Genomic DNA, 1125659 nt, shown 5'->3' with positions numbered 1-1125659 from the left:
AATGGTGGACATGACAATGAAGCCGACGGCACAGTGCGCAGCGGCCGCCAAGAGAGCAAACAGAAGGCTAGGTATAATCAAGAAGAATATTACAACCAGAACGAAAGAAGTTATCCTGCCATTGTATCAGGCGATGGTGCGTCAGTATCTGGAGTACTGCGTCCAATATTGGTCGCCATACCTTAAGAAGGATATGGCGTTACTCGAGAGGGTTCAGAGGAGAGCGACACATCTGATAAAAGATATGGAAAACCTCTCATATGCTGAGAGATTGGAGAAACTGGGACTCTTTTCCCTGGAGAAGAGGCGACTTAGAGGGGATATGATAGAGACTTACAAGATCATGAAGGGCATAGAGAGAATGGAGAGGGACAGATTCTTCAAACTTTCGAAAAATAAAAGAACAAGAGGACATTCGGAAAAGTTAAAAGGGGAGATTCAAAACGAATGCTAGGAAATTTTTCTTTACCCAACGTGTGGTGGACACCTGGAATGGGCTTCCAGAGGGCATAATAGAGCAAAGTATGGTACTGGGGTTCAAGAAAGGATTGGACAATTTCCTGTTGGAAAATGGGATAGAGGGGTATAGATAGAGGATTACTGCACAGGTCCTGGACCTGTTGGGCCGCCGCGTGAGCGGACTGCTGGCACAATGGACCTCAGGTTTGACCCAGCGGAGGCATTGCTTATGTTCTTATGTTCTCTCCATTCTTTGGTGGCATCGGCTGCTTCCCTCTCCGGGGCAAAGTCTCCTCGATCTTCGAGATCTGCTTCCAAGTACCGTTCTCACCGACGATCGAGACCTTCATCGAGGCATCCTTCCAGGCATAGTTCTTCTAAGGAGCGTCTTTCTTCAACTAAGCCTCGATCTACACCTACTTCTACTAGACCACTGACTTCTCGTTCGAGGTCTCCATTTCCACACCTCGAAGACTCAGTGATTTCAATTGCCTCATCCAAGTCTCCCTATTCTTTTGATGCCTTTTTTCCAGCTGAAGCTTCATCTTCGACCCAGGCTGCCTCAACGACCTCGAGTCCTTCTCGAGGCAACTGGATCAGCTATGTTTCTCCTCTTTTCTTCGTCAGATGGCTGTGAACTTTGATCTTCAATTGGACGTTGGTTCCAGATACTCTAAGGAGTATCTCGAAGTCATGCATCTTCCTCAACCTCCAGCAGAGTCACTTAAGCTTCCTATTCACAAGCTTTTGTCTCAAACTTTTACCAGATGCCTGGAGACTCCTTATGTAATTCCAGCTGTTCCAGGCAAATTAGACTCCAGTTATAAAACTCTCCATTGTAAGTGCTTTGAGAATTCACAGTTATCTCACCAATCCCTACTTGTGGAGTCTTCCTTAAAAAGATCCCATCCTTCCAAGGTTTATGCTACTGTTCCTCCTGGAAGAGAAGGGAAAACTATGGACAAATTTGGACATCGCATCTATCAAATTACAATTTCCATTTTGTAACTTATTTTGAGTTCCTCATTGCTCTTTTGCCTAAATTTCTTACTTATTTAGATACTCAAAAGCACTTTGAATTTCAAGAAATCATCGCTTCTCTCTCACAACTCAGATTACATCTACTTCAGTCTTCATATGATGTCTTTGAGTTGTCTGCCCGGGCGGCTGCTTGTTCTGTAGCAATGTGCCGCCTTGCCTGGCTTCGTACCATTGACATGGATCCTAATCTTCAGGACTGCTTAGCTAATATTCCTTGTGCAAGCAATGACCTCTTCGATGAATCTATCGAGGCAGCCACCAAGAAAATGCCTGAACATGAAAAATCCTTTGCTTCTATTGTCAGACCTAAGCCAAAGCCAGCTCCTGCCAAGCCTACACGTCCTCCTCATATTTACCAGAGGCATTTTACTCCGAAGACGGTTCTTTACACTCGGCCACCTCCTAAGAAACAGCAGAATCATAAGCAACAGAAATCTCAACCTTCTGCTGCATCTAAGGCTACCCAGCCTTTTTGACTGTTTAAAACAGAGCATAACCTCCACCGTTCTGTCTCTGACTTATCTTCCCCCTATAGGAGGTCGTCTCCATCATTTTTACCACCGAGGACAGACAATTACATCCGACCTCTGGGTGCTGTCCATCATCAGGGAAGGATACTCTCTTCATTTCACTCAGGTTCCACCAGAGCTTCCTCCAAGAGAGTATCCTTCCAGTCCATCCCAGACCGCCCTTCTTCTTCAGCAAGCTCAAGCTCTGCTTCGTCTCCATGCCATCGAACCAGTTCCTTTGGAACAGCAGTACTCCCATTACTTCCTTGTTCCGAAGAAGACGGACGATCTGCGACCCATTCTGGATCTCAGGGCGCTCAACAAATTTTTAGTCAAAGAAAAATTTTGAATTTTGTCCCTAGCATCCTTTTATCCCCTTCTAGATCAGAACGACTGGTTATGCTCTCTGGATCTCAAGGAGGCCTACACTCAAATTCCCATTCATCCGGCCTCCCGTCAATATCTCAGATTTCGGGTGGGGAATCTGCATTATCAATACAGAGTGCTGCCCTTTGGCCTGGCTTCATCTCCCACTAACGCTTGCATATGATTCATTTATTGACTATGGAAATTATGCAATTGTCTGAGTGGGAAACTAAACAAGGAAGGTTGTTGCTTACAATTTTTGGACAGATTAACTCCTTATGCCTGTAGTCATGTATTCCTTTGTCATTCTTAATATATTTATTGATTATTTTTTGTAATGCAGTCTGAGATGGATGAGTTGGGAGGGTGGGTGGGTTAGTTTATTGTATAATTGTTTTATTAATTGTGTTGATTTTGAGATTTGTTTTTATTCCTTTTATTCTTTTGTTGAAATGTAATTTTATCTTTGTAAAATTAATAAAAATGGAAAAAAAGACTGCCATGGAGATTAGTGGATACAATGAGCTCAATTACTTCATTTTCTTAATAGCTGATTTCACTCAGTAGAAAAATTCTAAGAGAGTAATTTTTTAAGGTGGCACTTACATAGGCACTATTTGATAAAGACACATAGATGCTAATGTGTCTTTATAAAATACTACTATAAGTGGCAGAAATTGAACTTATCTAGCAGGCATGGACAATTACATTTGTTTTGAGCAGCTGTAAATGTCCACATCGATTATTCAAGTATGTGCATATATTAGTATATGTTATAATATATAGGGCTCGTTTTAAAAAAAGATAGATGTCCAAAAGACATTTGAATGTCTTACTAGTCAAAACGTCCAACTGAGCATTTTCAAAACTGACTTCCCAGATGTCTATTTGGTTATGTCTCCAGTGTGTCTAAATCTTAAGGGGGCATGTTAAAGGTATGCTTTGGGCGGGCTTAAGGCATGCTTAGGACTTGGACATTCTGTAGGGATAATAAAACTTTTAACAAAACGTCCAGGGTATCATTTAGACCAGTGTTTTTCAACCGAGATGTTGCCTGGTGTGCCGCAGGGCCGCCATCAGGGCAGTACTACCAGTCCTGCATTCAGGGGCCCGGAGCTGACAGAGGGCCCGAGGCAGGGGCGCCAGTAGCTCGCCAAGGCAAAGTGAGTCGATCACCCAGGACTCACTTTGTCTTGGCGATCTAATCTATCAAGCCGATAAGTCTTCTCCCCGACGTCAATTCTGCAGTCGGAGAGGAAGTTCGGGCCAGCCAATCGCTGCCTGGCTGGGCGGAACTTCCTCTCCGATTGCAGAATTGACGTCAGGGAGAGCATGCGTCGGCGTCGGCTTTGGGGCCTGTTATCCATTGGTGGGTCCTGTTCCCCGATGGCAGCGGCAGTGGCAGTGGCTTGGGGAACGGCAGGGAGAAAGAAAGAAAGGGGGCAGGCAGGGAAACAGAAGGAAAGAAGAGAAACAGAAAAAAAGAAAGAAAGGTCAGGGAGAGAGGAAGAAAAAGTTGGGGGAGGAAATGAGGTGTGGAGGAGAGAAAGCATACAGGCTGATAGAAGGGAAGAAAGATTGGATGCACAGTCAGAAGAAGAAAGTGCAACCAGAAATCACCAGACAAGGTAGGAAAAATGATTTTATTTTAAATTTAGCAAAGTGGAGGCAGTATTACCACAGTTTTCAAAGGAATTTGCCCAAATAACATAATAGTTAACTGGGTAAATTCCCAGAGATGAAAACTTCCCTTCACTTACTATGCACAGTTCTGAATTTATATCTACTGTCTATATTTTACAATATGGTCACCTTTTACTAAACCGCAATAGTGTTTTTTAGCGCAGGGAGCCTATGAGCGTCAAGAGCAGCGCTGGGCATTCAGCGCAGCTCCCTGCGCTAAAAACTGCTATTGTGGTTTAATAAAAAGGATGGAGGGTATATTTGTCTATTTTTGTATGCTATAAAAACCAAATACAGAGAGAGACTGAGAGCTGTTGACGAAGAGCTACGTGTGTGTCTTTCTTCGATTCCAGCCAGAATATCAGCTTTGTGTTCAGCTAAACAGGCCCAGGTTTCGCACTGAATAAAGTATTTTATAATTTTTCACTATTCTGTTTACTTAATATTTCATAATAAAGTAATTATAAAATACTTTCTTTGTGTTTATTTGATTCCTATTCAAGAGAATTACTTTATATATAGTCAATATAGGCACAGAGTTAAATTTTTTAACATTTTCTAATGGTGGTGTGCCTCATGATTTTTTTCATGAAACAAGTGTGCCTTTGCCCAAAAAAGGTTGAAAAACACTGATTTGGACATTTAGAGCTGTTTTTAAAATGAATAAGGGTCAAAAAGATGCCCAAACTGACCAGAAAAGCACTGGAGAGATAAGGCATGACCTCTTCTTAATCCCCCAGTGGTCACCAACACCTCTCCCAGCACACACAGATGTGAATCCCCTCCCCCCCCCCCCCCCCCCCATATATCCCAGCCTGTTTTACAGTTTCAGATAATCACACAGACAGCTGAGCAGAGCAGAGGGGAACAGAACAAAGGGGCACTCTAGGGGGTGCTGCAGTGAATGTCACATTTAAAAGTCCCAGGTACACATTACTATAACCTGGTTATATTGTATAGGGGGAAGATTGTGGTGCAGTGGTTAAAGCTACATCTTTATCACACTGAGCTTGTGGGTTCTGCTACTCTCCTCATTCTTTGTGTTCTTTTTGGTACTGAGTAATGTTATTTTGCTGCTTGTACTTGCTTGTCTGGACCGTTTGCCATTTTCAATAAACACAACTTGAAAAAAAAAAAAAAATCTAATCTAATCTAAGGCTTGGCTTTATATACCGAGTCATCAGTCTAAGAAAGCTCAACTCGGTTTACAATAATTAACTTAACAAATAAAAACCATAAAAAATAAGACTAAATTTCAGGAAATTAATTTTCAAAGTGTTTAGCAAATAAAGTAATTTTTAAAGATTTGTGAAAAAATTGAAGTGAGACGGAACTCCTTAAAAGAAATGGAAGATCGTTCCAAAGTTGAGAAAACTTAAAGATCAGAGATTGACTAAAAATCTTGACTCCTTTAATCCCTTTTTTGGAAGGAAAAGATAATTTAAATTGTTGGTTACCTCTTGCAAAAGAAAGTCTGTAAGCATTCCAAGATAAGGGAAGGAGAGGAGTAAAGATACCATATATGATTTTAAAAACAACACAAGCACATTTAAATTGAACTCTAAAATAAACCAGGAGCCAATGGAGACTCTGGAGCAACGGAGTCACGTGATCAAATTTACATTTCCCAAAGATCAATTTCGCAGCAGTATTTTGAATCAGTTGCAATCTATAAAGACAAGTTTTTGTGGTAGTGAGGTAGATAACATTGCAGTAATCGAGGCGAGATAATATAATTGACTGAACTAAAATGGAAAAATGACGATGATGAAAGAGGTGTCTGACCTTCCTCAACAAACGCAGGTTAAGAAAACAGTTCTTGACCACAGAGTTAATTTGATCATTAAAAGAGAGAGAGGAGTCAAAGAGGACTCATAAAAACCTTGGCAGAAAACTCAATCTGTAAGGAGGATCCAGAAACCAAAGCTACAGAAAGGGGAAGACAATCCAATTTTGGGCCTAACCATAATAATTTGGTTTTAGTTGTATTAAACTTCATCCGGACTGACTGAGTCCAGGCTTGAAGTTTTGATATATATTTCCTGCAATACCCCCTAGAGCAGCGATAGCGAACCTATGGCACGCGTGCCAACTGTGGCACGCAAAGGCCTTGCAGCTGGCAAGCGCAGGGCCGCCATCAGGGCAGTACTACCAGGGGGTGCACAGGAGAGAGAGCTGAACGGGGACGATGGGGGACCCGCGGGGTTAAATATAACTCGAGCTGCGAGGCTCGTCTTCTACTCCGACTGCCCTGCCGCTCACACAGCCGATCGGAAATCTTCCCCGACGTCAGCACTGACGTCGGAGGGAGGGCTTAAGCAAAGCCCGCCCTCCGACGTCAGCGCTGACGTCGGGGAAGACTTCTGGTCAGCTATGTGTGCGCGGCGGGACAGGCAGGAAATAGAAGACAAGTCTACGCGGCTCGAGCTACATTTTGCTGAGAAAGTTGCTAAGATGGGCTGGGAGGCAAACGGGGAACACAAAAGGGGGAGGGAGTGCGTTTTGGACACACGGCATGAACTTGGGAGAGAGGAAGGGAGGGAAAGAGATGCTGAGGTGGGGGAGGGAATGGGTTTTTGCACACAGAAGGCATGAACTTGGGAGAGAGGAAAGAAGGGAAAGAGATGCTGAGGTGAGGGAGGGAATGGGTTTTTGGACACAGAAGGCATGAACTTGGGAGAGAGAAAGGGAGGGAAAGAGATGCTGAGGTGGGGGAGGGAATGGGTTTTTGCACACTGAAGGCATGAACTTGGGAGAGAGGAAAGGAGGGAAAGAGATGCTGAGGTGGGGGAGGGAATGGGTTTTTGGACACAGAAGGCAAGGACTTGGGAGAGAGGAAGGGAGGGAAAGAGATGGTTGTGTACACGGGGAATAGAATAAAGGAGAATTTTTGGTCATAGGGAGTGAGTGAGGTACAAACAGTGGCATACCAAGATGGGGGTGGGGGCGGTCTGTCCCGGTTTTACGCCCCAAGGGGGTGCACAGCTGGCCACCCTCCAGTGTTCTCCCTAGGCTGGCAAACTGCGTCTCTTTAGCCACTTGAGTGCCACCGCCGCCATTGGGAACAGGCCGGTGCCAAGTTCTCCCTGCTTTTCCCTGTGGGGCCGACCAACTCTCGCGTCAATTCTGATGTCAGAGAGGACGTTTTGGGCCAGCCAATCGCCCAGTGGCGAGATTTGGTCGGCCCCGCGGGGAAGAGAAGCAGGGCGAACTCGGCGCCGGCCTGTTCCCGATAGCGGCAGTGGCAGCCTATTCCCCAGTGGCGGTGGCAGCATTTTCCCAATGGTGGTGGCATAGGGGAGGGCAAGGAGAAAGAAAGAAAGGGGGGGACAGGGAGCCAGAAAAAAAAAAAAGAAAGAGGGCTGGGTCAAACAAAGAAAAATGGGGCACGGAGAGAGAGAGAAAGACAGACATACAGAATGAAAGGGGGTATGGAGAGAGAGAAAAAGAAAGAAGGGGGCAGGGTGAAACAAAGAAAAAGTTTGGGGAGGGAATGAGGTCTGGAAGAGAGGAAGCATACAGGAGGATGAAAAAAGGGAAGAAATATTGGATGCACAGTCAGAAGAATAAAGTGCAACCAGAGACTGATGACATTACCAAAGGTAGGAAAATTATTTTATTTTCAATTTAGTGATCAAAATGTGTCTGTTTTGAGAATTTATATATGCTGTCTATATTTTGCACTATGGCCCCCTTTTACTAAACCGCAATAGCGTTTTTTAGCGCAGGGAGCCTATGAGCTTCAAGAGCAGCGTGGGGCATTCAGCGTAGGTCCCTACGCTAAAAACCGCTATCGCGGTTTAGTAAAAAGGAAGGGGGAATATTTGTCTATTTTGTATAGTTGTTACTGAGGTGACATTGCATAAAGTCATCTGCCTTGACCTCTTTGAAAACCCGCGGAATATAAATGATAATTAACATTTTCTCTGCGTACAGCGTGCTTTGTGTTTTTAAAATTTTATTGTTGGTAGATCATTTTGACTTGTCCACAAAGGTAAGGGGGAGGGAGGGGAGCTGCTGAAAGAGTCTACCTTGACGTGGTTGCAGGCTTACAAATCTTTTGGTCATAGAGAGCGGCGACAGAGAAAAGTATGTGTGTATTCGGCCCATGAATGAAATCATTAAAACATTATAAATTGCCAATAAATTGAAATGAAAACCAAAGGATTGTGAATCAAATTGATTCTCTGACAATACAAAGATTCCAACCTTTAAAAATGATGTTACATAGTTCAGGTAACTTTATAAAGAGTTTTTAGATACTAAAATCTTGTTATTAAGGTTTAATTGACGTGCTGGCACTTTGAGGAAATTCTTTGGTTTTGTGCGGCAGTTTGGGCACTCGGGCTCAAAAAGGTTAGCCATCACTGCCCTAGAGTGTCCCTCTGCTCTGTTCAGATGTCTGTGTGACCAGTTTGATAAGCATGCTGGCTGCTTGGACATCCCAATAGCTTGTTTGTGTGCGTTTTTCATTTGAACATTTTTGTATTTGAAAATGGCAAAAAAAGGGCCAAAACATCTAGATAGGTTATAAAAAAAAAGAAAAAAAGATAGACATCTTACTGTTTGGAAAATGAATATTTTCTCTACTGGATTTCTGGACAGCTTTCTCCCAAAACGTCCAAACTCAGACTTAGACATCCTATCGAATATGTCCTTTCACGCATGTATTAGCAAACTCCATCAACTGGCCACCCAAACTCCACCCCTGTATATGTCTGCCACTAAAATATGCACCACCACATCATTATACATATTTTTATGCCATTCTAATCTTATAAGAGGCCATAAGGTGCATGAAAATTACTTCATTAAATTCTCCTCCAAATGTTTAGATTCTCCGTGCTGAAGCACAAGACTAGGATAGGACTGATCTTTCCTTATACAATAAGAATTCAAACATTCCAGAAAGATTTACTTGCATCAATTGAAAATTCATGAAATACAGTGAGCGTTACTTCAAAACAGTACACAACAAAACACCCAAACCCATTGGGACTCCCTCTGTGCAAGAACTTCAAACACACATCACAGAAGATGTAAGAAGTCCATAAATTCTGCTTTTCTATAAGAAAGGGTGAGAAGCCATTGCTCCCCATGAAGCACAAGGATATTCATAGTCTTCAGTGAGTGTGCGCAAAGATTGTTAGACCTTATTATCCAAATGGATTTTCAGGCTAACAGGAAATGAAGTTATTTAACAGCTTCAGGGCTCTAGAAAACAGACATCTCTATATCTCCATAGCAGGGATTCTCAACCCAGTCTTTGGGACATACTTAGCCAATCTGTTTTTCAGGAGATCCACAATGAATATGCATGAGATAGATTTGCCAGCACTCTCTTTTGTGTGCAAAACGATCTCATGCATCTTCATTGTGGATATCATGAAAGTCTGACTTGTTGGGAGTGTTTGGGTTGAGAATGACTGCTCTAGGCATGTGAAATATTGGCACATTTTGAATATACATGACAGCTTTAAAGATGTTCCATGAATTACCTTCTCTCGCCCTAAGAATCTGGGCAATTTGCTGAGTCAATCGTATGGCAATAACCCACGGATGCGGGGTAGTCACAAACCTTGTGGTCATTGCAATGTATGCTTCAACTCTCTGTCTATCTCCACTTGGTGTCACCCTATTTCTCAGTGTGAGTATAAGTTAAGACAACATACTACTTGTTTGTCTCAATGGGTGGTTTACATTATCATCTGCCCGTGTGACCTGGTGTACGTGGAATGGACAAGCCGCAAAGTAAAAACTAGACTATCAGAACATAAGAGCTGGCTCAACACTTCTACTATCTCTGTCCCATGGTTCCCCACTGTTTGGATAACGACCATGGGTTTGCTGATCTCACCTGGTTCATCATCGAACAACTCCTTGCAAGAACAGTTTTGGATCTTCAAACTCAATGCGGTTCACCCCTACGGCCTCAACGAAAGCATTGAATGGAGCACTATTGTTTAGTTGATTGGCCAATTTTTCTGACCCTGTGATTGGCTGTCCTTTTATGACGTTCCCTTCTTTCCAGTTTGTAAGTGCGTTTTGCCTGCCGCTCTGTTAGCTCCTCCCTCCCTTTGCCGACTGGCTTGTTTCCTGTGCCACTCATGGCCTAATGATCTGTGTCCGCCTAATGCTACAGGTTCCTGAGGAAGGGACCCAGAGTCTCCAAAACCGGGCTTGGTAGAACCTGATATGGCAGCGGGTCTTGTAGCCCTGTCCTTATCTTCTGGACCATGTCTTCAAGCTAAGTCTGCTATTTTGATCTAGGAGTCGGCTGGGGGACTTTCAGTGTGTCCCACTCTGTCTTTATATTAGCACTTTAAATTTGTGATTTACTTTATCACTGCATTAATTTTCTCACTAATTACTGAGTTGAGCACACAAGAGGGATACAGTGATGGTGTGCAGGTGAAGGTTATATCTTCACCAGTATGTGTAAGTACTGGAGAAAGTTCTCCCCTCGCTTTTCCCTCACACTGAGAATTCCTCTCACATATTTATTATTATAATTGTTATTTATTTGAGTGCTTGAGACAGACTGGGTCACTCGGAAAGTCCATTAGACTTTTTTACTACTCTTTGTGGTTGCTATTTAGTATATTTTTGCAGTATTTTGTTTTTGGAGTTATTTTTGCTAGGCATGTGAAAGACACCTCTGCTAAGGTTAGACTTCATAAAATTATGATGGGGCAGTCAGAACATTAAAAAAAAGAAGATTCAAAGGACACAGGGAATCCCACTCCAGAAGCAAAAACAATTACACTTCTCCCTCCGTATCCGCGGTTTCTGTATCTGCGGATTCGCTTAATTGCGATTTTTTGGCTGCTGACTCCACCCCCTAATTTTCCTCACTGAACCCGGCGTTTCACATTGAAAATCGCTGTTCCTGGTGTTGTACGGAGCACATCGCAGGTCGGGTTATTCACGGTTTACTATCTTTTTCAGGTTTATTTTACCGAAAATCCACGAATAACATGTGAAAAGTTATTTGAAGTTTTTCCATGAATACGGAGGGAGAAGTGTATGTAAACAGAGAAGACAAAAAGAATATCAACTTGGCATTGAGAATAAGTTAATTTGATGGCGTGGTAGCTTTCCTCACAGGATGGCTGCTCAGTTGATTACAGTAGATCTGGGCACCCATTCAGCTCATATGCTCCTCAACGGAATCCTCTGGCAAGGGCTCAGAAGACACAAGTGAGTCTAATGAACCCCTGAGCTTTTCTTCTAAGGCATTGACACAGGTAAGCTGCAAAAGACTTCATGGGCGATGTTCTTCCATGACATGCAAGAAAGGCAACTCTTGACCTAGGGCTTTCAGTCGTAGAGTTCCATCATCCAGATCGATACTGCACTAAAGGAAGAGAGAATACAGGTCTCATATCAGAGGGCTAAGATAGGCATAAATTAGAGAAGAGGCAGAGTATCCCTCATTTGAGGAAGATATTAAAGATAATATACACCATATCTAAGCTTCCAATGCATGAAGCAGAGTTTGCTGGTAATGGATGCATCAGCACTAGACTTCACAATGCGCTTGAGGTACACTATGACAAGGTGAAACAATACCTATCATTTATATAAGTAAATCAAGATATCACTGTGCTAGTCATCATCCAAAATCCATATTGACACCATCGGATGCATGTTATATATGTAGAGTTGAGAACAAAAATCTGATCAAGTGGCCATTAACATGTTTTGGGGAATGAGTGTCTATTGTATGTAGTTTGTGGTATTTTATGACTGTATTAATGTAAACTGCTGAGAAAGGACTATGATTTGTATGTAGCAATATTTTATATTTTTCTGAATTTGTAACTGTGTTTTGATATTGTATTTCTGATATATTATTTATTATATTATGTTTTGGGAACTGCTTTGGTTTGCACTATGGGCCTCTTTTATCAAGCTGCGCTAGCAGTTTTTAGCTCTGGCCTGCGCTGCTCCCGACGCTCATATCTACAGAGGCAGTATCCAAATATAGCATAACAATAAAAAAGGCCTGAGGAATAAGGCTTAAAGCAGTGAAACAGGCAAGCAATACATTGGGGAATGTAGACATCACTGGTTTTTAAACAATAAATATACTGTTTAATACAAAAAGAATAGATCATAAATTACATTTTGATATTTGCCAGTATAATGTCAGTGTCACAGGGAGAGCTAAAAATGTCTTACTCTTAGAGACAGCAGAGTCTGAAGTCCAAAGCAAAAATCCGGTATTTCCTCCTCTGTAAAAACAAAGAAGCCAGTTAGGGAATTTGTAATTTTTGTCTCTATTATTAACAAGTTTCCACTATGAGAGGCTACAGTTCAGGACTTTGTACCTTCTGTGGCATTAATTGTACAGTACAAGAAGGAAGTCTTTCCCAAAGAAATGTTTCTACATTGCCCTCACCAAGCAGGATTCCAGCTGACAATAGCTTCTTTCTATTTCTTATTTCAAGTCAAGTTTCAAGTTTATTTAGGTTTGATTAATCGCTTTATCTTAATTCAAAGCGATGTACATAATAAAATTACAATATAAAAAATTAATACATTAAAGAATGTTGACTAAACTGATGACAAATTTAACAATACTAGACACACATAGGAAAGAGAAGGGCTAGAAGTTACAATATAATATACAGATGGGGAAAACATTTAGGGAAGGTACATGAGGGAGGGGTAAAACAGAGTCTTGGAATTATTTTATAATGAAATTATTGTTGATTTATGAAGGCATCATTAAATAAAAAAGTTTTCAGGTTACTTTTAAATTTTTCTAAATTGATTTCTTGTCTCAAGTGGTAGGGTAAAGAATTCCAGGTTTGGGGTGCAGTAACAGAAAAAATAAATTGGCGTCTTGTATTTATGATTTTAAGAGATGGGATTGTTAATAATTGTTGTTCTGTAGATCTTAGTGTTCTATTCGTTGTGTAAGGGATTAATAATTTATAAATAAAAGCCGGAGTTTTAAAAGAAAGAGATTTGAAAGTGAGCAAACTAAGTTTATATATGATTCTGTGGGCAACAGGAAGCCAATGGGCTTCCTTAAGGAGAGGAGTAACATGATCGAATTTTTTGGTCCTTTTTGATTTACACTCCCTGTTGCATTTTTGTTTGATGTACAGTTACTGCCATTATTAAAGGAAGGATTTAATTAGTCCACTTCCACCACAACTGCTAATGGCAAAGTAAGGACCCTATTGCTCTTCTCTCTCTCTGCTACAGTATATGATATAATTGTATTGTTATTGTCCATTCCTGTTTTATTCATACTATACAGTATTTGCTTTTTTTTAAAAAAAAAAATCTTTATTCATTTTCAAACTTACAATAAGTGCGTCAATATGTTAAAAACAGATTAACAATAAGTATATCACTTAATAATCATCAATGGTACAATTGATATTCTCTTAACTCCCACCCTTCCCACCCCTTCCTATTATATATTCAAATGCCTTTTACAATATGTACTAATAAAATTACCCTCCCCCCTCATATTTGAACTCTATTTGCTTTTTATATGTATTGTATATTGTTTCATTTATATTGTATGGTATTTTTTACATGTATTGTATATTGTTTTATTGATTATGGTATAGCATTTTTAGCATTTTTCCTTTTGTTTAGATTTAGGGTTCCTTTTAAGAAGATGCGCTAGCGGTTTTAGCGCACGCACCGGATTAGCGTATGCTAGCTGAAAATCTACCACCTGCTCAAAAGGAGGCGGTAGCGGCTAGCGCACGGGGAAAATTAGCGCGTGCTATTCCGTGCATTAAGGCCCTAATGCGCATTTGTAAAAGGAGCCCTAAGTTTATTTGGGGGGTTTTAATACTTCTTTTAATATCTTTTTATTTCTTTTACATTTTCAAAAATTATTTGTTTTATCTAGTTTTGACTGCTGACGCCAGCCAGCTGGATGAAACACGACTCGTATCGAATCATTTAGTTTTTGTGACACCGTGGCTCCAATAAATCATCCCTCTTACAAAACCGTAGCGTGGTTTTTAGCGCCAGCTGCGGCGATAATAGCTCCAATGCTCATAGGAATTCTTTGAACGTCAGAGCTGTTACCACCGTGGCTGGCACTAAAAACCACGCTATGGTTTTGTAAAAAAGGGGGGGGGGGAGTGTAGTACATTCCACATTAATACCTACCTTGTTGCCACCTACTCTGTTGTTGGTTTTAGCACTTTATTCACTGAGGATCTCTGTTCTCCTGTTTGTCACAGGGATAACATACTATACTAACATGTTATATCATATGTTATATACTGTAAGTTACTCATGCAAGTGGGAGCCCTGCCTGAGGCCTGCTCATGTTCCTCCCTTGTGTTTGGTCTCCTTTTTAAATACCCACTATGTAAGTTAAGTGGGTATTTGCAGAATAGCAGTTAAGCGGAATAAAGGCAATTATTCCCATATGTGTGCAAATATATGTACATGTAGTGAGTGTAATAAAAGTTTCACGTATAATCCAGCGAGTCTTCCCCGCTATCTTTCTGCACGGTATCCTCTGGGTATACCGGTTCCCGAACCATCAACTCTCAGCCGACTGTCGGCTTTCCCCTTCTTCCTAGTTTAAAACTTCTCAATTTCTCTCTTGATGTTGCTTCCAAGTAGCCTCGTTCCATCTCCGCTGAGGTGGAGTTCATCCTTCCTGAATAGCTTGCTCTTCCCCCAGAACACTGTCCAGTTGTGCACGAAGTGGAATCCTTCTTCCTCACACCAGCGCCGCATCCACGCGTTGACTGCTTGCAGCTCCATCTGCCTCTTCTTGTCGTCCCTGGGTACCGGCAGGATCTCCGATAACGCTACCCTCTGCATTCTGGTCTTCAGCTTCCTTCCTAGCAACTGGGACTTGTCCTTCAGTACTTCCCTGTTATAGTTCCTGTTGCTCACATTGTTTGTCCTCACATGGATCACCACTGCCATATCTTCCTCTTCCATGCTGTCTATGATCCTGTCGATGCGGCTCACTATGTCTTCTATCTTGGCTCCCGGTAGGCAGGTCACCAACTGATCCTGTCTTCCTCCCACTATGTGGTTGTCGACTTGTCTGATGGTGGAGTCCCCCACGACGATCACTGTCCTCTCTATCTTCTCTTGCTTCTCTAGCTGCAGGTCCATGTCTCTGGTGTATATCCATCTCTACAGCCATAGGTCCATGTCCTCTGTGCACTTCCATCTTCCCTCATCCTGATGTTGGCTTGCACCGGGCTTGTCTTCTTGTGGATTCCCTCCACTGTTTCCAGATCTCACTGTGGTGTCACCCATTTCTCACTTGTGGTTGTCCTCCAGATGATTCTCACTCTCTGCAGGTTCCACTGTAGCTGGTGATTTTCTATGGCCTCCCTGTATGCTTTCTTGATGAACTTCTCTAACTCCTGGACTTCTTCCTCGATGGTTTCCTCTGGTTTGACGTTCTCTGCATCCTTGTCCTCCTCCTCCACTGCTCGAAGTGCTTCCAGTTCCAGTATTCTGCCCTCCAGGAGTCTGACTTGTTTTTTTAGGGTCTCCAGTTCCCCACATCGAGTGCATACATAAGAACGTCTCCCCAAGGGGAGGTAGTCATACATATGGCAGACGGTGCAGAAAACTGGGTAGCTCAACTTCCCCTTCTGTCTGCTGCTTCCATTGCTGCCCACTTGCCGATCTGCTGTGGCTGTCCTCTGCTCTCCTTGCCTGTTTGTTGTCTTCTGTGTCTGCTATGGTTGCCCTGCTCCTCAAGCTTATCCATGAGGGCCACCACTTGTGCTTGCAGATTCTCCACCCGGGCCTGCACCCGTTGGGCCTTGTCCTCGCCCTCAGAGATCCTTCGTTCTGCCTCTGTGAACCTCTGGGAGTGGGCGTCAAATTTTTCATTAATGCCCTCCACAGCAGATTGCAATTTACATATTTGATTCTAGTTTGCAGTCTCTTTTTTGGTTTGTTTGTTTTTTAAAACTAAATGATGGCCTATGTTTTCCTAGTGTAATAGATATGATGAACTCTTGTTGACATGTAGGTTCCATAATGGACTCTGTATTGGTCCATGTTATCCTCTTTTCCCAGCTGGAAAAAAGCCCCCATGCCTCCTATCCTTAATATATCCTTGATACAGACTGACTACAGTGGAGTGGAATTTCAAGTTCCAAGCTTATTTTAAAAAATTTTATACCGCCTAATCAGACTTCTAGGTGGTGTCCATCAATAAAAAGTATTATACATAATACATTTTAAATTTAAAAAAAAGTATCAGAATTAGTAAGTAGGCACATCAGTAGGGAGTGTTAATAAAACAAACAAAAAAACACAAGATGAACGCTGACAAAAGGGAAGAGGGATAAAGCTACAATAATGATAGAAAAGAAGACATAAAAAGGACAAACATGACCAGGACATAATAACTTGTAAGCAATTGCATGAGAATTTGATAAAATATAATGTTAATCTTAGAAGAAAAGTGGAAATGCTTGAAAACAACTCACAGTATAATAATTTAAGATTGATTAATTTCCCTAGGCTTATGCTGGTAACCCCTAGGGAAATGTTTAAAAGCCATTTACTAGAAATACTGGCCATTTCAGAGGAAATGTTGCCGCCATTTTCTTCAGGATACTACCTTCCTGGAAAAAGTCAAGTTCAAAAATCTTCATTAAATGTATCTGAAATGTTGGAAACATCTGATAAAGAGGCAGCAGTGCCATCCACTTTGATCATATCAGCAGCTCTTTCAATTGATAAAACATGGCTGTTAAAACTTTTCTTCAAAAATAGGCAAAAGGAATTTATAGGTTTAAAAGTACACGTTTCCTGATTTAGCATGAGAGATGCAGCGTCGTCATTGAGAATTTTTGTTATTGAAGCCTGGGGTTACATCTTTGGATGCCACTTTTTATTTGTACTCAAAACATCAGTTGGAAAGTCCCCAAAATTTACAAAATAAATTCTATTGTTGTCTCTTATTTTCTCATTTTCTCACGGACCTCAGTGGTACCATCTGCAAGCCACTAAACTTTTAGAACATACAGAGCATTGGCACCCCTAATCATCATCGGTCCCTTATGGTTCAATTTTTTCATTATTTCATTAATAAATTATATACTTTAAATATATTAGTGCTTATCTTGTGCTACGCGGGTGGGGGGTAAGCACTCCGACGTAGGCTACGTTTCGCCCCGTAGGGCTGTATCAAGGAAATCCCCCTGCAATAGATGAAATTAAATAGTAGTATCGAATTTCCACAATAGCTTTGATACGAGTAACATAAATCATTAATAAACAATCTTATTACTTGTTAAGTTACCTCAAATCAACCTGCTCATGCTCCCCGCGTTAGAAATTCAAGACAGGAAACATGGCCGCGGCGTTTACACTTTTAAATAGCCTAACTCCCTTTCAAAACGTGATGACCGAAATAGAATGGACTACCTTAATATGAGGCAAAAAAAAAAAAAGGGGGGGGGGGCGTGTTTTTTACGTTAAGATCGAGGTCATCACGTTTTGAAAGGGAGTTAGGCTATTTAAAAGTGTGAACGCCGCGGCCATGTTTCCTGTCTTGAGGAGGAGTGTGTGGCGCAGTGGTTGGAGGAGGAGTGTGTGGCGCAGTGGTTGGCTCTACAGCCTCAGCACCCTGGGGTTGTGGGTTCAAACCCCGCGCTGCTCCTTGTGACCCTGGGCAAGTCACTCAGTCCTCCATAGCCCCAGGTACGTTGATAGATGGTGAGCCCACCGGGACAGAGAGGGAAAAATGCTTGAGTACCTGATTGTAAAAACCGCTTAGATAACCTTGATAAGCGGTATATCAAATCCTAATAAACTTAATAAACTTGAAACTTCTAACGCGGGGAGCATGAGCAGGTTGATTTGAGGTAACTGAACAAGTAATAAGATTGTTTATTAATGATTTATGTTACTCGTATCAAAGCTATTGTGGAATCGCTGAAGGAGCGGATATTAGGGGGCGGAGCCTTGAACGTGCCGCAGCTGTGCGGCGGCAGAGGAATCACTGAAGGAGGTAAAATAAAAGCAAAGTAAAAAAAACCACTAATACTAACAGAGACTACAAATAGGTTTAAAATAATTAAACACAGGTAAAATAACTTTAAAAATAAGGTGCCATGCAACACAGCAGTGTCTTCCAGTACAAGCTGAAATAGATGTGAGAGAAAGAGCTGGTGATGCTGATAGGAGGTAAGTGGGATGAGAGAGGGGTTTTTGCAGAGGTCAATGAAACGTGGGGGAGACACACAGCAGTGAGAAAATAGGTCGGGAGGTTGAGATAGAGATGGTCAGAGTGAGGGGGTACGCACACGGAAATTACACACCCTTCCATTACCTGTATACAGGACGGCACACACTCAGGAACAGCTTAGACGTTGTGAAAGCTACTTTGAACACACAGAGCAACCTAATTTAGCTTTGGTTATCGTCTGTGTATGTTTGGAGCCTAACCCCGCCCTCGGAACGCCCAATGTTGTACGTCTTAGGTTAGATGTTTTTGCGGCGTAGGACGTGCAGCTGGCCGACTTTTGATTATGGTCGCTTGTACGTTTTGCCGGGTGAAACGTCCAAACTCCGACTCGTGCGGTTTTTTTTTAGACGTTTTTGAATTTTGATTATGAACCCCTTAGCTTTTAATATAGAAGTCAATCCACCACTTCTTACAAACACCGAGGGCTCCTTTTGTAAAGGTGCGCTAGCATTTTTAACGCACGCACCGGGCTTAGTGCGCACGCTGGCTGAAAATCGACCGCCTGCTCAAAAGGAGGCGGTAGCGGCTAGCGCATGCAGCAGTTTGGCGCGTGCTATTCCGCACGCTAAGGCCCTAGCACGCCTGTGTGAAAGGAGCCCTGAATTTCCTAACTCTAGCCTAAAAGATTGTCTAAAAAAACTGATGCTTACAGAAGAGAGCCATAAAAGGAACTGCGTTTTTTTTAGCTGGTCAAACAGAAGACCAACAAGTCTAAAACAAGAGGTCATTCAGAAAAACTGAGAGGAGACAGATTCATAACGAATGCAAGGAGAGAGGGTGGTGGACACCTGGAACGCGCTTCCCGGAGAGGTGATAGGACAGAGTACAATTCTGGGGTTCAAAAAGGGACTGGATGACTTCCTGGAAGCGAAGGGGATTGCAGGGTACATACTTACAGGACATTAGGCGAACGGGGTATGGATATTTTAGGTTAGGTAGGGAACACTTCCAGGTCATGGACCTGGGGGGCCGCCGCGGGAGCGGACTGCCGGGCGCGATGGACCCCTGGTCTGACCCGGCAGAGGCAATGCTTATGTGCTTATGTGCTTAAGGTGCGCTAACCAATACTGGTCGCCATACCTCAAGAAGGACATGGCAATACTCGAGAGGGTCCAGAGGAGGGCAACGAGGATGATAAAGGGTATGGAGAACCTTTCATATGCCGAACGGTTGGACAGGCTGGGGCTCTTTACCCTGGAGAAGCGGAGACTGAGAGGGGACATGATAGAAACTTATAAAATCATGAAAGGCATAGAGAAGGTGGAGAGGGACAGATTCTTTAGACTAGCAGGGGCAACTAAAACAAGAGGTCATTCAGAAAAACTGAGAGGAGACAGATTCATAACGAATGCAAGGAGGTTCTTCTTCACTCAGAGGGTGGTGGACACCTGGAACGCGCTTCCCGGAGAGGTGATAGGACAGAGTACAATTCTGGGGTTCAAAAAGGGACTGGATGACTTCCTGGAAGCGAAGGGGATTACAAGGTACAGATAGAGGTTTACCGTACAGGACATTGAGCGAACGGGGTATGGATATTTTAGGTTAGGTAGGGAACACTTCCAGGTCATGGACCTGGGGGGCCGCCGCGGGAGCGGACTGCCGGGCACGATGGACCCCCCCTGGTCTGACCCGGCAGAGGCAACGCTTATGTTCTTATGTTCTTAAGTCAGTTGGGACTGGCCCACTTCAGAATTTTACCATTTCTTTTCAGACTTCATGCAATTTCAAAATAATCCTTACAAGTCTGCATTTTTCCTCAGGGGGGGAAAAATAATCTTACCAATAGGAAAAATGCAATCCTTAGGCAAAGAGACTACTAACTTGCTTTTACAGCAGGGACCAAGAAACTGAATAAATTAGATTTTTTGTTTTTGTTTTTTCTTTTGAGTAGATGTAGCTATTGTTCCAAACTATGGATCTGATGTACTAAGTTTTATTTCCAGTAGATAAAGAATAGGGCCAAAAATGTTGCAAGGCATTCATATATCTTATTTGATTGTGTGGGTTATTTTAGAAGTCCTATGTGTGATTTGAATGTGCAGGAAATGGCATTTAGGGGAGAAATTTTCAAGGTGCAGTAAAAGGTGAGCTTTAACTACACCAACCTGCGTACAATAAATTAATTTTAGAATTTACATAATAATGAGCTGCTTTACATGCATTTAAATGTTTTGCATCACATTATCATCACATTAGTGTACGATCAGCTGCATTAGTGCCCTTTAAGTCATGTTAAAGGGTAAGTAACATGACCTAAAGCAGCTTGATAACTTCTCCCAGTGAATGTGTATATTGCATACTGTCACAGGGTCACCTCTGTTCCTAGTGAGGAAGCCTTGCCAGAGAAGGGAAATAGGGTTAAAACCCTTGCAAGTACAGTGGTGCCTCGCATAACGAACACCTCGCACAGCGAACGCTGCACACAACGAACTTCATGTCTTGATTCATACAACGAACTTCGTTTCACACAACGAAGTCGCCCGAGCTGCGTTACTCACTGCGCTTAACTGCCCTCTCTCACAGCCCTTCGCCTGGCTCCCTGTGCAGTGGCGGACCGTCGGCTCGCCTCCTTTTATGGAGGGGCCCGGCGCCTACTGCTGATGCGTTGGGGGGGGCGGAGCTACTCTCGCCGCTTCCCCGATGCTAGAAAAAAAAAAAAAGAAAAGTTAAGTCCCAGTTTTTGCCGCTGAGACTCTGCCCTCTCTCACTGTATACAGTCGTCCTTTTAAGATAAACTCAATATTTTTTATATATCATGGCTTCTAAAAAAAGCAGGAAGGTGATTTCTGTTGAAATGAAACGGGAAATAATTAGAAGGAGTGAATGTGGGGTAAAACAGTGTGACCTCGTCAAAGAGTTTGGCCTCAGCAAGACCACCATTTTCACCATTTTGACAAATTTATCTTTTTTTATGTCATCTTAGCATATTTTATGCTGCAGAACGAATAATTTTTTTTAACATGTATTGTTATGGGAAAACGCGTTTCACATAACGAACTTTTCGCATAACAAACTTGCTCCTGGAACGAATTAAGTTCGTTGTGTGAGGCACCACTGTATTCCTAAACCGGCTAGGGAGAGTCAAAAAGCAGCCCCTAGGAATACTTATAAGCCAAGCCTAACAACACTGAAACCTCCTAAAGAACTGCCTAAAGCGGGCAGATCTGGTTTAGCTTTACCTAATAAATTCCAAAGAAAAAATTGGACAGTTCTCATGGGGAAAATGTATAAACAATGAAGGAACAGAAAAAATATATATCTTAAATGATGGACATCAGTATGAGCCGGAATGGCACAATCCAAAGGATAATTAGGCTCAGGCAGGAACTCATTAGCGACAAGCACTAGACATAAGTCCAAATAAGAACTGCCTCATACATCGTATTGTCCTAATGTATATAAGTTCCAGCAAACATTTTCTCCAACAGAACTTAGCCAATAAATATCTCGCCTGAGCCTAATTATCCTTCGGATTGTGCCATTCCGGCTCATACTGATGTCCATCATTTAAGATATACATTTTTTCTGTTCCTTCATTGTTTATACATTTTCCCCATGAGAACTATATAACTGTCCAATTTTTTCTTTGGAATTTATTTGATACTGTATTGGCAGATTACTTTGTAGGGTTATGGTTGTTTAGCTTTACCTAAGCCAGCTATAAAGAAACAAGTGGAAAGACTACATTTCCCTGCAGGCCTCTACAGCCAGGGGAAGGAAAGAGCAAGGCTGGAATACAAGCCACTTCCAATCCGTCCCAAATAGGTTTAGGCCAGGTGAGGAGCTCTGTAAGAGCAGGCTACACCAACACACCTGCAGGAAGGATTAATCAGCTTCCTGCAGTGAGAGAAAAGGGAGAAACTTTCTCAAAACAGGGGAGCCAGCTTCAGAAGCAGTGGGAGCACCAGCCTCAGAATACACACCAGCTCCCAACCCAGCAAGTCAGAGCCAGTCAGCTTGTTGCAAGTTACAGATTGCAAGCACAAGGAATTAAGAAGCCACAGTCTACCTCCTGGCTACCGAACCAGGTAGAGGTGGGTGATACAGAAATCACAGAGAGTGGTGAAACTGTGTTTGGGCAAGACATTGAGTTAGCTGATGAAGACTTTGTACATGATATGGAGATAGAGGAAACAGAGCAGCCCATTATTGAAAGTATGGAAACAAGCTGATCTTTTCCTGTTAGGGCAGCTGGGAGAAAATGTGGAATGTGTACTACCTTAAGACAAGGCTGGAAAATTTTTGTGTTTGAAGAAAGCTTTACTTTAAGAACCAGGTTTTTGTTTGTTTGTTTTTGTTGGGGGGGTTCTCTCTTTTGGAGACAGTAAGCTATTGTTTGTGTTCTAAATGCTGCCAGGATACCAGGTGATACAAACCTGAAGGAGCCTATTGAAGGTTTTGTTTTGATTTTTTTGTTCAATAAAGTATTCTTGAGAAATTGCACCTCTGACTCTGAACTGGTTGCTTTTCCTTTATTCCAATACCAAGCTACCATTAGAACCTCACAAAACCGCTCGGCTGAGGTTTATGTGCACTGGGTAAGGCCACTTGCTGAGCCCAGCTTGGCCGCGCCCAGTCACAATACACACCCAAATCCCAATTTTAGAAAGATGAGATAGACACATCCAAATTGTAAAGACATACATTTATTAAAGGGGTGGGATCTGAGCAAGTTTTGGACAGGACTTTCCGCTCAAACTCAGGGGCGGAAAATTTCATGGCGACACCAGAAAGTATTTTTTCACAGAGAGAGTGGTTGATCATTGGAACAAGCTTCCAGTGCAGGTGATCGAGGCAGACAGCGTGCCAGACTTTAAGAATAAATGGGATACCCATGTGGGATCCCTACGAGGGTCAAGATAAGGAAATTGGGTCATTAGGGCATAGACAGGGGGTGGGTAAGCAGAGTGAGCAGACTTGATGGGCTGTAGCCCTTTTCTGCCGTCATCTTCTATGTTTCTATCTTTCTATGACTTGATTATGGTGATTATGGTACATTCCTCATTTCAGAAAAGAAATGAACGTTTATATAAACGTCACGATTTACATTTGCAACGAGGGATGTCTAGGTTAGGAAAAGTAGTTTGTTTTCGTCAACTCTCTACTGGAGGGATAAGGGCTAGTTCCAGTGTTTTTGTGCCCTTGCTCCCAAAAGTGATATTGGAAAATGATATAATGTGGGGAGGCATAGGTATTTAGATTTCTAAAAATTTCAAGCATACAAGTGTATGTGCCGGCATATACACATTTATATTCTGAAATAACAATTTACATTGTGCGCCAGCATGCCAACCTGTGTTACTGTGTTGACCCTGATCTTTTAGATGCTGACATTTGTAAAATAGATGTTACTGCACCACTAGAAGTGGCAGGAAATCCCCACGGAAGCAATCAAATCAACATAACAAAGTGGGAAGGTCAAGATGTGCCAGGAAGGTCTTTATTGTCAGTAACATAAAAACATTCAGCGACTCAATGCTGCATGCATTTCAGTACTCAGGGTACCTTCCTCAGGAGTCTTGAAATTTGTTGTTTAAAAACCAAACGGTTATGTTTTAAAGGTATGTTTGGGAAAAAAACGTTCTCTTATAAAGAAGATTGAGACTGACTCTCAAAATAGTGCAATGAAATTTTCTGGTTCACTGTTGCAGAGGGCTTTACTGAGTCGCTGAATGATTTTAAGTTACTGACTGGTACATCTCGACCTTCCAACTTTATTTTGTTGATTAAATAGATGTTCCCACCATATCTAATTGGTGCATATGCATCCATTCTTGATTGCATATTAGAACAGGCTACACATCAGAAGATCCTATTCTGAAATTGACATGTATGGGCCTGGACATCTCAATTCTGATTTTAACATTCTATTTCAAGTGGGGCGTCTTATTTCTTTGTTTAGGAATGATTAGACACAACATGGCATTTCATGCTGGTGCTGTTGCCTGTACCATTCTGGATAGTTTGACAAATAATACTTCAATGACTCTGCCCTAGTCCTTTCTGTTCGCCAAAGGAGGGGGGGGGGGGGCAGGAGGGGGAACGATTTCCATAGTTTGTTTTCCAGGGGCAGAAACAGATAAAGATCACTGGAAAGGAGCCTTAGTACCATCCCATTGTGCATTTAAGAACAGACAGAAACTATATCATACATTGTTAACGTAACCATTTATTTTTTTCATCAAAACGAGACATCTATTAATTTTCAGTCTCGCCCTGCCCCCCAATTTCTTCCATTCATTTTTCATGTATACATAATATCTTATTAATTCATAATGGTAACCATAAAATTGACCCCCCACCAAAGCACACTAGACACAGAGAAAATGTTAATTATTTATATTTGGGGGTTTATCAAATATGTCAAGGCAGATGACTTTAAAATATGCAATGTCACCTCAGTAACTATAGAAAAATAGACAAATATAGTGCAAAATATAGACAGCAGATATAAATTCTCAAAACTGACACATTTTGATCACTAAATTGAAAATAAAATCATTTTTCTTACCTTTGTTGTCTGGTGATTTCATGAGTCTCTGGTTGCACTTCCTTCTGACTATGCATCCAATATTTCTTTCTTTCTACAGCCCCATCCCCTTTGGGTCCAGGTCTCTCTCTTTCTTTTGCCAGCCCCATCCCCTTTGGGTCCAGGACTCTCTCTTTCTTTCGCCAGCCCCATCCCCTTTGGGTCCAGGTCTCTCTCTCTCTCTCTTTTCCCTCTGTTACCCTCCCCAGATAGTGTCAGTTTTTCTTTGTACCTTTATTCCAGGTCTCCCTCTCTCTCCCTCCTCTGTTATGATCTTGCATCATTCTGCTCTTCCTTAGGGTCTCTCCCCCCTCTGTCTGCACTTTGCATAGTCCTGCATGTGCCCCTTTGGTCCAGGCCTTTCTCTCTCTAGTCTTTCTTCTGCTTACAACCCCCCCCTTTCTCTGCCTCTTTCTCTCCTTCCTTCTTCCTTCCTATGTCCCCCTCACTTGCCTTCCATACTTTGTCCCACCCCCTCCCCCAAAGCCAGCCAGCCTGCCTATCTCCCTCTCTCCAGTGTTGAAGCCTGCCTACCCAAAGTGACCCCCCAAATCCCCCCCTGGTCCACTGCCGCTCACTGCAACTGAAGAAAAGGAAGGTCCAGGCGTCGGCCCACAAACCTTCCCGACGTCAATTCTGACATCGGAGAGGAAGTTCCGGGAGCAGGCTTCGGCGCTGGAGGGAGGCAGGCAGGCTGGCTTTGGCGTGGCAGGGAGGGAAAGCGATCGCCTGTTCTGTTGTCCCCATGCACAGCTTCGGGACGCTGTCTCTGAAAACGGGACATTTCGGCATCCAGAAGCTGTGTATGGGGACAACGGGACAGGGGATCTAAAAACGGGATGGTCCCATTCAAAACGGGACATATGGTCGCATTGTGGAGTAGGCGGGGCCTCTACTACAAACCAAGAAGTGGATTAATAACATAAGTGCCATGAACTAGAAGTCCATTGGTTGACTTTGTGGATTCACATTGGCTCTACTAACCTTGAGTTCAATGCACTCTTACTTTCCTTTATTGCTGCTTCTGTATTTCATTAGTGGACCTTTAGAACAAGGTGACAATTCTCTTTGGTTTTATGTACCATTAACCTAATAGTCCTGAGGTGAAATCACTTCAAGGTTCTGACAGGATGTTACAGATTAGAGAACAAATTTGTCCTCGTCCCCGCAGGAACTCAATTTCCCCGTCTTGTCTCCATGAGTTTTGTCGCTGTTCCTCTCCCTGCCCCATTCCTGAAAGCTCTATCTTAACCACACAAACCTTGAACACTTATGAGGCTTGTGCAGATGAGGATGGAGCTTGCAGGAGGAACGGGGCAGGGACAGGAAAAGAATTTGTGGGGGACAGGAAAATGAGTTCCCGCAGGGAGGGGGAAAAATTTGTCCCCCATGTCAATTCTCTATTACAGTGTTCAACATTATCAATCCTTAGCTCTAGCACTAGGCACTCGCACAGATCTACCACCAGATTGTGTTTCATACGAACTATTCTCATTCTTAATCCTATTCCTTCAAAATAATGATGATCTGTCTCCTTTATTGCAACCTCTAGTATTATGAACCAGAATTTTATTACCTCACATTCAAAAGCAATTTATTACATTGGAAGGCTTATCATAAAATGAGACTCTGAATCTCTCACTTTCTCTCAGACTTTCCACAGATGTATTTCCGTGATATAAAGGAACAGTGAACCAGCAGCAGTGAGATGATAATGGATTGATTCCAAGAAACTACTCTACTCACCCACAACAAGTGCTGAACATTCCACCCTCTCCTCACCAAGCTGGATTTTCAGCTGTTCCACTTGGCCAATGATGCTGTAAGGGTATGGGAAACACAGAGAAGATTCCTTGCTTCTGACCTCTGGTGTCTTCTCCAGCCTATGGGAGTATTAACAAGAACATTCTTTTTGGTTCTTCAGTTTAGTTAGAGCCCTACCTAAAATGTGAAAAAAATTTCAAACATTTGAGGTTTAGTGGACCAGACAGACAAAATTTCAGTAAGCAGCTGTTCAGCAGTTTAATGGCAGGTAATTGCTGATTAATAACGCCTGAATCCAGTTCAAGAAGTGCCTGAAAAATAGATTTTTAAACCATATAGTCATAGGGGTTGATATTCTCCTAGATTCAGACAAGTATGAGTGTAAATGCCATTGTTGTAGTCCTCTAAGTGCATATTTGAACATACTACAAAAATCATTATTTTCTAGCTATGCATATTCAATGGTGTGTTCTTTGAAGGTGGATACATATTCACATGAGCAGAGTTTGGGTGTAGCATTGGCAGGGCATATATTCAGACCCCAGAAGGCAGCCCAACTACCTCCCTGAATTTAGCAGTAAGCCCGGCCACCAGCATTGAATTTACAGTCTATGTTAAGCTGCCAGTCTATGTTTCACATGCTGGCCAAGCCATATTCATCAGCTGACTGGAGCATTCTGTGGTGGAAGCTCTCTCCTGGAATGAGGCTCTCTCCCTGGTTTCAGATTCCAAGCCTGCTTAACTACCTCCACAGGTGAATCTAAGGTTCTAATTGGCTGCTGCTTAGGCGGCTTGTGTGCACTAGTTTCCTCCTGTGCTCTCTGTGCTCCTGTTTGTTCCACCCCCACCCCCCTCTCTTGTCTTTATCTGAAATGGGAAATGTGGAATGTGGCACTGGGTTCTTATTTACAGGACTTTTATTAGCCAAGGGCAAATAAGCCTTTGCACTAAGAACATAAGAAATGGCTTCGCTGGATCAGACCCTAGGTCCATCCAGTCCAGCAACCTGCACTCGCGGAGGCCAAGCCAGGTGTTGCCTGCTGAGAAACCTTGTTTACTCGTATCCCTCAATGTGATTTGTGAGAAGGTGTGCATCCAACTTGCCCTTGAATCCCGGAATGGTAGTCTCCATCACGACCTCCTCCGGGAGAGCATTCCAAGCATCCACCACTCGTTGTGTGAAACAGAATTTCCTGATATTTGTCCTGGGCCTGGTGCCCCTCAGTTTCAGTCCATGACCTCTTGACCGAGTCACATTTGACAATGTGAATAACGATGTTTCTTGCTCTATTTTGTCAAATCCTTTTAGTATTTTAAAAGTCTCTATCATGTCCCCTCGCAGTCTTCTCTTCTCGAGGGTGAACAATCCCAGTTTTCCAAGGTGTTCTTAGTAGCTCAAATTCTCGATACCTTTAACTAGCTTCGTGGCTCGCCTTTGCACCCTCTCCAGCAGGGCTATATCCTTCTTTAGGTAGGGAGACCAGTGTTGGACATAGTATTCCAAGTGTAGTCTGACCATTGCTCTGTAAAGCGGCATTATGATGCCCTCCGATCTACTCGTGATTCCCTTCTTTATCATGCCCAACATCCTGTTTGCTTTCTTTGCTGCCACTGCGCATTGAGCCGACGGCTTCAGGGTCCTGTCTATCAGTACCCCCAGGTCCCTTTCTTGTTCGCTCTTGTCCATTGTTACACCTAACATTTTATATTCATGTTCCTTGTTTTTCTTACCCAGGTGCATCACTTTGCATTTTTCTATGTTAAACTTCATCTGCCACTTTTCTGCCCATTTCTCTAGCTGGCTCAAATCTCTCTGGAGTTCTTCTCTGTCCTTTTGTGACCCAACTGCCCTACATAGTTTTGTGTCATCTGCAAACTTGATTATATTACTTGTTGTTTCTTCTTCTAGGTCGTTTAGGAAGATATTGAACAAGATGGGCCCAAGGACCGAACCCTGGGGTACACCGCTCGTCACCTTTTCCCAGTCTGAGAACTTCCCATTTATGTCCACCCTCTGCAATCTGTTTTCCAGCCATTTGCCTATCCATCTTAGTATATCTCCTTCTATTCCATGGCTTTATAGTTTCTTCAGAAGCCTTGTGTGTGGAACCTTGTCGAACGCTTTCTGGAAGTCCAAGTATATTATATCCACCGGTTCACCGCTATCGATTTGTTTGCTCACCTCTTCAAAAAATTGAAGTAAATTTGTCAAACATGACTTCCCCTTCCTGAAGCCGTGTTGACTAGCTCTCATCAGGTCGTGATTTTCCAGGTGTTGCACTATGCTATCCTTTATTAGTGCTTCAACCATCTTCCCAGGCACCGACGTAAGACTCGCAGGTCTATAGTTGCCCGGTTCTCCTCTCGATCCTTTTTTGAAGATTGGGATGACATTCGCTTTCTTCCAGTCATCTGGTATTCGCCCAGTTCTAATTGACAAGTTAGCTAGGGATTGTAAAAGTTCTCTGATTTCTACCTTAAGCTCCTTTAGCACTCTCGGGTGAATTCCATCTGGTCCAGGGGATTTGTCACTTCTTAGTTTGTCGATCTGATAGTATATCATGTCCAAATCCACATTCACTGTGGTGAGGCTATCCTCAATTTCTCTCTTGAATGCTCTCTCTGTTTCTGGCATTGATGCAGTGTCCTCCTTGGTAAAGACAGACGCAAAAAATGAGTTTAGCCTATCCGCAATCTGTTTGTCTTCCTTGATGCACCCTTTTCTTCCTTGGTCGTCGAGAGGGCCCACTGCCTCCTTAGCTGTTTTTTTCCCTTTTATGTATCTAAAAAAGGGCTTGAAGTTTTTGGCTTCTTGCGCTATCTTTTCCTCATAGGCTTTTTTGGCGTCTCTTACCGCCTTGTGACACTTCTTCTGGTCGACCTTGTGACTGTTCCAGGCCTCTGTTGTGTGTTCACGTTTCCATTTTTTAAACGAGTTCCTCTTATCCCTTACTGCATCTTTCACCTCTTTAGTTAGCCAAGCTGGTTCTCCTTTGTTTTTATTTTTCCTTCCTTTGGATATCTGTGGAATGTAGAGATTTTGCGCTTCAGTGATGGTATTTTTTAGTAGGGACCATGCTTGATCGACCGTTCTGATTTTGGCTGCCTTTTTCTTGAGCCGTTTTTTAACCATGACTCTCATGCTGTCGTATTTCCCTTTTCTGAAGTTAAAGGTTGTGGTTTGAGTCTTGGTACATTTCACCTTCCCGAAGCCAATTTTAAAATTGATCATGCTGTGATCGCTCGTCCCCAACAGGACCGTGACCTCTACATCTGTTGTCCTTCCAGTTATGCCATTTAGGACCAAGTCCAAGGTGGTGGTTCCTCTTGTCGGTTCTCCCACCATTTGTTCTAGAAAGCAGTCTCCTATCATTTCCAGGAACTTGGATTCCCTGCCGCAGAAAGAAACGAACTTCTGATAACCAGCCAACATGGTTTCTGCAAGGGGAGATTGTGCCTAATGAACTTATTGCACTTCTTCAAAGGAATTAATAAACGTATGGACAGAGGAGACCCCATAGACATCATATCTAGATTTCCAAAAAGCCTTTGACAAGGTAGCCCATGAACGCCTACTTCGGAAACTGAAGAACCATGTGGTGGAAGGAGACGTACATAGATGGATCAGAAACTGGTTGGCGGGCAGGAAACAGAGGGTAGAAGTAAAGGGCCACTACTTGGACTGGAGAAGGGTCACGAGTGGTGTCCCGCAGGGCTCGGTGCTCGGGCCACTGCTATTTAATGATCTAGAAATAGGGACGAAGTGTGAGATAATAAAATTTGCGGACGATACCAAACTATTTAGTGGAGCTCGGACTAAAGATGACTGCGAAGAATTGCAAAGGGACTTGAACAAACTAGGGGAATGGGCGACGAGATGGCAGATGAAGTTCAAAATTGAGAAATGTAAAGTATTACATGTGGGAAGCAGAAACCCGAGGTACAACTTTACGATGGGAGGGATGTTATTGAATGAGAGTACCCAACAAAGGGACTTGGGGGTAATGGTGGACATGACAATGAAGCCGACGGCACAGTGCGCAGCAGCCGCTAAGAGAGCGAATAGAATGCTAGGTATAATCAAGAAGGGTATTACTACCAGAATGAAAGAAGTTATCCTGCCGTTGTATCGGGCGATGGTGCATCCACATCTGGAGTACTGCGTCCAATATTAGTCGCCGTTCCTTAAGAAGGATATGACATTACTCGAGAGGGTTCAGAGAAGAGTGACAATTCTGATAAAAGGTATGGAAAACCTTTCATACGCTGAGAGATTGGAGAAGAGGAGACTTAGAGGGGATATGATAGAGACTTAGAAGGGATATGAAGGGCATAGAGAGAGTAGAGAGGGACAGATTCTTCAAATTTTCAAAAAATAAAAGAACAAGAGGGCATTCGGAAAAGTTGAAAGGGGACAGGTTCATAATGAATGCTAGGAAGTTCTTCTTTACCCAACGTGTGGTGGACATCTGGAATTTGCTTCCAGAGGGCGTAATAGGGCAGAGTACAGTACTGGGGATCAAGAAAGGATTGGACAATTTCCTGCTGGAAAAAGGGATAGAGGGGTATAGATAGCGGATTATTGCACAGGTCCTGGACCTGTTGGGCTGCCTCATGAGCGGACTGCTGGGTACGATGGACCTCAGGTCTGACCCAGCGGAGGCATTGCTTATGTTCTTATGTTCTCTAGCTCACCTCTAGCTTGTCTATATCCTTTCAGATGTATGGCTTTCAGAATTCTAGATAACATTAGTAGACAAATTATTCTATCACATTTTAGATGCCAGAGTAATTAAAACAAATTGTTGCTCATTTGTAAGTAAAATTTTTCAAGGGCAGGTGTTATTCTTATATGTGTAACTCAACTCATTTCATCTATTAAGAACATTATGCTCCATGTCTTACCCAAGTCTGGTTACACAACTCCTGGAGATGAGGTTCCTCTGGCAGCCTGTATTAATAATAGCTCTCAAGTCTTGGTTGTGGCACTGGAAGAAAGCAAGAGAGATATGAAAAGGTGTCCTAGTAGAGAAACCGATCAGTTTCAGTGTCATATATGATCTTGTCTCTGTGACTACAATGAACAAAAACTAATACTGGAAATAGTTACTATATCTTTTAATATCAGCCTTCTGTTTTTTATTCATGGCTTCTTGCTGACCTATCGACTTCACTATTTGTAGCTTTCTTTAAAAATAACCAATGTTGCGGGAGGGGGGGGGGGCAAGATGGCAGCATGACTAGTGTGCTTGAAGTAGGAATGCTTCTCTTTGTTTTTTCCTTGCCCCTGGATCCAGCTGTTCCTCCGTGTCCAGCGGCGGTAACGATTGGAAGCTAGAAAGGTCCTGGTATTGGAGAGATTGTAGGGAATCTCTTTGTGGAGGGGCGCCGGTTGGAAGAAGGAGCTGCGGTGAATGTGAAATCATTCGAGGTTGGAGCTGTTGTTTTAACCCTGCCGGAGGTAACCCTGACAGACCTCTGGAAAATGCTCCAAAGGCTGGATGGATCGGTACAAAAATCAGCTGAAGAAACTTCGACCATGGTATGTAAAGTAGACTCTGGCTAAAATAGTTGAAGATATTAAGTCTGATAACAGTGTAAAGTTTGCCACAGTTAATGAAGAGATAACAAACTTAAAATCAGTAACTGAAAACTTAATTAAAGATAAGCTATCCATCCATAGGAAAATAGAGCAGTTGGAAAATGTTAACAGAAGACTTAACTTATGCATTTTGAATTTTCTGAAATCATCAGATACTACTTCTATGGATATGTTTCGAAAATATTTGATTCAAATCCTGAAATTCGCTCCTGAAGTTATTTCTCCAATCAGCAAAATTTACTATATACCGACGGCTTTAAAAAAAATCCAGGGGGCGAAACAGGAGCAGTGATTCAAGAATCTCAAAAACAAGAAGTCCCTAAGGATTTAATTCTACTTTTGTAATGCCCAGACTCCTTTCCTGGGGCAATGTGTATGGATTTATCCTGATATATTGATTGTATTTTGATCTGGAATCTGTTTTCCTTTTTCTTGAAACAAGTGTATTGCTTGTAAAATATATTCAAAAAAATAAAAATAAACACTGATTCCTAAGTTTTATTTATTTATTTATTTATTTATTCATTCATTCAAATTTTTTAGCCTGTCCTCCCAAAAGAGCCCAGAACGGGTTACAAGTTTACATGCACAATATAAGTTAGCAATATGATAGTTGGGGTAAGGACTACAAATAAGGATAAGATATATATATATAATACAATATAAGCACAGTAAGAGTGGCAGAGTGAAGATTTCAATTAAAGATAGGTCAATTTTAACAGTAGAGGTACAAACATCTTACAGCAGTAGAACAGTTTCAATATTCAGTGTAAGAAGTCTAACATTTGAGTTTGGTCTTATTTCAATAGCGAATCAGTTATAACTATTCTTTATAAGTCAACGGGGAGGGTTCCAAAGATGGCATATAAGAGATCTAGTCAAAGTTGGCTTAGGGTTAGGAGTTATCCTTGTGGGTGGTAATTAAATAAAAAGATGGGTTTTTACCACTTTCTTGAAGTTTAATAGTCCTGCCAGTGATCTGATGGTTGGAGGGATTTCATTCTATAGTCTGGGTAAGAAGTGAGAATAAACGCATTTGCGGGCGTTTTCTATTAGAAGGGCTTATGCTGATGAAATAGGAAAAACTTCGTTTGCATTGTGATCATAGACGTTGGCTGTGCTGTGCTCTCCCTATAGGTTGATATACGAGATATACTCTCCCTATAGGTTTTGCTCTCCCTAAAGGTTGATATAAGAGATATACTCCACTCCAATGGAGCCAAACGAGATAGGGCCTCAGCTATAAAGGGAGCAAATATTTCCATTCAGACACCCTGAGAACATAAATCACACACAAAAGATAAAAGAAGAGTTGGCCAACTTTTTATTTGTAATCGGTGATGTCATACAGGTGTAGCCAATTATACATTATAAATCAGGAATCATAGCATAAAGGTGGTACACAGCTGTTTTACAAGACCTTGGAGCTGACGTTAGCACAAAAAATACTTCACTAAAAGACCTGAGTAAAAGTTCTAGCAGTGTTCTTACATATGTTACTGCAAACAACCTGAGATGGAGTCCCTAACTAACTAGATCTTATAATAGAGGTTACTTAACTTCCCATGAGGTGGGTGGTTTCTCTAGCCAATCAGAAAACATGCACAAATAGAGAAAAGTGTGTGTGTGCTGCGGGGGGGGGGGGGGGGGGGTATTTTTCTATAGCAGATGGCTAGGCGTTGCTGAGAATCAGATGTTCCTATCTGGCTGTGCCCTGTTATGTCTTGTAGTGCCAGGCACAGCTAATAGCAAAACATATGTAAGGTCCTAGAACATATTTTACTCGCTGGGAAACTATGCAATAAATATGCTATTTTATCAGCACCTTGGAAATTTCTTAGAGAGAAGAAAAAACAATTTACAGGTTTATAAGTGGCTTTAAGAGATGGTGCTTCTGGTAATTAGAAGCCTGTTTTCTCACCCAAAGAATATGGCAGGATCTTTGCATCGGTACTTTTTCAGGAAATAAGAATTGCTATCCTGATTGTTTCTCCTCCCTATTGTGGTCTACCTTTTTATGTTTTCTTTACTTTTAAATTGTAGTTCTCCCAACTTTCCTAATGTTTTTGTTGATCTAGTGTTAAGTGGTTATTTGTCTATTTTGTCTCCCTTTTTTTAATATAATTTGTAAAACGCTTAGAAACCATGATTTGCATTTAATCAAAAATTTTAATAAACTTGAAACTTGAATGTTGAGCCTGTGTTTCTGCTGTCAAAAGTATTCGTTATTCAGTATGAACTGAAGAATCAGTTTTCACATTCCTTTGCAACCTAAAAGTTCCGAGTTATCATATATCTTTTTGCGCTGAGTGCCTTTGAGTGATGGATAGGAAAATGGGGTCTGTGATCTCCTTGTTCTGGTTGGAAGGATACGATTTAGGTGATTGTGTAGATAGGCGGGTGCTGTACCGTAGATTACTTTGAAGAGTAGACAGTATAGTTTGAATTGTATTCTAGCTCGAATCGGTAGCCAATGTGAGTCTAGGTAGGCATTGGTGATGTGGTCAAATTTTCCGAGAGAATAGATTAGTCTGAGAGCTGTGTTCTGAACGGTCTGTAGTTGTTTGATCATGTTAGTGGGGCATGGTAGATAGAGAATATTGCAGTAGTCTACAAGACCTAGTACAAGGGATTGAAGTATAATCCTATATTGTTCTTTGTCAAAGAATTTTCTAATTTTACTTAGGTTGCGCATTGTGAAGAATGCTTTTTGGATAGTTTTGTTTATTTGAGTCTGCATTGTGCAGCATCTGTCTATCAGCACTCCCAGGATTTTGAGTGAAATCTGAATTGGGTATTTGATTGCTTTAATTTCCAGGTCTGTTATGGATGGATTTTTGTCCGTTTCTAGCATAAGGAATTTGGTTTTGTCCGCGTTCAGCTTCAATTTATGGTTGGTCATCCATTTTTCTACTTCCTCCAATATTATTTCCAGGTGACCTGATGAGGTGTGGCCTTGGGTATCGTAGGGGAGGAGAATGGTTATGCCATCTGCGTAGCTGAAAGATGTTACATTTAGGTTGTCTAAGGTGGTACCGAGGGAAGATATGAAGAAATTAAATAGAATGGGTGATAGTGGAGACCTCTGAGGCACTCCGCAAGGGTTAGACCATGGGTCTGATTTAGTATCTTTTAGCTTAACTCTATAAGTTCTTGTTTTGAGGAATCCTTGGAACCAGTTATAGACCCCGCCAGAGATCCCAATGGCATCTAGTATCTGGAGTAGAATGGTGTGGTCTACAAGATCGAAGGTGGCAGAGAGATCTAGTTGGAATATTAGGATCCTGCGTCCTTGGCTGAGGTACTGTCGGGCTATGTCAAGCAGTGTTGCTAGCAGTGTTTCCGTGCTGTGATTTGTTCTGAATCCTGATTGAGAGGAATGTAGTAGATTGTGGTTATCCAGGTAATTGGTGAGGTATTGTGCCACAAGACCTTCAATCAGTTTGACGTACAGTGGGACTGAGGCGATGGGTCTATAGTTGGTGGGAGTGTCTATAGGACCTTTTAGATCTTTCAGTAGAGGGGTGATTATAATCTCGCTTAGTTCTTGTGGGAATTGACCTTCCTTGAGTGTAGATTGTATCCATTGCATGAGGCTAGTTTTGAATTTAAGGGATGCATTTGTAAGTAGGTATGATGGGCAGTTATTCAGGTCGCATGAGGTATGGCTATATTTTTTGTAGAGTCGGTTCAGATCGGACCATTGTAGAGTTGGGAAGGTGGTCCAGGTTCTGTCTGCAGTTATGGCTTCTTCCATTGTGAAGGTTATTTGTATCTCGTCGAGGTTGGTTGAAGAGTTATTGAAGGTGGTTCTAATTGTGGTGATCTTGTGTTTGAAATGGTCTGCTAATTGGGAGGCTGATGGTGGTTTGTTACCTTGAGTGGCTAGGAATGGGTTAGTATCCGTAAGTTTTTTTTTACTAGATTGAAGAGAACTTTTGTGTCAGGGTATTGGTGCCTATTAGTTTGGAGTAGTATGCTTTGTGTTTTTCCTTAAGTTTGATGTTATATTGTTTGATTTGGTTTCTCCAAGCAGTTCTGGTTTGATCTTGTTTCTTTTTTCTCCAGGCTCTTTCAAGTTGTCTGCAATGCCTTTTTAGTAGGAGAAGTTCAGGGTCGAACCATTTGTCGGAGGGTCTGCAGGTTCTGTGTTTGATTTTTTCTGGGGCTAGCTCATTCAAAGTTGTTTCACTTAAGGTACGCCAGTGGTTTACAAAGTTTGTAGGGTCAATAGAGTTGATTGCAGGGTCCACTTTATCCCAAACTGTAGCAGGTTCTATTTTCTGTCTAGATTTGAAAGTTGTTTTTTTGGGCTCGGGTTTTATGTTATTTTGAAATATATACAGAGATATTATAAGAATATGAAATATTTGATGAGATTCATGTGTCCTGTAAGTAAAGATCTTAATGGAGCTTAAATTATTTTCGTTAAATGTTAATGGCCTCAACCATCCTATAAAAAGAAAGAAAATACTATTGTTTCTAAAACAACAGAATGTAGATATATGTTTTATCCAGGAGACTCATCTTAGAATCCCAAAAACTAGAAGGAGACTGGGTAAAACATTGTTTTTTTGCTCCAGCTGTGAGGAAAAAGGCAGGTATAGCAATATTAGTAAATAAAAAATGTAATGCTATATTTAAGATGATTGCTACTGATCATTCAGGAAGGAGGGTACATGTTGACATGAGTCTGGGAAATACTATGCTGGCGCTTTTCAATGTATATGCACCTAATTCGAACCAAATGGAATTTTTAAAATCTCTACAGCCATTGTTATTACCACTGGCTGCTTCTAATTTAGTTGTGGCAGGGGATTTTAACGCTGTTATAGATCCTTTAATGGATAAAAATTCTAGTAGAGTTATGAATTCATTAGGATTAGATAATTTGGTACAGAATTATGATTTGAAAGATATATGGCGAATATTTCATTTTAACGATCGGGAATTTTCTTTTTGCTCCCATGTTCATAAATCTTTTTCAAGAATAAATTATATATTTGTTTCAAATTAGTTCAACAAGTAACACAAGCCTCCATAGATCCAATCATTTTGTCTGATCATGGTGGGGTGTCGATTAAAAATAAAATAATTGATCAAGAAAATAGTAGATCTGTATGGAGATTTGATAATACACTGCTTGCAGAGCCAACTTTTATTGAGAAAGTTCAGTCAAAAATAAATGATTATTTTCAAATTAATAATACGGAAGATATCTCCATCGAGACTATATGGGATGCTTTTAAGGCTACCATGAGAGGTCAAATTATTAGGAAACAAGTTAAAAGACAATTTTCCAGTTTGGAACAAGAAATTAAGCTTTTGGAGTCAAAATTAATTGATAAATGGGAATACTCTATGTTACTGGCTCTTTTAAAAGCTAAAGGTAAATACAATGAGATTTCTTCTAAATTGATAAGGAAAGACTTATTTTCTCAACAAGCTTTGTAGTATGGAAATTCAAATAAGGCGAGACGATTATTGGCAAATTATCTAAAAGCAAAAAAAAGGAAAACAAAAATAATAGCAAATTGGACCGATTTTAAAACAATTTTTAAATTTTTATAAAGGCCTGTATTCTTCTGAGCCTTATTTAGATAATTTTAAATTGCATAAATATTATACCATGACTCTCTCTCTTTTTGCTATAACCTGCTTGAATGGCTCCTTTCTATATTTCTTTCTACCTCATCTACCTTATTGGCGTATGTGCTGGTCCTCTCTTCATGTTCTTTGCTCTCTTTTCTTTACTGCCATGTGACTTTGCTCTGCAGGATCATGCACCTCAGCCATATTGCTCTTCTGTCCCTACCTTTACTTCGATTTTACCTTCCTTTTCTGTAAGTAACTCCTTACTGCTAACTGCTTCTTATCTCCAACACCTTCCTGCAATGTTATTTTTTCACAATATGCTCCTTATTTGTATTTAACAATTATTGGCTATGCTTCACAGTACTGATTACTTGTTAGCCGAGTTCGGATGCCTTTTTCAGCCACTGTCTTATTGTACAGCATGTGAGCTGTAATATTCGATCTATTTGCTTCTGCATTTTCTTCTTATTTTCCCCTTCTCTGCTCTCTTCCCTTACAGCTACTACTGTCTATATCTCTCCGTCGTGTTTACTGATTAAACTGCAGCGCTACTGAGCATTTGTTTACTTTTTATCCCTTTTTCTCTGCGTTTTAATTTTCTTTCTTATCATTAACTATTCTATTCTATTACCATGCTCACTATGTTTGTAGGGACATCTTCCAAATTAACCTCTTTCTCTCCTGGTCTGGGATGTTAATTGCTATTTTATGCCTCTTATTCTTAATACTATCAAAAAGTGTTACTTTCACAGCATGCTCCATTAGTTTACTAGCCATTAGATGTGCCTCATTGCTCTGCTGACTCACATGTTTGCACTGATTGCTGTTAATTAGCCATTGTTGGCTCAGACGTTTCACTTTGCTACAGCACTTGAACTTTTTGACCCTGTTGCTTTTTGCTTTGTTAAATGAGTGTGCACTCAGAGCTACTACTTGCACAATACTGTTTAGCTGGTTGCTGAGTCTGTTCACTCGGCTATCTGTCCCCTCTTCGGCCACCCACAGTGTTTGGCTTGCTGTTTTATTACAGTGGGCTCTCTCCTCCTTTCAGGTATAAACTCCTACTCCTTTACTTTATTTATTTATTCTTTCTATTGGTTTTTCATGATTCATACAGCTTCTATTGTTTCTGGCCTTGTCATATATATTGCTTATGAGTCCTCAATCAAAATTTGTATGGTTCTTACAAGTACCTCAATCCTACTGCATAATACATTTCCTTGCTTCCAATGTCATTATCTATAATCTCTTTAAACGTCAAAGGTCTTAATAATGTGATTAAAAAACGTAAATTACTGTCTTACATTGATGATCTTAAAGCAGATATCATTCTGCTTCAGGAAACTCATCTTAATGATTCTGGATCAAGTAAGTTTCTTAAACAAGGTTTTTGTTCACCTTTGTTTTCCCCTGCTTTGAATGGAAAGAATGGTGTTATTACTCTAATTAAGCAACACCCGTCCATCTCCATATTATCCAGCTCTCATGATACTTATGGTAGATGGGTTAGTACCAAACTTTCTATATCCAATCGTGCATCGCGTATCATTAATATATATGCTCCAAACTTAGATTCTCCTGAATTTTTTCATAATTTGGCTAATCATATTTTACAGGATCCTGATACTCCTATTATTATTGGAGGTGATTTTAACCTTATTTTAGATCCCTCCAAGGACAGGAAATCACGTGCCTCATACAAGAAACCAAAATCCTGGTACGCATTACATGATATTATTTCCCAGCTTCATTTAACAGATCCCTGGAGACTGCAGCACCAAGACCATGATCAATTTACGTTTTTTTCAGCACCACACTCTACCTATTCAAAGATTGATTATTTTCTTGCTAGTGCATCTATCTTACCACACATCACCACTTCTGATATTCACTCCATCACAATTTCTGATCATGCTGCTATTGCCCTGACTTGTTCTTACTTTTCTCTTACACCTCGCAGTAGGCAATGGCGGTTCAATTCCTCTCTCCTCGCTGAGGCCCAATTCTCTGAGTGCATTACTGCTGCCATCCAAGAATTTTTTCATTTTAATATCCCCACACACTCCAATTGGATAACCACCTGGGACGCCTTCAAAGCTTTCATACGTGGGACGATAATTCAGTTCACTGCTCGACTCAACTCCTCTAGAAAACAAGTCCTAAGAGATCTTGAATCTCGCATACGTGAAGCGGAGGCTACCCATATTTCAGACATTACTGATATTCCGGCCCTGACTACTCTGCGTAACCTTAGACTCCAATATAACTCTTTATTGAGCTCATCTGCCGCCAAATCTGTCTTTATCCAGGCTGCTTCTTACTACGCAGATAATAATAAGCCCGGCCACCTGCTCGCGAATTATTTGAAAAAATCCCAAGAGAAGACCACCATATCATCTATTAAGGACCCCGCAGGACAACTTACCACGGATTCTTCAGCCATCTCTTCCGCCTTCCATAATTTCTATCAAGATCTTTATTCTTCTGAAACCACTTCCTCTTTATCTAGTCTCAACTCCTTCCTGTCTTTCCCACACCCCTCTCTCTCTCCGACTGATACTCTTTCGCTTACTTCTCCTTTCACTTCCCAGGAATTCACGGATGCCATTAACTCCATGGCTCCAAACAAATCTCCAGGTCCCGATGGCCTTACAATTGAATTCTACAAAGCCTTTCTACCCATCTTACTTCCACACATGCTGCCTTTCTTTCACTTTTTATGTAATCAAGGTCATTCCACAGGTTCTTTTACAGAAGCTACCCTCATTGTCTTCCCTAAACCAGGCAAGGACTCCCAAGATGTCAAAAATTACCGCCCCCATCTCACTAATCAGTGTCGATGCCAAAATTTTTGCCAAGATCCTCGCCTCCCGTCTACAATCTGTTCTCCCTCTTCTCATTTCTCCAGATCAATCTGGTTTTCTAAATAATCGCTACTCTTCTAATAATACCCAACTATTGTCTCATATTATCCATCATTCCACATCTCATTCAGACAGACTCTTAATTATGGCCCTAGATGCCGAAAAAGCCTTTGATCGTCTTGAATGGCCCTATCTCTTTCATGTCCTTCGTTGGTATGGCTTCCCTGATTCCTTCTTATCTATGATTAAAGTTCTGTACTCTCACCCGACGACACGTATTATGATCAATGGACATCTTTCACAACCCTTTTCTCCGTCCCATGGCACGAGGCAGGGCTGTCCCCTATCTCCCTTACTCTTCAATCTTGCCCTTGAACCACTTTTATCTGCCATTAGGAATGATTCTCAGATTGATGGCTTCCACTATAATGACTTTTCAGTCAAACTATCGGCGTATGCTGATGATGTTCTTCTCTACGTCACTCCGGAGTCTCTCCTCTTTGTACTTGAACAAATTGACCGCTTTTCGGCTGTTTCTGGATACAAATTGAACGTCAATAAATCTGAACTGTTGCCGTTGAATTGTATTGACATTCAATCTGACTCCTCCCAATACGGTTTCATCTGGTCCCCCTCCAAGATCAAATATCTCGGTCTGTATTTTGGGCCCTCTATTGAATCCACTTCACAACTTAATTCAGACTATATCTTCTCTATTATTCGTTCTTGCACCTCTAGATGGTCCCCCCTTAATCTTTCCTGGTGGGGTAGACTATCTACAATACGCATGATGATCACTCCTAAAATCAATTACATTCTTAGTATGCTCCCCTTTCTTTTTCCCCATTCGGTCTATTCTCGCATTGAACAATTACTCTCTTCCTTTTTATGGCAAGGCAAGCAGCCTCGGATTGCACTCCGTAAATTGAAATGTTCTAAGGAGCAGGGTGGGGTCAATTTTCCCAGCTTTCGCGAATATCATTATGCATTTTTGATGTCTCAGGGCTCCTTATGGCTGAATTTGGAGTCTATGCGTATGGCTCCTACTTGGTTACCTTTGGAGTTTGCTATCGTTGATTCTTATATTTTGCATCATGCTCCTGCTATCCCTCTTCCCCAGCTGGCAAAACAAAACCCAATATTGTTGAGTACGTGGCAGGCGCTCAACCATATTGACTCCCTCTCAAACAAGAAATTGATAGACTCAGTATTTGCACCAATCTGGCATAACCCCAAACTTAAGATAGACAATGTGGTGATCATATGGAAAACTTGGCATCAGCATGGAATTTGGCATATTTCCCATCTATTGCATATTGACAAATGGATCACCTTTTCAGATATCATGGCCAAATTTAATATTCCTCCTTCTCAATATTTCAAATGGATTCAACTCCACCATTGTCTTACTGCAAGGTACCCTTCCCCAGCATCTCTTCATACCACCTCAGAATTACACTCTCTGGCTCTTTCCTTCACTGCCTCCAAAGGCCAATCATCTAATTGGTACAAATTTATGCATTCTAAATGTTTCTCTGCAATCCCAGCTTCCCTGACTAAATGGGATATGGTGTTGCAGTCTCCATTAACTGATCATATTTGGAAGGAACTGTGGACCAGAATTTTTAAATCGCTCCACTCTGCCTCCCATAGACAATCCGCAATTTTTCTATACCATCGAGCCTTCTGGACTCCTTCCAAAACAGCCAAAATTAAGAGGTCCTCAGATAGCTCCTGTTGGACTTGTAAATCCTCAGAAGGCTCTCTACGACATATGATATGCGATTGTCCCCATTTACAGATTTTTTGGTCCTCTGTTTGGAATGTGATTACCAAAATTTTTCTTATTAATGACCCCTTTACATTAGATGTGTTAATTCTGGGATCCTCAGCACTATCCTCACCTTTATCTTTGTATCATGACCGCCTTTTGACCCTTTTGTTATTTCTAGCTATTCAATTAATTTTGCAAAATTGGAAAGACTTTTCTAATCTCAGCTTCACTCATTGGTGGAATTCGGTTTGTCTTCATGTTAAATATGAACGACATTTGGCAGAACGCTCTAAATCACTATCCACTTATAATAAAACATGGTCGATACTATTGGAGTACTGCACTCAAGACCTTTGAACTAATATCTATTAGACCTTTACCAGCATAATATCATTCATCTAATTGATTTACTCACTTGCATTTCTAATTGGTGTTTATTATCTACTGCATTCTCAGGACTCATTAGTGACCCCTTCAACATTTATGATAATTGGTTTTACATAGCTTTTGTAGCTATATGTTTTCTATATTTGCTTAAATTATGGTTTCCTATGCACATCCATTGCCCTATCAACTTCTCTGTCTTGCTATTTATTGTGGCTAGAAGACTGTATTGTATTATTTAATGCTTATATGTTTGTTACCGATATATTATCTTTTGTGGTGATGTACTTGAAAGGAGCTGTCACTTCTTTTTCTTGTTGGGCTTTCTCGGAAGCCTATTGTTGTTTATTTTATACCTATAAAATCAATAAAAATATTTTGAACTAAAAAAAAAAGAAAAGGATGGGTTAGAATTTTTAAAATTAATTAAGGGACCAAAAATTCCTGAGCATATAAAAGAAATCTTAGACAAGCCAATATCACTAAAAGAGTTGCAAATAGCGTTGAAGTCCCTTAGAGTTGAATCCACTCCAGGTGGTGATGGTTTCACAGTAGAGTTTTATAAATCATTTCAAAATACACTATTACCTTATTTGTTAAATTTATATCAGGTCCAACTAACAAATGGTTGCATCATAGGTATATGGCAGAATCTGTTACTATAGTTTTGCCGAAGCCAAATAAAGATCCCGCATTGGTTTCAAATTACAGGCCTATTTCCTTAATTAATGTAGATGGCAAACTTCTGGCTAAAACACTGGCTTTACGCTTTGCCAAGGCTCTCCCTTTTATTATTGATATGTACCAAACAGGATTTGTTGCTCAGAGACATTCCTCTAATAACACCAGATTGGCTTTTCATATGTAAAATTTAACAAAAGCCATGAATGATCCAGCCTTTTCTGTATCCTTGGACGCAGAGAAGGCCTTTGATAGGTAGAATGGGCCTTCATGTATCAAGCAATGGAATGGTTTGGTATAGGTTCAGGATTTATACAAATGATCCAAACATTGTATAGCTTCCCTGCTGCTAGATTATATATTAATAATAATTTCTCAGAGAGTTTTAGTCTGCAGAGGGGGGTTAGAAAAGGCTGTCCTTTGTCTCCTTTGCTTTTTGATATTGTATTAGAACCCTTGTTATTAGCTATTCAACAAGCGAAGGAGATACAGGGTATTCCTTATTCAGATCGGGAATATAAAGTTTCTGCTTATGCAGATGATATATTGCTTCATTTGAGAATCCCGAAACAACCATTCCAAGCTTACTAGAATTAATAGAAAAATTTGGAAAATTTTTAGGGTACAAGATAAATTGGAGTAAATCAGAAGTTCTTCCACTTAATGTCCATTGTACAAAAGGTTTGTTTGAAACATTCCCCTTTCTATGGAAAGAGGACAGAATAAAATATTTAGCCATTTGGATAAGAAACACATTGGAAGAAACAATGAAAGTGAATGAAAAATTTTTATTACAGAGGGTAACAGAAATGTGTGAGCAATGGAATCCTTTACATCTTTCTTGATGGGGGAGAGTTCAAACTATTAAAATGATGGTTCTGCCTGTGATTTATCAAATGGGTATGTTACCTGTTTTTTTTCAGGGGTCCTTTTATCAAAAGTTAAATTGTATTCTTACAAAATTTATTTGGCTGGGCAAAAAGGCTAGAATTGCTTTAGTATCTCTTCAAAAACCAATTACAGAGGGAGGGGTAAATTTTCCCAACTTTTATATATTATGGCTTTCTGGAAATCAATTTGGGGCCAAATTAATGGTTTGTTAGAAAATCATGTGGCATTATCGCATGATACAATATTATTTGTCTATGAGGGCCAAATATGTTGACGGACAGACACCAGAGGGTGGTGGAAAATGGAATTCGCTCAGAGGAGGGTCAGGTGAGTAGTAGAGTGCCTCAAGGATCAGTGTTAAGCCCAATTCTGTTCAATATGTTTGTGAGCGACATTGCTGAAGGGTTAGAAGGTAAGGTTAGCCTTTTTGTGGATGATACCAAAATTTATAACAGAGTCGACACCTCGGAGGGAGTGGAAAATATGAAAAAGGATCTGCAAAAGTAGAAGAATGGTCTAGCGTCCGACAACTAAAATTCAATGCGATGAAGTGCAGAGTGATGCATTGAGGGGGGAGGTAGAAATCCGAAGGAACTGTATGGACTGGGAGGTAAGAGGCTGATAAGCATAGATGGAGAGAGGAACCTTGGGGTGATTATGTCTGAGGATCTAAAGCCGGTGGCTGTAGCCAGAAGGATGCTAGCCGGAATAGAAAGAGGAGTAACCAGCAGAAGACGGGAGGAGCTGATGCCACTGTGCCTCCTATGGGAGGAGCTTTATGCATCTGGGCCAATCAGAGGCTTAGGCCCTTCCCCAGATTCATCAGTGAGGAGCCTAAGGCTCTGATTGGCCCAGATGACTAAGGCCCCGCTCATAGGAAGGGCCTTAAACAACCTAGGCCAATCAGAGCCTCAGGCACCTCCCCGGTGCATCCTAGGATGCACCAGGGAGGGAAAGGCCTGCCATTTTGAAGAGGCGGGCCAGTTGGCTGGAGGGAGTAGGCATCCCTCCAGCCATCCATCTAAAGTAATGTAAGGGGGAGAGGACGGGGATTGTCGGAGTCTTGGGGAGGGTGTTACGTGGTGGCAGGAGAACGTGGGTTTCTCTTCCGCTGCTGAGGAGGGTTGGGAGTGTGTTGGTTGGCAGCAGGAGAGATTGGGCATCTCTCTCGCTGCCGGGGAGATGTTGTTTGCGGTGGGGGTTTTGTTTGCGGCAGGAGAGAGTGGGCATCTCTCCTGCTGCCCGGGGGCGAGGTTGTATTTGGCGGGAGAGAGTGGGCATCTCTCCCACTGCTGAGTGGGGCTATAATACACATACTCAAGAAGCGAGCTTTTACCACTCCCACTTAAAAAATAATAATAACTACAATTTATGAGAATCATGTAATTTTTTTTTCATTAGCTACAGTCAAAACACACACCACAAGATACACTTTTAACAGTGCTGGCACTGTATCACACCCCCGGACCAGTTGCTGATTTTTGTCACCAAAAGTCACCGCCGCTCTGAAGTTTGAATTTTTGCATGCGTGGAGAGAATAAAAATCTGCCTCCTGGTGCACATCAATATCAGCTCTAGTCCTACCTAATTAGAAATTTTGTTTATGTAATGTGGAATACCATATCCAGGTATGTACTCTAAGGTTACACATGGAACTCCTGAGGCAATTTTATAAAACCTATTAAGAACATTAAAATTACTCTCATATAGGGTTGGTTTCCTAAGGCATTACACCTCATATCCCTATACAATCACTGAGATTATTTACCTTACAGGGTATGAGAAGTTGTGTAGGTTCCTTCCTGCTTTCTTCTCCCTCAGCTTCCTTTCTCCATACCAGTGGAGACTGGGTCCTTATGTTTTGGTCTCTGTGCTCATCACACAGTTTGCTCAAGTTCCCCTCTAGGAGGCGCCGTTGAACCACACTGTGTGGCTGCTGGCTCCACATAACACACAAATAGAAAGAGAAAAATATATTTGAACATTAGGAGCATTATACAGATAGTTAGAAATAATAGCCATGATCTTGGCTCTGATATACTGTAGAATGGAAGTTACTTTAGAAGACTTATTCACAATTTTCACACAGATTTTCTGATATTTACATGTAAAAATGACATTCTAATGTAAAAGGCAATTTCAGAAAGGGCACAATATACACGTGGATGCTCATATGTAAAAATGTAAGGATTTAAAAAACAAACTGCAGACTCCTATGTACCAGATGCAGGCAATGTTTATTATACCAAATATTTTATGCAGTTGAAAATACCACCTTATAACAAACCAAGTGACCTGACACGGTCCGTGTTTTGGAAAACACTCCTTCCTCAGAGGTCCATGGTTGCTAAGGTATAAAGTAAACCGCAATAAAAGGTATAAAACAACCGCCTGTATGGTATCCTTCTCCACTTAGAGTGTGCGACGCAAAACTAGTAGATCGTGTCAGGTCCCTTGGTTTGTTATAAGGTGGTATTTTCAACTGCATAAAATATTTGGTATAATAAACATTGCCTGTATCTGGTACATAGGAGTCTGCAGTTTGGTTTTTGTTTTTTGCTTTGGCTGGTGATACTGCAGTTTTCGTTGGATTCCTTTGTGTTGTCCAAAATGTAAGGATTGGGCATGGCCTGGGCAGGTAAAAAAAAAAAATCTATATGTGTACTCTCCATTTCATAAAAGGAATACATATATGGGACTTTATATTTCCATGTGGGGATTTAAAGCTGCTCCCTGGCCCTTATAGGTTTTTAAAAAGTTCCCAGCTCTGTACAGGAGAGATTAAGGGAGAATTCCTCCTTAACCCTCCCTCTGTTTATTTCCACCTCCAAAATGAAAATAAATAAGATAGTGGTCTCTGTATTTAATTATCAGGATTCTCATACCTATGTCACCTGTTCCTAAAGTATCTAGACAACTGATCCTCTGTTCTCTCTCCCCTCCCATCCCGAGGGCACTCAGTTTATTTATTAGACGTCTGTGTGGAACACTGTCAAAGGCTTTGCTAAAATCTAAATACACCTCATCTAGCACATATTCTCTATCCAATTGTATGATCACCCAGTTAAAGAAATTGATCAGATTTGTCTGATAAGGCCTACCTCTAGTGAATCCATGTTGCCTCTGGTCCTGTAATCCACAGGATGCCAGAAACTTCACCATTCTCTGTTTTAAAAGCATTTTCATTAATTTGCTTACCACAGAAGTCAGACTTACCGGCCTGTAATTCCCTACTTCTTCTTTACTTCCACTTTTGTGGAGAGGGACCACATCTGCCCTTCTCTAGTCTTCCGGTATCACTTCCGACTTTAGAGACTTGTTGACAAGGTCAGTCAGCAAAGCTACCAGAACTTTCCTAAGTTCCTTCAGCACCCTCGGATATATACCATCTGGCCTCATCGCTTTGTCTACCTTTATTTTAGCTAGCTTCTCACGAACACAACCCTCTGAAAATTAATCAGGGTCTATTACTCCATGATCCCTATTCACGTTTGTCTTCAGCAGTCCTGTTCCCAGCGCTTCAGCCGTGAACACAAAACAGAAATATTTGTTAAGCAATTCGGCCTTTTCTTTATCAGCTTCTACATATTCCTCCCCTTCACCTTTGAGTCTCACAATGCCACTTTTGCACTTCTTCCTGTGACTAAAAAAATGTCTTGTCTCCCCATTTTACCGTGTCAGCTATTTTTTCATCCATTTGGATCTTTGCTTTCCTGACTATACGACCAGCCTCTGTTAACTTTTCCAGATATTTTTGCCTGTCTTCCACTTTCTGAGATTCTTTTGTAGTTTATGAAAGCTAACCTTTTATTCCTTATATTCTCAGCGACTACTTTTTTTTTTTTAAATCTTTATTCATTTCAAATCTTAAATCACACCAATGAAGTATCACACCAATGTAAATATATTCACCATTCCCTCTTTCCAAATTGATCCAAAGGTGCCTCTTCCTTGCCCTGCAAATCCTGTAATTGTGTGGCTTTAATATGATCTTTAACATCTTTAACTCATCTTCTTTCTTGTAAATCCACACTCTGTTCCTGGAACCCGCCTTGGGAGTTGCTAATTCGCCGATTGTCTGCCTCGATAATAATACCTGTTCCTAAAGTATCTAGACAACTGATCCTCTCTTCTCTCTCCCCTCTATAGCGATTAACTTGTTCTATTGATCACTCTCTCCTCAAAAATGGATTTCCTGTTCTATTAACCCTCTTCTTCCTCCCCTCTTAAAGTCAATCAATTTGTATTTTTGCTTAATCTTTGTAAACCGCATAGAACTTCACGGTATTGCGGTATATAAGCTATTATTATTATTATTATTATATAACGCTACTCCCACTCCCTTTCTTCCTACCCTGTCTTTCCTGAGCAGATTATAGCCCGGTATAACTACATCCCAGTCATTATTCTCTGTGAACCACGTCTCCGTAATCGCCACTATATCCAACTCCTCTTCTTCCATCACAGCTTCTAGATCCAGAATCTTGATTCCCATACTTCGAGCATTCCTATACAGTATAATCTCATTATAACGGACTCGCTTATAATGGAATATCGTCTATAGCGGACGAGGTCCACTAGTCCCGGCCGTGTGCCTTTACGAACATGCAGAAAAGCACCGCTTATAGCGGACTCGCATATAACAGAATTTCGCATATCACGGACAAACAATTTGGTCCCCAGAGCAGCTTTTAGCTGTAGTTTTGTTCGGCTATAATGGACATGCAGGCTCTGCCTACAAGGTGTGCGGCGTGTCGGTGATACAGTATCAAAATGCGTACATCACTAAAACATATGAAATAAATGCAACCCAGAAGAAAATGACAGATTATTTTTCTTTCCAGTACAGTGCAACACAATGCTTTAGTTTAGAACATCTTTTAGTGTTCTGTTTTTGCAATCATTTCGTGTCATACCAATGTTTTGCTGAGTTTTGTTATTGATGTTGCTGATATGCTTGTGCAGTGACTGTTGTTCACTGATTGTACGTTGTTTCAAATTGACCTAAATAAAGTTTTTTAAAAAATGCGACTCTGGATATAACGGACTGTTTTGCCAGGCCCCTTGAAGTCCATTATGAGATTATACTGTATACCGCTTTCCAGACATTGTCCCTTTTTCCCATCCGTGTAGAAGTATTCAGTGATTTACTTACCTGAGGGCTTATACTCACCTGGAAGCTTTGATCACCCTGCCCCATCACTTCTAGTTTAAAGCCCTGTTCAGTAGATTAGCCAGCCTGCCGGCAAAGACACTTCTTCCTTTCTTTGATAGGAGGGAGGCCTTAAACACCTTGGACCAATCAGAGCGTTAGGCCCCTCCCCGGTGCATCCCAAGATGCACCAGGGAGGGGAATGCCCAGTTAGACGATACAGCAGCAGCTGAAATGAGGATGTCCGTCTGCGTCCTGCCAGCTCATCTGTTTAAGTAAGGGGGAGGGGGTCACTACTAGCAGGAGAGAGTAGATATCTCTCCTGTTGCGGGGGGGGGGGGGGGGGCAGTCAGGATTATTTTAAATTATTTTTTTATTTGCAGCAGGAGAGAGTGTGCATCTCTCCTGCTGCTGGGTGGAGGGTCATGGCCAGGATGTTAGGTAAGGGGTGTTGTGATGCAGCAGAAAGAATGGGCATCTCTCCCGCTGCATCACAACACAAGGGCAGCAGGAGAGTGTGGTTTGTTTTTTATGTAGGAATGTAGGAAACCTTCGCTGCTATCTGCTGATCATATTTGCATGCAAGATTTTTTAAGAATGTCTCGAGTTTTTAGATTCGGTATCAAAATGGTTGCCTTAACAGACCGTTACTTTTTAATGTGAATTTTTGAAAATCCTGGCTAGAGAAAGCTCCCTGTTTCTAGACTGAGACAATCAGCCAGAAAGCTGTCACCCTTTCCCCAAGACCAGCAGAGGGGGTGAAGTTTGGAGCATGGTAAAAGCCTAAATGCTGCTGAGAGACTGGGAGAGGTCAGAGAGAGAATGCGTCTCTCTCCAGAGATGGAGATGGAGATGGGAAATAGACACCTTTGTGCCAACAAAAGCTCAGTCTGCAAAGGTGGAGTGTATGGACTTCCAAGAATCAGGATTTAAGCTGGTGTAAATGTGAGTCTGCGAGTTTGCTTTGAATAATTCCTGTGGCTTTAAACCTGAAAAGGACTCTTTCTTTTTTTTTTTTTTTTATGAATATTTATTTACCTGAAGGAAGTTCTGAACATTTTCTGAGGAAACTCTGCAAGAAAGGACTGCTGCATGTGTTATTGCAGAGTTTGTGATTTCATTTGCCTTATACCAGTGAGGAACGTTTGCTGCTGGAGCCCAGTGCAGGCTGCTGGAGCTAATTAAATCACTTGTTACCAGCTGTTCACATGAGTTGCCCTGAAAAGGGAAGAGTAGCAGGGAATGTGAAAACTGAAGGCGAATGCCAATCTTTTGTGTTTTAGTTTGAACTTAGCTATCTTGTTGAGCAGGGAAAGAGCAGAGTGTGATACTAATATATTTAAGAGCAGTAGCCAACGGACAAGCTGTTTTGGTTTGAACAACCTGCTGAACCAGGAGTTTCCTGGAAGTGGCCATTTGGAAGCTCGGAAGCTCTTTTTCCCACCTTTAAATTCCTTTAAGCAGAAACAGATACAGTGGTGCCTCACACAACGAACTTAATTCGTTCCAGGAGCAAGTTTGTTATGCGAAAAGTTCGTTATGTGAAACGCGTTTTCCCATAACAATACATGTTAAAAAAAATAATTCGTTCTGCAGCATAAAATATGCTAAGATGACATAAAAAAAGATAAATTTGTCAAAATGGTGAAAATGGTGGTCTTGCTGAGGCCAAACTCTTTGACGAGGTCACACTGTTTTACCCCACATTCACTCCTTCTAATTATTTCCCGCTTCATTTCAACAGAAATCACCTTCCTGCTGTTTTTAGAAGCCATGATATATAAAAAATATTGAGTTTATCTTAAAAGGACGACTGTATACAGTGAGAGAGGGCAGTTAAGCGCAGTGACTAACGACTGCCTGCAGTGCCTGCGCGGAAGGATGCAATACATCGGCAGCTCGGGCGACTTCGTTGTGTGAAATGAAGTTCGTTGTGTGAAACGAAGTTCATTGTGTGAAGTTCGTTGTGTGAAACGAAGTTCGTTGTGTGAATCAAGACATGAAGTTCGTTGTGTGCAGCGTTCGTTGTGCGAGGCGTTCGTTATGCGAGGCATCACTGTACTCTGATATATCATGTTTTGTTTGAGAGCCTGATTTTTCATATACTGTCTCACATAAGGAGTTTGTGTTTTTGTTGCTTGCTGTGGCGGCAGCAGAGTATTGCTATGATTTACAATAAAAGCTTTGGAACTGAAGCCATTCTGACATTTGCACTTTACTAAACAACAGACTATACCGTAACCTCTCACACAGATTAAGGAGAACTCAGAGCCTATTCATTCGCCCCCCTCTCAATGGCACTCGACGAAAGAAACTATACGACAGCCTTTTAGCGACACAGGCAGCAAAAATTGACACTACCATCTGCAATCTACTGATCAATTCAACAGACATCAAAGTATTCCGAAAAGAAATCAAAACTCATCTCTTCAAAAAACACTTCCCATCATCAAAACCTCACCATAGCACTAGAAAATACTCTTATGAACACCACCATCACCACCATTACAACACCTCAACATTGTACAACTCACTTCAGTATCCCGACTGTATTATCTCTATTCATCACTACAACCTATTATTATTTACTATTTGCTTCAATTTCTCCTGGAAATATCCAGACTAACATTTGTAACTTGATACATTCTTGATTCTATGTACTATAACGCTCCTGGAAATGTCCAGTCTTCTAACTTGTAATCCGCTTAGAACCGCAAGGCACAAGCGGAATAGAAATCACTAATGTAATGTAATGTAATGTAATTATCAAGAAAGAAAAGTTTACTTACCAGTGTTATCCAGAAAGCCACACTCTAAACCTGGTAAAACTAGACCTGAGAGTTCCCCAAGTTACAGGGGACACACCAGACTAATATCTGTGGGAGACAGCCCGGACCCCACACCTCCTAGTTTTATATATTAACAAAGTGGGATATCTTTAAATAAATTTATATTTCTAGTGCACATTTTTTGGACATACTATTTGATTTGGAATATTCGTAAATTTTGTTAGCAATTAAGATATATCTCATTTCCTACTTACCCAATATTTCTATAATTTGTTTGCATGTGTCGGTTAGAAAAATGGGCGGAGAAATGGCAGATGAAGTTCAACGTGGAGAAATGCAAGGTAATGCATTTAGGCAGTAAAAATAAGGAATATGAGTACAGAATGTCAGGTGCAACTCTGGGAAAAAGTGAACAAGAAAGGGATCTGGGTGTACTGATAGATAGGACCCTGAAGCCGTCGGCACAATGCGCGGCAGCGGCAAATAAGGCAAATAGAATGTTGGGCATGATAAAGAAAGGAATCTCGAGTAGATCGGAGAAAGTTATAATGCCGCTTTATAGGGCAATGGTCAGACCCCACTTGGAATACTGCATCCAACATTGGTCTCCCTACTTAAAGAAGGATATAAAACTGCTGGAGAGGGTGCAGAGACGAGCAACAAAACTGGTGAAGGGTATGGAGAGACTGGAATATGAGGATAGACTTATAACACTAGGATTGTTCTCCCTTGAGAAAAGGAGAATGCGTGGGGATATGATCGAGACCTTCAAAATACTGAAAGGAATCGACAAAATAGAGCAGAGAAGATTATTTACATTGTCCAATTTGACACGGACAAGAGGACATGAAATGAAGCTAAGGGGGGGCAAGTTCAGGACTAATATCAGGAAGTTCTGCTTCACACAGAGAGTGGTTGACATCTGGAATACTCTCCCAGGGGAGATTATTGCGGAATCGACAGTCCTAGGCTTCAAAAGCAAACTAGATGCATATCTCCTTGAGAGAGGCATATAAAGATATGGTTGGCTATAAAATAAGCCAGGTGTATACCTAGCAGGGCCTCCGCGTGTGCGGATCGCCGGACTTGATGGACCGAAGGTCTGATCCGGAGATGGCGCTTCTTATGTTCTTATGATGGGTAGGACGTTTCATTTGAAAACCCATTTTCTAGTTTTTGATACTGTTTTTGCACGGAAGAGCATTCTGGGCATCCACCACCCTAGCCATGAAAAAGTATTTTGTGATCAAGGGTATCAAAGGGCTCCTTTTACAAAGGTGCGCTAGCACTCGCACAAAGATTAGCGCACCGTAGTTGAAAAATGATTGCCTGCTTAAAAGGAGGCGGTAGCAGCTAGCGCACGCGGCATTTTGGCATGCGCTAAACGTGCGCTAAAACTGCTAGCGCACCTTTGTAAAAGGAGCCCAAAGGTAGATGAGATAAGCAAATATTTCATTAATGAGGCTCCCACTCTTTCAGCCAAAACAACAGTAAAGGTCATCCAGCATTCTAATGTCATCACTTTATTGCTGTACTGAATCCTGGCTTCAGCATAAATAAGTCATGAGATGAGTGCTTAGAAGGCTTTCTTTTTGATGCTGTTTTCTTTCTTCACCAGTTCTCCTATTAATTATTTACTTCTATTGTTTGCTGAAAGGAAACAACACTATTAATCTTGGCACAGTTTCTTTAAGTAGCTCAGCAACAAACAGCTAACACCAAACCAGCCTGTATTAAGAGGACCATGATATGGTAAGGCAAGTTACTCAACAATACATAAGATTGAAATAAAAGCAAGGAATACAAACAAGCTCAAAATATTCAGCTTCAAAAGTAACTAAACCTTAATTCAAAGCCTGGAAATGTTTCAGCACTATTAAAAAAAACAAACTTCTTCAAGATTCTGGGCCTACAGCTGAAACATCAATAAGCAAACACATTAAACACAGTAATTAATGATGGCAGACAAAGATCTGCATGGTCAAAACAGCTTGCCCAACAAGGCAAAGCTACACCTGCTTCTTTGTGCTGGCCATAGTCATTCATGATTAAAACACTGAGGGGCATATTGGAATCAATTCCACTGACATATGAGGCGGTCATATGTGGAACATTATTACATGCTAAGCCCCCTATGGATCGATATAAATGTCTTTTCCTTATCATGACCGGGATAACCATGCAAATGGTAACCCGAAATTGGAAGAATTACGATTGAAAGGGCACATTTGAAAGGATACGTTTTCTGTCTCTGTCTATGCTGGAGGTAATCAAAAACTTGATGTTTGGGAAGAGGTCATTTAATCATGTTAACGAAGTTAGCTGTCTGAGACAATGAAGGCTCAACCCCCCACTGCCATGTACTGGTTGAGAGTGATAAGGGAAGCTTTTAACACCTTTTTATTTAAACAATGAAGTACATATCCTGCTCATTCACCCACCCACCCCTTTTTAGTGTTGATTACTTTTTTGAAGCCTATGTATCCTGTCACCAGATATGGTCTGTACTTACCTCATCTGCTAATACCACTAACCCATGTAAAAGATATATAAATGAATGTAAACTAAATAATCCGATCATTCTTCAAAAAGAAGCAATTCCTACTACTGGTACAATCTCTAATCCTTGGGATGCTGGACTACTGCAACATACTATACCTACCATGTCCCGCAACCATGATGAAGCAATTGCAGACGGTGCAGAATACAGCCCTGAAACTTGTCTATTCACTAAAAAAATATGACCATATCACAGAGGCATACCATGACTCGCATTGGCTTCCAATAGAAGCGAGAGTGAACTTCAAATTCTACTGCTTACTTTACAAGGCTATCAACGGAAGAAGCCCAACTTACTGGAATAACAGACTAAATCAATCCTCCTCAATCAGACACAGAAGAACACATTCACTATTCTATTACCCACCATCCAAAAATGTCAAAATAAAAAAACTTTATGACAACCTAATAGCCTCCAAAGCAGCTAAGTTGGACAAACAACTCACCACTCTGTTATCTTCATCCACAGATTACAAAACCTTCAAGAAAGAAATTAAAACCATACTCTTCAAAAAACACGTTAAACCTATCAAGCACAACAATCCGAACCCAACATCCAACACTCTATAAACCCTTAGTACTCTCTAATTTTTCTAGTTACCAAACATTATCTAAAACCCATAATTCTCCCTTAAAATTTTATTTTATCGTTTAATCTATTACTTCAAAGTTGAAATGTAATTCTTGTTTTAGATTGGATGTAATCCGCCTTGAACCTCAAGGTAATGGCGGAATAGAAATCACTAATGTAATGTAATGTAATTTGGTAAGAGGGGGGGGAGAAAATGATTGTTCTAAGTATAAATTGTATGTTTAATAATATGTTTTATGAACTATTTATGTTCAGATATTTGTATTGCATTGTCAAAGTTTAAAAATCAATAAAGATTTATAAAAAAAAAGAAATAAGCAAATGTTGGCAAATATTAGTACATGTAAAGAAAAATTAGTCAAATAGGTGTAATGATTAATTCAATAAAAAGATTACTCCTTAATTCAATTTTCTACATATTTTTACTTACCGTATTTTTCGCTCTATAAGACGCACTTTTTTCCCCCCAAAAAAATGAGTGGAAATAAAGGTGCATCTTATGGAGCGAATACTAACTAACCCCCTCCCACCTTAATTCCTCTGGCAGTCCAGCACTGCTTTCTCCTGAGCGGCACCGGCAGAGTCAGAGCAGCAAGAAGGCAGGTGCAAGTTTTTCGCTTCCTGCCTTGTTGTCCTGCGCCACGCCCTCAAATTGTCAAACGCATTGAAGTACTTGACATTGCGTTTACAACAAATTTTTAATAAACTGGGGCAGCCATTGGCAGAGCGGCGCGGGATAAGGCAGGAAGTGAAAAACTTGCGCCTGCATTCTTGCCGCTGCCGCTTGGGAGAAAGCAGAAGGGAAGTGCAGGGGTGAAAGCTCCTGCCCTACAACACTGGACCACCAGAGGAGTTAAGGTAAGGGGGGGCCCTGCCTGCCTCTGGGTGGGGGGCCCTCCCTCCCTGCCTGCTTGCCCCGGGGTGGGGGCCCTGCCGGGGCATTGGGGACCCTGCCTCCCTGCCACTAGGCTTGCCTGCCTGCCTGTCACTAGGCCACTAGGCCTGCTTTCCGGCCACAAGACTACAAGGCCTGCCTGCCCAGTCTCTGCCTGCCCTGTGCCCTGTCCAGGCCTATCACCAGAGGAAGGACAGGGTACAGAGCCTGGCAGGGAGGGGGGACAGGGTGCAGAGCCTGGCAAGTAGTGTGGGGTTGGGTGAAGAGCCTGGCAGGGCGAATTTGGTTCAGAATGTTTTTTTTCTTGCTTCCCTTCTCTAAATCTAGGGTGCGTCTTATGGAGCGAAAAATACGGTATTTATAAATATAGCTACCACACTATCTTAAACTAAAAATAAAATTATTTTTCTACCTTTGTTGTATGGCTATTTACTTTTTTCAATTGTGTTGGTATCAGTTTCTGGTTTTCAGTATCTCCCCTTTTGTTTCTCCCATCATCTTTCTCCTCTCTATCTTCCTGCCCTCCCCCCCAATATCTGCCCTCTCTCTCCTCTGTTCTATCCAGAATTTATCTTCCCCACTTCTATACAGCAACTGCTCCCTCTTTCTCCCCTTCTTTCCATATCTTCCTCTTTTCTATCTACCATCTAGTGTTGGCAACCTTTCTTGTCTCTCCTCCACTTTCATCATCTCCCACTTTCACTTCCCTCTTCCATTATCTCCCATCTTTGTCTCTTCCCAACACCATCTGCTCTTTCTTTCCCTCTTCCATCCAGTATAGTGGTACCTCAGAATCCAAATACCCCAGAACTCAAACAACTTGGAATCCAAACTTTTTTTAAAAAAAATTTTGCCCCAGAATCCAAATGCTGCTTTGGAATCCGAACATACGGGAACTGCAAGCATTGCTCAGTCCAAAGCTTCCCCTCTGACGCAGCTTCCTGTTTCCGCGGAACGCGTCAGCGGGAAGCTTTGGGCTGAGCACTGCTTGCAGTTGCTATTGCCGATCTTGCTGTCTATGCTGGCAGGGGCCCGATCTTGCTGTCTATGCCAGGGGTGCCCGATCTTGCTGTCTATGCTAGTGGGAGCCCAATCTTGTTGTCTATGCCACAGCGCATTGTTCCTATACAGCCCTCAGGCCATTTACATGTATATTAGCCATATGTCCAGCAGAAAATAAGAGCAAGAGGAAAGCTGTTAGAGCTTAAGAAAGAGCTTATTGCTAAGCATGAAAGCAGTACATGTGTGGTTGATCTCGCTACTATGTTTGGGTTGCCTAAATCGACTGTGTGTACGACTTTGACAAATAAAGAACCTATCAAAGCAGCTGATGTGGCCAAAGGAGTTACTACACTGATCTCTAGGAGATCAAAAAGTATGGAAGAGATGGAAAAACTGCTCTGTATTTGGATTAATGAAAGACAGCTTGCTGGTGATGTGATTTCTGAGACAATCATTTGTGAGAAAGCCAAGGTTCTTCACAATGATCTAATGAAAGGCTTGCTTGACACTACTGATGAAAAGGAGGAGTTTAAAGCAGTAGAGGGTGGTTCGAGAACTTTAAGAAAAGGACGGGGATCCATAGCGTTGTTATACATGGGGAGGCAGCCAATTCTAATTTGGAAGCAGCTGAAAAGTTTGTAAAGGAGTTTAAGGAGTTTGTGATCAGTGAGGGCAATGTTTTGAACCAAGTGTTCAATTGTGATGAAACTGGCCTCTTTTGGAAAAAGATTCCCAGGCGAACATCCATCTCAAAGGAAGAAAAAGTCTGTGCCAGGCCATAAGCCAATGAAATACCACCTTACTCTGTTGGTGTGTTGTAATGCTAGTGGGGCCTGCAGGATCAAAACTCTCCTTGTATATCATTCAGAAAACCCATGGGTCTTTAAGAAGAATAATACCATTAAGAGCAAACTTAATGTTATGTGGAGATCGAATGTGAAAGCATGGGTTACCAGGCAGTTCTTCACTGAGTGGATACATGAGGAGTTTGCTCCTCGTGTAAAGGCTTATCTGCAGGAGAAAAACCTCCTGATAAAGGCTCTCCTTGTTCTCGACAATGCTTCTACACATCCACCAGGGCTGGAGGATAACTTGATGGGTGAATATAGCTTCATCAAGATAAAATTTTTGCCCCCCAAGGACCAGCAGGTGATCTCAAACTTCCAAAAACTGTACACCAAGGCTATGTTCCAGAAATGTTATGAAGTTACAAATGAAACGGAACTGACTCTCCGAGAGTTCTGGAAGGATCACTACAATATCCTCCATTGCCTAAGAATCATTGAGAAAGCATGGAGGGAAGTGTCTTTGAGGACATTGATCTCTGCCTGGAAAAATCACTGGCCAGAATGTGTTGCTGAAAGGAACGTTGAAGGCTTTGAGGAATCACCTGTTGTTCCTGACATCGTATCTCTGGGCAAGTCCATGGGTTTGGAAGTCAGTGAAGAGGATGTCAACGAATTAGTGGATGATCACAGGACAGAGCTGACAACGGAAGACCTTCAGCACCTCAACCAGCACCAGCAGAAAGAAGTAGCAGAAGAAATTTTTTCAAGGGAGGAAGAGGGAGACGCAGGTACCATACCCACTGCTGAAATCAAGGGTCTGCTCAGCATTTGGTCAAAAATACATGCAGTCATAGAGAAGTGGCACCCCGATAAAGCCCTTGTTAACATGTGTGTTAACTTATTCAATGATAACATCATTGAACATCTTAAAAAAGTTCATAAAGGTCGCCATCAGTAGACCACTTTGGAATGTTGGTTCGCAAAAGACACCACCAGCATGCAGACATCTGAACCACATGATGCCAACATGAAAGGTGACCCCAAGCCCTCTACAAGTGGTACCTTTGCAAAGAGCCTAAAAAGGAGTAGAATGCAGACACCTGAACTACCTGATGCCAACATGGAAGGTGGCCCCAAGCCCTCTACAAGTGGTACCTTGGCAAAGAGCCTAAAAAGGAGCAGAATGCAGACACCTGCCTGGTAACATATGCTTTCACATTCTATCTCCACCTGAACCACCTGATGCTAATCTGAAAAGTGACTTGCCTTCCAAACAATAATCTCTCTCCTGTTCCAGGTTCCACATCATGATTCGTTATCACTGGTTACTTTACATTACTGTACTGAACATTACTTTACTGTACTGTATTATCATTGGTTAATATTTGAGAGTGTTATGAATAAAGAATTACAAAACAAATCCAGTGTGTTTACTGTTAAATTTATTTGAAAACCTGAGTTTGTGGGACCTAGTAACGGATTAATCCAGTTTCTATTATTTTCAATGGGAAAAATTGTCTTGGAACTCGAACGGGGTTCTGGAAAGGAATAAGTTCGAATTCCAAGGTACCATTGTATCTGCCTTCTGTCTTCCCCTTACTCTTCTATAAAACATTTGTCTCTTCTCTCTTTCCATCCAGTGTCTTTCTCTCTCTCATCTCCTCCTCCTGAGTAACCCTTTGAGGCTCCTTTGAGCTATATTTTTCTATAATTAAACTAAACTAAACCTTAAGCTTATATAACATATCTTCTCTATAAGAATAGAGCTTGACACGGTTTACAGAAAATTAAAGAAAAAATACAATAGGGATAGGGATAATATAGAAGGAAACAAAGATCACAATTTTGAAAAAAGCCAAGTTTTCAGATGCATATGAAGCTTAGATCAGACAATCTTTCTTGATTTTTTCTATTCTCATTTAGATTAAGTCTTTTTTATAAAAAAAAAAAAAAAAAACCCCAATTACTTTTAGACCAAGTTTCACCAAAAATCTTTTAATACCCCTCCTGATGTTCTTCCCTAAATGTTTTTCTTTTTGGTTTTTCTTTTTTATTTTTAAACAAATGTAGTTTATCCTTGTATTCCTTATGTATCTTTAAATAATTATGGATAAGATTGTATGTTTATTGTTTTAAATGGTTTTCATTTGTCCCCCCAAATTATTATTGTTATACGCATTGAAATTACTTGATATTGCGTTCAAATCAAAACCTTAATAAACTTGAAACTTGAAACTATTGATTTTCCTAACTTCAATAGTGCAATGCACAAATATATAACATATAATAAGACAATAAAAGCACATTCAACTTACAAATATGCATAACCAACCATTTTCTCCCACCCACCCAATGATTATTCAATAAAACACAGAAACATATATTTTCCCAATAACCTTACCCTTTTCAAATTAATAATACCCTCCCATCATCCCTCCACCCCAACTGTAAATACTCAAAGGTCAAAATTATGACAGAAATAACCCCCCCCCTCACCCTTCCCTAGATGTGTATGAAAATAAACAAAAACTGACTCATAAACTATAGTTTGTAATCGTAATTTTTTTAATATTGTAAGTTAATATGTATTGTTCTGTTTTGGACGACCTGGGAAGAAAAGGGTACATCAAGGAAGACAAACAAATTGCAGACAGACTAAATTCCTTCTTTGCGTCTGTTTTTACGAAGGAGGACACCGCATCAATATCCAAAACAGTGAAAGTGTTCAAGGGAGTAATAGAGGACAGCTTCACCACGGTAGAAGTGGATTTGGACCAGATATACTACCAGATCGACAAACTTAAAAGTGACAAATCCCCTGGACCGGATGGAATTCACCCGAGAGTCTTAAAAGAACTGAAGGTAGAAATTGGGGGACTACTGCAAAACCTTGCCAACCTGTCAATTAGAACTGGACAGATACCGGATGACTGGAAGATAGTGAACGTCATGCCATTTTTCAAAAAAGGATCAAGAGGAGAACCGGGCAACTACAGACCTGTGAGTCTTACGTCTGTCCCTGGAAAGATGGTTGAAGCACTGATTAAAGATAGCATAGTCCGGCACTTGGATACTCATGACCTGATGAAAACCAGTCAACACGGCTTCAGGAAAGGGAAGTCATGTTTGACGAATTTACTTCAATTTTTTGAGACAGTGAACAAACAAATCGATGGTGGACAACCGGTGGATATAATATACTTAGACTTCCAGAAAGCGTTTGACAAGGTTCCACATGAAAGACTTCTCAAGAAACTACAAAGCCATGGAATAGAGGGAGACATACTGAGATGGATAGGCAAATGGCTGGAGAACAGAATGCAGAGGGTGGGCATAAATGGGAAGTTCTCAGACTGGGAGAAAGTGACTAGTGGTGTGCCCCAGGGCTCGGTACTTGGGCCCATCTTATTCAATATTTTCATCAATGACCTGGAAGAAGGAACGTCCAGTGAGATCATCAAGTTTGCAGACGACACAAAGCTATGCCGGGCAATCAGATCACAGAAGGATAGCGAGGAACTTGTGTCAGTTAGAGAAATGGGCAGAGAAGTGGCAGATGAAGTTTAATGTGGAAAAGTGCAAAGTAATGCATCTGGGCAGAAAGAACAAGGAACACGAGTATAGAATGTCAGGTGCAACTCTGGGTAAGAGCGAACAAGAAAAGGACCTGGGTGTACTGATAGATAGGACCCTGAAACTGTCAGCGCAATGCGCGGCGGCGGCAAAGAAAGCAAATAGAATGTTAGGCATGATAAAGAAAGGAATCACGAGTAGATCAGAGAAACTTATAATGCCGCTTTATAGAGCAATGGTCAGGCCACACTTGGAATACTGTGTCCAACACTGGTCTCCCTACCTAAAGAAGGATATAAAACTGCAGGAGAGGGTGAAGAGGCGAGCAACGAAGCTAGTAAAAGGTATGGAGAACTTGGATTACAAAGAACGACTTAGGAAACTGGGACTGTTCTCCCTTGAGAAAAGGAGACTGCGAGGGAAAATGATCAAGACTTTCAAAATATTGAAAGGAATCGACAAAATAGAGCAGGAAAAAAAGTTATTTACAATGTCCAATGTGACACGGACAAGAGGACATGGACTGAAGCTAAGGGGGGACAAGTTCAGGACAAATATCAGGAAGTTCTGCTTCACGCAATGAGTGGTGGACACCTGGAATGCTCTCCCAGAAGAGGTAATTGCGGAATCCACCGTTCTAGGATTTAAGGGTAAGTTAGATGTACATCTCCTTAAGAGTGGCATAAAGTGACATAGGTAAGGGTAAACTAGATGCACATCTCCTTATGAGAAGCTTAGAGTGATATGGGGACTAAAACTATGCCAGGGTACACCTGGCGGGGCCTTCGCGTGTGCAGATTGCCGGACTTGATGGACCTATGGTCTGTTCCGGAGATGGCACTTCTTATGTTCTTTTGCGAGGCCATGTTTTCCTCCTGCTCTGTTGAAGTTCAAGTAAACAGGACACTACAGAGTCCCGTGGTTCCAGTCTGGCAATAAACTCCAGGCTGAAAAGGAGAAATGCTGGGCATGATGCACTGCTGCTCTTCTCAGCTTGTGTGGTGGTGAGAGAGAGGTGATAAAGAGTTGCAGGGAAAGCAATGGAGGGCACCAGTGCCAGTTGTCACTGACTCCTGGTCCCTTTGCATAATTCTGGGCAGCAATTGCAGAATTTAACACAAAAGGGGAATTTTATGCAAATTTGACAATGCTGCAGATGCACAGAATTCCGGTGATGGGATAATCGCTCGCCAGACACCAGCGCGCCGACAAGCCAGCGCTGACAATTCGGCGCAAGAAAGAAGTGTGCCTTGGAAAAACTTAATTTTAAAGAGCTCCGAAGCGGGGTGTGAGTGGGGAACCCCCCACTTTACTACATAGTGTTCGCGCTGCCATTGGGGGGGTGTACAACCCCCCAAATTTATAGAGAAAACGGAACTTTTCCCAAACAAAATCGGAAAAAGTTCCGTTTTCTCTATAATGCAGGGTCCAACTCCCCCACCCAACAGCAGCGCGAACACTATGTAGTAAAGTGGGGGGGGGGGGGGTTCTCCACTCATATTCCGCTTCGGAGCTCTTTAAAATTAAGTTTTTCAGCGGCGCGCTTCTTTCTTGTGCCGAATTGTCAGCGCGCTGGTGTCTCACGCGTGACAGACTATGAACCCAGAATTCCGCAAGAGGAAGGCAGTATGTATAGTAGACAAAGTTATTTTGTCCAATAGCCACTTCACTGTTATCAGAGCCTCAGGCGTGACAAATTTAGATGTCCTGTGCTTCAGTTCAAGTATTAGGAACACTAGGTAAACCTATTTCCTTGCAACTCCTCAACCTTTCTGTCCCCATCCCTGAGATTCTGATAATTAGCTTTAACAATCTTGATCACTCCAAGGCTACCCTTCCCAGAACAATCTTTTTAAAATGTTTAAAGGGATATCACACTCAGTGGCGTACCTAACTTATGTATGAAAAACATGATTTTTAGTAACAAGCCACATGTCACACATGAGTACCTAGGAAAAGGCAGCATCTTACATACTGCAGTGAGCAGTACAACATCAATATACCCATTGTAAAACTAAACAAGCCAGACTAGTACAGATCAATCCTACACAGTCAATCCTAACAGAAAACCATGTCTTTTCGAACACACAGAACACAGAAAACACCTTCACCTATTATGTAATCACAAACTAACCCCTCCCCCTTTTACAAAACTATAGTGTGGTTTTTAGCCATGGTAGGTAGAATTCTGAACATCAGAGCTGCTACCATCACGGCCGGCGCTAAAAAAACGCTCCACAGTTTTGTAGAAGGGGGGATAAAATAGAAATACATAGACCAATGTTAAATTGAACCAGCAAGAAGCTGGACTCTGCATACAATGCAACACCACAGAAACAGTGACACATGTCTCCTAAAGCAATAAATAAATAAGAAAATTTTTGTTCTACCTTTGTCTTCGCTGGTTTCTGCTTTCCTCATCTTCTTGTTACTCTTCCTTCCATCCACTGTCTGCCGTCTCTCTGTCCCTATATGGCATCTTCTCTCCTTCTAAGCCCCTTCCAGAAACTGTATGCCTCCCCCTTCCATCTCTCTTTTCATTCCCATTGGTCTGGCATCTCTCTCCTCTCCTTCCCCACTCCCACACCTCTCCTCTGCAATCCCTTTCCCTTTTTTCCCTCATTTTCCTTTTCAATTTATTTTCTGCATCCATCTAGATTACGTTCTTACTACCCTCTCATTCATCTAGTACCTTCTCTTCTCTCTGTCCACTTCCATCATCTTCTTCCCTCTTTCTCTCCTCCCATTTCCTTCCTGCATTTGCTCCCTTATCTCTCCCATCCACACTTCCATCTAGCATAGGCTCCCCCTCTACTTTCCCCACTACCATCCAATGTCTGCCCTTTCTCTCTCCATCCACCCCCTTCAATCAGCATCTGCCCCCTTTCTTTCCCTCCAATCCAATTACATCCAGTATCCTTTCCCCTTATGCCTCTCTCCCCTTTCCCTGCACAACAATTCCATCAGTACCACCCTACCCCCTTTCTCTCCCTCCACCACTCTTCTATACCATAAGTCCTGCTGCCTCCTCTCCCTTCATGCAGTAGGATCCCGCAATGAGTACGTCTGCCGGCTCTGATCCAGAAGATGTAAGTTACGTCGGAGGGGGTGGACCCGGCAGATGCAGTCATTGCAACTCCCTGCATCTGCCGGGTCCACCCTCTCCGACGTAACTTACTTCTTCCGGAGCAGAGCCAGCAGACGTATTCATCGCGAGACCTTCCTGCACCTCAGTGCGGCTGCTGACTCTGCTCCAGAGCAAGTACATCGGAGGGGGTGCACCGGCAGCCACGCCGAGGTGCAGGTATTTTTCAACAGTAGGGCAGGATGTTCTGGACCGCTATGGGCGTGCACCCGGGGCAGACTGCCCCCCCCACGCCTCCCCCTTAGTACGCCACTGATCACTGATCACTTTTAAATATTAAACTCTGGTGAGTATTTAATGACAATTTCCAAAAATCATTTATCCAGGTACATAGCTAACTAAATGGGTTGTTTGAAAAGTGCAGTGCTTCCTAAGGAACATAAAAGTGTGCACTGATGGTCCTTTGAGTTTGGCTGTCAGGACCGATTGCTTTGCTATGACTGCAGAATATGTAATGTAATTTATTTCTTATATACCGCTAAACTCCGTTATGCAGCTATGCTTTGCTATGACTGCAGACTGTTACACTATGAAGACAGTCCGCAGCTTCCCCTAGGACAGGGGTGTCAAAGTCCCTCCTCGAGGGCTGCAATCCAATCAGGTTTTCAAGATTTCCCCAATGAATATGCATGAGATTATTAGCATCCAATGAAAGCAGTGCATGGAAATAGATCTCATGCATATTCATTGGGGAAATCCTGAAAACCCAACTGGATTGCAGCCCTCGAGGAAGGACTTTGACACTCCTGACCTAGGAAGAAGAGAGCCCAGTTAAGAGCAAGGTGCAAAAAATATGTGTGTGTATTATTACATATGCAGTATATGCAGCAGCCAGACTTTCACAATTAAAAAGCCCCGATAAATAAATTTCACAGCTATTGCTGCTGAATAAAAAATGAGGGATCAGGGATGACGGGAGACTACGTGCACAAAGGTAACATTCACCAAAAGTTACCACTGCAAAGCAGATATGGGCAAGGACAGGGAGGAAAATGAAGGGGATGATCCTACTCATGTGATAGTTTTTGTGGCTCATTTCCGCAATATCCCTAACCCACCCAGGGAGCAAAAAGCCAGGCTCTGGGAATCAGACCTTCCTGCTTTTATTGAATCAACATCTATTTGGGGATTTGGGTTTAGGTTTAGGTTTGTTTTTTTGGGGGGCGGGGGTCCCGTTTTAAAGAACAGGAACAATCTTTGGAAAGCTTTGGAGGTTAACCCTTTCAGGACCATAAGGATCGTAGGCCAATTTTTGTGGTTTTGACAACATTTTTATGGTAAAAAGGGCTTGCAGATGCCAAAAAATTTATTTTTTTTGTGAAATATCATTATTTTTTTTAAAAAAAATCACACTTCTGGCTTACGGACAGTGTGGCAAGTGAATCTTCTCGTCAATCTGGCAACGACGCTAATGAATGAATGTCGGAACCAGTTTGTTTACATAAAGGCAGTATCATATGGAATCCGTACATATCAAATTTAGAACTGTAGACTATCCCAATCAAAATGTATAGGATTTTAAAGTTATGGGACAAATATGTCCCTTGGTCCTGAAAGGGTTAAAGAAATTCCTCCTTACTAACTGTTGGAAGTAGTTAAGTTAGAGCTCATTGTTAAAGCTACAATATCCTTTGTTCTTGTGGAGCCCTAAGAAAAGAAGTGGGATAGCATTAAAATTCAGACAGAAACCCAAAGAGGGTGAAATTGCATTCCTCTCCATCCCTCTAATGCTGTCAATTCAAATGGCACAGTAACTTCTCAGTCAAAGCTTAGCTAAATAATCCCTCTACCTATTTCAGGAAGTCTTAATATAGCCCTCAACTTTGGCAAAATGTAAAGGGGAAGCTGGAAATTTGAATGCCCCCCCCCCCTCCCATATGCTGCAGACCTTGTTGATCAGAATTAGATCGGTTCTAAGTGGACTCACCAGGTCCTTCGAGGTCCCGAGTCTTTTTAGCTGGTCCAGGGGCAGCAAATCTGCAGAGTCCTTGTGCACAAACTGGGTGGCCTGCTTTAAACGCCTCTGCTGGTGCAGGAGAGCTTTATCCCTCAGGTTTGCTTCCTTTCGCTTCGGGTCGGAATCTCCTTCCTCCGCGTCCCCTCGCCTTGCATCCACATCGACTTTGTTCACCCCACCTGTTCTGCTCATGGCGAGATGTTAGCATGCGTCTGGCGGTGACACCAAAGCGCACGAGTAGCACTGGCAACCCCACCAAACAATCCTGTTTTGCCTTAGTTCCTCTGTTTTCCTTCCCTTTTGTCTTTCTTTCCTCTCGGACCAATGTGTGTGCGGGTTGTTGTTGTTTTTTAAGCACTCTATGCATCGTTTTTCCTCCTCCTCCCTCCCCATCGATTGCTCTCCCTCTTGTCTTTAACTCTCTCTGGTATACTTGACTGTGGCTCCACCTTTTCCAGAAGGAAGATCCTGTAGTGAAATTTCACGTCATGAATACATTGCAGTGGAGAGAAGAGGTTATGCTAGCAAGGAAGAAACTCTGCTTCTTTCTTGTTTCAGTGGTTTAGTAGTCTTTACAGAAATCTTCCCTTGTGATGACAATATAAGGAAGATGATTTCTAGAAATAGCAACGTCTGTATATTCTAGGTAGGATTTGCTGCCTGTCACTGCCAATGTCCTTAGTACCCACATCATTTGTTGTATTCTCCACTGTGTGTCTTGCCTCTATCCCGTCCCTCCCTTCCCCCCGCCAATATAAGGAACGTCACATCTCTACATTTCAATCGATAAAGTGTGACGATGGGCAAGTGAGAAGAACAAAGTGGAAAATAAACAGGATTTAGGAAATCTCTGTAACTCCCATAAATAAATTAGCCACCCTTATATACTGCGGTAGCTGGAAAAGTGTCTCCCCCTCCCCCCCCCCCCCCCACCCTCCGCGTTAGTGTACTGTATAATATTAAACACAGGCATGTGGAACCTAAAAATAGTTACCACTCACACATTTAAATTTTAAGAATGAAAAGCCCACTGGTGACCACAGAGCACAGGCATGACAAGCTGAATGATAGATGCTTTGTATGCTATGCACTCAGACATGGTGCCACAGTCACTGCAGCAGACTTGAGGGAGGAGTGGATCTGACAGGGAGGGAATCTGGTTAGCAAGGGCTCAGGAAGTAAAAGTAAGGAATAATTTTTTTTGTAGGACAGAGATGTGATACAAGGGAAACAGAGGGGAATGAGAAGACAAAAGTGGACAGGGAATGCCAATGTTAGTGAGAAGAAATAGGTTACTGATAAAGAGGCAGAATGAAGTGGATGGCAAAAGAAATAGGAAATGGCATAATGAAGACAAGTAACCCCACATCCTCGCCTTCACCAGCCTGGAAGATACAAAAACAACCAAACAAACAACAAAACACCCAAAACAAAACCAGAGGAGTCTCACTGAGAAAAAAAACAAAACAAAGGTAACAGAATTTAGTGAGAAACAGGAGGGAAATGAATGGGATTTGAACAAAGACAACTCTTTATTGTAAAGATGTAGATGGTGGACTCAACACAGGTTGTGTTTTGGCAGCAACTTCATCAAGAGTTCAACAAAAGCCTAAATCCAAACAATAATAAACAATAACAATATGACAATATAACAAATCGGCACAGTAAAAAAACCATGAAATATTAACACTATATGTTGTATATTATGTTAAAGAATGAAAATTAAACATAAAAAAAATATTTTAAAATGGAATAAAACCGTATATTCAAGAAGTAAGGGACATGCAACCTTAGGGCTCCTTTTACTAAACAGTGCTAGAGGTTTTTAGTGTGGGCCAGTGAGGTAAACATTCCCTGGTGCTCATAGAATTCCTATGAGATTCGAAGCATTTGCCTCGCCAGCCCACGCTAAAAACCTCTAGCACCATGTAGTAAAACGCAGTGTTAATCAATTGTAACAATGTCAGAGAGCTGCTACTACTACTAATTTCTATAATGCTGCTAGATATATGCAATGCTGTACATTAAAACATTCAAGAGACAGTCCCTTCTCAGTAGAGTTTACAATCTAATCAGACAGGGAGTTTCTCAGGCATGGGTAAAAGCAACCTCGAAAAAGTGGGCTTTTAGCTTGGATTTGATTACCACCAGGGATGGAACTTGACATACTGACTCAGGCATACTGTTCCAGGCATATGGTACAGCAAGAGAGAAGAAATGTAGTCTGGAGCTGGTAGAAGAGCAGAAGGGTTCAGAAAAGAGCAATGAGCAAGAGTTCCCGGAGAGGAATATAGGGAGAGACAAGAGAGGAGAGATATTGAGGAGCTGCAGAGTGAATGCATTTGTAAGTCAATAAGAGGACTTTGAACTGGATAAAAACATAGAAACATGAAGACAGATAAAGGCCAAATGGCCCATCTGCAGCATCCACTATCTCCTCCTCTCCCTAAGAGATCCCTTGTGCTTGTCCCAAGCTTTCTTGATTTTGTGGAGCAGCATAATAAAAAAAAAGTCTGTCCATTTTGGGCACTAGTTGCCCAAAGTTGGCAGCGTCTAAAGTCCATTCTCAAAAAATGCAACCAAAATATTTTTTTTGAGAATCGCCAATTATATTTCCAGCCGTTTGACCATCCAGACTGCCAAGTCATCTATCTTTATACCACATTCTCGTCCAAAAAACTGTCTAAGTCCCAAACTCCTAGAACAAGACCTTTTGGAATGGGAGGGGCCAACAAAGTGATGGACTGGCCACCCAGACATGGCAACAGAGTAGTGGGGCACCTTACAGGGCACTGCTGTGAACTTCACAAAAAGGGTGCCACATAAATATCTCACCACAACTCCCTTATAAGTCATGGTGAGCCCCTCAAAACAACCCCAAAACCTACTATACCCACCTGTCTACCAACCCAATAGCCCTTATGGCTGCAGGTGGTACCTATATTGTAGTACAGTAGGGTGGGGGGGCTGGTGGCCTCATATTTTCCATGATGAATGCATTGGTTAGAGTGGCTTACGGGCCTGGGTCCTCCTTTCTATGGTTCACTAGCCCACCCCCAAGACTACTTAAGCCACCTCTGTGCAGCTCTACTAGGCTTTCCTATGCCAGGTGCTAATGTTCTGGAGGCAGGTATGTACATTTTTATTCCAATTTTTATGGAGGTGGAGGGGGGGTCAGTGATCACTGGGGGAGTGTGTGGGGGTCTGTCCCTGCAGTAGTTAACTGGTCACTTTGGATACCTTCTGGGCACTTATACCTGTTTTTAGATCGCCTAAGTTTCAACGTATAAGTTCCATCTAGGCAGTCTCGTCAAACTTTCGATTACCACTACAGGACGACTAAGTTTGGTCGGCCCACATCCCGCCCACCTCCTGCCCTAACCACTCCTCAAAAAAAATGCCCATTTTCACTCTGGGCACACAACGGCAGTCAAAAGGCCTATGCTGTCTAAAACCCGTTTCGATTATCAGCACTTGGACGACCTGTGGGTTTTAAGCAGGGTTTTAGACGTATTTTCATTTTGATTATGTACCTCAAAGTGTCTCCACCACCTCTACTGGGAGACTATTCCATGCATCTATCACCCTTTCTATAAAGAAGTATTTCCTTAGATTACTCCTGAACCTATCACTTCTTAACTTCATTCTATGCCCTCATTCTGGAACTTCCTTTCAGATGAAAGAGATTTGCCTCTTGTGCATTTAAGCCATGTAGCTATTTAAACATCTCTATCATATCTCCCCAGTCATTAGTGGCAGTATAGAAGTTAAAAAAATATATATATATCTTCCCTCTCCCACCTTTCCTTCAAAGTATATATATTGAGATCTTTAAGTCTGTCCCCATATGTCTTATGATGATGACCACCAACCATTTTAGTAGCTTTCCTCAGGACTGACTCCATCTTGTTTATATCTTTTTGAAGGTGTGGTCTCCAGAATTGTACACAATATTCTAAATGAGGTCTCACCAGCGTCTTATACATGAGCATCAATACCTCCTTTATCCTACTGGTCATACCTCTCCCTTTGCACTCTAGCATTCTTCTAGCTTTTGCCATCACCTTTTCAATCTGTTTGTCCACCTTTACATCATTACATATTATCATACTCAAGGTCCACTCCTCTTTCTAAACAGTGCCTTTCCCTTGGGTGTTTCCAGCCCAAACGCATGATATTGCATTTCCTAGCATTAAATCTTAACCGTCAAATTTCAGACCATTCTTCAAGCTGCACTATGTCCTTCCTCAAGTTATTCACACCATCAGGGGTGACAAGGAGACGGTTGACAAGGAGAAGGTTGATGTGAACATAATGACTCTGACAGAATGTCATGCAGTAGAAATTTGTATGGATTGAAGGGGAGAGAGATGGTTATGAGGAAGACCTGTGAGAAGCAAGTTGCAGTATTCTAGGCAAGAGGTGATAAGGGTGTGGATAAGGGTTTTGGTAGTGTGTGTTTACACCTGCAAGCATTCCTTATGGATTTGGAAAAAAAAAATACCATTATGTTTGTTCAATAAATTTTATTCATTTTAAAAACAATCATAGTGCATTAACAAATAAACAAAGATAAAATAATACAATAAAAGCACTTTACACTAACAAGCATACCTAAATGAACATTTTAACCCTCCCATCCCTTTAATTAATACTTTATAAACTTAATTCTTCAAAGCCTATCAATAATTATGTATATAATAGTATTTTTATTCTTTCATTTATAATTTTAACCCACCTATTGTATTTATTTATTTAATTCATTTTCTATCCGATTGTCCCCAAACAGCTCAGAACAGGCTACAAGTTAACATACATAATATACAGTTTAAAGATTCTTTTACACGGCAGCTATAAGGTCGCCATATAACTTTTGAAAATGGTTGCTGATGTGATGTCAGACTTTTTTGTATATTTCTTTAATTCTTAAATCATGTATAGAGCTGCTACTTAGCAAAATATTGTCACATCTAGTTTTATTATATATGTGCCATTTGATTATGACAATATTTTGAGCTTTGAACAGCAAACCAAACCAAAAAGGAAAAACCAGAGGTCCAACTGTCTGCAGTAAACAACAATCCAGAACAAACAAACCAAAAACTGCAGACTTGGTACACGATGCAGGCAGACTTTATTTATAACAAGTAAATCATTGATTAAAAACCTTTTACCAGGCAAGGGACCCAACACGGTCCGTGTTTCGTATAATCTTCATCAGGGGTCCACTTTTGATAAAAGGAAAAGTTATCAAAAGTTATCAAAAAGTTATCAAAAGAATAGCCTCGGCGACTTTTCTAGCGTGTTACCAGCGTTTTAGATTCCTTAGCGTGTCACTTACCGCTATTTGTCCAAGGCTATTCTTTTGATAACTTTTCCTTTTATCAAAAGTGGACCCCTAATGAAGATTATACGAAACACGGACCGTGTTGGGTCCCTTGCCTGGTAAAAGGTTTTTAATCAATTATTTACTTGTTATAAATAAAGTCTGCCTGCATCGTGTACCAAGTCTGCAGTTTTTGGTTTGTTTGTTCAATATTTTGAGCTTTTGCATAATGCAATCGATATGATCCATTTTTAACTTTAAGCCCTGCATGGAGCTGTGACATATTCATACAATGTAACTCTTCATTACAAGCCATATTTGATTGTTGTGGATTGTTGATTTTCAGGGATATTGCTGATATCTTTTTATTAGTGCTGGTCTCGGGACTCAAGGATCTACCATACGAAAAACGGCTTGACAAATTACAGCTATACTCGCTCGAGGAGCGCAGAGAGAGGGGGGACATGATCGAGACGTTCAAGTATCTTACGGGCCGCATCGAGGCGGAGGAAGATATCTTCTTTTCAAGGGTCCCACGACAACAAGAGGGCATCCGTTGAAAATCAGGGGGCGGGAAACTACGAGGTGACACCAGGAAATTCTTTTTCACTGAAAGGGTGGTTGATCGCTGGAATAGTCTTCCACTACAGGTGATTGAGGCCAGCAGCGTGCCTGATTTTAAGGCCAAATGGGATCGGCACATGGGATCTATTCACAGGGCAAAGGTAGGGGAGGGACATTAAGGTGGGCAGACTAGATGGGCCGTGGGCCCTTATCTGCCATCTATTTCTATGTTTCTATGTTTCTATAAACAAACCTTTGCTGGTAAGAGTGTTAAGGTAATAATTTTTCAAATTTGTGTTTCACACAATTGCTATGCATGCCGTACTCAACATGTTGCTCCTTGTTTTACACAATTGTCATGTGTAGGGATATTTTCAATAGGACATTTTGAGCAAAACATCCATCTTTTTTTCCTTGCTAGACACCTATTTTATTTTTTTTTTGCCATTATTGAAAAAAAAAAAAAAGTCAAAAACAAGCCATTAGTATGTAGAAGAGGCTAGCATTTTTAATGGATTGGCCAAATAGACATGCCAGCAGAGCAGTGGGGCACCCTAGGGGGCACTGCTGTGAACATCACATTAAGGGTGTCAGGTAAACATCTCAACATAACCCCCATACATTATATGGTGAGCCCTCCCAAACTCCCCCAAAACCTACTATACCCACCTGTCTACCACCCCAATAGCCCTTATGCCTGCAGGTATCATCTATATGGCAGTACAGTGGGTTTTTGGTGGGCTTACACTTTCTACCACATGTACTATTTAGGATGTCCTATGGACCTGGTTCCCTTTCTCTGCAGTCCACTAGTGGGCAGTGCACCCACCAGATTACTCCAGAGATCTGCTGGCCATATTATCTGCAGCTGTCATAAAGACAGATATGTACTGTTTCATATAGATATCTGGGCAGGGCAAGCTTAACCAATAGGCCCAGTAGGCACGTGCCTAGGGCCTGAAATGGTCAGGGGGGCCCGATGAAAGAGGACATCAACATTGTTTTTTCCAAATGGCGATTGGCATTTTCCAGCATCGATCGGCAACACGGGCCCCCCTGATTGGCAACGTGGCCCCCCGATAAGCGACACGCCCCCACCCATCGACAGAAAGTAAGACAAGCAAGCAACGCGGGTAAGAAAGGCAACGGGAACTGTAATTTTGCAAGCGGTGCTGCTTGCCCAAAGCTTCCCTCTGACGCAGCTTCCTATTTCTGCCTGGGCATATAGTGGGGTGGGGCGGGGCAGGGGGCCCAGTGTATTTGTGTGCCTAGGGACCCTCGACGAATTAATCCTGCCCTGTATCTGGGGGTGGGAACGAGTCAGTAATCACTGGGAGAATGTGTAGGGGCCACATTTTCATCTCTCCAGTGGTCATCTGGTCAGTTTGGATACCTTTTCGACCGTTATTTATTTTAAAAATAGGTCCCCCGATGACTCATCTGCTGGCTTTGCTCCGAAAGAAGTAAGTTATGTCGGAGGGGTGGACCCGGCAGACGCAGTCATTGCGGGTCCTTGCCGCAACTCCCTGCGTCTGCCAGGTCAATTCCCTCCAACGTAACTTACCTCTTCTGGAGCAAAGCCTGGAGTCATCGCAGGACCTTCCAGCACGTGGCTGCCGACTCTGCTCCAGAGCTAGTACGTCGGAGTGGGGTGGATCAGCAGCTACAGTCATCGCGAGAAAGGAGCAGGACTGCTGGAATGAAAGAGTGGTGCAGGGAGAGAAAGGGGGCAGGGTGGTATGGAAGGGTAGTGCTGATGGAATTGATGTACAGGGAAAGGGAAGAGAGACATAAGGGGGAAGGATACTGGATGGAATTGGATCAGAGGGAAAGAAAGGGGGAAGATGCTGATTGAAGAGGGATGGATGGAGAGAGAAAGGGCAGACATTGGATGGTAGTGTGGCGGGTAGAGGGGGAGCCTATGCTGGATGGAAGTGCAGATGGGAGGGATAAGGGAGCAAATGCAAGAAGGAAATGGGAGGAGAGAAAGAGGGGAGCAGACAGATGGAAGTGGACAGAGAGAGGAGAAGGTACTAGATGGAAGGGGTAGAGAAAGAGGGCACATGATGGAAGGAGGGGTTAAATAAAAGGAGGCCACATGATGGGGGGAAAAGGATTGAGTTAGGGAAATACTGGAGGGGGTGAGGGAAAGAGGTGGTGAGCTGTAGGTAGACAGTAAAAAAGGAAATTGATGAGAGGGTAGTAAGTACGTAATCTAGATGGATGCAGAAAATAAATTGAAAAGGAAAATGAGGGAAGAAAGGGATTGCAGAAAGAGTGTGGGAGAGGGAAGGAGAGGAGAGAGATGCCAGACCTATGGGGGTGAAAGGAGAGATGGAAGGGGGAGGCATACAGTTTCTGGAAGGGGCATAGGAGAGAAGATGCCATATAGGGGCAGAGAGATGGTAGACAGTGGATGGAAAGAAGAGAGTAACAAGAAGATGAGGAAAGCAGAAACCAGCGAAGACAAAGGTAGAAAAAAAATTTTCTTATTTATTTATTGCTTGCTTTGGGAGACAGGTGGTCACTGTTTCTGTGGTGCACTGTATGCAGAGTCCAGCTTCTTACTGGTTCAATTTAAACTTTGTCTATGTATTTCTATTTTATCCCCCCTTTTACAAAACTGTGGAGCGTTTTTTAGCGCCAGCCATGGTGATAGCAGTTCTGATGCTCAGAATTCTATGAGCGTCAAAGCTGTTACCACCGTGGCTAAAATCTACACTGCAGTTTTGTAAAAGGGAGAGGGGTTAGTTTGTGATGACATATTCCATACTAGTCGAAGGTGTTTTCTGTGTTCTGTGTGTTCGAAAGACATGGTTTTCTGTTAGGATTGCCGGTGTAGGATTGATCTGTACTAGTCTGGCTTGTTTAGTTTTACAATGGGTGTATTGCTGTTGTACTGCTCATTGCAGTATGTAAGATGCTGCCTTTTCCTAGGTACTCATGTGTGACATGTGGCTTGTTACTAAAAATCATGTTTTTCGTACAGATGAGGGGGGGCGGGTGCCAAAAAATGATGGGCCCCGGGTGTCACATATGCTAGGTACGCCACTGGTATGATGCATAAACTTTTTTAAAAAACCAAAATGGGTTGGTGTCTCAGGGCTCCCAGGACCTGAAAGGCTAATATCTGGCCTCATGACCCTGCGTGGGAAGGGTTCCACCTTCAGATACCTTGCATCCAGCAGCTCAACTAGTGTCCCTCTGAGGAGTAGGGAAAGTTTTTGAAGGTACAAGCACTGAAGGAGCTGATCCCCTAATGTTACCACTGTACATAACTATGCAAAACAGGTCACAGTATGGAGCTGACTGCCCACCTACCTCACCATGAAACTCTGTAGCATTTGACCCCTGCAGTGAAAAGATCTGGGCTTTCCTCATTACTAATGATTAGTGCTGCCCGATTCACGATTCGAATCGGTTCACCGATTCACTTCGGGTGAGTCGATTTAAAACAAAAAAAATCAGCTTCACGATTCGGCTGACCCTCCCCCCTCTTCCCCTAAAGTAGGAGCGGCAGCTTGGCTCTTGCTAGCCGGTTGCTGCCACACCTGCTTTAGAGGGCGAGGGGGGAGAGTCAGTCGGGAAGTGCTGCTCTCTGGTTTCCCCCATGGCGTCCAATTCCCCTCCCCCGGTGTTCGGCTTCAACCCCCTGGCGTTCAGCTTCTTCCCTCCCAGCCTCCCTGCACCGTGTACCTTTGAGGAACAGCCTGCAGATAAGATCGCGATGCTAGCGATCTTTGCACTACTTCTGTGCTGTTTCCTCCGCCGTGATCCTGCCTCTGACTCAGAGGAGGGGCAGGACCGCGGCAGAGGAAATAGCTCAGAAGCAGTGCAAAGATCGCTAGCATCGCAATCTTATCTAAAGGCTGTTTCTCAAAGGTAAACGGTGCGGGGAGGCTAGGGGGGAAGCTGGACACCAGTGGGAGGCCAGGGGGAACACGCAGGCCTTCCGGGGGGGAAACAGTCCTTCAGGTGGGGGGGTGGAACAGGCCTTCAGGGGGGACAGGCAGGCAGGCCTTCAGGGAGGGACAGACCTTCAAGGAGGGGACAGGCAGGCATTCAGGGGGGACAGGAAGGCCGGCCTTTAGGGGTAGGATGCAGGCTTTTAAGGGGGAGAGACAGGCCTTCAAGGGGGTGCAGGCTTCAGGGGGAGGTGCAGATCTTCAAGGGAGGTCAGGCAGGCAGGCATTCAGAGGGGACAGGCAGGCCTTCAGGGGTGGGATGCAGGCTTTTAAGGGGGACAAGCCTTCAAGGGGAGTAGACAGGCCTTCAAGGGGGACAGGCCTTCAGGGGGAGGTGCAGGTCTTCAAGGGGGGGACAGGCAGGCAGGCTTTCGGGGGGGGATGCAAGCCTTCAAGGGGGAGGTGCAGGGCCTTCAGGGGAGGACAGACCTTCAGGGGAGGGGGGCCCTGGTGTAGAAGTACACGGAGGGAGGGAGGAAAGGGGGGGTTTAAAGAGACGTGCATATGCCGGACTTTGGGGGGAAAGAAATAATGGGTCTGAAAATAGAGGCGAGAGAGAGATGATGGACAATGGGATTTAGGGAGGGAAGGAACAGAAAGGGAAAGAAATTGGACACAAGGGATGGTGTGGAAGGGGGATAGATATACTGGATAGGAGGGTAGTTGGGAAAAGAAAGGGAGAGATGGTGGACCCTGGGGTGGTGGGGAAGGAAGGAGAGATGCTGGATGAAAGGGTAGTTGAGAAAAGGTGGATCTGTGGATGGAGACAAAAAAAAAAGAAAGATGCCAGACCTCCTGGGGAGGGAAGGGAAACGGAAGGGGAGGACAGAGATGGTAGATGGATGGTTAGCAGGGAGAAAGAAGAAAGAAGGAGACCCTGGCAAGCAAGTTATCAGAAGACAACCAGAGCCTGGGACCAACAAGATTTGACTAATGACCAGACAACAAAAGGTAGAAAACTAATTTTATTTTCTGTTTTGTGATTACAATATGTCAGATTTGAAACGTGTATCCTGCCAGAGCTATTGCTAGATGTGAACTAGGATTTAACAGAGAGAGGAAAAGTCTTATTTGTTTGTTTATTTTGTTTACACCACAGCGCTAGTGTGATTAGGAGAAGGCAAATGGAGTGAAGAGGCTATAAAATAAACCCACCAGGATGTTTGAAAAAAAACAAAAAACAAAACCAAATACCCAATTGGGCAGGAAAATTGAATCGAATGGAAAAACCAATTCAATAGGCTGAATTGAATCGAATCAAAATTTTTTTTCCTGAATCGGGCAGCACTACTAATGATATCATCAGACCTCTGGTGTGAAAAGAAGGTGGGGGGGAGGGGGTTTGATGGGGCTATATCTTGCTTTAGTTCTGGTTACCAGGGTTCGGTTGAAATTAACACCAACTAGACAAAATCAGTGACTGCTTCACATAAACAGACTCTCCCTTAACATCAATAAATCCTGCAGTATACTCTTCCCAATCAGAAATAACAAAATAATAAATGGACAAATCTCTATAAATCGTGTCCGATAAAAATGAAATCAAAAATAAAATTGCTTGGAGTTATCCTAGACAAAGATTTAACTTTCAACGACCAAATAAGCTGTGTTGTAAAAGCCTTTTCCATAAACTTCGGCTCATCCGTTCCCTAGAACTCAATTCTCAAACTGACGCAATTACAACCCTCGTTCACTCACTAGTCATTTCTCATTTAGATTACTGTAACTCTCTATATAACAGAATCACTCAAAAAAGAATTACATCGTCTGCAGCTCATTCAAAATACAGCAATTAAACTTATCTATAAAGTAGGGAAAATATGATCACGTCACTCCTCTTCTGCGAGAAGCTCACTGGCTACCCATTACACACCGTATCGCCTATAAAACATTATTGCTGGTCTTCAAAATCAAACTCTCGCATCTTCCATCTTTCCTCGATAAACTCATCATCCCTTTCTGCTCTTCCAGGACTCGTAGATCGGCTGATCAGAATCTAATGACCATACCTTCCTTTAAAGAATTCTATTACACTAGGAAAAACTAACTTCTCTGTTGGTAGCTCCTACTTTATGGAACGCTATGCCACTCTAACTCCGTCTTGAAAATTCTCTTGACAAATTCAGGATTAAACTAAAAGTTTTTATTCAAAGACGCATACCACACCATCTAAATTTTTTTTCTTTTTTTTCTTCTCCACCAGCCAGCAAATTAAATACAAACCGCTTTTAAGAAGCGATCCCCTCCCCTGATGTTATATCCTCCCCCGATGTTATATCCTCCCCCATCTTCCCTCCCTTTTAAATTGTTTTTCTTTTTATCGATGTATTTATCAACTTTCCTTTTCCCCTGTATCCTCAAGCTCACGTTTGTATTTGTAATTTGACTAATTAATGTTTACACCTCCCCCCTCTTTTTTATAATTACTGTATTTATTTTTAACCTTTTATTTTTAACATTGTAAACCGGTCAAGTGTCCGTTGATGGTCGGTATATTAAAACTTAATAAACTTGAAACTTGATAATGTAGCCTTCTGTTTGGTATACAGTCCACCAGGAGAGTTGGTGTAGGATAGTTCAAGTTTTCTGAATTTATTGTTGGGATTAGATTTATATTTTGGCCTTGTGGTAATTTGGGGGGATTTTAATACTCCGAAACAAACTAACTCTACACGAGGAGGCATGTTTTTGGATGCAATGGAGGGCTTAGGTTTTGGATGTTCCTACCCATACTGTGGGTAATATGTTAGATCTGATTTTTACTCCGCAGGAGCTAGTGGAGATTAGCAGGTTGCAAGTTGAGTTTCAGCCTTGGACTGATAACGCCCTAATAATGGTTGATATGGAGCTTGACCAGAGACACTGTGGGCGAAACAAAAAGATGAGAACTGTGAGGCGTGTTAGATCACATATTGATGAGGTTGCTTTATGGTGGGAATGGGAACCGTGTTTGAGCAGTCTTGAAATGAGCAGTCCCAAGGCTGCGTTAGATGACTGGCTGCGGTCGTTACAGACTGCGGTGGAAATGATAGCGCCCATACATGAGGTAGTAGTACAGGATGGACATAGAAATAAGCAGTGGTGGACTTCTGAGTTGAGGGACTTTCGTAGGGAATTGAGGAAGCTAGAACGAGAATGGCAGAGTGTTAGATCTGAGGATGTAAGAAAGAGATATCAAGTGAAGTTGATGGAATTTAGGACTATGGAACAATCAGCGCAACAAAAGTTTTTTTTTTGTGAAAAAATAAACAGGGTAGTCAACCACCCGTGTGAGTTATTCAGGGTGTTTCAAGTTTCAAGTTTATTTAAAATTTCTTCTAGGCGGTGCACAAATTCATAAAAACATAAAACACTTTAGCTACAATACAAGTTTAAGCTGACATTGCGTCACCAAACTGTAACAATAATTTTCAAAAACTTTTAAAAACAAAGACAACCGGGAACAAAAGGTAAAAAGACAAGAACTACAATACGCAAAGTATAAGAGAACAATTAAAGAAAAAAACAATAGGATGGGCTGCTATAAATAATGTTGAACTCAATAATGTTGAACTCAATTGCCCTTAAAAAGACAGTTAGGTCTCGAAGGCATCAAGCAAGAGCTTTGTCTTTAACTTTGTCTTAAAATTATTAAGAATTGATTCTCCTCCTTCCCCCCCCTCCCTTTGTGATCTGGCATCTCTCTGTCTTTCCCTTCCCCTCCCCCTGCTTTAGTCTGGTATCTTTCCCTTCACCTTTCTTTCCCTGGTCAGGCATCTTTCTCTTCTTCCCCCCTTCCCAATCCAGTGGTCTGATATCTCTCTCCTTCCCCTCTCCTGTGTTCCGCCATCTCTATCTGCCCCTTCTCTTCTCTTTCTTCCCCTGGAGGTCTGGCATTTTTCCTTCCCTTTCCTCCACCATAGTCCAGCATGTCTCTTACTCTTCCCATACTATCCCCCCACCACCAGCGAGATCTGGTGCTTGCTCACCCAGTGCTAATGTAGCCTCTTTGACCGTCGGCAACATAAGTGAAGCAAACACGCTGCCTTTGGCGACCTGGAAGCTTTCTCTCTGCTACTGTTTCCCGCCTATGTGGTAGCAAGGTGCAGTAGTAGTTGGCAAACACTGCCTTTGGTGTCCTGGAAGCTCTTTCTCTCTGCTACTGCTTCCAACCTATGCAGGAACAGGATGCAGTAGCAGTCGGCAAACACACTGCCTTTGGCGATCTGGAAGCTTTCTCTCTGCTACTGCTTCCCGCCTATGCGGAAACAGGATGCAGTAGCAGAGAGAAAGCTTCCAGGTTGCCGAAGGCAGCATGTTTGCTTCACTCCTGCTGCCGACAGCCAAGTTACAGCAGTGCCGGGTGAGCAAGCACCGGATCCTGCGAGGAGGGTGGGGGAGGGAGGACTCTGGATAGGTGGGGAGGGGGAGAGAGAGGAGGACTCCGGATAGGTGTGGGGGGAGGGGTGCACGAGTTGCTATAGGATTACTAGATGTCCGGTTTCCCTGTATAAAAGTTGTAAAATTAAAAGTCACCCAGACACAGTCCTCAAAGAGGATATGTCCGTGGAAATCTAGACATTTGGTAATCCTGCCCCCACAGCCATGCAATGGCAGATGACCCTGAGAGAGGCCCCAGATGGCCCTACTGAACATAAGGGGCAGGACAGGGAGAAGGTGAAAGGATGAGGGAAAGGCAAGCCATGCAGGACTCCAGGAAACATGACTATCCAAAGCCAATGAGAACTCAAGAATCAGACTACAGCTTCCCATGGCAGCTACTTGTTTGGAGCACTCTCACTCAGCCCGGAAGGAAAATGGTCTCCGAGACATTCAGAGCTGTACCTATGTCCACATTCCCCTAATGTCAGTCCTAACAAACCATACATCCTTAATTTGCATAAAAACAGTTTGTATCAGATCCCTCCTAAGGAAGGGAGCACAGAATGGGCAGCTTACCTACTGACAGTGGCAAGAGGAAAAGTCTAGCAGCCTCATGACTTCCAAAGTTCAGCTGCCTGATAATGTGGGTAACAGAGTGGAGATTAAAAATAGTCAGCAAATCAAGTGTGGCAAATTGCAAGGCTTGAGAAGGCTATCCCTCACCAGTGGGAACATTCAATTGAGGGTAAAATATGAAAATAGCATCTAAAGCCAGATTTTGGATGTCATCCCAGGCTAATGTTTTGCCAGCTGGTCCAATAATCAAACATTAAAACATCTATCTTTCAAACATCTAAGTGTGCACGACTAAAAGGAACCTACATAAACATCCAGTTCATGCTCCTATGCTTCTATGGCCATGTCCTCCAAAAAAGCAGCCTCAGGTCCCCAACCCACAAGGTCCACCTCTAATGGGGAGATTGAGCTGCTAGTAAGAGAACTACAGACATGGCACACCCAGTTGTATTGAAGCGGTGACAGGACAATCGCGCACCAAACACGCCACGGGAAAACTTAGTTTTAAAGAGCTCCAACGCAGGGTGTGGGGGGTGCAATCCCCCACATTATAGAGAAAACGGAACTTTTCCCGAAAAAAATCAGAAAGAGTTCCGTTTTCTCTATAATGGAGGGTTCCAACCCCCCAACAGCGGCACGAACACTATGCAGATAAAGTGGGGGGGGGGGGTTTCCCCCACTCACACCTCGCTTCGGAGCTCTTAAAAACTAAGTTTTCATGCGGCGTGCTGGTGTCTTGCACTGAATTGTCTGCCATTCATTGTCGGCACACTGGTGTCTCGCGCGTGACTGACATATGAACCGTTTGATAGCCCAAAAGACAAAGGTATGTGTGCCTACACAAAGGGGAGAGAGTGGGTGGCAACCTGTGAGCATCTTAACGCAGTCTACCACAACAACAGGGACACTGAGGACTGTATATGCAAATGGCACCAGCTGAAACGCAATGTCCACTACAAGACCATGGACAGGCGTCTGGGTGTAGGACACAGCCAACCTGATGATACTAGTAGAGAGGATTGTCCACAGTATCCTTACACAGGTGGGAATCCATGACCTAGGCTAAGGGTAGGCAATTCCGGTCCTCGAGAGCCAGAGCCAGGTCAGGTTTTCAGGATATCCACAATAAATATGCAAGAGATAGATTTGCATCTCAAGGAGACAGTGCATGCAAATCCATCTCATATATATTCATTGTGGATATCCTGAAAACTTGATCTGGCTCCGGCTCTCGAGGATTGGAATTGCCTACCCCTGACCTAGGCAGTCAGGACCTGTCAGCCCAAGCTAAGTATTCAAGTATGTTTGGGGAGACACAGGCTGTGCTATGTTGTATCCTCTATTGTGCACCCTTTCTTCTGCATTCAGGGATGGCTCACTCCCAAGGTAGGTGGGGGGAGGCAATAAGGTACACCAGAATATATGCTGAGTGGCTGCATATCAGAGGACTCATAGCTCATCCATACAACAGGGAGTAGCAGTTAGGCAACTGTGGGGGCCACTCAGCTAGGCGAATGGAGGGTCCTTGTACCTTTATGTTGCGGCCCTTGTTCCCCCTGTACAGTATGTACATTTGCTTCCCCAAACCTCTGTATCTTTGCACTTCTCTCACAAACCTTATGTTTGTCCTTTCCTTGCTATATAGCTGTCTGCCATCTTGGCATCTGAGGGACACAGTACACCTTCCCTTTTGGCTCTAGCAGGGTTACATCTTTGAGTTTTGTAACACTGGTAATGTTTGTCAGCTGTGGTCAGGAAGAACAACTAGAAGGCTATGTTCCATCTAAGGACCGGTGACATGTGGCAAAAAAGTTTTTTGCATGAGTAGAGGATTTACTTGACATGAGCAACAAACCTTACGTTATATTGCCTTGTGATAATCACACATGTGATTATCATTCATTTCATTATTGAAATTTTAACAAACATAAGAAAAAAAAAACCAGAAATGTAAAAGGAGATGATTTTTATCATTATTAATCCTAATTTTTTTCTCACAGCTGGCTTAGTTGCTTTTACTACACTATGCCATATTCATAAGGTCTCCATGTGTGTTTGCCAATATTCTCCATTTATATAGCTTCATATCTGTTTTTGTCTAGCTTACATATTTATGGATGCTTATTGTTTCTCCGTTGCATCCATTTTATTGTATGTATTATATTTCTGTTTTTTTTTTTCTTATGTTTAAAATCAAAACTCTATTTCTACTCAGAGTTTCTCTGGATATCCAAACATTTTCTCTTCTGACCTTTTCTGTCTTCCATAAGTTATAAACTCTATCAACATTAACAATATTTCCAGAATTTAAGAAGAGTTTAAGTCTCATCAGGTTTTCCAAATGTTCAGCATCTAAGCAATTTTTCCTTCTCTCCCACCCGATATTTAAAGATGATCTTTACCAAGACCAGTGCTACCTATATACAGGGCCGGATTAACGGGTAGGCTAGGGCCCAAACTTGTCAGGAGGGTCCGCTGAAGGAGGGCAAACAACGAATATCAGATGACTCAGCATTTTTTTTTTTAACAGCAACAGGCCCCAGGAAAGTAAGATCGGCAACGCGGCCACTCCCGGCATTAGATTCAGCGGTAACCGTTATGTCGCAAGCTGTGCTCAGCCCAAAGCTTCCCCTCTGCCCAGGTGGAAGCAAGAAGCTGCGTCAGAGAGAAACTTTGGCCGAGCAGCAGTACCGCTTGCAATATAACGGTTGCCGCTGATGCCAGCGAGGGGGCACATTGCTAATCTTACTTATCTGCTGATCTTATGTCGATGATGGGGCCTGTCGCCATTTGAAAAAAAAAAAAAATCAGAAAGAAGGTGAGTGGTGACCCGCGTGAAGGGAGAGAGATAGGCCTGGGTTAGAGCCAGGAGAGAGAGAGAAATAGGGTGGCAGTCGGGCAGATGATGGGAGAAGGGAGAGAGAGAGAGAAGGGGGCAGTTGATGTAAGTGGGGAGAACTTGTGCCATCAGCATCAGGCGCATTTAGGAAAGCATCAGCAGCAGCGGTGAGGAGGTAAGGGGCCCTCACCTCCTCACCACTGCAGCTGCTTTCCCACATGCTGGATGGGGGGAAGAAGATAGAGTTAGTGAGAAAGTGGAGGGGTGAAGGAAAGGGATGGCAAGCTATGAGTAGACACGGTGAAAAGAGGGAAACTGAGGACTGAATAGTAAGAAATAATTTAATTTAGACAGAGGCAGAAAATAGAGAAGGAAGACCAGAGAAGAAAAGGAAAGGGGAGAGAGAAAAGGGAAGGAGACAGAGATATCAGATCTGAGTGGAGGAAATGAGAAGAGAGAGATGCTAAAAAACACAGGGGGGAGGGAAGTAGAGATGGAAAGAGAGGGATGCCAGACCAGAGGGGAACAGAGGGAAGATGATGGATGCCAGACCAAAGGGTGGAGGGGCGCAGATAGTTTCTAGAAGGGGAAGGAAGAGAATGAATGACAAGAAGATGAGAAAAGCAGAAACCACATGCCAAAGATAGAAAAAAATTCTATTTTTTATTTTATTGCTTTAGAATAAAGTAGTATTGTAGCTGTTTCGATAAATGGTTAGAAATAGTGATCCTTTTATTGGACTAATTTTAATACATTTTTGACTAACTTTCAGAGACCAAATTCTTACTCAGGTGAGGACAGGATACTGTAACAGCAGTATACTGTACTTTATTGACCTTATTTTCCATTTTTTGCTTTCTTTTTATTTGTTAATTTGTAAAGTGATTTGTTATTTCTCTTTTTTCAAATTTACATCTGCTATCTATATTTTGTTCAGTTTGGGGGGATATGCACCACTGTTTTCACCCCCCCCCCCCTAAACTGTACCATTCCTTTGGTTTGTAGCACAAGCCAGCATGCTGAATGTTCTGCACTGCTCCGATGGTCATAGAATTCCTATGAGCGTCAGAGCAGTGCAGAACATTTAGTCCGTCAGCCAGCGCTATAAATCTCTTCCATGCTTTTGATTACTTATTCCATACTGGGTGAGGGTGATTCTGTGTCCTGTGTGTATGAAAGACATGGTTTTCTGTAAGCATTGACCAACCTTGTTTGGCGAAATGCATCAGGCATGGTTCCTGGGAGCACCTTCAATAAAACTGATTTGAATCTCCTTATTGCCTGCCAATTTTCTTTTGTTCCACGTTGGATTTTTTTGATGGACTGCTTGCCTTGTTGTTTTGTTACAAATTAACATACTCGGAGTGGAACGTACCAGAGGAGTTACAGATTTGGTTGTTTATACGTACATATGGGTTAAAGTTGGACGACAGAGTGAGGCAGTTGAGAGGAGTTGCTAACTTGGTTATTAATATGGACTTATGTTTTGGATAGTATTACTGCTTTACAATGCTTTTATATACGTATGGAAAGGGTTCAGAGTTAAAGTTAAAGGGAAGGAAGGGGGGATTTGTTCAGAGATGTTTGGGGCTTGCATAGAACTAAAACTGTACACTGGCACTGGTTTGGTAATCTTTGTTGTTTTTTTGGATTTTATAAGAAAAGAAAAAAAGAAATACAAGTGGAAATTAAGAAGTAAATACGAAAACAGGTAAATAAATGGGGGCGGGGCAGGTTCTAGGGGGCCCAGTGTATTTGTGTGTCTAGGGGCCTCGAAGAATTAATCCTGCCCTGGTCTCCACTCTCTTTATTTCTTCACAACCTACATAGTGATGTTGCATAGAATATCCCCTGCCTTTCCTTCCTTATGAGTCAATTACTTCTTCCATCACCCTCCAAAAATTCCCTGAAGAAACAAGTGGCAATATTCCCCTCCTCTCATTTGTTCCTTATTTGTTTTTCTTTCCTATACAGTTTGTAGTTCTGCCCCAGCTCCCTTTTGTTTCATGTAAGTCCGGTATTAGTTATCACTTATTTGATGTTGTTTTCATCTCTTTTAATTGTCCTGTTATGGGCGTTGTTTATTTTTTACTTGTTTCCCCGTTATATTTTAATCTATATCTCGCTTAGAAATTAGATAAGCGACTTAATCAAATTTTAATAAAAACTTGAAACGGGTACGAGAGACCAAAGACTCTTTCCCTACCAACACAACCACTTTTATCCCCTTAACTCTCATTCCCCCAGCAGCATCTACTGACACTCAGCTACTGTAACTCTTACCATGTCAATTCACAGAGGCTGGGCCACTCCCCTAGGTGCCCACTCTGCTTCAGTAATCACCTTACACTGGAGAATCTTTCATATGATCACTCCTGGATGGGAAAGCCATTTCTTTGCTGCCAAATTATTGCTTTACTATGTTCTACATCCAAGCCAGTGAGATGACACATGACATTTTTATGTTCAAAGATTTTTCTATCTTTCTATCATTATAATTTCTGTTTTCTTGCATCCCTTTGATCTGCTCCTCTGTGTTGTTCTGATCTCTATCCATATCTGACTGAAATCTTGGCCTATCCCCTTATCTGTTAATAGATGCAGTCATCTTCCCCCACAGCACTCCAGGTGAGGTGCAAATTAAGTGTGCATGTCTCTTTAAGAGGCTGAACAATCCTTTTCTGGTTGCTTGGAAAAGAGATACAAACATGAAGTGAGAGGCTCTGAACAGTATGAAAAGGTTTTTATTCTCTTTCTTCTTTCTGATTTTAGAGACTGATATGCTTGTGAGTATAGAGAGGCAGTGATTACTGATCGATGCTTCGGGGGGGGGGGGGGGAGGGGGATGGGGGGTGGAATAAGAATTAATCAAGTTTCCTAATTTCTGTTTATTTATTCAGAGAAAAAAGGGATAAAGGGATTAAAAGCATTAAAGCCAGCTGCATACTCTTCATACTATGGGCTAGATTCACTAAGCAAACCGATTGTGTACCGATCGGTTTGTGACCCCTTAGCGACCCCAGCCCAATTCACTTACCTATCTTCCGATCATCCTCCGATCCGTGCATGCAAATGAGGACAACGGCATGCAAAATAGGCAGGGACGCGATTCAATGGCTGGGAGGGTGTAGATGGGCTGGAGTAAGTCTTAACAGAGATTTCGGCAGTTGGAACCCAAGCACAGTACAGGGTAAAGCTTTGGATTCTTGCCCAGAAATAGCTAAGAAGAAAAAATTAAAAAATTTAAATTGAATCAGGTTGGGCAGACTGGATGGACCATTCGGGTCTTTATCTGCCGTCATCTACTATGTTACTATGTTACTAAAGAACATATGTAACTATGTTACTATGTTACTAAAGACTGGGCTGGCCGATCAAAAAAAAGCGACTGCTGAGGACCAGTTGCTGAAGCCCTTTCCGGCTGCCCTGCCTTCTGCCGCCCTGCTCTCTGCCCTGTCAGCCCCTAGTCTGCAGCGCTGAACACGCTGCCTGCCTGCCCCGACTCTCCCACCCTTCCCCGCACTGCAAGCCCGTGGTTTTAACCCGCAGGTTAAAACTACGGGCTCCCAAAAGTTCCTTGATCGCCTTGCAGTGCAGGGAAGGGTGGGAGTCGGGGCAGGCAGGCAGTGTGTTCGGGTTCGGGGCTGGAAAGCAGGCGTGTTCGGGGCAAGCAGCACTTTTGCTGCGCTCAGTGTTAAAAAATAGAAGAACAAAAAAAAAAACCCAACAAAAAAACAACTCCAACGGCCCGCCGTGCATGCTCAGACCATCTATAGATGGTCTGTGCATGCGCGGGGATCGCTATAGAGCGATCCGTGCCTGCAGATGGGGCGTTCCTCCGATCGCCCTCATCTGCATGTTAGAGTTTGCAGAATTCATCGGACCTGCCTGGATCGGGCCCGATCGGACAGGTTAGTGAATCCTGGCCTATGTATATGTGAAGGATTTTGAGTGGGAGAAGGGCTCTGTTAAGAATGAGGCTAGAAATCTTTAATGAAGTGACAGGGTTTTGATGGAAGAGGTGGGGTATATAGATGAGGAAGGAATGCAGTCATTGACAACGCATAGGCCTCGGAAGAGGAAGGAAGTGATGGATGAGGAAATGAGCTCTGGTTATCAGGGATTCAAATTTCTAGCAGCCTTAGGATGTCTTCCCTAGCTAGGAAAAAAGGCAGCTAAAACAGGAGAGCTTGATGATCCTCCTTTAGAATTTCTCCAACAGAGCCTGACAAAGACTAGTGACTATTGCATTTCTGGGAGCCTTGATTAAACATCATGTACTAAAGCAAGTCTAGAAATGCACGCATCTTAAAAGAGCAGCTATTTGGTGGGGGGAGGGGATGTTAGTCTGCTTGTCTTACAGTAGCTCTGTATGAGTACGCATGTCTTATTGTTGCTGTACATGGGTGGGTCAGAGGAGAATGTGGGGGTTGGTTGGGAAGTTAACCATCCTTTTTTAAAAATAATTCCTAGCATCCTGTTTGCTTTTTTGGCCACCACCACACATTGGGTGGAAGGTTTCATTGTATTGTCTATGATGACACCCAGATTCTTTTCTTGGGTGCTAACCCCTAAGGTGGACACTAGCATCCGGTATCTGTGATTTGGGATATTCTTCCTAATGTGCATCACTTTGCATCTGTCCACATTAAATTTCATCTGCCACTTGGACGCCGAATCTTCCAATTTCCTAAGATCTGCCTGTAATTTTTCACAATCCGTTGCCCTGCAAAGAAGTGTGGCTGGAAGGCAGGAAGGAGATGGCTGACCTGGATGACTCTGGGACAGTCCTGCGGGAGGGGGGGCACCGAGGTAGTTGGGTCACAGAAAGAAGGGAGCGAGCGAGTGAGCACACCTGCATGTGCATTGGACCAAGGAAGGGAGAGAGAGGGGGAATGAACTAGGGATAAAGGAGGGAGCGCATTGGGACATGGGAGGGGCATGAACATGGGACAAAGGCTGGAAGGAGGGAGGAGCATAAACTTTGGACACAGAAGAGAGGGAGTGAGCATGTTTGGACACAAGGAAGGTAGGGGCATGAACTTGGGACATAGAAGGAGGCACAAACTTGGGACATAGAATGGAGGGAGGGAGAGAGATGCTGTGGAGGGGGAGAGAATAGAAAGGAAGACTTGATGGGCATGAATGTGTGAGTGAGAGGGAAAGAGATGGTTCATATGGGGAATGGAAGAAAGAGGAGAATTTGGGGGCATAGGGAGGGAGAGGATTGAGGTACAGATGCATGGGGAGAGAAAGATGAGAGGGAGAAATGGTGGAGAGGGAGGTGGAGAGGGAGCAGTGGGACATATTGAAAGAGATGCAAGAGGGAGGAATGTTGGACATAGTGTTTCAAGTTTCAAGTTTTCAAGTTTTATTTTGACTTGATGAATCGCTTATTTACTTTACTAAGCGATTTACAAATTTAAAAAAGGTATACGCATATAACAATTTGGTCATTAAATTAATGGGTTTAACTAACAGACTTACAGACTAACAGATACATAAGGTATGAAGGGCAGAACTACAATTGTGGTGGAGGGAATGGAGGGAGAGATGTGGCATGGTGCTGGAGATGGGTGATAGAAGGAGAAATGTTGGGCATGGGGTTGGTAGACAGAGACAAAAGATGTAGCACATGGTCCGGGGAATGAGAGAGGTAAAAATGTTTAATGTGGCAGTAGAGGAGAAGGGAGAGATGCATCCTGGATCCCTCTCTCTCTTTCCCAACTCCCTTTGCAGCAAGGGAGGGAATGAGAGAGACAGATGTTGGACAGTGAGAGAGAGAGAGAGGAAGACATTTGCACAAGTGGGTAAAGGAGAGGAAGAAATGCTGTGCAGGAATAGGGAGGGGAAAAAGAGGGAGATTGGTCCAGGACAGAAGGGAGTGAGGATGCTGTTCAATGGGAGCAAGAGAAAAGAGAGGGAGAAATGCTGGACCATGGCAGGAGGAACCAATGGACAGCAACAGAAGAATTTGCAGAAAATGGGAAAGTGGAAAAAAAGAGAAACTGGGACTACTTGATGGAAAAATAAATCTCCAAATAAAGGTAAAAAAGGAATTTATTGACTCACATGTGTTAGCTTTGGGAAATGTATATAGCAGATGTCTTTGTATCGTGTTCAAAAGAAAAAGAAATGCATTTCTGGTTTTATTTCTCCAGTGCTGAAGTACTTGCTGACCCTTGCTGTGGCTGGTGTAGATCCCCAAGCACCGCCAGCTGAGGACCTCCTCCAAAGATGGCCAGAACTCCACTCCACCAAGCAGATCAGTCACTGGCTGCATCCCTGAGCCACTGAGGTGCCAGCATCTGTGACTCAAGGATGCTATTGCTGTCTGCCAAGTTTGGCAAAAGGAACCCCTGGCCACCTTCAAAGGAAGTCCTCGGCTGACATAGCTTGAGGGCCCTCATCAGCTGGAGTATTTATATTTTATATTTACATTACAGGCTCTGCCAGAGACTCATTTACAAAGTATGTGTTCTTCCTAATTAATATTTCCAAATTAATAAAGTGTCTTTGCTTATTTGTAAATGGGTCTCTACCAGAGCCTTTAATTCAATAGCATAATTAAATGAAATAACTACTTCTGAAGTTTATAAGGATGAGCGGGATTGGTTCAATTCCAGCAGGGATGGGTATGATTCTAATGGGGACAGGCAGAGACAGGTTTACATAGAAACATAGAAACAGAGTATGACGGCAGAAAAGGGCTGACGGCCCAACAAGTCTGCCCACTCAAGAACCCTCCCTCCTCGAGAATCCATCTTTTAAGCATTCCTCTGGAGCGACCCCACCAGACGGTCCCATCGTCCATTGAAGTCGAGCGTGGTACTGGCCTCAACTACCTGACATGGAAGACCATTCCATCGATCAATTACCCTTTCGGTGAAGAATTATTTCCTGGTGTCCCTATGAAATCTTCCCCCCCCCCTGAGTTTTAGCGGATGCCCTCTTGTCGCCGTGGGACCCGTAGGATAAAAGATTTCTTCCTCCACCTCAATGCTGCCCGTGACGTATTTGAATGTTTCTATGATGTCCCCCTTTCTTTGCGCTCTTCGAGAGAATATAAACGCAACCTGTTCAGACATTCTTTGTATGGGAGATCCTTGAGGCCTGAAACCATCCTAGTGGCCATTCTCTGAATCGACTCCATTCTCTTCACATTCTTTTGATAATGTGGCCTCCAAAACTGAATACAGTACTCCAAGTGAGGTCTTACCATGGATCTGTATAACTTCAGGCTTTCGGCTTATAAAGCTTCTTCTAATGCATCCCAGCATTTGTCTAGCCTTTGCTGATGCTCTCTCCACCTGATTGGCAACTTTCATATCATCCCGGATGATTACTCTCAAGTCCCGTTCTGCTGCAGTTCTTGTTAGGTTTTCACCATTCAGGGTGTACGTTCTGCATGGATTTCCTTTACCAAGGTGCATTACCTTACATTTTTTGGCATTAAAATTTGTTGCCAAGTACAGGACCATTGTTCTAGTAAAAGTAGGTCCTGTTCTATGGTGCCGGGCATGGTTGCTCCGTTAGGTTCTGCCGCGCTTGCCCACAATGTTCTGCTGCAGTTTAGCGTCATCAGCGAATAATGTAATTTTGCTTCGAAGTCCCTGAGGCAGATCCCTTACAAAGATATTGAATAGTACTGGGCCCAAGACCGAGCCCTGCGGTACTCCACTTCCGATGTGTTTGAGGGATTACCGTTCACCATCACTCTTTGAAGTCTGCCGCTAAGCTAGTCTTCTACCCATGCGGTTAGTTTTTCTCCAAGGCCCATCGCATTCATCTTGTTCAATAACCTCCAGTGTGGGACACTATCAAAAGCCTTACTGAAGTCTAAATATACGATATCCAGGGACTCTCCCTGATCCAGTTTTTTTTGTCACCCAGTCAAAGAAGTTTATCAGATTGGATTGACAAGACCTTCCCTTAGTAAAGCCATGTTGGTGGGGATGGGTGGAGATAGGCTTGATTTCTGTCCCTGTGTAATAGAGAATGACATGGTGACAAAATTCATCACCGTTCCCGTCCCCGCGGATAACCGCGGGAAATAATCCCATATAATTTTCTAGTGTCTATTTCAACCTCGGTCCTTCTACACCAGCATTCTTCAAAGCAAAGCTTGCGGGTCAGTGGTTGTGGCCGTTCATACTCTGATTCTTATGGGAGCCAAGGATAATGAAGCCATTGTGACATCACTGATGTGATTGGCTCTTAGGCACTGGTGGCATGAGGCATTATGACATCACAATATCTGCTCTGGATATCAGAGACTGTCATTCTGTAGTGTCTGTTTCAACCTCAGTCCTTCTACACCAGTATTCTTCAAAGCAAAGCTTGCGGGTCAGTGGTTGTGGCCGTTCATACTCTGATTCTTATGGGAGCCAAGGATAATGAAGCCATTGTGACATCACTGATGTGATTGGCTCTTAGGCACTGGTGGAATGAGGCATTATGACATCACAATATCTGCTCTGGATACCAGAGACTGTCATTCTTTAGTGTCTGTTTCAACCTCGGTCCTTCTACACCAGCATTCTTCAAAGCAAAGCTTGCGGGTCAGTGGTTTTGGCCATTCATACTCTGATTCTTATGTGAGCCAAGGATAATGAAGCCATTGTGACATCACTGATGTGATTGGCTCTTAGGCACTGGTGGAATGAGGCATTATGACATCACAATATCTGCTCTGGATACCAGAGACTGTCATTCTGTAGTGTCTGTTTCAACCTCGGTCCTTCTACACCAGCATTCTTCAAAGCAAAGCTTGCGGGTCAGTGGTTGTGGCCATTCATACTCTTGATTCTTATGTGAGCCAAGGATAATGAAGCCATTGTGACTTCACTGATGTGATTGGCTCTTAGGCACTAGTGGAATGAGGCATTATGACATCACAATATCTGCTCTGGATACCAGAGACTGTCATTCTGTAGTGTCTGTTTCAACCTCGGTCCTTCTACACCAGCATTCTTCAAAGCAAAGCTTGCGGGTCAGTGGTTGTGGCCATTCATACTCTGATTCTTCCCTCTCTCCTTAAAGAATGACATGAAGATGGTTTCCCGCGGTTATCCGCGGGGACGGGGACGGTGATGAATTTTGTCACCGTGTCATTCTCTACCGTGTAACTCTCTAGTGCAGAAACTGCATTACTGGAGATATCTAATTTTCATACAGTAGTGCAGTTTCTGATTTTATTGGGTCTGGAGTACTGTAATTCAGTCTATTTAAGGTTTGCTAATAAATTCTATCAGAGTGTTACAATGAGTTCAGAAGTGGGAGCCCAAATGGTTTGTAGTTGTTATTATTCCATGTTTGTTTGACCAATTGCTGGACGAATACAATTTAAAATTCTTTTTTTTTTATATATTTTGGGTTCTCCATGGGTTAGCCCCAATGTAATTGCAAAGCTTATGTATTTATTTAATTATTTTTCTATGCCATTCTTCCAATGGAGCTCAGAAAAGTTTACATGAATTTATTCAGGTACTCAAGCATTTTAACCTGTCTGTCCCAATGAGCTCACATCTGGGGCAATGGGGGGGATTAAGTGACTTACCCCAAGTCACAAGAAGTAGCATGGGTAGGAACCCATAGCCTCAGGGTGCTTTAACCGCTGCAGCAAAATCCCCAAAAAAGAGCAAGGTGTGCCTGGTCTTCAAATACCTCTTTATTAATAGTCAATAAATTATATATGCAAATAAACTAAAACAGTCACATAGATAGGACTTGGATAGGTCTGTATTTCGGCTATGGTGCCTGCATCAGGAGTCCTGAAATATACACTAATATAAAATGCAACATGATATAAGAACATAAGAACATAAGCAGTGCCTCTGCCGGGTCAGACCACAGGTCCATCCTGCCCGGCAGTCCGCTCCCGCGTCGGCCCAAACAGGTCACGACCTGTCTGTATCACCAGAAGGGGCTCCCTTGCCACCTTGGTTTCTCATTGAAGTCCTATCTTCCCATCGAAGTCCTAACCCTCCGGTCTTGCACATGCACGACCTGGTTTGGTTTCTATACTCATTACCTGGTTAGCTTTCTATACTTGTGTTACATCCCAGCTCCTCCCTCAGTATCCCATGATCCCTTTATCCTTCAGGAATCCGTCCAATCCCTGTTTGAATCCCTGTACCGTACTCTGCCTGATCACTTCCTCCGGTAGCGCATTCCAAGTGTCCACGACCCTTTGGGTGAAAAAAAACTTCCTTGCATTTGTTTTGAACCTATCTCCCTTCAGTTTCTGAACCTATCTCCCATAAATAACACAACACAGAGATATAATGATGGATTTACATACATACCCAGATGATAAAAATAAACCATTAATTAAATTCAAATGCTGTTAAAACAATAAGAGAATGATGCCTGATTACATTAAAAGAGTGGAGGGGCATAATTTTAAAAAACATGTCTAAGTCCCCTTTTGGCCTAAGGCCTTAAACGTTGAAAGTAGAAGCAGGGAAAATGTCCATTATAAAAGAAAACATCCAAAAGAGGTTTTGTTTTTTTTGATAATGGCCTGCCTCTACATTCAGCTGTTTAAATGCCCAGACCACCCGTTTACACTAACAACATATAATCAACCTAAAAAAAGCCTAACTCCCAAATGCCCAAAACAAGAGCTTTTAGGCGAAGGAGGAGCCAGTCCTTCGCCTAAAAGCTGAATTCTGTAACCAGTGTCTGTCAAAAACAACACCGGTTACAGAATCCACGCCCCACCCCTACAATGATTGGGCCAGGAGAGAGCCCAAACCCTCCTGGCCCCGCTGACAACAATAGGGGCAAGAGGGAGCCCAAGCCCTCTTGCCCCGGCGACAGCCTGACCTTCCTCAACTGGATCGGGGCAAGAGGGAGCCCAATCCCTCTTGCCCCGCGGCACCCCAACGTTCCCCGACTGGATCGGGGCAAGAGGGAGCCCAAGCCCTCTTGCCCCAGCGAGTCCAACGTTCTTCAACTCCATCGGGGCAAGAAGGAGCCCAAGCCCTCTTGCCCCGGCGAGCAGGCTTTTTGATCGTCCAAGTACCCATTTAGATGTTTGTTTTTTTAATTATTATGAGTCCCATAATATACAGGGTAAATTCACATAATCATATAGCATAAAGACCACAACTTGCTGAAGAGAAGATTACTTGAATTGATAGTAAATATATTTTTAAAATAAATAAAATAATAGAAATTTATCATTTTGGTTTTGGACATTTAAGGCTCTTCATGAATCTAAGCCAGACTATTTAGCAAAAAAGCTGAAAAGATCTAGGCCAGATCTAGGCAGGACTTTCTTTTGTAGATACCGTTCTTTTCCCAATTAGCTTCTGCTGAATATCTACAGCAGGGGTGTCAAAGTCCCATCCACAGATCCACCTTTTCTCAACTACCCTTTCATCCAGCATCTCTCCCTCCTTCCCTACCACCTCAGGGTCCACCATCTCTCCTTTTCTTTTTCCAACTACCCTCCTATCAAGTATCTCTATCCCCTCTCCACACCATCCCTTGTGTCCAACTACAGCAGGGGTGTCAAAGTCCCTCCTAGAGGGCCACAATCCGGTCGGGTTTTCAAGATTTCCCCAATGAATATGCATGCGATCTATTAGCATACAATGAAAACAGTGCATGCAAATAGATCTCATGCATATTCATTGGGGAAATCCTGAAAACCCGACTGGATGCAGCCCTCCAAGAGGGACTTTGATACTCCTGATCTACTGGGAGTATGTCAGGGCCCCCATATGGTGGAATGAAAATGTCCTGCTTCTTATTCTTGTCCCCCTTTTTTCCTAATAAACCAACAGCCATGATCTACTCACTGTAGATATTCAACAGGAGCTAGTTGGGAACAGATTTCTGAAGTGGATAAGAACACGGATGCTTCCAGCATGCAGTGGCTATGGGGTCCTTTTATCAAGCTGCGGTAGGGATTTAATGCGCATAATACCGCGCATTAAACCGCCTGCCGCACTAGCCGCTTACGCCTGCATTGAGCAGGCATTCGTTTTTTAGCTGGCCGCGGGGGTTAGCGCATGATGAAATGTCTGACAAACTAACCCCGCTAGCGCGGCTTGATAAAAGGAGCCCTAGGTTTTATGAGTCTGGTTTGTATACATAATGAATATGGAAGGAAGGGGGCACTAGGGGCTGTAGCATCAACTTGCTACTAGTTGTTGTTTTAGTTTGTACTTTTCATAGCATAATCTTTTGTTAACTGAAGTTATGGCTATGCAGTCTAGAAATTTGTTGTTGTGTTGTGTGTTGTTTTATGTTTTTTAGGAATATATACCTGCATTAGTTATTGTATGGGCAATATATCAATTTTAAATAAATTATAAAAGAGTGGTGATCTATAGATCAATTAGATGGGGTATAAATGTAATAAAACATAGGCTATAGGCAAGAGTATTTTGCAGTGAAGGCACTTTTATTTCTGTTGGACTTTGCATCATTTTCGCTTACATTATTTTAGGATAAAATTGCGCTGGATTGTTGTGGCCATGGAGTGAAAAGTGAATAAGCAACATAGGAGAGTAATTTAGATCAAAGAAAAGGAGACTTGTTTCAAATTATTGCCAGTAAAATGAATTCAGACAGAGAAGAGACATTCAGGATCCAATATTTTGTACTGTCAGAAGAAGAAGCATACAGACAATGCAAACTTCATAAAAACCTGTAAGATCTTTGACTTGTCAGGATTGTAGGGGAACAGAAGCAACACAAGGCAAACCATTTGGTCCAAGTTGAATACTGACATGCCAATCAGAAAAAACAGAATCAGCACTTCCTCTAACACTTCCTCATCTACAAAACCAGCACATATAGGGCAAGTCCTTCAGAAAGAACCTTCAGAGGTTCAGAGGCCAGAACACATAGCCCTTAAGACTAAATCAAGAAAACTGAAAAAATTTCCAATTGAAAGCAAACCTGAAGATGGAAGCAGTGAGGGTCCAGCTCCAGCAGAACCAAAGTTAGTGATGGTGGTTCTGAGACCATTTGGTCTAAGGATTTTAAGATGTAGCCCAGTGCCAACAGTCAATGTATCTGTTCAGCACCTGAGAATCTTTGCTGTAAAAAAGAGACATAAAAAAGAGGAACCACTTGAAAGAAACTCTTGGGTGAGACTAAAGAAGCCAACAGACAGCAGGCTAGAAAGTTCCAACAATGAAGCTGTGAAGGAATGGCTGATGAAGAAGACAGCTCTGCTGCAGAGAGAGAAAGCAATCCAGAAGAAGCAGAAAAAGCTGGAACAAAGAAAAGAAGAAGAAATTGAAAGAGAGAAGCAACTAAGAAGTGCAGAATCGGAAAGAATGGTGAGACAATGGATGGAGAAGAAACGACAAGAACAGAAAGTGAACAGGATGCCGTCAAGCAGCATCAGCCCTGATAAGCCAGCAAGACAACACATTCCATCTGGCAGAGCGATGGGCACCCAAGTGAGTCTAGAACCAGTTGTTAGTAAAACCATCAGAGCAGATGTTAACAAGTCTGTCCCACAAAGAAAGGTATCAGACTCTGCAGAGGACACAGAGCTCTAAAGGCTGGAATCTGGCATAGCTCAAGAGGCAGGGGAAATTTGTGAAACCACCATGAAACTCACAAAACTTGGCTTGCACTGCCACAACCAGCTCCAGGAGAAAATAGTGACCTCTGTGGTGCATAAGCCAAAGAAGAGTTTAACCTGCAGTACCATAGGTGAAGACACAAAGGTTCCTTGCTTTTGTAGGGCTGGATATTCAAAACTATGGTACATACGCTACAATCCAAGAATGTGACCCCAAAGACTTCATCTCACAATGGTGCAATATAAGTACAATTACCCTAGACGAGCTAGCCCCAATACAAACAAAAAAACAGAATCAGCAGACGATCAGACAAATGGTTCGACAACGAACTACTCCTACTCAAAAGACAATGCAGATGACTAGAAAGAAAATGGAGAAAAAGTAACCAAGAACACACAAGAGCAGCATGGAAAAAACTAAACCAACAATACAAAGCTAAAAGAAAGACATATTACACAAACCAAATAGGCATAGAAGCCCAAGACACAAAAAAGTATTCCAATCACTAAAAGAACTCACAGACACCAAACCCTATCTAGCCAAAAACGACAACCCTCCCCCTTCAGCCACACTTTTAGCTGAATACTTTAAAAACAAAATTACAACTGCCAGGACAAACTTCGCAGGAACCCCAACCCACCTAGAAGAGATCACAATGGCCCCCCCAGAAAAAGATTCAGCTGCAGCAGATAGAACCTGGTCCCACTTCTTCACAATACAATGGTTCAACCTTAACAAACTCTATAAAAAATACAGCCACGCAGCTTGCAACCTAAACCTGTGCCCTCCATACCTATTAAAAACCTCCAGCCTAAAATTCCGCACTCTCCTCATGCAATGGATACAAACCATACTCACAGATGGCCTTTTCCCCATAAGATCTCTCCGAAATCATTGTCACCCCGATCTTGAAAGACCCGAAAGGAGCAACAGATCAACCATCCAACTACAGACCCATAGCCTCAATTCCACTATATGTCAAGCTAATGGAAGGCCTTGTAGCTAAACACCTCACCAACTACTTAGAAAACCATAACTTGCTCCACCCTACACAGTCTGGATTTAGAACCAACTTCAGCACTGAGACACTACTAGGCTCCCTTCTGGATACAACTAGACACTCAGCATAGGCACTACTAGACCTCAGCACAAGCAAAAAAAAATGCTGATTTATACAACTAGATCTCACCGCAGCATTTGACATGGTAGACCACGACATCCTGTTAGAAATACGAGATACAATAGGAATCACAGGCAAAGTACATACATGGTTTCAAGGATTCCTACAATACAGAGTAAAGACAAACAATGAAATATCAGAACCATGGTCCAACCCCTGTGGCGTACCCCAAGGATCGCCATTATCCCTAACACTCTTCAATCTCTACATTGCATCCCTCAGCACCTGCCTAGACAAAATAGGCTTAACCTCCTATAGCTATGCAGACAACATCACCATTCTCCTTCCTTTTGATCAGCCAACGCCCACCATGACAGACACACTACACAGAACTCTAGAAACAGTGGCAACATGGAAGAAAGACCACAAACTAAAACTGAACCCAAACAAAACAAAATTCATACTTCTCGAAAAAAATAAAACCCCAACCATAACAAACCTAGTCCATATACCTAATTCAGCCCACTCTAAAACTTCTGAGAATGACGATAGACAGATGCTGCACCATGCAACCACAAATCAACAAAATAATACAGAAATCATTCACAGTCATGAGAAACCTAAGGCAAGTTTGAAAATTCTTCAACAGAAAACAATTCCAGCTCATGGTTCAGTCCCTAGTCCTAGGTCTCCTTGACTACTGCATCCTCTATCTACTTGCCCCACAACAATGATAAAAAAAACTACAATGATAAAAAAAAACACAGCCCTGAGACTAATCTATTCACTAAGAAAACACGACCACATCACCGAGGCATACCTTGACTCACACTGGCTCCCAATTCAAGCAAGAATACTATTTAAATTCTACTGTCTATTATTTAAATTCTACTGTCTACTATTTAAATCCATAAATGGTAACAGCCCAGCCTACTTGAAGAACCACCTAATCCAAACTACCACAACCAGACACAGGAGCACCAAGACACCATTCACATACCCTCCAATCAGAGACATCAAACGGGAAAAACTGTACGATGGCCTTCTAGCCACACAGGCAGCAAAACTAGACAACCAACTCTCTAATCTACTAATCACAACCCCAGACTATAAAACTTTCAGAAAAGAAATAAAAACCCTGCTATTCAAGAAATCCACGAAGACTAACTAATACTGTATGAAACATTTCAATCCTGTGCAGCAACCCACTCTACTCTGTAACACCTCTTGACATGTCCAGAAATCCTCTTCTGTAATTCACCTTGCACCGCAAGGTAATGGCAGAATAAAATCACTAATGTAATGTAATACACGTTTAGTGATGGTCACCAAAATTAAAGTACCATTTCTGGGAATTTTCAGCAGAAGTATCCAGATAGTGCCGCTGAAATATTTTTACAGACTATGTGGGCATTCTGCCTACCTCTATGGATAGCCAACACACTTCAGCTGTTATCTGTATTTGGTAAGCACCTTAATCTAAGACAGCAAAATGTCTGTCCTAAATTCAAAGCATAGCAAAACTAGGCTAGAGTCCGACCAAATTTTGTTTTCATTTCAGCACCAAAACCTGCCTGAAATTTGTGTTCAGCCGTGCATTTTCTGCTGAAACCAAAATTGTGCTGTGTAACACCCACCCCCTGACCAGAAAGATCCCCCTTCTTGGACACACAGGAGGTCGTGGGCAGGAATGAGTGAGGATTGTTCCCTGCCTCCACTAGTCACCCATGACACAGTAGGGAGGCTATACTGACCGGTGAGTCTAGGAGGGAGATTACTGCTTACAGGTGGGTCCTGGAGGAGGCTGTTTCTGGTCAGGAGGGAGGAAGTGGGTGTTATTCAGGAGATGGAGTGAGAAAAGTTTTGTTTTTGATATTGACCCAGAATAAACAATCAGTTTTGGCTGCAGATTCAGGTTCATTTAAAATTTTAAAAATACAGGCTCTAAACTATGTTAAGTTAATTCAATGGATGCTAAGGCAGATTTTGGCCTGTTAAGTGAGCTGATGGCAAAAAGGAGAGTGGTGGGGAAAGGCCGGAGCTAGAGTCACCACCAATCACTGTTTGTTCTCCTCACCCCTTATTTACTTCCTCCAAAGTGTAGGAGGAGTCAGCAAGCAGTGCTTTTTATTGGCTGTTTCCTCTTCTGCAATTTTTACTTTTCAGACCGGATCATATATAACAAGAGTCACAGCTGGAATTTTTTAAAGCAATGTTAACTTGAAGGTTTAAATAATGAATTGACCCAACAATTCATAAACAGAAACTATATAAATCAACCAGTATAGAAGCAACTTTCTTTTGCCAGTTTTGCTTAAATCATTAGCCCCCTCCCGTTTCTTAAAATTTTATTTATATACATCAGTTCAAAAGGCAATAGAATTTTTGAACATAACAACTCAAAGTGCAAACATGTAGTGAAACAGCAGCATTTCTCCTGATTCAGGAAAAAAAAAAATTGATTCGATTTTCCTGCCCAATTAGGTGTTTTTTTTCAAACATCCCGGTGGGTTTATTTTATAAAAATCATATAAAACACACACTTCCCACTTGTATTTAAGTGCAAATACTGTTCTATATATACAGGAGTCGGCCTCAGTAACGGAGCCTACGCGTAGTCGTAGTCAATGACTGGGGTATTCAGCGTTGTTTGTTTTAGCTCCTTTCTCTCCAATCATTGGCCATACTCCCGTATATTTATTACAAAGTATCCATTTATTACAAAGTATCCAGTGTTCCCGCTAAGCTGCGCTGGCGTGCGCTGGCGCACAAAATATTACATCGCAGCGCACAAGTTTCACGTCACAGCGCACACTCGAGCGGAGGTGAGAGGAAGCGGCGGCGGTCTGCCCTGATCGCCTAAGATGCAGCAGCGGCGGCTCCTTTCATGATCCCCGTAAATTACGGGGATGCCGCCGCTGCTGCATCTTAGGCGATCAGGGCAGACCGCCGCCGCTTCCTCTCACCTCCGCTCGAGTGTGCGCTGTGACGTGAAACTTGTGCGCTGCGATGTAATATTTTGTGCGCCAGCGCACGCCAGCGCAGCTTAGCGGGAACACTGAAAGTATCCAGTGGATACTTTGTAATAAATATACGGGAGTATGGCCAATGATTGGAGAAAAAGGAGCTAAAACAAACTACGCTGAATACCCCAGTCATTGACTACGACTACGCGTAGGCTCCGTTACTGAGGCCGACTCCTGTATATATAGAACAGTATTTGCACTTAAATGCAAGTGGGAAGTGTGTGTTTTATATGATTTTGTGAAGTTCCCACTAGGGTATTTCAATTTAGTGTGTTAACGGGTTTATTTTATAGCCTCTTCACCCCTTTTATAGCCTCTTCACCACCTTTGCCTTCTAACCATACTGTCACTGTGGTGTAAACAAAAAAGACTGTCCTCTTTCTGTTAAATCCTAGCTCACGTTTGCGGTCTAACCCCAGCTCTGGCAGGATACACATTTCAAATCTGACATATTGTAATCACAAAATAGAAAATAAAATGATTTTTTCTACCTTTTGTTGTCTGGTCATTATTCAAATTTGTTGGTCCCAGGCTCTAGTTGTTTTCTGATAACTTGCTTGCCAGGGTCGTCTCCTTTCTTCTTTCTCTGTGCTAAACATCCATCTTCTATCTCTGTTCTCCCCTTCCGTTTCCCTTCCCTCCCCCGGAGGTCTGGCATCTTTCCTTTTTTTTGTTTCCATCCACAGATCCACCTTTTCTCAACTACCCTTTCATCCAGTATCTCTCCCTCCTTCCCTACCACCCCAGGGTCCACCATCTCTCCTTTTCTTTTTCCAACTACCCTCCTATCAAGTATCTCTATCCCCACTCCACACCATCCCTTGTGTCCAACTTCTCCTCCTTTCTATTCCTTCCCTCCCTAAATCCCATTATACATCTCTCACCTCTCCTCTATTTTTAGATCAATTATTTATTCCCCTCCCAAGTCTGGCATATGCATGTCTCTTTGAACCCCCTTCCCTCCCTCCCTCCATGTAGAAACACCAGGGCCCCCTCCCCTGAAGGTCTGTCCTTCCCTGAAGGCTTGCACCCCCCCCCCCCGAAGGCCTGCCTGTCTCCCCAGAAGGCCTGTACCACCTCTCCAAAGGCCTGTACCCATCCCTGAAGGCCTGTACCCATCCCTGAAGGCCTGCACCCATCCCTGAAGGCCTGCCTGTCCCCCCTGAAGGCCTGTACCATCCCCCTGAAGGCTTGCACCCCCCTCCCAAAGAACTGCACCCCCCCCCCCCGGAAGACCTGTGTTTTCCCCCTTGGCCTCCCGCACACCATTTACCGAATATCAGCAGCTTGCAGAGAAGATCATCAGTGCTAGCGATCTTTGCAAGCTGCCATAGGTCTTCGGAGCTGTTTCCTCTGTCGCAGTCCCGCCCCTCCTCTGATGTCAGAGGCAGGATCGCAGCAGAGGAAACAGCTCCGAAGGCCTATAGCAGCTTGCACCGGCAATCTTCTCTGCAGGCTGATGATATTAGGTAAATGGATGCGTGGAAGGCCAGGGTGGAAGCTGGACACCAGTGGGAGGATCATTTCAACCTGGTATGTCATCAGCTGGTTTTAGAGCAGAAAAGAGAGGGACTCTTACTTACTTGTATCAGATTCTTAAAGATGATGGTACTCTGCCAACTTGTTCTCAGCTACATGCTGAATATAGGTGGTCTCATTTAGATACTTTTTCATATCTCCAATTAGGATTTTATGTATCTTCACTAAATTCTAAATGGTTATGTTCTACAATATTTGAGACTCTATCGGAGGTACTGTGGTGTGATAGTACCTTTAAAATATTTTAGGCATTCAATGTTGGAATTTTCTCAGTCCATGGATTATGATAAAGTGGCCTCTGATTGGAGTATTGAGTTACAAATAAATTTACAAGGTGCTCATATTAAGCGTTGTTTGCAATTATTATATGGTTTATTACCTGCCATTTAATTTTTTGAAATGGGTTACAAATTTGTTTGTCGATTATATATGGCACCTTGGAGAGTTATAGAACAGACATGTCAAATCTGGCCCACGGAGAGTTAAAAATTGGCCCGCCAGACATTTTCAACTTTATACTTAATCTGGCCCGCCAGCACAAACCGCTGCCGCTGCTGCTGCTCTTCACATGCGTCTGCCTTTGTCTGATCTCCTCTTCAAATCAGCCTGCCGAGGATCACTGGCCAGCTGTAGTGAACCTCGCAGGCCGTTGTTGACCTCGGTAGCACGTTCCCTCTGACGCGATCCTGTACGTCAGAGAAGGGGTGGGATTGCGTCAGAGGGAATGTGCTGCCAAGGTCGACAGAGGCCTGCGAGGTTCGCTAAAGCAGGCCAGCAATTCTCAGCAGGCTGCTCTGAAGAGAAGACTAGGCGAAGGCAGATGCGTGTGAAGAGCAGCAGCAGCCGCTGCCAGCTGGCCAGAGGAGACCAGGAAGTCGGGATGGAGGGAGGGTAGGAATGGCAGGCCAAATATGAAGGTGAGACCGGGAAGCAGGGGGGAAAACATGCAGGCCTTTGGGACGGGGACGGGCCCTGGTGTAGAAGTACCCAGAGGGAGAGAAGTAGGGGTCCAGACGTGCATGTGCTGGACTGAGGAGGAGTGAGGGGAGAATAAGAATACAGACATTTAGAGACACAAATGGGGATACTGGACACTGCAGGGAACAGAGTGACCAAGAAAATGCTAGATCAGGGGTGGGTGAAGAATGAAAAAGGGAGATCATAAGCATGGAGAGAGGGAGTAAGGACACAGAGTGGATATTGGACATGTGGGAGGGGAAAGCATTACATTACATTACTGGCTTATATTCCGCCTGTACCTTTCAGTTCTAAGCGGATTACATCAGAATGATAACTGGACATTTCCAGGAAGAGAAATACAAATTACAATTAAGGCGTAAGGTCTAAAGCAATTTTGATGAGTAGATTCTAAGAGGGGGAGAGAGGGGAAAAGTAAGGGATTAGGACGTTTGGGTGAATTTCTTGAATAGTAGGGATGTTCAATGGAGAGGGACAAGAGAGGAAATGCAGAACAAAGGAAGGGAGGGATAGAAAGAGAAGCTAAAAAGAAAGGGAATATGTTTGCTTGGAGGAAAAGTGGGGTGGAGTGGGGAAGAAATAAAACGGAGAGGGAGAGAGATGTGGGCAATGGGATGGAGGGAGGGAGGGAAGGAACAGAAAGAGAGATAAGTTGGACACAAGATACTGGATAGGAGGGTAGTTGGGAAGAGAAATGGAGAGATGGTGGTGGAGGGGGGGAAGGAGGGAGAGATGCTGGATGAAAGGGTAGTTGAGAAACAGACGGTGGATCTGGGGATAGTGAGGTCCATTACTGCAGCTTCAGATTTTAAAGTGTTTGAGGCTTGTGCAGATGAGGACAGAGCTTGCAGGAACAGGGCAGGGACAATAAAAGAACTCTCCAGGAAGGGACGAGAAGATGAGTTCCCATGGGGATGCGGAAAAATTTGTCCCCATGTCATTCTGTAAAACTGTCTCTTTACAAGTTATTTCTGTCCAGTGGCATATCGAAGGCAGGGTGGGGAATGCAGACCGTCCCGGGTGCCAGCCCTAGGTGGGTGCACAGTGTGACATTCCCATCCCCAACGATGACCCTGTCAAGGTTAGGATAGAGGTTAAGCCAACTCCCCTAGCCAGGAATCCAGAAGCAGGTAGAGCCTCAGAGGTTGTAGAGGACGGGGCTGCCTATTCCAAGGACAATGAATCTGACGCAGACCTGGATCCCTTTCTCGACCTAGAGCCTGTCAGAAAAACAAACTCACTTAGGAAATACAACCAGCTCCCAGGGTGTAATATTACCACTGAACTGAGAGGGAGCCAGAGAGCCTCCAAAGCAGTACCTCAGCCACATAGGACAGTGAGTGACTCTTCTCTCTTAAAGCAGCTCTCAAAGAGTCTGAGAGGGACAGCTCAGGAGGGGCTGGCAGAAAAAATTCTCCTGGCCAGGTAAGAGCAAGCTCCCAAACCAGAACCCATTGACTGGGAAAATCCTGTAACACAGGATGTGGCAGAGCAAGAGGTTCCAGAGGAACAAATGGATGTGGCAGAGTTTGTAATGCCTGGAGTGAAATCTCTGGAACCTATGGATGTGAGTGTGGCAGTTTCCTGCCCATGAATTATTCTTTTGTTTTTGGAAGTTTTCCTTAAAGAGTTTTGTTGGGACTATTCCTGGGAAGAAGGACCTGGCAAATAATGTTTTGAAAAGTGGGTTTTTTTCTTTGTTTGTTGCACAGCAGCGGGGACTGAACCTGTTGGGCCGCCGCGTGAGCGGACTGCTGGGCGCGATGGACCTCGGGTCTGACCCAGCGGAGGCATTTCTTATGTTCTTATGACTGGGCTATAAGCAAGTATTGAACCTGTGCCTAGCACTGATTAAGCTACTCTGCACCAGCTGGGACAGAGTTTTTGTGAGGAGCTGGTGTGTTGCTGGTGTTGGTACCAGACCAAGCTTAGGACTTACAGGATTGGGGTACGGTTCACAGAAGACCTCGGGTTGGGGAATTTTGTGGGTGCTTGTTTAAAGCCTTTTTGTGAAAGTGAACACGACAATCCTGTTCCTGAAACACCAGGACTGGAGTGTTGCATAGTGCTAGAGTTTTGTTTTGTTTGTTTAAAAGCCAAGGACCTGGTAAAGACCGGGACTAAGATAAACTGAATTCCAGAGATCCTTGGAATATAGTGAACTGGTGATTGAGAGTTTTGCATTTCCTGAAAGAACTCTTAACCCTTTCAGGACCAAGGGACATATTTGTCCCATAACTTTAAAATCCTATAAATTTTGATTGGGATAGTCTACAGTTCTAAATTTGATATGTACGGATTCCATATGATACTGCCTTTATGTAAACAAACTGGTTCCGACATTCATTCATTAGCGTCGTTGCCAGATTGACGAGAAGATTCACTTGCCACACTGTCCATAAGCCAGAAGTGTGATTTTTTTTTTAAAAAAAATAATGATATTTCACAAAAAAAATCAATTTTTTGACATCTGCAAGCCCTTTTTACCATAAAAATGTCGTCAAAACCACAAAAATTGGCCTACGATCCTTATGGTCCTGAAAGGGTTAAAAACTGCTCTGAACTCAGAACTTAATGATACTTACCTGGAGCAGATTTTTTTGTTTCTATTTTTGGTTTTCCTGTTGGCTTATTGAACTGCCAGGAGCCTTGAAGAAATATTATCTGTTTCTATTTTCCTACTGCCAACAGAAGGACAGTCTTGTTACTTTGGTTTTTTTTCAAAATTAAAACTGTTTGCAATATGTGGAGTATCTGACGTTGGTTTATTATCAGTAATACACCAGTGAACTGAAGTACTGTGTAGGGTCTTCCCTCTTTGGGAGCCACACCAGGGTTGTGCTGCCACATTGCCCTAGCGGGCCCGACTGGCTGACAAAAGCCGGCTGGATCCAGAACCTCCTACGCTGCTTTTCAACGAGACCTCCATCTCAGTGTGGCTGCAGTACTACTTAATCCGAAGCAGAATCGGCAGCTGCATTGAAGTGCAGGAAGGTCCTGCGATGACTGCTTCTGCCGCCTCTGCCTCTGGAAGATATAAGTGATGTCTGAGGGGGTGGACCGGCAGACGCAGTCATCGTGGGACCTTGCCGCAACTCCCTGCATCTGCTGGCCCACCCCTCCGATGTCACGTCTTCTGGAGGCAGAGGCAGCAGAAGCAGTCATTTCGGGACCTTGCTGGTTTGGAGGGAGAGAGGAGCATAGAAGGGTGGTGGAGGGAGAGAAAGGTGGTCAGGATGGTATGGAAGGGTGGTGGAGGGAGAGAAAGTGGCAGGGTGGTATGGAAGGGTGGTGGAAGGAGAGAAAGGGGGCAGATGCTGATGGAATTGGTGTGCAGGGAAAAGAGAGAGACCTAAGGGGGAAGGATAGTGGATGAAATTGGATTGGAGGGAAAGAAAGGGGGCAGATGCTGATGGAAGTGGGGATAAGGGAAAATAGAGAGTGAAATGCCAGACCATGAGGGTGTGGGAGAGGGAAAGGAAGAAGAGGAGAGGAGAGAGATACCAGACCATTGGAGAGGGAAGGGAAGAAGATGGATACCAGACCAAAGGGGATGAAGGGAGAGATGGAAGGGGAGGCATAAAGTTTCTGGAAGGGGAATAGAAGGAGAGAAGATGCCCTATAGAAGGGGCAAAGAGAGGGTAGACAGTGGATGAAAGGAAGAGAGTGACAAGAAGATGAGGAAAGCAGAAACCAGAGAAGACAAGGTAGAAAAAAATTATATTTATTTTTTTTGCTTTAGGGGAGATGCATCGCTGATTCTGTGGTGTTACATTGTATGCAGAGTCAAGTTTCAATATTTAAAATTTCTTATACTGCCAAATCAGCCTTCTAGGTGGTGTACAGATTTGTAAAAACAGAAAACAAACTTTAAGTAAAATACAAGTTTAAGCTGACATTACATCACCAAACTATAACTTTTAATAACTTTTTAAAACTTTTAAAAACAAAGACAAACAGGAACAAAAGGTAAAAGGCAAGAACTACAATAGTTAAAGTAAAAGAGAACAATTAAGAAAAAAACAATAGGAGGGGCTGCTTCCAGCTTCTTTGTGGTTCAAGTTAACCTTTGTCTACGTATGTCTATTTTATTCCCCCTTTTACAAAACTGTAGTGTGGTTTTTAGCCATGGTGGTAACAGCTCTGATGCTCAGAATTCTATGAGGGTCTGAGCTGTTACCACCATGGCTAAAAACCACACTACAGTTTTGTAAAAGGAGGAGGGGTTAGTATGTGATTACATATTCCATAATAGGCGAAGGTGTTTTCTGTGTGTTCGAAAGACAGTTTTCTGTTAGGATTGACTGTGCAGGACTGATTTGTCTGGCTTGTTTAGTTTTACAATGGCTGTATTGATGTTGTATTGCTCACTGCAGTATGTAAGATGCTGCATTTTCCTAGGTACACTCTTGTGTGACGTGTGGAGTGTTACTAAAAATCATGTTTTTCATACAGATGAGGGGGGGGGGGCAAAAAATGATGGGCCCCAGGTGTCACATATGCTAGGTACGCCACTGTTTCTGTCTAATCTTTTTCCCCTGTAACTTCACAGGCTCATCCCTGTATTGTATTTCTTGCAGTTTCAAACACCGTCATAAGTAATCACATCACCTCATTTGTTATTAGATTTCTGGAATTTAATGTCCTTGATATCCAGAACCATTTATTTCCACAACAGAAAAGATCAGCATGGTTGAATGAGTTTCCTGAGCTCATCTGGATTCTTGTAATTGAAACTTTAGCAGAGCTCTGTGTTATTCTACTAATATTCTGATAAGACCAGCTGTATAGTCCTGTGTGCTTTGAAACTGTGTGTCCAGTACATAACCTTATGACTCATGGTCTCAACACCTCTTCACTAGGACTTCTCCAAGTCACAGCTGTGCTCCTTTGGTTTGAAAACACAAAGAGAAGCTTAATTGTCCAAAGTTTGGTGTATTTGCAGTCTACTGATCTGGATACCTAAAATGCATCTGCATAGGCAGCAGAACGCTTTTTTGTTTGGGGGAATCCGCAAGCTCTGCCCCATACCTGCCCAAGCTCCGCCCCAGACCCCACCCCCATAATAGTACTAACTATAATACCATTTTTTCCATTCATTTTTCATATATACACACACAATATAATCTTATTAACAATACATAATGGTTAACCACAAATTAAACTATGCAAAGCACACTGTATGTTTCTCAACATTCATTTCTAACAGAACACCTGGCCTTTGGCACACATGCAGAACACAGATAACCCCTATGCAAATACAGGACCACAAACTAAAAGTAGTAATATATACAAACAAAACCCTAAGATGCATGCAGTACAACTTCCAGAGAAATAGAAACAAATACATTTCTTCATGAACAGTGCAAAATATAGAATAACAGATGTAATTTCTCAAAATGGAAACAATTCAATCACTAAATTGAAAATAAAATCATTTCATAGAAACATGACGGCAAATAGATTGTAACCTACCCTCTCTAACTGCATTCATATGTATTTTTCATACAGTTCTTCACTGTCAGTTTAATTTCCATCCTATAAGTTCACATAGAATTTTTCTTTTTTCAACCATCTTTATTTTCTCTTCTTTATTAATTTCCAGGTACTTTAGTTAGATTGTGAGCCTTCGGGACAGTAAGGGAATTTTTAAAGTACCTTCTTACTTCTCATTTATAATCTTAATGTATATTTTCTTCAAACCGCTTAGAACCTAACGGATGTAGCGGTATATAAGAAATAAATTACATTACAAATAAAGGCCGTCCAGCCACAGTAACCATTATCTCTTTCTCTCTCTGAGAGATCCCACGTGCCTTTCCCAGGCTCTCTTGAATTCAGACACATTCTCTGTTTCCACCACCTCTTCCGGGAGACTGTTCCACGCATATACCACCCTTTCCATAAAAAAGTATTTCCTCAGATTACTCCGGAGTCTATCACTTCTTAACTTCATCCTATACCCTCTCATTGTGGAGTTTCATTTCAAATGAAAGAGATTCGACTCATGCATATTTATATTACGTAGGTATTTAAACAACTCTATCATAGCTCCCCTCTCCCGCCTTTCCTCCAAAGTATACAGATTGAGATCTTTAAGTCTGTCCCCATACTCTTTATCACGACCACATACCATTTTAGTAACCATTTTAGTAGCCTACCTCTGGACCAACTCCATCCTTTTTATATCTTTTTGAAGGTGCAGCCTCCAGAATTGTACACAGTATTCTAAATGAGGTCTTATACAGAGGCATCGATACCTCCTTTTTCCTACTGGCCATACCTCTCCCCATGCAACCTAGCATCCTTCTAGCTTTTGCCATCACCTTTTCAACCTGTTTGGCCACCTTAAGATCATAATAATCCTCAAAAAAATCTTGTGAAACACACTAAATACTTACAAAGTTAGCTAAAACACAAGACAAAATATCGAAACTGGATGTGATGGAGAAATACTTTAAGGATCTCAAGCGCTCACAGCTAAAAGCCTGATGTATTTTTCAAGCTTAAAACCCTAGGGTGAGCTATCATCGGTCCTGTAAATTCTCCTATTTTCTCAATTTTTTATCAAAACATTCTTTTTTCATTTTTGTTATTTTAAATATTTTAAATGTGTTAAATATTGCACAAATCTTATTTTGCTTCATAAAAATACTTTGCAAATCTTTTTTTGATTCATATACTGGTCTTCATTTAATAAACAAGTACTCTCCCATTCAAAAATATAGATTATGGAGTACTTAGCTTCATGACGACGGAAGATCTCCGTTTCGCTCATACTGCTTTTAGAAGAGCTTCATCAGGAAAAGCACCAGCAATAACACAGCAGCATTATAAAGTCAAAATAATGGGAAGACGGCGAAGGATAAAGATAGGCACATTGTGCCCCTGCAACATGCCGTCTTCCCATTATTTTGACTTTATAATGCTGCTGGCATAAATAGTGTTATTTTATAATATTCAGCTGCAAATCCATCTGGACCAGGAGCTTTACAAGCAGATAATGATTTAATAACCTGCTGAATTTCTACTGCTCGCAACAGAACATTTAAAGAGTCTCTCTTCTGATGAGTTAAACATGGCAACATAGCTTCATGACGACGGAAGATCTCCGTTTCGCTCATACTGCTTTTAGAAGAGCTTCATCAGGAAAAGCACCAGCAATAACACTATTTATGCCAGCAGCATTATAAAGTCAAAATAATGGGAAGACGGCATGTTGCAGGGGCACAATGTGCCTATCTTTATCCTTCGCCGTCTTCCCATTATTTTGACTTTATAATGCTGCTGTGTTATTGCTGGTGCTTTTCCTGATGAAGCTCTTCTAAAAGCAGTATGAGCGAAACGGAGATCTTCCGTCGTCATGAAGCTAAGTACTCCATAATCTATATTTTTGAATGGGAGAGTACTTGTTTATTAAATGAAGACCAGTATATGAATCAAAAAAAGATTTGCAAAGTATTTTTATGAAGCAAAATAAGATTTGTACAATATTTAACACATTTAAAATATTTAAAATAACAAAAATGAAAAAAGAATGTTTCGATAAAAAATTGAGAAAATAGGAGAATTTACAGGACCGATGATAGCTCACCCTATGGTTATAAGCTTGAAAAATACATCAGGCTTTTTAGCTGTGAGCGCTTGAGATCCTTAAAGTATTTCTCCATCACATCCAGTTTGGATATTTTGTCTTGTGTTTTAGCTAACACCTTAAGATCATTACATATAATCACACCCAAGTCCTGCTTTTCTGTCATGCACATAACTGTACCGTTCCATCTGGTTTTTACAGCCCAAATGCATGACCTTGCATTTCAGAGCATTAAATTTTAGCTGCCAAATTTCAGACCATTCTTCAAGCTTCGCCAGGTCCTTCTTCATGTTATTCACACCATCCGGTGTGTCTATTCTATTGCAGATTTTGGTATCATCCGCAAAGAGGCAAAAAAATTTTACCCAACAACCCTTCAGCAATATCATTTATAAAAATGTTAAAAAGAACAGGCCCTCAGTTGCATGGTGATTTTGGTTTTCAAACCATCTTTCCCAGTCTCTGGCTGCACATCCTTCTGTCTGTGCTCTTAACTGTGTATCCAGACCCACCTTATCTATTTGCTGTTTTCCTCTCCTTCACTTTCTGCAATACATCTGTCTTTAACTTTTAACATTCAACTTTCTTCCATTTTTCTGCTTTTTTCTCAAAATCTACTCTTCCATGCCTTCCCTTCCCATCTATCCATGTGTACCATCTCCTCCCTCTTTCTCCTCACCTCCTCCCATCTATCCATAAGAAGCATTTCTTCTTATCTTTTCCTTGTCACACCCATTGCTGTGTACCATCCCCTCCCTCTGTCTCCCCTTCCCCTCCATCCCTATGCACCATCTCATCCCTCTCCCATGGTCAGACATCTCTCTCTACTTCCCTCCCTCTTCCCAAGGTCTAACATATCTATCCTCTCCTTTCTGCAGTCTGGCATCTCCCTCTCCCCTCCTTCCCTTCCATTCTGTGGTCTGGCATCTCTCTCTCTCCTTCCCATTCCAGTGGTCTGACATCTCTCCTCCCTCCCAGTGTAACATTTCTTCCTCCCTTTTCACCACTACTATCATGTTCAACAATTCTTCTTCTTTCTTCCTTTCCCCATATACATCATCTCTCTTTCCCTCTCTCCCACACACCTATGTCCAACAATTCTCCGTTCCTTTTCCCTCCTCCATGGCAGCATTTCTTTCTCTCCCTTCCCATTATTCCACCTGTGCAGCATCTCTCCTTTCCTAACCCCCAACCCTCTCCCAATATGTGCAGTATCTGTCATTCCCAACCCCCCAAGCATCTGTCCTACCTTCCTTCCCACCTCCATACTCCCTGCACCCATCCTCTCCCTGCCAGGCTTTGCACCCAGCCCCCTCCCTCCCTCATGAGACTGCATCCAGCCCCCTCCCCTCCCAGACTTTGCACCCAGACCCAGCCACCCCCCAGTCAGACTCTGCACCCCCATCAGACTCTGCTCCCAGCCACACACCCTATCAGACTCTGCACCCAGCCCCCTCCCCACATCAGACTTTGCACCCAGCCGCCACCCCCATCAGACTCTGCTCCCAGCCACAGCCCGTCAGACTTTGCACCCAGCCACAGCCACTCTCCTCACAGACTCTGCTCCCAGCCACCACCACCCCAGCTGCCCCCCCCATGTTTGACTCTGCTCCCAGCCCCCTTTCCTCACGCATGCGCTCTGCACCCTGCTCAGTCATCCTACCTCCTCTGGCCTGGTGGTCCAGAGGTGCCGCTAACTCAGCTGGTCACGGCTGGTTTCTTCTGCTGCTGAGTGGAAGTGTGCTTTGACGCTCTTGCTTGGCGCTCAGCAGCTTCTTTGACTGGCTCCCAAATTGTCATGAATCATGAGAATTTGCGGGAGCCAGTCAAAGAAGCCACTGAACGCCAAGCAGGAGCGCCAAAGCGCACTCCTGTTCATTGCTGCTCAGTTGCTGAAGAAACCAGCCCGGACTACAAGGAATAAAAGTGAGTAAGTGGCAATTTGGGGGGAGGCTACGGCCCCTGTGGTCCCCCCCGTCCTGACACCTATGTTTCAACTGAGAATCTTTCTGAAATACAAAAAATATATAAAATTATGTGTGTCCCTGGAGCTAATTTCTCATTGCAGTAGAGTGCATGGTCGCTTTCACTCAAATGAACAAATTTTAATAACAGAGAAATGTGTAATTACATATACCGTAGGCAGTGGAACACTGTTTGGTTTGAGGTGGGCCCAGAAGCTCCACCCTAGCCCCAGCGGAGTCCTATAGCACAGCCTCTTCCCAGCTGCTGACTCTCCCACCCACCTCCGCCCAGCGCTGGACTTTTAAATCTTCGGGCAGATGCCGCGCAGTGTCAGTGAGGTCTGCTCTCGGAAGTAGAATGAAGAGTTCTGGGGCAGGCCTGCTCGTTGACGCAGCACAGCTGCCTGAAGATTTAAAGTACACAAAGCCGGGAAACGGGTGGGAGAGCGGGCACCAAACAGAGACCGCCAATCTTTGGGGAGGCCATGGCTCCTGTAGCCTCCCCTGTTTCAATATCTATGACATATACAATCTCAATTTCACACAGAACTTCTAGTCTTCATCCTATAAGATAAGGCCCTTAGCCATAGATTTTCACTGGCACTGAACAAATAGTACCACTGAAATCTCCTCTTACCAAGCTGGCACTATCCATATAGTGCAGACACTGCACTGATGTTTTTATTCATACTAGCTGTTTTTCATATAGTTAAATGGTTTAAGTTAGGGCAAAGTCCTTAACTATGTGCATAAGATGGCAGTACTTTGGGCGTTTTGAGCAGGAAACTCTAAAGAATGAGAATCAGACTGTGCTCTATTTCTAGGATTACTTTTCGAAAGTTCAGCAAGCCAGAAGGGCTTTTTCGCCCTTGTGTTCCCAAATGTCGTGGAACAAAGTACGCTTTAGCCTTATGTATCCTGCTCATCTGAAAATCTTTGAGGATGTGGCAGCAGCAAGCTCCTTTTTATAAACTCTGCCAAATTCCTGACCTTGCTTGTCAGGCATGGTTTTGACTTAGGATCTGTGGGCCAGCTAGGTCAGAAGTACAGATTGTGAACTTTCATCTTGCCTGTGGAGCGCAACATAGCTGTTTTTCTTTTCTTGACATCATTCCTAGGTTCCGGTGCTTGCTCGCTCCTGGAAGGAAGCGATGGTGGAACCTATGTTTGCTATTGTTGCCTGGATCTTTTCTGCAGACTTCTCCTTCTATGAGGGCCTTACTGGGCTCTAACTATGCTCGTGGGGCTTTTGGTGCCTGATGCCTGATTTCTGAACTGCAAGAGCAGGAGGGAGCTGTGTGGACTTTAATCTACTAATTTGGACTTTGAGCCTCAGGTTCTAACGTTGTCCCTCTTTCTTTTGTTGCTTATCTGGGGGTGGTGGTATGGAATTATGGTCTATGAATATTGGTCTATGAAGGGTTTTCCCTCTGCGGGTTATTGGGCTGTTATCTTTTCCTTTGCTGGGGTGTCTTTTCTTTCTCTTTTTTTCACTGTGAGGTCCCTAGGCTCTCACAGAAGTGGCACTTGTGAGGTGCTCTGGGGTATTAGGGAGTGGGGTTTTTTGGGAGGGTTGGGGTGGCGGGGGAGGGTTTGGGGGGCCTTGTTGGGCTAAGGGTGCTGGCTTCCATTTTGCTGGAGCTCAGGGGAGGGGGATGGGAGGGAGCAGGCTGGGATGCCTTCCCTTTATGCGATGGATGGGTTCTTTGCTTTTATGTTCTTTGTTTGGTTTCACTTCTATGTCCCTTAAGCTGATTTCTTGGAATGTGGGAGGTATTCATTCGCCAATTAAGAGACAGAAAATTATCCGGCAGCTCTGCAGAAATCAGGCTGTTGTGGCTTTTATGCAGGAGACACATTTGACTTCGGTGGAGCATGCCAAATTGTACACTTGGTGGGTGAGTGAGGTCCTGGATTCCCCAGCTCAGGGAAAAAAAGGCAGGTGTCATTATATTAGTGGGGAAGCATTTGCAATTGCAGGTACATGATACTCTTAGAGATCCTGTGGGTCGGTACATCATAGCTTCTGCTAGTTTGAACTCTAAACCATCTATTCTGTTTAATGTTTATGCCCCAAATAATCCTGTTGTGGGTTTTTTTCATAAGCTGGCAGATCTTTTGCTGGTTTGTGGGGACATTCCTTTGGTGTTGGGCGGAGACTTTAATGAGATGGCCAATCTCTTTTGAGATCGATCGAAGGGGGTGGAAAAAGAAACCTCAGATGAGCGTTTCTATACTTTGTGCATCATTGGAGATGGTGGACACCTGGAGGGCCTTGCATCCTTTGGAGAAAGATTTTACCCATGTCTCTAGAGCGCATGGGTCACTGTCCCGTATTGACTATCTTACTTTGACGCTCTTTATTCTCTGAACTTTCTGACTCTCAGATCAGCCCTGTTGAAATTTCTGATCATGGGTGGGTGGCGGTAGCATGGTAGTTGAATCCGGCTTTGGGTGCGCCTCGTGGGTGGCGCTTCCCTAGTTATCTCTATAAAGGATGGTAAGTTTCATGCGCATCTCCTGACCCTCTGGCGTACATTCCGTGAGACCCCATCACTTGCGTGAGAAATGGCTAAGGCTGTCCTTCGGGGAGAGAGCATTTCTTATGTAAGCTTCCAGCGCAAGGCCCATCAGCGGGAGTTGCTCCGCTTAGAGCGACTGGTTTTCTCTATGTGCCGGTTATTCAATAAAAAGTTTCATAATAATAATAATAAATGCATTCTGATAGAGCTCAGTTACTAGAGCTCGCTTAATGCCTTACTGCACTAGCAGGTGACGAAGTCCATGAATCATTATAAATTCCATCTTTATCGTTTTGCTAACAAAAGCAGTAAACTTCTGGCTAAATAAGTGAAGCAACACTGGGGTAACACCTGCATTGCTGCTCTGATGGATGGGGAGTCTGGAGTGGTTAACTCTGATAAGGACATTAACACAGTTCTACGTACTTTCTTTGAAAAACTATACTCCCACCCTTTGCTGGCCAGTGAGCTGTACCTTTCAGGTTATGATCTGCTGACTCTTTCTGCTTCATCCAAGGTGAAATTGGAAGCACTGTTTTCAGCCATTCAAACTAGTGCCTTGAGGAAGTCTCCTGGTCTAGAAGGCATGTGCAGTGAGTTTTATAAGATCTTGCTGGCTGAGAAAGCCCTACTTCTGGCAGCTGTGTTTAATGAAATGGCTGAGACTGAGAGATTCCGTCAGCACTTAAACGTGGCAGAAATTATAGTCTTGTTGTAGCTAGGCAATGAGCAGAATAAGCCAGAATCCTATGGGTCGATTTCGTTGCTGAACTTTGAGGCGAAACTTTTTGCAAAGGTTCTTGCCAACTGCTTGGCCACTGAACTTCCTAGTCTTATTTCGGACCAGCAGGTTGGCTTTGTGAAGGATCGAGCTGTAGCGAAGTACGTGCATCGTATTATAGCAGCTTTGGGATGGCGCCTCAAGATCAGCTGCCTTCCCTGGTGGAAAGTTTTGATGCTGAGAAGGCCTTTGACCAGGTGGATTGGAACTTCCTGTTCGTGGTCCTACGGACCTACGATATGGGGCCATGGTTCACTCAAGTGGCGGTAACCTTTATAAGGATCTGTAGGCACAGATATGGGCAAATGATATCCTTTCAGATCTTTTCCTGATTTGTAGAGGCACTCATCAAGAGTGCCCCCTCTAGCCTCTGTTATTTATACTGAACTTAGACCCTCTTATTAGAGACATCCAGGCTACAGGATACAGGGGATGGTAGTGGGGGCCCATCACTGTAAGGTGGTGGCCTTTGCGGATGACATTTTGGTTTATTTGACCAAACCTAAGGCCTCTTTGTCTATCCTCTTGGAGAGCTTTCGGGAGTATGGGGACTTCTCGGGTTTTTGGCTCAATTATCAGAAGTCAGAGGCCTTTGCATTCCTGTAAGTCCTGTGTGCGGAGTGGGGATTCGAGTTCCCACTACGATGGGCGCATCTTTCTTTTTGCTATCTCAATATCCAGCTGTCCATTGATATAATAGCTTTGTACTGCTTGAATGTAGATAACTTGCTAGCTGAAACTAAACTGCTCTTGTGATGTTGGATGAATCTTCCTGACAGGCCATGTACACCTTTTTTCAAATGATCGTCTTTCCCAAGTGGCTATACCTTTGCAGATGTTACCGTTATTTCTCCTGAAGAAGGATAACACATGTCTGTGTAAACTAGTTATTTCCTTTTGTTGGGGGGGGGGGGGGGGGTGCAAGAGAGGTAAGATGAACGGGGCATTTTTACAGGATTCTTGGTCCATGGGTGGTATGGGTCTCCCTCATGAACATCTTTATAACCTGGCCTGTTTGCTCTGTTATTTGTGGGACTGGCTTTTTGACAGCTCTCAGTACACTGATGTAGCTTTAGAAAAGGACTATTTTTTTGCCTGGAATCTGATCTACCTCCTGCATGGGAGTGGGACCGGGGTGCTAGGCTCTGGGGTGCGTAGTTGTTTGGTTTGGCCTCTCCAACATGCTTGGAGGTCTCTCTCCTCCTCTTTCTGGGGCCAGTCTCCTAACAGCATGGTTCTTTTGCCCCTAGTAGGTAACGTGGACTGTAGTCCTAGTCAGGACAATATAGTGTTTAAGCATTGGACTCGGAATGGGCTCTGCAGCTTCGGACAATTTCTTACGGCTGAAGGTAAGCTTTCTCACTTTCCAGCTCTCTGAGTGTCTGGTGCTACAGATTATTTTGCCTACCGGCAACTCTCTCACTCCATGGTCTCCTTGCCCGTGGGGTCCCTTAATAAGGGCTCTCTCACCACTCTGCAGGATTTCTTTCATGCTGCTAACTGGGATTGGCTCTCAGTGTCTCAATATCATCACTGACTAGTGGCTTTGCAGCCCTGGAGAGATTATCAGTAGTTGCTGTCCTTGTGGACTCGAGACTTGGATAGGTGCCCTCGTTTTGCGTCTCTGTCTCCTCTGGTGCGGCTGATTCCCATGGTGGTGCAAAGTGCAGAGCTCCAGGAATGCCCATTTAGAGTTCTTCATGGGGATATATTTCCCAGAGGCTTTCCATTTTGGGTGTGCCCTTACGCCCAAATGTCTTAAATGTCACTGGGTTGATAACTCTCTGGCATATGGCTTGTGGTCTTGCACAAAGATTAATGCCTTTTGGATAAATGTTCGTATGTACCTCCAATCACTAGTGGGCTATACCCTCCCAGGTTATGTCGAGGGGATTATCTTTCTTGCAAAAGATTATTTGAGGAAACAATCTGCCAGAGACAATTTGCTCCTTAGTGAAGGTTACATTGTGGGGAAGAAGTGTATTTTGAATCACTGGTTACATGACTCCCCACCCACTATCTGGTATTGGTGCAACAAATTTCATCTTTTAATTGTATGGGAATCTATGTCGGCCCAGTTCTCCAGGCACTGGAGTAAGATCTTTCTGTCTGTTTGGTCTTGTTATTTACTCTATCCCCTACTATCAAGAGTCAAATTGTAAATAGACTGCAGAAGCCCCCCCCTTTCCCCCCAAAAAAAATGTTCTCCCCGTAAAGCTGGGCTATATGTTCTCTTAGGCTTTTGTGGCTGGTGTCATGATTGTTGAGGTGGTCCAGGTCTCATCAAAGCATAATGGCTGAATCATCAGTTCTACCTACTAAGATGTGGCGAGACCTGGACCACCTCAACAATCTTGCTGTTGAACACCTTTAAAATTCAAATTTGTGATTAATGGACTTTCTTGCCAAAATTCAAATTCATGATCAATGGACTTTCCTGTCTCAGTCAACTCAAGCCTCAGCCAATCAGGTTTGAGGACCCATTATATATAAAGACAAAGTACACTCTGAAAAAAGCTACAGCATGACAGCTGAAATGTCGATTCTACCTACCAGACATGGTGAGACCCAGAAAACTGTAACTATTATATAGCATAGGAGGTTAAAAAAATCAGGGAAAGGTTAGTCAAAAGAGGTGGGTTTTAAGAGCAGCTTTAAAAGCATAAAGGTAGGTCTCATGGTGAAAGTGAGTTGGGCGAGTGTTTCAGAGTTTAGAGGCAGCTTAGCTGATGACAGATTCATGAGTGATATCGAATCAAATCACCGATAAAGGAGGAAGGAAAAGCAGGCTGACGATGGAGGAACAAAGAGAACAAAGTGGGTTATAAGGGATCAAATGACAGTTTATATAGGAGGGAGGGTTTGTCGATCAAGCAGCCCTTAAAGGTGAATAAAAGTAACTTGAATTGAATGCAATAGCTGAGGGCTAACCAATGGGTTTTTTGGGTTTTTTTAGTAGGGGAGTGGTATGATAAGAGCCTAACAGTTGACTGTATGAGCTAGAGCAGGAGTCTCAAAGTCCCTCCTTGAGGGCTGCAATCCAGTCGGGTTTTAGGGATTTCCACAATGAATATACATGAGATCTATGTGCATGCACTGCTTTCAATTCATATTCATTGGGGAAATCCTGAAAATCCGACTGGATTGTGGCCCTCGAGGAGGGACTTTGAGATCCCTGAGCTAGAGTCATTTAATGGAATACAGAGGAAGTCCAGCATATAGGGAATTACAGTAATCAAGATTAGAGATCATTAGTGTCAAAAGAAGAGTATGAATAGAGAACATCTCGCTGATTGACCTGCCCTTCTCTGTTGTAAACCGTATTCACTGATTCTTTGTTGTATCTGTATTCACTGATAGTAACTATTCGCATATCTGTATCTGTATTCACTGTTTGTAACTATTCGCTGATTGTCCAGCCCTTCTTTATTGTAAACCACCTCGAACTACTACGGCTTTGGCGGTATATAAGAAATAAAATAATAATAATAATAATTTAGGAGAGAGGAATGAACACAATAGAGGGCAAAGAAGTAAGAGCGATTAACAGCATCAATTTGAGTCTTGAATGTTAAACGATTATTGAAAATAACTCCCAAGAATTTTGATGGAGTCCTTTAATGGGAGTTCTAGTTGATTTACTACAGGGAGATGTGGGGCAAGGGAAACAAATAGACTCACTTTGTTAAAATTAAGATAAAAATGATGGTCTTTTAGCTAGGAAGACATTTCCTGAAGACAGAGATTAAGAACAATAAAATATCTGGATATCATCTGCATAACAAAAGGGTAAACAGTGATTTGATTAGATAAGAGTAAGCAGTGGAGACAGAAAAACGTTGAAAATGAAAGGAGAAAGAATATAACCCTGTGGAACACCAGACAGAATTGGAAGTAAAAGAGATGTGGAATGAGAGTGAAGATGCTGGTAAGTCCTATTAGAGGTAGCTACAAAACCATCAATGCACAGTGCCCAAAATACCAATTGCATTCAAAGATTGTAAAAGCTTGTGATGAACAAGATTGAAGGCTGATGAAAGATCCAATGAGACAATTACAACTGAGTGGTGCTGATCTATGGAAATCCTAATTGTGTCATGGAGTGTCACTAAAAGGGTTATAGTACTATGATTCTTCTTGAAACTGGCCTGGTAAGGGTGAAGAATGAGCGCTTTGTCAAGAAAAGATGAAAGTTGATGATAGACCATTTTCTCTAATACCTTTGAAAAGAAAGATAGATTAGAGATGGGGTGGTAGATAGCTGGATCAGCGGGATTCAGGGATGACTTTTTAAGAAGTGGGGTAATTGGAGTGTGTTTCCAAGAATCAGGAACTTCACCCAGAGAAAAGCTTGTATGTATAATGGGGAGGAAGAGTGGCAGAGAATGAAAACCCTAATGTTGAAATAGATGAGCAGGGCAAGGACTGAGTGCAGAGCCAGATGTGTTCACAGTAGACAGGGCTTCGGGAAGATAATCCAGAATAACCTGATTAAAAGAATTCCAAATGGAAGATGGACAGAGCAGCGAGCCAAGGTGGCAACTAACAACTATGGAAGAACTTGGGAATCTGAGATGTGGTGCTAGAGGCAAGGTGGATGAGTATTACAGTGAAGGAAGACCAAAGAAAGTCAACTTTCATTTGCCAAAAGGAAAGAAGGAAGGAGGTGGGGAAAATAGTAGGATCATATACTCAGGATGAGGAGTCAGAGGGGGCAAGTGTCTCAATAATATGCCCACTGGACGATTACGCAAGGAGAAATAATCACGCTTGGCAGATTGAATGGCAGAGTGATAGAGGCAGAGATGGAATTTGTAAAATACTGTACTGAGGACAAAGAGCATCTTTTTCACCAGGAACATTCATTGTGTCTGAGAGTGCTGTAACAGGGATAGAGTAGTTTTATTTCAGTACTGGAAACTCTCAGATGCTGCGATGTTTAGCTTCTGTTACAGTATACATTTCTTCATGCATGTTGGCAATATTCCTAAAATTATTTTTATTATGCTTTACAAAAGTGAAAATTTATTAGCATTCTGTTTGACGATTTCATAATTGTTCTACTAGGTTTTTCAGTAAAAATATTGGAATTAGAAAATCCATGAAGAAATCAATGTAAAAAAATCCTGCTCTGTTTGAGGCTTAACGTCAAAAGCTACAGAAGCCTTTTAACTTGCGGTGTTTTCCTACTGAGGAAGAAAACGAGAAAAATGGCCACCATTGGAGATTCTTTACACATGCACACACAAATGATCAATTAAGATTCTGCTTGTTTTAAGACTGCATACATGAACTGAGTAAATTATCAGCAATTCGAGCAGGGATGTGGTTTTAATTAATCACTGTTGTTACTCACAAGGTAATAGCAGAGTCTTTCAACCAGTGTTTTTTGAAACATTGAACTTTAAGTCCTATAGTTGTAAAAGTACTGGAGATTGTATGTGAAGCATGTCCAATAGGCAGTGGAGCATGTAGAGGAGTATTAAGTTTTGATAACTACTGAACTGCCCAGTTTTGGGATGTGTTGTGAGAGACTAATTGCCTTCTGGTACTTCTCCAGCACCTTGTGGTACTTTGCCAGCACATGCCAATAGACAGGGCTGTTGTCTCGTAGAGTGAGCCTCCGTGGCGCCCTCATGTACTGACTTAATCCGTTTGAATAATAGGCTTCACTTGCATTCTCAGTCTCATCGAAGGATTGTCGTGTCCTTTGAAATCTGATGAAAGAGATTTCAGTATGTTAAGCAGAGATGATAATTTTCATACTATCTGCTTTAGTGTAAAGTGCACAGGTACCTTTATAATTGTATTTTACCTTGAAAAATTACTGGGGTAAAGAAACATTATAAATTTTTAAACCTGCTTATCACGTAGGCAGAATTTTTAAAGAAAAATGCAACTACAACTTGTGCATTCTAAAACTTTGCAATGCTCAGGACACATCAAGCCAGTCTGAATTTCAAGATATCCACAATGAATATTGTAACTACTGGGGTCCCTCAGAACGGTCAACAGTGCCCCAAGTGGCCATAGGCAAAACTTCTGGTTTGGGTGCGCTACTGAGTTAGCCCTGCAGGTTCAATAAAGAATGAAAACGCACTCCTTTGTTGCCAGCAAAAATTCTCAATGGCACTTTAATTGTCAGAATGTGCCATGGTAAAATAAGAAAAAAAACCAAAATTCAATTCCAGGAAAGAAAACTTCAGGGGCAAAATACTGTGTAGCTTTCAGGATTGTCACTAAACAAAACTTCACTTGCTCTTCCTAAAGAGTTCCTCTTATTCTCAAGAGTCCTTTGCACCAGCCTGCCTAAAATAGGTTTTAGGTAAGTCCAACTTCCTTAAGATGTGGCAGTTCAAACTTTAAACATTTATTCAAGCCAAAAGTATATAGAAGTCTTCAGCTGCTAGCAAGCACAGCTGGGGACAGGGAGTTTACCACAAATTTGCCTTCAAAGCTACTTAAATTGCTTTCAGAATTCCCTCCCAGGATAACGGCTAACTTCTTCCCAAAGTTATGGGCAAACCTCATCTTCCTACTGGCTTGGGCTCACTAGAGAAAAGGTAGAACCTCCCCCCCTTCCCCCCCCAATTTCTCTTCTAGGCATTGAATAGTGCCCTTCCCCCGCAAAAAGCCAAAAAATACCCAGCTAGAGTTTTAAATGCCAGGTACTTAATTCAGGTACCAAAAGTTCAAACAGTTCAGTCAGCAACTATAAAGCATAAAATATTCCTCAAAAGAAAACAGCACATTTGCAGCCAAAAAAGAAACACATTCATTTCAAAAAGATAATGTCCCAAACTCAGCAGGCTTCAAAAACAAAACTCATAGCTCTTGTATTCAGCCTATGTCTATCAATTCTGGCTCCTGAAACAGCTCCTGTGGAATCAGCATTTCCTGGAACTCCATTTGCTCCTCTTGGGCTGGAAGTGCAAATTCAATAGAAGAACCTGCCTCCTCTACTTCCATAGGGTCTGGCAGATTACCCTGGCTTAGGCAGGGAAGCTGCTCCTCAGGGAGAGGCTTGTTCCTCTTCCCTATCCCCTCCAACAGCCTAGTCAAATCTGCAGGCTTTTCAGGGTGGAGCCACGCCCTAACCTGCATGCTCTAGCTCTCTTGGGCTCTCCCAGTGGCTGTTAGGGAGAATTACAAGCACCACAGCAGGCATGAAGCCTGACTGGTCACATTATGCATGAGATAGACTTGCACACAATGAAGCAAATTTCTCTCATAAATACTCTGCTCATTTACCAACTCTACTCACTGCCTGAAACCTCTCCCCCCCAATCTACTAGACTCCACAAATGTCAGTAATACTTGCCCTGGCCTCAGAATCCCCGCATTAATGCGCACCAGAAATAACCCTTCAAAAAAAAACACCCCGAGGAGTTAACTACTCTCTTTAAAGCTCGTTCCTCCTGCCAACCTACCCAACCTCACCTCTGATTCTCTCACCCCAGTCCCAACTGTAACGCCAGATAGGCTTGCTACAAGACCCAAATACTAAAGGACCTACTTGAGGACCTCGATCCTGGATTCCTGTGCATCACAGAATCATGGATCAAAAAAGACGATTTATTCACACAAAATGAACTCTGCTCCTATGGTTACCATGGCCTTTTCTCTCTCAGAATAAACCAGAAATGAGGAGGCCTGGCACTGCTCTATAAATCATTCTTCAACTTTCATCTCCTCAAAAAGGGTAGCTACACTTCACTAGAATACATGTTAGCTTCAGTCAACGACGAACTTCACCCCCACCTATTAGGTATCTTGTTACTATACCGGCCACCAACCCCTGAAATAAATCCTCCGAACTCATCCTTGAGACCATATCAAGCGCCTTCCTAAAATTTCAGAGACTACTGATCATTGGCGATATTAACCTCCATCTAGATGATAACACCAGCAAGGATGCAACTGAATTCAACAACTTCCTCACTTCTCTAGGTTTCCCCTCTCCTGCGTCCTCCCCAACCCACGAAAAGGGGTACACTCTAGACATCATCAGCTTCCTTGACCTGACCGAGCACAAAACTTCTGCCGAAGATGCTCGTTGGGAATATGTCCCTTGGTCCAATCACTTTTTAGGTTCTTTCTGCCTCCCCATTTTCATGTCCCACCTTGGCTCTCCAACCCGTGCCACTAATCCTATTTCCTTCCGAAAAAAAATCGCAAGCATACTGTTCTGGACCCAATTTCTCAACCAACTTCCCTCCTGTCCTAAGCCTGTCGAACCAGAATCCAACTGGCGCAACTGGGTAAACCTCTCCGAGACTACCTACTGTGCTCTTGTCCCTTTATCTACTAAATCTATCTCCTACACCCGTATGGCCCCATGGTATCTACTGTACTACAGAGAACTGAAGCAGAAATGTCGAGCACTGGAGCGTAAATGGAAAAAAATCCAAATCCCCTTCAGATAGTCAATCCTGGAGGGTCAATATCAAGTTCTATAACTCAGTACTAATAAAACCAAGGAAGAACTTCTATGGTGATAAAATTTCCAAATCTAACAATCAGAGTAGTACACTATTTAACATCTGGCACACCTTAACTTCTAAAAACGATTCCACCATTCCCCCCTCCTCCCCATCAGCAGACAATCTAGCAAAATTTTTCAACGAAAAGATCACTATCATAAGGAGCTCATTCCCTCCAGCAGTCTCTTACAATTCTCTGGCCCCCAACGACTCTAACCCTATCCCAGAAGACAGATCTTGGACTGCTTTTGAACTTGTATCTGAACCCCAGTTATCTAAACTCTGTCTCAAACTGAAATCCTGCAAATGTTCCCTGGATCCATTTCCTTCCTACCTGTATGAGAATATTCCTGCGCAGGCCATCTCATCCCTCACCAGACTTATAAACTCTGCTTTACTATCAGGCCTATTCTCCGCAGAAATGGGACATATTACCTTGTCCCCATTACTGAAAAAAGCTGATCTTGACCCTTCCTTACCATCTAACTACCGTCCCATAGCAAATATCCTCCTCCTGACTAAAATGCTATAGGCCATCATTTCCACCCAGCTCTCATCTTACCTGGAGAGATTCTCCATTCTTTTACCTTACCAATATGGCTTCAGACCCAATTTCAGCACTGAATCCCTCCTGATCTCATTAATCTCAAAGGTGCAACAACTATACTCTCGTAATAAGTTTACTGTCCTATTAAAATTCGATCTCTCTGCAGCTTTTGATGTTGTCCACCATGATATTCTAATTTATCAACTTTCGGAGATAGGCATCGACTCCATAGTCCTAGGGTGGTTCTCAAACTTCTTACGTTCCCGTTCCTACACTGTCAACACAAATGGCACCACATCCGCCCCTTGGAAACTGACTTGTGGAGTCCCGCAGAAATCACCCCATCCCCTATTCTGTTCAACATCTACATGTCTTCCCTGAAACTCTTCCATCTATCTCCCCTTGAAACAATCTATACATATGCTGATGACATCCTTGTCCTTCTCAAGACAGACTCGAACCTTACCAACCTCTCTGAAAATATAACAGCTTGCATATCGAAACTCCAATCCTGGTCCCTCTCAGTTCAAATGAAACTGAACGAGTCTAAAACAAAACTACTCTGGCTCGGCCCAAAATTAGAACAGCTGCCTACCCTCTTTCTACTGCCCTCTGGCGCCACACTGCAGCTTGAGTTCTCAAGCAAAGTTCTAGGCATCATTATCGACTCTTCTCTTTCCTTCAATGACCACCTCAACTCCTTGGTAAAATCATGCTTTTTTAGCCTCCACATGCTGAGGAAAGTGAGATCCTGCTTCCACCAACAACATTTTGCCATCCTTGTTCAATCCATCATCCTCTCCAGACTAGACTATTGTAATTCCATCTATCTAAGTCTTTGTGCTCAATCTTTTTATTATTTATATTTGCCATAAAAAAACAAAACACATGGAACCAGGAACAAGAAAAGAAAAAAGAAGAGTACATCAGGGGTGCTTCATTATATGTATAAACAAAGTTACAAATGGGTACTGTGTTCTGCATATTAAAGTAATTTGTATACTTATAGCCAGCTATTCATTCCATTACAAGATGAAAAATCTTAACCTACCATTTAGCAGGAAGAAAAGTATCTGTGAAATGTACAATATCAAGGTGATAACAACAAGGAGGTAATAGATGACCATATCTTATTAAAGGTCACTAATGACTTTGACTTTTCAGCAGCCACTTTCACGTATTTAACATACAAACAGATTGTGTTCCACCAAACACTGGAATTCAAAGTAGTCAAGCCTTTCCAGTTGGCAAGTATTGCTTTAAGAGCCAGTTATATTAAGCAAGATAGTAATTTCATTTGATATTTATCTAGACTGTCATCAAGGGCAAACCCACCAAATATTACAATAGAATATGATAGCTTTGAATATATTGGTAGTAAGTCACAAATTACAGACCAAATATGTGCCCAGTAATTGGAAAGGTGTGGGCAGTAAAACAACATGTGGTCAAATGTGCCTATGTCAATGTGACAAGACCAGCAGTTATTAGTGTTTTTTGAAGCAATCTTAGACAATTTATACGGAGACCAATATGCTCTATGTAAAATAAAGAACATCATTTGCGACATGGCAGCTGACTTGAGAGATTTCCTTGAGCATATCCAGATTTGTTTCCATTGATCTGTATTAAAGGTTATGTTCGTGTCTTTTCCCCATATGCTGGATAAGGCTATGGGAGATGGGAATTTGCCATCTCGTATGATCTTATATCAGGCAGATGCTTCTTTTTTCTTATCACTGAATTCAGAGCACCATTCTATAATAGTTGGTGTTTCCGCCCATAATTGCTGTTTATGAAGAAGAGCAGTTGCGCAGTGATGTAGTTGTAACCAACGGAAAAATTGGTTTCCTGATATGTCAAATCGGTCAGTTAATGACTTAAAAGGCAGTATTGTATTACTATCTAATATCTATTCCAGAGACCATAAACCCACTTTTATCCACGACTTCCACTCAATATATTGGCCTTCTATCTTTATAGGCGGATTGTTCCATATGGGGGATTGTAGCGTAGAGTTCCATTTTACAGCAGCCATATCATCAAGAGCCCTGATCGCTGTCCTGGTTGAGGCTATAATAGGATGACTTGATAAAGATTCTGAAGGTACCATGAAGGCTCGGAAGGGTAGAGATTTAACTCCTAGTAACTCACGTTCCATTTGAAGCCATGGTGGAACTTGATCTTGACGTGGGGTTTGTATCCATCGGGATCCTTGTTAATTAAAAAACGCCACATGGTAATCATAATAGCTAGAAAAATTCACTCCACCATTTTCCTTTGCTGCTTTTAGCTTCTTTAATGCTATACAAGGAGTCTTGTTGTTCCATAGGAATCTGACTAGTATAGATTCCAGTTTGGAGTATATTTTAGTGTGAAGTAAAAATGGTATCGTGGACAAAATATAGTTGAGTTTAGGTGTCAACATCATCTTTATGGTGTCCAATCTGCCCCACCAAGAGTTTCAAGGGCGACCATCTTTCTGTCAAAAATGATGTGGTTTGGATTAGTAGTTCTTCATTGTACTCAGCCGTGACCTCCAGAATCGGACTAAATAAGATGCCCAGATATTTCAATTTAGTTGGGGCGAGTTTCAAGTTCAGCTTAGTAATGGTCTCGCAGCATACTTGGTTATTAAGAGGCATGACCTCGGTCTTGGTTAGGTTCAACTTGTAACCTGACACTTTAGGATAGTCCTTTATTACTGTTAATATGTACGATAATGAGTCTGTCATGGAATAAAGAAGTATGTCATCAGCATAAGCTGACAACTTTGCATTAAAATTGCCTAAATGAAATCCTTCTATTTTAAGGTGTGATCTGATGGCGATCAATAGTGGCTCCATGACTAAATTGAATAACAGTGGGGATAATGGGCATCCCTGTCTTGTGCCACGTGTGGAGTGAAAGATATCAGATGTTGAATCATTGATCCTTAGTCCGGTAGTTGGGTTCTTATATAGTATTCACACCATGTCTATAAAGCCCTCCGGAAAGCCGAACCAACACATCACGTGAAAAAGGAAAGACCATTCTATTCTGTCAAAGGCTTTCTCTGCATCTAAAGACATTGCCAAGAAGGGACACTCAGTTTGTTGTGCCTGGTTTATGATGTGCGAAAATAGCCTCGAGTTCTCATGAAGCCTGTTTGGTCTCTGTTGATTAGCGATGGAAGAACCAATGGGAGTCTGGAGGCTAGTACTTTTGCAAAGATCTTGGCATCTAGGTTGATTAAAGATAGAGGCCGGTAGTTCTTAACATAAAGAGGATCTTTGTCTGGTGTCAACAGCACTATAATGGTCGCTTCTGTGAACGAACCCTTGACTTCACCCGAGGTGATTAGGTGGGAGAAAAGCTGCAACAACACAGGTACCAAGAGGTCCTGGAAGGCCAGATAGAATTTGATTGTTAATCCATCAGGACCGGGTGATTTTCCTTTTGCCATAGATTGTAAGGACTCCAAAGTATGCTGACGGTTTAAGGGAGCAAGTAATGTCGCCTTATTTACATCTGATACCATGTTGTGAGGCACATTTGTCAAATATGGGTCAAATGCAGTGTGATCTGGTGATTCCGGTGTATAGAATTTGGTGAAATTGGTAAAATTGCGAACAGATGTCATCACAGTTCAACCAGAGGGAACCAGCTTCATCTTTTATAGCAGGAATTGCGGTTCTTTCAGTTTTAATCTTTACATATTCTACCAATTAATGCCCACATTTATTAACATTAGCATAGTAAAAAGCAGATTTCATAAACACTTCTTTAGCTGCAGTGGAACTCAATAGTAAGTTTTATTCAAATCTAAGTTTCTGTAACACTTCCAAAGAGGTGTAGTCGTGAGTATTTGACTTGTGCTGGTCTTCAGCTGCTAAGAGTTTGTTTTTTAAATTCTGTTCTTGAATTGCTAGGGACTTTCTGCTCTTCACTACGTATGATATTATCAAGCCTCTTATGTAGGCTTTGAAGCAATCCCAGGTTGTTGTCCAAGATGTATCTTCTGGGTTGTTGATCTCAAAGAATTATTGATGTTTCGTCTCATTTCCAGAATGAAGGTCTCATCAGATGCAAGACTAAAATTTAATCTCCATACTCCTTTTTTGAGCCTTGCACTTAGGTTGTTGAAAGTGAGCACAATTGGAGCATGATCTGAGACTACAATCTTGCCAATGGTGGTAGAGTCAACTTTAGACATTAATGCATAACTTATCAAGAAATAGTCAATTCGGGAATACGATGAGTGGGGAGTCGAAAAGAAAGTATAATCTCTCTCTTCCTGATGTAAAGTCCTCTAGGGATCTCCCAATTTAAAATCACAAGTAGATCTTGAAGTTTAAACCGGATCTGGATTTTCTATATGGTACATTGGATTTTCTGTCCAACAGAGGATTTAGGATTAGATTAAAGTCACCACCTATTATGCATGGGTATTCTCCTGCTGAAGAGATTAATGCAGACACTCATCAAAAAATGTAGAACAGTCTACGTTTGGAGTGTAAATGTTAATAATAACAAATTTAGAGTGGTTCACTAATAAGTCTATCTTTAGCCACCTCCCATTAGGGTCTGCCGAGTGAGCAGTGGCAGTTAGATCTTGTCTTCTACGTATGAAGGTGGACACTCCATTTTTCTTATTTACCGCAGCAGCATATAGAACAGGATAGCACCATTTTAGTGACAATTTGCTGGATTCAAGAGCAGATAGATGTGTCTCCTGCAGTAGTATAATATCAGGACCATATTTAGTTACCTACTTCAGTATTTTGGCTTTTTTATGGGGTTATTGAGACCCTTAACATTTAAGGAAAGGCAGGTTATAGACATTTAAGAGAAATAATGAAGCCGTAGTTCAGTTAGTACATGAAGAAATGCAATGTACAAGCAAAACAATAAGCAGAAACCCTGTTATCAAGCATTGAATAACTCGGGCACCACCTGACATAACAAACTTGTTGGCAAGCGTGCCAACATTTATGTATGAGTGCAGTAAGCCGCACTGGGAGCGTAACAGATAAGAAAAAACTCCAGATAACATTACATAGGTGAGACAGATCATCATCATCATCAAATCTTGTCAGAAAAGTAAACATGAAAACCTTCTAAGATATATTAAAATAACAGAAAATAGCCCATTTGAGCAGCTAATATCAATAATGATTAGTGGAGAAATTGTAAAGTATACAATTACTGTGGTAAGCATCAGCAAAAAGCAGCTAAGAATCATCAAGTGTTATCAATTGGTGAAGGCTGGACGGATTCAATAAATTTGGCCAGGTCAGCTGGATTAGTTCAATTGGTGAAGGCTGGACGGATTCAATAAATTTGGCCAGGTCAGCTGGTTTTATTCTTGTAGGTGACTCACATACAAGCAGGAAAAAGTATTCCAAATTTGGCGCCCATTTCCTTCAGCTTTGGCCTATAAGCCAAGAATTGTTTTCTTCTCTTGGCCGTTTCCTTTGCCAAATCATGGACAAACAGAAGCTTGAAACCTTCAAATATGATCGGTGAGTGTAGCTTCGCGTGTTGCATGATATCCAGTGTTTGGCTGTGTCGCAGCATGGACACCACTATTGGTCTGGGATATCGACTTTGTTGTTGTTTCTGGTGTGGAACTCGAAAGGCTCCGTCGAAATCAAGTGGTTTACTGTCTCTCATTTTTAAGATCTGGGGCAGTAGTGCACCTAAAAATTCCACAAGATCACAAGCTTCCCGCCCTTCTGGTAAGCCAAGGAGTCAAAATCCATTGCGGCGAACTCTGTTGTGCGCGTCTTCCAGCTTGCGCTCTAGTTGAGCTACACGTGAAGATTGCTTATGTAGTGATTTCAGTGATTCGTCTGTCGCTAGTGCTTTGTTTTCCAGCCACTTGTGATTGGCATTTAACAAATTCACCTTTTAGACTGGCTAAGTCATCTTTCATCTCTAGGACGTCTTGTTTCGTTTCAGCCTGAATGCATCGGAGTTCCTCTAAGATGGCGGCCGAGTCGTCTTCATTTTTGTTTGCATTTATTTTGTGCGGAGAGGCAGGCTCAACACTTTTTCTTTTGTTTGGTTTGGCTGCCGCCACGTTAATAAACGCGATGCGATATTAGAAAAGGGATAAAATAATAAAACAAATGACGATTATCGATGCTCTATTTATGGACTCTGTGGAGCTCCTCCGCTACGTTGACATTCGTGTCAACGCTCACTAGCGCCCCCCCCCCTCTAAGTCTAACTAAAAAAAATCTTCAAAGACTTCAACTAATTCAGAACACTGCGGCCAAGTTGATCTTCGCAAAACGCAAATTTGATCATGTTTCCCCACTTCTGTCCAAACTCCACTGGCTCCCAGTAATTTCCAGGGTTCATTTTAAATGTGCCTGCCTAGCTTTTAAGATCCTACACGGCATCCTCCGTCCCCTAATCCCACTATCTTGGAACTCTTTGAGTCCTGACACCACCAGGCCCACCCAAAAACTTAAATTATCCTTCCCCTCGCTGAAAGGTATCCTCTCTGTGTGAAAATTGTGAAAATCCCTCTTCTTCAGAATCACAGGGCTTTGGAATAATCTTACTGCCCCACTACGGAATCAGGGCTCCTTCCAACTATTCCTTAAGCACCTGAAAACTAGGCTTTTCACAAAAATGTAATGCTCTCCTCCCCCAAACCCATTATGTTATTTCTTCCTATATTAAGCTCTTGTAAACCGTGCCGAGCTCTATAATTATGAAGAGGATGTGCGGTATATAAACTTAAGGTTTAGTTTAGTTTAGTTTATGAATATGGATATCTTTAAAACCAGACTGGATTGATGTATCCCAAGGACTGGGTTAAGAACCCCTGATTTAGCAGGATTGAAAGAAAGCAATTTTCAGTTAGCCAATTTAGCTGAATAATTTGCTATAGTAACACCCATTGCAATGGCTTTGAAAATTGCTTCCTTACACAGTCACTGTTTTCTTGTTATTCAGTGTAGCCACCCTCTAAACTAGTATCTCAGGTCATAGGGGTGGTATCTATTCAGGAGAAAGTTGCATTTTCAAAATCATATTTTCATTGTGAATACTGATCAACAGAGAAAAAAGTGCAATAGAATTAGACTCAAAAGGAATCCACCAAAATACAGGCACAGAGGATAACATTCATCATCATAGCATACAGTTCTGTAAAGACAGCGTGCTGTAAAGAAAACCTACCAATTTAGTCCCAAACTGAAAAGGAATTTTCTTCTTCCAAAGACACACCAATATGTATGGAATTAGGCACATGAAGATTGACCTGTGCAGTGGACTATATGTAATGCATCCTACCAGCAATTTCTGGAACAGTAGTAAGTATACACTGTGAACTGAAAAAAAACCACACCAAAATGTTTTTTGTTGTATCTTCCACAGAACTTGGCCGATTCATATGAAATTTAGAGTCTCCTGAGGGAAGTTGATGTAAAATGATATAAACATATAGTATACATATAGTAAATATGTGGAGGGGTATAATCAAAAAAAATGTCTCTAAGTCCCCTTTTGGCCTAAGGTTTTAAACGTTGAAAGTAGAAGCAGGGAAAATGTCCATTATCAAAAAAAACATCCAAAAGGAGATATTTTTTTTTTAAATAAATGGCCTGCCTCTACGTTCAGCTGTTTAAACGCCCAGACCACCACTACGTCTAAACTTACACCATATAATCAACCTACAAAAAGCCTAAAACCTACAAAAAGCCCAAAACAAGGGCTTTTAGGCGAAGGAGGAGCCAGTCCTTTGCCTAAAAGCTGGATTCTGTAACCTGTGTCTGTCAAAAACAACACCGGTTACAGAATCCCCCCTCCTACAACGATACGGGCAGGAGGAAGCCCAAGCCCTCCTGGCCCGCGGCACCCCAATCTCCCGATTACGTTCGGGACAAGAGGGAGCCCAAGCCCTCTTGTCCCGGTGGAACCCCGAACCCCCGATTATGTTAGGGGCAAGAGTGAGCACAAGCCCTCTTGTCCCGCGATCCCCAACCTCCCCGCCGAGTCCGATGGGGCCAGGAGGGAGCCCAAGCCCTCCTGGCCTGGTGATCTCCAACCCCCCTCCCCCCCACGATCCGGCAAGAAGGGAGCCCAAGCCCTCCTGGCCCGCGGCACCCCAAACTCCCGATTACGTTCGGGACAAGAGGGAGCCCAAGCCCTCTTGTCCCGGTGGCACCCCGAACCCCCGATTATGTTAGGGGCAAGAGTGAGCACAAGCCCTCTTGTCCCGCGATCCCCAACCTCCCCGCCGAGTCCGATGGGGCCAGGAGGGAGCCCAAGCCCTCCTGGCCTGGTGATCTCCAACCCCCCTCCCCCCCACGATCCGGCAAGAAGGGAGCCCAAGCCCTCCTGGCCCGGTGACACCCCCTAACCCCCACCCCCCACTATAGTTTTGGTTATATCTGCTGTACGCCTAGGTCTAGGTCGGCCCACCTCCCGTCCACCGCCCGCCCTTTCCCTCCTCTAAAAAAGCCTCTTTTTGCTCTATGCATTTAGAGGCAGGGGAAAGGCCTAAGCTGGTTTTAGATACGTCTAAAACCAGCTTTGATTAAGGGTACTTGGACGATCAGGCTTTTTGATCGTCCAAGTACCCATTTAGGCCACTTTTTAGACTTTTTTTTTTATTATTATGAGCCCCATAGTATATATAATATATCCACTTTAATAAAATCCTTAGCGCGCATGCGCACTTCAATCTTCGTGCTTCGTGATCCGTGCTTCCGTGCTGTGCAAGCACAGTGCCTGCCTCAGCTGATTTCCTGCCCTGATCTCCGACGCCGGCTGACTTTCTGCCTTCTGACTATGCTGCCGCTGCCGGGATGCCTCTTCTTCTCACCCCCAGACCAGCAGTGGCAGCAGCCACGGTTTCATCAAGCAGCAGAGGGGCATTTGCTAAGCCGGCCCATTTCAAAAATGCGAGGCAGGCCAGCCTAGCAAAAGCCCCGAGGCTTTCTGGCCTAGCGGAGGCTGGACAGGGAGCTGGGAAGGTACTACTGGACAAGGGGAAGGTAAAAGTAAGGGAGAAGGGCTACTGCTGGACAGTGGGAGCAGGGAATGGGTGCTGCTGGACGGGGGGAGACAGAAAGAAAGACAGACAGACAGGGGGCAGGTAGAGAGATAGAAAGAAAGAAAGACAGGGGGCCAGGGAGACAGGTGGCAGGGAGAGAGACAGAAAGAAAGACAGACAGACAGGAGGCAGGTAGAGAGATAGAAAGAAAGAAAGACAGGGAGCCAGGGAGACAGAAAGAAAGACAGACAGGGGGAGAAAGAAAGAGGGGAGAAAGACAAATGGGAGAAAGACAGACAGGGGGTAGGGAGAGAGACAGAAAGAAAGACAGACAGGCAGGGAGAGAGAAAGAAAGACAGATATATAGAAAGAAAGAAAGAAAGAAAGAAAAATTCCTAAGTCTACACAGCTATTCTAGCACCCATTAATGTAATGGGCTAAAAAACTAGTACTGTATATATATAAAGGCAGAAGAGTTTTTCCAGAGAGAGATGATGATCACTTAAATCTAATTTGATTGGCTGATCAAAGAACAAGATTGATGGTGTGTGCTACATGAGGTGTTTCAAAGATGCCAATGCGCCAAATGCATGTTATAGTCTTGCATTCTCGGCTCAGTGATTTGTCATTTCCCTAATGAATGCAAGTTGGGATCGTTATGCACTTACACTGGGACTGAATGTACTAACTTTTTGGACTGTTCATGATATCTCCATAGACTCTTGTGGAATTAATTGTTTTTGATATAATAAACGTAACTGTAGCTTGGAAACCAGACATCTCACTTGCCTCTTCTGTATCTCTGGCATATTTCGAGGCAAGACCGTTTCTTCCTTCTGGTTTGTTTTTCCAAATCCCACAAAGAAGACTCAAATATAAAACTGAACAATCTATTATAGTGCAGTGTTTTTCAACCGCTGTTCCGCGGCACACTAGTGTGCCGCGAGATGTTGCCTGGTGTGCCGTACGGTGCAGACACTGATTAGGCCTCAGGCTGGGTCCCGCACGCGCTCCCATGAGACTCCCCCGGTCCCCGCTGCTGTTCAGTTTCGATCTTCTGCTCTGACGCAACCGGAAACAGGAAGTTGCAGCAGAGCAGAAGATTGAACACTGAGCAGCCGCGCGTGCGTGGCTCTTTGGGAAAGCGTGCATGTCGCCGAAAAACAAAACCTACAAACTAAGGTGAGGCGAAGGGAGAGAGCTGGCTAAACAATAGGATCGATTGGGCAGGCGAGTGGTGGCTGCGGGGACCGTGCGATCGCTCGTGTTCCCGGCTCAAATTGGAAGGAGGGAGTGAAAGGGAAAAGGATTCTGGGCCAAGGGGATGAAGACGGAAAGAAAAACCCACAGCAGGAAAGAAAGGGAAGGACAGGCAGGTGAGCCAGATGCTAGAAGCAGGGGGGGGGGAAGAAAGAGGGAAAAAAGCTAGATGGGGTTGAAAAGAAGAGACACACTGGTATGGAAGAGGAAGATAGGGGAAATCTGGACACAGGAAGGTAACAGAAAGAGGGGAAATTATGTGCATGGGGCATAGGGACAGAGACATAAAGGGGACATGCCATGGGGATGGTATATGGACACAGGGGGGGGCAATGACAGATACATAGGGAAGATATTAGAAATGGAGAAAATAGGAGCACAGAAGCGAGATGGTTTGTGGGGATGGGACAGGGACCGAGCTCGCAGGCTCCAGTGGCTTGCAAATTACATTGTAACGTGCCATGAAAATAAAAGGGAGGAAGGTAGATAGATAAGCCACGTGAGAGGAGCTGAAGGGTAGTAGAAAGGAACAGATGGTAAAGGAGGGAGGGAAGGGTGGTGGTGGAAAGGAATAGGACAGACATTGAAGGAGGGTGGAGAGGAACAGACCCCGAAGGGAAATGTGGAAGACAGAGTGGGAAGAAGACAGATGCCAGACTATGGGGGAGCGGAGGGAAGAAGATGGGTGCTAGACCAATTGGGGGGGGGGGTGAAGGGAGAGGCACAGTAACAGCAAATGGAAGACGTAGATAGAAGACACACAGTGGATGGAAGGAATTGAATGAGAAGATGTGGAAAGCAGAAACCAGACAACAAAGGTAGAAAAAAAAATTATATTTATTTATTTATTTTTTGCTTTAGGATAAAATAGTATATTAGTTGTGTTGATAAAAATTTATAAACAAAGCCCTGCCAGCTGAACATCTCTTTCTCTAGTTCAGCAGCAGGAACTTTGATTTATAAGAAAGGAATAAGCTAAATATTACAGTACTAAGGCTTATATGGATGCAGCGGGGACGGTGACGGGGCGGTGAATGGGATGGCAGTGGCGGTGACGGGGCGGTGAAAGGGATGGCGGTGACGGTGACGGGGCGATGAAGGGAACAGCTGTTGACAAAGAGCTACGTGTGTGTCTTTCTTCGATTCCAGCCAGAATATCAGCTTTGTGTTCAGCCAAACAGGCCCAGGTTTCGCACTGAATAAAGTATTTTATAATTTTTCACTATTCTGTTTACTTAATATTTCATAATAAAGTAATTATAAAATACTTTCTTTGTGTTTATTTGATTCCTATTCAAGAGAATTACTTTATATATAGTCAATATAGGCAGAGTTAAATTTTTTAACATTTTCTAATGGTGGTGTGCCTCGTGATTTTTTTCATGAAACAAGTGTGCCTTTGCCCAAAAAAGGTTGAAAAACACTGTTATAGTGAATTGGATTAAAAACCAGTTAACATATAGACAGAACATGTTAATAAATTGAATTCACTCTGAAAAAAGAAAGGTGATTAATAAATGACTCATATTGATTTAAGGATGGTTTTGTTCAATATCTTTGTGAGCCAATTTGTGGAGGTGTCCGGAAAACAGGATATACTAATGCTCGAAGTATGGGAAATAAGATTCTGGATCTAGAAGCTGTAATGGAAGAAGAGGAGTTGGATATACTGGCGATATACTTGCTGTGAACAAGGCTGCCCTGTGAACTTCAATAAGATAAGTTGCTCAACATTTCATATTCAGCTCTTTTCACTGGTTTTCAGCATTATATCTGCTTAATTTCTCTTCTCCTCCCTGTTTCTTACTTTAAAAAAAACAACAAAAAAATAAACCCTTCTCTTTCCTCTGTTAAAACTTATTTCCTCCTCATAGGAATAAAGGTAAGACTTTATTAACTCTAATTAAATCCTGGTGCCTGTGGCTCAGGAGGACTAAAGTAGGGAAAATCCTGTTATAAATCCTGTGTTTTAGGGTAGCCACTGATTTGTTATAAAACCTGCATTTCTGTTTAAAATACTGTGTTTTAGGTGGTGTAGAGCCTATATTTCTGACTTACTAGTTTTTAGCAATTGTGTCTGACTAGGTGGAGAAGGGAGGGGCTCTGATTTACTTCTAAGGTTAACTGCATTATCTTTGGGACAGTGCTGTGAACAAGGCTGCCCTGTGAACTTCAATAAGATAAGTTGCTCAACATTTCATATTCTGCTCTTTTCACTGGTTTTCAGCATTGTATCTGCTTAATTTCTCTTCTCCTCCCTGTTTCTTACTAAAAACAAAACAAAACAAAAAAGCACAAAAAAATAAACCCTTCTCTTTCCTCTGTTAAATCTTATTTCCTCTTCCTCTTCATAGGAATAAGGGTAAGACTTATAGTCCCACCATATATAGAGACCCAAATAATCAGGACTACTCAAATCAAGTCACTTCACAACCAATCAAGATGACCTTTATTCTATGCAATCACTGTGGTGCTTTAATTCCAAGACATACTATTTGGAGGCTTAAGGCTTGCCCCATCTGTCTTCAACTTGCTAGTATTAAGGAGGAGCTCTGCAAACTTAAACAGGAATTGAATACAATTAAAGCAGCTTTCATCACTCCACAAAATCATACCAATTTACCACCTCTACCTCAAAGAATAAAACAGCCCAGGAATGGGTCACAGTAGACTCAGGAAGACTGCGACATGTAACACAGAAACATCCACCTTCACAAATATTACCTCTACAGAATTCCTTCGCTCCACTAGTGCACTGCGATACTCAAGAAAACAGAAGGGAGGTGGGACTGGAACCAATGAAGATAACTCAAGAGAGCAAGCACACCCTAAGCACAAATAAAAAGGCCAAAAACAGAAAACTATTACTGTTGGGGGATTCCATCATCAGAGGCATTAACCTTGGAACACAAGGCGAGGAGACCAAAATAGTGAAATGTCTTCCAGGATCCTCAGCTACCAGGAGTTCCAGGCAAATACAGACTATAATTAAGGAAGAAACTAAGGATTTTAACACTGATGTTGTCATCCACCTGGGAACAAATGACCTGGCCAACAACTCCACACTTGCAGCACAGAAAGCTTTTTGGGAGCTTGGTGAGGGCATGAAACCTTTTATAAATACTTTAGCTTTTTCTGAAATACTGCCTGCATATGGAAAGGGAGAGCAAAGAGTGAAAAACACAGAAGACTTTAATAGATGGCTCAAAGCCTTTTGTCATCAAGAAGGCTTCAGGTACATAGGAGGATGGGGAAATACATGGAAGGACAAGAAGCTATATTGCACTGATGGGCTACATATTACTACAGCAGGAAAAAGAAACCTTGCAGAGAAATTTAGACAATATTTTTCTAGGTATTTAAACTAGAAGGTGGGGGTGGTGTATGTACGAAGGACAATTATAGAGACCACCCCCGGCAAAAGAAAAGATGTGATAGTAGTAAAGACTGCAACATAAGCAATATCAGCAACTCATTTCTTAGTATTGCAATGGAAAGTGAAACGAAACAAAAATCCATACGAAAAAGGAGATTATCGCTGAAAAATAGCTGGAAAGCGATGACCACAAATGCTCGCAGTCTAAGCAACAAAGTTCATGATCTGCAAGCCCTGATGTTAGAGGCAGAACTAGATATTGTCGCTATCACAGAGACATGGTTCAGTGAATCACATGGATGGGATGCAAACAAAGGTGGAGGAGTAGCTCTCTATGTAAAGATCAATATCCAAGCGACCGAAATGCAAGGGACCTGGGGAGAGGAAGAAGCGATATGGATTGCTCTGAAAAGAGAAGATGGAACTTCTGTCTATGTGGGTGTAGTCTACAGACCTCCGACTCAATCGCAGCAAATTGATAAGGATCTGATTGTGGATATCCAAAAGTTTGGAAGGAAAGAGGAGGTTCTGCTGTTGGGAGATTTCAACCTGCCGGATGCAGACTGGAATGTTCCGTCTGCAGAATCGGAAAGAAGTAGGGAGATTGTGGATGCCTTTCAAGAGGCTCTGCTCAGACAAATGGTGACGGAACCCACAAGGGAAAAAGCGATATTGGATCTGGTCCTCACAAATGGAGAGAGTATCTCTAATGTTCGAGTGGGTGCTCACCTGGGAAGTAGCGATCATCAAACGGTTTGGTTTGATATAACAGCTAAAGTGGAGAGCGGCCGCACGATACAAAGTCCTAGATTTCAAACGTACGGACTTTAATGCTATGGGAGAGTACCTGAAGAAAGAGCTGTTAGGATGGGAGGACATAAGAGAAGTGGAAAGACAGTGGTCTAAGCTGAAAGGAGCGATAAAAATGGCTACGGATCTTTATGTGAAGAAAATCAATAAAAACAAGAGAAAAAAGAAGCCGATATGGTTCTCCAACCTAGTGGCTTAGAAAATAAAGGCGAAAGAGTTGGCGTTCATGAAATATAAAAAAAACCAAGAAGAGGACAGCAGAAAGGATTGTAGGGTGAAAATGAAAGAAGCCAAGAGAGAGATACGTCTGGCGAAAGCACAGGCGGAAGAACAAATGGCTAAAAATGTAAAAAAGGGAGACAAAAATTTTTTCAGATATATTAGTGAAAGGAGGAAGATGAAAAATGGAATTGCTAGGCTAAAAGATGCTGGGAACCAATATGTGGAAAGTGATGAGGAGAAAGCGAATGTGCTAAACAAATACTTCTGTTCTGTGTTCACAGAAGAAAATCCTGGAGAAGGACCGAGATTGTCTAGCAAAGTTACACGAGAAAATGGAGTAGATTCTGCGCCGTTCACGGAGGAGGGTGTTTATGAGCAACTTGAAAAACTGAAGGTGGCCAAAGCGATGAGACCAGACGGGATCCATCCCAGGATACTAAGGGAGCTCAGAGAGGTTCTGTCGAGTCCTATTAAAGACTTGTTCAACAAATCTCTGGAGACGGGAGTGATTCCTGGGGATTAGAGGAGAGCGGATGTGGTCCCTATTCATAAAAGTGGTCACAGGGATGATGCAGGAAACTACAGGCCGGTGAGTCTCACTTCAGTTGTTGGAAAAATAATGGAAGTTTTGCTGAAAGAAAGGATAGTATACTTCCTTGAATCTAATGGGTTACAGGATCCGAGGCAACATGGCTTTACAAAAGGTAAATCGTGGTAAACGAACCTGATTGAATTTTTTGATTGGGTGACCAGAGAGCTGGATCTAGGACATATACTTGGATTTCAGCAAAGCCTTTGATACAGTTCCTCATAGGAGGCTGTTGAACAAACTTGAAGGGCTGAAGTTAGGACTCAAAGTGGTGAACTGGGTCAGAAACTGGCTGTCGGACAGACGCCAGAGGGTGGTGGTTAATGGAAGTCGCTCGAAGGAAGGAAAGGTGAGTAGTGGAGTCCCTCAGGGATCAGTGCTGGGGCCAATCCTGTTCAATATGTTTATGAGTGACATTGCTGAAGGGTTAGAAGGAAAAGTGTGCCTTTTTGCAGATGATACCAAGATTTGTAACAGAGTAGACACCGAAGAGGGAGTGGAAAATATGAAAAAGGATCTGCAAAAGTTAGAGGAATGGTCTAATGCCTGGCAACTAAAATTCAATGCAAAGAAATGCAGAGTAATGCATTTGGGGATTAATAATAGGAAGGAACCATATATGCTGGGAGGAGAGAAGCTGATATGAACGGACAGGGAGAGGGACCTTGGGGTGATAGTGTCTGAAGATCTAAAGGTGAAAAAACAGTGTGACAAGGCAGTGGCTGCTGCCAGAAGGATGCTGGGCTGTATAAAGAGAGGCGTAGTCAGTAGAAGGAAGAAGGTGTTGATGCCCCTGTACAGGTCATTGGTAAGGTCCCACTTGGAGTATTGTGTTCAATTTTGGAGACCATATCTGGCGAAGGACGTAAGAAGACTTGAGGCGGTCCAGAGGAGGGCGACGAAAATGATAGGAGGCTTGCGCCAGAAGACGTATGAGGAGAGACTGGAAGCCCTGAATATGTATACCCTAGAGGAAAGGAGAGACAGGGGAGATATGATTCAGATGTTCAAATACTTGAAGGGTATTAACGTAGAACAAAATATTTTTCAGAGAAAGGAAAATGGTAAAACCAGAGGACATAATTTGAGGTTGAGGGGTGGTAGATTCAAAGGCAATGTTAGGAAATTCTACTTTACGGAGAGGGTGGTGGATGCCTGGAATGCGCTCCCGAGAGAGGTGGTGGAGAGTGAAACTGTGACTGAGTTCAAAGAAGCGTGGGATGAACACAGAAGATTTAGAATCAGAAAATAAGATTAAATATTGAACTAAGGCCAGTACTGGGCAGACTTGCATGGTCTGTGTCTGTATATGGCCGTTTGGTGGAGGATGGGCTGCTGAGGGCTTCAATGGCTGGGAGGGTGTAGATGGGCTAGAATAAGTCTTAACAGAGATTTTGGCAGTTGGAACCCAAGCACAGTACAGGGTAAAGCTTTGGATTCTTGCCCAGAAATAGCTAAGAAGAAAAAATTAAAAAATTTAAATTGAATCAGGTTGGGCAGACTGGATGGACCATTCGGGTCTTTATCTGCCGTCATCTACTATGTTACTATGTATATATCACGGAGACATGGTTCACAGAGAACCATGACTGGGATGTAGTTATACCGGGCTATAAGGAAAGACAGGGTAGGAAGAAAAGGAGTCATAGCGTTATATGTTAAAGATCATATTAAACAATAAATATAGAACACTCACGATGATGTAAAGTGCATAATCTATACTCAACCAGAGGGAAACGACCTCAATATACCCCAGAGATTCAATTAATAAGTTGAAACCATTTTGGGGTTAAGGTATCATCATTGGTCCACACCTCTGTTGTGAATACCTATTTTATGTGTGGTTTAATTATCTTTAATAAATAATTATGTAATTAAATATTTGTTTCTCTCATTTTTCAGGATTTTGAAGGTTTCTATCATGTCTCCTCTAAGTCGCCACTTTTCCAGGGAGAATAGACCCAGCTTTTCAAATCTGTCAGCGTATGAAAATTTTTCCATACCTCTTACCAATTTAGTCGCTCTTCTCTGGACTCCCTCAAGTATCACCATGTCCTTTTTGAGGTACGGCGACACAGTACTCCAGATGCGGGCCCACCATTGCACGAAACAGCGGCATGATGACTTCCTTCATCCTGGTCGTGATACCCTTTTTGATGATACCCAACATTCTGTTTCCTTTCTTTGAGGTCCTCGAGGGCCACAGTCCAGTCGGGTTTTCAGGATTTCCCCAATGAATATGCATGAGATCTATGTGCATGCACTGCTTTCAATGCATATTCATTAGGGAAATCCTGAAAACCCGACTGGACTGCGGCCCTCGAGGACCGACATTGGACACCCCTGCCCTAGAAGAAACTATTGGCCGACCCGGTGGGTCTTGTCATACTTTTATGCACCTTTGGCAGAAAGTAAATTTTGGGCCCAAAACGAACTTAGACTTTATTTTTTATTATGCCCCTCCACGTCTACTGTATAAAAGCAGAATTACTCAAAAGCCTGTTGTCCGGTACTGCCCACAAGTCATATCAACCAGCTTGTGTTCATTATCAGTGGTCAGTGAACTCTGCGCTCTACAGGCTGCATCCCCCACTACAATCATGACTGAGGCCTGTCCTCCTATCTCCCAAACTATTCCCCTGTGCTTCCATGGAATGGGCAGCCAGAACATCTCTGCACATCCTGAGAAAATAGGTATAAATATGCCCCACATATAAAGATTGCAGCCTTATGTATCTCACTACCTATCTATCATGAAAACTGGCCAGAGGGATTTACCTGTCCACACCAACTGGAGTTAGGCAACTAATACCCCAGTTCAACTTCATATCTGAGTCTTATGGAGATTTCTGAGGTGTATCCTTAAAGCTGGAGACACTTGCAGATGACGACTGGTTAAAAGTTACATCGGGGAGTGCTAGAGAGGTAAAATTCCTAGATGTCTTAAAGGACTGCTTCTTGGAGCAACTGGTCTGGGAACCGACAAGAAGAGGTGCTATTTTAGATTTGGTCCTTAGTGGAATGCAAGACATAGTACAGGAGTTAACTGTGTTGGGTCCGCTGGGAAGCAGTGATCATAATATGATCAAATTTGAGCAGATACCGGGAGTAACATCGCAAAAGAAGCCTACTATAGGGGTGTTTAATTTTCAAAAGGGCAACTATGATAAAATGGTTAAAAAGAAGTTAAAAGGATCAGTGCAAAGGTTAGGACTGTAAACCAGACATGGATGTTATTTAAAAATGTCGTCATGGAAGCCCAGACCAGATGTATTCCACGTATCAGCAAAGGTGGAAAGAAGAGGAAATGAGAGCCGGTGTGGTTAAAAGGTGAAATGAAAGAGGCTATTAGAGCCAAAAAAACATCCTTTAAAGAATGGTGAACAAATCCAAATGAAGAAAATAAGAAGAAACACAAGCACTGGCAAGTTAGATGCAAAGCATTGATAAAGATAGCTAAGAAACAATATGAAGAGAAACTTGCAAAAGAGGCAAAAACTCATAGCAATTTTTTAGGTACATCAGAAGCAAAAAACCTGTGAGGGAATCTGTGGGACCGTTGGATGATCAAGAAGCGAAAGGGGCGCTCAGGGAGGATAAAACCATAGTGGAAAGACAGAATGAATTCCTTGCTTCGATCTGTATGGAAGAAGATGTAAGAGATCTATCTGAACCAGAAATGGTTTTCAAGGGTCATGATGCTGAGGAACTGAAAGACATCTCGGTGAATCTGGAAGATGTACTGAGCCAAACCGACAAGTTAAAAAATGATAAATCGCCAGGACTGGATGGTATTCATCCCAGGGTATTAAAAGAACTAAAAAATGAAATTGCTGACCTGCTGTTAGTGATCTGTAACCTGTCGCTAAAATCGTCCATAGTACCTGAAGATTGGAAAGTGGCTAATGTTATGCCGATTTTTAAAAAGGGCTCCAGGGGAGATCCGGGAAATTACAGACTGGTATGCTTCACTTCAGTGCTGGGCAAAATGGTAGAAACAATTATAAAAAATAAAATTGTGGAACACGTAGACAAACATGATTTAATGAGACGGAGAAAGAATGGGTTCAGCCGAGGGAGATCTCCATTCTCCTTCCTTACCAATATGACTTTAGACCCAACTTCAGCACCGAAACCCTATTGGCCTCATTAATCTCAAAGGTTCAACAACTTCATTCTCATAATAAATTTGCCTTTAACATAGAAACATAGAAAAAGCGGCAGAAAAGGGCTATAGCCCACCAAGTCTGCCCATTCCAAGTATCCCCCCCATGAATTTACTCCCTTAAAGATCCCACGTGAGTATCCCATTTTTTCTTAAAATCCGTCACGCTGCTGGCCTTTATCACCTGGAGTGGGAGTCTGTTCCAATGATCCACCACTCTTTCGGTGAAGAAGTACTTCCTGGAGTCGCCATGAAACTTCCCTCCCCTGATTTTCAGCGGATGCCCTCTGGTGGTCGAGGGTCCCATGAGCCAGAAGATATCATCTTCTGACTCGATGCGTCCCGTGATGTACTTATACATTTCAATCATATCTCCCCGTTCTCTTCTTTCCTCAAGTGAGTACAGCTGCAACTTCTTTGGTCTTTCTTCATACGTGAGATCCTTGAGCCCCATGACCATCCTGGTGGCCGTTCGCTGAACCGACTCAACCCTCAGCACGTCCTTTCGGTAGTGTGGGCTCCAAAACTGAACACAGTACTCCAAGTGAGGCCTCACCATGGCTCTGTACAACGGCATCATAACATCAGGCCTCCTGCTGACGAAACCTCTGCAGATACACCCCATCATTTGTCTTGCCCTGGAGGAAGCCTTCTCCACTTGATTGGCAACCTTCATGTCCTCGCTAATGATCACTCCTAGATCGCTTTCCGCCGTGGTCCTAACCAAGGTCTCACCATTTAGTACATAAGTTCTACGTGGGTTTCTCCTGCCCAAGTGCATTATCTTGCATTTTTTAGCATTGAAGCCTAGCTGCCAAGTTTTTGACCATTGTTCCAGCAGCGGTAGGTCGTGTGTCATATTATCAGGTAATAAGCTTTTGCCTACTATGTTGCAAAGTTTGGCGGCGTCGGCGAACAGTGATACCCTTCCTCTAAGTCCTTGCGTCATATCTCTTATGAATAAGTTGAATAGAATCAGGCCCAGGACCGATCCCTGCGGCACTCCACTGATCACGTCCGATACTTCGGATGGGGTACCGTTCACCACCACCTTCTGAAGTCTACCGCTCAGCCAATCCCCAACCCATGTAGTTAGAATGTCTCCTAATCCCATCGATTTCAGCTTGTTCAGTAATCTTCGATGAGGGACGCTATCAAATGCTTTACTGAAGTCCAAATATACCACGTCCAGTGACTCTCCGGCGTCCAGTTGTCTAGTAACCCAGTCAAAAAAGTCAATCAGATTAGATTGGCAGGATCTACCCCGGGTGAACCCGTGTTGGTGTGGATCACGCAGTTTTTCTTTGTCTAGGATTGTGTCAATATTCTGTTTGATCAGTGTTTCCATGAGTTTACACACTATAGACGTGAGACTCACTGGTCTATAGTTTTCTGTCTCTGTCCTGCAGCCCTTTTTGTGGAGTGGGATTACGTTGGCTGTTTTCCAGTCTAAGGGGACCCTTCCTGTGCTTAGGGAAAGATTGAAAAGAACAGATAATGGTTCTGCCAAGACTTCCCTTAACTCTCTGAGCATTCTGGGGTGTAGGTTATCCGGCCCCATGGCTTTGTTTACTTTGAGTCTTGAAAGTTTGCCGTAGACACTACTGGGCGTAAATTTAAAATCTTGAAACGGATCTCTTCGGTTATCTCCCATCTGCAGCTGTGGACCAGCTCCCGGCGCTTCGCGGGTGAACACTGAACAGAAGTATTGGTTTAGTAATTCTGCCTTCTCAGAGTCTGATTCTGCAAAGTTACCGTCCGATTGCTTCAGGCGTACTATCCCATCTTTGTTTCTTTTCCTGTCACTAATATAGCTGAAGAAAGATTTATCCCCTTTCTTAATTTTCCGTGCTAGCTCTTCCTCCATTCGGAGTTTGGCCTCTCTGACTGCTATTTTGACAGCTTTGGATATGTCTAGATAGTCCTCTTTTGCCCCCTCTCTGCCTAAATGTTTGTAGGCGATAAATGCGTCTTTTTTCTGTTTAACTAGGTCTGAAATTTCTTTACTGAACCATTGGGGTCTTTTGTTTCTCCTGCGTTTACTTACTGTCTTTATGTATCGGTCTGTTGCTACGTGTAGTATGGACTTCAGAGATGACCACATATCCTCTACATTGTCAGTTTTTGCTTGTTTATGTAGCTCCTGATGGACGAAATCTCCCATGCGGTTGAAGTCTGTGCCTCTAAAGTTGAGAACCCTTGTTGCTGTGTTTGTTTTTGGGAAACCTTTCTTGAGGTTGAGCCATACCATATTATGGTCGCTGGAGGCCAGTGTGTCTCCTACTGAGACTTCTATGACGCTATCTCCGTTGGTGAGAACCAGGTCTAGTAGTGCCTGGTCCCTGGTGGGCTCCAATACCAATTGCTTGAGACGTGCACCCTTTATGGAGTTTAATATTCTTCTGGTGCTACCCGTAGTCGCGGAGAGTGTGTTCCAATCTGCATCTGGCATGTTGAAGTCTCCTAGCATTACTGAGTCCCCGCGCAGTGTGATGTCCTCGATTAATTCCATGTCTATGTCCTCCTATTGCCTGGGAGGTCTATATATCACACCAAGGTATAGGCATTTTTAATTTCCTCTGGCCAGGTTCACCCAGAGGGATTCCCCAGTGTATCTAACATCTGTGATTCTGGTGGTTTTGATGCTTTCCTTAGTGTATAGCGCTACTCCTCCTCCCAATTTACCCACTCAGTCGCAACGAAGTAGGTTGTACCCTGGTATAACCATATCCCACCCATGCGATTACGTGAACCAGGTTTCGGATATCGCTATCACGTCAAGATCGGCGTTTGTTATCTCAGTCTCTAATTCTAGAATTTTATTGCCCAAACTGTGTGCATTAACATACATGGCCCTCCATATCTGTGAAGAGTTTACTTTATGAGTTAGTGTGGCTCCTAAATTATCAGTGATATTTCTCCCTGAATTATTGTGGATATCATTGGTACTTACCTTAGACTTGGTAGTGCGACTTACCTCCTCAGGATGGTTTCTTACTGCTCTGGAATATAAGTATGTACCCTCCCCCAACTTACCTAGTTTAAAGCCCTATGGAGTAGGAGGGCCAATCTGCAGCATTTGACGTTGTCCATCATGATATTCTAATTTTCCACTTTCTGAGATTGGCATTAACTCTACAGTCCTTGACTGGTTCTTGAAATTCTTACGCTCCCGCTCTTACACTATTAATATGAATGGCACCTCATCCTCTCCTTGGAAACCGACTTGTGGAGTCCCACAGGGCTCACCTCTATCCCCTATTCTCTTCAACATCTATATGTCCTCCCTGAAACTCCTCCATCTTTCCCCCCTGGAAACACTTTACACCTATGCTGATGACATCCTTGTTCTCCTTGAGACCGACTCGAACCTCATCAACCTCTAAAAGAGCATATCCTCATGTATAACAAACCTCCAATCCTGGGCCCTCACCGTACAAATGAAACTGAATGAGTCCAAAACAAAACTACTTTGGCTCGGCCCAAAATTAGATCAGCTACCCACCCTCATCCCACTGTCCTCTGGCACCACATTGCAGCTTGAGTTCTCTAGCAAAGTTCTTGGCATCATCATTGAGTCTACACTATCCTTCTACGATCACCTTAACTCCTTGATAAAAAAATGCTTTTTCAGCTTTCACATGCTGTAACCCGTACTGTGATCTGACCGGGACTCTACAGCACCCCGAGTGGTTACAAGAAATAATAGCACTCGCGTGTGACCCGGCCTGGAGTCACCCTGCAGGCCTGAACTGACACCAATAAATACACAAAATCAAAAATTCTCCCAAATAGGTTGAAACGAAAAATGCTTCACTTTTTTTATTCCTGGTAAAGCATAAAAGTCAGGGTATTGTATGTCAAAACAAAGCAGGTAAGTAGCAAACAAAACTTCCATAAGTTCAAATTCAAAAGCAAATGCAACAAACAGTTCCAAAGAATAAAGTTCTAACTGCTTTCTTCTTATTACTTTTTTTTCAGCTTATCCTTCCCTGAGGTTAGGCTCACCTCAGAGCTCAATGCAACCTGCTCCCAAATAGGTTGTCCAGTTCATCAGCAAAATAGAGTTCAAGGCACTAGATTCACTGCACGCAGTGCTCAACAATAAAGCCTCTGGCAGCCATTCATTATACTGCCAGGTAAAGGAGAGTGCCATAGGTTTGCTTTAATTTTATAGCTATTACATAGCCTACAAAAATTCCCTCCCAGGTAACTGCAAACCTCTCCCTACTTGACACTTCCAGCTTCATGAAAGCAAAAGAAAACCACAAAAAGATTCAGGTCAGCAAACAGTTTCTTCAAGCCAACAGAGTTCCAAAACACACTCACTGTTTTAGGTTTAGCACTTGCAGCTGGTGGAAAAACCAACCTCCATGGCTTCCTCACAAGGACTCATTTCCTCAGGCAGGTTGTCAAGTTCCATTGGGAGTTCAAGCTCAGATACTGATCTCTCCAGCATGTCTCCAGCCTCCTGCACCTCCATGGGTGTGGCTGGTTCGCTCCTGTTTGGCCCAAGGAGATTCTCAGGGAGGAAAGGTCTCAACCTTCTCCTTAGCCTGCCTGCCTGCTTGTAATCTACTGCTGGCTTTTGTATATTTGGGACATGTCCTAACCTGGCTGATTCAGCAGTCCTCAAGGTAGCTCTAGAGCTCCTCTTGTGGTGACCTGAATACTGCTGGTCTAGTGGATTTTTGTGAATTTTAGGTTCCCCCTGGTGGTCAGCCTGAGAATCAGCCAAATCCACACTGGAATAGCCTTTAAACACTCCCTTCCGGGTTTTACTATGTGTCCTAGCAGGAACTTTCGCTGGAACCAGGGCAGGCACGATGCCTGTCTGGTTACAATGCTGAGGAAAGCGAGATCCTGCTTCCATCAACACTTTGCTGTCCTCGTACAATCCATCATCCTTTTCAGACTAGACTATTGTAATTCCATCTACTTAAGCCTAACAAAGACTTCAGCGGATTCAGAATACCGCGGCTAAATTAATCTTCGCAAAAAGTAAATTTGACCATGTCTCCCCACTCCTGTCCAAACTTAACTGGCTTCCAGTAGTCTCTAGGGTCCACTTTAAATGTGCATGCCTAACTTTCAAGATCCTACACGGCATCCTTCCTCCCCTCATCCCACTATCTTGGAATTCCTCGAATCCTAACAACACTAGATCCACCCAAAAATTAAAACTATCCTTCCCCTCATTAAAAGGCATATCCCATCCAGGAAAACTAGGGACATCCCTCTCCTTCAGAATTACAGAGCTCTGGAATAAGCTTTCTACCCCACTTTGGAATCTGGGCACCCTCCAACTTTTCTGAAAACATCTGAAAACTTGGCTATTCTCAAAAATGTAATATTTACTCACTGTTATTATACTAAGTTTTTCTAAACTTTCTCTATACTGTCCTGTATCCCTCATTGGAGTTCCTTCTCTATAGCATTCCCTGTAAACCGTGCCGAGCTCTACGAGTGTGGAGATGATGTGGTATACAAACTTAAGGTCTAGTTTAGTTTAGTTAATAGGAAGGTTCTGATGTGTTAACCTCGTAAATAATTGAGTAAATGCCTTATCCCAATTATTAGGAGCATAGATGTTACATAATAATAACTCTTGTCTATGGAGGGTCACTCGAGCTATTAAGTAGAGGCCCTGCGGGTCCGACCATACTTTGAGTAATGACATTCAACCCTTTCCTGTATAAAATCAACGCATCTGCTTTCCTGTGAGATTCTGGGACTTCCAAAACTTCACCCACCCACCAGAATTTGAGCTTCAGATGTTCTGCAGTAGGCAAATGGGTCTTCTGCAAAAAGGCTATGTCAATCTGTTGGCGATTCAATGCCTGTAATATTTTTTGCCTCTTTACTGGAGAAACAATACCATTAACGTTCCGTGATACAAACTTAAGTACCGGCATAATCAAAAGAAACGTCTAAGTCCGTTTTGGGCTTAAGTCGCAAGTTGCCCAAAGTTGGACACAGGAAAAGGTCCATTTTCAAAAAAATACAATCAACATTTTTTTTTCTGGGAAATCGTCCAACTGTACGTTCTGCCGTCTGATCGTCCAGACCACTAAGTCATCCATCTTTATACCCCAAATTCGTCCAAGTCACAAACGCCCAGAAAAAGGCCTTTTGGGCATGGGAGGGGCCAGAAAAATGATGGACTGGACACCCAGACATGGCACAGCTCTCTGATCAGTACAGCAACTGAAGTATATAGCAACTGAAGAGACAAAGAAAAAACTAAAATCTGTGCAAGCAGCTCTAGGAGGCCCCAGGAGCAGAAGATTAGCACCCATCACATGGTCCATCCAAGTCATGAACCGGAAGCCTCTCCCACTAATTGGTTCACAAAATCCAATGCCTCTGAAGCCTGATCAAAGAAGCGGAACCTGCCAGCATGTTGAATTTTGAGGCGTGCTGGATAGAAAAGCGCAAAAAGAATCTTCTTGTCGTGCATTCTGGACCAGGCACCCACAAACTGCTTCCTCTTAGCTGCTAAAGTTGCAGAGAAGTCTTGAAAACAAAGAATTTTCTGGTTTTCATAGCTCAGGGTACCCCTCACCTGGGTTGCCCTGAGTATCTCCACTTTATGTGCATAATTGCTCAACTTGAAGATAACCACTTGTGGCCATGTGGCTTCCGTACAGCGAGGCCCCAAATGATGTGCCCTAACAATCCTAAGAGGGCCTGCTGTAGATTGTATCTATAAAGAGTCCATGAGCCAAGATGGTAACTGCCTATCCAAGATTGATTCAGGAATTCCCACCAGGCACAGATTACTGCACCTAGAACGATTCTCCAGGTCCTCAAGCTATTGGACTCATGAAGTAACTACCATCTGAGTATCTTGGGCATGCAGCAAGGAGTCTCCCAAATCAGACATGCGCTGCTGGTAAGTTCTGAAATCTGCCCAAAGATGACTCACCGAATCATCTAAACCATCCATTTTATCTGAGTTTTTGCAGCTGCATGTTTAGAGTGTCTTGAATCACAGCGCGCACCTCCAAAACAATCTCAGCCATCCACGCTGAGCTCGTTGAAGGCTGAGCTCGCGACTCACTCTCCGCCATCTTAGAATCGACCCCGCGCTGCTTCTCACGGTCCTTTTGGGCAGGTTTGCTCACCATGACACACAGAGGCTAGTGCAAAAGACAGTGGAAGCACTCACAAAGTCCATGGATAGCGCTGGGATGTTTTTATTTAGCTGGTAGAGCTTTTAAGGGGGAGGAAAACGATCGTGGCCTGGGAGCTCAGTCCCCCCACACACCCTTTTTTTTTTTTTTATTTATGCATTTGAAAACAAAAACACAAGAATCCTCTTGTTACAGAAATTCAGAGAAATATAAAATGAAAGATGAAAAAATGACATGTTGTACTGAAAAAATTAATAGGTAATAGAGTGCAAATATACCCCTTTTCGATGAGAAAATTTTCCAATATGTAATATACAAATATTTTAAGAATATCTTTAAACTCTTCCTTAGACCACTATTAATTACTTATGGGAAACAAGAAAATTAAAGAAATAAGGAGATCTCAAATAATATTAAATAAATACTAAAAGTAAAGGGCATAACGTGAGTTAATCTGGTCTAAATTTCTCATGCAGCTCAATTCATGACTGAGTTACCTTTTTTGTGTCCAGAAAACTACGGAGCTGTTCCGGAACAAAAAAAATGTACTTCATTCCTGTATATTTAATTAAACATTTACACGGATAGCTTAGTAAAAAGGTAGCTCCCAATTTTTTTGTCTCCTCCCTCATACTCAGGAATACTTTTCTCCGTTTCTGAGTGGATTTTGTTACATCAGGAAAAATCCATAATTTCTCTCCCAGGAACAAAGTTTGAAAGAAACGAAAATAAGTTTTCATTATAACATTTAAGTCTTATTCAAAGATTAATGAAACAATCAATGTACCATGGTATTGGATTTCTTCCTGGGAGGTTTCAAGTAATCCAGTTAAATCGTTTAAATCTAACTCTTGTATTTTATCAGGTTGTTTATCTTGAGAATGATCTGGTTTCCTTGGCAAAAAGTAAATTCTATTTATTGGTGGAATCATTTCAGAGGAAAACTTCAGTATGTCCATAAGGTATCTTTTAAATGTTTCAATAATCAAGGTGTAATCAAGGCTAATTTAGGAAAATTTAGTACTCTCAAGTTGAGCCTTCTAGTATAATTTTCTAATTGCTCAATTTTTTGTTAAAGAACAGCTCTGCCCTTAACCATATTTACAGAGGAATTTTTGTAATAAGGAAATTTCTTTATTAACTTGTTAGAACTTTGAGTTAGTTTCTAGTTGAATATTCTGAACAGATGTAAATAGGTCACCCAGTTTACTTACTACTTTGGATATATCATTCGCGGATTTAGTAGAAGCAGCTTTGAATCTCTGGAGCACTTTCCATACAGTATCTAAAGTCACCGCTGAGGAGCCAGGTTTCTCTGCTCCTCGATAGTCTGTTGATTCGGCATCCTAGATAACATGGCTCCTCTCTCTGCATGATGGCGTCGGACTCATCTGGGCTTCAGCCATCTCGCGTTCCTCCCGTCCTGGGCCGGATTAGCCAGTGAACGAGTTGCAGGGGGGGGGACAGAGATATTTCGAGCCCCAAGGCTCCGATGTCTCCTTCCAGTGGAGCAGCAACAGGGGGTTCTCCCTCCCGTAGTAACCGGTGAGCTTGTCAGATACCGGTCTATCTGTGCTTGCCTTGGTGAGGAGAGATCCGCCCGGAGAACACCCTTGTGCTTGCTATGGGGCATAATCTTCGAAAGTAATGTTTTCCGCAGAGAACAAACAAGGAAACACAAGGTAAGATAGAGCTCTGGCACTGAATGCTTTCACGCCGCCGCCATCGTTTCCCGTCCCCACACACCCTTTCAACAAGATGGCATCACATGACCCTTACTGAGATATTTAATTTAGTCAGAGGCATAGAAAGTTAGCTAACTTTTGAATTTGAATATCAAATGTGAATGTGTGACTGTTTCTTTGTGTTAATTTCAATCGATTATATACTGTATTTATATCCCCTCTGCTGGCTTAATGCATGAATTCACAACATTGATGAAGATTATGGCTTTTTTGGATTGTAATTCTGATTTCCCTAAGAAAAGCAGGCCTAAAGTACACCTTTGTACAAAGCCATGATGAAGTACTGTCAGACTGAAACCTGAACAAAGTAAACTTGCTCTTAAAAAAACAAATACAAATTGGCAACTCTATTTTGTCTGGAAACACCAAAAGATGAGAAATTGTGTATAGCAATCTCAGAATTTGTCCAAACCTTTTTACAATTTAGCTACAGTCCTACTGCTTTTACCGCTTACTCCGGCAATGAGTTCCATAGTTTAACTCTATGTTGAGCGAAAAAATATTTGTATGCATTAATTGTGCTACTGTGTAACGTCATACAGCGTTCCTAAGTCTTTGTACTTTTTGAAAGAGTTAACAATTGATTTACATTTATCTATTCCACTCCATTCCTGATTTTACAGACCTGTCATATCCACCTGTCATGGCTCTTCTCCAAGCTGAAGCGCCATAACCTCTTTATGAGTTGTTCAATCCCCTTAATCATGTTGGTCACCCTTCTGTGTACCTTTTCTAGCTCCACTACATCTTTTTTTGAGATACAGCGGCCACACAGTACACAAGGTATAATCTCACCATGAAGCAAAACAGATAAAACAAAGACTGATTTATGACATTCTCAAGCCCTTCACTGGTGCTTTCTATTCCTCAGTGCTGTCCTGAGTGGTCATCAATCAGACTATGGGCTGCAGCATGCTCATAATCTCCGAGATGTCATACCACTTTCTCCTCCCCTTCCTGGGTATGCTTCCAAAATAAGAGGAAGTGGCAGGACCATATTCATTGCAGGGGCTGTGAGCATGCAGTAGCTCTGAATCAATACATTCAGCCACCCACCTGAGCTTCTGCTGCATATTTCAGAAGAGCTGAGCAGATATTAGCAGTTTTTGAAATATGGCAAAATAACATCAGCAAGAAAAAAAACCCACTTAGGGAGATCAAAGCACATTATGATATCACTGAGCATTTGCAAAACTGCCCTGTCATTGATTGATGCTGAGCATTTTGAAAACTCTCTCCAATTGGTTAATCATTGTCTTTAAAGAAGGAAACTAGGTATCAAAAAATGTTCACACATCTCCTTGGCTACCAATTGTACTTCCTATTAAAGACATGGAAGGAATTGGAACCAAAATAGCATGGATGGCTCTTACCGTTTAATGCCTTTAGGAATTTGACCATCGCTTGGTAACTTCTGCTTATTGCACTCTTCCAGACCTTTCAGTGCCCTGGAGATCACTTGTACTTTCAGTTTCTCATCCAGAACCAGAGGCTTGGAAGACAAGATCTTGGAGTAGGTGGTGTCTGCTATTCTTGAAGGGTCTGGTATCGAATAGTGGGACTCACAGTGGGCTCTGTTCATTGCAATTTTGGGTAAAAACTTATTTTCATTACAAACTGAATAATGTTGCTGCCACATTTTGCTTTCTTGATGTTTGTTTGGCCTTGGAGAGAATAGTGGAGGCAGAGACCAGTTTTTGTTTATCACAGAGGGGTTTTCCCAAGGGGACCTCAGCATCCGTTGAACTTCCAATTTAATGTCTATCCAGGGAGCAGCCTGAAACATAAATTTTTTAGTTGCTTTAGGACAAAAGCCTGTTGCTGGTAATTCTTTGTCTTTATACAGGAACTCTCTCTCTGCCAGACTAATTTTTCTGGCTGCAGCCATAGCCCATGCTTTGCCTGTCACACAGGAAAAGAAAATATTGTCTTTCAAATATATATGGACAAATCATCCCTTATTCCCTACCTGAAAGAATCACAGCCCTAATTCTATGCTGGTACTAGAGATGATTTTATAAAGCATATTGGGAGAGGGAGATCTGTGACATCCATTTCTGTAGTTCCTTTATTGACTTTATAGGGATTGGAAAGAAAAAGAAATATAACACAAAATATACCGATTTTTATGACTTGTGAACTTTTACTCTTTAATTGAAAACATAGGTATTAAAATTTTTTCTCCTTTTTCTGAAATGCTCAATAAATCTAATATAATAAAAGCCTAAGCGTGCATGCGCACTCTTACCAGCGTGTTCCCTTTTTCCGTGCGCTATAGGTCCCCGCAGGTAAGAGTGCGCATGCGCACTTCCACACATATCTCTCTCTCTCTCTCCCAGAGCGGATGTCGGCTTCAGGCGGCGCGGAGGCTGTCGGTCGCGGCGGCTCTTGGCGTCTGCAGGCCACGGCAGCTGTCGCCGCCTGCAGGCCGTGGCGGCTGTCAGCGGCTGCAGGCCGTGGTGGCTTGAGGCGGCTGTCGGCGGAGGGCAGACGCGAGGTAAGGGGTGCTGCTGGACAGGGGAAGAGACGGGGGAAAAAAGGATAGGAGGCCTACTGCTGGACGAGGGAGCAGGAAAGTGGTGCTAGGAGGGAAGAAAAAGGAAGGGAGGCCTACTGCTGGACAGGGGGGACAAGAAAGAGGTGCTGCTGGACAGGGGGGAGATTTAAAAAAGGGAGAAGGACTGCTGCTGGATAAGGGGAGCAGGAAAGAGGTGCTAGGAGGGAAGAAAAAGGAAGGGAGGCCTACTGCTGGACAGGGGGGACAAGAAAGAGGTGCTGCTGGACAAGGGGGAGATTAAAAAAAGGGAGAAGGGCTGCTGCTGGATAAGGGGAGCAGTGAAGGGGTGGTGGTGGACACAGGGAAGGTAAAAGGAAGGAAGAATGGGTGGACAGCCGAGGAAAAAGAAAGACAGAAATACAGAAAGCGGCTAAGGAGAGAGAGAGAGAGAAAGAAATAAAGACAGACACACACACATATATTCTTGCACCCGTTAATGTAATGGGCTATAAGACTAGTACATTTATAATGTTATAATGTGCTCAGACCCTATTTGTTAAGCTGAATGTGAGCCACAGGCTTAATGGTAACCATCATAGCACACTTAAAGTTCCCTCATGTTCTCCTCTGGCATTAACAGCTTTTTTCAAAATACAGTATATAGTTGAAAAATTCAAAACTACTTATATTACTATGACGTTGCTATGATTTATTTATTTTTAGTATTTATACACCACTTAACGGATTCAGAATGCCGCGGCCAAGCTCATCTTCGCTAAAAGTAAATTTGACCACGTCTCCCCGCTCCTGGCCAAGCTCCACTGGCTTCTGATAATCGCCAGGGTCCACTATAAATGCGCCTGTTTAACTTTCAAAATCCTATATGGTATCCTCCCTCCCTTTATCCCTCTTTCTTGGAATTCCTCAAACCCTAATACCACCAGATCCTCCCACAAATTAAAACTATCCTTCCCCTCGCTAAAAGGCATTTCCCACACAGGAAATCTAGGGACCTCCCTCCACTTCAAAATCACTGAGCTCTGGAACAACCTTACCTCCCCTCTTCGGAACTTGAGCTCTCTCCAAGTTTTCCGCAAACATCTGAAAACCTGGCTTTTCTCAAAAAATGTAAGTCTCCCTCCAACTTAGGAATCAAGGAAACTCTTATATCTTGGCATCCCAAGTCCTGTAAATTTTCTTCACACTTCTACCTCTAACCCTCTGTTGTAGTTCCTTCCTATTTCTCCTACTGTAAACCGCGTCGAGCTCTACGAACGTGGAGATGATGCGGTATACAAACCTAAGGATTAGATTAGATTAGATTATAGCCTAAGTGGTTTACTCAAGCATTTTTTCCCTGTCTGTCCTGGTGGGCTCACACTCTTTCTAATATACCTGGGGCAAAGGGGAATTAAGTGACTTGTCCAAGGTCACAAGGAGCAGTGTGGGATTTGAACCTACAACCTCAGAGTGCTGAGGTTGTAGCTCTAACCACTGCACCACATATTGGCTTAATGGTCCCAATCTAAGCCATAGCTTGTTTGTGAATTAGTGCACTAAACTGAGAGCTCCTTTTACAAAGATGCGCTAGCAGTTTTAGCGGCGCTTAGTGCTAGATGCTAACACCAGCACTGAGCTGGCGTTAGTTCTAGCCGGGTAGCACGGGTTTAGTGCATGCTAAAATTCTGTGTGCGCTAAAAACGCTATCGCAGCTTTGTAAAAGGAGCCCTAAAACTTAGCTTTATATACCGGGTCATCAACCAGAGGAAACTCGACACACTTAACTATATGCTAAAATTACAAGGAGATTTTCAAAATGTTTAGCAAATAGAAAAGTTTTTAAAGATTTACGGAAGGATTGGAAAGGTCTGGGACATCTGAAAATGAGAGGAAGTTCATTCCATAATTGGGAAAATCTAAAAGCCAAAGAAAGGCTGAAATTCTTGACTTCTTTAATTCCTTTCCTAGAAGGGAGGGAAAGTTTAAATTGTTGAGTGCCTCTTGCAAATGAAAATCTGAAAACATTCCATAGAAGAGGAACAAGAGGAATAAAAATACCATATAAAAATTTAAAACTAATATATACATTTAAACTGCATTGTGCTCCATTCTAAAGCTCCATATTCCTGTAACATAATTGTTCTCTCTTTTAATTTCTCCACTCTATCTTCGACTCAAGCTGGGGTTTGCACCATAGGTCATCAGGAAGAGAAATGCAGCAGTGGAGAGAAAACGGCTTCCTGTGACAGACAGAGGCTGGATTACTCTCCTGCTCTTATGTTGGGTTCTTGCATTAGTCCTGCTCTGCCAACCATGGCAGAAAAGAAAATAATCATATTTCTGGGACAGATTATGATCCAGGCTACTGCATTTCTTCAACAAATGGTGGGATGCGCACTAGTGCTGCCTGACTCACGATTCGAATCGGTTCACCGATTCACTTCAGGTGAATTGATTCGAATCGATTTAAAACAAAACAAAACAAAAAAAATCGGCTTCCCGATTCGGCTGATCCTCCCCCCTTGCCCCCTAAACAGGAGCGGCAGCACTGCTCTTGCTGGCCAACCGCTGCCACACCTGCTTTAGAGGGCGAGGAGGAGGGTCAGTAGGGAAGTGCTGCTCTCCGGGTTCCCCTCTTGGCGTCACACTTCCCCGCGATCCTGCCTCTGATGTCAGAGGAGGGGCGGGACCGCGGCAGAGGAAACAGCTCCGAAGCAGTTTGCAAAGATCGCTAGCACCACGATCTTGTCTACAGGCTGCTCCTAATAAGATAAACGTTGCGGGGAGGCCAGGGGGGGGAGGGGAAGCTGGGCACCGGTGGGACAGGCAGGCAGGCCTTCAGGGGTGGGATGCAGGCCTTCAAGGGGGACAGGCAGGCCTTCAGGGGTGGGATGCAGGCCTTTAAGGGGGGAGGGACAAGCCTTCAAGGGGGGAGACAGGTCTTCAAGGTGGGGACAGGCCTTCAGGGATGGTGGCACAGACCTTCAGGGGGAACAGACCTTCAGGGGAGAGGGGCCCTGGTGTAGAAGTACACAGAGGGAGGGAGAGAAGGGGGGGTTCAAAGAGACATGCATATGCCGGACTTTGGGGGGGGGAAGAAATAATGGGTCTAAAACTAGAGGAGAGGGAGAGAGATGATGGACAATGGGATTTAGGGAGGGAAGGAACAGAAAGGGAGAGAAGTTGGACACAAGGGATGGTGTGGAGGGGAGATAGAGATACTGGATAGGAAGGTAGTTAGGAAGAGAAAGGGAGAGATAGTGGACTCTGGGGTGGTGGGGAAGGAGGGAGAGATGCTGGATGAAAGGGTAGTTGAGAAAAGGTGAATCTGTGGATGGAGATAAAAAAGGAAAGATGCCAGACCTCTGGGGAGGGAAGGGAAACGTAAGGGGGAGAACAGAGATGGCAGATAGATGGTTAGCAAGGAGAAAGAAGGAGACCCAGGCAAGCAAGTTATCAGAAGACAACCAGAGCCTGGGACCAACAAGATTTTAATATTGACCAGACAACAAAAGGTAGAAAAAAATAATTTTATTTTCTGTTTTGTGATTACAATATGTCAGATTTGAAAAGTGTATCCTGCCAGAGCTGGCGATAGACTGTAAAGGTGTGCTAGGATTTAACAGAGAGAGGAAAAGTTCTTTTAGTTTCTTTATTTTGTTTACCCCACAGCGCCAATGTGGTTAGGAGAAGCCAAAGGGGGTGAAGAAGCTTTAAAATAAACCCAACAGGATGTTTGAAAAAAACACCCAATTGGACTGAAAATCGAATTAAAAAACCAATTCAATAGGCTGAATCAAATCAAAATTTTTTTCCTGAATCGGGCAGCACTAATGTGCACAGTCAGCCACAATGAGCTGTCCCCCTCTCATATTGCTCTCAGAAATTTTATTCTTCCAGAATAAATACTAGGAGTACTTTACACCCACCAGACAGGACTTATAGACCTTGGGTTTCTATCACATTACAAACCATAAAATTATACTGTTTTGTCACCTTCTTATCCACCCATCTATCGTTTCCTCTCTCTCACCCACCCAGTTCTCCCTCTTTCTCACCTTACCCATCCCTCCCTTCTTTCCTGCGAGACAGCCATTGGAATGCTTTTATGTTTCACTTATATATTCTGATATTTGTCAACATCTGCTTATTTCTGATCTGAAGGGTTACTTTTAAAAGCTAATAAAAATAAATTAAATTAGCCCAATAAAAAGTATCACCTTATTTATGTTTTATTTCTGCTCATATCAGCACAATGCAAGAAACTATACCTACCAGATTGTACTGAAGATGCAACTTTGACAATGAGCTCTGAGGAATAACAAAACTAAAACGACATCATATAAAATGAATACCAATTCTCTTGCCCTCCCAAAAAGCTCTACTTCACAAATATTTGTTACTTTAGGAGGTTTATAGGTTAAAAACATTATGCAATTGTATTGGTTCATGGTTCTTAATCTAGGGCCCTATATACACTTTGCACAGTCTTAATACCTTACTCTTTTTATAAGCTCAAGTTGGTAGACCTTTAGATACAGGACAGCCAAAATTTTGTAGTAACCAAGGTCCTATTTCCTTTGGCTGCTCTCATCTACTTACACTGTGATATGCCAGATCCCCAAGGCTCTCGACATACTTTGATCAAGCACTGGAAAAGCTATTTTCATAATGGTTCACTGTAGAGTCCTCAAGAAATTCCTAAGTCTCTGTTACCATTAGAAGTTACATAAATCCTGCCAGTAAGTAGTCTCCATGGGGACAGAGTCTATGTGCTTAGTCCCCCTCTGTCAGAAAACAAAGCAATGATGACAGGCAGGTACACTGTGCCAAAGTCAGTCACCCACCCTCCTCAGAGCAGGAGCTTTCATCTTATCTTTGCAGACAGAATAAGCTACTGTCTTACTACAAAGACCAAGAAAACTCTTTTTGTGAAGGCTATAAAATAAGTATAAACTTTAATGTTAATTTTCCACTTTCAATCTATATATATAAAATCGTATGTATGTATGTATGTGCCGCGATCACGCAAAAACGGCTTGACCGATTTGAACGAAACTTGGTATGCCAATCCCTCACTACCTGGGGTGATATGTTCTGGGGGTCTCGCGGCCCACCTGCACACCTGGGCGGAGCTACTAACAGAAAATCAGATTTCACCCATTCATGTCAATGGAAAAAATGTAAAACAGCTGCCAACGCAAAAACGGCTTGACCGATTTGAACGAAACTTGGTATGCAGATCCCTCACTACCTGGGGTGATATGTTCTGGGGGTATCGCGGCCCACCTGCACACGTGGGCGGAGCTACAAACAGAAAATCAGATTTCCCCCATTCATGTCAAAGGAAAAAATGTAAAAACTGCCTCCGCAAAACCGGCTTGCCCGATTTGAACGAAACTTGGTATGCAGATCCCTCACTACCTGGGGTGATATGTTCTGGGGGTCTCGCGGCCCAACTGCACACGTGGGCGGAGCTACAAACAGAACTTCAGATTTCACCCATTCAAGTCAATGGGAAAAATATAAAAAGCTGTGGGACCGATTTGAACTAAACTTGGTATGCTGATCCCTCACTACCTGGGGTGATATGTTCTGGGGGTCTCGCGGCCCACCTGCACACATGGGCGGAGCTACAAACAGAACATCAGATTTCACCCATTCATGTCAATGGAAAAAATGTAAAAAGCTGCCATTCTCACAGTAATTCAAAAACGGCTTGACCGATTTGAACGAAACTTGGTATGCAGATCCCTCACTACCTGGGGTGATATGTTCTGGGGGTCTCGCGGCCCAACTGCACACGTGGGCGGAGCTACAAACAGAACTTCAGATTTCACCCATTCAAGTCAATGGGAAAAATATAAAAAGCTGTGGGACCGATTTGAACTAAACTTGGTATGCTGATCCCTCACTACCTGGGGTGATATGTTCTGGGGGTCTCGCGGCCCACCTGCACACATGGGCGGAGCTACAAACAGAACATCAGATTTCACCCATTCATGTCAATGGAAAAAATGTAAAAAGCTGCCATTCTCACAGTAATTCAAAAACGGCTTGACCGATTTGAACGAAACTTGGTATGCAGATCCCTCACTACCTGGGGTGATATGTTCTGGGGGTCTCGCGGCCCACCTGCACACGTGGGCGGAGCTACAAACAGAAAATCAGATTTCACCCATTCATGTCAATGGAAAAAATGTAAAAAGCTGCCATTCTCACAGTAATTCAAAAACGGCTTGACCGATTTGAACGAACCTTGGTATGCAGATCCCTCACTACCTGGGGTGATATGTTCTGGGTGTCTCGCGGCCCACCTGCACACGTGGGCGGAGCTACAAACATAAAATCAGATTTCACCCATTCATGTCAATGGAAAAAATGTAAAAAGCTGCCATTCTCACAGTAATTCAAAAACGGCTTGACCGATTTGAACGAAACTTGGTATGCAGATCCCTCACTACCTGGGGTGATATGTTCTGGGGGTATCGCGGCCCACCTGCACACATGGGCGGAGCTACAAACAGAAAATCAGATTTCCCCCATTCATGTCAAAGGAAAAAATGTAAAAACTGCCTCCGCAAAACCGGCTTGCCCGATTTGAACGAAACTTGGTATGCAGATCCCTCACTACCTGGGGTGATATGTTCTGGGGGTCTCGCGGCCCAACTGCACACGTGGGCGGAGCTACAAACAGAACTTCAGATTTCACCCATTCAAGTCAATGGGAAAAATATAAAAAGCTGTGGGACCGATTTGAACTAAACTTGGTATGCTGATCCCTCACTACCTGGGGTGATATGTTCTGGGGGTCTCGCGGCCCACCTGCACACATGGGCGGAGCTACAAACAGAACATCAGATTTCACCCATTCATGTCAATGGAAAAAATGTAAAAAAGCTGCCATTCTCACAGTAATTCAAAAACGGCTTGACCGATTTGAACGAAACTTGGTATGCAGATCCCTCACTACCTGGGGTGATATGTTCTGGGGGTCTCGCGGCCCACCTGCAAACGTGGGCGGAGCTACAAACAGAAAATCAGATTTCACCCATTCATGTCAATGGAAAAAATGTAAAAAGCTGCCATTCTCACAGTAATTCAAAAACGGCTTGACCGATTTGAACGAACCTTGGTATGCAGATCCCTCACTACCTGGGGTGATATGTTCTGGGTGTCTCGCGGCCCACCTGCACACGTGGGCGGAGCTACAAACATAAAATCAGATTTCACCCATTCATGTCAATGGAAAAAATGTAAAAAGCTGCCATTCTCACAGTAATTCAAAAACGGCTTGACCGATTTGAACGAAACTTGGTATGCTGATCCCTCACTACCTGGGGTGATATGTTCTGGGGGTCTCGCGGCCCACCTGCACATGTGGGCGGAGCTACAAACAGAAAATCAGATTTCACCCATTCATGTCAATGGGAAAAAATGTAAAAAGCTGCCATTCTCACAGTAATTCCAACTACCTGGGGTGATATGTCCTGGGGGTCTCGCAGCCCACCTGCACACGTGGGCGGAGCTACAAACAGAACATCAGATTTCACCCATTCATGTCAATGGAAAAAATGTAAACAGCTGCCATTCTCACAGTAAATCTAAAACGGCTTGACCGATTTGAACGAAACTTGGTATGCAGATCCCTCACTAACTGGGGTGATATGTCCTGGGGGTCTCTTCACCCAAGAATTTATATGTTCTTGCTCCTGGAGGTGAAACTAAAAATGTTGTTTATAATCAAGTTTTGTGTTAGTTGTATTGTATTCATTTTGTCAAATATTTCACATTATAATTTGAATATTGTACTTTTTATAAAGCTGTAAAAAAATAATTTCATTCACCATTATAAAGTATCTTTATTTGAATCCATTTACAGTGTTATTGCTATAATTAAATACCCGTGCAACGCCGGGGCATCAGCTAGTCTATATATATAAAATCGGATGTATGTATGTATGTGCCGCGATCACGCAAAAACGGCTTGACCGATTTGAACGAAACTTGGTATGCAGATCCCTCACTACCCGGGATTATATGTTCTGGGGGTCTCGCGGCCCACCTGCACACGTGGGCAGAGCTACAAACAGATAATCGGATTTCACCCATTCATGTCAATGGAAAAAATGTAGAGCTGCCAACGCAAAAACGGCTTGCCCGATTTGAACGAAACTTGGTATGCCGATCCCTCACTACCTGGGGTGATATGTTCTGGGGGTCTCACGGCCCACCTGCACATGTGGGCGGAACTACAAACATAAAATCAGATTTCACCCATTCATGTCAATGGAAAAAATGTAAAAACTGCCTCTGCATAACCGGCTTGCCCGATTTGAACGAAACTTGGTATGCGGATCCCTCACTACCTGGGGTGATATGTTCTGGGGGTCTCGCGGCCCACCTGCCATGTGGGCGGAGCTACAAACATAAAATCAGATTTCACCCATTCATGTCAATGGAAAAAATGTAAAACCTGCCTCCGCAAAACTGGCTTGCCCGATTTGAACGAAACTTGGTATGCGGATCCCTCACTACCCGGGATGATATGTTCTGGGGGTCTCGCGGCCCAACTGCACACATGGGCGGAGCTACAAACAGAACTTCAGATTTCACCCATTCAAGTCAATGGGAAAAATGTAAAAAGCTGTGGGACCGATTTGAACTAAACTTGGTATGCTGATCCCTCACTACCTGGGGTGATATGTTCTGGGGGTCTCGCGGCCCACCTGCACACATGGGCGGAGCTACAAACAGAACATCAGATTTCACCCATTCATGTCAATGGAAAAAATGTAAAAAGCTGCCATTCTCACAGTAATTCAAAAACGGCTTGACCGATTTGAACGAAACTTGGTATGCTGATTCCTCACTACCTGGGGTGATATGTTCTGGGGGTCTCGCGGCCCACAACTCTATGTTGCTTGCTCAATGGTGGGTTCACCCAAGATTTTATATGTTCTTGCTCCTGGAGGTGAAACTAAAAATGTTGTTTATAATCAAGTTTTGCGTTAGTTGTATTGTATTCATTTTGTCAAATATTTCACATTATAATTTGAATATATGTGTGTGTATGTATGTATGTTCCAGCATAACTCTTCAATGCATGGACATATTTCAACTAAACTTGACATACACATTACTTACTATCTGAGGACAAACACTGTGGGGGTGGGAAGGGGGGGATATGTAAAAATGATTGAAAATGACAGATTTTAGTATCTACCCCATAGTGTTTTCGGGCTCACAGATGAATACTCAGCATAACTCTGAAACGCATGGAGAGATTTCAACCAAACTTTGTACACATAAGACTTACTATCTGGGAAAAAATATTGTGCAGGTGGGACGGGGTAAAATACTGTGGGGGTGGGAAGGGGGTGATATGTTAAAATTATCAAAAGCGACAGATATTTATGTCCAACCCATAGTTTTCGGGCTCGCATAGATAAATACCGACACTCCCGATGCCGTTTAAGTCTAAGTTCAGCCCCATAGAAAGGGACATTCCTTTGGGACATGTGGAGGGTAGGGGGTTGGGACATGGGGGTGGGGCATATGGGACATGTGGGGAGGGGTAACGTGGGGGTGGGACATGTGGGACATAGGGGGGTGGGACATGTAGGGGGTTGGACATTTTGGGATAAATAAATATCCGGGCAACGCCGGGTAATCAGCTAGTAGAAAATAAAAGCATATCTAATCAGCTCAAGCTTGATTAAATGTAACAGATCCCCTACTGTCTGACCATTGCAATTCAAAGAAGCCTCAAGAATTATTCAATTCTAGAACATCTAACGTTCTCCTTGATACTATGGGAATGAATTCTGAGAGACCCCTTTCCCGCCATAGTTTTGCATTAGCCACAGAGACGATCTACAGGTCTCACAAGTTGTTTATTGTTTATTCACAAATCTGATATACCACAGTTCGTACAACAGTGCAACAACTATAAGAGCAGAGAGTAATAGCAACAGCACATGACCATTAATGAAATAAATAGAAAATAGGGGTTTTTATGGCTTTAGCACACAGGAAAGACCTGCATAAAGGCACAGGAAGGCTGATTTTTTTTTATTTCAGCTTTGTAAAAGTACCCAAATACTTTCCCTTTCCCCTTCTCTCCCCCACAGATAGTGAAAAAGAATAGTGAATTTGGGTCCCAAATGACAAAAGCATCTGAATTACTGCTGATTTTATCCCAACCTCAAATTATCCATTGCAACTCATGTCACTCTAAGGCACAGGTGTCAAAGTCGGTCCTCGAGGGCCAGAATCCAGTCGGGTTTTCAGGATTTCCCCAATGAATCTGCATGAGATCTATTTGCATGCACTGCTTTCAATGCATATTCATTGGGGAAATCCAGAAAACCCGACTGGATTCCGGCCCTCGAGGAGGGACTTTGACACCCCTGCTCTAAGGGCTCCTTTTACAAAGCTGCACTAGCGGTTTTAGGATGTGCTAAATTGCCCCGCGCACTAGACGCTAACGCCAGCACTGAGTTGGTGTTAGTTCTAGCCACGTAGCGTGGGTTTAGCGTGTGCTAAAAACACCATCGCAGCTTTGTAAAAGGAGCCCTAAATCTATCCATGAATGGTATTGCTTTATTCCACACAGGCCTAGAATCAGTTGCTTTTGGTGATAATTCCCTAAAAGAAAAGATAAGAGACTGGAGCAGTGGCAGCTTCTGCATTCTACTCATTGCAAGAGGGAATCTGCTATTTTCTTCTAAATAACCAGTTCTTTAAGGGAATATTTCTTGGTTAAAAAAAATATATATATGTTTTGGTTTTTTTTTTTTTTTTTCAGGACTGATGGTCCCTTTAACAAAGCAGAGGTAGAAAATCCTAGCATGCAAATATGATACAGCCCATAGGAACTGAATGGACTGCATTGCATTTGCTACACAGGAATTGCTACTATGGCTTTGTAAAAGGGGTCCTGAGTTAATTAGAAGCAGATTGATATAGATTTACCTGCCTATTGTGACTTAAATATTTTCCTTAGGGATGCTTTTAGTTCTTTGATATAGTCTTGTTGGCGGTCTAGATTTGGACTAAAAGGACAGAATTATTTCATTTGATGGATTATTTCTAATTGCTGTATTATAACTCTGTTCATTTTCTTGATTTTTGTTGTAACATTGGAAATTTGAAAAAAAATAAAATAAATAAAATCCCACTATTCTTCCTATTACCTACATAGTAGTAAGACAATATCCAGGAAAGTTAGAAAGTACAGGAGATACTTCATGTAATTTCCCCATTAAAGACAGTTCAGCAAAATCCACATGTCCATCATCTGTTATAACAGTAGATAATTGCTTTTAAGACAATATTTTTAAAATGTATTTATTAGCAAATACTATGAGGACAAAACACAAAATATATTCATATAATTTCAAAAAATGTAGTCCAACAGTGGCACTGAGAGGCACCCCGATTCAAACCCAGCATGCACCCAGAGTAAGAGGGAGAAAAAAGCCTCAGATTAACGTAGCAGGAAATCAGCTGTCATGTAATGCCCCAAATGCCTGAGCCCGCTGACCCAACGACAGGAAATATAAATCACAATCACTCATCTTTCCAAGTACTTAGCTGGATACACAATCCTGTTGTCACATAGTACCGGAGGTAGCCCAAGTCCTTTTATATTCAAGGCCAAAACTGAAATGCAGTCCTGTTTCAACATGGCTCAACCCGAAGCCCCTTCCTCAGGAACTGAGCAGGAAAAATGCAGCTATAGGTCAGGGTAAATCCTTTTGCCTTTCCTGTCCGGATTTACCCTGACCTACAGCTGCGTTTTTCCTGCTCAGTTCCTGAGGAAGGGGCTTCGGCCCTGAAACAGGCCTGCACTTCAATTCTGGCCGTGACTATAAAAGGACTTGGGCTACCTCTGGTACCATGTGACAACAGGATTGTGTATCCACTAAGTACTTGGAGGGATGAATGATTGTGATATATATTTCCTGTCTTTAGGTCAGCGGGCTCAGGCATTCAGGGCACTACATGACAGTCGATTTCCTGCTTTTTATTGGCATTCCACTTATTGGGCACATGTTTGTCACTGAATTTGCACTTAGTAAGCACACAGGAGCACCTAAAATGATGGTGTGCGGCATAGCTGGAGTAGTATTGCCTGCTCTTTGTTTGCCAGCTCTCTACTGAGCTGATCTTAAGAGCTTTCAAACTCACGCTGAGGGTGCTCCTTCATTAAAAAAAAAAAAAAATGTAAAACTTAAACTGATTTGCTGTTTTTAAATGTGGAGGCCAGGGAATCGTACTGCCAGTAATGCTCTAGGGCAAGGGTAGGCAAATCCGGTCTGTGAGAGCCGGAGCCAGGTCAGGTTTTCAGGATATCCACAATGAATATGTATGAGATGGATTTGCATGCACTGCCTCCTTGAGATGAAAATCTATCTCATGGATATTTATTGTGGATATCCTGAAAACCTGATCTGGCTCCAGCTCTCAAGGACCAAAATTGCCTACCCCTGTCCTAGGGCACACCCTGTTCTTATTATAGTGCAGCCACGCCATGACCAGCCCCAGTGTGCACTATTCAAGGCTTGTGCATTGACCCCCCTGATGAGCCAAGGAATTGGTGGAACAAGGTCGCTTGTTGGGAGTTGTATTGAGCCATGACAATGTGGGAGCTCAAGTCGTCTTTTTCAGCTAAGTCCTTGAACATGCCTTTGCCCTTTTCTAAACCTATGCTGTAAAACTTGGGAGATTTTTTGCCTGTGAAAGTATTGAAAGCGTTTTGTTTTTTTCCTGTGCCTGTTGGTGTGTCACTGCTATGTTAATCTGAGGCTTTTTTCTCCCTCTTACTTTGGGTGCATGCTGGGTTTGAATCGGGGTGCTTCTCAATGCCACGGCCATAGAATCGTTTTTGAAATTATAAAATGTATTTATTAAAATGAAGGAAAAATGTTTATAGTTTTTTTCATTATTACCTAGCTTTAAAAAAGGAGCACAGTGGTTGTTTATTGTGAAAAAACAAACACCCCACCCTCCCCAAGAATTTATATCTGCATTATCTCAAAAATTCTAAGCAGATTACAAATGTAGGACTCCTTTTCTCAAACAGCAGTAGAGCGTTTTATTGCAGGATGGCAAGGCAAATGCTCTGACACTCATTCAATTTCTATGAGTGTCGGAACATTTACCTCACCGGTCTGCGATAGAACACTATCGCTGATTGATAAAAGGAGCCCTTACATACATAACATTAGATAAAAACAACAAATAAATTACTACTTTAAAAAAAACAAACCAAATAAGTACATAAGGTTAATTAAAAAAAAACAAAACCAATAACAAGAATTTCAAGTATCACAACTTAGTAAAACAAATACAATAAAATGCAATACTGTACGAAGTACAGTGGAACCTTGGTTTACGAGCATAATTTGTTCCAGAAGCATGCTCGTAAACCAAATTACTCGTATATCAAAGCGACTTACCCCATAGAAAGTAAGGGAAACTCGCTTGATTCGTTCCTACCTACCCCCCCCCGGAGGCCAGTGGCACTGCTCTATCACCCCCCCCCCCCGAGAACTGGCATTGCTCCCCTCCCGGCTCGCGAAGGCCCTCCCCGCGTGATCCAGAATCCCCCCGCTCACATCGCCCCCCCCACCACGATCCGACATCCTCCCCGTACCCATCACCCACCTGAACACATCACTTACCCCCCCATCTGGCACCCGGCACCAACGCACAGGACATGCCGGTGCTGGAATATCTGTCGTCCTTTTTGCTGGGCCTTGAGCATCTGCGGAGATCTCGAGAATCTCGGAGAGAGCAGGAACTAAGGCCTTGAGCATACGCAGATGCTCAAGGCCCAGCAAAAAGGACAACAGATCTTCCGGCACCGGCATGTCCTGTGCGTTGGTGCCGGTGCCGTGTACCAGATGGGGGGGTACATGATGTGTTCGGGTGGGTGATGGGTACAGGGAGGATGTCAGATCACAGTGGGGGGGGGGGGGGTGCCGGATCACAGGGGGAGGCGTTCGTACATCGAGGCAAGCTCGGTTTCCGAGGCGCCGATTTTGAGAATGTTTTGCTTGCAAAACACTCGCAAACCAGTGCGCTCGTAAACCGAGGTACCACTGTATAAAACAATCGCCATTAAGGCATTGTACCTCCCAAACCATACCTTACTCAAGATAAAAACAGAGTAATCTAAACTACAATGTTATCTTAACTATCAAAAGGAATATCACCAAAACTCCTGGTGAGAGTCATCTTTAGAATATTTATAAACACTGGCATTGATCTAATTGCTTGTACCTAAAATGGCAACTCATTCCATAATTTAGGCCGCTACATAAAAAATTGGAGAAATTAATAAGACACACTGCAGATTCACTTAGAGATACAGTAAGCATCCATCAGCACTCTCCTCATACTCAATGGATTGAATATATGCAAAATAGCATGATACTGAACTGATAGATGTAAATGGAGAAAATGTAATGATTAGGGAGGTGCTCATATAGTCAGGGCTGGATTAAAGGGTAAATCCAGTAGTCACATGCCTCGGGCCCGAAAACAGGGCAGGGGCCCCCGACTGCTTGGTGAGATGTAAGCTTCCCTCTCTTTGACTCCCTCACTGCCTTCTCGCCCACTGCTGCCGCAGTTTGTAAGCAAATTGTACTCATGCCGCAGGGCTGCTCTACTACTGTGCACGTCTACTTCCCTTCTCCCTCCTCCTCATGACATAACTTCCTGTTTCAGAGAAGGGAAGTAGATGCACACAATATTAGAGTAGCTCCGCAGCATGGGTTCAATTCGCTTACAGGCTGCGGCAGGGCGAGGGAGTTGGAGGGAAGTTTACATCACCTCACCATGCAGTCAGGGGGCCCTGCTCTGTTCGCTGCACTCTAACGCCGGCCCTGGAAGGGAACGAGATGCCCGGACAACCTATTTGCCTTCCTCTAATGCTGGTGGAGCCCCATATTCGGGCAGGTAGTTGGGAGCCTAGGAGGAAGAAAAGAATTTGCGTGCTGCCGACGGGTGTGTGTGAGACAGAGAGATTATATTAGAGAAAGGGGGAGAGGAATGCTGTTGCACCTAATTGGTGAGAGGGAAGGAGGAAGACCAAGGAAAGGAGAGGAGGGGAAGAGATGCCAAGACCATGGGAGGGAGGGAAAGGAAGGAGATACCAGATCATGGATGGGGAGATGCCAGACCAGGGGAAAGGAAGGAGAGATGGAAAAGGAAATTAGAGAGATGCCAGGGCATAGGGGAGGGAAGGGAAACTAAGAAGACAGATGCCAGACCAGAGGGAAAGGAAGGAGAGGAGATGCCCGAGCATGGAGGGGGAGGGAGAGGTAGAAGAGGAGAGAGATGCTAGGGCATGGGGGTAGGGAAGGAAAGGATATAGATGCCAGACCAGAAAAATGGAGAGGGGGTGAAGCTGAGATGAATCATGTACAAAGGAGAGAAGGGGCACAGGATAGACAATTTATTGAAGGGAAATAGAAAGAGGGAAGATGCCGTATGGAAGAGAGGGTGTACGCTGGATGGAGAGTGCAGACACTAGCCGGAAGTAAGAGAATGATGAGAAGACGAGGAAAGCAGAAACCAGACAACAAAGGTAGAAATGTATTTATTTATTTTTGCTTTAGAATAAAGTATTATTGTAGCTGTGTTGATAATTGTTTATTAATAGAAAATGGAAATAAGGTAACTAATTTTAATACTTTTTTTTTTTTTTTACAAATTCAGAAACTGTAACTCCTTTTCTCAGGTTAGGATAGGGATACTGTAACAGCAGTATAGTTTACTGACCTGAAGAAAGAGGTTTTAACCTCTGAAAGCTAGGAATGATTAAGAAGGGGGATCACAAACATATCTGAGGTTATCATGCTTCTCTCCCGGGCCATGGTGCGCCCCCACCTAGAATACTAAACTAAACTAAACTAAATCTTGGGTTTATATACCGCAACATCTCCACAGGTGGAGCTCGACACGGTTTACATGGTTAGGGAAGGAACGGAACTCCAATAGATTTATAGAAGTAGGTAAGAAGAGAGGATAGGTGTGATAATACTAGGGAGGGGATGAGGTTACGTTTTGGAGAAGAGCCAGGTCTTCAGAAGCTTACGGAATGGTAGAAGGGGGCTCAAGTTGCGGAGAGGGGAAGGGAAACTATTCCATAACTGAGCGATTCTGAAGTGGAGGGAGGAACCGAGTTTACCAACGAGGGAGATACCTTTTAAGGAGGGGAGGGATAATTTTAGTTTTTGCGTGGATCTAGTGAAGAATGGATTTGAGGAATTCCAGGATAGAGGAATAAGAGGTGGAAGGATGCCATGGAGGATCTTGAAGGTTAAGCAGGCACAATACTGCATCCAACACTGGTCGCCATACATGAAAAAGGACATAGTACTCCTCGAAAGGGTCCAAAGAAGAGCGACAAAAATGGTTAAGGGACTGGAGTTGCCATACAATGAGAGGCTAGAGAAACTGGGCCTCTTCTCCCTTGAAAAGAGGAGACAGAGGGGACCTGATCGAAACATTCAAGATATTGAAGGGGATTGACTTAGTAAAGAGAGATTATTCACCCTCTCCAAGGTGAAGAGAATGAGAGGGCACTCTCTAAAGTTAAAATGGGATAGATTCCGTACAAACATAAGGAAGTTCTTCACCCAGAGTGGTAGAAATCTGGACCGCTCTTCCAGAGGCTGTTATAGGGGGGAAGCACCCTCCAGGAATTCAAGAAAGGGTTAGATAATTTCCTGCGGAACCAGAATGTACGCAGGTAAGGCTATACTCAAATAGGACACTGGTCTTTAACCAAAGGGCCGCCACCTGAGCGGACTGCTGGGCACGGTGGACCACTGGTCTGACCCAGCAGCAGCAATTCTTATGTACGAGTATTAGTCCAATAAAATGGTGGGCACTAAATTTTCTTCCTGCCATGCCCCATACCTCCTACCCAACTGTAGAATATAAATTGGTGGGCTTCCCAAAGCCCTGCCAGCTGAAGATCTCTTCCTCTAGGAAGGAAGGGGGGATTTGGTCAGAGAGATTTTGAGGTTGCATAGAAGAAAAACTACACTGGCACTGGTATGGTAATCTTTGTTGTTTTGAATTTTAAAATAAAGTGGAAATAAGTAAATGGGTAAAAAATGGGGGCCAGGCAGGGCATGTGGAAGGGGGTGGGGTAGGGCAGGGGGACCAATGGACTTGTGTGCCTAGGGGCCCTCAACAAATTAATCCTGCCATGATATACTATGGTTCTATGTAAGAATCTAAACACAGAAGTTCATACAAAATCAAAGTCCTACATTTCAGGAGGGCCAACTTGGTTAAAATGGGGGGGGAGGGAGAGGAATATCTTAACAGGTCTGGCAGGATGATTTCCCCAAATTTATAATCTATTTGATCCAACAGATTGACCTTAATGGATGCAGTGGAGTAAACTAAAAAGAGCTAAAATAAAGGGCAACAAATCTTCACGTCAGAAAAGCAATCAAGAGAGAAAGAGGTGGTTGAAAAAGAGGAAACAGAATATTAGCATTTAAAAAGTACAACAAATTGGATAATGAGGAGCACAGACAATATCTATTAAAACTGAAAGAAACAGGAAAGGTATGATGGATCCTATATTGTAGCAAATTGAGTGCAGTATTAAATGTCCTCTGACCATTTCTACCATAGTTTAACATAATGGGAAAATGTGGATCTAACCTCTATCCTTTCAGGTGTCACATTTTGTGGGGAGATGTCCATGGAGCAATTTGTCTTCTCTTAGGAGCAATATCTCCAAATGGGTTCATTTTGTACACACCAGAACAGTAATGAACTTCAAATCTAAGCCAGGGTATGTTGCAGATGATCTTAGTCTCCCCACCTTCCTTCTGGAGTTCATAAATGCAAGATATATAGGCAACTTATAAAGATGGACTTCAAAATTGCTTTTAATCAGGCCTGTGGTACACAATATGATAGGACATTTTTACCACTTTTTTGGTTTCTGACTACATTGCTTGGTACTCAAGGATCTTTTATATCTCCACTAGTCATTAAGCTCGTTACATTAACGGGTGCTAGAATATATGTCTCTCTCTCCCTGGCCCCCTTTCTTTTTTCTATCCCTCTCTCTGCCCGTGTCTTTCTTCCTGTCTCCCTCCTTCCTGCTGTCTGTCTGTCATTCTTTCCCTGTGCAGCTGCAACAGCATTTCCCTCCCCCTCCAGGTCCCTGTGCAGCAGCAGCATTTTCCCCACCCCCTTCCCTACTCTTACCACGATGTGGCCTGCTCCTTTTGGCCCCTCCCCCTTCCTGCAGTCTAGCCTGCTCCAAGGATCCTTTCCCTTATGTGTTCCCCGCAGATAGGCCCAGCTTCTCCCTGCATGTTACCTGTTTTTTCATTCTGTTGCCCTCCCTCGCGTGGCTGGCTGCCTGCCTGGTCCCATTGAGTGGCTCACGTCTTTTTTGTTGGCGCTTCCCTGCCCGCCCCGTGGTCTGGCCTGCTCCAGGCGAGTGTCACATCGGCTCCTCTTGATCCCTGCCAGCGTCGGAAGCCTTCTCCGACGCTAGTGCGGCTCATGAGAGGAGCCAACTCCGCGATCTTGTGGAGAGCAGGGAGTCCAGCGCTGGCAGCCAGTCCTGCCGGCGAGTGTAGGTAGGTGCTTGGAAGTAGTAAGGCTGGGGACTCGCGCATGCGTACTCCTGCAGCCACGGATCTACATCTCACGGATCAGGGAAAATGGAACATGCAAGTAGGAGTGCGCATGCACAGCTAGGGTTTTATTATATAGGATATGATAAATAGAGCAATTACTTGACATTCACAATTCTATTATAATTGTTAATAGGAACAGGATTGGAGCAGCCCCTGCTTAGAGTGAGTCTTATTAAGACTGGAGTCTATAGAATACTTTCCTTTTTTGGTCAAAAAGATGACTCAGTATGTATGCTAAATGTTTGCCAGAGTTGTAGTGGTCAACACACATACCAATTTCCTCCATTTTCCAACTGCTCCGTCCACTCTAGCTGCCAGTGGAGCATTGTTTGGAAATGAACTTTATTTGTGATTCCTGCTGGCACATTTACATCAAGTGCTTCTGTAGAGAGCAGTGAAATTCAGAAGGAACACCCACCTTTTGGTTTGGGGTTGTTTTTTTTTTTTTTTAATGAGATAGCAAGACCTCTACTTACTGTTGGATAGGTACAGAAGTATTGCCCTATTGGGTCATTCCAAAGGTCCATCAAGCCCAGTATTCTTTTTCCAATTGTGGCCAATCCAGATTACATACCAAAAAAAAAAAAAAGCAAGATTCCATGCTACTAACCCCAATATACCTTAATAGTAGTTTTCCTCTAGGAATTTGTTCAAACGTTGTTTAAAACCCAGATATGCTAATTGCTTTTACCACATCCTCAAGAAATAAATTCCAGAGCTTAACTATACACTCAGTGAAAAAATATTTTCTCTTATTTCTTTTAAATGTGCTGCTTTATAACTTCATTGTGTGTCCCCCTAGTCCTTATACTTTTCAAAAGAGCAAGTCAATTGCTTCACATTTACCCATTCCACTCCATTAGGATTTTATAGACTTTTATTATATTTACATCAGCACTCTCTTCTCTTAGCTGAAGAGCCCTAACCTCTTTAGCCTTTCCTTCCAGGAGAGTCATTCCATCCCTTTCATTATTTTAGTCACCCCTTCTCTATGCCTTTTACAATTCCATTGTATTTTTTGTGTGTGGGGTGGCCAAAACTGCACACAATACTCAAAAGTGCGATCACATCATCAAATGATACAAAGACAATTTATGAAGATGTATTTGCCGCCTTTTAAAAGAAATTTACCCATAGTATAATATAAAGCAAGTATAAACTGGATATTCTATGTGTATTCTTTTTCTTTCCTAATAATTCCTTAACCTGTTTACTTTTATTTTGGCTATCACTGCTCACTGAGCAGCAGATTGCAACATATTGTCCTCAATGCCTAGATATCCTTTACTTGGGTAATGACCCTTTAATACAGAACCTAGCATCATGCAGCTATAACTTGTGATGTGATGCCTTTGCCCTGTCTGTCGCTTCTTTATATTGTTTTACTTTCTTTCTCCAATTGATGTAATGTTCTTGGCTTTTCCTCTAAGCTCTTTCCATTCTCTGAACTTTTTTCTTTAGTGTCATGAGTTTGTTTCTTGGCTTTAGTTGGAGTGTTCTTAGTGAGGCGATGTCTTCTAGGATGGATTTGGTGAGGTTTTGCCAGGAGTCCATGATTGTGTCAACGTCTGCGTCCACAGGGATTCACAACAAAATTAGACAAGTTCCTGCTGAACAAGGACATATGTTGGTAGGGCTAGTCTCAGGGCGCTGGTCTTTGATCAAAGGGCCGCCGCGTGAGTGCACTGCTGGGCATGAAGGACTACTGGTCTGACCCAGCAACAGCAATTCTTATGTTCTTGTGTCCACTGGATGAAGTTGGATTGTGAGCGCATTTCAGATTTTTTTCTGCTGGTATTTTGCCATGTTTTATCTTCTTTAGTGGCCTGCAAGCCCATTTTTGAAGAGATTTCTCCTGGAGTTTCCCTTTGAAATTTCAGGTGAAATCAAGTGCAAAGTACCCATGCTCTCTTTCCTCCCACCTAAACACTCCATTTCCCTGTGGATAAAAACACAGTGTGCATATTTTACTTATATAGTGGGAAGCAATTATAAAAGCCCCTTTATACATGAGTGAACATCTGTTTCAGCATGTAAACATCTTGAATGTTAGCCTCTAGAATAGATGGACAGTAAGAACCAAGTACAGTAGTTGCACTTCACTAGGACTTGTGCTTATTTCAAACCAGATTGCTCTCCAGCTTTCCTACCCATAGCTCAAGAACTCAGTTCTGTTTATGGATGCAATGAAATAAAGGAGAATATACAAGAAAATGGAAGGGCTCATAATTAGAGCAACAGGCTTGGAGTTCTACACTTCCATGTGATCTCTAGAAAAACAGTGACTAAAATAAACACACCTGGTTCAATCACATTAATTTACAAAGTAATAAAGTGACATTTTTAATTAAAAGTTCATTTATAAGAATTTACAATATATACATAAAAATGAAAATCCCACACAGAATCAAAGTTAACAAGCTAGACAGAAAATGAAAGATGTATTTTTTGGAAAAGTTCCCTGGTTACATACTGTCACCCCTTATCCCCTTTATTGCAGAATGGCACTTTGATTCACTATCGCTGTGTTTTGCAGCCCAGAAGTAAATGTAACTGGCCTAGTTTCAGGGATACTCACAGCAAAAATGCTTGAGTGTACTGTATTTGCAGATATCAAAGTCTCACTGAATGCAAATATTTTATGCAAATTCATCATAGCTACTCATAAAACCAGGCTGGTCCAATGATGTCAACTAAGTGTGAAGACTACTACCCTGCTTGTTCTAGGAGAAACACTGCCCTACCATCTGAGTAAAGATTAAATCTGCTCATGGGCAGATGTCAACCATGAAAGAACGGCAACTTCAAGTATTGCACTGGCAAACACAATTGTCTCATCTCTCTAAGACATACAAAAACTGTTCCTTGATATGAACCAGGAGCAGAAGACAGACAGTAGTGAGATCAAATCTGAATATTAAACAAGTAATCAAGCAATACCAATGTTCAGTGGTAAGGTTCTAAAAACTTGCTTAAATTATTTTTTTTTATTAAATACTGCAAGAAAATGGTGTTTGCACATGTGCTGTGTTGGCATGTGGAGAGGGTGAGCTGGAATATCTATTACTACCTTTTCACTTTGATATGTTTCTGAATCCACACTGGTGCAAGAATGTATCATATAAATGCATTAGTACACTGTGCAATCAATAGATGGAGCAGTTTTCTTGATTGAAGAGTCAACCTTAGAGCAGTGACTTCAATTGTATAAAAAGATCTGTGAGAGGTACCCAAAGCTATATGGGTAAAAATAGTGTTAAAATAAACATATCCCCCTTTCCCCATTTGTGATGGGCTAAGCTCTAGCCCAAGCCCCTAACACTGATTTATCCCAGACAAAGTTGCTTTAGCACTGCCCAGTTTCTATCTCAGTTCAGGAATGAGCTGAGACCAACTAACATTGTCCACCCCAAATTCATCATCATCTTCCAGGCCAGTAAAACTAATATCTAGTAGAATTTTGCTCAGGCTGTCATTCATGGTGTCCAGGACCAGCCCTTCTGTCAGGGAGCGATTTCCAGAGCTCCCAACATGCAGCTCCTTTGAGCAAGGTTTGGCAGAATAAGGTGCGGATGTAGGGGAACTTGTCAGAGGTCCAGAAATAACTTCTGGTGACTTGGTGTTAAGAAGCTCCCGTGGAGAATCAAACAGTGGAGTATCTTTAAATGGTGTGCCAGTAAAACCAAGAAACCCTAAGCTGTCCTTAAAAGGGGTAAGCATGGATTCCTGTGGTCCCTGCACTGGACTGAAATCCAGCAAGCTTTCTTCCCTAGTAGGAGGCCCAGTTCTATAGAATTCAGAGCTTCCAGCCTGAGACACAGTACTAACTGGTTTGCTGGGGGTGGACAAGGTTGGCAGTTTGCCTATTTTATGCTTAATGGGTGTTTTAAAGGCACCCCCTTCTTCCTGGGGGCAGCACACTGCTAATACAGGTTCAAAGGGCTGAGTCTGTTGTAGAAAGGAAAAATCAGATGCCAAGCCAGAATCTGAGTTGTTGCACTCTGGGAACACCAGCACCGGTTCTTCCAGGCAAGGTAAAATTAAGCGTTGCTTTCTCCGGGAGATGCTTGGATGCTTCTCTAGCAATGTGTCAGCTAGTTTCCGTGTTGGGGACTCCACAGTAGTGAACAGATCCTCTTCCTCTATATTGGGAAATGTTTCTTCTTGTTTCACAGTGGTAAAGAAAGTCTCCTCTCTCATAGTGGTAAATACTTCCTCTTCCTGTTTGACTGCAATGAAAGGGTCATTCTCGTTCATGACATTAAATGCTTCTTCCTGCTTCACAGAGATGAAGGGATCTTCGTCTCTGACAAAGGCAACTGGTTGAAACGGTAAGGGTTCATCACCAGTCACAGATGCCTACAATCAGAACAAAAAAATTATTGAAATACAGGATATTTTGGCAAACAGAAAAAAATGGAGATTATGTACTTACCCTGGTAAGCTCTTTTCCAGTAGATAGGTGAGACATTCTAGACCAGTGGTTCCCAACCCTGTCCTGGAGGACCACCAGCCAGTTGGGTTTTCAGGATAACTCTTATTAATATGCATGAGAGAGATTTGCATATAATGAAGATGACTGGCATGCAAATCTGCTCCATGCATTTTCATTAGGACTATCTTGAAAATCTGATTGGCTGGTAATCCTCCAGGATAGTGTTAGGAACCACTGTTCTAAACCATAGGGTTATTTCCCTTTACCCACATGGGCTGCAGAAAAGAATTATACGTTTTTCACTCCGCGTCTAGGATACTTCACAGGCTAGCTTAGCTCCTTCTATCAGTCTGTACCCAAGCATAGAAAGGCACTACCATCTGTGAAGTAGAGGTATCTGCAACGACAGGCTAAACAAGTGTTACTATGTTCTGCTCAAAACAAATAAACAGTACTATTAAACGTCAACATAGGCTTCAAAGAAGCTCAGGAACTACTCCCATAGCATGGAGAACATATTCACAAAACTCTCCCAAGCCCCAAAGGACTGACTGCTCTCCATAAAACAGATAGGATAAGCATAGGGAGGACAGACATCTGACCTGAACTTTGAAATCTGCAAGAGGGCACAGCAAGGATAGGGTGGGTGTCTAGAATATCTCACCTATCTACTGGAAAATAGCTTACCAGGTTAAGTACATAATGTTTTCCAGTGCAATAAGTGAGACATTCTAGACCATGGGGATGTACAAAAGCAGTCCCCCAACTAGTCAGGGTGTGCTTGCTACACCGGCCTTCAAGACCGAGAACCCGAAAGTCGAGTTCTGACAGGTAGCACCATCCACTCTGTAGAATCTGGCAAACACAGGAAGAGATAACCACGTCGCCGCCCTGCAAAACTCCTCAGGAAGAAAATATCTAGCTTCAGACCATGAAGCCGCCACACATGCGCCCGAACAGAAACAGGGGACTCTCTCCCTACAAGAATTTACGTGTATGAATATATGTGCATGAAATGGCTCTATGGATCCACCTGGAGAGCGTGACCTTAGAAGTGGGAACACCATGTTTCAACTAATGAGTCATACAGAGGGCCAGAAAGACGAAACTCGTTATTGCCCTCCAGAGAACACAGAAGCATCCTGCACCTGCCTAGTTTCCTCAGAAACCATCCTCATGTTTGGAACTCATCGGATGAAAAACAGGCAAACACACTTCCTGAATGACAGGGAAAGCTGAAACCATTATCTGCAAAAGGGAAGGAACTGTCTGTAGAGAAACTTGTATCTCCGAAATGTGGAAAAAGGGATCCTGACCAGACAACGACCACAGATTGGAAACCCTACGGGCATAAATGATGGTGATCAGAAAACAGGCTCGACAGTTTAAGAACATAAGAATTGCCGCTGCTGGGTCAGACCGGTGGTCCATCAGGCCCAGCAGTCCACTCACGCAGCGGCCCCCAGGTCAAAGACTAGCACCCTAACTGAGACTAGCCTTACCTGCGTAAGTTCTGGTTCAGCAGGAACTTGTCTAACTTTGTCTTGAATCCTTAGAGGGTGTTCTCCCCTATGACAGACTCCGGAAGAGCATTCCAGTTTTCTACCACTCTCTGGGTGAAAAGTAAATTCCTTATGTTCATACGGAATCTATCCCCTTTCAATTTTAGAGAGTGCCCTCTCGTTCTCCCTACCTTGGAGAGGGTGAACAACCTGTCCAGTACCTTGAATGTTTTGATCATGTCCCCTCTCAATCTCCTCTGTTCAAGGGAGAAGCCCAGTTTCTCTAATCTTTCGCTGTATGGCAACTCCTCCAGTCCCTTAACCATCTTAGCTGCTCTTCTCTGGACCCTTTTGACAAGCTTCATCCAAGGCAAGACAAATCATAGGTTGCATACGCAGGGGTTTCGTCAGCCGTAAGCCGGAAGTCATTATGCCATTGTATAGATCCATGGTGAGACCCCACCTGGAATACTGTGTGCAATTCTGGAGGCCGCATTATCGCAAGGATGTGCTGAGACTGGAGTCGGTTCAGAGAATGGCCATCCGAATGGTCTCGGGACTCAAGGATCTCCCGTACGAGGAACGGCTAGACAAATTGCGGCTGTACTCGCCCGAGGAGCACAGAGAGAGGGGGGACATGATCGAGACGTTCAAGTATCTCACGGGCCGCATCGAGGCTGAGGAAGATATCTTCTTTTTCAGGGGTCCCACGACAACAAGAGGGCATCCGTGGAAAATCAGAGGCGGGAAACTACGAGGTGACACCAGGAAATTATTTTTCACTGAAAGGGTGGTTGATCGCTGGAATAGTCTTTCACTGCAGGTGATTGAGGCCAGTAGCGTGCCTGATTTTAAGGCCAAATAGGATCGACACATGGGATCTATTCATAGGGCAAAGGTAAGGGAGGGACAGTAGGGTGGGCAGACTTGATGGGCCATGGCCCTTATCTGCCGCCTATTTCTATGTTTCTATGAGTAGTACCGTGTCCTTCTTCATGTACGGTGATCAGTGCTGGATGCAGTACTCCAGGTGAGGGCGCACCATAGCCCGGTATAATGGCATGATAACCTTCTCAATCTGTTCGTGATCCCCTTCTTTATCATTCCTAGCATTCTGTTCGCCCTTTTCACCACCGCCGCACATTGTGTGGACAGCATATTCGACTTGTCGATCAGAGCTCCCAAGTTTCGTTCCTGGGAGGTCTCTCCAAGTACTGCCCTGGACATCCTTTATTCGTGCATGAGATTTTTGTTACCTATAAGCATCACTTTACACTTATCTACGTTGAACCTCATCTGCCATGTCGATGCCCGTTCCTTGAGCCTGATTAAGTCATGTTGCAGATCTTCGCAATCTCCCTGCATCTTCACTACTCTGAAATAACTTCATATTGTCTGAAAATTTAATCACCTCACTCGTCGTACAAATGTCCAGATCATTTATAAAGATGTTGAAGAGCACGGGTCCAAGCACTGAGCCTGCGGCTCTTCTAGTCCGAGTATTGTCCATTTACCCCCGCTCTCTGTTTCCTATGCTCCAGCCAGTTTTTAATCCACGTGAGTATTTCACCCTCGATTCCATAGCTCGCAATTTTCCGAAGTAGTCGTTCATGTGGAACCTTGTCAAACGCCTTCTGAAAATCCAGATATACAATGTCGTCAAGGTCCCAGACCGGGAACAGATACTTAACAGGTGGCCGGACAGAAGAGCCCCTTTCAAAAAATGAGCAATAACTGAATGCGACGTTAACTAGAACCGACTATCCCGAGATGAAAAACAGGACAGACCGATCCCCAGGGCACACAGACACACCACTGCGAGGACTTTATCCAGACCAGCTTGGAGAAAGGGAAGGAACTGTGGCCCTGGAACCGAACAAAAGCCCCCTGGAGCCTGGTCACCTCAAAGGAGAAAAGTTTCCCACATCTTAATGTAGGCAGACATCTTGGACAACTTCTTAGATTTGAGTAGTGGATCAAACACAAGCTCCGAATAGCCTGTATGATCTAAGGCTGCGTGCTTAAGAGCCAAGCTGGAAGAACAAAGCGACCTGGAACTTCCATGACAACCGGGCCCGAGTGAGAAGGACCAGGTAGACACTAAGGTGCAAACTGCGCCAAACCTGCAAATGCATCAGAGCTGCATACTAGTCTTTGAGGCCAGTCTGGAACTACTAGAAGGACGCGGCCTGGATGACCGTCAAGCCACCAAAGGACCTCAGCCCTGACAGAAAGACAAAAACGAAGAGCACCACGGCTGTACTCTAGCCTCGAGCTTCTGGGCTCAAATCTGTGGCTGAAGCGCGACGCTCTTTTTTTTCCCTGGCCGTGGTCATGAAGTCGATGCGGGTCACAATCGCCCGAAGAACCTGAGGCAACAGGGTATACTCTCCGGTGTCTAGAGTGACGGCTGAAGTCCGCTTGAATATAGTCCACTCCAGCCACATGCGCTGCCGTCAGCATCGGGCGATGACGTTCTGTCCCAAGGAAATGAAGGTGGGACTCCACCAGCCCTTCCAGAGACCTCAGGAAGTCTTTTAGGGCTAGATGAATGATGGGGGCAGTGAGCCCCACCAGCCACAAAGGCTGATATCCATAGTTATCACCATCTAGGAGGCAATGTGCAACAGAACGCCCTGACAGATTGACTGAGGGAGAAGCCTTAAGGCATCTTCATGGCTAAGACATCTAGGCAGTGTGCCCAGCGAGAGAGCCAGGCCTGCTGAAGAGGACGCATGTGCACCCTCATCCAAAGAACCACCTCCGGCAGGTCCCTATGGAGCCCAGAACCTGTAGGGAGTCATGAGCCAAAGGCATCAACTTGTGAGTTTTTATTTTAAGAACTCCAAAATCTGCGAACTCAGCTTCTGTCTCTGAGACTCAGACAGGTATACACGGTCTGTCGCCATATTGAACAGCATCCGCCAGAAATCCAGCACTGTGTGGGCGACAAGATGGCTTTTGCTGATGATTAACTTGACAAACCAGCCCAGGTCCTTCAGAACCCGGAATACCCATTACATTGTGGCATCCCCTGCTTCCAAGGAGGGCGCTCTGAGCAACCAGTTGTCCAGATATGGGTGAACTCGCAACCTCAGAAAGTAGCGGTGAGCTGGAAAAAATGGGAATTTGTAAATATGCCTCCGTAAAATCCAGGGAGGCCAGACACTCCCCCAAAGCCACTGCTACAAAGACTGATTTCACAGTCTCCATCCAAAACAGAGTAAGCTTGAAAGCCTCCTGCAGGTATTTTAGATCTAGAAGAGGTCTCTAATCTACTGATGCATTCTTTAGTATGATCAAGTACACAGAGTATCTGGCCTGAGCCCAAAAGGGCGCTTGGCACCAGCTCTATTGCTCAAATATCCAGGAAGCACTGAAGAGTAGCCTGGACTATGCATGCTGTGTCTAGTCTCCTGGCAGAAGCCACAAACCAATCAAACAGGGGTGGGCAAATTCTAGCTTGTAGCCTGACCGAAGAAAATCCAAGACCCACTAGTCTACTGCAATGTGCATCCAGGCCTGCAGACACTCCAAAATCTGACCACCTACCCACAGAAGAGTCGGCTCCGTTGCATCATTTTTTTTTTTCCAGGCAGGTCGGGCAGAGGCAGGCTGAGAGCACCTGTAGTTCACAAACAGACCCCTGGAACCCTGAAAGGATCTCCGCGACAAGAAAGGAGAATGTGGTCTGTAGGCACAACAAATTCTTCAGAAGCCCCAAAAAGGGGGGGGGGGGGGGGCAATAGCAAGCTAGGCAGGTGTGGCACAAAGGTCATTGCAACAGTAGCTTTAACTCCTAAATTAGCCAAGTCAAAAACTGTCATTAAGCAGTGACGTGCGTCGGGTCACCTGAGTGCCCCGGGCATCACCTAGGGCTGCCATAACAGCTGCTGTCACTCTTGCAACAGAGGATACTGGCAGGAAATAGTGCTAGCATTCCAGAAAAGCCCATCTGGAGAGTCAAACTGTTCCGTAACTATGAGACTGATATCCGGATGCCACAGAAAGAACTCAGAATGCGAGCACAAATAGAAGGAGGCTTGGCATCCAAGTCAAACCCTGCAAAGACTGAGCAATCAGATCAAGCAGCACCAAAGTTAAACAAGAGCACCACAGTCTGATTAGCACCAGGATCCAGACCACCTAAAGGATCCATGGATCAAGCATTAAAATCCAGATCCTCCAAACCGAGCAGCGCAGCCCTTGCAACCAAATGCTCATCGAGGACCAGTTTCACCACTGGCGCCCCCCTGACCTGGCTGCAAAGATGTTGGTGCAGATGCTGAAATTCCTGAGGAGCTAACATTGGACAGAGACTGTGCAGGAGTGGGGGGGGGGGGGGGGGGAACAAAACAGCCAGCAGTTGGATCTCTGGAGCACAAAAATCTCACACACTCTGAGAAGGTATCTGGACCCTGGGGCACAGATTCACCCTTAAATGACTGAAACTTGCACATTTTAGGTTGCAGAGGGTCCGTCTCGCAGCTGGTTGCCGCTGCAGAATCAAGCCCCAAAAGCAAAAAAGGCCGCCACAACGGGCTAGCTGAGCATGTAATCACCTGCTTCTGTGACGGGGAGGCTGAACTAGTAGCTACTGTCCCCCGACCGCGCCATGCAGTACAAAAATGCTCAAAAAGCAGCAAATTTGCACATATTTAGCATGAATCCAAACTAGGAGACCTTCAGGACCCCCATTCCAGCAATTTTCCTGGAAAAAAAATTATTTTAAAGAAACAGGGAAAAGTTGCAAAAAATATCGCTGAAAATCCAAGATGGCCACTGAACCCGAATTCGAGCCAGAAACGCGCTAAGAACGGCATTTCCCGAAATTAAAAAATTATCAAATTAGGATTTTTCAGGAGGAGAAACACAGAGGATCACTGGAAAACACTCAAAACCCCTCGAAATTAAGTTTTAGAAATCGTTGTTGGAGCCTGTCAGCTCCTCTTACTCACAAACGCTGGTCACAGAAACTGCAGATGCTCTCTAGCCCCATTTAAGAGCCAGAGTGAGAATTCACTGCCACATTGCTGGAAAAGCTGTCCTCAAGCTGATCTTCGGGCTGCCAATCAGACTCCACTGTCTGACTATGCCTCCACCCCTGCGGACCACTGAATGCGCATGGCAACAGGCGGTGGCATGAAACGCAGCCTGCACACTGTGGGACACCACTGAGCCCCCTATGCATGCTGAACAGTCTGCGCTTGACCAACCCCCTGCTTAACAGGGCGTGAGATAAGGTCTGAGACAGCCCTGTCATCCAAGGAAGACTAGCATGCTGGCTGGCATTGGCATGTTAGCTACAGACCGAAGTCTGTGAATTCTCAAGCATGTAGCACTTCAAATGTCCATAGAATGCAAAAAAAACCCATGAAAGGGAATGAAACATTGAATTAAAAATAAATTGGAGAAAGCAGAACTAACACACTGCAGTCACATGCAGAAGAGAAAGACTGATGGGAAAAGCTAAGCTAGCCTGTGAAATAACCTAGAGGCAGAGTGAAAAACTTATAAATTCTTTTCTGCAGCTCATGCGGGTAAAGGAAAATAACCCTATGGTCTAGAACAGCGGTCTCAAACTCGCAGGACACATGCAGCTTGCGTCAGAAGCCTCTGACGTCACGATATCAGAGAGAAGGCTTCCGATGCAGGCGCAGATAGCGTGAGGAGACGCCAACGCCGTCCACGGCTTTGAAGGAAAAACAAGTGCAGCAAGGGAGCTGGCCAGAAACTACAGTACTGAAATGCTATTGCACAGGGGAGAGAGGGAGGGAAAGGGGGAAGAGAAATGCTGCTGCTGCACAAGAGAGAAGGGAGGGAGGGGAGGGGGAAGAGAGCTGCTGCTGCATAGGGAAGGGGGGGAAGAGAAATGCTGCTGCTGCACAGGGAAGGGGGGAGGGAAGGTGGAAGAGAAATGCTGCTGCATCCAATTGGGGAGCGAAAGGAAAAGAGGGAGAAGGAAGACAAGGGAGAGGAACGAGAGATGCCAAGTCCAAGAGAAGGAGGGAAAGGAGATACCAGACCATGGAGGGGGAGGGAAGGAGACAGATGTCAGACCAGGGGAAAGAAAGGAAGGAGAGAGATGTCAGACCATGGATATAGGGAGGGAAGGAGAGAGAGAGATGAAGGGAAGGTAAGACATGGAAAAGTAGATTTTGAGAAAAAGCAGAAAAATTGAATGTTAATGCCAAAGATGGATGCAGAAAGTGAAGAGAGAGAAAAAGTGAAGACGGAGAAAGTGAAGATGGAGAGAAAAACAGAAAGTGAAGGCGGAAAGTGAAGACGGAGAGAAAAACAGTCAAAGGACAAGAGGACCCTGTAAACAGTTAAAAGCACATAAAAATAAAGTCACCAGACAACAAAAGTAGGGAAAATGATTTTAGTTTCAATATAGTGATTGAAATGTGTCAGTTTTGAGAAAGGAACTGTGAGGGCTGCAGAAAAAATAGGATACTTGGAGGGTTGCAGAAAAGCACAGTTACTTACCGTAACAGGTGTTATCCAGGGACAGTAGGCAGATATTCTCTACATGTGGGTGACGTCACCGACGGAGCCTCTTAGCGGACGTTTTCGCAAGCAAACTTGCTCGAAGACCTTCAGGCTTGCGATTGGCCCGCACATGCCCCTCCCACCCTGCCTAGGGCATGCGTCTCCTCAGTTCAGATAGCAAGCAAAGAAGCCAACCACGGGGAGGTGGGTGGGTTGCGAGAATATCTGCCTGCTGTCCCTGGATAACACCTGTTATGGTAAGCAACTGTGCTTTATCCCAGGACAAGCAGACAGCATATTCTCTACATGTGGGAGACCTCAAAGTTAACTAAAAAGGGGATAGAGGGAGAATTGGCAAGTTTAGGAGAAAAGATTTTGCAACACAGATTGGCCGAAACAGCCATCACGTCTGGAGAAAGCATCCAGACAGTAATGCGAGGTGAAAGTATGAACCGAGGACTAAGTGGCAGCCTTACAGATTTCCTCAATGGGAGTGGAGCAGAGGAAAGCAACAGACGCTGCCATCACCCTGACCTTGTGACCTGTGACTTGACCCGGTAGGGAGAGACCAGCCTGAGCATAACAGAAAGAAATACAAGCGGCCAACCAGTTAGAAATGGTCCGCTTAGAGACAGAGCAACCCAAGCGATTAGGATCGAAAGAAAGGAACAGCTGGAGAGCAGAACGATGAGGAGCTGTGCGCTTCAGGTAGAACGCCAGCGCATGCTTACAATCAAGAGAATACAGAGCCACTTCTCCAGGATGAGAATGGGGCTTCGGAAAAAACATAGGAAGAACAATAGATTGATTGATGTGAAAATCAGAAACAATCTTAGGCAAGAACTTAGGATGGGTACGGAGAACCACCTTATCGTGATGGAAGACAGTGAAAGGTGGATCCGCTACCAAGGCTTGAAGCTCACTGACCTGACGGGCAGAAGTGAGAGCAATAAGGAACACAACTTTCCAAGTAAGAAACTTCAAGTGAGCCCACGCTAGCGGCTCGAACGGAGGTTTCATCAATTAAGCAAGGACCACGTTAAGATCCCAAACCACCGGAGGAGGTTTGAGGGGCAGGCGAACGTGGAAAAGTCTTTTCATGAAGCGGGAAACCACAGGATGAACAGAGATAGGCTTCCTGTCAATCGGCTGATGAAAAGCAGCAATGGCACTAAGGTGGACTCGAATCGAAGAGGACTTGAGCCCAGCACCAGACAAGTACAACAGATAATCCAGGACAGGTGACAAGGAGGCGAACAGCAGCTCCAGCTGCCGAGTAGCACACCAGGAAGAAAAGCAGATCCACTTCTGATGGTAACATTGGCGAGTGGACTCCTTCCGAGACGTCTCCAGGACATCCAGCACAGGCTGGGAGAACTGGAACGAGGGCATTAAGTCTCGAGGAACCAAGCTGTTAAGTGCAGAGACTGGAGGTTGGGATGAAGCAGAGAACCCTCTGTGTAAGCAGAGAAGGAAAAATAGGCAGAGGAAGAGGCTCCCTGGAACTGAGTTGCAACAGAACCAAGGTTGACGGGGCCACCGAGGAGCTATCAGAATCATGGTGGCACGCGAAGACTTGAGCTTGGTGAGAGTCTTCAGAATCAGAGGGAATGGAGGGAATGCATACAGAACTCGTTCGTCCAATCCAGAAGGAAGGCATCCGCCTCGATCCTGAGAGCGGTGTAAACCCTGGAGCAGAAGCGGGGCAACTTGTGATTTAGGGGGGACGTGAACAGATCGATGTCCAGAGTCCCCCAGCAAGCAAACACCTGATACAGGGTCCCGGAGTGGAGCGACCACTTGTGAGGCTGCAGCAGATGAATCAACCTGTCCGCCAGACAGTTCCACTGGCCCTGAATGTAGATAGCTCGCAGGAATATGTAGCGGTGGATGGCCCAATCCCAGAACCGCACCGCTTCCAGGCACAGGGACCTGGACCCCGTGCCCCCCTGTTTGTTGATATAATACATGGTGACCTGGCTGTCCGTGCGAACTAGCACCACCTGGTCGTGAAGCAGGTGACAAAAGGCCTTCAGAGCGAGGAAAATCGCTCGGAGCTCCAGAAGATTGATGTGACAAAGGCGGTCTGTACGGGACCAAAGACCCTGGGTGCGCAGACCGTCCAGATGAGCCCGTCGATGAGTCTGTCGTGAGGACCTTTTGCGGAGGAGGAGCCTGTAACAGAAAACCTCTGGAAAGATTGGATGAGAGCATCCACCAACGGAGAGACCTCCTCAACAAAGGAGTCACGACAATGCGACGAGAGAGAGGGTCTCGATCCTGGTTCCATTGGGACGCCAGAGTCCATTGAGGAATATGTAGGTCAAGTCTGGCAAAAGGAGTCACGTGAACCATGGAGGCCATGTGACCTAGGAGGACCATCATGAGCCGAGCAGGCACTGCGGCCAGATGGGTCACCATTTGTCACAAACGGATAAGGGTCTCCTGACGAGGCCGAGGTAGGAAGGAACAGAGACGAACCGTGTCCAGGACCGTTCCGATGAACTCGAGACTCGGAGACGGGCAGAGGTGAGACTTGGGAAAATTCACCTCGAAGCTGAGACTCTGAAGGAGCATGATGGTCTGATTCGTCGCTCGCAGGACTTCGTCACGAGGACACTTTGATTAACCAGTCGTCGAGGTAGGGAAACACCTGCAGGCGGAGATGCAGGGCCGCAGCTACCACAACCAGTCATTTCGTCCAGTCATTTTGTGAAAACCCTCGGAGAGACCGCCAGGCCAAAGAGAAGAACACCCGGAATCTCAAATACCGTTGAGAGGCTGGGTGAATTGGAATGTGCGTGTAGGCCTCCTTGAGGTCCAGCGAGCACAGCCAATCCCCCTCGTACAAGAGGGGATACAACATGGGAAGGGTGAGCATTCTGGATCATTCCCGGACCAGAAATTTGTTCAGAGCACGGAGGTCCAGGATTGGACGTAGATCCCCCGTCTTCATGGGCATCAGAAAGTACTGGGAATAAAACCCGGAGTTCCACTGATTCGGGGGAACTTCCTCGACCACCCAAAGGCGAAGCAGGGCCCAAGCTTCCTGCAGAAGGAGAGGGAGCTGAGATCGAGCAGAAGGAAACTCTCTTGGAGGCATGTCCGGGGGTACGCGACTGAAGTGGAGGGAGAACCCCTCCCGGATGATAGACAACACCCAACTGTCGGTGGTAAGACTCTCCCACTGGGCATAGAAATGGTGGAGACAACCCCCGATGGGAAAGGGGGAAGACTCCAGAAAGGGAGCCTGAAGGCTCGGGCTGGAATTGTCAAAAGGATGGCCCGGTCTTTGCCGGGGCCGGCGGCTGAGTCTTAGGTTGACGGGCTGCTGCTGCAGGGGCCGTTTTGCAGGAGGCCTCGAGACAGCAGTAGTGGATTTTTGCGGGTACCTCCGGAGAGTAATTTTATATTGGCAAGCCGGAGAAGCTTTAAGCTTCACCAGAGATGCGAAGGACTGCTCGTGGTCCAAGAGGTGCTTAGTGGCAGCTTCGATGGAATCATTAAAGATCTCATGACCTACACACGGGAGATTGACAAGGCGAGCCTGCAGATTCGGATCCATGTTCACAATCTGAAGCCAAGCGAGGCGACGCATGGCGATGGCAAAGGCTGTAACTCTCAAGGACAATTCAAAGGCGTCTTAAGAGGCCTGGAACATATACAGGCGGAGTTGGGAGAGGGTCTCCTCGAGGAGATGAAACTCCCGACGCCGAGGTTCTGGAACAACCTCCCGGAATGAGAGGAGGACACTGATATAGAACCGGAGGTGGGAAGTGAAGAATAAGTTGTAATTAAGGACACGGTTCGCCATCATTGAATTCTGATAAAGACGGCGACCAAATTTGTCCATCGTGCAGCCCTCCCTGCCCAGAAGGACAGTAGCGTAAACCCTCGAGGGGTTCGATTTCTTCAAGAAAGACTCAACCACCAAGGACTGGTGGGAAAGCTGAGTACCCTCAAACCCTTTCACCGGGACAGTCCAGTAACGGGACTCCAACTTAGAGGGAATAGCCGTAACAACATATGGTGTTTCCAGGTTCCAGAGAAACGTCTGCCGGAGAACCTGATGCAATGGGAGGCGAAGCGCCTCACGAGGCGTATTGTCAACTCCCAATTCCGCCAGGTATTCCTGAGTAAAGCGGGAGTCAGACTGAAGATCTAGGTTCAGAGCTCTGCCCATGTCAGAGATGAAACGAGAAAAGGAGGAGATCCGAGAAGAAGACTCAACCTCTGGGGGAGACTTCGACCAAGATCGTGAGGAGCTTAGAGTGATGTATCTAAGACGCCGACGAGGCGGTGCTGAATTGAGACTCCGAAGAAGGCTTCTTTGCCGGAACACCTGAGGAGGAAAGTGGAGACTTACCCGAGACCGGAGCAGCAGGAGGGGCCGAGGCCGGAGCCTTCAAGGCCGAGGCACCCACCGAGGGCGCCGAGGCTGAGCTTGAGCCCTGTCCCGCAGGATCCATGGGGCCAAAGAGTTGGAGAATCTTGGCCACCCTCCGACGAAGAGCCTGTGGTTGCAAGGTCGCACAACAGGGACACGACTCAACGCGGTGCTCTGTACCCAGGCACTCCACACACCAACGATGAGGATCGGTGTTGGAGATATCCCGGTTGCACTTAGAGCAGTTTTTAAAGCCGGAACAAGGCCGGAAAATAAGAAGAAAGCAAGCCGCGGCCCCGCGCGGCCAGAGGAAGATCGGGAACCCGGTCAAAAATACACAAACGGAAAAAAATGAAAATAAAGAAAATATAAGAAGCGAGCACAGTGACTCAAAGGAAACAACCAAATAAGCCGTGGTGCAAGAGGGACAAAGAGAATGCGCGAAGTAAGGGAGCAGTGCTTCTGGCTCCGCAGAAAACATTGAACTGAGGACACGCTAAGGAGACGCATGCCCTAGGCAGGGTGGGAGGGGCTCGCGCGCATGTGTGGGCCAATCGCAAGCCTCAAGGTCTTCAAGCAAGTCTGTTTGCGAAAACGTCCGCTTGGGGGCTCCGTCAGTGATGTCACTCACATGTAGAGAATATGCTGCCTGCTTGTCCTGGGATAAAAATAGTTAATATTTTATTAAAGAAATGACAATTTTGCATGAGGTAAAATTCTTTATAGTTCATAAATCTTTCCTTTAACTGTTAAAGGAAAGATTTATAAACTATAAAGAGTTTTACCTCATGCAAAATTGTCATTTCTTTAATAAGACATTAACTATTTTTTTCTGCAGCCCTGCTAGTACCTACAAATCCAAAATGTGGCCCTCCAAAGGGTTTGAGTTTGAGACAACTGGTCTAGAATGTCTCATCTATTGCACTTGAATAAGCATTTACTTTTCTTCATGCTCCTCTTCATAAATACTGTAATCAAAGTGCCTGCAAACATTTGTGTGGCCTCATACTCTGCACTATATGTAAAGAGACAACAGTAAAAGTTAGAAGATATTTGGGTGCATAAAGAGGAATGGTCAGCAGGAAAAAGGAATGATACTACCTCTGTATATGTCTCTCATTCGTAGTACTGTATGCTATTCTGGAAAACTGCACTATTAAAAGGATATAAACAGAAAGTTGGTCCAGAGGGCAGCTACAAAAACTATCAGTGGTCTTTATCATAAAAACATATGGAGACAGATCTCACCACTTTGGGTGAATCTCATCATAAAAAGATTAGGTTCTTACCTTGCTATAATATCTTTTCTAGTAGATAGATGTGGTATTCTGGTCAAGCGGGTAATATCCCAAGTGCTTGCGAGCCATGCAGAAAGAATTCACTCCAGATTTTGAATGCATCCCTCCTCCTTCAACCAGAGGACTCTGCTGGCCCCTTCATTTTGTCCCAAAGCAGACAATAACCCTGTAGAGGAACACATGTGAAGGAGGGATATGGGGAAACTCCCCGAACAACTCTGTTTTGAATCTAAAAACATCAAACCAGGTTAAACGTCATCTGACAATCTAATTAGCAACATGTATGTGTAACAATTATAACCCCCAAAGTGTTATAGCAATAAAAGTATAGGCTGTAGACCCTGAAGGCCTAACCAGCATGCAAATGTCAGTGTGGACCAGAACATTTTGACAGATAGAAGACAGGCGCAGGACACAAGGGACAGGGCTGGGACAGGCCCCAGAATGACACACCTATCTACTAGAAAAGATATTAGCAAGATAAGAACAATCTCTTTTTCTAGTGCAATAGGTGTGTCATTCTGGATAAGCAGGATGTACAAAAGCAGTCCCAGATATCTAAGGTGGGAACACTGTGCCAACCCATAACATTAAGGACCCAAAAACAGAGTCCTCCTTTGCCACTACATCCACTCTGTAAAATGTAGAGTGGACCAAGTTGTTGCCCTGCCAATTTCCTTAGGGGAAACTGCCCGAGATTGTGCCCACGAAGCAGCCACGGTGAAGGATATAAAAAGACTTGAAGCAGTCCAGATGAAGGCGAAGAAAATGGTAGGTTTGTGCCAGAAGACGTATGAGGAGAGACTAGAAGCACTGAATATGTATACCCTAGAGGAAAGAAGAGACAAGGGAGATATGATTCTAAGGCCAGTATTGGGCAGGCTTGCACAGCCTGTGTCTTGTATATGGACATTCAGTTAAGGACAAGCTGGGGAGGATTTCGATGGCTGGGATGGTTAAGATGGGCTGGAGTGAGCTTTGATGGAGACTCCAGTAGATGGAACCTAAGCACAGTACTGGGCAGGGCTCTGGGTTTCTGGCCCATAAATATCTAAGAAAAGGACCATTTAAGCTAAATTAATTTATGGAGCATGTATGGTTGGGCAGACTGGATGGACCACTTGGGTCCTATGCTTCTAGCTGAATGCACCTTTACATAAACTGATGACTCTTTCCCACAAGCAATATATGCTGACGAAATGGCCCATCTGTAAATCGTGGCCTTGGAAGCTGACGCATTGCGCCTAGCTAATAATAATAATTTATTTCTTGTATATCGCCTCACCAATAGTTCTAGGCGGCTCACAACAAAAGAACTGAGACATTTCAATCTCAAAAACATACTGCTACTACACTTCCCCCTTCGCGGATTCGGTTATTTGCTATTTTAAAACAAAAAATCCATTTAAATTTTTCGGGCTATTTTAAGCCCTGTAAGCCCCCCCTTAAGTCTTACCTGGTGGTCTAGCGGATTTTCGGGGCAGGAGCGATCTTCCCGTGCAGATCGCTCACAGGAAATGGCTGCCTTGAGCGCCCATCGTAGTCTCGAGAGACTGCAGGGCTTAAAATAGCCAGTGGAAGCGGGGGTTATGGGTAGAACTGGTCCAAATATTATTTGCGGGTTTTAATTTTCACAGGCCGGCTCTGCCCCTAACCTCCGTGGATACAAAGGGAGAAGTGTATAAACACAACATCAGTTAAAAAGTACAATTAAAATGCATATCCTAATAAAAAACACCATCGTAAATAAGCAATTAAGAATCAACATTCTTGTTTATCAAATAGGTAAGTTTTCAGTAATTTCCTAAATGTAAGGTAAGAATAGACTTGGGCAATCAAAGGACTCGTCCAGGAATTCATCTTCCCCGCCTGATATTCTAATGTCCTGTCCAGAAAGGTTTTGTAGCACCAGGCCCTTGGGATAGGGAGACTGCATGTAGACACCCCCCCCCACCCGAAGAGCAGAAAACAACTTCAGTAGTATCACAGGAGGGAGAAGATCAGTCCCATACCATGGATGTGGACTTATGACTCCCCAGGAACCATCGAATACAGAAGATGGGGATCATCGTGGTTGACTCCATCGTATGGCATGTAGACAGCTACACCACAGGAGGGAGAGAGGATAGAATCCTCACCTGCCTGCCAGGAGCGAGAGTGAAGGATGTGGCCAACAGGATCTCCAGGATCATAGACAGCGCAGGGGGAGAGGACACTGCTGTACTTATCCATGTGGGAACCAACGATGTGAGCGGACGGAAGTATGACAGGGAAGAAATGAAGGGCCAGCTCCGCTCACTCGGAAGAATACTGAAGATCAGGGAGGTGAAGGTGGCCTTCTCCAAGATCCTCTCGGTACCAAGAGCAGATGGAAGGAGACAAGGGGAACTGCAAGCGATCAACACCTGGATGAGACGATGGTGCAAAGAGGAAGGCTTTGACTGTGGAGGCTATGTGGTCAACCTTGAAATCAACCCTACACGCAGCAACAGACCGTTACATAAAATCCGTGAGTAAACGGCGAAGAAAAAACAGACCTCAATGGTTTACCTCAGAGATATCTGACCTCGTTAAAGACAAGAAACGAGCATTCATTCACTACAAACGCACGAAGGGTAAAGAGGCTAAAATAAAATATATGACTAAGTCGTCAGCGGTCAAACTGGCAGTCAAGGAAGCCAAGCTCCGAGTAGAAGAAAACTTAACGAATAACATTAAAAAGGGGGACAAATCTTTCTTCAGGTATATTAGTGATAGAAAAAGAAACACAGATGGAATAGTACGCCTCAGAAAACCTGACGGAAATTATGCAGAATCGAATACAGATAAAGCCGAACTACTAAATAAGTACTTCTGCTCAGTCTTCACCTGCGAGGCGCCAGGATCAGGTCCAAAGTTAAATGTGAAGCATAACTCGGGAGACCCATTTCAGAACCACGAGTTTACACCCAGTGACGTATACGACGAACTATCGAAACTCAAGGTGAACAAAGCCATGGGACCGGACAATCTGCATCCAAGGGTGCTCAGAGAGCTGTGTGACGTCCTGGCGGAACCGTTAGCCGTACTCTTCAATCTCTCTCTCAGTACGGGAAAAGTCCCATTGGACTGGAAAACAGCTAACGTCGTTCCTCTGCACAAAAAGGGTTGCAAGGCAGAAGCTGCAAATTACAGACCGGTGAGTCTCACTTCGATTGTGAGTAAGCTCATGGAAACACTAGTCAAACGCAAACTAGACACAATCCTTGATGAGGAGAACCTACACAACCCCCACCAACACGGTTTCACCAAGGTTAGGTCATGCCAATCCAATCTTATCAGCTTCTTTGACTGGGTAACTAGGAGGCTGGACCTGGGAAGAGTCCCTAGACATCGTGTACTTGGACTTCAGCAAAGCTTTTGACAGCGTCCCCCACCGTAGATTACTGAGCAAGATGAAATCAATGGGATTAAGTGATACACTAACTGCACGGGTCAGCGACTGGCTAAGCGGGAGACTTCAGAGGGTATTGGTTAACGGTACCCTCTCTGAAACGTCGAGGGTGACCAGTGGAGTGCCGCAGGGATCAGTCTTGGGCCCGATCCTTTTCAACATATTTATAGGAGACATGACTCAGGGGCTTCAAGGTAAAATAGCATTATTCGCCGACGATGCCAAATTATGTAACAAGTTTCAAGTTTATTGATTTTTGATATCCCGATCATAAAACAAATATCTGACCGGTTAACAATAATAATTAAAAAAAAAAAAAACACTGTGAGTGACACCGCAAGTAAAAATGATTTGTCCGACAGCATGAGGCAGGACCTGCTTTTACTGGAACATTGGTCCACAACCTGGCAGCTGGGCTTCAATGCGAAAAAATGCAAGGTCATGCACCTTGGTAACAATAATCCGTGTAAGACATACACACTGAATGGTGAAACCTTGTCCAGGACTACAGCAGAGCGGGATTTGGGGGTGATCATTAGTGGAGACATGAAATAAGCCAATCAAGTGGAGAAGGCTTCATCTAAGGCTAGACAAATGCTGGGATGTATCCGTAGAGGCTTTGTTAGCCGGAAGCCTGAGGTCATTATGCCGTTGTACAGAAGCATGGTGAGACCTCATCTGGAGTACTGTGTGCAATTCTGGAGGCCGCACTACCGTAAGGATGTGCTGAGAGTTGAGTCGGTTCAGCGAATGGCCACCAGGATGATCCTGGGGCTCAAGGATCTCTCGTGTTAAGACAGGCTGCATAAGTTGCGGCTATACTCTCTCGAGGAACGTAGGGAGAGGTGAGATATGATAAAGACATTTAAGTACATCACTGGTCGCATAGAGGTGGAAGACGACGTTTTCCTTCTAAATGGACCCTCGTCCACAAGGGGACATTCGTTGAAAATCAGGGGGGGGGAAATTTCATGGGGATACAAGGAAGTACTTCTTCACTGAAAGAGTGGTGGACCATTGGAATGAGCTCCCAGAGCAGGTGATCGTAGCCAGCAGCATACAAGATTTTAAGAATAAATGGGATGCCCACGTCGGATCCCTACGAGGGTAGCATAGAGGAGGGCAGCTTGGGGACGAGTGATAGAGCGTAGATTAGGGGAGGGTTGTTGGAGTAGGCAGACTTGATGGGCTATGGCCCTTTTCTGCCGTCATTTTTTCTATGTCTCTATATTTGCAATTGGGCAATGTTCTGGGGAAAAAGCAAGTACTACAGGAAGGATGGATTGCACCTCAACGAGGAAGGAGCAAGAGTATTGACAGGCAGCATGAAGAAGGCCATCGAGAAGGCTTTAAAATAAAGGACAGGGGAAATCCGACAGTCAACCACCAGTCGACGGCCCGGGCGACAGGATATCCCAAAGAAGGAACTACGGACAACTACTCAGACGTAGGAGGGGACGTGCACAAAGCATATAAGAGAGACGACACAGGAACAAAAAAGTATACCGTTAAAGAACCAAGGGAGACTGCTAAGCTTAAAGAGTCCAAGAAAGTTACACACAGGGAACTCAAATGTAACCTGTCGCTAAAATCGTCTGTAGTAGCTGAAGATTGGAGGGTGGCCAATGTTATGCTGATTTTTAAAAAAGGTTCCAGGGGAGATCCAGGGAATTACAGAAAGGTAAGGCTGACCTCAGTGCAAAATAGTGGAAACAATTATAAAAAATAAAATTGTGGAACATGTAGACAAACATGATTTAATGAGACTGAGTCAGCATGGGTTCAACCAAAGGAAGTGTTGCCTCAATAATTTGCTTGACTTCTTTTAATGTGTGAACAAAAATGTGAATAAAGACGAGCCGGTTGATGTAATGTATCTAGATTTCCAGAACGTGTTTGACATAGCTCCTCATGAGGTAACTGAACAAATTAAGAGAGTCATGGGATAGGAGGCAATGTTCAATTGTGGATTAAAAATTGGTTGTCAGACAGAAAACAAAGGGTAGGGTTAAATGGCCCTTTTTCTCAATGGAGGAGGGTAAATAGTGGTGTGCTGCAGGGATATGTCCTGGGAGCAGTGCTATTAAACTTATTTATAAATGATCTGGAAATTAGAACTAAGAGTGAACTAAGAGTGATTAAATTTGCAGATGACACTAAACTGTACAAAGTTGTTAAAACGCATGTGGAATGTGAAAAACTGCAGGAAGACTGGGCGTCCAAATGGGAGATTAAATTTAATGTGGACAAATGCAAAGTGATACACGATGGGAAGAATAATCAAAACCATAGTTGCTGTTGAGAAAGCCTGAAGATAAAGCTCCACTCAAATGAACAGTAAGTGGAATTCAGTCTCAGCTGCGAATTGCTGGTGCTTCCCTGGGGGTTGACATACACCCATACACCACCACTGTGGCATTGTCTGATAAAACTTGAACCACTTGTCCCGCAGACTCTTCTGCAGTTTGCAACACCAACAAAAGGCTCAAAGTTGGGAGGCCAACCAATGCCCCTGGATTGGGAGTCCGGTACAGTGAGTTCCCTTCCAGCCAAATAGACTGGCATCCATTGCAGCAAGCACCCAGCTGGTTATTCAGAGGAGCATGCCCTTTGACGCTGCCTCCAGGTGGAGCTACTAGTACATCCTAGCCTAGGCTACCGTTGTTCACACCAGGAGCATCTGCAGGAAGTCCAATTCCGATGACCACCGAGAAAGAAACATTCTGGAGAGGACTCATGGGAACCTCCACCCAAGGAGCCTTGTCTATTGTGGCTGTCCTAGAACCTAGCACTTGGAATCAGTGCCAAGCAGACATAACTAGAATGGCCAGGAAGCTAAAGCTGCAGTCTGCATGCTTGTGAGATAGACATGACCATCTGCCATGTCGAAAAAAAAAAATCCCCAGGTTTTCCAGATTGTGATTGAATCAGTTGGCTCAGTCGGAATTTCACTATCCAACCTTGACTCTGCAGGACTCAGACCATAAGATCCACTGCTTGCTTCCCTGCTGAGAATGATGAAGCTCTAACCAGCCAGATGCTCAGGTATGGCTGAACCTGCAAGTGCATCAGGACATGAAACCTCAAGAAAACTCTGTGATCTGGAAATATCAGTTTAATCCAGAGAGGCCAAACAGTTCCCCCGGAGCTGCCACCATTATGACTGATCATACTGTCTTCATATGACTTAGGATACAGTGGGATTTCCACTTAACTGAGCCCTGAAGGTACAACGAAGAATATAGAGAATGTACCTGAACCCATATCTTCTGGCAGGACCAGTTCCAAGACACTAATTCTAACAGCCTGTAAGCTGCGGATGCGACTTTGCTTGCTTTTCTGAACACTCCACCAGGGAGTCCACCAACTAGTCATTCAAAGGCTGGAAGAATTTAAGCTCTGACTAATCAATCAGATCTGAGCCCAGGCTTCCTCCTTGTTCGAGAGCCAATCCCTCAGGGGAAACGCTTGACTTGTTGTTAATGTGCTTTTGTGAAGGTTGAAGAGGGATGAAAGTGGATCCCTGGTTCCGAGGGGCGGCTGCTGATGCGGATTGCCAAAAGAGCCTGGAGACATGAAAATTAGGCCAGCCAGAGCCACTGGAGGTTCACAATCTGCTGCCAGAGAGAGGTTGGCAATCTGCCAAGCTGGTCATGCGATCGTAGAGAATGATGCAGGGAAAAAATTTGTCCCCTTCTCCGCGAGCTTGGACTCCATCCCTGCCCCCTCCCCATGAGCTAGGACCCTGACCCTTCCCCACAAACCATCTGATCCCATCCACACAAGCCTTGAATAATTATGATTTTATATTTCACTTATTTTATTAAAGTATAAAAAGAAACAATATTCTGTACACTGCTCTTTGTTGTGAACTGCTTAGAACTATGTAGTGTGTCAGTATATTAAGAATCCCATGCACTTTGCTGTATACATAACCTGTAATATTATGCCTTCCGCACATGTTAGGGATGTGCACTTGGCAACCTGCACTACCAAGAAATATACCCTGGGCTGAGTAATGAGACCCCTCAGCAACAATTCTGAGATGCAGGACCGAAGAGCTGCCTACAAGGAAAAAGGCAGGCATAAAACAAGATGGATTCTGTGAGCACAAAATGGATTGTGTGAAACTTCAGCCTGTCAGTTCTTTGCAAGAGCTGAGGACTTTTCAGCAAGAGCTAAAGGACATTGCCACAGAAGAAACTGCTGTCCTGGCCATCAGATAAGTCCTGGAAGCTGCACACTGAAAATAGAACAAGCTGTTGCCCAAATAGTTCTATGGAAAATATAGTTGAAGGACAGTGCCTCAGAGAAATAGCTGATTATGTCCTGCATGTATCCACTGACTGCAGCACCTAAGATAAAGAAGAAAGAGGAAGGAGGGCGGGGGCACTGAGAAAGGTGAAGGTCATGTTCAGAGGGTCTTTGTGGCCGCTGGGGGGCATTGAGGGACTAGGGACCATACTCAAAAAATTGAGAAGTTATCCAATCTCGCAGGTTCTTTCCCCTGGAATACGCAAACATAGGAAATTGATCAAACCCTTCATGTGTCTGCAGAATATGCCAATTTTTGAGTATGGTCCCTAGTCCCCCAGTGGCCACTTTAAGTGTGGCCATTGCAGTATATGTCTTTATGCCATGGAAACGCAGCAAGTTGTTCACCCCCGCTTGTCTAAGACACATACTTTGAAACAACATACAGATTGTGAGACTCAAGGGGTCGTGTACATGATCTCTTGTCCATGCAATTTATTATATATTGGACACACAATCAGGAGTGTTCGAGTCAGGATCACGGAACACCTCAGTAAAATCCGCAGGGGAGACACTGGGGCCCCACTGGTTCAACATTGGCAGACCAAATCTCACAGGTTGGAAGATCTTAAATTTGTGGTTTTGGAAGTTCCAAGTTTAAAAAGAAGTGGGAACAAGCAGGCTTGGTTATGGAAGAGAGAGCAGTCATGGATATTTCACTGACAGACAGTGACCCCTACTGGATTAAATCGGGAGGTGGAGTGGTGTGCACTGATGATTGACATCCAGGCATAGTATTAAAACCGGGGGATCAACTGCTTCTGATGTCAACAGGAAATGCAATCGGTTTAGCAGTGAAGATTCAGGTATCCAGCCAGAAGCGTCTTGAGTTTGTGAGAGTGTATGGGGTTTGAATACTTATAATGGTTTGTCTCTATCTTCTTTCGTTAGGAAGTTGTTGAACTTGATGTTCCATCCAGCATGGGGGTTCTCTGAAGAAGCCTGTCGGCAAAACGTGTTAGGACCCACCTGTACCTGCTGTAGCAAGTTGGCTTCCTAAACTCTCACAGTTAAGTTTTGCCTATTTTGAGGATCATAGTTTTCACTTAAGCATTGGACATTTTAAATGGACATTTACTAGAAAAAAGAAGAAAAATAGTATAAAAAGACACTCACCAAAATTTAAATACCTTTCTACCATTTGAGGATGGTGCAATGATAGACTCTTTGAAAGTCCTTACAGGGGTTGCTGCCCTGGTTTGGTCACTTTCTTACCATATATTGGTTCTGAGCACCTTCGAGGTTTAAAGGCATTTTCATTTTGGTTTTTGTTTCTTTTTTTGTTTTTGTTAGTTCACAGTCCTTTGGGAACTTTTTCTGTTTGAATTTCACCCAGTTGTTATATTGGGTATATAAATACTAAACATAAAATAAAGGTTGCTGGATCTAGAAGAAATTACTGCCTCAAAACGGAATGGTTTAACAGCACTGAATCTTTGGGCTGACCAGTATCATAACTTAGCCTCCATCCCCTGCGGATCTGTAAAATGAGGGGAGGCGAAACTCAACAGGCACCCTGCGAGACCCTGCTGACTCTACAGATGCCTAAGCCTTCGCTCAAGCCTCTGCAATGCAGTATGCGAGCAATGCTACAAGGCTAGCCAACCCCCAAGCTCCAAAAAGGATTCTGCAGGCTGGCCAAAAGGTACCACAAGGGATCGGCCTATTAGCTGCAAACCTCAGTCTGCTTCTCCTCCACGCAGTCAGAGCTGTACCCTCAACTAGGGGAGTTTTTAGCATCAAAACCAAGAAAATAAAATGTGAAAAAAGGCAAAAGACAAAAAAAATAAAGAAATAAGCAGATCAGAAAGACTCCTTCTGGCTCAAATGCAGAAGGAAAACTGAAGGGGGCAGCAGAGCCTCTGGTGGAGGAGGGAGGGGATTCATTCAAAACCTGGAGTGGATTCCTTCTGCATAGCTTGCGAGCACTGGGATATTAACTGCTTGTCTAGAATGACACACCTATTGCACTAGACAGTTAACAAATCTCAATAAATAAATAATCAAAATGTATATACTTTGGAAGGCAGGAGAGGGGAGATGAGACATTTAAATATCTCCATGGCATAAGTGCACAGGAGGCAAGTCTTTTTCAATTGAAAGGAAGCTTTGGAATGAGGCGGCATAGGGTGAAGATAAAAGGAGAGAGAGAATTTGGTATAATTAAGGAAAACATTTACAAAAAAGGTAGAGAATGCATGCTTACCACTGGAAATAATTAAGACTATGTTCAAGAAAGCATGGGACAAGCACAGATGATGAGTGAAGGAAAAGGAAGGGTTTAGTGAGTTCACTAGTTGGTATTGATGGGCAGATTAAATAGGCTGGTTGGTCTTTACTGTAATTTTCCATTTCAGTGCTAAAATTCAGCAAATTAAATGCATAAGCAATGATGTGTAGTCTCTGAAGTAAACCCTAGGATTAAGGAAGAACATGAAAGTAATATATGATGGTGGTTTAAGATCACTTGGCAGTCTGTTTCAATTATTGTAGCTCAAACGAAAAACACAGATCACTGACAGCATTTTTCATCTTTTGGTTTAGTAGGAGAAAAAGGACTAGATAATCATTTAGCTCAGTCTGATCATCTATGGAAAAATGCTTCTCTTATCCTCCCCCAGGCAGAGGCCGCTAGATCGTCGTCATTTCAACATGCTTTGTGTGTAGCAAGGGCCACCGTTGATACCAGCGATGACAGCACTGCACACCAGAGCATCCAGCTCCAGATGGGACTTTAAAAATATATTTTTAAATAATATGTTTTGGGCAGTGTCAAAGAACATTCAAGCAAAATTAAGGTGTTCTCCCTAGGGCAAAATTTACATTTCAGATTGTATTTACTCTCATTTTGTTGCAACTTTTAATTTTAATAGTGCTTGGAGCAAGAAACAAATGAGTAAAATTTTTACTAAATAAAGATGGCTTTTAATAAGCTGTCCTTATAACCACCACCTAATTATTTTTTTAAAAAAATTTGCTATTTGTGGTAGATTGTTTTTAAAAAATCTATTTGTAAAATATTAGTCATAGTTTTTTTCCATATACATTCTGAGGCAAGCTTTTAGAAACATGTTATGTAGTCCTTGCCTAACCACACCTACTCTTAACAACTCTTACTCTTAACAACACTTACTCTTAACAACACTTACTCTTAACAACACTTACTCTTAACAACACTTACTCTTAACAACTCTAGAAATGACAATTGATAGACTCTTTACAACTCTCTACAAGTGATCTACTCTTTACAACGCTAGAAATGACTATTACTTTTCCATTGTAACCCCCATTCTTTATATCTTTTGTAACCCCCATTTTTATATCTTTTGTAATCCGCCTTGAACCGCAAGGTAATGGCGGAATAGAAATCTCTAATGTAATGTAATGTAATAATAAATTGTGGTAAAATGTTTCCAGAAAGTACAAGTGGACTGAAGTAATATCCAGCATATTCTGCTGCTATGCACGACTACGGTTCATTTTCAGAAAAATGTGCAAGAGTTGCTTGATACTCAGTCTTGAAAAATATTGGAGTTAGATATATTAAGCACTCTTTGGTCACCCTCTTTCAGGGACTAGGATTAGTACTCACACTGCCAATCATGTGGCACTTCTTAAAGAGATTTTGGAGAAGGAAGCCAAGACCTCACGTAGAAGAGGAATAATAAATTTGGAACTTGTGAGCTTTAGGAACAAGCAAGTTAATAGAAACAATGACCTTTGGAGCAATCCGCACACGCTTGCTGCTTTTGCCCAACTCAGCACTAGAGATGGAGGGTTCTTGGGATGGGGACTGGGTGACCTTTGTGGATGGCTGCAGAAGAAGTGATGGGTTTAATGGAAACTGGATGGGAACCAGGTAGGAGCTGACACGAGGAAGCAAGGGCTTCATCCTTCGTTCTAGAAGAGAAGGAATTGATCAGAACATCATAGGGAACAAAGAAGCACAGTCAGCCATACAAAAACAGGCACACTTTAGGGATATGCATTTGTTAGCAAGCATTCATGGCACCTTAAAAATTTTAGTAAATACAAAAATCAATCATATCTGCATTAACCTACCAATTAATGTGTATACATTTGATTTGTGCATGTAAGAGTTCCAGTATGTAAAAAATGTTATCTAAATCAGTGTGTGAAAAACCCAAAATTGAGAAAAAAAAACCAAAAATTGTTTTGCTTGTGCACATCCCAAACACTTAGAACACCTAACAATTTATCAGACCTTCATTCATATGGAATTTCCTCTTATCACTAACTGATAAGTCAACCTACTTTCTCCTTTCATGGTCTATCTCATGTTTCTCTGGTAAGATTTCATATGCCGACTTCATACCACTGGAGCCACCCTTCTTTTTCCTTTATGATATTCAGTCTGGCTCATGCTTTTAGTTCAATTTAACACTTACCTGGTTGGAAGCAGCACTCCCTAACTTAACATCTTATGACTTGCCCTCAAACTCCATGCCTCCAATTTTGTAATTCATACCATTACTACTAGATGAACACATTTATCCCTTCATTCTATAACAAGAGTGCTTAAATTTATAGAATATTATCACTTATACATGTAAATCTAGAATTTAGCTTGTAAACGCAAGGGGCATTCAGAGGAGAGGCATCTAATGTTTACATGTGTAAGTACCACATCAGTAACAGACCTGACATAAGCGGGCATGTCTAAATATAGGTATGGTTAATGTCAGCTTATGCCAGTACTCTTAACATTTTGAAACACAGATGCCATTATAGAATTGGTGTTCAGCGCCAAAGTGTTTAAATTGCAATATAAGGTTATAGAATTGCCCCATTATATAGCCCAGCTGCTCTGTCATGCCAACTTAACATGTGGTGTCCCAAAATAAAGTCCCTGAAAAAGCACCAATACTAGAACCTATTCACATGAGGCTAAAACTACCCCAGCCTTGCAGTCTGTTCCCACCATACAGTCACTGAGCTCCTCAGAACAGAAGATTAGGTTCTTACCTCAATAATCTTCTTTCCAATAGAAAAGCACACGAGCCCTGAACCCATGAGATATGCAGAAGGCAAATTTATATTATCCCAGGACAAGCAGGCAGCTATTCTTGACTGATGGGTGACGGCACCGACGGAGCCCCGGTACGGACAATTTTAGAGTGATTGCACTCTAAGAACTTGGAAAGTTCTGGTAGGCCGCACCGCGCACGTGCCTTCCCGCCCGACTCTGCCTCCCTGCATCACCAGGCACTGCCTTCTCTCCTCAGTTTGTATCAAAGCAGAGATAACCCTTGAAAAAGGAGAAGAAATAAGGAGGGGCAGGGGGAACCATCCCCGACTACATACTTATGTTCTGCAAAATAGCATCAATGAGGTGGAACAAAAACCACCCACGTGAGTGCAACCAGCACTAGCACTTGTCAAGAACAACCCTGCACAGACACTCCTGTCTCTTTGAAACCATAGCTTTGTATTGCTTCATCTTGCTGGAATGTGATTAGACATGCCTCTGTAGCCACATACCTATTTGAGGCTAAAAGCAGCCTACACTGAAAACTGATAAGGTGGGGCTTCAGGACTCATGTACTTTTCTATTGGAAAGAAGATTATCAAAGTAAGAACCTAATCTTCATTCAGTGCAAAAAGCACACAAGTCCTTAACCTGTTGAACGTGTAAAAGCAGTCCCTTGAACCTGCTAGCACTGCAGACCCAAAAGCGAAGTCCCTTTGTGCTGCCACATTTACCATGTAAAACTTAGTAAATGTATGTAGAATGGACCATGTAACTGCCCTACAAATCTCAGGCGAATCCATTTTGGACTCCACCCATGAAGGTGCCACATTTCTGATGGAATGAGCTTTCAAGGAAATTGGTAGATTTTTACCACATAAGAATAGCCTTACTGGGTTAGACCAATGGTCCATCAAGCCCAGTAGTCCATTCTCACGGTGGTCAATCCAGGTCACTAGTACCTGGCCAAAACCCAAGGAATAGCAATATTCCATGCTACAGAAACAGGGCAAGCAGTAGCTTCCCCCATGTCTTTCTATCTGGCTCGTCATGGTATATGGGCTTGTTGTGCCACTGGGGCTCGTGCATATCTATGAAGCTGAAAGCTATGCCGTCGGTAGTTTCACCACCAGAAGGGCCTCCAATGGCGGCAGGTTTCAGCACAGATATCAGACTAATGATATACCATCCATCTGGGCAGCAGCAAATGGGCAGTGTTGGAGGCAGAGGATCGCATCTGATGCGACAATGGCATCATAAAATTTATGCTGCAGAAGACAGGCCTGGCAATCTACTTCTGTATTCTGCCATGAAAACTTAATATCATCAAGTCGCTAGGACTCGAATATGAGTCGATGGCAATAGATATGTATCTGGCAGTCGAGGCCTGTCTTCCTCTGTGTCCAGAGCCCATTAGGACAAAGAGATCTGACAACCAAAAATCATTGGTCACCTTCTAGTAACATCTAGCTATGTTAGCATTTTGTCCTGCTTGTTTATGCCTGTCCTGAAATGTTGGTAGTTGTGCTTCCTGATTCACCTTTGGTAGAAAGGAGGAACACTCCCGCCTCTGTGATTCTGAGGAATGGTTCCCTGCATCATAGGTGTCAAACGGGGGGGGAGGGGGGGGGACGGACGGGACCATAGGGGCCGTGGCCGCCCCTAAAATTCCCGATGCTTCGGTTCCCCACACTTACCTCCTCTTCCTTCCTGCCCGCCCGCTCCACCATCGCTATTATTTTAAAGGCAGCCATGGTGCAGCATTCACTAGATGAGACTTCTGCCGTTGGCCTGCCCCAGAATTCTTGACTCAGCAGCAACCTCCTGTCCCTGCCTAGGCGGGGGCTGCTGACTCATGAGTTCCAGGGCAGGCCGATGTTAGAAGTCTCATCTGGTAGACGCTGTGCCATGGCTGCCTTTAAAATAATAACGACCCTGCGTGACATCATGAAGCGGTAGTGTGAGGTGCTGTGGGGATGGGGAAGTCCAGAGCTGCAGGGCTGGCGTTGGGGGGGGGGAGGTTCGAACAGCGCAGCTAAGCATTTTTGTTACAGGGGAATGCCGGCTGCAGCAGTGCCTCTGAAATGCAGCCTGCTGCCTCCCTCCCCGCGTTGTGTCGTGTTCCGCCCCAATGACACAACTTCCTTTTTCAGTCTGGACGGACCGCGACCCAAAAAAGTGGTGAGGGAGGCCACAGGCTGCGTTTCAGAGTCGCTGCTGCAGCCGGCATTCCCCTGTAACAAAAATGCAAACGGAGGTGAAAGGGGAGGACATGCCAGGCCAGGAAGCCCTCAGGACTGGTTTATTTCTTAAGTAGAATGGGGGATAGGTTTCAATGATGTGCCAGGTGGGGAGTGAAGGGGAAGGACTTATAGGTCCAGAAACATGGGGGAACTAGTGATGGCCTGGAGAGATAGAAAAAGAGAGTAGTTGGATGTGGGGTGCTGTGTAGGAAAGGGGAATGAGATACCTGAAGGGAAGAAGGAAAGAGAAAGGCAGATATGACAAAGGCACGCGCCAACAACTGAGCGCAGCGCGGAGGCGTGCGTCAAAGAAAATAACTTTTTAGGGGCTCGGACGGGGGTGTGTGTGTGGGAACCCCCCCACTTTACTTTATACAGATCGTGGCGCGTTGTGGGGGGTTTGGGGGGTTGTAACCCCCCTCATTATACTGTAAACTTAACTTTTCCCTGTTTTTAGGGAAAAAGTGAAGTTTTCAGTAAAATATGGGGGGTTACAACCCCCCAAACCCCCCACAATCTGTATAAAGTAAAGTGGGGGGGTTCCCCCACACACACCCCCGTCCGATCCCTTAAAAAGTTATTTTCTTCGGCGCACGCCTCCGCGCTGCGCTCAGTTGTTGGCGCGCGCCTTTGTCTTCCGCGGTTTTGACCCGACACCCATTTTCCTTCTCATTCCCATAACCTGCAACCATTCAAACATCTCCGAAATAATCTCAAACAATATAGCAAATGTCCAAACCTGTGCAATCATCAAACTAAAACTTAATGCCACCAAAACCAAGGCTATATGCTTTCATACCAAGCAACAAAACATTGTGACAAATGTCATACTTCAATGTGGCACCACCTTCACAATGGAAAAATTCACTAAAGTCCTTGGCTGTTTAATGGATGACACCTTCACGATGGAACCACAAATCTCAAATCTTTGGAAAAAGACCAGCTACACAATGAGACAACTATGATTCACTAGGCCATACTGCCATCCACACCACTTTGCACTGATCCAGATGATGGTCCTGCCTCAAATGAACTATTGCAATTCTGTCTACTCGAGCATCAATACCATACTAACGTATTTTTTGCTCCTTAAGACGCACCCCAGATTTAGAGAAAGAAAACAAGAAAAAAACAAAACCATTCTGAACCAAATTCTCCCTGCCAGGCTCTGCACCCAACCCCACACTCCTTGCCAAGCTCTACACCCTGTCCCCCCTCCCCGCCAGGCCCTGTACCCTATCCCCTCTCTGGTGGTCTAGTGGTAGGCTGGGACAGGACACAGGGCAGGCAGGCAGGCCTAGTGGCTGGCAGGTAGGGACAGGGCACGCAAACAGCCCCACCTAAGCAAGCAGGTCTCCCCCCCTCCCAGGCAGCACCCCTAAGCAAGCTGGCCTCCCCTTTCCCAGGCAAGAAGGCCTCCCCCTCCCTGGCAGCCCCCCCAAGCAAGTAAGCAAGCCTCCCCCCTCCAGGCAGGCCCAGCTTCTCTCTGCTCCCTATGTTTAATTCGGCAGGCAGGCCCTCCCTCGTTACCTTTTTTTTTTTCATTCTGTTGCCCTCCCTCGCTAGACGCGGCTACATGCCTGGTCCTGGCAAGCAGTGATGGCTGATGCGGCTCGAGTCCTCTTCTTTTCCCTTGCAGCAGAGCGGCGCATAGTTGCTGCCTGCCTGGTCTCGTGCTGCTTCCCACGAACAGTCTCGTGGAAAGTGGCACGAGACCAGGCAGGCAGGCAGCCCTGTGCGCCGCTCCGCTGCAAGGAAGAGGAGTTGAAACGCGAGCCACGTCAGCCATCACTGCTTACCGGGACCAGGCAGGCAGCCATGTCTAGCGAGGGAGGGCGACAGAATGAAAAAAAAAAAAAAAAAAAAAAGGTAACGGGGATGGTGGGGCCAGAGCAAGGGAAAGAAGAGGATTCAAGCTGCAAGCCATGTCAGCTGTCACTGCTTGCCGAGACCAGGCAGGCAGCCGCATCTAGCAAGTGAGGGCGACAATGAAAAAAACATTGGGGGAGGGGGGAGGTGAGTATTCGCTTCATAAGATGCAACCTTATTTACACCCCCTTTTTGGGGGTGGAAAAAGTGCGTCTTATGGAGTGACAAATACGGTAATCCACAAACTTCAACTCATCCAGAACACAGCAGTAAGACTGATTTTCAACCTAAAGAAATATGATTCGATCTCGATCTTCCTCAAACAACTACACTGGTTTCCAATATCATTCCGGATAAGCTTCAAAATATTATGTATCCTACACAACATATTGCATGGAAACTCGGCTTCTCCCCTTAGAACATAAAAAGTGCCTCTGCTGGGTCAGACCAGAGGTCCATCGTACCAAGCAGTCCGCTCGCGCGGCGGCCCAACAGATCCAGGACTGTGTAGTAGCCCTTTATCTATACCCCTCTATCCCCTTTTCCTTCAGAAAACTGTCCAGTTCCTTCTTGAATCCTAATACCGTACTCTGTCCTATCATGCCCTCTGGAAGCGCATTCCAGGTGTCCACTACCCGTTGGGTGAAGAAAAACTTCCTAGCATTGGTTTTGAATCTGTCCCCTTCCAACTTTTCCGAATGCCCTCTCGTCCTTGTGGATTTCGAAAGTTTGAAGAATCTGTCCCTCTCTGTTTTCTCTATGCCCTTCATGATCTTGTAGGTCTCTATCATGTCCCCTCTAATTCTCCTTCTCTCCAAGGAAAAAAGCCCCAGTCTCTCAGTGTATGAAAGGTTTTCCATACCCTTTATCAGACGTGTCGCTCTCCTCTGAACCCTCTCGAGTATCGCCATATCCTTCTTAAGGTACGGCGACCAATACTGGACGCAGTACTCCAGATGCGGATGCACCATCGCCCGATACAAGGGCAGGATAACTTCTTTCGTTCTGGTTGCAATACCCTTCTTGATCATACCTAGCATTTTATTCGCTCTCCTAGCGGCCGCTGCGCACTGTGCCGACGGCTTCATTGTCTTGTCCACTATTACCTCAAAGTCCCTTATACAGATATTCTCAGCAACCTGGTCCACATCCAGAAGAATCCTTAACAGAATTCTCCTAACCTATCGCCCATAGGGAACCTTCAATACAAGCAAAATTTCAACTCCATGCTAACCTATCTGGGAGTAAAAACCTGGAACGATCTCCCAGAAACTATCAGAAAGGAGACCAATTACTCCTTCTGAAAAAAACTGAAAACTTATCTCTTTGACAATTAATTAATATTACATTACATATTTCTATTCCGCCATTACCTTTCGGTTCAAAGCGGATAACAAAAAGAGTTATGGAAAAAGGTTACAAAGTTAGATCAGAGATTGTTTCCAAGAGAGGAATAAGAAGAATCAGGGGTTGGGGAGGGGGTGGTAAGAAGGGGTAATCACGGTATTAAGCTTTATTAAGGGATTTCTTGAAGAGTATAGTTTTTACTTCCTTTCTGAACATCTTATAGTCTGGGGTTGTTAGCAATAGGTTGGAGATTTGGTTATCTATTTTTGCTGCTTGAGTGGCTAGTAGGCCGTCGTATAGTTTTTTTTTCCATTTTACTTCTTTGATTGGGGGTAAGTGAATGGAGTGTGTGTTTTTCTATGCCTGGTAGAGGTAGTTTGGATGAGGCGGTCGTTTAGGTAGATTGGGCTGTCTCCATTTATAGTTTTAAATAGTATACAGTAGAATTTAAATTGTATTCTTTCCTGAATTGGAAGCCAATGTGAGTTAATGAATGCCTCAGTAATGTGGTCATGTTTCTTCAATGAGTAGATGAGTCTCAGAGCTGTATTCTGAATTGTCTGTAACTGTTTAATTATTATTGTAGGGCAGGGGAGGTAGAAGATGTTGCAGTAGTCTAGGATACTTAGGATTAGAGATTGTACTAGGAGCTGAAATTGTGTTTTTTCGAAGAATTTTCAGACTTATCTAAGGTTTCTCATTATTGCGAAAGATTTCTGTATTGTTTTGTTTAGTTGTAGTTGCATGGTGCAGCCTTTTTCAGTAGTCATACCTAGTAGTTTTAGGGTGGTTTGCAAAGGGTAGTTGATAGAGTTGATTTCTAAGTTGGTTATGGTTGGGATTTTGTTATTTTCTAGGAGGATGAATTTAGTTTTGTCTGGATTGAGTTTCAGTTTGTGGTCTTCCATCCAAGTCATAACTGTAATTAGAGTTCAATGTAGTGTGTCTGTCATTAAGAGCTTTGGTTAGTCAAAAGGAATGAGGATGGTGATGTCATCAGCATAGCTATAAGAGGTTAGGCCTTGTTTGTTCAGATAAACGCCGAGAGAGGCCTTATGTAGGTTGAAGAGAGTAGAGGACAATGGGGATCCTTGTGGAACGCCACAGGGGTTGGACCAAGTTTGGATTTTTTGTCTGATTTACTTTGTATGTTCTAGATTTTAAGAAACCTTCAAACCATGAATATACTTTATCTGAGATGCCTATTGAGTCCAAGATTTGCAGTAGGATGTTATGGTCTACCAGGTCAAATGCCGCCGTCAGGTCCAACTGTATGAGCAGCATTTTTTTTCCAATGTTGAGCTGTTGTCTTGCTGTGTCAATAAGGGAGCCTAGTAGTGTCTCTATGCTGAAGTTAGTTCTGAAGCCGGATTGCGTGGGATGGAGTAAGTTATGGTCTTCGAGATAGTTGGTGAGGAGTTTGGCTACTAATCCTTCTGTTAGTTTGATATTTAGGGGTATTGAGGCGATTAGTCTGTAGTTGGATGGGTAGTCTGTTGGTCCTTTTGGGTCTTTTAGGATTGGGGTGATGATGATTTCGCTGAGGTCAGTAGGGAAAATGCCATCTGTGAGCATGGTTTGTATCCAGTGTAGGAGTAAGGTACGGAACTTAGTGCTCGCTGATGACAATAGATATGGCGAGCAGTGGTTGAGTTCACAGGATGCGTGGCTGTACTTATTGCAGTTTGTTGAATTCGGTCCAATGTATCTTAGGGAATTGAGACCAGGTTCTGTCTGCAGCACAAGATTCGTTTTCTGTGGAAAGTATTGTGACTTCAATTAGGTGGGCTGGATTACTATTGAGAGTAGCTCTGGTGTTAGTAATTTTATTCTTGAAGTGTTCTGCTAGGAGGGAGGCTGAAGGGGAGGGGTTATTGTTAGTGGTCAAATAGGGTATGGTGTTAGATCTTTTAACTGCCTTTTCTCCTTTCCTCCTTTTTGTCCCTTTCCCCCTTACCTCCCATGTTTACTCTTCAGTTGCCTAGAGCTTGTATAGGTTTGTGCGACTCACAAATAGAAGATTAGATTAGATCACCAGACAACAAAGGTAGGGAATATGATTTTATTTTCAATTTACTGATTGAAATGTGCCAGTTTTGAGAATTTATATCTGCTGTCTATATTTTGTACTGTTCAGGAAGAAATGAATTTCTATTTCTCAGGTGTTAAAATGTATGTAGAGTCAGATCTTAGGGTTTCGTTTGTGTATATTAGTACTTTTAGTTTGTGGTCATGTGTTTGCATAGGGGTTATTATCTGTGTTCTGCATGTGCGACCGAGGCCAGACATTCTGGTAGGAATGAATGTTGAGAAGCATACAGTGTGCTTTGTGTAGTTTAATTTTGTGTTTAACCATTGTGTGTTGTTAATAAGATTATATTGTGGGTATATATGAAACATAAATGGGAAAAAATGGTATTATAATTAATACCATCATTATTATGGGGAGGGGGTGGGGTCAGGAGTGAAGCTTGGGTGGGGTTTGGTTAGAGTCTGGGCAGAGCTTTTGGGCCCCCAAAACAAAAAAGCCTTCTGCTGCCTATGCCCTGCATGACAAAACTTGAAGCTCTGAAATTCTTCTAGTGGAAATGATTGCTACCAAGAAAACCATCATTATAGTGAGGTCCATTAGTATGGTCTCCTGCAGGGGCTCATACAGGGCCTTATTTAGGGCCTGCAACACAAGGTTAAGGTTCCATGATGCACCCTGCTCCCTTCAAAAACATTGAAATATCTGGGTGAGAGGCCAAGTAACTTCTCTCCAATCAAGCTGAAAAACAAGATGGACCTGAACCTTTAAGGAACTAGCCAATAAGCCTTTCTCTAGGCTTCCATGAAGGAATGAAACGATTGCTGCTATTGGAGCCCTAACTGGCTCTATCTGCTGCTCCACAACCAGTGTTGAAATAATTTCCAGGCTTTCGCATAAACCACTACTGCGACTTGTTTCTTGGAGCGAAGGAGTGTAGCAATGACCACCTCAGAGTATCCTTTTTTGTTTGTTTGTTTATCCCCCGCCCTTATCCAGGGCAAGTTACACACCTACATACAAAATATAAAATGACATAACATACATGTTGCATCAACGACAATCACTATAACCATAAAATAGTCCACAACATAGAATACATCAGTGACCAGCACCCTGCACTCAACAGTCTCCACTCCTCCTCAGCTATCCAATCTTAGACCCTGTACTTCATCTGACATAATAGATGTCTTGAGTAATTTCTTAAAATCTAGTATATTCTGCTTTGACGAATATACTCAGGAAGGTTGTTCCATTCTCTGGGACCAATACATTGGAAAACACTATCCCAGGATGACGAGAGCCTCAGATCCCGCTCAGATGGAATCAGCAGATCAAAATGGTCAGTAGAACGAAGCAATCAAGGCGACTCACATGGAAGGATACTCTAGATCAAGTATTTGGGAGCCAACTTCTGTAGGCACATGAAAATATTTATCAGTAACTTATAGCTGCCAAGCAATGCCCCCCCACCTCCCCCGGCAGTGCTCCCACTCCATCCCACCACGCACCCCCCCCCCCGCACCCCCCGGCGACACTCCCTGTCCCCTTCCCTTACTTACGATGGCTAGCTGGAGAGATGCCTACTCTCTTCAGCCAGCAGGCCCGCCTTTTCAAAATGGTGGGCCTTCCCCTCCCCAGTGCATCCTGGAATGTACTATGAAGGAGTCTAAGGCTCTGATTGGCCCAGGTTGTTTAAGGTCCCTCCTATGGGAGGGGCCTAAGGTTCTTTTTGTCCCAGGTTCTTTAAGGCTCCTCCCATAGAAGAGCCTTAAACAACCTGGGCCAATCAAAGCTTCATCTCCTTCCTGGTGCATCCCAGGATACCCCAGAGGCAAAGGCCCGCCATTTTGAAGAGGCAGGCCTTCTGGCCAGAGGGAGTAGGCACTCCTCTGGCCAGCTATTGTAAGGTAAGGGGGGTTGCGCAACAGTGGGAGTGAGTGGGCATCTCTCCCACTGCCAGCAGGTGAATTGCTTGGCGGTGGGAAGCAGTGGGCCTCTCTCCAACTGCTGGGAGAGGGAGTGTGTCAGGTGGTTGCTTGACATCATCATCGGGAGTGGGCATCTCTCCTGCTGCTAGGGGGGGGGGATCAGGGTGTGTGTTGATTGGCAGCAGGAGAGAGAGTAGGGATCTCTCCCACTGCTGGGTGGGATAACGGGAGGTTGTTGCTTAGTGGTGAGAGTGGGTATCTCTCTTGCTGCTGTGGGAGGAGGGGCTTTGCACTGGGGTTTGTTTGAATTCGGCAGCTTGATTTGGTTTTCTTTGGGGGGGGGGGATTGCATTTATTCTGCGCATGTGCCCATTGCTATCACCAGCAATGCCCAAGCACGGGAGATTTGCCAGACGGTCCTGCAGATTCGGGTCCATGTCAACGATGCATAGCCAGGCCAGGCGACGCATGGCTATAGCAGAAGCTGTGACCCTCAAGGATAGTTCAAAGGCATCATAAGTAGCCTGAAGCATATAAAGGCGAATCTGCGACAGCTTATCCTGAAGCCGGCGGAAGTCTGACTGGCGGTGGGCAGCCAAATCATCCTGGAAAGACGGCATGGATTTGATGCAGTGCTTGAGATAGGAAGTGAAATTGAAATTCAGGACCCGGTTTGCCATCATCGAATTCTGGTATAGGCGCCGGCCGAACTTGTCCATAGTACAGCCTTCCCTGCCCGGAAGGATAGCCGCGTAGACCTTGGAGGCGTCAGATTTCTTTAAAGGAAAACTCCACAACCAAGGACTGGTGGGAGAGCTGAGCCTTTTCAAACCGATAGCGGGATTCCATAGCGGGATTCCATCTTGGACGGTATGGCAGGAATTGCTTATGGTGTCTCCAAATTCTGGAAGAAAGTCTGCTTTAAGACTGGATTCAAGGGGAGACGCAGGGATTCCCTTGGTGGATGAGGACGTTCCATCTTCTCCAGATACTCCCAGGTATATATGGACTCAGACTAGAGGTCCAGTTGAAGGGCCTTACCCATATCCACTACAAACCTGGTGAAGGAAGAAGTCTTGGCAGAAGAATGCCCTTCCAGAGGCGAAGAGGATCTAGACTTCGGGGCAGCAGAGAAAGAGGGAGAGGCCTCCCTCGATTACTGCGCCGGCACATCAGTGTCAACAATCATGGACACCGAGGAAGCTCTGCTAAGAGACAGGTGAGGCGCCGACGAATGCTTGTGTTTGGCCTGCCTGGAAGGCGAGGACCCCGGGGTCCGAGGAACAGAATCCCGGGGGGGGGGGGGGGGCAACCCTCGGTGAGCCCAGGGATGAAGAGACCTTTCGACGAGGCTGCGAGGAGGGGGTCCTCGACCTGCCTCGACTCGGAGACCGAGGAGGTACGGAAGACAGCCGAGATAGAGACCCAGACTCGAAAAGGGCCGAGGCCTCGATGGACCTCGAGGCCCGCGGCTCTGGAGATCTACCCCACCTAGGAGGAGAGTGTCTAGGTCATTTCGCAGACCGCCGCTTCGAAGGCGAGGCACGCTTGGAACGGTGCATCGAATGAGGTCAAGCAGTCGGAGAAGCCTGCCTCGAGAGAGGTGAAGAATCACTCGAGGAAAAATGGTGAGAGCGATGCTGCTTGTCTAGGGGCCCCTCAGTGCAGCACTAGCAAACTTTAAGATCTTCAATCAAGGTTGCTTGAAAAGCTGTCCGCGACGGGGCTCCGTGGATGACGTCACCCATGTTGAGAATATGCTGCCTGCTTGTCCTGGGATAAAGCGAATCTTCACTACTCTCCGCCAACCTCATTTGCATGAGCATTGTTTGGAGAACGACTTTTAAAAATTGCTACAATAACGGCTGCGATGAAGGCCCATTGGTTTTTAACGTGGATTTTTAAGAATCTAGCCCCGAGTCTGCAACTTCTCCCAGGCAGAATAACTGGGAACCTTCATAGCACCCAAAGCCTCTAAGAAAAACGTTGAATATAATCCAACAATAAGAAATTTAGCCAAGCAGTTGAAGACACCTTTTCAACTTGCTTTCAAAAGGAAAAACTGAGGAGAGGGGGCAGTGACTGGTGATGTAAGGAGGCAGAATTGAAAATGTAGATAGTGCCTTCTGCATACCTCACAGGTGAATTTGCAGTACCCACAAGTTCAGGATGCATGTGCTTTTTGCACTGGAATATGCAGTTAACCAGTCAACTGGACAAACAAAAATCATATGCCAAAATAATTCATTTTATACCATTTTTGGAAAGTCACTTTTAGAAAGGAGAGATACACTATGAATCATTGGGTTCATATGAATGTATTCAAGTACAGTATTGATAAGTTCTGCAACTGGGAAATCCGTATCAAGAACACGAGCCCTCTAGTAAATACACAATGTAGTAGCAACTGCAGTCTCTGATCCTCTGCTCTATTTTTGACTCAATCCATTTGTGTGGTTGTGCAGAGGACTTAAACATAAGCAAATACTAGGACACTTCTTGGATCACAAGAGGTGTTTTTTCTCAAAAGACAAATTATTAAAGTCAGAAGCAAATGTGACATGTTCATCTCACATACATTCTGTAGGAAATCAAATCCAAATTTACAAGCTTCAAAGTGCAATAATGGGAGAGTAGTTCAAGGAAACATTGAAAAATCTGGATGGAAATTCTTCTTACCTGAAGGTCCAAGCGAGGCTCCCTTATGGAAAACTGAAGTGGAAGATCAATGTTAGTAAGAAATGTTGGATAGTCAAGATGATAAAAGAAGCAGAGGAGCAGTTGCCCGAGGGGTGAAAGGACAAGCACTTGGCAAGCAAATAGCAACAAGTAGAGGAGGTGAAATGCTCATACGAGACAAGCAACAAAGGAGGAGCTTAACCGGTGGCGCCTGCACCCCAAGAAGTGTGGAGGTCTTGAAATCTGAGGCAATTAATTGAAACTTCCTAGACAGTTACAAGGACAGATTTCAAAGGAATTTGCCCAGAAACAGACTGAATGTAAGTGACGATGTGTGTGATGTACTGTCTAAAGCAGGGGTGTCCAACCTTTTGGCTTCTCAGGGCTGCATTGAACAAAAAAAGGTTTTCTGGGGCCGCACAAATACTAACACTAGCTGATGAGAAAAAAAAAAAAAAAAAAAAAAAAAAAAAAAAAGTTGCGCATGTCTCAAATTTGCAATGACTAATATAGATGTACGTATCTAATAATAAACCTTCATTAAAGGGACACTGTGGAGAGGAACCCAAAAAAAGCAGTAATACTTACACTGACTGATTGATCCTCTACGTGCACTGCTGACAGTGGAAGCAGCCACAGGCTTCTGCATCCCCACTCTGATGGTTCTCCCATTCATTTCTATTACAGCTATGGTGAGCCTCTTCAGAAGTGAGCCTCATCAGAGCGGGGATGCTGAATCAGCTGTCAGCAGCGCATGTGGAGGATCATTCAGTCAGGGTAAATATTATTGCTTTTTTGGACCTCACACTTTGAGCTTAGGCTCCCTCAAAATGAACATCTCCCCTGCTTTAGCTAGGAGGGATCCCCAAGCCTCACCAACTGACGGCCACCTTCTACCCCTCTAACGTCCCAAGTTCTGCAACTGGCAGCAATGTTGCAGAGCTGCTGCTTTCCCTCCATCCTGCCCTCCCCTTTTGGCTTTCATGCATGCATGAAAGCAGTAGCAGCTTGAGGATATTGCCATTGGCTGCAAAGCTTGGAGATTTTGGGTTGCCAGACTGAAGGAAGATGTCTTCAGTTGGCAGAGCTTGGGAATCCCCACTAGCTCAAGTATTTATAATTGCACTCAGGCGGGGAGAAACTTTGGGCTCCAGTCTAGAGAGTTGCACGGGGACAGAAATCCCACCCATCCCCGCAAAAGTCCCACCCGTCCCCGTGAGGATTCCCACCCGTCCCTATAAATTACAGAAATAGTTATTTCATTTAATTATGCTACTGAATTAAAGGCTCTGGTAGAAACCCATTTACAAATAAGCAAAAAGACTTTATTAATTTGGAAATATTAATTGGGAAGAATACATACTTTGTAAACTGGTTTCTACCAGAGCCTCTAATGTTTATAAATTTTTATCAACACAACTAATATACTACTTTATCCTAAAGCAAAAAAAAAAAAGAAATAGAATTTTTTCCCTACCTTTGTTGCCTGGTTTCTGCTTTCCTCATGTTCTCATTTAATTCCTTCCATCCACTATCTCTCTTCTCTCTGCGTCTTCCATTTGCTCTGTTACTGTGCCTCTCCCTTTCTCCCCCCTTCCAAATTGGTCTGGCACCCATCTTCTTCCCTCCGCTCCCCCCATAGTCTGGCATCTCTGTCTTCTTCCCTGCCAGCGTCTTCTCCCACTCTCTCTTCCCCATTTCCTTTCAGCGTCCTTCTCCCCCTTCTGTCTTCCCCATGTGCTTTCAATGTCCTCCCCCCTCTGTCTTCCCCATGTCCTTTCAGCATCTTTCTCCCCCCGTCTTCCCCTTGTCCTTTCAGCGTCCTTCTCCCCCTCCGTCTTCCCCATGTCCTTTCAGCGTCCTTCTCCCCTCCGTCTTCCCCATGTCCTTTCAGCGTCCTTCTCTCCCCCCGTCTTCCCCATATCCTTTCAGCGTCCTTCTCCACCCCTTTGTCTTCCCCAGTGCTTTCAGCGTCCTTCTCTCCCCCTCAGTTTTACCTTAAGCGTCTTTTCCTCTCCACTCCACCTTTCCTCCCTTTCTTCCTCCCTGCCTCTTACCTTTGTGGCGCTTCCCCGCCCGACTGACAACAGAACAGGCCCGGTCCGACAAACCTCCCTGCCCTGTAGCCGCGAATCTAAATTACCTTCTTACAGCAGCTGGAGTATTGAAGCTGCTGTAAGAAAGTAATATAGATTCGCGGCTACAGGGCAGGGAGGTTTGTCGGACCGAGCCTATTGTCGGTCAGTCAGAGGAAGTTCCACAAAGGTAAAGGGACCTGGCCGGCTGTGCACCCCCCCCTATGGCTGCACCTGGGACGGACCTCCCTCCCCGCCCCCCCCCCCCCCCCCCTTGGTACGCTACTGCCGATCGCAGCACACAGCCGATCGGAACGGAAGTTTTCCCGATGTCAGCACTGACGTCGGAGGGAGGGAGGGCTTTGCTTAAGCCCTCCCTCCGACGTCAGCGCTGACATCGTGGAAGACTTCCGTTCCGATCGGCTGTGTGCTGCGGCAGGGCAGGTAGGGAGAAGACGAGCCTTGCATCCAACCCCGCAACCCTCTGAGGCGTCCCCACGGGATCCCTGCGACCCTATTGGGCGTTGCCACGGGATCCCTGCGACCCGAAGGGGGAACCTGTGGGATCCCCGCGGGTTTCCTGTCGTCCCCGTGCAGCTCTGTACTCCAGTCCTTCCCCCAAATCAGCTGTACGCCACTGAATACAAAAATAATTGTGATGCACATATCCCAAAGCCAACATATTCCAGTTAATTCAAAATAAAACAATTTTTTCTACCTTGTCGTCTGGATATTTTGGTTTTCCATCATCTTGGACCCAGTTTCTCTTTATGCTTTTTGTCTATCTTCAACTAATTCTCTTTCCAGTATCTGCTGTCCGTTTTTTAATTTATAATTTTGGAAGTGATTTTCACACATGAATTATGCACATGAATTGCACAGAGCAATTTATAAGAAAAATATAATTTAAGTCTGATGATGAGACAAGCCAATTGAAAAAATAAGCCTAAGAATAATTTAGCTGGTGGTGGGCATGATCTGAAAACTTTAAAACAATATAAAAAGTTCACATACAAAAAAATAAAAAAAAATATTAAATGCTGGGTTTTTTGGGGTTTTGGTTTATGTGAAATATTGACAGCATTTTGAACAATACTTGGCTATATATTTACACTGTTTAGTAGTATAAATGCATGCTACTTGTTAACAGCAGATGACATATGTAGCTGTCAGTAGTCACTAATGGACATGTTTAGAAAGAGGGGTGAGGATTTCATTTATTAGTTAAAGGGGTGTGGGATTAAAAAAAAGGTTAAGAACCCCCACTGTAGGTATAAGAAGAGAATACAGCAGGTGAGCAACACAAATGCATGAAAGGAAGAATGATAGAAGCATGATAGAAGGAACATCCAGAGGATGTCAATATTATGGATACACAGGAGACCAATAAAAGTAAGGGACTACATAATTCCAAGATATTAGAAGTTGATTCCACTCTGGTTTTCTAATGCCAGTTCTAAAGCATTCTGGAGATTTAGAGTTGTTTTACCTATTCTAAAATCAATACTATAAAACCCTGAGTACTCTGGGAATTTGAAAAACAAAGTAAACTAAAAATTATTGAAATTCTGAGTTTTTCTAAATTCTTAATGGGGAAAAGCACTTCATGACCAAAATCAGCACTGGTCACTAGATAATTTACATTATCTTTCTTTTTTCCTTTACTCTGCTTTTGCTTTTTTAAAATATTGTTAACTGCTTTGCTGTGATTTATGCAAATCTGCAGTATATCAGGTTAATGTAAATAAATAATACATCTAAAGGGAAAGTAAACTAGTATCTTTCCTTTGAAAACTGCATAAGGAAAGAGTTCCTACAGAGGTTTGTTCCTTTTCTGCGATTGCTTTCGCCTTTAAAGGCAGAACTATTTGCATGGTTTCTTTCTTTGACTTAACCCTATGCTTCCCAAGGTCCTTTACAGTTAGTTCTACATACACCAATCCTTACAAATACTTCTTCCCAAGGAAAAAGAGTGGGCCATTTGCAGACAGACTATTTATCCAGGTAAATGACTTTTGAACAGCTGACTCAATTTTCAGACAGCCTAAAAGCTCATTTTAAAGAGGAAACTCCCTATGGAGCTTCCCTTTAAAAACTGGACCAGCTGCATCAATGAAATTTGCTTCTCCCCCCACAGGGTTTTCAAAACAAAATCTCTTATGTGTACTCTCACTCCTGTCCTCATTCCTCATCTTTTAGGCCACAAGTACAATTAGTAGCACTGCGGCCAATGTGTGTAGTTTTACTCACATAAAAAAATGGGGTATTTTTCTGCAGGGTTTTGAAAACTGCCCTATTTTATCATACAAGAACTGGTTTTTCATTTGCATGTTTTATAATATTTTATTATATTCCATTGAAATCTGTAAAGAGGCAGCCTAAAAGACAAATAGTCTAACAGGTATCTAATGAAGTGATCAAGAACAAAGGGAAGTTTCTTTATCACACAATGTATAGCTAATTTCTCATTGCTAGAGGTTAGTAAATATAACCAGATTCATGCTCATAAAGGACAAGCCTACAACCATCTCCCCTTCCCTAAACCATCTGCTAGAAACTGAGAGTCTGATAGTGGATGCTCAACGCTACACAGGTCCTATTTCCTATACACTTCCTTTAAGCATGTGTTTTTACCATACTTAGAAATACTGCTAGCAGGTATCTGCCCAAGGATAAACCAATACCAGGCATGAAACTCTTTGTCAATAGAGAAAACTCAGCTGGGCCAAGGCATACCAACATCCTGCCTCCTTCAAAATATTTATACTTAAGCCTTGAGCGTGTGCATGCAACCAAGACCCTGCATCAGCCCAGCTGATTCTTCTTCAGTAGACTAAGCTCAGGTACACACTGCAGCAATGGCACAGCAGCAGCAACAACAACAACAAAAAGTGGAGTAGGCCCAGCAGGAGAAAAGGAAGAGGTGATTCTGGATACCTCTTGGGGAGAGGGGAAAAGCAGAAATGTTAGACTGTTTGTGGGCTGGCCCTGGATGCTAAACTAGATGAACTTTTGGTCCGACTCATTGTGGCACTTTTGAGATTTTTATTTTGACTGAACTGCAGTGTATAAACTCACCTTTCACATAGCTACTTGCTATTGTGCCCTTCTGAAGCTCAGGGATAAATCGTTTCTGGTGCTATAATTGGAAGAGGACAAAGGAAACAAAAAGGTGTATCATTAAGTGAAGAAAGCTCTACATAGGAAGCTCTGCCTGGGAGGGATGGTAAACCTGGCTTTGTGCTTACTACTTTGGATTACTGGTTGTAGAAGGCACCATTACTCTCTCTTATTGATCTAGCATCCTCAATTTCCATCTATAATATTTACAAACCATATATTATTTATGAAGCTGTCCTGTGAGCTAAAGGTAATATGTCTTCCTTTGTGCATGTCCAAGAACCTTTCATGCAGTTGCCTTATTTTTCTCTCCACCTTAGGGCATGCTCAGCAGATTGGATTTAAAATCAGACTATACGTACATCTTTGATTACAGTGGGTCTCCTCAAATTGTTCTACAGCAAGGCTTACAAACTGTCTATCCCCTCTAGCAGAGAGAGACTGATATAGCTCAAGCAGAGGGGATGAATGGGGCATGAATTGCCTAAGTAAAAGGGGCTATGGAACTTTACCCAGGAATAGAACTGTTGTGTGTGTGGAGGGGGGGGGAGGGAGGGAGGGGTTAAACAGCTGCATTTAACTATACCTAGGAGAAAAAAGTGGTAGGAAGGAATATGGAAATGCAGGGGTGATGACCTTGAGACTAGAGAATACATCTGACTGCTAAAGAGACACATACCCTGTAGAACTTCCTGCATGAAAGCACCTTTTTTTTTTAAAAAAAAACAAAAACAAAACACCCCCAAAAAACCCAAAACCCACAAAAAAACCAAGCTCCACATTAGGGGAGAGAAAGAAATCATGTGAAAGTAGGAGGATCCCAAAGGAGACATGGAAAGGCAGAAAGAGAGTAATCCTCTCAATGTTGGCAAGGGAGAGGGCAGTCTCTTACTGGTTCACAGTGCTGAGTTGGTGTCGGAGAGCCTGGATCCAGAGGCTGGTGGCAGCATGGCATTGTAGGAAAGAAACAAAAATAAGTTACAAACCCCCCCCCCAATCAAAATCAATCTTCCAAAAATATATAACATGTTGCAATAGATCAGTGTGATGCCTCCAGGTCAGCTCTTCTAGAAAGTTTCTTATAGTATAAAATACTACCACTCTATGGTCCTTTTCTTCCCTTTTCATCTGAAATATGCTGCCAGTCTTTAGATTTGTTTTAGTAAATTTTATTCACTTGAAGAAGAGTCACCTACATTTGCAGATTTTCTAATCATATTTTATATAGTAAAATTTACTGAAAAGACTCAATACTCCCCTTTCTCCCAACACAGACATTTGGGAGTGGGGGAAGTGTTGGATTTTGCTCTAAGACAGTTACAACACATAAATTTGTAATTATTGTCAGAGTGCCTTTTAATTCAGGGTTTTCAGAAGGCCAAAGTTTGCATGCCTCAATAACACCTTGGTCAGTTGCCACCAAAAATAGCTCCTGTTAACTTTCAGATAAGAACAAGGATGCTATGGCACAGGTGATGGCAGTTAAGTACAGAAGTAGTGATCTAATCACTTCATACGAGTAGATTTCTTAAAACAATCTTGAGACATCCTTAGAAAGATACAGAATGGAGTTGGTCCATAGAGGGCTACCAAAAGGGCATAAAAATGCTGGCAACATAAACCTTGTAAAGTCAGACTTAGGAATTCAAATATTTAGTGCTCTTGTGAACAGGGAAGATAGACATTCAGGCATACCAGAAATATAATTGCACTAGAAGGCATACATGTTTCAAGCAGGAGATGGGGTAATAAAGAAAATATTTCTTCACAGAAAGGGTGGGCGACACGTGGAATGAAGGCGAAATAGTAATGGAATTCAAGAAAGTGTGGAATAACCACAGAGGATCTTAGTTACGGGCATATCTGGAATCATGAAGGATATACTGTATTATAACTGGAAAGGACAATAACTAGAGTAGGCAAGTGGCCCTGCAGCCTTGACCTTTAGTCACATTCTGTCACCTCAATCCCCAGTATAGCATCAGACAGTAAAATGAAAGCTTTGGCTGCACAAGGAAGTGTCATTACCCAGAGAGACCCACCTTAAACACTTGGTCCAGCGTCAGACAACGATTGGCATCAGGGTGAATCGTCCAGAAGGAAATTTTACCATTTGCTGCAGTCTCTCGAACAAACATGTCATGAAGGGAAAGATTGTGTCGAATAGAATTCTGCAAAGAAGCAAGTTCTTAAAACTGAGCAATAGATGTCCGGGTTTCACCATGACTATATCATAGTGTGTTCTTCCCATAGATTATCTGTTCCACTGATCCTTCATGAACTCACCTAACACCAAAAGCAGTTGTATTAGACAAGTATTCTGTGCTTAACAGGGCAATTTTTTAAAGGTTTTTCCATGCACAAACAGCTGTTTCATTTGAAGGAGAAGAGCCTTCATTGAAAGTTTATTCCACTGGGTATCTAGAAACTAAGGGTACAGCAAAAGTGGTACCCCTCCCCTTCAAAACTAAATATATTAATCCATATAGATGAGTTCCGACACAATTGTACATCTCAAATTATGTCTTTCTGCACAGGCCCATATGTTCATCTGTGCTAGTACACCCGAGTCATTTTCTCCTGAGTTTTTACCTCTCTACTGAGTGCTCTTAGACTTCAGTTACAAATACACATATGCCTTAATCCTTTGCCCATTCTCCCTCAGGACCTGCATCAGTATTGTTGCTTAACTTCTACTGTAACTCACCTTGAACAATTTGGAAAAACAGGGATAAACAAAGATTTAATTTGATCTGTTGACAGAACTCCCAGTTGCATTCTTTTGCATATATTTCTAGAGTGCCCTACTATCCTACTATCACAGAGCTGCCTTACAAGCTTTTTATACAACCCTTGAGCTCCCAGTTCTAAGAACTGTGGATATTGTACAGGCTGGTGCTATAAAACCACAGAGCTTAATACTTTTTTAAAATTATATGCACTGCATTACCTTCCACCCAGGCTTAGCTACATGTTTGAAATAGGGAAAATGATCCTCAATCCAGGTGTAAATTTCCTTCAGGGTCATCCGTTTTCCCTCTGTGCTGTTGATAGCAAACTGGATCATAGCCATGTAGGAATATGGAGGACGCTCCGAAAAGGACTCTTGCCATGAGGTGGAAGAGCTGCAAGGTGCGACACTTGCATCCTCCTCACTCTAAGTTAAAATAAAATAAAAAAAAAAGGTAAGAAACTAACAACTTCCACTGCTATTTGAGTATTTAAAAAGGTCTTGGAAATAAATATGATTCTACATCATGATATGCTATCAACTTAACACCTTTTTGCTTAAAGCTTATAATCATGTTCCAGCAGTGCCTATCTCCCCGACATCAATTCACAAGCATCACTATATCTCCCTGTTTTATTGTTATTTTCTCCTCCCGATTTGTATTTAGTTTCTTTATGAAAGGAGAATCTGGTCTAGCTTCTGTACACATTGTAATGATACATGACCACCACACAACGTTGCTAACAATTCTGGTCTTAGGATATTTTCCAAATATTAGCAGAAAATGGCAAAAATTTTCAAACTTCTCCACCTTTAAAGCCTTTCAAAAAGTTAACTATCTTCACCATCTGATGATTAGTACATAGGATATTTTAAAAGTTAACTAGTGGTTTCAATTCTGTTCTTCAAGACAAGTGACTATTTAAAGGGGAAATTAAGTTCTGACCTAATTTTCTTTCTTTTAGACTCTCCAGACTGGTACAGCTTCACTGATGGGTAATACCTCACCATGACCAGCAGGTGGCAACAGACAAAAACCTTTGGTTACAATACAAGTAGCTGTGCTTACCCCTAATCTGACAAGTCTGCCAAATAGCCAAGCAGAACTAAACATTGCAAATTATAACAGTAACAACACTCCGAGCAGGAGTAACAATCAACATAGAGCAATGCTGCTGGAAGATGCAGAGAGAAGCCCCTTCAGCAAAGGTTCCCACAGTTCACCAGCTACAACAGCTGAGCCAAAGCCGCAGTTCTTGTGATCTCCCTGGCCCAAGAAAAATAACAGAACCTGCAGAAAAATCCCACTCCACGTGAAAACAACAGACAGACAGATAGGGTGGGGTGCTGTACTGGTCTGGAGAGTCTAAAAGAAAGAAAATTAGTGGGTAAGAACCTAATTTCTCCCTCTTTAGCACCTCTCCAGACCAGTACATCTTTATTGATGGGAGGTATAAAAGCAGTACTCATCATGGGTGAGACACCCGGAGGGCTGCCACCAAACACCTCATCCCGATGCACCTGAACGTCCAAATTGGTAACGTCGTACAAAGGAATGCAGAGAAGCCCAAACCACAGCTTTACAAATTTTATACAGGAGGCACAAGCAAAGACTCAGCCCAAGAAGCTACCTGACCCCATGTGGAATGAGCCTTGAGAAATTCCGGAACAGACTTTTTCTGAAGAAGATACATGGAAGCGATAGTCTCGTTGATCCAGTGTGCAATGGTAGCCTTGGAAGCGCCATCCCCCTTATAAGGACAAAAAGATGATCCAATTTCCGGAAGTCCTGGGTCCGCTGAACATAAGAGAAAAGGACCCAACAGACGTTCAACTTGCGCAATTCCCTCTGCTACGAAGAGCACTCCCAACAACAAAAGACCAGGCGGACTGTGGACTGATGGACATGAAAAGGCAAAAACACTTTTGGCAGAAAGGAAGAACAGGCCGCAGCATATCACACTCCCTAGAAAACTCCAGGAAGGGAGGCCTACAAGAGAAAGCCTGTAGCTCAGAAACGCGTCTCGCAGAAGAAATAGCCACCAAAAGACCACTTCAAGAGTAAGATTCTTCAACAAGCAGGAACTCAGGGGCTCAAAAGGAGGGCGCACAACCATGGACAGGACCAGATTAAGATCCCAAGCAAGAACAGAAGGCTACATCGGAGGCTGAAACAATTTGGCCACCCTTAAAAAGCAAAACAGATAGAAGGAAAAATGTTAAAGCACCTACTGTACAGCAAACTGCAAAATGCAAATAAGGCCATAAGCTGAACCCAGAGAGAAGACTAGGCCAAGCCCTTGCCCAGGCCTTCTTGCAAGAACTGCAAGATGTGAGGCAAAGAGGCTTGAAAGGAAACCACTCCACACGCAGTACACTAGTCCTCAAAAATACACCAAACACACACAAAAGCTTGAGAAGTGGAAAGCCTCCAGGACCTCAGGAGAGTGGAGATCACTTTATCTGAATAACTTTTCTTACCTAGGCATGTCCGCTCAAGAACCAAGCTGTAAGACCAAAAGGATCCAGATTGAACATTGGACCCTGAATCAGGTTGGGCGAGAGAGGCCGTGAAAGAGGATCTGCCATGAGAAGATGAACCAGATCTGCGTACCATGGGTGCCTGGGCCAGTCCGGGGCCACCAAGATCACACGGCCAGGGTGCCGAGCAATTCGAAAAACTCTGCCCACTATCGACCACGGAGGAAACACATACAAGAGACCTGCCATTGGCCAAGGCTGTACCAGAGCATCAAGCCCCGCTGCCTGAAAATCCCTACGCCAACTGAACAGGGGCGCTTTGGCATTGACACTCGTGGCCATCAGGTCCATGATAGACCGACCCGAAGTCTGCACAACCAACTCAATGGCTGCGGAACTGAGATACCACTCTCCAGGATCTAGCATGTGATGACTGAGGAAGTCTGCCTGAACATTCTCTACTCCTGCTATGTGGGAAGCCGATCTGTCCGGAAGATAAGACTCTGCCTAGGCCATGAACAGAGCTGCCTCCTGTGCCACCAGACGGCTCCTGGTTCCTTATCCGAGAGAACCCAAACAGACTTGCCCGTCAATAACGTCTGGAATGCTAGCAACATCAGCTGGATGGCTCTTGTCTCCAGAACATTGATCAACCAAGATGCCTCCTCTGGAGACCAGCTTCCCTGAATGGAACAACTGAGACACAGATCCCTAGCTGAGGAGACTGGCATCCATGAGAAGCACTGTCCACTGGGGCTGATCCAAACTCACTCCCTGTACCAGATGGGAAGACTGTAGCCACCAATGGAGACTGCAACGAACTAACCCCTAAAAAGGGACGAGAGAGTCCAAAGAGATCACCTGGGGAAACCACCACCAAGCAGAGGATGCTGAAGCGGACCAATGCACAACATCCAGGGAAGTCACCATTGACCCCAAGACCTAGAGAAATCCTGCGCCCGAGGACACTGGGAAGCCTTCAGAAGGCGAATTTGCAGCTTCAACTTGTGCACTTAGGCCTATGAGAGGAAGACCTTCCACAAGGAGATAATGAAGAAAACCTCAAGGTACTCCAGGCACTGAGACGGAGCCAACTGGCTCTTGGACAGGCTGACTACCCATCCCAGCGACTGCAAGAACTCCACCACCCGAACCATAACCCAGGAACTCTACTGAAAAAGACTTTGCTAGGATCAACCAGTTGTCCAGAAAGGGGTGAACCAGAATGCCCTCCTTGCACTAGGCCGCCATCATGACCACCATAATCTTGGTGAATGTCTGCAGAGCCGTGGCAAGACCAAAAGGAGGCGCACAAAACTGATAGTGCCATCCCAGCGAAGGAACCGCTGATGGGAGGTGTGAAGCGGAACATGCAAGTAGGCCTCTGTCAGATCGAGACAGGTCAGGAATTCCCATAGTGAACTGCCAGAATGACAGATTTCAGGGTCTCCATGCGAAAGGACAGAACTTGGAGATCCATGTTGACCCCCTTCAGATCCAAGATGGGCCGAAAAGCCCTCTCTTTGTTGGGCACCACGAAATAAATGGAATACCTGCCAGTGTAACACTCCTGAGGGGGCAAATGGAACTACTACTTTGAGATGTAGCAGTCTTTGAAGCGTCTGGCAAAAAAAACACTTCTTCCATGCCGTTGACAAGGAGAAGCGAGAAAATGATCTGGCAATGAGTGGACAAGCTCCAGAACATAACCATCCCAAATCACCTCCAGGACTCACTGATCCATCGTGATCACTGCCCACATCTGGTAAAAGTCTCGCAACTAGACGCCCACCGGAACCAGGGGAGGCGCCGGCAAGGAGTTATTGGGCGGGACGAGCGGCGGGAGAACCAGTTGGGGTGGGAATCATATCACCCCTGACGGGCCCCAAGAAAGGACTGCATCTGCTGAAAGAAATGGCCCCGCAAACCAAGCCTGGAGCCACAGGGTACGATGAGCAGCCACCCCAAGGGCCAGGGACTTGGCCAACATTTGCAACGGATCAAACATGGCATCAGAGAGATAAGAAGCACCCATCTCAGTCTTGGTTAATTCCTGCTCCACCAAGGACCAGTCAAGACTCACGATCAAGGATACGCCTGAAAACAAGCCCGAATGACCAGACTGCCACACATTGCCGCTTGGACCGCAAGGGCAAGGGTATCAAAATTCTGATTAAGGAGAGACTCCAACTTACGCTCCTCAGAGTCCCTCAAAGCAGAGCTGCCCTCATCAGGCAATGTTTGCCGCTTCGTGATGGCTGAAACCACCACCGACTTCAAGGTATCCCTATCCCCCTCCGGGATGGAATACAGGCGGGCCATAGAACGCGCAAAACAAAAGGGTGCCTCAGGCACTTTCCACTGCGCAAGCACAATATCCTGATGCATAGGAAAAGAGCGGATGCTGAGCGGATCCCCCGAAGCAGGGGGTCCACCACACACGGGGGCTCCTGCTCATTTTCCTCAAAATGCAACACCAAGGAAACCTGAAGATTAAGCTCCTGGAGCTCTTCCCGCTGAAAGATGCACACCACTGACACATTGTCGCCAGCTGGCGGAACTGGAAAAAAACATCCGCCAGCAGCATCTGTCCCCCCAAAAGGATCCCAAAAGGTCCAGGTAATCAAGAGAAAACTGCTCCCCATAAAAAAAAATCATTGTCCCAAAAGAACCTTGGCCGCTTGGATTAGAGAGGAGACGGGAACAAAACTGTTGTTTGGGGGGGGGGGTGTTGACCTGGAAAGGATACGGCGGGGAACCCCCCCTGAAACCTCTGGGGTGGAAGCAGGACGCCCGGCTGCTTGAAGATAAGCCTTCCACAAGGCTAAAACAAAATCAGGGAACAATCCCTGGCGGTCCAATGGGACTCACTGCCAGAGGTCCAGAAGAAATCTTCCCCTGTTTCTCTAATACAGGGGGAGGGTCACTGAGGCTGCAGACAAAATGGAGGTGTTTCCCGCCAAAAATCGGAGCAAAGCCTGCCAAAAAAATGCTCCCGATGCCTGTAGCAGCTGACAAGCCCGAACCGCCCCAGCTGCTAAAGCAGGCAAGCCGGCAGCAGCTGATGGAAGTCCCCAGCAGCTTTGGCGGTAAGGAAAACTATTTCCCGGACAATCGGCGGGTGGGGGAATCCCTGCGTGGGCAGCAAGAGAATCCCAGGCTTCCCTTCCTTCAGCTGCCAGCGTGCGAGGCACACGAAGGGGATCCCTGGATGTCAGCACCTGAAGCCGCCGAGGACTCCCTCTCACGGTGGCCAGCACACCACAAACACTGGCCGCCCAAATCGACCTCGCATCTGGAGCACAATGAGCACTTTTTCCCTTTAAAAGTGCTTATTGCACAATATGTGACCTAGCTAAGTGAAAAAGTGCAGTTAGCAATAAAATTGCAATACAATAACACTGAAGGCTCCCTTCAGACTGGCACTGCCTCAGGATTTTTTTTTCCAGAACAGACTCTACTGGCTCTCTAAGCTATATGCTTTGCTAGTATTGGTGGCAAAGCTTACAGCTGAGGCACTTCTAGAAAAAATATGGGGAGGTAGAGGAAGGGACTCAACTTGTGACCTGTCGAGTGTGACAGCCCCCGAGGTCAGACAGACCTCCCTCCAAGCTTTGTCCGGCACCAGACAGGGACAAAAAGGCCACTATACAAATTCCAACAGGCCTACACTAACCCAGGGAAGACAGCAATATCTTACCACCTGCTGAGACTGAGAGAAGACTGGTCAGATTAGGAGGAAGCACAGCTACTTGTATTGCAACCAAAGGTTTTTGTCTCAGTCTCTACCTGCTGGTGATGGTGAGGTATTACTCATCAGTGTTTGAGCTGTACCAGACTGGAGAGGTACTAAAGAAACCACTTTTATGACTGGCACACTATATGTGTGGAATAGACTCCTGGTACAGATGGTGGAGACAAAGACTGTCTGAACAAGAGATTTTTATTTTGAACTTTCCTTTTGTGTATTATTGTAGGGACAGTTCAAAGCAAAATTAGTCACAGTGTCTACATATACTATATTTAAAGAATATTTGAAAAGGCAGCATATAAATTGGTGCATATATTAAAGCACAATTAAATTGCTCACATTCATAGGTGTTTGGGTAGAAGGAGGTTTTTTATGTCAATGAGGTATCTCTATTTACATTGCTTACCTGCATGCTGACTAGCAGCAAGCTAGAGTCTGAGGCTTTTTCCTCCTTCTTTAAACAAACCTAGCAGGTGAGCTAAATGCATTTACAGCAATCCTTTTGATAGGAAGGTTTGTTAATTCCACAGAGGCTCGTTGGAGAGTTGGCACAAGAATCACTCCCTGCCATTCTCTCCCCTGCAGTGATTGCGATGCATAAGCAGGGCAGGGATGCTAGGAAGCATGTCACAGGATGCAATTTTGGCTAAAGACACTTCTGGGTGTTAGGCACTCACCAGATTATCTGACCTTATGGAAAAAAGCCATCTACCTACAATGCTCCTGAATGTTCCTACTGTTAGATTAGAGTTACATATAAGACTAACTGCCTCAGTTCCTTTATGCAGTTCAGATTGATAGACATGACAGCTTCTGGATCTTTTTTTTTCATTCCTTTTATCAACTAGTATTAACTTATTTTGAAGTAATTAGGAATGAATCCTGCATTCATGCTGATTTCATTCACTTCATAAGAACATAAGAATAGCCTTACTGGGTCAGACCAATGGTCCATCAAGTCCAGTAGCCCGTTCGCACAGTGGCTAATCCAGGTCACTAGTACCTGGCCAAAACCCAGGGAGTAGCAATATTCCATGCTACCGATACAGGGCAAGCAGTGGCTTCCCCCATTTTTTTCTCAATAACAGACTATGGACTTTTCCTCCAGGAAACTATCCAAGCCTTTCTTAAAACCAGATACGCTTTCCGCTCTTACCACAACCACTGACAACGCATTCCAGAGCTTAACTATTCTCCAAGTGAAAAATATTGGTTTGAAAAGTATTTCCCTGTAACTTCAAAGAGTGTCCCCTAGTCTTTGTAATTTTTGACACAGTGAAAAATCGATCCACTTGTACCCGTTCTACTCCACTCAGGATTTTGTAGACTTCAATCATATCTCCACTCAGTCATCTCTTTTTCAAGCTGAAGAGCCCTAACCTTTCAGTCTTTCCTCATACGAGAGGAATTCCATCCTCTTTATCATCTTGGTCACTCTTCTTCGAACCTTTTCTAGCGCCACTATATATTTCTTGAGATAAGGAGACCAGAATTGAACACAGTACTCCAGATGAGATCACACCATGGAGCAATACAGGGGCATTATAACATTCTTAGTCTTGTTAACCATCCCATTCCTAGCATCGTTTGCTTTTTTGGCTGCCGCTGCACATTGGCCAGAAGGTTTCATCGTATTGTCTACGATGACACCCAGATCCTTTTCTTGAGCACTAACCCTAGCATCCGGTAACTTTGATTCGGGTTATTCTTCCCAATGTGTATCACTTTGCATATTAAATTTCATCTGCCACTTGGATGCCTAGTCTTCCAATTTCCTAAGGTCCACCTGCAATTTTTCACAATCCGCATGTTTTAACAACTTTGAACAGTTTAGAGTCATCTGCAAATTTAATCATCAATTTCCAGATCATTTATAAATAAGTTAAATAGCACTGGTCCCAGTACAAACCTCTGTGGCACTCCACTGTTTACTCTCCTCCATTGAGAAAAATGACTATTTAACCCTACCCTCTGTTTTCTATCTGATAACCAATTCCTAATCCACAACTGAACTTTACCACCTATCCCGTGACTTTAATTTTCTCAGGAGCCTCTCATGAGGAACTTTATCAAAAGTTTTACTCCCCCTTCTAGTCTGCTCTCTCACTTGCCAAACAAGACTACACCCATTTGACCGATTCGCACAGCTCCAAACCTTCTCACCTCTTTGCCACACTGAACTCTTTACTCAAAGTCCCCCAACTTCCAACCCCTCCATCACTTTCCCCCCAGACTAGGGCTGAGCACTTCTACAACAAGGTTCACAAAATTAACTTTGAGTTCTCAACTGAGCCACCATCTCAGCCCTTGCCGCCTTCTCTTCCTTTCCTGAAATCACTGAGAAAACATTTTCTCTCTTTCCTCTTCCAAACTCACCACATATTTCTCTGATCCCATCCCCACCCATCTACTTACCATTATCCTCTCTATCTACCATATCCTCAACCTATCACTCGCCAACGCAAATGTGCCCGACGCCTTCAAACATGCCATCATTATGCCACTCCTCAAAAAACACTCGCTGGATCCTACCTGCCCTTCCAGCTATTGTCCCATCTCCTTCCTCCCCTTCTTATCCAAACTACTTGAACATGCTGTTCACTACCATCATCTTCACTTTCTCTCATTTCGAGCTATCTTAGACACACTTCAATTGGTTTTTTGCCATCTTCATTCTACAGAAACTGCCCTTACTAAAATCTCCAATGATCTGCTCCTGGCCAAATCTAGAGGCCTCTACTCCATCCTCATCCTCCTTGACCTATCTGTGGCTTGAAATCACCACCTACTTATCGATACATTGTCCTCACTTGGGTTTCAGGGTTCTGTTATCTCATAGTTTCTTTCTATCTCTCCCATCACACCTTTAGCGTATGCACTGGTGGATTCTCCTTCACTGCCAATTCCGCTATTAGTCGTTGTACCTCTGGGACTACTTTTTTCGATTTACACTTTTTTCTTTTAATATTCTTTATTGAATTATTTCACAATACAAACTTAATCATCCAGTATACAAATCATAAATATATTGAAATCCCATATCCTAAAATAAAACCAAATCACCCGCATCTCCCTCCCAACACCCATTCATCCTTAGAGGACAGGAGGTGAAAAATCTACTTAACATTCAAACCATTCTATTCTATTTCTGAGATGATAGATTCTTCCCATAATTTGTATTTGGACCATACTTTTTGAAACATAGATAACCGATTTCTTCGTATGGCAGTTAGCAGGGATGGTCTCTTCCACATTTTGGTTTACAGTGCTGCGAATGCCTGATAGCATTACAGAAATGATAAGTTGTAGTAGTTCCAGTATGGCTTCTGTGTTTTATTCAGTGATGGCTGCTAACTCTACAGGCTTCTGTGAGGACTCAGAGCTTGCTGACTTGAAGCAATCTTCTCTCAATTTTTTTCACTCTAGATGTTCATGAAGCACATCAGCAATATTCAAATATGTATTTTATGCACATGCAGGTTGCTCTTTAAAGGCTACCACAACTGATACCAGGGTTAGGGAGGGTCATGAATGAGTAAGGATAAGGGGATTTAATATACTGCCTTTCTGTGGTACAATCTAAACAGTTTACATTTATTATATATAGGTACCTTTCTCAGTCCCTCACAATCTAAGTACCTGGCGCAATAAAAGATTTGGTTCTTACCTCTCTAATCTTCTTTCTTGTAAACCCACACTTTATTCTGGGACAAGTGGGATATGCATCTCCAGCTGCCAGACACTGTAGAAAGCTTCAAATAATTAAAGTCATAACCTCTCAAGTCTGCTAGCACATCCTGGAGAATCCAGTCTCCAAGCAGCCAGGAACAAAAGAAAGAAAGAGACAGAGAGAAACAGAGAACTCCCCGCCAAATAATTAATTCTGCTCATATAAACATATGTAAAACAGCAAACAATGAAAACTGTAAAACAGGTTATCACACATTAGAACCTGAACTACAAAACAGTACTATAGTAAGACAAAGCCTGCACTGACAGAAGCGGGTGCTAAATTAGGTGCCCCCAAATATAGTGCTATATCTAGCAGGACCAAAACATAAATCCAGCTTACCAGTATTTCCAGGCAGGTGAACACTGAATCAGGTTCCCGGAATAAAGTGTGGATTCACAAGAAAAAATTCTCTCTCTCTCTCGCTGCCCCTGTCTCTCCTTCTCTCTCTCTCTCAGCCTCTCTTTCTGGCTCTGCCTGCCTCTCTTTCTGGCTCTGCCTCTGTGTCTGTCTGTGTGTGTGTGTGTGTCTGTGTGTATCTCTGTGTCTGTCTCTGTCTGTGTGTGTCTGTGTGTCTCTGTCTGTCTGTGTTGACCCCTGCCAGGGGGGGGGGGGGACATACCGGACCGTATTCTTACCTCACCTAAAGAACTCATTTCACTGGACTTCCTCTGGCCATATGATGCATCGACATCCCATGTAACAGTGGAGAATGATTGTTTGATTTTATCCAGGAAGTTAGCTCTGTCTGACCAATCCAAAGCGGTGAATGCCATTGAATCTTCATCTTTACAAGAACAGATTTAAGACCAAGTGGAAATCTCCTCCAACCAACCTTTTTCTGAGTTTGATGCCATGGTAAAGGAACAAGTGGACCTAGCTGATGCGTGCTCTTCCAATGAAGAAAAGGCTCAGGTAGCACAGTTGTTGTACAAGTATCAAGACCTGTTTGCAGTGGATTCTTACGACACTGGCCTGACCGACCTACATGTGACCAAGATTCCTATGGATCCCCACAGTAAGCCCGTCTTCGTGCGTCAGTATAAGATTCCTTTGGCCTCGTATGAGTCCGTGCAAGAGATACTTGATACCCTGGAAACTAGGGGTATCATTAGGCCTTGTAACAGTACATACAACTCACCCTTGTGGCCAATCCTGAAGAAGAATAACAGTTGGAGAATTGCCGAGAGAGAGAGAGAGTGGGAAAGGCAGAGAGAGAGAGAGAGGCAGGGATGGAAAGGCAGAGAGAGAGAGAGAGAGAGAGAGAGAGAGAGAGAGAGAGAGAGAGGCAGGGATGGAAAGGCAGAGAGAGAGAGAGGCAGGGATGGAAAGGCAGAGAGAGAGAGAGAGAGAGAGAGAGAGAGGCAGGGATGGAAAGGCAGAGAGAGAGAGAGGCAGGGATGGAAAGGCAGAGAGAGAGAGAGAGAGAGAGAGAGAGAGGCGGGATGGAAAGGCAGAGAGAGAGAGAGAGAGAGGCGGGATGGAAAGGCAGAGAGAGAGAGAGAGAGAGAGGCAGGGATGGAAAGGCAGAGAGAGAGAGAGAGAGAGGAAGAGGGAGAGAGATATGGTAGACAGTGGGAAAGTAACAGAAGTGTTGAATATGGCAGTGGAAGCGAAGGTACAGAGGTGGTAGAAGGATGGTGAGCACGGAAAAAGAAGAAAACATCAAATTGGCAGGAGACCCTGGGGAGAGTAAACAGAAGACAAATAGAAATCAGAGCCTGGGACCAACATAATTTGAATAATAAAATGACCAGACAACCAAAGGTAGAAAATTAATTTTATTTTCTATTTTGTGATTACGATATGTCAGATTTTGCGATTACGATGTCAGATGAGCTAGGACCTAACAGAGAAAGTAAAAGTCTTCTTGTTTATACCACTTTGCCAGCATGGGGTCAGAGGGGCAAAGCAGGAATGCGGTGGGTGAAAAGGCTACAAAACAAACCTGCCAGGACATTTTTGAAAAAAAAAAAAAAAAAATGAAAGCCAGTTGGGTGGGAAATGCAAATCTAACCAAATTGAATAATTTTTACCTGAATTGGGCAGCACTAATGCAAAGCAGTAGGTGAGCAATACTAACTGGGGACGTTCCCGAGCTTCAAAAACTTGTCTGCTGATACCACAAGGGATTGGCCTGTCAGCTGCAGACCACAGTCTGCTTCTTCTCCACACAGGCAGAGCCTAACCCTGGAAATGGAAAGCTCTGAGAACTGAAACCAAAAGAAAGATGAAAAACCGACTAAAATAAAGAAGAAAAAGGCAGAGCAGAACAGAAACACTCCTTCTGGTTTGCGTGCAGAAGGGAAAAATTGTAGGTAGCTATAGAGTTATCTATGAAGTAGGAAGATTACAGAAAAAAAATCCAGAGTGGATTTCTTCTGCAAAGACTCGCGGCCATGGGGAGATTACTTGCTTTTCCGGAATGACATACCTATTGCACTGGAAAATAAGTTACTGGATAGCAGGCAAGCATTTGCTTTTCTATATAATAAAATGCAAAAGTCATATAAACTTATTAGCACAGAGGGTAACACAAGAGAGTAGACAATGAGAACAAGACTTGCTGCTTCTTAGGATGCCCTGGCATTCAGGTAAACTCTTCAATAATGACAATGTCATTAGCACTTACGTTTGTCCTCTGGAGTATGTTAATGGGAATCTCTTATGTCATTGTTTTACTTGTTCCCCTTCACAATTCTTTGTGTGAAAAATTACCAATAGAATATTAAAAGTTGAAGGCTAGTTCCATTTGAGATTAGTGTAATATTGCTCACTGCCACAGCAAACATAGTTTTACTATTATTTCATTAGTGAATGTCAGCTCACTACAGAAAATGAAATCCAGGGGAAACTAGTGAGAAATAAAACCAGAGTTCTAGAGAGAATCTGTTGACAACATAAGTTTGGTAATTGCTTTTACTTTAAAATCTTTTCAGGTGCTTAAATGTTTTATTGTCTGAGGAACTATAAATAGATTATCTTCCTAATTTCTTTATATTTTTACTTGATTTCTAAGCATTTAAACATGTTTTCCCTGTACTTGCATACACAGAACACTTACTCTGGCCCCCTCCTTCTCTGGAGATACATTTTCTTTGTCATCCAGCTCTTGCTTCATGCTGCAGGGCCCAAGTCCATCTGAACTCATTTTTCCCAGCCACTGGATGTTGGTTAAACTGTCGTCCAGTACACAATTAGATACCTCTTCGTCATCTGCATGAAAAATATCCACACCTACATCATGGAAAGATTACGTTCTTACCTTGTTAATCTTATTTCTTGTAATCCTATACTCTAGTCCTGAACAAAAGATTAGTTTCTTACCTTTGCTCTTCTTTCTTGTAAATCCACACTTTATTCCATGACCAGTGGGTTATTTCTGTCTACCCGCCAGGACTTTGTAGGAAGCCTCAAAAGTTCAGAGACTTAAACCCCTCCCCCTCATCATTGTCTCAGTGCCTCAGTTAGTCTAAAAGCAGCCAAGAACATCTGTAGAGGAAAAAAAACGGAGAGGGGAATGGGTAGAACATCCTGTAAAGTAAATCAATTCTGCTCATATCAACAAAAGCAAAACAGCAACAATGAAAAATGAGAGATCAGGTTATGAAACATTAGAAACCTGAACAACAAAACAGTGCTATAGGGGTAGACAGCTTGCATTGTCAGCCTGAAACAGGGACCCTCCCAAACTAAGTGCTAATCCCATTCTAATGGCACACTCATAAAGGCTGGTCACAAAACAGAAATCCAGCTTACCAGTACTTGTAAAGGTAGACGATCGGCGAGTCAGCAAATAGGGTGGGTTCCCGGAATAAAGTGTGGATTTACAAGAATGAAGATTAGCAAAGGGAAGAACCTAATCTTCGATTTGTGTACAATTCCACAGAGCAGTCCCAAAAATTCAGGGTGGGTCTGATGAGCCCGCTGCCAGAACAGAGGCACCAAAAGCAGCATCCCGCTTGGCTGCCACATTGATCCTATAGAACTTGGTGAATGTATGTAAGGAGGACTGGTAGCTTCCCTGCAAATCTCGTCCAGAGAAACAGCCGACAGCTCTACCCAAGAGGATGAAACACCTCTGGTGTAATGGGCAACCGGCTCAAAAGTCCCCTTAGAAGATGAATCACTAGACCACTGCTGGATCCAGAGCATTCTGTGAGCCGAAATGGAATAGGCGGCAAGCTTAGCAAAAACTTGCAAGATGTTGGTACAAGGCATCAACCACATAATCCATACCGGAGATGAGATACTCCAAGTCATGAAGCACCACAGTGCTTGGAATGGCAAGCCCAAGCCACAAAGAGGTCAACGCCGCCTTAATACCAGCAGCAGCTGAATCAAACAGACGCTTAAGGACAAAATCCACACATCTATCCTGAACATCCTTCAGGACTACACCCCTATCACTAGGGAGAGATGTGCACTTGGTGACCTGCGCCACCAAGGAATCCATCTTCGGGGAAGCAAAGTGCTTGTTAAAGGCATCTGCCATGGGATACAGCCATGCCAAAGAACAAGCACATTTCAAGGGACCCTGAGGAGTCTCCCAGATATATGCAAGAATCCATACGAGGTCAGGATGATCAGGAAAGGAGGCAGATTGTGGCCTCTGGTCACTCATGAGGGAACATTCTGCAGTGGCCAGCTGCTCAGCCTGCAGGTTAAATTCCTTAAGAGATGCCGAGATCAAATCAACAAGGTACACATGCTTGAAAAATCTGCGAACAGTGGGATTCTCCCCCAAATCTGGGGCTCCGCACTGATCCGGATCCTGGAGATCCGCCTAGTTTGCCACATTGGTGACTGCCACAATGCCTCCTGGCGAAAGCAGAGGTATGGAAAAGGTGTCCGGTGCAACCATGGGCACAGCTGACTTACCTGCTGGCACCCCCGAAGCAAGGCAAGAGAAAAGACCCTGGTCCAGAGGAGCAGGGGTCCCTGTGACCGGCATAGGATCCAGCGGAAGGGAAACAGGCAGAGACTTTTTAACTAAGTATGCATGATGAAGCATATTCACAATAAAACCCATCCTCTGTGGCAGGAGCCATAAGAACATAAGCAATGCCTCCGCTGGATCAAACCTGAGGTCCATCGTGCCCAACCGACCTCTGCACATCAGTTTTGGGCTGTTCGGAGAATTTGCGAGGTTTCTCGTCAAAGACATATTTTGCTAAAGATATATCTTTTTGCTAAAATATATCCAGCATACTCCCCAGGGTCTCTGACGCCATTTTTACAGGATGTTCGGGCAGAAGACCCTCCTTGGAAGTCAAAAGCACCGAATCCGGGCAAGATTCACACCCCTCACGAGCCACAGTGCACATGGAACACAGTTGTGCATCGGACAGCCATCCACTACAATTTAGGAATGAATCCATCCCATCCTGCCCTGGAAAGGCCATCTATGCAGTTTTCTTGTAAAAACGAAGCTTGGAAGTATAACAAATGTTTAAATTCAAAATCAGGAAAAATTCAAGATGGCCACCGCAGGTACCGATTTTGATTAAAAAAAAAAAATAGCCTGGGGGAAAATAATTTTTAAAAATAATCACAGGAAACCCCCCCAAAATGGCTATGTTGGGATTTTACAGATATGGTGAGGGGTAGGGCATGTAGGGACACCACCCCAAACCCAATTTTTAAGACCCCCTTAAAAATCGCTGATTCAGGCTGTCAAGCCTGTACTCACTGTGACATGTGCTGAAAAGGAAACACTGTAGAGCTGAAAACAGCTTACAGGGATATCCTTTGCCTCAGAGAACTGGAAATTCGGATTTTAAATCCGACTAGCCCACTGGCTTGACCACCACAGCCAGAGACCTCATTACCCTCGGACACACCATGCAGAGAAACAGTCTGGCTCCAATCCTGGGCACGCCTCCACAGAACTGATCAGACTTTGCTCTACTTTAGTGTTCTTTAACCACCAGTCCACGGACCGATGCCAGTCCACAGGTGCAGGTCCGGCGAGATCAGGGGGAGCTGATTCAGTACTTGCCTGCAGCAGCACAGTGATTCACTTCGGCAGCCCTGGGGCTTTTGCTGAGTCGTGGCCCGCCTCTGATGATGTAACTTCTTCTTTCCTCAGAGGCGGCGTGTCCCATTAAAGGACCCAAGGATGCCTAAGTGAATCGCTGTGCTGCTGCAGGCAAGTACTAAGAGCTACCGGGAGGGGAGCGGAGGGAAGGAGAGGAAGCCACTGTTTGATCCTGGGAAGCTGATGGACAAGGGAAAATAAAGGGAAAGCTGCTACTGGAACTGGAGGGAGGGAGAAGGAGAGATGCTGCTGGGAGGGGAGAAGGGAAAGGGAAGAGAGTTACTTCTGGACAGGGGAGGAGGAAAAAAAACCAGCAGGGAGATTAGAGGAGGGGACAGAGTCAGGATGGAATGGAGAGCTCAGATGAGGAATGAGAAAGTAGAGAGAGACTGATGCTGGGAAGGGGGTCAGCAGAAAAATAAGGAAAGAGAGGGACAAAGATGCTAGATTTGGTGTAGGAGAGATAAAAATGAAGAGAGCATTGAAGCTGGAATGAATCATGTAAAAAGGAGACAGGGGGCACAGGCTGGATGGAAAGGGAAGAGGGGCATAGAAAGAAGGCAGATAACATATGGAAGGTGGAGATGCTGGATTGAAGAGATAGAGAGGGCAGACACTGGAAGGAAGAGAGTGAAAAGAAGATGAAAGCAGAAACCAGAGATGACAAAAGGTAGAAAAAATAATTTTATTTCTATATTGTGATTAGAATATATCAAATTTGAAATATGCGTCCTGCTAGAGCTGGTGTTAGATATAACTGGGGACTGCAAAGCCCAGGCAGTGCTTCTTTAGCTTCCAGCTGGCTTAGAGCTCTCTCTGACCAGGGGGCAGTTGTCCTAATTGCACTCCCCTAACACTATTCCTGTCATGTATGACTGCAGTATTCTGTTAGTATGATATTTCTGTGTAACATTCTGTAATAATCTGACTTATTCAGTTTTCTTAATAGTAGAGGGGATATATGTGAAGGGAAGGGGAGACCGGAGTTTTGTTGAGCCTTGCTCTGTATTATTTGTATTTATAAAATGACTATTGTACAGAATATTGTTTCTTTTTATACTTTAATAAAACATATTCAATATAAAATTATAACTATTTGAGGCTTGTGCGGATGGGATCAGATGGTTTGCGAGGACCAAGCTTGTGGGGCAGGGCAGAGACGTTTTTTAAAAATTTCAGTCTTAGTAGTTTGCCGGTTCACAAAATAATTCTTTTATTTTCACCGGTCCATAGGTGTAAAAAGGTTAAAGAACAGTGCTCTACTTACTAGCGGACAAACCTGGGGTGAGCAAACTCCCAAGGGAACAGTCCCTGAGCTCCATCTGAAGCGCAGGCTGTCCAGTGGGCTTGCCGATAAGCAGTGAACTCTCTAGAACCCCCTAGAGCAGACTTTTTCCCCAAAGGTCTGTGATCTTCCACAGTCAAAGACGTCCCCACATTTGTTGAAATTTTCAGCAAAATATTATATTACATATCAAAATAAGAATTTTTTTTTTTAAGCCAAAACAGCTGTTAGAATTTGAGGCGAAAGAACGGCTGGTAACTATAGCTGATGATGTATGACTTGCCATATACTGAACATACCGGCCGCAAGATGTCTTGAATATTGCTGCTACTCGTATGATTACCTTTACTTAATACTTTATGTTTCCTGTTGATCTCTCTTAATACTTTTTCTATGTTCTTTATTGTTAAGAAGTTTTGATCTGATTCAAGTTGTAATTATCAAACTTGATTGTAAAACTGAATATGTTATAAATAAAGAATTTTTAAAAAAGCATGCCCCCACAGGAAACCTCCACAGCACGAGGGCAAAAACCGCAAACACAAAATACTGAAGATATGCAAAATTAAAACATGAGCTGAAAAGACAAGCTCCTACAGCCTGGCTTGTATGAAGACAGACTGAGGAACTGAGGCACTGACACAGTGATGAGGTATGAGGGGGGAAGGGGTTTTAAAGTCTCTGAAATTTTGAGGCTTCCTACAAAATCATGGCGGATAGATGGAAATAACTCACTGGTCATGGAAAATAAAACGGGATTGTACAAGAACCTTCGGGTAGTCAATACCTTTGAGAGAAATCCTGTAGGAAGCTTCATTTGCAAAAAATGTGTAAAAAAAAAAAAAAAAAAGCAGACAGAGAAGAGGGAAGGGGTACAGGGATACTCCCTGAGAAACATGTCTAATCTGCTCATATTATTAAACAGCTTAACAAATATCAAACATTTGGAAAACAGAACAAACAATCAAACAATGAACAATTAGAACTCAACCTGCATTAACAGTGTGGGAGTATGGAACATATACACGAACAACAAAATATTCACGGATCGTATTCTTGCTAAGGCTGGACAAAGAAACAAGAAGTCCAACTTACCAGTACTTATTGAAGCAGACAGCAAGTGAATCAGTATCTCCCAGGGCAGGCTTCAGGAATAGAGCGAGGGTTTACAAGAAAGACAATTAACGAGCTAAGAACCTAATCTTTACTTGTTGTATAACACCCATTCTATTCCCAAACCTTTGGGAGATAAAGCAGTCTCTCAAACTTAGGGTGGGACCAATGAACTTGGAAAAAATAAGTACACTCTGGAGGAGAGGAGGGACAGTGGAGATATGATACAAACATTTAAATACTTAAAAGGCATTAATATAGAACCAAATGTTTTCCAGAGAAGAAAAAATGGTAAAACTAAAGGGCATAATTTAAGGTTACAGGGAGGAAGACTTAGGAGCAATGTTTGGAAATTCTTCCTCACGGAAAGGGTGGTAAATGACTGGAATGCCCTCACGAGGGAAGTGGTGGAGAGAAAAATGGTGATGGAATTAAAAAAAGTGCGAGATAAAAATAGAGGATCTTTAATTAGAAAACGAAGGATGTAATTTAAGAACTAAGGCCAGTTTTGGACAGACCTGCACGGTCTGTGTCCCATGGGGTGGGCATAAATGGGAACTCCATTAATATGGAACATGAGGATGTTACTGGCTAGACTTTACAGTAGATATCCTGCAAATGAGATGGTTGGATAGGCTAGAGCAGTGGTCTCACACAGCCCGAGGGCTACATGCAGCCCGCCAGGTACTATTTGGAGACCCTTGGTATGTTTATCATAATCACAAAAGTAAAATAAAACAGTTTCTCGATTATATGTCTCTTTAGCTATAAATTACAATATTATTATTATTAAGACTTAGCCAAAAGGAAAGATTTATAAACTATAAAGAGTTTTACCTCATGCAAAATTGTCATTTCTTTAATAAGACATTAACTATTCTTTATGAGGCCCTCCAAGTACCTATAAATCCAAAATGTGGCCCTGCAAAGGGCTTGAGTTTGAGACCACTGGGCTAGAGTGAGCTTGGACAGCAACTTCAGCATTTGGAACCTAGGACAATACCAGACTTTACAGTCTATGGCCCAGAAATATCAAAGAAGAGACAAGTTAACCTAATCATTTATTTTTTAAATGGGTATAACTTATGGGCAAACTCCCATAAGTTTCTGTGTGGCTTTATGTGCCGTCATTTACTATGTTACTATGAGTTTGTACCTGTGACAGGAGAATACCCGGCCAACGAGGGTCAGGGAGGACTTGGAGGAAGAGAACTCTGTAGAGACCAGAAGTGCCTAGAGGATGTGTCTTATAAATGTTTTAACTATTGTGTTTTAGAAGAACCTAGAAAAGAAGTATTTGGGGGAGTTGAGAGGTGACTGGTAATGACCGCTTGGCCTGATCACATCATCACAGTACCACTCCCACAGAATCTCTCGCATCCACAGATTTGTTATCTCCACCCATTTCTCCATAAATGCTGAAAGCCTCCCTCCAATGCGGGAATCTCGGCCACCAGCTTGGCATCATAACTGCTTCTTTGAAGCAGGGGCAGAATGGGCTCCTAATGACTGTGGGCACCTAGCCCCTCCAAATCATTGTCTGGCATTCTGAAATGGAATCTAGCCTGAGGAACCTCCAGAATATTGGTAGTATTGCCTGGATGCACAAAATGTAATGCACCCCAATCCCTGAGAGGATTGAGGCCTGCTGTCTGGCAAGGATTTTGGTTTACAATATTGTACACTGGCCATAAGGTCAATAAGGTCTTTACCAAAAAGAAGATCTTTGTCTAAAATAGTGCAACTTGAAGCGATAGGCTCAAGTGACAAATGCCGCCACTGCAGCCTCTTTCAAAGCAGAGACCAAAGTCAAAAATCCTTTTGAGAACAAAATCAATCCTGCGGTGTTGGATGTCCTTCAAAACTACACCGCCTTCACTGGGAAGAGAGGTGCACTTGGTAACTTGCACCATCATAAAATCCACCTTTGGGGGGGGGAACATTAGAGCTTGGCCATAGCCTTGGCCACCCGCAGTGGTCCGTCCAACATCTCCCAGTGATCCATAAGAATTTTTGTGATGTCTGAATTAGAGAGTTGCGCGGGGACAGAAATCCCACCCGTCCCCGCCAAAGTCCCACCCGTCCCCGTGAGGAATCCCTCCGTCCCCACCCGTCCCCGCGAGGAATCCCCTCCGTCCCCGCCCGTCCCTATAAACTTCAGAAATAGTTATTTCATTTAATTATGCTACTGAATTAAAGGCTCTGGTAGAAACCCATTTACAAATAAGCAAAAAGACTTTATTAATTTGGAAATATTAATTGGGAAGAATACATACTTTGTAAACGGGTTTCTACCAGAGCCTCTTTTGTTTATAAATTTTAACAACACAACTAATATACTACTTTATCCTAAAGCAAAAAAAAAAAAAGAACTAGAATTCTTTTCCTACCTTTGTTGCCTGGTTTCTGCTTTCCTCATGTTCTCATTCAGTTCCTTCCATCCACTGTCTCTCTTCCTTCTGCGACTTCCATTTGCTCTGTTACTGTGCCTCTCCCTTTCTCCCCCCTTCCAAATTGGTCTGGCACCCATCTTCTTCCCTCCGCTCCCCCCCCTAGTCTGGCATCTCTGTCTTCTTCCCTGCCAGCATCTTCTCCCCACTCTATCTTCCCCATTTCCTTTCAGCGTCCTTCTCCCTCCCATCTTCCCCATGTCCTGTCAGCGTCCTACTCCCCCTCTGTCTTCCCCATGTCCTTTCAGTGTCCTTCTCCCCCCCTGTCTTCCCCATGTCCTTTCAGTGTCCTTCTCCCCCCTCTGTCTTCCCCATGTCCTTTCAGTGTCCTTCTCCCCCCTCTGTCTTCCCCATGTCCTTTCAGTGTCCTTCTCCCCCCTCTGTCTTCCCCATGTCCTTTCAGTGTCCTTCTCCCCCCTCTGTCTTCCCCATGTCTTTTCAGCGTCCTTCTCCACGCCCCCGTCTTCCCCATGCCCTGTCAGCGTCCTTCTCCCCCTTCTGTCTTCCACAAGTGCTTTCAGTGTCCTTCCCCCCCGTCTTCCCCATGGCCTTTCAGCGTCTTTCTCCACCCCTTTGTCCTCCCCAGTGCTTTCAGCGTCCTTATCCCCCGCCCCGGGTGCAGCACAGCCGACCAGGTCCCCTTACTTTTGTGGCGCTTCCCCGACCGACCGACAACAGCCCCGGTCTGACAAACCTCCCTGCCCTTAACCGCGAATCTAAATTTCCTTCCGTTCGCTCTGTGCTGCAAGCAGATCAGGTAGGGAGAAAAGCCACGCGACTTAGTACATCCAGCCCCGCAGGAACCCCGCGACCCTCGGAGGCGTCCCCATGGGATCCCTGCGACTCTAGGGGGTGTCCCCATGGGTCCCGCGGGATTCCCGTCGTCCCCGTTCCCATGCAGCTCTCTAGTCTGAATGCGATGGAAAACAGAAGACTGCATCTTCGGGTGCTACTCATAAGTGAGCAATGAGTAGACAATGCCGAGGAGCCTCCAACTTCATCTCCTGGAGGGATCCAGAGATCATCACTATCAGCGCCGATGGTTTAAACAATCTGCGCATAGTGGGGTCCTCACCAAGATCTGAAGCGTCCTCCAGATATGAGTTCTGTGGCTGCAGTATCATCCACTGTAGAAGTTCCTGCCAGGGAAAGTAAACACATAAAAATAGAATCTTGATCATCTGAGTCACCTGCAGGACTTGTGCTCTTGGGATTCTGGAGGGGGGGGGGGGACCAGTGCTAGCAGAGCCACAATACTAAATGGATTCATGGGGTCCTTGTTAATCAATCAGATAAGCCTGAAACTTCTTCATAAATTCAGGGAGGGAATCTGCCCTTGAGGAGCAGAGGGCCCATGTGATGCCTGTTTTGTATTTTTTTTGTTTTACCTGCGCCCTGGCTCAAATTTTGACTCTTTGCTTGGATGGACTGGGTCCCAGAAACTTCCGAGGGGACTAAAGTAGCAACTCCCATCCTACCCTCAAGAGCCGCACATCACGAGGCACACATATGTTCCTCAGACTGCTATTCACCACAAATAGGGCATGAATCCGAAGTAGCCTAACCTAAGGAGTCCATCCTACCTGTTCTCAATCAAAAAAAGAGGTGTTTTAAGGCAATTAGAAGCTTTAAATTTCAAATTGGGAAATCCAAGATGGCCACCACAGCAATAATTGTAGCACCAAAAATGGCCCGGGGAAGCCACACAGAAAAATAATGATTTTGGGATTTTTGAGGTGGGGGAACCTAGCACTAGCTGCAGAAACCACCAAAAATCAATTTTAAGGACCCCCCTCCCAAAAAAATACAAAAAACGATCTTCCAGGCAGCCTGCTACTTACTCTGCTGTTCTAGGAGCTACATAATGGAGCTTACAGGGAAATCCTCTGCCTCAACAAGCCTGAAATCTGGACTGCTTGCATGTGCTGACTGCATCTTAGGCCCAAAGCACCGGTCAGAGACCTTAATTCCCCTCTGGAACCCGCACACACTAATGCGGAGAGAACTGCAAGCAGGAAAGTTACCATAGAGCCTGTGCTCAAATCCATAGTGGACGATCCTGGGGTAAGCTATGCTGTTAAGGGAATGGTGCCTGAGCTCCTAAACTGTTAATGCAGGCTGTCCAAGTAGGTGCCTACCCCTTGGAAGCAGACCCTCTGTCACAGAGTCTGCACTTTCCCTCAAGGGGATTCTCTGCAGCACAAAAAAAGAAGCCTTGCGAAAGAGCAGAAAATGCTGGATTTAAAGAAAAATAAACAAGAGCAGAAAAGACAAGTTCCTTCTGTCTTGCTTGTAGGAAGACAACTGAGAGCCCATAGGCAAGTATGCAAATGAAGCTTCCTACAAGATGAAGTGTCTAATTGTGTTGTATATCTCTTTCCAGGGTCAAGGAAAGCCTCTAATTCCTTCCAGTTACCATTGGAAACAACTGCAAGGGGGCGAAGTTTTGTAAGACAAAAGTGTATATTTACTAAAATGCAACATACAGTAATATGTGGTATTTACTGTATTTTAACTGGGCCTTATTCCAGAAGAGAACTACTAATATCTACCAGAAACCTTGGGCTAGCATAATGTAGGTATCCAGAACAGTTTCTCAAATTTAACATTTAAAGATGGAAAAATTGAGTCTTACCTGATAATTTCTCCCCTTTAGTTCTACCAGACCAGTCCAGGCTATTGTAAGCAGTTACATCAGTCACCAAGCGGATGGAAACAGAAAAAGAAAGTTTTTATGATTCACCCTTTAAGCGTATTGTGTAGCCATAGAATAGCTTGGTAAGACTAACCGAAAGAAAATTATTAGTAAGACATAATTTTTTCTTCCTTCGCATCCTTACCAGACCAGTCCAGACCACTGGGATATAGCAAAGCAGTGCCCATATAGTATGGAACTAGAAAACTAAATAATTATAGCTGAGCAACACAAAGAACCAAGCAGAAATGACACCCCAGAGTGACTATAAATATCAAAGACTTGTCAGAAAAGAAATCAACCAAATACTACTAAAGAATCTAGGTAAATGCATTGACCAGGATACTATACCACTCAGTTGAACTGAACAGAATGTGGAATACTGGGATCTTAAGTGACCTGAGATGAAATTAAGGAAAAACAGCACTGGAGACAGTAAAAGCCATGCCACTGAGCGGAAACCATGGCTGATTGAACTATGTCACTATGTCATAGTGCTGGTTGGCGAAGGAAAAGATAAAAGACCAATTGGAACTATGAAGCTCTTAGTTTATTTGATACTAGTCATTAAGCCCGTTACATTAACGGGTGCTAGAATACTGTTCACCCTCTATGTTGCCTCTTCCATTCACTGCCCTCTCTTCTCTTTCCATCCAGTGTCCGCCCCCTCTCTCTCTGTCCCATATGGCCTCTCTCCATCTCCTCTTTCCTTTTCCCTTGGTCTGGCATACCTTCCTCCTTCCCTCCATGCCCTGCCATCTGTTCTTCCCTCCAAGCCATTCTCTCCCCCTCTGCTCACTTTCCTCCAACTACTTCATCGGGCAACAGCAGCATTCACAATTCATTGCTGTTGCTGGCTTCAGGTATTCCTCTCTGGCGGGTCCTGTGTTCATGAAAACAGGAAGTAGGCAGGACCGGCCAGAGAGGAAGGCCTGAAGCCGCAACAGCAGCGAATTGTAAATGCTGCTGCTGCCTGAAGTACCTGAGGCAGATGGTTCTCTCCCCTCCCAGCCCAACCCCCGCTGACTCTGCGATCCTCCCGGCGAGATGACTTTAATAACAAACCTCCCTCCAGCGTTGGCAGCCGCAGCACGCTAAACAGGCTGGTTCGCGGCTTTCTTCTGCCGTTGAGTCTCTGTCGCGTCATTGATGACATCATTAGTGACGCGGCAGAGGGACTCAACTGCAGGAGAAAGTCGCGAAGCAGCCTGTTTAACGTGCTGCGGCTGCCAACGCTGGAGGGAGGTTTGTACCGGTATGTGCAGAAGCGATATGTCTCTCCCCCTCCAGTACCTGTGCAGCACTTTGCTGCGGTGCATCCTCCCATCCTGAGTCTGTTTCTCCCGCTTTGTCTAGCCGCCGCATACGCACTCTGGCCACGGACCTACAGATCAGGGATTACAGATCACGCAGGTCTGAGTGCGCATGCGCGGCTAGCGTTTTATTATATAGGATACCACAAATTTAAACAAAAGTAAAATCTAAGCAATTTACAATAAAATAGTAGGGGAAGAGAACAATAGACATACCAGGACAAATGAAATAAATCGCATAAGTACAAGAGGAAAGCAGAAAAGGGAAGAATTACAAATTATATAGGGTTGTGGGAAAAGTTAACAATTGATTTTTTTAAAATGGGGGGGAAAATGTCTCCTCTGCTAAAAGAAGAGCTAGAAACAATTGCGGAAAACCTGACTATAGAAGTGAGGGTCAGGTATTATCAGAAAGTGAATCAAATGCCAAAGTGTAGTAGTAAGCTTTTAGTTGGGACTTGAAAGCATTAAAGGACTGTTCTGACCTAAGATAGAATGGAAGGGAGTTCCATAACGTCAGAGCTATGACAGAGAAACATGATTTTCTGTGGATATCTGTAGGAAGGAATAACCAGAAGGTTTTGCTGACTTGTTTGGCATGTCCTCCCAGGGGCATAAGGCACCAAAAAAAAATAGCTAGAATTAAGGAAGCCTTGACATTTTAAGAACATAAGAACATAAGCAGTGCCTCCGCCGGGTCAGACCACAGGTCCATCCTGCCCAGCAGTCCGCTCCCGCGGCGGCCCAAACAGGTCACGACCTGTCTGTATCACCAGAAGGGGCTCCCTTGCCACCTTGGTTTCTCATTTAAGTCCTGTCTTCCTATCGAAGTCCTAACCCTCCGGTCTTGCACATGCACGACCTGGTTTGGTTTCTATACTCATTACCTGATTAGCTTTCTATACTTGTGTTACATCCCAGCTCCTCCCTCAGTATCCCATGATCCCTTTATCCTTCAGGAATCCGTCCAATCCCTGTTTGAATCCCTGTACCGTACTCTGCCTGATCACTTCCTCTGGTAGCGCATTCCAAGTGTCCACGATCCTTTGGGTGAAAAAAAACTTCCTTGCGTTTGTTTTGAACCTATCTCCCTTCAGTTTCTCCGAATGCCCCCTCGTACCTGTTGTCCCCTTCAGTCTGAAGAATCTGTCCCTATCCACCCTCTCTATGCCCCTCATGATCTTGAAGGTCTGTATCATATATTAAAGTTGGAATCTTGAAAGTAATTGAAAGGATGTGTTCTGACTTTAGGAGTGGGGTGACATGATCATACTTTAAAAGGCTGCATCCGCTGACCAGCCTTGGAGCCACAAAGAATGCCTGGCCACTACACTAAGGGCCATAGTCTTAGAAGTACAAAGCAGGTCATAAACAGCATCTGTGAGAAACGAAGAGCTCATTTCCAGTTTGGCAGCTTCCTGATCCACCAGACTTCAAGCATCAGAGTCTCTGTCAAGAATTCGCTTGGTCAACAAAATCAGGCCCTGGCCACCAATCTGCCACAAATGGCAGCCTGCACTGCCAGCGCCACCACATCAAAGTTCTGCTTTAGAAGAGCCTGAATTACCTCTCTGATGTCCTACCTCCACCTGCTGGTAGGTGCAGAGCAGTGAGCAGCTCTCTGAAATTGGAATCCCAGACATTGCGCTACAACGGTTCACCTTTCCTGAATAACAGATCCCAAAGCATTCTGCTCAACGTCATGCTAGTGAAACCATTTAAATACAGTGTTCCTGCTGAACCACAACGTACGCAGGTAAGGCTAATCTCAGGGCACTGGTCTTTGACCTAAGGGCCGCCGCGCGAGCGGACTGCTGGACACGATGGACCACTGCTCTGACCCAGCAGCGGCAATTCTTATGTTCTTGTGTACATTAGGCCTGTCTTAGATATAGCCCATAAATATCAAATACAGATTCATTCCTTCACGGATGACATCCAACTGTACATAAGAACATAAGCAATGCCTCCGCTGGGTCAGACCTGAGGTCCATCGTGCCCAGCAGTCCACTCACCATTGTGCCCAGCAGTCCGCTCACCTGTGTAGTAATCCTCTATATATACCCCTCTATCCCTTTTTCCAGCAGGAAATTGTTCAATCCTTTCTTAAACCCCAGTACCGTTCTCTGTCCAATACGTCCTCTGGAAGCGCATTCCAGGTGTCCACCACATGTTGGGTAAAGAAGAACTTGCTGGCATTTGTTTTGAATCTGTCCCCTTTCAACTTTTCCGAATGCCCTCTTGTTCTTTTATTTTTTGAAAGTTTGAAGAATTTGTCCCTCTCTACTCTCTCTATGCCCTTCATGATCTTGTATGTCTCTATCATATCCCCTCTAAGTCTCCTCTTCTTGACTAGCCAATTTCTCTCTCTCGTGTGGTATTCCTCTGTGGGTGACTTCTTTGAGGTCATCTGCTTGTTGTTCTCCCTTCCATGTTGGTGTAACTTCATCTTCCATCTGAAGTTCGTCCTCTTCCACCCTCCTCCTGTATGCTTCCTCAATGAATTTCTCGAGTTCCCTGACTTCCTCCTCGATGTGTCTCTCACTCCTGAAGTCCTCAGCTGGCCTGATTGGGTCCTCTGTGGTGTAAAGTCCTTCTAGCTCCTGTATCTTGCCCCCTAGTCACTTGACTTCCTTCTTCAAGCTTTTCAGCTCCTGACACCGACCGCATACATATGACTGTCTCCCCGAGGGGAGGTAGTCATACATATGACAGTCTGTGCAGAACACTGGAAAGCTCATCTTCTGGTTTCCCTCTGCTTCCATTGTCATTCCTAATTTAAGATAACAGTTAAGGTTATGTGTTCCTTCTGTGCCTACTTCCTTCTGCGCCTGCTTCTTGTCTTGCAGCCTTCTTCTTGTGAGTGCTGCCTTTGCTCTACCTTACCTTACTATTGCTTGTGTGTTTGTCCCTTCTGTGCTTGCTTCTTACCTTGCTGCCTTCTTCTTGTGTGTGCTGCTTTCGCATTACCTTACCTTACTTTTGCTTTTGTGTTTGTCCCTTCTGTGCTTGCTTCTTACCTTGCTGCCTTCTTCTTGTGTGTGCTGCCTTCGCTCTACCTTACCTTATTGTTGCTTGTGTGTTTTCATTCCTTCTGCACCTGCTTCTTCCTTACCTTCTGTGCTCCTGTGCTTGCCGCTTCCTTACCTTTCAGTCCTTCCCTTCCCTGGTGCTCTTGTGTGCAGTGACTTGGCACTTCTTGAGGCCCTTCGCAAAGGCGCTCTCACTAAGGCGAGCGCCTTTGCCGCGTGCTGAACAGCTGTGCGCCGTTGGTTCCTCCCCTTTTAAGGGGGAGCTCGGCTCTGGCTCTAACGCGGTGGGGGTGGGCGGAGCGAACTCTCGCCTCTGCCCCAAGCTGCTGTTCTTATCTGGCTTCTGTCCACTCCTTTCTGCTTTTTCTATCTGCCTCCCTTAGTGCTCCTTTCCGATGCTTCTCCTTCCTCCGTTCAGCACCACATGTGCTGCGTTGGCTCCTCCCCTTTTAAGGGGGAGTTCCACTAGGAAAAGCCCATGACGCCTAGATTGCAAAACTCCTAAACTGTCCCTCGGAAATAAAAAAACTGGATATCCATCAACAAATTATAACTAAACGCCTCCAAGACAGAATTCTTTTGGATCCACAGAGAACCCTGCAACTGCACCCGTCCCTCGCTGTGCTGGGACTCTATAACTGCAAAAGACCAAACGTGCAACCTAGTAATACTCCTTGACTACAACCTGTTGCTTTCCTACTACTACTATTTATTATTTCTATAGCACTGAAAGGTGCACGCAGTGCTGTACATTTTAACATACAGTAGACAGTCCCTGCTCAGAAGAGCTTACAATTTAATTTAGACAGAACATTTCAGGGTTGGGGAGGTTATAGTGGTGGTATCTTCCTCATTTTACTACCTATGAAAACTCCAAAAACACAAGGAACTACTTTTTAGAGTCTGACTTCACCCAATTACTCTACGTCTTAGTACTCTCCCACATGGATTACTGTAATGTGCTATTCAACAGTCTCATGGCAAAGAACATATGTTTCCAGCATGTTCTAAATGTGGCGATCAGGCTTCTAAAACACCTCCGTGCCCACGACCCTGTCTCCAGTGTCAGCTCATTGGCTGCTCCTAGCCAAACGTTGTTTCTTCAAGGGCGTGATGATAGCGTTCAAATCCTTGCATGACATGGCACTGAGACACATGATGGCTAAGCTTCTTCCGTACCTGCCAAACCAGTCCCTCCACTCCCAGGATGAAATATACTTCATAACGCCCTCTAGTCATGCCCTTCAATTACAAACCGCCAGACGAAGTTCCTACTCCCACTTCATACCGAGCCACTGAAATCGACTGTCCCCGTAGATCAGATCCCTTGAAGGACTCCTCAACTTTAGGAAAACAATAAAAAAAAACAAAAAAAAACCCCACGTCACCTAACCCCCCCCCTGCCCTTGACCGATGGATTACAAAGAAATGTGTATAGATACCAGAACCAAGTATGTGTCATGTAAGGTAAACTTGTATTGTAAAATCTTGCACTGTAACTATGGCAAATCCAACTTGTAAACCGTCTATGTGTGTCAGTTAGGATAAAACTTGTACTGAAAGAATAACTATGGTAAATTGTAACCGGTAAACTGTATATTATGTATTTTAGAATTAGACCCCCTAGTATGTGTCAAGTTAGGAAAAAAAAATTTGTACTAAAATTAAGGCAAATTCAGTCCAAATCGTAACCTGTTAACTGTACGTGTTTAACAGGCCATTCTGAGCTCTTTGGAGACAATGAGTGAGTGAGAAAGAAAGAAAAAGAGAGAGAAAGAGAAAAAGAAAAAGAAAACCAGAGAAAGAGACTGCTTTCTCAATCTATCCTGACTTGGACAAAAATATAGGGGAGGCCCAATAGAGGAGAAACATAATAAAAGAAGTGATTAATCTAAAAGAAGTCAGAGAGAGCAATGCTGTAAACTGTGGAATGACCCAAGAAAAGCTTGTAAAAGCCACTAAATAACCGATATGTTCAGCATGGATAAGCAGGGGGTCAATGAAGACAGAATTCCCTTGTTTACAACAGAATGAACTGATGTCAAACAAAACTACTCCAACCAAGTATTTCATGTAACCAAGGACAGAAAAGGCTCACAAATATTTACATGAAGGACAAATAACAAGCAGCAACTGATAACAAGGCTCCTCCGAAATCAGGATCATCCTACCAATTTTCCTACCCTGTCAGAAAATGTCAAAATTAAAAATCTAAATAGTCCACAGCTTACCATCGGAAAATCCCCAGTCCTGGCATCTCAACTGATCAGGGATTCACCTGCCGCAAAAAGCTGAACCAGCAGGGCGATCCCCGATTAATCTCTCCCTCCCACCCACAGATGCCCTGTACCTTTGGAAAAATCATCAGGAGGCATGCCCACTGCCTCCTGCCGATAGGGCTGCCTCTTCAAAATGGTGCCCTTTCCCCATCCCAGTGCAACTTGGGATGCATTGAAAGGGGCCCAAAGCCAAGATGTACTGGAAGGAGGAAAGGCCACCATTTTGAAGAGGTGGCCCTATCAGCAGGAGGGAGTGGACTTCCCTCCTGCTAATTTTCTATCCAAAGGTATGGGGGAATATCAGGGGTGTGTGGAAAGGTATCAGGCTCTGCGAAAGGGCAAGAGGAAGATTAAACCTCTTTGGAGGGGGCTGGAGGGAGAAAAAAAAAGTATCTTTATCATCTGCAGCACTGAGGAGGGAAAGGGAGGGACTCGGCAGTACCAAAAATCACCCAGTACCAGATACACCTTGGGGCTTAAATTCCAGGAGTGCTACATTGGATTAGCTTGAAAGCCCCTGCAACACTGATACCCAGATGCTAGCTGGATAAAAGCTCCAAAAAGGAGGAACTGCATGGTCCGGTATGGCGGTATATAAAAATAAAGTTATTATCATCTACTTTGAGTTAGAAAAATATTGAACATTTTATGGATGTATCATACAGTTAAAGGTAAAATAAGAACTACTTTCTTTTTTTGTTACCATCAGCTGGCTAGTGGTCAAACTATTCCTAATGGTCTGGAAAGGAAGTGATGGCAGGATCTATTTTGCCCTCTCATCCAAACCTTCCTCCCCCCACCAATTTTCCTGATAACTAAACTAAGCCAACAGTGCTCAAAAAGCATCAAAGTTCAATACCAGTAAGAGCCCAGTAAAGGCACTGTTAATTTATCACTAGCTCAAAATCCACATCCAAAATAAACTTATGGCTAAATAATATATCATGACAGCGAGAATAAAGTTGAAGTCTTCACTCCAGTATGTACATACAGCACAAGTTTCCTGTACTGATGTTTTTGGCTCTTGCAAATATGGTTAATGCCAGATATACCAATAAAGAAAAAATCTGAGAGAAAAACCTATATATCATATGGATTCACAACATAAGGAGTATAGTTCAACAAAAAGAGAATCCACTAATTAAATATAGTATACTCAAATCATTTAGTTCAAACAATTATAAACTTATTAAATTAATCTATTTATTAAATAATTGTTTGAACTAAATGATTTGAGTATATTTGATTAGTGGATTCTCTTTTGTTGAACTAATGCCAGATATACCACAACAAACATTTTAAGACTCCCGCCACTTCCTCCCTTCAGTATGTGACATTCTGTTATGAATCTTACGTACTGCTTTGATCTTTACATCCTAGCATAGATTCTGACACAAAATGAGTTTCTGATGGCCACTGTCCCGTCTCTTTCATATCTTCGGGATCCTGCTCCACATTCTTCTCTACTTGACTACTTACTCCTTCTGCATCATCTTCATCAGTGTTAGCATGGTCTGTTTGGGAACAATGCTGGGATGCTGATGAGCATACAGATCTGGGGGAGCCACTGCAGCTGATTAGTATGAATTTGTTGGGCCCACTGGTGCCACTCTCTTTGCCCTTCGCAGTCAGGGCTTCAATGATGCTTTGGATATCTGCATGTTTCGGTATTATCACTACTTGTGTGTTGGACATGGTAGGATGGTTGACAATCTTTATCCCAGCTGGAAATTTCTGAGGACTGGGGTCTGTTCTTTCACTGATAGACTCATGGCTGGATGCCTCTTTCTGCACCCTTTCTGGCTGGTAATTAGCTACAACCTGGTCTGTAGTAGGAGCATCTCGCAGGGGAAGAGGTAATTTCCGTCTTCTGAGGATCAGGGGCCTGCGAGGGCTGGTCCTCATTATTGGTTTGTACAATCATTCTCCATTGAAAAATGTAAGAATAGACCCTGGGAAACACAGAAGAGCAGTATCATAGAAGCATCAACAAACAAGAAAGAAAACAGTTTCCATCACACTTAATATATGAAACAAGTTTTTATTTCTTGTATCATCTTTATAGACTGGATGCCACACTACCATTATGAACCTACATACCACTATACTCATTTGCAATGCCTGAACATAACACCAAGTATAATAATAGAACAACTATAAGTTTGAGAACAAGGAGTTTATTATACTTTAGGCCTAATGCAGAAATTGCTCCAGATTTATCAAAAATAATCCTCCAGTACCTTCGTTAAAAAGAATCACTGGGTCAAGATCAGTTTTTTCTATAAAGCAACGTGTGATAAATAAAAACATTTGGAACTAGAATTATCTAATTATAATTTTTCACCGGTGGTAGCATGGAAGGAAAAATTATATTCTTACTTGTTAATTTTCTTTCCTTTAGACACAGCAGATGAATTCAGAGACCAATGGGATAGCACATATCTACCAGCAGGCGGAGATAGAGAAACTGATTAACAGGTAGTCCTATTGGCTGGCACTCCTCCTGTATCTTCAGTATAGCTCCTTGCCCAAGCATCTGTAACCATCAATAGGCATAGCATGTAAAAAACTTCTTTCCCATAACAAATCTCAAAAGGCAATAATACAGAATACAACCATCAATAATAACAAACTTCGAAAGTTGCAAAAAGAAAAAAAAAAATGACAGACAATATCCAGAAAGGGTAGGGCTCTGGATTCATCTGCTGCTTCTAAAGGAAAGAAAATTAACAGGTAAGAACATAATTTTTCCTTCCTTAGCAACAGCAGCAGATGAATCCAGAGACCAATGGGATGTAGCAAAGCAATCCTCAATCTGGGTGGGAATCAAACGCCGCCTCCGCAACAACCGAAGCACCAAACGCATCTACCGCATGCGCCCCCACATCCAACCGGTAATGCTGTGATAAAGCACTCTCGGAAGACCAAGTAGTCACGAGACAAAACTCCTCCAAGGAAAAAACCTCTGGACAGAGCCCAAGAAGTAGCCCTCGCTCTGGCGGAATGGTCATGAAGTTCTTCCGCCAACCGCTTCCCTACTATCAAGCCAGCGTAAAGAATGTCCTCCTGGATCCATTGAGTGATGGAGGTTTTGGACGCCACCAAACATTTGAGGCGTACCTTGAAGAATAAAAAGGTGAACTAAACAACTAAAAGTCGATAGAAACCTAGCTCGCGGAGAACGCTACGCACTTTCAAAAAAATGCAGTGAATAAAAGCACGTCTCCCCATTTCTCCTCCCAGGAAGAAGGAAGGAAAAGTGAGAGTGTTATAAAAGAAAGGATGACACCTCCTTAGAAAGAAATTGTGGTACCGTCTGAAGATTTTGTAAATCAGAAATAGGAATCCCCGCCGAACAAGGCCTGCAACTCAGAAAACTGCCGAGCTAAAGCCATGGCCACAAGAAACCTCGTGTTCAACGGCACAGCCTTGTAGTGTCTCAAAAGACAAGGATGAAATGAAGCCTTCGGTAAACTGCGAAGAAGTACCTTAAGACTGTACTCCAGACAGAGTTTTCTAAGAGGTGTGCGAATATACCGTACTCCGTTTAGGAACTAAACTACATGAAGCTGAGAAGGAAGCGAAGAGCAAGATACCTAGCCTTTGTAACAAGCTAAGAATGGCACTTGAAGCTGAAGGGAATTGAACACTAAGCCCTTGGCAATACACTTGTGCCAAAAAAAGAACTCTGGAAGGGTGCAAATGTTGAGAAGTACCCAAGAAAAGAAAAACCTCCAAAAGGAAGAAGAAACACAGGTGAAGCTGTCTGTATCGCCTGGATAAGAGAAGAAACAACCTGCTTCGCATAACCCTTACACGTCAGCTATGACTTTTCAAAAGCTAGGTCGTAATACCAAAGTAGTATGAATATCCATGTTGATCGGACCCTAGGTGAGCAAATCCAGAGATACCAGGAAACTCAGCAGTTTGGCTGTCGAAAGACTCATCAGATCCGCATAGCAAGGATGGCATAGCCAATCCAGAGATTCTACAAATACTGTGCCCTGAAAGCGAGCTTGAGATGGCAAATCCAAGCCATCATCAGCCAGGGGAAAACACTGAAAAAAAAAGAAACCAGAGGAAAGAAAGAAGCCACGCTGCTCCCCCCTCTTGACTCCCACTCCCCGTGTCCACCGAAGAAGCTAGGAAGCTTAGAATTTCGAGATGAGGCCATGATGTCGAGTTCCAGGAGATCTCACTTCCATACAAAGAGCGGGAACGCCTCAGCCCAAATTCCCAATATTGTCACCGACGGTCTCAGGGCAATGGGTCCAGGACCGCCGGGACAAGGAATAGCTCTTGTGTGCCACTGCGGGCGACACAAGGAAAAAGAAAATAAGGTTAAGCGAAAGGACCCACAAACAAACCAGGTAAGTAAAAATCAAAACCAGGACTGGATTTATTCCTCAGAACAAAATAAACAGGTTGCTTCCCTCGTTTGTTCTTACACCAGTCCTCAAATAAGCAAAAATAAACTTTGTCAGGATTCTGAATTAAACAATAAAGTCCCAAAAACATTAGGGTTGGAATGACTAAATAGTCTCAAAGTTGTAAAATGTCATCAAGGGGTTTTGAACCCATAAACAAGGAACCTTATCTTTAAGCAAAGATGGGCTCTTCATGTAATCAAGAGTTCCAGCTTGTAAAGTTCCATCAAACAAAATAATTCAAAAACAAACAGTCTTTACTCCTATCTGGAAGACTTTAGCTTGTATCAGTGCAACGACACTGATCACTCCAGCAGCAGAAGTGCTGGGACAGGTGGTGTGCTCCATGTGGTAATATACTGCCAACAATTAGGCCCTCAATCCCACCTCATAAACGTAGGGCATACCCCACCACCTTAGCTTGCAAACAGTCACCCTTCCAAAAGGAAGAAAAAGAAAACTTTAAACTAAGATAGCATAAGTCCAGCACAGATTTTAACAAAAATCCTATCCTGCTTCAGACACAGCAGAAATAATAAAGAGCAACTTCAAAAATAGTCCCAACAGTAAACACAGTTATTTGTAATCCAACTAGGCCTTTCCAACACTTGACTTAACCCAGCACACCTCCATGGGTTGGACTCCGTTGTGCATCTCAGCAATTGGCTCCGGATCCAGTTCCATGGCTTGTGAGACTTCCGGTGGGTCGGTAGGTAGCTCTGCCCCAGCTTCTGTAAGCTCCATACATTCTGGCAATGGCTGGCCCTGCAGAGCTCCCAGCACTGAGCTTTGCAGCTGCTGCTGTCCCCAGCTTCTCCCTCTCTAGCAACTCAGACCGCTGGTTTAGGAGCTGGCAACCACGCCCCAAACCCTCAGGTGTAAAGGATATCCAGTTAGTTCCTCTGGGATAGCATGGGGAGGGGAAAACTGCAACTTAGCCCCCAGGCTCCCCCTACTGGAGACAGAAGGAAAGTCAGGTAAAATGCCAAACTGAGTTTTAACCTGCGCAGGCAGACAACTGTCTGCCCTTGAAAGGGGTCTAATTCTTGGGCCAGACCTAGCAGGCACAGTCTGCATATCACAATATCCAGGATGTAGAAGATTTCACTATTACTAACATTTGCACTTTCTAGAGCGTACACAGAGCTGTACACTGTAACCTACAATAAATGGGCCATGCTCAGAGTTCACGGGGAGAAAGTCTATCCAAACTCTTTTCCTGACCTGTAAAATGATCTGCCAACAGAAAAGGAAGATGATGGTCCACCCATTGAAGTACAACCTTAACTTTACTCGCCAACTGAGTACATCACCTACTGCCCAGGCTGTAGAGAAATATCACCATCACTGACTGACAAGACCTTCAGCGCTATTCTGGAAGAATGGTCTGAAGCTCCAGAAACGGTAGCCTGATAGGATCTGTAAGAATAAAGAAACTCTCCTAGGAAAAATCAAGGTTCGCAAAGTACAGAGGAGTATATTGGAACCGTGAAAACAGTACTAACTGCATGCCATGTGAGCGAAATACATATGCCCTTTAAAGTGAATACACGCTAGATGCAATCAAGATGCTGCATCTACCACCCCGTGGAAAACAACAGCATCCTAACAGTATCAGACAAAGCTCACATCGCTAATGAGAGCTTCAGGGATGAGGCTAACAGCCACATAGCGCTTGCTCCTCTGCTATGTGGCTGTTAGCCTCATCCCTGAAGCTCTCATTAGCGATGTGAGCTTTGTCCGATACCTGTTAGGATGCTGTTGTTTTGATAGAATAGGTAACTGGCTCCTGGTTAGAAGGAGCTGAATAGCCCTTCCTGTCTGGTCAGGGGGTCCATCTAGCATGTGCCATGAGAAGATGGTGACAGGAAAAACCAGCGTGATAAGCATGGAAATCTGAAGTCCAGGCCCCCTCAGAAATAGAGAAAGTCGTCCTGGCCACAGGAAGATGCAAAGTGTCATTATGCCCATAGAGACAGCCCAAACTTGGAAACTGTTTGTACTACCTTTAGGCATATATATCCTATGCCACTACTAGACACATGCAGCGCAGCACAGAGGCCCAAATAAGGACAGTTACCAACAGACATAGGCTCAATCTGCAGGGACCCCCAAGACAGACAATGAGATACCCGTGTGAGGGCCTAGGCCCAAGGCTCTCCGGCCGGACAAGGAAGAAACAAAAAAATTTGTATTTATTTATTTTTTATTTTAAAAAGGAGAAATAAAATAGTAGAGCACAGCGACCGAACTTTTCTGAAAAAAAGAAACAGCCGAGGTGAAGAGAAGGCTAAATTGCTGCAGAGATGTAGAAAAATGTGTCTTCTTGTCTCCGCGGAATTAAACGAACTGAGGATCCTCTCAGGAGATGCACCCCCTAGTTCGGGGGGGGGAAGGCATGCGCGGTGCAGTGCTCGAAAGATCGAGATCTTCAAGCAAGTTTGCTTTCGAGGCTGTCCGCTGCGGGGCTCCGTCGGTGACGTCACCCATGTGTGGGAATATGCTGCCTGCTTGTCCTAGGATAAGGGTCTTTATCTGCTGGCATCTACTATGTTACTATGTTACTATGTCTGACATGGAGAAACTGATTGACTCATTTGAGATCCAAAACCGGTCTGACCGATCCCCTTTCTTGGGCACAACAAAGTAAATGGAATACCTTCCATGGCCCCTCTGCTCCGGCAGAACTGGAACCACCGCTCCAAGATCCAGAAGAACCTACAGAGAGCTACTCACCAACTCCTGCTTGACCACCCCCTCGCACGGGGAAACCAAGAAAGAATCTGCGACAGGAGAGGAGAATGCTAATTTGTAACCTTCTCAAATAATGTCCCAAGACCCATTGATCTGACGTTATCATGGCCCACTCCACCAGAAAAGAAGACAGGAGCTCCCCTATAGCCACGACAGAGGGAGCCGAGACCCCGCCATTACGAATTACGTACTACTGGAGGACGAGCTGGCTGAGAGGCTGGGGGTTTGATAGGAAGAAAGGAAGTCTTCTGTGGAAACTTAGGCTTGGAAGCAAAGCCAGATCCATAAGCTGAAGTGAAAGTTGGCTTTCCTGGTCTATACCGTTTGACATCCCGGAAACAGGATCAGGAAGGTGAAACCCTCAATGGTTCCTTAGGCTTAACTTCTGGCAACCTCTGAGTTTTAGAATCACCAAAATCCTTCACCAACTTGTCCAAATCCTCACCAAATAGTCAACTCCTAAAAGGCAGTCTTACAAGTCTAAGCTTGCCGCCCAATGGCACAGCCACAACGATCTGCGAGAAATCACCGAAAAGGGCATCTGCTTCGCTGAAGCGCAAATATCATACAAGGTGTCCGCCAAATACGCTAAACCCGTTTCTACATCCACAAACTCAGAGCCACTCCTGACTCCATCATCCCATCCGCCATCTGTTGAACCCATTTACGCGTGTGCCGCATAGAACTACACACTGCCGCCTGCAAGATGACAGCCGTCACCTCAAAAGAAAGCTTTAGGGAAGACTCAACTTTATGATCTTGGGTCTTTTTCAGCACAACACCCCCTTAACCAGCATGGTAGACTTCTTGGTAACTGCTGCCACTAAAACGTCCACCCTTGGGAGCTTAAATCTCTCCAGCTCATCCCGTACCATTGGGTACAATTGACGCATGGCTTTTGCCACTCTGAGGCCCGACTCAGGCATGTCGCATTGCGCCAAGATAAGCTCCTGCATGGCCTCATGGACTGGGAAGATTTTAGGCAGTTTCCTCGTGCCTGCCATAAGAGGGGTTTGCCGTCCCCACTCCCTGCGAATCGGCCCGAGATATATTCAGACCATGCAATGCTTTAGAAATAAAATAAGATAACTGCAAAACAGCTGCAGCGCAGTGGGGTCATCCACCTTCCTAGACAGCTTGTCATCCATTTCCAGATCCTCAACCTGCCCCTCCTCTAGGGGCTGAAAATGAAAGAAGAGGCTGGAGTCAGATTGAGGGTCCCCTCCATCTGAGGGTATCACCCTATGCCACTTAGCCACTTGTGAATATACCCGAGGCTGACATACAATGGCAGAAGCAGTATTCCCCCCCCCCCCCAAGCTGTTCAGGTTGAGAGCGCAAGAGAAAGGACACAAATTTGGGTGAAAACAGTATGGCCTACACTCCTGACGACGAACCGTCCGGCACAACTACCATCCCTGCTAACGAGGAAAGCCCGATAACATCATTCAGACTTTCCCCAACCGCCAATGTGCTGTGTCTCACCCATCAATGCCAAGATCGAGGGAGAGCGCGGCCGTGCTTCTTTTGTGAGGGAAATGACTATATCCTCCGGCGCCATGTTGGCTTCCTCCCCCGCGATATCCACGCAGCCAGCTGCACACAAACCCAATGGTGTTTGGCACTTCCCACAGCATGAACACTGCTCAACTGCCTCTGCCGCCATTATACCCGAATCTAACACACACACTCAAAGTAATTCACAACATACCCGACTCAAGCTATCTAGAATAAAACTTAAACACTGCTTTCCCGACCTTATCACTGGTAGTTGTAGCCAGTATACGCGTCAAAAAGTGTTACACTGCTACACAGCCCTCAAGGGCTGATAGGCATCAAAGAATCAGTTTGGAGAAGCATACACAGACAGAAAACTGTAAGCAGGTGCAGGAAGGACTGGGCAGGAGACCAGAGGCATCATGTTCAAGAGGAAAGCATATAGAAGGGGCTCAAAAGGAGCCTTAGTAATGCTAGACAACACCAAGTTAAGGTCCCAGGAAGGGAAAGGATGCTTAACCAGTGGTCCAACACAAAAATCCTCCTTCAAGAATCTAGTGGTATCAGGATGAGACGCCAAGGAAAAGACACTCACAAAATTTAAAACAGTAGAGCTCGACCAGCTGGACCTGAAGAAAAGCCATAGTGAGGCCTTTATCCAACCTGGCCTAAGAAATATGAGAATTAATGAGATTGAAGATGAATAAGGGTCCACCTGGTTCTGGGCACACCAATGTTGAAGGCTTCCACGCCTTAGCGTAAGCAAACACCGTGGACAACTGCTTAAGAGTCAGAAGAGTATCAACAACCAGGGCAGAATATCCCTTAAGCTCTAAGGCACAGTTCTTCAATCACCGGTCTGCGGACCGGTGCTGGTCCGCAGGAAATTTTTGCCGGTCCGCACAGGGCCAGCAAGATCAACATCTGAAGCATGCGCTGGGCCGGAGAGATCTTGGGGAGCCTCCAACAGTGGCTTTCTCCCCTCTCCGCAGCGATTCACGAAGGCAGCCTCGGGGCTTTTGCTGAGTCGCAGCTGCCTCTGATAATGCAATTTCCTCTTTCCTCAGAGGCGGCGCGACCCAACAAAGGACCTGAGGCTGCCTTCCTGAATCGCTGCGCTGGGAAGTAAGAAGAGCTGCTGGGCAAGGGAAAAATAGGGACATTTGCTACTGGAGAGGGAGAAGGAGAAGGAGAGATGCTTCTGGGAGGGGAGGAGGGAAAGGAATCTGGGAAGCTGCTGGGCAAGGAAAAAAAGGGACAGCTGCTACTGGAGAGGGAGAAGGAAAGATGCTGCTGGGAGGGGAGGAGGGAAAGGAATCTGGGAAGCTGCTGGGCAAGGAAAAAAACGGGACAGCTGCTACTGGAGAGGGAGAAGGAAAGATGCTTCTGGGAGGGGAGGAGGGAAAGGAATCTGGGAAGCTGCTGGGCAAGGAAAAAAAGGGACAGCTGCTACTGGAGAGGGAGAAGGGAAAGCTGCTACTGGAGAGGGAGAAGGAGAGATGCTGCTGGGAGGAGAGGAGGGAAAGGAATCTGGGAAGCTGCTGGGCAAGGAAAAAAACGGGACAGCTGCTACTGGAGAGGGAGAAGGAAAGATGCTTCTGGGAGGGGAGGAGGGAAAGGAATCTGGGAAGCTGCTGGGCAAGGAAAAAAAGGGACAGCTGCTACTGGAGAGGGAGAAGGGAAATGAATCTGGGAAGCTGCTGGGCAAGGAAAAAAAGGGACAGCTGCTACTGGAGAGGGAGAAGGAGAGATGCTGCTGGGAGGAGAGGGAAGAGAATTACTGCTGGACAGGAGGAGGAGGGAAGGGAGAATGAAAAAAGGAAGGAAACAGCTGGCAGAGAGATTAGAGGAGGGGAAGGGGAGACAAAGGCATGAGAAAGTAGAGAGATTGATGAAAGGAAGGGGTCAGCAGAAAAATAAGCAGAGAGGGACAACGATGATAGATCTGGTGTAGGAGAGATAAAATTGAAGAGAGCAGTGAAGCTGGAATGAATTATGTAAAAAGGAGAGAGGGGGCACAAGCTGGATGGAAAGGGGAGAGGGGCATAGAAAGAAGACAGATACCATATGGAAGGGGGAGAGGACAGACAGTGGATGGAAGGGGCAGATGCTGGATTGAAGAGACAGAGAGGGCAGACCCTGGAAGGAAGAGAGTGAAAAGAAGATTGAAAGCAGAATCCAGAGACGACAAAAGGTAGAAAAAAATAATTTTATTTCTATTTTGTGATTAGAATATATCAGATTTGAAATATATATCTTGCTAGAGCTGGTGTTACACATAACTGGGGACTGCAAAGCCCAGGCAGTGCTTCTTTAGCTTCCAGCTGGCTTAGGGCGCTCTCTGACCAGGGGGCAGTTGCCCTAGTTGCACTCCCCTAAAACTATTCCTGTCATGTGTGACTGCAGTATTCTGTTAGCATGATATTTCTGTGTAGCATTCTGTAATAATTTGGCTTGTTCAGTTTTCTTGATAGTAGAGGGGATATATGTGAAGGGGAGGGGAGACAGGGGTTTTGTTGATCCTGCTCTGAATTATTTGTATTTATAAAATGACAATTGTATAGAATATTGTTTCTTTTTATACTTTAATAAAATACATTCAATATAAAATCATAACTGAGGCTTGTGTGGATAGGATCAAGTTTCCAAGTTTATTATATAGTTTGATTAATTGCCTATTCAACATTCTAGGCGATGTACAAATTGTTAAAAATATTAAAAAATGGGTAACATAATACACAGACATACGATTTATCATATTGAGTTAAAAAACAGATAAGGACATTCTAACATATAGATTAAATCATTTAAATTAAATAATTTGTAAATACAATATCAAAACAACAGGGAAATTATTTAAAGGTTACAATCAATATAAATTTCATATAATAAGGTAAAAACATTAGGAGGGAAGACAAAATGAAAAAAAAGGAAATATGAGATAAAAAGAGATAAAAGAATGAATTATTCACTAAAAGCATCATTAAAAAGGAAACTTAAGTTTGGTCTTGAATTTATCTAAATTCTTTTCCTGTCTTATATACAGTGGGAGATCATTCCAAGATTGAGGAGCAGTCACTGAAAAAATAGTATGACGCCTTGTATTAACAACTTTCAGTGAGGGAATAGCCAATAAATGATTTGTGGGGACCGATTCGCCGAGATGGAGCGGAAACGGGGTTTTTAAATTTTAGTCCTAGTAGTTTGCCGGTCCACAAAATAATTCTTTTTTTTCTGCCGGTCCACGGGTGTAAAAAGGTTGAAGAACACTGCTCTAAGGCTGCAAGCTCAAAAGCCATGCCATAAGGGCAAAGTGACCAGGATCCTCCATGGAGACTGGACACTGCGTGAGAAAGTCCGGATGGGTGCTCAGCCAAAGGCTGCAACAGTTGCATCAGATCTGCGTACCACGGTCTGCGAGGTCAATCTGGAGCTACCAGAATGATGAAGCCCAGATAAGCCTCGATTCTCCGAATGATCCAGCTGATTGGCCAAGGAGGAAAAACATACAGTAGAATCTCCCGAGGCCATGGCTGTACTAGAGCATCCAGTCCTGCGCTGCTGGGCTCAGATCTTTGACTGAAGTGATCCGATTTCTTGTTTCTTGCCATGGCCATGAGGTCAAAGCGGGACCTCCCCCAGTGCCCCACTATCAGTGCTCCACTCGCCTGGATCCAGAGTGTTTGCTGAAGAAGTCTGCTTAAACGTTATCTACTCCCACCACATGCACTGCCGCCAGCACTAGGAGATGACATTCTGCCCAAAGAAAAAGGGAGGCTTCCCAAGCCAAAGAGTGCTCTTGGTCCCTTCCCTGTTGATTGACGTATTTACTACAATTCTTTGAGAAAGTGAACAAACAAATGGATAGTGGAGAACCAGTGGATATAATTTACTTGGACTTTCAGAAAGCGTTTGACAAAGTCCCTCATGCAAGGCTTATGAAGAAACTACTAAGCCATGGAATAGGAGGAGAAGTACACAGATGGATCGGCAAATGGCTTGAAAACAGAAGGCAAAGGGGTAGCATAAATGGGAAATTCTCGGACTGGGAGAAAGTGACTAGCGGCGTGCCCCAGGGCTCAGTTCTTGGGCCTATCTTGTTCAATATTTTTATAAACGACCTGGAAGAGGAAACAACATGCAATATAATAAAGTTTGCAGATGATACAAAACTATGTCGGGCAGTTGGCTCTCTAAGGGACTGCAAGGACCTCCAGAAAGATCTGAACCAGCTGGAAAAGTGGGCGATAAAGTGGCAGATGAACTTTAACATAAACAAATGCAAGGTGATGCATCTAGGAAAGAAAAACAAGGAACACGAGTACAGGATGTCGGGGGTGAAGTTAGCAAAATGCGAACAGGAAAGGGATTTGGGGGATTGACAGTACCCTAAAACCATCGGCACAATGTGTGGCAGCGGCGAAGAAAGCGAACAGGATGTTGGGCATAATTAAGAAGGGGATTACGAGCAGAATGGAAGATGTCATAATGCCACTTTATAGAACAATGGTCCGACCGCACTTAGAATACTGTGCCCAACACTGGTCTCCATACCTTAAAAAGGATATAACTCTGCTGGAGAAAGTGCAGAGGCGAGCCACGAAACTTATCAAAGGAATGGAACATTTGAGCTACAAAAATCGACTCAGGAAACTGGGACTGTTTACCCTTGAGAAGAGAAGACTGAGAGGGGATTTGATAGAGACTTTTAAAATATTAAAAGGATTTGATAAAATAGACCAAGAAGCAGCATTACTGAAATATTCTGATGTGACACGGACAAGAGGACATAGCCTGAAACTGAGTGGCAGCAGGTTTAGGACAAATGTCAGGAAATTCTGTTTCACACAGCGTGTGGTGGGTGCTTGGAATGCACTCCCGGAGGAGGTTGTTCAGGGATTTAAGCGCAAGTTGGATGCACACCTTCGAGGGATACGGTAAATCCGGGTCTCCAAAAAGGAGTACCTAAATGGGCCGCCACATGTGCGGATCGCCGGACTAGATGGACCTCGGTCTGATCCGGTGAGGGCGTTTCTTATGTAGGCTACTGCCATCGAACTGATGGATAAGACCCTGACTACTTGGCCCTCCAGAGTCTTCTGCAATCTCGTCAGAGCTAGTCGAATGGCTCCGAGCTCCAACCGGTTGAGCTGCAACAGGACGACGATTGCAATGGGCTCCCCAGCCCTGAAGGCTGGTATCTCATGCTTGCTCGGGCTTCCATAGTCCAAGGCAGATGGGCCTACAAGGCATCCCTATGTGGAGCCCAGCGAGAGAGCAAAGCATGCTGAAGAGGATGCATGTGCGCCCTTGCCCAAGGAACTACATCCAGTGTGGCAAGCATGGATCCCAGAACTTGAAGATAGTCCCATGCCGAACGAGCCAGTCGCTCTAGAAGGGAAGAAATCTGGGCACATAGTTTCTGCCTGTGGGTTTCTGGTAGGTAGACTCGGCCCGTCGCCGTGTCAAAAAGGACTCCCAGGCATTCCAGCGATTGTATAGGTGTCAGATGGCTCTTCCTTAAGTTGACAATCCAACCCAGGTCCTCCAGCACCTGGAGCACCCACTCTACCATGTGCCATCACTCTGCCAACAAGAGAGCTCTTATCAGCCAGTCGTCCAAGTAAGGGTGAACCTCAAGACCCATCTTTCGCAGGTAAGCTGCCACTACCACCATCACCTTGGTTATGCTCAAGAGCGGTGTCGCCAGCCTAAAGGGCAGGGCCGAGAACTGGTAATGCTGTTCCAGAACATGAAACTGCAAAATTTTGTTGATGGGCCAGAAAAATGGGAATGTGCATGTACGCCTCTGAGATCCAGAAAGGCAAGTAACTCTTCTGGGGCCACTGCTGCAATAACTGAATTCACAGTCTCTATTCAGAAGTGGGGAATCTTGAGAGCTGCATTCACGTGCTGAAAATCCAGAAAGACCTCCAATCTTTGGAGCTTTTCTTTAAAAACGATAAAGTAAATAGAGTACCTGCCTGAGCCCAAGCAGTACCAGCTCTACAGCTTGAATATCCAGTAAGCGCTGAATGGTGGCATGAACCCCGAGTGTTATGTCCAGCAACCTGGAGAGTCCACAAACCAATCTGTCAGAGGCCAAGCAAATTCCAGCTTGTAGCCCAATCGATAATGTCCAAGACCCACTGGTTGGACGTAATGCACATCCAGGCCAGAAGAAACGCTGAGAGATGGCCCCTATTTGCAAAGGGGCATCCTTCGGCCTGGTGTCATCAAGACTTTCAGGCAGAGGGTGCAGAACGGTAGGTGGAAGGCTGGGAGCGCCTGTAGCCAGCAAACCATCATTGGGAGCCCTGGGAAAATCTCTGCAATGTGGCTTTGGTGTACGATCTGGAGCACCATGAACCATGAAAATTAGAACGACCAGAAATCCTGGAGGGTCTGGGTCTACTATCAGGCAGAGTCTTACGGCAATGGTCCATCACAGAATTTATAAGGGAGACCAGACCATTGTCAAACAATAACTGCCCCTTAAAAGACAGCCTAGCTAACTTATCCTTGGAAGTGGAATCACCAGTCCACTGTCTGACCCAAAGATTCCAGTGGAATGAGATGGAGTATGCTGCCACCTTTGCTAACACTTAAAAGGTCATATAAGGCATCAGTCATATAATCTGTTCCAGTCATCAGAGGTTGAGGAGGGGGATCCACCGCCTCAGTCTTCAGCATGAACAATCGAGAATGGGCAGACTAGATGGGCCATTTGGCCTTTATGTTTCTAGAAAAAAAAGATAGCAGCAAACCACAAAAGATGTCACCGAAGCAGCCTCAATACCTGAAGTAGCTGCATCAGAAGGTTTCCTAGGACCACATCCACACAGCAGTCCTGCATATCCTTTAAAACAACACCGTCCTCACTGGGGAGAGAGGTGCGCTTAGTCACCTGCGCCAAAGAATCCACCTGTGCTGACCCAAAAGCTGCTGACACTCCTGTGTCAGAGGATACAAGCAGGACATTTTCAGAGTTCTCTTCAGAGAGTCAAACTGCTCCGAGACCAGAACACTCATATCAGGATGTCAGGGAAAAGTCGCAGACTGTAAGCACACACCACAAAGCCAGGAAGAAGAAGAGCCTGCTGAGTTACAAGTTCAATTCCTGCACTCCGCAGTCATGTCCGACAGAGCCACAAACTTAAATAAGTGCAGGACCATAAAGCACAGTTACTTACCGTAACAGGTGTTATCCAGGGACAGCAGGCATATATTCTCACATGTGGGTGACGTCATCTACGGAGACCCGATGCGGAAGCATTTTCAAGCAAACTTGATTGAAGATTTAAGTTTGCTCTGCTGCTCCACGCATGCGTGCCTTCCTGCTCCACTAGGGGGTGCATCCCCTCATGGTCTCCAGTTCACTTAACTAGCCAAGAAGCCAACCTCAGGGAGGTGGGCGGGTTGTGAGAATATATGCCTGCTGTCCCTGGATAACACCTGTTACGGTAAGTAACTGTGCTTTATCCCAGGACAAGCAGGCATGATATTCTCACATGTGGGTGACCTCCAAGCTAACTGAAAAGGGATGGAGGGAAGTTGGCAATTTAAGCAAATAGATTTCGCAATACCGATTGGCCGAACCGGCCATCGCTTCTGGACAGTGAGTCCAGACAGTAGTGGGAGGTGAAGGTATGAACCGAAGACCACGTGGCAGCCTTGCAGATTTCCTCAATAGGTGTGGACCTGAGGAATGCTACGGAGGCTGCCATCGCTCGGACCTTGTGTCCCGTTACTCGACCATGCAGCGCGACACCAGCCTGAGCGTAGCAAAAGGAGATGCAATCGGCCAACCAGTTGGACAAGGTGCGTTTGGAAACTGGGTGGCCTAACCGGTTTGGGTCGAAGGACAAAAACAGTTGTGGGACTTTCCGGTGTGACTGAGTGCGTTGGAGGTAAAAGGCCAACGCTCTCTTGCAGTCAAGAGTGTGGAGCGCCACTTCTCCGGGGTGAGAGTGGGGCTTGGGAAAAAATACAGGCAAGACAATGGACTGATTGAGATGGAAATCAGACACTACTTTAGGTAAGAACTTTGGATGGGTGCGGAGTACCACCTTGTCGTGATGGAATACCGTGAAGGGTGGGTCCGCTACCAGAGCTTGTAACTCACTATCCCGCCGGGCGGAAGTGAGCGCGAGCAGGAAAATCACCTTCCAAGTGAGGAATTTTGGATGGCATTTGTCTAGGGGCTCAAATGGAGGTTTCATTAGTTGAGCCAGAACCACGTTAAGGTCCCAAACCACCGGGGGGGGGGTTTGAGAGGGGGGTGGACGTTCAAAAGACCCTTCATGAAGCGAGAGACTAAGGGATGGAGCGAGAGGGCTTTCCCTTCCAGGGGCTGATGAAAGGCCGCAATCGCACTGAGGTGTACTCGAATGGAGTTGGTCTTTAGGCCGGAATTAGATAATTGAAGTAAATAGTCAAGGACCAGAGGGACAGGGACCGACACTGGGTCCTGGCTGTGGGAGGAGCACCAGGTTGAGAATCTGGTCCACTTTTGGGAGTAGCAGGTTCTCGTTGAGGTCTTTCTAGAGGCCTCCAATATCTCCTTGACTGATTGAGACACGGGGAGAGCAGTCAGGGGGAGAGAAAACAAGCATTCAGATGAAGAGATTGAAGATTGGGATGTAACAGCGAACCCTGACCCTGTGATAGTAGAGAGGGAAACAGAGGCAGAGGCAGTGGATCTCTGACACTGAGTTGCAGTAGAAGGGAAAACCACGGCTGGCGTGGCCAGCGAGGGGCAATCAGGATCAGGGTGGCTTGTACTGTTTTCAGGTGGACAAGCGTCCGTAGTATCAGAGGAAACGGCGGGAACGCGTACAGGAACCTTCCCTCCCAGTCAAGGAGGAAGGCGTCGGCCTCGAGCCGGTCCGGGGAGTACATCCGGGAGCAGAAGAGAGGCAGCTTGTGGTTGTGGGGGGATATGAAAAGATCTATTTGAGGCGTCCCCCACTTTTCGAACACCTGTCGTAGGATCTGAGAGTGCAGTGACCACTCGTGTGGCTGGAGGAGGCGGCTGAGTCTGTCCGCCAGACAGTTTTGTTCTCCTTGTATGTACACCGCTCGAAGGAAGGTGTTGTTGGAGATTGCCCATTTCCAGAGGCGCAGGGCTTCCCGGCAAAGGGACCAAGACCCTGTTCCCCCTTGTTTGTTTACGTAGTACATTGCTACTTGGTTGTCGGTTCGGATGAGAACCACTCGGTCGTGGAGCAGATGTTGAAAAGCTACAGCTGCGAGGTAGATGGCCCGAAGCTCTAGCACGTTGATGTGGCAGCGACGGTCTTCTGCTGACCACATCCCTTGAGTGCGTAGGCCGTCTAGATGGGCTCCCCAAGCGTACTCTGATGAGTCCGTGGTGAGTATCTTGTTGTGAGGTGGGGTGAGGAAGAGCAAACCTTTGGAAAGATTTGAAGAGTCGGCCCACCAGCGGAGCGATCGTTGCAAAGAAGGCGTCACTGTCACGGGGCGGTCGATCGGGTCCCAGTCTTGACGCCATTGAGAAGCCAAGGTCCACTGAGGAATTCTCAGATGGAGGCGGGCGAAGGGTATGACGTGGACAGTGGAGGCCATGTGGCCCAGAAGAGTCATCATCTGCCGAGCTGATACCGAGGTCAGCAGGGAAAACCTTCGGCTCAGACTTACTAACGCCTCTAGACGCGGAGGGGGAAGGAAGGAACGGAGGCGAACCGTGTCCAGTGTGGCCCCGATGAACTGCAGGGACTGGGAGGGGCGTAGTTGGGATTTTGGGAAGTTTATCTCGAACCCCAGACTTTGTAGGTAGGTAATAGTCTGTTGGGTCGCTGCGATAACCGCTTCCCTGGACGGGGCTTTGATCAGCCAGTCGTCCAGGTAGGGGAATACCTGGAGGCCCTGGGAGCGTAAGCTTGCTGCGACTACCACGAGGCACTTGGTGAAGACCCGAGGTGACGATGCTAGGCCGAAGGGGAGGACACGGTATTGTAGGTGCCAGTCCCCTACCTGAAAACGCAAGAACTTGCGGTGAGCGGGGTGCATTGGGACATGCGTGTACGCCTCCTTCAGATCGAGAGAGCAGAGCCAGTCGCCCTCGTCGATCAGGGGGTAGAGGGTAGAGGGAAAGCATCCGAAATTTTTCCCGTACCAGAAATTTGTTGAGGCGTCTCAAGTCTAGTATTGGGCGTAGGTCTCCCGTTTTTTTCGGTACCAGGAAGTAACGGGAGTAGAAGCCCTTCCCCCGTTGGTCGGGGGGAACCTCCTCCACTGCTCTCAGGTGAAGCAGGTCTCGAGCTTCGGAGAGGAGTAGGGGTAGCTGTGTTCGGTTGGGAGGGCAATTCCTTGGGGGGTTGTCCGGAGGAATGGCCCGAAAGTTGAGAGAGTATCCTGATGAGATCACGCCAAGGACCCATGCGTCCGACGTGACTTGTTCCCAGCGAGGGTAAAAGGCTTTGAGGCGACCCCTGATGGGAAGGAGGCCTGGGACTATGGCGGAGGGGGCCCGCCCCCTTCCGCATATCCCGTCAAAAGGACGGGGATGGTTTGGTAGTCGCAGGCGGTTGGGACTTGGGCATGGCCCGGTGGTGGGCTTGCGGACGCCTGGGTGGGGGCCGCGAAAAGGCAGGAGTGGATTTTTGTGGGTAGCGGCGTGGAGGGGCCCTGTACGGCCTGGACACGGGCGGTTTAGGCTTTTGCCGGACGAGGGAGGCGAACGAGCGTTCGTGTTCGGAGAGGCGTTTTGTAGCCGCTTCGATAGTGTCATCGAACAGTTCTTTTCCCACGCAGGGGAGGTTAGCCAACCGGTCCTGCAAGTTGGGGTCCATGTCGACCAGGCGCAGCCAAGCTAGTCGGCGCATGGCGATAGCAAAGGCTGCCTCTCTGGAGGAGAGTTCGAAGCCATCGTATGCCGCGTGGAATAGATGGAGGCGCAGGTTGGAGAGGGACTCTAAAAGCAGGCCAAACGCTCCTTGCCGGGAGGCCGGTAAGTCAGTCTCAAAGGCTCTCAATAGTCCAATGAGGTGTTTGAGGTAGGATGTGAAGGTGAAAGTGTAGCTTTGCACCCTAGAGGCCATCATTGCATTTTGATATAGTCTCCTGCCGAACTTGTCCAGGGTTCGGCCTTCTCGGCCTGGGGGGACTGCAGCTGAGACCCGGGATGGGTGAGCCTTTTTCAAGGAGGATTCTACTAGCAGCGACTGGTGGGAGAGCTGTGGTTGTTCGAATCCCGGGTAGGGTACTGTGCGGTACTTGGCCTCCATTTTGGAGGGTACGGCTGTGACCATGTAGGGGGTCTCCAGGTTCCTGAAGAAGGCCTGTTGGAGTACCGGGTTAGGTGATAAGCGAAGGGACTCTCTGGTCAGTGATGGCATATCCAGCTCCGCTAGGTACTCCTTAGAATATCTGGAGTCGGACTGGAGGTCTAAGCCCAAAGCGTGGCCCATGTCCTGGACAAAGCGAGTGAAGGATGGGCGGGATGTTCCCGGGGCCCCGTGCGGGGTCGGTGAACGAGACCTCCGTCGGGTGGAGAAGGATGGGGAGGCTTCCCTCGAGTATCGAGGTTCCTGCTCCGATCCATGCTCCGAGACCGGGGAAGCACTGTGAGAGCGTTCCGGGGTCGTCGATCTTCGGCGTCTCGAGGAGCCCCTCGGAGACGATGCCGGGGTTCGGGGTACCGATCGATGTCGAATCGGTGACCTCGACCCGGACTCCCTCGGAGAATACCTGCAACTTCGGGTCGGGGTCCCGGTCCGAGGGGGAGTTCGGAGGATGCGCAGATTGGAGAGTGATAACTCAGCCACCCTTAGTGGTCCCGTACGAGGTGTAGGAGAACGGCCTCGTAGAGTTGGTGAACCTCGGGCCTTCTTGGAGGTACGGCGGTTCAAGGTTTCTGTCGTTTTAGCACGACGTTTTGCCCCGCGGCGGTCTGTGGAGGGAGAGCGTCTCGGGCGCCTCGGCGAGGAGTCCGAGGAGGATGGGATGCGGCGAAGCTTGCGCACTTTTCCCCGAGGTTGCTCGATGCGAGGCTCAGGCTGGTCTGGCACTTGCGGGGTCGAGGTCGAGGCCGTTTGTAACTGGGCCATTGCAGCGGACAGCTCCGACGAGATCATCGCTCGGAGTAGGTCCTGGAAGACGGGCACGGACAGCATCGAAGACATGACCACTGCTTCGGTGCACTCCACCGGGGGCGACCTCGTATCAGAGTATTCCCGTGTGGTGGAGGCACGGCCCGAAGGCTTGGAGGGCTTAGCCGAGGCTGTAAGCGTGGGGCTTCCACCATGCGTCGACGGTGTCCCCGAGGCTGGCTTCTTCGATGTTAAGGAACCTGAAGAAGGAAGAGGGGACTTACCCGGGGCCGAGGCTTTCTGCTGTCCCGAGGGCTTCGGATTCAGGTCTCGGGGCGATGCCGAGGTATTCGGGGCCGAGGTCAAGGCCGGGGCCGACCTCGAGGCCGAGGTAGAGGGTTGGTCCGGAGCAAAAAGGTCCGCCATGCGGGCTTTTCTTCGACGGAGGGCCCGGTTCTGGAAAGTAGCGCACTGGGGGTAGGAGTCGGTTGGATGAGCCGCCCCCAGGCAGAGGATGCACCGGCGATGCGGGTCTGTGATGGAAAGAAGCCGCTCACACCGGGTGCACTTTTTGAAGCCGGTCAAAGGCCGGGACATAGAATCGAAAGTAGCCGCGGCTCGAGTAGCCACGCGGCCACGGGGACCCGGAAGCCTCCGGGTCGTCAAAACGAAGCAGGAATCAAGTTGAAAAGTAAAGAATTCGCGCACAGCGACTTAATCGAGAAAAAACAAGAAAAAAATCGCGGTGCTAGAAGGCAGTTGGGGCAGAGCCTGAAAAACACGACTTCTAGGCTCAGCGGAAAATTTTGAACTGGAGACCACGAGGGGATGCACCCCCTAGTGGAGCAGGAAGGCACGCATGCATGGAGCAGCAGAGCAAACTTAAATCTTCAATCAAGTTTGCTTGAAAATGCTTCCGCATCGGGGCTCCGTAGATGACATCACCCACATGTAAGAATATCATGCCTGCTTGTCCTGGGATAAGATCATCTCCAGGATCCAAGACCTCAAAGGCATCTGCAGATCCAGCACACAGTCCCTGATCTCCCACCCTGGGAAGCACTGTATCTGCAAACAAGGGATCGGTGAAGAAAAACATCAGCATCCAGGTTCCCAGATCAGATAGCACGAAAGCTGCAGGCGGCTTAGGCAAGGATTTGCCCACAGAGGTGGATTGAGACGGCTCAGGAGGAGAGAACACTTGTTCTGGAACTCAGACCACAAAAGTTTCATAAATTTGGCAAAAGTGTCCAGCTCCTTGCACACAGAATCACCCTTAGATGCTTGCATTTGTGTTTCTTAGGGTGCTGATGGTCCACAGCCTGGCTAACATAACACCAGACGAGCCCCGAAAGCAACAACGGCTTCCCCGTCGGGCTATTTGAGCATTTGGTCACCTGCTTCAGCAGGGGAGAAGCTAAGCTGGATGCTGTGGTACAAGGATGCTCTAAAAGCACAAAATTTGCACAATCCTGGCAAGAATCCACATGAGGAGAACTCAAGAACTCCATCCCAGGTTTCCAGGCAAAATTTGCAGTTTTGAAAAAGCAGGGAACTTTAGAAAAAAAGAAAAAAAATTTTTTTTTGCTAAAAACCCAAGATAGCCGCCATAAAACCATTCATGACAAAATTGCGATATTTTTCAAACCTCAAACTTTAAAAACAGCATTTTAGGATTTTTCAGGAAGGGAAACATCCAGAAACACTCAAAACCCCACTTTTCCAACCTCCCCCGATGTCTCTCACAGACTGTCAGACTGACCCGACAGGATCTGTGCTTCAACAAGCTTTCAGCTCTCTCACAGTAGCTGGTTGATAAAATTCACTGCCACAATTCTGTGAATGCTTCTGCAAAACTGATCTTCGTTCGGGGTGCCAGTCAGACTTCTATGTCTGATTACACCTCCATCTCTGCAAACTAACAGATGCGCACCAGGACAGGCAGAAGCATGAAGGTGCAGCCAGTACCCTGCGAGACACTGCCGTACCTCCTAAGGGCACTTAACAGCCTGCGCTCAACCCCTGCTTAACAGTAGGCGAGACCATTCAGGAACTGCCCTGAGCTCCAGAAAAAACTATGAAGGCTGGCTAACACGTACCCAGTGGGATCGACCTGTCAGCTACAGACTGGTCTGTGAATTTTCAAACAGGCAAAGCTTCAAAATTACTCCAAGCACCAAATTTTCGAAAGGGAAGAAATTACATTGAATTAAAAATAATAAAATAGGGAGAGCAGAATAAACACTCCTGAAGGCACGAGTACAGAAGGAAAGGTGGAGCAAAAGAGCCCAGTGAATTACAACAGAGGCAGAGTGAAAAATCCAGACTGGATTCTGCAGCAGCATGTGGCTATGGGGAAATATTCCTATTGTCTAGAACAGTGGTTCCCAACCCTGTCCTGGAGGACCCCCAGGCCAGTCGGGTTTTCAGGATAGCCCTAATGAATATGCATGAGAGATATCTGCATATAATGGAGGTGTCAGGTATGCAAATCTGCTCCATGAATATTCGTTAGGGCTATCCTGAAAATCCAACTGGCCTAGGGGTCCTCAGGACAGGGTTGGGAACCACTGGTCTAGAATGTCACCTATTGCACTGGAACAATGACTAATTGTACAATGGTTTGTGATTAGCATGTAACCATAAGCACTAAGTTAGAGAATTTATATCTCTCTAGACCATCACTTCCCAAACTTTTATCCAATATGATCCCTGCTTTAAAACTTACAAAATTCAGTAACCCCAGATGATATTCACAGCTCGAAGAGCAGCATTAGAAGCGGCAATAGCAATAGCAGAAATCACCACAATATTGTGAGAGCATGCAATCAGACTCCCATATTCTGCATGAGTTTCCAGTTTAACAAGAAGCTCACGTTCAGGAGAACAGGCCTGAGATCTTTCACTAGCTCACAAACTCTATGCCTTGCCAACTGCCATTATTTGGCACAGATCACAGTGAATAGGAAGTGGACTGACGCATAGTTTCGGAGCCACTACTCTAGATCTTATAAGGAACCTGGCAGCATTAATAAGACAACAAAATCTGTGCTACTTCTCAATGATTTGTGAAAATGCTCAACTATATAAAATAAACCATTATTACAAAATAAGGAATACATAATACTCACCCATTAGGTAAAGGTTTTTTCACCAATCATGATTCTATTAGCTCCTAAGAGATAAAGGCACAGATTAGTTAAGGAAACATATCTTGCCAGCAAGCAAAATAACACCACTGACACAACAAAGATTAGCTAAGGCCAAAATTCGCGACATTTTTTTTTTAATGAAAGTCATATGAACTCCTAATGAGACTGTTTTCATTTGACAATAACTGACAGGGTGCCTTTGTGACGCCATCAACCACCGTAGAAGTAGCTAGTTCTAAGACATCAGTCTCATCTGATAGGCTAGGAATAGTCTGTTGCATCACCACATTCCAACTCTGAAGACGTCCCAAGTTTAAAAACAAATGCATGTTTGCATATAATACTTGGTAGAATAAGTTTATGGACTAGTTAGGACTTAAGAGGTTTCTTATGCAATTTAATAATGCCACATATGTCTATTAAGATTATAGTGTTCGACTTAAGTTAGTTAATGTTAAATTTAACTAACGTTTTCAACAAGGATGTGAATAAAAACACAGGATGTGAAAAAAAGGGGGCAGGGAACCATTCTTTTTTTTTTTTCATGTGCATTGGCAAAACTAGCAAACGCTGGCGAATTGTCACCAAGCTGGTATTTTCACCTTCAATCGACGCAGACATTCTATTGGAAGAGTCGAAAGATAAAAGCAACAATTGCATACCACAAGGCCAATTCTGTTGAGATTTTTTTTTAATAGAAAAATCAGCGAAGACTCAGCTGCCACTGACAGTTTTATTAAAGCATAGCGAAGTTTGGTAACGCATATTCAAAGCACGCCACCCTCTTTCTAGAACTAAAGGCCGTTTTTTAACGACACCAGTTAGAACCCATCAGTCTAAGCTCTGACCCAGTCCACAACCACATCACCCTAATAAAACATATGAGCAAGGTGAAAGGAAGCACGTTCCGTTCATGAACATGAGAAAGGTGAATAGGCTTCCTTGGGAAATTTCTCTCACTATCTCCCTACCCTAAAATACAAACTTTGCTTCCCCTTTCACCCTCCCATCCTACTTTTCACGGGGCAGCTCGCTTTCGGGATTTAACCATAAATGGTATATTCTAAACATTCCTTTCCTCCTGCTGGGTCTCCACTCTCAGGTACCATTTTCTCACCTTTCGCTCCATATACCCTATTTCTGCTACCCTTGAGTAAAGACATTCAGCAGTTACGCGGTACTAACCCGCTCCAATCTTCTGTGCCACCCAGTTCCGGGTCCCAAGCAGAATTATGCTCTGGTTTGTAACCACAACTTCTTTGCAGCTTACAGATTTTTCTCTTTCAGTTCTTTCCGCAATTTGAATTTTGGCGCTCCGCTGCACGCTTCTGTCAGGTGACTCGTGCAGGCCAATTAGAGAGGCGAAGACGAGAACCGTTCACTACCGGAAGAAACTATCCGACCAATGAGAGTGCTCGTGACCGGAGTTCGAGGTAAGAGCGGCAGGTGGGCTAGTTCCGGAACCGGGAAACGTCAGGGAGAGTCGGAAGAGAGATGTTTCGGAGTCCGGGGTCATTGTGCTTCTGAGTTGGGAGAGAATAGAATGAGTCTGGATGGGGTGACACCGGAGCTAGGATGCAGATATTTGCTAGGGATTGATCTATGGGATCAGATGTAGGAGCCTTGTTTGCAAAACGTATTTTCTCATAGATATAAAATGGGAGAAAGTCTTCAGTAAATAAGCCCTAGAAAACAATAGGTGTGAGTGCTCAGGAGGTCTTGCAGCCCATCTGCAAATTCCTCCGAGCATGTTAAGAAATACTACTACTACTATTAGCTATAGTCTACTAAATCCAGAGGCTAATCTACTAATTACAACATTATACATTAATAATAAAAACTAAATATTACCATAGCCTAACATATGAGAGGCCGCTGAAAAGTTGTCAATCCAACCAACAAAGTTGGGGCAGCCTCTATCAAGGGCTATACATAACCTGACCATTTATTTTTTTCATCAAAAGGGGACATCTATTAATTTTCTGTCCTGCCCTAGCTCCGCCCCCAATTTCTTCCATTCATTTTTCATGTATGGACCTTGGTTTACGAGCATAATTCGTTCCAGAAGCATGCTCGTAAACCAAATTACTCGTATATCAATGCGAGTTTCCCCATAGAAAGTAAGGGAAACTCGCTTGATACGTTCCCACCCACTGAGGTCAGCGGCGCTGCTTCCCCTCTCCGAACAGCATCCAGCCTTACCCCATCTGGCCCATAGGACGTGCCGGTGAAAGAAGTTCTTGCCTCTTGCCTGGGCCTTGAGCATCTGCACATGCTCAAGGCCTTCTGGTTCTCGCTTTCTCCAAGATTCTCGGGCGGGCTCCTTCGGCTGTGGGCGGGCTGCTTCGGGCTTCCCAGCACCAGACCACCAGACGCATCCCCCTGTAGAGGAGGAAATTTTTTTCCTTGTTTTTTCTTCCACTACAGGGGGGTGCATCTTGTGGATGGGTGCATCTTATAGAACGAAAAATACAGTATTGACTGTCTGAAACTTTTCCCATTTCTGGCTGTGTTTTAAGTCATTCTCATGAATAAGAATGGGTTTCTCTTCTTTGGAGTTGAAATCTTGCTGTTTTGGGGAGCTATCAAAATAGGCTGAGAAGTCTGTACCAGTCAAAGTTTCATTCTTATCAGATAACTTGTTGCTTAGAACATTGATCATATTGTGGACGATTTTGAACAGTTGTTCCCTACTTCAAGTTTCTTGTTGATATACTTGTTTTTATTTTTCAAGATTTCATCATAATAGAGCTTGCTGTGTAGTCTACATTTAAGGTGCAGATCCATCATTGGATTTTTCTTCCACTTCTCCATACTCTCTTGCTCCTTCTTATGCTCTGTGCTGGGGATATCAATCCCAGTCCTGGTCCTCCTAATCAATTCGCACTCAACTCATACAGGTCACTAATCTTATTTCTGTTCCTCTCCTCTCCCCTCCCCTTCTCTGCTTTTCTCATATGCCCTGTGGAATGTCTGATTTGTCTCCAAAAAGCTTGCTTACATCCACAACCTCTTTATCTCTCGTATCCTCCATCTACTTGTACTAAGACCTGGCTCCACCATGAAGACTCTGCTGTAGTTGCTGCCCTGTGTCATGGAGGTTACCATTTCTCCCATACATCTTACCCAATTGGCTGTGGAGGTAGTGTTGGACTGTTACTCTCATCTTCTTGAAGATTTCAACCTCTTCTACCTCAGTCTAACGGCTTTTCTTCTTCTTTTGAGGTCCATCTGTCTATTCGCTCCTCTAGCTCTCCGAGTAGCAGTCATTTATCGACACTCCCCCCCTCCCCCGATAAGTCCCTTTCTCGCTGACTTTGACTCCTGGCTGTCCTTTCTTGAACCTTAATCTCCTTCCCTCATTTTCGGTGTTTTTAACATTCATGCTAATGATCCCTCTGACTCATGCCTTGTCAAAGTTTCCAATGACCTGTTCCTGGCCAAATTCAAAGACCTCTATTCTATCCTCATCCTTCTCAATCTATCTGCTATTTTTGACACCACCTATTCCTTGATATGCTGTCCTCACTTGAATTTCAGGCCTATGTTATTTCTTAGGTTTCTTCATATCTCTCCCATCACACTTTTAGTGTATGCAGTGGTAGATCCTCCTCTATTGCTATCCCACTATCAGTGGATGTACCTCAGAGCTGTCTTGGGACCTCTTATTTTTTCCATCTATACTCATTTCCTTGGTGGTCTGATCTACTCTCATGGTTTTCAGTATCATCTTTATGCTGATGACTCCCAGATCTATCTTTCTACTCCAAAAATTTTCTACAGGAATCCAGGTTCAGGGGGGGGTGTCAAGTGATGCATCTAACTTAAACGGACGTGTGCCTCGAGCTCTCCGACCCCCGGTCTCCAAAATTCTGCTAAACTTCCTCTACAATACTGCCCGATCGGCACTACTACCACCGGAGACCTTCTTAAGGTGCTGTGCGGGAGTGCGGCCTCTGGAACGGTGGTTTGAGCCCGGAATGCTGATACATTCAGTAAAGACGCCGAAGCATAAATCTGCCTTCCCTGTGCCTAAAATGGTGGCGTCGCCGACTCCACCTTCTGCCCTGGCGCAATGGGGAAAGTGGGCACAAGAAATCTCTCGCATGGTGACCGCGGACCTGGAAGATCGTTTCCATAAACTGCAGTCAGCTGTGGACTGCATAAATGAATGATTTGAGTCGCAGGCGAGCCGCATTGCGGTGCTGGAGCAGTGTGTCTCTGACGGTGAGGATGCAGCGCTGTGGGATCGCACTAGCATGGTCGCATTGCAGGCCTAAGTGAAAGCACTGACTGGCCGACTCAATGAACAGGAAAATCGCCAGCGCCAGAACAATCTACGCGTGGTGAGTCTTCCAGAGCTCCAGGCTAACCAAGACCTTTATCACTTCTTTCAAATATGGCTCCCGACTCGGCTGGGCCTGGAGCCACCGGCAGCCGGATTTATCTGCGAGCGAGCGCATCACATGGGTCAACACTCGGGGATAACAACCGTTCTAGGGCAGCGATTGCTCGATACCTCAACTGGAAGGAAAAAGAGCTTATACTACAAGCCTATCGGAAAGCGGGTCAGTTGGAATACGAAGGGAAGAAACTGTTGTTCAATGATTACTCCCTCCATGTGGCCTCCCTTCGTAAAGAAATGGCGCCCCTTTGCACCATGCTTCATCGACAAAGAGTACGTTTTGTGCTGGTGTACCCGGCGCATTTGGAGAGAGGGGAAACCACACACCTTTGCTGATAGAGCGGCGGCACAGCATTTTCTGGACTCCATGCCGGCCATAGCTGATGGGGGAGCCCCAGAGGCTGATCCGGCCGTTTGACACTGCAGTTTGCCCTCCGTATTTTCTCTCTGTGGCCTTAGTCTATTTGTGAGAACTATTGGATACCTGGGCCACTGAGGGTAGTTCTGCCTGGACTCTGCTGGCTTGAGTGTGGGTGAGCTGCATTATCCGGGACGTTCGGGGCCTGGTGACCATTTTGCTCTGTTTTTGGTCCCGTGGCACAGACTGCCTGGTGCCAGCTGTAGTGAGCTTTGTTCATCCTCTCTGATGTTTCACCACTGCTGGGGCCTGTTTGGACCAGGCTGATTGTGGGAGGATGATCTGATCCAGTGAGGGCCAATTTTCCCTACAGCATTGGCAGTTGATGTCTCTGTGGGAGACTGTGGGTCTACGAGAGCTCAGCCATGGACTTTAGGTTGGGAGCGAAGTTTTTTGTTCTTAGTTTTTTCTTTTGTATTGGGGGCTGGGATTTTGGGGATGGCTCTGGGGATGCTCTTCTCTGGGGGAAGTATGTGTGGTGGTTACGTATGTGGATAGGGGAAGGACTGCACGTGTTGTGCAGCATGCCTGGGGGCGGCTGGAGATGCCTCTGAGTCACATGGTATTCTCTGGTGTGCCACTGCTCCAGTTTCCATAGATGGGAGGCCTAGCTGGGGTGCCGTCCATTCACTGTGCTATTTTGTTTCCTGTTATTGCATCTGGGAAAATTTTTACTAATGACTAAGTTGACTATAGCTACCTTAAATGTGGACGGGATTCACTCTCCTGTTAAGAGGAAGCAAGTTTTGACCTGGTTCCGGAGGAGGTGGACTGATATTGCTTTTGTGCAAGAAACCCACCTTTCCATTACTGAACACCTCAAGCTTCGGAGAGACTGGGTGGGCGAGGTCTATTCTTCCTCCTTTGGCACCCGGAAACAGGGGGCTGCAATACTCATTCACAAACAACTGCCCTTTCACCTTCATAAAGTCATCCAAGACCAAGAAGGGCAATATGTTATAGTGCTGGGGGAATTGTGATGGCACAAATGGTTATTATGCAATCTGTATGTTCCTAATGTGTATAATCATAATTTTTTTTCAGCTTTGCTTGCCAAGATAGCCATGTATCCGGACTACCAGCTGCTGGTGGGAGGGGACTTTAACATTACTGTGGATCCTGCCCTGGACTGCAGTCCGGCAAAGGTGGAGGACGAGGGACCATGGAGCCAAGGGGGTTAATTTTTTGCTTAGCCAATTGCAGTTATTGGACACCTGGAGGATCTTGCACCCAATGGAACACACCTACACATTTTAGTCATACCCCCACAATGTCTATGCCCGTTTGGACTACTTGTTGGTCTCACCCTCTCTGCTCCCCAAGGTGTCTGGGATCGACATTGAGGAGGTTCCATTATCGGATCATTCGCCGCTTGTCATGGAACTTCAGTTTACACCGGATTCGTGGGAACGCCATTGGAAATTTCCGTGTTACCTCTATAGCGATCTAGAATTTCATAAATATCTTCGGGAGCAGTGGTTAGAGTACAATTATCATAATAATACTGAGAATGTTCACCCAGTGACATTCTGGGAGGCCTCCAAGGCGGTTCTGCAGGGGTTCAATATCGCTTATCTTTCTTGCAGGCAGAAGAAACTGGATGCTGACTTATTGGCTTTCTCAAGGGAGCTTTGACAATTGAGGGCACGACATTGTACCTCTCTTTCTGCGGATGATAAACTTCGTCTGATGACCATATGGCGACAGATTGATACCATCTTGACCCAGAGGGCCTCTCGAGATATTTATTTTCAGCGGTATAAATTGTACTCCTGGGGGGGTAAGACAGGGAGACTGTTGGCCAATCTGGTCAGGCCTCCGTGCACGCGCCAGGTTATTTTGTCCATTCAGGACAAGAAAGGTAATCGTTTCACCCAGGAGTGGCAGATTCATCAACAATTCTTTCACTTTTATGAATCTCTGTATGCTAACCGACCATTCTCGGACTCCGATAGAGATGCTTTCTTTCAGGTCGCTCAGCTGGAGCAATTGAATATCCCTATTAGCCCTGGGGAGGTGCAGATAGGTATCAAGAAGCTCAAGTTAACTAAAGCACCTGGACCTGACGGGTTTGGATCTGAATACTACAAGATCTTGTCGGATTAGGTCTCCCCAGTCTTGGCGGGGGCGTTTAATGCACTGTCCGAAAAGCAGGGTTTAGGGACCCCTAATCTAGCCCACGTTGTGCTCTTGCCTAAACCAGGCAAGGACCCGGTCCAGGTGGGGTCCTATCACCCCATTTCTCTTCTTAATCAAGACGCCAAACTTTTTACCGCGATCTTGGCGAACAGATTGAATGCATTCTTGCCGCTTTTGATCCATGAGGACCAGGCCGGGTTCGTGCCGGGCTGCTACGCGTCGATGAATCTAGCTCGCACTCTGATGGCCCTCGGGATGGAGGGAACATCGGCTATTGTTGGCCTGGAAATGGAGAAGGCATTTGATAGCATCTCCTGTCAATATCTCTTCTGGGATTTGCGTCAATTTGGCATAGAGGGTCACATTCATCAATGGATTTGTAGCTTATATATCCGACCGCAAGCAAGACTTTTAGTAAATGGTCAGTTCACTGACCCATTTACATTGGGAAGGGGGACGCGACAGGGCTGCCCATTGTCTCCACTACTTTTTGTGTTAACTATCGAACCATTGGCCGCTAGGATTTGCGGAGACCCGACTCTTCGGGGTATCCGCCTTGGGGATAAGGAGAGCCGAATTAATCTATTTGCCGATGATATTCTCCTTTATTTTGACCAACCCTGCCAGGATTTGGGGAATGTCCTAGCTCTTGTTCGCTCCTTTGGGGACATTTCTGGCCTGCGAGTTAATTGCGATAAATCTGAACTTCTCCCATTGTGGTCCACTATGGTGGAGATCTGGCATGCGGGTCTAGAGATCCCACCGGTACGGGGGCCGATGCGTTAACTTGGTGTGTATTTAAGCCCCGATCTCAAGCTTCTGTACCAATATAATGTGCGACACCATCTGGATGAGATCCAGCGTTTGTGTGATAAATGGAGAGACCTTCCGCTGGGAGTCTGGGGGCGTGTGGCTTTGTCTAAGATGGTACTTCTCCACAAAATTCTGTATCCCTTGCAGACCATATCCCTCTGGGTTACTGATAAGGATGTGCGCTTGTTTCGTTCTATAATCTCCTCCTTCATTTGGCGTCATAAGCAAGCACAGATTAGCTATGCCACTTTGGCTTTCGATAAATCTCGGGGCGGTCTGAATCTTCCTGATCTTTGTTTTTACAACGTGGCAGCCCTGTTTCGGTTTATCCACGAAGGTTGGTCGGGTTGTTATAAATTTTCTCCCCGGGGATGGGTGGAGACTTGGTGCGCTCCTCATTCGGTTCTGTCCCTTCTCCATGCTCCGCTGTCAGTTATCCCAGGAGGGGGGCATAAGTTTCCGTTTCTTCTACACCTGCGACGTGCGTGGCAGTGGTGGCGGCGTCAGCAAGGAAAAACTCCGGCAGCTTCCCTCTTGTTGCAGCTGTATGGGAATGTCGACTTTCCCCCGGGAGTGGGACACTCTTGGTTTCAGCAGTGGGAGCAGAAGGGGTGTAGATCCCTTCAGGATTTCCTCATCGTGGGGGGTGGTCAGTTTCCTTCATTTGCCCAATTGCAATCCCCCTGGCATCTGCCCCAGACTCACTTCAGGGCTTACCTTCAAGCTTGGCATTACTACTTGTCCCTTGGTCGCAAATGGGGAGGATGCTTGGCTCTGTGGTCCCTTGGATGTTCAGTTTTTTCAGGTGCCTCCTGCTTTCAACAAATTAGCCACCTGGTAATACCTTTTGAAGAATGCTTCGGTTCTGGGATCTATTGATAGGTTGGCTTCACAGTGGCAATCAGACCTTAACATTACACTCGACCGCAGGGCATTTCTTGATCTTTTTACCAACGTGCAAGCCTTGGGGGGCTCCACGGATTTTCGGGAAATGCAATTTAAAATCCTGCACCAAGCTTATATTTTCAGGGCGCAGGGGGCTCGCATGGGCCTCTGGGAAGGAGAGGTCTGCACTAAATGTAATCGCTCTTTGGGTACCCTCACTCACCATTTCTTGGAATGTCCCGCCTCCGCCTTATGGCTGCAAGTTCTCCCGTTTTTGGAGCGCCTTGTTCAACGCGCTGTGCCCTGGAACTATGGTTTCCTGCTCTTGGGAGATCAACACGATTTGATAGAGGGAGGGCTTACGCTACCCCAGCGCAGGGTTCTTTACATGGCTGTCTTGGTGGCAAAAAAGCTCCTATTGCAACACTGGGTGGCTGACTCAGTGGTCTATTTTCCACAATGGATTGCTCGTTTAGCTGAGGTGGGGCGTTATGAAATACAGCACACCCCAAAGTCTGGGAACCTTGCCCACCGGTGTTACTTAGCTCTCTGGAGGCGAGCCTTAACTTTATGTTACGGTTCAGAGCCGGCGGCTGAGGACCCTATACTCTGACTCTTATTGGAGTGGCTGACGCTCTTTCCTTTTCGCTCCCCTGGGTGGCTGCACTTGTGTGTTTGGTTGTTTGGGGGGTATGAATGAGGGGTGTTTGATGCATGATTGTTGTGACTTGAGGCCAGGTGTTTGGGGTTTGTGTGTGTTTGCTTAGGGGTTTTCTACTACTTAAAAATGTCAATTGTGTTGGGCATCCAACTGCAGGGTTTATGTACTATGACTCATCTGTTGTCAGGTTTTTTCACTTGTTGATTTCCCTGGCTGTTATGCTTTTCTCTGCTTTCCCAACTTCTGGTTGTATGTTCCCTTTGCAATTGCTAATAAAGATTTTTTTTTTTTTTTTTAAAGGAATCCAGGTTCAGATTTCAGCTTGTTTGTCTGACGTTGCTACCTGGATGTCTGAACACCGTTTAAAACTGAACTGAGCTTTTTATCTTTTCTCCTAAACCTACCTCTCCTCTCTCCCCATGCTCTATTTCTATGGATAACTCTCTCATCTTCCCTGTCTTCTCAGCTCGCAACCTCTGGGTGATCTTTGACTCCTTTCTCTGTACAAATCCAATAGATTGCTAAAAGTTGTCATTTCTTCCTCTATAATATCAAAATCCAACCTTTACTTTCTTAGGATACTACCAAAAACCTTAACCATATTCTTTTTTTTGTTTGTTTGTTTTAATATAGTTTTATTGCGAAGCAAACACAATAAAGCAATTATCCAGAAAAGATGATACATGGGAAGGCAACAAAACAGTACACAATGCAAATCTCAAAGCACAGAGAATACACAAGAGCAGAGAAGGAGGACTAGCACATCCAACCGTATAAGCCCCACCCGAGAAAAAGGGGGGAAGAGATTGATACCCAACAAAGTGCCAGCCGTAAAGCAACTAACTCAAGAAAGAAAAGACAGAGAGAGGTAGGAGATATGTACACAGTCAGCGAGTCCGCTTCTCAGTTTTTGTTTAAAACCACCCTTAAACCCCACTACAGAAAGACAGAACCCCCCCCCCCCCACCCAGCCCTCCAACCCCCCACTCCCCCAGCGACTGGAGAAATATAAACAGAGCAGCTAGGACCCGTTCCCAGAGAAACCCATACAGCTGAGGGGACCCCGCCAAACTCCCCCCACACCACGCAGTTCCCAGTGTGCTATTTCGCAAAGGGACCGTTTCCAACTCAGAAGTTCCGGGGCCGCCCCATCCATCCACACGCGGAGCACTCCCCGCTTGGCCACAAGGATAGCAATATAAAGGATATGCCAATGGTCCTCTCCCAACCCCTGGTCTCTCAGCTCTGCATTATGACCCAGAACCATAATCCCGTATGACCACTGGACCGGCACCCCCAGGACCTGTACCAAAAAATCCAGCACCCCATTCCAATAAGTGCCCAGAGCAGGGCACTCAATGAGCATATGCAATAGGGTCCCAGGTGGGCGCCCACATTTCACGCAATCAACGGAGTCCCAGAGACCCGCCCTACCCCCTTCAGCCTAGTAATGTAGTGCGATGGAACAATTTAAATTGAAGCTCTTGCAAAGAGACATTATGTACCCACCGGGAAATATTAGAAAAACAGGTGTGGAGCACCCCAGGAGAAATCTCCTCCCTCAAGTCCAGTGACCAGCTAGAGGCCAGAGAGATCAACTGATTGTCTGCCCTCGCTGTCCCATACCAAAAAGACAGGGAATTGAGCTCAGTGAGTAAGGACAAAAAAATTTGATCCACTTTCAGAAAATGATTGCCCCCGGCTGGCTAGATAATAATGATGCAACTGTAGGTAGGAAAAAAAGGCATATGAGGCAGGTCCTAGGTGGTGCGGAGCAATTCAAACAAAGAAAAATGGGGAGACGGAGAATCCGAATATGGCACATGACCCAAACGGAGACGCTGGCCAAACCGTTTCCCAACACCCCTGAAGCCCCTACCCCATGCAGAAAATCAGGGCTCTGACCAAGCTGCTGGAAGGCCCAATTGCCGTGCCCCTTTCCAATCCGTAAGCGCCACCAGGACAACATAAGAACATAAGAAGTTGCCTCCGCTGGGGCAGACCAGAGGTCCATCTCGCCCAGCGGACCGCTCCCGCGGCGGCCCATCAGGCCCACTGCCTGAGCGGTGGTCTCTGACTGATTTTATAATTTACCTCTAATCCTATCCCTATAACCTTACCTCTACTCTTATCTGTACCCCTCTATCCCTTTGTCCTCCAGGTACCTGTCCAGACCTTCTTTGAAGCCCTGTAGCGTGCTTCTGCTTATCACATCCTCCGGTAGCGCGTTCCATGTATCCACCACCCTCTGGGTGAAAAAGAATTTCCTCTCCCCTTTCAATTTCTCTGAGTGTCCCCTTGTGCTTGTGGTTCCCCATAGTTTGAAAAATCTGTCCCTATCCACTTTTTCTATGCCCTTCATGATCTTGAAGGTTTCTATCATGTCTCCTCTAAGTCGTCGCTTTTCCAGCGAGAAAAGCCCCAGTCTGTCAGTATATGAGAGGTCCCCCATACCCTTTATTAGCTTAGTTGCTCTTCTCTGGACTCTCTCAAGTACCGCCATGTCCTTCTTGAGGTACGGCGACCAGTACTGGACACAGTACTCCATGTGCGGGCGCACCATTGCACGATACAGTGGCAGGATGACTTCCTTCGTCCTGGTCGTGATACCTTTCTTAATGATACCCAACATTCTGTTCGCTTTCCTTGAGGCTGTGGCGCACTGCGCCGACGCCTTCAATGTTGTGTCTACCATTACTCCCAGGTCTCTTTCAAGGTTGCTCACCCCTAGCGGTGATCCCCCCAACTTGTAAGTGAACATCAGGTTCTTTTTCCCAACATGCATGACCTTGCATTTCCCTATGTTGAAGCTCATTTGCCACTTTTTGGCCCACTCTTCCAGTGTTGTCAGATCTTTTTGGAGGTCTTTGCAGTCCTCCATGGTTTTGACCCTGCTGTACAATTTAGTGTCATCCGTAAATTTAATTACCTTACATTTTGTTCCCGCCTCCAGGTCATTAATAAATATATTGAACAGAAGCGGTCCCAGCACCGACCCCTGCGGAACTCCGCTCGTGACCCATTGCCACTACTTCACTCAAATTTCTGACATGGAAGGTGCTTTTCCTCATTGCCATCACCTCTGCCAGGAAGGTTAGTGAGCTGCATGCACTGGTTGCCGACCCACCTTTCACTGTTTTTCACCATGACAAGGTGGTTCTGCGTACCCATCCTAAATTCCTTCCCAAGGTGGTCTCGGACTTCCACCTCAACCAATCCATTGTGTTGCCTGTCTTTTTCCCTAAGCCCCATTCTCATCCTGGGGAACAGGCGACACACACGCTGGACTGTAAGCGTGCCCTTGCATACTACCTTGACCGTACCAGGGCTCACCGCTCGTCCTCTCAGCTCTTTTTGTCCTTCGACCCTAACCGTCTAGGTCGTCCTGTCTCTAAATGGACGCTTTCCAACTGGCTTGCTGCCTGCATTGCGTTCTGTTATGCTCGGGCCGGTCTTTCACTGGAAGGTGCTGTCACGGCCCACAGGGTCAGAGCTATGGCTGCTTCTGTGGCTTTCCTCCGTTCCACTCCCATCGAGGAAATCTGCAAGGCTGCCACTTGGTCCTCAGTTCACACGTTCACTACTCACTACTGTCTGGATACCTTCTCCAGACGGGATGGACACTTCGGCCAATCTGTGTTGCATAATTTATTTTCCTAATGGCCAACCATCCCTCCTCCCTCTCTGTTAGCTTGGAGGTCACCCATGCATTAAGAATATGCTGCCTGCTTGTCCTGGGATAAAGCACAGTTACTTACCGTAACAGGTGTTATCCAGGGACAGCAGGCAGATATTCTTACGTCCCACCCACCTCCCCGGGTTGGCTTCTTAGCTGGCTTATCTTAACTGGGGACCACGCACTCCTCCGTCGGGCGGGAAGGCACTCGCGCATGCGCGGTGCGGCCAACTAGAACTTTCTAGTTAAAAGTGTCCGTACCGGGGCTCCGTCGGTGACATCACCCATGCGTAGAATATCTGCCTGCTGTCCCTGGATAACACCTGTTACGGTAAGTAACTGTGCTTTTTGGGGAAGTGTTGGAGGGCTCATCATAAATTTATAAGGGGGTTATGATGAGATGTACATTTGGGCATACTGGATATGAGGGTCACAGCAGTGCCCTCTAAGGTACCCCACTGCTCTGTTGGTATGTCTTTGTGACCAGTCCATTACAATGCTGGCCCCTCCCAAACCCAAATGGTCTGGATTTAGACATTTTCAACTTGGGACATTTTTGTGATGGAAAATGGTGACCAAAGTTGGACATACTAAGGTTGGATGTCTTGGTGGCCAAGAGGTCTAAATAGGCAATTTTCAAAAGAAAAAAAAAAATTAGATGTCTAGCAGTTTTGCCGGTTTTGAAAATAGCCATTTCCGTTCCCCCCGCTTTAGATGTCTTACAGGAAACATCCAAAGTCAGATTTGGGTATCCTATTGAAAATGCCCCTCATTATGTCCCTAATGGACTCAAAATCTAAATTCTTGGTGTCTGAGGCAATGGAGGGTTTTAAAAAAATCTTTATTGATTTTTAAATTAAAAACAGTAGCAAACAAATAAAAGAGCAGTAGGTATTACATACATTGCACTATTATCTGTACAGGCAACTTATATATCAATCAGGATTTTCAAATTTCCTATATTAAATAATAATACAATTTAACATAATATAGGATTTAATAAATAATAAAGTTACCTAAATGTCACCATCAGTAATTATTTATTTCCCTCCCTTCCGCCCCCCCATGTATGTGTATAGGTAATGAACAAAAAAAAAAAAATTATCATAAATTTAGTCAATGGGCTCCAAACTTTATTAAATACACCACTAAATCCCCTACATTCTGCATTAATTCTTTCATATTTGTATGTAGTGCATACATTCACCCACCAAAAAGCATAACTTATTCTGTCATGGTTTTTCCAGTTACTCATGATCAATTGCATGGCTGTGCCTGTCATGATCATAAAAAGACGGCTCTTGTATTTATTTAAAGTGGTTTTTACATGTAATATAGTTCCACAAATTATATCCTCATATGTTAGTGGAACATTTGAATCCAAAACCAAATTTATTTGTCCCCAAATTGACTTCCAAAATATAAATATAAAAGGACAAAAATACAATAGATGATCCAAAGTCCCAATATGTATATGACAATGCCAACATCTATTGGACTTAGAACTATCCATTTTATTTAACCGAACTGAGGTCCAGAAAACTCTATGTAACAAAAATAACCAAGTTTGTCTCATAGATGCTGGCGTTGTACATTTCAATCTCCAAGTCCAAATTCGTGGCCAACGAGATACAGAAATATACTATTTTATCTCGATGCTCCAGATGTCTCCAAGACTATTTTTTGGCTTTTTATTCAAAAATCCAGAAATCAATTTGTACCACTGGGCAGCCTGATGTCCTACTAGATCAGTTTGGTAGCAAAGGATCTGCAGGCTAAAATAAGTTTTTTTTTTATTGTTTCCACTCTGAATAGCCTGCTTCAACTGCAACCACCTATATTGTTGAGATTTTGAAATTCCAAATGATTGCTGCAGTTGTGAAAAATCAAGCAGATTTCCATTAGATATAACATGATCTAATGTCTGCATACCTGCCTCCATCCAATTCTTCCAAGCGACCCCAGCACCGCCTATTTGAATCTTGGAGTTTAACCATAAGGACTGCAAAGTAGATTTTATTATGGGAACATCTGTTAATTTATCAATAAATGTAATTGTTTTCCACGTGTCCAGTAAAATCACATTGTCCTTAGCATAACTAGGCATTTTAATATTTAATATATGAGATAGTCACATCGGGGACATGATTTTCCACTCAAGGCAATGGAGTGTTAAGTAACTTGCTCAAGGTCACAAGGAGCTGCAGTGGGAATTGAACTCAGTTTGCCAGGATCAAAGCCCACTGCATTAACCATTGGGCTACTTCTCCATTCCTGAAATCAGATGGTGTGAGAAAGGGAATGGTTCTGTACGCCTGCAAATGATTTTCGTGTGTCTGCTAGTAGTCATTTGTTAACAGATATTAATTTTCCTTGCATGAAATTTTTCAAGTTTGAGAATTAATAATTTTTTTCTCAAATGTTTCTACTCCTTCATTGTTTTTAGACATCATGTGGCTTCTAGCTGCTTGCTTTCACAGTGCTGATGCCTCGAAGAAAGAATGCTACCTGCAACCCACGGAAGGCTCAGCTTCTCTTTCATGAGAGTCCACGAAATGGTCCCACACATCAGTATGGAACCCAACTGCCAGGAGCAGAGAACCCTAGACATGTAGCTGCCAAATCAATTGACCAAAGTGTTGCTTGTTCATGGGTACGTAGGTTATAATCCCTTTAACTGAGATGAGTAGATGTCATGTCATTCACTTGGAGAGACTGAAACAAGAACTCCTAGCCATATTCCCTCCCTTTTACATAGGAACTTAGGATAAGTACCATAAATATTCAGCAGTTTTGTAAAGAAATAGATGCTTCTGCAGGGAAAAGGCTGGAAAATTTCAGTATTCAAAATCTTTATCTGTCCTTAAAAATTGTTTTGTAAAACTAGAGCAGTTAAGGCTACAAAACAGGAATAATAAAAAACAGGAATAATAAAAATTTAAAAGGAAAACAGAGTAATTTAATAAAGGTTATTTTAATATCAAATCTCCATCCACTTCCCACATATTGTAACAATGGGGTCAGTCCAGGTCAACTGTACAAGTGGTCCCCACCTTACCATCTTCAGTTTTAATGAAACTTGGCATATAGGTACTCTAACTTATGGCACTAAGCCATTCAAAGTTTCAACCCCTAAAACCTGAAATTCATGTAGTAAGAGGTGCCTAAGTAGAGACCTTAAAATCTTTGTGCATGTTGTACAAAACAAATGGGCAACTTCAAGGGCCTCCTGTACACAGAATATTGCTAATATCAGCCTGAAATTTAGTCTACTGGTGCAACTTTTTGTACTTAATTAGCTTTTAGAGTTTTAAAAGTCTAGGTTAAGCGCTCTTCTGATGCCTCAATGCCAAAGTTGGCCAAAAACTCAATTTGCTAATTTTTGGCTTTATCTTTGGAGTCCAAAAACAAAAAGAGGCACTGGAGATGTCAGAACCAACTTGTGGTTACAATGTCTTTAACAGTTTATACCATAACACAATGATGAGTTCTAAAAACTAAGACAAACAAAGTCCCAACTAGGATCCAAGTTTCGGCTACTCCGTCGCCTTCCTCAGGGGACAATAGCAAACTTATGACGTATTGCTAACAGTGCATATGAACGTGTTGGCGTCTCTACTCCACTTTTGGCATTTCTTTCATGGAGTAGAGACGCCGACACGTTCATATGCACTGTTAGCAGTACGTCATAAGTTTGCTTTTGTCCTCTGAGGAAGGTGACGGAGTCGCCGAAACTTGGATCCTAGTTGGGACTTTGTTTGTCTTAGTTTTTTAAAACTCAACATTGTGTTATGGTATAAACTGTTAATTAAAGACATTGTGACCATAAGTTGGTTCTGATATCTCCAGTGTCTCTTTTTGTTTGCCTCGTTTGGTTTGCTGTTGTTCGAGGCTTGGTACCTTCTTTCCTTTTCCCTTTATCTTTGGAGTGCCATAGATTTGTATCAAATTTAAGTGGTGACTTCTTGCTTGGTATACCTGCTCAACTACTGATTATTATTCATCAATGAAAACTTAAAGGCCAGCTTTCATTTATTTGCAAAGATATTGCAAGTCAAACAGAGCAGCAAAAATGTTAACACATTTTACCCATCAATAAAGCCTTGTATTTCAGTTTTGACACCAGCAATCACTGGTTCTAAAAGCATTGGATAGATCATTATATTCTATGGACACATTAGCGTTTAGCATGCACTAAAATGGCTAGCGTGCCTTAGTAAAAGAACCTCTATATCATTTTAATTTTATATTCCTACTTTTTCTCCTCTAAAACAATTCTTTTCAAGAAAATCATGCTTTTGTTTGATTACAAAATTCCTTTCCCTTTTTTCATTTGTATTTACTAAGGGATAGTACTGGTTTCAATTGTTCATTGAGTAGACTGCTCCATATAGGTGCATTAGCCAGTAGTCCACTCGTATTTGTTTTTTTTAATCTTTTTAGTGTCTCCATCGCCTATATTTAGATTCAACTGATTCTCTAGTAGGTCATTATTTTTAATCCTCCATTCATATAGGTTGTCTCGAAATCATCCTTTTACCTCTAGTACAGCATGGAGTTCCTCTATTCTTTTTTTTTTTTCTTCATTAGATTCCTTCCCTTACCTACGTTCTCTCGTACCAAACATTAGGTCTTCAACCGCCGGTCCGCAGGAAATTTCTGCCGGTCCATGCAGGGCCGGCAAGATTGAGACCTCGTGTCCCGTTGTCCACACACACAGCTTCGGGACAGCGTCCCGAAGCTGTGCTCGGGGACAACGGGACAGGCGATCAATTCTGACATCGGAGAGGACTTTCTGGGCCAACCAATCGCGGCAGGGAGGGAAGGAGGTAGACAGGCAAGCAGGCTGGCTTTGGCCAGGGAGGGAGAGAGGTAGACAGGCTGGCTTGGGGGATGGGGGTAGGACAAAGTGTGGAAGGCAGTGAGAGGGACATGGGAAGGAGGCACTGGGGGCACTAAAGACATGGGAAGGAGGCACTGGGGGCACTAAAGACATGAGAAGGAGGCACTGGGAGCACTAAAGACATGGGATGGAGGCACCGGGGGCACTAAGGACATAGGAAGGAAAGAGAGAGGGAATAGAAAGGGACAATTCTTGGGCCTGAGTGCAGAAAGAAAGAAATGAAAGAAAGGATATACAGACAGAAGGAAACGCAACCAGAGACTCATGAAATCACCAGACAGCAAAGATAGGAAAAATGATTTTATTTTCAATTCAATGATCAAATTGAATTCAATTAGTCCTTCCTACAATATCATCGCAGGAGACATAAACATACACCTAGATGAAGAGGACAATACAGACACGAAAGAATTCAAAAACTTTCTATCCCTACTTAACTACAACCTCCCTTTCTCCACACAAACACACGAAAAAGGCCATCATTTAGATGTGGTAGTCATGTCCACAAGGAAATCCTAGACCCTGTCATCTCGCTACCTGAAGGCTCCTGGAGTCACGATATCTGGTCTAACCATTTTACTTATTACTTCAAGTTAATCTGGTCCCAATGAAAATTTAAAATACGTCCAATGATAAAAAGAGAACATCACACAAGAGGTTATATTAATCCAGAAGAATACTGGTCACAATATGAACTGCAAGCGGAGATAGAGGAAGGAGTCGATTTCTGGGATCACTGGACAACAACCAGCACATTCATTTTAGATAAAATTGCCCCTAAGCGTAATAGCAAAAGCAGTGCAAATAAATATAACAAACAGTTTGACATCGAACTTCTAAAAATGAAACAACTAGCTAGACGACTGGAAAGAACTTGGAAAAAAACAGGAGAATTGACAGACCGTAACAAATGGAGAGCTAACATAAAAATCTACAAACAACTAATAAAAAACAAACGTAAAGCATTCTACTCTACTAAAATCAACTTATCCTGCAATGGCTCACAAGAATTCAATACAAAAGAGCTGTTCAACCTGATTACAAATTTATTTGACACCACTCGCTACACTGTACCCGTACACAATATTAAGTTACCCTCTGTGAATGATTTAGCTCTGCACTTCTATTCAAAAATTAAAAACCTAAGAAACAACTGTTCAACAAATGACCCTAGTGATCATCAAATAGCTAACATACATGGAAATGCAGATATGATCTGGAGTTCCTTTCAGGACATAGATTGGAATAATTATACCAAACTATATAACAAATACTCTAAATCATATTGCATCCTGGACTCATGTCCCCCGGAAATTATGAAAGCGGCACCACTAGAATTCAAACTATCGTTGCTGCACTACTTGGCCCATAACCTAAAAAATGGGAAATTCCTCACTAATAACGGTCACATAATAATAACCCCAATCCTAAAAAATAATAAAGAATCTTCAGCTCTAGTAACCAACTACAGACCGGTAGCATCCATTCCACTTATTGTAAAAATCATGGAGGGATTGGTACATACCCAATTGATGGAATATCTTAATCAGTTTTCTCTCCTACATGAAACTCAATCCGGCTTTAGACCTTTATTCAGTACAGAGACAATAATTGCAGCTATCTTAGATAATCTCCGTCTACTGTTTAGCAAGGGCCTCAATGCCCCCTGATCATGCAATTTGATATGAGCTCCGCCTTCGATTTAGTAGACCATGTGAAAATGCTACAATGCCTAGACGCTATTGGCATTAGGGGTGAGGTGTTGAACTAGTTTCATGGCTTCCTTATGTCCCGTACCTATCAAGTATGTTTCAATTATGATCTCTCCGATACCTGGAGCAATCCATCCAGTGTGCCGCAAGGGTCACCGCTATCCCCATTGCTTTTCAATGTCTACATGTCCTCATTGGGCATGCAATTAACCCAGCTGGGGATAAAATTATTCAGTTAAGCAGATGACTTTACGATCATCATCCCATTTGCTAACTCTATCTCGGAAATTATTCCCAAGGCATCAGAAGCTATAAATTTGATGGAGCATTGGAAAGACTACAAGCTCAAACTTAATTCAGATAAAGACAAAATTTTTTGTTGCTTCGCCACATCCGCTTGACACCAAAACTCCACTATGCATCAATAAACTTAGTTACCCTATTCAGTCCACCATGAAGATACTGGGTATAACCCTGAATCAATGTTTAACCATGAAAGACCAGGTGGACTCCTTAATCAGAAAGGGCTTTTTCACTCTCTGGAAACTTAAATCCATTAAATCATATTTTGATACCTCAGCATTCAGAATCCTGGTACAATCCCTCGTACTGAGTCAACTTGATTACTGTAACATCGCCTATTTAGCAATCTCCCAAAAGAATATGTGATGTTTACAATTAATGCAAAATGCAGCAGTCAGACTAATTTTCGGGCTAAAGAAATTTGATCACGTGACACCTTACTACTGGCAGTTACACTGGCTACCGATGGAAGCACGCGTAAAGTTTAAGTTCGCCTGCCTCTGCTTTAAAGTACTATACGGACTAGCCCCTAAATACATATCTGACCTTTTCTCCTTCTCATCCAACAAACACAAGAGAAGCTCACATTTGAACTTCATTTCCCCCCCAGTTAAAGGATGTAAACTAAAAAAACACCATGAATACCTTCTCTCACATCAGGCAGCATTATGGGATAAAGATCTAGAACAATTGCTTTCGCCCACTTCTTATGAGGAATTCAGGAAGAGCCTAAAAACACATCTATTCCTATTCCTGAAGTATCTAGACAGCTAACCCATACATCTCTCTCCTCATTAACGGTTCTCTTGACTTATCAACCACTTGCTTTCACCTCTTAAGTTCAATCAATTTGTACCTTCTTTTATTCTTTTATAAACCGCATAGAACTTCACGGTACTGCGGTATATAAACTGTTATTATTATTATTATTATCAAAACGTGTCAGTTTTGAGAATTTATATCTGCTGTCTATATTTTGCACTATATTTGTCTATTTTTCTTTAGTTACTGAGGTGACCAAGCTCGCGGAGATGGGGTGGAAACGGGGTTTTTAAATTTTAGTCCTAGTAGTTTGCCGGTCCACAAAATAATTCTTTTATTTCTGCCGGTCCACGGGTGTGAAAAGGTTGAAAACACTGGTCTAGATTATAGCAAGACAACTCGAATCTTTCTGAGTTTCTTGGAACCAACTCTCCCTCCATCCCTTTTATTGAAGTTAGGGAAGTCCCACATGTGAGAATATGCTGCCTGCTCGTCTAAGGATAAAGCACAGTTACTTACCGTAACAGGTGTTATCCTGAGACAGCAGGCAGATATTCTCACAACCCATCCACCTCCCTTAGGTGGCTTCTTCGCTTTGGCATAGAGCTGATGACCTCGCGAGCTGGAGTCGGGCAGGAAGGCACTCATGCAGGCAGTCTAAAAGCTTGCAAAAGTTTAGGTGAAAACAATTTTTATTGAACAAACAGAAAAATAAACAGGGAATGCAACATATGGTACAACAAATGTTTAAAATATTTTTCGTATACAGCAATAATACCCACCATAGTATCCCCCATCCCTCCCAAGAAGGACAGAAAAAGAACACGCAGTAAAGAATAAAACAATACTCCGTCCCCCCTAGCCCTCTCCCCATCATATGAAAGTGTAATGACAGATGCATCAAGGAAAGGCAGCCAGTATACTGCCTTGATAGAAGAAAAACAACAAGCAAATTTTAATACAGGGAAGAAGCATGAATCTTAAACCCTCCAAATGGGAAAGGTCCCAACACTGTCAAAATGATAACTAGGACTCTGATGGGCCCCAAAGTACTCAATAGGGGACCTCCCCCCCACCACACCCCCACAGCCAGCTTTTGCCCAACCAAACCAAGTAAACAAAAACCCAGTATAGTAACAAAACAAAACAACACCCCCCCAAAAAAAACAACGCCCCAATAAACACAAAAGATGAGGAATAGCCAGGAGAACCAAAACAATGAAAAGATACTCCCAGGACGCTAACCCCCCCACCCCACCCCCGCTTAAAGTAACTCAGATGGTCAAGGTATTGAGTATCAAACTGCGGACTCTAGGAGACAAAGAATATACATAAGGACCTCAAACCTTCAGAAAAAAATTTAGATTGGTGAAAAGACGCACACACCCGACCCTTCTCAAGCAACATCAGAGCATGTAAACGATTACGTCAAGCCCAATTAGAGGGAGGGTGACCCGAGACCCATTTCCTCAAAGTAACTTTCTTAGCCACCAACCCAGCCTTTCGTAGAAATAAATGACCTACACCTGGGGGAAAACAAAAAGCTTCATACTTATCCAGGAGAAACCCCACCAGATTAAGAGATATAGGGCGGCCCAACAAGAACTCCAAATACCGGACCCCACGCTTCTAAAAAGACATAACCACAGGACAACTCCAAAATGCATGGAAAAAGGACTTAGATGCATGTTTACATTTTTCACACTGATCGGACTCCGCTAAGCCAGAATGGTACAAATGAACACTGTAGCCACACTGCAGCCTTTGGCCGGGACTCCGCAGTGCCTTCAGTGACCACCAACAAAAGTACACCAGCGTGTGACTCAGACTGCAGTCACCCTGCAGGATTTTTTTAAGGAACTCAAACAACAACACAAACACAGTTGTTGCCTGTCAATAATGAAAATTTACTGTTCAAAATAAAGTTCAGAATGGCATAAAGTATCAAAATAGCATAACGTACAAGGTAACCAACAAAATGTCCAAAACCACATGGTCAGAGGAACCCTCTGACAGCATTCAGGATTTTCACTCCTAAGGTAGTTCTCTCTGTGATTCCCTCTTTCACAGGACTGCTTACAATAAAGCTTCCTTTTTCCCAAGTCTGCTCCTCAGCAGAGCTCAGGTAAGTGCAGTTCATAGGATTCAAAACAGTTCCTGTAGCAAATGCTTTTTAACTCCAATATTCTTGGGACAAACACCAAACCAAAATAAAGCCTCCAGCCTAAAATTGTAGCAGGGCTGGGTAAAGAGGAGTCCACTAAGTTTGCTTTTCAAAAGCACACAGAACAGCTTTCAAAATTCCCACCCGGTTGGTAGCAAACTTCTCCCCACTCACTCTTAGCTTAACAAACAACTGTACCATCCAGAAAGTCTTTGAGAGTGACTGGGAACAGAAAAGAGCCCAGCCACAAAATAAGAAAAAAAAACTCACAGTAGTTCAGCTCAGGCTTGGAAAAGAAGTTGCTAATCCTCTTGGCTTCCCTTGCAGCTTTATCAGACAAAAACAGACTTGTGTTGCAAAAGGTGGTGTGGACCCCAACTTCTTCCACACCCAGGTCGAAGGCATTACCCTAGCTTGCCAGAAATGCCCTACTTGGGAAGAGACCCATGTCTTCCCTCTCACCTCCTCTACCAAGAGCAAACTACTAACCTTTAATGGGGAGGAACCATGCCCTGCTCTAACTGAGCCTATTCTCACCTGGGCTCCTCTCTGTGTCCCCCGGTGGGCATTAGTGAAACCTCAGGGACCAAGGCAGGCATGGAGCCTGACTGGTCACAACATGCGTAAAATACATGCGATGCAAGACCCGAAACTGACATTCCCTGAGTTCAGCAGACATGAGTCAGCATCCGACTAATAAGACAACCCATATCTAAGTCAGTTGGCAACAAACCCAACTCAGGTGCCCGAGTACATAAGGCTTCCCAAGACTTGGTCGGCACAAGGAGGCCTAAAGCTTTATGGAATGCCGTAACAGAAAGTCCCTTATCTGCAAATTCGTCAAAGAAGGTTCAAAGTTTATTTCCCAAGCCCAACCGCAGGCCCTCCACTGTCAATGATCGCACATAATGACCCAGTTGCAAGTAAGCGAAGGAGTCGGTAACCAGAATCCCATCCCGCAGTTGAAAATCGTGCCATGGAGGAAGGATACCATCCGGATGCAGGACATGTACCAATAAAGTCATACCCAACCGTGCCCAGCAGTGGAAGGTGGAAGAAGTCTGGCTCGGCAGAAACTGAAAATTACCCTGAAGAGGTAGTTTCAAGTTTAATAGATTCTTTGATTTGATCGCAAAATCTTATTTCAATGTGATTTACAATAAATAACAAATCAGATAAAATAATAAAATCCACAAACATCACATAGAATACTATTAGTCATTAATACATTAGACATTAATACATTAGGGAAAAGGGCAGTATAAAATACAATATTAAAAAAATAAAACTGCAAAAAAATCGGGCATAGGTTTAATACACAAAGGAAGGGAAACAAGTACCCACATATTTCAGTGAACCTCCACGTCCTATCCTAAAGTATAATAGTACCAGTTTATTGAAAAGCATCTTTAAAAAGCCAGCTCTTTAGAAGACTTTTAAATTTATTCAATAATTTTTCCTAGGTTAATTGAAAGTAAGTTCCAGATTTGGGGGGACCAAAACAGAAAAAATCATGTCTCTCCGGGAGTAGATCACTTTTAAAGAAGGAACTATTAATAGGGCTTTATCCTCTGATCTTAAAGATTTAAATGGGAAGTAAGGTATTAAATATCTTTCTAAAAATGTCGGGGCTTTATTTATGAGTATTTTATGAGTAAATAAGGCTATCTTATAGGTGATTCTATGAATTACTGGTAGCCAGTGTTTCTTCTTTAAAAGTGGTGTCACGTGATCAAATTTTTTCTTTTTCATAATTATTTTTATTGCGGTATTTTGGATGATTTGGATTCTACGTATTTCTTTTAAAGAAGCTCCTTTATATAGAGCATTGCAGTAATCAATTTTTAATATTACCAGTGAATGTATTAAAATATTTAGCGCAGATTCATCAAGAAAAGCTGATAGTGATCTAATCATTCTTAGTCTATAGAAACAGGCTTTTACTAATGTGCTAATTTGTTCATGGTAATTCAATTTTTGATCTAACACAACTCCTAGAATTAGTTGATCAGACACTTCCGGTTGCCCTTCCAGGTGTAACACCAGGATCTTCCAAACATCACAAAGAGAGCCCAGTAGAAGACTAGAGCATAAATAAGAGGGGAGGGAAGTTCACTGGGCATGAAGCAAAGAATTTAAATGCCAGGGCTGGTAAAAGGCTGTTTTGTAATCAAAACATGTAAACACTTCCTGCTCCAAAATCCAGTCTCCAAGATAGTGAAGCAAACAGGCTTGATTATACTGCTGCCTATCAGGGACACCCATGCCTCCTCTAGACCAAGACCCCAACAAATAACAAAAAGTCATCTGGGGATTTTTGCTGCCTCAAAGAAAACAAGATAAAAGCTTATGAAACATGCAAATGTCCTTTTGCAAAAGACGAATAGGTAACACTTGCAAGATATAAAGCCATTTTGGAAAGATAATCATATTGAATAGCTGGATAAGACCATGTAAAGAAAGGGGAAAAATTTCCAATTATCCAGATGCCGACAGGTATAGTCAAAGAGCAAATGTTAATTAGCGGTCCGGAGAGAGGCAACAGAAGACATTAACTGTATTCTCAAGTAATGAAAGGCAAAATCCACCCACTTCAACAGAAGTCTCCCCAGCCACTGATCACGAACCACACGTGAAGGGCCAAGGACTTATCTAGATTCAACCAAAAATCTGAAAAATCCCCATATTTGGCCATCACCATCAATAAAGTGGGTAGGGCAGTCTCCAGATGAGTAAGATGAACCAGAAGTTCATCCGCAAAAGCCAACAGTTTAAACTCCTTTGCGCCAATGCAAACCCCACTAACATTGGGAGTTTGCAAAATATCCCATACCAAAGGATCCAAGGTAAGAACAAACGAGAGGGGATAAAGGACAACCCTGTCTAGTATCCTTCTGGATCACAAAGGACTCGGAAAGCATACCATTGACCCAGATCGCCACCAATGGCAAAGCATAAAGAGCAGAGATAGCGGCATAAAAGAAAGCATTAAAACCATAATGGCAGAGCATGGCAAACAGAAAAGTCCAAGAAATCTGATCAAAGGTTTTTTCTGCATCAAAACTAACCAGTAAAGATGGCACCTGGCGATAAGCAACATATTCCAGAGATGTTAAAGTATGTCGGATGTTGCGAGCCACCTGCCGGTACCGAACAAAGCCTACCTGAGGGTCCGTGATAAGATGGAGAATGCGGGCTAGCCAATTAGCCAGAATCTTAGCAAAAAAATTCACCTCAGCATTAAGGAAGGAGATAGGATGGTAAGAGCTCGGCAAAGTGGGATCACAACCTGGTTTCAAAAGCACTACAATATGAGCAACTCACAAAGACAACGGAAGAGACCTCCCACTCAACATAAGCATTAACAGTAGAAGCCAGTACAGGCGTAATTTCCAGCGAAAGCAGCTTATAAAACTCAGAGCGAAAAACGTCAAGTCCTGGAGCCTTCCAAAGTTGATTAGATTGGATGATCAGACTGAAAGCTAGAAGGATGCTAGGTTGCATAGGGAAAGGTATGGCCAGTAGGAAAAAGGAGGTATTGATGCCTCTGTATAAGTCTCTGGTGAGACCTCATTTAGAATATTGTGTACAATTCTGGAGGCCGCAACTTCAAAAAGATATAAAAAGGATGGAGTCGGTCCAGAGTGTGACAAACCCAGGTCCATTTCGGGGTTTTCTCATAACAAACCCGAATCCGTCCCGGGTTTTACCCCAGTGAGCAGGAAAAAACAGTGCACCTAGATGCAGGAGAGCGGATCAGGTGACTAACCAATTAACTGAGCAAGCTGACTTCTGCTCTGATAATTATAAGGAGGTAGAAGAAACAGGGCAGGATAAGATCAGGAGAAAAAGCCCCACTCCATGCAGACCTGGCCCGGCCACTGTCAGAAATCTGAGGCAATTTGAACAGCCGGTTAAAACCAGGACTAGAGAGAAACCTGCCTGTAATAGCAGGAAACAGGCTAGTATGTGTAAAACCCTTCCCCCACCTTCTCAGAGGGGGAGTGGTTTTCCACAGGATATAATAAGGCTCCTGAGAATAGGAGGGGGGCATACAGGAGAGAGGCATTCAGGAGAGTGGGAAGCTGGAGAGAGTCAGTCTCTCTCAGACTGGCCTATGACAGAGGCAGAGGAATTGTCTCTTACCAGGAAGCCTTGGGAGCAGCCAGAGGAAGAAGCCATGGAGGTTTAGGCAAGCCATGCAGGCACTAAGACCCAGCCATTGCCTATGGAAATCCAGTAAGTCTAAGGATTGGATTTTTCCCTGCTGCTTATACCTCTGTGCTGCTAGCTATACTGTAGGTGTGGGAACTGAATTTAGAAGCTCTCCTTGGAAGCCAAACTTAGAAGCTTTCTTTAAAGCATTTAAGTGTGAACCAACGTATGAGTGTTTGTTTTCTCTGGCTTGTTGGCAAGCTGAGCCAGTACGTTGCCTCCTCTCACAGCTGTGCCTAATTTCTGTAGCAACGTTTCAGAGAGGGAGAAACGTAGGCAGGCTACTGAGGTCTGGAACAGAACCAATGATTTTGTTTGCTATGAACTGTTTGAAAACATTATTTGCTTAATGCATTACTGCTCTGGTGAAGAGGACTGTGACTCACCTGTTTATAAGTCCAGGAGCAGGGAACTGTACTTAATGCAGTGCTGGTCAAGCTTTATCTTCTTGAATGCATTATTTAAACCTTTTGTTATGAGTTCATGCAATATGAGTGTACATTGAACTGCACGGCGGAAGCCTGTATTTTTGAGTTATTTAACCAGTGCTGGAATAAAGCTATTTTTGTTTTGCCATTTCTGACTGGAATTCTTTTACCTTGCATGCTTATGAGGCAGATAGCGTGCCTGAAGTAAGACCTGGAGGATCCCTTGGTAATAAGGGACACGCTGGATCTGAGTTTTAGTCACGTTCCCGGGTGCTCACTGCGGCTACAGGAGCGCGAGTATGACAAGAGGATGGTGTGTGGTCTTGGTGATAAGAAGTATAGGGACAGACTTAAAGATCTCAATCTGTATACTTTGGAGGAAAGGCGGGAGAGGGGAGATATGATAGTCATTTAAATACCTACGTAATATAAATGTGCATGAGTCGAGTCTCATTTGAAAGGAAACTGCAATGAGAGGGCATAGGATGAAGTTAAGAGGTGATAGGCTCCGGAGTAATCTGAGGAAATACTTTTTTACGGAAAGGGTGGTAGATGTGTGGAACAGTCTCCCAGAAAAGGTGGTAGAAGCAGAGACTGTGTCTGAATTCCAGAGGGCCTGGGATAGGCAAGTTTAAAGTTTAATTAATTTTAATATACCAACCATCAACATGCACCTGGCCGGTTTACAATGCTAAAAATGAAAGGTTAAAATAATAAAATAATTTTTTGTAGGGGAGGAAATGTGAACATTAAATAGGCACATGGGATCTCTCAGAGAGAGAAAGAGATAATGGTTACTGTGGATGGGCTATTTGGCCTTTGGCCTTTATCAGACATCATGTTTCTATGTTTCTAACCTCATCAGCTGATATAGGTGCATTCAACATTCGGAGCTGAGGAGCAGACACTCGAGGAGTATGAATATTATCTAAGTAGAGCTCACTCGGCAGTTCCGGGTCCACAGAACCAGCATACAGCTTCAGATAAAATGTGCAAAAAACCTTTACAATCTCAGCATCAGTACAAACTGACCCCTTGCCCTCCCCCACCACCCGAAGCACCCGCCGAGGACCATCTGATGTACGCTAAAAGGTAACCACCTTTATTGCCGTGTAAATTAAACTGAAGTTTAAAATATTGAAGAGATCAGGCATTACATGCCTGCAATAGCTCATTCAAGGAGGCCTGCGAAGCCAACAAGTTACTTCTGCGTTGAAGGGTAGGGTGACAAGCATACCAGATTCGATCCACCCTCACCTGTTTTTCCAAGCGAAGGATTTCTCGATCCCGAGCTTTCTTCTTAAAACTGTCATAAGTGATAATTTCCCCTCGTAACACAGTCTTGGTTGCATCCAAATATAAGACAGGGTCGTCCAGACGAGCCGCATTATATAATTGATGATTCCTCCATTTCCGAAGTAGATGATCTAAGAAAACAGGATCTTTATACAAAACCAAAGGGAACTTCCACCAACGGGCACCTGTACTACCCACCTCCAGAGTACACCAAATAAAGGCATGGTCAGAAACACAATAAGGCCCTATCCCCGCAAACCACGTAGAGGAGAAAAGGCTAGTAGACAGGAGCCAGTAATCTATTCAGGACTGAGTACCGTGAGCGCATGACAGGTGAGTATAGTCCCGTTCTCCAGGATGCAGAGTGCGTCAAGATCTAACGTCCAGAAGATCTAACGAAGAACAAAGGTATACCCCTGATGGAGTCCATACGATCCTGTGGATGGGGGTCAGACTTGTCAAGACTAGGATCATGCACAATATTAAAATCACCTCTCAACACCATAGGCATTCCGGGGTTCTTACTCAAAGCCTTAAACAAATTATTTTAAAAGGCGTTTTCATAAACATTCGGCGCATAAATGTTGCAAAGAAGCATAACCTTCCAGTCCAATACAATATGAGCCAAAACAAAGCATCCAGAGGAGTCCACATAAACATCCTTCACTGTCACATCCAAAGTTTTACGGATGAGAATCAAAACCCCGGCCTTCCAATGAACTGCTAAAGCACCCATCCCCCACCCAACCCACCACCTGGCAAATTTCTCATGTTCCAGAAAGGTCAAGTGAATCTCCTATGAAAAGGCAAAATCCGCCTTATGACAAAGCTTGCTAAAGCTCAAAGTGATACTAAAAGTGATGCTTTTCACTGTCCATGACATCACCCACATATGAGAATATCTGCCTGCTGTCCCAGGATAACACCTGTAACGATAAATAACTGTGCTATTTGGTCACTAGTAGTTTGTAAAGTGTGAAAAAATGAAAATGTTTTGGATGTGCTCCATATGAAATCAGAAAAGAATTCAGTCTTAATAATCTTTCAGACCTTGGATTTCTTACATTGCTGTAATATTAACTTCAAAATGATTATTTCTGTCTGATTTACTTCTAGGTTTCTCCACAGTTTGATGAACCAGTAGAACTTTGCTACGCCAGTTGTCGGAGCCAGCATTGCCCAGCTAACAAAACTGTGCACCTCCAGCATCAAAGTCGAGAAGCTAATCACAATTTGCTGAGTGTAGTGGGTGGATGTCGAAAAAGCACTGTGAAAAAGTTTCCTCCATTAGCTTTTCAAAATTCCATGGCATCACTTGGTACAAGAAACTTATCAGCCTCCCTTTGGGACTTCAGACTTATGAGTCGGAATATAAAAGAAGTGGCTTCCAGTACTGGGTTAGAAACTTCTTCTGGACACTCTTCTGAGAAGAATCAAAGGTGCAACAAAACACAGGACTCTCCCTCTCTTGTATTTCATAATACAGAAATCAATAGTATTTTCAGCCTACCAAATATACAAACTTCAGAAAATAATCCTTTCTGGACCTGCAAAAAGATGCAAAATAGGTCCTCTCAAAGAGACATGTTAGAAGAGAGAATGCCATATTCAAAACAGCATACTATGTTGTGTCAGGACTTAAAGGAGCTTAATGTTTCTGGTAGTACCCCTGAAAGAATGGCATCCATGCATGTACTGGTAGAGGATACCCCAGAACATCAATATGGGATGAGAATAACATGGAGAAGACGCCAAAAACTAATGAAATATCTGAAGGAAAGAGGAAAGCTGAAGAGTTGTGAGATCCAAGTAAAGAGGTGACCAGTTGCATACCAAGGGGGGGGATGTCCACCCCGGGTGCACGCCACAAGGGGGTGCACAGCTGGCCACCCACCGGGGAATAGGCTGCTGCCGGGGAAAGGCTTCCACTGCCGTCATCGGGAACAAGCCGGCCGAGTTCTCCCATCTTTTCTTCCCTGCAGGGCCAACCAACTCTCGCCGCCCAACGTCAATTCTGACATTGAAAAGGATGTTCTGGGCCAGCCAATCGCTGCCTGGCTGGCCCGGAACGTCCTCTCCAACGTTAGAATTGACGTCGGGCAGCGAGAGTTGATCAGCCCCACAGGGAAGAGAAGCAGGGCGAACTCGGAGCCGACCTGTTCCTGATGGCGGCAGTGGCAGCTTATTCCCCAGCGGCGGTGGCAGCATTTTCCCAAAGGCAGTGGCATGGGGGAGGGGAGGGAGAAAGAAAGAAACGTGGGGGGGTGGACACGACAGGGAGCCAGAAAGAAAGGGTGCAGGGTGAAACAAAGAAAAAAAAAAAATAAGGCACGGAGAGAGAGAGAAAGAAAGAGGGCATGGAGAGAGAAAGAAAGAAGGGGGCAGGATAAAAGAAAGAAAGAAAAAGTTGGGGGAGGGAATGAGGTCTGGAGAAGAGGAAGCATACAGGAGGCTGAAAGAAAGGAAGAAATATTGGATGCACAGTCAGAAGAATAAAGTGCAACCAGAGACTGATGAAATTACCAAATGATTTTATTTTCAATTTAGTGATCAAAATGTATCTGTTTTGAGAATTTATATATGCTGTCTATATATATTTTGCACTATGGCCCCCTTTTACTAAACTGCAATAGCGTTTTTTAGTGCAGGGAGCCTATGAGCGTCGAGAGCAGCGTGGGGCATTCAGCGCAGCTCCCTGCGCTAAAAACCGCTATCGTGGTTTTGTAAAAAGGGAGGGGGTATATTTGTCTATTTTTGTATAGTTGTTACTGAGGTGACATTGCATAAAGTCATCTGCCTTGACCTCTTTGAAAACCCGCGGAATATAAATGATGATTAACATTTTCTCTGCGTACAGTGTGCTTTGTGTTTTTAAAATTTTATTGTTGGTAGATCATTTTGACTTGGCCACGAAGGTAAGGGGAGGGAGGGAGGGGAGCTGCTGAAAGACATCTAGTAATCCTTGCAGGCTTGACTGTGCAGGGAATTATTTTTGTAACATCATGTTTTGTTATGTGACTGGCATTATTTAGACTTTAATTTCTATGAATGAATAGAATGAAAATGATATAAAATTACTTGCTTGTTTTTATGTGCGTGCGCTGAAGGAAAGTGGAGAGAAAGTGGGCTGAGGACGCCGAAGGAAAATGGGGAAGAGAGAGTGGGGAGAAGACGCTGATTTATAAATTGACAATTGTACAGAATATTGTTTCTTTTTATACTTTAATATAATAAGTTCAATATAAAACAATTCAAGGCTTGTGTGGATGGAATCAGGTGTTTTGCGGGGATGGGGACCGAGCTTACGGGGATTAGTCCAATAAAATGGTATTTTCTTATTTCTCATTATTTATTTTATTTTTATTTGTTAATTTGTAAAGTGGTGATTGTTATGTATCAGTTTTTCAAATTTACATCTACTTTCTTTATATTTTGCACAGTATTAGAGGACATGTATTACCGTACTGTTTTTGTGGTGTAGTGTTGCATTGTATGCAGAGTCTGGTTTCTTGGCGGTTCAGTTTAACTTTTGTCTACATATTTTTATTTTTAATTTGTGATTATTTCATATTGAGCGAGGGTGTATCTGTCTGGGTGTATGAAAGGGACATGGCTTTCTGATAGCATTGACTGTACAGGATCAATTGACTGTACAGGATCTGGCTTGTTTAGTTTTACAATGTATGTGTTGGTGTTCTAGTGCTCACTGCAGTGTTTAAGATGCTACCTTTTCTTGTTGTGCGATATGTGGATTGTTTTCATATAGATGGGGGGGGGGGTGTCAAAAAATGATGGGTCCCGGGTGTCACATATGCTAGGTACGCCACTGGAAGTGACAGAACCCAGTGGAAACAACAGTCTGATTCCTTGTGCTGTGTAACAGAAACTGTAGTGATATTCCATAAATATTTGATCATCTTTGTATAGGAATAATGAAACATGCGCTGTAGCCTATTACCTGAAAATAAAAACTGTTAAGTAGTGATCATACCTTTATTGCACAACTACATTTTTAAAGGTGGAAGCTTTTGAAAGGAGATGGGCCTCTCTTGGGAAAACCAGAGTATTTATTCCCCAGTGGGCTTTTCCCTGCTCTGCTGCAGGGCACAAGCCATGATACCATAGGTCCAAATTCCGATGTGTTGATTCTTACAAGTGTTCATGAGTTTTAGTTGTAGTTCTAGCATTTTTCACCCTACTGAGTAGGGAAGCTGGAAGTGTTCCCTGTATTTTGATTGCTTATAGCTGGAGCTGTCAGCACTGCCTATTTTTCCTTCTTTCAAAGACTTTTTGTCATACTGATCTCAGATGAGACAAAGAGCATATCACAATATGAAACTTTAGTTAAAATGATAAATAACCTGATGAGGTAGGCTCTCTGTGCATAAGTTCTTCAAGCCGGTTTTTTTTTTTTAATGTTGAGCAGCGGCAGCAGCAGCAGAATTCAGGAGCGGGCTAATCAGGAGGGGAAAAAAAGAGAAGGGAAGGGAACCCGCTCTGCGATCGACTGGCAGGCAGCGGCAGTACACAGATGGACGGGCGGGTGGGGGGGTTTGAATCTGCGGGGGGGGGGGGTTGGATCAGGCATTGGAGGGAGGGAGGGAGGTAGGCAGGCAAGCTGGCTTTGGGGGAGGGACAAAGGCAAGGGAAGCCATAGGAAAGGGGCACTATGGACATGGGAAGGAGGCACTGAGGGCACTAGGGACACAGCACAGAGGCACTGGGGGCACTATGGACATGGGAAGGAGGCACTGGGGGCTCTAGGGACACATCACAGAGGCACCGGGGGCACTATGGACATGGGAAGGAGGCAATGGGGGCACTAAGGACACAGGACTGAGGCACTGGTGGCATTATGGACATGGGAAGGAGGCACTGAGGACATAGGACAGAGGCACTGGGGGCACTGAGGACATGGAAAGGAGACACTGGGGGCACTAAGGACACAGGACAGAGGCACTGGGGGCACTAAGGACACAAGACAAAGGAACTGGGGGCACTATGGACATGGGAAGGTGGCACTATGGACATGGGAAGGAGGCACTGGAGCACTAGGGACTAGTGCTGCCCGATTCACAATTCGAATCGGTTCACTGATTCACTTCGGGTGAATCAATTCGAATTGATTCAAAACAAAACAAAAAATCGGCTTCCCGATTCGGCTGATCCTCCCCCCCTTGCCCCCTAAAGCAGGAGCGGTAGCGCTGCTCTTGCTGTCCGGCTGCTGCCGCACCTGCTTTAGAAGGCGAGGGGGGAGCCTCAGCCGGTTAGTGCTGCTCCCCGGTTCCCCCCATGGCGTCCGGCTTTCCCCTCCCACTCTCGCTCCCCCCCCCACGGCATCTTGCCCCCTTGGCCTCCCCGCACCGGCGTTTACCTTAACGAAGCAGCCTGCAGCAAGATCGCAATGCCAGCGATCTTTGCACTGCTTCCGAGTTGTTTCCTCCGCTGCAGTCCCGCCCCTCTTCTGACGTCAGCTGCAGGCTGCTTCGTTAAGGTAAACGCCGGTGCAGGGAGGCCAGGGGGGGTGAGCAGTCCTTCGGGGTGGGATGGGCAGGTCCTCGGGGTGGGGCGAGCAGGCCTTCAGGGGGGACAGGCCTTCAAGGGGGGGGGAGACAGGCCTTCGGGGGGGATGCAGGTCTTCAAGGGAGAGACAGGCCTTTGTGGGAGATGCAAGCCTTTAAGGGGAGGGACAGGCCTTCAGTACACGAAGGGAGGGAGGGACTGGGGGTTCAAAGAGACATGCATATGCCGGACTTTGGGGGGGGGGAAATAATGGGTCTGAAAATAGAGGAGAGGGAGAGAGATGATGGACCATAGGATTTAGGGATGAAAGTTACAGAAAGGGAGATATAATAATTTATATAGAGATGATGGACCCTGGGGTGGTGGGGAAGGGGGGATAGATGCTGGATGAAAGGGTAGTTAAGAAAAGGTGGATCTGTGGAGGGAGATGAAAAAAAGGAAAGATGCCAGACCTCCTGGGGAGGGAAGGGAAACGGAAGGGGAGAACAGGGATGGCAGATTGATGGTTAGCACAGAGAAAGAAGGAGACCCTGGCAAGCAAGATATCAGAAGACAACCAGAGCCTGGGACTAATAAGATTTGAATAATGATCAGGCAAAAGGTAGAAAAACTAATTTCATTTTCTGTTTTGTGATTACAATATGTCAGATTTGAAACGTGTATCCTGCCAGAGCTGGTGTTAGACCGCAAATGTGAGCTAGGATTTAAGAGAGAGAGGATAAGTCTTTTTTGTTTGTTTATTTTGTTTACATCACAGCACCAGTGTGTTTTGTTTAGAAGGCAAAGGGGGTGAAGAGGCTATAAAATAAACCCACCAGATGTTTGGAAAAAAACAAACACCCAATTGGGCAGGAAAATTGAATCGAATCGAAAAACCAATTCAATAGGCTGAATTGAATCGAAATTTTTTTTCCTGAATTGGGCAGCACTACTAGGGACACAGGACAGAGGCACTGGAAGCACTAAGGACACAGGACAGAGGCACTGGGGGCACTATGGACATAGGAAGGAGGCACTGGGGGCACTAAGGACATAGGACAGAGGCTCTGGGGGGCACTATGGACATGGGAAGGAAGTACTGGGGGCACTAAAGACATAGGAAGGAAGGAGGGAGGTAATAGAAAGGGACAATTGTTGGGTCTGAGTGCAGAAAGAAAGAAATGAAAGGATACACAGTCAGAAGGAAACACAACCAGAGACTCATGAAATCACCAGACAACAAAGGTAGGAAAAATGATTTTATTTGCACCCTTTTGATGAAAAAAATAAATGGTCACGTTATGCATATTCATTAGGGCTATCCTGAAAACCTGACTGGCTGGTGGTCCTCCAGGACAGGATTGGGAACCACTGGTCTAGAATGTCACACCTATTGCACTGGAATATATTTTCTTTATCACTGTATATTCTTCTGATACAAAAAAAAGTTTTAGTTATTTTAACTACCTCTAATACTCTTTCTTTGCAATTGCAATCAAAAGCTAGATGGTGCAGTTGCTAAGGAGACAAGTTAAGAGGAGCTTCCTAAATTGGTGCACTCTTCCTCTCCTGCTCAAGTTCAAGACCCGCTTAACAACTCGCATTGAGATCGTTTTAAAGTCTTAAACAGTGATTCTTCCAGAAACTAGCTTTTCTGATTTGGTTACATCCGCAATATTTTCATTTCGTGAAGCCCATTTGTTGTGCTACGTTTGTTTCTTATTTGTGTTTACAGCGCTGTCAATACATTGCTAAAAGTAGTAGTATATTTTAAATTTACCATTTTTATTTTGGCTATGTTGTAATAAAAATGGAAAACCCAACAACTGTGAATAATGTTTGCATTGTGCTGTACGTAGATACAAAGGGAACCCGAACCCCCCTCCCCCTCCTCAAATTTTAAGCATGCTCAGCTATAGCCTAGAAACCCTTCTTCCTCTTACGGACGCCACGTTCGCGCAAAAGCCAATCGCCTTTGACGCTTCATGGCTCCTGGCCAATGGCGCGTGCTGTTGCTGCAGGGTGCGGTTGCTAGGATCCGATCGGGACGGTATCTGTGGTTGCCCTCAGTTTGAATGCGGCGGGTTGGGAGAGAGAACTGCAAGCTGCCAAGTGCTTAGCAACGTGAGATGGATAGTGCCAGGAGCCGAGTATCCGCAGGACAGTGTGGAGCCAGGTAGGATCGCGAGAGAAGTGGCAGGGCCCGGTTGCTGAGGAAGAGAAGGAAGGTATGGCCAGTGCCACCCTATTAGCTAAGGCCTCAGCGCTGTTAAAAAAAACAACAACCAACAAACAAACCTCGAGGGGTTGCACGTCTCAGACGCTTCAGCCTTTGCCCCACTGTGGCCCGGGGCGCTGTAAAGCGAGGAAAGGGCTCGGAGGAGGAGGCGGGGCTTCAAAGAAACTCAGACAGTAAATAATGGTCGTTTGTTTATTAAACACAAATCCTGCGAGTTCACCCTTTCCTTTCTTGATCTTCTCTGTTTTTGTGAAGCAGGCTGTTAATGTACTAAAATTTGCACTTGTCTGATATATAATGCTAAACTAGAAAAAACAAGGAAGGCAACCAAGTCACATCAAGGTCTGCGTGGGGGAAGCTCAAAGTGCCAAACTTGGCTCACAACTTACAAGCCAAATGCAGTGTAACATGTCAAAAAGCATGTCACACTGTATAATGTTGTAGGGCGCTCTCAGCGTGAACCCTCAGTGATAGGAGCACAGCTCCGACACTTCACTTCTGGGTCAAGGCGATAAGCCTCCACCCGCACACCATCATCGAGCGCCCTGTGTGTGCAAGAATCAAACCAATCAACAATCAAAGTGAGTAAATGAAACTCAACACAAACAACCTGAGCGACCCCCACACAAACCCTGCCAGCCAAACCCCCTCAAAAAGCACGCACAAAATCACAAACAAAATCAAAAACCATACCAAAAAGTGAAAAACATATCCAAGAATAAGCAATACTTATCCAAAACTGTCACACAAACGGAAAAACCGCGCCAGGAGGAAAGGTTCAACTGCGCTGGTTTCGGGAGGAGCCCTTCTTCAGGAACCTGGCCTCCAACAGAACACGAGCAGAGAGCGCGGTTGAACCTTTCCTCCTGGCGCGGTTTTTCCGTTTGTGTGACAGTTTTGGATAAGTATTGCTTATTCTTGGATATGTTTTTCACTTTTTGGTATGGTTTTTGATTTTGTTTGTGATTTTGTGCGTGCTTTTTGAGGGGGTTTGGCTGGCAGGGTTTGTGTGGGGGTCGCTCAGGTTGTTTGTGTTGAGTTTCATTTACTCACTTTGATTGTTGATTGGTTTGATTCTTGCACACACAGGGCACTTGATGATGGTGTGCGGGTGGAGGCTTATCGCCTTGACCCAGAAGTGAAGTGTCGGAGCTGTGCTCCTATCACTGAGGGTTCACACTGAGAGCGCCCTACAACATTATACAGTGTGACATGCTTTTTGACATGTTACACTGCATTTGGCTTGTAAGTTGTGAGCCAAGTTTGGCACTTTGAGCTTCCCCCACGCAGACCTTGATGTGACTTGGTTGCCTTCCTTGTTTTTTCTAGTTTAGGATTTGTTTGGCAAATCAGGAGTGTGTTGTTGTTGATATATAATGCTAACAGGGATTACTTTTTTCCTCCGATTAACGGCTTTTAGAAAATTGGCTGACAGAGTAGAATCATTTGCACGATGAGAAATAATGGCAGCGGTCTCAAAGGTCTGGCACTAAAGAAAGCCAAGAGCAAAGACTGAGCTGCTAAATTGCTGATTCTAGGAGGGAGACTTTTTGGGTCAGTCCTGGTTTTAAGCTTACATCCCAAAACAGTGTGATATTTGTAGTCCATGATTCTATTAATTGAAATCAGTGCTGCAGATCCCATAATGCACCATGATGAGCTTGGCAGAAAACCAGGACCGGCTAAAAAGTCTCCCATCTGGAATGGATAACTAGGCAGCTTTGCTATAGCATGATTAGCTCTCCAGTGCTCAAAAGAAATGATATTCATATTAAATGTATGAAATGAAAGTGAAAGGAAGAGGAAAGAACTTGTCTTGCGCATGTGCACAAGACCAACACTGACCATGAATTCTTGTGCGCATTTGCCAGCCAGGCAAGACTGGAAGTGCAAGCACATATTGGCACTGTTCTTCTGTGCCTTTAAATATTTATGTCAAAATTTTTCATTTGAGAAGCTCATATTTAAGCGCAGGATGGTGCCAGTGTATGCTTGCACTTCGTTTTGCTCAGACTTGCACACATTATCAGTGCCTTAGAGGCTTCCTTCCACAAAACCAGCAGTTTAAAGTGAGAAATTTTGAAAAAATTCTCTCTTCAAAATTTTCAATGCTTCCCTCTGAGCTGAAGGTAAATTTCCATGGTTAAGGGCCGCATTTGTTTCTGTGCTGTTCTCTGGGCATTGGGAGGGAATACCATGTGGCCTCATTAAAGATCTGTTTGAGTACATGTAATACAATTTGTGGCCATCTTTGGTATGCACTAGTCCAATGCTAATTGCCTCTAATATTGACATTAGATTAAGCATATCTCCCTTCCCCCTGTTTCATAAAGGCTTTAAAATGATATTTATTTCCTGAAGGATGTGCTGGTTATTGTTTTTTCTTATTTAATTTGTATATTTGTGTTGTATCTTGTATTTATTTGTTTTGTCAACTATTTTGAATGGCATTTGCCAAGAGGAGGATATATATATATATATATATATATATATATATATATATATATATTATATATATATATATATATATATATATATAAAATATTTAAAATAAATAACAGGGTATTATTTGTCTTTATAGTTGGATAATGCTCCTCAGCTGTTAAGTGTGGATGTTGTTTGCTTAGTAGCAAGAATAATGATGTTGGGTTATTCAGTACACTGGTGGATGGTTGCTGAGCTTAAAAGGTCTCATACCCAAATGCATAGAGCATAATTGTTTTAAAACTGGAATACATAGCATGCTATTTTTTTTCCCCCTAACCTGCTTTTCCCAAGAAGGAAAAGTAAGGTTTTGTGAGCACCATGTGTGTGGGTGTTCCTTCCCTGAATTTCTCCCCCCCCCCACACACACACACACAAGGTCTGTGTTTCATGTCTTATCTTCACCAAATTTTCTCAGATGGCCTAAGAGAGTATTTTTTATTTTTTTTTTTAAGAGTAGACTTTATTAATTTTCTGTGGAATTGAGTTTTTTTATCTTCCGTTTCTGTAACATATACACAGGAGTCCGTGAGGAGTGGCCTAGTTGTAGAGCTGCTGCCTCAGCACCCTGAGGTTATGGGATCGAATCCCAGTACTGCTTTTTGTGACTCTGGGTAAGTCACTTAATCCTCCATTGCCTCTGGTACTAAATAAGTACCTGTGAATCGCTTTGAATGTGTAAGCACAAAACGGTGGTATACAAGTCCCATTCCCTTTCCTTTAGCTGTTGATTCCCACTAATTGCAAATCTGTAGAAGGGTGTCACTTTAATATCTTGAACTCCTCCCCTTCTACAGTGGAGAACAGCTCCCTCTTCAGTTTTTTTTCTGCAAGGTATGTTCTGATATGCTTCTTTTTGTTATTTTCAGATATTTTTCCATTGGGTTTTTGAGTTTCTTTGTGGCTTCGGTGCTTAGAGGTCCTCTTTGGCTTAGTCCCAGGCCAATCTCATTGAATACCTAATCTAATCAGGATTTCTTAATCATACTTTTCCAGTTCAGGTTCAAGGTGATTTTCAGGATAAGAGGCCCATGAAGTAGCATGGGGAAGTAGTTACAACACAATGAAGAATGAAAGTTATATAGTTACAAAGGGAAAAGTTACAACTCAATGTGAAGGAGGGTTACATTGTTGCTTTTAGGCAGCGATTAAGTTACATTGTGGAGGATTGCTGCATTGTTGGGGAGAGTGCGTAGTCACTAAGTTCCTGAAGGTGAGGTGGTTTTGTTCTGTTCTTATGGGTGTTGGAAGTGTGTTCCAGGTTCTTGTGGTGATGTACGTGAAGAGGGTGTTGAATATTTCTTAGTACTTTTACTCCTTTGCAAGAGGGGATGAGAAGCTTGTGGATGTTGTTTATCCTGGAAATTGGTACGATGAGTGAGGTGATTAAATTTGCGGACGATAAGAAGTTATTCAGAGTAGTGAAGATGCAGGAGGATTGCAAAGACCTGCAATGTGACATAAACATGCTCGAGAAATGGACAACGACATGGCAAATGAGGTTTGACGTGGATAAGTGTAAGGTGATGCATGTTGGTAACAAAAATCTTATACACGAATACAAGTCAAGGGTCTCTCCTTCATCCCAACCTGCAGTGTCTACACCTGACAGCTTGGTACCTCTCAACATGACTCCTCTTCAGTTATCTCAATCTGTAAGAGACATTTTAGAGGCTTCTAGGAAACCTACCACTAGACAATGCTGTCACCAAAAATGGACTAGATTTTCTACATGGTGTTTTTCTCATGATAAGGAGCCTCAACATTCCTCCTTATCTTCTGTTTTGGATTACCTTTTGCACTTATCCACTTCTGGCCTCAAGTCTACATCAATCCGAGTCCATCTCAGTGCAATTGCGGCTTTCCACCAACCTATTGAAGGGAAACCCCTCTCTGCTCATCCAGTGGTTTCCAGATTCATGAAAGGGCTTTTCAATGTCAAACCTCCTCTCAAACCATCTCCGGTGGTTTGGGACCTCAATGTTGTCCTTGCTCAGCTGATGAAGCCTCCATTTGAACCAATTGACAAGGCTCATCTGAAGTATCTCACTTGGAAAGTGGTGTTTCTCATCGCCCTCACTTCTGCTCGAAGAGTCAGTGAACTGCAAGCTTTAGTTGCTGATCCACCTTTTACAGTGTTTCATCATGACAAAGTGGTCTTACGTACTCATCCAAAATTGCTCCCTAAAGTGGTATTGGAATTTCATCTCAACCAATCTATTGTTCTTCCAGTGTTCTTTCCAAAGCCTCATTCTCATCCTGGAGAAGTAGCTCTTCATACTCTGGACTGTAAATGTGCTTTGGCCTTCTATTTGGAACACACCAAACCACACAGAACTGCTCCTCAACTTTTTGTCTCCTTTGATCCAAATAAGTTGGGACATCTTATCTCTAAGCGTACCATCTCCAACTGGATGGCTGCTTGTATCTCATTCTGCTATGCCCAGGCTGGATTACCCCTACACAGTAGAGTCACAGCCCATAAAGTCAGAGCAATGGCAGCTTCCGTAGCTTTTCTCAGATCTACACCTATTGAGGAGATTTGCAAGGCTGCTACTTGGTCCTCGGTTCATACTTTCACATCTCACTATTGTCTGGATACTTTCTTCAGACGGGATGGCCAGTTTGGCCAAACAGTATTACAAAATTTATTCTCCTAAATTGCCAACACTCCCACCATCCCATTCTGGTTGGCTTGGAAATCACCCATATGTGAGAATAGGCTGCCTTCTTGTCCTGGGATAAAGCACAGTTACTTACCGTAACAGGTGTTATCCAAGGACAGCAGGCAGCTATTCTCACAACCCACCCACCTCCCCTGATTGGCTATCTGAACTGAGGAGATGCGCCCTACGCTGGGCGGGAAGGCACTCGTGCATGCGCGGTGCGGTCGACTCGAAACTTCTAGTTTCTTCAAGCAAGTCTGCTTGCGAGCTTCCGCATCCAGGCTCCGCTGATGATGTCACCCATATGTGAGAATAGCTGCCTGCTGTCCCTGGATAACACCTGTTACGGTAAGTAACTGTGCTATCTGAGGAGATAAAGTCATTTTAACGGCAGAGATTCTACCCCACCATGATAGGTAGAGGGGGGACCATCTAGTTGTGACTTGAGTAACAATTGTTTTGATTCCAGATGGTTAGGGTTTGGGTTAAGGTTAGGATTAGGGTAAGATTATGGTTGAGGATTACCCTTATCTCTTGATCCCCCGACCTTGAAAAAGAGTTCCGAAACGCGTCGGGAAGGGGAACCGATAAGGATTTAAGATAAGTGATGCACTTTTAAATCTATATCTAATTATAAATAAGCTATATTTAAGCTATAAATTACTAATAAGTTATAAATAAAGAGAAAAGAAAAATAAGAAAAAATTAAAAACATTAATTTAGTACTTTCCATCTATGGGGAATGATGAAGAATCCCAACACCGCTGACTCGTTTTGAGGAAGTGGAATCAGAATTCTCATTGGATTGTACAGCCTGTTTTGAGCGGAATTGTTATTCAGGTCATTTATTGATAGCTTGAAGTGAGTCAAAGAAGTTTGGTAGATTGGGCCATATACATTTAGAAGTATAAATTTGGTGGAATGCAACACAACATGAGCCAGACACCATCTGCCTTCTGTATCCGTTCTATGGGAGAGAATGGAAATGGGTAAGTTATTTTTAAAGAGGTTAGATACTCCATTTTTTTTAATGGTTGCCAGAGAGAAAATATGATTGGAGTAACCTGGTATGGTTAATTTTTGAGCTGCAGTAGAGATTAAGTGAGTCTCTTGTAGAAGTATAATGTCGGGGTTTTTGGCTTTTAGGTAAGTAGGTATGTTTGATTGGGTGATTTAAACCATTTATATTATAAGAAATTACATGTAGTTCAGCCATAGGACAAAAAGAAAATAAAGATTCAAAAATATGAAAACCTCAATTGCATCAAAAGTACCGAAAAGAAAAAGATAAGGAATCTGCTAAAAAGAAAAAGAAAGGGATAAGAGAAAAGTAACCTGTAGAGAGAAAACCAAAGATTAGCAGTGTCCATCTAGGAGAAGCATGGTGGGCACATAAAGCAAGCAATTTGCGGGTGTACCTGTAAGTACAATAGAGAGAACACAGTGGAACATCCACTGCCATCCAGAACAAACATAAGAATCAACGCCATGCCTTACCGAAAAACCAAGAATAATGGGAATGACATTTAACCGGAGAATGCAATATTAGAAACAGCAGTCGGTAAATAAAGTCATTGCATTTTGATGGAGTCTAGAAAATTTCTGAGTTCCACTGGATCCACATACGTGGAGGTGTGATTATTATAAGTCACTTTCATCCTGGCAGGATACATGAGGCCAAATTGTGCTCCGATGTCTTTCAGCTCTTGTCTCAGCGAGAGAAGCCCCTTGCGTTTGGAGGCAGTCAACTTTTCTAGATCTGGGATGATGTACAGACGTTTCCCTTGATAAAGCAGGTGAGGATGCGATTTTGCTACATCCATGATTTTTATAACGTGTTGAAATCGCAGAAGTTTCGCTACTATCGGCCTCGGAGACTTCTGGGATGGAGAGGGATGAGAAGGAACACGATACGCATGTTCAAACTCGAGGGGTTCTTTGAGTTGTAGGCCCAGGGTGCCAGGTAAGAATTCTGATAAAAAAATTGACGCTAGAACCTTCCGCTTGTTCGAGTAATCCAATAAGCCTTATATTATTACGATGGCTCCTGTTCGAAAGGTCCTCGATTTCTCTTTGTAAAACGAGGATCGATTTTTCATGTTTATCAAGTATGGAAAATTTCTCTTTAGTCGACGCGGCTTGTATTTCCAGTGCATTTCCTGGCATCAACAAACTGAGCATTTATAGCTTCAATTTCAATCCGCACTAGTTTAGTTTCCTCAACTTGTGCAGACATAATTTCTTTGAAAGATCTCACCTCCAAGATTAGCAGATCAAGTTGAGAAAGTGTTGTAGTCGGCGCCATCTTTTCAGGCGTGCTGGGGTCTGTTTTAGGCCTCTTCCCACTAGGTTGAGGAGTAGTAGGTTGGTCACCTTTAGTATTTTTTGGCGGGGACATCGGTAGAGATAATTGCAGCCTGTGTAGCCTAATATTGCAAGATTTGTCAGCAAAAGGTATGCGATTTTCTTTAATAGTGGTGTAGTTCTGGAGGAGCTTCTACTCCATGCGTCTGCTCAGAGTCCTTGCCAGGCACCGCCCCTCAGTTCAGTTTTCAATACACCTTACTCTCACCCCAACCCTGCTTTTCTCTGAGGGACAACTATACAGAAATTGGCGAGATGGGAATACGCAGGTCACGAAACAGTTTTGCTAAACTAGGCAAAGAAGAGGTGGGTTTACAGAAATATCTTTCAGATTATGAAAGACTTGCAGACTAATCATATGAACATGTCTAAATACATAAGTAAAATTTTTAGTAATCTCTTTTTTCTCTTTCTTTTGCAGGGTCTTTGAAGATGAAACTGCTAAACTTCGTCAAATAAAGCTGGATAATCAGGTGAGTAGTTATGTGCTTAATACAGTCTCATGTTAGCACTAAGAATAGTTAATATTTTATGGCTTCATGTATTGTGTGATGATTCAATTTTGTATTTATTTTGTATTTATTTAGTTGGTACTTTCTATACCGCAATTCCATAGGTAAAAGTGGTGAACAATCTATAATTGATAGATAGAAAGGAACTTCATTAATGCCAAAGGACAGTGTGGTGTCAGCATACATTCAGACCAGAGTGTCCTGTGTCCATCCCCGCAGGGGTCCAGCAAGCCATCTTCCAGTAAGTTAAAGACTTGATGAAAAAAGTAGGTTTTCAAAGCTTCCTTAAATGCAGAGAATAGTGCTGCCCGATTCCCGATTCGAATCAATGCGTTTTTTTTTTGTTTTTTTTTAATTGATCTCCCGATTCGGTGATCGACCCTCCCCCCCTAAAGCAGGAGCAGCAGTGCAGCCTCTTGCTGGCCAGCCGCTGCTTCTCCTGTATTAGGTGGTGAGGGGGGAGGGTCAGTCGGGATGTGTTGTAGTGTCCCCTGGATTCCCCCCCAGGCTTCCCGCTCTTACATTTACCTAATTACAGCAGCATGCAGAGAGGATCACCGGTGCTGTAGCGATCCTTGCAGGCTGCTGTCGTTCTCCCTGACTTCAGAGGAGGGGCGGGACTGCGGCAGAGGGAACAACAGCTGCGGAGGCCAATGGCATCCTGCAAGGATTGCTACAGCACCGGCGATTCTCTCTGCAGGCTGCTCCGCTGCTGTAATTAAGTCAAGGTGAGACTGGGAGACCAGGGGGGAACATGCAGGCCTTTGGAGGGGGGGCAGGCATTCGGGGGAAGGGGGCCCTGGTGTAGAAGTACACAGAGGGAGGGAAGGGGAGTTCAAAGAGACATGCATATGCCGGACGGGGGTGGGAAGAAATAATGGGTCTAAAAACAGAGGAGAGGAAGATAGATTGTGGACAATGGGATTTAGAGAGGGAAGGAGCAGAAAGGGAGAGAAGTTGGACACAAAGGATGATGTGGAGGGGTGGGGGATAAAGATACTGGATAGGAGGGTAGTTGGGAAGAGAAAGGAAGAACTCATAGACCTTCGGGTGGTGGGGAAGGAGGGAGAGATGCTGGATGAAAGGGTAGTTGAGAAAAGAAGAGATGTTGGATCTGGGGATGGTGGGGTCCATCGCTGCAGCTGCAGGGTTGGAGATGAAAAAAAGGAAAGATGCCAGACCTCCGTGGGAGGGGAGGGAAGGACAGAGATGGAAGATGGATGGTTAGCAAGAAGAAAGAAGGAGATCCTGGCAAGCGAGTTATCAGAAGACAACCAGAGCCTGGGACCAAAATGATTTGAATAATAACCAGACAACACAAGGTAGAAAAAATAATGTTATTTTCTGTTTTGTGATTACAAAATGTCAGATTTGAAATGTGTATCTTGCCAGAGCTGGTGTTAGACCGCAAACGTGAGCTAGGATTTAACAGAGAGAGGAAAAGTCTTTTTGTTTGTTTATTTTGTTTACACCACAGTGCCAGTGTGAGTAGGAGAGGGCAAAGGGGGTAAAGAGGCTATAAAAGGTGTGACGAGGCTATAAAATAAACCCACCAGGATGTTTGGAAAAAAAAACACCTAATTGGGCAAGAAAATCGAATCGAAAAATCATTGCAATAGGCTGAATCAAATCAAAAATTTTTTCCTGAATCGGGCAGCACTAGCAGAGAGTATTAGATGTCATCTTATATATAGGGGTAAGGCATTCCAGAGCTTTGGTACAATAAATAAAATGTTGAGTTTCTGGTGGCCTCCTAGTAAGCCTTGGGAAGGAGGGGGGAGATGGACCATACGATTGGCATCTAGGGAGGGAAGAAATCTTTGTATGTAGGGAAAGATAAGAGGGAATTCTCTGGTGAAGTGCATTATGAGCTAAATAGATCATCTTAAATTGAAAAAAAGGTAACCAATGAATGTGCTTCAGAGGGGGAGTACAATGATCACGAGGACCTGCATTACAGAAAAGCCTGGCTACAGTTTTTTGCAGGATCTGGAGACATTTCAGTTCTGTTTGTATAAGACCTGAGTGGATGATGATGCAGTAGTCAGTGTGGGTCATGACAAGGATAGGAAGAAGGGTACGCAGGGCTGAGTTGTCATGGATATTCTTCAGTGGTCTCAGTCAACGGAGGGCTAGGAATCCTGACTTGATTACATCTGACACATTGGTATGAAATGTAAGGGTCCTATCCAGGTAGCCTCTAAGTATTTGAAACAGTCTACTATCTTTACTGGTGAATCACAGAGGACTGGGGATAAGGTTTTTTTTAAATTTATATCACGTTTCTAAAATGTTATGATGTAATTTTTAATGCAGTGACATGGGGCTTTTTGGCATGCCAACTGACATGCTAGCTCTTTCACCACTTCACTAATCTCTGAATCAGCTCCATGCTTTTGTTCAAAAACCCGGCTGCTTAGTCAACCTTGTGATACTATTTTCCTTAACTGTTGAATTTGCTTCTTGCAACAGCTTATATGTTCATTTTATGTCTGTCTTCTTGCACTCTCTAGCCTGTTGTCTTGCTGCTCCATCCTTCCACTGATGTAAAATGGGTACAAGTGGATAGGTTTTTTTTTAAAAAATTCTATCAAAAAATACAAGGCTAGGGGACACCTGATGAAATTACAGAGATATACTTTGAAAACCAATAGGGCCAAATTTGTTTTCACTCAAAGGAATAGTTAAGCTCTGGAATGCGTTGCCAGAGGATGTGGTAAGAGCAATTAATGTAACTGGTTTTATAAAAGGTTTGGACATGTTCCTTGAAGAAAAGTCCATAACTGCTATTGAGAGAGACATAGTGGAAGCCACTGCTTGCCCTGGATCAGTAACATGGAATTGTGCTACTATTTGGGGGGTTTTCCAGGTACTTGTGACCTGGACCGTGAAGACAGGATACTGGGCTAGATGGACCATTTGGTTTGACCCAATAAAGGCTATTCTTATGTTCTTTTTTTATCATTAAATTTTTATTGAGTATAAAGCATATAACAAATATAAACTCAGTCACAAAGATGGATACTCAGGATTCCCAACATCCAGTACCACTAAATATAAAACCAGCCAAAGACAAAACCCCACTCCCTACAACCCCATGTACTAATACTCCCTACAACCCCATGTACTAATACTAGTGCTCCCTGAATATTACATAGTCCAACATGTACATCCCCCCACATCCCATATGATAGTCCACTCCAAAAACTCCACCCTCCACCCCTCTCCCCATGCACAAGCACTGAAACTGCAGTCCAGTTCAGGATCAATTGCCAGTCTTTTCGATAATGCTCATAATGACTTTTTCCTTAGCAACAGCAGCAGATGAATCCAGAGACTAGTGGGATAGCACACATCTACCAGCAGGTGGAGATAGAGAACTGATTTGCAGGTTCTCCTCATGGATGTAACGTCTCTTGGCCAATTAGTATGCTCTATCTCCAGCAGGCGCATAGGTTTCACGTCCTCTAGCTCCTGGCTTCATCGATGGAAAAATGCTATTAACTCCTGTTGTTTCTTACTTCAGTTGAGTTTGGGGTATCTGTGCCCCCTTAGGTCCCTTCCCCTACTCTTCCCCCTGTTGGCCTAGGGGTTTGTTGGGTCTCTGTATGATTTTCTTATTTCCCTTGGAAAAAAAAAAGAGAGACCGATCTTGGGTAAAGCAGTGCTATACTGTCATTCCCTGTACAACTGCAACTATCAACGTTCCAAAACCTGCATTCATTAGATGGGTGTGTTTTCATTTTTAAGTTTTTTGCTATCGGGGTTATTTTAACCGTGCTTTCATGCTTTGGGGTGTTTTTTTCTAGACGGCAGTGTTGGTTGCGCTGTGGAGCGCGGTGAACTCTGATTTATTCGGCTGGCAGCACTGTTGGGACTGTTGAGAACTTCAGCAGGGCTCTGGAGAATGTGTTGTTTTCTGCACAGCTGAAGCGCGTTCAGTTTGTCTTTCCCTCACTGCATCTTCTTTCCCTTTGCAAGCCTCTTCTTCGTGTGTATGTGGGGGAGGGGGAGGGGCTCGCTGACACAGGGATTGGATTTTCAGCGTGTTGAAAGTTAGCAGAGGTGCAGGAAGCATCGCATACCTACAGTTCAACACTTGTCTTTGCCTTTTTATCCTGACTTCGTGCCTTGGTTACCCGTAGAGTTGGTGCTCTGGGGTTGTCAGCCTTCTCAGCCTGTATTCAGTTTCGGGGATGAACGGACTCAGGCATCTTACCGGCTCTGGGCCTAGGCAGTGTCAGCTGGGGACTATGCGACACAGGATGGTATCCTCAGTGGAGGGCAACCCCTGGCAGAGGTAGATATTTCTCTTGCTCCCTTTTCTGGGGCCTTGGAAGTGGTGCATTGGCAAGAGCTAGCTTTAGGGGAGGTCTGGTGGAGGGGGGCCGGATGTTCCCACAGCGCTCAGGCTATTTGGTAGAGAGGAGTTGACCTCTTTTGTTTTAAGTCATTACAAAGACTTTACAAAGGCTTATTATTCTTATATCTGGAATGCAGTCTTCAGCGGCTCCTACCCTCTCATAGCTGGTACTTGAAAGCCCCTGAGGTATTTCTGGTTCGCAATGCCAGGTGGGAGCTTATTGGCTCAGTGGTCCATACCAGACGTGGATCTCTGGGTGGTGGAAGCAATGGGCCAGTTGTATCCAGTAGCTTAGGACGAGCAGGATATCTTTTCAGCTGCCTAAGGTGAATGCTCGGGTGGCTGCGGTTACTGAGTACACCACTTTACCTGTGGAGGGAGGTGTGACGCTGAAGGGCATTCAGGATAGGAGGCTGGAGTCCTTGAAATTATTGTTTGTGGTTGCAACTTTGACTTTACAGGCTGTTGTGTGTATGTGACTTGTGCTGTGTGTATGAGACTCGTGCTGGACTTCAGAAGATTCAGCTGATTTCATATGAGACTGGCATATCTGGCGGATGCCTTGTAGGTGGTCATTCGTGCGTCGGCTGATCAAATGCCTCTCCCAGTGGTCTCTGGGAGATCATGGAGGCTTCACTACTGGGTGGCGGAGGCTGCTTCAAAACTGTGTGTGGTACAGCGACCTTTGGAGAGTTGCTGGTTATTTGGAGAGGAATTGGAGAAATTCATTTGGGATTTTGGAGATTCCAAAACTCAATGATGCTGGAGCTCAAACCTGAGAGTTCATTTTAAGACTCCTCCCTATAACCGCTTCAGGGTCACTGAGCGGTGTAGACCCAATGGAGCTTCTTATGGTTCCTCTTACGATGCTGCGTACCTTTCTGAACTGATATTTTCGCAGGAGAGTTCTTTGCATCCCTCCAAATGCGGCTGCCTCCTAGGCTGTGCATATCCCATGAGTAAGGGGTCCTGGCTCCCTCCGTCGATTCTAATTGGAGGGGAGGGAGCGGCTATATTCCTTCCTGGTAGAGTGGGCCCAGAGAACATCAGATCAGTGGGTGTTGGAGGTTATTTGAAACAGTTCCAAGTTGGAATTCTCCTCTCCCATTGCAGATTCTTCTTGGGTTCCCTGGGTTCCAGGACGGACAAGGCGGAGTTAGTATGAAACACCCTTGTTTCCTTCTGGAACTAGAGGCGGTAGTCCCTGTTCCTCAAGGAAGCATACTTGCACATTCTCTTCAGACCGCCGCTGCAACTCTATCATTGGTTGTCTGTTCTAGCACAGCATTTTCTCTTTCAAACATGGTCTTTTGGCCTCGCCACGGCTACTCTCATTTTCCAAGGTGATAATGATAGTGATGGCTTTCTTTGGAGACATGAGATGGGATCTGGGTGCTCCCATACTTGGGAGATTTGATTGAGTTGGGCATCTCAGGAGGGTCTGCAGGTAAACCAAAGGGTGTTCTCTCTTCCCCTAGCTCTGGGTTGAGTCCTAGATTGCCCCAGACATTCTCTGATTCCCTTTCTTCTTCTTCGGTCAAGAGTTTGGGATTATGTTTGAGTTCTCAGCTCCATGTTGGTGTCTCTGGAGGTAATGCCAGGGGCATGCTTTCACCTGAGACTTTTGTAGTGGTTTCTCCTAGCCTGATAGTGGTCAGTGTCTCAGGATTTCAGTCGTCTCTTCATTGCTCTCATCGACCTCTATCACCATGTCTTGGTGACTCCTCGGTTGCACTCTGTTTATGAGAATGCCTCGCACGTCTCCTGACTGGTTGGTGTTCTCCATAGATGCCTGCCTGTCAGGAGGGGGGCTCAGAGTCTCCAACCCTCAGCGTCGGGTACCTGGACTCCGGGGAAGGCTCATCGGTCCTTTCACCGACTGGAGTTGTGAGCGATTCGGTTAACTCTGTTGGCATTCCAGACCCGGATCCTGGGGGAGCCAGCCTAGGGGGTTGTCAGATGGTGTCACGGAGGTGTCTTACATCGACTGATAGGGTGACATGAGGAGCACTCAGCTGTCTTTCTGGTCGCCATTGTCTCGGCACAGCGTACATAGAAGCTTCAGGCTCTTTCGTGCAGGGAACCTTTTCTCCGTATGCAGGTGGTGTTCTCTGTACTGTACCTTCCTTTCTGCCGAAGGTGGTTTCGTCCTTTCATGTCAACCAGGAGGTTCAGTTGTCTGTATTTCATTCCACAGGTTCGGAGCACAGAAATCAGATCTTACGCAAATTGGATGTCCGGAGAGTCTTGCTCCATTATTTGGAGAGGACTAATGATTTCAGGCTGTTTGGTAACTTTTTTTTCCTGACTGCTACACCTCACCATGGTTGGCCAGTGTCCAGGATTCGAATGGCCATTTCCGCAACTTACATCACCAATGGTAAGCTGCCACCGATTTCGCTTAAAGCACACTTGACTAGAAGTGTGGCTGTGTTGTAGGCGGAGTCATGCACGATTCCTCCTGATGAAATTTGCAGGGCTGCTACTTGGTCCTCTCTTCATACTTTTACCCGGTTTTGCGGAAGGGATGTGGTGGCTCATTCTGATGTCGCTTTTGGGACCTCGGTATTGAGGGCAGGCTCTTCTGTCCCTCCCTAGCTGCTACCATTGCTTTGGTACATCACTTAGCACAGTGTTCTTCAATCTTTTTATACCTGTTGACCAGCAGAAATAAAAATTATGTTGTGGACTGGCAAACTATTAATACTGAAATAAAAAACTGTTTCTGCCCTGTCCCTACAAGCTCAATCCCCACACACCATCTGATCCCATCCACACAAGCCTCAGTTATGATTTTATATTGAATGTATTTTATTAAAGTATTAAAAAAAAACCAATATTCTGTACAATAGTCATTTTATAAATACAAATAATATGGAGCAAGGATCAACAAAACCCCTGGCTCCCCTCCCCTTCACATATATCTCCTTTACTATCAAGAAAACTGAATAAGCCAAATTATTACAGAATGCTACACAGAAATATCATGTTAACAGAATACCGCAGTCACATATGACAGGAATAGTGTTAGGGGAATGCAACTAGGGCAACTTCCCCTGGTCAGAGAAAGCCCTAAGCCAGCTGGAAGCTAAAGAAGCACTGCCTAGGCTTTGCAGTCCCCAGTTATGTCTAACACCAGCTCTAACAGGATACATATTTCAAATCTGATATATTCTAATGACAAAATAGAAATAAAATTATTTTTTTCTACCTTTTGTCGTCTCCGGTTTCTGCTTTCATCTTTTCACTCTTCCTTCCAGCATCTGCTCTCTCTGTCTCTTCAATCCAGCATCTGCCCCTTCCATCCATTGTCTGCCCTCTCCCCCTTCCATATGGTATCGACCTTCATTCTAAGCTCCTCTCCCCTTTCCATCCAGCCTGCACCCCCCCCTCTCTCCTTTTTACATGATTCATTCCAGTTTCACTGCTCTCTTCATTTTTCTCTCTCCTACACCAGATCTAGTATCTTTGTCCCTCTCTCCTTATTTCTCTGCTGACCCCCTTTCCAGCATCAATCTCTCTCTACTTTCTCATTCCTGTCTCTTCCCTTTCCCTCATCTGATCTCTCCATTCCACCCTGACCCCTTCCCCTCCTCTAATCTCCCTACCAGTTGTTTCCGTCTTTTTTTCCTCCTCCCCTGGTCAGCAATACCCCTTCTCCCTTCCCTCCTCCCACTATCCAACATTAACTATCTTTCTTTTCCTTTCCCTCCTCCCCTCCCAGCAGCATCTCTCCTTCTCCCTCCCTCCAGGTCCAGTAGCATCTCTCCCTTTATCCACCAGCTTCCCAGCTTCCAACAGTGGCTTCCTCCCCTTCCCTCCGCTCTCCTCCCAGCAGCGATTCACTAAGGCAGCCTTGGGCCCTTTGATAGGTCGCTCCACCTCGGAGGAAAGAGGAAGTTGCATCATCAAAGGCAGGCTGCGACTCGGCAAAAGCCCCAAGGCTGCCGAAGTGAATCGCTGCTGCAGGCAAATACTGAGAGCTGCTGGGAGGAGAGGAAGCTACTGTCAGAGGCTCTTGCTGGCCCTGCACAGACCGTCAGGAATTTTGTGCACCGATCTCGCAGGCCCTGTGCGGACCGGTAGGAATTTTCTGCGGACTAGCACCGGTCCACAGACCGGCGGTTGAAGAACATTGACCCAGCATATGGAATCCAGAAGGGACATAATAGAATGGAAGATTAGGTTTCTACCTTTGATAATCTTTCTGTTAGCCCTGTAAGATTCCACACAACCCCCCCTTCTCTGTATATACTCAGTTGTTTGGAATAGCCTACTCTTCTGCCTCGGTTATTCTCCTTATATGCTTGAAGATTTTCTAGCCAGTTGTCATATCCTGTGGGGAGTTTTCTGTGAGTATAGGCATTACCGAATGCTTTTTCGTGGGTTTCTTGTTGCACCCAGCCGGTTAATTCTATATTGTTCCTCAATGTTTTTCTGAGTTTCCTTTGTGCCTGTTTATTACTTGTTCATGTTTTGCAGAGCAGCCCAGTTCAAGACTTTGTTTGTGTTGTTGGGGGGATCTCCCCGTACCCCCTTGTCATGGATTTGTTCAGATATGTTACTTGGCTTTGGGACTTAACTGGATATATTTTATAGCTCTCGGGCTAATGGGGTGGAGGACATGCTCAGAAAAGTGTTGGATTTCTGCAACTCCTGGATTGTGGATTGGGATTGAACACCTAGTGTATCGAATCCTACAGGGACTAACAGAAAGAAGATTATCGAAGGTATAATAAACCTAATCTTCCATTCTAATGTGTTTGACAACATTATCCATATCTGTATTCTGTAAGCATTCTGATAAATGTTTAAAATTTTCTGAGGAGCTGGATAGAGTGGAGTTTCAATTCAAATAAAAATTCTGCTTTGGACTATTCCAGGGGTGTCAAAGTCCCCCCTTGAGGGCCACAATGCAGTTGGGTTTTCAGGATTTCTCCAATGAATATGCATGAGATCTATTAGCATACAATGAAAGCAGTGCATGCAAATAGATCTCATTTATGTTCATTGGGGAAATCCTGAAAACCCGACTGGATTGCGGCCCTCAAGGAGGGACTTTGACACCCCTGGACTATTCGGTGCTGTTTCTGCCACCTTCCTAGTTTTATTATTTCATCATTTCATCAAGTTTATTATAAATTTGATTAATCGCTTATTCAAAATTCTAAGCGATGAACACATCAGTAAAATTAAGGGGGCAACAAAACAAACAAAGAACTAAACCTTACGAAACGTATTGAAGACTAACTTTACAAACATATTAAAACAAGAGGAAAGAAATACAAATTGTTGATAGGAGAGAAGACAATTATAGTAAAAAAAACAATAGGAAGGGAGAGAACAATGAACCTCAGAGAAGTTATGGAGTTGGAATGAAACTCCTAGTCAGGTTTTCTAATTATCAAATGCATCCCTAAAAAGAAAGCTTTTTTGTTTGCTCTTAAATTTATCCAAATTGTTTTCTTCCCTTAAGTAAATAGGGAGGGAATTCCATGCATTTGGTGGTACTGTCTTATAGATTTTACCCTCCAACTGTGTGACATTTTGACTTCATGGATATTTACAGAACATTACTGCTTCATTAATTTAGATGTTTGTTGGATACAAAAATCCTATAATATAAAACAGGCCCATTTTAGGAAATTTTACTGGCTAAATTTAAATGATTGATGAGCAATTTTCATTAGGGTACTCAAAATATTAAACCTTGAATCTCATGTACTGACATAATGTATCTTTATTGTAACCCACCTGCACCCCATGTACTGACAAAACGTATCTTTATTGTAACCCATGTACTGACTAAATGTATCTTTATGGTAACCCACCTGTATCCCTTACACTGACAAAATGCACCTTGATAGTAAACCACTTGTATTGTAACCCACTTTCATCCCATGTACTGACAAAATATATCTTTATTGTAACCCACTTGCATCCCATGAACTGACAAAATGTATCTTTATTGTAAACCACTTCGAACTTCGCGGTATATAAGAAATAAATTAATAAATTATTATAAATATTCATGGCTATAGAAGACCCTATTTCGCCAGGCTCTGATGGGTATGGACCAGAGTTCTTGTTGCCACGGTACTGCAGCGGGTTTATCAGGAACAGCTAGGCAGGGGAGATCTGAGGAGATATCAAAACAGGGTGTATGGAGGAATGAGTAGCCTAGAGTGGCTTGACACGCATGGCGATTGGACGTGCTGACTGAGCTCTCTCCTGCAACAGTGATTATATTTACAAAATTTGCATGCTTACTGAGCTTAACAACAGCAGATAACAAGATCCATCGCTCCTGATTACTTTGAAGAATGTTTGCAACAAAAAATAGTAAAGCGGATTTGCTATCTTCCCCCCTTCCGAGTGGTAAGAGGCCTAAGCATGATCCTTCATCTCCCGATAAAATGGCATGCAGCTCCTGATTGGATAAGGCCCGACTTAGTGCAGGAAGAGGCGGTTGGAGCGTACCGCAAATGATTTCCTGTACTAGCGGCGCTCTGGCTGCCCTCTTGCTGCCCTCTCCCGCTGTCCTCTTCAGGCTCCCCCATGAAAAACTGTATTCGCGTTTTTTTGAGATTCGCGGGGGTTCCTGGAATGGAACCCCTGCGAATATCAGGGGAGTACTGTATACCCACTACTCGCCACCCATAACACCTATGCCAGATTAGATTATTTTTTGATTTCAGCTGGATTATCCTCCATATTCAGTAATTCCATTATTCATTCAATTCTGCTTTCAGATCATGCTCCCACTTCCATTTTTCTTAAATTCTCTGACATCACATTGCCTAACTGTCATTGGAGACTTAATTTACTTTTAATTGATGAGGAAATAGCTGAGAAAATCTGCTCCTTTACAGAGGAATTTTTTCTAATTAATCACTCAGGTCTGGGTCTGTCACCTTGCATAATTTGGGAGTTCTTATAAGGCATCACTCAGAGGCGAAGTAATAAGTCTAATGGCTTGGAAAAAGAAGCAATCCTTTAAACAGTTAAGAGATTTAGGGCTCCTTTTATCAAGCTGCGCTAGCGGGGTTAATGCACGCGACTTCATCACGCGCTAACCCCTGTGCTGGCCAAAAACTACCACCTGCTCAAGAGGAGGTGGTAGCGGCTAGCGTGTCTGGCGGTTTAGTGCGCTCTATTACACGGCTAGCGCAGCTTGATAAAAGGAGCCCTTAGAATCAAATATCAAATATACAGAAACCCAATACATGATTGATCCAAATAATCAGCTAATAAAATCTCAACTCATCAAGTTGAAGTATGAGTATAATTCCTTATCGTCAAAAAATGCAAGAAACCTCTAAAAATGAACATTCAATATTAAAAACAGGTTTCTACTACACAACTTAAAAGTTATGTCTATATTGAGAGGAAAGGTCTCAGAAATCCTGCTCTATTCAATGAATGAACATTGGAATAGCAAATGCAGGTTGGATTCTCGTTCATCGACCAAAACCTCTCGCTCATTCATTTAAATCATCTGTATTATTATATTGTGCTCAATAAATAAATATCAGCAAAAAAGTGCACTTATCTTAAAAACTTCTTCTAAAGTGCTTTAGTGCAATGTGCGGTATGCAGTAAAGTATTTGCCTGACGGGGCCCGTTTTACCAATCAATAATGGCTTCCTCAGGGGTCTTTAATGGAAACTGAAACATAAAATCAAAGTCTCCATTATAATCCTGATAACTTTTAAATTGTACAAAACTTAAACAGTGTAGTACTCACTGTTAGCAGCTATAGCATTGACTTCCAAAAAATGGTGCCGGTGAATTTAGGACGCCAGACATGTGCATTAAGAACAATGGCAACTTTGTCAACAACAGATCTGATTGGATAAATCTCACTCTCCATTCAAGAGCAATGAGACATTGTCAGATTTGCCCAAAGCATGCAAAAAATACAAAAGATCAAAGAAGTAAAGAATGCAAAACAACTTGAATACTCAGAAAAATGTTTTCCACCCGATGTTGATATTCAATCCATTCGGTGTCAATGAGTGTAATTTTGAAAATCCATCTTGCCTCACGCTGTAGCAATTTTTTTTGACGATCACCTCCTCTGATATTTTTAGGTTCTTTATGTATACACAAACATTTGAGTTGACTGAATTGATGGTTCATTTGTTTACAGTGTTCAACTATCGGGGCTGTGACAATGCCCCATTTGAGACTTGATTTATGTTCACTAATTCTAATGCGAAACGCTTTAATAGATTTTCCAACGTAAATTTTTGGACACAGACATAAGATGACATAAATGATGTAGTTTGAATCACATGTCAAAAACTGTTTGATGTTATAAATTTTATTGTCAACTGGATTTTGAAACTCCTTCCTCTGTATGGTTAAATCGCAAATGTTGCCTTTGCCACATCTAAAGAAACCACATGGGAGAGTCTTGTGGTCATCCCTGGTCTTCATGTTGAACACAGCTGGGCACAAAATGTCTTTCAAATTTCTCTCTCTCGTAAAGGCCATCCTTAAAGCAGTGTCTTGAAACAACAGATTTATCTGGAGAATCTTCCAAGTTTTCTTGCATCCGCCGTATATCGCATTACGTAAGTGAAGTCCTTGTCCTCATCGACATTATTCTTGTTATGTCCATACATTAACAAGTCTCGATTTACATACTTTGCACATTTGAATGCACGCCGAACAACTGAATCAGGATATCTCTGAGTCTTCAATTTCTGTAATAGTTCTTTTGCTTGGGCTTTGAACATTTTCAATGTGGAGCAATTTCTTTTTAAACGTAAAAATTGTGAAAATGGGAGACTGTCCCTCAATTTGACTAGATGACAACTCTTATAATTCAATAGTGTATTCTGATCCATAGGTTTAATGTGAATGTCAGTTTCAAAATGATCAGACACTTGCCTGATGTTCAAATCTAAAAAAGAAATTGCCTCACAAGAGCTGTTCATGGTGAACTGTATGCATTCATTACATGAGTTTAACCAATTAAAGAACAGCAATAATTCAGCATCTGTTCCTTTCCAGAGTGCAAAAACGTCATCAATAAAACGGAACCATTTGAATAATTTACCACCAAAACGGGAATGATGTAACCACTCAGCCTCAAATCTGGCCATAAAAAGATTGGCTATGGAAGGAGCAAAAGTAGCTCCCATGGCCACCCCAGATTTTTGTTTGTAAAACTGTCCATCGTACATGAAAAAATTTTCAGTCATTGCCAATCTGGCCAATGTGAGCAAAAATTCAGATGGAATCATAGTCGGTCTTATACGTGCATCCAATATTCGTTTAATTGTCAACAACACCTCCTAGAAGGCCTTGAGCATGCACAGATGCTCAAAGCCCAGTACAAGCAACAGGGAGGATCTTCGGGCACCGGCACTGGCATGTCCTGTGCGTTGGTGCTGGTTCCAGTGCCAGAGTGGGGTAAGCAATTATGTTTGGGTGGGTAGGTGAGTGGGGGATGCTGGATTGTAGCGGGGGGGGGATGCTGGATCGCGGGGGTGTGTGTGGAGCAGCGCAGGTGGCCTCGGTTGTGGGGGGTAAAGTGGAGCAGTGCCGGTGGCCTCGGGGGGGGGGGGAGGTGGAACGAATCAAGCGAGTTTCCCTTACTTCCTATAGGGAAACTCGCTTTGATACATGAGTAAATTGGTTTACGAACATACTTCTGGAACAAATTATACTCGTAAACCAAGGTTCCACTGTATATCCAAAAATGATATGATTCAAATTGAATTCTGTTGGTCTGATGACCCAGTTAAATAATTGGGCATCTCCATTCATAAAAATAATCACTTAATTATGGAAATAAATATTTCTAAACTTAAAGCAGTTGTTACTCACTCCTTTAATAAGTGGTCCCTCTTAAACATAAGAACATAAGCCGTGCTTCTGCTGGGTCAGACCCGAGGTCCATCATGCCCAGCAGTCCGCTCATGTGGCGTATGTGTCTGTCTGTCTTTGGGGGCTTTCCTGCATGCTCTCTTCCCCCCCCCCCGCCCCCATTGCCATTTTTTTAGGGCTCCCTGTGTTTTTCCTGGGCTATTTTTAGTGAAATTCAGCACCTGCATTGGCCCTCTTGGATTTTTCCTGATTTGATTTTAAAGTTACTTTTAGTTCTTGCAAGCTTAGTTTTTTGCAAGAAAACCACACAGATAGATTCCCCAGGGCAGGTTGTGATGGATTCATGCCTTATTTGCGGTGGATGGTTGTCGGGTGCGCTGCCATGTTCCTTGTGTGCTGTGGCCCACAAGGGGGGCGAAACTTGCTTGGACCCGGTGCCTTCGACCTCTGAAGGGGGTCTTCCCACTATTTCTGTCCCGGAACCTGCAAAAATGGCATCTGGAGAGTCCCGGGGAGTGCGTAGGCGATGCTTCAGCGAAACGCAAGTACGTTTTGGAGTTAAACCTCGCAAATCCTTCAAACATTCAAAGAAAGGTCTGCAGGAGTCTACTCCCGCCATGGAGGATGGGTTTTCCCCTGATTTTATTAATATGCTGTATCGGGCTTATTTGGCTAAGTCGTCTCTGCCTGTCTCACTTCCGCAGGTGTCCTTCTCGGTCACATGGACCCATACTCATTTGAACCAGGGCTTTTTCTCTTGTTTCCCCTCTGAGGTTCCGTCCAGCAAGCCAGTAGTTCCCGCGGTTGTGCCAGATACCCTTACCATGCCTCTGCTTATGCAGGGAGGCACCATGGCTGCTACAGATGTGGCAAATCTGGCTCAGCCAACAGGACACTCTCCCTGCAGAACATGTATCATTTGTAAACATTGCCTTATTTTGTCTGTCATTAAGAAAAACATCAAACTCAAATATGATACTAACCGCAAGACATCATCTGTGATCTATGGCATCATTTGCCCTTGCAACCTGTGGTATATTGGAAAGACAAAAAGAATGATTAAAATAAGGATTGTAGAGCACAGAAGTTGCATTAGTCGAAATGTACAACATTGGTCAGATAACAATCATACAATAGCAGATATAAAAATTTTTATTTTAAAAACGATCATACCCAGTTTGGGGGGGGGGTAGACTTGAATTTGAGACTCCCTCGAGAGCAACAAAGGATGATTTATGACCTCAATACAGTGATACCTTATGGACTTAATGTAGACATAAAGCCAATACGTTTTTTAAAAATATTGCATTCAATTCAGTTTTGCAACATACATGATTATGATTCTGTTTTTGCCTGCCACAGTTACCTTCTACTTTCTTTCTTTTTTCTTTTTACTTCTTATTTTCATTTTTCTTCCCTTTTCTCCACATTCACTATTTTTTCTTTATCTCCTTCTTTTATATTTAAGTAATGGTTTGCTTTATTTTGTGACTTGTCATGATTTACTCATCACTTTTAAAGTCTGGTTCTTCTGGTCTTTGTTGTCTATTTTGCCATTACCATTAAAAAGAGATATTCACCTGATGGATTTAAGCAAACTAATAAATATAACATTTTAGATTTTCCAAAGGATTGCGTAATTTTCATTTCCCTTGCTAAAGCTATCTCAACAAAAAGTACATCCATTATCTTTATACATTCTTTCATTTTGAAATACGCCCCCCAAAATAACCCATGTATAGACAACATAGTCATACATTAATTGTATAATACACACACTAAATTGAACACTAACAGCTAATAAGCCACGTTGCTATAGTGAAGGCTGACGTTTTCAATTAGACCACAAAGTTCCTGTATAACATTATCCTATTTTAAGACTGACATAACTGATGTAGTAAATGTTTTCTATTGACACACATGGCTTTGCAAATATGTCATTCAATAGTTCTAAGTACGGAAACTATATGATTACAAGCAACGCAGTGAAATGTATTTATTTTAAAAATTTATATACCGTTTAAACCTAAACGGTTTATATATCGTTACATACATAATTCAGTAAGATAAATAAAATCAAACAAGCATTAACATATAAGAATCAAAAAATCACGTGAAGTGCCCATCAAAAGAACAATTGCAAAGATCAGTTCCTAGAAAAATGCATTAACAAATAACTGCGTTTTTAATAATTTTCTGAAATTACTCTTTGTAATTGACCGGCACTATTTAAAGTTTCTGAGACCCGGAGCCTAGTTTCACTTTCATTTTGATGTTTTCAGAAGCCGCTACTCTCTATCGGCAAACTGGCTAAGGCACCGGGCCCTGAGTTTTATAAACTTTTGGACCCCTTGGCCCTCCTACCCCTGCAAGCTTACTTTATGGGACTGCGCACCGTCACCCCCCAAGGGGACACCCGCAACAGGGCTCACATCATCATCCTTCCGAAGCTAGGCCGGCTGCTTGATGCCCTTAGGTCTTACAGGCCCATATCCCTTCTAAACCAAGACATCAAGATCCTGGCCAGTATCCTCGCGGCGCGTCTCAACGTCTTCCTCCCATCCCTCATACAGAGGATCAGGTGGGGGTTTGTGCCGGGCAGACACGTCTCGATGAATCTTCTGAAAGTCCTCGTGGTGTTGCAGTCCCCTCATGCCCCAGCTGACCAGGCACTTATCACTAGCCTGGATGTCAAGAAAGCTTTCGATATGGTCTTCTGGACCCTTCTTTTCGGGACTTTGGAGCGTTTCGGAATTTGGGGTGATTTTATTGATTGGCTGTCTGCTCTATATCATAACCGTTTTACAGCAAATTTTCTGGGCTCAAAATTAACTTTGACAAGATGGAGGCTCTTTTGCTGGGCGCCCCTGCCGTGGAGTCCTGGTGTGCGGGGTTGGGTAGTGGCATAGCGCCCGGGAATTTGAAATATTTAGGCATCATGCTGTACCGGGATCCAAGAAAACTATATGAAGCAAACATTACCGCCATTATTGGGAAAATTAAAACCTTAAGCCATAAATGGTGCTCGCTCCCCCTCTCCTTGATGGGCCGGGTAGCTCTGGTAAAAATGGTGCTGTTCCTGAAACTGCTATACTAAACTAAACTAAACTAAACCTTAGGTTTGTATACCGCGCCATCTCCGCAAGCGTAGAGCTCGGCACGGTTTACAGAGTTAGGAGGAAAGAAACTACAATGAAGGGCTATACCCGCTTCAAACCATCCCGGTTTGGATATTGCATAGTAATGAGCGCTCTTACCACTCTATTATTCGCTCTTTCATTTGGGGGGGGGGTAAAGTGGCCCGTATTAGTGCTCTTAAATTGACCCAGAGTAGGGCCAGGGGTGGTCTAGGCTTTCCCGCCCTCCGCGTTTACAATGTTGCATCACTCCTGCGCTGAATCCATGAACATCTGGTATCTTCCCGTTGTTACTCCCCTCTGGCTCTGCTTGAAGACTGTTGCTCGCCCTGGTCCTTTTTTTATGTTATACATAAGTCGGGGGGGGGAGCGAGGGGCTCCGCATTCATGACTTCTTGTTCCTTTTACCATTCTGTAGAGCCTGGCACTGGTGGTGGCTGAGGCAGGGAAAGCTACCCTTTTCTCTCCTTTCTTCATAACCCAGATTTTGTTCTGGGACTGCGGGGGCTAGTGGGACTGCGGGGGCGCACGGGGCGTGACACGACTCTGGTTGCTGCATTGATTTTAGGTGGGGGACAGTTCCCTTCTCTCGCACAGGTGCAGGCTGCGTGGCACTTACCTTCCACTCACAGTTACACCTATCTCCAAATTCAACACTACTACTGCTCATTGGAATGCGACCATGAGGAGCAGTGGGCCTATGGCAAATTGGATCTGGTTTTCCTTTCCACTCCCACACTGGCTAACAAGATTTCTACCTGGTATGGGGAGGGCAGAGGCTGTTATGGGGAGAGGTGTTTGTTCTTTTTAGTGCAGGAGTGGTCTACCGAGCTGGGGCTGGAGGTCTCCATACATGATATACATCTCCTTTTTCAAACCGTCTACTTTCATGTGAAAGTAGTGCAAGAGACACATTTAAAAATTCTGCATAGAACATACCTACCCGTGCTCACGGGCATACTATGGGGCTGTAGCCTACTGACGTGTATCAAATGTCAAAAAAAGAGGGGTACCTTCCTCAATTCCTATTTTGACTGTCTGCACTTGACTCTCTGGGACTCTGTACAATGCTGCTTGGCTGGGTTGCTGTCGGGGGCTGTGCCCTGGAATGGACCTGCCTTATTGGTGGGGGATGTACAGGAGCAGGCACAACACGGACTGGTCTTGTCTTCACAGAAATTTGTTTTGCATGCTATCTATCCTCTTGGGGAAAAAACTCATTTTGAAATACTGGGTAGAGAATGACACGGTGACAAAATTCATCACCGTCCCCGTCCCCGCGGATAACTGCGGGAAACCATCTTCATGTCATTCTTTAAGGAGAGAGGGAAGAATCAGAGTATAATTGGGTACAACCACTGACCCGCAAGCTTTGCTTTGAAAAATGCTGGTGTAGAAGGACCGAGGTTGAAATAGACACTAAAAAATGACATGGGATTATTTCCCGCAGTTATCCACGGGGACGGGAACAGTGATGAATTTTGTCACCGTGTCATTCTCTAATACTGGGTCTCTGAAGAGGCTCCCCCTTATGCTATGTGGATTGTTCTGATGAAACAGCAGGCACGATATGAGCTGGACACCTACTCGTCCACAGGACGTGTGGAAATCCTATTGTGCTTTATGGAAGGAATTCTTGGACACTAATGCTTGACTATCATTGTTTGCATTTTACTGTTTGTATTTTTGAGTCCAGAGCACTGACTAATTTGTAATGTCCTCGCCATGCTACCCATTGCTACTTAACTTCCCCTACATTGTGGCCCTCTGCCTTATCCTGAGGGCCACCCCTATACCCTTGAACTTGGAGTCCTTGTTGGGTTTCTCTTCACTCACTGCTGGTCTGGTGTTCTTCTTGCAAATGTCTGTTTCCATGGTTTCTTCGATGTATTGCTCTCTGTACATGCTGTTCGGTTGCCTACTGTTGCTTACATGATGTTAAAAAAAATAGAATGCACTGGATCAAACAATGGGCTGGCGATTCCACCTCTAAAGCTTCTCTTGCCAGACTGCCTTTTAAGGGGCAGTTATTCTTTGGAAAAAGTCTAGATAATCTCATGAATTGTATGGTGGATTGTCATCCCTTGACCCTGCCTGATAGTGTACCCAGAGCAGGGGTAGGGAACTCCAGTCCTCGAGAGCCGTATTCCAGTAGGGTTTTCAGGATTTCCCCAATGAATATGCATTGAAAGCAGTGCATGCACATAGATCTCATGCACATTCATTGGGGGAAATCCTGAAAACCCGACTGGAATACGGCTCTCGAGGACCGAAGTTCCCTACCCCTGTTCTAGAGGCTCAGGCCATTCTAAATTTTGTGGCTCATGGTGCTCAACAGTATTCTAGTTCCTTATCGCAAAGTTTCTACCCCAGCTAAAGGCTGAGTTTTTCTGGATCCAGGCATAACCAGTCCTCCGCTTCCTGCGCTGCTCTCTCTACCAGGAAGTTGTAATGATGCCAGGCTGGGAGATGCCTCTCTGCATATAGGGGGTAAGCTCTCAGTATTTCTACAGGCCTAGAATTTCTACTGTATTTCTACTGGTCATCTGACCAGTGGGTTCTGGGCATCATTTGGTCCAACTACCAGCTGGAATTTGCCTGGCCTTTGATGGATTGTTTTGTGGTCTCTCTCTTATGGCATCCGGAGAAGGCAGCCAGAGTGGAAGGTTGCTCAATATTCAGGCCACAGAGCTGGTGCAGCCTGAACACTCAGACTCTGGCAAATATTCCAAATACTTTATCGTGGCAAAGAAAAGCTCAGATGATTGGAGATCATCCAGGACCTTACTCAAGTAAATACAGTGCTCAGAGACCCGTGCTTTCGCATGGACACAGTTTGATCTGTCATAGCTTCAGTAGCCCCAGGAAAGTTCCTAGCCTCTCCAGATCTGACAGAGTCCTATTTGCATAGGCCTATTTTTCCAGATCACAGGAAATTTCTCAGGTTTCATGTCCTAGAAAATCATTATCAGTTTTCAGCTCTATCCTTTGACATGGAGACAGCTCCTCGTACCTTCACCAAGATGATGATTTTAGTAGAAGCTCACCTGAACAAGATGGGACTGCAGGTGCATCCTTATCTGGACGATTGGCTGTTCAGAGCTCCCTCATTGTATGAGGATCAGCGCACAGTGCTTCAGGTGAACCAAGCCACCTTCTTCAGCATGGGATTATCTTCAAGTCCTAGGATCCATGGCTGCCACATTATAATAATAATAATAATAACTTTATTTTTCTATACCGCCATAGTCAGGTGACTTCTAGGCGGTTCACACTGTAAGAAGGCTGGACATTCAGCGAATAACAAGGTCACAATACAATACAATAAGTCAACATACAATACAAGACAAAACAATACAATACAATACAATGAGTGTATACAACACAGTACAATATAATACAACGAATCTAAATATAATACAATACAATACAATTAGACATGGTGCCTTGGGCGAGAGCCCACATACATCCTCTCCAGCATGCGTTACTCTCCCGCTGGTTCCCTCAGTCGGACATGTACTGGGAGCTGGCCTTGGCAATCCCCTTTTTGGGCTTCTTGCCTCCCTTTCTTCCAGCTTTCATAGGGACCTTGGCAGGCCCGGAGCCTGACTGGTCACAGTGCGCACACTTTCCATCAAGGACTCAGCACCGTTGACTCAACGATGCTATTCCTCGTCACAGACATCACCTGAGTCAACACCAGTATGGTTTTGCAAAGCATTGCAAAAACTTAAACACCTTCAGCCTTCGACACCGAGTACTCGGTACTGAGCCCGATCTGTTCATGATTCAGATCTGTAGAGGGACTCTCAGCTGGATCCTCTGAGGCTGAAGGCTCTTCAGATGATGACTCTCCTCAACATTCATCCCAAGAGGCTCCTGTTTTGTCTGAGAAGTTATCTTTCTCTTCTTCTTGAAATGTCGGAGACCTCTTGAAGCTGATTCCAAACATTCTAAACAGTTCCTTGAGGCGTTGGATTACAATCAACCACCCAAGGAACTACTCAAACTTCCCCTTCATGACATCTTACAGGAAACTTTATGTGGCTCCTCATAAGTTGGATTCTTTATATAGAGTAGTCCCTATTCCTGGGTTTGATAAGCCTCAACTTCCACATGAGTTTCTCCTGGTGGAGTTAACTTTGAAGAAATCCTCGGGGGCTAGTGTGTATGCCTCTGTTCCTCCTGGCAGAGAAGGCAAGGCCATGGATTGCTTTGGCAAACAACTGTACCAAAATGCTATGTTGGCCAACTTGTCTGGCAACTATAATTTTCATTTTTCCTTTTACCTTAAGCATTTAATTAAACAAATTTCCACTTTTCAGTAATACATTCCAGAACATAAGCTTCCTGCTTTTCAGCATCATGTTTCTGAACTGTTCCAGCTGAGAAAATACATGGTGCGTTTCACATATGATACATTTGAACTTACTTCTCGTGCTGTGGCAATGTCGGTAGCCATTCTGGATCTCAGAGCTCTCAACAAATTCATCCAGCTTCCAGGAAATACCTCCGTTTACAGATAAATCAATGGCACTACCAGTACAAGGTTCTTCCCTTCGGCCTGGCATCTTCTCGCAGAGTCTTCACGAAGTGCCTGATTGTAGTGGCCGCATTTCTTCGATCACACGGCCTCAAAGTCTTTCCTTATCTGGACGACTGGTTGATCAAGGCTGTGTCATCTCAGGAAGTGGTCCAAGCAACAGCTCAGACCATTTCTTTTCTTCATGTTCTAGGATTCGAAGTCAACTTCCCCAAATCATATCTTATTCTGACTCAACGTCTATAGTTCATTGGGGCAATCCTAGACACCAATCTCAAGAGAGCTTTTCTCCCTCAGGATCGCCTTCAGACTCATTCGTCTTTATCAGCAACTGCTTCCTCTTCAATCCATCACTATAAGGCACATGATGGTTCTTCTAGGCCACATGGCTTTCACTGTGCATGTGACACCAGTAGCACAACTTTACCTTCATACCCCTCAGTGGACTCTTCCCTCTCAGTGGTCTCAAGCGACGGATCGTCTCTTACAGCATATATCTGTAACATCATTTCTTCTGCAGTCGCTTCAGTGGTGGATGACCTCCTCTAATCTATCCAGAGGTCTCCTTTTTCACTTACCCCCTAATCACAAAGTCATCACGACAGATGCAACTCCTTATGCACATATGGACCCCAGGACTGCGAGAATTCATGGGAGCCAGTAAGGAAGCCGCTGAGCACCGAAGCGGGGCAGGAGTTTGAAAAGCTTGCTCCTGCCCGCTGCACCTCCACCACGGATCGGCAGAGGACCTGCTGTCCTGCACCTCCACCATGGATCGGCAGAGGTGTGATAGGGCAGGGAGAAGAAGGGGGGGCAGAGCCTTGTGGCCTCCTTAAAAAAAATTATGGGAGGGGGCATTGACCCGAATATAAAGTGGGACCCCCATTTTTGGGCCAATTTTTTGGCCCAAAAATCTCAGTTTATATTCGAGTATATACGGTAGATTTTTCATGTAGAGTCCTGGGTGTTATCTTGGACTCATCACTTACATTTCATGAACAGATAAATCCTTGACAAAATTTTTTTTTTATTCTGCGCATGTTGAGGAAGATCAGATCACTATTCCATCAAGAACATTGCTCAGTATTGGTACAATCACTGTGCTTTCTCAGCTAGAATATTGTTTATCTGGGCATTAAGCAGAGCAGTCTAAAACGACTTCAGTTAATACAGAATACTGCAGCTAAGCTCATTTTTGGGAAACAAAAGTATGATCATGTTTCCCCTTTGTTGATAAAGCTTCAGTGGGTCCCAGTTCACTTTAGGATCCAGTTTAAATGCACATGCATAATCTTCAAGCTTCTCTATGGAATATTTGATCCTTTTGTCTCCTTATGTTGGAATACCCTTAGACTTTGCCATTTGAGAAGGTATAATTTAGCCTTCCCTTCGTTTAAGGGAATTAAATCTGCTGGGAAGCTCAGTTGATCTTTTGTTTTCAAGTTTGTAGAGATCTGGAATGAACTTCCTAACTCCATTAGGCTTTTAGGCCAGCTGCAATTATTTTGTAAATTCCTGAAAACTTTGTTCTCGCAATTTTTAAAAGGTTTAACTACAGCCTCAACGAAATGATATTATAGTTATTTTTCTTATGCTTTTCTTATGTACTTTAGTTTTTAATTAGTTCTTCCTTCTCTTATGTTTTTTGCTATGTACTCTAGTCTTAATTATATGTGAACCGAGTCGAGCTCCACTGGGAGATGACCTGGTATATAAACCAAAGATTAGATTAGATTAATTTGAATAATTTTAAAATATGAAAGGGTCTCTGTATAGTGATGATGCTCTTGTTTTGATCAATTACTTTTCATAGAGAGCTCTCCTGGAACAGAAACAGAAGAAGAAACGTCAGGAACCCCTGATGGTGCAGCCCAATCCAGAAGTGAGAGTGTGTAGATCCAAACCAAAGAGGAATGAGGAACAGGCTCCCCTTGTGGGATCTCTCAGCACTTTGAGAAATGATGTAATACTAGATGGTATGTAAAAGGAATAACTTCCTCTGCCTATCCAATTGTGGTATTTCTTAAACTGGAAATTTACAAATAAGATTTAAGAAACAAATAAGGCATTCCCTACACTTGCTTTTAATTTTGCATGGTGCCTTTCTTTTGTCTAAGTAAACACCAAAAAGTCCAACAAGACAGAGAACCCATGGGTATAAAACAGTATAAAAGGAAGTGGAAACGGACAATGAACACTCCACTGAAGATCACTGATGTTCATTGTCTGTTCCCACTTCCTTTGTACCACCTTTCTTTTGTCTTACATGTAGTTTTGTCTTTTAGTGCTGTTCAACCATAAAATATTGGTATTAATCTTCAGGTATATACATACCTACCAATGTATTTGCATTTGTTATGCAAGCATGGATCTTTAGGAATGAAAATTGGGGAAGTAATTTTCTAGATACTTCTAAGTGATTCAGGCCCTTTTTACAAAGCCACGCAGCCAAGTGCAATGTGGCAAATGCTCCGACGCCCATTCCCTATGGGGGCCGCAACATTTACCGCAACGGCTTGCGCTGCTGGCTTTAGTAAAAGAGAGGGTCAGATTGTTCAATGTTGGAAATAGGATGCTGACTCAACGGACCATTGTTCTAAACTACCATAACACATTTTATAATACCCCTTGGAACGTTGACTGAATTGAATCTATGACACTGAAAATTAGCTCTGAAAGGGAAGAACATGATTGATTGTCAAAAGAATATATGTGCTCAGCACTGAGTGCTACTTAAATGCATTACATAAGAACATAAGAAGTTGCCTCCACTGAGTCAGACCAGAGGTCCATCGCGCCCAGCAGTCCACTCCCGCGGCGGCCCATCAGGTCCGTGACCTGTAAGGTGATCCTTTGTCTAAAACCCTTCAGTCCCCTTTATCCTTCAATCTATACCCTTTCATAATCCTATCTCTACCTCTACCTATATTCCTCAATCCCCGCATCCTTCAGGAATTTATCCAATCCTTCTTTGAAACCCCGTAATATACTTTGTCCTATCACAACCCCCGGAAGCGCATTCCAGGTGCCCACCACCCTCTTGAGTGAAAAATAATTTCCTAGCATTGGTTATCCCAGGACAAGCAGGCATGATATTCTCACATGTGGGAGACGTCATCTACGGAGCCCCAGCAAGGACAGCTTTTCAAGCAAACTTGATTGAAGTTTCAAGTTTGCTATGCTGCACCACGCATGTGCATGCCTTCTTGCCCACTAGAGGGCTCATCCCCACCTCGTGGTCCTCAGTTCAGTTTTTTACGCGGAGCCAGAAGCCCTGTGGAAATTGTGCTCTCTCTTTTTTGCCTTCTGACACCGCGTCTGAGTCGTTTTTCTCGATCGCTGTGCTTGCTTTATTTTTTTATTCGTTCGTGTGTTTGTTAATCGTCGAAAAAAAAAAAAAGATTTTTCGTTCGGCTCCAGGGGCTCCCGGTAGCCGCGGCCGCGGGACCTCGTTCCGTTCCCGGCCGTTTTCGATTTCATGTCCCGTCCTTTGACGGGCTTTAAAAAGTGCACCCGGTGCGATCGGCTACTTTCTCTCACCGATCCCCACCGATGGTGCTTATTTTGCCTGGGTCCCGAGCACCCCACCGATTCCTGTCCCAGGTGCTCGACTTTTCAGCCAAGAGCTCTCCACCGCCGTCGTGCCAGAATGGCGGAGCTCTTTGCTGTCGACCCCGCGGAGCAGGCCTCGACGTCGGCCTCGGCCCCGGCCTTGACCTCGGCCTTGACTCCCTCGGCCTCGCCGAGACATCCTGCTTCCTCGAAGCCGACGGCCTCGACTTCGAAGTCGACGGGGGGTAAGTCCTCTCTTCCTTCCTCAGCTCTAACTTCGAAGAAGCCATCCTCGGGATCCTCGACGGGGGCGGGTGGGTCATCCTCGGCCCTGCCCCGAGCGTCAAAGTTGGGTGCCCCGCGGGAATACTCGAGACCGAGGTCGCCCTCGAGGGAGCACCCGCCGGCCCCGGATCTACCAGCCTTGATGGCGGTGCCGGCTTTTCAGGACTTGCTCCGTGCCCTCATTACCTCGGAGCTGTCCGGCGCCTTAGCACACCTGCAGCCGGCTTCGGCCGACGTCAAGGCCTGCTCCGCGGGGTCGACAGCAAAGAGCTCCGCCATTCTGGCACGACGGCGGTGGAGAGTTCTTGGCTGAAAAGTCGAGCACCTGGGACAGGAATCGGTGGGGTGCTCGGGACCCAGGTAAAATAAGCACCACCGGTGGGGATCGGTGAGAGAAAGTAGCCGATCGCACCGGGTGCACTTTTTAAAGCCCGTCAAAGGACGGGACATGAAATCGAAAACGGCCGGGAACGGAACGAGGTCCCGCGGCCGCGGCTACCGGGAGCCCCTGGAGCCGAACGAAAAATATTTTTTTTTTTTCGACGATTCCATACCTTTTATCATTTTTGTTGCTCTTCTCTGAACCCTCTCAAGTATCGCATGTCCTTTTTAAGGTACGGTGACCAATATTGGACACAGTACTCCAGATGCGGGCGCACCATCGCACGATACAGCGGCATGATGATTTCCTTCGTTCTGGTTGTAATACCCTTATTAATAATACCCAACATTCTGTTTGCGCATTGTGCCGTTGGCTTCATTGTTGTATCCACCAGCACACCCAAGTCTTTTTCAAGGTTACTTTCCCCTAGTAATAATCCCCCCATTTTGTAGCTGAACATCGGATTCTTTTTACCTATATGCATGACCTTGCATTTCTCTACAAATGAGATTGTTGAGGAATAGAAGCTGGAAAGCAATGACCACAAACGCTCAGTCTAAGCAACAAAAACCAGGATCTACAAGCCCTGATGTTAGAGGCAGACTTGGATATTGTTGCTATCACAGAGACATGGTTCAGTGATTCCTATGGATGGAACGCCAACATACCGGGCTACAGTCTTTTTAGGAAGGACAAAGATGGTCGAAAAGGTGGAGGAGTAGCTCTATGTAAAGACAGATATCCAAGTGACTAAAATGCAGGGGGCCTGGGAAAAGGAAGAAGCAATATGGATTTTTTTGAAAAGAGAAGATTGAAGTTCTATCCACCTGGGTGTTATGTACAGACCTCCAACTCAATCACAGCAAAATGACAAAGATCTGATTATGGATATAGAGAAGCTGGGAAAGAAAGGGGAAGTGTTATTGGGTAATTTCAACCTGCCAGATGCAGACTGGAAAGTTCCATCTGTGGAATCGGAAAGAAGTAGGGAGATCGTGGATGCCTTTCAGGGGGCTCTGCTCAGACAAATGGTGACTGAACCCACGAGAGAAAAAGCGATATTGGATCTAGTGCTCACAAATGGAGAAAATGTCTAATGTCCGAGTGGGGGCCCATCTGGGAAGTAGCGATCATAATACGGTTTGGTTCAATATAGTAGCCAAAGTGGAGGATGGCCACACAAAACTAAAAGTCCTGGATTTCAAACGCACGCATGGACTTTAGTAGCATGGGAGAGTACTTGAAGAAAGAGCTGATTGAATGGGAAGATGTAAGAGAAGTGGAAAAACAGTGGTCCAAGTTGAAAGGTGCAATAAAAAGAGATACTGCCTTTATGTGAAGAAAATAAATAAAAATAAGAGAAAAAGGAAACTGATATGGCTCTCCAAACTAGTGGTGGAAAAAATAAAGGTGAAAGAACTGGAGTTCGTGAAATATAAAACAAACCCAAGAAGAGGAGTATAGAAAGGGATATCTGATGAAAATGAAAGAAGTCAAGAGAGAGATACGTCTGGCGAAAGCACAAGCGGAAGAGCAAAGTCCCAATGGAACCAGGATCAAGATCCTGTCTCTCGTCTCATTGTCGTGACTCCCTTTTTGTCACCTGCTTTGCGACCGAGCTGATCCGCACGGACAACCAGGTCGCCATGTATTATATCAACAAACAAGGGGTCATGGGGTCACTGTCCTTGTGCCAAGAGGCGAGGCGGCTCTGGGATTAGGCCATCCGCCGCAACATATTACTTCGAGCGGTCTACATTCAGGGCCAGCACAATTGTGTGGCGGACAGGTTGAGTCGTCTTCAGCAGTCTCACAAGTGGTTCATCCATTCCTTGACCTTGCATCAAGTGTTTGCTCGTTGGGGGACTCCGGATATCAATCTGTTTGCGTCTCCCCTCAATCACAAGTTGCCCCGCTTCTGCTGCAGGGTTTACACCCCTCTCAGACTCGAGGCGGATGCTTTTCTGCTGGACTGGATGAACCTGTTTTTGTATGCGTTCCCTCCATTCCCTCTGATTCTGAAGATTCTCGTCAGGCTCAAGTCCACGAGTGCCACCATGATTCTGATTGCTCCTTGGTGGCCCCGACAGCCGTGGTTCTCCCTTCTGTTGCAACTCAGTTCCAGGGAACCTCTTCTTCTGCCTGTTTTTCCTTCTCTGCTTACGCAGAGTCGGGGTTCTCTACTTCATCCCAACCTTCAGTCTCTGCACTTAACGGCTTGGTTCCTCGAGACTTAATGCCCTCGTTCCAGTTCTCTCAGCCTGTGCTGGACGTCCTGGAGGTGTCTTGGAAGGAGTCCACTCGCCAATGTTACCATCAGAAGTGTACCCGCTTTTCTTCCTGGTGTGCTACTCGACAGCAGGAGCCGCTGTCTGCCTCCTTATCTGCTGTCCTGGATTATCTGTTAAACTTGTCTGGCGCTGGACTCAAGTCCTCTTCAGTTCGAGTCCACCTTAGTGCCATTGCTGCTTTTCATCAGCCAATTGATGGGAAGCCTATCTCTGTTCAGCCTGTGGTTTCCCACTTCATGAAAGGCCTTTTCCACGTTCATCCACCACTTAAACCTCCTCCGGTGGTTTGGGATCTTAACGTGGTCCTTACTCGCTTGATGAAACCCCCATTCGAGCTGCTAGCGCGGGCTCACTTGAAGTTTCTTACTTGGAAGGTTGTGTTTCTTATTGCTCTCATTTCTGCCCGTCAGGTCAGTGAGCTTCAAGCCTTGGTTGCGGACCCACCTTTCACTGTTTTCCATCATGATAAGGTGGTTCTCCGTACCATCCTAAGTTCTTGCCTAAGGTTGTTTCTGAGTTTCAAATCAACCAATCCATTGTTCTTTCTGTGTTTTTTTCCGAAGCCCCATTCTCACCCTGGAGAAGTAGCTCTGCATTCTTTTGATTGTAAGCGTGCGCTGGCCTTCTACTTGAAGCGCACCGCTCCTCATCGTTCTGCTCCCCAGCTGTTCCTCTCTTTCAATCCAAATTGCTTGGGTTACTCTGTTTCTAAGTGGACCATTTCTAACTGGTTGGCCGCTTGCATCTCTTTCTGTTACGCTCAGGCTGGTCTCTCCCTACCGGGTCGAGTCACTGGCCACAAGGTCAGAATGATGGCAGCGTCTGTTGCTTTCCTCCGCTCAACTCCGCTTGAGGAAATCTGTAAGGGTGCCACTTGGTCCTCAGTTCATACCTTTACCTCGCAATACTGTCTGGATGCTTTCTCCAGGCGTGATGGCCATTTTGGCCAGTCCGTTTTGCAAAATCTGTTCTCCTAACTTGCCAACTCTCCCTCCATCCCATTCTGGTTAGCTTGGAGGTCTCCCACATGTTGAGAATATGCTGTCTGCTTGTCCTGGGATAAAGCACAGTTACTTACCGTAACAGGTGTTATCCAGGGACAGCAGGCAGATATTTTCGCAACCCACCCACCTCCCCGTGGTTGGCTTCTTTGCTAGCTATCTGAACTGAGGCCACGCTGAGGAGACGCATGCCCTAGGTCGGGTGGGAGGGGCATGCGCGCATGCACAGGCCAATCGCAAGCTTGAAGATCTTCAAGCAAGTCTGCTTGCAAAAACGTCCGCTAGGGGGCTCCGTCGGTGACGTCGCCCACATGTTGAGAATATCTTCCTGCTGTCCCTGGATAAAACCTGTTACGGTAAGTAATTATACTTTACTGCCCCGTGGGAGCAGTGAAAAGTCTTACTCCTGTGGTAAAAAAAATTGCGCCCGTGCCAGACTCTGCATCTTCTCCCCAGCTCCTCTTGCGCCTATTTTACCTTCAGGAGCCAGCTATGCCACGATGAAGACAGAAGAAACCTAAAACCAAAGCCTGAGACCAATGTGATTTGAAGAATAAAATTACCAAACAACAACAACAAAAAAAATTATTTTATATTTTGTGATTACACTATTTCAGATTTGAAATATGTATCCTGCTAGAGCTGCTATTAGACATAACTGGGGACCGCAAAGTCCAGGCTGTGCTTTTTTAGCTTCCAGCTGGCTTAGGGCTCTCTCTCTGACCAGGGGGCAGTTGCTCTAGTTGCATTCCCTTAACATTATTCTTGCCATGTGTGACTAAAGTATTCTGTTAGCATGATTTTTCTATGTAGTATTATTCTGTAGTACTTTGATTTGTTCAGTTTTCACAATAGTGAAGGGGATATTTGTGAAAGGGAGCGGAGATGGGTTTAGTTAAACGTTGCTCTGTTTTGTTTGTGTTTATCAAATGACAATTGTCAGAGGAGAAGCTTCCGCCCACACATACGCAACTGCAGGGTGGCACAGGCAGGCTTCGCCGGCATCAGTTTCTTTTCTAAAGTGCCGCGAAGGTAAGGGGGAGGGAGGGAGATAGATTTGGCCAGAGGTAGGGAGGGAGGGAAGGGGCCACGTGCACGATTGGTGACCACGTGCCTTCCCTCCCTTAAGTTTTCTTTACGCCACAAAGGTAAGGGGGAGGGAGGGAGATTCTCGGGCCGCTGAAGGGCGGTGAGGTGGCGAGAGGGAATGGTGGATGCTGTGGGGACGGGGCGGTGAATGGGACGACGGGGACGGGGCGGTGAAGGGGACGGCGGGTTCAGGGACGAGGCAGTGAAGGGGACGGTAGTCCGGTGACGGGGCAGTGAGGGGGACAGATTATTCCCCGTGTCATTCTCTAATAGGCATTATATAAAAACCTAATAAACTTGAAACTTATATGGGGGTCCAGTGAGTGCGGTGCAAAACAAAGTAGATGGATTATAGGAGCGAGGCAGATTTTAATGTGGATCAATCTAATGCTGGTCCTGCAATAAAGCTCCAGGCTCACTGCCACATATGCTATATGATTGTGAACTACTGCAAACATACTGGGCATCAGTATGGAAAACGATATGCTCTATACTAGACATTAATGATAAACTGACTTTGAAAATTTTAATAACGGGGTTATGTGAACCTGAGTCGTCACTATCAATGGATGCCCATAAAGTTAAACTACTCCGTATCCTTTTATACCTAGTGATTAAGAATGTATTATCATCATGGAAATATCTGTCTAAAGTTAATTCAAACATGTAGTGGAATTCAGTGTGCATGTCTTTTAAATACGAAAGGGTATTTGCGCAAAAATTAATGTCTACTAAGAATTTTAATAAGCTATGGGAACCTGTAAGAAATTATTGTAACTATTAGTTTCCTATGTACTCTCTCATGACATTTATATGATATAAAGCTGATTATTACTTTTAGGTTACTCTATTTTTGGCGACTGGTATATTACTATTTATGTAGTCATTTAATCCCGTTTCTTTTGAATCGTGAATATGGCAGTACTATAGCACACCTTCTCCTGCTTGAAACTATGCTTATGGTATAGCTCTGCTTTTTCCTTGTTGATGCTTTATACTAGCTCCTGTATTTGATCATTGCTGACAAAGAGTTAAACATGTATGTATAAGTATTGTTTTCTTTTTCTGTATTGTTACCTATAATTCCAGTAAAAAGATTTGAACTAAAAAAAAATAAACTTGAAACTTAATAAATTATAACTAAAAGAATCCAACAAAGGGATATCATAGCATAAGATAACATAAATAATGGTAATATGATAAATTATGAACTAAAAGAATCCTACAGAAGGATTAAAATATCATGGCCTAAGGTACATAAACAATTGCATAAGAACTTCAAAGTACAATGTGATCAATTATGTCTGAACAAAAATCAAAGACATTAAAATATTGTAAAAAATGGGTTTTTGAACACTAGTTAATCCTAGGTGTGTAAATCTCTGTGAAAATACAAAAAAGTGCACTAAATCTAGGATATATCCAGTGGTGAAAAAAATCCAGTGAGGGAAAAAAATATAATCAAATATATTGTATACAGAAAAACCCAGGGACCATGTGATATGGAATAAATGATATCATGTAATGTGAAATAAAAATGATTCATATCAGGACCGGCGGGGGGAGGGAGGCATAATTGAGCCTGCTGAGTGAAGCCAAACGGGCCATGTGCCATAAATGAAGAAGGGATTTAAAAACCGACTATGAGAAAACGTTATGTACAAATGGATAAAGACATATGCAGCTAAGCTTCTCCTAATCCAACCGGAATTAAGAGTTGGAAGTGCATGAAATGAGGCAAAAAGTGAAACAAGGGGACTACAGGGGGAAGATTAGAACTAAGCTGATAAACAAAGTGCCAGATGGGGCCAGCAAGGGACCCTAGGAAAGAGTGCCAAGTATGGTGAAGGGAGGCGATGGGGTACTGCTAGTCAAAGAAGCCAAAATATTAAAGTGCTTAAAACTGCTCAATAAGGAAACACCCGTAAAAGTGTAGTTAAACTGTGAACTGGCAATCAAAATCTTAGTAAGTATGAATGAAAATAAATATGAAAATGATGCTACTGCTAGTTAGAGATAAATACACGGCTCGAAAGCGAAAGTAATGTGAGCGAAAAAAAGAACACTGATATACTAGTGAGAACAGCAAAAGATATATCTTGGGTAGGTCTATAGTACAACATTGAGAGACAAAACGAAAAAATTACCTTGTCAGTGAAGATGCTGAAATCAATCGAAGCACTTCTGCGAGGCAGGAGTAATGGCGGGGCCCGAAAGCGAAAGTGAAATTTAACAGAAAGTAATGTCATGACGCTATGAGCCATGGGAATCAGGGGCAGGAAATCTAAAGGTACATGAACATGGAAAATGATGAAGATTTTGAGCTTGAAGGCGATAGAATAGAAGTTGTAAAGGATTTCAATCTCCTGGACTCTTTTGTAAACAAAAAAGCAACTAACAGCAACTAGAATAGCACTTGGTTGCTTTTCAATGAAGGCTCTCGACAAAGTATTCCACGCACTCATTTTCTCAGTGGTTAATTACGGATGTGAAAGCTGGACACTACAGAAAGAAGATGGACTCATTTGAGCTTTAGTGCTAGAGAAGGATTTTAGGTGTGCTGTGGACTGCCAGAAGAACTAATAAATCAATTATGAAAGAGATCAAACAGGCTATGTCACTCGAAACCCAAATGATGAAATTATGACTGTCTTATTTTGGTCACACCATCAGAAGAGAGAGATCACTGGAGAAGGACATCATGTTTGGTAAGATCGAAGGAACCAGGTGAAGAGGGCGACCTGCAATAAGATGACTGGACATATTAAAATCAGCCATGGGGATGATGCTTGAGGACCTTTCCAGACTTGCGCAAAACCGATTTATTTTTTAGATCCCCAATTCATCAAGTCGCTAGGACTTGATGAGTTGATGGCACCTAACAACAACTTTTGAAGTTACTACTACTACTTATCACTTATACTGCACTGAAAGGCATATGCAGTGCTGTACATTTTGACATTTATAGACAGTCCCTGCTTGGAAGAGCTTACAATATAACTTGGACAGACAGGCATGACATAGAGGGTAGGGGATGCAGAACCCAAGGTGAGAGGAGTTAGGAGTCAAAAGCATTCTCAAAGAGGTGGGCTTTTAAAAGGGCCTTGAACAGTGCCAGAGACAGAGCCCATCGTAGGGATTTGGGCAGCTTGTTCCAAACATATGGTGTAGCAAGGCAGAAGTCACGGAGTCTGGATTTGGCAGTTGAAAAGAAGGACTCAGGAGGGGCTTACCAGCTGAGCGGAGCTCACAGGGGGATCATAGGGGGAAATAAGTGAAGCGAGATAGTGAGGGTCAGCTGTGTGAGTGCATTTATAGGTCATTAAGAGGAGTTTGAATTGTATTCAGAAACAGATGGGAAGCTGATGAAGTGACTTTAGGGCAGGAGTAACGTGAGTAAAGTGGCTCTCCCGGAGTATGAGTTGTGCAGCCGAATTCTGGATGGATTGGAGGGGAGTGAGATGGCTAAGCGGAAGGCCTGAGAGTAATGAGTTGCAGTAGTCTAAGCTCGAGGTGATGAGGATGTGGATAAGAGGTTTGGTAGTGTGCTCAGAGAGGAAGGGTCGGATTTTGGTAGTATTATAGAAGAAGCAGCAGGTTTTAGTGATATATTGTATCTGGGTGGTGAAGGAGAAAGAGGAGTCAAAGGTGACCCCGAGATTATGGTGGGAGAACCGACAAGAGGAACTGCCACCTTGGACTTGGTCCTAAATGGCATAACTGGAAGGATAACAGATGTAGTGGTCACTGTTCCGTTGGGGACAAGCGATCACAGCATGATCAATTTTAAAATTGGCATCGGGAAGGGGAAACGTACCAAGACTCAAACCACAACCTTTAACTTCAGAAAAGGGAAGTACGACAGCATGAGAGTCATGGTTAAAAAACGGCTCAAGAAAAAGGCAGCCAAAATCAGAACGGTCGATCAAGCATGGTCCCTACTAAAAAATACCATCACCGAAGCGTAGAATCTCTACATTCCGCAGATATCCAAAGGAAGGAGAAATAAAAACAAAGGAGAACCTTTAGTGGCTAACTAAAGAGTTGAAGGATGCAGTAAGGGATAAGAGGAACTCTTTCAAAAAATGGAAACGTGAACACACAACGGAGGCCTGGAACAGTCACAAGGTCAACCAGAAGAAGTGTCACAAGGCGGTAAGAGACGCCAAAAGAGCCAGTGAGGAAAAGATAGCGCAAGAAGTCAAAAACTTCAAGCCCTTTTTTAGATACATAAAAGGGAAAAAACCAGCTAATGAGGCAGTGGGCCCTCTCGACGACCAAGGAAGAAAAGGGTGCATCAAGGAAGACAAACAGATTGCGGATAGGCTAAACTCATTCTTTGCATCTGTCTTTACCAAGGAGGATAGTTAGTAGCAGGGAATCATTCAGGCCACATAAACACGCATTGCTGACATAACACAAACTGTATGAAAAATTATAATATGACGGAGAAAAATAAACCTCAATTGTGGAAGGCTGGGACTACACAAGTGCCCAAACCTATGCACATCATCACGGGTTTATAAAAAAACTCCGTATACATGTAAATAAATAAATCACTTCCATTCATACAGAATCAATTTTCTTCAAAAACTTTTTGTAGTGACAGCAATGTGCACAAAATTCAATGTATTATTCGTATCCGAAAAGGAGTGACCAGAATCCCAAACTTAACTAAATTATTAGCGAGGGCTACAGCTCAATTTCACTTATGTAAGCGGTTGTGGAGGCGTGGAGCAAAAAGTCACAATCATAGAGAAAATACACTCATCTGAAGGCGTAGAACTTCAAAAGAGGCTTTAAACTCCTAGTCCCGACAGAAAAGACTTTCTGTTTCGCCTGGAAAGGCTACTTCAGACGATCCATGCGGTATCCAAATCTCTCCCCGCTTCTTACAACCAAACAATTGACAAAATAGAGCAAGAAACATCGTTATTCACATTGTCAAATGTGACTCGGACAAGAGGTCATGGACTGAAACTGAGAGGCACCAGGCCCAGGACAAATATTAGGAAGTTCTGTTTCGCACAACGAGTGGTGGACACTTGGAATGCTCTCCCTGAGGAGATTGTGATGGAGACCAGCATTCTGGGATTCAAGAGCAAGTTGGATGCACACCTTCTTGCAAATGACATTGGGGATACGAGTAAACAAGGTTTCTCAGCAGGGAACACCTGGCTTGGCCTCCGCGGGTGCGGGTCGCCGGACTGGATGGACCTAGGGTCTGATCCAGCGAAGCCATTTCTTATGTTCTTATGTTCTTATGAGCAGACAAAACAGGAAGGATGAGAGTGTTGTCCACAGATATGGAGAACGAAAGAAGTGGAGAGGTGGGTTTAGGCGAGAAGATGAGCAATTTTGTTTTAGCCATATTCAATTTTAGATGGCGGTGAGACATCCAGGTAACAAAGTCAGACTGAAATTGAGGCTCATATTGTCAAGTACATATGCCTTTTTCCTCCTCACTTTAAATATACTATGTTACTATGTTACTATATATCCATGGGAACTCATCTTTTTAACTCTGCTAAGATATGTATCTTCCACAGTGTACTTCCCACTATTCCAGACCAGTGGAATAGTTATGTCCATTGATCAGCAGGTGGAGATAGAATACATAAGAAGAGCTGTTTGATATAGGTTCTAGCCCCCTCCCCACCAGCTCCTCAGTACTTTCTTTCTCCAAGCATGTGGATGGCCATGACTATCAACTCTGGGATCTGGTATGCTGCTTCTAGTCAACTGGTTTCTAGTCAAACTTCTCTGATGGGTGGTCTTTTGGAATGCACTCTTCTGCAGCCTCTCTACAAACACACATGCACAAGTACACACACAGGCAGAAGCTATTTCAGGGACCAGCAGCAAAGTTTCATGGTCCGTTGATGTTGGCTCACGGAGTTGGCCAAGTGGCCTCACTGTTGAGCATGTTGGGAGGCCTCAGGCAAGTGTCCCTGTAAGTCTGTGAAGAAATGCTCCAAGACAATGCAGGAGGGGAATTCCACGGTTTTAGACAGTATGCAGCAGCAGCTGGCATCACTGCTCGCTGGTTCGGGGAAGATGGTGGCTGAGGATTTGGCTCAGTACAGCGTGGGAAAAGCAGCCATTTTGTTGCTCTTTGGTGCTTAGGGTTCAGTGGCTTCTCAGTTTCCCATGTCGATGGATCCTCCAGGTCCCTCTTCCTCTTTTAATTACCAAGGTTTGCCGCTGCAGGGTTCAATGTTTTCCCCTGAGTTTATCTGGTTTTTCAGTAGATATTTTCCTGAAGCAGGCTCTTCAGCAGCTTCCCCTTCAGAGGTGCTTGCAGCTACTCCAACTCCCAAACATTCCAGGATGACCCTCCCAGAAGATGATGGTGGGGACTTGACTGCCTCTCCTTTGGACGCCACCTTCTTTGGTTCAGAGAGGGGCTTCTGCTTGGGAAGACTTGGAGGAGGGGGAGCTTATCCCTGAGGAAAGGGATGACCCCAAGATCTTGAGACTATTCTGTAGGGAAGAACTGAATTCCCTCATAACAGAGGCTTTGGTAGCACTCCATTGAGGACCTTTCTACCTCCACTTCAGATCTGCCAAAGTCCTTTGTATTGAGGGACCTTCGGGGTCCGCCAAAGGCCTTTCCTGTGCATTCTGATATTCAGGATCAGTTATGGACCTGAAGGTAGGGTGGGCTATGGCTTGGCTGTACCTCTTTTGTTGGTGGAAAAGGAAAAGTTTCAGACACTGTCTATGATAGCTCTTCTTTGTATTATGTTTTAACCATTTATCAAGTGGATTCTTTCTGAGGACTGTTTGTGTCACGTTCATTTTACTTGCATGGTTGTCATTAAAATGACTTTTCAAGCTTGACGGTGTGGTCTTCTATGCTCCTTTTTGTGTTCCTTTGTGATTTGATATAGAGTTTGCTGCTTCTCTTTCCTTGGTTGGAAAAGAAAAAGTGCCAAAGAAGATTAACAACGTGAGAACCTAATCTTTCCTTAAGGATTCATCTGGTAAGTTGAGTGAGCGCACAATGAATCAAGGTTTTCTCTGTTCCCATCAGTTTCAGATGCAAGAGTAAAACCTTTTAGAAAGTTCATTCTGTTTTCAGTCTATTAAAATTTAGAACGCGAACTCCGCAAGGCAAAGGCTACTTATATTCACAATCCCTCTTGAGCGGCCAAGGAGGCTTATTTATCTGCTCAAGCTGCATTGAACGTGCTTCGTCATGAGCGAACCAAGAAATATCTTTTTCATAGACGCTATAATTTCTATCGACATGGCAATCGTTCGGGGAAATTGTTGGCTCTTGTGGCTACTGCATGGCTGGGCTCTCGGTATATCTCTGGGCTCCGGGATGGTCAAGGGACCCTTTGCTATATGTCTTAGGAAATTATTGACATATTTTATAACTATTTTAGTGCTATGTATGCTTCCCCTGACACTGCTGCTGCTGGATCCTCTCTCGCAGATTATTTAGCAGATTCTTCTCTCCCCAAGTTTACTTCTGATCATCTGGTGGCCTTGAATGGACCTTTGACAGCACGAGAATTGCAGAAAGGAATAAAGTCTATGAGTAATGCGACGGCACTTGACCCAGATGGATACTCGTCTGAATTTTATAAGATGCTTTTGCCACAATTATGTGCCCCACTTTTGTCACATTTTGGCCATGTTATTCTTGAGGGGCACTTCCTGGAGGGGTCCAATGTGGCATTGATCTCTTTGATTCCCCAGGCTCTTACTGCCCTATCTCTCTTCTGAATGTTGATCTAAAACTCTTGGCGCGCATACTGGCAGACTGTCTCCCCCCCCCCCCCCATTTTATCTACCCTGATCTGCCCAGAACAGGTGGGCTTTGTCAAGGGCCGGCAGTCTGTGGTTAATGTCCAGAAAGTACTACTATCTATCTTTCACTGTCAATCTTGGGCTACACCTGCAGTTTTGGCCAGTTTGGATGCTGAAAAGGCCTTTTACAAAGTTCGCTGGGATTACCTCTTCGACTTGCTGAATTATATGGGGCTGTCGGGATGGTATTCAGCTGCTCTCTGTGCTCTATATCATCAACCTACTGCGCAATTGTTGGTGAATGGTCAGCGCTGTACCTCCTTTTCTATAGGACGGGGTACTCGCCAGAGCTGCCCGCTCTCCCCCCTGCTATTTGTGTTGTACTTGGAACTCCTGTTGCGTACTCTCATGTCAGATAATACGGTTTTGAAAGTGCAGGTGAGGGTGTGTGATTAAAGTCCTGGCCTTTGCGGATGGCCTCTTGTTGGTCTTGACACAACCGCTGAAGGCCATATTGGGAATGATCGATTAATTTTCCTTTTACTCTGGTTTTCAGCTCAATCGTCATAAATCCCTTATTCTTCCTCTAGAGGACACTTTGCCTCGTCATTGGGTGGGCAACTTCCCTTTTCTTTGGGCTGAAGATTCTATAAAGTACCTAGGTATATGGATTCCGAAAGACCTATCCCGCTTATACGCTCTGAACGGGCAGGACCATTTACAATTTATGGAGAATAAATTACAGCTTTGGTGAGCGTATCCACTCTTGCTATAGGGGAAAATTGCTCTCTTCAACATGTTATTATTTCCATACTGGTTGTATCTTTTTCAGATGTTACTTATCTCTTTTTCTGCTTCAACGCATTGGGCCTTTGTGCGCTTGCTGAACGGTTTTTTGTGGAATGGGAAGCACCCTCGATTGGCGTATCGAGTGGTGGCTTTGCCTAGAGTCAAAGGTGGCTTGGGCTCTTGAATTTGAAACTTTATGTTGTATCATGTCAAATGCGTCATCTCAACGATTGGTTTTGTAATGTTTCACAGTTTTCGTTTACAATAGGGAAACCTCATTACTGCTCCATGCTCCATTGCGTTTTTTTCCTCCTGCTATTAGAATGTTCCCTTTGTATCTTTCGATTCGTGCAGCTTGGTGCCAACTTTGTGGCTTGTTGCGACTTTCTTCAACCACGACGGTACTGCTGCCGATTGGAGGTAAACCTCTTTTTACGCCGGGCTTGACTACGGCTATCTTTCATATTTGGACATCTAAGAATTGAATATATCTCCACCAGGTATTGAGTGAGGATGGTTCCATTCACACCTTTGGCGACCTACAAGGAGAGTTTTGGTTCGCTGCAGGTGATCAATTTGCAAACTGGCAGTTGCGCCATTATGTCTGTTCCCTTCCTGCTGCAATGCTGACAGGAGAGTCCTTGCAGCTACTTCGCAAGGGTCTATGCTTGGAAGCCCAGAGTATCCCGCTGCGATTCCATTTGAAGTCCTGGAGGAGCATCTTCCTAACTTTGATTATACCCATCTAAATCAACAATGGTCTTGCAACCTGGGGGATCTCCATTTCAACTGACCTTTTCAATCGTAGTCTTCGGCAGGCTTCCCAGATGTGCTTATCAGTTGCGCTCTGGGAAATTAATTATAAAATGACTATGCAGTTACACGTATCTCCCAGTCGCGTGCAGCAAATAGCACTGCAGCTGGATGCACACTGCCTTAAGTGTCGTGTTCTCAATGCCACCTTGGGACACATGTTTTTTACCTGTCCCCGGATCAGGGCTTTCTGGGGGAGAATCTTGGATCATATTTCTGTATTATGGCATGCTTGCTGTATAGCTTCCCCTCATCTTTTGTTTTTTCAATGTTAGGGTGCTTGCCCCTGTAGGGTGCTTGCGTTGTTTTCTGCGCCGGGCCATTTTGTTGGGAAAAAAGTTATTCTAGTCAAATAGTTGGAGCCGTCGCCCCCATCCCTACAGCATTGGCGGGCAACTATGATCCAGCTGTTACAGATGGAACGCCAGATGATCCCAAATATAGAGTACAGGGCTGGACAGCAATTGCAGGATGTCTGGGCTCCTTTTTGGAATACTCTGACCCCTGCTATGCGTAGCTATTTACTTAATTTGTAACCATTTTTGCTCTTGCCATTGTCATCTTTCTAGGCATCTCATCCATTACCCTTGATTATCATACTATGATAGCGAAATTCTGATTTTTCTTTAGTGAACCCGGGGGGAGGGGGGGGAAAGAAAATATTAAATCTGTTCTTCTTTTGTCTCGCATATTGTTGTATTCTGCATCTGTATTGACGGACTTGTTTAGCTAGTTTGTATTGTTCCTTGTTTTGTTTAATAAATATGATTGAAAAAAAAAAATATTTAGAACTCACTTCCTCTTATTATCGAAGAAAATTTAAGACACATCTCTTTCATAAATGCTTAATCTAGAAATTGTAATACTATAATACTGTATTTATTTATTTATTTATTTATTTGTAATATTCCTATTGCTATTCACTAGATTCTTGATTTGTGACTTCACTTTGGACCTTACCAGGAGAGGGTGGGTAATAAATGCACAACATAACAAATATTTGGGATGCCATGATTTGACAGAGTACCTTTTTGTTTTCTTAATTGTGGTGTGTTTGAATGATCTGATTTAATCTTCAGGTATTGATGGTCCAGCTGCTTTTCTGAGCACTGATGTGCAGGACATGGGAACAAAAATCCAAATCATGTCTGTGGAGCAGTCCACAACAGAAGACGAGGAAGTAGACAATGATGCAGAAAGCCTTTTGGACACTGCCTCCAAGCCAGACCTTCAGGAGATTCTGGAGAAACGAGGTAAGAAATGGTCCTGGATACATTTTAGTACTCAAAAATTGTTTGGCTATAACTAGCAGATTTATCCATTCTTGTACAATCCCACTCTGTTCCTGGACAAGTGGGTTATGCATCCCATATTGTGAGACTGCTTGTAGGAAGCCTCAGTTACATAATTTTTTCTGACCCTCCTCTCTTACCTTAGGACTTCCCTCTGGTCTCCAGTTACTTTCCTTCAAGCAAGACAGTAGGAGCCAGTCTTTATGCTCATAATTAATTTTATTCTTCTAGTCAGTTTTTTTATGACTTTGCGTTTTTGTGCTGCAAGGGTTTTGTGCAGCTCTGGCTGCGGAAGATTGCAGACTTTGCAGGTAAAGTCTGCTTCTAGGGGGTTGGCTGCTTTGCAGTGTGCTCTTCCTGGACAGCCTGCACTATCAGATCGGGACTTAGGGACTGTTCCTTTGGGAGCTGGCTTTCCCCAGATTCATCTGCTTGTGGGTTGGAGCACAGACTGAGTGGCTCCGTGGAGGTGTGACTAGGATCGGGGCCAATTGCATTCCTCCACCAGGCTGTGTGCACGTCATGTCTGGTGCGACAGAGATCTCTTGTTGAGGGTTAGGTTAGAGTAGCAGTCAGAAGACCAGCAGTCCAGGTTCCTAAGCTTGTTGAGGCAGAGGATCTCCCTGTAAGCTGTTTCTTTTCTGCAGTTCCCCAGCACCTAGCCTAGCCTGTGACAGAGATTTTTTTGGGTTCTCTGAAAATACCTTTTGGGTAGTTTGGAGATTAGTCCTATGTTCCCTCACCCATAAAATCTTAAAATCACTGCATTTTGGTGGTTTTTATAGTTTTCCCGGGCTATTTTTCAACAAAATTGCTCCTTTGGTGGCCATCTTGGATTTTCCCAATTTCAATTAAAAATTATTTTCTATCTCTGCAAGCTTCATTTTTGAAAGAAAACACTCCCCAGGGCAGGAAATGAAAGTGCATGCCTTGTTTGCTGTGGATAGCTGACTGGCAAGCAGCCATGTGCCTTGTGGCACATGAGGGGGGCAAAATATCTTCGGCCTTGGCTCCCTAAACCTCTTTAGGGGTCCTACCACCCAATCCATCTGTAGCCAGCCAAAAAAGTTGAAATTGGCCCATCCAGATCTTGTAAGAGAGCCAAAAAGGGCTCCCAGGAGGTGGCTGATATTCCCCATGGATTTTTTTAAACATACTCTTCCAGGCTTATCCAGCCAAGAAAAAGGCACCAAATCTGCCTCCTATGGCATCCTTGCTGGCGTCAGGGCCTCCCCCTTTCCAGGATGTGGGTAACCAGTTCAGCGTTCCTGGGGTGCCAATGATGCAACCATGCCTCTGCTTACACAGATGGACACCTCAACTGTGGGAGATGTAGCTGCAATCACAGATCGCCTTGACCCAGATCTGGGAGATGCTTTGAATCTGGGCGAGGACCCTCCAGGAATTGAAATTGAAGGTCAGGCAGTCTGTGGTGGCGGAATGCTGTCTCATGAGTGGCACGAAGCTACAGTCTTCATCTTTTCCTGATCATCCAGACCTGATAGGTGCGAGACGTGAGAGAGCCCCGAAACCATTCTAACTCTTCTCCTATAATACCAATAGCATCCAAACATTGCAGCAATTTCCCATGGTCTATTAAATCAAATGCAGAGCTCATATCAAATTGCATGATCAAGGCATTAAGACCTTTACTAAACAAGGAACGTAAATTGTCCAAAATAGCCGCAATTACTGTCTCGGTACTAAATAAAGGTCTAAAACCAGATTGAGATTCATGCAAGAGAGAAAATTAATCAAGATATTCCATTAGTTGAAGATGGATCAATCCTTCCATAATTTTTACAAAAAATGGAATGGATGCTACTGGTCTATAATTAGTGATTAATGCTAATAATTCTTTGGGAATGGAGATATTATAATACAGTGTTCTCCCCAGAAATTTTTTCCAACCGGGTGGCATGAAAAAGTAGCCGGGTGGGGCGGGATGAGGAAATTTGGTGGTGGGGAAAATTAACCCCCTCTTACTAAGGTACGCTAGCATTTTTAGCGCGCTCAAACCCCTGCGCTACGTGGGAAAACTAGCGCCAACTCAATGTTAGCGTTAGCATCTAGCACACATGGCAATTCCTCCGCACGCTAAGCGCACACTATAACCACTATCGTAACTTAGTAAAAGGAGCCCTAAATGTATACTATTTTTATTAGTTAATTATTATTATTATTTTCCAATGCTCAATATGACTTCCTTTTTTAAGGTTTGACACTTGTGCCAGAATATTTTTATTAAATTTAAGAAGTATTTGCCCTCTTTCAAATGGTATAGAGGTTTAAAAAAGGGAAAGGCATTAATGAAGTCATTAGGTTCAATCTAGCCACTTATTTCTGCATGAATTTAAACAACTAAAAAAAAAAGATAAATATAGCTCATCCAGTCATACATGAAATGGCTCTACAGCAGGGGTGCCCACACTTTTTGGGCTTGCGAGCTACTTTTAAAATGACCAAGTCAAAATTATCTACCAACAATAAAAATTTTAAAAAAACACAAAGCACACTGTACGCAGAGAAAATGTTAATTATCATTTACGGTATATTCTGTGGGTTTTCAAAGAGGTCAAGGCAGACGATTCTATGCAATGTCACCTCAGGAACAACTATACAAAAATAGACAAATATACCCCCTCCCTTTTTACTAAATCGCAATACTGGTTTTTAGAGCAGGGAGATGCACTGAATGCCCTGCGCTGCTCTCGATGCTCATAGGCTCCCTGCGCTAAAAACCGCTATTACGGTTTAGTAAAAGAGGGCCATAGTGCAAAATATAGACAGCAGATATAAATTCTTAAAACAGACACATTTTGATCACTAAACTGAAAATAAAATCAGTTTTCCTTTTTGTCTGGTGATTTCATGAGTCTCTGTTTGCACTTCCTTCTTCTGACTATAAATCCAATATTTTTTTCTTTCTGCCCCTCCCCTTTTCTTTCTGTCTCTCTTTCTTTCTCTCTCCCCCTGCCCCCCAAGCCATCGCGCCAATTTCTCACTTCCCCGATTCTTTTCCTACCCCCTAATGCCGATTTTTCCCTGCTTCCACGAGCCAGACCAGGAATGTACAAGCGCCGGACTCACAAGACTTCACCTCTGATGTCAATTCTTATGTTGGAGAGGAAGTTCCATGCTAGCCAGGCAGCGATTGGCTGGCCCAGAACTTCCTCTCTGACATCAGAATTGACGTTGGAGGTGAAGTCTTGTGAGTCCGGCGCTTGTACGCGCCTGGCCTGGCTCAGGGAGGCAGGAAGAAAAAGATTGCCAAGGCAACGCGATCCACTCACATTGCCTTTGCGATCTATTAGTCGATCGCGCTCGACCATTTGGGCACCCCTGCTGTTATGGTATCCTGTCCTGACCTGACCTGAGGAAAGGGGTTTAGTCCCCAAAAAACTGCCTTATTTAAATTTCCTATTTATAAACTTTAATCAATAGATACAATACTAGATTCTACGTAAAGCAACAAAAAAATTTTTTTCTACCTTTTGTCATTTCTGCTTTAATCATCTTGTCTTCACTCTTCTTTCTAGCCAGCATCTGTCCGCTCTGTCTTCCATGCAGCATCAGCCCCTTCCACCCACTGTCGACCCTCTCCCCGTTCCATATGGCATCTTCCCTCTTTTTATGCTCCTTCAATAAACTGTCTATCCTGTGCCCCTTCTCTTCTCCTTTGTACATGATTGATTTCAGCTCTGCCACCTCTCCATTTTTCTCTCTCTGTCAACACCCCGTCCCCTATGCTCTGGCAACTCTCTCTTCTCCTTTCTTTCATTCACACCCCACAGTCTGGTATCTTCCCTTCCCTGATTCTCTGGCATCTCACGTCTTTCCTTTTCTTCCATCTCTCCCTCCCCCTCCATGCTCTGACATCTTCCTTTCCCCTTGGTCTGGCATACTTTCCTCCTTCCCTCCAATCCCTGGCACCTCGTTTCATTCCCTCCCTCATCTTCTTTCTCCCTCCAGTTGGGTGCAGCAAGTCTCTCCCCCTCTGCTCCCTTTCCTCCTTCTGTCACCCAAGGCCTGGCGTCATGAACTTCTTCAGGCAGCAGCATTCACAATTCGCTGCTGTTGCCAACTTCGGGCCTTCTTCTCTGTCGGGTCCTGCCTTCATAGAAACAGAAGTAGGCAGGACCCAGCAGAGAAGAAGGCTTGAAGCTGGCAACAACAATGAATTGTAAATGCTGTTGCTAGCCGAAGAAGTTCATGATGCCAGGCCGAGCACCCGGGGCAAACTGCTACTCTCCCCCCCCCCACGACCCTCCTATCTCTCCCTCCCTACCATAATGAGACTCTAAACAGCTCTGCTCTACTCTAAACAGGCTGCTTCAGGGCTTTCTCCTGCCGTGATTCCCTCTGGCACGTCACCAATGAGGGAAGGAGGGAGAGATAGGAGGGTCGGATCGGGTTTTGGGGGGGTGCCCGGGATGATGATGAGGCTGCTGCTGCTGCCAGCGAATCCAGCAAGGGTGAGGCCCCAAAGCACAGAACTGGCGGGCCCCCCCTGACCATTTCAGGCCCTAGGCCTATGCCTACTGGGCCTATCCTTTAATCTGGCCCTGCTTCCCCCCCCCATATGCCCTGACATCTCTCTCTTCCACTCCATGGTATGGTATCTCCTTTCCCTCCCTCCCATGGTCTTTGCATCTCTTTCCTCCTTTTCCTGATCTTCCTTCTCCCTCCTTCCCTCTCTCTCCCCAATTGGGTGCAGCAGCATTTCTCTTCCCCTCCCCCCATTGGGTACAGCAGTATCATCAGCATTTCTCTTTCCTCCCCCCAATTTGGTACAGCAGAAGCAGCATTTCTCTTCACCCTCCCCCCTAATTGGGTGCAGCAGCATGACTCTTCCCCCTCCCCCTATTGGATACAATAGCAGCATTTCTCTTAACCCCCCCAATTGGGTACAGCAGAAGCACCAGCATTTCTCTTCCCCCTCCCCCTCTAATTGGGTACAGCAGCATTTCTCCTCCCATTCACTCCCCCCCCCCCGTCTCACACACCCGGCAGATTCGCTACAGACAAAGGCAAGTTGCAAGTTTCCCTTCGTCGCTGACCTATCTCCCAAACGTCAGCGACAGAGGGAAGCTTACAACTTGCTGCTCTTGCTTACTTCGGGCCTTTCTCGTTGCCGGGTCCTGCCTTCGCGGAAACAGAAAGTAGGCAGGACCCGGCAGCGAGAAAGGCCCGAAGTAAGCAAGAGCAAGTAAGCTTCCCTCCGTGGCTGGCCTATCTCCCGCATGCTCCAGTGCTCTAATGGTCCATGCCGGCTTCTCTTACCTACCCCCCCCCCCCCCCGACGTAACTTCCGGTTTCGGAGGGAAGCCGGGTTCGAGTCGCTTGCTGGGTTTTGTTTTGTTTAAAGTCCGGCGGGAGTATTTCGGCGGCTCTTCAGCATCGCGTTAAGCAGTGATGGCAGCAGATTTCGGCAGATGACAGCCGGGCGGTAATGTAAATTTGCTGGGCGGAGCACCCGGCTGAAAAGCGCTAGGGAGAACACTGTAATATGACCATTATTAGTGAGGAATTTTCCATTCTTTAAATTATCAGTCAGATAATTCAACAAATTCAGTTTAAAATCTAATGGAGCTGTTTTCATAATTTCTGGGGGACAAGAGTCCAGAGCACAATAATATTTAGCATATGTTATATAATTTTAATATAATTATTCCATTCTAAATCATGAAAGGAGCTCCAAATCATATCCGCTTGTATTACATTTCCTTGCATATTAGGCATTTGATATTCATGAGTATTCTGAAACCGCAGAGGGACTTGTTGAGCTGAGAGACTAAATATTTTCAAAAGAGCTTCACGACAAGATTCACTTAAATGACAAGCTGGTAATGAGTGAACATAGTGTCATAATTGATAGTAAGCAAAAATGTCCGTCCCTGGTAGGCCATAGGTACGTTGTAGAGATGTGAAAGATGCATAATGTCCGGACTCCGTGAACAATTGAAAAATATACTGAAATCCATTTTGCGTCCACCTCTGAAAGGGCAAGCTCTGGATCCCTAGCAGGAAATTACAAATTTCCTGAATCAGGAGATATGGGGAAACAGCAGATGACAGTTTAAGGCAATAACAAACCCAGCGTCATGTCTGGCTCGCAGGGTAAAATATAGGATATGTTGCCACCACAGAGCAGAGGGCCAAGGCTGATACATGTAATATAAAAACTAATATGATAAGGGGAAAGCACCAAAAATTCCAACCGAGAGTCAGAAAAATATGAAATTCCTCTATACCAGTCATTAATGTGTCTCATCTGACAGGCCATCACATACCAGCGAATATTAAGCAATCCATAACCTCACCGCTCTGTAGGAAGACAAACCTTGACAAAGGTCATGTGTGGCCACTTGCCCCCCCCAAGACAAATTGTTGTAACCCTCTCGTGAGTTGTACATAATGTGAATGAGATAGTAAAATTGGCAAAATCTGTATAACCATTTTGGAAAGAGCACCATATTATACAGGACCACCCGTCCCACTGTAGACAAAGGAAAAGGAGACCAGATTTTGAGAGTTTGTAAGATATCAGCCAATAGAGGGCATAAAGGGTAGTAAGATCTTGTGGTTTGAGGGCATGACAAGATGGCGGCGGGGTGAGAATCGCTAAGGAGCAGTGTGAAAGATCTGATGATCGTAGGTGCCTTCCACTGAAACACTTTATCTTGTTTTGCTTTCCTGATGCCACATTCAAAGAGGAAGGGGGTGATAAGGGCCGTACCTTTGCTGGCCCTTTCTTCAACACCCATCCAGCAAACCGTCGACCGCTTCTTCGCGGCTCTGCCGATGGCTACTCAAGTTCCCGGAGGAAATGACCCGGCTTTGGGAGAAGGTGGTGGAGAGCCTTTCCCCCTTTCGGGTCTTGAAATATCCTTATCCCCTCCGGTTCCATCTACCCCCGTGCATCCAGCCTCTGCCAGAGCTCAGCTGCGGGAGATCTATGATCCCGGAAGGAAATCAATGGGGCTTCCTGGCGAGGGCGCTGAACCATTAATGGCAGGGCAGCTGAAGGAACCAACAGAGAGAGAGAGAACTAATCCCTCTCCCATGGAGGCGTCCTTAGGAGACATTTGGTTGCTCCTACAACGACTGGAGACTGCGATGGCCAAAACTACTGAGGAGGTAATAGATATTAACTCTAAGATTGATATTCTTACTAAAACCGTCGACTCGGTAAAAATGGATTTCTCAAACCAAACAGATGCAGGATGATATACAGCAGCTGCAACTGTTTAAAATAGCAACAATCAAAGATAATTAATTCCTCTATACATAGAAAATTAGAACAAATTGAAAATCATAATAAGAGATTAAATCTTCGCATTTTGAATTTCCCAATCTCACCTGGAACTCCGCTTATAGATTTTTTCAAAAGATACCTAATTGAGAATTTGGAAGTTTCCCCTGACAATATTCCTCCTTTAAACAAGATTTATTACCTGCCGAATAAAAAGATTCCTCAAAGAGAAACGGAGAAAAATAATGGACGAGAGAAACAGATTGATTTTGATAATGTTACTGCTATTTTGGAACAAACTTTGAATTCAGACACTGAAAGAGCTATGCTTCTAACATCCTTTGTTTTTGAGCAAGGTCTAAATATGATTCTAAGACTATATTTTAAGAATTCTCAAAAACTATTTGGAGAACAGCGGATTTGGATCTATTCAGACGTTTCAAAAGTGACTCGAGCGAAGGAAAGATTTCCTTTCCCTATGTCAAGAAACTCTTAAATTGGGGGCTATGTTCTTATTAGCTTATCCCTGTAAATGTCTGGTGAGGTATTTGGGAATTAAGTACGTATTTTTTTCTCCAGACCACTTGAAGGAGTTCCTAAAAGTCAAAAAGATCATTAAGCACTGATTAAGAATGGATTATAATTAGATGGTAGCCATGCCACACTAAGCTTTTTTCTTTGAATTTATTTTTAATTTAATGTCTCCAATATTATCTGATTATCACACCCTCTATATTGTGGTCTAAGGAGGGGATAACTCTGTATTTGCATAAGTTTTGTATAATTGGTAAAAAATTTTCTTTTTCTGTGTTGCATTGAACAAGATTATTCTTGTGAATTGAAGTGAAAATTCAATAAAGAAATAAAATTTTTTTTAAAAACATCTTGTGGTAACCCCCCAAATATTTAATTGGCCCAGAAAAATAGAAAATCTCCCTTCCAATTGTCCTGTAGAGTATACGGGATAGCTAGGGCCTTTGATTTATGGCAGTTCAAAGAAATCCCTGAACAGAACCTGAATTCCTCAAGAGATTGTAAGAGTTGTGCAGTCGATTTTAATGGCTGAGTCAGTGTAAACAGTAAGTCGTCAGCAAAAGCTAAGGCCTTTACAGTGTGGCCAGAGATCGTAATGCTAGATACATCCGGACCCTTCAAGATCGTTCTTAAAAGGGGCTCTAAATACAGAAGAAATAACAGCCATCCACCCCCATATAATCCAGCACACCAAACAAATACTTCCAATCCACTTGATCAAAAGCTCTCGTCGCATCTAGACTAACTAACAGCATAGGTATGTCATGATGTTGTGCATGGGCCATAGCCAATATCATCTTGTGGACATTATGCACAGACTGCCTGCCTCTCACAAAACCCACCTGGTCTGGGCCAATAAGTCCAGGAAGGAGGTGTGAAAGCCAGTCTGCTAGAATCTTAGCTAAAATTTTAATGTCCACATTAAGGAGCAAGATAGGGTGGTAGGACTCAGGAGATGAAACATCCTTCCCAGGTTTCAATAACAGAGTGATCAAGGCCTCATTAGCGCCCAGTGGAAATCTTCTCCTATGGATAACGTGAGTGTAATAATCCCGTAGAGATGAACAAATATGTGATGACAATAGTTTATAAAACTCGGCTGTAAATCTATCAGGGCCAGGGGCCGAATAATTACACTTTGTCTGAATCACCTTCTGTAATTCTCTAATGGTAATGAGCGTATTCAAAGACACTTTATCTATGTCAACTGGAATTTTCTTTCCTTTAATCACAACAGATGAATCCAGGATCCCACCATTTGGGACTCCTTGTTCATTTGTTTTTATTGTATGTCTTATTTTGCTGCTTTTGTTATGAGGAATACTGACTTACTAGGGTTCATAGTCAGATTCTGTTGCGCGCATCTTATATAAAAAGATAGCAAATGAAAATATATACATACCTTGCAAATGAAGAAATTTGGAAGTAGTGTCGCTCTCAACAAAGGCGAGTGAAATCCGCGCAAGAGAAATACCTGTTATAGAGCAAGTTCTAGACAAGACCTATAACGGACACAAGCAGCGAAAGGAAGGTGGACTTTTCTGAGCAAGTATAAAAGGAGCAAACGTAACAATCACAAAGATGCTAGCGAAGGGAGGGCGGGCTGTTCCAAGCACGTAAAAAAAGATGCTAACGTAACGAATCACAAAGAGGCTAGCGAAATGAAGGCGAGCTGTTCTGAGCACGTAAAAAAGGAGCTAATGTAACCATAATAATGTGAATGTGCGCGTGATTGTCGTTGCACTGATTTGTCCTTCCGCTTAATTGTCTTGTGCGCAATTATCGTTGCGCGCAATTGTCGTTGGGATCAATTTTCTTGCGCTTAATTGTCGTTGGGCTCAATTGTCGTTGCGCTCAAATGTCTTGCGCTCACTTGTCTTCGCGCGTTTGTCTTGCACGCATTTGACTTGCCACCCTAACTAGTGAGCTTACCATCCCATATATGAGAGCTCATTTTGATGTTCTCTATCTCTACCTTCTGATGGATGGACATAACCCACTCATGTCTGGATTCATGTGCTTTGACTAAAGAAAAGAAAATTATCAGGTAAGAACATAATTTTACCTTCTTTATGATATATCCTTGCCTTAGAAAAGATAAACATATATTGTGAGTTCAGACAAAATTGTCCATGCACTTGTTTGAAATATCTCATATGCCATTTGCCTATGTGTGAATCATTCTTTATCACCTTATCTAATTGCCCCTGTGTTCTACTAGGGATCTCTGGCAGTTTAAACTTTGATGAAGAGGACACAGATGAAGAGGAGAAAACTAGATCAAGGTCTCGTTCACCAAATTCTGAAAGTGTACGACCTGCGTCTGCATCCAGTAAGAAATCAGTTACTGTAAGTGTCGCACTGAATTTTCCACTCATTTTCTTTCTAATCTAATTCCAGTACACCAAGTCCAATTAGATTCATTCCTTTCTTCAAGGGAAGATTTCCTAATAGGCAAAATAGACCAGCTGGCCAATATGACTTTGGAAGAGAATGCCAAACACAGGAGTTGTGAGAAAGAGAATGACCGTTTTATGTGATTGCAACCCATGATTTTGAAGGAGGGTACCCCAAAGATGGTAGCTATTTCAGAGAAAGACACTTTGGCTCTGGAGGGGGATGACCAGCTGTTCTATTTTTTAGGGGTATCTGAAGGGTTTTATCTGAGGACAAGCAGGAAGTATATTCTCATATATAGATGACGTTATCCATGGAACCCAGGCATGAATACGCAAAAAGTATGCTATCACTTTAAATCTTTAAGATCGCCTTAGGCCCCTCCCAGTGTATCCCAGGATACACTGGGAAGGAGAAGGTTCCCCAGTTTGAAGAGGTGGTCCTGCTGACAGGGGGGAGTGAGCATCATTCCTGCGGGTCTTCTAAAAGAGGTATGGGCGTTTTGGGGACCTTGGGGCCAGGTAAGGGGGTCTAGACTGCTTGTTTTGGTTTTGTTTTTAAAGTACTGGGAGTAGGGGGTCTCAGCAGCATAAGGATGTCTGGTTGCAGCATTGGGGGTTTGCTGGTTGGCTCCCAGGGGATGGATGTCCGTGGAGGGGGGGGCTTGGTGGGGGTATTTTTTTCTGTAGCCCCAGTTTTTGTGCATTTGTTGTGTGAGCACACAACACAGCACAATAGCTGAGTCCATTAAAATAAAACCAAAAAAGTCCCGGCTAAGCTGCAAAGACACTTTTTGGTTTTATTTTATATGGGCTCAGCTGTTGTGTTGTGTACATGTAAAACACATGGACAATAGCTGCCGTGCTGGTGATCCTCTTGATTTTTAAACGGTGAGCGCAGGGGATTACAGACTGAGTGAGGGATTAGAAGAAGAACATCCTGCCTGGAGCTGCCCTGTTTGACCCCCTCCCTATCATTCCTGGAAGGAGGAGGAGGAGGAATGGAGAAATACTGGATGGGAAGGTATTTGGGAAGAGGAAGACAGAAATGGTGGACCTGGGGGATGGTGGGGAGGAGGAAAGGAGGAAAGGAGAGATGCTGGATAGGAGGGCATTTGGGAAGAAAAAGGGAGAAATGGTGGAATTGGGGGTAGTGGGAGAGAGGGGAGGAAGAAGAAGAAGGGACAGATGCTGTATGGGAGGGCAGTTAGGGAAAAAAAGGGAGAGATGGTGTATTTGGAGGTGGGAGGGAAGGAGGAGGATGATGGAAGAGATGCTGGATAGGGAGGGCAGTTGGTAAGAGAAAAGGAAAGATGGTGGACCCAGGAGTGGTAGGGAAGTAGAAAGTAATACTGGATGGAAGGGCTTTGGTAGATGGGGAAAATTGGGGAGAGGCAAGGAGGAGGGGAATTTGGGGTCCCTTTCCTTAATTTCTGCCCTGAGCTCCAGCAGGTCTAACACCAGCCCTGTTTAAGAGTCCTGCTCCCCCTGACCTCCCTCTACCTCAGAACAGCTGGTCTTCCTCCCCCACCCCCTCCCGAGAACTTCTAGTGCTGCTGCTGGTACCACTGCTCCCCATTCCCCTGATGAGCTGCTGGTGCCACTGCCCCATTCCCCCCTCCCCCCAGTGATCTGTTAGTGCCGCACAGAACCAGAGTCAGAAAATAAGATTAGAAAGAAAATCACAAGACAACGGTAAGATAAATGATTTTATGTTTAGTTTAATTGAAATATATCAATTTTGAGAATTTACATCTGCTATCTCTATATTGCTCTGTACAGGGGACGCTTTATGCGATTAATCGTACGATTAAAAATTTTAATCACGATTAATCATTCAATTAAGATTTTTAATCAATGTACAGCCCTACATAGGACCATTTCAGGTACACACATCTACATAACTAATGTGGCTGGTGCCTAGGTCATTAACACCGAGACATTTCCTTCATGTTTTGCTCTAATTTGCTGAAGAGAACGCTTAAAGTCAGGAAGTTGCAGTAAGAAAAACCTTTTGGGTCAACTTCATGTACATCAAGAATGGCTGGAGACTCCAATGCCTAAGCTCAACATTCAACAACCCCAGCATCGACACTGGCACCAATGGCATCGACAACCCGTTCCACTTCTACTTCATCAGTGCTGCCTTCCTCAGGGGAACTTTGTAAGAAGCATAAATACGGTTCTCCAGGCATTCTTTGGCATCATCTCAGGCATCTTTGCCATCGACACACCGACCATTGCTGCAATTGATGTTTGGAAAACTGGAAAGAATACAGCTCCGATGGTTTCTCACAATATTCATCATCACCATGAATTTTCCCAATTGACATGGTATATTTTGGAGCAAATATCTTCTACCTTCAATGGCGACAAGCATACTTACCTGTTACATTTAGATACACACGACCTGATGAAAGCAAGTCAACATGGCTTCAGGAAAGGGAAATCATGTTTAACGAATTTACTTCAATTTTTTGAGACCGTGAATGAACAAATTGATAGTGGAGAACCGGTGGACATAATATACTTAGACTTCCAGAAAGCGTTTGACAAAGTTCCACACAAAAGACTTCTCAGGAAACTACAAAGCCATGGAATAGAGGGGGATATACAAAGATGGATAGGCAAATGGCTGGAGAACAGAAAACAGAGAGTGGGCATAAATGGGAAGTTCTCCGACTGGGAGATAGTGACTAGCAGTGTACCCCAGGGCTCGGTACTTCGGCTGATCTTATTTAATATCTATATAAATGACTTAGAAGAAGGAACATCCAGCAAGATCATCAAGTTAGCAGACTACACAAAGCTATGCCGGGCAATCAGATCGCAAAAGGATAGCGAGGAACTCCAGAGAGATTTGTGTCAGTTAGAGAAATGGGCGGAGAAATGGCAGATGAAGTTTAATGTGGAGAAATGCAAAGTGATGCATTTAGGCAGTAAGAATAAGGAACACGAGTATAGAATGTCAGGTGCAACTCTGGGTAAGAGCGAACAAGAAAAGGACCTGGGTGTACTGATAGATAAGACCCTGAAACCATCAGCACAATGTGCGGCGGCGGCAAAGAAAGCAAATAGAATGTCGGGCATGATAAAGAAGGGAATCACGAGTAGATCGGAGAAGGTCATAATGCCTCTTTATAGAGCAATGGTCAGACCTCACTTGGAATACTGCGTCCAATATTGGTCTCCCAACCTAAAGAAGGCTATAAAACTGCTGGAGAGGGTGCAGAGACGAGCAACAAAACTAGTAAAAGGTATGGAGAATCTGGAATACGAGGATCGACTTAAGAGACTGGGATTGTTCTCCCTTGAGAAAAGGAGACTGTGAGGGGATATGATCGAGACCTTCAAAATACTGAAAGGAATCGACAAAATAGAGCAGAAAATACTATTTACATTATCCAATTTGATACGGACAAGAGGACATGGATTGAAGCTAAGGGGGGACAAGTTCAGGACTAATATCAGGAAGTTCTGCTTCACTCAGAGAATGGTTGACATCTGGAATGCTCTCCCAGAGGAGATTATTGTGGAATCAACCGTCCTAGATGCACATCTCCTTACGATAGGCATAGAAGGATATGGGTGACTAAAAATTACTCCAGGTGTACACCTGACAGGGCCTCCGCGTGTGCGGATCACCGGACTTGATAGACCGAAGGTCTGATCCGGAGATGGCGCTTCTTATGTTCTTATGGGTTTCTTTTGTCACATCAGGAAATATTTGAACTCTCTGTCCCATAAATTCTTTGTGTCTATTTTGGAAGTATAACTTTAGAATCCAGTTCTTGTCGGGTAAGAGGAAGACTGTGACTAATAAAGTAGCTGGCCTAGCAACCTCCTTTGTTGAGGTTTTCAGGATCGTAGTTAAATCCATCTGTTCGCCCTCTACCGGACGTTGTTCCTCCGAGATTTTTGTAGGAAGATAATATATTTTTGAAAAGGGTGGAAAAGTATCTTCTGGAACATTAAGTACTTCCAAAAAATATTTCTTTAGGACTTCTTTGACAGACAATAAAGGTACCTTTGGAAAATTCAATATTCTAAAATTATTTTTTCAATTATTATTTTCCAAAATTTCCATCTTTCTTCTTAGATTAAGACTATCTCTAATTAAAGTTGTTTGTACCTCCTTTACTTCCAAAATCTCTTTCTCAACTTTTTCTACCTTAGTTTTTACAACCATTATATCCTGTTTAAATCCATTTAATTCCTCCCTTTGTTCAAAAAGTTTATTTTCTAAGTCCTTTATTTGTGGTGACAAAGTCTGTCCCAGCGCAGTTACCAAATCCCATAGAGAATCTAGGGTAACATTGATAGGTTTAGGCATTGAAAATATACTTGCAGTCATTAATCCAGCCTATGCTGTTCCCGGTGTCTTTTAAAAACCAAACTAAAAGAATTTCTGGCACAAAAAGATCCTAAGTTTATATAAAAAACAGAACAATTCAGCTGAAGAAAGAAGAAAGAAGAATGAAGATGGAAAAAAATGAAAATAAAGAAGATTATTAAAAAAAAAAAAAAAAAAAAAAAAAATATTTTTTAAGACATAAGAAATGTTATTAACTGGAAATAGTATTTATTGGAATAATGGATGCAATAATATAATAATATTTAAAAATCAGCATCCAATATTATTAATTATTATTATATTAAAAAAAAAAAAAAAAAAAATATATAAAAATATTTATTATCAAAATATAAATAAAAAATTATATATAAAATACAAGTTTTAATCAAATTAGATAATACATTTAATTATATAGCATATTAAATTATTAAGATTAAGTAATAATAAATGAGTAACAAAGAAATTATCATTAAATATTGAAAAAAAAAATTTTGTAATTGTTATATTGAGAATAAGATTTAATAATGAAATATATTAATTTATTATAAAATCAATATTTTAACTCTGTATAAGGAAATTATAATTTTAAGAAATATATATAAGAAAAATAATTGATTATTTACAGAAATAATTAACAAAATAGATGTCTAATAAATATTTTATTTTATTTAATTATTCAGTCATAATAACTTATTATGATAAATAAGAAAATAAGTAAATGAATGATAGATATTTAATAAAATATGAATTTATTATAAAACTTATGTATTGACATAAAATGTATATTTTAATCAATTATTCATTCAAATTAATTTATTATGAAAATGATTTATGAAAATGATTGAAACACATTATTATTAAGATTCATATTATATATTTATATTAAAAATGGATATACTTAATTTATATGAAGATATATAGAGATATATATAGAGAATAAGAGCTACATTTGAAATATGTTTATCTATTAAGAATATTATATTATATGTATGCATATTGAATATAATTTATGATTCAAATATATATAAATTTCATATATTTATAAAATTTTATAGATTAAATGAATATAATTTTTAAGAATATAAGGGTAGAAATATAAAGAATGTATTGAATTCAAAAATATGTTTTTAAATAATATAATGAATTATTAGTTGCCTGGAGATGGAGTTGTAGGTTTTGCATGACCAATGCGTGTTCCAAATCAGAATAAGATAAAGGGTGGGAGGGGAGGGAAATTAATGGGTGGGATAGGGGATAAATTTTTAATGAATGTGCTAGGAACTAATCATATAAATAATCATAGAATAGTGGATAAATATTGGATAAATATAATTATTAATTAGATGGATCTAAAAATGTATTCACTGAATGTCAATGGTTTAAATCATCCTATTAAGAAGAAGAAATTGTTATCGTTCCTTAAAAATCAAAATGCGGACATTTACTTTATTCAAGAAACTCATCTATCGGAAATTGAATCAAAAAAATTATCTGGAGGTTTTATTTCTAAATGTTTATTTGCACCGGCTTTAAAGAAAAAGGCTGGAGTGGCTGTTTTAATAAATAAAAAATGTAATGCAGATTTTAAATTAATTAATTATGATCCCTTAGGAAGATGGGTACATGTCGAAATGGTTCTGGGAAATACTACCCTGAATTTATTCAATTTATATGCTCCTAATACGAATCAAATGGAGTTTTTTAAACAAATTCAACAGTTGCTTTTACCACTGGCTACATCTAATTTAATAGTAGCAGGGGATTTCAATGCTGTAATGGATCCGATATTGGATAAAAAACCAAGTAAAGTTATAAAATCATTAGGCTTAGATAATTTGATACTATCTTGTGATTTAGTAGATATATGGCGAATTCTTCATTTTAATGATCAGGAATTTTCTTTTTGTTCTCAGGTCCATAAATCTTTTTCACGAATTGATTATATATTTGTTTCTAATAATATAGCGCAGCGTGTCTTAAAAGCAGCAATTGATTCCATTATAATTTCAGATCATGCTGGTGTGTGGATTAATCTTCAAAATTATGATGTTGAAAATTTTGATTTAATTTGGAGATTTAATAATGATTTATTAGCGGATTCAAAATTTCTTGAAGACTTTAAAATAAAAATGCAAGAATTCGTTCAATTTAATGAATCAGATGATATTAATGCTGAGATCTTATGGGATGCTTTTAAAGCAACTATGAGAGGAAATATTATTTCATATTCAACATTTATTAACAAACAAAAAAAAAAAACAATTTATTGAGATGGGAAAGCAAATTAAATTATTAGAAAATAAATTAATTGAGAAATGGGAAAATAATACATTACAAGAATTATTAAAATTAAAAGTTAAATACAATGAAATTTCTTCTCAAATTGTGAGAAAAGACATTTTCAACAAACAAGTACAATATTATGGAAATTCAAATAAAGCGGGGAAATTATTAGCAAACTTTCTAAAAGCAAAGAAAAGAAAATCTAAGATTATTGCAATTAAAGATACACAAGGTAATACACATACCAACACAAAAGATATTATAACACAATTTCTTGATTTTTATAAAGAATTATATACTTCCAATTCTTATAAAAATAAAGAACAAGACGGATTAACTTTCTTAAATTCATATATTGGACCAAATATTCCAGATCATATAAAAGGAAGTTTAGAAGAACCTATATCTTTAAAAGAATTAGAAACAGCATTGAAGTCTCTTAGAGTTGGATCCGCTCCAGGTGGAGATGGGTATACTGTTGAATTTTATAAATTTTTCCAAAATATTATATTACCACATCTGTTAAATCTATATCAATATCAATTAAAGAATGAAAAAATTTCTGGTACTATGGCAGAATCGATAATTATAGTCTTACCAAAACCAAACAAAGATCCTACTCTGGTATCAAATTACAGGCCTATTTCATTATTGAATGTGGATAATAAATTAATGGCTAAAGTATTAGCATTAAGATTGGCAAAAGCTCTCCCTTTCATTATTGATGTACATCAAACAGGATTTATTGCTAAAAGACACTCATCAAATAATACTAGATTAGCATTCCACTCATTAAATTTAGCAAAAAATATAAATGATCCAGCTTTTTTAATATCTTTAGATGCAGAAAAAGCTTTTGACAGAGTGGAATGGAATTTTATATACCAAGCTTTACAATGGTTTGGTATAGGATCCGGTTTTATTAAAATGATTCAGACATTGTATAGCTCTCCTGGAGCAAGATTATATATTAATAATAATTTATCAAATAGATTTAACTTGCATAGGGGAGTTAGACAGGGATGCCCTCTGTCTCCTTTACTTTTTGATATTGTCCTAGAACCTTTATTAATTGCAATAAACAAAACTAAGGAGATAGAGGGAATATCATTTACCAGTTTTGAATTTAAATTATCTGCATATGCAGATGATATATTATTATATTTAAGAAAACCGGAAACTACTATTCCATGTATACTAAATTTAATAGAAAAATATGGTACTTTTTCTGGATATAAAATTAATTGGAATAAATCTGAAATTCTCCCAATAAATGTTCATTGTACCAAAGGATTATTTGACCCATATTCATTTATTTGGAAAGAGGATGGTATAAAATACTTAGGAATTATGATCAAAAATACAATAGAAGACACAATCAAAGAGAATGAAAAACTTTTATTAAAAAAAATAACAGAAATGTGTGAGCAATGGAATCCATTACATCTTTCTTGGTGGGGAAGAATTCAAACAATTAAAATGATGATATTGCCTGTGGTTTGTTACCAAATGAGTATGATTCCAATATTTTTTCAGGGGTCATTTTATAAAAAACTTAATAATATTCTTACAAAATTTGTTTGGTGTGGGAAAAGACCAAGAATCGCTTTAGTATCATTACAAAGACCAATTGTGGAAGGGGGGGTAAATTTTCCAAATTTTTATAGGTATCATCAAGCCTATATCTTAAGACAGGGTATGTATTGGATCCTCCCAGACCTTTTAGAAAATGTACCAGATTGGCTATATTTAGAATGGCGGCTCCTGTTCCCTTTATATCCAGAACAATTAATAACCATAACAATGCCTAAAAAATACAAAGACCACAGAATTTTATTTGACACTTGGAAAACATTGAGATATATCAGTAATCTATCACCAGAACCTATTATTAAATCTCTAACTCAATCAATATGGATAAACTCCAGGATCAGAATTGGCGGAAATAAAATCGTCTGGAAACAATGGATAAATGCAGGAATAAGAACATTGAATGATGTCATATCAGAAGGATCACTGCTTAGTTTTTCACAATTGCAAAACAAATTTGGTTTAAATAAAACACAATATTTTAAATGGATGCAATTGAAGCAGGCCATTCAGGTAGGGTTCCCTGAATGGAAAAATCTAAATAATCAATATAGCCTACAGGTTCTATGTTTCCAGACGGATTTTTTGGGTCACCAAGCCGCAAAATGGTACAAATTGATATACGGATTTTTAAATAAAAAAAAGAAAACAGGTCTTAGAGATATTTGGAGTATTGAGATTGGACAGAAAATTTCTGAATCTCAATGGCCAAGATTTTGGTCCTGGAGATTAAGATCTACAAGGTCAGCATCTATGAATCAAACATGGTTGTTCTTATTACATAGAGTGTTCTGGACCCCAACGCGCCTGCAAAAAATAGATAGTACTAGATCTAATAGATGCTGGCATTGTAAATTAGAAATAGGGACGTTAGATCATTTAATCTTTTTCTGTCCCTATGTAAATGCTTTTTGGAATTCAATTTGGCCCCAAATTAATAAATTACTAGAAAATCATGTAGGACTCTCATATGACACCATATTATTTGGCACTGCAATGAGAAATATGAATCCGATTTCAGCAAATAATAATAAGCTATTACTGATATTAACAGGAGTCGCCATGCAACAAATTACCCAAAATTGGAAAGATTACACCAAATTAAATTACACATTCTGGTGGAATTCTGTTTGTCATATTTATAAAATGGAAAAAATAATAGCTTTACAACAGGGAAATCTTCTTAATTTTAATAAAATTTGGCAACCATTGACAAATTATTCTAATGATTAGTTCTTAGCACAAAGATAAATAATTATACATGAATGGGGTGGGTTTTGAATAATTAATGAATTATATTATATAAAAAGGGAATGGGATTTATACTATACATATTATTGTATAAGTGTTATCATATTATTTTTCAACATGATGTATTATTAATGATAATATTTAAGATATGTAATAATTAATTGTATATTATATTACTTAAATAATGTAAGAATGGAAAACTTATAAATAAAAATTTAAAAAAAAAAAAAAAAAAAACAAACTAAACTGCAGACTATATATAGGATGCAGGCAATGTTTATTATACCCAAAGAGAATGCAGTGAATATACAACCTTATTACCAACCTACGGACCCGACACGGTCCGTGTTTCGGACAACACACCTTCCTCAGGAGTCCTAATAGATATAAATTTATACCTTATTTACCATGGTAGGTCATCCTTCTGTTTATATCATCACTTCACTAACACAGTTGTTTTTGTGGATTTATATTGGTTCACTTCAATCACATTGGCGAAGCTCTTTATAAGGCTCATACATCTTAAGTTTATGGATTAGTTTAATCATCTCTTTTAACCTTTTTCAAATCCTGATCTCTGTACACATTTTTGAGTTCTGGCAAAATGAATGTAGATATAGCCGTATACTGTTGTTTCACTCATTTCCTTTTAAGCACTGTCACTTATTCACTATGTCACTGTCTAATTTGTTCCGTGTTATGACACCAATATCATTAATACATTAATTATTAACACCATGGCACCACAGCACTATTTACACATTTTATTATGCAAAATGTTTAGCATTACATGCATCATTTCAGGATTGATATATTTATTAGGACCCCTGAGGAAGGTGTGTTGTCCGAAACATGGACCGTGTCGGGTCCGTAGATTGGTAATAAGGTTGTATATTCACTGCATTCTCTTTGGGTATAATAAACATTGCCTGCATCCTGTACATAGTCTGCAGTTTGTTTTGGTTTTTGCTTGCTGTTTTATTCACTGCAGATCTCGTTGGATTTTCCCTTTTTTCCCGGTGTCGTTTACCCATGTGGGTCTTGTCTTTCTTCTTGGCCCTTCGCTGTTGTGGCCGCAGGAGTGGTCTTGTCCAGTGCTTCACTCGATTTAGCCTCCTGGGAAATGGAGTCTGCCTCTTCGGACTAGCTACTTTCTCGCGGTGAGCTAGCACTCTGCGATTGAGAGGGCGGGATTCTGGCGTCAAGGGTGAGATTCTGGCGTCGGGGCTCAGCGTCGATTCCAGCCCAAGGAAACTCGCAGCAGCCTCACTCCTAGCCCGCGGTTCCAGCGGGTGATTCCCCGACTATGTCGACTCCTTGTAAAGACGTTTCAAGAAGTCATCCATAGTCACTTGTGGAGGGGTCTCCAAGCGCCTCGAGGCTCCAGAGACGCTTTTCCCTCTCCTCTTTGGCATCAGGTATTGTTCAAAGAAGTAAATAGTTGACGAATTCAGTGAGCGTCTCACATACACTCAGCAAATCTTGGATTTTTTTCTGATTCAATTTCTGGATTTGTCATTTGAAAGCATACCTTCCTTTTGGACTAAATGAAAATGTTGAAAAGTTTTTCAACATAGGCTCCTACGGGTGCCTTTTGCTTTCTGTGTTTCTTCAGGTTTTTCTTTCATTTTTTCAGCTCCTCTGTTTTCTTTATCAATCTATGCAGAACATTTTTCTTTAATTTTTTTCATTTTATCCGTGGTCTGTTACCTTAAATAAAAGCTCTCTAAGGATTGTTATGCTTCACAACTGAGCACGTTCTGACGTCAATTTTTTACATCTTTATTTACTGAGTGCATTTCCTTCCTGGGAGCTCTTGGGTGTCTTTAAATGCCCTGGATGCCATTATTGCTCACTGAGCTTTAGTGTGATTGTGCCGAGCTGCTATCTGCAGGACTTATTGTTGCTGACCTTTATTGAATGGACTGGCTGTTCTTTCGTCTCTCCAGTATTGCTTCCCTGCTCCTGATGAAGATTTTGAAACGGGGCCCCGTCGAGTGGAAATAGAGTGACTATGTGAACTTGATGGGACTCTGCTAAATTTAATTTTTACCTTAGCCATTTGCTTTTTAGCAACGTTATGAACTCTGCACTTTTACATAAGAACATAAGAAGTTGCCTCCGCTGAGGCAGACTAGAGGTCCATCTCGCCCAGCGGTCCGCTCTCGCGGCGGCCCATCAGGCCCACTGCCTGAACAGTGGTCTCTGACTAATTTTACCTCTAATCCTATCCCTATAACCTTACCTCTACTCTTATCTGTACCCCTCAATCCCTTTGTCCTCCAGGTACCTGTCCAGACCTTCTTTGAAGCCCTGTAGCGTGCTTCTGCTTATCACATCCTCCGGTAGCGCGTTCCATGTATCCACCACCCTCTGGGTGAAAAAGAACTTCCTGGCATTTGTTCTAAACCTTTCCCCTCTCAATTTCACTGAGTGCCCCCTTGTACTTGTGGTTCCCCATAGTTTAAAGAATCTGTCCCTGTCCACTTTTTCTATGCCCTTCATGATCTTGAAGGTTTCTATCATGTCTCCTCTAAGTCGTCGCTTTTCCAACGAGAAAAGCCCCAGCTTTTTCAGTCTGTCAGTATATGAGAGGTCCCCCATACCCTTTATTAGCTTAGTTGCTCTTCTCTGGACTCTCAAGTACCGCCATATCCTTCTTGAGGTACGGCGACCAGTACTGGACACAGTACTCCAGGTGTGGGCGCACCATTGCACGATACAGTGGCAGGATGACTTCCTTCGTCCTGGTCGTGATACCTTTCTTAATGATACCCAACATTTTGTTCGCTTTCCTTGAGGCTGTGGCGCACTGTGCTGACGCCTTCAATGTTGTGTCTACCATCACTCCCAGGTCTCTTTCAAGGTTGCTCACCCCTAGCGGTGATCCCCCCATCTTGTAAGTGAACAACGGGTTCTTTTTCCCAACATGCATGACTTTGCATTTCCCTATGTTGAAGCTCATTTGCCATTTTTTGGCCCACTCTTCCAGCGTTGTCAGATCTTTTTGGAGGTCTTCGCAGTCCTCCATGGTTTTGACCCTGCTGTATATTTTAGTGTCATCCGCAAATTTAATAACCTCACATTTTGTTCCCGCCTCCAGGTCGTTAATAAATATATTGAACAGAAGCGGTCCCAGCTCCGACCCCTGTGGAACTCCGCTCGTGACCCATTTCCAATCTGAGTAATGGCCCTTTACTCCAACCCTCTGTTTCCTGTCTACCAGCCAGTTTTTGATCCATCGGTGGACCACCCCTTGCACCCCGTGGTTCCATAGCTTCCTTAGCAGTCTTTCGTGTGGTACCTTGTCGAAGGCTTTTTGGAAGTCAAGGTAAATGATGTCTATGGATTCCCCTTTATCCACCTGGCTGTTTACCCCCTCAAAGAAGTATAATAAGTTCGTGAGGCATGACCTGCCCTTGCAGAAGCCATGCTGGCTCGACTTTAGCTGCCCATTGTTTTCGATGTGTTCCCAGATGCTGCCCTTAATCAGTGCTTCCATCATCTTTCCCGGGACCGAGGTCAAGCTCACCGGCCTGTAATTTCCCGGGTCTCCCCTTGAGCCTTTCTTAAAGAGGGGCGTGACATTTGCTATTTTCCAGTCCTCCGGAATCTCTCCAGTTTTTAAGGATAGGTTGCATATCTGTCGAAGTGGCTCAGCTATTTCGTTCCTTAGTTCCTTGAGTACCCTTGGGTGAATGCCGTCCGGACCTGGCGATTTGTCGTTCTTTAACCTGTCTATCTTATTATTATTATCACTTTGATTGTGTTTTGAATTTTTTTCGGGGGGGGGGGGGGGTTAAAAATGCCTCTTAGTCTTTTTGCTCCTGTTTTGAATTTACATTCAGGGTTTATTATTTGTATTTAATTAAAAACAAATAAACAACAAACTACTATTTAGACCTTAAAGGTCTGGTGCTAGTCACCTATGGACACTTGCCTGGGGCCAAACAAAAATAAAAAACGAAGAGTTGACTGAGCCCGTACTGAGGCTTCTTTACATTTATATTTATATTTCCTTTTACGGGTGTGGATTTCTAACAGGTAGCTTAAAGCTTTTTGCCAATTTTTCTTGGTACACTCAGTTCTTACCAACATCTCTCAAATGACCTGCTAAAAGAAATGCATAATGTGTTCCACTTTCGATGCCTTTGACATTGTTTCTTACACATAAGCAGTGTCTATTGCCATGCGCAGGCAACCATAGCTCAGAATCTAATCTCAAGGAGCTTCTACTCGGGCAGAAAAGGACGTAAAAGTCTCACAGTCTCAGTCCAAGCAACAACAGTCCTTTTGACTCCATGCTAGAGATCATTGTCAATCTATCTCAACTATTACCTCAGACTCTTCCCCACTGTATTCATTGATGGTTCCTGATAGCATCAGATCGCTGGGTCCTCCGAGTGGTGAGTCTGGACTATGCCATTAATTTACAGAAATGTGCTTAGTTTCAGGAAGTTATTGAAGACATATCTTTATATCCAGGCATTTCATTGAAGTAAGGGTTGATTGTATATAAGAAGACTTGTGTAGTAGATCAATCATAAAGATGCTCCGTTAACTTTATTGATGGTTTTTGAATTTTGTATATGTCTGTTGGTGATTGTGGATGATTTTTAACGTAAGCTGCCTAGTTTTTAGGCAGATAATTAATTTTTTAAATAAATAAATAAAAACACCTCCAAATTATCCTCCAGAAGAGTTGAGTTTCCACTCGCATCAGAAAACCCTCCATCAGGAGCTCTCAGCCCTCCTGCAGCTCAATGCCATAGAGCAAGTACTTTCACAGTAGAGGAGCCAAGTGTTCTAATCAAACTTTTTTCCTGTGTCATAGAAGACCAGAGAACCCCATTACCACTGCTGGAGAAAAATGATTGGCTCTGCTCTCTAGACCTCAAGGGAGCCTACACAAACATTTCCATTCTCCTAGCCCACAGCAAATAATCTTCGCTTTTGAGTGGGTACACATCTCTTCCAGTTTTCAGAGATCAGTTGTTTAATCAAATTACTCTCATCCAAATGGACAATCAGATTGCAATCTGCTATGTGAACAAGTAGGAAAGCATGGGATCCTGTCTCTTGTGTTAATAGGCAGTCAGGGGGTGGCATTGGGACTTCATCTATGACATGGTCCTTAGAGCTACATATATCGCAGAGAAAAACAACAGCCTGGCAGACAGAGAGAGCAGGGTAATGCAACTGCAAGAGTGGTCTCTGAACATGGGCATTCCTCGGAAGATGTCAAAGAGTGGGGCACCCCCTTGGTTGATCTCTTTGCTGCTCATCTTAACAAAAAGTCCCTTAGTTTTGTTCCGGGCAGAGATCACACAGCAGGTTAGCACTGGATAGTATTTTCTGGGCAGTAGCCAGTAGAAATTTCCTGAAGATGTCTGTGGTGACATTTAAGTAGCTGGGCAAGCTAGTAATATAGGATGGAGTCCATGTAGCTGTACATTCCTCCTGTAAAGATACCTGATCAAGACTCCTAGGGTTTTGCATACATCAGAAGGTTTTTCAGTGAGGACTGACAGAGGCTTATAGACTGCAATGTTGAAGTGTTTCCTCTATGCTTCTCATATATATTTCAGTCTGCTCATAGCAATCATGTCTCCTCTTGCTGATATATTTAATAATGTACATAATAGTCTTTAAGTGCACTGGTCTTGCTCTGATAAGACTGTTTATTCATCCTCAGGAATCTGGCATCTCCTCCATGGCATCTCCAGGCCTGCAATCAGATACTCAGTTGGTAGAAGTGGTGAATTTGGAAGAGTTTGCTCTAAGTCCTGCTCAGCGTGGTGTCACTGTGAAATGTCGGATAACCAGAGATAAGAAGGGGATGGATCGAGGCCTCTACCCCACATATTTCATGCATCTGGAGAGAGATGATAACAAAAAAGTATGTGATCTTACCAATTCACTAGGTATTCTGATATCCTGGGTGAAGTTTACAATTCTTTGTAGACTGAGAATAGTAGATAATCTGTGAAATGAGCAAGTCCTAAAGAGTACTATTGGTTGGATATGGAGGATTTTGTCAAATATGGCATGGTGATAGGAGTAGTTTTGTACTGTTTTGTGGCATAAAGAACATATGAGTCAAAGAATATATCTTCAAGAGGAAAGTAACCAGGGATTTTTGTGTTTATGTATATGTGAATTCATACCAGTAAGAATCACATTATCTGGCAAGTATGGGGAATATGTAGTACCAATATATTGTGGCCGGGTCAGGATCTCGGCTAGGAAAGACCCGGCTTGGACCTCAGGCAAGATTTGAGCGCCTTTGATTTGGTTGGTGAAAAGAAAAACACAGAATTTTTCTCGATTCAGTTCAAAATAAGGTTTACACTTTATTTGACCACAAGAAACCCCCCCCCCAAAATATCAGACTTAAATCCAGTGATAATTTCAATTCAGTTCAGTCTTCACTGCCACCTGAGTAAAGCATCCAAAGTTCATTGCCACCAGGCTTCATTTGCCACTAATACTAATGTCAAAATAATATTATAGTCTCTGTTGGGACCCCTACCCGCAGGTAGCTAGGTTCCCTCTTTGGGAGCAGTCGGCCAACTTACTCCCCTCTCTCAAGACAATGCCTGCTATATTATAGGATAGCCAGTTCCAACAATAAAGCAAAACAGTATTCATTGGCTTTTAACGCCTCAGCATTCATTGCTTTTCTCTCTTGGGACCTCTCCCATTTTGCCCTTCCTGTGCATACAGATGTTCTATGCCCCATCCAAGTTTCCAAGCACCCCTTTCTACTTCACAGCAGTTTAGAAGTTTGTTCAGGGAATGTGCATGGTCCCTGTTTCTTGTCAGCACTCTGTAGCCCTCCCCCAGCACATACACGTTCCTAGCTCATTTAATATTCTGGCTGGCGAAACATTTGCAAAGAGCAGTCTGGAAAGCAGTTACATTAAAACTCCATGCCAAATTATATTCTAGGATGGCTCTCCCAGCCCATACTACTGGTATCACAATCATCAGCTATTTCCATGCTTTCTGCATTTACATTTTCCCATTCCCCTCCCCCTTACAGAGTAGATAGAATTGCTGGCTGGCCAAGCTTCTCTTTCCCGCTCTGTAGCATAACTTTGCCTTTCCCTTATAAATCCCTTTGCAGGGTTCCAGTACTTAGCTGCTTGGGGAATTTCTGTTTGTCCTTCTCTGGGTGGCTAAGAACATAAGATTTGCTGCTGCTGGGTCAGATCAGTGGTCCATCGTGCCCAGCAGTCCGCTCACATGACGGCCCTTTCTGTGTCTGTGGAGGGAATGTCCAGTGTGGAGCTGTGTGCTGGGTTCATATCTCCCAGCTTCAGTTGAGTTTAATTTATTCCCATTCTGCTTCATGTCTGAAGGCTTATGTGCTTGCAGCTTCCCAGATGTAGCCCCCGCCTCCTTCTAGGTTGATTCTCTGTTTCACAGCTTGGTTTTGCAGGGAAACTTCTCTGCTCTCGGGAGAGGAATAAGGGCAATTAGACTGTGGTTTGAGAGCCCTCCCTTCTAGGTTTCCTGGTGGATGGCTCTCTTGTTTTAACCCTGCTTGTTTTACTTTGGCTAAAATCATATTCTCGGGTTGCTGAACTGGCTTAGTTCTAGGGATTGTGGGTTTTAAAGCAGAGTTTTTCTCCGTGACAGGTGCCTCCCTATCACAATATCGAGGCGCCCTTCATTTTTTTCTGTTTCCTACTGGAAGGGGCTACTTTAAATTGAAATTTGTGGAAAAGATATTGGCTTTTTAGGTTACTAATTGGGAGAGAAAACTAGGCCCTATAATACAAGCATCTGTATCTTTTATGGTCATTATAGGAAAATGTTAAAAACTTACTTCTTTAAGCATTTTTGGGGAGAATAATGTGGATGTAATGTATGTTTCCATTGCTATTTTGTAATTCTCTGTAAATGCACAGCTCTTTTTATGTTAACCATATAGAACTCTGAGGTGTTTGCAGTATACAAATGGAGTGTTGTGTTATGCTGAGTATTTGAGACCCCTTTACTCCAGCATCATCCTCTCCCTATTTCGTCCATGCAAACTTGACAAGGAAGCAAATAGAATAAAGCAGCAAAAGGCTACTCTGTTCTCCATCCCAGCCTCCTAGACCCTCCCCTCTTCTCCTGTTCCTAGGTTTATACTGGTGTGAGCAGAGAAAAGCTATTCCAGTGCAATAGGTGAGAAATTCTAGACAGGTCTTTGTATTTTTCCTTTCTGCTCGTGTGCCTGAAAGAGTGTTTCTGTTCTGCTCTCCCTTTTTTCTTATTTTATCTAGTTTTTGTCCCTTTTTCAGGATTTCTTTGTACTTGAAGTGTTTCTTCAGCTCTTGACTGTGTAAAGAAGATGCAGACTATGGTCTGCAGCCGACAGGCTGAACCCTGGTGGTACCTTTTGTCCAGCCTACACTTGTTTATTTGGAGTTCGGGGCCATCCATGTTTTATTTTCCTCACTCTCTGTTAAGCAGGGGTTCAAACGCAGGCTGTTAGGTGTCTTTTAGAGGTTCAGTGGTATCTCGCAGGGTGCTGGTTGCATTGTTGCCTCCACCCTTTCTCTTAGCATGTCTATAAGTCCACAGGGTTAGAGGTATGGTCAGGTGCCATGTCTGAATGACAACCCAAAGATCAGCATCCAGCTACTTTAAGAGAGCGGAGGTAGGCTGCAGCACATTACCAGGACAGTTCACAGAGAGTAAGGCTGTCGCAGCCTGTGAGGTGAATCGAAGGGTCTGAATTTCACTGTTTTGAAGGCTTCTGCATATACCACTGTGTTCCCCTACCTCAAAAATCCTAAAATTATCATTTTTGTACTTTGCTTAGGGTAAAAAAATGCAATTTTGGTGCAAATTTCTTGGTGGCAGCCATCTTGGATTTTTAGCAATCCTTTTTTCTTGTACAACCCTCTGGAGGCTGAATTCAAGGGTTCTTGTATGTCTGGTAGCTTCTGCTGCAGGGCTACAAAAACTTGATCCCTCCCATTTGGGCTACCTGCCCGGGAGATTCCTGTCATGCTCAGTTTTGTACCTTCAGCTTCTCTGCATGGTTGAAATCAGTTTCTTCTGCTCATGATTTGTTTTCAATTCCTAGTCTTTTTGATTTTTTTTTTTTTTTTAAAATTCTTTATTTATATAATTTTACATTTTCATCAAGCATAACAATCTTGACAAAGGGTCAGAATATGCACAAATAGGAAATAAAAATTAACATATGCATACGCATAAATGTATAAGAAATACAAAACAATTATTTAGTCCACAAATAATGGATTCAAGACATGGAAATAAAAAAATAATAATACATTCCACTGTAATAAGAAAATTATCCTATATAGAGTAACAGCTCTGGTTATCCACGCTACAGCCGATGGTCAGGTCATAAATCAATGGACTAAGCAGACCCTTCCTTTGGTCCTAAAAAGTTTATTAATTGTTTAGGCTCAAAAAAAAGAAAATTTTTATTTTGACAGGAAATAAAACATTTCGCTGGAAACTTTAACAAAAAAGTAGCTCCGAGGGCTAGGGTTCTGGGCCGCAAGGCCAAGATCTCCTTCCTATGCCTCTGAGTTTTTTGTGATAGATCTGGAAAAATCCTAACATTTGAACCCAAAAATTTATCATTTAAATGGCGGAAATATAAACGTAAAACATTCCCTATCACTTTCCAGAGCTAGAGTCAGCAAAAGAGTAGTTCTATCTGTAACCACCTCAAGAGAACTTTCCAAAAATAAAGACAAATCTACATTGTCCTTAGATGTTCCCTTAGGGGTCGACTTCCCTTGAGATCTCTTTAGTCTTTTTGATTTATTTTGCGGGTTTGCCCATGTGCTGCGTATCAACTCTGTGCGAGTGATCCTTCGGTGGGAGATCGCAGACATTTAAAAATTTGTCTTCTTCTTGAGGGTACTCTCTAAGCTTAATCTGCAGTAAGCCCTCTGGACAGCCTGCAGAATGGATCAGGTCTCCAGGATCAGGAACCATCTCTCCCCTGGTTCATCTGCAAAGGGGTAGAGAGCAGGCTGCTGCTGTTCTGTGGAGGTACACCGGGATCGGAACCACACCGCATGTCTTCCCTGATTTCCCTGAGGGGTCCTGGTGGTTGTGATCTGAGGTGACAGGGAAGATGAGGCGGTCAGAAGACCTGAAAAATCCAGTTTAATCAGTTACTGAGGTACTGATCTCCTTGCTTGTACTGTGTATTGCAGGCTGCCATAGACTTTCATTGCAGCACATGTCTCTGTGGTGTCTGTGAGTCATAGAATTTGCCAATTTTGGGGGGTGCTTAAATCGGGGTTCTGGGAGGTTTCCCTGCATGCCCTGGTCCCCCACCTGTAAAATCCTAAAATCACTGTTTTTTGCGTTTTCCTGCGTTTTTAACGGGCGTTTTTCAGGCAAAATCGGCACCTGTGGTGGCCATCTTGGATTTTCTTTAAAGTTTTTTAAACTATATTTTTTGGACTTCACAGATGGCCACCTCAGAACAGGATGACATGGATTCATGCCGTAAATGCAGCGGATGGCTTGCGGTTTTGCAGACATGTATTCCGTGCGCCACAGCCCACAAGGGACGTAAACCATGTGTGGATTCCACATTATCCTCCTCCAGAGAGGCCCTGCTATGTGAAGTGTGCAAAGAACACTTGGAAGATAATGTAGCCATGTGGCAAAATATCTTATGGTTTGACAAAACTAAATATTTTTTTCTTGAATGGAAAATGTGACATTTGTGGCACAAACCCAAGAAAGTATAGCATCCAGAGAACACTATCCTTACTGTGAAACATTGTAGTAGCAACATCATGTTTAGGATTTTTTTTCATCATTGGAGACTAGGGCATCAAGATAAAGTATCAATGACTAGAGAAAATTGCAGAAAAGTCCTTAAGGAATATCTGATGCATTCTGCAAGAAAGCTATACTGGGACATATGTTCACCTTTTAGTTTAATCTTGACCTAAAGCTTGCAGCTTATTTGCCATACTGGCTAAGGAACAAAACTATAAATGTCTGTGGGTGGGCTAGTCAGTACCAGCTTCAATCCAATAGAAAATTTGTGGCATGACTTGAAGATGATGAATATTAATGCTCCTCAAGGATATTGACAGAGCTTGAAACATTTTGTAACGAAGAATGATCTAGTATTGATAGATTTAGATGTGCAAAGTTGGAGACCTATCCCAACAAATTTGTAGCTGTAATTACCCATACAGCAAAGAGTGCACTTTAAGATTCTTGCAACCATTCATCAGATATTGTATCATGTGTCCCCAAAGGTATTACAAGAGTTCTTTGAAATATATAAATCCGGAAAATATTTAAGATCAGAAAATAAAATGAAATTAAGTTTGGAAGGTAGGATGTCTATCGTGCAAGTCAGGACTGGAGCATCAATGATGTTGGTGGCTGGTGTAAAACTTTGGAATGCCTTGCCTGGTATTTTGTGATTTTGTGCTTGGAAGATTAATTTTAAGAAAATGTTGAAAATGCAATTATTCGTTAATGCATTCCTATGCTAATGACTTTCTAATTTAAAGATATGGTTCTCTGGAATATTCTGATAAGAGCTTAATATTTAATGTCCTTTTGCATCTCTAATTGTTAAAACTTGACCTGATAATGCTTGTATATATACTGACTTGGTATTTTGTTCTCCACTATAAGAAGGATGATAAAAATGTGTTTGTCTAGTTACGTTTGTGATAAATGTGTGGTGATCATAGGGGTGCAGGATAATATGTATGTAATATGTAAACCACATAGTTGTATGCGGTATATAAATTTTTAAATAAATAAATAAAAATAAATAATTCTTTATAGATAAGCAGGGGAATGTATCTGACAGCTCTCTGTGTTGGCACTCCCCGGTTCAGAAAAGTCTACTTTAGACTACTCTCAACCTATGTAGGGGTTCCGCCTCCAGTCCTTTCCTACAATCAGTCTCTTATTATCCATAAATCATGGAAAGGGCTTTCTACACATGCTTCTTGACTCCTCTAAACTCAAATAAATAAATAAATAAAGCTATTTATCAAAAGACCAATGGTTTTCAATTTCCCACCAATACCGTATTTTCGCGGATATAACGCGCACTCGTGTAAAACGCGCACACGGGTATAGCGCGCAGAAATCACAATGACATGTACAAAAACTTTTGTATACCGCGCTCACGGGTATACCGCGCATGATGCCCGACGCTCCTTTCGCCCGCCCTGACTTTCCGTGCGCTGTCCCGACTCTCCGTTCACCCCCCCTGACTTCCGTGCACTGCCCTGACTTTCCGTGCGCTGTCCCGACTCTCCGTTCACCCCCCTGACTTTCCGTGCACTGTCCCCCCTTGAAGTCCTGTCCCCCCTTGAAGGTCTGTCCCCATCCTGAAAGCCTGATGCCCCCCCCCCGACGTCCGATACATCCCCCCCCCCGGCAGGACCACTCGCACCCTCACCCCGAAGGACCGCCGACTCCCCAACAATATCGGGCCAGGAGGGAGCCCAAACCCTCCTGGCCACGGCGACCCCCCTAACCCCACCCCGCGCTACATTACGGGCAGGAGGGATCCCAGGCCCTCCTGCCCTCGACGCAAACCCCCTCCCCCCCAACGACCGCCCCCCCCCAAGAACCTCCGCCCGTCCCCCAGCCGACCCGCGACCCCCCTGGCCGACCCCCACGACACCCCCACCCGCCTTCCCCGTACCTTTGTGTAGTTGGGCCAGAAGGGAGCCCAAACCCTCCTGGCCACGGCGACCCCCTAACCCCACCCCGCACTACATTACGGGCAGGAGGGATCCCAGGCCCTCCTGCCCTCCACGCCCCCCCCCCCCCCCCCAACGACCGCCCCCCCCAAGAACCTCCGACCGCCCCCCCAGCCGACCCGCGACCCCCCTGGCCGACCCCCACGACCCCCCCACCCCCCTTCCCCGTACCTTTGGTAGTTGGCCGGACAGACGGGAGCCAAACCCGCCTGTCCGGCAGGCAGCCAACGAAGGAATGAGGCCGGATTGGCCCATCCGTCCTAAAGCTCCGCCTACTGGTGGGGCCTAAGGCGCGTGGGCCAATCAGAATAGGCCCTGGAGCCTTAGGTCCCACTTGGGGGCGCGGCCTGAGACACATGGTCGGGTTGGGCCCAGTGGTCCAGGGTTAGAGTGCAAGGCTCACAGACTCAGGACCATTGCTCCATTTCCCACCTTCACCCCACCCTTACTCTTTCCCAGCTACATTCGATGACTTCTCACTGATCTGTGGGCTAACAGAACTGCCCAACATAGCCAGTCCTCAATAAAATCAACCTTGAAAAACCTAAGATAAAGAAAAAGTGTAACTTCTGTAACACTGCTCAGACCATTGTAGGCAAAGGGAAACACACCAGCTCCTGAGACTGTGACTGCAAGAGCAGTAAAGAACCTCTTATTGACCCTCAACCTTCTTCCTCCAGCACAGTTCTGAGGAAGCAATCTGTCTCAGCAAAGGGCCTTTCTGCCAAGCAACATAAATCTAGAGACTACAAAGTCCATGGTATTCCCCAGTTCTGCAGCACCTCAGAGATACTGCTCACAGCGTCTTCGTCCAACTTTTAAAGTTTTCAATTCATCTTTGAATATAATATATGTAAAATATGCTTGAATTATATTATTGGTGGAAGGGAAGGGACTTAAATTTATGTATTTACAATGATAATAGAAAAGATTTTCAAGTGATTTGTATGAACCAATTGTTGTATTATTGTTCACTTGTTGTGAGATATAAAAATGAATAAAGATTTGGGAAAAAAAAAAAGTTTTCAATTCAGGATAGTCCTTCGTTCAGGATGATCCTGCTTTTTTTCAGCCACGAAGTACTACCACAATTGTCCCAGAACTACTTCAGGCAGAACTGGTCCTTTTGCATGACAATTCCCAGTGCTCTCTATGGTTTTCTTGACCACCCTGATCCTCGCAGTATTCTTCCTTTATACAAGATGATCTTCTCTACCCCCCTGCCTCCCCCCACCCCCACTTCCACCACTAGAACCCTGCTCCTGTGGAAGCTGCTGGCTTTTGCATATAGCCCAAAGCTGATACTTTTATTATTATTATTTTTTTAAATTTTATTCTTATATACCGCCAAAGCCATAATAGTTTGAGGCGGTTTACAACAAGAAGTGCTGGACAATCAGGGAATAAAACACAATATAAAATCATCAGTACATACATACATACATACAATGTGAAAATAAAAACAGTAAAACCTTAACTTACAAATCGATTAAATAATTTTGCTTTTACTAATTTTCTAAAACTAAAGTAGGACGAGGAATGCATAATGATATTGCCCAACTATTCATTCAGTTTTCCTGCCTGGAAAGCAAGAGTTCTATCCAAGAATCTTTTATATCGACAGGCCTTCATTGTAGGATAAGTGAAGCCTGTTAGAACTGTTCAGTCTAAAATGAGAGACCAGATACGTAGGGGCCAACCCAAATATTGATTTAAAACAAAGACAAGAAAATTTGAACAGAACTCTTGCTTTCAGGGGCAACCAGTGCAATTTTTGATAATAGGGACTTAGATGTTCCCATTTTTTCAACCCAAAGATCAATCTAACAGCCGAGTTTTGAATAACTCAAAGTCGTTGAAGGGTTTTCTTAAAAGTTCTATCTCCTTCAGAGGATCAGTCTGGGTAAGAGCCACTGGCGAAATTTTTATAGCCTAAATTTGTACAAAAGATTCATGTATTGGATCATCCTTACCAGTTCTTGGCTCTACTCTTTGGGCTGGCAATTGAGCATGGAAGCACACGCGTACTAAGCAGCCGTAAGCGACTAGCTTTCGCTCTAGGTGTGTAAGCAGTACATGAAAAATAACACATGACGCAAATTTCTTTAAAATAGTTATTTCCGTTTATTAATTGTCAGAATGGTCCTCAAAAGGGTTATTGCGTCATCTGGGAAATCTTTACAGATGCCAAACGCTGGCCTTCCTGACAAAGATTTCAACTCGATAATTCGTTGCTCCCCAATATATATCTTTTGTCCTGCATGACATCATTACTTGTCAGCCAATCCATTAACAGAGGCTGTCCTTAGATTTGGACAAAGAACTTCTTTTTAACATGGAATGTAAGTTCCAGAAAATCATATTTTTTGTTTACATTCATTTCTGAATATACATAAACCCATTATTACATATTCAATATTCTTTTTGTCCTTTTCAAAACTTATAATAATAATTTTATTTCTTATATACCGCTATACCATGAGGTTCAAAGCGGTTTACAGTATAGATACCATAAATATGCAATAAAAATTGAAATAAATGAAAAAAGGTACTAGAAATTCCCTAACTGTCCCAAAGGCTCACAATCTAGCTAAAGTACCCAAGAAAAATAATTATTAGATAAAGCAGATAGTATAGATAAAGACATAGATACAATATATCAGAGAATATTTCTGGATATGTTACATAGGAAATTATTTCTGATTACATTTCATAAGAAATAACATTACATAAGAATTACATAACATAATAAATTACATTTCATGGGAAAATTAATTCTGGTTACATTGCATAAAAGCTTATCTGATTTTCATAAAATGTTAAGTAGAAGGTTATAGTGGAAGATAATATGGATTAAGTTGATTTTTTTGAAAACCTGTTGCTAATTAGGATATTGAGATGATGATACCAGGGAGTAGACTATACATGGGAATGTTATAAAGAGAGTAGGCAAAGAAGGAGTTTAAGTAGGTTGAATATACTTATTTCAGACACTTCGTCTATGTAACCTGCTGAAAAGTTTTTGGCCCTTCCTTTCAGCATCAGACAAAGGAGGAGGGATATTTCCCCCTCCCTTCTCTAAACGTTACAAGAACTGACAGGTTCAAATTACACTGGCACATTCCTAAGTGTGGGCTCCCAGTGCCCCCCTTCCTATGCTAGAGACTGATACAGGTCTCTGAATCTAACTTAATTATTTCCAGATGTTGCCTTAGGATTTTTCCTTAGTGTTCTTTCAGGTTTAAAATATATAAAATATTAGAAATTAAGTACACACCATTCTTTCATATATATCTTTCATACATCCATCATTCGCTTGGGGCCCCTTTCATCCACATATATCCATACCATGTATTTCATTCATATTTAATGCAAGAAAACTTTCTCTATTATGCCCAGTATACCCAGCTCAAGCCCATCTGGTATCAATTAGACCACGAGGGAAGCTCAAGGCGGGAAAAACCTGAACAGAGACAGAGAAAGAGAGAGAATATAATGGAGGCAGTTTCATACCTCCATGTATTATATATATCCTGATTTCCTCTGTGGTCTTACTTCACCGAACAATTCACATAAACATGAAATTCCCATTTTCCTACGCTACACACCGATTTCCTGGTCTCTTGTTAATTATCCTGACTTTTTCAAAGTTTTATATGTGTTTGCATGTATATAAAACCCTCTGATCAAAACTAGGGAGGTCTCTGTGTAGCTCTGCTAACGCTTCTGTGTAATATACGCCAACCCATGCCTCTTCACAATGACTTCCCATACCTTCACCAAGGTGATGGTGGTCGTGGTAGCTTACTTACCCAAAATGGGTTTTGCAGGTATGCTCTTACTTGGCCAACTGGCTGATCAGAGCTCCCTCATTGGCCAAGGGTCGACACATGGTGGATCTGATAATCCAGGTGCTAGAGGACCTGGGCTGGATTGTGAACTACAGAAAGAGCAATCTGACACCCACACAGTCTTTGAATATCTGAGCTTCCAGAAGCATGCAGACAGAAACTGTGTGTCCAGATGTCTTCCCTTCTGGAGTAGCTGGCTCCTTCGGCGTGGGACTATTTTCAGGTCTTGGGGTCCATGGCTGCTACATTGGATGTGATTCCTTGGGCAAGGGCATATATGCATCCTCTCCAGCATGCCTTACTCTCTCGCTGGGCTTAACAGGCTCAGGCCAGCATGGCTTGTGGGCTTCTCCTGCAGTTGCTCTGCAAGGGTGTTCCACTGCGGATTGCCTCCTGGTTTGTGTTGATGACAGTTGTCATCCTTTGGGAAAGAGGAACCCACTGCAGTTGTCGTCCCATCCAGATGTGTTAGACACCCTGTCAGAGGAAATGGTCAATCAACCAGTTGGAGCAGAGAGCTATTCAGCTGGCTCTGATGCAATTGCAGAAGACTCTGGAGGGCCAAGTGGTCAGAGTCTTCTCCGACATGGCTCTGATGTGATTGCAGAAGACTCTTGAGGGCAAAGTGGTCAGAGTCTTCTCCGACAATGCAACGGCAGTAGCCTATGTCAGTCATCAGGGAGGGACCAAGAGCACCCCTCTACATGAATGGATTCTGAACCCTCTCATGATGAAACATTTCTACAACCTTTGGAGGATCTCCAGGGATAGATCTGATTTGTGTTGCAAGAAAATGCACAGTATGCAATGTTCTACTCTCTTGAGTCCAAACCTTTTTGGAATCGGGGCATTGAATATGCTTCCCCCCAACCCTTTGCCTTGATCTGTAGAAAGTATCCTTCTCTCGCCACACTGGCCAAGGCAAATTTGGTTTCTGTGGCTTCTAACACTATCCATAAATCAACCCATATCACAGGAAACCACCCAACACTTGTGACACCGCACTGGGGCCTGTTTCTTTATCCCAACCTCAAGAGTTTTTATTCTTGGAGATTGTAATTTAACTGTCTCCTCTTAACAGAACTGGTGAATGGTATTACAGTTTAATCTTGTTATAACGGACTTGCTTATAACGGAATATTGTCTATAGCGGACGAGGTTCGCTGGTTCCAGCTGTGCGCCTTTATGAACATGCAGAAAATCACCGCATATACCAGACGCGCATATAACGGACAAATAATTTGGTCCCCAGAGCCGCTTTTAGCTGTTGTTTTGTTCGGCTATAATGGACATGCAGGCTCCACCTACAAGGCACGGGGAGTGCCGGTGATACAGTATCAAAATGTAGCCCAGAAGAAAATGACAGATTATTTTTCTTTCCAGTACAGTACGACATAATGCTTTAGAACATCTTTTAGTGTTCTGGTTTTGCAATCATTTCATGTCATACCTATGTTTTCTTAATTTTTGTTATTGATGTTGCTGATATGCTTGTGCAGTGACTGTTGTTCATTGTACATTGTTTCAAGTTGACCTAAATACACTTCTAATAACTTCTCGTCTGGCTCTGACCCACCTCCCTCCTGCCTTTCCCCCGGCATCTTGTTCTTACCTGGTAGTCTAACAGGCTTTCGGGGCAGGAGCGATCTTCCTACGCTCCTGCCCCGTGCAGATTGCCAATAGGAAATGACTGCCGTGAGTTCCCATAGTCTCTTGAGACTATGATGGGAGCTCATGGCAGCCATTTCCTATTGGCGATCTACACAGGGCAGGAGCGTAGGAAGATCGCTCCTGCCCTGAAAGCCTGCTAGACCACCAGGTAAGGCCGGGATGCTGGGAGGAAGACTGGAGGGAACATCCGAAACTATGGTGTGTCTCCTCCCCCCCAAAAAAAAAAAAAAATTGTGAATATGTGAAACCGCGAGTGTCGAAACTGCGAATGGGGAGGGGGAAATTTTAAAAAAATGCAACTCTGTATATAACGGACTGTTTTTCCAGGTCCCTTGAAGTTTGTTATAACGAGATTATACTGTATTGGCATCTTGGAAATCTGCAACTCAGACATCATATTGGTTCAAATGGCACCATTTCACTCAGAGTGAAGACTCATAATCAAAACCATTTGATGTTCTTTCTGGCCCAGTTCTTCTCAGTCTTTTGGATTCAAGGAGGCCCCAAAACATCTTAGTGCATTTGCACCTTGCAACCATTTCAGCTTATTACTATCAGGTTGAAGGGAAACCTGTCTCTAACCATTCTCTTGTCTCACATTTCATGAGAGATTTTATGAACATGAAGCCATATCCAGCTTGAGATCTCAACATGCTAATAGCAAAACTTATGGAAAGTCCATTTGAACCTCTAGGTGCAGCCTAACTTAAGCATCATGTAGAAAATGTTTTTTTTAGTGGCCAGAACCACAGAAAGAAAAATCAGTGAACTGTTAGTATTAGTCTGTTATCAACACTACACCCAAGTAATTTTATGGACCCATCCTAGGTTTCTTCCCCCCCAAATTTGATTTTCACCTCAATCAATTTGCATCCTACCAATTTTCTTCCCTCCAGCTCACCCTACACAGTAGATGTTTCACTACATGCTTTGCATTGCAGATGAGCAATTCCTTATTATCTGGAAGCTATGAGAGATCTGTGAAGGACCTTGCAGCCTTTTATTGCTTACTAGTCTTTAAGCCTGTTACATTAACAGGTGCTAGAATAGATGTGTGTGTCTGTCTTTCTCTCTCTCTCTCCTTGGCCGCTGTCTGTCTTTCTTTCTTTCTGTCTCTCTCTTTCCTCAGCTGTCCACCACCATCCCTTGCCTGCTCCCCCTATCCAGCAGTAGCCCTTCTCCCTTCCTTTTACCTCCCCCATATCCAGAAGCATCCCTTTTATGCTCCCCCTTTCCAGCAGCAGCCCTTCTCCCTTCGTTTTACATTCGCCCTGTCCAGCAGCACTCCTTCACTGCTCCCCCTGTCCAGCAGCAACCCTTCTCCATTTGTTTTACCTCCCCCCCTGTCCAGCAGCACCCCTTCACTGCTTCCCCTGTCCAGCAGCAGCCCTTCTCCCTTCATTTAACCTCCCCCTGTCTAGCAGCACCTCATCCCTGCTCCCCCTGTCCAGCAGTAGGCCTTCCCCCTTCCTTTTACCTCCCCCTTGTCCAGCAGTAGGCCTTCTCCCTTCCTTTTACCTCCCCCCTGTCCAGCAGCACCTCGTCCCTGCTCCCTCAGTGCAGCAGTAGGCCTTCTCCTTTCCCTGCTCCCCCTGTCCAGCATCCACTAGCCCAGGCAGCCTCGGGGCTTTTGCTAGGCCGGCCCACCTCACATTATCGAAGTGGGCCTGCCTAGCAAATGACCCGCGGCTGCTGCGTTTGCTGGTCCGGGGGTGAGAAGCGGCGTCCCGGCAGCGCAGGAGTCAATTCGCCACCGCTGTCGCAAGTCGTGGGGCACGCGCCGGAAATCGAATTCGGCATGGAGGCAGACAGCACGGCGGCAGGGATCACAAAACCCTAAGTGCACATGCGCGCTTAGTGTTTTATTAAAGAGGATAATACTAATGCCTGCTTCCATATGAATAGTCTAACTGAATATCAGATTGTTCTGCCTTTTGTTACACACTTGCGGGATTCAACCCATTGGGGCACACTGGAGCTTATAAGCTCTGAGCAAAGACTGCCTTCATTGCCAATCTTACATCTTTCCTCTATTATGGACATTTGAAAAATAGACACTTGGGCATCACAACAGAGTTCCTCATAGACAGTGGAGGAATGAACATAAGAAATGCCTCCGCTGGGTCAGACCTGAGGTCCATCGCGTCCAGTAGTCCACTCACGCGGCGGCCCAACAGGTCCAGGATCTGTGCAGTAAATTTCTATCTATACCCCTCTATTCCCTTTTCCAGCAGGAATTTGTCCAATCCTTTCTTAAACCCCAGTACCGTACTCTGCCCTATAACGTCCTCTGGAATTGCATTCCAGGTGTCCACCACACGTTGTGTAAAGAACTTCCTAGCATTTGTTTTGAATCTGCCCCCTTTCAACTTTTCCGAATGCCCTCTTGTTTTTTTATTTTCTGAAAGTTTGAAGAATCTGTCCCTCTCTACTCTCTCTATGCCCTTCATGATCTTGTAAGTCTCTATCATATCCCCTCTTAATCTTCTCTTTTCCAGGGAAAAGAGTCCCAGTTTTTCCAATCTCTCAGCGTATGAAAGGCTTTCCATTCCCTTAATCAGTCATGTCGCTCTCCTCTGAACTCTCTCGAGTAACGCCATATCCTTCTTAAGGTACGGTGACCAATACTGGACGCAGTACTCAAGATGTGGACGCACCATTGCCCGATACAGCGGTAGGATAACTTCTTTCGTTCTGCTTGTAATACCCTTCTTGATTATACCTAACATTCTATTCTCTCTCTTAGCGGCAGCTACGCACTGTGCCGTCGGCTTCATTGTCATGTCCACCATTACCCCCAAGTCCCTTTCTTGGGTACTCTCAGTCAATAACATCCCTCCTATCGTATAATTATACCTCGGGTTTTTGCTTCCCACATGCAATACTTTACACTTCTCAACATTGAATTTCATCTGCCATCTCTCTGCTCATTCCCCTAATTTGTCCAAGTCACTTTGCAATTCTTCGCAGTCCTCCTTTGTCCGAGCTCCACTAAATAGTTTGATGTCGTCCGCAAATTTTATTATCTCACACTTCGTCCCTGTTTCTAGATCATTTATGAATATGTTAAAAAGCAGCGGCCCGAGCACCGAGCTCTGCGGAACACCACTCGTGACCTTTCTCCAGTCTGAGTAGTGACCCTTCACCCCTACCCTCTGCTTCCTACCCTCTAACCAGTTTCTGATCCATCTATGCAACCATACGTGCCCCCTCCCCTCAAAAAAAAAGAATTGACAAAATGGAAAATGAGCTGGTCAACCCCCAAAAAATTTTTCTTTGCTACTTAAAACTTAAGAAGTATTCTTAGTTAATTTAATGACGCTGATATCAGATCTGTAATTGAACTTCAGCTAGCCCGTCAGGTTTCTGACATACACGTTACTGATTTTTTAGACAGTTTGCCATATCGGCACAATATTGCGAGTATGAACTGTCCCCCACCAAACTTGTGTTAAGGAGTTTACTCTGAAAACAAGCACGAATACAATAAGGAGATATGTTAAAGCATATATTTACGCCTTTCAACTCACACAAAAGTGATGTCAGCATGTTCTGAAATGTTTGAGACACTTGCTTTTACGCTTGTACTGTACATTTGTCTCTCTTTGCAAGAACAAACAATAGTCTCCCATCATACTGGGATTAAACTTTCTCTGATATCTGCTTTCCATCACCTTGATATCTTGGTGAAATCTTTACCCATTCTCATCGCTGACATCACCAATATTGGGTGGGAAAAAGTCGAGGTGACAATGTAAGAAGTGTATTTTAAGTGACATTCTGGCACCCATTAGCTGATATGCTGTCAGCATGTTCTCCACAAGCTCAGCATAATTCTCTGATCTGTGATTACCAAGAAAATTCTGGTCAACCAGCACGAATGCTTCCCATGCTGCTGATTCAGCTGGGTTCAGCTTCTGTTTGAAAGCATCATCAAGGATCAGTTCACGGATTTCAGGTCCAACAAAAACACCTTCTTTGATTTTGGTTTCACTTTTCTTAGGTGCTGAAACACATCACCATATCTGTCCATCGCTTTGACAGAATTTTTCAGTAGACCTAGTTTTATGTGAAGTGCTGGAAGATAGATTTTCTCACAATGACCTAACGGCAGGTGCTTCACATTGTATCTGCCAGGTGCGGATTCATCTCAGTTTGGCCATTGTTTCTGCCTGTAGTGGTTGGCATCATGATGACTGTTCCAAAGACACAAGAAGCACATGTATTTGGTGTACCCCAGTTGCAGACCCAGAAGGAGCGACACAAAGGGGAGAGTGTGGTGCAGTGGTTAAAGCTACAGCCTCAGCACCCTGAGGTTGTGGGTTCAAACCCACGCTGCTCCTTGTGACCCTGGGTAACTCACTTAATCCCCTCATTGTCCTAGGTACGATAGATAGATTGTGAGCCTACCAGGACAGATAGGGAAAAATGCTTGAATATCTGAATAAATTCATGTAAATCGTTCTGAGCTCCCCTGGGAGAATGGTATAGAAAATTGAATAAATAAATAAACTTTGAGATCACACCCAAACAGGAGATCCTACCTCCTCAAGGTAGAGCAAAGAAAAACAAAGGGAGAGATCTGTGGTGCTCAATCTTTTTATAAAAGATGAGCACCACAGGTCTCCCCCCTTTGATCACAACAGAGGTTCCACTGGTGATCTGCATAGCATTTGAGTTTTAAAAGTGTCTCCATTGACTCGTATGTTTCTTCAACCCAACTGCAAGAGCAACAGGAACAGATGGCTTCTGATTTCCATTGTGTAAAAGTACTGCTTTAAGGCTTGCTTTTTCTTGAATCAATGAATAGTCTCCATTCATCAGAAACATGTTCATATCCCAGTTCACACATGAGACCATTAATATCAGTACAGAAGCAAATGTTTCCTTCCATTTAGTAAAAGGAAGCCAGGATGGTGTGACGATCATGAAAAAAAAGGTATTTTGGTGTCCTGCCTTAAAAAATTCCATTGCTTCAGCCTTGAACCCAACAATTCTGTTTTCTCCTTTGACAGTGACAAGTCTCTAACCAGATCATTAAGATCTTCTTGAGTAGCAGGTGAGGTTGTTTTCATCCAGTTCAGATTCATACAACTCCTTCACAGCAACAGAGGCACATTGTGTTGCAGATGTGGAAGGAGGAATTAGAACTGGATTCTCCGAGTCATGAGGAACGGGTTTAATTGCTGACGGGCAATCAGGATACACAATTTTTGATTTATTCCTCTTTGTGAATCCAGCAATTTTTGTCATGCTTGACAAACTTGCTGCAATTCTTATGTTCTTATGAGTGATGATTTGTTGGTTTACGCCACACCATGGGTACAGTGAAAGGCATCTTCTTCTGTTTCCCGTTCAGCCACTGTGTTAATCTGGAATAGCAGACAGAGCAGCACACATGAGGTGCCCACACTTTATCTTGGTTGCCAACTTTTTAGCCAAAATAATGCTGTATGCACTTTGAAGTCTGCTGGACAGATTCTTTTGCTGATCTTGTGCAGTAAATTATCTGCAGACATAACAGAAATTATCATGATAGTTAACACAACTTCGTCTGTTCATAATAATTATAATATCTTGGACAAAAACAAGCAAAATATAAAATTCACAAGTAGAAAAAGCAGCACAATCACTTTTTAGTATAAACTTTAAAATTACTGTGATCGATGAGTTGTCCTATAATGCAATATTGTATTATAGAAACAGTAAAATACCGATGGTTCACGGTAACATTATTGATGAAAATGATATAACATAAGAATTGCCGCTGCTCGGTCAGACCAGTGATCCATTGTGCCCAACAGTCCGCTCCCGCAGTGGCCCCTAGGTCAAAGACCAGTGCCCTAACTGAGACCAGCCCTATCTGCATACGTTCCGGTTCAGCAGGAACTCGTCTAACTTTGTCTTGAATCCCTGAAGGATGTTTTCCTCTATAACAGCCTCCGGAAGAGCGTTCCAGTTTATACCACTCTCTGGGTGAAGAACGTCCGTTCGTTTGTACGGAATCTGTCCCCTTTTAACTTTAGAGAGTGCCCTCTCGTTCTCCCTACCTTGGAGAGAGGGTGAACAACCTGTCTTTATCTACTAAGTCTATTCCCTTGAGCATCCAAGTACCTAATTTTATTTTATTTTATTGTAACCCGTTCTGAGCTTCTGGGGAGGACGGGCTATAAAAATGAACAAATAAATAAATATTTTGAATGTTTCTATCATGTCCCCTCAGTCTCCTCTTTTCAAGGGAGAAGAGGCCCAGGTTCTCTGATGCATAACTTAAAAACAGAGTGTGATAGACGAAAACTGTTTTCAGATTTAGAGTCAGCATATTGCCCTTGTTAAGGTACAGGTGACAGAACTCCAGTAGCAAAATGCTTGTTGGCCAGTGTAATGTTTCCATCTCAGCTGCGATACGAAGTGTGGAGTGGGGGTTCTTAAGATTAGTCTGAAAGAGATCTCCAGCCCACAAGACTCTGTCAATAATGTCACACTGGAGCTTGACTTCATTCCTCTATCTGTAGATAACCCCATTACAAGTAAGCAACTCTGGTTTGCTGCAAAAGGTGTTTCCATTAAGTATAGACTTGGGAGGGGTGAGCATGGAAATTCATTCTGTTGCATTCAGTTTCATTTTGGGGAATGTAGGCTTTGTTCCCTGATGCAGCATTTTTCCTCTGAAAGGTATAGAGTGGAAAATAAACTCATCATTGTGGTTGATTCGGTTTTACTATATTGCCTTTATTGAAGTTTACTCCAAAGTTTGGAAAGGATTTAGATGCATTCAGATCTAATGTACTTATAAACCAGAATATGAAAAACATTTAAGAGTATGTAAACTTTCTATAGTCATGTTTATTTAGAGGGATACATGCACAGTCATAGCTCGCTACATAAACTAATAGTGTGGCTTGAGGGGAAGAGACCTTCCTTTGAATAGCAAGTGGAAGTATGTGTATGGGACGGTTGGCTGGGGGGATGGAGGAGAAGAAATAACATCAAAATTCTAGTAGAATTCTTGATGCTGATCTAATTTTTTTTTTCAGACTTTCATCCTTGCAGGTAGGAAAAGGAAGAAGAGCAAAACATCAAACTACCTCATTTCAGTTGATCCAACCGATTTGTCACGCGAGGGTGAGAGTTTCATTGGCAAACTTAGGTGAGATGCTTTCCAGGTCAGAGATATAGTTGGCTAGTGAATGTTGGATATACAAGGCAGTAACCTTGGTATGTTCTTGGGAAAACTCTGTTTCTATGAGCAGCATCACATTGCACAAAAAAGAAAAAAGAGTTTTATTGGATGGTGTGGATGGGTTGGTGGTCATGAGTATGCCTTCTTGATACAAATATTTAAATGAGTAAATGTGTATGGACAGATCAAGCCATAGAAACACTTCCAAATGTAGAGCATAGCTCCCCATCTTTTCTGCTTGCAGCACCAGTATTCATCTTTGTGCATCATTATCATGCAGATTGCCAGGGATGTAGTTTGGGATTTTAAAGAACAGGATGAGCTGTCAATTTATTGGCTTCCCTATGTAGCATACCAACCCTACTTTAACAACACTAACTGCCAGGACTCTGTGATTCTGCCAATTATAGCAGGTACTAGAGTACCATGATGTTGGGAAAACAAACACACCAGATTGCTATATGACCCTACAGAGAAATTGCTGGCTAATAGAATGACTCACCTCTGTCACAAGGCAAAATAGATTGATACTCTCCAAATCAGAGTAAGTGATCACAAATTATAAATAGATATATGCAGACAAAAACTGAAAAGGAAATCAAGATGCCAACCAACACTGCAGAAGTATAGACAACCTGCATTCTAGCAGTCGGCTTCAGGAGATGGAAAAAAGGAACAGGTATTAGAGAGAGAAAAGGTTACAGTATGCACATCCCTCTCAGAGTGTAGCAAAATATGAAGTAGTACTGAATTACTGTACAACAACAGAGTAGTGACATTTTCAAAATTGAAAAAAATGGTATTCAATGTATAATAATTGTAAATTTAAACTAAAAACAGAAATCACAATCTCATATAAACTGAGAATATTCTGTCATTTTGTGATTTTTCAAAGAAAATAATTGATTTTGGAGCCACAAATATAGTTGATATCATATAAGAACATAAGAATTGCCGCTGCTGGGTCTGACCAGTGGTCCATCGTGCCCAGCAGTCCGCTCACGCGGCAGCCCTCCAGTCAAAGACCAGCGCCCTGAGACTAGCCCTACCTGCGTGCGTTGCAGTTCAGCAGGAACTTGTCTAACTTTGTCTTGAATCCCTGGAGGGTGTTTTCTCCTATGATAGTTTTCTACCACTCTCTGGGTGAAGAAGAACTTCCTTACTTTCGTACGGAATCTTGATGGTTCTGACATGAAGAGTATTTCTGGAAAACTGTGGAAAAGCCTAGAAGCTTGCCCAGGCATGTGACTATTTTCTTGCTTGACTAGTACCATACTTGAGCCCCCTCAGTCAGAACCATCATGGAACATGGCCAGGAGGCTAGAGTTGGAATCTACTTTTGATGATGGTTCAGTGACACTTGTCCTTTGGGCCCCAGCTGATAAGAGCAGCTATAGCTGGAACTTACCTCCTGCCACTGGACTGATAGCAATAGTATGTCATTCAGATGCCTATCTTGCATACCCTTTCCAGTGGCCATGTTTTTATTCCATATTGTCCTTAAATGAAAACTCAGTTCCTCTTCTTGTCAGGGAATATCTATCTTAAACAGTTCTGTTTTCCTATTGTTTCCATCGTAATTTTAACCTTATTGAAGTTCTCTAGAAGCAAATTTTAAACATTTCTTGGAATACAGTAGACTGTCTGTTAACCGGCACCCATAGGGATTGGTAGATGCTGGATAAATGTAGTTTCTAGTTGCTTGAGAGTTCCTATTAAAAATAGACCAAACTAATCCTATACCCATACTATGCCATACCATAAACAGTTCCAGACAAACTACCGGACATGTGGTAGGCAAAGCGTGGGCAGCATATTCCACTTAAATTTCCGCCAGAAATCAATTTTATTTTCATTTTTATTTAAAGTATTACAGTATCGCTTTGATTTTATTTTGCTGATTGCTTATGAGTTCTGGTTGCTTGAGTTCCAGTTAACAGAGAGTCTACAGCTTTACATAAAGGGTGCCAGGCATACATTTCATTATAAGTCCCTTATAGTGTATGGTGAGCCCTCCAAAATGCTCCCAGAACCTACTATAGCCACCTGTCTACCGTCCCGATAGCACTTATGGCTGCAGGTGTCACCTATATGGCAGTACAGTAGGTTTTAGGTGAGTTTTGGTGGGTTCACACTTTCCACCATAAATGTAGTGGATAGGGTGGGATATGGGCCTGGATCCCCCTCTCACTCACCAGGCTACTCCAGATACCTGCTTGTTTCTCTACTAGCATTTCCTATAATATCTGCGGCTGGTATATACTGTCTCTTTCACAGTTTTGGGGAATGGATGGGAGGGAGGGAGTGACCATTGGGAGTGTGTGGGGGGTCATGCCTGTATGTATCCAGTGGTCATCTGGTCAGTTTGGGTACCTTTTTGGCTCTTATGAGCTTTTAAAACAGTTCTATCTCCAAACATCTAAATGACACCCTGGATGTCTTCAAAAAGATTTGATTATCTCTAACCTCACCCTAATTATGCCCAAAACAGACCTCTAACACGAATCGTTAAGATTTAGACGTACTGAAGGGAAAATGACCTGCAAAACGTCTAAAATAAGTAAGTTTTGAAAATGGCATTTGGGCAATTAAAACATCCAAGTGCTGATTTATGCTGTCTTTTGAGCAATTTTCTTTTTTGAAAATGAGCCCTATAGGTTTTATATTTGGATGGTGGCTGAATTTTGATGTTCTCTATATAATATTTGTTTGGCCTGAAACACCCTGGCCCCTCTTCTACCTACAATTGCAGATGATACAAAGTTATTCAGAGTAGTAAGGATGCAGGAGGATTGCGAAACCTGCAACAAGACATAAACACGCTTGAGAAATGGGCTGTGACATGGCAAATGAAGTTTAACATGGACAAGTGTAAGGTTGATGCATGTTGGTAACAAAAATCTTGTACACGAATACAGGATGTCTGGTGCAGTACTCGGAGAGACACCCTAGGAAAGAGACTTGGGAGTACTGGTCGACAAGTCGATGAAGCCGTTCGCGCAATGTACGGCAGCGGCGAAAAGGGCAATCAGAGTGCTTGGAATGATTAAGAAGGGGATCACGAACAGATCGGAGAAGGTTATCATGCTGCTGTAAGAGGCCATGGTACGCCCTCACCTGGAATACTGTGTCCAGCACTGGTCGCCGTATTTGAAGAAGGACACAGTACTACTCGAAAGGGTCCAGAGAAGAGCGACTAAAATGGTTAAGGGGCTGGAGGAGTTGTCATAAGTGAGAAATTAGAGAAACTGGACCTCTTCTCCCTTGAAAAGAGGAGACTGAAAGGGGACATGATTGAAACCTTCAAGATAATAAAGGGAATAGACTTAGTAGATAAAGACAGATTGTTCACCCTCTCCAAGGTAGGGAGAACGAGAGGGCACTCTCTAAAGTTAAAAGAGAATAGATTCCGTACAAACGTAAGGAAGTTCTTCTTCACCCAGAGAGTGGTGGAAAACTGGAGCGCTCTTACGGAGGCTGTGGTAGGGGAAAACACCCTCCAGGGATTCAAGACAAAGTTAGACAAGTTCCTGCGGAACTAGAACGTACGCAGGTAAGGCTGGTCTCGGTTTGGACACTGGTCTTTGACCTGGGGGCCACCGCGGGAGCGGACTGCTGGTCACGATGGTAGAGGGCTGGATTCTATAATATTGCCAGTAAAATCTGACAGGTTGCTGTAGTAGCTGCTTTTAAGAATGGTTTGGACAATTTCCTGGAGAAAAAGTCCATAGTTCGTTATTGAGAAAGACATGGGGGAAGCCACTGCTTGCCCTGGATCAGTAGCATGGAATGTTGCTACTCCTTGGGTTTTGGCCAGGTACTGGGGACCTAGATTGACCACAGTGAGAACGTGCTACTGGGCTTGATGGACCTTTGGTCTGACCCAGTAAGGCTATTCTTATGTTTTTATGTACATGCTTAAATTATGCTGTATAGCAAGTTGTTTACAAAATTCAAACATAAGGAGAAGCAGCAAATTAAAAATAAAAATTTAGTTGATACCTACTGCTCAGCCCACTCCTTTTTTCAAGTTGTCAGTTCCCAATTTTTCTGTGCAGGCTTGAATTGCGGCTTTGTTAGCCCTTCCTTGGAGGTTCTTTTCTCCCACAGTTTTGTTTTATAAGTTTGCTGCTTCTCATTTTTTTCTATGAGAAGTAAGCCACTAAGTTGCTTCAAATGGTGCCTACACTGTACTGACTAGATGTATTCTTTAGGTTTAGAACAATGCTTATCAAACATACTATGGCTGTGATCCCATTATCAAAGCCACAGAAAGTATATGACCCTTGAAGGTTTGAGCCCATGATGCCTCTATGGAGGGTTTACCCAGATCATGACTCCATTTGGGCTTCTGATCCACAGTTTGGAAAGCTGTGGCTTAGAACATGATGATCCTGGATATGCCATCTGTTCAAAAATTTTTCTTGGCACCATCAAGTACCAGAGATTGTATCTGATGGACATTTGTGGTAAGATCTTGAAGTCTGATGCACCATCACTAAGGTTAGGTATTTGCATCACAGGATCTGTAATCTTCACCAATCACTTACAGTCCCATGAAGGTGAGATCATTCTCCTCAGAGTCAAGATTCAAGAAGAGGCACAAGAGCAGGATCCTTTCTGCCCTTCCCATGAGAAAGCTTCCTTAGAGTTAATTTCAAATCAGAGTTGGCATTGATCTTCATTAGTACAAGGCTCTAAGAGCAGGAAGACACGTAGTGACCACTGTGATTTGCCTTTCAAACATTTTCATCTAAAGACTTGTTTGGTCTCCGAAATTGAGTCTTAGGCAAGGGAGCACATTAAAAAATGCCTAAATATATTTATGAGTGTAAATGCCCACTTATTTCTTTGAATGTCTTAATGTTGCCCCGGGATCAGGGTTGTCTGGGCTTATTAAATGTGGATAGATTTACCATAGCTTGCTAATTAAGACACTTGAATGACTAATCATTTCTCTTCTCCTGCAACTGAATATGCTTCTTACTCGCCATATCATTTTAGTTATTTATTACATGCCACCAATCAACCTAAATGCAAATTTGATTATGGTGCAGTGTTTTTGTCCCCTGTCAGACTTACATGGAAGAGATTATGTACTTTATTGAACATCTCGCCAAAGATGACACCTTGCTTGCCTATTGTTGGTCAGTGGGGATTTTCTTCCAGGACTGTATGGGAACACCTTTCGTAGATGGTCCCAGAAGGGTTTTCTCTACCTCTCCCAAGCTCTGCAGGATGATGGCACACCGGAATCTTTTGATACTTTAAAAATAACCTTTCATCTATCATCCAAGGACTGATATTCCTACAAGCAATTACATCATTAAATATCCTCCCTACCTAGAGCTGGCTTAAGGGCAGAAATTCAGGAATGGTTATCGGAGGCTTTGTGTTTGAGTGCGCAAATTCCTATACCATTGAGATTTCACCATAAGTATGAAGAGTCTACTGGTGATGTAATTATGCTGGGCATGCTGCTAAATGGTCTCAAGAACGCTAATCGATTATTATTTCTGATTTGTTAAAGAAGAGCATTAAATTGGGAAAAAAATTGCTTTATCTGCGGTGGAGAGGGAGCAATACTATAAGTTCTTATTAGAGTCTATTTTGCACCAAACAGGATGTTTTGGGCCCATCTAACCCCTACGGATGCCTGTTCAAAGTGAACTGCACCACATGCCACTCTAGGACATATGTTCTAGACTTGTCCTTGTATAGCTGCTTATTGGCATCAGTTAATTGCATGGATTGGAACTGTACTTGGAGACTTCTGCCTACCTCCCTTTTCATTTTCTATGGTTCCAATTCATGCGGGTTGCACAGCCTTTGTTCATAAGGCCATTCTCTTGGGCATTAAAGCAATTCTACAATGTTGGCTGACACCACAGACACCTACTTTCGCACATTGGAGAATTTTGATGATTCAATAGGCTGGACTTGATCGTCAAGTTATAAGGCACATGGACTTTTGGACCTGGCACCTTATTTATTCGTTGTTGGTTACCATTTTGTAATACTTTGACGCATCGGGCCTGCAGTAGATTACTGAATTAAGTGCTATTTCAGGTCCTATTCTGACATGTTGTACTGCTTTTATCCCAGGACAAGCAGGCAGCCTATTCTCACATGTGGGTGACATCATCCACGGAGCCCGGATGCGAAAGCCTCACAAGTAGACTTGTTGTAGAAAACTTCAGAAGTTTCGAGTCTGTCGCACCGCACATGCGCGAGTGCCTTCCTACCCAGCACAGGGTGTGTCTCCTCAGTTCTCAGTTTTCCGCGGAGCCGCAAAGTCTGTCTTTGACACTCTGCACTGAACTTAATTTGCGTCGTGCCTTCTCTCACCGCAGCTCGTGTTTTATTTTTCTTATTACCGTGTCGCTGTGTTTTTTCTTTTCATTCATTTAGTTTGGAAACTGCTGCTACACCCTCAACCTTGGACTCGGTCAAGCCTGCTGTGGGGTGTCCTCCTACCTCTACAACTCCGACCTCGAGTCTCATCAGACCTTCCTCATTTAGATCGTCTTCGACCTCGAGTAAATCTGCCAAGTCTTCTCCTAAGCTTCCCTCAGGTCAGATACCTCAACAGACGGTTCCAGCGGTGGTTCTCAAGCTACCCAAGCATCACTCCTCCAAGTCGAGGCATGCTTCTTCTGCCCCCTTAGAGCCTTTAGTCTCAGCAAGTGGTCCAGTTTCAGACTCGGATCTACAATTGCAGGCTACCATCCAGACCATTTTAGAGTGGAAATTTGTTCAGTTACTGAGCAAATACAGTTCTGCCTTGACTCTGCTTCCTGCAGTCCAGCCTGGGCACTCAGCAGTCTCACAAGAGGTCGAGTCATTGCCTGTGCCTCGAGCTGAATCTACACACTCTATGCAAGGAGTCGAGTCTTTGCGAGTGTCTCGACTGGAATCCTCACACTCCATGCAAAGAGCTGAGTCTTTGGAAGTGTTTTGATATTCCTCAATCCAAACCACTGAGTCTATGGAGTTTCGATCTACAGCTTCCAGCCCTATACCCTCTCCAAAGGCATTGCCCATTTCGAGGCACAGGGCGAAGTCTCCTTGACCTCACACGAGACCTGCTTTCAGGCAGCACTCTCATCACCGGTCAAGGCCCTCATTGAAGCGCCGATCCTCTTCCAGAGAGAAGCTTTCTTTGTCCATGGTTTCCAGTTCTTTGAGGCCTCCAACTCCTCGATCGAGGACATCGATAGCAGAACCCGAGGACTCAGCTGATTCCAATGCCTCGTCCCAGTCTGTCTATTCGCTGGGATACCAATACTCCAGAGAGGCCTCACCTTCGTTTTCCACTTGAGGTGCCTTGAGATCATCAAGTCTCTCTTGAGACCATGCTCTGGCGGATCAATTGTCCTTTTCCTCCTTCCTCCGTCAAATGGCTGAGGGCCTGGATCTTAAATTGGATGCTGGTTCAAAGTACTCTAAGGAGTATTTGAAGGAGATGAGTATGTCTCGATCTCCTGCAGACTTAACAGGCTGGAGACTCCTTATGCTATCCCTGCTGTTCCAGGCAAGTTGGAATCGAGGTATAGAACTCTATATTGCAAGGGCTTTGAGAACTCCCAACTATCTCATCAATCCCTTCTTGTGGAATGTTCATTGAAGAGGAGTCATCTTTCCAGAGTCTATGCTACCATACCTCCTGGAAGAGAGGGCAGGACCATGGACAAGTTTGGCCGTTGTCTTTATCAAAATTCGATGATGGCCTCCAGGGTTTTAAATTATAATTTGATCTTTATTACTTACTTCAAGTATTTTATTGATATACTCCCTGTTTTTTTTAAAGACCTTGGTCAACACAGGCTTTTAGAGTTTTGGCAAGTTATTGCTACTTTGGCGCAACTCAGATTGCATCTTCTTCAGTCATCTTATGATGCCTTTGAACTTTCCTCGAGGGTCACTGCATTCTCAGTAGCGATGCGCCGTCTGGCCTGGCTTCGCATCATTGATATGGATCACAACCTTCAGGATCGTCTGGCTAATATTCCTTGTGAAGGCAATGACCTCTTTGATAAATCGATAGAGGCCGCCACCAAGAAGTTGTCTGAGCATGAGAAATCTTTTGCTTCCATCATCAGACTAAAGCCTAAGCCATCTCCTGCAAAGCCTTCTCGACCTCTTCCATCCTATCAGAGGTGTTATCCTCCAAGGGCAGCTCCTTACACTCGAGCACCCCCCAAGAAACAACAGCAGAAGCAACAGAAACCTCAGCCTTCTGCTACACCCAAGGCTTCTCAGCCTTTTTGACTGTCTCAAACAGAGCATAACCTCCATCGTTCTGCCTCTGTTCTCTCCTCTCCCCATAGGAGGTCATCTCCATCATTTTTACCATTGATAGGAGATCATTACATCCGACTTCTTGGTGCTGTCAATAATCAGGGAAGGATACTCTCTTCATTTCGCTCAGATTCCATCAGAGCTTCCTCCAAGAATGTATCCTTCCAATCCATCCCAGACCGCCCTTCTTCTTCAGGAAGCTCAAGCTCTGCTTCATCTCCGTGCCATCGAGGAAGTTTCCTTGGAACAGAAGAGCATGGGGTTTTACTCCCGTTACTTCCTAGTTCCGAAGAAGATGGGCGAACTGCGACCCAAACTGGATCTCAGGGTTCTCAACAAATTTTTGGTCAAAGAAAAATTTCACATGTTGTCCCTGGCATCCCTTTAATAATAATAATAATAATAATAGTTTATTTTTATATACCGCCAAACCATCAGTTCTTGGCAGTTTACACAATAGTAATTACATCAAGTAATTAAAATATAGATCCAAATAACAATGTCTTATAAAAGGAAATAACACAATTCAATAAAAGAAACTGACTAACAAAATACAACCCTAACTTATTCAAAATAAAATATGAACAATACAGATTATATATACTAAAATAGATAAGCAACTGTAAACCTTACTCCATAAAAATAATTTTAAAAACTGCCTATCGTAAATATTTGGAAATCTATCCCCATCTAGATCAGAATGATTGGTTATGTTCTCTGGATCTCAAGGAGGCTTATACTCATATTCCCATTCATCCAGCCTCCCGTCAGTACCTCAGATTTCGGGTGGGGAATCTGCATTTTCAATACAGAGTGCTGCCTTTTGGCCTGGCATCATCTCCCAGAGTGTTCACCAAGTGCCTAATGGTGGTAGCAGCAGCTCTAAGGAACCATGGTCTTCGGGTGTTTCCCTACCTGGACGACTGGCTCATCAAAGATTCAACATCTCAGGGGATTATTGTAGCAACCCAATGGACTACGTGGTTCCTACAAAGCTTGGGATTTGAAATCAACTTTCCCAAATACCACCTTAAGCTCTCTCAGAATCTACAGTTCATTGGAGCTATCCTGGACACTGTCCAGCTCAGAGCATTCCTTCCTCAGCAGCTTCCTCAGATGCTCTTCTTCAGCTGTGTCACAAAGTGTCTTCCCACTCTGAGCGAAACACATGATGGTACTACTCGGTCACATGGCCTCGACCGTTCACGTGACTCCTTTTGCCAGACTTTACCTCAGAATTCCTCAGTGGACCCTGGTATCTCAGTGGACGCAGGCTTGCAACCCACTCTCTCAACACATTACAGTCACTCCTTCATTGAGACAATCTCTCCACTGGTGGATGCTCTCTTCCAATCTCTCCAGAGGTTTACTGTTTCAGACACCCCTCTCATCAGAAGTTCCTCACGACAGATTCCTCGACCTACACTTGAGGGCACATCTCGACAGTCTCCTTACTCAAGGCCATTGGTCCAGCACAGATCGTTAATATCATATCAATCTGTTGGAACTCAGAGCAATCTTCAATGCTCTCAAAGCTTTTCAGCATTTTCTTCAGGACCAGATAGTCCTTATTCGGACAGACAATCAGGTCGCCAAGTACTACATCAACAATCAGGGAAGAACAGGATCTCTCCCTCTTTGTCAAGAAGCTCAAAATTTTGTGACAAAATTTCCATGATCGGGATGGTGTGGAGCTAAAGCAGAAGGGGGGACTTTTTCTTGATACAGCCTTCAGGCGAAACATGTCGGAATGACAGGTCCCTTCCCGATAACTATTGACAAAGGGAAAACTCAGAAAATGCAAGAAAAAAGATAAGTTAAAAGATTATTTATTTACTCATCATGCACTAAAGCACTTTATATAGGACTTCCGGCGGAAACATGGAGCCTTAGACAGCGTGTTGCTACGGCTCCGCTACACCTACCCGCGGCGCGGCAACTAACCGGCATTACTGCCCCCTGGTTCGGGTCAACAGTGGCTCGGGGGAGGTTGCTGAAGAAGCGGAGCACCTTGTAAGAACTTTTCTTCGCGGCTCGGCTTTGCCGTGTCGGGACGGCTGGGGGCCACGTGGCGCCGCGGGTGGCGTGCGGCCACGAGTCGGGTCTGCTGGGCTGCTCCCCTGCCGGTCTATATCTGTGTGCAGCCTTCTCCTCGTGCAGTGGAGGTTGCTGGGGGCGCGGCACGACTCTGCACCTGTCCTCCTGGTGGCCCTGCAGTTGCGATTTCGGGTCTCCCGGGGCCTAGTGGTGCTGGTGAGGGCGGATGTCTGTGACTCTGATCCCGGAGTGTGGAGTGGCTCTCCCCCAGCAGGTTTGATTCTGGATTTGCTCTTTTCCCTGAGCTGGAAAGCTTACTGGAGGCGCGGTGCGTCTCTGACCTCATCCTCCTAGCAGCCCGGTGGTTTCGGTCTCGGGGTTCCCGGTGGCCACGTGGAGCAGCAGAAGACGTGTGGTTGCACCCCTGATATCCAGGCACGGGGCGTGGCTCTTCCTCTGCAGGCCAGATCCCGGGTTTGGTCTTCTCCCGGTGCTGGGGAGCTTCCTGGTGGCGCGATTAGATCTGGGAGCCTGGGGTAGGCTCGCCATGGCGACTAAGGCGGTCCGGAAGGATCGGGAGAGGAGTAAACTGCCAGAGGCCAAGATGGCGGATCCCATGGCGCCTCCATCGCCGGAGGCTCCTCACTCATCCTGGGTTTCCGCAGTCACGGCGGAGGTTCAGGCTGTCCTCGAGGGCTCTCTGGGGGACAAGCTGCAGCGCATACTTGATAAACTGGACACGCTGGACCAGCGATTTGCCTCTCTCACGTCGGAGGTCAAGGAGACTCGGCAGCGGGTGAGTGCTGCTGAGGATCACGTTCAGCAGCTTGCCCGGGAGCAATCCGCACACACTACAGCGTTGGCGGCGTTGCGTGCCAAGGTGGATGACCTGGAGAACAGATCCCGCCGTAATAATCTTCGGTTTGTTGGCCTGCCTGAATCGGTGCGGGACGTGGAGCTGGGGGCGATGTTGGAACGCTGGTTGCCTGAGTCTTTATCTTTCTCATCTTCTTCGGGCCCATTGCGGGTGGAGAGGGCGCATCACTTAGGGCAGCGGAGAGAAAATGCTGACAGACCTCGGGTGGTCATTTGCTGTATCCTGAACTATCATCATAAGATGGAGGTCCTACGTGCGTTGCGGCAGGGCAAGAAGCTCTTGTATGACAACAAGCCCATACTCTGCTTTCAGGACTACTCAGCGGAGGTTTCTCAGGCACGACGCAAGTTTTCACCTTTATGCACCCGACTCATCCAGCGTCACATTGCTTTTTCTCTGCAATACCCGGCTCGCCTGAGGTTGACTCATCTGGGTAGAGCTCATCATTTCGACACCTTGGAGGCCGCGCAGCGTTTTGTGATGGAGATGTTGCCTGAGGAACCACCACAGGGAGCAGCTGTGGACTGAGGAGATCCCTGTTGGGGCCGGATCTGTGGTTTGAGTTTGGACTGGGGGTCTTTCTTCTCTTCCTTCGAGTTGGGGCTCTGGGTTTTCTTGTAGTTCTGCCTGGCTGGTGGGTGGGAGGCAGGAGGGGGGTTGACCTGTTGGTTCTTTGTTAGATGGGGTCTGTTCCTGACCTATTTGGGTTTTTGAGCGTTGGGGATTTGGCTTGGTGAGTGTGTTTGCGGGTAGGTGGAGACGGGAGAGTCGGGCAGCATGTGCGGTATACGGGTGTGCGCGCGGTATATAAAAATTTCTGTACATAAATTTGTGTTTTTCGCGCGCTATACCCGTGTGCGCATTTTACACGGGTGCGCATTTTCTACGTGAAAATACAGTAATTGTACTTGATTTTAGAATGGCAAATGATGTCAGTTAGTTTCTTGTTTTGTTCCTTTTCAGAGATATACATAGGTCCATGATGGATAGGTTGGTCTAGCCTGAGTAAAGGCCAGAAATCCTTTTCATGTTCCATATTTATTTCCCAAATATTAAATATATGTTTGTAACTCTAAAACTTCTACTCTATGTATTTTTGGGGTGAATTTATATCCATGATAGACTTGTATTTTTTGGCACCAAAGAAACAGAAGGATGAGCTCTATCTCTATTTCTTTTCTCCAATTTTAGGTCCAACCTTATTGGAACCAAGTTTACAGTGTATGACAATGGGGTGAGCCCAACCAAGAACCAGGGATTGCTGGAAAATTCCAGACCTCGACAGGAACTTGCCGCTATATGTTATGTAAGTGATATTTCAGCTTCTTTTTCTTTCTCAAAGTTGACAGATAGTAACAGTAGCATTCACTGTATTACATGTATATTCAGTACTGCAGAATATACCTATTAAACACTAGTGCTCACATTTAAATTAAAATTTTGCTTCTGCAGAAGATTACCCTACTTCCTTTTCACTGCAGCTAACAATTCAGTGATTACATATACCTACCCCTACCCCACCCATTGGAGAATTTCTTCCCTCTCTAAACCTCATAGACTAACCCTTCCCTTTCAAAGCCCCCTTTCACCTGGCCTACCCCTAAAATTACACTCATGCAATTTCTCCACCATCCTCTAAACCTGCACCCCCCACTCTCAACTAACTTACTAATCTCCAAAGCAGGCAACATACAGATGCATACCGTGCATATATGCACACAAGGATTGTAAATAGAAACTTGATGGCAGGTAAAGGCCAAATGGCCCATCCAGTCTACCCATCCACAGTATCCACTATCCCCAAAAGATCCCACATGCCTGTCCCACGCTTTCTTGAATTCTCTGTTCCTTGTAGGTTGATCTGTATTCCATTTTCTTTATTCTACCATGCATAACCATGCGCGTTATACGTGTGAGCGCATTGTACAAATTTTTTTTTCCATTCTGATCCGGCATTCCCCTTGTGAACCGGCATCCTCCCCCCCCCCCCCGCTCGCGTCACTCCCCTGCCCCGCGATCCTACATCCCCCCCAGCACCGCAAAGACAACTCTTACCCGATTGGGCACCGGCACCAGCACCAATGCACAGGATGTGTCAGTGCCAGTGCCCGAAGATCCTCCCTCGTTGGGTTGGGCTGGGCTGGGCGGTGCGAGAGAGATCCTCCTTCCTGTGCCAGGCTGGACTAGGCTTTGAGCATTTGCGCATGCTCAAAGCCTTCTGGTCTCGCAATCTCGGAGAGGAGGATGGGGGGAGGATGCCGGTTCGGAGTAGGCGGGAGGAGGTTTTAGCATGCGCGGTATACGCATGTGCGCGCTATATTAAAATTTTATTACATAAATTTCTGTTCCCCGCACGCTATACCCGTGTGCGCGTTTTACACAGGTGCGCGGTATATGAGTGAAAATACGGTAATTCTCTTTCTTCCTCCCCTCTTAAAGTCAATTAATTTGTTACCTTTGCTTAATCTTCTGTAAACCGCATAGAACTTCACGGTATTGCGGTACTTAAGCTGTTATTATTATTATTATTCCCCTAGTTTGTTCAAGTCCCTTTGCAATTCTTCGCAGTCTTCTGTAGTTCAAGCTCCACTGAATAGTTTGGTGTCATCTGCAAATTTTACTATCTCACACTTCGTCCCTGCTTCTAGATCATTTATGAATATATTAAATAGCAGCGGCCCGAGCACCAAGCCCTGTGGGTCCCCACTCGTGGGATGCTTTAAGGCTACCATAAGAGGACAGATAATATCATATTCAGCATATATTAGGAGACAGTATAAAAAGCAATTTTCTGATTTGGAGCAAGAAATCAAATATTTGGAATCTAAGTTGAATGAAAAATGGGAACAAAATACTTTGCAGGCTCTTTTAAAAATAAAATGTAAATACAATGAGATTTCTTCAAAATTGATAAGGAAAGATTTGTTTTCTCAGCAAGCTCTGTATTATGGAAACTCAAATAAGGCGGGAAGATTATTGGCGAATTATCTTAAAGAAAAGAAGAAATAAAATTATTGCAATTAAAGATGAGAAAGAAAATATACATTCTCATATTGGTCCTATTTTAAATCAATTTTTAAATTTTTATAAAGATTTATATTCTTCCACGCCTTATTTAGATAAAGAAAAAGATGGTTTAGAGGTCCGAAAATTCCTAATCATATAAAAAAAAGTTTAGAAGAGCCTATTTCATTAAAAGAATTGCAAGCAGCGTTAAAGTCTCTTAGAGTTGGATCCACTCCAGTTGGTGATGGTTTCACGGTAGAGTTTTATAAATCATTTCAAATTACCCTATTACCTCACCTATTAAATTTATACCAGACTCAGCTGAATAAAGGTTGCATTACAGGTACTATGGCAGAATCTTTAACTATAGTCTTGCCGAAGCCAAATAAAGACCCTACTTTGGTTTCAAATTACAGGCCTATTTCTTTAATTAATGTAGTTGGAAAACTTTTAGCTAAATCATTGGCTTTACGCTTAGCTAAGGCTCTTCCATTTATTATTGATATGCACCAAACAGGGTTTGTTGCTCATAGACATTCTTCTAATAACACCAGGTTGGCTTTTCATATGTTAAACTTAACAAAAGCCATGAATGATCTGGCCTTTTCTGTATCTTTGGATACAGAGAAAACCTTTGATCGGGTGGAATGGACCTTCATGTATCAAGCATTGGAATGGTTTGGGATTGGTTCTGGATTTATACAAATGATCCAAACTTTGTATAGTTCCCCTGTTGCTAGATTGTATATTAATAATAATTTTTCAGAAAGATTTAATTTGCAGGGGGGAGTTAGACAAGGTTGTCCCTTATCTCCTTTGCTTTTTGATATTGTATTAGAACCCTTGTTATTAGCTATTCAGCAAGTGAAGGAGATACAGGGCATCCCTTACTTAGATCAGGATTACAAAGTCTCTGTATATGCAGATGATATACTACTATATTTGAGAAATCCAGAAACAACCATTCCATGCTTGCTTGATTTGATAGAGAAATTTGGAAAATTTTCAGGATATAAGATAAATTGGAGTAAATCAGAAGTTCTTCCACTTAATATACATTGTACAAAAGGTCTGTTTGATCCATTCCCCTTTCTATGGAAGGAGGATGGAATAAAATATTTAGGTATTTGGATAAATAATACACTGGAAGAGACAATGAAAGTGAATGAAAAATTTTTATTACATAAGGTGACAGAAATGTGTGAGCAATGGAATCCTTTACATCTTTCGTGGTGGGGGAGAGTTCAAACTATCAAAATGATGAAATTCCCTGTGGTTTGTTATCAAATGGGTATGATATCAGGTTTTTTTCAGGGGTCCTTTTACAAAAAATTAAATTGTATTCTAACAAAATTTATTTGGCTGGGTAAAAAGGCTAGAATTCCTTTAGTATCATTACAAAAACCAATTACAGAGGGAGGGGTAAATTTCCCCAACTTTTATAGGTATCATCAAGCCAGGGTATGTATTGGGTCCTCCCAGAGCCCTTAGAAAATATCCCAGATTGGTTGTAGTTGGAATGGCGACTCATGTTCCCTCTGCGACTATGCCATGTTCTCAGTATCAAAATGCCTAGATTATATAAAGAAAACAAAATACAGTGGTACCTTGGATTACGAGCATAATCCGTTCCAGGAGCATGCTTGTAATCCAAAATGCTCGTTTATCAAAGCGAGTTTCCCCATAGGAAATAATGGAAACTCGCTTTGATAGGTTCCCCCCCCCCCCCGAGGCCAGCAGCGCTGCTCCCCCCCACGAGAACCGGCATCACTCCCCCCGAAGGCCCCCCCGCAATCCGCACTCCGCCATCGGGCACCCCCCCGCCGCGACCTGAGGTCCCCCCAACCTACCCGAACCCTCTTCTTACTTTGCTGTAGCCTCCGCAGCGGCACCGGCACCAGCATGTCCTGTGCGTGGTGCCGGTGCCTGAAGATCTGCTTCCTGTGCTGGGCCTTGAGAGTTCACGTTCAACGTGAGAGTTCACGTTCGACGTGAACTCTCAGGCCTTGAGCATGCGCACATGCTCAAGGCCCAGCACAGGAAGCAGATCTTCAGGCACCGGCACCAGGCACAGGACATGTTGGTGCCGGTTCCGCTGCGGAGGCTACAGCAAAGTAAGAAGAGGGTTCGAGTGGGTTGGGGGGACCTCAGGTCGCGGCGGGGGGATGCCCGATGGCAGCGAGGGGGTGCCCGATGGTGGTGGGGGGGGGGCCCGATGGTGGCGGGGGGGGCCCGATGGCGGCCGGGGGTGCCGGATCGCGGGGGGGGGGGGGGGGTGCCGGTTTGCAGGGGGGGGGGGCGCTCGCAAATCGAAGCGCGCTCGGTTTCCGAGGCGCTGATTTTGCGAATGTTTTGCTCGTCTTGCAAAACACTCGCAAACCGGTGCACTCATAAACCGAGGTACCACTGTATTAGTAGATACTTGGAAAACCTTACAATATGTCAATAATTTAACACTTATTCCAATACATAAATCAACAAATCAGACTTTATGTCTAAACTCCAAGATTCAAATTGGCGGTTTTAAGGTTATCTGGAAGCATTGGATGATAGCAGGAATACGGATTTTAGATGATGTTATATCTAATCTTAAGTTGCTTGAATTTTCACAGTTGCAACACAAATTTGGACTTAATAAATCACAAAGTTTTAGATGGTTGCAGCTGAAGCAGGCCATTCAGGCAGGGTTCCCTGAATGGAAAAATTTAAATAATCAATATAGTTTAGAGTTCTTATGCTTTCAGGTGGACTTCCTGGGACACCAGGCTGCACAGTGGTATAAATTGATATCTGGATTCATGAATAAAAAACCAAAAAATGGTCTTCGGGACATTTGGAGTATTGAGATTAAGCATCAAATTTCTATATCTCAATGGCCACGAATTTGGACTTGGAGGTTAAGATGTACAATGTCTACATCTATGAGACAAACTTGTTTTTTTCTTTTACATAGAGCATTTTGGACCCCAGTTTGTTTACAAAAGATAGATTGCTCTAAGTCTAATAGATGTTGGCATTGTAATCTTAAAATAGGGACTCTAGATCATTTATTGTTCTATTGTCCATTTATCTTGGCCTTTTGGAAATCAATATGGGGTCAAATAAATTGTTTATTGAAAAACCCAGTTGCGTTATTGTATGATGCTGTTTTATTTTGCATGTCAATGAGGGGTAAAAGCCAAATATCATCTAAGAACAACAATCTTTTATTAATTATGACAGGAGTCGCCATACAACAAATAACGAGTAATTGGAAGAGACTTTACTACAGTTTTTGGAATTCGTTGTGTCATATATATAAAATGGAAAAAACAATATCTATACAGAAAGAGAATTTCAAAAAATTTCAAGATGTGTGGAGGCCATTAACAAATTACTGCAATGAATAGATTTCATTTTTCCCTATATGGTATAAGCTCAAAATAGGAGGAGGGATAATTTAAAAGTTGTTTATAAATGGGAAGAAAGATAGGAAAGTATCTATTAAATAATATAAATGTTTATTATATAATATGAAAAGGGAGGGAGGTAAATTCTATAATTTGATTATTGTTGATCATTAAGTGTTTTATATAAGTTTAAATGATTGTACCTGTTGATATACTTATTGTAAGTTTGAAAAATGAATAAATTTATAAAAAAAAAAACAAACAAACAAAAAAAAAACTTGCATAATAAACTTTTCACTCCTTGTCTTCCAGGAAACCAATGTACTTGGTTTCAAGGGTCCCAGAAAAATGACTGTGATCATTCCTGGAATGAATATGAACCATGAGCGAACTATATTCAGCCCTCAAAATGTAAGTTTAAAATCGTGATGATCAAATCTTAGCACGATGACTAGCTCTAGGGCCAGTGCGTGTTAATCTTTGTCCATGACCCCCATTTATACAGCCTCGGAAGCATGCAACCCCTCCCCAGTGGTGTGTGCCATTGATGTCCTATGGAGCAGTGGTTCCCAGCCCTGTCCTGGAAGACACCAGGCCAATCGGATTTTCAGGGTAGCCCTAATGAATACGCATGAGAGAGATTTGCATATAATGGAAGTGACAGGCATGCATATCTATTCCGTGCATATTCATTATGGCTATCCTGAAAACCTGATTGGCCTAGTGGTCCTCCAGGACAGAGTTGGGGACCATTGCTATGGAGGGCCCACCCAGATTGTGACTCCAAATGTATTTGGGAATATGTGCTCTAAGGCATTTTCACAACTGAAAATGGCAGATTTCATGCTTTGGACATGGTGATGGTATTGAAAGCTTTTAAATAAGATGGCACAACTGGCATGAAAACTATGAATGCTATATAAATCCCACTGGTCCAAGTGCATGAAATAGTTTTTCTAAAAGAGAGTATTTAAAACATGGTGGGGCTGACCTGACAATCATCACTATTAATGTAAGACAGTAAATTAACATTTGGTTAGATAGAAAAATGTGTGTTGGTACCAGCATGGTAGGAATAATGCTCAAGAGAAAAGCAACAAAAGCAGAGTGTACTAATGGTAAGGACAGAAAAATTCTCGGATGGCATAAAGAACATGTACTAGTTTCTAGGGAGAAAATTTAGTAACTTTTGATTGCAGTGTGCAAATGAACCCTCTGGACTAACATGGTGAAAAGTAAAGAAATTATACTAAATATTTTATTAAGCACAATTTTGGAAGATTTGTTAAAGTTGCTGAACTAGTTTCTTCTGCAACCTGAACACATCTTGTAAGTGTGTGTGTGTGTGTATGGGATGTATTTTTCTCTGTTCAAAAAGCAATAAAATCTGCCTATCTGTGCAAATCATTTGCGTGCAGTCGCTGTTTGAAAATCGGCCAGAGAATCGCCCAACAGCAATTGAGTTGCTATCTTTAGTGAATCTGGGCCATAGACTCTTAGCATAGCAGGCTGTAGCTAGCTGGCTTCTCTGTATTTCAGAGTACCTGTCTAGCCAGCCTGCTTTAATTGTTAAGGACACTTAATTGTTGAGGACTGTTCGCTCTAGATTTTGTCTGAAACTTGATGCCAGACAGAGTGGCCCGGAGTCAGTGCTGAGGGCCGGTGTGGGAGCTGGAAGCATTGTACCCCCCTCTCTGTTGAAGCAGATGAAGCTGAGGTAATTGGGGTCTCAGCCCACTGTCCAAAGACGGCTAGCAGTTTGAAGCAGATGACATCTGGGTTTTATGCTTGCCTGAGGCAGAAATCTTCTCGCGTTTAAAATCTGCTGTGGTAACTCAAGCAGTTCCCAGCACAAGCAGACACGTGTGAATACTGGCTATTGCAGCCTATGGGGAAAATGGTGGAGGGGAGTCTGAAATTTGTATTTTTAAAGGGTTTTGGTGCCAGATTGGAAGTTTCACACTTTAAAAACCTCTTCCCTGAATTTTTTGAGCTTTTATATAGCTCTCTCAAGCCAAAAAAGTTAAAATCGCTATAGCAGTGGCCACCTTGGATTTCCTGATTTGATTTTAAAAGCGTCTATCTGCTTTAATATCATTTTTGCTTAAAAACAGTTTAGATGGTCTTCTCAGGCTCTGATACCCTGGATTCATACCAGATTTGCACTGGATGGCCAATTGAAGATATAATCCATGTGCCATGGGGTACATGGAGATGGGGCAGGGCCTCAGGCTCAGCCTCCTCTGATCCCTTGAGGGTGCTTGGATTGTAAATGGACCACTCTGGAGGATCTAAAAGCTTGGAATAAGAACAGGAGAATCTGCCTTCACAACAGTGAATAGCAAGGAACAACAACAAAGGTGACCAATGAAAGATTAGGTCTCTTACCTCTGCTAATCTTCCTTCTTGTAAATCTCCTCTGGAGGCTGAACTAGAGGGTTCTTGTATGTCTGGTAGCTTCTGCTGCAGACTATTAAAACTTAATTCCTCCCCTTTGGGCTACCTGCCCAAGAGCTTCCTGTCTTACTCAGTTGGTAGAAAAGCCATATAGATCTATGACAACAGGAAACAGAAGAAAAGAAAGAGAGGATGCGGGAACTCCCGCTACCTGTCAATTCTGCTCAAGAAATTATTATACTAAAAACTATGGTCAAAAAAGGCCAACTGGAGTCAAACACATAATGTAAACATTATAAAACTGCAAAACATAGGAAATTTATGGAGCGTAGACGCAGCCTGAAGATCAGAAGGGCACACCCCCCGGGAACCCCACCAACCCTTAAATCTTACAAAGGAGAATACGCATGTAATTCTTAGGGAAGCTGGTCAAAGACAGACATGCAGCTTATCATCGAAAATCCATCCTTCTTATCTCTCTAGCTTGTCAGCTGCCTTCGACACTGTCAACTATCACCTCCTCATTGATACCTTATTGATCACCGGCTCAGCCCTCTTATGGTTCACTTCCTACTTCAAACACTGTCATTTCAAAGTCTACTTGAAAGAGAAAATCTCATCTCCTATTACTCAAACTTTCGGCGTTCCTCAAAGCTCTATTCTTTTTCCTTTACTAGTGTAGCCAGTGTCAACGTGTGATTTCTCTCAAGGACCCTGACACCAGGTGCCTCAAGTGACTTGGGCCACAACATCATCCGAAGTCGTGCGAATGCTGTGCTACTCTTCAGCCTCGAGCCCTTAAATGTCGTTTACTTTCAGTGGAGAAGCTCTTCCAGATGGATTCGTCCACTTCTTCGACTCCAAAGCCGACCTCAGTCTCACCTTCGACCAAGGGCCCTCCTGCCTCCACTACTTCGACTTCGTCCAAGTCTCCCTATTCTTTTGAGGCCTTTTTTCCAGCTGAAACTTCATCTTCGACCCAGGCTGCCTCGACAACCTCGAGTTCTTCTCGAGGCAAAGCATTGCCGGATCGGTTATTTTTCTCCTCTTTTCTTCGTCAGATGGCTGTGGACTTGGACCTTCAATTAGATGCTGGTTCCAAATACTCTAAGGAGTATCTCGAAGTCATGCATCTTCCTCAACCTCCGGCAGAGTCACTTAAGCTTCCTATTCACAAGCTTTTGTCTCAAACTTTTACCAGATGCCTGGAGACTCCTTATGCAATTCCAGCTGTTCCAGGAAAATTGAATTCCAGATATAAAACTCTCCATTGTAAAAGATTTGAGAATTCGCAGTTATCTCATCAATCCCTACTTATGGAGTCTTCTTTAAAAAGATCCCATCCTTCCAAGGTTTATGCTACAATTCCTCCTAGAAGAGAAGGGAAAACTATGGACAGATTTGGACGTCGCATCTATCAAAATGCCATGATGTCCTCTAAAGTCCTCAATTATAATTTCCATTTTGTCACTTATTTTGAGTTCCTCATTGCTCTTTTGCCTAAATTGCTTACCTATTTAGACACTCAGAAGCACTTTGAATTTCAGGAAGTCATCGCTTTTCTATCACAACTCAGATTACATCTACTTCAGTCATCTTATGATGCCTTTGAGTTGTCTGCCCGGGCGGCTCCTTGTTCTGTAGCAATGCGTCGCCTTGCCTGGCTTCATACTATTGACATGGATCCTAATCTTCAGGACCACTTGGCTAATATTCCTTGTGCAGGCAATGACTTCTTCGATGAATCTATCGAGGCAGCCACCAAGAAATTGTCTGAACATGAAAATCCTTTGCTTCTATTGTCAGACCTAAGCCAAAACCAACTCCTGCCAAGTCTACACGTCCTCCTCCCATTTACCACAGGCATTTTGCTCCGAGGCCGGCTCCTTACACTCGCCCTCCTCCTAAGAAACAGAAACCTTCTGTTGCACCTAAGGCTACCCAGCCTTTTTGACTGTTTAAAACAGAGCATAACCTCCACCGTTCTGTCTCTGACTTCTCTTCCCCCTATAGGAGGTCATCTCCATCATTTTTACCACCGATGGATGACAATTACATCCGACCTCTGGTTGCTGACCATCATCAGGGAAGGATACTCTCTTCATTTCACTCAGATTTCACCAGAGCTTCCTCCAAGAGAGTATCCTTCCAGTCTATCCCAGACCGCTCTTCTTCAGGAAGCTCAAGCTCTGTTTCATCTCCATGCCATCGAACCAGTTCCTTTAGAACAGCAGAACAGGGGGTTTTACTCCCTTTGCTTCCTTGTACTGAAGAAGACGGGCGATCTGCGGCCTATTCTGGATCTCAGGGCTCTCAACAAATTTTTAGTCAAAGAAAAATTTTGAATGTTGTCCCTGGCATCTCTTTATCCCCTTCTAGAGCAGAACGACTGGTGACCCTGGGCAAGTCACTTAATCCTCCATAGCCCCAGGTACGTTAGATAGATGTGAGCCCACCGGGACAGAGAGGGAAAAATGCTTGAGTACCTGATTGTAAAAACCGCTTAGATAACCTTGATAGGCGGTATATAAAAATAATAAACTTGAAACTTGTTATGCTCTCTGGATCTCAAGGAGGCCTACACTCATATTCCCATTCATCAGCCGTCAATATCTCAGATTTCGGGTGGGGAATCTGCATTTTCAATACAGACTGCTACCCTTTGGCCTCACTTCCTCCCCCAGAGTGTTCACCAAGTGCCTGGAAGTGGTAGCAGCAGCTCTCAGGAACCATGGTCTTCAGGTATTTCCCTACCTAGACGACTGGCTCATCAAAGATCCTACATATCAGGGGGTTATTGTAGCGACCCAACGGACTACGTGGTTCCTACAAAGTTTGGGATTCGAAATCAACTTTCCCAAATCCCAACTTCAACCCTCACAGAATCTACAATTCATCGGAGCTGTTCTGGATACTATCCAACTGCAGCAGTCAAAACAGCAGTCAGAGAGGCCAAACTTGCAGTGGAAGAAACTCTAGCAAAGAACATTAAGAAAGGGGACAAATCCTTCTTCAGGTATATTAGTGACAGGAAAAAAAAACACAAACGGGATAGTACGCCTTAGAACACTGGACGGGAACTATGTGGAAACTGATTCTGATAAAGCCAAACTACTGAACGAATACTTCTGCTCGGTCTTTACCCACGAGGCACCAGAGCACGGACCACATCTGGAAGCAATGTCAAGCACGGAAGACCCTTTCAGAATTTTGAGTTCACACCAGCTGACGTCTACAGCGAACTGTCAAAACTCAAGGTGTGCAAAGCCATGGGTCCAGACGAATTGCACCCGAGAGTGCTCAGAGAGCTGTGCAAAGTCCTGGCGGAACCATTAGCCATGCTCTTCAATCTTTCCCTAAATACAGGGAGAGTCCCCCTGGACTGGAAAAAAAGCTAACGTCGATCCTCTGCACAAAAAGGGTTGCAGAGCAGAGGCTGCGAACTACAGACCAGTGAGTCTCACATCGATAGTGTGTAAAATCATGGAAACACTAATTAAACGTAAATTAGACACGATCTTGGATGAAGGGAATCTAAGGGATCCAAATCAGCATGGATTCACTGAGGGTAGGTCATGCCAATCCAATCTCATCAGCTTATTTGATTGGGTAACAGGAAAGCTAGTCTCGGGAGAGTCTCTGGACATAGTGTACTTGGATTTCAGCAAGGCTTTTGACAGCGTCCCACACCGCAGGCTTCTAAACAAGATGAAATCGATGGGGTTGGGCGAAACAATAACTGCATGGGTCAAGGATTGGCTTGATGATAGACGTCAGAGGGTGGTGGTCAACGGCACCCTCTCTGAAACATCGGAGGTGACCAGCGGGGTGTCGCAGGGCTCGGTCCTGGGTCCACTCCTTTTTAACATTCATAAGGGACTTGACACGAGGGCTGCAGGGTAAGGTAACATTATTCGCTGATGACACCAAACTTTGCAACATAGTAAGTGAAGGATGTTTGCAGGATAATATGACACAGGACCTTCTTGCGTTGGAAAACTGGTCCTCAACATGGCAGCTGGGTTTCAATGCTAAGAAATGTAAGGTCATGCACCTCGGTAGCGGAAATCCATGCAGAACTTACACCTTAAATGGAGAAACATTGGCTAGGACCTCAGCAGAACGAGATTTGGGAGTAATCATCAGTGCAGACATGAAGGCTGCCAAACAGGTAGAAAAGGCCTCATCCAAGGCAAGACAAATGATGGGATGTATCGATAGAAGTTTCATCAGCCGGAAACCAGAAGTCATAATGCCACTGTACAGGACCATGGTGAGACCTCATCTGGAGTACTGTGTGCAAATTCTGGAGGCCACATTACCGTAAAGACGTGCTTAGAGTCAAGTCGGTTCAGCGGATGGCACTAGGATGATCTCGGGGCTCAAGGGTCTCTCGTACGAAGAGAGACTGAACAGATTGCAACTCTACACTCTGGAGGAACGCAGGGAGAGGGGAGACATGATTGAGACATTTAAATACATCACAGGACGTGTCGAGGGAAGATGACATCCTTTTTCTCAAAGGACCCTAGGCCACAAGAGGGCATCCGCTTAAACTTAGAGGGGGGAAATTTAGTAGTGACACCAGGAAGTATTTCTTCACTGAAAGAGTGGTGGATCACTGGAACAAGCTTCCGGTGCAGGTGGTCGAGGCCACCAGCGTGCTTGACTTCAAGAATAAATGGGACATCTACGTGGGATCCCAACGAAGGTCGAGTTAAGGAACTGGGTCATTAGCATTCAGACTTATGGGGGTGGGTCAGTTGAGTGGGCAGACTTGATGGGCTATAGCCCTTTTCTGCCGTCATCTTTCTATGTTTCTAATGTCTGGATGCTCTCCTTCAACTCTGTCATACAGTGTCTTCCCGCTCTTCCATCAGCGAGACACATGATGGTACTACTGGGTCACATGGCCTCCACAGTACACGTGACTCCTTTTGCCAGACTTCACCTCAGAATTCCTCAGTGGACCCTGGCTTCTCAATGGACGCAGGTTTGCGACCCACGTTCTCAACACATAACAGTCACTCCTTTGAAGCAGTCTCTCCGTTGGTGGATGCTCTCTTCCAATCTCTCCAGAGGCTTGCTGTTTCAAACGCCCCCTCATCAGAAGGTCCTCACGACAGATTCTTCGACCTACACTTGGGGCGCTCATCTCGATGGTCTCCGTACGCAAGGCCACTGGACAAGTACGAATCGTCAATGTCACATCAATCTATTGGAAATCAGCGATTTTCAAGGCTCTCAATGCTTTTTAACATCTTCACGACCAGGTAGTCCTCATTCGGACGGACAACCAAGTCGCCATGTATTATGTCAACAAACATGGAGGGACGGCGTCTGCATCCCTTTGTGAAGAAGCTCTGAAGGTTTGGGACTGGGCAATCCGCCACAACACCTTCCTCAAAGCTGTCTACATTCAAGGGGCGAAGAATTGTTTGGCGGACAACTTGAGTCGTCTTCTGCAATCTCACGAATGGACACTCCATTCCTCGCCTGTTTATCACATTTTCCCACAGTGGGGAACACCTCAGATAGGCCTTTTTGCAGCTCCCCACAACAACAAACTGCCTCAGTTCTGCTCCAGGATATACTCTCCTCATCGCCTCAAGGCAGATGCTTTTCTTCTGGAATGGAGAAATCTCTTCCTATATGCATTCCCTCCATTTCCTCTCATTCTCAAGACTCTAGTCAAGTTGAAGAACGATCATGCCACCATGATTCTAATTGCTCCTCGGTGGCCGAGACAACCTTGGTACTCCCTTCTACTTCAACTCAGCAGCAGGGAGCCATACCTTCTACCAGTTTTTCCTTCTCTGCTTACACAGAGTCAAGGATCTCTGCTTCATCCCAACCTGCAGTCTCTACACCTGACAGCTTGGTACTTCTCAACATAGCTCCTCTTCAGTTTTCTCAATCTAAGAGATGTTTTAGAAGCTTCTAGGCAGCTTACCACTAGACAATGCTATCACCAAAAATGGACTAGATTTTCTTCGTGGTGTTTCTCTCATCATAAGGAGCCTCAGCATTCCTTCTTATTTTCTGTTTTGGACTATCTTTTGCACTTATCCAATTCTGGCCTCAAGTCTACATCTATCCGAGTCCATCTCAGTGCAATTGCAGCTTTCCATCAGCCTATTGAAGGGAAACCCCCCTCTCTGTTCATCCGGTGGTTTCCAGATTCATGAAAAGACTTTTCAATGTCAAACCTCCTCTCAAACTGCTTCCTGTGGTTTGGGACCTCAATGTTGTCCTTGCTCAACTGATGAAGCCTCCATTTGAACCAACTGATAAGGCTCATCTGAAGTATCTCACTTGGAAAGTGGTGTTTCTCATTGCCCTTACTTCTGCTCGACGAGTCAGTGAGCTGCAAGCTTTAGTTGCTGATCCACCTTTCACGGTGTTCCATCATGACAAAGTGGTTCTTCGTACTCATCCTAAATTCCTTCCTAAAGTGGTCTCGGAATTTCATCTCAACCAATCCATCGTTCTTCCAGTGTTTTTTCTAAAGCCTCATTCTCATCCTGGAAAATCAGCTCTTCATACTCTGAACTGTAAACATGCTTTGGCCTTCTATTTGGAACACACCAAACCACTTAGAACTGCTCCTCAACTTTTTGTCTCCTTCGATCCAAAGAAGTTGGGACATCCGATCTCTAAGCGTACCATCTCCAACTGGATGGCTGCTTGTATCTCATTCTGCTATGTTCAGGCTGGATTACCCCTACACAGTAGAGTCACAGCCCATAAAGTCAGAGCAATGGCAGCTTCAGTAGCTTTCCTCAGATCTACACCTATTGAGGAAATTTGCAAGTCTGCTACTTGGTCCTCTGTTCATATTTTCACTTCTCCCTATTGTCTGGATGTTTTCTCCAGACGGGATGGCCAGTTTGGCCAGACAGTATTACAAAATTTATTCTCCTAATTTGCCAACTCTCCCACCATCCCATTCTGGTTAGCTTGGAGGTCACTCATATGTGAGAATAGGCTGCCTGCTTGTCCTGGGATAAAGCACAGTTACTTACCGTAACAGGTGTTATCCAGGGACAGCAGGCAACTATTCTCACAACCCATCCACCTCCCCTGGTTGGCTTTTCTCTGCTAGCTATCTGAACTGAGGAGACACACCCTACGCTGGGCAGGAAGGCATGCATGGTGCGGTCTACTCGAAACTTCTAGTTTCTTCAAGCAAGTCTGCTTGTGAGGCTTCTGCATCCGGGCTCCGTCGATGACATCACCCATATGTGAGAATAGCTGCCTGCTGTCCCTGGATAACACCTGTACGGTAAGTAACTGTGCTTTTTATTGCCTCCTTCCCTTTAATTAATTTGTTTTTAATGATGTAATTATTAACTTTCCCCCCTTTACCCTCAAACTCATGTTTGTATTTGTAATTTGTCTATTTAATGTTCACATTTCCCCCTCCTGCCCCCCTAGAAAAATTTATTTTAACCTTTTTTAGCTTTGTAAACCGGACAGGTGCACGTCGATGGTCGGTATATTAAAATTTAATTAAATTTGAAATGTGAAACCAGTTACTGAAGAGGCGACCTGCGAATCGGACAAAACAGATGGGCAGGAGTTCAGCCTCCAGGGGAGATTTACAAGAAGGAAGATTAGCAGAGGTAAGAAACCTAATCTTTCATTCTTGTACAATCCCTCTGGAGGCTGAACCAGAGGGATGTATCAAAGCTGTCCCAATTCTCAGGGGGGCCTGATGTGCCCGCCACCAGAACAGAAAGCCAAGGGCCGCATCACCCTTAGCCACCACATCAAGCCGGTAAAACCTGGAAAAAGAATGAAGGGAAGGCCAATGTGGCCGCCCGCCTAATCTCCTCAGGCAAGACCACATGAGATTCAGCCCACGAGGAATCCATTCCTCTGGTAGAGTGAGCCTTCACCCCAAGGGGAGACGTCTTCTTCGCCACCACATAGGCCGTGGAAATGGCCGCACCTAACCAACGTGAGATGATAGTCTTGGAAGCAGGCCAACCCTGGCACGCAGGGCCTGCCAGGACAAACAGATGGTCCGACAGACGGAAGTCTTTACGGGCCTCTTGGTTTCTCAAGAGGAAACACTGCAAATCCAGAGACCGCAAAACACTGTCCTTAGACAAGGAGCAAAGGTTGGCAACCAAACTTCCTGGTTGACTTGGAAAGAGGAAACCACTTTCTGAAGAAAAAAAGGCACAGTCCTCAAAATCACCATAGACTCCGTAATGCGAAGAAAAAGATTTCTGCACGACAAAGACTGAAGTTCCAACATCTCTGTGCCAATGTGACCGCCACAAAAAAGACGGTTCTAATGGGAAGAGCCTTCAGAGAAATCCCATCCAGGGGTTCTTAGGGTGGACGAGTCAGGGAGCTTAGGACCAAATGCAGGTTCCAGGACGGGAAGGGAGTCGCAAGGGAGACCGAAGCCAACATCTGGGTAAGACGCCAGAAAATCCCTGAATGAAGAGGGACCTAAACAGGAAAGTCCTGCAATCTGGACACATAGAGAAGAGACCGCCATACCCTTTCTGAGGACATCCTGCAAGAAGTCCAGAACACGAGCCACCGAGTGTACGAAAGGGTCCACCTGAACTCCTGCACACCAAGCCTGAAAGCACCTCCAAGCCTTTGCATAAGCCAATACAGTTGATTTCCGCTTGCTCTGAAGGAGTGTGGCGATAACTGCAGAGGAATAACCCCTGGACCTGGATTGGCCACTATCAGGACGGGCTACTGGTGTAGATGGACCATTTCTCTAATCCAGTAAGGCTAATCTTATGTTCACAAAGTTTTACAGGATTGATATAGTGGCTCACCAGGACACAGGTTTTGGATCCTCAGTGCTGGCAGCAGGCTCATCTGCCCCACCCTGGATTCTGACTGCTAAGGTATGTCTCTTCTGTTCAGGTCCTGTGCTCCTGTTGCACTGGAAAGAAAGATTAGGTTCTTCCTTGATAATCTTCTTTCCTGTAGATGAAAACAGAGTTCCTGAAGCCCACCCATCAGATATTATTTTGCCTGCTTGCTGTTTTCTGAAGAGTACTGTATTGTAGTGCACTGTCTACCTCAGACAGGTATGTCTAACCTTATCAAGCAGGGATACAAAATGATGAGGCTTCTGAAATTCAGGAGACTAATGAGAATTGTTAAGAAATCCTTAACTGTAAGTGCAGGTTGCACTCAGGTAGGTGGCTTGTTTTATTCCATCTTATTTTTCATTCAAATGTTTAATTCATGTGGTTTATGCATGTTCCTTACAGAACAGAACAGTAATTATTATTCGGGGAGTTTCCCCATGCTCCTCCTTTTTGTGTATTCTTTCTAGGATTTTAGATTGCTTTGGTACAAACTGAAGGGCTACAACGCAGCCCACTGGGGAAGGAAGCAGAACCAAAGAAAATGATTGACATCTTCTAAAACAAACTCAACAGTTTAAGGGTGACTACCTATCCGATTAGGTCCTCTGCTTCTGTCAACAGGACCAAAGAGGTAAGAACCTAATCTTTCTATCCAGTACAAAGAGATGAAAATATTGACTATTACATATACTTTATAAAGGCAACATAAGTGCCTGTGTGCCTTTATAAAATGGGTCTGTCAGACCTATCCATAACAGCAGTGAAATTCTTTTGCACAAATTTTAACCTATTCTGAAGGAAGTATAAATGTATGCGTGTACTTTGTTGTAGTAATTTTATAAATTTTTAATGCTTGTAAAGAATGTTTTTTTCATGTGGAAACACTCTTTTGAAATTGTGTGTGGGTATACACGCACAAATTATTGTTACACCACAGTATAATACCTATTTTATGTAATTTGTGTGTAGCATTCTGGGAATGTTGTGATTTACCTATGTATTTTATAAAGTTTCTGATTCTGTTTATCATTTGAAATTGCAGAGGTTAATTTTTGAGGCAGTTAAGTGCTTTGTTTAGGTCAGAAAAATAGGGATGTATTTGTGTCAATTTTTTTTAGCATTTTTCATGAATTACATTCAGGGACACAACACAATTTATTTCAAATTTTACATTCTTACTGGAAATTCACATTCACACATCCCTTTTCCACGTAAAATATTAGCTTTCACATTCACATAGCTTTTATCCACAAAAATATGTGCCTTCACATTCACTCAGTCTTTTTGAATGTTAAATGGGTTGTAGTAAAACAATGCATACATTTTCATTGCAGCGGTGGTGGCAAAAATGAATCGTAGGCTGAGAGCAAGTTGCTACAAGGATCAAGCTTAAGAGGCAGCAGACTTCATTGTGAGTTCACAGGGCTCAGCTATAGCAGCAACAGTGGCAAAAACTGCTTTTTTTTCTAAAATGCAGATTCCCCTGTTCAAAAATAATCCCTTATATGGGTGAGCAAAAGGAGAATAGAGGAGGAAGCAACACCTGGGATTTTATTTTCTAGTTAATTAGACAAGATTACTCTAGTTATAGAATAGGTGGGATCAATCAGTAAACTGCAACTCCCACCCTGCCCTACACTGTGACCAGGTGATTGGAGATGGAGAATCAAGAGGCCTGTAAATGGCTCAGTGGGAGGAGGTATCTTTTGGTTAGAGAGTCATGCAGAGACAAAGATTCATTCCCGTCCCCAGTCTTAATTTTCTTCCCTGCATCTCCCCCCTCAAAGCAGAAAGATGATTTTATGCAGTTTTATGGGCCTAAGGCATTACAAATAAACATTTTAAACCTATAATGGGGGCTCTAACTTTTATTCTAATTGCTAGGCAGGATGGACCACTGGTCTGACCCAGCAGCAGAAATTGTTATGTTATGAAAGAACAGCAATAAAAGTACAACTTGTGAGAATGCTGGGATCTGCATTGTGCACAGAAACCCAAACATCAGCTCAATACTAGTGGAAGTTTAGTCCAGACAATAATTTTAGTTCTAACTATTCACATGCAAAACATGGAATTTTAATTCTTATTTTATTCTAGTTCTACCAATGATGAAACTTTTAGTTTTTATTCAGTCCTGTTGCAAAATCTGTAGTTCTTATTCAGTTCACAAGCTCACGACAAATATTTTAGCTGTTCCAAAAATTTTAGTTTTTATTCTGTTCACAAAATCATAACAAATAAAGCAAAAGGTGAAATTTTTTAATGTGAGCAAAACAGACACAATTGCAAACTGTCAAGAACAACCCTCAGAATATCACACACACAAATAACTTAATGATTTTTTCATTGTGAAAGCAAACCAATAACACATGGCAAACCAAACAACATAAATAGACAATGTCAATTTCCAAGCACAACAAAGCCAACAAATAAAAGAAAAAAATCAATCAAGTATAGCCATCAGAATATCACACGCAAATAACTTAGGGCCTCTTTTATAAAGTTACGGTAGAAATGCTGTCATGGTAAATGCACTGAATCCCATAGGAATTGAATGGACTTCAGTGCTTTTACTGCAGCATCATTGCTACTGCGACTTTGTAAAAGAGGCCCTTAGTGCTTTTCTCTCAGTCATTTCCAGAAACCATGAAACCTATACAGGCAATCCTTAACATTAATCTTGTTGCCTTTTCAGTAAGAAACCAGATAACCCAAACAGAGAAAATAATATCAATGTCCACTACAACTATTCAAGTTTAGCATTAAGTTTTAGAAATACTCTTGTTTCCAAGCTACTAAACAGACTGGATTAGTATAGATTGATTCTACATAGACTTTCAGTGCTTTCAGAATAACTGGCCTCTTTCACATAGACAGACCCTCAATAAGCATATTGGCTTTTCTCAAAAAATGTAAGTCTCCCTCCAACTTAGGAATCAAGGAAACTCATATCTTGGCATCCCAAGTCCTCTAAATTTTCTTCACACTTCTACCTCTAACACTCTGTTGTAGTTCCTTCCTATTTCTCCTACTGTAAACCGCGTCGAGCTCTACGAACATGAAGATGATGCGGTATACAAACCTAAGGATTAGATTAGATAAGTATCTACAAACTAAAAATAGAAATAAGTAGACAAAAGTTAAACTGAACCGCCAATGCAGTTCAGTTTAATTTTTGTGTTACTATTTCTGTGGTTTTGCATTGGGGGCTACAACAGCAGCAGGAGCAGGAAAGAGTTGAATTCTTTCCTGCCCCCAAGGAGGCCATTAGACCACCACTACTACTACTACCACTAAACTATTTCTAGAGTGCTACCAGACGTATGCAGTGCTGTAAAGAGTCATGAAGGAGATAGTCCCTGCTTGAAAGAGCTTAGAATCTATCTAAACAGACAAACAGAATGCCAGCGTGAGGGATACAGTTGGGGGAATGGTTAATCTCCTGGCTAGGCTAGGGTCTATTAAGATAGGGTGCAAGAAGGGCTAGCCTGTGTACCCATTTCTGCCTCAGTTTTACTCAAATTATTCCCTTGGAATTACTGTTTCAATTTCACTCAAACTGTTCCCTTGGATAGAAAACAGAGGGTAGGGTTAAATGGTCATTTTTCTCAATGGAGGAGAGTAAACAGTGGAGTGCCGCAGGGGTCTGTACTGGGACTGGTGCTATTTAACTTATTTATAAATGATCTGGAAATTGGAACGATGAGTGAGGTGATTAAATTTGCAGATGACACTAAACTGCTCAAAGTTGTTAAAACACATGCGGATTGTGAAAAATTGCAGGTGGACCTTAGGAAATTGGAAGACTGGGCGTCCAAGTGGCAGATGAAATTTAATATGGACAAATGCAAAGTGATGCACATTGGGAAGAATAACCTGAATCACAGTTACCGGATGCTAGGGTCCACCATTGGGGTTAGCACCCAAGAAAAGGATCTGGATATCATTGTAGACAATACAATAAAGCCTTCCACCCAATGTGTAGCAGCGGACAAAAAAGCAAATAGGATGCTGGGAATTATTAAAAAAGGGATAGTTAACAAGACTAAGAATGTCATAATGCCCCTGTATCGCTCCATGGTGCGACCTCATTTAGAGTATTGCGTTCAATTCTGGTCTTACCTCAAGAAAGATATAGTGGCGCTATAAAAGGTTCAAAGAAGAGCGACCAACATGGTAAAGGGGATGGAACTCCTCTCATATGAGGAAAGACTAAAACGGTTAGGGCTCTTCAGCTTAGGAAAGAGACAGCTGAGGGGAGATATGATTGAAGTCTACAAAATCCTGAGTGGAGTAGAATGGGTACAAGTGGATCGATTTTTCTCTCCATCAAAAATGTATATAAACTGTTTATATAAACCAGTTTCCCAAACCTGTCTTGGAAACCACACAGCTAATTGGTGTTTCAGAATATCCATGATTCTATAGTGATATGATTGAAGTCAACAAAATCCTGAGTGGAGTAGAATGGGTACAAGTGGATCGATTTTTCACTCTGTCAAAAATAACAAATACCTTTAAAACCAATAGGAGAATAGTTAAGCTCTGGAACGCATTGCCAGAGGATGTGGTAAGAGCAGATAGCATAGCTGGTTTTAAGAAACATTTGGATGATTCCTATGGGTGGCCAAGATGGCGGGGGTGAGCTAAGCGGGTTGAGGTCGAGCTCTCATATTTTGAATTTCTTCCCACAAAATGTCGCATACCCAAGCGCAAAGGCATAATCCAAATGGGGCCCTTACCTTCGGATTCGTCTATGCCAATGCGCCAGACGCTGCTCAACTTCACCGCCAGACCTCCTCTTGTTGCTGGAGTGTGAGGTACCATGGCGTTGCTCTCCCTGGACTTGGAAGGCACGCCAGAGCCGGAAGTTTCTCTCTCGCCTTCCGACCTCTCTATTCCTCCGTATCCTGCGATGGAGACATCTGAGCTTGAAGGAAGCCCTCTGATACAGAAGCGGTTGCAGGAGCATTCCTTCATGAGGGAAGCACAGCCAAACATGGAGCTGCGGTGAAGGAAAAACATCAAGGAGTTGAGGGTAAAACCATAACTCCCTTGGAGATTTCCCTTGTGGATGTTTGGAGAATGCTCCTGAAAATGGAACAATTCAAAAATCTACTGAAGAAACAATGAACTTGGTAGGCAAAGTTGACTCTCTAGTAAAAACAGTAGATGAAATTTAAAAAGACACAGAATTGAAGTTTCAAAAAACTAATGAGGACATTATAGTTTTAAAATCAGTTAATGAAACTTTAATAAAAGATAAAGTAATGATCTATAAGAAAATTTGAACTGGAAAATTACAACAGGAGATTAAATTTAAGGATATTAAATTTCCCAAAGACAGTTGATACGTCTCCGGTTGAAATTTTAGAAATTACTTGACACAGAATTTAAACTTCACCTGAAATGTTTCCTCTGTTAAATAAAATTTATTATCTTCCAATTTCTTATAAAAAAAAAGAGGTGTTGAAGCAACTACAACAAATATGGAGCCTCAGACTCAGGCTCAAATGGATCTAGGCAATATATCAGAGATATTGGAATAATCGTTGTTGCGAATTGAGGAGAGGGTTCTCTGCTTGCCTCGTTTGTCTTTCAACAAGATTTAAATGCAATAATGAAAATGTACTTTAGAAACGCACAGATTTCTTTCATGGGACAATGGGTTTGGATTTAACCTGATGTCAACAAAGAAACCCAAGAAAGGAGAAAACTTTTTCTTAATATGAGACAAGAAGCAAAAGATTTGGGAGCTAATTTTCAGCTAGCGTATCCATGTAAATGCCTCATCAAATATGCTGGTTTGGAGTACACTTTCTTTGTTCCGGACCATTTGCAGACTTTTCTGGACTTAAAGAAGATCACCAAGGGTTAAATTGGTGAATAATTTGATATAGAGGAGTTAATCCTGTTAATGGCCATTAGTTACAAATGATTTTCTTATTTATATAATAAGTCCCTTAGGTTTGGGGCCACTTCCACGTGGAATTATTGTTGGGGTCGAAGAAGAATTTATTGATTATCTAATTTGTAAAATGTATTTCTTTATGATTTTGTTTCTTTTCGCTTTACTTAACCCTTTCAGGACCATAAGGATCGTAGGCCAATTTTTGTGGTTTTGACGACATTTTTATGGTAAAAAGGGCTTGCAGATGCCAAAAAATTGATTTTTTTTGTGAAATATCATTATTTTTATTTAAAAAATCACACTTCTGGCTTATGGACAGTGTGGCAAGTGAATCTTCTCGTCAATCTGGCAACGACGCTAATGAATGAATGTCGGAACCAGTTTGTTTACATAAAGGCAGTATCATATGGAATCCGTACATATCAAATTTAGAACTGTAGACTATCCCAATCAAAATTGATAGGATTTTAAAGTTATGGGACAAATATGTCCCTTGGTCCTGAAAGGGTTAAACGAGCATTTTTGCTTGCTTTGTATTTCAAATTATAATAAACAAAAAAAGAAAGGTTTGGACAAGTTTCTGGAGGGAAAAGCCCATAGTCTGTTATTGAGAAAGACAAGGGGGAAGCTACTGCTTGCCCTGTATTGGTAGCATGAAATATTGCTACACCTTGGGCTTTGGCCAGGTACTAGTGATCTGGAGTGGCCACCATGAGAACGGGCTACTTTGCTTGATGAACCATTGGTCTGACCCAGTAAGGCTATTATGTTCTTACACACGATTCATATGTAAGTAAGCATGGTCTTGGAATATCTGGTGATGTCAGCAGGGTAGAAGGCCATGGTGAGCCACAGAAATCTTAAAACCCCAAAGAGAAGCAAAATATCCCCATTACCAGTCAAAGATTACTAGTAATAACCAACTGACCAGCCAGCTCCTTCAAGTTCTTTATTGCCGGCATCTCTGCAGGTATAAGTGTAAGCACCCCTTGAGGCCACTTGCATGCAGAGATGCTCCCATGTGGTCCCATGTAATAGCGCCACTCACATTTACCAAGATAATTGTTGTGGCGGCAGCACATTTGCGCAGAGCCGGGATTCAAGTTCATCCATACCTAGACGACTGGCTTATCAGGTCTCTGTCCCAGGTAGAGAACCACAGGGCAGTGACACAAGTAGTCCATCTCTTGCAGGAACTGGGCTGAATCATCAATTTCCAAAAGTCATCTGGAATCATCACAATCCCTGGAGTACTTGGGGATTGTATTCAACACAACAGAGGGCAGTGTCTTTCTTCTGGAGGCTCGCAAACAAAAGCTGAGTCGGCAGATTTTAGAGATTCTATCAATGGCATAGCATTATCTACAATTATTGGGGTCTATGGGGACAACAATAGAAGTTGAGAAGTTTTTAAACTAGGAAGAAGGGGAAAGCCGACAGTCGACCGAGAGAGAGAGTCGATGGTTCGGGAACCGGTAAACCCGGAGGATACTGTACAGGAAGATAGAGGGGAAGGCTCACTGGAGGATACCTTACTGTAAGACTCACCGGATCACAGGCAAAACAAATCAAAAGGGACACAAGAGCGAAGGACATGCAAGAAGGGAACAGGCTGCAAACTCAAGTGTATGTACACGAACGCAAAGAGCCTAAGAAATAAGATGGGTGAATTAGAAGCTGTGGCACAAAAGGATAACGTTGACATCATCGGCATCACGGAAACATGGTGGACTGACGAAAATGTCTGGGACACAGTACTACCGGGATACAAACTACCGCAGAGACAGAGTGACTCAAAAAGGAGAAGGTATTGCCATATACATCAAAGAGGGAATTGAATCTATTGGAGAGAACATGCCACAACAGACAGATAAGTTAGAGTCTCTATGGGTCAAAATTCCAGGAACAAATGGACCGGAAACGAGGATCGGCATCTACTACCGACCCCCAGGGCAGTCTGAGGAAATTGATGGAGAAATGATGGATGAGATTAAACGCAACTGTAAAGGAGGCAACGCAGTTATCATGGGCGACTTCAACTATCCGGGGATAGACTGGAACCTAAGCACCTCCGGCTGTGCTAGAGAGACCAAGTTCTTGGATGCGATGTAGGTGATTGCTTCCTGGAACAACTTGTCAAGGAAAATACAAGAGGAAGCTCAAATCTGGACTTAATTCTAAATGGACTCCGAGGATCGGCACAAGGTGTAGAAATAGAAGGGATGCTGGGAAACAGTGATCGCAATATGATCCGCTTCAACTTGGACGCAGCGGCAGAACAGCGATCCAGCACCATGGCCACGGCACTGAACTTCCGAATAGGGAATGACGAAGGGACGAGACACATGGTAGGGAAGAAGATTAAGAAGAGGATGGGGGGGTCACGTGATGCAGCCTACCTAAGCAGACGTCTGTGTGGAGAGCTCCCGCCTCGTCCCCTCTTTAATCGGCGACTATTACCTGCTTTCTGGTTTCCCCTGGGGCTTTTTCGGTGGGCTTGCTGTGCATAAGCTGCTGCTCCCCCCCGGGTGCTTTGGAGATCGTGATGCACCGGGTATGCCTATAAAATCGGCTCGGGGACCCCGGGACAAACCTCTGTCTACCCCCTCCAAGATGGCGGCGGACCAGGCCACTTTTACGATCCCGGCCGGGGACTGGATAACTGACATTACTAAATCTGTGTCGGCTGCTCTGGCGGTTCGCTTAAACAAAATACAATCGGCGGTGGACGAAATGAATGAAAAGTTCGACTCACATACTCGGCGCCTGAATGAAGCAGAGCAGCGCGTGTCTGACCAGGAAGACATATGCGCGAGTATGGCGGCACAGATGGCGGCACTACAACACCAGACCCGGGAGATGGCAGCCCAACTGGATGACCAGGAGAACCGCAGCCGAAGGAACAACTTGCGGCTAATAGGGATCCCAGAATCGGTCACGGAGGCGGCGCTCTATGATGTATTCAGCAAATGGCTGCCTTCGGCTTTGGGTCTTGAAGGGGCTGCTTCCCAGTTTGCCTGCGAGCGGGCCCACCGCATCGGAGCGCGGATTTCTGGGGCCGGGAGACCGCGTGTGGCTATTGCACGCTACGCGAATTGGTGAGAAAAGGACTCGCTGCTCCGCGCGTTCTGGAAGGTGGGGGCCCTGGAGTATGACGGCTCCAAAGTGCTGGCCTTTAATGATTCCATCAGGGTGGCAGCTCTAAGAAAGGCCATGTTGCCCTGCATAACTGGGGGATCAAGTTTGCCCTGGTGTTTCCAGCCCGCCTGCGAGTCTGGCATGAAGGTCAGACCCACTCATTATCTACGGTGGAGGAGGCCAGGGCTTTCCTGGATAAATTGCCTGCCTGAGATCGCTTTCCTGGCCGGTTACAGTTATGGCCTGCTGGGGCTCTCGGGCTCCCGGGCAATCACCGAGCTGGGAGTGGTGTTACTGGGACTGGGATCACTCTTCAGAGTTGCCTGCTCGGGACCTAATGGGTCTTAAGTTCTACCACTTGGACAGCAGTGTCTTTGGGGGAGGATTTGGTGTCCCTGCTTCCTGCCCTCCTTATAGTTTTTTCTCACTGAGTCCTTTGACAGCTGGGGGCAGCGAGGGGACCGCTTCCTCTTGCCCTCGCATTTGGATCTGCATGGTGACCTGTTCCACTTGCTGAGGCTTCCAGCCATGACCATAGTTGGACTTTTTTGACATGTCATTTGACAGAACTACTTTGCTTGTTTATTGTGCCAGTTTGCTTTTGTTGCGCTTTGGTGTTGGGGGGACATAGACGAAGGGGGCGGGGAGGTCTCCGGATAGGCTGGGGGTCTGTTTCTGGGAATGCATGCTGGGGGGAGGGGTGTGCTGGAGGGGGAGGGGGGTGGTGGGAGGGGGGTAGTGCTGGGGGGAGTGAATGGGGGGTATATGTGGGGGTGGATGTGTGTTTGGTTGGGGTGTGTGCGGTTGGGAGGGGGGAGAGTAGGGGATTGCTGAATTCTGTGGGTACTTCATCCGATAGGGGCCGGGCCTAGCTGGGGGGGTCTGGTCTCTCCTTTCATTTTCTATATCTACATTGCGGCACTATCGGTGGCTCTGTATGCTGCACAGCTATGGTTAATTTGACAGTGGTGACTCTTAATGTTGATGGTATCCACTCTCCTATTAAACGAAAGAAAATTCTTACGTGGCTTCGGCAACGTCAGGTGGATATTGCTTTCCTTCAAGAAACTCACCTCACGAGTGCTGAACATGAGAAGCTGCGCAGGGAATGGGTCGGGGATGTGAGGTATTCGGCCTATAATGGCCGTCAGAGAGGAGTGGCTATCCTGGTTCATAAAAACTTGCCCCTGCACGTTCATAAAACAATTCAGGATAAACATGGCAGATATATTGTGGTCGCAGGGGACCTTTGGGGTTTTCAGTTTCTTTTTTGCAATCTGTACGCCCCGAATGTTTATGACCATAGTTTTTACTCTGGGCTGCTGGGTATCCTGGCTCAATTCCCTACTTACCAACTGATTGTGGGAGATGATTTTAATGTCACAGCCGATCCAAAGGTTGGTTGTTCTCCTGCCAGGCCGTGGCCTCGGAATCATGAGCAGCGAGGTGTGAATTTCTTATGTACTCAATTGGCGGTGGTGAAGTGGATGAAGTTGCCTACAAAAGGTTTTGAGTGAGGCACTCCCTCAATAGATCATTTGCTACTCTATTCAACAAAAATGTTCCTCTTTCTGCTCTAGGATAGTGTTGTACAGCAAACTCGTCTTGGATACCTTCCTTTATTGTGGAAATCATTCTGAAATTGTGACAAAATCAGGGAACCATGTTTCTGATATCCTATGCAGGAAAGCAACATAGCCCATTCAGTTCACATTTGCCATGTTGTGAAAAGGGTCCAATGGGTGCTGACCAGGGATAAAAATGTTGTGACATTATACAGGGTATGACATTAAATGGGTTTATATATAATGCTCTAGCCAAGGGAGGGATTGAAAGATGGGAAGAATGGGAACTTTATTTAAATATCTTGTTTCTCATCCAGTGAATGATGAATGCCATGTATTGGAAGCTTCATCTATAGACTATTTTAACATTTGTCTCATTTTTCCACTAATGTCTAAACTATACTGCATACATGTTACTTGATTTTCTAGTTGAATTTTCATTCTCACTGGAAATTGTTGAATATAAGGGATTTTAACCTAGTTAATATAGGGACCCATTAACAGTGTAGGGTCATACAAAGTCTGACAATTAGTATCTCAAACTCATCCTAGAAAAAGAATTACATGCCTCATTGTTGAATATCACTACTGTCACTTTTGAAGTACTCCCCTTGGGAAGCTATGCACCAATACCAGCACCTAGTCCACCCTTCAAAGGAATTTTGGAACTCTTTTCCTGGAATGCCCATCAGAGCTGTCATTGTATTACCCTTGATGTCCTGAATGTCATCAAAATGATAAAAGGGATGGGTCAACTTCTCCGAGGAGAGACTAAATGGGCTAGGGCGCTTCAGCTTGGAGAAGAGACGGCTCAGAGGTGATATGATAGAGATCTATAAAATAATGAGTGGAGTGAAAAGGGTAGATGTGAATCACTTGTTCACTCTTTCCAAAAATACTAGGACTAGGGGGCATGCGATGAAGCTACTATGTAGTAGATTTAAAATAAACCGGAGAAAATATTTCTTCACAAAGCGTGTAATTAAACTCTGGAATTCATTGCCAGAGAATGTGATAAAATTAGTTAGCTTAACGAGGTTTATAAAAGGTTTGGATAATTTTCTAAAAGAGAAGTCCATAGGTCATTATTGAGATGGTTTGGGGAAATCCACTGCTTATTCCTATATTAAGCAGCATAGAATCTGTTTTACTACTTGGGATCTAGCTAGATTCTTGGGACCCGAGTTAGCCACTGTTGGAAACAGGATACTGGAGTTGATGGACCTTTGATCTGTCCCAGTATGGCAATTCTTATGTTTTTATGAGGATACCAACTATGTGATCCACCCAAAGAATAAGTTCTGAGCTTTTTTAAAAAATTGAACTAGCAACAGAATAGTTTGATCCAGCTTGGGGCTCCCAAGCCATGTTGAAGACCCCTGAGATAGAGAACTTCTGCCTTAGGTTGGTGGAACAAGTGTTCAGTAGGGGACCAGCTGTGAAAACATTAGCATTGAAATGCTGAGAGATAAGAACAAAGAAAGGAGGGAAAGGGAGAGGAGAAAAAAAAGTGGAGGTGAAAGAGAAGCCTTTTTTTAATGTGTTCCAAAAACAAGGGAGCTGTTGTGTATTTTAAGCCCATATGGTAAACATCTGGGTGTTTTTTGTTTGTTTTTTTTCTTTTTCATATACAGGAACATGAAACCTTGCTGTCCAAATGGCAGAATAAAAATACAGAGAATATCATTGAACTGCATAACAAAGCTCCTGTATGGAATGACGACACCCAGTCTTATGTCTTAAACTTCCATGGGAGAGTCACTCAGGCCTCAGTGAAGAACTTCCAGATTGTCCATGATAATGATCGTGAGTGTTTAAATAAATGCAAAATGGATTAAGACCTTTTCTTACTGTGGCCCAGATTCTCAAAAGTTTAATGCCGTTGCTAAATTGTTTTCTGATGGTTTAGCCTGCATGCATTTTAGTGGTGGAGTATCAAAACGGCTTATCTCTGTTTTTAGCAAAGTTTCTAGCAGTCTCCGACACTGACATGCAAACGGGGCTCTTCAACTTTAAAATGGGCACTCCGGTGGGTTCTTTAAAATCACTGAGCCATTCTCCAAGAGTGTCGTCGGTTTTTGGTGACAAAAAACAGCGACTGGTCTGGGGGTGCCGGAACAGTGACAGCAGTGTTTAAAACCCTGGAATAGCAGTGTTGGAAATTGCTATAAAAGCAATTTTGAGAAGCAACCACCACCCCCAGCAGCAGGAGAGATGCCCATTCTCTCTCACTGCCACCCAACATCCCCCCCTGCAGCGAGAGAGATGCCCACTCTCTCCAGTTGCCAAGTGAACCCCCCCTAGCAGCAGGAGAGATGCCTATTTACTCCCACTGCCAAGCCCCCCCCCCCCATGCAGTGGGAGAGATGTCCATTCTCTCCCGCTGTATCACAACACCCCCACTGCCTCTCCTCGCTCCTGTACCTTTAATTAGATGGCCTAAATGGTCTAAAATGGGTCTTGGAGAATGGCCTCTTCTAAAATGGGCCTTCCCCTCCTCGGTGCATCCCAGGATGTAGTTCCCTGGTTGAGGGTCCATCTGCGCCCGCTACAGGATGTTTTTGTTTCCCATAGGAGAGGCCTTATACAACCTGGACCAATCAGAGCCTCAAGCCCCTCCCTGGATGCACCGGGGCCTAAGGCTCTGATTGGCCCGGATGCCCCATAGGAGGGGGCCCCTTAGGTGTCCGGGCCAATCAGAGGCCCCTTCCCGGTGCATTCAGGGAGGGGCCTAAGGCTCTGATTGGCCCAGGTTGTAAAAGGCCCCTCCTATGGGAAACAAAAACATCCTGTAGCAGGTGCAGATGGACCCTCAACCAGGGAACTACATCCTGGGATGCACCGGGGAGGGGAAGGCCCATTTTAGGCCCCGGTGCATCCAAGGAGGGGCCTGAGGCTCTGATTGGTCCAGGTTTTATAAGGCCCCTGTTATGGGAGGGGCCTTAAACAAGATGGGCCAATCAGAGCCCCAGGCCCTTCCCAGTGCATTCCAGGATGCACCGGGGAGGGGAAGGCCCATTTTGGAAGAGGCGGGCTAGCTGGCCAGAGGGAATAGGCATCCCGCTGATCAGCTATCTAATTAAAGGTATGGGGGAGAGAAGTTGGAGATAAGGGGGTTGTTGTGGTGCAGCAGGAGAGAGTGAGCATCTTTCCCACTGCTGCTGGGGGGTTTACTTGGCAGCAGGAGAGAGTGGGCATCTCTCCCGCTGCAGGATGTGGGGGGTGTTGGTTGGCAGGAGAGACTGAACATCTCTCCTGCTGTTGTTGTGGTTTTTGTTTTGCTTTTGCATTTATTCTGTGAATGTGCCCATCGCTATCACCACATGGGCACATGCAAATTTAGCAAGTCTTCGCTACTTTCTGCCAACCTCATTTACATGAGCGTTTTTTGGAGAATGACTTGCTTTTTTAAATTCGCTACCAGAATGGCTGCGATAGCAGCCCGTCATTTTTTAACGCGTTTTTATAAGAATCTATTTTATTTATTTATTTATTTTTATTTATTTATTTATTTATCTAGGCCTGTGTTCCTTCTCACTGCCTCTAGCTAAGGTCTGAAAACAATAAGACAGGTGTTGACAAGTTCTCTTTGGCTCTTGGAGTAAGCCCAAGAACTTAGGACCCAAAAACTGAAAACACCTTCAACTTTTCAATCATAAGAACATAAGCAGTGCCTCTGCTGGGTCAGACCAGAGGGCCATCATGCCTAGCAATCCGCTCACGCGGTGGCCCATCAGGTCCAGGATCTGTATACAGTGGTGCCTCGCATAACGGACGCCTCGCACAGCGAACGCTGCGCATAACGAACTTTTTGTCTTGCTCCCTATAACGAACTTCGTTTCACACAACGAAGTCGCCCGAGGGGCCCGGGGGGGGGGCGGAACTACTCTCGCCGCTTTCTAATGTGAGCCGGGAACAGCAGCACCCTCCTGTCTGAATGCAGTGTTCCATCATCTCCCTCCACCTTACCTTAAAAACCGAGTTTTCCGGCTTTCTTTTTCGGCCAGCCACACACTTTCAAAGAGCAGCACATGCGCGCATGCTCTGTTGTTCAATCTTCTCCTCTGACGCAACCGGAAACCGGAAGTTGCAGGAGAGGAGAACATTGATCAACTCCAGCAGCTGCGCGTGCACAGCTTTTTGAGATCGTGCGGCTGGGTGAGGGAGAAGGCTGGCAGGCTCTGCAGGTGAGGTGAGGTGGAGGGAGGGAAATGTAGGGCTGCAGAATGAATTATTTTGTTTTACAGGTATTCTTATGGGACAACAGGGCTGCAGAACGAATTATTTTGTTTTACAGGTATTCTTATGGGAAAACGCGTTTCACACAACGAACGTTTCACATAACAAACTTGCTCCTGGAACGGATTAAGTTCGTTGTGTGAGGCACCACTGTAGTAACCCTCTGTCTATACCCTTCTAGCCCCTTTTCCTTCAGGAAATTGTCTAATCCCTTCTTGAACCCCAGTACCGTACTCTGTCCTATTGTAGGGTCATGAAATGGTTAACTGTTGTTTAAAATATTGCTCTGGCCTACATAGCTGAAAACAGTGTACAATCTATTGGCCTCATCTGCCTGAAATGTATGCCCCTGCCTTACCACATTGTAAGCTAAATAGATAAGAGTTTGAGCCATGATGTACCCTGCCCTTCTGTACATGTAACATTTAGAACTGTAAGATTTAGATAAGCAGAGAAATGAGCTAGTTTCCTATAGAACTATAAGTTGTATCCCTGAACCTATCATAAGTGATGGCTTAGGACCAATAATAACTGTAGAAAGTTATAGAAGTAACAAATGAAAATTGTAGTTTTTGCATATATTAGTTTGCATATGCTTAGTGAAAAGGGCATAAAAGTCCGTGCATTTCCTGTTTCTAATACTCTAGTAGGCAGGTTGTTCACTGCACTAGAGTCCAGCATGCTGTAATAAACCTCTTGTACTTTCTTCACGCCTCTGACTTTGTGCGTCCAAGTGACCTTTCACTATCACACCCTCTGGAAGCGCATTCCAGGTGTCCACCACCCTCTGTGTAAAGAAGAACTTCCTAGCATTGGTTCTGAATATGTCCCCTCTTCATTTTTTTTCATTTGAATTTTTTTATTCATTTTCTTATGTTACAACAAGTGAATTACATATTCTTTATATAAACTTATATATACACACTTGATAAGCTTACATATTGATAAATTGATAAAACTTTTTAAAATAGATGCAATTAATATATCAGAATTTTAAAGTTACATATTTCTTATTAATTATAATAATAATATCCCATCCCTCCCCCTCCCTTTCAATCAAAATTCCATTAGTTATATTATACATTTAAATTTTTATATATTGTATATTATTCAAAAACATGTTCCCCCCTTTCCCTTCTAATCAAATTCTAAACATGGGAAAATTATTGTTCTTTACAAAATTCTGTTAATGGTCTCCATATTTTTTGAAATTTATTAATATATCCTTTTTGTGTTGCTATGGTGAGTTCCATTTTGTATATATGGCAAACAGAATTCCACCAGAAAGTGTAATTTAACCTGTCATGCTTTTTCCAATTAAATGTGATTTGTTGTATTGCTATTCCAGTTAAAATAAATAGAAGTTTGTTATTACTTGATGAGATTTGATTTCTTGCTCTCATTGTTGTTCCAAATAATATAGTATCATATGTCAAGGCTACTGGATTTTCTAACATCCTATTAATTTGGGGCCAGATTGATTTCCAGAATGTTAAGATAAATGGACAAAAGAATAAAAGATGGTCTAATGTCCCAATTTCAACATGACAGTGCCAGCATCTATTAGATTTAGAGCTATCAATTCTATGTAAACGTGTAGGGGTCCATAAAGCTCTATGTAAAAGAAAAAACCAAGTTTGTCTCATAGATGCTGACACCGTACATTTTAACCTCCAAGACCAAAGTCGTGGCCATTGAGATGCATTAATATGATGTTTTATCTCAATGCTCCAAATGTCTCTAAGTCCATTTTTTGGTTTTTTATTTATATATCCGGATATTAATTTATACCACTGTGCGGCTTCATGTCCTATTGAATTTATCTGGAAACACAAGAATTCCAAACTGTGATAATTAGTAAGATTTTTCCATTCAGGGAACCCTACCTGAATGGATTGCTTCAATTGCAACCATCTAAAATATTGTGTTTTATTAAGATCAAATTTATGTTGCAATTGTGAAAACTCCAGCATTTTACCATTTTTTATTATATCATCTAAAATACGAATACCTGCTGTCATCCAGTTTTTCCAGATTATTTTGAAACCGCCTATTTTGATCTTGGGGTTTAACCAAATCGTTTGAGTTGTTGATTTACTAATTGGAATAGGAGTTAGATTACTTATGTATCTTAAAGTTTTCCATGTATCCATGAATATTTTATGTTCTTTGTATAGCCGACTCACACAACAAAATCAAAAATCACCATGCAAAAATTAAGAGAACACAATACTTATCTGAAACTATCTCACAAACTGATAAACGCAAAAAACCGCGCCAGGAGAAGAGGTTCGACCGCGCTGGTTTCGGGAGGAGCCCTTCTTCAGGAACCTGACCCCCGACGGAACACGAACAAAGAGGTCGGCTGGAGGGCGGGGTGATTTTTGCATGGTGATTTTTGATTTTGTTGTGTGAGTCGAGGGGTCTGGCTGGCAGGGTTTGTTTGGGGGTCGCTCAGGTTGTTTGTGTTGAGTTTAATTTACTCACTTTGATTGTTTGATTTAGTGGACTCAGGTCCCTTTAATTTCAGCACACTCAGGGTGCTCAATGATGGTGTGTGGGTGGAGGCTTACCGCCTTGACCCAGAAGTGAAGTGTCGGAGCTGTGCTCCTATCACTGAGGGTTCACACTGAGAGCACCCTATATTATATTCACCCCATTTTGGTTTGTTAGTTGCGAGCCAATTTTGGCGTCTTGAGCGTCCCCCACACAAACCTTGATGTGACTAGGTTGCCTTTTTTTGTTTTTTCTACAGTAGGAATTTTGGCAAATTTGGAGTGTATTGTTGTTGTCAGGAATAAAGGTGCAACAGGATAAAGTACTGGGGAGAATTTTACAGACACCCCCTTCTCAGCAAGGATCATATCCAGGACCATACGATTTTGGAAAGCCATCTGAGAAGTGGGACCTAACTGATCAGCAATACCTTGCAAGGCGTCCCTAGAGTAATTCACAAAGCGTTGCTGATTATAATAAATGTAATTAATCCAATCAACATATCAATAAGATATAAATAGTAATAAGATATAAATAGTAATAAGGGGAATAAGGGACTCAAACCCAGCCTTAACCTGGTCTCGGGCCTTGAATTCATCTGAGACCCCTCTTGGGACCCCTATAGCATCTATGTATACATGCGGATCAAAACTACCAAGGAGATCACGTTTATGTCGAGGCAAAGGGGAGGAGGTGCCATGCGAATAGGAAGGGTGTCCTTCAGAGAGGATATGCAGGGGCATGATAACCTTAGCTAAAGCGCACTGGCCTATCCACTGGTTGGGCAGTCTAACATGGAGCCGAAGGTCTCCACAGAACCAGTAAATATCACCTAGGGTGAAAATCTGATACTGCAACAGTGAGGCATACCTATAATCCAAGACAGAACAAAAACCAGGGGGAAAATTGCCTAAAAAACTACCTTGTGTCAGATTAGAAACATGACGTGTAATTACCCTCATAGACGGTAACGCTATGTTAAGCTTTTTCTGTCCAGGCAGCAAAGGGTATTTGGAACGCCACAGCGCACAAAGGGGATCGGTAAAATTAGAGGAGGTATTGGTAAATAACCCAAAAAAGCATGGTTGGATACCAGGAGAGAGGTCCAGAGGTACAGTTCCTAAATGGGGTCTAGCTTGAGCACATATGTAAAAATTACTCTTATTATGTTGAACAGCAGTGAATTTCATCCATTCTAACCAAAGGTTACGTTCTGAAAAACCTACCTCAGCCATAGTATCTTCAAAGGTGAGGTTGGCAATAGCCATCATGTCAGTAAGTTTATTTAATTTGGGGGCTAGTGGATTAGTATTTTTGGGGCCCACAAAATGGCAGGAGAGGATGAGTGCAGGTAGATAGATCCCGTAAGAAAAACTGGCGGGGCAGATAGCTAGACCCACCCTTAAACCACATGCCCATAACATACATACCTTCATCAGTAGGTCTAGGGTTTTCAATGGTAAGAGAAAGCTTAATAATTTGTTCAGGAGCACTTTTCCTATAACAGTTTCTGACCTTACGAAGGTTCATACGGCTAAGCAGAGATTTACCATTTTGGTCCACTCTTTTCTGAGCACTTTCTGGTTTATAAGCCCAGTCAGTGCCAGTGTTCCATCCTACCGCTCCCCATTATGCACACTTATCCCCCCAGCGTGAGTCAGTAATACATATGTATATGTCTTTAGTTTTAGGAATCTCAGAGGACCAATGGCACAGCCATGTGACATCAATTGAAGAACAGTCCACAATGTCACAATACTCAAAATAAAGGTGGCCACGTGCACACTGCTGGAATTATACCAAAGGGTAGTATTCTGTCTATCTTTCTGGATTCCAATTGAAGGGCAGCCCTTGGGAGGAAGTCCAGCTTGACGTCGTGTTCGCAAAGAGGTGCCTGGGGTGTGGTTTACAGCAGGGGTGTCATTTACAGATGGGTATGGGCAGAAAGTGTCGTGGACCCAGGACACATCCCTGTAGACACAGTTGGAAATGATCCATACAAGAAGAAAAACTAGCAGCAACGCTGCCAGTAGGAGAATGATAAAGTTGGTAGAATGCTGCGATGAGATCATCATGTTGTTCCACTGGAGGAGGTGAAATCTGCGCAGGGACGACTTGCTTCTGGGGTTTTAGGTTAACCCTCTTCAAGCAACTTGCATGGATCCAAACAGGAGACTCCTCAGTGAGTACAGCGGTCCTGGTCGCAGCGATCACAGTGGTGGGAGGGCCAAAGGGGAAATCCGTCTGCTTCCTATCCTTGGAAAGCTTCTGGACGATGACTTCGTCACCAGGCTGAAAGGAATGGGTAGGAATCTGTGGAGAGAAAGGAGAGGTGCAAGACACGTTTCTTTCAACATGCCCTAATGTTTCAATGAGCTTTCTGACGTATTCTTCCTGTATCAAAGAGAGATCACTACTCTCAACTATTGAGGGTTTGTCTACCCACGGGGCGGGGAAAGGTCGTCCCATGAGAATTTCAAATGGAGAGTATCCAGTGGTGCAGTGGGGCTGCATCCTAATTTCAGCTAAAACAATAGGAAGGAATTTTTCCAATTCACAAACGTGCCAGCTGTGGCTTTCCTGATTTTGTCTTTAATAGTCCTGTTCATGCGTTTGACAATACCGGAACTCTGTGGGTGATATGGGAGATGAAATTTCCACTCAATGCGGAGTGCGGTAGCTAAATCTTTGTATACTCTGGGAGTGAAAGCAGGACCATTATCTGATTTGATGTGTGTGGGATATCCCCACCTAGGGATGATTTCGCGAAGTAAAATGTTCACCACAATCTGAGCAGTTTCATATGTAGTGGGAAAAACTTCAGGCCATCAGGAGAACATGTCAACAATAACAAGGGCATAGGGCGTAATCCTGGCGGGTCCCGCTGGCATGAGGAATATGAGTAAAATCAATCTGTAAGTGTGTAAAAGGAGAAGTGGGGTAAGTAAGGTGCTGGTGTGGTGCTTTATGGGGTATGTTAGGATTAGCGCGGAGACAGGTTAGACATCGGGCTATATATGTCTATCAGGGAGCGAAGGTCAAGAATGAAAAAATCACTGGCATGAAGTTGAAATGTCAAGCGAGCACTGCGGTGACCAATGCCATGATATTGGGCAATGAATAAGGGGGAGCTAGCGGCTGGTATACAGGGTTTCCCCTCTTTGCACCAAAGTCCGTTCGAAGGGCGGCTTTGGGCACCGGCCAGACACCAGGCATCAAGTTCAGAGGGGGTAACAAAGGACTGAAGCTGAGAAAAAAGAGAGGAAGGGGGAAAAGCAGGAGGGGAAAGAAGAGGAAGAAGAACAAAGGAGGGAGGGGGGTTCAAAGCAGCTGGTTTAGCAGCGCGGTCGGCCAGAGTATTACCTCTGGCAACTTTCATTCAGGAGACCAGTGTGTGCACGACAATGAAGGATAGCAACTGGAGCAGGCAGGAGCAAGGCAGAGAGAAGGTCCAAAACAAGGGAGGAATGGGAAATGGGCTTACCATCGGCTGCCACAAAGCCACGACGTTGCCAGATAACACAGTGGTCTTGTACAACACCAAAGGCATATTTGGAGTCAGTGTAAATGTTAATGCGTTCACCAGAGAAAAGGTGGCAGGCGCGAGTAAGGGCAATGAGTTCAGCAGCCTGGGCCAAGGGATAGGGAAGGGAAGAGGCATCATGGATAATGTCAGGGAGCTCAACCACAGCATAGGTGTTGTCATTAGGGCATGAGCAGGAACTATCAACAAAAATAGAGGAAGCATCAGGGAGAGGGGTGGAGGACAAGTCAGGGCGGGGGGAAGTATCTTGATGTATCAGAGACACAGGAATGATCAGGAGGAAGGGAATCCTGTTCACCCTTGAGACCCAGAAGCCCATTTAAAAGGAGGGCGGGGCCATAAATTGGGACAGAATATCTGATGGTGAGATTAGGATTAGAAAGAAGGATAACCTCATAACCACTAAGGTGCTGAGCAGACATATGCTGGGTATGAATGTTGCGAAGGAGGGCTTGGACATCGTGAGAAGTGTGAAGGGTAGTGGGGTGACCAAGGGTCAGAGGAGTAGCCATCTCTACCACCATAGCACATGCAGCCAGGGCTCTCAAGCAGGCAGGCATGCATGCCTTGAACTTGAACAAGAGTGACTTTAGAAAAAAAGGCAACAGGGCATAATTTACCACCATGATCCTGTGCCAGGACACCCGCCACAATTATCTCGAGCAAAGAGATGAAACATTTGGTCATAATCAGGGGGACCCAGGCCTGGGCTAGAAACCAAAGCACATTTCAAGTGTCCAAAAGCATCCAACATTTCTTTAGTCCATCTGATAAGATCAGTCATTTCGGGACTTAGGGTCTGTCTCAGAATCTGGTCATAGAAGGAACAATCAGGGATCCATTGGCGGCAGTAACCAATCATACCAAGAAAAGTAAGCATGTCCTTCTTGGTAGCTGGGCAGGGCAGACCCAGAACAGCAGCAATGCGGGAAGTGCTAATTTTCCTTTGACCATGAGACAGGACAAAACCCAGGTATTCCACCTCAGATTTACACCATTGCAGTTTCTTTCTTGACACCTTGTGACCACACACAGACAACCATTGTAAAAGGTTCAAACTATCAGCCTGACAGGTTTCCTGAGTTATGGAACATAAGAGGAGGTCATCCACATACTGGATGAGGACAGAACCATGAGGGGCAGTCCATGGCTGCAGAGTAGCCCGAAGGACAATGGAGAACACCACAGGGGAGTCAACATAGCCCTGGGGCATTCTACACCAAGTATACTGCTATTGCTTAAATGTGAAGGCAAAAAGGGGCTGAGTAGCCTCATCAACAGGGACTGAAAAAAAAGCATTCTTCAGGTCAATGACAGATAAACAATGGCTACAGGTGGAATGGAAGAGAGGAGGGAAGGAACATCAGGGACAATGGGTTCAATGGGAATCACCAAAGCATTAACAGCCCTAAGGTCTTAGACGAAACGGGGGGTGCCATCAGCTTTGACAACAGGATTCATGGGCGTATTGTAAGAAGAGATGGCGGTTTTAATAATACCGGAAGAAAGAAAAGAAGCAATCAGTGGCATCATGACTCTCTCTCCTTTTCCTGGGAGATTGGGTACTGCTTAATGAAAACGGGAGTGAGTGATTTCAGAGAAGCACGATAGGGGGTGCATGAAATAGAGCCTACATCATTGTCGGCGGAAGCCCAAACCGGGGAGTCTGGGGGAAGGGGCAAAAGCATGTCAGGGCAAGTGGAAAGGTAAAGGGTGGACGGAGGATGAATGGGAATGACGGAGGAAAGGACATGCAAACCTCCTGTATCATCTATAGTGAGCTGGATGAGAAGAGGGAAGAAAAGATCACGACCAAGAAGGCTGACAGGGCAATGGGGAATAATAAGAAAGGAGTGCTGGAATAGAGTGAAGCCTGTATCTGGATGGGCTACAGACAGGGGTGTAGTACGGTAAGATTTAGTCAAAACCCCATTAATTCAGCATTCATGCGCGGACCCCGATAGTGTAAGTAAGTTCTAACAGCAGCTGGTCTGGCAGCCAAAAGTGCGTTTGTGCTTTATTTAATTCAGACTGCAAATTAGAGAAATGTTGCTTTAAGTCAGAAAGAGTAAAACAGAATCACATTCTTTAAGGTCAGTGACTAGCGTATCCAAATAAGCTCAGAGAGAATTGTCACAGAGAGAATTTACAATGTGCAAATCTGTCTTTGGCAGTCAGCCAGATGGTCAGTGAAAAAAACATTAGCTTTGCTCCGCACAAGAAAGCCTCTAAAACGGAATTTTTTCTTTCTATGAGCCAGCACAGAACAGATCACTGGAGCAACAGAGATCTTAGGGTGGGCAATCAAAAGACACGGAAACACAGCACAAGAAACGGCAGAAGTTTCCTTCAAAGCAAAGGGTAGCAGCCAAAGAAGGAACTCAAAATATGAGTCAGAGTCAAACTATTGTACATTCGAGAGAGAGACAAGAAACAGTTCTTGTGTACAAACTGCGAAGGAAAGATCTTAGACTGAAAACAGCTATCAAACTCTGCTGGCAAAGCATGCCACAGTACAGTATAAGCGTATAGGCAGTACAAAGTATACGGGGGAAGACTGGTAACAGAGAGAGATGTGTGCAGGAGGGAGAGTGTCACACACACGGGCAACAGAAGCTTTACAAGACTCATCTGTCTAGGAGGAGGAGAATCCTAAGGGTCATTCCATGTCAAGTGATCAGATTCTTGGAAAGTGCCCTGCATGACCATCACGGATTTTGATGAAACTTCATATGCAGAGTCCACCATGTCTCAAACGAACTTTGGTAAAGTTTTAGTTTCGCCTGTGGAATATTTGTGGAGATATAGCCATTTGTTTGACCCCATACCACAATGAAATACAGTACGACAATGACATTCTGACAACTTTGAGACACAATATCTCCCGAGCTGTGTTTCCAAAAAAACTGAAACTTAGCTACCCTGCACAACTTTTTGAGCTCATAGAAACATAGAAATAGACGGCAGATAAGGGCCACGGCCCATCCAGTCTGCCCACCCTAATGACCCTCCCCTACCTTTGCCTAGTGAATAGAGCCCACGTGTCGATCCCATTTGGCCTTAAAATCAGGCACGCTGCTGGCCTCAATCACCTGCAGTGGAAGACTATTCCAGCGATCAACCACCCTTTCAGTGAAAAAGAATTTCCTGGTGTCACCTCGTAGTTTTCCGCCTCTGATTTTCCAGGGATGCCCTCTTGTTGCCGTGGGTCCCTTGAAAAAGAAGATATCTTCTTCCGCTTCGATGCGGCTCTGTTCATTGCTACCAATAACAATTTTTGCCGAGCACTGATTGAATGCCTGAAATACAGTAAACTTGGCCGAAAAAATTAGTGCTCCAAAAAAAATCAAAGTTTGACATTACTTAGCTCCCACAATAATTGAGTAATAAATGCGAAATTTGGCGCATAATGTCTCAGTACAACGTTGTTTTCAAAAGTACAATTTCAACCTCCAAGCTCTTTCCATTAGTTTACAAATTAAGTGTAAAGTTGCTAATTTGTGTAAAAAGGCCAAAAATAGGGTATTTTCAGCCTGCTTTTACAGAAAAATACCTTTTAGAAACTCTTTCAAATCAGTCTCATTAGAAAGAGCATATTTCAAACCCCCTAGAAAAGTGGACTTCATTTTTCAACGCAGGTTAACAATGGCCTTTTTACACAAATTAGCAACTTTATACTTAATTTGTAAACTAATGGAAAGAGCTTGGAGGTTGAAATTGTACTTTTGAAAACAACGTTGTACTGAGACATTATGCGCCAAATTTCGCATTTATTACTCAACTTTTTTTGGAGCACTAATTTTTTCGGCCAAGTTTACTGTAATTCAGGCATTCAATCAGTGCTCGGCAAAAATTGTTATTGGTAGCAATGAACAGAGTTCAAAAAGTTGTGCAGGGTAGCTAAGTTTCAGTTTTTTTGGAAACACAGCTCGGGAGATATTGTGTCTCAAAGTTGTCAGAATGTCATTGTCGTACTGTATTTCATTGTGGTATGGGGTCAAACAAATGGCTATATCTCCACAAATATTCCACAGGCGAAATTAAAACTTTACCAAAGTTCGTTTGAGACATGGTGGACTCTGCATATGAAGTTTCATCAAAATCCGTGATGGTCATGCAGGGCACTTTCCAAGAATCTGATCACTTGACATGGAATGACCCGTAAGTAACCTTGAAAGAGACCTGGGAGTGATGGTAGACACAACATTGAAGGCGTCGGCGCAATGTGCCACAGCCTCAAGGAAAGCAAACAAAATGTTGGGCATCATTAAGAAAGGTATCACAACTAGGAAGAAGGAAGTCATCCTGCCACTATATCGTGCAATAGTGCGCCCGCATCTGGAGTACTGTGTCCAGTACTGGTCGCCGTACCTCAAGAAGGACATGGCAGTACTTGAAGGAGTCCAGAGAAGAGCAACAAAGCTAATAAAGGGTATGGAAAACCTCTCCTATACTGACAGGCTGAAAGAGCTGGGGCTGTTCTCTCTGGAAAAGCGGAGACTTAGAGGAGACATGATAGAAACCTTCAAGATTATGAAGGGCATAGAAAACGTAGACAGGGACAGATTTTTCAAATTATGGGGAACCATAAGTACAAGGGGGCACTCGGAGAAGTTGAAAGGGGACAGGTTTAGAACAAACGCTAAGAAGTTCTTTTTCACTCAGAGAGTGGTGGATACATGGAACGCGCTTCCGGAGGCTGTGATAAGAAGGAGCACGTTGCAGGGCTTCAAAGAAGGTTTAGATAGGTTCCTAGAGGACAAAGGGATTGAGGGGTACAGATAAGAGTAGAGTTAGGTACAGGGATAGGAGTGAGAGGCAAGTATAGGAATAACCAGGGACCACTGATCAGGCAATGGGCCTGATGGGCCGCCGCGGGAGCGGACCGCTGGGCGAGATGGACCTCTGGTCTGCCTCAGCGGAGGCAACTTCTTATGTTCGTATGTTTATGAAAACATTACTTGATATTGCCCCGAAGATTTTCAAGACTCCTGAGGCAGGCCTTTTGTACATGTTGAGTCATAGAGTTATTAGATGAATAAAAGAGTCATTGGATGAATAAAAGGACATTTATGCAGTAGATTGTGTCCCCACCAGTCTATTTAGTACAAATCCACCCCTTGTTTTGTGCCACAGTGATTGGGCACAGGTAGACTCGTATTTAATGTAGAATGGGCTTTGTTAAAATAATTTTTGGAAATTAAACTAATTTGAGCTTGCTATGGCAAAGGATGTGAAAACTTTTGGTTTTCTTAAGAATTATTTTTTGATTATTTCTATAATCTTTTTCTTTGAAAGTGTAGAGTATGCTGGACAGGTCAGTGAAACAAGCGCATATGCATTTTGAGTATTATGGTATTTACTTTAACCTTCAGAATGAGAAAAATGTACAAGTGTGTAAAAACCGTTTACAAGGCACCATATTTTCCCACAGATGGCTTTAGTTTCTCAATTACACCTCTTCTCACCTTCCTTACCAACAGAGCCCAATACAGTAAAAGTGTTGCAAAGCTCTATAAGTTTGTAGAGGTTGTTAGGAGGTAGATTCAAACATGTGTGGAATTTCTTATGCTGGTTACAACAGGCCCAGTCCACCTAAATTCCATATTTTTACAATATGGAAGGCAAACTCTTCAGAGAGGCAGGTGGATAATTTGAGGACTTATACCTTAGTGCAGGGGTCTCAAAGTCCCTCCTTGAGGGCCGCAATCCAGTCGGGTTTTCAGGATTTCCGCAATGAATATGCATGAGATCTATGTGCATGCACTGCTTTCAATGCATATTCATTGGGGAAATCCTGAAAACCCGACTGGATTGCGGCCCTCAAGGAGGGACTTTGAGACCCCTGCCTTAGTGTGTTTAGAGAATACCTTTTAGAAGCAACTTCATTTTATTTCTCCCTGATCATGCTTTTGATTAAATAGTTTTGACATGGCTTTTTTTCCCCTCTTTCTAGCTGACTACATTGTAATGCAGTTTGGTCGTGTGGCAGAAGATGTGTTTACACTGGACTTTAATTATCCGCTCTGTGCACTGCAAGCATTTTCAATCGGACTTTCCAGTTTTGATAGCAAATTAGCATGTGAATAAATTAAAACTTCTGGAAAAGCACCTTCAAGGATTTGAGTACATCTATACTTCTGTTTTGGTGAACTGCAATGAAATCATGGGAAATTGTTTTTGCCAACAAATCAGAATCTCCTTTAATCTCAAGGATTTACTCCCACAGACTGAGTCACTGTAAAAATCCTGGGATACCAGGATGGGCTTTGAGAAGTATGTCTCTTTGTGATGTTTTTATGATACTAATGTAAGTGCTTTGAGAATCTTAGAGACAGTTCTGTTGAAATTTATTTTATCTCCATTTGTAAGTGATTTTAATTGTAAGTCGTGCTGCTCTTAAAATAATTAAAATAAGAAAAATAAGCAAATGTTTAAAAAGCAGATGAGCAGCAGCTAAAGATCATCAATTGTCCTCTCTCAGTTCAAGCTACTGTATAGGAGCATGTCTGTATTCCATCTTTCTATGATACTCCACTGACAGGGTGCATGTATGCATGTGTGGTTGGCGGTGGTGTTACATATGATACTGTGATCCACCAGCACTTTTGGTTTCTGCCAGGTACTTGTGACCTGGATTGGCCACTATTATGTTCTTATGCTTCTTTATATGTGGCATTAGGGATATGCCTGTGAACTGTCTGCCAAGGCTATTCATGGTATTGAATAGCCTATATGTTGAAGACCAGCCAAAAGGCACCATCTTTCTAAATTGTACATAGTTGTTGTCTGAGAGTAGGGTGTAAGTCTTGTGTAAATGAGTTGTAGTCTTACGACTGAAAGAGTTGGTAGGCTGAAATCAACTTTAATACAATACCAAAACTGTGTGGTTACCCAGATCATCCATTAGAATTGCTAAGGTATCATCCTGAGTTCTAGTACAGGAAGAGTTTAAACCAGGAGAGCATTTTGACAAAGGGCTCCTTTTACAAAGGTGCGTTAGGGCCTTAACGCGCGGAATAGCTAGCATTGAGCTAGCGTTAGTTCTAGAAGTGTAGCGCGGGTTTAGCATGCGCTAAAAACGCTAGCGGACCTTAGTAAAAAGAGCCCAAAGAGTCACTTAGTGTCATGGAAAAGTCTGAAACCAAGAGAAAGGGAAAGCACACATAATTTTGCTTATTCTCATTACTTATATGGTTAAACTGCTCTCAATTAAGATTAATTTCTTCAAGGAGGTATCCAACTTATTGAGTTTCTGCTCTCTTCTTGACTATTTAAAATAACCTCTGTGATGATTGCAATAAATACTGGGTCCTGTAGGATTGTTTCACATTAGATATATAGTCTAGTTTCATTCCAATAAAGTGCTCTAGAACACAAAATAGATAACTAAATAAGCGGATGCTTCTTGACCCAATCTTGCTCTTCCCAGGGTGATGACACCTCCAGGAAGATTTTGTTTCTGTAACTTTTCTTAATGGCTGAAAAATTAGATGAGAGCAGTAACCATTCTGTTGTTAACACTTAAACAAAATGCCTTTTAATTTATGCCTGAGAAAATCTAGGCTTATGCAAAATTTGTAACATAATCATGAAATCTAGAAATATTTAAGCAAAAACAAGCATGACATTTCTGAGAATGGATTCTGTTAATCTGTAGGCAGAGATGTATTTTTAAAGCAGTTTCTACAGTAAGACCATAGTATGCATTAGCTGAATTAGAAAAGTAATATAAAGTAGAAATTTCGGATGTAGACAAGGTTAGCTCTGCCACTAGGCAAACTAGGTAATTATCTTGATTGACACACATTTGGAAGGGGACAAGAAGGGGGCAAGTGATGGTGTGCTCTCTCTTTCTTTTGGATTCAGCAGAATTCTTAAAAGCTATCAGTGCAGCATGGAGCCTTTGAGCACATACGTATGCTCAAGACCTGTGAGGTTCTGCCCCATCCAAGAGGATGTTTTGCTTTGAGGGGGACAGGATGTTGTTGGCCTTGAGTGCACCCATGCTCAAAGGCTCCATGCTACAAATGCAGGAACAGTAGATGAAGTGAAGGGGAGGCGTTGGAAAAGAACAGTAGGATAAAGGAGATTCTACACAAAGGGTGTGAGAGAGAAAGGGAGATGGACATTAGAGAATGGGGGAAGAGAAGAGGAGGAGAAACCTGGACACGGGAAGAAGGGGAGGAAAAAAGGAGATGATGAAAGCCTGGATGGGGGGGAGTGTGGAACAGTAAGGGAAATGCTGGACAGGAAGGGCAAAGAAGAGGATTCTGGACATGGTAGGCTGGGGATGGAGAGAGAGAGAGAGAGAGAGGAAGGATTAGTTGGGCTGGGGTAAGGGAAATGAAAGGAGTAGGTAGTTGTAATAAAAAGAAGAGGAAGATCAGGGACTGAATAGTGAGACAGAGGAGTAATATCTGAGTGGATAGAGAAGCAGAAAAATAAATTAGAGAAGCTAACAAGATCAATGTCCTAACTTTATTCAGATAGTTATCCAGTTACCAGTCTGAATATTGCTAGTACTTAGAGAAGTGCTGGTGGCCACATTATTCCTGGATATTTAGTGCTGATATCTGGGTGTGGCCAAGCACTGAATATATGAGTATAAAAGGCCAACAGTGATTGACATTTTAAAAAACTGCTGACCATCATAGACCTTAAAATTTTTTGTTCTACTTTTGTTGCCTAGCCACTTTATTTTTCTAATTTTCTCGCTCCCAGTCTAGTTTCTGCTTCCCTCTGTCTGTCTCTTCTTCACTCTGTTTCCAGGATCTCCTGTCCATTTGCCATTTCTTTTCTCCTAATTTTCTCACTCCTAGTCTGGTTTCTGCTTTCTTCTGTCTGTTCTTCACTCTTTTTCCAGGATCTCCTGTCCATTTGCCATTTCTTTTCTCCTGTCTTCACTTCCTCCTATATTTCCATCTCTTACAATGATCTCTCACTTTTTAGCTTTTCTAATTTTTCTGTTTTTCAATCCATTCATATTTCACTCCTCCTCACCATTCAATCTCCCTCTATTTTATTACTCTAGCTCTCCTATTTTCCATTTTTCTCCTTCCTCAGCTTCTCACCAAATTCTCCTCTCTCTGGTTCAACATCTTCCCTTCCCCCAGTGTCTTTCCTCTTCCCTTCCTTTCCTTACTCTCCATATCAAGGCTTCAAATATCTCTCCTCCCCATGTCCAGCATGTTCTTTCTTTTTTCTTCCCTACTCCATCATCCATTGTCCAAATTCCTTTCATCTTTTCTTATTCATCCTTCATATCCAACATCTTTTCCCATCTTCCCTTCTCATTTCCAAGCCTGCTCCCTCCCTGTGTCTGTTGCTGCCACCCTACCTCTTCTCAGGCTGTTCTGCAGCTCTAAAAAGCAAGTGTTTTCATGCTGAGGACCTTTGAGCATATGCGTACACCTATGGCCTGCCACATCTATTTCCTAATGGAAGCTTACTGTTGGAGGAGGCAGGACAATAAGTCTTGATCATGTACTTTTGCTCAATGTCTGTACACTGTGCTGATAGCTTTTAAGGGCTCTAGGTGGATGCCTGGCCGTGATGGTATTTTACCAGGAAAGAAACAGAATCAAAGTGAAATGTAATCTTATTTTATAATTCAACGCTTTCGTTTTTCTAAAATAGAGAAAATACTTTTGATAAAATTCAGTCATCCTCATCATGCAGAACACTATATCAAATAAAACAAAACTTTTCCATAACTGTAAACAAATTGCTGTTGGAATAGAAAAATTATTAATAGTATGAGACATACCGTGTTTCCCCGAAAATAAGACCTAGCCCGAAAATAAGCCCTAGTCCCGGGATTCGCCAGCAGTTTTCCTTCCCTCCCATTCCTTGTGCAGCAGAACCCTTGAGCGAGCACTGCCCCCCCCAAGCACCCGCCCCCTCCACCCAGCTGAACCCCCATACTTCCCTCCCTCCCATCTGAACCCAACCGACTGCAAGTGAGCCCTACATATTCGGTACCTCCCTAAGCAGCTTCGGGCTGACAGCATTTTAAATAGGTTGCTTTGGCCTTGTCCACCCGTGAATTCACTCTGCCGCATTACTCAGTAACGCGGCAGAGTGAATTCACAGGCGGATAAGGCTGAAGCAGCCTGTTTAGATTGATGCCGGCCTGACACTGCTTATGGAGGTACCTATGTAAAGCTCGCTCGCGGTCAGTGGGGTTCGGATGGGAGGGAGGGAAGGATGGGGGTTCGGATGTGTGGGGGGGGGTGCTCGCTCAAGGGTTCTGCTGCACAAGGGAGGGGAGGGAAGGGAAGCTGGGCAAAGGTCCTGCTTGCACAAGGGATGGGAGGAAAAGGAAGCTGGGCAAGGGTCCTGCTGCACGAGGGATGGGAGGGAGGGAAGGATAGAAGCTGGGTAAGGGTCCTGCTGCACAAGGGATGGGAAGCTGGGCAAGGGTCCTGCTGCATGAGGGATGGGAGGGAGAGGAGGAAAAATGCACATTTGGAGGAGAGAAAGGAAAGAGGAAGAATTGGGGTGAAGGAGAAGAAGGGAGAGATGATCATGCACATACTCTGAAAATAAGACCTAGTGTGTTTTTTGGGCCTAAAATTAATGTAAGACACTGTCTTATTTTCGAGGAAACACGGTAGTACATTTTTTTGGATCTGTCACTGCAAAACCAGCACTAATGTATGACTGTTGGCCTAAGAGTGGTTGTGACAAGTGCTTTTCTGTCATACATTTGCACTTCCTAAATCAACTTCAGCTTGATTCAAGCCATGGTTAAGAGCCAAGAACTTAGAGAGCAGTTTTGGTATCTTGGATAGCTTCTGAATTGTGGTTGTAGCTCAAGAAATATTGAGGATATGAGTTGAACTGGAAGGTTAACTGCACCATCCTTTGTTTTATCCTCTTTCAATCTGGTAGTTGCACTGATGTGCCTTAGTTCAACAAGTGGCTGATTAACATTTGCTATCCTTTGCCTTGCTTCTGTGCCTGAAATGAATTTTTCTCTGCTAGTGGAATGAGCTGTCCTGCACAATACCTCTTTCTGAACGACACAACCATTGTTGCTCCTTTCAAACCCTTATTTTTAACATGTGCATTTGTATTCTTCTGTTTTGTATTTTTTTTAATTGTAGTGAATTATTAGTCTCTCTTTTCTAGTCTTGTCTCAGCCTTTGGTTAAAAGCATTATACTTTGAACTCTCTTGGCATGTTTGCACTTTCCCACTATAAGCCATCTTTGTTATCGGGTATAGTAATTGCAGAACAGGGTACAGGAGAACCTCTTGTGGAAGCACAATAGGTTTAAAATAAAGCCATAATCTGTGTGGTTGTCAGTATTTTTTTTTTTAAAAAGAGCACAGCCTATACTAGTAATACCCTATATTCTCAAAAATATTCTTTTACTTTTAGTAAAGTTCTACAACTTCCTTGTAATTCTCTTGAACTCTTTGATGGTACTCATGAGCTTGCTTGTTGTATCAGATATTGACGGTGATTGTCATAACAGTATGTCTCCCACTAAAAACACAAATGATGATATTCCATCATGCACATTCTCCTCTCCCCAAAGGCTCAGTGAAATTACATGGGAATGCTTAAAGAGTTCAGACAATATTAATAGCTTAAGCTATCTGTTGAAGTGATAGAATATGGGTATTTCTACTTGCTGTGTTCTTTAAAAATAATACATTCTTTTAAACTTTTGACTTAATAAAAAAACATAATGCTGGGCCACACAGTTCTTCCAAAAAGTGTAATTTTCTATCTTGATGCTGCTGTTAGATTTGTTTGTAAATATGAATATGTGTCCTCCCAGCTTTGGCTTGCATTCTATTTTGTGACCTTGGGCATTATTTCAGTGTCACAGATCTACCATTGGAAATCATCTTAATTCAATACAAACATTTCCTTTTTAAAGGGTCCCCTCCCCTTATGAGCTCACACTTTCTGCTTCTCATGCATCAGTGTGTTTGTGTAAGGATCTGAAACAGATGAGCAGAGCAGATTAGTAATTGGAGGAGATTCAAAAATTAACACTTCTAATCTATCCACAGAGAAAAAAATTCTTAATTTTAGCTTCTGAATAAATTATCCAAAAATACTAGTGCTATTGTAACAAAATATTCCATGGAAAATTATGAATCTAACAATGTGTTTAGAATGTAATACATTGTAATGCTACTCTGATGCTGAAAGCTTTATTTCTCTAAATCAGCATACCCTTGCATGTGTGAAGAAAAATTCAAACTCAAAATATATAAATAAATTGGAGAAATAAACTATAATAATAAATTCACCAACCTTATATAATATCAAATAAAGTGAATTGAATAATATATTACTTAATTGAATAAAGTACAATAAAATCTGAATTAGAGTGCTCAGTGTAATATCTTATTCAAAACCAGCAGGTTTGTAGAATAAAGATGTATTGTAGCTACATCATTGCACTCACCTGCCTACCAACCCTTTAACACTTATTAAATCTGGACTATTGTAGTTGACTTATGCAAGTAAAACAATGTGAAAAGTACTTAGCTGAATCCAGATGAAGATGATTGTCAAATGAAAGGTATGGAGTCCAAGATCAATAAACACATCTTCTCAAGATGAAAATAGAAGTATGCATACTTTTAACTGTTGCAGGTGCTGACAATCGTGCAATGAGCTACTCCAAATTTGTGTTGCTGGTTTTGAAGCAATAACCAAATAAAAGTGAGTCCCCAAAACGAAAAAAACTGCTAGAACTTGACAAAAATCACCATGAAACCAAAACTCCTCAACGTGAAATGATAAAATGTCCAAAATTTCCTCAACACCGATTGTGTTTCACCAAGAATTGCTTCATCAGGAGGAAAAAATGAAAACTAAAAATTGACAAATAAAAACATAAAATAATGCAGTTATCAAAAGCTAACATATACAAAAAAATATATTGTATAAACTCAAAATATGAATTACCTTCAGATCTCCTAATGGAGGGAACACGCCGCCAGAGAATCTCAACCATAGAGAACTGAATCAACTGTTTCCCGTAATAAGAAATAGTATGTCATTATCACGTTGTCTTATCACGTGATTATTTGATGTTCATATAAACGTCCATACGTCTTATGTTGATTCAGTTCTCTATGGTTGAGATTCTCTGGCGGCATGTTCCCTCCATTAGGAGATCTGAAGGTAATTCATATTTTGAGTTTATACAATATATTTTTTTGTATATTTTGATAACTGCATTATTTTATGTTTTTATTTGTCAATTTTTAGTTTTAATTTTTTCCTCCTGATGAAGCAATTCTTGGTGAAACACGATCGGTGTTGAGGAAATTTTGGACATTTTATCATTTCACGTTGAGGAGTTTTGGTTTCATGGTGATTTTTGTCAAGTTCTAGCAGTTTTTTTCGTTTTGGGGACTCACTTTTATTTTGTTATTGCTTCAAAACCAGCAACACAAATTTGGAGTAGCTCATTGCATGATTGTCAGCACCTGCAACAGTTAAAAGTATGCATACTTCTATTTTCATCTTGAGAAGATGTGTTTATTGATCTTGGACTCCATACCTCTTATTTGACAATCATCTTCATCTGGATTCAGCTAAGTACTTTTCACATTGTTTTACTTGCATAAGTCAACTACAATAGTCCAGATTTAATAAGTGTTAAAGGGTTGGTAGACAGGTGAGTGCAATGATGTAGCTACAATACATCTTTATTCTACAAACCTGCTGGTTTTGAATAAGATATCACACTGAGCACTCTAATTCAGATTTTATTGTACTTTATTCAATTAAGTAATATATTATTCAATTCACTTTATTTGATATTTGAAAAATTCAAACTGACATACAATCCTGAGAATTGTTTTTAAACAAATAGACCAGACTAAGGGCTCCTTTTACTAAGTCCCATTAGGGCTTTAACGTGCGGAATAGCACGCGCTAGACTTTAATGCCAGCATTGAGCTGGTGTTAGTTCTAGCCGCGTAGCGTGGGTTTAGTGCGTACTAAAATGTGTGTGCTAAAAACGCTAACACAGCTTAGTAAAAGGAGCCCTAAGTATAGAGATTGTTCTGGCTCCTGTAACATTTGCCAGCTGCCTTTATTTTCTTCAGAACCGGCTCATCATGCCTGGTTGTACCCTATTGCTTCTGTGAAGCTGTGGTTCTGAGTTCCCTAAGAAAAGGTGGGCCTAAAAGTCCATGCATGCAGTGGAGTAAAACCAGACTTAGATTGCCCAGTCTTGAAATAATGAAACCAGTTATTAATATTACTCCCCATTATCCCAGGACAAGCAGGCAGCCTATTCTCACATATGGGTGACGTCATCGACGGAGCCCAGATGCGGACGCCTCACAAGTAGACTTGCTTGAAGAAACCAGAAGTTTCGAGTCGATAGCACTGCGCATGCGCGAGTGCTTTCCCACCCAGCGTAGGGTGCGTCTCCTCAGTTCTCAGTTTTCCACGGAGCTGAGAAGTCAGTCTTTGACTCTCTGCGTTTAACTTCGTTACTTTGTGCCTTCTCTGAACCGCGGTTTGTACTTTTTTCTTCACGAATCGCTATTCTTATTTTATTTCTAGTTTTTAAAAAAAAAAAAAATTTTGTTCTTCCGTCCGTTTACCGTGGCAGGCCGCTCAGCCGCAGCCCAAAGACTTTGATCTTGCGGCAGCTATTTTTCTTCCTATGTCCCGGCCTGCCACGGGCTTTAAGAAGTGTAGCCAGTGCCAACGTGCGATTTCCCTTATGGACCCACATCGTCGGTGCCTTAAGTGCATTGGGCCGAAACATCAACCGAAGTCGTGCGAGCGCTGTGGTACTCTTCAACCTAGAGCCATTAAACATCGTCATCTTTTGGTGGAGAAGCTGTTCGGCATGGATTCGACATCGAAGGCGCCTCACCTTCGACCGAGACTCCTCCTGCTTCTACTGCTTCCACCTCGAGCCTCATCAGACCTTTGTCGTTTGCAATGGCTCTTTCTTTGATGACACCTACTGTATCTTCCCCTGTTTCCTCAGGTCAGATAGCTCAGCAGAAAGTTCCAGCGGTCGTGCTTAAAGTGCCTAAGACTTCTAAGTTGAAGCACATTTACACTGCCTCGGTGGAACCTCCAGCCATAGCAGGTGGTCCGGTTTCAGACGCAGATCCATCCTTGCCGGCTTCCTTCCAGACCATGTTGGAGAAGCAGTTTATTCAGTTCCTTATTAATATGGGACTGAAACTGCTTCCTCTTATCCAGCCTGGGCATTCTGCAGACTCCCACGAGGTCGAGCTGCTTCCTTTGCCTCAGTCTGAGCTTACACACTCTTTGCAGGGAACAGAGTCTCTGCGAGTGTCTGGTCTGGCATCCAAGCACGTGAAGCAAGGAGCAGATTCTTTGCAAGTGCCTCAGCAGGAAACCTAACACTCTATACAAGGAGCAGAGTCTTTGGGAGTGCATTGAGGTTCCTCCATCAAGCCTCTGGAGCTTCGCTCTACAGCCTCCAGTCCTATCCATTCTTTGATACCATCGACTGCTTCTATCTCCGAGGCGAAGTCTCCTCGATCTTCGAGATCTGCTTCCAGGCACAGTTCTCACCGACCATCGAGGCATACTTCCAGGCATGGTTCTTCTTCTAAAGAATAACCCTCTTCAACTAAGCCTTGATCTACCCCTACTTCAACTAGACCACCGACTCCTCGTTCGAGGTCTCCAATGTCGAACCTCGAGGATGCAGCAGTTTTGATTGCCTCGTCCAAGTCTCCATATTCTTTTGATGCCTTTTTTCCTGCCGAAGCTTCATCTTCGAACCAGGCTGCCTCAACGTCCTCAAGTCCTTCTCGAGGCAAAGCATTGGCGGATCAGCTATCTTTCTCATCTTTTCTTCGTCAGATGGCTGTGGACTTGGATCTTCAATTAGATACTGGCAACAAATACTCTAAGGAGTACCTCCAAGTTGTGCATCTTCCTCAATCTCCGGCAGAATCTCTTAAGCTTCCTCTTCACAAGCTTTTAAATCAGACTTTTGGTCGATGCCTGGAGACACCTTATACCATAACAGCTGTTCCAGGAAAATTGGACTCTAGGTATAAAACTGTGCATCGCAAAGGGTTTCACAACTCCCAGTTATCTCATCAATCCCTGCTTGTCGAGTCCTTCTTGAAGAGGTCCCATCCTTCCAAGGTTTATGCCACCGTTCTTCCTGGAAGAGAAGGAAAAACTATGGACAAATTTGGACGTTGCATCTATCAAAATGCCATGATGTCCTCTAAAGTCCTCAATTATAATTTTCATTTTATTACTTATTTTGAGTTCCTCATTTCTCTATTACCAAAGTTCTTGACTTATTTGGATACTCAAAAACACTTTGAATTTCAAGAAGTCCTTACTTCTTTATCTCAACTCCGATTGCATCTCCTCCAGTCATCTTATGATGCCTTCGAGTTGTCTGCCCGGGCAGCTGCTTGCTCTGTAGCTGTGCGTTGCCTTGCCTGGCTTCGAACCATTGACATGGATCCTAATCTTCAGGACCACTTAGCTAATATTCCTTGTGAGGGCAATGACCTCTTTGATGAATCTATCGAGGCAGCCACCAAGAAATTGTCTGACCATGAAAAATTCTTTGCTTCTATTGTCAGACCTAAGCCAAAGCCAGCTTCTGCCAAACCTACATGTCCTGCTCCTATCTATCAACGGCGTTTTGCTCCGAGGACAGCTCTTTACACTCGCCCTCCTCTTAAAAAGCAGCAGCCTCCGAAGCAACAAAAACCTCAACCTTCTGCTGCACCTAAGACTACTCAGCCTTTTTGACTGTTTACAACAAAGTATAAACTCCACCGTTCTGACTCTGTCTTCTTTTCCCCCTATAGGAGGTCATTTCCATCTTTTATATCACCGATGGATGACTATTACATCTGACCTCTGGGTACTGACCATCATCAGGGAAGGATACTCTCTTCATTTCACTCAGGTTACACCAGACCTTCCTCTAAGAGAGTATCCTTCCCAGATTGCCCTTCTTCTTCAGGAAGGTCAAGCTCTGCTTCATCTCCATGCCATCGAACCAGTTCCCTTGGAACAGCAGAACAGGGGAGTTTATTTCCGTTACTTTTTGTTCTGAAGAAGATGGGCGATCTGCGGTCCTTTCTGGATTTCAGGGCTCTCAACAAATTTCTCGTCCAAGAAAAGTTTTGAATGTTGTCCCTAGCATCCCTTTATCCCCTTCTCGAGCAAAACATTGGTTATGCTCTCTGGATCTCAAGGAGGCCTACACTCATATCCCCATTCATCCGGCCTCCCGTCAATATCTCAGATTTCGGGTGGGGAATCTGCATTATCAATACAGAGTACTACCCTTCGCCTGGCCTCGTCTCTCAGAGTGTTCACCAAGCGCCTGGAAGTGGTAGCAGCAGCTCTAAGGAATCATGGTCTTCAGCTATTTCCCTACCTCGACAACTGGCTCATCAAAGATTCAAATCTCAAGGGGTTATTGTAGCGACCCAACGGACTACCTGGTTCCTACAAAGTTTGGGATTCGAAATCAACTTTCCCAAATCTCAACTTCAGCCCTCACAGAATCTACAATTCATTGGAGCTGTTCTGGACACTGTCCAACTCAGAGCATTCCTCCCACAACAACGACTGGAAGTTCTTCTTCACCTCTGTCATACAGTGACTTCCCGCTCTACCATCTCAGCAAGACACATGATGGTACTCCTAGGTCACATGGCCTCCACAGTACACGTGACTCCTTTTGCCAGACTTCACCTCAGAATTCCTCAGTGGACCCTGGCATCTCAATGGACACAGGTTTGCGATCCATTTTCTCAACACATCACAGTCACTCCTTCATTGAAGCAGTCTCTCCGTTGGTGGATGCTCTCTTCCAATCTTTCCAGGGGTTTGCTTTTCCAAACGCCCCCCATCAGAAGGTCCTCACGACAGACTCTTCGACCTACGCTTGGGGCGCTCATCTCGATGGTCTCCATACTCAAGGCCTCTGGACCAGTACGGATCGTCAGTGTCTCATCAATCTGTTGGAACTCAAAGCGATCCTCAAAGCTCTCAAAACTTTTCAACATCTTCTTCACAACCAAGTAATAATAATAATTTTATTTCTTATACACTGCTATACCATAAGTTCAAAGCGATTTACAACAAGATACATACAATGAGAGTAAGCAATGTTTACAACAAGAAGTAGGAGATGTTTACAACAAGAAGTAAGAGATATTTACAGCAAGATACATACAATGAGATGTAAGGGGAACAGAAAAGTACTTTCAGGGATACAAAAGTAGTCCTCATTCGGACGGACAACCAAGTCGCCATGTATTATGTCAACAAACAGGGAGGGACAGGATCTGCCTCCCTTTCTCAAGAAGCTCTGAAGATTTGGGACTGTGCAATCCACCACAACACCTTCCTCAAAGCTGTCTACATTCAAGGGGCAAAGAATTGCTTGGCGGACAACTTGAGTCATCTTCTGCAACCTCACGAATGGACACTCCATTCCTCGCCTCTTCATCACATTTTTCTCACAGTGGGAAACACCTCAGATAGACCTCTTTGCAGCTCCCCACAACTACAAACTGCCTCAGTTCTGCTCCAGGATATACTCTCCTCATCGCCTCGAGGCAGATGCTTTTCTTCTGGAATGGATGAATCTCTTCTTATATGCATTCCCTCCATTTCCTCTCATTCTCAAGACTCTAGTCAAGTTGAAGAACGATCATGCCACCATGATTCTAATTGCTCCTCGGTGGCCGAGACAACCTTGGTACTCCCTTCTACTTCAACTCAGCAGCAGGGAGCCATACCTTCTACCAGTTTTTCCTTCTCTGTTTACACAGAGTCAAGGATATCTGCTTTATCCCAACTGTAATCTCTACACCTGACAGCTTGGTACCTCTCAACATAACTCCTCTTCAGTTTTCTCAATCTATAAGAGATGTTTTAGAAGCTTCTAGGAAGCCTACCACTAGACAATGCTATCACCAAAAATGGACTAGATTTTCTACGTGGTGTTTTTCTCATCATAAGGAGCCTCAGCATTCCTCCTTATCTTCTGTTTTGGACTATCTTTTGCACTTATCCGATTCTGGCCTCAAGTCTACATCTATCTGAGTCCATCTCAGTGCAATTGCGGCTTTCCATCAGCCTATTGAAGGGAAGCCCCTCTCTGCTCATCCGGTGGTTTCCAGATTCATGAAAGGACTTTTCAATGTCAAACCTCCTCTCAAACTGCCTCCTGTGGTTTGGGACCTCAATGTTGTCCTTGCTCAACTGATGAAGCCTCCATTTGAAGCAATTGATAAGGCTCATCTGAAGTATCTCACTTGGAAAGTGGTGTTTCTCATTGCCCTAACTTCTGCTCGACGAGTCAGTGAGCTGCAAGCTTTAGTTGCTGATTCACTTTTCACAGTGTTCTATCATGACAAGGTGGTTCTTCGTACTCATCCTAAATTCCTTCCTAAAGTGGTCTCGGAATTTCATCTCAACCAATCCATCGTTCTTCCAGTGTTTTTTCCAAAACCTCATTCTCATCCTGGAGAAGTTGCTCTTCATACTCTGGACTGTAAACATGCTTTGGCCTTCTATTTGGAACGCAACAAACCACACAGAACTGCTCCTCAACTTTTTGTCTCCTTCAATCCAAATAAGTTGGGACATCCTATTTCTAAGCGTACCATCTCCAACTGGATGGCTGCTTGTATCTTATTTTGCTATGCCCAGGCTGGATTACCCCTACCCAGTAGAGTTACAGCCCATAAAGTTTGAGCAATGGCAGCTTCAGTAGCTTTCCTCAGATCTACACCTATTGAGGAAATTTGCAAGGCTGCTACTTGGTCCTCGGTTCATACTTTCACTTCTCACTATTGTCTGGATATTTTCTCCAGACGGGATGGACAGTTTGGCCAAACAGTATTACAAAATTTATTCTCTTAAATTGCCAACACTCCCACCATCCCATTTTGGTTAGCTTGGAGGTCACCCATATGTGAGAATAGGCTGCCTGCTTGTCCTGGGATAAAGCACAGTTACTTACCGTAACAGGTGTTATCCAGGGACAGCAGGCAGCTATTCTCACAACCCACCCCCTCCCCTGATTGGCTTCTCTGCTAGCTATCTGAACTGAGGAGATGCGCCCTACACTGGACAGGAAGGCACTTGCGCATGCGCAGTGTGGTCGACTCGAAACTTCTGGTTTCTTCAAGCAAGTCTGCTTGTGAGGCGTCCGCATCCGGGCTCCGTCGATGACTTCACCCATATGTGAGAATAGTTGCCTGCTGTCCCTGGATAACACCTGTTACGTAACTGTGCTTTACTGCTGCTGCTTGATCCCTTGTCCCTCTAGAAAATTGAAATGCCTTTTATCATGTATCTTATTTATATTTTGCTTTAAATGACATCTGCCTTCTTACATATGTTTGTAACTTTTGTATATTGATGAAACAATATAATATAATTTATATATTTTAAAAAGGTGTTTGACTCTTTATTGCTTCCTGCCTTCTTTTGCATCCCTGAATCTCATAAATCTGTACCATAAATGAAATTTTGAGCTTAAGCTCAGAAATTTTCTTACATAAATATGATTCTGTGAAATTGAGACTAAAAAAGTAAATAGAGTCTGACAATGGTTATGGAACAAGATGTCACATAGGTAGTGATCAAATTATCAGAGGACAAGTAGGATATTCTTTGTCACATATGGGTGATGTCATCCAATAGAGACCAGTGTAGATGCTACCAAGTGTTCTGTAATTTTAAGAAGCCTTTGGCAAGTATACATAGACTTATGAGAATTTGTGTGTTGATGTCTTGTTTGTGACGTGAGGTATTCACCAATAAAAAGTTTTATACTAAATAATGAAGGGGCTTAGTAAGTGTACAGGGGTCAAAAGTGTCAGAGGTAGAACCATGTGCAGGTATCTGGGTGTGTAGCTTCTACGGCGAGCATGCAAGAAGCAAATTTTATGAATGGCAAAGCCTATGGCAAATGTGGGGGCGGGGGGAGTATGCCAGACAAATGCGCACAATGTCTGGAGTTAAAACATCAATACAGTACAATATGACCATACTTCACCTAGATAAAGCTGCATCAAGGACAGTAACTGTTAATCAGGCATAAAATCAAATTAAAAACAAATCATGAGAATTAGTATGTTTTAAATCATACATATTAATTTAAGGCATTATTTTTCTGTAAATAAAACAATTAAAATCACAGTTCCTTATTAAGACACATGTAGAAGTAAACTATGTGGTACTGAAGAATTTTTGCAAGCAGAGTGATTCAAATTCTTGTAAGAAATAGTGTGAAAACATTCCTTTAACAATATGAGCTTGTAATGTGTAGAAATTGTGTTGCATCATATACCTAGGGGGATCATTTAAGCACACCACTCTTAGTCTAGAGCCCACAAAGTACCAGCAAAACTGGAAATATAAGAAAATCTCAGTAAAAATGATTATAAATAGGCACTGAAGAGCAGTTGATTCAAGTTAATAGCAATTTTTTTAAAAATCCTTTTAAAAAAAGGGATACCGTATTTTTTGCTCCATAAGATGCACTTTTTCCCCCCCAAAAGTGGGTGGAAATAAGGGTGCGTCTTATGGAACAAATTTACAACCCCCTTTCCCCCGGTAACTTTAAATTGTACTGGTCGTTGGACGGCAGCCTCCTGTTGATGTTGGGGCCAGCGGTGCACAAGAACACTCCTGCATGGGCCCATGCCACTTCCTGAATGGCTAAAGTCAGTTCTCGCGGGTCCATGCAGGAGTGTGCTTGTGCGCCGCTGGCCCCAACATTATGAGGAGGCTGCTGTCCAGCGACCAGCACAATCAGGAAGTAGCTGGGACTGGCCCACAGTGCCCCACGATCCGCTCATCGGGGAGGGAGAGAGGCAGCGCTCCGATCTGGAGGAGACAGGACCGGTTTCGGAGGTAGGATCTGGATCGGAAGAAACCGCATCAGACTCTGGCTCCGATCCAGCTCAGGGGAGACCATGCCTGGCTTGCGATAACTGCATAACTTCTGCATAAAGTTGAGAGCTTTCCCAGCATCTACCCATACAATTAGGGCAGAAGAAATGTTTTTATTGCACATTGCAAATAACGTGATCCAGTTAGCTATACCTATTCAGGCAGCATTAACTGCACTGCTTTATTTAACATATTAAGTTAATGAACAGATAAGGTGAGTCCTCATCCATTCACTATACCATTCCACTCTAGGTGGTTAATATAGAAATCAATGCTGTTAGCTTGTGCTAATTACCACATTAACAGCTTAATGCATCTTAGTAAATAGGCTTCTGACTATTGCTTTATCAATTAATCTAACATATTGAGAAGTGCAAACTCCAAAGCAATATCCAAATATGGTAGTTTATGTATTTATTTTACATAACAGTGCATTATCCTGGACAGAGTCTTTAGAATCTTATTTCAGTACTTTTTGAATTAAAACTCCTCAGTCTGCACCCTAACCTGAACGTCTATCCTCAACATAGCATTCTTCATCAATGTCCAAAATCCCTGGTAGACTGGAGTCCCCTTCCCTCCCCCTCAAAGAAAGCAATCTGACCCTTTGCTATCTCTAACATTAAAGTCAAAATTCCTGCTAGTCAAGTGGCTTTCCCTGATCCCAATCTGACCTAAAACACTATCCCTCTCCCCCCCCCAGTAACAACAATAACAAAAGCCCCGATAGTCTAGCAGCCTCCTGTCCATCCTCCTCCCTCAATATGAAAAAACCTTCCCTAACACCACTCCCCTTCCTCCACTCATGCTATAAAGAAGTAGGAGAGATGCTATTGACTTTTTCCTTCCTCTGTGCTCTTATTTTGGAAAATGGTTGATCTTGCACAGTGTATCTTGGTATGCACCAAGCAGAATCAATCTGCCAAATTCATACTGAAATGTTAAAGTAAATAATTTATCTATTCTAGGGGTGAGCATGGATCAGTAGTATGGAATATTGCTACTCCTTGGGTTTTGTCCAGGTACTAGTGACTTGGATTGGCCACCGTGAAAATGGGCTACTGGGCTTGCTGGACCATTGATCTGACCCAGTAAGGCTATTCTTATGTTCTTATGATTGGTGCTGGCTCAGATCCGATCTAGAGGGAGACCTTGCTTGAATCCCAGGACTGGTTCTGACGGGCTCCCGCAGCTCCTTCCTTCCCACTTTCAGCCTCTACAGCTAATGGCCAAGTCAGTAGCAGCCCCTGCCTTGCTCCTTCCCCTCCCACCACCCAGGTGAAGCTCAGCACTCTGTCAAATCTTCCAGTAAGACAAGCTCTTTCGTATATTTTTACTAAATAGACCTCAATAGCCTTTGTAAGGTCCAACATCATGTGTATTTTAAATAGATTTCAGTTATCAAAATGATGTAGAGGGGAGGGGGGGGCAGGGTGCAGAGCCTGGCAAAGAGTGTGGGGTTGAGTGCAGAGCCTGGCAGGGAGTGAGGGGGGCTTGGTGCAGAGCCTGGTATATATTAGTATACAATTTGGTTCAAAATGGTTTTTTCCTTGTTTTCCTACTCTAAATCTAGGGTGCATCTTATGGAGAGAAAAATACGATAGTCCTCCAGTCCTACAGCAATCCTCCAGACCTCTCAATAATCAAAGAAGCTTGAACAGAATCAATCACCTTTTCAAAGCTTTGCAAGACCTCTTCTGACACCCAGGCAGTCTGGAAATCCTGAATCCTTCACTTTTTAAAGTCTCAACCTCTTTTCAGACTCCTGCAAGTCCAGCTGTTACCTGCAATCCTTCACTAATTTCAAGTGACCTTCCTGGACATCCTGATTTCTTCACCTTTTCAAAGCTTCACAAGACCTCCAGAATAAAAAAGTCCATTGGTGTTATTGAATGCGAGGACTATATGCTCTGAAAAATTATAATAAAGAGCAATACATTTTCAAATTATTTTCTTATATCTAAGCTTTATTTAATTGTAATATTATTTCTCTGGAGACAAGCGGGGGATATGCAGGCACACTTTGGGATCCTTTTACTAAGGTGCACTAGCTGATTTATCGCTTCCATTATATTCTATAGAAGCGTTAATGTGCACTAATATTTAGCGCATACTAAATCGGCTAACGTGCCTTAGTAAAAGAGGGGGTTGGTGAAGCCTGCTGACTGAGCCTGTATGCCGGTGCTCTTCCCTAGCAAGGTAAGCTTTGAGCTTACTGGGCATGTGCAGGAGTCCCTACTTCTACAGCCCCTCCCCTCAGGTTGTCAATATTTTCTTAGACTGCTCCTAACAGGTTGCAGCTCTCCCATCTCCTTCACAAAACATTTCTTCTTTTTAAAAAGCTTTACTTTTCCCCCTTTTCCCTTAGTAAAAAAGAAAAAGAGGGCACTAATTTTAAATCAAGTACCTTTACAAGTGCTACTAAAAGTTCTAAAAAAAAAAAAAGCTGATGGCAGCAAAAGGTCCACAAGCACAAAGAGGACTTTAAAAAGATAAAAAGGAACTTATCCCGGTAGTGTCAAACACCGACAAACATTTTTTCTCTGGAGTGCCAGTTTCTTTCAGGTAGGCGCTAGGACCAAGAGAACATTTTTTGGCGGCTGACAGAAAAGCCTCACTGGGACGGTGGTTCCCATGCAGGGTCACTTCAAACCGCACCAGTGAGAATATTCAACTAAGCTGCACTCTATACCACTTGCTCCCTCCCCCCAGGGCCCTATTTCGGCACTGCAAGGGCAGGGAAGCTTATCGCCGCCATCAATTTTGGCCTGCTGATTTTGCCTTTTTTTTAGGCAAAATCTAAAAAAAAGGCAAAATCAGCAGTTTGTAGGCCTTCATCCAGAGTTCTACTTGGTTTAGGATATTGGATAGGTAAGTTATGAAACTCGGAGAAATATCGGATAATGGAAGTACGACGGTGATATCGTCAGCATAAATGTGGAAGATGAGATTTAAGCTCTGTAATAGGTGTCCCAATGAGATGAGGTAGATATTGAAAAGGGTCGGTGAGAGCGGGGAGCCTTGGTGGGAGTCCACAGTTGTTGTTCCAGCTGAAGGAGAGGTTATCATCTTTGAGTACTTGATAAGACCTGAGCTCGAGAAATCCCCGGAACCAGGTAAGGGTGTTTCCTGAGATGCCTATTGACTCTAAACAGTGCAGCATGATGGAGTGGTCAAATAGGTCAAAGGCGCTGCTTAGATCCAGTTGGAGGATCAAAGCGTTGGAGCCTTGACTGAGAAGGGAGTGTAGGAAGTTTAGAAGGGAGGCCATTATAGTTTCGGTGCTGAAGCCAGGTCTGAAACCGGATTGGTTGGTATGTAGTAGGTTGAATTTGTCTAAGTATTTGTTTAGGTCAGCATTTACCAGGCCTTCCATTCATTTGGCAGCCAGAGGGATATTTGCGACGGGTCTGTAGTTGGCGATGTTGTTGGTTGTTTCTTTTTTGTTCTTTTTTTTTGAGTTGAGTACCTGAATAAATTACTGTAAACCACTCTGAGCTCCCCTGGGAGAACAGTAAGGGGAATATAAATAGGAAATAAATTCTGGATAGTCCAAATGAGAGCTCAGTCTACTTTAATTCAGAATTCAGTTCCCATTTCACCAGAAGCTTTAAATAGCAGGATGAAATTGCTGGTCCTTGGCATATCTTGAGTGTCCTCTAAGAAGGCAATGAGTTCCCCATCTGCTAATGCTGGGGCTATATCTATCGCTCCTCTAGTTGACATTGCTAGTGATGATGGCAGGTACATAACCTGGACTCATATTTCCAGTTTTAAAATATTTTCTAAGTAATATTTCAGCTGAAAGAAAATGTGTCTAAAGATGGGTCTACAATGACAGGTGGCTTGGAATGTCACAAAGTTTAATTGTGTGAGGACAGGGATACTGGGAACAGATTATTTTCTACACTTCTGAACAGTGCTTTAGCTTTTACCTACAGTACTGTGGTTAAACAGAGACATCCAGTGGTTAAACTAGATCACGACATTTGAAAATTATATACGAAATTTGCCTTTCTCAGTAACATATACCTTGCTAAAAAGAAAACAGGGCAAGGCTTAGAATTAGAAGTTTTTGTCTGAAAAGAATGAATAAATCTATGGTGGGGTTATGGACAAGGTTTGATCTATCACACAACAAAGAAGTCGTGAGGACAAAATGTCAAAAGATCAGCCAGGGGTGTATAGTTCAAAATAACTTTATTGATGAATATGCCACAATAGCTCAAAGACTCAACACCGGCAGTGTTTCTGCGTCTGTGCCTTTATCAAGAGTCTGTCTTGACTGTTGGCACAGTGCATACGTGCACTCGGGAAGAAACGTTGGAAGAGTCTGGTAAAGGTAACGAAGAAACTAGTGTCTCGAGTAAAAACTGTATAGGATTTTAAGAATTGCAGCAACTTAAAGAAATGTTACAGTATCTTCGGTCCAAAGTCAAATAAGCATACAGCATAGCATAATTATACTGAACTTTGTCACTTAGCAACCAATATTTCTTCAAAAATGTTTAGAGTATGATTTATTTTTGTGAGTTGTGTCTGGAATGTCACAGCAAAACATCCAGCAGTAGTCGGCCATCATACTCTCATTCCAGAAACCTTAGTAGCGACACTCCATTAACTGAATGTCCTGCAAATTCCTGAACTTTCTTTAAATTTGGTTGCATTAATACGCCGCATATCAAGCATTTCAGCAAGCGCTGATCTGAGAGAATGTCAATTCCAAGTGCTACATCGTGCATACTTTACCCGGGGTCAGCTGCATAAATCTGGATATAGTGAATCGCCGGATTGTCAAAAATGTACTCAACACACCCATTCATTTCTCCATGCTTTTTGGTCCTGCCCTAGCATACGGGATTTTTGGAGGAAAATTGTGAATTATGTGGTACGTCTCTTATGCAGTACTATTACTATATCCAGGGCAGGATTAATTCATCGAGGGCCCCTAGGCACAAAAGTACACTGGACCCCCCTGCCCCGCCCCTTGTATTTACTTCTTTATTTCCACTTTATTTTTTTTATTTTAAAAATTCAAAACAAACAAAGATTACCATACCAGTGCTAGTGTACAGTTTTTCTTCTATGCAACCTCCAAACATCTCTGAACAAAACTCCCCTTCCTTCCTAGAGAAAGAGATCTTCAGCTGGCAGGGCTTTGGGAAGCCTACCAATTTATATTTTGCATATGGGTAGGAGGCATGGGGCATAGCGGGAAGAAAATTTAGTGCCTATCATTTTATTGGACTAATACATTTCTTACTTAGGGCTCCTTTTATCAGGCCGTGCTAGCGGTTTAAAGCGTGTAATAGCTTGCGCTAAACCGCCGGACGCACTAGCCGCTACCGCCTCCTCTTGAGCAGGTGGTAGTTTTTGGCCAGCGCAGAGGTTAGTGCGTGATGAAAAGTCACGCGTGTTAACCCCGCTAGCGCGGCTTGATAAAAGGAGCCCTTAGCTTTCAGAGGTTAAAACCTCTTTCTTCAGATCAGTAAACTGTACTGCTGTTACAGTAACCCTGTCCTGACCTGAGGAAAGGAGTTATGGTCTCTGAATTTGTAAAAAATGTATTAAAATTAGTTCAATAAACAGTATCATCTTATTTCCATTTTCTATTAATAAACGATTATCAACACAACTATAATAATACCATATCCTAAAACAAAAATAAATAAATAAAACAAATATAAATTTTTTTTCTACCTTTGTTGTCCGGTTTCTGCTTTGCTCATCTTCTCATCATTCTCTTCCTTCCATCCACTGTCTGCCCCATCCAGAAAATGTTTGTCTTCCTCTGCCATCTCTGCCCCTGCCCCCTCCCCCCCTTGGTCTGGCATCCATCACCTTCCCTCTGTTCCCCTCATAGTCTGGCATCTCTCCTTTCATCTCTCTTTCCCTCCTCCTCCTGTGGTTTTTAGCAACTCTCTTCTCATTTCCTTCACTCAGATGTGATATCTCTGTGTCCTTCCCCGTTCTTTGGCATCTCTTTCCTCTCTCTTCCCTTTCCTTTTCTTCCCTGGTCTTCCTTCTCTATTTTCTGCCTCTGTCTAAATTAAATTATTTCTTACTATTCAGCCCTCAGTTTCCCTCTTTTCATTGTGTCTACTCACAGCTTGCCACCCCTTTCCTTCACCCATCCACTATCTCACTAACTATCTTTGTCCCTCCATCCAGCATGTGGGAAAGCAGTAGTAGTGTTGAGTAGGTGAGGGCTGGGCACAAGTTCTCCCCATTTCCATCATCTGCCCTGCTCCCTTTTGTCTCTCTTCTCCCCACTTCCATCATTTGCCCTCCCTGCCCCTTTCTTCCCACATCCATCATCTGCCCTGCTCCCTTCTCCCCACTTCCATCATCTGCCCTGCCCCTTTCTTCCCACATCCATCATCTGCCCTGCACCCTTCTCCTCACTTCCATCATCTGCCCTGCCCCTTTCTTCCTACATCCATCATCTGCCCTGCCCTGCCCCTTTCTTCCCACATCCATCATCTGCCCTGCTCTGCCTTGCCCCCTTCTCTCTCTCACTCCACTCCAGGCCCATGTCACCACTCACCTTTCACTCTGATTTTTTTAGAACGGTGACAACCCCCCCAAGCATCGATGGGCAACACGGGTCCCCCTCGATCGGCAATGCGGCCCCCCGTCGACAGAAAGCAACACAAGCAAGCAATGCGGGTAAAAAAGGCAATGGGAACTGTAATTTTGCAAGCGGTGCTGCTTGCCCAAAGCTTCCCTCTGACGCACCCAGGCGGAAACAGGAAGCTGCGTCAGAGGGAAGCTTTGGGCAAGCAGCACCGCTTGCAAAATTACAGTTCCCATTGCCTTTCTTACCCGCGTTGCTTGCTTGTCTTACTTTCCGTCGATGGGGGTCCGCATTGCTGATTGGGGGGGCCACGTTGCTGATCATACTGGAGGGGTCCATCGCCGTTTGGAAAAAACCAAAGTTGATGCCCTCCTTCATCGGGCCCCCCTGACCATTTCGGTACCTAGGCACATGCCTACTGGGCCTATTGGTTAATCCGGCCCTGGACTACATCCTTGGCTGGTTTGTTATTAGATAAACCAACCGCTGGACTTTTGATCACTTAATTAAATAATAGGTGTGGAATAATACTTTAATATGAAGCCCTCAGAGTCCTGTACTGGTCAATGATCACATTGAAACAGCTATTTGCAGCTATCGGGCTTTCATAGGTTTTGCTTATAATCAATGATAGACTCTTCAAAACAACCACACTTGATAATATGTGCAAAAATTATATATAGAAAAGCGACACTTATCTTTTAGCTAGTCGCTTGTTTCATGGCGTGAACAGATGGCCCGATGGGACCCGTTTCGCCAGTTACTGGCTTCTTCAGGGGTCTATGTGTTCTGGCTACAAAAATTAAAACAATTATTACAAATTGCAACTACACACTTCATGTAACATAGCAACCTTAAAGTGAATTATTTTAAAACTAATGGTACTCACTGTGAACAGCTTGAACTGCCCTTTGCAGATCAAAAAATGGCGCCGGCAAACTGCCGACTCCACGCATGTGCTTTATATTCAAAATTTATGACATCATCATTTGACCCGTGATACAAAGTAGCTATAGTTAAAAATGACTATATAAAGATAAAACTCAACCATAGATAAAGACAGGTTGTTCACCCTCTCCAAGGTAGGGAGAACGAGAAGGCACTCTCTAAAGTTAAAAGGGGATAGATTCCGTAAAAACGTAAGGAAGTTCTTCACCCAGAGAGTGGCGGAAATCTGGAACGTCTTCGGGGGCTATTATAGGGGAAAACACCCTCCAGGGATTCAAGATAAAGTTAGACAAGATCCTGCTGAACCAGAACGTACGCAGGTAAGGCTAGTCTCAGTTAGGGCACTGGTCTTTGACCTAAGGGCCGCCATGTGAGCGGACTGTTGGTCACGATGGACCACTGGCCTGACCCAGCAGCGGCAATTCTTATGTTCTTATGGTCTCCTTTTTGTTTCCCTATTTGCAGATCATTTTCTATGGTGGATTGAGGGGGCTTCTGGAGGTTCTTGCTGCTGCCGTTCAATAGTGTTATTATTTATTATTTTTAATTAGTAGCGAGGGGCGAGAGAGTGTGTAATTTTTTTTTCCAAGGGAAAAAGCAAAACCCCAGCGCAGTGGTGTACCTAGCATATGTGACACCCGGGGCCCATCATTTTTTTGACACCCTCTCATCTGTATGAAAAACATAATTTTTTGTAACAATCCACAGGTCGCACAAGACTGTACCTGGGAAAAGGCAGCATCTTACATACTGCAGTGAGAAGTACAACATCAATACACCCATTGTGAAACTAAACAAGCCAGACTAGTACAGATCAATCCTGCACAGTCAATCCTAACAGAAAACCATGTTTTTTGAATACAAAGAACACAAACACCTTGGCCTAGTATGGAATATGTCATCACAATCCTGCCCTCCCCCTTTTACAAAACTGTAGTGCGGTTATTAGCCATGGTGTTAACAGCTCAAATGCTCATAAAATTCTGAGCGTTGGAGCTGTTACCACCACGGCCGCTGCTAAACAAAACACTATACGGCAGGGGTGCCCACACGTTTTTTGGCTTGCGAGCTACTTTTAAAATGACCGAGTCAAATTATCTAGCAACAATAAAATTTTAAAAAACACAAAGCACACTGTACGCAGAGAACTAAACAAAAATAGACAAATATACCCCCTCCCCTTTTACTAAACTGCGATAGCGGTTTTTAGCACTGGTAGCTACATTGAATGCCCCGTCCTGCTCCTGACGCTCATAGACTCCCTGTGCTAAAAACCACTATTGCGGTTTAGTAAAAGGGGCTATAGTGCAAAATATAGACAGCAGATATAAATTCTCAAAATGGACACATTTTGATCACTAAATTGCACTTCCTTCTTCTGACTGTAAATCCAATATTTCTTTCTTTCTGCCTTTCTTTCTTTTTGCCTCCCATTTCTTTCTCTTTCTTTCTCTCTCCCCTGCCCCCTTTATTTCTGTCTTTCTTTCTCTCTCCCCCTGCTCCCCTCTTTATTTGTCTTTCTTTCTCTCTCCCCCTACCTGCCTTTCTTTCTCTCCCCCTGCCCCCTCTTTATTTCTGTCTTTCTTCCTCTCTCCCCCTGCTCTCCTCTTTGTCTTTCTTTCTCTCTCCCCCTGCCTGCCTGTCTTTCTTTCTCTCTTCCCCTGCCCCCCTCTTTATTTGTATTTCTTTCTCTTCCCCCTGCCTGCCTCTTTTTTCTCTCTCCCCCTGCCTCCCCAAGCCATTGTGCTGATTTCTCCACTTTCCAGATTCTTTGTCTCTCCCTGCCCCCCCCCAAGCCACCACGTCGATTTCTCCCTGCTTCCCCAAGCCAGGCCTGGCATGTACAAATGCCATGCCCACAAGCCTTCCCCTCCCCTCCCCCGAAGTCAATTCTGACATCAGAGAGGAAGTTGCAGGCCAGCCAGGCAGCGATTGGCTGGCCCAGGCCAGAACTTCCTCGTAGACATCAGAATTGACATCAGAGGTGAAGGCTTGTTGGTCTGGCGCTTGTATGCGCCTGGCTCGGCTCAGGGAGGCAAGAAGAACAAGATCACAAAGGCAACATGATTGACTTGCGTTGCCTTTGCGATCTACTGGTCAATCGCGATTGACCATTTCAGCACCTCTGCTCTATGGTTTTGTAAAAGGGGGGATAAAATAGATTGGGATCTCAAAGTCCCTCCTTGAGGGCTGCAATCCAGTCGGGTTTTCAGGATTTCCCCAATGAATATGCACGAGATCTATGTGCATGCACTGCTTTCAATGCACATTCATTGGGGAAATCCTGAAAACCTGACTGGATTGCGGCCCTCAAGGAGGGACTTTGAGACCTCTGAAATAGAAATACGTAGACAAAGGTTAAACTGAACCACCAAGAAGCTTGACTCTACATACAATGCAACACCAAAGAAACAGTGACACATATCCCATAAAGCAAAAAAAACAAACAAACCCATTTTTTTTTCTACCTTTGTCTTCTCTGGTTTCTGCTTTCCTCATCTTCTTGTCACTCTCTTCCTTTCATCCACTGTCTGCCCCTTCTATATGGCATCTTCTCTCCTTCTATGCCACTTCCAGAAACTGTATGCCTCCCTCTTCCATCTCTCCCTTCACCCCCATTGGTCTGGCATCCATCTTCTTTCCTTCCCTCCTCCAATGGTCTGGCATCTCTCTCCTCTCCTTCACTTCCCTCTCCCACACCCCCATGATCTGGCATTTCACTCTCTCCTTCCCCCCCACTTCAATCAGCATCTTTCCCTCCAGTATCCTTCCCCCTTGTCTCTCCCCTTTCCCTGCACACCAATTCCATCAGCATCTGCACCCTTTCTCTCCCTCCACCACCCTGCCCCATCACTCTTCCATACCACCCTTCCCACCACCTTTACATACCACCCTGCCCCCTTTCTCACCCTCCATCACCCTTCCATGTTCCTTTCTCTTTCCCTTCAAACCAATGCTATGCAAGGTCCCGCGATAACTGCAGCTGCCGGCTCTGCTCCGGAAGAAGTGACGTCAGAGGGAGTTGACTGGCAAACGCAGGGAGTTGCTGCAAGGTCCTGTGATGACTGTGTCTGCCGGTCCATCCTCTTCCAACGTCACTTCTTTCGAGCAGAGCCAGCAGACGCAGTCATCATGGGACCTTCCTGCACCTCAGCACAGCTGCCGGTCCACCCCACTCTGACGTCACTTGTTCTGAGCAGAGCTGGCCATATTTCTGTTGATGCCGGGATGGCCGTGTTGCAATCAATGCCGGGGGGTGTGTGTGGCCCGCATTGTCATCGATGCTGGGGGGGGCCCATTGCCATTGTAAAAAAAAAAAAAATTGGAAAGGTGAGTATTGTGTTTGCCCTCCTTCAATGGGCCCCCCTGACAATTTTGGGCCCTAGGCACGTGCCTATTGGGCCTACCCTTTAATCTGGCCCTGGGTCCACCATCTCTCCCTTTCTCTTCCCAACTACCCTCCTATCCAGTATCTCTATCCCCCTCCACATCATCCCTTGTGTCCAACTTTTCTCCCTTTCTGTTCCTACCCTCCCTCCATCCCATTGTCCACCATCTCTCTCCCTCTCCTGTTTTTAGACCCATTATTTCTTCTCCTCCCCCCACCCTCAGTCCGGCTTATGCATGTCTCTTTGGACCCTCTCTTCCCTCCCTCCTTCCATGTACTTCTACACCAGGGCCCCCCCTCAAAGGCCTGCATGTGTTCCCCCTTCGTTTTAGCGTCCTCCGGCTTCCCGGTCTCACCTTCAAAACTAATTACGGTAGCCTGCAGATGATTGCCGGTGCTGTAGCGATTCTAGCAGACTGCCGTCAGCCTCCGCAGCATGTTCCTTCTGCCATGGTCCTTCCCTTCCTCTGACGTATGGGACTGTGCTGCGAAGGCCGATGGCAGCCTGCTAGGATCGTTACAGCAAGGGCGATCCTCTGCAGGCTGCTGTAATTGGCTTTGAAGGTGAGACCGGGAAGCTGGGGGAGAGATGGTGGACAATGGGATGGAGGGAGGGAAGGAACAGAAAGGGTATTTTCTCTCGAGCCAAATCTAATTACTCTGCAGGCCATATCTTGATACTCCTGATCTACTCCATTCTGCAGGCTTTAATTTGCCAGAGTTTTGTTTGGTGATTCCCTCTTCTTATGGTGGAGTGTTTAAGTTTTTTGCTTGTTATGAATTTTCCTGCTACTGCAGTTATAGATCTTAGGGCCCTTTTACAATCCAGCATGTTAGCTAATACTGCATATGTGCAATAACTGTTACCGTGTTAACAGCAGGGAAGGGGTAAAACGCGGACCTCATGGACCTGACGGATCTAAACCCGTACGGCCTTAAAAATCTGAGGTCCGTGTCGGTCCGTGTCGGTGGCGCTTGTAGTTTCTGTCGCTGACAGACCTTGATGAGATTTTTACACTGACGGATCCATCTCAGCAAAGGGAGGGAAAAGTGTTAGGATCCGTCAGCGCTAAAATCTCTTTGAGGTCTGTCAGAGCCAGAGACTAGTGCTGGAGCGGCAGAGCAGAAGCCAAGAGAGCGGGGACATAGGTTTTGGACGTGCGTTATGGAAAAGAAGTCTCCAAACTCCAGCACTAGTCTCTGGCTCTGACAGACCCCGAAGAGATTTTAGCGCTGACGGATCCTAACACTTTTCCCTCCCTTTGCTGAGACGGATCCGTCAGTGCAAAAATCTCATCAAGGTCTGTCAGTGACAGAAACTACAAGCGGCACGGACACGGACCGATACGGACCTCAGATTTTTAAGGCCGTACGGGTTTAGATCCGCAAGGTCTGTCACAAGCAAATTCATGGATTAAATGCATTTCATATTAGGGGTGGAAACTAGGCAGGGCATGGATGCTGAATGAGCATAGATATAATATTGTAGGAAAATCATGGCACTTATCACATTCTGTCAGTTGAGCATTAGTGCCTATTAAAAAGGAGATACTAAAGACATGTGCAATAATTGTGACCAGAGTATTGAGCACTAATGAACACTCTTACTGCAGAGTACAATAGTTGCTGCATTGATCTTGTATTGACTGCATATTAATTTTTTTGCATTAAGACACCATAATTGCAAAATCTATTGCATTTTAGTAAAAAGGTCTTTTAATGTACATAATGTTGAACTTTTGGGGGCTGTGCCCCTAGATATTGAAATCTCCTAATTCATCTTAGGCTGGTGTGTGTGTCGTATTTATGACTTCCTAAATTATTATTTAATTTATTCTTGTTAAGATTATTGGTATTAACTTGATGCATGTGTAAGTTGTATAACATAATATCAGTGAGGTAAGCATATGTATGAAAGAGCTTACTCAATATCTGGGATGCTCAGATATTTGGGCTAAGGTGAAACAGAAGTAAAGGTATAATCCCATGAAAGTCAGCAGCACTGCTTGAAATATTTTAGGATTATCTCTGCTAAATTGTTTTGCTGTGGGTTCAACCATATACAGACTTTTTGCACAGGCCAGTCCCTAAATATGTATAGTACATGGTCTGAAAATAGTGGACACTGCAAGGTCTTAAAATTCCAGAAATGTCAGCAAAGAAATCAGAAGGAAGAAAACACAATGAAAAAGCCACAGCAATTACAGTACAGAAGATTTGAAGGGAAGCAGTAAGTAACCTTAAATGACAAGAGAGTTAAGGGTTAAAGAACACACTTTCCTATTCAAAACTGGCTTTTCATAAATATTCGTGAATAGAAACCTGAATTCTTTGTTAGTTAGCCGAAGTTCTTTTTTTTTTTATTTTAGAGGCTTTATCTTGGGGTACTCCTGCAAGTCTGTTGGCTTAGTCTTTGAATCCTACGTCTTGGCAGCCATTAACTCCTGGCTTCCTATCCTGACTTTTGTATGACCTTCGGTAAGACCACTTTTATCTCTTTGTTTCTCTGAAGTCCACACCGGAATTGTGCTTGCCCCTGGAGTAAGAGAGTTTCTGTTTTGTCAGGACAGTTCTTTCTCAGACTTCCTGTCCTGTAAAAACCTCCCGTTGGATTTTATGCCACATGATCACTGTTTTGGGTGTAGTACAATGGCAGTTTGTACAATGCTCCTCCCTTTCTTTTCCTCCTGTCTGGCTCCGATCTGAGTTTACTGTAAGTTAGAGAATGACACGGTGACAAAATTCAGCACCGTCCCCGCGGATAACCGCGGGAAATAATCCCATGTCATTTTCTAGTGTCTATTTCAATCACAAGCCTTCTACACCAGCATTCTTCAAAGCAAAGCTTGCGGGTCAGTGGTTGTGGCCATTCATACCCTGATTCTTCGCTCTCTCTGTAAAGAATGACACGAAGATGGTTTCCCGCGGTTATCCGCGGGGACGGGGATGACTTTTGTCACCGTGTCATTCTCTACTGTAAGTTTCCCAACCTCGGTCTGTCTCCTCCCCCTGCCCTTTATTCACTACCACCGCCCGATCCCTGGTAAGGGTGGGTTGTTTTGGGGTGGTTGGGGTTTTTAAAAAAAAAAATTCCATGCCTTGCGCTCAGTCACCAACGAAGCCTGTAACTGTGCCCCTGAGCTTCGAGTCTCCTCCCAATCTCTTTCACAAGGCTCGACGTGAACCCAGAAACCCCTCCTTCCAGCTGCGTTCGTTTCATACCAATCCCCATTCTTCAAATTCCAGACTTTCTCCTCGCAAACTCCTGGAAACACCCCCCCCTCACTTTTATTTTAAAATCAGGTCCCCCGCCCCACCCCCGATCCACACAGCCTCTTGCCTCTCCACCTCCCTCTTTGTGCGTTTCAGGTGAGTTTCTTGTAGCCTGGAATTTCCTTTTCTCTCGCTCTCGTTTCCCCCCGTCGAGTCAGCTTTCGGGAATTGCATCGTTCACATTTTTCACATTTTTCCAGACTCCGAACTTCCTGCTTTTGCGACAGATCCTGCACAACAAGACCTATAAATCTCAGCCGATCAAGCGAAGACGATACTGCTTTTTTCATCCTTAAAAAATATTGCTCGCAAACTTTCTTCCCTAAACTTTGGGGGTTATTTTTTATGTTAGTGTATATAGTCCTTAAAAAATGTGGCGGGCGGGATCTGCTTAGCGTTATCTCTGCCAAGAGAAACTAAAGAGAAGCCAATCTGGGGGGGGGGGGGTCGGGGGGTTCAGAGAGCCTTGCAAATGTCTGTTCCTCCGGTGCAATGCTTCCTTGGACCAGAAGAGAGACCGTAAGCCCGGCAGCCTGGGTCATTCCCCCACCCTCCGATTCACTCCCCCACCCTCCGATTCATTCCCCCACCCTCCGATTCATTCCCCCAGCCGCGGCCCTGCGGCTCAGCAGATCCTGGCCGTCGGCCCTGGGAACGGGAAGAGAAGGAGGGGAAATAAGAGAGAGGATAGAGACGAACGAGAGGGATAAGGAGTCACGAGCATTGGGCAGGGAGAGAGAATCTAAGAAGGGGTGAAAGACCAACGAGACAGGAAGAGAGATGAACGAGGGAGAAGGGAGGGGGGGGGAGGGAAGGTCAACAGTTCCAGCAGGAGGACAAAGGAAGGAGAGGCGAGAGATCTTTTCGCCCTTCGGAGCTGAAGTTTCGGTCTGGGCAACTTGTTGCATGGGAGGAAATTCAAGGGCGGCTTCAGGAGTGATTTCGGGAGGCAAGAAGACTGCCGGGGTGGGGAGGGGGGGGCACCAGAGACCTGGAAAGTGGCAGGGGCTCAAATTTCGGTGACTTTTTAAAAACGACACTTTTGAGAGTGTGGTGGGGCGTTAGACCCTGGAAAAGGACACCTGGGATTTGTTGTTTTCTTTTTTCTTCTGAACTACTCTGGAACCCTTATTTACAGTGTCCAAGGTTTGGATAGTTTTAGACTTCCTTGTTTAATGTGCATGTGATTAATTAGGTACATATTTGACCTGTGAGAAAATGATTGTTGTGTTTATTTCTTTGGGAAAGCATTAGGACAAAAGAGTTGAGTGGGGGGGGGGGGGGGGGGAATTGAATGGGGGTCTAAATTGAGATAAAGGAAGGCAGGGATCGGGAAATAAATAATCAGCTGACAGTTTTATTGACGCTATGTACCTAGGGATAAATAGCCATAAAGGATGAAGATAGGGGACAACAGGGTTAAAGAGGAGACATTGGAACTGGAAGGGAAGGTAAAAAGCCTGTCTGCCAACATGGTTCAAGAGAACAGCCTATGTAGGAAAAGCTGTAGATTACAAAAGCAACTTACTGTTCATTAATTTGTAGTGGATCCCTAAGACAAAAGTGAAATAAAACAATATTGGTCATTGAAAAAAAGCAAACTTAACTCTTTTCTTAACAACAATACAAATGTTCCAAAACATTGTGTGAGAATTATCTGATTATGTTCTTAGTTGTTAAAAAAAAAAACCTTTTTTTTTTCACTGCCTCTCCAAAAAGAAAACCTTGCACTCCAGAGATTTTAATTTAAACTATCATTTGCAGTTTTCAGGATGCCATAGGAGATGAGTGAGTTTCTGAGAAATGGTGCTCTTCCAAGAATATCACAGCCACCATCACCACTTCTGGCTGTTCTGATTGTACCCTGCAGGCCCCTTGAATCTACTATTAATATTACTATCCATTACTCTCCCTGTGCGTTCTTGTTGTCTTTGTTATTCCCACCACAGAATTACAACCAGTTGCAGTTTTGGTTGTTGTGATTTAATTCATATTAAGTCAGGGGTGTCCAATGTCGGTCCTCGAGGGCTGCAGTCCAGTCGGATTTTCAGGATTTCCCCAGTGAATATACATGAGGTCTATTTGCATGCACTGCTTTCATTGTATGCTAATAGATCTCATGCATATTCATTGGGGAAATCCTGAAAACCCGACTGGATTGCGGCCCTCGAGGACTGACATTGGACACCCCTGCATTACTCTCCCTGTGCGTTCTTGTTGTCTTTGTTATTCCCACCACAGAATTACAACCAGTTGCAGTTTGGGTTGTTGTGATTTAATTCATATTAAGTGAAAGTGCGGTGTGTTTCTAGCATTTGTTTACAAAGCTGCGTGGCAGTGGCCCTGAAGCCTTTAAATCCCTTTGGGCTTCAGGGCAGCTACCACTTTTACAAAGCCGCGCTAGGGCCTTAACGCATGGAAGAGCATGCGCTAGCTGCCACCGCCTCCTTTTGACCAGGCGGTAGATTTTCAGCCAGCGCGTGCTTAATCCGGTGTGTGCGTTAAAAACGCTAGTGCACCTTTCTAAAAGTAGCCCTAAATGTTTTCGTAAAAGCGAACCTTAAAATTATTTTTGTGGTGCAAAATCTGACTTCTGAAAAATGGTTAGCTGTTTACCCACTGGATGCAACCAAGAGCAAGTTACACATGGCTGTCTTCGGAAGCAGTGAAATGATTATTTTCTCTTTATGTTAAATAATGTGTACTTTGATATTGTCTTTTATTTAAGGTTTTGAATATATTTTTCAACCAAATACTGGCCCTGATTTCTGATTCTTATTGATCTGATGTTCACTTGCACTGCAGAATATTTACTTGATCAATTATTCCGGGCCCAAATACATGAGGAGAAACTGACAAAATATAGCAGCTTCAATTTTCTCACTCCACCCTTAAATTTGAAATTTTTGTAACTGGAATGGAGCAAATTACTGTAATCAAGTTACTACATGGGCAATTATAGATCCATATTCTCTGTCCAGTGTAGCATTGAAGGGTTCTGCCGATTTACTTTTGAAAGATATTTCTTCCAATATTTCTTTACTCCTTGAAAGGTGTTTTTCTTGCTTGCTCTTTTTGAAAACTTTAAATCAAAAAGTATGCTATTGGAGGTCTGCAATGACTTTTATTTTCAAATAGGAATTGTAAGCACAGCAGTAGGAGTAAGAGGGATAGGCTGTTTGCCTTCTACAGAATGACCTTTGTCTTGCTGAAAGAACTGTACTGAAAAGACTGTATGGGCTCCTCTTACTAAGGTGCTCTAGCGTTTTAGCGCATGCAGGATATTACCGTGCGCTACGCGGCTAGAACTAACACCAGCTCAATGCTGGCGTTAAGGTCTAGCACCCGTGGCAATTCTGCACGTTAATGCCCTAACGCACCTTAGTAAAAGGAGCCCTATGTGTCCTTCAAGTTTAAACAATAGGATTTTCATTTTCTTTTATAACGAGAGGAAGAAAAAAATCTTTAAAAGAGAATTCAATTATAGAAATAGTGTGTCAGATCCATTTTTTTGATATTGCCTTCTGTGAAATTATCCAAAAATTGGGTAGGAGGGAGGCTCTTGTGACATCTGGATGATCCCAGGACAAGCAGGCAGCATCTTCTCTACATGTGGGCGATGTCATCAGGACAGTCTCGCAAGCAAAGTTGCTTGTAGATCTTCAGGTTTGCGCGTGTACCGCGCATGCGCCTTCCCACCCGAGTCAGGGCATGCATCTCCAGAGCCAGAAGCCCTGTTCCTCTACTCTGCGTGATCGGAGTGCCTCTTGCACTGCGGCTTGCTTTTTTATTTTGAACGAGTGAGTCGCTCGCTGTGCAGCGCGTTTCCTAAAAAAAAAAAAAAAAAACCCCAACCATTTTAAACTTATATTTTTCATTTCCTTTGTCGTTGACCCGGGGCCCCGGTTCCGGCTAGGCCGACTAACCTCGTGTGACTGCGGCGGTGGGTTGGACTTATGTCCCAGGCTGTTACTGGATTTAAAAAGTGCACTCAGTGCGGTAGGGTTATCTCTATCACTGACCCCACCGTTGGTGCATTGAGTGCCTTGGGGCTGATCATCGGGTTGAGTCCTGCCCGCACTGTGCTACCCTTCAACCACGAGCACTTCGTAGAAGGCAGGCGAAGATCCTCGCACTTTTTGGGGCCATGGATCCCTCAGGCAGTGCAGCCTCGGTCTCGCTCCAGCCTCGACTTTGGCCTCGTCGAAGTCGCCCTCCTCCGCTAGGACTTCAGGGGATGCCCCGTCGAGACCTGTGGCTTCAGGTAAGTCTCCTCTTCCATCCTCAGGTTCCCTAGCGAAGAAGCCTTCCTCGGGGTCTCAAAGGGGTGCGGTGCCCCATGCCCTGTTGAGACCTCCCTCCAAGCGTGCCTCCACACAACGGGAATACTCTTCTTCGAGGTCGCCCTCTGAGCACACTGCTGCACCCGTACGACCTGCTCCGATGGTCTCGGTGCCAATGTTCGAGGACATGCTGAAGGCCATCCTGAAGACTCAGCTTTCCACCGCCTTGAGCCAGCTTGCCCCTGCCTCAACCCTGCTCTCAGCAGGCCAGCCTGAGCGTCCGCTCGTGGTCCCTCGGGATCGGTCTTGTTAATCTCGCCGGCTGTCTTCTATTGATTCTTCCCCTAATGCTTCGAGGCTTGGGTCTCCGACCCTTGGGCCTTGTTCGAAGCACCCGACGAAGTCCGTTTTGTCCTCGAAGCTCCCGCCCTTGAAGCGACCGAGGGACTTGCCTCGGCTCGGCAGTTCTCGAGGCCCTTTGAGGCCTCAACACAGTCGAGATGCCCCTCTCATTCTCGTGGCCAGCCATCCACCTCTGTCTCTCCGGGACACAGCGGGTCGAGGTCGAGGACCCCTCCCTCGAAGCCGTTGAGGCAGTTAGTCTCTTCTCCGGTTCCTTAGACCCCGGGCTCTTCCCCCGGTTGGGTACAGCACCGACGCTCTTCGACCTCCCCAGGGCCTCGAAGCAGGGCTTCCTCATCCTTTTCTCAGGACTCTGAGTTGCCCGCTATATATTCTAGGGAAGCGTCCTCTTCCTTTTCGGTGGCTCGGCGCTCTGATCTTTCTCACCGCATGAGGTCCTACTCGGATCTCCTCCTTCGCGAGGTTTGTCTCTGACATGGGTAAGGCTCTTCAACTGGACCTCCAGTCTGAATCCCGGTACACCCAGGAGTATTTGGATGAGTTGGAGCTCCCTCATCCTCCTAGGGAGTCTTTGCGTCATCCTCTGAAACAGACCTTCTTCCGGAATCTGGAGACTCCTTATGCCATTCCTGTCATCCCTTCCAAGCTGGAATCTCGCTACTGCACGATTCCGTGTAAGGGCTTTGAGAAGGCGCAACTTTCCCATCAGTCCTTGGTTGTGGAATCCTCGCTGAAAAAATCTAACCCCTCGAGGGTGCCATCCCCCTGGGCAGGGAGGGATGGACGATGGACAAATTTGGTCGCCAGTTGTACCAGAACTCAATGATGGTGAACCGGGTCCTTAATTATAACTTTACTTTCACCTCCTATCTCAAGCACTGTCTGAAGGTTCTGCAGTCTTTCCTCGCTGACTTGCCCACTCGTCAGCCGGAGTTCTGTCAACTTCTGGAGACGTTATCCCAAAACCGTCTCTATATGCTCCAGGCTGCCTAAGATGCCTTTGAGCTGTCGTCTCGGGTCACAGCCTTTGTGGTGGCGATGTGTCGCTTGGCCTGGATGCGCATCGTAGACATGGACCCCAATTTGCAGGACCGCTTGGCCAATCTCCCTTGTGTGGGGAACGAACTCTTTGAGGACTTGATCATGGCGGCTACAAAACACCTTTCGGAGCACGAGCAGTCCTTTGCCTCCCTGGTGCGGCCTAAGGCATGAGCCCTCCCTGCTAAGCAGTATAAGTTTCCTCTGCGTTGCTACCCGCAGAAGTCCACCCCAGCTCTTTCCCGCCCGCCTCCTTCTCGGCCTCAGCAGCAGCAGCGTCCATCTAAACCTCAGGCGCCTGTGGCAGCGAAGCCGGCACCATCTTTTTGACAATTGCAATCAGAGCATGCCTATGCCCTTAGTCCATCAACCTTCCCCTCTGCCCATCGGGGGTCGGCTCCGCCATTTTTATCATCAGTGGGAATTGATAACAACCGACTCCTGGGTTCTCACCATAATTTGGGAGGGATACTCTCTTCACTTCTGACAGGTGCCTCCAGATCAGCCCCTAAGAGAGTTTCCTTCCAACAGGTCGCAACTTCCCCTTCTGCATCAGGAGGCTCAGGCTCTCCTCCGTCTCCGGGCTGTCGAGAAGGTCCCTGTGTACCAGCACAACTCAGGGTTTTATTCCCGTTTTTTTCTGGTTCCCAAGAAGACTGGGGACTTGCGTCCCATCCTGGACCTAAGGGCTCTCAACAAATGTCTGGTAAAAGAAAAGTTTTGCATGCTCTCTCTGCCAACATTGTACCCCCTGATGGACGCGGGGGACTCGTTATGCTTACTGGATCTCAAAGAGGCCTACATGCACATCCTGATTCATCCGGCCTCTTGCCAGTTCTTGAGATTTCAGGTGCAGTATCGTGTTCTCCCCTTCGGACTTGCCTCTTCACCAAGGGGGTTCATGAAGTGTCTGGTAGTGGTTGCCGCTGCCCTGCGGACGCAGGGTTTTCAGGTGTTCCCTTACCTCGACGACTGATTCATAAAGGCACCGTCGCGATCGAAGATTGTTTCAACAACCCGACAGACTATTCTGTTCTTTCAACGACTGGGTTTTGAGATCAACTTCCCCAAGTCCCAGTTGTGTCCGTCCCAATCTCTCCAGTTCATCGGAGCGGTGTTGGATATGCTTCGCTTCTGCTCGTTTCTACCTCATCCTCAGCGGGACGCTCTCATCTGCCTTTGCCAAATGGTGTCTCTTCGACCAATCATCTCGGCAAGAAGCATGATGATTCTGCTGGAGCACATGGCCTCCACAATTCATGTGACGCCCTTTGCCAGACTTCACCTTCGCGTTCCTCAGTGGACCTTGGCCTCGCAGTGGCGTCAGGATCGCGATCCGGTCTCTCAACGGATTGCGGTAACTCCTTTATTGAAACAATCTCTCCACCGATGGATGCTCTCTTCCAATCTTTCCAGAGGTTTTCTGTTTCATGCACCCCCTCCACAGAAGGTCCAGACGAGGGACTCGTCCGCCTATGCTTGGGGGGCTCACCTGGACAGCCTCCGAACTCAAAGGCCATGGTCCAGCGAGGAGAGGTGCTTTCACATCAATCTGTTGGAGCTTCGAGCCATTTTCAACGCTCTCAAGGCTTTTCTTCATCTGCTTCGCGACCACGTGGTTCTTGTCCGGACGGACAACCAAATGGCCATGTATTATGTCAACAAACAGGGGGGTACGGGTTCCCTGTTTCTTTGCCAAGAAGCTCTGAGGCTTTGGGAATGGGCGATCAGTCACAACATCTTTCTCAGAGCGGTCTACATTCAGGATCAGCAAAACTGCTTGGCCGACGAGCTGAGTCGCCTTTTACAACCTCACGAATGGTCCCTCCATTCATCGACTCTGCATCAGGTCTTTGCTCAGTGGGGGACTCCGCAAGTGGATCTGTTTGCGTCCCCCCTCAACCACAAGTTGCCTCGGTTTTGCTCCAGGATCTATTCTCCTCTCCGGCTCGAGGTGGATGCTTTCCTTCTGGACTGGACGGGCCTGTTTCTCTACGCGTTCCCTCCATTCCCTCTGGTTTTGAAGACTCTCATCATGCTCAAGTCTGTCCACGCCACCATGATTCTGAAAGCCCCTCGGTGACCTAGACAACCCTGGTTCTCCCTACTGCTTCTACTCAGTGTCAGAGAGCCTCTGCTTCTTCCAGTTTTTCCTTCTCTTCTTTCTCAGAGTCAAGGCTCTCTTCTTCATCTCAACCTGCAGTCTCTACATTTGACAGCTTGGTTCCTCGTCACCTGACTGCCTCGTTTCATTTTTCTCAGTCTGTTCGGGATGTTCTCGAGGCTTCTAGGAAGCGGTCCACTCGCCAGTGTTATTCTCAGAAGTGGACCAGGTTTTCCTCTTGGTGCACTACGTTTCACTTGGAGCCGCAGTCTGCCTCCTTGTCATCTATCCTGGACTATCTGCTGCACTTATCCCGGTCTGGTCTCAAATCTACTTCTATTTGAGTCCACCTTAGTGTCATTGCTGCTTTTCATCTGCTGCTTGAGGGGAAACCGCTCTCTGTTTATCCGGTGGTTTCCCGATTTATGAAGGGTCTTTTCAATGTTCATTCTCTACTCAAACCTCCTCCGGTGGTTTGGGATCTCAATGTTGTCCTTGCTCAGTTGATGAAACCTTCCTTTGAGCTGATTAACCTGGCTCATTTGAAGTATCTCACTTGGAAAGTAGTGTTTCTTATTGCTCTCACGTCTGCTCACAGGGTCAGTGAGCTGCAAGCTTTGGTTGCGGATCCACCTTTCACCATTTTTTATCATGATAAGGTGGTCCTCCGTACTCATCGTAAATTCTTGCCTAAGGTTGTTTCAGATTTCTGCCTCAACCAATCCATTGTTCTTCTAGTGTTTTTTCCTAAGCCTCATTCTCACCCTGGAGAAGTGGTGCTTCACACTTTGGACTGTAAGCGTACGTTGGCTTTCTACTTGCAACGTACTCATGCTCATTGGACTGCTCCTCAACTCTTCATATTCTTTGATCCGAATCGGTTGGGGCGTCCCATGTCTATGCGAACCTTATACAACTGGTTGGCTGCTTGTATCTCTTTTTGCTACGCTCAGGCTGGTCTCCCTCTGCAGGGTCGGGTCACGGGGCATAAGGTCATAGCGATGGCGACTTCTGTAGCTTTCCTCAGATCAACTCCTATTGAGGAAATCTGCAAGGTCGTCGCTTGGTCCTCGGTTCATACCTTCACCTCTCACTACTGTCTGGATACCTTTTCCAGATGGGACGGCCAATTTGGCCAGTCAGTTTTGCGTAATCTGTTCTCCTAAATTGCCAACTCTCCCACCATCCCTGTTGGTTAGCTTGGAGGTCACCCACATGTAGAGAATATGCTGCCTGCTTGTCCTGGGATAAAGCACAGTTACTTACTGTAACAGGTGTTATCCAGGGACAGCAGGCAGATATTCTCGCAATCCACCCACTTCCCCGGGTTGGCTTCTTTGCTAGCTATCTGAACTGAGGCCACGCTGAGGAGACGCATGCCCTGACTCGGGTGGAAAGGCACACGCGCATGCACGGTACACTCGCAAGCTTGAAGATACAGGTTTAGCGATGATCGCTGCTAACCGACCTGCTTCACAAAACAGCCCACTGCGTGTTTTTCACCTCAATTGCTCATTTTCCGATCCGGCCATGCAAATGAGTAAAACCCTATGCAAAATAGTCAAGTGATTGATTCACTTACTTTGCTTGGCTATTTAGCATCGGGTTTTACCGATCTTAAAACCCGATTACTGTAGACCAATGACCCCTGACAATCTCGTATACAGGAGGAGTTGAGGCTATCTGAAGTATCATGCTTGCTGCAGGTATAAAGGACAATTGGCACATGTAATTGCAGAGATGGCTGAGGGGAAGAGATGTTTGAAGTTTACAAAATCCTGAGTGGTGTAGAATGGGTACAAGTGGATTGATTTTTTACTCTATCAAAAATTAGAAAGACTAGGGGACACTTGAAGTTACAGGGAGATACTTTTAAAACCAATAGGAGGAAATATTTTTTCACTTAGAGAATAGTTAAACTCTGGAATGCAGTGCCAGAGGATGTGGTAAGAGCAGTTAATGTAGCTGGTTTAAAAAAAGGTTTGTAGATTCCGGAACTTGAAGCCAGAGAGAATGGCTGGCTAACTGCTGAGCTCCTCCTGAAGGCAGTTTGTAATTAAACTTAAATACTAATTTTCTTCTGAATTTAAAATTAAATTCCTGGGAATGGCTTCAAATAAACAAAAGCTGCAAGAAGCTTCTTCAAAATCTACAGGAAAAACCAAAAGGCTGAAAGAAGACTCACAATCTTCCAGTGAGGTTCCCTTACCTATGGACGCATTGGATTTTATTGAAGTTATGGAGGAATTGAGGAAAATTAACACAAATATAATGGAAGTGAAACAAGAGATGAATCTCATGAACAGCAAATTTGATCTTTTGAACAACAGAATGGATAAGATTGAAAATAAAGTGGAAAAAATTGAAAACATTCAACAGAAATACAAAGAAGATCATAAAATGTTAATGGATATGAATAAAAAAATGATTGACATGGAGAACAGATCTAGGAATCAGAATTTAAGAATTGTTGGACTAAAAGAGGGAATTGAAGGGAAAAACATGATCTCTTTCCTAGAAGAGTTAATACCAAAAATTCTTCCATTAAAAATAAAAGGATCACTGGAAATTGAAAAAGCACATAGGGTTGGAATGAGGAAAGATCAAAACGGAGAAAAACCAAGAACTATAATATTCAGACTACTAAAATTCCAACAGGTACTGGATATTATACAAGCTGCAAAGGAAGTTAAAAATCTTGCATATAAAGATTCTAAGTTGTTTTTCCTTCAGGATTTTGCTACAGAAACTGTTCAAATTAGAAAGCAATTTTTACAACTGAGACAACCACTGAGACAAATAGGTGCTAAATATGGACTATATTACCCTGCATCAATGAGAGTAACGTACAAGGGGAAATTTCATCAGTTTGATGATCCTGGAAAACTTAAAGAATTTTTGTCATCTCTAGAAGTTCCTATGAATTAAGATCAACTGATTTTGAAGGATTGGAATTGGGGTTTTAAAATTTTATTTACATAAATTTAATTTGAGAAGATAAGTTTGTTTTTGAGGGAATATAAAGAGGAATTTTAATTATTTCCATATACTTTATTAAATTCAAAGATGGCAGCTGGCATTAATATGTTAACTGTTTTGGAATGACTGGAATAGTTTCAAATAAAAATGATTAAAATTCTACAAAAGAATGGAGAAGCAGAACATTATGCTAGTTCCGTGGCCTTGGATGACTTCGCCTCTCCTCACATTACCTGGCTTCAGTTTTGAGTTGGTGCAGCCCTTCTCGCCGCTTCTGCTTGTCTCCAGCACATCTAATTCCAGGGATAGTGGACAGATCAATGTAGTGCCTGGCTTAGAGTATAAGTATTTAGTATATTATTTAATTTTGTCTAAGTTTAACACATTTTGGATTCTAGAATTAAAAATCTTTGATGACCATCTTCAAATGTTTTCTTTGGGGAATTTTTTTTCCTCATGGGAAAAAAGGGGGAAAAAAACCCCAAAAAACACCAAACCATTCTATGTATCTAAGATTGGAAACTGGGATGTTTGAGTTATTTTTAATCTCATTCAGTGTTTTATTTACTTGTTTTATTTTGGTTTTATTTCTATAATTTTAAATTTCTTCAGAATTCTTTTATTTAATGGTTCCTCCCTTTTGCAGCTATTCTATATTATAGTGGATTTTACTTTGCTTGGCATTTCAGTTCTGTGCAAAGACATGTGGGATTTGGTTTACATTTACATAAATAGTTTGTATTATTTTTTCTGTTACAGTGTTTCTTTTAATTTTTATGTATTGAATGATGAAGGTCATTTGTAATAGTGAATGGCCTTTCACATGGGGATTAAAAGGTGGAACTGGGATCCAGATAAATGGAGTGTTTCATTTAGAAAATCTTTAAATTGAATATTTTGTAAGTGAACTAATTGAATTTTTAATTTAATTAATTTTAACGTATATGAAATTTATATTGCATTTACATGTTAAAGCTGAATTAAATGTTGGTAAGGGAATTGTTACAGAAAATTATGAGTCTTTGACATTTAGTTTGAAACAATTAGTATAAAATATTAAATTATACAGTTCTTTTTGGTATGATTTATGGGTAGAGATCTATGTAATAGATTGGGGATATATATAGAGTGGAAATTAGGGGATTTAATTATTTGGAATGTTCAATTTTTTATAATATGGGGAAAATAATGAAGTAAAATGCTTTGGAGGGGATGGGTGCTGGTCTGATCTTTTGCCTTCAAGTTACTGTATAATAAGAAAGGGAGGGTTGTGGGAGGGACTAGGGAAGGGGTTTTGGGGCTTTAGAAATATAAGTTTTAAGGAATTAAGGGAAGGGAGGGTTGCACCTTATAGTAAATTAAGGGAATTAAGATTTGAGCAGAAAAATTATATGTTGAAGTATTTGGTGAATATCATATGTGAAAGAATTAATTTGATTAATGGAGCTTAAAATTCTTTCACTAAACGTTAATGGTTTAAATCATCCAATAAAAAGGAAAAGAACACTTTTGTTTTTAAAACAACAAAATATAGATATTTGTTACATTCAAGAGACTCACTTGTCAGCTTTAGAGTCTCAAAAACTGAAAGAAAATTGGATAAAACATTGCTTTTATGCCCCAGCTGTAAAGAAGAAAGCAGGTGTTGCAATATTGGTAAATAAAAGATGTAATGCTACCTTCAAATTTATATCTGGTGATCCTTTAGGAAGGTGGATACATGTGGACATGAAACTGGGAAATACTACAATGGCGCTTTTCAATGTCTACGCATCTAATATCAATCAAATTGAATTCTTTAAAAACCTACAACAATTGTTATTACCACTGGCTACTTCTAATTTAGTTGTGGCTGGGGATTTTAATACTGTTGTAGATCCTATAATGGACAAAAAACCTAGTAGAATTATGAAATCATTAGGATTAGATAATTTGGTACAAAATTGTGATTTGAAGGATATATGGCGAATATTTCATTTTAATGATCGGGAATTTTCATTTTGTTCCCATGTTCATAAATCTTTTTCAAGAATTGATTATATATTTGTGTCAAATACATTACAAGTAACACAAGCCTCCATAGATCCAATTATTTTGTCTGATCATGGTGGGGTGTGGATTAAACTTAAAGTAATTGATCAAGAGGATAGGAGACCTATATGGAGATTTGATAATGCATTGCTGATGGAACCAAATTTTATTGAGGAAATACAATTAAAAATAAATGATTATTTTCAAATTAATAATACAAAGGATATCTCTATAGAAACATTATGGGATGCTTTTAAGGCAATCATGAGAGGTCAAATTATTTCTTTTTCGGCATATCTTAAAAAACAAATTAAAAAACAATTTCATAGTTTAGAACAAGATATAAAGATATTAGAATCAAAATTAGTTGAGAAATGGGATTATTCTATATTACAAGACCTCATGAAAGTGAAAGGGAAATATAATGAGATTTCTTCAAAATTGATTAGAAAAGATATATTTTCTCAACAGGCATTGCATTATGGAAATTCAAATAAGGCGGGAAGATTATTGGCAAATTATCTAAAACTAAAAAAACAAAAAACAAAAATAGTGATGATTAAAGATGAAAAGGGGAATAGTTATTCTCAAATTGGACCAATCTTAAGACAATTTTTAAACTTTTACAAAAACCTATATTCTTCTGAGCCTTATTTAGATAAAGAAAAGGATGGTTTGGAATTTTTAAAGTTAATTACGGGACCGAAAATTCCTGAGCATATAAAAGAAAGTTTAGAAAAGCCAATATTAGTTAATGAATTGCAAGCAGCATTGAAATCCCTTAGAGTTGGATCCGCTCCAGGTGGAGATGGTTATACTGTAGAGTTTTATAAATCATTTCAAATTACCCTGTTACCATATTTATTAAATTTATATCAGACTCAACTTACTAAAGGTTGTATTATGGGTACCATGGCTGAATCATTAACTATAGTTTTGCCAAAGCCAAATAAAGATCCCACACTGGTTTCAAATTACAGGCCTATTTCTTTAATTAATGTTGATGGGAAAATTTTAGCTAAGATTTTGGCTATACGTTTGGCTAAAGCTCTCCCTTTTATGATTGGTACGCATCAAACAGGTTTTGTTGCTCAAAGACATTCTTCTAACAACACTAGGCTTGCATTACATATGTTGAATTTATCCAAAGCCTTAAAAGATCCAGTTTTTTCTGTATCACTTGATGCAGAAAAGGCTTTTGATCGTGTTGAATGGACCTTTATGTATCAAGCGATGGAATGGTTTGGTATTGGCTCGGGATTTATACAAATAGTTCAAGCATTGTATAGCTCCCCTATTGCTAAATTATATATTAATAATAATTTCTCAGAAGATTTTAGGCTGCAAAGGGGGGTTAGACAAGGTTGTCCCTTATCTCCTTTGCTTTTTGATATTGTTTTGGAACCCTTGTTATTAGCCATTCAGCAAACAGAAGAGATACAGGGTATTCCTCATAAAGATAGGGAATATAAGATCTCGGCTTATGCGGATGATATATTGCTCTATTTGAGAAATCCTGAGAAAACCGTTCCTTGCTTACTTGAAATTATTGAGAATTTTGGAAAATTTTCAGGATATAAGATAAATTGGAATAAATCAGAAATTCTTCCACTCAATGTTCATTGTACAAAAGGTTTGTTTGATTCTTTTCCCTTTCTTTGGAAAGAGGAGGGAATAAAGTATTTAGGCATTTGGATTAAAAATACATTGGATGAAACAATGAAAATAAATGAAAAATCGTTATTACAGAAGGTTACGGAGATGTGTGAGCAATGGAATCCGTTACACCTTTCATGGTGGGGGAGAGTCCAAACTATTAAAATGATGATTTTACCTGTGGTTTGTTATCAGATGGGAATGTTGCTGGTATATTTTCAAGAGTCCTTTTATAAAAAATTAAATAGCATTCTTTTAAAATTTATTTGGCTGGGTAAAACTCCTAGAGTGGCTTTGGTATCCTTACAAAGATCAATTTCGGAGGGAGGAGTAAATTTTCCAAATTTTTATAGGTATCATCAAGCCTATATTTTGCGCCAAAGTATGTATTGGGTCCTCCCAGAACTCATGGAAAAACTCCCTGACTGGTTGTGGTTAGAATGGCAACTCATGTCTCCTTTGCGTCTGTGCCATGTACTCAGTATCAAAATGCCCAGCTATAGTAAAGATAATAGTATACTAGTAGATACATGGAAAACTTTGCGATATGTAAGCAACCTAACAACTATTCCAATTTATAAATCTACAAAACAGTCTATATGGGTAAACTCCAAGATCCAAATTGGCGGGGAGAGACTAGTCTGGAAGCAATGGATGATAGCAGGAATACGAATATTGGATAATGTTATTGCTAATGGTACTATGCTTGAGTTTTCACAGTTGCAACATAAATTTGGTCTTAAAAACTCAGAAAACTTTAGATGGATGCAGCTGAAGCATGCCATTCAGGCAGGGTTCCCTGATTAGAAAAACCTTAATAATCATAATAGTATGGAGTTTATGTGTTTTCAGACAGACTTCTTGGGTTACCAGGCCGCCCAGTGGTACAAAATATTAAGTAGATTTAATAAAAAGAATTTAAAAACTGGTCTAAGAGATATTTGGAGTATTGAGATTAAGCATGAAATTACTGCATCTCAATGGCCACGAATTTGGTCTTGGAGGATGAAATGTACGGTGTCAGCATCTATGAGACAAACTTGGTTTTTTCTGTTGCACAGAGCGTTATGGACCCCTGTTAGATTACAAAAAATAGATAGTTCTTTGTCTAATAGATGTTGGCATTGTCATTTAGAAGCAGGAACTTTAGATCATTTATTGTTTCATTGCCCATTTATTATGAATTTTTGGAAATCAATTTGGGACCAAATTAATAATTTATTAGATAACCCGGTGGCATTATCCTATGATACTGTGATATTTGGTATGGAAATGAGAGCAAAAAGTCAGATTTCTGCAAATAACAATAAATTATTACTTATAATGACTGGAGTTGCCATTCAGCAGATCACATTTAATTGGAAGGATTGGAGGAGATTAAATTATAGCTTCTGGTGGAACTCTCTATGCCATATATATAAAATGGAAAGGTTTATTGCAGTACAGCGGGGTTATTTTAAAAAGTTTCAGGATGTGTGGAAACCATTAACGAAGTATTGTAAAGATTAATTCAAAATTGGTTCCCTTATATTTATTTGTTAATTTAAGGTGCAGGGAGGGGGGGATTTTATTATTACATGTTTTATATGATAATGGAATATATGGGAGGGTGGGTTGGGATAGGGATGGGGATAAGAATTTGTGAGATGTGTTAATGATTATTTCTAAGTGATGTATTTATTGTTTATGTGATTGAATATATTTTAACACTTAATGTAATCTTGAAAATGAATAAAGAATATATATATAAAAAAAAAAAAGGTTTGTACAAATTCCTGGAGGAAAAGCCCATAGCTTGCTATTGAGACAGACATGGTGGAAGCCACTGCTTGCCCTGGATTGGTAGCATGGAATGTTGCTACCATTTGGGATTTTGCCAGGTACTTGTGATCTGAATTGGCCTCTGTGAAGATAGGACACTGGGCTAGATGGACCACTGGTTTGACTCAGTAAGGCTATTTTATGTTCTTATGTAAGATGAGTCCGGCTTGGCTTATCTGCAAATTCTTCTTGGTTTTATTTTACCAACTTTTCCAGGTCAGCTCTCAGGGAAGGAGGAAGCTGGTCATTAAAGGGAACTTGTAGGGGCCCATCTGAGATGTGACCTCTGGGCCAAAGTCATCGCTCTGGACTAATGCAACAGTCAATGGGATACATTTTTAAAAATGTATGGATATGGAAGACCTTCGCCACTTTCAATAACTTGCTCTCAGAGCAGGAGAAATAAGACTCGGTTTCCTGGCTGGAAGACTCTCTGCACGGCTTTCTGGTTGTAGGCCTGTGCTTGCCCCACCTGGGTCTTCTCCAGGCAGAGTTTGGCTGATTTCCCAGCCTTCTTCAGTGTCTCCTACACGGTGAGTACATACTCAACCAAATTCCTCCCTCAGTTGGGTTCTTCCTCTCAGGCTTCTTGAACCACATCCAGGATTCCTCTCAGTCTCTCTGCCCATACAGTTTAAATGGAGAAAACCCTGTCAAACTCTGGGGTACTTCACGAATGGCAAACAGCACCTACGGAAGGAGAGAATCCCAGTTCTTCCCATCTTCAACTACAAACTTTCTTAGCATTTGCTTCAGAGTTTTATTGAACCGCTCCACCAGGCCATCTGTATGAGGATGGTAAACAGACATCCATAAAGTCTTCACCTTTAATAGGGCACAGACCTGAGTCATGACCCTGGACATAAAGATATTCCCTAGGTCTCAATATTTCCATCGGGATTCCCATCTTGGAGAAGACTTCCCACAAGGCAGTGGCCACTGTAGTGACCAACATGTTGTACAGAGTAATAGCCTCTGGATATTGAGTGACATTGTCCAGAATGACAAATATGCAAATATTTGTTGCCCTGCGTGGTGCGCTCCAGAGATCCCACAATGTCCATAGCCACTTAATCAAAAAGGGTATTGACTAGGAGCATAGGCATAAGAGGGGCTGATGGAACCATTGCAGGCCTACTCAACTGGCAGGTCGGGAAGGAGTGACAGAATAACTATATTCATTTATATATACCTGGTCAGAGAAACCGGGTAAAAATTAGTAGATAATATAATAGGTAGCATCTGAAAAAGATAAAGCCAGCAAGAACATGTTATGTAGAGAAATTCTAGCATTAAAGACAGAGGGAGAGCCCTCTATACTGAGAACCTGCGCTCTGTAAATTGCAGCCGAGATTTGATGTTGAGAGAATAGAGTTGTGAAAGATCACGAGGAATCCAGACACCAAGATATTTAATACTGTCTTCTGCCCAGGTAAGAGGAAAGGCTCCCTGCCAGGTAGAAGGAATCCCATGTGCTGGGGCCGATCCTGTTCAATATGTTTGTGAGTGACATTGCTGAAGGGTTAGAAGGAAAAGTTTGCCTTTTTGTGGATGATACCAAGATTTGTAACAAAGTAGACACCGAGGAGGGAGTGGAAAACATGAAAAAGGATCTACAAAAGTTAGAGGAAAGGTCTAATATCTGGCAACTAAAATTCAATGCAAAGAAATGCAGAGTAATGCATTTGGGGATTAATAATCAGAAGGAGCCGTATATGCTGGGAGGTGAGAGGCTGTTATGCATGGACGGGGAGAGGGGTGAAAGTGTCCAACGATCTAAAGGCGAAAAAACAATGTGGGAAGGTGGTGGCTGCTGCCAGAAGGATGCTGGTCTGTATAAAGAGAGGAAGTCAGTAGAAGGAAGAAGGTGTTGATGCCCCTGTACAGGTGAGGCCCCACTTGGAATATTGTGTTCAGTTTTGGAGACCGTTTTTGGTGAAGGACACAAAAAGGCTTGAAGCGGTCCAGAGGAGAGCGACGAAAATGATAGGAGGTTTGCGACAAAAGACATATGAGGAGAGACTGGAAGCCCTGAATATGTATACCTTAGACTAGAGGAAAGGAGGGACAGGGGAGATATGATTTAGATGTTCAAGGACTTGAAAGGTATTAACATAGAACAAAATTTTTTCCAGAGAAAGGAAAATGGTAAAACCAGAGGACATAATTTGAGGTTGAGGGGTGGTAGACTCAAGAGCAATGTAAGGAAAATCTTCTTTACGGAAAGAATGGTGGATGCCTGGAATGTATTCCCGAGAGAGGTGGTGGAGAGGGAAACGGTGACAGAGTTCAAAAAAGCCTGGGATGAACACAGAGAATCTAGAATCAGAAAATAATAGTAAATATCGAAGAACTAAGGCCAGTACTGGGCAGACTTGCACGGTCTCTGTCTGTATATGGCCGTTTGGTGGAGAATGGGCTGGGGAGGGCTTCAGTGGCTGGGAGGGTGAGTTTGATGGAGACTTCAGTAGTTGGAACCTAAGAACAGTACCAGGCAGAGATTTGGATTCTTGTCCAGAAATAGCTAAGAAGAAGAAGAAAATAAACCCAACAAATTTTTTGATTGAATCAGGTTGGGCAGACTAGATGGACCATTCGGGTCTTTATCTTCTGTCATCTACTATGTTACTATGTATTTTGATGCCCAGTCTTCCAGTCTCACAAGGTCCTCTTGCAATTTAGGGCTCAAACTTTAACCAGGCCCAGTGGCTGCTATTTGGCCCTGCAGGTTCAGCTGAGAGGGGATATTTGCACTTTGGTTTCTGGTTATGTACCTAATGATAATCACTAAAATTTCTACCTTACCTTGGAACAGGAGCTATCACATATGGGAGCTAGGCTTTGGGTCACGAGGGATGGGGAGGGAATTTTAATATGACTTTAATTCCAGCTTAGACTTTACAGCTTCCTATAAACATTTGGCTAGATTAGTGCTCAAGGACTACAGCATATAACACTAGTTAATGTCTGGTGCCTCTTAAAGCAATGCACTTCCTATTCCAGTTCCTCCCAATGATTCCTTTTCCCATATTTAGATTACATATTCTTTGATAAAAGCTTACGTCCCAATTCTATCCGTATGTCACCTAAAAAATCAGTGCAGATTAGTACAATACTAAGCACGATTCCATAACAGTTAGGCACACTGTATAGATTTACGCTTAGCGCCGCCTAACGGATGTTAGGCATTGCTATGCATCCTAATATTTAAGCGCATCCTATTTATGCCAGGGTTTTCTTGGCCTAGATGCCTGCATCTAAGTTTATAGTTTATTGGTTTATATTCCGCTTTATACAAAGCGGGTTCCAAAAGATACTTACATAATAATATCACATCACATACAATATAAACAAATCAAACAAAACATTTCAGTGACCAGCGCTTACAATTATATTAAAGCTTCAGTTCCCATATTTCATTTTACAAAACAAATACTTTTTCAGTAATTTCTTAATTACACAAATGTACTTATGGCATGCAGATTTCAAGGGGGCGTGTTCTGGTTGTTTTGTGGGGTGGCCTTTTAAAATTTGTGTGTACTTTCCATGTTACAAGGGGATTACATGTATATTTCAAATAATTTCTCAGTCGGCAATTATACCTTCTTCAAATCAAACTTATGTGTTCATTTGAGCCTGGGGTTTTGAGAAGTGATTGAGGGAACAATTGCACTGGCCATAAAAAGCCAAAATTTGAGATTTAGAATTCAGCTCCTTATGTAGCTTTTTGTATCTATATTGATTTTTTTAAAGATATATTTTTGTAATTATATTTTGTCTAATCCACTTTGAAATGCCTACAGACAGATAGATACCACCTATAGCAGGGATCTCAAAGTCCCTCCTTGAGGGCCGCAATCCAGTTGGGTTTTCAGGATTTCCACAATTGAATATGCATTGAAAGCAGTGCATGCACATAGAGCTCATGCATATTCATTGGGGAAATCCTGAAAACCCGACTGGATTGCGGCCCTCAAGGAGGGACTTTGAGACCCCTGACCTATAGCAATGATTTCAAATGAGGAAAAAAATGTTAGACAGACCACAGTGTATTAATATGTTAAGGCTGAAACCTGTAATTCTCCAATTCATAATATTTTCCCAGGTTAATTTTGCCCTGAGTTACAGCATCTGGATATGTTGTGTGTGGTTCCAGGAAGGGAAAGTCTGCAACAAGAACAGGAAATGTCAGTGTTAAGACAGTAAAATCTTAACTCTGCCTAAATCTTTGAAGTTTTGAACCAGGGAAGGATTTTGGTTTAGCTGTAAGTAAAATTGCATCCAATGATTTATCAATGCCATTTTACCCCCTCAGAGATACATCAAATACTAAATATGATTGGGATGAGCAAGCAAATGGAAAGAAATGAGGGGAAAAGTATGCTTCCTGCTCTGCTTAGGCCAGTGTGCCTGAAAGGAACATAACCGTTTTGAGCTCGATTAGAGGGCAAAATGCCAGTCCAAGAGAGATCTGGGAAAGCCAAGTGACTGGAGGCAGCTAGTAGCAAGTTTTCTCATTCCCTAGGAAAGAATGCTTTGTTGTTCAGTGTTGATGGCAGCTGCTTTGCCTTGTGTTGGAGCTGTTACAAGCAATAATAACTTGGAGAGCTGATATTAGGAAACAGATGTGTCAGATTATAGAGTCCGAGGTAAAATACGCTCCCTTTCCATTAGCTCTCTACAATGCTGCCCAAGGCAGCTGTTTTATCAAGTGCTGGCTCTGTGGGGCCATCTGAATGTGAACTTGATGTGATCTGTCTACCAGAGATAGCAATAATATTCATGAAGCATTAAAATCTTTAATAGAATGAGTAGTAACAGAGCAGCTGTAGTTTCAAACATTTATGCTCATTCCTGACTGGAATCCTCAATTTCCTGTTAATTTTGGATGAATATTGTTGATTGAATTTAATGTATAGACTTATTTTTAACTATATTATTTTCTCCTATTTCCTGTCATCACTTTTTTGGTGGTAGTAAAATTAATAAAGCAATAAATAAATAAAAACCAAAAACAACCCTATTTATTCACCACAGCTTTTGACGAGAAATGATTATCAACCTGGAATTCCTAAGAATGCTGGATCTCTTTTTAATTTTTTTTTTCTTCTCTTTCTTTTTTTAAATTGCAGTTCTGTCTTTACAAATTTATTAATTTTGCTTTCCCCTTGTATGGTTGTGAGGTGGTATCTTAAGACTTCCAATAAAATAACTAAAACAAGATCTTTCTTTTTCATTCTAACTTTTTCATTGCTAATGTAAGATTAGTTGTTGGAATTTTGCCCTTTTTCCTATTATGGATCTTCAGTGAATCGGAGCACTGCTATGGTACATTGAACAGAATCTCATACAAGGCATTACATTACATTGGTACATGCAAGACAGGAATATAGTGACCCAGGAAACTACAGACCGGTGAGTCTGACCTCGGTTCCGGGGAAAATAATAATAATAATAACTTTATTCTTCTTTACCGCCACAATCTTGAGACTTCTAGGCGGTTTACCAGCCAAGAGAATGTCCAGCCAAGAGAGCTGGACATTCAGCGAGTTACAATATGCAGATAGTCAGAGGAAATACAGAGTACAGAAATTGTAAGAAAGCGAAAAGATAAAATATACAGTTTGCTAAGAAATTTCCGAGAGGACCTGTTTGGAAAGGTCACGAATTACAAACATACAGCAAAAATTACAATATACAGTTTGTTAAGAATTTTCAGAGGGGACCTGTTAGGAAAAGGTCGCGAATTACAAAAAAAATACAGTGAAAATTACAATATACAGTTTGATAGGAATTTTCAGAGGGGAAGCACTGATAAAAGAAAGCATTGATGAACATTTTGAAAGAAATGAACTTCTGATAACCAGCCAACATGGATTCTGCAAGGGGAGATCGTGCCTAACTAACTTATTACACTTTTTTGAAGGTATTAACAAATGGATGGACAAAGGAGACCTCGTAGACATCATTTACCTACATTTCCAAAAAGCCTTCGACAAGGTGCCTCATGAACGTCTACTCCGGAAACTAAAGAACCATGGGGTGGAAGGAGACGTACATAGATGGATCAGAAACTGGTTGGCGGGTAGGAAACAGAGGGTAGGGGTGAAGGGCCACTACTCGGACTGGAGGAGGGTCACGAGTGGTGTTCCGCAGGGCTCGGTGCTCGGGCCGCTGCTATTTAATATATTCATAAATGATCTAGAAACAGGGACGAAGTGTGAGATAATAAAATTTGCGGATGACACCAAATTATTCAGTGGAGCTCGGACTAAAGAGGACTGTGAAGAAGAAACTAGAAGAATGGGCGACGAGAGGGCAGATGAAATTCAACGTTGAGAAATGTAAAGTATTACATGTGGGAAGCAGAAACCCGAGGTACAACTCTACGATGGGAGGGATGTCATTGAATGAGAGTACCCAAGAAAGGGACTTTGGGGGTAATGGTGGACATGACAATGAAGCCGACAGCACAGTGCACGGCGGCCGCTAAGAGAGCGAATAGAATGCTAGGTATAATCAAGAAGGGTATTACAACCAGAACGAAAGAAGTTATCCTGCCATTGTATCAGGCGATGTGCGTCCGCATCTGGAGTACTGCGTCCAATATTGGTCGCCGTACCTTAAGAAGGATATGGCGTTACTTGAGAGGGTTCAGAGGAGAGCAACACATCTGATAAAAGGGATGGAAAACCTCTCATACGCTGAGAGATTGGAGAAACTGGGTCTCTTTTCCTGGAGAAGAGGAGACATGATGGAGACATACAAGATCATGAAGGGCATAGAGAGAGTAGAGAGGGACAGATTCTTCAAACTTTCACAAAATAAAAGAACAAGAGGGCACTCGGAAAAGTTGAAAGGGGACAGATTCAAAACAAATGCCAGGAAGTTCTTCTTTACCCAACGTGTGGTGGACACCTGGAATGCGCTTCCAGAGGATGTAATAGGGCAGAGAACGGTACTGGGGTTTAAGAAAGGATTGGACAATTTCCTGCTGGAAAAAGGGATAGAGGGGTATAGATAGAGGATTACTGCACAGGTCCTGGACCTGTTGGGCCGCCTCGTGAGCGGACTGCTGGGCACGATGGACCTCAGGTCTGACCCAGCGGAGGCATTGCTTATGTTCTTATGAATAGCAAAGTAATGGATTCTGGGAAGGTGATGTTACAGGAACAAGAAATAGCATAGTAGCTCAAGCATGTCAAACTCGTGGCCCACAACAAACATCTTTGTGGCCTAGCCAATGTAATACAATAAGTTATAACTAGAGTCACGAAATTTCTCCCTCAATCCATCGGCACCGCTGAGCAGTCACCTATGTAAGCCAGTCGAAAACGATGATACAACATACGAGTATTCTTATTAAGTACTACGATGCGGACGCCTTTGGTACCCGAGACAAGTTCGCGCCTCTAGTCATAATGCATCATTTCCCCTCACTAATACTAGCAGTGAATCAGATGATAATAATACCTACCACGCCATTAGTCTTGTATTGACTTGCTTGGTAGGCCTAACAGGAAATATTTTGCCTTTGGAGTACAATAAAAATACGAGTATAGGTTTATTTACATTACACTTATTAATTTGTGCAATTATTTTGTGTCTGGTAAGTTAATATTTAAGAAAATATATTGATTTTTATTGAAATGTTTTATTTTTTGTGTTTAACGATTACTCATTTATTTTAGCTCTTTGTAGTCAGTATGTCTTTATTGAAACCAAGTGGTAGTAAAACTAAACAAAAAATTGCTGATGAACATCATAATTTCGAAGAAAAGAGGGATTTGGAGTATTTTTGCTGTAAAGTAAAAGATAAAATCATTTGCTTGATATGTAGTAATGCTATTAGTGTGCCAAAGTTATATAACATTAAACGGTACTATGAACAGCATAAATCAAAATATGACAATTACGAAGAATTAATGAGACAAGAAAAGTTGAAAGAGGTCAAGTTGGGCTGAAAAAAACAATAGTTCTTGTTTACTAAAGTATCACAAGAAAGTGAAGTGGCGGTGCATACAAGCTACGCCTTTTTGGAGTTGATATCCAGGGAGCGTTTTGGATGTATAATCCACTAGCATTGGGCATGCAGAAGCTGTTAGCTAAGTGGGTGCCCAAATGTTTGAATGCTGATGAGAAATAACATTGCATGGACACTTCCAAGTTGATTTTGTAGCATTTCAGCAAGCTGATGACAACTCTTTGGAATGACTTGTTACTGTTGATGAAACATGGTTTACACCAGTGTTCTTCAACCTTTTTACACCCGTGGACGGGGAGAAATAAAATAATTATTTTGTGGACCGGCAACTACTAAGACTGAAATTTAAAAAAACATTTCCGCCCCATCTCCACGAGCTCGGTCCCTGCAAACCATCTGAACCCATCCGCACAAGCCTCAGTTATGATTTTATATTGAATGTATTTTATTAAAGTATAAAAAGAAACAATATTCTGTACAATTGTCATTTTATAAATACAAATATACAGAGCAAGGACCAACAAAACCCCTGTCTCCCCTCCCTTCACATATATCACTTCTACTATTAAGAAAACTGAACAAGCCAAATTATTACAGAATGCTACATAGAAATATCATGCTAACAGAATACTGCAGTTACACATGACAAGAATAGTATTAGGGGAATGCCCCCTGGTCCGAGAGAGCCCTAAGCCAGCTGGAAGCTAAAGAAGCACTGCCTAGGCTTTGCAATCCCCAGTTATATCTCTAGCAGGATATATATTTCAAATCTGATATATTCTAATGACAAAATAGAAATAAAATGATTTTTTCTACCTTTTGTTGTTTCTGGTTTCTGCTTTCATCTTCTTTTCACTCTTTTCCTTCCAGCGTTTGCCCTGTCTCTTCAATCCAGCATCTGCCCATTCCATCCACTGTTTGCCCCTTCCAGAAACTGTCTGTCTCCCCCTGCCATCTCTCCTCTAGACCCCTCCTTTTATCTGGCATCCTTTTAAGTAGGGATCTGGAACAACACCTTAAGAGACCTAATCCTGAACGCACCAACATACCATTCATTCAGAAAATCACTAAAACCCACTTATTCAACAAATTTATCTGATCCTTCTATTCCACTCTTCTCTTACCTCATCTAATACGTTTCTTCTTCCTACCCTACAACCCCGTTCACTCAACTGTCTTCCATACCTTCCCAAATCTTATTGATGTAACCTCGCTGTCCTTACAGCATCTCTTCTTGTTGTATACCGTCTTGAACTGAAAAGGTATGATGGGATATTAAAAAAGCTATTATTATTTGCCCCCCCCCCCAAAAAAAAAAAGTGCTCATTTACCATCGCAGGACAATGCAACAGATACCCTATGAATCCTACCATCTTGTATCCATCCCCATGCTCTTCAAGCTGGTTCTTCCCCTTATCCTCCCCCTCTATTTTTTAATCTCCCCTGGACTTTCTCTGGAGGTTTGTTTGTGGTGCCATCTTTTGAGCACTTTTTCTGATTTCTTCCAGCACTACATAGCACACAGTAAATTTGAACTGTATGGTGCTTTCTCAGATTCAGATGCACAAAGCTTTGTCAATTCGACAAAAAATGCTGGGTTGGGAGCAATCTACTTTTACCGGGCTATGCGCATACAAATAGCATGCAAATCATGTGTGGAGTAGCCCGGTAAAAGAGGGGAGGAACTGTGCCAGATGCCTGCTCAGAAGAGCACATCACTAGGCACAGCTCCTCCTGCTGCCTGCAGCCACCGTTCTCCCTCTCTACCCAGCTAATGGTGGCTCTGGAACCATTATCAGCTGAGAGCCAGCAGAGGGGAGAGTGGCGGTTGCAGGCTTGGCTGATTCACGGCTTCCCCTGCTGGCTCCAGAGCCATGATCAGATCGGGGCTTCCTTTGCTAGCTAGTTACAATCAGCTGATTGGTGCTTCACCTGGTGGCTCCAGAGCTCTGGAGCTGGCAGGGAAGCCCCAATTAGCTGATCATGGCTAGTTGGCAGGGGAAGCCTTGTTCAGCTGATCGCAGCTCCGGAGCCAGCAGTGGAAACCATGAATCAGCTGAGCCAACACTCTCCTCCCTTCTGGCTCTCAGCTAATCACGGCTCTGGAGCTGCCATCAGTTGGACAGAGAAGGAGAATAGCAGCTATAGACTTTTTTTTGTGGGGGGAGGAAGAGTTCAGCTGTTGTGCACGTGTTGTATGCTTGCACAACACACATACAACAGTTACTGGTAGCTCCAGAGTTGCCAGAACATTTCCCCTGTAAAAGAAGAGGTATTCCCTTTATGCGTCACAAGGAGAGCTCATTAAAATACTAATGAGATTCTTATAATACATTTGCTTAGGGTTCTTGGTGATTGCTATGAGGATTGGTAACAGCCCCCAAGAACCCTTTTGAGCATAGGGAGGAGAGCTTTTGTGCCAGTAAGACTGCTTTAATGAGTCTTACCTGCATGGAAAGCTTTTGAGCATTGGAGCCTGAGTCTTGTGAGAATTAAGTTATATTTTAGGCATTATATAGCTGATATGCACCTAAAGCTGAGAGGTACAGTTTAGTCAGGTACTCAAGCATTTTTCCCTTTCTGTCCTGGTGGGCTCACAATCTATCTAATATACCTGGGGCAATGGGAGGATAAAGTGACTTGTCCAGGGTCACAAGCAGCAGCATGGGTTTGAATCCACAACTTCAGGGTGCCAAGGCTGTACTTTAACCACTACGCCACACTCTATATTAAACTATTATGGAGTTATGCCACTAGCAAGTCTGAGGAAGAGGCTTGGTTGAGATTATGTACTGGGGAAAAATTCAAAGGGCTAGACTTGGGATCAATAGGGGCTACCACTGGCCCTTGGGCCTTGCAATCCAAGTTTCCAATTTTTAATAAAATTTGATGGATCGCGTAATTGTAATGAAGAACACTGGCTTAGAGTTATCACTTGGCATACATTTCAGCTGAATGAGTTGGCCCTGGGCCGAAGAGAGGACATGGCCTGAGTCATCAACTCTTCCCGTTGACTCTCAGTACAGAATGGAGAAAGAGAATCATGTGTCTTAAATCCCATTGCATCATGACTGGGTCAGGGATATGCTCCTTCCAGAGAGAAGTAGCCTGGAAGGAGAAGTGGTATAGTGGTTAGAGCTACAACCTCAGCACCCTGAAGTTGTGGGTTCAAGACCAATGCTACTCCTTGTTATCCTAGGCAAGCCACTTAATCCTCCATTGCCCTAGGTATGTTAGGTGGATTGTGAGCCCACCAGGATAGATAGGGAAACATGCTTGAGTACCTGAATGTAAAAACCACTTAGACAACCTCCATTGATAGGCAGTATATAAATAATTAATAAATTAAATTAATCTAAGCTGTGAAATCTGCCTCTGCAGGGTCCTTAGCCATGTAACTTCTTTTAAGCAAAGACCTCTCTGGAAATCAAACTGAGGTCTTTTGTGTAGGCTGGCCCATAAGAGAGTTCAGTGCTGACCATAAGCATAGTAGCTCTGAATTTGTCTTTACTGCTCCATTAAAAAAATTTAATCCAGAGTGGAGGAAGTGGTTTTGTTTCCTGTTTCCTCCCTTGGTCTCCTGTTGCCTGTGCTGAATTCAGTTTTGCAGTGACTAGGAATCACAGTTGCCTATATCATTCTTAAATGAGTTGCTGGGACTTTTTATGTGAGGATCACTTCAGTGCTCTGCTTTTATTTAATTTTATTTGAAAATGTAGCCCCTTTGTGTATGAAGCCTCCACCTTAATGACTTGCATCTATTCTACAAGACCCTTAACCGTCCCCCCCCCTCCTGCAATAACACCTCGCCCCTCGCACTGTTCTTCTCCTCCTTCATGATATCTTCTCTCTTCCCTACCTTCTATCCTCTTCCTTCCTCATCTTTCAAGTTCTGATAAATTGTTATAAATCTGATAAATTGTTGTAAATCTGCATGTCAACGCGGATCCTAATTTAATTGATGTGAACCGCCTAGAACTCGCTGGGTATGGCGGTATATAAGAATAAAATTATTATTATTATTATTATTCTACTTCTGCGGTTGACATTATAGTCATAAACTAGACAACTGCACGTTTTGCATGGTCATGTTGATAACTTGAAAACAGAAGGATCAAAACAGACAAAAAGACTCACTTTACAGTAGGGGACTCATTTTCAAACCACTTAGACCAGACATGTTAAACTCTGGCCTGCGGTGTAATAAAATTTGGCCTGCCAGACAATTACAAATTTGCACTTAAGCTGGCCCGCCGGCACACATCAGGTACAAGCACCACATCATCTGTAGGTTCACGCGGCTTCCCAGTCTCACATTATAGCAGCCTGCAGATGATCGCTGGTTGGCTATAGCGATCCTATCAGTCTGCCGTAACCGCAGCAGCATGTTCCCTCTGTTGCGGTCCTGTACGTCAGAGGAGGGGTGGGACCGTGGTAGAGGGAACGTGCTGTGGAGGCCAATGGCAGCCTGCTAGAATCGCTACAGCTGACTGGCGATCCTCTGCAGGCTGTTTTAATGTGAGACTGGAAAGCCGGGATGGAGGGAGGGAAGGAACATAGGGCCAAATCTCGGGCCAAAAGGAAAGATGCCAGACCTCCAGGGGAGGGAAGGGAAACTGAAGGGAAGAGGGAAGAAAAAAGAAGGAGACCCTGGCAAGCGAATCAGAAGACAACCAGAGCCTGAGCCCACAACATGATTTGAATATTGACCAGACAATAAAAGGTAGAAAAAATAATTTTATTTTCTGTTTTGTGATTACAATATGTCAGATTTGAAATGTGTATCCTGCCAGAGCTGGTGTTAGACAGCAGGCGTGAACTAGGACCTAAAAGAGAGAGGAAAAGTCCTTTTTATTTATTTTGCTTACATCACAGAGTCAGCGGTGGGATTGGAGAGGTTGTAACCCTATACTTCTACTAAGACTAAGGGGTCCTTTTATTAAGGTGCGCATTTAGCGTACCTACATACACGTTCTAACAGATTTCCCACCCTCTGCTGCAAACTTAGCCGACTACTTTGCCACAAAAATTCATAATTTGAGATCGTCTCTTGTAGATACAAGCATAGACCTATCAATCAATCAGTTTGCCTTAGAAAATGAAGGTTCATCTGCTGATATGATCTGGAATCATTTTGAAAATCCAGATGGAACCAATTTCTCAAGCTTTACTCTAAATATGCAAAATCCAATTGCCTACTGTCCACCGACTATCATGAAATCAGCTCCCCTCCCCTTCAAAGTAGAGGTTGCACGGGAACGGGGATCGCAGGAATCCCGCGAATCCCCCCTAACCCACGGGACTCCCATGGGGACCCCCCTCTGGCTCACGAGACTCCACGGAGACCCCCTTTAGTCAACGGGACTCCCACGGGGATGGAAGGCTTTGGAAGCAGGGTTCGTCCATATAATATAATGGACACGTCAGCCTTAGTAAAAGGGGGTTTATAAGTTAATTACCTGAACAGAAAACAAAAAAGGGTTCCACCAAAGAGATTCCACAAGGAAAACAGCAGCGGAAACACAAAAGAAACTGTGGAATTGATGATCCTGTCAGAAGTAATTGCTGCTTTTTATGGGGATGGGCGGGGATGGAGGTAATCCCTTGTGGGGATGGGTGGGGACGGAGAGGATCATGACAGGGATGGGTGGGGACGGAGAGGATCCTGATGGGGACGGGTGGGGACGGAGAGGATCCGGGCGGGGATGGGTGGGATTTCTGTCCCCGTGCAACTCTCTAATTCAAAGCTGAACTTTTCAACTGGGTTTCTTTATGTATGTGTACTGGTTATTTTCCGGTGGAACTCGGCCATATCCTTGTGACACCTATTATTAAAAACTCCAATGAGTCAGTCTCTTCGGCTGCCAACTACAGACCTATTGCCAACATACCACTTTTTCTTAAACTAATAGAAGGACTGGTTAACATTGATCTCATGAAATATTTAGAGAAGTTCAGCATTCTACACGACTCTTAGTCTGGTTTTCGCACAAATTACAGTACGGAAACAGTCTTAGCTTTGCTGACTGATTACCTCTTCCACTGGGAAAAAGCACAGTGGTACTTCAGTTCGACTTGAGCAGTGCCTTTGACCTTGTTGACCATGACATTCTGCTTAGATGCCTCGATTCTATTGGCATCTCTGGACAGGTACTAAACTGGTTTACAGGCTTCTTAAAAAATTGCACTTACCAGGTACACAGTGAAGGAACCTTCTCTCAATCTTGGTGTAATCCCTGTGGAGTTCCACAGGGCTCCCCTCTCTCCCTTTCACTATTCAATGTCTACCTAGCATCATTGGGACATATGTTATCTGACTTAAAATTGAAATCGTATATATACGCAGATGACATTACAATTATCATTCTCATAACCTCACTGACGCAAGAGACAGAACAACTCACCTCATCTGTCTTCACTAAGGTAGAACAATGGGCTACACAATTTAAATTAAAACTGAACTCAGAAAAAACCAAGATTTTCTTGGCAAGTCCTAATTACAAGATAATGAATACTTCTTTGAGATTAAACGGGTTAGATTACCCAATTAATTCTACTACCAAAATCCTTGGAGTCATCCTGGACCGATGCTTGACTTTTGAAGACCATACTAATGCTCAGGTTAAAAAATGTTTTTTTCACCCTATGGAAACTTCGTACCATCAAACACTATTTTGACTTCCTCTCTTTTTGACTGCTGGTTCAATCTCTGATCTTAAGCATCTTAGATTACTGCAATATTATATACATGGGATCCTTTAAGAAAACCATCAAACGATTGAGAGTCATTCAGAATGCTGCCGTCCATCTCATTTATGGTCTCAAAAAATCGGATCATGTAAGCCTGTATTACAAAAAACTACACTGGCTGCCTCTGCTTCAAAACCATAACAGGTTCATCCCCAATCTACCTGTTGCACCATTTTGAATTTCCAGGCACCACTTGCACACATCGTGCTTATCTGTTTGCTTTTCCATCCTTGAAGGGCTGTATCTACAAGAGATTCCTTGATAGATCACTATCATTCCAAGCAGGCAAATGGAATACATGTCTAACCACCTTCATTTCAAATGCACCCTCCTACCAAACCTTCAGGAAATCAATTAAAACCTATCTCTTTGATAAATTTCTCTGACTCCTTTCCTGCCTTGCTGTATCTTTGAAATGCTTCCAGATAAATCTTGACTACTCTTGGCATGCTAATGTAATTTGAAAGTCCTTTTCTGTAACATCGCTGTCTGTTTCTTCCTCTGTAAACCACTCTGAACTGCTTGTGGTAGTGCGGTATACAAAAATAAAGTTATTATTATTATTATTACCTTAATAAAAGGACCCCTAAGTATCTTAATAAAAAATTTGGCCCGCGACTTAGCCTATGTTTTAGATTTCGGCCCCTTTTGTGATTGAGTTTGACACCCCTAACTTAGACACTTAGGCCCAGATTCTGTAAACGGCTCCTAAATCGTCCGGCACTTAGGAAAATGGCACTGGCCGCATGTCAATCACACTTAAGCACCTTTAACATAATTGTGGCTACAATCGCTTAAGAAAAAACTTAGGCACTGGTAATGTAGACCAGGGTATTAAAGTCCTACGTTTCCAGCATTGTTTTTGGAGAATTGCACGTAGCAGCACTTAGTGATGCCTAAGGTCATCTCTGCCTCTAAATATGCCTACTTTGACCTTAGGCGCTACTAGGCACCATGCTGTGTAGGTGCGATTCCAGCGCCTGTGTTATTTAAAAATGTGTTTTTAATATGTTTAAATGGTGCATTCAATTACTGTGCCAATTAAAGCTGATTAATGCAATTAAGTTAGGCACCAGTAGGCACGATATGAGCGCCTAATTTTTGGCACCATTTACAGAATATGGCCTACAAAGTACCGTAGTAACCCCTGGTATTTTGTGTGTCTAAGTCCTTTGAAAATGAGCATCTATGTTTCCAAATTTCAACCAGTTCCCCTCATGGAAAAATTCAGATTAGCCACCAACCCTTCTATTTTTCCTTCCTTCGCTTAGTATTTGAAATTAATATCCTTCTATTCACACAAGTAGGGACATCAGTATTCCATCATATCCATATCATGAGGAGACCTACGCTCTCTCTCAATCTACCTGCTTTGGTATGCCATTAGCACATAGGTTATTTTCACCAGTGGCGTAGTAAGGAGGCTTGATTTTTTTTTTTTTTTTTTTGGTGGGGGGGTTGGGGAGGGGATTGGAGAGGGTGCAGCTGTTGTACTTGTGTTGTGTGTTTTTGACTTGGTGCCTAATAAGTGCCCCCATGCTGCCTTGGAGGAGCCTGCACCTCTTCTCTACCATGCCATGGGTGCACCTTCCCTTCCCCCTATACTTCTAACTCTTTGCTGGCAGAAGCAGCTTCTCCAACCTTCTGCTCGCACCAGCCTCGGCTCTTTCTCTGATGTTACTTCCAGATCCCTGGTAATTTGTGTGTCAGTGTTTTGAAAATGAGCCTCTTAACGTCATTATGGGGTATGGAATTGGCATGAACTGGGTCTTGCAGTTAACATGAAGATTGCTCCTATATATCAGTTCTTAAGTTGGCAGATAATGCAATACAGTTAACTATATTGTAAGAGATGTAGCTAAATATCGCCTGCATTAGTGGCTGTACTGTTAATAAGTTGTAGTGACCATTGTCCCACATTAGTGGCATAACTGCCTTCCTCACAGTGCTGGGAATGTCCTTAATAGTTACTGCAGAGGTTTTGCAGCTATGGTGGGATAACTTTTGTAGCTGACACATGTTAGGTGCAAAAATTGAATGCAGTTTGGTAAATAGGCCCTTATATTAGAAAATAAATATAAAAATGATCAAAAACTAATAAATATAATGACAAATAGAAACAACATTGAATAGAATATAAGATTTAATAAAATAGAAACTCAGGGGCCCATTCACAAAGGTTTGTAGTAGAGTGAAACTGTTCGCAAAACTAGTGCAGAAAAATTAACCTTGGCATGCTTAAAGTAATGAAAAAGAAACTGATCTCCAAATATATTGTAGAATTGTATCATAAGAACATTAGAATTGCCGCTGCTGGGTCAGACCAGTGGTTCATTGTGCCAAGCAGTCCGCTCACGCGGCAGCCCTCTGGTCAAAGACCAGTGCCCTAACTGAGTCTAGCCCTACCTGCGTAAGTTCTGGTTCAGAAGGAACTTGTCTAACTTTGTATTGAATCCCTGAAGGGTGTTTTTGCCTATGACAGACTCCGTAAGAAAGTTCCAGTTTTCTACCACTCTCTGGTGAAGAAAAATTTCCTTATGTTCGTACGGAATCTATCCCCTTTCAATTTTAGAGAGTGTTCTCTCATTCTCCCTACCTTGGAGAGGGTGAACAACCTGTCCTTATCTATTAAGTCTATTCCCTTCAGTACCTTGAATGTTTTGATCATGTCCCTTCTCAATCTTCTCTGTTCGAGAGAGAAGAGGCCCAGTTTCTCTAATCTTTCGCTGTCCAGCACCTCCAGCCCCTTAACCATCTTAGTCGCTCTTCTCTGGACCCTTTTGAGTAGAACTGTATCCTTCTTCATGTACGGCGACCAGTGCTGGCGCACCATGGCCCGGTACAGCGGCATGATAACCTACTCTGATCTGTTCATGATCCCCTTCTTTATCATTCCTAGCATTCTGTTCGCCCTTTTCGCTTCTGCCGCACATTGCATGGACGGCTTATTCGACTTGTCGATCATAACTCCCAAGTCTCTTTCCTGGGAGGTCTCTCCAAGTACTGCCCTGGACATCCTGTATTCGTGCATGAGATTTTTGTGACCTACATGCATCACTTTACACTTATCCATGTTGAACCTCATCTGCCATGTCGATGCCCATTCCTCGAGCCTGATTATGTCACGTTGCAGATCTTCACAATCCCCCTGTGTCTTCGTATCATCCGCAAATTTAATTACCTCACTCATCGTACCAATGTCCAGATCATTTATAAAGATGTTGAACAGCACGGGTCCAAGCACCAAGCCCTGCGGCACCTCACTGATGATGCTCTTCTAATCCGAGTATTGTCCATTTACCCCCATTCTCTATTTCCTATGCTCCAGCCAGTTTTTAATCCACGTGTGTATTTCACCCTTGATTCCATGGCTTGCAATTTTCCAAAGTAGTCGTTCATTTGGAACCTTGTCAAACGCCTTCTGAAAATCCAAATATACAATGCTGACCGGGTTACCCATGTCTATCTGCCTATTTGCTCCCTCAAAGAAATGCAGCCTTTGCTAAAACCGTGCTGGCTGGTCCTCATCAGCCCCTGTCTATCAAGATGTGGTCCTTTATCAGCAACTCTACAATCTTTCCCGTTACCGAGGTCAGACTCACCAGTCTGTAGTTTCCCGGATCTCCCCTTGAACCTTTCTTGAAGATCGGCATAACATTCGCCACCTTCCAGTCTTCCGGAATCTTTCCTGATTTGATTGACAGATTGGCTATTAGTTGAAGCAATTCAGCTATGGTCCCTTTCAGTTCCTTGATGACCCTTACTTATATGTCTGGTGAAATTCACATACACTCAGAAATGTGTAATCTGGCCAAGAGCCGAAGCTCTTATAGCCAAACCTTCGGCTCTTGGCCAGATTACACATTTCTGAGTGTATGTGAATTTCACTAGACATATAAGTATGTTGATACAATTCTGCAATATTTTTGGAGATCAGTTTCTTTTTCTCCATAACAAATTTATTTTACGAATCTCCTATTTGAGATTGAGTCTAAACTAAAGCTTCCCTACTTATCCCTCTCTTATGCTTAAAGTAATGAACACGTAAATTCATGCCGCATTAAAACAGATCAGATCTGCTGCTCGGTGCAAAATACATCAGTTTTCGTGAGTGGGAAGGGGAAACGCGGAGGCTTACAGGTTAAGAGACTGGAGGGGTGAGGGGAAAAGTGGAAGCTTGCAGTGAGGGAGGAGAGATCCTAAAAATACTTTTACTACACAGATGTTAGGAAATCAGAAATGTGAAATGTAAAGAAAAGCAGATTCCACGGCCATACCATAGAGTGTTACAAGGGCATTATAACATTTTCATCTTTGTTTTCCATTCATTTCCTGATAACAACCCAGACAAAACTAAATTAATCCTCCTAGAAAATAACAAAATCCCAACCATAACCAACTTAGAAATCAACTCTATCAACTACCCTTTGCAAACCACCCTAAAACTTCTAGGTATGACTATTGACAAAGGCTGCACAATGCAACCACAAATTAACAAAACAATACAAAAATCTTTCGCAGTTATGAGAAACCTTAGACAAGTCCGAAAATTCTTTGAAAAAACACAATTTCAGCTCCTAGTACAATCTCTAATCCTAAGTATCCTAGACTATTGCAACATCCTCTACCTCCCCTGCCCTGCAATAATGATTAAACATCTACAGACAATTCAGAATACAGCTCTGAGACTCGTCTATTCATTGAAAAAACATGATCACATTACTGAGGCATTCATCAATTCTCTTTGGCTTCCAATCCAGGAAAGAATACAATTTAAATTCTACTGTATACTATTTAAAACTATAAATGGAGACAGCCCAACCTACCTAAACGACCGCCTCATCCAAACCACCTCTACCAGGCATAGAAAAACACACACCCCATTCTCTTACCCCCCAATCAAAGAAGTAAAACGGAAAAAACTATACAACGGACTACTGGCCACTCAGGCAGTGAAGATAGACAACCAAGTCTCCAACCTATTGACAACAACCCCAGACTACAAGATGTTCAGAAAGGAAATAAAAACTATACTCTTCAAGAAATCCCTTAATAAAGCTTAATACCATGATAAAGCTTAACCCCCCTCTTACCATCCCCTCCCTAACCCCAGATCCTACTTTTCCCTCTCTTGGAAACCTTCTCTGATCTAACGTTGTAACCTTTCTTCCATAACTCTTTTTGTAATCCGCTTTGAACCGAAAGGTAATGGCGGAATAGAAATCTGTAATGTAATGTAATGTTGACATTCTATTTGCTTTCTTAGTCACCGCACATTGAGCTGAGGGTTTCAACGAATCCTCAACAATGAACCTAGATCCTTTTCTTGGGCATTGACTCCTAACATATAACCCATCATCAAGTAGCTATAGTTCGGGTTCCTCTTTCCCAAATGCATCATTTTGAACTTGCTCACATTAAACGTCATCTGCCATTTTGATGTCAAGTCTTCCAGTCTCACAAGGCATTTATCTACCATCTAGTTTCTCTGTTTTGGTGTTTTTAAGACACATTTCTCCATCCTCAAACTTAAATCATATTAGTTTGCAATAGTGTGATTTCATCTTGCACTAGAAGGTTTACCCTGGGGGGTGCATAAAACATAATGATAAATAATGATTATTTTTGTATATGATTAGTATTTTAAAAATAATGCAGTGTAGAGAAGTGGAATTATAAGATCATGGATTGCTGGTGGTGGTAGCAATGCCACTAAAACCCAGTTGTGAGGCTGAAATTCTCCAACACACTCCAGCTCACAAAGTGAGCCCTGACGTGCCCTTTACTGTTTGGAATAGTTGCCATTAAACACCTGCTGATGGCTTACCATGTTGACAGATCTCTGGCATGGGAGCACCTATTAGTCACCAAGTTGGAAACTCTGTGAACTCAGATGGTTTCATTCTTTATCCTGATGTTTTTTCATCTATAGCATTTGTTGGTTTGGGGAGGGGGGAGAGAGAGGGAGGGATGCAGAGTACATACAGGGGAACAAGTTTCAGTTTCTTGATTAGCATACAGCCATCCTCTAAATGTCAACATTACTGAGTATCTTGACCCAGTGCTGAACTTCTTGAATTTCTTGGGGAGGAGGGGGAAACAGTGTCACTATGCCCTTGGACAGCTGGCATTACCAGTGGCACTGTGCAGTAGGTCTATCTACTGAAAAATACTCAGTTTAGCTGGTCTCGAATATTTAGGTCATTGTGTGCTGCTTTGTTCTATGGTTTAAACTATTTTGAAGGGTGGGGATGGAAATAGTTGCTCAAGCCTTTGAAAACTAACGAGCTTTAGATATTGCAGTATAAAATGCTCAAATTAATTTATTAATGAGGCATAAGAATAGCCTTACTGGGTCAGACCAATGGTCCATCTAGCTCAGTAACCCATCCTCATGGTGACCAAAGTAGTTTCTTGTATTTTTGGTCCATGATAATAAAGCTTAGTACTTCTGCTTGATGCTGTCTGTGTGCCACCGTGTTTTGGAGATAAATGCAGCTTTCTCTTATTTCATTTTCAGCCCGGATTTAGAAGGTATCTGATACCGTGTTTCCCCGAAAATAAGAACTACCCTGAAAATAAGACCTAGCATGATTTTCGGGGTAGGCCTTAATATAAACTCTACCCCCAAAATAAGCCCTGGATTCACTGGCAGCTTTGCTTCCCCCTGCCTTTGCCACGCAGCTGAACCCCCGCTGCCTCTCCCACCATTCCATCTCTCCTGTCTGAACCCCGCTGTCTCTTCGACTGTGAGACCTACTACCTCCCTCCACAGAGCAGCGTCGACAGCACTATAAACAGGCTTCTCCCGCTGGGGCATTTCCTCTGCCGCATCACTGATGTTATCAGCAATGCTGCACATGGAAGGCTCCAGAGGGAAACGGCTATGGAGCAGACTGTTGAGTGCTGCTGACGCTGCTCTGTGGATGGAGGTATGTAGGTCTCGCGGTCGGCGGGGTTCGAATGGGAGGGAGAGATGGAAGGATGGGATGGTCAGTGGGAGTTCAGCTGTGCGGCAGAGGGGGGGACTGCTCAAGGGTTCTGCAGCTGCACAGAAGGGAGGGATAGAAGCTGGGCAAGGGTTCTGCACGAGGGAAGGAAGGATAGAAAGATGCTGTGCACAGTGCAAGAGTTCTGCTGCACCGAGGAGAGGGCGGGAGGGATAGAAGCTGCACAAGGGGATGGTTGAGAAGGGAGGAAAGATGCTGCACATGTGGGGGAGAGAAAGGAAAGAGGAAGAATTAGAGTGGAGGAGAGGAAGGGAGAGATGATCATTGCACATGAAAAAAATGAGACCTACCCCGAAAATAAGACCTAGTGCATTTTTTGGGCCCGAAATTAATATAAGACACTGTCTTATTTTCGGGGAAACACGATATTTCAACAGTGTGATCAAGTATAGAGTGCTAATCTTATACATTAGGTTTAGAAACTGAAATCTACAGAATTTTCTCTGTTAAACACCATCTGGCCGATATTCAGTGCAAGTTAACTGGCCAGGAACGGCTGCTAACCTTGCTTGTTGGTGGCTAACTTGTCATTTTCAGCAGCACTTAACTGGTTATTTTTGCTGAAAATGACCCATTAGTGGGGGTTTACTAGGCAGAGTCTGATTGGCTCTCAATTTTCAGAGCTGTGTTAGTGCATACATAGGACTGCTTAAATAAATGTCCTGTCTATATTCGCTAATGCATGGCAAGTTAGCTCTGAATATGGAGTTAACCGGTATGCATTAGCTAGCTCAAAAACAAAAAAGGATATTCAATACCAGTGGCCAGATATGGCCCAGCATTGAATATCTGGGTTTAACGCCAGCAGTGGACATCAACAGTGTTGCCTGCTGCCAGCTGAATATCGGGGTATGTACACAATTTCCTGAAAAACAAACAAACCTCATTCACATACCCCCTCTTTTACTAATGCTTAGCATGGGTTTTAGTGGCGGTAACTGTTCCGACGCTCATAGGAATTCTTTGAGCGTCGGAGCAGTTACCTCCGCTGCCAGCACTAAAACCCATGCTATGCATTAGTAAAAGAGGGGGGATAGTGATCAATTTTCAAAAAAGACTGGTCACCTTACCTAGGGGCCAATCTCAAATATTTACACCAAACCCACAGCGAAGAACTCTATAGCACAACAATAATAATAATAATAACAATTTTTTTATATACCGCAGGACCGTGAAGTTCTATGCGGTTTACGATTAAAGATGTTACAGACTGAGTGGAATCAACAAAGTATAGACTTGATGATTGGCAGTTCTAGAGATCATTTGTTGAAGACTAAGATTGTATAGGCTGGTTTCCTAAGTATTTCAGAAATAGATGTGTTTTTAGACGTTTCCTGAATTCCCTATAGGTAGTAGGCACGAGTAATTGTTCTAGGTCTTTACCCCACAGTGCTGCTTGGTGTGAGAAAAGATGTTGGTGATGACTTTTAAATTTACAACCTCTAACCGGTGGAGAAACAAAGTTCGGGTGTGAGCTTCGCCTATGTCTGTTGGTTGTGAAAGAGAAAAGGTCTGTTATATATTTAGGGGCTAAGCCATAAAGTACCTTGAAGCAAAAACAACCAAACTTGAATTTCACATGTGCCTCCATCGGCAGCCATTGTAGAAGTCGATAGGAAGATGTTACGTGATCGAACTTCTTCAGTCCACAAAGTAGTCTAATGGCAGCATTTTGCACCAGTTGCAATCGCCGCATATTCTTCTGGGGGAGTGCTAAGTAGGCGATGTTACAATAATCGAGTTGACTCAGTATAAGGGATTGTACCAGAATTCGAAATGATGAGACATCGAAGTAGGCTCTGATGGACCAAAGCTTCCAGAGGGTGAGAGAGATTTTCCTAATCAAGGAGTCTACCTGGTCTTTCATGGTCAGGCTCTGGTCCAGTGTTAATCCCAATATCTTCATAGTGGGTTGAATGGGATAGCTAAGCTCATTGATGCACAATGATGCTTTAGTGACAAGTGGGTGTGGCAATGCTATGAAAAATTTTGTTTTCTCTGAGTTTAGTTTTAGTCTGAATTCAGTCATCCATTGCTCCATTCAATTTAATACTTCTGTTGCTTTGGGGGTGACTTCTGAGACTGAGTTAGTGAATGGGATAATTATTGTGAAGTCGTCAGCGTAACTATATAGTTTTATCCCCAGCTGGGACAACTGCGCACCCAATGAGGACATGTAAACATTGAAGAGCAATGGGGATAGTGGTGATCCCTGTGGCACGCCAGATGGATTGCTCCAGGTGTCAGATCGTGATTAAAATGGACTTGGTAGGTGCGTGATATAAGGAAACCTCGAAACCAATTCAGTACCTTTCCTCTGATTCTGATGGTGTCTAGGCATTGTAATAGCTTTCCATGGTCCACCAAGTCGAAGGAAGAGCTCGTGCCAAATTGCATGATTAGGGCGTTGAGGCCCTTACTAAACAAGTAACGCAAAATGATACCCAACATTTTGTTTGCTTTCTTTGAGGCTGTCGCACACTGTGCTGACGCCTTCAAGGTTGTGTCTACCATCACTCCCAGGTCTCTTTCAAGGTTACTTACCCCTAGTAGTGATCCCCCCATTTTGTAGCTGAACATTGGGTTTTTTTTCCCTACATGCATGACCTTGCATTTCCCTATGTTGAAGCTCATTTGCCACTTTTTGGCCCACTCTTCCAGCGTTGTCAGATCTTTTTGGAGATCTTTGCAGTCCTCCATGTTATTAACCCTGCTGTATAGTTTGGTGTCATCCGCAAATTTAAAAACCTCACATTTTGTTCCTGCCTCCAGGTCGTTAATAAATATATTGAACAGGAGCGGTCCCAGCACCGACCCCTGTGGAACTCCGCTCGTGACCCATTGCCAGTCTGAGTAATGGCCCTTTACTCCAACCCTCTGTTTCCTGTCCGCCAGCCAGTTTTTGATCCATCGGTGGACCTCCCCTTGCACCCCGTGGTTCCATAGCTTCCTTAGCAGTCTTTCGTGTGGTACCTTGTCAAAGGTTTTTTGGAAGTCAAGGTAAATTATGTCTATGGATTCCCCTTTATCCACCTGGCTGTTTACCCCCTCAAAGAAGTATAATAAGTTCGTGAGGCATGACCTGCCCTTGCAGAAGCCATGCTGGCTCGACTTTAGTAGCCCATTGTTTTCGATGTGTTCCCAGATGCTGTCTTTAATCAGCGCTTCCATCATCTTTCCCGGGACCGAGGTCAAGCTCACCGGCCTGTAGTTTCCTGGGTCTCTCCTTGAGCCTTTCTTGAAGATGGACGTGACAATTGCTATTTTCCAGACTTTATTGATCATTTCCCACTTATTTTTTAAATCTTATTCTCCCTTATTCATTTTCTCTCTTTTTAATTCTCTATGTTCCCTCTGTCCTTTTCCTTTCTTTCTCTTGTGGTTCAGATGAAATTCTTGCCATATCTTCAGAGAGACCTTTGCTACTGGGACAAACTGTTACCTCACATGATTCAGGGGAGGTCAGAAAGATGGGGAACAGGCTAGAGGTAGCCTACTGTGTGAGGTTTTTCTGCAACTAGTGAGCGCAAGAAAATTACAGTGCTGTGCTTGGAATCAAGGAGTTTGCTGACCGCCTGTACAATCTGAGGCACCCTCAAAACTAGTACACAGAACTGGCAACAAGGAACCTAAAATATTCAAAACCTATGTAAAAGGAGGTAGAAATAACACACAAATTGAAAACTGGACATACAGAGCTAATGGTGATAAAAGGCGGACATGGCAATCTAGAAAAAGTGTTTTTGCCTTTGTTTTCCCTTCTAACAAGATTTTTGCTTGTAATTGCTTTCATCTGGAAGCATAGTAATTTTAAAACCTCTTAGTTATGTCGGTTCCCAGCAGACTTTTTTTGGTTCTGTGCTGATGCCCAGAGTTTTCTTGTGTCTGCACCCCTCATGATTTCAGGGTATGCAGCAACCATCCTTAAAGTGGCATATAAGTAGGCTGATAATAACTTCTGAAAGCAGCCATCTTGAAAGTGGCATGCTTACCCACACAAAACAGCACAACCCTATGGCAATGCGGAGCCACTTTCACTACCTCTTAACTGGTTTCTGTTTTCAGAGACCTCTCTATTCCAAGCCCAATGTTTGTGCTGGTTTCTGCTACAGCTACTTTGATCAACTCTGCTTCAGTCAGGGCATTAGAGCCGATTCAGGCACTCTACAGTACATTCTGCTTCAAATAGCTCCTCAAAACAACCGAACATCCATAATAAAAAAACAGTAACATAAACATAACAGGTCATAAGATAATCACACATTAAGACCCATCAAGGATCAATACATTACATTACATTACATTAATGACTTCTATTCCGCCTGTACCTTGCAGTTCTAAGCGGATTACATCAAAAAGATAACTGGACATTTCCAAGAAGAGGATTACAATTAAAGACATTGGGGCCTAATACAATTTTGAAGAGAGGATACTAAGTGAGAGAAAGAGGGGAAAAGAATGGGGGGTTAGGACATCTGGATGAATTTTTTGAATAGTAGGGTTTTGATTTCTTTTCGGAAAGCTTTGAGGTCTGTTGTATCTGTCAGCAGGTTGGTGATGGAGGGATCCAATTTTGCTGCATGTGTTGCTAGTAGGATGTCATACGTCTTTTTGCGCTTAGTTCCCTTAGTACCTAAGACAATGTAGCTTACTCCTTAGCACATATAAACCTAGACATCAGATTTACTGCAGACTGGTATACAAATCAGCATACATGGGCTCAGTTTGTAAAGGAGCGTGAAAACAGGAACTGGAAGCTTGCCTTAAGTCTAATGGTAACTTATAACAGAGAGAGCACATTCCATGGAACAGGCAAAATGAAGGAGAGCAAGTGAAACTATATATTGATGACACTGTCCAGTCAGTGGCCCTGCCACACCAATATATTTCTCTATGTATCAAACAAGAGGGAAAGATGATGTGCTTGGAATAACTTGTCATTATGGAACATATAAAGGACCACTCACCATGAGAGACCTCAACAACAGTTGGTGCTCATAACCAAAAACAACCATGAAAAACCAGAATAGTGGTTGATGTGTATCTACCAACTCATGCCATTCAACATAAACACATCACTTCCACTGTGAATGTTGTTACAGGTCTGAATGGAGAATAGCTTTATTTCAAACTTGCCATCACAGAAATATATCAACAACACTATTAAGATACATAACTGCTTTCACAAATCATGTGGGTCTTTGATAAAAACACCTCAGTTTTGGCATTTCTTCAACTGTGAAAATCTTTCTGCATACTGTTCAGGAGTTTTGTAATGTAAGTGATGAAATTAATGTTTGGAACTATTTATGAAAAATATTACATTCAACTTGCAGAGCTCTACAGAGTGAAATATGAGACCGAACCCTAACCTGTGCCAGGGATGGTGATTTGGTTTTTTTTAAAATTGGGATTTATTAACTGCCTTTATGAAGAGATTAACCCAGGGCAGTGTATAGCAGATGTAATTTAACGTAACATAAAATTACCAAATATAAACATACTATAAAGACAATAATGGGTCCTTTTACTAAGCTGAAGTAAGCACTAATGCAAGCTAACTGCAGTTTAAAATTCACTACCATAGGGCATGCTTAGGCGTCCAATGATAGTTTTTGTATGTGTGTGTGCTACCCACACATTAGAAAGCCATGTTTATTTTTTAGCGCTAGAGGTGGAGACTAACATGTTCTGTACTAATGCACAAGTGCATGAACCCTTATTTTTTTTAGTCAAAGTTTTTATTGAATTTTTAAGTACAGAAAGAATATTAGGAAAACCATAAACTATACATCATGAGTTATACATGAGTAGTGTATATGCAAAAATACAACAATGAAGAATGGTTCAAAAAGGTAATGACAATGAGGAAAGCTATTAAATAGCAGTATAACTCACACCAGAAATAACAGCAGATTGGCAAACATCAGGAGGCATGAATCAATGTAACTGTACCCTTGAAAGAGAGAGTTGAAAATATGAAAAGAAAAATACAAATCAAGAAGTGGAGCTTTTTAAAATTGTTCACCCTCTCCAAGGTAGGGAGAACGAGAGGGCACTCTCTAAAGTTGAAAGGGGATAGATTCTGTACAAACGTAAGGAAGTTCTTCTTTACCCAGAGAGTGGTGGAAAATTGGAATGCTCTTCCGGAGTCTGTTATAGGGGAAAACACCCTCCAGGGATTCAAGACAAAGTTGGACAAGTTCCTGCTAAACTGGAACGTACGCAGGTGAGGCTGGATTAATTTAGAGCACTGGTCTTTGACCTGAGGGCTGCCGCATGAGCGGACTGCTGGGCACGATGGACCACTGGTCTGACCCAGCAGTGACAATTCTTATGATGGAATCTATTGAACTTCTTAGTTAAATAAACTTCATAACGGTACATTAAACAGACCAGAGACCACCATTGGGAATGAGAAGATTTAGACAAATCTTTCCAAGTTAAATAAACTTCATAACGGTACGTTAAACAGACCAGAGACCACCATTGGGAATGAGAAGATTTAGACAAATCTTTCCAAGAGCTGAGTAAGATTTTTAAAGCTTGGGTAAGCAATATATCCAGTAGTAAAGCGTCAGCTAAAGATAATTCACTTGGGAGTGCAGAAGATTTTAACAGTAACATTTGGTATATCAGTGAGACATTAATAAGGAGTAATGGTAAATAAGGAGCAAAGCATATCCCATACAGATTTCCTGTAAATTTGTATAGAAGGACAGTAGGTGTTTATCCTATGGTCAAGGATCACAAAGGTAGTACTCAAGATATCTCCAACTACCGCCCGATAGCTAACATCCCATTCCTCGCCAAACTCACTGAGAAAGTAGTCTTTCTCAAAATTTCTGACTTTATCGAGAAAACACAAGTGCTGCATCCCAACCAGACAGGTTTCAGACAGTATCACTCCACCGAACTAACTATCACAGGGCTGCTACTACATCCTTTATCACTTAGATTACCACAAATCAGTCTTCCACAGCATTTGACACAATTGATCATCAACTTTTATTACAGTGACTCAGCTATATCGTTATTTCTGGACAAGTCCTACAATGGTTTAACTCTTACTTCTCTGAACGCTGTTCTAAAGTGGTTTTCAACTCTAGCTCCTCAGACACTTTTCCTAATAACTACAGCTTCCCACAAGGGTCAATCTTATCCCCATTACTATTCCAACATTTTTCTGGCCCCTCTTCTAATCTTAAGACAGTCAATCGGTTTCACAATGTTCGCTTATGCAGACGACATACAGCTAATATATCCTATTGATCTCGATAATCTAGAAGAAATTGATATTATAAATCAGAAACTAGAAAAAATCAGGGCCTGGTTGAACATTAACATTCTATTTTTAAACATCAATAAAACAAAACTAATGATCTTCCCTACTAAAGATGGACTATCACTGCTTAGCCTGATTAAATTTGAATTTTCCATGGTACAAATTGTTCCTTAACTTAAACTGCTTGACATAATTCTTGATAGCAAACTTTCCTTCCACAATCAAATCGGTGCTATCGTCTGTGCATGATGCGTTCTCTTTCTAAAGTCCTCGATGCACCATACATAAACATATTAATCCATTCCCTTGTAATTTTCTGTCTTGACTACTGTAATGCTCTTTATAAGAGTATACCACAAAAAGAAATCAGATGTTTACAAATAGTACAGAACACCTCAGTTAAAATAATCTTTAAAGCAAAAAAGTTTGATCATGTTTCTTTGCTGTTGAAAAAAGCTCACTGGTTACCAATTTAACATATAATTACCCACAAAATTATTTTGTTAACATTCAAAACCCGATCTAGTAACTTACCAGAATTTATTAATAGTTTTCTTATTCCTTACTCTCCCCTCAGGTCCCTTCACTCCATCACTCAGAACCTTTGTTATTCTATCTCTGAAATACATCAACACTTTGTGTTCCAATATCTTTTTGGTTACAGCCCCCTCTCTCTGGAATTCTCTACCAAGTTATTTACAAGAAGAATCTACCTTAATCCATTTTAAGTCCAAATTAATAACCTTTCTGTTTAACGAGGCCTTTGGAACATGAATGTCTTTCTCAGAACAATTGGAAGACCAGATACTTTTCTCCCCTTCCTTTTGTTTTTTTCCCTTTTATGTTTTTTTTCTCTTAAGATTGTAGTTCTCCCAGTTTATCCTTATGTTTATGCACGTCCAAAATTGTACTGTTTTGACTAGCAATTATTCTTAAAGAAGGATTCGAGTTCGAACTTCTGGATTCCAAAATGACCGACCATCTAAAAATCCTAGCCTGTAAAATCAATAACACCCAACTAGAAGAATCCTTATCCTGCATACTATTCTATGTCCCGCCAAAAAGCTGGCCCAAAGCCAAAGAAGATTTCTGCGAATTCGTCCTACACAATTCAATTGGCCTTAACTACAACATCATCGCAGGGGACATAAACATACACCTAGATGAAGAGAAAAATACAGACACAAAAGAGCTTAAAAACTTTCTATCTCTACTCATCTACAACCTCCCCATACCCACACAAACTCACGAAAAAGGCCATCATTTAGATTTGGTTGCCATGTCCACAAAGGAAATACTTGACCCAATCATCTCTCTGCCTGAAGTCATGACATCTGGTCCGACCACTTCACTTATTATTTTAAATTAATCTGGTCGCACTGAAAATCCAAAACACGTCCGATGATGAAAAAAGAACATCATACAAGAGGTTATATTAATCCAGAAGAATACTGGTAACAATACGAACTGCAGATGGAGATAGAGGAAGGAGTAGATTTCTGGGACCACTGGACGACAACCAGCACATCCATTTTAGATAAAATTGCCCCTATACATAAAAGCAAAAGCAATGCAAACAAATACAACAAATGGTTCGACACCGAACTACTAAAAATGAAACAACTAACTAGGTGACTAGAAAGAATTTTGAAAAAAACAGGAGAACTGGCAGACCGCAACAAATGGAGAACCAACATAAAAACCTATAAACAACTGATAAAAGACAAACGTAAAGCATTCTACTCCACCAAAATCAACCTATCTTGCAATGGTTCACAAGGAATCAACACAAAAGAGTTGTTCAACCTAATCACAAATCTATTTGACACCACTCGCTACACCATATCTGTGCACAACACGAAGCTACCCTCTGCGAAAGACCTAGCGCTACATTTTGATTCTAAAATTAAAAACCTAAGAAATAACTATGTAAGAAATAACTGCATAATAAACATCCCTAGTGATCACCTAATAGCTAACTTACAAGACAATGAAATACCAACAAACATGACCTGGAGTTCCTTTCATTATTTAGAATGGAATAACTACACCAAACTATACAACAAATACTCTAAATTAGAGAATGACACGGTGAAAAAATTGGTCACCGTCACCGCCCCGTCCCCGTCTCACCATCCTCTGCACCGCCCCGTCACCGCCATTCCCTTCACCGCCCCGTCACCGCCACTGCCACCCCATTCACCGCCCCGTCACCGCCACTGCAACCCCATTCACCGCCCCGTCACCGTCACCGCTGCATATATAAAAGCCTCAAACGGGTACGATTTTAAATACTTTTCTTTAGCTACGGCTGCAAGTCTCCCCTCCCCCCAGCGATCACGGCAGGAGGGCACCCAACCCCTCCTGTAGACCCCCCCCCCAACGGCCCTCCCGACAATCGCAGCAGAAGGGTACCCAACCCCTCCTGCCGGTCCTCCCAATGGCCTCCCCTAAGATCGCCGGCAAGAGGGTACCCAACCCCTCCTGCCGGTCCTCCCAATGGCCTCCCCTAAGATCGCCGGCAGGAGGGTACCCAACCCCTCCTGCTGGACCCCCCCCCAACGAACCCTCCCACCCCGGAACCCCCTTAGTCTTACTTTCCAAGTTGGACCGGACGGCTCCTCACACGTATGGCCAGCAGGCTTGCCTCCGTCCAAATGAGGCGGGCCCGCCCCTACCCTGCCCAACCCACAGGATCCTAGGGCCTGATTGGTCTAGGCACCTAAAGCCACTCCCGCTATAGGAGGGGCCTTAGGTGCTTGGGCCAATCAGGCCCTAGGATCCTGTGGGTTAGGCAGGGGAGGGGAGGGGAGGGGCGGGCCCGCCTCATTTGGACGGAGGCAGGCCTGCTGGCCAGACGAGCGAGGAGCTGTCCGGTCCAACTTGGAAAGTAAGACTAAGGGTGGTGTTTCGGGATGGCGGGGTTTGTTGGGGGAGGGTCCGGCAGGAGGGGTTGGGCACCCTCCTATTGGCGATATAGGGGGCCGTTGGGGGGGCCGGCAGGAGGGGTTGGGCACCCTCCTACCAGTGATCATAGGGGGCTGTTGGGGAGCTGGCAGGAGGGGTTGGATATCCTCCTGCTGCGATCGTCGGGAGGGCCGTTGGGGGGGGGTTGGGGTAGGCAGGAGGGGATGGGTACCCTCCTGCCGCGATCGTCGGGGGGGGAGCCAGTATATTGGGGGGCGGAGTCAATGCGGCAACGTGCAGGTGAAACACAGGTAAATAGCGGTTCCTAGAAGGGGGGACATTGGCCTGCGGGGACAAATCTATTCACCGTTTTTGCGGGCGGTGAAAGGATTTGTCCCCGCGTCTGCGGCGATTTGCTAATGAGGTCACCATAACCCGCAGCCAAACCACAGCCACGCAGCGGTTCGCTGCGGGGAACGCTCCCCGTGTCATTCTCTACTCTAAATCTCACTGCGTTCTGGACACGTGCCCCCCGGAGATTATGAAAGCGGCGCCATTAGAATTTAAACTATCACTGCTACACTACCTAGCCCACAACCTCACTAACAACAGTCATATAAAAATAATCCCAATCCCAAAAAAACGAAAATAATCTTCAGCGCTAATAACCAACTACAGACCTATAGCATCTATCCCATTTATTGTAAAAATCATGGAGGGATTGTTTCATACCCAATTGATGGAATATTTTAATCAATTCTCTCTCCTGCATGAAACTCAATCCGGCTTTAGACCTTTATTCAGTACGGAGACGGTTATTGCTGCTATCTTAGACTATTTGTGCCTATTATTTAGCAAGGGCCACAATGCCTTGATCATGCAATTTGATATGAGCTCTGCATTCGATCTGGTAGACCATGGGAAGATGCTACAATGCCTAGATGCCATTGGAATCAGGGATGAGGTGTTGAATTGGTTTCATGGCTTCCTTACATCCCGTACCTACCAGGTACGCTTCAACTATGATCACTCCGATACCTGGAGCAACTCATCCGGGGTGCCACAAGGGTCACTGCTTTCCACATTGCTTTTCAATGTCTACATGTCCTCATTGGGTGTGCAACTAACCCAACTAGGGATAAAATTATTCAGTTATGCAGATGATTTTACGATCATCATCCCATTCACTAACTCTATCTCGGAAACCATTCCCAAGGCATCCGATGCCATAAACGAGATGGAACAATGGATGACAAATTTTAAGCTCACACTTAATCCAGAAAAAACAAAATTCTTTGTTGCCTCTCCTCACCCGCTTGACAACAAAACCCCACTACACATCAATGAACTCAATTACCCTATTCAGCCCACCATGAAGATACTAGGGGTAACCCTGGATCAATGCCTAACCATGAAAGACCAGGTGGACTCCATAATCAGAAAGGGTTTTTTCACTCTCTGGAAACTCAGATCCATTAAATCTTATTTCGATACGTCAGCATTCAGAATCCTAGTGCAATCCCTCGTACTAAGTCAACTTGACTACTGCAACATATCCTATTTAGCAATCTCCCAAAAGAATATGCGACGTCTTCAAATAATGCCAAATGCTGCGGTCAGACTTATCTTCAGGCTGAAGAAATTCGATCACATGACACCTTATTACCGGCAGTTGCACTGGCTGCCAACGGAAGCACGTGTAAAGTTTAAATTCGCCTGCCTCTGCTTCAAAGTACTATATGGACTAGCCCCCAAATACATAACAGACCTTTTTTCCTTTTCCACCAACAAACGTAAGAGAAGCACACATTCAAACTTCGTTTCCTCTCCAATTAGAGGTTGCAAACTGAAAAAACACCATGATCACCTTCTCTCACACCAAGCAGCCTTATGGGGTAAAGACCTAGATCAACTGCTTTCGCCCACTACCTACGAGGAATTTAGGAAGCGCCTAAAAACACACCTGTTCCTGAAATACCTAAACAACTGACCTGCTCTTCTCTCTCTCCTCAACAACGGTCCTCCTGACCTCTCACCCTTTTCCTCTCTCCCCTCTTAAGTCCGCCTAGAACTTCATGGTTCTGTGATATATATAAACTGTTACTGTTATCATATTGTAATTTTCGCTGTATTTTTTGAATTGCACGGCCTTCTCCTAACAGGCCCACTTGGAAATTTCTTCCAATCTGTATAACGTATACTCTCGCTCAGCAAATTGTATATCTATAATTTTGCTTCCTTGATGTTTCCGCACTCTGTATTTCCTCCGACTATCTGCACATTGTAACTCGCTGAATGTCCAGCTCTCTTGATTGTAAACTGCCTAGAAGTCGCAAGATTGTGGCGGTATAGAAGAATAAAGTTATTATTATTATGATTAAACTCACTGTGCTGTCCAAATTTGTCAATTTTAACTATAATTTATGTATTTTATTGTAATGTACACCGCCTAGAAGCCTGATTAGGCGATATAACAAATTTTAAATAAACTTGGAAATTTGGGAAGGAATTCAAGGTGCTGTTGTTATTGGACAATGCCCCTGGATACTCAGAACCACATGAGAGTGTTGAGGTCATCTATATGCCCCACACAACATCTCTAATCTAGCCTCTCTACTAGAGAGTAATAAGGACATTCAAAGCACACAACACACGGTATTCAATGGAGAGGATTGTCAACACAATGGAAGAAGATCTCAACGTGGAAAACATGAAAACATGGAAAGACTTCACTATTGCCTGTGTCATCAATGTCATTGAAAGAGCTATAAAAGCTGTCAAGCCAGAGACAGTGAACTTGTGCTGGAAGAATCTTTGGCCAGTCCAAGAAATTATGGAAGACAAAGGTGGGTGGGGAATAATAATAATAATAACTTTATTTTTGTATACCGTCATACCCAGAAGAGTTCTAGGCGGTTCACATCAATTAAACAGAGTTACAAGTGGTTTACATCAATTGAGCGTGGTTACAAGCGGTTCGATATCAAATTAATCAAAGTTGCCAGGGGGGGGGGGGGTGAGGGAGAGGAAGTAGAGGGGAGAGGGGTTATTTAGTTAGGAAGGGGCATTAGGATCCTGGTCTTGGAAGAGGCGGGTTTTGAGTAGTTTTCTAAAGCCGAGATAGTTGGGGGCCTTGAGGGCCATTTGGGATAACCATGGGTTTAGCTTGGTGGCTTGGAAGGCAAAGGTTTTGTCAAGTAATTTTTTAGAGTGGCAAAGTTTAGGGAGGGGTAGGCGAAGAGTTGGATTCTCCGGGAGTCCTTGATGCTGTGATTCAGGGCGAAGTGAGGGATGATGTAGCTTGGGGATAAACCAAATATTGTTTTATAGCAGAAGCAGGCGAATTTGAATAGGACTCTGGATTCTAATGGGAGCCAATGGAGTTTGTGGTAGAAAGGGGTGATGTGTTCCCATTTTTTCAGGCCGAATTTCAGGTGTTCTGGATCATTTTGAGTCTCCTGATGTTTTTTTTTGTGGAGCTCAAGTAAATGATATTGCAGTAGTCCAGTATGCTGAGGATGGAGGATTGTACTAGCAGGCGGAATGAAGTGTCATCAAAATATTTTTTTATGGTGCGGAGTTTCCAGAGCACTAAGATACTTTTTCTGACAGTATTATCAGTGTGTTTATCAAGGGATAGGTGTTTGTCCAGTTTGACTCCCAGTATTTTTAAGGTTTGTTCAAGGGGGAAAACGGATCCTTTTACTTGAATTGTAGTGTCTTTGATTTTGTCTTTGGGGGTTGCTAGGAAGAATTTTGTTTTGTCCGGGTTTAGTTTTAGTCTGTAGGATAACATCCAGTGTTCTATCTGGTTGAGTATGCTTGAGAGGGAGGTGAGGAGCTCTGATGTGAAAATGGTTAGCGGGATGACTATAGTGATGTCATCTGCGTAGATAAAAAATTTGAGTTTGAGGCTTTGCAGAAGATTTCCTAGGGAGGCAAGATAGACATTGAACAGGGTGGGGGACAGGGGGAAGCCCTGTGGCACACCACAAGAGTTATCCCAGCTGTATGAGAAAGCGTCGTTTTTAAATACCCTGTATGATCTGTTCCGTAAGAACCCGTGGAACCAGTTAAGGACCTGGCCAGAGATGCCTATGTAGGCGAGGCAGTCTAGGAGAATGTTGTGGTCGACCAGGTCGAATGCCCTGCTCAGGTCGAGTTGTACAATCAAGGCGCTGGAGCCCTGGCTGAAGAGTGTGTGAAGGTGATCTAGGAGAGAGGCTATGATGGTTTCGGTGCTGTGGTCGGAGCGAAAGCCTGATTGATTGTCATTTAGGATATTGAATTTTTCTAGGTATGTGGTAAGTTTGGCATTTACCAACCCTTCTGCTATTTTGGTGAATAGCGGGATGCTTGCGATCGGTCTGTAGTTGGACGGGATATTGGGTGGTTCTTTTGTGTTTTTTATGATTGGGGTGATCGAGATGTGGCCTTGTTCTGCTGGGAAGTTACCGGTAGATAGTAGGAGGTTAACCCATGCCAGCATATTTGCTTTGAAGTGGATTGGCGCCGTTTTCATAACGTTAGGGGGGCAGGTGTCTAGTCTACAGAAGGAGTTGGTGTATTTGTTGTAGTATTTGTTGAAGGTTTGCCAGTCAATAGTTGTGAATTGATCCCAGTTTAGGTCCGCTCTGGACCCTGGGTCTGGTTTGGACCTGTTCTTGTCTTGGAGGGTTGGAAAGTCCCAGTGGGGATTGGCAGGGGCAGTTATCGATGAGTTTCTGTATTTTGGAGTTAAAGAAGTCAGCTGGGTGTTGGCGGTTAGTGTGGGTTCTTCGTCGTGGTTGTCAGTAACTGTCTCGAGATTGTAGAGATCGTTGACCAGTTTGAAGAGGTTACTACTGTTAATTGTAACGTTTCCAATTTAACCACTGCGCCACAATGGATGGAAGAAATTACGTTACAATTAGTATTATTATTATGGGGTGGGGTCAGGGGCAGAGCTTGGGTGGATCTGGGGCGGAGCTTGAGCAGGGGTACTCGGTTAGGCTTAGGGCGGGGGTCGGCAACCTGCGGCTCCAGAGCCGCATGCGGCTCTTTTCTACCTTTGCTGCGGCTCCGGTAGTGTGTCACGCAGGCATGCACCTTACAAGTCCAGCGTCGCGGCGGGAAATAGCCATGCTGAGCAGTGAGCTCAGCACATACACAGATGAAAGCCTTGCTTGCTGATTGGTCCGGCGGCCCCGCCCCGCCGTGCCGCCGGACCAATCAGCAAGCAAGGCTTTCATCTGTGTAGTGCTGAGCTCACTGCTCAGCATGGCTATTTCCCGCCGCGACGCTGGACTTGTAAGGTGCACGCCTGAAAAAGAAATCATCCTGGCCGGGGTCGGTGTCATGCTCCGGAGATCTACAGCCTTCCTATCTCCCTCTCCCTTCTACCTGCTTCCGGCCACATCCCCTGCTCCGCGGCTCTCTTCGGCAACTCAGCAGCAGCGATCGACACAAGCTTCTGACGTCGGGGCCTACCCTCTGCGAGTCCTGCTTGTTTCAACTTCCTTTTTCCAAAAAGGCGGGACTCGTAGAGGGAAGGCCTCGATGTCGGCAGCTTGTCTTGATCACTGCTGCTGACGAGTTGCTGAAGAGAGCCGCGGAGCAGGGGGGTGTTGCCAGGTGCAGGTAGAAGGGAGAGGGCCAGATGCAGGACTCGTGGGTGAGGGAGCAGAAGAGAGAGAGAAAGAGAGAGGGGAGGGAAACAAAAGGAAATCTTTCATACTGGGCTGGGCCGGAGTGGAGGGAGGGTGGAAAGATTCTAGCTACAGGGTGCAGTAACAAAGGAAAAGGGGGGGAAAGCTGAAAATGGAGATAGTGACACAAAGAAGAGAAAGGGTAAGCAGGACCTACTGAATAAGGATAGAGATCCAGAGGGGACATGAAGAGGAGGTGAAATAGAGACATAGAAGTAATGCTGAAAAAGTGTGTGGGGGGGGGGAGATAAAGACATTGAAAGGGCAAATGGTGAACATGGCGTAAAGATAAGGACAGAGACAAATGAAGATTCTGAAAAAGTGGTGAGATAGGGATATAGGTGAGATGGACACAAAGAAGGGTGATGCTGGAAAATAGGTGGAATGGTAATTCTGACAGACACAGAAGGGAAATGCTGGATCAAGGAGAGATGGGGCTCAGGCTGGATGGAATGAGGAGAAATGCCTTGTTGGCCCGGAACTTCCTCTCCTACGTCAGAATTGACGTCAGGGAGCGGAATGCTGGTCAGCGCAACACTTCTGCAGGGAAAGCTTGGGACGGCGGTGGCTTGGGGGCTGTTCCCCGATTGCGGTGGCAGCAAACCGAGTGGCTTGGGGGAGGGCACGGAGACAGAAAGAAGGGGGAACAGGGAGACAGAAAGAAAAAGTTGGGGGAGAGAATGAGGTCTGGAGGAGAGGAAACATACAGGAGGCTGAAAGAAAGGAAGAAAGATTGGATGCACAGTCAGAAGAAGAAAGTGCAACCAGAGACTCATGAAATCACCAAATAGCAAAGGTAGGAAAAATGATTTTATTTTCAATTTAGTGATCCTGTATATAGCATTAAGATAAGAAACAATATATGCAGTGTTAGATTTGTTTTATAATGGTTTTGCGGCTCCAAGTTTTTTTTTCTTTTCGAAAACGGGTCCAAGTGGCTCTTTATGTCTTAAAGGTTGCAGACCCCTGGCTTAGGGGCTTGAAGAAGTTGTGAAATACTGTTTTACAACACTAGTGAAACATGAGATGTAGAGGCTGTTCCAAAATACAGATGAAATGAACTTTGTGTGCCAAGTGTGGGCAACATAAATATCCATTTTAGAAAAAAAAAAAAGCTGAAAATTTCAATGGATTGATAGCACATAAGCATATTTGTGCCAGCACATACATGTTTATCCCTGCTGTTTTAGAAAAATTAATATTTTCCATGTTCTGTCACAGAGACCAGTTTTACTTGCAAGGAAGGGGGAACCTATTCCACAAAAATGGGCTCCACCTTAACCAGGCTGGAACCAGTCTGCTGGCATCAACATTTAAAAGGAGATAGAGCAGTTTTTAAACTAAAAACTGAGGGAAGGCCGATAGGTGCTCAAAAGAGCATGTTCTGGGACAAGTTATCTTTAAAAGATATCATCATAAAAGGGAAGACAGCATCCCGATAGTGAGATCGCAATACAGGCCACAGTAGACCAGACTGATTTTAAAGACTGCAAATTATTTATGCTAACCACTGAGCAAATTGTAAATAGATATGAAAAACACTTTTTGAAATGTCTGCATACAAATGCTAGAAGCCTAAGAAACAAGATGGGAGAGTTAGAATATATTGCACTAAATTAAAAGATTGATATAATAGGCATCTCTGAAATCTGTTGGAAGGAAGATAACCAATGGGATACTGTCATACCATGGTGCAGGTTATATCATAGAAACATAGAACATGATGGCAGAAAAGAGCCACGGCCCATCTAGTCTGCCCACACTAATGGCCCAGCCCCTGACTACCTCCATGAAGAGATCCCACATGCCAATCCCATCTTTTCTTAAAATCTGGCACGCTGCTGGCCTCAATTACCTGTTGTGGAAGATTATTCCAGCAATCAACCACCCTTTCGGTGAAGAAATATTTTCTGGTGTCGCCATGAAATTTCCCACCCCTGAATTTCAACGGATGCCCTCTTGTTGCCTTGGGTCCTTTAAGGAAAAAGAGATCCTTTTCCACCTCGATACAGCCTGTGACATATTTGAACGTCTCGATCATGTCTCCCCTCTCTCTGCGTTCCTCGAGTGAGTACAGCTGCAACTTACCCAGTCGTTCCTCATACGGGAGATCCTTGAGTCCTGAGACCATCCTGGTGGCCATTCGCTGAACCGACTCAACTCTCCGCACATCTTTTTGATAATGCGGCCTCCAGAATTGTACACAGTATTCCAGATGGGGTCTCACCATGGATCTGTACAACGGCATTATGACCTCGGGCTTACGGCTGACGAAACTTCTACGGATACAGCCCATGATTTGTTTAGCCCTGGATGAAGCTTTCTCCACTTGATTGGCAGTCTTCATGTCTTCGCTAATGGTCACCCCCAAGTCACGTTCTGCTACAGTCCTTGCTAGGATCTCACCATTTAGGGTGTAAGTCCTGCATGAATTTTTGCCGCCAAGGTGCATGACCTTGCATTTTTTTGGCATTGAAACTTAGTTGCCAAGTCTTTGACCAATGCTCCAGCAGGAGTAGGTCCTGCGTCATACTGACGGGCATTGAGCTTTTGTCGGGCACTGTGCTTTCATCTGTTGTGCGGTTGCCTACCATGTTGCATAGTTTGGCATCATCAGCGAATAATGTAATTTTACCTCGAATCCCCTCAGCCAAGTCTCTTACGAAGATGTTAAATAGGATCGGGCCCAAGACCGAGCCCTGCGGCACTCCACTGATCACCTCCGTCGTATCAGAGAGGGTACCGTAGTGATAGGGTGGATTGAATCGGTGGTTATAGCGTTATATGTTAAGAAGGCTCTTGAATCAAATGGACTGAAAATTCTATAGGAGCAGAAATACATCTTGAAATCCCAATGGATAGAAATTCTATATGTAAGGGAGAAAAAGGATAGTGATAGGGAGTGTACTACCGTCTGCCTGACCAGGATGAATGGATGGATGCTGAAATGTTATCAGAAATTAGGGAGGCTAACAAATTGGGGAACACCTAATAATGGGTGTTTTCATCTACCAATTCACAAACACATACACACTCAGTTATTTAAACTTTGGCTTATGAGTTTTTCTCACTCTGCCATACTACAATTTAAACAAAAAATAAGCTAAGATTTAAATAACTGAATGTGTATGTATTTGTGAGTTGTTAGTTGAACACACTTGGGTCTCCATTTATTATAATAGTTGATTTCACTACCCCAATATTGACTGGGTAAATGTTACATCAGGGCATGCTATGGAGATAAAATTCCTTGATGAAATCAAGGACCACTTTATGGAGCAGCTGGTTCAGGAACTGACAAGAAGTGAAACAATTCTAGATCTAGTTCTTGGTGGAGCACATGAATTAGTGAGGGAGGTAATGGTCCTGGGGCTGCTTGATAACAGTGATCATAACATGATCAGATTTGATATAATCTCTGGAATAAGATTACACAGGAAATCTAATACAGTAGCACTTAACTTTAAAAAAGGAGACTATGATAACATGAGAAGAATGGTAAAAAAGAAACTCAGAGGTGCAGCTGCAAAGGTCAAAAATATACCATCCTTGAAGCCTAGACTAGATATATTCCATGTGTTAACATAAGAAGGAAGGAAGACCAAACGGCAGCCAGCATGGTTAACGAGTGAGGTGAAGGAAGCTATTAGAGCTAAAAGAGAATCCTTCAGAAAGTGGAAGAAGGATCCAACTGAAAATAATTGTAAACAGAACAAGGAATGTCAAGTCAAATTTAAGGCGCTAATAAGGAAGGCAAAGAGAGACCTTGAAAAGAAGATTGCGCTGGAAGCAAAATCACACAGTAAAAACTTTTTTAGGTATATTAAAAGGCAAGAAGCCGGAAGAGAATCGGTTGGACTGCCAGATGACTGAGGAATAAAAGGGGCTCTCAGGGTAGACAAGGTCATAGCAGAGAGATTAAATGAATTCTTTGCTTCAGTCTTCACTGAGGAAGACGTGGGGGAGTTAATGGTCCCAGAAATGGTATTCAATTCTGATGAATCAGAGAAACTCAAACAAATCTCTGTAATTTGAGATTGAGGAGAGGTAGATTCAAGAGCAATGTTAGGAAATTCTACTTTACGGAGAGGGTGGTGGATGCCTGGAATGCGCTCCCGAGAGAGGTGATGGAGAAGAAAACGGTTACGGAGTTCAAAGAAGCGTGGGATGAACACAGAGGATCTAGAATCAGAAAATAATATTAAATATTGAACTAATGCCAGTACTGGGCAGACTTGCACGGTCTGTATATGGCTGTTTGGGGGAGGATGGGCTGGAGAGGACTTCAATGGCTGGGAGGATGAAGATGGGCTGGAGTAGGTTTTGATGGAGATTTTGGCAGTTGGAATCCAAGCACATTACCGGGTAGAGCTAAGAAGAAAAAATAAAAAATATATAAATTGAATCAGGTTGGGCAGACTGGATTGGTCATTCGGGTCTTTATTGGCCATCATCTACTATGTTACTGTGTAACACTGGATGATGTAATGGGTCAATCTGACAATTAAACAGTAGCAAATCGCCTGGACTGGATGGTATACATCCCAGACTGCTGATAGAATTGAAAAATGAACTTGCAGAGCTATTGTTAGTAATTTGTAATTTTTCTCTAAAATTCATTATATTACCGGAAGACTGCAGGGTGGCCAATGTGATGCCTATTTGTAAAAAGTGTTCCAGAGGTGATCCTGGAAATTATAGACAGTGAGTCTGAAGTTGGTGCTGAGCAAAATGATAGATACTATTATAAATAACAAAATGACAGAATATATAAATAAGCATGGATTAATGAGAGAAAGCCAACATGGGTTTAGTCAAGATAAATCTTGCCTCATCAATCTACTGTATTTCTTTAAAAGGGTAAATGAATATGTAGATAAAGGTGAGCCAGTTGATGTTGTGTATTTAGATTTTCAAAAGGCATTTGACAAAGTACCTCATGAAAGACTTCTGAGGAAATGGGATAGGAGGTAATGTTCTATTATGGATTAAGTACTGGTTGAAAACCAGAAAGCAGGTTTGAATGTTCAATATTCTGAATGGAGAAGGGTAAATAGTGGGGTTCCCCAGGGTTCTTTGCTGGGACACTGCTTTTTAATTTATTTATCAAGAATCTAGAGATGGGATAGTGAGATAATTAAATTTGCTGATGACACAAAGTTGTTAAATCGCAAGAGGATTGTGAAAAATTACAAGAGGACCTTGTGAGACCTTAAGACTTGGCATCAAAATGGTAGCAAGTGAGCAAGTGCAAAGTGATGCGTGTGGGAAAGAGGAACCCAAACTATTGCTTTGTGATGTTGGGTTCTATATTAGGAGTCACTGCCCAGGAAAAGGATCTAGGTGTCATTGTTGAGGATATGTTGAAACCCTCAGCTCAATATGCGGCGGAGGATAATAAAGCAAATAGAATGTTAGTAATTATTAGGAAAGGAATGGAAAACAAAGATGAAAATGTTATAATGCCCTTGTATCATTCTATGGTACTGATGCAACTTGAATACTTTGTGCAATTCTGGTTACCGTATCTGAAAAAATATATAGCGGAATCAGAAAAGGTACAGAGAAGGGCAACAAAAATGATAAAAGGTTTAGGATGACTTCCCTATGAGGAGAGGCTAAAGCAGCTAGGGCTCTTCAGCTTGGAGAAGAGACGGCTCAGGGGGGATATAAAATACTGAGTGGAGTGGAAAGGGTAGATGTGAATCGCTGTTCACTCTTTCCAAAAATACTAGGACCTAAGGGGCATGCAATGAAGCTACTAAGTAGTAGATTTAAAACAAACCGGAGAAAATATTTCTTCACACAATGTGTAATTAAACTCTAGAATTTGTTGCCAAAGAATGTGGTGAAATCAGTTAGCTTAGTGGGGTTTAAAAAAGGCTTGGATAATTTCCTAAAGGAGAAGTCCATAAGCCATTATTGAGATGGCTTGGGGAAATCCACTGCTTATTCCTAGGATAAGCAGCATGTAATCTGTTTTACTACTTGGGATCTAGCTAGGAACTTTAGACCTGGGTTGGCCACTGCTGGAAACAGGATACTGGGCTTGATGACCTTCGGTCTATCCCAATATGGCAATTCTTATGTTACTACAAAAATTACTTTGGCTACCTTATAAATCTTGAGTAGTGTTTAAGGTGTTGGTATTGATTTTTCAAGCAATTGACCAAGAGATACTGTGGCATCTTTCACATGCTGTGACATTTCATTAGTCTCAGCGATTCATAAGATTGGAGAACACGATGTGTTTATCTGTTGATGAGTTACAGCATGTGAGGTATGCTAGGACCAGAGATATAATCTGTTTGGACAATTGAGAATGAAGAATAATTTTCAGAGTTATAAAAATTATTAAAAACATCTCTTTTTATAGAAGCTTTTTAAGTGGTTAAGAAGCAGTGACTGAATGAATGAAGTGATTAATGGAAATGTTATCTGTATATTGATTTGTTTTATTCTGTTTTTTTGGTGTTTATATCTTATGATTATATTTATTTTTTGTAAAGTTATTTTGTATATTTATTTTTTAGGTATAAGTGGAATATAAGTTTTTAAAAATAAATAAATAGGCATAGCCAGAGGTCCTTTATGATGGTCCAATTCTCAATCTACCCCCATGATGTTTTCAATTGTTCCTGGCCTCTGGATGTTCAAAGGCTTGTATACAGGATCTCTCTCTGTATCGGCAATTCCTAGTCCTTCAGCGTGTGCTGTTTGTGTGCCTGCTCGATGGGAACACTTAGGCCCCCTTTTACTAAACCGTGCTAGTGGATTTTAGTGTTGGGAGCTGCGCTGAATGCTGCGCACAGCTCCCGACACTCATAGGAACTCTATGAGCGTTGGAAGCAGCGCGGGGCATTCAGCGCGGCTCCTTGCACTAAAAACCGCTAGCCTGGTTTAATAAAAGGGGGCCTTAGACTCTTTGGGGAAAGGGGCGACAATGATATCCCATTTCCAATCGGGTTCACATCTCCACTCTATGAGGTCTGGAACTGGAGTAACACCTGAAGTTTCGGCAATGAAAGAAGCCTGGAAAAGGCTGGACATTTTCATTTGCCCTGACATAGGAGAGGAGACTGCTGAAGGGGTTCTTAAGAATTCCTTCCTTTATTGAGGTATTGCATAAATCATTGAAGTATATAATCAATGAAGAAAAAGCTTAAACTTTTGGAGCTATCTTGAGTATGTGCTGCCATCTTGCTACCTTGGCTTAGCCCTACGACAATCCATTTTAACCTGGACAGATAGGGAAAATACTTGAAGTACCTATAAGTAAACCACTTTGAATGTAGTTGTATAACTATAAAAAGGCAGTATACAAGTCCCAATCCCCCACTAAAATGGAATCTGTGCTAGAATAGCATGAGTTAGTGGCAAAATAACACATTTTAATGATACTAAACTAAAGCTTAACTTTATATCAAACTCAAATGCAATATATTCATCTTTATACTCATTACCAGCTTCTACATACACCCTATGTAACACCCTCTCCCTCCCAGGGAATCTGGCACTCTTCCTTTGCCTTCTTGCCGTTGGCAGTAAGGATTGCAAATATGAACTCACAGATAGAGAGATATAAATTTTTGTGCTTTGCATAGATACCAGCCCCAGTAGTCTCCTATTGGACTACGGTGTGAACCCGAGTTCTCCAATTCCAATAGGAGGGAGGATCAGTGGCAGTCCAAGAGCTTAGAATACATTTGTTTTCCACCAATAACAATTTACAGATTAGTGTCTTCTCTTCTTTCTCCATCACATCCAATCTAGCAGAGGTATTGAGTAGAAATGCCTCTGGCACTAGATGTATTCTGTGTCCAATTATTCTGCTCATACAGCCCAGTGTTTCTCAACTTGATTCTTGGAGTACCCCCTTGCCAGTCAGGTTTTCAGGATATCCACAATGAATATGCATGAAAGAAATTTGCATATAACAGAAGCAGTGTATGTAAATCAAGTTTATGCATATTCATTGTGGATATCCTGGAAACCTGACTGGCAAGGGAATACTCCAGGACTGAGTTAGAAACACTGATCTTTCTAGTCTATCACTCAGTTCAACCGATGTATGACAGCACAACTCCAGAACGTGTAATAAAGATTGTTCCTTAGCAACAGCAGCAGATGAATCCAGAGACCAATGGGATAGCACACATCTACCAGCAAGCGGAGATAGAGAAACTGATTAACAGGTGGTCCTATTGGCTGGTAATCCTCCTGTATCTCCAGTATGCTCTATCTCCCAGCAGGTGATAGTCACTATTCAGATAGCTCCTGGATTCTGGCTGTGACTGGAACTTTATTTTCTCCTGTTGAGGTTTCTCTTCAGTGAGACTGCCATTCTGTTCCTCCTGTTGAGGTTTCTCTTCAGTGAGCTGGCAATGCTATTTCTCCTGTTGAGATTTTCTCTTCAGTGAGACAGGGGTGTCCGGCTGAACGGTGCCGGCTTTAGGGGTTACACCTGGGCCCCCAACCCAGGTCCCTGCCTCACCCTCCCTCCATTGCTAGAGGTTCTGACAGGGTCTCAATTTTTTTCTTCTTTCCCTTCTGTTTAAAAAAAAAAAAAAGAGACCACAGTTGCTACATTCTGCTCTGTTAGTGCTGCACATCCAGCTCTAACTGGCTTCAACCGGCCCTAACAACAAGCTTGTGAGTATGAATGTATTTTTTACTGTTGTTTGAACTTCAGGTTCTTTTGGGAGTCTTAGTACTGTGGGTTCGGTCAACGTATGTTTAAGGAATTTTATTGAGGCTAAGTTTTATGACTAGAAATCCATTGAGGGAGCTGGGACTTTCCCGCCCTTTGCATGCACGTGCTTGGTTTCCTTGTTGGTTGCAGCGCGGCAGTAGCGGTGCGATTTCTTGCTCGCACTTGTTCTCCTCGTTGGGTTTCAGTGCAGCAGTAGTGGTCCTGTTTATTCTGAGGCTCTCTTTCGTAGGTGTTTTCACGGCCATGTGCAGCCGGTTTATACCAGCGCGCATGAGATGGGACATGTTTTTCCGGTGCTATGGGAATCACCGCACCGTTCTTCTGGTTATTCCCCGAGTCTGATTTTCTTTCTATGCAGGTCGCAGCAGGGTAAATTTTGCAGGGCTTGAATCCGACTATGTATCTAGGAGCGTTGATGCAGCGGCCACGTGTCAGCGAGAATCAGGCGTGCGCTTGGGTCTCCGGCGATGGCAGGAGAGCTGCAGCGTTCCGGTAGTTTATTTACAGCTGACTTTGGTCAGGGTATGCCGCGGCTTCTCTCCTTTCCGGTTCAGACAAGTTGTACGTGTTTCACCAGCTTTGGGAAAACTTGGGCAGATTTATATGTCTATGTCTGTGTTCCTGCTGTATTCCCTTGAAGGAAGCTGCTAGTTTAATCAGACTCTGGGGTTAGCAGTCACGGGGATTACCAGACAGACTCTGACCTATGCTAGGTCACCCAGTCTCGGTTTGTCTCCGGACTGAGCCGACATACGGCAACTCACAGCACTGTGAGATCAGCAGTAAGATAGTGCCCTGTATTTCACACGGGTATCGCATTGTCTCTCTTGGGGTCCCTGCAGATTGAGCCTTTGTCTGTTGGGCCTGTGTGCTGCCCTCATGTGTCTAGTAGTGGCATAGGATATATATGCCTAAAGGTAGTACTAGCAGTTTCCAAGTTCAGGCTGTCTCTATGGGCATAATGACACTTCGCATCTTCCTGCGGCCAGGACTCTTTCTCTATTTCTGAGAGGGCCTGGACTTCAGATTTCCATGCTTATCACGGTGGTTTCTCCTGTCACCATCTTCTCATGGCACATGCTACACGGACCCCCCGACCAGACAGGAAGGGCTGTGCAGCTCCTTCTAACCAGGAGCCAGTTGCCTATTCTATCAAACCCGCGGAGGAGCGTGTGCTATGTGGCAGTTAGCCTCATCCTTGAAGCTCTCATTAGCGATGTGAGCTTTGTCTGATACCTGTTAGGATGCTGTTGTTTTCCACGGGGCGGTAGATGCAGCATCTTGATTGCGTCTAGTATGTATTCACTTTAAAGGACATACGTATTTCGCTCATGTTGCATGGAGTTAGTACTGTTTTCATGGTTCCAGTATACTCCTCTTTACATTGCGAAACTTGATTTTTCCTAGGAGAATTTCTTTATTCTTACAGATCCTACAGTTCTCATCCTGCCGTTCCCTGATCTCCTGCACTTCATTCTGAGGGGATCTTGATTTCTTCCAATGACTCTTCAGGCTTTCTCATGAGGGAGAAGACGCTATAATGTCAGGTCAGGGTGCTGTGAACATTTTTCAGGATACTTGCAACTTTGCATCCTCCTCAGGTTTCCGGTTCGTTCTTGGAGTCTCTATGTTTTGTGTTTCCCTTTTAAGTGTTATTGGTCCTCAGGGCAGATCTTGTAGTTCTTCAGGAACTAAGGGACGTTGTTCCACTTACTGCATGGATCCCATTCTGCTGAATTAGTTTCTCAGGGTTACACATTTCTGCAGAAAAACTGGGAGAATATTTACATTACATACTATGGACTTCGAATCTGCACTAGGTTTGCTTGCCTCTCTTGGAGCAGCGCTTTCGGTTTTGGCACATGCCATTTCGCCTACCCAAGGCTTCACGAACATTTTAGAAAATGTGGGCAGTGGTACCGTTTTGGCGCTACCAGGTGATTCACCTAATTTCTTCTTGACTGACTGCTCGATTCGGACGTCTTCCAGTCGGGCCATTTGACTGACACGAAAAGGGTAGTTTCTTTTCCTCAGTTCTTTGAATGTGAATCTTCAAATTTGCACAGCGCTCTTTTCTCCTGTACTATTTATAGGTATATTGGGGAGATGTTTTTTTTCATATAGGAGAGAAATGTGTTTCTTTCCAGAGACTAGGGCGACGAGTCACAGTCTTAGGTTTGCATTCTTCTTTGGTCACCATGACCAAGAGTATGGGATTCTGTACAGGTTCTAGGATCAATATTGCTGACTGCACTGGGAACTTCGGCTTGCTTTCCCATTATAACGCTACAGCAGTCGCTTTTGTTCTGGTGGTTCCCAGTATCTCAGGGCTCCAATTATTTGGTAGGCTCCTCAAGCTTCGCTCTGTATTATTTGGTGGCTCGGCGAGATTTCTCTTTTCAAAGGCATGCCTCGGTCTTTGCTGGACTAGCTCATAGCCACCAATAATCCCGGGCTGTTGGGTTGGGGGGCTTGGTGCCTTCCATCCTCAGCTTCAGGAGTCTGATCGTAAGAGGCATCTCAGTACTTTTCATTCTTTTACTCTGGAGCATGGTCAGGCTACCGTTTCTGGAGCTTCAGACCATTCTTCCGGAATGACGCTGAAGGTCTTTTCAGTCAGTATTATGAGGGTATTTCTCTACAGCCTGGGCAGTAGGTGATGTACTCAGTTGGCGGGTAGAGTTGTGGTTCTATTTCAATGGGTGGACCTTCATCTTCCTCTTCTGTTGGCAGATCATTTTATGGGTCAGGAAAAGAGTTTGGATAGACTTTCTCTCCGCAAAATCTGTGCATGGCCCATTTATTGTATGTTACAGTGTATAGCACTGTGTACGCTCTAGAAAGTGTAAAGGTTAGTACTAGTGAAATCTTTTATATCTTGGATATTGAGAATTTTGGCTCAGGTGTTCCAGCTCTTTTTGTGAAAGTGAGATCTCCTGGAACTAGACCTCATGGCCTCGTCTCAAAATTCTAAGCTTCCTAGCTTCTTCGGCGGGCACAGGGAGTGGGAGTCAGAGGGGGTAGCAGCATGGCTTCTTTCTCGCCTCTGGTTTCTCTTTTTTTCAGTGTTTTTCCCTTGGATTTGCCATCTCAAGCTCGCATTCAGGGCACAGTATTTGTAGAATCTCTGGGTTGGCTGCGCCATCCTTGCTATGTGGATCTGATGAGTCTTTCGACAGCCGGACTGTTGAGTTTCCTGGTATCTCTGGATTTGCTCACCTAGGGTCTGATCAACATGGATATTCGTACTACTTTGGTATTGCGACCTAGCTTTTGAAAAGTCATGGCTGACGTGTAAGGGTTATGCGAAGCAGGTTGTTTCTTCTCTTATCCAGGCGATACAGATGTCTTCACCTGTGGCTTCTGCTTCCTTTTGAAGGTTTTTCCTTTCTTGGGTACTTCTCAACATTTGCACCCTTCCAGAGTTCTTTTTTGGCACAAGTGTATTGCCAAGGGCTTAGCGTTCAATTCCCTTCAGCTTCAAGTGCCATTCTTAGCTTGTTACAAGGGCTAGGTATATTGCTCTTCGATTACTTCTTAGTTTCATATAGTTCAGTTCCTAAATGTACACCTCTTAGAAAGCCCTGTTCGGAGTACAGTCTTAAGGTACTTCTTCGCAGTTTACTGAAGGTCTCATTTCATCCTTTTCTTTTGAGACTCTAAAGGGCTGTGCCATTGAATATGGGGTTTCTTGTGGCCATGGCTTCAGCTCGGCGGTTTTATGAGTTGCAGGCCTTGTTTGGCGGGGATTCCTATTTCTGATTTACAAAATTTGGGGTGTCAGTTCAGACGGTACCACAATTTTTTTCTAAGGAGGTGTCATCCTTTCTTTTATAACACTCTCACTTTTCCTTCCTTCTCTAACAGTTAGAAATTGCTTTTTTAAATTACGTCGTATTAGATCAATATCCAAATTTCTGACTCCAAAATCTGTTACAATACTGATCCATTCTTTAGTAATATCTAAACTTGATTATTGCAACGCTCTATTCCTTAACATATCATCAAAAGAAAAAAGAAGATTACAACTGATTCAAAACACCGCAATAAAGTTAATATATAATGCAAAAAAGTACGATCATGTTTCTCCGTTGTTGAAAGATTCTCACTGGCTGCCTATTAGCCATAGAATCACATTTAAAATAATGTTACTCATCTTCAAAACTTTAGCTTGTGAAGAACCCCAATTTATATCCAGGTTCTTGATACCCTATAATACTCAACGTTCACTTCGTTCCTCTAACCAAAACCTTCTCTCAGTTCCTTCCTTGAAGATTATTGGTACTAGAAGGGCAGATATTTTTTCAGTGACAGGTCCCCTATGGTGGAATGCCCTTCCCCAATATATTCGTGATGAAAAAGATGTTTTAATATTTAAAAAATCTTTAAAATCTTATCTATTTAGAGATGCCTTCAATGTCTAAAGCAGATTATGTTTTTTTATTTTTTAATAGCTGAGATTTTTTATGTACCCTTACCTATCGTTTTTTTCCCAATTTTCTATTTTAAATGAAATATGTAACTTTTAATTTTTCCATCCCAACTACTTGTTTGTTTTAGTCAAATGTTTATTGTTAATTTGTGAAACTCTTTTACCTTATTATATATTGTAATGTACATCGCTTAGTGATTTCAATAGGCGATAAATCAAATTCTGTTAATAAACTTGATAAACTTGATAAACTTGAGATGTGCTTTTATTCACTGCATTTTTTGAAAGTGCGTAGCGTTCTCCGCGAGCTAGGTTTCTAACGACGTTTAATTGTTTAGATCACCTTTTTGTATTCTTCAAGGGAAGCCTCAAACGTATGGCGGTGTCCAAAGGAGGACATTCTTTACACTTGCTTGATGGCAGGGAAGCGGTTGGCGAAAGAACTTCATGACCATTCCGCCAGAACGATGGCTACTTCTTGGACTCAGTCCAGAGGTTTTTTTTCCTTGGAGGAGTTTTGTCTTGTGACTACTTGGTCTTCCAAGAGTGCTTTCTCTCAGCATTACTGGTTGGATGTGGGGGCGCATGCGGTAGATGCGTTTAGTGCTTCGGTTGTTGTTGAGGTGGCATTTGCTTCCCATCCAGATTGAGGATTGCTTTGCTACATCCCATTGGTCTCTGGATTCATCTGCTGCTGTTGCTAAGGAAGGAAAATTATGTTCTTACCTGTTAATTTTCTTTCCTTTAGACGCAGCAGATGAATCCAGAGCCCCACCTTTTCTGGATATTGTCTGTCGTTTTTTTCTTTTTCAACTTTCGAAGTTTGTTATTATTGATGGTTGTATTCTGTATTATTGCCTTTTGAGATTTGTTATGGGAAAGAAGTTTTTTACATGCTATGCCTATTGATGGTTACGGATGCTTGGGCAAGGAGCTATACTGGAGATACAGGAGTGCCAGCCAATAGGACCACCTGTTAATCAGTTTCTCTATCTACGCCTGCTGGTAGATGTGTGCTATCCCATTGGCCTCTGGATTCATCTGCTGTGTCTAAAGGAAAGAAAATTAACAGGTAAGAACATAATTTTTCCTTCTTGGAGTGTCAAAATAGGTGTCCAGTTATTGCCCCCTAAATGCCTAATTCTATATATGGTGCGAAAAATTGCATGTGCAATTTTGGACATGTATCCAATTCCCATGCACACTCTAATTGCATAATGAGCAAATTAGCACTGATAATTGGATGCTACTAATTATCAGTGCTAATTGGCAATAATTAGAATTTACACATTCAATTTTTAGTCGGCCATGAAAGTGGCATGGGTGGGTCAGAAGTATAACACAAGAGAGTGAAATCCACAAACACAAGATCGCAAACCAAGGAGTGGAAATATCCAAAACAGACTGGTGGACTCAGATGCATTTAACAAAGATCCTTTATTTAATCAAACAAGTAACTCAATGTAGCTGCATCAGGGATAGAAAATGAAAACACAGGCCAGCATTACTGCGAGCATACAACCCACACAGATTTCACAAAGGAAAATGGTGCCATTTTGTATGCTCGCAGTAGTGCTGGCCTGTGTTTTCATCTTCTACCCCTGCCGGTGCCTGGAAGTTTTGACTGATAGCACGTTTTTTTTTTTGTTATTTTTCAGTCTGTCAAGATTGGACTTTGCAATATAGTTGTTGGGACTGTGCAATATATTTATTCTATTGGAGTCGTAGCACCCGTATTGGAGTTTTTTTTGAGAACCCATGAAGCCTTTCTAACTAAGGCCCTTTTTTCTCCAATACTTTTGTTGTGGGTGCTCCTCTATTTTTTTGAGAGTGCTATATAGCAAGTCGCTATAATCCTGCTAGTCTGAATGTGTGTCTAGCATATAATTTTGCTCTGTATTGTGGGACAGGATCCTGGCTAGGCCTAGTTGCCCATCTGAATCCCAGTCCCAGAGTTTGAAGAAAGGTGGTGGAACACAGCATTCAGTGCCTCCTAAGAATTGCACACTGAGATTTCCCTAATTGAATAAGGCAAAACACTTTAATGGTAAACAAACTTCAAACACAATTGCAGAAATGACACAAGCAAAAAGGAAAAGGCTTCTATGAATTCAGTTCATTCTTATTAGGAAACAAGTAAGTTCCACTTTAGCACAAGCCGTGCTTTTAGACTCAGTTCAGTCCATAAACAAAAGTCCAAAACTTTTCCTTCTGGCCTCACTCTGGGGCCTAACAAAATAGTGCAACAGTCAAACACTTCTCCTTTGGAAAACACTCTCCCTGGCTCTGGCTGTGGCTCTGTTGGATAGAGCTGAATCCCCAACAGGCTGGGAGGAGATAGGCTTGTACACCACAGGTGTTGCCGCCCTCTCAAAAGACAGGCTCAGGTTTTACTTCTTCACCCCCAAGCACACCTCAGAGCAGTGCACAAGCTGCTCCAAAAATAAAACACGAAACTTTCAGCTACTGGTTTTTACAGTCCTGGGGTGGCTAGAACCCCGCAATGCCCCAGCATAATACTCTGGCAGGCTTTAAAAGGCCAAATGCAAAACTCCATGGAGTAAAAAACTGCTTAGCTTAACAGCCTACTCACAGTCCATCAGCTATTCTACCCAGTCAGGCAAAACATAGTCCTCTTGGCAGTGATGTACCAAGGGGGGGAGGTCCGCCCCAGGTGCAGCCTTAGGGGGGGTGCACAGCTGGACAGTCCGGAAAATTCCTGGGCTGCGACGGCACTGAATGGCATCGGCGTCCCCCCCTCCGCGACGGCACTGAGAGGCATCGGCGCCCCCCCTGCCCCGCGACAGCACTCAAGTTCGGCCTCCTCCCGGCATCAGCAGAACTTCAGATCAGCAACAGGTGCTCAGTCAATAGCTTCCCCTGACTGAACTGCCTGGGCGGAAACAGGAAGTTGAGTCAGGGGAAGCTTTTTTGCATACTACAAAAAGCTGCACTGGCTACCAATGGAAGCGCGAATACAGTTCAAATTTGCATGCATCTGCTTCAAACAAATCTGGGGCCTAGCACCTTCCTACCTGCAACACACTTTACTCTATACAACCCCACACGAACAACCAGAAACAAAAACATCTTCGCCTATCCTAAAATTACTGGCTGCAAATACAAATCCTACCTTGACAGAACCTTCAAGTTCCAAGCTAACAGACAACAATCCAGGCTGGGAAACTACATAAATAAAACCAGACAGACCTACAACGGCATTCTGAAAATCTATCAAAACCACTCTGTTTGACAAATTCATCACCTAAACAGACCTATGCTTTGTCCCCCTACAACCCAAAGAGAATCTCGGCGAGAGGGAGAATTAGAAGGCCTTGAGCATGCGCAGATGCATGCTCAAGGCCCGGCAGAGGCAGGAAGATCTTCAAGCGGCACCGGCACGTCCTGTGGGCTGCGTGTCAGTGCCATACGGAGGGGGGGGTTAAGTTCAAGTTGTTCGGGTGGGGGGTGCCGGTTCACGCGGGGGGGGGGCCCTTTGCGAGTGGGGGGGAGCAGCACCGCTAGCCTCGGGGGGGGGGGGTTGGGTGGGAACGTATCAAAGTGAGTTTCAATTATTTCCTATGGGGAAACTCACTTTGATATACGAGTATTTTGTTTTATGAGCATGCTTCTGGAACGAATTATGCTCTTAAACCAAAGTTCCACTGTATTTGTTATGTCGTAATAATTCTTAAATATCCTCCAAAAAATATGTGAAACACACAAAAAAACCTAAAAAAGGCTAAATCATAAGTAGAAAGGGATTCTAATCAGAGCTCAAGGAGAGTGTTTTTGAAAGGGTCTCAAGCGCTCACGGCTAAGAGCTCGATATGTCTTACAAGCTAATAACCTTCGGGTGAGCTATCATCGATCTTTTATTCACTACTCCAATTTTATGCTCTGTAATATCAGAAACCCTCTATAGATAGTTTTAGTATTCAGAAAAAATTTTTTAATATACTTTATATTTATTTAAATGTAATACTTCTATGAAATTCTAAAATAGAACTGTCGGGATTTAACTTCACTTAGCTATAATAGCAAGATATCAAAGTGACCTGTCGGAGTTAATAACTTCCATATATAGGTCTTAAATTACTTAGCTTCAATAGCAAGATGTCATAATGGCTACGGAAGATCTCCGTTTCGCTCTTGTTAACTCAAACAGAGCTTCATCAGGAAAAAAGCCGACATTCATACTATTTGTATCGGCTCTGGTTCTAACAAAGGGAACCGTTTAGGAGACACAGCCCAATTCAGACTTGTCTGGAGACGTCTTGAAAGAGGACTGATATCACAGTTTAAATACAAAGGCGTCTGAGGTCACATCCGGAAGCCACCGCCTTACGTCGTAATAATTGTCATGTATTTATTTATTTTTTTGTTGTTGGTGGTTTTCCTTACACATCCAGGGGAGGGTGGGGGGAGGGAAATGTATTTTGATTATTAAAATTACTTAATTATAATATTGTAAACACATATTTGTCTTCTTGTATAAATAATTGGGAGGAGGGGGGAGAAAATGATTGTTTTATGTATAAATTGTGTATTTAATAGTGCGTTTTATGAAATATTTATGTTCAAGTAATTGTATTGCACTGTCAAAGTTTAAAAATCAATAAAGATTTATTAAAAAAAAAAAAGAAGTACATAAGGAGTGGTCTGGATATTTTCTAATTTGCTAAGGAATGGAGCGTATCGCAGGTGATGTTTGAGGTAGATCTAGGTGTGTTAGTTTGGTTTTATGTATTTTTTGAATGGGGTTTTTGTTTCTTTTTTGAAGGTTTTGTAGTCTGTGGTCGAAGCCAGTAGATTGGAGAGTTGGTGGTCCAGCTTTGCTGCTCGAGTGGCTAGGAGGTTGTCGTAACCTCGTGCAGATGAAATTTTGGTGAATTCTCAGCACATTTTGGACTTTTTAGTTCTGAACTGTTCTCTCCACATGGAAAAATATAAGTACTTTTCCTTTTACTGCATTGTCATGAGAAGCAGCAGTTCCACCATCACCACTGAGTTCACATATCACTACTGTTCCTTCTAAGCTAAGCAGGAGTCTTGGCGGGGGGATGGGGCTATTTCACTATCACATTTTCAATAGCGAGGGACAGGCAAGCTCTACAGGACTCCAGGGAACTTGCCTGTCCCTAGCCATTTAAAACAATATTGAAGCACCACCCCCTACTGGCAGCAATGCAGTTGGAGGACTCCTGCTCAGCTTAGAGGGAACTGTGCAAGTTATCATCTCCTCCCCTTTTCCTTTTTTGCTGTGCCCCCTAACATAGTAGGACTCAAGTCCATAAAAAATTATAAGCCAAGTATAGATTTGGGAGTTAGGATGCTGGGCTGTATTGATCTAGGTTTGAGTCAACATTGCTTTTCTTATTTTCATGTTTGAACTTTGCCTGATTAGTCTTTTTCCTCTCCAGGTTTTGTGACAGCTTCTCCAAGCAAAGTCTTGGAGTTTTGAGCCGGCATCATTACCTCAAACGAGTGGAGTTCTCCCACCTCCCCAGAGGGGAGCAACGACACAGGCAGTGAGGCCTTGGACAAACCAATTGACAATGAGGCGGAGGGGGTGTGGAGCCCTGATATTGAGCAGAGCTTTCAGGAAGCACTGGCCATCTATCCCCCGTGTGGCCGACGAAAAATCATCCTCTCAGATGAAGGGAAAATGTATGGTAAGGATGAAGAGATTTATAGCTTGGAGATTTTATGTTTATTTATGAAGTGCTGTGATCAGTTATACTTTATAACAATAATAAAACACTCCCTACTGATAGCCACATTGGAATGGCAGTTAGAGAGAACTAGATAGAAAGGTCTCAGAGTTTCATGCCAAATGCCTGATCTGTGTGGCATAATTTAGAAACATGTGCTTAGCCCTTTCAGGACCATAAGGATCGTAGGCCAATTTTTGTGGTTTTGACGACATTTTTATGGTAAAAAGGGCTTGCAGATGCCAAAAAATTGATTTTTTTTGTGAAATATCATTATTTTTATTTAAAAAAATCACACTTCTGGCTTATGGACAGTGTGGCAAGTGAATCTTCTCGTCAATCTAGCAACGACGCTAATGAATGAATGTCGGAACCAGTTTGTTTACATAAAGGCAGTATCATATGGAATCCGTACATATCAAATTTAGAACTGTAGACTATCCCAATCAAAATTTATAGGATTTTAAAGTTATGGGACAAATATGTCCCTTGGTCCTGAAAGGGTTAGAGAGAAAAAATTATTTATTTATATTTGCCAACTACCTAAGCAAAAGTTCAAGATGAGGTACCTATCAAATCAAAATATCAAATGAGGTACCTATCAAATCAAAAATTACATCATAGTAGAAAGTAATTGTCATAGCAAGTTCAGTGTTATTCAGTTAACAAATAAAAAAATTAATAAATAGCAAATCAACAACATGCAGCAAAAATAATAAGCCAAAAAAATGCACCAATTTGTATACTAGGAACAGGCCTGTAAGAAAGAAAAAACTAAAATAAAGCTTTGAATGCGATTATAAAAATGGTTTATTTAAGCTCTTTGGTGCACTTTAGAGAGAGGGCTCCACAGAAAGCTAAGGTAGAAAACTGTTTCATTTCTATCACTGAGTCATTTAAGTGTGACTTACGAAATCTGCTGTTTCGTGAGGCCTACAATGACTAATGCTGGCTTTTACAAAGCCGCGGTAGAGGTTTCTACTGTGGGCCGGCGAGGGAACTGCACTGACGCTCATAGAATTCTTATGAGCTGTGGAGCATTCACCTTGTTGGCCCACAGTAAAAAACTCTACTGTAGCTTTGTAAAGGGAGCCCTAAATTTTTATTGAACAGAAATTGATGCAGGTTAATGAGATTTTTCTTTGTTTAAAATGCAATGCATATGTAATGAGCAAGAGATGATGAACTCTGTAGTGTTTGTGTTGTACTAGAAACATAGAAACATAGAAAAGACGGCAGAAAAGGGCTATAGCCCACCAAGTCTGCCCATTCCAAATTCCCGCCCCTCTGATTTTACTCCCTTAGAGATCCCATGTGAACATCCCATTGTCTCTTAAAATCTGACACGCTCTTGGCCTCAATCACCTGCAGTGGGAGTTTGTTCCAATGATCCACTACTCTTTCAGTGAAGAAGTATTTTCTGTAGTCGCTATGGAACTTCCCTCCCCTGATTTTTAACGGATGCCCCCTGGTGGTCGAGGATCCCTTGAGGTAGAAGATATCTTCTTCTGACTCGATACGGCCCGTGATATACTTAAATGTTTCAATCATGTCTCCCCTCTCTCTTCGTTCCTCAAGTGAGTACAGCCGTAGTTTATTCAGTCTTTCTTCATACGTGAGATCCCTGAGCCCCAAGACCATCCTAGTGGCCATACGTTGAACCGACTCGATTCTCAGCACATCTTTCCGGTAGTGTGGTCTCCAGAATTGAACACAGTATTCCAGATGAGGCCTCACCATGGACCTGTACAGCGGCATCACTACTTCAGGTCTCCTGCTGACAAAACCTCTACGGATACAACCCATCACTTGCCTTGCCTTGGAGGAAGCCTTCTCCACTTGATTAGCAACCTTCATGTCCTTACTAATGATCACCCCTAGATCACGTTCCGTCGTGGTCTTGGCCAAGGTCTCACCATTTAGTATGTAAGTTCTGTGCGGGTTTCTCTTTCCCAGGTGCATTACCTTGCACTTTTTAGCATTGAAGCCTAGCTGCCATGTTGCTGACCACCGTTCTAGCAGCAGTAGATCCTGCGTCATATTATCAGGCAAGGTGTTTTTACCTACTATGTTGCAAAGTTTGGCGTCGTCAGCGAACAGTGATACCCTTCCTCTAAGTCCTTGGGTCATATCTCTTATGAATAAGTTGAATAGAATCGGGCCCAAGACCGACCCCTGCGGCACTCCACTAATCACGCCTGACGTTTTGGATGGGGTACCGTTTACCACCACCCTCTGAAGTCTACCACTCAGCCAATCCTCAATCCATGTAGTTAGAGTGTCCCCTAATCCTATCGACTTCAGCTTGTTCAATAACCTTCGGTGTGGGACGCTATCAAAAGCTTTACTGAAGTCTAAATATACTACATCCAGTGACTCTCCGGCATCAAGTTGTCTAGTAACCCAGTCAAAAAAGCTGATTAGGTTAGATTGGCAGGATCTGCCCTGGGTGAATCCGTGCTGGTGGGGATCACGTAGGTTTTCCTCGTCTAGGATTGTGTCAATATTTTGTTTGATCAGTGTTTCCATGAGCTTGCACACTATAGACGTGAGACTCACCGGTCTGTAGTTTGCCTTCTCTGTCCTGCAGCCCTTTTTGTGGAGTGGGATAACGTTGGCGGTTTTCCATTCCAAGGGGACTCTTCCTGTGCGTAGGGAAAGATTGAAAAGAACAGATAGTGGTTCTGCCAGGACTTCTCTCAATTCCCTGAGCACTCTGGGATGTAGGTTGTCCGGTCCCATGGCTTTGTTTACTTTGAGTCTTGATAGTTCGTAGTAGACGCTACTGGGCGTAAACTCGAAGTCATGAAATATGTCCTTATGGCTGTCTCCCATTTGAATCTGTGGACCAGCTCCCGGCGCTTCACGGGTGAAGACTGAGCAGAAGTATTCGTTTAGTAATTCTGCCTTGGCAGAATCTGATTCTACAAGATTACCGTCTGATTTCTTCAGGCGTTCTATCCCATCTTTGTTCCTTTTCCTGTGACTAATATAGCTGAAGAAGGATTTATCCCCTTTCTTAATATTCCGTGCTAGATCTTCTTCCATTCTGAGTTTGGCCTCCCTGACTGCTATTTTGACAGCTTTTGACCTGTCCAGATAGTCTTTTTCCGCCTCTTGTTTTCCTAGATGTTTGTAGGTGATAAATGCTTCTTTTTTCTTTTTAACGAGGTCCGAAATTTCTGCACTGAACCATTGGGGTCTTTTGTTCCTCCTGCGCTTACTTACTGTTCTTATGTGGCGGTTTGTTGCTTCATGTAGGGTGGACTTCAGAGTCAACCACATATCCTCCACATTGTTAGGTTGTGCTTGTTTTTGTAACTCCTGATGGACAAAACTTCCCATGCGGTCGAAGTCTGTGCCTCTAAAGTTGAGAACCCTCGTTGCTGTGTTTGACCTTGAGAAACCTTTCTTGAGGTTAAGCCATACCATATTATGGTCACTGGAGGCCAGTTGATCTCCAACTGAGACATCCGTGACGCTGTCTCCGTTGGTGAGTACCAGGTCTAGTATCGTCTGGTCCCTGGTGGGCTCCAGTACCATTTGCTTGAGTTGTGCACCCTTTATGGAGTTCAAAATTCTTTTGCTGCCACATGTAGTCGCGGAGAGTGTGTTCCAATCTGCATCGGGCATATTGAAGTCTCCTAACAGCACTGTGTCTCCCCGTAGAGTGATGTTCTCTATGTCTTCGATTAGTTCTATGTCTTTGTCTTCCTGTTGTCTTGGAGGTCTGTATAATACCCCAAGGTATAGGCATTTTTCATTTCCTCTGGCCAGATTCACCCAGAGGGATTCCCCAGTGTATCTAATATCTGTGATTCTGGTAGTTTTGATGTTATCCTTAGTGTATAGTGCTACCCCTCCCCCTAACTTGCCCTCTCTGTCGCGACGTAGTAGGTTATAGCCTGGTATAACCATATCCCACCCATGCGAGTCCGTGAACCAGGTTTCTGATATTGCTACCACGTCTAGGTCAGCGTTTATTATCTCAGTCTCTAATTCTAGAATTTTATTGCCCAAGCTGTGTGCATTGACGTACATAGCCCTCCATATTTGTGAAGAGATTACCTTTTGGGTTAGAGAGATTCCTAAATTTTTATTGCTAATTCCCTTTAAATTATCGTGAATACTTACCTTTGACTTAGAAGTGTGGGTGTGACTCGCTTCCTCAGGGTGGTTTCTTACTGCTCTGGGATATAAGTATGTACCCTCCCCCAACATACCTAGTTTAAAGCCCTGCGGAGTAGGTGGGCCAGGCGATATCCGAATACATTCTTACCTCTCCTGGTTAGGTGGAGTCCGTCTGGTCCCTGTAGTCCCTGGAGTGTCTCACCGTGGTCTAGGAATCCAAAGTTCATTTCTTTGCACCATTTGCGGAGCCAGTCGTTAGTCCGTTGGATCAGCTCTTCTCTAGCTCTGCCTTTGTTTCTTACTGGGAGGATCGATGAGAACACCACCTGTGCTCCTATCTGCTTCAGCTTCTTACCCAGTACTCCAAAGTCGTTGGGAATGGTCTCCGTGGTACTCCTGGCAGTGTCGTTTGTGCCTACATGGATGAGAAACATTGGAAAATGATCAGTGGGCTTTATAAGCTTGTCTAGGCTGGTGGTGACATCCCGGATCCTGGCTCCGGGGAGACAGCAGACCTCTCTTGACTGCAAATTGGGCCTGCAGATTGGTCCCTCGGTGCCCCTTAGCATGGAGTCTCCAATGACCACCACTCTTCGTTCCTTCCGGGGGGGATGATCCGTGAGCCCTGGATGTGAGGTTTTGTGCTGGGTATTCTCCTGAGCCCCTTCTGTTATTTCCTCGGTGTTTCCATCTTGTAAAATCTGAAATCTGTTTCTGAGAGTGAGTTGTGGGGTTGTTGAAGAGTTATCCTGTTGGAGGGAAAAAGAAGAGGAAGAGAGTGAGAATGAGGTGGATTTTCTTTGCTTGCCCGTAGAGGAGGTTACCAGTTGCCAGGGGCCGGCATCTCTAATCATCTCTTGTACTCCAATCATTGATGTTAGGGCTGGAGGTTTGGGTGTGTCAAGGATGGACCTGTCGTGGGTTCGCTCCGTGATGTGTGACAGTTCCAGGATGGCATCATCGATGAAGGCCTCGTCATCCCTGATACTCCTCAGTCGCTTAACCTCCTCCCTGAGGTTCAGCAGTTCCTGCAAGATGTCCTCGTCTATGTTTCCCTGTCCCAGCTCCTCTGTCTGTGTAGAGGCTGTAGCGAACACTGGGAGGGGGATGGTCTCGGTCTGCACAGAGACCTCTGCCCTCTGATCCGTGTCACCCTCTTCCTTCTTAGTACAGACCTTGGCCATCCCCTGGGTCCCTCCGGACGCTGGGGTGTTGATCTTGATAGTAGCCTTGGTGCTCCGTGTCCTCCCTGTTTCTATTGTTATTTTAATATGAGTGTTTTTGTATGATACCTGTCAAGAACAATTGTATTGTGCAGGCTACAAGTACTTTTATGTGTTTAAATCTTTTTATTAGCAAGAAAAAAAAAATACACAAACAGAGGCAATGGAGGACTGTACTCTGATATCCTCCACAGCCCAACTAAGCCTCCCTGCTCCACCAGAAACCCTTACCCACCCCACCCCTTCCCTTCCTTCCAATCCCTATCCCCAATTATCCAACATACAAAAGAACCCAGATAGGTGGAGTAGTATACAGCTGAAGCCGATTTAAGATGCTACTACGACTTTCTGGAGGCAAAATGTTCAAATAAGGAGTCCAAGAATTGACAAAATCTTTTCTTCTTCTGGGAGAGGCGTAAGCCAACCTGGCCTCCCATACCATCAGTTCATGCGGTTTGTTTCTCCAAAATTGGCAGGGATCGGTGTGGGTTAGTCAGGTAAACCAAGAGGTCATCAGTGAATTCCGCAACTTTAAAATGAGTAGCTCCCAACAATAAGCTGCTGATTTCCACATTGGATTGTATCTCCCTAATCAGAGGATTTAAGGAAAGCACAAAGAGAAGCGGCGACAAAGGGCATCCTTGCCGAGTGCCACAACGAATCACCCCCATTCACCAGTATACAGCGCTTAGATGGCACTAAAAAAGAAAGGACCCATGCCATAAGCCCGGAGCACAGGAAACAGGTACCCCTCCTCACCTGATCAAACGCCTTTTTGGTGTCAAGTTAATAAGCAAAGAGGGGGTACTGTCCACACTAGCCTTTTCCAGGACCAACAAGATTCATCGTATGTTCTTAGAAACTGGTTGATCACGCACAAATCCTACCTACTGTTACGACACCAAAGAAGGAAGTACCCAGGCCAGTTGATTAGCAAGAACTTTAGCCAACAGTTTAGCCTCATAATTCAATAAAGAAATTGGTCTATATGATTCCGGCTTCGGGAGAACAACAATCTGCACAAGATTCAAATAACGGGGAAGGAAACCCTTAGCCATGCTCAAATTGAAAATCTCCGCCAGCACCAGGACCTGACCACTATTATAAAGCTAAGTACTTATACGTCTTAAGAATCCCAATGGTAGATTTAATTTATTGTAAGAATCATTTAGAATTAGACCCAATGAGGATTTGATGCATAAAGCCAGATACTATGAAACTTTTGAGTATAGTGGTGGCATCTCTGAGGGTCTTTTCCTACTATTTGGTTTAGTGAGAGTCTAAAGAGGTGATCTCAATGGATTATCTTATATTATGATGAATTATTTATTTACTCTCCTAAATATCAATACAAGAATTTTGGTGCAGTTGATAATTCAAGAGGCGGCAGATAACCACCCGCGGTCAGAACTGTCCCGCGTCTGGCCCAGGTGGTAAGCCCGCTCAATGCAGAAGGTGCCCACAGTCTTCGGAATAGGCAGGGATTCCATCAACCAGCGTTCCAAAAAATCCCTCCAATCCACTTCCAACACAGATTCAGGCAGTCCTACAAACTGGAGATTGTTCCGGTGGAATCTGTTCTCAAGATCCTCCACCTTAGCCTGTAGTGCTGCCAAGGAAGTCGCATGAGCTGTCCACTCCTTGGAGATCCGCTACACTGAGTCTTCTGTGTTACTGATCCTGTGTTGTGTTTCCCTTTTTAATGTCTACATGTCCTCATTGGGTGCTTGGCTATCTGACTTGGGGGTAAAATTGTTTAGCTATACGGATGATTTTACAATCATCATCCCATTTGCTAATTCTCTTTCAGAAGTATTCCCTATGGCAACAGAAGTATTAGTCTTAATGGAACAGTGGGTGATTGAATTTAAATTAAAGCTTTACTCAGGTAAAACAAAGTTTTTTATGGCTTCTCCATGTCCATATGATACTAAGGGCTCCTTTTACTAAAGTGCTCTAGGGCTTTAATGCGTGGAATAACGTACGCTACATTGCCACATGCGCTAAACCTTAATGCCAGCATTGAGCTGGTGTTAGTTCTAGAAGCGTAGTGCGCTGTAATTTCCTGCGCTAAAAACGCTAGCGCATCTTAGTAAAAGGAGCCCTAAGACATTTTTGATCATAAATAAATTTAGCTACCCTGTTCAATCGACCATTAAGATATTGGGAATAATACTTGATCAAGGCCTGACTATGAAGAATCAGGTAGATTCTTTGGTTAGAAAGGGCTTCCTCACCCTCTGGAAGCTTTGATCTATTAGGGCATATTTTGATATTTCATTATTCAGAATTTTGGTGCAGTTTCTTATGCTTAGTCAGCTTGGTTCAGAATGCGGTGGTCAGATTGATTTTTGGGTTGAAGAAATTCGACCATGTGATACCTTCTTACCGGAAACTGCATTGATTGCCAGTGGAGGCGCGGGTGAAGTTCAAATTTGGTTGTTTCTGTTTTAAGGTGTTATTTGGTTTAACCTCTAAATATATAACTGAGCTCTTTTCTTTTGCAAATAATAAATCTAGGAGGAACTCACATTTGAATTTCGTCTTTCTGTATGCTATAGGTTGTAAATTTAAAAAACATCATCAATGTCTTTTATCATACCAAGCGGCATTTTGGGGAAAGGACTTGGAACATCTGATCAAGCTTTCTAATTTATATGTGGAATTTAGGAGACATCTAAAGACACATTTGTTCTTGAAATATCTGGGTAATCTGAAAACTTGGCTATTCTCAAAAATGTAAATCTCACTATCCTCTTTATAATCACTAATTCTTATGTTTTTCCTTCCTTATATTAAAGTTCCTGTAAATCGTGCCGAGCTCTATCTTTATGGAGAGGATGCGGTATATAAACTTAAGGTTTAGTTTAGTTTAGTTTAGTAATTAGCTTGTATGGATAATTGTAAGCTTAGTAATCTATTTAGATTCGTATAGTTTTATTCTAATCATTTTATTTCTATCTCTTATTCAATTGTATTTTTAATCTTTTGTAAACTGCACTGAACTTCACGCTACTGCGGTATATAAGTTGTTATTATCATTATTATTCCCTTACTTCTGTAGACAAGGTGGCAAAGCGCTGATCCAAGTTGTCTAACTTGTCAAGGATCTGCTGTAGTTTATCGCCGAGCATGCCTTCTATTGCCACTTGCACCTCTGCTGTTACCTCAGTTACCCAGACTGAACTTGGGGTTTCCGCTCACAATCTTTTTTTTGTTAATTTAGCGGCCATCATGTTCGGACTGCCAAGAAAAAGCACCTCCAAGTCATGGCTACTATCTCTGCTCCATGCAGACTAGTGAGAAAGTGTGAAATCGCTGATTAGATGTAGATCCGTGTCTGGCATATTGGAGTTGTAAAATTATGCTGTCTACAGCCCCATGCTTCCACCAGAAGTCCTACAAGTATCCTCTATAATAAAACCCTAAGCGCACATGTGCACTTAGGACGGCGTGTTACCTGACAGCATGATGTGTCCCTCCGTGCCGAATTCCGTTTTTAAACACGGAGGCAGGGAACACGCTGGCGACTCCCCCCTCCCACCCTCACTCATCAACTGCTGCCGCCGTCACTGCTCCTCTTCAAAGCAGCCTGCTGAGGATCGCTGGCCAGCTGTAGCAAACCTCACAGGCCACTCTCTACCTTGGTAGCACGTTCCCTCTGATGCGATCGCGTCAGAGGGAACGTGCTACCGAGATGGAGAGCGGTCTGCGAGGTTCACTAAAGCCGGCAGGCGAACCTCAGCAGGCTGCTTTGAAGAGGAGTAGCAGCGGCGGCAGCGGTTTGTGCTGGTGGACCAGAAGACACCAGGAAGCCGGGATGGAGGGAGGGTAAGAACAGGCATGCACAACAGGGGTAGGCATGGCACTACAGGGGGCCAGGGGGAGAGGGAAAGGGGGCTGCTTTGGGGGGAGGGGTGTGCTGGGGGGCAGACAGCAATCATGCTTTGCTTTGGGGGGACAGAAGGGGGCCACGGAGAGACAGGCAGGCATGGCGCAACAGAGAAATACAGGCAGGCAGGGAGACAGACAGACAGGGGGCCAGGGAGAGACACAGATAGAAAGAATAGCAGACAGACAGACAGCATCCAAGGAGAAAGAGACAAAGAAAAATCCAGACAGACAGACATCTACTCTAGCACCCGTTAATGTAACGGGCTTAAACACTAGTTTTTAAATATACAATGGAGATGGGAAAAAAGAGCAGTTTGAAGAGACTGGAATAAAATGGAGAGGAAAGTTATAGTGAAGAAGAATGAAAGCACTTCATGTTTTTTACATGGTATACTGGCAAAGGTGAGAGAAAGGAAGAAGGAGCAGGTCAGGAAAATCATGTGTGTATGACCTCAAGAAGGGTAGGATGGGACAGTGTTTTTGGAATGTTCCTATATACTCTCACTCTTCCAGGATGAAACAGAGGATGAGACAGTAAAACAAGCAGGCTTAATGAGTTGATATTCAGTGTTGTGTCTGCAGAATTCCTCTAACTCTTAGCACCATGAACAGGTGCAGGGCAGCTGGATAGTCCTTGCCATTTGCAGAGGGTCCCCTAGCAGGCTTTGCTGGCTGATTTATCCCCTTCTATACTGATTTAGCTCTAGGGTTTCTGCCAAGAAAGAGGCTCAGAGAGCTTGTTGCTCTGGTAGATCTGATAGGAGAATAGAGAAGCAAATGCAACACAAGCTCATGGCTAAGTCTCAGAGGACAGCATTTGGATCAGCCCATGTGGCACACACTAAAGAGTTACATTGTGCAATAGGCTAAGGAAGATTTCATGTCCATCAACGTTTGTTGTATTCAGTATCTCTTTCTCCTGCCATTGGATAGGTGGAGATAAACCTAAGGGGCTCCTTTTACTAAGCTGCGTTAGGGCTTTAACGTGCGGAATAGCACACGCTACATTGCTGTGTGCGCTAGACCTTAACGCCAGCATTCAGCTGGTGTTAGTTCTAGCCGCTTAGCGTGCGGTAATCTCCTGCATGCGCTAAAAACGCTAGCGCACCTTAGTAAAAGGAGCCCTAAGTAATAAATACTTAAGCCTCCTCTTTCCTTAAAGCTCTGACTTTGCCTGCTTTGCCCCATTGTTTGATCCTTTTTCGTTTTCTCTCCTTTTACTATACCTTATTGTAGTTCACCCTTAGTCCTCCCGTGCCATGTTAGTCCATTCTGTCTTTGTATCTGATAATATGTACCCCCTGATTTTAAATATTTTGTATAATTGCTTCGTATTATGATAGGCGATATAGCAAATAATCATTAAACTTGAAACTTGAAAAATATATGCAAAGTTGATGAGCTTTATTTTCATTTGTCTTGAAAATATTTTTGATACCTTTGTTGTAGATGTTGAACTGAAATTTTTTTTTTTTTTTTTAAATTGTTTATTTCTATATTCAACAAAACTTACAAGAATACATCTTGCTACAATGAACACAGGGAGGCAAACAACACAGAAGTATTATAAACTCATACATATGGAAATAAAAAGTATTTCTTTATCCCCTTCTTAGGGGAGGTGGTGGTGGTGGTGGCGGTGATGGTAGGGAGGGCATTTGCGTCATCATGTGATATTCAGTTTTGGTGTCTGGAGTTTCTTTTTAAAAGCTAAAAATAATTTGGATACTGTCTGAATATTTCTTTTTGAATGTCATGCCCATTGTGGTTACTCACCCACAAAACAGAACAGCAAAAACAGTGTATAAATGATCCTAAATGTATTATATTATATATACAATATTCAAGTTGAGGTTTCAGAATAAAGTCTTTATTACAATAATTGTCTTACGAAGTCACGCATCACTACGGGCAATCTGCAAGCCCCGTTGGTTCATCATTGGGCTCAGTGCCAGCATACAGTAAAGCAGATCAAAGGGAGGGTATCCGAAACCTTGGAAGGGGGGAGAGAAGGAGGCCATTGGGAGGAGAGATTGAATTTTCTGGAATAGAGGTGGATATATCGTCTTGATACAGTGATTCCAAGGGGTTTAAATTTAGAATTAGAATGGGCCTCATTGCTTTAAATGAGTGTGGATGGGGCTCCTAAGGACTATTAATTAGTTTTCAGTGCATTTTACCATTTTAGTTTACCCCATCAAAAGAAATCATAAGGTTTCCTCCAGAGTTGCGACTTCCTGTTGACGTAATGACGTCACTGGTAACTTCACTCCACTGGAGGGTAATTTAAGAGGCACAAATGTGCGGTGGCCATGTTAACATATATCGTGGTTGGTTGGAGTAGTGCAGAGTTTGCTTAATGGAAATTATATCTCACTCTGATATCGGGATGAGGGGATTCTTAGATTATCAGGGCAGGATTTAGCAGGATGTTTAATAGGGGCAAAGTTATCCCATTAAGGAAGACCACATTAAGATAAGTTAAATCATTAAGTTATTAGGCTAAATTATTTATCAAAGATTTACATATTTAAAACATCAGTGTAAAATTAAAAAGGATCCGGTGAGGAAACAGCACTTAAAACCTAAGACAATGAATTATAGGAGTCTAAGGTGGTGTTTCTGAGGTCCAAAAAAAACTAACAGAAGATATTTGAATGAGAACCTGAGGTGCAACAAAAAGGGAAAGAACATATACATAATCATGGATTAATGAGAGAAAGCCAACATGGATTTAGTCAAGGGAAATCTTGCCTTCCTAATCTATTGCATTTCTTTGAAGGGGTGAATGAATATGTGGATAATGGTGAGCCGGTTGATATCGTGTATTAGGATTCTCAAAAGTCATATGACAAAGTATCTCATGAAAAACTTCAGAGGAAATTAGAATGTCATGGTATAGGAGGTAATATCCTATTATGGATTAAAAACTGGTTGAAAGACCAAAATCAGAGAATAAGTTTAAATGGTCAATATTCTCAATGGAGAAGGGTAAATAATGGGGTTCCCTAGGGGTCTGTGCTGGGACTGTTGCTTTTTAACATATTTATCAATGGTCTAGAGATGGGAATAACTAGAGAGATAATTAAATTTTCTGATGACACAATGTTATTCAAAGTTGTTAAATCACAAGAGGATTGTGAAAAATTGCAAGAGGACCGAAGAGACTGGGTGACTGTGAGACTGGGTGTCAAAACGGCAGATGATTAATGTGAGCAAGTGCAAAGTGAGGAATGTGGGAAAGAGGAACCCAAACTATAGCTATGTGATGCTGGGTTCTGTGTTAGGAGTCACTGCCCAGGAAAAGGATGTAAGTGTCATTGTTGAGGATATGTTGAAACCCTCAGCTCAATATGCGGCAGAGGCTAAGAAAGCAAATAGAATGTTAGGAATTTTAGGAAAGGAGTGGAAAATAAAGATGAAAATGTTATAATGCCCTTGTATTGCTCTGTGGTGCAGATGAAGCTTGAATACTTTGTGCAGTTCTTGGTTGCTGTTTCTCAAAACAGATATAGCGAAATTAGAAAAGGTATAGAGAAGGGCGACAAAAATGATAAAAGGGATGGGATGAGTTCCCTATGAGGAAAGGGGCTAGGGCTCTTCAGCTTGAAGAAGAGATGGATCAGGGGTGATATGATAGAGGTCTATAAAATAATGAGTGGAGTGGAAAAGGTAGATGTGAATCATTTGTTTACTCTTTCCATAAATACTAGAACTAGGGGTCATGCGATGAAACAGCTAAGTAGTAGATTTAAAACAAACCAGAGAAGATATTTCTTCACACATGTAATTAGACTCTGAAATTCGTTGCCAGAGAATATGATGAGATCAGTTAGCTTAGCAGGGTTTAAAAAAGGTTTGGATAATTTCCTAAAAGAGAAGTCAATAGGCCATTATTGAGATGGCTTGGGGAAATCCACTAATTCCTAGGAGAAGCAGCACAAAATCTGTTTTACTACTTGGAATCTAACTAGGAAATTGGGACCTGGGTTGTCCACTGTTGGAAACAGGATACTGGGCTTGATGGACCTTCGGTCTCTCCCAGTATGACAATTCTTATGTTCTAATTATTGATTTTAAACATTTGTTTGGACTTGAAGGCCTGAGGGGCAGCTTATCAAGGCCAAATTAAGTTAGATTCTTGCCTGCTTCTCCATTAGAAAGGCAGAGCTGACAAGGAAATAATCTGCCTGGTATTTACACACAGAACAGTCTCTGGGAAGAGCTGATAATAGAAGACTATGTACCCTGTGCTCTTCTGATAGCCAGATGGACTCAGCCATTTGGGCTCAGAAGATAGTTGTGGCTATTTTGGTTCCAGACTGAAAATCAAATCTATTGCTCCAATTTAAAACTACCTTTTTGTTTCTAGTGACCCTTCAACGTGGGCCTGTGATATGGTGGATCAGATCCAGTCCTGCAGCAGTTCTGGCTGCATGTCAGGTGGCCACAGCTGTGCTGACTGGGTAATAATCTTTTGATTTGCTCCACAGGCTGCACCCTGTTTCCACTCACCTCAGAGCTGCACGGAGATAGTTGCTAGGATACTTGATAATTGATATATTTATTAAGCTGAAAGTGAGATGTCATTCATTAAAGCACAGATTAAAAAAATATGCTAGTGTGTCATTGCAGATTTGAATAACTGCTTTTATAAATTGTGTGGCTTAGGAACTAATGACTTTTATAGAAAGTGTCCCAAATCATAACACTTTATTTGGGGGTCATTTATTTATTCCTATAGCCATTCAGAAGATCTGATTTCAGAATTGCTTTGATAGCTATTTAAAACATGTCTTCCTTTGTTCGTTTTCTGATATCCTTGGACTGCAGGCGGCCATCTTGACATTTAGATGACTCTGCCATGGTGCTGTTTCTGAAAGACCTATTCAGCAAGGTTACCACAGCAACTCAGATCTCCTGCAGTACAATGCTTCTACGTTTGGCCAATTTACTTGTTTTCTGCTTTTAACATTCTAGCTCTGAGCTACAGCGAGGAACTATGCCTCTTGGGAGGATGAGTGTTGTCACTGTCTAGGAATATTAACAGAACTAGACATATCCATATGGACTTCAGTAGTTGGTGGGACTTTTGGTCTGACCTGGAGAGGTAAGGCCAAGAATGGGATGCAGTCCTGGGCAAAAGGAAAAGGTACCTTGAAAGATGCAGTGGGATAAAGTGATGGTGTTAGTAAGGGGGAAGCAGGAATATTTCAGGAACTGTAAAATGGATGGAGGGTTTAGTTGCGAGAATGTTAGGAGATGACAGGGAAAGTACTTTAGAAACTGTAGTATGGAATGAAGGGTATTAATCAAGATGTGATTCTAGACAAAATTTGGGGAAAACTGAGCTATAACAGCACAGAACAAAAAATAAAAGTCTATCTCTTATTTTCTCACAAATTACATGCTGCTCTTTTTTGGATGCCAATTTTAAAATCATTTTTCATAAATAAGCTTTATCTGTTGGCATAAATATTTAGAAAAGTATGTACCTGGCCTATTAAACGGGTTACCTTTTTTATGTAGGGAAAAATGTTTCAGGGGCCAATGTTTGGAAGCAAGTGCATACTTTTCACTTTTTCAAAACATATGTAATCACATAACTTAGCAGGGGTAAATATTTAGAAGTAATATTTCTTAGGCAGGTATTCATGGGCAATTTTCAAAGTGAAAGTACGCATTCTCAGTTTGAAAATCAGTGCAAATTTCTGGCCCTCCTTATTTAAAAGTGAGTAATTATTTAAATAGCAGAAGTGGCTTTGTTTTTCCAAACATTTTGCAACGACTAAATGAAAATAGAATGGCAGCATTTATGGCCTATGTTGATATATCAGCCACTCATCTGCTTGTGGAAACCCTTTTTGAGATTAAAATGAATGAATATCACAAACACAACTGTTTTTAAAAGCATTTCAATTAAATTATTTTTCTTTTTAAATGTTTGATTTAATGTAGTCTTTGATATCTTTATTTTATATAGTTATGCTTATTGTTTTGCTGTTGTTTTAACATATACCTCTTCCTTTACAAAGCCACGCTAGCGTTTTTAGTGCTGGCTGCCGCGGTAATAGCTCCAACGCTCATAGAATTCCTATGAGCGTCCAAGCTGTTACTGCTGCCGCCAGTGCTAAAAACGCTAGCTTGGCTTTGTAAAGGAGGAGGATATTGTTTTACTAAGTTGCAGTAAGCACTAACATGTGCTTACTGTAATTTTAATTCCGTGACTGGGGGCTTGCACAGGCATCCTGTGGTAGTTTTGGAATCAATGTGTGCTACCCACACACTAAAAAGAATAGGTTTTACTTTTTAGTGTGGGGGGCGTGCCTAACATTTCTCTTTCTATCACCCCTCTCCAGTGCCATACCACATTTCTCCCTTCATTCCCTCCAGCACCATGTCCAGCATTCCTTGCATCCTTTTCCATCTGTCCAACTCTTCTCTCTCCACCATAGCATTTAATATTTCTCCCTTCTTCCCTCATCTCCAACATCATGTCCAACAATTCTTTCTTTCTTCCTTTCCCCATGTGCATCATCTCTCTTTTCCTCCTCCTCCATGTCCAAACATTCTCCCTTTCTCTTCCATCTTCTACTAGCAGCATCTCTTTCCTTCCCCTCCCACACCCCAGCCAGCCCATGCAGCATATTTTTCCCACACACCCCTCTCAGCCTGTGCAGCATCTCTTTCCCTCCCTCCCTTCTGACCCACCCCCAGCCCATGTAGCGTCTTTCTGGACCTTACAGGCCTTTCTCTTCAAGCTGCCAGCAGTGTCTCTTCCTACATGCTGCTGGCGACTGACCCGGAAGCCTTCCCTCTGACATGTTTTGCATCAGAGCAAAGCCCTCCCTCTAATGCAAAATGCATTAAAGGGAAGGCTTCCGGGTCAGCCACCGGCAATATATAGGAAGGAATACTGCCGTGGCCTGAAGAGAGCAGTTGTTGATGGGATCACTGTGGACCTGGAGGGGATCCCCGTAGGATTACCGTACCATTGTCCTTGTTCCCATGCAGCACTCTAGGGGGAGTCGGGAGAGCTGGCTAAACCTAGACAGACTCCCCCATTTAAAAAAAAATATCCAGGCATCTGGGCAGTCCTCAAAAAGGAGGGCATGTCTGGGTTTTCCTGGAAGTATACTATATTATACAGGTCTTATATCCTGCAGTTTTCCAACAAGGATTCAATGTGGCTAACAAAACACTTAGTATAGCATTTAATAGTAGGAATTATGAAACAGGCTGGAGAGATCAGCAGATAGAGTTCTCATATCTTATGAGGAGAAGAGTTATGTCTTAAGTGTCTTCTGGAAGCAGAAGTAAGAGGAGTTCTGTCTTAGAGATGTTGTGAGTTTATTCCAAATGTACGGAGCTTGGAATTTGAAGGTGGACTCAAACATATTTTTCTGGTGGATTTGTTGAGGAGACAGGAAGGGGATCTTGAAACATTGCATTGGTCTTGAGTTGAGGAAGGAAGGCGCAACTTTAATGTTTGTGGTGAGCCCATAGGAGTTATCGCCGTATATAGCTTTGTGGATCAAGCATGCCATCTTGAACTATATTCTTTTCCTTATTGGTAGCCAATGTAGTTCTTTCAGAAGTGGGGTGGCCTTGTCCATTTTGCTGGCTCTGAGTATCAATCTGGCCACGGTATTCTGAAATGTTACAGTAGTCCAGGTATGATAGTAGTATTGCTTGACTGATCATCCTAAAGTTGTTTTGCGTTAGGACTGTCCTGATTGTTTTCAGTTGTCTTAGCCTGAAAAAAAATTTTCTCATCACTGCATTGATTTGGTCTTTATAGGTTAAGGAAGAGTCAAGAATGATGCCAAGTACTTTGGAGGTTCTTTCTATTTTTATCTTCTTTCCTTGTGATAGGGTAAAGTTCCTCTCTCAGACAAGCGGAGGGAGCTGGAGCAGTTGAAAGAAAGAGCTAATCTGCATACCATCCTGCAAGGGCTGCTGGGAGCTGTCTGCTCATCCTGAAGGAACAGTGGTACTGAAAAGGATAGGTTCCAAGCAGAGAGCAGAGAAAATTGGGAGCTCCTTTGGGAGTTGAGTGACCCTCATGAGGAAGAATGTTGGCTTAGGCTTAACTCCCAGGAAGCCCAGTACTGGATGGTGCTGATAGGGGGTCTGGTAAGAAAGACAGAAAGAAAGAAAGATGGATGGATGGGTGGATGGATGGATGGATAGATGGATGGATGGGTGGATGGATGTCAAATTGGAGCAGAATAGTCTAAAAGCTTTTACTTAGATTATGTTTTAGTTTATAGATAAATTCCAATAGTAGTGATTTTGTGCTGAAGCCATATTTCCCTGCTGGGGTCTTCCCTCTGCTGCATCACTATATCTATCACTGATGACATAGCAGAGAGAAGGTCCCAGTGGGGAAGTCTGTAAAGAATCCCATTCAGAGTGATTTGGAAGTATGTAAGGCAGTTGGTGGTGTTCTGGTGCACAAAGGGATGGAAGGGAGGGATAGGTATAACACGATGAGAGGGTCAGTGGTGTTCTGGTGCATAAAGGGATGGATGGGAGGGAGGGATCTTAATTAGGGCTTATTTGTGGGGTAGGGCTTATATTAGGACCTACCCTGAAAATCATGCTAGGGCTTATTTTCGGGGTAGGCCTCATTTTTGGGGAAATACGGTATATTTGTTATGGACTGGCAGCGAGAAATTTTTTGTTTTGTTTCTATGAGGCTCTTTTAAAAACATAGAAAGCAGTTTGATTTTAATGTTGTGCAAAAGCGAAAAAGTGATATCCAGACTAACTGCAGCTAAAAGTCAAAAGACCAAAACAATTAAGAAAAAACTGCAGATATGATGTACAAGGTGTAAAACTAATCTTTATTAGAAAAGATTCAGTGTAGCATTCAGAAAAATAAAAATAAATAAAAACAAAAATATAAAAAATGGTCCTCAGATATGGGTCCACAGGACCAGACATGGTCCATGTTTCGGAAAACACTCCTTCCTCAGGGGTCCGGAATGTGATGCGACTACTCAGAGAACCTGATAAACCAAATCAAGCCTGCAAGGTGCGTGAATCCTCTAATCTAGCCATACATTTTCTTCTATACCTCAAGTTTCATAATATGTGTCTGGTTGATGCAGGTGTTGTGGGAGGCCATTCCAAATTTTGGGGCCTTGAAATGTGAAAGTGAATTCATATAACTTCTTTCAGTGTATATCAAAGGTGAAGGGAAAGTTAGCTTAAAGTGTTGCGTCGATCTCAAGTTGAAAAAAGAGTTTGTAACAATAATTTATGGGAATTCTTCCCATAAATAGCTTTGTAGACCATGCATGCAATTTTATATTGAATTCTCTTTCTTATGGATAGCCAGTGTAATTCCCTTAAGGGCGGGGGTAACTCTCTTGAATTGGCTTTGTCGGAAGATTAGTCTGGCAGCTATATTTTGGAGTAGCTGTAATCTCCCATATTCTTTTTCAGTATAAGGCAAGGAATTATAATTTCCAAACCAGAGGACCTTGGTCTTCAGTTTGAGAAAGTTTTTCTTTGTCCATACACAAAGATCTTCAACAACCCTTCCTATATATTGGGTGGTGGCCCCAAAGATATATATCGTCTGCATAGGAGAATATGTGGATTTGTGGGAGTGAGAATTTCATTTCTAACATTCTGAGGAACCGTATACAGTATACTTGAATATAAAATGAGATTTTTGGGCCTGAAAAAAGGCCCCAAAATGGGGGTCTCGGCTTATATTCAGGTCAGTTCCCGCCCCCCCTGTCCCGGCCGACTGCGACAGTGTTTACCTCCTTCCCTCTTCCCCCGCATACCTTTCAGTTCCGTGGTAGTCCAGCAATGGGCCAGGACAGGAGGGATCCATTCCACCTTCTGTCCCGACCAAACTCATGAGTTCCCTCGGTCTCATGGTTGCTATGAGAACTTGCATCAGCAATTCAGGGAGCAGATCTGGAAAGATCACTCCTGTCTCAATTTACTACTGGACCACCATGGGAATGGTAAAAAGCCATACTTACCACTCCCTGAGTCTTCTTTCCTCCCTCTCTCTCTGCCTGCTGCTGTGCATACCTTCTGGAACCAGATGATCCCAAACAGGCTTGCTTGTGGCCTTATGATGCAACTTCCTGTTTTGTGAAAACAGGAAATGGTCACTTGGAGGGACCCGGCAGAGGAAAGGATATAACCCTGCTTGAGAGGGTGCAGAGGCGAGCCACGAAGCTAGTAAAAGGTATGGAGAATTTGAGCTACAAAGAACGCCTCGGAAAACTGGGATTGTTCACCCTCGAAAGGAGAAGACTGCGAGGGGATATGATAGAGACTTTTAAAATACTAAAAGGATTCGACAAATTAGAGCAAGAAACACTGTTATTCACATTGTCCAATGTGACACGGACAAGAGGTCATGAACTGAAACTGAGGGGCAGCAGGCCCAGGACAAATCTCAGGAAGTTCTGTTTCACACAGCGAGTGGTGGACGCTTAGAATGCCCTCCCTGAGGAAGTTGTGACGGAGACCACCATTCTGGGATTCAAGGGCAAGTTGGATGCACACCTTCTTGCAAATCACATTGAGTGATATGGGTTAACAAGGTCTTCATCAGGGAACACCTAGCTTAGCCTCCACGTGTGCAGGTCACCGGACTAGATGGACCTAAGGTCTGATCTGGTGAAAGCATTTCTTATGTTCTTATGTCTGGCTTGAGAAGGTATGTGCAACAGTAGGGAAGGAGGGAGGAAAGAGAAGACTCATGGCAAGGAGAGAGGGCAGTGCAGTCTGGTGCTGGAGGTAGGAATTAGGTGCTGGAAACTGGGAATGGGGGGGGGGGGGGCTGGTGGCGCTGGACACCGAGGATGGTGCTGGAGGTGTCAGACCTACAAGGGAAGGCTGGAGATCAGACATACTGGACCCATGAGAAAGAAGGAATGAAGAGAAGACAATGCAAGGCAGAGATGGGCTGGGGCTGGAAGGAAGGGCACAGCAGGGGGGCTGGAATTGGAACAGGGCTGGTGCTAGAGGGAAGGAAGAATGGTGCTGGGCTCACGGACGGGTGGGGGCTGGAACTGAAGGGAAGGGAGATCGCTGCAGGAGGGAGGCTGGAGTTGGACAGAAGGGAGAGATATGCTGGACCCATGTGAGGGGGCAGATGGAACCGAAGGAAAGGGGGAGAGGTGCTAGAGCTGGAGGAAAGGGAAAAGCTGCTGGAGCTGAAGAAAAGGGAGAAGCTGCTGGAGCTGTGTGTGTGTGGAGGCTGATAGAGAGAAATGGGAGAGGTGCTGCACCTGTGGGAGGGACTCCAAGTCCAGGATCCTCTTTAGCACTGCTGTGCTTGCTGCTGCCTGCCACCAAACTGTGCTGTCCCAACCATAAGAACATAAGAATAGCCTTACTGGGTCATACCAATAATAATAATAATAACTTTATTCTTCTATACCGCCACAATCTTGCGACTTCTAGGCAGTTTACAGTCAAGAGAGCTGGACATTCAGCGAGTTACAATATGCAGATAGTCAGAGGAAATACAGAGTACAGAAACTTTAAGAAAGCGAAAAATAAAATAAACAGTTTGTTAAGAAAATTCCCGAGAGGACCTGTTTGAGAGATGTCGCGAATTACAAAGAATACAGCGAATGTTACGAAAATACAGCAAATTACAAAAAGTACAGCGAATATTACAAAAAATACTGCGAATATTACAATATACAGTTTGTTAAGAATTTTCAGAGGGGACTTTTTAGATGAAAGGTCCAGAAATTTTTTTTTTTTCCGGCCTTTGTAAAAGAGGGCCTATGCTATAAGTGATAATTGGAGGGAAACAAGATTCTATGTATGCCATATGGAAACCACATAGTTGTATGCGGTATACACATTTTTAAATAAATAATAATAATAAATAAATAATGAAAGAAGAATAGATTGATTGTTATGAGGAGTTCAAGGAATGAATATCAAGATTGATTTCTCTTTTCTTGTCAAGTCATTCCTAGGTCCATGATGGGATACTATAGAGACCAGAGCATGGATTTCCCATTGTTTGTTCTGCAGGGTTGGAAAAATTTATAGGCACCAGATTATTAAAGGGTCTAAAAATTGATACCTGCTGCCAGGTCCAGTGGGAGGCAACCTGGGTGGGGTGATTTAAAAAAAGATCAAGTAAAATTTTAAAAAGTATTAAACAGACCATAAATATATAAATGACTAACAAGCATGAGAGGAAAAATAGGTAAAATGAAAACTAAAGGGGAAAAATGCTGAAATCTGAAAAATAGACAGAGTCATAAAAGTAAGAAAAAAAGCTGGAAAATAGACAGTCCCAAGTAAAAATTCAAAACAAAAGGCCAAACAAAATCCTCCCATGTTAAATAAAGCAAACACCCCACCCCCCCCCAAAAAAAAAAAGATAATGATGACAAGGAAAAGTAATCTTTTGTCTTGATTCCTGAAACTCTTGGTGATATATCATGCTGTTATTTAATGCTAACAGCATTTTTCTTGAAATGAGATTCACCCCAAACACTTTAAATAAATCATAACCAAGTACATCACCAAAACATATCATTAGTTTAAAAGACATTAATAACATACGGATGCCCACATTTTCTAAATATTTTCCACACCTGGACAAATGGACCATAACCCTGCTGCAATCCTATTGATGAGATATATTGTCCTGTTGATTGCCTAACCTTCTTTGAAAAAGGTAAAGACTAGGTCCCAGATACAAACAAACATTGAAACAAATCCACCAAAGAGCCTTCAATGTTTTATTGTCAGAAGTTAACCCTGAAATGCTTTTCATTTATGGGGCTGGTTTCAAGGGGATTTCTTAAGGACCAGAGTACTCTGTCCTCATAGGCAATTCTTTATTCGGCATGAGAAATCCTTGATTGAATTGAATCAATATATGAATCTAGTGCTTGGTATAAATCAACTCTCATTACAATCTTGCGGTGTACAGTTGGATACCTCATGGAGAGAACTGAATTGCTGTGTGACTAAGGTATAAGATGACTTTTTTAGTTAGTCAGATGTGTTTTGCTCTCAGCCTAATACATTTTGATATTTGTTTCTTTATTTTCTCTGTACAGAGCAGGTAGATAAAATTCAAGATGCTTTTGGCTTGGATTATTTATATTTGTATTTATTGCTCCATGCCAAAACCCAAGCATGCCTCCTTACCTCTTTCCCCAAAAACATTGATAGAAAGCAGAATGAGATGATTGACAGCAGAATGAAAAATTCTGTGAAAGTGAGTGACAGATGAGCAGCAAGTTATCGTATCCAATAAGTAGATCAAATCCTCATGACATACCTCTTTTAGTGGGCCTCCAGGACGAGACCTTGAGTGAAAAGAGAGAGAGGCAGTAATACCATTGGCTGAAACTCTGAAACCCTATGCTTGATTTTGATATAAAAGACACAACGGCTGGCGGGTACGTTGTGCTATGACAGGCCTCATTGAGAGTTATTCTGAGAATACATGTGATCGAGTTACTGAATGATATTTTATAGGGGCTTTAAAAAATGAGCCATCTGACAGCTTGTGACAGCTTACAGCAGATTCCAGACGAGGGTTTATGACCCTGAGAGCAAACAGCCTTCAGGTTACATAGAAACATGATGGTAGATAAAGGCCAAATGGCCCATCTAGTCTGCCCATCTGCAGTAACCATTATCTCTTTCTTTCTCCAAGAGATCCCAGGCCCTCATGAATTCAGACAGTCTCTGTTTCCACCACCTCTTCTGGGAGACTGTTCCATGCATCTACCACCCTTTCTGCAAAAAAGTATTTGCTCAGAGCCTATCACCTCTTAACTTCATCCTATGCCCTCTCATTGCAGAGTTTCCTTTCAAATTAAAGGGACTCGACTCATGCGCATTTATATTTCGTAGGTATTTAAATGTCTCTATCATATCTCCCCTCTCCCGCCTTTCCTCCAAAGTATACAGATTGAGATCTTTAAGTCTGTCTCCATATGCCTTATAATGAAGACCACATACCATTTTAGTAGCCTTCCTCTGGACCAACTCCATCCTTTTTATATCTTTTTGAAGGTGCGGCCTCCAGAATTGTACACAATATTCTAAATGAGGTCTCATCAGAGTCTTATACAAGGGCATCAATACCTCCTTTTTCCTACTGGCCATACCTCTCTACCTATGCAACCTAGCATCCTTCTAGCTTTCGCCGTCACCTTTTCAACCTGTTTGACCACCTTAAGATCATCACATACAATCACACCCAAGTCCCTCTCTTCCATCGTACACATAAGTTCTTCACTCCCTAAACTGTACCGTTCCTTTGGATTTTTGCAGCCCAAATGCATGACCTTGCATTGGTGGTAAATGCTAAACAGATTGCCAGGCCTTCATGGGATATGGGAAGGAGTCACTTTAGAATGATTACTACACGGGTCCTAACCTGGTGATTTTCTAGATTTTCAGTTTGTCACAAATTTTTTTTTTTTTAACTTGTTGCCCTCTATTTTTCTGCTTGTTGACTCCAGGTTAGAAGGCATCCTCTCAGAATAAACAAAAAGGAACCAAGGAGGCAATATTCAAATGGTCCGCACTGGGACAAAATCTACAGGTACTTTTAACCCAGGCCTTTGGATCACTTTCAAAGTAGAAGTCCTCTGTGTCCACACAACAGGTTTCAAAGTGAATCGTACATGGGCATACTTTTGCTTTAAAAACTGATGCAAAGTCTGCAGGTACTTGTGAACATTGTCCCAACATAGATAAGATGAAAATTGTTGCTGTAATACTGGAGCCTAGAAAACAGAAAAATGGACTGGCACCTGATCTGCAGGAGAATGACACTGAGACAATTTTTTTTTAAATCCCTGTAGGATCTCCCTTTCTCTGCCAGCTCTGTCCTCATCTGCATAAGCCTCAAACACTTAGTGCACTTAGGGGTCCTTTTACTAAGGCGCACTAACCGATTTAGCGCATGTTAAATGCTAAGAATTGTCACCTATAGAATATAGTAAACCTAGTATTACATGTATACAAGCATAGGACAACTGATTTGGTATAAACATGTACATATAAGTGGGATGATGGATTATTGGCATAACCATGCCCATATTAATAACTCTGTAACACCACCACAGAGCTCTGTGTATTTCAGTATAGAGCCCATGCATTGTAACACCTCACAACATCTCTATAGAAGCTTCTGCAACAGAAGGTCGTGCCTCACAAACTTACTGCACTTCTTTGAAGGGATAAATAGCCAGATGGACAAAGGGGAATCCATTGACATCATCTACCTTGACTTCCAAAAAGCCTTCGACAAGGTACCCCACGAACGGCTGCTCAAGAAGCTGTGGAACCACGGGGTGGAAGGGGACGTCTACTGATGGATTAAGCACTGGTTGGTGGGCAGGAAACAGAGGGTTGGAGTGAAGGGCCAATACTCAGACTGGCAATGGGTCATGAGCGGAGTTCCGCAGGGGTCGGTACTGAGACTGTGCCTGTTCAATATATTCATAAACGACCTGGAGACGGGGACGAAATGTGAGGTTATCAAATTTGCAGACGACACCAAGCTCTGCAGCAGGGTTAGAACCACGGAGGACTGTGAAGACCTGCAAAGGGATCTAACGAGACTGGAAGAATGGGCAAAAAAGTGGCAAATGAGCTTTTAATGTAGAGAAATGCAAGGTCATGCATGTAGGGAAAAAGAACCCGATGTTCAGCTACAAAATGGGGGGATCATTGCTAGGGGTAAGTAACCTTGAAAGAGACCTGGGTGTGTTGGTGGATACAACAATGAAACCATCGTCACAATGTGCATCAGCCTCAAAGAAAGCAAACAGAATGTTGGGTATCATCAAAAAGGGTATCACGACCAGGACGAAGGAAGTCATTATGCCGCTGTATCGGGCAATGGTGCGCCTGCACCTGGAGTACTGTGTCCAGTACTGGTCACCGTACCTCAAGAAGGACATGGCAATACTTGAGGGAGTCCAGAGAAGAGCAACTAAATTGATAAGAAGTATGGAAAACCTCTCATACGCTGACAGGTTAGAAAAGCTGGGGCTCTTCTCCCTGGAAAAGCGGAGACTTAGAGGAGACATGATAGAAACCTTCAAAATCCTGAAAGGCATAGAGAAGGTAAATTGAGGACTATGTTAAAAAGTATGGGTTACCTCTTTTTTGCTAATATATAGATCCAATAATGAAAATTGATTTATTTTTGTATTATTTTTTTTGAATTATTATGACTATCAAAAGAAATATTGGATGTATTAATACCGTAAATTGCCTGTTAAGCACAATTGTTGTTTATTTGAAAATTTAAATAAAGAATTACAAAAAAAAAAAGAGAAGGTAGACGGACAGATTCTTCAGACTTTGGGGAACCACAAGTACAAGGGGGCACTCGGAGAAATTGAAAGGGGACAGGTTTAGAACAAATGCTAGGAAGTTCTTTTTTACCCAGAGGGTGGTGGACACATGGAACACGCTCCCGGAGGTTGTGATAGGGCAGAGCATGCTACTGGGGTTCAAGGAAGGTTTAGATAAATTCCTGAAGGATAAGGGGATTGAGGGGTACTGATAAAATTAGAGATAGGTTATAGGAAAAGGCAGAGACCACTGAACAGGTCGTGGACCTGATGGGCCGCTGCGGGTGTGGACTGCTGGGCGTGATGGACCTCTGGTCTGACCCAGCGGAGTCAACTCTTATGTTCTTAACACCTTTGCAGAAGCTCATGTAAACTACTCTGAATTGACTCCCCAGTCATTAGTAGCAGTATAGAAGCTCTCATTAATCATAATTATAATATAATGGGTACCTTAGCATTTAGCACACGCTAATCTTTAGCGCGCGCTAAATTGGTTAGCGCACCTTAGTAAAAGGACCCCTTAGTGTTTGAGGCTTGTGTAAATGAGGACAGAGCTTGCAGGAATGGGGCAGAGACAGAGCTCATGTGGATGGGACAGGGAAAGAGAGATCCCACGGGAACGAGGACAACTTTGTCCCCGTGTCATTCTCTACAGGCTGAGTGCAACACATGTAACATATCTGCTATGCAGAAGTGAACTACAGCTAGGGCAGGGGTCTCAAAGTACCTCCTTGAGGGCTGCAATCCAGTCGGGTTTTCAGGGTTTCCCCAATGAATATGCATGAGATCTATTTGCATGCACTGCTTTCAATGCATATTCATTGGGGAAATCCTGAAAACCCGACTGGATTGTGGCCCTCAAGGAGGGACTTTGAGATCCCTGAGCTAGGAAGATTATCCTTCAAATAGTAGTTTTTTTTGTCTTTTTGTTTTCAGTTGTGATCAGGCAAAGGTATAAATTACTGTATATCGTAATTTCATACAAGGAGTAGTGAGATATTTTTGGAAAGACTTAGGGGTCAGTATTCAAAATGATTTAACTCTCTTGCCTGGTTAAATCACTCATGCCTGCCTATCCACTGATATTCAGCAGCACTTAACCAGACAGTGACACCAAATATCATAGCAACAGCAAATTTAATACCCTAGAGGAAAGGAGAGACAGGGGAGATATGATTCAGACGTTCAAATACTTAAAGGATATTAACGTAGAACAAAATCTTTTCCAGAGAAAGGAAAATGGTAAAACCAGAGGACATAATTTGAGGTTGAGGGGTGGTAGATTCAGGGGCAATGTTAGGAAATTCTACTTTACGGAGAGGGTGGTGGATGCCTGGAATGCGCTCCCGAGAGAGGTGGTGGAGAGTAAAACTGTGACTGAGTTCAAAGAAGCGTGGGATGAACACAGAAGATTTAGAATCAGAAAATAATATTAAAGATTGAACTAGGCCAGTACTGGGCAGACTTGCACGGTCTGTGTCTGTATTTGGCCGTTTGGTAGAGGATGGGCAGGGGAGGGCTTCAATGGCTAGGAGGGTGTAGATGGGCTGGAGTAAGTCTTTACAGAGATTTCGGCAGTTGGAACCCAAGCACAGTACCGGGTAAAGCTTTGGATTCTCGCCCAGAAATAGCTAAGAAGAAAAAAAATAATAATAATAATTTAAATTGAATCAGGTTGGGCAGACTGGATGGACCATTCGGGTCTTTATCTGCCGTCATCTACTATGTTACTATGTTAAAACTGAGCCTTGGTGCTTGGGTATGCAAGTAGTTTATATTATCCTCAGATTGTCAATCCAATTTTTGTAGGATAAAGTTTCAATAAGGTCAAAACTGCTATGTTATGTGTATTTTTTGCACACTTTCAAATACAATTTCCAAACACAAAGTACCCTCATATGCCAAGTTTGAACATATGATTAAAAGCTACTTGTATACATTTAGGCAGAATAAAATTGTTGATTTCCTTAGACTACAGTTACAGTTAGTTTATTTGATATACTGCAATTTTTAACAAAAAAAAGTCAAAGCAGTTAAACTAGGTATAACACCTTTAGTTGCCTTTTAGGTATACAGGAAGTCCCCGTTTTCCGAACATCTGACTTACGCCGGACTCGTACTTACGAATGGGGGGGTCCTGTTCTACCTTCGGTGTTCCAACACACTCCTCTCCCTCCCTCCTGAGTTTCAACGCGCCCCTCTCTCTCTCCATTCTGTGCCCCTAGTACCTGCCTCCCTCTGGTGGGTGTTTACCTTCTTCTGGTTGGCTTCCTCCTCCTTCCAGCCGCAGTCATTTCTCTGCCCAAAGCCGCGGGTGGCGGCTCCTACGTATGTCCCGTGACTGAGCCAGAGGACTTCCTTCTGGGAGGAGCTTCCTCCGACATCATAGGGAAGGCTTCCGGCTTAGCCGCGGGACGTGCGTAGAAGCCGCCACCCGCAGCTTTGTGTGGCTGGAAGGAGGAGGGAGCCAGCCAGAAGAAGGTAAACACCTGCTGGAGGGAGGCACGTACTTGGGGCTGTAGATATCGCTGGTAGGCACTGGTATATTAGGCCAGGATTTTCCTGGCTTAATTTATGGCACCTAACTACAATGCCTAGTGATGTCTAAGTCAACCATGCCTATTCTTCACCCCTAATCATGCTTGCTTTTCAGGTAGGTGTCATTAGGCGTTGGAGGACACCTCAACTTAGGTGTCACTAGGTGCCGTGTGGATATCCGTGCAAAGCCTTAATTGATATTTTAAAGTTGTTTTTAATGGGATTTTAATAGTGTGGTCAATTACAGTGCCATTTAACCCATTAACAAACAAATTGCTTGTGGCATCGCTAGGGATCCGTGGTTAGGGTGTTTAGTGGCGCCTAACCTAGGCACCTTTTATAGAACCAGGCCCTATGTGGTCATGTGAATTTTTAGCAATTGAAAGAAATCGCATGGATTAGATGTACATGCACACCATACATTTTGCATTAAGTGTACGTATAGGCAATGTGCAATTAATGCATCTAATTTTACACTCTTTATTCTGCTTAAACATATGTAATTCCTTTTAACCATTATAGAAACATAGACATAGAAGATGACGGCAGAAAAGGGCTACAGCCCATCAAGTCTGCCCACTCTGCTTACCCACCCCCTGTCTATGCCCTAATGACCCAATTTCCTTATCTTGACCCTCGTAGGGATCCCACATGGGTATCCCATTTATTCTTAAAGTCTGGCACGCTGTCTGCCTCGATCACCTGCACTGGAAGCTTGTTCCAATGATCAACCACTCTCTCTGTGAAGAAATACTTTCTGGTGTCGCCATGAAATTTTCCGCCCCTGAGTTTGAGCGGGTGCCCTCTTGTGGCCGAGGGTCCCTTGAGAAAGAAAATATCATCTTCCACTTCGACACGTCCCGTGAGGTACTTAAATGTTTTGATCATGTCTCCCCTCTCCCTACGTTCCTCGAGAGTGTAGAGCTGCAATTTGTTCAGTCTCTCTTCGTATGAGAGACCCTTGAGCCCCGAGATCGTCCTGGTGGCCATCCGCTGAACCGATTCAGTTCTGTGCACATCTTTACTGTAATGTGGCCTCCAGAATTGCACACAGTACTCCAGATGAGGTCTCACCATAGCTCTGTACAACGGCATCATAACTTCAGGCTTTCGGCTGACGAAACTTCTATTGATACAACCCAATATCTGCCTTGCCTTAGATGAAGCCTTCTCCACTTGATTGGCAGTTTTCATATCTGCACTGATGATTACTCCTAAATCTCGTTCTGCTGAAGTCCTAGTTAAAGTTTCTCCGTTCAAGAAGTACGTCCTGCATGGATTTCCGCTTCCGAGGTGCATGACCTTACATTTCTTAGCATTGAAGCCTAACTGCCAGGTTGAGGACCAACTTTCCAATGTAAGCAGGTCCTGTGCCATATAATTCTGTAAACTGCATTCACTTAATATATTACATAGTTTGGCGTCATCGGCGAATAGTGTTATTTTACCTTGAAGCCCTTGAGTCAGATCCCCTATGAATATGTTGAAAAGGAGTGGACCCAGGACTGAGCTCTGCGGCACTCCACTGGTCACCTCCGATGTTTTAGAGAGGGTACCATTAACCACCACCCTCTGAAGTCTGCCACTCAGCCAATCATTGACCCATGCAGTTAGTGTCTCTCCTAACCCCATCGATTCCATCTTGCTTAGCAGCCTGCGGTGTGGGACACTGTCAAAAGCTTTACTGAAGTCCAGGTACACGATGTCCAAAGACTCTCCCAAGTCCAACTTTCTTGTTACCCAATCAAAGAAAGCTGATGAGATTGGATTGGCAGGACCTACCCTTGGTGAATCCATGCTGACTGGGATCCCGAAGATTCCCTTCATTCAAGATCGTGTCCAATTTGCTTTTAATTAGTGTTTCCATGAGTTTGCACACTATTGATGTGAGACTCACCGGTCTATAATTCGCAGCCTCTGCCCTGCAACCCTTTTTATGCAGAGGAACGACATTAGCTAATTTCCAGTCCAGGGGAACTTTCCCCTTACTTAGGGAGAGATTGAATAGCTCAGCCAACGGTTTCGCCAGGACATTGCTCAATTCTCTGAGCACTCTTGGGTGCAAATTGTCTGGTCCCATGACTTTGTTCGCCTTGAGTCTTGCCTTTGCCGCTTGCCGAACGGCTGCACACCGTTGGCTCCCTTCCTTTTAAGGGGGAGCACGGGCACTGATGCTGCCTCTATGTTGTTTCCTTGGCCAATCTTTTACAAAGCTTAAATGTAATCTTTCACATTTATGCTGATGACATCACAATACTGATACCAGTCATTTCTTTTACCACTGAAATAAAAAATCAGATTACTTTAATCCTAAATCAGATTGAACAATGGATCATTGAATTGAAATTGAAATTAAACACTGCAAAAACCAGATTCTTTTTGGCTAAACGATAAAATTACAGATAAAATTCTCTATTTAAGAGAACAAGAATATCCAATAGCCTTGTCTCTTAAAATTTTAGGAGTCATACTTGACTGCCATTTAACCCTGGGGGAGCATACTAATATGCTTGTAAAGAAATGTTTCTTTGCATTATGGAAGTTGCGTTCCATCAAAAAATACTTTGACCCTACTTCTTTCAGATTACTAGTTCAAGCATTCATTTTAACTATTGCAATATAATCTATTTGGGAGCTTATAAAACCGTCTTGGGAAGATTAAGGCTAATCCAAAATACAGCAGTCTGTTTAATTTTCGGATTAAAAAACAGGAACATGTTAGCCCTTAATACCGTCAGCTGCACTGGTTGCCAATGGAAGCAAGAGTACTTTTCAAATTTGCCTGTATTTGCCTGTATTTGTTATGTGGACTAGCTCTGCTTTATCTCCGCTCTCATTTTGAATGGTACTGTTCGATTAGGCCTACTGGTTTATTTACTTTTCCTAATCCCAAAAATTGCCATTATAAAAAATATTTTGATCGATCTTTGTCTTATCATGCAGGTAAAGTTCAAGTATGGTTAGATGACCTGATTCAACAATCTGCATCTTACTGCACCTTTAGCAAAATTGGTTAAGACCTATTTGTTCAAAAAATTTGTTACTTGATTGATGACTATGTCATAGTTTCTAATTGTATTTTTCTCTATTGAAATACTGTACTGCTTTTCTGTGTGCTTTGTATCATCACTGGAATGTCCAATCCTCTTATTCTGTGAACCGCCTAGAACTTTTTGGGTGTTGGCGTTATAGAAAAATAAGGTTATTATTATTATTTGGATCTCTTCCAAGGATGAATCTTCTTTTTGGGGATTGGTTTCTTCCTTCATTTGGAGAGGTTGTAGGGCTCATACAGGCTATAACAAACTTGCCAGGAATAAGGAACAAGGGGGAATAAATTTACTTGACCTTTGGCTTTATAATGTGGCAGCACTCCTCTTTTGGGTCCGCGAGATTCATACTGGAATTATAAGTACGCCTCGGTTTATGTGTGGGGTATGGCTTCTTCAGTGTGTTCTGTTTTTAATAGTATTCGCTCCTTAACAAAACAAGTTCCTGTATCAAGTCTCCTAAAACCTCTTTGCACTGCTTGAAAGTGGTGGTGTTACAATTTGGAAGGAGTGGTAGGCCCATCACCATTTGTGTAATTTGTAAATAATTCAGATTTCCCAGGGGGCGGGGACAGGGTAAATCCCCATTTGATATTTGACTTAAGAGAGGATGCAGAAATGTGGAACAAGTGATCTCTGCTGGATCTGGCATCCCCTCCTTTGCGCCTGTCAGTCAACATAGACTATCCCATACTCATCATTTCTTTTCGGATCTGCAATTGAGGTACTATATTCAAGTGCTGCAGGGATCCCTCCTCTCCAAAATCACGGGCCTTTGGAACGATCTCACTATCCCGCTGCGGAACCTGGGCTCCCTCCAACTGTTCCGAAAACAACTGAAAACCTGGCTTTTCTCTAATATATAACATCTCCTGCTTACTTCCCCCCTTTTTCATATGCTCTTGTAAACTCTCTCTCCCCTCTCTTCTTGTATTTATAAGCTTTGTAAACCGTGTCGAGCTCCGCTTCCGTGGAGATGATGCGGTATATAAACTTAAGGCTTAGTTTAGTTTAGTTTAGTCATGGGGTTCATACCTCTCTTAACTAGACCTCCTTTTCATGCAAATGCCAGTAAATTGCAATAAATTAGCAGTGTGATACAGACTGGGCAGGAAAATAGGTCTTTCCCCAATTTTGCCACCTTGGCTAATACCTGGAGTTCTCTACAGGGGGTGGTTGTTACAGAACATGAGCTTGTTCAGAGTTTCGTTTCTGCTTTTTGCATTACCCCCAATGTGCTCCTTCATGAATCTCAGTTCAAGCTATTACATAATGTATATGCTACCAAGCTTAGAGGAAAAAATGATGGGATTATGGGATTCTGATATATGTGCTAAATATCAGAGTGGGCAGGATACCATATAGTGCACTATTTCTTGGAATGTCCCACCTTAAAACCCAGGAGCACTAACCACTTTGGCAGATTATTTGGGTATTTCTTGTTTTAAAGTCTATTGCCCCAACCTCTAAGCCAGTGATTCCCAACCCTGTCCTGGAGGAACACCAGGCCAATCGGGTTTTCAGGCTAGCCCTAATGAATATGCATGAGAGAGATTTGCATATGATGGAAGTGATAGGCATGCAAATTTGCTTCATGCATATTCATTAGGGCTAGCCTGAAAACCCAATTGGCCTGGTGTTCCTCCAGGACAGGGTTGGGAACCACTGCTCTAAGCTACCCTTCTGCTCTGCCTGGGTGTCTGTTTAGTCATTTTTCTAAAACTTATGCCAAACAGATGTCCCCATCCTTGTTTATTTATTTATTCAATTTTCTATACTGTTCTCCCAGGGGAGCTCAGAACAGTTGGTACATTAATTTATTCAGGTACTCAAGCATGTTTCCCTGCCTGTCTCAGCAGGCTCCCAATCTGTCTAATGTACCTGGGGCAATGGGAGGATTGTGACTTGCGCTGGGTCACAAGAAGCAGCATGGGTTTGAACCCACAACCTCAGGGTGCTGAGGCTGTAGCTTTAACCACTGTACCACACTCTTCTGTTGTTCATAAGCTGAATGTCTTACTTTGGAAAATGGCAATTCATTTTGGATGCTCTCGGCACAAAAATGTCCATCTCAGCCACTTTCAAACAGAAAATTTGGACATTTTTCTTGTTTGAAAATAGCTTTGAGAGATGTTATATGCAAACCGTCCCAATTCTGACTTAGATGACTTTTCAAAAATGTCCCTCTGTGTATACCCAGCCATACATCAATTGATAGCATCAAATTCCAAATCTCATAGTACTTTCTTTTCTTGTTCCAGGTCGAAATGAGTTGATAGCTCGGTATATTAAACTGCGGACAGGGAAAACACGCACTAGGAAACAAGTAAGTGAAGCATTTTTGTTAGTAATATGAATTTGTAGCATTGATGGTTGGGAGTCAGACCTATTGTGAACAGGTTTAAGTTACACTCTGGGTGATTGTTGAGATGGGAGGGATCCCCCTTTATAACATGTTCTCCTTCCCAAAATGCAGCCATTTATTTATTTTTTAAAATGTCTTAGCTGCCTAACACCTAGGCCAGTTACAGTAAAAACATACCTAATTCATGCTCAAACAACAAATTGTACACATACAAGAAATAAAAACAGTTCATATTTTGCATCATATTCCATACTTCTTTCTTAGTGTTAGTATTCAGCTGTAATACTCTGCCATAGACAAGTGAATTTTAAGTAATCGCTTAAAATATACAGCATTTATGTATAATCTTAAACTACCTGGCAATTGTGACAAACCCAGGTCCATGTCGGGTCTTACCCACAATAAACCCGGATCCGTTCCTGGTTTTGTCCCAGTGAGCAGAAATGTGCACAAGCCACCTAGGAGAGCGGATCAGGTGACTGACCAATTAATTAATCAAGCTGACTCTAGCTCTGACTGGGAAATGGAAATAGCAGAAACAGGGCAGGATAAGTGTGAAAGTTTCACTCTAGGCAAACCTTATCCTGACACTGTTAAATATCTTAGGAAATTTGAACAGCCAGTTAAAACCAGGGCTAGAAAGTATCCCATTTGTGAAAGTAGGGAGCAAGTCAGTGGGTGGAAAACCCTTCCCCCACAGTCTCAGAAGGGGAGTGGTTTTCCATCAGATATAATGAGCCTGCTGAGAACAGAGAAAGGGAAGCAGCCAAGGGAAGCCAGACTCACGAGGCACCCAGGAGAGGAATACCCAGGAGGGTATGAAGCTGGAGAGAGCCAGACTCTCTCAGACTGGCCCATTCTAGAAGCAGATGACGCAGTTCATATCAGGGAGCCTTGGGAGCAGCCAGAGGAGGAAGCAATGGACACCCAGGCAAGCCAGGCATGCACTGAAACTCAGCCATTGCCTATGGAAATATAGTGAGTTTAAACCTGGATGTTTTCTCATGCTGTTCATTCCTCTGTGCTGTTAGGGAATCTGAAAGTTTAGAAACTTCAGTTTTAAAACTCTCCCTGAAAGCTTAAATGCAGAAGTTTTCTTTAAAGCCCTGAAATATATAACGTGGTAGGAGTGTTTGTACTTCCTGGCTGATTGCCAAGCTGAGCCAGCACGTTGTTTTCTCTCAGCTGTGGCTAATCCCAAGTGCACTATTGCAGAGAAGGGAAACGTACATGTGCTATTGAAGGCTTGTGATATATTAATGATTTTTGAAACATACAAATGAACTGTTTGGATAAAAGAATATTGATTTAAAACACTGTTGCTCTGGTGAAGAGAACTAAGACCCATAAGCTTGCAAGCCCAGAAGCAGGGACTGTTGGTAATTGCAGTGTTATTCAAGTTTTGTTTTTGGAACCTTTATGAGTTTGATGTCATGTGCTATGACTGCATACGGCACTGCAAGGCTGATGCCTGAATGTTTTTGAATTATGTTACCATTACTAAAATAAAGCTATTTTTGGTTTTTCACATTCTGACTGAAACCTGTATTCCTTGCATGCATGCCTAAAAGTAAGACCTGGAGGATCCCTTAGTAGCAAGGGACACGTGGGACTGGAGTTTTGGTCATTTTCCTGGGGCTTGCAACATCGGCAAGAACCCGGGGTGTGACACAATGCATCCCATAATCTTGACCTTCCAACTGAAAATGTAGCTTGACTTGTTAACACATAATGTACAGATTCAACCATCAATTTCATCGTTGATTCCAATCTCAAAGATCTATTAGGCATATACAAAGATAGCACTTTATGTAAATATAAAAGTACCTGCCCATAAAGAATTTGATGGATTAACATCAGTATCTTATACTGTACTCGACATTTTACCAGCAACCAATGAAGTTGATTTAAAACTGGTGTAATATGTACCATTTGGTTCCCTCCTTCAAAATGCGAGCTGCTATAATACAGTGACATCTGCAGCAGTGTATCACCCAAGGTAAACACTATATTCATTGACCCTTTCTGACATGGGGCTAGATTAAATAATTGGCAAATAGTTGGTTTATGTCTTAGGGGTCTTTTCACTAAGATGTGCTACCAAATGGGCTTAGCATGCCCTAACAAAGGCCTTTCCTACATACTAAGCCCAAATCTAGCATGTTCCTAAAAAAAAAGGGTTTTATTGATATTTTTAAATTTCAGGTTATGCGCTATTGTTGGCAACTGAAAATAATTAACACAAGAGCCTAGGCGTCCTATTTAGTAGGTACTAAGGGCTCCTAGGCAGTAGGTGTTTCCATGTTAATTATTTTCAGTTACGTCTGCTAGCATTGTCATTAGTGCGTAGCACTAATGTGGGAGCACTTACCGCTTCCTGGTTAGAAGGTGCTAAGAGCTCCCATGTTAACCAATTAGCATGCAGTAATGTGAGCATTCTCCACCTATGACACATATCCTCCAAAAGGTAAATACAAGAAATAGTCTACAATCAGTGTACTCAAATATGAAACTACCGCAAGACATTTTAGTGCATCCTGCAGTACTGTATATACTCGAATATAAAGTCGAACCGAATATAAGTTGAGACCCCCATTTCCCCCCAAAAGGAGGAAAAATGGTTGACTCGAATATAAGTCGGGCAGCTTAATATGTTCAAGTGCCCTGCCAGAATCTGCAAAGGAGGGCAACGAAACTGGTAAGAGGGCTGGAAAACTTCCCATATGCTGAGAGGCTGGATAAACTGGGGCTTTTCTCTCTGGAAAAGAGGAGGCTCAGGGGGGATATGATAGAGACCTTCAAAATACTTAGGGGCATAGAGAGGATGGACAGGGACAGGTTCTTCAGACTAAAAGGGACGACAGGTACGAGGGGGCACTCAGAGAAACTGAAGGGAGATAGGTTCAAATCAAATGCAAGGAAGTTTTTCTTCACCCAAAGGGTCGTGGACAAATGGAATGCGCTCCCGGAGGAAGTGATCCGGCAGAGTACAGTACAGGGATTCAAACAGGGATTGGACAGATTCCTGAGGGAAAAGGGGATCGTGGGGTACTGAGGGAGGTGCTGGGGTGTTGCATAAGTATAGACAGCTCACCAGGTCGTGCAGGTGCAAGGCCGGAGGGTTAGGACATTGATGGGAAGATAGGACTTCGATGAAAAAACCTAGGGGGCAAGGGGGCCCCTACTGGTGATTAAGGCAGGTCATGACCTGTTGGGCCACCGCGGGGGCGGACTGCTGGGCGGGATGGACCTCTGGTCTGACCCGGCAGAGGCACTGCTTATGTTCTTATGTTATGTTCTTATGCACCTAGCATCCCCTCCATCCCCTGTCAGGCTCTGCACCCAGTCCTCTTCCTTCCCTCACTACCTCTGCACCCTGCCCCTCTTCCCCCACCCTGTCTGTCATACCTCCTCTGCCAATCCCTGGTGGTCCAGAGTTGCAGCGGGCAGAAGCGAGCTTTCCGAGCTCCTGCCCCACTGCTAACCCGGTCAGTAGGCCACTGCTGTGGCCGCCACGAGTTCCAGTTCTATCAGCCACTGAGCAGCACTGAGCAGGAGCACGTTTTGGCGCTGCTGCTCGGCGCTGAGCAGTTTCCTGACTGGCAGTGGATTTTCCCAAGCCATCTCACTAATGGCCAATGAACTTCTCTTTTAGGAAATTATCCAAGCCTTTTTAAAATCCTGCTAAGTTAACTGATTTCACCATGTTCTCCAGCAACGAATTCCAGAATTTAATTACACGTTGTGTGAAGAAATATTTTCTCTGGTTTGTTTTAAATTTACTATTTAATAGCTTCATCACATACCTCCTAGTCCTAGTATTTTTGGAAAGAGTGAACAAGTGATTTACCCTTTCCATTCCACTCGTTATTTTATAAACCTCTATCATATCACCCCTGCACCATCTCTTTTTCAAGCTGAAGAGCCCTAGCCACTTTAGCCTTTCCTCATAGGGAAGTCGTCCCATTCTTTTAACCAATTTTGTTGCCCTTCTCTGTACCTTTTCTAATTCTGCTATATCTTTCTTGAGATATGGTGACCAGAATTGTACACAGTATTCAAGGTGCAGCCGTACTATAGATTGATACAAGGGCATTATAATATTTTCATTTTTGTTTTCCTTTCTTTTACTGATAATTTCTAATATTCTATTTGCTTTCTTAGCCATGCCGCTAATGGAGCTGAGGGTTTCAAAGTATCCTCAACAACGACACCTAGATCCCTTTCCTGGACAGAACCCAGCATCACGTAGTTATAGTTCGACTTCCTCTTTCCCACATGAATCACTTTGCACTTGCTCACATTAAAGCTGATCTGCCACTTAGACGCCCAGTCTCCCAAGTTCCTCTTGCAATTTTTCACAATTCTCTTGTGATTTAACAATTTTGTGTCATCAGCAAATTTAATTATCTCACTAGTTATTCCTATCTCTAGATCTTTGATAAATGTGTTAAAATTCTGTGGTCCTAGCACAGACCCCTGGGGACCCCCACTATTTACTCTTCTCCATTCAGAATATTGAACATTTAAACCTACGTTCTGTTTTCTGTCTTTCATCCAGTTATTAATCCATAATAGGACATTGCCTTCTATCCCATGACTTCTAATTTCTTCAGAAGTCTTTCATGAGGTACTTTATCCAATGCCTTTTGAAAATCCAAATAGACAGTATCAACTGGCTCACCTTTATCCACATGTTCATTCACCCCTTCAAAGAAATGCAGTAGATTGGTGAGGCAAGATTTCCCTTGACTAAATCCATGATGCTTTCTCTCATTAATCCATGCTTATTTATATGTTCTATCACTTTGTTTTTTATAATAGTCTCTACCATTTTGCCCGGTACGGACGTCAGACTCCCGGTCTATAATTTCTTGTATCACCTCTGAAACCTCGGCCACATTGGCCACCCTCTAGTCCTCTGGTACAATGCTGGATTTTAGAGCAAAATTACAAATTACTAACAATAACTCTGCAAATTCATTTTTCAGTTCTATCAGCACTCTGGGATGTATACTGTCCGGTCCAGGTGATTTGCTACTGTTCTGTTTGTCAAATTGACCCATTACATCTGCTTTTACTGGAACATTGGTCCACGACCTGGCAGCTGGGCTTCAATGCGAAAAAATGCAAGATCATGCACCTTGGCAACAATAATCCGTGCAGAACATACACACTGAACGGCGAGACCTTGGCTAAGATGGCAGCAGAGCGGGACTTAGGGGTGATCATTAGTAAAGACATGAAAACAGCCATCCAAGTGGAAAAGGCTACATCCAAGGCTAGACAAATGCTGGGTTGTATCCGTAGAAGATTTGTTAGCCGGAAGCCGGAGGTCATAATGCCATTGTACAGAACCATGGTGAGACCTCATCTGGAGTACTGTGTGCAATTCTGGAGGCCACACTACCGTAAGGACGTACTGAGAGTTGAGTCGGTTCAGCGCATGGCCACTAGGATGATCTTGGGGCTTAAGGATTTCTCATACGAGTACAGAGGAAGTGATCAGGCAGAGTACGGTACAGGGATTCAAGCAGGGATTGGATGGATTCCTGAGGGATAGAGGGATCGTGGGGTACTGAGTAAACCAACCTGGTCGTGCATGTGCAAGACCGGAGGGCTAGGACTTCGATAGGAGGGCAGAACTTAAATGGGAAACCAAGGTGGCAGGGGAGCCCCTTCTGATGATTCAGACAGGCCTTGACCTGTTTTTGGCCACCGCGTGAGCGGACTGCTGGGCAGGATGGACCTGTGGTCTGACCCGGCAGAGGCACTGCTTATGTTCTTATGTTCTTATGTTCTTACAGGCTGCACAGGTTGCGGCTATACTCTCTCGAAGAGCGTAGGGAGAGGGGAGACATGATTGAGACATTTAAGTACATCACTGGCCGCATAGAGGTGGAAGACAACATTTTCTCTTTCAAGGGTCCGTCAGCCACAAGAGGACATCCGCTGAGAATCAGGGGCGGGAAATTTCATGGGGATACCAGGAAGTACTTCTTCACAGAAAGAGTGGTAGACCATTGGAACAAACTCCCAGAGCAGGTGATCGCGGCCAGCAGCATACAAGATTTTAAGAATAAATGGGATGCCCACGTCGGATCTTTACGAGGGCAGTATAGAGGTGATACCACCTGTGAGCGACCCCTTAGGAGTTGTTAGGGGAGGGTTAATGGAGTGGGCAGACTTGATGGGCTATGGCCCTTTTCTGCCGTCATCTTCTATGTTTCTATGTTACATCATCCAGTGTTACACAGATTTGTTTGAGTTTTTCTGATTCATCAGAATTGAATACAATTTCTAGCACTGGTAACTCCCCCACATCTTCCTCTGTGAAGACCAAGGCAAAATGATTCATTTAATCTCTCCACTATGGCATTGTCTTCTCTGAGAGCCAAGTTCCACGTTTTATTAAAATTTTCTATCCCGCAACAAAGCATTCTGGGCTTCTTCCCGGCTTCTTTCTTTTAATGTGCCTAAAAAAGTTTTTACTGTGTGTTTTTGCTTCCAGCACAATCTTCTTTTTGACTTCCTTATTAAGTGCCTTGCATTTGACTTGACATTCCTTATGTTGTTTACAATTATTTTCAGTCGAATCCTTTTTCCACTTTCTGGAGGATTCTCTTTTAGCTCTAATAGCTTCCTTCACCTCACTCGTTAACCATGCCAGCTTCCGTTTGGTCTTCCTTCTTCCTTTATTAAAACATGGAATATATTTAGTCTGGTCTTACAGGATGGTATTTTTGAACATCAGTGCCAGTTGTATATTTTTGACCTTTACAGCTGAACCTCTAAGTTTCTTTATTACCATTCTCCTAATGTTATCATAATCACCTTTTTTTAAAGTTAAGTGCTGTTGTATTGAATTTCCCGTGCAAACCTATTCTAGGGATTATATCAAATCTGATCATTATCAAGCAGTCCCTTCCCCGCTGCACCAATTCATGTGCTCTACTAAGAACTAGATCAAGAATTGCTTCATATCTTGTTGGTTCCAGAACTAGCTGCTCCATAAAACAGTCTTTGATTTAATCAAGGAATTTTATCTCCCTAGTATGTCCTGATGTTACATTCACCCAGTCAGTATTGGGGTAGTTTAAATCAACAAATCCACAGGATGAGATAAATCAATCACCAATATACAAAAAACTTTTTATCTCCTACTGTTGGGATAGGACTGTCAAAGGTTAAATAATAACCTGAGGGGGAGAAAAAGACCTCACAACTAACGAGGTACTCATCAAGCCAGCCGAAGCTGCAAAGTGAATAAGCCTTCAGTTCATCACGGGTCATAAAAAAAACCTCCCCCACAGATTAATTAAACGGTATCCTATTCAGCGCTTTGTAGTGCGTGAGTCTGGTGTGACAGTTGTCTCTTTCTCGCTCAAATTTAATTTTGACCCAACGACTCTATTTGCTAATAAGTCTCTGCTCTTGCAGTAGTCGGCTCCTGAGGCAGGGGAAAACGGACAAGCGCGCAAAGCGATTTGTGCAGTTTTAGTAGTCGGTGCAACTTTCAGATAGTTGCTATACTTTGGAAAAATATGCTGCGTCCCTTTCACCATAAGGAGGTAACGTTTCAGAATGGTTAGGCATGCTAAACCCAGTACGCATTACATGCCTTGGATAAATGCTTTTTTTTAATATCAATGGTGCATGTTCCGTCAATTAAGATCATTTTTGGACCAAAACAATCTGATCAAGATAGTCCATGATTACAAGAAAACTTGATTATTGCAATTTACTGTTTCCAGGTATTACTTTAGGCATGAAAGGATTGCATTTTGTCCAAAATACAGCTGTCCATATCACCCCTCTTCTTAAGTCACGCCATTGGCTTCCTGTTTTCGCATGTGAGTAAGTTGAGGGAGGAAGGAAGGAGAGAGAGGGAGGCATAGAAAGACCTGGAAGAAAAGAGAACAAATGCTGGACTGGACATGGGGGGGGGGGATATGCAGGCGTTCGCGGGGCATGCCTTCAGGGGTAGGGGGGCCCTGGTGTAGAAGTACATAGAGGAAGGAGGATTGAAAAAGATGTGCATATACTGGACTGGGAGGGAGGGATGGGGGGAAGAAATAATGGGTCTAAAAACAGAGGAGAGGGAGATAGATGATGGACAATGGGATTTAAGGAGGGAAGGAACAGAAAGGGAGAGAAGTTGGACACAAGGAATGGTGTGGAGGAGGGTGGGTATAGAGATACTGGATAGGAGGGTAGTTGGGAAGAGAAAGGGAGAGCTGGTGGACCCTGGGGTGGTGGGGAAGGAGGGAGAGATGCAGGATGAAAGGGTAGTTGAGAAAAGGAGAGATGGTGGATCTGGGGATGGTGGGGGTCCATCGCTGCAGCTATGGGGATGGAGATGAAAAAAAGGAAAAATGCCAGACCTCTGGGAGAGGGAAGGGAAATGGAAGGTGAGGGCAGAGATGGAAGGCGGATGGTTATCACAGAGAAATAAGGAAACGACAAATGGGCAGGAGACCCTGGCAAGCGAGTTATCAGAAATCAACCAGAGCCTGGGACCAACAAGATTTGAATAATGACCAGACAACAAAAGGTAGAAAAAATAATTTTATTTTCTATTTTATGATTACAATATGTCAGATTTGAAATGTATATCCTGCCAGAGCTGGTGTTAGACCGTGAGTGTGAGCTAGGATTTAACAGAGAGGAAAAGTATTTTTCGTTTGTTTGTTTACACCACAGCACCAGTGTGGGTAGGAAAGGGCAAAGGGGGTGAAGAGGCTATAAAAGGGGTGAAGAGACTATAAAATAAATCCATCAGGATGTTTGAAAAAACAACCAATTGGGTAGAAAAATCGAATCAAATTGAAAAATGGATTCAATAGGCTGAATCGAATCGAAATTTTTTTCCCTGAATCGGGCAGCACTAGTTCTGTGGATTGAAAGTATCTGTTTACTTTGTTTTAGGAGAATTTGGGTTCCTTTTACGAAGCCGCATTAGCGGCTTCAGCGTGCGACTTTTCATCTTGCGCCAACCCCCGCGCTAGCCTAAAAACTACTGCCTGCTCAAGAGGAGGTAGTAGCGGCCAGCGCGGCCGGCAGTTTAGCGCACGGTATTACGCGCATTAAACCGCTACCGTGCCTTCGTAAAAGGAGCCCTTTATCTTTTTTGAAGGACTTTATTTTTTTTGAAAGGAGACTGTTAGAAGAAAACACGGGCTATATTAGGTGATGAAAATTGTGTTGGTGAAATAAAATAGCAAACTCTCATTTGCCTGTGTCTCTGCATGCTTATGATTTTTCTACATTTCCTCGCTTTTTTTCTCACTGGATATTGCTAGCTTGTTTGAGTTTATATTGCAATTTTGCCTTGTTAACTTACTGTTATATAAGAACATAAGCAGTGCCTCCGCCGGGTCAGACCACAGGTCCATCCTGCCCAGCAGTTCGCTCCCGCGGCGGCCCAAAACAGGTCAAGACCTGTCTGAATCATCAGAAGTGGCTCCCTTGCCACCTTGGTTTCCCATTTAAGTCCTGCCTTCCTATCGAAGTCCTAGCCCTCCGGTCTTGCACATGCACGACCCGGTTAGTTTATACTCATTACCTGATTTACTTCCTATACTTGTGTTACCTCCCAGCTCCTCCCTCAGTATCCCACGATCCCTTTATCCCTCAGGAATCCATCCAATCCCTGTTTGAATCCCTGTACCGTACTCTGCCTGATCACTTCCTCCGGTAGCGCATTCCAAGTGTCCACGACCCTTTGGGTGAAGAAAAACTTCCTTGCATTTGTTTTGAACCTATCTCCCTTCAGTTTCTCCGAATGCCCCCTCGTACTTGTTGTCCCCCTCAGTCTGAAGAATCTGTCCCTATCCACCCTCTCTATGCCCCTCATGATCTTGAAGGTCTCTATCATATCTCCCCTGAGCCTCCTTTTCTCCAGAGAGAAGAGCCCCAGCCTATCCAGCCTCTCGGCGTATGAGCAGTGTTCCAGTGTATTAAGTCAAGCTCTAGTTTGCGTCTCATCTCAAATCTGCTGAAATAGGTACGGAAAATAGGAATCCCGTGCTGTGACCACTCATAAAGCAGATCTCAATCCCCATAGCAAAGAGATTTCCCTAGACATTCTAAAAGAAATAGATCTAAAGATAAGGGATATTAGAGAAAAGTTTTGTTTTTGCATTTGTTGGTTTTTTTTTTTGCTGTTTGTTTTCAAATGACTGTCATTAAGAGTGTGCACTATAGGCTACATTCTATGTGGCTGTAATTTTCAAAAAAGATAGATGTCCAAAAGATGGCATAAACTGGCACTTGGACATCTTACTAGTCAAAACATCCAAATAGCCATTTTCGAAACTGACTTTCTAGATATCTTTCTGGTCATTTTGTCTCCAGTGCATCTAAATCTTAAGGGGGCATGTTAGTGGCATGTTTGGGGGGGCTTGGGACTTGGACTTTCTACAGGGATGATGATCAAAAACATTCTGGGCATCATTTAGAGGTTTGGGGCTAGAATAGGTTTTTGGGTTTTTTCTTGTTTAAATCATTTTTTTACTGAGCATACATAAGAACTAACAACACAAAAAGAATAGCATTATAAATATCAAATATTAAGCTCAATCAATTTTCAATAATTTAATTTAAGTCTTATATACCGCTAATAACGTGAGGTTTCTAAGCGGTTTACAAAAATGATGCATGAAAAGATACAATAAATAAAAATAAATAAGATAGGTACTTGGAAATTCCCTAACTGTCCCAAAGGCTCACAATCTAACTAAAGTGCCTGAAGAAACAATTTATGAAAAGTAAAGATAAAAATATAAAGATAGAGATAGAAATGAATATTCCAACAAGATGGTGGCCAGTTAGGTCATCTTCTGTGCTGTCTCCCTTGTCCTGCTTTTGTTTTTGTTTTATTAATAACAATCATCAATCCCATCATGTCAACCCACTTCCCCCACCCATCTAATCCCCCATTCAATATCTATAACAGATGTATTGAGCATATACAAAATCTAGCAATACAGAAAGAATATCATTGCAAATATCAAATATTAGGCTCAAACAATTTCCAATGTCAATCTCCAAATGTACCCTACCAACCCACTTCCCTCATCCATCTAACCCCTTATCTAATAACCAAAGCATATGTATTTTAAATATTAACTAATTATATGACTAATTTCTTGTACCCTTTACGCTTCTCAGGACTGCAAAAAAAAATAAAATAAAATAAAATACTTCTTAAGGTCTTCCTAATAAAACATGACTACGAGCAGTGGGAGTCAATGTATTTAAAAATGGTTGCCAAATTTTAAATAATATTCTGCCCTGTTTCATATCCCAATCAGAAATAGACATAGCCTCCATAAGTACAAGATACTAGAATAGTTTTAAAAACGAATAAGGGTCAAAAAGGTGCCCAAACATACCACCTTACTTCCCAGTGGTTTCCAACCCCCTCCCACCACCCAAAGATTTGAAAGAAACAGTACATTTTCGCTTGTATTACAGCTTCAGATGATCACACAGACATAGCTCAGCAGATCAGAGGGGTACTGCTGTGAATGTTGCATTAAAAAGTCCCATGTACACATTCACTATAACCTGCTTATATAGTTAACCCTCCAAAACCCACCCAAAACCTACTGTACCTACATAAAGATGACACCTGCAGGCATAAGGACTATTATTGTGGTATACAGGTAGGTACAATAAGTTTTGGAGGGCTCACCATACAATATAAGCAGGTCTCCCTTGGACTTTGTAATGTGATGTTCACTGCAGTACTGCCTAGAATACCCCTCTGCTCAGCTATGTGGACAGTTTGCGTTTTTCATTTGGACGTTTTTATATTCAGAAATGACCCAAAAATATAGACGCACTAAGGGCCAAAAAAACCTCTTGCTAGGTCATTAAAAAAAATATAATAGATGTCTTGCAGTTTTGAAAATGGATATTTTCTCTACTAAAACGTCCAGACTCAGACTTAGGGATACTTTTACTAAGCTGCGATAGTGGTTTTAGCGTATGCTGAATTGCCGTTCGCGCTAGACCTTAACGCCAGCATTGAGCTGGCGTTAGCGTAACGCGGGTTTAACGTGCGCTGAAATCCTGCATGCGCTAAAAATGCTATCGCGACTTAGTAAAAGGAGCCCTTAGACATCCATTTGAAAATGTCCCTCCACTTATAGCGCCCAGATAATAACTAGAATGGCACATAGTGTGATTCTACAGGGTACGTGCACCTTTTATAGAATTGAGCTATCGGTGTGTAGCATAACTTTTAGGCATACCCATTTAAGCCAGCTAAAACCATGTCTAAATGCCTGTGCCGAAATTATGAGTGGATCAGGTGTGTTCTATAACAGTGTTCTTCAACCACCGGTCCATGGACCAGTGTCGGTCCACAGAAATTTCCTGCCGGTCCACAGAGCCAGCATGTGCATCAGGCCCAAAACAGTGTTCTTCAACCGCCGGTCCACGGTGCGATCGATGCGGTGTTATCTTCGAGCCAGCTCCCTCTTCCTAACTGATTCAGTGCACAAAGCCACGGGCAGTGGCTCCAACGGGCATCCTGCGCCTGAACCGGAAGCCTTCTCTCTGACGTTGCAACGTCAGAGGGAAGGCTTCCAGATGAGGCACGGGATGTGCAAGGTGCAATTAGTACTATTATGGGGCGGGGTCTGGCCCACAACTTAGCCCAGTGTTCTTTAACCGCCGGTCCACGGACCGATGCCGGTCCACAGAATAATTCTTTTATTTCTGCCGGTCCATAGGTGTAAAAAGGTTGAAAAACACTGTTCTATAACAATATGCATAACTTTTAGGAATGCCCACTATCTGCCCATGCCCCTCCCCTGACCATGCCACCTTTTCAAATTCACACACTAGAACAGGCACATACTTTTTATATAGAATTATGCTTTCCAAATTGTGCGCATAACTTTTAATTAGTGCTGATTAGGCCACTAATTAAGTTGTGCATGTAAATCAGCTGTGCACTCACAACTTAAGGTGCCATATACAGAATTTGGGGTATGCGCATATAAGGATAGATTCAAGAAAGGGTATCTAAAGTTAAACACTGGGATACAATGCCTAACTTTGGGTGTGAGTGCTTATGCCATATCAAAAGCCGATGGAAGTGCTCTTGCCTAACTATAGGCAGTTATGCACATCAATGCTAGTATTCTAGTAGACCCACTCATGTCACACCCCCAATAGCTGCATGCAGTAGAATTTGTGTGTGTATGTTGTAGAACAGTGGTCTCCAACTCAAACCCTTTGAAGGGCCACATTTTGGATTTGTAGGTCCTTGGAGGGCCTCAGAAAAAAATGTTAATGTCTTATTAAAGAAATGACAATTTTGCATGAGGTAAAACTCTTTATAGTTTATAAATCTTTCCTTTTGGCTAAGTCTTAATAATAATATTGCCATTTATGGTTAAAAAGACATATGATTAAGAAACTGTTTTATTTTACTTTTGTGATTATGATAAACATACCGAGGGCCTCAAAATAGTACCTGGCGGGCCGCATGTGGCCCCCGGGCCGCGTGTTTGAGACCACTGTTGTAGAATTTCTGACTAAAGGCATTTGCTTGTGTACCTGCTAATTGATGCCAATGAAGAACAAATATAGCCTTTTATTGCTCATTAACACCAATTATCAGTTCATTTTTAAATGAATATAGTTTTAAGTTTCAAGTTTATTCATATTATTTGATTGAACGCTTTTCCAAATTACAAAGCGTTGTACAAAAGATAAAAATATGATTTTAGAGAAATCACTTATACTTATAATATATGCACGCAACTGACCTCATTCTATTGCACACTAAACACTGAATTCTGATCCAAAATGGCTGCCACTATCTGAATACTGACAGGATGCCTGAGAGTGTCTCTTATACCTTTGAAGAATGCTGAAAAGAAGGGGCAGAAGCGTTGGTGGTGCCTCCCAGCGCTCGGTGCCCATGGTTCCTACAGTCGAAGACATCTTCAGACGCCTTCAAATCAAGCAAGTTTCTTCGGGGAATCGCCCGTTGGGAGCATCGGCAGAGCAGAGTGCTTCGGCGGAAACCCACAGGCTAGACGTTACTCTGAGCCCCAATGTCAGGACGCCTCCCCTTCATCCGCTGCCTCTGGGAGCTAGCTCACCGCGAGAGGAGAGTGCGTCTGACAAGGCAGTATTCTCCTCTCGAGATGCCAGCATATTGGAGGGCTTGCTGCAGGGAACAGCCCAGAAGGATTTGGTCCTTTTGGAGGAACCAGCGACCGGGACATCTTTAGCCAAGGAGGAACAAGGCACTGGGGAGATAAACCAACCATCTGAGCTATCTCAAACTACACCAATAATTTATTTTGCTCCTGTTAAACTCCCAGAAGTCACTTTAGAGTCGCTCTGGGAATTACTTTTGGCTTTGGGAAATTCCCTGAATCCTCAAATTAAAACTTTAGATAAAGAACTGAAGGACCAGAAAGAAGAAATTAATACTTTGAAAGAGGATATTGCATTATTGAAATCTGATATCCAAGAAGAAAAGAAGGACGTAAAAATGATTAAAAGTAATCATGATTTACTTGTAAAAGACAACTTGATTATGAGGAGAAAATTGGAAGTACTTGAAAACAATAGTCAGATTAATAATTTACGTTTAATTAATTTTCCAAAGGTCTCATCAACTTCCTCAAGAGAAATGATAAAGCGTTACTTTCTGGAAAATCTTAAAATTCCTGAGAATTCTCTACCACCATTGACAAGAGTGTATTATTTACCTACAAGGATTCAGGATTTACAGAAGAAAGAAGATGTTGGAAAACCTCAGGAAGGTTCTCTGGATGTTTCCGCTTTATTGGAACAATCAGAAGAGAAGTGGCCATTTCAGCCACTTTCTTATTGACTGTGGCAGACAAAGATTGAATCCTTAAACTTTTCTTCAAAAATAGAACCAGAGACTTCCTTGGTTTCCATATTCAAATTTTTCTGGATGTCTCTAAAGAGACTCAAATAGAAGAAGGGAATTTCTAATATTGAAACCAGGTGTGACCCAGATTGAGGGTTTATTTTTTCTTAGATATCCTTGTAAATGTGTAGTAATCGTACTTTAAAATATGTGTTCTTTGAACCGGCTCATTTGACGGCTTTTCTCTCTATGAAGCGCCTTGAAAATGGAGAAACACCTGTGTCCAAGTACCGTATTTTCACCCATATACCGCGCACCCGTGTAAAACGCGCACACGGGTATAGCGCGCGGGGAACACAAATTTATGTAAAAAAAAATTTCATATAGCGCACACACGCGTATACCGCGCATGCTAAAACCTCCTCCCGCCTACTCCGAACCGGCATCCTCCCCCCCTCGCTTACCCGAGAGAGCATTTTTTTTTTCATTCGAATCCGGCATTCCCCCTGCGAACCGGCATCCTCCCTCCCGCTCGCGTCACCCCCCCTCCCCCGCGATCCTACATCCCCCCCAGCACCGCAAAACATCTCTTACCCGATTGGGCACCAGCACCAATGTACAGGATGTGCCAGTGCCCGAAGATCCTCCCTCGTTGGGTTGGGCTGGGCTGGGTGGTACGGTGCGAGAGAGATCCTCCTTCTTCCTGCGCCGGGCTGGACTAGGCTTTGAGCATTTGCGCATGCTCAAAGCCTTCTTGTCTCGCTCTCTCTGAGATAATCTCGGAGAGAGCGAGACCAGAAGGCTTTGAGCATGCGCAAATGCTCAAAGCCTAGACCAACCCGGCGCAGGAAGAAGGAGGATCTCTCTCGCACCGCCCAGCCGGATGCCGGATCGGATTGAAAAAAAAAAGTTGTAAAACGCGCTCACATGTATAACGCGCACGGTTATGCACGGTTTGTAAAAATCGTGTATAACGCGCGCGTTATATGCGTGAAAATAAGTTAATAATTTAGCTCTATTTCAGTATCAGATAATGTGATTTCTTGATTGTTATTTAATATTATAATCACTCCTATTCTTTAATATTGGATCCTAATTTTGAGGACTAGTGTGTGATTAAGTAGAGAGATATTTCCTACTATGGTTTGATTTATTTGCTGGATTGAAAGTAATAAATACTATGTTTTCTTAATTACACTTTCTGTACAAGATGATATGCTTGTTAAATAATGTGAAAATTTATAAATAAATAAAAAAACCCCCACTGAATTCTATAAATGGCACCTAAAAAAATCAGTGTTGTAAAACTTGCTTAGCATTAGATTGTAAACAGCATTTAAAATTAGGTGCCATTTATAGAATAGCGGTGTGCCACAGGGCTCCCCCCTGTCCCCCACCCTGTTCAATATCTACCTCACCTACCTAGGAAACCTCCTGCAAAGCCTCAAGCTAAAATTCTTTATCTACGCAGACGACATTACCATAGTCAGCCCTCTAACCAATTTCACTCAAGAACTCCTTAACTCCCTCACAAGCATACTTAGTCAGATAGAACTCTGGATGCAATCCTACAGACTAAAATTAAACCCAGACAAAACCAAATTCTTCCTAGCAACCCCCAAAGACAAAATCAAAGACACCACAATCCAAATAAAAGGATCCACATTCCCCCTCGAACAAACCTTAAAAGTACTGGGTGTAACACTGGACAAACATCTCTCCCTCGAGAAACACACTGATATCACAGTCAGGAAAAGTATCTCGACACTTTGGAAACTCCGCACCATAAAAAAATACTTCGACGACTCTTCTTTCCGCCTCTTAGTACAATCCTCCATCCTCAGCATACTGGACTAGTGCAACATCATCTACCTGAGCTCCACAAAGAAAACAATCAGGAGACTAAAGATGATCCAGAACACCGCTGTCCGCCTCATATTTGACCTGAAAAAATGGGACCATATCACCCCTTTCTACCACAAACTCCACTGGCTCCCACTAGAATCCAGAATCATATTCAAATTCGCCTGTTTTTGCTACAAAACAATATTTGGTTTATCCCCAAGCTACATCACCCCTCACTTCACCCTTAACCACAACTATAAAAACTCCCGAAAAATTCAACTCTTCGCCTTCCCCTCCCTAAAACTATGCCACTCAAAAAAATTCCTTGACAAAACCTACGCCTTCCAAGCCGCCAAACTAAACCCTTGGCTAGCCCAAATGGTCCTCCAGGCCTACAACTACCTCGACTTTAGAAAATCACTCAAAACTCACCTATTCCGAGACCAAGACCCTTAATGCCCCTTTTCTACCCTCCTCCTCCCCCCGTCCTGATCTACTCCCCTCCCCCTTCTCCCTCCTCTCCCCCCACTTCGCTCCTTGCTGTTCGCAACTCTATGATCAATTCAATATACAACCACTTGTAACTACTCTCGCCTTGCTGTTTGCAACTCTATGATCAATTTGATATGTAACCACTTGTAATCTCTGTTTAACTAATGTGAACCGCCTAGAACTCTTCGGGGTATGGCGGTATACAAAAATAAAGTTATTATTATTATTAGTGCCGGGAACTGCACCTAGCTTTAAGCATGGCATTTTATATCAACTAAAATGTGGTGTGACTCCTCATGCCTAAATTAGGCGTGGATCTCCCTTATTCTGGAACTACAAATATACATTTAACGACTGCTCCTATCCACTCATGATCCTCCCATTTCCGTGCCTCTATTTTTGACTTGTGCGTAAAATTTAGCCACTGATCCAAAACCTAAATTTATACTCATACATTTTAATGAAAACCAGTTAGCTTGGAATGCTCTCCCGGAGGAGGTAGCTGCGGAATCCACCGTTCTAGGATTTAAAGGCAAGCTAGATGCACATCTCCTTGCAAGGCGCCTAGAAGGATACGGGTGACTAAGGTTACGCCAGGGTACACCTGGCTGGGCCTCCGCGTGTGCGGATTGCTGGACTTGATGGACCTAAGGTCTGATCCGGAGATGGCAGTTCTTATGTTATGTTCTTATGTCTCAATTATCAGCGCTAATTGGCTTGTTATTCAGTTAAGCTGCACATGCAAATTGGATGCACACCCAAATTTGGGTGTGCAGTTTTTTAGCATTTTTTTAATAGAATTCAGAGGTAAACATAAAGTTACATGCAAGTTTATATAATCTGGGGGACATTGTGCACTCTTCTTAAATTGAACGCACTATTTGCATATAGTATGCACTCTTTTCCAAGGGGGAGTGCATGCACGAACCAGTAAACAGGTGTGAATCATTGCACATTTGTGTCCTCTCAGGAAAGTGCACACTTTTACTGAGCTGCGATAGTGGTTTTAGCGCGCGCTTAGTACGCACTGAATTGCCGTGTACGCTAGACCTTAATGCCAGCATTGATCTGGCATTAATTCTAGCCGCTGTGACCAGGCAGGTATACACCAAGCTCAGGTCCCAGTCTGCTCAGAAAAGAAAGAAGTGAAAAAGAAATCCCGGGGAGGAATTGGGAAGGATCAGGTTAGGAATGAGCTAAATAATAGCACTGACCACCGGGGGAGCCCAAGAGGCCCTTGGAACACTGCCAGGGCTGACACAGCAGGGCGTTTCCCCAAACTATATAACCCTGTCTCTCCCAGTAGAAAAGCAAGCCGGCTAGGAAGGAAGCTAGGTCCTTGCCTTCCTAAGGATCCTGTCCAGCCAGACAGGGACAACGAGTGCCAGCCTATGGAAGTGGAGCAATTTGAACAGCCTGAAGTTCTGTCTCAATCTGAAGAGTTGATGGACATCCAAGAGGCTTGGACTCGTGAGGAGAATGCACCTGAACCAATGCAGGTGAACTTAATGCTGAGCCACAAACAGTGAAGGTGTTTGCAAACTATTTGTGTGCTGTGTTTTGCTGTTTGAATGAGGATTGTGCTTTGATAGCTTAGAGAGAGTGTGGGAGAGGATTTGCTTCCACCTGGGAGGGAATTGGTAGTCTGTTTTCAGGCCAGTAATTGTGCAAATCCTGTGACTCTCTCTTTTTCCTGGCAACCATAATTTGTGATTGCCAGAGGCTGTTTTTTTTCCCTTTATTTTTGTGCTATGGACTAAGAAGGAAGGATACCTGAATGTTGGATTATAATTTTGGGTTTTGGGACTGAATAAAGCAACTGCTTTCCTGCAGTCCAAGTAAGCTCTAGGGAGCCAAGGTCTTTGTATGAGGCAAGACCTAGAAAACTGTGGCAAAGTAAAGCTGATAGCTAAACAAGCTGACTTTTGTTTCTTTGCCCCTTTTGGCAATTGTTTGATGTTCTTTTTCTCTGATAATTGCTGTATACAATCTGGAGGGACTTACCTGTTCCAAAGACATTAAGTAAAGTGAACTGTTTATTTAACTTGACTGAGTGTTGGAACTTTATTTTGGAGTTTTGTTTTTCTGAATCCAGTCCTACAGGGTGACTCCATGTCGGGTCACACGCAAATGTACATTGTGGTGTAGCCGTCCTCAGAGCCTTAGAATCCTATCCTGGATTGCTCTGGCGGTCACACCGCGTAGCGCGGGTTTAACGCGCGCTAAAATCCTGCATGCGCGCTAAAATCCTGCATGCGCTAAAAACGCTATCGCAGCTTAGTAAAAGGAGCCCTATATGCAGTAGTGCATCCAATTTAAGAATAGCTTGTATTATCTCCCTAATTCTTTACACTTGCTCATGCAGTCTTACGCTTTGCTTGCAAATTTGTACATACAGGTTATAGAAAAATATCAGCTGCATTTGTAACTTATGGTAATAGTAATAATAATAATAACTTTATTATTTTTTACCACCATAACCAAAATTTCTAGACGGTTTACACTAAAAAGAGCTGGACAATCAGCGAAATACAATGATACAGTAAAAAATATAAATATTTGTAAAATATTCATGACCTTCAGGCCAAGGAAACCCTGGCATAATTACAGTTTGCTTAAAAGTTAGGATGCCTAGTGCATAAATGCCACTTCACATTATGGAAATTGCGAACAATTAGATCTGATTTTGAATCTACTGCTTTTAGATTACTGGTTCAATCGTTACTACTGAGTCTTCTCGATTATTGGTCGCCGCGCCTCAGGGGGGACGTGGCGGTGCTTGGGGGAGTCCAGGGGAGGGCAGCGGAACTGGTAGGGGGGCTGGGAGGTTGGATGGGCTGGGGCTCTTCTCTCTGGAGAAAAGGAGGCTCAGGGGAGATATGATAGAGACCTTCAAGATCATGAGGGGCATAGAGAGGGTGGATAGGGACAGATTCTTCAGACTGAAGGGGACAACAAGTACGAGGGGGCATTCGGAGAAACTGAAGGGAGATAGGTTCAAAACAAATGCAAGGAAGTTTTTTTTCACCCAAAGGGTCGTGGACACTTGGAATGCGCTACCGGAGGAAGTGATCAGGCAGAGTACGGTACAGGGATTCAAACAGGGATTGGACGGATTCCTGAGGGATAAAGGGATCGTGGGATACTGAGGCAGGAGCTGGGATGTAACACAAGTATAGAAAGCTAACCAGGTAATAAGTATAGAAACCCAACAGGTCGTGCATGTGCAAGACCGGAGGGTTAGGACTTCGATGGGAAGATAGGACTTCAATGAGAAACCAAGGTGGCAAGGAAGCCCCTTCTGGTGATTCAGACAGGTCGTGACCTGTTTGGGCCGCAGCGGGAGCGGACTGCCGGGCAGGATGGACCTATGGTCTGACCCGGCGGAGGCACTGCTTATGTTCTTATGTTCTTAAAATAGAATTTCAATAATAAAACTTACTAAGGGCTCCTTTTACTAAGGTGTGCTAGCATTTTTACCGCACGCTACGCTTCTGAATTTAAACCAGAAATCAATCGAACAGCTGTATCCTGAATTATCCTTAATTTCCTTAGAATTTTTTGGGGCGCTCCTAAATAGATGATGTTACAGTAGTCTAAAATAGATAAAACTGTCATTAACTGCCAATCTTCTATAATTGGTGTTAATTGGCACTGTTTAGCAGTTATGTGTGTAACTGCTCTTATTTGGGATTTTGCAAATTGAGTGCACAAAATTCATAATGTGCAAGAAGACCTTGCTCATATAGCCTTGAATGTATAATAAGACAGCTTAAAAGATTAGACCTTTTAGTAGCATTGATTTAAAAATTATTTTGTGGTTCCAATTAGAGATAGCACAGTCCCAGAGTACTCAGTTTCCTGGGGGCCATTACAACCAACAAATGTTTTAATCTATAAAATAGTTCGTACCAAATAAATGATTGCTGTCGTTAATGTTTCAATTATCAGCAGGCTTGCTGTCTGTGAGCTATTAGTATGAGGCAAGCTTGCTTGCTCTGGAGGCAAAAGCAGTCATATAAAAATATTCTCTGTTTGATTCTACTAAATATTTTACTGAAATATCTTCTGCTGCCATAGATAAGAGAATATTTCAGGGAGACCATGCATATCCATAAAAACTCAGTCAGTCAGTCAGCTACTTACCACCCAAAAACAAACATACAACTTATTTGCTTATCTTTCTGCAGGATATCAACTGTTTAAATAGGACCATTGAATATGTGGCCTTAAACTTAACTGGTTAAAAACAAATCATCTTGCCCTTAACCCAGCTAAATACGAGTGCGTATGTTTTCAATCACTCTCTTCCTCAACCTTCCCCATCATCAATAGTCATTCATTAAGGTATTCAGACACTCAAAGGCACACAACGCAAGAAAATGTTTGACAACCTTCTGGCCACACAAGCAGCAAAAATCAACCATTCCATCTCCAATCTTATGACAATATCAGACAACTTCAAAACATTCAGAAAAGAAATCAAAACCCTGCTTTTCAAAAAATTCATCCAAATATCTTAACCCCTCCTCTTTTACCTCCAGAAGATTCACCTACCTTCAGATAACCTTCCCCCAAATTACCCACCTTAACACCTTCCAATTAAACAAATACCATAAATAGATTGTAACCTACCCTCTCTAACTGCATTCCATATGTATTTTTCATACAGTTCTTCACTGTCAGTTTAATTTCCATCCTATAAGTTCACATAGAATTTTTCTTTTTTCAACCATCTTTATTTTCTCTTCTTTATTAATTTCCAGGTACTTTAGTTAGATTGTGAGCCTTCGGGACAGTAAGGGAATTTTTTAAGTACCTTCTTACTTCTCATTTATAATCTTAATGTATATTTTCTTCAAACCGCTTAGAACCTAACGGATGTAGCGGTATATAAGAAATAAATTACATTACATTACATTACATTAGGATCTTAGGTGTAATTTTTGAGAATCAACTAAGCTTCAAGCCTTAGGTCAATTCAGTTATTCGTTCACCTGTCTTTCTTTGCTTTACAAAGCATCAGATCAGTTCAAGCATTTATTTCGTCCAGTCTTCTTTGCATGCTAATCCATGCTTTGATTATTTCTCAAATAGATATTGTAATTCCCTTTACATAGTACTCCCTCTTACTTCACTTAAGTGACTTCAACTCATCCAATTCACTCTGCTTATTGATTCGACTGGGTTATTATGCTTCTGCTCAATCTTGAACACTGGCTCCCACTTTCAGCACAAATCATTTTCAAGATTTTAGTTATGGTTTACAAATCACATTCTGACTCTTTCCAACTATACCTTAGTAAGTTGATTAATCTTTATATTCCCCACCGTACCCTCCGCTCTGCCAATAACAGTTTTCTTGCTCTACCACCCCTTTCAGAAATTAGACTTTTCCTATCTCGTTGGTCTTCCATTATGCAGCCCATAATTTGTAGCTGCTAAAAACAGGAGGCTGATTGGTATTACTTGGTAATCAGTTGTGGTAGTTACTTGAGTTTATTCAGAGATTAACAGACAACATTTTGAGGATTTGCTGCTGTGTTACAATATGAAAGTGCTGAAGCACCAAGTACTGAAATACCATGATTTATTTTTAACTTTCAACTTAAATACCAAGCATTATAACTTGTACAGAAAGAAGTTAAACCTTAGAACTTTATTCCAATAATGTTTCCACTTTAACAGTAAAAAAAAACCCATAACGAAGAAAACAAAAACATAGGTTTAACTTTACTCAATTCATCCAGTGGGATCCAAGATTTAACACTTAGAGGAAAACATAAGAAAATAATCTACCGTATATAGAATCAAGACTATATAGCTGAGAACAAAATGTTTAAATCAATCTAATGAGCTCAAGATTTTTCATTTTTCATTCTCCAAATGACAAAAAGGTAGTTAATTGAAAAGGTTCAAAGAAAACGAAATACCATGATTTAATCATGCACCTCATAAACCCTTTCTTTTTCAAAGCCTGATAGTGCGAGCTAATGCAGTAAATGCTCTGACATCCATAAGGATTGAATGGGTGTTGGAGCATTTGCTATGCAGCACTCACTCGTACAACTATGTAAAAAAGAGGCCCAAAGATTCTTTTATTTCAAAACATCCAAACCATCTTTTATGAAAACAAAAATTAAACCAATATCATTTTTTAAATATTTGATATACTTTTATTTAATAAATAGAAAAAGTCTTCTAATAAACTTGCTGGCTAGAGCATATCTTCATGATATTTCTGTAGGGTGAAATCTCTCAATTTTTTTTCCTGATCCATGACTGCTATTTTTTACCCACTGATATTTAATATAGGTTGATTTTTCCAGTTTTACAGCTAAAGATTAGCTATCATACCTCAGTGACATTGTGACAGGGTGAAGTTCCTGTCATTGGCTAGCAGAGGGAGTCTGAGCAGCAGAAAGAAGGAGGTAATTTGCATAACATCCTGTAAAGGCACCTGGGAGCTGTCCACTCACCCTGAGTGAAGTAGGGTGCTGAAAAGGACAGGTCCAGAGCAAAGAGCTGAGGAAAGCAGACGCTCCTTTGGGAGCCAGGTGCTCCTCAAGGGGAGGAATGCTGGCCTCTGGCCTAACCCTCGGTAAGCATGACCTGTCCAGTAGAGCTTGGGGTGACCAGGAGGGTACCCCAGACTTGACTGGCAAGGGGCTGGGTAGATGTGTAAGTGGCCAGGGGTGTGAGTAATGGGAGAGTCTGCATGAGGAGAGTAGATGAGAGACAGGAAGCAATTCCTCAGGAAGAGTCCTCGGAGAAGGACTGGTAAAGAAGGGCCTGGAAGGAGTAGCCATAGGGCTCGGTATAGCCTGAAATCCAGGGAGGAGCTCAGGCTTGATGATTGACAGAGGGACTGGTAGAGAAGTATCCAGGACCCAAGAAGCTGGGTAGCTTAGGGACTGGCGGTGGCCCCACTAGGAGAGCAAGAAGAGTCAAGGTCCAAGGCTGAGTGGGTCTGGCGAGTGACTGGTAGAGGGACTGGTAATGGCACTGGAAGCTGCCAGAGGAGCCCAAGAGGAAGCAGCATGACAGACCCATGAGATCATTGGTGTGACAAATCCATGGCCAGCATTGTCCCTGTGATTAATAAAAACAGAACACGGTCCCTGATCAGGAGAGCTGACCAGGTTAGAAGTAATGAAATAGAAATAGCTGACTACCCCTCAGACAGTGAGATAGAGCAGGAAGGGTATGAGCTTAAGGATATTCAGCAGGAAGTGCCATACCAGAGTAAATAAGCCTGTTAGGACTTTTACTATGAAGTGGAATCCTGGTCCTGTAAGGTATCCACAGTATCATCAGCCTAGGACAGTGGTAGGCAAACTCATTAGTCAAAAGAGCCATAGATCAGCAGTACAACGATTAAGATTTCTTTTGAGAGCTGTACCCTGCACCCACTATCGCTACGATGGCTACGTCAACCCGACTGACACCCCACTTGCCCGCGCGTAGTCGAAATTGATTCGTGGCAGAGCCTAGAAAAAATTTGTCTCAGTCCCCGTAAGCTTGGTCCCCGTCCCCGCAAACCATCTGATCCCATCCACACAAGCCTCGAATAGTTTTATACTGAACTTATTATATTAAAGTATAAAAAAACAATATTATATACAATTGTCAGCGTCTTCTTTCCACTCTCTCTTCCCCATTTCCCTTCAGCGTCCTCAGCCCTCTCTCTCTCCACTTCCCTTCAGCGCATGCACATAAAAACAAGCAAGCAATTTTATATCATTTTCATTCTATTCATTCATAGAAATTAAAGTCTAAATAATGCCAGTCATATAACAAAACATGATTTTACAAAAATAATTCCCTGCACAGTCAAGCCTGCAAGGATTATTAGATGTCTTTCAGCAGTTCCCCTCCCTCCCCCCTTACCTTCATGGCCAAGTCATAATGATCTACCAACAATAAAATTTTAAAAAACACAAAGCACACTGTACGCAGAGAAAATGTTAATTTTCATTTATATTCCGCGGGTTTTCAAAGAGGTCAAGGCAGATGACTTTATGCAATGTCACCTCAGTAACAACTATACAAAAATAGACAAATTTTACCCCCTCCCTTTTTACTAAACCGCAATAGCAGTTTTTAGTGCAGGGAGTTGTGCTGAATGCCCTGCGCTGCTCTCGATGCTCATAGGCTCCCTGCGCTAAAAACCGCTATTGCAGATATAAATTCTCAAAACAGACACATTTTGATCACTCAATTGAAAATAAAATCATTTTTCCTACCTTTGCTGCCTGGTGATTTCATGAGTCTCTGGTTGCGTTTCCTTCTGACTGTGCATCCTTTCTTTCATTTATTTCTTTCTGCACTCAGTCCCAACAATTTTCCCTTTCTATTCCCTCCCTCCTTCCTTCCTATATCCTTAGTGCACCCGGTGCCTCCTTCCTATATCCGTAGTGCCCCTTCCTATGTCCTTAGTGCCCCCAGTGCCTCCTTCCCATGTCCTTAGTGCCCATTCCTATGTCCTTAGTGCCCCCAATGCCTCCTTCCCATGTTCTTAGTGCCCCAGTGCTCCTTCCTATGTCCTCTTCACTGCCTTCCAGCCTTTGTTCCACCCCCAAAGCTAGCCATCCTACCTCTCTCCCTCCTTGCTGCGCTAAAGCCAGCCTGCCTGCCTCCCTCCTTCCAGCGCCGAAACTGAAGCCTACCCCCCAGACCAGCCCCCGCTGCTGTTGTCTACCTCCGCTTCAAACATCCCTGTTCCACCACCGCTGCCACTCGCCGCAACTAAAGAGAAGGAAGGTCCAGGCGCCGGCCCACAAATCTTCTTCCCGACATCAATTCTGACATCAGAGAGGAAGTTTCTGGGCAAGCCAGGCAGCGATTGGCTGGCCTGGAACTTCCTCTCCAACATCAGAATTGATGTAGGGAAGGTTTGAGGGCCGGCTCCTGGATCTTCCTTCTCTTTAGTTGTGGCGGGCAGCAGCAGACCGGGGGTGGGGGGTGTTTGGAGCGGCGATAGGCAGCAGCAACGGGGGCTGGTCCCAGGGGGGGGGGTCAGACTTTAGCTTTGGCACTGGAGAGAGGGGAAGCGATCACCTGTCCAGTTGTCCCCACGCACAGCTTCGGGACGCTGTCCCTGAAAACGGGACATTTCGGCATCCCAAAGCTGTGCTTGGAGACAACGGGACAGGGGATCTAAAAAGGGGAGAGTCCCGTTGAAAACAGGATGTATGGTCACCTTATCTTTATGGGAAAGGGTAGCAGGTTGGGCACCTCTGCTGTAGCTAGTTGAGCCGCGAGCCGCTCTCAAGTGGCTAAAGAGCCGCATGCAGCTCGCAAGCCGCGGTTTGCCGACCACTGGCCTAGGAGAAACCACGTTCCTCTCCCTAGGGATTTTCAGCCCAACCCCCTCCTAGGAGAGAGGGGTGGGACTATGAGATGCTCAAAAACAGAGCCCTGAATCACAGACAGAGAGAGACAGGAGATGGAAAGCAGAGGCATCAACAGGAGCATGCCCAAGAAGGTGAGGGGAGGAGTCGCTCTCCTCAACCTCAAGGCAGGGAGGACATAGAAATGCAGAGGACTTGCCTAACCAGAGCCCCACTGCTGAGAGCTTGGCTGGAGAGGAGGCAATGGATATTTTTGACTTTCCTCCAGATGCCAGCTGGGACCAGGATATAATGGAGGTTAGTTCCTAAACTAAGGAGAGGACAAAACCTGCCTTTCAAATATCAAGACTGGGTTTTGCTGTTTGCTTCTGTGTGCTTGATAACTCTCTGCAAGCAGGGGTCAGGTGACCTTGATTAAACAGAGAAGGGAAAAGCCTCTCCATTTTCTCCTTGACTGTTCTGATGTTTTGTTTGCTGAGAAGCTGTCAATTTAAACTTGTAAAGTTTCTGTGATAAAGCCTCTGCAACAATAGTAACTTATCTGAAGCAGCCTGCTATGCTAGGTCTATAGAAAAGCTCAGCTGTTGCTGATAAGCCCTGTTAACCAGGAGCTCTGAACAGAGCAAGGGCTGAAAGCTGGACACTGTACCTCACAAGTTAAGCTGGGGACTTTGGCTTTATTGTCTATGTTTTGCTATTGTGCTTGCCTTCCATGTTTTGCAGTTTTCTTGTCTTGTATGAATTTATTTTTCATGGCATTTCTACTTACTTGAACCCTGGTGAAGAGGACTGTCTTTAACCAGAGAAAGTCCAGGGGAATTACATTGCAAGCCATACTTGAACTTTGGGACATTACTGACAACTGTGTGAACCATTTTATTTTGCCTGATTTTGCTCAGCCCACTTACCAAATAAAGACTGGAATTGTGAGTTTAACAATACCTGGACTGTGTCTCCCATTCTTGATAAATTTATCTCAGTGTGGCCTGGGCAGACTAGGTAAGGGGCCTAGGTCTGTTTTACCTGAAAGGCCTTCCTCTTTCCTGAGGAAGCCATGTTGACAGGTCAGAAGAAAACACTGCTAAGCCCGCCTGCAGGTCTAGGCAGGGGCTAGTTGTGTGACATTAGCCAAAGGTCTGGCAAGCGACCAGCGGCCAGTGACGACTGGTGGAGAGACCGGTAAATGGCACAGGAAGCTACCAGACCTGGAGGGCTAATGAAGGGTCAAGAGAGGTCCTGAAGAATGAAGTCCAGGGAGGACCCAGTGATGACCAGGAGGAGCCTGGAGGGACCTGGTCATGTATTTTAACAGGATGTGTTTGTTGTTAACAGTCTGATCCAGTAAGGCTATTCTTATATTATTAGTGTTGTGTTGTTTTAACAGAGCTCAGTGGGATAAGAATGATATCAGCTAATCAGTGCTCATTTTCTAGTCAGGCCATGTCCAGTGTCTGTCCATGCCCTACCCCAATGGTCTCCAGTTGTGGCCCCCCAAGTCGACCATTGCAGACCTGAAACAGTTGGCGGAAGTGCTCTTCAAATCCTATCAATCAATGCATTAATTTCAATTTTGTCTACTTGATATAGCAACTGCAAACAAGTGTGTTACTTAAATATCTCATTTATTGAATTTGCTACTGTTGACAATCCAAAATAAAGTGAGTATCCTTGAAGTATTGTAGAATAAATCTTAGTATTACTTTTTAATGTTTACTGCCTGTCTGAACAAGTGGGTCAAGGCAGTTTACAAAATTAGCAGTATGTGTAAGCTTGAAATGTTTTGGTGGCCCTTAGAACTTTCTCATAGTCACACTGCGGCCCTTTTCATGCAAAATATTGAAGAATATTGCCCTACCCTCTACTGCTAAGATGATTCTAAGCTGTGCCAATTATAAGGCATGCTAAAATTCTCTATGGATGAAAGGTGCTACATGAATTCTAACTTTTATGTTAGTGCTGGATTCTTTTTGTACTATAAAAGATTTGCAGTTCATAATAAATGGATCTAGAGTTTTGCTTTGTTTGTTTGTTTTTTTTCCTAGGTATCAAGTCACATCCAGGTGCTGGCACGGAGAAAAGCACGGGAAATCCAAGCAAAATTAAAGGTACCGTGTTTTTTGTTTCTGCTTTCTTGCAGTCATTAAGCACCTTGACCTAGGTGCTGGTAGGCGCTCTACTGGCGCTTAAGTTAACTGCAAAATGTCATTTAAAAAAGCTTTTAAAAGAAATTTCAAGGCACCTACCAGCGCCTATAAAAACAGTGCTGAAATCGCGCCTACAGAGGCGTTTTACGATGCCTAATGCCACTGTAGGCACGGCTAACGCCAGAAGTGACATTAGGTACTGTAAAGCGCCTCTGTAGGTGCTGGAAATGTAAGCCTTGAAAACTCTTGGCTACATTTCTGACGCCTACCTTTCCTGAAGGCGTAATTCTCTAAATGGTGCTGTAACATGATGACATGAGTAGTATAATGGGTACACCTCATGTCAAAATGATTGACAGCGTCGAGATAAGGATCAACCAATCAGTGTTCACCAGGCCCATGCCCTGCCCACACCACACCCACTGTCACACAAAGCCCTGCCCATGCCCAGCCACACTTCACCCACTCCCACCCAGGCCCAACCCATGCCACACCCCTCCCATAGAAATGAATGGTGGTAGCCCTGCCCATGCCCCACCCCCCCTGTCTACGTCACCTGAAATGGATGTGACTGACATGCCAGAAATGTACTTTCTGATGATGTCAGTGGAAACAGCGTAACTAACGGCCCAGAAATGCGCTTTCTGATGATTTCAGTGGAAATGGTAAATGAAGTGCTGGAAATGCGCTTTTCTGATGAGCTGGAAATGCATTTTCTAATGATTAGTGGAAACAGATTTAGTCTAACCCCCGGAAATGATGTGGCCAGAAGCAAATAAAACAGAAAAAAAATGTGTCTTTTATTTTAACAGCCTTTTAGTTAAAAGACAGAGGTTTTAAGACCTAATTGTTAGAGAGAGCAGTGCCCCCACTTTCAAAGATTTTCATTTTTTTACAGCTCACAAATACAAAAGCCAAACAGTTACAAATGCCTTAAAAAAAAAAAAAGAGGCACTTCAGAATGAGCCTTGGCTAAGACCTGGTTAATGTTTATGGGGGGGGGTGTAGCAGCCCTACTTTCATGGTGACAGCTGATAAGGTGTTTAATCATAAATGTTGCTGCAGCTCCTGCTGTCATGGTGACAGCTGATAAACTCAGAGAGGGTTTAAATATGGGGAAAAAAAAAAACCCTTTCTGAACATGTTCCTGCCTACTATGAGTGCGACGAGGGCAATAGCACATGATATGGGATATTTCTTTAACAAGCTGAATAAAAACCCATACAGTGAGTTCCCTCTAAGCTGAGCAGGAGTCCTCCACCCACAGTCTCACCAATAGAGGGTGCTGTTTTACTGTCACATTTTTCAATTGTGAGGGACAGGCAAGTTCTGCAGGACTCCAGGGAGCATACCTGTCCTTAGCGACTGAAAATATTCCACCCCCTAGTGGTAGCAATGCAGCTGGAGGACACCTGCTCAGCTTAGAGGGAACACTCAACCAAACCCTGTTAAAAGACAGAGTTTTTAAGACATATTTTTTTTATTTAGAGAGAGGTTAACAGAGCTGGCTGGAACAGGGTACAGAAGAAGGAATCTTTATTGAAGCATATGTATTATGATTCGAAACAACTATGGTGGCATTAACCCTCTATTTCAAGCTGCTAAAGAGCATGATAAAGCAATTGGCAGAAAATAAGTGCTTAGAATTTACACAGACCTGTTAGAGTCCATTTTAAAAGAAATAAAACAATTGTGTCAGAAGTTGACAGGCAGTGATAAAGTGACTTAGTGGACATGTCTACCTTGGCCCGTTATAACAATGGTTACAAATACATCTTAACGGTCGTAGATATGCGAGTTAAAAACACAAACCGGTCATGAAGTTGCCAAAGCCTTTGAAACAATATTTAATTTAGGGTGTACACCTGAAAAACTACAAACAGACAAGGGTAAAGAATTTTTAAATAAGTCTCTGAAGAATTTATTAAAACAAAGAGGGGTTCATCATTTTGTGACCAATAGCGATGTTAAAGCAGCTGTAGTGGAAAGGTTTAACAGGACTTTAAAATCCAAAATGTGGCGCTATTTTACTGCTCACAACACCTTTACTTATCAAGACGTACTGCAGGCTATCGTGCACATCTATAATTATAGTTTTCACAGAACGATACAGGCGAGGCCTGTAGATGTGATACCTGCAAATTCTTTGCAGATTTTGAAAACAGTTTACAGCAGTAACATCAAATGCGACCCCATCGAGGGTCTCTTAAAGAAAGGAGACCATGTGAGGATATCAAAAGTTAATGGAAAATTTGAGAAAGGTTACAAGCAAATGTGGACTGATGAGATATATATAATAAAAGATGTTCTAAACAGGGGGCAGAGAACAACATACAAGATACAGGATTGTGATAACGAAGCCATACAAGGTTCTTTTTATCCTGAAGAATTACTAAAAGTCATGCCAAAACAGGACCCATATCAAAAAGGTTCTAAAGGTAAAAGGAGGAAGTAGGAACAAAATTTGTTTTGTGAAATGGAAGGGGTGGCCTGATAAATTTAACAGTTGGGTGAAGACATCAGAGATTCAAGACATCTGATTTTGTCTTTTGAAGCAACACTGAGAAAAAAAAAAGGAATGATGGTGGCTTTTATATCACACTGCCTAGCAATGCTTTGGTGGATATGTTTTCCCATACCAGCTCTAATTCTATCATACAAATAGCTAGGCCTTTGGACGTACAGGGGCCGTGGGAAGTTGGGTTGGTTGAAATACAATATCCACATACTTGGGAGAATATTAAGGAAGACCTAAAGTATGTTGTCAGAGAGGATATTATGCGACCATGGGGAGATTATTGGAAACCATGAATCAAGACATTAGAAGCATCTATAAGCCTGCAATAGCACCGAGAATCATATATAACCCCAACACATGAAGAATTCGTGTAAAATCAGAGGATAAGTCTGTTATTTCTGCAGAGGGTGATTTGGCAACCATTTTGGGGGTAAAGGCTAATGTTAATACACAGCATTCTCATTTCCCTGCAGATATCGAGGGTGGTTTTAACACCCTTTACTTGCACACAGATATTGTAGAGCACCAGTTAGTAGGTGACCATTTTGTACAACTATTGCGTTGTGTTCCAGTTACAGGGTCAAGGGGTAAGTTTATCACCCTAACGTACGATAAACCGCACTATGTCCCTGTGAACAAGCAACACATTGACACCATCACATTTGAAATAAAGATGGATCAGAACAGGCACATCTCATTTCGTTATGGGAAGGTGATCCTTAAGCATTACCTGCGACCCCAGAAGACTGTTGGTTTTTAAAATGTTGGAGACTAAAGATTACAGAAATCCCAAAGCATACAAAAATTATTACATAGCACAAGTTATGGACTTTCAGGATATCATGAGGCCCCGGTCATGCACGGCGCTGGGGTGGGTGGTGTATTTCATAGTCTCTTCAGAAAAGCAATACTGCTTTTGAGAAGGGGTTTTGAAATTATTAAAACACATGTGAAAGGAGCCACAAAAAAACATAGCCAAAGATGTCATGGGTCATGTAGCAACAATCATTCTAAATAAATTGAACCATTCCGTGGAGCAGGCTGGATTAGGTTTGGCAGTGATTAGAAGAGCTGTTAAAAGAAAGAGGACCCAGCTTCAAGAGATTCTGCAAGGACCTCCCATGCCTTTTAAAAGAAAGAAACCCCAAGGTGACAAATTGCAGAAGCTATCCGGAGGATCCAAGAAGAGAAGGGCCCATTCTAGGAAACGTGATATATTCTAAAAAAAAACCAAAACCAACCCACCATGGCTTTTGTACACCACGGCTCTGAAGAATGCATTTTTCCCCTTAAAAGGGGGGTGGGAGGATATTTTGGCTTTCTTTTGAGTGCAAATAATGTGGGGTTATTATATGTTTTCTTATGTGTGAAGAATGTTATTGAATATGGGGGAGGGATATGGGACCTGTTTAGATTTTAATAGGCTATTAAGTGATATATTTAAGTATAAAATGAGGTTATATGCTGTTGCACTTATAGTAAGTTTTAAAAAATGAATAAAGAAAAATGTGAAAAGAAAAAAAAGAACAAAATCTATTTGAGTTAGCCTCAACCCAAGCCAGTATCGAAAAAAGCATTTATGTGGAAATACCACTATTATCAGCTTTATCGGAAACAGCACCTTTGGACTTCTACATGTTTTTCGTACAGATAGGGAAGGTGCCAAAAAATGATGGGCCCCGGGTGTCATATATGCTAGGTACGCCACTATGGGTGCCCACACTTTTTGGGCTTGCGAGCTACTTTTAAAATGACCAAGTCAAAAATGATCTACCAACAATGAAATTTAAAAAAAACACAAAGTACACTACGCTGAGAAAATGTTAATTATTCCTTCAAAGAGGTCAAGGCAGATGACTCTATGCACTGTCACCTCAGTAACAACCATACAAAAATAGGCAAATACTCCCCCCTCCCTTTTTACTAAACCACAATAGCAGCTTTTAGCGCTGAATGCGCTGCTCCCTGCGCTAAAAAACGCTATTGCGGTTTAGTAAAAGGGGGCCATAGTGCAAAATATAGACAGCAGATATAAATTCAGACACATTTTGATCACTAAATTGAAAATAAAATCATTTTTCCTACCTTTGTTGTCTGGTGATTTCATGAGTCTCTGGTTGCACTTTCTTCTTCTGACTGTGCATCCAATCTTTCTTCCCTTCTTTCAGCCTGTATGCTTCCTCTCCTCCACCTCATTCCCTCCCCAAACTTTTTTTTCTTCTCTCTCTCTCTGCCCTTTCTTTCTCCCTGCCTCACTTTCTTTTTTTCTCTCTTCATGTCTCCTTTCTTTTTTTCTGTTTCCCTTCTTTCCTTATGTCTCCCTGCCTGCCCCCTTTCTTTCTTTCTCCCTGCCCTCCCCTAAGCAACTGCTGCCGCCATCGGGAAACAGGCCTCAAAGCCACTGCTGCCGCTGCTGCCGCCCCAAGCTGCCGCCCCAACTGCTGCCGCCCCAAGCCACTGCTGCCGCCCCAAGCTCTCCCTATTTCCCAGCTTCGGACCGCTCCACGGGGCAGTGAATGGCCTTGTCCTTGCGGCGACTACTATTTTCTTGCTCCCCGTTTTGGCAGAGTACCTGTGGCTCCCTGCGGCTAGCCGTGGGTATCAACCACCGTGTCATTCTCTAGTCGGGGGTATAAGAGCGACTAAAATGGTTAAGGGGCTGGAAGATTTGCCGTACAGTGAGAGATTAGAGAAAATGGGCCTCTTCTCCCTTGAAAAGAGGAGACTGAGAGGGGACATGATCGAAACATTCAAGATAATGAAGGGAACAGACTTAGTAGATAAAGACAGATTGTTTACCCTCTCCAAGGTAAAGAGAATGAGAGGGCACTCTCTAAAGTTAAAAGGAGATAGATTCCGTACAAACGTAAGGAAGTTCTTCTTCACCCAGACAGTGGTAGAAAGCTAGAACGCTCTTCTGGAGGCTGTTATAGGGGAAAACACCCTCCAGGGATTCAAGACAAAGTTAGACAAGTTCCTGCTGAACCAGAACATATTCAGGTAAGGCTAGACTCAATTAGGGCACTGGCCTTTGACCTAAGGGCCACCGCAGAAGCAGACTGCTGGGCACGATGGACCCCTGGTCTGACCCAGCAGCAACAATTCTTATGTTCTTATGATTAATCTTGAACAAAGAAGAACAAAGGCTCTTTGGGCTTGTGATACTGTGTTAGAATAATCTTGGAAACATAATATTTTGGAATTCTCGTATTCTAGTACTTTTCCTGATCTTATAGATTATAGTAGTTCTACTTTGTGGGCATAATTTAAAAGTCAAAAACCAACAAACAACAGTGGAGGTCCAGAAGATTGTTGGTGTGCAATTTTATTGATCAAATCACAGAGTGTTGTGCAGTGGCTCAACATGTACGTGTTTTGGCCTCTATGGCTTGCCTCAGGAGCCTAAAATATACATCAGTGTGTCGGGTGGCAGGGTCGGCTTCGGGGGTGGGGCATGGAGGAATCAGCGGTGGCTTCAGCAGGGGGGGCAGGCAGGAAGACAGGAAAAAGTTGGGGGTGAATGCAGTTTATTTGGTGGCAGGGTCGGCTTCGGGGAGTGGGGCAGGGAGAGAGGAAGAAAAAGTTGGACTCATGGAGGGACAGAGCGAGATGTTGGTTGGGGAATGGAATGAGGTCTGGAGGAGAGGAAGCATGCAGGAAGCAGAAAGAGGCTGGCCTGGAACCTTTTCTCTGACATCAGAATTGAGCATGTCGGGTGGCAGGGTCGGCTTCAGGAATTGGGCAGGGAAAAATCGGTGGTGGCGGCTTCAGCAGCAGTGGCTTTAGGGGAGGTACAGGCAGGGAGAGATCCCAGTAGGTGGCCAGCCTGCATAGCCCCCCAACAGGTGGCCCACGTGTCCCCTGAGACACACGTACCATAGGTTGAGAAACACTGATCTATATGGTCCATTCATAACTGGGCGTCTGACCCAGCAGCAGCAAATCTTATGTTCTTAGGTTCTTATGTGGCACATAGCACATGCCAGTCATAAGTTAGGAGCTGTTTATAGAATCATTAGGCGCTGTTAGACATCAAAACCTTAGGCGACCTCAGTTTGAGTATGCCAAGGTTTTCTTGGCCTAAATACCAGTGCCTAAATCCAATATAGGCATCTACATGCAAAACATACCCAAGATCCACCCATAACCTTGCCCACTTTCTGGTAAGCGCCTTGGACTTGGTGCCTATCAAGTTAGGCACCTACTGACCAATTAATTTTAAGTTAAGCCAATTAAGCTTTTTAAATCATTAAAGTTAGGCACCAAACTTTAGGTGTCTTTTATAGAATGTGGGCCAGTGTTTTTATCTAGTAAACACCTGTTTACTACTTGTTGCATCAGGGAATTTTATTGTGTCTAAATTAAAATCTAAAATCAGAAGCCATACAAATGAGTTTCCAGTTTGCTCTTTGTGGAAGCGCATTAAAGCTTACTTACAGAATAATTTCCGAAACCATTTCTGCAGGTAAGAGTGTTTTATGTGCAGAAATAGCCTTATATAAAGTTACTTACTGATATGCATGTGGTTACATGCGGTACAGCTTGTTGTGGGTAATTTTACCTGAATTGAGCAGAGGCATTCATGGGGGGCATGGTTGTCGTTTGAAAATATTCATATATTTACACACTAGTCTTTAAGCCCGTTACATTAACGGGTGCTAGAATAGATGTGCCTGTCTGTCTTTCTTTCTGTCTCTCTCTCTCTTTGGCCGCTGTCTGTTTTTCTTTCTTTCTGTGTCTCTCCTTGACCACTGTCTGTGTGTCTGTCTGTCTTTCTGTCTCTCTCTCTCTCTCTCTCTCTCTCTCCTTGCAGCTGTCTGTCTTTCTTTCTGTCGCTCTCTTTGGCCGCTGTCTGTCTTTCTTTCTGTGTCTCCCCTTGGTCGCTGTCTTTCTGTCTCCCTCTGTCGCTTTCTTTGTGTGTCTGTCTTTCTGTCTCGCTCTCCTTGGCTGCTATCTGTCTGTTTGTCTGTCTCTTTCTCTCTCTCTCTCTCCTTGGCCGCGGTCTGTCTGTCTTTCTGTCTCTTTCTCTCTCTCCTTTGCCGCGGTCTGTCTGTCTTTCTGTCTCATTCTCTCTATATCCTTGGCCGCTGTCTGTCTGTCTTTCTGTCTCATTCTTTCTATATCCTTGGCCGCTGTCTGTCTGTCTCTCCTTGGCTGCTGTCTGTGTGTCTTTCTGTCTTTATTTCTCTCTCTTGTTGGCCGCTGTCTGTGTGTCTTTCTGTCTCTCTCTCGTTGGCCGCTGTTTGTCTGACTTTCTGTCTGTCTGTCTCTCTCTCCTTGGCCGCTGTCTGTGTGTCTTTCTGTCTCTGTCTCTCTCTCATTGGCTGCTGTATGTCTGTCTTTCTGTCTCTCTCTCCTTGGCCGCTGTCTATTTTTCTGTCACTTTCTCTCTCTCGCTCCTTGGCCGCTGTCTGTGTGTCTGTCTGTCTTTCTGTCTAGTTCTCTCTCTCTCTCGCTGGCCGCTGTCTTTCTGTCTCTCTCTCTTTGGCCGCTGTCTGTGTGTCTTTCTGTCTCTCTCTCTCTCTCTCTCCTTGGCCGCTGTCTGTGTGTCTTTCTGTCTTTCTCTGTTTCTCTCTCCTTGGTCGCTGTATGTGTGTCTTTCTGTCTCTGTCCCTCTTGTTGGCTGCTGTCTGTCTTTCTGTCTCTCTCTCTCTCTCTCTCTCCTTGGTCACTGTCTGTGTGTCTGTCTTTCTGTCTCTTTCTCTCGTTGGCCGCTGTCTGTCTGTCTTTCTGTCTCTCTCTCTCTCTCTCCTTGGCCGCTGTCTGTGTATCTTTCTGTCTTTCTCTCCTTGGCCGCTGTCTGTCTTTCTGTCTCTCTCTCTCTCCTTGGCCGCTGTCTGTGTGTCTTTCTGTCTCTTTCTCTCATTGGCAGCTGTCTTTGTGTCTTTGTGTCTCTCTCTCCTTGGCCGCTGTCTGTGTGTCTGTCTTTCTGTCTGTTTCTCTCTCTCTCTCGTTGGCCGCTGTCTGTCTGTCTTTCTGTCTCTCTCTCCTTGGCTGCTGTCTGTCTTTCTGTCTCTTTCTCTCTCTCTCCTTGGCCACTGTCTTTCTGTCTGTCTCTTTCTCTCTCTCTCATTGGCCGCTGTCTTTCTGTCTCTCTCGCTCTTATTGGCCGCTTTATGTCTGTCTTTCTGTCTCTCCTTGGCCACTGTCTGTCTTTCTGTCTCTCTCTCTCTCTCTTTCCTTGGCCGCTGTTTGTGTGTCTTTCTATCTCTGTCTCTCTCGTTGGCCGCTGTCTGTCTTTTTGTCTTTCTCTCTTCCCTTGGCCGCTGTCTGTGTGTCTTTCTGTCTCTGTCTCTCTCGTTGGCTGCTGTCTGTCTTTCTGTCTCTCTCTCCTTGGTCACTGTCTGTCTTTCTGTCTCTTTCTCTCTCTCTCATTGACAGCTGTCTGTGTGTCTTTCTGTCTCTCGCTCCTTGGCCGCTGTCTGTGTGTCTTTCTGTCTGTCTCTCTCTCGTTGACCGCTGTCTTTCTGTCTCTCTCTCTCATTGGCCGCTGTATGTCTGTCTTTTTGTCTCTCTCTCTCTCCTTGGTTGCTGTCTGTCTTTCTCTCTCTCTCGTTGGTCGCTGTCTGGTGTCTTTCTCTCTCTCTCGTTGGCCGCTGTCAGTCTGACTTTCTGTCTCTCTCTTTCCTTGGCCGCTGTCTGTGTGTCTTTCTGTTTCTGTCTCTTTCTCTCGTTGGCCGCTGTATGTCTGTCTTTCTGTCTCTTCTCTCTCGTTGGCTGCTGTATGTTTGTCTTTCTGTCCCTCTCTCTCCTTGGCCGCTGTCTGTCTTTCTGTCTCTTTCTCTCTCTCTCTTCTTGGCCGCTGTCTGTGTGTCTGTCTCTTTCCCTCCCTCCCGTTCCCGCCTGCGCCCTGCTCCCCTTCCTTTGGCTGCCCCCAACCTACCCCACCCCACCCCCGTCTCTGCAGCAGCGCCACCAGCCTCCAGAGCCATGGTAGCGAATAAACAAATCCTCATCCTCGACCCGTTGGTTCGCCGCCGGGCGGGCAGAGATCACAGCTCCTACGAACTGCAACGGTACTCTGACCCACAGTGGAGAGTGGAGGCAGAGGAGAAGGCCGTGCGACCAGGGAGCGGCAGTGGTTGTGGCCTTCCCTCCCCAGCTCCGTAGCTTGGTTGCCGCCACCTCCTTCTCTCCCCGATGTCGGATCCGAATGTGCGCACGTGCCCTGAATGTCCACACGCACGTGCACCGAACGTCCAGGTGCACATACCGTACTCTAACATTCTGCCGGCCACGGAGCTACGGATTACGGAACACGCAGGTAGGAGTGCGCATGCAAGCTTAGGATTTTATTAGTGATAAATTAATCCTGTAAATCTGTACATGTTGAAGAGCAGATGTTAATATAACCTGGGGTAATTTTCAAAGTGGAAATCTTGCTGAAGCCCACACAGCGAAAAAGTATGTGCTTACTTTAGCCTATGTTTGTGTGTGCAATTCTAAAATTTAAAACATATTTGCTATTAATACCATATATACTCAAATATAAGTCGATCTGAATATAAGTCGAGACCCCCATTTTCCCCCCAAAAGGAGGAAAAATGGTTGCCTTGAATACAAGTCGGATGGCTTAATATTCAAGTGCACTGCACTGCCAGGATCTGCACCCAACCCCCTTCCCTCCCTCCCCTTTCAGGCTCTGTACCCAGCCCCCTTCCTTCTCTCCCTCTCCTCCCCTCCCTTCCCTGTCAGGCTCTGCACCCAGTCCCCTTCCCTCCCTTTCCCTGTCAGGCTCTGCACCAGTCCCCTTCCCTCCCTTCCCCTGTCAGGCTCTGCATCAAGCCCCCTTCCTTCCCTCCTTCCCAGGCTGTGCACCTGCCCTGTCCGTCATATCTGCACTGCGATCCCTGGTAGTCCAGAGGTGCAGCAGCGGGCAGTAGCGATCTTTCCACACTCCTGCCCCGCTGCTAACCCAGTTGGTCGGTCACTGCTGCATCCGCCACGAGTTCTTCAGCCACTGAGAGACACCGAGCAAGTACATGCTTTGGTGCTGCTGCTCGCCAGAATTTGTGGGAGTCAGTCAGGAAGCCGCTCAGTGCCGAGCAGCAGCTCCAAAGCAGCTCCTACTTGGTGCTGCTCAGTGGCTGAAGAAACCAGAACTTCCAGCAACCTGCAATAAGTCTAGGAAGGGGGCGCTGGCCCGAATATAAACCGGGACCCCCATTTTTGGGCCAATTTTTTGGCCCCAAAATCCCAGTTTATATTCTAGTATATATGGTAATACTGTGAGCCTAAACCTCTTTCCTTTTTAACTTAATTGAGTGACACCTACGCTCTGCAGTATTAATACGAATAGGTCTCCTGCCCTGTGGAGGATTATAAGCTGAACAGTATTTTAGGCTTCATCATTTTAAAGCTGCCTCTGGATTTTGCTGTCCGGGTGGGCACCTGTGGCATCAGATTGACCCAATGATGAGGAAGAGGAGTTATGTGAAAAAAAATAAGAAAGCCATTAATTCTCCATGGAACTTATCACCTTAGGATCTAAGTTCCAGTTTTTGAAACCTCCAGCTGCATGTAAAGACAAAAGCATACACTGATACACATGAGAGTTACTTTGAGTGGTTAAAATGCATCAAGTCACATTTATTTCCCCAGGAGGCAGCAAGTGGTAGAAGCTGCTTTCTCTCAAAAACTAATGTCCTCTTACATGACTTCTTCGTTATTCAGTCCCCATGAAGATATTTAGGTCCATTGGTTTATTGCATTCTGCTGTGCTATTCAGGGGGCCAGCTGGACTGTGCTGCAGTGTGAGGCCCATGCTGAGAACTTGGCCCAGCTACCTGCAGGGAAAGCTGCCATCCTCCTGTTGGTCCATCCTGTTCAGCTGCAGAGCTGCTGGAGGCGGGTTAGGCAGCATTAGTTGACTTCATTGCTTTCTCCTCTTCCACAGCTTCAGGCTTTCCAGAGCAGCTGGATATTAAGAAAACCTTGTTTCTTCCAACTCCTCCAAACCATGTTTGTTCAGGCTGCTAACTTTAACTTGGATAAAAATGTAGTACTTTTTCTGATTTTGCTTCCATTGTTAAGACTATTGGAGGATATTGGGATCAATTTTTCAATATTTCCCATCCATTTTGCATCAAAAGGAATGTTTGTAAGGGTACAAGAATCCTTATCTATTAACATGAGTATAGCCCAGCTGCTGATTGATATGTGACGTTGTAGCCCTAGGTTGTAGTATCATATGGGCTGGTATTCAGAAGAACTTACAGTTCTACCAAGAGCCAGTAAGGACTAAATTATGCAAATGACACCCAAATTTGGGCATAAAAAAAGAGAGCTCTGAGTTAGAGAGTTGCGCGGGGATAGAAATCCCACCCATCCCCGAGAGGAATCACTCCGTCTCCACCCATCCCCATGAGGAATCCCTCTGTCCCCACCCATCCCCACGAGGAATCCCCTTCTTCCTCGCCTGACCCTATAAACTTCAGAAATAGTTATTTCATTTAATTATGCTACTGAATTAAAGGCTCTGGATTAAAGGAAAGACACTTTATTAATTTGGAAATATTAATTGGGAAGAATACATACTTTGTAAATGGGTTTTTGCCAGAGCCTCTAATGTAAATATAAAATAGAAATACTCAGCTGATGAGAGGACCCCCAAGCTTTCAGCTGAGGACTTCCTCTGCAGTTGGCCGGGGGTCCCTTTTGCCAAGCTTGACAGGCAGCAGTAGCATCCCTGAGTCACAGATGTTGGCACCTCAGTGGCTTATGGATGCTGCCAGTGACTGCTGTGCTTGGTGGAGGGGAGTTCTGGCCATCTCTAGAGGAGGTCCTCTGCTGGCGGTGCTTGGGGATCCCCACCAGCCACAGCAAGGGTCAGCAAGTACTTCAACACTGTAGAAATAAAACCAGAAATGCATTTCCTTTTCTTTTGAACACAATACAAAGACATCTGCTATATACATTTCCCAAAGCTAACATATTTTAGTCAATAAATTCCGTTTTTTACCTTTGTTGTCTGGAAACTTATTTTTCCATCAAGTTGGTCCCAGTTTCTTTTTTCCGCTTTCCCAGCTTCTGTAAATTCTTCTGTTGCTGTCCATTGGTTCCTCCTACCATGGCCCAGCATTTATCCCTTTCTCATCTTTTGTGCCTGCCCACCAGCTCCATGCTTAACATTTCTCTTTCTGTTCTATCACCCCTCTCCAGCACCATGCCACATCTCTCCCTCCATTCCCTTCACCACTTGTCCAACATCTCTCCCTCCATTCCCTTCACCTTGACCAACATTCCTCCCTTTTACATCCCTTTCAATCTGTCCCACTGTTCCCTTGCCACCACATTTCTCACTCTCATCTTTCTCTTCTCTATCATATTCTGTACCTCACTCCCTCCCTAAGACCAAAAATTCTCCTCTTCCATTCCCCATGTGTACACAACCATCTCTCTTTCCCGCTCACTTTCTATTCCCTTCCTCACCTCAGCATCTCTTTCCCTCCCTCTCTCCCCAGTTCATGTCTTCTGTGTCCAAAAATGCACTCCCTCCCACTCCTTCATTCAAGTCCAGATAACAGCAGGGGTTGGAGGCAGCCTGCAGCACGCCTTATGTAGCAGACCCGGAAGTCTTCCCCCGAAGTCAGAGCTGACGTCGGAGGGAAGGCTTTGTGTCAGTCTGGCAGTGACTAAGGTGTCAGGAGGGAGGGGGTAGATACTGGATGTAGGAGGTAAGAGGAGACAGACTGTAGAGAGAAAGGAGGAGGGATCAGACACACTGGATGAAAGGAGAAAGTTAACAGACAAGCTGGAATGCTTGGGGAGAGAGAAAAAGTCAGATGATGAATGTAAAGAAAAGGAGGGGAGGAAGACATTGAATGGACGGGAGGAGAGGGGGAGGATGCGGATGGAAGGGAGGAAAGAGAAAGATGGGGCAGACATTGAATAGAAGGGAGAAAAAGAGAAATGCATCAGATGCTGGGGTGAAAGGGGGGAAAGATGGGCAGATGCTGGATGGAAGGGGGAGAGAAAAGGGTGGATGATGGATGTGACAGGGGGGCAGAAAGGAGGAAGAGAGGAGACAGATCAGATGCTGAGCAGAAGCAAGAGAGAGGGGCAGATGCTGGATGGAAAGGAGAAAGAGAGAGGGCATATGAGGAGAGGGAAGATGCTGGAGAGAAAGGGACCTCAGGTCATCATCAGAATGGCTGTGCAAGTCTACTTGGGTCCAAATGGTGCCACATGTGGCTAGCCCCCCCTCCCTTGTCCATTGTGTCTTCTAGAAGCCAGTATTGTGGTGCAGCCAGGTCCCTGCTAGGTTTTCTCCCCCTAGAATAGGACAGACTCCATGCTTTTGCCGGCAGAGTGGTGAGCCAGCACGATGGCGTAATCAAGCCCCCCTTCCCCTCCCCTCACCCAAGTATCCCTCCCCCAGAACAGAACCGAATCTGGATTCCCAGTGGCTGAGCGGTGAGCCAGTGCCGTGATGCAGTCTGGCCTACTGAGGCATCCCCTACTGAGAACGGAACCAACTCTGCATTCTCAGCCTTTGTGTGAGGGAGGTCTGGTGCCCCAGAGAAAGGAGACCTGCAGCCATAGAGTAAACAGGCAGCACGTACATAGCTGAGAACCTTGCTTGCTGATCCCGCCCCACCCTGCCGCCGGACCAATCAGCAAGAAAGGCTTTCAGCTGTGTACGTGCTGAGCTCACTGCTCAGCATGGCTGTTTCCGCCACGGCGCCGGACTTTTCTCTCAGCTGCATCACCAGAATTTAGGTAGGGCTCAGTAAATGGAATCCTGTTTCCAACCCCATGGGAGTCCTGCGGGCCGGGGGGCATCCCCGTGGGAGTCCCATGGGCTGGGGGGGACCCGCAGGATTCCCGCAATACCCGTTCCCGTGCAGACCTCTAATCTGAGCACTATTCTATAAATCTCATTCTGAGTTGGCGCCATTTATAGAGTAGAACGTAAAACTACAGCCTATTTTGGGCACTACAGCCTACTTTGGGCACAAAGGGCTAGATTCACAAAGCAAACCGATCGTGTACCGATCAGTTTGTGAGCCCTTTACGACCAGATTTCCCTCCAACACCTGCAGCGATCCGATCCTGATCCTCCCATACAAATTAGTACAACCCCATGCAAAATAGCCAAGCGATTGATTCACTAATAATTGCTTGGCTATTTTGAATCGGGTTTTACTATTGGCAAACCCGACTGCTACAGACCTGTCGGTAACTGAGTTACCGACAGGTCTGCAGATTTTTTGACAGGCCTGCCTGTCTTTTTTATTCATTTTTTTTTCCCATAGCACAGATATTTTGCATGTGTTACACACACAAAATATCTGCCCCATAAAAAAATTAATAAAAGACAGGCAGGCCTGTCAAAAAAAATGTGCCCCCAACACACAAATGCGCCCCCCCCCTGAAGAAAAAAAGCACTGCCATAAGCGCTTAAAAAAATAAACAAAAAAACACTGCAGCACTGCAGCACAGCACTCACCCCACCCCTCCCAGCACGGCCCTCGCCCTCAACCCCTCCTAACACGGCCCACCCTCAGCACCAAAAAGTTGGGAGCAGGAGGGGTGTTCAGTCCCTCCTGCTCAGTAGGCCTCCCACCTCCGGCACACCCCTGACCGGCCCACCACTGGTCGAGCCTGCCAGCCTGCCTGCACCCACCTCCCTCCCTCCCCGTACCTTTAAAATAGTTGGGAGCAGGAGGGTTGTCCGGTCCCTCCTGCTCCCTAGGCCTCCGTGATATCAAGTCTTCAGGAGCAGGAGGAAGCGCAAAGTTCTCCTGCTGCTCTCCCGGGCCACTATGCAATAGGGCCTTAGGCCACGCCCCAGTATATCATGTGATGCATGGGGAGGGGCCTAAGGCCCTGATTGGCTGAGGCTCCTCCCTTGGCCAATCAGGGACTTCCTTAGATTCCTCCCTAAGGAAGTCCCTGATTGGCTGAGGCGCCCCAACGATGGCCAACATTTCATGATATAAATCATTTCATCAGAGCTCTGCAATATTAGAGAGCGTCAGCACAATAGAGCAGGGAGTGTATCCTGCTGCAAACACAGTCTGCACTAAGATAGAAAAACAACAGAGAAACAAGCAGTATCCAGTGAAGCATCTAAACGATAAGACTTCTTTTCTTTTTTCATTGTGATTTAAGCTGGTACTTTACTGCTTAGTTATTAGCCAGTATTTGTGAACTTTACAATACATAAGAAAGAGGTTTATCCGGCCAATGATAGAAGCATGGGGTGGGGAGTCACTGAGAAGGCAAAGCTCCCCTTCATAGCTAAGATTTGCCCTGTGGCTTCTGAGACCCCCTTTTTCTTATAATGTAAGAGTTCATTAATGAATTTTCTGGCAGGAGTGGTTGGGTCATAGTTGGCATTACACCCAGCAGATATATAAATGGAGTATTGGAACAATTAGAGAATTAGAATACCACATTTAGCATACCAACAATGCAGAATGACTACTATGTATGGTGCTTATTTTAGACACATTCGCAATTTGGACGTCTATAAACCATCACTTAAAGGTCTACCGTGCATTATTATCTAAATTCTGATTTTATAAAACTGGGATATGGATGTTTAAAACAAATGCCAAGGGGCATGTTGTGGATGAGACTAGGGGGAATCTCCCCCAAAATAGACATTTATTCCACAATATTGAGAAGTGGATTGAATATCTATATTCAAAAAGATGGATGTGGGAGTAGGACATCTAGGTTTTAGAAGAGTGATTAGGGGAGATCATCTCCATCTCTCAGTGATTGGTTTCCCACCCAAAAGTGAAAGAGGCCAGGGATACTAGGCTCTGGGCTCTGTGTCTGTCAAATGGCCATAAGTTGATGGTGTCTGACCTAGTGGTCCAATGAACAATACCTAATCCAAATATATAACTTCACTAGTGAGCAGTACCGTTCCTTATTAATTTACTCCAAAGCAGATTTAACAGTATTTCTGTTTTTGTTGGTTTAATTAATTTGATTTAGTTTAGTTTAGTTTAATTTGATTTAAGGGGAAAAAAGCCTCAGAATATGGAGCCTCTTGCACTGTTGATCCGTGTCACATAATTCAGCAGAAATGCCAAAATTGGATCATAGTCATTGACAAAAACTCCTTATATTTATTTTTTCATTATTCATTTATTTCTGTAATACTTGTTAATCTCTTTATCTTGATTATATTTTTTTAAATAATTTTTTTAATAGCCAACAGTAAGGGTTCCAAAACAATATCAAACAGCAAAGGAGATAACGGACATCCCTGTCTCACTCCCCTTTCCAAGCGAAACTGCTCTGAAAAAGTATTATTAATGTACAATCTAGCAAAAGGAGAGCAATACAAGGTTTGAATCATTTGTATAAATCCAGAACCAATACCAAACCATTCTATAGCCTGATACATAAAGGACCATTCTACTCGATCAAAAGCCTTCTCTGCATCTAAAGAAACAGAAAAGGCCGGATCATCCATTTTTTTTTTTGTCAAATTTAGCATATGAAAAGCCAATCTTGTATTATTTGAAGAATGTCTATGAACAACAAACCCTGTTTGGTGGACCCCAATAATATAAGGAAGAGCCTTGGCCAAGCGTAAAGCTAATAATTTTGCTAATATTTTCCCATCTACATTAATCAAAGAAATCGGCCTATAATTAGCAACCAACAAGGGATCTTTATTTGGCTTTGACAAAACAATAGTTAATGATTCTGCTATAGTACCTGTTATACAACCATTATTCAGTTGATCCTGATATGTGTGAGCAATGGAACCCTTTACACTTGTCTTGGTGGGGGAGAGTTCAAACGGTCAAAATGATGATCTTGCCGGTAATTTGTTACCAACTGGGTATGTTACCAATTTATTTTCAAGGGTCCTTTTACAAAAAGTTAAATATTATATTGACAAAATTTATTTGGCTAGGGAAGAAAGCAAGAATTGCTTTAGTATCTCTACAAAAACCAATTGCGGAGGGTGGGGTAAATTTTCCCAATTTTTATAGGTATCATCAAGCCTATATAATGCATCAAGGTATGTATTGGATCCTCTCTGAGCTCTTAGAACATTATCCAGACTGGCTATATCTTGTTTGGAAAATCATGTCCCCGATGAGACTGTCTCATATATTAAGTATTAAAATATCTAGGTATGCTAAGGATAATGTGATTTTATTGGACACATGGAAAACAATTAAATTTATTGATAAGTTAACAGATGTTCCCATAATAAAGTCTACTTTGCAGTCCTTATGGTTAAACTCCAAGATTCAAATAGGCGGTGCTGGGATCGCTTGGAAGAATTGGATGCAGGCAGGTATTCGGACATTAAATGACGTTATCTCTAATGGAAATCTGCTTGATTTTTCACAATTGCAACAGTCATTTGGAATTTTAAAATATATATATAACAATATAGGTGGTTGCAGTTGAAGCAGGCTATTCAGAGTGGGTTCCCTGAATGGAAAAATTTTAAAACATATTTTAACCTGCAAATCCTTTGCTACCAAACTGATTTAGTAGGTCATCAGGCTGCTCACTGGAACAAATTGATTTCTGAATTTTTGCATAAAAAGCCAAAAAATAGTCTTAGAGACATCTGGAGCATCATAGAAACATAGAAATAGACGGCAGATAAGGGCCACGGCCCATCTAGTCTGCCCACCCCAATGACCCTCCCCTACCTTTCTCTGTGAATAGATCCCACGTGTCTATCCCATTTGGCCTTAAAATCAGGCACGCTGCTGGCCTCAATAACCTGAAGTGGAAGACTGTTCCAGCGATCAACCACCCTTTCAGTGAAAAAGAATTTCCTGGTGTCCCCGTGCAGTTTCCCGCCCCTGATTTTCCACGGATGCCCCCTTGTTGCCGCGGGACCCTTGAAAAAGAAGATATCTTCTTCCACTTCGATGCGGCCCATGAGATACTTGAATGTCTCGATCATGTCACCCCTCTCTCTGTGTTCCTCGAGTGAGTACAGCTGCAACTTATCCAGCCGTTCCTCGTACAGGAGATCCTTGAGTCCCGAGACCATCCGGGTGGCCATTCTCTGGACTGACTCCAGTCTCAGCACATCCTTACGGTAATGCGGCCTCCAGAATTGCACACAGTATTCCAGGTGGGGCCTCACCATGGATCTATACGATGGCATAATGACTTCAGGCTTACGGCTGACGAAACTCCTGCATATGCAACCTATGATTTGCCTTGCCTTGGATGAAGCTTGCTCCACTTGATTGGCAGTCTTCATGTTCTCACTGACGATCACCCCTAAGTCTCGTTCTGCTACCGTTCTTGTTAGGATCTCGCCATTAAGGGTGTAAGTCTTGCATGGATTTTGGCTGCCCAGGTACATAACTTTGCATTTTTTGGCATTGAAGCTGAGTTGCCAGGACCTAGACCAGCGCTCCAGTAGGAGTAGGTCGTGCATCATGTTGTCGGACATTGAATTTATGTCTGTTGTGCTTTTGCCCACTACATTGCTTAGTTTGGCGTCATCGGCGAATAATGTTATTTTACCTCGCAGCCCTTCTGCCAAGTCTCTTATAAAGATGTTGAATAGGATCGGGCCCAGGACCGAGCCCTGCGGCACTCCACTGATTACCTCCGTCATTTCAGAGGGGGTGCCGTTCACCACTACCCTCTGAAGCCTACCTCCAAGCCAGTTCCCAACCCATTTCGTCAATGTGTTGCCCAATCCTATAGAACTCATCTTGCTCAGCAACCTGCGGCATGGTATGCTATCGAATGCTTTACTGAAGTCGAGATAAAACAGTATATTTCTGTGTCTCATTGGCCACGAATTTTGACTTGGAGATTGAAATGTACAGCGTCAGCATCTATGAGACAAACATGGTTATTTTTGTTACATAGGATTTTCTGGACCCCAGTTCGATTAAATAAAATAGATAGTTCTAAGTCTAATAGATGCTGGCATTGTCATACTGGTATAGGGACTTTGGATCACCTGTTGTATTTTTGTCCGTTTATATTAATATATTAGAAGTCAATTTGGGGACAAATAAATTTAGTACTAGATTCAAATGTTCCAATGTCATATGAGGCTATAATTTGTGGAACAATTTTACATGTGAAACCCACTCTAGATAAATATAAGAGTCGTCTATTTATGATCCTAACAGGTATAGCCATTCAATTGATTACAAGTAATTGGAAAAGCCATGATAGAATTAATTATACATTTTGGTGGGTGAATGTGTGTACCACATACAGATACAAATGAATTAACGCAGAATGTAGGGGTTTTAGTGAAGTATTTAATAAAATTTGGAGCCCATTGACTAAATTTGTAAAAACATAATAATGTATTTTCATCATATATCTTCTTTTCTTTGGTTTATTTATCTTTACACATCCAGGGGGGTGGGGGGTTGGAGGGAGGGGAATAAATATTGATAGTGATATTTGGGTAACTTTATTCTTTATTTGTATTGTATGTTAGGATATATTATGATATTATTATATGCAGGAAAATGAAATTATTGAATGATATTTATGTTACCTGTTTAGATAATAGTGGAATATGTGGAATATCTTTTGTTCTTTCATTTGCATGACACTGTTTTTGATTAAAAATCAATAAAGAATTTAAAAAAATAATAATTTTTAAAATTTTCTCAATAATACTCTTTTTTTAGTTTGAATATTTTATTGATTTTAATATACAATGTACAATACCTGTCAATAATACTCTTAATTCAGAAGTACAGACCCTTCTTTTTCAAAACTAAGGTCAGTACTACTGTACCAGCTGCATTTTAACAATTCATGCAACAGTTCATCCACCAATTGCAACAAATGGCCTCTTTTACAAAGCCGTGCTAGCGGCTGTGCTGCGCTAACGGCCCCGAAGCCCATAGAGATTTAAAGGGCTTCGGGGCTGTTGCCACGCGGCAGCCGCTAGCGTGGCTTTCTAAAAGAGGCCGAAAGTAACTTATCTTGTTGTTTGAAGCTCCAGTCACTCCGTTTAACCACAGACGTTTCACACTTGCAGTGTATTTCTTCGTATGTCTTTTTCAAAGTGTTAAAGTTTTAAAATGGGACTGAGAGACTGTCTGTGCCACTGAAAATTAAGCAGGCACAGCTAGCGTTTTGCAGGTCCACTTCTTCCTTCTGCTGCTTCACATTTTATTTCTTGCATCCATTTTGATCCGTTCTGGTCTGAATTTTCCATGTGATGCATGGGGAGGGGGGTCTAAGGCCCTGATTGGGAGGTGCCTTAGCCAATCAGGGATTTCCTTAGTAGGAGCCTAAGGAAGTCCCTGATTGGCCAAAACAATGGATCGGTAAAACCGATGCTAAATAGCCAAGCAATGTAAGTGAATCAGTCGCTTGGCTATTTTGCACTGGGTTTTTACTAATTTGCATGGCCTGATCAGAAAATGGGTGATCTAGGTGAAAAACACATGGTGGGCCGTTTAGTGAATCGAGTTGGTTAGCAGCAAACATTGCTAAACCTGTGAAAACAGGTTTAGCAATGATTTCTGACTTTGGTGAATCTAGCCCATAATAGGTAATAGTCAGGATCTTGAAAGGGATCTTGTAAGTCACAGGGAGCCAGTGCTCAACCATTAAGGGGGGAGTGTAACCTGATTAAACTTCTTTAGTTGCCAAGATATGAAATTCACCATTTCACCAAATACAGTGAATGATCTCAGCTTCCAAAGATGATGCAGGCAATTATGAATCAGGACTGAATCCAAATGATCATGCAGCCATAGTACAGTAATGAGCCAGAATACAAAAACACAAACATAATGAAAACATCAGGTGATAATAACCATAAAAACTGTGATAATGAGGAGCCCACTGGGGCTCTAACTGGGAGTAAAAAGATTTTCCATATGTTCTGACACCCACACTGCCAACAGCTGAATTAAATGATGTGGGTAAAAAAAATACTGCAAATTGATTAGGATCCAAATCGAGCTGTAAGTTTACCACAAGAAAACCTGTTTTATAAAACATTTATAATCTCAAATGGTCAAATGAAATCTGCAGCCGATTAACATAGCACTTAAAGGGCTGAAATACAATATTCTGTGTATTGTGTAAAAAATCTAAAATGGGTATAAATTGTTTCTAGAAAATAAAACTACATTTGTATATACAAACACTGTAGACAAAATTCACCTTTCTACTGAGATACTTTCATATGTGGTGCAGAAATAGGGTGTCAGGTCAAAACCGCGGAAGACAAAGGCGCACGCCGACAACTGAGCGCAGCGCGGAGGTGCGCGCCGAAGAAAATAACTGTTTTTAGGGGCTCCGACGGGAGTGTGTGTGTGGGGGGGAACCCCCCACTTTACTTTATACAGATCGTGCCGCGTTGTGGGGGCGTTGTGGGGGGGTTTGGAGGGTTGTAACCCCCCACATTTTACTGAAAACTTCACTTTTTCCCTAAAAACAGGGAAAAAGTTAAGTTTACAGTATAATGAGGGGGTTACAACCCCCAAAACCACCCACAACGCCGCTATGATCTGTATTAAGTAAAGTGGGGTAGCTCCCCAACAAAAACCCCCGTCGGAGCCCCTAAAAACTGTCATTTTCTTCGGCGCGCGCCTCCGTCTTGCGCTCAGTTGTCGGCGCGCGCCTTTGTCTTCCGCGGTTTTGTCTATGAACCAGAAAAAGATGAATAAATGTCATTGCATTTTGCTGAATAGGCAGTTTAAAAATCTTGCATGTTGACATCTAGATTCTTAAATTGAAATCTAAGGGCTCCTTTTACTAAGTTGCACTAGTGTTTTTAGCGCGCGCTGAAGATTAGGGCGCGCTAACCCCGCGCTACACCAAAAATACTAACGCCAGCTTTATGGAGGCGTTAGCATGTAGCGTGCACGGCATTGTAGTGCGCGCTAAAACCGCTAGCACACCTTAGTAAAAGGAGCCCTAGATGAAGAACAAGATTGATAGATACAATGCGCTAAAAAGTGGTCTGCGCTATCCCCAGCGTGAATCTTTTCTGTGCACTATGGCCACTTTTAGTGTTGCTAGTATATGGCTGAATTTCTTATTTCTGCAATAATGGCCACATGCTAATTTTCCCACTAGCACATGGCCATTATCGTATGAGCACTTATCAGCACTTATTTTGTAAATGGTACATTACATTACATTACATTAGGGACTTCTATTACGCCTATACCTTGCAGTTCAAGGCAGATTACAAAAGAGCTAACTGGACATTTCCAGTGAAGTTACAACAGTTTGGGGGTTTTTGGGGGGTTTTTTGGTTACAAGGGAGGAGAGGTACCTGGATTAATTCCGGAAGAACTTGCAAATTGGATATTACGTTACTGTGTGATATAACAAATAGATTACAGTTAAGAGTACAAATAAGATTACATTATATTTCAGGGATCTGAATACTTGGTTGGTGTTTTGGGGAGGAAGAGATTATTTAAGTAGAGGTTTTGGGGGAGAATTTATCTAGGAGGAGGGGGAAGGGTTGGGTTAAGATATCTGGATAAATTTTTTTGAAAAGTAGGGTTTTGATTTCTTTTCGAAAAGTTTTGAAGTCGCCCGTTGCCGTCAACAGGTTGGAGATGGAGTGGTTAAGTTTTGCTGCTTGTGTCGCCAGAAGGTTATCAAACATCTTTTTGCGCTGAGTGCCCTTGAGTGCAGGGAAGGCAAAAGGGTTCGGAGTTCTTCTTTGTCTTGAGGTGAGGTAAGGGCTCACACACTAATTCTGTGCTAATTAGTTAGCACATGGGAATATCCATGTGCTAACTGATTAGCATAGCCTTACCCACTCTCTGCCCCTAAACATCACCCACTGCAAAACAATTTTTTTTAAAGTAGGGCTGCAAGAAGCTTAAAAATTTTAATCACGTACGATTAAAACGTTTAATCAAAATGCCCCTCTGCCCCTCCCCTTCCCTGGTACATCTCTCTTCTTTGTTCCATCCCCCATATATATATACTGTATATATAAAATCTTACCTATACATGTAAATGCAACATGGTCTGCCTTCTCTTTCTCTGTCCTCTAAAAACATCTGCCCTCTCCTTTTCTGTACTCGCTCTCCCTTCTAATTGCATCCAATGTCTACCCTCTCCTCTGCATTCTATCTCCTCTTTCTATCAACATCTGCCCCCCTCTCTTCTTCTGTAGTAAATTCCCCCCTCTCCCCCCCAAAAAGAGGGCTCACCTGTTGGCAGGAGTGGAGCAGACAGTTACAGTGGCCCAAGGTTGGAGAAAAGCTGCGGGAACAGGCGTCAAGGCAGCTGTGGGGTGGTGACTCATAAAAGTTGCATCATCAGCATTGCATGGCCGGCTTGGTGCAAGGCGTTGAGCATCTGTGCATGCTCAAGGCCCGCCGACTGACTTCTGTCCTCTCCAAAACAAAGCTGGATGTAACTTCCTGTTTCTGGGTCTGGAAGAGCCAGTCTTCGGCCTGCCTTATTAATCATGATTAAATAGTTTAGCGGGCGTTAAAAACTGAATGCGCTCTGTTTTTTAACATGTGAGTAGTGCGTGCACATACAGAAACTACCACGGGATACCTGAGTGTGCTCTATGGTTGTACAAGTGCAACTGTGATAAGTATGTTAGTGCTTACTGCCACTTAGTAAAAGGGCCCCTTAATTCCAATTTCTTTTTTTAATTTTGAAATATGTTTTATTAAATTTAGACATAATAGGGCCTGATACAAACACATGTGATGTGGCACTGAACATATATAATTATTTAAAATAAAAACAGTGGACAAGATGCTTAGTTGGCCTTATTTTATAAAGACTCCTAGGCACCTTTGTGAAATATTAACTCAAATCAACAGCAATAGTGCTTACATTGAACGTATAGACATTACACCTGCTCATAATCTTACTATATTATGGGACAATAAAGATAATAGTATTAGGGGAAATTCATTGAATCACTGGTATACCAAGCATATTTGACACCTGGGGCCAATCATTTTTTAACCCTTCCCTCCTCTATATAAAAAATTATTTTTAGTAGTCACACAACAAGGGTTCACCTAAGAAAAGGCAGCATGGAGGAAGGAGTGGCATAGTAGTTAAAACTACAGCCTCAGTACCCTGAGGTTTTGGGTTTGAATCCCGCCCTACTCCTTGTGACCCTGTGCAAGTTACTCAATCCTCCATTGCCCCAGATATGTTAGATAAATTATGAGCCCACTGGGACAGATAGGGAAAATTCTTGAGTGCCTGATTGTAAACCGCTTTGATAGGCGGTATATAAATATCGTATTTTTTGCTCCATAAGACACACTTTTTCTACCCCCAAAAAGGGGGTGAAAAAGTGGGCGCGTCTTATGGAGCAAATACACCTCCCCCTGCCCCGGTACCTTTTTTAAACTGGCGGTGGTCCAGCATGGCCTCCTGTTGGACGGCAGCCTTTCTCACTACAGAGTGGCGCATAAGGCAGGAGCGCAACCTTTGCGCTTCCTGCCTGGTCCCGTGCCGCTCTGATTGGCTGCCATCAGTTCTTACGTACAGTCCCATTGGTGCCCGGAACCAGATATCGGATAAGTGATTTTTGAAATTGTTTTTAAGTTAATGCACCAATGGGACTGCAATTTTTGGATGTCTACACTATTTATGCTATTGGATTCATTTGAAGATTGCAACAAGTTGTGTGCAGTGACTGAAAATTTGAGGCTTCATTTAAAATCTCTCAGTCCAAGTTGATATCTACTTTATATTTTCTGAGCACACTTTTTTGGATACAAAATGAAAACTATTCCTTGAACGAGGTATAATAAGTTATATAAACAATTTACATAATTGTTCTATAGCTGTTTTACTGTAGGCATTCACAAGGGGCACGATCTGGGTGGAGTGTGGGCAGAGTTGCAAGATCCATGCATTGATTATAATATATGCTAATCTATGCATACATTTACACTTGCTGTTGCTGCTAGATTTGTGCTAGTATTTTGCATAGTTACATGGCGGGTCATTTTCGATATGATGCCTAAATCCAAGTTTAGACGTTTTGCGGAAAGCATCCAAAAATCTAGTAGCTAACAAGACCATTTTCAAAACAAGAAATGCCTATCTTTTTGCTTCAAAAATGGTCATTTCCTAGATGTGTTTGTCCCCCGTGCGTCTATCTTTTTGAACCATTTTTGTACCCCCCCCCCACCCCAACCAAATGATAAATTCACACAAACAGCCATTTGGACATAGGAGAGCGCAGCATTGTCAGTAAATTGGCTACACAGACATCCTAGCAAAGCAGTGGGGCACCTTAGGGGGCAGAGCAGTGAACTTCACATAAAAGGTCCCGATTCATAGTCAAAAACGGGCAGGACAATCGAGCACCAACAATACAGAGCAGACAATCGCGCGCCGGACTTAAATTTAATTTTAAAGTGCTACGAGGGGTTGGGGGGGATGGGAAGGGAACCCTGTAGTTAAGTTAGTACTGTTTGCGCTGCCGTTGGGTGAGGGTGCTGGGGGGGAACCCCCATTATAGAGGGAAGAGACGTTCCTTCCATTTGGTTGAAGGTTAAGTTTTAGTTTTGTTTAGTTTAACCCACAGAAACTCGTAATAATGATTAAAGATGTAACATGTTCTACCCAAGCTTTGTATGTAGATATGATTTTGTAAAGTTATATGCAAATTTTAACTCGCTTAGAACCTCGATATGTGAGGATTTGTCAGGATATAAGTTGACACATAGCATAACTTTATTTTGCATAAGTAAGCTTTTGAAAACTTTGACCACAGTCTGTCTGCAGTAACTGGTTTATCTTTCTGGGTGAGACTTCTGCTTACATGCACTCATAGTTGTGAGCGCTAAGTGTATTCCTTCTTTCTAGGATCAGGCTGCTAAAGATAAAACCCTCCAGAGCATGGCCAACATGTCCTCCGCGCAAATCATCTCTTCCACTGCCTTCCAGACCAAGATGGCATTGCAACGTTTGCCACGACCAGCCTACCCAACTGTTTCTGGAGTAAGTTAAATTTCTAGTGCTTATCTGTATTCACACTGATGCAAATCCTGATTCACTCTATGAATTTTTTAAATAAATGATTTATATGTTGTTTAGTGGATCTAGTATAGTGTCCTGCAAACCTGGAGGGCATCTAGAAATGTGCAGACGTCAATGTGATGATGTCACGTGCATGCATGACGTCATCACGTTGACGGGCATGTGCGGAGGCCCTCTAGACGGGGCCCTGAGCCTGCTATTACTACACCGGTAGAGGGGCACTGGAGGAAGAGAGGTGAAGAGAGGAGCCAGCAAGGAGGAGAGACGCCGGTTCACTGCTTACAGGATGTGCCTCTCACCACAAGAAGCACGTCCTGTAAGCAGTCAGCTGGCGCTGGCGCCTCTCCTCCTCGCTGGCATCGCAGCAAGCCCAGAATCTCACCGTGGTACACAGTTTGTGATACACTGATCTAGTATTTGTGAAAGCTTCTGAACTGACAAAACAACGAACATCAAAGTTTCCATCTCTGTAGGCTGTGCCCCTGAACTCTGTACTAGAGGCCAGTTGTCTTTTTCAGATTCATCTAGTCCTTTTAAGACTGACAATTCAAGAGTCAATTATAATGGAAGTATTTACCCGGAAAGAAATGGTTGGTGACCCCCCCAATTCATTCCAACTTACACTGTTGCTGACATGTGACAGACATTAAGGAGTTTATGACCTAAACATTTTTCCTATAGATACAGGGAGGAGAGAGTTTTAACATTTATTTCTGCACATAAAGCAGTATTTTTATGTGTGAAAATAGGCACTTATAAAATGTGTATATGATATACAGTATTTTGTGGCTGGGCCGGGCCCTTGGCTAGCGAAAGACCCGTCTCGGACCACAGGCCAGATTTTGGGCGCCTTTGATTTGGTTAGTGAAAAGAAAAACACGGAGTTTCCTGGATTCAGTTCAAAATAAGGTTTACTCTTTCTTAGTCCACAAAGAATTCCCCCCCCAAACTATCAGGTTTAAATCCAGTAATAATTTCAATGCAGTTCCGTCTTCACTGGGTTTGCTGTGTAAAGCATTCATTCTCATTATTGTATTTCATTTCAAAGTTCATTGCCGTTAGGCTTCCTTTGCCCCTAATAACCCAGGCCAAAATATTAAAGTTTCTGCAGGTTCCTGGGTCTCCACTTCCTCAGTACAATGACTGGTACATTCTAGCCAGTCCAGAAACAAAACAAAACAAAAAAAAAACAACCCCAAACTTTTCATTGGCTTTCCAACTTCTCAGTTTCATTGCCTTTATTTCTTGGGACCTCTCCCGTTTTACCTAGCAGTGGGGGTGGAAACAAACAACCCTTCCTGTGCATACAGTTGTTTTATGCCCCATCCGAGTGGCAACTTGGAAGTTTATTCAGGGAACTGCCAATCTCCCTGGTTCTCCTTGTCAGCACTCTTCAGCGCGCATGCACGCACCCAGCTCATGGGCTGGAGAAACGTTTGAAAGAGCAGTTCTGATAAACAGTTGGTGTTTGTATGGCTCTCCCACTCTATATTACTGGAGTCACATTCATAATCAGTTATTTCTATACCTTCTTCGTTTACATTTTCCATTTCCCCTCCCCCTTCATGAGAGTTAGAGGAGCTGTCTTACCAAGCTTCCCCTTACCCCTCTGAAGCATACGGTAACTTTGCCTTTCCCTTACAAATCCCTCTGCAAGGTCCCAGTACTTAGCTGCTTGGGGAATTTCTGTTTGTCCTTCTCTGGGTGGCAAAGAGCTGCCTTTCTGTCTCTGTGGATGGAATGTCCAGCATGGAGCTGTGTGCTAGAGAGCTGCATGGGAACGGGGACGACAGGGATCCCGCGGGTTTCCCCCTTCATGTCGCGGGGATCCCGTGGGGACGCCCCCTAGGGTCGCGGGGATCCCGTGGGGACACCCCCTAGGGTCACGGGGATCCCGTGGGGACGCCTCCGAGGGTCGCGGGGTTCCTGCGGGGCTGGATGTATTCAGCCGCGAGGCTCGTCTACCTACCTGCCCTGCCGCACACAGCTGAACGGAAGTCTTCCTGATGTCAGCGCTGACATCGTGAAGACTTCCGTTCGGCTGTGTGCTGCGGCAGGGCAGGCAGGGAAAAGGCAGTGGTACAAGGCGGGGGGCAGTCCGCCCCGGGTGCAGCACAGCCAGCCAGGTCCCCCGACCGACCGACAACAGGCCCGGTCCATCAAACCTCCCTGCCCTGTAGCCGCAAATCTAAATTACTTTCTTACAGCAGCTTCAATACTCCAGCTGCTGTAAGAAAGTAATTTAGATTCGCGTCTACAGGGCAGGGAGGTTTGTTGGACCGGGCCTGTTCTGTTGTCAGTCGGGCAGGTAAGCGCCACAAAGGTAAGGTGCAGGGAGGGAGAAAGGGAGGAAAGGTGGAGTGGAGAGGAAAAGGCGCTTAAGGTAAAACTGAGGGGGGAGAAGGACACTGAAAGCACTGGGGAAGACAAAAGGGTGGAGAAGAACGCTGAAAGGACATGGGGAAGATGGGGGGGGGGGAGAAGGACGCTGACAGGACATGGGGCAGATGGGGGGAGGGAGAAGGACGCTGAAAGGAAATGGGGAAGAGAGAGTGGGGAGAAGACGCTGGCAGGGAAGAAGACAGAGATGCCAGACTATGGAGGGAGTGGAGGGAAGAAGATGGGTGCCAGACCAATTTGGAAGGGGGGAGAAAGGGAGGCACAGTAATAGAGCAAATAGAAGATGCATTGAGAAGAGAGACAGTGGTTGGAAGGAATTGAATGAGAACATGAGGAAAGCAGAAACCAGGCAACAAAGGTTTTTTGCTTTAGGATAAAGTAATATATTAGTTGTGTTGATAAAAATTTATAAACATTAGAGGCTTTGGTAGAGACCCGTTTACACAGTATGTATTCTTCCCAATTAATATTTCCAAATTAATAAAGTCTTTTTGCTTATTTGTAAATGGGTTTCTACCAGAGCCTTTAATTCAGTAGCATAATTAAATGAAATAACTATTTCTGTAGTTTATAGGGACGGGTGGGGACAGAGGGGATTCCTCGCGGGGACGGATGGGGACGGAGGGGATTCCTCACTGGGACGGGAGGGGACGGGGGGATTCCTCACGGGGACGGGTGGGATTCCTCATGGGGACGGGTGGGATTCCTCACGGGGACGGGTGGGACTTTGGCGGGGACGGGTGAGATTTCTGTCCCCGCGCAACTCTCTACTGTGTGCTGGGTTTGAATCTCTCTTCCAGCCTCAGTTGGGTTTAATTTATTCCCATTCTTCTGAAGGCTTACATGCTTGCAGCTTCCCAGGTGTATCCCCATCCCCTTCTGGGTTGATTCTCTGTTTCACAGCTTGGTTTTGCATGGAAACTTCTCTGCTCTTGGGAAAGGAATAAACTTGTGGTTTGGGAGCCCTCCCTACTAGGTTTCCTGGTGGATGGCTCTCTTGTTTTAACCCTGCTTGTTTTACTCTGCCTAAAACCCTATTCTCTGGCTGCTGAACTGGCTTAGCTTTAGGGATTGAGGGTTTTAGAGCAGGAGTTTTCCTCATGACAGGTGCTTCCCTGTCACAATATACATAAGTTATTCACATACAGGCCAATATTCAGTGCTATATAGCTGTCTGGGAACGGCTCTCGTTTGGCTAAACAGCACATGGTGGGCTATGTGCCAATATTCAGAGGCAGATAGCTATTTCCCGCTGAATATCTGGGTCAGCAGATTGCTGGTGACTGGATATGTCACGTGTGGACTGGTTGGCCCTGATTCTACAAAGTGCGTCCCGATTTTAGGCAGCTGTAGGCGTCCTACAGCTGTCTAATCAGCCAATCGGGATGCACGTTTTTAAAAAAAATGCTCCCCAGGCAGGCCGCCTATATTGAAGGCGCCTCCGGGAGCCTAGGGAGGCCCGCAAGACGCCTAAGCTCGCCTAAGGGCCTTAGGCGAACCTAGGCGGCCCTACGCGTCTCCCTAGTAGAGGAAGAGACGCTTACAATGTAGGCCAACAAAATGCTGGTCTACATTGTAAGTAGACGCGGCCGCTATTCTTATTGCGGCAAGGGATCTCTCTGCCGCTATAAGTATAGCGGGCCGCGGCTGCCTGTCCGATCGCTGGCAGGAGGGTGCCCAAACCCTCCTGCCAGAAGATGCCCCCTCCCCCGACACTACCGATCGCTGGCAGGAGGGTGCCCAAACCCTCCTGCCAGAAGATGCCCCCCCCCGACAATATCGATCGCTGGCAGGAGGATGCCCAATCCCTCCTTCCCGAAGACGCATCCTCCCCCCCCGCGCTAACAGCCCCCAAACCTCCACCCCACCAAACTAACCTTTTCTTTTGGCCAGACGGGTCTTGCCCGTCCAGCTGGCAGGCCCGCCTCGTCGAAATGAGGCGGGCCCGACCCTTCCCGGCCCATCCCACCGAAGCCTAAGGCCTGATTGGTCCAGGCTTCTAGAGCCTGGGCCAATCAGGCCTTAGGCATAGCGGGTCCGCCCATCCCCACTAAGTCTAAGGCCTGATTGGCCCAGGCTATGTCTCAGCTGGCCAAATCTAAACTGGAAATTCAATGCTGGTCGCTGGATATGGCGCCGGCATTGAATTTCCAGTTTCACCGTGGATTGCGGGAAACAGCCAACAGCCACCAGCCAGATATAACTTTATCACAGCTAAGTAGAGGCATTCCCGGATGCTGACTTGAGAGAGGTTTATACATATCGGGGTAAGTATTCAGCCTGTGGTGGCAGTCAGCATTTGTTTTGTAGCCACCACTAGTGTAATGCTTCATATATTCAATGCCGAGTCATGATCGGACACTAGCATTGAATATCCAGGTTTATCCAGTTAAGTGTAATATTAAGAACTTAGCACCTAAGCAACACTGGATAAAGACAGGACTGTCTTTTGTAGTCCAATTTATCTGGTTAACTTAGGCGGTTAAGTAAGTGCCACTGAATATATTCGGTTAGCCCTGGACAAGTGATTTAAATGGCCAGAAGCCTCTCCTGGCCTTTTAAATCACTTTGAATATCAAGCCCATTGTTTTTGCTTTTTTAATTCAGAGGGCTGTCACTAAGGCTAACTGAATAGAAAGCCTAGAGCAGGGCTTCCCAATTCCAGTCCTTGAGATCTACTGGTAGGCCAGGTTTTCAGGATATCCACAATGAACATGCATGACACAGATTTGCATACCAAGAAGGCAGGCATATTCTTTGTGGATATCCTGAAAACCTGGCCTGCCAGTAGATCTCGAGGACTGGAATTGGGCAGCCCTGGCCTAGAGTAAATAAGCATGTGCAGAATATGTTGCAAATCATCCTACCCCTGTATGATCCGCACAAGCTCCTTCTACTTCCCTGCCCCCCACCTTCCATTACAATCATTTTTCTCTTCCTCCTGCTAGCAGGAAGAGTGCAATATTTCTTACCTGTATCTGCCTCCTTTCAGCGTCCTTCTCCCCCCCCCATCTGCCCCATGTCCTGTCAGCGTCCTTCTCCCCCCCATCTTCCCCATGTCCTTTCAGCGTTCTTCTCCACCCCTTTGTCTTCCCCAGTGCTTTCAGTGTCCTTCTCCCCCCTCAGTTTTACCTTAAGCGCCTTTGCTAGTTTCAGTCTGAAGCCTGAATGCATAGCACAAGCATGTCCCGTAAGAGTGCAAGCCCATGTGTAATTCCCACGAAACTGGCAGAAGAAGCAGCTGATACAGATAAGTAATAGATCCCCCCTCTCCCCACATACACTACCACCACCAATTGTGGAACCTGGAATGATTGCCCCACTTTGACCCCTTCTTTAGGACTGCCTTGCTTTGTATTACAACCAGTTTATAAGGTTAAAAAACTGCTTTCCATCAACTGTATAAGGGTAAAGAATAGTTTTGACCTTCTCATAAATTTTTGAATCCTCAATTGATTAATGTGATAAAACCTGTGCTGTCCTTTGTGTTACCCAATACTGGGGGGTTTTTTGTATTTGTTTTTACTTTTTTTTATGTTTTGCAGTTCTGGCAAGGGCCATTATCAGGTCAAGCTGGGTCTTCTCAAGAGTGAGTTCTGTTCGGTCTTCCAGATGTATAATGTCTGTAAATATTGATCTCCCTTCCCCAGTCTAATGCTTCCTTTCAGACAGATATAGGTGACATTTTTATCAGCTCCCTAAACCCTTTTTCTGTGGTCTGCAGTAATAAGTGAGAGTCAGTGATGATGTTATATTTAAAGAGCATTTTTCCTTGGTACCCTGCAAAAAATAACTGGACCACTAATCAGAAACCACTGTTGGCGGTATATAAAAAAATAAATTATTATTATTATTATTACTCGTGAATATCAAAGAGGTTACTTTTATAAACCTTACACACCAGTTAGACATTTATAAATGGAATATACACATATGTGGTGGTTTTATAAAAGGATGCAAGATAAATATATAAGTAAGAGCACTTGGGTGGGGGGGGATTGGCTGTCTGAGACATAGCCGGGGCTATGCTGATATTTATCAGCTGGCCAGCTAAGTTCTAGTGACCAAAGATAGACTTACTTTGTAGGCGAGTCTTATCTGGTCACTGAACTTAGCCAGCAAGCCAATAAATGTTGGTGGTGACCCTCTATGTTGTGCAACATAGCTGGTCACCGGGATATTCAGAGGAAGATAGCCGGCTATCTCCCGCTGAATATCGGCAAATAGCTGGCTATGTGCTATTTGGCCAGCCAGATGGTGCTGAATATTGTCCGCCATGTGTATATTGTGGGGGTAATATTTAGTCCTCAGATACCTAAGGGGAGGGGCCTTAGGCATCTGAGCTAATCAGGGCCTTAGGCTTCTCCCTTTGAATCCCATGTGATGCATGGGGGAGGGGCCTAAGGTCCTGATTTGCTCAGACGACAGCCCTTAAGCCCCTTCCTGTGTGGCTTCTGAAAATTGCTGTCTTTTGACTCTCTCTGTCTGTGTTGGTTTAAGAGTGCTCACCTGTAACTGAGAAAGAAAACAAATGTAGAATGGAATAAGTTGAGTGACACAAATGAATGCTCCTGCTGCTCTAATTTACCAATTCATAGGAGCTGCATGATTTGTTGTGTCTAAGGTGACCATACATCCCGTTTTAAAAGGGACCGTCAAATTTTTAGATCCCCTGTCCCATTGTCCCCACACACAGCTTCGGGATGCCAAAATGTCCCGTTTTCAGAGACAGCGTCCCAAAGCTGTGCGTGGGGACAATGGGACATGCGATCGCTTCCTCTTCCTCCCTGCCGCTGTTTGCCAGCCTCCCTCCTTCCTTCCCTCCAGCGCTGATTCAAACCTCCCCCTAGTCTGCCACCGCTGCAGCTGCTTGCCGCCCAGAAAAGGAAGGTCCAGGCGCCAGCCCACAAGCCTTCTTCCCGATGTCAATTCTGACATCAGAGAGGAAGTTCCAGGTCAGCCAGGCAGCGATTGGACATAGGAAGGAGGCACTGGGGGCACCAAGTATATGGGAAGGGGCACTAAGGACATAGGAAGGAGCACTGGGGGCACTAAGGACATAGGAAGGAGGCACTGGGGGCACTAAGGACATAGGAAGGAGCACTGGGGCCACTAAGGACATAGGAAGGGGCACTAAGGACATAAGAAGGAGGCACTGGGGGCACTAAGGACTTAGGAAGGAGCACTGGGGCCACTAAGGACATAGGAAGGGGCACTAAGGACATAGGAAGGAGGCACTGGGGGCACTAAGACCATAGGAAGGAGAAACTGAGGGCACTAAGAACATAGGAAGGGGCACTAAGGACATAGGAAGGAGGCACTGGGGGCACTAAGGATATAGGAAGGAGGCACTGGGGGCATAAAGGACATGAGAAGAGGCACTAAGGACATAGGAAGGAGGCACTGAGGGCACTAAGGATATAGGAAGGGGCACTAAGGACATAGGAAGGAGGCACTGGGGGCACTATGGACATAGGAAGGAGGAACTGAGGGCACTAAGGATATAAGAAGGGGCACTAAGGACATAGGAAGGAGGCATTGGGGGCACGAAGGACATGGGAAGGAGGCACTGGGGGCACTAAGGACATAGGAAGGAGGCACTGGGGGCAGGGCAGGATTAATTCTTATAGGGCCCCTAGGCACACAAGTACACTTGGCCCCCTTGGCCCTGCCCTGCCCTGCCACTATCCCGCCCCCCACCCTGGCTATGTCCTGCCCCCATTTATCTGTTTTCTTATTTACTTCTTTATTTCCACTTGTATTTTTTTAAAATTCAAAACAAACAAAGATTAGCATACCAGTGCACAGTTTTTCTTCTATGCAACCCCCAAACATCTCTGAACAAATCCCCCTTCCTTCCCTTCCCATCTACTTACCCAGGACTTTAACTCTGAACCCTTTCCATGCATATATAAAAGTGTTCAAATATTTGTAAAGCAGTAATACTATCCGAAATATAAGTCTATATTAATAACCAAGTTTACAATGCCTCTCAACTGCCTCACTCTACATCAACCAACTGTAACCCATATGTATGTATAAACAACCAAATCTGTAACTCCTCTAGTACGTTCCACTTCATGTATGTTAACTTGCAACGAAACAACAAGGCAAGCAGTCCACCAAAGAATCCAACATGAAACAAAAGAAGATTGGCAGAAAATAAGGAGATTCAAATCAGGTTAATTCAAAGTGCTCCCAAGAACCATGCCTGATGCATTTCACCAAACAAGGCTAGTCAATGCTAACAAAAAAAACATGTCTTACAAGCAGATCACAGAAAACACCTTCACCTAGTATGGAATATGTAATCACAAACTAACCTCTCCCCCCTTTTACAAAACTGTAGTATGTTTTTTAGCTAAAAAATGCTCTACAGTTTTGTAAAAGGGGGGATAAAATAGAAATACGTAGACAAAGGTTAAATAAAACCACCAAGAAGCTGGACTCTGCATAGAATGCAGCGATGCATGTCCTCTAAAGCAAAAAAATAAATAAATAAATTGAAATTTTTTTTCTACCTTTGTCTTGTCTGGTTCCTGCTCTCCTCATCTTCTTGTCAATATCTTCCTTTCATCTTCTGTCCTTCTGTGCCACTTCCGGAAACTGTATGCCTCCCCCTTACATCTTTCCTTTCACCCTCATTGGTCTGGCATCCATCTTCTTCCATTATATCCTCCAATGGTCTGGCATCTCTCTCCTCTCTTCTTTCCTTCCCTCTCCCACACCCCCATAGTCTAGCATTTCACTCTCTCCTCTCCCTTCCCCCCACTTCCATCAGCATCAGCCCCCTTTCTTTCCCTCCAACCCAATTCCATCCAGTATCCTTCCCTTTCCCTGCACACAATTCCTTCAGCATCTGCCCCCTTTCTCTCCCTCCACCACCCTTCCATACCACCCTTCCATACCACGCTGCCCCACCATCCTTCCAACTACCCTTCCATACCACCCTGCCCCCTTTCTCTTCCTCCACCACCCTTCCATGCTCCTTTCTCCTCCTCCAAACACTGCTGGTGGTTCTGCCCTCTGAGCTCCTTTGCCTGAAGAAGCATTATAATAACTGAGGGCAATGGCCGCCCCCCCGCAGCAATGGCAACGCCCTCCCCTGCAGCAAGGGCAACGCACCCCCCTGCGGCAAAGGCAAAGGGCCCCCCTCCCAGCATCAACCACAATGCATCCGGATCTGTTACTGGAAGGTCCCGCGATGACTGTGTCTGCCGGTCCATCCCCCTCCGACGTCACTTCTTCCGGAGCAAGTAAGTGACGTCGTAGGGGGATGGACTGGCAGAAGCAGTCATCACGGGACTTTCCAGTAACAGATTCAGCTGTATTGCGGTTGATGCTGGGAGGGGGGGGGGCCCGTTGCCATTCATGCCGGGAGGGGGGCCTGTTGCCGTTCATGCCGTTGCTGTTGATGGCAAGATGAGTCATCCTCCTTCAGCGGGCCCCCCTCACAGTTTCGGGTCTTTATCTGCCATCATCTACTATGTTACTATGTAATATAAATGATAATTAACATTTTCTCTGCGTATAGTGTACTTTGTGGGTTTTTTAATTTTATGGTTACCATTATGAATTAATAAGATATTATGTGTGCATGAAAAATGAATGGAATAAATTGGAGGTGGGATTGGGGCGGCAGGGCTAGGGCGGGATTGGGGGTGGGACTGACAATTAATAGATGTCCTGTTTTGATGAAATAAATAAATGGTCACGTTATGTATGTCCATTTGCTAACTGATATTGCTCTTTGGTGTATTTTTGTTGTAGTGTGAAGCCCTTTTTACAGCAGGCCTATGTTCAGCCTCCACTCCCATCTCCCATGCCAGGTATGATAGCTGTGTAAGAATATATGTCCTCTGTCCAAGCAAGGGGAAGTACAATTAATAGAAAGTTTGCCCTGTGTACCACAAGCCATGATTAATCTTCTCCTATGTACTCAATCAATATATTTAGTCTCAAATGCTCAAAAATGAAAACTGTTGTCCATTTCTATTGGTTTTTTATCTTCATGCCCACCTGGAGTGTCATCTCATTCTATTTTGGTGAGTGTTGGGAATTCTCCTTTCCCGTTAAGTTGGACCAGAAAACATTTTGGCCCATATTCTATAAACACCGCTTTAACATAGGCGCTGATGGGCACTTTACCTGTGCCTAAGTTAAGAGGAAAATGCCATTTAAAAGTGCTTATTTCCAGGCATCTTCTGGCACCTAAAAAAATGGGGTTGAAATCGTGCCGACAGAGGTGCTTTAGAATGCCTAACACCATTGTAGGCACACTGGAAGTGGCATTAGGTGCCATAAAGAGCCTCCATAGGTATGATTCATGTCAAAGATAGGTGCCAGACATGCAAGCCTTGAAAACCCTGGCCTACATTTCTTCCTGAAGGTGTGATTCTCTAAATGACATGTGACACGTGATCAGCAACCGCTTTTAAGGCGGATGCCGAAAACCGATATTTAGAGAATCCAGGCATTTGTGTTTAAGGCGCCTTTTATCAAGCTACATTAGGGTTTTTTGATCGCAAGCCACTGAGGCAAAAGCTCTGACACTCATAGGATTCCTATTTGTGTAGAGCTTTTACCTCAGTGACTCGCGATAAAAAACCCTAACACAGCTTGATAAAAGAGGGCCTAAGTGACTAGGGGCTAAATCAATAATCACTGTTCTCTTACTCACTCCCTGTGAGATGGGGGCATTCAATTAGTCATGCTTTCTCCAGTGGGAAAACAGAGACCATGAATTGTCATCACACTCAAAGGAGGCAAATGTTGGATAGGCCAGGAATGATCTTTATTTGGCCCCAGGTACGTTAGCTAGATTGTGAGCCCACCGGGACAGATAGGGAAAAATGCTTGAGTACCTGATTGTAAAACCGCTTAGATAACCTTGATAGGCGGTATATAAAATCCTAATAAACTTGAAACTTGGAACCATTGGCCCTATGGGAAAAAGGGAGTTAAGTTCCTGTGTGACCCTGTTCACTGTTGCTTCCTAACACCATAAACTCATCATTTCATATATCTTTCTTGTAGAAAATAGCTTACTTATATTGTGCATTTTATAAATGTATTTTATACACTGTTTTTTTGTGTAAAAGTACAATATGTACAGTCTTTGAGTATAAAAATACACACAGCTCTATGAATATCATTATTCTCAAGGGAACACACTGTGCATGGTCATGAATAAGTGAAAATGAGTTACTTTATGTTGCATGAATAAGCGAAAATTCACGTGAATAGCGAAAATGGGTTACACTATCCTTACTGGAAGTTTTTTTTAGAACTGCTAAGAGAGGTCTTGACTAGATTGTAAGTCCTCTTGAACAAGGACTGTCTCTTTTATGTTTTGATGTACAGTGCTGCATATGTCTAGTAGTGCTATAGAAATGATAAGTAGAGGTCTCAAGAAATCTGAATTACATACAGCGATCTAGCTGTCCCCCATAAACCTACTCAGTACAAGGACAATGGAATCTACAACCTACTACCTAAGAACTGATATCGTTTAACCCACAGTAGCTCATAATAATGATTAAAGATATTAGAGAATGACACGGGGATTGTTTCCTTTGGCTAGCTGCGGCAAACATGCAGGAACGGAGAAAAAATTGGTTATTTTTGTTGGTATGGGAACAAGACTTTTCACTGCCCTGTGGAGTGGTAAATGGCCTTGTTCCTTCTGTCTGCTACGAGTCGTCTCCCTCCCCACCTACCTTGTGAGTCCAGCAGCCCCCCTCCCTTGCTCCCCCATTTTTTTTTTCTTGCCGGTTTTGACCCATGATTGGGAGTGAGCGAGGGGGGCTGTTGGACCAACAATAGGGAGGGAGGGGGGCTGCTGCTGCACCCACGAAGTGGGGAGGGTTGCTTGTGCAGCTGGATTTGCTGGAGCTGAAGGGAACGGAGACAGGTGCTGGATCCAGTCTGGGAGGCTAGAGGGAAGGGAGAGAGGTGCAGGACCTGCAGGGAATAAGAGAGAAAGGAAGGGAAAGGGACGTATACAAGAGTGCTTCTCCACCCTAACAAATACCAACCGAGTACCCCCGCCCAAACTCCGCCCCTGATTCCACTCCCATAATAAAGTACTAATTGTAATGCAATTTCTTCCATCCATTTTTCATATACACACAATATAATCTTATTAATACATAATGATAAGCCCAAAATTATAAAAACACAAAGCACACTGTACGCAGAGAAAATGTTAATTATCATTTATATTCGGGGGGTTTTCGAAGAGGTCAAGGCAGATGACTTTAAAATATGCAATGTCACCATGCACCTCAGTAACAACTATAGGACAAATATAGTGCAAAATATAGACAGCAGATATAAATTCTCAAAAATGACACATTTTGATCACTAAATTGCAATAAAATTATTTTTCCTACTTTTGTTGTCTGGTGATTTCATGAGTCTCTGGTTGTATTTCCTTCTGACTGCATCCAATATTTCTTCCCTTCTTTCTGCCTCCTTCATGCTTCCTGTCCTCTAGACCTCATTCCATTCCCCAACCAATATCTCTCTCTGTCCCTCCATAAATCCAACTTTATCTTCCTCTCTCCCTTCCTTCCTGCCCCCTCCACTGAAGCCACCGCTGCCGATCTCTCCCTCCCCCCAGTCCATCTCTCCCCAACCCCACTCACAACATGCTCTCTTCCCAAGCACTATTTCTCCCTCTCCTCCACCCTATGTACATTTCTCCCTCTCATCACTCTCACTCTTCCTGGAACAATTTTCTTTCCTTCACTTCCCCCAACCCCACTCACAACTAATATGCTCTCTTCCTATGCACCATTTCACCCTCCCCTCCAGCATGCTGCACCTTTCCTTTCCCTCCCTTTCTCCTTCAAGTCCAGCAGCACCTTTCCCTTCCCCTTCTGCCAGGTTCAACAATACCCCTTCTCCCTTCCCCATCCCCCTTCCCCATGTCTAGCAGTGCCTATTCTCCCTTCCTCCTCTCCCTTCCCCATGTCCAGCAGTACCTCTCTTCCCTTCCCTTTCCCTCCTCTCCTGTCCCACAGCACCTCTCCCTCTCCCCATGTCCAGCAGTGCCTATTCTCCCTTCCCTTTCCCTCATCCCCCATGTCCAGCAGGAGTTCTCCTCTCTTTCCCTCCTCCCCTGTCCAGCAGCACTTCTCCCTCTCCCCATGTCCAGCAGTACCCCTTCACCCTTCCTTTTCCCTCCTTCCCCTTCTCCATGTCCACCAGTACCTCTTCTCCCTTCCCTTTCCCTCCTCCCTTGTTCAGCAGTACCTCCCCTTCCCTAGCGGTAGCTTACTGTGTGCTTTTAACTTCCACACACAGCTGCCGCTAGTGTTCAGATGTGTTTCTATCAGGCAGCCTTGGGGGTCTTTGCTAAGCCAGCCCACCTCTGACGAAAGAGGAAGTTGCATCATCAGAGGCTGGTCAGCTTATCAAAGACTCCGAGGCTGCCTGATAGAATTGCTGGCTAAACTAACACTAGCAGCAGCTGTGTGAGGAATTTAAAAGCTCATAGTGAGCTGCTGCTGCTGGTTCGGGGGGGGGGGGAGGGGAGTACAGATTAGGAAGAGAAGACAAGGAAGGCGGAAGTCATACAGCCCCTACTGTAAAAGACCATTCCTAAACTGTCTAATGCATTTCCCAGGATAAAACAAAGAGCCAACAATGACCTACCTGTAATTGTAATTATGTATTTTAAACTATGACCAAACTGTATTACTAGTTGTACTGATCTACCTCTACTATCAACCCTATTGAACATCTGTAACTTTCTGGATAACTGACCCAACCTTTTGTAATGTAATCCAACCTTGAAATGAATAAGTAATGCCCACTTAGGTGTTAGGCGCGACTAAGCACCATGTGATAGATACCTATCTTTTATAGATTTGGGTAGGCACCTATCATCCAATTAAATTTTTTTCCCAATTATTGAGTCTATTAAGGGTATTTTGCTCTCTTATTCTTCACCTTCCCCTTCTAACAACCACCTCTTCCTTCAAACAATGTAACTTCAAGAACTTGATCTTAACTAGAGAATGACACGGCGACAAAATTCATCACTGTTCCCATCCCCGCGGATAACCGCGGGAAGCCATCTTCAAGTCATTCTTTAAGGAGGGAGGGAAGAATCAGAGTATGAATGGCCACAACCACTGACCCACAAGCTTTGCTTTGAAGAATGCTGGTGTAGAAGGACTGAGGTTGAGATAGACACTACAGAATGACAGTCTCTGGTATCTAGATATTGTGATGTCATAATGCCTCATTCCACCAGTGCCTGAGCCAATCACATCAGTGATGTCACAATGGCTTCATTATCCTTGGCTCACATAAGAATCAGAGTATGAATGGCCACAACCACTGACCCGCAAGCTTTGCTTTGAAGAATGCTGGTGTAGAAGGACCGAGGTTGAAACAGACACCTCAGAATGACAGTCTCTGGTATCCAGAGCAGATATTGTGATGTCATAATGCCTCATTCCACCAGTGCCTAAGAGCCAATCACATCAGTGATGTCACAATGGCTTCATTATCCTTGGCTCACATAAGAATCAGAGTACGAATGGCCACAGCCACTGACCCGCAAGCTTTGCTTTGAAGAATGCTGGTGTAGAAGGACCGAGGCTAAAATAGACTCTAGAAAATGACATGGGATTATTTCCCGCGGTTATCCACGGGGACGGGAACGGTCTTGAATTTTGTCACCGTGTCATTTTCTAATCTTAACCTTTTTTGTAAACTGCATAGATTCCTTGCAGAAAACTGTGATATATAAGACACTGTATTGTATTGTATTATATTGTATTGTATACGTTTGTATTGTATTGTATACGTTTGTATTGTTTGTATTGTATTGTATTAGAGGAATAGATATGAAAGAAAAAGGAACCCCAGGATAGTTGTGAATGGAAGGCTCATGGGACCAGAACTCAGCCCCTGTTCTGAATGAGCCGGAAGCCTACAGAAGAAGAAGAAGGAAATTGCCAGGCCCTCATACCAAATAAAATGTTAACCGTGGGATAAGGATGCAGTATCTTTTCTATTCTTGCATGGGACATTCAGCTCTCTTACAGACTGACTATGATGCTTGGGAAATCAATTCAGAACGGTTTTCATGTATATATGTGATGGTTTTCAAATATAGATTCAGATGATTTCCACTGACTAAGGGCTCCTTTTACTAAGCTGCGTTAAGGCTTTAACGTGCGGAATAGCGCATGCTACATTGCCGTGCGCTAGACCTTTACGCCAGCATTGAACTGGCGTTAGTTCTAGCCGCATAGCGTGCGGTAATATCCTGCGTGCACTAAAAACGCTAGCGCACCTTAGTAAAAGGAGCCCTAAGTATGCTATGTTCTAGCCTTTAATGCATCATGCTGTGTGCATATATTTACAGTAAGTATAGATATGTGTAGTATTATTACAGGAATTCTGTGCATGCGGTAACATTAGAAATCAGATTTCTGCTATTACACTCCCTCATTGTAAAGTAAAAAAAACCCTCAAAAAACTGATTTTTAAAGAAGGTGCAATTTCCAAAATTAATGCCTCATATGGTGAAGGTTTACAATGTTTGTATATGGCAATATTCTGTGAATATTCATGGTAGGGCTCCTTTATCACTGTAAGTCATGCTCATGTGCAGGTAGAAATGAAGTTAGTTGAGAATAGCATTGCAGAGGCTTACTCAAGTGTATTGTATACTTTTGTGAAGAAGTTGAGAAACAGCCATCATTTGGTAAATGAGCATTTACTAGGTTGAATGAAATGTTGAAATAAACCGTGGAATTATCAGCGACAAAGGTGCTTTACTCTAATTTTCAAAACGAAATAGCATGGGTATCCGCACAAACTTCTCAACACATACCTATTCCGTGAACAGGACCCTTAACCCTCTCTCCTCGCAATAATCCAACTCCCGCCCTCCCCCACCAATCCCCCTCCCCTCCCTCTCCCCTCCTGTGTTTCTCTCTCCCTCCTTCTTCCCGGCCAATCCAACTTGTCGCTGCCTGTAATTCTGCTAAATTTCTGCTAAAATGTTCCAACTTTTCCTTCCTCGTTGCTTGTAACCCCGACAAAATGTTGTAAATCCGTGTGCAGATCGGATCCTAATTAATTGATGTGAACCGCCTAGAACTCATTGGGTATGGCGGTATACAAGAATATATAATAATAATAATATTTTGCAGCTGTTTTAGCTTAAATGACCAAGAGGGTAAAGTAGTACACATACTTGCATCCTCTTTTCGTCTTATTCCAGAAAACATCTGGGAACGTCTCTTCACAACCCTGTTGGAAGTATATATACTAGACTAGGCTAAGGAGGGCAGTTGTTGGACAGAACCATAGAAAAGGCCTAGGACGGTCGATTCCGCAATAATCTCCTCTGGGAGGGCATTCCAGGTGTCAACCACTCTCTGAGTGAAGCAGAACTTCCTGACATTAGTCCTGAACCTGTCCCCCCTTAGCTTCATTTCATGTCCTCTAGTCCGTGTCAAATTGGACAATGTAAATAATCTTCTCTGCTCTATTTTGTCGATTCCTTTCAGTATTTTGAAGGTCTCGATCATATCCCCACGCAGTCTCCTTTTCTCAAGGGAGAACAATCCTAGTGTTATAAGTCTATCCTCGTATTCCAGTTTCTCCACAAAACTGGTGAAGGGTATGGAGAAACTGGAATACGAGGATAGACTTATAACACTAGGATTGTTCTCCCTAGAGAAACGGAGACTGCGTGGGGATATGATCGAGACCTTCAAAATACTGAAAGGAATCGACAAAATAGAGCAGAGAAGATTATTTACATTGTCCAATTTGACACGGACTAGAGGACATGTAATGAAGCTAAGGGGGGACAGGTTCAGGACTAATGTCAGGAAGTTCTGTTTCACTCAGAGAGTGGTTGACACCTGGAATGCCCTCCCAGAGGAGATTATTGCGGAATCGACCGTCCTAGGCTTCAAGAGCAAACTAGATGCATATCTCCTTAAGAGAGGCATATAAAGATATGGTGGACTATAAATTACGCCAGGGTACACCTGGCAGGGCCTCCGCGTGCGCGGATCGCCGGACTTGATGGACCAAAGGTCTGATCCGGAGATGGCAGTTCTTATGTTCTTAAAAGCATTAATCGGTATTATCCTACCTGTATTGCTCTGAAAACTGCCCTCCCTGGACGCCGATGCTCAAATGTTCACACCAAAGCCCACAGTGCAGAAGCCTATAATGTAACAATACCGCATAAAAATAGCTAACCAACCCTCAAAACGAATTATATTTCAATTTTATGCATGGTGAAATTGCCCTGTGAAACCAAAAGTAGGAGGCTTGGCCTGACGTGACACGTGCACGCAAGGGTTTTGCAGTAAGCAGGGCTTTTGTAAGCATGTCCGGATGAAACCAAAAGAGCAGCACACATCAGTGCCCTGCACTTATAAATACGAGCCTTTTAAAAATGAGTTGCACTTTAAGGCTCATGCTGAAGTGCAGATAAACAGGTGGCGGTGTGAGCTTTCACTTTCGGTACTACTCGGGCTCGCTCACATTTTGTGTCTCACTTTTGGCGCTTAAAACTTGCATGGGCTTCTTTTCCCTTACAAACGAGAACAAAACCTGCACTTTAATGTGCCATATTGACAAGAAATCTCCTGAAAGCCTTCAAAGCAACCCCCGAGTTGGCGGTAAGTTTTCAGTGTTGAGGCCAGCATTTGCTTCTGCATTGCTGGCTGAGCATGGGGAAGGAATATCAACTGACCCCATTAACATCCATTTGAATGCATTTAAATACAGTTTGCAGCCATCTCTGACACGCACATTCATACGCTGGAGCCCTCTGAACCTTCTGTGCACATTAACGTGTACGCTAGTCTGGTGCTAACTGCCTTTAATGCTGGCGTTAGCTTTTGAGCATCGGCCGATTAATTTTTTTCTTCCAGCTCTTGATTTCTGAACAGAAAATTACAGAGCCCCGGGTGTCCATCTGTGACTGCAGTAGATGTTAGAATGAAAGCAGTAATTGCCCTTTTCATCTGGCCTTCCTGTGTATTTAGGGCTTGAATCCCCTACTGGTTTCTCAGCAGCCCCAGCAGCCCCACCTTGGCAAGGAAGAAGCATTGCCAGCTCCAAGCTTCGGATGTTGGAGTTCTCTGCATTTCTGGAACAGCAACAAGATCCAGACACAGTAAGATCCAGAGCTCGGTACCAGTCTTTAGGTATCTATGGTCCCTGTTTGTGTTTATCTAGATGTAACTGGAGGAAATGAAACAAAAATTACAGAAACCGTGCATAGGAGAAACAATTTATGTGTATTAAGAAATGGGGAGCCTGATGGGGTATGTCGGGCTTGTACAGGAAGGATAAACTGCTTTGAAATGAAAAAAGAACCAGACTGCCGACAATAGGATTGAAAATGTAGACGAGCAGGATCAGCTTTAGGGATGTGCGATGTGTGTACAGTTTAGAAAGGATGCCCCCTAGCTGCAGTGCCAGAGAAGCAGGATACTGCCATGGGTTTAAAAAGACACTGTTGCCTACAAAGCCCCAGGTGGAGATAGAGGGGGAGGGACATTCCTCCTACAACTGCAAAATGCACCATCAGCATTAATGCTGTTGTAGATGAGTTTTTAAACTAAAGACCTTGGGCTATGTTGACTAAACCGCTGTAATGTTTTGTTAACAGAACATTTGGGTATGACTGGAGTCATATAGAAAAAGAATTCTATAGGCACTTAACTAAGAACGGCTTAAGAATAAGCAATAGTATATAATAATCCACAGCACTGCTTATTCAAAATATCTCTATAGAAGCACTTTCTTTTACAGTGGTGCCTCACACAACGAACTTAATTCGTTCCAGGAGCAAGTTTGTTATGCGAAAAGTTCGTTATGTGAAACGCGTTTTCCCATAACAATACATGTTAAAAAAAATAATTCATTCTGTAGCATATAATATGCTAAGATGACATAAAAAAAGATAAATTTACCCCACATTCACTCCTTCTAATTATTTCCCGTTTCATTTCAACAGAAATCACCTTCCTGCTTTTTTTAGAAGCCATGATATATAAAAAATATTGAGTTTATCTTAAAAGGATGACTGTATACAGTGAGAGAGGGAAGAGTCTCAGCGGCAAAAACTGGGACTTAACTTTTCTTTTTTTTTTCTAGCATCGGGGAAGTGGCGAGAGTAGCTCCGCCCCCCCCAACGCATCAGCAGTAGGCGCCGGGCCCCTCCATAAAAGGAGGCGAGCCGACGGTCCGCCACTGCACAGGGAGCCAGGCGAAGAGCTGTGAGAGAGGGCAGTTAAGCGCAGTGAGTAACGCAGCTCGAGCGACTTCGTTGTGTGAAACGAAGTTCGTTGTATGAATCAAGACATGAAGTTCTTTGTGTGCAGCGTTCGCTGTGCGAGGCGTTCGTTATGCGAGGCACCACTGTACTCCTTAGGACCATCAGAGGTGACACACACAATGCAATATCAATGGGAGTTAATTTCACCACATCTCTTCCAAAGTAAAGATTTTTTTTTGTATGTACTTTTTTCATTCTTTTCACTTTAAACTTATTAACTTCTCAAGTGCGATATATGTAGTAAAGACAAAACACTTATCTGCCATGTATAGGCTGTTTCAAGGCAATCTCCCCCCTGTGTAATGTTCTTCCTTCCAAATTGGAAGGAGGAACATTACACATTTTGTGAGCTCATTTATTGAGATTTCCATCTTCTTGTCCTCAAAGGATAACATTGTGATTCCATTTCTAATATATGTACCACGGATCAAACTCAAAAACAATAGGCAACCACAGTCCCACAAAAACCAAACATAAGACAAGGATCCAAACTAGCTGACATAAGTTTTGCCTAATGTAAACAAAAGCAAATATTTCTATAATCAACCACAAATCTTTCTAGTTCCCATACAATATCCCTTCAAACCACCTTTACTTATACCCATAAAAGAGAAAAGAGTGATGAAAATGATAAAGGGGAGGGAATGCTAAAGAGGCAAGGGCTCTTCAGCTTGGAGAAGAGAAGGCTGAGGGAAGATAGGGTAGAGATCTATAAAATCATGAATAAACATGAATTGCTTGTTTACTCTTCCAAAATGACAAGTGCTAAGGGGCATGTAGTGGAGTTACTAAATAGCATATTTGAAACAAATCAGTGAAAATATAATAATAATAATAATAATAATAACTTTATTCTTCTATACCGCCAAAATCTTGCGACTTCTAGGCGGTTTACAATCAAGAGAGCTGGACATTCAGCGATTTACAATATGTAGAAGGAGTACAGAGTACAGAGACTTTAAGAAAGCAAAATTACAAAATATACTGTTTGCTAAGAATTTCAGAGAGGACCTGTAAAGAAAGGTCGCGAATTTAAAAAACAGCGAAAATTACAATATACAGTACTTCTCTATAACTTGTTCTTTCCTTCTGTATCAGTTTCTCTTCACTCAATATGTTTTTTTAAAATTTTAAATTCTTTATTAATTTTCCAAACTTCAATAGTGCCATACACAAATATATCACATATAACAAGCAATATAAACATACTTAACTTACAAATATACATAATCAGCCATTTTCTCCCACCCACTCACCTACCCCATGATTATCTAATAAAACCCAGAAGCATAGATTTCCCCAGTAATCTTACCCTATTCAAATTAGTCATATCCTTCACTCCCCCCACCCATCCCAAGTATAAATATTCAAAAATGAAATTATGACAGAACCCACCCCCTGTGGAATTCATTGCCAGAGATTATGCTAAAATAGTGTAGCAAGGTTAAAATAAAGGTTTGGATAAGTTCCTAAAAGAAAAGTCCATAAACCATTGATAATGTAGACTTAGAAAAAGCCCTGAGTGCTGTCTTGGTGGGGGCACCAGCATCTCTCCGCCCCTCCCCACCCATGCCATGATCATGCCCTCCCTTCCTCCAACCTGTACCACTTTAAATCTTCGCCAGCGCAAGAAACTTCTAGACCTGCTGCTTGCGCTGGCCTGGCTTCTCTCTGAAATCACTTCCAGGTCACGGGGCCAGGAAGTGACATCAGAGTGAAAACCAATACTGGCACAAGCAGCAGGCTGGTGAAGCTGCTTGCGCTGGTGAAGATTTAATGAGGGGGAAGAGAGGACATGAGCGTGACATGGGGGGCTAGGAAGGAGTGGGGAGGAGGGGTTTGCCACCGCCCCCCAGCTATGCCACTGCCACTGGTTTAAATCTGTTCTTGTAAGATCCCGCCAGGAACTTGTGACCTGAATTGGTCACTGTTGGAAACAGGACACTGGACTTAATGGACCTTCAGTGCGACCCAGTATTGTGATGCTTAATTACTTATAACTAGAAAACAGGAACAAAATCCAATGACCTGAAGTAGAACCTCCACCAAGTTATAAAATTCAGGCAACCAACTTGTACAGCCCTCCTGTTTAAAAGAAAACTGAAACAAGATTATTTTTATTCATTCCTAAATACCTGGAAATACAATGGGGGCCTTGATTTCAAGAATCTACATATGCAGTAAAAACGCTCCAGCATCACTTGATATTTTCATGAATAAGGCCCTGCAATTATATAAGGAAGAAATAATATTTGCTGCTTACACATGAGTGCTGGAAGTTATCTCCCTGAGTCTATAAAAGTATGCACCCAAATTTGTGACTTGAATGCACAGTTTATAGAACAGGGTCAGTTACAGGCACAACTTAATTATTGAGCTGCTAATTGACATCAACCAATTATTGGCAGTAATTGGTGTTATTTGACACTGTCATTAATTAGCAGTTCCACTTGTAACTGCCCCTAGTTGGTATTCTATAACCTGCATGCACAAATTCCAGAGCATGCAACTGCAAGGAGAGTGTGGACCTGGGAGGACATGGGCAGGTCAGGAGTGTGCCTATGTGTGCGGTTTATAGAATATTTGCATTAATGCACCTGACTGCCTACATTTGGCTGTTGTAAGTGCATGCATCTAAAAGTTAAGCAGGTAAATGTGAACTTATACTATAACTAGTCTTTAAGCCTGTTACATTAACAGGTTCTAGAATAGATGTGTCTGTCTGTCTTTCTTTGTCTCTCTCTCTCATTGGCCACTGTCTTTCTTTCCGTCTCTCTTTCTCTTTGGCTGCTGTCTGTCTGTCTTTCTTTCTTTCTGTGTATCTCCTTTACCACTGTCTGTGTGTCTTTCGGTCTCTCTCTCTCTCCTTGGCCACTGTCTGCCTGTCTTTCTCCCTCTCCTTTCTGTCTCCCTCTCTCCTTGGCCACTTAATTTCTGTGTGTCTCCCTCTGTCGCTCTCTGTGTATGTCTGTCTTTCTGTCTCTCCCTCTCTCCTTGGCCGCTGTCTGTCTTTCTGTGTGTGTGTCTGTCTTTCTGTCTCTCTCTCTCTCTCTCTCCTTGGTCACTGTCTGTCTGTCTCTCTCCTTGGTCGTTGTCTGTGTGTCTTTCTGTCTCTTTCTCTCTTTCTCGTTGGCAGCTGTGTGTCTGTCTGTCTTTCTGTCTCTTTCTTTCTCTCTCTCTCTCTTTCTCCTTGGCTATTGTTTATGTGTCTTTCTGTCTCTTTCTCTCTCTCATTGGCCGCTGTGTGTCTGTCTTTCTGTCTCTTTCTCTCTCTCTCTCTCCTTGGCTGCTGTCTGTGTATGTTTCTGCCTCTTTCTCGCTCTTTCTCCTTGGCCACTGTTTATGTGCCTTTCTGTCTCTTTCTCTCTCTTTCATGGGCCGCTATCCGTCTCTCTATCTCCTTGGCCACTGTCTGTGTGTCTGTATGTCTTTCTAAATCTTTCTCTCCTTGGCTGCTGTCTGTGTATGTTTCTGTCTTTTTCTCTCTCTTTCTCCTTGGCCGCTGTCTGTGTGTCTTTCTGTCTCTTTCTTTCTCTCTCTCTCTCCTTGGCCGCTGTCTGTGTATGTTTCTGTCTATTTCTCCTTGGCCACTGTTTATGTGCCTTTCTATCTCTCTCTCTCTCTCTCTCTCTCTCTCTCTTATTGGCCGCTGTATGTCTGTCTGTCTTTCTGTCTCTTTCTCTCTCGTTGGCCGCTGTATGTCTCTCTATCTCCTTGGCCGCTGTCTATGTGTCCGTCTGTCTTTCTATCTCTTTCTCTCCTTGGCTGCTGTCTGTGTATGTTTCTGTCTTTTTCTCTCTCTTTCCTTGGCCGCTGTTTATGTGCCTTTCTGTCTCTTTCTCTCTCTCTCTTTCCTTGGGCGCTGCCTGTGTGTCTTTCTGTCTCTCTCTCTCTTTGGCCTCTGTCTGTCTTTCTATCTCTTTCTCTCTCTCCTTGGCCGCTGTCTTGTCTGTCTCTTTCCTTCCCTCTCTCCTGTTCCCTGCCTACGCCCCGCTCCCCTTCCTTTGACCGTCCCCCAGCCCATCCCACCCCCTCTGTGGCAGTGCCACCAGCCTCCAACAAATCCTCATCCTCGACCCGGAAATTCACCCAGAGGGGAGAGTGGAGGCAGAGGAGAAGGCTGTGTGACCACGGAGTGGCAGTAGTTGTGGCTTTCCCTCCCCTAGCTCCGTAGCTCGGTCGCTGCCACCGCCGCCTCCTTCTCTCCCAATGTGCTTCCTTCGGCTCCCAATGTGCGGACGCGCCACACTCTGCAACATTTCTCTGCCAACCAGAGAGCAACGGACGCACGGAGCTACAAAAATTGAAGTGCGCATGTGCGCTAAGGGTATTATTATCTTATATAGCAATTGCTATTATAGAATCTGCACTTAGTTTACAGTATCCTGGCACCCATCTTAGGTGATCTATTGAGAATTACCCCTTGTGGGCCTGATTCTATACATTGCACTAGGGCAGGGGTAGGCAATTCCAGTCCTCAAGAGCCAGAGCCAGTTCAGGTTTTCAGGATATCCACAATGAATATGTATGAGATGGATTTGCATGCATTGCCTCCTTGAGATGCAAATCTATCTCATGCATATTTATTGTGGCTATCCTGAAAACCTGATTTGGCTCCAGTTTTCGAGGACCGGAATTGCTTACCCCTGAACTAGGATGACCAGGTTACCCATTCCACAAAGGAGACTTTTTGGCCAATCCTGGATTTCTGCCAACATTGGATAGAATCATGGACTACATATACTACCCTGCTTTGGGATGTAATTTTAAAACCAGGACTGGCCAACAAGTTTCCCTCCTGGAATGGGTAACCTGGCCACCCTATATAGCACCCAAAAAAATCTTCACCAACTAGATCAGCACTTAGCACAATTCTATAAAAGGCATACACCACATAGATGTTGCTAACATTTAGGTACACCCATTGAGGCCAAGGAAACCAGGCCTATATACCTGCTCCTAAGTTATGCACAGATCAGGCGTATTCTATATCAGTGCATGTAACTTTTAGGCTCCTCCCCAAGCCTTGTCCCCTTTTGAGATTTGTGACTAGAACTGGCACGCACCAAGGGCCAGATTCACCAACCTGCCCGATTGGGCCCAATCCGGGCAGGTCCAACGAATTCAGCAAAGTAAAATATGCAGATGGGGCGACTGGAGGAACTCCCCCATCTGTCAGCATGGATCGCTTTTCTGCGATCCCCACGCATGCGCAGACCATCTGCGCATGCCCGTCGGAGCCGCAATCTTTTTTTTAAAACTTTTACTGGACCTCTGGGCTGGCATAGATTTTTTTTTTTTTTTCTTTTTTTAACTGGAGCCTGTGGTTTTAACACACTTAAGCCCGCGGGTTAAAACCACTGGCTTGCACTGCGGGGAAGGGTGGCAGGCAGGCAATTAGGGCAGTTCAGGGCAGGCAGGCGATCAGGGCAGTTCTGGGCAGGCAGGAGATTAGGGCAGCGGGAGAGTCGGGGCTGCAGGAGGCGTTCGGGGCAGCAGAAGATCGAGGCTGACAGGGCAGAAGCAGGGCGGCCGAAGGCAGGGCAGCTGGAAAGGGCTTGAGCGACTGGTCCTCAGCAGTCGCTTGGGAGTGACCGGCCAGCCTAGTTGGTGTTGCAGGGTTTTGGTTTGTGAATCGGGTCCTTGTCTACTTTGCATGCCGTTGCTATCATTTGCATGCGCGAATTGGAGGATGGTCGGCAGAGAGGTAAGTGAATCGGGCCGGAGGGAAATTTGGTCGCTAAGGGGTCGCAAACCGATCGGTGAACGATCGGTTTGCTTTGTGAATCTAGCCCCAAATTGTGCACATAACTTTTAATCAGTGACATTAGCATCAATTATAAGGAGTTAATTGCCAATTTTCAGCACCAATTACCAGTTTTGTTAAACAAGCTGTGTGTGCACATCAGCTGTGCGCACCAATTTGTGCATGCAACTTATGGTGCTATATGCAGAATTTGAGGGTATATGTATAACTTATAATTCAGACATTTATAAATATAGCCAATTAAGTAGCGAAGTCCTAAAATGTAGATTTCTAATTTTTAAGGGCTTAAGAACAATTACTTCTTCAATCACTAGTCCTAAGCCCCAGCTAAAATGAGCACGTTGCAGAAATTTGTGTGCCTTGAAGAAGATGCAAAAATTAACAGGGAAATTTCTGGACCTTCCACAGAGTCTTGATTTTCTAATTCAATCGAGACTGACAGGTTGTCGAACAATAGAGACTCACTGCATCCCTCCACCTGCCTGCCAGCCAGCCATACTCAGCACTGTCTCCCTGCCCACCCACCCAAATAGTAGCTGCCTTCCTGTTCTTGTACCCCCCCAGGTCTACCTTTAGAAGCCCTGGTGGTTCAGTGGTGAGTTTGGGGCAGGAGTGATGCCCACTTACTCCTGCCAATGGAGGCCCCGTTTTCAAAATGGCTGCCAGGAATATACGTATATAAATTTACTCAAGTGAAATTATGAAACAAATCCTTTTAATCAAATAAAATGCTTATATTTTTAAAAAAGTAGTAAACTTCATCAAGTAGCTATCTCCTAACAAAGAAAACAATCATACATTTACACAGCATATACTGTATACTGAAGTAAACTTTGGAAATTCAGTGCTGTTAGTAGGGTATTTTGATCTGACAGTTTCAAACACATCTACAAATAAATAGGTATCAACAAACATGATCTGTAATTGAGTTTTGGCCTCCAATCTCTAGGTCCCAGTTAGTTTTTGGTACATGTCTAGCTTTAATGCTTGCTTTTTAGGGCTGGATGCTGAAAACCTGAAGTGTACCAAAATCTAACTGGAACATCAGGCCCTGAAAAGCAAGAATTAAAAAATCAGAACTAGACCAGTTTGGGTTTGATGGCTTGTAGTTGTGTTGACAGCATTGATTTAAATACATCAACCAGATGGCTCTGAATCCATGCAGTTCAATTTAGCTCTTATGGCCCTGATATTGAGACCATGGGAGCCAGCCTGGCTACCTCCCACAGTCAATGGCAATCCCAAATGTTCAATGCATTGAATATCCAGGCCAAAGTTTGGTAGCTTGGACTTAGTCAGCCAAACCAATTTTCTTTTTTTTCTTTTTTATTTCAATACATCCAGTATGCATAGATGTGAAAGGAAATACAAAAGTATAACATCACTTAGTTAATCGATCTAAGCACCAAGGAATAGAACAATGAGATATTTATCATAATACAGTCCGCAATCTGGAAAGAAGGAGCAAAATGAAAGAAAACCCCTCGGGAAAAGGGTCCAGAGAAAAGTGACTAAAATGATTAAGGGCTGGAGGAGTTGCCGTACAGCGAGAGATTCGAGAAACTGGGCCTCTTCTCCCTTGAAAGAGGAGACTGAGAGGGGACATGATCGAAACATTCAAGATAATGAAGGGAATAGACTTAGTAGATAAAGACAGGTTGTTCACCCTCTCCAAGGTAGGAAGAATGAGAGGGCACTCTCTAAAGTTAAAAGGGGATAAATTCCGTACAAACGTAAGGAAGTTCTTTTTCACCCAGAGAGTGGTAGAAAACTGGAACGCTCTTCTGGAGGCTGTTATAGGGGAAAACACCCTCCATGGATTCAAGACAAAGTTAGACAAGTTCCTGCTGAATCAGAACGTACGCAGGTAAGGCTAGTCTCAGGGCACTGGTCTTTGACCTAAGGGCCGCCGCGTGAGCAGACTGCTGGGCACGCTGGACCACTGACTCAGTAGTGACAATTCTTATGTTCTTAATAGAAAAAATGAGGAATGAAGAAATAGAGCAGTAATTAGATGTTAACCTTCCCATTTAAATTAATCACCACACTAAATAACATGTTTCATTCTGGCTGCGTCGAGACTCCTTTACCCTCCAAGAAAAAAACCTAATTGGGCAGGTTAAAATATATATATATTTACTCCCTTGATAGGAAACAAAACATTTACAAGGAAATCTCAATTGAAACACTGCCCCCAAGGCAATCACTTTTGGATGAAATAATAGAAATTCTTTCCTCCTGGCTTGTGTCCATTTTGAGAAGTCTGAGAATATATATACCCTTTCACCTAAATAGGTGACTTGTTTTAAATTAAAGTATAATTTCAACAGCATTTCTTTATCCTGTAGGAATACAAGAGAGACCAACAATGTCGCCCGTCCCTGAGTTTCAATATCAGAGGATTGCAATATAGTAGAAACATCCAATTGTGTATTTTCAGCTGCTATAGTTTTTTTCCTTTTGCATTTATTTTGCTTCCAAAACCTTTAAGACTGCTAACATAAAGTTCTTAAAAAGTTCCTGTGGTGACATAAACTTGGCAATCGGAAAATTAAGAATCCTTAAATTCAAATTTTTTTGTTGGTTTTCTACGTTTTCAATCTTCCTTAAGAACATCATTTTATCAGTCATTTGCTTAGTAATCAAATTCATTGTCTCAGTTGTTAACTTCTCTAAATTATTCAAATCCACCTGGTGATGTTGAACAGAAGTCTCTAAAAGACTTATCCTAGAGGTTGAATTTAAGGTAATAGAAACAAAGTTTGTGCATACCGAGTGTAAGTTCTCAATCGCTGTCCAGATAGAATCCAATGTTACTGCCTGTGGTCTCACCAGCAGCTTGAGGGGTGAGATAACTGCCAGATTTTCTTTGGCTTCTTCCCCGGAGAGTGAACTCAGGGCTCCAACGACCTCAACACTGCTTGCTCCCATTGGCTCCACACTCCCAGAATGCAATGGGTCCAACCCAGGAGTTGGCGTTGTTATAATCACTTCCGTGTCTACTTCGGCTGCAGAGCGTGCCTCACTCGATGTGCTCTGTGAGCCCTCTTGCATAATCTGCCCTGCTGATGTTTCTCCGGGCATTGGGAGTGTGTGCGGACCTCGCGGGCTCAGCGAGAGTGACAACTCGCCATCCAAGCTGTGAGCTTCCCCACTCCCGAAGTGGAAGGTTGGAATGTAAAAGCTGTAATTACAGTCTGCCACGGCGTTGAAGAGCCAGAGGTAGGTGGAGGGAGACCTCTCTGTTTCCCCCTTCTTTTAGGCATAAGAAAAGTTTTCCCCCACAATATTAATTCAGGAAATTTGCCTTCAGAGTGGGAGCTCTCTTAGCAAACTGCTCAAGACGCCATCTTGCTCCTCAGCCAAACTGATTTTCATCGGCTAGCTGGCTAAGGCTAATGGCCAAAGATAGACCTGCTTTTTAGGTAAGTCTATATGGCCACATGGCTTAGTGTTCCAGCCGGTGCAAATCAGTGGTGGCCAGCTATGTCGTGCGACATAGTTGATCACTGGGTTAGCCTGCAAGCAGGATATTCAGTGGGAGATAGCCAACTATCTCCAGCTGAATATCATCAGATAGCCAGCCAAACGGGACATAGCTGACTGGGAGCCTTTCCCAGCTGGTTAAGTTCCACTGAATATCGGGGGGAGGGAGGTATGCATTGCTTTCAGCTTTGTATATTCGTATACTGCTTGGTACAAGTTAGCTGAAATAATTATTTGAAAGCTCCATTTTAAGAGTGAAAGCAATTGGTAGAAATTGTGTCTCTATGTTGCATCTAGGAAGTTAATCATGTACTAAGTGATGGGGAACCCCCCCCCCCCAGAGCTGACATGTGCTAATGTTTTCTGATTGCAGTATAACAAGCATCTGTTTGTCCACATTGGGCAGTCGAACCCAAGCTACTCTGACCCCTACCTCGAAGCTGTCGATATTAAGCAGATCTATGACAAATTTCCAGAAAAGAAGGGGGGGGTTGAAAGAACTCTATGAAAAAGGGCCAGACAGTGCTTTCTTCCTTGTCAAATTCTGGGTAAGAAGAGCCATCTTTTTGAACAGTTGTAATGATTTCCTCACAGTGACATCATAATGGCTGCGTATTCATGGGGAAGTTGTACTTGGCTGTTTCATCTCATCTTGAATTCCTTTGGGGCTTTGATCTACAGTATCCTAGACATTTTCATGTTGTTGTTAACTGCTTTAAACCCTTTACCCTTTGTTATGTATGAAAGGCAAAATAGTAAGCACGTCAACCAAAAATGAAAGTATTTAGATTAAATAAACTTGAATATTTGTATCTGCTAACAGAATCAGTAGATAGAAAGATGTAGGCAGAGTACCAGAATGATGCCAGATGAAGACAAATTGGCCCACTCAGTTTGCCAACTTGTTTTCTTCTTTGTCACTTTGTATAGCTAAGCAAATCAATTTTTTTTTATTTTTTATTTATAGACCACTTATAGCCTAAGCGGTTTGCATTCAGGTACTCAAGTATTTCTTCCTATCTGTCCTGGTGGGCTCGCAATCCGACGTACCTTGGGCAATGAAGTGTTAAGCGACTTGCCCAGCATCATGAGAAGCAGTGCTGGGCTTGAACCTGCAACCTTAGGGTGCTGAGGCTTTAGCCCTAACCACTAGGCCACTCCTCCACTCTGAATTACCAGGTTTAAACCAATACCAGTTCTTCTGTTTCCTAGCCATTCTTTCAACTCTCATGCTACCAGTGCCTTCTGTATTTACACTAAGCATGTTTAAATTTCATTACTGCACTGGTTTCTACCACTGCCATTGATAGTTATGGCAGGAATAATCTCTCTTTTTGGTTCATATAAATCTCAAATATAATCAAATTCTTAAGCCCATTCTTGTATCTTACTACCAAGCTTTCTAATAATCTAAACTGCTACTAAAACAGTGAGCCTGTTGTACACATCTTGCAATGCCCCATGAGTTATCCCTGATTTCTTGGAAACCTTGATGCAGGGATACTACCAATGCCAGGGTTGTAGATGAGATTGAGTAGGGTCCACTGTAAAAAGCACGGAATATGAACTCCTCTACCAGTTTTGGGTTTCTAAAATTTGTGTGCTGATATGGGAGGTATGGTGCAGATGAGTGAAGTTCCTCCTGGACGTTTTTGGTGGAATTAGGTGGTGAACAAGAGGGAGGGGGGTTTCCCTAGAAGAAGTTGCAGTGTTCCCTGGAAGTATCATGAAATATTTGTTTCCTGAGTGTGCAACAATGACCAGGGGAGCACTTCAATCCTGGAGAACTGTCTACAAGTTTACAGGGAACAGTGACACATCAAGGACTATTTTGCCATTGATTCTGTAGAGACCAGAGACTGTATCCCATGGAAATTATGACTTTGGAACAAGTTATGAGTAAGAAAGTGGGTGGCATAGACGACAACGCAAGCACTCGGAGGTTTGGATATCCCGGCGCTGGACATAGGCATGGGAGAGCCTATTGCCCTTTCGGGCGTGGAAACATCTGTCTCACCTCCGCCCTCCCTTATCCCTCCGTGTCCAACTGTAACCGGGACTCTGGGGCAGGAGAGCAGTGATCCAGGGATAATCGCAAACGTCATTACAGGTTACTCGTCCTAAGATATGTGATGGCAGTGATTGATGAAAGCATTTAATCCAGCCCCCGAACTGCTGAGCTCGCGAGAAAAATGACGGTGCTCGACTCTCTTCATATGGTATGGGAGGCATGGAGTTGAGTCTCATGATCAACGATTTCAAATTGCTATCGACGGGCGAGCTTCGTTCAAGAATCTGATGAGACAGCTGAAGCTAACATTTCATTCGTTGAACTCCAAGTTGGACTCTTGCCACAAGAATTTGAGCTGTATGTCGCTGTTGACAACGATGAGCCCACATCATCTGACAGCACTAATTCCGATATCTGTAAAAAAAGGACACTGCAGACAACCAAGAGTCTGATGAGAATGGAGATACTGCTGCTGTCATCACGACTAATGAATCACTTGCAGAGATTGTTTCCTTTTCAGACGCACTGAAGTCCCTACACACGCTGCGTTGTTTTCTGGAGATAAATGGCTGTCACGACTATGGACAGTTTTACAGCATCAGTAGTCAGATACACAGCCTGAATTGTGCAATCTGTGTGCAGAAAACAATGACTGATTATTTTAGTAGAATGTTGGTTTTAAAAAAGGTTTATTGCATTAGACCGAACAGTATTGTTTGTATAACTGAACCATATTGCCTTGTGTGGTTTTGGTTGAATAAAAATGTTATTGCATTTGACTACAGCATAATGTGATTTTTCACGACTAAAAAGTGGTACTCCAATTAAGCGGACACTCCATTTAAGCGCATGTGGCAATCTGGTCCGAAGGGCGTGCACTTAAGCAGAGTCGACTGTATATCTTTTGGTATTCTGGTAATTTATGCTGGTTCTTGACACCTAAATGTTGGTGCCCTCTTTATAGAATTACTATCTTGATTTAAAAATTATATCTATATGAAACCATTTCTTCAATATTTTTACTTCTCTGCTATGCAATAATCAGATGTTCCTGTTTATGAATAGATTGAGTAATTTGAGCAGCAGTCATTAAATGCTGTAACACATTAATTGATCCTGAGAATCACCAGACTTAACAGTATATTGTAATAAAGTTCACAGTGGAAAATGGAACACTTCATTGCATTTGAAGATGCTGTAGGTCCAAACCCCACATAGAATCCAAATATATTTTTATGTATGAACATATTTTTATACATCTTTTTGGTTTTGTTACTGTTCCTGCTATTTTGGTAAGATTGACAGACCATTAGAAAATGCCCTGTGACATTTCTCAGAACTTCAGACCTGCATTCCAACACACTATAATGAATTTGATAAATTACTTTCCAAACACGTGGGCAGAGGCAGCCTTGCTCTTTTTGATTGTAATTTTATCTCTGGCACCTGTTCCTCTACTCTAACCATGAACTGTCTCCATACACACATATTTATTAATAGCAAAGGGGAGGAGGTTAAAGCACTTGCACCTTTCATAAGTCTCAGGATGGTGTCTTCTGTATCCAAGGAAAAAAGGCTCATAGTTGGCCTTGAAATGAACAATGTGAGAGTGGTGAAAGGGACCACAATATTGAAGTAATGTGCAAGCCTGGAGGCTGAAATGCGTGTCTTTGTATTTTATTCATCATCTTGCTCTTTAAAAAAAACCCGGAACATAGTGAATGCAAAGTGCCACATTCTCTTCCACTACCCAGGTGAGCACTCTTGGGCATACAGTCTAAGTTTGTAACTGAGATAATGGAGAGTTAGGTTACTTGCCCAAGAAAATTGACCATTTAACCCAATCCACAAGAAGGAAAAAAACCTCCTGTCTGTTCAGCATGGCTCTATGCTATGGTCCATAGTTCCATCTCATCAAAGATGGAGCTAAACTCCAAGATTCTGTGTATGGCCGTTTGGTGGGGGAAGGGCTGGGGAGGGCTTCAGTGGCTGGGAGGGTGTAGATGGGCTAGAGTAGGTTTTAACGGAGATTTTGGCAGTTGGAACCCAAGCACAGAACATAAGAACATAAGCAATGCCTCTGCTGGGTCAGACCTGAGGTCCATCGTGCCCAGCAGTCCGCTCATGCGGCGGCCCAACAGGTCCAGGACCTGTGCAGTAATCCTCTATCTATATCCATCTATCCCCTTTTCCAGCAGGAAATTGTCCAATCCTTTCTTGAACCCCAGTACCGTACTCTGCCCTATTACGCTCTCTGGAAGCGCATTCCAGGTGTCCACCACACGTTGGGTAAAGAAGAACTTCCTAGCAATCGTTTTGAATCTCTCCCCTTTCAACTTTTCTGAATGCCCTCTTGTTCTTTTATTATTTGAAAGTTTGAAGAATCTGTCCCTCTCTACTCTCTCTGTGCCCTTCATGACCTTATAAGTCTCTATCATATCCCCTCTAAGTCTCCTCTTCTCCAGGGAAAAGAGACCCAGTTTCTCCAATCTCTCAGCGTATGACAGGTTTTCCATCCCCTTTATCTGACGTGTCGCTCTCCTCTGAACCCTCTCAAGTAACGCCATGTCCTTGTTAAGGTACGGCGACCAATATTGGACGCAGTACTCCAGATGTGGACGTACCATCGCCCGATACAGTGGCAGGATAACTTCTTTTGTTCTGGTTGTAATACCCTTCTTGATTATGCCTAGCATTCTGTTTGCCTTCTTAGCGGCCGCGGCGCACTGTGCCGTCGGCTTCATTGCCATGTCCACCATTACCCCCAAGTCCCTTTCTTGGGTACTCTCATTTAATAACATCCCTCCCATCGTATAGTTGTACCTCGGGTTTCTGTTTCCGACATGTAATACTTTACATTTCTCAACGTTGAACTTCATCTGTCATCTCGTCGCCCATTCCCCTAGTTTGTTCAAGTCCCTTTGCAATTCTTCGCAGTCCTCTTTAGTCCGAGCTCCACTAAATAATTTGGTGTCGTCTGCAAATTTTATTATTTCACACTTCGTCCCTGTTTCTAGATCATTTATGAATATATTAAATAGCGGCCCGAGCACCGAGCCCTGCAGGATCCCACTCGTGACCCTCCTCCAGTCCGAGTAGTGGCCCTTCACTCCTACCCTCTGTTTCATACCCGCCAACCAGTTTCTGATCCATCTATGTACGTCTCCTTCCACCCCATGATTCTTCAGTTTCCGGAGTAGGCATTCAAGGGGCACCTTGTCAAAGGCTTTTTGGAAATCTAGATATATGATGTCTATGGGGTCTCCTTTGTCCATCCGTTTGTTAATTCCTTTGAAGAAGTGCAATAAGTTCGTTAGGCACGATCTCCCCTTGCAGAAACCATGTTGGCTGGTTATCAGAAGTTTGTTTCTTTCAAAATGTTCATCGATGTTTTCTTTTATCAATGCTTCCGCCATTTTCCCCGGAACCGAGGTCAGACTCACCGGTCTGTAGTTTCCCGGGTCACCTCTTGATCCCTTTTTAAAGATGGGCGTAATGTTGGCTATCTTCCAGTTCTCCGGGATCATGCCTGTTTTAAGGGATAGATTGCAAATTTGCTGCAGTAGTTCCGCTATCTCCTCCTTTAATTCCTTTAGAACCCTTGGATGGATTCCGTCCGGACCTGGGGATTTGTCAGTTTTTACGTTTTCTATCTGCCTGCGTACATCTTCAAGGCTCACTTCCATGGATGTTAATTTTTCTGCTTGATTTCCATTAAAGAATTGCTCAGGTTCCGGTATGTTGGATGTGTCTTCGTTTGTGAATACAGACGAAAAAAATATGTTAAGTCTTTCTGCCACTTCTTTCTCCTCCTTCACCACTCCCTTCCTGTCTCCGTCGTCCAGCGGTCCCACCTCCTCCCTAGCCGGTTGCTTCCCTTTAACATATCTAAAGAACGGTTTGAAATTTCGTGCTTCCCTGGCTAGCCTCTCTTCATACTCTCTTTTGGCTTTTCAAACCACTCGGTGACATTCTTTTTGATACTTCCTGTGCTCTTTCTAGTTCCCCTCAGTTTTGTCCTTTTTCCATTTCCTGAATGAATTTTTCTTATTGCCTATCGCTTCCTTCAATATTTTAGTTATCCACGCCGGGTCTTTTGTTCGACTCTTTTTGCACCCCTTTCTGAATCTGTGGATATACAGATTTTGCGCCTCGCTCACAGTGTTCTTGAGAAAAGACCAGGCATGTTCTATCGTTTGCCATTTTTTGGAAGTGTTCCTAAGTTTCTTCCTTACCATTTCCCTCATTGCTTTGTAGTTTCCTTTCCTGAAGTTGAAAGATGTCGCTATGGTTCTCTTTCCTTTCGGTATTCCTACCTCAACCTTGAACTTGATCATGTTATGATCGCTGTTTGCCAACGGTCCCACTACCTCTACTTCCAGGTAGAGCTTTGGATTCTTGCCCAGAAATAGCTAAGAAAAAAAAATTAAAAAATTTAAATTGAATCAGGTTGGGCAGACTGGATGGACCATTCGGGTCTTTATCTGCTGTCATCTACTATGTTACTATGTTACTCTGTAAATTGGCGGGTCTAAAATTGCCTGGAAGGAGTGGATGCAGGCAGGTATACGAACATTAGAGGATGTTATATTAAATGAAAAACTGCTTGATTTTTCACGGTTGCAACAATCTTCTGGTATTTCAAAATCTCAATTTTACAAATGGTTGCAGCTGAAGCAGGCCATTCAGAAAGGGTTCCCTAATTGGCGAAATTTTAAAAATCATTACAGCTTGCAGATCCTCAGTTTCCAGACAGATTTGCTAGGGCATCAGGCTGCCAGGTGATATAAATTAATATCTGAACTTTTGAATAAGAAACCCAAAAACGCTCTTAGAGACTTTTGGAGCATTGAGATTAAGTAGTATATTTCTGCATCTTGATGGCCACATATTTGGTCTTGGAAGATGAGATGTACAGCGTCAGCATCTATGAGACAAATATGTTTTTTTCTGTTACACCGTTCTTTTTGGACCCCGGTTAGGATGAATAAGTTGGATAATTCTAAGTCTGGATTTCCAGAAAGCCTTCGACAAGGTGCCTCACGAGCGCCTACTAAGGAAACTGTGGAACCACGGAGTGGAAGGGGACATACACAGATTGATCAGAAACTAGCTAGCAAACAGGAAACAGAGAGTAGGAGTGAAAGGTCCCTATTCTGACTGGAAAGGGGTCACGAGTGGCGTCCTGCAGGGGTCAGTGCTGGGACCACTGCTGTTCAATATATTTATCAATGACCTGGAAGCAGAGATGAAGTGCGAAATTATAAAATTTGCGGACAACACAAAACTCTCCAGTAAGGTTAGAACTGTCGAGGAATGTAGAGAACTTCAAAGGGACCTGAACAAACTGAGTGAGTGGGCAAATAAATGGCAGATGAGCTTCAATGTGGAGAAATGTAAAGTCATGCACATGGGAAAAGGAAACCCGATGTACAATTACACAATGGGGAGGGATATTATTGGGGGAAGGCAACCTAGAAAGGGACCTGGGGGTTATGGTGGATAGAACAATGAAACCAGCAGCACAATGCACCGCGGCCTCAAAAAAGGCGAACAGAATATTGGGCATTATCAAAAAAGGTATTGCTACCAGAAGCAAGAAAGTTATTCTCCCGCTGTATAGGGCGATGGTGCGACCGCATCTAGAGTACTGCGTTCAATACTGGTCGCCGTACCTTAAGAAGGATATGGCGGTACTTGAGAGGGTTCAGAGAAGAGCAACAAAAATGATAAAGGGCATGGAGAACCTTTTGTATGCTGAGAGATTGGAGAAGCTGGGGCTCTTCTCCCTAGAAAAGCAGAGACTTAGAGGGGATATGATAGAAACTTACAAGATCATGAAGGGTATAGAGAAGGTAGAGAGGGACAGATTCTTCAGACTGGCCGGGGCAACAAAAACTAGAGGGCACTCGGAAAAATTGAAGGGAGAAAGATTCAGAACAAATGCCAGGAAGTTCTTCTTCACTCAGAGGGTGGTGGACACCTGGAATGCACTTCCAGAGGAGGTAGTAGAGCAAAGTACAGTTTTGGGTTTCAAAATGGGACTGGACAAGTTCCTGAAGGAAAAGGGGATTGAAGGGTACAAATAGAGGGGTACTATACAGTACATAATGCTTTAGAGTAATAGATAATAGAGAATGACACGGTGACAAAATTCATCACCGTTCCCGTCCCCGCGGATAACCGCGGGAAATAATCCCATGTCATTTTCTAGTGTCTGTTTCAACCTCGGTCCTTCTACACCAGCACTCTTCAAAGCAAAGCTTGCGGGTCAGTGGTTGTGGCCATTCGTACTCTGATTCTTCCCTCTATCCTTAAAGAATGACATGAAGATGGTTTCCCGCGGTTATCCACGGGGACGGGAACGGTGATGAATTTTGTCACCGTGTCATTCTCTAATAGATAACTTACAGGTCATTGACCTGGGAGGCCACCGCGGGAGCGGACTGCTGGGCATGATGGACCTGTGGTCTGACTCAGCAGAGGTGATGCTTATGTTCTTATGTTTAATAGATGCTGGCACTGTCATCTAGATATAGGAACACTGGATCATTTACTGTTTTATTGTCCTATGATATTGAGTTTTTGGACATATTAATACTATTTTGGAGTCTGCAATCCCTCTGACGTGTGAGGTAGTGGAACTGTACTACATGTTAAGCCCCCGTTGGATAGATATAAAGGCTGACTCTTCTTAATCATGACAGGAACAGCTATGCAGTTGATCACACGTAACTGGAAAAATTGGGACTGTCTCAATTTCACTTTCTTGTGGGCAAATTAATGTTTAGTGTACAAATATGAAAAAATGAATGCTGATTTGTCAGGGAACACAAAAATATTCAAATAAGTATGAGATCCATTGGCATCTTTTGTAGAATTGTTGTAATTTTATTTTTGCTGATATAGTATTTGCACATTCAAGGTGGGAGGGTGGGTATATCTTTACATGATTCCTTGTTCTTTTCTTTGATGGGTGGGAAGGGAGGGGGGTATTTTTGGGTATTGATAAACTGATTCTGAATGTTTATAAGTGCTTAATTATTATAGTTATGACATGTATGTTATGATGCACTTTTTGTAAGATCTGAAAATTTAATAAAGATTTAAACATAGTACCATCTCATCAAGACAAGGCTAGCTAAAAAGCCTGTCTTTCCATAGCGATTGAAAACACAGTATGAAGCACCACCCCCTTACTGGCAGCAATGTAGTTGGAGGACTCCCCCTCAGCTTAGAGGGAACAGTGGTGCACTCTCTTAGTTTCAAAAGGCATGTCAAAGTTGAGATTGAGTAGGGTAGCAACAGACTCCTGTATGAATTTCATAGGTGCTAATTTTTCAAAATTATTGGGGATGCTAAACTAAATAGAAATTACCTCTCCCTGGACATAGTTAGGAAATGTGTTCAATACTGGAGGATGCTCAGGCACCCACAGAGATGGCTCCTATGGTGAATTTAACTGGGTGATCACCTTCAACTCCTTCCTGGAGTCCAAAGAGCTTCACATTACATTACATTAGAGATTTCTATTCCGCCAATGTCTTGCGGTTCAAGGTGGATTACAAAAAACGTATTACAAAAAGAAGATATCTGGTAATTTCTAGAGGAGATAAAGAGTAGATAAGGTTGCTTCGGGGAATCGGGAATGTATTGGGAAGTGGGAAGGAGCTAGCGGTATTAAGTTGTTTGCAGGAATTTCTTACTATTATTTACATCTTCCAAATCCCTTTGAAACAAGGCAAGCTCCTCTCTGGCAATGTAGTTGGAGGACTCCCCCTCAGCTTGGAGGGAACAGTGGTGCACTCTCTTAGTTTCAAAAGGCATATCAAGGTTGAGATTGAGTAGGGTAGGAACAGACTCCTGTATGAATTTCATGAGTGCCAACTTTTCAAAATGATTAGGGGTGCTAAACCAAAAAGTGTATAGCCCTCAATGGAGACTGCCCCAACTTTGTTGGTTGGGCTGAGAACTTTTCATCATCCCCTCATACTTTATATCGCATGAAAACTACTACTATGCAGTTTACAGAGTTCAAATCTAAATTAAGATGAGAAAAGACAGGTTAAAGAACAGAAAAAATTTTAGTTCTTAGAGGAAGAGAGAAGTTAAGGCTAGCTACAGATCTGTTGAAATAGCTATGTTTTAATTTTTGCCTGAGTTTCATGAAACAGGGTTCACTTTGAATGTCATTCCATAACGAAGCCCCAGCATAACAAAATGCATTGTGACAGGTAACATCCAGCATAATTGGGTATGAGAAGAGAGGTGCAATAAGGCAAGCTGTGAGGGCCGCAATAATCAGCATGGGGCATAAGGTATCAAATATTTGAACATAGGAGCTGAAAGTAATAATCCTTTGTAGATAAGAGTTAGAAATCCATGCAAGCCATCTATCTGTCTGGCACCTCAATAGTTTTCAGCAAGTTAGAAAATTGATGCTTTAAAAGTACTAGCTCTGATTTGATTTCTAAGATAGTGTCTTTAATGCTTTTTTAGCATGTCCTTTAAAGCCAGAAGCTCAACTCTTACTGGTTTAAGCAGATCTTGTAGGTCTGCAGCTGCCAGTGTAATTTTGATCGGCACTGGGGGGTTCTTATCGAAGGAGGCTTCAATTTTGTTTTATTTGTTTGCTGCCATGAAAAAGATGATTGGCAAGGTTAGTGGTCACAGTAAAATTTAACCTAAACCTTGAGGTCAGGAGCTGAATCTCTAAGTAGCCATCTTATGTAGGACTACACTGGAAGTCTCCTAGTTCCCAGAGGAACAGGGTCAAATTGTGATTACACCTATTAGAAAAAATACTAAAGAATCTTCTAGCATTGCATCGAATTTCAGACCCATAGCTAGTATTCCCTTGGATATTAAGTTATTGGAGGGGTGATAAATACTGAATAAGTTCAGTATTTTGCATGATAACCAATCTGGTTTTTGGTCAGGTTTTAGTACCAAAATGATCATGGCCTCTCTGTTAGACTATTTACACTCACTTTTTAGCCAAGGTGTAAGCGCTCTGATTCTGCAGCTGGATCTGAGCAGTGCTTTCGATCTGGTCGATCATAGTATTCTTTTGGATTGTCTAGAATCCATTGGAATTTCGGGAAATATCTTGAACTGGCTTTGTGGATTTTTGGGTAAAAGATCATATCAGATGTTTAAGGATGATATTTTGTCATATCGCTAGGAAAATTCTTGTGGGGTGCTACAGGGTTCCCCTCTTTCCCCTACTTTGTTCAACATCTATCTTATTTCTCTGGGAAACTTGTTGCAAAGCTTAAAGCTTAAGTTTTACATTTATGCAGATGACATTACTATAGTCTGAACTAAACTAAACCTTGGGTTTGTATACCGCATCATCTCTACATTCGCAAAGCTCGACACGGTTAACAAGGGTTAGCGTAGAAAGGAACTCCAGTGAAAGGAAAAGACAAAATGAAGAGAAAATTTAGGACAGAGTAACCAGAGAGAGGAAGAGTTACATTTTTGAAAATAACCAGGTTTTCAGATGTTTACGGAAGATTTGGAGGGAGCTCAGATTCCTAAGAGGAGAGGTAAGATTGTTCCAGAGCTCAGTGATTCTGAAAGGGAGGGAGGAACCTAGTTTTCCTACAAGGGAAACGCCTTTTCGAGAGGGAAAGGAAAGTTTCAGTTTTTGGGTAGATCTGGTGGAATTGGGGTTAGAGGAATTCCAAGAAAGAGGAATAAAAGGGGAGAGAATGCCATGTAGTCATCCCACTAACTTGTCTGGTCACCCGAGTTTATAAATCTTTTTGCAACCACTCTAAATTAGATTGAGCTCTGGATGAAGGCTTTTAAATTGAAATTAAATAAGGAAAAAACTAAATTCTTTTTGGCAACGCCCAATGATAAGCTCAAAGAAACAATGATACATGTGAATGGTTTGGACTATAATAAAGAACAATCCATAAAAATACTGGGAGTAATGTTGGACAAACATCTTACACTGGAAAAACATACCAATTTATTGATTAAGAAATGCTTTTCGGTGCTCTGGAAGCTTCGTACCATTAAGAAGTATTTTGACGAAGCCTCCTTTCGTTTGTTGGTGCAGTCTCAATCTTAAGTATTCTTGACTACTGTAACATTGTATATGTAGGAGCTTATAAGAAAATTCTTTAAAAAAATTAAGAGTAGTCCAGAATACTGCTGTTCGCCTTATTTTTTGTTTAAAAAAAATGGAAGCATATTACTCCTTTCTATCAAAATCTGCACTGGTTGCCGGTGGAGTCTAGAGTTTTGTTTAAGTTTTCATGCATTTGCTATAAAGTAGTTTTCGGCATGGCACCAGGTTATCTGCTCCCTCATTTTTCTTTGAGTCACTCGAATAAAAATACACGGAGAGTGCATCTGTTCACATATCCTTCCATAAAATCTTCTCATTATAAGAAGTTCCTTGAGAGAACTTTCTTATTTCAGGCCGCCAAATGGAATACATGGCTCGGAAAAATGATGCTAGAAGCTTCTTCTTATTTAGATTTTAGAAAATTACTAAAGACACAACTATTCGATAGGTTGGTATCTTAATGTACTCTGTTTCTAATTTTAACATATCTTCTTTTTAACTTTATGTATTTTAACCGCATGGTTTGTATTTTACCTTGATATATTTTATCAGAATTCTTTGTATGGCCTTCTTTGTTGTGAGCTGCTTAGAACCTCCCCAGTATGGCAGCATATAAATAAATTATTATTATTATTAGTTAATGCATAATAAGGCAGCAGTTCCATAACATGGTACTTCCATGTATGTGGCTTAATAATATGTGCAGTGAGTGTATTCTATAAGAAAGTTTACACAAGCCAATGTCTTTATAGAATACTGATGTAAATTCACATCAGCACATCAAAATGTAGGGAGAGAATTTTAGGAGGTGAAGAACATTTGTGTATGAAAGAGGAGTGGGACTTGGGTGTGATAGTATGTGATGATCTTAAGGTGGCCAAAGAGGTTGAAAAGGTGATGGCAAAAGCTTGAAGGATGCTAGGATGCGTATAGAGAGGTATGGCCAGTAGGAAAAAGGAGGTATTGATGCCCCTGTATAAGACTGGTGAGACCTCATTTAGAATATTGTATACAATTCTGGAGACTGCACCTTCAGAAAGATATAAACAGGATGGAGTCGCTCCAGAGAAAGCTATTAAAACAGTCGGTGGTTGTGAGGGAGTCTATAAGACAATTTCACTGCCCCTGCTGGATACTCCCTCACAAATGCCAGAGCCACCTTAATTAAGCTCCTCCTTATGGGAAAGTGACACAGGAAGGAGAAATTCATGTGAACTGTTTTGAGCTCCCCTGGGAGAAAGGTATAGAAAATTGAATGAATGAATGAAAATCAGGGAGGCAGGATTAGAACCAGGAAGTATAACAGACCGGGACAGAACTAGCTTGAGGAAGTCCAGGGAAAAGAAGGAAAAGGAGGTGATTCCCATGTGCATCTTGACTACAACTCTTAGATTCTCTGCTTAGCTGAAGTATGCCAACATTCCTTTTGTTGCTGAACACCTGTGAGTTGTTCTGGCTGGGGGTAAACCCTATTGCCTGACTGAGGAAAGCTGTTGAAAGACTTTGGGGTATGGCACTCACAAACCATGATTCATGTCTTGGGTTCTGTCAGCCATAGGCCCACCTCAGGACTTTGGAACCACAAGAATGTTCATTGTATGCCTGACCCTGTGAAGTAACAGGGGGGCTGGATTTAATCCTCTATAATAAAACCCTAAGTGCGCATGCACACTTCAAACGGCGTGATCCCTGCCTCCATGATTTGTGCCTCCGTGTCAGGCATGCACAGTACAGCGTGCGGCGCATGCGGCGGTGGAGCCTGTGACGGTTTGGTTTGTGTGGTGGTTTCGGGCGCATGCGGCAGTTTCCTCAAGCTTTCTCCAGTTGGAACCTGCGGCAGTTTCCCTGCCTATATAGCCTGCGGCGGTGCAGTGGTTTCTGTGCAGCGGTTTCCCTATCTATACAGCCTGCGTCGGACCCTGACAGAGCTCCTTCATTTTTACAAGGTAGGTGGGAGAAGGGGGCTGGAGCTGAAGCATCTCAGTGCATGAGAAATAGACAGGCAGGGGGCAGCGAGAGAGACAAACAGACACATAGAAAGACAAGGGGCCAGGGAGAGAGACAGAAGTAAAGAAAGAAAGACAGACGACAGCGGCCAAGGAGAGAGAGAGAAAGAAAAAAAAGACAGACAGATAGCGGTCAAGGAGAGAGACAGGAAAAAAGAGAGACAGACAGTGGCCAAGGAGAGAGGCAGAAAGAAAAAAAGACAGACAAACAGCCAGCGGCCAAGGAGAGAGAGAGAGTAAAAGAAAAAAAAAAAAGACAGACAGCGGCCAAAGATAGAGAGAGAGAGACAGAAAGAAAAAAAAAACCCCAGACAGGGCCAGGGAGAGAGAAATAAAGACAGACATACAGAAAGAAAGAAAGAAATGCTTAAGTCTACACATCTGTTCAAGCACCCGTTAATCTAACGGGCTTAAACACTAGTAATAATAATAATAATAGCTTTATTTATATCCCATCATACCTTTTCAGGCAAGTCTCATTTGAAAGGAAGCTTCAGAATAAGAGGGCATAGGATGAAGTTAAGAGGTGATAGGCTCAGGAGTAATCTAAGGAAATACTGTGTTATAGAAAGGGTGGTAAATGCATGGAATAGTCTCCCAATAGAGATAGTAGAGTCAAAGACTGTGTCTGAATTCAAGAAAGTATGGGGCAGGCACATGGGATTTCTTAGGGAGAGGAAGAGATAGTGGATGCTGCAAATGGAGAGACTGGATGGACCATTTGGCCTTTATGTGTCATTATATTTTTGTGTTTCTATGTTTCACATGAATGTTATTCATGACACCTGTAAAATAAATACTATGGCCTAGATTCTGTAAGGTGCGCCTAACTTTAGGCGTGGTTTAGACGTCCTTGAAGTGCAAGTGCCAATCAGCGTCACTTAGGCGCTACTTAGTCATCGTATAGAAGTCCGTACTGTGCCCAGCGCATATTAGACGCGGCTTCCTAAAACCCCAGATAGACGTCCCCATATAGACGCCCTCATATAGACGTCCCTATGATGTTATATATAAAAAGGTGTTTTTTAACTGATTTTACAGATCATTATTTCAGGACTGTAAGCTTTACCACAATTAACCCAAAGTATACCATCATTAAAAGGATAATAAAAACACATATACCATGTTTAAAAGGATATTTATAATATATTAGTTTCAGTGGGAGTTGATATGGGAACATCAGTGTGCATATTGAAAAAATGTGACATGCTAACCTTCACTCTAATCCGCTGTGCTAGACAATGAACCATACAATAATTCTGATTTGATTAGACTACTTCTTATAGGTAGTGAATGGCAGTTAATTCTGCTAGGAGACAGAACACTGCCCTGTTATATCTTTTTTCTTCATGATTTCAGAATTGTATACTTCCAACAGTATAAAAACCAAAAAAGTAACAAAATATGCCATGTTTAAAAGAATAAGCATAAGATTCATTTTTGACTGAGTGGGAGTTGAACTAGAATTATCAGCATGGAAGGGGGGAAGCTTTAATCTTATGCTACACAGAAACTTGTATAGCAACGGTATCATTAACTCCTATAAGAAGTGGAAAGCTGAGCACCATATAGGCTTCTGATAGCTGTAATTTAAGCTCCAGAAAGACTTTAGCAGGATAGCCAGTCTAGGTCATCCAATCAGCTTTCTCTGGGCATCCCAAAGACGTTCTTTGAGAGAGGTTTTTAGAAGTCATTCCTTGTTCTAAATAACACTCTCTTTCTCATGAAACATAGCTACAATCAACTCATTCTTCAAACCAAAGGGAAATTCCATAACTTCAATTGGCCAAGCTTAAAAACAGAATAAAACACAGAACAGACCTGAATGTGGCTTCTAGTTCATTACAAATGGAAGTATGCAGCAGCACAAGCCTGACCTCATTGTGACATCATCAAGGTGCACCTGCAAAGTAGAATGCTACAAGTAAAAGATGGGCCAGGAGTTGAATTCACAATCTCTGGAAGATTAGTACAGCGCTTTTACTCATTGAGCTATAGCACCTTCCACTCTAGTTTTTCTGACTCCCCTGTCATATTTCGCTTAGTGACCTGCTAAGGTAAAATCTGCTTAGCTATCATCTCACAATTAGCCGAGACAAAAGACTGGTAACTCAATGGCTTAAAGCTCTGCTTTCATTGTCCCAAAAGCCAGAATCTCAAGTCGGGTTCAATAAATGTGACATGGATTCCAATACTGCTGTTTTTATCAAATGCAAACTGAACCTTTGGAATAGATTGTTTCTAGTATTGCTAATGTTGTGCTGTTTGAGATGAAAATTAGATGTGATTGGTATGTAGCTTGTCATTTTTATTAAATGAGTATTTTGTCAGCTCAAAAACATGAGGGAGTCAAACCCAGATCAGGCTCACACCCCAACCTTCATTCTAACCGCTGTGCTACAGAATCAGCCATAAAATCTTAGCAATTCTAATTGGATTCTATTGTGCTGTTTAGGTGTCCTTTGGGCAGTAGCATCGGCATGCTTGCGGCTCCGTAACAGAGCGCCCGAAGCATGCCAAATTGGCTGCAGTTAAGCATATCTCAAGCTGTCAGGGTAGGAAACTGACTGAAAGAAGCCACCTAAATTAAGGCACCTAGTTCATCCTCTCCACCTCTCATCTAATCTCATGTTCTCAAATATTATGCTGGTTGCAGGCTGTGAGGCAGGAGACATACCAGCTACTCTGTTTGCTACCCTCCCCCTTTGCAGCCTGGGCCTCATGGAACACTAGATAAGACAAAGGTCAATGTGACCAAGTAGCTGAAGTGGTGTTTATTAAGGAAACACTAATGCCCGGCTGCTACTCAATATAAATAAGCACAAGGTGAAAAAGGTATAAGATTTTTATTGCACAGTCCAGGAAAGCAGCATGCAAGTATAATATCAGGCAACTGCAATTCGATGAGATGGATGACAGGTATGCAGAATAAGGCACTCGTAGGTCCAAGTTGTTACTGTGGTAGAATTGTTAAGGTCCCAGAATCTGCTCCTGGTAGGAGAAGGCAGGCTGAAGAAAAAGGAAGATGGATTGAGACAAATTAAGAGTTGATTGGTAAGTTTTAGACTATCTTTTACAAAAGTGCACTAAATCCATGCATGCGCTAACTACTAATGCGTCCATAGGATAACATGCACATGTTAACCTTTAGCACACGCTAACGGTGCCTAAACGATGTAGCTTCAGCGCGCGGTAAAACTTAACGCGTGCATGTTATCCTATGCACGCATTAGTAATTAGCGCATGAATGGATTTAGCACACCTTTGTAAAAAACTCACCAACTGACTGTTTTCTCTGAAAATCTTCTATAAGTACACCCTTCTGAAGGAAAAACAAGTGTGAAACATGTTAGTATTCTGGAAATATAGATAATTCATCACAAGGGCAAAGAAAAGTTGCAGTACATCATTCTCACCTATTCTTTCTGTTTTGGGATTTGAGCTTTGTCCAGGTGCAAGCTGTGCTGAACCCAGTTTGAACAGACCTGCTCTGACCTCTGGGAAACACAAGGGGAGTCATTAGCCTCTCTGGGGGCCTGAAATCAGGAGATAAAGGGGGAAAAAGTTAAGACAGACATCTGTGGCAAAAATAAACAGAAATCTTTGGAGAATATGTCACACCACAGACTCAGAATAACAGCTAGAATGAACAGAAGCAAAAAAACGCACGGTTCCTTTTTTATAATAAGGATACCTAACAGATTTACCTTTAGCTCTATGCTATGGGTTCCACATATTCATGTAACGTGCATATCCTTTTTACTGTCACCAAAGTTTCAAACAGCATGGGGGGTTTTTTTCAGCCAAGACTCCTGGAACCAAATTTTATTATTACATTCTCAGACCTGCTAATGACCCTGTGGAATGGAGAGAATTGTGGCAGATATCAGGGGAAGAAAAAGTTAATGGAGAATCACTATAAGCAGAATGGGAGTCCAAAAGAACAAATCAGTTCTGCCTGAGCAATATATCATTCTCACCTAGATTTGTTCCTGGAAAGATGAAAAAGGTTAGACAAACATCAAAATTGCAAATTACTATAGCTGCTAATGGTCCTATGAAATGGAGAGTTGTGGCAGATATAGGAAAGAAAAGGTTAAAAGATAATTAAGAAAGGTAAGGTCGAGCTCTACGAACGTGGAGATGATGCGGTATACAAACCTAAGGATTAGATTAGATTAGATTAGATTAGAAATCAGCATAAGCAATAACACAGAATAGGAGTCGTAAAAGAGAAAACACTGCTCTGATGGACCTTCTTATACTAAGGATGCCTAAGTAGCATCTGATGTCATAGGCACCGTTTGGACTTCCCACCAGAAAACTTTCAAATCTGATTGCGCGTGCTTTAGGTGTGGTTTGGGCAAACACACCTGCACTGTCTTTTAATCAATTCCTTCACTTCTCAAAGATTTTACTAGAAGCCATTGTCATCTGCTTAGTCTGTTACCAGATTCTAAACAAAGTTCCCTCTATAGCTCTATGCCTTAAGGAGCTGCTTTTTTATCTTCCATATGTCAGGGGTTCAAGTCTTGAGTGCGGTTAGCAAATATTTGATATTCATTTTTCTACCAGAAAACCTTCAAACTCTTTGGTCATTCCTTTGCTTAAACGTATTTGAGTTGATCTTTAAAATGATCTGCAGCAATTTTCACATGTCTAAAACAGCCTGTTCTCTCTCATCTTAAACCCCCTCCCCACCCCAACACACACTCCTCAAGCATGAAACCACAACCAGCCAAGCTGAATATGAAACAGGAATGTCTCTAGGGTACATCTCAAAAACATGTACCTTCCATCAAAACTTGTTGCCCTTTGCAGATATTGCATAGAAGGAAATACATTCCTACCACAATGTCTTGTAGCAGAGAGAAGATGAATGTATCTGATGCACCTGTGCCTGCAAACTGCAGAATGCGGATGAAAAACAGCAAAGTCCACCACTTATGAGAGCTGTTAAAATGAGTGAAGGTGAGGGTGGGATTTGAACCAGCAAACTTTAGAAGATGGACAAGGTGTAATAAGGCACATTAACCTGGTGAGCCACAAATGGCATCTTTCTGTCAGGAGAGAACTTTCCTCCCATGACAGCTTAGAAGTTTGCCTGGAAAGGGAAATGTGCTGATAAAAACATCAAAGTCCACCATCTAGACCCTCTTATGACAGCTAATAGAAAGCTGTTAAAATGAGTAAAGATGGGATTTGAACCAGGGTACTTGAGAAAATAGACAAGGCGCATTAACCTGATGAGCCACAAATGCTTTCTTTGTGGTGATTGTGATATGATAGTTAATCAGATGATACATAGGTAGGTCAGTCAACTATGATATGAAAGGGCAGTGAGATCCACCTGAGTAGAAGCTGATGTAGCTCTATGGGTTAAACTCCTGTGCTGTTATACAGAGGTTATGAGTCAACACCCAGTGCATTTTTTAATTGTGGCATACTACCTTGAAGGTGCAGCTTGATGATCTCACAATGAGGTCAGCTTTGTGAAGCTGAAGAGCTCCATTTTGGAATGAGGGAAAATGCATGTTAAGATCTGTATCTGGTTTTTCTCTTTTTAAGCGCTGAGAAATGAAGTAATGTGTGCAATAATGATATGTTTTTCATGTTCTTTCTTTGCTCTCAAGAAAGAGCTGATTGCAGCACTGTTTGTTGAGAAAAAAGGGGGTTCTTTTTAAGCAGGAAAGCCAAAGGTGGTGTAATTAATAAATCATGGGCAGAAAAGTACTATATTTTGCATGCAATATGTTTATATTGAAGTGCTCTATTGATATGGTGGCTTATTAAATCTATTAGGAGGGAGACAGAAAGAAAAAAAAAAACATATTCAAACTCACTATAGGAAATATCATTGCGGAAGCGGAAAACACACCTAACTGGCGTCTATAGGAAGTCTCCTGCTACGAAAACTGAAACTGCATTGAAATGAAGCAAAAACTACACTTAGATCATCTTTTCCTTCGCCTACATTTTAGACGCGGTCTAAAGTGCCTATGTAGCATCTATGTAGTGCCTATCCTTAACCACGCACACGTTACGTCCACGTCTACAAACTGAGAACACCTATCTCACTCCTACCTCCGTCTAAGTCCTAATTAACGCTTGTTAAGACCCTTAAATGGCTCATTATCCACTTAAATCGTACGTCTAAACCACGCCTAAAGTTAGGCGCAGTTTACAGAATCTAGGCCTATATACCTACTTTTGACCCATCCTGTATTGAAGCACCCTGTTATGGAATGAGGAGATAAATAACACAAGCCTCATTATTTTTACTAATTATAGAGTAATTTTATAAAGGCATTTTTGCACATATGCCTCTCTATACATGGATTAAAAAATTCCTCTACGATAAAAGTACAGAAGATGACACAAATGTGCATTTTTATGTAGTTCGGGTATAGGCATGTTCAAGGATGGATACTGGTGAAAATCATGCAGAGTCATGATTTATCCGAGTATTTTAAAACATGCATATGTTTGCCTGCACTTTACACATGAACATTTATGCTTGTTCCAGAGCAGGTGTAAGTGTCAATGGCTTAATTTATTCTCTTTGTTTTAGTCATGATTTCTGCAGCTTTTCCGGAACAATGTTATAAAGACATGTATAGTAGGTATCTAAAACAGGTGTGCACTTACCCTCCTCGTCTAACTCAAATAATGCATATTAACAAATAAAGCCCTTAAAATTTAAGATCCCTGAGACCTATTGTACCTGAAATGTATCTTATCTTTGAGCTCAGATATGGAAAGTTATATATTTAAATCCAAAAGAGAAAAGAACAGCGCTATGGTGAAACATAGGCTCTATGTTGGAGAAAGATCCCCTTGCCGTTATGTAACTGAAAGACAGATAAGTATTTCTTTAACATTAAGATAAGCTGGAGATAGAACTAAAGTTAATCGAAGTTGAAGTTGATTTATAGTAATAATAATAATAATAATAATAATAATTTTATTCTTATATACCGCCATACCCAGCGAGTTCTAGGCGGTTTACATTAAATTAGATTAGGATCCACATGAACTTGTAGATTTACAACAAATTTATCGGGTTAACAACAACTGTAGCCAAAAATTGGCAGATGAAAAGGAAATTTACAACAAGTTAGCCAACTTCGTAGATGAAGAGGGCAGAGTTAATTACAACAAATTTATCGGATTTAGAACGGATTTGGTCAGACTTGGTGGATGAGGAAGGAAGTGGGTAGGAGAAGCAGGGGGAGATAGGAGCTATCGTGAAGGAGAAGAGTTGGGTAGGGGGCCCTGAGATTATCTGAAGGGTCGGTTAAGGGTCTTGTTTGCTGAAAAGGTAGGTTTTGAGTGATTTTCTGAAGTCGAGGTAGGTGGGGGCCTCGAGTATCATTTGGGATAGCCATGGGTTCATCTTGGCTGCTTGGAAGGCGAGGGTTTTATCTAGGAATCTTTTGAGTTGACAATGCTTTGGCGAAGGGAATGCGAATAGCTGAATTCTGCGGGATTTCTTGTAGGTGCAGTGAAGATTTAAGTGGGGAGTGATGTATCTTGGCGAAAGACCATTTATCGATTTGTAGCATATGCATGCAAATTTGAAAAGAACTCTGGCATCGAATTGCAGCCAGTGAAGTTGGTTGTAGTATGGGGTGATGTGTTCCCATTTCTTCAGGCCATAGATGAGGCGAATGGCGGTGTTTTGGATCGTTTTTAGTCTCTTGGTGGTTTTCTTTGTGGCGCTCAGATAGATAATGTTGCAGTAGTCCAGGATGCTGAGAATGGAGGATTGTACTAGTAGGCGGAAGGAGGTGTCATTGAAGAATTTTTTTATGGTACGGAGTTTCCAAAGTACCATGAAACATTTCCTGACGATGTGGTCTGTGTTGTTTTCTAATGATAAGTTTTTGTCTAGGATGACTCCCAGTATTTTTAAGGTGGGTTCTAGGGGGAAGGTCATTCCTTTCAGCTGTATTGTGGTGTTTTTGATTTTTTCCTTGGGGGTGGCTAGGAAAAATTTTGTTTTGTCAGGGTTTAGTTTCAGCCTGAACGATAGCATCCAACGTTCGATCTGATTGAAAATATTTGTAATGTAGTCAAGTAGTTCTGGTGTGAAATTGGTAAGGGGGATGGCTATTGTGATGTCGTCTGCATAGATGAAAAATTTGAGTTTGAGGGTGTGAAGGAGGTTGCCTAGGGAGGCCAGGTAGATGTTGAATAAAGTGGGGGATAGGGGGGAGCCCTGCGGGACGCCACAGGTGTTGTCCCAGCTATGTGAGATATTGTTGTCCTTGAGTACCTTATAGGATCTATTTTTTAGGAACCCCTGGAACCAGTTGAGGACCTGATCGGATATGCCAATGTGTGCCAGGCATTCGAGGAGTATGGTGTGGTCGACCAGGTCAAAGGCACTGCTTAGGTCTAGTTGTATGATCAAGGCACTTGAGCCTAGTATGATGAAGAGCATGTGACCGATGAAGATTTTAGTGCATTAGCCTGCTTTTGATAAGTTTTGCTTTATGCAGCGACACCCGCTGAGGTCTGAACATATCAATTCAGAGAGTTGTGGTTTGATTACATTGAAGTATTGGCTCTGAATATAGCATTAAGTGCTGTCGGGCTTTAATTTTCAGGAATGACATGCCACAAAGCATGTCTCTGTAAGTACATTTGGAGCATGTGTAATTTCAAATTCATGGAAAACATTAAGAAAATAAATTAATGCCTGTTTTCTGTGGACTAGATACATCTTCACATCCCCAGGCCCTAAGGAGAGGCCCATATGTCATCCTGTCTTAGCCAGCATGTGTTGTGAACAGAGCTGGCCATAATCTGATTTCATCAACGTGTTAGGTCAGATTTCAATTGCATCATTTATCTGATGCCAGAGCTACACATGCTTTAATTTCAACACTTCAAAACAATTTAAAAGCCTTTAAAGATTGAACTATGTGCCTTTTGAGAAATCAAACCTAAGATGCAGCTTCAAGCTAGAGATGCTTTTTAATCACCATGGATAGAGGTGCACATCTATGAGGGGCGTTCAGTAATTTATCTACCTGAGTTTGAAAGAGGGTAGCAAGTGCGTTGAAACAAGTCTGTGACATGTCTCAAGGTTACTCGTGCATAGTTGTGGCTCAATGCGAGGCTAACATTCCAAGGGACATGATGTCAGGAGAGTCCTCAGACGGTGCACGAAGCACAAAACCTGTACGTCCCCAGGTTTAGGAAAGGGTGCAAAAAGAATCGAACAAAAAACCCGGCGTGGATAACAAATGCAGAGAAAAAGGCGATAAGGGACAAGAAAACATCTTTCAGAAAATGGAAAAAGGGCCCAACAAAGGACAACCAGAAGGAGCTCAAAAGGCAACAAAAAGACTGTCACCGAATGATTAGAAAAGCAAAAAGAGAATATGAGGAGAGACTGGCGGGGGAAGCAAAAAACTTTAAACCATTCTTCAGGTATGTGAAGGGGAAACAACCAGCCAAGGAGGAAGTGGGACCATTGGACGATGGAGACAGGAAGGGAGTGGTAAAGGAGGAAAAAGAGATAGCTGACAGGTTAAACAAGTTCTTCTCATCAGTCTTCACGAGAGAGGACACATCCAATAGCCCAGAACCCGAGGAGATCATAAACGGAGACCATGATGAAAAGCTGGTCCAACTAGAGGTAAGCCGAGAGCATGTCTTCCGACAGGTAGACAGACTGAAGAGTGACAAATCACCTGGTCCAGACGGCATCCACCCAAGGGTACTAAAAGAACTGAGAAACGAAATAGCGGAAATACTTCGCCAAATATGTAACCTATCTTTAAAAACTGGGGAGATCCCAGAGGACTGGAAAATAGCAAACGTCATGCCCATCTTTAAGAAGGGATCAAGGGGTGACCCGGGAAACTACAGGCCGGTGAGCTTGACCTCGGTCCCGGGAAAGATGATAGAAGCACTGGTTAAGGACACAATCTGCGAACACATAGAAAACAATGGTCAACTGAAGGCGAGCCAGCACGGCTTCTGCAAGGGAAGGTCGTACTTCTTTGAGGGAATAAACAGCCAGATGGATAAAGGGGAATCCATAGACATCATTTACCTTGACTTTCAAAAAAGCCTTTGACAAGGTACCTCATGAACGACTATTCAAGAAGCTGTGGAACCACGGGGTGCAAGGGGATGTCCACCGATGGATCAAACACTGGCTGGCAGACAGGAAACAGAGGGTTGGAGTAAAGGGCCATTACTCAGACTGGCAATGGGTCACGAGCGGAGTTCCACAGGGATCGGTGCTGGGACCGCTCCTGTTCAATATATTTATTAACGACCTGGAGACGGGGACGAAATGTGAGGTTATTAAATTTGCTGATGACACCAAACTCTGCGGCAGGGTTAGAACCACGGAAGACTGTGAAGACCTACAAAGGGACCTAATGAGACTGGAAGAGTGGGCAAAAAAGTGGCAAATGAGTTTTAACATAGAGAAATGCAAGGTCATGCATGTAGGGAAAAAGAACCCAATGTTCAGCTACAAAATGGGGGGATCATTGCTAGGGGTGAGCAACCTTGAAAGAGACCTGGGGGTGATGGTGGACACAACATTGAAAGCATCGGCACAGTGTGCGACAGCCTCAAAGAAAGCGAACAGAATGTTGGGTATCATTAAAAAGGTATCACAACCAGGACGAAGGAAGTCATCATGCCGCTGTATCGTGCAATGGTGCGCCCGCACCTAGAGTACTGTGTCCAGTACTGGTCGCCATACCTCAAGAAGGACATGGTAGTACTTGAGGGAGTCCAGAGAAGAGCGACTAAACTGATAAAAGGTATGGAAATCTTTTCATACGCTGACAGGTTGAAAATGCTGGGGCTGTTCTCCCTAAAGAAGAGGAGACTTAGAGGAGACATGATAGAAACCTTCAAAATCCTGAAGGGCATAGAGAAAGTAGACAGGGACAGATTCTTCAGACTGTGGGGAACCACAAGCACTATGGGTCACTCGGAGAAATTGAAAGGGGACAGGTTTAGAACAAATGCTAGGAAGTTCTTTTTTACCCAGAGGGTGGTGGACACATGGAATGCACTTCCAGAGGTTGTGATAGGCCAGAGCACAGTACAGGGGTTCAAGGAAGGTTTAGATAGGTTCCTAAAGGATAAGGGGATTGAGGGGTACAGATAGAAGCAGAGGTAGGTTATAGAAATGGTCAGGAACCACTTCACAGGTCATAGACCTGATGGGCCGCCGCTGGAGCGGACTGCTGGGCGCGATGGACCACTGGTCTGACCCAGTGTAGGCAACTTCTTATGTTCTTATGAATCAAGAAAGAATCTGCTAGATTTGGAGCACTGTTCAGTGATAAAATTTCTCACAAATGAAGGGAAAAAGCCAAAGGAGATCCATGAATGCATGACTGAAGTTTATGGTGAGTCTGCCCCATCATCCTACAAAATAAAATTTTGGAGCAAGCAGTTTAAATGGGGTAGAGATCCATGACCCTCATACTAGACAGCCTATAGAAGCAACTTCTACAGAAATGTGCAAGAAAGTTGAGGATTTAATTTTGTCAGACAAACAAATTAAAGTTTCCTGAATAGCTGAAGAAATGGGCATCTCGGCAGGTACAATTTAGAAAATAATTCATGAAAAATTGGGCATGGGCAAGGTTAGTACAAGATGGATTCCAAGAATGCTGACACCATGTCAGAAGGCCACGAGGCTCCAGTGCTATCAGGAGAACTTGGAGATGCTCCGTGAAGACCAAGTGAATTTTTTTCATTGTGTGGTGACTGGAAATGAGATTTGGGTCCATCACAGAGATCCTGAGTCCAAAATGGAGTCAATGCAGTGGAAGCACAAATCATTTCCCACCCCCAAAAAGTTCAAGACAGAAAAATCTGCAGGCAAAATAATGACAACTGTCTTCTGGGTTGATGAAAGGCTTATGCTTCTGGAGTTCTTGCCACACAAGGCAACCATAACCGTGGAGAGTTTTGCCAACACAATGATCACTTTGCAGGAGTCAATCAAGCAGAAAAGACGAGGAAAACTAACAGCAGACATGCTGCTTCTTCTTAACAATGCGTTGGTTCACATATCACAGCAATCACAGGCTGCCATCCAAGAAAGGGTTTCGGCAGCTGAGTCTTCCACCCTGGCTCCCTCAGATTATTTCCTGTTCCGAGTTTTGAAGAAATCTCTTCGTGGACAGTGGTTTTCAAGTAACGAAGATATCAAGGAAGCTGTGACATCCTGGTTTGAAGGTCAAACAGAAGAATTATTTTCAAAGGGATTAAAGTCATTGCAGGAAAAGTGGATGAAGTATATGGAGCTATTGGGGGGACTATATTGAAAAATAAAACCAAAAGTTTTTGAAAATTCTTTTCTTTCCTACTGAGGTAGCTAAATTATTGAACATCCCTCATATGATAACTACACTCTCTCTTTCTGTGATTCCAGTTATTTTGTTTTAGATTAGGGGTTAGTTGGTTAGTGTCTTTGGGATAAGGTGGCATATGCTTTCATCACATGTCTTCTCATATCTCCTCCCCCTGTCTATTATTATATTGCTTAATTGCGCTTTTCAAGTAACCCTTAAATTTCATTAGCTCTTTAGACCAGGGGTGCCCAATAGGTTGATCGCGATCGACCGGTAGCTCGCCAAGGCAAAGTGAGTCGATCATCCAGGACTCCATTTGCCTTGGTGATCTATCGAGCCGATCAATCTTCCTCTCCCCGACGTCAATTCTGCCGTCGGAGAGGAAGTTCGGGCCAGCCAATCGCTGCCTGGTTGGGCGGAACTTCCTCTCCGACGGCAGAATTGATGTCGGGGAGAGGAAGATTGATCGGCCCGAAGCAGAGAGAGCATGGGTCGGCATCGGCTTTGGGGCCTGTTATCCATTGGTGGCGTTTGGGTCCTGTTCCCCGATGGCAGCGGCAGTGGCAGTGGCTTGGGGAAGGGCAGGGAGAAAGAAAGAAAGGGGCGCTGGCAGGGAGACAGAAGGAAAGAAGAGAAACAGGAAAAAAAGAAAAGGGGCATGAAGAGAGAAAGAAAGAAAGGGCAGGGAGAGAGGAAGAAAAAGTTGGGGGAGGGAATGAGATTTGGAGGAGAGGAAGCATACAGGCTGAAAGAAAGATTGGATGCACAGTCAGAAGAAGAAAGTGCAACCAGAGACTCATGAAATCACCAGACAAGGTAGGAAAAATGATTTTATTTTAAATTTAGTGATCAAAATGTGTCTGAATTTATATCTGCTGTCTATATTTTACAATATGGTCCCCTTTTACTAAACCGCATTAGTGGTTTTTAGCGCAGGGAGCCTATAAGCGTCGAGAGCAGCGCTGGACATTCAGCGCAGTTCCCTGCGCTAAAAACTGCTATTGTGGTTTAGTAAAAAGGGAGGGGGTGGGTATTTGTCTATTTTTGTATGGTTGTTACTGAGGTGACAGTGCATAGAGTCATCTGCTTTGACCTCTTTGGAAAAACCCCGGAATAGGAATGATAATTAACAATTCTATGCGTACAGTGTGCGTTGTGTTTTTTTAAATTTTATTGTTGGTAGATCATTTTGACTTGGTCATTTTAAAAGTAGCTCGCGAGTCAAAGTGTGGGCACCCCTGCTCTAGACCATAACCTAATTTGTAAACACCCCTAAGAAAAGGGTGGTCTGATTCATCTCTTGGAGATAGACTACAAATTCTAATTAAAACTTCTGAAATCAGTTGCCGGTTCCTTCTACTAAGGAAGAGAGTCATCTAACCAGTCTGGTTTTCAGGATATCCCCAATAAATATATTTATAATGAAGGCAGTGCATGTAAATCTAGCTCAATCATATATGTTGGGGTTATTTTGCAAACCAGACTGGATAGGTGTGTCCCAAAGACTGGGTTGAGAGCCCCAGTTTTAGATTAATGTTTGTGTATCTACATGGGGTTCTAGTGAGGAGCAGTACAGCGGCACCCCAGACTTTCTTATAATGGTGCAGTTGTGGAGTGGGAGGTGCTTTTAAAATCTTTAGATACAAATACATTAGTAATAAAATAAAAAATCAGTAGCAAAAGAAATAATGATTTTATTTCAGCTGCCAATAGAATTATCATTTTCTTTTTTTTTTTTTTTTAATTTTGCTGCTATAGCCATTGTTGCTGTCTTGACTACAGAGAGGTGCTAAAAAGGCTGGGTGATGTAATCAACATTTTTAATTCTGACATAAAATTGGACTCAGCTAAATAAATGACATGCTTTATTGCATTTTCACTCCTTCCTAGGCCTCTCCGTGCCTGCAGCACTGAGTTAAGCATCAGGGGAATTCAATTGTATTGAAATGATATACATTTTCACACGGCTGCATCTCATGGTAATTCTGTTAAGCGTTGCCGTTGGTAGAGCAGCGATAAATTCTCCTCTGGTCCTCGCTGAAATTCTGACTAAAAGTTCTCAGCATTTGTGCAGCGCTGACACCTTCAGCATCACTCTGTGATATTCTCTTTTAAGTATCAAGGTGGCTGAGATAAAATCTCTTGACAGATTTTGATTGTCAGGCAACATGCCAGACCTCTGAAGGCCAAATTCTAATGGCCTCCCACAGAGTAACTCTCTAGATACCATAATCTCATTTTGGTAAAATTCCTGAAAGGTATATAAAAGCTAAGGGACAAATTCTATAAACGTTCTGATTTAGGCAGTGGTAGGCGGCCTAACCAGCCAATCAGGACACACATTTTAAAAAAACACACCGAGGCAGGCTGCCTACATTGTAGGCGTCTTCGTGAGCCTAGGGAGGCACGTAGAACCGCCTAAGCTTGCCCAAGGCTAGGCGTGGGTGTGGTTTCGCCCAGAAGTGGCCTTAAGCAAGCTTAGATGGTCCTAATCATCTCCCTAGGGCTGTGATAAGTACCTAAAATGTAGGCCAGCAAAATGCTGGTCTACGTTTCAAATAGATGTGGCCATTGAACTGATCACGGCAAGGGAATCTCCCTGCCGCAGTCAGTTTAGTGGCCACAGCAGGGAACCCATCCAACCACAAAGTCGGCCAGCAGGAGGGATGCCCAATTCCTCCTGCCGCAAAGCCGAAATAATCCCCGGCAGGAGGGATGCCCAATCCCTCCTGCTGCAAACCTCAAAATAATCTCCAGCAGGAGGGATGCCCAGTCCCTCCTGCCGGAACCCCCAAAGCTGACCCTCCCCACTCCCAAATGTCCACGGCAGGAGGAATGCCAAATTCCTCCTGCCTCCCCCCAAGACATCACCCAGTAGGAGGGATGCAAAGTACCTCCTGCCAGAACCCCCCACCTCCCCACCCTCTCCTGAGACACACCCTGACCCCCCCCCCAAGCCTACCCAGACCATACAAGTACCTTTATTAGTTGACCGGCCATAGGGATGTTTATTTCCTCCTGCTGGCAGGCTCGATTCCACTGAATGGCAGGCCTTCCCCTTCCTGGTGCATCATGGAATGCACCGGGGATGGGCCTAAGGCCCTGATTGGCCCAGGCGCTTAAGACCCCTCCTGTAGGAGAGAGGCCTTAGGCACCTGGGCCAACCGGAATCTTAGGCCTCTCTCCCAGTTCATTCTGGGATGCACTGGAGTGGCCTAAGATTCCGATTGGTCAGATCTCCTAAGCTACCTAATGCTGCCTTACAGTGCCGTTATTAGAATCTGGACTTTAATATCTTTATGCTGGTCCTCCACGCATGTTTATACTGCTGTTTACATTAGAGGTCAGCATGAAGGGTGATTATTGCTGTTTCATGTAGATTCTCACCTTCTAATTGTGCAGAATATGTCAGTATCTCATCTGGCCCCCACTTGTGTTTTTTTGTTGGGGTTTTTTTATGTTTGCTGTAAAGGTCGCCCACTATCTCATACAGTCAGGACTTCAAAAATCCTGAATCCAGGATAGTCCACAGTTGGCTAGTATAAAGGCTTTGGCCTGGACTTTGACCAGTGCTGTTGGTGGCTGCCTTAAAAGCGACTGCTGAAAGTGTGTCAATCATGCAATGGTACCAGTTAGAGAATTAACTGGTTTCTCCTGTCGCCATTTTCTCAAGGCACATGCTAGACGGGCCCCCCGACCAGACAGGAAGGGATGTACAGCTCCGTTTAACCAGGAGCCAGTTACCTATTCTATCAAACCCGCAGAGGATCACGCGCTATTTGGCTGTTAGCCTCATCCCTGAAGTTCTCATTAGCGATGTGAGCTTTGTCTGATACCTGTAAGGATGCTGTTGTTTTCCACAGGGTGGTAGATGCAGCATCTTGATTGAGTCTAGTATGTATTCACTTTTAAGGACATACGTATTTTGCTCATGTTGCATGGGGTTAGTACTGTTTTCATGGTTCCAGTATATTCCTCTTTACATTGTGAAACTTGATTTTTCCTAGGAGAATCTTCTTGCAGATCCTATAATCTCATCCTGCCATTCCCTGACCTTCTGCACTTCATTCTGAGGGGATCTTGACTTCTTCCAATGACTCTTCAGGCTTTCTCATGAGGGAGAAGACGCTATAATGTCAGGTCAGGGGGCTGTGAAGATTTTTCAGGATGCTTGCATCTTTGCTCCTCCTCAGGTTTCCAGTTCGTTCTTGGAGTCTCTATGTTTTGTGTTTCCCTTTTCAGTGTTACTGGTCCTCAGGACAGTTCTTGTAGTTCTTCGGGAACTAAGGGACGTTGTTCCACTTACTGCATGGTGCCCGAGACAGGGGCATTGGGCAGGCTGGATCCCATTCTGCTGAATTAGTTTCTCGGAGTTGCACATTTCTGCAGACAACCTGGGAGTATATTTACATTTTCTCTATGGACTCTGAATCGGCACTTGGTTTGCCTGCCTCTCTTGGAGCAGCGCTTTCGGTTTTGGCACATGCCATTTCGCCTACCCAAGGCTTCACGAACGTTTTTGGTGATGTGGGTGGTGGTACCATTTTGGCGCTACCAGGCGATTCATCTAATTTCTTCTTGACTGCCTGCTTGATTCAGACGACTTCCAGTCGGGCCATTTGACTGACACGAAAAGGGTGGTATCTTTTCCTCAGTTCTTCACACATGCATCTTCGAATTTGCACAGCGCTCTTTTCTCCTGTACTATTTATAAGTATCTCGGGGTGATGTTTTTATTCATATAGGAGAGACATGTGTTTCTTTCCGGAGACTTGGGCGTGGGGTCTCGGTCTCAGATTGGTATTCTTCTTCGCTTACCATGACCAAGAGTATGGGATTCTGTACAGTTTCTGGGATCCATATTGCTGCCTCCACTGGGAACTTTGGCTTGCTTTTCCCTTCTTACGCTACAGCAGTCGCTTTTGTTCCGGTGGTTCCCGGTATCTCAGGGCTCCAATTTTTTGGTATGCTCCTCCTGCATCGCTCTGTATGATTTGGTGGCTCAGCACGATTTCTCTTTTCAAGGCATGCCTCGGTCTTTGCTGGACTAGCTCATGACCACCGACCATCCCGGGCTGTCGGGTTGGGGGGCTCGGTGGCTTCCATCCTCAGCTCCAGGAGTCTGGTCTTCAGTACTTGTTCATTCTTCTACTCTTGAGCAGGGTCAGGCTACCTTTCAGGAGCTTCAGATCATTCTTCTGGATCGCCGCTGAGGGTCCTTTTGGTCAGTATTAGGATGGGGGTATTTCTCTACAGCTTGGGCAGTAGGTGTTGTACTCAGTTGGCAGGTGAAGTTGGTCTGCTTCAATGGGTGGACTCTCATCTTCGTCTTCTGTTGGCAGATCCTTTTATGGATCAGGATAAGAGTTTGGATAGACTTTCTCTCCACGGAATCTGAGCATGGCCCATTTCTTGTATGTTACAGTGTACAGCGCTGTGTACGCTCTGGAAAGTGTGCATGTTAGTAATAGTGTAATCTTCTGCATCCAGGATATTGAGATTTGTGGCTCAGGCGTTCTAGCTCTTTTTATGGACGTGAGATCTCCTTGACCTAGACCTCATGGCCTCGTCTCTCAATTCTAAGCTTCCTAGCTTCTTCGGCGGGCCCAGGGAGTGGGAGCTAGAGGGGGTAGCTGTGTGGCTCCTTTCTCGCCTCTGCCTTCTCTTTTTCAGTGTTTTCCACTGGCTGATGATGGCTTGGATTTGCCATCTCGAGCTCGCTTTCCTGGCACAGTATTTGTAGAATCTCTGGATTGGCGGCGCCATCCTTACTATGCGGATTTGATGAGTCTTTTGACAGCCGGACTAAGAAGTTTCCTGGTATCTCCGGCTTTGCTCGCCTAGGGTCCGATCAACATGGATATTTGTACTACTTTAGTATTATGACCTAGTTTTTTTGAAAAATCATGACTGACGTGTAAGGGATATGCGAAGCAGGTTGTTTCTTCTCTTATCCAGGTGCTACGGACGTCTTCTCCTGTGGCTTCTGCTTCCTTTTGGAGGTTTTTCCTTTCTTTGGGTGCTTCTTCACATTTGAACCACTCCAGAGTTCCTTTTTGGCACAAGTGTATTGCCGAGGGCTTAGCGTTCAATTCCCTTCAGCTTCTAGTGCCATTCTTGGCTTGTTACAAGGACTAGGTATATTGCTCTTCGCTTACTTCTCAGTTTCATGTAGTTCAGTTTCTAAACAGAGTGCGGTATATTCATGTGCCTCTTAGAAAGCCTGGTTTGGAGTACAATCTTCACGTACTTCTCAGTTTACCGAAGGCTTCATTTCATCCTTGTCTTTTGGGACTCTAAAGGGCTGTGCCGTTGAACATGGGGTTTCTTGTGGCCATGGCTTCAGCTCTGCAGTTTTCTATGTTGCAGGCCTTGTTCAGCGGGGATTCCTCTTTCTGATTTCCAAAATATGGGGTATCAGTTCGGATGGTACCACTATTTCTTTCTAGGGGGGTATCATCCTTTCTTTTATGTCATGCTCGCTTTTCCTTCCTTCTTCCTGGAAGGAGAAATTGGGAGCAGTGCTTTTATTCACTGCATTTTTTGGTACATACGTAGCGTTCTCCGCGAGCTCGGTTTCTAATGACTTTTAGTTGTTTCTATCTCCTTTTTGTATTCTTCAAGGGATGCCTCAAACGTATGGCGGCGTCCGAAGCCTCCATCGCTCGATGGGTCCAGGAGGACATTCTTTATGCTTGCTTGCTGGCAGGAAAGCGGTTGGCGAAAGAACTTCATGACCATTCCGCCGGAGCGATGGCTACTTCTTGGGCTCGGCCCAGAGGTTTTTTCCTTGGAGGAGATTTGTCTCGCGGCTAATTGGTCTTCCGAGAGTGCTTTCTCTCCGCATTTCTGCTTGGATGTGGGGGCGCATGTGGTAGGGGCGTTTTGTGCTTCGGTTGTTGCGGAGGCAGCGTTTGCTTCCCACCCAGATTGAGGATTGCTTTGCTACATCCCATTGGTCTCTGGATTCATCTGCTGCTGTTGCTAGGGAAGGAAAAATTATGTTCTTACCTGTTACTTTTCTTTCCCTTAGACACAGCAGATGAATCCAGAGCCCCACCCTTTCTGGATATTGTCTCTTGGTTTTTTCTTTTGCAACTTTCGCAGTTTGTTATTATGGCAGATTGTTTTCTGTATTATTGCATTTTGAGCTTTGTTATGGGAAAGAAGTTTTTTACATGCTATGCCTATTGATGGTTACGGATGCTTGGGCAAGGAGCTATACTGGATAAACAGGAAGAGTGCCAGCCAATAGGACCACCTGTTAATCAGTTTCTCTATCTCCGCCTGCTGGTAGATGTGGGCTATCCCATTGGTCTCTGGATTCATCTGCTGCGTCTAAGGGAAAGAAAATTAACAGGTAAGAACATAATTTTTCCTTCACGACCACATCAGTCGTATAGTCAAATCATGCTTTTACAAATTACGCTTGATACGCTCAGTTTCTAAATTTCTTGAGCCCAAATCCATCAATATATTAATTCACTCCCTGGTTATAGCCAAAATGGATTATTGCAATTCTATTTTACTTAATATCTCACAAAATGAAAAAAGAAGATTCCAAATTATTCAAAATACAGCTGTTAAACTTATCCATAATGCCAAGAAATACGACCACATTACGCCCTTAATGATTGACTCCCATTGGCTCCCAATTAGCCACCGCATCACCTTTAAGGTACTATTTTTAGTATATAAAACGCTAATTTTTAACAAACCCCAATTTATATCTAGAATGCTCATCCCTCATAATACTTCTCGATCTCTCCGATCAACTTTTCAAAATCTCTTAACTATCCCATCCCTGAAAATTGTAGGCACTAGAAGACACGATATGTTTTCGGTAATGGCTCCTCAATTGTGGAACTTATTACCTCAATATATTAGAGAAGAAAAGAATCTTACTTCTTTTAAAAAATCATTAAAAACCTATCTTTTTAAAGACGCTTTCAACAGTTAAATTTTAATCATACAACCAAATACTTTTTGTTTATTCTCTCTAAGAAAGAATTGTAACTTTTCCCTCCTTTCCTCCCTGACTCATGTTTGTTATATTTGTAAGTCTGAGGTTATTTTGTTGGTTTTTACAACTATGTTTTTTATGAAGTTGTACATCGCTTAGCAAATTGAATAAGCGATTCATCAAATATCAATAAAAACTTGAAATTTGAAAACTTGATTGTAGCTGCCACTATGCAAATAAATGGTTTTAAATATACAATCCATAGTTGTTGAGTTTAGGATTTAATTTTACTTGTTGGCAACAAATTTTGCTTCTCTCATCTGGCTTTTCTTTTTTGACTTATTAAAGTTGAGCTGTGTAACCTTATAAACCGAAATGAGAAATCTGGCGTTTATGTTTTAGGCTGATCTGAACACAGATGTCCAGGATGAGTCCGGGTCTTTCTATGGGGTTTCCAGTCAGTATGAAAGTCCTGAGAACATGATTATTACCTGCTCAACAAAAGTCTGCTCCTTCGGAAAACAAGTGGTGGAGAAAGTAGAGGTATAGTGAAGACCTTCATCATCTAATCTAATCTAATCTAATCTAATGTTGGCTTTATATACCAAGTCATCATTCTACGAAAGCTTGACTCGGTTTGCAATAATTAACTTAAACTGATAAGAACAATAAAATAAAAGCAAATTTCAAGATCATCAATTTTTAAAATGTTTAGCAAATAAAACGTTTTTTAAAGATTTACGAAAAACTTGAAGCAAACCAGAACTTCATAGGAAAGATGGAAGATCATTCCAAAGTTGTGAAAATCCAACAGACCACCAAAACCTGTTCTTTCTTTCTCTATAATATCTCCCAAATCTAACCCTTCTTCTCTATGCACCCTACCAAAACTCTTATCCACACCCTTATCACCTCTGGCCTAGACTACTGGAACTTATTTCTTAACCCTCTCTCTCTCCACTTCAGTCCATTCAAAATTCTGCCACACAGCTTATATTCCACCAGAGTCGCCATGCCCACATCACTTCACTGGCTCCCGATCCATTTCTGCATACAGTTCAAACTCCTCCTATTGACTTATAAGTGCATTCACTCTGCAGCTCCTCAATATCTCTCCTCTCTTATCTCTCCCTATACTCCTCCCCGGGAACTCCATTCATCGGGCAAGTCTCTCTTATCTGTGCCTTTCTCCTCTACTGCCAACTCCAGACTACGTTCCTTCTCCCTTGCACCATATGCCTGGAACAGACTGCCTGGGTCAGTATATCAGGATCCGTCCTTGGCTGGATTCAAATCCAGACTAAAAGCCCACCTTTTCGAGGCTGTTTTGACTCTTAACCCTCACTCACTTGTACAGTACCCATGTCTGAGAGACTCCCTAACCCTTACTTATCCTGTTTGTCTGTTTGATTAGATTGTAAGCTCTATTGAACAGGGACTGTCTCTTGAATGTTTTAATGTACAGCGTTGTGTACATCTGGCAGCACTTTAGACATGGTGAAGAAGTAGTAGTGATTAATAGTTTAGACCCCACAGATAGTTCTAATGAAACAACTGATTTCATCAGGGGTTAATGCAGCTAGCTTCTGCTGTGATCTATAGCACCATTGGAAATCTGTTTTATAAAGGCATATAAACACCTATATTCCCTTAAAAAATAGATGTAAAATAGGTTCCTTTTTGGACTTCTCACAAAACCATCCTGTTTAAAAGCCCTAAGAGGCAAATTCACTAAAGAATTTATTGATTTTATATACCACATTTATACCTTAATGTCAAAGGGGTTTACAATGACAGTTAGTACAAAATACAATAAACAAATAATTCCATAATAATAAACAAAGCCCCAAAACATATTAGTTAAATCATTTTTGGAATAACTAAACATAAAACATGATAGCCAGTGTTACTGGTAATGTGGACTTCCATGCATTTTTTAAAAAAAATCAGCTACATTATAATGGTGACGGTTCAGATTAACTCAGATGACTGAATGCTTTAGAGCAGTGTTTCTCAAACTTGTCCTGGGGGACCACCATCCAGTCCGGTTTGCAAAATATCTCTAATGAATATGCATAATAGATTTTGCACAGAATGAAGATGACAGGCATGCAAATCTCTCTTATGCATATTCATTACGGATATCTTGAACACCCCACTGGCTGGTGGTCCCCCAGGAGAGGTTTGTGAACCACTGCTTTCAGGAGTCTGTTTTCATGTAGTATTTCAGCATTTCTTTACTTTTGGATTTGCATTCCATATGGATGAGTACCTCAATTATTGCCTATCTCTAACTCCTTCCTGCCTTATTATATCACTGAAATACTTGTTGTATCTCTGACATATTTCCGATTATACCTAACCACTCTCGGCTTCCAATGTAATTGAAATAGGTTATTAATGTACCTGACAATATTTACTGTAACATCACTGTATATGTACAGTCTCTTCCTCTGTAAACCGCTCTGAACTGCTTGTGGTATTGCGGTATACAAATAAAGTTATTATTATTATTATTGTTAAAGCAGGAGTTCTCAACCCAGTGCTTGGGACACACCCCAAACCAGTCTGGTTTTCAAGATACCCACCATAAATATGCATGAGATAAATTTGCATTCCCTGCCTCCATTGTATGCAAATCTATCTCATTTTTATTCCTTGTAGGGATCCTGACTGGCAGTATGTGTTCTAAGGACCAGGTTGAGAACCATAGAGCTAAAGGGAGCTGGTGAACCAGTTGGTGAACTGTTCCCTTTCTTTGTGCTGCCTGTGATAAAAATTACAATGATGATCTTTTTTTTGTTGTTGTTGTTCAATAATTGTTATTAAAATTTCCATAAAATACAATACAATGCATCAAAACTGTTCTTGAGGATTTTAAGAAAGCCCTTTCACCACTGACACAGTTAAGGAACCTATGTGCACAATAGGATGATCAGATTTAAGGTAAGCTGCTGCTGCTTGAGAAATTAGAAGGTGCAGTGGAGAGAAGCTAGGTAAAGGGTTCCCTCTTGTGGACATGTGCTGCTATAGCATCCGTGCTCTGATAATGTTAGAATGAAAGCCCTTGGGTGAGTCCTAGATCATGGTCCCCAAAATGAATGGAGGCAGTACAGGCAAATCTATCTCATACATATTCACTGTGGATCACCTGAAAACCAGACCTTTTCCTTTAAAAAATCTTGAAGGAATGCTAAGATCTGCTTATAGCCTCAATAATATATGCCAACAATTTAAAGTTACAAGGAGGGGCATTTTGTAAGGGAGGAAAGGAGCATTTTAACATAACCAACCATAATGCTTGGTTGTATCTTGGGTATAAAGCTTGAGGGAAATTTTTTCAAAATAACCTGTCAAGATGCAAAGACCATGGGCACTTTGCACCTGTGAACTTTGTATAAATTTGTATTTTTCTGTTTCTTTATTAGGGTCTTATATGACACAACACCTGTTCCAATTGACTTCTTTGATAGCAACCCATTTCCATTAAATTCCTTAACATTTTGAAATCAACTTTATAATATCCCTTCCCTCTCTCCATCCCTGCCATCCAAATGAATTCCTAATATTATACCTTATGTTGCACCTCTGTTTTACCCTACTCCCCAGTTATATATTCTGGTGGGGGGAGGGGGGGGAGAGTGTCTCAGGATCCTAAGCCTCCAAAATTGTGGCACACATGGAGTGGCTGCCGTCCCATGCTGCCTGAACAGCGAAGTTGGCAGTTGGCTTCATCCATCAACACCCACACTCCAGTGCATACTCAGTTCAGCAGAATATGTGTGGGAGTGTTTCAGTGGCTGAAGTATCTTGGTGGTTAACCAGTTATCGCTACTGAAAATGCCAGGTTAGCACTGAAAAAAAGCTAGTAATTTTGTGGGCATTCTGAGGGCTGGGTTAAGTGGACAGGCTTAGTGGGCAAATAAGGCCACATAAAAAGCAGGCTTATTTTTGCCTGTTAAGCCATGGCTGGTTAAGTCTGAATATCAGCTTAACTGGCCATGTGCTAGCCAGCATTGAAAAACCCAGATATTCAATGCCAGTTGCCGGAAACGGCCCGGCATTGAATATTTTGGGTTGAATGCTGATGGTGGGCAGTCAGAGTGTTGTGTGCTGGCAATTGAATATCAGGGTAATTGTTTATGAATTCAAAAATGCCTCCCAGATCTCTGCTATATCATAGCCTTATGCCCTACCCTACACAGAATTTTCTTGCTCAAATTTCTTCCACCTATTTTCTCTTCCAAAAACTGCTCACAATAGTAGCCTGTGAATGTGTGCTTGCCTTTTTGTGCAGGCTAAGTTTGCCTGGGAAATAAACGTGCACATTTCAAAATGTCATGAATATGCACAAGTTCCTAATCCTCAATCCTGGGAGTGTTACTAGATCAAGAACTTTCCTTTCATGACCAGATTAGTTCTGTGGTTAAAAACTGTTTCTATAAGTTACGTCTTATCAGATCCTTATCAAAAGTCTTAAAACCAGAAGCTCTTAACATTTTCATTCATTCTTTGGTCATTTCTAGGCTTGATTATTGCAATACGTTATATCATGGTATAACCCAGAAAGAAATACGAAGACTACAAATTACAAAAATACAGCAATAAAAATTATTACCAATTCAAAAAATATATGATCATGTCATACCTCTGTTACAAAAAACACACTGGTTACCAATCTCGTATAGAATAATTTATAAAATCGCACTGATAACCTTTAAAATCAAACAAACTAACGCACCAATATTTCTGGATCGTCTTCTATGATATTCTCCAGTTAGGACACTTAGATCAACAGAACAGCATCTGCGGACTATCCCCTCTTTAAAATTAATAGGTACCAGGAGATATACTATTTTTTTTGGTTATAGCACCCCAGATCTGGAACAACTTACCAATTTACTTATGTGGTGAATCCTCACTAGAAAAACTTATAAGCTCTTTTAAAAGTTACTTGTATAAGGATGCATTTGAGACATAGATAGCATAATTCATCTATCATTAATGCTTATGCTCTAATACCTAATTTCAATCAGACTTTACGTATAGGTCGCAATCTCCTTTAACTTTTCCTCTAGGCTTAGCCATGCTTTCAAGATTATTTTTATTATCCTCCAGATGTTTTTTCCCTAAATGTATCTCTATTTTCTTGCCCCGATAGTGTCGGGGAGGTCAGGAGTGCCGCGCGGCAGGAGGGCTTGGGCTCCCTCCTGTCCCGATAGTGTCTGGGAGGTCGGGGGTGCCGCCAGGCAAGAGGGTTTGGACTCCCTCTTGCTCCGATGTCATCGGGGGGTGGGAGTGGGTGGATTCTGTAACGGGTGTTGTTTTTGACAGACACCGGTTACAGAATCCAGCTTTTAGGCGAAGGACTGGTTCCTCCTTCGCCTAAAAGCCCTTGTTTTGGATGTTTGGGGCTTAGGCTTTTTTTTGGTTGATTATATGGTATAAGTTTAGACTTAGTGGTGGTCTGGGCATTTAAGCAGCTGAACGTAGAGGCAGGCCATTATCAAAAAAAACCTCCTTTTGGACGTTTTTTTTGATAATGGACATTTTCCCTGCTTCTACTTTCAACGTTTAAGGCCTTAGGCCAAAAGGGGACTTAGATGTTTTTTTTTTATTATGCCCCTCCACACGTTTATCACGTGTATCACGTATATCAAATTGTTTTATTGTTTGTCTCCTAATTTTAAACTGTCATACGCATTGAAGTATTTGACATTGCGTGTACAACAAATTTTTAATAAACTTGAAACTCAAAACACTCCCCAGGAATATTTTTCTTTAACCAGGTTAAACATGCACACTGCACAGATGTTTAAGGGCAGGAAATTTCCAGACAACCCTTCTACCTGGGTAAATCACTTGTGCAATGTATCCTCTACATACCCATTTCTTACCTTTTTTCTCTTTCAGACAGAGTACGCTCGATATGAGAGCGGACGTTACTTGTTTCGTATCCACCGCTCGCCCCTTTGTGAGTATATGATCAACTTCATTCACAAACTGAAGCATCTGCCAGAGAAGTACATGATGAACAGTGTGTTGGAAAACTTCACAGTTTTACAGGTAAAATTCAAGATTTGTGTGTTTTATAGATTGCCTAAGAAAAACCATCAAGGTGATGTACAATACGATAGCAAATAATAAAAACAGAAAGATCTACAATGTAGTAAAAAGAAAAGCTGGAAAAATCGTATGGCTTTATTTAAGCTGTATCATTGGCTGCTAGTTTTTCAGAGAATTAAATTTAAGGTTCTGAAATTAGCCCATTGCGTCTATTATAATCGCCAGCCTAGCTGACCTTTGAAGTCCACGCAAGATAACCAGCTATTGGCCCCCTCCATTAGGATGAAGAAGGCCTTTGGCTGGCCTAGTTTGTGGAACAATTTACCAGAATCTATGCAAGCAGAGATGAATTTTAAGAAATTTAAAATTGCGTTAAAAACTCTTTTGCAGGTTTTTACAGATTAGTATGTTTGGAGAACAGTAGGATTGGCAGTTCAGGTTTTATATAATACTTTGGATAAGATATGATAAGAGGGATGATTGGTCTTGAATGATTGCGTATAGGACTTTTCTATTTTAAATTGGAGTTCTGGTATGTTTATGTATTTGTTGTTTCTCTATATTGTAAACCACTTGAAACTGAATTAAGTAGAGCGGTATATCAGTTTATTAAACATTAAATATACCAGAGCTGCGAACAGCCTAAAGCTTTGCACCAACCCCCAAATTCTATAAAGAGTGTTAAAAATTGTGCGTGCAATTTAACTGAATAACAAGCTAATTAGCACCAATAATTGATTTGTTGTCAAACAATTATTGTGGCTAACTAAAATCAATTACAAGTTAGGCATGAGTCAAAAAAGAAGGCACAGAAGTAGGCAGGTCATGGATGGAATAGTGGGCATAACCACTGTTCTATAAACTATACCTAACTTTCAGCGCAGCTTATAGAATGGCGTTTTTTATTGGCGCTGACTTTTGGTTGCCATATATGGAATTTAGTTCAAAATGCCGGCATAAATAAATGTGTGTTAAGTTCCTAAATTTTTTCTGAGACTTTTCTGATCATGAGGTGAGTATCTGATGGTAGGGTGGTAAGGAGTGGTCTAGTGGCCTGTGACTCTGGGCAAGTCACTTAATCCTTATTTGCCCCAGGTACAAAATAAGTACCTGTATATATATAAAACCACTTTGAATGTATAACTACAAAAAAGCAGTATACAAATTCAATTCCTCCCCCCACCCTAAAATTTTTCAACATTGAGGCACCCACTTTACATTGAACAAAGAATTCCAAAAATATATGTTTGGGAATTCTGTGATTGGACAGGTCTTTATACTGTAGAAATATAAAGACCTGTGGAAAAGATGGAGCAGCTAATTGATTTTGTTGATCAGAATGAAGTGTACAGGGAAAGAATATATGGAATCAGATAAAAATAATGGGAATCCATAATGTATTTTATAGACTAAGGGCTCCTTTTATGAAGGCGCATTAAGCCTTAAGTTTATATACCGCATCATCTCCACGGAAGTGGAGCTCGACACGGTTTACAAAGCATTAAAAATATAAGAAGAGAGAGGAGAAAGATTTGCAGAGCGTATGGATAGAGGGGATGTAAACAGGAGAAGAAATGTTATATGTTAGAGAAAAGCCAGGTTTTCAGTTGTTTTCGGAATAGTTGGAGGGAGTCCAGGTTCCGCAGCGGGATAGTGAGATCGTTCCAAAGGCCCGTGATTTTGGAGAGGAGGGATTTTCCCAGTTTGCCTGCGTGGAGGATGCTGTGTAGAGAGGGGAAGGATAGTTTATGTCTGTGGGCGGATCTGGCGATGAAGGATAGAGGGATTAGGGGCGGAAGGATGCCGTGAATGATCTTGAAAGCCAGGCAGGAGCATTTGAAATGAATTCTGGAAAGTACTGGGAGCCAGTGAAGATTGGTAAGTAGTGGGGAGACGTGATCAAATTTGCGTTTTGCAAAAATCAGCTTGGCAGCAGTATTTTGGATAAGCTGGAGTCTGCGAAGACTTTTTTTTGTTAGGCATAAATAAATGGCATTACAGTAATCGAGTTTGGATAGGATGATGGATTGTACAAGGACGGTGAAATGTTTTTGGTGAAAGTAGGATCTTACTTTCCTCAGCATGTGGAGGCTGAAAAAACATGATTTTGCCAAGGAATTCAGGTGATCGTTGAGGGAGAGGGAAGAATCGATGATGATGCCGAGGACCTTGCTTGAGAACTCAAGGTGCGGAGCAGGGCCTGAGGGTAGTGTGAAGAGGGTGGGCAGGTATACTAATTTTGGGCCGAGCCAGAGTAATTTTGCTTTTGATTCATTTAATTTCATCTGTACAGAGAGGGACCAGGCGTGAAGTCTCATTATGCATGAAGTGATGTTCTCTTGGAGGTTTGTGAGGTTCTGGTCTGTTTCGAGGAGGATAAGGATATCGTCGGCGTATGTGTATATTGTTTCAAGGGGGGGGATAGTTTGAGGAGCTTTAGGGAGGTCATATACATGTTGAAGAGAATAGGGGATAGGGGAGAACCCTGAGGGACACCGCAAGGTGGTGTCCACGGAGCGGATTTAGAGCCGTTAGTGTTGGCCATGTAGGAACGAGAGCGAAGGAAGTTCGAGAACCACTTTAGGACAGAGGAGTCTATTCCTATCTCCGAAAGTTGGTAAATTAGGGCCTTAATGCGCGGAATAGCACGCATTAAAATGCCGTGCTCGCTAGCCGCTACCGCCTCCTCTTGAGCAGACGGTAGATTTTCGGCTAGCACACGCTATCCGGTGCGTGTGCTGAAACCACTAGCGCACCTTCGTAAAAGGAGCCCTAAAACAAATATAAACTTAGTAGCAGCCAACGGACAGATGTGGATGGGACTTGATATGACGTCTTTCTTTTGTTACAATCAAAGTGGTTTATGTAATATATACAGGTTCTTATTTTGTACCTGGGGAAGAGGAGGGTTAAATGGCTTGCCCAGAGTCACAAGGAGCTGCAGTGGGAATCAAACCTAGTTCCCCACGTTCTCAGGTCACTGTACTAACCACTAGTCTACTCCTGCACTTCAGTTTAATTACAGAGCCATGTGATCAATTTTTTTTTCACACCAAAGATTAATTTGACTGCCATGTTTTGGACCAATTGAAGTCAGATACATAGACTCTCTTGAATAAGAACATAAGAACTGCCATCTCCGGATCAGACCCATGGTCCATCGAGTCCGGCGATCCGCACACGCGGAGGCCCAGTCAGGTATACACCTGATGTAGTTTTAGTCACCCATATCCCTCTATGCCTCTCGTAAGGAGATGTGCATCTAATTTGCCTTTGAATCCCAGCACAGTGGATTCCTTAATAACCTCCTTTGGGAGAGCATTCCAGGCGTCTACCACTCGCTGCGTAAAGCAGAACTTCCTGGCATTTGTCCTGGACTTGTCACCCCCTTAGCTTCAAACCATGTCCTCTTGTCCGTGTCGCGTTGGACAATGTAAATAATTTATTTTCCTGCTCTATTTTATCGATGCCTTTCAGCATTTTGAACGTCTCGATCATGTCCCCTCGCAGCCTCCTCTTCTCAAGGGAGAACAGTCCTAGTTTCTTGAGTCGTTCCTCATATTCCAAGTTCTCCATACCTCTTATTAGCTTCGTTGCTCGCCTCTGCACCCTCTCCAGCAGTTTTATATCCTTCTTTAGGTTGGGAGACCAATGTTGGACACAGTATTCCAAGTGTGGTCTGACCATTGCTCTATAAAGCGGCATTATGACTTTCTTCGATCTACTCGTGATTCCTTTCTTTATCATGCCTAACATTCTGTTTGCTTTCTTTGCCGCTGCCGCGCATTGTGCCGACGGCTTCAGGGTCCTATCTATCAGTACACCCAGGTCCTTTTCTTGTTCGCTCTTACCCAGAGTTGCGCCTGACATTCTATACTCGTGTTCCTTATTCTTACTACCTAAATGCATTACTTTGCATTTCTCCACGTTGAACTTCATCTGCCATTGCTCCGCCCATTTCTCTAACTGATACAAGTCGCTCTGGAGTTCCTCGCTATCCTCCTGCGATCTGATTGCCCGGCATAGCCCTTTAACAGTGCAGTGCAGTAGTTGAGGTGTCCAGTCACTGGTGAATGACTAATGATAACGTAGGATTTTCTTATTACAATTTATATATCACACAGAGATGTAGCAATAAACAGAAGTTAAGGGCATGGTAGCCATAACTTTACATTCTAATTGCTTCCCACAGGTAGACTTTGTTCCTTGACTTACATTGCTCACTGGAGTTTGGGCCCATGATTGAGATATTGACCTGCATAAACCAACAGCAGTCAACTGCCTGATTTCTAGGTCTCTGAGGCCCATCTCCATAGTTCAAATTGACACTTGAGGTGTCTTTTGATTTTTGAAGATCCTATTTTGTCCCAAGCTTTTTTGAATTCAGATAGTTTTTGTCTCCTTCACCGTCACTGTAGAACCCGACTAAAAACAGGTTCTTTGGTTTCTGCCAAAACCAAGTCTGTGACCAAAACTGACTGCTTGGTTTTGGCAAAAAACGAAGCCAAAAACAAAACTGGCCTCTGCCCTACCCCAACAGGCCACCTGTCCAAAACGAGTCCCCTTCTGGATCCATCTGCTGGTGGCAGCCTTATCCTAGATATCCAGAATCCCCTGACAATAGCCCCCTTCCTAAATACCCTCCCCCGGGCCTGCCTTGTCATTAGTGAGTACTGGGCCCAGGAGCATCCCCACTTCCTCCTGCAAATGACTGGTTCCATGACCTGACAGCCATGTTGAAACTGGAACAGGTATGGGGCAAGAACGACCCTCAGTTGCTCCTGCCTTTTCCGGTTCCAGTCTCAAACTGGCTGCCAGGACCTCCATTTGTAGTCTCGCAAAACTGTTGCTAGAATCTCAAAAGCCATTTTGAACTGGAGCCAACTGTGCATAGGAGCACATAGAGATGCTTTTGTACCCACAACCCATCAATGACTCAAGAGGGGTCTGCCACCAAGGGGGTGGTTTCAGAAGGGGGACTATCACTGGGATTGGAAGGGTGGGCTAAAAATGGGGCTCTTTGTTTCATTACCAGTAACTAGTCATTCCAAAATGTTGACATCAGTTCGCTGAAAATGCTGCAAAGTCAACTTGGAAGTGTCCACTCGACATCTTTTCTTGTCAGCATTCAAGCATTTGGGCACCCACTTGACTGACAGCTTCTGCATACCCAGCTGCTCTTGGAGTATACACGCAACCCGTTCCCTGGATATCTGCAGTGTCTCAGCAAATGTTTTAGCTGATATTCACTGATCTGGCAAATTCAAGTCACTGACATGGTCAACAATTTTAGGAGCTGACATTGTTTGAGGCCTCCCAGACCTTGCTGCATTTTTGGTCTTGAAAGTTTGCACACCAGTTCTTCACTGTGGAGTATGATGGGCATTTGTCACTTAATGTTTGCATCATACATTCATGGAATTTCATGATGGTTCGCAGTTTCACACTTGAAAATTGCACACTTTTTGTTGACATGGCCCAATCAATGATTTGAAACAATGTCAAAACACAGCATTACGATTCTGCAAATTGGCACTTTGCAAAATAAAATAACATTCTTTTCAGCTACAGTGGCAAAATAATGCTCAGAATTTAGGAAGTTGGTTTTGCTGAGAACTTTTTGTAGAAGTAGCATGCAGGCTTATAGTAGAAGAAAGAGCTTAATTTAATTTTGACATGATCATAACAATGGCACACCAAAGGAAGATGCTACATTCAGTCTGCAGAGGTAGACTGAATATGGAATACTCCCTGCAGCAGCTTCTTTTTCTTTTTTTTTAAACTTTATTTATGTCAACTCGAAACAAGGCACAAAAAAACAACAACCAGTGCAAATACACAGCAACCAATACATGAATAACAGAGATCATAACACCAGTTGCAAACCAAAGCAGTACTAAGCATGAGGTCTTGTTGCAAGTATGAAAGGTTTTCACATGTACCCCTCCCACCCCCAACCCCCGCAGGATCAGTGGAGTGAACAGTATACAGAGTCCTAAACTGCTTCCAGAAAGAAGCATAAGCATTAAGTGACCGGCCCCCTTGTGAACAACGGAGACACTCCCAGGTCACCATTTCAAGCATGGTGTTAGTCCAAAGTTGCAAAATTGGGGGCTCTTCAGTCATCCACACCTGTAAAATGGCTTTTTTAGCCAGAAGGGTGCCCACTGTGAGGAAGCTGTGCTCAGCATCATTCCAATGCAGCAGCTTCAACAGAGAATGGGGAACTCCTGGCTAGTGCCCGATTTCCGATTCGAATTGATTTACTGATTCACTTCAGGTGAATCGATTCGAATCAATTTAAAAAAAAAAAAATTGGCCTCTCAATTCGGTGACTGACCCTCACACCTCACTGACCTAATCTTAAGAGAACCATATCCGTGTCATTGTTGTCTTGGTTGGGCTGAGAACTTTTCAGTACCCCCTTGTATTGTATGGTTCAGTTTTAGATTCAGATCGAAAGGTTTTAGACTTTGGGGAAGGGGACCTAACTTCAAGAAAATGAGTGACTGTATAGTGATTGAGCCTTTCCAAAAATTAGGGGAGCCCAAGAAGGGCTTTCGCATCAGCCCATGGCTTGGCTGCCCAGTGCTGCCGAGTCATTGGAATAATGCTTCTTACAAGGTGGCTTGCAAGCAACACTATTCACTTACTACAGTGCTAAACTACCACAAGTTGGTTAATCCCAAGGTAAATCAAGGTGTGGTAAAAGCCTGCCTTTAACCATACTTTGATAACTTCCCTCAAATAGCATTAAAATAAAATAAAATGCAGCAAAAATAAGTAAACCAAAAGAGCCAACTTAGATAAAACGTTTTGAATATTTAAGTGGTGTTATTGTCTTATATTTTGATGTTCTATAGCAGTGTTTCTCAACCTGCGGCAAGCATACCCCAGCGGGTACACAGACTGTCTGTTGGGGGTGTGCGGCCTGGCCACCGCCAGGGATCTCTCCCTGCCTCTCACCGGGAATCTCTGCCTGCGCCACCCCCTTGAAGCCGCCGCTGTCGGGATGCCTCCCTGCCGCTGTCAGCACACCAACTGCAAAGCCGACCTGGAGTCAACACGCTCCATCCCTCCCCCAACAGAAACTTCATAGCAGGGACAGGCTATGGCCGCGTGTAGTGGCCGGCCCACGAGACTTCCCCCCAGTGTCAATTCTGACATTGGAGAGAAAGTCCCAGGCTAGCCAGGCAGCGTTTGTCTGGCCCGGGACTTTCTCTTCAACGTCAGAATTGACGTCAGGGGGAAGTCTCGTGGGCCGGCCACTGGACGAGGCCATGGCCAGTCCCTGCTATGGAGTTTCTGCTGGTGGAGTGATGGAGCGTGTTGGCTCTGGGTCAGCTTTGCAGTGGGCGTACCAATGGCGGTGACTTCAGTGAGGGGGCAGGCAGGGATTCCTGGTGAGAGGCTTCTGTGGACAGGTCAGCTTCGGGCGGACGGGCAGGGGGGAGGGTTAGTGGGCGTGCAGACAGAGCTAGGGAGGCATTTTGACGTTGACAGCTTCCGCGCGGGGGGTGGGGGGGAGAGGGCAGGCAGGATTCAGGTCGGACGGCTTCAGGGCAGGGAGGAAGTGGGTGGGACAAAGTCCAGCAGGCAATGAGGGGGAGGGGGCACAAACTCGGGACACAGAAGGAAGGGAGGGGGCATGAACGTGGGACAAAGGGAGGGAGGAAGGGAGCACTAACTTGGGACATAGGAGGGAGAGAGGGAATAGAAAGGGACAATTGTTGAGCCTGAGTATGTGAGTGAAAAGGAAAGAGATGGTGCACATGGAAAGGAAGAGGGAAATTGGGCATATAGAGAGAGAGAACGGTGAGGTAGAGATGCATGGGGCATAGAAGGATGAGAGGGAGAAATGGTGGATATGACGGTGGAGAGGGAACAGAGGGATAGATTGAAGGGGATGCAAGGGGGAGAAATCTTGGGCATTGTGATGGAGGGAGAGATGTGGCACGGTGTTGGAGAGGAGTGATAGAAGGAAAAATAGGCATGGGGCTGGTGGGCATTGGTAAAAAATGATCTGGGGGATAAGAGAGGAAGAAAAGTTGGACTCATGGAGGAACAGAGAGATGTTGGTTGGGGAATGGAGGAGAGGAAGCATGCAGGAGGAAGGAAGAAATGAATAAATAAATATTGGATGCAGTCAGAAGGCAATGCAACCAGAGACTCATGAAATCACCCGACAACAAAGGTAGGAAAAATTATTTTATTTTCAACTAGCTGATGCCCCGGCGTTGCACGGGTATTTAATTATAGCAATAACACTGTAAATGGATTCAAATAAAGATACTTTATAGTGGTGAATGAAATTATTTTTTTACAGCTTAATAAAAAGTACAATATTCAAATTATAATGTGAAATATTTGACAAAATGAATACAATACAACTAACGCAAAACATGATTATAAACAACATTTTTAGTTTCACCTCCTGGAGCAAGAACATATAAATTCTTGGGTGAACCCACTCTTGAGCAAGCAACATAGAGTTGTGGGCCGAGAGACCCCCAGAACATATCACCCCAGGTAGTGAGGGATCTGCATACCAAGGTTCGTCCAAATCGGTCAAGCCGTTTTTGAATTACTGTGAGAATGGCAGCTTTTTACATTTTTTCCATTGACATGAATGGGTGAAATCTGATTTTCTGTTTGTAGCTCCGCCCATGTGTGCAGGTGGGCCGCGAGACCCCTAGAACATATCACCCCAGGTAGTGAGGGATCTGCATACCAAGTTTCGTTCAAATCGGTCAAGCCGTTTTTGAATTACAGTGAGAAAGGCAGCTTTTTACATTTTTTCCATTGACATGAATGGGTGAAATCTGATGTTCTGTTTGTAGCTCCGCCCACGTGTGCAGGTGGGCCGCGAGACCCCCAGAACATATCACCACAGGTAGTGAGGGATCTGCATACCAAGTTTCGTTCAAATCGGTCAAGCCGTTTTTGAATTACAGTGAGAATGGCAGCTTTTTACATTTTTTCCATTGACATGAATGGGTGAAATCTGATGTTCTGTTTGTAGCTCCGCCCACGTGTGCAGGTGGGCCGCGAGACCCCCAGAACATATCACCCCAGGTAGTTGGAATTACTGTGAGAATGGCAGCTTTGTACATTTTTTCCATTGACATGAATGGGTGAAATCTGATTTTCTGTTTGTAGCTCCGCCCACGTGTGCAGGTGGGCCGCGAGACCCCCAGAACATATCACCCCAGGTAGTGAGGGATCTGCATACCAAGTTTCGTTCAAATCGGTCAAGCCGTTTTTGAATAACAGTGAGAATGGCAGCTTTTTACATTTTTTCCATTGACATGAATGGGTGAAATCTGATTTTATGTTTGTAGCTCCGCCCACGTGTGCAGGTGGGCCGCGAGACCCCTAGAACATATCACCCCAGGTAGTGAGGGATCTGCATACCAAGTTTCGTTCAAATCGGTCAAGCCGTTTTTGAATTACAGTGAGAAAGGCAGCTTTTTACATTTTTTCCATTGACATGAATGGGTGAAATCTGATGTTCTGTTTGTAGCTCCGCCCACGTGTGCAGGTGGGCCGCGAGACCCCCAGAACATATCACCCCAGGTAGTGAGGGATCTGCATACCAAGTTTCGTTCAAATCGGTCAAGCCGTTTTTGAATTACAGTGAGAATGGCAGCTTTTTACATTTTTTCCATTGACATGAATGGGTGAAATCTGATGTTCTGTTTGTAGCTCCGCCCACGTGTGCAGGTGGGCCGCGAGACCCCCAGAACATATCACCCCAGGTAGTTGGAATTACTGTGAGAATGGCAGCTTTGTACATTTTTTCCATTGACATGAATGGGTGAAATCTGATTTTCTGTTTGTAGCTCCGCCCACGTGTGCTGGTGGGCCGCGAGACCCCCAGAACATATCACCCCAGGTAGTGAGGGATCTGCATACCAAGTTTCGTTCAAATCGGTCAAGCCGTTTTTGAATAACAGTGAGAATGGCAGCTTTTTACATTTTTTCCATTGACATGAATGGGTGAAATCTGATTTTATGTTTGTAGCTCCGCCCACGTGTGCAGGTGGGCCGCGAGACCCCCAGAACATATCACCCCAGGTAGTGAGGGATCTGCATACCAAGTTTCGTTCAAATCGGTCAAGCCGGTTTTGAATTACTGTGAGAATGGCAGCTTTTTACATTTTTTCCATTGACATGAATGGGTGAAATCTGATTTTCTGTTTGTAGCTCCGCCCACGTGTGCAGGTGGGCCGCGAGACCCCCAGAACATATCACCCCAGGTAGTGAGGGATCTGCATACCAAGTTTCATTCAAATCGGTCAAGCCGGTTTTGAATTACTGTGAGAATGGCAGCTTTTTACATTTTTTCCATTGACATGAATGGGTGAAATCTGATTTTCTGTTTGTAGCTCCGCCCACGTGTGCAGGTGGGCCGCGAGACCCCTAGAACATATCACCCCAGGTAGTGAGGGATCTGCATACCAAGTTTCGTTCAAATCGGTCAAGCCGTTTTTGAATTACAGTGAGAATGGCAGCTTTTTACATTTTTTCCATTGACATGAATGGGTGAAATCTGATTTTCTGTTTGTAGCTCCGCCCACGTGTGCAGGTGGGCCGCGAGACCCCCAGAACATATCACCCCAGGTAGTGAGGGATCTGCATACCAAGTTTCGTTCAAATCGGTCAAGCCGGTTTTGAATTACTGTGAGAATGGCAGCTTTTTACATTTTTTCCATTGACATAAATGGGTGAAATCTGATTTTCTGTTTGTAGCTCCGCCCACGTGTGCAGGTGGGCCGCGAGACCCCCAGAACATATCACCCCAGGGAGTGAGGGATCTGCATACCAAGTTTCGTTCAAATCGGTCAAGCCGTTTTTGAATTACTGTGAGAATGGCAGCTTTTTACATTTTTTCCATTGACATGAATGGGTGAAATCTGATTTTCTGTTTGTAGCTCCGCCCACGTGTGCAGGTGGGCCGCGAGACCCCTAGAACATATCACCCCAGGTAGTGAGGGATCTGCATACCAAGTTTCGTTCAAATCGGTCAAGCCGTTTTTGAATTACAGTGAGAAAGGCAGCTTTTTACATTTTTTCCATTGACATGAATGGGTGAAATCTGATGTTCTGTTTGTAGCTCCGCCCACGTGTGCAGGTGGGCCGCGAGACCCCCAGAACATATCACCCCAGGTAGTTGGAATTACTGTGAGAATGGCAGCTTTGTACATTTTTTCCATTGACATGAATGGGTGAAATCTGATTTTCTGTTTGTAGCTCCGCCCACGTGTGCTGGTGGGCCGCGAGACCCCCAGAACATATCACCCCAGGTAGTGAGGGATCTGCATACCAAGTTTCGTTCAAATCGGTCAAGCCGTGTTTGAATAACAGTGAGAATGGCAGCTTTTTACATTTTTTCCATTGACATGAATGGGTGAAATCTGATTTTATGTTTGTAGCTCCGCCCACGTGTGCAGGTGGGCCGCGAGACCCCTAGAACATATCACCCCAGGTAGTGAGGGATCTGCATACCAAGTTTCGTTCAAATCGGTCAAGCCGTTTTTGAATTACAGTGAGAAAGGCAGCTTTTTACATTTTTTCCATTGACATGAATGGGTGAAATCTGATGTTCTGTTTGTAGCTCCGCCCACGTGTGCAGGTGGGCCGCGAGACCCCCAGAACATATCACCCGAGGTAGTGAGGGATCTGCATACCAAGTTTCGTTCAAATCGGTCAAGCCGTTTTTGAATTACAGTGAGAATGGCAGCTTTTTACATTTTTTCCATTGACATGAATGGGTGAAATCTGATGTTCTGTTTGTAGCTCCGCCCACGTGTGCAGGTGGGCCGCGAGACCCCCAGAACATATCACCCCAGGTAGTTGGAATTACTGTGAGAATGGCAGCTTTGTACATTTTTTCCATTGACATGAATGGGTGAAATCTGATTTTCTGTTTGTAGCTCCGCCCACGTGTGCTGGTGGGCCGCGAGACCCCCAGAACATATCACCCCAGGTAGTGAGGGATCTGCATACCAAGTTTCGTTCAAATCGGTCAAGCCGTTTTTGAATAACAGTGAGAATGGCAGCTTTTTACATTTTTTCCATTGACATGAATGGGTGAAATCTGATTTTATGTTTGTAGCTCCGCCCACGTGTGCAGGTGGGCCGCGAGACCCCCAGAACATATCACCCCAGGTAGTGAGGGATCTGCATACCAAGTTTCGTTCAAATCGGTCAAGCCGGTTTTGAATTACTGTGAGAATGGCAGCTTTTTACATTTTTTCCATTGACATGAATGGGTGAAATCTGATTTTCTGTTTGTAGCTCCGCCCACGTGTGCAGGTGGGCCGCGAGACCCCCAGAACATATCACCCCAGGTAGTGAGGGATCTGCATACCAAGTTTCATTCAAATCGGTCAAGCCGGTTTTGAATTACTGTGAGAATGGCAGCTTTTTACATTTTTTCCATTGACATGAATGGGTGAAATCTGATTTTCTGTTTGTAGCTCCGCCCACGTGTGCAGGTGGGCCGCGAGACCCCTAGAACATATCACCCCAGGTAGTGAGGGATCTGCATACCAAGTTTCGTTCAAATCGGTCAAGCCGTTTTTGAATTACAGTGAGAAAGGCAGCTTTTTACATTTTTTCCATTGACATGAATGGGTGAAATCTGATTTTCTGTTTGTAGCTCCGCCCACGTGTGCAGGTGGGCCGCGAGACCCCCAGAACATATCACCCCAGGTAGTGAGGGATCTGCATACCAAGTTTCGTTCAAATCGGTCAAGCCGGTTTTGAATTACTGTGAGAATGGCAGCTTTTTACATTTTTTCCATTGACATAAATGGGTGAAATCTGATTTTCTGTTTGTAGCTCCGCCCACGTGTGCAGGTGGGCCGCGAGACCCCCAGAACATATCACCCCAGGGAGTGAGGGATCTGCATACCAAGTTTCGTTCAAATCGGTCAAGCCGTTTTTGAATTACTGTGAGAATGGCAGCTTTTTACATTTTTTCCATTGACATGAATGGGTGAAATCTGATTTTCTGTTTGTAGCTCCGCCCACGTGTGCAGGTGGGCCGCGAGACCCCTAGAACATATCACCCCAGGTAGTGAGGGATCTGCATACCAAGTTTCGTTCAAATCGGTCAAGCCGTTTTTGAATTACAGTGAGAAAGGCAGCTTTTTACATTTTTTCCATTGACATGAATGGGTGAAATCTGATTTTCTGTTTGTAGCTCCGCCCACGTGTGCAGGTGGGCCGCGAGACCCCCAGAACATATCACCCCAGGTAGTGAGGGATCTGCATACCAAGTTTCGTTCAAATCGGTCAAGCCGTTTTTGAATTACAGTGAGAAAGGCAGCTTTTTACATTTTTTTCATTGACATGAATGGGTGAAATCTGATTTTCTGTTTGTAGCTCCGCCCACGTGTGCAGGTGGGCCGCGAGACCCCCAGAACATATCACCCCAGGTAGTGAGGGATCTGCATACCAAGTTTCGTTCAAATCGGTCAAGCCGTTTTTGAATTACTGTGAGAATGGCAGCTTTTTACATTTTTTCCATTGACATGAATGGGAGAAATCTGATTTTCTGTTTGTAGCTCCGCCCACGTGTGCAGGTGGGCCGCAAGACCCCCAGAACATATCACCCCAGGTAGTGAGGGATCTGCATACCAAGTTTCGTTCAAATCGGTCAAGCCGTTTTTGAATTACTGTGAGAATGGCAGCTTTTTACATTTTTTCCATTGACATGAATGGGAGAAATCTGATTTTCTGTTTGTAGCTCCGCCCACGTGTGCAGGTGGGCCGCGAGACCCCCAGAACATATCACCCCAGGTAGTGAGGGATCTGCATACCAAGTTTCGTTCAAATCGGTCAAGCCGTTTTTGAATTACTGTGAGAATGGCAGCTTTTTACATTTTTTCCATTGACATGAATGGGAGAAATCTGATTTTCTGTTTGTAGCTCCGCCCACGTGTGCAGGTGGGCCGCGAGACCCCCAGAACATATCACCCCAGGTAGTGAGGGATCTGCATACCAAGTTTCGTTCAAATCGGTCAAGCCGGTTTTGAATTACTGTGAGAATGGCAGCTTTTTACATTTTTTCCATTGACATGAATGGGTGAAATCTGATTTTCTGTTTGTAGCTCCGCCCACGTGTGCAGGTGGGCCGCGAGACCCCTAGAACATATCACCCCAGGTAGTGAGGGATCTGCATACCAAGTTTCGTTCAAATCGGTCAAGCCGTTTTTGAATTACAGTGAGAAAGGCAGCTTTTTACATTTTTTCCATTGACATGAATGGGTGAAATCTGATTTTCTGTTTGTAGCTCCGCCCACGTGTGCAGGTGGGCCGCGAGACCCCCAGAACATATCACCCCAGGTAGTGAGGGATCTGCATACCAAGTTTCGTTCAAATCGGTCAAGCCGGTTTTGAATTACTGTGAGAATGGCAGCTTTTTACATTTTTTCCATTGACATGAATGGGTGAAATCTGTTTTTCTGTTTGTAGCTCCGCCCACGTGTGCAGGTGGGCCGCGAGACCCCCAGAACATATCACCCCAGGGAGTGAGGGATCTGCATACCAAGTTTCGTTCAAATCGGTCAAGCCGTTTTTGAATTACTGTGAGAATGGCAGCTTTTTACATTTTTTCCATTGACATGAATGGGTGAAATCTGATTTTCTGTTTGTAGCTCCGCCCACGTGTGCAGGTGGGCCGCGAGACCCCTAGAACATATCACCCCAGGTAGTGAGGGATCTGCATACCAAGTTTCGTTCAAATCGGTCAAGCCGTTTTTGAATTACAGTGAGAAAGGCAGCTTTTTACATTTTTTCCATTGACATGAATGGGTGAAATCTGATTTTCTGTTTGTAGCTCCGCCCACGTGTGCAGGTGGGCCGCGAGACCCCCAGAACATATCACCCCAGGTAGTGAGGGATCTGCATACCAAGTTTCGTTCAAATCGGTCAAGCCGTTTTTGAATTACTGTGAGAATGGCAGCTTTTTACATTTTTTCCATTGACATGAATGGGATAAATCTGATTTTCTGTTTGTAGCTCCGCCCACGTGTGCAGGTGGGCCGCGAGACCCCCAGAACATATCACCCCAGGTAGTGAGGGATCTGCATACCAAGTTTCGTTCAAATCGGTCAAGCCGTTTTTGAATTACTGTGAGAATGGCAGCTGTTTACATTTTTTCCATTGACATGAATGGGTGAAATCTGATTTTCTGTTTGTAGCTCCGCCCACGTGTGCAGGTGGGCCGCGAGACCCCCAGAACATATCACCCCAGGTAGTGAGGGATCTGCATACCAAGTTTCGTTCAAATCGGTCAAGCCGTTTTTGAATTACTGTGAGAATGGCAGCTTTTTACATTTTTTCCATTGACATGAATGGGAGAAATCTGATTTTCTGTTTGTAGCTCCGCCCACGTGTGCAGGTGGGCCGCGAGACCCCCAGAACATATCACCCCAGGTAGTGAGGGATCTGCATACCAAGTTTCGTTCAAATCGGTCAAGCCGGTTTTGAATTACTGTGAGAATGGCAGCTTTTTACATTTTTTCCATTGACATGAATGGGTGAAATCTGATTTTCTGTTTGTAGCTCCGCCCACGTGTGCAGGTGGGCCGCGAGACCCCTAGAACATATCACCCCAGGTAGTGAGGGATCTGCATACCAAGTTTCGTTCAAATCGGTCAAGCCGTTTTTGAATTACAGTGAGAAAGGCAGCTTTTTACATTTTTTCCATTGACATGAATGGGTGAAATCTGATTTTCTGTTTGTAGCTCCGCCCACGTGTGCAGGTGGGCCGCGAGACCCCCAGAACATATCACCCCAGGTAGTGAGGGATCTGCATACCAAGTTTCGTTCAAATCGGTCAAGCCGGTTTTGAATTACTGTGAGAATGGCAGCTTTTTACATTTTTTCCATTGACATGAATGGGTGAAATCTGTTTTTCTGTTTGTAGCTCCGCCCACATGTGCAGGTGGGCCGCGAGACCCCCAGAACATATCACCCCAGGGAGTGAGGGATCTGCATACCAAGTTTCGTTCAAATCGGTCAAGCCGTTTTTGAATTACTGTGAGAATGGCAGCTTTTTACATTTTTTCCATTGACATGAATGGGTGAAATCTGATTTTCTGTTTGTAGCTCCGCCCACGTGTGCAGGTGGGCCGCGAGACCCCTAGAACATATCACCCCAGGTAGTGAGGGATCTGCATACCAAGTTTCGTTCAAATCGGTCAAGCCGTTTTTGAATTACAGTGAGAAAGGCAGCTTTTTACATTTTTTCCATTGACATGAATGGGTGAAATCTGATTTTCTGTTTGTAGCTCCGCCCACGTGTGCAGGTGGGCCGCGAGACCCCCAGAACATATCACCCCAGGTAGTGAGGGATCTGCATACCAAGTTTCGTTCAAATCGGTCAAGCCGTTTTTGAATTACTGTGAGAATGGCAGCTTTTTACATTTTTTCCATTGACATGAATGGGAGAAATCTGATTTTCTGTTTGTAGCTCCGCCCACGTGTGCAGGTGGGCCGCGAGACCCCCAGAACATATCACCCCAGGTAGTGAGGGATCTGCATACCAAGTTTCGTTCAAATCGGTCAAGCCGTTTTTGAATTACTGTGAGAATGGCAGCTGTTTACATTTTTTCCATTGACATGAATGGGTGAAATCTGATTTTCTGTTTGTAGCTCCGCCCACGTGTGCAGGTGGGCCGCGAGACCCCCAGAACATATCACCCCAGGTAGTGAGGGATCTGCATACCAAGTTTCGTTCAAATCGGTCAAGCCGTTTTTGAATTACTGTGAGAATGGCAGCTGTTTACATTTTTTCCATTGACATGAATGGGTGAAATCTGATGTTCTGTTTGTAGCTCCGCCCACGTGTGCAGGTGGGCCGCGAGACCCCCAGAACATATCACCCCAGGTAGTGAGGGATCTGCATACCAAGTTTCGTTCAAATCGGTCAAGCCGTTTTTGAATTACTGTGAGAATGGCAGCTGTTTACATTTTTTCCATTGACATGAATGGGTGAAATCTGATGTTCTGTTTGTAGCTCCGCCCACGTGTGCAGGTGGGCCGCGAGACCCCCAGAACATATCACCCCAGGTAGTGAGGGATCTGCATACCAAGTTTCGTTCAAATCGGTCAAGCCGTTTTTGAATTACAGTGAGAAAGGCAGCTTTTTACATTTTTTCCATTGACATGAATGGGTGAAATCTGATTTTCTGTTTGTAGCTCCGCCCACGTGTGCAGGTGGGCCGCGAGACCCCCAGAACATATCACCCCAGGTAGTGAGGGATCTGCATACCAAGTTTCGTTCAAATCGGTCAAGCCGTTTTTGAATTACTGTGAGAATGGCAGCTTTTTACATTTTTTCCATTGACATGAATGGGAGAAATCTGATTTTCTGTTTGTAGCTCCGCCCACGTGTGCAGGTGGGCCGCGAGACCCCCAGAACATATCACCCCAGGTAGTGAGGGATCTGCATACCAAGTTTCGTTCAAATCGGTCAAGCCGTTTTTGAATTACTGTGAGAATGGCAGCTGTTTACATTTTTTCCATTGACATGAATGGGTGAAATCTGATTTTCTGTTTGTAGCTCCGCCCACGTGTGCAGGTGGGCCGCGAGACCCCCAGAACATATCACCCCAGGTAGTGAGGGATCTGCATACCAAGTTTCGTTCAAATCGGTCAAGCCGTTTTTGAATTACTGTGAGAATGGCAGCTGTTTACATTTTTTCCATTGACATGAATGGGTGAAATCTGATGTTCTGTTTGTAGCTCCGCCCACGTGTGCAGGTGGGCCGCGAGACCCCCAGAACATATCACCCCAGGTAGTGAGGGATCTGCATACCAAGTTTCGTTCAAATCGGTCAAGCCGTTTTTGCGTGATCGCGGCACATACACACATACATACCTCCGATTTTATATATATAGATTTACTGATCGAAATGTGTCAGTTTTGATAATTTATATCTGCTGTCTATATTTTGCACTATATTTGTCTATTTTTCTATAGTTGTTACAGAGGTGACATTGCATATTTTAGTCATCTGCCTTGATCTCTTTGAAAACCCCCCCCCGAATATAAATGATAATTAACATTTTCTCTGCGTACATTTGTGCTTTGTGTTTTTACAATTTTGTGGTTATCATTATGTATTAATAAGATTATATTGTGTGTATATGAAAAATGAATGGTAGAAATTGCATTACAATTAGTACTATGATTATGGGGGTGGAGTCAGGGGTGGATTTGGGGCGGGTCTGGGGCAGAGCGTGGTCAGGGTACTCAGTGGGTGTTTGTTAGGCTTAGGGGGTACTTGGCTTGAAAAGGTTGAAAAACACTGTTCTATAGAGTGTGTGTGTTTATAGACGTGTCTAAATATGTGGTTTTTGTCCTTATGATGAATGTAGGTTGATATTTCAAAGCACATGTTAGTTTCTTTTGTTGATCCAGTAGTCTTATGTTTTTTTTATGGTTTATTAGTGTTTTTATGGTTTATTAGTGTTTTTATGGTTTATTAGTGTTTTTATGGTTTATTAGTATTTTAGCAATGTAAACTGTTTCAATGTCATAAGTCAATATATTAAATAAACATGAAACACGAGATACCTTCAGTTAGAGTAGCATTATATAAATATCGATTAGAAGCATTGTATTAATCTTGTTTTCCTTTTTATTTATTCTAATAGGCCGTAACAAATAGAGACACGCAAGAGACACTGCTGTGTATAGCGTATGTTTTCGAGGTGTCAGCCAGTGAGCATGGTGCCCAACACCATATTTATCGACTCGTGAAGGACTAGCAAATTTTTCCAGTGTGCAGTGTGAGTCCAATGGGGGCAACGTGAAACACCCAAGAGGAACACTGTGCCTACAAACTCTTCATGCCAAAAATGAATATCTTTGAAGACTTTTGTTCTATTTTCAGGAAAGAGCACATTATAGCTATTTTGTGACTGCAAGTCAAAATATGTCAGTGCCATTATTTTTGTGCAAACACTGTAAGTCGAAAAGACAGAGACAAGAAGGAAAGGCAAAGTTGCATGCACGATTTCTATTGCCCAACCGGATATGGAAAGAACTCGGCACAGTTACAAGTTTTCATGCAATGAAGGTAACCAGTACAGGTTCTTTTCTTACAGTGGCATTGAGTCTTCATGTGTCCTGTTGTTTGGTAATACGGTGTTCTCCGAAATTCATTTTTTTTATATTTTAAATCAGTGTATTAAGCAGAAATAATAAAAAAGTAAACACTCTATATCTTTTACAAAGATAAAACATGGCCGTAAGGAATCAAAGGCTTAATTTAAAATGTTAAAACTGCAATCAAATGCATTTAGGTGTGGATACTAAAGAGAAAGCCAGTGTTAGATCTCAAATTTTTGCTCAAGATGGCAAATTATCAATAGATGGTCAGGGCTGGATTCTGTATAGGATGCCCAGGGTCGGAAGCCACCTAAGCGGCTTTTGAGAATCACACAGGGGCGTCCTATAGAGATTCGCATCTGTCCTCATGGATAGGCACCTAAGCCCGCCTAATAACCTGATTCTCTAACTGGTGTCCATTTCACAGGCGCCGGTTAGAGAATCGGGTTGCCGCTGAGCTTATTGCAGCATAGGATCTCCCTTCCACTGTATTCCATTAGCCCCCCCCCCCCCCCTCGGACTCCCCCAGCACCCCAGAACACCCTCTACCTTAAAATGTTGGCCAGCTGGAGGCATCCTTCCTGCTTCCAGCCGGCTGGCCCGCCTTCTCATGAATGGCGGGCCTGCCCCTTCCCGGTGCATCGTGGGATGCACCGGGGAGGGGCCTTAGGCCTTAATTGGCCCAGGCCCTTAAGGCCCCTCTTGTGAGAAGGCAGGCCAGCCGGCTGGAGGCTGGAAGATTGCCTTCGGCTAGCCAACATTTTAAGGTAGGGGTTTCCAGGGGGTTGGAGGAGGCTAGAGGGAGGCTGATGGAGGTCGGCGGGGAGATGCCCTCAATATTCGGCAGGGGGATTGGGCATCCCTCCTTCCAGCAATGTTTGGGGGGTGGGAGGGTTCAGGTTGGAGAAACTGGGCATCCCTCCTGCTGGTGATGTTTGGGATGGGTGGGGGGTTCCGACAGGAGGGACTGGGCATCTCTCCTGCCGGCGATGTTCAGGGTGGACACAGCCGCAGTCACTAAACTTATCGCGGCAGGGAGATCTCTTGCCGCGATTTTAAAAAAGGGTCCCAGGGGAGATCTGGGAAATTACAGACCAGCAAGCCTGACTTCAGTGCCAGTCAAAATAGTTGAAGCAATTATAAAAAATAAAATTGTGGAACATGTAGACAAATATGATTTAATGGGACAAAATCAGCATGGGTTCAGCCAAAGGAGGTCTTGCCACACCAATTTCCTTGACTTCTTTGAAGGTGTGAATAAACATGTTGATAAAGGTGAGCCAGCTGATGTAGATTTTCAGGAAACTTTTGACAGAGTTCCTTATAAGAGGCTCCTGAGAAAATTAAAGAGTCTTGGGATAAGGGGCAATGTTCAGTTGTGGATTACGAATTGGTTATTGGGCAGAAAATGGCTATTTTTCTCAGTGGAGGAAGATAAATCATGTGGAAATTGGAACAATATGTGAGGTGAATAAATTTGCCGATGACACTAAATTGTTCAAAGTTATTAAAAGGCATGCAGATTGAAAAATTGTAGGCAGCTCTTAGGAAATTGGTAGACTGAGCATCCAAACAGCAGATGAAATTTAAGGTGGACAAAACAAAGTGATGCACATCGGGATGAATAACCCAAATCATAGTTACCAGATGCGAGGGTCCACCTTGGGGGTGGCCGCCCAAGAAAATGATCTGAATGTCATTATGGACAATACGCTGAAACCTTCTGCCAATGCATGGTGGTTGCCAAAAAAAAAAAGCAAACGAGATGCTAGGCATTATTTGTAAAGGGATGGTGAATATTGAACTAGAAATATCTATTATCTAAATAATCCCATATATCTAAAAAGAAGAAGGTGTATGACACAAATTGTTAAACTATATTTAGGAAGAGACCTCAGTAACGGAGCCCACGCACAGTCGTTTTTCATAGACCGAAAAGTTCAACGTGGTCACATGCTCCTTTGCTCCAATCATCGGTCTCCTTCCAGAGTGTGTTCTATCCTATGTTCTAAATGTGCTATAAATATTTTAAAGAGAATGTAGCTATTTATTTATTATCATTTATTTCTTTGAATTTATTCTCTATAATAAAGCATCATACTATTTCCTTATGTTAAAAATAATCATAATTCCTCTGATGTAGTATATCAAGTGTCTACACTCATTCATTAAAGACCCAACAGACAGAGCTTATGCACTTCTAATTTTAAATCGTTATTAAGTGTTCAGATAAAAGTATAGGTGCTTAGCAATAATGTTTTAGAGAAAGTACTTAGCTTTCATTTTTTTAACAGCGCTTGTATATCATACGATACCAACGTGGCCAGCGTTTCGTAGACCTAAAATTTTTGTCTACTGCTTCAGGGCCAGTTTTCAAGTGTAACAAGCTATTATTTAAAGTATACTATCAGTCGTCTCAATATCTTTTCGGTCTATGAAAAACGACTGTGCGTGGGCTCCGTTACTGAGGTCTCTTCCTAAATATAGTTTAACAATTTGTGTCATACACCTTCTTCTTTTTAGATATATGGGATTATTTAGATAATAGATATTTGTGGTTTATTCCCATTAGGGGACTCTATTATAGTGTAGTCTATAAACTGGAATATTGAACTAGGCCAGTTACTGGGCAGACTTGCACGGTCTGTGTCTGTGTATGGCCGTTTGGTGGAGGATGGGCAGGGGAGGGCTTCAATGGCTGGGAGAGTGTGGATGGGCTGGAGTGGGTCTTGGCGGAGATTTTGGCAGTTGGAACCCAGGCACGGTGCCGGGTGGAGCTTTGGATTCTTGCCCAGAAATAGCTAGGAAGAAAAATTAAATAAAAAATTAAATAAAAAAATAAAAAAAATTTAGGTTGAATCAGGTTGGGCAGACTGGATGGACCATTCGGGTCTTTATCTGCCGTCATCTACTATGTTACTATGTGAACAAGACTAAAAATGTTACAATGCTCTATGGTGCAACCTCACCTTGAGTATTGCGTTCAGTTCTGGTTGCCTTTTCTCAAAAAGATATAGTAAAACTAGAAAATGTTCAGAAAAGGATGACCAAGATGATAAAAGGGATGGAACTCCTCTCATATGAGCAAAGACTAAAAAGCTTGGAAAAGAGACGGCTGAGTGGAGATGCGACTGAAGTCTACAAAATCCTGAGAATGGGTACAAGTGGATTGACTTTTTTACTCCATGAAAAATTACAAAGACTAGGGAACACTTGATGAAGTTACAGGGAAATACTTTTAAAACCAATAGGATGAAATATTTTTTCACTCAGAAAAGAGTTAAGCTCTGAAACACATTGCCAGAGGATGTGGTAAGAGTGGTTAACGTAGCTGGTTTTAAAAAAAAAAAGTTTGAACAAGTTCCTGGAGGAAAAGTCCATAGCCTGCTATTGAGACAGACAAGGGGGATGCCACTGCTTGTACCAGATTGGTAGCATGGAATGTTGCTACTCTTTGGGATTTTGCCAGGTACTTGTGACATGGATTGGCCACCGTGAAGACGGGTACTGGACTAGATGGACCCATTGGTCTGACCCAGTAAGGCTATTCTTATGTTCTTATATTTGGATACCTTTATTTTTTGAAAATGAAAATGAGTTATTCTAGAACCCATGCACATAAGTGCTAGGACACCCCTGACCAACCCATGCATCTCCCAGGTCACACCCCTTGCAGTTGCACACTATGGGGTTCATAATCAAAAAAAACAAACGTCTAAAAAGTGGCCTAAATGGGTACTTGGACGATCAAAAAGCCTGATCGTCCAAATATCCATAATCAAAGCTGGTTTTAGACGTATCTAAAACCAGCTTAGGCCTTTCCCCTGCCTCTAAACACATAGAGCAAAAAGAGGCGTTTTTAGAGGAGGGGAAAGGGCGGGAGATGGGCTGACCTAGACATAGGCGTACAGCAGGTATAACCAAAAGTTTAGGCAGGTTGCCTAGTCGGCACTTATACATTTTGACTTAGACCAAATCAAGACAGGTATAAGTGCAGAGAAAGGGGCCGCTGAGCTGATGGCGGCTGGCGCGATCAGCTCAGCGGTACAGCAACCTACCCACCCCCTACCACAACCATCGGGGCAGGAGAGATGCCGCAATAGCAATACCACCAAGTACTGGCAAACACGGCACTTGGGATCGCTAAAGCGGCAGGAGAGATGACCCATCTCTCCTGCAGCGATTCACTCCTCCCCCTATCCAATCGAGCCAGGAGAGAGCCCATGCCCTCCTGGCCCTGCCGATTAAGATCGGGGAACCCAAGCCCTCTTGCCCCGGCAATCCTCGAGCCCCCCCCCCCCGCCAATTATGATTGGGCCAGTAGGGAGCCCAAGCTCTCCTGGCCACGCGACCCCCCCTATAAGATCAGGCAGGAGGGAGCCCAACCCCTCCTAACCAGGCAACCACCCTATCCCCCACCCCCCACTAAGATCCGAGCAGGAGGGATCCCAGGCCCTTCTGCCTCGACACAACCCCCCGACCACCCCCGAACCCCAGATCGGGCTGCCGAAAACCTACCCCCTCCCACTGACCCGCAAGACCCCCCCTCCTTCGCCTAAAAGGTCTTGTTTTGGGTGTTAGGGAGTTGGGCTTTTTTTAGGTTGATTATATGTTGGTAGTGTAAATGTAGTGGTGGTTTGGTCATTTAAACAGCTGAACATAGAGGTAGGCCATTATTTTAAAAAAACCTTTTGGACGTTTTTTTTTGCTAATGGACATTTTCCCTGCTTCTACTTTCAACGTTTAAGGCCTTAGGCCAAAAGGGGACTTAGACCTTTTTTTTTATTATGCCCCTCCATGTATTTTGGGCTAGATTTGGTAAATGTTGTGTCAAAAAATCAGTGTCAATAAAACAGTGTCAAAAAATCAGCTCTCAATGCTACTCTGTATTGGGCACTCAAAGATGAGCACCCATTACAGAATAGCATTGAGTGCCAGAACTTATGAATGCTGAAACCATGTGTAATTCCCAGTGCCCAATTTGGGTGTACATCCCCAGTATTCTATAATGCTATAAGCTAATTATAGTTATGCCCCTGACCCACCCATACACCTCAGGTTTCAGGTTTATTTAAATATTTGATATACCGCCTTATTAAAATTCAAAGCGATTTTACATAAAAATAGAGTATAATAAGAAAGTACATTAGAAGTATAATAAGAACGTACACTGACAAACATTAACTTACCGATGCAGGATGAAAATGGGCAGAAATACAATTTGTATAAAGAGAGTGAGGGGAAGAGGGACCAAACCAAAAGGAAAGGGAACAAAATATAAATAGTCTACAATAATGTAAAATAAGCTAAACTGATTAAAAAATGATAAGGAACCTCCCATGGTTCTGCCCCCTTTTGGGTTGCGTGCTATGGGATTTGGGCGCACTTTGTTATAGAATAGTGTGTAATGAGATGTGCATGCAAATCCAAATTGGTGCCAAATAGTGTCAATCAGTGGCGAACCTAGGGTATGTGGCACCTGGGGCCCATCATTTTTTTGACACCCCCCCATGTAAAAAAAATATTTTTTGTAATAACCATGAAACGGAATAAATGGTCATAATAGAAACAGGCAGTGAAAATTTTCTTTTATTGAACCTCATATATGTAACCATTAATCCAAACATAACATAAATTATGTCTGAATTGTCATGACATCAGAAGTACATATGGAGTAGTTGCAGGTGATGCTTGGGACAGTTCTGATTGTGTTAGTTCGGTTTTATGTGTTTTTTGAATAGAAGGGTTTTTATTTCTTTTTTGAAGGTTTTGTAGTCTGTGGTCGAGGTCAATAGGTTGTAGAGTTGGGGGTCGAGTGTTGCAGCTCGAATGGCTAGGAGGTTGTCGAACAGTTTTTTTCTTTTGACGTTTTTGGTTGGAGGGTGTGTGAATGGTGCGTGAGTTCTCCTATGTCTGGTTGAGGTGGATTGAATTATTTAGCTGAAGAAATTAGTTACCCCCCCCCGCCCCATTCCACACACATTAATTCTTTTCCATTTTTGTTCCCATTATAAAAAAACACTGATAAGTTCCCAGAAAAAAAATGCATTAAAATAAGTGAAAACAAAGGCCCCTACAGATGAGAACATAACATAAGAATAGCCTAACTGGGTCAGACCAATGGTCCATCATGCCCAGTAGCCCATTCTCATGGTAGCCAATCCAGGTCACTAGTATCTGGTCAAAACCCAAAGAGTAGCAACATTCCATGCTACCGATCCAGGGAAAGCAGATGCTTCCTCCATGTCTTAATAACAGACTATGGACTTTTCCTCCAGGAATTTGTCCAAACCTTTCTTTAAACCAGCTACGCTATCTGCTTTTACCATAACTTCTGGCCACTTCATTTTTAAGCTGAGATCTTTCCTTCCAAACAGAGACCTTGCTAGATGCAGGAAATGTGAATCTCCTCATACACCCACCATATAGTGCAAAAATGTACAAAGGTCTGGTTTTTTTCTTTCGATCACTACATAGTCTAATGCCACACAAGCAGCGCTGTTACAAACATATTCTGAAGGTCAATTCTAAGGTTAACAAAGTTTCCTTTCTTGGACCTGAAGGAGATACTGACAAACCACTGGAAGAGATCCCAAAACAACTACCCAGGTACAACATCCAAAGACCCACTCGGTGTGTGAACCAGTTGAGTGGAGTGGACTAACTGGGGGGTGGAAATGCCCCGGAGTTTGCTCAGCAGAATTTCCCAGACCACCTCTTCCTCTCAACACATTGACACGCTGCCACCACCACTAGGAACACCTCACCGGGTAGGCCAGCAATGCTTATAAACTTTATAAAACACATTATTATATTTTCTTATAAAGCACATATTTTAACTGAACTCTGACATCCACAAAAATAGGAAGAAAAGTTTCCCCCGGCCTATACAATATTTTTCTTCTGCAGACTCTTCAAAAGTCTGACCAAATCCTCGTTTCACTTGCATTATAAATTACTGAGGATGCCATCTCTCCCCAATCCCAGGTCCTAAAGTCTAAGACAGTAGCGCAAACTAGTGCTGCCCGATTCAGGAAAAAAAAATTCGATTCGATTCAGCCTATTGAATTGGTTTTTCAATCCGATTCGATTTTCCTGCCCAATTGCGTGTTTTTGTGAAACATCCTGGTGGGTTTAATTTATAGCTTTTTCACCTCCTTTGGCTTCTCCTAACCACACTGGCGCTGTGGTGTAAACCAGTGGTTCCCAACCCTGTCCTGGAGGACCACCAGGCCAATCAGGTTTTCAGGATAGCCCTAATGAATATGCATGGAGCAGATTTGCATGCCTCTCACTTCCATTATATGCAAATCTCTCTCATGCATATTCATTAGGACTAGCCTAAAAACCCGATTGGCCTGGTGGTCCTCCAGGACAAGGTTGGGAACCAGTGGTGTAAACAAAATAAAGAAACAAAAAGGACTTTTCCTCTCTCTTTTAAATCCTAGCTCACGTTTGCGGTCTAACACCAGCTCTGGCAGGATACACTTTTCAAATCTGACATATTGTAATCACAAAACAGAAAATAAAATTATTTTTTTTTACCGTTTGTTGTCTGGTCAATATTCAAATCTTGTTGGTCCCAGGCTCTGGTTGTCTTGCTTGCCATGGTCTCCTTCTTTCTTCTTTCTCCGTGCTAACCATCAATCTGCCATCTCTGTCCTCCACTTCCGTTTACCTTCCATCCCCCGGAGGTCTGGCATCTTTCCTTTTTTTTCATCTCCATCCACAGATTCACCTTTTCTCAACTACCCTTTCGTCCAAGGTCTCTCCCTCCTTCCCCACCATCCCAGGGTCTACTATCTCTCCCTTTCTCTTCCCAACTATCCTCCTATCGAGTATCTCTACCCCCCTCCACACCATCCCTTGTGTCCAACTTCTCTCCCTTTCTGTTCCTTCCCTCCCTAAATCCCATTACCCACTCCTCTGTTTTTAGACCCATTATTTCTTCCCCCAAAGTCTGGCTTAATCACGTATCTTTGGATCCCCCCTTCCCTCCCTCCCTCCCTCTGTGTACTTCTACACCAGGACCCCTTCCCCTACAGGTCTGTCCCCCCAAAGGCCTGTCCCCCCCCAAAGAACTGCACCTCCCCCCCGAAGGTCTGTTCCCCCTGAAGGCCTGCACCCACCCTGAAGGCCTGCACCCCCCGAAGGACTGTCCCCCCTGAAGGCCTGCACCCACCCTGAAGGCCTGCACCCCCCCCCCCCCGAAGGACTGTCCCCCCTGAAGGCTGAAGGCCTGCACCCACCCTGAAGGCCTGCACCCCCCTAAAGGGCTGTCCACCCTGAAGGCCTGCACCTACCCTGAAGGCCTACACTCCACCCCTGAAGGCCTACACCCCCCTCAGAAGGTCTGTCCCCACTGAAAGCCTGCACCCCCCCCCCCGAAGGACAGCATCTCCTCCCCGAAGGTCTGTCCCCCCTGAAGGCCAGTTCACCCTTGAACCCCTGAAGGCCTGCACCCCCCCGAAGGTCTGTCCCCCCTGAAGGTCTGTACCTCCCCCTCTACACCCGAAGGACTGTCCCCCTTCCCCTCCACCTCCCCTGCGTGTTCCCCTCTGGCCTCCCTTTACCTGATTCCTCTTCAAAGCAACCTGCAGAAAGGATCGCGGGTACTTCAGCGATCCTTGCAGGTTGCCATAGGCCTCCCGATTTGTCCCTCTGACCGCAGTCCCGCCCCTCCTCTGATGTCAGAGGAGGGGGCGGGACCGCAGCAGAGGGATAACTCGGGAGGCCTATGGCAACCTGCAAGGATCGATGAAGTACCCGTGATCCTTTCTGCAAGTTGCTTTGAAGTGGAATCGCAAAGGGAGCCGAAAGCCTTGGGGTCGGGTCATGAGAAGGGAAGTTCCCGGGCCATGACTCCAAGGCCGGGAGCACCCCCTCATGGCTTGCACCCGGGGCAGACTTTCCCCCCCGTCCCCCCACTCCCCCCTTGGTACGCCACTGGTGTCAATTAGTATTCAATTATTATCGGCACTAATTGGCTCATTAGCTAATTTGTTGGGCAGACATATTGAATCAGCACCACTCTTTCCTCTAAATAACTACACGAACAGGCTACACCCTCAGTTCTTTCTTCCATCTCTGGAGGAAGCCAAGGACAAAACTACCAAACACAAAAGTGTAGTTTAAATATTCAAGGCCTTGGAAGTTTTTGGCATCCTACTAACTGGTAGGGAAACAACCAAGAATCTCTCAGAATTACAAATAACAGGGCACTTTATTAGGATAATGACATCATCAATTCATTATTAAACATACATGGTTCATGCAATCTCCAATCAAATTACAGGCTCAAAGATATCTAATTACAAATTGCATACTTTAGCAATGTACTTCCATTAATTACAATTTATTATTTATTTATTTCAATTTTATCCCGTTCTCCCAGAAGCTCAGAACAGGTTACAAAATGACATTCACATTTGGTTTAAAGGCAGACTAGTCATGACAAAGAAACAGGCTACAGTTAGACAATCACAGATCTTATTCTACCTTCCAGACTGGTCACAACAAAGACAACTTAGGAGGCTAGTCACTGATATTCTGATCAGCAGAAGAGGAAGGTCTTCACTGCTCTTCAGAAGGTCATAAGTGAGTCCAGTGACCTTATCTGTGCGGGCAGCTGATTCCACAGCTGAGGGAAGAAATGGCTGTAGGAATGTTTGCGTGCAGTGCTCATCCAGAGGGATCTCCCTGCGGGAATGCTGAGCGGAGGGGGCGGTTGGGGCTGTATGAGTGTAGCTTGGATGCTATGTAGGCTGGGGTTTTGCAGTGGAATCTCTTGTGGGCCATAACCAGGGCCTTGAAGATGCAGCATTTTTTGACTGGTAACCAGTGGGCTGCATGGCGTGCTGGGGTCATGGAAGCTGAGGTTGTATAGGAGAGAAATTGTTGAGTTCTGGACTTTTTGGAGACGTTTTAGATTCCTTGTGGTGATTCCATTGAATAGGGAGTTGCAGTAGTCTAGCCTGGAGAGTACATAGGCATAGAGCAACTGGGCTAAGACTGTTTCTTTGAGGTAGGGTTTGATCTTCGTAGTTGGCGTAGGTAGTAAAAAGATGTGGGTGGAGAGGGACAGATGTCATCTTAGGTAGTAAATTAACATACCACCAACAAATTAGCGCCTTTGTCCAGAAATGCTTTCACAGACTACAACTTATACACTTGCTTTCCAAAGTTCTTGACTCCTCCGCGTTGAATACACTGATACACTCCCTTGTTATATCCTGTTTAGACTACTGTAACACCTTATACAAAAAGAGATCAGGCACTTACAAACCACTTACAAAACACTGCAATAAATCTAATCAAAAATGCTAAAAAAAATTTGATCATGTTACACCACTCCTAATAAAAGCACATTGGCTCCGCATAACCCACAGAATAACATATAAAACGTTACTCCTGATGTTCAAAACCTTCCATGATTTTTGAATAGTGTCCTAATCCCTTGTATTCTGTCTAGAACTCTGAGATCGCATTCCCAACGCCTCTTATCTGTTCCATCAATCCTTCTTCTAAGTTTAACACGAACAGCAATTTTCTGTTACAGCACCTAAATTTTGGAACACAATGCTCCTAGAATTATGGGAAGAAACAACATTAGACAAACATACAAGATGCAGGTTATGTTTATTAAAACAATAATTTATTGCGGTTAACACACCTTCATCAGGGGTCCTAATAAATGAAGATGAAAATAAATAAAAATTTCAAATATATAAAAATAAATACAAAGACACTTGAAGATGATATGCATAAAGACAAACATCATATGGTGTGAATTCAGAAAAAAGATACTTTAAAGCGCTCCGAGGGTGGATGGGGGAAAACCCCCCCCCCCCCCACTTTAGTTAGAAGTGTTGCCACTGCCATGGGGGGGTTTCACTTAAAAAGAGGGAAAAATTACACTTTCCTCTGTAATAGGGGGTGGTTCCCCCAACCCCTCCCAGCGGCAGCAGCAACACTTGTTCCCCCCCAAAAAAAAAACCTTGGAGTGCTTTAGAGTTAAGTTTTAATCCGGCACGCTGACGTCCTGCATGCATTTGTCTGAGCGGCTTTGTCGGTACGTGGTTATCCCGCGCGCTTTAGTCAATGTACCCAGTGGGGTGGGGGCAGGGCCACTGTAACCACCTATGGGTTACAGCCCCCCCATGGGTTACAACCCCCCCCATTCAGCAGCAAAGCTTCCTTGGCTCCCTGCCAACCAAGTTACTTCCTACCCCCATGCCCATCTTAAAAAACAAGCATAAATTCACAGAGGCATTGCCTAAGCCATACTGCTAATGGCTGTGCTGGTGGACCAGCAGAGCCATCAGCATTGTAGCCTAGACAGCAGATCCATACTTTCATACTGCTTTTTTTTTTTTTTTTTTTTGGCTTGAAGCAGTGTTTGTGGGGATAATGGGCTGATCTTGAATATCTGGATCAAATTCAATATTAAAAAATGCTGCCTGCCACAGACTGCATATTGCCTGCATAATTTTAAAAAAGTGCCAGGAAATGCATAACTCCTGCTGGATATTGGTCTGTCAGTTTTTTGCTCTCTCCCTCTTTGCATTAATTTGCTTGCCTGCATTTTGCTACAGTGCTACTTTTGCATGCTAGGTTCTGTGGTGCTGTTTAAAATGTTTCATTCTGCTAATGGAAACCAGTTTTGCTTCTCACGTGTATAGTTCAGTCATTTCTAATGAAGAACACTAGATGGCGCCTAGATCATGCTTCATCCAGAATATCTATTTTTGGAATGAACAAATCCTAGTTTGATTCAGTGTGGTTAACTGAGTAATTTGTTATGGGCTGGAGTGGTATCTAGGAACTAAACTATGGGTTAAATTCTCTATCATGTTTTATTTTTATTAGCCAAGTTTGTCTCACAAAATACAAAGAAATATACAAACAAGAGCCTGATACATCATACTATATACATTGGAGACGCCACACTGTATTTTTTATAGAAGCAACTGTTCCCTCCTCCCCCCCTTCACATGTAATCAGTTGCAACAAATAGCTGGTCACATCGAAGGAATATATATTATCCAAGTACACATTCAAAAGGCGACTGAGGCCATGATTCTCAAAAAAAACGCGTTAAAAAGCAATGGTCTGCTAACGCAGCTGTTTTGATAGCGAATTGAAAAAAGCGAGATATTTTTTAAAAATCACGCATGCAAATGAGGTTGGCAGACAGCAGCAAAGATTTGCTAAATTTGCATGTGCCCATCACTGGTGATAGCAATGGGCACATGTGCAGAAAAAAATGAACAACCCCCCCCCCCTAAAAAAAAACACAACAGCAGGAGAGACGTTCAATTTCTCCCTCTGCCAACCAACAAACCCCCCCCCCGAAGTGGGAGAGATGCCAATTCTCTCCCGCTGCCATGAAACGCCTGCCACTACCCGGCCGCACGCCCTTCCTGCAATGGGAGAGATTCCCACTATCTCCCGCTGCCAAGTGACCCCCCCCACCATACACCTTCCCCCTCAGCGGTGGCGCCCCCCCCCCTGCAGCAGGAGAGATGCCAATTTTCTCCTGCTACCAAGAAACGCCTGCTGCCGCCCGGCTGTACGCCTCTCCTGCAGTGGGAGAGATGCCCACTCTCTCTCACTGCCAAATGACCCACCCGCCATACTTCTAAGTAGATGAACTGATGGACACAGATTTCCTCCTCCTATCTGGCCTGGGCCATCCAAAATGGGCCTTCCCCTCCATGGTGCATCTTGGGATGCACTGGGTAGGGGCCTGAGGCTCTGATTGGCCTAAGTTGTGATTTGCCGAGTCGCAGGGAACAGGATTAAGCTCAAAGCCTCAAGAGCTGAGGTAACAGCTCTAAGCACTAAACCATGCCTCCCTCATTAAAATGATAAACTGTTAGAATAATACTCAGTTTGACTGTTCTCTCACCATTGGTTTTAACCTGATTATTTATTTATTTGGTTTTATATCCTTTCCTCCTAGGAGAGCTCAGAACAAGTTACAAGGTTACATACATAAGTTTCAAGTTTAAGTTTCAAGTTTATTATCTTTTAATATACCGACCATCAACAAGTATCTGGCCGGTTCACAGTAAAATTATAAAAAGAGAAAAGAGTCATAAATATAAAAAGAAGATGGGTGAACATCAAAAACATAACTTGACTGACATGAAAGTGAGGATAAGAGGGAAAGGAGGGGGAAAGTTACATGTTTTGGAGAAGAAAGGGAGAAAGTGGGAATGGGGAAAAACATATTGGGTGGAGTCGCTTTTTTAAAGCGGTTGGTTAAGTAAATTGGAACCAGCAGAGTGAAGGAGAGAAAAAAGAAAGAGAGAGAAATAGAGAGGAAAAAATTAGGAGAGGAAAGAAACTTTCAGAACATAAAAAAACAAGAGGACATTCGGAAAAGTTGAAAGGGGACAGATTCAAAACGAATGCTAGGAAGTTCTTCTTTACCCAACGTGTGGTGGACACCTGGAATGCGCTTCCAGAGGACGTTATAGGGCAGCGAACGGTACTGGGGTTTAAGAAAGGATTGGACAATTTCCTGCTGGAAAAGGGGATAGAGGGGTATAGATAAAAGATTACTGCACAGGTCCTGGACCTGATGGGCCGCCGCGTGAGCGGACTGCTGGGCGCGATGGACCTCAGGTCTGACCCAGCGGAGGCATTTCTTATGTTCTTATGTTCTAAAGAAAGAAAAAGAAGGTAGCTCTAAGTACAGGCAAAAGCGTCACGAAATAAGAAAGTCTTCAAGTTAGTCTTGAATTTATCTAAATGTTGTTCTTCTCGGAGTTGTTGTGGCAGGGCATTCCACAACGTTGCGGCGACTACTGTAAAATTTATTTTTCGGGTATAATAGAACTCTTTTACGGAAGTGTATTTATACAAAGTGATGGCAAACATGGCATTGCAGGCCAAAGATGGTAAAATATAATTAACAAAGCATGGTAAAACATAACATGACAAAACATGGTATGGTGAGACATAGCATGACAAGCATAGTATTACAAACGTTGCTAACCTAGTATGACACTAAAATATGACATGTACGGTAATATGAAAGAACGTAGCATGGTAGACATGGAAGAGCAAACATTGTGTAGTAGACATAGCATGGCAAATATAGAGGGAAAGATATGACATATAGTAGAATACGAGAGAAAAGTTGACAGTATGACAAATGTGGCAAAGTATGGTATGACAAAACACAAAATGGTCAGATGGTGGGATCTTGAACAGTGGAGGCTATACATCAGGGGTGTCAAACTCAAATCACATAAGGAGCCGAAATCTAAAATGCAGGCTAAGTCATGGGCCGGATTTTTTATTATGATACTTGCCCCCTCCTTTGCTGATGCGCAGTGTGGGCTCCAGCACCGGTGGCGGCTCCAATGCTCACAGGACTTCGGTGAGCGTTAGATCAAGCGCCGGCGCCAAAACCCACACTGCGTGCCAGCAAAGGAGGGGGTTAGTCTTAGTAGGAGTATAGGGACACAACCTCTCCAACCCCACGCCAGCTAAAAAATAAATAAGACTTTTCCTCTCTTTTAGGTCGTAGTTCACGTTTGCTGTCTAACACCAGCTCTGGCAGGATCCAGATTTCAAATCTGACATATTGTAATCACAAAGTAGAAAATAAAATTATTTTTTCTACCTTTTGTTGTCTGGTCATTTTGCTTTTGATCCCAGTTTCTCTTTCTGATTTTGTCTGTCTTCTAATTCTCTTTCCAGTGTCTGCTGTCCATTTTTTTTCTCCTCTTCTCTCTTGCTCCAGTCCCTGACTCCAACATATTGATTTTTCCCTTTCAACTTTTCTCCTTTTTTCTTTTCTGCCTCTATCCATTCAAATCTTGCCCTCTTTCTCATCCTTCTCCTTTTTAAATTTTCAGCTACCTATCAATTTTCCATCTTCTCTTATTCTATACCTCTCCCATTTCTCATCTCACTCCTTTCCCAGCCTCCTATTTCCTTCTATCTCTCCTCTTGGCCCAACATTTTGCTCCCTCTCTTTTCTGTTGTTCTTCTTTCCTCCCCCCTTGATACTGAACAATGAGATGGAAGGAAAAAAAAAAAAAGAGATGCTGCATCTCTCGCTCCCACCCCCAGGTCTAACATTTCTCCATCCCCTTCCATTTCCAAATTCAACTTCTCTCCCTTTCTCTTCCTACTGCCCCCATCCCATCTCTCCCCCTGTCTGCCTGCCTCCCTCCCTCCTCCCAGGTCCACCATTTCTCCCTTTCTCTTCCCAATGTTCTCCCTTCAAGTATCTTTTTCCCTCTTTCTCCACACTACCCCAGGTTCAACCTCTCTCCTTTCATTTTGCCGGTCCAATGTTGCTGCCGGGCCAGGAAATCTCAGGAGTGCTGTTCATGGCTCCTCCTGCTTTTTGCCTGCTGCGGTCTGTCTCCAATGACGAGCAACTTCCTGTTTCCGCCCAGGTGGACCGCGGTGGACAGAGGGCAGGAGGGGGAGCCACGAACAGCACTGTCAAGTCGCTGCAGAGGCCTGTGGACTTTCCAGCGCGGTGTTGTCAGACCGGCACGGAGGGGAGGACACGCTGGGCTCAGAAGGGGAAGATCGGGAACGTTGCCGCGGCCCACATAAAAAGGCCAGGCCAGGTGTGTTTGACACATGTGCTATACATTATACCACTGGAGGTGACTTGGTAGGGTAGAGCATTATATGATGGGCAATATAAAGTGTGAAAGTATATGGCACGGTAGGACAAAGCACATCAGTGTTTGAAACTTGAGACAGTGGAGGGCCAGTATCCTTTTTCGTACGGTCCGGGACATATGGGGTTTTATTGCCTTCCTAAAATTCAGTAGACCTTCTAATGATCTTATGTGGGTAGGAAGTTTGTTCCAGAGGCGCAGTAGGTAGTGAGAATAAGTTCTTTTCCAGGCAGTCTCAAAGGGGGGGGGGGGGGGTGTCCTGAGGGTGCGCATAATCAGTTTTCTTCTTGTGAGTGGAGCAGTTGTTTCAGGGCATAGGGTAGAGGTTTGGTGGCCATATAGCCTGGTACCATGTCATGCAAGTTTGGAGGCCATTACTGACTTTTGAATATACATCGTTTATTGATTGGCAGCCAGTGGGCAGCACGCAGGGCTGGAATGATCGGATCTCACATGTGAAGATCCTTCAGGAGTCATATGGAGGCACTTGTATTTGTGTAGTTGATGGATGATTTTTGTAGTGAGCCTATTTAGGAGCATGTTGTAATAGTCCATACGGGAGAGGACGAAGGCATATAATAGTTGAATGAAGTATCGTCTGGTTTTCCGTAGCTGTCGTAGGTAGTAGAGCGAGGCTGATATTACTTGGGAGACATGGTCAGAGAGAGCTAGCCTTTTACTTTGCGATGCTTAAATTCTCCTAAGTGTTCGTAACCTGGGAATAGCGATGGACAAAAGATTACAGTGCATTAAATTATGCTATATGGAAACAGGAATAGAAGGGATTTGGGAATGCATTAACCACAACTTTGGAGAACGGGAGGGAAATAGGAAGGACAAATGGGAATGGGAAGGAATTTTCCACAATCTCCTCTGTGTACACTCCCTTGTGGTGTCCTTCAAAGCTCTGTCCTTTCTCCACGACTCTTTAATATTTTTAAGTCCCCTTACTTTGAGGATTCAAGAACTTCATATCAAATGTTATATCTAGGTGGATGATAATTTATTAGTCTCTACTCATGATCCAATCAGTCCCAATCCAGGCACCTTACAAGTATGCTTGGATATGATAGACAAGTGCGTTGTGGAAAATAAATTAGTGCTGAATCCTCGGAAAACAACTGCACTGTTGATTACAAGTTTCCCACGATCACTCCACCTTTACGCTCTCAAGCTATTCAGCTCATAAATACAGTGGTGCCTCGCATAACGGACGCCTCGTACAGCGAACGCTGCGCATAACGAACTTTTTGTCTTGCTCCCTATAACGAACTTCGTTTCACACAACGAAGTCGCCCGAGGGGCCCGGGGGGGGGGGGGTGCGGAACTACTCTCGCCGAAGCCGGGAACAGCAGCACCCTCCTGTCTGAATGCAGTGTTCCATCATCTCCCTCCACCTTACCTTAGATGCCGAGTTTTCCGGCTTTCTTTTTCGGCCAGCCACACACTTTCAAAGAGCAGCACATGCGCGCATGCTCTGTTGTTCAATCTTCTCCTCTGACGCAACCGGAAACCGGAAGTTGCAGGAGAGGAGAACATTGATCAACTCCAGCAGCTGCGCGTGCACAGCTTTTTGAAAGCGTGCGGCTGGGTGAAAAAGAAAGCTGGCAAACTCTGCATATAAGGTGAGGTGGAGGGAGGGAAATGTAGGGCTGCAGAACGAATTATTTTTTTTTACATGTATTCTTATGGGAAAACGCGTTTCACACAACGAACGTTTCACATAACAAACTTGCTCCTGGAACGGATTAAGTTCGTTGTGTGAGGCACCACTGTACAATGAAATATGTAGGGGTCTATATAGACTGCTCTTACATTTCACACTCAAATTACCTCAGTAGTTCGATTTTACTTTTACTCATTACGTCAAATACATGTGATCCTTTCTTATACTGATACTCCCAGTTGCGCTTCTCATCTATATGCTCTCATTACTTCAAAACTTGATTACTGCAATGTTATCTATACTGGTCTCCCATCGATAGTGCTCAAGAAACTACAAACAATGTCATGAAGAATATTTTATTTGATTCAATTCCCTTTTTAACATATAGTGCAACCCCTCCGCCCTTCCAATTTGATTTACTCTATCCTTGCGATATAATTTGTACCCAGGTAACACATTGATTGTCCTCCTTCCACCAGGTCTCTGAGATGCCTATTATATCCATCTCATCATTCAGTGCTATACTGTATACTCTAACTCTCCTATTTTATTTTTTAGGCTTCTAGCATTTGCATACAGACGCTTCAAATTGTGTTTTTTCCTTGCAACTACAGGCTGCTGAGAAGACAGGGAAAATGTGTCTTTTACTTTGCCTTCCTCTTAATCCCTCCTGGCTTTCTTTCACCATTATTGGAACCTCTATACAGGGACTCCCTAAATATCCTGTTTCAATAGTATCCTGAAACCTCACACCGAACCATCCTCTCCTGGCCAACTTATTCGTAGTCCCTTGGAGGCTTGGACCACTGTCAATTGTCAGAATGGTAACAATACAGACTCAGTAGTTGCTGATAAACTCTATTTATTAGAGGCATAATCTATTTGGTTTTATTACCATTAATTTTTGTTATTTTCTGCTCTAATTTCTTGCATTCTAGCCACCATCATCTTTTCCCTTCTGTAGACATTAGGAAACTGTTTCCTGGCTACAAAAGTAAAAGCCTTTCAAGTTGCAAGGAAAATTTCCTTTCTGGGATTAGAACAGAAAACCCACAGAAGACGTTTTGATTACAGCTGCAGTTTGCAGGCATAGCTTTGAAAAGTGGTTTCTATCGGGGTATTAACAAGTGCTGTGTGAGTCCTCCGTTCTCCTGCCCCTTCAAGTGGCAATGTTCTATTTGGCAGTTGCAGGCTGAGCAGCGATCCATAAAAAGCATGTCTGGGAGTGGACAAAAGTCTGATTCAATAATGGCTGATGACAAGGTCAAGCCTGCCTGTTGACCAATGGTATAGCAAGACATTTCAATACCGGCGACCCAAATAGAGTCTGCATTGCAATCCATTAAGGTGAGAGTGTAGAGAGCTTTGCTTGTTTACTGATGACTTTACAGTTTGGTTGTATGGTATGAGGATGATTTGAAGACTTACCTCCCCCAGGTCTTCCACGCAGAGGTGAGGCTTTATGCAACGACTGTTCTCTTCCCCTGCTAATTTGTTACATATCTAGAGACAAAACCAGTGCCTTGACGTTGCAATGCAGATGTCTGTGATTTTTGCCAGGATATTGAAAACAGGCCAAGGACCTGGGAGGAGGCAGCAGGTCATCTTGGGTTACAGCTATTTGTTAGAGCCAGAGTTTAATGAATATACTAAAATATGTGCTGAGTTTCCAGCTGACAATAGTCATTGCCCACTGGGTTGAAACTATATAAATAAGCAAGGTAAAGCACCATTGCAAGTGTGGTATTGGGAGAGGCTGAATCAGGCACTAAACATGTCTGCTGGAAGGTTTTGTTTAAAAGAACAAAAACAGGGTGTTGCGTAATATTTAATTTTCCAGAAGGAACATGTTACTGATTCAATATTAGCTTGCAACTTTAAGTGAAAGAAGGTTCTATTTGTACCTTGCATTAGAAAAGAAAGAGAAAACATTTAGCCCGAGGCACAGAAACCCAGTTTCTAGGAAGAAAGAATGAGGTGTACAGTTTCAGCATACAGTGTCAAATTTAATTGCCAAACCTTTTCAAAATACTAATAGTCTGAAGCTGTGTTTAACAAACATTGTTAAGAGGCAGATAATTAGAGGGAATTTGTCTGCTTTGATCTTATGGTCCATTTTTATATCAAAACTAAAATTCAATTGTCATATGGCAGGGTTATTTTAAACAGAGGACCTAGTTCATCACCTTTGGAAAAGCCATTGTTTTGGCCAATCAGGGACTTCCCTAGACTCCTTCCTAAGGAAGTCCCCGATTGGCTGAGGTGCCCCAGGCCCCTCCAAAGGGAGGAGCCTGAGGCGCCTCAGCCAATCAGTGCCTTAGGCTCCTCCCTGCACATAAGATGATGCATCAGGGCGTGGCCTAAGGCTGCACTCGTGGGTGGAGGAGGCGTGGAGCAGGAGGGACTGAGAACCCCTTCTACTCCCAACAATATTAAGGTATGTGGAGGGGGTGGGCCTTGCCCGGTCATCCTACCAGCCTCGGAGGAGGCCTGGAGCAGGAGGGAATGAGCACCCCTCCTGCTCCCGATTCTTAAAGGTGGGGGAGAGTGGGTGGGCCCGGCCCAGCCTAGGTTGAGTGGCAGGCAAGCAAGGAGGGAGTGGGTGTGCTCGGCCCGGCCTGGCCCGGCCCAGCCCAGGTTAAGTGTCAGGCAAGCAGGGAGGGATGGAGGTGGGCCCGGCCTGGTGGCATTTAAGATGGCAGGAGGGAGTTGGCGTCTCTCCTGCCTCGTGTTGGCGGGGCATCGGCGCAGGGGGGAATAGGCATCAGTACGCGGGGGCATCAGCAGTGCAGGGGGGGGGGCTGTGGTTTTAAGCCGTGGGTTAAAACCAGGGGTTTGCTGGCCGGGGAAGGGCAGGAGAACAGCGATGCAGGAGAGATTCGGGGAAGATCAAGATAGAGCAGGGCAGCATTTGGGGCGAGCAGGCAGGAGAGATTGCAGGGCAGAGGGCAGGGCTTCCAGTTGGAAAGATGTTTTCAACTGGTCACCAGCAGTCGCTTCTTCAGGCGATTGGCCAGCCCAGTCGGATCGGAAATTTTGTGTAGTGAATCAGGTCGTTGTCCAATTTGCATGCGTTTCACCTCATTGCATGCAAGGATTCGAAGCGGATCGCAGAAGAGGTAAGTGAATCAGGCCGGATGGAAATTTGATAGTAAAGGGGTCGCAAACCAATCAGTACATGAACAGTTTGCTTTGTGAATCAAGCCCTTAGTGGGTTACAAACAGCATTTCACTTCACAGTGCAAAATCATGGTCAAACCAAACCCCTAACTGGGATGGATGTCTGAAGTCATGCTTTCAGGGTTTTTTTTGTTTTTAAACAGAGTGTACATTGTAGTAATATGAATTTCTGGGGGGGTAAAAGATTCCAGACTGGCAGATTATTTGCTAAGATTACAAAACAAGAATGTTTCAACTGTGCAAATCCTCATTCTAGTGAAATTTTGGATGATTGACACTACTGGCTATAAGTTTTACTCCTTTTGAGGGGAAAACTTATAAAAATCTTTTATTTCATATACTGTATGTGGCTGCATACACTGCTAAATGACCTCTTATACAATACCAATTGGCATATAAGTATGCACTATGACATTAAGGTGCATGTTGCTAGCCCGTTATACTTATCATATGCTATGTAGCTAGCACAGGGTTTAATAGGAAAATTAGTGCATAAGAACATAAGAACAACCATACTGGGCCAGACCAATAGTCCATCTAGCCCAGAATCCTTGCAGAAACCCAAATAGTAGCTGAACGGACACGTATCAGAACTTTAGTAAGTGTCCTTAGGCATATGTTGTTTAAAGATGCAAAGGTAGGCCCTGTTTATCTTTCCCTTCTTTGAAGATGGTATAAGGACATCTATGTTTGTCTTTCTTTCTTTGACATGAATGTTTAAACAGAGTTGTAGTGAAGTGAATTCAATTGTTTTGTTAAGCCGTATTTACAGACAGCTTTAGTTAAGAAGCTCTGCTGGTCAAGGCTTTTTCTTACCTTTTGGACTTCAATCTCTAGATAGGAAAAATGCTGATGTGTTTAAAGTTTCATGTGACCTTACGTCACATGCTGACACATGCTGGCAAACCTGATTCGTATAAATATGTGAAACTCATAATAAAAGACGGACATATTTGAAAGATGGTTTCTGGTCTTTAAGATGTGTCCCCAGGTACCTGACTTACATATGACAGAGACAGAGAAAGTATGGGGCAGGAATTGGGACCTGAATCCTTTTCAGTTGGGGGCACGTCCGCGATGGGCAGATGATATCACCAATATTTTGTGAGTATTTCTGAATTTTTCTGTTCTTTAATACTCACTGGGTAGTGGTGACCTGTACCCAACCCTTTATTTTAAGTTCAAGCTTTGGGTTCTATTATGGAGTTTTTTTGGGAAAAATCTCGGGGTACTTTCGGTAAGCGCCCCTCATGAATATATACGCAGCTGCCATTCTTTCGGAAAGAATGAAATTATTTATAGAACCCCCCTGCCCACTCTGTCATTTGTAAGGTTAACACTTTTATAGAGTATAAGATTTTATTGTCTCTTATTACTGTACCTCGCTTATAAGGTAAGATAAGCGAATATTTTTGCATTGTTATATGGGTTTTGTAATGAGTCATAAAGGCACTTACTCCTAGACAAATGAGACTTGTACGGCTGTGTGTGTGTATGACATTTTTCCTTCAGCTCCCATCTTTCTGTGTCACCAATGTTTACTACTGAGGTAGGACATGCTGTTATGTGGAATGAATTGAAAGCGCTGTTTGAATCAGTCTAAGATCTTTCCCTTGTAGTTTGTACACAAGCATTATTTCTTGTCTTCCTTTTGATCCTGCCTAATTTTGTGCGTTTCTTCTACCGGCTGCTTTCTTTGTGTTCTGTGCTGGATCATATAAAAAAAAAAAAAGAAACAAGAAAAAGAAAAAATTCCGTTTTAAAGGTTTTCTTTCTTGTGCAGAGCAAAGCTAATCTGTTCTTTGCTTTCATTATCAGGGTCTGTGCATGAATGTTTTTGTCCCTTCCCCCAGACTTCTCTGTTTGGGCTTCCACTGACCCCCTATAGTGCTTCTTTGAAGTTACTCATTCTTGGTTTTATAAAGCAGTAAGGTGAGATTCCACTGCTTGTCTCTTGACTTTTCTCCGGCATTATCAAAACCACCATCTCTTCTTATAATACGCCCATCGCTTTTGTTGCCAAAGCTGATGGCATTCCCTGTTTCGACCTAGATTTTCGGGCTGTTAATGTTTTGGTAATTCTCATTGCACTTATGTTTCTTCCACCATTCCATCGGCAGCCAATGATTTTTTTCTGTCATTATCCTAAAGAATGTTTTATTTTTAGTCCCTTTGGTGAGGCTTTTCAGCTCTTTTTTTGCCTTCACCTTTAAGCAACAGTATACCTAGTGTGGAATGTCCTTCGGGCTATTCTACAAGTCATGCACTGCCCCTCATGGTCCTATTCTTATTTTGTACAACTTTTGTGTTCCATAATTCAGGAGACCTGTCAGGCTGATATAATGGTTGTCTGTGTGTGGTCACAAGGTGTCATGAAATAAACTGCACTGGTGTACATCTGAAGTGAAATACCTGGGTTTTGTCCTGTCTCATGGTCAAAGGAAAATCTGCACTTTCTGCATTGCTGCTATTTTGGGTCGGCCCCGCCCAGCTACCAAGAAAGACATGCTTACTTTTCTTGCTATGATTGGTCACTGCCGCCAATGGATCTCTGCTTGTTCCTTCTATGACCAGATTTTGAGACAGACCCTGGTTTCTGAAATGACTGCTCTTATCAGATGGACTTATGAAATGTTGGACATTTAAGATGTGCTTTGGTTTCTAGCTCAAGTTTGGGTTTTCCTGCTTATGCCCACATGTTTTATCTCTTTGTTTGGGACTATTGTAACACCATGAAGGGAGAACATGGCGGTAAGTTACGCTCTGTTGCCTTTTTTTATAGTCACTCCTGTTCAAGAAAGCCCTGGCTGCTTGTGCTATGGTGGTAGAGATGGTTACTTTTCTGATCCTAGGTCACCCCATTACCCTTCATACTTTTCACGATGTCCAAGCCCTTCTTTTAAATAGGCTTCTGGGTCTCAAGGGTGAACAGGATTCTCTTCCTCTCTTTTTTCACAGCTTCAGTCCTTTGTTACCACCCCCTCCTCTGAATTTGATGCCTGGCGTTTGGCAGGTGCCCAAAGCCGCCCTTTTGGACGGACTTTGGTGCAAAGAGGGGAAACCCTGGATACCAGCTGCTAGCTCTCCCTTATTCATTGCCCAATATCATGGTATTGGTTATCGTAGTGCTCGCTCGACATTTTAACTTCTTGCTAGTGATATTTTCATTCTTGACCTTTTGCTCCTTGATACAGAGATATATAGCTCGATAATTACAGCTGGCACGGTTGTGAATTGAAAATAAATTGGAAAATACAATTCCTTTCTATTGTTTTAGCTGAAATTAGGATGTTGCTAATTTAAAATGTTTTTTCCGGATTTATACATAGCCATCCCAGATCCATTTTGGCACGGATATTTCTAATGTTTTCCACGGGTCCTCTTTATCACTGCAGAGATAGAGACGCTCCAAAGAGACATTAGCTTTATGCCTTTTTTCAAATATGAGATGGTTATGATATACATTATTTGTTGTTTTGGTTTTTTTATATCAATGTGTTTATTTGCAGAGTTAAATTCAGCCCTGCACACTTGACAGATGGAGTAATAGCTCCACGCTTAAAACTTTATGTTTTGTCTGTGTCATGTCTACTTGTCTTAGTTTAGTGGGTACCCCAGGATACATAATATTGGCCATTTCTAGAGCTCTTTTTCCACTTCTTACTAGCCTAACTGCGCAATGTTCTTTTACTTATAGCTTTTATATTCTGAATATAGTTTAGTTAGGGGTTATAAGAAAAAGTTTTATTTTATGCAGCGTTTATTTCGTGGTGTTCCCTACATATGATCCATTCAATATACATTTCTGAATACATTCAGTACATCAGTATGGTCTCTCTGAAGTGCATAATAGTTATATGAAGCACGAAAAAACATATCTTTTTGGATTGTTCAATTAAGAACCTTAAGTAAGTGAGTATTGTCTCTCTTTTGCCATGGCTATGCTAAGTGAATGAATTGGTATTGTTGCATGTTGCCACATTCAGTACAGGCAACATGGTTTCTCTTGTTTTCTATCTCTTATTTGGATCACATTGGAGTACAGCTGCTGAATGATATTTGGAATGCTTTTCAAGCATTTCTTTTCAAGTATCTCTTTCTGTATGCACAGACATCTGGCTGTTCTCCCTTTGAGATTCTCACGGGATGACCTTTCCCCGCCCCATGGGTAGATTTTCCCTTGATACAGGAGGAATACGTCCAAAAGCTAATTGAAATATTAGGGCTTGTTCAAAGAAACGTGTCTTGCACTTCTCCTTTCTCTCCACAGATTCCTACCCATTTTTTCCAGCCTGGTGATTGTCCAGAAGCTTTCCAAGGATCGGAAGCAGACGGATTTCCCCTTTGGCCTTCCCACTACTGTGATCGCTGTGACCAGGCCCGCTGCACTCACTGAGGAGTTTCCTGTTTGGATCCACGCAAGTCGCTTGAAGAGGGTTAACCTAAAACCCCAGAAGCAAGTCTTCCCTGCGCAGATTTCACCTCCTCCAGTGGAACAACATAATGATCTCATTGCAGCATTCTACCAACTTTATCATTCTCTTACTGGCACCGCTGCTGCTAGTTTTTCTCCCTGTATGGATCATTTCTAACTGGGTCTACAGGGATGATGTGTTCTGGGTCCACGACACTTTCTGCCCATACCCATCTGTAAATGACATTCCTGCTGTAAACAGCACCCCCGACACCTCTTTGCGAACACGACGTCAAGCTGGACTACTCCCTCGCAAAGGCTGTCCTTCAATTGGAATCCAGAAAAGACCGATAGTATGCTACCCTTTGGTATAATTCCAGCAGTGTGCAAGTTGCCACCTTCTCCTTTGAGTATTGTGACATTGTGGACTGTTCATCAATTGATATCCCAAGGCTGTGCCATTGGTCCTCAGAGATTCATAAAACTAAGGACATATATATATATGTTACTAACTTACGTTGGGGGGATAAGTGTGCATTCTGGGGAGTGGTAGGGTGGAATATTAATACTGACTGGGCTTATAAACTAGAAAATACCCTGAAAAACAGTGGACCAAAATGGTAAATCACTGCTTACTTGTATGACCCTTCATAAGGTTGGACACTGTTATAGGAAAAGTGTTCCTGCACAAATTATTAAGCTTTCTCTTACTATTGACAACCCTAGACCTACTGATGAAGGTATGTACATTATGGACATGTGGTTTAAGGGTGGGTCTAGCTATCCGACCCATCAGTTTTCTTATGGGATCTATCTACCTCCACTCATCTTCTCCCGCCATTTTGTGGGGGCCCCAAAAAATACTAACCCACTGGCCCCTACATTCAATAAACTTACTGACATGATGGCTATTGCCAATCCCACTTTTGAAGATACTGTGGCTGTTGAGGTAGGGTTTTCAGAACGTAACCTTTGGTTAGAATGGATGAAATTCACTGCTGATCAACATAATAAGAGTAATTGTTACATATGTGCTCAAGCTAGACCCCATCTAGGAACCGAACCTCTGGACCTCCCTCCTGGTATCCAACCATGCCTTTTTGGGTTATTTACCAGTATCTCCTCTAATTTTACCTATCCTCTTTGTGCACTCCAGTGTTCTAAATACCCTTTGTTGCCAGGACAGCAAAAGCTTGATATTGCCGTTATCATCTATAAGGGCAATTACATATGTCATGTTTCTAATCTGACACAGAGTAGTTTTGTAGGTAATTTACCCCCAGGTTATTGTTCTGTCTTGGCTCATAGGTATGCCCCATTGTTGCTGCATCAGATTTGATATTTACTGGCTTTATGGAGACTTTTGGCTCCCTGTTAAGCTACCCAGCCAGTGGATAGGCCAGTGCACTTTAGTTAAGGTTACTATGCTTCTGCATATTGTTTCTGAAAGGCATCCTTCCTATTCACATGGTTTTTCCTTTTATTTGTCTTGATATAAATCTGATCACATGTATAGGGGTCCCAAGAGGGGTCCCAGATGAATTTAAGGCCCGAGCTCAGGTTAAGGCTGGGTTTGAGTTCCTTATTCCCTTTATTACTATTAATAAGAATGTTGATCGGATTAGTTAAAATTATTATAATCAGCAACGCTTTGTGAACTATTCTAGGAACGCCTTGCAAAGTATTACTGATCAATTAGGCTCCACTTCTCAGATGGTTCTCAAAATCATATGGCCCTAGATATGATTCTAGCTGAGAATTCTGAAAAATTCTCCTCAGTACTTTAAGCTGTTGTACTTTTCTTTCTGACAATATAGGTCCTCCTATGGACATTCAGAAATTAGCAGACCTCTTTGCTGAGTTCAAATGTAACTCTGATTTATCTAATTCTTGGGATCAGCACTTTAGTTGAATGCATAATCTCTTATTATTTGCACTCTTGTCTTGACTGCTCATGTACTGTGTTATTCGTATTACAGCTCCTAAAAGACCCCTCCTTGAGAGACATACCTAGAGTATCACTCCCTTCCAGCTCATGCTGTGTATTTGTGACGTCATTTACATGACGTAAGAGGGGAATTGAACGGACACGTATCAGAACTTTAGTAAGTGTCCTTAGGCATATGTTGTTTAAAGATGCAAAGGTAGGCCCTGTTTATCTTTCCCTTCTTTGAAGATGGTATAAGGACATCTATGTTTGTCTTTCTTTCTTTGACATGAATGTTTAAACAGAGTTGTAGTGAAGTGAATTCAATTGTTTTGTTAAGCCGTATTTACAGACAGCTTTAGTTAAGAAGCTCTGCTGGTCAAGGCTTTTTCTTACCTTTTGGACTTCAATCTCTAGATAGGAAAAATGCTGATGTGTTTAAAGTTTCATGTGACCTTACGTCACATGCTGACACATGCTGGCAAACCTGATTCGTATAAATATGTGAAACTCATAATAAAAGACGGACATATTTGAAAGATGGTTTCTGGTCTTTAAGATGTGTCCCCAGGTACCTGACTTACATATGACAGAGACAGAGAAAGTATGGGGCAGGAATTGGGACCTGAATCCTTTTCAGTAGCAAAGGTAAAAATCCATGGAATATTGCTGAAATAGCACTACTGAAAAAACAAAAGCGTGGATTAGAAAGAAAATGGCGTAAACATAAAACCCTTATTAACTTAAATAAATACAAATCGCATTCACAATGCTACAAAATCAAAATTTAATGAAACAAAAAGAAAATATTAACTCTAATCGTATCTCAAAAACCAAGAACACTTCAGCATTATATGCTACTAGTCTTTAGGCCCGTTACATTAACGGGTGCTAGAATAGATGTGTGTCTTTGTGTTTCTTTTTTTCATTTTCTCTCCTTGGCTGCTTTCTGTCTGTCTTTCTTTCTTTCTTTCTGTCTCTCTTCCTCCTGCTGTCTGTCTTTCTTTCTGTGTCTCTTTCCTTGACTGTCCAACCCTTCTCCCTTCATTTTACCTCCCCCCTGCCCATCAGCACCTGTTCCCCTCTTCCCCTGTCCAGCAGTAGGGCTCCCTTCTTGTTACCCCCCTCAGCCTGTTACATTAATGGGTGCTAGAGTAATGTCTGTCTGTCTGTTTTTTTTTTTTCTCTCTCTCCTTGGACGCTGTCTGTAATTCTTTCGGTCTTTCTCCCTGGCCCCCTGTCTGTCTATCTTTATTTCTAACTCTATCCTCTTCCCTCACATGTGCCTTTTTTTCTTTCTCCTCCCCACTTACTTCCAAGTCTGCTCCCCCTATCCCTCAGATTTCCATTCAGCAGCTGTCCCTACTCTCCCCCACACTTCCATTCATTGTCTGCCTCCCTCTCTCTACCCCTTCTATCTACTGTTCACCCTCTGTCTTGCCCCTTCCATTCACTGCCCTCTCTTCTCTTTCCATCCAGTGTCTGCCCTCTCTCTCTCTCTGTTTCATATGGCATCTCCTCCTTCCTTTCCCCCTTCCTTTTCCCTTGGTCTGGCATACTTTCCTCCTTCCTTCCATCTCTTCTTCCCTCCAAGCCATTCTCTCCCCCTCTGTTCCCTTAGAAGAGTAATAAATCTTGTTTCATTGTGCTCTGGCTTGCCTCAGACCTGCAATTACTTCAAGGTGACATCACAAGCTGCCGGTTACTTCAACACCGATAGTGCAAGGTACTTGCTTGGATTAGTAATTCCTCCTAGTTCTCTCTCTCTCTGAACTCATACCCTTGGACAAACTATTTTTTTTATATCTTTTTCACTTCAGCATTCTCTTCACATATCTGCAAGCCATGGCTTTAGCCCTTCCTCTCTGACGGGTCCTGTGTTCATGAAAACAGGAAGTAGGCAGGACCCGCCAGAGAGGAAGGGCTGAAGCCGGCAACAGCAGCGAATTTTAAACACTGCTGCTGCCCGAAGAAGCCAGGCTTTAACCGCAGCCGGCAATGCTGGTGGGGGTGGAGGGTTTTCAAATGTTCAGCGGCGGCGGTGCTGGGGGGGGGGGTTGAAAAGCTGTCAGTCGTGAAGTATGCCGCCTGCATACTTTATGGCCGATGGCTTTTCAGTGCTTTAAAAACTTAGCGGCGTAGTGTTTTGCTGCCCTATCCCCTTCCCGCGTTCTGTCCGTCTCCCAGCGGCTCCTCTCACGACCGCCGCCTGCGTCGGAAGCCTTCTCCGACGCAGGTGCGGCTCACCCTTACCGCGCTATCTGCCTGCCCCGGAAGTGTTATTTTTGGTTGTTTTGTCGCCGACTCGGGCTCGGGGCCTTGCGCTGTTGGAGGAGCGGAGCGGGCTTCTGGAGGCGATCGGCGGCTTGCTGCGGTTGGGAAGACTGACTGCGAGCTCCTCAGTACGTGACTGGAGGTGCACTGGTGCGAGGTGAAGAGCAGATGGTGATGTAAAACGCGCGCATGCGCACTCGTGTTTCCACAACGGATCAGGGAACACGACTTTTGAGTGCGCATGCGTGGCCTAGCATTTTATTATATTAGATTATCAAATTTCTATCTGCGGATAAGGAAAAAAACCTTACATTTCAAAAAACAACACTCCATCAGCCCAAGAATTAGCTGATTACTTCACTGGAAACATTAAAAAATAAGATCAACTCTTCCTCAACAAACTACTAGTAAAAGTTTTATCAACAATGAAGAGATTGCGAACCTTCCTTTTTCCACATGCTCGCGTTTTTCAATTCCTTTACTAGCTGAGATCCAACGTGCAATAATGTCTATGAATCTCAAAGGTTCTCCATCTGATACAATACCCCCTCTGATTCAAAAATGATTTTTTTCTATCTTCGGCAATTACACATTCATGATCTGGTTAAAGCCTGTTTGTCCATGGCTATAGTACCTAAAGCTTGGAAGGAAACCACGGTTTACCCAATTATCAAGGATTTCACATTGAGCTCATCAGATATAACCAATTATCGTCCAATATCCAATATTCAATTTCTGGCCAAACTCACAGAGAAGATAGTCTTCAACCAGATTTCAGAATTTGTAGAACACACAAAGGTACTACACCCTAACCAAACTGGTTTTAGACAGCATCACTTGACCGAGTACTCCCTTATAGGTTTGAAAACTTCCATCCTGTATCACCTGGACCATCACAAGTCGGTTCTTCTAATTTCGTTAGATCTTTCTGCAGCGTGCAATACGATCGATCACAACTTGCTTTTGCAATGTCTACAATCAATTGGCATAACAGAGCAGATTTTGGATTGGTTCACCTCTTATCTTGTTGACTGTTAGTCAAGTTACGTTTAACAAAACATCATCTAAGCAGTTCCAAAATTCTTTTGGGATTACTCAAGGGTCAATTCTTTCCCCTCTGTTATTTAACATCTTTCTTGTACCTCAGTTAAAATTAGGACAATCAATTGGTTTCTCAATTTACACCTATGCCAATGATATTTAATTAGTTCATGTTCTAGACCCTGAAAATCCATCAGAAATACACGAGATCAATTCAAAAATGGAATTAATTAGTAATTGGTTGAGCGAGAACATGTTATCATTGAATGTTGAGAAATCTAAAGCCATGCTTTTTGCAAGCAGAAAGGGAATTCAGCTTTCTTGCCCTATCCAAATCAAATCTACCCCATTAAAAATACTCACATCAATAAAATTACTGGGAGTTATATTCGACACGAGCTTTTCGTACCACAAACAAATTAGTGCAGTTGTTAAGAAATGTTTCTATAGATTTAGAATGATCTGTTCACTGTCAAAAATTCTACACTCTACAGTGATTAATATCCTAATCCACTCACTTGTAATTTCCAGTCTTGATTACTGCAATGCTCTCTACAAGGGCTTTACACAAAAAGAGTTACGTCGCCTCCAAATCATCCAAAACACTTCAATAAAGATCATCACCAACTCAAAAAAATACGATCATGTTAACCCCTTGCTGAAAAAAGCACACCGGTTGCCAACTGGACATTATTTATTTTAACATATAAATTCTTCTTTTAACATTTAAAACGTGTACTGTAAATTGTCCCAAATACATAAATAGCCTCTTGATCCCCCTACAATCCTTCAAGAGTGCTACGTTCAGCTTCAAATCACCTTCTCTCCGTTCCCTCACTTAACCATATATATATACAGTACATCTATCTTTTCAGTCACTGCTTTGGAATGTTGCTCCCTTGGATCTAAGAGAAGACTCATCGCTGGATCGGTTTAAATCTAAATTAAAAGCTTTTTTATTCAGAGATGCATTTAGTGTTTGAGTCCTTTTTAGGATGTCGTATGATTTGCTACTTTTAGCCTTTTTTTCTTTAGCTGAACTATGGATTCTAACACTCCCCTTCCATTTGTTTTTCCCGTTTATGTTACTTTACTATTTTTACATTGTAGTTCTTCCTTTTTTATCCTATTGTATCTGTAAGTCTCTAGTCAATTGTGAGTCTTTAAGTGTTGATCTTTGTAAAAATACATAAATCTAAACTTGTTTTTTATTGTACACTGCCTTGAAACTTTGTCTAGGGCTAGGCGATTAATCAAATTTTTAATAAAACTTGGAAACATTCCATGCTACCAATCCTAGGGCAAGCAGTGGCTTCCCCAATGTCTCTCTCAATAGCAGACTATTGACATTTCCTCCAGGAACTTGTCCAAATATTTTTTAAGCTTACTGACCCTTTCAACGAATCTCTAGAGTCAGGAGTGGTACTGCGGGACTGGAGAAGGGCGGATGTGGTCCCTCTCCACAAAAGTGGAAGTAAGGAAGAAGTAGGGAATTACAGGCCGGTAAGTCTGACTTCTGTGGTAAGCAAATTAATGGAAACACCTTTAAAACAGAGAATGGTTAAGTTTCTGGAATCCTGTGGATGGATTCACTAGAGATAGGTCTTGTCAGATCAATTTCTTTGACTGGGTGACCAGAGAATTGGATAGAGGATGTGGTGTATTTAGATTTTAGCAAAGCCTTTAACAGTGTTCCACACAGACGTCTTATAAATAAACTGAGTGCCCTTGGGATGGGTCCCAAAGTGACTGGCTGGGTCAAGAACTGGTGGAGTGAAGGCGACAGAGGGTAGTGATCAGTAGAGATCGCTCTGAGGAAAGGGATGTTACCAGTGGTGTGCTTCAAGGTTCTGTTTTTGGAACTGTTCTTTTTAACATTTTTATAAATGATATTGCTGGAGGGTTGTTGGGTAAGATTTGCCTCTTTGCGGATATCAAAATCTGCAATAGAATACACACACCAGATGGTGTGAATAACATGAAGAAAGACCTGGCGAAGCTTGAAGAATGGTCTGAAATTTGGCAGCTAAAATTTAATGCTAAGAAACGCATTTGAGCTGCAAAAACCTGAGGGAACGGTACAGTTTAAGGGGTGAAGAACTTATGTGCACGACGGAAGAGCGGGACTTGGGTGTGATTGTATGTGATGATCTTAAGGTGGCCAAACAGGCTGAAAAAGTGATGGCGAAAGCTAGAAGGATGCTAGGTTGCATAGGGAGAGGTATGGCCAGTAGGAAAAAGACTCTGGTGAGACTCTGTATAAGACCTCATTTAGAATATTGTGCACAATTCTGGAGGCCGCACCTTCAAAAAGATATAAAAAGGTCCAGAGGAAGACTACTAAAATGGTGTGTGGTGTTCATGATAAGGCGTATGGGGGGACAGACTTAAAGATCTCAACTGTATACTTTGGAGGAAAGGCGGGAGAGGGGAGATATGATAGATATGTTTAAATACCTACGTAATATATATGTGCATGAGTCATAGTAACATAGTAGATGACGGCAGATAAAGACCTGAATGGTCCATCCAGTCTGCCCAACCTAATTCAATTAAAATATATTTTTTTTTTTTTGTAATTTTTCTTCTTAGCTATTTCTGGGCAAGAATCCAAAGCTTTACCCGGTACTGTGCTTGGGTTCCAACTGCCGAAATCTCTGTTAAGACTTACTCCAGCCCATCTACACCCTCCCAGCCATTGAAGCCCTCCCCTGCCCATCCTCCACCAAACGGCCATACATAGACACAGACCGTGCAAGTCTGCCCAGTAACTGGCCTAGTTCAATATTTTATATTATTTTCTGATTCTAAATCTTCTGTGTTCATCCCACGCTTCTTTGAACTCAGTCACAGTTTTACTCTCCACCACCTCTCTCGGGAGCGCATTCCAGGCATCCACTACCCTCTCCGTAAAGTAGAATTTCCTAACATTGCCCCTGAATCTACCACCCCTCAACCTCAAATTATGTCCTCTGGTTTTACCATTTTCCTTTCTCTGGAAAAGATTTTGTTCTACGTTAATACCCTTCAAGTATTTGCAGTGGTGTACCGTCAAGCCGTTTTTGCGTGATCGCGGCACATACATACACATACATCCGATTTTATATATATAGATTGGTTTTAAAAGTGTTTCCCTGTAGCTTCATTGAATGTCCTCTAGTCTTTGCAATTTTTGAAGGAGTAAAAAGTTGATTCATTTGTACCAGTTCTGCTCCACTCAGGATTTTGTAGACTTCAATCATGTCTCCCCTCCGCTGCTTCTTTTCCAAACTGAAGAGCCCTAACCTCCTTTAGTCTTTCTTCATACGAGACCTCTTTATCGTTCTAGACTTCTAGTCACTTTTCTTTGAGCCTTTTCTAATTCCGCTATATCTTTTTGAGATGAGATGACCAGAACTGAATGCAATACTCAAGGTAAGGATGCACCATGGAGTGATACAGAGGCATTATGATATTATTAGTCTTATTTACCATTACTTTTCTAACAATTCCTACCATTCCGTTTGCTTTTAGGGTTGCAGCTGTACATTGTATGGAAGATTTCAGCATATTGTCTATGATGACACCTAGATCTTTTTCTTAGGTGCAGACTCTTAAGGTGGACCCTAGCATCTAGTAACTATAATCTGGCTTATTCTTCCCAACGTGTATCACTTTGCATTTGTCCACATTACAGTGGTGCCTCGCATAACGAACGCCTCGCACAGCGAACGCTGCGCACAACGAACTTCATGTCTTGCTTCCCACAACGAACTTCGTTTCACACAACGAAGTCGCCCGAGCTGCATCCTTCCGCGCAGGCACTGCGCTTAACTGCCCTCTCTCCGCCTGGCTCCCTGTGCAGTGGCGGACCGTCGGCTCGCAGGGGCCCGGCGCCTACTGCTGATGCGTTGGGGGGGGGGGGGCGGAGCTACTCTCGCCGCTTCCCCGATGCTAGAAAAATAACAGCTTTGTTCTCTCCCACCATTGGCATTCTGTTTACATATTGAAAGAAACAGGAAAAAAAAAGCTTATCCATTAAGACCATTTTGTAATAAGTATAAACTAGTATTATAGACAGAATGATCTGCCCAAGGAAATGGACAACATTTTCAACCATGCAGGCATTTAAAAAATGAACAGTTAAGTCCCAGTTTTTGCCGCTGAGACTCTGCCCTCTCTCACTGTAAAATTAGACTCTACTTAGTCTGTCTTTAAATTTAAAAAAATGTGTGTTGTTTTAAAAAACAATTGTGTTTTTAGATGTATCTAAATAAAAATAATAACAAAAAATTTATCTTTTTTTATGTCATCTTAGCATATTTTATGCTACAGAACGAATTATTTTTTTTTACATGTATTGTTATGGGAAAACGCGTTTCACATAACGAACTTTTTGCATAACAAACTTGCTCCTGGAACCAATTAAGTTCGTTGTGTGAGGCACCACTGTATATTTCATCTGCCATTCGGATGCCCAGTCTCCCAATTTCCTAAGGTCTGTCTTCCTGCAACTTTTCAGTCTGCATGCATTTTAACAACTTTAAATTTGCAAACACTAAACTGTTCAGTCACATTACTTGTTGCTCCAATTTCAAGATCATTTATAAATTTGTTAAATAGCACCTGTCCTTGGTACAGATCGCTGCAGCACTGCACTATTCAACCTCCTCTGTTGAGAAAAATGGCCCTTTAACCCTACCCTGTTTTAGATCCAATAACCCATTCTTAAGGCATAACAGAATATTGGCTCCTATCCATAATTTTAGTTTTCTCAGGAGTCTCTCATAAGCAACTTTGTCGATAGCTCTCTGAAAGTCTAGATCCATTAGGAGGCTCATTTTTGAAAAAGAAAAATGTCCAAAAGACGTCATAAAGTGGCACTTGGACATTTGAAATCACCAAAACATACAAATTGCCATTTTTGAAACCTACTTCCTAGAGATGTTTTTCTATACAGTTGCTCTGCAGTGTACCTACATTTCATGGGGGCATGTTGGAGGTGTATTTTTGGTGGGATTAGGGCGGGTTTAGGACTTGGACATCTTGATGCGATAATCAAACATTTTACAAAATGTCCAAGGCACCATTTAGACATTTGAGGCTAGACCTGCTTTAAAAACAAGTAAGTGCTAAAAAGGTACCCAAACTGACCATATAGGCATGGTTAAGAACATAAGAAGTTGCTTCCGCTGAGGCAGACCAGAGGTCCATCTCGCCCAGCGGTCCACTCCCGCGGCAGCCCATCAGGCCCATTGCCTGAGCAATGGTCCCAGACTATCCCTATAACCTACCGCTACTCCTATCTGTACCCCTCAATTCCTTTATCCTCTAAGAACCTATCCAAACCTTCTTTGAAGCCTTGTAACGTGCTCCGGCCTATCACAGCCTCCGGAAGCCCGTTCCATGTGTCCACCACCCTCTGAGTGAAAAAGAACTTTCTGGCATTTGTTTTAAACCTGTTCCTCCACATTCCCCCAGTGGTCATTGACCCCCTACAACTCCCCAAAGATGTGAAACAGTACATACCTCTCTCTATGACAGCAAGAAGATATCTGGAGTAACCTGGTAGTCAGTGCAATGGACCACGGAGAAGAGGATCCAGACCCATATTACACTCTAACTAGTACACTTTTGATGGAAAGTGTGTGCCCACCAAAACCCTTCTGTACTGACATACTGTATAAGTGACACCTGCAGCCAGGGCTATTAGGATGGTAGACACGTGGTACAGTAGGTTTTGGGAGGCTCCCCATGCAATGTAAGGGGGTTATGGCAAGATGTGTACGTGGAATCCTTTATATGAAGTTAACTGCTAGGAAGCCCCACTGCTCTGCTGGTATGTCTGTTTGGCCAGTCTACAGAAAATGCTGGCCCCCTCCTAATCCCAGTGGCTCATTTTGCATTTGGACATTTTGTTTTTCAAAAATGGCCAGAAAAAATAGTTTCACTAAAGGCAAACATGCCTAGAAATGGTCATTAACCCCTCCCACCCCCCAAGATAGATATTTTATGGTTTTGAAAATGGTCAGAACCTTGAAGCTACCATTCAGAGTTTATAGGGTCCCGGCTGAATATTGGACTGGGACCACAGAACTTTTTTTTTTTTTTAAGCAAAAGAAGAGTCCCAGAGCCATTGTTCCCCCTTCTACCCCTCTCCCAAATCAGGTTCCCTCTTTCCCTCCCCCATCCTACTTGCACCCTTGGTGGTCCAGCAGCCTCATTGAGGGCAGGAGTGCTATCTCCTCACCCCTGCTCCATTGTGCTTAAAGATAGGTGCATAAATACAGTATTCTATACTGGCAGGTGTGTGTATGTAATTACTGTTGTAGAATTCGCACTTAAACGCGCATCATCCCGGCACATACATTTTGGCAACCTTTTGAAAATTTACTTCAAACTATAATAAATATAAGTACTTATATTGGTGGGGCATACAGTGATCAATGCATGCTGTCACACATGTTCATGCATATATGTAATATATGTATCGATGTCACAAATACAAAATGCTCACAAAATGGGCACAATTATTCACTTCCCTAACTTCAAGTTCAAGTTCATTTATTCTTGATGAATCGCCTATTTAAATTACTAGGCGATGTACAATAATAATAACATATATTAATAAATTAAACAAGTGCAATGTTAATGTTGACATAAAAACAAATTTGTTGTTAGTTAAAATTTAACACACTTAACAAACTGAGTGTAGACATAAGTTTAAAATAATTTTGTGGGTAAGACATACAAGACATGTGTGGTTAGGAGGGGGAATAGTTACAATTTTTGATAGAAGAGAAAACATAAAAGGGAAGAACAAAAAAAGGGGGGTTATAATAACTGTTTAAAAAAAAAAACAAAAAAAACAAGAAAAAAAAAAAACCGGGTAACGGTTAAAAAATAATCGATTTTTTCACTGTCCTAAGATCCATACGCATCTTTAAAGAGAAAGGTTTTTAACGTTTTTTTAAACAGTGTTAGGTCTTTAAGTTCTCTAATGTATTGTGGTAAAAGATTCCATGATTGTGGGGCCATAACTGAGAACATGTCGTGTCTTCTAGTTCCTATCATTTTAATTGAAGGCACGGAGTTGCTGCCACCCTCCTCCTGGTCAGACTGTTCCTGCCAAGGGAACACAAAGTGTTTCCTGTGCCCGTCCTTAGGAGGGATTATGCTAGACTGAGGTAGGGACTAGGAGAGGCTGAGGATCTGATTTAACAGGCAAGCATCAGTGGCCAGAGAGGTAAGTTTGCAACAGAGGGGCAGAACTGGGAGGAGAACGCTAGATAGGATATGTAAGGGAAATAGATATGTCTGAATCTGAAGCCATCCAAACAATTGGCTCATATGGACTTGATTGTCAGACATCACCAGCATATACTCAGAGCAGGGTAGTATTGGGACTGGGAAAGGGTAGACCGAGGACTAATAAAACAGAGTACATATGAGCTGGCAACATTCAGAAGGGCACATCCTTACCTCACCTGCCCCAAAATGAGTCCTCGCATGCAATCATGCGGCACAGTTTGACAATCACTTACAAACTGTATAAAGATACCCTGGCTACTTCATAGAGAGAGGGTGAAGGGGCTGTAGATGGGAATGGCTCAGGTCAAAAAAGAATTTCTGCCATGTATTCACTATTTCTAGGAGAGAAATATTTGGCACGACTTTATGTACCACCCATGTGTGCAATGTTTATAAAATAGGTCTTGCATACTTGGATTGCTGGTTCTGTCCAGCACGTGCCAATATCTTCAGTAGCATGTACTTTGTACGTGGACAGTCAAAGGGGCAGGGCACAAACAGGGTCAGCTTAAGGCATGCATCCTGAGCATTGCTACCGTAAGTGGTTGTAACACTTATGCGTATACAGACCTGATTATATTAGCATTCTACAGTCTAAGGCTAGTTTTATACTTGAGAATTTTTAGATAAATATAAACCATCTGATTTTGTATTGTCCTTTTGAAAACTATGTATGTATTTTGTGAACCGCTTAGGTTTATGTCCCTTTAAAGAATTGTCCTCGTTGTGCTGAGATTCAGTAGCTATATTGTCCTAGAGAAAAGGCTTTGTTGAAGGTTGTGATACTTTTCATTACACTTATGCGTATGTTAGTCCCTGAAAACACAAACTTAAGAACAGCCAGGCTGAAGACCGTTCTGCGCCCACTTATTACTTACTGTGGGCTTGCCAACAGTTGCTGAATTCTAAACCATGGTATGTAAAAGATGGTGGGTACCTAGGCAGGAAAAGAGTACAGTCATCATTTTTATAGGTTTATTAATAAATTTTTAAACATTAGCACACAGCTTTCAAAGTTTCCTGTTCTGGAACACACCAGCACTATCACAACTTCTGTGGGATGTTAACCACACATGGCAAGCTTTTGTGTTTCAAGCAGATAGATGAAAATTACCCTCCCCCCCAAAAAAAAACAAAAACAAAAACAAAACCCAACCTCTAAAAACAACCTCCTAACCTTCCAAAAGCTGCATGCATTCAGACCAGCAAAAGTTTTAACCAACATTTTTCCAACATCATGTGACAAGATTTCTCTGCGTAGTTCTCTTTGAAAGATATGCTTTGTCCTAGACCCTAAAAAGGTTCTCAGATATGCTTGCCAGCATAAGAAAGTAAGAAAAAAAATATATATTGGATGAAGGACTTTGGCTCTCTTGTCGGCATGTTGACCCACATTTCTTGATGTTCAAAGACTGTCCAAAGATTCCACAGTGATTTCATTGTCTTAATGGAATTGTTTTCTCCTGTAAGTTAGTGATTTAATTCCTCCTTCATAAATCTTGCTTAATTCATTCCACTGTCAAGAATCTCTTCTTAATGGAGCAGTCCTCTGTAAGTCAAGGATAGAGAATGAAATAGTAAACGATATCTTTGCCAGTATGGGCTTGGGGATTTTCATAAACATGAAGCTATACACAGAATTGCAATTCTATAGGTAAAGGATGATGTATTATAAAAGCTTCAATGCATTACCTAACACAGTGTATCTCAAACTGTGTGCCTCTTGAGATTCTAAGTGTGCCGCGGCACACCGAGGAGGAAGAGAGGCACCTGCCAGCTGACTTCCCTACACGGAACAGCGCCAGCGCTGCCCGATTTGCCGAAGGCCTGCATGTTTCCCCCTTCTCTCTAGCATCCTCCGGCTTCCCCCCCTGGCCTCCCAGTCTCACCTTTAAAGCTAATTACAGCAGCCTGCAGAGGATCGCTGGTAGGTAAAATGATTTTATTTTCAATAGTGATTGAAATGGGTCAGTTTTGACAATTGATATCTGCTGTGCATATTGTGTATATATGAAAAATGAATGGAAAAATTTGCATTACAATTAGTAAAGGGGATGGAATCTGGGGCAGAGCTTGGATGGGCCTAGGGAGGTCTGTGGTTGGGGTACTCAGTTGATATTTGATAGACTTAGGGGGTACTTAGCTTGAAGTAGTTGAGAAACACTGCTTTAGGCAATCAGCTGGCGCCAGTGCCTCTCCTCTCCGGCCCTCTTCCCTGCTTGCACCCCCTACTGGCGTCTCAGGGCCCATCATCGATGTGATGATGTCAGGCATATGTGTTAAGTTATCACGATGATGGCTACGTATTTCTGGGTGCCTCAAGCCGTGGCCACTACCTTTAGTACGCCCTCAGCTCGAGAAAGTTTGAGAGACACTGACTTAACACAAGGACTGTGCAAAATTATGTAAACATCATGTGAAATATTCCTAGCATGAAGCTGAATTTCAAAAAAACTGGACTTATATCATTTATTCATCCAATTTGCCCCAAAAACTACTGAACACAGACTCGCTGCTTAAAATCTCAGTGACAGCATAGGTGACTGGATACACACCTCAGTGTTATGACTGAAATTTTGCTTAAACAGCATAGATATGCAAGCCAAACATCAGTAGCACAATACTATTCATGCTGGCTCTGCTAGGAGGAGCACTTCAGAACAGCAATATCAGCATTTGGACATTCAAAAAGACAGGTTGTCCAATCGGTCAAAACAGGGGTTTAGCTGTATATAAAACCAGATTAGGCCTTTTGACTGCCTCTGTGTGCCCAGAGCAAAAAGGAGCATTTTTGGAGTAGTGGGTAGGGCAGGATGTGGGCCAACCTAGACTTACAGGGAGGCTGTAGAAAATCACCAGCAACAGTGGAACTGTCGAGATACACCTACAGAGAGTGTGGACCCAACGGACAACCACCAGGAAGACATGGGTGACACAGCAGCGAGATCTGGAAACAGCGGAGGGAACCCACAAGAGATGAGTCTGGTGCAAGCCAATGCCAGCATGAGAGAAAATGGATGGGAACGAAGGACACAGATCTAAGGCTGGAGAGATGGACATACACCAGGGACACGGACCTGCGGCTAGAGAATCAAGAGAAGATAGAAAGGACAGCAATCGTCGTAGGGGACTCCCATCATCAGACCAGTCGACTGTACACATAGCAGGAGGAAGGTTGGATCGGCTGGTGACCTGCCTACCGGGAGTCAAGGTAGAAGACATAGTGAGCTACATCGACAGGATCATCAACAGTGTGGAAAAAGAAGATACGGTGGTGGTGATCATGTGGGGACGAACAACGTGAGCAGCAGGAACTACAACAGGGAAGTACTGAAGGACCAGTTCCGGATGCTAGGAAGGAAGCTGAAGACCAGAACACAGAGGATAGCATCCTCGGAGATCCTGCCGGTACCCAGGGCCGACGAGAAGAGGCAGATAGAGCTGCAAGCAGTCAACGCGTGGATGCGGCGCTGGTGTGAGGAAGAAGGATTCCACTTCATGCGCAACTGGATGACGTTCTGGGGGAAGAGCAAGCGATATAGGAAGGATAGACTCCACCTCAGCAGAGACGGAACGAGGCTTCTGGCAAGCAACATCAAGAGGGAAGTTGAGAAGTTTTTAAACTAGGAAGAAGGGGAAAGCCGACAGTCGACCAAGAGAGAGAGTCGATGGTTCGGGAACCGGTATTCCCAGAGGACACCATGCAGGATGATAGAGGGGAAGACTCACCAGAGGATACTGTGCAGGAAGATATAGGGGAAGACCCACCGGATCACAAGCAAGACAGATTGAAAGGGACACAAGAGGGAAGAAAATGCAAGAAAGGAACAGGTCGTAAACTCAAGTGTATGTACACGAACGCAAGGAGCCTAAGGAATAAGATGGGTGAATTAGAAGCTATGGCACAAAAAGATAACGTTGACGTCATCGGCATCACGGAAACATGGTGGACTGAAGAAAACGTCTGGGACACTGTACTACCGGGATACAAACTATACCGCAGAGACAGAGTGGCTCAAAAAGGTGGGGGCATTGCCATATACGTCAAAGAGGGAATTGAATCTACTGGAGAGAACACACCACAACTGACGGATAAGTTAGAGTCTCTATGGGTCAAAATTCTGGGAACAAATGGACTGGAAATGAAGATTGGCATCGACTACCAACCCCCAGGGCAGTCCGAAGAAATTGATGGAGAAATGACTAACGAGATTAAATGCAACTGCAAGGGAGGCAATGCAATTATCATGGGTGGCTTCAACTATCCGGGGATAGACTGGAACCTAGGCATCTCCAGCTACGCTAGGGAGACCAAGTTTCTGGATGCTGTAGGCGATTTCTTCCTGGAACAACTTGTAAAAGAAAATACAAGAGGAACAAGCAAATTATTAAGGCTTCTCAGCAGCATAGCCAGAAAGCAATTTTTGAATGGACCAACAGTTATGATGGGTGGGCATGCATGTCTTCTTCTCTCCCTACCCCCACCAAACTTAATTTAAAAAAAAAAAAAAAAAATACCATATATACTTGAATATAAATTTTTTCCCCTCAAAAAAGGAGAAAAAAGGTTGACTTGAATATAGTAACACAGCAAATGATGGCAGATAAATCCAGTCTGCCCAGCAGTCTCATACTCATCATCTAATAATTATTCATCTTACTTGTTAAGTTCCCCCCCCCCAAAAAAAAAAAAAATAACCCCCCCCAAAAAACCACACACACAATAAGCACTCGGATATAATGAACATGGTATAAAATAAGCATATTTATTCCTGATCTGTCTTGCTACATACAGGACACAGACCTTAGACATCTGTACAACCTCGGCCACATTGCCCCAGTGCTTTTCCAGGGATGGAGGAGGGTGGCTTTATTTCTCTTCCATCTCCCACCTTGTGCATCTTTTTTTCCTACAGCATAAGGCCTACCACTTCCCTTTTATATAACTATCACTGGCTTCCTGTGCTTTCCCCCCCCCAGTCTTCACAGTCTCTTGCTTCCATTTACCCTGGAAACATGTAAGGGGCAAACTCACTCATACAGGCAGGATAATTGGAGCTTTTAAACTCAGAAAAGTGTCCAGATATATTAACCATCCTTCTAGCTGTTGGACACAAATGTAAAAATCTGTATAAAATACAGTTGTGCTCAGGAGGACTCAAGAGGGTAGGACAAAAAAGAAAACCGGTAACATTTATAATTTTAGAATTCCTAATTATGATTATATTTTGAGGAAGAATAAACTATCCCCTCCTCCTTTTATGAAGCCACGTTAGGCTTTTTTTTTATCACCGGCTGTGGCAGTATAAGCTCCGACACTCAAGAGAATTCCTACGAGTGTCGAAGTTAATACCGCCATAGCCATTGATAAAACGACCTAACGCAGCTTCATGAAAGGGAACCTATATTTTCTGAAAATATAAGTTTCTAAGTTAACAGTGTCAAAATATTTTAACAAAGCACCAGGCCTTTACTAATAAGATTTTCTAGTTTTGTAGAAGGAGCTTTATGTAGACAACAAAGCCTTAATTTCTATAACCACAGTGTTCAAAAAGCAAATACAATAACTCAGGGAAATTAAACCTGCTCTTTCCAAGAATTCCTTTTTATATATTGAGATTTATTTTTTCAGTCACTGCACCCCAGACTTGGAATTCTCTACCGAGCTATCTAAGGGAAGAAATTAATTTAGATAAATTTAAAAGTAAACTAAAAACTTTCCTTTTTAATAACGCCTTCATAAACTAACTAGCCTCTAAGTGATCTTTTAACAATCATGAGATTATTTCAAAGTTATTCTTTCAAGTCTCACTTTCAATTTTTATCTTCTTTTCAAATTTTATCTTATTAAAATTATTATCTTTACCCTCCCCTTATGTGCCTTCCCTATATGTTTATTTATCTTTTATTTAAATTGTAACTTCTTCCCTACATTTTCCTCTTGTTCCTAGTTTTGTCAAATTTGTCATTACCCTTGTTTGTATTATCTTTTATGATTTTATTTTTATATTGTAATTTTATCATTATGTACATCGCTCCGAATTTAGATGAAGCGATTAATCAAATCTGTATTAAACTTGAAACTTGATTTATTTTAATTCCTCCACTAAATGACAATGATTTTGCTTTCGGAAGTTATACACACATTAATGAACATGTACTATATCAGTATGTATATAACTCTCTGCTGCCCCCTGTGGAGTAGAATCCAGACTAGATTTAACATGAACCAAAAATCACTTGCACAATTTGGTGAAACAGAGGTAGAATCATGTTCAACACAAGCCTCGTCTACTTTCTACTGTCTTTCATTTCACTCTTGTGCTGTTGTTACGTTACTAGAATCACTGCACACAAGATATCCCCTAATCTTTTGCACTTTGGGATCCTTTTGTTAAGGTGCACTGATTTAATGCGCGTTAAATGCTAAGACATCCTATGAGCATCTTAGCAATTAGCTAAATCAGTTAGCGAACTTTTAATAAAAAGGATCCCTTTACAAACTTGCCCTTCTTCCAGGATGACTCATGCATTTGCCCTCCATGTATGCTCTCTTGCCTCACCGGCATCGACACTTACCCATTTGGTGTCAAAGAAAATCTGCCGCCGCCAATGCTGTATGCTGCTTCAGTGCAGGGCTTTGAGCTTCTGTGCATGCTCAAGGTCTGCCGGTTCCATCCTTCTCTGAGAACCTCAGAGGGGGCAGGAGCTGGCAGGCCTTGAGCATGCTCAGATGCTATGCTGAATCAGCATACAGCACTGGCACAACAGCTTCTGTTCAACACCGAACGGGTAAGTGTGATGTTGGCAGGGCACGGAGAGTGTATGGAGGGCAAAGTAACAGGTCATGGGAGGATAGTGGTGCCAGTGGCCATTGCTGGGGGGGGGAGGCGGCAGCAGTGTGTGTGTGTGTGTGACTACAGCGCTGTTGGTCATTGGGGATTAAAGGAAGACAGTATCCCCAGTGATCATGTGGTGGCTCCAATATAAACCGAGATCCTAATTTTTGGGCCATACCTTAGCAAGTGGAAATTCCTAAGTCCCACTAGCTGAAGATATACAGAGTCTGCTGCCCCCATTCAGATAAGTATAGCAGTCAGCAGCAGCATTATGGGCTGCTGAGGCTGGCACTGCAATCATGCTTAATACTTACACATGAGCATGCCCAAGGTACCAATGTCAGCAGCTCGGCATGCTGCCACTCGGGGACAGCTGATGAGGTTGTGTCACCCTGGAACAATTTTTGTTTTTGTGTCCCCTGCCACACCCCCACCTCCCATTTCCCCTGCCTGCCTTAGATTGGCCGGTGACTGGCAGTGACTGGCTATGTTTTGCAACACAACCGATTTTCAGTGACTCACTAGCTAAGGCGCAGGCCAGATAGATCCACATTAAAAGCAGGCCTACCTTTGGCAGCCAATGAATATTAGCTTAGCTGGCAAAGTCCACAGCACCAAAATTTAACCCAGAATTTCAATGCAGGTGGGTGAATATAGCCCCAGTATTAATTATCTGGGATCACTGCCAACCATGGGAGATAACCAGGCTGCCTTCTGCTTTCTGCATCGGTCCCACAGTCATTGGCTAACATACCCTGGCATTCTGGTTTTTAGGATATCCATTGTGAATGTACATAAAATGTTTGCATAATGCTTGCAAACCTCTCCTGTATTCACTGGATAGCCAGTAAACTGGATAGGCCGGTTTTCTTTCTTTCTTTTTTTACTGCTTTCCATCTCTTTCTCTTACTCAGGCCCTCCCATTCTGCTTCTCTTATTTCCCAATCTTTCACTCCCCCACCTCATTCCACCGTTCCCAGCATCTTCTCCCTCCACCCTTGTGCTTCCTCTTTCTCCCCTCCCTGATAGTCTCCTATCTCACTGTTCCTTTCACTCCATTCCCCCAGCTTCTTCCTGTTCATTTTCTCTTCCCTCCTACCTCCCTTCTTCCATGATCCAGAATTTCTCTCTCTTTTCTCTGGGTCCAACATTTTCTTTTTACCTTTCCCCTCCTATGCATCTCTTCCATTGACCACCATCTCTCTCATCCTGGGTTCACCATCTTTTCCCCTGTCCCCTCCACAGCTATATGCAGCACCTCTCCCTCTCTCCCATTGTCCACACCCTCTCTCTCTCTTTTCCTCTGCCTTGCATCCTAGGTCTAACATCTTTCCTCCCCCCCTTACAGCATCTCTCCTTCTACTGCCATGCTCAACATTTCTCCCTCTCTTGCTCCTCCCTATGTCCAACAAGTTTCTCCCCCATTGTCCAGTCTTCCCTTAGCACCCCCACCCACGACACATACCTAACAGCTGGCATGGGAGGAAGGTTCACAGCCTTGCATCTCCATCTCATGACAAGAAATTTTTCTTCAAAAGAGCAGTGGTAGCAATGCCTGTGCCTGACCCCCGACACCTTCCGTTCGCTGCATCTTGCCCAGGTGGAAATAGGAAGTTGTGTCAGAGAGAGGTGGAACGCAGCAGATGGAAGGTGTTGGGGTCAGTTGCGGGCAGCAAATAGGAATCGCCGCTATTGCTCTTTTGAAGAAAAATTTCTTATTAAGAGGGAGAAAAGGAGATGCAAGGCCGTGGACCTTTCATGGGCAGCGAAAAGTAAGTAACCTTGGCTTAACCTACAGGGCCGGTGAGTCAACGGCTCCAGCATTTGGTGTCCTTTATTACTGGTGCCCTGGGCCAGAGCCTCACCTAGTTCATAGGTTAAGCTAGCCCTGCTGCCATGCTTTTCAGATGGGGGCAGTGGTTCCTGATGTCTTCAACTGGCAGAGCTGCCTTAAGGCATGAGCCAGGTGAGGCACTGGCCAAAGCCTTTCTCTTTTTAACTTGAACAAAATGTTTTGATTTTGTGATGCAAATTCGCTGTGTTGTACAGTTTTATTTATTATTGTAAACTGGATCAAGCTGTGAGGTATTGCGATGTATTAATGCATTTATTGTTATTATCGCTAGCTGTGGTGGTAAAAGTTCTGACACTCATAGGTATTCTATGAGCGTCGGGGCTTTTACCGCTGCAGCTGATATTTAAAAAAAAAAAAATGCTTATGCGGCTTCATAAAAGGGGGAAGTGATCTAGAATTTGTGTTAAAAGTGGAAATAGACTCAGGTTCTTTTAAACTGTGTGCGGTAAGCACTAGTGTGCACTTACTACACATTATAAAGCCTTACCACGATTAAAAAAGCTTTTTGTGCACTAAAAATATTTTGATTTTCCTCAGCGGGGGCATGACAGCCTTAATCAGCATGCGAGGCATTGCCACAGGCCCATTAGTGCAGGGGTCTTTACAGCCTACAAAATAGGTGACAGTATGGGCTTATGTGGTAAGTTTTTATAATGGCCGGGTACCAATGGCAAAATTAGCTGGTGGCCAAATAAGAAAAACTTGCCATTGTCCGGCCACTGCACAAATGGCCTTAGTGCATGGGAAAGACTTACATGAGGGCAGTGGCATAGTAAGGGGGGGGCAGTCTGCCCCAGGTGCCATCTTGGTGGGGGCACCGGCACCTCTTTGCCCCCCCCCCATGCCATGCCCTTCCTTCCCTTTAAAATATTTGCCAGTGCAACTACTCTAGCCTGCTGCTCATGCCAGCTTGGCTCCTTCTGAAATCACTTCAGGGTCGTGGGGCCAGGAAGTGATGTTGGAGGGAAAGCCAGTGTGAGCAAAAGGCTGGAGAAGCTGCTGGCACTGGCAAAGATTTAAAAAGATATTGGGGTGGGAAGAGAGGGCGCGAGTGTGGTGTGGGGGTGGAGAGGAGGGTGCCACGCCCTGGGCATCTGCTACCCTCACTATGCCAGTATGAGGGGGGACACAGGCTACTTTTTGCTGTGGCTTTAGCAAAAAGGGTTCCTATAAAAGGGATAAATTGATATTCATTAGGGTTCCCTTATGGCTCCAGAAAAAGGCTCCAGTAGTACGTTGGTTATTTAAGTAATTTAATAAAATGTATTAGTATTTGAAGATACCACTGTTATAGTCACATACTTAGGGCTCCTTTTACAAAGCTGCGATAGTGTTTTTAGTGCACACTAAACCCGCGCTACGTGGTTAGAACGAATGTCAGCGCAATGCTGGCATTAGCGTCTAGCGCATGTGGCATTTTAGCGCGCACTTAAAACCGCGAGAGCAGCTTTGTAAAAGGAGCCCTTCGTTTTTGTATTTTTTTTTATTTCAATCAACAGTGACCCCCCTCCTGAGCAAGAGTGCGAAACTCGAGTCAGGGTTCTACAAATGGCAACTGGCAACTAATTATTTTAATTAGAGCACAAATAGTGGATGCCTGGAATGCGCTCCCGAGAGAGGTGGTGGAGAGTAAAACTGTGACTGAGTTCAAAGAAGCGTGGGATGAACACAGAGGATTTAGAATCAGAAAATAATATTAAATATTGAACTAGGCCAGTTACTGGGCAGACTTGCACGGTCTGTGTCTGTGTATGGCCGTTTGGTGGAGGATGGGCTGGGGAGGGCTTCAATGGCTGGGAGGGTGTAGATAGGCTGGAGTAAGTCTTAGAGATTTCGGCAGTTGGAACCCAAGCACAGTACAGGGTAAAGCTTTGGATTCTTGCCTAGAAATAGCTAAGAAGAAAAAATTTAAATTGAATCAGGTTGGGCAGACTGGATGAACCATTCGGGTTTTTATCTGCCGTCATCTACTATGCTACTATTATATGCAGAGATCTATGGTCGCCAACAGTAAAATCAATAAGCCACCAACCAACCAACCAACCTAAAAGATAAGTGATTTCTCTTATTTATGTTTAAACTTTCATTTAATAGTGTTGGTGTGGGTACCAGTGAGTGGTGATGGGACAGTAAAGGCGATGATGGTCCCATTGGCAACCACAGTTTGGTGTTATTACTCAACAGTTTGGTTTAAGGGTCTGAGCACTTTACTTATTAAATTATATATTTATGTTTAGAGTTTAATTTAATTTAGGATAAAAGCCAGAGCTGTGATATTGGAAGTGGTTCCAGAAAAAGGAGGTTAGATTGAAGCATCTGGATTTTTACTTCCATTGTGGAAGTAAACCCCGGATGTCTCAATCTGTCCTCCTTTTTATGGACCCATAACCCTATATTCTGAAATCTAAGAACATAAGAATTGCCTCTGTCAGGTCAGACCGGAGGTCCATCGTGCCCGGCAGTCCGCTCAAGCGGCGGCCCCTCAGATCCAGGACCTGATAGTACTCCTACCCTAAAACTCTCATACACTTTTCGCTTCTGTCCTGTAGAGTAACCTTCTATCTATACCCTTCAATCCCCTTCGCTTCCAGGAAGTCATCCAGTCCCTTTTTGAAACCCAGTATTGTACTCTGTCCTATCACCTCATTTGGAAGCGTGTTCCAGGTGTCCACCACCCTCTGAGTGAAGAAAAACTTCCTTGCATTCGTTTTGAATCTGTCCCCTTTCAGTTTTTCTGAATGACCTCTTGTTTTTGTTGTCCCCGCTAGTCTGAAGAATCTGTCCCTCTCCACCTTCTGAAGAATCTGTCCTTCTCCACCTAGTTTGAAGTACCCTTAAATGTGGGATACATTAACCCTGTACACAACTGTCAAAAATGAAATGGTTAATCGGGTGCATTGATCTACATTTTAAAAAGTGAACAAATTATCATTCTTTTTTTTTTTTCGGATGCCTACTACGGATTGCTCAAAGAAAGCACTGAAAAAAAGCAGAAGGCGGCACGAACCCAACACCAGATAGCGCTCTCCTCTTCCGCACGGATCTGCCCTTCTCGCACGCAGCCACTGGGACGCATTGCGCAGGTCCGGGTCCTAGCGCCTGGCTCCTGTAAAATGCAGGCACCTCCTGGCACCCCAACGGCTCCCACTCTAGCGCCCCTTCCGAAGGCAAGTCCCTGGCGAAGTCAAAGCTCCACTTGCGCCGAGCCGCCTCCAGGCTGCCGCGCAGCTGCTGCTGAAAATCCCGTTGGAGCTGCTCGTGGTCCACTGGGCCGAAGAGATTTCTGCGCGCGGACATTGGCGGCCCCAGCGCCCCCCTGCGAGATGAAAGCAAATGGCAGTTAGGTGTGAACAGTCGCCTTTTACCCTTAGAACATACATCACAGATACTTTAATAAAAAAAATCACTGGGAGACATAAAAACGAGCACCCAGGCCGATCTCTCCCGTTTTGCCAAGTTTCCCCCGTTTCATGCCCCCTTTTCTTTTTTTTATATCTTTATTCCTTTTTACATTATGCAAACAAGTGTACAATAAATCAAGTCATACTATACATTTTTCACTTGAAACTCTACAGTCCTCTTATACCATAACTTACCACCCCTCCCTCCCTTTTCTTTTTTTTTATTATTTATTTATGCAATTTTAAATAAACCTACAACATAAAAATGCATTAAGAAATAGAAAGCATATTGCTAATTACAAAACAAACCACTAAATATTATTTCCCATTGAAATTCAAAAAGCAAATATATTCATAGCAACTTTCTCTATAAAGTCCTCAATTAAAGCTGGGGAGAGGATTAGGAAAAAGAGGCACATCTCAGAAAAAGAAAATAACTTAATTAAATCAATAATATCGACAATGACAACGTCCCTCCCTTTTCAAATATTTTTGTAATTACCCATCACAATGTCATAAGACCCTCCCACCCTATACATACTAAAGGGGGATAAATACAATTATTTATTATAGTAATCAATTAATGGTCCCCACACATCTTTAAATTTCTTATAATAACCTCTCTTACTCGCCAATGTTTTTTCCATTTCATACACACGGCACACCGAACTCCACCAGAAACAAATAATTCACATGTCCCCTTTTCTGCTTTCATTAACATACAGACGCCCGAGGGCTGTGCGTTTCACACACCTACATCCGGGGCTTCTAGGGCTGAGAAACTCCACGAGTGCGCCTCCTACAGGATCAAAGGTGTTACGCAAGATCATCGGTCCAGACTTCGCAACGGATTCGGGAGTTCGAAGTACTTATAGGTTTGGAGTTTTTTTTTTTTTGTTTTGTTCGTAATCTAGTTCAGAAACTTTGAACACGGGGGGAATATAATGAATACATTGCATTTGAGCGTTATCGAATACTCTGCATAGCTTCTGGAGCAATTCGCGCTCTCCTCATCGATTGAGAGAAAGGCGGGACCTGCTTCTGGATCATTCTTACCTGGTGCGGCAAGGCTTGTCGCAGAGGCAGCTGCAGTGTTCCTGACCGTCCGAGCCCATGTCCTCTTCCCCCCCCTTCTCGCCAAGCAATGAGCCTCCGTGCTCAGGTGCTGCCTTAAGTCTTCGCCTCCTTTTCGCGGTTGATTTCCCCGCCAGAGACTAGCGCGAAGTCATTAACATTTCAGTTACAAATGCCAATGCTACCCCTCCCTTCCCTTCCCTTCCCCCCGCAGCGCCCAATCATACATTAGTACTCCTAAATATTGGCTTTATTACATTCCCCAGCCTACCCCTTTGGAAATTAAACTCTTTGCTAGACCTTTTCCCTTTCCAAGTTCCCATTTGCTAGATTTCAACTGCTGTAGCATTTTCCTAATAAACCCACAGTTGGGAAGCTGCTTAGATGGAACTGAACCTAAGACAGTCAATCAACTAATGGGAGTCTGGAACTTATTTTGAAGGTAGGAGTAAAGATAGTGGAAGGCAAGCACCTGCGTTTTCGTTTTTATGAGTATCCATTGATGCACTCACCTTGACGTCAAGCCGCTAAAACATTTAATGGAACAATATTTTGGGAATGCTAAACACTAATTGCTGTGGGATAAAGTAATTATCCTTAAGGCAACTCAGGGCTGCATCTGCCTATGCTGGGACAGGCAACAGAGGACTCCATGCACTAAACACAGTTGCTAAGACTGTGCGAGTTGCTTTTGGCTGATTGTGGAACAGCGATTGATGGTCCATGCAAATAATTTGCACAGAGGATCGCCCTAATCCCTATTGGACCAGTGACACTGAGCCGGTTTGGGGGAAGACCGAATAGCTGAGTGGCAGGGGAAGCCCCAAAGCAGTCTCCTGCCACTCAGCTGTTGGGGCTTTTTTCTTTTTTAATGATGTTTTACACAAGCACAATATCTACCCCATTAAAAAAAATGCTTGTGCCAGCCCCCCTCCACCAATAATGCCCCCCCGTTAACTCACCCTGGAACCAGAATAGAGGCACAGGAGATGTCCATTCCCTCCTGCAACAGTGGAACCTCTCCATCCCAATCAGTTGCTAGGTTAGGATGGACTGTGGTCTAGATCAGAGGTTCTTAACACGTGGGCTGCTTGTTGGGGGTACGCGCTGTGTGGGTCTCCCACCCCCTTGCTGCTTAATGGCCGCCGGGGATCCCATACCCTCTTTCATGCCCACTGGCCTCCGCCAAAGTCACTGCTGTGGATCCCATGCCCTCTTTCCTGCCCGCTCCCCTCCACTGAAGCCAACCCCGAAGGCTTCCCTACAATGTCAGAGCTGACATCAGAGGGGAGTCTTCCTACGATGTCAGAGCTGACATCAGAGGGGAGTCTTCCGGGTCAGTGGGAGTTCCTAGTTACCTTCATACAGGTGGACTGCTGCTCCTTCCTGCCTTCTACAGCACATGTTGCATGAATGTGGGCAGCCACTGCACGTGGCTGACCTGGAAGCCTTCTCTCCAATGTTAGAGCTGATATGGGAGAGAAGGCTTGTGTGTCAGCCATGAGCAGTGGTTGCCCGCATCCATGCAACAAGTGCCACTGAAGGTAGGAAGGAGCAGCCAAGTTGGATGGCCCTGAAGGAGAGAGGGGACATGATCTGGGAGAAAGGAGCATATTGGGACATGGGATGGGCACAATTTTGGGACAAAGGCTGGGAGGCAGGGAGGTGGGCATGAACTCGGGACACAATGAAGGGAGGGGCATGAACTCGGGACACAAGGGAGGGAGGAAGGAGCACTAACTTGGGATAAAGCAGGGAGAAAATAGAAAGGGAGAATTGTTGGGCATGAGTGTGTGAGTGACAAGGAAAGAGATGATGCACATGGGGAAAGGAAGAAAGGAAAATTGGGCATAGAGAGAGCAGTTGCATGGGGAATAGAAGGATGAGAGGGAGAAATGTTGGATATGGTGGAGGAGAGGGAACAGGGGGACAGCTTGAAGGGGATGCAATGGGGAGAAATGTTGAACATACTGATGGAGGGAGAGATGTGGCATGGTGCTAGAGAGAGGTGATAGAAGGGAAAATGGGCATGGGGCTGGTGGACAGTGGTGAAAAATGCACATGATCCGGGTGATGAGAGAGGAAGAAATGTTGGCCAATAGGGGTGGAGGAGAGACCTACTGTAGAGGCATTTAATTTTCGAAAGGGTGACTATGATAAAATGAGGAAAATGGTTAAAAAGAAGCTAAAAGAATCAGTTGCAAAGGTTAGGACTGCAAATGCTGTTTTATAAGTCAGTACTGCAGGCTGTACTGGTGAAAGACCAGAGTCTGAAAACCCAAGATGGGTATATGGGAGGAAGAGTGGCAGCACATATTGCTGCTTTTGCAATAGGATCTGGGTAAAGCCAGAAGAGTCCCAGGAGAGAGACGGGGCAATAACAGAAATACTAGCCTGACTGAAGGAGCTGCACTCCTTAGAGCTTGCCGTCATCTACCAAGAGGAGCAGCTGGAAAAAGAGAGAGAATGGAGCTGGAGCTAGAGCCAGAATGTTTTGCTACAGGCTCAGTTGAAAGCCAAGACACAAGAGATTGTGAATGTTAGAAACTGCCTGAAGCAGAAAGCAGAGGAGGTTACCCACAGGTAACCTATGTGAAGTCCTCAAATGCAACACTGCAGATGCAGGTAGCAAAGCTAATTGTGGAAAGAGAGAAGACAAAAGAGCTCTCCCAGGTTGCAGAAAAGCAACGGGAGGATGCCATGCTTAAAGTTAGCTTGGCACATGAACAGTGCAGGCAACTAGAACTGCTGGTAGAAAAACTGCGTTGTAAGGAAGCTCAGTTTAAGGCAGAATATCGCCCACTGGTGGAAGAGAAAGCCAGCTGGGGAAAAGAGAAGGACAAAATAACCTGCAAGATGCAGAACTTGCAAGCCCAAGTCAGCCTGTTAACAGTCCAAAGGGAGGGCAGTCAGGCCAAAGCAGAGCAGCTGCAAAGTAGAGCAGGAGTGGCGGCAACAGTACCAAGCTGACAGTATACTGGACTGAAGGAGCAGTTAAAGGGAACAGCAAAGAACTGTGAGGCACTGAAAGCCAAGGCCCAGGTACTGGAGGAGCTGAATGACAATCTCCAAAGTAAGTTACAAGAGAAGTACCTCTGGGAGGAGGAGAGGAAAAATTTAATGATGAATATGCAACAGGAGAAAGAATGGTTGCAGAATCAGAATACCTGGTTGGACGCTGAACTGAAAGCTAAAACAGGAAATCTTATCCCTGACCAGAGGAAAGAAAAACGAGATTTATGAATTAAAATGTAGTCTGGGCAACATAGAAGAGATCACTCGAATGAGGGAGCAAGTAACCTAACTATTCTCAAAACTGTAACACTTCCCCCTCTCTTAGGCCTCTCCCACCCATCCTCACCCTCTTACACCTAATCCTTAAACCCTCCACTGGAGTTCCTTTCTTATCCTAATTCCTGTAAACCGTGCCGAGCTCTGCGTCTACGGAGATGGTGCGGTATATAAACCTAAGATTTAGTTTAGTTTTAGTTTAGACAGTTTGCAGAAGCAGGCTTTGGAATTTGATTTAAAGGCAGATCAGGAGAAACTTCAGAGAAAGATTGTTCAGGAGCCACCGATGCAGAGAGATGTCCTGCGAATGGAAGAGGACCAAGCCCAAGGCCCAGAGAAAGCTTTATGATGTCCTGGTGAGGCTAAGAAGGGAGGCCAACCAGAAGAGGGGTAACTAGGATAACCCTAAAGAGGGGGACCTGGCATCTTCTACAGAATGCTGGAAAGAGTTACTGCAGGCATGGTCCCCTGGTAATGGGAAAGGGTGAAGAGTGCCATAGTGGATTTCTCCAGAAGTGGATAACCCCTAGGGTTTGCTGTTCACTATTACCCGGCACCAGGGTGCCAGTACATTGGCTGTGGATGGGAAGGAATCCCTGTCTAAAGATGCTGCCTGGATGAAGGGAAGGGAAGTTCCCCCCCCCCCAAAAAAAAAGAAGAATGAACACCAGGGGAAAAGGTGTAGTTTGTCAGAGTGATATTGTTCCTATGGATTTCTTACCAAACAAAGTACAGCCTGACTGTATTAAATGGATGCCAGTGGAAGAAAGTAGCTTTGCAGCTAAAATGGACTTAACAATTACTGAACCTAGTGCAATAGTTACGGTAGCCTCAAAGGCCACTCAGAAGAAAATTAAACTCTCAACTTCTGGGGAAAAGAACCAAGAGAAGACTGAAGCTAGTTGGGGAAAAGACTCTGATGGAAACAACCATTATCTTAACCCAAAACCGAAGTCTACCGATCCAGATGGTAAGTGTCCTGAGGTCAAGTGTGCCTTATACCAAAGAGGACATTCATCCAGGATTCTCCAATGGTGGAGGGAATGCAGAAAATGACAGCCAGTAGCCCAAGGACTAGTGGAGGCTACAGGAGACAGAAGAAATAGGTTCAACAAGGGCTACGATGGTACCAGTGGATGCACCTGAAGAAATGCACGGGGCTGCAATGAAGACGTGTAGAGCTCAGAGGGACCTAGTGGCCAAGGAGGTGATTTCTGGGAGCAGCATGGATGATCCAGAGCCCAAACCGCAAGGCCATTGGCGTGATGGGGCCCAATGGCTGAAGTGTTTACTGTGCCTCGCTCACATAAGTATGTGTGTGGAATGGAGGGTGGAAGATGGTGGGTGTGTGATGAGAGTCCAGGGGCAGTCTCAGAATTCCCTTTATGGGTGGGGGTCCTAGTCGCCCTTAGAATAAGTATCCCTCAGCCCTTTAAGGAGGGTCCCCTATTAGAAGCAAGCATCCAACCCAAGTAGTGTTGAGCTGAGGGGGAGGGAGTGTGGAAGAGTAAGGGGTTCTCTTCCACTAATGCTACCATTCCACCTCCATACAGCAGAGACTGCTAGCCCAAGACTGAGTGGACTACATGTCTCAGACTGCACTGGGCTTTACAGCTCAGTGCTGAGTCACCTTAAGAAGGTAACCCTGCTGAGTCAAGGGGCAGGAATTAGCAGGGAGGTGTTTATCTGCCACAGAGGAGACTCATTCAGGGAGGTCCCAGAGTGCAAGGATCCTGAGGGAGAGAAACTTTCCCTAGCTGTGGCTGCATTCAAGCCCTGGGGAGGACTGGAGTGAGGAAACTAGCCGAGACCCCATCCAGGAAGACACTAGAGAGGTGAGCCTCTTAACCACAGTTCTTCAACTGCCGGTCCGTGGACCGGTGCTGGTCCGCAAAAAAATGTTGCCGATCCGCGAAGGATTCAGGTCCCCGCCACAGCAAAAAGTGCTGGCGTCAGCTGACGTGCAACTTCCTGTGCTATGCCGGCACTCCTGCCTTCCACCTCCTACTCCTGCCGCGTATGTCTCTGCACCCCCAGACAAGCAGGGGCAGCTCTGTGTGCTTTTAACTTCGGCATGTCTTCCCTTCCCATCTATCCATGTGTACTATCTTCTCCCCTATTCCCATCTATCTATACAAAGCATTTCTTCCATTTTCTTTCCTTCCTCACCCCTCACCCCCCTGTGCACCATATCTCCCCTCTCTCTTCCCTTCCCCTCCATCCCTGTGTATTACGTCCCCCCTCTCTTTCCCTTTCCTATGGTCTGACATATGTCTTCCCCCTCTTATTGTCTGGGATCTTTATTCTCTCCTTCCCATAGTCTGGCATCTCTCTCCCCTCCTTCCTTTCCCATCTCAACCCTTTGTGGTCTGGCATCTCTCTGTCTTTCCCTTCTTCCCCTTCCTCCTCTTTCCTTTCTCTGGTCTGACATCTCTCTCTTCTTCCCTCCACCTCCTTTCCCATCCGGTGGTCTGATATCTTCCTCCCTTCCCCTCCTCCTGTGGTCAGGTATCTTTATCTCTGTCCTTTTCTTTTCTTCCCCTGGAGGTCAAAGGCATCTTTCCTTCCCTTTCCTCCCCATTCTCGCAGTCCAGCATCTTTCTTCCCCTCCCCTCTCCCCTGTCCTATTCTTACTCACCTAGCGGTGCTGTAACCCTTCAGCCATTATCAGTGTCAGTGAACTAAACACGCTGTCATCGGCAACCCTGAAGCTTTCTATCTTCAGTGTGAAAGCTTCCGGGTCGTTGAAGGCAGTGTGTTTAGTTCACTGATGCTGATAAGAACATAAGAAATGCCTTCTCCAGATCAGACCTAGGTCCATCTAGTCCGGCGATCCGCACACACGAGGCCCATTTAGGTACTCCTTTATGGAGACCCGGTTTTCCCGTATCCCTCAATATGATTAGCAAGAAGGTATGCATCCAACTTGCGTTTGAAACCCAGAACAGTAGTCTCCATCACAACCTCTTCCGGGAGAGCATTCCAAGCGCCCACCACTCGTTGTACGAAACAGAACTTTCCGACGTTAGTCCTGAACCTGCTGCCGCTTAGTTTCAGGCTATGACCTCTTGTCCGTGTCACATCTGAAAATGTTAGTAATGCTGATTCCTGATCTATTTTGTCAAATCCTTTTAATATTTTAAAAGTCTCTATCATATCTCCTCGCAGTCTTCTCTTCTCGAGGGTGAACAGTCCCAGTTTCTCGAGGCGTTCTCTGTAGCTCAAATTCTCCATACCTTTGACTAGTATCGTGGCTCGCCTCTGCACCCTCTCCAGCAGAGTTATATCTTTCTTAAGGTATGGAGACCAGTGTTGAACACAGTATTCTAAGTGTGGTCTAACCATAGCTCTATAAAGTGGCATTATAACTTCTTCCGATCTACTCGTGATCTCCTTCTTAATCATGCCCAACATCCTGTTTTCTTTTTTCGCCGCCGCCGCACATTGAGCCGAAGGTTTAAGGATTCTATCAATCACTACCCCCAGATCCTTTTCTTGTTCGCATTTGGTTAATGTCACCCCCAACATCCTATATTCGTGTTCTTTGTTTTTCTTTCCCAGATGCATCACCTTGCATTTGTCTAAGTTAAAATTCATCTGCCACTTTTTCGCCCACGTTTCCAGCTGGTTGAGATCCTTCTGCAGATTCTCGCAGTCTCTTAGAGCGCCAACCGCCCGACATAATTTTGTAATATCTGCAAACTTGATTATATTGCATGTTGTTTCCTCTTCCAGGTCATTTATAAAAATATTGAACAAGATAGGCCCAAGAACCGAGCCCTGAGGCACGCCGCTAGTCACTTTCTCCCAGTCCGAAAATTTCCCATTTATGCACACCCTCTGTATTCTGTTTTCTAACCATTTGCTGATCCATCTGTGCACTTCTTCTCCTATTCCATGACTTTGTAATTTAGTCATGAGCCTTGCATGCGGGACCTTGTCAAATGCCTTCTGGAAGTCCAAGTAAATTATGTCCACTGGATCCCCCCTATCCATTGGTTTGTTCACCTTGTCAAAGAATTGTAGTAAATTTGTCAAACATGACTTCCCTTTCCTGAAGCCGTGTTGACTATCTCTTATCAGGTTGTGATCCTCCAAGTGTTGTACAATGGTATCTTTAATTAGTGCTTCAATTATCTTTCCAGGAACTGAGGTGAGACTCACAGGTCTGTAATTTCCTGGTTCCCCTCTTGTTCCTTTTTTGAAAATTGGGATGACATTTGCTATCTTCCAGTCATCCGGTATTTGCCCGGTTTTTATTGACATGTTAGCCAAGGATTGTAATAGTTCCCCAATTTCTACCTTAAGTTCCTTTAATACTCTTGGGTGAATTCCATCCGGTCCAGGGGATTTATCACTTTTTAATTTGTCAATCTGGACGTATACCATGTCCAACTCCACATTTACTGTTGTTAGGCTTTCCTCTATGTCGCCGGTGAATATAATCCCTGTGTCTGGCATTGTTGTTGTGTCCTCATTCGTGAAGACAGAAGCAAAGAATGAATTTAGCCTATCGGCTACCTGTTTGTCTTCTTTAATTGTCCCTTTTCTTCCTTGGTTGTTGATGATGGCCGAAGAGTTACAAAAGCGCTGGGTAAGCAAGAACAGGAAATCGCAGGGTGTGTGTGTGTGTGTGGATGGGGGAGGAGGGAGAGGAAGGGAGGAAGACTCCAGATAGGTGTGCGGAGTGTGTGTGTGTGTGTTCTGGAGAGGGGGTAGGACTCCAGATAGGTGCATGGTATGGGGGGGGGGTTGACTGGAGAGGCAACAGGACTCCGGGTAGGTGCGCATGTAGGGGGGAGAGAGAGGGAGGAGGACTTTGGATAGGTTGAGCTGTTGTAGGATTACTGGATGTCTGGTTTCCCTAGACAAAAGTTGTTAAATTGAAAATCTTCCTGGACTTCCAACACAGTCTTCAAAAAGGACATGTCTGGGGAAATCCAGACATCTGGTAACCCTATACCTAAGTGCTACTCTGTAAACACCTGCTTAATTTACATAGCACATATTTGCACGGGGGAACATACGGGGGTGGAGCATGGGCAGGATACAGGTGGGACTCTTACTTACACATATAATTTACAGAATACTGTAAGTTACATGCATCCAATGGCGAAGGCGAAGACCTGCAATGTGACATAATCACGCTTGAGGAATGGGCATCAACATGGCAGATGAGGTTCAACGTAGATAAATGGAAAGTGATGCATGTTGATAACAAAAATCTCATGTATGAATACAGGATGTCTGGGGCGGTACTTGGAGAGACTTCCCAGGAAAGGGACTTGGGAGTTCTGATCAATAAGTCGATGAAGCCATCCATGCAATGTGCGGCGGCGGCGAAAAGGGCGAACAGAATGCTAGGAATGATAAAGAAGGGGATCATGAACAGATCGGAGAAGGTTACCAGGCCATGGTGCGCCCTCACCTGGAGTACTGCGGGCAGCACTGGTCGCCGTACATGAAGAAGGACACGGTACTACTCGAAAGGGTCCAGAGAAGAGCAACTAAGATGGTTAAGGGGTTGGAGGAGCTGCCGTACAGTGAAAGATTAGAAAAACTGGGCCTCTTCTCCCTCGAACAGAGGAGATTGAGAGGGGGCATGATTATAACAATCAAGGTACTGAAGGGGATAAGGACAGGTTGTTCACCCTCTCCAAGGTAGGGAGAACAAGAGGGCACTCTCTAAAGCTGAAAGGGGATAGATTCCGTACAAATGTAAGGAGGTTCTTCTTTACCCAGAGAGTGGTAGAAAACTGGAACGCTCTTCTGGAGTCTGTCATAGGGGAGTCTGTCATAGGGAGTCTGTCATAGGGGAAGGAGTCCTCAGGTTGGAGTGGCATGAAGGGGAAGGTATGACAAACTATGGGGCCCCCTGGAGCTGTTTTAAAGTAAACCATGGGGGTGGGTGAGAGATAAGAAGATATGCTGTACTAGAAATGGTGGAAGGAGATGAAGGAAAAAATAATGTTCTCAGAAACAAAGGGGAGATTCCAGCACCTCCCACAAATTGGCACCCTTGGTTCTTCACCCCTACCTCCAGGGATTCAAGACAAAGTTAGACAAGTTCCTGGTGAACAAGAGCGTACACAGGTAGGGCTAGTCTCAGGGCATTGGTCTTTGACCAGAGGGCCGCCGCATGAGCGGACTGCTGGGCATGATGGACCACTGGTCTGACCCAGCAGCAGCAATTCTTATGTTCTTATGTTCATAGTGAGGGGCAGTGGTGGATGAGCCTAACATCCCTCCCTGGCAGTAGAGGTTCTCTTAAATGCATTTTCCCCATATCTCTTGAAGTTGTTACCGGCAGTGAGCAGGATCCCTTACCTGCTGCTCATGTTGACTGAGACTGCCCTTTGAAGTCACTTCCTGATCCTGCAAACAGGAAGTTATGTCAGATGGAAAGCCAATTTGTGGAAGGTGCTGGAATCTCTCCTCCCCTTTATCTCTTAGTTGTTACCAGCAGTGAGCAAGGCCTTCACCCACTGCTGGTAACAACTAAGAGGTAAAAGGGGGGAGGAGGAGAGATTCCAGCACCTCCCACAAATTGGCACCCTTGGTTCTTCACCCCTACCTCCTTACTACACCACTGCATGCGTTCCTGTTGTACCTAGATGTGCACTTACATCAGTGCTATGGCCGGCATAAGTATGAGTACATAAATACTTGGTTATGCTCAGTGTTGTTTGAAGCAGTGATTTTCAACCTTTTTACACCCGTGGACCAGCAGAAATAAAAAAATTATTTTGTGGACCGGCAAACTACTAGGACTAAAATTTAAAAACCACCTTTTCCATCCCATCTCCGCGAGCTCGGTCACCTCAGTAACTATAGAAAAATAGACAAATATAGTGCAAAATATAGACAGCAGATATAAATTCTCAAAACTGACACATTTTGATCACTAAATTGAAAATAAAATCATTTTTCCTACCTTTGCTGTCTGGTGATTTCATGAGCCTCTGGTTGCGTTTCCTTCTGTCTGTGTATTCTTTCTTTCTGCACTCAGGCCCAACAATTGTCCCTTTCTATTCCCTCCCTCTTTCCTTCCTATGTCCTTAGTGCCCCCGGTGCCTCCTTCCCATTTCTTTAGTGCCTCCAGTGCCTCCTTCCTATGTCCCTCTCACTGCCTTCTACACTTTGTCCCACCCCCACCCCCGAAGCCAGCCTGCCTGCCTGCCTGCCTACCTCTCTCCCTCCCTCCCTGGCCAAAGCCAGCCTGCTTGCCTGCCTACCTCCTTCCCTCCATGTTACGCAAAAAAAAAAAAAAAAAAAAAAGAGCCTCTCTCCTTCCTTTCCCCGGGTTGGCTGCTATCTTACCGCCCTGCTGCTGCTACTGCTAAAGCCGAGAGGAAGTCTTCTTTCCGACATCAATTCTGATGTCGGAGAGGACGTTCTGGGCCAGCCTGGCAGTGATTGGCTGGCCCAGAACGTCCTCTCTGATGTCAGAATTGACGTCGGAAAGAAGACTTCCTGTCGTCTTTAGCAGCAGCAGCAGGGCGGTAAGATAGCAGCCGACCCGGGGAAAGGAAGGAGAGAGGCTTTTTTTTTTTTTGCACGACAGGTAAGGATAGGGTTTGAAAACGGGGCCTATGGTCACCTTAATCTTGACGGCCCTGCGCGGACCAGCAGAAATTTCCTGCGGACCGGCAGTTGAAGCAATGTTTTTCAACTTCTTCAAGCCATGTATCTCCTAAGCCTAATAAATACCAACCGAGTACCCCTGCCTCAGACCTTCCCAAGCTCCACCCCTGACCCCACCCCCATAATAATAGTACTAATTGTAACACAATTTTTTCCATCCACTTTTCATATACATACAATATAATCGTATTAATACATAATGGTAACCACAAAATTAAAAAACACAAACACTGTGTGCACAGAAAATGTTAATTATCATTTATATTTGGGGGGGTTCAAAGAGGTCAAAGCAGATGACTTTAAAATATGCAATCAGTAACAACTACAGAAAAATAGACAAATATAGACAAAATATAAACAGCAGATATAAATTCACAAAACTGACACATTTTGATCACTAAATTGAAAATAAAATTACTTTTCCTACCTTTGTTGTCTGGTGATTTCATGAGTCTCTGGTTGTATTTCCAATATTTCTTTCTTTCTGCCTCCTGCACGCTTCCTCTCCTCCGAACCCCATTCCCTCCCCAACTAACATCTCTCTCTCTCTCTCCCTCGATGAGTCCAACTTTTCTTTCTCTCTCCTCCACCCTTATTGGCAATATGTCTCCCTCTCTCTCTCTCTCTCTCACTATCCATCTGTCTTAAGAGATCCAAGCATCTCTTCCACCCTCTCTACTGCCCCATCCAACATTTCTCCCTCTCTCATCCCCAGGATCATGTGCAGCATTTTTCACCACTGCCCACCAGCCCCATGCCCATTTCTCCTTCTATCACCCCTCTCCAGCAGAATGACACTTTTCTCCCTCCATCACTATGTCCAACATTCCTCCCTCTTGCATCCCCTTCAATTTGTCCCTCTGGTCCCTCTCCACCACCATGTCCAACATTTCTCCCTCTCATCCTTCTATTCCCCATGTATCTCTACCTCACTCCTCCTTTCCCCATGTGCACCATCTCTCACTCATACACTCATGCCCATCAATTCTCCCTTTCTATTCCCTCCCTCCTATGTCCCAAGTTAGTGCCCGTATGTTCATGCCCCTTCCCTTCCTTCTGTGTCAAGTTTGTGCCCCGGCGCCCGCAGCCGACCCATCCACAGAAGCTGAAGTTGCCACCAGCAGGGATCCCTCCCTGCCTGTCTGTCTGCCCGCTGCACCACCCCACACCCCTGATGCCAACCCTGCCACCTCGCCAGAGTAGACACGCTCCAACACCCTCAGCAACAACTCCGCACAGAGATGGGCCATGGAGCATGCACCAACTCACAAGTCTTCCCCCCGATGTCAATTCTGATGTCAGAGAGAAGGTTCCGGGCCAGCAAGTCAGTTATTGGTTGGCCTGGAACCTTCTCTCTGATGTCAGAATTGACGTGGGGGAAGGCTTTTGGGCTAGCCACATGCAGTGTGTTAGTTGATGCATGTGTCCTGGCCCGTCCCTGCGTGAAGTTGCTGCTGAGGAGGGGGAGGGAATGGAGCGTGTTGGCTCCGGCAAGGTGGCAGGGTCGGCTTCGGGGGTGGGAGATGGTGCAGCAGGTGGGCAGACAGGGAGGCAGGAAGGAACTCCCGGTGGCAGTGGCTTCAGTGGGGGGCATGGAGGGATCCCAAGTGGGGGAGGCAGGGAGGGATCCCCGGCAGCGGCCAGGCCGTGTAACCCCAACAGGTGGCCCACGTACCATTGTACCGCGTGTTGAGAAACACTGGTTTAAAGTACCAGGTCAAAGTATATAAATAAAAGTAAAGGTAAATGCATAGTTTGATATTTCAGTAAAAGAAAAAGTATGAAAAACAAATTAAAAATATACTTGAGTAAAAGTAAAAAAGTAAGGTATTAGGTATCATAAGGCACCTCCAAGGTGGAATAATGGCGGCCTTTTTGGATGCACTCTTAAGTACCTCAATTTTTTTTAAAATTGAGTTTATATTGTTTTTTAATTGGTGCAGTCAATTAGTGCGCCAATTAAACAAAGTAAAACCTAACTTTGGGCACTGTTTTAGAATTGGCCCCTAATAGTGCCTAAAATAATACTTTCACTTTTTACTCATAAAGTATTGTAGGTACAATGTCTGTTCTCAAGAATTGCTACCAGCTTAAGCTTCATCTTCACCTTAAAGTGACCCAACTCATCTAACCAGTTTGAACCCAGGCAACTCCAGTGTTCTTATAGGCTATGTTCACTGAACAGCAACATTTAAGATGAAATGATCCACTGTTTGGATGATGAAGTTTGCAGTAGCAAAATCCTGTTCCTACCGTGTTTCCCTCAAAATAAGACAGTGTCTTATATTCATTTGGGGCCCAAAAATGGCACTAGGTCTTATTTTGGGGAAGGGCTTTTTTTTTTTTCATGTACATGATCATCTTTCCATTCCTCTCCTTCACCCCAATTCTTCCTCTTTCCTTTCCCCCACATGTGCAACATCTTCCCTCCCCTCTCACCTATCCCCTTGTGCCTTCCCACTTCCCTCCATCCCTCCCATCCCCCTGTGCAGCAGAACTCTTGCCCAGCTTCCCTCCTTCCCTCCCTCCCTTCCCTCGTGCAGCAGAACCCTTGAGACCCCCCCTGCCGCGCAGCCGAACCTCCGAACCCCTGCTGACCCTCCATCCTTCCCTCCCAACTAATCCTCGCTGACTGCGACCATAAATACCTTCAGGCAGAGGAGCGTCGGGCCAGCAGCACTCACAGGCTGCTTTGCGGCCTTCTCGCTGGGGCCTTCTGTGTGAAAATGGCTTGAAACAAGCGGAGTGAGGATTTTACACGCCACTCTGCTTGTTTCAAGCCATTTTCAGGTTTTCTGCTCAAAGACACGTACATTGTTTTGCTCATATTTTTATCATTGTACTCTACATCATCCGTACCCCTGAGGAAGGCGGTTTCGCCGAAACACGGACCGTGTAGGGTCCATGAGGACAATCATACGTGTATCACTAATTCAGACTTTTATTGGTATTTTTATTGTAAAGAGCTAATAAAAGTCATATTTCAGAACAACCACATCCACAGTCTGTTGTTTTCATCTTTGATTGTTTTCACTGTGGATCACTGGGTCTTCCTTTTGGGTTTTTTTTTTTTTTTGTGTAGCAGATTTTTGAAACAAGAGTGTAGTTTAGCAGTATGCAGTGCAGATATTCATCTTGCAGGAGTCAGCATTTTTGAAATGCCAGCCGCTCTAGGAAAGGAGAAAAAAAAAAATCCAGATATTCAACTCTGAACTCTTCTGCAACATCAAGTCATTAGAGAGCTGGGCTGTCGTTTGTAACCACATGGGAAATGTCAACAATGTTTTCCATGTTAACAAACTAAAATGAGCAGAAAAATGCATTGCATAGTTTGCACACTTTTACGATTAGTTTAAATGTCTTCATTGAATTTCATAAAACACAATAGTTCAACACCAACAATTAATCTAATGACATTTAAGCCCTTCCCCCCTCCCCCCAACAAAATTGTAAAAGTAGATAAATTGGGAGTACAATCCAGAAAGACAAGACAATTAGCATGCATTCTACAAAAGTCATCTAAAAGAGCCCAAACCCTCTTAAAATATTGAACTGAACATTGCCTAACTGCAGCAACGTCTTCATATTTATGCGTAAGACAGACTCCCGCCCACCATGCAGGAAAAGAAAGAACTGTACTATTTCTCCATTCTGATAAAACATGCTGAATTGCTAGACCATAAGAGTATCAAATAATTTGGCCTTATATTTTTTAACTAAATGCAATAAGATAGCAGAATGCAAAATGACAATTTCATAAGTCACCTCTATACCTCCATCCCAGATCAAAACAGGATGTGATGTCAGAGGAGGGGGTGGGACCGTAACAGAGGGAACATGCAGCAGAGGCTGACGGCAGCCTGCTAGAATTGCTACATCACTGGCGATCCTCTGCAAGCTATAATTAGTTTTGAAAGTGAGACCGGGAGGCCAGGGGGAAGCTGGACAACTGTGGAGAGAAGGGGGAAACATGCCGGCCTTCGAGAGGCCCTCTAGTGTAGCTATTAGAAGTACACAGAGGGAGAGGGGCCAAAGAGAAGGGCATATGCCGGACTGAGGATGGGGGGAGGGGAAGAAATAATGGGTCTTAAAACAGAGGAGAGGGAGAGAGATGGTGGACAATGGAATGGATGGATGGAGGGAAAAGAAAGGGAAAGAAGTTGAACCCAAGAGATAGTGTGAAGGGAGGGGGGATAGAAATACTGGATAGGGGGGCGTGTTCATTAGAGAAATGCTGGATTGCGGGATTGGAAACCAAAAAAGGAGAGGTAGCAGACCTCTGGGGGAGGGAAGGGAAAAGGAAGGGGGAGGGGAGGGGAGGACAGAGATGGAAGATGGATGGTGAGCAAGAAGAAAGAAGAAAATGTTAACAGAAGACAAACAGAAACCAGAGCCTGGGACTAGCATGATTTGAATAATGACCAGACAACAAAAGGTAGAAAAAATAATTTTATATTCTGTTTTCTGATTACAATATGTCAGATTTGAAATGTGTATCCTGCCAGAGCTGGTGTTAGACAGCAAATATAAGTTAGGACCTAACAGAGAGAGGAAAAGTATTTTTTGTTTACACCACAGTGCCAGCCTGGGTAGGAGAGGGCAAAGGGGGTGGGGTGGGAGAAGAGGCTACAAAATAAACCTGCCAATTGGGCAGGAAAATAAAATCAAATTTATAAATCAATTCAATAGGCTGAATCGAATTGAAATTTTTTTCCCTGAATCCGGTAGCACTATTGTAACATGATTTTGCCAAACAATGCTTTAATTGCAACCATTTAAAAATGGCAACGGAGGGGCAGGGCAGGATTAATTATTTGAGGGCCCCTAGGCACACAAGTGCACTGGGCCCCCTAGCAATGCCCCTCCCACACCCCACCCCACCCCACCCCCATTTATTTACCTGTTTTCTTATTTACTTCTTTATTTCCACTTGTATTTCTTTTTATCTTTTATTATAAAATTCAAAACAAACAACAAAGATTACCATACCGGTGTACAGTTTTAGTTCTATGCAAGCCCCAAACATCTCTGAACAAATTCCCTCTTCCTTCCCTTCCTACCTACTTGCCCAGGATTTTAACTCGGAACCCTTTCCATACATATATAAAAATGTTCAAATGCATTGTAAAGCAGTAATACTATCTGAAACATAAGTTTATATTAATAACCAAGTTTGCAACTCCTCTCAACTGCCTCACTCTGTCATCCAACTTTAACATATATGTATGTATAAATAACCAAATCTGTAACTCCTCTGGTACTTTCCACTCCATGTATGTTTATTTGTAACAAAAAACCAAGGCAAGCGGTCTACCAAAGAATCCAACGTGGAACAAAAGAAGATCGGCAGACAATAAGGAGATTCAAATTAGAGAATGACACAGAGAAAAATTTTGTCCCCGTCCCCAGACCACCATCCTCTTCACTGCCCCATCCCCGTCTTCAGCGTCTTCTCCTCTCCATCCCCCCCCAGCACCCTTCACGCGGTCCAGCAGCTCCCTCCCGCCGGCCAGCCGTGCATTTCCCTCCTTCCCTCCCTTTCTCTTACCTTCTCTTGTGGCGAAACTGGCAATTTGTATAAGGCTATGTGCTGAAATCGCGTCGGGTTGCCTGCAAGAAAAGTCTCCTCCGATGCAACCGGAAATAGGAAGTTGCGTCAGAGGAGACTTTTCCAGCAGGCAACGCGACGCAATTTCAAGGCTCCGGCTGTAATACAGCGCATAGCCTTATAGAAATCACCAGTTTCAACAAGAAAAGGTAAGGGAAAAGGAGGGAGGGAGGGAGATGCATGGCTGTCCGGCCGGCAGGAGAGAGGCAGCTACCGGATCGAACACTCGTTCACCGCGCGTTCACGCTCCTTCACAGCGCGTGCTAACCATTCACCGCTCCACAGGGTGGTGAATGGCCTTGTCCCCGATCTCGCAGTGACCTTTTTTTTTGGTCACCATTTTGGCAGGTTACCCGCGGCTTGCCGCGGGTAACAACCACCGTGTCATTCTCTAATTCAAATCAGGTTTATTCAAGCTGCTCCCAGGAACCATGCCTGATGCATTTTGATAAACAAGGCTCGTCATCGCTATCAGAAAAACATGTCTTTCATACACACAGGATACAGAACCACCCTCACCCAGTATGGAATAAGTAATCACAAACAAACCGCCCCCCTTTTTTTACAAAAGAATGGAAGAGGTTTTTAGCACTGGCTGGCGGGCTGAATGTTCTGCGGTGTTCTGACGATCATAAGAATTCTATGACCATCTGAGCAGTGCAGAGCTTTCAGCATGCTGGCTTGTGTTACAAACCGAAGGAACGGTACAGTTTAGGGGGTGAAGAAACAGTAGTGCATATCCCCCAATACTGAACAAAATATAAAGATAGCAGATGTAAATTTGAAAAAAGAGAAATAACAAATCACTTGACAAATTAACAAATACAAATAAAACAAAAAATGGAAAATAAAATAATACCGTTTTTTAATTAGCTTTCAGAGGTCAAACCCTCTTTCCTTAGGTCAGTAAAGCATACTGCTGTTACAGTATTCTGTCCTGACCTGAGGAAGGAAAATTTGGTCTCTGAAAGTTGGTCAAACATGTATTAAAATTAGTCCAATAAAAGGATCACCATTTCTATTTCTAAACACTTATCAACACAGCTCCAATACTACTTTATCCTACAGGAAATTTTTTTTTTTTTTTTTTAAATAGAATTTTATTTCTACTTTTCTCATGTGGTTTCTGCTTTCCTCAACTTCTTGTCATTATTTTCCTTCCATCCAGTGTCTGCCCCTTCCAGAAAATATCTACCTCCTTCTGCCATCTCTCCTCCTGCTCCCCCCCCTTTGGTCTGGCATCCATCATCTTCCCTCTGTTCCCCTCATGGTCTGGCATCTCTCTCCTTCCATCTCTCCTTCTCTCCCCCTTGTGGTTTTTAGCATCTCTCTCTTTTCATTTCCTCCACTCAGATCTGATATCTCTGTCTCCTTCCCCATTTTCTGGCAACTCTCCTCTCTCTTCCCTTTTCTTCTCTGGTCTTCCTTCTCTATTTTCTGCCTCCGTCTAAATTTAATTCTTTATTACTATTCAGTCCTGTTTCCCTCTTTTCATTGTGTCTACTCACAGCTTGCCACCCCTTTCCTTCACCCCTCCACTATCTCACTAACTCTATCTTCTTCCCCCCCCTCTAGCATGTGGGAAAGCAGCAGCAGTGGTGAGGAAGTGAGGGCCCCTCACCTCCTAACCGCAGCTGCTGCTTCCCCATATGCGACTGAAGCTGATGGCACAAGTTCTCCCCACTTCCATCATCTGCCCCCTTCTCTCTCTCTTCTCCCCACTTCTATCATCTGCCCCTTCTCTTTCTCTCTTTTCCCTACTTCCATTATCTGCCCCTTCTCTGTCTCCAACCCAGGCAATTCCATCATGTTATCCTGCCCCCTCAGTGAATTGCCTGGGGTGGAGGGAGAGAGAGAAGGGGGCAGATGAAGGAAGTGGGGAGAACTTGTGCCGTCAGCGTCAGGCGCATGTTGGAAAGCAGCAGCGGTGAGGAGGTGACGGGCTAAAAGGTATCTTCCTCTCATCCATCTCCTTGCCACCCTTGTTCCTTGGTCTTTCCCACGATTTCCACAATTTTCAGCCCAGTATCTCCTCTCAGTCTCTGATGGCCTGACATCTCACTGTCCTTTTTCCTTCACTATCTTCCTATCCCATCTCTCTTCCTTCCCCCCATAATTAATCATCTCACCACCTCTCTCTTCCCTCCCCCTCAGGGTCCAAGATTGCTTCCACTCTCTTTCCTGTTGTTCTCTCCCCCTCTCACCCTATGATCCAGCACCTCTCCCGCCCTTATCCAACATTTCCCCTTCTCTCCAACCTCTCATTCCCTGCTCCAACATACCGTATTTCTTGTTCTTCCTGACTGCCCTTCCATCTAGCATCTTCCTCTCCCCAGGCCTGCTGACTTCAACTCATTTACTGCTCTCTCTCCCTCTCTCTGCCGCTGCTGCCAAAGCCTGTAAACGAATTTAACACATGCCGCAGGGCTCAAACAGTGCGTGTGGCGCTGCCGGATTCCCTCCTCCTCCCTTCCACTCATGAAGTAACTTCTCATTTCGTTTATGGAGGAGGAGGAGGAGGAGGAGGGAATCCGACAGCATCACGTGCACTGTTAGAGCCCCACGGCGTGTGTTAAATTTGTTTACAGGCTTCGGCAGCAGTGGGAGAGAGAGCGAGCGGTCACAGGCCCTGTTTCTGTCAATGGAGGGGGCCCTGTGTTGCCGATCGAGGGGGGGGGGGCCTGGTGCTGCCGATTGATGCTGGGTAGGGGCCTGTCGCTGTTTAAAAAACTTTTTTTTTTCAGTGGTCTCCTTCAGCGGGGCCCCCTGACCATTTTGGGCCCTAGGCACGTGCCTACTGGGCCTGTCTTTTAATCCGGCCCTGTGGAAGGGGATTTGGTTTGCCAATCAATTATATTAGGGTAATAACTTTAAAATGTTTGAAGATCTGTGTGCTGTCTATCATTTACCTGCTACACAATTTTTTTAAATGGTTGCAGTTTGCATACTTTTATGAAAGGACTGTGCAGTGTGCACTCTTTTCCCGATAGTGCATTTCATTCAATCCATCACACATATGTGAACCATTGAATATGCATGAGTATTGTGTGCATACATGCACTACTGAGAAAAGAGTGCACACTCTTTCAGTTAGTGGTTATTGCTGAACATCCAGATACTGCAGTGAGTGTCTGGCATGTCCAGATAGCAATAATATTCAGTCAGTATCCAGATAACTGATACAGATACTCTTAGAACAGCTTTTTTGCCGTCCTAAATTAGCCAACTACTCAGATAACTTTGGATTTCCACCCAAACTCTGTCTCTGGGCCAGTAGTGTACCAAGGGGGGGGGGGGTATGACCGCTCCGGGTGCACGCCCTAGGGTGGTGCACAGCCAGCCAGTACCAGAACCTCCTGCCTTACTCTGCCACAGGATCTGCACCTCAGCGCAGCTGCCAGTCCACCCCCTCCGACGTATTTCTTCCGAACCATAGTCAGCAGCCATGGGGAGGTACAGCAAGGTCCCGCAATGACTGCATCTGCTGGCTCTGCTCGAAAGAAGTGATGTCGGAGGGGTATGGACCAGCAGCCATAGTCATCGCAGGACCTTGCAGCAACTCCCCACGTCTGCCGGTCCACCCCCTCTGACATCACTTCTTCCGGAGCAGAGCTGGCAGCTGCAGTCATCGCGGAACCTTGCATAGCATTGGTTTGGAGAGAGAAAGAAGCATGGAAGAGTGGTGGAGGAAGAGAAAGGGGGTGGGGTAGTATGGAAGGGTGGTGGAGGGAGAGAAAGGGGGCATATGCTGATGGAAATGGTGTGCAGGGAAAGGGGAGAGAGACATAAGGGGGAAGGATACTGGATGGAATTGGGTTGGAGGGAGAGAAAGGGGGCAGATGCTGATAGAAGTGTGTGTGGGGGTGGGGGGGGGAGGAAAAAGTGAAATGCCAGACCATGGGAGAGGGAAGGGAAGGAGAGGAGAGAGATGCCAGATCATTGGAGGAGGGAAGGAGAGGAGAAAGATGCCAGATCATTGGAGGAGGGGAGGGAAGAAGATGAATGCCAGACCAATGGAGGTGAAGGAAGAGATGGAAGGGGAAGGCATACAACTTCTGGAAGTGGCATAGGAGAGAAGATGGCATATAGAAGGGGCACACAGTGGATGAAAGGAAGAGAGTGACAAGAAGATGACAGCAGAAACCAGAGAAGACAAAGGTAGAAAAAAAATTCTATTTATTTATTTATTTTTTGCTTTAGAGGACATGCGTCACTGTTTCTGTGGTGTTGCATTGTATGCAGAGTCCAGCTTCTTGGTGGTTAAGTTTAAACTTTGTCTACATACAGTATTTCTATTTTATCCCCCTTTTACAAAATCATAGAGTGTTTTTTAGCGCTGGTAGTAACAGCTCCAATGCTCAGAATTCTATGAGCGTCTGAGCTGTTAACACCGTGGCTAAAAATCGCACTACAGTTTTGTAAAAGGGGGAGGGGTTAGTTTGTGGTTACATCTTCCATACTAGGCGAAGGTGTTTTCTGTGTTCTGTGTGTTTGAAAGACATTGGGCTCCTTTTACAAAGGTGCGCTAGCGTTTTTAGTGCATGCACAAGATTAGCACGTGCTATAGAGTGCGCTAGCTGAAAAATTACCGCCTGCTTAAAAGGAGGCGGTAGTGGCTAGCATACCCATGGTTTTCTGTTAGGATTGACTGTGCAGCATTGAACTATACTAGACTGGCTTGTTTAGTTTTAAAATGGGTGTATTGATGTTGTACTGCTCACTGCAGTATGTAAGATGCTGCTTTTTCCTAGGTACACTCTTGAACGACATGTGGATTGTTTCTAAAAACCATGTTTTTCATAAAGATGGAAGGGGGATGGGGTGTAAAAAAAATGATGGGCCCTGGGTGTCACATATGCTAGGTACGCCACTGGTCTGGACTGGTCTGGACTACCTTATGCTGAACTGTTTTCTGATATGCTGTAACTTCGCTGTAAATGTACAGTCTCTTAACCTGTAAACCGCTCTGAACTGTTTTGTGGTATTGCGGTATACAAAAATAAAGTTATTATTATTATTATTACCTTATCACTTTCGGGATAATGCAGTGGTGGTGTATAAAGATATTAAATGGTACTATCAGGACAGTGCTACTATGTTTCAGAGTGGCATTTATCCAGGTAACAGGGGCTGCTACCTGAACAAATGTTTTTGATTATTGATCCTACAGTTTTTGACCTTTAATGAGCTACTTCTCACATTTCAGACCCAAAATATGCTAATTCAATCGTTCTCTGTGTGCATCCATTGTGGTTGAACTCATAACTGATTGCCAGCAGGGGGCGCTGTTGTAAAGCAACAAATACTTTCTATGTGCTGGCATGCAATTACATCCATTTTACTTTTATGAAATCAGTGCAACTTTCTATAGATTTTCCTCAATTGTTGGCTTCTTTTATGTCCTTGCCTTATCGACTTTATCAAAAAATTTCAAACTGACAAGACATCTGCCATAACATCCATTTTAAGAACTACTGAGTATTCTCTAATGATCAGAGCTGGGAAATTATTTTATCTGATTTTCTGCTAATGTTTTTCATGATTCAGATCATTCTGAATTTTTTATTTGTGTGGATGATATCTTTGTGAACGTAAGTTACATGAGGAGTACACTGAAGACCTTCAGAGACGTCACAGGGTGTTTTAATTAAAAATGTTATTTCTCAGTTCATCAAAGCTTGCACACATAAGCGTGGAGGGGAATAATCGAAAGGAACGTCTAAGTCCGTTTTCATCTAAGTCACAAATCGTCCAAAGTAAAAAACAGCCTAGGACACATTTTCGAAAAATATGTTCAAAATTTTTTTTTTCTTTCGAAAATCATCTAATTATATGTCCTGCTGATCTGATCAGCCAAGTTGCTAAACCGTCCATCTTTATACCACATTTTTGTCCAACTTTTCGTCCAAGTCAAAAATGCCTAGAACAAGCCCTGTTGGATGTGGGAAGGGGTCTGCAAAGTGATGGATTGAACACCCAGACATGGCACCTAAATAGTGGGGTACCTTACAGGGCACTGCTGTGAACTTCACAAAAAAGGGTGCCATGTCTTCTCCTCACTACAGCTCCCTTATAGGTCATGGTGAGCCCCCCCCCAAACCACCTCCAGAATCCCCTAGACCCACTTAGCTACCACCCCAATAGCCCTTATGGCTGCAGGAGCCACTTATATGCCAGTACAAAAGGGTTTTGGGGGTATATAGGGGAGTGTACATGTTTCAATATCAATGCAGTGATTACAGGGGCTTATGGACATGGGTCCTTCTCTGCATGAGTCCCTAAACCACCCCCAAGACAGCTTAAGCCACCTCTGTGCTGGCGTTGTGTAGCACGGTGACGGGACTAAATCGCGTGAGACAACGGCGCGCCGACAACTGAGCGCCGAAGAAAACCACTATTTTAAAGGGCTCTGACGGGGGTGTGGCGCTGGCGTTGTGGGGGGTTTGGGGGGTTGTAACCCCCCCACATTATACTTAAAACTGAACTTTTTCCCTAAAAAACAGGCAAAAAGTTCAGTTTCAAGTAAAATGAGGGGGGTTACAACCCCCCAATCCCCCCACAACGCCAGCGCGATGTCTGTTAAGTAAAATGGGGGGGGGGGTTCCCCACCAACACCCCCCGTCGGAACCCTTTAAAATAATGCTTTTTTTCAGCGCGCCGTCAACCTTGCGCTCAGTTGTCTGCGCTCAGTTGTCGGCGCACCGTTGTCTCGTGCGATTTTGTCTATGAACTGTGTAGCACCTCCATAAAGAACTTAATAATTGCCGCAGCTGGGTCAGACCAGTGGTCCATCGTGCCCAGCAGTCCACTCACGCGGTGGCCCTCAATGCCCTAACTGAGATTAGCCTTACCTGCATACGTTCCAGTTTAGCGGGAACTTGTCTAACTTTGGGCTCCTTTTACATTGAGCTGGCGTTATACTAGAAGCGTTTTTCTAGGCACCGGTAGGCACCTACATTTTTAAATGATAATTTAATTGTTTTTAAATGGCTCTTATCACTTAAGGCACTGTTTATAGAATATTGGGCCTAAGTGGCTTACAGAATTATAGATAATTCTTTACATTGCACAAGCCCTCAGAAAGCACAATCCACGATTTAGCACCTTCCACATAAAAATATCTTAGATCTACATCTGTGCAGACAAATAGAAACAAAAAGGCTTTGGTTATTGACAAGACCCCTCTCCCCTTTCAGTCCCTCAGTCTCTCAAGTTGTAGCCATACAAATAAAAAATTCAGTGTATAAAGGGTTAAACTAGGCATTCTGTATGTTCGGTATTAGCTACATTTTTAGAGCTCTTGGATCACGCACACACATCATATGAAATGAGCAGATTTCTTTCAGACATCTAGTTAATTATTTGTGGAGATTGGTGGTTCATGTTTGTATTCCACCCCCACGGCATAAGAGACTTCTCTAGGTTTTCATTTAAACACAATGTTGGTGGTTTATTTTTCTCCAAAACAGCTCTTTGTATAATTAGCCATCCTCAGACATGACAGAGGTTGCCACTAAGTGATTTGTAAGCCAAAGACCCGTCTTCTAAATGAAACGTTGCAAGCTTAGTTTGCTTTGAATATTCCCCCCTCAGTTTTTCTGTTCCCTAGTTCGGTTGAGACTGTAGATAGCCCCTTTGGGTTGAAGGGAGTAGTAGTCACTGCCCTATGGTTCAGCCAGTGACTTTTTCGTGATTCAAGGCCCCTGAGTACATGGTTCTAGAAAGAGACTGCATAGTTCTAGAAGAACTCTTGGTGCTTGGCTCAAGATAATAGATTGGCAATGCAATGGCAATGCTAGGCAACTTGGGAAGGGAGATATCAGGCTATACAAAAGAGGAAAAATGCTTGCCTAGTTACAAATGAAAGCTCATGGCACCAGGATCTAAAGTTGGTTAATGGTTCCAGATTCACCTGATGTGATTGATCCAGTTATGAATTTACCTACAAGGACTTATAGTTCTGATTTTCCAGTTGCATAGGCTTAGGGGTGGGGAAGGGGGAAGGAGTACAGTTCCTTTAGGAAATGGGTAAGCCCAGGATTTGATCAACCTTGTCAGGCAAATCAGGAGCCAGTTAGCAATTCTGTGGGACACCAGCTCTGGCTCTGATTATGCTGAAAGCCAAAAGCAGCAGCAGAAAACTAGTCAGGCCACAAAATGAAAAGGAATACAAACACATGATGATACAACTTTGCCACGGATTTTCCAGGACACCATGTCAAAAGAGGCAGTAATGTCTTTGACTTATTTCTACCGTACCTTGTAAAGAACAACAAAAAAAAGCCTAGAGGAAGTTTTGCCTGATACAATCAGCTCTGAAGATTTCTCAGGCCCTCTTTGGTGGTTTCTTTGAATCTGGCCATTGGTGTTTCTCCCCTCCCTTCACAGTGGTCCAATCCTAGCTGCGAGTAGGAGCATGCAGCTGGTGCACACCAGGCCCCCCTGCTTCTCCAAACAGTTCTTCCTATTTCTCCTGCCCATGCAGTTTACAGCTCAGATCAGCTATTTTACCTGCATGGTTTTCTGTAGATTTGTGGTGCATTATATTGTTCAAACAGCTTTGAATTAAGCAGGAGAGTTGCTGGCAGCAAGAAATGTCACTAGTGCCACTTTCCTGCTGTGAGCTGGTATTATTAGGCCTCAGGATGCAAGAAAGAAACCAGCAAGATGGGTAAGAGAGCAGCAATTTTAGTGGAGAGAGGAATTACAAGATGCTTAAAGGAACCAGAGGGCTGGCCCCTAAATTCCCACCCTAGATTTTGATTTCTAAAACACTGATCATAACCCATTCTTCCCTTGAGAATAATCTTGTCAAAACAAGTTTCAAGTTTATTAGGATTTGATATACCGCCTATCAAGGTTATCTAAGCGGTTTTTACAATCAGGTACTCAAGCATTTTTCCCTCTCTGTCCCGGTGGGCTCACAATCTATCTAACGTACCTGGAGCTATGGAGGACTGAGTGACTTGCCCAGGGTCACAAGGAGTAGCGCGGGGTTTGAACCCACAACCCCAGGGTGCTGAGGCTGTAAATCCAACCACTGCGCCACACACTGGTCATTATATTACATTACAGCAGCACAGCTTCTGTTTCCAGGTACACACACACACACGCCATAAACTTCAGCAAACTTTTCAAGTGCAAAAGAAAATAAATAACCTTTATAAAAATCACTTTGAATAAATTGTTGGTGGCTTTTCAAAGAGTGTGTGATTAATGTACATGATTCTGTGGCCTGCTCAGTGCTGCGGAAGAAGCGAAGGTTAATGGTAAAAAGTTAATAAGTTTATAGTAGGTGACTTTAATTGCTTTGCCCAGAAATTTCAACACACGCTGACGTGAATGGAGAAGTAATCTATTTGAATAAATATTGTAGTGAACTCAGTGGGGCCATCAATTTGGCTGAAGTTGGGGGTAGGTGGTGGTAACTGAAAACTTTTTCATTGGCAATCAAAGAACTTTTAATTTCTTCTACATATGGCATAAATCCCTCTAGTTAAAGGGGAAGACCAAACTACACAAATCTTCCCTATTTTTATCTTTTCTTCTTCTGGTGTAATTGCAGCTGCTCCCAGCTGCTTTGACTTAAAACACATGAGAATACTTCATCTTTCTCCTGCATTCAGCTTCTGGTACCCCATGTTCTTTCAGCTAGTGAGCCAGGTCCCACATACTCTGTACATTAACACAGCTTCTGATATCCTCAGGTCAATACTTTTCTTCCTTTGTTTCCTATGACTCTATTATGTTTCCTGATGATTATCCTTCACAATTTTATTCTCCATTGCAAATCTTTCCAAACATGCAACTTCCTTCTTCTACTAGCCAGACAGTGTTACTAGCAGGGGCGTGTGGTCAGGGCTTTCAGGGAATTCAGTGAATCCCCAGCACTATTGCCCTACTTTTTTTTTGTTTACTTTTTGCTTGATGCAGTGACTAGTTGAGCAGGTTACCTACTCAACCAATCAAATTCAGAGCAGTGCCCTCAGTGCATTGGGTGAATCCCCTGAGGATCCTGACCATACACCACTGGCTACTAGGCATACATAAGGTGACCATACATCCCGTTTTGAATGGGACCATCCCGTTTTTAGATTCCCCTGTCTGGTTGTCCCAACACACAGCTTCGGGACACCGAAATATCCCGTTTTCAGGGACAGCATCCTAAAGCTGTGCGTGGGGATAATGGGACAGGAGATCGCTTCCTGTCCCTCCCTGCAGCGCAAAAAAAAAAAAAAGTCTCCTTCAAGCCCCCGATTAAAATCCCCCGGTCTGCCGCCGCTGTTGCTCTCCTTACCTCCCTCCAGCGCTGATTCAAACCCACCACCACTGCTGCTAATTGCCACCCAGAAGCCTTCTTCCCAACGTCAATTCTGATGTTGGAGAGGAAGTTCCGGGCCAGCCAATCGCTTCCTGGCTGGCTCGGAACGTCCTCTCAGACATCAGAATTGACGTCGGGAAGAAGGCTTCTGGGTGGCAATTAGCAGCAGCAGTGGTGGGTTTGAATCAGCGCTGGAGGGAGGTAAGGAGAAAGGCTGGAAATCAGCAGTGGCGGTGGAACAGGGTGGGGGGAAGGAAGAAGGGAAGCTTTTTTTTTGCGCGGCAGGGAGAAAAGGAGGTAGGCAGGCAAGCAGGCTGGCTTTGGCACGGCAGAGAGGTAGGTAGGCAGGCAGGCAGGCTGGCTTCGGGGGTGGGACAAAGCCTGGAAGGCAGTGAGGGGGACATAGGAAGGAGGCACTGGGGGCACTAAGGACATGGGAAGGAGGCACTGGGGGCACTAAGGGCATAGGAAGGAGACACTGAGGGCACTAAGGATATAGGAAGGAAGAAGACACTGAGGGCACTGAGGACATAGGAAGGAGACACTGAGGGCACTAAGGATATAGAAAGGGGCATTAAGGAGATGGGAATGAGGCACTGGGGGCACTAAGGACATAGGAAGGAGCACTAAGGACATGGGAAGGAGGCACTGGGGGCACTAAGGGCATAGGAAGGAGACTCTGAGGGCACTAAGGATATAGAAAGGAAGGAGGCACTGAGGGCACTGAGGACATAGGAAGGAGACACTGAGGGCACTAAGGATATAGGAAAGGGCATTAAGGACATGGGAAGGAGGCACTGGGGGCACTAAGGGCATAGGAAGGAGACTCTGAGGGCACTAAGGATATAGAAAGGAAGGAGGCACTGAGGGCACTGAGGACATAGGAAGGAGACACTGAGGGCACTAAGGATATAGGAAGGGGCATTAAGGAGATGGGAAGGAGACACTGAGGGCACTAAGGATATAGGAAGGGGTACAAAGGAGTCTGACCTCGGTACCAGAAAGATGGTATAGGCACTGATAAAGGATCGCATCATTGACCACCTTGACGGACACGGTCTGATGAGGATCAGCCAGCACGGTTTCAGCAAAGGCAGATCTTGTTTGACAAACTTGCTGAACTTCTTCGAGGGAGTAAACAGGCAGATAGACAAGGCTACCCGGTCGACATTGTATATCTGGATTTTCAGAAGGCATTTGAGAAGGTTCCACATGAATGACTACTTCAGAAAATTGCGAGCCATGGAATCGAGGGTAAAATACTCACATGGATTAAAAACTGGCTGGAGCATAGGAAACAGAGAGTGGGGGTAAATAGACAATACTCAGACTGGAAGAGCGTCACCAGTGGGGTGCTGCAGGGCTCGGTTCTTGGACCCGTGCTCTTCAACATCTTTATAAACGATCTGGACATAGGTAAGACGAGTGAGGTGATTAAATTTGCGGACGATACAAAGTTATTCAGAGTAGTAAAGACACAGGGGGATTGCAAAGATCTGCAACGTGACATAATCAGGCTCGAAGAATGGGCATTGACATGGCAGATGAGGTTCAACATGGATAAGTGTAAAGTGATGCATGTCGGTAACAAAAATCTCATGCACGAATACAGGATGTCCGGGGCGGTACTTGGAGAGACCTCCCAGGAAAGAGACTTGGGAGTTCTGATCGACAAGTCAATGAAGCTGTCCGCACAATGTGCTGTGGTGGTGAAAAGGACAAACAGAATGCTAGGAATGATAAAGAAGGGCATCACAAACAGATCGGAGAAGGTTATCATGCTGCTGTACTGGGCCATGGTGCGCCCTCACCTGGAGTACTGCGTCCAGCACTGGTCACCGTACATGAAGAAGGACATGGTACTACTCAAAAGGGTCCAGAGAAGAGCGACTAAGATGGTTAAGGGGCTAGAGGAGTTGCCGTACGGCGAAAGATTAGAGAAACTGGGCCTCTTCTCCCTCGAGCAGAGGAGATTGAGAGGGGACATGATCGAAACATTCAAGGTACTGAAGGGAATAGACTTAGTAGATAAGGACAGGTTGTTTACCCTCTCCAAGGTAGGGAGAACAAGAGGGCACTCTCTAAAATTGAAAGGAGATAGATTCCGTATGAACATAAGGAAGTTCTTCTTCACCCAGAGAGTGGTGGAAAACTGTAACGCTCTTCTGGAGTCTGTCATAGGGGAAAACACCCTCCAGGGATTCAAGACAAAGTTAGACAAGTTCCTGCTGAACTGGAACGTACGCAGGTAGGACTAGTCTCAGTTAGGGTGCTGGTCTTTGACCAGAGGGCCGCCGCGTGAGCTGACTGCTGGATACGATGGACCACTGATCTGACCCAGCAGCGGCAATTCTTATGTTCTTATGAGGCACTGAGGGCACTAAGGATATAAGAAGGGGCACTAAGGACATGGGAAAGAGGAACTAGGGGCACTAAGGACATGGGAAGGAGGCACTAGGGGCACCAAGGACATAGGAAGGAGACACTGAGGATATAGGAAGGGGCACTAAGGATATAGGAAGGAAGGAGGCACTGAGGGCACTAAGGACATAAGAAGGGGCACTAAGGACATGGGAAGAAGGCACTGGGGGCACTAAGGACATAGGAAGGAGACACTGAGGACACTGAGGATATAGGAAGGAATGAGGCACTGAGGGCACTTAGGATATAGGAAGGGTCACCAAGGATATGGGATGAAGGCACTGGGGGCACTAAGGACATAGGAAGGAAGGAGGGAGGGAATAGAAAGGGACAATTGTTGAGCCTGAGTGCAGAAAGAAAGAAAGAGAGGATGCACAGTCAGAAGGAAACACAACCAGAGACTCCTGAAATCACCAGACAGCAAAGGTAGGAAAAATGATTTTATTTTCAATTTAGTGATCAAAATGTGTCAGTTTTGAGAATTTATATCTGCTGTCTATATTTTGCACTATATTTGTCTATTTTTCTATAGTTACTGAGGTGACACATTGCATATTTTAAAGTCATCTGCCTTGACATCTTTGAAACCCCCCCTAAATATAAATGATAATTAACATTTTCTCTGCGTATAGTGTGCTTTGTAGTTTTTAAAAAAATTTTATGGTTACCATTATGAAGTAATAAGATATGTGTAAATGAAAAATGAATGGAAGAAATTGGGAGCGGGGCCGGGGCTAGGGCGGGATTGGGGGCAGGACTGACAATTAATAGATATTAATTTTGATGAAAAAAAATAAATGGTCACATTAGGCATACACAACACTGTATGCATTGTGTTTAGATACTTTCCCTGTCCCTAGTGGGCTCATAATCTAAGTTTCTGTACCTGAGGCATGGAGGGTTAAGTGACTTGCCCAGGGTCAACAAGGAGCAGCAGTGAGAATTGAACCCAGTTTGTTAGAAACAAAACATGAAAATGCAAGTTCAAGGTATATAATCACAGAAAGTGCCATTTTTCTCAATGATAAGTAGCACAAAGCACAACAGCACCTTCCCTGAAGAAGCCTGGGTCATCCTGGTGAAACGGAGTCCACGTAGGGCTTGAAGAGCAGTGCTGGAGTTACATTGTGGTCTTAAAGTTTTGCGCTATCTTTTTGCATTTAAATTATCTTACTATTGAATACTTATTCTGCATTTTGCACTTTCACATTAAGTATCACATAGGATTTTACTTTAAGCAGTATGGTGGCTTTTTAAAGGTCTCTGAGGTCTTTTCATCCCCTGATAGATTGAAGTGACTTGAATCCAGTTTCCCAAGAGCATAGCCTGGTGCACTAACCACTAGGCTACTCCTCCATCCCTTCTCTGTATTCTTCCCTCCCATTCCTTCCCTCTTTTGTCTTGTCCATGGCTTTTCAATGTCAACTCTTTCTTTCTTCTGTCTATCATCCCATTCTCTGGTCTGTGCATCTATCTCTCTTTTCCATACCCTTCTTGATCTCTTGGCTGAAGATACAAGTCCCAAACCTAGCCTTTCAAGGCAACTCTGAACTCATTTGCGCACACAGTTCACTGGAGATTGGCCTTCATTTGCAACAACATGGAAAATGTCAATAATATTTCCCAAGTTGTTGCATGCCATTAAACTAAAACACAGCAAACCACACAGAAACAGAAGGTCAAAACAGTTTTCAATATAAACTTCTTCAGTTAAAGCATTAGCTCTTGACTCATGGACCTCAGTAGTGCCATTCCATGCTATTAAACTTTAAGCATGCAAGACCCCTGATCGTCATTGGTCCCATGTAGTTGTGATCATTTTTTAATATTTTTTACTTTTAGTTTATAATATATTTAGAAAACATATAACTTATCTTTTAGCTACGCGGGTGGGGGTACGCACTCCGACGTAGACTACGTTTCGCCCTTTCGGGCTGTATCAAGGAATCCCCCTCAAATATTCCAGCTCATGCTCCCCGCGTCAGATTTACAAACAGTAAAAAATATTAAAAAATGATCACAACTACATGGGACCAATGACGTTCAGGGGTCTTGCATGCTTAAAGTTTAATAGCATGGAATGGCACTACTGAGGTCCATGAGTCAAGAGCTAATGCTTTAACTGAAGAAGTTTATATTGAAAACTGTTTTGACCTTCTGTTTCTGTGTGGTTTGCTGTATTTGATTTCGGAAGGCTTTAAGAATATTATAGCCACAGCGAATTTGTTTATTAAACTAAAACAGGCAGAAAACGCAATAGTTTGTTAATAATGGTTTGCACTCTTTTGAAAGAGAGTATACTATTTGAACAGAAGGCACATTGCTTTCGAAATGCCCTCTTTTTCTGATAGTGCATCCATTTAAACAAATGCACCAAGTACCGATAATCGAACAGGGTTTTAGACATATCTAAAACCAGCTTAGGCCTTTTCCCTGCCTCTGTGCGCCCAGAGCGAAAAGGGGTGTTTTTGGAGGAGTGGGCAAGATGGGAAGTGGGCGGGATGTGGGCCGACCTAGACTTAGTCTCCGGCAGCCATTATCAAAAACTTTGACAGGTTGCCTAGGCGTAACTTATACATTTTGACCTAGACTAAGTCAAAACAGGTATAAGTTCTGGATCAGGACCCTGGGCTTAGCGGCCCAGGCAACCTGTCTCCCCGCCCCCATAATGATCGCATTAGGAAGCATGACCAGTCCCTCCTGCCCAAAGCCACTGCAACCCCCATGAATGTTCCCTGGCAGGAGAGATGCCCAATCTCTCCTGCTGTAATCCCCCAAATCCTTCCCAATGATCAGCAGCAGGAGGGATGCCAAATTTCTCCTGCTGACACCATCACCCCCGTCAATGTTTCCCAGCAGGAGGGATGTCCAATCCCTTCTACCGACATCCCCATGCCAATGTTTCCTGGTAGGAGGGATTCCCAATCCCTTCTGCTGACATCCCCTATCCCCGCCAATGTTCCCTGGCAGGAGGGATGCCCAATCACTCCTGCCGACACCCCGCACCCCCAGCCAATCCATCCTTCCAATACCCCCCCTGAAAGTTTACTGCCACCCCCACCCACAGACTCTCCCCCTCAAAAGCTCCCTGCCCCTTCAAAAGTTTGCCACCACCACTTTGTTAAACCCTGATAAGCTAATTGCTTTTATCACATTCCCTGGCAATGATTTCCAGCATTCAATTACACATTGAGTGAGGATATATTTTCTCCAATTTGTTTTAAATTTACTACTTACTAGCTTCCCTCTTTTATGGAGATTAGATTAACAATCACTCAAAAATTAATCCTGATAGAGTAAGATCCCTTGACCTAGAATAGCTTGTCCAAGAAGCTGAGAAATAATTAAAAACATGCCTTTTTAATTTTGTGGTCATTACTAGAGTTGATTATTTTTAAGAACTGAAAGCTATCCATATTCAATTAGTTTATGGTCTACTGCAGCGGTGCCAACACTTTTTTGGCTTGCAAGCTACTTTTAAAATGACCAAGTTAAAATGATTTACCAACAATAAAAAAAAAACCAAAACAAACACAAAGCACACTGTACGCAGAGAAAATATTAAATATCATTTATATTCGGGGGGTTTTCCAAAGAGGTCAAGGCAGATAACTTTAAAATATGCAATGTCACCTCAGTAACATATATACAAAAATAGACAAATATATCCCCTCCCCTTTTACTAAACCGCGATAGCGGGTTTTAGCACAGGGAGATGCGCTGAATGCCCTGCACTGCTCCCGATGCTCATAGGCTCCTTGCACTAAAAAACGCTATCATGGTTTAGTGAAAGGGGGCCATAGTGCAAAATATAGACAGCAGATATAAATTCGGACACATTTTGATCACTAAATTTAAAATAAAATCATTTTTCCTACCTATGCTGTCTAGTGATTTCATGAGTCTCTGGTTGCACTTCCTTCTTCTGACTGTAAATCCAATATTTCTTTCTTTCTGCCTCCTGCATGCTTCCTCTCCTCCAGACCTCATTCCATTCCCCAACCAACATTTCTCTCTGTCCCTCCATGAATCCAACTTTTTCTTCCTCTCTCCCTGCCCCCTTTCTTTCTCTTTCTCTCCCTGCCCCCTTTCTGTCTGTCTATCTTTATTTCTTCCTGCCTCCTTTCTTTCTCCTTGCCCACCCCTTTCTTTGTTTCTGTCTGCCTTTCTCTCTCCCTGCCCCCCCAAGCCACCGCAGCTGATTTCTCCCTGCCTCCCCGATGCCAGGCCAGAAGCATACAAGCGCTGGGCCCACAAGCCTTTCCCCCCCTTCCCCCTCCTGTCAATTTTGACATCGGAGAGAAAGTTTCGGGCCAGCCAGGCAGCGATTAGGGCTATCCAGAAAACCCAATTGCCTGGTGGTGTATGTTTTATGTTTTATTTGATATAATGCTTAAGCATATCCTCCAGGACAGGGTTGGGGCCCACTGTTCTATACCACTGTCCTAGGGGAGCTCAGAACAATTTACTTGAATTTATTCAGGTACTGAAGCATTTTTCCCTGTCTGTCCCAGTGGGCTCACAATCTAACTAATGTACCTGGAGCAATGGGGGACTAGATGACTTGCAAGGGTTACAAGGAGGAGCATGGATTTGCACTCACAACCTCAGGTTGCTAAGACTGCAGTTCTAACCACTATGCGACATTCTCAGACATAATATGGTAAAAAATAGCATGGCAAATATTGACAAAGATGAAAACATAGTTAACAAAGCATGGTAAAACATAATATGATAAAACATGGTATGGTAAGCCTTGTTTTGGTTACAAAGTTATATCTATATGAAACTGTTTTTTCCTTTCTCAGTCAGATCGATTTCTTCTTGTGAAATGTTTCATAAAAATCTTAAAACAAAATTATTTCAGAGATTTTTAGTTTGATTTGTGTAATTGTTTATTTCTGCCTCTCTATGCAATTTATGTGCCTTGCGTAGTTTATATGTAATTGAATTTGACTGTTGTAAACCATTTTTGGATCTAGTATTGGGATGATAATGGTATATAAAAATCATATTAGATTAGTTAATAGACATGATAACATGAACAGCCTTAGCAAGAAGAAAATGCTGTACAATGTGCGGCAGCAGCGAAGAAAGCGAACAGGATGTTGGGCATCATTAAGAAGGGGATCACAAGTAGAACGGAAGAGGTCATAATGCCACTTTATAGAACAATGGTCCGACCGCACTTAGAATACTGTGTCCAACACTGGTCTCCATACCTTAAAAAAGATATAACTCTGCTGGAAAGAGTGCAGAGGCGAGCCACGAAACTTGTCAAAGGAATGGAAAATTTGACCTACAAAGATCGACTCAGGAAGCTGGGGCTGTTTACCCTTGAGAAGAGAAGACTGAGAGGGGATTTGATAGAGACTTTTAAAATATTAAAAGGATTTGATATAATAGACCAAAAAGAAGCATTACTGAAATACTCTGATGTGACGAGGACAAGAGGACATAGACTGAAACTGTCACACAACGCGTGGTGGGTGCTTGGAATGAACTCCCGGAGGAGGTTGTGGAGGAGACTACTGTAATGGGATTCAAACGCAAGTTGGATGCACACCTTCTTGCATATCATATTGAGGGATACGGTAAATTCGGGTCTCCAAAAAAGAGTACCTAAATGGGCCTCCGCGTGTGCGGATCGCCGGACTTGATGGACCTCGGTCTGATCCGGTGAGGGCGTTTCTTATGTTCTTATGTTCTGTATGAAGGAAAAATATAGGGCTCCTTTGACTAAGCTGTGATGGTGTTTTTAGCGCTCGCAGGATTTTAGCGCGCGCTAAACTCGCTCTATGCGCCTAGAACTAACGCCAGCTCAGTGCTGGCATTAAGGTCTAGCACGCGCTAAAACCGCTATCGCAGCTTAGTAAAAGGAGCCCATAGTTTCGAGGGCCACAACTAAGAGCGCTTGGGTTAGTAGGTATGAGAAAGCTCTTACCATTTTTCCTTGTTTCTGTCAATAGCAAGGAGAGTTCTAATGCCAAAAGATGAGGTCTGCAGTCTAAAAGGAGTAGTTTCTAATGTGCAGTAAAATGTGACATTTCACTAACCTGCTGTAACTCACTAGGGCAGGTTAGTAACTTCTGTGGCAAATGAATAATGCAATTTTGTATTCAACTACACAAACTGTGCTGTTCCTGAACAAACAATGCTTTGTGCTGGCATTATTTTTCCTTTACTGAGTACATCAGGCTACTAATATGTGACTTGATGCTCCTTGGCAGCTATTTAGGGAAAGAGATTCTGGATTTAGCTCATGCCTTTTCAGTAGTAGATTCAGGAAAGGTAAATATTAAAAAACAGTACACTTCCCCCCTCCCTATTCGCGGTTTCGATTATCCGCGGTTTTCCCCCCAGCCCCCCTCCCCCCGAGAATCGCTTGTTGGCATCGAAAAAAAAACGGCCCCGGGACTTGGAGGGAGGTGATCAGAGGCGGCGGAGGGGGGCAATCAGAGGCGGGGGGGGGGGGCGATCGGAGGTGGCGTGGGGGCGATAGGAGCATGGACCTTACCTGGTGGTCTAGCGGTGACGTGGGGCAGGAGCGTTCTTCCTACACTCGTGCCCCATGCAGAGCCATGCTGTGAGTTCCTGTGGTCTCAAGAGACTACAACAGGGAGTTCCTGTTGTAGTCTCATGAGACCACGGGAATTCAGCAGCACAGCTCTGCAGGGGGCAGGAGTGTAGGAAGATCGCTTCTGCCCCGCATCACCGCTAGACCACCAGGTAAGGTCCGGGGGGTGGGTCAGAGCCGGCCAAAAGTTATTTGTGCGTTTTCCCTATTCGCAAGCCGGCTCTGCCCCAAACCCCTGTGAATATGGAGGGATAAGTGTAATTATTCCCCTATCTCAGGAGGGCTTAGAATCTAAGGGGCACTTCTATAACTGGGCACCAAACCTAAATTATTGCATGCAGTTGTTAGAGTTTAAGTTTAAGTTTTAAGTTTAAGTTTAAGTTTATTAGGATTTTATATACCGCCTATCAAGGTTTTCTAAGCGGTTTTACAATCAGGTACTCAAGCATTTTCCCTATCTGTCCCGGTGGGCTCACAATCTCTCTAACGTACCTGGGGCTCTGGAGGATTAAGTGACTTGCCCAGTGTCACAAGGAGCAGCGTTGGATGTTGAATTGGATGTTGAATCATCAACTTAAATTTAATTAGGATAAAACTAAATTGTTTATTAGATCATCCTAATATGAATTGTGAAACTAAAGTATTAACCATAAATAAACGAATTATCCACTGGCTAGAGTAATAAGGAGTTCATTTTGATCACAACCTTTCACTATTACCTCAGATAAACGTTAACTAAAAGTCTTTTAGGGCTCCTTTTATGAAGGCGCGTTAGCGGGTTTAATGCGCGTGACTCTTCAGCACACGCTAACCCCCGCGCTGGCCGAAAAACTACCGCCCGCTCAAGAGGAGGCGGTAGCGGCTAGCGTGGCCGGCGGTTTAAGCGCACGCTATTACGCGCGTTAAACTGCTAGCGCGGCTTTGTAAAAGGGAGCCCTTAGTCTTTTATGGAAACTTAGAAGGGTTAGAAAGTACTTAGATAATTATCAGTATCCGCCAATTAGTGCAATCTTTAGCTTTGTCTCAACTGGATTATTGCAATGTCACCTTTTTGGATTGCCCTAAATTAATTAAAAAAAAAAAAAAAAATCTCCAAATGCTACAGAATATAGTCATTAGATTGAAAAAAAAGCGATAAGATTACACCTTATTTACGTGAATTACACTGGCTTCCTATAGAAGGGAGAATACTTTATAAATTATATTGTACTAGTATTTAAGCCCGTTACATTAACGGGTGCTAGAATATATGGCTGTCTGTCTTTCTTTCTGTCTCTCTCCCTCCTGCAATTTTTTTCTCTCTCTCTCTCCTGTCTCTGGTCCCCTGTCTGTCTCTCTCCCTAGCCTCCTTTGTCTGTCTGTATTTCTTTCTGTCTCCCCCCCCCCCACTTTCCTTTGCAGAAGCAGCAGTGATATTTCCCTTCCCCTCCAGATCCCTGCTGAAGCAGTAGCAGCATTTTCTTCCACCCCCCATTCCCTTCTCTTCTCCACCCCCACCCCCCCACTTTCCTTTGCAGAAGCAGCAGCGGTATGTCCCTTCCCCTCCAGGTCCCTGCTGAAGCTGTAGAAGCATTTTCCCCCACCCCCCATTCCCTTCTCTTACCGTTAGCTGCCCTGCTCCGTTCGGCCGCTCCCCTTCCCTTCTCGCGTGCTGAAGGTTCTCTGCTGCGGCTGAAGGTTTTTTTTCGGCGGCTCTTCTCACGATCCCCGTGGTGGCTGATCCTCCTGTTCAAAGCGGCCTGCTGAGGTTCGCGGCCGGCTGTAACGAACCTCGCAGGCCGCTCTCCAACTCAGTAGCATGTTCCCTCTGACGCGATCGCGATGTGGAGAGCGGCCTGCGAGGTTCGTTACAGCCGGCTGCGAACCTCAGCAGGCCGCTTTGAACAGGAGCGGTAGCGGTTGTTGCGGGAAGGGGGGGAGTCGGCGACGTGCTGTGAACAGGAGCGGCAGCGGCGGCAGGACCATGAGCCCTCCTCCCGCCATCCGCCGCCAGCTCTGCTCCTGTCGCCCGATGCACCTAACTGGCGCATACGCCTCAAGCCACGAACACAGCACACATGAGGTCCCCACAGGAGATGAGGCGCCACTGCTAACAGCCAAGGTAGGTGCTGGGAAGAAGGCTGGGGACTCACGCATGCGCACTCCTGCGACCACAGACCTACAGCGCACGGAACACGCAAATAGGAGTGCGCATGCGCGAGTTAGCCTTTTATTATATAGGATTCTATTTAAAATACGGTTTGGAGAAACTCCTGATTATATGCCACATCTCATTAAATTTTCTAATAACCCATCTTTGTACTTAAGAAACAATGATACTTTTCAGTATCCAGTCAATTGGAACCTTGGAATCAGAACTTTTAACTCCACGTGGGCATATCAAGCAGCAAAACAGTGGAAAGCATTACCAACTAATATTAACCAGCAATCTAATTTGAAATGTTTAAAAAAAAACCAAAAAAAACAAACCTGAAGAATTTGTTACTAATAATTCCTAAATATTGTAATACTTGTTTTTAATTTGTGTCACCATAATTACTTATGTAAACTGCTGTGAACTTCACAGAGGTTTTAGGCAGTATACAAATAAAGATTGTATTGCATTATTGTTCCAGGAAGATTGGAATGCGAAGGTACGCTTCCATCAAATCCAGGGCAGCCAGAAATTCTCCCGGTTCTACCGCTGCAATGACGGACTGAACAGTCTCCATTTGGAACTGAGGACTCAGGGCGGTGTTGACGTATTTGAGATCCAGGGTGGTCTCCACTCCTTTGAGCCTTTCTTGGTGTCTTTATATCAAGTATCTGCCAGAGCCCAAGTCTTCTGAAGGGACTGATTCAATGACTTGAATATCTAGCAACCTTTGTAATGTTGCCTGGACTTTTTCTGCTTTCTCTGGCTGGCCCACTGGTGAATCCATGAATCAGTCAGAGAGAGGGCTCATAAACTCTATCTTGTAACCCTCTCTGATAATCTCCAGGACCCAGCGGTCAGTAGTTATTTGTTCACAGGCCTCCACGTAGTCCAAAAGCCAAACTCAAATCTTCAGAGGAGCGACTTGAGGGCTGGCATCATTGTGACTTTTTGGCTGGCACTGCGGAGTGGGAACCAGAATCTTGGTTCCTCCAGTTCCCAGAGAATTACTGTCTGGAACCTTGATATGCTTTCTGGTTAGAGGCTCCTGTTGAGTACTTGTGAGAGCGCCGTGACCCTCAAAAAGACCCCTGGCTCTGGCCATTGGCTGCTTGGGGGTCTGCTGACCTGTAAATATCTTGGATGGTGATCTTGTACACTGGCCATAAGTTCATCTAGGCCCTTCCAAAACAGCATCTGTCCCCTGAAAAGGATCCTGATCAGCGTTGCTTTAGAGGTTGAATCACCCGCCCATTTTCTGATCCAAAGCATACAATGGGCAGAAACTGAATGTGCTGAGACTTTCCCCATGACTCTGATTATATCATAGAGTGCATCTGCTACATAGTCTACTCCAGCTAACTCAAGCTGTGGAAGGGGCTCAAGCCTCCACCAGGTTCTGATTATGAAATCAGAACCTGGTGGAGGCTTGAGCCCCTTCCACAGCTTGAGCCTGGAATGACAGCCTTAATTCCTTCAAACTGCCTCCTGAGTACCATATCTACTCTGAGGTCCTATGGATCCTTTGAACTATGCCTCGCTCACTTGTCAGGAAAGTCTGTTTGGTCACCTAAATCAATTTGAATGGGCTTTCTTTTGGTCTAAAACAAATAGACCCCTTTTATCAGCTAGCTTATCGCAATCTCTCTATTTTCTAATGTGGTCAGTCACTTGGACTCCATATCGGATGAAAAAGACCAAACCTATATCCTATATCAAAGGTACTTATAAATAACTCCTTAACCAATGTCGTCCAACTTTGTGTATGTAAGTACCTAAATATTTTATTTCTTTAGTAATCCAGGAGAAGCCAAAATGAGTAATATCGCATTCTGCAATCTGGTCATTTAGAGAAAAAAGGACAGATTTTTCCCAGTTAACTTTATAGCCAGAAAGTTGTACGTAAAGTATGTACAAGCTGTTGCAAGGCTGGATGTATGGGGATTGCGTAGAAAAAGGAGAATATCATCAGCATAGGCCACTATTTTGAGTTCTCTAGTGGAGAATTTGGGATGATTGGCGAATACTTGACAATAATGGTTCTAGAGAGAGATTAAATAAGAGTGGTGAGAGGGGGCATCCCTGTCGAGTGCCCCTACGAAGTTGGATGGCATAGGTTAAGGAGTTATTTATAAGTACCTTTGCTATAGGATTCCAATAAAAAGAGTTTATCCAGGATATAAAGGATTCTCCAAAGTTATACCAGCGCAGGACCTGCAGTAGGAATGGCCATTTGACTCTGTCAAAGGCTTTTTCTGCATCAAGAGCCAAACCCACTGCAGGCTCTGGAGAGTTTTTTTCCGCACAACCATTTTTATTGTGAAATAGTCTGAGGTTATCCCCCAACCACTCTATGTATAATGAAACCAACTTGGTCTGGTAAAATTAAATGTTCAATTACTTTACTAAGTTGATTAGCAATTGGTTGTGCCAAAATTTTATAGTCGACATTTAGAAGTGAGATAGGCCTATAGTTTTTAACTAAAGTGGGATCACGATCTGGTTTAGGGAATACAATTATTGTGGCTTCTGTGAAGTTACGTTGGTATTCAGGGAAATCATGAATGTGATTAAAGTAAGTAAGTAGATGAGGAATGAAATTCGCTAGTTAATCCATCTGGACCTGAAGATTTATTAATGGTAAAAGAAGAAATGGCTGTGTGTAATTCGCCAAAGATCTTCCTATTTTATTATCCCCCCATATAATGACCAGATTTTTGGATAAAAATATCTTGATGAGCTATATTTGAGTATAGGGAGTTATGTTCATATTTCATTTTAAGGAGTTGTGAGATGTGTTATTGTTTCTGGTTGGATCATTGCTATACCTAAATTCCAGTTCTTTAATATTATCTTCCAACGTTTGAATATGTTTTGAGGTTTCTTTCTTTTTCCAGTTTACCAGATTAATAATTTCACCTCTCAGGGTAGGGGGGGGGAGCGGGAAATATCAGAATCAGGGACATTATTGCAAAAGAACTCAGTTGTAAATCCCTCAAGTTTTTCCACAATGTCTTTATCGGTTAATATGCCATTATTGAGTCTACGGGTACGTTGTGATTTAAGTGTGTTGTCCATGTTTAATTGAAGGGAGACTGGTGCATGATCAGATAACGTAATGGCATGAATAGAGGAGTGTTTAATACTATTAGAGAGAGTAGAGGATATTAGAATATAGTCAAGTCTGGCATAGGAGTCATGTGGTGCTGAATAATGTGTGTAATCCTTTTGCGTTGGAAATAGTAAACGCCAGGGATCATGTAGGTTATAGTTGGTTATCATAGATTTTAGTTTGCTTAATGTTTTAAATTTGAAAGAGCGGCAAAGTGAGGTGTGGTCAAGTAATGGATCCAATGGCTGGTTAAAATCACCACCTATAATAATGGGATATGTGGAGTGTGGTAATAAAGCGGATTGTAAAGAGCGAAAGAATTCAGGAGAATCTGATACTGGTGCCAGGATAAAGGAAGTCATCCTGCCTCTTTATCGCGCAATGGTGCACCCACATCTGGAGTACTGTGTCCAGTATTGGTCACCGTACCTCAAGAAAGACATGGCAGTACTCGAGGGAGTCCAGAGAAGAGCGACTAAACTGATAAAGGGTATGGAAAACCTCTCATATACTGACAGGCTAAAAAAGCTGGGGCTATTCTCCCTTGAGAAGCGGAGACTTAGAGGAGACATGATAGAAACCTTCAAGATCATGAAGGGCATAGAAAAAGTGGACAGGGACAGATTTTTCAGATTATGGGGAAACACAAGTACAAGGGGGCACTCAGAGAAATTAAAAGGGGACAGGCTTAGAACAAACGCTAGGAAGCACTTCTTCACCCAGAGAGTGATGGATACATGGAATGCACTTCCAGAGGATGTGATAGGTCAGAACATGCTACAGGGCTTCAAAGAAGGTTTGGATAGGTTCCTGGAAGACAAGGGAATTGAAGGGTACAGATAAGGACTGAGGTTAGGATATAGGGACAGGAGTAGAGATAGGTTAGAGAAAAATCAAGGGCCGCTGCGGGAGCGGACCGCTGGGCACGATGGACCTCTGGTCTGACTCAGCGGAGGCAACTTCTTATGTTCTTATGTTTATCTTGGAATAATGCATGCAGAAAACACCATCTACCCTTGTTGTCTGCTGAATGGGAAAAAACCTGAAGTGGCATAGATGATTTGATGTATATGGAAACACCATTTTTTTTTTTTTAAATGGCTGGTGAAAAGTATGGAAATGAGTACCCTTTAGTAATGGTTTTGGTCCGAGGCTGAAAGGTGGATTTCTTGCAACATTACCGTATTTTCGCGGATATAACGCGCACCTGTGTAAAACGCGCACAGGGGTATAGCGCGCAGAAATCACGATGATATGTACCAAAACTTTTCTATACCGCGCTCAGGCATATAACGCGCATGATGCCCGACGCTCCTTTCGCCCGCCCTGACTTTCCGTGCGCTGTCCCGACTCTCCGTTCACCCCCCTGACTTCCGTGCACTGCCCTGACTTTCCGTGCGCTGTCCCGACTCTCCGTTCACCCCCCCTGACTTTCCGTGCACTGTCCCCCCTTGAAGTCCTGTCCCCCCTTGAAGGTCTGTCCCCATCCTGAAAGCCTGATGCCCCCCCCCGACGTCCGATACATCCCCCCCCCCGGCAGGACCACTCGCACCCTCACCCCGAAGGACCGCCGACTCCCCAACAATATCGGGCCAGGAGGGAGCCCAAACCCTCCTGGCCACGGCGACCCCCTAACCCCACCCCGCACTACATTACGGGCAGGAGGGATCCCAGGCCCTCCTGCCCTCGACGCAAACCCCCTCCCCCCAACGACCGCCCCCCCCCCAAGAACCTCCGCCCGTCCCCCAGCCGACCCGCGACCCCCCTGGCCGACCCCCACGACACCCCCACCCGCCTTCCCCGTACCTTTGTGTAGTTGGGCCAGAAGGGAGCCCAAACCCTCCTGGCCACGGCGACCCCCTAACCCCACCCCGCACTACATTACGGGCAGGAGGGATCCCAGGCCCTCCTGCCCTCGACGCAAACCCCCTCCCCCCAACGACCGCCCCCCCCAAGAACCTCCGCCCGTCCCCCAGCCGACCCGCGACCCCCCTGGCCGACCCCCACGACCCCCCCACCCCCCTTCCCCGTACCTTTGGAAGTTGGCCGGACAGACGGGAGCCAAACCCGCCTGTCCGGCAGGCAGCCAACGAAGGAATGAGGCCGGATTGGCCCATCCGTCCTAAAGCTCCGCCTACTGGTGGGGCCTAAGGCGCGTGGGCCAATCAGAATAGGCCCTGGAGCCTTAGGTCCCACCTGGGGGCGCGGCCTGAGGCACATGGGCCAAACCCGACCATGTGTCTCAGGCCGCGCCCCCAGGTGGGACCTAAGGCTCCAGGGCCTATTCTGATTGGCCCACGCGCCTTAGGCCCCACCAGTAGGCGGAGCTTTAGGACGGATGGGCCAATCCGGCCTCATTTCTTCGTTGGCTGCCTGCCGGACAGGCGGGTTTGGCTCCCGTCTGTCCGGCCAACTTCCAAAGGTACGGGGAAGGGGGGTGGGGGGGTCGTGGGGGTCGGCCAGGGGGGTCGCGGGTCGGCTGGGGGGGGCGGTCGGAGGTTCTTGGGGGGGGGGCGGTCGTTGGAGGGAGGGGGGTTTGCGTCGAGGGCAGGAGGGCCTGGGATCCCTCCTGCCCGTAATGTAGTGCGGGGTGGGGTTAGGGGGTCGCCGTGGCCAGGAGGGTTTGGGCTCCCTTCTGGCCCAACTACACAAAGGTACGGGGAAGGCGGGTGGGGGTGTCGTGGGGGTCGGCCAGGGGGGTCGCGGGTCGGCTGGGGGACGGGCGGAGGTTCTTGGGGGGGCGGTCGTTGGAGGGAGGGGGGTTTGCGTCGAGGGCAGGAGGGCCTGGGATCCCTCCTGCCCGTAATGTAGTGCGGGGTGGGGGTAGGGGGTCGCCGTGGCCAGGAGGGTTTGGGCTCCCTCCTGGCCCGATATTGTCGGGAAGTCGGCGGTCCTTCGGGGTGGGGGTGCGAGTGGTCCTGCCGGGGGGGGGGGGATGTATCGGACGTCGGGGAGTCGGCCGGGCAAGAGGGCTTGGGCTCCCTCTTGCTCCGATCGTGGATGCGGGTGCGAGCGCGTGCGAGCGGTCGTTCGGGGTGGGGGTGCGAGCGGTCCTGCTGGGGGGGTGAATCGGGCGTCGGGCGGGGTGGGAACTATGTTTAAAAACTTTTCTATACCGCGCTCAGGCATATAACGCGCGAGGGGTATGCGCGGTACGTAAAATCACGTATAACGCGCGCGTTATATCCGCGAAAATACGGTACTACGTCAGGGTGGAGAGATCGTATATAATTAGAAACTTTTTTTCATTTTAGGCAATTATTCTTCCCATTGACATTAAAAGATAATAGATGTAAGTCTAGCATACGTCACATAATGTGAATAACATGTCATATTCGGTATATATCTCAGCTGTGGAAAAAAAACAATAAGGTTAACTGAAATAACAAACTGACCTATAACATACAATGATCTAAAAAACATCCTGATCGAAAGAACAACATAACAATGACACATCTTATTAAACCTAATAAGGTTAGCAATGTGACATTAATAAACTGGGAAACAGAGTTGGCAGGGAATGATCCCTCAATGGTTAACCAGAGCACTAGTAAGCTAAATCCAAGATGGCATATTAGATCGAAACAGGTATAGATTGCCATTACTGCTGCAAGGTTCATGCAGATAGATTAGTAGACATCAAGAGAATTATGATTTCACTGCATTTTGATAGAGTCTATGAATTTCTGTAGTTCAGATGGATTGGGATAAGTAAGGGTCTTATTATTGTAGGTGACTTTCATTCGTGCTGGGAAAATTAGGCCGAATTTTGCCCCGATTTCTTTCAGATCATGATGCTGTGGCAGAAATACTTTTCTACGTGCTGCTGTCAATTTTACTAAATGTGGCACAAATAGGATTTTCCGACCTTGGTGTAAGATTTGTTGTTTAGTTTTCATTGTTGTTAAAATCGCCAGCGCGTGTTGGTATCGCAAGATTTTTGCGACTATGGGCCTCGGGGATTTCTGGGCGGCGAGTGGACCCTCTATCCCCTATTGGATCAGGGGTCTCAAAGCCCCTCCTTGAGGGCTGCAATCCAGTCGGGTTTTCAGGATTTCCCCAATAAATATGTATGGGATCTATTTGCATGCACTGCTTTCATTGTATGCTAATAGATCTCATGCATATTCATTGGGGAAATCCTGAAAACCTGACTGGATTGTGGCCCTCGAGGAGGGACTTTGGCACCCCAGGTCTAGAACATTAAGGTTGCCAGTGCACCTGTTTTGAAAGGCAGACATTCTCTTTGGTTATAAACAAGGTAAGATTACACCTTGAATAACCTCAGGGCAAGCTGAGCCCCTACAAATCTGACCATGTGATGTTTTTAAATGAGAGGTTAAAAAAGTTCTTGTTTGTCATATTTCATCCATAGTGCCAAAACTAGTCTCTTGCCCCAGGGCACATCTAGAATTTATAGTTTTGAGGGAGGAGAGAGTTTAAACATGTTGCAGGGCCTTGAAAAGGGATATTTTTCAGTACACACAGTACTGTGCAGCTGCCTGCTTGCTCACACATTTCAATGCTTTTTGCTTTGGCACATTTCGATCTGTGGCATAATTATTGAAGAATGTTAACAGACTTTTATTGCTTTCTCCACTTACACCTGTAGAAATTTAATTTCAAATAAAAAGAAACAACTTATTGAGAAACCAATACTTTACAATGATACCGTACGAACACACTAATCTCATCTGAAAGCTCTCACCTTCTCGTGACTCATTTGTCTGTCTCCTCTGCTGTCTGACTTTTTTTTTCTTGCCATTAGCTAGATGCAAACATCTATAACGTACTTTTTTTTACTTTGAAAGAAAGAAAGAAGGAAGCTCTGTAAGATAAGAAAATAGTACCAGGGAGTGCTTTTTAAGAAAAAAAAAAAAATAAAAAAAAATTAATAGCACATTATTGATCCTGCCTTTGACTAAAGCTACTATCCAACAATTGAACTATGCTACTGTAAATTACCAGGGGAAAGAGTGTAAATTTCCTAGGGGAACTTTTACTAAGCTGTATTAAGTGTTAATGCTTAAAATGCTGCTCTGCAGAATGTGCTCAGGTATCCCTACTGTAGTGCTAAATGTGTGTGTAGTAAATTTTTTTTTTTTTAATGTTGAGGGAATGTATCCAGGGCAGGATTAATTCTTCGAGGGCCCCTAGGCACACAAGTACACTGGTCCCCTAGCCACCCCCTGCCCCACCCCCCCATTTATTTACCTGTTTTCTTATTTACGGTACTTCTTTATTTCCACTTATATTTCTTTTTTCTTTTATTATAAAATTCAAAACAAGAATAAATGCTGAGAATTTGGGGGCATGGTAATATATATAAACTGATTGATATGGGGCCCATTGGCATTTTATATTACCTCATTATAATTGATAATAATTGAGTGTTGACTATCAGTCAGTTTTTGTTTATTGTGGTACATATCCAGGGAAGGGTGGGAGGGGGTTATTTATGTCATAAATTGATTTTTGAATATTCACACTTGGGTTGGGAAGATATCATTATTTAGAAAAGGGTAAGGTTTTTATGGTAATATATGTTTTTGTGTTTTATTGAATGATTATTGGATGGGTGGGTGGGTGGGGGGAAATGGTTGATTATAAACATGTGAAAGTTGAATGTCCTTTTATGGTATCATTATACGTTGCATTTGTTGTATTAATTCAAAACAAACAACAAAGATTACCATACCAGTGCCAGTGTACAGTTTTAGTTCTATGCATGCCCCAAACATCTCTGAACAAATCCCCCACCTTCCTTCCCTTCCCACCTACTTGCCCAAGCCTTTAACTCTGAACCCTTTCCATAGGTATATAAGAACATAAGAACTGCCACTGCTGAGTCAGATCAGTGATCCATCAGTCCGTTCACATGGCGGCCCCTAGGTCAAGACCAGTGCTCCAAATGAGTCCAGTCTCACCAGTTTAGCATGAACTTGTCCAACTTTGTCTTGAAACCCTGGAAGGTGTTTTCCCCTAACAGACTCCGGAAGAGCATTCCAGTTTTCTACAACTCTCTGGGTGAAGAAGAATTTCCTTACGTTTGTACGGAATCTATCCCCTTTCAACTTTAGAGAGGGTCCTCTCGTTCTCTCAACTTTAGAGAGTGTCCTCTCGTTCTCCCTACCTTGGAGAGGGTGAACAGTCTGTCTTTCTCTACTAAGTCTATTCCCTTCAGTATTTTGAATGTTTTGATCGTGTCCCCTCGCAGTCTCCTCTTTTCAAGAGAGAAGAGGCCCAGCTTCCCTATAAAAATGATTAAATGCATTGTAAAGCAGTAATACTATCTGAAACATAAGTCTATATTAATAACCAAGTTTGTGACTCCTCCAAACTGCCTCACTCTGTCGTCCAACTTTAACACATATGTATATATAAACAATCAAATCTGTAACTCCTTTGGTACGTTTCACTCCATGTATGTTAACAAAACAACAAGGCAAGTGGTCCACCAAAGAATCCAACGTGGAAAAAAAGAAGATCGGCAGACAATAAGGAGATTCAAATCAGGTTTATTGAAGGTGCTCCCAGGAACCATGCCTGATGCATTTTGCCAAAGAAGGCTGGTCAATGCTAACAGAAAATTATGTCTTTCATACACACAGGAAGACAAAGGGATTGAGGGGTACAGATAAGAGTAAAGGTAGATTATAGGGATGGGATTAGAGGTAAGTTACAAAATTAATCAGGGACCACTGTTCAGGCACTAGGCCTGATGGGCGGCCCCGGGAGCGGACCGCTGGGCAAGATGGACCTCTGGTCTGACTCAGCGGGGGCAACTTCTTAGGACACAGAACCACCCTCACCTAGTATGGAATAAGTAATCACAAACTAACCGTCTCCCCTTTTTTTACAAAAGCACCGAAGAGGGTTTTAGCACTGGCTGGCGAGCTGAATGTTCTGCGCTGTTGTGACGATCATAAGAATTCTATGACCATCTGAGCAGTGCAGAGCTTTCAGCCAAAGGAATGGTACAGTTTAGGGGGGTGAAGAAATAGTAGTGCATATCCCCCAATACCGAACAAAATATAAATATAGCAGATGTAAATTTGAAAAAAAGAGAAATAACAAATCACTTGGCAAATTAACAAATAAAAATAAAACAAAAAATGGAAAATAAGATAATACCATTTTATTGGACTAATACATTTTTAAATTAGCTTTCAGAGGTCAAAATCTCTTTCCTTAGGTCAGTAAAGTAAACTGCTATTACAGTATCCTGTCCTGACCTGAGGAAGAATTTGGTCTCTGAAAGTTAATCAAAAATGTATAAAAATTAATCCAATAAGAGAATCACTATTTTTTTTTCTATTTCTAAACATTTATCAACACAGCTACAAATAAATAAAAAATATAATTTTTTTCTACCTTTGTCATGTGGTTTCTGCTTTCCTCATCTTCTTGTCATTCTCTTCCTTCCATCCACTGACTGCCCCTTCCAGAAAATGTCTGCCTCCCTATGCCATCTCTCCTCCTGCCCCTTCCCCCCCCCCCTTTGGTCTGAGGGTCCAGAGAAGAGGGACTAAAATGGTTAAGGGGCTGGAGGAGTTGCCGTACAGTGAGAGATTAGAGAAACTGGGCCTTTTATCCCTTGAAAAGAGGAGACAGAGAGGAGACGTGATTGAAATATTCAAAATACTGAAGGGAATAGACTTAGTAGATAAAGAAAGACTGTTCACACTCTCCAAGGTAGGGAGAATGAGAGAGGATAGATTCCGTACAAACATAAGGAAGTTCTTCTTCACACAGAGAGAGGTGGAGAGCTGGAACGCTCTTCCAGAGTCTGTTGTAGGGGAAAACACCTTCCAGGGTTTCAAGACTAAGCTGGACAAGTTCCTGCTAAACTGGGACGTACACAGGTGAGGCTGGACTCATTTTAGAGCATTGTGGTCTTTGACCCGGGGGCCGCCGCGTGAGCGGACTGCTGGGTATGATGGACCACTGGTCTGACCCAGCAGCGGCAATTATTATGTTCTTATGTATTGGTACACCCACGTTTCATCATCAGTAATAACATGGCCCATAAAATCATCTTGGCTCTCCAAAAGGACTTGGCTAACTTTGACTCTCCTTTGCTTTTGCTCATTGGTGAGTTGTTTCGAGACCATTTTTGCACACACCTTTCTCATGCCAAGATTTTCCTGTTTCTCTATTGATGTTTACTTGGTCTGCTATGCTTTTCACAGTCATCCAATGATTTTGACGTACAATTTGATAAATTTTTGCAATGTTTTCATCAGTTCTGCTCGTTACTGACCGCCCTGACCCTGATCAGTGATGCTTTCTCTCCTCAGAAAAATATTTAATCCATTTGTATGCTGCCATTTTCTTCATGAAATGTAAACACCAGCACTATATAAGTATAATTTAGCTAAGAATGAAGATTATATCAGATAGCCCACACGGCTGAAAGAAGTTATCTTACAGCTTTGCCAACCTTCACTCAGAACAGTTTCAGAATTACTATTCACTGGTCCTCAGCGGGCCACCACACACTCAAAAGCTTTCATTGTGTATGGCTTTACGCTCCCACTCGTCATAGGAGCCAGTTCGACTTTCAATTTATATTCAAATATCTTAATAATTAGAAAATTTAAAGTACTTAGCTTCTAATAAGATGCTATGCAGGGAGAATTTGTTCTTAACATCAACATGTTTCGCCCGTTTGAATCGATGGGCTTTATCAAGATTCCTGCTCCCTAAAATATAAAACAAAAACCTAAGTTCCCATACTCGCATGCAAATCCTAACATCTCAATATAGCCAAGCCTAGTTTACTTAAAACATTTTCCCAAATTCCCTCACTCACCTCCTAATAACTTTCAACCGCCATTGTATAAATGTGAAATGGCGGAGCTACTTACTCACACCTGTTTTATAGACTCCCGTCACCGACGTCAGCTCCCCACCAATATGGAGAGATGACGTCAGAAACCGGAGACTACCTAATATTCAATAGGATAGCTGTTAGTTTTTAGTTTTTTATTTTACATACTAGAATAACGGAAGGAGCCCCAAAACCAATCCTCATATCAACGAGGCCCATTCCAGCTCAGTGTTAAGCCCAGCAGGGATAGCCCGCTGAGGACCAATGAATAGTAAATTCTGAAACTGTTCTGAGTGAAGGTTGGCAAAGCTGTAAGATAACTTCTTTCAGCCGTGTGGGCCATTTTCTTCATGGCATTATCCCCATAAACTTGGACCAGTTTTGGAAAAGAGACTTTTGCCAAGTTTAACAAGAAATTTGATGTTTGTTTGTTGCTCTAATTCAAGCTCTGACATTTTTGCAACAGCACACACAAAAACATGCAACAATAATGAACACTACTCAGCAAGACACCACCACATGTCGATAAGAACACAGCTGTGAGACACTGATGGACCAAGGTTATGAAACTTTACAGAGTTGTTGGTACAGTGCTGCCAACGTAAGCGCATGGAGGCAAGTTCACAAATTTAATTGTCAGAGCTAATGTAATTGTAGCTGCTAAATTCCTTTATCTCAATAACACATATTGCACTAGGCAGAACTGAAAGGTGAGGTGTTTGTTACTTTGTAATAATAATAATAATAATAATTTTATTCTTATATACCGCCATATCCAGCGAGTTCTAGGCGGTTTACATCAATTAGAAAATGATCTGCATTGACAGGCAGATTTACAACAATTTACAACAGTCTGCAATGAAGAGTAGAATTACAACAATTTATAACAGTCTGCAATGAAGAGTAGATTTACAACAATTTACAACAGTCTGCAATGAAGAGTAGATTTACAACAAGAGAGTAGGGAAAAATTCACAAACATGTGTAGCTATTTTTTTTCTCCTATACAAACACTTTTTAAACTGTAAAGCCCTATTAGATTGGTGACCTTCTACAATTGGAAAATGACTGTAGTCAGACTTGTAAATTTATGATGAAACATCTCTCTAAGAACTTTAACAGTACCAGAGATGTACATTTAGTCTTTGCAATCTGGTGAATAAGGGCTAGATTCTCTATGCGAGCCGATCATGTACCGATCGGTTTGCGACCTGACTTCCCTCCAACCCGATTCACTAACCTGTGTCCCGATCATCCTCCGATCTGCGCATGCAAATGAGGGGGAATGGCATTCAAATGATGGCAGGCAGCGATTCACTAACAAAAAAAACCTGCAACACCGACTGGGCTGGCTTATCACAAATAAGAGACTGCTGAGGACCAGTCGCTCAGGTCCTTTCTGACTGCCCTGTCTTCTGCCACCCTGCTCTCTGCCCTGTTTTTCTGCTCTCTGCCCCGAACTCCTACTCTCAGCCCCGATTTCCTGCCTGCCCCAACTCTCCCACCCTTCTCCGCAGTGCAAGCCTGTGGTTTTAACCCGTGTGATTAAAGTGGGTTAAAACCACGGGCTTGGTAAGAGAAAAAAAAAAAGAAATTTCCTACTCTGCCGAACACAGAGGACCAGCACATGCTCAAGATCGCTCCGATTCAGTCTGTTGGGGGCGTGATTCCGATCACCATCATTTGCATGAAGGTGATTCGTGAATCAGCCCCCCGGACACGGATCTGATTGGATCCGATTTGTGTCCTTAGTGAATCTAAGTTGCTTATATGCAAAAACAGCACTTACATAAGCTGTGTAAAGACCCAATTCTGATAGATGCCATTGTTATGGATATTATTGACCCATTGCTTCTATTTAGGTAGACTGTTTGTAGCAGGTTATTTGGCAGTGGCTCTACAGAGGAAATTAACCGTTGAAAGGGAATGCACAGTTTCAGCAATCGCAGTTTCAATTATTCACGGTTTTTAGCTTGCTGGCTCCTCCCCCCCCTCAATTACATCAGCTTGCATAGAGAAATCGCTGATTCCAAGTGTTTACAGAGAAAATAGCTAATTCCCAGCACTTTCTTCACTGTGTTTAGCCTCTCCTTCAGGAACAAGCCAGGTCTCCCACCATGTTCACAATGATTTTTAATAGAAAACAGTGAATAACATATGAAAAAATTATTCGTGGATTTTCTGTATTCGCAAGTCTGTTAATCCCCTATCAAAGCGAATACGGAGGGAAAAGTGTAGTTTCAGACCAGCTCACATACATAGGCTTCCTTGAAGTCCATAGAGCATAGCCATTCATTCTGTGCCAATAGGGGATAGAGGAGGGCAAGAGAGAGCATTCGAAATTTCTCCTCGACGAGATATCTCAATGGGATATTTGTTTATATTTCTGAGATCCAGAATGAGTTGCAGTCCTCCAGTCTTCTTTGGAACTAAGAAATAGCAGGAGTAGAAACCCTGGTTTAGTTGAGAAAGAGGAACTTCCTTGATGGCATTGAGAAGAAGTAGGGATTGAACCTCCTGAAGATGAAGAGAGGACTGCGAAGGGTTTGAAGCAGACTCTCTTAGTGGATGATCTGGAGGAAGGGTGTGGAAATGAAGAATGTAACCTTGATGAATGATTTTTTTTTTAATTGTAATTTTCAAAAAATTCTCTGTACAGAATATAAGAATGGAATTTTCCAACAAAAGAAAAATAGAACTATGAAAATATTTAAACAACATTAATGACGAATGATGTTTAACACCCAGAGATCGGATGTCCCAATGATTGATATATAGCTGAAGTTGCCCTACCATGGGCTTCGGCCGACGATGGAGAATGGGAATTGTGGCTATGCTCATAAGGAACACGTCATAAAGGCTCCTGAGGTTTTTGCTGAACATCCGGCTGTTTAGGTGGTTGACGCTGTTGCTGTTGCTTCTGCCTTTTAGGCGGTGGAGAAGCAGTAGCAGGAGACTTAGCAGCAAAATAACATTGGTAAGAAGAGGCAGACTTAAAAGAATGAGGGGCTTGAGGTTTCTTTTCAGGTTTGACCAACGTGTTCCATCTGGTCTCATGGGCAGAGAGCTTCTGTGTGGCAGTGTCGGTAGAGTCACCAAAAAGCTCTTCACCTAGACAAGGAGCATTGGCCAGACAGTTTTGGTGGTTAATGTCCAGGTCAGAGATACGTAACCATGCAAGACATTGCATAGCCACCGACATAGCTGCTGTCCAAGAGGTAAGCTCAAAGGTGTTGTAAGTGGACCTGACCATATATTTGCTTAGCTGGAAAGCAGTGGAGCCCAGATTTTGAAAAGACTTGGTCTTTCGTGGAGGAATGTATTTGGTGAAAGATAAAAATTGTTTGATCAAATGCTTCAAATAGTAGGAAAAATAAAAATGTGTTAATTGCAATTTTGCCCACTTGATATAGTAACTGCAAACAATCTCTTAAGTGTGTTACTCAGGTGCTATCCTTTATGGAGTTTTCTACTGTTGACAATCCAAAATAAAGTGAGTTTCTTAAAATAAATCCTTGAAGTGCTGTAAAATCCAATATTTGCCCGCTCTGAACAAGCAGGTCAGGGTGGTTTACAAAATTAGTAGTATGTATAAGCTTGAAATCTTTTGGTGGCGCCCAGAATTTTCTTGCATTTACACTATAGCCTTTTACATGAAAAGGGTTAGAGACCACTGCTCTACATGGTCCTCATATAATTTTCTTCAGAATGTTACTGTCTCATCTTTAGGTGGCAGTGTTTTCACTGTATGGATATTCTTTTCCAGTTCCCTGTAGAATTGTTTTAGGTTTTCTCTAAATAATCTATTTTGATTTCTCTTTTATGTTTTCTTCATAATCTCCACAATTTTTGTGCTTCAGCTGTAACTTTCAATTTAATATTGGACCATATGAATTTAAGATCGTCCTCTATCAATGCAGCATGCATCAATTTGATATTTTGGATTTTCCTCAGTATCTTTGGTGATCATGATTCTTTTAGGTACCCATCTATCAAGGAGTAGATGTTTCTTTTGGCCTAGAATCCTGAATGGTAAAACCCTCTCTTTAGTAATTTTGGTTGCACAAGTGTATTCAGTTAAAATCCTCTATAATAAAACCCTAAGCGTGCATGCGCACTTAGAACACTGTGATCCCTGCCGCCATGGTGTCTGACTCCATGGCCATATTCTATTTGCGGCACGCGGCGCATGCGACGGTTGGAAGCTGACCTACACAAAAAAAACCCGCTGCCCACAGGAAACAGGAAGCGAAGGACCGCCACATGCAGTCGCGCAATCAACACTAACGTCCGTTTTGGGGGGAGGAGAAACGAGCATACTGGAGCAGGAGAACATGGAGAGAGTGTGAGCGTTGGAGATAGGCGCCGCTGCAGGCACACCGGCAACGGGAAGAGGAGGAGAGGGCCTGATGATAGGGAGAGACCGCTGGAATTGGTACTGCTAGACAGGGAGAAGGTAAAAGGAAGGGATAATGGCTACTAGTGGACAGGGGGAGCAGGGAAGGGGTGCTGTTGAACAGGGGGGAGGTAAAAGTTAGGGAGAAGTGCTACTGCTGGACAGGGGGAGCAGGGAAGAGGTGCTGCTGGACAGGGAGGAGGTAAAACAAGTGGAGAAGGGGGGAGGTAAAAATAAGGGAAAAGGCCTACTGCTAGACAGTGGGAGCAGAGAAGGGTGTGTGTGTGTTGCTGGACAGGGGAGAGAAAAAAGTAAGGAAGAAAGGCTTCTAGCACCTGTTAATGTAACGGGCTAAAAACTAGTCTGTAATATTCTAAGACTGTCTTATAGAAATTATGGCCTTATTCATCTTATTCATCCTTACTCTAGGTGTTAGGATACCCAAGTTGAATCATTCTCTTTCCTGGAGCCCAGAAAATCTAGCTATGTCATTATAAGCCAGCAGCTCAACTGCTAATTCTTCCACCTCTGGGCCCTTCTCCTGCAATTATTCTTCCTCTTCAGTTAACGTCTATTCTTATCCCTTGTTTATCATGCTATTTTGTGTTTTTGGAGCTACATTCTTCATCTCCACCTCAGCTATCACAGAAACCTGTCCCATTGCTGCTTTCAAAATCCTGTGGCATTACCTCTATGGAATGGATTGAAGTAACAACAAAAGAGATGGAAAACAGGTTAAAAAGATCTCCAAATTGGATGAGCCCCAGCCTAGATGGAGTAAGCCGTTTTTGGCTCAGACAGTTACATCTCTCTCCACCAAGACCATGGCATCCTACAAAAATCAATTGATCAGGAGCTAGCTCTGACATCACATTGGCTGATATCAGGCAGAACACTTCTTCCAAAGGGAGATCCATGTAACATTCCTAAAAATAATAGGCTGAGAACTTGTCTACCTAAAGCAGGGGTCTCAAAGTCCCTCGTTGAGGGCCACAATCCAGTCGGGTTTTCCGGATTTCCCCAATGAATATGCATGAGATCTATGTGCATACACTGGTTTCAATGCATATTCATTGGGGAAATCCTGAAAACCCGACTGGATTGCGGCCCTCAAGGAAGGACTTTGAGACCCCTGACCTAAAGTCTATAAGCTGTTCACAGCAATAGATGCCCATAGAACATACTCATACAATCATATAGACTCTATCACAGCAATAGAGCAGAAGGGCAATAAGAGAGGAACATATGGAACAAAATACTAATTAATATTGAATAAAGCCATTATAGCCAATTCTAAGAAAAGCAGAAATCTTAGGGCTCCTTTTACTAAGCTGCGCTAGCGTTTTTAGCGCACGCTAGACGCTAACGCCTCCATAGAGCTGGTGTTAGTTTTTCTGCGTAGTGCGGGGGTTAGCGCATGCTAATCTGCAGCGCACGCTAAAAACACTACCGCAGCTTAGGTTGTTGGTCTAACCACTGCACCACACTCTCCTACAAGTGTGTTGAACGGAGGGGTAAATATGTGGAATAACTTGTAAAATTCATAGTTTCATGTCATTCCCTTGGTTGGACTGAGAACTTTTCAGCACCCTCTTGTAATCCGTAACATGCCCAGTTGACAGCAATTTGACACAAGCATTTACATCAGCCATTGCCTAAATTTAGATGCATAACTGGAGGCTTAAGCTAGCAATCACATTCATAATTGCCAATATAGCATTCATGTTTAAACACATATCATCCCAGCACCTAAGTTTAGGCAATCTGTAGAGAACTGTGAATCTGAATATTATTATACAACCTGAAAATCTGCGGAAATCCATGCAAAACTTACACCTTGAATGGTGAAACACTAGCTAGGACTTCAGAAGAATGGGACTTGGGAGTAATCGTCAGTGCAGACATGAAGGCTGCCAAACAAGTGGAGCAGGCCTCATCCAAGGCAAGGCAAATGTTGGGATGTATCAATAGAGGCTTCATCAGCCGCAAACCTGAAATCATAATGCCTCTCTACAGAACCATGGTGAGACCTCACCTGGAATACTGTGTGCAATTTTGGAGACCACACTACCAAAAAGATGTGCTTCGAGCTGAATCGGTCCAGCGAATGGCCACTAGAATGGTCTCCGGACTCAAGAGTCTCCCATACGAGGAAAGACTGGACAAACTGCAGCTCTACACTCTTGAGGAGCGTAGAGAAAGGGGAGACATGATTGAGGCGTTTAAGTACATCACAGGTCGTGTCGAGGCGGAAAGCGATATATTATTCCCCAAGGGACCTTTGGTCACAAGGGGGCACCCGCTCAAACTCAGAGGAGGGAAATTTAATGGTGACACCAGAAAGTATTTCTTCACAGAAAGGGTAGTAGATCACTGGAACAAACTTCCGGTGCAAGTGGTCAAGGCCACCAGTGTGCTCGACTTTAAAAATAAATGGGACATCCACGTGGGATCCCTACGGGGGTCGAGCTAAGGAACTGGGTCATTAGCACTCAGACTTGATGGGGTGGGTCAGAAGAGTGGGCAGACTTGATGGGCTGTAGCCCTTTTCTGCCGTCATCTTTCTATGTTTCTATATCTTCAGGGTCACCTTCTTGAAATGGAGGACCTGCTGAATCAAACCCAACTGGTACACCTTCCCCTCCGGAAGCCGGGTAACCATTTCATCCGTGCCTATCTCTATGCCCAGGAAGGTAAGAACCCGCACTGGCCCTACCGTTTTTTCTGCCGCACAGGGAACGTCAAACTCCTCTGCCATGCATTCAAATGTACTCTTCAGCTGAGTCCACTAAGTCCATTCGGGACGGCAAGACTGTAACCCAATGGAGAAAGGAACTAAAAAGCTCAAATTAGGTGCACCATGGGCAAACACCAATCGAAATAAAAACTTTCCTCAAAGCAGAAGCCCAAAGAATACAAATCCGGATGCACCGGCAGGAGGCGAAAAGCCACCTTGATGTCAACCTTCGCCAACAAGGCACTCCTACCAGCCCTCAACACCAGTCGCAATGCGCTATCAAATGAGGCATACCACACTGAGCAGAGATCTGCCATGATGCCCTCATTCACAGACACCCCTACCGGCTGGAAAAGGTTATGAATCAGCCAAAATTTCCCTGGCTACTTTTTGGAAATCATGGCCAAGGGTGATATCATCATAACTGCAAAGGAGCGATCGCGGAATTGCCCTGCGATACACTCCAGTGTGAGTTCCCCTTCCAGCTTGGCCCACATGACTGACCTCAGATGCCGCACCGATGACACATTTTGCACCCTACTTTCGCGCTATTCCCCCTGAAAAGGAATAGTGAACCCTTCCCCCAACCCCCACTTTAGCATCACAGCTGCCCCAGGATCACCATAGCACTGCAGCCATGGGCGAAGGGCTTCCACACGCACTGGCTTGGGCAGCCTTCCCACTGCCCTATTGTTTACTTGCCCCAGGCTGAGCTCCCGCCCCCTTCTTGGGGCATTTGATGACCATATGCAGTTGGATGCACTGGGAGCAGGTGTGTTAGAATCTACAATCCAGGAAGGGGCATCCCACATGGTTAAATTTCCAACTAAAGCCAGACCCCCTCTGGCAATCCCTCCGGTGACGGGCCAAAAGAACTGTCTGCTATCCCCTCCTGATGAGGGCCGTCCGGATCCCAGGGCACTGGGGCCAGGTTGACATCCTGTGTTCCACATAACATGAACTCACATTTTGTCACAGAAGGCCTTGTTGTAGTTAAGCCATGACCACCCGCCGAATCGTTGATAGGCGTCCAGCACCAGATTGGCATAGCAAGCCGTAGTCCTGTGGCTACGCCCTGCCCCACACTCTGGCCAAATGCAAAAAGAAGTGAATCCAATTAACTACATTCCGCAACACTGGCATAGCCTTGGAGACCTCACCCTCCTTCCAGTCTTTCTTACCCTTCCTCCGCGTCTTGACTTCCATCAAACGGAATATGTCCACACAAGATCATTTCCAAATCTTGTGGCGCAACCCTTGGGGGATCTGCTCCCACAGCTCAGTCAATGCTACCAACACCGGCGCACTCCTAGCCTGAGACCCCTGAATCCCCGTTTCTCTTCTTATCGCCCGCACCCCTGCCGAAGGTGTACGCAAGGAAGCAGTAGAAGAGCTAGTAGTAGAAGTGGATGAAGAGGATGACAATGACAACAAAAGATACCCACATCTACCCTTGCCCTTCCATTTCGGCCTCACCCTCTTATCCCCAACAGCAGCCCCTGGTGCCATATTGCCCCTTGTAGATCCTCCAGGAACACCAGCTTGTTGATCTGCGTCGTCGTCCACAGTAGCCGCCCACTCTGCAGTAGACTCCTGATCAATAGTATCGATAGTCCTGTGCTGCGCCATCACTCCAGGAGGTTCTCCTTGTGCACAAGATCCAATCCTGCCACCGCTGCAGTCTCCAAACCTGCTCTAGGGTCCTGCGGAGAAAAATCAGAAACAGAAACAGCAACTGGGAATGCCCCACTCCCCTGCACCCCTTTGCCCTGGCTGCCAGCCCCCTCCCTGCATTGAGCCCCAGGGAGGCACTGGGCCATAGGATGGGCCTCCAAGCATCCAGGGGGGATCCCACACATGGGACCCCAGGGATTCACACTCCTGGGGGCCCCTGCACCAACCTGTCCTTTGGGCATACCCACACCAGCCACATCCACAGTACCTCCTCTGTCCCCTGCACCATTACAAACAGCTGCCCTCTCACAAGCACCAGCACAGGCACCATTGCCTGCCACACCCTGTCGACACTGCTATCCTGCACAGCAAGGCTCCCCGCTCTCCCTGCACCCCTCCCCAAGTTGCAGCCTGCAGGCAAATGTGAACACTGCATGCCTGCTCTTCCCCTCCCCCACAGCACCCTAATCGGCGCTGTAGGCCCCGCACTACCACCCTGCCCTCCTCCCTCTGCTGCTCCTAGGCCCGCCCTTGTAATCACTAAAGCTGAGAGTGCAGCCGTGTTAGAGTGGTGTGCCATCCGTCTGATCTCCTCGCTATGCCCAGTGCCCACCTGCTCTCCCTCGCCGAGGGAATCGCCAGCAAGGAGATCTCGGCCTGCTCCTCTGCCCTGCGCCATCCTCTGATCTAGCCGCCATCACCGCAATGCCACTCATCTGCAAAAAGCCACCTCGGAGGACCCAGGAAAACGTCGGGTCCTCCGAGGTCCCGGCTTTATCAGGTCTGCCCGGCTATTAGCCCCGCGCCCCTCCACCTATCGGGAAGCCAACGTGATCCTGCCATCCCCACGTTACAGCCGCCCATCGAGACGAGGGCTCTCGTGCTCACCTTTTCCTATCACATAGACTCACTCATCCTTCAGCACCTATTTCATTTTTTTGCCAAATAAATGGGTGCACTATACAGTATGTATGGAGCATCCCAAGGAGGAGTCTGCTAAAGCATTAAAGCATTGATCTAGTTCCATGACCTTAGAATATCCATTGCATACAGGATTATGCCTCCTCCCTACCTCTGAGGTTTTGTTTTTTTTTTTTTAAATATATTCCACCCATTCCTATTCTTTCCCAAATCACTCTGCCACTTTAATATCCATCTGGTGATTATTATTCTGGGCGTTCTTTGGATATGCCTGGCTTTGGAGGGACATGTTTCTCTGTACCAAAGGGATCAAATTTTTGCGAGTGCTTTTGAGGTCCAGTAAGACACTGCATATCTGGATCCAGGTCTCGAGGCTTTTTAGGCTATTTTCTTATCTCTTCAGAGCGCCTCTCCCGTCTGTTTTTCACGCTTCAGTGCTACTACCGCCGACGCCTGCTTCTCTCAGCGCCTGACTGGAAACAAAACACTTTAGATCATAGCAAGGTCGCTGCAGACACAGGCTTTACATTCACAGGCACAACTATTTAAGGTAGAATGGCAAGGACTGTTGTCTATCTTTTGGGGGGCGGAGACCTATAGATATTATACAGGAAGACAATGTGTATACACTTCTCTTTTTCTCCCAAGGAGATAGTTCAATATGTTGGTGCGTTGTTTTTGTGAATGTTCTCTGGGATGGGGGGAGGGGAGTGGGTTAATGATACATACTAAATAATGCATTGCTTAATTTCAAATAGCTTACTTACTTTTGACATGTTAAACTGTGTATTTTCTGGTATACTCGACCCATTTACTTGGCCTGACATAGTAGATGACGGCAGATAAAGACCCGAATGGTCTATCCAGTCTGCCCAACCTGATTCAATTTAAATTTTTAAATTTTTTCTTCTTAGCTATTTCTGGGCAATTTTTTTTTCCCCCCAGTAAACCTCTGTAACAAAACTATTTTCTACTGTGTCTTCTCAAATCATTCTCCTGCGTCGTAGAATTAGTTTTGCTGCTCAAAGGAGTGACTGCAGTGAACTTACAGATCAAGAGCCATACGTATAACTTCTTTAACCTATTTTGTCCTGCCGCGAGGGAAAAGGCCTAGGCATCTAGAGAATGACACGGTGACAAAATTTATCATCGTTCCCGTCCCCGCAGATAACCGCGGGAAATAATCCCATGTCATTTTCTAGTGTCTATTTCAACTTCAGTCCTTCTTCAAAGCAAAGCTTGCGGGCCAGTGGCTGTGGCCAGTCATACTCTGATTCTTATGTGAGCCAAGGATAATGAAGCCATTGTGACATCACTGATGCGATTGGCTCTTAGGCACTGGTGGAATGAGGCATTATGACATCACAATATCTGCTCTGGATACCAGAGACTGTCATTCAGTAGTGTCTGTTTCAACCTCAGTCCTTCTACACCAGCATTCTTCAAAGCAAAGCTTGAGGGTCAGTGATTGTGGCCATTCATACTCTGATTCTTATGTGAGCCAAGGATAATGAAGCCATTGTGACATCACTGATGCGATTGGCTCTTAGGCACTGGTGGAATGAGGCATTATGACATCACAATATCTGCTCTGGATACCAGAGACTGTCATTCTGTAGTGTCTGTTTCAACCTCAGTCCTTCTACACCAGCATTCTTCAAAGCAAAGCTTGAGGGTCAGTGATTGTGGCCATTCATACTCTGATTCTTATGTGAGCCAAGGATAATGAAGCCATTGTGACATCACTGATGCGATTGGCTCTTAGGCACTGGTGGAATGAGGCATTATGACATCACAATATCTGCTCTGGATACCAGAGACTGTCATTCTGTAGTGTCTGTTTCAACCTCAGTCCTTCTACACCAGCATTCTTCAAAGCAAAGCTTGCGGGTCAGTGGTTGTGGCCATTCATACTCTGATTCTTATGTGAGCCAAGGATAATGAAGCCATTGTGACATCACTGATGTGATTGGCTCTTAGGCACTGGTGGAATGAGGCATTATGACATCACAATATCTGCTCTGGAGACCAGAGACTGTCATTCTGTAGTGTCTGTCTCAACCTCAGTCCTTCTACACCAGCATTCTTCAAAGCAAAGCTTGCGGGTCAGTGGTTGTGGCCATTCATACTCTGATTCTTATGTGAGCCAAGGATAATGAAGCCATTGTGACATCACTGATGTGATTGGCTCTTAGGCACTGGTGGAATGAGGCATTATGACATCACAATATCTGCTCTGGATACCAGAGACTGTCATTCCGTAGTGTCTGTTTCAACCTCAGTCCTTCTACACCAGCATTCTTCAAAGCAAAGCTTGAGGGTCAGTGATTGTGGCCATTCATACTCTGATTCTTATGTGAGCCAAGGATAATGAAGCCATTGTGACATCACTGATGCGATTGGCTCTTAGGCACTGGTGGAATGAGGCATTATGACATCACAATATCTGCTCTGGATACCAGAGACTGTCATTCTGTAGTGTCTGTTTCAACCTCAGTCCTTCTACACCAGCATTCTTCAAAGCAAAGCTTGCGGGTCAGTGGTTGTGGCCATTCATACTCTGATTCTTATGTGAGCCAAGGATAATGAAGCCATTGTGACATCACTGATGTGATTGGCTCTTAGGCACTGGTGGAATGAGGCATTATGACATCACAATATCTGCTCTGGATACCAGAGACTGTCATTCCGTAGTGTCTGTTTCAACCTCAGTCCTTCTACACCAGCATTCTTCAAAGCAAAGCTTGCGGGTCAGTGGTTGTGGCCATTCATACTCTGATTCTTATGTGAGCCAAGGATAATGAAGCCATTGTGACATCACTGATGTGATTGGCTCTTAGGCACTGGTGGAATGAGGCATTATGACATCACAATATCTGCTCTGGAGACCAGAGACTGTCATTCTGTAGTGTCTGTCTCAACCTCAGTCCTTCTACACCAGCATTCTTCAAAGCAAAGCTTGCGGGTCAGTGGTTGTGGCCATTCATACTCTGATTCTTCCCTCTCTCCTTAAAGAATGACATGAAGATGATTTACCGCGGTTATCTGCGGTGACGGGAACGGTGATGAATTCTGTCACCGTGTCATTCTCTTTTTGTTTTTTAAGCCTGTTATTTGTTTTTGATGATTGGCACTTTCAAATTCTATTGATGGCAACCCGTAGCTTATCACCTTTCTCTTCTCATTTTCTCAAGCCGTTAAGGATAACACGAGTGCTGCCATTTGTTATATCCGACAGGAACAAGAGTCCCCAAAGATTACCAGTTACAATAAAACTACTCCCAATGCAGATAAATAACCTGTCACCAACCCTAAAGAATCTTAAAGACACAATAAAGTAAGGGAAACCAATAATGTACCGAAGATGTAAAGTCCAAAGAGACAGACTAACAATACAAGTCACCAGAAACAAAGACGATGTTAATGGCCAGAGGCTATTTATGATCTATTACCTCAGACTGTATGTACAATTTGATAACTTTATGTAGCATATATAATGCTTTGTAACATATTTAACTGTATACAAAATTCGTATGTAACAATATGTTGCCTGTAACCTACCTAGAACTCCAATTAATGAGGATTCGGCAGGATATAAGATTGAACATAACATAACATCACCACTTTAATCTGATTAGCTTTACATACAAATTGAGGAAAATTGAATGAACATTGCTTTTTGGGAAGGGGTAAAACGCGGACCTGACGGACCTCGCGGATCTAAACCCGTACGGCCTTAAAAATCTGAGGTACCGTGTCGGTCCGTGTCCCTGCCGCTTGTAGTTTCTGTCGCTGACAGACCTTGATTGAGATTCGAGCGCCGACGGATCCGTCTCAGCATAGGGAGGGAAAAGTGTTAGGATCCGTCAGCGCTAAAAATCTCTTCGAGGTCAGTCAGAGCCAGAGACTCGTGCTGGAGTTTGGCGACTTCTTTTCCATAACGCACGTCCAAAACCTATGTCCCCGCTCTCTTGGCTTCTGCTCTGCCGCTCCAGCACGAGTCTCTGGCTCCGACAGACCTCGAAGAGATTTTAGCGCTGACGGATCTGGTGGGTGATCTGCTGGCATCTTTGAAAATAACTTATTGCAGACCTAATATGAGACAGCAGGCTGCAGATTGACTGACTCTATATTGAAGGGATTCTCAACCAAGCCCTCACTAACCAGGTTTTCATGATCTCCATATGGAAATGCATGAGATATATTTTATTCCTGGGAGAAGGAGAATTCTGTGCACAATCTGAGGTTCAAATGAAAGTGCAAAATCCAAATTTACAATCCCAGTGCTCTAATTCTACTGATAAATATTCTCCTTGATTAGATGAAATGGCCAAAGGAATTATTCAAGAAGGAATTACTAAACCATAGAAATGTAATCTGGTTGGCATTTAGCTTTAATAAATGCATGAGAGCCTAATGTTTGATTCTAGTAATACAACTTAAAATCTTGTCATAAATCAGGCCATCTTGGGGGGGGGGGGGAGGGAGGGGATTGGGACTTTACCACACTCAAAGCTACAACCAGAATCAATATTAAGATATTAGCATAAGAGTATAGGGGTCTGACTCTGGAAGTAGCACCTGTCATGGCAGGCACCCTCAAATGGATGCCTGCGACGTGTCAATCAGGCACCATGTCCAGAATAGCATCTTTTTTTAAACATAGGCACCTTAAATGTAGGACAGCATTTTAAAGGCCTACATTTTAAGGTGGTAGTCTTGCTCCTAAGGAGGCACATATGGATGCCTATAGACAGTGGCATACCTAGGGTATGTGACACCCGGGGCCGATCATTTTTTAACCCCCTCCCCAATATAAAAAAAATATTTTTAGTAATTTATTTTTATAGCCTGTCCTCCCCAGAGAGCTCAGAACGGGTTACAGTTTAACATTCACAGTGCTACAATATAACATTACATAGGTGTAAACAAAATAAATTAAAAAGACATTTCCTCTTTCTGTTAGGGCTTAGCTCATACTTGCTGTCTAACACCAGCACTTGCAGGATACACATTTCAAATCTGACATATTATAATCACACAATAGAAAATAAAATTATTTTTTTCTACCTTTTGTTGTCAAGTCATTTTATTATTCAAATCATGTTGGTCCCAGGCTTTGGTTTCTTTTTGTTAACTCGCTCACCAGGGTCTCCTGCCCATGTGACTTTTTCTTCTTTCTCCATGCTCATCATCCATCTTCCATATCTGTACCTTCCCTTCCCTGTCTACCATCTCTCTCTCTCTCTCCCCCTGACTTGTGCCCTGGGTCAAACCTTTCTGTTCCCCTCCATGCAGCATCTCTCCCTTCCTCCCCTCCATTATCATGTGCAATATTTCTTTCTCTCTCCCCATACACCATCTCTCCCTGTCCTCCACCCTATGTTCAACATTTCTCCCTCGCTATTCTCCATGCATGTCCTCCTCCCCTCCACCATATGCAGGATTTCTCCCTCTCACCCCTTTCTACTTCTTTGTTGCATCTTTCCATTCCTCTTCTGCAGCCCATGACCAACAATTCCTCTCTCCTATCCCCCTGGGTAGTGAGAGGGAAAAGAGGATGAGATGAAGAAGAAGAAGACCTGGTGTGATACAGGTGAAGCAAAACAAGTCCTTTGGATAAAGGTGAAGTAACCAGACCTCACAAGAGAAAAACCCCCTCCCCTCCCTCTTGCTCTAATAAATCAGTATATTAACTGTAAAAGATATTTCATAACCCACTTGCCAGCTGGCCTATAGTGATTGAGAAATGTTCTGTTTCTGAGTTAGCTATGGTAAGCAAAAACTTGTAAGAAACAAGACTTAAATTCCGATGCATGGCACCTGGCCGGATATTATGCAAAGAGGAACACAGCTCATGGTCAGAAAAACAGAGTACTCAAGAACATTATTTAGCAAGATATATCATGTGTTACCACAGCAGAGAAGGAATTTTAGACTCGGAATTGCATATATGGTAAAGGGAAAAGGGCATTTGCAGGAAAAGGTTAGGCCTTACGGCAAACTGAACAGACGTATAAGATGACACAAATAGATAAGCCAATAAATGAATCTACTTATGTATTGACGTATAAGAAAAATAACCAATAAAGATGTATCATGTGATTTAGGCTAACGTGGTATTGACCACCAAAAAATGTATAAAATCAGGCCTATAAGCAGAAGTAAGGTGAACAGACATCAGAGGACCCTCAGGCCTGAGGATCACATCTGTTCCATTATATGCTGAATGATTTATTCTTGTAAGCTGTTACTGATTTGTTAATAAATGTATACCTATTGAAACCAGTATATAGTGTGTGGAGTCTCCATTCCGAGGTAGGCCTAGACAGCGGCCTACTTCAGTAGCAGCTTTCACCCCTCCCTCCCAGGGCTGGTTTTAGACATGCTGGAGCCCAGGGAAGACATTAAAGAGGGGGGTCCCTCTTCTATCTGCCCATATCCAAATTTCCCCATCCACCTTTAAATGACTTCTTCACACACAAAACAGGTAGACCTTCACCAAATATAGAATAATGGATCACAAATTAGAAATAGAAATATCAGGAGAGACTGGAAGCCCTGAATATGTATACCCTAGAGGAAAGGAGAGACAGGGGAGATATGATTCAGACGTTCAAATACTTGAAGGGTATTAACGTAGAACAAAATATTTTCCAGAGAAAGGAAAATGGTAAAACCAGAGGACATAATTTGAGGTTGAGGGGTGGTAGATTCAGGAGCAATGTTAGGAAATTCTACTTTACGGAGAGGGTAGTGGATGCCTGGAATGCGCTCCCGAGAGAGGTGGTGGAGAGTAAAACTGTGACTGAGTTCAAAGAAGCGTGGGATGAACACAGAAGATTTAGAATCAGAAAATAATATTAAATATTGAACTAGGCCAGTTACTGGGCAACTTGCACGGTCTGTGTCTGTGTATGGCCGTTTGGTGGAGGAAGGGCTGGGGAGGGCTTCAATGGCTGGGAGGGGGTAGATGGGCTGGAGTAAGTCTTAACAGAGATTTCAGCAGTTGGAACCCAAGCACAGTACCGGGTAAAGCTTTGGATTCTTGCCCAGAAATAGCTAAGAAGAAAAAAAAAAAATAAATAAATTTTTTAAATTGAATCAGGTTGGGCAGACTGGATGGACCATTCAGGTCTTTATCTGCCGTTATCTACTATGTTACTATGAACTGGAAACCACAAAAAGTTAAACTTGGCAAGTACTTCTTTTTGAACACAATCAGTGGCATAACCATGAGAGGAGATTGGGCTTCCCACTTTGAGCTTAGGCTCCCTCAAAATGAACATCACCATTGCTGTAGCTGGTAGGGATCCCAAAACCTCACCAACTGACAGCCACTCCCTCCCCCTCCAACTTTCCAAGTTCTGCAGCTGGCAGCAATATTGCAGAGCTGCTGCTGCTGCCTTTCCTCCTCTCTGCCCTCGTTTGGCTTTCATTCATGCATGCATGAAAGCAGTGGCAGCTTGAGGATACTGCCAAAAGCTGCAAAGCTTGGAGATTTCTGGTTACTGAACTGGAGGAAGATGTCTTCAGTTGGCAGGGCTTAGGAAACCCCACTAGCTCAAATATTTATATATTGCACTCAGGCGCAGGGCTGGATTAATGAATAGGCCCAGTAGGCATGTGCCTAGGGCCAAAAACTGTGAGAGGGGCCCGCTGAAGGAAGACGACTCACCTTGCCATTTTTTTTTTTTTTTTTTTTTTTACAGCAACGGCCCCCTCCCAGCATCAATGGCTACAGGCCCCCCTCACATCAATGGCAATGCGGCTGGCTCTGTTACAGGAAGGTTAAGTGCAATATTCAGAACTTAACTGCTTAAGTGACATCACATAAAGATAGAACTGACATGTGGTCTGATATGGCCACTTAAACTGCATAAGTGCTAACTCCACTCCTGGACTGCCCACAAAATAGCTGGCTTCAGTGGACAGCCCCCGCACAATCAAATTTTGCCTGGTTAAATTGTTATGACTATATCAACCCTTTTATTTATTTATTTTTATATATGGTGCCCAATTCGTATGCACAATTTATTTAAAGAGCCAATAACTAACCATAATTGGGCACCAACAACTAATTATTGCAGTTAGGCTCCAATTTAGGATTTGTGTGCGTAGCTTGCGAAGTGCTATTCTGGAAAGATGTATGCACAAATCTTTTAGCATGCAACTGAAAAAGGGGGGTGACATGAGAGGGGCGTGGGCAAGTCACAGGCATTGCTAAGGTTGCGCACAGTATTATAGAATTCGGGGAATCTGTGCCTATCTTATGTGCAAGGATTTATACCAGCTTTCTGTTGGTGTAAATCCTCATGCCAAAACTCATATGCAGATCCTGGCACTATGTAGTATTCTGTAAGCAGTGCCATTTAAAGAACAGCACTTAAGAACATAAGAAGTTGCCTCCGCTGAGTCAGACCAGAGGTCCATCCTGCCCAGCGGTCCGCTCCCGTGGCGGCCCATCAGGCCTAATTACCTGAACAGTGTCCATGACTAATTTTGTAACTGCCTCTAATCTTCTAATTCTATCCCTATTACCTACCTCTACTCCTATCTGTATCCCTGAATCCCTTTGTCCTCCAGGTACCTGTCCAGACCCTCTTTGAAGCCCTGTAGTGTGCTTCTGCTTATCACATCCTCCGGCAGCGCGTTCCATGTGTCCATCACCCTCTGAGTGAAAAAGAACTTCCTGGCGGTTGTTCTAAACCTTTCCCCTTTCAGTTTCACCGAGTGCCCCCTTGTGCTTGTGGTTCCCCGTAATTTGAAAAATCTGTCCATGTCCACTCTTTCTATGCCCTTCATGATCTTGAAGGTTTCTATCATGTCTCCTCTAAGTCTCCGCTTTTCCAGGGAGAAAAGCCCCAACTTCTTCAGTCTGTCAGTATATGAGAGGTCCCCCATACCCTTTATTAGCTTAGTTGCTCTTCTCTGGACTCCCTCAAGTACCTCCATGTCCTTCTTGAGGTACGGCGACCAGTACTGGACACAGTACTCCAGGTGCGGGCGCACCATTGCACGATACAGTGGCAGGATGACTTCCTTCGTCCAAACATTTTTTCCAGTGCCCAAATGTGGGCACCATTTGCTGAATCTAGCTTAAATATGAATCTAAAATTTAAAATTCTTTGCTGAAAAAAAAAAAAGCTGAATCATAAAATAAGTACCTTTTTTAAATAGGGGAGAGGAAATTTGCTCACCTCTAAGAATGTAGATCCCAGATGGGCGTTGGTGGGGCTCTCTTGGTAGTGCGTGGTAGGGGAGTGTGCCGTGTAGTGGTTAGAGCCACAACCTCAGCACCCTGAGGTTGTGGGTTCAAATCCCACGCTGCTCCGTGTGACCTTGGGCAAGTCACTTAGGGCTCCTTCTATGAAAGCCGCGTTAGCGGCTTTATCGCGCGCAACTTTTTAGCGCGATAAACTTTTAAACCTCTAACGCAGCTTCGTAAAAGGAGCCCTTAATCCCTCTTGCCCCAGGAGTGGTTTAAATCATTTGTCACAGAGAAAACTTTCAAAGTTTCTTTTTCCTCCAGTTGCTCCTCGATCGGTAATCTTCCCTGTGGTGTGCCTCAAGGTTCTATACTGTCGCCCTTATTGGCTCTGAGAATTCAGGAACATCAAATCAAATGTTATTTCTATGCTGATGATATATTACTGGTTTTCCCTCAACCAATTGCCTTTACAATCATGTACCAATATGATAACCGAAAATAAATTGATTTTGAATTCACAGAAAACAGTTGGGCTGTGGGTCTCTAGTTCATCACAAACACCAGCTTTATCACCTCTTTTGGGTACCCAACCCATAAAGCTTTCAAATTATTTGAAATATTTAGGTGTCTGTTTGGACCCTGTACTATCATTTCATTTACAAATTTCATCAGTTGTGAAATTCTCTTTAGGAAAGATTTGCTCTATTCATTCTTACATCGATACATCGAGCTGCGAGTCTCTCATTTATGCTCTAGTAACATCCAAATTAGATTATTGTAACATTGGAAACATAGAAACATAGAAGATGACGGCAGAAAAGGGCCACAGCCCATCAAGTCTGCCCACTCCAACAACCCTACCCCCTTGAATTTACCCCCCTAGAGATCCCACATGTGTATCCCATTTCCTTTTAAAATCTGGATTACCATCAGTATCTCTTAAGAAACTACAAACTGTTCAAAATACTGCTATCAGAGTTCTTGTTAATGCTCAGAGATATGATCACGTTTCTCTGAGATATGATCACGTTTCTCTGTTTTTGAAGAAGTACCACTAGCTTCCTGTTAAATTTCACCTTATACATAAGGCCTTGCGTATAAAGATAGAGGTACAGATAGAGGTTTACCTTACAGGACATTGAGCGAATAGGGTATGGATATTTTAGGTTAGGTAGGGAACACTTTCAGGTCATGGACCTGGGGGGCCGCCGTGGGAGCGGACTGCCGGGCACGATGGACCCCCTGGTCTGACCCGGTAGAGGCAATGCTTATGTTCTTAAATCAGGTCAACCAGATTAGTTAGGAAAACTATTAGTTCCCTATAAGCCTTCCCGTAGCCTATGTTCATTGACTGCTCATCCCGTTCATTTGGTACATTTGGCATCGATGCAAAGGTTTGCCTTTTTTGCAGCAGTTCCTCACCTGTGGAATTCACTACAATTCGTTCAGAACTGTCTTATGTAAAATTTAGATCAATGGTTAAAGCGCACCTTTTTGGTTTAGCATTTCTATGAGAATGTTTTGTAAATTATGATCCTGTTTTCTGGCAACTATTTAAACAGGATTTAAACAATTTTATTTTTCTTTGAGATTTGATTATTTAGATTTGATTAAATTTTTACATTTTATTTCTCCTTTGCTCTTTCTTTACAGTTCTTCTTTTGCTTTCCTATTTTTTTTATGGCGTTCTTTTCATTTCTTGTTTTCATATTTTGTACACCCTGCTGTTGGCAAACCGAAATGCAGTTAAAACTTTTAATGAACATAAACATTAGACAGAGTGTGAGCCCATCAGGACAGATGAGGAAAAATGCTTAAGTACCTGTATGTAAACCACTTTGGCTATAAGTGGTATATAATACTTAAATAAATAAATAAATTTTTGGAGGGGGGGGGGAGACTTTGGAAAGATTTTTCTTCTGTCCCCTGGTGCCTTTGGTCCTTTCTCAAGCTACCTTTCCAGTTCAACGTGTGATACTGCCAAGGAGGATGAAAAACAGATATCAAGCTTCACAAATGAAGCAGAATCTACTAAAGCAGGGGTGTCCAACCTTTTGGCTTCCCTGCGCCGCATTGGACAAAAACAATTTTTTTCTGGGGCCGCACAAACGCTAACACTAGCTGATGAGCAATAAAAAGGTTGAGCAGGTCCCAAATTTGCAATCACTAATATAGAAGAAAGGCACCCTTCAGCCGGCAGGCCTGCCATCCCCTTCCTGGTGCATTCTGGGATGCACCATGGAGGGGTGTCACCAACCGGCTCAGGACAATGGGCCCTAAGCGGCTGGGACACGGGAGTTGTGCTCTTGTGAGCCGCGGTGAGCTGCACAAGGAAAATAATAGCGGAAGAAAAATACTGCCATACCAGGTAAGGGTAGTTACTTAAATCAAACTCAGGATTTATTCTTGTACTGGTATTAAACATAAAGCTTGTCAGGATATTTCTGCGATTAGCAAATAGTCCCAAATCAGTAAAAAGAAAAAAAAAACACAAAACAGCAAACTGTCCAAAAAGTGGAAATGTCCCAGTTCAAGTCTTTTCTAAGATGCAGGCTATTGGCTTCAGCCCCTACTCATTTCCATGCAATGAAAAAACAAAACATTCAAAATACAAACAGTCTTTGAATTGACTACCACAGCACTAGTCAGAGCAACAGCTGTGACTTACCCAGCTGCTAGAATGCTGGGCAGGTAGTGCGCTTCACGTGGTGATAAACTGCCAAACAGGCCCACTATCCCACCACAAAATACATGAGGCAAACCCCCACTACCTGGGCTGGTAACAGTCCTTTCTCATGGAAGAGAAACACACAAAAAAAACTTTCACAAAAGTCTTTTCAATCTTCTGGAGCTCTTGATTACTAAAGCTCCTACAAGGCATAACATACCCTTGGAAGTCCTTCATACAATAAGGTCACAGCTACTCACTTTTATTCCCCGAGCGGCTTGCTTTCCATGAAGCAAACTTCCATTGGCAGAATCTCACTCACTGGAGCAGCAGATGAATCCAGGTCAATTTCCATGGCCTGAGGTTCTTCATTCTCCTTCAAAGCAGATTCTTCTCCGGCTTCCATCAGCTCCATAGATTCCAGTGGAGAACTGCCATCAGTATCTCCCAGCCCTGAGCTCTCCTGCCTGTCCTGTGCCTCTCCTCCTTTTAACTGACTTCCCAGGAGCTTTCCTCTCTGGGCAACTAGTTTGCAGCCCCGCCCCCAACCCTCAGGTGGGAAGTATTTCTTATCAGCAACCCTGGGCCTGAGAGGGGGATGGGCGCTCTGCACTCGTGCTCTCTGACTCCCTCTAGAGAGCAAGGGAGGAATAGCATCAGGAGAATCAAAAAAAGGTTTATCAGTAACACTGGGGGAAGGGTTGGCCTTTAAACAGGGCTCTGCACTAGGGACACACCTAGCAGGCATAGGCTGTGTACCACAGGGGCCCATCGAAGTCTTAGGCCTCCTTTCTGGTGCATCCTGGGATGCAGTGGGAGTGGCCTAAGACTCCAATTGGCCAGATACCTAAGTCCCTCCCCTTAGGTATCTGGCCAAATGGAGTCTTAGGATGCACTGGGAAGGAGGCCTAGGACTCTGATTGACTCAGGCGCCTAAGGCCCCTCCTATGAGCCTGTCAGTTGGAGAGTATAAGCATCCCTATGGCTGGGCTTTCTTCTGGAAAGGTACGGTGCATGTGGGAGGGCTTAGGGGTGCTGTTGGGTCTACAGGTTTGGGAAGGTGCTAGGGGGTCTGGAGGGGTGTATCTCCAGTTGGTGGTGGGTTGGGAAGTTCTATGGGTTTGGGTGTAGGAGGGAGTGGGCATTCTTCCTGCCCATCTGCTTCGGGAGGGTTTCAGGGCAGGAAGGAGTGGGCATCCCTCCTGCCTGGCTGCTTTGGGAGAGATTCAGGGGTTTAGGGGCAGGAGGGAGTGGACATCCCTCCTTCTGGGGAACTTTGGGGTGGGGGAGGTTCTTTACTGCAGCCACTCAGCTGATTGCAGCATTGGGGGGGGGGGATTCCCTTGCTACAATAAGCTCAGCGGCTGCATCTATTTGAAATGTAGGCTAGGGAGATGCCTAGGGCCACTTAAGCTCGCCTAGGGCCACTTAAGCTCACCCAAGGCCACTTCCAGATGAAACCATGCCCAGACCTGGCCTACAAAGAAGTAGGTGTCTACCAGCTAATTAATTTTTTTTAAAATTGGTTTTTAATAGTGCTTTTATTATCATCACTGGTGCCGTTTATAAAATCAGGGCCTAAATGCTGTGTAGTCCATTATATTCCTATGGGCTGTATTGTATATCGCACACGCTAAATTTGGTAGAGCACCTTAGTAAAAGAACTTGTTAGTTTCCTATCAGTTAATCAAGAGTATCAAACTTCCCTCTCCTAACGTCTCCCCCAGTCCTCCAATCTCGCTCTATCCCTTTGCACCAAGCTGCCCCTTCCCTCTTCTTCTTCTCTCCCAACAAAGAAAACTCTTGAAACAATGTACTTGCACTCTCCATGTTGTTGGTGCCAAAGATGTTACAACCCCCCCCCCTAGATTTCAGTCTTCCAGAATTCCACAGATATATAGGCATCTCTGCTCTCTTTACGTCTGCTTGCTGTACCAACTCCCAAAATGCTGCCCACTTAAAATGAGATAGCCGATTCTACCCTGTTAACCACTCCCTTGTTTGCACATTAACACACAAATAATGCAAAACAAACTATCTTAACAGTGCCCAGACTCAAATATTTTGCAGCCTTTTCATTGATCATTTCACTCGCCCCTTGGTTGTCACAATAACTCTTTTATTGGACAATTTATATGGCCAAATCGCAAGTTCCACTACCAAAGGGAAGAGCTCTAAAAGGCGATATGTGATACCTCTTTCCCTCCACCATTGTGACTAGGGCTCAGCACACCCCCCCCAAAAAAAAAAATTAAATAAAAATTAAACCCTAACCTGCCAGCTGCATCTGAAAACAGCTCAAGCTCAATCATTGATACTTTGTTTCATGGAACAATTGCCACTCCATTGAAATCTTGCAGGAACTGCCGCCAAAACTACAGGTCTGCTCTGATATCTTGTGACAGCCATCATTAAAGCAATCCCGCTTCTTAGCCTCTGAGGTGGTAAACACCAATCTCTCACCGGATTAGCCATTCATGTGCATCAATGGCTGTTAGACCCACAAAGTCATCTAGACAGTGTACAATTAAATCGACCTTTTCTTTTTTTTTTTCCTGTAACCAAGTGGAAAAAAATTAAGAAAACATTTCAAAACACGAGGAAGAGATGGAACAGCCCACTGCATGCATCTGCTTCTCTAGAGGCGGGAGTGGTACCGAAGGACTGGAGAAGGACAGATGTAGTCCTGCTCCGCAAAAGTAGAAGTAAGAAAGACACAGGGAACTACTATTCAGTGGAAGCTTTCAATTTCCGGTTTCCCCCTGTAACTGTCATTTCACATTGAGACGTGGAGACGTCCGTTTTGAATAGGTATGTTCTCTATACATTCTAAAAAATTTTCTTTTGCCTGGCACATTAGATAGATAGAATTTGTAGGTTTATGATGCACTATTTTCTTTTGTGTTTGTGTTTTAGAGTCTGATCGGTCGGGATACACCCTGAGGCAGCATGAGAATGTGAAACGCTGGCCACCGTTGGTGTTCCGATCAGCAGGATAAGTGGATTTTGTTCCTCTATCTTTAATATTTATTGGCATATGCAGCACAGCATAAGACGTGCATTTAAATTGAAGGTTTTTTGCCATTGAGGTGACCGCTCCACCACCTCTTTGAGCCGTTTTGGTGAGGTGGGAGGGCCTTTTCTGAGGCTTTTTCCTTCATTCTGTAGTAATCTGGTCTATGCTGTGTCTGTCTGATTTACTTTACTGGACTTTACCATACTCCTTTTGAAAGTGTTTATCTTATTAACATATGCTAGGTACGCCACTGGGTGAAATAACTATTACCAGAGATCATAAATAAGAGTGATAAGGCTGAGCTTTCATTCAAAATATAAAACTCATTTGTGGTGAGACCTCAGAAATTCATTCCCCAACTCACTATAGGGCAGTCTAAGCTGATCCATTTGGAGGATTAATTTATCAATTATCAATTAATTTGTCAATCACCACTCAGCAACCTTAATGCAAAATCTTATCGTGTTAAAACAATAAATATTATCTTATATAATAAAAGCTTACCGTCGCATGTGCTTTGAAAACGGCGTGATCACTGCCGCTGTGGTGTGTGATCCGTGGCCGTATTCTACTGCACGTGCCCTGGCTTTTAAACTCTTCAGGCGCGAGCGGCGGCTTGCCGCATGCGCCTCGACTTCTAGACTCCAAGTGGCGGCTTGCCGATGCGCCCCAGCTGTGTGCGAGCGGCGGCTTGCCGCACGCGCCGCGCTGTGAAACTGTTTAGGCGCCAGCGGTTTGCCGCACACGCCCGGCTTTCAAATTCTTCATTTCTTCAGGCTGGCGCACAGGAGGGAGTCACGGTGGCAGTTTGTGTCCAGGAGCTACAGTTTTGTTAGCTGGCTCACAGGATCAACAGGAGGGTGTCCTGCTCTGCCGGTTTCTCTCTAATAAGGTAAGTAAATTGCTAATTCTGCTACTGCTCAGGGAAGTGGAGGGGGAGAGGGAAAGGGGGCTGCTTTGGGGGGAGGGATGTGCTAAGGGGCAGTAGGAGGCCATGAAGAGACAGAGAAATACAGGCAGGCAGGGGGCCAGGGAGAGAGACAGAGAGACAGAAAGAAAGAACAGACAGCGTCCAAGGAGAGAGAGAAAAATTAAAAAAAAAAGACACCAGTCAAGGAGAGAGAGAGAAATAAAAAATTGCACCTATATGCCCCAATGGCACGCAGATCTGCTGGAAAAATGGGAAACCAAACAATTTTTAAGCCCACAACACCCAACAACAAATAAGAAAAATACAAAAACTTACAAGAAATCAACCATATAATGGATATTAAACCTCTCACGGTAAGTTTTCAGTAAACTTTTTAACTGTTAGGTCTGCACATCTATTCTAGCACCCGTTAATCTAACGGGCTTAAACACTAGTAAATATCATAAATATTATTTGAACATTATGGGCTACTTTTACAAAGATGTGGTAGCGTTTTTAGCGCACGCACCGGATTAGCGTGCGCTACCCGAAAAACTACCGCCTGCACAAGAGGAGGCAGTAGCGGGCAGCGTGCGTGGCATTTTAGCGTGCGCTATTCCGCGCGCTAAGGCCCTAATGCACCTTTGTAAAAGGAGCCCTATAAGTGTGGAACTCAGCTTCAAACAGCAATGAAACTTCACAACTGTGATCTCAACGGGGCCCCGTTTCACCTGTGGCTTCGTCAGGAGATCAAGAGAAATGACTATAACTGAACATGCTCCAATCACATTTAACATCCAAAGAAGATCAGCCTCCCATCTTCATAAACATTCAAACTCCTTTTACATGCACATCCAAACATTACTAAACATAAGAACATAAGCATCGCCTCTGCCGAGTCAGACCACAGGTCCATCGTGCCCAGCAGTCCGCTCTCGCGGCGGCCCCCCAGGTCAGTGACCTGCAAGTGATCCTCTACTGAAGACATTTTGTCTTATATAGTACCCCCTCTATCTATATCCCTCAATCCCCTTTTCCTTCAGGAACCTGTCCAACCCCTTCTTGAAACCTAAAATCGAACATATACTAAACAAACTATACGTCGTAAACAATGCCTGCAACACTGGAGGACCAGGTCAAAATTTACTCTGAGTTATAACCTGCATTGTGAATCCTCACATTTAATAGTACATCCTTATTTGACTGTGATCTGTTGTTTTCTATACAGGATCAATGGTGGATATAGGATCTATGGCACCTCCAGTGCTTCTAAAAGCTTCACATGGATTAAATATGGATCATGGTGGGTGAACAAGGACCCTGTTAAACTTTCACCTTTCCTCCCCTTAGGGCAAATATGTTAGCCTGCATCAGCATTACAATTCTGCTCATGCTTCCGATTATTCCCATCCATGCAAAATAATAGTAACATAGTAACATAGTAGATGACAGCAGATAAAGACCCGAATGTTCCATCCAGTCTGCCCAACCTGATTCAATTTAAATTTTTTAATTTTTTCTTCTTAGCTTTACCCAGTACTGTGCTTGGGTTCCAACTGCTGAAATCTCTATTAAGACTTACTCTAGCCCATCTACACCCTCCCAGCCATTGAAGCCCTCCCCAGCCCATCCTCCACCAAACGGCCATATACAGACACAGACCGTGCAAGTCTGCCTTAGTTCAATATTTAATCTTATTTTCTGATTTAGATCCTTTGTATCATCCCACGCTTCTTTGAACTCAGTCACGGTTTTACTCTCCACCACCTCTCTCGGGAGCGCATTCCAGGCATCCACCACCCTCTCCGTAAAGTAGAATTTCCTAACATTGCCTTTGAATCTAATGATGTACTTACCACATTCTTTAACAAAAAAATCTATAAAATACCTCTCTCTCTTTTTGTATAACACATTTGGAACACCACCTGTGGTTTGACCTTGTGTACCATGAACTGGGATACAAAACGTTCTAAACCCTCTACACTGTTTTTTTGTTGATTCCGTTGTCTTGTATATATTTTGACAAAAGCTTTTCTATTTGTACCAGGAAGGTTTGGGATTAAAAACAAAACAAAACCCCCAATAACAAACAACCGACATGGTAGAACTTGAATCTGCCTCCCTTATCACACAATCCACTGGACTAGGCAGTAGGCTACTACTTTGACCAGCTTGTAGCATTCTTCAGAAGTGACATAATACCTGCTGCTGAGATATAGCCTGTTTTGACTTTCCAATTTAGTGGAAATAAACAATTGAAGTAAGAAACAAAAGGAACAAATTATAAAATAATTCCACAATCTGAGGAGAAAGAATCCATCACCTCCAAGGGAAGTTGATTTTCAGTTTGGATTCAATTAACTAACGGCCTGGCTGAGAGACTCCATGGAGGCCTCTGAAGTTCTTCCAGCTGCCTTACCCTCAAGAATAAAATTCAACTGATCAGGTTCATAAAATATATATCTAATACTCTGATAGGTAACGCAGCATTTAAAAGGAAAATGTAACTGAAAAGTTGCTCCCACACTCAAAGTTGACTGACGATAAGCCAGGAATTTCTTCCGTCTGGCTTGCGTCCATTTCGAAACATCAGGAAACATTGAAATTTTGAATCCATGAAATTCCACATTATCAGTCTTATAGAATAGACAGAGAATTGCCTCCTTATCCTGGAGAAAAACGAAGCTTACCAATAAGGTTGCTCTAGTAACTATTTCTTCTTGTTGGGATGTTTCCAACATACCAGTGAGATCCAAATCTCCTGGTACGGTTCCTTTGCTTTTATCCTCTTTAGGAATATTCAAATAATATAGCTTTTGTAACAGTGGCATGTTATTTTTAGGAAATTTCAATACTGATTTTAAGAATGAATGAAATAAATCTCTCGATGTTTGAAATTTGGAGACAGGAAAATTTAAAAGTTTAAGGTTTATTCTCCAAATTTTCCATTTTCCTAGTAAGCAAACACTTTTCCTTCAATTGTAAATTTTACAAATTGTCCATTCTATCGGACTGTTTTTTGAATTTCTCTTCAAAGGTTTTAAATTGAGGTTAGTATTCTGTACTGAGGTAACAAATTAAGAGCATACCTTATGTAATGATTCCAAACCACTCCAAATCGCTTCCATGTCGATCACCTCAGGTCTTGTTAAAGGAGCAGGAAAAGATATTCCGGGAAATACCCCAATGGGTTCTACCTCCTCCTTCCCTGCTTCAATGCAGGTTTCAGTTCCTCCGTCCTCTGATGTCGGCTGTGAAGAAGTCGGCAATCTGTGGACCATATCCGGGGTCAGGGGTGAAATCTGCAACGCCGACGGAGACATCAACTCCGGCACCTCCTGCGCTGCTGATGGTGTCCCCGACATCCTCCCGGGACATGGAGGAACTCCAGGCCCCAATGGACTAAGCGACACCTCGCCCTCCAAGACCGAGGTCTGCCTACCTCGGTCAGCGGATATGTCCGCTCCAACCGGGCCGGCGTATGTTGTTATTGCTGCCTGCCACATCAACAAAGTAGCAGAGAAGGCTGGAAGAACGCCCCTCTGCTTGCCCCTGCACTTAGGCATAGCAAGAGGTAAGGGTGTTTGAAAGAAATGTAAGTTGCCAATAAAGTGCAGGAGCGACTTGCAGATGCGACTCACTCCATCGCCATCTTGGATTCCCCCTGCTTCACTTTCATAGTAGAAGGAAGGTGAAAGCAACCCTAGGTTCTCTCTGCTGTCTGCTAAAAACTTGACAATGGACAGATCTATCTTTATTGTTTGGACACATCTAGGAAATGTATTTGTTTTATGATTGATATTTATGTGATAATTTTCCAGAACATGAATACACAGTTCACATTTTATATTTAACAATGTGCTGTATAAAGTTAAAAACTGCATGGTTGATCGATTTTATTTTTAATGTTATGCCATCTATGTATACAATATGGGGCTCATAATCGAAAGAGAAAAACGTCCAAAAACCGGCCTAAGTCGGCACTTGGATGAACCTTTCTCAAAAACGTCCAAGCGCTGAAAATAAAAATGGGTTTTGGACGTATTTCTAAATGACCTAGGCATTCATAGTGCCGCTTAATGCCCAAAGCTAAACGGGGCGTTTCGGGAGGCATGTCAAGGGTAGGAGTTGGGCGGGACATGGGCTGGCTTAGACTTAGTCGTACAGCATGTATAACCGAAAGTTATACAGCCCAGGATTGACGGAATTTGGACATTGTGACTTAGACCATGTAAAACATGGTCTAAGTCACAAAAACCCACCTAAAGTCACCAGATAAGCACTGCAAACACATAACACAGACCCCCACACACTACCCCAGTGACCACCAATCCCCCACCATATAAATCTGACGTCCGTGTCGGTCCGTGTCCGTGGCGCTTGTAGTTTCTGTCGCTGACAGACCTTGATGAGATTTTAGCGCTGACGGATCCGTCTCAGCAAAGGGAGGGAAAAGTGTTAGGATCCGTCAGCGCTAAAAATCTCTTCGAGGTCTGTCAGAGCCAGAGACGAGTGCTGGAGCGGCAGAGCAGAAGCCAAGAGAGCGGGGACATAGGTTTTGAAGTCTCCAAACTCCAGCACTAGTCTCGCTCTGACAGACCTCAAAGAGATTTTTAGCGCTGACGGATTCTAACACTTTTCCCTCCCTTTGCTGAGACGGATCCCTCAGCGCTAAAATCTCATCAAGGTCTGTCAGCGACAGAAACTACAAGCGCCACGGACACGGACCGACACGGACCTCAGATTTTTAAGGTCGTACGGGGTTTAGATCCCCGAGGTCCGTCAGGTCCGCGTTTTACCCCTTCCCGGTCTTTTCTTCTGTTTTATCTTTAGAGAGTTTTCCCAATGGTGGTAAGAGCTATTATACTACCTCAGTTGGATTGTGTAATTCTTTATATTGTGGTGTTACACTGAATTTAAAAAATAGGCTGCTGTTGCTTCAAAATATGGCTGTACCCCTCTTCTGAATTAATTACATTAGTGGAAGATTGAGAAGGGAGTAAATTGTAAATTGGTAATTCTTGTATATAAATTGTTGCAGGGAATGAGACCGGAGTGTCAAATGACATATATAACTTTCCCAATAAACATTACATTACATTACATTACATTTGTGATTTGTATTCCGCCTGTGCCTTGCGGTTCTAAGCGGATTACAGTTAAAAGAGATCAGGACATTACCGAGAGAATTACATTACAACGATTTAAGTAAATTACATGTTGTGGTATAGAAATACAAGTATAAGATATCTGGATTTATCGATAGAATAACTTGACAGGGTTCAAGTAGTTACAAGGTTCAGTGGGGAAAACAATATAGGCAACTGAAGAAAGATACCTAACTTTGAAGGAATCAGTTAAGTGGATACCTAAGGGAGATGCTTATTTAGGAGAAGGTTAAATGAATGCCTAAGGGAGATGCTTATTTAGGAGTTTGGATATTTTTCGTAAATGAGGTTCAAGGGGATGACTAGTGTGTTATTTGCTGGGGAGAATGCATGTGCGATTGGGGAGGGGAATATTAAATAAGGACGTGTTTTTTGAAAAGAAATGTTTTGATTTCTTTCCGAAACACTTTGATGTCTGTTGTTTTGATCATCAGTTTGGTGATGGTGGGGTCAATTTTCGCTGCCTGAGTTGCTTAGAAGGCTGTCGTAAAGTTTCTTACGTCGGGTACCATGATGAGGGGGGAAGGTGAAAAAATTCTGAGTTCTTCTTGATCTGGGTAGTCGGTAGCGGCAAAGACGGTTGTTCAGGTAATTGGGGGGCCATACCGTGGGTTACTTTGAAAAGTATGCAGTAGAGTTTGAATTGAGTTCTTGCTTTTATCGGAAGCCAGTGAGAGTCTGCATAGGCGGGTGTGATGTGGTTGAATTTGCTGAGTGAGTAGATGAGTCTGATAGCTACCTCCCAGTATAAAGAGTCATTGAGGCTTGGCTTTTCTATAAGTTCATATGGTTGTTTGAAATCTTTGATGAACAAATCTTTTGAGTTTATAGGAACAAAGCTTTGGAATGATCTTCCAACTGCACTAAGAAAAGTTTCTTCTAATTATATCTTTGGAAAATTGTTAAAACCTTTTTTATTTTCAATGATTGTTAAATGAATAATTTTGTTTAGACACTATATCCCCCACCCCCACCCTTTACAAAGCTGCATTAGTCTTTTTTTTATTGCTGGCCAGGGTGGTATTAGCTCCGACGCTCATAGGAATTCTATGAACGTCGGAGTTAATAACGCCTCGGCCGGTGATAAAAAAAGCCTAACGCAGCTTTGTAAAAGGAGCCCAATATTTTTTAAATTGTTATTATCCATCTAGAATCTAATATGAGGATAGTGGCAAAATATAAATAAATAAGAATAGAATTGATATTTGAAAATAAATATAATGCAGACTGTAGTTCTTCACTCTTTATTTTCCTGCACCAAATAATAATAATAATAATTTATTTCTTATATATCACTATACCGTGAAGTTCGAAGTGGTTTACAATAAAGATACATTTTGTCAGTACATGGGATACAAACGGTTTACAATAAAGATACGTTTAGTCAGTACATGGGATGCAAGTGGTTTACAATAAAGATACATTTTGTCAGTACATGGGATACAAACGGTTTACAATAAAGATACGTTTAGTCAGTACATGGGATGCAAGTGGTTTACAATAAAGATACATTTTGACAGTACATGGGATACAAACGGTTTACAATAAAGATACGTTTAGTCAGTACATGGGATGCAAGTGGTTTACAATAAAGATACATTTTGTCAGTACATGGGATACAAGTGGGTTACGTATTTAGAATTCCTGTTTGTTATGACTTGTATTAATTCTCTGTTAGTACCTGTTTATTGGCTTCATGGGAGGGGTGGTAGAAACATCGCTGTATGTTTCCTTCCGAGTAAACTATTGCTCACAGTGGGGTCCTTTTACTAAGGGCTCCTTTTACAAAGGTACGCTAGGGTTTTTAGCGCACGCACAAAATTACTGTGCGCTATACTGCATGGTAGCCAAAAATCTACCGCCTCCTAAAAAGAAGGCGGTAGTGGCTAGCGTGCTCGGGAATTTAACGTGCACTCTTGCGTGCGTTAAGGCCCTAGCGCATTTTTGTAAAAGGAGCCCTAAGGCGCACTAGCCAGTTTAGTGCGTGCTAAGTGCTAGCGCGTCCATAGAATATAATGGATGCGTTAGCATTTAGCGCGCCTTTTCAAGTTCGCCTGCATTTGCTATAAAACTGTATTTGGTCTATCACCAAAATACCTCTCCCCCCACTTCACTATGTATTGCTCCAATAAGAAATCCCGCAGAATTCAGCTGTTTGCCTTCCCCTCCATAAAATTATGCCAGCTGAAAAGATTCCTCGACAAAACCTTCGCCTTCCAGGCGGCTAAGCTGAACCCTTGGCTAGCCCAAATGATGCTCGAGGCCCCGACCTACCTCGACTTCAGAAAACTTCTCAAAACATACCTTTTCCACGAACAGGACCCTTAACCCTTATTCCCCTGCAACAAACCAACTCCCCCCACCCCCTCCTTTCTCTCCCCCTCCCCTCCCTTGGTTCCCTTCTCCCTCCCTCATCTCTTCCAATCCAACTATGATAAACTTCTGCTAAAACCCCAATACTTCCTTCCTCGTTGCTTGTAATTCCGACAAAATGTTGTAAATCCGTGCTCAGACCGGATCCTAATTTAATTGATATGAACTGCCTAGAACTCTTTGGGTATGGTGGTATATAAGAACTAAATAATAATAATAATAAAATGACCCCAGTATGAGTAGAAAATACTTTAAAAAACATATCTGGTGCATGATTGTACTGTGCTAAACCTTGTGCCTGATTTGGTTTGACACATCCACAGTGCCAAACTGTGGGGCACATGAGCCTGTGTTGTCTATTTGAATAATAATGGGGTGCCCTGTTTCCTGTGGTACAGACTTCTGGACATCCAGCAATGAGTGAAGCTGGATGAGTGTACTAGAAATTCCCCAAACCACTGCCATAATATTTTACAGCCCCTGCAGTTAAGGGCTACCAACAAATCTACTGTCCTGTGCTTTATTTCAACATCTCTGGATGCTTTTCTCCTATAAAGGTAAAGGGTATGGAAAACTTCTCATATGCTGACAGGTTGAAAAAGCTGGGGCTATTCTCCCTGGAAAAGCGGAGACTTAGAGGAGACATGATAGAAACCTTCAAAATCCTGAAGGGCATAGAAAAGGTAGACAGGGACAGATTCTTCACACTGTGGGGAACCACAAGTACAAGGGGGCACTCGGAGAAATTAAAAGGGGGCAGGTTTAGAACAAACGCTAGGAAGTTCTTTTTCACCCAGAGGGTGGTGGACACATGGAACGCGCTTCCGGAGGCCGTGATAGGCCAGAGCACGTTACAGGGCTTCAAATAAGGTTTGGATAGGTTCCTAGAGGATAAGGGGATTGAGGGGTACAGATAGGAGTTGAGGTAGGTTATAGGAATAGTCAAGGCCCATTGCACAGGTGATGGGCCTGGAGGGCCGCCGTGGGAGCGGACCGCTGGGCGGGATGGACCTCTGGTCTGACCCAGCGGAGGCAAATTCTTATGTTCTTATCCCATGTTTGGTGAAGGTCATCTAGGTGGCAGACCATTGTATGTCCCTTATTGGTGGACAACAGAGATTCATATTCTTACAGTTTTCTTGGCAATAAGAACATAAGAATTATGGAGTGACTGAAGGTCCATCAAGCCCAGTATCCTGTTTCCCAACAGTGGCCAACCCAGGTCCCAAGTGCCTAGCTAGATCCCAAGTAGTAAAACAGATTTCATGCTGCTTATCCTAGGACAGACAGGTCAAACTCTGGCCCGTGGGGAAATAAAATTTGGCCCACCAAACAATTCCTGCCAGTGCAGAGATTTGGCCCGCTGTTCCTTCCCTCCCTCCATCAGGTGCAGCGCAGCTCCACCAAAGTGAAAAGGAGCCGCGCCAAAATCAGAACCCTGACGCAGTACGTTCCCTCCGATTTCGACACGGCTCCTTTTCACATTGGCGGAGCTGCGCTTCACCTGATGGCTGCGCCTGGAGATGGTTGTGCGCTGTTTGGCCCCTCTTTGGCCTGCGTCTGGCTCTAGTGCTGCACGTTTGCACCAACAGCTGGGCCATGCAGATCCGTGGCGGTGTCCAAGAGGCGGCTCGCGTAGCTCAGAGGCAGCACTTCAGTTTCCTGGTGCCCGGTTGGTACCGCCTGCTTTAAAAAGTCTTAAAACGCTGCCAGTAGATGGGAGGAGCCTAGAGAATGAGACATAATAGACTGCAGCAGCCCACGAAGCAGAGACGGGGGAGGGGTACCTACCTGCTCCAGTACTGTCTACTTGTCTGTCATTGTTCTCAGCCCTCTTCAAAGTGTTCTCTATCTACTGGTCATTGTGCTTCATGGGGCCCTCTACCTACTTGTCGTGCTGCCATTTCTGTGCTCCTACCTGCCTCTCACTGTTTTTATTACCTATTCTCGGTGCCCTCTAGCTGTCTGTCACTTCACTGTACTTCTTCTTTTAGTGCTCTCTCTATCTGCCTAACACTGTCTTTCTCCTGCTTCTTGGTGTTCTCTGATTGCATGTCACTACCTTCTACCCGCTTCTCAGGTCTGTTGTAAGTCAGGTAAACCGCTTTAGTTGTACCACAGAAAGGTGGTGTATGAAATGCATAGCCTTTGACCTTACAAAGCTGGTGTTAGACAGTAAGCGTAAATTAGGTCCTAAAAGAGAGAGGAAAAGGTTTTTTTTAAAATTTACATCACAGAGCCGGCATGGGGTTGGAGAAATTGTAACCTTATACTTCTCCAGAATGAGTCTCCTCCCTTACATTCATTGTCTCTAACCTTCCATTTTACCCTCTCCCCAATTTGTTTACTATTTCTTCCTTCTATGAAAAGATTTTTCCTACTTTGTGCCTCTTTCCATAGTACCGGAACGGGGGTGGTGGTTGGGAGGGGGGGGGGGGAGGCACAGGGGCCATAGAAGCAGCGGGCTAGAGCAAGCTTTCCGTGCTATTGCCTCCTGCTAACTCAATCAGTGGCAGCTGATTTCTTCTGCCACTGAGTGGTAACCAGCAGGAGCATGCTTTAGCACTGCCTGCTCGGCGCTCAGCAGCTTCTTTGGCTCCTGTGAATCGTGGGGAGGGTGTGTGTGTGTGTGGGGGGGGGGGGGGGGGGGGGGGGAGATATCTCTTTTTTTTGTTTTATTCCTTGCTTGAAAATATTGGAAGGGAGGAGGGGTGTTATTCTCTCTGTATCATTACTGATTGATTATAAGTGCTTATTGTGATTATTAATATATATATCTATATATATCTATAATAATAAAACGCTAAGCGCGCATGCGCGCTCCTATCTGCGTGATCTGTATGTCCGTGGCAGGCAGGAGTGCGCATGCGCACTACTGGCAGAGAAATTTTAAAGCGTGGACCTCCCTGCTCTCCAGCTCCTCAAGGCATCGAGAAGCAGTCCTCCATCCAATACACCGAAGTGGCTCTTCTGTTTGCCCTCCTCTTCAAAAAAGCCTACTGAGGCTAGCGGCCGGCAGTAGCGAACCTCACAGGCCGCTCTGCACCTCAGTAGCACGTTCCCTCTAATGTACCAGATCACGTCAGAGGGTACGTGCTACTGAGGTGCATAGCGCCTGCGAGGTTCGCTACTGCCGGCCGCTATCCTCAGTAGGCTTTTTTGAAGAGGAGGGCAGACATGAACGACCAGGAAGCCAAATGCTGGACAGGGGGAGCAGGTAAGGAATGCTGCTGGACAGGGGGAGCAGGGAAAAAGTGCTACTGGATAGGGGGGGAGATAAAAGGAAGGGAGAAGGGCTGCTGCTGTACAGGGGGAGCAGGCAAGGGGTGGTGGTGGACAGCCGAGGAAAGAGAGAGACAGAAAGACAGACAGACAGAAAGCGGCCAAGCAGAGAGAAAGAGAAAGAAAGACAGACACACACATCTATTCTAGCACCCGTTAATGTATATATATATATATATATATATATATATATATAATGTATTGCACTTTATGTTAGCTTGGAAAACTTAATATTGATTTAAAAAAAAAAGAGTAAATTTCTTCATTCCCCCAAGCTATTTTCTAATTAAGATACTGTATCAGACGACTCCACCCACAGTGAGAAAAAAATGGGGTAAACCACTTCCAGCCTAAAAGCACATAAATTCAGATAACCTTTTAACTAGAACACAAGGTGTCAGCCTGCTACTAAAATTAATGAACAGTACTGTGCTTTCTCTTACTCTCCCCACTCCTTCTGTGCAGTAGCTTCCTCTATAACCCCCACCCTTCCTCTCCCGCTGCCACAGCCTCTGTTTTGACAGCCTCTCTGGCTGTCATTCTGCAGGGAGTCCCTGCGCTGACTTCTTCGGTCCTTCTCTGCTGGTCCACCCACACCAGAATGGAGTGTCATAGGGGGCCGGACCTGGCAGCCAAAGATCAAAGATCGAATAAGTACAGCAACATAAGAAACGCCTTCACCGGATCAGACCCTGGGTCCATCTAGTCCGGTGACCCGCACACGCGGAGGCCAAGCCAGGTGAAAAAGAAGAGGAATCCTCTTAAGATAGTCCAGGATCCATGGGATCCTGGAAACTCCTGAAACTCCTGTTTTTGGACCCAGATTTCAATTATGTTAAGCAGCATTCTATGAAATCTGGGAAATCCTGACTTTACTGTGTTCCTACAGAGGCACGTGCCAGTAGTGTTATTCTCAGTCAGGCAGTAAGCAGTAGCATGGGATTGCTGCAGGTTTATACACCATCTCCAGGGTGGCAGAGCAGTGTTAGCTAAAGATACCACATCTCAGCATAATTGAAAGACATCCTGGGCTCATCCTTTATAATGCAAAGCAGCCATTATAGCAGGGACAGGAATTGTGATTGACACCTGCACTCTACAACCTTTTTCATGTAAAGGGCTGCAGTGTGAATATGAGAGAGCCACCATAATATCTCAAGCTTACACATACTGCTAATTATGTAAACCGCCTTGACCTGCTTGTTCAGACTGGATATTAAACATTAAAAAGCAATACTAATATTGATTCTACAACACTTCAAGAAAATATATATATATTTTTTAATCAATTTATTTTGGATTGTCAACAGTAGCAAGTTCCATAAATGAGACACCTGAGTAACACACTTTAAGAGATTGTTTGCAGTTACTATATCAAGTGGGCAAGATTGAGAGTAACACATTTACAGGATTTGAAGAGCATTTCGGCCAACTGTTTGAAGGATTGGAGGATTTCAGGGGTCTTGCACTGGAGACCACTGCTCTGCACTAAATTGAGTCCCGTTCTTTGTGCATAGCACGATTCACTCCCTAGCTGACATGCAGCATCCATCTGCAATGCTGAAAAAGTGAGAGATAGGTTCATTTTCTCAGTGTAGGTGATGGATGCAATATAGGTTTTGCTGTGATTGGCATATATGAAGCTGAAGTCATTTGATGAGTTTAAATGCATAAGAACATAAGAATTGTTGCTCCTGGGTCAGACCAGTGCCCTATTAGAGTCTAGCCTTACCTGTGTATGTTAATAATAATAATAACTTTATTCTTCTATACCGCCACAATCTTACGACTTCTAGGCGGTTTACAATCAAGAGAGCTGGACATTCAGCGAATTACAGTATGCAGATAGTCAGAGGAAATACAGAGTACATAGACTTTAAGAAGGCAAAATTATAGAAGTACAATTTGCTGAGCAAGTATAAGATATACGAATGTAGAGATGATGCGGTATACAAACCTAAGGTTTAGATTAGATTAGATTAGATATACAGCTTAGTAAGTGATGTCTGAGAGGACCTGTTTGGAATAGGCCACACATTTCAAAGAATACAGCGAAAACTTACGATATGGTATAGATAACAGTTTGAAGGTATCACAGTACCGTGAAATTCAATGCGGGCCTTTGAGGGGAGAGAGGAAAAGGGTAGGAGGTCGGGAGGACCGTTATTGAGGAGAGAGAGAGAGGAGAGCGGGTCAGTTGTTTATGTATTTCAGAAACAGGTATGTTTTTAGGCGCTTCCTGAATTCCCCGTAAGTAGTGGGCAAAAGCAGTTGATCTAGGTCTTTACCCCATAGGGCTGCTTGGTGAGAGAGAAGACCAGACACTAAGTGGAAGCGGGGAGGAGAGAGAAAAAAGAACACATGCTAGGTTGGAGGAAGAGGATAGAGTTTAGATATTGGAAGGGGTGAGAGAAAGAGGTGGCAAGCTGTAGGTAGATATAACATAAGAACATAAGAAGCGCCATCTCCGGATCAGACCTTCGGTCCATCAAGTCCGGCGATCCGCACACACAGAGGCCCAGTCAGGTGTACACCTGGCGTAATTTTTTAGTCACCCATATCCCTCCATGCCTCTCGTAAGGAGATGTGCATCTAGTTAGCTTTTAAATCCTAGGACAGTCGCTTTCGCTATAACCTCCTCTGGGAGAGCATTCCAGGTGTCAACCACTCTTTGTGTGAAGCAGAACTTCCTGATATTTGTCCTGGACTTGTCCCCCTTTAGCTTCATTCTGTGTTCTCTTGTTCGTGTTAAATTGGACATTGTAAATAATTTTTTTTTCCTGCTCTATGTTATCGATTCCTTTCAGTATTTTGAAGGTCTAGATCAGGGGTGTCCAATGTCAGTCCTCGAGGGCCGCAATCCAGTCGGGTTTTCAGGATTTCCCCAATGAATATGCATGAGATCTATTAGCATACAATGAAAGCAGTGCATGCAAATAGACCTCATGTATATTCATTGGGGAAATCCTGAAAATCCGACTGGACTGCGGCCCTCGAGGACCGACATTGGACACCCCTGGTCTAGATCATATCCCCTCGCAGCCTCCTTTTCTCAAGGGAGAACAATCCCAGTCTCTTGAGTCATTCCTTGTATTCCAGTTTCTCCATACCTTTTACTAGCTTCGTTGCTCGTCTCTGCACTCTCTCCAGCAGTTTTATATCCTTCTTTAGGTTGGGAGACCAATTTTGGACACAGTATTCCAAGTGTGGTCTGACCATTGCTCTATAAAGCGGCATTATTACCCTCTCCGATCTACTCGTGATTCCCTTCTTTATCATGCCTAACATTCTGTTTGCTTTCTTTGCCGCCGCCGCACATTGTGCCGACGGTTTCAGGGTCCTGTCTATCAGTACGCCCAGGTCCTTAGACACAATGAAAGAGGGAAATTGAGGACTGAATAGTAAGAAAGAATTTAATCTAGAGAGAGGCAGAAAATAAATTCAGACCAGGGAAGAAAAGGAGAAAGGAAGAGGAGAGAGAGAGATGCCAGAGCATGGGGAGAAGGGGAGGAGACAGATACCAGATCCGGGGGGAGGAAAGGAGAGAAAGATGCTAAAATCTGCTAGTGGGAAGGGAGGGAGAGGTGGAAGGGAAGAGCCACACCATGAGGGGAGCAGAGGGAATGTCAGACCAATGGGGGGGGGGGGTGGATGTCAGACCAATGGGGGGGGGGGGGAAAGCAGACAGTTTCTGGAAGAGGCATAGAAAGAGAGCAGATGTCATATGGAATAGGCAGAGAGAGGTCTGCAGTGAAGGTGAACACAATAAACAAAAAAAGGACTGCAGAATGGAATGTACAAGGTTCAGGAACATTTATTAAAAATCTATATCAAATTGTAATCCACAGAAGTGACTCTCATATACATGGAGTATGGACCCAACATGGTACTCACACTGCGTTTGCCCAGCAGAAGTTTTGCCTTTGACTCACAAATTTTTAGTCGCTTTATACAACCATGTTGTCCACCATATGACTCTCTACTTGTGATATATTGGACATTTTGGTCCCCTGCGGAAGGAGTGTTTCTCTGAAACACGGATCACGTTGGGTCCATACTCCATGAATATGAGAGTCACTTCTTTGGATTACAATTTTATACAGATTTTTAATAAACATTCCTGAAACTTGTATATTCCATTCTGTAGTCCTTTTTTTTGTTTATTGAGAAGATGAGAAAAGCAGAAACGAGACAACAAAGGTAGATTTTTTTTTTTTTTTCTATTTCTTTCTTTTTGCTTTAGGATAAAGTATTATTGTAGCTGTGTTGATAAACGTTTATAAATAGAAAATGGAAATAAGGTGATCATTTTTATTGGACTAATTTTAATACATTTTTGATGAATTCAGAGACCAAAACCCCCTTTAAGTTTTTTTAAGTTAAGTTTATTAGGATTTTTATATACCGCCTATCAAGGGTATCTAAGCGGTTTTACAATCAGGTATTCAAGCATTTTCCCTAACTGTCCCAGTGGGCTCACAATCTAGCTAATGTACCTGGGGCTATGGAGGACTGAGTGACTTGCCCAGGGTCACAAGGAACAGCGCGGGGTTTGAACCCACAACCCCAGGGTGCTGAGGCTGTAGCTCCAACCACTGCGCCACACACTCCCTTTCTGAGGTCAGGACAGGGATACTGTAACAGCAGTATAGTTTACTGACCTGAAGAAAGCGGTTTTGACCTCTGAAAGCTAATTGAGAAATGTATTAGTCCAATAAAATGGCGGGCACTACATTTTCTTCCCACCATACCCCATGCCTCCTACCCATATGCAAAATATAAATTGGTGGGTGTCCCAAGCCTTGCCGGCTGAAGTTCTTTTCCTCTAGAAAGGAAGGGGGGATTTGTTCAGAGATGTTTGGGAGTTGCATAGAAGAAAAACTGTACACTGGCACTGGTATGGTAATCTTTGTTTGTTTGAATTAAAAAAAAAGGAAAGAAATAAAGAAGTAAATAAGAAAACAGGTAAATAAATGGGGGTGGGGCAGGGGGCCCAGTTTACTTGTGTGTCTAGGGGCCTTCAAAGAATTAATCCTGCCCTGCTCCTATTTATTTTAAAAGTATCTGCTATAATAAAACCCGTGGAGGGGCATAATAAAAAAAAATGTCTAAGTCCCCTTTTGGCCTATCCCCTAAACACTCTGAAAGTAGAAGCAGGGAAAATGTCCATTCTCAAAAAAAACTTCCAAAAGGAGGTTTTTAAAAAAATAATGGCCTGCCTCTACGTTCAGCTATTTAAACGCCCAGACCACCACTAAGTTTATATTTATATCTATTTAAATAAGTTTACTTTTCTTACCCAAATTATTGTATGTTTAAATGATATGTTACCTAAATTTTTGAACAATTTGTACATCGCCTAGAATTTTGAATAGGCGATAAATCAAACTATTTAATAAACTTGGAAACTTGGAGTTTACACTTACAACATATAATGAACCAAAAAAAAGCCTAAGTCCCAAATGCCCAAAACCAGACTTTTTAGGTGAAGGAGGAGCCAGTCCTTCGTCTAAAAGCTGGATTCTGTAACCGGTGTCTGTCATAAAGAACACCGGTTACAGAATCCACCCCACCCCCAGCAACGATCGCAGCAGGAGAGATGGCTCATCTCCCCTGCCGCAATAACGATACCTCGAAGTGCTGCCAACCGCGGCACTTCAGATCACTATTGCGGCAGGGAAATAACCAATCTTTCATGCCAAGATCCACCCCCCCCCCCATCGGCTCGGGCAGGAGGAAGCCCAACCCCTCCTGCCCCGATGCATCCCCCAACCCTCCATCCGATATGGGCAGGAGGGAGCCCAGGCCCTCCTGCCTAAAGAGCCCCTGCCCCCCACCCCCACTAAGATACGGGCAGAAGGGATCCCAGACCCTCCTGCCTATAATGAACCCCCAACCACCCTCCCGAACCCCCGATCAGCCCCACGAACCCCACCCACCAACCCCTCAACACCCCCTGCCAACCCCGTGACACCCCCTTGTACCTATAAGTTGGACGGATAGATGCCCGTCCGCCCGGCAGGCCCGCCATCTGCTGAATGGCGGGCTATGGGCCTGATTGGCCCAGGTGCCTCAAGCCCCACCCACAGGAGGGGCTTTAGGCGCCTGGGCCAAAATCTATTCTAGCATCCATTAATGTAACTGGCTAAAAAACTAGTGTTCATATAATTTCATTGAGTGTTCCATTGTCTTTGTACTTTTTGAAACAGTGAAAATGGATTCACTTTTACCTTTCTACACCAATCAGGATTTTGTAGATCTCAATCATATCTCCCCTCATCCCATGGCATAGCAAGGGTGAGAGGTGCCTGGGGTAGTGGTGCCCCTCACTGCCCTCTTCTCCACAACCCCACACCCACCCGCTCCTTCCTCACCCCCTCCTGCCACACATGCGTGCCCCTTCCCTTCCCTCATACCTCTTTAACATTCCTAGCATGAGCAGCAACTCCAACCTGCTGCTCACGCCAGCATCAGCTCTTCCTCTGACATCACTTCCTAGGCATGGGTCCAGGAAGTGACATCAGAAGAAGAGCTGGCACTGGAATGAGCAGCAGGTTGGGAGTGCTGCTTGCACCAGGAGCGTTAAAGAGGTAAAGGGGGAAAGGAAGGGGTGCATGGTAGTGGGGGGGGGGGAAGAGGAGGACGGGTGCCAGAGCCCCCACCAATATGACACTCAGGGCGGACCTCACTGCCACTGCCTCAGCCATCTTTTTTTTTTTTTTTTCTTTTTTGAATCTCTAAACAAACTGTATATTGTAAAATTCATTCATTTTTTTCTTTTTTTTTCTGAAAGCTGCGACTTTTCTTTTCTTTACAGGTCTGCTCCGAAATTCTCAGCAAACAGTATATTTTGTAATTTAGATTTCTCCTACACGCAGCTCCTACACGTGTCCTGTGCCTGAACTGGAAGCCTTCTCTCTGACGTCGCAACGTCAGAGGGAACGCTTCTGGATGAGGCGCGGGACGCACAAGGAGCCGCTGCCCACGTCAGTGAGGAAGAGGGAGCCAGCCCGAAGATAACACCGGGGGCGGCATAAAATGGCCAGGCGGGAGCAGGCGCTTAATTGAAGCACAGCATAGAGGGAGGGAGACAACAAAAGTAGGGGGAATGATTTTATTCTTGAGTTTAGTGATTCAATTGTGTCAATTTTGAGAATTTACATCTGCTGTCTGTATTTTGCACTGTTCAGGAATAAATGCATTTGTTTCTTTTTCTCTGGGGTTGTTCTGCATGCAGAGTCTTGAATCTTAGGTTTCCTTTGTATATATTAGTACTTTTAGTTTCTGGCCCCGTATTTGCATAGGGGTTATCTGTGTGCTAGTAGGAATGAATGTTGAGAAGCATACAGTGTGCTTTGTGAATTTAATTTTGTGGTTAACCATTATGTGTTGTTAAGAAGATTATATTGTGTGTATATATGAAAAATGAATGGAAAAAATAGGATTACAATTAGTACTATTATGGGGGCGGTGATTGGGCGGAGATGGGCAGGGTCTGGCCTGCAACTTAGCCCAGTGTTCTTCAACCGCCGGTCTGCGGACCGGTGCCGGTCCACAAAATAATTCTTTTATTTCCACCAGTCCGTAAAAAGGTTGAAGAACACTGGTCTAAGTCACAACATCTAAGTTTCATCCAGGAAGTCTCGTGAAACATTCGATTATCCCTGAAGGATAACTAAGGGCTCCTTTTACTATGCTGTGCTAGCGGTTTTAGCGCACACTAAATTGCCGCACGTGCTAGACGCTAACGCCACCATTGAGCTGGTGTTAGTTTTTGGCGCATAGCACGGAGTTAGCTTAGTAAAAGGAGCCCTAAGTCTGGGCATAGGTAGTGTTTGCTTCTCAGTCTAACCAACCAATCTAGATATTATGTCACAAAGGATGTAAAGTAAACAATGGATTCTTGCCCAGAAATAGCTAAGAAGAAAAAAATTAAAAAAAAATAAAAATTTAAATTGAATCAGGTTGGGCAGACTGGATGGACCATTTGGGTCTTTATCTGCCGTCATCTACTATGTTACTATGAAATGACATAGAACTCAAACAGCACATAATACCATTGTTTCATGTACATTTCTACATTCCAATTTGTAAATTAATGGGAAAGCAATAAGAAATACTATTTTTCTATCTACATTTTATGAAACTTGCTGCTCACTGTAAGCACTGAGTGAAGGGCAGAACAAACAGCAGTAGCAGCATTAAATAACAGAGGCTAACTATGGAGCAAAACAGCAGCAGATAGAGAATTAATTCCCCGAGGTACCAATGAAGTAGGGCAGAGCCAGCAGAGTCAACAGTGCCACAAGATGGAGAAACATGCCTGCAGCAGCAGAAGCAACCTAGAGAAGAGTATGACACTGGCATCAGTGGCATCAACACCCTTAGGGTCTGAGGGGCAGAGCAGAGGGAGCTTAAAGGTTACTGATATAGACCAGTGTTTTTCAACCTTTTTACACCCGTGGACCGGCAGAAATAAAAGAATTATTTTGTGGACCAGCAAACTACTAGGACTAAAATTTAAAAACCCCGTTTCCGCCCCATCTCCACGAGCTCGGTCCCCGCAAATCATTTGATCCCAACCACACAAGCCTCAGTTATGATTTTATATTGAATGTATTTTAGTAAAGTATAAAAAGAAACAATATTCTGTACAATTGTTATTTTATAAATATAAATAATTCAAAGCAAGGATCAACAAAACCCCTGTCTCCCCTCCCCTTCACATATATCCCCTCTACTATCAAGAAAACTGAACAAGCCAAATTATTACAGAATGCTACACAGAAATATCATGCTAACAGAATACTGCAGTCACACATGACAGGGATAATTTTAGGGGAGTGCAACTAGGGCAACTGCCCCCTGGTCAGAGAGCGCCCTAAGCCAGCTGGAAGCTAAAGAAGCACTGCCTGGGCTTTGCAGTCCCCAGTTATGTCTAACACCAGCTCTAGCAGGATACATATTTCAAATCTGATATATTCTAATCACAAAATAGAAATAAAATTATTTTTTTCTACCTTTTGTCATCTCTGGTTTCTGCTTTCATCTTCTTTTCACTCTCTTCCTTCCAGCGTCTTCCTTCTCTGTCTCTTCAATCCAGCATCTGTACCTTCCATCCACTGTCTGTCCTCTCCCCCTTCCATATGGTATCTGTCTTCTTTCTATGCCCCTCTCCTCTTTCCATCCAGCCTCTTTCCTCTCTCATTTTTACATGATTCATTCCAGCTTCACTGCTCTCTTCATTTTTATCTCTCCTACAAAAGATCTACCATTGTTGTTCCTCTCTGCTTATTTTTCTGCTGACCCCTTCCCATCAATCTCTCTACTTTCTCATGCCTGTCTCTCCCCTTCCCCTCCTCTAATCTCCCTGCCAGCTGTTTCCTTCCTTTTTTCCTTCTCCCTTCCCTACTCCTCCTGTCCAGCAGTAACTCTCTTCCTCCTCTCCCAGCAGTATCTCTCCTTTTTCTTCCCTCCAGGTCCAGTAGCAGCTGTCCCTTTTTTTCCCTTGCCCAGCAGCTTCCCAGACTCCTTTCCCTCCTCCCCTCCCAGCAGTATCTCTCCTTCTCCTTCCCTCCAGGTCAAGTAGCAGCTGCCCCTTTTTTCCCCTTGCCCAGCAGCTTCCCAGACTCCTTTCCCTCCTCCCCTCCCAGCAGTATCTCTCCTTCTCCTTCCCTCCAGGTCCAGCAGCTGCCCTTTTTTCCCTTGCCCAGCAGCTTCCCAGACTCCTTTCCCTCCTCCCCTCCCAGCCGCATCTCTCCTTCTCCCTCTCCAGTAGCAGCTGTTCCTTTTTCCCCTTGCCCAGCAGCTTCCCAGACTCCAATAGTGGCTTTCTCCCCTCCCAGCAGCTCTCCTTACTTCCCAGCACAACGATTCAGGAAGGCAGCCTCGGGTCCTTTGTTGGGTCGCGCCGCCTCTGAGGAAAGAGGAAGTTGCATCATGAGAGGCAGCCACGACTCAGCAAAAGCCCCAAGGCTGCCTTCATAAATTGCTGCACTGGTAAGTAAAGGAGAGCTGCAGAGAAGGGAGAAAGCCACTGTCGGAGGCTCCCCATGATCTCTCTGGCCCAGTGCGAACCAGCTGATAATAACTCGATCTTGCCGGCCCTGCGCAAACCGGCAGGAAATTGAAGTTAGTCAATCTCGCCGGCCCTGCACGGACCGACAGAAATTTCCTATGGACCGGCAGTTGAAGAACAGTGATATAGACTACCTACAATTCCAAGTCATGAAGGCATTGAGGCAAGAGATGCTAAGGGGCTCATAATAAAAACAAACCAAAAACGTACAGAAAGTGGCCTAAGTCGGTACTTGGATGATCAAAAAGACAGATCGTCCAAGTACCGATAATCAAATCTGGTTTTAGACATATCTAAAACCAGTTAAGGCCTTTACCCTGCCTCTGAACGCCTAGAGCAGAAAGGGGTGTTTTTGGAGGAGTGGGCCGGCCTAGACTTAGTCGTCTGGCAGCCATAACCAAAAAGGTTTGATAGGTTGCCAGACGGAACGTATACGTTTTGACTTTGATCAACTCAAAACAGGTACAAGTTCCGAATAGGGGCTGCTGAGCTGATCATTGCTGCCACGATCAGCTCAGCAGCCCAGGCAACCTGTCCCCCCGTACCTGTAACGATCGCAGCAGGAAAGATGCCTAATCTCTCCTGCTGCAATTCCCCCCAACCTCGCAATTACTGGCAGGAAGGAGCCCAAGCCCTCCTGCTGGAAACCCTCTCCCTAACCCCCAAACAGTTGACCGGCAGAAGGAAGCCCAAGCCCTTCTACCGGAAACCCTCCCCGAACAGCTGACCGGCAGGAGGAAGCCTAAGCCCTCCTGCCAGAAACCCTCCCCGAACCCCGACGGTGCTCTCCAACCCCTCCACTAACCTTAATTGATGGCTGACTGGACAGGGCTTCCCTCTGTACATCCGGCAGGCCCGCCGTTCTCCGAAAGGCGGGCTTGCCCCTTCCCAGTGCATTGTGGGATGCACCAGGGAGGGGCATAAGACCTGATTGGCCCAGGCACCTAAGGACCCACCCATAGGAGGGGCCTTAGGCACCTGGACCAACTGGAATTGGGCCAGTTGCCTAATGCCCCTCCTATGAGCAGGGCCTTAGGCACATGGGCCAACCTAAGATTCGAATCCATTTGGAGGATGGCAGGCCTGCTGGCAGGATGAAGGACCCTTCCGTCCGGCCATCAACTAAGGTTACTGGGAGGGGCGTTCAGGGATTTAGGGAGTGCGGTTGGGGTTCAGGGGGGAGGTTTTCCAGCAGGAGGGCTTGGGCTCATTCCTGCCGGTCAGCTGTTTGGGGGTTCGGGGGAGGGTTTCTAGCAGGAATGCTTCATCCCCCTCCTGCCAGTAATTGCGAGGTTCCTGGGGATCAAGGCAAGAGAGATAAGGCATCTCTCCTGCCGCGACTGGGGGGGGGGGGGGGGGGGGAGGGACAGTTACAGGATTCTGTAACCGGTGTTGTTTATGACAAATGCCAGTTAGAGAATCCTGCTTTTAGGCAAAGGACTGGCCCCTCCTTTGCCTAAAAGGTCTTATTTTGTTTGGGACGGGCAATTTTTTGGTTGGGAATGTGTTTTAAGGTTAGACGTAGTGGTGGTTTGGGCGATTAAACTGCTGAACATAGAGGTAGGCCACTCTAAAAAAACTGTTTTTAACAATGGACATTTCCCTGCTACTTACTTTCTGCGTCTAGGGACTTAGGCCAAAAGGGGACTTAAATGTTTTCTTTGATTATGCCCCTCCATGTCTCCAGGCTAGAGACTTTTGGCCAGTCCTGGTTTACTCTTCAAAGCACTGGCCACCCTATATTCAAAAGGGTTTAACTGGGTAGGAGAGGCTCCTGTTTGGTTAAACCCCACTGAGCGATCCAGTACACGATATTCAATTATATTTAACTGGTTAGTGACATTAAATATCATCACTAGGTTAGGAGCAGGCCAGGGGTGGAGCACCAATTTAGCCAATTAGCAATGATTTCGAGTCTGCTAACTGGTTAAGTAACCACATAAAGTTAGAACAGCAAAAAGGCAGTTCTAAATTATATGGTGAAATTAACTGAGCACTGGTCTTAATATCAGCAAATGCCTGGTTAACTTCCTGGTGACCGCTGAGATCCAGATATTCAATGGCAAGAGCCATGCATGCCCCAATATTGAATATCCACGATCAGTTCAGAATGCTGCTATGAGCGGCTAAGATGCCGCTCACTGCCGCAGGCCGAATATTGGGCTGTTTGGGATTTGTAGTGCCTGATCCTACCCTTTGAAATCATTGCTCCAATTGCCATAATGCATTAGGATGGGGTGCTCAGAAATCAAGGACTGTTACCAAATTTTTCAGCCTGTTTACAAAAGAATTTACAGAAACTGTGGTTAATTCAGAACTCCACAGTACAATTAATTTTTAATCTGGAAAAAAAAAAAGGATCACATTACTCCTTATTTTCATAAACTACACTGGCTTTCCATAGAGGCCAGGGTAGTTTTCAAATTTGCTGTTTTTGTTATCTGATTATCAATTTGCTTTCAATATATCAAAGCACCCTTCATCTTTTTCGACTTTTAAAAAAAAATTGTTTTCTACTGTAAGGGGCTGCTCTGAATTGAAATATGTGAAAAAGATGTTGGCTTTTCAGGCTGCTAGCTGGGGAGAAAAAACTAGGTCTTATAATACGTGCAGTGCATCTTTATCATATGATCATTATAGGAAAATGTATACTGGCCAGCGAGGTAAATGCTCTGAAGTTCATAGAATTCCTAAGAGTGTTGGAGCATTTACCTCGCCAGTCCATGGTAGAAACCTCTACAGCAGCTTTCTAAAAGAAACCCTTACTTATTTAAACAATTTTATTGGGAATAATGTGGATGTACCGTATTTTTCGCTTCATAAGACGCACCTGACCATAAGACACACCCTAGATTTAGAGGAGGAAAACAAGAAAAAAAACAACATTTGGAACCAAATTCTCCCTGCCAGGCTCTGCACTCTGTCCCCCCTCTGGTGGTCTAGTGGTAGGCCGGGAGAGGGTGGGCAGGGACAGGGCACAGATGTCAAGGCAGATTACTTTTTAAAATATGCAATGTCACCTAGTAACCCCTATAGAAAATTAGACAAATATAGTGCAAAATATAGACAGAAGATATAAATTCTCAAAACTGACACATTTTGATCACTAAATTGAAAATAAAATCATTTTTCCTACCTTTATTGTCTGGTGATTTCTTCTTTCTTTCCTTCCTCAGGCCTAACAATTGTCCCTAACTCCCTCTCTCCTTCCTATGTCCCCCTCAATGCCTTCCAGCCTTTGTCCTCTTCCTTCCCCCTGTTGTCTGGTGATTTCTTTCTTTCCTTCCTCAGGCCCAACAATTGTCCCTCCCTCCCTCCTATGTCATCTCACTGCCTTCCAGCCTTTGTCCTCTTCCCCCCCCCCCACAACTCAGGCCCAACAATTGTCCCTTCCTCTCTCCCTCCTATGTCCCCTCACTGCCTTCCAGCCTTTGTCCTCTTCCCCCCCCCACAACTCAGGCCCAACAATTGTCCCTACCTCTCTCCCTCCTATGTCCCCTCACTGCCTTCCAGCCTTTGTCCTCTTCCCCCACAACTCAGACCCAACAATTGCCCCTCCCTCCCTCCTATGTTCCCCTCACTGCCTTCCAGCTTCTGTCCTCTTCTGACCCCCCCAAGCCTGCCCCCCCCACTTTTTGGATTTAATTACCTCCTGCTGCTGCCGCTGTGAGGACACGTCTATGAAGCAATAGTGTTGGGGGGGGGGGGGTAACGACTCCTGGCTCAGCAGCGCAGCACTGGAATGGAAGGAATTTCTGGGAAGGGCCAAGCGGGTGCAGCGATTGCATACTGCCAGCTCAGAAGCTTTACCCCCGATGTCAATTCTGACATCGAAGAGAAGGTCCAGGCCAGCCAATGGCCCGGACCTTCTCTCCAACATCAGAATTGACATCAGGGGTAAGGCTTCTGGGCTGGCTGCATGCAATCGCTGGCCTTTCCCTTCCTCTACTTTCGGTGGCAGCGAGTGACCAGCAGCAGCAGCGGTGGTGGGTGAGGAGTGTGCGGCGGTCTAAATAAGGTAACGAGGGAGGGAGGGGATTTGGGTATTCACTGCAAAGGATGCACCCTTTTTTCCACCCACTTTTTTTGGGAGAAAAATGTGTCTTATGGAGCGGAAAAATACGATAATACATGTTTCCTTTGTTATTTTGTAATTCTTTGTGGTTGCATAGTTCTCTTTATGTTAACTGCATAGAACTGTGAGATGTTTGTGGTATACAAATGGAGTAACTTGGCAAATCTGCCAAATTATCCAGTGTAAAGGGAGATTTTAGCCTAGTCCTGTCTTTCTGCATTATTGGACCTGCAGTATGAATTTCAATAGATAGAACCAGGGACTATAAATCCCCCAGTTTTATGTTCATAAACTCTCCCTTCTAGAACTGGGTAACTTGGAATCTCTCGAAAGGGCAGGATAAAGAGCAAACGTAGTGTGAATGAGGTAGGCATAACCTTCCAATGAGACAGGCATCAATATCCCAAGATAATGCTAAAACTCTCCCTTTGTCTCTGAAGTCATGTGCATTGTCTGTCTCGGGTTTGAAAAGGCAAGACAAAATTGGCAGGTTCACGCTTCCTTTCCCATCCTTTATGGCTGGTTCAGCTAAAACAGCAAACAAAATGCAACGTAAAGCAAAACAAAACACAGAGTATGAAGATTTGAAAGTGAAGCAAATTTGGAAGGAAATGACATAACCATATACAATACATCATTGGTTTATTTTTTGGCATGTGTCCTTGATATTTTCATGCAGAGCTGCCCAGTTTTGAGACCTTTTGGCCAGTCTTGGTTTTGGAACCTACATCTCAAAGCTGTATGGTATTTGTAGTTCTCAATTACATTGAAATCAATGCTGTAGGCCCCATAAGATGGGTTGTCAGAAATTCAGGGCTGGCTTAAAATCTGCCTCCTATTTTGTGTCATTTTTTTAAAAAAGAACAGCACATCTCTATTGATAGGGTTGCCATATGACTCCAGAAAAAGGAGGACGGATTGAGACATCTGGGTTTTACTTTCATGGAAAACCCTACCTATTGATGGTGGTGGGTTACAGATTTTCAATAAATGACCTATTGGTTATTATTTTTAATTAATCATAGGTCTTGGAATTTCCTATCTATACTTTGAAAACAGAACATGGAGTGAGTTGACTAGCAGAGAGAGATTCTCTGAAGTTCAGAGATGCCAAGGTTACACGGTGGGTGGCACAGATGAAAATCCCTTTCAGGACAGTATAGACCCAGGTCATGCAACAGGTGGCATGGATCCAAATCCTGCTCAGGACAGTACAGATCCAGGTTGCATGACACACAGTGCAAATCCAGATCCTATTCCACTCATCATGAACAGGGCTGGTCCCGAAAATGTCAGGGGAGGCTGCCTAGGGTTACCAGACATCTGGATTTCCTCCTTTTTGCGGACATGTTTGAGGGTCCAGATAGCTTTGGGTTTTGAAAAGCTCCCAGCTAGCAGCTAAGTCAGGATGGCATCTGCGCATGCATGGAGGCAACGCGGTGACATCACATGCATGTGTGTGACATCATTATGTTATACCAGCGCATGCATAGATGCTCTCCTGACAAGCAACCATGTTGAGAGAGTGGGGCTGGGGGTGGAATGGGGCATGACTCAGGTGTGACTCAAGCTGAATGGGGTGGGCCTGGGGGGCAGGGCCATGAGTCCGTTTTTTCATTCCCACAAATCTGGCAACCCTAGGCCTGCCTGTTTGGTACTATGACCAGGGCCGGCATTAGGGGAGGGCAAACAAGGCAGCTGCTTTGGAGCCCACAGCTCTAGGAGACCCTGCTATCTGGACATCTCTTCCCCTTGTCAGGGCATCTCCCTCTTTTCCCCTCACCTTCGTGGTGCTTTTCCAAACCAAAATTTTCTCTCTCAGAGGGGCTCTGATGTGGCAGCCATTCTCACCAGTTGCATGCAAACAGGAAGTAGTGTCAGAGGAGAAGCTTCCGTGTCAAGCCCCTCTGAGAGAGAAAACTTTGGTTTGGAAAAGCATCCATGAAAGTGAGGGGAAGGGAGGGAGATGGCCCGACAAGGGGAAGAGGTTGAGTGGTACTTTAGGTTTATTGTGTGGAGAAAGAGGGAGACAGACACTGGATGAAAGTTGGGGGGGGGGGTAAGAGAGGGGAGCAGACACTGGAAGAAAGTGAGGAAGAGAGAGAGAGAGGGTGGCAAATGGTTGAATGGAAGTGGAGAGGAGAGGAAGGGGATCAGATGCTGGATGAAAGTGGGGAAGAGAGGGAGGGAGGGAAACAGACACTGAATGGGAGAGGGAGAGAGGGAGGGAGAGAGGAGCAAATGCTGAATGGAAGTGGTGAGGAGAAAAGGGGCAGATGCTGGATGAAAGGGGGAGAGGGGGTAGACTACAGGATGGAAGTGGAGGGAGAGAGAGGGGGCAGACACTGGATGGAAGTGGGGGGGGGAATAGAGGGGAGGAGACAGACTGGAAGGAAGTAGGGATGAGAGAGAGAGGGGAGCAGATGCTGAATGGAAGTGGTGAGAAGATGCTAGATTGGGGAAGAGGATAAAGTTAGATACTGGAATGGGGTGAGGGAAAAAGGTGGCAAGCTGTAGGTAGACATAGAGGGAAATTGAGGACTGGATAGCAAGAAAGAATGTAATCTAGACAGAGGCAGAAAATAAATTGAGAAGGAAGACCAGGAAAAAAAAGGAAGGGGAAGTGAGAGGAGAGAGAGATGCTAGAGCATGGGGGGAAGGGGAGGAGACAGATGCCAGATCTGGGGGGAGGAAAGGAGGAAGGAGACAGATATCAGATCTGAGGGGAGGAAATGAGGAGAAAGAAATGCTAAAATCAGCTGGGGGGGAAGGGAGGGAGAGAGAGATGGAACGGAAAAAGACAGATGCTAAACCATGGGGGAGTGGAGAGAAGAAGATGGAAAGGAGAGGTAGACAGTTTCTGAAAGATGAATAGAAAGAGCGCAGATGCCATATGGAAGAGGCAGAGAGAAGGCAAACAGTGGATGGAAGGAAGAGAATGATGAGACGATGAGGAAAGCTGAAACCAGACAAAAAAGATAGAAAAAAATTATATTTATTTATTTTTGCTTTAAGATAAAGTAGCTGTGTTAATAAACGTTTATAAATAGAAAATGGAAATAAGGTGATCATTTTTATTGGACTAATTTTAATGCACTTTTGATTAATTCAGAGACCAAACTCCCCTTCCTCAGGTCAGGACAGGGATACTGTAACAGCAGTATAGTTTACTGACCAGAAGAAAGAGGTTTTGGCTTCTGAAAGAAAGCTAATTGAGAAATGTATTAGTCCAATAAAATGGCGGGCAATAAATTTTCTTCCCACCATACCCTATGCCTCCTACCCAAATGCAAAATATAAATTGGTGGGCTTCCCAAAGCCATTCCGGCTGTAGATCTCTTCCTCTAGGTAGGAAGGGAAGGAAGGGGGGGGGGGGGATTTGTTAAGAGATATTTGGGAGTTGCATAGAAGAAAAACTGTACACTGGCACTGGTATGGTTATTTTTGTTATTTGTTTTGAATTTTTTAATAAATAAAAAAAAAGACATCAAGAGGTAAAGAAAACAGGTAAATAAATGGGGGCAGGGCAGTCGGGGACAGGACAGGCAGGGTCAGGGAGCCCAGTGTACTTGTTTGCCTAGGGGCCCTCAAAGAATTAATCCTGCCCTAATCACGGATTAAGGATATAAACTGAATGCCTCAGATTATTACTCCCACTGGATTGCTCCAGGTGGAGCAGACTGCCACCATGAACACCACAGTACCCTGTCGCAATCCAGATGACAGCAATCCAGGTTCCTGGGTGTTGCTGACTGCCTCTGACAGGATTTGGTATCAATCTAGGGACGTCCCAAGGACAACATGATCATCCGCACTCAGAGCTTCAACCCTTGGTAATCAACAAAGCTTCAGATGATGCCCCAACAGTGACATGGAGCCCCACAGATGGACAGTCAAATGAAGCTAGTTCTGCTTGACCAGTCAGCGAAGTGGCAGTGGAACCACCCAACAGAATCAAAGCATCACAAGCAATCCCGGGACACCCTATACCAAATGCAGCTGAGGTCCAAGCAGTGGTGTAGTGAGGGAAGAAGGCACCCGGGTTGGTGATGTCCGGCATCACACCATGCGTTCCCCCGCACTCTTCCTTGCCAAGGCTGCTCTCTCCACATTCCTTCCCCGCTGTGTGCCCCTCTTCAAATGATCACCAGTGGTGAGCTGCATCTCTAACCTGCTGCTCCCACCAACCTCAGGTCTCCTTCTGACATCACTTCCTGGTCCTGTGACCAGGAAGTGATAATCAGAGTGATTGGACACTTACATCAGGAGTGCAAGTGATTATTTGATGATTCACCTGATGGATCCCCACCTGGGACTTGATGCTAGAAATGTGTTGGTTACCTGGTTGGGGATCCAGGGCATGAGAAGGCATCAGCTCCTTCCTTTCCTCAAGGACTTGCTGGAGACCATGCCTCCCTGAATGCTTCGCTCATACACTTAGAAGGCAATTATATCAATGGAACATCATACAGTCATCTTATCTTGGCAGGGAAGAGGAATCTTTTTGACCTATCTTTCATCCTGGATAGTATCATTCCTTGCTTGCAGCAGGCTGTAGGTATGGAACATGTAAAAGGTAAACCACCAGATTGGTGTATGGATTGAGCACCTGGGTGGAGATATCTGGCATAGAGAATGACACAGTGACAAAATTCATCACCGTTCCCGTCCCCGCGGATAACCGCGGGAAACCATCTTCATGTCATTCTTTAAGGAGAGAGGGAAGAATCAGAGTATAATTGGGCACAACCACTGACCCGCAAGCTTTGCTCTGAAGAATGCTGGTGTAGAAGGACTGAGGTTGAGATAGACACTAAAGAATGACAGTCTCTGGTATCCAGATATTGTGATGTCCTAATGCCTTATTCCACCAGTGCCTAAGAGCCAATCACATCAGTGATGTTACAATGGCTTCATTATCCTTGGCTCACATATGAATCAGAGTATGAATGGCCACAACCACTGACCCTCAAAGCTTTGCTCTGAAGAATGCTGGTGTAGAAGGACTGAGGTTGAAATAGACACTACAGAATGACAGTCTCTGGTATCCAGAGCAGATCTTGTGATGTCATAATGCCTCATTCCACCAGTGCCTAAGAGCCAATCACATCAGTGATGTCACAATGGCTTCATTATCCTTGGCTCCCATAACAATCAGAGTATGAATGGGCTCAGCCACTGACCCGCAAGCTTTGCTTTGAAGAATGCTGGTGTAGAAGGACCGAGGTTGAAATAGACACTAGAAAATGACATGGGATTATTTCCCGCGGTTATCTGCGGGGACGGGAACGGTGATGAATTTTGTCACCGTGTCATTCTCTAATCTGGCATAAGTGGGCCACCTCAATCATCCCTAGGTAATTCAGCCCAGATATGACTCACCTGTAGGCAACAGATTGACCACCTACCTAGCTGGCATTCACAGCAGGTGGGCTGAAAGACTGGGTCAGGTCAAAATGAACTGACACTGTGGCCTAGCTGGAGAGGGTGACAGAGCAGGTCACTGCAGGAACTAATGAACTCACTCCCTGCTGGCAGGACAAGTTGAGGAGAGCTGCACATGAACACTGTATTTAAAGCTTGGATGCTTCCTAGTATGTCTTTCAGAATTGTGCATTAATATAGTTGTGGCCTTTGTTCCCCATATCTCTCTATTTTTATCATTGAGAATATGGGTGCTAGCTGGGTGCACGGATGCGTGCAGCCTCCCTGTTCCCCCAATAACACCTTAACCCTTTGTCTATCTTGAATAGATTGTAAGCTCTGTTAATCAGGGACCATCTCATATATGTGTTGTGAACCGCCTAAAACTCTTTGGGTGTTGGCGGTATAGAAAAATTAAGTTGTTATTATTATGTACAGCAGTATTTCTCAACTCGGTCCTGGAGTGCCCCCTTGCTAGGAGTGTGTGGCGCAGTGGATGAAGCTACAGCCTCAGCACCCTGGAGTTGTGGGTTCAAACCCCGCGCTGCTCCTTGTGACCCTGGGCAAGTCACTTAATCTTCCATAGCCCCAGGTACGTTAGACAGATTGTGAGCCCACCGGGACAGATAGGGAAAATGCTTGAGTAAAACCGCTTAGATAACCTTGATAGGCGGTATATAAAATCCTAATAATAAATATGCATAAAAGAAATTTGCATATAATGGAGGCAGAGTATGCAAATCAAGTTGATGCAAATTCAATGCGGATATCCTGAAAACGTGACTGGCAAGGGGGTACTCCAGGACCGAGTTGAGAAACACTGATGTGTACATCTAATACCACTATAGAAATATAAGTAGTAGTGGTACTAGTAATTTGTTTTGAACTTGGCTTAAGAGTACAAAAGCAACATACTCCAGGGTAGGGTTGCCATATGTCCAGATTTTCCCGGGCATGTCCTCCTTTCGAGGACATGTCCAGAGGTCCGGATGGCTTTTCAAAATCCAGAACTTTGTCGGGATTTTGAAAAGCCTCCTCTCAATCGTGTCGGGCGGGAGGCAATCCGTGCATGTGTGGATGCCACGCGATGACATCACATGCATGTGTGTGTGTGTGTGTGTGCGTGATGTCATCACGTGGCCCCTGGTACTGAATAACTGTTTTGCAGTCAGGTATACCTTTAACACAGGGGTCTTAAAGTCCCTCCTTGAGGGCCGCAATCCAGTTGGGTTTTCAGGATTTCCCCAATGAATATGCATGAGATCTATGTGCATGCACTGCTTTTAATGCATATTCATTGGGGACTTTGAGATCCCTGCTTAACAGGTGTCCAAGTGGGTTGATGCAGAAACTTTTGGGGAAGGGGGAAAGTAATAAAAAATTTGCATCAAAATCTCATTGTGCAATGGTCTGACAAATGGAGTAGTTGTGATCATGTCAGTTTACAAATGTCCCCCCCCCCCACCAGCATTCCAAATTGGTTGGTTGGACTGAGAAGCAAACATTGCTTCACATTCCCCCCAGCCACTGGGTTTTCCCTCTTGGTCGGTTCCTAAAAGGTTCAGTTTCCCTTAAAAAGCAATTTGTTTGCCACAGTTACAGGACCGTAGCGGTGAGAAAAGAGACCGCGGTGCTACCGAACTCAAATTAGCCTGTGTTTATTGTGACAATGTCTTCAGACCACAGGGAAAGATCTAACTAGCATACAAGTTGTTTGCTGCTAGAAAAAGCCCCGAGGAACCGTGCAAAATAATGGGAACTGCGTCCAAAAGTAGAGCAAAGCAGTCTCTAAGAACCTCTCTCAAGGCACCTGCTCCACATCAAACCAAAAGAATATCCTGTCACAGTGTCTACTTCCTCGTTTATGCAGAGTAAAGGAACGTTGCTAATTTAGACTGAGATGGAGTAACGACGACCCCCCTCCCTCCTTTCCCCCCCCCCAAAAAAAAATAGGTCTGAAATCGGCTGCCTCTTCACTATTTGATTCAGCTAAGTCCCTCTTTAATTCTGATTTCTGGACGTTTGGTGTCTGTGCCTTTATTGTCAGTGCACATAACAAATGACATCCAACAAGGCGTCTTGTATAGAGTATTTCTGCCTGGAGAAGCAAACCTGCTTACTTCATCAACTCCCAGAGCTATTAAAACTGGGTTTGTTGCCGGTCGGTCTACCTTAAGAGCGGGCTGTTTAGCAAACGAAGCCAGAGGGGGGGAGGGGGGGGGGATGGGCAGTCCCCTCTGCATTAACCAATCGATCGCCTTCTCTGTTTAAATAGACTTGCCCTGTTAATAATTTTCTTTTTAGTCAGCCTCCCTACCATCGCCATATTGGGAAACTGAAAAAAAGGGTTGTCTTTTCTGTTTTTTTCCGTCTTTTACTACAAGACAGCTTTGGCACTGCAAGGTTTGAGAAACGGCACTTTTATTTTGTTGACCTGTGGGGTTTGCAGCGTCCTGAACCTGGAGCTGAAAACCCGATTTTCTCTGCACCCGGGACATCTTCACTTTATTATTAGCTGTTTTCTTCAATATCAAGAGAGGGGCTTGTTTTCTTCCCCCCCCCTCGCCCCCACCCCAAATTCTGGACTGTTTCCCCCCTCCTGGAATCGAACGTAAATCATAAAAGGAGGAGAAGTGAATATTACATCTGTAAGGAGAGGTGAAAAAAACAAAATGTCAACTATTCGTATTTCTAACGGGAGCCCCAACTCGGAACGGATGGAGGCGAGACTAATGGAAAATTCAAAATTTTCAGCTTGCAGAAATCTCTTCGGACGAGTGGATCGCGAAGAGTTAAAGAAGGAATTCGAGCAGCAGCAGAAGGACATGGAGGACGAATGCAAGGAAAGGTGGGATTTTGATTTCAAAAATCACAGACCCCTGGAAGGAAGAAGATACCAGTGGGAAGCCATGGACCTGAAGGACATGCCTGAATTTTACTACCGGCCTTTAAAAATAAGCTGCCCGTCCGGCAGCGACGAGAGTTTGGATGTAAACGGGAATTGTGCAGATATCCTTCCCAGGGCGCAGGGAATTTCAGGAGGCGCGCGGGTGGTGGGTCCAAAGACCACGGAATCCGAGAGCCAAACGGACTTGATAGACCAGTGCGCTGGGCAAAGAAAAAGATCCGCCACCGATGGTAAATAGCACGCTGAAATGTCACTGTTAGTCTGCGTTTTATTAGACGTCTATGCTGTGGAGCATTGGCTAGTATTACCAAGCAGTTTGGTGCACTAGGCAGTTATTGCTTTATAACCACTCCAGTCGTGCGTTTGAGCTACGAAAGAAAGTAACCAAACCAGTTTACAGGTGGCGTTCCTTCTAAACCAGTGGTCTCAAACTCAAAACCTTTGCAGGGCCACATTTCGGATTTATAGGACCTGGCGGGGCCGCATGTGGCCCCCGGGCCGCAAGTTTGAGACCACTGTTCTAAACGGATCGATTTCAGAAAGGATGATGAGTCTTTAGGGGTATCAGGTGTTCCAGCCGGAAAGCAGAGATGATGTACCTGCAATCTGATGGCTGATCGCTTTCTGAAATCGATTGACAATGCACAGTAAATTATCCTATTAACCCGTCAAACTCTGTGTATGCGGATGTGCGAGACCTGAAGTCATTTCTACAGCAGTTTTACAAAGCATTAACATGAAGATAAAATACATTGTTTAAGCTTATTTTTATATCTCAAGAATCTAGTTTCCTTTTTATTGAAAGGTCACAGCTCCTACTCCCTGTAGCTCCCACCTACCGCCTGCAGATTAAAAAAAAAAAAAGAGTGATGAATACTGTTTTATTTTGGGCCTTGTTTTTTTTTTTTTATAATTTGTATTCTAGATTTCTCCCCTCAGAACAAAAGAGCCAACACAACAGAAGCTACTGCTTTAGGAGATTCACCCAATTCCACAGTGGAGCAAACGCCCAAGAAACCCAGTCCCAGGAGACATCAAACGTAAAAGTGTTCTTGGTGTGTATATATTTACTTCTCAACTATATGTGGGATCAGTGTAAGGGGAATAGGCTCCTGAGTGGAAGTAGGAATGCATGACTTTATTCCTGACGTTGGAAAATGTGTTTTAGAATATTTGTGGGGGTTTTCCTTTGGGGTGGGGAGAGTATTTCTGTCTAAAAAACATCTAAACTTTTTTTTTTTTAAAAAAATAAATTTTAAGTTTTTTAACCAGATGGGCCAACTGTAAACTCATTCTAGAGGTTTTATGGGCATGGTTAGAACTCTAGATTAATCTAGAAGGGAGGTGGGATGCTTATTCATCAGATTAGGTCTTGGGTTTTAATACTGGTTTCATCAGGTTTCTCCATTTTGTATAAATATTGGGAAGGTTCATATCCCTGAATTTTAGAAAGCCAGAAGTTAAATGCAAGTAGAAAATAATTACTAGTTTGTTAACAATGATGTTGCATTTCAGTGTTTAAAAAAAACATATATAACGTGGACATAGATAAGGGCAAATGCTTGAATTGCAAAGCCCTTTGCTTGGAGGGACATAAAAATGACAGTTTATACTACATGAAATCTTGCTCTTATGACTTCACCTACCACTTCCAGAAGCATGATTTTGTTTTTGTACAAAGAAATAATAGGGAGAAATAGTACCTTCTGTTGAACAGATTAATGTGTAAAGCAAAGGCTATATATATCCTATAATTCTGTTGGGGTAAACAACCGGTAACACGTCAGCATGCATGTGTATGCAAATTCAGTACTACCCAATGTTTGGGTGAGTAACTGTCACAGCTAAAATGTGAACATAGCCTGACCCCCAAACATGAAATTAATAACATGGGCTGGTTTAATATTTTTTTTAGATACAAAGTTGCTTTTGGTTTTTAGTATATCAGGCTAAAAGCAAGCTGCATTTGTAATTGTCTAAGAGCTCTTTTCTGGCATGTGACTGGGGAGTTTGTTACCCCCCAAATCTCCACAAAATAAAACATTTGATCCTTAACATGCCGTTTGCAAAATTCGAGTAAGTGGAGGGAATCTCCCATTCAGTCGTTGGACTCCTACAATATGTCAAAGTGCCTGTATATATAGTTTTTGTGGATGGTCGGCCCTCATTCTTGGGGGTTGCTTACCCTAGCGGTTTATTCCTCACAGAGAAGTGGAAATTAGTCATTATTTAATTGATTGCTTCATGAGCTGTTCAGCAGTCTTCCCCAGGAATATCTTACTCTTATCTGCTTTGGTTTTGTTTATATTTTGCAGAATTGAAAGAATGCATTCCTTGTTCATCGGATACACCAGTGCTTGATGAACTGAGGGAGATGTATAGTTATACATATCGATAACTCTCCATGGGATGGAGATACTGTATAAGCACTGAAAAAAACAACACTAAAATGAAGGCAGTCTGAAAAGATCTGTCTCATAATCATTGGATGTAGCATTGTGCAATTAGGTTTTTCCTTATTTGCTTTGTTTTACTACCTGTGTATATAGCTTTTACCTTTTCATGATGTAGCAGTGAAAACCTATTTTGGACAGACTGTTAAAGCAGGTTCCAGTCAATGCTTTTTAGCCAGAATAAAAAATAATATAAAGTTTGTATGGTTTATGTGAGAGAGACCAATGTAGGTTTTTATATTGGTAAAGATGTAATATCCCTTGTGGTGTGTTTGTTTGTTTTTCTTCTTCTAAGATTGCTTATATAATACATGCAATAATTGATTTTTTAAAGCATCTGTTTGTAAGTCTGGTATCTGGGAGAAAGGAAAAAGTTTCCGTTATTTGGAAAAGTGTGAGGTGGGGGAGGGTCTTAGAACTGACCAAATTAATATTAAACCCTTAGGGATTTTTTTTTTTTAAAGACAATCCTTTGTCTTTGATTGGGATATTTTAAACTGGGATTGTAACACATTCCAAGGACATAATATTGTACAGTTCAGATCTCCCTTGGTGTTCTCACCAATTTTACCCTAAAAGTGGATTTTACATCTTTAAACAGTATTTTTTTTAATTGCCTGTGTATCTTTGTGTAAAAAAAAGTTTGAAATATACCTGTGTACATAACTCTGTAAAGACACTGAGAAATTATACTAACTTATTTATGTTAAAAAACAGATTTTTTTTTTTTTTTAAATTTAGAAGATAATTCCCCCCAAGCCAAAGTGGCCTACGTTTGTGCATTTTGTAAATTCTCTATTTTGTAGACATGAGGGGTTTTTGCCTTAATTTTTTTTTTTCTTAAAGAATATGGATGTGTAACTTTGCAGACTGAGCCAGGTTTATGATCACTGTTGTACATCATTAAAATATGTTGATCATTGTTACACATCAAGAAATCAATAAAGAAAACTGCCATATTCATGAATCAATTTTGCCATACTTGTTTGTTTCAAAGCAGATTTTTACTTGGCAGAACAGTAAGGTGGGATCATTTCTGCAGAGCAGATAGGGTAAGTCATACTTCAAAAATAACATTTTGCCCTCAGCAACTGTTCAATGTTAAAATCTGAGAGAGATGCATTTTAGCATACCATCTTCATGCCCTTTCTACATAATTTTTCTCGGCAAGAAACTCATCTTCTTATTTTGGCCAGAGCAAGATGGGTTCTGGCAGCTACCAGAAAGGTAATAACTGATTTAGGGACATTTGGTCTGGATGTTGAGTTGTTGTTGTTGTTTTTAATACTGGTTGTATTTAAATCTTACTCTTTTAAACAGGATATGAAATTGGAAGCTAAATGACACATTTCTTTCTTATGAGTAATATATAGAAATAAAGCAAAGGGGTCCTTTTAGTAAAGTGCGCTAGTGATTTTAGCGTGCGCTTAGCACGCGCTACTTGCTAACGCCTCCATAGAGCTTGCGTTAGTATTTTACATGTATGCACAGGGTTAGCACACGCTAAATATTAGCATATGCTAAACGCTAACGCGTCCATGGACTATAATGGACGCATTAGCATTTAGAGTGCGCTAATAATTAGTGCGTGCTAAAACGGCTAGCGCGTCATAGTTAAAAGGACTCCTAAGGTAATACCATAGGAGCGAATGTTAAAGTTTATGACTGATCAGATCAAATAGATTTGACACCACCTAAGCATATGGATTGGCAGGAGTATATTGTACTGTATATTGGATTTTAAAACTACTCTTTCTCTGAAATGCCATACCAAAAATTAGCATGCATATAACATTTCATTATATTAAGAGGTTTATTGAAAATATACAGATATAGTGGTCATTACTGGTGAGTATACATTTTGGGCTCCTTTTACTAAGGTGCGCTAGCATTTATAGCACACACATGAAATTTCTGCACGCTAAACCGCGCGGTATGCTTCTAGAATAACGCCAGCTCAATGCTGGTGTTAAGGTCTAGCGCGCGCTATTCCATGCATTAAGGCCCTAACACACCTTAGTAAAAGGAGCACGTTGTTTTATTGTACATCCACTAAAATTATTTATTTTTCAATGTCTCTGTTTGAAATAATAAACCATTCGGGGAGGGTGGGGGGAGATTCAACAACGGGCGCTAAGTACATTAGTTCGTGCTACCAAGTACTCCCATAGAAAATAAGTGTCTTTAACAGTGAGCATATACTAACACGCTTAGCACCCTTTGTTGAATCCCCCCTTTAGTGTACATAATTCAAGCCATCTTGAAGTACTACTCACTCTGAACATGAAATGCATACATTTGGATACTTTAGAACTCTGAAAGATTGCAGGAAGACTTTAGGAAATTGGAAGGCTGGGTATCCAAATGTTTTTTTTTTTTTTTTTTTTTGTTTTTTAATTTATTTGGGTGGGGGGAGGGGGTGGTTTTTGCCTTATGAAAAAATTTGGCCTGTGTTATTTGTTGTTGTTTGATTCTGGATTGTGTTTTTTGACCAATAAACAGTTTTGAATATAATATGGACAAATGCAAAGTGATGGATATCGGGAAGAATAATCCAAATCATAGTTACTTTATGCTAGGGTCCACCTTAGTAGTCAACACCCAAGGAAAAGATCTGGGTGTCACTGTAGATACTATGCTGAAATATTCTGCTTAGTGCAACTGCAGCAAAAAATAAAAATACAAAAACAAAAACCAAACAAACAGGATGCTAGGAATTATTAAGAAAGGTATGGTAAATAAGACCAAGAACATTATAATTGCTCTGTATTGCTCCATGGTGTGTTCTCAGCTTAAGTATTACACACAGTTTTGGTTGCCATATATCAAAAAATATGCAGTAGAATTAGAAAAGGTTCAAAGAAGAGTGACCAAAATTATAAATAAAGGGGATGGAATTCCTCTTGTATGAGGAAAGTCTAAAGAGGCTGGGGCTCCAGCTTGAAAAAGAGATGGCTGGGGGGTGGGTATGATGGGGTGTACAAAATCCTGAGTGGTGTAGAATGGGTAAAAGTGAATTAATTTTTCACCCTTTCAAAAAGTACAAAGACCAGGGTACAGTCAATGAAATTATATGGAAATACTTTAAAACAAATAGGAGGAAATATATTTTTTTAATCCACATCCTCTGGAACTCGTTGCCAGAGGATGTGGTTACGGTGGCTAATGTAGCTGGGTTTAAGAAAGGTTTGGACAAGTTCCTGGAGGAAAAGTCCATAGCGTGCTATTGAGACAGAGGTGAAGGAAGCCATTGCTTGCCCTGGATCAGTAGCATGGAATGTTGCTACTATTTGGGTCTCTGCCAGGTACTGTGACCTGAATTGGCCACTGTTGGAAACAGGAAAGTGGACTATATGGAGTGCACCATACTAACCCAGTATGGCTGTTCTTATAGCAGAGGTGGTGTAGTGGACTATTACTGTGCCAGCTCTAAGCAACCCCATGATTAAGCAAATTGCAGTAATTTTGTATTGTATCCCTTAGTTGTTTTGAATAGTTGGTTCCCTTGCTATCAGCCACACACCTCTATCCACCTGCTAACATATCTGGTGTTAAATTGGTCTTTCCACCCTCTTCCTTCTGAAATGCTGAGAACCAGTCAGTGTGTTAGGAAATATGACCTAAAACCAGGGAGGTAAGAAAACTGACCTCCAAAAAACCAAAACAGCGTAGATACCACCTTCCTTGAATTGTGTAGGCCGTGTCACCCTTTTAACTGGCAAGAAAAAAACAAATTAGAGGTCTTTGCGATATTAAGTCTGTTTATCATTTGCCCCTCTGCCATAAAACCAGAAGAGTTTACATCACAATAGAAACAGAACAATGTGACAAAAGCTCTGACGAGGGGGGAATCCCCCCCCCCACCCCAATAACCAAACTGGACGGAGCGGGACGGATCTATAAAGAATTTAAAAGTACAGTATAGGATTCACTTTATAGGCCCCTCTCTCTCCACGTCTTCGCTAGGATTTTCGATTCCCTCTTCGCTGAACAGGTTCCATATCGGTATTCGTCCTTCTGCGTGAAACCCTGCTGGGCATAGATGTTGGAACTTGGGTTAGGAGGGACCATATAGGGCAGTGGTCTCAAACTCAAACCCTTTGTAGGGCCACATTTTGGATTTGGAGGTACTTGGAGAGCCTCAGAAAAAAAATAGTTAGTGTCTTATTAAAGAAATGACAATTTTGCATGAGGTAAAACTCTTTATAGTTTATAAATCTTTCCTTTTGGCTAAGTCTTAATAATAATATTGTAATTTATAGCTAAAGAGACATAGGATCAAAGAAACTGTTTTAGTTTACTTTTGTGATTATGATAACCATACTGGGGGCCGCGAGTTTGAGACCACTGATATAGGGCTTCCACATCTTATCTCTTTGTAGCCTTCCTTCACCCGCACGAACTAAAACCCGCGACGCAAGCGAGAAGCTGGCCACGGGGAACGTGAGCAACGTGGATGCTACGTTGAAGCCAGATCACGAATTCTGTAACGATACACGCACAAGACAAATCAGCCTTTTTTTTTTTTTTTTTGGCAATTGATGACCCAGAGAACCGCTATTCTCTACCAAAGCTATTAAAAAGGCATCAAATGAAAGCAACGTTCGGTGCTACAGCTATGGAGTCATTTCTGATTCCCAGTGAAAGTCGTCGTTTCACCCCCAAAACCGTCCGGGAGGGGAGGGGGGCGGGGGAGCGAAAGGATCTACGTAGCTCCGCACTTTGACCAGCTTGGCCGCGCAGATCCTTTTACCGCTAAAACTCTTCTCAGCGACGCCAGAAAACGTAATAGTGGGTATAGATAGATGTATTTAAAAGATTGGTGTAATAATTGCGCTTCCTTAAAAAAGTTTCGATTTCTCAGGAGCGGAGCCGAGGGTTTACTTTCGCGCCTAGTGTCTCCGCCGAGCTCTTTTCACCTGAGGCCACACCCTGATTTTTTTTTTTCCAAAACCAGGCGGAACGAGACAGCGCAGCCAGTGTGTGCTTGGTAGAGTAGGCCCTGCGCCTCTGCACCCACGGCGGGGAGCATTTTACCCCTTGGTTTGGGGGGGAGGGGGGGGGACAGAGACCTAAAGGAAAGGGGCACCCCCCTCCTCCTATGTTGCAAAGCAAAGGTGGATTGCATCATTACTAAGTCCTACAGGCGCTGCAAACAACATGGCGTGTACCACAGACGGACCCTCCCTTTGCAGTCTCACTCGCGCTTTTTTTTTTTTTTTTCCTTCTTCTAACTCTAAGGACGTTTTATGTGTGAGCCATTAGTACCCAAACGTGTACGTGAGCGACAGCTCACAAACTTTCTCAACCTTTTTTTTTACCATTCAACGATTAAAGAGGAATACCCCTAATTTTTTTTTTTTTTTAACAAACTTTTAAAAAAACTAGATTGGCATGTGCTCAATCCAATGAACAACGTCCCGAGAAAGCAGACCATGGTAAAAAAAACAGCCATTGGTAGCTTAAGGTGGATCCGCTTTGTAGGCGCGGAGGGTTCCAGACGTTTTCAATAGGCAGAAGTCACGGGGTCTGATTTACATAAACGCCAATCGCCCTGCCCATAGTCTATCTGTGATTGGCGTGTGTAGTTCGAATGTGTAATTGTTAATTTGACTGTTGGGGTGATAATGTATCAAAGGCTTACGCACTCTGCTTACTGTACGCCGACATTTTAAATCTTTTCAACAGGGGAACGAACGTGGCATTAAAGGGAAACGTTTATAGCTTTTGGTGGCTCGTTCTGTCGCACAAACACATATGATTTTTTTTTTCCGGAGGGTGGGGGGAAAGGTAACAAAAGACAGAAAATGATACACTTTGGCAGCGTGAAAGGTTTATGCAGCCTCAACCAGGACTCCTGTCTTTTTTTTGTTGTAGAGCCCTTTCTGCCCCCCTTGTAACCTATATGGGCACTTCAACCCTCTCTTTCCCTCCCTCTCAACTGCAGCATCTCCACTTTTTCTTCCCTCCTCTAATTCAGTATCTCCTTTCACCTATCCAGTATTGCCTCTTCTGTCTTTCCTGTCCCTCCCACCTACCTCCTTCTCAATCTCCTCCCCCATCCAGTATCACCCTTTCTGTCTTTCCTGTCACTCCCACCAACACATCTAGTATCACCGACTGTCTTTTTAGATACCCTGTTTCCCTGAAAAAAAAAAGACCTACCCCCCAAATAAGCCCTAGTTAAGATCCCTCCCTCCCATCCCTTTGTGCACCAAAACACCTTGCATACCTCAGGAGCCTCAAAATTGGTGGCAGCACTCTGAATGGGCTGCTTCATGGCCTTCCCCGCTGGAGCCTTCCCTCTGCCGCGTCACTGACGATGTCATCAGTGACGTTGGTGGTGTTCCGGTGCACAAAGGGATGGGAGCGATAATTATAACATGGCAAGTGTCAACGTAGATACTGTGTTTCCCTGAAAATAACACATTCCCCGAAAATAAGCCCTAGTGCGGTTTTTTGGAGCACAAATTAATATAAGACCCTGACTTATTTTCAGGGAAACACGGTAGAAATATTTAGGGCGGCAACAAGATTAAAGCAACATTTCCACACATCATGCCAACCACATTTCACACACCCTTCCTCCCTTCCCCCCCCAAACACTTTTAAATTAGCTATATAAGACACCAGGGCCTTCCATGCATAAAGAAGCTCTCCCCCTTTAGGTAGTGTCAACTACAGTGTCATAATGGAGGGGGGGGGGTGTCCGCCCAGGCTCCATCTTAGTGGGGGCGCTGGCATCTGTTCTCTCCGCCCCCTCTGCCACGCACATGCATCCCTTCCCTTCCCTCATACCTCTTTAATTTTTCCAGCGCGAACAGCATCATGAACTTGCAGCCCGCATTGATATCGGTATCAGATTTACCTGGATATGTCCTCTTTTTAGAGCAGTGGTCCCCAACTTTTTTGACACCAAGGACCACTTTTATAGAAGCAAATTTTTCCAGGAACCGGTAAAGTATGTGTGGGGGGGGGGGGGGGGATAGGATTTGGGGTGGGTTCGTAGGGCAGATTTATACACAATTTATTTTCCTTCAGACCATTGCCCACCATTTTTCTCTCTCTGTCCTCTGTTTCTGGCCCTCTAAGCTCTCCCCCCAATTTGGCACTTCTTAATTAATACCCCCCCTTTGTACTTTAAAAAACCAAACAGTTAGTACAGGAGGCTTTCTCCTCGGCCCAGCTCGTTCTGACCCTTCTCTCCATAACGGTCCGATGTCGCCCTCACCTCCATCACTCTGAAAAATTGCCAGCCTCGGCAGTGATTCAGTAATGTTGCCCGCAGCTCCCTTTCCTGCTTTCCTTCTGCCGCGGTCCACCCGGGCAGAAACAGGAAGTTACAGAAAGGGGAGCTGCAGGCAACGTTACTGAATCACTGCCAAGGCTGGCAGTTTTTCAGAGTGACAGAAAGGGTGGATGACATTGGACCGGCACGAAGAGAAGGGAAATGACATGCTGGGCCATGCCTAGCGTTCTGTTCTCAGTGAAGGGGGCAGCCATTTTGCTGTAACCCTTCACTGAGTCTCCATTGCCGGCAGTTCTCTTGAGGCCCAGCTGTCAGACAGGCCGTGGACTGGGGGTTGAGGACCCCTGTTTTAACCTTATTCCTTTTTAAAGCAGGTCTAAATATGGGCATGCTTCAGGATGCCAGAATGATTTATTTTACTATCCGTTATGGTGACAGGATGCACATTTCCTAACATGTCACACCTACACCGTGTCCACAGAGCACTCACTTTGACAACTTTTTTCTTTCAGCGCCTAGTGTCATAAGATGGTTTTCCCCCCTTGTTTTGATTATACGCTTTGGATGTTTTCTGACCAGATCACCATCCATCTCTCCATTCTCGCATTATTTAAACTTTTTACATAGTAACATAGTAGATGACGGCAGATAAAGACCCGAATGGTCCATCCAGTCTGCCCAACCTGATTCAATTTAAATTATTATTTTATTATTTTTTTAATTTTTTCTTCTTAGCTATTTCTGGGAAAGAATCCAAAGCTTTACCCGGTACTGTGCTTGGGTTCCAACTGCCGAAATCTCTGTTAAGACTTACTCCAGCCCATCTACACCCTCCCAGCCATTGAAGCCCTCCCCTGCTCATCCTCCACCAAATGGCCATACACAGACACAGACCGTGCAAGTCTGCCCTAGAACTGGCCTAGTTCAATATTTAATATTATTTTCTGATTCTAAATCTTCTGTGTTCATCCCACGCTTCTTTGAACTCAGTCACAGTTTTACTCTCCACCACCTCTCTCGGGAGCGCATTCCAGGCATCCACTACCCTCTCCGTAAAGTAGAATTTCCTAACATTGCCCCTGAATCTACCACCCCTCAACCTCAAATTATGTCCTCTGGTTTTACCATTTTCCTTTCTCTGGAAAAGATTTTGTTCTATGTTAATACCCTTCAAGTATTTGAACGTCTGAATCATATCTCCCCTGTCTCTCCTTTCCTCTAGGGTATACATATTCAGGGCTTCCAGTCTCTCCTCATACGTCTTCTGGCGCAAGCCTCCTATCATTTTCGTCGCCCTCCTCTGGACCGCCTCAAGTCTTCTTATGTCTTTCGCCAGATACGGTCTCCAAAACTGAACACAATATATTTTATATTTTTTAAATGAGCCTGAAAATCTTATTAAATTGTGAATAGTTTAGCTCACAAGTTTCCTCTTCAGTTTTAAATTTTTTTTAATTGTTTTACAGATTAAATTAATAGTACTGTACTTTACTGTGATAATGAACACAACACATTATGGGGTTCATAATAAAAAAAAAAAACACGTCTAAAAAGTGTCCTAAATGGCTACTTGGACGATCAAAAAGCCTGATCGTCCAAGTACCCAAACCAAAGCTGGTTTTAGATGTATCTAAAACCAGCTTAGGCCTTTCCCCTGCCACTAAACGTACAGAGTGAAAAGAGGCGTGTTTAGAGGAGGGGAAAGGGCGGGCGGTAGGCGGAAGGTGGGCCGACCTACACTTAGGCATGCAGCAGGTATAACCAAAACCTTAGGCAGGTTGCCTTGTCGGCACTTATACGTTTTTGACTTAGACGAAGTCAAAACAAGTCTAAGTGCCGAAAAAGGGGCCGCTAAGCTGATGGTGGCTGCTGCAATCAGCTCAGCGGCTCCAGCAACCTGCCTACCCCCTACATTAATGATCGCGGCAGGAGAGATGCCTCATCTCCCCTATCGCGATGCTATCACTCCTCTACCCAAACTGCCGCGACCCGTGGCAGGAGAGATGCCCATTCTGGAGCTGGCTGGCCTGCCGGATGGGCGGGCTTGGCACCCATCTGTCCGTCCAACATTTCAAAGGAATGGGGGGGTGGGATTGGGGGTGGGGTGAGTTCATGGGGTCGGCGGGTGGTTGCGGGTCGGTGGGGGGGCCAATCAGGGGTTAGGGGGGGTGGTTATTGGGGTGGTTGTGTTGAGGGCAGGAGGGCCTGGGATCCCTCCTGCCCGTATTGTAGTGGGGGGTGGGGGATAGGGGGTCCGCCTGGGCAGGAGGGGTTGGGCTCCCTCCTGCCCCGATATCGTCGGGGGGGGGGTCGTCGGTGCCGCGGGGCAAGAGGGCTTGAGCTCCCTCTTGCCCCAATGTTATCAGGGGGTGCCGCAGGTGCCCAGGGCAGGAGGGCTTGGGTTCCCTCCTGCCCGACCATAATTGGGGGGGGGGGTTAGCGATCGTGGAGCAGGAGGGCTTGGGTTCCCTCCTGCCCGACCGTAATCGGGGGGGGGGGTTAGCGATCATGGGGCAGTTGGGCTTGGGCTCCCTCTTGCCCCAATATCGTCGGGGGGGGGGTCATCGTTGCTGCGGGGCTAGAGGGCTTGTGCTCCCTCTTGCCCCGATGCTGTTGGGGAGTCGGTGGGGCAGGAGGACTTGGGCTCCCTCTTGCCCCGATGCTGTCAAGGGTTCGGGGTGCTGCCGGGGCAAAAGGGCTTGGCCTCCCTCTTGCCCTGAACATAGTCGGGGGTTTGGGGTGCTGCGGGCCAGGAAGATCGTTTTAAGGTGGGAGGGATTCTGTAACTGTGTTGTTTTTGACAGACACCGGTTACAGAATCCAGCTTTTAGGCAAAGGACTGGCTCCTCCTTCGCCTAAAAGCCCTTGTGTTGGACGTTTGTGGCTTAGGCGTTTTTTTGGTTCATTATGGGGTATAAGTGTAGATGTCGTGGTGGTCTGGGCGTTTAAACAGCTGAATGTAGAGGCAAGCCATTATCAAAAAAAGGATGTTTTTTTGGTTATGGACATTTTCCCTGCTCCTGCTTTCAACGTTTAAGGCCTTAGGCCAAAAGGGGATGTAGATATTTTTTTTTATTATGCCCCTCTATATTTTTACACATACTCCATATGGAATGTTAGAAAGAAATAGGCAATCATATCTGTCTGCAAGCACGAAATCTAACAATTTAAGACTTTGGTGCCACATGACCAAGACCGGGAGGTGGGGAGGTGTGAAGGCACCGCCCCCTCTCTGGGGAATGCCCTTCCATTAGATGTTCGATTAGAGAACTTGCTTGAAAAATTTAAAGGCAAACTTAAAACCTTCCTTTTTAAAGATGCCTTTGTTCCTTAGTATTAGCTTCAGCCTCTTAATTCCTTGATTCATGTGAAGCTTTGAAACATCTAATATTTTTTTTTTTAAATGATTCCCCTTCTAATGTTTTTGCCACTCCCCATTTACCGTCCTTTTTTATTAATTTTACTTCGATGTATTTTAAACAACCTTTCCCTCCCTTACTTTCCCTCCGTTTCATGTACGTTAATCTGAATTTGTCTAGTATTTTTAATATTTGATAAAATATTAAGAACATAAGCAGTGCCTCTGCTGGGTCAGACCAGAGGTTCATCATGCCCAGCAGTCCGCTCACGCGGCGGCCCATCAGGACCAGGACCTATCTATACGCTTCTATCCCCTTTTCCTTCAGGAAATTATCTAATCCCTTCTTGAACCCCAAAACTGTACTCTGTCCTATCACACCCTCTGGAAGCGCATTCCAGGTGTCCACCACCCTTTGGGTGAAGAAGAACTTCCAAGCATTGGTTCTGAATTTGTCCCCTCTTAATTTTTCCGAATGCCCTCTCTTTCTTGTAGTTTTCGAATGTTTGAAGAATTTGTCCCTCTCTACTTTCTCCATGCCCTTCATGATCTTGTAAGTCTCTATCATGTCCCCTCTAAGTCTCCGCTTTTCTAGGGAAAAGAGCCTCAGTTTCTCTAATCTTTCAGCATATGAAAGGTTTTCCATACCTTTTATCAATCCTGTCGCTCTTTTCTGAACCCTCTCGAGTATCGCCATATCCTTCTTAAGGTACGGCGACCAATATTGGACGCAGTACTCCAGATGCGGGCGCACCATCGCCCAATACAACGCCAGGATAACTTATTTCGTTCTGGTTGTAATACCTTTCTTGATAGTACCCAGCATTCTATTCGCCTTCTTAGAGACTGCTGCGCACTGTGCCGACGGCTTCATTGTGTTGTCCACTATCACCCCCAAGTCCTTTTCTTGGGTACTTTCACCCATTACCAGCCCTCCCATCGTATAGCTGTACTTCGGGTTTCTGTTTCCTACATGCAAGACTTTACATTTCTCTACATTAAACTTCATCTGCCATCTCGTTGCCCATTCTCCTAGTTTGTTCAGGTTCCTTTATAAATCTTCGCAGTCCTCTTTAGTCCTAACTCCACTAAATAGTTTGGTGTCGTCTGCGCATTTTATTACTTCGCACTTCGTCTCTGTTTATTTATAATTATTTATAATTATTTATAATTGAACAGCAGCGGTCCGAGTACTGACCCCTGCGGAACACCACTCGTGACTCTCCTCCAGTCCGAGTAGTGGCCCTTCACTCCTACCCTTTGCTTCCTACCCGCCAACCAATTTTTGATCCATTTATGTACGTCTCCTTCCATCCCATGGTTCTTCAGTTTCCGTAGCAGGCGTTCATGGGGTACCTTGTCAAAGGCTTTTTGAAAATCAAAGTATACGATGTCTATGGGGTCCCCTTTGTCCATCCGTTTGTTAATTCCTTCGAAGAAGTGCAATAAGTTCGTTAGGCACGATTTTCTCTTGCAGAAGCTATGTTGGCTTGTTTTTATCAGTTTATTCATTTCTAGATGCTCGTCGATGCTATCTTTTATCAGTGCTTCCGCCATCTTCCCCGGAACCGAAGTCAAACTTACCGGTCTGTAGTTCCCCGGGTCACCTCTCGATCCTTTTTTAAAGATGGGCGTAACATTAGCTATCTTCCAGTCCTCTGGAATCACACCTGTTTTCAGGGATAGATTACAAACCTGCTGTAGTAGTTCTGCTATTTCCTCCTTTAGTTCTTTCAATACCCTAGGGTGGATTCCGTCCGGGCCCGGAGATTTGTCAGTTTTTAATCTAACTATCTGCTTGTGTACGTCTTCAAGGCTTACCTCCATGGATGTTAATTTTTCTGCTTGATCTCCTTTGAAAATCTTTTCAGGTTCCAGCACGCTGGATGTGTCCTCTTTTGTAAATACTGACGAAAAGAACATGTTTAGTCTATCCGCCACTTCATTTTCCTCCTTCACCACTCCTTTCCTTTCTCCGTCATTCAGCGGTCCCACTTCCCTTGCCGGCTGCTTTCCTTTAACATATCTGAAGAACGGTTTGAAATTTCGTGCTTCCCTGGCTAGCCTCTCTTCGTTTTCTCTTTTTGCACTTCTAACCACAAGGTGACATTCTTTTTGATGCTTCTTGTGCTCTTTCCAGTTCTCCCCGGTTTTGTCCATTTTCCATTTCTGAATGAATGTTTCTTGTCTCCTATCGCTTTCTTTACTTCTTTAGTTATCCACGCCGGGTGTTTTGTTTGGCTCTTTTTGCATCCTTTTCTAAATCTGGGGATATACAGATTTTGCGCTTCATTCACCGTGTCCTTGAATAAAGACCAGGCTTGCTCTACGGTCTGCGATTTCTTTGAGCTGTACCTAAGTTTCTTCCTTACCATTACTCTCGTTGCTTCGTAGTTTCCTTTCATGAAGTTAAAAGCTGTCGCTGTGGTTCTCTTCCCCTTCGATATTCCTACTTCAACTTTGAACTTGATCATGTTGTGATCGCTGTTTCCTAAGGGCCCTACTACTTCCACTTCCTTTGCAGGTCCTCTTAGCCCATTGAGGATTAGATCCAGAGTGGCATTCCCTCTCGTCGGTTCTCTTACAAGCTGCTCCTGAAGCACTCCTGTACAGCCTCCAGGAATCCGGTCTCCCTAGCACATTTTGAGTTTCCAAGACTCCAGTCTATCCCGGGATAGTTGAAGTCTCCCATAAAAATCATTTTACCGCTTTTGCATCCTCTCCTGATGTTGTTCGCTAGAAGTCTAGTTCCCGCCGCGCTCAGGTGTAGTCCATCTCTCCTGAAGAGCTTGCTCTTGCCCCAAAATGTTGTCCAGTTCCTCACAAAGTGGAACCCCTCTTCCTCACACCATCTCCTCATCCATGCATTTATTGACTGTAGTTCCGTCTGCCTCTTCACATCTGCCCTTGGTACTGGTAGGATCTCTGAAAAAGCTATCTTCTGAGTCCTCATCTTCAACTTCCTTCCCAGAATCTTGAACTGTTCTATCAGTGCATTTCTACTGTAGTCTCTCCTGCTGACATCATTTGTCCCGATGTTGATCATCACTGTAGTCTCTTCTGTCTCTGCTCCTTCTAGGATCTTTTCAATTTTGTCGACAATGTCTTTTGCTTTCGCTCCTGGGAGGCAGGTCCCTAGTCGAGCCTCTCTCCCTCCTGCTATGTGGCTATCTACTTGCCTTAGGATTGAGTCTCCCACTAGGATCACAGACTTTCCCTTCTTCATTATTCGCTCCGGTCGCAGGTCTATGCTCTCGGTGTGCTTCGCTGCTTCTTCTAGGCATCGGCAAGACCTTGCCTCCCCTTCCTGCGGGATTCCTCTGTGGGCATCTTCTTCCTTGGAGTCAGATTCCTCTTGTTCTCCATTCCATGTTGATGTATCTATGTCTTTCCTCTGATGTTCGTGTTCTTCTACCCTCCTGTAGGCCTCCTCAATGAACTCCTCAAGCTCCCTGACTTGTTCCTCAATGTGTCTCTCTCTCTTGAAGTCTTCAGCTGTCCTGATTGGGTCTTCTGCAATGTAAAGTCCCTCCAGTTCCTGTATCCTGTACTTCAGTTGCCTAACTTCCTTCTTCAAGCTTTTCAGCTCCTGACACTGACTGCATACATATGACTGCCTCCCTGAGGGGAGGTAATCATACATATGACAGTCTATGCAGAACACTGGAAAGCTCATCTTTTGGATTCCCTCTGCTTCCATTGCTGTTCGCCTTTTTGGAGTACTCTCTATTATTGCACTGGTACCTTTTGCTTGTGTGTGTGTGTGTTCTCTTTTGTACCTGCTGCTTGCTACTTCCCTATTCCCTAGTTGTATGTTTTTCCCTGTATGCAATCCTAACGTGCCACGTTTGACTAGTGTTAACTAGTGTTGTAGTGTTCTGTGTTGGTTAGTGTTCTGTGTTGGTTAATGTTGGTGTTCCTAACTTTAAGTCAACAGTTTGCGTGTGTCCTGCTGTTGTTTTGAATGTATGTGCCCTTTGCGTCTTCTGTGTTTTTGTTTTTATGTACTTGTTTGGTTATTTAGCTGTGTTATTTGTTGGCGTCCTTACCTTGCTGTCCTTCCTTGGTGTCCTTAGGTGTAATGACTCGGCCCTTCTTGAGGACCTTCACAAAGGCGCTCTCGCTAAGGCAAGCGCCTTTGCTGCTCGCCTTTGCCGCGCGCCGTTGGCTACACCCCTTAGCTACACTCTCCTCCTTAGAGATCCCAAATCTGAATCCAGCACAAACAGGCTTCTGTTCAAATCATTCCACCAAACACACTCTCTTGAGCCTTATGAACTACATCAGGCTAATCCTTGATATCAATCGGGAAGTTATTTTTACCTTGGACATGTCTGCTGCTTTCAACCAAGTGGACCACACTATTTTTTTTTTTGAACCACCTAAGGGACCTAAGCATTTCAGGACCAGCTTTTCAATGGTTTCATTCCTATTTAACAGGGCGGTCTTCTTCAAACCGCTCCCCTCTGGGGTTCCCCAATTTTCTGTACTGGGTCCAGTTAAGGTTGCACAGTTACTAGGACACTTTAGGGCTGATTCTATAAACAGCACCTAGGTTAGGCGCTGCTAGGTGCTCTAATCATTGGTGCTTAGTGATGCCTAATGAAAATTCACATACAACTCAATTGGTTTTTAAATATTTAATTGGCATGGTAATTAACCACACCATTAAAAACTGATTAAAAAACAATTGTTTTTTTATTGACAATTAAGGTTGCACGTGAATATCCGTGTGGTGCTTAGCGACACCTAAGTTGAGACGTCCTCCAATGCCTAACAATGCCTACCAGAAAAGTAGGCATTCAATCAGTTATTAATCCGAAAACGCTTAACTTCCATACACGCCCCCTTGATGATTATCTTACGACTTGGAATACATCAATTTAATTTCTATTGGATAAGGAAGCCCCAATCATCAACAAATCCATCTCCACTCGAAAAATACGAAATCCTTGGTTTTCTCACAAACTTTTTTTACTTAAACGGCAACTGAGGTCCCTGGAGAGGAAATGGCGCAAAAATAAATCTGCCGAAAATCTAAAATCTTATAAAGAACATGCATCTCTATATAAGACTAAAATTAACTACGCTAAAAAACACAATTATTCTAAAAAAATCCTGAAAGCTAAAAATCCTTCTATCCTTTACTCCATCTTAAAATCCATTACCCCCAATTTGCAAATGGAAGACAATAAAAACAATTTAACAGCTCAAGATCTCGCTGACCATTTCTGTAAAAAAATCAGCGACATACATAAAACCTTTGACCATACCCTATCTGATGGTTTTATTGATAGCTTAAACAACAGCTATCTTCCACTTGCTAAATGTTCCACTTTCAACCTTCCATCTTTAATGGATATCGAACGCCTTTTTCAAAGAGTCAACATAAGAGGCTCCCGCCTGGAAATTATTCCCCCAATAATCCTAAAAAAATTATTCTCCTGTTTTGGCCCATTCGTACATTACTTCATATTAAAAAGCCTCAGCACAGGCTTTGTGCCATCATCTTGGAAATCTGCAGCAATCTTCCCTATAATAAAAGATCGAAAGACAAGTCCAGAGAAAGCCTCAAATTATCGCCCTATCACAAACATTCCTTTCTTGGCAAAATTAACGGAACGAGTAGTATTCGACCAACTGTCTGACTTTGTTGAAGCAACTAATGTGTTGCATCCCATAATTTATCATCTGGACCATCATAATTCCGTCATCCTCTTCTCTCTAGATTTATCGGCTGCATTTGACACTATTGATCACACTCTACTCCTAGATAGGTTAAAATCTATTGGTGTCTGTGACCAAGTTATACAATGGTTTACCTCCTTCTTGTCTGATCGACAATATACGGTACACTTTAATAACACAATTTCAAAATCTTTTTCTCTTAATTATGGTATTTCCCAGGGTTCTATACTGTCTCCGCTACTATTCAACATTTTTCTTTCACCCTTACTAAGTCTATGCCAATCTATAGGCTTTACTATTTATACTTACGCAGATGATATTCAACTGTCTCATCCTTTAAATCCAGAAAATTTGGAAGAGATATATCAGATTAACAAAAAACTAGAGATAATTAAAAATTGGCTTAACTCTAACAGACTGTCGCTAAATATTAAAAAAACAAAGGCCCTACTCTTCCCGTGGAAACAAGGAATAAAGTTGTGCACTCCCTTCATCATTAATAATATTCATATTGATTTAGTTTCATCATTAAAAATACTTGGGGTCATCATCGACGGTAATTTTTCTTATTATGAGCACGTAAGTAACATTATTAAATTTTGTTTTTATCTATTACGTATGATTCGTTCTATTTCCAAGTTTCTGGAACCAAAATCTCTGAATATTCTTATACACTCACTTGTCATTGCCAAGCTAGATTATTGTAATTCATTACTATTAAACATTACTCAAAAAGAAAAGAAACGTTTACAGATAATTCAAAACCTTGCCGTTAAACTTATTCACAACGGTAAAAAATATGATCATTTAACTCCTTTCCTGGTTGATTCACACTGGCTTCCCATTAATCATCGCATTACCTTTAAAATTCTACTCTTAGTATTTAAAACCTTATCTACAAGCGAGCCGCAATTTATAAATAGGATACTTATTCCGTATAACACATCCCGCTCTCTTTGTTCTACGGCCCAAGGTCTACTTGTAGTCCCTTCTTTAAAAGTTATTGGCACCAGACGACATGATATGTTCTCAATAGTGGCCCCCCCAAGTCTGGAACTCCCTACCCCAATACATAAGAGACGAAAAAGACAATAGCCGTTTTAAAAATAATTTAAAAACTTTCTTGTTTAAAGATGCTTTTATCCTCTGATTGAATATATACAGTGCAGTAGACTCCTTACCAAAAATCAAAAAGAAAAAAAAAAAAATGGATACCCCTCCTTATGTTTTTTCCCCTCTATACCTAGTTCTCTTCTTTTCAAAATTATTAATTTTGTAACTTTACCCCTTTACTTCCTTCGTATTGTCTTGTCTGTTTGTCCAACCCCCTTTTTTAGTTGTATTTTTAAATTGTATGTTGTATGCATATTTTGGATTTTAATGTAATTCGCTTAGTAAATTATGTATAAGCGATTCATCAAATTTCTAATAAACTTGTAAACTTGTAGGCATGGTTAGGGACAGAGAATAGGTGTGGTTGACTTAGGCATTGCTTAGGCACCGGTAAATTAGGCCAGGAAACTCTGGCCTAATATACTAGTGCCTACTACAACGATGCCTAGTGATAGCTAAGCACACCTAGGCACTGCTAGGCATGATTCTGTAAAGGACACCTTACTATTGACAACTGCTTGGAGCAGTGCCTACAAGTTAGGTGCCATTAGGTTGCACAATCATGTCTTTGTGACAAAGCCTATGACCTAAAGACTGAAATTAATGAATTGTTGTTACAGTGCTTATGAATAAAATGTATAATTTGTAAATTGTCATTTATTTAACAACATGCTGTACAATTTATGTAGCACTGTAGCTTTTAAGTGTGACTTCTTTAAGTGTACTACTGTAATTTTAGAGACATGTAAGCAGTTAGCACTGTTAATTAGAGAATGACACGGTGACAAAATTTATCACTGTCCCCGTCCCCGCGGATAACCGCGGGAAATAATCCCATGTCATTTTCTAGTGTCTATTTCAACCTCAGTCCTTCTACATCAGCATTCTTCAAAGCAAAGCTTGTGGGTCAGTGGTTGTGGCCATTCATACTCTGATTCTTCCCTCTCTCCTTAAAGAATGACATGAAGATGGTTTCCCGCGGTTATCCGCGGGGACGGGAACGGTGATGAATTTTGTCACCGTGTCATTCTCTACTGTTAATGGCAACATAGGTAGCTATCAGTTGTCATATGAAACATAGAAACATAGAAATAGACGGCAGATAAGGGCCGCGGCCCATCTAATCTGCCCACCCCAGTGACCCAATGACATGTAGTTTAGGAAGGGAGCATGAGGGTTTCACTGATCAGTTAAAGGGGTGAGGGAACCAAAAAGGTTTAAGAGCCCCTTCATTAAGAGCACCTCTTGTTTTTCTGAGTAAGGACGCATTAGCCCCGCTGAACGTCATCTGTACTGCAAGTGAGATCTCAGTTTTCCTTTATAATATGTATCAGTTTATAGGATACCTGTGTTTGTGTTCTGTTTCAGCTCAAAACGCTTATAAGACTCTTGCCAGATGAAAATGAGCTGGGCTGATTGCGTTTCATTGTTAGGATGACAGTGCCTGGGGATTTGACACAATAAATCATTGGGATGGTATTAAATAGATTTGCCTGCATGGATGACATCAGCTAGGAACCCACAAAAGGTTCATTGTAGATGGTGCATTTATGGCCAATCGACTCACTGCGGTGTAGACCACAGTGCCAGAGCAGGTATATGTTTCCATTCATGGCATCCAGTAAAATGAATACTCTTGCTTATTTAACTCAGCTTTATCATTCTTTCACCAGCTCTTGAGATATAATCTGTTCAGGACAGGAAGTGGGTGACCTGATTGCTGCCATTTTCCTCTGATGAAATAGTTGTAAATAATAAAATATGTTTTTGTGGTGAATTCTGGGGCTGCTAATACGTGATAATCTGATGACAATAATAATAATAACAACTTTATTCTTCTATACCACATCGAAGAGGGCTGGACAATCAGCGAATTACAGAATGCAAAAAGTGAGAGTACAATGGACAGAAGGAAAATATAAATTTAGTGTGGCTTCTGTTTAGGAGATGAATCTGTCAAACAGCACGGTTTTAATTACTCTCCGAAAGGCGCCGTAGGTCAGCCTGGCTCCATTGATGTGGTAACCCAGCCAGGACTGCTGTTTGCTTGCTTGAAACATGAAAGACCTGTCCAAAAAGGATTTGTATTTGCGGCCGGTGATCCTTGGGTATGCAAATATGTTACAGTCTCTGGTTGACCGTGTGGGGTTGTGTAGTACGAAATGTGGTAGAAGATAGGAAGGTGCTAGTCCTCAGGCCTGCTTGAAACAAATACAGGCAAACTTCAACATTATTCGCGCCTTCATTGGCAACCAGTGTAACATTCTGTAGTAGGGGCTAATGTCACTTTTCCTGGTGTCAGGTCAAAAGCGTGCCGGGACAAAGGCGCGAGCAGACAACTGAGCGTAGCGCGGAGGTGCGCGCCGAAGAAAAAGACTGTTTTTAGGGGCTACGACGGGGATGTGGGAGGGAATCTCCCCACTTTACTTTATACAGATCGCGCTGCGTTGTGGGGGGTTGTAACCCCCCACATTTTACTGAAAACTTAACTTTTTCCCTGTTTTTAGGGAAAAAGTTACGTTTTCACTAAAATGTAGGAGGTTACAACCCCCCAAACCTCCCCCAACGCCGCAGCGATCTGTATTAAGTAAAGTGGGGGGGCTCCCCAACAAAACCCCCCATCACAGCCCCTAAAAACAGTCTTTTTCTTCGGCGCGCGCCTCCGTCTTGCGCGTTACTGTCTATGAACCCTTTTCCTCAGTCCGAATATCAAGTGGACTGCCGTGTTCTGTACTATTCTTAATTTTCATACTGTTTTCTTGGGGTGAACATGCTGTGAAACACCATGGTTTGAGGTCTTGATTACTTGTTCTTTGCAGGAAGACTTCAAATAATCTTTATGTGTGTTGAATATGTAAATGTAATAAATTTATGAACAGCACTATATGTAGCGTGAAAAGATTCCTGTGAGAGGACAGTTCATTAATTGTCAAAGTTGGAGGGAAATCAATCTAAATCACCCCCCGCCCTTAATCTCTCACTTACAGCAAGATTTTTAATAGGAAAAGACCCTCAGAGATACCACCACGATACTCAAACACTTCATAGTATCTGGCTTTATGTATCCATTCCTCACCGGGTCTTATTATATTTGTCTCAAAACATTTTGCTATTTGCCGTTTAAAGTTAGTGAAGATATCCCTGAGAGTTTGACCACTAATATAAAGCTAAGTATTTAAACATCTTCACTAACTTTAAACGGCAAATAGCAAAATGTTTTGAGACAAATATAATAAGACCCGATGAGGAATGGATACATAAAGCCAGATACTATGAAGTGTTTGAGTATCGTGGTGGTATCTCTGAGGGTCTTTTCCTATTAAAAATCTTGCTGTGAGAGATTAAGGGGGATGATTTAGATTGATTTCCCTCCAACTTTGATGAATATGTTAATGTAAACACATGGAGGCAAGGATTTTGTGGTGCGACACACTCATAAAAACAATGGTGTTCACACCTCCTAGCTCAGACAATAATCTCTAGCTTCCTCTGAAAATGAAAGTCATAATTTAATACATTTATTTTGCTTCTTGGGATTTATTTAACGAAGTCTAAATAGTCACACTCCTCTCTGTGTATTATTGTACTGAAGAGCTCTGTAACTAATTACTTATACTGCATCTATGACTAGTGCGGGGACATGGTAAAAGCATACTGATACCCAGGGCAGGATGGGTTCTAGATGAAAAGGTAAAATTATGTCCTTACCTGATAATTTTCTTTCCTTTAGTCACAGCAGATGAATCCAGAGACTAGTGGGATTGCATCCATCAACCATAAGGGGGAGATAGAGAGTACTGAATTGTCCTCGGGTATATCTTGGATGCCTTGCCTCATGGCCAACCAGTATAGGTCTTCTCAAAGCACCTAAAAGTAAATTACCTAAACGGCATGAAACATAAGACACATATGCAACTTCTTCCCTCACATGCGCTACCCGAACCAATGATGCTTCAGACTGAGAATGCATCTTCAGCCGAAAGGCATGCCCAAACTACTCCTGAGAGCGACAAACCCTGCAACAGAGTGGGGCCCTGGATTCATCTGCTGTGACTAAAGGAAAGAAAATTATCAGGTAAGGACATAATTTTACCTTCCTTGTCATCAATAGCAGATGAATCCAGACTAGTGGGATGTACCAAAGCAGTCCCAAATGTAAGGAGGGAAATAAACAATACCGCTGCTTCCTTTGAATCCATTTCGGTGTCAGGGCTGGTAGCCGCAGGAACTCAGCATTGGCTCCACGCCCCCAGGGCAGAATCCAGACATTAAAACACGATTTCACTTTTACCCAATGGTGCAAGGTAACAAACCTTTCCTGTAGTCCACCAATGGACAGATCCTCAGAGACCGGCTCATCCCCTCAATCACAGGAGGGAGGATGGGGAAGAGACCTGGGGGGTGGAGGGGTTCCAAAGTTCCCTAAGCTCTACTGAAGCCAAAGCAACAGGAGCAGACCACCCTTTTTTCCTCTTTCCAGGAGTTGAAGCCAGGAGCTAGAAGAATAGCAGCCATTCAACCTGCTGAAGATAGAGTATACTGGTTGGCCAGGAGGCTGGGCATCTAAGATATATACCTGAAGACAATTCAGTACTCTCCATCTCCCCCTGCTGATTGATGGACGTAATCCCACTAGTCTCTGGTTTCATCTGCTGTTGATAACAAGGAAAGTACATTAGTTCTTCCATTGTAATATAAGTACATTTTAATTCTCCCACAAAGAGAGTCCTATAAGGGCTGGACTGCAGAAAAGGAAGCAGTGGGTAAGAAGTGCTGCTTGATGACTTTTCCTGTTGACTGTTAGACAGTGCACAGTGTGGGGAGAATTGACAGACCTCTGGCAGCAGTGACTTCGCTCTACTTTATCCCATGCTTCTTTCTGCCAGCAGCCAGGGCTAGGCCCACTATATTTGATAAGCCCCACTATATTTGATAAGGGATAGGCAACCTTAGTTTTTGGGGATGCCGCAACCCAGTTGTGTTTTCAAAATTTCCCCAATGAATATGCATTAATTCAAAACAAGGAAGCCACCCCACTGATTACTTCACAACAATAATAAAACACTTATCTTATATAATAAAATGCTAAGCGCGCAAGCGCACTCCTGCCTGCGTGTTCCGTGATCCGTAGGTCCGTGGCAGGCAGGAGAGCACATGGGCGCTTACAAAGGTCCCAAACTCGAGCGCTGTGGCCGACTCTTTTATACTGCACGGCCGAACTCTGCAGCTCCTCTCTAGAGCCTCACCAGCACTCCAGTGCTGTAGCTGACGAACTCACAGCCACACCTAAGCGCCAGTTCCTCTATGACAGCTAGCGTAGTGAGGGGCCGGGACTTAGGAGAAGGAGAGCAGGCCCGGGATTCGGCCAGCCCTGGCCAGGCAAGACCCCCCTTTCCCGCTGCACCCAGGCCCCAGCGGTCCCTGCCGGTAGGAGGAGGGCTTCGAGGGAGCCGGCTGTCGGCGGAGGGCAGACGCGGGCCCAGGACGGACTTGCTCCAGCTCGCGCCATCTTCAAAATTAAAAATAAACGGCCCCACACTGCCTCCCTGTTCGCGCAGACCTCCATCAACGAAAAATGGCACTACCATTTGAAGTTTATTTTAAAAGTTTAAAGTCGCTGCGGTTCCTCTCATGAGCCGCACCTGTGTCGGAGAAGGCTTCTGATGCAGGCAGCGATCATGAGAGGAGCCGCCACGGCAACTTTAAACTTTAAAAATAAACTTCAAATGGTAGTGCCGTTTTTCCATTTCTGGCTGTGCCCTTGCCATCTCTTTTGCTTTCTCCCTAGCCCCCAGTGCCCTACAGGTCTGTACCTTTGTATTTATCCTTTCGAGTGCGCTTTTTAATACTCGAGGCAGCAAAACAGCCATGCAGGTGGTGCCTGAGCAACAAGCCAGTCTTGCTGTCTTATCCCACCAGACCTTCTGTTTCTTAAGGATTAATTATGTGCCAAGAATAAATAGGGAGCCGATGCAGAAGCTTTGTGGAGGGAGACAGCAGAAAGGGGAGAGGTAAGTGGTACATGCTGAGAGGGAGACCAAGGCAGAAACTGAGGAAGATCCAAAGGCAATTGTCTAACTGGTATAAGAAACCTAGATGACATAGGGATAGCTGCTGTTTCCATCTTAATCTTCATGGAGGCTTGTGTCCTAGACATTGCCTCCTGATTCACCTTGAGCTCCTGCAGCCCTTCTCCTCTCTTATGGACTCCATTGAAGGAAGAAGAAGAAGATCCTTGGGCAGTAGAGAGAGGATCTTATATATTTCCTCCAACATATTAAAGAAAACATTCCCTGATCATTGAAAGATAGGTAAGCCCAACATCAATGATATCACACTGCATAGTAGGATTAGATTGGGTGAAAAAATATGACGGAAGGTGAACCACAAAACCCAGAGTGCACACACAAAAAAGAAAGCTAAAAATCAGAACTCTGGGCTTGTTATTATTGCATAGTGATCACATAATCCAGCATTTCACCTTCAGGGGTTAATGTGCAGTCACATCAATATCAAATAAACTCTAGCAGTAGGAGCACTTTGAACGGAAGAAAGAAGAGTCTCTTCACTGTCTATCAGCTGCCTCTTCTAGTACCTCTTATACTGGTGGAATTACTGTATGCATACTGTATACACTGTAGGGAATTAAGTACCGAAAAATCAAAAGAATGCACAACAAAATAAAACTATGTAACACAATTTTTGTTCCTGGGCAGTAAGTGTAATTTCCTAATTGCTTATGTTTAAAAAGTATAGAAAATCTCTGTTAGTTCCATAAAACTTTGCTGAGGAGAGGCATTTATGATAGGATGTCTACCAATTCTAATCCTTCTAAAAACGTAAGAATTGCCACTGCTGGGTCAGACCAGTGGTCCATCGTACCCGACAGTCCGCTCCCGTGGCGGCCCCTAGATCAAAGACCTATGCCCCAACCGAGACCAGCCCTACCTGTGTGTGCTCCAGTTCAGCAGGAACTCGTCTAACTTTGTCTTGAATCTCTGGAGGGTGTTTTCCCCTACGACAGCATCCAGAAAAGCGTTCCAGTTTTCCACCACTCTTTGGGAGAAAAAGAACTTCCTTATGTTTGTACAGAATCTATCCCCTTTTAACTTTAGAGAGTGCCCTCTTGTTCTCCCTACCTTGGAGAGGGAGAACAACCTGTCTTTATGTTTCTATCAGGTCCCCTCTCAGTCTCCTCTTTTCAAGGGAGAAGAGGCCAGTTTCTCTAATCTCTCGCTGTACGACAACTCCTCCAGCTCCTTAACTATTTTAGTCACTCTTCTCTGGACCCTTTCGAGTAGTACCGTGTCCTTCAAGTAAAGTGACCAGTGCTGGACACAGTATTCCAGGTGGGGGTCGCACCATGGCCCGGTACAGCAGCATGATAACCTTCTCCGATCTGTTTGTGATCTTAATCATTCCAAGCATTCTGTTCACCCTTTTCACCACCGCGCATTGTGCGGACGGCTTCATCGACTTGTTGACCAGTACTCCCAAGTCTCTTTCCTGAAGGGGTCTCTCCGAGTACTGCACCAGACATCCTGTATTTATGTACAAGATTTTTGTTACCAACATGCATCACCTCACACTTGTCCATGTTAAACTTCATTTGCCATGTCATAGACCCCTCTTAGAGTGCCCCTCTGTTCTGCTTGCTATGCTTGGCTGTCTATGACTAGTTTGCTAAGAATGTTGGCTGCTTGGATGTCCAAATAGCTTGTTTTTGTGCGCTTTTCATTTGGATGTTTTTGTATTCGGAAATGGACAAAAAAGATAGACGTACTAAGGGTTAAAACATCTAGATAGATAATTTTCAAAACAAAAATATAGATGTTTTACAGTTTTGAAAATTAATATTGGATTTCTGGACTTCTTTCCCAAAACATCCAAACTTAGATTTACCCCCTCTTCTACGAAACTGCGATAGCAGTTTTTAGCACGGTGAACCGCGCTGCTCCTGATGCTCATACAGTTCCTATGAACATCGGGAGCAGCATGGGCCATTCAGCGCGGCTCTCTGCGCTTCAAACTGCTAACGCAGTTTAACAGAAGAGGGGGTTTGTCTACCAATTGTCCTGCCTTGTTAGAATGACTTGCCATCAGCTGATCATGGCAGTGGATTCTGCAATCAGCTGAATTGTCAGGATTCCCCCAAACCAGGGCTTCATGGGGTCCTGCCAGCTCAGTTGATAGGAGATTCCCCTGCCATGATCAGCTGAACTAACATGGATATCCATGGCTTTCAAGGGTGATGATGCGGAGGAATTGAAAGAAATCTCGGTGAATCTGGAAGATGTACTAAGCCATATTGAACATAAGAATAGCCTTACTGGGTCAGACCAAAGATCCATCAAGCCCAGTAGCCCGTTCTCATGGTGACCAATCCAGGCCACTAATACCTGGGCAAAACCCAAGGAGTAGCAATATTCCATGCTACCGATTCAGGGAAAGAAAGCAGTGGCTTCCCCATGTCTTTCTCAATAACAGCCTATGGACTTTTCCTCCAGGAACTTGTCCAAACCTTTCTTAAAAGCAGTTCCAGAGCTTAACTATTCTCTGAAAAAAAATTTCATCCTATTGGTTTTAAAAGTATTTCCCTGTAACTATGAGTGTCCCCCTAGTCTTTGTAATTTTTGACGAAGTGAAAAATCGATCCACTTGTACCCGTTCTACTCCATTCAAGATTTTGTAGACTTCAATCATATCTCCCCTCAGCCATCTCTTTTCCACGATGATACCCAGATCCTTTTCTTGGGCGCTAATCCCCAAGGTGGACCCTAGCATCCAATAACTGTGATTCAAGTTATTCTTTGCATTTGCACTTTGCATTTGTCCACATTAAATTTCATCTGCCATTTGGACACCCAGTCTTCCAATTTCCTATGGTCTGCCTGCAATTTTTCACAATCCACATGGGTTTTAACAACTTTGAACAGTTTTTAGTTTCTTCTGCAAATTTAATCACCTCACTCGTCGTTCCAATTTCCAGATGATTTATAAATAAGTTAAATAACATCGGTCCAATATGGACCCCTGCGGCACTATACTGTTTACTCTCCTCCATTGAGAAAAATTACCATATAACCCTATCCTCTGTTTTCTATCTAATTACCAATTCCTAATCCACAACTGAATTTTGCCACTTATCCCATGACACTTTAATTTTCTCAGGAGCCGCTCGTGAGGAACTTTATGAAAAGCTTTTTGAAAAAAGCTTTTGATAGAGATACATTATATCAACTGGCTCACCTTTATCCACATGTTTATTCACACCTTCAAAGAAGTCAAGCAAATTGGTGAGCAAGTACTCCCTCTGCTGAACCCATTCTGACTCCGTCTCATCAAATCATGTTTTGTCTACGTGTTCCACAATTTTATTTTTTTATAATTGTTTCTACCATTTTGCCCGGCACTGAAGTGAGGCTTACCAGTCTGTAATTTCCCAGATCTCCCCTGGAGCCCTTTTTAAAAATTGGCATAACATTGGCCACACTCCAATCTTCAGGTACTACAGATGATTTTAATGACAGGTTAAAGATCACTAACAGCAGGTCAGCAATTTCATGTTTGAATTCTTTTAGTACCCTGGGATGTATACCATCTGTCCAGGGGATTTATCACTTTTTAACTTGTCGATTTGGCTTAGTACACCTTCAGATTCACTGAGATTTCTTTCAGTTCCTCTGCATCATCACCCTTGAAAACCATTTCCAGTTCAGGTAGATCTCTTACATCTTCATCCGTAAAGACCGAAGCAAAGAATTAATTCAGTCTTTCAGCTTTGGCCTTATCCGCCCTGAGCGTCCCTTTTGCTCCTTGATCATCCAATGGTCCCATAGATTCTCTCACAGGTTTTCTGTTTCTGATGTACTTAAAAAAATTGTTATGAGTTTTTGCCTCTTTTGCAAGTTTCTCTTCATATTCTTTCTTTGCTGTCTTTATCAATGCTTTGTATCTAACTTGCCCCTGCTTGTGTTTTTTCTTATTTTCTTCATTCGGATCCTTTTTTCATTCTTTAAAGTATGATTTTTGGCTCTAATAGCCTCTTTCACGTCACCTTTTAACCACGCCGACTCTCGTTTTCTCTTCTTTCCACCTTTGCTGATACGTGGAATACATCTGGTATGAGCTTCCACGATGGTATTTTTAAATAACATCCATACCTGGTTTACAGTCCTAACCTTTGCAACTGATCCTTTTAGCTTTTTTTTAACCATTTTCCTCATTTTATCATAGTTGCCCTTTCGAAAATTAAACACCTCTACATTAGATTTCTTTTACGATGTTACTCCCGTTATCAGCTCAAATTTGATCGCGTTATGATCACTGTTTCCCAGCGGACCCAACACAGTTAACTCCTGTACTATGTCTTGCATTCCACTAAGGACCAAATCTAAAATAGCACCCCCCTCTTGTTGGTTCCTGGACCAGTTGCTCCAAAAAGCAGTCATCTATGACATCTAGGAATTTTACCTCCCTAGCACACCCCAATATATCATTTAACTATTCAATGTTGGGGTAAATAAAAGCACCCATTATTATAGTGTTGCTCATTTTTCCAGCTTTCTTAATCTCTGAAAACATTTCTTCATCTGTCTGCTCATTTTGTCCCAGGGTATGGTAGTATAACCCTACCTTTATATTCCTTCCTTTCACACATGGAATTTCTATCCATTAGAATTCCAGATTGCTATCTATGTCATGCAGAATGTGTATTTGATTTGATTCAATTCTCTCTTTAACATATAGCACAACCCCCCTCCCTGAAGTCACATCAGCCAGTCAGCAGCTCTAAACAGGCAGGAGCGACCTTCCTTTGATCCAGCCCATGCAGAGCCACTAGCTGATTGTTTGCCGTAAACTTGTGGCAGCCAATCAGCTAGAGGCTCTGCACGGGCAGAAGCAAAGGAAGTTTGCTTCTGATGCGGCTCTCTGCTGGACTACCACGGATTCTAAAGGTACGCGAGGGAGGTAACAATTCTTAGAATCTGCTGGGACAGGAGGCGGGAGGGATCCCTCCTGTCCCGGCCCACTGTTGGACCACCAGGACTTACGGCAGACCTGGTGGAGGCCTGCAAGGCATCGGGAGGAGGGGGACAGGGTACAGAATCTGGCAGGGAGGGAGGGGGTGGGTGCAGAGACTGGCAAGGCAGGGGAATGAGTGAGTGAGGGGGCTAGTGTAGAGCCTGGCAGAGCAGCTGGGGAGGGGGAAGATTGCACTGCACTTGAATATTAAACCCCCCCTTTTTTTTTTGGGGGGGGTGTGTGTGTGTGAAAAAGTTTACCTTGGTTTATATTTGAGTATATATGGTATATGTTGAGTGAAGAAATATTTTCTCCAGTTATACTGTAAATCTACTATGTAGTAACTTGCATACCCATTAGTCTTAGTATTTTTGGAAAGGGTAAACAAGTGATTTATGTTTACCCATTCAATTCCACTCGATATTTTATAGACCTTTATCATACGAGAATCTCCTGTCATTCTGTGTCTAACTCTGAAGGATAGATTTCCGAAAGGTGGTGGTGATACAGAATGGTAAGTCAAAAGGAGAAGAGACGAATGTTATAGGTGACTGAGAAAGAGACCAAAATATGACATTGTTCAGCACAAACAAGTGAGTACATTAACTTTGGTTAAAGGTACATACTGTACATTGCACAGTTTAGCACAGGGATGTCTAACCTTGATCCTTGAGGGTCACAATCTAATTGGGTTTCTAGGATTTCCCCAATGAATATGCTTGAGATTATTTGCATGCTCTACCTTCATTGTCTGCAAATAGATTTCATGCATATTCATTGTGGAAATTCTGAACACCTGACCTGATGAGGTCCATCCAAGTCCCACATATTTATAGCAGGGAATTTTCAAATTCCCTGCTATAAATATGTGGGACTTGGATGGACTTAAAAAATGAACATTTTTCTGTGAAAATAAAAAAAAAAATAAAAAAGTACTTTTTAAAAAAAAAAATCTAGAAAAAGGTGCCCTAACTGACCAATGGAGGGATTATGGCATGACTCTCTCTTAGTACCTCAGCAGTCACTGACCCACTCCCAGCTCCCAATGATGTAACAGTGACAGTAAGTACCAGGCTCTGACAGCTCCAGATATTATGACAATTCCTATGAAAGCAGTGAGCAAGTAGATAAGAGTATATACAAACTGTTACAGTAATCAAGGCCTCAGGCGCCTCTCGTCCTCGCTATGCTACTGCACTCAGGTCAACTGACTACATTGTATAATTTGCTAAAACCTTATGAGCCTTCATGAGAATTGCATTCTAGCCAGGCTTTTCTAAGTTCTGGCAGTCAAAAGTGCAAAATTGGAATGCATTTGAAAAGGTGCCTTCTTTTATGCTCTACCCATAATGTGGAACTCTCTTCCATAAGACTTAAGGGAGGAATTATCCTTACCTCGGTTCATTTCTGTTTATTTCAGTAGGCTGATGGGATTTTATTAGAGGAAAAAAACTTCAGAGTACTACGAGAAAAGAAAACTTCATTTTTTAAATTGGGTTCTTATATGGGTACTCTTTGGGATGGTTTATCTGCCCAAATTGATGGAGTTCTTTTCTTTTTAAATATCTTTTTTAATATTGTAAACTGCTGAATTTGACTGTACAGTGAAATGGTGTTACGAGAATGAATAAAGCAATGGAAGGAGGATGGATTGAGACATCTGGGTTATATTTCTATTCAAAGCAATGGAAGTAAAATCTGGATATCTCAGTCCGTCCTCCTTTTTTGGAGCCTTATGGTAACCCTAGGTGCAGTAGTAAGTTGGATATGCAACAAGCACAAAACCAAGGAAACAAAGCCTCACGGTGAGCAAGCAGCAAAGAAGCAGTGGGGAAGGAACTGTGCACGTCAACTAGGGATAATATAAAATTTAGTTAGAGGTTGCCTTGCTGTGTACCTATGTGACAGAAATGCTGGTACCACTTTTGTGCTGAAGAGACGCCGGTGTGTTTGTTTATGATTGCTTCTTTTGCTTATTATGTGATTAGATTGACATCTACTGGATATCTATTGTACCCCTGAGGTAGGCTCTTAGAGCCGAAACATGGACAGTGTCGGATCTGCGAAATAGACTGATCTCAACACCTTGGTTCAACACAATACAGATTGTTTCCATTCATCTTGTGCATTTTATATAGATTGATTTTATTTGGATTAATACATTTTATATTATCCCTGGTTGACGTGCACAGTTCCTACCCCAGTGCTTCTTTGCAGTGGTGAGCTTGGATAGAAACAATCCTCCAATGCTCCTGCCTGTGCAGTTTCCATACCAAAAGTGGCTGCTGTGAGTTCCTGCAGCAATCATGAGAGACTGCTTTTGAAACCTGTGGCAGTCATTTTCAGTATGGAGACTGCACGGGTAGGAGCACTGGAGTAGCACTCGTGCCCCAGCTCACCACTGGACCACTAGGGCTTTAAGGTAGGCCCTGGAGGGGGGCTTTATTTGTACAACAGGAAAGAGGAAGTGGGTGGGAGTTTCCAGTTCAGGGAGCAGGGGGTGGAATCAGCCATGGCAGAACAACTCGGGGAAGGGAGGGAATGGCAGGAATGCTGAATGCCACAAGAAAGGGAAGGTAGGCCCAAATATAAACCAAGATTTAATTTCTGATGTCCTTTTTTTTTGGGCCAAAAAATCTTGATTTATATTCAAGCTACTTAGTAAATAGGTTCCTTTATTTTTAACACATGGGATAGATTTTTTAGTTTAACCTTATCAATTCAAAAGGATTTTGTTGTTTAGGATCCAAGGGGTTGAAATTCAAAGCAATTTCTCTGGCCAGAATCACCTCTTGGCTGTTAAATCGTTTGTGCAGGGCTATCCACTACTAATCATCAGATATCAGCGCCACTGAATATTACCACAGATTTCTAAAGTGAGAGCTAGCTATTTTTGTGGGTGGGACATAGCTGGAACTTATGCAGTTACTGTATATACTCAATATAAACTGAGATTTTTGGGGCCAAAAAAATGGCCCAAAAATGAGGATCTCAGTTTATATTCGGGTCAGCGCCAACCCGCCTCCCTCCCGGCAGGAGCGACCTTCCTTCACTCCTGCCCGTGCAGAGCTGCTAGCTGATTGGCAGGAGTGAAGGAAGGTCACTCATGCCGCGATTCACTGCTGGACCACTGGGGATATTAAAGGTACACAGAGGAGGCAGGAGGGAGGTAAAAATTCTTAGAATCGGCTGACAGGAGGTGGGAGGGATCCCTCCTGTCCCAGCTACCACTGGACCACCAGGTCTCACAGCAGGCCTGGTAGAGGCCTGCAAGTCATTGGGAGGGAGGGGGGACAGGGTACAGAACCTGGCAGGGAAGGAGTGGGGCTGAGTGCAGACTGGTAGGGAAGGGGAGTGAGTGAGTGAGAAGGCTGGATGCAGAGCTTGGCAGAGCAGTGAGGGAGGGGGAACAGGGTGCAGAGCCTGGCAGGCCAAGGCAAAGCAATTTATATTCGAGTATATACAGTAAACACCAGTATTCAACATGTAACTACCTAAATTAAGTGGCCAAATTTGACTGCATGAAAGTCAGTCCTATCTTTATATGGTGCCACTTAGGTGCTGAATATTGCACTTACCGTATTTTTCGCTCCATAAGATGCACTTTTTCCCCCCTAAAAGTGTGTAGAAATAAGGGTGTGTCTTATGCAGCAAATACCACGCCCCCCAGTACCTTGATGTGATCCTGGCGGTCCAGCGCTGCTTCGGCAGTCTCCCCTGTTGGACGGCCCCGTGAGTCCTCATCTGCCGCGGCAGTGAGAGGCAGACGCGAGCCCTGAGCGCACCTGCCTGGTCCCGTGCCACCGTCCAAATGGTGTCATCAGCTTGGTCCAGCACTAAGGCACGGCAGATGATAGGTTGTATCAAGAGAAATTTCGTCAGCCGGAAGCCGGAAGTCATAATGCCATTGTACAGAGCCATGGTGAGACCTCATCTGGAATACTGTGTACAATTCTGGAGGCCACATTACCGCAAAGATGTGCTTAGAATTGAATCGGTTCAGCGGATGGCCACCAGGATGGTCTCGGGGCTCAAGGGTCTCTCGTACGAAGAAAGACTGAACAAATTGAAGCTCTACACTCTCGAGGAACATAGGGAAAGGGGAGACATGATTGAGACATTTAAGTACATCACAGGACGTGTCGAGGTGGAAGATGATATTTTCCTTCTCAAAGGACCCTTGGCCACAAGAGGGCATCTACTCAAACTCAGGGGAGGGAAGTTTCGTGGAGACGCCAGGAAGTACTTCTTCACGGAAAGAATGATTGATCATTGGAACAAGCTTCCAGTGCAGGTGATCGAGGCCAGCAGCATCCCAGACTTTAAGAATAAATGGGATACCTATGTGGGATCCCTATGAGGGTCAGGTCAAGGAATAGGGTCACTAGGGTACAGACTTGAAGGGGCGAGTCAATAGAGTAGCGGTATACTCAAGGGGGTTAGTAGAATTAAAGGGGTGGGTTAATAGAGTGGGCAGACTTGATGGGCTATAGCCCTTTTCTGCCATCATCTTTCTATGCTTCTATGTTTCTACATCTATCTTTTAGGCCATTTTTGAATATGAAAATATCCAAATGAAAAATGCACAAATACAAGCCTTTGAGATGTCCAAGCAGCCAGCATTTTTAGCAAATTGGCCACACAGACAGCTGAGCAGAGCAGAGAGGCACTCTAGGGCAGTGGTTCCCAACCCTGTCCTGGAGGACCACCAGGCCAATCAGGTTTTCAAGCTAGCCCTAATGAATATGCATGAGAGATTTGCATATAATGGAAGTGACAGGCATGCAAATCTGCTCCATGCATATTCATTAGGGCTATTCTGAAAACCCAATTGGCCTGATGGTCCACCAGGACAGGGTTGGGAACCACTGCTCTAGGGGATACTGCAGTAAATCTCGCATTAAAAAGTCCCAGGTACACGTCAATGTAAACTGCTTATATTGTATGGTGACTCCTCCAAAACCTACCCAAAACATATTGAACCGATCTGTACACCACAATAATAGACTTTATGCCTGCAGGAGTCATCTTTAATAGGTACAGTAGGCTTTGGGTGGGTTTTGGAGGGCTCCCCATACAATATAAGTAGGTTATAGTGATGTGTACTTGGAACCTTTTAATGTGACATTCACTGTAGTACTCCTTAGAGCAGTGGTTCCCAAACCTGTCCTGGGGGACCCCCAGCCAGTCAGGTTTTCAAGATATCCCTAATGAATATGCATGAGAGAGATTTGAATATAATGGAAGTGACAGGTATGCAAATCTCTCTCATGCATATTCATTAGGGATATCTTGAAAACCTGACTGGCTGGGGGTCCCCCAGGACAGTTTTGGGAACCACTGCCTTAGAGCATGCAGCCCCATGAAGTATTTTGTGTGGCCCCGGTTGAGGGCGATGCTGTTTTTTCCTCTGCTGCCCCCCCGGGTGTTTACCGTCTTGCCGGCTCCCTCCTCTGTCTTGCTGCAGCGTTTGCGCAGCCCCAGAAAAATTTTTTTTTTCCCGGCCAAAGCGGCCCAGGGAAACCAAAAGGTTGGACACCTCTGCCTTAGAGTGCTCCTCTGATCTACTGAGCTGTGTGGCTGAAATGTACATTTTCTTTCACATATTTGGGTGGTGGGAGGAGGGGGTCGGTGACCATTGGAGATTAAGGGAGAAGGGGGTCATGCCTTAATCCGTGCAGTGGTCATCTGCTCAGTTTGGGTATCTTTCGAACCCTTATTCATTTTTATAAGAGGCCTAGCCCCAGACATCTAAATGGTGCCTTGAATGTTTTGTTAAAGGTTTCATTATCCCTGTAGAACGTCCAAGTCCTAAGCCCATTCAAAACACACCTCTAACACCACCTTTACACTGGACACACTGGACACAAAATGACCAGAAAGACATCTAGAAAGTCAGTTTAGAAAATGGCCCATTGGATGTTTTGAGTAGTAAGATGACCAAGTGGCAGTTTGAAAATGAGGCCCTGTGTGTGTATCACCAGAATTCATTGTCTGACCTGAATCCAGAAAGCCACAAATCACAAAGGTTGGTTATCCTGTCTCTTGTTGTTTTACACCGGCTGCACAGTACAGGGAATGCAGTCAGTGTGACCTACACAAACTGTCAAATAGCTTCTTGATTTTTTTGGTAGTGCAATCGCCCTTCTTCTGGCCCCATCCATGCTAAGCATGCTGTCTGATGGTCCTTAAAGGGTAGCCTTTGTGCTGTTTTCTATGCTACCACTTTATGACTGTACATTCCACTCCGGGAATGGAGCTCATAAAATGAAACAAGTGTGAAGCATGACACCTGGAAAAGTTGATTGAATATTTAACATACATTGTAAAGATTTACAGGTCCAGCCTTTCATTCACAGTGCCAGCCTCAGATGAGCTTTTATTTTTAGCAGGAAAATTTTTGGATATTTGCATAGACTGTAATTATTGTTCAAATGAACATTTTTTTTTTTTTTTAAATGAAGTGTGGTTACTGTTCTGCCTCCACTTTCATGAATGCAGATTACTTGTGTATAGATATATGTAAGCAGCAAGAGTGGTTCTTTAAGACAAGATCCTTGGTGGGATGAGTACTCCTTTTTCCTGGTTGCTGCTCTTGTGGATGGAGATGGCTGATTCCATCTTAGAGCTGCACATGGCTATAGAAGAGTACTGTTCCCCTTCTGATATTTACCTTTGGATCTTGCTAGCCAAAATACAGCTTAGTGAGAGAAGTTGGTGCATAGTATTACCACTTCACAAAAAGTGTGTGAAAATACATTTCCGGCTTGTCCTATTTCATAGGCGATGCTTGTTGAGTATGAAGTCTGTGAGAGAATAAATTCCTTAAGATCTACTGAACTGTAAGTTTATTTATTTCTTTGTTTTCTGTTTGCATTAAAGAAAGAGTCCAGCCTGGTAATATTAAAAGCTACAGATCCAATAAGCTGCTTGACAGTCCTCAGAGTTGAGCGTGAAAGGTCAGGAGAGTTACTTTAAATTGGACCAAGGTATCTGGGTACGAAAGTATCACTATTTGATTTGATTTTTTGATTTTTATTTTTACAGTATGGCTAGAATGTAAAATGAGAATTAAACCCTTCTACAAAATCAGTACTGTGTAAGAACAGACTTGCCAGCTAAACATTCCTTTAGACTTACTGTGCTTTCTTTGTTTCTGACATAGCTAGAATCTCTTCAGTAATTAAGTCTAGCCAGGGTTCATTATCTCAGTCATTATTTTCCCCTGGTAGGGACCTCAGATGACTAAACTTCAGTTCATGCTCATAGTTGAAGGTTAGATGTCTCTCTTTTTTCTTTTTCTTTCATGAAACAACTAAGTAAGCACAACATTACTTTTATAGGTGCAAGTTATTTTTAGTTTATTTAGATATGCCAATCATCAGGAGTGAAAAACTTTTCAGAAGACTTGGTCTCTAGGCAAAGATTCCTCAAAGCCAAACACATTTTTCTCCACTTCTTTTAATGCTGATTTTGTTTTGCTGGGTTTTTTTATTTATTTATTTTTTTTTAATGGACTTGATATTGAGCTACTGCCAGCTTTTACCTTAGCATGCATGCAGTGGACCTCCAAGATACTGAGGGATACTTCAGAAGCTAGTGCACAAAAAACGAAACTTACTCTGGCTGGGCCCAAAATTAGAACAGCTGCCTACCCTCTTCTCACTGCCCTCTGGCGCCACACTGCAGCTTAAGTTCTCAAGCAAAGTTCTAGGCATCATTATCGACTCTTCTCTTTCCTTCAACGACCACCTCAACTCCTTGGTAAAATCATGCTTTTTTAGCCTCCACATGCTGAGGAAAGAGATCCTGCTTCCACCAACAACATTTTGCCGTTCTTGTTCAATCCAGCATCCTCTCCAGACTAGACTATTATAATTCCCTCTATCTAAGTCTAACTAAAAAAAGTCTTCAAAGACTTCAACTAATTCAGAACACTGCGGCCAACTTGATCTTTGCAAAATGCAAATTTGATCATGTTTCCCCACTTCTGTCCAAACTCTACTGGCTCCCAGTAATTTCCAGGGTTCATTTTAAATGTGCCTGCTTAGCTTTAAGATTCTACACGGCATCCTCCGTCCCCTAATCCCACTATCTTGGAACTCTTCGAATCCTGACACCACCAGGCCCACCCAAAAACTTAAACTATCCTTCCCCTCGTTAAAAGGTATCCTCTCTGTGGGAAAATTGGGAAAATCCCTCTTCTTCAGAATCACAGGGCTTTGGAATAATCTTACTGCCACACTACGGAATCAGGGCTCCTTCCAACTATTCCGTAAGCACCTGAAAACTAGGCTTTTCACAAAAATTGAATGCTCTCCTCCCCCCCTGTTCTCACCCCCCAAACCCATTATGTTATTCCTTCCTATATTAAGCTCTTGTAAACCGTGCCGAGCTCTATAATTATGGAGAGGATGTGCGGTATATAAACTTAAGGTTTAGTTTAGTTTAGACATGGCCCTTCAGAAAAAAATAAAAATATTTATTAATGCATAAGAACATAAGAAGTCGCCTCTGCTGGGTCAGACCGGTGGTCCATCGTGCCCAGCAGTCCGCATCCGCGGTAGCCCATCAGGTCCATGACCTGTATGTGATCCCTTGAAATTCGCTTTGATACCCTTTCTATATCCTATCTTTACCCTTATCTGTATCCCTCAATTCCTTTATCTGTCAGGAATGTATCCAATCCTTCTTTAAAACCACGTAGTGTGCTCTGTCCTATCACAGCCTCCGGCAGCGCATTCCAAGTGTCCACCACCCTCTAAGTGAAAAAGAACTTCCTGGCATTGGTTCTAAACCGGTCTCCCTTCAGTTTCTCTGAGTGCCCCCTTGTTCTTGTGGTTCCCGATAGGTTGAAGAATCTGCCCCTCTCCACCTTCTCTATGCCCTTTATGATCTTGTAAGTCTCTATCATGTCTCCTCTGAGTCTCCGCCTCTCCAGGGAGAAGAGCCCCAGCCTCTCCAACCTGTCTGCGTATGAAATGTTTTCCATACCTTTTATCATTTTCGTCGCTCTTCTCTGGACCCTTTCAAATATCGCCATGTCCTTTTTGAGATACGGTGACCAATACTGGACACAGTACTCCAGGTGCGGGCAAACCATTGCACGATACAGTGGCATGATGACTTCCTTTGTCCTGGTTGTAATGCCCTTCTTAATAATTCCCAACATTCTATTGGCTTTCTTGGAGGTTGTTGCGCATTGTGCCGTTGGTTAGATATAATATAAATACATGAATTAATGAGCAGGTTTGATGGCATTCATTTTTCCAAGTCATCATGGAGGTTATTTTACAAGCTCTCTTACATTTACATGTGTATCTATAATAATAAAATGCTAAGCGCGCATGCGCACTCTCACAGCTTGCTTCCCTCAGATCTGATCTGTCGGGATGTGGCTGGTAGGAGTGCGCATGCGCGCCAGACAAGCCTCCCTGCTCTCCACCTCGCGCAGAAATGGCTAAAAACTCCAAATCGCTGGTGAGTGAAGTTACCTTACAAAGGCACTGGGAGCATGCTGCTGGCTGACCACCCTGAGCTACCTGCTGGAGAAGGGCATCGGCATGTACCCGGGCTCCTTGTGCCCCACCCCTCCCTGCTACCCTGGCACTGCCCAGTACCCCGACTACGGAGGTTACCACAGCCTGGGCTTGGACCCCGCCGTCCCCGCTTCGGTGTCTCTGGCCTGGCTCTCCCCCTATAGCACTCACTGGTGCCAGTGCAAAAAAAAAAATATATATATTTTTAAAAAAAGATCGCGGCTCAGACACACATGCACAGACCATCTACAGATGGCCTGCGCATGCGTGGGGATCGCAGAAAAGTGATCCGTGCCAGCAGATGGGGGCATTCCTACAATCACCCCCATCTGCATATATTTGTTTCCTTAATTCTTCGGACCTGCTCGATCGGACAGGTTGGTGATTTTGGCCCTAAGGGGGGATTCAGGAAAGGACATTAACAGTGTTAAGTCCATTAGTGCATGCAATCACATTAGCATGTCCTAACCGGTATCCTAAGCTTCTTTGTGCTTCCCCCCCCTTCTCCCCCCCCCCCGCATAACAACTTCTGAGGGAACACAGGGTGATTCATTTAGTTCAGTAGTTTTTACCTGGTGGACTTGCCTTATGCAGCATACTGACCAACCTCACCTTCTCAAATTGACAGGGCTCATTCAATACCCAAATAACTCCCTTCACACTCATCCAGTATGCTTCTGAACCAGACTCCTCCCACTACACATTTATTACTCGCTAACCTTTCCTTACTGCCTCTCCCACTAATCAAACGGTCCCAATAACCCAATTCCCTTCCTCTTTCCATCTGATTCACACTATCCCAATCCCTCCATCCACACTTATTTTACCACCACTACTCCTGATCAGACACTCTCTCTCTCAGTCTGACCCAGATTCTCTACTGCCCTGGCTCCATGTGGCACACACACTTCAAAACTGTTTCCCATCCTCGACTGCTGTGACATTCACTCAGTTGCTATTTACTTCCACTGCTCTGCCAGACACCAAAACTCATCTTTCTACTGCATCTCCCCAACTGCCCTGCTCCCATTCCACCCCACAATCTGGCACACTTACTTCCCTGACTGCCACCTTTCCTAGGATTCAGCACACTCAATTCCAAGCCACTTCACTCCTCCTCACTGATCTGACATAACTGCACAGGGAAATGGAGGGGGAGGGAATGCTGCACAGGGAAGTGGAGGGGGGAGAGAAATGCTGCTGCATAGGGGGCAGGGAGAGACATAGAAAAAAAGAAAGACAGCAGGGGAGAGAGACAGAAAGAAAGACAGACAGACATATATTCTAGCAGGGGGGAGGTAAAACAAAGGGAGAAGGGTTGCTGCTGGATAAGAGGAGCAATGAAGGGGTGGTCGTGGACACAGGGGAGGTAAAAGGAAGGGAACATGGACAGGGGGAGCTGGCAAGGGGTGGTGGTGGACAGCCAAGGAAAAATAAAGAAAGAAAGACAGAAATACAGAAAGCGGCTAAGGAGAGAGAGAGAGAAAGAAAGAAAGACAGACACACACACATATATTCTAGCACCCGTTAATGTAACGGGCTATAAGACTAGTATTGAATAAATGTTGAAAACCCAATATGAGGAAATCAGAATGTACATGTGTAAATCTGCAATAGATGCATATGGCAAGGAGATGAGTTTGGGTGGGACCCCAAAACACATATATTCCTTATTAGGGAAGAAGAATGCAAATCAGTGATCACCATGATCAATATTGGAATTTACAAGTGCTCTCAGGTATGTACAGATTTGAATCGTTTCAAAACAAAAAAAAAATCGGCTTCCCGATTCGCCTGACCCTCACCCCTCGCCTCCTATAGTAGGAGCGGCAGCGCTGCTCTTGCTGGCCGGTAGCTGCCGCACCTGCTTTAGAGGGTGAGGGGGGAGGGTCAGTTGGGAAGTGCTGCTGTCGGCTCCCCCACCGGCATCCGGCTTCCACCCCCCTGGCCTCCCGCTTCCCCCCCTGGCCTCCCCGCACTATTTACCTTCCAGGAACAGCCTGCAAACAAGATCGCGGTGCTAGCGATCTTTGTACTTCTTTGGAGCTGTTTCCTCTGTCGCGGTCCCACCCCTTCTCTGACATCAGAGGTAGGATAGGCCTTCAAGGGGGGGGATAGGCCTTCAAGGGGGGAAGGCAGGTCTTCAAGGGGGGACAGGCCTTTAGGGGGGACAGGCAGGCCTTCAGGAGTAGGATAGGCCTTCAAGGGGGGGATAGGCCTTCAAGGAAGGGGACAAGCCTTCAAGGGGGGGAGGCAGGCCTTTAAAGGGGGGGGACAGGCCTTTAGGGGAACAGGCAGGGGTGGGGTGCAGGCCTTCAGGGGAGACATACCTTCAAGGGGGGACAGACCTTCATGGGAGGGGGGCCCTGGTATAGAAGTACACGGAGGGAGGGAAGGGGGGTTTCAAAGAGATGTGCATATGCCGTACTTTGGGGAGGAAGAAATGGGTCTGAAAATAGAGGAGAGGGAGAGAGATGATGGACAATGGGATTTAGGGAGGGAAGGAACAGAAAGGGAGAGAAGTTGGATGCAAGGGATGGTGTGGAGGGGGGCATAGAGATACTGGATAGAAGGGTAATTGGGAAAAGAAAGGGAGAGATAGTGGACCCTGGGGTGGTGGGGAAGGAGGGAGAGATGCTGGATGAAAGGGTAGTTGGGAAAAGGTGGATCTGTGGAGGGAGATAAAAAAAGGAAAGATGCCAGACCTCCAAGGGAGGGAAGGGAAACGGAAGGGGAGGACAGAGATAGAAGATGGATGGTTAGCAGGGAGAAAGAAGAAAGAAGGAGACCCTGGCAAGCAAGTTATCAGAAGACAACCAGAGCCTGAGACCACCAAAATTTGAATAACGACCAGACAACAAAAGGTAGAAAAACTAATTTTATTTTCTGTTTTGTGATTACAATATGTTAGATTTGAAATGTGTATCCTGCCAGAGCTGATGTTAGACCGCAAATGTGAGCTAGGATTTAACAGAGAGAGGAAAAGTCTTTTTTTGTTTGTTTATTTGTTTACACCACAGCGCCAGTTTGGTTAGGAGAAGGCAAGGGGGGTGAAGAGGCTGAAAATAAACCCACCAGGATGTTTGAAAAAACAAACAAACACCCAATTGGGCAGGAAAATCGAATCGAATCGAAAAACCAATTCAATAGGCTGAATCGAAAATCAAAATTTTTTTTCCTGAATTGGGCAGCACTAGTGTTAAGTGAAGCCTTTCAGAGAGTGCTTTCCAGAGGGTAGGGGCTACTCCAGAGAAGGCATGCTTACAGGTATTACTTTGTATAATGTCTTTTGGAGAGGGTGTAGCTAGGATACTCCTTGGGAGGACCTTAGTGACCTTGGAGGTAAACATGTAGGCTTCCAAAATGGCACACATACGTGTCTATGAATTGCACTTACACATCTAGGTTCTGAAATACCAGCTTACATATGTAAGTGCCAAAACTTAAACATGTATATTGCCTAGCTGATTCTATTGATGTTTTAGATGTTGATAATTATAAAATGGTTGTTACTATTATATTTAACCAGGGTATATATGTTCATTATTGCATATACAGTATTAGGAAAAAAAAGGCTCTTTGTAGGCAGATTAAAAAAATAAAAATAAAAATACTACAGGAGTTTGGCACATCCTATCCTGGACGACTCAGTTCCAGTTTGTTTGTTCTATCTAAAATGGAACTGCATACCTGCTATTAATGTTGATTTGAGGACAGCCATAATTTTGCTGGTGAAAACAGTGCACAAATCCAGCCCTTTCAATTTTGTAGCAACTGTAATACTGTCCCTTAGGGCTAATCATTTGTTGAAGAAGGTAATTTCAAAAAGTGACTTAAAAGAGCAATGATTAAATTCAATGGTATTTACTAATGATCTGTAGTTGATAGCACTAATAATGGATTATGCTTAATCCATTATTAGTATGGATTTATTTCATAGCTTTGGATTTCTTTCAAACTATTTAAAAATCATCTTGAACACTATCAACCTTGTCAGGCAACAGAGCTTTACTTTAATCACTGGTATGTTATGCCATAATTTTCACACACACCATTTTTGCTGAGAAGTCACTACCTGGATAATTCTGGGGTAGCATGTGAGTGGAGAATGGCGGCAGGCTGGATGCGCTGAGGCGATTGTGCTAGAGATCTGCCTGAAAAAAAAAAAAATCTGAATTTCTTTAAAACAACTACCTACTTACTGACGATGCCGAAGTGAAGAGGCCAGAGCGCCGCTGGTGCCTCGTGGTGCCCTGAGGTTCCCGCATTCAGCGATATTGGGGAGCGCCTCAGGAGAATCTAGGGCAGGGGTGTCCAATGTCGGTCCTCGAGGGCCGCAGTCCAGTCGGGTTTTCTGGATTTCCCCAATAATATGCATGAGATCTATTTGCATGCACTGCTTTCAATGCATATTCATGGGGGAAATCCTGAAAACCCGACTGGATTGCAGCCCTCAAGGAGGGACTTTGAGACCCCTGGATTAGAGTGTCTACGTCAGGGATGGGCAACTCCGATCCTCGAGGGCCAGAATCCAGTCGGGTTTTCAGGATTTCCCCATTGAATATGCATGAGATCTATGTGCATGCACTGCTTTCAATGCATATTCATTGGGGAAATCCTGAAAACCCGACTGGATTGCGGACCTCAAGGAGGAACTTTCAGACCCCTGGATTAGAGTGTCTATGTCAGGGATGGGCAACTCCGATCCTCGAGGGCCAGAATCCAGTCGGGTTTTCAGGATTTCCCCAATGAATATGCATGAGATCTATGTGCATGCACTGCTTTCAATGCATATTCATTGGGGAAATCCTGAAAACCCGACTGGATTGCAGCCCTCAAGGAGGGACTTTGAGACCCCTGGATTAGAGTGTCTACGTCAGGGATGGGCAACTCCGATCCTCGAGGGCCAGAATCCAGTCGGGTTTTCAGGATTTCCCCATTGAATATGCATGAGATCTATGTGCATGCACTGCTTTCAATGCATATTCATTGGGGAAATCCTGAAAACCCGACTGGATTGCGGACCTCAAGGAGGAACTTTCAGACCCCTGGATTAGAGTGTCTATGTCAGGGATGGGCAACTCCGATCCTCGAGGGCCAGAATCCAGTCGGGTTTTCAGGATTTCCCCAATGAATATGCATGAGATCTATGTGCATGCACTGCTTTCAATGCATATTCATTGGGGAAATCCTGAAAACCCGACTGGATTGCAGCCCTCAAGGAGGGACTTTGAGACCCCTGGATTAGAGTGTCTATGTCAGGGATGGGCAACTCCGATCCTCGAGGGCCAGAATCCAGTCGGGTTTTCAGGATTTCCCCATTGAATATGCATGAGATCTATGTGCATGCACTGCTTTCAATGCATATTCATTGGGGAAATCCTGAAAACCCGACTGGATTGCGGACCTCAAGGAGGAACTTTCAGACCCCTGGATTAGAGTGTCTATGTCAGGGATGGGCAACTCCGATCCTCGAGGGCCAGAATCCAGTCGGGTTTTCAGGATTTCCCCAATGAATATGCATGAGATCTATGTGCATGCACTGCTTTCAATGCATATTCATTGGGGAAATCCTGAAAACCCGACTGGATTGCAGCCCTCAAGGAGGGACTTTGAGACCCCTGGATTAGAGTGTCTACGTCAGGGATGGGCAACTCCGATCCTCGAGGGCCAGAATCCAGTCGGGTTTTCAGGATTTCCCCATTGAATATGCATGAGATCTATGTGCATGCACTGCTTTCAATGCATATTCATTGGGGAAATCCTGAAAACCCGACTGGATTGCGGACCTCAAGGAGGAACTTTCAGACCCCTGGATTAGAGTGTCTATGTCAGGGATGGGCAACTCCGATCCTCGAGGGCCAGAATCCAGTCGGGTTTTCAGGATTTCCCCAATGAATATGCATGAGATCTATGTGCATGCACTGCTTTCAATGCATATTCATTGGGGAAATCCTGAAAACCCGACTGGATTGCAGCCCTCAAGGAGGGACTTTGAGACCCCTGGATTAGAGTGTCTATGTCAGGGATGGGCAACTCCGATCCTCGAGGGCCAGAATCCAGTCGGGTTTTCAGGATTTCCCCATTGAATATGCATGAGATCTATGTGCATGCACTGCTTTCAATGCATATTCATTGGGGAAATCCTGAAAACCCGACTGGATTGCGGACCTCAAGGAGGAACTTTCAGACCCCTGGATTAGAGTGTCTATGTCAGGGATGGGCAACTCCGATCCTCGAGGGCCAGAATCCAGTCGGGTTTTCAGGATTTCCCCAATGAATATGCATGAGATCTATGTGCATGCACTGCTTTCAATGCATATTCATTGGGGAAATCCTGAAAACCCGACTGGATTGCAGCCCTCAAGGAGGGACTTTGAGACCCCTGGATTAGAGTGTCTATGTCAGGGATGGGCAACTCCGATCCTCGAGGGCCAGAATCCAGTCGGGTTTTCAGGATTTCCTCAATGAATATGCATGAGATCTATGTGCATGCACTGCTTTCAATGCATATTCATTGGGGAAATCCTGAAAACCCGACTGGACTGCGGCCCTCGAGGACCGACATTGGACACCCCTGAGTCTCGAAGTTGGAGGGCAGCCCACTGAGGGTGCACGGAACCAGTGAGACCATTGCGAGTCCTCCAGGGCTTGAGACAACGTTAAGCCTCGATGTAAGGGCCCTGCCCCAACAGGCCTCAAACTACTAGCTCCCCAAGGAAAGCAGAAGCCCCGGATACCGCGGTGTTTTGCTCCCGTGAGGCTCCCTGCGCTAAAAACCGCTATCGCAGTTTAGTAAAAAGGGGAGGGGGTATATTTGTCTATTTTTGTATACTTGTTACTGAGGTGACGTTGCATATTTTAAAGTCACCTGCCTTGACCTCTTTGAAAAAAAACCCAGAATATAAATGAGAATTAACATTTTCTCTGCGTGCAGTGTGCTTTGTGTTTTTTTTTTAATTTTATTGTTGGTAGATCATTTTGACTTGGTCATTTTAAAAGTAGCTCGCAAGCCCAAAAAGTGTGGGCACCCCTGCTTTAAGGAATTAAAAAAAATCAAATCTGAACTGGCTGCTTCAAATTCCTCTATTCAGAAATTTGAACAGGAAATAAAAACTTCTAAACAACTACAAGAAACTTTGGTGAGAGACAATGTTAATCTCAGGAGAAAAATGGAAGTGCTTGAGAATAATTCTCGTTATAACAATTTATGACTGATTAATTTCCCTAGGCTTACAACAGTATTGCCTAGTGAAATGCTTAAGAGATATATGTTGGAAATTCTGGAAATTTCAGAAGATACGACTCCACCATTCTCTTGGCGTTTATTATTTTCCAGATAAAAATCAATCTCAACAGAAAAGAGCTCTAAATCAGGAGCCAATGAATGTTTCAGAAATGTTAGAAACTTCAGATTATGAGGCATCAGTGCCATCTACTTTGATTATAACCTTAGCTCTTTCAGTTGATAAAGTTTGGCTGATTAAACTTTTCTTTAAAAATCGACAGAAAGAATTTATTGGTTTTAAAGTTCAAATGCTCCCTGTTCTCTCATGAGAGATGCAAAAGCGTCATCATTAATTTCTTTACATGAAACCTGGGGTTACATCTCTGGGTGCTACTTTTTTCCTGCGACACCCTTGTAAGTGCATTGTGTATTACCGTTCTGTTAAATACCGTACATACTCGAATATAGGATGAGATTTTTGGGCCAAAAAAATGGCCCCAAAATGGGGGTCTTGTCCTATATTCGGGTCATCAACCTGACCCCCCTTCTGGACGATACAGTAGGCCGGGACAGGAGGGATGCCCCTGTCTCCCGTGCCAAGCCGACTAAGTTCTTTTTTTAACACACACACCCCTGGCACGCGCTTACCTGCCATTTTTAATCCATGGTGGTCCAGCGGTGTATGGGCAGGAGCGATCTTTCCACGCCCTGCCCCATGCTGAGCCTCTCTGCCCTCGTTCCCTTTTGGCGGCCAGCGGCGCACCCGACAGGACCGAGCTCTTCCTGCTTCCTGTTCAGCCCTGCACTGCTCTCTGAATAGCTGCCACCAGTTCTCGCGGGATGAGAACTGGCGGTGGAAAGATCGCTCCTGCCCCGTACACCACAGGACCACCAGGGATTAAAAATAGCAGGTACTTGGATGTGTGTAAGAGTGGCCCTGGTCCCTGGCGGAAATTTCGGAGAATCTGGGCCCCTGTATGGGATGGTCTGTCCCATAGAGTTAAAAGTTCTCTCTTGAACTTTTGACACTGGAGTGCTGGGGGGGGGGGGGGGGTGAGGTGTGTGTGTGTGGGGGGGGGGGTTGTTTTGGGTAGGGTGGGTCCTTTGGGAGGGAGGGGGGGTCTGGGTCTTTAAGGCCTCCGTGAAGGATCAACACGGAGGATCTTGTGTTGTCTGCTGTTGACTTTGTACTGTTTGGTTTGGACTGTATGTTTGTACTATAAAAAAATTTTCTATAAAAAAAAAATAAAAAATTAGCAGGTAAGATTGGGGGGAGGGAGGGGGGGTTAAAAAAAAGTCAGCCGGGACGCGAGACAGGAGGCATCCCTCCTGTCCTGGCCTAACACTAGACCACCAGAAGTAGGAAGATGAGGCAGGGTGCAAAGCATGGCATGGAGTGAGGGGGTCTGGTACAGAGCCTGGTAAGGAAGGGAAGGTGGCTGGGTGCAGAGCTTGGCAGGGGAGGGCGTGAGGGAGGGGACACTGGGTGTAGATCCTGGCAGGACATGGCACTTGAATATTAAGCCCCTGACCTACAGTATATTCGAGTCAACCATTTTTCCTCCTTTTGGGGGTAAAAATGGGGGTCTCGATTTATATTCGAGTATATACGGTATGCATTTTTTTAACCTAGTCAGTTGACAGCATTTTTGCCGTTATGCCGCCTGGGAACTGAAAAATCTTGAGCCCTATTGATTTTAATATGAGACTCCAAGCCCAGCTCTACAGCCTATATTATTCTTAAATAGTATATTTTGTATATTTTCTCGCTAAAATTCATTATCTTGGATATTTTGTTGGACTTGAGCATTGTTAGCTAAAGTTACTTAATTTTCGTATTGTTAGGAGCATTTAAGCTTATAGTTTTGATAGAATATGTAATGGCTAATGTTCTTTCTGTACAAGTGTTACTTGATGATTATTTTTCAAAAATCAATCAATCAATAATAATAATTTTTAAAAAAGAGCATGGAGAGAGCGGATAACTAATTAGTGGCAAATATTCAAACTGTTAACTGGATATCTCTGCTACAGTAATGCCATCCAATGTGTTATCTTTCATATTAGTTTGATTAACCAAATAAAAAAAGTTCTATACGGCTCTGTCTGGACATTCAGGGCTCCTTTTACGAAGGCGCGTTAGGGCCTTAACACACGGAATAGCGCACACTAAAATGCCGCGTGCGCTAGCCGCTACTTCCTCCTTTTGAGCAGGCGGTAGATTTATGGCTAATCCGGTGCGTGTGGTAAAACCCGTAGCGTACCTTCGTAAAAGGAGCTCTCGGTGTCAGCCAGAATCTGAACAGTGTTGAATATTCAGTTTTGCTTTGAACACAGTGGCCAGTGTTGATAGCTCGATATTGGTCCAATCTGTTACCTATATATATAGTCTATATTAAATTTACATTCTGTTTTCACCATTTGAATGGCATAAGTTTATAACACGTGCGCAGAATTGAATCGGTTCAACGGACGGCCACCAGGATGATCTCGGGGCTCAAGGGTCTCTCGTACGAAGAGAGACAGAACAAATTGCAGCTCTACACTCTCGAGGAACGTAGGGAGAGGGGAGACATGATCGAAACATTTAAGTACCTCACGGGACGTGTCGAAGTGGAAGATTATATTTTCTTTCTCAAGGGACCCTCGGCCACAAGAGGGCACCCGCTCAGGGGCAGAAAATTTCATGGCGACACCAGAAAGTATTTCTTCACAGAGAGAGTGGTTGATCATTGGAACAAGCTTCCAGTGCAGGTGATCGAGGCAGACAACGTGCCAGACTTTAAGAATAAATGGGATACCCATGTGGGATCCCTACGAGGTTCAAGATAAGGAAATTGGGTCATTAGGGCATAGACAGGGGGTGGGTAAACAGAGTGGGCAGACTTGATGGGCTGTAGCCCTTTTCTGCCATCATCTTCTAAGTTTCTATGTCCTTTCGGTGACTGTGCAGTAATTAGCACTAGGTCTTCTCTACAGATTACCGTAACTTTTTCTCATGAAAGAACAAGCATTCTGAGTAATCCACCTGCAATTATTTCTTCTCCTTCGCACCCACAGAAAGACAAGAAAATATGAAACTCCTTGTCTTTCCTAATATACGTTTGTTTTCCCATCAGGGCAGAGTCACACCCAACGTACTGAACATTTGGTAACACAGATCAACATCTTACATAATTCTTTTATTTGCTTTCCTTCAAACTTAACTTCAAGTGTCTGTATGCTCTGATAAGTAATTCAAGTTTCAAGTTTTATTAATTTTGATATACCAACTATCAAATTAATATCTAGCTGGTTTACAATAAGATTACAGTATAGAAAAAAAAAAAAAAAAAAATCATTTGAAAGTTTAAAAAAATAGAAAGAGAAATGCCTTTGTCCAATATTTTTCACATAAGATGCTCAGCTTATCTAACTGATTTGACCATACTACTAGAACTCAAATGGGACAGTGGTGTACTAAGGGGGGGGCGGTCCGCCCTGGTTGCAAGCCCTGAGGGGGTGCTTCGGCGTCCGTTCCCCCCCCCAACATCTGGTTCTTCCGCTCTGGCCTCCCCGCTCCATTTAGAGTAGCGAAGCAGCCTGCAGCAAGATCGCGATGTCAGCGATCTTGTGCTGCTTCATGCTGTCCTCCGCCGCGGTCCCGCCCCCTCCACTGACGTCAGAGGAGGGGGGCGGGTCCGCGGCGGACGACAGCACAAGCAGTTCAAGATCGCTGACATCTCGATCTTGCTGCAGGCTGCTTCCCTATTCTAAATGGTGCGGGGAGGCCAGAGGGGAAGAACCGGACGTCGGGGTGGGGGGCTGGGGGGGACGAGCAGTCCTTCGGGGTGGGCCGGGCAGGCAGGCCTTCAGGGGGAGATGCAGGCCTTAAAGGGGGGGGGGGACAAGCCTTCATGGGGGGAGACAGGCTTTCAGGGGGAGGGTCAGGCAGGCAGGCCTTCAAGGGGGGGACAGGCAGGCAGGCCTTTAAGGGGGGGACAGGCCTACAAGGCGGTGGGACAGGCCTTCAAGGGGGTGCAGTCCTTTGGGGGGGGGGGGTGCAGGCCTTCAAGGGGGAGGTTGCAGACCTTCAAGGGGGGGGACAAGCCTTCAGGGGGAGATGCAGGCCTTAAAGGGGGGACAAGCCTTCATGGGTGGAGACAGGCTTTCGGGGGGGGGCAGGCAGGCAGACCTTTAAGGGGGGGGATAGGCCTACAAGGGGGTGGGACAGACCTTCAAGAGGGTGCAGGCCTTCAGGGGGGGTGCAGGCCTTCAAGGTGGGTGCAGGCCTTCAAGGGGGGGACAGGCCTTCAGGGGGAGATGCAGGCCTTAAAGGGGGGGGGGGACAAGCCTTCATGGGGGGAGACAGGCTTTCGGGGGGGGGACAGACAGGCAGGCCTTCAAGGGGGGACAGGCAGGCAGGCCTTTAAGGGGGGGGACAGGCCTACAAAGGGGTGGGACAGGCCTTCAAGGGGGGGAAGGCCTTTAAGGGGGGGGAACAGGCCTACAAGGGGGTGAGACAGGCCTTAAGGGTTGAGATGCAGACCTTCAGTGCTGCTCTGATGCTCATAGGCAGCCCAGTCACAGTACATGGACTTGCTGTGTCACTGGGGCTTGTGCACATCTGAGAAGCTGAAAACTATACCATCAGTAGTTTCATTACCAGAAGGGCCTCCCAAGGCAGACAGGTTTCAGCAGAGATGTCAGACTAACAGACTGGACAACAACGAATTTATACTGCCCAGAAGAAAGGCCCAGAAATCTACTTCTGTATTCTGCCACAAAAACTTGATGAGGTTCATCATGTCACTAGGACTGGAACATGAGTCGATGGCCACCTAACAATGCAATAAAACAATTAATCAATAAGGCATCTTTTTTTGCTCTTATCATTAAAAGATACAAACTTTTCTGTGTGTCTCCCTTGCTACCTATCAGAATAGCCATATTTTACATCTAATTTTTGGTTCTTAAGTTTTTGGAGATCAGGTGATCCCCCAAGTCTACCTCCACCGCTCACACACTTTTCTCTACACAAATACACCCTCAGTATCCCTTACACATATATAGATCTACAGGTGAAAAAACAGTGTGACAAGGCAGTGGCTGCTGCCAGAAGGATGCTAGGCTGTATAAAGAGAGGCATAGTCAGTAGAAGGAAGAAGGTGTTGATGCCCCTGTACAGGTCATTGGTCAGGCCCCACTTGGAGTATTGTGTTCAGTTTTGGAGACCGTATCTGGCGAAGGACGTAAGAAGACTTGAGGCGGTCCAGAGGAGGGCGACGAGAATGATAGGAGGCTTGCACCAGAAGACGTATGAGGAGAGACTGGAAGCCCTGAATATGTATACCCTAGAGGAAAAGAGAGACAGGGGAGATATGATTCAGAAGTTCAAATACTTGAAGGGTATTAACGTAGAACAAAATCTTTTCCAGAGAAAGGAAAATGGTAAAACCAGAGGACATAATTTGAGGTTGAGGGGTGGTAGATTCAGGGGCAATGTTAGGAAATTCTACTTTACGGAGAGGGTAGTGGATGCCTGGAATGCGCTAGGGATACAGGACCCAACACGGTCCACGTTTCAACAAAAAGTCTTCTTCAGGGGTCCCTGGGGGTCCTATAAAGGGGAATACGTGGGAAACAATTGTGTGGTGAGCCGGAAGTGAGACACTGCTTGTGTTTGCAACATTCTAGAGCTCAGATTGTGATGTCATAATGCCTCATTCCACCAATGCCTAAGTTCCATCCTCATCTGCACAAGCCTCAAACACTTTAAAATCCCAAGTAGCAAAAAACAAAAGGAATTGACCCCAAAATATCCACAAAGAAGAAAATCCAGAGAAAACCAAAAAAACTCTGTGGAGTGACGATGTTCCCAAATGGACTTTATTTGAAAGTATCAAAGTTCCAAAGGTACACTAAAATCATCCACATAAAATAATTCCATCCACATAAAAGTAAATCATCCACATAAGAGCCTTAAAGGACCTAGTCCGCTAGGGATACAGGACCCAACACGGTCTGCGTTTCGACAAAAAGTCTTCTTCAGGGGTCCCTGGGGGTCCTATAAAGGTGAGTACAGAAAATCAATGGTGATAAGAAGAAGGATGCTTGGGTGTATAGGGAGAGGAATAGCCAGTAGGAGAATGGAGGTGATGGTGCCCTGTATAAGATTCTGGTGGGGCCTCATTTAGAATATTGTATACAATTCTGAAGACCACACTTTGAAAAAGATATAGACAGGATGCAGTCAGTCCAGAGGGTGACTACTAAAATAGTGGTCTTCATCATAAAGTATATGGGGACAGACAGATTTTAATCCACTTGATATTCAGCGCTATTTAACTGGTTAAACACCAATATTCTGTTCTCCCCAAAGAGCTCAGAATGGGTTCCAGTTACAGTACAAAGAATTATTAAAAAAGGGATGATTAACAAGAGTAAGATTATTATAATGCCCCTGTATCGCTCCATGGTGTGACCTCATCTGGAGTATTGCGTTCAATTCTGGTCTTCTTATCTCAAGAAAGATATAGCGGCACTAGAAAAGGTTCAAAGAAGAGTGATCAAGGGGATGGAACTCCTCTCATATGAGGAAAGACTAAAAAGGTTAGGACTCTTCAGCTCGGAAAAGAGACGGCTGAGGGGAGATATGATTGAAATCTACAAAATCCTGAGTGGAGTAGAATGGATCGATTTTTCACTCCGTCAAAAATTACAAAGACTAGGGGACCCTCGATGAAGTTACAGGTAAATACTTTTAAAACCAATAGGAGGATGTGGTAAGAGCAGATAGCGTAGTTGGTTTTAAGAAAGGTTTGTAAAAGTTCCTGGAGGAAAAGTCCATAGTCTGTTATTGAGAAAGACATGGGGAAGCCACTGCTTACCCTGTATCGGTAGCATGGAATATTGCTACTCCTTGGGTTATGGCCAGGTACTAGTGACCTGGATTGGACCCCCGTGAGAACGGGCTACTGGGCTTGATGGACCATTGGTCTGAGCCAGTAAGGCTATTCTTATGTTCTTAATTTTTTTCAGTACAAGTTTTTATCCTAACTTGACACATACTAGGAATCTAGATATAGTCTCCAGAAATGAACACAATACTCCAAATTGGTCCTCATCAATGACTTGTACAGGGGCATCAACACCTCCAGTTTTCTGCTGATTATGCCTCACTCTATGCAGCCTAACATCTTTCTGGTTTCAGCCACCACCTTCTTACACTGCTTTGTTAATCTCAGATCCTGAGACACAGTAATCCATGTTGATGCTAGGTTACACTAGTATTCTGTAATAAAATCTGGGTATTCATATGCTGTGATAAAATAGGTATTCGTCGGATGGCATCAGGGCACCTACAAGATGGTGTTCACTTGCCACTTGCCATAAATTGCCACTTTATAGTTTATTTGGCTTACTTTACCACCTCATAAGAACATAAGAATTGCCATACTGGGCTAACTGAAGGTCTATCAAGCCCAGTATCCTTCCAACAATGGCCAACCCAGGTCCCAAGTACCCACCTAGATTCCAAATAGTAATAAGTGGTTTACAAATTAACAAAACCAAAGTCAGAAGGAAAGAGGAAAAGGAACTCCAAATTGTTGATACGAAAATTATAGCGCTCAATCAGGGCATACTAAACTAGTAAAGAGGTCAGAGAAGAAAATATAGGGTGAGAAGGGAGAAAGGACAAAAAATAAGGAGAATGGGAATATAAAGAGGACAGTGGTAAAAGAGAGTGAAAAAACAAACAGTGGCAGGCAGACTTTGAAGCATCTGTCCTTAGAGTGAAAGCTTATTTAAAAAGCTAGGTGCGCTACGGGGGTTAGCGCGTCGGACATTTCATTACGTGCTAACCCCCGCGGCACACCAAAAAACTAACGCCTCGTCAATGGAGGTGTTAGCGACTAGCGTGGCAGGCGGTTGAATGCGCAGTATTCCGCGCGTTAACCACCTACCGCAGCTTGATGAAAGAAGCCCTAGGTGTTATATTGATTTTTAATTTTTAAAGTTTTTGAGTGAAATGGCGCTGAAATTTTTGAAAGACAATTCTGAGCATATTGTTAGGGAGAGAGAATTCCAGAAAAAAAAGGTACAGCAAAGTACAAGACACAATGCCTGGTGGACTCAACCTAGCAAGTCTGGGACCAGGAAGGATGGAGTAAGCGAACTGGAGAATAGGGTATGGTCAAATTAGCTAAATACAGAGGTAAACCCAGTCTGAATGCTTTAAAAGTGAGTGTCAATAGTTTGAAAATTATGTGTTGTTCTACTAGTAGCCAGTGATATTTTTGAGTAATGAAGAAAAATGATCAAATCTATTAGCAAGGCATAAAAGTCAAATAGCAGTATTTTGGACACATTGGAATCACTTAAGATTTGCTCTGCTGCAACTTAAATAAGATATGTTGCAATTGTCCAGTCTCATAACCAGAAGTGATAGGATTAATGAATAAAACAAATTACGATCAAAGTATCTTCTGATTGTATGTAGCTATTGCAAAATAAAGAAACCTATCTTTCAGAGGGCCGAAATCTGGAGGGTAAAGTTAGCTTGGAGTCAAATATAATTCCTAGATAATGGAAGGAGTCAACTAGATGGATGGGATTTCCTAGATTAATAGCGTCGGAGGGGGGAAACTACCTGTAAACCAGCAGGTTCTCTTTATTAAGAACTAGCCTATGGTCAAAAAACCAATTTGAGATTAAATCAAGACAGCTTGTAGAGGACCAATAGAGGGATAAAAAGGATTTGTGGGAAAATTAAGAAGAATATCATTGGCATAGAAGTGAAAGATATTCCAGTAGCTAGGGGCTCAGAAATAGATTGAGCAGAAGGGGGGGGGGGGGGGGGGTGACAATACAGATCCTTATGAGACCCCACAGGTCAAAGACAAGGTGATAACTTTGAAGAAACGATCAGCGAGATAGAAGCAAACCAGGTAAACACTGTACCGGATAGTCTAACTGAAGAAATATGAGATAAGAGGAGTGAGTGACCAAATCAAAAGATGCTGAAAGTCGAGTGACACAGCAAGGTTGAGATGAGAATGAAGTTTGCTGAGCAAGGCATTTATGAGACAGTTTCAGTACTAAAGTGGGAATTTAAACCTAACTCTCTGAGGTGTAGTGTCTAACTCAGCTACCAGTGGCATAGTGGAACCTGGACTACTAACTGGGCCTGAACTGGTGAGAGGGCTACAGTTGTATTTCACCAGTTCAACATCTCCTCGCAGGAACCATTTTACTGAAATAAGTAAAATGGAGCCGATGGTATTGATGGGGGTCTGATGATGCTACTACATTTTTAGATTTGGAGTCACAGATGTCTAGTTGCCATTGAATAATGAGGTCCCACCATACAGGGATAAGGAAAAATGTTGGAGGCAATTTTAAAAGCTAAGGTTCTGAGAAAGGGCCTTCTCATCACAGTAGAAAATATCTCCTGCTCTATATTCACAGGATTGCGCAATGATCCTTCAAGCTATAATTAGAATTAGAAGCGCACCTAGCTTTTTAAATAAGCTAGAATTAGAATTAGAAGCGCACCTAGCTTTTTAAATAAGCTATAATTAGAATTAGAATTAGAATTAGAAGCGCACCTAGCTTTTTAAATAAGCTAGAATTAGAATTAGAATTAGAAGCGCACCTTGCTTTTTAAATAAGCTAGAATTAGAATTAGAAGCGCACCTAGCTTTTTAAATAAGCTAGAATTAGAATTAGAATTAGAATTAGAAGCGCACCTAGCTTTTTAAATAAGCTAGAATTAGAATTAGAATTAGAAGCGCACCTAGCTTTTTAAATAAGCTAGAATTAGAATTAGAAGCGCACCTAGCTTTTTAAATAAGCTAGAATTAGAATTAGAATTAGAATTAGAAGCGCACCTAGCTTTTTAAATAAGCTAGAATTAGAATTAGAATTAGAAGCGCACCTAGCTTTTTAAATAAGCTAGAATTAGAATTAGAATTAGAATTAGAAGCGCACCTAGCTTTTTAAATAAGCTAGAATTAGAATTAGAAGCGCACCTAGCTTTTTAAATAAGCTAGAATTAGAATTAGAATTAGAAGCGCACCTAGCTTTTTAAATAAGCTAGAATTAGAATTAGAATTAGAAGCGCACCTAGCTTTTTAAATAAGCTATAATTAGAATTAGAAGCGCACCTAGCTTTTTAAATAAGCTAGAATTAGAATTAGAAGCGCACCTAGCTTTTTAAATAAGCTAGAATTAGAATTAGAAACACACCTAGCTTTTTAAATAAGCTATAATTAGAATTAGAAGAGAGCCAGGCAGTGGACATGGACCACTAGAAGATGAGAGACAGAAGTGAAAGAGCTATAGTAAGCCAGAAGAGATATGAGAATATCAATGGGATGGAAGCAATGAATAATTTCAAGTTGACAGATTTTGCAGTGACTCGGAATTTCTTCTAGCTTAGACTCGCACATCGCTTGCTGTGTAACATATTGTTACCACAAGTAATACAAATTGTGGTTATAATTAATAGTGTTTCTAGTTATAGCATGATGCAAATGAGGGTACATGTATTTGTTATTAAACAACAGTGATCCATTGTATAGCTTGGTTACATGCTGCAGGTGGTTGTAATATAATTAAAATTGTGTTTGTCTCTACAAGTTTGTTGGGCTCTTTGTCGCACTTTTTCAACCTTTCTACAACACACATAGTACTCTTACAAAGGTGCGCTACAGGTTTTACCGCACGCCTCGGTTTAGCGCATGCTATAGAGCGCGCTAGCCAAAAATCTACCGCCTGCTCAAAAGGAGGTGGTAGCGGCTAGCGCATGCGGCATTCTAGCGCGCGATATTCCGCACGTTAAGGCCTTTGTAAAAGGAGCCCTTAGAGTTAGATATAGAAAACTGACTTATTTGGTTAAATGAAACAAATTTTTAGCTATAACCTAGTTTGCTAAGTTGCAGCAGAAGCTATCTTTTGAATTTGGTTGCTCAGAAGCTGGTAAAGTTTAGGCCAGCAATGTTGATACTAATACAGTGGTGCCTCACACAACGAACTTAATTGGTTCCAGGAGCAAGTTTGTTATGTGAAAAGTTCGTTATGTGAAACGCGTTTTCCCATAACAATACATGTTAAAAAAAATAATTCGTTCTGTAGCATAAAATATGCTAAGATGACATAAAAAAAGATAAATTTTTTGTTATTATTTTTATTTAGATACATCTAAAAACATAATTGTTTTTTAAAACAACACACATTTTTTAAATTTAAAGATAGACTAAGTAGAGTCTAATTTTACAGTGAGAGAGGGCAGAGTCTCAGCGGCAAAAACTGGGACTTAACTGTTCATTTTTTTTTTCTAGCATCGGGGAAGCGGCGAGAGTAGCTCCGCCCCCCCAACGCATCAGCAGTAGGCGCCGGGCCCCTGCGAGCCGACGGTCCGCCACTGCACAGGGAGCCAGGCGGAGAGAGGGCAGTTAAGCGCAGTGCCTGCGCGGAAGGATGCAGCTCGGGCGACTTCGTTGTGTGAAACGAAGTTCGTTGTAGGAAGCAAGACATGAAGTTCGTTGTGCGCAGCGTTCGCTGTGCGAGGCGTTCGTTATGCGAGGCACCACTGTATTAAATAAATTTGGAGAAGGATGAAATGTAAGAGTATCTCTGACATAGCAGACACCAACTGTTTAGGATGAGTGGACAGTATTGTGGTGAACAGCTATTGAATTTGCAGTAGTGTGAAAGTTTCTAAAACAAAAGCATCAATAAGGAAGTTCTTCTTCACCCAGAGAGTGGTAGAAACCTGGAACGTTCTTCCGGAGTCTGTCATAGGGGGAAACACCCTCCAGGGATTCAAGTTCCTGCTGAACAAGGATGCACGCTAATAGGGCTATTCTCAGGGTGCTGGTCTTTGACCTAAGGGCCACTGCAGTTGCGGACTGCTGACCCAGCAGTGGCAATTCTTATGTTCTTATTAATTTCCTAGTATTTTGGTTTCTTTATTTCTCCTTTATTCAAAGTCTTGTATCCATTATTTGTGGACTTGAGTGGAATTGTCCTTGATGTTGATTTAAATGATATCATACGTTAAAGTTATATTTCTTTTCTGATATATTTTCACTTTCCTGCATCAGTATTTTACTTGGTTGTTAAATCTAAAATATGATCATTAAAAAATCTTTTTAAAAAAGAAGCAAAAGCTGAGCATTTTATCTGAATTTTATCATACAAAACCATGATGTGAGCCACTGTAAATAGGAATTTGGTATTCAGTGGGGAAATTATAAATGAAAACGATACGATCAAAATAGATTTAGAGAAACAAGACAAACTGGTGTGTCAGAGAACTGAATGACATAGATTCACTTAGTAGCATTGCAAAAGAATATGTGAAGAGCTTCATCAGGGAGTGTTATTTTATCCTGCAAATACACACCTTGGGTGTATCAGGTGTTGGGATGGTTAGCAAGGTTACCTAAGGAAACCTGAAGGAATTTAATATCTATTTATTTGTACATTCTAGTTAACTGAAAGCATTTCTGCAATGCTTTTTTGACACATTGTCCATGCAAGTTGATTCTAATTTACAAAGATGAGAATGAAGAAGAAATAGCTTTGCAGTCATAATTGTGAAACATTGTAAATATTAAGAGGGGAAAAGGAAAACCTCAGAGAAAGGAGAACTCATTTACAAAATTGGTCAACAGGTTTTACTAGAGCAGGAAACACAGTCAGCTGTTTGTAGAGTACAAAAGCTGAAGGACAGGGACAGGTGAAGCAAGAGCTGTAAGGGTAACCTCAAGAGAGGCTTCACCACCAAGTTTGATATTTTTCAGACATATTTTTGCAGATATGGATGGAAGAATCATAATATGTGATCTCTGCTGACATCACCTTCAACTTCTAACATTGGTCTACAAATTGCATTCCCCTTCTGGACCTTCATACCTTAGTAAACTGATCATTCCTTATGTCCCCCTCTTCTCTGCAACAATTTTTTTTTTAAATAAATTTTTTATTAATTTTCCATTTGAAAACAATGCATTAAAATATACATACAGTTAACTTCAAGACAGTACTTACATCGATCAAAGAAATATCACAAAACAGTTTCCCCCCCACCCCAATTCAAGAACAAAAACAAAGTGCATTACTTCATATATACAATTAAAATCATAAATAGCACTTTCATTTGGTCAATGAATACAACAAAATATAATATCCCCCTCTCTCCCACCCACCCTCCCTGGATATGCAAAACAAATAGGAAATAAGGGATAATTCAGCTAATCAGTGTTAACAAAATTTGTCAATGGACCCCCACGTTAATTTAAATAGCTTATTATTACATGAAATTTCTGAAATCATTTTTTCATATTTATAACATAAACTTAAAGAATTCCACCAAAAGGAGAAATTAAGACTATCCCAATTTTTCTAGTTCTTGGTAACCATTCGCATGGCTATCCCAGCCATTATGGCAAATAATCTGCTTTTATATCTGTCTAATGGAGGTTTAGGTGACAACAATGTACCATAGATAACCACCTCATAAGACAATGGAATCGAAGAGTCCAGAATCAAATTGATTTGTCCCCATATTGATTTCCAATAGTTGCGTACCAAGGGACAATAGAACAACAGATGATCCAGTGTCCCTATATCAAGATGACAGTGCCAGCATCTTTTAGATTTTGAACTGTCTAACTTCTGTAAACGAACTGGGGGTCCAAAAAACACTATGGGCTCCTTTCACTAAGCTACGCTAGCAGTTTTAGTGCACGCTTAGTGCATGCTACAATGCCGCATGCACTAGACGCTAACGCCTCTATTGAGCTGGCGTTAGTTTTTCTGCATAGCGCAAGGGTTAGCGCGCGCTAAAAATGCTACTGCAGCTTAGTAAAAGGAGCCCTATATAACAGAAAAAAACCAAGTTTGTCTCATAGATGTTGACCCTGTACATCTCATCCTCCAAGTCCAAATCCGTGGCCATTGAGTAACAGAAATCTTCTGCTTTATCTCAATGCTCCAAATGTCTTTTAGACTAGTTTTAGGCTTCTTGTTCAAATATTCAGATATTAATTTATACCCCTTGGCAGCCTGATGCCTTAGCAAATCTGTCTGGAAGCATAGGTCCAGCAAGCTATACTGAGTTTTGAAATTTCGCCATTCAGGAAACCCCTTCTGAATGGCCAGTTTCAACTTGAGACTTTGAAATGCCGAATGAGTGTTGTAATAAATTTAGCATTTTCCCATTGGAGATCACATCATCTAAAGCCAATGCTTCCAGAGGATTTTAGACTGCCAATTTGAATCTTGGAGTTCAACCATAAGGATTGACACGTGGATTGTTGTACTGGTATACATGTTAAATTGTTAATGAATTTTATTGTATTCCATGTGGTAAAAAAAGAATACTATAGTCCTTGTATATTCAGGGCAACTTGATACTCAAAATGTGGCTCAACTGTAATGGGAAATCAAAATCTATATTGTAGGCTATTCCAGACTGGACTCTAGCATACTTATTTCAAATTCAACACCAGTCAAACAATCCTCATAAGAAATGACATAAATTCTTAACAATCTTCAGAGGGTTTAGAATGTCCCATAGGTTCTAATGATAATAATCACCGGACCCAATCGTCAAAGGATCAGTAATTTATGTATTGTTTATATATTGTTTATATTATATATTTTTTATATTTTTATCTTAAATTATTCATCAATCAAGTTTTACTTAGCTTTATAGTTACTTCACTCGAATTGGGAGCGCCTCTACCGACATGTACATGTTTCAAAAGGTCTTTTCATCAGGGTTGAGGCTCCCGTAATTAATCTAGCAAGAAGCAGGATAAAAGTAGAATATTAGTTCACTCCAAACCTCACTAAAACTGCATATATAATTATATATATTGATTATATAGACATAAACCTAATCAGAACCTTCCAGTTTAGAATTAAACAGTGTATAAAAAAAGCCTTGCTATCGTGTTTGTTTAGCAGCCGCTCCTCTCCATAGATTATCATGGTTTTCAACAGCGTCTGACGTCAGATACGGTTTATATAGCTATATAAACCGGATCTGACTGGTGTTGAATTTGAAATAAGTCAACTGTAATGGGGACCTAAGTTGCCTTTCTAAAATAAGTCAGTCCGGAAGATGCTCCATGAGTTCAGGAAGGATCCAGTACATATCCTGACGCATAATGAAAGCTTGATGATATTTATGAAAATTTGGAAAATTTACCCCCCCTTTCCCCCGCCGATTGTGGTTTTTGCAAAGATACTAAGGCTATTCACATACTCAAACTATCTTTCCCCTCGTTAAAAGGCATCATGTATGCAGGTAAATTAAGGAAATCCCTTTTCTTCAAATTCACTGAGCTTTGGAATAACCTCCCTGCCCCGCTGCGGAACCTAGGCTCATTCCAATTATTCTGAAAGCATCTGAAAACCTGGCTTTTCTCCAAAGCGTAAAGCTATCTATTTAAAATGTAAAGCTAGCTATCCTTTTCATAACCTCTAATTTCTTATTTTGTCTTTCCCTCATTTATTGAATTACCTATAAACCGTGCTAAGCTCTATCTTTATGGAGATGATGCGGTATACAAACTTAGCTTAGTTTAGTTTATTCTATCAGATTTATCCAGCCAAATAAACTTTGTAAGGATCCCATTCAATTTTTTATAAAAGGACCCTTGGAAATAAACCGGCAACATACTCATTTGGTAACAAACTATAGGCAAAATCATTATTTTGATGGTTTGGACTCTCCCCCACCAAGAAAGATTTAATGGGTTCCATTGCTCACATATTTCTTTAACCTTCAATAATAGGGATTTTTCATTTACTGTCATTGTGTCTTCCAATGTTCTGTGAATCTTGATACCCAAATATTTTATACCCTCTTCCAAAGGAATGGGAATAGATCAAATAAGCCTTTTACACAATGCACATTTAATGGAAGAACCTCTGATTTGCTCTAATTTTTTTAACCAGAAAATTTGCCAAATCGATCAATCAATTCCAGTAAATGCGGGATAGTAGATTCAGGATTCTTCAAATGAAGCAAAATATCATCTGCATAGGCCGAAACCTTATAATCTCAACCTGCATATGGAATTCTCTGTATCTCCTTTGCCTGCTGAATGGCCAATAACAAGGGTTCCAAAACAATATCAAAAAGCAAAGGGACACCCTTGTATAACTCCCTTCTTCAGACAAAAATGCTCCGAAAATGTATTATCAATATATAATCTGGCTGAGGGGGAACTATACAAGGTTTGAATCATTTGTATAAATCCGGATCCTATACCAAACCAATCCATTGCTTGATAAATGAAAGTCCATTCTACACGATCAAAGGCCTTCTCTTCATCGAAAGAAACAGAGAAGGCCTGATCATCCATTGTTTTTGCTAAATTTAGCATATGAAATGCCAATCTGGTATTATGTGAAGAATGTCTTTGGGCAATGAATCTTGTTTGGTGCATACCGATCATATAAGGGAGAGCCTTGGCTAGTCTTAGAGCCAATAACTTAGCCAGGAGTTTCTCATCCACATTAATTAAAGAAATAGGCCTGTAGTTTGAAACCAACATGGGATCTTTATTTGGCTTCGGTAAAACAATGGTTAAAGATTCTGCCATAGTACAACAATAATCTGATTTCTCTCTCCCCCCCTCCCCCATCAAAGATCCAACTCTCTGCCTTCTATTATGCAGCCCCAAAATTTGGACTGACCCTCTACACATCAGTAACATCACTACCCCAAGCCCTGACTGGAACACAAACACCCAATTAACACTCCTGTTATTGGTCAACTTTGTGTTTTGTTAATCTGTGCTACTGATATGTCATTTACCTTCTATGTATTATTTTTATGTATATTCTTTCTTTTTTGTATATTCAAGTTTATTCAAGTTTCAAGTTTATTCATATTATTTGATTGAACGCTTTTCCAAATTACAAAGCGTTGTACAAAAGGTAAGAACATAAGAACATAAGAAGTTGCCTCCGCTGAGTCAGAACAGAGGTCCATCCTGCCCAGCGGTCCGCTCCCACGATGGCCCATCAGGCCCACTGCCTGAGCAGTGGTCCCTGTCTAGCTCTACAACCTATTTCTACTCTTATTCCTATAACTTACCTCTACTCCTATCCCTATAACCCATCTCTACCCTATCTGTACCCCTCAATCCCTTTTTCCTCTAGGAACCTATCCAAACCTTGTTTGAATCCCTGTACAGTGCTCCTGTCCACCACAGCCTCTGGAAGCACGTTCCATGTATCCACCACCCTCTGGGTGAAAAAGAACTTCCTAGCGTCTGTTCTAAACCTGTCCCCTTTCAATTTCCCCGAGTGCCCTCTTGTACTTGTGGTTCCCCTCAGTTTGAAAAATCTGTCCTGTCCACTTTATGCCTTTCAGGATCTTAAAGGTTTCTATCATGTCTCCCCTAAGTCTCCGCTTCTCCAGGGAGAACAGTCCTAACTGTTTCAATCTGTCAGTATATGAGAGATTTTCCATACCCTTTATAAGCTTAGTTACTCTTCTCTGGACTCCCTCAAGTACTGCCATGTCCTTCTTGAGGTACGGCGACCAGTACTGGACACAGTATTCCAGATGCGGCCGCACCATTGCGCGATACAGTGGCAGGATGACTTCCTTCGACCTGGTCGTGATACCCTTTTTTATGATACCCAACATTTTGTTTGCTTTCCTTGAGGCTGTGGCGCACTGCACCGACGCCTTCAGTGTTGTGTCTACCATCACTCCCAGGTCTCTTTCAAGGTTACTTACCCCTAGTAGTGATCCCCCCATTTTGTAGCTGAACATTGGGTTCTTTTTCCCCACATGCATGACCTTGCATTTCCCTATGTTGAAGCTCATTTGCCACTTTTTGGCCCACTCTTCCAGTGTTGTTAGATCCTTTTGGAGATCTTTGCAGTCTTCCATGGTTTTAACTCTGCTGTATAGTTTGGTGTCATCTGCAAATTTAATGACCTCACATTTTGTTCCCACCTCTAGGTCGTTTATGTAGATATTGAACAGGAGCGGTCCCAGCACTGACCCCTGTGGAACTCCGCTTGTGACCCATTTCCAGTCTGAGTAATGTCCCTTTATTCCAACCCTCTGCTTCCTGTCCGCCAGCCAGTTTTTGATACATCGGTGGACCTCCCCTTGCACCCCTTGGTTCCATATCTTCTTAAGCAGTCTTTCGTGTGGTACCTTGTCGAAGGCTTTTTGGAAGTCAAGGTAAATGATGTCTATAGATTCCCCTTTATCTACCTGGCTGTTTACCCCCTCAAAGAAGTACAATAAGTTTATAAGGCATGACCTACCCTTACAGAAGCCATGCTGGCTCGACTCTAGCTGTCCATTGTTTTCAATGTGTTCACAGATGCTGTCTTTAACCAGCGCTTCCATCATCTTTCCCGGGACCGAGGTTAAGCTCACCAGCCTGTAGTTTCCTGGGTCACCCCTTGAACCCTTCTTGAAGATGGGCGTGACATTTGCTATTTTCCAGTCCTCCAGAATCTCTCCAGTTTTTAAAGATAGGTTGCATATTTGTCGAAGTGGCTCTGCTATTTCGTTCCTTAGTTCCTTGAGTACCCTTGGGTGAATGCCGTCCGGACCCGGCAATTTGTCGCTCTTTAGCCTGTCTATCTGCCTGAGGACATCCTCTTGGCTTACCTCTAGTTTGACCAGCTTAACATCTTGGTCTCCATTTACGATCTCCTCAGGTTCCGGAATGTTGGTTGTGTCTTCCCTCGTGAAGACTGACGTGAAGAACTCATTTAACTTGTCCGCTATCTCTTTATCATCTTTTACCACTCCCTTTCTTTCTCCATCATCTAAGGGTCCCACTTCCTCCCTTGCCGGTTGCTTCCCCTTAATGTACCTGAAGAATGATTTGAAGTTTTTTGCTTCCCCCGCCAGTCTCTCTTCGTATTCTCTTTTTACTTTTTTAACCACTCGGTGACACTCCCTTTGGTGTTCTTTGTGCTCTTTTTGGTTGTCCTTTGTTCAGTCTCTTTTCCATTTTTTGAACGATGTTTTCTTGTCACTTATCGCCTTCTTCACTGCATTTGTTATCCACACTGGGTAAAAATATGATTTTAGAGAAATCACATATACATAATACATTAACCAGACCTACATGGGTAATTACTTTTTAAAACCACGGGAAACAATAGGAAAGAGGGGAGGAAATACAATTTTAAAGAAAAAGTACATAAAAGGGAAGTACATAAGGAGGGTAGGAAGAAGAGGATTGCTGGCGGAAGTGGGGTCGAATAAGAGAGCTATTAGAAATCTTGATTTGGAGATGGCAGAAATCGTAAAGTATTACCACTTGAATGGACTTTGTATTTTCAGTTAAAGGCTTCTTTAAAAAGAAGACACTTTAAGCTACTCTTAAATTTCTGCAAATCTTGTTCGAGTCTTATATATAAAGGAAGGGAATTCCAAGTCATTGGAGCAGTTACAGAAAAAATAGAAGCACGGCGTGTTCCGATAATTTTCAAGGAAGGAATGTTAAGGGTAAACTGTGAAGTTGATCTAAAAACTCTTGATGAGCTCTGTGGAATCAAAAGCCTATCTATAAATGCCGGAGTGTTGGTCTGTATAGTCTTGAAGACTAGAAGAGCTATTTTATATGTAATCCTATATGTTATTGGCAACCAGTGAGCTTTTTGCAGTAAAGGTGTGACATGGTCAGATTTTTTTGAGCCTGAAATTATCTTTATTGCTGTGTTTTGTATAAGTTGAAGACGCCTTATGTCTTTTAAATATGCCCCTTTTAATAAAGAATTGCAATAGTCTAATTAAGATATTACTAGGGAATGAACTAGTTTATTAAGGGATAATTTATCAAGGAGGGGGACTAGTGATCGTATCATCCTCAACTTATAGAAACAATTTTTGACCAATGCACTGATGTGCGAATGAAACGTGAGTTTATTATCTATTAGCACACCCAAGATTTTAGTGTTGTTAGTTTGTTTGAGTGGCTTGTTATCGATTAAGACTGGGTTAATAAGTTGTATCCCTTCTTTCCCTGAGATGTAAACCATTTGGTTGGTACTGTATATCATGTGCTAATAAAGATAAGAAAATGACAAATCATGCTGTTCATTGCCTAAGCTTTTGTCTCGAAGGGTTTATTAGATTCATGAATGCTGTGGGGGAGGGAAGGTGTGAGTATGTGCATAAACAAGAAAAATCACTCATCCCCTGCCCCAAATTTTAATGACTAGTTATTTTAGTGATTTTTATATGCTTTTGTATTTATACATCCCCATTTTTACATGTCCCCTGCTCTGTTTCACCCTATGAAATTTTTTCTGCAAGCCATTTTTATCGCTCCTTTCAGCTTAGACCACTGTCTTTCCACTTCTCTTATGTCCTCCCATCCTAACAGCTCTTTCTTCAGGTACTTTCCCATTGCATTAAAGTCCGTACGTTTGAAATCTAGGACTTTAAGTATCGTGCGGCCGCTCTCCACTTTAGCCGTTATATCAAACCAAACCGTTTGATGATCGCTACTACCCAGGTGAGCACCCACTCGAACATTAGAGATACTCTCTCCATTTGTGAGGACCAGATCCAATATCGCTTTTTCCCTTGTGGGTTCCGTCACCATTTGTCTGAGCAGAGCCTCTTGAAAGGCATCCACAATCTCCCTACTTCTTTCCGATTCCGCAGACGGAACATTCCAGTCCGCATCCGGCAGGTTGAAATCTCCCAACAGCAGAACCTCCTCTTTCCTTCCAAACTTTTGGATATCCACAATCAGATCCTTATCAATTTGCTGCGATTGAGTCGGAGGTCTGTAGACTACACCCACGTAGATAGAAGTTCCATCTTCTCTTTTCAGAGCAATCCATATAGCTTCTTCCTCTCCCCAGGTCCCTTGCATTTCGGTCGCTTGGATATTGATCTTTACATAGAGAGCTACTCCTCCACCTTTATGACCATCTCTGTCCTTCCTAAAAAGATTATATCCCGGTATGTTTGCATCCCATCCATTTGATTCACTGAACCATGTCTCTGTGATAGCAACAATATCTAGATCTGCCTCTAATATCAGGGCTTGCAGATCATGAACTTTGTTGCTTAGACTGCGAGCATTTGTGGTCATCGCTTTCCAGCTATTTTTCAGCGATAATCTCCTTTTTCGTATGGATTTTTGTGTCTTTTCACTTTCCGTTGCAATACTAAGAAATGAGTTGCTGATATTGCTTATGTTGCAGCCTTTACTACTATCACATCTTTTCTTTTGCTGGGGGTGGTCTCTATAATTGTCCTTCGTACAAACACCACCCCCACCTTCTAGTTTAAATGCCTAGAAAAATATTGTCTAAATTTCTCTGCAAGGTTTCTTTTTCCTGCTGTAGTAATATGTAGCCCATCAGTGCAATATAGCTTCTTGTCCTTCCATGTATTTCCCCATCCTCCTATGTACCTGAAGCCTTCTTGATGACACCAGGCTCTGAGCCATCTATTGAAGTCCTCTGTGTTTTTCACTCTTTGCTCTCCCTTTCCATATGCAGGCAGTATTTCAGAAAAAGCTAAAGTCTTTACAAAAGGTTTCACGCCCTCACCAAGCTCCCGAAAAGCTTTCTGTGCTGCAAGTGTGGAGTTGTTGGCCAGGTCATTTGTTCCCAGATGGATACCAACATCAGTGTTAAAATCCTTAGTTTCTTCCTTAATTATAGTCAGTATTTGCCTGGAACTCCTGGTAGCTGAGGATCCTGGAAGACATTTCACTATTTTGGTCTCCTCGCCCTGTGTTCCAAGGTTAATGCCTCTGATGATGGAATCCCCCAACAGTAATAGTTTTCTGTTTTTGGCTTTTTTATTTGTACTTAGGGTGCGCTTGTTCTCTTGAGTTACCTTCATTGGTTCTTGCAAATCATATTGAGGGATACGGGAAATCCGGGTCTCCAACAAGGAGCACCTAAATGGGCCTCCGCGTGTGCGGATCGCCGGACTAGATGGACCTTGGTCTGATCCGGTGAAGGCGTTTCTTATGTTCTTATGTTCTTATGGGTGAGGTGAAGGGCATGCACACGGGTGAGCAATGGTTGCATTTAGGTGCCCACAGCTATTCCAGGTCTATGGATGGTATAATCGCAGGTGTGTGAATGTAAAACATGCTGATACTGGGTTATCCCAGTATTCTATAACTGAATCTGGTCATCCTGCGACAGTTATAAAAAAAAAAAAAAAGGCTCTCACCAGTGTCTTTGGGGTGCATAAATGGAGGCACCCAGTTATAGAATTGGTCCCCTAATGCTGTCAAAGAAGCATATATATTTGGCACCATGCAGACCAGGGCAACCAATTTATAAAGAAATACTTTTGAAAAAAAGAGCAGCATTATTGGAGGAGAGGGCAGTGTATGTGTAAATATGTACATAGAGATCCATGCATATATGAAATATAATTTAGCTACCAATGGTCCTGATTTTATAACTGGATGTCTGTGTTCGAAGTATTGTGTTTTGTGCCTTAATAAACTAGGCACTTAGATATTACTACAAGAGCGAGCAAATGAAAACCTGCTATTTATATGTGTAAAAGATGGCTAAGTATGATAACATTACCTCCAAACTTAAACTTAAACTTAAACTTAAAAACTTAAACTTAAACTCCATAGTGCACTATAAATGTGTCACTGCCTCACTCTCCTATTCAATGTACTGTAGGAAGAGAATATTTAGATAGGTGCTTTTCTGTCTGGTCATGATGAGATGTCAGCACACAGGAAGATGTTTCTCAGCAACATCTGTGGGTTGTTTTTTTTTTTCCATGGTCTCATTTTCTTGGCTAGTAAACTCTCACCAGGTTCACCCCTTTTTCTGGGAACTAGATTGCATCGAGTTGTGTTAGAGTCAATATCAATGCAGCGTACTCTTTGATTCCTGTAAGTCAATAGCCCCATTGAAAGAAACAGTTCCTTTTTTTTTGTTGGCTTCCTTTGCTGACCACAACCCACGTCACCAGTAAAGTCCCATCGATCTTGTGTTTCTGCTCTGCCAGTTTGTGCGCCTGTGGCATGCACTGCATCAATGCAATAACCACTTCATAGACAGGGAGGCTGAACAGAAACTATCCAATGCCAACCGTTTTTTTTTTTTTTCTAATAAATTTCCTCACAGCTGTTGCCGATGAAATTGCACCACAGAAAATGATTTCCAGTCTTTGCTTCAACAGGTGGCAATGTACTCTATGAAAGTCTACTCTTTCTTATGCAAACCTAGAAATGTCCACAGATATCAGAGTTGCAAGCTTGCATGTTGGTAAAATTTATCTAAGGTATTATGTTAAATTAGAGTTTGGAAGAAACTGCCCCAGGAGATGTAAGTTCAATTTTTTCTCTTGCTAATTGCAGTAGATCAAGGGTTCTCAACCCAATTCTTGTGAGTGTAGAGATATCCAGCTAGTTGGATGGTTGACATAGATTTGACTACATGGATGCAGTACTCTTAGTGTCCCATCTCTAAGGATAATAGGTACTCGCCGTACCACAGTCTTCTCGGTAACTGCGCCTATGATTTGGAACTCTCTTCCTATATATATAAGATCCGAACAAAATATACAAAAGTTCAAAAGCAATCTAAAATGTTTTCTTTTTAAAGATGCCTATAATTGACTATTTGACTTAGTCCAGCAAATTGGTTAACTTTTCCCTACCCTAATGTACTTTCCTTTTATGTATCTTTCCTCGATAAATATTGTAGTTCTCCCCTCCCTCCCCTCCCACTGTACCATTAAGGTCTTAATAGTTAAGTAAGAAAACTGTCTGACTTATTTGTTTGTCTATAAAAGTTTTTATTATCATTGTACAACGCTTAGTATCCTACGATAAGCGTTTAATCAAATATATGAATAAACTTGAAACTTGAGTACATGAAAATCTATGTTATGCCTATTCAACATATTTGCAAAAAAAATACAAACCTATCAATAGGGTTATTTTGTCACCAAAAGTTCACTACTTATAGGGCTCCTTTTACTAAGGTGTGCTAGCGTTTTTGGCGCACACAGCATTTTAGCGCTTGCTAAACCCGTGCTACGTTTCTGGAACTAACACCAGCTGAATGCTGGCATTAAGGTCTACCACGTGCGGCAATTTAGCATGCGCTATTCTGCATGCGCTATTCTCCTTTGTAAAAGGAGCCCATAGTATTATCAAACACCTGACAAAATTTACACTATGTTGACATGAGCTACTGGCCATCACAAATCTTTATCAAAATGAGCCTCAAAAAGACAGGCAGGACAGGCTTAGTCCACGCCAGACCATTCAAGCCAAACGGCTAGAGTCCAATAATCATAGGCTCCTCTTGTGTCCGGGTGGAGTCACAGTAAAAAACTCAGAAATCGGAGAAAAACCTGAACTGCATCTGGGCACAGAGACAATAAATCACAGCGCTACAAAACAGTGCCTAACCTGTGGTGACCCAAAAACAAAAATCCAAAATCCAAGCTGGGAAAAGTAGAGGCTTCCTTTGGAAAGACTTATCAACAAGCCGTGCAGCATTAATGTTTTAACGGTTCAAGACCTCAGTCTTGCCCCTGTATCGCTCCATGGTGTGACCTCACCTGGAGTATTGCATTCAGTCAGGGCCGCCATCAGGGCAGCACTACCGGTCCTGCATTCAGGGGCCTGGAGCTGACAGGGGGCCCGGGCTCCCCCAGGGTCCTAGGCAGTGTTCTAAGGCAGGGGCGCCAGTAGCTCGCCAAGGCAAAGTGAGTCGATCACCCAGGACTCACTTTGCCTTGGTGATCTATCGGGCCGATCAGTCTTCCTCTCCCCGACGTCAATTCTGCCGTCGGAGAGGAAGTTCGGGCCAGCCAATCGCTGCCTGGCTGGGCGGAACTTCCTCTCCGACGGCAGAATTGACGTCGGGGAGAGGAATGCTGGTCGGCCCGAAGCAGGGAGAGCATGCGTCGGCGTCAGCTTTTGGGCCTGTTATCCATTGGTAGGTCCTGTTCCCCGATGGCAGCGGCAGTGGCAGTGGCTTGGGGAACGGCAGGGAGAAAGAAAGAAAGGGGGCAGGCAGGGAGACAGAAGGAAAGAAGAGAAACAGAAAAAAAGAAAGGGGGCATGAAGAGTGGAAGAAAAAGTTGGGGGAGGGAATGAAGTGTGGAGGAGAGGAAGCATACAGGCTGAAAGAAGGGAAGAAAGATTGGATGCACAGTCAGAAGAAGAAAGTGCAACCAGAGACTCATGAAATCACCAAAGGTAGGAAAAATGATTTTATTTTAAATTTAGCAAAGTGGAGGCAGTATTACCACAGTTTTCAAAGGAATTTGCCCAAATAACTTAATAGTTAACTGGGTAAATTCCAAGAGATGAAAACTTCCCTTCACTTACTATGCACAGTTCTGAATTTATATCTGCTGTCTATATTTTACATTATGGTCCCCTTTTACTAAACCGCAATAGTGGTTTTTAGCGCAGGGAGCCTATGAGCGTCAAGAGCAGTGCTGGGCATTTAGCTCAGTTCCCTGCGCTAAAAACTGCTATTGTGGTTTAATAAAAAGGATGGGGGGTATTATTTGTCTATTTTTGTATGGTTGTTACTGAGGTGACAATGCATAGAGTCATCTCCCTTGACCTCTTTGAAAAAAACCCAGAATAGGAATGATAATTAACATTTTCTCAGCGTATAGTGTGCTTTGTGTTTTTTAATTTTATTGTTGGTAGATCATTTTGACTTGGTCATTTTAAAGTAGCTCACAAGCTCAAAAAGTTTGGGCACCTCTGAGCTAGAGCATTGAAACTGTGTATTTTTATTTTATCCCCCCTTTTACAAAACTGTGAAGCGTTTTTTAGCGCCAGCCGTGGTGGTAGCAGCTCTGATGCTCAGAATTCTATGAGTGTCAGGGCTGTTACCACTGTGGCTAAAATCCACATTACAGTTTTGTAAAAGGGGGAGGGGTTAGTTTGTGATGACATATTCCATACTAGGCGAAGGTGTTTTCTGTGTTCTGTGTGTTCGAAAGACATGTTTTTTTTTGTTAGAATTGACTGCAGGATTGATCTGTGCTGGTCTGGCTTGTTTAGTTTTACAATGGGTGTATTGATGTACTGCTCACTGCAATATGTAAGGTGCTGCCTTTTCCTAGGTACTCATGTGTGACTTGTGGTTTGTTACTAAAAATCATGTTTTTCTTACAGATGGGGGAGGGGGGGTGCCAAAAAATGATGGGCCCCGGGTGTTACATATGCTACGTACGCCACTGTATGTAAAGATACCAGAAATCTGGCGTAGCAAAAACTTTAAGTAAATTGTTATTCTTCTAAGTTTTGAGTATTTAACCCTCCCACAATCTCATGGGCACTCGTTTCAAGTTTCAAGTTTATTGAGATTTTGATTTAAACGCAATATCAAATATTTTCAATGCGTATAACAAAAATAAATTTGGGGAAATAAATAAAACCATTTGAACAATAAACATACAAACATCCATAGATGATTAAAATTACATAAGGAGTACAAGGATAAACTACATTTGTTTAAAAATGCGTTCTCCGCGCCTGCCCATAAGTTTGTTGACTGGAAGGATCCAGCAATGTGGCCAGATTTCATTCAGGACAAAGACAGAGAAAGAATTGTGCAATTTGGATTAATGATGGAAGATGATTTAAAGCAAATGGCACAGTCTATGAGTAAAGATCTTGACGGACGTTCTTTTTATGAATATCTCCTCTATGCCAAATCACCCAATGGACGTGAGAAGATTTTAAGGGACTGGCTTAGGTGGAGCATTAGCAGAAAAGTATGTGTGTATTCGGCCCATGGAAGAATGGGAGGGGGTTTGGGGGGGGGGGAAGGGTGCGTGGGGGGCCCAATAGGATTGCTCAGTACGGGGCCCAGAAATTTCTGATGGAGGCCCTGCATTCAGTTCAGTACTAGAAAAAGGTTCAAAGAAGAACAACCAAGATGATAAAGGGGATGGAACTCCTCTCGTATGAGGAAAGACTAAAAAGGTTAGGGCTCTTCAGCTTGGAAAAGAAATGGCTGAGGGGAGATAGGATTGAAGTCTACAAAATCCTGAGTGGATCAATTTTTCACTCCGTCAAAAATTACTAAGACTAGGGGTCACTCGATGAAGTTACAGAGAAATACTTAAAAAAAAAAAAAATTATTTATTGATTTCCCAAACTTCAATAGTGCAATACACAAATATATAACATATAATAAGTCAATAAAAGCACATTCAACTTACAAATATACATAACCAATCATTTTCTCCCACCCATCCACACAATGATTATTCAAAAGAACCCAGAAACATAGATTTTCCCAATAACCTTACCCTATTATCCTCCCATCCTCCCGCCCACCCCAAGTGTAAATACTCAAAGTTCAAAATTAGGACAGAAATAGCCCCCCCCCCTTCCTTGGAAGTGTACGAAAATAAACAAAAACTAACTCATAATCAAAGACCTACTATAGTGAAGTAATATAAGATGTCAACGGGCCCCAAACCAATTTAAATAAATTACTGTGCCCCAAACTATTGGCATTCATTTTTTCATATCTATAGCTGGAGCACAGATTTGCCCACCAGAAAGGGAAATTTAGACCAGTGGTTCCCAACCCTGTCCTGGAGGAACACCAGGCCAATCGGGTTTTCAGGCTAGCCCTAATGAATATGCATGAAGCAAATTTGCATGCCTATCACTTCCATCATATGCAAATCTCTCTCATGCATATTCATTAGGGCTAGCCTGAAAACCCGATTGGCCTGGTGTTCCTCCAGGACAGGGTTGGGAATCACTGATTTAGACGATCAGAATTCTTCCAATTTCGGGTAACCATCTGTATGGCTCTCCCGGTCATAATAAGGAAAAGACGAGAGACTACGGGAGCTCAATGCAGCCATTTCCTATCAGTGATCTGCATGGGCAGGAGCGTAGGAAGATCGCTCCTGCCCTGAAAACCCACTAGACCACCAGGTAAGGCTTAAGGAGGGGGTGTCTAAGAGGGCTTAAAAATAGCCTGAAAATGGAGCAAAAAAAAAAATTGCGAATAACCGAATCTGCGGATGCTGAAACCGCGGGTCCAGAAGGAGAAGTGTATACACTATTGTGCAATAGGGCACATTTTTTATGATAGAAAACAACTTTTGGTTAACAATGATATGAAATGACATAGGGCATGTTGTTGAGCAATCTTGTTGTTTCAAATGAATACACAACCCTATAAAAAGTGTTTGTGCACTATATACCCTTATGCACAGTTAGAGAATTATCACTAACACGACCAACAAAAAAGAAGATTCTCATATATGAAATATACTAATGCTGCTGTTAAAATGTTTCACAGAAATTAAGATTCCAGTCAACCAGGCACCTAAAGTAATGCATTTGGTTTTAGCCTAAGCTTTTTTGCATAGAAACCACTAGGCCTTGTTTATATCATCCCAATATTTATTGTATATTTTCCTGAAGTTCAGAAAGTGATCTCAGCATAAGCCGAACAAAAGCAAGAACTTCTTCTAAGAAGAGGAAGTTTAATTTACAAGAAACCTGAAGTACAGTATCAACTCTGTTTTCTCAGAACTTTAGTTTTGTGGACATTTCATTTTCTGAAGACGTGTATATTTAATATCTATAAATATTAGTTTAACAAAGTCTTTGAAGGTCAAGGCCTTTTAAAAGAGGGAACAGTAACAGGAGCTTAAAAATCATGGTAATTTGGTAGTCTTCCTGCTGCCGTGTCTTTGTGAGTGAATGAGCAAAGAAGGAAAGGAGTGACAGCGATAATAAAACGTGTTTATTTCTTACAGATACTGGCAATCATACTACGATGCTGCTGGGTGATTACAATCAAAACAAAAAATACATATCAAAGGGAGAATAAGAAGTTGTAATGTTTGTTAGAAAAGTGAGAGGAAAGAGGCAATGACTAGGCTTTCAGAGATAGGAATTAGAGCAGTGGTCTCAAACTCGCGGCCACATGCGGCCTGCCAGGTCCTATTTTGAGGCTCTCGATATGTTTATCATAATCACAAAAGCAAAATAAAACAGTTTCTTGATCATATTTCTCTTTAGCTATAAATTACAATGTTATTATTAAGACAGCCAAAAAGAAAGATTTATAAACTATATAGAGTTGTAACTCATGCAAAATTGTCATTTCTTTAATAAGAACATAAGAACATAAGAAGTTGCCTCCGCTAAGGCAGACCAGAGGTCCATCTCGCCCAGCGGTCCGCTCCCGCGGCGGCCCATCAGGCCCATTGCCTGAGCAGTGGTCCCAGACTATCCCTATAACCTACCGCTACTCCTATCTGTACCCCTCAATTCCTTTATCCTCCAGGAACCTATCCAAACCTTCTTTGAAGCCTTGTAACGTGCTCCAGCCTATCACAGCCTCCGGAAGCGCGTTCCATGTATCCACCACCCTCTGGGTGAAAAAGAACTTTCTGGCATTTGTTCTAAACCTGTCCCCTTTTAATTTCTCCGAGTGCCCCCTTGTACTTGTGGTTCTCCGTAATCTGAAAAATCTGTCCCTGTCTACCTTTTCTATACCCTTCAGGATCTTGAAGGTTTCTATCATGTCTCCTCTAAGTCTCCGCTTTTCCAGGGAGAACAGCCCCAGATTTTTCAGTCTGTTAGTATATGAGAGGTTTTCCATACCCCTTATCAGTTTAGTTACTCTTCTCTGGACTCCCTCAAGTACTGCCATGTCCTTCTTGAGGTACGGCGACCAGTACTGGACACAGTACTCCAGATGTAGTTGCACCATTGCACGATACAGTAGCAGGATGACCTCCTTCGTCCTGGTCGTGATACCTTTCTTAATGATACCCAACATTTTGTTTGCTTTTCTTGAGGCTGTGGCGCACTGTGCCGACGCCTTTAAAGATGTGTCTACCATCACTCCCAGGTCTCTTTCAAGGTTACTTACCCCTAGCAGTGATCCCCCCATTTTGTAGCTGAACATCGGGTTCTTTTTCCCTACATGCATGACCTTGCATTTCCCTACGTTAAAGTTCATTTGCCACTTTTTGGCCCATTCTTCTAGTGTCGTTAGGTCCCTTTGCAGATCTTCGCAGTCTTCCATGGTTTCAACCCTGCGGTAGAGTTTGGTGTCATCCGCAAATTTAATAACCTCGCAATTTGTCCCCGCCTACAGGTCATTAATAAATATATTGAACAGGAGCGGTCCCAGCACCGACCCCTGCGGAACTCCGCTCGTGACCCGTTGCCAGTCTGAGTAATGGCCCTTTACTCCAACCCTCTGTTTCCTGTCCGCCAGCCAGTTTTTGATCCATCGGTGGACCTCCCCTTGCACCCCGTGTTTCCACAGCTTTTTAAGCAGTCTTTCGTGCGGTACCTTGTCGAAGGCTTTTTGAAAGTCAAGGTAAATGATGTCAATGGATTCCCCTTTATCCACCTGGCTATTTACCCCCTCAAAGAAGTACAATAAGTTTGTGAGGCATGACCTACCCTTGCAGAAGCCGCGCTGACTCGACTTTAGCTGTCCATTGTTTTCTATGTGTTCACAAATACTGTCCTTAATCAGTGCTTCCATCATCTTTCCCGGGACCGAGGTCAAGCTCACCGGCCTGGAGTTTCCCGGGCCCCCCTTTGAACCCTTCTTGAAGATGGGCGTGACATTTGCAATTTTCCAATCCTCCGGGATCTCTCCAGTTTTTAAGGATAGGTTACATATTTGGCGAAGTGGATCAGCTATTTCGTTCCTTAGTTCCTTGAGTACCCTTGGGTGAATGCCGTCCGATTTGTCGCTCTTTAGTCTGTCTATCTGCCTGAGGACATCCTCTTGGCTTACCTCTAGTTGGACCAGCTTTCCATCCCGATCCCCATTTACGATGTCCTCCGGTTCTGGAATATTGAATGTGTCCTCCCTCGTGAAGACTGATGTGAAGAACTTATTTAACCTATCAGCTATCTCATTTTCCTCCTTTACCACTCCTTTTTTGTCTCCATCATCCAATGGCCCCACTTCTTCCCTTGCCGGTTGCTTCCCCTTCACATATCTGAAGAACGATTTGAAGTTTGTTGCTTCCCCCGCCAGTCTCTCCTCATATTCTTTTTTAGCTTTCCTAACCACACGGTGACACTCCCTTTGGTGTTCTTTGTGCTCCTTTTGGTTGTCCTTTGGTCCTTTTTCCGTTTTTTGAATGATGCTTTCTTGTCACTTATCGCCTTTTTCACTGCAGTTGTTATCCACACTGGGTTTTTTGTTCGGTTTTTTTTTGCACCCCTTCCTGAATCTGGGGATGTACAGGTTCTGTGCCTCTTGCACCGTGCCCTTGAGTAGGGACCAGGCTTTTTCCACAGACTCCATCTTCCTTGCGTTGCCGTTGAGTTTCTTTCCCACCATTTTCCTCATGCCATCATAATTCCCTTTTTTGAAGTTGAGTGCTGTCGCTGTGGTTCTTTTCACCTTTGATGATCCAATTTCCAGCTTGCACTGGATCATGTTGTGATCGCTGTTTCCTAGTGGTCCTAGCACCGCCACCTCCTTTGCAGGTCCCCCTAGCCCATTGAGGATTAGGTCAAGAGTGGCATCCCCCCGTGTTGGTTCCGTGACCAGCTGTTCCATGAAACAGTCCCTCGTGGTTTCCAGGAATTTGGTCTCCCTCATGCAGTTTGAGTGTCCAATACTCCAGTCTATCCCAGGGTAGTTGAAATCCCCCATCACCATCACACTTCCGCTTTTGCATACCTGCCTCAGCTCAGCCTCCAGGTCCTGGTCGAGTGCTTCCGGTTGTCCAGGTGGGCGATAGTACAGACCCAATTTTATGTCTGCTCCAGTTCCTCCAGGTAGCTTAACCCATAGTGATTCCAAGTCGTCCGCCCTTACTGTTGTTTCCATCCTGGTTGAAGGTATGGAGTCCTTTATATAAAGCGCTATTCCTCCACCCTTCTTGTGTGTCCTGTCCCTCCTGTAGAGTTTGTACCCTGGTATGGCCACATCCCATTTGTTGTCATCAGTCCACCACGTTTCTGTGACTCCAATTATGTCCAGGTCCTTTGTACTGGCTATGACTTCTAGTTCTCCCATTTTGGCTCTTAGGCTCCTAGCATTAGTGTATAGGCAATTTAAGTCCTGGTTGTTTGCCTTTTTCGCTGGTTCTCCTCGTGGTTTGGCGCCCCTGCCAACCTCCTCATGGGTTGCCAGCCCCCGAGCATTGTTGTGTTCATCCCCATCCTGCGATGTGTCTGTGTCGTCCTCAGCCTGCTTCCCCATGTTTGGATGACCCTCTGGCTCCTGTTGTTCTCTCTTAATCCTGCTTGCTAGGTTCAATTGTGCATTGGCTCCCTGCATTGCGTCCTTGTGTCCTTTTCCTAAAAGTTCCCTCTCAGTCCCGAGCCCTCTTTTACAAATTTCTGGTTCAGTATCCTTGTTCGATACTTTGGTCCGATGTGTCGAGGTCAGGTCGACTGTCGGCTTTCCCCTTCTCCTCAGTTTAAAGCCAAGTCTATGCCGCTCTGGTCGTTGCGTGCCAGCAACCTCGTCCCAGCCGTGCTCAGGTGCAGTCCGTCCCTCCTGTAGAGCTTGTTCTTCCCCCAAAAAGTTGTCCAGTTCCGTATAAAGTGGAAACCCTCCTCTTCACACCATCTCCTCAGCCAACCGTTTACTGCTTGCAGCTCGGTCTGCCTCTTAGCATCCGCCCTCGGTACTGGCAGGATCTCTGAGAAGGCTATCCTCCTTGTCCTCAGCTTCAGTTTCCTCCCCAGGATCCTGAACTGCTCGCTCAGTTAGTGTAGTCCTGTTGTAGCTCCTCCTGCTGACGTCGTTGGTTCTAACGTGGATTATCACCGCTGTCTCCTCTGTCTCAGCTCCGTCCAGGATTCTCTCTATTCTGTCAATGACGTCCTTCGTTCTCGCCCCCGGGAGACATGTCACTAGTCGGTCCTCTCTCCCTCCTGCTATGTGACTGTCCACTTCTCTCAGGATTGAGTCTCCCACTACAATTGCAGACTTCCCCCTTCCTCAGTTGTCTCTCTGGTCTCAGGTCCGTGTCAGTGGCGCGATCTGCTAATTTTTCCTCTGGATTCTGTTGGGTCACTATCTCCTCTGTCTGTCCAGATCCTCCGCAAGGTCCTACTCCCATGGCGTCTGGTGGATTCTGTCGTCCAACTGTTGGTTCCACTCTGATGTGCTGTTTGTCCTGTGCCGCCACCATCCTGCAGGCCTCCTCGATGAATTTCTCGAGCTCTCTTACTTGCTCCGTGATGTGACTCTCTCCGGTGGTATCCTCCGTTGTCCAGCACGGTTCCTCTAAGGTGCACAGTCCTTCCAGCTCCTGGACCCTGGCCTGCAGTCTCCCGACCTCCTTCCTCAGGCTATCCAGTTCCTGGCATCAACCGCATATGTACGCCTGCCTCCCGGAGGGGAGGTAGCCATACATATGACACTCGATGCAGTACACTGGGTAGCTCCGCTGGGTTCCTGCAGCCTCCATTTCTTTTTCCCTGCTCCTATGGTCCCTCGGTGTGTATGAGTGGTGCCCGGTGTGCAGCTAGCTGAAAGGGTAGAGAGAGAAGAGAATAATGAGAGAGAAGAAAAGTCCTTTTTTTTTTTTTTTAAGAGGTCAGATTTTGCTGCTGCTGCTGCTGCTGCTGTCTGGGCTCCTTCGCAAAGGCGCTCTCGCTAAGGTGAACGCCTTTGCCGCTCACCTTCGCCGTGAGCCAAACGGCTGGGCACCGTTGGCTCCCTTCTTCTTAAAGGGGGAGCCCGGGCCCGATGCAACCTGTGACGCGGGTGGGGGTGGGCGGAGCTAACTCTCGCCGCGACCCCGGTCTTACAGCCTGCTCTGGCTGCTCTTCCTGCCTTCCCCTCTGCCTCTCCGCTCCTGTAAAAGGAAAAGAAAAGAAACAAAAAACGCTGCCGAGGTTTGCCTCGTGCCCTGGCTCCCTTCTTCTTAAGAGATTAACTATTTTTTTCTGAGGCCCTCCAAGTACCTACAAATCCAAAATGTGGTTCTGCAAAGGGTTTGAGTTTGAGACCACTGAATTAGACTGTCTTAGATTAGTTGCCTAATTTCTCACAGACCAAACATTACTGTTTTTCTTGATTCTTCAACTTTTGATCTGCTTCCACTTTCTTTCTGGATCCCCTAGGGCTATGTTCTTCCACCTTTACTATCTAAAATCTTTCTAAGTGTGTTTGCTACCCTTATACAGGACCATTCTATTTCAACATATTTTTATACTGCTGACATTCTGCAATCATAATCAAAAGAGAAAAACGTCCAAAAACCGGCCTAAGTCAGCACATGGACGAACATTTCTCAAAAACGTCCAAGTGCCGATACTAAAAACGGGTTTTGGACGTATTTCTAAATGACCTAGGCCTTCATAGTGCCGCTGAACGACCAAAGCTAAATGGGGCATTTCGGGAGGCGTATCGAGGGTGGGAGTTGGGCGGGATGTGGGCCGGCTTAGACTTAGTCGTACAGCATGTATAACCGAAAGTTTTACAACAGAGCCTAGACGGAACTTGGACGTTGTGACTTAGACCATGTAAAACAAGGTCTAAGTCACAAAAACCCACCTACAGTCAACAGATACGCACTGCAAATACATAAAACAGACCCCCTACACACTACCCCAGTGATGACCAACCCCCCACCCCCATAAAAATTTTAATCATAACTTTAAAATTTCGCCTCCAGATCATCATCACCTGGCCGCCTGGCAAAGGAAAGCCTAGTCGTCCAGCCCAGAGGCAGCTTAAGTTGTCTTGATGGTGGGTTTGGGACCCATAGAGAGGAGGACCCATGCCCATAAGCCCCTGTAATCACTGCATTAATACTTAAACATGTGCACTGCCCTATACACTCCCCAAACCCTTTTGTACTGGCATATAAGTGGCTCCTGCAGCCATAAGGGCTATTGGAGTAGTAGATAAGTGGGTCTAGGGGATTTTGGAGGTGGTTTGGGGGGCTCACCATAACCTATAAGGGAGCTGCAGAGAGGAAAAGCCATGGCACCCTTTTTGTGAAGTTCACAGCAGTGCCCTGCAAGGTACCCCACTATTTAGGTGGCATGTCTGGGTGTGCAGTCCATCACTTTGCAGACCCCTCCCACGTCCAAAAGGGCTTGTTCTAGGTGTTTTGGACTTGGATGGAAAGTTGGATGAAAATGTGGTATAATGACAGACGATTTAGTGGCTTGGACGATCAGATCGTTAGAATGTATAATTAGACGATTTTTGAAACAGGAAAAAAGTTGGACGTATCTTTCGAAAATGTGTCTTAAGCTGTTTTTTCTTTGGACGACTTGCAAGATGGATGCGACGTATCTTTCGAAAATGTGTCTTAAGCTGTTTTTTCTTTGGACGACTTGCAAGATGGACGCAAACGGACTTAGACGTCCCTTTCGATTATGCCCCTCTATCTCTACATGGTTGCAGGCACCCTAGTTCATCCTCAACCTGACATGTTGGCTTTAAGTTTGATTCAATCCCCTTCCATCTGTGGAAATGTCTGGACTCTTTTAGGTACATGAGACAGTTTGATTACAGATTGTTATATGATGCCCTGCCTTCCTAGCTCTTCAATATATCTGTTCTGTTAAAGTTTATATAGATGACATTTCCTGGGCTGCTTTATTATTTACTCTTCTCATTTCCCATATCAACTACTGTAATGTTGTTTATGCATGAATTACCACCTCTTCCCTAAAACATCTTTAAATGGTCTAGAATACTGTGAGTCATCTCCTGTCTCATGCTCGTTGCTTTGACTTTGTCATGCCTCTTCTGTGCATTCTACCTCGCATGTGCACCTTGATGATCTCACAATGAGGTCAGCATTGTGCAGCTGCATACCTCCATTTGCAATGAAATAGAAGCTATGCTAAGGCTTGTATTTGATTTTTTCAGTTTTTAAGCTTTTCCAAATAAAGTTATGTATGCAAAATATATATATTTTTTCATGTGCTTTCCTTGCTTTCAGTAATGAGCTGATTGGAGCACTGTTTAGTCAGAAAAAAAGGGTAGCTTTTTAGCAAGAAACCTAAAGCTGTTTTTTTTTCATATGCTCTGCTTCAGTTAATGGATGTTTTCCTCTAATTAGCAAATAACATTGTGTTTGTCCACAAAAATAGAAGGTTTGCATGCAATATATCTGTTTTGATGTGCCCTGTTTATGTGGTGCCTTATTTGGAGCAGTGGCGTACCAAGGGGGGGGGGGCATCCGCCCTGGGTGCATGCCCCAAGGGGGTAGACAGCCGGCCACCCTCCCTATTCTGCCACTGCTCCATCTAATCACCGCATCCCGGCACTGGCTCCCCCGCAGAGTCACTTCTTAACCCGGCTGGCAACTGCGTGGTAGGTGGAAGCAAAAGGTGAGGCGGGCTGGTGGGCGGGGAAAAAGTGCAGGGCCCACAAGACTTCACTTCTGGTTTCAATTCTAACATCGTAGAGGAAGTTCTGGGCCAGCCAATTGCTGTCTGGCTGGCCTGGAACTTCCTCCCCGTTAGAACTGATGCCTGAGGTGAAGTCTTGTGGGCCCGGCACTTGTACGCGCCAGGCCTGGCTCGGGGAAGGAGCAGGGAGAAATCGGCTGCTGGCTTGGGAGTGGGGGTAGGGAAAGAATCGGGGAAGTGGAGAAATCGGCACACTGGCTTTGTGGCGGCCAGGGGGAGAGAGAAAGAAAGGCAGAAATAAAGAGAGGGACCAGGGGGAGAGAGAAAGAAAGGCAGAAATAAAGAGGGGGGCCAGGGGGCGAGAGAAAGAAAGGCAGAAAAAAAAGAAATATTAGCTTTACAGAAGAAGGACCAGAGACTCATGAAATCACCAGACAAAAAGGTAGGAAAAATGATTTTATTTTCAATTTAGTGATCAAAATGTGTCCATTTTGAGAATTTATATCTGCTGTCTATATTTTGCACTATGGCCCCCTTTTACTAAACCGCAATAGCGGTTTTTAGTGCAGGGAGCCTATGAGCGTCAAGAGTAGCGCGGGGCATTCAGAACAGCTCCCTGCACTAAAAACCACTATCATGGTTTAGTAAAAAGGGCGGGGGTATTTGTCTATTTTTGTATAGTTGTTACTGAGGTGACATTGCATAGAGTCGTCTGCTTTGACCTCTTTGAAACCCCCCCCTCGAATATAAATGATAATTAACATTTTCTCTGCGTACAGTGTGCTTTGTGTGTTTTAAAAATTTTATTGTTGGTAGATCATTTTGACTTGGTCATTTTAAAAGTAGCTCGCAAGCCCAAAAAGTGTGGGCATCCCTGCTGTAAACAGTGGTGTCTGTACCAACTTGTGCTCCCTCCAGCAGTTGTTTCACTTCTGGCCGGCTCCTCTGCTCAAAGCCGCAGGCGTTGGCTCTTCACACAATCCACAGCTGCGTCGGTAGCATTCCCTCTGACATCACGATGTCAGAGAGAAGGCTTCCAACGCAGCCGCGGATTATGTGAGGTGTAGACGTCCACTGCTTTGAGCAGGGGAACTGGCCAGATATGCTGGGCGGGGAAGAGATGTTGCTGCTGCGCAGGGAAGGGGGGGGAAATAAATGCTGCACAGGCAAGGGGGGAAAATGCTGCTGCTGCACAGGGGAAGGGGAGAAATGCTGCTGCTGCACAGGGAAGGGGATGAGAGAAATGCTGCTGCTGTTGCACCCAATTGGGGAGAGAGAGGGAAGAAGGGAGAAGGAAGACAAGGGAGAGGAACCAGAGATGCCAAGTCCATGGGAGGGAGGGAAAGGAAAAAAGGAAAGGAGATACCAGACCATGGAGGGGGAGGAAGAGATGCCATGGCATGGGGGAGAGGAGGGAAGGGAAGGAGATAGAGATACCAAACCATGGTTTGGAGTGGGAAGGAAGGAAGGAAAGGAGTAGAGAAAGAGAGAAATGCCAAAGCATAGGGGAGGGGGTGGAGACAGAAAAATGGAGAGGGGGTGAAGCTGAAATGAATCATGTGCAAAGGAGAGAAGGGACCCCGGATATACAGTTTATTGAAGGGACATAGAAAGAGGGAAGATGCCATATGGAAGAGAGAAAGGGTGGACAGTAGATGGAAGGGGCAGAGAGAGTGTGGGCAGTAGATGGAAGGGGTAGAGAGAGGGCAGAAGCTGGGTGGAAGGGGCAAAGAGAGGGCAGATGTTGCATGGAAGGGAGAGAGGACAAGCGCTGTATAGAAAGAATAGAGCAAAGAGAAGATGATTAAAGCAGAAATGACAAAAGGTAGAAAGATTTTTTTTGTTGCTTTACTTAGAATCAAGTAGTATTGTAACTGTATTGATAATTGATAAAATTTTATAAATAGGAAATGGAAATAAGACAATTTTTTGGACTAAATCTCTTTCCTCAGGACAGGATTGAATAACAGCAGTATACTGTACTGTTCTAAAGAAAGATTTGGCCTCTGAAAGCTAATTTAAAAATGGATTAGTCCAATAAAATGGTATTTTCTTATTTCTCATTATTTGTTTTATTTTTATTTGTTAATTTGTAAAGTGGTGATTGTTATGTATCAATTTTTTCAAATTTACATCTACTGTCTTTATATTTTGCACAGTATTAGGGGACACGTGTCACTGTTTTTGTGGTGTTGTGGTGTTGCATTGTATCCAGAGTCTGGTTTCTTGGCGGTTCATTTTAACTTTTGTCTACATATTTCTATTTTTAGTTTGTGATTATTCCATATTGGGCGAGGGTGTATCTCTGTTCTGTGTGTATGAAAAGAACATAGTTTTCAGTCGGCATTGACTACAGGATCAATTGACTGTGCGGGATCTGGCTTGTTTAGTTTTACAATGTATGTGTTGGTGTTCTAGTGCTCACTGCAGTGTTTAAGATGCTGCCTTTTTCTAGGTACACTCTTGTTGTGTGATATGTGGATTGTTACTAAAAATCATATTTTTGATATAGATGGGGGGGGGTGTCAAAAAGTGATGGGCCCTGGGTATCACATTTGCTAGGTACGCCACTGATTTGGAGCTTAATAAAGCAAAAATATAAACCCAGAGAGGTATTTAGCAGATTACATTAAGGACGTCCAAACTGTGCCTAAGTTCTGTCCATAGAACTCAGGTCTTTCTGAAGTCCAAACTATGCTGAAAAGTAGACTTCCTTTACAATGCCTATAGGACCTAGTTTTACAATTACTATGCAACTTGCTAGGTCATTGTGTAACACATTGGTTAAACCTATAGCTTTGTACCCTAATGTTGCTGGTTTGAATTCCAGTCACTCTCTCTGTTGGAAGAGAAATAAATAAAAACATTAAACAGATCCAACTCCCAGTATCAGAATTATAATGAAAAAGACCATAAAATCACCATTGTAATAACATCATCATAATAAAATATAACATTAAGGCAGTGGTGTACCAAGGGCAGGCTGGGGGGTGCGGACCGCCCCGGGTGCCAGCCCAAGGGGGGTGCACAGCTGACCGGATCCGGAATCTCCCGCGCTGCTCTAAACTCCACCTCAGCGCGGCTGCTGTACTTATTCCGGAGCAGAATCGGCAGCCGTGCAGAAGTGCAGGAAGGTTCCGCGATGATTGTGTCTATCTCCTCTGCTCCGGAAGAGGTAAGCCATTGCGGGACCTTGCCGCAACTCCCTGCGTCTGCCAGCCCACCCCCTCCGTCACTTACCTCTTCCTGAGCAGAGGCAGCAGAAGCAGTCATCGCGGCACCTTGATGATTTGGATGGAGAGAGAAAGGAGCATAGTTGGGTGGTGGAAGGAGAAAAAGGGAGTCAGGATGGTATGGATGGGTGGTAAAGGGAGAGAAAGGGGGTAAGGGTGGTATGGAAGGGTGGTGGAGGGTGAGAAAAGGGGTCAGGGTGGTATGGAAGAGTGGTGGAGGGAGAGAAAGGGGGCAGATACTGATGGAATTGGTGTGCAGGGAAAGGGGAAAGAGACATAAGGGGGAAGGATACTGCATGGAATTGGGTTGGAGGGAAAGAAAAGGGGCAGATGCTGATGGAAGTGGGGGGAAGGGAGAGGAGAGAGTGAAATGCCAGACCATGGGGGTGTGGGAGAGGGAAGAAGAGGAGAGGAGAAATATGCCAGACCATTGGAGGAGGGAGGGGAAGAAGATTGATGCCAGACCAATGGGGTGAAGGGAGAGATGGAAGGGGGAGGCATAAAGTTTCTGGAAGGGAAATAGAAGGAGAGACGATACCGTATAGAAGGGGCAGAGAGAGGGTAGACAGTAGATGAAAGGAAGAGAATGACATCGCTGTTTCTGTGGTGTTGCATTGTATGCAGAGTCCAGCTTCTCGGTGCTTCAGTTAACCTTTGTCTAAGTATTTCAATTTTATCTCCCCTTTTACAAAACTATAGAGCATTTTTTAGCGTTGGCCATGGTGGTAACAGCTCTGATGTTCAGAATTCTATGAGCATCTGAGCTATTACCACCGTGGCTAAAAACCACACTACAGTTTTGTAAAATAGGGAGGGGTTAGTTTGTGATTATATATACCATACTAGGTGAAGGTGTTTTCTATGTTCTGTGTGCTCCAAAAGACATGGTTTTCTGTTCAGATTGACTGTGTAGGATTGATCTGTACTAGTCTGGCTTGTTTAGTTTTACAATGGGTGTATTGATGTACTGCTCACTGTAGTATGTAAGATGCTGCCTTTTCCTAGGTACACTCTTGTGTGACGTGTGGATTGTTACTAAAAATCATGTTTTTCATACAGATGGGGGGGTGTCAAAAATGATGGCCCCACGGGTGTCACATATGCTAGATATACCACTGCATTAAGGACATTGTTTGGATGTCTAACTCTCGCCTAAAACCCAATTCTCTAAAGGATGTCTCAAAATTTGGACGTTTAAACAGTGCTGAGCGTCGCTGAGCGCGATTATACAAAGGACGCCTCTCTTGGATGTCCAAACTGCACCTAACTTTAGATGCGCTTTGCAGAATCAGGGCCTAAATGCCAAGCCTCCAATTCTATACTTATGGGCTGCATGGTATTTAGCGTGCACTGCTCTGTGGTGCAGCTTGATAAAAACCCGCCTATATAAAAAGTTTTGATAGCACATCAGTAAGGCCAATACACAATCCTACCATTGCAAAACATTATGCACACACTTGTGCAAAAAAATAATAATGAGAACCTTATCATATCATAATAGCACTAACTCCCAAAGATCAACAACCTTATGTGTGAAAAATGCACTGCAAATATTACACCAGGCCCTATAATACTAATACAACATCTTGGCCCAGATGCTCTAAAATTGCCATTAAAATCCTGTGGGTTGCTGTATTGCTAGTAAATTGTCCACTTTGAAAACGATGCTTGATGTTCAAACAACTTTGCATGCAAATGAGGTTTGTGGAGGACTGCAGAAATCCCATTCGATCAGTTGCTGGAGAAAGCGATGGGCACAAGCACAAAATAGTCCACAGAAAGAGACATGAATGTGCACATACGGGAGTCGCAGTGGTGGGAGGAGGCAGAGATGGTGATAAGGCAGGAGGAGACAGTGGCACTGGTGGTATTGGCAGTGGCAGGAGGGTGGGAGATGATGACACCGTGTACCCCTTGCCACTGGTATGCGTATTAATAGAAAATGGAAATAAGATGATACTGTTTATTGAACTAATTTTAATACATTTTTTACTAATTTAGAGACCATAACTCTTTTCCTCAGGTCAGGACAGGGATACTGTAACAGCAGTATAGTTTACTGGTCTGAAGAAAGAGGTTTTAACCTCTGAAAGCTAATTGAGAAATGTATTAGTCCAATAAAATGATAAATTTTCTTCCCGCCATGCCCCATGCCTCCTACCCATATGGAAAATATAAATTGGTGGGCTTCCCAAAGCCCTGCCAGCTGAAGATCTCTTCCTCTAGGAAGGAAGGGGGATGTGTTCAGAGATGTTTGGAGGTTGCATAGAAGAAAAACTGTCCACTGGCACTGGTATGGTAATCTTTGTTGTTTGTTTTGGATTTTAAAATAAAAGAAATAAAAGTGGAAATAAAGAAGTAAATAAGAAAATGGGTAAATACATGGGGGTGGGGCAGGAGGCGGGGCATGGTGAGGTGGGGGCAGGGTGGGCAAGGGGCCCACTGTACTTGTGTGCCTAGGGGCCCTCGACAAATTAATCCTGCCCTGCCGGTTCCATCCCCGTGGGAGTCCGGTGGGCCTGGGGGGGGGGGGGGTCCCCTTGGGAGTCCCATGGACTTCGGGGGGGATCTAAATGGGAGTCCCATATAGCTGGGGGGGATCCCCGTTCCCATGCAGACCTCTAATAAATACCTCTCTTTATCTTTGTTCCAAGATTACATTTACCCTTTCATCATCGCGCAGCAGCCGCGAAGAAGGCAAACAGAATGTTGGGTATTATTAAAAATGGTATTACGACCAGAACAAAAGAAGTCATCCTGCCGTTGTATCGGGCAATGGTGCGCCCGCACCTGGAGTACTGTGTTCAGTATTGGTCACCGTACCTTAAGAAGGATATGGCAATGCTTGAGAGGGTCCAGAGGAGAGCGACACGAATGATTAAGGGCATGGAAAACCTTTCATACACTGAAAGATTGGAGAGGCTGGAGCTCTTCTCCCTGGAAAAGCGGAGACTCAGAGGAGACATGATAGAGACCTACAAGATCATGAAGGGCATAGAGAAAGTAGAGAGAGATAGATTCTTCAAATTTTCAAAACATAAAAGAACAAGAGGGCATTCGGAAAAATTGGAAGGGGATAGATTCAAAACAAATGCTAGGAAGTTTTTCTTTACTCAGCGGGTGGTGGATACCTGGAATGCGCTTCCAGAGGACGTAATAGGGCAGAGTACGGTACTGGGGTTCAAGAAAGGATTGGACAATTTCCTGTTGGAAAAGGGGATAGAGGGGTATAGATAGAGGATTACTGCACAGGTCCTGGACCTGTTGGGCCGCCGTGTGAGCGGACTGCTGGGCACGATGGACCTCAGGTCTGACCCGGCAAAGGCATTGCTTATGTTCTTATGTTATCAGTCCTCCACTCCCTTCAGGATGTTCAGTTTACCAGTCTAAACTTGAATCAAAAAGGCACAGTACTTTTTATTGCATTGCACCATCCCTTTAGAACAGACATGGGCAACTTCGGTCCTCGAGGGCCGGAATTCAATCGAGTTTTCAGGATTTCCCCAATGAACATGCATTTCATACATACTGATCTAACAAAGATCAGATTTTGTTAGATCAGTAAATTCGGATATCGGGATGGTCTGTTTGAACTGAAAAAGGGGGACATAATCTTGATAAAGCCTTACGGCGAAACATGTCGATGTGACAAGCCCCTACCCGATCCTATTAAGGAAACAACGTATGCTTAAGATAAGTCAAAACTTTTATTGCAAATTTTCATTGCAAATATTTATGAGAGCACTATGCACTTTATATAAGAAAAGAAAAGAAAATAAGAAAAAATGTATCTATAAAAACGTTTTAAAAGAGAAAAAATTTTTTTTTGAATGGGCGAATGAAGAAGCCACAGCCATAGCCACCAAGATTATTTTGTATCGCTGGAAAAAAATGGGCGAACAAAAATGGCATGTCTGAAGCCCTAAATAATCGCATAAAGGTTGATGAGATAGTAGAGACATTAGTCCTTTGATATTGAATTCTCTAATGTGCGGCACATATACTTTTTTTTCCACTGCCTTAAAGATATTTTACTGTGCCTTTTATAAAATACTCATAAAATCATGAGCATTCCAACTTGGATGTCATTCTTCTTATCTAGATGATTAATAATAAATTGAAATCTTAATATTATAACATATGCTAATCTAATTACAGATTTTTAAATGAATCAAGTCATGCATTATGATATAAGGTAGACTATCTCCAAATTATAGAGGGGGAAGTGTAGCGAGTGAGTTAATGATATACACCATACATTTCCTTTATCTGAGATCTTCAAGTTTCAAGTTTAATAATTTTTTTGATTAATCACTTAATCATACTTCTAAGCGATGTACAGTTTAAAATTACATTTGATGGGTGACAATACAATAAATAAGAATACTTAAAAAAACAAAACAATACAGAATTACAATCAATTTTAACATACTCATAACATTAGGTAAGGAGGAATGAAATACAAATCTATAAAGTAAAAAGAAAACATTAAGGGAAAAATACAGAAGGTTAACAAAATAACAAAATATAATAAGATAAAATTTAGTACGGTTATCGGATATTAAAATTAGTTTTCAAAGGCATCCTTGAAAATAAATGTGTTTAAATTACTTTTAAATTTTCCGAATTCCTGTTCTTCCCTTAAAAATATTGGAAGGGCATTCCGAGTCTGTGGTGCAGTAACCGAAAAAATAAACTGCCGTCTTGTATTAATAACTTTCAACGAAGGAATAGTCAATAGGTTTTGTTCATTAGATCTCAAAACTCTATTTGAGGAGTATGGAATTAATAATTTAAATAAGAAAGCAGGAGTCTTAATACAAAGGGTTTTGAAGGTCATTATACAAAGCTTATGCGTAATTCTATGAATAACTGGAAGCCAGTGTGCATTTTTAAGAAGTGGTGTTACATGGTCAAACTTTCTAGATTTGGTTATAAGCTTAATTGAGGCATTTTGAATGATTTGAAGGCGTTTTATTTCGTTTAACGCAATTCCTTTGAAGAGAGAATTGCAATAGTCGATTTTGGAAATCACCAAAGAGTGAATAAGGATATTAAGTGATTTGGAACATAGAAATTTAGAAATAGATCGAATTTTACGTAATCTGTAAAAGGTAGTTTTCATAATATTACTAATATGATCATGAAAATTTAGTTTATTATCAAAAATCACCCCTAAAATCTTTAAATTATTAACTAATTGCAGGGGGACGTTTTGTATAGAAATTGGAATAACAAGAGGAAAACCATCTTTCCATGGAAAAAGCATAACATTAGTTTTTTTTAATGTTAAGTGCCAATTTGTTTGTATCCAGCCAGTGATAAATTTGGTCAAGTTTCTCATTAATCGCTAAGATTTCAGAGGTATCATTAGTGTTTAATGGCTAGTATCATTAGTGTTTCTGGCTTTTACAATATTGTATACAATATGTTAGCATGGGTCTACTAAATTTATGAAATTTATGCTTCTACCCCCAAATTTTTGTAATTTCATGATGGATGGATCTTCTATGAAAGTAGAAACCATAGCAAAAGTGCTTGGGGTTCTATTGAATACTACATTATCATTTGAATCCCAAATTAATCACATGCTAGTACAGGATTTCTGAAACTAAGACAATTGTGGAGTATTCAGTCTTTTTTGTTTAAAGAGCACTTTCACAGGTTGACACAATCATTAACCCCCCTTTTAGAAAGCCACACTAGCGGCTGCTGCTGTGGTAACTGCCCTGAAGCCCTTAGGGATTTAAAGAGGGAGTAATTTTGTCATTCTTGATTACTATAATAGTTTATATTCAAGTATTTCAACTAAAATACAGTCTGAAATGCAGATATTTCAAAATATGGCTGCAAAAATGATCTTCCATCTGATGAGACATTCCCGTCATTAATATAGTTACATTGGCTGCTGGTCAGAGCTAAGATTGCTTTTAAATTATCATGTATAGTTTGTAAAATATTTGAGGGGCTAAGGCCAGAATATGTAACTAATCTATTTAGCTTTCTAAACAGAGTCTGCATTAATCAAGCTTTAGAATCATGCTTTTTGTTTTCCTTCAGTAGTTACATTACATTACATTACATTACGGATTTCTATTCCGCCTATACCTTGCAGTTCAAGGCGGATTACAAAAGATTTGACTGGACATTTCCAGTGAAGATCACATTACAGAAGATTTGACTGGACATTTTCCAGTGAAGATACATTTTTTTTTTTTAAATTAATAAGGGGGGTAGCTGGATAGAATTCTAGGGGACCTTACGGGTTGGATAGTAAACTGACTGTGCCGAACTGGGTGATATTAGCAAATGGAATACAGTTAGAGTAGGCAAGATTACAATCTATTTTAGGGGTCTGTTTACTTGAAAGGTGTTTAGGTGGGGTATTTGGGGGAGAATTATCTGGCGGTAGGTGGATTCTCTGGAGGTAGGTGAATTGTCTGGAGGTAGGTGAATTAGTTGGAGGTAGGTGGAGAGGGTTTAAGATATTTGGATGAATTCAAGGTGATTTACATTCAGCTATAGTAGGGAGGGTTAAGTGACTTGCCCAAGCTCAAAAAGAGTTTTGGTGGGATTTAAAACTTGCTTCCCTGGGGCTTACTCCTCTGTTCTAACTATAAAGGTACTAAACAAAAGCATGGTAGAGTGGAAGGTATATATTTATACTTAAGAGTACTTGATTACTGTTCAATGTATTGTAAACCGCTTTGGATGAATCTGTTCATGAAAAGGCAGTTAATAAATCCCAATAACTAACTAAATATTGCTTTGAACTGTGAATATATGTGAGAGACTGACAGAGTACACGGAGATGAGGGTGAGGAACATAGGGCCTAATTCTGTATAGGACACCTGATCTTTTGAGAATCACTCTCAGGCGTCCTATACAGAATCGTGTCTGTTCTAATGGACAGACGCCTAACGCTGCTTAACCACCCCGATTCTCTAACTGGTGTCCATGTCACAGATGCTGTTTAGAGAATCGCGTTGCCGCTGAGCTGATTGCAGCAAGGGAATCTTCCTGCCGTGATCAGCTAAGCAGCAGGGAATTCTTGAAAATCCCATAAATTGGCCGGCAAGAGGGATGCCCACTCCCTCCTGCTTGAATCCCCAAACCCCACCTCCTGACTGTCTGCGGCAGGAGGAGTGCCCAATTCCTCCTGATGCTACCCACCGCAAAGCATCCCTCAGCAGGAATGCCCAATTCCTCCTGCTGCCACCCCTCCGAAGCATCACCCAGTGACCCACCCTCCCTTCCAGGGCCCCCAACCTACCTGGAGACCCCACCTGGCATCCTCCCCTAAAAGGAAGACCTTCCCACCCCCACTCCCCCCGTACCTTTTAAAATGTAGGTCCAACTGGAGGGAGGCATACACCCTCTGGCCAGCAGGCCCACTACTGCAAAATGGTGGACCTTTCCCTTCCCAGTGTATTCTGGGATGCACTGGAGAGAGGCCTAAGATCCAAATTGGCCCAGGTGCCATAGGAGGAGCCTTTGGTATCTGGGCAATCAAAGTCTTAAGCCACTCTCAGTGCATCCCAGAAAGCACTGAGAAGGAAGCCTAAGATCCCAGTTGGCCCAGGTGCCTAAGGCCACTCCTATGGGAGGGACCTTAGATACCTGGATCAATCGGGATCAACCTGGATCAATCAGAATGCACCGGGAAAAGGAAGGCCCACCATTTTGGAAGATGCTGGCCTACCAGCAGGAGGGAGTGGGCATCCCTCTTGCTGGCTATTTCCTAAAGGTATGGGAGGGGTTCAGGAGATGTCAGGGGGGATGGGGTGTGACAGAGTGTCAGGATGTGTTGAGCAATGTCGGGGGAGCATCAGGGTGTGTTGGGGAGTATCAGGGAGGTATTGGGGAGTGTTATGGGGCTGTGGGCAGGAAGGAGTGGGCATCCCTTCTGACAATTGGATGTAGGGGGGTGTCGGAAGTGTCAGGGGTTTGGGGGATTGACGGGATTGGTGGCAGGAGGGAATGGGCATCCTCCTGCCACAGAACTCCCTCCTGCTGTGGACCGTGTTGGGTTGGGGTTTGGGGGTGCCAGCGGGAGTGGTCATCCCTTTTGCCATGGACAGTGTCGAGTGGGGGTTCAGGATGGTGGTGGGAGTATGTGGGCATCCCTCCTGCTAACTGACTTCACGGGAGGATGTTCCCTGCAGAGGCCGCTCAGCTGATAGCAGCCGGGTGATTTCTTTGCAGCAATCTGCTTAGCGGCCACATCTATTTGAAATTTAGACCAGCTTTTTGTTGGCCTATATTTCAGGGGCCTTTCACAGCCCTAGGGAGACACCTAGGGCCATTTAAGCTCACAGAAGGCTACACCCAGCATCCTTAGGCACCCAGCATCCTTAGGTACCTCCCTGTACCCGTGACAGACACCTATAGTGTAGGTGGCCTTCCTCGGAGGGGTTTGTTTAGAAAACATATGTCCAATTGGCTGGTTAGACAACATTAGGACGCCTACCGCTGCCTTCAATCAGGATGCCATTTATTGAATTTGCCCCTTAGTGTTCTCTATGTCCCTCTGCAGCCCTCTGTCTCTATCACCAGCACAGTAGTTTTTAAAAAAAATTTAATATGAGGAATTTAGAGGTGACAAAGGACATGTGGAGGGGCATTTTTGATATGATGTCTAAATCTGAGTTTAAATGTTTTGCGGAACACACACAAAAATACAGTACCAAATGTCCATTTTCAAAATGGATGTGTTTGTGCTTAGTGCATCTATCTTTTTGAAACATTAAAAAAAGTCCAAAAGAAAAACACACAGATCAAGCCATTGAGATATAGGAGATGCCAGAATTTGTAATAGACCGGCCATTTTGAGCCAATCAGGAGCTAAGGCCCCTCCCACTGCATCCTAAGATGCATTGGGAGGGGGAAGGCCCGTCATTCTCAGCACGCGGCCCTGTAGGTAGGAAAGAGTGGGCTTACCTCCTGCCGATTTTGTATCGGAAGGTACGGGGGTGTCGGGTGATGTGGGGGAGGGGGTCGAGAAATGTTGGGGGATGGGGGATATTGGGGGGTTTAGAGATGTCAGGAGAGTCCAAGGATGTCAGGAAGGTCTGGGAATGTCGTGCTGGATAGTTGGATACGTCTACAAAACTTGCTTTTGTGCATTTTTCATGTGGACATTTCTATTTTTGAAAATGGTCAAAAAAGGTAAACCTCCTAAGGACTAAAATGTCTACATAGGTCATTGGGAGCCATTAACAAGATACTGTAGAGATTGAAATTACTGCATAGAATAAAGATTAATTTTTCCCTTTTGTTCTTATACGTCCAGGGTGGGGTTGGGGGGGTGGGAATATTTTATGATTTCTTTTGCTTATGAATAAGTGTTGGGTATAAGGGAGGGGGGTTATTTGATGTGAGTTAGAATTTGAAGATTTATTAAGTGATGTTAAAGTACAAATGAGTGTTTTATTTGTTACAATTATTGTGAGCTTTAAAAACAAATAAAGATTAATAAAATTAATTAATTAATTAATAATAAAAAAAAAAAGATAAGACATCTGGCAGCTTTGAAAGTAGACACTTTTTCTTCTGGGTTTGTAGACATCTTCCCCAAAATGTCCAACCTCAGACTTAGACGTGCTTTTGAAAATACCCCTCCACGCCATTAGCTTAGGCTTGCTGGTGGGGTTTAGATTTTTGCAGGAGTTAAGGAGGTGTAAAAGGGGAAGGGTGGGTTTTGTTTAGGAAGGTTCTAAATTTTGAATTTTGAGAGCCATTTTATATGTCTGGGAGAAGGCAAGATATTATACTCTGTTGGATTGATTTTGGTATACAAGGCATCAAGTATATCAAGGCATCAAGTATCCTGAAGAATGAAGGATGTTCAATGTATTGCCAATCTAAAAAAGATTCCAAGGATGATCTGGGAAATTACCAAATGGTAAGCCTACCAACAACAAAAAGAGGCACTGAAGATGTCAGAACCAACTTGTGGTCACAATGTCTTTAATTAACAGTTTGTATCACCATTGTGTTATGGTTTGCTGTTGTTCGAGGCTTGGTACCTTCTTTCCTTCTCCCCCAGTTGGTAAGCCTGACATGCGTGTGGGTGAAATAAAGAATAAAATTTTGAACACATAAATAAATATAGTTTAATGAGACAGGCAACATAAATTCGGCCAAGGAAAATCTTGCTTCATCAATTTGCTTCATTTCTTTGAAGGCATGAATAAACATGTGGATAAAGGTGAGTCAGTTGATGTAGTGTATCTAGATTTTCATAAAGCTTTTCACAAAGTCCCTTATGAGAGACTCCTGAGAAAATTAAAAAGCCATGGAATAGGAAGCAATGTTCTGCTGTGCATTAGGAATTGGATAATAGAAAACAGAGGTTAGGATTAAATGGCCATTTCTCTCAATGGATACTGAAGGGAATAGACTTAGTAGATAAAGACAGATTGTTCACCCTCTCCAAGGTAGGGAGAATGATAGGGGATAGATTCTATAAAAACGTAAGGAAGTTCTTCTTCACCCAGAGAGTGGTAGACAACTGGAACGCTCTTCCGGAGGCTGTTATAGGGGAAAACACCCTCCAGGGATTCAAGACAAAGTTGGACAGGTTCCTGCTAAACTGGAACTTACGCAGATGAGGCTGGACTCATTTAGCGCACTGGTCTTTGACCTAAGGGCCGCCGTGTGAGTGGACTGCTGGGCAGGATGGACCACTAGTCTGACCCAGCAGCAGCAATTCTTATGTTCTTATGTAAATAGTGGAGTGCCCCAGAAATTTGTACTGGGACCAGTGCTATTTAACATATTTATAAAGATCTGGAACTGGGAACAATGAGTGAAGTAATCAGCATGCTTACTGCAGCAAAAAAAATTGTTCACCACAAGGTTACCACTGGAGCATCCTGTGGTAAGATAGGAATAGTCAGGGACCACTTCACAGGTCATAGGCCTGATGGGCCGCCGCGGGAGCGGACCGCTGGGCGTGATGGACCTCTGGTCTGACCCAGTGGAGGCAACTTCTTATGTTCTTATGTGTGTGCGCTACCCAGGTGGAGAGTGGGTTTGTTCTGCACTATTTGGTTAGTGCAACTACATTTCAGTGTGTTAACCGATTAGTACATGCTTAACGCAAGAGCCCTCACCGACTATATAATGGGTGGCGGTAGGGGCTCATATGCTAATGGGAAAATTAGCATGTGGTCATTAATAGGGAAAATAGAAAATTGGCCGTTTTACCTCGGCAGTAAAAATGGCTCTAATGCTAAAGCCAATTTTTTTTTTTTTTTTAACCATAGTTTGGTATAAGGGTCCTTAAATTTGCAGATGACACAAAACTATTCAAAGCTGCTAAATCACATGCAGACTATGAAAAATTGCAGGAAGATCTTGGAAGATCGTTGGAAATTAACAGAGTGAACATCCATATGGCAGATGAAATTTAGGGCTCCTTTCACTAAGCTGCGCTAGCGGTTTTAACGCACGCTACAATGCCGTGCACGCTAGACGCTAAAGCCTCCATTGAGCTGACGTTAGTTTTTCCGCATAGCGCGGGGGGTTAGCACGTGCTAATCTGAAGCGCGCACTAAAAACGCATCACATGTTTATTCAGCAATGACTAACTGAGAGGTTGTTTTACAAAGCTGTGGTAAGTGCTACTTTGCATTTACAATCAGGTACTCAAGCATTCTCCCTATCTGTCCCGGTGGGTTCTCAATCTATCTAACATACCTGAGACTATGGAGGACTGAGTGACTTGCCCAGGGTCACAAGGAGTAGCGTGGTGTTTGAACCCACAACCCCAGGGTGCTGAGGCTGTAGCTCCAACCACTGCAACCAACCGCTTTTTAGATTTTCACTTACTGCAAGGTCGCGACACGACGGCGCTTTGCTTTATTTAGACACAAACGCATTTCAAGTGGTTTACATCATAGTTCATATACCCAAAGATCTTCAAGACTCCTGACGCAGGCCTTAGGGCCGAAACATGTACATGTCGGGTCGAGTGACTTTGGATGAATAAAGATCAATCAGATGAGTTGAAAGACACTTTTATTTGTGCACCTTTCTGATTGGACAATTCCACTCATTTTTTTGCTGCTTTGTTCCTTGTGGATTTGTTTCCCCTGTTATCTGTGTACCGCTTTTTAGATTTTCACTTACTGCAAGGTCGCGACACAACGGCGCTTTGCTTTATTTAGACACAAACGGCATTTCAAGTGGTTTACATCATAGTTCATATACCCAAAGATCTTCAAGATTCCTGACGCAGGCCTTAGGGCCGAAACATGTACATGTCGGGTCGAGTGACTTTGGATGAATAAAGATCAATCAGATGAGTTGAAAGACACTTTTATTTGTGCACCTTTCTGATTGGACAATTCCACTCATTTTTTTGCTGCTCCAACCACTGCACCACACCTGAGGTAACGGTACAGTTTAAGGAGTGACCAACTTTTGTGCATGAAAGAGGAGTAGGTCTTGAGTATGATGGTATGATGATCTTAAGGTAGTCAAACAGGTTGAAAAGGCAATGGTGAAAGCTAGAAGGATGCTAGAGTGCAGGGGGAGAGTTATGGCCTGTAGGAAAAAGGAGGTACTGATGCTCTTGTATAAGACTCTGGTGAGACCATGGTTGATGGTCTACGTCATAAGGTATACAGGGACAGACTTAAAAATCTCAGTATGCATATTTTGGAGGAAAGGTGAGAGAGGGAAAATATGATAGAGACGTTTAAATATCTGTGCGGCATAAATGTGCATGACACGAGTCTCTTTCTTTTAAAAGGAAGCTGTGGAATGAGAGGGCTTAGGATGTACTTAAGGCATGATAGGCTCTGGAGTAAAATAAGGAAATACTTTCTACAGAAAGGGTGGTAGATACATGGAATAGTCTCCTTTAGAGGTGGTGGAGACAAAGACTGTCTGAATTTAAGAAAGCATGGGACAGGCTTGTGGGATCTCTTAGGGAGAGAAGGAGATAGTGGATGCTGTGGATGGGCAAACTGGATGGGCCATTTGGCCTTTATCTGCCATTATGTTTCCATGTACTTTTACTAGAATATTTTTACTGTTGTAATTATCAATTTATGTCAACTGTAATTGTCAATTGTGTTCAACTTTTTCTTGCTCTACACTGTTTTAGGTGATTTTTTTTTAATGGTGGTATATGAATCTAAATAAATGAAATATGGCAGAAAGTGATAGAAAGTGCATGACACTGCTAAGTCATGAAATTGACCGAAATGGCTATTTCTTGATTTTGCTAGATTTCAGCTTCAGACATTAGCTCAGTATCTGGTGGCAAATGGTTTTTATGGGCTACAGGGTTTCCATTTATGTCTTGTAGCGATGCAAGGCATTTTGTGGATGTCCTTGGAAACAAATCTTAAAAATAATAATCCAATAGAAGAATAAAACATAATATCAATAAAATATGTTCAATTTTAATATCCATTTTTTAGTCACACCAGTCTCCAATGTAGAATACAAGACCTCTTGGGACAGGCATGAGCTAAATCCCAATAAATGAATGAACGCATATATGCATGCCATAGAAAGACATAGTAAAATGTGATGATGTCATAATTAGGTATATAAATCCTTAGTGAGAGAGGGATTGTGTTTCCTTCCAAGGGCTGTGTTTCTTTTTTTTCCTAGGGGTTTATTTTGTTTGTTTGTTTAAAGCGTTTTATGAGCCACGTTCTAATTAAAATCAAAATCTCTTATATATTTCCAGTCTACAGGTTGCCAGAAGTTGGTCTCTGCCATTGCCCTCAGCACTGGATGTTTATTTTGCTGATCTCTCATTGGATTGATTCCAGTTTTGATGTACTTTCTCTTCAGTGAAATTGCCTTGTTTGGGTTACTGTGTTTGTGCCTATTCAGGTCAGTTCCTCTCCCCCTTCCCCTAGTTAAAGTCCCACCAACCGTCAGCGCCTGAGGGCCTAGTCTGAGAGGTGGAAGCTTGCACAGGTGGAACACCTCTACTTACTGCAATCTGAGCCTGTCAGCAAGGTTCCCTCTCATTATGATGTGCACAAAAAAATATTACATATAACCTTTTATAAGTTGCATTGAAGCTTGGGTGTTGACAGGGCAATTCTATAATGTAAGCGCAGCCAGTTATGTGCCAATAGCAAGTGTATGCCATTAAAATAATGACATAAATATGTGCACATACATGCATTTATGCCAAAATTCTGCTTAAGCACATTCTGTATATACATGTTCATCTTACATAGTGGGTATTTTACAGGTAGGCATACACATGGTGGAGTCTGGGCAGAGTGTGAGAGCAGGACAGACACACACTTACCATCAGATTCTATATAGGTTGCCCAAAGCTGGATGAACAAATTTGGACATGTTAACTAATTAGTTAATGAGGCATTAAGAATCAGTGGCGTTAACTGGCACAGATCTGCCCTATGTCCTAATCTGTAAGAAGCAAGCCTAAATTACATTGTAGCAACTCAAAGGGGGCATGGGCAGATCACAGGTGTTCCCAGAAATTAGGCACGGTGTTACAGAACACCTGAATTTAAGTAGTTGGGTGGCAGCATTTATATCAGCTCTTGGCATAATAAGTGCTCATGCCCAAAGTCGGACATGGGAAGCTTACTGAGCTAGGATTCTGTAAGGGCATAGAGTGCCGTTTTACAGAATAGTATCCTGGCAAGGATGATGATAGCAACTAACTTTGGGTGCTGTTTATTGAATCTTGCCCTTAACATGTAAAATATTATGTTCTGTGTGTATTTCTGGAACATAAGCACACCTTTGCATTAGCTCAAAGGCTGAGGTAAATGTTTTGCCTAAATTATAGGCACACTAGTATTTTATAAAGAAGTAGTAGGCTAGTTCTTAAGTTTCTTTAGAGAGCAAGTTCCTATTGGGACTTAGGGCTCCTTTTACTAAGCTGCGATAGCGGTTTTAGCGCGTGCTGAATTGCCCCCCCCCCCCCCCGTGCTAGACCTTAACGCCAGCATTAAGTTGGCGTTAGTTCTAGCCGCGTAGCGCGGATTTAGCGCGCACTAAAATCCTGCATACGCTAAAAAAGCTATCCACAGCTTAGTAAAAGGAGCCCTTGGTTATGAATTTGGCCATATTATGAACCAAGTATAATGCAAAGGGGAAATGGAAGGATGGGACTTGATATACTGCCGTAATATTGTTATTATCAAAGCGGTTTACATATTATACTAGCTGATCACCCAGCGTTGCCCTGATATTTATCCCGATCTTCTGCTCCATTCTTTATAAAACACATGTCACCCCCATAATATTTTTTTCCCAGATAATAAGTGATATGTATACCAAGTTTGGTTGAAATCCCTCCATGCGTTTCAGAGTTATGCTGGAACATATATACACAGATACATCCGATTTTAAACATATACTTTAGATACAGGTACTTATTTTGTACTTGGGAAAATGGAGGATAAGTGACTTGCCCAGAGTCACAAGGAGTTGCAATAGCAATTGAATCCTGTTCCCCGGGTTCTCAAGCAATTGCACTAACCACGGCTGCCTTAACTTTTATTTTAGCCTATCATTTGTTTTAAATAATTATAAAATATCATATAGTTTCGTTTCTCTATGCTGTTTAATAAAACCTAATTAAAATTTGTTGTGGTATTTTCTTCAGTATCCTATGTTTTGCTATATGCACTGGGTTTTCGATTTGTGTTCACATGCTTGCAATATTGCTTGCCAGACCCACTTTGACCTTCACATGCCTATTCCAGGGATATGAAATTTACACACCTTACACCGCGAACACTAGAGCATTATCTGGAACCGGCGATTTGACTCCCACTGCAAGACTGAGTAGAGAAGGCTCACTCTCGCTGGGACAGGAGACCTCGCTCTCACCTGCACCGGATGTTCCGCCTCCCTGACTGGCCGAAGCAGCTGCCCTGGAAGTGGAAGGAAGAGGAGCCGAGGGTGCACCTGATCCAACCGTGGAGGAAGGATTCACGGCAGATGAGCTTCTGCCGATGCAGATCAGCTTCGGGGAATTTTCCCCTGCCAGAGAGGACACTTTAGCTGCAATCTTTAAGACGCTCCAGAAATTGGATGTGGCTACGATGAAGACAGCTGAAGAGGTATAAGCTCTTGGAGCCAAATTGGATAATATAACTAAAACCTTTGAACAGTCAGATTTTGAAACTAAACATTCAATTGAAAAACTGCAAAATGAGGTCCAATCAATGCAAGTTTACAGAACAGCTGCAATAACGGACAGCGAGTTGATACATCGGAAAATAGAGAACATAGAGAATGTGAGAATTTTGAACTTCCCTAAGTCTCCAGGGATTTCTCCTTATGAAATGTTTAAAAAATATCTGTTAGAAGTTTTGAAATATTCCTCAGAATTTATTCCCCCATTAAACAAGATTATCTCCCATTCTCCGCATAAAAAGTCCCAGGAGGTTATGGAAAGGGAAAATATGCAATCTTCACAAATTGATGTAAAAAATATATCCGCTATCCTAGAGGAATCCATTTCTGATTCAACATTGAGAACAGCGTTATTGATGTCCTTTGTATTTCAGCAAGACATGGACTCATTTATGAAGCTATACTTTAAGTTTTCAAAAAATTTGTTTTATGGCAAGAGAATATGGGCATACTTAGATGGAACAAAGGTAACTCAGGAAAGAAGGAAAGTTTCTCTCTTTAAGACAAGAAGTAATATCCTTGGGAACATCTTTCCTATTAGCTTATCCTTGCAAGTGTACAGTACTCCCCTAAAATTCGTGGGAGTTCCGTTCCAGGAACCCCCCGTGAAATTTTAAAAACCACGAATACGGTTTTTAGGCAGGGGAGACAGGAGAGGGTAGCTGGAGAGGCAGGAGAGGGCAGCCGGAGTGCCGGCGAGTGAAGGAAATCACTCGCTGTATGCTCCGACAGCCTCTTCCTGTAATAAAGTCGGGCCTCACCAATCAGGAGCTGCTTTGACACGCTGAATGCCATGACAGCAGAATTGCATCACTGATTTCTATTATAAAGGGTTTAACATCAAGTTGATCAAATGCACCGTGCAGGTCTTTATGTGCTGTAAACTAATAATGACAGTACAGGTCATGATTTTAGTAACTATGTAATGCTATGGTGAGTTAGTTCTAAGTACTGAATTATGGATGTGAACTTATGAAGCCATAAACGTGATGGAGCACTGGATGACAACCTTTAGGCTCAAACTTAATTCAGAAAAGACAACTTTCTTTGTTGCTTCGCCACATCCGCATGACACCAAATCACCACTATGTATCAATAATCTTAATTACCCTATCCAACCTACCATAAAGACAATAGGTGTAACTTTGGATCAGTGCCTAACCATGAAAGACCAGGTGGACTCCTTGATCAGAAAGGGATTTTTCACTCTCTGGAAACTCAGATCCATTACAGCTTATTTCGATACAGGGGCGTTCAGAACCCTAGTCCAATCCCTCGTACTGAGTCAACTTGACTACTGTAACATCGCCTATTTAGCAATTTCCCAAAAGAACATGCAGCGTTTACAATTGATGCAAAATGCAGCGGCCAAACTGATCTTTGGGCTGAGGAAGTTTGACCACGTGACACTCTACTACCGACAGCTGCCTTGGCTGCCAATGGAGGCGCGCGTAAAGTTTAAATTTGCCTGCTTCTGCTTCAAAGCACTACACGGACTTGCCCCTAAATATATAACTGACCTTTTCGTCTTCTCAGCCAACAGACACAAGAGAAGCTCACATTCCAACTTCGTTTCCCCCCCAGTGAGAGGCTGTAAACTGAAAAAACACCATGAACATCTTCTCTAGCACCAAGCAGCATCATGGGGTAAAGACCTAGAACAATTGCTTTCGCCCACTACTTATGAGGAATTTAGGAAATGTCTAAAAACACACCTGTTCCTAAAGTATCTAGACAACTGATCCTCTCTTCTCTCTCCCCTCAATAGCGATTAATTTGTTCTATTGATCACTCTCTCCTCAAAAATGGATTTCCTGTCCTATTAACCCTCTTTCTTCCTCTCCTCTTAAAGTCAATCAATTTGTACCTTTGCTTAATCTTTGTAAACCGCATAGAACTTCACGGTATTGCGGTATATAAGCTGTTATTATTATTATTATTATTATTATTATGAACCACCTAGAATGGTTGAGATCAAGTTTCAAGTTTTATTTTAACTTATTGAATCGCCTATTTAATTTACTAAGCGATTTACATAATAAAAAAAAGGTATACATATACTAATTTTCACAATAAGTTACATAGATTTGACAAATTGACATCCAAACTAACAGCTACACAAGGAAAGGAGGGCAGAACTACAATAGTATTTATTAGAAAAGAAGACATGAATGGTAAGAACAATGGGAAGGGGAATAAATAAAAAAAGAAGATAATCCACCGATGTGATTATACATTGAAAGCGCCTTTAAAAAGGAAGCTCTTCAGAGAGCATTTATGCCAATATACATCACATGGGAAGGTTTTTGAAGCGCTGCACATCTCTCTTCCACATTCAGTGCAGCAAGGTTGAATGAAGGTTTGGTTCTCCTGACGCAGCAGTTTATGTGAAAAAAAGGTTTCTCTTGTTGGGAAAAGTTTGGAACGTTTCTGGGCGTTTCCGTGGCAGCTTGGTTCTGCATGTGGATTACAACCATCAGCTGAGTTGTTGGAAGAAGCACTGCACTGTTCAGTACAGCAACATTAAATATAAGTTGAATATTTTGCTTTTTGGTCAGCCACTAATGGTTCTTTGAAACACCATGGAGCTTTGACTTACCTCTTATGATTTCCAATACCTTTGAATTTTTCAATATTTAAGCTTTGCTCGACTTTTTGGGGCCAGAGGGAGTTTTTTTCTCTCTGGCTTTGGTTTCCAGAGCGGATCAGTGATATGAGCTGTAAACTCTTTTGTGAAGTCCTGTGACTTTGTGAGTTATATCCTTCTGGATTTTGAGGTCCACTTGATAAGTTTATAGTTTATTCTGAGACCACCTGAAACTAAAGTAAAAGACACTCTATGTTATAATTTTGTTACTGGTTAGTAGGAGTGTCTTATCTCTACTCAGTTTATTGTCTATTGATATACTGTACTAATAATCTTTCCACTTCTGAAGCAAATTTTCAAAGAATCTCTCTCCAAGGGATGCAACATTCGTCACATGTCCACTATGCCCAGAGAAGCACAATAAAGGGATATCCCCGTCACCAATTTTGTAGATTCGCTACCCACCGAGGCTGATCTGTAAGGCTTTGGATTATGTACTTCATTAAAGTCCTCTCCCAAAATGATGGGAATGTCCCTAAAAGACAACAAGATGCTAAACACCATCCTAAAGAAACCTATATCTGGGCTATTGAGTGCATAGATATTATGTAAAAGCAATGGTATACAAGTGCATACAAGAATAGTAGGAATGGCTTGGCTTGTCCATGCCCCTTCCATGTTGACGTCTCCTTTACATTTGCATGTGAGAGAAGTTAGGCACATTGTTTCTGTGCACAACTGCAAATTAGTACTAATTAATGCTTATTAATACCAATTATTGGCATTTATCACAAATTATTTGCCAATTTAGTGCCAATTGGTGGTAAATTGTCAAATGGCCTTATTCTGTAACTGCGTGCCTAACTTTGGATGCCAGTTTTAGAATTTGGGATTATGGGCTTGATATTCAGCTACTGGAAGGCAGCCTGGATAACTTGGCACTGACTATGAATATTCAATACTAGGCTGTTTCAGGTGACTGGCATTGAAAATCAGGGGGTGGGGATGTGAAGGGGTGGGGGGTGTTGGCCGCTAAAAAATTAACCCACTTAGTCAATATTCAGCACTGGCTAGATAAGTTTATAACGGCCAAAGATTTGAGTGCAGAGCTCCTCTCCCTGGACATTCTCACTAAAGATTTTATAACTATTTAATCCCTTCAGTTTAACTAAAGTGATTTCAGATGGCTTCAAGAAAACAACTTACATTGGATACTGTATTTGCTACAGATGGGAAAAGTAAAAGACCAAAACCAAACCCTGTAACACCATCTAACACCATTCCAGCAGGGGAGAGCCGACGGAGGAGGGCTGCAGTACGGCCATCGGACCAATGGTCGGCTCGGGGGCCCGTTCCAGCGGGGCACCCGACACTGTCTTCACTCCTCCCCCATTCCAGCAGGGGAGAGCCGACGGAGGAGGGCTGCAGTCCGGCCATCGGACCAACGGTCGGCTCGGGGACCCGTTCCAGCGGGGCACCCAACACTGTCTTCGCTCCTCCCCCGTTCCAGCAGGGGAGAGCCGACGGAGGAGGGCTGCAGTCCGGCCATCGGACCAACGGTTGGCTCGGGGGCCCGTTCAAGCTGGACTTCAGTTTTGACTGTTTTGATTTTATTTTCACTTCTTTTTAGTTTATGATATATTTTTTAATCTCACTTATTGTTTTACCACTTATTTTGTTTTATTTTATCATTCAAATTTCATTTAAATTTCCCCAGAATTCTATTGCTTCAACGGTTCTCCCTCTGCATCTATTCTTATCTCCCCTCTTTTTAACCTTTCAAATTCCTTTAGATCATTGTAATCTTATTAGTATGTTTATTTTCTTATTTTTCTCCTCTATCTCTATTTTCTTTCTTTATTACTCTTCTAATTGTCATTTTTCCTGGTACTTTAGTTAGATTGTGAGCCTTCGGAACAGTAAGGGAATTTCTAAGTACCTATCTTACTTATAATTTTAATGCACCCATATATTCATTGTAACCCGTTCTGGGCTCTTTTGGGTGGACGGGCTAAAAAATTGAATAAATAAATAGATAGGGCTGCTATTTACATGGCCTAATTTTGGATGCTAAACTTAGCTGCTCAGTGATATAACTGGTCAGCTTTTAGCTCCTAACCATGAATATTTGACAGAAATAATCAGTTATCTCACATTGAATATTCAGATTTAAACAGTTAAGTGCTATTTAATTGGTCAGAACCATTAAATAGCCAGTATGTGTTTAACACTCTTTAATAAAAGGGTTCCTTGGATTGTCAAAAGTATACAAAGTATACAAACTTCAACCCAGCCTTGCCCTCTGTAAAGTCTCCTGTGAAAATGAGGAAAATTCTGTGTATATTGGATGAACAAGTGTACAATTACCTGTAAGTCAAGCTGGCAATTCTGCACATACGGCACCCTTTATCTGTGGAATGCTTTTATATATTAATCTTCATATTATGCTTTCCCTTTCTCTCTTTCCCTTCAATGTACACATTTGTATTTATTAAGTTATAACATTTTATTCCTTGACTAAAATGTGTCATGGGCTGGATGAAATAGGGTTCTTGTTTCATTCACTCAAGCTTTCTCTGTAAAAGACAAGCCAATAAACCAAGTGTATAGTTCATTGTATTTGCTATCTTTCTGCAGAAGATGATTGAACCCCTCTTTGCTCAAATACATCTTTATTTTCCCTGGAATTTGCTGAATTTTCTTTGCACTAAAGAAATGGACCAAGATAAGATAGAATTAATAAAAAGAATTGAGTGACTTCTGAATATGAAAGCTTGTAATAGAAGTTTTCCTGCCAGAAGTGAAATTCATTGCCAGATTTAAAAAAAAATGAGGGCAAACAAAGCGATTCTATGTATATCAAATGAAAAGAAACTCTTTGGCCAGGAAATGCAAGAAATGTTATAAACCACAGCCCTCACCCCCCCCCCCAAAAAAGAAAACATCTCGTAAGTCATAGAGTCAAGTTGCATAAATGTTACTTATAGATAAATCTATGCATTGATGTTTCCACTCTACACAAAGCTTCTGAATGTTTCTGCTCTACACAGTCTTCGGACCTAATCTATACTTTGGACCTTATCTATACTTGCTGCTTGCTGCCCTCGTTGGTTTTACCTTTGTATCTATTGGTATGCAAAATTTACTTGTTTATTTTACTTTGAGATGAACAATGCATCCTTCCTCTGCTGCTGCGAAGCGGCGGAGCTGCTGACCATAGAAACATAGAAACATAGAAGATGACGGCAGAAAAGGGCTACAGCCCATCAAGTCTGCCCACTCTGCTTACCCACCCCCTGTCTATGCCCTAATGACCCAATTTCCTTATCTTGACCCTCGTAGGGATCCCACATGGGTATCCCATTTATTCTTAAAGTCTGGCACGCTGTCTGCCTCGATCACCTGCACTGGAAGCTTGTTCCAATGATCAACCACTCTCTCTGTGAAGAAATACTTTCTGGTGTCTGCAGCAGCCACTCTCTCCTCCTCTCCCTATTGGCTAAGGCTCTTAACATTTGCATCTCCTCTTCCTATAGGCTAAGGCTCTTTACACCTGCATTGTGATGTCATAGAACTTTCTGATTATAGAAACATAGAAACATGATGGCAGATAAAGGCCAAATGACCCATCATAGAAACATAGAAGATGACGGCAGAAAAGGGCTACAGCCCATCAAGTCTGCCCACTCTGCTTACCCACCCCCTGTCTATGCCCTAATGACCCAATTTCCTTATCTTGACCCTCGTAGGGATCCCCATTTATTCTTAAAGTCTTGCTTGCGTTCCGGTACATGTATTATTTATTAGCACTACTTGCGGCGCATTCCGCAAATGCGCGCGCCGAAGGCATCCTGCTTCTTAATGCGCTCCTTTGTGTGCCTCCTTTTTTCTCCTTTCTAATTGCAAGTTATTCTGTTTTAGTCTGCTGCTGCTTTTCCAACTAATAGTAGATATGTCCCTCCCTCAATTTCAAATCCCTGTACACTGGGGCCGCCGCATAGGGGTAATCTCCCACACTACCCCAACTTCAGCCCCACAACAACATACTAATTTAATTGCAGTAAAGTTAACGATAAACCTCCATATAATTCTTTGAATGCCTTAAATATAGGCCTTATCAATACTAGATCCCTCAAAACAAAACACCATCTGATCCACGATATCATAGTAAAACACAAGTTTGACCTCTTCTTTATTACTGAATCCTGGTTGTCTAAGGGGGAAGAATGTTACCTCACCTTTTCTTGTCCTTCAGGTTATACCTATCAATTTAATCATCGTCAGGGTAAAAAAGAAGGTGGATTAGCCATTATTTATCGTTCCACCATAGAAGCTGATTTTGAATTCTCCCCAGGTAATACTCAGTTGGAATATCTAGAGGTTAGGCTTAAAACATCCCCTCCTCTAGATTACCTGCTATTATACCTTCCCCCTCCAGTCAGTGTTCAATCTCTCACACATCTTCAATCAACTATCCTGGATTTTTGCGTCTCTTCCGTCAATCCTGTCATCTTAGGCGACTTTAATATTCATTTTGACAACACCAGCAACGCCTCTACCTTAGAAATTCACACCTTTCTAAGAGATCTTGATCTTCTGCCATTAATAACTAACTCCACCCACATCGCTGGCCATACCTTGGATATGGTACCTATCCAAACTTCCCTCTACAATACCTTTCAAGTTTCTCCTACCATACAAGTTCCTTGGTCAGATCATTTCTTAGTTTCCTTCCAACAACAAGCCTTTGATTACAGTCTAAAATTAAAGTCTAAAACAATTACCTCTAGGAATTATAATAAACTGGAAGCTGCCACTATTTTGTCTAATTTTGATCTTTCTCTAGACAAACTGTCCAGTCTTCCTATTGACGACAAAATGCTAGAATGGAATAATTCTATTACCAAGCTTTTAGACTCACTTGCACCAGTTACCACCTTTACAATTCCCCCTCGCAAATTGAAAAATCCCTGGTACTCAACCAATCTGAATCTTATTAAAAAAACAACTACTCTCCCTTGAACGTAAATGGAGACGGAACAAAACACTCATCAATCTCAATAATCTCAGCATGCGGGCATACTATAAATACGAAATCAACAAAGCAAAAAAAAGAATATTACTCCAAATTAATTAAGAAAGCAAAAAATACTTCTGCATTATTTGCAATAGTGAAATCCTTAACATCGAAGAAAAAAGAAACAAACAAAATTAATCAAGCACCGTCGGCTAGAGAGTTGAGCGGGGACAGAAATCCCACCCATCCCCACCCGTCCCCGCCAAAGTCCCACCTGTCCCCACCCGTCCCCATGAGGAATCCCACCCATCCCCACCCATCCCTGTGAGGAATCACTCCATCCCCACCCGTCCCCACGAGGAATCCCCTCCGTCCCCACCCGTCCCCGCGAGGGAATTAAAGGCGCTGGTAGAAACCCATTTACAAATAAGCAAAAAGACTTTATTAATTTGGAAATATTAATTAGGAAGAATACATACTTTGTAAACGGGTTTCTACCAGAGCCTCTAATGTTTATAAACTTTTATCAACACAACTAATATACTACTTTATCCTGAAGCAAAAAAAAAAAAAAAATAGAAATAGAATTTTTTTCCTACTTTTGTTGCCTGGTTTCTGCTTTCCACATGTTCTCATTCAATTCCTTCCATCCACCCACTATCTCTCTTCTCTCTGCATCTTCCATTTGCTCTGTTACTGTGCCTCTCCCTTTCTCCCCCCTTCCAAATTGGTCTGGCACCCATCTTCTTCCCTCCGCTCCCCCCATAGTCTAGCATCTCTGTCTTCTTTCTTGCCAGCGTCTTTTCCCCACTCTCTCTTCCCCATTTCCTTTCAGCGTCCTTCTCCCCCCATCTTCCCCATGTCCTGTCAGTGTCCTTATCCCCCCTCTGTTTTCCACATGTCCTTTCAGCATTCTTCTCCCCCTCTGTCTTCCCCATGTCCTTTCAGCATCCTTCTCCCCCCGTCTTCCCTATGTCCTTTCAGCATCCTTCTCCCCCTCTGTCTTCCCCATGTTCTTTCAGCGTCCTTCTCCCCCCCGTCTTCCCCATGTCCTTTCAGTGTCCTTCTCCCCCTCTGTCTTCCCCATGTCTTTTCAGCGTCCTTCTCCCCTCGTCTTCCCCATGTGCTTTCAGCATCCTTCTCCACCCCTTTGTCTTCCGATGTGCTTTCAGCGTCCTTCTTCACCCCTTTGTCTTCCCCATGTCCTTTCAGCATCCTTCTCCCCCCCATCTTCCCCATGTCCTTTCAGTGTCCTTCTCCACCCCTTTGTCTTCCCCAGTGCTTTCAGCGTCCTTCTCCCTCTTCAGTTTTACCCATTTCCCTTTATTTGACATCTTCAGTACAATAGGTACATTTAAATCACGTAATACGATGATGCAATGTCACTCAGCAGGACGGGACAGTTACGTCTTATGTCCTGACGTAATAGCCTCACCGGCATTTTATTAGCTTTAAATAGCGTCTGTACTTGTGCTTGCTTGGTTCGAGACATCTAAGAAGAAACATATGTTGAGTAAACCAGTTTTTTCAATCTTATGGTGAGTGTGTTCATTCAGTTCATAGCCATAAGTTAGTATACTTAGTAGCTTATTGAGCTTTTATAAGTTGTATATCACTAAACTATAAGGAATGATTTTTACTGTATTATTTCTTGCTTTCAGTGACTTCACCTCCGGCTTTAAATCTAGCTGTTTTGTCGGTTCCCTGACGCAGCAACGAAACGTGGCACGTCGGAACCAGTCACTATTTAAGTTAAGTCATCTCCTACAAACATAAATCTTATGGAAGTATTCATAGTGTTAGCATAGCTGTTAAGGCTAGCACTTTATTTATTGAAAAATTTCTTAGAGCATTTTTGAACACTGCAATGATTGGGTGGTGAGGCGGAGTAATCAGCCTTCATGTCTCTGAGCAGAGTTCTAAGTATAAAATAAGTTTTTTGAATGTATAAATCACATTTCTTGCAAAATATCTCAAGCATATAATCAAAATTTTTTTTAAAAAAAGCATTACACAAACTCAAATCAAGATGTCTGCAAAGTGGCATTCTATAGACGTTATGGAACTGTGACATGGATGGCTTTGGGAGATTTATATTCTGCCACCATAACGAATAGCATCCTGAAATGCACCCATATTTAGACCTGCTATAAAAGTGAATAAGGTGAAGAACAAATTGTCCTATGATCCACTAGTGATTTGGTTGTATTAGCGATTGGAAAGCAAGAAGCGAGCATTTATCCAAACTACTGGTGAATTGCTGAGTGTTGTAAACTAAACTAAACTAAACTAAACCTTAAGTTTATATACCGCATCATCTCCACAATCATAGAGCTCGTAACTCCATAGTAAGGGTTACAGGAGCTTAGCATAAAGAAGGTTTAAAGGAACTTAGTATAAAGTGGGAACACCGTAGTAAGGGTTAGAGTAGGAATATAGAGGGAAGAAAGTGTTACATTTTTGAGAATAGCTAAGTTTTCAGATGTTTTCGGAATAGTTGGAGGGAGCCCAGAAGTGGGGTAGTAAGGTTATTCCAAAGCTCTGTGATTCTGAAGGAGAGAGCTGTCCCTAATTTTCCCGCATAGATGACGCCTTTTAACAAGGGGAAGGATAGTTTAAATTTTTGGGTGGATCTGGTGGTATCAGGGCTCGAGGAGTTCCAAGATAGTGGAATAAGGGAAGGAAGGATCTTAAAAAGTTAGGGAGGCGCATTTAAAGTGAACCCTGGAAATTACTGTAAGCCAGTGAAGTTTGGACAGAAGTGAGGAGACATGGTCGAATTTACTTTTTGCGAAGATTAGCTTAGCCGCAGTGTTCTGAATCCGCTGAAGTCTTTGAAGACTTTTCTTGGTTAGACTTAAATAGATGGAGTTACAATAGTCAAGTCTGGAAAGGATGAAAGATTGTACAAGGACAGCAAAATGGTGTTGGTGGAAGCTGTGAAGGCTAAAAAAGCATTTTTTTTTACCAAGGAGTTAAGGTGGTCATTAAAGGAGAGTGTATAGTCATTGATGATGCCCAAAACTTTGCTTGAGAACTCAAGCTGCAGTGTGGCACCAGAAGACAGTGAAATGAGGGTGAGTAGCTGCTCTAATTTTGGGCCGAGCAAAAGTAGTTTTGTTTTGGACTTGTTCGGTTTCATTTGTACCACGAGGGTCCAGGATTGGAGATTCATTATACATGCTGTTATGTTCTCAGAGAGGTTAGTAAGGTTCGAGTTAGTCTCAAGGAGGACAAGGATGCCATCAGCATATGTGTAAAGTGTTTCAAGGGGGGATAGATGGAAGAGTTTCAGGGAAGACATGTAGATGTTGAAAAGAATAGGGGATAGAGGTAATCCCTGTGGGACTCCACATATCGGTTTCCAAGGAGAGGACGTGGTGCCATTCATGTTAACAGTGTAAGAGTGGGATCGTAAGAATTTCGAGAACAAGTCTAAGACTGTGGAGTCAATGCCTATCTCAGAAAGTTGGTAAATTAGAATATCGCGATGGCCAACATCAAAAGCTGCAGAAAGGTCGAATTGTAGAAGGACAGCGAACTTATTACAAGAATGTAGTTGTTGAACCTTTGAAATTAATGAGGCCAGTAGGGATTCGGTGCTGAAGTTGGGTCTGAAGCCATATTAGTAAGGTGAGAGAATGGAGAATCTCTCTAAATAAGATGAGAGTTGGGTAGATATGATGGACTCTAGCATCTTGGTGAGGAGAGGAATATTTGCTATAGGACGATAGCTAGATGGTGAGGAAGGGCCTAGATCAGCTTTTTTCAGTAATTGGGTCAAGGCAATATGTCCCATTTCTGCAGAAAATAGGCCCGATAGTAAGGCAGAGTTTATAAGTCTGGTGAGGGATGAGATGGCCTGCATGGGAATTTTCTCGTGTAGGTAAGAGGAATTTTCTCATATAGGTATTGCCTGTCTGTTGATGTTCCTGTCTAAACATTCACCTAACTAGCTCTGATCCTTTGCCTGCCACATCTCACATCCCACACCCATATATATCAGATCCTAGCCACCACACCCCTCCTATCTGTTTCTTGCCTTTCACCCTCCACTCCACACCTTCTCCACTCCCAGTTAGTCACCGTGCTCAGTGTCGCTGTGCTGTCTCTGTGTCTGCACTGTGGGCCAGGAGCTGAAAAGTGAATGCTGATTGTTTCACTTGTATATGTCTGGACTTAGTGCTCACAAATGGGGAAAGTGTTTCTGATGTTACAGTGGGTGAACATCTGGCATCCAGTGATCACCATATGGTGTGGTTTAATATTAAGACAGGTATAGAAAGGGCTTATTCAAAAGTAACTTTGTTCAGATGGGAGATTGCGTTAAAGAATTGTCTGGATGGGAACCTCTAGAAGAAGTAGGAAATCAGTGGGCAAAATTGAAAGGAGCTATTATAAGGGTAACAAATCATTTTGTAAGAAAAGTATGTAAAAGTAAGAGCAAAAGAAGGCTGCTTTGGTTCTCAAAAGTAGTAGCCGAGAAGGTAAGGAAAAATAAGGTTAGCTTTCATATACTATATAAGATAGCAAAAAGAGGAAGACAGGCAAAAATATCTGGAAAAGCTAAGAGAGGATGGTCGGGTAGTCAGGAAAGCAAAGATACAAATAGAAGGACAGATATCTGGCATGGTAAAATGAGGGGACAAGGCATTTTTCAGATATATTAGTATAGGAAGATGTGTAAAAGTGGCATTGTGAGACTCAAAAATGAAAGAGAGGGATATATATATAAGCTGATATAAATAAGGCTTAATTAACAGATATTTCTATTCTGTGTTCACAGCTGAAGTGCTGGGAATGGGACTGCATAAGACAATGGCAAATATATCTGGAGGTGTGGTAGACCCTGACTGATTTTCGGAGGATTGTGTTAGCTAAACTAAAGGTGGACAAAGTGATAGGTCCGGTTGGTGTACATCTGAGGGAACTGGATAAATTTAGGGAAGATCTGGTGGCATCGCTGGCTGATCTTTTCAATGATTCTTTAGAGTCGGGGGTGATACCAGAGGACAGGAGAAGGGCAGATATAGTCCTTCTCCACAAAAGTGGAAGTAAGGAAGAAGTAGGGAACAAGAGCTCAGTAAGTTTGACTTCTATAGTAAGTATATTAATGGAAAAGCTTTTAAAACAGAAAATAATAAAACTTCTAGAATCAAACAGATTACAGGATCTGAAGCAACATGGATTCATTAGAGGGATGTCTTGTCAGACAAATCTGATCAATTTCATTGACTGGGTGACAATAGAATTGGTTAGTTGGAGTGCATTAGATGTGACATATTTAGATTATAGCAAAGCCTTTAACAGTATTCTACATTGGTGTCTAGTAAATAAACTGAGTGCTCTTGGCAAAGTGATGGACTTGGTCAGGAACTGGTTGAATGGAAGGCAGGACCTAGCAACGCTTGAAGAATGGTCTGAAATTTGGCAGCTAAGATTTAATGCTAAGAAATGCAAAATCCCAAGGGAATGGTACTTTTTAGGGGGTGAAGAACTTTTTGTGCACAGAACAGACCTGAGACTTGGTTGTGGTAGTATGTGGTGATCTTAAGGTGGCCAAACAGATTGAAAAGGCAATAGCCAAAGCTAGAAGGATGCTAGGATACATAGGGGGAGGTATGACCTGTAGTAAAAAGGAAGTATTGACGCCCCTGTATAAGACTTTGGTGAGACCTCATTTAGAATATTGTGTGCAGTTCTGGAGACTGTTCCATCAAAAAGATGTAAACAGGATGGAGTCGGACCAGAGTAAAGCTACTAAAATGGTCGCTGGTCTATGTCATAAGGTATATGGGGGACAGACTTAAAGACCTCAATATGTATATATTGGAGGAAAGGCAGGAGAGGGGAGGTATGATGGAGATGTTTAAATACCTAGTTGGAATAAATGTGCATGAGTAGAGTCTCTTTCATTGGAAAGGAAACTCCAGAGTGAGAGGGTATAGGATGAAGTTAAGAGGTGATAGGCTCAGGAGTAATCTAAGGAAATTGCTCTTTAAAGAAAGAGTGGTAGATATGTGTTCAGTTGTGGATTAAGAATTGGTTATCGGATAGCTCAGAAATTGGATTATTGGATAGATTAGGATTAGAAAACAGAGGGTAAGATTAAATGGTCATTTTTCTCAATGGAGGAGAGTAAACAGTGGAGTTCCACAGGGGTCTGTACTAAGATCGGTGCTATTTAACTTATTTATAAAAGATCTGGAAATTGGAACGAAGAGTGAGGTGATTAAATTTGCAGATGGCACTAAACTGTTCAAAGTTGTTAAAACGCATGCGTATTGTGAAAAATTGCAGGCGGATCTTAGGAAATTGGAAGATTGAACGTCCAAATGGCAGATGAAATTTAATGTGAACAAATGCAAAGTGATGCACATTGGGAAGAATAACCTGAATCACAGTTACCAGATGCTAGGGTCCACCTTGAGGATTAGCACCCAAGAAAAGGATCTGGTTATCATTGTAGATGATACAATGAAACCTTCTGCCCAATGTGCGGTGGCGGCCAAAAAAGCAAACAGGATGCTAGGAATTATTAAAAAAGGGATGGTTAATAAGACTAAGAATGTTATAATGCCCCTGTATCGCTTCATGGTGCAACCTCATCTGGAGTATTGCGTTCAATTCTGGTCTTCTTATCTCAAGAAAGATATAATGGCGCTAGAAAAGGTTCAAAGAAGAGCGACCAAGATGGTAAAGGGGATGGAACTCCTCTCGTATGAGGAAAGACTAAAACAGTTAGAGATCTTCAGCTTAGAAAAAAGACAGCTGAGGGGAGATATGATTGAAGTCTACAAAATCCTGAGTGGAGTAGAATGGGTACAAGTGGATCGATTTTTTTACTCCATCAAAAATTACAAAGACAAGGGGATATTCAATGAAGTTACAGGGAAATACTTTTAAAACCAATAGGAGGGAATATTTTTTCATTCAGAGAATACTTAAGCTCTGGAACGCGTTGCCAGAGGATATGGTAAGAGCGGATAGCATAGCTGGGTTTAAGAAAAGTTTGGACAAGTTCCTGGAGGAAAAGTCCATAGTCTGTTATTGAGAAAGACATGGGGGAAGCCACTGCTTGCCCTGTATTGGTTGCATGGAATATTGCTACTCCTTGGGTTTTGGCCAGGTGCTAGTAATCTGGATTGATCACCATGAGAATGGGCTTGATGGACCTTTGGTCTGACCCAGTAAGGCTATTCTTATGTTCTTATGTAATAGTCTCCTGGTAGAGGTGGTGGATACAAAGACTTTGAATTTATGAAAGCATGGGATAGGCACATGTGATCTCTTAGGTAGCGAAGGGGATAGTGGATGCTGTATGTAGTTTGGTTTGGTCCGACAGATAATTGTCCAAATTCAGTTTTTACATTACCTGGAGAATCTTTGAAAGATCGAAGAAAAATCAAAAGTATTAGATTTTAAGCTTACGTTTGAGTCTCAACTTTCTGCTTTGACAAAGAAATATATTACAGATTAAGACAATTAAGAAGCAGGCATTCAACTTTAACTCCTTTGAGTTTTAGGAAGATTGTTCAGTCTCTTTTGCTTCCATATTTGGATTACTGTAACCCAATTTGTTATAGGTTAAAGGAAAAACAACTTAGAAGATCCAACTTCTGCAATGCCCCACAGCTAGTCTTATTTTTCCAGTTGGTAAATTTGAGGGGGCCTTTCCTTTGCTGTTGAAACTACACTGGCTGCCAATTAGAACAAAAATAAGGTTTAAGATGGCTTGTCTTGTTTTATGGTTTAACGTCAGGATGGCTTATCATTATATGGTTCAACTTCAGGAAAATTAGTTTATAGTTTGAACATTCCTAAATCATTCCTTATTTCTCGATATATTAGTTGTTTTAAACTTAATTTTCCATCAGCGCCAAAGTCTTCTGAAAACATTTTCATGAATCTAAATTTGCTTACCAGGCAGCTTTTGTCTGGAGCAATCTACCATTAAAAATTAACTCTTACCCTTGGTTCAGAAAGAAATTGAAAACTTATTTGTTTACATTGGATGATAGGTAAAAGATTAGGGTTACCATATGGCTCCTGAAAAAAGAGATGGTGAGACATCTAAGTTTTACTTCCATTGCTTTCAATGGAAGTAAAAACCAGATGTTTCAATCTGTTCTACTTCCATTGCATCCAGTGGAAGTAAATCCCGGATTTCTCAATCCATCCTCCTTTTTCTGGAGCCATATGGTAAGCCTAGTTAAGATATAGCTCAGTTCTGAGTCTTTCTTGTCTGACTAATCAAGTTTTTAAATGTAACTTCTCCTCAGATAGAGGATCCCCATTCTTTATAAGAATGCATCCTGGACATCTCACGCAGTGAAATATTCCCATCTGAAAGGAAAGTCAGTACTGTATTTTTTAATTGTAAAAATTGTGACTGCCTCAACTTTCCGTTTTGGGGGGCCAGTTTATGTTTAGGTTACAAATACGAAAAGATGAATGCTGATATGTTGAGGCATAGCAAATTATTTAAATTGGTTTGGGGCCCGTTGACATCCTTTGTTACTTCAACATATTTGTCTTTGTTTAAATTTTTGTTTCTTTTTTACACATCCAGGACAGGGTGGGTGGGTGGGGGAATATCTTTTTGGTTATTCTTTGATTAATTTTTTGGATGGGAGGGGAGGGATATTTTTCTTCTGCATGGTTATTGGTTGAATTTAAGTGCTTATGTTGTTTATCAATGTCAATATATTTCCTGGCACTTTGTATTAGTTTGGAAAATTAATAAAGATTAAAAAAAAAAAAATAAAAAAATTGTAAGCTGAAATTTAAAATGTTAAGGGACGTGGAGGGGCATAATAAAAAAAACGTCTAAGTCCCCTTTTGGCCTAAGGCCTTAAACATTGAAAGTAGAAGCAGGGAAAATGTCCATTATCAAAAAAAAACCGTCCAAAAGGAGGTTTTTTTTTGATAATGGCCTGCCTCTACGTTCAGCAGTTTAAATGCCCAGACCACCACTGCTTAAGGCCCTGCCCACAGGAGGAGCTTAAGGCTCCTGGGCCTATTCTGGTTGGCACAGGCACCTCAGGCCCTACCTGTGGGCGGGGTTTGAGCCGCCTGGGCCAATCCAGCCCCATTCCTGCACTGGCTGGCCTGCCGGACGGGCGGGCTTGGCACCTGTCTGTCTGGCCAACATTTTTTGAGGTACAGGGAATGGGGGTGGGGGTGGGGGGGGTCATGGGGTTGGCGGGGGGTTCACGGGTCAGCGGGGGGGGGGGCCGATCGGGGGTTCGGGGTGTGGTCATTGGGGAGGTTGCGTCCAGGGCAGGAGGACCTGGGATCCCTTCTGCCCGTATTTTAGTGGGGGGTGGGGGTTACAGGGGGTCGCGGGCCAGGAGGGCTTGGGCTCCCTCCTGGCCCCAACGGATTCGGCCCGGGGGGTTTGGGGTTTGCTGGGCAGGAGGGCTTAGGCTCCCTCCTGCCCTGATCGTTTGGGAGGGGGGAAGGGTGGATCATGGCAGGGGAGATGAGCCATCTCTCCTGTCATGATCATTGCTGTAGGGGGTTAGGCAGGTTGCTGGGGCCGCTGAGCTGATCGCCGCGATCAGTTCAGCGGCCCCTTTTCGGCACTTATACCTGTTTTGACTTGGTCTAAGTCAAAACGTATAAGTGCTGACTAGGCAACCTGCCTAAAGTTTTGGTTATAGCTGCTGCACACCTAGGTCTAGGTCGGCCCACCTCCCGCCCACCGCCTGCCCTTTCCCCTCCTCTAAAAACGCCTCTTTTCTCTCTGTGCATTTAGAGGCAGGGGAAAGGCCTAAGCTGGTTTTACATACATCTAAAACCAGCTTTGATTATGGGTACTTGGACGATTAGGCTTTTTGATCGTCCAAGTAGCCGTTTAGGCCACTTTTTAAACTTTTTTTTTATTATTATGAGCCCCTTAGTGTTGTTATTCTAAAGATTTTCTATACATTTTAACCTGGATACTCCTGTTCTATTTTCCCAAACCTTAGAAGAGATTATCTGTGAATGATGTCAGGGAAGCTTATATATTAGTATGCACTGAACCTATGGAATGTGGGGATGGCAACCATGCATTTTCTTCTTGACTACAGACTGGCCTTATTTATAGTGCTGTCAAATTACAAACACTTTTGCAAGGGAAAAGCATAATTTATATTTTTTCTGTTTTCTGGATTTAGTCACAAGAGTGACATCCTTTTTCCTGCTCGATGAAAGTCTGGAAAAGAAGACTTTATCTTGACCTCAAACCCATAGCTCTTCCCAGTGTCTGTTGAAGAATAACCTCACAGTCAAACATTATTATATACATAAATGCAAACAACTTCTGCAGCTCCCACCCCTACCTCCAATTTTCTGAACTCTTTTGAAGCAGAATGGCAATACTACTAAGCAATAAAATTAATTCTTCACCACACTTTTCTTTTTACATGGTACTGGTATTTCCAGCCAAAACTAACATTCAGTAAGTAGGCTTTTAATACCATACAGGCAGATATAAACTGATCATAGATCTTCCTATGACAAAAAGATAAGGAGTAGCTAATCCCATCTGTATTGCACTAGTATATCTTTTAAGCACATTAGCTAGGCAAAGACTTATCTCTTTTTATCTAGGGGGCTTACATTTTCTGAATCGGGCTGGATTTCTGCACAAAATTATTTCAGAGAATATTAAATTTCCCAACTACAAGGAGTTCTGGGAATCTGCAGCTGCCGAGTAAGAATTGCCTTTGTTTCTTCCTGGGGCTTGTTCTATGGCTTGAGTTAGTAAAATGGCAAGACTTGGTAAGCAAGAAAAATGACATTGAGAATTTTCATCTGAATGATGTTTTATGATTCTAAAATATTTGAGATATGCTTTATTGAATATTTTACACAAATTAGAAGGCATTCACAAATGTGTTTATAAAAATGCAAGGAAGAAGATAGACTTAAAGTTCTTAACATTTGAAAGGCATGACAAGGAGATATGATAAAGACATTTAAATACTTTCAAAGTATAAATTCACGGGAGGCAGGCCTCTTTTAATGGAAGAAAGATCTGGAACAAGGGGGTCATGGGTTAAGGAGTGAAAGGAGCTAGACTTGGGAATAATCCAGAATAGAAAGGGTGACATATTTGAAACAGCTTCCCAGAGTAGTTGGTGGAGACATAGTAACTAAGAGGGGCATAGTAAAAATAGGTCTAAGTCTCCTTTTGGCCTAAGCCCCTAAATGCTGAAAGTAGTAGCAGGAAAATGTTCTTTCTCAAAAAAGTGTCGAAAATGAGGGTTGCCTAATCTCTCCTGCCGTGATTGTGATGCCCCCCAAAATAGCTGCGAACCGGCAGGAGGGATCCCAAGCCTTCCTGCCGACACCCCTGCCTGAACCCACGATCACGGCAGAAGGAATCCCAAGCCCTCCTGCCGACACCCTCACCCGAAACCACGATCGTGGCAGGATGGATCCCAAGCCCTCCTGCCAACACCCCCAAACCCACGACAATATCGGCAGGAGGGATTCCAGGCCCTCCTGCCAAAGATGCAGACCCCATGAACCCCCCAAACCCTCTACCCCCCGAAAATATTGGTAGGAGAGAGCCCAGGCCCTCCTGCCGAAGATGGCTCCCACCCCATCGCAAAACCCTAAATGCCCCCCCGAACAACCCCCCCCCCCCCACACACTAACTTTAACATTGGCTGGCTGGCTGAGCGCCTGGTCTGTCCTGCCGGCAGCCCGCCATCCTCGGAATGTTGGGCCTGCCCCTTTCTGGGACTTGTGGGATGCACTGGGGAAGGGTCTAGGGCTTGATTGGCCCAGGCACCTAAGGCCTGCCCATAGAAGGGGCCTCAGGCAACTGGGCCAATTCCAGTTGGCCCAGTTGCCTAAGGGCTCTCCTATGGGTGGGCCTTAGGAACCTGGGCCAATAAGGTCCTAGGCCCCTCCCTGGTGGCATTCCACAATGCATCGGGAAGGGGTAGGCCCGCCATTCTGAGGATGGCAGGCCTGCCGCCCAGACAGACCAGCAATCCTTCTGGCCGACCAACATTAAGGTTAGTGTGGGGTTGTTCTGGGGGTGTTCAGGGGGTTTGCAGGGGGGCTGCATCTTCTGCAATAGGGCCTGGGCTCCCTCCTGCCGATATTGTCGCGGGGAGGGGTTTGGGGGTTCATGGGTGGACTGCATCTTCAGCAGGAGGGCCTGAGATCCCTCCTGCCAGTATTGTCAGGGGTTCAGGGATGTCAGCAGGAGGGCTTGGGATCCCACCTGCTGTGATCGCGGATACGGGTGGGGGTGTCGGCAGGAGGGCTTGGGATCCCTCCCGCTGTGATCGTGGGTTCGGGTGGGGGTGTCAGCAGGAGGGCTTGGGATCTCTCCTACCATTTGGGGGGGGGGGGGCGCACGCTAGAAGAGAGCAAACAGAAAACAGCTGCCTTACCATCTCCCTTCACCTCGCCTTTTTTTTTTTCCAAACGGTGATGGCACTTAAGATTGGCAACGGGCCCCCCTGGCATCAACGGCACTTCAGATCGACAAGGCGGTGTTCAGCCCAAAGCTTTCCCTCTGATGCAGCTTCCTGTTTACGCCCGGGCAGTTTGCATCACAGGGAAGCTTTATACTGAGCACCGTATTGCCGATCTGAAGTACCGTTAATGCCGGAGGGGCTCGTTGCCGATCTTAAGTGTCATTACTGGGGGGGGGTCATTGCCGACCTTAAGTGCCGTTACCGGAGGGGGGCATTGCCAATCTTAAGTGCCTTTGATGCGGGGGGGGGGGGGGGAGCATTGCCTATTTTGGAAAAAAATTGGAAAGAAAGGGGAAGGGAGGGAAGAAGATTGAGAGAAGGGGACATATGATGATGATGGAAGTGGGAGAAGGGAGAGAGAGAAGGGGCAGATGACAGAAGTGGGGAGAAGGGAGAGAGAGAGAGAAGGGGCAGATGACAGAAGTGGAGAGAAGGGAGAGAGAGAGAGAAGTGGCAGATGATGGAAGTGGGGAGAAGGGAGAGAGAGAAGGGGCAGATGATGGAAGTGGGGGAAGAGAGAGAAGGGACAGATGATGGAAGTGGGGAGAAGGGGGCAGATGATGGAAGCGGGGAGAAGGGAAGAGAGAAGAGGGAAGATGGATGTCAGTTGAGAGGGAAGAACAAATGCTGAATGGAAGTGGAGAAAGAGAAGGAGGGGGATCAAGAAAAAGGACATATGTTGGATGGGGGAATAACATAGAGTTAGTGAGATAGTGGAGAGGTGAAGGAAAGGGGTGGCATGCTATGAGTAGACATAGTGAAAAGAGGGAAACTGAGGACTGAATAGTAAGAAAGAATTTAATGTAGACAGAGTCAGAAAATATAGAAGGATGACCAGAGAAGAAAAGGAAAGGGAAGAGAGGGGAGAGAGATATGCCATAGAACAGGGAAGGAGACAGAGATATCAGATCTAAGTGGAGGAAAAGTGAAAAGAGAGATGCTTAAAACCACAGCGCAGAACATTCAGCCCGCCAGTGCTAAACACCTCTTCCATGCTTTTGTAAAAAGGAGGGGGGAGGGTAGTTTGTGATTACTCATTCCATACTGGGTGAGGGTGTCCTGTGTGTATGAAAGACATGGTTTTCTGTTAGCATTGACCAGCCTAGTTTGGCGAAATACATCAGGCATAGTTCCTGGGAGCACCTTGAATAAACCTGATTTGAATTTCCTTATTGTTTGCCGATCTTCTTTTCTTCCATGTTGGATTCTTTGGTGGACCACTGCCTTGTTGTTTTGTTCCAAATTAACATACATGGAGTGGAATGCACCAGAGGAGTTACAGATTTGGTTGTTTATACATACATATGGGCAGTGGCATACCTAGCATATGTGACACCCGGGGCCCATCATTTTTTGACACCCCACCATCTGTACGAAAAACATGATTTTTAGAAACAAGCCACACATCACACATGAGTACCTAGGAAAAGGCAGCATTTTACATACTGCAGTGAGCAGTACAACATCAATACACCCATTGTAAAACTAAACAAGCCAGACTAGTACAGATCAATCCTACACCATCAATCCTAACAGAAAACCATGTCTTTCGAACACACAAAACACAGAAAACACCTTTGCCTAGTATGGAATATGTCATCACAAACTAACCCCTCCCCCTTCTACAAAACTGTAGTGTGGATTTTAGCCACAGTGGTAACAGCTCTGATGCTCATAGAATTCTGAGCATCAGAGCTGCTACCACCACGGCTGGTGCAAAAAAATGCTCCACAGTTTTGTAAAAGGGGGGATAAAATAGAAATACATAGACAAAGGTTAAATTGAATCGGTAAGAAGCTGGACTCTGCATACAGTGCACCACAGAAACAGTGACACATGCCTCCTAAAGTAATAAATAAATAGAAAATTTTTTTCTACCTTTGTCTTCTCTGGTTTCTGCTTTCCTCATCTTCTTGTTACTCTCTTCCTTCCATCCACTGTCTGCCGTCTCTCTTCCCCTATATGGCATCTTCTCTCTTTCTATGCCACTTCCAGAAACTGTATGCCTCCCCCTTCCATCTCTCCTTTCACCCCCATTGGTCTGGCATCTCTATCCTCTCCTTCCCTCTCCCATACCTCTCCTCTGCAATCCCTTTCAAGTTTTTCAAGTTTTCAAGTTTTATTAGGATTTTATATACCGCCTATCAAGGTTATCTAAGCGGTTTTTACAATCAGGTACTCAAGCATTTTCCCTCTCTGTCCCTCTCTTTCCCTTTTTTCCCTCATTTTCCTTTTCAATTTATTTTCTGCATCTGTCTAGATTACATTTTTACTACCCTCTCATCAATGTCCTTTTTTACTGTCTACCTAAAGCTTGCCACCTCTTTCCCTCACCCTCCAGTGTTTCCCTAACTCAATCCTTTTCGCCCCATCATGTGCCCTCCTTTTATTTATCTCCTCCTTCCATCATGTACCCTCTTTCTCTAACCCTTCCATCTAGCACCTTCTCCTCTCTCTGTCCACTTCCATCCAGCGTCTGCTCCCCTCTTTCTCTCCTCCCATTTCCTTCCTGCATTTGCTCCCTTATCTCTCCCATCTTCAATTCCATCCAGCATAGGCTCCCCACTACCATCCAATGTCTGCCCTTTCTCTCGCCATCCACCCCTCTTCAATCAGCATCTGTCCCCTTTCTTTCCCTCCAATATCCTTCCCCCTTATGTCTCCCCCTTTCTCTGTGCATCAATTCCATCAGCACCACCCTTCCATAACACCCTGCCCCCTTTCTTTCCCTCCACCACTCTTCCATTCCAGCAGTCCTGCTCCTTTCTCTCCCTTCATGCAGCAAGGTCCCACGATAACTGTAACTGCTGGCTGCCAGTCCACCCCACTCCGACGTACTTGCTCTGGAGCGGCTGGAAGGTCCCATGATGATTCGTCTACTGGCTCTGCTCCGGAAGAAGTAAGTTACGTCAGAGGGGGTGGACCCGGCAGACGCAGGGAGTTGTGTCAAAGTCCCGCAATGACTGCATCTGCTGGGTCCACCCCCTAAAACGTAACTTACTTCTTCCAGAGCAGAGCCGGCAGATGAGTCATCGCGGGACCTTCCTCCACCTCAGCGCGGCTGCCGACTCTACTGCAGAGAAAGTAAGTCAGAGGTAACGTGACCATTTATTTTTTTCATCAAAAGGGGACATCTATTAATTGACTGTGTATTTCTTTCATTTCTTTCTTTCTGCACTCAGGCCCAACAATTGTCCCTTTCTATTCCCTCCCTTCTTCCTTCCCATGTTGTTAGTGCCCCAAGTGCCTCCGTCCTGTGTCCTTAGTGCCTCCAATGCCTCCTTCCCGTGTCCATAGTGCCCCCAGTGCACCCGCCTGTGTCCTTAGTGCCCCCAGTGCCTCCATCCTGTGTCCATAGTGCCCCCAGTGCCCCCGTCCTGTGTCCATAGTGCCCCCAGTGCCTCATCCTGTGTCCTTAGTGCCCCCAGTGCCTCCGTCCTGTGTCCATAGTGCCCCCATTGCCTCCTTCCCATGTCCATAGTGCCCCCAGTGCCTCATCCTGTGTCCTTAGTGCCCCCAGTGCCTCCGTCCTGTGTCCATAGTGCCCCCATTGCCCCTGTCCTGTGTCCTTAGTGCCCTCAGTGCCTCCGTCCTGTGTCCATAGTGCCCCCAGTGCCTCCGTCCTGTGTCCATAGTGCCCCCATTGCCCCTGTCCTGTGTCCTTAGTGCCCCCAGTGCCTCCATCCTGTGTCCATAGTGCCCCCAGTGCCTCCGTCCTGTGTCCATAGTGCCCCCATTGCCCCTGTCCTGTGTCCTTAGTGCCCCCAGTGCCTCCGTCCTGTGTCCATGGTGCCCCCATAGTGTCCCCAGTGCCTCCGTCCTGTGTCCATAGTGTCCCCAGTGCCTCCGTCCTGTGTCCATAGTGCCCCCATTGCCCCTGTCCTGTGTCCATAGTGCCCCCAGTGCCTCCTTCCTGTGTCCATAGTGCCCCCAGTGCCTCCTTCTCGTGTCCATAGTGCCCCCAGTGCCTCCTTCCTGTGTCCATAGTGCCCCCAGTGCCTCCTTCTCGTGCCCCTAGTGCCTCCTTCTCGTGTCCATAGTGCCCCCAGTGCCTCCTTCTCGTGTCCATAGTGCCCCCAGTGCCTCGTCCTGTGTTCATAGTGCCCCAGTGCCTCCGTTCTAAGAACATAAGAACCTAAGTATTGCCTCTGCCGGGGCAGACCAGGGGCCCATTGTGCCCAGCAGCCTGCTCCTGTGGCGGCCCTCGAGGTCCTTGACTTGTAGGTTCCCACCACCTGAATTGTTTATGCCCTAATCCTGAAGTACCCTGTATAGTTCCCCTCTATCTATACCCTGTAATCCCTTTCTCCTTTAAGAACTCATCCAGGCCCTTTTTGAAACCCATTATTGTACTCTGTCCTACCACCTCTCCTGGAAGCGCATTCCAGGTATCCACCACCCTCTGAGTGAAGAAGTACTTCCTAGCATTCGTCTTGAATCTGTCTCCTTTCAGTTTTTCTGAATGCCCTCTTGTTTTTGATGTCCCCGCTAGCCTGAAGAATATGTCCCTCTTCACATTCTCTATACCTTTCATGATTTTATACGTCTCTATCATGTCCCCTCTTAAGTCTCCGCTTTTCCAGGGTAAAGAGCCCCAGCTTCTCCAGCCTTTCAGTATATGCAAGGTTTTCTATGCCTTTAATCATTTTTGTTGCTCTTCTCTGGACCCTCTCGAGAATCACCATATCCTTCTTAAGGTGCGGCGACCAGTACTAGACGCAGTATTCCAGATGCAGGTGCACCATTACTCTATACAGCGGCAGGATAACTTCCTTCGTTCTGGTAGTGATACTTTTTTTGATAATGCCCAACATTCTGTTCGCCTTTTTTGAGGCCGCTGCACATTGTGCCGCTGGCTTCATTGTTGTTTCCACCAATACCCCCAAGTCTTTTTCAAGGTTGCCTTCCTCCAATACCCTCCCTCCCATCGTATAGCTGTACATCGGATTCCCTTTCCCTATGTGCAAGACTTTACATTTCTTTACATTGAAGCTCATCTGCCATCTTTTTGCCCACTCACCCAGCTTGTTCAGGTCACTTTGTAGATCTTTGCATTCCTCAACAGTTCTGACCCTACTGGAGAGTTTTGTGTCGTCCGTGAATTTTATAACTTCACACTTTGTCCCTGTTTTCATGTCATTAATGAATATATTGAACAGCAACAGTCCCAGCACTGACCCCTGTGGGACACCACTCGTGACCCCTTTCCAATCAGAGTAGTGTCCCTTAACTCCTATCCTCTGCTTTCTGTCTGCCAGCCAATTTTTGACCCATCTGTGCACATCCCCTTCCAACCCGTGGCTCCACAGTTTCTTTAGTAGGTGCTTGTGGGGTACCTTGTCAAAAGCTTTTTGGAAATCCACATATACGATGTCTATAGTTTGTCCAGTTGTTTGCTTATTCCCTCAAAGAAATACAGTAGGTTCGTTTGGCATGATCTTCTCTTACAGAAACCATGCTGGCTTGTTCTCAACAGATTATTTTTTTCTATGTGCTCATTGATACTTTCCTTGATCAATGATTCGGCCATCTTCCCCGGAACTGAGGTTAAGCTCCCCGGTCTGTAATTCCCTGGGTCGCCTCTCGATCCTTCGTGGGTTCCGTCACCAATTGAGCAGAGCCTCTTGAAAGGCATCCACAATCTCCCTACTTCTTTCCGATTCCGCAGATGGAACTTTCCAGTCCGTATCTGGCAGATTGAATTCACCCAACAGCAGCATCTTCTCTTTCTTCCAAACTTTGGATATCTGCAATCAGGTCTTTATCAATTTGCTGTGATTGAATCAGATAGATAGAAGTTTCATCTTCTCTTTTCAGAGCGATCCATATTGCTTCTTCCTCTCCCCAGGTCCCCTGCTTTTCAGTCACTTGGATATTGATCTTTACATAGAGATCTACTCCTCCACCTTTTTGGCCATCTCTGTCCTTTCTTAAAAAGATTATATCCCGGTATGTTTGCATCCTATCTATGGGAATCACTGAACCATGTCTCTGTAATAGTAACAATATCCAGGTCTGCCTCTAGCATCAGGGCTTGTAGATCATGAACTATGTTACTTAAACTGCAAGCATTTGTGGTCATTGCTTTCCAGCTATCTTTCAGTGGTAAACTTGTTTTTTGTATAGGTTTATGTTTAGTTTCACTTCCTGTTACATTGCTAAGAAGTGAGTTGCTAATATTGTTTACGTTGCTATCTTTACTAGCACCACATCTTGTCTTTTGCTGGGGGTGGCCTCCATAACTGTATTACATACATACGCCACCCCTACCTTCTAGTTTAAATGCCTAGAAACGTGGAGGGGCATAATAATTTAAAAAAAAAAAAAACCACGTGTAAGTCACTTTTTGGCCTAAGGCTTTAAGCGCCCAAAGTAGGCAGCAGGGAAATGTCCATTCTCGAAAAAACCATCCTAAATGTGCTTTTTTTTAAAATTAGAATGGCCTATCTGTATGTTCAGGTGTTTAATCGCCCAGATTGCCACTAGGTCTACCTTTAAGCCCTATTCCTGAAAATAAAATCGGCCAAGTCCCAAATACTCGAAACAAGATCTTTTAGGTGTGGGAGGGACCAGTCCTTCGCCTAAAAGCAAAGTCACCTGATTTAATGAAATACATGGTCTTTTTCCCATCCAAAGGAACCCACGTATCAATTTATTTAATTGACATTCTACTACTTTAGAATACAACAATGGTAACATTTGATATACATATAACCATTGAGGAAGAATTATCATATTACAAAGAGCAATACAACCCATTAAAGAGATAGGAAAATGTCTCCATATTAATAAGGTTGATTTGGTTTTATTCAATAACGGTTGAATATTAAGATCATTTAAACGGGTAATATCTTGTGGAATAATGATCCCTAAATAAGTAACTGCTTCACTTGCCCAAGTTAATGGGAAATTTCCTTTCTAATGTTCCTTCAAGAATTGATTGTGTTTTAATCCAGTGCGCTGACATCCTGCACACAATTGTCTGCCTGGCAATGTCCACGTGCGATTGTCTCACGCGGTTTTGACTCGTCTCGAACACCAAATATTGACTCAGAAAAAGAAAATTTTACAGATCTGAAGAGTTCCACTTTTAGCTCCCAAGTTAAGCATTTCAGCACAAAAAAATAGGAGTGCTTTCACTGTCTGCCCACTCTTAAAGCAGAGTCCACCCACTCTATCGCTTCAGGTTCTGTTTTGATTCTTTATCTTTAGCCACCAGCCTCTGACAGCTGACCTTTAAAGCTCTGGAGAGGAGTTCCAACAGGTGATTCACTAACATCTGTGCTGGTCAGCAAATCAAAGAGGTCAAAGGGCACCAGAGGATGGATCCTACCCCTGAGTTCAAGAAGCATGTTTAATTAAATAATGATGCATTACACCATTTATTGATTTCTTTTTTTGTCCCTTTTCTCTATGCTCCTCTCCAGTTACAGTGTATCAGATAATGAGAATCAAAATCTCCCATGTTCAAAAGCAGGACTGAAATGTTTGTGAATGGGATGGAGGAAGGTGAGAGGAGAACAGTTAATAAAAAGTAGGCTGACAGCTAAAATCATACAGCATTACATCCTAAGCCTCGGCACTGATGAGATATCTTCTTCTTCTTCTTCTTCTCTCTCTCTAACCTTTAAAGTGAGAGTCCTTTGTTCTCAACAAACCTGACCCTCCCTGTCCAACAAAACGTAGAATCCTTCCAAAAGAGCAATACCGCAACCACTGCTTTTTCACCATAGAAAGATAGCCAGCAATAGTACTGACTCTGCAAAACTATCGAGAATCCCTAGTTAGCAGCAAAATAAACAGTTATTTATACTCGTATACTAATACCAGTTAATAAACTGAGTCTCCTCAAAAATAGCCAGTTACGTATAAGAGGGTTCGCTGAAAAGTTCTCAGCCCAACCAAAAGAGAATGATGTGGAGCCATAAAACTTGCAAGTTATTCCATACTTTACTTAAGAACATAAGAATTGCCACTGCTGGGACAGACCAGTGGTCCATCATGCCCAGCAGTCCGCTCCCACGGCGGCCCTTAGGTCAAAGAACATTACTCTAACAGACTAGCCTTACCTGTGTACGTTCCGGTTCAGCAGGAACTTGTCTAACTTTGTCTTGAATCCCTGGATGGGTGTTTTCCCCTATAGCAGCCTCCGGAAAGAGCGTTCCAGTTTCCACCACTCTCTGGGTGAAGAAGAACTTCCTTACATTTGCCCTAACTGAGTCTAGCCTTACCTGTGTATGTTCTGGTTCAGCAGGAACTTGTCTAACTTTGTCTTGAGTCCCTGGAGGGTGTTTCCCCCTATAACAGCCTCCGGAAAGAGCGTTCCAGTTTCCACCACTCTCTGGGTGAAGAAGAACTTCCTTACGTTTGCCCTAACTGAGTCTAGCCTTACCTGTGTACGTTCTGGTTCAGCAGGAACTTGTCTAACTTTGTCTTGAGTCCCTGGAGGGTGTTTCCCCCTATAACAGCCTCCGGAAAGAGCGTTCCAGTTTCCACCACTCTCTGGGTGAAGAAGAACTTCCTCACGTTTGTACAGAATCTATCCCCTTTTAACTTTTCATTTCAATGATATGAAATTAAATGAAAAGCGTCAAGAAAAGTGTAGAATAACTTGTAAGTTTCATGGCTCCACATCATTCTCTTTTTCATTGGGCTGAGAATTTTTCAGCAAACCCTCATATAATCAATTATTAGCTTAAGCCCTGAAATACATTTGTATTCTTTCACTCATCATTTTTGAGGCAGATCTTCATGCTTCTAGTAGTCACGGATGGCACTGGGCATAACTTCCTAAGGGTCCAAGTCTGCTTTCCTTATAGATGAAATTCACTGAATGAGGGGTTTTTCCTCCACCTCTTTGATCTTAAGAATACTTGTGAGGGATATAATCTTGGAGATTTACAAGTGCTGTGATATTCATCTCCACTCTGGCAGGTAATTCTATAAGGAGCTGCCTAGTTTTATGCAGCAAGAATACTCGTAAATGGCCATTTTCTAGCTACACACTAATTCTGAAAACACAGGCCAAGGTGCAATTTTCCATGTGCTCCAGGTTGGCATTCCACATAGGCAGAGTTTGGATGGAGCTTGGGTGGGGCACGTATGTGCATGGGTTATAAAATTTTATAATCTATATGTGTTTCTTTGCAGTTTAAACAGACAGGCAGAAGAATACCAAGCAAAAAAGGCAAGGGAGGTGTCTTTTCAACCAATGATTATAGTCTTTATTGAGAAAGTAGTTTAGGCATGAGTATTTATATCAGTTTGAAGACTGGTATATATGATGGCACCTTCAAAGTAAACCCATGAAAGGTGGATTATGCTTGGATTCTGTAAAGAAAAGTAGACTCCATAGGTGCTTCACCAGGACCTAATTCTAGGCTCCCCTTATAGAATTACCCCCATTTAATGTCATGTGCAGTCAGCAAATGTAGCATTAAAGAGTTGAATTTTTCATATTTCATATGGAGGCATATTTTCAAAGCACTTAGACATATAAAACTCCAAAGGTTACAATGGTACTTTGTGTGTCTAAGGGGCTCATAATCAAAACTTTAAAACCTCCAAAAACCAGCCTAAGTCGGCACTTGGATATCCTAATATCAGGGATGTACCCCAGCCATAATCAAAGCTTTCCTAGAGGGAACTTAGACCCCCGGCAGTCAGACCTGTTTGAGCTGCATTGAAGTTCTACAAAGGTGCCCAAACTGACAAGAAAACTAGTTGAGGATTTAAGGCATGACCCCCCATTACTCCCACAGTGGTCATGACTCTCTCCCACCACCTAAAGAGCAAATAAAACCCATTAGCTGATCGCAACAGCAGGAATCCCCATCAGTTGAGCTGGTTTCGGGGATTACTGGTGGCTCAGCTGATGGGAATTTTCCCCTGCCAGGCTCATCTGAGCCATGGAGCACTACACCCCTCCACCCGACATCCCCTGACATCCTGGATGCATTGGGAAGGGGAAGCCCCGTCATTTGCAGCATGCAGATGGGAGGGAGCTTCCCTTCTGCCGTTTGCTCTTCTGAAGGTACCTAGGTGGGGGGGGGGGTCCCAAGAATGTGGGAGGGGGAATGTGGGGTAGGGATGGAGATGTCAGCAGGATATCGGGGTTGCATAGTTTGGCGTCATCGGCAAATAATGATATTTTACCTTTAAGCCCTTGAGTCAGGTCACTCACGAATATGTTGAAGAGGATCGGACCTAAGACCGAGCCCTGCGGCACTCCACTGGTCACCTCCGACGTTTTGGATGGCATACCGTTTACCACTACCCTCTGAAGTCTACTGCTTAGCCAATCATTAACCCATGCAGTTAATGTTTCCCCTAATCCCATCGACTTCAGCTTGTTCAATAACCTGCGGTGTGGGACGCTATCAAAAGCTTTACTGAAGTCCAAGTACACGATGTCCAGGGACTCCCCCGCATCCAGCTTTCTTGTTACCCAGTCAAAGAAGCTAATTAGATTTGATTGGCAGGACCTTCCCTTGATAAATCCGTGTTGGTGGGGATCCCATAGGTTCTCCTCGTCCAGGATCGTATCTAATTTCTGTTTGATTAGTGTTTCCATGAGTTTACTCACTATGGATGTGAGACTCACCGGTCTGTAATTCGCAGTCTCTATCCTGCAGCCCTTTTTGTGGAGTGGAATAACATTAGCTGTTTTCAAGTCCAAGGGGACTCTTCCCGTACTCAGGGAGAGATTGAAGAGCACGGATAATGGTTCCGCCAGGACATCACATAACTCTCTAAGCACCCTGGGGTGTAGGTTGTCCGGTCCCATGGCTTTGTTTACTTTGAGTCTTGATAATTCACAGTAGACGCTGCTGGGCGTGAACTCAAAATTTCGAAACGGGTCTTTCGAGCTTTTCCTTGTCTGTACCTGTGGACCGGATCCCGGCGCCTCGCAAGTGAAGACTGAGCAGAAGTTTGGCAGCTTTGAAAATGGACATTTTTCCTGCTGGGTTTGTGGACGTCTTGCACAAAACATCCAACCTCAGACTTAGGCACATTTTTTATTATGCCTCTCTAAGTATTTTGAAAATGAGCCTCTTTAGTTTATGCAATAAAATAGGCATTATGGCCCTGATTCTTAAAACTGTGCCATAAGTTAGATGGCGGTAGGTGCCCTACTGCCACCTAAATTAATTGGTGATAAATGGCATGGTAATTGACTGTGTCATTTAAAACCAATTAAAAAGTAATTTTAAAATAGTAGGTGCCTGCGAGCACCTATAAAGAACATCAGAGTCTTGTCTATAGAGGTGCCTACTGGTGCCTATGTGAAAAGTAGGTGTGGTTTGTGCTAGAAGCAAATGTAGGCACCGGCAGGCACCTCTGTAGATGTGATTCTCATAACAGGTGGGTGCTGTAAATATAGGCCTGTAAAACCCTGGCCTACTTTCCTGGCACCTACTTTTGATGTGGCAGCGATTCTGCAACTTACGCCATTACGTGATTGACAGGTGCTGCTCTTGTAGGCTGCCATCGATAATGGAGCCATTTGCAAAATCCGGCCCTATGTTAACACCAGTAATTTGAAAAATTTATTTCTGGAGACGTGAGTATAGTAGAAACCTTTAAAAAAAAAAAAAAAAATAGGTCCTGTATGTTACAGAAACAGATCTCTGTCATCTTTGATTAGGCAGCACAACATCTAATCAAAATCAGGAGCTGCATAATTATTATTATTACTGTTTAGTCTGGCCCTCTACTCTGCACCTTCATTCCTGCTTGTCTGGCACACTGGACCCTGCCTCCCACCTGTTCCTATGCTACTACATCTGGTTGCTTTTTCCCAGCTCTTGCCACTGGGAAGGCAGGCTGCTTATTCCTGCAGCTTGCAGAAGCTGATGCCAGAGGGGTCAGCCAACATGAAGTCTTTTTTTCTTAAGGTTTGGCACATGTTCAAGATTGATCACATGAGCATTGGTTTGTAATACATGCAAACAGGCATAGATGCCAATTTTCAAAATAATTGGGAGTCCCAAACATGATGCAAATTATTCCTTTCTGGACCCACTGAAGGAGGTTGTCCAGTACTTGTGTAGGCAGGCTTGGTGGACAACTGGATGGATATTCTTTTTTTTTAATATGTTTATTAGAGGAACAGTGCACAGAAGAAATTTACAACAGCCAAGTAGTAAGCAACAAAAAGCAAAAAGAAAACAGCAATACATATGTACATTACTACCGGGCAAATGAGCGAACAGAGGTATCTCCCATGCAAAGTCCAATTTTTAATACAGAACCCCCAATCCCCCCCCCCCCGAGCCCTCCCCGCAACCCCCCCTGCATCCCAGGAGTCCGCCCCGCTCTAGAAAGAACTCCAACAATCCAAATAAGCCACTGTCTTCCAACTAGTGGCATCCTTCCTGCGCTGTCACTCCGAAGTCACCATCTGGGACATGCTGTCCCGCCACTGTTGGATCTTAGGGCGCTCCTCTCCCACCCAATGTTGCAAAATAAGCTTTTTAGTGAGCCCCAGAGCTACCAACACAAAGCGTCGAGAAGGCTCTGTAACACCTGCCTCAACCAGGGGACCCGTGACACCAAGCAGCATAGTCTTATAAGACCACTCCAGAGGCCGCCACAGAACATCCTCCACCACCCAGAGCACCTGTACCCACAAAGGTCCCACAAAAGAGCATCCAAGAAATGATGCACCATCGTACCTCGGAGAGCCGGGCAACGAGGGTAGAAAGCATCCGACCACAGGCCCATAGTACTCCCCTTTCATCGCATGATGTAAGCCTTATGTAAGATATTAAGATGAATTTCATACAAAGCCACGTTAGGGGAAGCCCCAGCACATTCAACAAAACATAAAGCCAATTCGTCAGCTGTAACCTCCTTTCCCAGCTCAGAACTCCAAGCCTCAGCCATTATGTCCAGAACACTGGCAGGCTTCCAGGACCTCCCCATCTTGTACCAGTCCGATAGCGGGTTGAACTCGAGAGAGATGGAAAGAAAAGCCTGATCCAGTGGGGAAAAAGCAGGTGCCTACCCACTTGACCAGCAGAGCGAGGATCAGTAACTGCGAAGTTGTAGATAAGCCAGTATCGACCCCGCACTCCACGTCCAAATATCCCGACAAGACTGGAAACTAGGAATCACCCCCGAGCCCAACTCGGTGACTTGACCCACAAACCGGCAGCCGGTCCGGCGAGCTCTCGAAAAGAAGGCATGCATACCAATGGGGGAGCTAGGATTGGCCACGAACTCCATAAAGGGGGAGGGGGCCCATCGAGCCCCCCCACTACCGATCGCCACCAGCACCATGCACTGCGCAGGGGTCAAAGCAAAGAAATACAAGCCCCTGCTCCACTCCACAAAACATTAAACACAGACACCAGAGCAGCCAATAATTGCCAAAACCCTGGTGGGGCAAACTTAGACATGCCAGAGTACACCTCATGCAACCATCTGAGCAGAGCAGCCACATTATATAGACGTAGGTCAAGAAGATTCACTCCCCCCTGCTCTCTAATCAATTTATGATATCCAATTTTCGCCTGCTGGGAGCGCCAAATGAAAGAGGAAATAATACCCTTATAAGCCTGCACATCCGCTTGTTTAACGCAGAGAGGTGCCATTTGCAGGGGATAGAGCAATTTCAGCAGGAGGACCATCTTAAGAAGAGCAATGTGACCAAGAAACGAAATCGGAAAATCTATCCACCTCCGGCATAAAGCTCTAATAGCGTCCAATTTGTCCACCACGTTTTTCCAGTATACCACCCGAGGATCCACATGCAAATAGACCCCCAAATACTTAAGCGTAACTTGAGACCACTGTAAGGGAAAGGTAGGATCAGTGCACAGGACGCACGTCGGGTTGACCGCTAAAGACTCAGATTTATCAAAATTAATTTGCAGACCCGAAAACGCGCCAAAGTGGCGGATAAGCCCTACCAACATAGGGACACCCGTAACTGCATCACCGAGAAAAATTAGCATATCGTCTGCAAACAAATTAATGTTAAATTATTGAGACCCCCATCTGTATACCACGCAAGACCTACTGTTGCCGGATCTTGGCTGCTAAAGGTTCTAGAGCCAACACAAATAACATAGGGGAGAGCGGGCAGCCCTGCTGGGTGCCTCTAGCTAAGGCAAAGGAAGAGGTGAGCGCGCCATTTACCAAAATCTGTGCAGTAGGTTGCTCATAGAGAGAACGGATCCCAGCCAGAAAACCCCTCAGAATGCCCAACTGGGGCAGGACCCAAAAAAGGTAATCCCATAAAACCTTGTCAAACGCCTTTTCGGCATCCAAGCTGACAATAAGGGCATTTTCTTGGCTGGGATGCCCCCGCAGCAGAGCAGGATTCTTCAACATTGAGAGCGCCCTCAGGATTTTAGCAGAGGAATACCGGCCCGGAACAAAGCCTGCCTGGTCCGGGTGGACCAAAAAAGGCAGAACCTGACCGAGTCGTGCAGCCATGATAGCATCAAACAACTTGATATCTTGGTTTAACAAAGAAATGGGCCGATATGACCCCAGCTGGTCCTCCGCTCGACCAGGCTTTGGGAGTACAACAATATGGGCGTGGGTAAGCCTATGTGGAGGCAATTCCCCCCCCCCCCCGAACCTGGCATAAAGCTCGAAAGGGACCTATCACCCGATCTCCAGCAGTTTGTAGTATTCAGGGCCCAATCCATCAGGACCGGTTGCTTTAGCTAATTTCAACGCCCGTATAGCTCTCTGAATTTCCACTGCCTGCACCGGCGCATTAAGCTTATCCTGCTGCTCCTGCATCAAAGTAGGGAGAGAAAGGTCCCAAAAAAAGTATCCCTCTGCTCGGTGTCACAGTCCCCCCGTTCATACAAGGCCTGATAAAAAGTTGCAAAGCTCTGCTGAATAGCTGGCAATATAGTCACCTCAGTGCCATCCTGAGTCCGTATTTTAGACATAAGACGCTTATGAGCTCTTTGATTGACCAAGGAGGCCAGCAATTTTCCTGCTTTATTTCCCCAGCGATGCGTTTGTACTTGTCCCGTAAGGCCCTCTGAGCCAACAGCTCATTAATTTGACGTCGCAGCCCCAGGTACCGACTCCTGAGGGCTACAGACCCAGATTTATGCAGATCACCCCGCACCATCCCCAATTGACGCACCAAGTCCAACAGTGTCTGGTCTTGGACCTTCCGCTTGTGTGTAGTGTAAGCAATAATTTTACCCCGTAAAACTGCTTTGCTGGCCTCCCAGAACACCACCTCCGAAACATCAGAAGAGGGGTTGTCTGCTAGATAAGAATCCCATTGTTTTTCCAGAAAAGCCCGGAAGTCTGCATCCTCATAGAGGGTGGAATTCATTCTCCAACCAGACAACGACCTCTGCGGCACCTGCGAGTCAAGCAGCTCCATCCAGACCAAGTGATGGTCAGATAGTACGCCATCTTTATTCAGCACTTGCTTAACTCCAGTCAAAAGGGATGTGGCCACTAACAAGTGACTAAGCATGTTGTGCACTGAAGAATGATAGGTAAAATCAGATTTGTCAGGATGGAGTGTGCGACACAGGTCCACAAGGCCCAGTTGATGATTGACAAAGTTGACCCCCATATGTTCACCTTGATGTAAGCGAGGTGTGGGAGGTTTGCAATCTATAAGATGGTCAGCAGTAATATTAAAATCTCTGAGAAAGGGGCAAGGGCAGCCACAAGAACAGAGAAAAATTGATGAGAGTAAACACTGGGGGCATAAACTGAACAAAAAGCATATTTTTTTCCCCCAAACTCCCCTGCCCAGATCATATAGCGACCCTGAGGGTCCTGAACCAATTTGTGTAGCATACAAGTATGTTTTTTGTGGAAAAGCACAGCAACGCCCCTTTGTCTGCTGTTATAGGAGGCATAGACAAGCTCTCCCACCCAATCCCTGTGTGCTCGGAGGCACTGAGGTGCGTTTCTTGAAGGAGCAAAACATCAACCTGCAGTTTCCTGCAATATGGAGCACCTTGCTGCGCTTGACAGAAGAGTGCAGCCCATCAACATTAAAGCTAGCAATTTTAACACCACTCATGAGGACTAGGCGTAGCACAGTTGTATGTAAAAAAACCACAGTCCACATGGGGCAGCAGCATCAGCCTCCCAGCCGAGCTGACGCGCTGCCCACTCACACAATGAATCATGCTGAGACAGACTCCTAGGATGCAGCCCACCCTCCCCATTCCCTCAACAAAACTTCCTGTTCCTGCAAACAAACCCCCCAGCCCCCACAAACGCTTCCCCCCTCCCCTCCCCCACCCCCACTCAACAACCTCCCATCCCAAATCCCCACTCTCATCCACAGCCCCATTACAACCACCAACCCCAACTTCCAAGCGTACACAGATACTCACATTCCCCCCCAACACCCCTCCCCCATCCAACCCCCAAGTTAAACTACAACAGCAGAAACCAGTCCAGTCCATGACCAGTGGTTTAATGAGACAAAAAGAAAAGAAAATTATAAAGAACTAAGGGAAACATCACCATCCATGAGCTCCCAGCACCAAAACCCTAAGCGGTCCATGAAGCGTCCAACAGAGTTCCATTGGGGAGGCAGCCCTTCAACAAAAGTCTGCTCTCCGAACACCCCAAGAGAAGCCCCCGACATCCAGTACATCAAGTAGAGAAGTCAAGTTCTTCCAGGGAGACTTTCCCCAGGTGACACAGGAGACATCCTCATGGACACAAATGTGCCCCCACAAAGTGGAGATGCAGGGAGGAAAGGAAGATCGACCATCACTCTCCAAAGCAATAGCTCCCATAGGCAACCACCATGCAGGTAGCAATATGGGTCCCACAGTGCCCTTACTGGGCCGGGACATTCTCAATAAAACGCTTCAGCTCCTCTACCTTGGACATAGTAAAGATATGATTCTTGTGGGTCAAGCGCACCTTAGCAGGGTATAAGAAGGCAAATCTGATCCCCCTCGCGACCAACTGAGAGCAGTAAGTCATGAAGGTTCTATGCTTCGGCACCCTTAGTAGAAAAATCTTGAAAGATCAGAATCTTTGCGCCCTCATAGGCCAGGTGTTGCGACACAGCTCTCGGTCTTCTGTGGCCATCACTCTCTTGGCATTGCCCCACGTGGTGTACGCGTTCCACCTCCACAGGGCCCGCCTGCTCCGGCAGGCCCAACTCTTTTGGCAGCCACCTCTCCATGATGTGCAGGAACTCAGGATCCTGAGGTTCTTCCGTCGGGCCCTGTTCTCTTGGTCCTCGACCTTCTCAATGAGCTGGCAGACTCGTGTTTTCAGAGACGCCAGCCTGCCGGCCGCCGCCACCGCATGATCCTCATGAGCCAACAAGCTCAGGCACCTCTACCTGTTGAAGTTCTGCCACTTGTCCCGCTAGGACATCTTTCAGCTCGTCCATGGAGGCATGCAATTTGGCAAGCTTGTCATCTAGTAATTATGACAAATGCCTCATGGACACCTGCAGCACGTTGTCGGAAGAGGGATCTGCTAGGATGTCTGTTTGCGTCCCCGCCATCTTGCACACTGGGCCCCCACTAGTTTTCGCCAGCCGGGAAACTTTAGGCGGCTTCCCCCACCTCTCTTCTTTTGCTGGTTATTCCTCTTTCTATACAGCCTAGCATCCTTCTGGCTAAAGCCACCACCTTATCACACTGTTTAGATGCCTTTAGATCCTCAGACACAATCATCCCAAGGTCCTTCTTTTCATCTTGCTTATTAGCCTTTCACCTCTGAGCACATACGGTTCCCTCAGATTTCTACCTCCACAAATGCATCACTCTGCACTTCTTCGCGTTGAATTTTAGTTGCCAGATATTAGACCATTCTTCTAACTTTTGCAGATCCTTTTTCATGTTTTCCACTCCCTTTGGGGTGTCCACTCTGTTACAAATCTTGGTATCATCTTCAAAAAGGCTAACCTTACCTTCTAACCTTTCAGCAATGTCGCTCACAAACATATTGAACAGAATTGGTCCTACTACCGATCCCTGAGGCACTCCACTACTCACCTTTCACTCCTCTGAGTGAATTCCATTAACTACCACCCTCTGGCGTCTGTCCATCAACCAGTTTCTGATCCAGTTCACCACTCTGGGCCTAACTTCAGCCCATGAAGTTTATTCAAGAGCATCCTATGAGGAACAGTGTCAAAGGCTTTGCCGAAATCTAAGTAAATTATACCTAGTTCATATCAATGTTCCAATTCTCTGGTCACCCAGTCAAAGAAATCAGTCAGATTCGTTTGGCATGATGTACCTTTGGTAAACCCATGTTGCCTTGGTTCTTGTAATCCATTAGTTTCTAAGAATTTCACTATTCTTTCCTTCAGCAATGTTTCTATTATTTTTCCAATAACCAAAGTGAGGCTTAAAGGCCTGTAGTTTCCTGTTTCATCTCTGCAACCACTTTTGTGAAGAGGGACCACATCTGCTCTTCTCCAGTCCTGTGGAACCTCTCCCATCTCTAAAGATTTATTGAACACGTTTTTAAGAGGACCCACCAGAACCTCTTGGAGCCCTTTCAGTATCCTGGGATGGATCCTGTCCGGTCCCATAGCGTCATCCACCCTCAATTTTCCAATGTGTTCATAAACACTTTCTTCCATGAACGGTGCGGTATCCACTCCATTCTCAGGTATGACTTTGCTAACCAATTGCAGTCCTTCTCTAGGCTTTTCTTCTGTGAACACCAAAGAGGTGAAGTGGCCAGAAAATAACTTTCTCTGCTGGTAGCAGTTTTGGAATACTGTAGAGTATAAAGCATGAACAATTTTTAAATACATAAAACGTATAGTCGATACCATATAACCAGCCAGAGATGTCTTCTGGCCAGATAAATAGCACTTTGTCGGCTAAGTGCTAATATTCAGCACAAGATGACTGCTGAATATAAGCACTTAGGGCCAGATTCTACAAACAGTGCCAATATTGGCAGCTGCCTAAAAAGTGGCTGCTGATTGTGTGTCAGTCATGCACTGGTAACATTTGTAGAGTTGTGGCTTCATGAAAAGCAGGCACTGGAAATGTAGGCCTGGGTTTTCAAGGCCTACATTTCTAGGGTCTACCTTTTATGAGAATCACAGCTAAGGAGGCAGTTTATGACACCTAATGTCTCTCTGACTGCGATGCAGGTGCCTTTTTTCAGGTGCTGATAGGCACCTATATTTTTAAAAATGCTTTTATTTTTTTAATGGAATTTTACACTTACGTTAGGCGTCAAACCTAAGGAGCCATTTATAGAATATGGGTCACAGTAGCTAGCCCAGTCACCAGCCAGTTAGCACCAATATTCATTGGCTGACTAAGATGAAGGTCTAGATCAGGGGTGTCCAATGTCGGTCCTCGAGGGCCGCAGTCCAGTCGGGTTTTCTGGATTTCCCCAATGAATATGCATGAGATCTATTTGCATGCACTGCTTTCAATGCATATTCATTGAGGAAATCCTGAAAACCCGACTGGATTGCGGCCCTCGAGGACCGACATTGGACACCCCTGGTCTAGATAAACCCACATAAATATAGTAGTAAGTCTATCTTTGGCTGCTATAACTTAGAAGGTCAGTTGATGAACAAAAGCTTAATCAGCTATGTTAAAAATGGCTAAAAATAGACTGGAAGTTCAAAGTTGGTTGCTGGATATGGCCTGACATTGAATCTCTGGATTCACAGTTGATCACGGAAGTAAGCCTGGCTAACTCCTGCAGTCCGAGTATCAGCCCCAATAACTTTAAAGAGATATGGATCACCATAAAAGATGAAACTAATAATAATAATAATTTTATTTTTATATACCGCCCATACCACATGGTTCTAGGCAGTTCACATACAGCAGTGGTTCCCAAACCTGTCCTGGGGGACCCCCAGCCAGTCAGGTTTCCAAGATATCCCTAATGAATATGCATGAAGAGAAATTTGCATACCTGTCACTTCCATTATATGCAAATCTCTCTCATGCATATTCATTAGGGATATCTTGGAAACCTGACTGGCTGGGGGTCCCCCAGGACAGGTTTGGGAACCACTGACATACAGTAAAAAATTATACAATCAGTAAGTAAAATACAATTCACAAAAAACAATAGTTAAAATACAATTTACTAAAAATACATTAAAATCAGCTAAAATAAGCAAACTATGTGAACAATATACTATTTACCAATCAACATTCTAAAACATCAATTTACAAATTTATCAAACAAATCAGTTTTTAGCAGTTTCCTAAAGGACATATATGAATGAGCCTGAGAAATAATAGTACTTAACCATAAGTTCATTTTACCTGCCTGAAAACCGAGCAATTTATCGAAAAACTCTTGTAATGGCAAGACTTGATAGCTGGATGGACAAATAAATATTGCCCTCGAGTAATCCTATTATGTTTATATCGTTCAAAGCATGAGGACAAATAAATATGCGCCATACCAAACAACACTTTAAAACAGATACAACCAAATTCAAACAATACTCTAGCCTCAAAAGGCAGCCAGTGCAATTGTCGATAAGATGGAGTAACATGGTCATATTTTTTCAGACCGAAAATCAAATGGACCGCCGTGTTCTAGATAAGTCTCATTTTCTTTTGAAGCTTTTTATGAGATCACACATATATTATATTACAATAATCCAGAACAGATAAAATTGAGGATTGTACTAATAATCTAAAAATGATACACTATCAAAAAATGCAATTTTTGCAAATGGGACCTAAGAATCTGCAAGATATATTCACCCGAAGTGGTTCAAAACACAATATACAAAAATGATACCAAATACCACTTCCAGAGAGTATGTATCCAGAATTGATTCTACAATGGTTATAACTACTCAGGAAAAGGCCTCAGAATAGGCCATAGGTGAGGATCGTCGATGCCTGCATGCTTTTGCCTATGGCCCTGAAGCAGTGGACCGAGTGATATGTCCACGAAACGCTGGCCACGTCGGCAACTTTTGGCAACTTACAGGCAACATTTGAACTAACTATGACAACGTTTAAGATAAGTACCTAGTTGTCAAATTCTTTTGCAAACTAATAGAGAGATGTACTTATAGTTTACCAAAAGGTTACAGTTTACATAAAGGTCTTAAAAAAAGTTTAAAAAAAGTTAAAAAAACTATACTTATTGAAACTTGAAGTAAACTGTATTGAATATACCCTCAGGTTTTTTGGGGCCAGTGATTGGAGCAAGGAGTAGTTACACTGAAGTTTCAGTCCATGATAGGACTTTACGTAAGCTCATATCCTGAGGCCTTTTCCTGAGTAGTTATAACCATTGTAGAATCAATTCTGGATACATACTCTCTGGAAGTGGTATTTGGTATCATTTTTGTACCTAAGAACCTGCACCTTTCTTTCTGTAAATTTTCTTACAATCTGTGCTTATATCAAAAGTCTTTGGAAAACATATTTTATTGTATTTAGACTTGGTAATGTATATTTATACATCTTCATGTAATCCTAAATAGAGAGTCGGCTTCCTCCCTCTACAGATAGCATGCTATAGTTTTGCTTATCATAGGTTGCAAAATACCTTTTTATTTTCTTCTGTTGTGGCTTCTGCTTCCCCCTTGTAGGGGATTAAATAACATTTGAAGTTGACTTAAACTTCAGTTCACAGCCCCCACATTAAAGCCCAAATTCTGAGACTAGTTGGTAAAACCTGCTAATCTAAACACAGACATGCTACTTTTACAGGCTCTTTCAGGAGTCAGTCGAAACCATAATAAGAGATACGAAACATAATTAGTGTTTTGGCAATGTTGGTATGTAGGATCAGAAAGGGGCTCTTTAAAGCTCTGTTGTTTTATTGTCACTGGGCGGTTTTGCTGTTTGAGAAAAAAAGAGGAAGAACAATATTAAAACAATATTAATTGCTTGTGGCACACACATGTCCCACAGAATGTGTTTCTTTTAGATTGGGATACAGAGCTCAGAGTTCTGAGAGTAGCAAAAGCTCATCAGCATATCACCGCCCACTTGGACTCCAAAACTCATATATGTATCTTTACCCAATGTCATCACAGCTAAATGCAGAATGGGAGAAACACCTGGGGCTTAATGTTAGGGCCTTAATGTACAGAATAGCACGCGCTAGCCACTACCACCTCCTCTTGAGCAGGCAGTAGTTTTTCAGCTAGTGCGCGCTAATCCGGTGCGTGTGCTAAAAACGCTAGCGTACCTTCGTAAAAGGAGCCCCTAGTGCATTATATCAGGATATATTATCTTCCTTGAGGTTGACAGTCCCTCCTGCCCGGAACACCCCCCCCCCCAAATGAAAGCGGCAGGAGGGATGCCCAGTACCTCCTGTCTGGAACACCCTCCCCCACCACCCCCAAACAAAAGCAGCAGAAAAGATGCCTAGTCCTTCCTGCCTGGAACACCCCCCACTGTAGATGGAGTAGCCCTACCCCCAGGACCTTCTCTCCATCCCCACCCGGACCCCCTCAGAATGGCGGGCCTGCCCCTTTCCGGTGCATTGTGGGATGCACCAGGGAGGGGCCTAAGGGCCCAGTTGCCTAAGACTGCAAGAGGGAGAAAACTGGCTATCTGGTTATCTGGCTAGTCTGATGACTGGCTATGTTGCACAAAATAGCCAGTCACCACTGACAGTCTCAATATCGGGGCCAAAGAGGTGCTGACTGAAGTAAATGGGCTTTAAGTTGAATTTTTAAAAGTTATTTTATTTCAGAATAAGTCCTTTTTGAAGATCACGCATAATAATCAGTTTATTTATTTACTAAGCTGTGCTGGCAATAACTTGTAGTTTTATTCCTCATCTTTTTACCACAATACAGCCTAGAGGTGATGCATGGCCATGTAAGGTTTGATTGTATTATTATCAAATTTAATATATTTTATTGATTCTTATTAAAGTGGTACTAATATCTTTATTTGCCATTCGGTTCTACTCTTTTTTTTTTTGCCTTGCTGTTTTTCTACAGCAACAAACTCTTTGTTTTCTAAGCACTATAGAAATGGGTTCATAGACAGTAACGCGGCAGACAAAGGCACGCGCCGACAATTGAGCGCAAGACGGAGGCATGCGCCGAAGAAAAAGACTGTTTTTAGGAGCTGCGACGGGGGTTTTTGTTGGGGAGCCCCCCCCCCACTTTACTTAATACATATCGCGGCGGCGTTGTGGGGGGTTTGGGGGGTTGTAACCCCCCACATTTTAGTGAAAACGTAACTTTTTCCCTAAAAACAGGGAAAAAGTTAAGTTTTCAGTAAAATGTGGGGGGTTACAACCCCCCAAACCCCCCACAACGCCCCCACAACGCGGCGCGATCTGTATTAAGTAAAGTGGGGGGGTTCCCCCCACCCCCCGTCGTAGCCCCTAAAAACAGTCTTTTTCTTTGGCGCGCGCCTCCGCGCTGCGCTCAGTTGTCTGCTCGCGCTTTTGACCTGACACCATAGAAATGGTAAGTAGTAGTAGTAATATGATGCAGAAGGGCATTTTCAATATTACATCCAAAACCGAGTTTGGACAATTTGTGGAACACGCACAAAAATCCAGTAGCGAACATGACTGTTTTTGAAAGAGAAAAACAACGTTTTGTTTTGAAAATGGTTTTGTTTTGATGTGCTTGACTTCATTTAAAAAAACAACAACAACACATCCATAAGAAAAATGCTTACAACAAGGCCAGCATTTTTAGTAGACTAGCCACACAGGCATCCCAGGAGAGCAGTGGGGCACCCTGGGGGCACTGCAGTGAACTTCACGTAAAAAGGCATGGGTACACATCTAATCTAATCTAATATTTGTGCATCACGCAAACCTAAACGGGCTCAAGGCGACTTGTAGTGGGAAAAGAGTATCTTGGGGCATAGAGGGAAGGGAAAGAAAGAGAAAAAGAAAAAGAGAAGAAGAGCCTAATCATACTATGCAAAAGGAAAAGTTACATGTGGAGATCATGTAGATATTAGTTATCAAAGAATAGAGTTTTCAGTTTCCTCTGGAATAGGGCATGATTGGGTTCTGTTCTAACTGTCTCTGCGAGGTCTTTCCAAATTTTGACTTCCAGGAAAGTGAGCATGGATTAGAATATTCTTCTGTACTTGAGATTTTATGTCGAGAAGAGGTTTAGTTGAATCCTGTTAAGAATTCTACAAGAGGTGGACCATGCATCAGAGAAGAGTTTGATAAGAGGTACGGCTGAGTTACCGTAGACTATGTTATGTTTGATACAGAATGTTTTTAATTTTATTTGGGATGAGATGGGTAGCCAGTGAAGTTGCTTAAGGTAGTATGAGATAGAGTCGTATTTTTTTCAGACTGAAAATGAGTCTTATTGCAGTGTTTTCAATAAACTGCATTTTGTGGAGTAGGGTGGTGTTGATTCCTATGTGATCCAGTTGAGACAGTATCATCATCTGGACAAAGAGGGTAAAGTGATGCTGATGGACATATGGCCTGATGAGTCTTAATTGTTTCATGGAGAAGAGGGATTTCTTTCAGAGATGGGATATTTGAGGTTCCATAGTTAATGTGGAGTCCAGGATGCAGCCTAGAATTTTGGAAGTTCTGTCTATGGTGATGGTCATGCCAAACTGGAGAGTGATGCTTGTTGGTGCTGTTTGTTGGGCGCTGTGGAAGTAAAAAAAAAACTTTGGGTTTGGAGGTATTTAGATTCAGATTTTGGGTTGTTGCCCAGATTTGGATTTTTTCTTTGTTGTCTGAGATTTTCTTGTTGGTGTCAGCTTGGTTTTCTGCTGCCATTATGAGGAGTAGGATGTCATTCGCATATGACATTGTGCTCTCATTTTCAAATTGGATGTCTCCGAGTGAGCTCATGAACAGGTTAAATAGAATGGGAGAGAGCGGGGATCCCTGCAGTACTCCACAGAAGGCCTTCCAGCTGTTGGAGTAGACCCATCTTTTTTGGCAATGTATTCTCTGTTCTCCCTTTTTATTCTGTGTAAGTCGCCTTGAAACTATACAGGTAGTGTGGGATGCACAAATAGATTAGATTAGATGCTTTTTTAGTCTGCGAATGCTGAGGCAGGTTAGACATCTTTTTCATCACCGTCATTTTTCTATCTTAATTCAATCTATTATATTATCTCATCTTGATTACTGTAATGCTATCTAGCTCGCCATTACAACATTTTTTTTCATAGATTACAATTAATTCAGAAACTGCTGCGAAGCTGATCTTTGGAAAATGTAAAATTTCACCATGTGACCCCTTTGCTTCCCGGTTAAATTTAGCATTCAATTTAAATGTGCTTGTATTTTTTTTTTAAATTCTACATGGCATCTTTAATCCTCTTATTCCTTTATTTTGGAATGTTTACCGATTCTCCTTTGCAAAAGGTATCCAACAATTTAAACTCCCCCTCCCTTCTAAAAAAGGGATTAAAGGAATCAAGATCTTCACTCAATCTTTGGTCTTTAAATTCTCTCAACTCTGGAATGATCTCCCCCCCTTTTTTTTTTAAAGGAGTTTCAGTTCATTTCAATTTTTCCGTAAATCTTTAAAAACTACTCTATTTGCCAAACATTTTGAAAATTAATTCTTTTGAAATTTGTAAATCATTCCCTGTTTATTTAATTGCTGTAAACCGAGTCGAGCCTTCTCAGAATGATGACTCAGTATACAAAGTTAAGCTTTAGTTTAGTTTAGATATATCTTAAACATTAAAAATACTCATTTTAAATCCAATGTAAAGATCTTAACAATGGAGTAACATTACCAGATTTGCTAGCAGAAAAAAAAGCTTTGCTGCAGTATTTTGAATAATTTGCATTTTTCTAATCAGGACCTTATTACAGGCAACATATACTGTATTACAATAATCCAGCTTGGATAAAATCAATGCTTATACTGCCAATGCTAATTTTGCAGGTTAATCTCGTACTTTCTTATTTACCTCAGTTTTCTCAATACTGAAAACAAGCCCTTAACCACATAATTAGTCATATTATATTGTGGGTGTTAGCAAATTGTTATAGAAACATAGAAATATGACAGTCCCTCAAGTTTCACCACTATCTCCCTCCTTTTTTTTAATATTTCCCTTCATCCATTAAGCTACGCATTAGAAAAAGTTAACTTTATTTCAGGTAACATTACTGTACATATCTCATTTTCTTGTTCCTTAGAACATATCAAATGTACAGTAAAACCATTGTATGAATCTGGTAGAGAGTTGGATATCAGTTTATCAAGTGAAATTAAATAAAAATAAAAAGAATCTATGTTTACTTAATCATCCCAAAATGAAGTGAAGTTAAACCTTATTGACTAAACTAAACTAAAGCTTTATTTTTATATACTGGATCGTCAACCTAAGGATGCTCGACTTGGTTTACAACAATTACATAAAAACTAAAGAAAAATTTACAATGATTCAATAAAAACTAAAGAAAGTAATAGCAAAAGTTTCAAAGAGATTAGTTTTCAAAATGTTTGGCAAAAAGAAAAGGTTTTAGAAGTTTGCGGAAAGATTGGAAAGAACTGGGGCTCCTCAGAATTAGGGGGAGTTCAATCCATAGTTGAGAAAGTTTAAAAGCCAGAGATTGACTGAAGATCTTAACTCTTTTAATTCCTTTTCTAGAAGGAAGGGAGAGTTTGAATTGTTGGCTGCCTCTTGCAAAGGAAAATCTGTAAGCATTCCATAAAAAGGGAACGAGGGGAACAAAAATGCCATATCATATTTTGAAAGACATGCAGACAATTTAATTCTATGATAAACTGGGAGCCAATGAAGACTCAGGAACAAAGGGGTCACATGGTCAAATTTACTTTGGCTTCAATAATCAGAATTCTAGGAGTACATTTTGATAGCAATCTTTCTCTGTTGCCCCCAAGTCAACATGTTAATCAAAAAATCATTTGGTCTTTTTTGGAAACAAAGATGAAGAAAATATTTTGAACATCAACTCCATTTCCTGGTGTAATCTTTATTCCTGTCTCTATTGGATGATTGCAATGTTACATTTTTAGACTGTCCCAGAACAATATTTAAAAAAAACAAAACAAAACTACAAACTCTGCAAAATACAGCTATAAGAGTAATTTTCAGATTGAAGGATCTACAGGAGCTTCACTAGTTACCAGTTGAAGCTGGGATCTATTATACATTTTATTGTATATTCTTTAAAACTCACTATGGAGATAACTTTTTAAATTCTCCACTGAGACAGCTTTTAATTTAAGGCAAAACCATCCTTTCTATTTTCCTGAAATTAAAAATATAAAATATACCAGAAATTATAATTCATCCTGAGCTAATCAAATAGATAAACTATGGAAAACTTTGCCTATTCAGATTATCCAGCAAATTAATTTTAAGAGTTTAAAAAAAATCTGAGGACCTAGCTTTTTGAGGAATTTGTACTTAAGAAGTTATAATTGTAGGATAACCAATTCACAATTTTTGTATTAACTCATTTGTTTTATGTAAACCGCTGTGAATTTCCTTGAGGTATTGGTGGTATATAAATAAAGATTGTATTGTATAAAGGCCAAATGGCCAATCCAGTCTGCCCATCCATAGTACCCATTATCGCCTCTTCTCCCTAAGAGACCCCACCTGCCTGTCCCATGCTTTTTTGAATTCAGACACAGTCTTTTTCTCTACTACCTCTATTAGGAGACTATTCCACGCATTTACCACTCTTTCTATAAAAAAAGTATTTCCTTAGATTATTCCTGAGTTTATCACCTCTTTACCTCATCCCATGCCCTCTCACTTTGGAGTTTCTTTTCAACTGAAAGACTTGCTTCATGCATATTCATGAGTTTTTAAATGTCTCTATCATGTCTCCCCTCTCTCTCTCCTTTCCTCCAAAGTATACATATTGAGATCTATGAGTCTGTCCCCATATGCCTTATGATGTAGACCACCGACCATTCTAGTTGCCTTCCTCTGGACCAACTCCATCCTATTTATATCTTTTTGAAAATATGGTCTCCAAAATTGTATACAATATTCTAAATGAGGTCTCATCAGAGTCTTATACAGGGGCATCAATACCTCCTTTTTTTACTGGTCATTCTTCTCCCTATGCATCCTAGCATCCTTCTAGCTTTTGTTGTCACCTTTTCAACCATAAGATTATCACATACTAACATATCTAAGTCCCATTCCTCTTTCATGAACTAAAGTTCTTCACTCCCTAAACTGTACCATTCCCATGGGTTGCTGCAGCCCAAATGCATGACTTTGCATTTCTTAGTATTAAATCTTAGCTGCCAAATTTCAGACTATTCCTCAAGCTTTGCTAGGTCCTTCCTCATGTTTTCCACACCTTCAGGACCCATACTGAGGGCACTCACTTTATTTATTAGATACCTGTGTGGAACACTGTCAAAGGCTTAGGTAAAATCTAAATATACTACATCTACTGCTCTCCCTCTATCCAATTCTCTGGTCACCCAGTCACAGAAATTGATCAGATTTGTCTGACATGGGTCCTGTAATCCACTTGTTTCCAGAAACATCACTATTCTCTGTTTTAAAAGTGTTTCCTTTTATTTACTTATCAAAGAAGTCAAAATTACCAGGCTGTAGTTTCCCTACTTCTTCATTACTTCCACTTTCGTGGAGAGGGACCACATCCGCCTTTCTCCAAACCCCCAGTACCACTCCCAACTCTAGAGAAGCATTGAAAGGGTTATCCAGTGGAGCTGACAGAACTTCCCCAAGTTCCCTCAGTAGCCTCAGATGTGTACCATCTGGCGCCATCACTTTATCCACTTTTAGTTTAGCGAGCTCCTCATGAACACATTCCTCTGAAAATTGATCAGTTTTATTTGCTTATGTTTTCTGCAGCTCCAGTCCTGGTTTTTCCACTGTGAACACAGAACATAAATATTTGTTAAGCAATTCAGCCTTATCTTTATCAGCTTCTACATATTTCTCCCTTTCACCTTGGAGTCTCACAATGCCACTATTGTACTTCTTCAAATCACTCGTATATCTAAAAAATGTATTGTTCACCCATTTTATGGTATCTGCTATTTTTTCTTCATTTGTATCATTGCTTTCCTGACTACTTGACCAGCCTCTCAACTTTTCCAGATATTTTTGCCTGTCTTCTTTTTTATGTGATCTCTTGTAAATTATGAAAGCTAATCTCTTTTTCTTACCTTCTCAGCTACTACTTTTTAGAACCAAAGCAGCCTTCTTTTCCTCTTAATTTTCCTTACAAAATAGTTTGTTGCCCTTTCAATAGCTCTTTTCAGTTTTGCCTGCTGCTTTACTATTTGCAGATGTTCCCATCCAGATAACAATTCCTTGACATAAGAACATATGTCACCGGATCAGACCCTAGGTCCATCTAGTCCGGTGACCCGCACACGCGGAGGCCAAGCTAGGTGCTCCCTGTTGGAGACCCTGATTTCCCGTATCCCTCGATGTGATTTGCAAGAAGGTGTGCATCCAACTTGCGTTTGAATCCCAGAACGGTAGTCTCCATCACAACCTCCTCCGGGAGAGCATTCCAAGCGTCCACCACTCTCTGTGCGAAACAGAACTTCCTGATATTTGTTCTGGACCTGCTGCCCCTCAGTTTCAGTCTATGATCTCTTGTCCGTGTCACATCTGAAAAAGTGAATAATGCTGTTTCTTGGTCTATTTTGTCAAATCTTTTTAATATTTTAAAAGTCTCTATCATATCTCCTCGCAGTCTCCTCTTTTCAAGGGTGAACAGTCCCAGTTTTCCGAGGCGTTCTTTGTAGCTCAAATTCTCCATACCTTTGATTAGTTTCGTGGCTCGCCTCTGTACCTTCTCCAGCAGGGTTATATCTTTCTTAAGGTATGGAGACCAGTGTTGGACACAATACTCCAAGTGTGGTCTGACCATTGCTCTATAAAGCGGCATTATGACGTCCGCCGATCTACTCGTGATGCCCTTCTTTATCATGCCCAACATCCTGTTTGCTTTCTTTGCCGCCGCCGCACATTGAGCTGACGGCTTCAGGGTCTTGTCTATCAGTACCCCTAAGTCTCTTTCTTGTTCGCATTTACCTAATGTTAACATTCTATATTCATGTTCCTTGTTTTTCCTACCCAGATGCATCACCTTGCATTTGTCTATGTTAAAATTCATCTGCCACTTTTCCACCCACTTCTCCAGCTGGTTCAGATCCTTCTGGAGATCCTCGCAGTCCCTTTGATAGCCAACTGCTCGACATAGTTTTGTGTCATCTGCAAACTTGATTATATTGCTTGTTGTTTCCTCTTCCAGGTCATTTATAAAAATATTGAACAAAATGGGCCCAAGAACCGAGCCCTGGGGCACGCCGCTAGTCACCTCCATCAGAACAAAATTAGTTTTTTAAAAGTTTAGAACCTTCACTTTTTAATGAGAAATGCAGTGATCATTGGATGCCACATGATCACCCACTATACCATCAGCAACACTTTCCCCATTTGTGAGCACCAGGTCCAGTATGGCCCCATCCTGCATGGGTTCTAGTATCAACTGCTGGAACAGTTCTCCTTTTAGAGAACCCAGGGTGTCCCTACTTCTAGGAGACCCCACAGTAGGGATACCCTAATCAACATCTGTTAAATTAAAATCTCCTATTAGTAATATTTCACCTTTTACAATTTTTTTTAGATGACATTTTAGTTCTCATTTGTAAATTGCTACAGGCAACAAATCATAATGTATTATTTTTTTTGTATACAAGTTTAGTTTTTTGCTTTTATTTTGTAATAAGGTGTCTTCTGAGACTTATTAGTCATTGATAGAGTCTCCAAGAATTCACCCCGGTAATAGAAAAAAATTATCTAAAGAAACATTTTGGAATATGTAATTTAGAAGATTTAAAACTTTTTCTATGAGCTGATTTTATTTTAGATTCACTTCAGGATTCTCTCACATCTGTTCCTTGCTTATACTTTAACTCCCGTTCACTATGTAAAAAGCTACATATTGTTAAAGATCTTATTGAAGACACTGATCCTGGATTGGTTTTCATTACTGAAACTTGGTTGGAAAGTCATGTTATAGATTGCAAGAGTTACGTTTTAAGGGTCCAAGGTTTAAGAGCCATTTTTCATCTAGAACTCTTAAGTGTGGGGGGTGGCTTGGCAGTAATTTATAGATTATATTTTGACCTATAATTGGTTAAAACTGTCCAAGATGATTTAACATAAGAATTGCGGCTGTTGGGTCAGACCAGTGGTCCATCGTGTCCAGCAGTCCGCTCACGCACTGGCCCTTTGGTCAATGACCAGTATTCTAACTGAGACTAGCTTTACCTGCGTACGTTCTGGTTTAGCAGGAAATTGTCTAACTTTGTCTTCAATCCCTGGAGGGTGTTTTCCCCTATAACAGCCTTCGGAAGAGCGTTCCAGTTTTCCACTACTTTCTGGGTGAAGAAGAACTTTCTTATGTTTGTACGGAATCAATCCCCTTTTAACTTTAGAGAGTGCCCTCTCGTTCTCTCTACCTTGGAGAAGGTAAACAACCTGCCTTGAATGTTTTGATCATGTCCCTTCTCAGTCTCCTCTTTTCAAGGGAGAAGAGGCCCAGTTTCTCTAATCTCTTACTGTACGGCAGCTCCTCCAGCCTCTTAATCATTTTAGTCGCTCTTCTCTGGACCCTTTCGAGTAGTACTGTGTCCTTCTTCATGTACAGCGACCAGTGCTGGAAGCAGTATTCCAGGTGAGGGTGTACAATGGCATGATAACCTTCTACGATCTGTTCGTGATCCCCTTCTTAATCATTTCCAGCATTCTGTTCACCCTTTTCGCCACCGCTGCGCATTGCACGGATAGCTTCATTGACTTGTCGGCCAGTACTCCTAAATTTCTTTCCTGGGGGGTCTCTCCAGGTACTGCGCCAGACATCCTGTAGTCGTGTATAAGATTTTTATTACCGACATGCATCACCTTACACTTATCCATGTTAAACCTCATTTGCCATGTTGCGGCCCATTTCTCGAGCGTGTGTATGTCATGTTGCAAGTCTTCGCAATCCTCTTGAGTCTTCACTACTCTGAATAACTTCGTATCGTCTTCAAATTTAATCACCTCATCTGCAAATTTAATCACCTGCTTAGATTGTCAGATGAATTAAGTAAAAGTCCACTGGGAGTTTTATTATTTTATTGTCCTCCTGTGAAATTGTCTATTTTGTCTTCCAGATCATTTAATATTATTGCTTAAATGTATACTCAGTTTTCTACATCAATAATTATTGGAGATTTGAATTTGTATTTAGAGAATGATTCAGATTCAAATGTTTGTGCTTTTAATTCATATTTATAAACACTTCAATTTAAATTACCTTTTTAAAGCCCAACACATTGGTTACTCATCATTGAATCAGATATTGTTTGTATATTATAAGAGGACAATTACAGACAGCAGTCTATATTGAGGAAAAGACCCCTGAGGCAGGCCTTAAGGCCAAAACACGTACGTGTCGGGTCTTGAATGAATTAAAAGATTGAGCACCACAGGTCTCCCCCTTTGTTTTTTCTTTGCTCTACCTTGAGGAGTTAGTATCTCCTGTTTGGGTGTACCATAATAGGCAGCTTAGGAGAACATTCATATAATATACAGTAGATATGATATTCATGAAGTCAGAACTGTACAACATAATAGACAGGCAAGATGGGTAAGACAACAAGCTTCAGATAAATAAGTGGGTAACCATATTGAAGGCAAATTATATGGATTGTTGAAAAAGGTATTTGGAACTAGTTTAAGTTATAGGGTGCACAGATCAGCTAGCCCAGATGCAGAGTAGGGATGTTCCTTGAGAGGACCTCAATGATATGTAGAGCGTTAACTTAGGGCTCTTTTTACTAAGGTGCGCTAGAGGTTTTAGCGCGTGCTTGGTGCGCGCTTCAATGCCCCGCACACTAGACGCTAATGCCTCCGTAGAGCTTGCGTTAGTATTTTTCATTTAGCGTGGGGTTTGCGCGCGCTATTCTTCAGCCCGCGCTAAAAAGGCTAGCGCACCTTAGTCAAAGGAGCCCTTATTGTTTAGGTACTCTGACAGATGTTTTTTCTCAGGGCCTTGAAATTCAGACATGGGGTTTTAAGGTTCTGGTAGCCACGCCAGAGCAGTTTTTGCAAGAGGGTTAATCCATAAAATGTTAATCCAGAATGTTAATCCATAAAAGATGACAACTGAACTAGCGTAATCTGTTTCTACTGATCCAGGAATTTGGGCCATAAAGTAGAATTACTTATTGTTATTGATGTAATGCTATCTCCTCTAGAGAATTTAATCCTGATATTATATACTATACCAAAGGTAACCTGGCTGATTAAGAACCACAATACAAATAAAGAGATAGACTAAATATAACTATACTAACACAAAATATATCTTAGTCTATATAGACCAGTGGTTCCTAAACCTGTCCTGGAGGACCCCCAGCCAGTCAGGTTTTTAAGATATCCCTAATGAATATGCATGAGAGAGATTTGCATTTAATGGAAGTGACAGGTATGCAAATCTCTCTCATGCATATTCATTAGGGATATCTTGAAAACCTGACTGGCTGGGGGTCCCCCAGGAAGGTTTGGGAACCACTGATATAGACTAAGATATATTTTGTGTCAGTATGATTAATAACCATCTAATATAATAAAACGCTAAGCCGCGCATGCGCACTCCCACCTGCGTGCGCCCGTTTTCTGTGAGCTGTAGGGCACCGCAGGTAGGAGTGCGCATGCGCGCGAAGCTCTCTCTCTCCCTCCCCCCCGAGGCGGCTGTCGGCGGCCCGAGGTGGATGTTGGCTGCGGCGGTTGCTGGCCGCCCGAAGCTCTCTCTCTCTCCCTCCCCCCCGAGGCAGATGTCGGCCACGGCGGCCCGAGGCAGATGTCGGCCGTGGTGGCTGTCGGCGGCTTCAGGCTGCGGCGGCCGAACCCGGACGGCATCATACTGAGAGCATGAGTTCTGCGGCTGTTGGCGGCTCGAGGCGGATGTCGGCCGCAGCGGCCCGAGGTGGATGTCGGCCGCGGTGGCTGTCGGTGGCTTCAGGCTGCGGCGGCCGAACCCGGACGGCATCATACTGAGAGCATGAGTTCTGTAACACATGTTATTTAACACCAGGTGGAATAGTAAATAGGGGAGTGAGAGAGAGAGCTTCGGGTGGCCTTTACAGGTTCAGTTGGAGTCATTTCAAAGCTCTCCTTGCATATTGTTTTTTAAATGGAGGAAACAATATAGCAAGTTTAGACCCTTTGCTTGAAATGTGAAGGAGGAAAGGGAGCAGAAGGGGAGAGAATGGTAGGGCATGGAGTTAAGGAGGAAGGTATGGGGGGAGGAAAATACTGCACAGGGAAGTGGGGTGGGAGAGAAATGCTGCAGCACACGGAAATGGAGGGGCAGAAAAGGGGTTCATGGACAGGGGAAGAGGTGCTGATGGACAGGGGGGGCAGAAAAATGAACGCAGGCCTACTGCTGGACAGGGGGAGCAGGAAGGAGGTGATGATGGACAGGGGGAGGTAAAACAAAGGGAGAAGGGCTGCTGCTGGATAAGGTGAGCATTGATGGGGTGGTGGAGGACACAGGGAAGGTAAAAGGAAGGGAGAATGGACAGGGGGAGCAGGCAAGGGGTGGTAGTGGACAGCCAAGGGAAAAAAAAAAAAAAAAAGAAAGACAGACAGAAATACAGAAAGTGGCTAAAGCGAGAGAAAAAAAAATAAAGACAGACACGCACATATATATTCTAGCACCCGTTAATGTAATGAGCTATAAGACTAGTTATATGATAAAATCCTTGGAATAGTTGCTACAGATTCTACTACAAGTAACATGACAATTTTAGAGTTACCATTGGAACTAGCCTCACCTTCCTAGGGACTGGCAAGTTGATCCAAATTCTTATTCATCTCTTGATTAGCATAGACAGTATGGAAACACTGACTATTTTCTTTCTTTTCTATTCTGGGAAATCCTATGTGAGGATGGTTGGCAGTGATTCAAAACAACCTTGGATAAACAGAAGTTGATTTCATTCAATAGAAATCAACCCAGACAGACCTGTACCCAAGGAAGAGAAAATGTAAATTTGGAAAGATGTCTGAATCAGAATCTATTGTAAGATACTTCAGCCATGCTCTGATAGTTTTAGAGAATGATTAATTACTTGGCCATGCAGGAGATGTGGGTCAATAAAGGGCACGGTGCATCCATTATTAGCATTCATAAAGCAGCTAGGAAAAAAATTAACTAGCTAGAAAACCCTGGGATACTTGTACAGATTATATACAAGCAATCTTCTGTTTTGCAATTGCTCTTTAAAACTACTAACTTTTCAACCTTGTATTCTTGCATAATAATGCACTACAGATTTTGTGGAAAACTCTAACATTCATGCACTGCGTTGAAGGTTAAGAAATAGCTATGGGAAATCAAGAGCTGTGGTTTATTAGTCAGTGTCATGTGATCATGCATCAACATCTTTAATGTAACTGTTGGCATTGTGATTCCTCAGATAGTTTCATGCACCTATGTACAGTATGTCCAAATTTTCAGATGCACACTCCATATATTGTGAGGCACTAACTGATGGGAAAGCAACTTTAAACATGGCTGATGACGTCATGGTGTGCTCCAGTCTCACTGAAACTGTAAGATAATTAAATAGTCAAATTTTAAAAAAAGAAGAATGAACATGTATATTTTGAAATTTACAGGGATAATATTCAGTTTCATTTTTAAGCCTCCAAACCAGGGCTGTGGAGTCGGAGTCGGAGGAAATTTCGGGTACCTGGAGTCGGAGTCAGAAGTACAAAAAACTGAGGAGTCGGAGTGGGAACATTTATCTACCGACTCCATTTTTGAACTTGGCATACCAATCACGAGCGATTCTTTCAGCTATAGCACCCACTATATACACAGCACAAATGTTGTGAGCAGCCTTAGAACCAAAAAGAAGGTGGTGTCGAAAATGCTCATTTCTCTCAACTTGACATTCCATTTTAACGATCTGAAAATTAACCAGTGCTGTGGAGTCGAAGTCGGAGTCGGAGTAAATTTCGGGTACCTGGAGTCGGAGTCGGAGTCTGAAGTACAAAAAACTGAGGAGTCGGAGTCGGAGTCAGAACATTTATCTACCGACTCCACAGCCCTGCTCCAAACATCATGGACTGAATTGAGCCTAGATCAATGCTAGACCGTGTCTGTGCACTGGTGTTGAATATCTGCGCTACTGTCAACTGTGCTAAAAATTAAAATCTGGATTTAGAAGCCTAATACAGGACTGGGCAGGAATGAGGCACGACGTGAACACTGTGGTAGTACCATGGGATGACTGCTAGGGGTCACGTAACCATTTTGGATCCCAACGCAGTCCTGGTTGGCAGCAGGGGAGCTCTGTTGCCACCGGGTACCATTAGACCACCAGGAAAGTCCCCAATAGATCCTGTGTGTGTGGTGGAGGGTAGGAAGGGGGATTGGAGGAGGGAAGAGGATGAGGCTGTTGGGAGGTGGGGGAGGGTCAAGTGGCGAGGAGAGTGGGAGGTGCTCAAGTGACAGGGAAGAGTTGAGAGGGCACACAGCATATATATATACAGTGGACAACATGCTGCTGAGAAGCTGGTCCAGGAGGTGGCCTATGAGATAGCACAGGAGGTAGTGGAGCAGGTGTCCTGGGAGGTTCCAGAAGACAGAGACTGTGTCTGAATTCAAAAGGGCCTGGGATAGGCAGGTGGGATCTCTCAGAGAGCAAAAGAGATAATGGTAACTGCGGATGGGCAGACTAGATGGGCCATTTGGCCTTTATCTGCCATCATGTATCTATGTTATATATCTACATCATCTAAAAAAGTCATGAGAAATATGATGTGCTCAGTGCCCTCATAACCCTGCATATGTTTGACCCAATTTTCCACAATGTTTTTCTTGCAGGTGCTTTGGCATCTATAGAGACCTAGAATACCTCAGGCGGAGGCACAGGAGGGTGAATCATGACAATCCAACTTTTATCCGGCGCTCAAGACACTGTCTCAGATACCAGCATAATCCCCCTCCCCCCCTCCCCCCCCCGCAGTAACTGTACAACTGGAAAGGTCTCTTATCATGTCTTAGATGTGAAGCTTTTACCTCTTCTCTGCACCTGCTATCCCCAGGACTTTCAACAATGAGATGGCTTGGGAAGAATTGTGTCACAGTGAAGGAAGGCATATATGTACAGTAACAAATTGTTATATATACTACAAGCTGAATATCTTCAAATATATACCACACCAAAATGATATTCAAAATAATTATACTGTCAAAAAACAAGTATAGTACTCTTTTCACTTTATATAAACGGTAAAAGACCTCAGTGTTTCTCAGAACTGAGAAACTAACTATGACAGTAAAGATACTATCATAGAGAAATACATCCTTGGTCTTATATTATACCGTTTATTTTTTAATTTTTGCTTAAACTTTTTTCACCTAGTTATTATCATGTGTTTTTTTAAAAAGGATTTTATAAGTTTCTTAGAAAAGTGAGCACTTATCTTAGTTTTAACAGTGCAAAATCACCGCAGGAGTCTTTCAGAGGTTCTAATGCGGTATCGTGAGTAATTCCGCTTCACGCTGATTCAATTCACATAGAAATCTCAACAGGCCCTGTTTCGCCCTACGGCTGCATCAGGGGATTATTTTTACTTGTGAGCCACTGCTTCAATGATTTTCTATCAGTTTAAAAAAACACATGATAATAACTAGGTGAAAAAAAGTTTAAGCAAAAATTAAAAAATAAACGGTATAATATAAGACCAAGGATGTATTTCTCTATGATAGTATCTTTACTGTCATAGTTAGTTTCTCAGTTCTGAGAAACACTGAGGTCTTTTACCGTTTATATAAAGTGAAAAGAGTACTATACTTGTTTTTTGACAGTATAATTATTTTGAATATCATTTTGGTGTGGTTATATATATGTACAGTAACCATTGGTTATAACAGATACATTCTCTCACACACTCATATATTGTTCATTGCTGAAGCTTGGCTTTAAAAAAAACCCCACATTCACCAACAGTGGGTATCAAACCCTGACATTACAGCACCTCATCACTACAGCATCAACTGACAGAAGGGAAATGGATAAAATACAAGACAGTAACAGAGGCCACTCACTATATCCCTGACCTTTTGAACTGATAACCCCTCATACACCCTCATACTGCACTCATTGCATACACTACAGACAGCTACACAGGTTGGGAAGCTGCCTGTTTTTAAACTTTATTTATGCCAACTTGGAACATTGTACAAAAAACAACAAATTGCTGCTTGAACACAAAAGCAGCCCAACTGCACAGACCATCATAACACGTTAAGAGCAAAAAGAAATATCACAGAGTCAGATGTACCCACTCCAAGTGAAACAGGTTAACAATTTCTCCCCTCCCCCCAGTGCCCCTCATACCATTCCCCCACTACCACCTACCCACTTTCCTCCCCCCCCCCCTAAGGCTGAAGCTGTGGAGTGAACGGCATGTAAGATTCTAAACCATTTCCAAAAAAGAAGCGTAAGCAGCCAGCGAGGGCCAACGCTGCGAACAATGGAGGCACTCCCACGCCACCATCTCCAGTATGATGCTAGTCCAGACTTGCAAAACCGGAGGCTCTGCAGTCATACACACCTGTAATATACTCTTTTTAACCAAAAGTACTCCCACCATCAGAAAGCAACAATAGGCATCACTATAGCCCTGCTGTTCCAATTCACCAGTCAGATCCAACAGAAGAATCCGATAGGACCATTCACACTGGCTTTGCACCACTGACACCCCAACACCCAAAACACCCCATTCTAGAAAGAAGAGAAGGTGAGGCATTTCAAGAAATGATGCAAAAGAGAGCCACAGCCAATCTTACATTTAAGACAACAATCATCATCCCATAAACCCATCTGTTTGCCCCGGGATCTACTGATATAAGCATTATGAAGAAGTTTCTATTGAAGCTCCTGGAGGCCTGCATTAGGACCGAGGGAAGCCGCCAAGACGAAACTCTGTGCAAGATCTCGCTCCAAAACCTCCTCTCCCAAAACAGTCTCCCAAAAGTGTGCCAGATGAAGAAAACACGGGGCAGGGCGCCTCTCCTGGCCCATGCCATACCACACCGCTAACTTGTTATGAGAAGATGGAGTGCTCATAAAAAGGTGGTCCAGGCCCGTGAACAAAGGGCAACAAAGGGACCCCCCATCCTAAAGATAAAGCATAATGTTGCGCCTGTAAGTAGGCAAAGAAATGAAAAGCTGGGAGATGCCAAGCAGACTGACAGTCAAAGAATGAGAGAACAGAACCAGCACCTGAAGAAGCCAGCTGGCCGATAAATCATCAGCCAGATCTGCCCCAACCATCAAAGACAGACCCAGTGAGATCAGCCGGAAAGGCAGGGTTGCCAACAAATTCCACAAAGGGAGAGGGACCAGTAGCTTGCCAACAGAGCTTCTCCACTAATCCCAAGCCTTTTTCAAGGCACGCAGAATTGGAGTCAACTAGAGCCGCCGATCCCAGACATACAATGCAGAAAAATCCAAGTAGGGGTGTCTCCGTGTAGAGTTCATGCAGCCAATGCAGCAGAGCCGTCACATTGTATAATCGCAAATCTGGAAGTCGCCCCCCCCTCTGGGTCTATCCTGGATCAGTTTATGATAGCCAATATGGGCTCTATGACCAAGTCATAAGAAGGAAGATATAATACCTCGGTAAGCCTCCACATCTCTGCGCCACACCCACAAAGGCAACATCTGTAAGGGGTATAACACCTTAGGTAATAACACCATTTTAGCCAATGCTACTCGTCTCAAAAAGGAGACCGGCAACTTCCGCCATCTTTGATATAATACTTTTATATGGGGGTCATAGTGTCTGAAGATCTAAAGGCAAAGAAACAGTGTGACAAGGTGGTAGCTGTTGCCAGAAGGATGCTAGGCTGTATAGAGAGAGGCGTGACCAGTAGAAGAAAGAAGGTGTTGATGCCCCTGTACAGGTCAATTGTAAAGCCTCACTTGGAGTATTGTGCATGACAGTAGCATTGCTTTAGGCTTGCACTAGAAGAGCACATGGAGGGGCAAACAACAAACAGTTTGTATGCTGTGACAGGTGACTGAGATGGGCATTATCCACATATGCTCTCCTTTCCCTATATAGGTGACATATCTAAGGAGGATGCAGGATCTAGTGGTCAGCAATCTCATGGTGGGCCAGGAGATAGAGTAGCCGAGTAAGGTAGCCAGTTCTAGCAGCTGACCACAGAAAGCCAGCAGGAGCAGCCAGCAGAACACGTTGAGGAGGCAACAGCAGCAGCTGTGGCTGAAGATGAGGATGCTTTTGAGGACATAATCACCCCCCCTTATTCCAGAGCTCTCATATCATGGCAGTGATGTTGGCAATGGAAAACCAGTGCCAGAAGAGACAGCTGCTCCGTGTTGCTAGGAGGCTGCTGCAACACAATGTCTCCTTAGATGACTATCACCAGCAGAAGCTCCGTCTTCTTCGCAAAAATTTGGAGATATGGCAGGAACAAATGGAGCTGCTGCAGCCATGAATGAGGAGATACAGAGCCTACGCAGGGAACTGCAGAACCTCCCGAGGACTCCCTAGAGAACCGTGCCTCTCACCAGCCAATTATAGCTTCCACTTCCACCACTGTGCAGGCAACCCAGGAACCAGCAGCCATATGGCAATCTTGGACCCTGTTGCACGTCAGGACTCTAGAGAGGCTGTAAAGTGACCTGACTTTCATTGTGTTGCTACTCAGCACACTGACACCAGTACGAACTCTGACACTGACTCTGAGGTTGCAGAAGTTGCTTCATGAGCTTTTGCACAGGTTAGAGGAGGAGGGGGTGGGGGGGGTGGGGGGAGCTCCAAGGGGACATGCCAGAGGACCGGGCTAAGCAAAGGGGAGGGGAAAATAGGCAAGGGGGTCTTACCCTGTTGCTGTGTGGGGGAAGAGGGAGGGAATGTGTGGGTATGTGGTGGAGGGGGGATGGAATGTGTGGGTGTTTGTTGGGGGAGCAGTGGTGGTGGTGTTGCTAGGGTTATGATACATGTTCACCATGAATAAACACTTCATTTCACTGATCCTTACTGGATGTTTGTCTGTAATATCTGTTGCCTGGTCAGTGGCGTACCTAGCATATGTGACACCCGGGGCCCATCATTTTTTGACATCCCCCCCCATCTGTATGAAAAACATGATTTTTAATAACAATCCACATGTCACACATGAATATCTAGGAAAAGGAAACATCTTACATACTGCAGTGAGCAGTACATCAATAAACCCATTGTAAAACTAAACAAGTCAGACTAGTACAGATCAATCCTACACAGTCAATCCTAACAGAAAACCATATCTTTTCGAACACACAAAACACAGAAAACACCTTCGCCTAGTATGTAATCACAAACAAACTCCTCCCCCTTTTACAAAACTGTAGTGTGGTTTTTAGCCATGGTGGTAACAGCTCAGATGCCAACGCTAAAAATCGGGAGATAGAATAAAAATACATAGACAAAGGTTAAACTGAAGCACCAAGAAGCTGGTCTCTGCATACAATGCAACATCACAGAAACAGCGATGCATCTCACCTAAAGCAAAAAAATAAATAAATAATTTTTTTTCTACCTTGTCTTTTCTGGTTTCTGCTTTCCTCATCTTTTTGTCACTCTCTTCCTTTCATTCAACTGTCTACCCTCTCTCTGCCCCTTCTATATGGCATCTTCTCTCATTTTATTCCCATTCTAGAAACTTTATGCATCCCCCTTCCATTTCTCCCTTCACCCTCATTAGTCTGGCATCCATCTTCCTCCCTTCCCTCCTCCAATGGTCTGGCATCTCTCCTCTCCTCTTCTTCCCTTCCCTCTCCCACACCCAATGGTCTGGCATTTCACTCTCTTCTCTCCCTTCCCCCTACTTCCATCAGCATCTGCACTTGTATGTACATTAAACACACAAGAGATGGTCCCTGCTCGCAAGAACTTACAATCTAATTATGATAGACACATAGGACAAAAAGGGGGAATCTATACAAAGAAAAGTTCAGGTAGGATATTGAAGTAATTATCTGTAGGTCCTGGTATGAATGAATGGGGTTGGAACAGATTAATTGCAGAGTTGGGTGGGGATGGAATGGATCTTAGTGGGTACAGATAGGTATTACTTACAAGATTCTTCTGCTAATTTTCAAAACATGAGCAACAAATTCCCCACAATTTATAGATAGGCCTCTTATCCCTTATGCTTCTACTAGATTGCTTAGATCAAACACTCAGCATCTGTTGGCAATTCCGTCCTTGCGTCACATTAATACAATGTGCTCTACAATTTTCTCAGTAACTGCACCTGTAATTTGGAACTCACTGTCAATCCATTTATGGGAAGAAACTTCTTTAGAGCGCTTTAAATCAAAACTAAAAATCTTTTGATTTAAGGATGCTTTTGATATATAACTGGCTGATTTAAGGACTCCCAGGTAAGACATCTTTTCCTTCAGTCTGTCTTATAGATGGGATTCCCTTTCCTAATGTGTCAACCTTTACTATTTTACTGTCTTATAATTTGACGTAGTTCCACCTTTTTGACCCATTGTTCTGGTATGTCTGTTTTGTCTTTTTATTTTTTTTAAATGTAATACGCCCTTTGGTTTTTATTTATCAAATGTACCCCTCTAAAAACAGGGAAAAAGTGAAGTTTTCAGTAAAATGTGGGGGGTTACAACCCCCCACCCACCCACAACGCGGCGCGATCTCTATTAAGTAAAGTGGGGGGTTCCCCCCACGCCCCCCCCCGTCGGAGCCGTAAAAACAGTAATTTTCTGCGGCGCGCACCTCCGCACTGCGCTCAATTGTCTGCGCGCCTTTGTCCCGGCGCGCTTTTGACCTGACACTGAATATCCGAGTTCAGCACTGACTGACTGCAGTAGTCAGTCCAACTACTGGGGTCTGAGTATCAGGCCATTCCTTGCCATTTTTAAGGCTTTATATTTACTGTGCATCTCAGAAATATTTGAGAGAGCCAGTGGTCAATTTAACTCTCAGGATAACCACCTGCCTCTCTTCAGCCAGGGATTGAAGGTCTCTCTTCAAAATTGCAGGTTGTAGTAGGCCTTGATGGATCTCCTTCAACAGTGTACCTACTGGCCAGCATAACAATACATGCAAAGACATGCAGGATCACTGCTTCCAATAATGAGAGTGGACTTTCACCAGTGGGTTAGCAGCCTCAGCTGTTTATTCTGCCTACAAAAATCTACACTTCTCCCTCCGTATTTGCTGTGATAGGGGATTAACAGAACCGCAAATACAGAAAAACCGTGAATAACTTTTTCATATGTTATTCGCTATTTTCTATTAAAAACCATCGTGAATATGGTGAAACCACGAATAACATACTGGGAGACCTGGCCTGTCCCTGAAGGAGAGGCAAAACACGGTGAAGAAAGTGATGGGAATCGGCGATTTTTCTTTGTAAACGCTTGGAATCAGCGATTTCTCTATGCAAGCTGATGTCATGTGGGGGGGGGGGGGGGGGGGGGAGGAGCCAGCAAGCTAAAAACCGGGAATAATCGAAACCGCGATTGCTGAAACCGCGAATACGGAGGGAGAAGTGTACCAACTGGATCAGGAAATATGATTGGCTAACTTGGTCATTTCTGATCAATGTGGCCAAGATGTGTCTGCACAGATAGTATGAAACTGCTAAAAGAGTTGTCTCTTGGTTTACCTTCAGGATGAACCCTTAGTGAGAAACCCTAGCTGGATTCTTCCAGGTTATGATGCTTTTTAATTGAATCAATATGATTACCAGGATATTGTGGTTACACATTTTAAGAGAGGAATTTGAACAGGCTGCTGTTTACAAATCTGTATTAAAGCCATTTAATGCTATTCTGAAGTAGTTTGATCCCAGGGCATTCTGACACAATAAATCAGTGGCAGCAATTAATGTTAGCTTATCACAAAGGTTAATCATATTGACTTTGAGCTGGCAGACTAAAAATATACTACAGTAACTTTCTTTCTCTCTCACACGCACACAAATAAATGGACAACAGGAAATAGCCCAGAAACAAACTGCAGGAAAATAATCTTTTGTGTTTTCATTTAAACAGGAAAGGTAGATGGAAACCAAAATAAATGTAGTGTGCTTAGAAGAAAGGTAAATACAAGCCAGTTCAAAGTTCATAACACCTGACCTAAGAATAGGTGGGTATGTTTAGGCTAAAGGAAGGGAGGACTGGGAAAGGGTTTGGTTACATAGATAAGTTAATAAAATGAAAATAAACAAGAGATACCAGTATACTGTTAGCTAAGCAGTATAACGAGTGAAAGAAGGCCAGCAAGATATTAAAAACAAGTTGGTATATTAATGTACAATTTAATGAGATAGTATATTACTGGACAAATTGTAAAGTCCCTTGTACATTTTATTTATAATTAATATTATTTAATTATTGGGGTTTATTAATTACCATTATAAAGAGATTGGCAGAATATAAGTCGTGCAGCAGAATTATGAACAGATTTGAAAGGGAGCGAGATGATTTAGTGGAAGATCTGTGAGAAGTGAGAAGAATGTGGATGAGGGATGCCTGCTCCGTGAACAATTTAGGTGCAGGTATGTGGGCCTGGTTTTCTTGGCCTAAATTATTAGGCATGCAGATAGCCGGGTGGCTGGTGGAGGTGAGGATCGCCTGTTCACTTGCCTGCCTGGTGTGATGGCGGTGGACCTCACACATCACTTTTAGATAGTGCTGGGGAGGAGACAGATGTGTTGGTACGTGTAGATACCAATGCCATAGGAAAATATGGGAGGAAGGTTCTGGAAGCCAAATTTAGGCTCTTAGGTAGAAAGCTGAAATCCAGTTCTATGCACAGGACTGAAGAGGCAGGCAGAGCTTTGAAGTCTCAATGCGTGGTTGAGATGATGGTGCAGGGATGAGGGATTTAGATTTGTTAGGAACTGGGCAACCTTCTTGGAAAGGGGGAGTTTGTTCCGAAATGATAGACTCCACCTTAACCAGGATGGAACCAGGCTGCTGGCGCTAATGTTTAAAAAGGAAATAGAGGGGGTCATTTGATGAAGCTGTGCTGAGTGGTGGCTCTCTGCCTCGTCTCCCACTTCCCCATTAATACTATGTTGTTGTTTTTTTAGACCGGTTGAACACTAATTGCCTGTGTCCCTAGTGTAAATCAGCAGAGCATCAGTTGGGACGGTTAGGAGTGAGTAGTGGTGTGTACTTGGACCAGTATGCTCACTAAAGTGCCACAGCCTGCTCAAGAGAAACATGTCGCTGCTCCTTCCTCAGCAAAGATGGCACAGCTGCCCTCACCTCCACACCTCATGGTCACACTCCAGGATGAGGCTGTCAAAGAAATTACCAAAACCCGTCTGCAATCTTAGAGGACAAATTATCTAAGCTGCAAGCCACCATGGAGGATATACGAGAGACTGTGGAGTGGCAGGGCCGTCAAATTGAGCACATGGAGCAAAGAATTTCACAGCAGGAGGATCGCACTACTGCTATAGAGGAGGAGATAAGATCTCTACAGGCCCAGCTAAAATGTGCAGGTGAGCACCTAGAAGATCAAGAAAACTGAGGCAGTCACAATAATATGTGTCTGGTTGGGATCCCGAAATCGATGAAAGATGGTGAGCTGTGGCAGTTAGTAGAGGCCTGGTTGTCTGAGGCCGTGGGGCTGGATTTGGCAAGAGCACCGATGTGTGTGGAAAGAGTGCATAGAGTGGGTCCCTGGCGAGAACGGGACTCTATGCCATGACATGTCCTTCCTTGCATTCTGAACTATGCTGAAAACAGGACAAGCTCTTTGCTTTGTATTGTAAAAAATCCAATTTGGACTACAAAGGTGCTCAAATCTGTATGTTTCATGACTTCTCAGCCACAGTGGCACCGAAATAAGGATTTACAATTTGTTGTCTAGTACCCTGCTAAAGTGAAGATCTTCTTGTAAGATGGACCTAAGCTGTTCAGTACCTTGGAGGAGCTGAAGGCCTATGTTCAAGGCCTTGGCAGAGGCTGAGTTCTATTTAAGCACCTGTTACATGGATAGAGTGAACAGCTTTCAAGGATGGCGGTGACAGATTCAGTACTGTAATTTTTTTTCTCTTCCTTGTTTGCTGTTTTTTTTTCTCCATATTTCTTTTTTTCTTTTTTCTTTGCTAGGCTGGATGTCCCAAATGCTGAGGGCCCAGAGGAAAGGGTACCTGGGCCAAGGGTGCCTCATATGTCCTAGCAAATACACTGACCAAGTTTTATATGTATACTTGGTGTCTTGTACAATCTCAGGCAATGGGTTGAAGATATTGCTATACACTGTTTTATATTTTGCTTTATCAGCGAGCACATTGGAGACTGCTATGTGGACCTTGCTATGACGGTCATGCTTTACTTTGTGTTGATTACTCACAGTTAACGTTTTGCGAGGGCTCGTTGCTCCAAATACTACGATTTGCTGTCTACAGTAGGGTTGTGCATGGAGGGGCGGGGTGGAGGGGTTGGTACATTTTTATGATGGTATTTTTTGTTCATGGGGTTGGGGGTTGTGATGGTATGGGGGAGGGGTAGCGTGTCTTTGATGTTGTAGGAGTGTGTTTGGTATATTTGGATGACTGTGTCGTATGGGGATTTTAGGGGGTGGGGATGAAAGGAATGGCAGAGTTGGGGGGGGGGGGGACTTGTGTCTGGCCTATTTGCTATCGATCCCCAGAGGTTTGACTGGGAGACTTCGGGAAATGCATTTCTTGCAGGATTATCAAATTGCAATATCCTCATCCTACATGACCAAGGCTAATCTCTGACTTTGAATGTTTCTGGACTTCACCCTCTGGTTAAACGTTCTAAGCTACTCAGTTTTCTTAAACGGGAGCGGGTGGACGTGGTATTCCTCCAGGAGACCCATTTGACAGTTGGAGAACACAGAAAGCTTCAAAGGGACTGGGTGGGGGAAGTTTTGTCCTCCTCCTATAGTGCCTATCAGAAGGGAGTCGCTATACTCATACATAAAGGGGTCTCTTGGACACAACATAAGGTTTTATATGCCTCGCAGGGGCGCTATGTCATAGCCCAAGGTGAATTACAGGGCAGATGTGTAGCTCTCTGTACTATATATGGCCCCAATGTGTACTCCCACAGGTTCTTTTTAGATGTTTTAGCCAAACTTAATGTCTTTAGTGGTTATCGGTTGGTAGTAGCGGATGATTTTAATTGCCCCAGTGTCCCTACCATTGATTGCAAGCCTCCACATAAAGTTTGTCGTGACAATGAACATCTAGGTCCTAATCTCTTTTTACAAGAATTGTCTTTGATAGATGCCTGGCGTATTTACCACCCAGATGTAAAGGACTTCATCTACCATTCTAGGGTGCACAATAGTTTTTCTAGAATTGATTATATGCTTCTGCCTGAGGCCCTGGTGGGCCTAATAACACAATCACATATTTTAGATGTAGTATTCATTGACCACTCTGCAGTGTGGCTTACTTTGTCTTAGTATGGGGGCTCGCCATACCGGGTATGGAAGTTTAATTCCATCTTGTACTTAGGTAAGGATTTCTGGAAATATTTGGCAAGGGTGTGGGAGGATTATCAGCATACTAATGACTTGGGAGATGTCTCTCCCATTACATACTGGGAGGTGGCTAAGACTGTATTAAGGGGGAGTATCATAGCTTACACCATTCGGAAATGGAAACAACACATGGCCCAATTGGTGGCTTTGTCCAGCAAATTAGCATTTTTGCGACAGCGTCATATACAAGTCAGGGACCCCAAATTCATTGAAGAGTATATGCAGGTTCGCAGGCATATCGATTGTTTATCTCAGAGAGAGCTGACTCACATTAATGTATATGGGGCAAGAAAGTGGGTAAGTTGCTTGCGAATTTGATGCGACTGACTAGGAAGATAGCTCGTATTATCTCGATACGCGGGACAGGGATCCAAAGGTATATGGATGATTCTGGTATTCAAGATCATTTTATAAGGATTTTTATAGTCAGGGCCCTTATAACCTGGAGCAGAGGGATGACTTCTTTCAGTCTCTAGAACTTCTGCAGGTATCTTTGGAACAATTGCAAGCCCTAAATGCCCCCATTACCAGTCAGGAAATCTATCGAGCTATTGGCAGGCTTAAGCTGGCGAAGGCACCTGGCCCGGATGGCATGGGTCCGGAATTCTATAAACTTCTGCACACTCAAATTAGCCCCACTCTTGCTCACATATGCACCATGATTCATGATGGGGGTCCTTCCGTCTAGAACAATGTCATGCACATGTTATTTTGCCTAAACCCGGTAGAGATGCAAAGTTAGTGGTTTCCTATCATCCTATATCGCTACTAAATCAGGATATGAAGTTGGTAACGGCTATATTGGCCAGGAGGCTTAGCCTGATCGTTCCCTTCTAATATATAAGGACCATATAGGCTTTGTGCCAGGCAGGTACGCCTCTGCAAATATTTTTAAGGCATTAGTGGCCTTGCGGAAGGGCAGGAGTAGACCAGGGATGCCATCTTGGCAAGCCTTGACATGGAAGAGGTCTTGAACAAGGTCACGAGGGAATACCTTTTCTGGATGTTGTCTCAATTTGGTATAGGGGGACCTTTCCTCCAATGGGTCCAGCAACTTTATAGAGTCCCTACTGCTCAATTGTTGATTAACAAGCAACATATGGCTGCTTTTTCTGGCGCAGGATATGAGGCAAGGCTGTCCCATATCTCCCCTGCAGCTTATCCTATTGTTGGAACCTTTGGCGGTAAAGATCCGCTCATCTCTGGATCTTGAAGGGGTACTTATAGGAGGGTTGGAATATAGAATTAGTTTGCTGATGATATGATACTGTTTCTTCAATATGCTACAGACAGCATCCCACATTTGATTACCCTAATTCAGCAGTTCGGTTCTTTTTCGGGGCTTTGTATTAATTTGGACAAGTCAGAGGCTATGCCACTTACATACTTTTGCACTTCCTGACATTCGTCTAATTTTCCCTTATGCTGGGTACAGGGAGCGCTCAAACACTTAGGACTCTATTTAAGTACAGATTGGCACATGGTGTATCAGAAGAATATAAGAGACAAATTATTTCACCTTAAGGACTTGTGTGCTAGATGGTGCAGGCTCCCTCTGTCTCTTTTTGGTAGGTTGGCCTTGGTCAAAATGGTCACCACAGTAGATTCCATACCACATATCCTTGATACTATTGGCAATTATTCTTTTGTTTCAGGCTACAAGCTGAATGCTACAAAAACAGAGATTATGCCTCTGAATTGCCCAAAGGTTAAGGGAATGGGTTTTCAATGGTCCCCTTGTAAAATCAAATACATGGGTATTTTCTTTGGACCAACTCTTGAAGAAACAATGTCATACAATGTTGATCATATGCTTGAAAACTCAACAAAGTCGACAAAAAATATGGGGAGAGGAGGACACCTCTTCCCATATATTGAAGAAAGAAGGGAAAATTGAATGAGTAAACGATAATCTTATAAATATAAATATAAGACCTATAAACATGAGAGTCTTCAGTATCAGAGAACTATGATGCAATTGAATGCTCTTGAACAGTATCCCCCGGGCTGACAACTCTGTAAGGGCTATTGGAGCCCGAGTGAGTTCACCCGATACATCATGTTGTCTCTAAATAATAAAGTGTAGTTAAAAAACTCAAACCAATAAGTGAAAAAATGTGTGACAGTTCATAACTCATTCATCTCCCTCTTTCAACAAATCCTCAAAATTCAGAGTGTTTCTAATAAAAGAGTGCCAGCATCATATATAACAATAAATATAATAAAAATTTGTTTAGCACAAAAGATGTCCAACTTATCTGTGTTCAAAAGTTGGGACTATCCATGACTCTCTAAGGTAAGTCCGTTATGTGCCCGACAGAGCTCTGTTTTGCCGTCTTCTTCAGGAGCTGAACTTCCTCTGAATGAAAACTTTCAAAACATTGTGCACTCTTCAATATATGGGAAGAGGCGTCCTCCTCTCCCCATATTTCATGCCGACTTTGTTGAGTTTTCGATCATATCCTTGACCATATCAATAAGACAACTACATGCTGGTCCCCTCTTAAATTATTCTGGTGGTGACAGATGGATACAATAAAGATGATGATTATGCCAGTCATTAATTATACTCTCAGTATGTTGCCAATTTAATTTGAACAGGTGTTGTATCATAAGATGGAAAGTTTATTGATGATTTTTTTGTGGAATAATAAAGCTCCTCATATTAGTTTGAAAAAATTGAAATGTATAAGAATTGGGGAGGTGTTAATTTCCTGAGTTTTTATGAATATCATTTGGCCTTTATACTTCGTTAGAGTTCGAGGTGGATGATACCAGATTCACCAATATTACCCGCTTGGATGCAACATGAGGAGTCACTGTTTAATCCACCGTTATGGCTGCTTTCCTATATGTCTATTAATGGAGATTTGGGTAAGAATCTGGTGCTCCTTGCATCTAAGTCAGCCTTTAATGAATATAATACATGAAGCTTACGCGGGGGAGGGGGGGCTCCTGATTTGCCCCTCCTGGCCTCTTGGATTTGTGGACTTCCCCGTATGGTTTTCGAGCATACATGAGTGTCAGGCGCTGGCCTAGAGAATTTGGCCTGACCCCCAATGTGTACATAGCTTCTATGAAGAAGGCCTGGTTGTGGTGGAGAGGTAGGCTAGGGTGGCAGGCGGGTAATTGGGCTCTCAACCCAGTACAGGACAATCTGGAGATTCCGCCAGGTGTGAGCAGTCCATTTTTTGGGAAGGATGTTCTGTTGGGACATTATACAGAAGTAGGTAGTGATTCCTTCACCTCTTTTGCTCAATGTCAGGCCCATTATGGTTGCACTCACCAGGATTTCTTTTGTTATCTTCAGGTTCATCATTATTTTCATCAAAGGGACAGACGAGCCCTGGGATTGGGTACCTTTTCCACATACCCCCTGCCTTGAACTTTTTATTGGGGTAATATAAGATGGGAAGGGAGGAGAGGGGGAATAGATGGCTGCCTTCTTTGGTCACAGCTTGGGAGGCAGATTGGGGGGGGGGGGGAAATCTGCCAGGACAAGGACTAGTGGACTGTTTCACTAATGCTGCCAAAGGATCTCATAATGCACAACTCCAAGATATGCAGTTTAAGATTCTGCATCAGGCATATGTATTTAGAGTCTATGGGGTCAAGATTGGATTTTGGGACAGTGCATTCTATGTGAAATGCAAGTCAACCCTGGGATATTTTCTTCATATGCTGCAGGAATGTAAGTGTTTTAGTGATTTTTAGAATGGTATGCTGGATTGTATATCTCAGTTATTGCAATGCCACGTGGAATGGTCTTATGCTATCTTACTACTGGGACATTTCTTGGAACTTCAAGGACAGCATTTCTCCACTGCTCAATTCAGATTTGTTTCGGTGGCATTGCTGCTGGCTAAGCACACCATTTTGCAATTATGGATGGATGAAGCCTCTCCAGTATTGGGAATGTAGCTGACTCAGATGAGAGAAATGGTGCAAGTGGAACTTTATTGGAAGTGGTGCGATGCCTGAGGGGGGGGGACCACTCAATATGACCTTTGGTCATCTTGCTTAATGCTTTGGCTACCCCAAAGGCACCTGCATTTTTCTTCTTTGTTATGTACTCTGTGGGGGGAACAGGGTACAGACCTGGGGGGTGGGGGGGGTCTGTTGGGGGATGGGAGGACAAGGAGGGTAGGGCAATGTGTGTTTTTGTGGAAAATTGTTCTGTATCATTTAAAAAATGTTCTTGAGTGTTACATGGTGCTCCTTTTCATCGTTTGGTTTGTCAATGTATCTTCCATTGGCTTTTTGAGCCATGGCATCCATTGATCTTTGTATCTGTTGCATTTGAGAATACCAATAAATATTATTTACAAAAAAAAAGGAGATAGAGCAGCTTTTAAACTGAGATGCGAGGGAAAGCTGACAATCGCCTGGGAGCGGATGGTTCGATATGAGGTATCCTTGAAGGATACTATTGAAACAGGATACTTAGGGAGTCACAATACAGAGGTTTAAAAAATGGTGAAAGAAAGCCAAGAGTGCTTAAATGTCAAGTTATCCCTGTCATCTTCTCAACACAATTTGAAGTATCTGTATACAAATGCTAGAAGCCTAAAAAATAAAATAGGAGAGTTACAGTAAATAACACTGAATGAAGAGGTAGATAAAAATAGACATCTCAGAGACCTGGTACAAATTATATTGCAAGGATAGAGTAGATCAAATTGGAGGGGGGCTGTGCTATATGTTAAAGAAGGAATTGAATCAAATAAAATAAACATTCTGCATGACATAGATAGCAGTATGGAAGCCATATGGATAGAAATTCCATGTGTGAAGGGAAGGAATATAAAGGTAGGATTAAACGACCATCCCCCAGGACAAAATGAGCAGACAGATGAAGAAATGTTTTCAGAGATTAGGAAAGCTGGAGAATTGGGTAACAGTATAATAAAGGGTGATTTCAATTACCCCAACATTGACTGGTTAAATGTTACATCAGGGAGTGCTAGGGAAGTAAAATTCCTAGACATCATAAATGGCTGCTTCTTGGAGCAACTAGTCCAGGAACTGACAACAGAGGTTTGGTCCTTAGTAGAATGCAAGACATAGTACAGGAGTAAACTGTGTTGGGTCTGCTGGGAAACAGTGATCATAACGAAAGCAGAAGCAGAGAAGTTCTTTTCTTAATCAAGCACATAGGAATATGAAATCATTGCCCTAATTGCACTATCACTAGTTCTTTGGCATTTGAACCGCTAAGACTCAATTTCGGGTTCCTTGAAACAGAATTTCGAAACATGGTCCATGTCGGGACCTGCTGAACACCTTTAAAAGATAAGTGGGATTTTCTTCCCCTTCTTTATTTGTGCCATCGATAATAATTTCTACTTTTTAAATAGCACACATTAGTATTTATTTCAAAAATTCTATACACAGTGATGGGTTCGGCTATAGAAGCTTCGGCTTTTGGCTGAATTACACATTTCTGAGTGTATGTGACAAAAAATATATAAAAGATTTTTTCATACATAATTTATCTAACAGTTCCCTTTTTCTAGGAGTTCCATACAGTATTGACACTTCATACCATTTTGACCTCCTAGCTCCTATGAGATATAAGAAAACAGCCTCCCTACTTTATTTATTGATTGACTAGGATTGTAAACTAGGCATGACTGTTATTTAAAAATAATATCGTGGAAGCCCTGACCAGATGTATTCAGGGCAGGGTTAATTCTTCGAGGGCTCCTAGACCCACAAGTACACTGGGCCCCCTGGCCCTGCCCACTGCCCCACCCCCATTCATCTACCTGTTTTCTTATTTACTTCTTTATTTCTACTTGTATTTCTTTTTTTCTTTTATTTTAAATTCAAAACAAACAACAAAGATTACCATACCAGTGCCAGTGTAGTTTTAGTTCTATGCAAGTCCCAAACATCTCTGAACAAATTCCCCTTCCCTTTCCTTCCCACCTACTTGCTCAGGACTTTAACTCTGAACCCTTTCCATACGTATTTAAAAGTGTTCAAATGCATTGTAAAGCAATAATACTATCCAAAACATAAGTCTATATTAAAAAAACAAGTTTTCAACTCCTCTCAACTGCCTCACTCTATGTCATCCAACTTTAACCCATATGTATATATAAACAATCAAATCTGTAACTCCTCTGGTACGTTCCACTCTATGTATATTAATTTGTAACAAAACAACAAGGTAAGCGATTCATCAAAGAATCCAATGTGGAACAAAAGAAGATTGGCAGACAGTAAGGAGATTCAAATCAAGTTTATTTAAGATGCTCCCAGGAACCATGCCTGATGCATTTCGCCAAACAAGGCTGATCAATGCTAACAGAAAACCATGTCTTTCATACACACAGGACACAGAACCACCCTCACCCTTACTATTCAGTCCTCAGTTTCCCTCTTTTCACTGTGTCAACCCACAGCATGCCACCCCTTTCCTTCACCCCTCCACTATCTCACTAACTCTATCTTCTTCCTCCCATCCAGCATATGTCCCCTCCTTCCATTAAGTATGTGTTTTCTTTCTCCACTTCCATTCAGTATTTGTTCTCCCCTCTCAACTGACATCCATCTGCCCTCTTCTCTCTCTCCTTCTCCCCACTTCCATCATCTGCCCCTTCTCTCAATCTCTCCCTTCTCCCCACTTCCATCATCTGCCCCTTCTCTCAATCTCTCACTTCTCCCAATTTCCGTCATCATCATCTGCCCCCTTCTCTCAATCTCTCCCTCTACCCCAGACCCATCTCCCTCCCTTCCCCTCACCTTTCTTTCCGATTTTGGCAACAAGATCAGCAACGCCCCCCCCTGGCGATAGCACTTCAGATCGGAAATGGCCCCCCCTGTAACAGCATTCAAGATAGATAATGCCCTCCCCCGGCGACAGCACTCAAGATCGGCAATGGGACTCCCCGGCATGAGCAGCATTTCAGATCGGTAACGTGATGCTCAATCCAAAGCTTCCCTATGATGTGAACTGCCCGGTTGAAAACAGGAAGCTGCATCAGAGGGGAAGCTTTGGACTGAGCATTGCATTGCTGATCTGAAGTGCTGTTGAGGCCGGGGGGGGCCCGTTGCTTATCTTGAGTGTCGTTGTGAGGGGGGGGGGGGTCCATTGCCATTTGAATAAAAAAAAGCTTTCTCTTTGCCTTTTTCAGAGGGCCCCCTAACAATTTCGGGCCCTAGGCATGTGCCTATTAGGCCTATCTTTTAATCCGACCCTAGATATATTCCATGTACTAGCAAAGGTGGGAAAAAGAGGAAACAAGAGTAGGCATGGTTAAAAGATGAATGGAAAGAGGCTATAATAGCCAAAAAAACATCTTTTAAAGAATGGAAAAAGGATCTGAATGAAGAAAATAAGAAGAGACAAAAGCACTGGCAAGTTAGATGCAAAGTGTTGATAAAGAAAGCTAAGAAAGAATATGAAGAGAAACTTTCAAAGAGGCAAAAACTAATAACAATTTTATTAGGTATATCAGAAGCAGAAAAACTGTGAGGGTATCCCTGGGACCGTTAGATGATCAAGGAGCAAAAGGGACACTCAGGGAGAATAAGGCCATAGAGTAGAGATTGAATGAATTATTTGCTTTGGCCTTTATGGAAGAAGATGTAAGAGATCTACATGAACCAGAGATGGTTTTCAAAGGCTATCATGCGGAGGAACTAAAAGAAATCTCGGTGAATCTGGAAGATGTACTAAGCCAAATCAACAAGTTAAAAGTAATAAATCACCTGGACTGGATGGCATATATCCCAAGGTACTAAAAGAACTCAAACATGAAATTTTTGACCTGCTGTTAGTGATTGGTAAGACCGTCTGAAGCACCTGATGATTGGAGGGTAACCAATGTTATGCTGATTTTTTAAATAGGTTCCAGAAAGGTTCGAGGGGAGATCCGGGAAACTACAGACTGGTGAGTCTGACCTCAGTACCTGGAAAGATGGTAGAGTTGCTGATAAAGGACCGCATCATTGATCACCTTGATGGACACGGGCTGATGAGGACCAGTCAACACGGTTTTAGCAAAGGCAGATCATGTTTGACGAACTTGTTGCACTTCTTTGAGGGAGTAAACAAACAGTTAGACAAGGGCGACCAAGTCAACATTGTATATCTGGATTTTCAGAAGGTGTTTGACAAGGTTCCACATGAATGACTACTTCGGAAAATTGCGAGCCATGGAATCGAGGGTGAAATACTCACATGGATTAAAAACTGACTGGATCATAGGAAATAGAGAGTGGGGGTAAATGGACAATACTCAGACTAGAAGACCGTCACCAGTGGGATGCCGTAGGGCTCGGTGCTTGGACCCATGCTCTTCAACATCTTTATAAATGATCTGGACATTGGTACGACGAGTTAGGTGATTAAATTTGCGGACAATACGAAGTTATTCAGAGTAGTGAAGACAAAAGGGGATTGTGAAGATCTGCAATGTGACATAATCAAGCTTGAGAAATGGGCATCGACATGGCAAATGAGGTTCGAATTAATGGGAGTTATACTGATAATTTTACATTGGCGCGAGGGACTAGACAGGGCTGTGCTCTTTCGCCTTTATTTTTTGCATTGGCCATGGAGCCGTTAGCTAATCATGTTTGAGCTCAGCAGACTATTCAGGGAGTGATATGCAGTTGGATTTCAACCAAATTGCTGATGTTTGCTGATGATGTTATTTTCACTTTAACTCACCTTCGGACCTCTTTGTTGGGGATTGTTGATGAAATGACTCGCTATGGTGAGGTTTCTGATTTCCTCACTAATATGGATAAGTCAGAGATTCTTAATTTATCGGTGAACCCCAGAGCTTGTGCTGTGCTGAAGTTTGGGTATCCTTTCCAATGGGTCGTGTAGCGTGCCCGGCTCTTGGGCCTAGCAGAGACCGGCACACGCTTACCAAAATCGCCCTGGCGTGCTTCCCCAAGAGGGAGGAAGACCTGTTAGTAGTACCTCACTCTATTAATCCAAACATCAGAATGGCACAGCTCACGTCAGTATCAAAAAGACAGGAATCACATTCATTGAAAATCCAGCAAGGGCAAAACAAAAATCCAAAAATAACTATAAGGTGCCCCAAGATAATATCACTCTTACCAGCCTGGTCTGGTTCCTGCTCCAGTGTTTACTAATGTCCCAGGTAAGTTCTATTGTCAGGGAGTGAGCATAGCTCAAGGTATGGATGAGTCGCAAGCAGTCTTTAACTCCACCATAAACTCTGAACTGTACAAGGTTGCAGTGCCTCTCCCTTCCCCTCAAGCATTAAGGAGTGGGAAGGTTATACACTTTATCAGTTTAACACTTGGCACGGCAAAGCACAAACAAAAATATAACCCCAAACACTATCCTGGATGTCAGACAAACCAACACCCAATCTTCAGGGTTTTCGCTGCATTCCAAACAATGCCTTTGTCCATGAGGCTTAATTATCTCCAAACAAAGTTCTCACAGCAAGCCAACCAGCACATCAAAAGTCCATAACAAAAAAACAACTCTGAAAGGCAAACACCCAGCGAGTTCAGCTCACTTCCATGGCTTCTGAACACGCAAGCTCTGGAAGGGAACTACAATCCATGTTCTCAGTACCTGGATCTCCTGTGTTTGCTGGTCTGCCTCTGGGTCAAACATTTCCACATCCGTTGATCCTTGGACTGGTGGAAGTTCCTTTCACCTGGGAACTTCCCTGGCCTCCTTCCCTCTCTGGGATAGCCAGCTTTCCAATTGTTCCAAGGCTACTGTGCCCCACCCAGTCCTACTCAGGGGCCAGGCTTTCTTCAGCTGAGGCTGCCTCCTGCCCTGTTTGGCCAGCCCTTTACAAAATGGAGGATTAAAGGGGCCCTGTCTGTTTTCACCAGGCTATGGTCTAAGTCCTGTTCAAACACAGCCTGCTCCCATTCCTGTCTTACAGGCGTAAAGTGATTATCCCTGACTAGTTTCACAGGGTGCCTCTTCAGGTTCTTCACTGGCACAAGGCTGGTACTGGGCTTGGGCTTGTGACAGTGTCTAAATTTATCCGTTATCTGGGGGTTAATATTACGGCACAGCCCGAATCTTTATTTGATGTTAATTTTCCGCCGCTATTGAAATCTTTGTGGGCTGATTTAGATAAATGGGAAAATACTCCATTATTGTGGTATGGCCGTATTCAGAGTGTAAAAATGATGGTGTTACCTAAATTGCTTTATCTTTTGCCTAGTCCATTATCGGCGACTTTTTTTTGTGTGGTGGCTAGAAAAGTTTTTCAATAAATTTGGAAAAGTCGCCCACCGCATGTTCCAAGGAGTGTGTTACATCAATTTTGGGCCCAGGGAAGTATAGCTGTACCCTGTTTGCGGTGCTATTATGTGGCGGCACAATTAAAGTCGTTTTTAGCTTGGTATAAAGATAGATCGAAGAGTTGGGCTCGATTGAAAAATATTTTGGGTTCTGAGGTGTTGTGTTGGGTGTTGCCTTGGTTGCAGGTGGGGGAGGCTCGACAGCTACTTAAAGGGGCTAATCCGTTTTTGCATCACACGTTTGTGGTATGGACCAGGGTATGGACCCGCCTTTTTCGCTCTAGGCTATATTTTCGTAGTACTCTGTTGTGGGTGGCGGCGAGTTTTGCACCCTGTTCTGCCACGTGTTTATCTAGCAAGGGAATGTAGAAGTCACCTCCACCAAAGCTTCAGAGTAATATGATTCTTTATTGCATACACATCAGATAATACCAAATAATGCAGATAGACATCAGATAATATACAAGATATAAGCAGAGAATATCTATATACACCAAATAGAATACTTCACCATGTCTGCCACGCCCCCTTCCAATACTGATCAGGAATCTGATCGATCAAGGGAAAGGATACAGTCCATGGCCCTCCCACGGCTGCAGCAAGATTCAAAGTCCAGTCTGTGACTCTCAGCCTTTTATAGCACAGAAAGTGCTGAATTTCTTACACACATAGACACTGCTGTTTCTGCAGTAACAACAGGTCTCCTTTATCTTCTAACTCTCACAGATGGAATGTTAACCGCCGCTCGAACCCTCCCTTATAACATGAAAACCCTTCCTCTGCAAGACATGAAACAGTATAAGATATATGACCCAAGCTGATAACAACTTGCTCTCATGAAAGTAAGTTGTAAGGCTGCCTAATTGTCTGGCACAGATGTAAGGCAAGAATTGCAGCTAAAAAGCAAGCAGACATGAAGATTCATACCTAATTGCCAAAGTGACTACTTGCCATGCCCTGGCCAACCATGGGCATAACATTCCACCCCTTGAATCTTCAGGTCTGTACTTCATGATAAGAAACCATCCGAAGGGATGTAGCCATGGTACGTTTATACACAAAATAAGTAAACCCACAATTGAAAAAGGTTAACATCAAAATAAACAGCATAATAGTTGCTTCAATATGATCAGTCAGTGAATGTAAGTTAAAAAAATCAGTGTAACAAAGTGGGAGTACAATTAACTTTATACAAAATATCTACATGCTAGATTATTAATTCAATTTAAAACAGTAATGATACTACTATCTAGGCTTGAAAATACTATTATTTACAAAATGGAGCATAATATCATCATCATATTTCAGAGTAAATTCTTGGTTATGTACAGTGTTGGGAAGTCAACATCCTTTCCAATGAAAAACATCCACCACCTTTCCCTCTGACATGTGGAAAGATGGCATACTATGGAAGCATTTATTAGTGTGGGAGCATTTAGGGCAGGGGTGTCCAACCTGCGGCCTGAGGGCCGCATGCGGCCCTGTGAAGTATTTTGTGCGGCCCTGGTCAAGGGGTATGCAGTGTTTTCCTCTGCTGCCCTTGGGTGTTTACCGTCTTGCCAGCTCCCTCCTGTGTCTTGCTGCAGTGTTTGCACATTTGTGCGGCCCCAGAAACATTTTTTCGGCCAGTGTGGCCCAGTGAAGCCAAAAGGTTGGACACCCCTGATTTAGGGTCTATCTACATCAACATCCCAATTCCAGATTGATATAATGTCCCCTAGGCCACTGCTGACATAGGTTAGGCCAACCGAAAATTCTGGCTGCTAACATCTCCTTTTCTGTTTTATACTTCGAAATGAGGCAAGCTTGTGGTACATATGACCTATACTTCTGCAACTGTTTCATAAACAGCCAGTTCGCCTTCTGCGGATGCCTCTTTTACTTCCAACATTATATTAGCACATCCCCTTAGGCCTGCACAATCTCTAAGCTATGAAGATAAACAGTTCCCATTATGAGTTCAAACCTCTGTCTTAGGTTGTACAGTCATCTGGGTGGGGAAACCCAGCATGCTACATCTTACCCGTCTTTGAGCGAATGAACGGTGCATAATGGATGCAGGAAACTTTCTCAGGAGGTTCAGGCTGAAAGGTATCAGGATACCATGAGGATGAGAGTATGGGATAGGAGATCATATATCATATCTGACCCTAGCATGCGATGCAATAGGCCATGCCAAATCAACCAACTTAGAACCCAATTAACCAAATTAGCAAGTGTCAGAGAAAATTCTGAAAATTCACATATAAAATTGAATGCGTGGTCATTTCATAACAAAGGAAAACATGACTATACATGGCAAAATTTGTTCCATACATAAAGTAACGATAGAGTGACTTAAAACATCAAAACATGATAGCCATAGGCAAATGCCTAAAGAACAGTTCTCAAACTGAGACATGAGCATCTCGTAGTAAATTTTCAACAGTTGTGCAATCTGTCCATAGTATGATTCACTTCTTTAGAGGTAGTTTTTAAGTTGTTCAGTGTCTGTAAAATTCACCAGCTTATGGAATGTTTCATTCCCCATGCCAAAGGGGAAGTGGGTGCACAACATAGCTACATCAGGTATGGTTTAGGTACAACAAAGCGTCCTTAGGAAGGTGGCGGTAAAAAGAAACAAGAGTGTCTTTGCAGTCATAGTGCAGGGAGATGAATTAGTCCAATAGAAGCTGACAGCCTCCTTACAGCTTGAAAGGAGTCCAGGTATCATCCAGCGGCTGAACCCCAGCGAAGTGATCCAAATACAAGAGAGAAAAAGAGAGAGAGAGAGACCATATTGCCTGTACTGAGTGTGGCAACATGTGACAATATTAGTGCATTTACTTGATATAGGTATTGCAAGAGAGAAACAATATGCAAGTACTTCATGTTCTTAATCAGACATTCCAAAAAGATATATTTTCCCTTTCTTTTTTTTTTATGTGTGTGCTGCACACAACTCACTTGACCACAATTATGTACTGATTCAAAAAATTATGTCCTAAGGATTTATGACATAGGCCAATAAATTGCACATACGGTCACACATACAAAAACATTTAAATCTGGTTTCTGATTACGTTGAGCCCTGTTTTACTCATTAAAGCATCAAATTGCAAAGATCTCTACACCTTTAGTTCAAATGGACTATTTCCACGATAACACATCTGGAATTTTGGCTCATACAAACTCTCAGAAACCTATTAATAACCCCTTTAACGGGCAGCTTAATGAAAAACACACCTGAAATAAAACAATTTTCCCTAACTCCTGTTGCTCTCCACACTTTTCCTTTATTTTCCAAAGTGTACAAACTGCTTTCGCTTTTTAGTACAGGAAGCTTGTAATGATCTGTAAATTAACTCCCTGTACTCTTCAGTATCTTAATTGATTGTCTACCTTTATAAATCATATTTAAAATTCCTCAACTGGCCAATATAGTTGGAAAAAATCTCACAGCAACCCCTCCCTTTTTACCACAACTAGGAGTGAATCTCCTGTACTGTCTGTCCTTCTAAGCTCTATACCCTGAAAAAATCTAATCTTTCTTTTATATTGAAATACATATACACATCAGAACATTCCCTAATGCTGTAGCTTCATAACTCTTGCTAAGCAAATATATATATACTAGTGTTTTAGCCAGTTACATTAGTTACAGTAACGGGTGCTAGAATAGCCCCTGACCCTGACTCTGACCGCACCCATATCCCGTCTCTATCATGCCCGGACCCTGCCTCCCACTGATCCCAGTCTTATCACATCACCTTTCACCATTTCCTTTGTACCCTTTTGGCTCTCCTGACAGGATCTTTACTTACCCAAGGCGGCAGCAACAGTCCTGACGTACCAACCTTTCCTCCCTCAGTGCCCCAAAGCAGCAGTGGTCCTACCATTTCCATCTCTCCCTTTCCCCCTTTCACACCCTCTACCATCTCTCTCTGACCCTGTTTCACCTCTTTTGCCATCTTTCCCTTTCCTGTCCCCCTCTGCCCTTCCCCAAGACCATCTCTCTCTCCTGCCCCCTCCACACTCCCTGAAGTCTATCTCTCCCTATCCCCTACCATCTCTCCTGGTCCCCCTAGTAGCCCCTGTGTCCTTCTCATGTCTGTCTCTCTCTCCTCACCTCCTGCCTCTGCGGAGCTCTCGCAGCTTCTCCTCGTCCTCTTCCAGCCAGGCTTCAGCCGACAGCCGCCGCAGCCTGCAGCTGCCGACATCTGCCTCGGGGGATTCTCGCGCATGCGCACTCCTACCTGCGGTGCCCTACAGCGCACGGAAAACGGGAGCACGCAGGTGGGAGTGCGTATGTGCAGCTTAGGGTTTTATTATATTAGATACAGGCATCATACAAAAACAGATTATACATATCATTAGATAATATTATTCCTTGTATAATTTTACAGGCAGCACATGAATATCATTTAACAAAATAAAGCATGCATATGTAAAGAATTTACATTTACAGTCGGCTGGCCACACCTTCTATAAAATATACCTTCACCATACGGGACAATCTTCACCGTATAGGACACCCCTAGGCTACAATTTTAGCCTCCATGCCTCCCCCACACCAGGATCCCACCCAGGGATAGAGGGTCGCTTTGCTGGCCACATTCTACACCCTACTTCTGGTACCAATTTGTTCTGCCACATGTTTATCTAGCAAGGGTATATAGAAATCACCTCCAGCAAAGCTTCAGAGTAATATGATTCTTTATTGCATACACATCAAATAACACCAAATAATGCAGATAGACATCAGATAATATACATGATATAAGCAGAGAATATCTATATACACCAAATAGAATACTTCACCATGTCTGCCACGCCCCCTTCCAATACTGATCAGGAATCTGATCGATCAAGGGAAAGGATACAGTCCACGGCCCTCCCACGGCTGCAGCAAGATTCAAAGTCCAGTCTGTGACTCTTTGCTTTTTATAGCACAGAAAGTGCTGAATTTCTTACACACACAGACACTGCTGTTTCTGCAGTAACAACAGGTGTCTCCCTTATCTCCTAACTCTCACAGATGGAATATTAACCGCTGCTCGAACCCTCCCTTATAACATGAAAACCCTTCCTCGGCAAGACATGAAACAGTATAAGATATATGACCCAAGCTGATAACAACTTGCTCTCATGAAAGTAAGTTGTAAGGCTGCTTAATTGTCTGGCACAGATGTAAGGCAAGAATTGCAGCTAAAAAGCAAGCAGACATGAAGATTCACACCTAATAGCCAAAGTGACTACTTGCCATGCCCTGGCCAGCCAAGGGCATAACACACCTGGAAGGATAGATACTCGCTTTTGGGTTTGGGCTCAACAGGGTCTTATAGACTTGGGGGATTTTGTGGAAGATGGCATATTGATATCGTTTTCAGATCTGATGGAAGCTTATGATTTGGAGGAGGTGGATCATTTTCGGTATTGTCAGGTGGCGGACTTTATTAGTCGCAAGGCTATTAGTCGCAAGGCTATTAGTGACCTTCGCTTAAAGGAGACCCCCTTGGCGATTAGTGACCTTCGCTTAGAGGAGACCTCCTTGGAGTGGGCCCTTATGGGGAATAGTGATCGGGGGTGCATCTCTAGGGTTTATAAAGCTCTCATACAACAACAGGCCCCCCAATTAAGTTTATTGGTATTTGGGAGGGGCTCTTGCGACCGGTTAGGCCAGCTATAAATTGGGAGCGGGTGTTTATTCAATTGCTTCGTGTCTCTATAGATAGCTCTTTGTTGGAAAATGGATACAAGATGCTGTACCAATGGTACCTTACGCCCATGTGACTCCATAAAATGTACCCCCAGGTATCCAATCTTTGCTGGAGAAATTGTGGCCAGCCGGGTATCTTTCTTCATATTTGGTGGGACTGTCCATGGGTTGTTCCCTATTGGGATATGGTTTTTGAATTATTGTCTGATATTTTAAATACCACTCGTCATCGGAACATGGGTAGTGTTTTCTTACATCTTCCATTAGCTCCGTTACCGACTAATGCACATAAACTTGTTTGTTTTGTTTTTACTGCTGCTCGACTTATATTGGCCGCCCATTGGAAACAAGCCTATCCCCGGGTCGAATTTACCTGTTACATAAAGTGAATTTTATTTTTCGTATGTCTAAATTGACTGCTTTGCTGCATACTCGACTTATTCCCTTTCTAAAGGTGTGGGATCCTTATGTTAAATGGTAGCATGACCATTGATTAGTTTTCTTTTTGTTAGTTGCAACCATCTTATATTGTTTTTTCTTTGTATTATTGACCCTGGGGTGGGGGAGGGGAGGGAGGTTTGGTTTTATTGGCTGTGTTCTGGTGCATTGTACTGAAGAGTTACTATACAAAAGTTTGTATTTTTGATATTATGGCAGGGGGGAGGGGGGTGAGAGAGAGGGGTTGTTTAAGTGAATTTTTTGGTTCTATATTTGCTTTACCTCTGATGATTTGTATTTTTCTGAAAAATTTCAAATAAATACAGTGGCGTACCTAGCATATGTGACACCCGGGGCCCATCATTTTTTGACACCCCCCATCTGTATGAAAACATGATTTTTAGTAACAATCCAACGTGTGGTGGACACTTGGAATACGCTTCCAGAGAGCGTAATAGGGCAGAGTACGGTACTGGGGTTCAAGAAAGGATTGGACAATATCCTGCTGGAAAAGGGGATAGAGGGGTATAGATAGAGGATTACTGCGCAGGTCCTGGACCTGTTGGGCCGCTGTATGAGGGGACTGCTGGGCATGATGGACCTCAGGTCTGACCCAGCAGAGGAATTGCTTATGTTCTTATGTTACCTAGGAAAAGGCAGCATCTTACATACTGCAATGAGCCACCCTTTGTAAAATTAAACAAGCCAGACTAGTACAGATCAATCCTGCAGACTAGTACAGATCAATCCTAACAAAAGAACATGTCTTCCGAACACACAAAACACCTTCGCCTAGTATGGAATATGTCATCACAAACTAACCCCTCTCCCTTTGACAAAACTGTAGTGTGGATTTTAGCCATGGTGTTAACAGCTCTGACGCTCATAGAATTCTGAGCATCAGAGCTGCTACCACCACGGCTGGCGCTAAAAAACGCTCCACAGTTTTGTAAAAAGGGGGGGGGGGGGATAAAATAGAAATACATAGACAAAGTTAAATTGAACCAGCAAGAAGCTAGACTCTGCATACAATGCACCACAGAAACAGTCAATAGCAGGCACTCAATAGTAATATAGCATTCAATCCAGAACAATAATAATTCAGACAGATTCCAATCTCCGAATCCACCTTTCTATGAATGTTATATTGATCCTCAGATGCATCATTCCATGTTCAAACTTTATCACCACGCTAAGCTTGATGTGCAGAATCTTCCCTGGATCAATTTTATAGTGTGGTAGCTTAATCTTATAATCTTATAATCTTTATGTTATTTTTAAATAAATGTTTCAATATATTAGTGATTAAATAAGTTAAATTAGTTTGAAAACAACTTATCTTAGGTTGTGGTCAGTGTAGGGTCTTCTTGTGCCAACATGTTTTGCGCTACGGCGCTTTTTCAAGGCTGGGTCCCTAACTTCATATCGCCATCCAATTTGACCACTGATTTTAGCTCAGAAACAGTGACACATGTCTCCTAAAGCAATAAATAAATAGAAAATTTTTTTCTACCTTTGTCTTCTGTGGTTTCTACTTTCCTCATCTTCTTGTAACTCTCTTCCTTCCATCCACCGTCTGCTGTCTCTCTTCCCCTATATGGCATCTTCTCTCCTTCTATGCCCCTTCCAGAAACTGTATGCCTCCCCCTTCCATCTCTCCTTTCACCCCCATTGGTCTGGCATCTCTCTCCTCTCCTTCCCTCTCCCACACCTCTTCTCTGCAATCCCTTTCCCTTTTTTCCCTCATTTTCCTTTTCAATTTATTTTCTGCATCTATCTAGATTACGTTTTTACTACCCTCTCATCAATGTCCTTTTTTACTGTCTACCTAAAGCTTGCCACCTCTTTCCCTCACCCTCCAGTGTTTCCCTAACTCAATCCTTTTCGCCCCATCATGTGCCCTCCTTTTATTTATCTCCTCCTTCCATCATGTACCCTCTTTCTCTAACCCTTCCATCTAGTACCTTCTCCACTTCCATCCAGTGTCTGCTCCCCTCTTTCTCTCCTCCCATTTCCTTCCTGCATTTGCTCCCTTATCTCTCCCATCTGCATTGCTATCCAGCATAGGCTCCCCACTACCATCCAATGTCTGCCCTTTCTCTCCATCCACCCCTCTTCAATCAGCATCTGCCCCCTTTCTTTCCCTCCAATATCCTTCCCCCTTATGTCTCTCCCCTTTCTCTGTACATCAATTCCATCAGCACCACCCTTCCATAACACTCTGCCCCCTTTCTTTCCCTCCACCACTCTTCCATTCCAGCAGTCCTGCTCCTTTCTCTCCCTTCATGCAGCAAGGTCCCGCAATGAATGTAGCTGCTGGCTGCCAGTCCACCCCACTCCAATGTACTTGCTCTGGAGCGGACTCGGCAGCTGTATGCTGGAAGGTCTCATGATGACTCGTCTGCTGGCTCTGCTCCAGAAGAAGTAAGTTACGTCGGAGGAGGTGGACCTGGCAGATGCAGGGAGTTGTGTCAAAGTCCCGCAATGACTGCGTCTGCTGGGTCCACCCCCTCCGATGTAACTTACTTCTTCCGATGCAGAGCCGGAAGACGAGTCATCGCGGGACCTTCCTGCACCTCAGCGCAGCTGCTGACTCTGCTGCAGAGAAAGTAAGTCAGAGGTAACGTGACCATTTATTTTTTTAATCAAAAGGGGACATCTTTTAATTGACTGTGTATCCTTTCTTTCATTTCTTTCTTTCTGCACTGAGGCCCAACAATTGTACCTTTCTATTCCCTCCCTCCTTCCTTCCCATGTCCTTAGTGCCCCCAGTACCTCTTTCCCGTGTTCTTAGTGCCCCCAGTGCCTCCTTAAGTCCCCCACTGCCTTCCAGATTTTGTTCCCCCCAAAGCCAGCCTGCCTGCCTGCCTACCTATCTCCCTACCTCCATGCCACGCTAAAGCCAGCCAGCTTCCCTGCCTACATCCTTCCCTCCCTGTCACGGAAAAAAAAGCCTCTCTCCTTCCTTTCCCCTGGTCCGCGCCACTGCAGTCTTACCTCCCCGCTGCTGCTGCTAATCGCCAACAAGAAGTCTTCTTTCCGATGTGAATTCTGACATCGGATAGGACATTCTGGGCCAGCCAGGCAGTGATTGACTGGCCTGGAACGTCCTCTCTGACTTCAGAATTGACGTCGGAAAGAAGACTTCTTGTCGGCGATTAGCAGCAGCAGCGGGGAGGTAAGACTCCAGTGGCGCGGACCGGGGGAAAGGAAGGAGGTGCAGGTTCAGTTACACAGTAGGGCAGGAGGACCCGGACCTGGCCGGCTGTGCATCCCCCCCAAGGCGTGTATCCGGGGCGGACCGCCCCCCCTCCCCCCCTTGGTATGCCACTGAATAAATATATATATATATATATAAAAGAAAGTTAAGAAATCCTTTAAGGGCTCTGATTTGAGGAGGTAGGCTGTTCCAGATGTTCTTAACCTAATACTCCAATAATATATATATGCCTGGATACATATTGCAAAACTGTTTACAGGTATGAGGGCAGAGTATTCATTTTTTGTATTATTATTTTGCTTTCAATTTACAGCAAACTCTCCATTAACCGGCACCCATTAGGATTGATAGATGCCGGATAAATGTATTTTCTGGTTGCTTGAGAGTTACTATAAAATAGGCCTCAATAGTGGAGAGGTACCTGCATGTTGGAAAAAGGTGTTTATTAAACTGATTTTGAAGAAGAAAGATTTAGATATGCTGAATCCAGCTTGTTATAGACTAATTTCTAATCTTTGCTTTTTAGCAAAATTAACAGAGAGGATAGTTTTGGGGTTGCGGTCAATGCATAGCACTGAGACAGTGTTAGCAGGTTTTCTCAGTGAGGTTCACTCAGTCTTGGATGGGGGGGGGGATTTTGCAATGGTAGTTTCATTAGATCTGATTTCAGCGTTTGATCTAGTGGATCATGATCTTTTGCTAAACTTCATACTAGAGACTGATGTAACAGGAGTAGTTTGGGATTGGTTTTCAGCATTTCTCCGAGGACGTACTTTTAGAGTAGTCACTGAGGGATCAATATCTCAAGATAGATCATTAGATTGTGGAGTACCTCAAGAGTCAGCCTTATCATCAGTTCTATTTAATATCTTTCTGAGCCCCTTGGCAAGACGAATTCAGGAACTAGGAAACAGTACATACATTTATGCAGATGACATCTTACTAGTCTATAGACTATCACCTGCAACTTTAGATCTAGGCCCTCTTTTAGATGGCTTAAATAGAATAGAAGAATGGTTGAGTGAACATAAATTGGTTCTAAATATGTCCGAAGACTATTGCTTGTTGTATCTCAGGAGAAAAGGCAACACCACAATTAGATTTTTCTTTAAATAATTATAGTATAAAGCTAGTAAGTAGTTTCAGGTACTTGGGGATTATAATCAAGTTTCAAGTTTATTATTTTTAATATACCGACCATCGACAAGTATCTAGCCGGTTTACAATGCTAAAATAAAATAAAATATTAAAATTATACTTATAGGAAGGGGGAGAGTGAACATTAAAAGATATTTTACGAAGAAAGACATGAACGTGGTGGTGAAAGGGAAAAAGGGGGGGTTGATAGTTACATCGTTAAAAAAAAAAAATAATAATAATAATAATAAAAATTGAGTTGAAAAGAAAAGGGAGGGGATGGGGATGTAACATTAGGGATGGTGTCGCTACTTAAAAGCGGTTGGCAAACTTTTGAGAATGAGAAGATTAGAAGCTGTGGAATGCATCTTGAAATAAGAACGTTTTTAGTTTAGTCTTGAATTTGTCAAGAAGATTTTCGTGGTGGAGATGAGATGGCAAGGCATTAAACAAAGCTGGAGCAACTACGGAGAAGTTAGTTTTCCTAGTGTAGTAGAATTCTTTGATAGAGGGAACAGACAATAAGTTCTGATCTGCTGATCTGAGAGTCCGGGAAGGGCAGAGAAGGATGATGAGTTTATCCAGGAAGGGTGGAAGACGCGAGAGTTTGATTTTAAAGACTAGCATTAGTATTTTGTAAATCATACGGTGTGTCATCTAAACTTTAAGGAACAGGTTTCAACCGTGGTTGCTAAAAGTTTTGGGGCATTAAGACAGCTTAGAGCCATTCGAGATTTTTTGGATGAAAAATCATTGCACACGTTAATTCATGCCTTTGCATTGTCAAAGTTAGATTATGGTAATTTAGTATATGCAGGTACTGGGTCAGGACAGCTGAAGCGCTTACAAACAGTGCAAAATGCTGCAATTAGATTATTAGGCCGTGCATTTATTTGTGATCATGTGACACCTTTGCATTTAAAATTCCATTGGTTACCCATGGAATTTAGGATCAAATCTAAGATCCTGCTGTTGGCACATAGAGCAGTGTTTTTCAACGTTTTTACACCCGTGGACCAGCAGAAATAAAAGAATTATTTTGTGGACCGGCAAACTACTAAGACTGAAATAAAAAACCCACATTTCCGCTCTGTCTCCGCGAGCTCGGTCCCCACAAACCATCTGATCCCATCCGAACAAACCTCAGTTATGATTTTATATTGAACGTATTTTATTAAAGTACTAGCTGATTACCCGGCGTTGCCCGGATATTTATTTATCCCAAAATGTCCAACCCCCTACATGTCCCACCCCCCTATGTCCCACATGTCCCACCCCACACGTTACCCCCCCCACATGTCACATATGCCCCACCCCCATGTCCCAACCCGCTACCCTCCACAGGTCCTAAAGGAATGTCCCTCTCTATGGGGCTGAACTTAGACTTAAACGGCATTGGGAGTGTCGGTATTCATCTCTGCGAGCCCGAAAACTATGGGTTGGACATTAATATCTGTCACTTTTGATAATTTTAACATATCACCCCCTTCCCACCCCCACAGTATTTAACCCCGTCCCACCTGCACAATATTTTTCCCCAGATAGTAAGTCATATGTGTACCACGTTTGGTTGAAATCTCTCCATGCGTTTCAGAGTTATGCTGAGTATTCATCTGTGAGCCCGAAAACACTATGGGGTAGATACTAAAATCTGTCATTTTCAATCATTTTTACATATCCCCCCCTTCCCACCCCCACAGTGTTTGTCCTCAGATAGTAAGTAATGTGTATGTCAAGTTTGGTTGAAATCTGTCCATGCATAGAAGAGTTATGCTGGAACATACATACATACACACACACACATATATTCAAATTATAATGTGAAATATCTGACAAAATGAATACATTACAACTAACCCAAACTTGATTATAAACAACATTTTTAGTTTCATCTCCAGGAGCAAGAACATATAAATTCTTGGGTGAACCCACCCTTGAGCAAGCAACATAGAGTTGTGGGCCGCGAGACCCCCAGAACATATCACCCCAGGTAGTGAGGAATCTGCATACCAAGTTTCGTTCAAATCGGTCAAGCCGGTTTTGAATTACTGTGAGAATGGCAGCTTTTTACATTTTTTCCATTGACATGAATGGGTGAAATCTGATTTTCTGTTTGTAGCTCCGCCCACGTGTGCAGGTGGGCCGCGAGACCCCCAGAACATATCACCCCAGGTAGTGAGGGATCTGCATACCAAGTTTCGTTCAAATCGGTCAAGCCGTTTATGAATTAATGTGAGAATGGCAGCTTTTTACATTTTTTCCATTGACATGAATGGGTGAAATCTGATTTTCTGTTTGTAGCTCCGCCCACGTGTGCAGGTGGGCCGTGAGACCCCCAGAACATATCACCCCAGGTAGTGAGGGATCTGCATACCAAGTTTCGTTCAAATCGGTCAAGCCGTTTTTGAATTACTGTGAGAATGGCAGCTTTTTACATTTTTCCATTGACATGAATAGGTGAAATCAGATTTTCTGTTTGTAGCTCTGCCCATGTGTGCAGGTGGGCCGCGAGACCCCCAGAACATATCACCCCAGGTAGTGAGGGATCTGCATACCAAGTTTCGTTCAAATCGGTCAAGCCGTTTTTGAATTACTGTGAGAATGGCAGCTTTTTACATTTTTTCCATTGACATGAATGGGTGAAATCTGATTTTCTGTTTGTAGCTCCGCCCACGTGTGCAGGTGGGCCGCGAGACCCCCAGAACATATCACCCCAGGTAGTGAGGGATCTGCATACCAAGTTTCGTTCAAATCGGTCAAGCCGTTTTTGAATTACTGTGAGAATGGCAGCTTTTTACATTTTTTCCATTGACATGAATGGGTGAAATCTGATTTTATGTTTGTTGCTCCGCCCACGTGTGCAGGTGGACCGCGAGACCCCCAGAACATATCATCCCAGGTAGTGAGGGATCTGCATACCAAGTTTCGTTCAAATCGGTCAAGCCGTTTTTGAATTACTGTGAGAATGGCAGCTTTTTACATTTTTTCCATTGACATGAATGGGTGAAATCTGATTTTATGTTTGTTGCTCCACCCACGTGTGCAGGTGGACCGCGAGACCCCCAGAACATATCATCCCAGGTAGTGAGGGATCTGCATACCAAGTTTCATTCAAATCGGTCAAGCCGTTTTTGCGTGATCGCGGCACATACACACATACATACCTCCGATTTTATATATATAGATAAAAAGAAACAATATTCTGTACAATTGTCATTTAATAAATACAAATATACAGATCAAGAACCAACAAAACCCTTGTCTCCCCTCTCCTTCACATATATCCCCTCTACTATCAAGAAAACTGAACAAGCCAAATTATTACAGAATGCTACACAGAAATATCATGCTGACAGAATACTGCAGTCACACATGACAGGAATAGTGTTAAGGGAGTGCCCCCTGGTCAGAAAGAGCCCTAAGCCAGCTGGAAGCTAAAGAAGCACTGCCTGTGCTTTGCAGTCCCAAGTTATGTCTCTAGCAGGATATATATTTCAAATCTGATATATTCTAATGACAAAATAGAAAAAAAATGATTTTTTTTCTACCTTTTGTTATTTCTGGTTTCTGCTTTTATCTTCTTTTCCTTCCAGTGTCTGCCCTGTATCTTCAATCCAGCATCTGCACGTTCCATCCACTGTCTGCCCCTTCTAGAAACTGTCTGTCTCCCCCTGCCATCTCTCCTCTAGGACCCCCCCCCCCCTTTGGTCTGGCATCCATCATCTTCCCTCTGTTCCCTCATGGTCTGGCATCTTTCTCCTTTCATCTCCCTTTCCCTCCCCCCTTTGGTTTTTAGCATCTTTCTCTTCTCATTTCCTCTACTCAGATCTGATATCTCTGTCTCCTTCCCTGTTCTCTGGCATCTCTCTCTCCTCTCTCTCTTCCCTTTTCTTCTCTGGTCTTCCTTCTTTATTTTCTGCCTCCATTTAAATTAAATTATTTCTTATTATGCAGTCCTCAGTTTCCTTCATTTCACTGTGTCTACCCACAGCATGCCTAACCCTAACCCTAACCCCTTTCCTTCACCCCTCCACTATCTCACTAACTCTATCTTCTTCCCTCCTCCAGCATATGTCCTTTTTCTTTATCCCTTCTTCCATCCAGTGTGTGTTCTCTTTCTTCACTTCCATTCAGCATTTGCTCTCCCTTCTCACTTCCATCATCTGCCCATTTCTCTCTCCCCACTTCCATCATCTGCCCACTTCTCTCTCCCCCTTCTCCCCACTTCCATCATCTGCCCCCTTCTCTCAATCTCTCCATCCACCACAGGCCAATCTCTCTTCCTTCCTCTCACCTTTCTTTCTGATTTTGGCAACAAGATCGGCAACACCCCCCCCCCTCACAATGACACTCAAGGTCGGCAACGGGCCTCCTTCTCCCCCCAGCATCAACAGCAGTTCAGATCGGCAACGCGGTGCTCAGTCCAAAGCTTCCCTCTGACTCAAACTGCATGGGTGGAAACAGGAAGCTGAGTCAGAGGGGAAGCTTTGGGCTGAGCACCGCATTGCCGATCTGAAGTGCTGTTGATGCCGGGAGAAGGAGGCTCGTTGCTGAACTTGAGTGCCGGGGGCCCCCTTTGCTGAACTTGAATTACATCACGGGGGGGGAAGGGGGGGAGGGCGCCGATGCTGCTCATTGCCATTGCAGCCAGACACTGCTGATGGCTCCAATCTGATCTCGCCAGTGCTGCACGGACCGGCAGGAGGGAGAACTGTATCAATAATAATAAAACGCTAGAGCGCGCATGCGCTCTCGAAAATTCATGAGGTGTGGCGCTGTGAGGTGTGCTTCTGTGGCAACATTCTAACCTCACGGCACATGCGGGGGCTGAAGGCGCACGACTGTGCTCTCTCCCTGTCCTCGGCGCATCACCGCCCGCCCTCACTCGCCGCTGCCTCTCACTCGCTGCCTGCCCGTGTCCTCGACGTGTCACCTCACTCGTCGCCGCCGCCGCTGATCCTCCTCTTCAGAGCAGCCTGCGATCGTGGCCGGCTTTAAAGAACCTCGCAGGCCGCTCTCCAACCTCAGTAGCACGCTCCCTCTGACGCACGGGATCGCGTCAGAGGGAGTTGGAGAGCGGCCTGCTAGGTTCGCTAAAGCCGGCCACCAAGATCGCAGGCTGCTTTGAAGAGGAGCAGGCCAGAAGACGCTGGGATGGAGGGGAGGGTAAAAAGGGGATCAATACCGGGAGCCAGGGGGAGAGGGAAAGGGAAAGGGGGCTGCTTTGGGGGGAGGGGTGTGCTGGGGGAGACAGAAGGGGCCAAGGATAGGGAGAGGGAAAGGGGGCTGCTTTGGGGGGGAGGTGTGCTGGGGACAGCTTTGCTCTGGGAGGAGACAGAAGGGGCCACGGAGAGATAGGGAGAGGGAAAGGGGGCTACTTTGGGGGGGGAGGTGTGCTGGGGACAGACAGCTTTGCTCGGGGGGGGGGGAAGACAGAAGAGGGCCATGGAGAGACAGTTAGGGAGAGGGAAAGGGGGCTGCTTTGGGGGGGGAGGTGTGTTCTGGGGGCAGACAGCTTTGCTGGGGGGGGAGGAGACAGAAAGATACAGACAGCGGCCAAGGAGAGAGAGATAAAGAAACACAGACAGACAGACACATCTATTCTAGCACCCGTTAATGTAACGGGCTTAAAGACTAGTACATTATAAACCGCTTGGATCCTTTTTAGGCTGTTATGCGGTATACAAAGTTTTTAATAAACATAAACATTTGCAGATACTACATCTGTTCAAAAGCAAGGGTAAATGTTATCAGGTACAATGCATCCCTAAGTTATGACTCTTTCCAGATTCCATTCAAACTGTGCCCCCGAGGTGCCTGCTGAAAGTACACACCAGCTGGCTCATGAATATTTTAGGCATTATCTAATTGTACAAGAGCCCATTTATCCACATAAATCACATCCTATGAGCATAAAAGAATTATCTGTAGAGAATAAGGGGCATAGTTAAATATCAGTGGGTTACCAGGCATAGTTAAAGTTCATTGAAAGCTTCTATACCACTAATGACTGTGTAGTCAATTCAGAGCCGTTTCCATTAGCAATACATGAGCTTCAGTGTTGGTGTTACTATACCTGATGGTGTTATCAGTGAGTTACCACCATTAAAATGTGTTATTTTACTATAAATTCATGCTATTCTATCACATATCTGATTTTATGCAATGAGACCTAGTTAGTAATAACTGAGATTAAAGTAAAATATTACTGTACTGTACATTTTAGTGGTAGCCCACGTTGATTACTTCTCCCCTAAACTGTACTCTTTCATTCTGATTTACTCTTTTGCTCTCTTATGAACAGCAAAAAAGAACACCCCCCCAAAACAAAACGTCTCTAGTGCATTGGTTCCCAAACCTGTCCTGGGGGACCCCCCAGGACAGTCAGGTTTTCAAGATATCCCTAATGAATATGCATGAGAGAGATTCGCATACCTGTCACTTCCATTATATGCAAATCTCTCTCGTGCATATTCATTAGGGATACCTTGAAAACCTGACTGGCTGGGGGTCCCTCAGGACAGGTTTGGGAACCACTGCTCTAGTGGGTGTCAGGTCAAAAGCGCGCCGGGACAAAGGCACGCCCAGACAATTGAGCGCAGCGCGCGCCGCCGCGCCGCTCTAAATTACTGTTTTTAGCGCTCCGACGGGGGGGCGTGGGGGGGAACCCCCCCCACTTTACTTAGTAGACATCGCGCCATGTTGTGGGGGCGTAGTGGGGGCGTGGGGGGGTTGTAACCCCCCACCTTTTACTGAAAACTTCACTTTTTCCCTGTTTATAGGGAAAAAGTTCAGTAAACTGGGGGGGGGTTCCCCAACAAAACCCCCCCGTCAGAGCCCCTAAAAACTGTAATTTAGAGCGGCGCAGCGGCGTGCGCTGCGCTCAATTGTCGGCGCGCACTTTTGTCTTTCGCGCTGTTGTCTATGAACCGCTCTAGTGGGTAGTTTCCTGTTATTTATTTGCCCTTGGAATCAGTTTGTCAATGATTCTCATGCTACTTGTGCTGAAGGCTGGGTGAGTACATTATTCAAACCATTCCATTCAAGAAGGATCATTTCCTATTGAAAGGTACTCTTTTATTTTTATTTTTTTTTCTTCTAACTGCTTTGCCTTTATTGACTTAACCAAACAACAATAAAATATCATTACCAGCCATATATGTTCCCCAAGCAATGTTGGGTTTAAATATTATTTAAATATTCAAAATCAGTTGCGGCTTCCATTTCAGGTTTGTAAAGCTCCGATTGTTATTACTTTTAGAGCTGTCTGTCTCCCTCCTCCTCCTTCCCCCATACGTTAACTTGGCCTCAAGCACCCTTGGTGAAGTATTTCAGTTCTGGAAGAGGAGCGTCTTAAGAAATAGCCTAACGTGAAAGCAGACGCAGATTTAAAAAAAAAAAAAAAAGACAGCCCACACTCTGGCAAGCTGTTGCTCTGCTGTTTTCACAAACATTTCAAAGACAGCAGTTGTCGAACATAAGCTCGGGATGCCAGCCGTGCTGCACTTAAAAGTTTAGAAGAGACAAGTGGTGAGGAATGTGGCATGAAATGCCCACAAAGAGAAGGACAGCTGCAGAAGGAAGAACATGAATCAGTCAGACCTAGTTACAGGAGGACTGCCTCCCACGCCGGCTGGTTGTGCATCAGCAAAGACAACAGGCGTGCACCTGTGCAATCAAACCTAGAACGATTTCCTTTTTTTCCCCCAGCATGTCATGTGCTGCTTTAACAGAGATAAAGTTCTTTTCTCTGCTAGAAATGGCCACAATTAAGGGACACATTTTAGTATTTCCTATGTGGAGGTTCAAAGCATTTCACGGAACAGTAGGCCAAATCTGGCAGCAATAATCTCCACATTTGTGAAAATTTACCCCCCTCCTTTACAAAGTCATACTAGAGCAGTAGTTCCCAAACCGGTCCTAGAGGACCCCCCAGGCCAATCGGGTTTTCAGGATAGCCCTAATGAATATGCATATAATGGAATATGCAGATCGCTCTCATGCATATTCATTAGGGTTATCCTGAAAACCCGACTGGCCTGGGGGTCCTCCAGGACAGGTTTGGGAACCACTGTACTAGAGTTTTTAGCGCTGGCCACGGCGGTAAGAACTCCAACACTCATAGAATTCCCATGAGCGTTGGGAGCAGCGCAGAGCATTAGTGCGCTGGCCTGCACTAAACACCACGTTCATGGTTTTGGAAAAGGGAGGGCACGTGCCATTTCAAAACTAACCTTGCAGATTGGTAAAAATTACAACCTCACTTTTTAAATGAAGGGAGGTCTTTTTTGAGGCCAGGTGCAGAAGCAAGAATTTTGTGAGATTTGTATAGACTTTGGATTTGGGTTTCCGAAATAGGCTACTTGAATGGAACGTTTAATAAGATTTTTATACAAGAGAAGATACAGATCTCAGGTTCATTAAGGGGTCCTTTTACTAAGGTGTACTAGAATATAACTGGCGCCTTAGTATTTAGCGCACGCTAAATGGGTTAGCGAGCCGTAGGAAAAGGACCCCCTAAATTTGCCATGCCTGCTGCTTAGAGGTGTGTTAGGATGAACTAATTCAGGTTTCTGAAGAGGAACAGTACTGCTACACTTAGGTCTGCTCTGCTCACTAGACAGATAAGGCAACTGCCTAGAGTGCCACAGTTGGGGAGGGTGTTAGCACATCAGAGCAATCAGCATCTCATCCCAAGTTTTTAGTGGCTTCCTTTCCTGTCCTTATCATTTCTGCACCAGCACCAGCATGCCAGTCAGCGTGCCAACACAATACTCGTGCTCAGCATTTGCATTTGCATATGCTCAAGGCTAGAAGAGGTCCATCCCCTCTGAACTTTCTATTTCAGAAGAGGCAAGATCCAGTGGTCCTTGAGAATGCGCAGAAGCTCAAGGTCCTTTGCTGGGCTAGAAAATGATTGTGTCAGCAAGCTGAATGACATTCTGGAACTGCAGCAAGAGGGTAAGAGACACAGGGAACTGCTGAATATCTTTGGGGGGGGTGAGGATGGGGGGATATTGGATATCATATTGGAGGGTGGGGAATAGGGAAGGAGATAGATGCTGGACATCATGAGAGGGGGAAATAAGGAGCTGGACAACACAGGTGGGAAGATAGGGAAGGGAAGCTACTGAATAACTTGGGGTGAGGATGTGGGAGATGTTGGACATCACATGAAGGAGGGAAATAGGGAAGGAGACAATGCTGGAGACTATGAGGGGAGATTGGAAAAGAGATAAAAGCTTGGCATCATGGACAAGGAATCAGGAAGGAGAGAGATGCTGGACACCATGGGGGGATAGGGAAGGAGAGACATGTAAGACACCATGGGGGAAAAGGGAAGAGGAGAGATCCTGGACATCACAGAAGGGAAATAGGGAAGGTGAGAGATGCTGTAGGTGGTGAGATAGGGAAGATGTTGGACATCATGGGAAGAAATAGGGAAGGGTAGACATGGATACCATAGGTGTGGAGATAGGGAAGGGAAGATGTTGAACATAGAAACATGATGGCAGATAAAGACCAAACGGCCCATCTAGTTTGCCCATCTGTAGAATGAGAAAGATGCTAAATGTGAAAGGAGAGCCCTTCAGCCAACCTGGAGTGGTGGACACATGTTTGAAGGTTTGCCTAGGGCAGGGTTCGGCAGCTTGAAGCTCATGAGACACATATAGCTCTTCTGCCATATGGCTGTGGTTCTCCAGGTCCTAACCATTTAATCCCCCTCCCAACCCCAGAATTCCCCCCCCCTCCTGGACCTACCAAGGTACCTGATGGCAGGAGAGTGGCCCTCTTGCTCCTGCTTCCTTACGACTGCCTTCTAAAATGACTGCTGTGACATAGAACATAAGAGTAGCCTTACTGGGTCAGACCAACGGTCCATCAAGCCCAGTAGCCCGCTCTCACAGTGGCCAATCCAGGTCACCAATACCTGGCCAAAACACAAAGAATACTACAGGAAATGCTGCAAGCAGCCGCAAAAGGTCATGGCATTCATTTTAGAAGGCAGCCAAGTGGAGGTAGGAGCAAGAGGGCCACGCTCCTGTCATGAAGACCCCACTGGACAACCAGGTACCTCGGTAGGCAGGGGGGGAATCATGGAATTGGGAGGGAAATTAAAGAGTCAGGGCCTGGAGAGGAGAGAGAACCTTGGCTATGGGTTGGGGATGGGGATGGGCAGGGACAGGATAGGGAGGGAAGAGAGGTGCAGAGACCTGGAATATCTCAAATACCTTTCTCTACCCATTGCAGCTCTTTGTAAACATTGGGTCAAATTTTTAGGAAAAATTGGCTCTTTGCTTTAAAAAGGTTGCTGACCCCTGGCCTGGGGTGCAAGAAACTTTTTGAGCCAGCGGTGTGTATACTACAATTTATATAAGATCTAAACAAATTGTCGCGTGTGCTAGACCTTAACGCCAGCATTGAGCTGGCGTTATTCTAGAAGCGTACCGCGCAGTGGTAGCGTGTGGTAATTTTGTGCATGCCCTTAATGCCCCTCTCAGCTGTGTTATTAACGACTGAGATTTGTCACAATTTTCTTCAGCTGCTAGTTCTTCTTTTGCCATTCTTTTTTTAAACTTCTGCCACCTCTCAAACGTCTTTTTCTAACGTCTCGATTGCATTTTATTCTATCCTTGTGGGAATGTTAGCCATGTTTTACAAACGAAATGCAGCTTCTACTGTGTGTCACAAGCTCTTCCTTATCCTTGTCTTGCATATTTTATGTTGGTGGAGGAAAACAGAAGGGACCTGTCTTGGTTGGAAGTTTCATTCCAGTTATGGCGAACCATAAGTTTGTGGCACTGCATGTAATATAATAGTGAGGAAATGCAGCTGTACCAAGCCCCCTTAACTGCATGCAATATTTTGTTCCCAGAAAAGCAAATAACTACGGTACTGATGGTGATCTGCATCGCAACTTGGAGGCTGCTATTATACTTAAAACACTATCATGTTTGGAGTTAATTTGCAAATGAAGAAGTCAAAAAAATTTGCATTGAGTGAAATGTTCAGGTTATGGCCAAATTCAGTTTAAAACATTAGAAGCCATGAAATTGTTAACCAAAGTAGGTGCTTTCCACATTGCAGCAATTTCATCATGAATGAACTAATAGCAACGACTAATATCGTAAGTCAATAAATAAATCTCACAGTGTTTTTTTGTGCAACTGCAAGTTATAAAAGTTGTTATATCATTGCTTATAACCATTAAACATAGCGATAGACATAACTCTGATTTTTAATGAACTGTTTCATATATAAATATAAGTGTGTATATATATATAAGTATATGAACAATGAAGTGGCTGTTTGCAACTACATGGGAAATAACATAGCTCATGTCACTGCACCTTTTTAATGAATGAAAACAAAATGGGAAAATGTGACCTTCTTTGTTTGCTAATAATAGTGCACAGTTTTTCTAAAGAGTATGCACTAATTTCAAAGAGGGTCCACTTTTCCTGATAGTGCACCCATTCAGACCAACTGTGCATCCATGCATTATTGAGAAAAAAAGTAAAAGCAGTTAGCTTAGCAGGGTTCATAAAGGGTTTGGACCATTTCCAAAAAGAAAAGTCCATAAGCCATTATTAAGATGGATTTCGGGAAATCCACTGTTCATTTCTAGGATAAGCAGCATACAATGTTTTATGAGGGTGGTTTGAAAAGTTTGATAAAAAAAAAAAAGCAAGTTAAACACCATAGTCTCCATCAAGGGCTATTTTTTTTTTCTTTTTTTTACCAAACTTTACAAACCTACTCTTTTGGGATCTGCCAGGGATCCTACTCTTATGGGATCTGCCAGGTACTTGTGACCTAGATTGTCCAATGTTGGAAACAAGATGCTGGATTTGAAGAACCTTTGTTCTGTCCCAGTATGGCAACTCTGCTGTTCTTATGACTCTTTCTGAAAGAACACACCCTCTTTGCAAATAGTGCATACTCTTTTGAAAGACCACACACTCAGAAACTTTGCTCCTGTGATGGCAAAATGGGCAAACAAAAAGTAAATAAAATGAATATTCCCAGAAATGACATCGGAAACAGTATGAAATGAAAGAGCAATATAATTGCTGGATAACTGAAACTGGCAGCAATAATTGCTTTACTGCAGTGTCTCGTAAACTTTGCTAAGCCATGGCACACTAAACATGGTGGCAGTGGCTCGAGGCATCCGGAAGTGCACAAATATCATCATGATGACATCATGCACATGCATGATGTCATCACACCATGCTTACCAGCTTTTCTCAATAAACTCATTAGTCCTTACCAATGTTCCCTCTAAGGATTGATGAGGTGTGTGCAAAAAAAAATATGCATGAGCGACAAGTTACATACTCCACAAATTTATGAGCAGGCGCGGAGGACGCATTTTTAAACAAATGTAGTTTATCCTTATGTATTTTTAATCATCTATGGATATGTTTATTGTTCAAATGGTTTTATTTATTTCCCCAAATTTATTTTTGTTATACGCATTGAAAATATTTGATATTGCGTTTAAAACAAAATCTCAATAAACTTGAAACTTGAAACGAGTGCCCGTGAGATTGTGGGAGGGTTAAATACTCAAAACTTAGAAGAATAACAATTTACTTAAAGTTTTTGCTTCGCCAGCTTTCTGGTATCTTTACATACAGTGGCGTACCTAGCATATATAACACCCGGGGCCCATCATTTTTTGCCATCCCCCCCCATCTGTAAGAAAAACATGATTTTTAGTAACAAGCCACACGTCACATATGAGTACCTAGGAAAAGGCAGCATCTTACATATTGCAGTGAGCAGTACATCAATACACCCATTGTAAAACTAAACAAGCCAGACCAGCACAGATCAATCCTACACCGTCAATCCTAACAGAAAACCATGTCTTTCGAACACACAGAACACAGAAAACACCTTCGCCTAGTATGGAATATGTCATCACAAACTAACCCCTCCCCCTTTTACAAAACTGTAGTGTGGATTTTAGCCACAGTGGTAACAGCTCTGATGCTTATAGAAGTCTGAGCATCAGAGCTGCTACCACCACGGCTGGCGCTAAAAAACGCTCCACAGTTTTGTAAAAGGGGGGATAAAATAGAAATACACAGCTTCAACGCTCTAGCTGAGGGGTGCCCAAACTTTTTGGGCTTGTGAGCTACTTTAAAATAACCAAGTCAAAATGATCTACCAACAATAAAATTAAAAAACACAAAGCACACTATACGCTGAGAAAATGTTAATTATCATTCCTATTCTGGGTTTTTCTCAAAGAGGTCAAGGCAGATGACTCTATGCATTGTCACCTCAGTAACAACCATACAAAAATAGACAAATATACCCCCCTTCCTTTTTATTAAAAAATCAACGCCAACTAGAATGGCACTAAGAGTGATTCTACAAGGTGCATATACCTTTTATAGAATTGTGCTAAGTGCCTCTGTGTTGTATAACTTTTAGGCTATATGCCTACACCAAAGTTGTTCATGGATCAGGCATATTCTACAATGCGCATAATTTTTAGGAACAACAATGATCCGCCCTGGCAACATCCTCTTTTTAAATTTGCGCGCTTCAATTGGTGCATACTTTTTATAGAATCACGCTTTCCAAGTTGTGCGTCTAACTTTTAAGTAGTGTCAATTAGCAACATTTATGAGGTGTTAATTGCCAATTATTGGGACAATGGTTAGGTCAACTAGCCAATTAAGTTGATTGCATGCACACAACTTAAGGTGTCATATACAGAATTTGAGGGTTAGTGTGTAAATGCACGAAGGGCATACACATGGGCAGAGCATTCAAGGGGAGGGGGACATGGAATATCTCCAACATAGGTACGTACCTTATACTATAAAATACTATAAGTTATGCATATCGCATGGCTCACCCATTTATTACATTACATTACATTATATTGGTGATTTCTATTCCGCCTGTGCCTTGCGGTTCTAAGCGGATTACAAATTAGAAGAGATCTGGACATTTCCGAGAGAATTACATAACAAAGATTCAAGTAATTACAGAATACAGTGGAGAATAATAATATATTCGGGTAACAGAAGAAAATTACCTAACATTGAAGGAAGAAGTTTATTGGATACAGATGGTAGTTGCTTATTTAGGAATCTGAATATATTTTGGTAGGTATGGTTCGAGGAGTTGACTAATGTGTTATTCACGGGGGAGAAAGCATGTGCGATTAGGGAGGAGATTAGTAAGTAGGGAAGTGTTTTTTGAATAGAAATGTTTTGATTTCTTTTCGAAACACTTTAATGTTTGTTGTTTTGATCATCAGTTTGGTGATGGTAGGGTCAATTTTCGCTGCCTGTGTCGCTAGAAGGCTGTCGTAAAGTTTTTTACGTCGGGTACCATTGTGAGGGGGGAAGGTGAATAGGTTCTGAGTTTTCCTTGTTCTGGGTGAGCGGTAGTGGTATAGGCGGTTGTTTAGGTAACTGGGGGCAGTACCATGGGTTACTTTAAATAGTAGACAGTAGAATTTGAATTGAGTTCTTGCTTTTATCGGAAGCCAGTGACAGTCTACGTAGGCGGCGGTGATGTGGTCAAATTTGCTAAGTGAGTAGATGAGTCTGGTGGCTTCTGTTCTGAACGGTCTGTAGTTGTTTTATCATGTTGTTTGGGCATGGTAGGTAGAGGCTGTTGCAGTAATCTAAGATACTAAGTATGAGGGATTGTACAATGATCTTGTAGTGTTCTTTGATAAAGAATTTTCTTATTTTTCTTAGGTTTCACATGGTGAAGAATGCTTTTTGTATGATTTTGTGGATTTGTGTCTGCATTGTGCAGCATCTGTCTAATTGTATTCCCAGAATTTTAAGGATGCTCTGTATTGGATATTTGATTGCGTTTACTTCCAGTTCTGTTAGGGATGGTTTTTGTTCCTTCTCTAGTAGTAGGAATTTGGTTTTCTCCGCATTCAGTTTCAGCTTATGGTTCGTCATCCATTTTTCTACAGTTTCCAGTGTTGTCTTCAGGCGTCCGTTGGAGATGGGGTCTTGGATGTCGAAGGGGAGGAGGATGGTTATGTCATCCGCGTAGCTGAAAGATGTTATATTTAGAGCATCTAAGGCTGTGCCTAAGGAAGCTATGAAGAGGTTGAATAGTATGGGCGATAGTGGGGATCCTTGTGGCACTCCGCAGGGGTTTGTCCAAGGGTTGGATATAAGATCTTTTGACTTAACTCTGTATGATCTTGTTTTAAGTAGACCTTGGAACCAGTTGTGAACTTTACCTGATATTCCTATGGCATCTAGTATATGGAGTAGTATGGGATGGTCTACTAAGTTGAATGCTGCTGAAAGATCAAGTTGGATGATTAGTAACTTGTTTCCTTTGCTGAGGTGCTGTCGGGCTATATCTAGTAAAGATACCAGTAGTGTTTCTGTGCTGTGATTAGCTCTGAATCCAGATTGAGTTGGATGCAGAATGTGGTGGTCTTCCAGGTAATTGGAGAGATATTGTGCTACTAGACCCTCTATGAGTTTGACGTATAGTGGGATAGAAGCGATTGGTCTATAATTTGTTGTGTTGTCTATTGGGCCTTTGGGGGTCTTTTAATATGGGAGTGATTATGATTTCGCCAAGTTTTGAAGGGAACTGACCTTCCCTGAGGGTGGTTTGCAACCATAGCGTGAGACAAGCTATGAATTTAGTGGACGCTGTAGCTAGTAGATAAGGAGGACAGTTGTTCAAATCACATGAAGATTTGCTGTATTTTTTGTACAGCCGGTCTAGGTCTGACCATTGTGTCGTTGGGAAGTTGGTTCAGATCCTATCTGCTGAGATGGCTTCGTCTATTGTGGATTTTATTAGTATCTCTTCTATGATGTTTCGAGAGTTGTTGAATGTGGATCTGATTGTGATGATTTTATGTTTGAAGTGGTCCGCTAGTTGAGAAGCTGTTGGAGTCTGGTTTCCTTGGGTGGCGAGGAAGGGTTTGGTATCAGTGAGATTTTTTACAAGACTGAAAAGTTTTTTAGTGTCCGGTTTTTCTGTGCCAATGAGTTTGGAGTAGTAGTCTTTTTGTTTTTCCTTCAGTTTGATTTTGTATTGTTTGATTTGGAATCTCCATTCTGTTTTATTGTGGTCTTGTTTCTGTTTTTTTCCATGTCCTTTCTAGTTGTCTGCATTGCCTTTTTAGGTGTAGGAGTTTGGCGTCACACCATTTGTCTGATGGTCTGCATATTTTGTTTTTTGTTTTTAGTGGTGCTAGTTTGTTCAAAGTGGATTCACTTGTGGAACGCCAGGTGTTTATGAATTCTTTGGGGTTGTTTAAATCTATTGCTGGGTCTACTGTGTCCCAGAATGTGGTAGGTTCGATTTTCTGTCTGGACTTGAAGCTTGTTATGTGTGGAGTGGGTTTGTTGTTATTATGCACCCAGTTGATAGTGAAGGTGTACTTGTAGTGGTCAGACCATAAGGTAGGATGCCATGAGCCGTTGGTGATGTGGATGTTTTGTGTGTTGAGGTTGGGAGATGTGTAAGCGGCGATATCAAGTTAATGGCCCTTTTCATGCGTGGGTTCGGGATTGAGTATCTGGTATGTCTGCCATTCACCTGACGTAAATGATCACACCTAAATGTAGGTGTACCGATTCAGGTTTACTCTGGTGTTCTATAACAGCATCTTGGCGCAGAAGTGTCATTAGTGGTTAGAGCTACAGCCTTAGCACCCTGAGGTTGTGGGTTCAAATCCCAGGCTGCACCTTGTGACCCTGGGCAAGTCACTTAATCCTCCACTGCCCTAGGCGCATTAGAGAAACAGTGAACACACTGGGAAAGGTAGGGAAAATGCTTAATACACCTTGTCCAAGTAGTATATCAAATAATAATAATATATAATATATATATATACAGAGAGAGAGAGAGAATTGGTGCTTAGCTGGAGATGCCAAGATATAGAATTGTCCCCTTAAATAAATAGAAATCTTTGTGGTTGTTCCCATGGCCCTGGTTTTCAAATCGTCTCTCTAATCCTGTGACTACTGGAAAGCAGCTTTGTGTCTTTTAGGCTTTGAAGTTTTTGTTTTTCTTGCTGAGGTAAACTGTAGATTTTCTAGAAAGAAAAAAAAAAGAGCTTTAATTATTGAAATATGAGAGAGTGATGGAAAGGTTCCTCCAGTCCAGAACACATATCACAGAGGATCTGAGCTGTCACTTCTTGTTTCTCCAGCCTTGTATCGTAAAAATAAAAGGGGGTTTTGAAAGCTGGTTTAATTGTGAAAACACTGCTCTCTATCCAGGCACAAAGCACAATAGCAGCTTGGCCTGAGCTGGCAAAGAGACAAGCACATATTCTGCGATGCCAGTCCAGCTCGCCCAGTGTGTCAATTCAAGTTGGCTGCTTCCAATCCAAGTTTAATGGCCCGCAAATATCAGGGCTCTGCTTTGTTTCCCATGCCAGCCAGCTTGTGCATTTAAGAAGCACAGAAGAGAGAACACAACTTGACAAAAATCATTTTCTACCCCTTTTCTACCCTGTCCCTAAAAAAAGTTTGTTTTTTTTTAAAATTTAATTTTACTTATGGCCTCTGATAGTTATCACTGATCCTTAACAGGTATTAAAGTAAAGACAAACCAATAAGTTCTCTGGAAGGCTGGATTTATAGTGTGGCACTGGAGCTAAAATACTGAACATCTGCAGGACATGCCAACCTAGAATCCCTTCAGTAACGCAATGAAGCAGCACGGTCCTGAAATGAACTCCAAACAGTATTCTTGGTCCTTGATACAAGATCTCAAAAAGGATCTAGTAGAATTAAAAAAGGGGTGACCAAAATGATGAAGGGGATGAGACAACTCTCATAGTAACATAGTAACATAGTAGATGACGGCAGATAAAGACCCGAATGGTCCATCCAGTCTGCTCAACCTGATTCAATTAAAAAATTTTTTTTTAAAAAAAAGACTACAGAGGTTAGGGTGCCTCAGCTTGGAGATATGATAGAGTGAAATTGGTAAACTTGAATTGATTGCTTACTTTTTCAAAAGCCAATAGTTCTCCCTACAAATGAGCTATGACTGGATCTACTTTTTGGGATTTTCAAGGTACTTGTGATCTGGATTGATCACTGTTAGAGACAGGATGCTGAGCCCAATGTACTTCGGTGCAACTTAGTACAGCTCTTCTTATGTTAATTTATTTAAAAATTTCCTATACCACTTAGGGCTCAATATTCATAAACCACCCCTGAAGCACAAAACTCACCCTCTGACATGAAACCCCTTACCCCCATTCACATCCTGGGACCTACCCAGGCTCATCAGTGGTAGCTCAGCGGGTCCCAGGAAGCAGCAGTCACCCTCTGCTACTATCTGGGTTGTTGGCCTCCTCCCAAATGGCCCATGTTATTGCAAATGACAGCCAGGCCTGTTTGTTTTAGATGCATATACCCACACAATTTTAAAAGAACCTTTTTACATAAGAAAATGCTGTATACAATTATTTCCCTAAAGAACGCATGACCACTGAACTTTATGAAATTACCATGCACAACTCAGAGTATGCAATTTGCATATGCTTTGACATTGGCTCTGACTTTCAAGAGCAAAAAGTGAGGCCGTTTGATTCATGACCTCATAATACATAAAATAAACTAGGAAATTTAACCAAAAGAGGATGCAATTCAGTAAAGGTGTATTGATATTTTGAAGAACTTTAAAAGAGAAGATAGAAAAAGGGGCAAGGTAGAGGCAGAAAAAAAGTGGGGCCTGAGATTATTAATCAGATGGAGGAGTGCTTTATCTTGGGAACCAGCTACATATCTACAAGGTAACTAACGCCATAAACTGTTACTTCTGGAAAACTGGATTGTAAATGCATGATATAAGACATCTTTGTGGAGAAAAGATAAGATAGAGCTTGTTTTACTTTATATGTACACAAATATAAATATTATCTATAGATATCCTTGGAGACCACACACAGGCTTGTCTTTCCAGGAAGCATCTTTGTCCTTCAGAAGGGAACGTCACTTATGGACTAGCAAATCTGCTACATAATATCATCTATCTACAATATTTATATTTGTTTGATAAGACATATTACAGTTTCTGACACATTCAGTTCTGTGTGGCTCTAAACAGTATTTTAGCAGAAACACTAACAGCATATCATAAGAGGTGGTATGGCATGGATAAAAATATTTGCCTCGTTAATCATATTATCTGTTGAAACAGAACATCGACTGTATAGTTTGCATTCACTGAAGCATTTTTTTCTCTGGTGCCTTTCCAAGTTCACAAGTTGCATAGTTTCCCCCCCCCCCCTGCACTGTACATTTCTAACAGAAGCAGTAAGGCACTAACTCACTCTTCTGGTTTCTGAAAACAATGTACGAGCTTGTCATTAGTCCCATTACAATGATATAAAAGGAAAAGATGGACTCTTGCAATCAATTTTACAAGAGCATGATAGTGGGGGAGGAAAGAGAGAGCAGTGGGTTCAGAGGAGAGAGATAGAGTTCTATGGTCAGGCCTGGGGAGGAAAGAGAGAATAAAAGTGCCTTCATTTAAATGTGTCTATATACAGTATATCTATATCTAGATAGATAAATATAGAAGTGGTTGTGTGTGTGTAAGAGAGAGATAGGGGATAGAGCAGGGATCCCCAAAGTCTCTCCTTGAGGGCTGAATCCAGTCGGGTTTTCAGGATTTCCCCAATGAATATGCATGAGATCTATGTGCATGCACTGCTTTCAATGCATATTCATTGGGGAAATCCTGAAAACCCGACTGGATTCTGGCCCTCGAGGACCGTAGTTGCCCACCCCTGTACTAGACAAAGAAAGCTAGGGAAGGGATAGGGAGATGCTGGAAATGCAGGGAAGAGAAAAGGAGATGCTGAATATGAGGAGGGTTAGGTGGGAAGGGAAATGGAGATATTACACTATGGGGAATGGGGTTAGGTCTTGAGTCATTTCTAGAGGGGTGTACATGGTTGAAGGTTCATTTAGGGCATTGTATACCCTTAGGCTGGCCCTGAATGTGTATAAGGACATGCAAGAGTATACAAATATTTATTGGCACATAAAGCAATAGTCAATTTACAAAAATAAAAAAATGCATGCAACACCCCACCAACAAAAACAAAGATTAGCTTCCCTGCATTAACCATCATTCTCTCAAAGTGAATTCTGTATACTATCACTCTCTCTATCACTCATCCAATTTTTAATCTAGTTTTCCAGTTATTTTTTTGTGGTATATGAAATATTGAACTATCACAGAATGCCAGAGTAATTTACAAATCTAAGGGCCTTTTACTAGTGCTGCCCGATTCACGATTTGAATCGATTCACCAATTCACTTCGGATGAATCGATTCACCGATTCACTTCGGATGAATCGATTCGAATCAATTTACCACACAAAAAAATCGGCCTCCCGATTTGTTGAATGACCCTCCCCCCTTGCCCCTAAAGCAGGAGCGGCAGTGCTGCCTCTTGCTGGCCTGCCGCTCCTGCTTTAGAGGGCGAGTAGAGGAGGGTCAGTCAGGAAGTGGCTTCCCCGCTAGTGCCAGCTTCCCCACAGCAACTTATCTAAATTCAGCAGCCTGCCCTGCAGAAGAAGATCGCTGCTGGCTCTACCAATCTTTGTAAGCTGCAATACGACGTCTGAGTCGTCTTCTCTGCCGCGGTCCCGCCCCTTCTCTGACATCAGAGAAGGGGGCAGGACCGCAACAGAGAGAAGATGACTGGGATATCGTATGGCAGCTTACAAAGATTGGTAGAGCCAGCGGCGATCTTCTTCTGCTGGGCAGGCTGCTGAATTTAGATAAGTTGAACACGCAGGCCTTCCGGGGGATGGGGGTATAGTCCTTCATGGGAGGGGGGGGTGTATTCCTTTGTGGGGGGTGCAGGCCTTCCGGGGGAGGGGGGTGCAGTCCTTTGTGGAGGGGTGCAGGCCTTCTGGGGAGAGGATGTGTAGGCCTTCGGGGGGGTGCAGCCTTCTAGTGAGGGTACAGGCCTTCAGAATGGACAGGCAAGCCTTCAGGGGTGGGGTGTAGGCCTTCAGGGGGGACACGCAGGCCTTCAGGGGTAGGGTGCAGGCCTTCAGGGGGGACAGGCTAGCCTTCAGGGGTGGTTGTGCAGGCCTTCGGGGGGGACATGCAGGCCTTCAGGGTGCAGGCATTCAGGGGTGGGGTGTAAGCCTTCAGGAGTGGGGTATAGGCCTTCAGGGGGGGTGCAGATGTTCAGGGGAGGGGGCCCTGGTGTAGAAGTACACGGAGGGAAGAGGGTGGAGGGTTCAAAGAGACGTGCATATGCTGGACTTTGGGGGGAAGAAATAATGGGTCTAAAAACAGAGGAGAGGGAGAGAGATGGTGGACAATGGGATTTAGGGATGTAAGGAAGAGAAAGGGAGAGATGGTGGATCCTGGAGTGGTGGGGAAGGAGGGAGAGATGCTGGATGAAAGGGTAGTTAAGAAAAGTTGGATCTGTGGAGGGAGATGAAAAAAAGGAAAGATACCAGACCTCCGGGGGAGAGAAGAGAAACGGAAGGGGAGGACAGAGATGGCAGATGGTTAGCATGGAGAAAGAAGAAAGAAGGAGACTCTGGCAAGCAAGTTATCAGAAGACAACCAGAGCCTGGCATTAACAAGATTTGAATAATGACCAGACAACAAAAGGTAGAAAAACTAATTGTATTTTCTGTTTTGTGATTACAATATGTCAAATTTGAAACATGTATCCTACCAGATCTGGTGTTAGACCGCAAACGTGAGCTAGGATTTAACAGGAAAAGTCTTTTTTATTTCTTTATTTTGTTTATACCACGGCGCCAGTGTGGTTAGGAGAGGGCAAAGGGGGAGAAGAGGCTATAAAAGGGGTGAAGAGACTATAAAATAACCCACCAGGATATTTTAAAAAATCAACCCAATTGGGCAGGAAAATCGAATCAAATCGAATTGAAAAATCGATTCAATAGGCTGAATCGAATTAAATCGAAATTTATTTACCTTTTACTAAGCTGCGCTAGAAGGTGACCAGCACTATACCCAACATGGTAAAATGACCCCATTTTCCATTTTTTTTTCTGTTAATGGTCAGGCACCAATTTCCCTTATTTTGTAGGTGGTAAAAGCTAATTTGTTAGCATGCAACGATGTAGCTGTGCTAACCAATTAGTGCAGAACACATCTACTCTCCACCCCCATTCACATCCCAGCATTAAAAAATAAATTCTAATTTTTAGCATGTTGAAAGTGTGCGCTGATCCCAAAACAATTGTGGTAGTGGATTTTAACCTGCGGTAAGCACACATTAGTGCTTACTGCTGCTTAGTAAAGGGGCCTCATATAAATTTAAAACAGAATATAATATTAAAATTAGATTTTAAAAAATTAGGAACCGCCTCAGGTCACTCAGTATTTTTATGAAAATTATGTAGAATAGTATCAAAAATTTTTATGAAATTAAAGTAAACCACTTCTGATGTACACCTTTGATTTAATTCTCTATTTACCCAGTCTAGAACCCCCAGGCGAGCCCCTCTTCAAGGATATTATTTGGGGGCTACACATATGGCAGGTCCCAGAAATAAGTTCACCCCACACATGGTCAAGTAAGTAACTGTAACTTTTAATTTTATAGTAATCTGAGGTCAAACATTAAGAATAGTCATTAACTCCCTCCTTTACAAAGCTGTGTTAGCATTTTTAGCTCCGGTCACAGCGTGGCAGCTGGCCCTAAAAACACTAGTGCTGCTTTGTAAAGGAGGGGGGTAAGCAAGATGGGGAGTAAAGAAAAAAAAAACCACAAGGTAGATATAGAACAACGGCTATGGCATTGAACTTCCAAAAAGGGAATTACGAAATGATGAGAATCATGGTGAGGAAGAAGATGTATGGCCGTTTGGTGGGGGATGGGCAGGGGAGGGCTTCAGTGGCTGGGAGGGTGTAGATGGGCTGGAGTAAGTCTTAACAGAGATTTTGGCAGTTGGAACCCAAGCACAGTACCGGGTAAAGCTTTGGATTCTCGCCCAGAAATAGCTAAGAAGAAAAAAAAATAAATAAATTTTAAATTGAATCAGGTTGGGCAGACTGGATGGACCATTCGGGTCTTTATGTGCCATCATCTACTATATGTTACTATGAGAGAGAAAGAGAGATACAAAGAAAGAGAGAGAGAGACAAAGAGAGAGAGAGAGACAAAAAGAGAGAAAGACAAAGAAAGAGAGAAAAAGAGAGAGAAAGACAAAGAAAGAGAAAAAAAGAGAGAGAAAGACAAAGAAAGAGAGAAAAAGAGAGACAAAAAGAGAGAAAGACAAAGAAAGAGAGAAAGACAAAGAAAGAGAGAAAAGAGAGAGAAAGACAAAGAAAGAGAGGTTGTGGAGAGTAAAACTGTGACTGAGTTCAAAGAAGCGTGGGATGAACACAGAAGATTTAGAATCAGAAAATAATATTAAAGATTGAACTAGGCCAGTTACTGGGCAGACTTGCATGGTCTGTGTCTGTATATTACTGTTTGGTGGAGGATGGGCAGGGGAGGGCTTCAGTGGCTGGGAGGGTATAGATGGGCTGGAGTAAGTCTTAACAGAGAATTTGGCAGTTGGAACCCAAGCACAGTACCGGGTAAAGCTTTGGATTCTCGCCCAGAAATAGCTAAGAAGAAAAAAAAAAAAAAAAAAAATTTTTAATTGAATCAGGTGGGGCAGACTGGATGGACCATTCGGGTCTTTATCTGCCGTCATCTACTATGTTACTATGTTACTATGTTAGATTAAGAAGAGGATAAGCATTGTAAAAATGCTAAAGCAAGCTTGGACACACAATCTCCAACATATATATAAATGATCTGGAAATTGGTATGGTGAATGAGGTGATTAAATTTGCAAACGATGTAAAGTTATTCAGAGTAGTGAAGACACAGAAGGATAGCGAAGACCTGCAATGTGACATAAACATGCTCGATGAATGGGCCGCAGCATGGCAAATGAGGTTTAACATGAATAAGTGTAAGGTGATGCATATCGGTAACAAAAATCTTATACACGAATACAGGATGTCCGGTGAAGTACTCGGAGAGACCCCCCAGGAAAGAGACTTGGGAGTACTGGTAGACAAGTCAATGAAGCCGTCCGCACAATGCGCAATGCGTGGCAACGGTGAAATGGGTGAACAGAATGCTAGAAATGATTAAGAAGGAGATCACAAACAGATCGGAGAAGGTTATCATGCCGCTGTACTGGGCCATGGTACACACTCACCTGGAATACTGCGTCCAGCACTGGTCGCTGTACATGGAGAAGGACATTGTACTACTCGAAAGAGTCCAGAGAAGAGCGACTAAAATGATTAAGGGGCTGGAGGAGTTGCTTTACAGTGAGAGATTGGAGAAACTGGGCCTTTTCTCCCTTGAAAAGAGGAGACTGAAAGGGGACATGATAGAAACATTCAAGATAATGAAGGGAATAGACTTAGTAGAAAAATACAGGTTGTTCACCCTCTCCAAGGTGAGAGAACGAGAGGGCACTCTCTAAAGTTAAAAGGAGATAAATTCTGTATAACCGTAAGGAAGTTCTTCTTCACCCAGAGAGTGGTATAAATCTGGAACGCTCTTCCAGAGGCTGTAATAGGGGGAAACACCCTCCAGGGATTCAAGACAAAGTTAGACAAGTTCCTGCTGAACCAGAATGTATGCAGATAAGGCTAGACTCAATTAGGGCACTGGTCTTTGACCAAAGGGCTGCCGCGTGAGTGGAATGCTGGTCCCGATGGGTCTGAGTCAGCAGTGGCAATTCTTATGTTCTTATGTGAGCCCATGGGACAGATAGGGAAAAATGCTTTGAGTAGCTAAATAAATTCATGTACACCATTATGAGCTCCCTTGGGAGAATGGTATAGAAAATTGAATAAATAAATATGATGTGTTGTGACATATGCTGTTCATCTCTGGACCTCTGAGGTTTTTTTCCTCCATTTTAGGTAGATTGAGATCTGTTGTGTTTGATTTTGCTTTGCAAGTCTTTGATCTCTTGATAGACTTAGTAGATAAGGACAGGTTGTTCACCCCTCTCCAAGGTAGGGAGAACAAGACGGCACTCTCTAAAGTTGAAAGGGGATAGATTCCGTACAAACGTAAGGAATTTCTTCTTCACCCAGAGAGTGGTAGAAAGCTGGAACGCCCTTCCAAAGGCTGTTATAGGGGAAAACACCCTCCAAGGATTCAAGACAAAGTTAGACAAGTTTCTGTTGAACAAGAACGTGCGCTGGTAGGGCTAGTCTCAGTTAGGGCACTAGTCTTTGACCTAAGGGCCGCCGTGGGAGTGGACTGCTGGGCACGATGGACCACTGGTCTGACTCAGCAGTGGCAATTCTTATGTTCTTATGTTGTGTTGTGTTTGAGTAAATCCAATTTTGGACATTTTGGGGAAAAAGTCCAAAACTCCAATAGAGGAAATGACTATTTTCAAACCAGAAAAAAAATCTAACTTTTTTTTTTTTTTTTTAAATAACTATTTGCTAGATATTTTTAAGTGGAGGACCTCTCATATACTGACAGACTGAAAAAGCTAGGGCTTTTCTCCCTGGAAAGGCGGAGACTTAGAGGAGACATGATAGAAACCTTCAAGATCATGAAGGGTATAGAAAAGGTAGACAGGGACAGATTTTTCAGATTATGGGGAACCACAAGTACAAGGGGGCACAGAGAAATTGAAAGGGGAGAGGTTTAGAACAAACGCCAGGAAGTTCTTTTACACACGGAGGGTGGTGGATAAATGGAACGCAGTACCGGAGGATGTGATAAACAGGAGCACGCTACAGGGGTTCAAAGAAGCTTTGGATAGGTACTTGGAGGACAAAGGGATTGAGGGGTACAGATAAGAGTAGAAACATAGAAACATAGAAAGGTGACGGCAGAAAAGGGCCACAGCCCATCAAGTCTGCCCACTCTACTGACCCACCCCATTAAGTCTGAGTGCTGATGACTTAGTTCCTTAGCTCGATCCTCGTAGGGATCCCACGTGGATATCCCATCTATTCTTAAAGTCGAGCACGTTGGCGGCCTTGATCACCTGCCTCGGAAGTTTGTTCCAATGATCCACCACCCTTTCCGTGAAGAAGTACTTCCTGGTGTCACCACCAGTAGTAGAGGTAGATTATAGGGATGGGATTAGAGGTAAGTTACAAAATTAATCAGGTACCACTGTTCAGGCACTAGGCCTGATGGGCCGCCGCGGGAGCGGACCGCTGAGCAAGATGGACCTCTGGTCTGACTCAGCGGGGGCAACTTCTTATGTTCTTATGTTCTTAAGTAATGCATCTATATTTTAAGACTATTTTTGGAGGAAAAAAAGTCCAAAAGAAAAACGAACGCAAACAAGCCTTGGGATGTAAAAGGGGCCAGTATTCTTAGCAGACCGTTCACACAGATAAGAACATAAGAACATACGCATTGCCTCTGCCGGGTCAGACCAGGGGTCCATCGTGCCCGGCAATCCGCTCCCGCTGCGGCCCTCAAGGTCCATGACCTGAAAGTGTTCCCTACCTAACCTTGTAATGTCTTGTAAGGTAAACCTCTATCTGTACCCTGTTATCCCCTTCGCTTTCAGGAAGTCATCCAGTCCCTTTTTGAACCCCAGAATTGTACTCTGTCTTATCAGATATTCCAGCAGAGTGGTGGGGCATTCTAGGGGGCACTGCAATGAATTCACATGAAAGGTCCCAGGGACACATCTCACCATAACCCTTTTATATTGTATGGAGAGCCCTCTAAAACTCACCCAAAACGTACTGTAACCACCTGTACATCACCACAATAACCCTTATACAGGTGTCATCCTTATATAGGCATAGTCGGTTTT

The 1125659-nt window shown here is 43.5% G+C and overlaps 7 protein-coding genes and 1 long non-coding RNA gene across 28 annotated transcripts; 4 read left to right on the top strand and 4 right to left on the bottom strand.

Moving 5' to 3' along the window:
• Positions 1 to 8956: 8956 nt before the first annotated feature.
• On the bottom strand, positions 8957 to 67250 carry NRIP2 (nuclear receptor interacting protein 2). The gene is made up of 6 exons (XM_033953481.1): positions 66792 to 67250; positions 46138 to 46305; positions 31484 to 31566; positions 26561 to 26697; positions 12243 to 12295; positions 8957 to 11415 (listed from the first exon to the last, which is right to left on the bottom strand). The coding sequence occupies exons 1-6, from the start codon at positions 67011 to 67013 to the stop codon at positions 11323 to 11325; spliced, it is 756 nt and encodes a 251-aa protein (XP_033809372.1). The 5' UTR covers positions 67014 to 67250; the 3' UTR covers positions 8957 to 11322.
• On the top strand, positions 22153 to 32644 carry LOC117364359. 2 transcript variants are annotated; one of them, XR_004540223.1, is made up of 4 exons: positions 22153 to 22319; positions 26467 to 26846; positions 31876 to 32120; positions 32333 to 32644. It is a non-coding gene; the product is annotated as an uncharacterized LOC117364359 (long non-coding RNA). The 2 variants fall into 2 exon arrangements; XR_004540222.1 differs by having other exon boundaries at positions 26467 to 27332.
• Positions 67251 to 123015: 55765 nt separating the features above from the next.
• On the bottom strand, positions 123016 to 156811 carry LOC117363668. Its single transcript, XM_033951774.1, has 2 exons — positions 156235 to 156811; positions 123016 to 123250 (listed from the first exon to the last, which is right to left on the bottom strand). Exons 1-2 carry the CDS (start codon positions 156747 to 156749, stop codon positions 123016 to 123018), a joined length of 750 nt encoding a protein of 249 aa, XP_033807665.1. The 5' UTR covers positions 156750 to 156811.
• A 21503-nt stretch (positions 156812 to 178314) lies between these two features.
• Positions 178315 to 282344, bottom strand: FOXM1 (forkhead box M1). Of its 8 annotated transcripts, none has more exons than XM_033952411.1 (10): positions 282098 to 282343; positions 280960 to 281003; positions 258456 to 259049; positions 239955 to 240127; positions 227148 to 227354; positions 226240 to 226368; positions 225090 to 225134; positions 224156 to 224216; positions 205633 to 205814; positions 178315 to 180412 (listed from the first exon to the last, which is right to left on the bottom strand). In XM_033952411.1, exons 3-10 carry the CDS (start codon positions 259000 to 259002, stop codon positions 179417 to 179419), a joined length of 2340 nt encoding a protein of 779 aa, XP_033808302.1. In that variant the 5' UTR covers positions 259003 to 259049; positions 280960 to 281003; positions 282098 to 282343; the 3' UTR covers positions 178315 to 179416. The 8 variants fall into 8 exon arrangements, with proteins under 8 accessions (XP_033808302.1, XP_033808301.1, XP_033808305.1 ...); XM_033952410.1 differs by having other exon boundaries at positions 282166 to 282343; XM_033952414.1 differs by having other exon boundaries at positions 239955 to 240106; positions 282166 to 282341.
• A 27-nt stretch (positions 282345 to 282371) lies between these two features.
• Positions 282372 to 485377, top strand: TULP3 (TUB like protein 3). Of its 12 annotated transcripts, none has more exons than XM_033952419.1 (14): positions 282372 to 282413; positions 290935 to 291169; positions 296424 to 296630; positions 310877 to 311577; positions 325437 to 325488; positions 349224 to 349386; positions 366453 to 366626; positions 376676 to 376803; positions 392024 to 392227; positions 411631 to 411743; positions 424183 to 424297; positions 429699 to 429797; positions 452884 to 453055; positions 467485 to 471428. In XM_033952419.1, exons 3-14 carry the CDS (start codon positions 296463 to 296465, stop codon positions 467616 to 467618), a joined length of 2223 nt encoding a protein of 740 aa, XP_033808310.1. In that variant the 5' UTR covers positions 282372 to 282413; positions 290935 to 291169; positions 296424 to 296462; the 3' UTR covers positions 467619 to 471428. The 12 variants fall into 12 exon arrangements, 11 of the variants coding, with proteins under 11 accessions (XP_033808310.1, XP_033808311.1, XP_033808312.1 ...); XR_004540148.1 differs by lacking the exons at positions 282372 to 282413; positions 467485 to 471428 and adding exons at positions 282496 to 282594; positions 441970 to 442046 and having other exon boundaries at positions 452884 to 453021; XM_033952421.1 differs by lacking the exons at positions 282372 to 282413; positions 467485 to 471428 and adding exons at positions 282496 to 282594; positions 485044 to 485377.
• Positions 485378 to 497594: 12217 nt separating this feature from the next.
• Positions 497595 to 747840, top strand: TEAD4 (TEA domain transcription factor 4). Its single transcript, XM_033951410.1, is given in 13 exon segments — positions 497595 to 497752; positions 570123 to 570374; positions 603854 to 603918; positions 632562 to 632624; positions 658957 to 659091; positions 665076 to 665119; positions 669301 to 669359; positions 677571 to 677701; positions 688495 to 688605; positions 688607 to 688669; positions 722935 to 723075; positions 728446 to 728598; positions 747274 to 747840. Coding segments are annotated over 12 exon segments (1086 nt in total). The 5' UTR covers positions 497595 to 497752; positions 570123 to 570367; the 3' UTR covers positions 747388 to 747840.
• A 37797-nt stretch (positions 747841 to 785637) lies between these two features.
• On the bottom strand, positions 785638 to 798528 carry LOC117363998 (cyclin-dependent kinase inhibitor 1B-like). Of its 2 annotated transcripts, none has more exons than XM_033952684.1 (3): positions 798030 to 798257; positions 796883 to 797191; positions 785638 to 786730 (listed from the first exon to the last, which is right to left on the bottom strand). In XM_033952684.1, exons 1-3 carry the CDS (start codon positions 798104 to 798106, stop codon positions 786715 to 786717), a joined length of 402 nt encoding a protein of 133 aa, XP_033808575.1. In that variant the 5' UTR covers positions 798107 to 798257; the 3' UTR covers positions 785638 to 786714. The 2 variants fall into 2 exon arrangements, with proteins under 2 accessions (XP_033808575.1, XP_033808576.1); XM_033952685.1 differs by lacking the exon at positions 798030 to 798257 and adding an exon at positions 798333 to 798528 and having other exon boundaries at positions 785663 to 786730.
• A 107990-nt stretch (positions 798529 to 906518) lies between these two features.
• On the top strand, positions 906519 to 910552 carry CDKN1B (cyclin dependent kinase inhibitor 1B). Its single transcript, XM_033953421.1, has 3 exons — positions 906519 to 907362; positions 908058 to 908187; positions 909448 to 910552. Exons 1-2 carry the CDS (start codon positions 906897 to 906899, stop codon positions 908174 to 908176), a joined length of 585 nt encoding a protein of 194 aa, XP_033809312.1. The 5' UTR covers positions 906519 to 906896; the 3' UTR covers positions 908177 to 908187; positions 909448 to 910552.
• Positions 910553 to 1125659: the final 215107 nt, after the last annotated feature.

The sequence above is a fragment of the Geotrypetes seraphini genome, chromosome 7, assembly GCF_902459505.1.
Source record: "Geotrypetes seraphini chromosome 7, aGeoSer1.1, whole genome shotgun sequence".
Classification (NCBI taxonomy): domain Eukaryota; kingdom Metazoa; phylum Chordata; class Amphibia; order Gymnophiona; family Dermophiidae; genus Geotrypetes; species Geotrypetes seraphini.
This window is presented reverse-complemented; position numbering and strand designations above follow the sequence as displayed.

Coding starts and splice junctions, on each gene's coding strand:
- LOC117363998 (XM_033952684.1), bottom strand. CDS start 798,106: ATGATCTTGCGTAACACCTTTGATCCTGTAGGAGGCGCACTCGTGGAG. Junction 797,192..798,029: donor CCTAGAAGCCCCGGATGTAG/GTGTGTGAAACG, acceptor TTCATCTCGCAG/GGGGGCGCTGGGGCCGCCAA.
- NRIP2 (XM_033953481.1), bottom strand. CDS start 67,013: ATGAGCAGAACAGGTGGGGTGAACAAAGTCGATGTGGATGCAAGGCGA. Junction 31,567..46,137: donor AACTTCTCATACCCTGTAAG/GTAAATAATCTC, acceptor GCTTTCTTCCAG/TGCCACAACCAAGACTTGAG. Junction 26,698..31,483: donor AGTTGTGTAACCAGACTTGG/GTAAGACATGGA, acceptor ATACTCCCATAG/GCTGGAGAAGACACCAGAGG.
- FOXM1 (XM_033952411.1), bottom strand. CDS start 259,002: ATGAGGACCAGCCCTCGCAGGCCCCTGATCCTCAGAAGACGGAAATTA. Junction 240,128..258,455: donor AGGATGTAAAGATCAAAGCA/GTACGTAAGATT, acceptor TCCATGATGTAG/GTGTGGATATTTTTCATGCA. Junction 225,135..226,239: donor CGCTGGACCAAGTGTTTAAG/GTGGGTCTCTCT, acceptor TGCTGCCACCAG/CCTCTGGATCCAGGCTCTCC.
- TULP3 (XM_033952420.1), top strand. CDS start 296,463: ATGCCTCGAAGAAAGAATGCTACCTGCAACCCACGGAAGGCTCAGCTT. Junction 349,387..366,452: donor AAATGATGTAATACTAGATG/GTATGTAAAAGG, acceptor TTTAATCTTCAG/GTATTGATGGTCCAGCTGCT. Junction 392,228..411,630: donor AGAGAGATGATAACAAAAAA/GTATGTGATCTT, acceptor TTTTTTTTTCAG/ACTTTCATCCTTGCAGGTAG.
- LOC117363668 (XM_033951774.1), bottom strand. CDS start 156,749: ATGGCTGCAGCCAGAAAAATTAGTCTGGCAGAGAGAGAGTTCCTGTAT. Junction 123,251..156,234: donor ATTCCTAAAGGCATTAAACG/GTAAGAGCCATC, acceptor CTCTTTCATCAG/ATTTCAAAGGACACGACAAT.
- CDKN1B (XM_033953421.1), top strand. CDS start 906,897: ATGTCAACTATTCGTATTTCTAACGGGAGCCCCAACTCGGAACGGATG. Junction 907,363..908,057: donor AAAAAGATCCGCCACCGATG/GTAAATAGCACG, acceptor TTTGTATTCTAG/ATTTCTCCCCTCAGAACAAA.